Genomic DNA, 1,042,993 nt, shown 5'->3' with positions numbered 1-1,042,993 from the left:
TGTCTCTGATCTTTGCCGGGTCAGGCGACACGCCGGCGGCGTGAAAGATGAATCCAAAAAATCCAATTCGGTCTTTAAAGAATTCGCACTTTTGACGGTGTAGAGTGAGGCCCAGATTGTGCAGTCTCTTTAGTGTGTCCTCGAGCCTTTTCATATGTTCAGCTTCAGAGTTGGCGAACACCAAAATATCGTCACTCATGTTCAACACACCTTTTAGGCCTGCCAAAGCTCCCCTGATGGTGTTTTGGAACACCTCGGCGGCCGACGAAATGCCAAAACTCAGGCGTTTGAATTGGTAGAGACCCTCATGCGTCGTAAATGTGGTGATGAATCTCGAGTCCGGGTGGAGCTCAAGCTGGTGATAGCCCGCCCGCAGATCCAATTTAGAGAACACTTTTGCTCCCTGTAGCTCCCCTACGATGTCATCCAGGGTTGGCGTCAAGTGTCTTTCCCTTTTGATTGCGGCATTAGGGAGGCGCATATCTACGCAGATTCTCACCGCGCCAGGCTGTTTCGGCTTGGGCGCGACCACTATTGGTGACACCCAGGGCGTAGGCCCTTCCACCCTCTCAATGATGTCCATGTTGACAAGCGACTGCAGCTCCTCCTCCACCTTCTCCCTTAGATGGAATGGGATCCGCCTATGCTTCAGGGCTGTTGGCCTAATTGAATCGTCAATATGCAGACGCGCAGGGGGCGCCTTCAACTTTCCGACCCCTTCGAAAATGCCCCCAAACATGACAAGCAGTGATTCAATGTCCGTCTGATAAACCTCAAATGCGAAATGAACCAGGTTCAGTGCTTCAGATGCTGCACAGCTGAGTAACGAATGGGGACTCACATCCGTGACAAAAAATCTTGCCTTAATCGTTTTTCCTCCCTTGGATACAGGAGTTATGAACACGCCCTTGATTGGCAGCGGAGTTTCCCCGCCGAACGTGAAGATTTTCGCACTGACCTGTCCAGTGTGGGAGGGCCTGGAATTTTCTGATAGTGTTCTTCCGCCAGTACACAGACCGAGGCCCCGGTGTCAATTAGCACTTGTGTCGGCACTCCTTGTATGTCCACTACACACTTGGGCTGTCTCTTTCTCTTGACTCCAGAGGCAATGTTTGAAATGAAGAACACTTCGTCCTCGTCTTCCTCTTCCTCCTCGGCCAACTGCAGTCTTTGCATTTCCTGCTCTAGGGCCGCAATACTCCGTTGTCTTCTCGACCCGCTACCCCGAACTCTAGCCGGGCCTCTCTGTACAAAGACGGGAGCAGGGGCACAACACATCCTCGCATAGTGTCCCGGTCCATTGCACCGGCCACACGACCTTGATTTTGCCGGACACTCCTCCGAATGAGGCAAGTCATATCCACAGTCTTGACAAATCAAATTAGACCCATGTGGTGACTGAGTCCCTTGCCTTCTCTGGCCCCACTTGTCATTCGATCCGGCTCGCTTACTGATGGCAAACGCATCCTCAGATGCACCCGGTCGCACTGCTGTGTCCATCTTGGCACCTCTCGCTTCCGCCAGCTCATACATTCTGCCACTGTCTAGTATTTGTTGTAGAGTCCACCCTGGCTCTCTCAGTATTTGTCTTCGTAGTTTCCCAGATCTACACCCTTGGATAACCTGATTACGTATCATCAACTCCTCATTGTCCCATCGACACGTGGTGGCCATCAGCCGCAGTCTAGCACAAAATTGATCCAGGGATTCCTCTTCCTTCTGTTTTTTCCCGCAGAACAGGAATCTTTCGTAATCAACATTGGAAAGTGGTATGAAGTGATTCTCCAATGCAGCCTTGACAGCATCATAGGTGACTACTTGCAGGTTAAGAGATTCATTTATGCGAATGACGTCCAGACCTGCGGAATATAACAGGGTCGCCCTTTTTGCATCATCGTCAGTTATCCCCGTTGCTGTGAAATACATATCAAGTTTCTTGATCCATAGTAACCACTTTGGACCTAATTTCGACGGGGGACCTGATACATCAAATTCTTGCATTGGTAGCAACGACCCCTGCTGTGCTCTCGTCACTACTGCCGCAGTTCCTCCTTCGCCATCACTTTCTGCCATGTTCACAGGTCGCACAGGCACCTCTTAATGTCTCAGAGGCCGCAAACCTGACTGGGATGGGTTTCACCCGTACCTCAGACTGCTGTTTGCTAATCCACCACCTTGTCGTGTCTTCCAGCACTCCTCCACAGGGTGTCTGTGTTGAAAAAATCGTCCTCAGGGCTCTGGGGCGACCAAAAGTTCCAAAAATTAATTGGTTGCACCTAAACAGCAGCGCACAAGCACCTTTTCAGGCCGCTACTGCTGTGTGCTTGCCTCTCGACATTACCGGAATGTTCACGCCGGGTCCGTGCTTCCGTCCAACGTAGCGTAGCTGATTTTTTTTTCTCTGCCGTGTATATGGGCCGAACGCTACAGCGGTATCCCATCCTCGTCGCCAGTTGTTATGTTGAGGGCGGCCACCCGTGCCTCGGTTGGCCCACACGCACTCACAGCAGGCATGCACACGCATACATCAACGGAGACACGGGACGCGCTGGTGATAGTTACACGTCCCGGCGGCAACTGCCGTGGTACGCAGTTTATTTAACCTGCGCATGCGCGGGCCCAAAACGAGGCTCGCACATTCGCGCACAAACTAACTGGGACGTCACACTGCTGTTGAGGCGCACACCGTCTGTGTGCAACGTGTTTTTGATCCTCATTTCTGCCACATAATTGGCTGGAATAAAGTGAGAGTTGCGGCTTCCCTGATGACACACAGCCACACGTTCTTCCCTGATTGTAATGGCGTGCAGAGCCTCATTTTTGGATTCTCCCATGGGAAGCTTGATATAAAGCCTTTCCAAGGTTGAATTGCTGGATCAGACAATTTTTTATTTCCCCATTCTCTCTGTCCCATCATTGGTGGCAGTGAGAATGTTTTTTCTTTGACGTGTGCTGTGCGAGTAAGCAGGCCTCCCGGTTTTCTCTGGCCTACACCAGGTTGCGTCTCTCCTAGGAGAGTGCTTGCACGCCTTGTAGAAGGGGGACTTATCTTCAGCGATGCCACTGTGATCTTTGGCTGGACATGTGTGCCTGACTGGGGTTGCGGCTCCTGTGTGAGTTCTTGTGCGCCCTGAAGTGTGCTGCATCAGTGGCAGGCCCTTCGTCACAGCTGTGAGGATTTCTCTATCAGGGACATTGGTACTGGGACTCCTATCAAAATACAACTCCAGGGCTGATCTGGTGTGTCATCATGTCAGACGAGTACCCGCCACAGGAAGAATGCTTTGACAACAAGCATACATGCCAACACTCCTGATTTAGGCGGGAGACTCTTAAAAACAGTGCTATTTTTTACTGTCTCCCGCCTAAAATAACAATATCCCCAATGCATTCCTATGGGGAAAATGCATTCTCCCGATTTCGGTGCTGAAATCTCTCTCTCAGGGGCTTCACATTGTTGGCATGTCTGAACAAGTGTCCTTGGCTCCCTTGACTAAGTTTGATGTTCCACTCTCATATATTCGGCTGGCCCGGCAGTTCACAAGATCTTTAAAACACTAAGACCACCTGACAACACTATGCAGCCACTATCACTGCGCTGAATAAGTACTTTGCCTCTACGGTGAACACTGATTATGAGAGATTTGAATGAGGTCAGCCACGCAAAAGGCCAGTGAGAGCCTGGATGCTTTTCACGGGCGCCTGCGCCAACTAGCGTCCATGTATGCATGGGCCAATGAAGATGAAGAGGTGCAGCAACAACTCATTCAGGGTTGCCTGTCGGTCAAGATGATGCAGCAAATTCTACGAGAGCCAACCACACTCTGTGGCACACATTCTGGAGCTTGGTCACTTGCACAAAAAGGCGAATGTGAGAGTGTCCAAAATGGATGCAGCTCTCAAGACGATAAATCTGGAAGAAGTGTGCCTGGTGGGCAGGCATCCTGCTGGAGGGCCAGTAAGAAGATAGGCTGGAAAAAGAAGGAGATTCAGCCCGGTCCCACTCCTGCATGCCCTCAATGTAGCTACGATTTGCCTCATGGAGGCGATTGGGCAGCCAAAAGACACACATGTGGTCGGTGTGGAATCGCAAATCATTTTGCACGTGTATGCAGCGTCTGCCCCGGCCACACATTCAAGAGGAAAGGAACGCCCCAGGTTGCCGTTCCAGAAGCGGACTACCCAGGTGGCTAACATGAAGCTGGCGGTGTGTGAAGTCGACCGTCCACCGTGTGAAGAGGATGAGGAAGATGTGTTTTTCATCTCAACTTTGCTGAACATTGGTGGTAAGACAAAGCGCCAACCAAGCACTCTGGTGCTCATTTACACTGGCACATCTGTAAATGTGATGGATGAGACACACTACAAGGCTTTTCATCAACTTCCACCACTATGTGACACCAGTGTGCGTATATACACATTTGGGCGCAAGTCCCCGCTGCCTCTGGAAGGTGTATTTGTGGTGGCAGTTAAACATGAGGAAGAGATGATTAAAGTGTGTTTTTTTGTGTCAAAAGTCAGTGAACAGACCTTGCAGTATAGGCACTCAAACTCATCCAGTTTGCGTTTGATGTGTATGTGGAAGATGTGCAGTTGTTAGTGGGTAGGTTTAAAGAGGGCTTCACCGAGATAAGATAAATGAGAACTCACACGGCTCCACATCGACGAGACTGTACAACCAGTGGCGCTAAAAACACAGATGGGTGCCTTTTCATCTAGGGGAGAAGGTTGAGCAGGAACTTCAAAAACTCGCCCAATTGCACATTATTGAACCTGTGGCCCACCCATTGGGTCTCTCCGTTTGTGATTGCCCACAATCCTAAGCAGCCCGAGTTAGTCAGGATCTGCGTCTATATGCGCCTCCCTAACATCAGCTGGCTCTGCACCAGGATTCGAGATATATAACAACATTTATGACACATAAAGGACTCTGCAGGTACAAGACACTAAGTTTCGGTATATCTTCGGCCACGGAGGTCCTCCAAAATACCATCCGTCGAGCACTGGCTGACATTGATGGTGTGCTGAACATCACCAATGACTTTCTGGTGTTTACCCGTTTGGAGGCTGAGCACCTAGAGCATCTCAAGAAGGTCCTGGAGAGGATTCAGTCGCTTGGATTGAGACTCCATGAAGAAAAATGTGAATTTCTGAAGAGGTGAATAGAGTTCTTTGGTTTTATTTTTCATGAGGGTGGCATATCGGCAAACCCTGCGAAGGTGAGAGACATACGTGAGGTCAAGGCCGCTGAGACTGTCTGAAATTCAGAGTTTTCTGGGCATGGTCACGTATTGTGGCCGATTTATCAAGGACCTTGCAACCATCTCAGAGCCCCTCAGGAATCTCACGAGAAAAGAGTTTGTGTACCAAAGGACACCTCTGGAGCAGAGGGCTTTTGAGGATATGAAGGCGGCACTGTCAGCCGAGTGTACTTTGGCATTTTTTTCCCCTGTTTGAACACTGAGATAACAAGCCCGTTTGACCTGGGTGGGAACTGTCCTCACAGTCCATCAGAAAGGGCAGGTCTGGCCGGTCATGTACGCCAGCAGAGCGTTGTCCATAACTGAGCAGCGCTATTCTCAGATTGAGCATTAGGCATTGGCTGTGCTATGGGGTTGTCATCACTATCACTTGTATATATTTGGAAAGCCTGTGCGAGTGGTGACTGACCACAAACCTCTTATTCTCATCATGACAAATGGCTTCTTACCCTGCAAGAACACCATGTGTCACAAGTCTCTCCCCTTCTCACCTGTCTTTCTGTGCTTGCGGCCATCTTTGAAGATTTCTTTCGCACGGTCCGGGATTTGTAGAGACTTGTGTGCTGGTCGTCTGGTTCCAGCGTGGGATAGCGGTCCTACTCCAGGAGGCTGTCGGATGTCCAGTATCAGGAACCAGGACGAGATTAAGTCCGAGCTCGGAGGCACGGAACGCCGTGACTCGAGCGCAGGAGAGGATCCCGGAAGAATAGTAAGGTAAGTTTGAGGAAAGGAAAGGGAGGAAGTAGATTCAAGGAATCGGGGAAACAGGACTAGGATAGAAGTTCCAAGCGAAATTCGGCAACACACGTCAGACTGCTCCAAGCGGCAGCGTTGAGCCGCGCAGAGCCGCGGGGGTGTATCTGCTTTGTAGAATGTTGAACGTAGCGCGCAAAGACTGGCAAGCTGCGTTCCACACCAAACGGCCATGTTGGAAGGATCACGGAATTCAGTCCTCTATGGGTCAGGGACCACAAAGTACAGAATTGGCGCAGGCGGTGGTTCATGACAGTATGTGTCAAGAATGGCACTCTGTCAAGAGTGGCACAGGGTACCCAGGTAGGTTTTGGGTGGCTGTGCTGAAGAAAGGTAGCAGATAAGCACACACAGCAGGAAGTTCAACAAGAAAGAAGAGTAGGAAACTGTAGCTGTGAGCCAAAAGAGGCAAAAGATACAAAAGGTACAAACAAACTGGATTCCCTCTTGGGGTGTATGCTGAAATGGGAAAGAGTGTTCCACGAACCTTAGGAAACTCCAGCCTTCTGCACAGATTGCTATCACAGAGGCCCACGCTGTATGCTCATGGCTGGGAACAACAGCAGTGGGTGTCTGTAACACTGAAAACGGGACAAGGGAAGGGGCAGAGGTTGCCTGCCGGAAACCAACAGGCAAGCTCTGTACAAAGGGATTACATAAGACACATGAGAAGACAAGAACAGATATATCCAGCGAAAAGGAAGTCAATGAGCAATCTAGCAGAAGGAAATGAAGGAAAGGCAGTTAGACTGAAGTAGATAACCTAAGGTGGAGTACAGAGGACTCTAGGAAGAGAACAAGGGAGCAGCAGTCAGGAAAACAGAAGGGCTGCAAAGTAGGAAGCAGGTCTGCAGTCAAGAGTGGCACTCGGTGCAGGCAAACTGTAGTGGACTGCGAAGGTCTGTAGTAGGCTGCAAGGCAGGGAGTCCAGAAGAACAGGACAGAGAGAGATAAGTAGTAGGCGACAGACAGAGAGCCCAAAAGAGCAGGGCCGCGAGGTAGGGAGCCCAGAGAGCAGGGCCGTAGGTAGCTAAGTGTAATACAGGCTATAAGGCAGAGGAGTGTAGCAAGCCGCTAGGCAGGGAGCCCACAGGACAAGGGCTGTAGGCAGCGGAGGGAGGCAGGCTGCCAGGAAGGAGCCCAGAGGACACGGGCTGTAGGCAGCGGAGGGAGCTGGCAGCAAGAAAGGAGCCCAGAGGACAAGGGCTGTAGGCAGCGAAGAGGTACAGGCTGCAAGGTAGGGAGCCCAGAGGACAAGGGCTTGGAGACAGCAGAGGGTTGCAAGCTGCAAGGTAGGGAGCCCAGAGGACAAGGGCTGTAGGCAGCCGGAGTAAGGCAGGCTGTAGGCAGGGAGCCCAGAGGACAAGGACTGTAGGCAGCTGGAGTGAGGCAGACTGCAGGGCAGGGAGCCCAGAGGACAAGGACCATAGGCAGCCGGAGTGAGGCAGGCTGCAGGGCAGGGAGCCCAGAGGACAAGGGCTGTAGGTAGAAGGCAGCGGAGCAAGATCGGCTGCAAGGCAGGGAGCCCGGAAAGGGCACTGGATCAAAACAGGATAATGCAGCAACAGGAACAGCATACAAAGTAGCAGGTCAAGGCAAACAGGAGCGGGGAGATCTCAAGATGCAAGACACTGTGCTCCTGCAGGCAGCTGCTTATATACAGCCCTGCCCTGTTCTGAGGCAGGCTAATTGACAGCACCTGTAGCAGCACACCTGAAGACAATCTGCCTCCTCCCTTTCTGGTCCTGAGCAGGTGGAAGCAGCACTGGCCGCTAGGGCTTCTGGGGATTGTGGTCCCAATAACGATGAATGAGAATAGCCAGGAATTGAGGACTGCAGCCAGGTGCATTATGGTAAATGTAGTTAATTGAATAAAATAAGAAAGAACCAAAGTTGAGCAAATGGAAATAAAAGACCAAGGCGTGAAAAGGAGTTGTTCAAGGAGTATTAGGAGGATAAATGAGTACCAAGTAGTCCATGATGGTTGCCAATGCGTGCGCCAGCAGCGCGGGCATGACAGTATGCCTCCTCTGAAACCCAGCTCCTCCGGGTTTGCCTGGATGGATGAGATGGTATCTTCGTATCAGTCGGGGGGGGCATTCATATTTGACACGGGTTCCTAGATGCGCTCACTGGGAGGATACCCTTTCCACTCGACCAAATACTGTAGTTCACCTCGTTGGTACCTCGAGTCACAAATTCTGGAGACTTCATATTCGAGTTGGTCATTGATAATCACTTGGGTGGATCTTGGAGCAGTTTGAGAGGGCTGAACATAAGGTTTTAACAAAGAAGTGTCGAAGACTGGATGAATTCTTTTGCATGACTCTGGTAGTCGGAGTCGAAAAGCCACTGGATTAACAATTTCCTTTATAGAAAAGGGTCAGTAATACGTGGGAGCCAATTTATTTGGTCCTAGGTGCCGAGGAAGGAGTTTGAGGATAACCAGACCTTATCGCCAATTGAATAGGAAGGCCCAGGCCTTCTTTTGGAATCTGCATATTGTTTCACATCTCTTCGGGCCTTTTCTAGGGGTTCCTTTGTTTCTTTGTGCACATTGATTAGTGTTTCAATCCAGGAATCAACCGCCGGAACTGGGGTACGATGTGGGAGAACGGACGGTAGGACTGAAGGATGAAATTCTTGACTACACAAGAAAGGACTGGTCTTGATAGCAGAATGATCCGAATTCTTGTATGCAAACTCAGCCACAGGTATTAAGAGTGACCAATCATCCTGGACTTTGGTGGCGAAACAACGAAGATACTGTTCCAGGGTTTGGTTTACTCGTTCAGTAGCACCATTGGTCTGTGGGTGATAACCCGAGGCCAGTGCACGCTGAATTCCCAATGTACGACATAGCTGTTTCCAGAACTGGGATATGTATTGAGGTCCTCTGTCGGAAATTATTTTGGAAGGTAATCCATGAAGCCGGAATATGTGTTCTAGGAAAATCCCGGCAAGTTCAGATGAGGATGGTAGTTTGTATAGAGGCGTAAAATGAGCCATATGTGTGAACAAATCAATGGTAACCATTATAGTCGTGTAGCCTCTGGAAGAAGGTAGTTCTACAATAAAGTCAGTGGCAATGAATTCCCAGGGTCTTGTTGGTAGTGCTGGTTGGTGTAGAAGACCTGCTGGTCTTTTATTGTCATGTTTGTTCTGATTTCAGACTGCACAAGTCTGGACATGGATCTTGATGTCATCCTTCATCCTTGGCCACCAAAACTGCCTTTGTATAAAATGGAGGGCGTTGGTTATGCCACGGTGTCCTGAATGAAGAGTATCATGGCATAGGCTTGTGATCTTTTGTCTCAGTCCAGGAGTAGGGATGACCAGTCGATTGTCCTTGAAGAGATGTCCATCCTTTGATTTGAGATTCCACCGATTGTTCTTCTTAAACTCCTTCCAGGGGTCAGAAGACTGAGTTTGGGCTCGAATATCCTCCAGGAGAGTGATTGCTTGAGCAACAAATATTGAGTTGGGAAACATTTTAGGCAAGGTCTGGCCCTCAAGCGTTTTGTAATCAGGACGTCTGCATAAGGCATCGGCAATAATGTTATGTGTTCCAGGAAAATGATGGATTTGAAATTGGTATTGGGCAAAAAAGTAGGCCCAACGGGCTTGGCGACTGTTTCGACATTCCAGGGATTGTAGGACTTGAAGATTCCGATGGTCTGTGCGGACTTGTACCGGGTGTTTGGCTCCCAGAAGGAGATGACGCCATTCAGTGAAAGCTTGACGAATGGCTAACAATTCCTTCTCCAAGACGGAATAATGAGTTTCACTGGGAGTCAAGGTGCGGGAGAGATAGGCGATGGGGTGTTTTAATTTGTGGCCAAGTTCCTGTTTCAGGACTGCCCCGATGGCGTAGTTGGAGGCGTCAGTTTCAACAAGAAAAGGTCGGTCAGTGTCGGGTTGAGCTAGGATGGGAGCTTGTGTGAACTCCGACTTTAACCGTTGAAATGCCGAATCTTGGGCTGAGGTCCACTGAAAGGGAGTATCTTTCTTTAATAGTGTGACAATGGGATGCACAATCTCAGAGAACGCGGGTATACATTTCCTGTAGAAGTTAGCAAGCCCCAGGAAGGATTGTATTTGTTTTACAGTGGTCTGAACAGGACAAGATAGAATGGAGAATACAAGGTTGAGGTGTGCCGTGTTTCTAAGGCGCTGGGATTAACAAAAATTCCAAACTAGAACAAAATCCAGTGAATGAGACCTTACAGAATAATTAGACATGGGTTGCAGCACGTATGAGGGACTAGCAGATACCTCAAAACTGCTGGTTAATTGGAAAAGAAAACTCAAAAGGTTTCACCTCAAAGTCGTTGCGAAGCCCTAATGCAGTTGAATGGAGCACATTTAAACTGTGTTGTATAATAAATAAACAAGCACAATGTGACAAGTGGTTAAGTCCAAAAAGTTCATCAGCCAAAGTGCTAATTAGAACAATTTTTATGAAATGAATGCATAGAACAGAACTGCCGATGCGTGTTTCGACCCTAAACAACGGGTCCTTTTCAAGGCAAAACTGTAATCATAACAAACACAAATATGTTGATATTACACAATATCAGAAAATCACGTGGAAGGAAGATAGTATTGAAATATGGATATATGGAGAACAAATTTAATCAAAGACCGGAAGGGATGGGGGCCAGTACCCATCGAGAGAATGGAAAAACAAACAGCAAATAAGCATTGCATGTAAATGCACATGATATCATAAAAAATAGTAAATGTAATCATAATTACATGTAGATAAAATGGATAAATTAGATTTGTTACCATAGGTAGTCGAGCATTCATTGGTCAAAGTCTCAGAAAGGAAATCCATATAATTGTAACCATAAATTGGAGTCAGAAAATATAAAAAACACAATAAGCTAAGTCCCTTGGCAACAGACACATATTGCAATAAGACACTAATTGTGCCAAGTATTGTTGGATGGTGCATGTTAAATATAATGTCTCTCTTTTAAGGAAGGAAAGAGTGGTGAGCCAGTATCCAAACAGTTCATCCCTTATACACCTGAAGTATTTCTATGTAGTGAACAAGGAATTGGTATTTTGTGGCTGCCATCATGCCACCCTGAAGTGGATTAGTTGGTAATTATATGCCAAATATGTTACCGTAAGCAGGTCAATCTAGATATGCACGTGCTGCGCTATTCATGAAAAAAGTGCCCAGCTCAGATGATATGTATGCTACAATTGCTGAAAGAAATATGCAAACACATAGCCATTTGTATATGTGCACAAGGAGTGCATAGATGTGAGTAAACGTTAGCAGATACAAGTGAGTTGACAATAATATAAAAAATACCTCGTCCATCATCGGTACTTTTGTACAGTAATGCTGGAAAATTACCGACCAAGATTCCAATGCTATGAAAAAAATATGTATAAAAGCAAAGTGTCAGACCCTGAGAAAACAGGCTGAAGCGGATATCACATGGATTGTGATATGTGTAAATGTATAGAAAAGATGTGTTTCTCCATACCTGTAAAATATTGGGGATAGATCCCGCGGCGAGCGTGTTGCTGAAAACTCGGAAAAGCTTCAATGCGCGGTTCGTTACTTCCGCGTATATGAGGAAAGGACCTTAAAGCGCATCACGTGACGCGGTCAGGCGGGCGCGATCGGTTCGTTGCATTGTGGTAAGCAGTGGCCATGAGTGCATCGTTGATTTGCACTCAATACTTCTTGGTGCCTCATATGCAATATGATGATGGTAAAAATGAAAGTGTGTATATTACCATGGATATACTTATAAGTGCCTCGTGTGCGGCTGTATGTGATAATAATAAAATATTACCAAATAATGGTGACAGTGAGATGATAAATCACGGTGATAATATTGATTGGTATGTTAACACAAATGTGGCGGAGCAAGTAAAAAATAAGAGAAATCACATTAAGAGTATGCTGATAATGACTGAGGTGCCCCCAAGTTTTAGGAACACCTACAGACTTACTGAGTGTAGTGGCAATAAAACTGGATGAACAATTAGAAACTGGCACACACCCTTAACAGCAATAATGTGCATTAACACTTGTCCGTGTATGATCAAAAACATGGGAACAAAATAACAGGCAATTGAGCCATTGCTGCCCAGACAGTATAAAAGTCCATGTTGCGATGTAGAAAATATTATTGCAATAATTAGGAAAAATGTGCCAACATTGGCAGATTATATTAAAGAAATACATTAAGTTCTGTATCTGTGTTGAGTCCAAGACTGGTGCAACGGAGCTTAGCAATGGTCTGTGCCTCAAGCTGTCGTAGAAGCAGTTGGCGATCCCCACCTCTCGGATGAGAGTGTGCTTGTATTAACCCAATAAACCTGAGATCATTTACTGAGTCCATTTGGTGATGTTGCTGCCAATGCAAAGCAAGTGGCAATTTGGGATCTTGACTCTTCAGGTGCACAAAATGTTCACAAATGCGTACTCTCAACTCTCTGATTGTAGAGCCTACATAAGCCTTTTGCCATGTGTATAATATGTCATACACCACATATTTGGATTTGCAATTAATGAAGTTGGTAATATGCATTGTCAAACCTTGGTGACAGCTGAAAACATTTTGATTCAAAGTGAATTTGCAAAAACTGCACGAACCACACTTAAAAAAACCCATGGGTTTAGGTGGAAGCCATGTCAAAGACTATTCATGAACAGGTTTTGGTTGTAAAAACGAGGGACATAGTTGATTGCGTAAAGTTTTATTCCGAGTGAAAATGATTTTAGGTGTTGTAGAGACGTAAGGCTGCAAATCGGGATCAAGTCTCAGGAGGTGCCAATGCTTAGGAAGCAGTCGATAAATCTTGTTGTGATCTAGTGAAAATTTAGTGATGAAGTGGATATTTTCAGATCGATGACTGGTAGTTTCCTGATTAGTAACCAAACTCGAATCTAAAGTGATTTGATTGATACGATTATAACCTTGATTGATACATTGATGGGTGTAACCTCGTTCATAAAACCTCCGCCTGATCATATCACATTCTTGTTCGAAAACCATGTCAGAACTACAATTACGTCGAGCACGATAGAATTCCCCAAACGGGATGTTCGAAATAACAGATTTTTTGTGGCAGCTAGAGGCATGGAGCATGGCATTAACTGCAGTGGGTTTGCGAAAAGTTTGTGTCGGCAACTTGTCATCTACAAGGTTAATTTGCAAATCAAGAAATTCTAATGATTGAGAGCTCACATGTCCGGAGAAATCAATACCAAAATCATTGCAATTGAGATAATTGGAGAATTGAGCAAAAGTCGATGTCGTTCCGTCCCAAATGACAAGGACGTCATCTATATAATGCATCCATACAATAAGATTCTGTTTGAATTGGTGATCAGTGAAATTGTATTTGTCCTCAAAAGAAACCCATGAACAAATTAGCCAGAGAAGGGGCATATTTTGCGCCCATCGCAACTCCTTTTGTTTGTAAGTAGGATTGATGGTTGAAAAGAAACTGGTTGCGAGCTAGAGTAAACTGAAGAAAGTCTTTAATCATATGAACATGTTGACTGTGTGATGCTGAATATTTGCGGTATGTGAAATCAATGGTTTGTAAAGCTATATGATGTTGTATTGAGGTGTATAATGCTTTAACATCAAAAGTGGCCAAGAGAAAGTTGGGGCACCACTCTAAATCATGTTTAGATCTGTAATGTTTGGGTAGAGTCACGTAAGTAAGCTGGTAGTGTTGGTACAATATCCTTGATTGCAGAATCAATGTTTTGGGAAAGTCCCTCAGTGGCCCATCCTAAGCCACTCATGATAGGTCATACCTGGGGTGACGTTGTGAATTCCTTATGAATTTTGGGAAGGAAATACATGGTGGGAATGACAGGATTGGGTCTGAATAAAAAAGATTTTAATATAATCGCCAGTATTGAAAATCACAATATTACCGCCTTTATCGGCCTCCTTGATAACAATGCTCGCATCCTGGGCAAGGTTACTAAGAGCAGTTTTTTCGGAATGCGTAAGATTGGACTTGGAAGACAGATGCTGGGAATTATCTATTTGTAGATGAATGTCTTGCATGACTGCCTGATAGAAAGTGTCAATAACACTTGCTTCCGTACTAAGTGGTCCAAATTTGGATCTAGGTTTGTGCTCTGCCATTGGCAAATTATGTTGATGAATACCCAATTCCTGTTGTAAAGTGAGGGACGTAGATGGAATGTCCGCGTTAATTGACATGAGAAGTTGTGTGTCTTCTATATCAGATATGGTCAATCTGCTAAGTGATGGTGAAGCCACTTGTGGCGTATAGGTTGCCACTTGTTGGTGAAAATACTTTTTGAGTCTGAGCTTGTGAGTGAATTTAAATAAATCAATTTGGAAATCAATGAGATCAGAGTGACAACTTGGTACAAATGAAAGACCTTTATTGAGGAAGGACAGTTCAGCAGATGACAAAACCTTACTAGATAGATTGCAAACTAAGTTCGGAAAATCGATTTGGTAGCCACATTTTTGAGACTGGAGCAGGTTTGTCGCTTGTTTGCGTTTCTCCCTTTGTCTGGCCCTTGCTCCTCTTGCTTGTTCTCCTCGGAAGATGTGGTGGGAGTTGTGGTAGGTCGCCCTAAAGGGACATTAAAGCGTACTATTTTAGTTAATTGTCCAGTTTTATTAGGGATATTACCCTTTTTGCAGCGTTTGATTTCCTCAATAAAGCCTCTCTGTTGGTGAGTAAGTACAGGAGTAAAACTACCCTCCCCTTTGTCGGTAGTACTAGGTTGATCTTCCTCAGAGTCTATTTCAGATGACACCGGAGTGGTGGTGGGAGTAGAAATTACAGGTTTAATGTTATCCTGATCGTATTTAGTCTGAAAAGTGTACACTTGATCATTGTTGTAGTCCCTTTCATCGCGATAGAATTTGTGAAATTTGCGTATTTTTACTTCGTCCTGGTATTTCTTGAGTAGGGAATGCATTTTATCATAGTTCTTATCTTTAACGGTACTGAGATTAGCCATTTCCTCTATTTCCTTTTGTAGTGTATCAATTTGTGTGGTAACACGTGCATGCTCACGTTCAGCATGTATTACCAAAAGTTTGAGCATTTTCTCGGAGCTAATAGTGAGGTTCTCTTCCCATTCTTGGGCCAGATCCTGATCATCATTATGTGTAAAATCCAGGAAAATAAGTATACACAAACCTCTGGGAATCATGTTGTGTTCAATGTAATTGTCAAGTGATACCTTTTCCCAATATTTGTTTATTTCACGTTTGGAAAGTCTTTCTAATCGTACAAATTTATTGGAAAGTGTTTCAGTGGCTTTTCCAAGGCTGGGAAAGGCATTGCTCATACTGCCTCTGGGGGCAAATAGTGCTACTCGGTCCTTTTCGCGATTAGCAATATATTCAGCCATTGTGATCCCAAAGATTGGGTTTAGAAAAGTGAAACAATATATATAGATGTAATTACTGGGGAGACCCTGCAAGCCTCATTGCACAAAAACTGGAATAAGAGGTTGAGGTGTGCCGTGTTTCTAAGGCGTGGGATTAACATGCATTCATTTAATAAAAATTGTTCTAATTAGCACTTTGGCTGATGAACCTTTTGGACTTAACCACTTGTCACATTGTGCTTGTTTATTTGTTATACAACACAGTTTAAATGTGCTCCATTCAACTGCATTAGGGCTGCGCAACAACTCTGAGGTGACACCTTTTGAGTTTTCTTTTCCAAGATAGAATGGAGTCAACCTTGGAAGAATCCATCCCTATCCCCTTTGGGCTAAGAACGAATCAGAGATAGTGAACTGTTGATACATGGAAAAAAACATTTCTCGGGTTTAGCCAGGAGCTTGTGTTCTCATAAACGTTGTAAGACTGCCCTTACATGCTCTTCGTGTTTCAGATGGTCCTTGGAGTAGATCAGTATGTCCTCTAAGTAAACAATGACGAAGACAAACAACATATCAGAAAAGACCCGATCCATGAAACGTTGGAAAATTGCAGGGGCATTAGGAAGTCCAAAGGGCATGACCAAGTATTCAAAATGGCTGAAGGGTGTTCTAAAGGCTGTTTTCCATTTGTCACCTTCTTTTATACGAATAAGATGGTAGGCACCCCTGAGATCAAGTTTTGTGTGAAGATGACTGCACCTCTCACTGCTTCCAGGATATCCGAGATGAGAGGCAATGGGTAACGATCCTTGAGAGTGCATTGGTTAAGGCCACGGTAATCCAAACACGGCCTGAGCTCCTTGGAATCCTTCTTAGGAACGAAGAAAAGGGAAGCGCCCGTTGGGGACTTGGATGGTCGAATAGTTCCATTTTCCAAGTTGGTGTCCAGGTATTCCTGGAGGGCCCTTTCTTCTGGTTTTGACAAAATAAACATTCTTCCAAAAGGGATCATGGCTGAAGGTCCAGTGTCAATGGCACAATCCTCTGGTCTGTGGGGTGGCAGAGCTTGAACAATTGCTGTTGAGAATACATCTGCGTATGCCTGGTAGGCCCTGGGAATCCGGATAATGTTAGAGACGGTGACTGGAATTTGCTGAGTTTCTTGAGAGTCTTCAGAGGAACTTGGTAAAGTGATTGGGGACAAACAGTGGGACATACAATGTTCTGAACCAAGAAATAAGGAGCCTGCTGCCCAGTTGATATAGGGGTTATGCTCCTGCAACCAGGGTATGCCTGGAACCATAGGAGAGTGAGCAGATTTTATGATATCAAATTTAATCCTTTCTTGATGGTGATTTATAGAAAGAAGAATCTCTTTGGTTTGAAGGGTTATGGGTCCTGAAGATAAGGGTCTCCCATGAATAGCTTCAACAGGTTGCATAGTCTCTCGTGTTTCATGGGGGATGTTGTGACTAGTGACCCAATCATGATCTCTGAATATGCCCATGTCTCCGCAATCCACTAGTACCAAGATGGGGTAGGATTCTTTCTTGGAAGGCGATAGGAATGACTGTAGAATCACAAGATTGTTTTGTCCAGGAGAGTTCAAGGAAGGAATTGATGAGGAGGAGACACCTTTCTCCCGAAACTGTGCCCCATCTAGGATCGGGAGCTGGCGTTTCCCGAAAGCTGCAGTGGAACGATAGGGCACTCTCTCACAAGGTGTTTATCGGAGGCGCAGTACATGCACAGTCTAGTGTGAATCCGGCGCATCCTTTCTTGTGGAGTAATGGGTCCACGGAAGGCCCCCAGTTGCATGGGTTCAGGATCCGGGGTTGGAGAAGCTGTGGGCTCTGGTCTGTGTGTATGGTCTGTGGCAGCCTTTTGAGATGTTGACTTAGACCTCCTTTTCTCTGCCTTTCTTTCCTGGATTCGAAAGTCAATTTGTAGGGATAGGTCCATGAGGGCCTGGAAGGACATTGGGCGAGCTACCCTGGCTAGCTCGTCCTTTATTTCTTCATTTAGGCCTCTTCGAAAGAGGGTGAAGCTGGCTTCTTGGGACCAATCAGCCTCTTTTATAAGTTGTTTAAAGTGGGTCACATAGGTAAGCATATCCTGGGATCCTTGTTGAAATTCAAGTAGTCGTTCCTGAGCGCTGTAAACAAGCTCTGGGTGATCAAACATGGCTTTTAGGGCTTCCACAAATCCATCATAATCATCTAGGAGGGCGTCGCCAGAATTGACTAGGGGGGTTGCCCAGGTTAAGGCGTTACCAGTGAGGTATGAGATCATAAACCCCACTTTGGCTCTTGGGGTGGAAAAGTAGTAGGGCTTGAAGGTGAAATGCACCAAAAGTGATTCAAGGAAGGCACAAAGGTTCGTTGAAGAGCCATCATATTTGTCCAACACTCCTCCCAATAAGACACTTTCCTTAGTAGCAGAGTCACGAGACAAGACTAGCTGCTTTAAAGCAGCATTCTCTGCCTTAAGGTTCTGGACTTCAGTGGTTAATTCATGCATACCTCGCATGAGGTCTTGAACCGTGGCTTCCATCTCTGTATTCGTATCGCTTTTTAGGCGTCTCAATCTGTCACAAGTCTCTCCCCTTCTCACCTGTCTTTCTTTGCTTGCGACCTTCTTTCAAGATTCCTTTTGCACGGTCCGGGATTTGTAGAGACTCGTGTGCTGGTCGTCTGGTTCCAGCGTGGGATAGCGGTCCTACTCCAGGAACTGGTCGGATGTCCAGTACCAGGAACCAGGAAGGAGATTAAGTCAGAGCTCAGAGGCACGAAACGCCATGACTCGAGCGCAGGCGAGGATATCCGGAAGAATAGTAAGGTAAATTCGAGGAAAGGAAAGGAAGGATGTAGATTCAAGGAATCTGGGAAACAGGACTAGGATAGAAATTCCAAGCGAACTTCGGCAACACACGTCAGACGGCTCCGAGCGATAGCGTTCAGATGCGCATAGCCACGGGGGTGTGTCTGCTTTGTAGAATGTTGAACGTAGCGTGTAAAGACTGGCAAGCTGCATTCAGCACGAAACGGCCATGTTGGAAGGATCACGGAATTCAGTCCTCTATGGGTCAGGGACCACGAAGTCCAGAATGGGCGCAGGTGGTGGTTCATGACACTATGTGACTCTGGTGTATCGGCCCAGTAACGATAACACTGCCAATTATCTGTCCAGGCACCCGGTAGGAAGCTCAAAGGACATGGTCAGTGAGGAGCAAGAGACAGAGGATTTAATCAGGCTAGTCACTGAAGGAGTTGTTGATGGCTGTGGAGGAGTTGGGGGTCGAGTCAGAGAAGGACGAATGTGTCAATATCCTGTGGGATGCTGTGAATCAGGGATGAGTGAAGAAATGTCCTGGTCAACCTCGAGAGACACACACACAAGGCAAGGACGACGCTAGAACAGTTTTGACATGTAAACGGCAAGCTCACATTCACTGACGAGGGCCTCCTGCTTCAACGGTCACGAATGGTGCTTCACAGTTCCCTGGTACAGAAGGTCATCGAACTGGCACACCAAGGACATCAGGGTGTTGCAAAGACCAAGGCTTGTTGTACCTGAAAGTTTGGTTTCCAGCTTTGGAGGAGAAAGTGGAGAGTTTTGTAAAGGCATGTGTATAGTGTCAGGCGACCCCCCCCAAAGCGCAAAGAATCTCGATTTGAATGCATGGCTTGGAGTGAAACGGTGTGGGAGTGTGTGCACATGCTTTGGGCCTAACAACCGGGACTCTCACTTCATGGTAATGGTGGACCAGTGGTCTCGATATCCAAAAGTAGAGCTCATCACACCGACTGCACTCCAGGATGTAATACCAGTGCTGGAGAAGATGTTCACTACTAATGGCCTCCCGATAGTCATGTGCTCAGACATTGGGCCTCCTTTTCAAAGTGCAGGGTTCTCAAAGTTCCTGCAGGACATAGGGGTGTGCCACCGGGAGATCACCCCTGTTCGGCATCGAGCAAATGGTGAGGCGGAACGTTTAATGCGCACATTAAACAAAGTCTTCCAGATAGCGCATTCATATGGCCAAGGCATGTGCAAGAGAAGGGTGCTTTATCAGTTTTTCTTGGAGTATCACACAATGCCCTATTTCTCCACAGGCATGGCTCTGGCGGAAGCCCTGTTTCAGAGATGCCCCCAGAGTTTCATCCCAGATTATGAGGAGAGAACGCCAGGGATGTTTGATAATGAGGACATGCAAGAGAAACCTGAGAGGGCCATTGCACGTGAGAAATGCAGAAGTGGCCTCGAGCACTACCCGCTGGTGCTAGGAGATGTAGTGTTGGTATGATCAAGGCATTTGCACAAATGTCTTTTACATATGAGCCAAGGCAACTCCAGGTGGTTGACGTCAAGGGGTCCATGGTGATGGCACCAGATGGACAAGGAACAACTACCCGGAATTCCTGTTTCTTTTAGAGACTCACAGGTTCTCTTGTTCCTGGAGGAGGAAGTGTCCATGGAAGGGAGGTTGGACGAATGCAGAGGTTGGAGATGCGAGAAACTGAAGACGAACATGATGAACAGCGAGTGAGACTCAGAGTGAGAACACTGGCTGTGAGAGACAGGAACGAGCACCCCAAGAGCAAGAGAGCCAGAGGAGGTACTCTGCTAATGAGTCCATGTGTCAGCCGGAATACCTGCAAGACTATGTAGTAAATGGCTGGCGGTAGGGGGGTTGTGTCTGAATGAGTAAATGTCTCTGGGTGTTGTTTTAACAAAAATACATTCATGTTCATGTCATGGTTATGCTTCTTCTTGCATATGTTTGTTATGGAAAAGTAGGAGTGTAGAGTGGTTCCTTTAAGGTGCGATGACTGGATACGTCATCACGCTGGGTTAATAAAGATGGCCCTGTCTCGGCATGTAAGGTAGTGCACGAGCAGGGACCAACGAGAGCAGAACTGATGTCTGTGTCTCTGTTCAGGTCCAGGTATGCATCCGTGCACCCCAGGCCCACTCATCCCCACGGGGCACCACAGGTATCAGGGAGATTTTTGCTCAGGCAACAAGAGAACGGGGTAATATAATGTAACAAAAGATTTGGAGGGGTTCTTGTTGTGGAAGCTGGGACCTTATAGAGTAAGTATTGCGATGAGGAAGAGTAGGAGTAGTCAAAGTAGTAGGAGCAATGATGATTACAGGTGCGATCCCTGCATTATCAGTTCAGGACGACAAATCTGAGAATAATGCATTGAAAAAAAAAGTTCTCATCCAACATCTCATGAATGGAATGGAGCACCACCGCATGTATTGTCCAAACCGTAACAACTGTTTGAGGAAAATGGTGCAAACCCTTTGTTAACAACATTTTAAAATGGCATTAAGGTTACATCCTTCTTAAACAGCAAAATGCCACACATCACAGTTAATTCCACTTTCCACTGGATAAAACTAATTTGGCAAAATCAGACCTTGTTTCCTATAAAATAAATGTAGCAGATTGATATATTGTTCAGTTATTATTTCCCCACTCATTGGAAACCATTTTATTCACATTGGAAATGGGAGTCAAATATGCTCTGCGGAATTTGAACCTCTGATATGCTGGTCCTGGACAGACTGTTACATCGCACCAATGGAGTTTCTGGAGACGTTGGTAGCTGCCTTCATGTTTGGTCCCATCACGTTCACGCTGAAGAGTACCAGCAGTCTAGTGTTTCCCAAGATTGCCGCCACACTATTTCAACACAGCACCAATGCTGCTTGGGGTGTTAGTTTTGCCGGGTCAGATGCTGTTTGGTGCTTCCTTCATACTTTTGCCCCCACTCCCCCTGATTTCTCCACCCTTTGCTTGCCCTCCTTTTCTCCTGTCCGAGAGTCTCGCCGCTCGATTTTGCCTGCTACTGCTTACCTGCCTTCTTCCGGATCCTTCCTCCCCTTCCTACGGTGCTGGGAGTGTTGTTACTGGAGTCTACATCCTATGGCCGGAACACAGATCAGCAAGTAAGAACTCACAGGGATTTTTGTGCTGTAAAGGCTTTTTCCCATACGGGCTATCTCCCTGCGATCCACACCGCCGAGGTTGTTCCCCAACTGGGTGCCGTGGCCTCCAAAGGAGATAGACCTTATCTCTTCACCAAGATGAAGGTGATTAAGGAGACGAAGAAGAAGGAGGGAAGAGAGTGATTTCGAAAGACTCAGCAGAATCATCAAATGAGGAAGTAGCTCTCCAACTCAATGGTGCAGAGAGTGATTGTGATTCTTCCCAGACTGAGAAACGTGAACCTTCCTGTCCTGAGATAGACTCTCAGTCCTGACTCACTGGCTCCGACTGCCATGCTTTGCCTAAAAATATTAATCTCTCCATCATCTCCCTGATGCATTATTTTATACTTTCTCTCCAACAGACCCTCAGGAACTCCTATTCACATCCCTCTTAGGCATTCACGCTCTTTCCCTAGTCTACTGCTTGTAAAGGCATCATGAAGCAAGACACAGACAAAAGATTAAAAATTCAAATAGAAGGGTTTCATTAACTCAAATGTCAGGATGGTTGAAGGCCTAACTTGCCCTATACTAAGGTGGGATTTCTCTACCTAAAGAAAATAAGATAAGTCTGAGTGAGACAGTTCAACTTAAAAGTCTGTCTCTGCCAAAACCTATACTTGCCCTCACAACTAAAGCTAAACAATGTGTACGGATGTCAGCAATAAAAGAAATAGCGGGCCTCATCACGAGTTGGGTGGTATCCTGGCAGTAAATGCACCGGGATACCACCCAACGCTATTAGCGTTACTGCAACTTGGGCCGGCGCAATTTGCCCCTAGGCGACATAAGGTATAACCCTTTTTCTAGTAATAATCAATCTAAACCTCCCCCAATCTTTTTAGGCTGTTACAAGTCAACTGCCCTCATGATTCCACACACAACACCTGACAGTACTGAGATGAAGAAGAGGCACCTGAGAGCACTGAAGATTACTCCTCTTCACCACTTAGGTACTGAGATGAATAAGCTGCATCCCAATCACTGGAAAGGTAAGGCATGTCTGCCTAACTATGGTCAGGCGGGTCTAATTAGTCTGACCCACTTGCAGCCTGTTAGAGGGCTGCAGGTGTATAAAATGAGAGAGCCCACAAGGAGAAACAGATCAGAGAGCTGTGAATGAGAACAGAGAGCCATGAAGGTGAAGCAGAGAGACCAGCAAACAATCTGCTCTTCGATGGACCGCCATGGAGGGACGGGACGCCAAAACAGGATGCCGGCAGCCCCAGGCCTCACAGAATGCTGTCCGCATTCATTAGAAACAGCGAGGCGAGCAGTGCTCGCATCAACGGTGTTCCCCATCCAAAAGCGGAACGGGAACCACCACAGAAGCTGCCGGCAACAGGAGCAGGCTGCTGGTGAGTGTCAGTGGGACACGCGAACACCAGTGAGCTGCAGGACGACCCACAAGCAGCAGAAGCAAGCCACCGATGAGTGTCAGATACAGACGCAAGCACCGGGGAGTTGTCATGAACTGAGGTCCCTGATGAACTTATATCTTCTTTCCTAAGTACCAGCCAGGCAAGGACAAAGAAAATCCCTGGCCAGAAATTGGGACAAAAGTTGAGACAGGATACAGCACCACCAAGCACTCAGCAGCTAGAATAAGACAGGGAATTAGTTACACAGACAGTTAGTTATAGAATCATGTAATCCCCCCATACATAACATACCTAATTCAGGAATAGGCAAGCTTTGAAGAGATGAGATTCTGCTGGATGTTGTCAAAAAATCCAATTAAGGCAGACCTAACCCGAACGGCACGATGGCGCAAGCTATGAGGATGACAATATCCAATGTTTCAGTCTCTCCAGAGTCCGAGGTAGAACGAAGTTCCACAAGGTCCACCTTCCAAAGTACCAAATCCAAGGAAAATCCACAAGAGTTCCAAAGGCAAAATTCCAGGGTCACAATCCAAATAATCCAAGGTCTAGAAAATATCCAGTTCGCCAAAACCAAGCGGGAAAGGCAGCCGCAGTCCAGAAAATGCCAAAGCCAAAAATCCAAAAGCCAGAGAGTCAAAAAATACATGCAAAAAGAAAGCACCACCCGCAAAACAGCTGAGAAGCAATGTAATCCAAAAGCTGAGCATTTAAATAGGGCCAGAATTGCTTCCTGTTTGTTTATGTGGCACAGTGCTGTCATGTGACTCTTTCCGTGCCGTCGACAATTCGCGCATTGCCCCGTGTCATTGAGGTGCCATGCCAACCTCCATGAGTGCCGCCATAATAAAAACAGAGAAGGAAGGTGGATATGGGCGCGTTTAGTGTGGGTCCCTCGGCAGACTAAAGGAGGTCCGTTGCAACCAACGCCAAACTCCCAGTGTCCCAGAGGAGGATCACTGTGACCAAGCGGGACCCCCGGCAGTCTAGAGGAGGACCGCCGCAAGCGGCACACAGTGGGTGAGTGCATGACAGAGCCCCTCCCTAAACCCTGTGGACTCCGTGAGTGCTAAGGGTGGGTATGATGGAATTAAGCCACCAACTGGGGGTGTGAATGTTGTCAAATGGTTCCCAGGTTCTTTCTTTTACCAAATAATGTAAACAACCCCAGGAAGTGCGAGAGTCAAGGGTGGCATTGACCGCATATACATCAGCAGAACTCAAGGCAAGTAGAGGTGGCGGCTTGGAAAGGTTAGTGAACGCAGTACAAGACCTAAGTAGAGAAGCGTTAAAAACTGGGTGGATACGCCAGGAAGAAGGCAGTGAGAGACGGAAGGAGACAGGATTGATGACTTTCGTGATTTCATAAGGACTGATAAAATGAGGAAGCATATAACGACAGACGAGTGTCCGGAGATACCGTGTTGACAGCCAGACCCTATCCCCGATCCATAAATCGGGGCAGGACGATGATGACGATTTGCCGTATGGTGCATAGGTAACTGAGCATCATGTAGGTGTGTGCGGACTTGTTCATGAACGGCCTTGAGGTTACTGTAGCAATCATTGACAGCAGGGATACATGTTGCTGGGGCGTCAAGAAGAGGCAAAGTATGTGGATGTTGACCATGAAAGGAATAGAAAGGAGAAGTTCCGGTAGCAGAATGAGAGGCATTGTTATATGCAAATTCTGCCAAACATATAACATTAAACCATGTGTGTTGGTGTCGTACACACAGTAGAGGTATTGTTGGAGCATCTGGTTCAGACGTTCCATCTGACTGTCGGTTTCTTGGTGGTAGGCAGAGGAAAACGGGCATCGATTCCAAGAAGTGAGGTAGGAGTAGTCCAGAAACGTGACGTAAACTGTGATCCTGATCAGAGACAATGATGGACGGTAAACCGAACAAATAAAACACATAACGGAAATATAGATCTGCCAGGACAGGAGCAGTGGGTATACCCCTACAAGGATTAAAACAGGCAATTTTTGTAAAATAATTGCTAATCACCCTAACGGTATCATGGTTCTTTACCTTGGGATGGTCAGTAATAAAGTCCATTGATACCATATATCATAGTTTTTTGGGGAATCGGCATGGGTTGCAGAAGACCAAACGGCTTTCCTCTAATGTTCTTTCGTTGTGCGCATATAGAACAAGAGGAGACATAGTCAATCGTGCCTCGTCTCATTCCAGGCCACCAACACCATCGTTGTAAAAGCATCAAGGTCTTATGTTGCCCAGGGTTTCCATTAATGGGAGCGTCGTGTGACCACTGTAGAGCTTGTTGTCTAGTCTGTTGTGTTTGAAGAAACAGACACCGTTAAACAAAAGGTAACCCCTCATCTAAGTCCACATTCCACTCCTGTAAGTCAGTAGACTGGAGTGTGACCCACTCTTGGATGGTAGAGATTAGTGTAGGAGGAGGTGTACAGAGACAAAGTGTGTATGTTATAAAAGAGTATCTGGAAACACAGGTAAAGTCACACCACCTGAAAGGCGTGACAAGGCGTTGCCTTTCCTATGCTTTGAACGGGGATGATGTTTAATTGTGAATTCGAAAGCTGAAAAGAAGATGTGCCAACACATTTGACAACTGTTCATACATTTCATCAAAGCAAAGTCTTGAATGTTATAACAAACCAGTGGTAGAACAGACTTGAGACAAAATAGCCCCCAGGTCTAAAGAAGATGCATCGGTGTATTGCTTGCCAAGTGCATGGACTATTATTTATCACCAGTACATTTGCAGAGCACAGAAAATATTTTGAACGCAGGTAGACGGAGCAATAACTCACAACCAGATACGCAGTTAGAAATAATGAGCACTTATACAGCTATTTATTCATAGCTAAGAAGCAACAAGTGATAAAACAGAAATAAATCACAGAGAAGATAGAGAATTCAAAAGAAGATACATAACCGTGGGCGTAACAGAATCCCTCATCTCGCCAGAAGTGGCTGGAAGACCCCGGTAACAGCCAGGCAGAGAGCACAACAGCCCACATGAAGGTTGGAACAAGGCGTCCCCCCCTCTGACTGAGCTCTTTGTGTTTTTTCCCCCACCCGACCTCTCCATAGCCTTCCAATATATGCCCTTCTAAAAAGGGGTGGCAATTTCTCGAACCTTCTGGCATAAGCACTTGCGCATTATTGAGTGACCGTTGGTTGCTGGCAGGGTCAACCGACGGTAACCCCCAAGGAGCAAAGATTCCCTCTTCTAAACACCACGGAAAAACAATTCTATAACTCATAGCAAGACATAACAAAACCAGCTTCCCAGCCCAAATGTCCTTGACTAAAGTCTGCATACCAGGCTCAGCAACGGATAACATTGAAAGCAGGTCTTTTAGCAAAGCAAGTGCAGTTTTCACTGCGGCATGGAATAAATATCCATTATAGCTCTGATTGCCCCCAGAATGCACTGCGCATCAGCGCCATGTTTTAGCTCAAGCATAACAATCGGCTTCTACCACGAATGGGGAGTCTGGATCAAGGTGTTGTAGGACAGATGCTGTGGTAAAAGCGGTTTTCAGAGTGTCAAAGGCATCCTGTTGGATAGATGTCCAATGAAAGAGAACTACTGGACTTGTCATTTTGGTCAAAGGGGCAGCAGTGGCAGAGAACCCCTGAATAAAGTGACAGTTAAAAATAGCAAAACCAAGAAAAGACTGCAAGACCTTAACTGAAGTTGGTATTGGCCAGTCAGAGATGGCTTTCACCTTAGTTATGCTACACTGAAAAGACGAAATGAGGATGAATCTTATTTTTCACATAACAATTATTTATTTAATTAATCATTATATCTTGGAAAGCCGCCATAGCTGGCTAATTAGAGTGTTGGAGATACATATAACAAAAAACACAAAATTCAAACAATTTCATCAGTTAAAATTCATCATAATATTCATACATATAAAATATAAAGTGCAATGTCAAAGGTGCAAAATTCTACTCATGTATCACACCACAATCCGACCCTGCTTATGTGTGATGCAATACATTCAGTGCATAAAGATCCCCCATGTTTGAAAATCTTGAGAACAAAATCTTAAGTCTAAAAAAATCCTCATTGATGTGCAACAACCATCATCAATAATGGAAAACAACCATTATCTACTAGGCGAGACAGATACAACACTGCCTTCCAAAAGTGTCCTTTTGCAAAGGATCTAGTAATTTTCCTTCGTCCTAGTTGCGACAACTGTTTATCAGGACAGCTTTTATCCATTTCTAAACAGAGAAAAGATATACAATTTGAGAAAAAACTGTTGTACTTTCTTTACAAACTCATTTCTTATTGAACATGTAAACCAAAATAATACATACATTCCTGCAGTTACACTTGGCCGAAGTTCAAGGCAAGTGTATGCGTCGGTTCTTGTACCATGATCCACTGACACCTAAGAAAACAAACAGACAGGACACACCCATTAGGGTGTTGTTTAACACTGCCCGGTATAAATATCAACTGCAGTATTCTTTAAAAGTGGAAGAATGTGGAGATACTTACAGTATCACCAAACCATCAAACAGGGTGTGCCTGGATGCTTAAAATGATGGGCAATCAATCCTCCCACCACTGCCAACACAGCCAGTGAGGTCTCCGGGTGCTGCACCCAAATTGGACATACAGAGCTGGAGGAACAAAGAAACCATACGGTCACCAAAACCTGTTCACACCCAGTTCATAAAGCAACATTTTTGCGTATGGCATTCAAATTTGACTGGTTATGTCTTTAAGCGACCACACATTTACTCTTATGTTTGGCCTATTTCAAAAAAGATACAATTAGATCCACGGGGAAACATCAAAGAAAATTGCAGGAAACCCACCTAGTCACACGCCATTAACCCCTGTATATTCCAAATGCTGCTGGACGTGTGTGTACACAGCATGTCTGTTCTAATACTAGGCCCACTCACAACATCGCAGAGAAGTTGTAAACGTAACAAAGGTTGGTGTACCTGCAATTCCTCAAATGTGCACATGGGCAGCTGACTTCTCTGAGCCTCACACCATAATGCAAAAATAGCTGGTGGGTAAAGTACAGCCGAGTGTGCTGCTCGAAATATGTATCATAAACTGGTATGGTTTGTCAGGTAAACCCGGTATTGGGGCTGCCCTTTCTTTTGTTGTCATGGGCAACCACAGATCACATGATGGGCAGCACCCAACTGACCCACCACGTCCTGAAAATTCAGGATAGTGATGGTGGTGGCGTGTGATACTACTGGTACATGGTGCACCACATGGTGAACTAACCAAAACAACAACAGGAACCAACCCACTCAGAGAGTGCAAAGCCACAGCCAAAGCGATAATGAACTCTGCCTAAATAAAGTAGTACTGACTGCAGTAATTGTATAAAAGTATTTAAAAAATGGCCAGAAAGATGACAATGGTATTGTGACACGATTTTGGAAAGATCTGGCCATATATCAGTGGCCACAATTGTGTGTAAACACAGCAAGTAAGTTGCCACAATCGTGTGTGAATGCAGCATATCAGCTGTGCAAACAAAATGCTAGCCATCCTCATGTGGAAATAATCACACTGAGGCCTTGGACAATGGTATTGTGATCCGATTTCGGTAATATCTGGCCATATATCAGTGGCCACAATTATCTGTAAACACAGCAAATCAGTTGCGTTCATAGAAACACCATCCGCGGTCATCTGAAATCCTAAGAAGTCAATCTCATGGACGTGGAATATGCATTTTTCAGCTTTAGCGAAAAGAGAATTCTGATGTAGTCGGAGTAGCACCTCAGATACACGGTTTATGTGTGTCTTATATGATGGGGAAAATATCAATATATTGTCAAGATACATAATAACATAAGAATCCAGGATGTCATGAAATATATTGTTCATGAATTGCTGAAATGCTGTGGGTGCATTACATAGGCTGAAAGGCATAACGGTGTATTCAAGAAGACCAAAACATGTGCAGAAAGCCGTTTTTCACTCGTCACCCACTCGGATCCGGATCAGATTACATGCACCTCTCAAGTCCAGCTTTGTAAAAATAACTGATTGCTTTAGTTGATCCAATAGGATAGAGATCAGAGGTATTGGGAACTATTCTTGATTGTGATCGGGTTCTCCAGCTTGTAATCTATACAAGGTCGAAGGTCACCTTCCTTCTTAGGAACAAATAATATAGGACTCGCAGCCAGGGGCTGGGAGGGTTTTATATGCCAGTTGCGTAAGGCCTTGTCAATGTATTCTTTCAATGCTTGGTCTTCTGTAGGGGTTAGAGAATGAATAGGACCACTGTGTATTTCAGCACCTGGAATAAAGCCGATGGGGCAATCATATGGGAGATGCAGTGGTAATGTCTCAGCCTGGCATTTGTAAAAGACATCTAAGAAAGAAGCATATTCTTCTGGTATGCCTGAGGTAATGGCGCCCACCAGATGTCCAATGGTTACCAGAGCTTGACAAGGGGATTGGTATACAGATTCCATGGTCTGACATTGTGTTACTGATATCACACCTTTACACCTTGGGAGGAACCAAAGTGAGACAGCTTTAATATGTTATCTGCATACAACGCTCTGAAACACTTGTGTATGAGCGCGATATAAATAAAATATAATTTCAAGTAGTAGCTGCATGAGCAGAGCGGCACTGGTCTACAAGCCACCAAGAGAGATAGTCCTGGAATAGAATGAGACACTAAACCTATGGAAATCATATAGAACCAAGAAAAAAGAAATAGAGAACCAAATAATGAGAACCACGGTATAGATCTGAGGGCGCTTCCAACAAGAATTGATACTGCTCCCAGTTAATTACATGACAGGTGAAGCAACATTTGCACACACAACCTATCTGATTATGTTCAAATGCCACTTATTCCTAGTATCATGTGGTATATTACCCGAGACTGCCTAAGCGGCATTCCATATCAATAGCTTCACAGAATGTTTCGAAAAGAAGTAGTCATTGAGGCATATAGAATACTATGAACTACATACCCCGGCATACATTGCGGGGATATTGTCCTCAGAACAACGGGAGAGTATGCAAGTATGGGGGAGGTAGTACTACAGAGGTCTAGACAGAGACAACCTCAATCGCCAGTCGCTCCGTGCGGGTATATTACACACCTGCCTGGGATTGGTGGATAATGAAAAGCACATGAACAAAAAAAGAGGACTAGTAAAAGACGCTGTGAGGACACGTGACTCTAAATATTTCCGCCCCAGCCAGAACCTGCGAATTCCATGATCCAATTGTTTGGAGAAGCGCGGGTAGGACGTGCGCGATAACAATGCTGCATCACAACAGGATAGGAAGGTGAGCAGAACACAGTCCCTTAACCTGCATCTTAGCTGGAACTCCTGCATTGTAGGATGTGAATACAAGCAATTATGCATTATAACGGGATACGAAAATGAACTTCACATAGCAATTTGACTTGCACTTTAACTTTGATTTGGATAGGGGTACTAGAGTTGTCATGAACATGGGAGACTGGAACCTCCCAATAATTAGTTATAATTGGCCACCAGCATAGAATTACCAAAGACTAGGCAAGAAGGGGACTGTAACGTTTTGAGTTATGTATGCACCTACAGGTTGGGTGCCTAAGAGTGAATTGCCCCAGCATGTGTATGAGCATATAAGAAATACAGGAAACGGCAATGATGAAACGCCAGAAACAGTAGAGGCATGCTATTTGTTATACAATCAGGAATTAACATAGACATATTCTGTCTTACATGTAGGTACCACTACAAAATACCAGAGCTACTTTCTAAACTAGTGATCCCACACCCAGATGAAGTATAGAAGTCCACATAAGGAGGCGAAGGTTAACAACTGGTAAGCACCCATAAACCACGAGCAGATTAAATATAACATCATACATGTACAGTAGACTTTGGATTGTTCTGTGTGTGTGTTCATAGATCTAAAGGAAGAAAGAAACCCTGCAAGAAGAATAACACTAAGAAAGAAGAAAATTCAAGTACAAGAAACAAATACCATCTAGTGGAGGTAAGTCCACCCCTAATCAAGTATAAGTGATATTCTCGAGAGATAGACAAAGGACTATATATGGTTCCTATACATGCTGTTTCCCTTTTAGGGTTCCCAAGGCTAAGATGGGTGTATAAAGAATGAAGAGACGCTTTTCCCAGTTAAGAAGATGGAAATTAAGACAAACAATACACTTTGTCTGTTTTAGATGAATGTTGAACCTTGACTAAAGAAGTCAGGGATAGTCCTGAAGAAAGCGGTTTACTACATGAATCCCGCTGAAACCGGTTGACAAATATGATTCAGGGTGATGACCTGACTGCCGAGACAGGCACATTTGTGGCCAGCTCGGATTAATAACATTGTTTTAGGTAACTGAAGTAATCTGTTAAAAACAAGGTGACAAGAACAGATGCACTCTCAGGAAGACAAACATTTCCATTCTTTAAGGAAAATTATTGGCTTCTTTTAAAAATACAGTCTGTTTTATTGATAAGACACCCTATGAGGAAGTAATTCAAAAATGAGATTTCTACTTCCACAAGTGTGCACCTCTACAGCTTTTAGAAGTTAGCAAAAGTAGTCAGAGAGGGTAGGGTGAGTCTCTCTATCTATCCCCTAACCTAGATAGGCGGCGCACTAGCGTATACTAGGCAGAGCATGTCCAATTGAGGGATAGTCTCTTTACAGGAAGATTTAGGAAGAAGTAGGGTCCTTTAGATGTAGACGTTATAAATAAATAACTTGGAAATTATCTGTCTGTTTTGTGTTAAAAGAATCCATGGCATCAGGCAGATTTTACTTGCCCATAGACTTCTGTGGTATCAACATTCCTGACATTGTGTATGACAATAGGTAGAATGAAAATCTAGGGCACTGTGAACCCAATCAATGACAGGATTATGCTTTTTCAGCCAGGGAATCCCTGAGATTATGCCAAATTGGGGAGCTACAATGAGATGGAATGTAATTTGTTTCAAGTGTTTCTCTTGTATGGTAAGAAGTAGGGGCAGAGTTTGTTGCCGAATCAGACCAGAGATAAGATTAGTGCTGTTCACTGGCCGTACAGTTTGGGGTGTTACTTTGTCTTGTAGTGGCAGTTTCAAGTAGGCAGCCAGAGATATATCAACGTAGTTGCCTGTAGCACCTGAATCTATCAAGACCCAGATGGGTTGTTCTGTTCGCCCTGGTACAGTAAGAAAGGCCTCAATGATTGTATGAGTGGCCTGACTGGATACAGACATGTCGAGGGGTGTTGTGTTCTAAAGGTCCATCGGTACCCCTTGATATAAGGATGAGCCTGCCGAAAAACTGATGTGCGTTTTCATCTTTTCAGACATTCCTTGACGAAATGTCTAGCTTGACCACAATAGAAGCAGGCATTAGACGCACACCGTTGCTCTCTCTCGGCAGGTGTCAAGTGTTAGGGAGAATTCTCATTTCTGTGCTAATTCCCTTGAACCTTAGAAACCCCCAGCTCTTTTGCTGGACTTTAGGACTTTTTAATTTTAGCCCTGAAGCGAGTGAGACCTTTTTCTCACTCTCTCATGTGTTTTAACCTGATTTGGATTATGTGTTTCCTCTGTTTTTGGAGTCTGACAAACTCCCTAGGCATCTACTTCTTGACACACAGAACCTTCAGTGCAGTGTCACAGAGAAATCCTTTAGATTTCCCATAAGGTTTAAACATCTTTTCTTGTGTGAACTACTGTTCCCAAGAATAGTAAAGTGAAATTGACTTTACTTACCTTTCCTCTTTGTAGGTCCAGCACACACCATCTTATGTGGAGTGCTGAGGGGTTACCTAGTAGCCCCTTATCCTACATTCTCATGTAACTTTTTTATGTTACCCTCACTACTTTAAATGGGTGGTGGCAGTGGTTTAATGTTCCTACCATTGTGCTTTTCTACCGCAGGCTGAATCCCCAGCTGCAGTACAGCACCCATGGGTGACCATTTCTGTCAAAATGGCCCGGTCTTCTTTTTTCGCCATTTACTGTGTATGAGGTCTTTCTTGGGTTTTACTCTGTGCGTTGACCCAGGCTTGAGCCCTTTGTTCATTTTGTCTTTGGCGGCCTTCAGCCCTGTGGCCCGTCTCTGGCTCCAGTGTGTATGGAAAGGCAAGATGTGAGGGAGGTTCCCGAAACTCCCCTGTCCTTTGTCTCTAGGAGTGCATGAATGCAACCAGTCCTGATTGGCTGGCTGCCTGTGTGATTGACAGTCTAGGCTGTGCATGAATGGGAGAAACCTGCTTAAAAGGAGAGGGCTTTGGGATTAGAGGCAGAGTCGACCACTGGGAGAAACACCCGACGAAGAAACCGTCAACGAAGCATACTGCATCCTCCTAGACCTTTGAATTGCCCGGTTAAGCCCTGCTGCTGTGCTGAAACTCCTTTTTCAATTCGACAGAGAAGCTTTGGAAGGGACGACTTCTTCCCTTGGGTTAGTGGGACCAACTAACTCCGAGACGAACTCCACTGGACCATCTCCCCTGATTGGCTGTACTTCTTCGCTGCTGCAAGAACCGAGTGTCAGCAGTCGAGAAATCCGTAGTCGAGTGCAACGACTGAAATCCAGCCAGATGCTCAAGGAGTCTCCTAAGGACCCTCCAGAAGCAGGACAACCCGAGCTCGAGTCCCCTCACCAGAGTGCAGGACCCAATGAGCAAAGGAAGTCCAACCGGTATCCGAGACCCATGACAGTGCTGTTTACCGAGCGCTGAAACCACAAAGTGCCGCTGAACCAAATAGTGCCCGTAGCTGCCGATGACCTCAATTTGCCGCTGCAGGAGCTCTCCAGAGGTCCTCCATCTTGTCCCACGACTGAGGCTCAGGAACCCAGGGTCTGCACGGCTGCAAACAGAGAGAATCCAGCTGGACCACTCTTCTTCTAACCAGAGGTACTGTTTAGACTTTGGGTATTTGTCTCAGTGTCTTTTTAGCTGTGTTCTTCTCAGTTGGGAATTGCATTAGCTCACCTTAGAGTTGATTTCAACTCTGCTTTCACAGGCTTCACAGCTTGTGACCCTACAAGAGATTTCTATAAACTCTCTAACTTTGTGCAAGACTTTCTATCTAAGAAGTGCCTCAGCTCCATAGACTGTGCTCCAATTGACTTTGGCTGTCTCCCTGTAGACTCTTCTAGTCCATTAACTTTGATATTTCTGTCCCTCATAGGTGGTAACTTGTTTTAGATTGTTATTGCTGGGAAAGGCTTGTCTAGATCTCATTGGAAAATTTAAGTGTCCTCACCTATACTGAGAACCTGTTTGACCTTTTCCCTTCCTTAAACCTTTCCTTTCTGCAACCTCAGAATCTGCAAAGTGTGTTCAGTGTGATATATAAATGCCATTACTGTCCTTGTGAATGAAGTCACCTCAGGGCGTAGGAAGTGTGTAAAAAGCATATGTAAAGAGTATCCACTAAACTTGTGTTGATCCTGAAAAGTATTTTTACCTTGTTACATAAATAGCTTTTATAACAAATGCTTACTTAACAATGTATGTTAACTAAATAAATAATTATTTATAACAAAACCCTTGAGTGTGTTACTTGGTTACCTGTATTTACGAATGTCATTGCTACAGCTCTACAGCTCACATTTACCCCTCTTGAGATAGGCCTGGCTGCTCAGTCACACTAACTTGTGTAGTACAGACCTATACCAAAAGGTTGGTTACCTAATTCCAAGCAGATAAGTGTTGTGTAGTCTCACACAGTGTTACTACCCCAATTATTACCTAACATCAAGGGACCCGAATACTACAGATCTTCATAGGTTCAGGAGTACTGTCCATAGAACCAGAAGGGCCTGAAGAGTGACTGGGTGTGAAGCTGGCTGTTTTAAATAGTCTGCCTTTACATTCTGCTCTTCTTGCTATTACTGGGGGAGTTAAGTCAACAAGCTCTCCGTAGGCAACGAAGAAACCTCAGCTAGGGCATCTTTCATGGTATCACTAAGACCCCTGTAGAAAACAACAGATTTCTTATCGCCCGCCCAAGAAGTCTCGGCAGCTAACTGATTGAATTGAGTGATGTAATCCAAAAGTCCTGCCTTTCCTTGCATTAATTCTAAAAGTTCTAGGTCTTGCGTCTGAGCCTTGAATCGGGTGTCGAAGAATTTAGTCATTTCTGAAACTAGAAAATCAAAATTACACAAAATGTGACTATTGCCTTCTGATAGCGGGTTAGCCCATGTGGCTGCTATCCCACCCAGGTGTGACAACGTGAAAACAGCCTTAGTTGTGAAATCAGGAAAGGCCTGGGGTCTACACAGAAAATGGTGCTAGCATTGATTGATGAATGTGCAAATGTTGCGGGGCTCTCCGGAAAGGCGAAAGGAGTAGGCACGTAGATCAGGGCCTGAGGAGCTGGCACTGGAACAACGCCAGGTTGTGGGGTGCTCCATTCCAAAATTCATCATCTGGAGGTAAAGAGTGTCAGCCAATCTGAATTGCATCTAATATTTGATGCAATTCTGTACTGGCAGCAGTCATATCTGCCCCCAGTGCCACAATGGCCTGAATCAAGGCTGCTACCGGGTCCTTGGTGGCATCCATAAATTCAAATGGGTCAAAAAGGCTTCTCAGTCTGTCATCAACTTAGGTCCCAGATGAACTTATACCTACTTCCCCAAGTACCAGCCAGAAATTGGGACAAAAGGTGAGACAGGATACAGCACCTCCAGGAACTCGGCAGCTAGAATAAAACAGGGAATTAGTTACACAGACAGCTAGTTATAGAATCATGTTACTCCCCTACCCCCGTATACATCACATACCTGATCCAGGAATAGGCAAGCTTTGAAAAGATGAGACTCTGCTGGACGTTGTCAAAAAATCCAATTAAGGTAGACCTAACCCGAACGACACAAGGGCGCAAGCTAGGAGGATGACAATATCTAATGTTCCCAGGTAGAAAGAAGTTCCACAAGGTCCACTGACCAAATCCAAGGAAAATCCACAAGCATTCCAAAGGCAAAATTCCAGGTTCACAATCCAAATAATCCAAGGAAAGATAGCAGCAGTCAAGAAAATCCCAAAGCCAGAGAGTCAAAAATACATGCAAAACAGCTGAGAAGCAATGTAATCCAAAAGCCGAGCCTTTAAATATGGCCAGAATGACTTCCTGTTCGAACATGTGGCACAGTGTTGTCATGTGACTTTTTCTGTGCTGTCAATGATTTGCACGTTGCCCTTTGTCTTTGAGGTGCCATGGCAAACTCCCTGAGTGCTGCCGTAAAAAAAAAAAAACAGAGATGGAAGGTGGGCATGGGCGTTTGGCACGGGACCCTCGGCAGACCAAAGGAGGATCGCTGCAACCAGGGTCAAACCCCCAGCGACCCAGAGGAGGATCGCTGTGACTGACACAGGGCCCCCGATAGTCTAGAGGAAGACTGCCACAAGCAGCACGCAGTGGGTGAGTGCATGACAGGGGTTCCAAAAAGGTCTGCAGGCAAATGCGCATCCACATTTAAAATGTTGAACCTTTTGAAAACCTACTCTTACAAGAAACCAAGGTATGCTGAATATGCTGAATGCTAAACTACATGAAACCGTAACATTGTAAGAAACCAATGTATGCTGAATGTGAGAAACCAGAAGGTGTCTCACCCACTAGTCCCCGGGGATCTGTCATCCAGGTGGTCATCACTTTTGGATCCTGTTCCTGGTGGTGGACCAGTGCGGTAGGATAACCTGGGCGAGGGGTCTTCGGGCAGTGGGAGTGGGACAATGGTGAGATGCAGTATCTCCTTCCCTGTAACACCTTTACCCCATCCTACCAGGAAGGGTTTTTAGGAACTCTACCCCCCTTTTTACAACACATTCGAATGGACAGCCCGCTATCAGAGAAAACAGGCTAACACCCGAGCAGTATACCTGATGTGTCCCAATAAAATGGTCAGGCAAGGCCAGGCAATTACTGACCATCACACACACCTAATTTCCATTAAACTTCCCCACGCAGACATAAGGTGGAGCACACTCTGAGTGAGGAAAAGCACATGAGAAAACCGCAATTTCGAGACGGCAGCTGAATCAGAGAGGAAAGACGGCAAAACAGAAGGGGATCGCAAGGAGGGAAGTTCCCTTTACTTTTTTCGAAAAGGAACCGTTACTTTCCAGAAACCTCGAGAATAGAAAGCGTAAGACCAGGAAACCAGGCTGAAGAATCGTGTATTGTGTGTCGCACATACCCGGGGCCCTCCCGCGTCAATAATCAAGGCAGGGGGAAACACCAACCACCGTGATATCGTCCTTGGCTCCAAGAACAAAGCAGCATCAGTGAAAATAACACAGCTGGTGAGTTGGGGAGACTGATAGAATACTGGTCTGTGTTGAAGCCAAGTTTGCAAGCAGCAAAATTGTATGGTGGGCGCTGGAACAAACATTGTTAAAATACGCGTGATAAGAGACGCAAGTAATGTTTAACTGCTGATGAGTGGCTGAACTTTAAAAACGAGATACAATACCTTTGACAGAGTGGTCCGTCATCGCGTTGGTGCTCAATCGAAGGTCTCTGTAAGGTAGCCAGTTGAGAAGTGGCAAAAGTGAAAGTGAGAAAAAGGTCAAGAAGAGAACGAGTACTTGTGAAACGAAGTGGTCCTGCGACAGGTCAAGCAAAACCCAGCGCACAGTCAAAAGTCTTCGATTTTGATGAAATAGAGAAATTTGGTCCAAGCCGGTGGAGGGAGACCAATTGAAGGTTTTATATTAAAGTGTAGCTGAAACCTGGCAGAGGGGGACCCGGGGTTAACAGTAAAGCATCCGAGAAGTTGTATATGTGAAATCCTAAGAAGAAAATAACTTTAATGTTTGTCGTGTTGCATCAGGCCCTCTGAATTAAGAGACTTTGAATGGCAAAGAGACATTGGCACAGAAGGCCCTGATGTTGAAGTTTTGAATGGCATACTTGTGCATAGAAGCCAGACAGTGTGCTACGCTCGAGTGTCCTGCCTTGTCCCATGCTGAAAACGTAGGGAAGGGGAGTTAATGGCTTGACTACCCTGACATATCATTTCTTGAACACTTTTCTTTTGCATAACATTGTTACCCACACTATTTGTATTTAGAAGTAAGGATTGGCAATAGGTTTATTAATATTGACGGACACGACTAGGACTAGTACTGCGTTTTTATTATTTGATGGTCGTAGAGTGCTCCCATCTTTAGATTTGGGATTAGATAGGCATTTTTCAAACCCAGTTGAAGTTCAATAAACACCCTTGAACTGCGATGACATGTGTCTGTTTTACTGTTTGATACCATGCCTTCCTTACATGAATTCCAAACTATATGAAAACTTAACATTACAAGGAAATACAAATATACTGAATACCAACCTATATGAGACTTTGATTTTTGAACATTGCATTATAAAGACACTTCTCATTGAGATAAACAAATACAATGAATTATGAACTTTAAAACATCTAAACCTTGAAACAATACAAGTGTGCCTTCTAACTTGAATTTGATTACGAAACCTAAGAATGCTTTTTCCAACTCTGGATTGAAACTCAAATCATCATCATCAGCAGCAGCAGCATCATCAAATTGTCGTTAGCAAACAGTTCAATACAAAAAACACATCATAGTTACTAAAATGACAAGCTGTCTAAAATGTATAGCCATTACCTTCACTTTGGTAAAACAGTTTATTTATCATGATAGTAAAACAATAAATGCAGTAGATAGAACTTCCAATATAAAACAAGATGCAAGACAATAGATTAAAAGTATTTAAAAATGTAGAAACATAAAATCTCACACAATTCATGGTGATACTGGTTTAGGTGAGCTCATCTCTCTTTCACTACAAATGCTTGATCAAATACTTCTGACGGGACCAGGCCCGGTGTACAAATCATGCCACAAAGTATAGGTCATTAACATTTTTGGTGGACTGAAATAATAATACAGCTTCCAAGGGACAAGTTACGCATGCTTTTCTAAACACGGGTATTAAATACTGTCTTCTCAGGTCACTATATTTCTCGCAGAATAGCAGAAAGTGCGTAATGGACTCCGTGCTCAAATTACAAAGCGGACAACTTTGCGAGGTTTGACCTTTCCAACCACTTGCAAATTTGGCGATCATAAAAGTGCCAATTCTAAGTTCCGAAAACAGGGTGCGTGCATAGGAAGGTGTTATGAGGTCCACATAGCTTTCAATACCCTGTTCAGTTTTAGTAGACAGATCATTCAGGCCTAGCTTTAGTTTGAAGCAGCCGTTGAAAAGATTTTCGTAATTTGCCTGCCTTGTGGCGAGCCTCACTTCGTCTCTCGTGCCATTTGATATATTTTCAGGAGTATCCGAGATGGCGCTAAACCCAATTGTTTACTAATATGCTTTGCCCGTGTTAGTGATCTCCCACCTGATGCACATAACAGAGCTAGAGTTGCCTCTCGAGATCGGTACCTTAATAGGTCTGGGGATACCCAGAGTCTAATCCAATAAAAGACTGGTTTCCAGGCTAACTGGGCATTGATTGGTTCTAGGCCACACTCCATCTCCACAGGTGCATTCGAGAAGCTATTCGGGAGGCGCAAAAGCATTTTAAAGAATTTGTTCTTTGTGGTCTCAAGTTGGTGGCTGAAGCGGCTGGCACAGATTAAATTTTATAAATGCCTATGGCCGGGGAGTCCGCCCTCTCACCATGGTCTGCTATCAGACAACCTTTGCTCAAATTTGACTTTTGTGTGGGCTTGTTAAAATATCTGAATCAGCTAACCCTCCATTCCCCTACAAATTACCTCCTCAGATGGTTCTGCCTATTTATTTACAGGCGCCTTTGGAACCCTGGTGGTAGAGCTTAGGCTCTTGTAAGCCTCTATTGCCAGAGAAAGAATGACTCAATGGAGAGCCACAGCTGCTGTTTTAGACTGGCTGGGAAATGGTATAAAAATACTATCAAGTTTTTATATTGTACTTTATGTCGGATTCCTCTCGCGTCTACGCACTGTAATAATAGCTCTTTATGTTAACAAACTTAATGGTGCACAGAATGATGAAGGGCTGAATCAGCCAGGCAGTGATTTGAACCTGCGACGTGTAGGCATGAACCATGTGAGTGACCAATGTGTGAGCTCAGTGTTATCAACCAAGCTAATGTTGTGAAGGGAAGAGGGCACTGGGCCCTTTATGTCATATATCGCCCATGGAAAGTGTGGGTGATGTGGAAGAAGGACTAAAACTCAAAGTCACTGCAAGATGCGGTCTAGTCTTTCTGTTGCACCTACAAGTACCGGGGAAATGAGAACACCTGCGCGTTGCAACTTTCTTGCTGCCTACGTGAGTTACACAATGCTCGTTCTCTGCCTTCTGTTGTTCCTCTGTGATCCCTTGCCTTCCTTCCTTGTTTGTCAGCCCGTCTCTTCCTTTCACTACTTTCCGCGGTCGCCCTCTCCCGTTCCAATTGTTTCCTGTGTGTTCTGCTCCCCGCTGTTGTGCCGCTGGGCGTTACCTTCCTGCACACGTTCCTTCCTCGGCGTCCCACCTGTCTTCAGAAGCTATTTTGTTTCAATGCATCGGAGTTCTGTTCTGCTTGTGCTGTTCCTCACTGGATTTCTATTCCTCAATACACTACGAATACTTACCAGTGCATGCTGGTTATTGTGGTCCTGTACTCTCTGACATCGAACACGCCGGAACTGTACATTTCTACTTACCTACTTGTGTATGCTGGGTATTAGAGTCCAGATACCAGTGCACACCTACAACTATCTCTCTGGATAAATACAACTCACCACTGCTTACTTCAACTACAAGATCTTCCAGAGCCGCCGAAGTCACGGAGGGACTCGGCGTCACCAGCCAGAAGCGAGACAGCAGTGCCAGTGAAGAGATCCGACACAGTGAAGGTCGCCGCCCGCCAGGAGACACGCTGCCTGCGTCCGGGGAGGAGGCCCAGCAGTGCAGGAGGGAACGAGGAGGAGCCGAGGAGTGCTCCGCCTGCCAGGAGGGCAAGACACGCCACCTGCGCCCAGGGAGGAGGCCCAGACACGCAGGAGGGAATGAGGAGGAGCCAAAGAGTGCGCCGCCAGCCGCGCAGGAGAGAACGCGACACACCTCCCGCAGAGGAGGCGGAAGTTACAGGAGGCTCGCGAAGGCCAGAAAGAGCCACAGCCAGATGGAAAGAGGCGCTGCACAGGTACGGAGACACGAGGAGGACCGGGCACGTGCAAGGAGAGCACGAGATAGGACCAGCCCATAACCGCAGTGTCACAAAATAGACAAAGCAGCCATATCAATAAGCCACTTGAAAGCAAGGAACCAAAGGCACGCATCAGTCATAGCGATAAGCCACTTGGAAGCGAGGAAACGAAGGCACGCATCAGTCATAGCAATAAGCCACTTGAAAGCGAGGATTCAGAGGCACAGCGTAACACGGATAAGCCACAGCAATAAGCCACTTGAAAGCGAGGACTCAGTGACGAAGCACAACACGGATATCACGCCACTTGAACACGAGGAAACAGGGGCATACCTCAGTCATAGCAAGAAGCTACTTGAAAGTGAGGAATCGAAGCCACAGAACGACACCGATACACAGTCACCACAACACGAGGACACTGGCAGTCGCGCCACAACCACTCTAAGACACCATCAAGCATGTCACAATCAGGAAGCGCAGCGGTAGATACTACTGCACCCGCCTGACTGGGGGTAACTTCCACCAACCCTGTATCATTCCTACGCCGCCCAAACCCGTTTCCACTAGAACCCCAAAAGAATCAGGGCCAGAGATGGCAGGAGTGGATGGATGAGTTCGAAGAATTCATGAGGGCTGTAGGAAACCAGGACGCACCAAACAAACTAGACATTTTCACCAACCTGGTCGGGAAAGACATAAAGAGTGTAATCAAAACCATCCCGCTAGAAGAGAGGACGACATATCAAAAGCTCATCGAAGCCATCAACAGCTGCCTAGTAGTCCTCCCAAATAGAGACTATGGGCCTCATTACGAGGTATGCCGGTAAGGCAAAAACAATGCAGGTGTGGTAATACCGGCATCGTTTACCGTCCCGTTGCATTCCGACCCGCAAACCCGGTATTAGCGGCACACTAAACAATGGTGTCGCTAATAGCGGCATAGGCAAGTACACGCGCCCCTTCAGGGAGCAAATGCCGGTAATAGCGGGTAATTCCAACCCACGCATACATGCAAATACTGGCATCACGAAGCCGGTAATCACAGCCTGCACGATGCCGGCCATACAGGCATCGTGGACCACCCGCAAACAGCAAGCAGGTACAAGGCAGCTGCCACAGGTGCACACAATCCCCACAGGTGGAGTCAATGGAGGCTGTACCAGTATAAACTGAGCACACCCACACACCACAACCCCCCCACAGGTGTAGGCAATGTAGAGTGGCCCAGTACAAAAGAAGCACACCTACACACCACACCCCTTCCTACACCAAAATGCTACCACTAGCAGTTGCAATCATGGCGCTGGAGGACATGTCTATACTGCTACAACTACAGCAACAACAGCAACAACTACAGCATCAAGAACAGGCAGCACAGAAGAGACGCAGGAGGAGAAGGAGGGTGAGACATGCCCAGCAATTACCACCAGCGCAGCCACCAGGTCCTCGTAGGCAGCCACCAATCCCTCGCACCAGACCCAGCCCATTCAACCTAACCCCTGAGCAGATCCACACCCTGTACCGGTTGGACCGTGACACCATCACCACCATAGTGGACATGATACAGAACGACATTGCCAGCCACATAGAAATACGCACTGTCATTCCCCCACTACTAAAGGTGGTGTCTGTGCTACACTTCCTGGCCACAGGCACCTACCAACACACAGTGGGCCAGCTGCATGGCATTTAACAACCACTATTCTCACACATGCTGGCTGAACCAAGTGCTGTATGCCCTCCTGAAGCACACAAGCACCCATATATCCCTACCACGGACTGCCCAGGAGATAGCCGAAACCAAAGTAGGCTTCCATGCACTGGCAGGCATGCCCAATTGTGTTGGTGCCATCGACTGCACCCATGTGGAATTGGTAGTCCCCCATGCCATCAATGTGCAAATGGTATGTGACTCCAGCAAGATCATCACACATTGCTGCGCCCGATTTCCTGGATCCACACATGATGCCATGGTACTACGCAACTCCACGCTACCCAGTCACATGGAGCAACATGCTGGACCACGTGCCAGGCTGCTCGTTGAGTTGCACAACAAGGCCATGGCCATGCTATGGGGTACTGATGTGTGCGGATGCAGAATGGGGGGGCTACTGCACCTGGGTGGGAAAGGGGGGGGGAATAGTGCACCTGGGTGGGAAAGGGGGGGGGACTAGTGCACCTGGGTGGCACTAGCCAGTGAGTGGAGAATACATGCAGAGCTAAACACTCCTCACCTGAACCAGCCAAACGGAGCATAACACATCACTGGGCCACATATCACAAATATTGCATATGGATGACAACAAGTAAGAAGCACAACCAGGGCACCATGGTGATGGCAAGCAATGCATGACTGAATACGATGGCAACAGTGGCAATGCGGCTAGTGTGACCATGCATAGTAAAGAATATACAGCATGATTTGGAGGCCAAACATTTTTGCACTACCACAGCACATCTGCCAGAGCTTGCATGATTACACCCTGCATCATCTATTGAAGCACATCCAGTGTACCACACCTCATTACAGTATACATTGCATCCAGGTGACTATTTTGTACACGTACAGGTACTTGTGCATGCCCACACCAAATAGCTGCTGCCATGACTGTGCTCCCTGAATGTGGCAGTTCAGAGTGACACACACCTATTTGTATCTGCTTGCAGGTGATGGAGGATATCCCTTGAGGCTGTGTCTACTTACCCCTGTGCGGAACCCGCAGAACAGCCATGAAGAGGAGTACAATCGTGTGCACACTCGTACCTGTGTTGTGATTGAGCAGACCTTTGTCCTGTTGAGGGTGCGGTTCTGCTGCCTAAGCAGGTCTGGTGGGGCACTCCTATATAGGCCTGAGAAGGTGGCGAAGATCACCATGGCCTGAGTCATGCTGCACAACATGTGCGTCCGAAGGAATGTACCACTGCCACCTGACATTGACATGCATGGGCCGGGTGAGGATGAAGGAGATGTAGACGGAGGCGAAGGAGCCCCCCTGCCAGTACGTGATGCACGGGATGGCCATGCTGTACGCCAAGCACTAATTGACGAATACTTTTGAAACGCAGGGACCATAAATGTAATGTGCCTGTGACACACTGTCTGCATGTGGACATGCACACTTGTTTGGTTAGAATTGCCCCACTGTACACCATCACAGATTAAATGCACATACACAAAAATAAGTATGTCCAGCCAATGATTTTCTTGCACACAACGGGTGTATTTTCAAGACACGTGATAATGTGAACAAAATCCCCTCTCAACCTCCAGTGAACACCTCACCCACCCTACAAACCCCAAAAATACCCAAGTAAACTCCCTCACGCACCCTACAAACCCCAAAAATACCCAAGTAAACTCCCTCAACCACACTACAAACCCCAAATGTCCCCATATGTCCAACAAACACTGGTCCCTTCACCAACGAACATTTTCAAAATGTCATTGTCTGCCCACTCTATTTCTTAGCAATTTTGGGATCCGGGGATGCCATGGTCAAGCGCCGTGCACTCCTCCGCATCAACCGCACGGGGCTTGATTGGTCTGAGGTAGAAGGGGTTGTGGCAGTGGAGGTGCCGATGATCAGTCCCATGCCTGCCCAGGGTGTGGGCACTGCGTTTGAGGTAGATTCGCAAGCAGGGCCTGTGTAAGTGCCCCCATACACTCCCTCATGGCATGTGTCGATGCCTCAACAGCAGCAGTGTTGGCTGCAATGGCTGTGGCAATGGCCATCATGGAGTCATTCCCGTTGGATATTTGTTGCCGCATGAGTTCGAGCATCGACTCCTGTTGGGCCTCAACCCTTGACAGGCGAGCCTCGAAGGAGTCGTTGGCTGCAGGAGTACTGGTGGGCGGGGTGGTGGTGGGCGGGGTGGTGGTAGGCAGGGTGGTGGATAGCAGGGTGGTGGTAGGCAGGGTGGTGGTAGGCAGGGTGGTGGTAGGCAGGGTGGAGGATGGCACCTGTGCGGGGCCCACGTCCAGGGCACAGTCCTCCTCAAAGAGGGCCATTTCTGAGTCTGCAAGGTCTGAGTCGTGGAGGCAGGGATCGTCCATGCTCTCGGCCTCTGTAGGGTAGGGTAGGCTGGTAATGGGGCTTAGGGTGGGTGTGCCGGACATGATGTCACCCTCATTCTCCACTTCTGTATCCACAACGTCCTCGGTGGCTGTCGGAGCGGGAATGGAAACGCCTCCCACTGTTGTGGGTGGCTGCTGCTGTACTGTGGCTGCAGGTGTCTCCTGCAGGGTTACTGACCTGTGTGGCACATTGCCTGTTGCTCTGGGCAGTTTCTTGGGCTGGGGGGTGGCGGTGGCCCTGGTCCCTTACCGTGCAGTGGATGAACTTGCACCCCTGTCCTGCATTCCATCTTCCTCATCGGTGCCTGGGGGATAGAAGAGATGCAGGTCATCAGTGATGGTGTCACATAGCAGCTATGATGTATTGCGCTGCAATATGTTCATACATTCATGCATCAAATTATTTCTGGGGTGTGGCATTTGGTGTTCTGAGGGGGCATGTGGGCAATTAATGCATGGCTGGTGGCATGGCATTGGTATGGTCTCTGTGTGGTGAGTTCCATGGGCACGGTTGGGTCATGTTGCACTTGTGTTGGCATTGGGATTGGCACTCAGCATGCGTGTGTTGCAGGGTGTGCCACACATTCTTGATTGGATATGTTGATATGGGCCTGGGACATGCATTGCCTTGCCTAGTCTCACTTCCACATCACTTGTGCCACATCATGGTTTAGCCTACATGGATGTGATGGGTCACTCACCTTCTTCTGTGGATGATGTGGCGCCCACCTCCTGGTCTCCAAATCCCTCGATGGATTCAGGGTCACTGAAGGTACTGGCGGTCTCCTCCCATGCCGTCAACTTCACTGGGCAGTGTGGGCCCCCGCCTGTCGCCATTGCGGCCCTCCTATTATCCGCTAGGATCTTCCTCACCCTGAGGCGGAGGTCATCCCACCGCTTCTAACAGTCACGCACACTCTTTGGGGTGGTTCCCACTGCTGACACCCTCTGTGCGACCTCCTGACAGACTTCTTTTTTTTGGTTTGGGCTGCATGCTTCATGTCAGTGCTCCTGATCGTGTCCACATGCTGGGCCAGGGTGTCAGCAAGCATGCTTAGTTCAGCGTCTGAAAAACGCTGTTTTCTCTTCCTTTGGGTCGCCTTCTTGGTAGCCTTGGACATCCTGCTTCTATCCTGCCACAGAACAACGCGAAACAACTGGTGGTTGTGGAGGATGGCAATGAATTGTGTTTTTAAAGTTGGCCGCCTACCCATTTCCTGTTCCTGCGCGATGACGTAATTTCCGGGTCCGTTTTTGGCAAACACGGTAAGACCGTGCCGGCATTACCGTGCCGGTATTTAGGGGTTGTTATGAGGCGGTAACGCTATGGGCGGGCCCCGCAATGCTGGTATAGGGGGGTTGGTGGCCCTTTACCGGCATGGCGGTATTCCCCACTACCGGCATGGGGGAACGCGCGTGCTCTCGCACTCGTAATCACCCGCTGTTAGCGGGTTTATACGAGCACGGACCCGCTCATTCCCGCATGCCGGTAATGAACCTGCTTTTACCGGGCAACTCGTAATGATGCCCTATGAATGCTATATTTTCAACCAGTGCACACAGATGCCTCAGGAAACGATTGGACAGTTCATACTACGTCTTCAGAGGAAAATTACATATTGCGATTTCGCCAACTTCAATGACGATGAAGCTATCTGCCGGAGAGTCATTGAAGGATGTCTGTCATCAATATTTCGTAAGCACCTGCTAAAGAAGCTGTTACCCCTGAAAGAGATAGCTGAGCTAGCCAGAGTATATGAGACGGTAGACATCCAGGCTGCCCACATAGAGAACCCGAAGAAGACAGACACCATAGCAGCCATCATCAGCAGCCAGCAAGGCCGCCAAACTGGCAACACAAACAGCCAAGACCCCTGGACCTCCACGAGATGAGCAACACCAGAAAGACAATGCTACTGCTGCGGATTTGAATTTCCACACAAAGGTCAGTGCCCCGCAATAGGCCAAATGTGCATGAGTTGTGGCCAAGAAAATCACTTCCAGAGCATGTGCCGAGAGAAAACACCCCTACTACCAGCATATCGGCCACCGAATCAACAAACGCAAATGAGACGATTTGAACAACTGAGACCCTTCAATCCACGATTATACCCTGAGCGGGAGAGCACCAGGAACAGCAACCCCAGAGTCATGGCCAACTCCGGGTTCATCAGAGCAGCAGAGAACCTACAAGTAGAACCGGCAAACGCAATCTACACCAGCCAAGAACAAATATACCAAATGCAATCTAATCCTGATGAAGAACCCAGAAGAGAGAACACCACCAGGGACCCCTATGAGAATCCACCCCCCCCCCCCAGGAACAACCACCAGACCCGGAACAATACGCGGAGTATGATCGATATAGCAGAGAGTATGTCCGACTCATCTCTGATTCTTCGGACGACAGCACGGCACCTCGGGTGACAGTCCGCCTAGGGGAATCGACACCCTGTTCCTGGTAGACACAGATGCCACCGTCAATGTCATGAACCACCAAACATATGAAAACTTGGCAGACAAGTTCCCGTTACGCCCATCACAAGCCCATATCTTTCCAATGGGGTGCAACACAACCATTGACCTCTAAAGGACAATTCATATGTGACCTGATACACAGAGAGAAAAGGGTCCAGATGGCGAAAAATGTCATCCACAGCCCGGCAACATGAAGGTGCCTCCTCAGCCACAAAACAGCCATTGATCTACACCTCATTGACATCCACTATGATCAATTGGAAGCGATACAAGGGCTCCCACCCAACTCCCACCCAACTCCCATTATATACGAGCCATCGGTCAGAAACCGATAGACATCGAGACACTGAAAACCACTTACTCCAGCCTGTTCGAAGGTGTCGGCATGCTGAAGGACAATGTAATCAAACTGTACATTGACCCGTCGGTACGACCCGTGCAACAACACAGCAGAAGGATAGGGTTTCTCGTACAAGCCAAAGTTACCCAAGAACTACGAATGCTACTAAAGAATGACATCATAGAGAGGACAGTGGGACCCACACCATGGGTGTCCCCACTAGTAGTCGTCCCCAAAGCGGATGGACGCCTTCGTCTCTGTGTTGATATGAGGATTCCCAACACAGCCATTCAACGGGAAAGACACCCAGGACCGAACATAGAAGACATGCTGATAAGGCTCAACCAAGCCACTAAGTTCTCAAGACAAACACAACGAGGTCCTACACCAAGTCTGTCACATCCTCCAGGACGCTGGACTCACGCTCAACACACCCTATGTTTCTTCGGCCACATCTTCTTGGAACAAGGCATCAAGGCCGACCCGGACAAAATCAGTGCCATAACAAACCTGTCTAGCCCGAAGGATGTATCTGACCTTCGCTCGTTCCTAGGCATGGCAGGGTACTGCACCCGATACCTTCCTCAATATGTGACACTCACATGCCCACTACGACATCTTTTGAAGAAGGATCAACCCTTCACATGGACAGACCAGTGCCAACAAGCATTCTCCTCCATAAAACGAGAACTGGCAACCAACCGAGAACTGGCTTACTTTAACCCACAATGGCACACTGAAATCACTGTGGACGCCAGTCCTGTAGGGCTGGGGTGATACTGGCCCAAACCAACCCTCAACAAGACACCACAACCCACATAGTAGCATACGCCAGTTGCGCACTGAACACCACTGAGAAAGCTTACTCACAGGCAGAGCGCGAGAGCCTAGCTGCCGTTTGGGCATGCAAAAAATGTCACCATTTCATCATTGGCCACACCTTCACACTAGTCACGGACCACCAGGCATTGCTGGCTCTCTTCGGCAACCCCAAAATCAAGATGCCGCCATGCTTCGAGCGATGGAGTATTCGCCTCCAGGAATACGACTATAACATCATTCACAAACCTGGGGGTGACGCCAACCCCGCTGATTACTTGTCGCGACACCCGGATTGAGCATCCACCACCACGATGCAAGGAGAAGCTGAAGAGTATGTAGCATACCTGTCACTGAACGCCCTTCCCCCAGCGATCACAGCACAATTGTTCGCGGAAAAGAGCAGAGCAGACCCCACCATCAGAGCAGCAGTCCACCTCACAAACACGAATAAGTGGCGACAGGTGGCCAACGAACACTTTGAGCCGGGGAAGAGGGAATAGACAAAAAGACCTGGCGAGAATGGAGAAAATACACAACGAACTAGCCTCAACAAACCAAGGCACATTACTCAGGGGGAACCGCCTCATAGCTCCAAAGAGTCTAAGGAAACCCCTTGTCATGATTGCACACGAAAGCCATCGAGGCGTGGCCAACATGAAAAAAATACTACGAAACCAGATGTGGCTTCCCCACATGGACACCATTGTAGATGACATATTGAGGCATTGCAGCCCATGCCAAATAAATGCCACCAGCCCACCACCATGCCCATTACAGATAGTTCCCCTCCCGGAGGGACCATGGCAGCGCATGGCACTTGACTTCTATGGCCCACTGGAAGAAGGAGGCCACCTCTTGGTGGCTATCGATGAGTACTCCCGATTCCCACTGGTGAAACATGTGAAATCCCCAGCCTTCCATCATGTAGTGGGCACAGTAGACAAACTATTTAGCGAATGGGGCATTCCAAACACAGTGAAAACTGACAACGGATCCCCGTACCTGGGGCAGGAATTCAAGAAATTCGCAGCACACCTAGGGTTCCACCACCAAAGAATCACCCCACTATGGCCACAAGCCAACAAAATGGTGGAACGCTTCATGGCGAACATCAAGCGCACACACCAGAAAGCAGCAACAGACCAGGCCTCGATGCCACAAGCCATCTTGCAGATGCTACAAAGCTATTGACACACCCCACATGAGGCGACGGGCCGAACCTCGGCTGAACTCATGATCAAGTACAAACCAGGATCCAGGCTTCCCCAACTGAAAGACTACACGCCCGCAGAAGACGACGAAATAAGACAACGGGAGGCAGAGAAAAGACAAAAGGCCAAGGAATGGGCTGACAAGAAACGGAAAGCTAGAGAACCGCTAATTGCTGTTGGGGAGACAGTGCTGGTCCGACAGGCCCAGCGCCGGAAGACTGACTCGACACACCGGCCCGAGCCGATGATAGTGACTGAAGTAAAAGGGCCCATGATCACCGCGATAGGGGACCAAGGCGATATAACCAGAAACCCGTCCTTCTTCCGCAGAATGCTCCTGGAAGATCCAACCGAGGACATGCCCCTGGAAGAGGATGAGCCAGAGGACCCGAAGACCCCCCAAGACCCACCGGAGGCGCCCATGTCAACAGACCCGGACGATAAAAGAAAAGACCAGGCCGGACAGCCTCACAGAATGGCCAGAAGGCCTACCCGTCTCATTGAAGAAATGTAGACCGGGGACTTACTCGATAAGTATGGGGGGTGTTGTGAAGGGAAGAGGGCACTGGGCCCTTTAAGAGAAAACAAAAGCAGAAGAACCAAGGGGGTAGGGGAAGGAAGAGGGGAGGGGGGAAGGAGGAAAACGTTAGTTACTGTAGGAATAAAGATGAGTGAAGACGCATCCTTATTCATTATTGAGGCCTAAGTATGCCCACAACAACTAAGAGGCAAGGCCTACAAAGGGCCCACATGATTGTACTGTGAACCGAAGGGGGCTGGAGTTAACCCTGCATGTATTTGCCAGATTGAAAAGAAAACTCATCTTCAAAGCTCTCTATTTATAACTGTGTCAGGAGTGGCACTCTATTAAGAGTGGCACAGGACACCCAGAAAGGGTTTGGGTGGTTGTGCCAAATAAAGTGGACAGATAAGAACACACACAGCGGAAAGGAAAGAGAACGAAGAGTAAGCAAGAGTAGCAAGGGAAAAGATACAGAATGAATACCCTCTTGGGGTGTATGCAGATATAGGAAAAGAGTATTCCACGAACCTTGGAAATACTCTAGCCTTCTGCACAGTTTGCTATAACAGAGGCCCACGCTGATTGCTCAGGACTTGTAACAGCAGCTCTGGGTGTCTGTAATGTAGAAACAGGACAAGGGAAGGGGCAGAGGTTGACTGATGGGAACCAACAGACAAGCTCTGTACAAAAGGGTCTACAAACAGTACAAGAGAAGATACTACAGACAAATCCAGTTCATTGAGGTGATAGAAAACTAGCAGAAGGAAATGAACGGAAAGTCGTGTAACAGGATAGGATAGCAGAGGACTGTAAGGAACAAGGTTGAGAGCTCAGAGGAGCAGGAAAGCAATGAGTAAGCCCACAGGGGTAGGACTGTAAGGGAGAACACCCAGAGGAAAAGGGCTTAGGGCAGCAGAGTAAAGCAGACTGCACGGCAAGGATCCCGTAAGGGCCGGGCAGTAAGGAGTGAAACCTGAGGGACAAGGCCGATGAACGTAGAAGGTAGCAGATGACTGTAGAGAGCTGCTAGGCCGAGAACCCAGCGGAAAAGGTAGGTAGTAGGCAGCGAAGCGGGATAAGCTGCAAAGTAGGAAGGCCCAGAGGACAAGGGCTGTAGGTTGCCAGAGAGAGGTAGGCTGCAGAGCAGGGAGCCCCAGAGGACAAGGGCTGAAGGCAGCCGGAGTGAGGCAGGCTGCAGGGCAGGGAGCCCAGAGGACAAGGGCTGAGGCAGGAAAGCAGCAGAGCGTGATCAGCTGCAATGTAGAGGGTACGCAGGGCAAGGGCGGAGGCTGAAAGGCAGCAGAGCGTGATCGGCTGCAATGTGGAGAGCAAGCAACAAGGCAGGGTCCAAGCAGGAGTGAAGGTAAGCAGCATACAAGATCCGTAGAAAGAAGCAAAAGGTGGAGGAAGAACTCTCAGATGCAAGAGGCTGAGCCACTGCAGGCAGCAGCCTTTATACTGCCTAGCCAGCACAGAGGCAGGCTAATTGGTTGCACCTGGCTAAGCACACCTGCAGGCAATCGGCCACCTCCCTTTCTGTTCCTGGGCTGGTGGAAGCAGGGCAAGTCTCTAGGGCTTCTGGGGGGTGTAGTTCCATTGATAACCAATAGGAACAGCCAGGAATCGATGTTTGTAGCCATGTGCATTATGGTATGCGTAGTTTGTTGGAAATAATAATTAAGCAGCAAAGTCTCGCAAATGGGAAATAAAGTTTCCAAAGTAAATATAGATAGATCCAAGAGTCTGTTGTAAATAAATGATAAACATATAGTCCAAATTGAGCGTAAATGGATGCGCCCATGGCGCAGGCATGACAAACTGCTACATTGGGATATGGCAAATCTGGGGGACTGGCAGCTGTGGAGGCATGAGGGTCACAAGCTGTTTGAGAATTCTAGAGTTAATAAGGAATTGCCACCTCAAGGTGCAGGCATATTCATTGCAGCATTCTTAAACAAGTTCTCTGAGGCTGAGAAGGACAGATAACGTGTGCTTCTTACGCTAGATACAGGCTGCAGAGGGGTTCACTGTGTTGAGGCCTGCATCGGATCCCTGGGCAGGCCCCTACGTGTGTTGGGAGCACCCGACACAGACCTTCAGTGCAGCGCACATGCCGCGAACAAAGGGGCGGGGGTCACTCCACCCGCTCCGGATCACCGGAGCAACCTATGTGGCTGGGGGAACCAAGCACTGCGGCCCCAGCTCGGGGGCAGGCATCCAGGCCGGGGTCGCACCGGCAGCCATGGTCACATGGCAGCAGTATCCCTAAGGGGCGGCGTTGCCCAGCAGAGAAGCATAGCTGGCATAGCATTCTGGACATTAGCATGAATACGTGAAAAGTTGAATTCTAATTCATTAGTGCATAGCCTGGGCAACGTGGTACTTTGCTTTGCATTGTTAAACAGGGCAGGAGGGCTGCCAGCGTGCCTACGGACTGCACAGCAGAGTGTTGTTGTTGTTTTTGCCTTACCCATCTCCCCGGGGGCACAGACAACTTCCCTCTCACTGCCGTGCTTTTATTTGGCGCTCACTTACTGCTTCAATTGGGCGCACTGTCAGTGATTCCTCCGCACCATCTGTATAGGGCGAGTAATAGAAGGAGATCCGCCGGTGCTTCTCACTCATGTTGGACGTGACGTTACGTGCCCTGACATCCTGATGTTATTTCACACAGCAATGCCATGATTTTCCTCATACAATCTCGTGATAAGACCATGAAAGGAAAACAAATAATGGACGCACATGTGCTGCCTCAAGTTTGAAATACTGTATACACTTAAAAAAATGTGCCACTCTATTGTAATTTGCCGCTCTAGACCTCGGCCTTGTCGCCCTTATTGTAAATACATCCGTGCCATCTGGGTATGTGGGGGCTTAATAGTCGATGGGAAGTGTCTCCCTTCGGGGCAGCTGTGTGGTGCAGGCGGCGGATGCCTCCTCCGCACCCACGCTCGGACTGGCCTATAGGGCAATAGGCACCTGATCAAACCAAAAAAATGCAAAATACTGGTGTGGGGCCATTTTTTGGGTCAAAGTGGGCCACTTCTTTCGCCAGTGTGGGCCAGTTGGAGGAGTTACTTCACTATGCGGCTAGTAGTTTTGACCAGTGTTGCTGAATAAATAGTCTTTAAATTGCACAATTTGCATCACAGTTTATCAAAAAAACTGCTCCTTGGGCACGATTTAAACAGTTTCAGAAAAGGAATGACTAGCCATTTGCAAAGGTGGGCTACTTTTTCATTGGTGCCCGAGACAATTTTTTGGCCCACTATGACCCTGTCTGCACCCAAACTGGTTCCCCAAAAAGGCAGCTAGCCAACTACTTTAGGTGGCCATGGGGCCCCAGTGCAGGTGGTGCCTAAGGGGTGTGGCGAGTCAGAAGAAGGACATTTTACCAAGTGTTTTATTAAAGAATAGAATAAGGCCTATATTTGCGTATCATTATGGGATGTTCCCTGACGACTTTACTAAGGTGCTCATCAGCCATAAAAGTCCAAATAAATCAGTCCGCTGTCCAAATCTAACCTAGCGGACCCTACCACTATATGACCCTACCACTATAAAAACCAACTAAGGTCAGGAGAATGACTCCCTTCTCACGAATGCTGTGTCTTGGCCCAGATGCTTTCTGGATTTTAATGTTCACTTTAGTAGATCATATGTAACTTGTGTGAGAAACCTGAGGGTGCCCTTACTCCTAACCACCCTGGATCTTCTTCTCAGGTGGCCAGGGAAAGGCCCTCACTTTTGGATCCTGACCCTGAGGGTGGAAAAGCGAGGGAGGATCACCTGGGTGGAGGTTCCTCATAGAGTGGGAGTGGGGTAACCACAAGTGAAACATAGTATCCCCCTTTATCCAACTGATGACCAACCTAACCCTTTCCCGACCTTATGGGCTATTGCAAGACCTCTCCCTTAATTTCCCCACATTCAAACTTTGAGAGTACTGGCATGAGGAAGAGCAGACTGAGAGAAATGAACACTAAACCTTCATTTTTTGTCGCTCTGGTACTGGGAAGAGAAAGATGCCTGCAGAGTATGATGAGAGTCAGGCATGTCCCTTTTATTATGGTCAGGCAAACCTAATTAACGATCCACACCTGCAACCTGTTAAGTGGTTGCAGGTGCATAAAGAGAGAGCCAGAGAACACTAGAGAAAGAGGGAGGCCTGTGGGGAGAAGACCAGCAGGGGCCCAATTTTTGCAGGAGGCAGCCATGGTGGTGCCTGTGGAGGAGCCAAGACGCCGGCCAGCAGCCCAGAGAAATAGCCTCCATGGCGAGGAATCAGCAACTGGAGCTCCGAAAGTGTAGAAGAAAGCAGGTCACCGTCCGCATCCTTCCAGAGGCAGCGGAGCAACCAGCGTGTGCAAGGTAGGGCAAGGTGTGCGAGCTGGGCTTGCAGAAGCTTGCCGCCGACCTACAAAGAAGAAAGAAGCAGCTGGAGCTGCCGAGGGACAATGCCGAGGACCAGTGAGTGTCAGGGAGAGGCACTCGATAGTCGGGCCATTCCTAGCGGCCTGCGAATAGGTAATAAAGAAACAAACTGAACGGAAACTTGAAATTGAGCATAATGAATACATATTGAATACCAAACTGCATAGAAACTTGAAATGAAACATATCAAATGCATATTGAATCCCAAACTGAAAGACAACATCAAATCAAGCATAATGAATGCAAATTGAATACCAAACGGAATTGAAACTTGAAATTAAGCATATTGAATACCTGTTGAATGCCGAACTGAATGACATCTTGAAATTAAGCTTATTGAATATGGAAAGGAGTAAAAATGTTATGGGAAAAGCAAAGAACAGCCAAAGAGAAAGTTCCCATATGAAAACAAAATATAGGAAAGTGTGCTAGCGTGAAAGAGTGCCATAGAAAAGTGGGACATGTGCTAAACCACCACAAAGTGAACTTTATGAGTAAATGCAGTGCAGCAAGGCCAAAGACCAGCAAGAGGTGTGCGATACGTTATGGAAGAGCGAGGAGGATAACCAGGAGAAGACAGAAAAGTGTAAACCTGCATATAAATCCAAGAGGCCAACAAAGACTAGTTAAGTAAATGTGACTCTGAACACAGGGGCAGGTATAGAAGAACCTGTGTTGGCTGAAGAGCCTAGGGATCCTGCTTGCGCAACCTGCGATGGGTGGACCGTGTGGTCTGATAACTGCGCCTAGACCAGTGAGCCCTTAACTGTGAGAACCAAAGACATTGTGAAATAAACCACAGAGAGGCACGGCAAGTGAACTGGTGAAGCAATCCAGAAAGAGAGTTTGGCTGACCTTGAGTTGTGTTAATCCCTTTGAAAGACTGAAACAAATACACGTGATGGAGCTAAAGTCTTGTGGAAGGGAACCCTGAGACTTGATGAACTGCAAGTATTGTCTTGAGGACGTAGCCTCAAGACCACTTTCCCTTTGAATTGTGTTGCTCAAAACCTGGGGAAGGGAACCCAGAAGATTGTGTGGAGCTATTATACTGTGGACGTGAACTTTGTGTTGATCACTATTTCTTTCATTATTGACATCCCTACACATTGTTTAGCTCTAGTGGTGAGGGCACGCATAGGTTTTGGACATAGACAGACTTTTAAGTTGAATTCTTTGACTCAGACTTTTCTTAGTTTCGTTCAGGTAAGACAAACCCACCTTAGCAAAGGGTAAGTTAGGCCTTCTGCCATCCTGATATTTAAGTTAATAAATATCCTTTGTTTGAACTTTAAGTCTGTTGTCTGTGTCTTGCTTCATGATGCCTTCACACTTGTTGAATTAATTACTGTAACTCCCTCAGGGGATTGTCAGTTTCTCCTTCCTCTCTCTTAGGTGGTTTCTTGGTTCTGGTAAGATTCCTTCCCTCAGTCTTAGAGGACTCAAAGTTCTCTGGTATATTATCCTTCTCTCTTGATTGGGGGTTAATTCTCAAATACTTATTCATCTCTTCCCAAAGTGTTCTTTTACATGTACATTTATCCTTGTGACCCCACTGGGTCTTTTCTCCCAAATGTCTCCCTCTGGGTATTGGGTAGTCTGTTTTCCCTTTTCCCACTGTAATAGAGTTCCAGTTCTATTTCTCTCCCTCTCCATGATTCTTAAATTTCTCTGTATCCTGTTGACACAGTTTTGACTCATCAACTTGTTTCCCCACTCTTCTCTCATGGGTACTGGGACAAGTTCTCTTTGCTTATAATAACTCCCTATCGGTGTTCAGGGAGACCCGTTCCCCTTATTACTTTCTGCACTGTGGGGTAACGTCTCTGGTACCTGTAGTGCCTTTCTTTCTTCCTTCACTTCCTGGCTGCTATGCGGCTCACTCTCTGCGGTGTCTGCTTCATAAGCAGTCAGCTCTGGTGCTGTGTCAGATCTATTTGGGAGTTGCTTTCTCTCAATGTGGTGACAGAATCGTAGCACGGGCCAGTTGGCCGCCTCAGTTGTCACGTGGTAATGCCACCACCAGGCTCTCTTCTCAAGGGTCTTTGGATTTCTCCTCTTCTCACACACCAGCCTCCCAGCATTTCTCTCAGCGTCCCTCGCCCCGTAGTCTCAGAGCTGTTTCGAAGTATGCAGACCCCCGCACTCCACGCCAGCTTCACCTCCTTCACCCATATTATGCACAGGGGGCTCCCCCTGTCTCTCTCGGCTCTCTGCTCCCCTTCTCAGTGGTGAACTGATCCTTTTCAACCTCCTCGGCACAGTCCCTTGCGAGTTCTCATTATATGGGATAGCTTCAATTTCATCTTGCAATTATATTGGTTCTCTTTATCCATATTTAATTCATGGAACTTACAATGTCCTGGTAGTTCAGACAAGTCCAGATAAGCCATCACATGGATGGCATTAGGGAGTTCCTCACAGGAACAGGAGTACTTGTCCCCAAATGGAGAGTCTCTCCACGTGAAGTCCCACTTGCCTCAACCCATAGGAAGAGTATTGCAGAACAGACTCACCTGTTTGGCCTCATGGGGGGGCTCCCCCTTAGGAAAAAGGGACAAATTCCCTTGATTGGTCGATTGGTCACATAGGTCTGAGCAAAGAGCAGGGCTTAAGCGAGCCTGGCAGCTGAGGCCCAGGCGGGACCTGGGGTCTGGTGGGAGTCCCAGGGGAGAGCTACCAGGGCTCTGCAAGGCAGTCTGAGGCCCCCTAGATTAGCAACCCAGAACAGAGGACCTACCCGACCTGCTCAGTGTCAGTCAATTCATGACCTGTGAGGGGACCGCGACCCTCCCCTGAGTGCAAAGCTCTAGTGTGCCCTGGCCAGAGCATGCCGGGCAACTGAACCAACACCCCCACCCCTCGGCGGTGGAGTTACCGATGCAACCCGGCTGTTGCCCCGGCCCCCTCCAGAGGGAAAAGCTCTAATGCACCCAGGCTGGCTGGGGGTGCTGTCCATGCCCTTAAGGGCCCCAGACTTCTACCAAGGGCTAAGCTCTAACGCCTGAGGCCAGAGCCCAGGGTGGCCACATCTGCTGCAACCCCCTTATCCCTGCGATAGGTGGCTAGCAGCTGACACGGATGGGAGGGCCACCTGGGCCATCCCGGACAAGTTTCCCTAATTTCCATATTGACACCTTGAGCCAGTCTTGGTTTTTTGCTTACTTGCTGGAACTTGTAGTTTCGATTTTCCCATTGCAAGGGTAGGCCTGCAAGTTCCAGCATGCAGTGCAGAAAAGAAATCAGGACTGGTTTAAAGAGTTTGCATGGAACTGGGGAACTTGGCAGCTATGCCATAGATCAGGAGACCCGTTCCCCTTTCAGCATGTGGAAAGAAAAAAATAAGATGTACGGTGGTCCTAACTAGTATGGCACGATGATGCAGTCTAGTAGCAGAGGACTGTAGATAGAAGAAGAAATCCACGTTTCTTCTCCCCTCCTGGGGTGCAGTCTATTCCAGAGGTTCTTGATGTAAAAGATACGAAAAGGTATCTCAAAACCAAAGGTAACCAATCCAGGGGGATGCCTTGGACAGCACCACCAGTTGCCAGGGCATAGAAAACACCAATCCACAGGACAAATCCAAAGCAAAGTTGAGGAGAAAACAAGCATGGGCAATGCCAACAGTTTGGGCTTTCTCATATGTCATTCCTCTCTGTCCCTCCTCATATGTCATTCCTCCCTCTGTGGGATGTTTTCCCCCACTAGTCCAGGCCCTGCAACATTACTGTGCATTGCTTGCATCAGAAACATCAGAAATGGCCGCCGGAAAGCATTCTGCTCGCTAAAAATCACCCTGAAGTGTGCAGGAAAAATCTGAAAAATAGGCCGCCATCCACTTTTGCCCATGTCAGTGGTAACACAGAAGACCACTGCCAAAACCCATCATTTGGCTACCCACAGAGCAAAATTACTGCAAAAGAAACACAGAGCTGTGTGGAAATCCGTTTTTCTTGGTTGTCAAATTTGCAAAAATCATGGCTCACAAACCACCCAAAAGATCCAACCTCCTTGTTGGGTGCTGAACATCATTCTACTTCAAGAATCCACATAAATATAATGTCAGCAGAAGTATATGTTATCAGAACAAAGAAATATGTCAAAAATGGGTGCAATACCATTACTCGCTTCCGTCAGATGCTGGCGATCTCTAAATCTGACAGGTGAAACTTGTGTCTCAAAAGCTAAATATGCCAAAGAAGGGACTTCCATCAAATGCAATATGGGGTGCCACACATTGATTTTCATGTTGAAAAAGGCTGGAATTGAAGATATGTTTGCTTATTTTAAAATTTGTAACTTTAATTAAAAAAAAAAAACAATGTCACAATTGACCATAAGGCATGGGTGCACAACATACGGCCCGCGGGCCAGTTGCGGCCCGCCATGCTGTTTTTTCGGGCCCGCGAGGCACAAAGACTTTCCTAATGGAGGGCGGCCCGCAAGCAGCATCGGCCGCCCTCCATTAGGAAAGTCTTTGTTGTCTTCCGGGCCAGACAAAACACTGGCCGTCATTGGCTTAGCACACACGCACCACGTCACTCCTACGAGCCACGTAGTGCGTGTGTGTTGCACCAATGGAATGCCAGCACTACGGCTGGCGTGGCCAGTAAGGCCTGATGCTGGAAGCATTTTAGCCTTGCTTGCCACGCCGGCCGTAGTACGATTCCACTTACCTCACCAGCGTTCCAGCTTACCTGCCTTCCAGCACGTCTCCGGTAAGTGGTCTGTGTGTTTGTGTTTGTGTGTCGGATCTGTTCTGCTGTATGTTTGTGTTGTGTATGTTGATATGGGGGGTGGGGGGTTGTTGGATGTGTATGAATGTTTGTTTTTGAGTCTTTGTGATGTGTATGTTGAGATGGGGGTGGGGGGTGTGTCGGATGTGTATGAATGTTTGTTTTTGAGTGTTTGTGCTGTGTATGTTGAGATGGGGGGTGAGGGGGGTGTCAGATGTGTATGAACGTTTGTTTTTGAGTGTTTGTGTTGTGTATGTTGAGATGGGGTGGAGGGGGTGTGTCGGATGTGTATGAATGTTTGTTTTTGAGTGTTTGTGTTGTGTATGTTGAGATGGGGGTGGGGGGGCGTGTCGGATGTGTATGAATGTTTGTTTTTGGGTGTTTGTGTTGTGTATGTTGAGATGGGGGGTGGGGGGTTTCGGATGTGTATGAATGTTTGTTTTTGAGTGTTTGTGTTGTGTATGTTGAGATGGGGGGTGGGGGGGGCGTGTCGGATGTGTATGAATGTTTGTTTTTGAGTGTTTGTGTTGTGTATGTTGAGATGGGGGTGGGGGGCGTGTCGGATGTGTATGAATGTTTGTTTTTGAGTGTTTGTGTTGTGCATGTTGAGATGGAGGGTGGGGGGCATGTCGGATGTGTATGAATGTTTGTTTTTGAGTGTTTGTATTGTGTATGTTGAGTTGTGGGGGTGGGGGGCGTGTCGGATGTGTATGAATGTTTGTTTTTGAGTGTTTGTGTTGTGTATGTTGAGATGGGAGGGTGGGGGGTGTCGGATGTGCATGAATGTTTGTTTTTGAATGTTCGTGTTGTGTATGTTGAGATGCATGTATCGGTGCATACTTCAGAGTTTGTGTGCTGAGTTGGGGGGTTTGGGTCTGTATGGGTGCATGCTTGAGAGTGTGTGTGCTGAGTTGGGGGGTGGGGGTTTCGGGTCTGTATGGGTTCATGGTGTATGCTTGAGAGTGTGTGTGCTGAGTTGGTTGGTGGGGGTTCGGGTGTGCATGAATGTTTGTTTTTGTATGTTTGTGTTGTGTATGTTGATATGCATGTATGGGTGCATGCTTCAGAGTTTGTGTGCTGAGTTGGGGGTTTGGGTCTGTATGGGTGCATGTTTGAGAGTGTGTGTGCTGAGTTGGGGGTTGGGGGGTTCAGGTCTGTATGGGTGCATGTTTGAGAGTGTGCTGATTTGGGAGGTGGGGGTTCGGTCTGTATGGGTGCATGTTTGAGAGTGTGTGTGCTGAGTTGGGGTGGGGGGTTTGGGTCTGTATGGGTGCATGGTGTATGCTTGAGAGTGTGTGTGCTGAGTTGGGGGGGATGGGGGTTTGGGTGTGCATGAATGTTTGTTTTTGTATGTTTGTGTTGTGTATGTTGAGATGCATGTATGGGTGCATGCTTCAGAGTTTGTGTGCTGAGTTGGGTGGTTTGGGTCTGTATGGGTGCATGTTTGAGAGTGTGTGTGCTGAGTTGGGGGTGGGGGTTCGGGTCTGTATGGGTGCATGTTTGAGAGTGTGCTGATTTGGGGGGTTCGGGTCTGTATGGGTGCATGCTTGAGTGTGTTTGGGGCATAGTGTTTGGTTGGGGGTGAGGGGGCCATGGGGCATAGTGTTTGGTTGGGGGTGAGGGACAGGGGGCATAGTGTTTGCTTGGGGGGTGAGGGACAGGGGGCATAGTGTTTGCTTGGGGGGTGAGGGACAAGGGGCATAGTGTTTGCTTGGGGGTGGGAGCCATGGGGCATAGTGTTTGGTTGGGGGTGAGGGACAGGGGGCATAGTGTTTGCTTGCGGCGTGGGGGCCATGGGGCATAGTGTTTGGTTGGGGGTGAGAGCCATGGGCCATAGTGTTTGGTTTGGGGTGAGGGGGCCGTGGGGCATAGTGTTTGGTTGGGGGTGAGGGACAGGGGGCATAGTGTTTGCTTGGGGGGTGAGGGACAGGGGGCATAGTGATTGGTTGGGGGTGGGAGCCATGGGGCATAGTGTTTGGTTGGGGTGAGGGGGCCATGGGGCATAATGTTTGGTTGGGGGTGGGAGCCATGGGGCATAGTATTTGGTTGGGGGCCAGGGGGCCATGGGGCATAGTGTTTGGTTGGGGTGAGGGACAGGGGGCATAGTGTTTGCTTGGGGGTGAGGGACAGTGGGCATAGTGTTTGGTTGGGGTGGGAGCCATGGGGCATAGTGTTTGGTTGGGGGTGAGGGGGCCATGGGGCATAGTGTTTGGTTGGGGGTGGGAGCCATGGGGCTTAGTGTTTAGTTGGGTGTGAGGGGGCCATGGGGCATAGTGTTTGGTTGGGGGTGAGGGACAGGGGGCATAGTGTTTGCTTGGGGGGTGAGGGACAGGGGGCATAGTGTTTGCTTGAGGCGTGGGGGCCACGGGGCATAGTGTTTGGTTGGGGGTAGGAGCCATGGGGTATAGTGTTTGGTTGGGGTTGAGGGGGCCATGGGGCATAGTGTTTGGTTGGGGGTGAGGGACAGGGGGCATAGTGTTTGGTTGGGGGTGGGAGCCATGGGGCATAGTGTTGGGTTGGGGGTGAGGGGGCCATGGGACATAGTGTTTGGTTGGGGGTGAGAGGGCCATGGGGCATAGTGTTTGGTTGGGGGTGGGAGCCATGGGGCATAGTGTTGCACTCCAAGAGTGAACTCAATAATAAAGCTAAAACAGGCACAGTTAGGATATGTACATCCTTTGCTTTTTTGAGGAAACCTGACTCAACGAAGGCCATACTCCTCTTGGGCAACCCAAACAGCAAACTATAGCAGTCCAAAATAACGGAATGTCCAATCAAGGGACAATAAAATATACATAATTTAATTATACAGACGATATACAATAACTAAATCGAAATAAATGATAACAATGGAAAATGTGTAGTACAAAATGTAAGTTTGAAATGCAATAAAAATCGTTACCCCTCAAAAAACATATTCTTTTTCCATGTGTTTAATACAAATTGGGGGTTGAAGAAGCCTCCTGACATGTCCCCCCTACCGCCCCGCCCACTTTTACTTTTCGGCCCAATATAGCCCTCATGTAAAGTACTTTTCGGCCCTCTTTCAAAATCAGTTGTGCACCCCTGCCATAAGGTAACCTGATTCAGCTAAACTCCAAGTGGTTTCCCACACTGAGCTTCAAACACATTCCACACCTTCTCCCTAAACAAAGGAATCTTTTCCCCTGTTCTCTGCTGTGACAGGCAAGTGTGAAAGAAAATGGGAGGAGCACTCTGGCATGTTGCTCTGAGTGAAGACAAAGGACTCCCTTGAGCTGAATGAAAATGCTAATTCGGGTGTGACTGACACTAACTGCACAGGAAGACAAGCCTGTGTGACTCTCTGACTCAGCCAAGCCTTGGAGGCGGGCCAGACTGAAAATGTGGATTTGAAATTAAAGAAACTGTATGTTTAAGAAAAAGACTTATAACAAATTGTACTGAACTAATAAAAATATGGGATTTATAGGTTATTAAAATGAAAAATGTGCCCACAGTTTAAAACTTATCTGGAATCTGTGCTACATTCAGAGACTGAACCACGAAAAAGTTCATATTCTAACTATTGTGATTATGTTGGGAACATGAAAAATTACAGGAATATGCCCAGATGGTATGTGCATGTATGTGTAAAAATGTTTACAGATCCGAAAATGTGTAACCAACCAAAAGCATGAAAAACTGTCATTTGTGAACCAAAACTCGTACGAATTTGTGACATTGACAGAAGCGTACCTTAAGTAATCTGTAATGTAAATATGAATTATCAATAAGTTTGTGATATTGGAAATATGTTTTTTTATGAAAAATTGATTTTCTGGTTAGACACAAAGGGGAGTTTTTTTTCTTTGGACCATAAACACAGTGTCACTCTGACACATCATGACACATCTTGACACACTGTTCCCTTCTCAAATCAGAAGAGGTGGAATTCTCTGACATATAAGATCCTTAGAGGGTTGGCCATTGTGTAATCAGCCTCCCCACCCCTTTGAAAGATAGATAAATAGGGACTGTTGAGGACCCAGAAGGAGACAGACATTCACTCATCAACTGATCCACTGCCGAAGCACCCTGCAGGAAGATCCAGACTCCAGAACCTAGATCCAGACTCCAGAACCAGACTCCAGAACCCTGAAGCAGAGGCCTAACCCAAAAAGCTGAACCCTTTTCAGCAGGCCTTTAAAATCTAGCAACCTGATTTTAACCCCTAAACTTCCACGGGGCCTAAACCATTCAGCATCCTGGCTGAGCTGTTTTGCTGCTTCTGGCCAAGAACCCATGCTAGAATCCAGAGATCCAAACCGGTAGAGCAGTGCTGTAATCCAGAACCCGTCAGATCCAGTCCAAGAGGCCGTGCAGACCAGAGTGCCTTGCTGAGAGCAGAACCAAGTGCCTGAGACCTATCCGGTGGTGAGCGAATCCCAGCCAAACCTTTGACCAGACCTTTGATGGGCCCATTCCATTCCAAAGCCATAGTGGTGAGTATTTAGTATAGAACTGTCAATAGTCATCTCTTAGTTTAATGTAATCCTATTCAATATATTTTAACCTATCCAGAACTGCATTACATAATCTTGTGTCCATCCTGAATCCTCCTCATTATAAAGTCTTGTGATAACTGTAGCGATAATTCATCCTTGCGCTAAATATATTTTCTGAAGAAAGTCAGTTGTCCTGGCGGACAGAAGTCAGAGCGGAGGCGCCGCTGCTCTGGTGGCTGGTTGTTGGATATCTTGCATCTTCATAGCCCCTTAGTATAAGCCTGTCCTTGTTGGTAAATCTTCAAAAGCGCAATCCCATTTGTAAAATCTTGACCCTTTTTGAGAAAAATCGACCTTCACTAAAACCTCTGTAACTTTTGAACCGTACGTCCTAGAAACAAAATGTAAATGTCATTGTGAAGCTAACATCCTCAGCTTTCAAACAAACCCAAAATAATTCCTTATAGTTTTCCCATAATTGCATTTCTCGCGCGCTGAAAAGTTTGCTGTGAATTTGCATTTGGCTCAATTTCACTACATGTAAAATAGTTATTTCTTGCTTCCAACCTCTGAATTTCGTTTTCCATCTGCTAATCATCCTACAACCATTGCTAGTGTCTACCTGAACCAATCCAAAGCAACTATTACTATTTCTAAATCCTAGTTAGCAAATTAAACTAATTTTTAGCATTTTCCCATTCATTTCAAACCACAATTAAAAGCAATTGACCTGTTTAAAATCATTACTGTTCTCTCTAAGCTTGCTGGGGGGAATCGGGATTGAAACTGCAATTGTTGATTGTTATTCCTGAAACTTGTGTGCCCTCATTCCATCTCTTCATATTGCATATTGGGGGGAGTGAGTAATAACAGGGGGAAAGAGTGATCATATTGTCTTTTTGATTGAAGTCATATCAAGTTTATTTCTGTGTTGCATTCTTTCCTATCATTGCATTTCCTTGAAACCATACAAAGTTATTCTCTGCTTCATTAAACTACTCCTAATTGATTAAAGAGATTGTTGATATTATAATATTACCCATTGCTGATCATTGCATAAATATTCATAAGTGTGATATTCAGATATTATTCATATATATAAAAGTGTGATATATTGATATATATATATATATATATATTGTTCAACTCATCAAATAAATCTTTTAATTTGCAACAAAACAAACCTACTTCTTGGCTCAGTGAGGCCGGGGGGATTCAAAGAGAGGAGCGTTATATAAGGGTACATCATCCAGAATTAAAAGAACCTTTGACATAAAAATATGTAAATAAGGGTTTCCATTGGGCATCCCATACTAGGCATTGACTTAGTTGGAGTGCTGGGTTGAAACCGCTTGCAGATTGGGGTCTCGTAGCGGGATTTCTGGATTAGATCTACCACTTGTGCAGCTTAATACAGTGTGCTAACTGACAGGATACATAAATCCTGTTGGGCTACCACGCTGTATTACACTGTAAAAGCACCCCTCAAAAGGGAACGCTCTAAGGAAACGGTCTGTTTTGCAAAAAGAAAATAATAAACTTCTGTAAGTCGGGAAAGAAATTCATATTTCCGAAATGGCGACATTGGTAGACATCAAGATGGCTAGAGAACACCTTTTACATAAGTTATTTGTGAGAGGTGAATGGACTGAGCAGGACCAAATGTGTAGTTGCAGGCAATCACACAACAGATCACTGCAACAGAGTTATATATCTGGAGAGATCAGGGTCCCTTACATGTGGCCCTGAGTGAACTATATATGGCCCCTAAGGCCAAGGATGAGCAAAATAAGATTGCCAAGATAGCGGCATATCTATATGTATCTATGGGAGCCATACAGGACAAATATGCTGAAGGCCAAGATCGGGCAAGTAGGCAATTTATGGCATTAGAAAAGGCCCAATCTGATCTGGACTCTTCTGAGCAGAGGCTGCAGAGGAGCCAGGAGTCAGAAAATGAAAGCAGGCAGTATATAGTTAAGATAAAAGAGGACATGCATATCCTGCAACAGGAAAAGGCAGAACAGGAAACCAGAATTCTGACCTTGCAGAAGGAGTACCAAGAAAGTTTGGACGCTCTACTAGAGCCAGAAGAAGCTGGATCAACAACTGGATTTCAACATGGCATGCACAGAGCAGATAGTCACCCTGCAAAGCCACCTAGATAGAGAGAAGGCAGAGAGCAACAAATTAATTCTGAAAGACCTGGATACCCAGGCTGAATTTGATGAAGAGCACCAGAAAGCTGGTGCCCTTCAAAGACAGAGAGACGACCTGGCGGCACAGAGGCAGGCTCTTGCTCAGGAAAGGGACACCTTAGGCCAGGAAGTCTGTCACTTAAAAGGGAAACTGTAAGAAAATCACCTGGCCTTCCAGGGACTGGGTGACCTCAAAAAAGAGCATGATAGATTGTTAGAGCACACCAGGAGGGTGGAAGATGCTCTGGCAAGGAAGGAGCAGGCCAGTATGGACAGGACTCAGGAGGTAACCCTCCTGCAGCAAAGACTGCCCCAGTACTCAAAGACAAACCAGGAAGCACAGAGAGAAAATGAGGCTCTCTGTCAGAACATTGATAGGCTCCACAGGCAGGTAGCCATGCAAGAGAGACTGATAGAGACTAGTAAGGCCCTGATTGAGGAACAGAAAGCTCAGGTTTGTGCATGGCAACAGGGAGCAGGGGCTGATAGAGATGAGGTTTGCTGGGAAAGGGAAACACCTGAGCATAACCTCAGGAACCCTAGTACCAGAGGCCTTCATCTCTCCCAGTCCCTGGACTCTGCCACCCCCATGTCCACTAGCGCACATGAGCCCAGGTCCACGGGGATGGCAGCTTACTATCCAGTCAGAAGTATGGGGCTCATAGACCAGCACCTCCCAGGAATGGATGGGCGGGCATCTGGGTATGGGTTCCCAAGTACTGTAAGATTTAGTGGGGAACTCCAGGAGAGTAGGCCCACTAAGGGCATCCTAAAAACCTCTGGCCAGCTAGGACAGTGGGGGGATACCCATCAAATCCTGGGAGCAAGGAGGAATCAGAAGACTCCTCTGAGCACCCCCTGACACAGGAGACTAGGTCCCCACATTCTGCCAGCCATTCTCAGGCTCACAGAATCCAGGAGAACCTAGAAGACCAGACGGGCACCTCTAGGAGCAGTGCCTCTGAGTCAGAGGAGGATTGGACCAGGGTTACCCGAACCAAGAAGGCCAATAAGTCAAAAAGGGCCTTGCTTAAGGACCCCTTAAAACAGATTAAGGCAATAAGGAGCGTCATCACGCCTTATCATAAGAACGCTAAGTATTCTGTTTGGGAGCACTTAGCAGATGATGGAAAGTTTCCATTTGAAAGACAGCAGTAGCTGCATTCAGTAAGTGAAATGGACCTTTTCACCAGAATACTCCAGCTTCTTTGCGGGGCTGGAGGACCAAAATCATTCTAGGTGGTCCACCTATAGGGCGGCCATCTTGAAGAATTTTTCTGGTCACAGAAATCCCCAAGAGGCTCGCAAAGCAGCCTACAATTTACAATTTGGGGAGGATCAGGCCCCACAAGAATTTGTGCAGGAATTGAAGCGTGCCTTTGCGCAGACTACCAGAAGGGTGCGCACGGACAGCAAAGAATTTGTCAACACTTTTTTCCATGCCCTACCAAAGTACATCATGGCCCAGCTAATGAGAGATTTTCATGAGAAAAGATCACTAGACTGGGTCATTGAACAGGCCACCCGAATATATGAGGTGCAAAAGCCCATAGAAAACAAGAATACTCAAAAAAGCCCCAAAACAACCAACACCCCTGCTGCTAAGGTGGCAGAGGTAAAGGTTGCCCCCATTTTGGACTTGGAGATGGGGGGGGGCCTAAAAACCCCGCCTGCACAGCAGAATAATTCCAAGCCCAGAAGGCCCTTGGGCCAGTCACAAACAGGGAGCCAAGGAGGTAGCCCCACAAATGGGATCCCTCACTCCCCTGACTATGTAAGTCCCCGCTACAAGGGGAACAGACCCATCCTGGGTTATGTGTGGAATCCTCCAGCCCAAGGGGGGAGGGTCCAACCAAACAGCACCTAACCCAGGGAACTTCCCACCTCACTTCCCCCAGGAGGGCAGAAATTCCCCAAATCTGGGCAGAACTTTTTCCCCAGGTATCCACAAAATGTCCAACCCCAGAATCATCCATCCTTCTTTCCCCACTTTCCTGAGCCCAGACAACCTAATCCAGGAGAGGGGAGGCCAAGGGTGGAGGGGTACCTAAATCTTCCAAACCCGGGGTATTTTCAGAGAAGGGGTAGTTACCCTTCCCGGGATCAGCCCAGGTGAGAAGTGCGAACCCTGTATGAACCAGAGCGGGTTTCACAGCTAGAGCGCCGGGTCCAAAACATGGCACAGGATCTGGGTCACATGCTGAGGGCTCAACAGAACCCTCAGATGGGCATGCCAGCCAGGAATGCCTCAAACTGTGGACCTGGTGCTCCAGAACAATGACGGGGGCAGCACCCTGACAACCCACCGGTTCCCAGGGAGGAGGAACAAGGGGAAGTGCGGGGTGTAAAGCCTTGGAGGAAGCTTCCTTTCCCACTGGTAAAAAGCCCCTGGAAACCCAGGAACCAGAAACAAAATCTACTGCCCCTGAAAGTCTGCCACCCAAGGAGCAGAGGGGGGGTATGAGAAACAAAGGACCCAAACAGACCCATTGTGTGGAGGAGGTACAGATCTTCCCATTTGAAGGAGAGGGATCCACAGAGGATTCTGGGAAAAGGATCTTCTCCTTCAGAGATGGGGGAGCTCCTCCCAAAGAAAAATGGGTCCAAAGGATTCAAATCCAGACTGGGTAGATGTGGGGACTGAGCTAGCGCCACCCATCATCCATTCCCAGAACCAACAACATGAATATCCCCTGGTTCAAACCCATCCTGGTGACTGCCTCCAAAAAGTGGGGGGGGGGGCGACCCAGAACCGGAACCAGGGGAACTCAAAACTTCTCCTATCTCTAGTTGCCAACTTTTCTTTTCAGATTCCCTGGACTCCCCAAAGAATTCTGCCCAAATTTCTTCTCTGTCAATGTCCAAAACTAGAAAATTAAGCCACCAGTTGTCCAAAAATGTGCATTATCTGTGCCCCCTTGCGGAGAAGGAGGGAATATACTATGCCCCGGTACAAATTAAGGGTCAGGGTACAATTCTGGCACTGGTGGACACTGGATCCCAAGCTACCCTTCTGTCCAAAAAGGCCTTCGATTAACTGAATTTAGGAAGGGGGAGAATTACCAAATTCCTCTCACCCTTCTTCCTGGACAACTTCAGAACTTTGATGGGAAGGAAATTCCCGTCGAGGGGACTGCGGATTTGGACATTAAAATTGGGCGACACAAGGTGAAGCACCCGGTCATAGTTGTGACTCCAGAGGACACCCCTTGTTTACTAGGGAATGACCTCCTGCGAAGGTTGTCACCCCTAATAGATTGCGTAAACAAGGTCCTCTGGATCCAGACTAGCCGGCCAATAAAGTTAAAACAGAGTGTCAACCATGTTAGTTTAAACAGCACATGCCACATGGTTGTACACAAATCTGACCAAGTAGAATTTCACTTCCAGAACAACCAAATTCCAGACGTGACAGTAATAGCAGTAGGACAACACACTGGTGATGGGGAGTCCTCTCTATTTCTGAAAATCAACCTTCCTTCCAGTTTAAGGTGGCATTCCACACTGGAAGGAAACATTTTGTAATTCTTTACCAATCCACAATCAGACATTCCCACTCCTATAGTCCAGAAAGATGAGAAATCAGCTCAGAGCCTGGCTGATGTTCAGCAAATTGGAGAGCAGTTGTTCATCCCTGTTCAGTTAAATGAAGGGAGGGACTCTGTTCTCGCCCGAGTGTGTGTGAACAACGGTAAGAGCTTCATCAGCGAAGCCATGTTCCGCCAACTCCCAAAAGATCCAGCCATTCCCACATTCAAACTGATAGACGAATGGGAAATGGATCTGGAAGCACCCAATTCCAAACATCTCCTCCCAAGCATGTGTATGCTCAAAATCTCCATAGGCAACAAGAGCATAGTCCATAATTGTTGGTTCGTGCGAGACGCCACTGCCGCCTTTTACTTAGGCAGTGATATTCTCAATCGCTTTGCCATTAGTTTGGACATAATAAACTTCAAAGCTTGGTCCCGATTTGCGGATAATCCCATGTGCTTTGATGACCCAGAGAAAGCATTTAGGTCAGCTCAACTGCTGCCTTATGCAGTTGAAATTCAGATTGGAGAGGAAGTCACCATCCCAGAAAGGACCCAACAATTCTCCCTGGAAGTGAAAGTTAAAAGAGGACAGAAATTGAAAAACCCTGATACCTATATTCATCTAAATGCTTCTCTCCAACAGCAAGGGTTGGGGGTAAACCCAAACACCACTAGTCAATATAGAACATGACACCATTCCAATAGAGGTGGATAACAGCGACTTAAAGAGTATCACTCTACCCGCAGGCACCATTATTGGAATGGCAGTTGATGACCGACATTTTTCCATAGATTTAGGCAATGAACTGTTAGGACCAATCCCCAAGGACTGTTTTGACAGTGACAGTGATGACAACACAACACCAGACAGGATCTTTACCCGGCAGGGGGGGAACTTCCTGATGTACACTTCCTGCCCTTATGGCAAGGAGGATGTGACCTGTGACTTCAGGAGTGATGAGGTAATTTTCCAGGTCCGTGAGGACTGCCTTCTCCACCTTAAGACACCAGTCCAAATCAGCACTCTGACCAGGGACTTCTCCGCCCAGCTGGAGGAAGCCGCTGAGATAGCAAAACCGGAAGTCTTTCCAGGCTTCAGGCAGATGGTTGAAGAGAGAGTCAACTTAGCTGAAGGCTGTGAGACTCTGGAGCAGAAGCAAAAGTTGAAACAGGTTTTCTTGGATTTTCAAGATCTCTTTGCGGTGTACTCATATGACTGTGATCGCACCGACATTCACACAACAATTCCCATGGACCCTGGCATGACTCCAGTGTTTGTGAAGCAATATTGCTTGCCTCTCGTATCAATGGAGTCCCTTACTGAAATAAGAACCTTAAGTCCCGTGGGATAATCCGTCCAGTCCACAGCACCTTCAATAATCCGGTGCTGGGGATATTGAAGCCAAACGGCCAGTGGAGACTCTGTGCCGACCTCAGGGAGCTCAACAAACGGGTCCATACTTCCCGATGGCCTCTTCCCTACATTGACCAAGGGCTGGCACAGATCTAGGGGTCACAGGTATTCACTGCAATAGACCTGACCAATGGATACTGGACTGTACCTGTCAGTAGGGAGGACCAATCCAAGCTGGCCTTCACCTTTGGGGGACAGCAGTACACATGGACCCGGACTCCCTTCGGATACATCAACTCCGGCAATGAGTTCAACATTTTCCTACATAAGGCCATGCCTGACCTGGGTGAGAGGGGTAACCTGGCTTATGTAGATGATGTCCTCATCAAAAGCTCAACTGTAGAGGAACACATAGCGGAGATCCGTTACGTTCTGACACAGTTGAGGGCCGCCGGAGCAAACCTTTCCTTTCAAAAGGCACAGTGGTGTGGAACCCGTGTAAATTTCTTGGGGCATGAGATTACTCCTCAGGGCCTCTGTCCCCAGGAAGAGAAAGTGGAAGCACTCCAGAAATTAAAATACCCAACAACTCTGCGGGAACTAAGGAGCCTCCTTGGACTGACTAATTACAGCAGAAAGTTCATTGAGGGCTACGCAGAGATCACAAGACCCCTGATTCATCTTTTGAAGGGGGGGGCAAGTGGGAATGGGGTCCAGAACAAGCCCAGGCAGTAAGACAACTCAAAAGAAGCCTCACACATGCACCTTGCCTAGCTTACCCTGTCAGAAACAAGGAGTTCTTCTTGAAGACAGGGTTCTCTAATACATGCTTGACTGCAGTATTATACCAAAAGCATGACAAGGTCAATAAAGTAATCTCCTATGTGAGTAAAACTTTATCCTCTGTGGAGGAAAAATTCAACGATTGTGAGAAGGCACTCCTGGCAACTGTATGGGCATTGAAGAATTACCGCCTGTTTATCCAGGGGGAACACATCATATTGGAGACTCCACACCAGCCTCTGCAATATCTCCAAAGTGACAGAATCCGGTCCGGAAATGTGAGTAATTCCCGAATGACTTCCTGGATTCTGTCAATGCAAGGCTTTCCTGTGGAGGTCAGATATGGCCAAAACAAGAAGAGTCCCCTCGCGCAAGGTCCGGCTGACTTGTATGATTGTGCCAGAGAAAACTGTTTCGAGGACGAGAGTCTAAAAATTAAGGACAACATGGAGGCATACCTCAATTCCCCACACAAAGTGTTTGAAGAAGACAAGTGTGAGGGAATGCCCACTGTCAATGTGGATGGATGCTCTTACCATGTTGACAACAACGGGGAAAAAGAAATTGTGGCTGGCGTAGGGAATGCATGGGTGAATGAGACCCCAGAATCCTCCACTGGGTACAAGATTGGTCCCCGAAGTAGTCAAGTGGCAGAGTTGATGGCTGTGTATCAAGCCATCCTCACTGCTGTCCAACATCAACTCCACGAACTGGTCATAATCACAGATTCAGATTATGTACGGAACAGGTTTGTGGAGCACCTGGTTAATTGGAAAACCAGAGGCATGCTATGTGCTAATAACAAACCCTTGAAACATGGGAAGTTAATCCAAAATATTGATGATCTGGTCACCTCGAATGGAATGACCATCTACTGGAAAAAGTTCAAGGGTCATTCCAAAGTGGAGGGACCAGACAAAACTGGAAATTACTTAGCTGATCAGCTGGCCAAAACCGGAGCCATCCAAGGGGACCTAATTGAGATTGGGTCCCTGTTGGGGGAGATTCAGGTCACTGCTATCACTAGGTCCCAGACAAATGCTCACAATGTTCTCTCAACTGCACAATGGAGTAAGGAGACCCTAGATGCTGATTTGCTTACGGCTCAAAAAGGGGATCCAATAATTGGTAAGTTTTATCAATACATTGAGGACCCTGAGAACTTTCCCCTGACGGATACCGATTACATAGGGAAAGAGGACCTCAGAGTGTTAATGAAATGTCCAAAAATGTTCCGAATCCAAGACGGTTTGTTGGTAAGGAGATCCCTAGCTGGCTATGATCAGTGGGTGGTCCCTACCTCATTCCGAAGCCTGTTGTTAAGTCACGCCCATGATGCGGCCTCAGCTGTTACACCCCGCCGTGCACATCACTCCAGAAGACGGGCTTGTTCTTTAAAAGGTACGCACAAACATGTTTTCCTTTCTTATGGTATGCGGCGCTTCATTCCCCCGTTCCTTTCACAATGGAGATTGCGGCAGGGATTGAACAAACTACGAGTACCATGATGCTCCACTGCACTATCATGTGCTCTGCGCCTCCAATCATCATGCTCTGACGTTTTTGCTTTCTCTTTCGGATAAATGCAGTCTTTTCATTCAGCTTGCTGCTTCTGATTGAAGTTGCTGACGCCTTTGAAGTTTCGTCTTCGTCCTTTCTTGAAAATCTGGAATTCTTGACCTTTGCCTGCCTAACGGACCGTCTTTTCTGCTGCTTTGTACTTTACTGCCAGGTTAGTGTACCAGGACCTATTTCTTGTTTTCACGGACTGCCTTGCCAAATCGATTTTGTACTTCTGCTGCCCGCACGTTAACAGGACCCTTTCAAGTCTTGCTCCTAGCCCCAAACAGCACATCTAACAGGATTACTGTCTGGGATTCATTGACATTTCTATCAAGTCTGATCTATTGGACATTGGGAATTGTGTTTACCTTTCTTCAACAAGTGCACAGGGGGACGTTGCGCAGAGTGTGCACCAACCCGGAACTAGTGCGCTCCTCGTGCCGTTCGGGTTAGAACCCTCACTAACATTCCCATTTATTATTTTATACTGCCGTTTGTTTCACCTTGGATTGATCCCAACACTACTAGTGGTAAGGAGTGTTTCTTTCCTATTCCAACCCATTGTCACAGTTCCTTGAATAGTCTTGACAGGGATATTGTCTTGAGGTAGAAATAATCCATTCCCGGTCTGCAATTATATAACTCATCTCTTCTTCTTTATTTTTACAGCTCGTAAACCGTGGCGGTGTGTTCTCCCCGCTCTTTTGGGTGATTGGGCTCTTGTACTGTTTTAATCAGTAGGGGGTCATATCATTTTAAAGATCTATTCCCTCACAGAGAGGAGGCTCGGTTGGAGGCCCCATACGAGCTCTTCAATCAAACCCTGCGAATACCGGTCCTGGTCACCTCCTTATCCTCATCCTGGTTGGTGAGTAACATCAGCCGGTCAAAGGGGGTTTCTGTCACAAATATCGGATTTGTCTGTTATTTCCAAGTAGCTCCCCACTTCTGTCACCTCCCCTTCCTCCTCACCTGAGGAAATGTCTTTGGAGAGCTTCCTTCTTCTTTTTCTGGTGGCGTATTTCTTTTTTAGGAGATATGGTCTACCACAGAACGACGCCACAATGGTTGCCAGAGTTTCCGGGAACCAGTGGCCCCGGATCCGTGATATCCAGAGGAGAAAAAGCCGGAAAGGCAAAAAAACCCAGGAGGACTCCCCAAGAGAAGAATCCAGCAGACTGAGATGTCCGGTGAGTAATAAATCCCCGGAGGTAGGCGAGGGTAAAAGATCAGAAGGGCGAAGAGTACTGGCAGAAGACAACAGAGGAGCAGCAGGCAAAACGGGACACCAAAGGAGTGACACTGCACTAAGGGAGAAACCACAGGGGAGAGGACAATCTCCTCTAGCAGGTAAGGAGAAAGCAGGGGAAACCAGACTGGGAGGAGGCGCCGAGGGGGAAAGCCCCACGGGCCGGGTAGGCGGAAAAAGAAAGAAACAAAGAAAGGAGGGCGAGGAGCCCTAAGCACAGGAGGGTGCTCAGCAGAGCCAAGAAGAGCACTGAGCGCAACAACCACAGGTAGCGAAGAGAGAAAGTTGCAATGCGGCGAGCCGGCAGCAACTGGACGCCAATATGCTGGAGGCGGCCATATTAGTAAAAGACTAGACCGCTCTCGGAATACGTCTCAAACGTGGCGGGACACTCCATGGCGACCGAGCCTCCATCGGTGCCAATGACCGACAAAAAAGGGTCGCATGACAGTATGCCCCCCTCCAGAGCGGAAGAAACCTGGTTTACCGGGATGCATCCGATAGAACCTTCTCACCAGACGGGGGGCACAAACATTGGAGCTGGGCTCCCAAGAGTCAAGAGTCTTCGGATGATGGGTAACCTTTCCAGGAGAGCAAGAATTCCAATCTTCCCCGATGATAGCGGGAATCCTTAATGTTCGCCACTTCGTACTCCCCCTCCTCTAATCTTTGTTCATTAGCCAAGCGAACCAAGGGTGCAGCAGGAATGTCGGCAGGGGCCGGCCGTAACTGGGATGCATGGAACACAGGATGGATTCTCTTCATGCAGCGAGGCAGCCGAAGGCGAAGGGCCACGGGATTGATCTTAGAAGTCACGGTATAAGGTCCTATAAACCTGGGTGACAGCTTAGACGGGTGAATCCACTTGGGAAGAAACCGGGTGGACAGCCAGACCCTTGAGCCTTCTTCTATGAGAGGAGTATTAACCTGTTTCCCATCTGCCAAGCGCTTGTATCGGTCACGGGCTTGAGCCAGGGCAATCTTGGCGGCTCGGTGTGCCTCCACAATCTTATGCAGCCAGTCATCAACTGTGGGACATACTGAGGTGGTACCGGTAGGTTGCTACTGTGGCCCCCATTACCTCCCTTTTGAAAAAGGAAAACCAACCCTTTGTTTGGTCCTCTGCGGCAGAAGAAGCTTTCCTTGCCCTGAAACAAAGATTTTGCTCTGCCCCTATTCTTATCCAGCCTAACCAAGCCAAAAGATTTATCGTGGAAGCTGACGCCTCGGCCTATGCGGTTGGGGCGGTTCTCCTGCAAGAAGAGGCTGGCGCAGAACATTCCATCACTTATCTCTCGAAAACCCTTACGGCCAGCCAAAGGAATTATTCTGTGATCGAACGAGAACTATTAGCTATTAAGCTGGCCTGTGAGGAGTGGAGGCATCTCTTACAAGGAGGGAGACACCCCTTTCTTATTAGAACGGATCACAAGAACCTCAGAACTCTGCAGAACATGGAGTGTGCCAATTCGCGTCAAGCCAGATGGGCACATTTTTTTGCCCAGTTCGACTTTGAGATCACTTATGTACCAGGAAGTCAGAACTTGATAGCAGATGCACTCTCTCGCCGATACACTACAGAAGATCCTTCTCAGAGCCTTAAGGAGAAATTATTTCCTAACCGAGTGTTTATTGCCTCGGTCACATCCTTTCTCTCTCAAGTAAGATCAGCTACCACTAAAGTGCCGTCTCCGGCTCCTCCTTCCCCCCAAACTCAGATTAACATGAAGGAAGGTTTGTGTTTTGTGGATAAGAGATTGTTTGTGCCCACGGCCGATCTACAACAAAAGGTCATTTCCTGGTGTCATGACCATCCCACAGCTGGACATAGGGGCATACTAAACACCGTAGATCTGGTCCAAAGATCTTTTTTTTGGCATGGAATGACTTCGGACATTAGGAAGTATGTTCAAGCATGTGCTCACTGTGCTCGTAGCAAGAATTGTTACAAAAAACCCATAGGTCTGCTAGAACAGATTCCCCTGCCTTGTAACCCCTGGGAGCAGATATCTACGGACTTTGTGGTGGACCTTCCAGATTCTCGAGGCCACACGTATATTATGGTTACCATTGATTCACTTACCAAGTTGGCGCATTTTTCCCCATTCCCAAGTTTACCCTCGGCCTCTCAGATGGCCAAGGTGTTCGTGAGGGACATTTTTCGTTTGCATGGATTGCCCAACAAGATCATCTCGGACCGGGGGAAGTCAATTCACCTCCAAGTTTTGGACTGCTTTGTGTCGGAAACTTGGTATCGAGCGGGCATTGTCCTCTGGCTTCCATCCACAAACCAATGGACAGACTGAGAGACTGAATGGGACATTGGAGCAATACCTTAGATGTTATACTAACCATGCACAAGACAACTGGTATGACCTGTTACCCACCGCTGAGTTTGCCTATAATAATTGTACTCATTCTGCCACGGGTCTCAGCCCTTTTTTCGTTACCTTTGGTAGACATCCGAGGGTAGACAAATATTCTTTGAGTACTTCCTTCTCTTTTACGAAGAGGGAGAACATTCTGCTGAAGGGAACCAAGGCATTGGGTGCTAAGTCTATGGCACAGTCCTCCGGGTGATATGGGGGTAGATCATGTTCGGCCGTTTCCACGAAGACCTGATGATAGACCTGAAACTGCGGAGGGATCAGATGAATACTTCTGGGTTGAGTCTCCATGGCCTGTATAACTGCTGGCTGATAGCCCGAGGATTGCAAACAGAATTGATGGCAATGAGATGAGTGGAAACTGAGGGTATTCTTAGCCCAGTCAATCGTAGGGTTGTGTTGGCGGAGCCAGGCTATACCCAGTATAATATGAAAATGGGCAGCCCGGATAATTTTGAATGAAATGTCCTATCGGTGTTGTTGAATGGTAAGGCTGAGGAGTTCAGTGGAATGGGTAATGGGACCGGAACAAAGAGGGGTTCCGTCAACTCCCTCTACTTTAAGATCTTCCTGGTTTTGAACTCGACGGATCCCCATCTTCTCGGCCCATATGGTGTCTACAAAATTGCCAGCGGCACCACAATCTATTAGGGCTAATGTTTCCACTGCTTGCTCTCTCCATGTCAACCGTATGGTAACCACCATCAAGCGGGTGTCTTCTGGTTGTGAAGATGGAGTGATGGATAACGATACATAGGGACCTTCCATAATACCTCGAACCATAGTCCCCCCTAGGTTCGAGGCGCCCCGTTTCCCGACCATCTTGGAGGGACTTCTGGACAATTCCGTAATAGATGTGAGGGAGAACCGCAATACATACAGAGACCTGCGTCTCGGCGTCTCTTCCGTTCTTCTGGAGTAAGTGGAGACCTCATAGACCCAATCTGCATAGGTTCTTCTTTGCTGAGTGAGTTTGAGGACGGTGAGGGAGACAGAATAGGCCCCGGGAGACCGGTTGTACCTTTAACCTTCTTTCTTTCTTGTCTGCGCTCATTGATCCTATGTTCGATCTGTAGAACCACTGACGAAAGTTCTGAGAAAGAAGCCGGACGGGGAACTCGGGCCAACTCATCTTTCAGTTCCTCCTTGAGACCACGCCGAAATATTGTAAACTGCGCTTGTTCTGACCAGGTTGATTCCGAGGCGAGTCTTTTGAACTTCGTGATGTAAGTCAAAAGGTCAATCTGACCTTGGTGGACCTCCAACAATTCCTCGCATGCCATATATGTAATTTCTGGCCTTTCAAAGGTCTGTTTTAACTTGGTAAGAAATGCTTCCCAATCTTGTAGAACCGGATCATTTCCAGTAACTAGTGGATTGGCCCAGGCCAAGGCATTTCCGGATATGTTAGACACCGCAAAGCCTACTTTGCTCAGCTCTGATGAGTAGGCGACAGGCCGGAAAGCAAAATATACGTTGCAGGCTTCAATGAATTCTTTAAGTGACTTGGGAGTGCCGTCAAATTTACCCACTGACAGAGGCATAGAAGGGAGATCGGAGCGGGATTCCCGATCGCTCACCAATTGACGGAGTACATTGTTCTCCACCTTAAGATTCTGTACTTCTTGGCTGAGATTTCGGACTTCCAGGTTAAGTGATTGGACAGCGGAAACTAATTCCTGAATCTGTTCAGGGGTAGCCATTTCAGTGTGGGTTGGGTGTTGCAAACTGTCACAAATATCAGATTTGTCTGTTATATCCAAGTCGCTCCCCACTTCTGCCACCTCCCCTTCCTCCTCACCTGAGGAAATGTCTTTGGAGAGCTTCCTTCTTCTTTCTCTGGCGGCGGATTTCTTTTTTAGGAGATATGGTCTACCACGGAACGACGCCACAATGGTTGCCGGAGTTTCCGGGAACCAGTGGCCCCGGATCCGTGATATCCAGAGGGGAAAAAGCCGGAAAGGCAAAAAAAACCAGGAGGACTCACCAAGAGAAGAATCCAGCAGACTGAGATGTCCGGTGAGTAATAAATCCCCGGAAGTAGGCGAGGGTAAAATATCAGAAGGGTGAAGAGTACTGGCAGAAGACAACAGAGGAGCAGCAGGCAAAACGGGACGCCAAAGGAGTGACACTGCACTAAGGGAGAAACCACAGGGGAGAGGACAATCTCCTCTAGCAGGTAAGGAGAAAGCAGGGGAAACCAGACTGGGAGGAGGCGCCGAGGGGGAAAGCCCCGCGGGCCGGGTAGGCGGAAAAAGAAAGAAACAAAGAGAGGAGGAGGAGCCCTAAGGACAGGAGGGGGCTCAGCAGAGCCAAGAGGAGCACTGAGCGCAACAACCACAGGTAGCGAAGAGAGAAAGTTGCAACGCGGCGAGCTGGCAGCAACTGGACGCCAATATGCTGGAGGTGGCCATATTAGAAAAAGCTAGACCGCTCTCGGAATACGTCTCAAACGTGGCGGGACACTCCATGGCGACCGAGCCTCCATCGGTGCCAATGACCGACAAAAAAGGGTAGCATGACAGTTTCATACAACACTTGAAATCTTAAGAGAGGTTGCATACTGGCCACACATGGGGCAGGACCTCGACCAATACTTGAAGGGGTGTCTTGTGAGTGCACAATTTCAGCCAACATCTCTCACACCGTGCGCCTCTCCAAAAGAGGGGGATGACACTGCCATGGTCAGATTTACAAGTCGATTTCATTGGGCCTGTGATTCGCTCCTCTAGGGGAAACAAGTACATGTTGACCGTGACATGCTTGTTTACTAAATGGGTGGAATGTCTCCCGGCCCCAAACTGCAAGGCAGAAACAGCAGCTGCCCTGATGATCAACCACATCTTAACGCGTTTTGGACTACCCCAAAGGATCGAGTCAGACAGAGGTAGCCATTTCACCAGCGAAGTAATGACAAAGATGTGGGAGATACTTGGGGTCAAAAGGAAGCTACATATTGCTTACCAGCCAGCCTCTAGTGGTGCAGTAGAGAGATATAATAGAACAATTGTGAGCATATTAAAAAAGTTTGTGGCAGATTCTGGGCCAAGTTAGAATATTCGATTACCTGTTGTCCTAATGGCCATCAGCTCTACCCCTTCATCTGCAACTAAAATGTCACCATTTGAGCTGATGGCTGGACGCAAGATGGTGCTTCCTCAGCATCTGCTCTACAGAACCCAAGAGCAGACATTGATCAATGCCTCCACAACTCATAAGTATGTTGAAAATATAAGAAAACACCTAAAACATGCTTTCGCTTATGCTCAGCCAAATCTAGAGAGATCTGCAGACAGCATGAAGACCCATTATGACTTAAAAACTACCAGAAAAGAATACAATGTAGGAGACCGGGTCTACTTATACAATTTCCAAAGGAACCAGGCCAAACAGCGTACATGTTTGCCTACATGGAGGGGTCCTTTTGAAATTGTAGACGAAATCTCACCAGTCGCCTACAAAATCCACATCCCCAAAGGCAATTTGTCAGAGGGGGAAGATAAGTGGCTCCATATTAATCAACTAAAGTGTTGCCATCCCAGGCACACTTTGCAGCAACTGGAGGAGTCTTCTGGAACCCCAGAGGGGGCCACTCCAGCTCCATAAAATTCCAACTCTAAAATATTCCATATATAGCCTATAAAATACAATAATACAAATGTGTCCTGATGTATCAAAATGTATGTGTCTGCCCCACAACATTAATAGTGGTGGGGAAATGTCTACAAATATGTTTTGCTTTATCATCCTAGGATAACCTATGGTTGATTGGAAACCATGGAGACTGACCAAGGAGGCCTATCCAGGGACCGGGAGGAAATATCCAAGGGGCCCAGATTATCGCTCAATACTCACACCAGGACTGGTGAGGAGAACCGATTGATCCACCCCTGATGGAGGAAAAGATGATGAACTTTGCTATTTTTGGAATCAGAAGAGATGAAATTGACATCCCAGTCTTGTGAATTCCCATTGATGAACGTTCAATGCCAAATCGCAAGAGGAGGGGGCTTGTGGGATATTTTCCCCCACTAGTCCAGGCCCTGCAACATTACTGTGCATTGCTTGTATCAGAAACATCAGAAATGGCCGCCGGAAAGCATTCTGCTTTCTAAAAATCACCCTGAAGTGCACAGGAAAAATCTGAAAAATAGGCCGCCATCCACTTTTGCCCATGTCAGTGGTAACACAGAAGACCAAAACCCATCATTTGGCTACCCAGAGAGCAAAATGACTGCAAAAGAAACACAGAGCTGTGTGGAAATCCGTTTTTCTTGGTTGTCAAATTTGCAAAAATCATGGCTCACAAACCACCCAAAAGATCCAACCTCCTTTTTGGATGCTGAACATCATTCTACTTCAAGAATCCACATAAATATAATGTCAGCAGAAGTATATGTTATCAGAACAAAATCCACTTTTGAAGATGGTTGCTGGAAAGAAATATGTCAAAAATGGGTGCAATACCGTTACTCGCCTCCGTCAGACGCTGGCGATCTCTAAATCTGACAGGTGAAACTTGTGCCTCAAAAGCTAAATATGCCAAAGAAGGGACTTCCATCAAATGCAATATGGGGTGCCACACATTGATTTTCATGTTGAAAAAAGCTTGAATTGAAGAGATGTTTGCTTATTTTAAAATTTGTAACTTTAATTTCCAAAAAAAAACAATGTCACAATTGACCATAAGGTAACCTGATTCAGCTAAACTCCAAGAGGTTTCCCACACTAAGCTTCAAACACACTCCACACCTTCTCCCTAAACAAAGGAATCTTTTCCACTGTGTGCTCTGCTGAGTATCTGACAGGCAAGTGTGAAAGGAAATGGGAGGAGCACTATGGCATGTTGCTCGGAGTGAAGACAAAGGACTCCCTTGAGCTGAATGAAAATGCTAATTTGGGTGTGACTGAAACCAACTGCACAGGAAGACAAGCCCATGTGACTCTCTGACTCAGCAAAGCCTTGGGGGTGGGCCAGACTGAAAATGTGGATTTGAAATTGAAGAAACTGTATGTTTAAGAAAAAGACTTATAACAAATTGTACTGAACTGATAGAAATATGGGATTTATAGTTTATTAAAATGAAAAATTTGCCCACAGTTTAAAACTAATCTGGAATATGTGTGACATTCAGAGACTGAACCACGAAAAAGTTCATATTCTAACTATTGTTATTATGTTAGGAACATGAAAAATTACAGGAATATGCCCAGATGGTATGTGCATGTATGTGTAAAAAATTGTACAGATCCGAAAATGTGTAACCAACCAAAAGCACAAAAAACTGTCATTTGTGAACCCAAACTCGTTGGAATATGGGACTTTGACAGAAGCGTACCTTATGTAATCTGTAATGTAAATATGCATTATCAATACGTTTGTGATATTGGAAATATGTTTTTTAATGACAAATTGATTTTCTGGTTAGACACAAAGGGGAGTTTTTTTTCTTTGGACCATAAATACAGTGTCACTCGGACACATCATGACACATCATGACATACTGTTCCCTTCTCAAATCAGGAGAGGGGAAATTCTCTGACCTATCAGATCCTTAGAGGGTTGGGCATTGCGTAATCAGCCTCCCAACCCCTTTGGAAGATGGATAAATAGGGACTGTTGAGAACCCAGAAGGAGACAGACATTCACTCATCAACTGATCCACTGACGAAGCACTCTGCAGGAAGATCCAGACTCCAGAACAGAGATCCAGACTCCAGAACCAGACTCCAGAACCCTGAAGCAGAGGCCTAACCCAAAAAGCTGAACCCTTTTCAGCAGGCCTTTAAAATCTAGCAATCGGATTTTAACCCCTAAACTTCCACGGGGCCTAAACCATTCAACAGCCTGGCTGAGCTGTTTTGCTGCTTCTGGCCAAGAACCCGTGCTAGAACCCAGAGCAGTGCTGTAACCCAGAACCCGTCAGATCCAGTCCAAGAGGTCGTGCAGACCAGAGTGCCTTGCTGAGAGCAGAACCAAGTGCCTGAGACCTGTCCGGTGGTGAGCAAATCCCAGCCAAACCTTTGACCAGATCTTTGACGGGCCCATTCCATTCCAAAGCCATACTAGTGAGTATTTAGTATAGAACTGTCCATAGTCATCCCTTAGTTTAAAGTAATCCTTTTCAATCCATTTCAACCTATCCAGAACTGCATTATAGAATCTTGTGTCCATCCTGAATCCTCCTCATTATATAGTCTTGTGATAACTGTAGCGATAATTCATCCTTGCACTAAATATATTTTCTGAAGAAAGTCAGAAGTCAGAGCGGAGGCGCCGCTGCTCTGGTGGCTGGCTGTTGGGTATCTTGCATCTTCATAGCCCCTTAGTATAAGCCTATCCTTGCTGGTAAATCTTCAAAAGCGCAATCCCATTTGTAAAATCTTGACCCTTTTTGAGAAAAATCGACCTTCACTGAAACCTCTGTAACTTTTGAACTGTATGTCCTACAAATTAAATTTAAATGTAATTTTGAAGCTAACATCCTCGGCTTTCAAACAAATCCAAACACTACATGTAAAATAGCTATTTCTTGCTTCCAACCTCTGAATTTCTTTTTCCATCTGTGTTACACCTTTCCGTCATCGCTGCTTTTTACATTTGCATAAGTGGAGACTGTGCAGTTCCGCGCTTTGTTGTACGGCAGCGCTGTCTATTCCTGCCAATGCTATCAGTTTTAGTGGTACTGTTGTTCCACGTTGCCAGCGCACGTCAAGAATAGGTCACATGATTTATCCACGCAACCAGCTGACTCTTACGACAAGTCATGTGGCACTATTTCAGAACCGAAGGCTTTCGCCCTCTCGCGTCGCTACTGACTTGCATGACGCTCCGTAAGTTCGAATTCTAGGTGCTCCTTACTCTCGTGTATCCAAGCTATCCTGCCTGTGACTACTTATTCCTTTTTCTCTCCTACCGTCTAGCGTTCCCTTCCAGCGCTCCCTTCCAGCTATTACTACTTTTCAGCCTGCATTTCCGGGAACCCGTTCGCTATCCTATCCCAAGCCTTTATTACAAAGTGAAAACAGCGGAATCCCAAGTCTTCCTGACTCGGTGAGTTCCTTCCCCGGTCCTCCGTTTCTTCTCCGTTCCTGGTTAGTTTTTTATCCGTTCTTTTCCGCTCCTGTTTAGTATTCTTTCCTCTCATTACTACAGAAGTTCCTGAAGGAACTAGAACTCCAGTCCTTACCTACCTTTCACTCCGAGAAATCTCCACCTCTCATCAGCAGCTAGAATCTACCAACACCATCCGTAAGAACATATTCACCTGTATTAATTCTGTTCTTCTATTCCGGTTTCCTCCTATATTTACCTGTTATTTTCTCCCGATAGAACCTGTGATACTGCCATCGAGCCAGGAGTTCTGTGCCTTGGATAGCCATCTTTCTGCAAGGATCTCCGACAACGCGTCCAGGGTTTTTTCCCCTTTGAGGGTTTCCCTGGGGGTCCTGCCTCTCCCTGTTGAGGTTTTCTTTCCTTCCGAAGGGGTAGGGGGTTCAGGACTCTCAGGGAGGCTCTTCATTTCTGCCGTTGCTGTCCCGGTTCCGGCGTTCTGACCAGGTTGGTGGAAACTTGTATGTACATTCACCCGCTTGTGGGTTTCATTTTGATTTGCCGGATTAGAGTGTCACAGTTAGCGACGCACAGCTCATTAACCTGGTCGGAGCGGTAGGGCTGGGATGGAACAACAAATGCAGCAATTGATGGCTGCTATGCAGTCCATGTCTCTTGAAATGCAGAGTCTTAAACAGGACAATGCACAGTTGAAGCAACAGTTTGCCCGGGCCTTTTCTGAAACCCCTCCCGTTACCCTCTCCACGGGCAAATATGATGGTGACCCTCATAGGTTAAAAGAATTTCTTGATAGTTGCACCATCCAGTTTACGTTTAAATCTCGATTCTTCCCCACCGATAAGGACAAAGTGGGCTTTCTTATTTCACACCTAACGGGCCCCGCCCTTGCTTGGGCTACTCCGTTAGTCACTTCCGGAAACGCTATATTGGATTCCTACCCAGCGTTCTCCAACAGTCTCAGGTCCATGTTTGGTTGGCAAGAGATTTCGGTAGCCACGCAGGAAAGGCTTTTAGATCTAAGGCAAGGTCATAAGGACCTTATGTCCTACATTACCCAATTCAAACAGTTATCTTCCGAAACCGGTTGGCCTGATGACGGACTACTCACCCTCTTTCGATGAGGACTTGCTGAGGATTTGAAGGATGAGGTGTCCAAGATTCCACGGCCTGCAAACCTGGCTGAGATGATATCCTTGACTATGCAAATAGACTACCGTCTCCAAGAGCGTTCAATAGAAAGGAAGAAGGGGAAAGGCCCTCGTCTTAACCCAGATCTCTTGACTCTTCCACATAAGACCATTCCTTCTGAGGAACCCATGTAGATAGGATCAGTTAGGGGTCCTATTTCAGCAATAGAGAGAGAACGAAGGAAAGCCTTAAATTTGTGTATGTATTGTGGGTCTTCTTCCCATTTGTTGCGAGATTGTCCAGTTGTTCCTCCTCGCAGATCCAGACCTTTGCCGTCGGGAAACGCCAAGCCCCTACCGTAAGGGGAACCACGGTAGGAGTCCAGCTTCAGGGTTCCCCGACCGAAGATGAGTCCACTCCTGAACCGTTGGCTCATAACCCATCCATGATTGTACTTTCATTAACCATCTTGTTGCCTGACCGGAACTTGATGGGTATACCGGCTCTGCTCGACTGCGGAGCCGCTGGAAACTTCATTGACGATAAATGGGCAGCCAAGAATGGGATAGACAGAACTCCTAAGTCCGTTACTACACCCATCCTAGGGGTAGATGGAAGTCCATTAAGCTCGGGACCTATACGAGAAAAAACCAAGCAGCTAACTTGTTTGATCGCCTCTCATAAAGAGACATTGGTGTTTGATTTAATCAGAGCGGCACACTTCCCCATAATTCTTGGTCTGCCTTGGCTGCGATTACACAACCCCTACATAAACTGGAAGGCAGGAACACTTTTTCTGGGTTCGGAGTACTGTGTCGCTCATTGTCTTTCACACAATTCTGTAGGCATCTATATTCCATCAGAGCCTCCTCCTACCACCGAGTTGCCTTCCATCGGTCACTTGGGTCTGATTCCCGAATGTCACCAGCACTTTCTCAGGGTTTTCTCTACTCCCCAGTTTCCAACACTTCCTCCTCATCGAAGAGATGATTGTCATATAGACCTGCTTCCAGATCAACCGGTTCCGTTTGGACGCATGTATGTGTTGTCCCAACGTGAGAAGAGTGCCCTTCGAGAATACCTCCATGCTAATCTCCAGAACGGTCTCATTACCGAATCTAAGTCTCCTGCTGGAGCTTCCTTATTTTTTATTCCAAAGAAAGATACAGAAGAATTGAGACCGTGCATCGATTACAGAGGACTTAACAAGATCACTATTCCTGACAAGTATCCAATGCCATTGATTAAAGACATTCTCGAAGCCGTCCGTGGAGCGGCACTTTACACTAAATTGGACCTTAGGGGGGCCTATCACCTCATCCGAATCGCTCCTAATGACGAATGGAAGACGGCCTTTCGAACACCTTTCGGACACTTCCAATACCAAGTCATGCCCTTTGGTCTAGTTAATGCGCCTGCTGTGTTTCAGCGGTTTATGGATCACCTCTTCGCCGATTTGCTTCTTCACTGTGTCGTCATTTACCTCAATGACATTTTGATATTCTCAGCTACTCTTGAAGACCACATCCAGCACGTCAACCTAGTCCTGAGTCGCTTACAGACGAATCATTTGTATTGTAAGGCGGAGAAGTGTGAGTTCCATCAAACACAGATAACCTACCTAGGATTTGTCCTTTCAGCAAACGGGATCTCCATGGATCCAAGAAAAGTTTCTGCCGTGCTGGATTGGCCAGCACCTTCCACCGTAAAGGAGGTTCAGCGATTCCTCGGATTCGCAAATTTCTATCGGAAATTCATTCCCTGTTACTCTGAGACTATCCTACCTATTACTCGACTACTCAAGAAGGGGATCGCCTTCTCTTGGGACCCTTCAGCCCAACAAGCCTTTGAGACTTTAAAGGGTTTATTCATCTCTGCCAGGGTTTTACTCAATCCGGATCAATCTCGTCAGTTCATCATTGTGACGGATGCTTCTCACCATGCTCTAGGAGCCGTCCTTCTACAAACAACAGATTCAGGGGAGGAGGGACCGGTGGCCTATCTGTCAAAAACGTTTAACTCCTCGGAACTACACTACTCGGTACTTGAAAAAGAGTTATTGGCCATTAAGAAGGCCTTCGAAGAATGGAGACATCTTCTACTAGGCTCTCCCCATGCCATAGTGGTCCGAACAGATCATCAGAACTTGAAAGTACTACAACAGGCTCAAACCACCAATAGTAGACAAGCATGGTGGGCGTATTTTTTTTTGCCTTATCGGATCAAATTCACCTTTCTCCCAGGAAGCCAGAACCTGAGAGCCGATGCCTTATCTCGAAAGAAACCACATGTTTCTCAATTCTGTTCAGAGAAGATGTTTCCTCAAGCGAGATTTGTGGCAGTCATTTCCGACTTTCTACATTTACTAAAGCAGGATACCATTAAGAATCAATCCAGATGTGAAAATCTTCTTTCTACTCACCATCTTACAAGGGATCGAGGATTATATTTCCACGCAGAACAAGTACTAATTCCTTCCAGCGTTCTTCAATCTGAGGTCCTTCGGATGTGCCATGACTCTAGAGCGGCAGGGCACCGGGGAATACAGACTACTCTGGATTTGATAGAACGATATTTCTGGTGGCCAACTCTTCAGGTCGATGTTCATGATTATGTAAACTCTTGCGCAACATGTATCCAGTCTAAATCTGCACGAGCTCCTCCTTTTGGTTTACTTACCCGCATGCCTATACCAGAGAAACCTTGGCAAATCATCTCCACCGACTTTATAGTGGATCTTCCCCCTTCCTCAGGTTATACGACTATAATGGTCACCATAGACTACTTGACCAAGATGGCACACTTCATTCCCTTGGTCAAATTGCCAGGGGCAGCCCAAATGGCTAGGATCTTCATTTCTGAAGTGTTTTCCAGACACGGACTACCTGAAGTCATAGTCTCTGACAGAGGGCCCCAATACACTTCACAATATTGGAAGGGAGTCTGTCACTTTTTGGGCATCAAGAGGGCACTCAGTTCGGGATATCATCCCCAGACCAACGGGCAGACGGAACGTCTTAACCAAACACTGGAGGGATACCTACGTTGTTACGTCTCAGCAGCTCAAGATAATTGATATGATATGATATGATATGGTATTTGTAACGCGCCTATACACAAGGGTTTCAAGGCGCGACGAGGCAGGGAGGGGGGGAAACAAGGGGAAGACAGACAAACGATCCTACTAGGCCAGGTGTCATTCAGATCGCGCAAGTGCAGAGGTAAGGGGAAAAGGAGAAAGTGCAGGGGGAGGAGGTGGGGGGGAAAGTGCAGTACAAGGTAAGAAGCGTAATAAAATAATAAATAATAATAAAAGGGCCAGCTGGTGGCAAGTGCGAGGTAAGTGCAGAGCAAGTGCTGGGAAGGGGGCTGTAGGGATGCAGTGACAGTCCCACAGTGCAGGGGGAGCCAGGGAGGCAGTGCAAGTGGAGAGTGGCTGGGCCCTGGACCGAGGTCACAGAGTGGCCCAGATGCAGGTTTAGTGCAAACTTCAGTGGGGAGTTTAGCAGGTTTAGCATGGGAGAGGGAGAGAGAAGGCAGAAGCGAAGAGGAAGGTTTTGAGGTGCTTCCGGAACCGGAGATGGTTCTCCTCAAGTTTCAGGGAGGCAGGAAGGCTGTTCCAGAGGGAGGCCCCTGCTGCGGAGAGAGATCTACCCCCAGCTCGTTGCTTCGAGAAGCGGCTGACCATGAGGGAGTTGGAGACGGATGAGCGAAGGGCTCGTGAAGGCAGATATTTAGGAAGAGAGAGTTGAAGGTATTGTGGCCCCAGGCCCCAGAAGGCCTTGTGGACAATGCAGAGGGTTTTGAACTTAATCCTCGCAGCCACTGGGAGCCAGTGAAGAGATTTCAGTCCTGGAGAGATACGGTCCCTGGGCTTGAGGCCAAGGACAAGTCTCGCAGTTCTGTTCTGGATAAGTTGCAGAGGGCGGAGAGTGGAGGCAGGCAGATTGAGATAGAGGCTGTTACAGTAGTCCAGCCTTGAGAGAACCAGGGCTCGGGAGACAGTGAGCTTCTGGGGGAAGGAGAGGAAGGGAAGAATACCTCTGAGGAGGTGCAGCTGGTAGTGTGACTTCTTAGAGACGTCAGAAATATGAGGAGAGAAGGAGAGTGTGGAGTCGAAGATGACCCCGAGGTTTTTAGCTTTGCAGGTAGGGGCAGGAAGAGGGCCAAGGGAGGCCGGCCAGAGAGCTGCAGGAAAGGAGGGAGTGGGTGTGCCGATGAGTAGAATCTCAGTCTCACTGGCGTTAAGGCAGAGGTCGTTGGCGGCACACCATTCCTGAATAGCAGACAGACAGTCGGAGATGAGGGAAGGAGAGGAGGAGGCCGAGGGTAGCCTGAAAATGAGCTGGGTATCGTCCGCATAGCACTGAAAGTGGGGGCAGAGAGCGGCGATGCGGTGGGCAAGGAGTGCCAGATACTGATTGAAAAGCCAGGGAGAGAGGTTGGATCCCTGGGGGACACCACAGGTGGAGAAAAAGATGTCAGAGAGGAAGGAGCCCATTTGGACCTGGGAGGGTCGACCGGAAAGGAAAGAGGTCAGCCATGCCAGAGCCTGACCAGTGATACCCAGGTTATCACGGAGACGGTTGAGCAGGATGGCATGGTTGACAGTGTCAAAGGCAGAGGAGAGATCGAGCAGAATGAGAACACAGGGAGTGTTGGAATCGAGGTTCAGGAGCAGGTCCTCACGGATGTTCAGGAGAGCAGTTTCCGTGCTTCTGGCCGCTCTGAAGCCGGATTGATGGTCATGAAGATTACCAACATATTCAGCATGGAGGTTAAGCTGGGAGATGGCCAGTTTCTCCAGGAGCTTGCCCAGGAAGGGAGTAATGGAGATTGGGCGATAGTTGGCCGGGCAGGAGGGGTCGGAAGAGGGTTTCTTGAGGAGGGGGCGCACAAGGGAGTGCTTGAGGGGGGATGGGAAGACTCCAGAGGCGAATGAGTGGTTGCAAAAGTCAGCTAGGGCAGGAGCCAGGGAGTCGATGTGGTCCTTGATGGTTTTGGAGGAACAGGGGTGAACCTGTTTAGACGAGGTTTTCATAGATCGGACTTGTCTGGAAACCTCATCAGCAGAAAAAGGTGGAAAAGCAGAGAAGGAGGGCGGAGGGGCGGCTGCAAGAGAGCAAGAGGAAGAGCAGGGAAGAGAGGGAGGGAGGTGAGAGGAGGAGAGCGAGGACAGGATGTCCTGAGTTTTTGAGATGAAGTGCGAGGCCAGTGCAGTGCAGAGGGCCTGGGAGGGGACAGGAGAGGTAGAGACTGCAGCAGGGTTGGCCAGCTCCTTGCAGATTTTAAAGAGTTCGGCCGAGTTGTTAGATGCCTCAGAGATGCGGGCTTGGATAAGGGCTCTCTTCTTGGTGAGAACGGAGAGCCGGTATTGCCTTTGGAGCAGGCGGCAGGCCAGTTTGTCAGAGGATGAACATGAAGCACGCCATTTCCTCTCTGCCACCCTGCACTTGCGTTTTAGGGTGACGAGATCCGAGTCATACCAGGAGTTAACTTTTGGCTTTGGGCTTCAGGCGAATTCTCATGACGGGGGCAAGGATATCGAGAGTATCAGATATAGAGGAATAGAGCATGGAGAGGGCTGCGTCAGGGTGGGAGTCAGCCGAGGGGGGAGAAGGGGCTGAGAAGGTAGCAGCGAAAGCCTCAGCTGACACGCGCTTCATGGGTCGGATGACCGAGAAGGTGGGTGGCAGTGAAGAGGGTGGCTTTGCCTGTGGGGTAGGGAGGGAGAGGTGGGAGGATAGGAGAAAGTGATCGCTCCAAGAGAGAGGAGTGGAGAGAGGGAGGGAGAGGGGAAGGTCAGAAGAGATCAGAGCATCAAGAGTGTGCCCTGCAGAGTGAGTAGGCCCAGACGGGAGAATAGAGAGTGAGAGAGAGTTGCAGAGTTCGCGGAAGAGACCGGTGGGGGGACAGGAGGCATCGAGGTGGATGTTGAAGTCACCGAGAAAGAGGAGTTGGGTGGTTGAGGACAGGAGTGAGGAGGAGAGGTCAGCCCACTCAGAGAGGAAGGAGGAAATTTGACCAGGTGGCCGATAGATAGTAGCCACGGTAAGGGAATGGCTAGGAGAGAGAGAAAGTCGACAGACAAGACATTCAAAAGAGGAGTAGGTCTGCGTAGGAGTGACAGTGGCAGGAATCCACTCAGGGAAGATAAGGGCAACACCACCCCCTGAACGGTTGGGCCTGGGCACGGAGAGGATCTTGTAGCCGTCAGGTAGGAGTGTGTCAAAGCTGGTGGCAGAGCTGGCAGTGAACCAAGTCTCAGTGAGACCGAGGACGTCGAGGTCCAGTTCCTCAAGAAGGCGACAGATATCAGAGGAGTGCTTGATGGCAGAGCGAGAGTTTAGAGTGGCAATGTGGAGAAGGTTGCCATCCTTGAAAAACTTCCGGGGAGGGGTACAGATCAGAGGTACGCCCTGCGGAGGTGTTAGAGAAGGAGTTGAAGAGGGAGCAAGAGAAGGGGCAGGGAGGGAGGGGAGAGGCAAGGTAGCCGAGGACAGAGGAGGGGGGACAGCGGGAGCGGAGAGGAAGTTGATGAGGCATGGGAAGCGTCTATCAAAGAGGTGAAGGTTGGCCTGAGGGCCTTGGACCAAGACGGTCCCGTTAGCATAGACATTAATGATGGCTTTAGAGGAGTGGAAAGGGGCCAAGAGGACATCCCAACGGGTGCCACCATTTATGGGAGAGGTGGAGAAAGGAGAGAGCACAGCGACCATGTGAAGGGTCCATAGGTCAGGTGAAGGCACGAAAAAGAGAATGTCAGTGAGAGTTTCCTTGGAGCAGGCGCTCGTGTAGGTGTCAGCGATAGGGAGGCCTGGGTTGGAGACCAGGATGTCCTTTTTAAACTTTTTCCTACCGGATTTAGTGAGGAGAGCAGGATAGTCAATGGAGAAGCAGTTCGAGTAGATAGGCGAGATAGAGAGCACCATGGAGTAGGATGGGAGGCGGACGACACGGGTATGCAGACAGGAAGTGAGTGGAGGGCACTAGTTTACCACAATGCAGAGCAAACAGTAATGCGTAGTAGGTCAGGGCCACCTAAGTTTGAGAATCCTGCGAGGGGAGAAAAACACCCTAGTTTACCACAATGCAGAGCAAACAGTAATGCGTTATAGGTCAGGGCCACCTAAGTTTGAGAATCCTGCGAGGGGAGAAAAACACCCTAGTTTACCAAACAATTGGAATAGGGGGGGGCGAGGCATCATGTGGATGAGGTGAGCAAGGTGAGGAGGGGGGGGCCAGAGAGCGGAGAGCAGGTGGAACTGGCGCCTGGCGTCCCCTGCGGACACCTGCAGACACACAAGGGACCCGCAGTCGTAGGAGCCGCCCTTTGCCTAAGGGGCCCTTGGCCTAGGGGGCTGCCGGGCAGGGGGGCTGCCCAGAGGGAGTGGGATAAAAAGCAGAGGGAGAGGAAGGGGAGGGGGGTGTGGGCGGGAAGGGAGGCGGGAATGGAGAGGGGAGAAGGAGGACCAGGAAGTGAGGGGGAGGGAGGGGGCAGGGGGCAGCACACAGACGCGCACGGAGCGCTGGCAGCAAGAAAACAAAAACGATTCAAAAAAAATAATATAACTGGAGGCTTAACTGGAGCCCAACGGGGCTCGGGAGGCAGCCTCAGCAGCAAGCCACACGGGGCTACGGCGACCGCTCCAACCCGCTCAGGCTCAACAAGGAAGCGAGCGTGGTGAGCGGTCGAGCCGTAGTCCCGGAGCGGCTGCAAGGACAGCCAATCAGAGGGGGGGTGTGGGCGGGAAGGGAGGCGGGAATGGAGAGGGGAGAAGGAGGACCAGGAAGTGAGGGGGAGGGAGGGGGCAGGGGGCAGCACACAGACGCGCACGGAGCGCTGGCAGCAAGAAAACAAAAACGATTAAAAAAAAAATAATATAACTGGAGGCTTAACTGGAGCCCAATGGGGCTCGGGAGGCAGCCTCAGCAGCAAGCCACACGGGGCTACGGCGACCGCTCCAACCCGCTCAGGCTCAACAAGGAAGCGAGCGTGGTGAGCGGTCGAGCCGTAGTCCCGGAGCGGCTGCAAGGACAGCCAATCAGAGGGGGGGGGTGGGCGGGAAGGGAGGCGGGAATGGAGAGGGGAGAAGGAGGACCAGGAAGTGAGGGGGAGGGAGGGGGCAGGGGGCAGCACACAGACGCGCACGGAGCGCTGGCAGCAAGAAAACAAAAACGATTCAAAAAAATAATATAACTGGAGGCTTAACTGGAGCCCAACGGGGCTCGGGAGGCAGCCTCAGCAGCAAGCCACACGGGGCTACGGCGACCGCTCCAACCCGCTCAGGCTCAACAAGGAAGCGAGCGTTGGGCTGAACTGTTATCAATAGCAGAGTTTGCTTACAATAATGCCAAGCACACAGCTCTTAAGACTAGCCCCTTCTTCTGTTCATACGGATTTCACCCCTCTTTTGTCCCTACTGCTACTCCTTCCTCCTCTAAACTACCAGGGGTAGACTGTCTGATAGACAACATCCAGTCTGGCCAAAAGAAGGCTCGTTTGGCTCTTCAAGAAGCCCAGGATCGAGCCAAGCGATATGCAGACCGACATCGACGCAAATTTCCAGAACTACAAGTAGGAGACAAGGTTTGGTTGGCCTCTCGGTTTCTCCCAAGACACTTAGTCCCGTCTAAGTTATCTCCTAAGTTTTATGGTCCTTTCAAGTTGTTATCCAAGTGGGCTCGGCAGCTGTTCGACTGGCTCTCCCAGCTGCCTGGTCCCGCATTCATCCTGTTTTTCATCTATCTCAAGTGAAACCAACTGTAGCCGATCGTTTCCGACGCTCTACTAAGACCATTCCACCTCCGGTAATCACTGATACCGGGACAGAATATGAGGTGGCCGGTATCTGTGATTCCCGCTACCACAGGGGTCAGCTGCAATTTCTCATTGATTGGAAGGGGTATTCTCCGGCTGAAAGAACGTGGGAACCTGCTTCTGGTGTTCACTCTCCCCTTTTGGTTCAACGTTTTTTTCGTCTACACCCCGGGAAGCCCGGATCACCCCCCAGGAGGAGAGGGCATACTGTTACACCTTTCCGTCATCGCTGCTTTTTACATTTGCATAAGTGGAGACTGTGCAGTTCCGCGCTTTGTTGTACGGCAGCGCTGGCTATTCCTGTCAATGCTATCAGTTTTAGTGGTACTGTTGTTCCGCGTTGCCAGCGCACGTCAAGAATAGGTCACATGATTTATCCACGCAACCAGCTGACTCTTACGACAAGTCATGTGGCACTATTTCAGAACCGAAGGCTTTCGCCCTCTCGCGTCGCTACTGACTTGCATGACGCTCCGTAAGTTCGAATTCTAGGTGCTCCTTACTCTCGTGTATCCAAGCTATCCTGCCTGTGACTACTTATTCCTTTTTCTCTCCTACCGTCTAGCGTTCCCTTCCAGTGCTCCCTTCCAGCTATTACTACTTTTCAGCCTGCATTTCCGGGAACCCGTTCGCTATCCTATCCCAAGCCTTTATTACAAAGTGAAAACAGCGGAATCCCAAGTCTTCCTGACTCGGTGAGTTCCTTCCCCGGTCCTCCGTTTCTTCTCCGTTCCTGGTTAGTTTTTTATCCGTTCTTTTCCGCTCCTGTTTAGTATTCTTTCCTCTCATTACTACAGAAGTTCCTGAAGGAACTAGAACTCCAGTCCTTACCTACCTTTCACTCCGAGAAATCTCCACCTCTCATCAACAGCTAGAATCTACCAACACCATCCGTAAGAACATACTCACCTGTATTAATTCTGTTCTTCTATTCCGGTTTCCTCCTATATTTACCTGTTATTTTCTCCCGATAGAACCTGTGATACTGCCATCGAGCCAGGAGTTCTGTGCCTTGGATAGCCATCTTTCTGCAAGGATCTCCGACAACGCGTCCAGGGTTTTTTCCCATTTGAGGGTTTCCCTGGGGGTCCTGCCTCTCCCTGTTGAGGTTTTCTTTCCTTCCGAAGGGGTAGGGGGTTCAGGACTCTCAGGGAGGCTCTTCATTTCCGCCGTTGCTGTCCCGGTTCCGGCGTTCTGACCAGGTTGGTGGAAACTTGTATGTACATTCACCCGCTTGTGGGTTTCATTTTGATTTGCCGGATTAGAGTGTCACAATCTGCTAATCATCCTACAACCATTGCTAGTGTCTACCTCAACCAATCCAAAGCAACTATCGCTAGTTCTAAATCCTAGTTAGCGAATTAAACTCATTTTTAGCATTTTCCCATTCATTTCAAACCACAAGTAAAGGCAATTGACCTGTTGAAAATCATTACTGTTCTCTCTAAGCTTGCTGGGGGGAATCGGGATTGAAACTGCAATTGTTGATTGTTATTCCTGAAACCTGTGTGCCCACATTCCATCTCTTCATATTGCATATTTGGGGGAGTGAGTAATAACAGGGGGAAAGAGTGATCATATTGTCTTTTTGATTGAAGTCATATCAAGTTTATTTCTGTGTTGCATTCTTTCCTATCATTGCATTTCCTTGAACCCATACAACGTTATTCTCTGCTACATTAATCTTCCTATTCCTACTCCTAATTGATTAAAGAGATTGTTGATATTGTAATATTACCCATTGCTGATCATTGCATAAATATCCATAAGTGTGATATTCAGATATTATTCATATATATAAAAGTGTGATATAGATATACAACTCATCAAATAAATCTTTTAATTTGCAAAACAAACCTACTTCTTGGCTCAGTGAGGCCGGGGGGATTTAAAGAGAGGGGCGTTATATAAGGGTACATCATCCAGAATTAAAAGAACTTTTGACATAAAAATATATAAATAAGGGTTTCCATTGGGCATCCCATACTAGGCATTGACTTAGTTGGAGTGCTGGGTTGAAACTGCTTACATCTCTCTGTACTCCAATGCAATATTTTGGGTTTATAGGTGTCGCAAGTGACACCCATTAGCCCAAACCAAAAAGTCATATGATTTACAGTAAGGTATAAACATAACAGATCCATTATTTGCACCGGAGTTGCTCCTAGTTGTCGCACCACACAACTGCACAGTGACATGCTGTACGTGTGTTATTAAACCTGCTGCGTGCAATGTCTCTTATGTTGATTGGCAGTGTCAATAAAAAAACACACTTTGCACCTGTTCATACAAATAATCGTATGCATTCTTAAAGTTCTTTTCAGAACCTGCAACTTTATGGATGCACATTTCAAGATATGCAGACTTGTGTTTCGGTCAAATAAGCAGAGCACGGCCTTGTCCAGCCAATATGGTAAGGTTAATAAAGCCTCTGTGTCATGCCACCGATCTGACATGGCTTCGGCTGTAGTTTATCATATCAGATTACACCCAAACAACGTTTAGTACAAAGTCATAGCAGTCAGCTCACCCTCATTTAGAAGGTGACACCCTCCTGGCACTAGTGTCACTGCAGTATTATGATTGGTGCATCCCATAGACTTCAATGGGATTACTGACCCATCAAAAAAGCACCAACCTTCCAAACGGTTCGCCTCACTGACTTCAATGGGATCATGCTCCAAAACATTTGACGTGGGACTCTTAAGAGCTTGAAAGGTGTGCAAAGTTGCTCACAAACAGTTGCCATTTTGGGCGAACAAGCTGTTTACTTAAACGCTAATATCCCCAATACAAAACATGCCTAAAGAGAATCTGGAAATAAACATTTAAATTAAAACATAAACAATTAGCCTGGGTTGGGAGGAATATGTGCAGGGTTATACCATTAGATGGAGAGAATAAAGAGGGAGGCACTGAGAAAGGGAGAAAAAATAAAGAAGGGGAATAAATGGCAAGGACGAATGAGCAAAAGAGCGAAGTCTATGTTCACCCTTTTAAAAGGGAGAACAATTGACAAACAAAAGAATAAGGAACACAAAGGGCAACAATTGATTAAAAAAAAAGTAGGCAAAGCTTCTGCTAAAAATCAAAAAATGCATTTTAGCAGTATGGTATTAGCTGAATTGTGCCACGGAAATCAGGCACACAAAATGATCCAAAATAACCTCCACGCCATTATGCAGCGTTCACAGACCGGGAGTGTTACTGTGCCATTTTTGCCCAGGTTTGAGCTCTGCTATTTCTGCTCTGCTACCCACTTCAAGTCGACCATACATACCAACACCCCCATTCCATCTGGGGGATATTAGTTCTCTGCTCTCTTTTCTTCGCATTGGGGACTTGTAGTCATAGATTTAGAATGGTGAAAATACAGAAGTACAAGTCCAAGAACGCTAAGAAAGTAGTGACAGGGATGGGCAGGATTCGGCCACCTGTGTGCGGGACAGGGTGCAAACACAATCACTCAATACGTCCTGTGTTTACCTTTTCTTTCTGGCACTTGTACACCTGCATTAACAGTTGGAAAACAGCGGTGAGCGCAGTGGGATGGAAGTAAAATATAGTGCTGGATGAGTAATGCAAGTCTCACACTGACCGAACATCAGACAACTTGAGCCATCTGAAGAGGAAGGAGTGGCCTTGGCCAATGACAAGACCCTAAGAAACAGCACCCTTCAACAGGCATCAATTAGTCAGGGCACTCACCCAGCACTCTTCAAAATATGCTGCCCCATTGTTAGGTGCATGAAGAGGCAGGCATTCCATAAAAGGCTTTGTTGATCCAAGTCAGGAGCTTGTACCCCACATGTATTCCACTGCTGCCAGTATCACCCCTAAGCGCATTCAGGCCTGGCAGCTAATTGCCATGCACAAAACTACCAATCCCAGAAAGCAGTGAGTTGCATCACTGACCGCCCTACAGTGCATCTACGATATATTCTTTATATAACACTTCGACCATGCATATATCGGTGGGCAGTCATAATGTCGACAGTCAAAATGTCAACAGTCAAAATTTCGAAAAATAAATGTCGAAAAAAATAATGTCGACAAACAAAAATGTCGACATTTTTTCGATATTTTTTCGAAATTTTGTATTTATTGTATGAATAAATAAATAAATATATATAACTAAGATGTGTTGGGTATGAGGGGTGAGAGGGTGGTTGGGGGGGGTGGCAGGGGTTGTTGGGTGAGGGGGGTTTGGGGGGGACCCCCCCCGGGGGGGACCCCCCCAATAGTAAATGGTACTCTTTTTGGTTATTTATTTATTGAAAAAATAAATAAATAAATAAATATATAATTAGAATGTGTTGAGTATGAGGGGTGAGAGGGTGGTGGGGTGTGTGGGGGGGGGGGTGGCAGGGGGGTGTTGGGTGAGGGGGGTTGGGGGGGACCCCCCCATAGTAAATTATACTCTTTTTGATTATTTATTTATTGAAAAAATAAATAAATAAATAAATAAACATATAATTATAATGTGTTGAGTATGAGGGGTGAGAGGGTGGTGGGGGTGGCAGGGGGGTGTTGGGTGAGGTGTTGATAGTGCTAATTGACATTTTTTTGTCGTCATTTTTTTTCGAAAAAATGACTTTTTACATTATATGTATAGGATGTCGACATTATTGTTTTCGCCATTTTTTTTCGACATTTTTGTTTGTCGACATTTTTTTTTCGACATTATGACTATAAACCCATATATCCACTCAGAAACATATGTAAACACTCCCAAAAACACAAACATATCAAACCACTCATCCATTCCCTTTTCACTACTACTTTACAATAAGACAATCTTGAAATGTTCGCTTCAGAGTGTTTTTTTTTTTTTGCAAACGCTTGCCTTGTGTAGTGTGGCACTTTTTGACCATTGAAAATACCACAAGATTTCGGCTCCAGAGAAGAGACCATGTTTTCTTTACTATACCGCTTTCAATGCATTCTGTCAGCATGCTGCTAGAATGTACATATAAAGTACGTTGCGTGGCTCACTGCTCCCTTCCCGCCCCAATTCCAAATTTCATAGTGGAAAGTTACATCGTATGCCGAGGGACCCTCACGTCAAGAACGGCAAACAGCTGGAAATTGCCAATCTTTACAAATTGCAATGAAAGTGGTGTTTCAATATCTGGACATGTGCAGCCACGATGGCCTCCGCCGGGGTATGGTGAGCAAAGGCAGTCTCAGTAATTAGTGCAGGGATCCACGTTGGGTTGGTGAAAGTGGAGACAGTTTTTGGTGTACGCGACTGTTATAATCTACCATGTTGTGTTGGCACAGCAGAGAGAGCACGATGCCTTCATATACACTTACCAGCCCATCGATCTGCACTTGCTTCGCAGAGGGGTCGAGTGATCCTGGCAACGTGGTAACAGAGGAGGTGGACAGTGACTGTCTCTGCAATAGTAACGGGGACTACATAAGCCGGTGCTGGGGCTGTAGGAGTCGCCACGTTCAGGATTTGAAACGAGAAGTAATGCTATGAGCTGCTATAACACTGGGCTTCAGAAAGATTCTTTAAAGTTCACATGTGGCTTTTGGAAAATGACTGTTCCCTTTGGTGCAAAGATGTGTATGAATAGGGAAATACATCAAGCACATAGTAAGGTAATACAAATGATACAATTTTTTGATGCAGTTCTGGACACATTTTTTACACAGCAGAATTCTTCTTTTGTGAGTTAATCTTCGTTATTATATCCAATACTGGAAATAAATAACTATGTAGCCAGCTGCACGGGAGTTACCATGCCGTATGCATGTGCAACGTTATCCAGGCACCAGCATGGAAGACCGCAGAGCTCAAAGAGTTCTGAGATGGGCAGAAATGGGTGGGATTACCCCTAGGGGTTCGCATGGCTAGGGACAGGGAATGGGAGGGATCAATAACCAAACAACAGCTACAAAAAACTGTGTGCCCCTGCTCAAATGTGATTCTTGCGTACCCCTTGCCAGGAGCCCTCTTCCCTGTGCACACATGATTCAGTATTTGAATGCAAAAGTTTGGGCTATAATGGGTGTTGCAAGCGACACCCAATAGCCCAAATCAGAAACGAGTCCCAACACCAATATCGATCCAGCAGAGGTTCCCCCAGTTACAGGAACAGACAGTCCATAAGGAAGTCCAAAATAGCAGGCACGTGGTCCGTGAACGAAGAGAGCAACAACAGAATGGGAACTCTGATGCATAATAAAATGCTGTTTTGAGGAGCATTTACGAGGTTCACGAAACCTTCTTAATGGCATCACTGGATCTAGCATCTGCAACGCCTATCACGTGAGGCGGACGTGACACGCCAAGCCCCATGGCACCCGGGAATTAGGCCCCCCTTTATACCGGGACTGCCTCGATAAGACACTCTTTAGCACAAAACTCGGATTTGGCGGTGAGGTAAAAAAATGGGGTAAATCTGTTACCAACAAAACAGGTGACGGCAATGGATTTACCACAGTACTAAATTCGTAATGAGGCCCACTGTGCCATATCAGGCCTGGGATCGATGTCAAAATATATTGTTAATTTAAAGACAACTGGAAAAACTATAATAAAAATGTTGCTAATAAGAAATACCGTCTTTAATATTATGAACTCCTGAACGGAAATTTAAAAGCAACATATACACATTAAAGATGTATTTCAAGTATGAAATTAGATCTTTATGAATAGATTTAAAAATGATACATTCTGGAAAAAGGGACTTTCAGAAAATAAACACCTCCTGAAGCAATAAGCATGGATTTCAAAATAGGCCACTAGATGGAACTTGATACATACAACTAGGATTTCTCTCTCAAACGAGGTAACATCGAGCCTCGCACCATACCTGTCCTACATGCCACATGAACAGGATTGTATCCAATGAAACCCTGACATATTGTTGTAATTATCAAAATGATGTACCTAACAATAATAAAAGGTGCTTACATTATGCGTTGATAAATTGTTAATTGAAATGTCGACGTATTATTGTGTATGTATGCTCTCTGAGTACTCAGTACCTAGATTTGTAAATCAATGGAGACCCGGCGATGGACAAGGGTGTGGAAAAGGCCCAGTGTACCAATGGGAAATAAATCACCCCCAGCTTCCGGCATCGCGGAAATGAAGGCCCCAGCCACCGCAAACTCCAAAAACAGAAATGCAAAGCTTCTCACCACATTCGATCCAAAAGAGGTTCGTCGCCATGCAAGCAAAGAAGAACACTGGCCGGCCTAAAGATGACATGCGCATTGCGAGCATACAGGGGCGAGGTACGCCATGGCCAAACCAAGGCGAGTGTTACTGCAGTCAGGCCGCACCTCCAGGCCTACAATTAGTAGAGTCGAGCTGCCTTACGGATTCGTGGCATCACCCATCCTTTAGAGAGGGGACCTCAGAGGTGGCAGAAACGGCAACCTTTGTGTGCCAACTGGTTCCAAGAAGACCCAAAGCAGCAAATAGGAGGACCTGTGTGGGGACATCACATGATCGCGGGAGCGTGTTCTCGCGAGATCTCACGAGACGGGATCTCGTGAGCCCACGCTCCGCGGGAAAACATTCCCGCTTCAGAGTTGGCGCTCGGCCAGCTGAAGCGGTCACAGAGGAGCGCTGCTCCTGATTACACGAGAAGAAGCAGTGAGCCACAGGACTCACACCACAGCTTCTAGGGCGTAACACCACAGCCACAGGAGGCTACATGGGGGCCCTAGAAGTTTACAGCGTGCCACCAGTGAGCACAACCTTTCCACAGTGAATCAACTGGGAAAGCACAGGACTTGATTGTAATGAACTGTAAGTAAGCGCCCAGCGCCATCAGGCCACGTTAGAGCCTTTCTCCCTTTTGTCAGTCAATAAAGACTGTTAGAAACCCTACAGCGTCCTGTCATCTATTTAGGCCACAACATAACTGGCGACGAGGATACCAGAAGTCCCACGGACCCACCATGCAAGGCGCCACACCACCCCCTGCGTTTCTCCCCTTGCCAGGAACACCGGCAATTCCTTGGATGCAATGGGAACCCCTTTTCTCCACCTGCTTGGAAGCAGTGGGCGGCACGCGATATGCCCCCATCAGGAAGAGGGCGATGCTGTTAAATGCGTTAGGGGTTGAAGGTCAGCGCATCTTTGCCGGCCTTAAAGAAATACCTGCGGCCGACAATGACGTCGAAGACGACGATGTTTACAAAGAAGCGACTCGTCGCGTCATGAAGAGATTCACCAATAAGGAGAACATTGTACTACACAGGCTGAGATTCTACACTCGCAAACAGGAAGGGAGCGAACCCGTGGATGACTACATCACCAGGATGAGGGAACTCGCTTCTCTTTGCGCCTTTGGAGAAAATGCAGAACAGGTCATCTGCGACATGCTCGTTGTCCACACCAACTCTAGGAAAGTACAGGACAAACTCATCCAAGAAAAGGAGGTCACCCTCGATAAAGCCATCCAGATTGCCAGGGCGGAGGAAGAAACCTCCAGCAGACGCAAGGAGGCGGGAAGTCACCTGCCTGTGCCCGAAATGGCGGCACTACAATGGAGAGGTCGCAGAGACAAGCATTCCCGCGACGGCCCCAAAGACAAAAGTCCCAGGAAAAAGGAGGCACCGAAATGTTACAGATGCGCCAGCTCCAAGCACATGGCGAACGACCGCGACTGCCCCGCCAGGAATAAGGAGTGCTCCAAGTGCGGACGCATTGGCCACGTGGCTCCGGCATGCATGTGGCGGGAGAAAACTGTTTCCCGTGTTGACGGTGACTGCACCTCAACTGATGATGATGAACTACAGGACAGACCCATGGTTGTCATGGTCAATGCCCCCCATGCCAGAAGAGAAAAGCCCCACTGCACCATTAAAGTGGACGGAATGGAAACGCGCGTCATGGCTGATTCGGGATCCGACCTCACCATTCTGCCCATCAACACGTACAAGGAGATGATGGGACAAGAAAAAGTGGAGATTAGATCAACCAGGCAAAAACCGACCGTGTTTGGAGGGGTAACAGTCGACCTTTTGGGCTACATCAAAGCCCGGATCGATTTTAAAGGGAGGTCTACCACCACCAAAGTGTATTTTTCACCCAAAGGTCCAGCCGTGCTGGGGTGGGATGACCAACACAAACCCAGCATGAAACTAGATCCCAGCACTCCGGAACCTGTGCCAGCTCCAAGCACATGGCGAACGACCGCGACTGCCCCGCCAGGAATAAGGAGTGCTCCAAGTGCGGACGCATTGGCCACGTGGCTCCGGCATGCATGTGGCGGGAGAAAACTGTTTCCCATGTTGACGGTGACTGCACCTCAACTGATGATGATAAACTACAGGACAGACCCATGGTTGTCATGGTCAATGCCCCCCATGCCAGAAGAGAAAAGCCCCACTGCACCATTAAAGTGGACGGAATGGAAACGCGCGTCATGGCTGATTCGGGATCCGACCTCACCATTCTGCCCATCAACACGTACAAGGAGATGATGGGACAAGAAAAAGTGGAGATTAGATCAACCAGGCAAAAACCGACCGTGTTTGGAGGGGCAACGGTCGACTTTTTGGGCTACATCAAAGCCCGGATCGATTTTAAAGGGAGGTCTACCACCACCAAAGTGTATTTTTCACCCAAAGGTCCAGCCGTGCTGGGGTGGGATGACCAACACAAACTCAGCATGAAACTAGATCCTAGCACTCCGGAACAGGTGCTCATGATCTCATCAGGAGCAGCGCAAAACTACAAGGAGATCTTTCCAAACCTGTTTTCCAAGAAACCGGGAAAAGTGAAAAACTTTGTCCACAAGATTCGGCTGAAACCCAACGTCACCCCGGTCAAGCACAAAGTAAGGGCAGTACTTGCCACCGCAAGACCAGCTTTGGACGCCCACCTGCGGAAGATGGTTGAAGAAGGAACCATTGAAACCGTGGAATCCTCAGAGTGGCTGAGTCCGGTAGTATTAGTAAAGAAAAAGTCCAGCAACGACCTCAGGATCTGCATTGACCTGAGAAGCCTGAACTTAGAGGTGATCACGGATAGCTTCCCACTCCCCAGCATCAATGAGATTGTCCTCATGATGAAGGAGGCAGCCATTTTCTCGAAGCTGGACATGCGTGATGCCTATCACCAGATTCCTCTACACAAGTCCTCCCGCCCCCTGACGGCGTTCATCACTCCTTTTGGCACCTTCCAACACACCCGCATGCCTTTCGGGTTATCGTCCGCAGCATCCGCATTCCAGAGGATGATGAACTCCCTGCTTAAAGGACTCACCAATGTCTCATTCTTCCAAGATGACATCCTGATGTACGCCAAAGACAACGAGACCCATGACAAGGCACTCAAGTCAGTCCTGAGCAGACTTCAGGAGGAAGGCATTCACCTACGCCATGAAAAGTGTGTCTTCGGGGTGAACAAGGTAGAATATCTTGGGTATTGCATCTCGAGTGATGGGGTAAGCTCCAACAAGAACCTCATGGAGGCCATTACAGAAGCACCGGCGCCGATGTCCAAAAAGGAACTACGCTCATTCTTGGGCCTAGCCGAGTACTATGCCAAATTCGTCCCCAGGTTCTCCGAGACCACGTCTCCCATAAGGGAGCTCCTGAAGAAGGGGGCAGCTTACTCTTGGGGCCCAGAACAGGATGAGGCTTTTGGCGAAATCAAGAAAAGGATTCTACACGCGCCGTGTCTTAAACCATACAACCCTGAATGGGACACCTGCATCACCACTGACGCCAGCGCTTACGGCCTGGGGGCCACCTTGACCCAGAAGAAGGGCGACACTGAGAACATTGTGGCGTTTGCATCCAAGGCATTATCCTCATCCGAGAAGAATTACTCTACGGTAAAGAAAGAGATGTTGGCATGCGCCTGGGCCGTCGACTATTTTAGATCATACGTATGGGGGACAAGATTCAAGTTGATCACCGATCACAAACCCCTAATTCACATGTTGAGCCCGGGCGGCACCAAGACGGCCACCCCTAGACTGGCCAGGATCGCCGCAAAGCTCCAAGAGTATACCTATGAGATACAACACATTGCGGGCTGGAAAAACGCACAAGCGGACTGCATGTCCAGGCTCCTGAACCAAAGCGCCCCCGGCACCACATTCCTGGAAGACGAATGTGTTGTTGCTTCCATCGGCGACTTGAGGAATGTCGAGTACATGGAAATGGGCGAGCGCCAGTGGCAGGAAGAGTTCGAGCAGGACCACGCCCTAAGGCACGTAAGCACCTGGGTTCGAAATGGATGGCCCAACGAGAGAGCGATCCCCGAAGGCCTTCGTCCCTACTGGAAGGTGAACGAGGAAATCACCACCATGAACGGTCTCATTCTCAGAGGTGATCAAATCATCCCACCCAGCGGAATCCGCAAAGTCATACTGTGCAGAGCACACTCGGGCCATCTAGGGTGCAACATGACCAGACGAAGGATACGCGACGCATACTGGTGGCCAGGCATGGACCAGGACGTACAGCAGATGGTCGATAGGTGCCATGAATGCTCAAACAGCGACAAGCACCTAGCCGTGAGTCAAGCCCCTATGCTGCCCACCGAAGTCCCCAAAGGGGTGTGGCGGAAACTGGGTCTGGATTTCATAGGGCCGCTGGACAACATGCCCCCAGAGCACAGATACGGGATAGTGATGGTCGACTATTTTTCCAAATGGGTGGAAGCTGACTTCACCTCAGACATCACCACAGGAACAGTCATTGAAACACTCACCGCCATATTCCAGCGGGAGGGCCTGCCCGAAGAACTCATCACCGATAACGGTGTCCAGCTAGTCTCCAGAGAAATGGAAACATTTCTCAAGCTCAACAACATCCAACAGCGGAATGCAAGTCTATACCACCCACAGGCAAATGGCCTAGTCGAGCGGGCAAACCGCTTCATCAAGGGGGCACTACACCTGGCTCACGCCTCAGGCCTAGACCCATACAAGACAGTCAAAGAAGCCGTAGCGGCCCACCGTCTCACCCCCAACGCCGTCACAGGTGTTTCACCTTTCCATCTGCTGAGGGGGAGAAGGGCAGCATCCTCACTGGTACCACCATGGCTCCAGCAAGTGAGGGCCGACGAAGACGTTGACATGGATGACATAACGTGCCACAAGCAGCGCAACAAAGAAGCAATGAAAGCACAGGGGGATTTGCGCCGAGCCGCTCGACACACACAAGTCAACAAAGGGGATCTGGTGAAGATACGACTTCCCCACAAGGACACCTCCACTGGTTCCAGATACAGCAGTCCCATAGAAGTCATGGAGAGAGGGACAAACCACATCTGCACCAGCGATGGCAGGAGATGGAATCTAGAAAGGGTAGCCATGTACCGCAGGAAAGAAGACACTGTACACTCACAAGGAGACACTGGAGAAGAACAAGTCTGCCAAGGGTCATACGAGAACCATCACCTCCCAAGTAGAGATACCATAGAGCCGCACCATCACAACGATTTTGCAAGCCCCATCCTCCCAACAAACCCAGGGAATCACAGCAAAGAGCTGGGCAAAGAGAACCTGAATCACCAGCACCTTCCCAAAGACACTTCATCGATCCCGCTCCATACCCCGATCCTGGCAGGCCCCAGAGAGAGAGAAGGAAACCCAGGAAATATGCAGACTTCATCATGGAGTGACCACCCATCCTTTTTCCCAGCAAAGGAGGTGTGTGGGGACATCACATGATCGCGGGAGCGTGTTCTCGCGAGATCTCGCGAGACGGGATCTCGCGAGCCCACGCTCCGCGGGAAAACGTTCCCGCTTCAGAGTTGGCGCTCGGCCAGCTGAAGCGGTCACAGAGGCGCGCTGCTCCTGATTACACGAGAAGAAGCAGTGAGCCACAGGACTCACACCACAGCTTCTAGGGCGTAACACCACAGCCACAGGAGGCTACATGGCGGCCCTAGAAGTTTACAGCGTGCCACCAGTGAGCACAACCTTTCCACAGTGAATCAACTGGGAAAGCACAGGACTTGATTGCAATGAACTGTAAGTAAGCGCCCAGCGCCATCAGGCCACGTTAGAGCCTTTCTCCCTTTTGTCAGTCAATAAAGACTGTTAGAAACCCTACAGCGTCCTGTCATCTATTTAGGCCACAAAAACCTGCCTCCTGTGAAAGTGCCACTGGGGTCCAAGAGCAAGGTAAGTCCGAAGCATTGGTCAGTGCACGCATTGGTATTGTGTCTGCCCATCGGTAGCATGCAGCATTCGTGCCTCTCCTGGTCGAACAAACACTGGACTGCTGATCAGACTGAGGCGCAGGTCATCAAAGATGAGCGTAAATGAAAAGCGTGCAGAGAATGCGATATTTCCACTTGCGCTCATTGCTAAAATGCGCAGGTCGCTTTATTCTCAACGGCGTCCTCTGTGTTTCAGGAGGGGTTGGACAGTAGCCCAAAGATGTAGTGTCCAGCCCCCTTGCATGCATTCATGTCGGGTGCGTGGTCCCGACACTAATGTATGATAGGCTCCCTGTTTGGGGGACTGAAATGAAAGTGTGTGTGACAGCCGCGGTTTAAACCGTGTGGCTCTCACACATAGAGAAAAAAATCATGACAGGATCAGAAGTCACCCCGTCAGGATTTCCCGCCGTGCCTGTTCCCAACATAACCCCGTTTTAAAAACACATCCCATCTTTGAATTCAGGATGCGCTTTTAAATGTGCAGAAAACCCCCTTATTTCTGCAAATGCGCAAAGTGGGAAGAAAGAACATCTGAATGATGCCCTTTGTAAAATGGGCAGCTCAATTTTTGGCGCAAGTGAGGAGATGCACTAGCTGATCTTTAGTGGTAGTCTGAATGGGAAATACTTGTAGTCTGTCTTCCCTTTTTTGTGATGCCATGGAAAGTGAAGACAACATCAATCCTCTCACATTGCAGAGCTGTGTTGTGGAGAGTTTTGTTCCACTGCCCACATGCACAAAGAACATGGGTGCTAGAAGAAGGAAGAGTTACCGTTGCTTCTCATGTCTTTATCCTGCTCCACCGTGCCACACCTACATCCTGCTGTGAATGGCAGCTGGTAGGCGGGTGAACCAGCACCAGAACGCATGTTTGTTTACAGACTGCTCCCCTTCAATGCAAGAGAACTGGAGAACGTTAAAGGTTTCACTGCATGCATTCCCCCACTGCACAAAGGCTTCGAGGAGGTGGAAGTGGGTTTGGTGGGATCCCATAAAGGTAGCAAGTGCCTGGGCACTTGAGGGCAATTCTTAACAAACGGGCATGTGCTTGGGCTGTTGATGGCAAACCGTGGCAATGAGGGAAGAAGTAGGGCTTTTGGAGGTTGTCCCTTGCAATGGCATATCTTTGGCAGTGAGGCACGTTCCCTGGCATATGATGACAATCTGTGGCAATGGGAATCATTCCTAGGCAAATGCTGGCCACCTGGGGCAATGGGGCATATTTCTGGGTGTTTGATGGCATCTTTTGGAAACGAGCAAGGGATTGGGGTCATCTTACTGCAGCTATTGTTTACTCTTCACGTGGCTAACATGTGGCCTGCTCCTGTGAGAAAGTAACTGGACATTTAATTCGGTTTTGTACGATCGGACCGAAAAAAAAGGTCCAACCGTACAAAATGACCGAAAAATGCTACCACCAAAGGTTCGAACACCAAAAGTTTGAACCTTTGGTGGTAGCATTGCAGTAAGTAAAACAAAAAACAAAAAAGACTGCAGGGATGTCCGCCGCAACACCCCGCTCACTATACTGTGTGGCATAGTGAGCGGGGTGTTGCGGGGGACTCCCCCATAGCATACCCGCAAAAATAAAAATGAAAAAAAACCAGGTGCTGCAGGGGTTTCCCCCACAAAACCCTGCTCAGTATACTTTACAGTATAGTGAGCATGGTTTTGTGGGGGAAACCCCTGCAGCCCCCGTAGTATGTAAATGTGTTCGCATGAGAAAGGTGCAAACTTTTGGTAGTTCGCACCTTTCATATGCAAACATTCCGGGAGCGGCAAAATCTTTAATTCAAATGGGCAGTTGTTGACAATCCTTGGCAACGGTTAAATATCTTGGCAACTGTTAGATAGAATTCTCATAAATGTGCTAATTCCCTTCACCTTAGAGACCCCCGGCAACTTTGCTGGATTTTGAGTTTTTTTTTGTTTTTACTTGGAGAGAGTGTGAGCCTTTTTCCCATTCTCTCATGTATGTTGATGTGTGTTTTACTCTTGTGTTCTTTGATTATGGAGTTTTAGATAACTCCATAGGCATCATCTTTTCATGTGTTACACAGCACCTTCAGTGCACTGGCACAGGGGTGTACTTTGGACTCCCCAAGGTTTAAATACCTTCTCTGGGATGAACTACTGTTTCCCAGAGAACGTAAAGTGAAATTGACTTTACTAGTATTTTCAAATTCTTAGACCCAGCACACCGTATCTTACTATAGACTGCTGGAGGGATTACATAGTATCCCCAGTGTCTAAATACGCACGTAGCAGTCAAATGATACCCTTTCCTATTGAAATGGCTGGTGGCAGTGGTTTTATAATGAACTACCATGATTTTCCGGACCGCGAACACCGGTAGCTAAAAATCGCGGGAGCCATGTTTTTCAATATGGGGCCTGAGACCTCTCTGTAGAAACAGATTGCGGTCTTCTTTTTTCGCTGTTTCTTTTAGGAAAGATCCTTCTAGAGTTTGTCTCTGCGTGCCAAACTAAGTTTGGTCCTTTTGTTCGTATGCCTTTGGCGGGCTTCGGGACTGAAGACCGCCTCTGGCGCCTGAGTGTCTGGGGTTGGCAGGAAGTGAGGGAGGTGCCCGGAACTCCCTGTGCTTAGTCTCCTAGGAGACCCAAATGCACTTTGGCGTGATTGGCTGACTGACTGTCCAGCAAGGACAGCCACCTTGCTGGGTGAGTGGCAGCTAAGCTGGAATGAATGGGAGAGAACTGATTAAAAGGCGAGTCTCTTGGCTTGGAAGGCAGAGTCGACCACTGGAATGAAAGAACCGAAGACAAGCTGGAAGAAGATGACTGCTGCAACTCCTGGATCGTTGGTTTGCCCGGTGAAGCCCTGCTGCAGGTCCGAATCGCCACAGCTCCCCTCGACAGAGAAGCCCCTTCAAGGACGACTTCTTCCTTTGAATTGGTGGGACCAATCAACTCGTAAGCCACCTGGATACCATTCTCAAGGCTGGTTAGGAATAACCAGGGAGAGGGACACCAGCTTGTGTGCTTGAATTACAGCTACCGGAACTGAAGGAACTCCATTTTGTAAGCATTTTCTGACGATCCAGTGCAGTGCAGGAGCCCCCCGACATCCTCCCTCTTGTCACCACGACTGCGGCTAAGGAACAGTGAGATCTGCAGGAACTGCCAGGAACAAACAACTTCACCTGCATCTTTTCTTCATATTAAGGTACTGTGCAAATCCAATTCAGAGAATTTACCTCTCGCAGTGAAAGTTTGTGGAACCTTCCCAACTTGCAGGCCTAATCAGCTTGTGACCCCACAAATTATTCTTTCTTTCGCAAACTACTTCTGGGAACTTTGGCAAAGACTTTACTGTTTGATACCAGAACTGCTTTTTCCAATCCAGAACACTAGCCCATTGACTTTGGCCTAGGCTTATTGACTTGAATTGACTCTTCTGGTGAACTGAAACTATTTGCACTGCCTAAAAAGTATTTGTGATCTATTTCTATTTAACATGTGCCTTTTGCTCACTTCTAAGTAAGTGAAATGCCACTTGGCTCCTATTTCACGTCAGGAGAACTGCACAACTCTTGCCTCCTTATTTCTCCCCCAATGTCTTTTGACCTATGGCAATGCTGGTTCCCGGTTTCCCCCAACTGACATCTGATGTGAGGAGAATCTTACCATGTTTGCCTTCTCTTTAGAATTCTATTCGGTCGATATTAAAAAGTATTCTTCAAATACTCTTTCACGTCCCTGCATTTCCCGGGGTCCCCTTCACTCTCAGGCTGACTCACCGGTATACTGTGCTGTTGCTGCAAGTGTCTTTTGCGGGGCTGGCTTCCCCGTCTCCACTAGGTGTTTCGGTTCCTGCGTCAGTGTTTGCTTCCTTCGCTGCCAGAACCTGCGCAGCTCTGCCGGGCCTCTCTTCTGACACTGCTGTGCTTCGTTCACCTTCTCAGTACGAGAGTTTCTCCTCTCCGGTCTAGAACCCTGCCGCGCTACTGCAGGCAGCCATTCACTCCTCTCCCATGGCTCATCTCCTGCGAACTGCCTATGTCACCGGTCTCACTTCCTGCTCCACGTACTCTGCAGCCTCTCTCCTCTTTCCTTTGTCGATCCTCGAGCTGCAGGTAACATTTGGGTTTAATGTCCTGTGCAGCGGATTCCATTTTGGACAACTAGAATGCACTTCTGCCTTAATATCACATTTCCTCTCCATTGACTCCTTGTTCTTCTTCGTCTCAGTACCCCAATCATTATCAGAATCAGAATCCACATAAGTTTTAGACTTTTCAAGGTGATATTTTGGACTAGAGATTGTCAGAACCTGGAGAGGTTATGTGAATGTTATGTGCAGTACTGTTTTGCTCAGAACGCCTATGCAGATCATTATCATTCTAATCATAATCTTGAAGGTTAACCATGCATACCTGAGATATAAATGTTATTCCATTGGGGGGCTTTTCATACATGGTGGTTTGGGTTTTAACATGGAAAGGATTTGAAAAATAAAAACATGCCATCTGGTATTTAGGGATTATGGAGTTTCCTCTTTATATAGAGAAGAATACTGAGTCTCTCCTAAGGAAGGCATTACCTTTCCCTGACAGCCATCTCCTCCCATGTGATCCTCCCTTATATTACCATCCCCATGGTCAGGATCAGGTAGTGACTGCCTTCCCTTGACCACATGGAAGGAGACTTTAGGCTGGGGATCAGTGATGATGCTGCAGGATTCATCACACTAGCCTGTCTCTAGATTTGCTTCTATCCTTCCAATCCCACCCATGGCTCCTGGCTAGCCTGTCTCTGGAATTGGTTCTGTCTCCTTGCATCTATGGGTCTCAGGTTTTTTCTCTTCCATACAATGGGTCCAGACCAACAACGCTCTCGGCTTCACTTTCCCTGATCCCTTGACTGCACCCCTGCTCTAGCCTCACTGGTTTCATGTCAACCTCTTAGCAGTACTTCAAGATTTTGACCCTCTTGTAATGGCCAATGCAGATTTCTTAATCTGGACTTTTCTATCCCCACCACCTTCCTTCCTCCTGACCTTTCCTCTGTTTCTGATGTCCTCCTCTTTCTCTATTTCTTGTTCTCCCACTTGCTACCTGAACCCCCCCTCCAATACCGTCTTGTCCAGTTTATTTCCCCCTTCCTTCTTTCTACTGATTTTCTCCATACACCTCCATGCTATTAACTGGTCTCCAAACTCCCACTCGCTGGTCATGTCTCTACCATCTTTTATACTCCAGCTCTGCTGGCAACTGGGACTGTGGATGTTTCACCAGGGAGACCTCACTATAGCAACTGGTATCCTGACCTTGACATGATGGGATTGGAACCCACTCAGCCCAAGGTGGGAGGCCTACCAGGGAGAAATCCAGATCAAGGAGGATAGTGGTAGTGGAGAGTGTCCATATTCCTGCCCCCTGTGCCACCTTGTTTATGTGTATTCCACCATTATCCCTCACCATGCCTCCTAATAAAGATGCTCGCCAAAATCTTTATGTTTTTTCTAGAAACAACCCACCAGAACTGTGCAGCAGACAGGATCAGCAGAGAGAACAGCAGTCCAGCACCGCACATGTCAGCATTAAAAAGTCAAAGACCTGGACCAGGTCAAGTGATAGCAACACTCTGGTGGCTCCTCCAGACTGTAGTTCTACTACCGAAGCAGAGCAAGCAGAAGGAGAAAGAGGTGGCAGGTAAGGAACTACATCTATTTGGCAGCAGAACATACCGTTCTGCACTCCTGAGAAGCAGCCACAAACACATTTTGACTGTGCCAAAAACCCTAGACCACAAGGGACTAAACAAAGGGGTGCAGACCACTACACAGACTGTTCTTACTTTACGATACCTGGACCAATGTCCCCTAACATGAACTTTTCCACTGTTCCATCTGGGCCACCATCACTATTCCAAAGCGGGCCTGTACAAATAAAATGAACAGTTCTTACCTCTCTATTTACCTTCCTTGATATGATATGATACGACATTTATAACGCACCTATACATAAGTGCTTCAAGGCGTGACGAGGCAAGGGAGGGGGAACAGAGGGAAGACAAAGACAGCGATCATACTAGGCCCAGTGACATTGAGATTGTGCAAGTGCAGGGGAGCGGTGAAAGGGAAAGTGTGGGGGGGGAACGAGGAAGGGGCAGTGCAATACATAGGATCAACAGTAAAAAAAAATAGAATAAATAAGACAATAGGTAAAAGTGCGGCCAGCTTGTGGCAAGTGCAGGGGTAAGTGCAGACCTCAAGTGTCAAGAGCTGGTGGGGACTGCCGGGGTAGAGAAACAGCCGCCACATGCAGGGGTTGACTGGGAGGAAGTACAGGTGTGCAGCTGGTGGGGTGAGGGAACCTGGGCCCGAGATCAGAGGGTAGCCAAGTGACCAGTGCACTTTCATTCAGGAGTTCAGCAGGGGAGAGAAGGAGGTAAAGCAGAGGCAAAGGGGAAGGTCTTTAGGTGTTTCTGGAACCGGAGATGGTTCTCTTCAAGTTTCAGGGAGGCAGATAGGCTGTTCCAGAGGGAGGCCACAGCTGAAAAAAGAGATATACCACCAACTCGTTGCATGGAGAAGTGACTGACCCTGAGGGAGTTGGAGGGGGATGAGCGAAGAGATTGAGAGGGAAGATATTTAGGAAGAGAGAGTTGAAGGTATTGAGGTCCCAGGCCCCAGAAGGCCTTGAGGACAATGCAGAGGGTATTGAACTTAATCCTCACAGCCACTGGGAGCCAGTGCAGATGTCAGGTGTTTCTCCCTTTTTTTTCTGTAGAATGAGTGAAACGCAACCTGTAGGAGATCTGAGCATAGGAGTACAACACCTTACTGCACACATGTGCAAATAATGAAGACCCAGAGGGATGATGGATAGACCCTCATGAGGGCCTAGATTCGGTCAACCCAGATGGCTGACACTTATACCTGTGCCCTGGTTAAATAAACAGACAGAGCCTTGCTTCTTATAACAATAGTGAACCGCTTTCTTTTATGTAATTTCAATCTGTTAACCCAATCCTTGGTACACATGAACCGTGTAACATATAGTGCTCCTAACAGAGGCGCCCTCTGCTAGTACATAACAGACCCAACACTTACCAATTCTCATTCCATCACTTTCCATAGCATTAATTACACTTTAGTTGAAGTAATATTGAAGTAGGTCCTGTGGGGTCCCCGAGGACAAGTTCATTTTTATTTTTGTAAATAACTGATTAAATGAATCAGTAGGATCACCTGAGGACGTGCGCATTCACAAGTGGTAAATAAATAATCATATATAGCAGTGGAGTCACCTTAGAACATGTGCATTCACATGTGGTAAATAAACAGTCATATCCCTCAGTGGGGTCGACTGAGAAAGTGTGCATTCATATTTGGCAAATAAATATTCATATACATCAGTGGAATCTCCTGAGAACGTGTGCATTCACATTTGGCAAACAAATAATCATATCTCTCAGTGGGGTCACCTGAGAAAGTGCGTATTCATATTTGGCAAATAACTATTCATATACATCCGTGGAATCACCTGAGAACGTGCACATTCCCATTTGGCAAATAACTATTCATATACATCAGTGGAATCCCCTGAGAAAGTGCCCATTCACTTTTGGCAAATAAATAATCATATCTCTCAGTGGAGTCACCTGAGAAAGTGCACACTCATATTTGGCAAACAAATAATCCTCTTGATCTGACTCACCACAGGTAGCTGCAGACTACCACTAGGACTTACAACACTTATCACAATATTACAGCACTCACCCAGTAAGACAACCAGGCCGAATTACGCCTCAGCAATATGCTAGGTGAATGCTCTAGGAATGGATCCCAGCGGGAATTCTCAACTTTCCCACCCAGCTGGTGAAGTGCCGAGCTCCGGGCTGGTTAAATCACGGGCCCCACCCCCGTGCGGATATCTCCGGGGGAATGGAGCTATTACTAAACTTAACAGCCTGGGCCAAAACTGCCCATCGACTGACAGGAGGGACCCTTCCACTGCAGGGGTGACCCAACTCCCTGCGAGTGCCACTGAGCCTTATACACAGTGTCTCAAGATTTGACCAACCCTGCCTCCACAGAGGTACTGTAAGTGTAAGCCTTTCAGCGTCCCCGGGACAGGTTAGGAGAATACTGCCTTTCGTCCGGTCTTTACCTGCCCACGTATTAGCCGGAAATGCTGGCTCATCCAGGGCCCAGTGTCCCTTTTTACTCACTTTCCCTTTCCTCCCTGAACGCTAATACTTAGCGCGAAAAAAATGACACAGCTCTCTCTCTATCTCTCAGGAGCGGTGGCGAGCAGGGTGGTGCACCCGCCAAGTGCTTCTGCAGCTCAACCTCTGGCACCACTCTCTCGACCCGGGTGGCGGAGAGAGGACTGCAGGCCTAGACCGGCGGATGGCCTATGAAGTATGGGCCATCCCTGGCACACCAGAGGGCCTGGATGCCCTCCGTGACAGAACAGGCTCCCTTCTCCTGCTCGTCTTTCCCAGTTCTCTCATCAGCCGATCCCCTCAGGATCTTATCTCCCCCAGGAACTCTACACTTGTGTCCGCCAGCAGGGGTGCTCGTGCCCGCCCTGAGGTCAAATCACCCCACAGACAGCCCAGCTCCCCCTGCTGGTGGAGTCTACCAAGATTGTTCTAACAAACTCTGGGTGCCAAAATCCGCGCAGATGAAATGGACAACGTGAAGAGAATGTAAACAAACATGCCAACAGCGTGACACATAGTCCAGGCACACACAAACCCACAGGAAATGCGGTTTTACACAGAGATTTCAGTTCTGAGGAGATATGATACCTAGGCTTGAGACAAAGGACAAGTCTCGCAGTCCTGTTCTGGATGAGTTGCAGAGGGCGGAGTGTAGAAGCAGGCAGATTTAGAAAGAGGCTGTTTCAGTAGTCCGCCTAGAGAGAACCAGAGCTCTGGAGACAGTGAGCTTCTGGGGGAAGGAGAAGAAAGGAAGAATACCGCTGAGGAGGTGCAGCTGGTAGTGTGACTTCTTAGAGACATCAGAGATGTGAGGAGAAAAGGAGAGTGTGAAGTCGAAGATAACCCTAAGGTTTTTAGCCTCACAGGTTGGAGAAGGAAGAGGGCCAAGAGAGGCCGGCCAGAGAGTGACAGGAAAGGAGGGAGAAGGTGTGCCGATGAGGAGAATCTCAGTCTTACTGGCAATAAGACATAGATCATTGGTGGCATACCACTCCTGGATAGCAGACAGACATGAGAGAAGGAGAAGAGGTGGCAGAAGGGAGCCTGAAAATGAGCTGAGTGTCGTCCGCATAGCACTGAAAGTTTGGGCAGAGAGCAGCAATTTGGTGGGCAAGAAGTGCCAGGTATTGATATAATAGCCAGCGAGAGAGGTTAGACCCCTGTGGAACACCACAGGTAGAGATATAGCTAGAGGAGAGGAAGGACCCAAGTTGGACCTGGGAGGGTTGATCGGAGAGGAAAGAGGTCAGCCAAGCCAAGCCAGAGCCTGATCGGTGATACCAGGTTTATCACAGAGACAGGTGGCAAGAGAGATCAAGTAAGATGAGAACACTAGGGGTATTGGAGTCATGGTTGGAGAGCAGATGTTGAGAAGAGCAGTTTCATGCTTCTGGCAGAGAAAGGAGAAAAGAAGGAAAAAATGAGAGAGAAATGATTGTGTTGGTCCAATTTGCATAAGTACAACCAAAAAGTCCAATTACCAGGTCCAGTGAAAGTGCCATAGTTGCGCTTACCCAAATTTCGATTAGCCGATCCAAAAGACAAAATGTCAGTATACCTTTAACAGGGTCAAATCCCCAGAACTAAATCTGCAAATAGATAAACTCAAATTCAGGTATCGCCATAGCAATAGAAAGCGCCCATAAGTTTGAAAAACAAGTTGAATCCATTATCTTTAGATATGTATAAATAATGTTCAGATTAGACAGACTGAGTCTCTGTTATATCTCAAAGTTCGCTGTAATAGCAATCTATCCGAGAAGCGCGTGTTGTACTTTTTGCGTGTGAATATATAGTTAGCTAAACAATACGTGAAACCACGATCCTTTTACCAGATTAAAGAAATAACGCAACAAAAATAAATGCCATCAATCCTTAGCGTATCAAATAATTACCGAAGAACCGATGCATGACTGCAAAAAGCTTACCTTAACAACAAGCAAAGAAAATCACACTTGTTGGCAAGGGAACACAAACTGTTCCATGCCGCCATTTTAAGAAAGAACGCTAAGGCGCTGTCCATGGCAACGTATCCCGCGTTGCTACGGGATACTAGGTGACGTCAGACGTGCAAATGCGTCCGCCGTAAAAAGATGTCTTCTATAGTCGGAGTGTCGGATGCCATTTTGAAGGTTAAAGCCCCAATGCAAAACCATGGCAACGGGTCTAGAGTTATCATGGAAAAGAGCGTGTCAGTAAACGTACAAATACGTCCGCCGTGTAGGAGTTTATCACAGCGGAGCAAAGAAACTGCCATGAGTACAAGTATTCCAAGTAAAATCAAGACTGAATTATCCTTGTTGTATAGTAAATTAGTATCGTATGTGTGCTTGTTCGTGTTTGTTTAGTACCGTTGGAAACTGAACTGTCAACAGGTGTCTGGCAGTGGTATGCGTAATCGCTAACCAAGTGTGCCAAAAAATATCAATATTCACAGAAACGTTCAAAGTGGAGCCGCCACACTGAGTTAACTTGAATCTGGAGATGGCGGCTACCATAAATGGGATCAATATGAGCGCACGAAGATGGGAGTAAAATCTATGTCTATTTAGGAGAATAATCATGATTGTGTTTTGTATCAAACTCAAATTTACAGAGTGGTTCGAGCAGAAAAAAATAGAACTTAGCGAGTGACATCATTCAAATATGCCAACATGTTGACAGAACAGGCATAATGGTTGGATGTGAACATACAAATATGTGTTGAGATATGATGACAAGTGTCGAAATACTGACCAAAAAAGAAGCTTCAGGAAAAAGTGGAAATTACTCTCTGAAATAGATTGGGTCCTAATAAGGATTGAAACACAGACAGAAAATGGGGCAACAATTAACCAATGTTACAAAAAAGAAATCATTTCATTATCGCTGTTAAGGCCTGTGATAGTCGTGTTAAAGAAGCATAAAATTCTGGCCTCAGCTCTTCTCAACGTTTTCAACCTATCCCCACCCCTTTTATTCAGAAAAACCTGCTGCAATCCAATGAAACGGATATCTGATTTGTTGTGTAATTACTCACAGATGCAAATGTATTGATATCAGCTTCTCTATTGTCTCAAATTGGGATTGTAAGGTGTCGCCTCACAGAGCAGCTTTCTTCAAAGCCAGATTACCCTCTTCGTTTCTCAAGCTGCCATTGGGCTGACCCGCTAACGGAATACATCAACATAACCCGGACAAGATGGTGACTTATTTGCAAAACCGAGAAGAAGAAACAAAAAACTTGTTCACTCCTCGAGGAGATATGACACATGCTTTTTCAAATCTTGGTAATAAACGAGAAGATCAAGAAAGAAATAGATAAGTATTGGGAGAAAGTCTCTCTTGAAAACTATGTAGCGAATGATAGAGTGCCGAGAGGCCTCAGGACCCTCATTTTTCCTAATTTCAATAATGAATTGGACAAAGACCTAGCTGAAGGCTGGGAGGCAAATCTGAGCAATGGCTCAATGAAAATGATGGACCAATTGATTGAGCATGCGACCAGAGAACATAAACGAGCATTGGATGGGATTGAAGCCACCAAAAAGGAAATTGCGGATATGAAATCCAATGAAGCTTCGAAAACCAAGAATTATGAAAAGATGTATGAAATCCTACAATTTTATCAGGATGAAGTGAAAATTAGGAAACTGAGGAAATCTTATAGAGATGAACGAGACTACAGAGAAGATCGTGTGTATACATTTCAAACCAAATATGACTCGAGTTTTAGATCATCTTCCAGAAACTCAACTCCCAATACCTCGTCAGCTAGCTCAGATGCTGACTCTGAAACTGACAATCAAGAAAGTTCAGGCTCAAGATCACATGAACCAGGTGGTTACATGAACCAGATCAAAAGATATAAGAAAGGCAATCGTAATTTCACTCAGAAAACAGTCCTTTTTCAACTGCCCACAGACAACAATGCCCCGCCTACAGTCCTAGGAGGCGAGGAAGGCGGGGGGCAGGAAGCAAGGACAACGCAGAGGCATCACAGAAAAACAAGCGACACACAAGAGCCAGTTCCAAGGAACTGAGCAACATCAAGTGAAAGAAGACCTAGTCCTCATTTTGTCTCACAGGGATATATCTCCCAATGAAAGATCTCTTTTGAACAAAGGATTGTCTTTTGCTCCATCAAGTAGCTTCAGTCAAGTGGATATTCATATATATTTATTATAATGTATCAGAAAACTGAAACAAAAAAAAATGTTTGCAACCAAAGCCCCAGGGGATTTTCAACCAAAGGAACCAGACATACCAATCAGTGACATGTCAATCCAAGATATTGAAGATACTTTCTTAATACGGTCACTCATTGAGGATGATCAATATCAAATGCTTCACTTGTTGGATGACCTCAAAATTCACTCCGATACAATGGTTACGCAAGAACCTAAAGTGAAATCCAAATTCGTCCCTCAACTGGCACCTGACAACTTTATTGACACTTTCTACCAAGCAGTCTCACGCGACTTTTACAAATTGAATCAATGCAGAACCAAATACAAGGGAACGATTAATAATCTGACAGCAGGAGAAAAAATAGCTCTCCAATCTTTGAAAACAGATACTCAAATAGGAGGCAGATAAGGGGGGGAACGTTGTTATAATGAATCGGGAGGACTACTTAACAATGAGTCTCTACACCTGAACACCCCTGATTGCTATATCCAAAGGTCTGGTGATTCTAAATCTACAGCAGTACAACAAGTAGAAACCCATATTTTGATGTGGCATAGAAAAGGTTTAATCACTGATGAAGAACGTGCCTTTCTTTCCATCAAGCAACCTGTAACTCCAACGATGTATTTCTTGCCTAAGATCCATAAGAACTATGACATGATACCAGAGGGTCGCCCAATCATGAGTGGCATTGGTTGGGTGACTGAAAACATTGCAGAGTATCTTGACCATATCCTCAAACCGAGGGCTAGTCTTTTGTTTTCATACCTATGTGACTCAACAAGCCTTATCCAGAAATTACAAAAATTTACTTGGCATAAAACCTTTTTTAAGGCATCCCTTGATGTGAAGGCACTATATACCTCAATTCAACATAATGGGGCTATGGCAATAGTTGATTACACTTTCAGGCATGAATCGGCTTCTTTTTATAACCATTTACTAATGATCAAGGAAATGTTACAGCTCACTCTGGATCTCAACATCTTTACCTTTGATAATCAGCTTTATCAACAAACCAAAGGGGTGGCAATGGGCGTGAAATTTGCCCCAGCACTAGCAAACCTTTTCATGGGCATGTTAGAAGATAAAGCAGTATACTCGGAACCCTTTTATAAGACCCAGATTAAGATGTGGACACGCTATATAGACGACGTTTTTTGTATCATTGATGGAAGCACAGATGATTTTCAGAATTTTGTGACAGATCTCAACCGAAATGGTTTTGACATACAATTTACAGGGTCTTGTGATCGCAAGACAATTAACTTTTTAGACTTAACTATACAGTCTCTTGGAGATCAACCACAGACTTGGACTTTCAGAAAACCAACTGAAGTCAATTCAACATTGCATGCCAGTAGCTGTCATTCAAATTCAACCATTTTCAACATACCATCGGGAGAATATACCAGAGCACGCCGTAATTGTCAATGTGAAGATAAATTTGAAGATGAGTGTGTACTTTTACAACAACGTTTTCGAAACAGGGGTTACTCGAACCAATCTATAACAAGAGCATACAAGAAATCTAAAAGAATGAAACAACAAGATACCCTTGAGCAACAACCTAAAAGGACCTCAGAAGTGGACATGGCAATTAGCTTTATCACTCGGTACTGTTCTGATCACCGTAGAATTCAAAAGTCCTTATGAAACATTGGCATCTTTTGAGAATGGACGATCACATTAGTAAGTTTGTTGCTGAAAATCCACGGATGATCTATACAAGGGCAAGTACACTTAAATCCATCCTGAGTCCCTCCTTGTTACCGGACATTAAGCAAGCCAACCAAGGAAGATGGCTTGATACTCAAGATCAGGGTTTTAGAAAATGCGGTATATGTCCCCAAATGCTCATGCCCCCACAACAGAATTTCAAGATACCAATGGGAAACAATGGACCATTAAACACACCATTAATTGTAAAACTCAATTTGTTGTGTACTGCATCATATGTGTCTGCAACAAAATATACATTGGCAGCACTAAGAGACCCTTAAGAATCCGAATACGTGAACATTTGTCAAAAATTGGAAGTCAGGACCCATCCTTACCATTAGCGGCACACTGGCAAACCGTGCACCAATTACAAAACAAATCAGATATCCGTTTCATTGGATTGCAGCAGGTTTTTCTGAATAAAAGGGGTGGGTATAGGTTGAAAACTTTGAGAAGAGCTGAGGCCAGAATGATATGCTTCTTTAACACGACTATCACAGGCCTTAACAGCGATAATGAAATGATTTCTTTTTTGTAACATTGGTTAATTGTTGCCCCATTTTCTGTCTGTGTTTCAATCCTTATTAGGACCCAATCTATTTCAGAGAGTAATTTCCACTTTTTCCTGAAGCTTCTTTTTTGGTCAGTATTTCGACACTTGTCATCATATCTCAACACATATTTGTATGTTCACATCCAACCATTATGCCTGTTCTGTCAACATGTTGGCATATTTGAATGATGTCACTCGCTAAGTTCTATTTTTTTCTGCTCGAACCACTCTGTAAATTTGAGTTTAATACAAAACACAATCATGATTATTCTCCTAAATAGACATAGATTTTACTCCCATCTTCGTGCGCTCATATTGATCCCATTTATGGTAGCCGCCATCTCCAGATTCAAGTTAACTCAGTGTGGCGGCTCCACTTTGAACGTTTCTGTAAATATTGATATTTTTTGGCACACTTGGTTAGCGATTACGCATACCACTTCCAGACACCTGTTGACAGTTCAGTTTCCAACGGTACTAAACAAACACGAACGAGCACACATATGATACTAATTTACTATACACCAAGGATAATTCAGTCTTGATTTTACTTGGAATACTTGTACTCATGGCAGTTTCTTTGCTCCGCTGTGATAAACTCCTACACGGCGGACGTATTTGTATGTTTACTAACACGCTCTTTTCCATGACAACTCTAGACGCGTTGCCATGGTTTTGCATTGGGGCTTTAACCTTCAAAATGGCATCCGACACTCCGACTATAGAGGACATCTTTTTACGGCGGACGCATTCGCACGTCTGACGTCACCTAGTATCCCGTAGCAACGCGGGACACGTTGCCATGGACAGCGCCTTAGCGTTCATTCTTAAAATGGCGTGCATGGAACAGTTTGTGTTCCCTTGCCAACGCCTGTGATTTTCTTTGCTTGTTGTTAAGGTAAGCTTTTTGCAGTCGTGCATCGGTTCTTCAGTAATTATTTGATACGCTAAGGATTGATGGCATTTATTTTTGTTGCGTTATTTTTTTAATCTGGTAAAAGGATCGTGGTTTCACGTATTGTTTAGCTAACTATATATTCACACGCAGAAAGTACAACACGCGTTTCTCGGATAGATTGCTATTACAGTGTGCATACACTTGAAGCGAACTTTGAGATATAACAGAGACTCAGTCTATCTAATCTAAACATTATTTATACATATCTAAAGATAACGGATTCAATGTGTTTTTCAAACTTATGGGCGCTTTCTATTGCTATGGCGATACCTGAATTTGAGTTTATCTATTTGCAGATTTAGTTCTGGGGATTTGACCCCGTTACAGGCATACTGACATTTTGTCTTTTGGATCGGCTAATCGAAATTTGGGTAAGCGCAACTATGGCACTTTCACTGGACCTGGTAATTGGACTTTTTGTTTGTACTTATGCAAATTGGACCAACACAATAATTACTAAAAATGTCTCTCTCATTTTTTCCTTCTTTTCTCCTTTCTCTCTCTCTCTTTTTTTTTTGCATTTTCCTCATATTGTATGGTGCTTTGTTTCTGTTTGTTTGTTTATTGACACAATGTATTAATGATTAATATATCTTGGAAAACATTTTGTCTCTATACCTTTGCATCCGCCCCCTCACCAACCCCTGCCTCTCTGTCTATTTATTATTTTGTTTTTTATCTGTTAATACCAACCATTACACAACGTTTGTTTTTGATATTTGCATTTTCTTTGTTAATCCAATCAATGAATTTTGTAACATAATCTCTGATATGTTGTATTTTTTATTATGTTTGGTGCTTTATTAGCCCAGATTTGAGAAAGGCTCTGAGGGAGCCGAAACATGTTATAACTAATGGGCTTTATCTCAACATTTAATGTGTGACAATACAACACAATTAAATGCCGTTCAAATTGGTGGCGCTGAGTACTGGATTTCTTCCTCCTTCTACATTATATGTGGTGACGGTTAGGCTTTACCACCGTCTGAATCCAGAAACCTGTGACACCCACTTACTCACAGATGCAAATGTATTGATATCAGCTTCTCTATTGTCTCAAATTTGGATTGTAAGGTGTCGCCTCACAGAGCAGCTTTCTTCAAAGCCAGATTACCCTCAAACATTAATGATGACCTCAGTGGAGTGGAAGGAGAACATGAGGGCTTCCCACCAGGTATCACCATTAATTAGAGTAGAAGAGAAAGGAGAAAGCACAGAGACCATATGAAGAGTCCATAGGTCTGGCAAGGGAACGACAAAGAGGATGTCGGTTAGGGTATGCCTGGAGGAAGCACTGGTATAGTTGTTAGCGATAGGGAGGCCTGGGTTGGAGACCAGGATGTCCTTTTTAAACTTCTTCCTACCAGATTTAGGGAGGAGAGCAGGATAGTCAATAGAGAAGCAGTTAGAAAAGATAGGAGAGAAAGAGAGCACCATGGAGTGGGTAGGGAGAGGAGAGAAGAGGAAAGTGGAGGGAGGGGTGGGGAGAACACTAGGGAAGGACACAGGGAGGGGCGCAAGCAGACGAGACAAGGAGAGACAAGCCAATAGTAGACAATTGCACAAAACGACAAGAGCTCAGACAATAGTAGAAAAGTTTGCTAGGTGAACGCTTTGCTAAGAAGGCAAAATCAAAGACAGCACTACTCTCACAATGTAGTTTAAACACCAGAGACAGCACACCTAGGTCTGAGAGTCCTGTATAGTGGGAGAAAGGCCTATGTTTCCCAATGCAGTTTAAATACTGGAGAAAAACACATCTAGGTCTGAGAGACCTGTACAGTGGCAGAAAGGCCTAGGTTTCACAATGCAGTTTACATACTTTCACAATGCAATTTAAGTACTGGAGAAAAACACATCTAGGTCTGAGAGTCCTGTATAGTGGGAGAAAGGCCTAGGTTTCACAATGCAGTTTAAATACGGCCAATAACATAGTGTTATCTCAGAGTGGCACATGCTAATAATCACAGTATTATTCTAGTGTAGGTAAGGTTGCTATGTGGCAGGGTTTTCAGGATAGAGCGATGGTTCTATTCCTTACCCGGGCCACTCCTACCTTATTAGTCGCTGCTGATTGACGGCTGGCCACTGGACTCCCCTGCTGACACCTGCAGATACTAGCTTGAGCCGCCTCTGTAGGAGCCGCCTTTTGCCTAGGGGCCCTTAGCTGCAGGGGCTGCACTGGCAGAGGCCTACCCTGGGAGGTTCTGTTAAGTGAAGCAATGTGGTCAATGGGTTTGGGGGGGAGGAAGTGGGGTTGGGAGGCGGGTGGAGCGAGGGGAAGGAGAATGAAGCGCAAGAGGGTCGGGAAGACCTCCTGGGTGGAGAAGACAGGGTCAGGGCAAGGAATTCAATGGCTGGAGGAGTGGGGAGCATGAACAGGGTGACAGGAAGCAGGAAGTTGTGGATTGTTCAGGTGATCAGAGAAGGTGGTGGTAGATCAAGAGACCAGCAGGAGAAAGGAAGGAAAACCAGAGTGAGGAGGCAATTTCTGGAGTAGGAGAGGTATTGGTTAGTGAGTGCAAGGTTACTGTATTGTGATGGTGCATGAGAGGTAATGAGTGTGGCAAGGAGAGAAAGTGTAGAGAGTGTATATTAAGTGTTTGTGTGAGTGAATGGAAGGAGTCTAGGAGCTGGGGGTGGAGTGGTAGTCGTGTGGAGGAGGGAGTAGTAGTGTGGACTGAGAAGTAGTAGTGTAGACGAAGGGGTAGCAGTGTAGAAGAGGTAGTAGTATTGTGGAGGGAGGATAAGTAGTGTGGAGGAGGGAGTAGTAATGTGGAAAATCGAGTGGTAGTGTGTGGAGAGTTGGAATAGCACAAAGGAGGGAGAATTAGTGTTGAGGAGGATCCCTGACCAACACCATTTCAGTTCTGGGCTTTGAGCACAGAATCCAAAACCCCATGCATTGGAAAGGCCACACTCTAGACTGGCTTGCAGATATCAACAGCACTGCCTCCATTTTATCGAACTTGCCTTGCCCCTGGACGAATCACCACCTAATCACTTTCAATATAAATACCATTATCAGTCCCCTTCTCATTCCCAATATAGCCCCAGAGGCTCCCTCGAGAAACAAAAAGAACATCACAGCCAACACCTTGCTCCCACTATGGCAGCCTGTCCTGGCGTCTTCCACGAACAACACAGACGACCCCACCTTAATGACCAGCCTCTACAACGACACAATCCTGTCTTCTATTAACAAAATAGCACCGCTCATGCTACGCAAAGCGAAACCACCTGCCCACCTGAATGCATGGTTCACCCCCGAGTTAAAAGTTCTTTGAAAAACTAAAAGAAAAGAAGCATCACTCTGGAAAAAAAACTCACCTACCAACAAAATTCTTTTTGACACTACCTCCAGGGATTACAAACAAAAAGTCCTTCTCACCAAAGGGAAACTTTACAATGACAGACTAGCCAAAGCCAGCTCTAACACCAAGGAACTTTTTCTAATCCTCAGAGAACTGGGAACTCCTATCCCACCACCAGAGAGCTGTAACAAAGACGCGGACTGGTGCAAGAACATTCAAAATGCCCTCCAAAGCAAAATCAGCTGTCTCCAATCCACCATCAAAGCCAAAAAACAGCCTAGACAAACTACACAAACCCCCTGCCCCCTCTGCCACCACCACCACCCCTAAGGAGCTTCCACAATTTGAATTCACTGAGGTCTCCATTCCAGAAGTTCTAAAGATGATCCGCAGTTTAAAACCCTCCAGATGCCAAGGTGACCCACCCACAGTCATCAAAGACTGCACACCCCAACTCGCTCCTTTCATCACCAATCTCATCAGTGCCGCATTCAAAAGTAACTGTGTCCCATCTTACCTAAAAAAGCGTGGGTACTACCCCTAGTAAAAAAAACACTCTTGACCCCAACACTCCCACGAACTACCGCCCTGTAACAACAGTACTGTTTCTACTGAAAATTCTGGATCGTGTAGCTTATCTGCAAATTCAGACTTATCTGGAAACCAATAACATCCTGGGGTTACATCAGTCTGGTTTCCGTCCAAGACACAGGACGGAAACAGCATTACTGGATTTAAAAATCCAAATGGACAATCTGAGGGATAATGGGAAACTAGCTTTGCTTCTTCTCTTAGACCTCTCAGCTGCGTTTGATCTGGTGGAACACAACATTTGATGTGAGCACCTAACATCAGCAGCTAACTTCTCCCATAGCACCACACTCTGGATTAATTCCTTCCTCAGTGACAGAACGATGAAAGTCTTCTCCCCCAAAGCCAAAGCACTCCGCACCACAGTCGCCTATGGAGTACAACAAGGTTCCTGTGTGGCCCCCACCTTGTATAACATATTCATAAAGCCACTCTTTGACCGCCTCAACGACCTGGGTGTCATCTACACCAACTACGCAGATGATACCCAGGTCCTCATACCCATCTCAGGAGACCATGACAACGATATGGCCACTATCAGCGCCACATACCGATCTATCCAAGACTGGATTGTACAACACGGGCTTTGCTTAAATGACGATGAGACCAAGCTGCTTATCATCGGCTCTATACTTAAAATCGTCAAACTTAATTACCTCTTCAAGTCCTTCATCATCGAAGGACACGCCATTAAAGTCACCAATGAGTTAAAAACGTTGGGCTTCCACCTAGATTCCGCACCCAATCTCAACAAACAAGTAAATGCCACCACCTCAGCCAACGCTTACACTTGCAGACTTATTCGCGCCTGCAGAAAATTCCTCACACCAGATACCTGTCTTACCCTAGCCAGAGCCCTAGTCCTTATGCGCCTCGACTACTGCAACGCACTTTAAGCCGGGACGAAGTTACAGAATATCTGAAAGCACCTGAAAGGTCCTACAAAATAATGCTCTCAGGGCTGCACTCAACATCCCCAGATCTGCACGCATCTCAGCCACGAGACAACAACATCACTGGCTCCCAATACAGGCACGCATAATGTTCAAATCACTCCCCCTCATGCACAAATGTCTCCACCAGATGGTCCCAGCCCACCTGTCCGACAGCATCACGCTGACAAAACGCTCCAGACTCACCCGATCAACAGCACCCCCAAGCCACTCCCAGATTCAAGCTCCAAAAGACAGGCAGAAGCAGCTTCCCCACATTCGCCAGTAAACTCTGGAACTCACTAGCTCTCCCACTCAGAGCTCAAGACTCCTTCTGGACCTTCAGGAAACAACTCAAAACACACCTCTTCACTAAAAGCTTAAGGAACCAGCCCCCCATCTCACCGAGCTCGCCACCACCCTCACCCCCTCCCTCTCCTACTTGTACCTGAAAACTTTGTATGGTATTATGTTCTCACCTTCTGTCTGTGGTGCCATTCACTTTGTCTGTATTGTACATGCTTTGCAACCACTGTAACCTCTGCACTCTGTGAGAAAGCGCCCAGATGCCTTTGGGCTTAGCGCGCTATATAAGCTTATAAATAAATAAATAAATAAATTGCAGTGTGGAGGGAAGAGAAGTAGTATGGAGGAGGAATGAGCAGTGTAGTAACAGAAGTTGTAACATCTAAGGGTGGATCCAATGCCTTGGAGAAGGGTGAGACATCAGAGGAGTGGAAGAGGAGAAGGAATAGAGTAGGAAGTGTAGAGGTGTGTCAGGAGGAGATTAGTGTCACAGATGGCACAAGAATTATTCCAAGTCTCAGAGGTGGTACAAGAACTTTAGGCCCATCCCCCTCTCTCTCGCATCTCCAAGTACCTCCTCCCTGTGAGTAAAAAGAGACCAAGTAGGACGAGTGTCTGGAAGGCACAATCCCATACCCTTTAGAACAGTAACTACTGAATAGAGCAGGGACAGTTTAGGAAGTTACTGAGGGAGTTTATGTAGAGAAGGAATACTGCTTAAAGGCAGTCCCTACTTCTAGTGGAAGTAAGATCTTAGACAGTAGAGGTAAACAAGCAATATTTACTAATTCTGGACTAGTGACAGATGGGCTAGGACAAAGGGGCTTTTTGGGTCAAGAGGGTGGGGTGGCTGTAGGGCCCAATGAAATCTTAAAAAGAACCCTTGAACAGTCACAGACTGTTTGAGCATTCTTTGAGCCATCTCTGCAAAGAGGCCTCTGAAAATGCAGCATGTGTAGACACATGACCAGGGACATGAGCATCATCTCTGCAAAGAGGGCCATGAAGATGCTGCATGTGTGGACACCTGACCAGGGACATGAGCATCATCTCTGCAAAGAGGGCCCTGAAAATGCAGCATGTGTGGACACCTGACCAGGGACATGAGCATCATCTCTGCAAAGAGGGCCCTGATGATGCAGCATGTGTGGACACCTGACCAGGGACATGAATATCATCTTTGCAAAGAGGGCCCTGAATATGCAGCATGTGTGGACATCTGACCAGGGACATGAGCATCATCTCTGCAAAGAGGGTCCTGATGATGCTGCATGTGTGGACACCTGACCAGGGACATGAGCATCATCTCTGCAAAGAGGGTCCTGATGATGCTGCATGTGTGGACTCTTGACCAGGGACATGAGCATCATCTCTGCAAAGAGGGTCCTGATGATGCAGCATGTGTGGACACCTGACCAGGGACATGAGCATCATCTCTGCAAAGAGGGCCCTGATGATGCAGCATGTGTGGACACCTGACCAGGGACATGAATATCATCTTTGCAAAGAGGGCCCTGAATATGCAGCATGTGTGGACATCTGACCAGGGACATGAGCATCATCTCTGCAAAGAGGGTCCTGATGATGCTGCATGTGTGGACACCTGACCAGGGACATGAGCATCATCTCTGCAAAGAGGGTCCTGATGATGCTGCATGTGTGGACTCTTGACCAGGGACATGAGCATCATCTCTGCAAAGAGGGTCCTGATGATGCTGCATGTGTGGACACCTGACCAGGGACATGAGCATCATCTCTGCAAAGAGGGTCCTGATGATGCTGCATGTGTGGACTCTTGACCAGGGACATGAGCATCATCTCTGCAAAGAGGGTCCTGATGATGCTGCATGTGTGGACACCTGACCAGGGACATGAGCATCATCTCTGCAAAGAGGGTCCTGATGATGCTGCATGTGTGGACACCTGACCAGGGACATGAGCATCATCTCTGCAAAGAGGGTCCTGATGATGCTGCATGTGTGGACTCTTGACCAGGGACATGAGCATCATCTCTGCAAAGAGGGTCCTGATGATGCTGCATGTGTGGACTCTTGACCAGGGACTCTTGACCAGGGACATGAGCATGATGTTTCTTATCATTTTGTTGGCTAGACTCTCGTGGTTGGAAGCAGACCTTATGAAAACAGGCTATTTGTATACATGGGTACTTGGAAAAGTCAATTGCGATGAATTCCTTTTGAGGAAGCATTTTCAAAGCTGTCTATTTGTACAAACTGGGCTATGTGTTAACTACATATGCCTTTTTTCATGCAGCACTTCATGCAGATTTTTCCTGCTTCCAAGCACTTTAATAATATGTATTTGTATTACCAAATGTATGCTACTCACTGTATCGACCCCGAAAGGTATAAATGGCAGAATCTACACTGCCTGGAACTTGCAAAGTTCAAGCTGCCGCAAGCTCTCACAGGCATTTCATTCTGGAAAATTGCTTTGTGTATATAATGGGATAATGTAGGCACTGGTTATTAATAACAGGCATAAACAAAATGTGTATATCGAGGCAGTGTAGAAAAAATCAGTGGGCCAGAATCTCAAACCTTTTTTTGGTACAAGTGGGGGGATGCACTAGTTCTCATGCACCCAAAAAAGTGCAGCTCAGTTCTTGAAGGACGTCTGAAAGATCGTTTCTTAGATGTGCTCATTTAGACGCCCTCTATGCGTAAATAAGGGGGCATTTCTGTGCATTTAAAAGCGCATCTTGAATGCACAAATGAAGAGCGCTTTCAAATGGGTAGAAGTGAGGGTACTTCCCCTGCGCCTGTTCTGTACAGGTGCCGGGGGAGGTGCAAATCATGGCTGCGCCATTTCTGACCCTGTCATGGTTTATTTTTTAAGTGTAACAGCTGCGTGTAAACCGTGGCTGTCACACGAGCAGTTCCATCCTCCAAATGGGGATGGAAATGCTTTTTTCCTCTGTCATTTCACCCAGACGGGCCCTTAAACGGCCCATCTCGGTGAAATGTGCTGAGCCTGTCATACATTAGTGTCAGGAGCGCCCTCCCGGCAGCAAAGTATGCAAGGGGGCTGTGCATCCCCTCCTGTAATGCTCACGTCACCTTTGAGAATGAGGTGACCTGAGCATTTTTGCAATGAGCACAAATGAAAGGAGCGCATTCTCTGTGCTCCTTTCATTTGCTCTCTGTAGAGATATCGCGAGAGTCACCAACTCTCGCGAGATCTCGCTTTGGTGGAGAGGACCGCCCCCGCGCGCTTTGCGCGCATTACGGGAGCACCAGAGGACGCGGCAAGACGCGTCCTGCCGGCTCCTCCGAGATTAGGGCCTAGGGGCTCGCACCACGAGACATTTTAGTCCCACAGCCCTGCAACAGTTATTAGGCACGTTTGCCTAGCCTTCAGGTTCTGTATTACTTACATGTTCCTGGCAGATGTCCACTGTGCAATAAAAGACATCCAGCCAGTCATCACGCCTCCTGTCATCTGTGCAAGCGTTTACTACATAAATTGGCGACGAGGATCACCACTGCAACCCAAGTGGGAACATGCAAGGAGCGACGCCGCCACCCCCCTTCCTGCAAACTCCAGGTAAACCCGCCATCCCGTGGCCGCAATGGCAACCCCTTTTCACGACGTATGTAGAGGTGCTAGGAGGGGCAGGATTTTCAGCGGCACGGCGTAGGGCTATGTTACTTAATGCCCTAGGAGTGGAAGGACAGCGGGTGTTTGAGAGTCTCACCCCGATCCTGGTGGCAGGGGACAACGATGACGTCTTTAAGAAGGCAGGTAGGAGAATAGTGAAGAGATTTGCCAGTAAAGAGAACACGGTGTTGCACAGAATACGCTTTTACACCCGCAGACAAGAAATATCTGAACCTGTCGACGATTACGTCACCAAGCTGCGAGAACTGGCGGCGCTGTGCAGTTTCGGCAACAATGCTGAGAGCCTCATCTGCGACATGTTGACAGTCCACACTAACAGCAGAAAAGTTCAAGATAAATTCATTATGGAGAAAGAATTACAACTGGAGAAGGCGATCGAAATTGCCAGAGCGGTTGAAGAAACGGCGGGAAGACGAAAAGAACTCACGGGAACCCACAGTTCTGCTGAAATCCAAGCAGTCACATTTCACTCAAAGAAAGAAAGACAGACACCCGACACAAGAGAGGGGAGAGGAGGTAAGAAAGAACCTCTGAAATGCCACAGGTGCACCAGCACGAAACACCTGGCGTTCGATAGGGAGTGCCCAGCTAGAGACAAGGAGTGCTCCATCTGCAAACGCATTGGCCATTTCTCGTTGGTATGTCGGTGGAGGAACAAGAAAATTACCAGCGTAAACACGGATCACAACAGGGAGCGAGAATCGTCCTCAGAAGATGAGGGGAGACCCACAGTCATTATGGTAAACAGCACAAGGGCAAGAAGAGAAAAGCCCCATTGCACAATCAAAATTGACGGTCGCGAAACAAGAGTTATGGCGGACTCTGGTTCGGACCTCACCATAATACCCCTACGGACATATAAGGAAATGGTGGGAAAAGAAAAGGTCCAAGTTCTCACCACACGACACAAACCCACAGTATTTGGAGGGGCGTCAGTTGAACTACTGGGATATATCAAAGGGAAGGTGGAGTTTAAAGGAAGAGAAACCACCACCAGAGTGTATTTCAGCCACGAAGGCCCAGCGGTACTGGGATGGGACGACCAAGACAAGCTCAAAATCAAACTGGACCCCAGCACAGAAGACCAGGTACTGTCTGTCTGCGCGAGGAATGGGCCCATTGTCAAGAGTGACTACCCAAAACTTTTCTCGGAGGAGCCGGGTCACATCAAGGGATTTGTCCATAAAATAATGCTCAAAAAGAATGCCGTCCCAGTCAAACATCGAGTGAGGCCTGTGCCAGCAACCGCAAGAGACACTCTCAGGGATCAATTGGACAAAATGAGAGCGGAGGGTGTCATTGAAGAAGTTGAAGCGTCAGAATGGCTTAGCCCAGTAGTGCTGATAAAGAAACCGAACTCGCAAGAGCTAAGGGTGTGTATAGACCTTCGCAGTTCAAACTTAGAGGTCATCACCGACAACTACCCACTACCGAGCATAAATGAACTCATTTTGTTGATGAAGGAAGCCAAAATTTTCTCAAAACTGGATATGAGAAACGCATACCACCAAATACAATTGCATGAAGAGTCAAAACCCCTCACAGCATTCATCACACCATTTGGCACCTATCAGTTCACCAAGATGCCATTCGGGTTATCGTCGGCAGCGTCAGCGTTTCAACGCATGATGGATGTCTTGTTACGAAAGGTCAAAAACGTCGCATATTTCCAGGACGACATCCTTGTGTATGCAGGGGATGAACAAACGCATGACGCCACGTTGAAAACTGTCCTGACCAAGTTGCAAGAAGCAGGGGTGAGGCTACGCCATGAAAAATGCGCATTCAAAGTGAAAGAGGTCGAATACTTGGGGTACAAAATCTCAGAAAAAAGGATCAGTCCCGTACAAAATCTGATGCATGCAATCATAAAAGCACCGGAACCTACCAGCAAAGACGAAGTAAGATCATTTCTTGGACTAGCAGAGTATTACGCAAAATTTATCCCCATGTTCTCTGAAACCTCAGCACCACTCTGTGACCTACTGAAAAAAGGTTCGGTATTCTCGTGGCAAGAACCCCAGAAGAAGGCGGTTGAAAGTATAAAACGGCACATCATGGAAGCGCCGTGTTTACAGCCATTTAACCCAGAGTGGGATACAGTCATCACCACGGATGCCAGTGCATATGGACTAGGAGCAGTTCTTACGCAGAAGAAGGGGGACACGGAGCATGTGGTAGCCTTTGCCTCGAAGGCCTTGTCCTTGGCGGAACAGAACTACTCTACCAAAGAAAAGGAAATGTTGGCGTGCGCATGGGCGGTAGAACATTTTAGAACATATGTGTGGGGCACGAAATTCAAATTGGTGACAGACCACAAACCCCTCATCCACATGCTCAGCCCGGGAGGTACCAAAGTGTCCACACCCAGATTGGCACGCATTGCAGCAAAACTGCAAGAATACACGTTTGAAGTGCAGCACATATCAGGGTGGAAGAATTCGCAGGCTGACTGCATGTCTAGATTGCCAGAAGGTAAAGACAAGGCCACCACGTTTCTACAAGGAGAATGCATAGTGGCATCTATCACCGATATAAAAGCACCTGATTATATGGAACTCAGCGAGAAACATTGGCTGGAAGAGGACAGAAAAGACCCGGCCATGGCGAAAATCCGTGAGTGGATCAAGGAAGGGTGGCCAGGTGAAAAAATGGTGCCAGAAGGTATAGGACCCTATTGGAAGGTGGCCGAAGCGATATCTGAAACGGACGGAATAATAATGAAGACGGACCAGATAATCCCACCTGTAGGCATGAGGAGCACCATTCTATGCAGAGCCCACGCTGGTCACCTGGGAAACACGATGACCCGGCGCAGAGTCCGGGAGGCCTACTGGTGGCCGTCCATGGACCAAGAGATTCGCACCATGATAGAGCGCTGTCATGAGTGCCTCAATAGCGACAAAAGACTGAAACGCAGACAGGCACCCCTAATTCCCACAGAAGTACCAGAAGCGGTGTGGTCAAAAGTGGGCATAGACTTTATAGGACCTCTGGAAGCGATGGCACCAGAACATCGGTACGACATAGTGCTGGTTGATTACCTATCCAAGTGGGTCGAGGCTGAGTTCGTCCCAAACATTACCACAGCGATGGTAATTGAAGTCCTCACGGAAATTTTCCAAAGAGAAGGCCTCCCCAAGGAAGTAGTAACAGACAATGGGGTACAACTGATCTCACGGGACATGGAACAATTCCTAAGAAAGCACAATATAGGCCAAAAGAAGGCGGCCTTGTATCATCCCCAAGCCAATGGGCTTGTTGAAAGGGCCAACAGGTTCATTAAGGGAGCAATCCAACTAGCCACGGCTTCTGGGATGGACCCCCTAAAAACTACCAAGGAGGCCATAGCGGCCCACAGACTCACTCCAAACGGAATAACGCAAATATCCCTGTTTCGAATGTTGAGAGGGAGGAGTGCAGCCTCCACGCTCATACCACCATGGTTATCCAAAGTGAGAGAAGATGAAGCAGTGGACATGTCAGAAGTGGTGTGGAGAATTGAAAACAGCAAGGCACGCATGAAAACATGGAGTGACCAAAGAAGAAGAACCAAGCAAGCGTCAGACATTGGAGGGGGAGATTGGGTCAAAATAAGACTACCAAAAAAGGACCAAATCACGGGCTCTCGGTTCGGCAGACCCACCAAAGTGGTCCACAGGGGAACGAACCATGTCCGCACCGAGGACGGGCGCACATGGAATCTGGAAAGAGTAGCCCTATATCAGAAGAGACAAGAAAGAGCAAGAACCCCGGAGAGACCACATGCCGAAGAAGGAATAGACAACGAGCGAAGGGAACAACGGGAACCCGAGAGAAACGACAAAGAAAGGGAAGAAACAGAGATGGAACCGGGATCGCCCATGCCAGAATCCGAACAGGAGCAACAGGAAGATCGCACAGGAAAGGGTGACCGGCCGAGAAGAGAGCACAGAAGACCGGTGAGATACAGTGACTATGTTATGCAATGAACTTCCTCTTTCAGTACCAAAGGGAGGTGTGTAGAGATATCGCGAGAGTCACCAACTCTCGCGAGATCTCGCTTTGGTGGCGAGGACTGCCCCCGCGCGCTTCGCGCGCATTACGGGAGCACCAGAGGACGCGGCAAGACGCGTCCTGCCGGCTCCTCCGAGATTAGGGCCTGGGGGCTCGCACCACGAGACATTTTAGTCCCACAGCCCTGCAACAGTTATTAGGCACGTTTGCCTAGCCTTCAGGTTCTGTATTACTTACATGTTCCTGGCAGATGTCCACTGTGCAATAAAAGACATCCAGCCAGTCATCACGCCTCCTGTCATCTGTGCAAGCGTTTACTACACTCTCATTTCTGAGAATCCATCACATGATTACGACATTGGAGGTAGCCATGTCGCTATTTGCTGCATGGCTACCTCCATTCCGGGTACGGGTCTGGGTTCCCTGAATGGGGAAATACCAGGCCATTCCGAACTTGGAGGGCCCGGTATTTCCCCATTCAGGGAACCTGGACCCGGTACATCCCCATTCCCATTGAGCCCCCATAGGGCTCAATGGGAATGGGGAGGATGCAAACACAACGGGCCCATTGTTTGCATCCTGGTCTGCTCGCAGGACCCGCTAAGGATGCCTGGTTTTACCAGGCGTCCTTAGCGGGTCCCGCGAGGAGACCTCGTAATGAGGCGGTAGGGGGTTAACAGGGCCGGCAGCTCTACCGGCCCGTTAACCCCCTACCGCCTTCCTTGTAATGAGGCCCAAGGTGTCTGCTGGGACACAGAAAACAATCTAGCAATATGTACCTAACGGGCAGTATTGAAAAGTGCAATGAGTACATCCCAACTATAAGATGCAGACAGGGGACTATGTAATAAAGGAGTCGGACACTGTACGTCTGAACGCTCTCCTTTATTCTTGATAACTAATTATTTCCCTTCAGAATCTCATCACTTGCTTTTCCCCACCCCACTCCCCAACTGGCCCCTCCCACATAATGAGGCTAACAGGCCTCTGATACAAACATGATATCTCCCCATTCTTGAACACGAAGTGGGGTCACTCCATTTCATCTATTAGTCTCAACGGTTTCATCTTGACCCGCACAGGGCGCCCCACTTGCGGGCCCTCTGGGCTTGCCCTCTTTGGGGGATGCCATGAGTCCTCTCTTGTGTCCTATTCGTCTTCCGATGCCTCACTGCCTCCCAGACAAAATTGTCCGTCGTCAAAGCTTTATAAAAGATGGCTTGAAATGCGTACTTTCAAAGCCATCTTTTATAAACCTCGAAATATGTCGAGGAATCCCCAGGTTCGCCGAGGGTTAAGACGCCTCGGCGACCTGGGGAAACAAAGGGACAGTAACTGCCTCTGGTGAACTCTCGCGCGAAGTGTCACCAGACGCAGTTACTATGACTGACGAAGTGGCAGCCATTCACAGCGTCGCTGAGGCTGGCTGCCACTTCTGTCAGCTTGCGTGACTTCATTGCAGGCTCATCTCCTGTCGTGGCTGCGGCCGCGACGGGATAATGCATGCCGCCAATGTTGCGGTAGGACAGGGGCCCAGGCAGGGCCCCGGCTCAGTCCCACTTTTTGGAGACTGCCAGGGCCCAGCCCCGGCAGGCCCCGGCCCACTTTAAGCACTGCTCTCGCCTTTAAGTCCGAAAACACCCTCTTCTTGCAGATTCTAATGGTCTTAGAAAGTGTGAAAATGGCAGATGGTGTGCAATGAAAGATTCAATTCCATAGCATAACCGGACATAGCAAAGTGGGGGGCAGTACTCTGGATGGCCCAGGCAACTTCAGTGACTAGGAGCAACAGGGGAGAAAATGTAATGTTGGTTCGACCACAGGTAGTTCGCTATACTAGAATCTCTGGTGCACTGACTGGCTGTTGAGACTATGGGCCTCATTACACAGTAGGCGGTAAGGGATTACCGGTACCCGCAAATCCTTACGGCCTTACTACGAGGTCCCTTTGCGGGTTGGGGAATTTAACGGCTGCTTTTTGCAGGCGTTAAAAACCAAACGCAAAGGGACCCAGGGAGCTAATTATGGTACTGCAATTTGCGGTGCCGTAATTAGCGCCTTCCCCATTCCCATTATGCCCTATGGGGCAAAAATGGGAATGGGGAAGGGCAATGGTGGAAGGGGGAATTACCGCCCCGCCAACCTTGGAATGGGGGTAATTCCCCTTTCCACCAAGGCGGTGCCGGTATTTTACCGGCTTGAACCCTGGCGCTAATAGCGCCATGGTTCACCGCCTACCGTGTAATGAGGCCCTATGTCTGCCTGTCAAATCAAGTGATGAGATATGAGCCTGGGGGAAGGCCAGTGCAGCAATAATGCAATTCTAGGTGACAGTATTGGAGCTACTAGCAGAGGAGCACCATGGTACACCAATTTGTCTGTACATTTATTAAAACTATCCTATTGTTAGGGTGTAAACGTAATCTTTGCAGTTGAAGTCAGGGTGAGATTACATTATTTGCCCGGGATCACACACTTAAGCTAAACAGTGAAGCAGGAATTTTAACCAACTCTGAAATTTGGGCACGGCCACCTTCTTCCATGCTTTACTTGGAACAAATATTTAAGTTTTGAGTGTCAAGGCCTACAATAATACTGCCCTATAGAGTCTACTAAGAAAAATACACAAATTGCTTAGTAAAGTATCATGACAACATGTAAATTCTTATAGAAGCATGTTGAGCCAAAATAATATCAGTGTACCTTTTATTTTCCACATCCTGAATGCAAAACTTTAAGATGCAAAGAAAAATATCTATTTGCCCACTTTATTTCCAGCGCTTTAAGACACACACAATAAAAGAAGTTGGTTAATAAACTCACTTAGGTTTGGCGATTCGTCACAAACCTCCAGCGTGTTGTTATGTATGGTTTTAAGAACATTCAACTAAGGACATCAAAGCAAACTTTACTTTTTAGCATATCAGCCTGGTCAGCTCAATGACGTTGCGCGCCTGAGTAGATCCCGGTCCATCAAGCCTTTAGCCTTCGTCTGATGAGCTGGCAGTAATAAAGGGAACCTGCAGGAAGGAAGCTGCATCACAACACTTCCCGTTCTGCGCCTTTATGGCTGTTGTCCTGTTAAATGTTAAAAGTTAAAGGTATTTGTACCGTGCACCGTCACCAACAGAGTTGGTCCCCAGGCGCTCTGGCAGATCTGCAAACGAGAAGGCGGGATGGATTAGTAAGGTGTAGAGGGAGTAGGATAGTGAGAGGGGTGGTGTTCTGTTGGCAGCATCATCTCGGTATACACCGTGCGCTGAGCTTTGGTGCAAATTTCAGGTCGATGTCAGTCCTCGTGTGCTGTTGGTGCGGCCTATGTGTTGTTGCAATGTGGTGAAGTGCGTGCGGCTTGTTGTGCGAGAGATGGTTGTGTGAGTTTTTGAGTGAGTTAAGTATGCAGAAAGTTTGAGGTTTTTGGTTAGTGGGTTATGTACTTTTAACATGCTAACATTCACAGTTCTGATTGTGGTACATGCTAACATTCATAATTCCATCTAAGTGTGGCGCATGCTAACATTCACAGTCCTATCTAGATGCGACACAGGCTAGTGTTCACAATTCCATCTAAGTGTGGTCCATGCTATCATTCACGATTCAATCTAAGTGTGGTACTTGCTATCATGTACAATCCGATCTAGATGTGATGCAGGCAAGTGTTCACGATTCTATATAAGTGTGGCATATGCTATCATTCATGATTGACTCTAAGTGTGGCACATGCTAGCATTTGCGTTTCAATCTGAGTTTGGGTCATGCTAATCATTCATATTTCTATCTCGGCAAAAGGTTATTTTCCAGTCTGTAACTGCTTGGCGCTGTTCCCAATTTTTCTGTGTTTTCAATATGTGGTCAGCTGCCTCCTGGGCTGTATCCTGTCACTGGTCAGGATGATGAGAATTGGTTACTGATAGGGTTTTAGCCCTGGTTGGTGCTTTTAACACTAAGAGAATAAAAAAAACCCTATTCCCACGTAATGGTTTAGTTCAGCATGTTTTTTATTGTATTTGTATCTTCAAAAATTGTAGGTCAATACCATTTCATTTGCTATGTATTTGTGTCAAACATAATTCTGTCTGATAGTTCCACCTGAATGTTACTGGAGTCCTGGTTTGTTCAGAAGTGACTTGTAGGTGAGTTTTTTCTTTCTTTTCTTATGAGCTTTTTGCTGGCTAGTCGCAGTTAGGTCACTGAGACTTGCTATTCCAATTGTTGCTTTACTAGGGCTTTCTTCCAAACTGGGTTGGTTAAATAGATAGTAGCAGTTACGTCACTGGGACTGTTGTTCCGATTTAAGCTTGTAGTGTGATATAGAGCTAGATGCTCTTGAATTGCAGTTTTGTTGGCCCCAGTTGCCTCACTGGAGCTTTATTGTTGATTAAGTTTATGGTAAACCTAGTTTGGTTATACAAATTTCCTTTTGTGGGTCCCAGTTGCCTCACTGGCACTATTCTGTTTTTCTTGTGTTGGTCCCAGTTGTCTCACTCAGACATCTTGTGTCCCCTTCTGTCCCGACACGTGTTTCCCCATCCCTTTGGGGGCGGTTCCTCAGGGGAGGGTATTTAGTTTCCCTGTTTGTATTGCTCTTATTTCTTGTTATTGTAATATCTTTAAGAAAAAGATCTTTTGCATGCGGTACCTAATGGAAAAGATGTATGTATGATACATTAGGATAAGCATTAGGTTTATTGAAATATAGACGTGTATTTGGCACATTACTGTTTGTAGTTTGTATGGTTACATGGGTACTTACTCGTAGTCTGAGATAAACTTAAAGACGTATTCTGATGGTCACTGCTCGTCTAGCAAAATTCAACAAATGGTTGTAGCCCTATAGGGAAAAGTTAACTGCCATCAGTTATTGGCTTAGTATGATGTGCTTAAGTTTCTTCTAGCACAACACATCTCAAGAGAGCTCGATTCTCATGCTTGCAATAGACATTTGTTTGTGGGTGGTAACCATTCTCAATATAGCATTCTGCTGAGTATTTAAATTATAAAGAGTAGGAGGGACGGTATCTGATCTAAATGGCTCAGTCTCCTATTGACTTACTTGCTAGTCTTGTTCCATTTTCGCTTGTGCACTGTCTGTGGTGGGACTCGCGTTGTGATACGAACGCTGGATTTTTGCATTTACTTCCTTTACCGCGATCGCGTCTTGTTGTGACGTCATCACGTAGATCATGTGATGCCTCGTTGGAGTGCCTAAATTGCGGCCGCCATTTTAGTTTGGGTTAAATCGAAATTCAATGCTATTTGTATACGTATTGGGCGGCCACCATTTTTGTATGGGCTAAATTGTGCTGCGATCCTAACTGTTCTTTAAGCTTGCCCGAAGTTTATTTTGGTTTCCCTTTTTAAGAGATTTCTTTTGGGTATTGCAGTTGTAGTAATATAGTGATGTTTGGGATTATTACTGTTATTGTTTGGCAATTATGAAAAACGAGCTCAATCGAGTTAGTATTCTACTATGTTTAGTGTTATCTCCCTAAATGATCTCTTTAAGTTGTCAGAATTGCGTATGTATAAGCTGGGACAAAAAAAACTGCCATTAATGTAATGTTTTGGTCTGCGAGATGAGAGGCAGATGATTATCTGTGTAGTCCATTGTGGGGCAGCTAATCTTTACAAATCATGATGAAATAAGAAAATTGTTGGTTATTAAAAGTGATGTCGTTCCTGGTCTGAGTTTAGACCTGTGTGGCATGTGTCCATATTACATATCCATTTGGCTTCTCGTTGGCACAGCAGGCGTTCAAGATTTCCTCCTCTCGGTGTTTTTTTCACTTTCTCAAGGCAAAAGAATTTTAGATCGTTAAGATCTGCTTCCTCATGGTGATTAATGAAATGAATTGCTATAGGGGATCAGATATCTTTGTTTTTTATTGCTCTGAGATGTTCTCCAATTCGGATTTTAAGTTTCCTGATTGTGCTTCCAATATACATTTTGGTACATTGGCATTTGATGGCATAAATTACAAATGTACTGTTACAGTTTATGAGTTGCTCAATTTCTCTGGTTTTTCCTGTAGGTAATTGGACCAATTGCTTTCCATTCTCCGAATAGTTACATATCTGGCAGTTTCCACATCTATAGTTGCCTGTAGCCAAGTTGACGTTGTTATGGTTGATGTATTAGGTGGTGCTTGATAGTGAGACAGACTTAGTTTGTCTTTTAAGCTTGGGGCTTTCCTGAAAGTTATTATTGGATGCTCATCCATTGTGTCATGTAGGTCTTGATCTGTTTGTAGAATACTCCAGTTCTTTGACAATATTTTGTTGATTGTATGGTTATCCGAACTGTATGTAGTGATGAACCTGGTCTTGTGAAAGTGAAGATGTGCATGGGAAGCTGGTTTGTCCTGTAGCAATTTCGTTCTTGCTCTTGTTGATGTTTTGATATAACTTATGTTTACTAGTTTCTTACTATACCCTCTGTTGACAAAATGACTTTTGGTGTTTTGTACATGATTTTCGAATTCTTCGTGGGTGGAACAGTTCCTTTTGATATATAACATTTCTCCAAATGGAATATTGTTGATGACATGAGATGGATGATTGCTGGTGGCACGTAAGGTACCGTTAACTGCTGTGGGTTTAACGAAGAGAGTGGTCAAAATCCTGTTGTTGTGGATGTAAAGATCAATGTCCAAAAAGTTTATTCTTGTTTTACTGCTTTGCATTGTCAAGGTGAGGTTGTAGGTATTAGTATTGAGATGATGAAAGTATTGGTCCAGTATTTCTTTATTGCCATTCCATATGAGTATGATGTCATCTATGTACCTTGCCCAGAAGGTGATGTTATTGTCTTCCGTGAATAATGGGTGACGCCATGCGTGCTCAAGTTCGAAATGCCCCATGTATAAGTTGGCATACGAGTGGCATACGATGGGGCGAACTTGGCACCCATGGCAGTTCCTTGAGTTTGGCTGTAAAGTTGTTTGTTGAAAGTAAAGATGTTGTTTTCCAGAGTGAACTGTAACATTTCTAAGATCATGTTGTTTTGGTCGTGGTAGGATATGGATCTTGTCTTGAGGAAATAGTTGGTGGTATGGAGTCCTTTGTCATGCAGAATGCTGGTGTGTAGTGAGGAGACGCCCATGGTGACTAACATAAATTCTGGTTCCCAATGTAAGTATTCAAGTTGTTGAATGATATGTTTGGTGTCCGGGACGTAGGAGGCTAGAGATATTGTTAAAGGTTGGAGTTGGTGGTCTATGTATTCTGATATGTGTTCTGTAAAAGATCCTATACTGTTGATTATGGGTCTGCTATTGGGCAGATGGAGATATGTTTTGTGAATTTTTGGTACAAAATAAGTGGTTGAGATGATTGGAAACTGGGGGTTGAGATAGTCATATTCTTCATCTGTGAGAAGGCCTTGATTTTTCCAGTATTGGCTCATTAGCATCCCATCTGCCTTTATCTTGGGAAATGGATCTGTGTGTAGCTTTTCGTAACACGTTTGGTCATTGAGATGTTGCATAGCCATTTTTTCATAGTCTGTAGTTTTTAACAGAACTATGTTGCCTCCTTTGTCCGCAATCTTCGTGGTTATTGCTTTATTTTGTTGGAGTTCCTCTAGTGCTTGGCGTTCCAGATATGTTAAGTTTGGTCTTGATTTGGTTTTGTGTCCCGTTAAATAGAGTTGTCTTAAATCTTGCTGAGTGGTTTTGAAAAAGATGTCGATGACATTGTCTGGATCCAATATAGGTTGAAATATAGGTTTTGTTTTGAATGTTGTTTCTGATGCCAGTCCTAGAATTATGTTTTGTTCTATGGTGAAGGACTTCATTGTGTATTGTTCATTGGGATCTGGTATATTCAATAGCTCTATTGTTTGTTCCACGTGTTCTACTGAGAGGTTTGATGGTATAGCTGCCCTTTGTTTTTTTTTCTTTGTTCAGTTTGTGCGAAGAATTTTCTAAGTTTGAGTTTCCTACAAAATTGATAGAGGTCTACTGTTGTTTGAAAGTAATTATAGTAGTTTGTTGGACAAAATGTTAGTCCCTTGTTTAAAGCATTTTGTAAGTTGATTGATATTTCATTATATGTGAGGTTAATAATCACGTTTTGAGTTGTTTCTGCGGTTATTGGGATCTTGTTTTTACTCCTGTTTCGGTGGGATCTGTGTTTCGATCCTTTGCCCCTGGTGCCTCTTGGCCGATAGTTTGTGTTGTTAATATATTTGCTCTTAGGGCGTCGCTTCTTGCATAGCTTCTCAGGTGTTTCTGTTGAAGAAATTCCTCTAAAAAAGAGGACGGGACGCCCCTTTGCTTTGAAGGTAGTGATGTTGATGGTTCTTGTAGTTCCAAGTTGCTTGTTGCTTGTGTTGGTCTTTCTTCTAGTTCTGAGTCACTTACTGTGTCAGTATCTGAACCTTGTGGTTGAGTTGGATTCGGTCCCGTGCTTTTGGGTGGACTCGGTGTTGGTCTTGCTGGTGTGTTGTATTGTTTATTGAAGGTGTAGACCCTTTTAAATTTGTAGTCCAGCTCGTCTCTTAGGAACTGTCGTTTTTTGACTTTGATTTGTTTTTCGTATTTATTTATTATGTCATCTAATATTTCGTAATTTTTGAAGGTTTTTTCAGGAATGTTGAGCTGTTCAATCTTCTCTTTGATTGTTGTAATTTCTTTTATTAGTTTGTCATGTTGTTTTTTTAGCATTCTGTATTAGTCTGAAAACATTTCCTTAGATGTGGTTGTGAGCATTTCTTCCCGTTCTTGTAGTCCTTGTAGGTCATCTTCCTCAAATGGTGGGAAGATGCATATCCTGAGCCACGAGGAATACGTTCTACTTGTAAGTATTTTTCCAAAGTTTTAATCTCCCACCATCTGGATAGCTCTTGTTTTAATGGTTGTTCCAGCTGTATGAACAGTTGTGTCACAAGTCTCTCCCCTTCTCACCTGTTTTTCTTGTTTGCTTGTGACCTTCTTTGGTGACTTCTTTCACACCGTCCGGGATTTATATAAGCTATAAAAGATGTCTCAACTGCAGTATACGTTCAGAAGTCCAGGACGGAACCAGGAAGGAATAGTGTCCGGGCTCGGAGGCACGGAACGCCGTGACTTGAGCGTGGGCGAAAATCCAGGAAGTTCGGAGGTAAGTTGGAGGGAAGAAAGGAAGAAGGAGGATTCAAGGAACTGGGAGACCGGAGTGAGGAAAAAGCCCTGAGCGAACTCCGGCAACACACGTCCAACTACAGCGAGCGGTAGCGTTGAGACGCGGAGCGCCGCAGGGGCGTGTCTGTTTAGTAGTGTGCAAAGCGTGGAGCGCAAAGACTGGCAGGCTGCGTTCTGTATCAGACGGCCATGTTTGGAAGATTACTGCATTCAGTCCTCTATGGGTCAGGGACCACGAAGTCCAGAATGGATGCAGGCGACGGTTCATGACAGTATGCCTCCTCTGAAGCCCAGCTCCTCTGGGTTTGCCTGGATCAATAAGATGGTATCTTCAAATCAGCCTGGGGGCATTCATGTTTGACATGGGTTCCCAGGTGCGTTCACTAGGAGGATACCCTTTCCATTCGACCAAATATTGTAGTTGACCGCGTCGGTACCTAGGGTCACAAATTCTGGAGACCTTGTATTTGAGTTGGTCATTGACAATCACTGGGGTAGATCTTGGAGCAGTTCGAGAGGGCTGAACATATGGTTTCAACAGAGAAGTGTGGAAGACTGATTAGATCCTCTTCCATGCTTCTGGTAGTCGGAGTCAAAAGGCCACTGGATTGACGATTTCTTTTATAGAAAAGGGTCCGTAAAACCTGGGAGCCAACTTGGGAAGTTAGAGGGAAGAAAGGAAGAAGGAGGATTCAAGGAACTGGGAAACAGGAGTGAGGAAAAAGCCCTGAGCCAACTTCGGCAACAGACGTCCAACTACAGCGAGCGGTTGCGTTGAGACACGGCGCCGCTGGGGCTTGTCTGTTTAGTAGTATGCAAAGCGTGGAGCGCAAAGACTGGCAGGCTGCATTCTGTATCAGGTGGCCATGTTGGGAGGATTACTGCATTCAGTCCTCTATGGGTCAGGGATCACGAAGTCCAGAATGGACGCAGGCAACGGTTCATGACAAGTTGTCTTAATGAGAGTACGTTATCTCCTTCTATCTCGATGTGACGCAGGTTAGTGTTCACGATTCCATCTAAGCGTACCATATGCTATCATTTACGATTCCATCTAAGTGTGGCATATGCTTATCATTCACGATTCAATCTAAGTGTGGCACTTGCAATTATTCACAACTCAATCTAAGTGTGGTACATGCTAGTCATTCATATTTCTATCTAGATGTGACACAGGCTAATGTTCACGATTCAATCTAGGTGTGGCACATGCTATCATTCACAATTCAATCTAAGTGTGGCACATGCTAACATTCACAGTCCTATCTAGATGCGGCACAGACTGGTGTTCACAATTCGTTCTAAGGTGGCACTAGCTAACATTCACAATCCTATCTAGATGCGATGCAGGCAAATGTTCACAATTCCATCTAAGTGTGGCACATGCTATCATTCACGATTCTATCTAAGTGTGGCACATGCTAACATTCACAGTTCTATCTAAGTGTGTCACTTGCTGGCCTTCATAGTTCCATCTAAGTGTGGGACATGCTGACATTCACAATTCTATGTGTGGCACTTGCTAACATTCACAGTCCTATCTAGATGCATCAAAGACTGGTGTTCACAATTTCATCTAAGCCTGGCACATGGTATCATTCACAAATCAATCTAAGTGTGGCACATGCTATCATTCACGATTCCATCTAGGAGTGTTACTTGCTAACCTTTATAGTTCCATCTAAGTGTGGCACATGCTAACATTCAAAATCCTATTTAGATGTGGCCCAGGCTAGTGTTCACAATTCAATCTAAGTGTGGGACATGCTAGTCATTCATATTTCTATCTAGATGTGACGTTTCATAGTCAAAACATCAAAAAACAAAAGGTCAAAAGTCAAAATATCGAAAAAAAAGGTTAAAAAAAGTCGCATTTTTTTTAATAAAGTTTTTTATTCGAAATGGGGGGCTCGCCCCCACCCCCCCTTTTTTTGGTTACCTTTTTTTTTACATACGAGAGCCAAAAAATAAATATAAATAAAAAAATAAATTATTCGACTTTTTTTTCGATGTTTTTTTTCCGATTTTTTTGTCTTTCAACATTCTTTTTTCGATATTTTGACTGCACACCAGGTGTGGCACATGCTTTCATTCACAATTCAATCTAAGTGTGGCACATGCTAACATTCACAGTCCTATCTAGATGAGGCACAGACTGGTGTTCACAATTCGATCTAAGTGTGGCACTTTCTAGCATTCACAATCCTATCTAGATGCGATGCAGGTAAATGTTCACAATTCCATCCAAGTGTGGCACATGATAATAGTCACAACTCAATCTAAGTGTGGGGCATGCAAACATATTTTTAAGTTACATCCTGTCTCAGATAGACGTAGGCTGATGGTCACAACTCTAGCTAGGTATGAGTGTAGTAAGTGATGTTTGCCTGGCAGTCTATATTTTGGTAGGGTAACGTAGAGTGGCAGGGTTTTCTGGAGTATAGTGATTGCTTTACTCACCACCCATGCCACACTTACTTTTTGGTTGATGTAGGTTGGCGGCTGGCCACTGGCTTTCCCTGTTGACACCTGCAGACACTGTCTGGAGCCACCTTTGTTGGAGCCGCCCTTTGCCTTCGGCCCTTAGCCGCTGGGGCTGCCCTGGAGTGTCCTTGATGTGGGAGGGGTGGACCAATCAGGACTGGTTGGGCCGGTTGGGAGGCGGGCAGAAAGGGAAGCCAGGAAGCGGGCGAGCACGGGGAGAGGAACCACACGCCGAGTGCGCTCTGGTGCTTTTAAGCACCATATACTCATTTTTTAAATCAAAATTATGGAGTTGAGGGTCAGGACACTCTTACCTTACACAGCGGGCCACTGGAAATGCGGGACTTCAGCTGCTGCTACGGCCTGTGTTTGCTGTTTTCTTTTTTTTCCCAATTCCTGACCAATCAGGACGGGGGAGGCAGGCAGAAAGGGAAGCCGGGAAGTAGTATTTTAATCTTTGCTGGAACTGTTGCACACATTTGGCTTGACAGAGGTTTTCTGTGAGTGACGTTTTTGCTCACTTGTCAGGGGTCTCGATTCCAGCTCACCCCGTAATGCTCTGTGTTCACTCCAGAGACGAGACACAGTCATACCTGTCAACTCAGTGAACTCACACATCCGAGATTGGGTCGGTTCTCCCACCCGCCATTCCCCCTGCCCGTCAATAGGTGTCAATGGAGAGCCCACCTTTTTCCCGCCTTTTCATTTGAAGATGTAGCCGCCAAGGAGTTATAGAGGGACTGCTCCTCGACCTTAGCAATAGCAAAAGTCTTAAATTCAAAATCAGTTAATTCCTACATTTAATTAAGATGTAACAACCTTCGTCTGATAAATATACGTACATATTACACAGCTTCTAAATTCCCAGTCCATCTGACATTGATAATTGGAGACCAATGTGTAATCTGCTTGAACATGTTTAAGTAAAGGCGTACCATTGGCTCTTGTATGGACAATGTTATTTATGAAATGAGTTTAACTTTGCACTTTTTAATAATATTTTATTAGCACCGGGGAGGGGGCGCAGCCAATCAGGTGTCGTAGATCGCGGTATGAAACCTGTAATCTCAGCCAGCGTTTCACAGAACCTGCAGACTGCCTCCCCCACTGCGGGCCTCCATCTTTTAGCAGCCCGGGTTACCTCTTTGGTATCCCGGGGTGCTAATAGAGTTAACCCCCATTCCAAGGGTTGGAACAGGGGGTCGGGGAGGGGGGGAATGACTGGCAGACCAAGTTATCAGCCCGAGAGAAACGAGGGCCTATAACTTTGGGACCAGCCCTTGGAACAAGGGTTGGTTAACGCAATATTGTACTGCTGTATTTCTATCTTGTGTCGAATAACTAAAGGCGAAATGTTCCACCTTTTGTTGGAATGTAGATCACCTTAATATGCATTAAGAAAACCCGTGCCTGAGATTTAAATGAGGTAATGAATATCCTTTTAATGTTTTTAATTAGTTCACTTTTCAGTAAGGTTCCAGATTTAATCTCCCTCGGGCCATCTGCTCACTTCTCAAAATGACGCCTTAAAAAATGAAGGCCTATTTTATTTTACATCGTGTACTACATAAACATAAGCTCTTTGCAGATATGATATGTAGTGGAAGACTGTGGGAGACAAAGGCCAAAATGACGAAATGTTATTGTGTGTGGATGAAATACAATCTGTCAGGGCCCTGATCACTGCCCCATAAGTCACCATAGATGTTTTCATGGCCTTATACTTTGCCAGCAATGGCTGCACTGGGCATGCACCAAGTGTATTGGCACAACGTATTATTGCCCGGGTTAACTAACACTTTTCTGTATTTGAATAGTCCAGTGTTTTGTCCACTTGCCTTTATTCGAGATGTTGACTCCTGAATAGGGAAAGAAGCCCCCCCCATTCCAGTTTCCCTCCACGTGTCTCAATTGAGAAGGTCTTGAAAACTGGTGCATAGTGCAACAGTTAATGGGGTTAACCTTTCAATCGTGTGCCTTCATATGTACTATATGATCCACCAGTCCCGGCAGTGAGATTAGTGTGCAAGGCACTAGGACTGCCTCACCTGCAAAGAAAAGAACAGGTATCATTTAAGTTCCGAAATGTTTGACATCCTCAGTCGCCTATTCCAGCTCTTTTTTTTAAGCCATTTATATATATATTAAATTGGAAGGATACCAGCCGACATGCCAACCTTACTCTGCTGGTTGAGGAAAATGTTCCTTTTAATTCTCGCTTATGGCTAAAACGCACTGTAATTGATAAAGCCCTATGTACTTAATCACATAAATAAATACTTCCCAGACTATCTGAATAAAGAGTAACGGAATGCCATGTCTAACAGTCATCTCCATGGAGTTGCTCTCTTGATATAATTAAAGGCTGTGCTTGGGTCCATACTTCTAAATACAGAGATCTTTTTTGGCTCCTCATACATGTTCATTATTAGGTTAAGATTGAACATCCCTTCTCTGGGCTCATTTTAGGCGTCCTAATGTTACCCAGACAATCATACACCTATAGAGTATTTTCTCAAAACGTTTTGCTATGGAGTCATGAACGGAAATGGGACGATAGCATGTAGGCTTCCACCGACCACCCTTATTGAAGATGGGAACCAATAGAGCAAATTGCCAGTTTGTAGGGGTCAACCCTGAGGCCAATATGGTATTTACTCAATTTGTAAACATAGGTGCCCAGATAAAAACTTCGAGTGTAAATAGGTCTATGGGAAAAGCAAAAGCGCCCATAGGTTTCTTGGAGGGTAGCTCTTTCATGATTGCAGTAATTTCCTTAACAGTGGTTGTTTACCTATTGTGACGCATCTGGACAATGTGTCCCATTCCCCAGAGGAGAGCCACCCCCTTTGAAGCTATAGAGGTGATCCAGGCACACAAGACCCTTCCTAAGGGTCTGTCTAAGTGGGACCTCACTTTGAGTCTTGGGGACAAGGGCTCCCATTCCAGCAGGACACTCCCACTCCAAGCCACCCATTCTAATGGATTGTGTCCTAATATCCCAGCTTTGCTGCTTCAGGAAAAAAAATTCAGCAGGGGGCTCTGTGCATCGACGCCTGTTGAGTCAATGTCCCTCGGAGGCCGCTGTCTCGACCTCAACGTCACCGCAGGTATATGTAGCACACGGAGCGCCCATTGGCATCAGTTCCATTTCTCCACGCTTACAGCTTTGGTTGCGGTAAACCTCATTCATCACAGGAATATCTTCAAAAACGTCTTTGAAATCTCTTCATATTTTGAGTTCTGACGGGAAATGGCTTCATTTTCGGCATCGTCTACTCCTCGATCCGGCTTCAAAAAATGCCAAGGCTGGGGAGCAAAGTTGTCAGTGACAGAACCTCACAGGATCTGCCTGTGGTGCCTGGGGTCGCCAGTGCGAGGACTGCCTGTCGATCACAGCCAAAGCCAAAGCCCTGAGAAAGCGTAGGGGGAAGCTCACGGCAGGTAATGGCTAAAAATCCCCTTCTACCCCACCAAAATAAAAACCCTCAAACGAGTCGAGGACAGTGTCTCCTCATCGAAAAAAGTCCAAACGTTCCCTGTCCACGAAGTGGTTCACACCATTCGCTGACTTCGAGAAACGGAAAGAAATGGCGCCACAGATCACAATTTTCCACGTCTTCTAGTTCACCGGAATGGGCCGGTTGCCCCACTAAATCCAGTTCACCGGCTCAGCGGGAGGAGTTTAGAAGGTTTTTGAAAATGCGGCCTTGCCCCCCTTGAATACACCTAAAGATGATGCTCTGGTCGAAAGACCTCAGAAGCACAAAAGCTGTGTGTCCTCGGACCCGGCGGCCAAGTCTCCTCGAGAGCGAGCCCAACCCTTGAATCGAGAAAAAGTCACCTTGAAGACTAAACCATCGACGTCATCGACACTGAGGGACATGATTGAGACAGGACCGAACAGTGCGCCATAGACGCCATTGGCACCGATAACTGTGGAGAAAACATCGACACCTCGAGTGTCGACCTCCTAAATGCCACATGTGTCAAAGCCATCGGCCATCGACACAACCGTCAAAGTCATTGACACAATTGTCGAAGCCATCGGCATCCACGTTGACAATTTCTGCACCTGTAACAACAAATATAATGTCAACTGTGGTTGGGAAGACTTATAACCCTTTACCACGTTCACATTTCTTCAAATCCCTGTCTTCCATTTATGAAGATGCAGAGGAATCCTCTGATGAAAGGTCTTTTGGGTTACAATATGGAACACCATCAGTGCCTGAGCAACTGGTATCCGAGGACTCACGTATAAAGAACTTACAAGAATGCCTTCATGAGGCTAGTTGAATTGGCAACTCTCTTGAGGTTGAATTTGGAAAAGCAGACCCTGGTGACCATGCTGAGGTAAGGTACAGGCAGCAAATTTCAAGGGTGATGGAATACATGGGGTGGTCAAGACCTTCACATGTTTTTGAGCAGGACGATCCTACAGACATATTGGACAGAGGGCCACAGGAGGACCCAATTGTCCCTTTTCATCAAGCATTAAAAAGATGAGTGGTTTCTAACTGGGAGGCTCCAGAGGTTATTCCAGCTGTAAATAAAAAGCTGACAGCTATGTACAGAGTTTCTAGCTCTCCAAGCACCCAACTTGTAGAAAGCCTGGTATTTCAGGCAGCCACCTCCAGAAGTAGACAACATGGCTATCCTACAATACCTCAGGATAGAGATGACACACGTTATGACGCCATGGCCAAAAAGGGGTTTTCGGCTGGCAGTATGGCCTTGAAGTCGGCCAATGCAACATGCACGCTAGCAAGGTTCACATACACCCTTTGGGAGTGCATTTCTATGGCGGCTGCTCATATCCTCAAAGGGGAGGAGCGAGACAGTTTCCTTAACATTGTCAAGGATGGGAAAAACGCAATGTGCGTATCCCTCCAGACTGGTCTCGACTCTGTTGACAGTATCAGAAGAACTATGGTGGCTAGTAGAGTGATGCGCTGATTTGCCTGGTTGCGAAAGTCAGGATTTGCCCTAGATTTACAATCCAGGCTTCTCATCATGCCCTTTGATGGTACGCATTTATATGGGAACAAAGCTGATGAGACTTTGGAGAAGCTGCAAACTTCCAAGGTGGCGGCCAAATCCCTTGGAGCTGCAATAAGACAAACTCCATACTGCCCTACAGGTACACCCTGGAGGCGTCGGTCCTTTCATCATTACTCCACATTTGGACGAGGCAGAGGACAGCCGGCTCAAAGAGGACAAAGACGATTCCCCCGCTGTGGAAGGAGAAGAAGTACTAAGACTGCAACAGCAGTGGTTACCTTACCTTCAGGCACTGCATCAGCTGCTCCAAAACCTCTCTGAGGTCTTTGTTCACAAGACTGCAGTAGGAGGCAGGTTGTCACAGCATCTGACAGAATGGCAGGCTATTACTTCAGATGCTTGGGCATTGGAAACGGTTGCCCAAGGTTACTGCCTACGTTTCCTGCAAAATCCTCAGAGTCATCCACTGGGAACAGCTCTTTGAAGGTTCCAGATCCGCTCCTTATGCAGGAGATTTTAACCATGCTACAGAAAGGTGCTGTAGAATCAGTACTCAACTTTCTTCAGGTCCCATTACCCACACCACAGAAGATCTACAGGTCACGATTTCTCAACACACGGAGCACATTAGGTTTGATATCATACGTGCTGCCCACTTTCCGATAATCCTGGGGATCACCTGGCTCAGGAAACACAATCCTCACATCGACTGGACCAAGAATCAGCTATGTTTTGATTCTGTCTACTGTAAACAGCATTGCCTTCCTCTAACGGCTTACAGCAAGGTTCACGCCTTGTCGACCAGGTATTTACCAAAAGGATTCCAGTTGAACTACCTCCACACAGACCCGAGGACTGCACCATTGATCTGACACCTAATGCTCTGGTCCCATTCGGCAGCATGTTTTCTCTTTCTCATGCTGCGAAACAGGCTCTGAGGGAATACTTCGACGCCAATCTTCATAACGGTCTCGTTCATCCTTCCAAATCTCCTGCAGGAGCTTCCCTCTTTTTTATACCTAAGCAGGACTCAGCTGAACTCTGACCCTGCATCGACTATAGGGGTCTGAATAAAGTCACCATAAGAGACCGCTATCCTATGCCCTTGATCACAGACATTATCGAGGCGGTGCAAGGCGCTAAGATTTTCACCAAGTTGGACCTTCTGAGCACTTACCATTTGCTCAGGATATGATCAGGGCACAAATGGAAAACGGCCTTTCGCATGCCGTTTGGATTATACGAATACAAGGTCATGCCATTCGGCCTGGTCAACGCCCCAGCTGTATTCCAGCGATTTATGGATAGAATGTTTTCAGATGTCATGCTCATTTCCGTAATCGTATATCTGGATGATATCCTGATCTTTTCAACTAATCCCCAGGAACACCACAAACATGTCCAAGAAGTCCTTGAGCGTCTGCAACAAAACCACCTTCTGGCCAAAGCAGAGAAGTGCATATTCGAGGTTTCGTCAATACCCTATCTGGGTTTCATCCTGTCGGAACAAGGCATTACCATGGACAAGAGGAAGGTGTCAGCCATACTGGAATGGCCAGCCCCAACTTCGGTTAAAGGAATGGTTCGGTCAGAAATATTATTGTCCGTATGGTCGGCCATGTGTTTTTAACCATAAGTTGATCGTTCGTACAAACATTTCCTATGCACCTTACCAGAGTTTTCGTCTTTTGAACACATGTGAAATCAGGCAGCAGGGCGCGGCCATCTTGTGATAATCTTATCAGTTGACACATCGCCCTGGGTGAACTGCCTTTGCGGCACTAAATCATATCCCCCGCCCCTGAGCTAGCCATCACTAGACGTGTACCGCCCATTTCACAATGCCAAATTACGTCCCGTGTCAACATTCTCTGCGCTTCAGCTAATGGAAATGGCAGGATGCCTCTTTCCTCAATAAATATTGTTGAGACTTGATCGTTGTGAAGATAGGAGATACCTCCGTCCCCAAGTGCCGCACAGAAAGAACCCAAGAGCCACTCTCTTCGCAGCCTTTAAGGCCACAGGTGGGAGATGTTGAAGCCCGGAACCACAGAACACTGGAGACCCCGAAGCGGCTGCAAAGGAAACAGCAATAAGTACCAGGCAATAACAGTGACTGTAAGTATGGAAAATTGGGAGAGGCTTACCTATTGGTGGTAGCGGGAGCACTGTTAACCTAGTGAAGCTGGGGTAGGGTGTTCCGGGACTCACATGAGCAGATGATGAGAGTAAGGAGAAACTCAGTGAGCTGTGCAGACAAATAGGTCCACCTGTGAAGAAGTCCAAGACCACGTAAAGCAGTTTCAAGAGTGGGCTGAGGGGACAAACAAGTCCAGGGTAACAAGGTGTTGAATGAGTTACAAATCCAAAGAAGTCCAAGAGGCAATCCGAGTTCATCAAAAAGCGAGCATCAATCCGACAAGGGCAATCCAGAGCAGTCCAATAAGCAAGATCAGAGGTTGAGGTTTTCAAGGTAAACAATAGGTAAGAAATGCCAAACAGAGTCCAGAAATAGCTTTGAAGCGAGGAACGCAAAGCAAATCACTCCTTTTGTACTTGCCGCTTCCTGGTCACGGGACGTGCAACCACATCACGTGAACGAGGCACGTCTGGTTAATCTGTTTCCCAAGCGCCAGGGCAGCTGCCAATGCAAAAACAGGTGCAACAGAGGCAGCTTAGAGTATGTGGCATGCCGAGTCTGGCCATGACGGGCAACCAACTGCACACGTGAGTCCCGACCTGTGTGAGCGATGTGTGACACTGATGTAGGATATGGGCGCGCTGTGGGAACCCTAATGGTGTTAGTGGTGTGAGAGGTGGCAGGATGCGTGACAAGTATAAACAGACCGTTTCACAACACACAACAGCAGATTTTCTATTCCATTCCTCTCAGTGTATTTCTTTGAGTATTCTGTGACTCGTTTCTGTGCTCTGGTCAGCTACCTCCATTGCTTGTAGCCCGGGCTAACAGATACCAGTACTATTGCTATAAATTATTTTCATTTGTTTACCCCACAACGGCAACAATAAAGCCCTACCAGTACGAGCCGGAGTATTCCGAGGTGGAATTACTCGAAAGAGAAAGATGCGGAAACAATGGGGCTTCGGATGACAGTTGGGAGGACGATTCAACAGATCAAGAGCTTGAGCCTAGTCACATGGACGGCATCTCCACCTGGTGTACCTGCAATCGGTGCGTGCTAATGCCAACAGATTTGGAGAACTGCTGCTGCAGAGAAAACTCAGGATGCTTGTCCTACATATCACAAGGTGAGTCTCGGCCGCAATGTGTTACCGAGCTGCCAGACTTCAGGGCAGCCTGCCTCACACGGTCCGTGTTGAGGATTTTGATGGTGCTTATGCATGAACTTCGCGCAACAGTTCGCCCTCGTAATCCAAGTAACAAGTAAGTATACGCTGGTTGTGATGTCAGTTAGGCCACTACTATTTCACGGTTGTCTCCTATATTCTCGTAACTTCATTATCTAATTGTCATATCAATTTAGTCCTGCAATTCTCTAGTAATAGTCGTATAAAAGTCGTTCAATATTGTGCAGTGTCTAGGTAGCATTCGTCCTGGCAAAAATGCCATTGGATACAAGAATTATCATTGACAACTAAGGTTTAATACACTTATCTTGGTCATTTAAAAACAGTTTGTATATGCCTCTTTCCCAGGTGGTACCGGCTGGTGGCCTATCGTTATTTTACATGGTGGCTTCATGGGAGGCTTGGACACTGCGTTCGACGAGGAATACCCGCCTGTGCCATTAGAGAAACTTTCCCCAGTGACAGCAGTCAGTACAGGGGATTTTCCCTCACTGTGCTGCAACCGGACCTTTACAATGTGTAGTAGTTTTGTGCCATCAAAATAAGAAACAAAATAAACCACAACATTTTTTTTTATCAATGGTTGTTTCATTTTTTCAGTGAATCAAGTGTGTCTCCATTCAGCAGTGTTCCGGTGCCTTGTCTGCACGCCCCAGGCCCATCCATCCCCCCTCCATTATCAAAGGCAGTTGGCACCAGTGGATGTGCGTTGCCATGGGGTGCTGTCAGGGGCGTGAACGGCCAAGGTGCCAAACACCATGTACAATTCAAAGGTATCTTAGTTGCAGGGGTCATTGTTCACATGCCCTCCTCAGACCCCGTGGCTCCAGGCAGGATCCCCTTGAAGCAGCCGCGTCCCTGCAATCCACATAAGTGTGTCTCCATTCAGCAGTGTTCCGGTGCCTTGTCTTCACGCCCCAGGCCCATCCATCCCCTCTCCATTATCAAAGGCAGTTGACACCAGTGGATGTGCGCTGCCAAGGGGTGCTGAACGGCCAAGGTGCCTAACACCATGTACATTTCAAAGGTATCTTAGGCGCAGGGGTCATTGTTCACATGCCCTCCTCAGACCCCGTGTCTCCAGGAAGGCTCCCCTTGAAGCAGGCCATGCCCCTGCAATCCACATAAGTGTGTCTCCATTCAGCAGTGTTCTGGTGCCTTGTCTGCACACCCCAGGCCCTTCCATCCCCCCTCCATTATCAAAGGCAGTTGGCACCAGTGGAATGTGTGCTGCCAAGGGGTGCTGTCAGGGGCGCGAACGGCCAATATGCCAAACACCATGTACACTTCAAAGGTATCTTAGGCGCAGGGGTCATTGTTCACATGCCCTCCTCAGACCCTGTGTCTCCAGGCAGGATCCCCTTGAAGCAGGCCGTGCCTCTGTGTCACATTCCGGGTTGGATGGCGGTGGCTGCCGCGACTGCTGTTACACCACCATTAATGGTTCCATGACGCTCTCCCCGTATGGCTGCAGCATTCTAGCCTTTTTTTCATTCTGACCGCCGCGGGGAGTACTTCCTTCCAGCATTCCCCGCGGTCAGCACGTTGCAACCGTTCTAGCCTGCCTTCCAGCTTTGCAGTGAATACGCTTGTAATTTCCACGTTTCCTTACTTCATACCGAAGCTCTCTCTCTCGCTCCCTCCAGGCTGCCTGTTCTACCGGCACTTTCCGTTCTCTTTCTCTTTTTCCCTATCCCTCCTCCTTTTGTTACGTTTCCATTTCTCTTCGTGTCTTCCGGAGTTCAGGTTACACAGCACTTTCCCTTTCTCTTTCCCTTCCTGTTGTTTTCTTTCCTTGCAACCTTACCCTCTCGCTTGCAAGGGCTTCCTACTTTCTACTAGTTTTTGTTTTGCTGCATATTTTTTACACTACTTACCGCCGTGTTTGGTACAACTTACTTTCTCTTCCCGTCCTGCGTCAGCTGACTCTTCCAGCCCACCCAGGAGGTTTTTTCTGCTCCAAGGCTTTTTCCTCCTGTATTGCCTGGCCCGGGCTGGAGCCGTGGAGTGGTCTCAAAGAAGATCCACCACAGCTTCTATCCGTGTCAGATCACCGGCACTTAAGAAGGAGAAGGACCACCGAGCTCATCAACAAGGCATCGCAGAGACAAAGCCCGAAACCCCAGGTGAGGCGAGTGGTGCTGCGGGTGGGGAGGTTGGACTCCTAGAGGTAACCTCACCAGGTCATTTAGAGGGGAAATTGGACAGTTTGCAACACCACAAATTCAAGATGGCCACGCCAGAACAGCTGCAAGAGCAAGTCCAAGAACTTTGGAAAGCCGTTCACAGCCTCTCCCAGGAATTGCAGACAGTGAAGGCTGAAACAGCTGGTTTCGAGTTGTGATACACCACCTCCTGAACTGCCCCCAATGACTTTATCTTCTGGAAGATTTGATGGTTCCCCTAAGAAAGTGAAAGAATTCTTAGAAGCAGCCACTGTGTATTTCACCTTCCGACCACGGATGTTTGCTATTGATCAATCCAAGGTCGGATTTTTGATCTCCAATATGACAGGCAATGCATTGGCCTGGGTGACTCCATTAGTTACGGGAGAGAATCCCGTTCTGCAAGATTATGCAGGTTTTCAGTCCTTACTAAAACAGACCTTCGAAAGACCAGAACTGATTTACACAGCCTGTGAAGACTTATTAGATATGTGTCAAGGCACCTCTGATCTCCTCTCTTATATAACGACCTTCAAGACATTGGCTGCTACTGCGGGCTGGCCGGAGCAAGCACAGAATGCCATATTTTGTAGGGGTCTAAAGGAGGACCTAAAGGATAAGTTGGCTCGCTCTCCACGACCCACCTCTTTTTCTGATCTTTTGTCCACAGTATAGACTCCAGGAAAGACGTAACGAAAGAAGACGCTATCAGGGAAACCTTCCCAGTGGTGAACTACCAACTACTTCTACTTCGCTACTGTCTTTTCCCCGAGAAGAGCCAATGCAGATTGGAACCACCCGGGCACCACTCTCCGCGGAAGAAAGAAGACGTCGAAGAGAAAGAGGTCTGTGTGACTACTGTGGCTCCGATAAACATCAGCTAAAAGACTGCTCTGAATTACCTCAGCGACACTCGGGAAACAAGCAACCCCGGACCTAAAAGGGACAAGAGTCCGGGGTTAGCTGTGTCTGCCAGTCCCTATGTACCCCAACGTATATCTAAAAGAAAGATTAGTGGGCACCACTCGAATAATAGAATCAGTCTTAGAGTTAAGTCATGTTCCTTTTATATAAATGCATATGGTTCAAAAAAAGTTGTATCTATATCCAACCTATCTATATCTACCAAGGAAGTGCAAGAAGATTCTCGACTAATGGTAGTGAACATCAGTGTGAAAATTGACAATCAACAGGTGGAGACCCTAGCGCTTCTCGATTGTTGGGCCGCCGGTAACTTTGTAGACACCTTGTGGGCCGCTAAAGTCGGTCTTAAAAGACTAACTCGTAAGGAAAGTCAGCCAGTGGAGGGCGTGGATGGAACACCGCTCTCATCGGGACCCATCACGCAGACCACCGAAGATCTTCAAGTTCGGATCTTTCAGCATGTTGAAACACTCAGGTTCGACATAATAAGGGCTGCTCACTTTCCAGTCATACTGGGAATCACCTGGCTCTGAAGACACAACCCTCATGTTGATTGGGCATTAAATCGGCTGAGTTTTGAATCAAAGTATTGTAAACAGCACTGTCTCCCTCAACCGGTTTACGCAAGATTACAGCTTGTACATCATCTCAACCAAGAACCTCTAAGCATTCATGCCTTACCGCGTTTCTGTGTGCAATATCAAAGTGTCTTTGCAGAAGTGAAACCTGCTGTACTGCCGCCTCATCGGCCAGAAGACTGCTCCATAGACCTGGAGCCCAACGCCTTAGTTCCGTTTGGTCGGATGTTTTCTCTATCCCAAATGGAGAAGGCAGTTTTGCGCACCTATCTAGATACCAATCTCCACAACGGGCTCATACACCCTTCCAAATCCCCAGCAGGGGCCCCTTTGTTTTTAATCTCAAAAGAGGGATTTGAAAGAATTAACGCCCTGTATAGATTACAGGGGACTCAATAAGGTCACAATTAGAGATCATTATCCGATGCCTCTCATTACAGACATCTTAGAATCTGTGCAAGACGCTAAGATATTCACCAAGTTGGATCTTCGTAATGCTTATCATCTGCTACGTATTGCCAATGGGGATGAATGGAAGACCGCATTCCGTACACCTTTTGGGTTGTATGAATATAGGGTAATGCCTTTCGGTCTAGTTAACGCCCCAGCAATTTTTCAGCGGTTCATGGACTGTATGTTTTCTGATCTGTTGTTTCTGTCAGTCATTATCTACCTGGACGATATCTTGATATTTTCCAAAGATAAGAAGGACCATAAGCATCATGTTCTTGCGGTACTGGACCGACTCCAAAAGAATAGTCTACTGGCTAAACCAGAGAAACGTCAATTTGGTGTTACTTCCATACCTTACCTTGGGTTTATTCTTTCCGAGCACGGTATTTCTATGGACCCACGTAAGGTTTCCGCTATTCTCGAATGGCCCTCTCCTTCTTCCATCAAGGAGGTTCAACGGTTTCTAGGTCTGGCAAACTTCTATAGAAGATTTATCCCTAAGTTTTCTGAGACCGTGTTACCTATAACTTCTCTGCTGAAAAAGAATGCAGGTTCCTTTGTATGGTCCACTCCAGCTGAAGAGAGCTTCAAACAGCTTAAATCCTTATTCTGCTCTGCTCCAATCCTACAGCAACCCGATCAGGACAGGCAGTTTATTGTAGAGACCGATGCTTCATCGGCCGCTATTGGAGCAGCTCTACTCCAAATGAAGGAGGGTGTTGAACACCCAGTGGCATATCTTTCCTGCACACTCACCACTAGCCAATTGAACTATTCAGTTTTGGAGAAGGAGTTGCTGACTATGAAATTGGCTTGTGAGGAATGGCGTCATCTTCTCTTGGGCGCTAAGTATCAGTTTCTGATTCGCACGGATCACAAGAACCTCAAGGTCCTGCAAGCTATGGAATGTTCCAACTCCCGTCAAGCCCGGTGGGCATACTTTTTTGCTCAATACAACTTTTTGATAACGTACCTTCCTGGGTCCAGGAATGTTTTGGCCGACGCCCTGTCACGTAAAGAGACTGATCTGGCCTCTGAAACTAACAGACCGGAACTCATGAATCCCGGGTTCTACGTTATTTCGCTGCGGTATTTTTCATAGCAGGTTTTTTCATCGCTGTTTTTTTTTTCGAAAAACTCTTTTTTTTTTGGGGGGGTTACCCCCCAAATCCTTTTTTTTTTTTAATTCCCTTACACCCACAACCATATATTTAATTTTTTATCCCCCCCCAAAAAAAAACTAAAAAACGATGAGTTTTTTTCAAAATAAAAACGTCGATGGAAAAACACGCGATGAAAAATACTGCGGTGAAATGCATGTATACTGTTTCCCGATGGCCGTATTGTGGCACAAATCAACACCTTTCTTCAAGAGGTCAAGGAAGCTATGATCGCTGATCCCTTGGTTGATAAACATGAACAGTCCTCATCCTGCCAAGTAAGAGATGGTCTTGGGTTCTTTCAAAATCGTTTGTACATACCTCCTGGTCATCTCCGCAAGAAGATCATATGCTGGTGCCATGATTCCAAGACTGCAGGCCATAGAGGTCAGTCCAACACAGCAGAACTCATAAAATGAATCTTCTATTGGCCAGACATAAAAGAGGATGTCTGGTCTTACATCGTGCCTTGCCCTGTTTGCGCCATGACTAAGAACCCCACAGACAGACCCTTCGGTCTTCTCATACAGTCAGACATACCTCAACGCCCCTGGGGTCACATTTCAACTGATTTTATTATCAAGCTTCCTCCCTCAGATTCCTGCACCTGCATCATGGTAACAGTCGACTCCCTTACCAAGATGGCTTACTTTTCCCCTCTCCCAGGTCTGCCAAGCGCGGCTAAGATGGCTGAAGTATTTGCCAGAGACATCTTTCGCTACATGGCCTCCCGAACAAGATTACTTCTGACAGAGGCCGCCAATAGATCTCAAAGTTTTGGAGAGTGCTCTGTAGTCGTTTGGGTATCGATCAAGCTCTCTCCTCAGATTTCCATCCCTAGACTAATGGTCAGACAGAGAGACTTAACGCCACCCTTGAGCAATACCTTAGATGCTATAGCAACCAACTGCAGGATAACTGGGTACTGCTTTTCCCCACGGCGGAGTTCGCCTACAACAACTCCAGACACACGGCCACTGGGCTTACTCCTTTCTATTGCACTTATGGGGTTCATCCTAGAGTACTACTACCCGTATCTTCTCACCTCAGTAATTCCCCAGCGGTAGAATCTATTTTGTCCGATATTTCCCAGGCTCATCAGTCAGCCAGGATCAGCCTGGAGAAGAGTCTCAGGTATTACAAAAAATAGGCAGATCGCCATCAGCGAAAAGCTCCGGCATGGGTGAAGGGAACCAAGGTATGGCTGTCTACCAGATTTTTGCCTAGATGGGTTCGCCCCTCTAAGCTGTCCCGCCGTTATCTGGGTCCATTTCCCATTCTGGAGAGGATTAATCCTGTGGCATATAAAATTAAGCTACCTTCCAATCTCAGTCGCATTCACCCTGTCTTCCACTCCTCTCTTCTTAAGGAATTCATACCCGATCCAGACCGCAAACCAGCTTCCACCTAGGTTCCCTTCCGAGACACCTCGCAAGAAGAATACGAAGTCTCTAGGATCCGAGACTCCTGGTACTACAAGGGACGTCTCCAATACCTCCTCTCCTGGAAGAGTTACCCCAGGTCTGAGGATTTTTGGGAGCCTGCACATTTTGTGAGGGCCCCCAGGCTTCTGAGTCATTTTCACCGCACCCATCCGGGGAAGCCAGATGGAGCAGGTATTAAGGGGGGGCATACTGTCACATTCCGGATTGGATGGCGGTGGCTGCCGCGACTGCGGTTACGCCACCATTAATGGTTCCATCACGCTCTCCCCGTACGGTTGCAGCGTTCTAGCCTTTTTTTCATTCTGACCGCCGTGGGGAGTACTTCCTTCCAGTATTCTCTGCGGTCGGCGCGTTGCAACCGTTCTAGCCTGCCTTCCTGCTTTGCGGTGAATACGCTTGTAATTTCCACGTTTCCTTGCTTCATACCGAAGCTCTCTCTCTCTCGCTCCCTCCTTGCTGCCTGTTCTATCGGCACATTCCGTTCTCTTTCTCTTTTTCCCTATCCCTCCTCCTTTTGTTACGTTTCCATTTCTCTTCGTGTCTTCCGGAGTTCTGGATACACGGCACTTTCCCTTTCTCTTTCCCTTCCTGTAGTTTTCTTTCCTTGCAACCTTAACCTCTCGCTTGCAAGGGCTTTCTACTTTCTACTAGTTTTTGTTTTGCTGCATATTTTTTACACTACTTACCTCCGTGTTTGGTACATCTTACTTTCTCTTCCTGTCCTGCATCAGCTGTCTCTTCCAGACCACCCAGGAGGTTTTTTCTGCTCCAAGGCTTTTTCCTCCTGTATTACCTGGCCTAGGCTGGAGCCGTGGAGTGGTCTCATAGAAGATCCACCACAGCTTCTATCCGTGTCAGGTCACCGGCACTTAAGAAGGAGAAGGACTACCAAGCTCATCGACAAGCCATCGAAGAGACAAAGCCCGAAACCCCAGGTGAGGCGAGTGGGGCTGCGGGTGGGGAGGTTGGACCCCTAGAGGTAACCTCACCAGTTCATTCAGAGGGGATATTGGACACCCTGCAGTCCACATAACTGTGTCTCCATTCAGCAGTGTTCCGGGGCCTTGTCTGCACACCCCAGGCCCATCCACACCCCCCCTCCATTATCAAAGGCAGTTGGCACCAGTGGATGTGCGCTGCCAAGGGGTGTTGTCAGGGGCACGAACGGCCAAGGTGCCAAACACCATGTACACTTCAAAGGTATCTTAGGCGCAGGGGTCATTGTTCACATGCCCTCCTCAGACCCCGTGTCTCGAGGCAGGATCCCCTTGAAGCAGGCCGCGGCCCCGCAATCCATGTAATACCACGACATATACACGTCATTCATTCACATACACACCTCTTTTTGTAATTCTTTATAAACCACTGGATATTTATCATGAGAACATCTTTGAGCACTGCAAGTCAACTCATGAACGTGCTACCTGAGAACCGCAGTGACCGATGCTAATCTGCTCATCGTCGTGCTATCTGTGAACTTCTGTGACCGCTGCGAGTCAACTTGTCAGTGTGCTACCTGTGAACATCTCCCTGTTCTCCTTCCACTAACTACTCTGCTTGCTGAATCTAACTGTTTGTTGGTCAAGGTAAGGGCGTGTATCCTAATCATATCTCCTTCATCTGTAAATTTCTATCTATTTCAAATTAAAGTACTCAGTAGTGCTATGTTCATTCTTCTCATTGCTATTGACCTGGGTTTCATTTGTTATGTTATCGATATATCAATTTTCATCAGTGTCAATTGGCATTGAATTGCATCCTTCGCGGACCGTGTCTATAATATAAGCATGTTTCCTTTTCATGCACGATAGTAGATTCAAGGGACGAGTAACATGTTCTGATTTTCGTCACATCAATGAATTGCTTAGGAAAGATATCCTATAATACAGCGTCCCACGCTGCACTGGTTTTGCTGTGGTGACCAAAACAAAGCTTGCATCGAAGAATGTATTGTCCAATTACTTCTTTCTCACATTTTTATGCAAAAGTAAAATTCAAATAATGTTCACTTTTTTTTGCAGAATTTACAACAATGCTTGCATGTTCAATTTTCGGTTGCCCTTCGAAGACCCATGACAAATCTGAAGGCACTACAATGCATGTATTCCCTAAGACTGTAGATCGAATTAGAGAATGGGTCAGATATTGTGGATATGCACCAGCAGAGCTTGAAAGTCGAGTAAAAAAAGTCTTGGAGGACAAGAGGGGTGATCGATACCGCATCTGCAGCCTGCACTTTACCCCAAATATCTACGACACATCCTTGTACACAAAGAAGAATCAACTGAGAACAACTCGTAAATTGCTCTCAAACGCTATTCCTACATTATTCGTTCACATGCCGCCACAGGTGAGTCACGCTTCCGGATTTAGCTTTAGGCCTTGCGGTAGTGTGCAAGTAACCAAATGGATTGATTGGTATTTTAGGTGTAAATGTCACTAATAACTATGCTATAGTGTCCCTTGAAATACGCATAATGTTTTCGCAATCTGTCAACTTTAATTGACAATTTTTAAGATTAGCATTTCTAAATCAAATAATATTTTCCCTTTACAACTCCATGACTATTCACTGAATATGAAGGAGCAAGATTCAGCATCCATGTCTTGCCTGGGTTCAACAACCACTTTGAGCGCGTATTAGGTAGCCTTACTTAGCTATTCAGTTCTGGAATTGTTTTATGCATGGAATTTGAGATAATCTGATCATATTTACATACTGTGTCATTCATTTACACACTGTTTAATTTGTGGTTTGCTATTGATATGTACCTTAATCGTTGTCCCAATGTGTGTGTTCAATTTACACTATTTTCATCCATACTAATGCAATTACTGTGTTTCAGGGAGATGCTGGAGCGTCCTCTACAATTACAACATCCCTTGTAGTTGATCTAGAGGTATGCGTACTGACAGTTCCATCGAATGAGATAATCTGATCATATTTACATACCGTGTCATTCATTTACACAACGTTTCATTACTGGTTTAATATTTATATGTACCTTTGTCATCGTCCCAATGTGTGTGTTTGATTTACAATATTTTCATCCTTACTAATGCAAGTACTGTGTGTCAGGGAGATGCTGAAGCGTCCAATACAATTACATTATCCCTTGTAGTTGTTCCAGAGCCAGAGGTATGCGTACTGACAGTTCTATCAAATGAGATAATCCGATCATATTTACGTATCGTGTAATTCTTTTACACAACTTTTCATTAGTGGTTTAATATTTATATGTACCTTTGTCGTCGTCCCAAAGTGTGTGTTCAGTTTCCAATATTTTCATCCATACTACTGCAAATACTGTGTTTCAGGTTGCTGGAGCTTCCTCTACAATTACGTCATCCTTTGTAGTCGATCCAGAACCAGAGGTATGCGTACTGACAGTACCCTCCAATGAAAGAAAGTTGGTCTAATTTTATTTGTAATACAAATTATTTATTTTAAATGGATACTCTTTTCTAGGGATGTATAAAAGATACGTATATATTGAACGGGAGGCACGTGGATCCGAGTCGGTGTACCAGCTTGCTGTTGGTGATGTTAGAGTAAAGAAGGTTTCAACAAAAAGAAAGGAAAATAAGGTTATATATAAACAGTTTCTATTTTTAGCAATTGTTTTGTGCTGAGGCCTTGTTTATATGCTTTTTTTCAATGTAAATTGTACGATACTGTATGTTGGATTTACATTGAACATCCTTTTTCCTATATGTCCTGTAGTTGCCCGATGGAGTACGGGCTATGCAGACACAGACAGCAACAACACAAATGAGAGATGCTGCTTGCCCAGCTGTTTTCACAATGGAGGAAATATTAATTGAGGCGCAGCATGTTTGGACTCGAGATGCCTTTGTCCAATGGCCAGAAAATGAATTTAATGTGACCGGCGAATCCAGCAAAGTGTTTTTGGACCATTGCAACAATGCGACTGCACCACCAGAAGAAGATGAAACTGAATGTATTGAAGATACTTTTGAATTAGCCGCAGAGCACTTGACACAATCGACACTCGCCAAAAAAATGCCACCCAAAAAGCAGTCGACATTGATGTTTTCTCCTATTCACGGTCAAGTAACATATGTTGAAATGACAGAGACTGAAGCATCTACACAATTGACCGATGAACTAGACAAAGGTATCAACTATAGTATGTCCAGTTTGGGTGATATATCCACAACGGTTCAGTCCGAAACAACATTAATGCAGGATGACAGTCTAATAAAGGAGGCCAAATACATAGTATTCAACAGAAGCTTGATAGAGATTATAAAGATGCTGAAATGTGTGCATTCAGTGAGAGGGGAAGTATGTGGGAAGCCATTGGTGAATGTGACTCGTCTAACACAAGGCAGTAACCTCAAAATACATGCCACCTGTGAAATGTTACATAAAACATTTTCATGGTCTGCTCAACCAATGCTGGGGAAACTGCCAGCTGGCAATCTACTGTGTGCAGCAGCTTTACTTTTCAGTGGCTCTAGTTTCAGGAAGTTATCCAGTTTCTGTTAGTTTGTGGGACTCCATTTCATTTCTAAAACGCAGTACTACCAATATCAATGTGATTATCTATTCCCTGCCATTAGTAAAGCTTGGAAAATTGAACAATTGTCTATTCAAAGTACATTCTCTGACAACCGGTTCGGCTAGCCGGCGATGGACAGTGTGACAGCCCCAGATTTTCTGCTAAGTACTGCACATACCACTTTCAGGACATGGAAAGTAAAACAAATTGTGAGTTTGGTGGTCGTGCAGGTGTCCGAATGTAAATCCTCAGTGGCCATGGAGAAACTTGGTTTTATAAAATCACTGGAAGATCTACAATCGAGGGGAATGCAAATCGACCTCATAGCCACAGACAGACACGTTTCAATAGCCAAGACAATGAGAGAGCAGTTTCCAAATATCAAACAACAATTTGATGTATGGTATGTTGCCAAATCAATCAATAAAAAAATCTCGGCTGCAGGGGAAAAAAAAGTTTTCACAGTGGTCCCAGTCTTTCAGAAACCATCTTTGGTGGAGCTCCAAAACATGTGATGGGTCTGTGGAAATACTACTGCAAAAATGGCGGTAGCTAATGCACCACTGTTCCAACGTTCACCACTGGACAGAAAACCAACATTTCCACCAATGTGAACATGGCCCTTTGTCCCCGGAGAGGCACGGAAGAAGAAGTGGTTGATTCTATCTTCACCTCCACACAAAGCCCTTGAGAAGATTGTGTTTGATAACACTCTATCAACAGATCTGAAGGGACTCACAGAATTCTGTCACACAGGAGATTTGGAGGTGTTCCACAATATGTGCCTATTCGATTTTGTTAAATATCTTATTATTAATGTCGTAGAGATGCATACTTGTAGAATTGCGTGCAAATCTGTTCAGAGCACACATACATTGCCACAAAACATTGCCAACGTGCCATGTCCACCCAAAGTAGAGCTTGTTGAACAGTTCAAATCCCGGTACAAATGATTACCATCTGTTTTTTATTTTTGCCAAAAATGTTTTTAAACAGTGTTCCAATAAAGCATCCAATTTCTCTTTTGAAATCTATCCTCTTTGTCCTTTTCTTTTGAAAATAGTACAATTTTTACAATTGCCATACAATGTAACACTGTGCTTTCACATTTCACAGTTTCGTCGAGCTACTGTGGGACCTTCATTTATCGTGCTAGGGCCCGATGGATAACAGTGTGTAAGAATCTTTGGGTTTCGGCAGTTGCCTTACCATCCTGTTCCCCAAACAGCTGAATAACTGCTCATCACACAAAAGGGATGAGACCTAGGCTACATAGGATACTAGCTACGCAAGAAGTACTGACTGTGAAAACATGCCATGGGGTAGGAGGCCGTGAGATAAGCAGAGGTGGGGCTATTACTAGACACACTTTGACTTCGTTTTTGTGTTTCCTTGACTACAATTTTGGAGTAGGGCGCATTCTGTCATTGGCAAGTTTCCCCTACCCCTCAGCAGCGCCACGAACAGCAAGAAGTGACAGCCCCCACATTTTTCCTCCAGGGCCTGTGCTTTACAATTCCAGTTCTCATGAATGCATTGACACGAGATGTTGCAAACTAAGAATGTATGTTCATTGTGAGTGAAGGTCACCAGCTTTGAATTTTTGCTTGGGAGCTGAGGAGGCCCACTTGTCGCACACACAGCATAAGGTTCTATTGTTTTTTTACCTTCAGAGACAGGGACCATTCCGAAAGGGATTGAATTGAAGGAGGGGTGTAATAACGTAAGATATGATAAGGTTGTCCATTGCAAAACTCGACTTAGTTACATTTAAGTTCAGTTTATGAAAAATCATTGACACGAACGGAGTCTGCGTTACGGTGTGCATTACACCAAGAGAATGGAAATGCCGAATATAATGTAAGTTTCACTCTAGACGATTTTATACCACAACTAGTCCAAATATCAATAGCTGACCCTTATTGCTGGGTTACATTGTACTCGTTCTTTCTGTGTGGCATATTGCAATGAAGTGCAAGTACAACCTTTGTGTGCTGGTCTTTCTACCGGGCAAGTGGGCAGTCCAGTATTGACACGCATGTAGACCACCACTCGTTGTGCACCTTGAATTGTTGCCTCAGTTTGCGCATTACGTTTAGAGCTGAACATACTCCATTGCACTATCCTCGGAAGCAAATAGCGGAGTACTTTCCACGTTGTGTTCTCTCAGTTCACATTGTGTCACATCTGTGCTAATAAGTAAAATGATTAATTGTAATAAAGATAGGCTACTGAGAAACATTTCTATTTTTATGTTTTGCAAACAGGTACATCCTTCCATTCTGCGATTGTCATCTATTCCAGACCCCAACTGATGGTTTCTTCAACCGCCAGCTGCAGCTACATGTCAATCACTGGATTTATTTGACTCTTTTTTGGGACGATCGCCAAGGGCCGATATGCCCTTACTGTACCAGTGATTAGGAGCAACATAACAACCTTTATGGTGGTCTAGTGCCAAGTTGATGCACCAGCCTTGCAATTCACCCTGAGACCAAAGTGCTTCTTTTACCCAAAACGAACACCCTGTTTAAAATTTGCGGATCGAGAGCAAAGAAAAAAAGTTCCGTTTTGATTGAATATTCTCAAAAAACATTATGTGCAATAAATGTACTTTACCAATTGTACAGTCTTGCTGTTTCCTTTTAAAGTACAGTTTCATATTCCGAATTTTGATGCACTGTGTTGTGAGACCATGGCCCTCATTAGGATTTTGGAGATAACCATGGCGCTATTAGCGCCATGGTTGCCTCCAAATCCTTACTGATTCCGCCCTGGTGAATGGCGCTATTACCGCCCCATTCCAAGGTTGGCGGGGGCGGTAATTCCCCATTCACCAGGGCCCTTCCTCATTCCCATTTGAGCCCCCATAGGCTCAATGGTAATGAGGAAGGTGCTAATAATGGTACCGCAAATTGCGGTACCGTTATTAGTACCAAAGTCCCTTTGCGGGTCCCGTTCTTAACGCCTGGTAAAACCAGGCGTTAAGGGAGGACCCGCAAAGGGAACTCGTAATAGGGCGGTAAGGGATTACCAGTACCGGTGCCCTTACTGGTACCGGTAATCCCTTACCGCCCACCTCGTAATGAGGCCCCATGTGTGTTGTTTTCTGGGTTCTGCGTCAAGTCGCGTAGGTGACGACTGGGTGCGTTTGGCTATGCTGCCCAGTAACGTCACGGAAAGAGGCGGAGAATATCAATGATTTGGTGATGTCAGGCTCAGGGGCGTGGGATATGATTTAGTGCCGCAAAGGCAGTTCACCCAGGGCGATGCATCAACTGGTAAGATTATCACAAGATGGCCGCGCCCTGCTGCCTAATTTCGCTTGTGTTCAAAAGATGAAAACTCTGGTAAGGTGCATAGGAAATGTTTGTACGAACGATCAACTTATGGTTAAAAACACATGGCCGAACCATAGGGACAATAAAATTTCTGACTGAACCATTCCTTTAAGGAGGCACAGAGGTTTTTAGGTTTGGCAAACTTCTACCGCTGATTTGTTTGCGGGTTTTCAGAAGTAGTACTGCCAATCGCTGCTCTCCTAAAGAATATCTCCGGGTCTTTTCAGTGGACAGACTACACTGACATGAGTTCTCAGCACCTCAAAGAACTCTTCTGCTCAGCTCCAATCCTAAGACAACCCAACCAGAACCAACCAGCCATTCATTGTGGAATCAGACACCTCTGCAACTGCCATCAGGCAGTTATGCTACAGGAAAACAACGGGGTGGAGTACCCCATTGCTTACCTTTCACAGACTCTCACTGCCAGCCAACGTAACTATTCAGTGCTGGAAAAGGAGCTCTTGGCCGTGAAACAAACCTGCGAAGAGTGGCGACACCTCCTTCAAGGAAGTGTCCACCCTTTTCTCATTCAGACCGATCACAAAAACCTTAGGGTCCTGAAGTCCATGGAGTGTATAAACTCCTGCCAAGCCAGGAGGGCGCACTCCTTCCGCACTTCTTCGCACAGTATGATTTTGAGATCACGTACCCGCCAGGCAGCCAAAATACGCTGGCAGATGCCCTCTCCAGAAGGGGTTCCTCAGAGACTACTCTTAACCATCCGGCTGAGCGACTGTTTCCCAGGTACAGATTTGTGGCACACGTGAATACCTTCCTGCAACAGGTCAATGAAGCCACCATCCTGGAGCATTGATCCGGTCCCAGCAAGCCCTCTGAACATGTCGAGGAAAGGGAGGGTTTACGGTTCTTGAAGAACTGGTTGTACATACCCACTGGAACCTTCCGCCTGAGAATTCTGGGGTGGTGTCATGACATCAAGACATCTGGTCACAGGGCCAGCTATGCACATTAGATCTCATCTGCCAATCATGCTATTGGCCCAACCTCAGGCATGAGGTGAAAAAATATGTGAAGGCCTGTCCAGTATGTGCCAAGAGCAAGTATTCCCCCAGAAAACCCATTGGTCTATTGGAACAAGATCCACTTCCCACTCTCCCTTGGGGTAATGTGTCGACTGACTTTATTGTGGATCTCCCGGAGTCTCAATCCTGTACTTGCATAATGGTCACCATTGATGCTTTCACCAAGATGGCCCACTTCTCCCACCTCCCGGGAGTTCCCACGGCGGCTGAGATGGCAGAGGTTTTTATGTGGGACATACTTCGTCTTCATGGCTTACCAAACAAGATCCAATACACTTAAAGGGGGAAACCCAATAGAACCACTAAAGTGGTAGCTCTACCTTTTATCGGGAAAGAGATACTCATAAACAGAAGACGTAGTTAGCTATTATCAACAGCTCACAGTAAACACACATTAAATCAATACTGTAATATTATACATAGTAAATAGTTTCTTCAAAAGATTCATTTTTATAAAAAAGCGAAAAACATATAAAGTCGCTTAGAGTATTCAAGACTAAAACACTAGCTAAAAACAGACACTATAGTCGTGACACATATACCTAAATAGGGTCAGGTAATGTATGTCCTACTGACATCAAATCAGTTTATTGACTATTGTAGGGGCATTAGCCGTCTTACTATAGTCAAAACCCTTTTATTGGGCTAAATTCTTCACTCTAGTAATTTCATTCCTAGATGGAAAATACTCGACATGTTTCAGTTCTCATACAATATTTTTCGAAACTTTCTTCAGGAGGTATGTCACTGTTTATTCTAGTGTTACAATAAAAAACAAGACATGCTACGGAAGCATATGTTGATATCAATAACCACTCTTGTTGGCAGTGCAAAACAATCTTTGTTTGAATCTTTGTGTTCAAACCGTAGCTGGTCCAGTATGTGGAGAAAGACTTATTGAGGTAGGTTCCTGAATATAGCAGGGGTTATTCTTCTTGGTCGACAGTTGAATATCAATTAAGTGTAGTACGACCTCTTTTGAAGTGGCTATTTGATAGTCAATAGCAAGTCTTTAAGGTGCTCCTCGTATTTGTTCTAATTGTGGAATCCACTCATAAGAAATGGTCAAATGTCACTGTGGACAGAAGGCTGCAGTGTAATTTAGTTGTTGTCAAGGAGTTCCCCCCCTTCTCACCTGAGTCCGATCTTTGCTGGATTTCTTGGTCGATGCCTTCTTACGGACGGATCGGGTCTTGAATAAGGATGCACAAGTCTCTTCCGATTCCAGCGTGCGTTCAAAGTTCCGGGATGCAATGATCCAGGAATCCAGGAGATTAAGAGAGTGCTCTACTCAGCACACGAGTCCAGGAAGCAAGAAAGAAGGGAAGGATAACAATACCGCAAGCTACGGAGCACACGTCTGGTTGCTTCTTCGCAATAGCATTGAGACGCGCAGAGCCGTGGGGGGTGTGGTCTATTAATAGAACATGCTACGTCCAACGTGTAGAGCGAGGAAGGTGTTTCACGCTGGACGGCCATGTTGGGAGTACCAGGGAGTGCAAGCCCCATTGAGACAAGGACCAGGAAGTCCAAAACGGGCACGTTCTGCAGGTCATGACAGCATGCCTCCTCCGAAGACCCAGGTTTGGCTGGGTGTATGAGGTGAAATCTTCTGAGCAGTCGAGGGGTCTTGAGATTAGAAAGTGGTTCCCAGGTTCTTTCACTAGGAGGATATCCCTTCCATTCACCCAGGTATTGAAGCTGACCCCGTTTATACCTGGAGTCGCAAATTTGGGACACTTCATATTCCAGTTGGTTGTCAACCAGCAGAGGAGGGGGTCTACAGGATTTCCGGGAGGATTGGATGTAGGGTTTTAATAAGGATGTGTGAAAAACTGGGTGAATTTTCTTCCAGGAGTCCAGTAGTTTGATCCGGTATGAGACTGGATTTATAATTTCCTTGATGGGAAATGGACCATAGTACCGAGGAGCCAATTTGTTTGGCCGTAGATGTCGGGGTAATAATTTCGAGGACAACCAGACTTGATCACCAATTGCAAAAGAAGGCCCTGGTCTTCTTTTGGAATCCGCATACCTCTTAGTTTGTGTTCTAGCCTTCTCTAAGTTTTCTTTGGCCTCCTGGTGTGCGTTGATGAGGGTTTCAATCCAGGAGTCGACAGTAGGTACCGATGTAGGATGAGGGAGAACAGAGGGTAAAACCGATGGATGGAAACCTTGGCTACAATAAAAGGGACTGGTCTTAAGTGCTGAATGATCGGAATTGTTGTAGGCGAATTCAGCCACGGGTATCAGGAGCGACCAGTCATCGTGAACCTTGGTGGCGAAACATCGAAGATACTGTTCCAGGGTCTGATTAGCACGTTCTGCGGCCCCGTTGGTTTGGGGATGATAACCTGATGAGAGGGCGCGTTGGACCCCCAAAATGCGACAGAGATGTTTCCAGAATTGTGAGACATATTAAGGTCCTCGATCAGATATGATCTTGGAAGGAAGTCCATGCAGACTGTATATGTGTTCCAGGAAGATTCCAGCAAGTTCAGACGAGGATGGTAGCTTACACAGGGGTGTAAAATGTATGAGAGAACAAGTCAATGGTAACCATGATGGTCGTGTATCCTCGGGAAGGTGGTAATTCCACAATGAAGTCCGTAGCAATGAATTCCCATGGCCTTGTTGGCAGTGTAGGTTGCAGTAGAAGACCCGCCGGTCTCTTGTTATCATGTTTATTTTGACTACAGATAGTACAAGCTTTGATGTACTGCTGTACGTTGGTCTTCATTCCAGGCCACCAAAACTGTCTTTGTATGAGGCGGAGGGTGTTGGTTATGCCATGATGTTCGGAGTGAAGGGTATCATGACAGAGGTTTATTATTCTTTGTTGTAATTTCTGTGTAGGAATGACCAGTGCATTGTCCTTGAATAAATATCCTTCCTTGACTCTTAGGTTTCATTGATTCTCCCTTGAAATATCCTTCCAGAAATCAGAGGATTGAGTTTGCACTCGAATTTCTTCCAGGAGATTGACTGCTTGAGCTACAAAGATCGTGTGGGGAAACATCTTAGGATAGGCCCTATCTTCAGTGGCTACATAGTCAGGACGTCGAGATAAGGCGTCAGCAATCAGGTTTTGTGATCCGGGAACATGAGTGATGTAGAACTGGTACTGGGCAAAGAAGTAGGCCCAACGCGCCTGATGATTGTTCCTACACTCCAATGACTGTAGAATTTGAAGATTCCGATGGTCTGTGCGGACCTGAACTGGATATCTAGCACCCAGAAGTAGATGTTGCCATTCAGTGAAGGCTTGGCGGATGGCTAACAGTTCCAGGACGGAGTAGTGTGTCTCACTAGGAGTCAGGGTTCGTGAAAGGTAAGCAATGGGGTGTTCCAGTTTATCCTCAAATTCTTGCTTCAAGACCGCTCCTATGGCGTAGTTAGAGGCATCCGTTTCCACTAGGAATGGTCGATTTATGTCGGGTTGGGCCATGATGGGGGCTTGCGTGAACTCTGCCTTTAAACGTTGGAATGCCTTATCTTGCGGTGTAAACCAGATAAAGGGGGTGTCTTTCTTCAAGAGAGCAACGATCGGCTGAACGATCTCGGAAAAGGTGGATATGTACTTCAGGTAGAAGTTGGCAAGCCCCAGGAAGGATTGAACTTGTTTCACGGACGTGGGAGCGGGCCATGGCAGTATGGCCTTTACCTTTGAAGGGTCCATACCAATTCCTTCTGGGCTAAGGATGAATCCTAGGTAGTGAACAGAAGTAACGTGAAACAAGCATTTTTCAGGTTTGGCTAAAGGTTTGTGTTCACGAAGTCGTTGTAATACTGCCTTTACATGTTCTTCATGCTTTAGAAGATCCTTGGAAAAGATCAATATGTCATCCAGATAGACAATGAACACCCTATCCATGAAACGTTGAAAAACTGCGGGGGCATTAGCTAGTCCAAAGTGCATGACTAGATATTCATAATGACCAAAGGGTGTTCTAAAGGCTGTTTTCCATTCGTCTCCTTCCCGGACACGGATCAAATGATAGGCACCCGGGAGATCCAACTTCGTGAATATTACGGAGCCTCTCACAGCTTCCAGGATATCCGAGATCAAGGGCAGTGTGTACCGATCTTTGAGGGTGCATTGATTTAAGCCACGATAGTCGAGGCAAGGTCTGAGTTCCTTGGTGTCCTTCTTGGGAACAAAGAACAACGAAGCACCCGATGGAGTTTTTGAAGTTCTTATGGTGCCATTTTCAAGGTTGGTATCCAGGTATTCTCCGAGGGCCTTTTTCTCAGGTTCGGAAAGGATGAACATTCTGCCGAAGGGAATCACTGCTGAGGGATCTGCATCTATGGCGCAGTCTTCAGGTCTGTGAGGGGGTAAGGCCTGGACTATGGCAGTTGAAAATACATCAGCATATCCCTGATAGGCCTCAGGGACTTGTATGATATTGGAAACCATGAGTGGTGTTTGCTGGTCTCTTGGTGGTTCTTTAGGGGGTGTCAAGGAGGGATCCAGGAATAGACAGTGATACATACAAAACTCTGAGCCCAGGAATAGTGATCCTGCTGTCCAATTGATATACGGATTGTGCTTCTGTAATTAGGGCATACCCAATACCATGGGGTAATGACTTAAGAATGTCAAATCTAATCCGCTCTTGGTGATGGTTTATAGAAAGCTGGATCTCTTTTGTCTGCAGGCTTATGGGTCCTGAAGTGAGGGGTCTTCCGTCGATTGCTTCCACCGGCTGCATGGTGCTTTGTGTTTCGTATGGAATATGATGACTAACAACCCAGTCTTGATCAATGAAGATTCCCATAGCGCCGCAGTCTACCAAGGCCAGAATGGAATAGGTCTTATTCTTGGAGGGCGATAGGAAGGCCTGTAGTATCACCAAATTGTTTTGTCCAGGAGAGTTCAAGGATGGAATTGATGTGGAGCAACCATCTCTCTCTCGAAGCTCTGCTCCATCTAGGATCGGGAGCTGGCGTTTCCCGAATGCCGAGGAGGGGCTAGAGGCACTCCCTAACCAAGTGTTTGTCTGAGGCACAGTACATGCACAACCCAGTATGACTCCTTCTCATCCTTTCTTGCGGGGATATAGGTCCACGGAAGGCTCCTATCTGCATGGGTTCTGGTTCAGTGACTGAGCCTGGGTTTGTGTCCGTCTTGGTGGTGCTCTCAAAGGACACGTTCGGAGGATTTCCTCTGGATTTCTTCTCTGCCTTCCTTTCCTGGATCCGAAAGTCTATTTGCATAGCAAGGTCCATTAGTGCCTGGAATGAGTTTGGGTGAGCCACTCTGGCCAACTCATCCTTAATATCCTCATTCAGTCCTATCCTGAAAAGGGTAAAACTCGCCTCAGGGGACCAATCAGCTTCCTTGACTAATTGCTTGAATCGGGTTACATAGGTGAGCATATCCTGGGATCCCTGCTGAAAGTCTAACAGGCGTTCCTGGGCACTATAGACCTGCTCTGGGTGGTCAAACATGGTTTTAAGGAATGTATGAACCCATCATAGTCATCTAGGAGAGCATCGCCGGAATTAATGAGGGGCGTAGCCCAGGTTAAGGCATTTCCTGAAAGGTGGGAAATTATGAAACCCACCTTAGCCCTGGGAGTCGAAAAGTAGTAGGGCTTAAAAGTAAAGTGGACCAAACATGAATCCAGGAATCCACAAAGGGCTTTTGCCGACCCATCGTATTTGTCCATACGCCGCCCAGCAAGTCACTTTCTTTTGTGTCAGAATCACGGGATAGCACTAATTGTTTGAGAGCGGCGTTTTCCGCCTTTAGATTCTGTACCTCGGTTGATAGCTCTTGCATGCCACGCATCAGGTCCTGGACGGCCGCTTTCATGTCCATATCGAGTTCGGTCGGGTGGCGTCTCAAACTGTCAAGGAGTTCCCCCCTTCTCACCTGAGTTCGATCTTTGCTGGATTTCTTGGTCGATGCCTTCTTACAGACAGATAGGGTCTTGAATAAGGCTGTACGAGTCTCTTCCGACTCCAGCGTGCGTTCAAAGTTCTGGGATGCAATGATCCAGGAATCTGGGAGATTAAGAGAGTGCGCTACTCAGCACACGAGTCCAGGAAGCAAGAAAGAAGGGAAAGGGTCTAGGAATGGGGTTGGTTGGGATAGAACTAAGGATAACAATACCGCGAGCTACGGAGCACATGTCTGGTCGCTACTTCGCAATAGCATTGAGACGCGCAGAGCCGCGGGGGGTGTGGTCTATTAATAGAACATGCTACGTCCAACGTGTAGAGCGAGGAGGGTGTTTCACGCTGGACGGCCATGTTGGGAGTACCAGGGAGTGCAAGCCCCGTTGAGACAAGGACCAGGAAGTCCAAAAGGGGCGCGTTCTGTAGGTCATGACAGTTGTTGAATTCTATGCGCGGTACATCTCTTTTTGCAGTATGTTCTGAGATTCGATTTTGCTGTGCTGAAAGTACCCACGGGAAATAGAGAAGTAGTGGGTTCGTATTTCAAGAAGCCTGTATTAGTTTAGGTCTAGTTTTCAGCGAGTTAAATCAAGACTATCAGCATATCGTTGTTAATCCTTGAAATCGAGGCATATGTCATTCACAATCGAGGACCGCAGCCTTCCTATGTGTAGAAAACAGCCTTACAATAGTAAATAAACTGAATTGATGTCAATAGGACATACACTACCTGACCCTATTTAGGTATATGGGTCACGACTATAGTGTCTGTTTTTAGACATTGTTTTAGTCTTGAATACTATAAGCGACTTTATGTTTTTTATAAAAATGAATCTTTTGAATAAACTATTTACTATGTATAATATTACAGTATTGATTTAATGTGTGTTTACTGTGAGCTGTTAATAATAGCTAACTACCTCTTCTGTTTACCAAACAAGATAACATCCGACAGAGGCAGCCAATACACATCCAAATTCTGCAAAGTCCTGTGTCGCCAATTAGGAATGACTAGAGCCCTGTCCTCTGGGTTCCATCCCCAAACCAACTGGAAGACTGAACGACTTAACTTAACCCTAGAACAGTATCTTCGCTGCTCCAGTAACCAACAACAAGACGATTGGGTGGCCTTATTACCCACTGCTGAATTCACGTACAAAAGCTTTAGATATGCCGCCATCGGTGAGTCTCCATTGTACTGTAAATATGGATTTCATCCCCGTAGCACTTAACCTACCTTTAAGGGTCAGACCAACCTGCCCACCATTGATGCCACTCTGGCTAAAATCACGGAAGCTCAGGAATTGGCAAGGCGAAGCCTCGAAGCCAGTCTGAAGACCTACAAGCGGCAGGAAGATCGACATCGCAAGGACTGCCCAGATTGGGATGTAGGTTCTAAGGTGTGGCTCTGTACCAAGTTTCTACCTCATTGGGCACATCCTTCTAAGCTATCCACTAACTTTCTGGGTCCTTTTCCCATCCTTGAAAAGATCAACCCAGTAGCCTTTAGGCTCAAACTACCGCCTAACCTCAAACTCATTCACCCTGTCTTTCATTCTTCTCTCCTTAAGGACCTTTGTTCCTGATACCTCCGACCGGCCTGTTTCTGACTATAAATACCTTCATGGCAGTCCCGATGTGGAATATTAGGTACCATTGGGGTCGCCTGGAGTATCTGATCAGTTGGAAGGGGTATCCGAGGTCAGAGGATTCTTGGAAACCCGCTTCCTTTGTTCACGCCCCCGCTCTACGTGCCAAATTCCACCACGCCCACCCGGGTAAACCGGGTTTCCCCGGGTATAGGAGGGGGCATACTGTCATGCGCCCAGGTGCCTGGCGCGTATGGCGACAGAGGAGACTGAGCGGTCATTAGTTGTCCCACCACTTTTCCCTCACACGGTTCTGGCAGCATTCTAGTCTTTTCCCATCATGGCGGCTGCTGGGAGGTTCTTATCCCCCAAACTCCCAGCAGCTGGTGTGTTGCAACCGCTACGTCTGATTTTCTCCTGCTCGGCTAAAGCGCTAGTTTTTCCTCTATCTTGTTACTGTGTTGCTGGAACGCTTTCCTCTCTCTCTCTCGGCCGGTCTTGCCCCGGCCCACTGTCTTCACAGGTCTCTCTTTCCTGCACCGTCAATCTCTCGCTCTCTCTCACTCTCTCTCTTTTTCTCTCTCTTCCTCTCTCCCTTCCACGGTTTGCTCCCGGAAGCCCGGAAGCCTCTCCCGCGGTCGGTCGTGCCCCCCTTGTGCTTTTACTCTCGCCGCTTCTCAGCGGTCCGTTTCTCACTCTGCCTGTCATTCCCCTCTTTCTCATCCTCCACTTTGCTCCTTCCTCTTCTCCTGCGGCTCCTCCCCCTTTTGCTGTTCACCCCTGGGTTTCTCCGCTGACAGCTACGGACATACCTTTCCATACCTGCCTTCAGCCTCTCCAAGGCTGCTCCGGGTTCTCCCTTGCGGATCAATTCTGGAAGTACTCTTGTCTTGGACTAGGACTGCTTCCTGCCTAACAAGACTCCTCCATCAACGGCATCAAGGCGGTCTTCACAGCCATTCTGATTGGACCTTTTTAGGGTTTTCCCCTGTTTCCAGTCTGCTTCGGAAGAGGGGCCACAGGACTGCAGACCACAGGTGGCCACTGTGGCTGCCTTCCGAGGTAGGCCAGTGCCACCAAAAAAACAGGAGGACTACAGATATCGACATTGCCTGGACCTGAGCGCCTCTGAGACCAGTGATTCAGGTGAGGAGGAGAAGGAAGGTAGCGGGCTCGGGGAAGGTGCTCTGAATTTTGACAAAAGCTTTATCTACCTTAGGTTTCAAGCAGGCCGTCACGGAGCCCACCCACATCAAAGGACGCACCCTTGACTGGGTTTCTCACCACAATTGCCCTCTCACGATCACAGCCATCTTGCCCATTACCTGGACGACCACCACTCCACCGCTTCGATCTCAACCTAGCCAAGGGCCTTCCCTTACAAGAGGCTCCACCCCCCCTGCCCTCACCAGTAGCTCTCGTCAGCTTACTAAGGGCAGGCTTCTACCCTACCCCCTGGTACCTGCCCTTAAACCCCCTTTCTCCAGTGACCCGGATACACTTGCTTCTACCCACAATACCATCATCACCCAAGCGATGATTCCATTGCCCTGCTAACACTTAAGAAAGTTAAGCACACTAAACACAAAAATGCTTGGTTCTCCTCTGAGCTTCTAGAGCTACGCTCAAGAAAAAGAGCAGCGCACTCCACCTGTGTAGCCAAGCCCAGTGACGCCTCTAAATCAGCATTCAAGGCTATCTCCAGAGAATATAAAACTGCCATAATTAAGGCCAAAGCCACCTTCTTCAACACTCGGATAGCAAAAGCAAAATCAGACTCCAAAGAGATCTTTGCCATCTTCAGGGAGCTGAAAACACCCATCCACACCCCACAAACCCTCACTAAAGACGAAGACTGGTGTAAAAGTATCCAGGCTGCCTTGCTGGACAAACTTAACAATCTTCAAAACAAAATCATCAACCATCAACAGGCCTTAAGCCAACAGATTTCTAAACTCCACATCAGCACCTCCTCTGACTCCCACCCCTTTTCCTTTAAGGAAATGAATGAACAAGAAGTCATCACCCTCCTCAAATCAATCAAAGCCTCCAATTGCAAAGGGGATGCCTGTCTCACCAAACTTATCAAAGATTGTGCCTCCAGCCTCACCCCGTTCCTTAAAGCCTTTATCAATGCCTCCTTCAGGTCAGGCCATATCCGTGCTTGCCTCAAAGAAGCCTGGGTATGCCCACTTCAAAAAAAAACACGCTCGATACAACCATCGCAGGGAACAACAGACCTATTACCACAGTCCCTTTACTCTTAAAAATCCAAAAATTCTTTTTTTCCAATAACCTTCTTGGGTCTCCACCTGTCAGGTTTCCGTCCTGGTCATGGGACTGAAACCGCACTATTAGACCTAAAAAATCTAATTGATGATTCCAGAGATGCAGCCAAACCAGCCCTCCTTCTGCTCCTCAACCTTTTGGCAGCTTTTGATTTGGTGGTTCGTTACACCCTCTACCACTATCTCTCCTCTGCTGCCAATTTCTCCCCTAATGCCACAGCTTTGACCACATCCTTTCTCCAAGAAAGAGTTATGAGGGTTTTCTCTGACCAAGCATTCACCAACCATAATCTTATCAAATGCAGAGTCCCATAGGGCTCTTGCATTTCACCCACCTTTTACAACCTGTTCATGATGCCACTATTCAACTTCCCGGATGCATTAGGCATCACATATACGAACTATGCTGAAGACACGCAGGTCCTCATCCCCCTCACTGGGGACTATGAGGCTGACTTGGAAACCGTAAACTCCATTTACTCCACAATTCAAACCTGGATGGCAGAAAACTGGTTGTGCCTCAACGCTGAAAAAAACGTCTTCTTAATCAATTACCTGATACCCTAAAAAACTTGGTGAACAATACTGCTCTTTCACAATCGATAACACGCTAATCCCTGTCTCCCAGGCGGTCAAAACCCTTGGGGTCTACCTAGACTCCAACCTCTCGATGATCAGACAGGTAAACGCCATAGTGTCCGCTTCGGCATACCACTCTAAATTGCTTAATGCAGCTAGACCTTTTTTGGCAGAGAAGAACTGCCTCACCATAGCAAGAGCAATAATCGGGTCTTGGCTTGATTACTGCAACGCCCTCTTAGTAGGTACCTCCGCTAAAAACATCAGAAAACTCCAGATTATTCAAAACAACAATCTCAGAGCCGCCACTGGCATATCCAGAAGGGACCACATTTCAGCTACTAGGCAACTAGTTCACTGGCTCCCCATCAAGGAAGGGATCATTGCCAAAACTCTGGCCCACTGTCCCACTGTACCGCTCACAGAGTATTGCCAAGCCTACCACAGACAGGCCTACCAGAAGCGCATACACCAACCGAATCACCATTCCTAAGATTCTTAGGGCCCACGCAGGAGGCTCTAGCTTCCCTGTCATGGCTGCAACTCACTGGAACTCACTTCCACTGCACCTCAGAAGCATTGACTCACTCATTGCCATCCGGAAAGCTATCAAAGCTCTGCTGTTTGTGTAAACTGGGCCCGACTGTTGTTTCTGTACTGTGTGCTACTACAACCTTCACTGGTAATGTATGAAATATGTAACACACAACTGCCTACGCTCCAGCTTGTCTTCGCTCTGTTAGGCTTTAGGCTCTCTGTAAGCCTGAAAGCCTTTTGTCCTTGTAACTAATACACTTTCTTGCAACAGTGCCTCGATGCCCCTGGGCTGTTAGTGCGCTTTACAAATTTAAAAAAGAAATAAAAATAAAATAAATTGAACAGGCATTTCTGAATTCCGCACAGAGAAAAAACAAATAATGAGAATGTTTTGAGTGGAATAAAAGAAACGTTGTACACGTGGTGAACACCACATAGTGAATTGATTGCAGTACAAGTGTTGGCAAAGCAAGTAAAATCCCAAGAAGGGTGTGAGAAGAGTAACAAGTATTGCCACAAACCAAGTGGTGAAGGTACTGCAGGTAAAGAGGAAACCTGTATTGGCAAGATCCAGAGAAGTAAATAAAGTGTAACCAAGTGAATGGGGGCTAGGCTACCCACAATAAAGTGTCGGAAGAAAATAATTCTGATAGAAAGAAATACTCTTCACTGTTAAGGGAAAGCAGTGGACAATTTTTGATAAAACAAATGGAAAAGGGTATTGGTTGTGTGACCTGTAATGGGTGGACTGTGTGGTCCAACGACTGTGCCTAAACCGAGTGGTTCTTTTGGAAACAGTCAAGAAAAACAACTATCAAGGGAGCTTGTGTTTTACCACAGACGTATAAGTGGTTTTGAAGTCAAGAGACTGAGCGAATTTGGTAAACCAGTGAAAAGTTCTGATGACAAGACTGTTGGGAGGTGTCCCAAGGAATTGTGTTGTTTTGCAAAGCTGGAAATGTAAACCTTTTGTGTTCAACTTTGAACCATCTGTTTGAACTTGGGGAAGGAACCCTGAGACTTTGTGGAACTGCTTAGAACTTGGGGAAGGGGAGCTGAAAAGTAATCCAGGTGCTTGAAGAAGCTCAGAACTTTATTTGGAACGCTATTTCGTGTATTGCTGACATCCCTACACATTGTTTAGCTTTCTTTAGCTGTGAGGGCAACTATAGGTTTTGGACACAGACAGACTTTTAAGTTGAACTTTCTGACTCAGACTTTTCTTAGTTTTGTAAGTTAGGGAAATCCCATCTTGGCTTAGGACAAGTTAGGCCTCCAACCATTCTGACATTTAAGTTAATAAAACCTTTCTGTTTGAACCTTGAATCTGTTGTCTGTGTCTTGATTCATGATGCCTTCACAGCTCTTTAATACTCTTCTGCAAATAATGCTCCTCTACTTCTGATTCTCCTTTTCCAGAAGGGCAGCCTATTTGCCACTCTTGTTTCCCCACTACACAAGTAACCAAAGACTGACAGGGATAGGGTCTTTTCCTGCTCCTCCCTTGGCTTAGGTAAAGTGAATGTATACCAACTTTCACCACGTATTGTAAAACGTATGGGCAACACATTTCATAGCTTATGTACCTAGCAGTATCCCCCTTCTGTTAGTAATATTTACTAATTTTTAATTGCCTTGGGTTTAGTCTTTCTTGGCTTGGTGAATGCTTGTAGAGGTTAACTCTTAACAATTTATTTATGCATTTATAAGGCACCAAAGCATGCAGGCATCAGGGTGCACCAACATAGACACAAGCGAGACAGACGCAAAGCAGATGAGACACCAAGAGCTCCAGCAGGATTAAGAGCAGGAAGGAATTCATTCAAAGAGGAAAGTGTTCAGTTTATGACTAAAGCTGAGATGGTTTTCCTCAAGTCTCATATTAGAATTAAAGGAGTTCCATATTTTAGCTGCCACAACTGGAAAGGATTTACCTAGGCTATTGGTCCGATTGAAACATAAAGATCTTACTAACCACATGTCACCCCCTTGGATTTCTGGGTTTTCCATAGACTCACACCTTTAAGGTTACAGTAATTTGGCTTTTTTTACAATAGGTTTTCACTGCTATTCACTAGTTCGGTATTCAAGATAACCTTGGGAATCGCTTTCACTCTCTGTCATGCATGCTGGACGTGGTCCTGCCTCCTACGCTCGTAGAACAGCTAGACCGTTCTATTCCAAATGGCGGTTGTTCGACACGTTGCCGGGAAAACGACATTTGCACTTTTCACGTCGCTAACTCACGTGTATTCTGCTTTGTCACGTGAACTACGGCATTACGTATTTAAGCAGCGTGGAAACTTCACTCGCTGCTTCTGATCGAATCATTTGGCGTTGTGTAGCTGATCCTCCGGTCTGCATCCTTGCAGGTTACTACAGCTAACTTTTGGCCTTCTATAGCGTGTTTTCCGCCACACGCTGATTCCTGGAGCTGTTGGTTGCTCCCACGCTATCTTCAAACGCGGCTGGCCTGGGCTGCGTGAATCCTGTTCGCGTGTGAATCCACACGCGCACGCTATCTTCAAACGCGGCTGGCCTGGGCTGCGTGAATCCTGTTCGCGTGTAAATCCACACGCGCACGCTATCTTCAAACGCGGCTGGCCTGGACTGCGTAAATTACCATCTGTATCCTTTTAAGTACCGTATCCTTTTCAGTTAATACTTTGGTGCTTTCTGACAGAATCAGAAGCCATGGAGGGTACGGATCCTTTAGCTGTTTTGACTCAGTTGATCAGCGATTTGAGAAATGAAATGGTTACGGCACAGGACATGTTACGGCACCGTATGGACGTTATGCAAGACGCCATGCACGGTAGTCCTCAGGGAGCACGAGTTCCGATGGCCACTGCATCTGGATCTGGGACTATGACACCCCCACAGGAAACTATTAATGTGGTTATGCCCACTCAGTTTCCCTTGGCCCCTCCGGAACGGTTCACTGGTGATCCCAAAACCTATAGAACCTTCGTTAATCAGTGCCGACTCCATTTTCTTTGCCGTCCTACATCTTTTCCTGACCTAACCACAAAAGCAGCATTCGTGCTTTCCCATTTAGGGGCACAGCTGCTGCTTGGGCTAACCCTTTGTTGGAAACAAATAGCCCTTTGTTGTACGACTGTGACGATCTCTTGGCTGCTATGAGTAAAGTCTTTGACATGCGTTATGCTACTCAAGCCATGGATCTGGAGTTACTTAATCTACAACAAGGCAATCAACCTCTTTTGCCTTACATTGCCCGGTTCAATCAACTAACAGCCGAGACTCAATGGCCTGACGGCAAGAAAACGGCTGTTTTCTACAAGGGTCTTTCAGAAGAACTGAAAGATGCCTTATCTACTGTTCCGGTGGTTCCTACGGGATTCACAGAGCTGCTCGATTTGGTTTTGCAAATCGATGCCCGAAGGAATGCTCGGAAAGGAGAGAAAAAACCTTTCATGCAAGCCTCGGGGCGTTCAGAAACACTGGCAGTCCTCTCGAACGACCCCGAACCCATGCAGATTGGTGTCGTGAGAGGCCGATTGTCCAATGCAGAACGAGAGAACCGAAGAAAGAACCATTTATGTATGTATTGCGGTTCATCCGAGCATTTATTGGCGACATGTCCCAAAAAACCCATCAAGCGTTCGGGAAACGCCAAAACTCGACAATAGCAGGAGTCCCTATGTCGAGTATTTCATCGGACTCCAGTACCATTCCTAAACACGCACCCGTAATTGTTGAGGTGACGTTACGTTGTGGTGAACGAGAACTGGTTTCCAAGGCCATGGTTGATTCCGGAGCCACCAACAATTACATAGACATCACATATGCCAAGAATTGTTCCATACCCCTTGTAAACAAGAATAAACCTGAAACGGTTAATACCGTGGACGGATCTGTTTTGACTTCTGGTATGGTAACCCAGGAGACGGTATCCGTTCAGATGACATTATCGAATAACCATTCGGAAGAAATCGTCTTCGATGTCATAGCTGCTCCGCAGTACGAGATCATACTTGGTCTTGCATGGTTAACCCTTCATAATCCCGCCGTTGACTGGGTTTCGGGATTGCTCCAGTATCCTTCGATTCATTGCAATGAACATTGCTTTACCAGTCAGGAGGTGTCAAACAAGCAACACATATTAGCCTCTATGGTGGGAGCTGCAACTATCAGCGTGGTTCATCAAAGCGACACTACCATACCATGCGAATACTCTGAGTATGCTGATGTCTTTGACAAAGGCCAGGCAGAACGATTGCCTCCCCATCGACAGTACGACTGTCCTATTGAATTGATTCCTGGTGCCAAAATCCCTACAGGTCGTTTATATTCACTGACCCCAAAGGAAGACGTTGTGTTGAAAGAATACATCGACAAAGCATTAGCGATGGGTTTCATACGGCCATCACAATCACCTGCTGCGTCTCCTCTATTCTTTGTACCGAAGAAAGAGGGAGACCTAAGGCCTTGTATTGATTACAGGGCACTTAACGACATCACCATAAAAAACCAATATCCTTTACCACTGATAAACGTTCTATTGGATCAATTAGGTACGTCCAGTTACTTCACCAAATTGGACTTGCGAGGAGCATACAATTTGGTTCGCATTCGTGCAGGCGACGAATGGAAGACCGCTTTCAAGACACGGTATGGTCTTTACGAGTATTTGGTGATGCCTTTTGGTCTGTGCAACGCTCCCGCCACTTTTCAATTCTTCATGAATGATATATTCAGGGACATAATGGACCAGTTTGTGGTGATTTATCTGGATGACATTCTGATCTATTCATCATCTTTTTCAGAACACGTCAAACACGTTTCTACAGTCCTACAAAGACTCAGGGAGAACCTTCTTTATGTGAAAGCCGAGAAATGCGTCTTTCATTCACAGGAAGTGGAATTCCTGGGCTATGACATTACCAATCTAGGTGCTCGAATGAGCCGTTCCAAGGTGAAGGCCATACTGAATTGGCCGATTCCGCACAATGTCAAGTCATTACAGTCTTTCTTAGGCTTTGCGAATTTTTATCGCAGATTTATTCATTCCTTCTCCAAAACAGTAGCTCCTTTGACAGCCTTAACTAGCTCTAAAGTTCCTTTCTGTTGGAACCCAAATGCCCAAGCATCATTCGAAAAGTTGAAAGAAGCATTCACCACTGCACCCGTGCTTCAACATCCAGATCCAGATCGCCAGTTTATCGTTGAAGCGGATGCATCCAGTGTCGCTACTGGAGCGGTACTCTCACAAGTTTGCACAGAAACCAAGGAGGAGCACCCAGTGGCTTTCTTCTCTCGCAAACTTACCCCATATGAACGGAACTACACCGTCACTGAGCGGGAACTGCTGGCTATCAAGGATGCCTTCCGAGAATGGCGTCACCATCTTCTTGGGGCCAAACATCAGGTGTTAGTGTACTCTGACCATAGAAATCTTCAAGCATTCAAATCCATGAAATGCCTTACGGCCCGACAGGCCAGATGGCATGTCTTTTTTGCCCCATACGATTTCCAGGTCACATATCGTCCTGCCCGAGAACACGTTAAGTCGGACGCATTGTCCCGTATGAGTGAAGAGGCGAAGGAAGAAGCACAAGTACAGAATCAGTTGTTGTTGGCAGATCATGTAATATGTAGTTGTTCTGTTCAACCATCCTTAAAAACCGAAGTACAAGAGTGGGTGAAAAATCATCCACAAGTTATCCAGGATATGAATCTGGACGTACATAACGGTTTACCATTCACACAAGGAGTGCTCTACCTACCGACGTCTTCAACACGGAATAAAGCCCTCAAGTGGAATCATGATTCCTTGATCGCAGCTCATCCTGGACGGAAGAAGACACTAGAACTACTCAAAAGATGGTGCTGGTGGCCGTCCATGTCAAAAGATGTCATAGATCATGTATCTACTTGTTCTGTATGCATCCAATGTAAAAACACCCCTGGTAGACCAGTGGGTCTACTCCAGTCCCTACCTGTCCCTAACAAACCATGGGACATGATATCTATGGACTTTGTGGTAGAACTCCCACCAAACCATGAGTTCGATACCATATGGGTTGTAGTGGATTATTTCACTAAATTGGCTCTTTTTGTTCCCTGTATTGGTTTACCAACCGCTACTGTTCTGGCTGACCTGTTCATTCAACATATATTTCGTTTCTTTGGTCTACCGTCAGTAATCATTACAGACAGGGGCTCACAGTTTGCGTCACGCTTTTGGAGAGCACTAACCTCTGCATTACTGATTGATGATAGGATGTCCAGTGCTTATCACCCTCAAACTGATGGACAGACCGAAAGAGTCAACTGCACTATGGAACAATATCTGCGGTGTCTGTGTCTGCAGTACCAATCGGATTGGCTCACGGTCCTGCCGGCAGCTGAATTCGCCTATAACAACTCCTGTCATAGTGCCATAGGCACTTCACCGTTCTATGCGCTTTATGGACAGCACCCTCGATCACTACCTTTGGATTCCAGCTTGTCTTTGGATACTCCTGCCGCAGGCCGTACCTTTCGTGATCTAAAGAAATTACAAAGGAAAGTGAAGCAGCAATTGGAGCAAGCTAAAAGACGCGACAAGTTCTATGCCGATGCTCATAGAACACCCGCACCCGTCTACAAGGCTGGTATGAAAGTTTGGCTGTCCTCTAAGCACTTGAGAACTCCTGGCAAAAAGAAATTATTGCCTAAATACATTGGTCCGTATATAGTGCTCCAAGTAATTAATCCGGCTGCTGTCCGTCTGGCTTTGCCACAACGATGGCGAGTGCATCCCGTATTCCACGTGTCACTCGTTAAGCCATGTTCTGAAGCTACTAGATTGCCTGTACGGCCTGTTGCTATTTCTGTGCGGGGTTCGGATGAATACGAGGTACAGGACATACTGGATATGAGACTACGTTCTGGTAGGCCGTTTTATCTGGTGGACTGGAAGGGCTATGGTCCCGAAGATAGATCCTGGGAACCTCTTTCTAATATTCATGCTCCTGCTTTATTGAAGCGTTTTCACACGAGAAGGGGAGAGGTTGCCCCTTTGGGGGATGGCACTGTCATGCATGCTGGACGTGGTCCTGCCTCCTACGCTCGTAGAACAGCTAGACCGTTCTATTCCAAATGGCGGTTGTTCGACACGTTGCCGGGAAAACGACATTTGCACTTTTCACGTCGCTAACTCACGTGTATTCTGCTTTGTCACGTGAACTACGGCATTACGTATTTAAGCAGCGTGGAAACTTCACTCGCTGCTTCTGATCGAATCATTTGGCGTTGTGTAGCTGATCCTCCGGTCTGCATCCTTGCAGGTTACTACAGCTAACTTTTGGCCTTCTATAGCGTGTTTTCCGCCACACGCTGATTCCTGGAGCTGTTGGTTGCTCCCACGCTATCTTCAAACGCGGCTGGCCTGGGCTGCGTGAATCCTGTTCGCGTGTAAATCCACACGCGCACGCTATCTTCAAACGCGGCTGGCCTGGGCTGCGTGAATCCTGTTCGCGTGTAAATCCACACGCGCACGCTATCTTCAAACGCGGCTGGCCTGGGCTGCGTGAATCCTGTTCACGTGTAAATCCACACGCGCACGCTATCTTCAAGCGCTGCTGGTCTGGACTGCGTGAATCCTGCTCGCGTGTAAACCCACACGCGCATGCTATCTTCAAGCGCTGCTGGCCTGGACTGCGTGAATCCTGCTCGCGTGTAAATCCACACGCGTACACTATCTTCAAGCGCTGCTGGCCTGGACTGCGTGAATCCTGCTCGCGTGTAAACCCACACGCGCACGCTATCTTCAAGCGCTGCTGGTCTGGACTGCGTGAATCCTGCTCGCGTGTAAATCCACACGCGCACGCTATCTTCAAGCGCTGCTGGTCTGGACTGCGGGAATCCTGCTCGCGTGTAAAATCCACACGCATATGTTGTCTTCAAGCGCTGCTGGCCTGGACTGCGTGAATCCTAATCGCGTGTAAATCCACACGCACACGCTCTTTTCTTCGCGGCTGTCCAGAACCGCGTGTACTTTGTTTATACCTTAAAAGGAGCTCTATTTCCAATTCCTGCACCTGTGTTGTTAACAGGGGGATTGATTCATTTCTATACTGTACACTACGTGGGAAGGAAACTTATCAAGGATAATTGGAAGGTGACAGTGAACAGTACTTTGGACGCTATCCTGTGGTGCATTCAACCCGGTATCTAGCGTGAGCCTCGTTCCGTTCGGGATACGTCTCCCTTACTAATCTTCCCTTCCTTGTCGTTTGTTCTACCTTGGATTCCTCAAGAAACTCTGCTGGATTCATCTGCCCTAGACTCAAGGCTGACTTCTTATACCTTACCCACGCCCTTTCCAGTGATCCATCGCTCTGCCTGTTTTACCAGTCAGAGAGTTGTATCATTTGGAAGGTCTTAACTTGACTTCACAACTATCAAAACGCGTGAACAGGGATCCGGAAGACCCTACCATCTGTATCCTTTTAAGTACCGTATCCTTTTCAGTTAATACTTTGGTGCTTTCTGACACTCTCGCGCGAGTGCTGCTTCTACTAGTTTTCAATAGTTTGAGATTCAAAAGTGTTTTTTTGAACTACTTTCATTCATACGTACGCGAGTGTTCCTCACTCGCCGTACGCCTGCCCTGCACATGCGAGCGAGGATTGAGCGCTACAGGGTCACTATCAAGCTGTGAACTCACCGTGTAAGACATGCACATCCATTCCTCTCACTGCTTGTAGGACTTCTGCTCTTGTGGCTTCTCATGACCGGGCAAACTTCTTCTTTTAGTCGTCCGCCACCCAGAACCCCAACTGCAACTGGAGCGTGCTCCTGAGGCCCTCTGATGCACGCCAGCCACCAGAGAAAAACTTAAGGCCCTTGCATGCATGCCAGCCACATGAGACAGCCTCTGGGAATGGAACGCTTCCATAGCCTTTGCTTCCAACTGCTCACTCTTCCCAGAAGGGAAGCTTCCCTCTTGAACGATTCCCGCCACACGACCTCTGCACTTCAGGACTCGAGAGGCACATACCATCTCAGGACCGGCAGCTGATATCTGCCACGTAATGGTCCAGGTGTCGTCTTCTCTCTCCTCCAGCTTCTGCCTAGGCTGCATTAATGAGCCATGCTGCTTCTGCTTCTTGCTTCCTCTGTTTTACTCTCCCATGGCCTAAACCTAAGGGGACTTTTTGAGTTCTCTGTCTCCCTCAGGTGAGGGTCATTTGCATTAATGATCTGACCACTCAGGCAACATTGCAGCTTTAGGTTTGATCATTTCTTCTGTTTTACAATAAGCCGTTAGAAGAGTAGGGTTTCGGGGAAAGTTGAATAAGGGGCTTTTCCATTCTGCCATACCTATTTCCCCCCTCGTGTGATCCTCCCACAGAACACCACCCCAGGATATGGATCAGAAACCATCTGCCTTCCCCTGGCATCATGAGAAGGGTCCCATGCCAGGTTTTCTGGGAGAATCATTGCTGATTCATCACACAGTCTTCTGCAGCTTTGGCAATGCGGGTTTCAATTGTCCCCTAATTGTAATCGCATTGTAGGAGAGTTGCGCTCAGTCTGCCTTATTATCTTTCTTCTGCTGCTTTGGAAATGCGGGTTATAATTGCCCCTTAATTGGTATCCTGTGTTAGGAGGGTTGTGCCCAGTCTGCCTTATTTCATGTGTTCGGTATTCAAAATCATTATATTCACCTAGCGGTCTCTTTTGGAGTGCCCCAGGGTCCCCTGCTTCAGGCCAGCTAACTGGAATGCCTTGGTGTCTCTGTGTGATTAGCGGTGTACTGGAGCCTTTCACAGTGTGTTGGAAGCTCATCTCCCACACACCATAGCTTCCTTCAGAGTTGCTTCCCGCTGTGCATTGTCTGCACGGCCACGCTTCCTCTGCTCCCACAGCATCTCCAACACGAAGACCTGCTGCGTCCACTACTGATCAGCCAGCTTCTCCTTCACCCTCTACCTGCACCTGAAACTCCTTTATACATTTAAAGTTCCCGCTCAAGTGCTCTCTGTCACAACAACTAGACCGCTCATTCTGCTTCATCGCCTCTGAAGCCCTCTTCCTTGTCCCAGTACCCACAAGCATTATTGTAACTGTAATGGGTTATTTATAACGTGCTTAATACCCAGCAAACATCGTCTTGCTTCCAAGATGAGCGTGTTGCCCCTGAGCTATCCTCCTAAGACTTTAAGTTCATAATGCTTTTGTTCTTTTTATGATTAGTTAACTGAGAGTTGTCAAGTTTAGTGGAGTACATTAAAAGAGTTGGCGTTTTACCCTTGTGGTTTGGACCTCTATATAATGTGGAATCATAACAATTAGAAGCTGTGATCTTAACTTCTTGAACCCCCAATGAACCACTTTTATGCTGGTTAACAGGATTTTCATATTTTGTACTTTGGGTACTTCTACAAGAGGGAAACTTACACTGACAGTATTCCATTAGATATTTAGGTATTAAGGGAATCTCATCCTCAGAAGAGGATGAATACTGCGTCTCTCCTAGTGGAGTCGCCACTTCCCCCTGACAGCCGTCTCCTCTCATGTGATCCTTCCTCATGTTACCACCCCCATGGTTGGGCTCAGGTAGTGGCTGTCTTCCCCTGGCCACATCGGAGGAGACTTTAGGCTGGGGTTTAGTGATGACTCTGCAGGATTCATCACAGCAGACTCCGGCTTCCCCTTGCTTTTATAACTTTCTCTCTGTAGCATTTTTGGATAATGGTTTCGGTATGCTGGCAACCCAGCAACACTTTTAATTTCCCTGGGTTTACCGGTTGCCTTTGGCGTTGCTTCATCGCCGTTGGCTTCTCTGACTTCACTCGGTGTGCCTCCCAATAGGTGCAGTCCTGCCACTGTGCCTCCTTCGGTAGGCGGTTCCCACTTTTCTCTCCTTTATTCGGGGTGAACCGCTGGCATCTATTTCTCATCTTCATGACATCGGGTTCACCTACCTGTCATCTGCTCGCGTCTTCAGCTCTCTCCTCTCCTTCTCACTATCAGCTGTGGCTGACTTGCTTTTAAAGTTCCTGGTCCAACAACTAGACCATTGCGTTGGATGCCCAGTCCTAGTAATCACCATTACTCTGTTATTCTTTCTCATCAGTGGCTGTGGTTCCTCCTCTTAAATGGTATTGGGGACTGGATACCAAGCTCCATTAGGAGTGATCCTAACGGCTCCTGACATCTTCCTCATTTCAGTAGTCAGTATATGGTCCCAATGGGATATTGGGAGGAAATTGAAGTAGATCTACAAGGGAGTTGGGGAGGAGTATGACAATATGCCATTAAAGTCTGGGGAATAGAGGAAACATCCCTAAAGGGAAGGGGGCATGTGGTTTCCTCCAACAATGTCATCCTATCTCCCCCAGAGTCACCTCAGCCCAGTTGATCCTTCCTCATATAAGTGCTCCCAGTGTCAGGAGCAGGTAGTGGCTGCCGCTGCCTGGCCATATGGGAGAGGTTAACTCAGGGAATTGAGTGATTACATCATCAGATTCATCACAGTAACTAATGTGAATAATAACCTGTTTTTTATTTATTATTTTGTCTTTTTGACATTTCAATACACATTCAGAAATTGTTCATGTCATAGATTCTCTCTCGCTTCCCTGGAAAGCGACAGACTTTCCTCTTGACCCTACCACAATCACTACTAAAGGCACGTACAGTGGAGGAGTCAAGCAGAAAGGTGGAGGAGCACCTCAAGGATGTCATCCAAAATTATAAGGGAAAAAAAACAAAAAATGGTTATACTTCCTTTAGAACAATCCTTAAACTTCCTTCACCCTTCCAGTTCCAGACCTACCTTAAACAAGCAGACGTACAAGAAGCGACCTTCTGAAGTGGGTGATATCTAGTTTCAATAGTCCATAGATCAGGAGACATATTCCCCACCAATACAGGGAAAAGAATAGAATACAGTCTTGATGGCTTGACCCGCACAGTCTTCTGAGAGGGTAATCCAAGAAGAGGGCAGAAACATCTAAAAGAAAAAACAAATCCAAAGGAAAAATCACAAAACCAGTCCAGAGTTCAGTCCTACGTCAGAATGGAGGGAGATCCAAAGCCAGAATTAGAAGAAGGAGATCCATCAACAATCCAGTTAGGAAGCCGGGCTCGAGTACCTGAAAAAGCAGATGAATACACTAGGTGCCAAAGTCGACTGGGAAGATCCAGAAAGAAGTCCAAAAAAGACAGGCAATCCTCAAAGTTTGACAGAAGAGCTACTCACTTGGCAGGAACGGACGCATTTTAGAAGTGCTGCCATGCTCCATAACGAGGATGTGATGTCATATGCACGGCTCATAAAATGCAAGGGAATTTTAGTTTCAGAGCCATCCTCGTTCCCCGAGGATAGGTCAGGGAAGCTGGAAACGTCTGCTTCAGTCATGCAGAGAACCGGGAAGCATCCCCTGGGGGCCTTTGGGATGGAGTTGATGAAACTATTCAACTAATTGTGTGGTGTGGACCTGCTCTGTGAGTTTCCATAAAATGTCTTTGGGCCCATACCCGTTCCAATCTAACAAGTATTATATTTTGCCTTTGACTATTCGTGCGTCCAACACCTTGTTGACCTCGTACTCTTCTGACCCTTCTACCATGAGCAACAGCATTTTCTGCAGTAAGTGCATCGTCTTGTTGCGGTGAATCACTAGTGATTTGTAGAACACAGGGGGGATATGTCATGACTGTGGGAGAAACAGTTTTATGGTTACTGGGTTAATAACCCGAAGAATGATATACAGGTCCATGTATCATTCAAGGAGTTGTCTTTTCCCTCAGAGATGTATGGTTCGTATACACCTAGCCACGGTCAACAGTACGGTGTGTCGAGGAAGGGGGGTGTTTTTGTTGGCCTTTTCTTTTGTGCCTCATGGAGGTGGTTTAGTACGGAGGAGTGGGCTTCCATCACATGAGCAAACTAAAACTAAGTTGCTTGTCAGAATAACCAATAAATAGTCCTGCGTCCTAACCTGTACGGCTATCTGGCCCTACCACTAGATGAACACAGACAAAACAAACAGTCTTTCACCCTGGGGTTTTGTCAACACCTCCTAGCTGACCCCCACTGTTTCAGACATGTTCCTCGCAGGACACGGTTCCTGGTCTGGGTCACTGCAACAGTTCTCACAAACAAAATCCGATCCTCTCAGTTCCTCATAATAAAAGGTATAAAGTTACTCATTCCTTGATCATTCCGTTCGTTAAAGCTCTCATTGCTTTTATCCAGTGGGGGTATTTCACTCAGGGTGTCTCCTGCTGCAGTTGAGGACTTCAGTGTTCTACTACGAGAGGTAACATGTTTCTGAGTGTAAGATTTCGGGTCTGACGATGGTTCAGCAGTGGTGTCGGTCAAATAAAAAGGCGTTATCATCTTTACAACTTCTGTGGAACCCATATAGGCTGAGAGTACAGATTTCCTAGAGTTACTTATCCTATGACGGGAGTCCTCGTCCCCAAAGGTGGAGTCACTTCCAGTGAGGTCCCGCTTGCCCAAGCCCCATGGCAGGGCCTTACGGAGCGGGCTCACCTCCCTAGCCTCAATGGGGTGGCTCCCCCCTGGGGAGAAGCGCCGGCATACCATGGATTTGTTACAACTGATAGTTTAGCGACTTAAGCAAATACTTTGAGTGCTGTATCAATGCAGGGCAGATTTAGCATTTCATCATTCCTAGATCAATACAATAAATAGTGTTACATTGAGTAAAAATTGCCCCATTTGTTTACACACTTGAAAACGGCAGGAATCTGACACAAATCACTATATGACACAATTATAATATCATTATTAATGTTTTGATTGTCTCGGCTAATTATATAAAATGTGAAACAGCGCAACGCAGCTGCTCATTTTTTTTTTTTTTATTATAGTTTGATTTAATTTCAAGCAAACATATCATATAATCAGATAACTACTGTGTCATGTTTACATCAACCCTCCCCTTATTTTCCCAACTCTGGTAGGAATTGTTATATTATGCTAAAAAAAATAGAGAGTTAATCAGGGGAGTGCAAAAGTCCCTGGCAATGGACAACACTCGCATGAGCATTGGGTACAAGCAGTGCAGTCTGCCATATGGAGCCGTGCCTTGGAGTACACAGTCTTTATCCTAGAAGTTGCTGATCAAATCCTGGGGACATGTCTGCATCTTTATGCGTTTGCATTTACTGCTTTTGCATCTAACTCATTTGCAGTGGGTCTGCTCATTTTCTGGCAACAGGACAAAAAAGATGTAAAGTTGGTAAGGCGAATGGAAGAATACAAAGGTGGGGGCACTGGGGGTTTCCTAAAAAAAAAAGGTAATGCTCAACTGAAAATTGTATAGATGCAAATGCATACAAATATAATTGGAGGAGATGTAAATACATAGAATCCACATCTTAATCTTGCGGTGCATGCCAATCGTGTAAAAGAGCAAACACATCAAGAAAGTGACAACTAAGGACACACTATTCAGCATCCGCATCGCACATATCACCCAGTGTATAGGTTTTCGGGTACACAAAGCCTCAGCCTGAGGGTCGCTGTGGTGAAACATCTGCTCAGTATCTCCTGGCCAGCTGCATATATATATATATATATATATATATATATATATAGTTCATCCCTCAGCCCAAGGAGCGAATCATACATTGCAGCACATGTATCATTGCCTCCCCCAGGATTCGTATTCAGGGCCAATAAACACTACAATCCCTTCTCGAGGCAATCTAATTCCGGAGGGAACGCAGGTATTGCTCTACGTTGCTAGTGTCCCGAATGACTGTGTCCGCTCTGCAGGTTTTGCCCCTAACCAGGGTCAGCCTGGGCCATACAATTCTCTCGGGCACCAATCAAAAGCTGGCCCACACCAGCATTTTGCGTTTATGGTTCGGCCATGGGCCTAGTGCCCTATAGGCCAGTCCGAGCCTCCCCTTAACCAGTGCTGGGTGCATTATTCACTGACTCTAGGTGTAAGAAACGCGTCCATGTTGCTATGAAGTCTGATTCTCTATCTTGTGCTCCTTATATAATCCGCTGTTACGATGCTCTTATATCGTCATCTTTTCTGCCCAAGTTTCTCTAACGGAAGGGTTTTTAATTCCCTAAAACCTTACAGCTCCCTACTTTTCAACTAGTATTGCAGCTGTCAGCCATCTTTCCTCCTGATTTCCAATGCCCGCTACACCTGCTGTGTCATAGAGGATGCGCGTGAGTCGTCCATTCAGAATAATATCTTCTATTGGACCCAGTCCACTCCCTTATAGCGGACCGGTATCGTTTCACCAAAGGGCATTCCCATAAACTGTGGAAGCTGATGTCAGAATCTCATACTGGGCACGTCCAGCAAAATCAGCCCCGCACATGCCACTGTTTTGGCGACCAGGGAAGAAGTCAAAAGGATGCCTAAATGTGTCCATCCTGCCATCTCCCGGGGATTCATTGAGCAGCTCCGGTTTAGCAGACTAAGGCCTGGTTTGCCGTGGTGGGGCACAATGCGCTACTAGAGACAGGCCTAGGTGCTCTGATGAGGCACAGTTCAAATGGAGAGTAACATAACATGAGCAGGAAGGGCAATGGGTGGGATCTCGAAATTTAAAGTATCCCTATGAACTGGAATGCAAGGCTTGAGTAGAATTGGGCATTTCAGCTTACATGCCGAACATGTCACAGAGCCCCCCAGTAGCCACCCCTAGAAGTTCACCCCCAGTTCAGAGCCACCGAGCAATGAACTGTGGCCATAAACATTAGCTCAAAAGAATGCATATAACTCCAGAAAATTGTCTTTGTCTTAATAGGGCAGTGCCATTGTATACATTGTCGACCTCAGTGGACCACGCTCAGTACCTTCCAGGACTTGAAGCACACAGCACACACAGAGTCAAATGACTGACACAGGCACAGCAGATAAGGGTAAACTTTCTTTATTAACACACAAGGCATAACTGAAACTGAACTCTCTTCCCCTCCCTCATCCCGCCCCCTCCCTAGCCCAACGTCACTTCCCTCAACCTTAAGGCCTGAAGAGTGGCCACCCACATAACGATGCGGGAGGGCACAGGGCTTGCCACGTTACGACGTGACATCTCCCCCCTTTTTAATGTGCTGTGTCACTTGCGCTTTCAACCCATCTCTTCAATTGGTTTTGAGGTTTCATGTGGCATCGTTCACGCCTTGAGGGGAGACTGAGTTCCGGTGCACGTGGCAGCTCGCCTCTAATACTCTCTTCTCCTTCCGACTGCTCCCCATCTCCTTGATAGGGATCATCTGATAGAGGGTCATTTGTACTGTCATACGATTGTTCCCACCTCTGGGGCATGACACCCTCAAGTCTCTTGAACTGGGAGGAGTTCCTTGTTATGGAGTGTTGGCATTCTCTGCTGGCGGCTATCATGGTGCCCTTTTTGCTGGTGACTACCAGTCTTTTAGGCACGAATGCCGGATTCTCCTTTCTCGCTGTCGGCTGGCATATCCACCACGTGCTCTCCTGGTTCTATTTCACACTCTTTCGCCCCTCATTGTCAGTCAGCTCTCTCCTTCATTCTTTCCTTCTGTTCCTGGTCTCAAACCCTGACCTGTTGTTCTAGAGGCCCGGCCTGAGGAGGAACGGGAGCTTCAGGCAGTCTCGTTCTCATGGCTTGTCGAAACATGAGGTCAGATGGGCTGACTTTGCCACAAGTCTCTCCCCTTTGCACCTGTTTCTGTTGTGTACTTGCGACCTTCTGGAATTTATTCTTCCTTACGGTCCGGGATTTGTACAGTCCCGAATGCCGGTCTTCGGCGTCCAGCGTGAGAGTAGCGGTTCAGTTTCCAGGAGCGTTTTCCAAGTCCAGGGTAATTCCAGGAAGTAATTAAGGTACGCTCGGAGGCACGGAAGACCATGAATCGAGCACGGAAGGTTTTCCAGGAGATTGGGGAGGAAAGGGAATAGGAGGGAATTCAAGGGACTGGGAACAAGGAATCAAGCGAGAGCCCCGATCGAACTCCGGCTAAGCACGTCCGACTACAGGTAGCGGTAGCGTTGAGATGTGCAGAGCCGCGGGGGCGTGTCCCTTTTGTAGGATGAGCAGCGTGGAACGCATAGACCGATCCGGAGTATTCTGTTCCGGGCGGCCATGTTGGAAGGATAACTGCATGCAATCCCCTGCGAGTCAGGGACCAGGAGGTCCAGAAAGGACGTAGACGACGGTTCATGACAGTATTTCTCCTCTGGAAACCAGCTCCTCTGGGTTTGCCCGGATGGATCAGATGAAATCGTCGAACCAATCTGGGAGCATTCATGTTTGACACGGGTTCCCAGTTACGCTCACTGGAGGGGTACCCTTTCCACTCAACCAGATATTGTAGTTGACCCCGTCGATATCTTAATGTCATAGATCACCAAAGTATCAACTGAAAAGGATACAGTAACCAAAAAAGGATACAATTTGGTAGGGCTTTTCCGGATCCTATCTTCACACGACTTGATTGTAGGCAGGTCAAATTAGACCTTCCAAATGATACAACTCTCTGACTGAATAAAACAGGCAGAGAGATGGATCACTGGAAAGGGCGTGGGAATTGTATAGGAAGTATGCCTAGAATAGATAAGTATCATAAGACACTGTCCCAAGTCAAATACTAAGAAACACAGAATTGGAATTAATTCAGACACTGACCTTAAGGCTAAACTGAAGAATTCCAGGACAGTTTCTTGAAGAGTCTCAAGAGTTGAACAAACGACAAAGGAAGGGAAGATTAGTAAGGGAGACTTATCCCGAACGGCACGAGGCTCTCGCTAGATACCGGGTTGGTGCACCACAGGATAGCGTCCAATGTACTGTGCACAATCACCTTCCAATAGTTAATGAAATACTTCCTTTCCCACGAAGAACAAAATAAGAATCTCACCTGTTGACTGTCACAGGTACCAAAAATTCGAAGTAGTTCAGAAAAACACGTGCAGGATTGCACGCGACAGCATACACGCAGCCAAGCCAGCCGCGCTTGTAGACAGCGTTTCCGCGTGGAAATTTAGACACGCGAACAGGATTCACGCAGGTCTGGACAGCCGCGCTTGAAGACATCGTCCGCGTGGAGATTTGGCACGCGAACAGGATTCACGCAGCTCTGGACAGCCGCGCTTGAAGACAGCGTCCGCGTGGAGATTTGGCACGCGAACAGGATTCACGCAGCTCAGGACAGCCGCGCTTGCAGACAGCGTCCGCGTGGAGATTTGGCACGCGAACAGGATTCACGCAGCTCAGGACACCCGCGCTTGCAGACAGCATCCGCGTGGAGATTTGGCACGCAAACTGGATTCACGTAGCACAGGACAGCCGCGCTTGCAGACAGCGTCCGCGTGGAGATTTGGCATGCAAACAGGATTCACGCAGCTCAGGACAGCCGCGCTTGCAGACAGCATCCGCGTGGAGATTTGGCACGCGACCTGGATTCACGCAGCACAGGACAGCCGTGCTTGCAGACAGCGTCCGTGTGGAGATTTGGCACGCGAACAGGATTCACGCAGCTCAGGACAGCCGCGCTTGTAGACAGCGTCCGCATGGAATTTTGGCACGCGAACTGGATACACGCAACCCAGGAATTAGCGTGTGGAGGAAGCAGGCTCAAATTAGGCCAAAGAAGTTTGCTGAAAAGAATGCGAGAACGCAGGTCCGGAGTTCAGCTACAAACGCCAAAATTGCTTTAATCAGAAGCAGCGAATGGAGTTTCCACGCTGCTTATGTACGCACTGCCGTGATACACGTGACGGACCTAAGTCACGTGAAAATTAACGACGTGAAAAATGCAGACATCGTTTTCCGGGCAATGTATCGAACAACCTCCATTTTGAGTAAAAAGGTCTACTGGTTCTATGGGCGTAACTCATCTTGTATGGAGAAGTTGTTCCTGGACCAGAGGTATGTCCGGCAGGCATGACAGTGCCACCCCCCAAAGGAGCAGCTTCTCCCCTTTTCGAGTGGAATCGCCTTAATAAAGCAGGAGCATGAATGTTAGACAGAGGTTCCCCGGATCTATCCTCGGGACCATAACCTTTCCAATCTACCAGATAAAATGGTTTTCCAGACCGCAACCTCATGTCCAGAATGTCATACACTTCATATTCGTCTGACCCTTTCACTGAAATAGCAACAGGCCGTATAGGTAATCTAGTAGCATCCGAACACGGTTTGATGAGTGATACGTGAAAAACAGGATGCACTCGCCACCGTTGTGGCAAAGCCAGATGGACAGCAGCCGGATTTATAACTTGGAGCACTTCATATGGCCCAATGTATTTAGGCAATAATTTCCTTTTGCCGGGTATTATGAAGTTCTTTGTGGACAGCCATACCTTCATTCCTGCTTTGTAGACAGGTGCAGGGATTCTATGAGCGTCGGCATAGTACTTGTCTCGTTTTTTAGCTTGCTCCAATTGCTGCTCAACTTTCTTCTGTAGACTTTTAAGATCCCTAAAAGTATGTCCTGCTGCAGGGGTATCCAAAGACAAACTGGAGTCAAAAGGAATGGAACGTGGGTGTTGCCCATACAAAGCATAGAAAGGTGAAGTACCTATAGCACTATGATAGGAATTGTTATAGGCGAACTCAGCTGCCGGCAGAACATTGAGCCAATCTGACTGAAACTGCAAGCACAAACATCGCAGATATTGTTCCATAGTGCTATTGACTCTCTCAGTCTGTCCATCGGTTTGAGGGTGATAAGCACTAGACAACCTGTCATCAATTAATAATGCCGAATTTAGTGCCTTCCAAAAACGTGACGCAAATTGTGAGCCCCTGTCAGTGATGATCACTGAAGGTAGACCAAAAAACCGGAATATATGCCGGATGAATAGATCAGCCAGACCAGCAGCTGTTGGTACACCAACACAGGGAATGAAAAGCGCCAACTTATTAAAGTAGTCCACCACCACCCATATGGTATCGTAGCCTTTATTTCTTGGAAGTTCAACCACAAAATGCATTGATATCATGTCCCATGTTTTTTTGGGAACTGGTAGAGACTGGAGTAAACCCACTGGTTTGCCAGGAGTATTCTTGCATTGACTGCATACCGAACATGTTGAAACATATTTTATAACATCTTGTGTTATAGACGGCCACCAACACCATCTTTTCAATAGCTCTAGAGTCTTCTTCTGTCCAGGATGGGCGGCAATCAAAGAATCATGACCCCAACTGAGGGCTTTTTTCTGAATGGTATCAGTTGGTAGATAGAGTACTCGTTGTTTAAAAGGCAAACCATTGTATAAATCAATGTTCAATTCCTGAATCAATTGTGGATTTAGTTTCACCCACTCCTGTAAGTCGTTTTTTAGAGAAGGTTGTGCAGAACAACTACATATCACGTGATCTGCCAATAACTTATTGTGTACCGATGATTCTTCTTTCACCTCTTCACCGATGCGAGACAAAGCATCAGATTTGACATGTTGTCTGGCAGGGCGGTAAGTAATTTGAAAATCGTATTGAGCAAAAAAAACATGCCATCTGGCCTGTCTAGCTGTGAGACATTTCATAGTTTTAAATGACTGAAGATTTCTATGATCGGAATACACCACCATCTGATGTTTGGCCCCAAGAAGATGATGTCTCCACTCTCGGAAAGCATCTTTGATTGCAAGTAACTCACGTTCAGTGACAGTATAGTTCTGTTCATAAGGGGTAAGTTTGTGTGAGAAAAAAGAAACTGGATGCTCCTCCTTAGTTTCTGCACAAACCTGCGAGAGTACAGCTCCTGTAGCGACACTGGATGCGTCTGCTTCAACGATAAACTGACTATCCGGATCAGGATGCTGAAGTACAGGTGCAGTTGTAAATGCTTTTTTTAACTTCTCAAAGGAAGCTTGAGCATTCTGGTTCCAACAGAATGGAATGTTAGAGCTAGTTAAAGCTGTCAATGGGGCCACTGTTTTGGAGAAAGAACGAATAAATCTGCGATAAAAATTTGCAAATCCTAGAAATGACTGTAATGACTTGACATTGTGTGGGATAGGCCAATTCAATATGGCTTTCACTTTAGAATGACTCATTCGAACAACATGATTGGTAATGTCATAACCCAGAAATTCCACTTCTTGTGTATGAAAAACACATTTCTCGACTTTAACAAAAAGTTTATTCTCTCTCAGTCTTTGTAAGACAGCTGAGATGTGTTTAACATGTTCTGGAAAGGATGATGAATATATCAAAATGTCATCCAAGTAAATCACCACGAATTGATCCATCATATCTTTGAAGATATCGTTCATGAAGAACTGAAATGTGGCGGGAGCGTTACAAAGACCAAAAGGCATCACTAAATATTTGTAAAGGCCGTAGCGCGTCTTAAAAGCGGTCTTCCATTCGTCTTCTTTGCGAATGCGAACCAAATTGTAAGCGCCGCGCAAATCCAATTTAGAGAAATACTTGGAAGTTCCTAATTGGTCTAACAGGACATTAATCAATGGTAAAGGATACTGATTCTTTATGGTGATGTCGTTAATAGCCCTGTAATCAATGCAAGGCCTTAGGTCTCCTTCCTTCTTTGGAACAAAGAATAAAGGAGAGGCAGCCGGCGATTGAGATGGCCGTATAAATCCCATATCCAGAGCTTTATCGATATATTCTATCAAGACAGCATCTTCTTTGAGAGTCAAAGAATAAACTCTACCAGTAGGAATTTTAGCTCCAGGAATCAATTCAATTGGACAATCATATTGCCTATGTGGAGGAAGCTGTTCTGCCTGACCTTTGTCAAACACATCGGCAAAATCTGCATATTCACTTGGTATATGCGTACCGTTCTGATGTACCACATTGATAGCAGAGGTTCCCTCAATAGAGGCCAACATATGTGATTTATTTGACACCACCTGGCTGGTAAAGCAATGTTCGTTACAAAAAACGGAAGGATATTGGATCAATCCCGTAACCCAGTCTATGGCGGGATTATGAAGAGTCAACCAACTAAGTCCAAGTATTATTTGGTATTGAGGAGCCGCAATGACATCAAAGACTATTTCCTCCGAATGACCATTTGATAAAGTCATCTGAATAGGTACAGTCTCCTGAGTTACCATACCGGAAATCAAGATTGATCCATCCACTGTATTAACAGTTTCAGGTTTGTTCTTGTCTATAAGGGGTATAGAACATTTCTTGGCATATGTGATATCAATGTAATTATTAGTGGCTCCCGAGTCAACCATAGCCTTGGAAGCCAAGTCTTGATCATTGAAAAGTAACATCATCTCAACAGCTATCGGTGCATGAGCTGGAAATGTAATGGAGTCCGATGTAACACTCGACACAGGGACTCCTGCTACTGTCGAGTTTTGGCGTTTCCCGAAGGCTTATTTGGTCTTTTAGGACATGCCGCCAATAAATGCTCGGAGGAACCGCAATACATACATAAGTTATTTCTCTTTCGGTTCTCTTTTTCGGCTTTAGACAACCGGCCTCTCACCGCGCCAATTTGCATTGGTTCAGGATCATTCGAAGAATGTGCCGGTGTATCAGAACGAACTGGTGCCGGAAGAAAAGGTTTTTTCTCTCCTTTGTGGGCATTTCTCCGGGCATCAATTTGTAAAATTAAATCAAGAAATTCTGAAAAACCTGTAGGAACCACTGGAACCGTGGACAAAGCGTCCTTGAGTTCTTCTGAAAGACCCTTGTAGAAAACAGCTGTCTTCTTGTCTTCCGGCCATCGGGTTTCGGCCATTAATTGGTTAAATCGTGCAATGTAAGCCAACAGAGGTTGAGTACCTTGTTGTAAATTCAACAACTCCAGATCTGTGGCTTGAGTAGCATAGCGCATATCAAAGACTTTGTTCATAGCCGCCAAAAGATCATCGCAATCGTACAACAAGGGGCTATTTGATTCCAATAAAGGATTAGCCCAAGCAGCAGCTGTACCCCCCAAATGAGAAAGCACGAATGCTGCTTTAGTAGTAAGATCAGGAAATGAATTAGGCCGGCAAAGGAAATGAAGTCGGCACTGATTAACAAAGGTTCTATAGTTTTTAGGATCACCTGTGAACCTTTCCGGAGGAGCCAAGGAAAACTGCGTGGGCATAACCACTTTAAGAGTTTCCTGTGATAATGATGGTGTCGTAGTCCCAGATCCAGATGCAATGGCTACTGGAATTTGTACTCCCTGAGGAGTGACATGCATGGCATCTTGCATAACATCCATACGATGCCGTAGCATATCCTGTGCCGTAATCATTTCATTTCTCAAGTCAGAAATTAACTGAGTCAAAACAGTTACAGGATCCGTACCCTCCATGGCTTCTGATTCTGTCATAGATCACCAAAGTATCAACTGAAAAGGATACGGTAACCAAAAAAGGATACAATTTGGTAGGGCTTTTCCGGATCCTATCTTCACATGACTTGATTGTAGGCAGGTCAAATTAGACCTTCCAAATGATACAACTCTCTGACTGAATAAAACAGGCAGAGAGATGGATCACTGGAAAGGGCATGGGAATTGTATAGGAAGTATGCCTAGAATAGATAAGTATCATAAGACACTGTCCCAAGTCAAATACTAAGAAACACAGAATTGGAATTAATTCAGACACTGACCTTAAGGCTAAACTGAAGAATTCCAGGACAGTTTCTTGAAGAGTCCCAAGAGTTGAACAAACGACAAAGGAAGGGAAGAATAGTAAGGGAGACTTATCCCGAACGGCACGAGGCTCTCGCTAGATACCGGGTTGGTGCACCACAGGATAGCGTCCAATGTACTGTGCACAATCACCTTCCAATAGTTAATGAAATACTTCCTTTCCCACGAAGAACAAAATAAGAATCTCACCTGTTGACTGTCACAGGTACCAAAAGTTCGAAGTAGTTCAGAAAAACACGTGCAGGATTGCACGCGACAGCATACATGCAGCCAAGCCAGCCGCTCTTGTAGACAGCGTTTCCGCGTGGAGATTTGGCACGCGAACAGGATTCACGCAGCTCTGGACAGCCGCGCTTGAAGACAGCGTCCGCGTGGAGATTTGGCACACAAACAGGATTCACGCAGCTCAGGACAGCCGCGCTTGCAGACAGCGTCCGCGTGGAGATTTGGCACGCGAACAGGATTCACGCAGCTCAGGACACCCACGCTTGCAGACAGCATCCGCGTGGAGATTTGGCACGCGAACTGGCTTCACATAGCACAGGACAGCCGCGCTTGCAGACAGCGTCCGAGTGGAGATTTGGCACGCGAACAGGATTCACGCAGCTCAGGACAGCCGCGCTTGCAGACAGCATCCGCGTGGAGATTTGGCACGCGACCTGGATTCACGCAGCACAGGACAGCCGTGCTTGCAGACAGCGTCCGCGTGGAGATTTGGCACGCGAACAGGATTCACGCAGCTCAGGACAGCCGCGCTTGTAGACAGCGTCCACGTGGAATTTTGGCACGCGAACTGGATACACGCAACCCAGGAATTAGCGTGTGGAGGAAGCAGGCTCAAATTAGGCCAAAGAAGTTTGCTGAAAAGAATGCGAGAACGCAGGTCCGGAGTTCAGCTACAAACGCCAAAATTGCTTTAATCAGAAGCAGCGAATGGAGTTTCCACGCTGCTTATGTACGCACTGCCGTGATACACGTGACGGACCTAAGTCACGTGAAAATTAATGACGTGAAAAATGCAGACGTCGTTTTCCGGGCAATGTATCGAACAACCTCCATTTTGAGTAAAAAGGTCTACTGGTTCTATGGGCGTAACTTATCTTGTATGGAGAAGTTGTTCCTGGACCAGAGGTATGTCCGGCAGGCATGACACTTAAGTCACAAATCCTGGAAACCTCGTGTTCCAGTTAATCATTTACAATAACAGGGGTAGATCTAGGAGTTGTTCGGGATGACTGAATGTATGGTTTTAACAGAGAAGTGTGAAAGACTGGATGGATTCTTTTCCAAGAATCAGGTAACCGAAGTCGAAAGGCCACTGGGTTGATGATTTCTTGTATGGTAAAGGGACCATAGTATCTGGGAGCCAGTTTATTGGGGCGCAGGTGTCGAGGAAGGAGCTTCGAGGATAACCAAACCGTATCCCCTTCTGAATAGGAAGGTCCAGGTCTTCTTTTAGAGTCAGCATAACGTTTGACATCTTCTCGGGCCCGTTCTAGGTATTCCTTAACCTCCTTATGTACTGTGATGAGGTTTTCGATCCAGGAGTCTACTGCAGGTACTGGAGTAGGATGTGGGAGTACGGAGGGTAGGACTGATGGATGGAATCCTTGGCTACAGAAGAAGGGACTGGTCTTGAATGCTGAATGATCTGAATTGTTATAGGCGAATTTAGCCATAGGTATTAGGAGTGACCAATCGTCCTGAACTTTGGTGGCAAAACATCGTAGATATTGTTAGAGAGTCTGGTTCACACGCTCCGTGGCTCCATTGGTTTGTGGATGGTGGCCAGAGGATAGGGCACGTTGGATTCCCAGAATACGACATACTTGCTTCCAAAACTGAGATATGTACTGAGGTCCTCGGTCTGAAATGATCTTGGAAGGCAACCCATGAAGTCGGAATATGTGTTCCAGGAAAATTCCGGCAAGGTTTGATGAGGAAGGTAGTTTGGATAAGGGTGTAAAATGAGCCATATGAGTAAACAAATCAATAGTGACCATGATTGTTGTGTAGCCTCTAGAGGGTGGTAATTCCACGATAAAATCAGTGGCAATGATTTCCCAGGGTCTTGTTGGTATTGCTGGTTGGAGTAGGAGTCCGGCTGGCTTCTTATTATCGTGTTTGTTCTGATTGCAAACTGCGCATGTTTGGACATGGATCCTAATATCATCCTTCATCTTGGGCCACCAAAACTGTCTTTGTACTAGATGGAGAGTGTTGGTTATCCCACAATGTCCCGAATGTAAGGTATCATGACATAGACTTGTGATCCTTTGTCTTAGTCCAGGAGTGGGAATGACTAGGTATTATCTTTGAATAGATACCCGTCCTTAGCTGTGAGATTCCATCTGTTATTTCTCTTGTGCTCCTTCCAGAGGTCTGAAAGACGAGTTTGGCCTTGGATATTCTCCAGGAGGGTGAGTGCTTGGGCAACAAAGATTGTGCGAGGAAACATCTTTGGAAAGGTCCGATCCTCAGAGTTTTCATAGTCAGGACGTCTGGAAAGGGCATCAGCAATTATGTTTTGTGATCCAGGAATGTGATGGATGTGGAACTGGTACTGGGCAAAGAAGAAGGCCCAACGGGCCTGACGACTGTTCCTACACTCCAAAGATTGTAGAACTTGAAGATTTCGATGGTTCGTACGGACCTGGACTGGATGCCTAGCTCCCAGGAGTAGGTGTCGCCATTCGCTGAAGGCTTGGCAGATGGCTAGCAGTTCCTTTTCCAAGACGGAATAATGAGTCTCACTGGGCGTCAGGGTTCGCGAAAGGTAAGCAATGGGGTGCTCCAATTTGTCCTCAAATTCCTGTTTTAGTACTGCTCCTATGTCGTAATTGGATGCATCCGTCTCCACTAGGAATGGTCGGTTAATATCGGGTTGACCCAGGATGGGGGCTTGAGTAAACTCTGTCTTTAATCATTGGAATGGCTTGCCTTGATCTGTGGACCAGAGAAATGGAGCATCTTTCTTCAAGAGAGCAATGATCAGTTGAACAATTTCAGAGAAGGACGATATGAACTTTTGGTAAAAATTGGCAAGTCCCAGGAAAGATTGAATCTGTTTCACGGATGTGGGAGCCGGGCAAGATAGTATGGCTTTTACCTTTGAAGGATCCATTCCAATTCCTTCTGGACTAAGGACAAATCCTAGGTAATGAACAGACGTGACGTGAAACAGGCATTTCTCGGGTTTAGCTAGGAGTTTGTGTTCACGTAACCATTGTAAGACTGCTTTAACATGCTCTGCATGCCTTAGAAGGTCCTTGGAGTAGATCAAGATGTCATCCAGGTAGACGATAACGAAGAGGAACAGCATGTCCGAGAACACCCTATCCATGAAACGTTGAAAAACTGCTGGGGCATTAGCAAGTCCAAAGGGCATGACCAGATATTCAAAATGGCCGAAGGGAGTTCTAAAGGCTGTTTTCCATTTGTCACCTTCCTTTATACGAATGAGATGGTAAGCACCCCTTAGATCTAATTTTGTGAAGATTACTGCACCTCTGACTGCTTCCAGGATATCTGAGATGAGGAGTAGAGGATAACGGTCCTTGAGAGTGCACTGATTTAGACCACGGTAGTCCAGACATGGTCTGAGTTCTTTGGTATCTTTCTTTGGAATGAAGAACAATGAAGCACCCGCTGGAGATTTGGACGGGCGTATGGTGCCATTTTCCAGGTTAGTATCCAGCTATTCTCGGAGAGCCTTCTTTTCAGGTTCAGATAATATAAACATTCTGCCGAAAGGAATCACAGCTGTGGGTTCGGTATCGATGGCACAATCCTCTGGCCTGTGAGGAGGGAGAGCTTGGACTATCGCGGTCGAAAAAACATCAGAAAAGGCTTGGTAGGCCCTGGGAATCTGGATGATGTTAGAAACAGTGACTGGACTTTGTTGGTTCTCTTGAAAGTCTCTAGAAGGCTTTGGTAAGGTATCCAGGGATAGGCAGTGAGCCATACAAAATTCAGATCCAAGAAACAGTGAGCCGGCTGCCCAGTTGATGTAAGGATTGTGCCTCTGCAGCCAGGGCATCCCAAGAACCATCGGATAATGGGCTGATTTAATGAGGTCAAATTTGATTCTCTCTTGATGGTGATTAATAGAAAGTAGAATCTCTTTAGTCTGAAGGGTAATGGGTCCTGAGGAAAGAGGCCTTCCATCAATTGCCTCTACTGGTTGCATTGTAACTCGGCTTTCATGTGGAATGTTATGAGCAGTGACCCAATCTTGATCTAGAAATACGGCCATAGCTCCGCAGTCAACTAATGCCTGGATGGGGTAGGATGCTGTCTTGGAAGGCGATAGTAAGGCCTGCAGAACCACAAGGTTATTTTGTCCAGGAGAGTTCAAGGATGGAATTGATGTGGAGCAAATATCTCTCTCCCGACACTGTGCTCCATCTGGATCGGGAGCTGGCATTTCCCGAACGCCGTGGAGGAGCAATGGGACATTCTCTCACAAGATGTTTATCGGAGGTGCAATACATGCATAGACCAGTATGGATTTGTTGCATCCTTTCCTGAGGGGTAATGGGTCCACGAAAGGCTCCTAGTTGCATAGGTTCTGGGTCCGGGGTAGAAGGAAAAGTTGACTCTGCTCTAGGGGCATGTTCCGTGATGGTCTTTTGGAGACTTGCCTTAGACTTCCTCTTCTATGCTCTTCTTTCTTGGATTCGGAAATCTATCTGTAAGGATAGATCCATAAGAGCCTGGAAGGAGCTTGGGCGGGCCACCCTAGCGAGCTCATCTTTTATTTCTTTGTTCAGCACCCTTCGGAAGAGTGTAAAACTAGCTTCTGGAGACTTGTCTGCTTCTTTCACAAGTTGTTTGAAATGAGTAACATAGGTGAGCATATCCTGGGACCCTTGTTCAAAATCGAGTAGTCTCTCTTGAGCACTATACAACTGCTCTGGGCGATCAAACATTTCCTTAAGGGCTCTCACAAAGCCATCATAGTCATCCAGGAGAGCGTCGCTTGTATTGACTAGGGGGGTTGCCCAAGTCAATGCATTTCCAGTGAGGTGTGAAATCACCAAACCCACCTTTGCTCTAGGAGTGGAGAAGTAGTAGGGCTTGAACGTGAAGTGAACTAAACACGAATCAAGGAAGGCGCAGAGAGTCTTGGAAGAACCGTCATACTTGTCCACTATTCCACCCAATATTACATTTTCTTTGGTTGCGGAATCACGTGATAGAACTAGCTGCTTTAATGCTGCATTCTCCGCCTTGAGGTTCTGTACCCCTGTTGTTCATTCCTGCATGCCTCGCATGAGGTCTTGAACGGCGGCTTCCATCTCTGAATCTGTATCGTTTTTATGGCGTCTCAATCTGTCACAAGTCTCTCCCCTTCTCACCTGTTTCTGTTGTGTACTTGCGACCTTCTGGGATTTCTTCTTCTTTACGGTCCGGGATTTTTACAGTCCCGAACGCCAGTCTTCGGCGTCCAGCGTGAGAGTAGCGGTTCAGTTTCCAGGAGCGTTCTACAAGTCCAGGGTAATTCCAGGAAGTAATTAAGGTACGCTCAGAGGCACGGAAGACCGTGAATCGAGCGCGGAAGTTTTTCTAGGAGATTCGGGAGGAAAGGGAATAGGAGGGAATTCAAGGGACTGGGAACAAGGAATCAAGCGAGAGCCCTGATCGAACTCCGGCTAAGCACATCCGACTACAGGTAGCGGTAGCGTTGAGACGTGCAGAGCCGTGGGGACGTGTCCCTTTTGTAGGATGAGCAGCGTGGGACGCATAGACCGATCCGGAGTATTCTGTTCCGGGCGGCCATGTTGGAAGGATAACTGCATGCAATCCCCTGCGAGTCAGGGACCAGGAGGTCCAGAAAGGACGTAGACGACGGTTCATGACAGTGGTGCTGTGTGGCGTGTGGCAGTACTCACATAGGAGTTTGTACAGAGCCTGCTCGAAAGGCTTGTTAACTAGGTTAGCTGTCTCATGGGTTCTCTTAACGTTAGCCATGAACGGTTCCACAATGCCATTGGCCTGGGGCCAGGGCAGGGTTATCTTTCGGTGTCAGCACCCCATGTAGTGTGCAAAGTTCTCAAAGTCGTAGCTCATGAACAGTGGGCCATTGTCTGACTTCATTACCTTCGGTATTCCGTAGGTCGAGAGCATGCGGTCTACTGCTGGGATGACACATGTCACCGCTGTGGATTCGATCAGTTGTACGTCCACGAAACCCGACTGTTCGTCGATTAGCACCAACACATATGTGCCATTGTGTAGCGGTCCATCCCAGTTCTTCCCAGACGCCTTCTAAGAGCAGGGATATTTGCAGTGGGTTGGGGTGCAGTGGTTGAGCCACCAGAGCACAGATGTTGCACTTGCCGAAAACCTCTTCTATTAGGGCATCCAGTTTGGGGGACCACACCTTTTGACGTATGCAGCGTTTTGTGGACACCACCCCATGGTGGCCTTTGTGCACCAGCGTGACTGTCCGTTCTCTTGCAGCGATGCTGGAAGGATGCCCTTGCAGCCCTTCATGATGATGTGATCGTCCTCCACCGTCAGTTCGTCTTTGACCAGCTCCAGGGATCTTATGTCGTCTGTCACGGATTCTCGCTCTTGTCTAGCCTGGTGCTTGATGTGTGCCATTTTACACGCTTTGATCCAGTGAGTCACTATCGCGAGGGCCTGGTCATTTTCTGATTCTTTTCGGAGTGTGGCCCAATCCACAGGTAGAGGTTGTTGGTGGTGGATGACATAGTTAATGTAAGCATCAGCAATGGAAAGGCCCGCTTGTGGGAGACCCATAGGCAGTGCTTAATTTGTGGGGGTGGTTGCCGGTGCCCAACACCGGCACTCTTTTTTGGGCACCGGAACTCATGCGGGGCCAGCGCACGTGCAATTGCTTTGTTTGTTCTTCCACTTCGCTTTGCTTCGATTATAAATCATTGGGATTTGTCATTCTGATCTCGATCTCTCTCGTGCTTGCAGGTTGCAGGCCATGGCTGGCTGGGCCTCGGAGGGGCCAGCAATAGCAATGAACAACAAACTGGTACAAACAACAGCCAATAAAGACTACCATTCTGTTGTTACTTTGCAGTATTTGATACATTCTGTATAGTAACACAGAATGTGCAGTTTTCATTGGCTGTTCTTCTGAGCCAGTGAAATTACATGGTGACATGTTGTTATTTCGACAGGAGGCAGCGCGGCGCCACCTTCATTTCACGAGTTACTGTGAAGTGAAGGTGTCGAGGCGTGATGTCATCGGTCCTGATTTGTGAGAGAGAAAGCCTGCCCTGCTGCACTGCGTGGTGTGGCCTAGTTGCTTCCTGGGGCCCCCTCTGCCTGCTTTTTCATTTGTGCGGGTGCCAGTGTGCGCACCCAGCCCCCCCCACCCTGAGGCCCGACAGGAGACCAGGAGGCCAAGTACCAGCCGGCAAAGCAGGTAAGTCACTTGTTGCGTGCAGTGCAGCCTGAGCCTGTCACAGTCAAGTGATCAGGCAAGGAAGGCCCAGGTCAGGGCCTGGGCGGCAGCACAGTCCCCTGGTGGTGCCCTAACTGCCCAGGAGTCAGGACCCCACCAGGGGCCCGTCCGCGCCTGGGCTTCTGTCTGTGTGACCTGTGTGCAGTGTGCTGCTGACTGCAGTCAGTGCCAGGGGTTCCATGTAATAATGTCGCCACAAAAATCTCGCCATGCAAAAATATCCCAGAAAAATGGACGTTTTTTGTGGCGATATTATTGCATGGAACATGCGGGGGATTTATTTATTTATTTATTTTTTTAAAAAAAATTGCCTCTGTCCCCATATATATGGTCACCTAAATAATATTGCCACAACATTTTCCCGGCGATATTATTTACGGCGACCATATATATGGCGATATTATTACCTGATACCGTGCCAGGCCCAGGCCAATTTCTGTGACATGGAGTTGCCGGCTGCCGCGGGCGGCCAGGCCCATAGATTGTGCCCAAAGGTATGTTTTTTACTTTTTTCTTTGAAAATCTGACCTTCCGTGTGGCCGGTGGTTGGGGCCCCGCCCCACGGAAGGTAGGCTTTAAAAGAAATAACTTATTTTGAGTGGCGGCTGTGGCCCATCACTTCGAAAGTGAAGGGCCCCAGCCGCCCAAATATACATTTTTTCTTTTAAAATCTTACCTTCCGTGGGGCCGCTGCGCCGCACACCTATTTTTGTCATCAGGCTCAGCATGGCTGTGGTGGCCCCACGGAAGGTAGCCTAAGTGATTGAGGCAAGGCAGGGCAAAGCCCAGGACCGGGCGGGGCACAGTCGGCAACGTGGTCCCACTAGTGTCTGTCACAAAAGGAATGAATTGTCGTTTGCAACTTTGGCCACTTTTTCATAGGTGCTGAGCCCGACTCGAGAAAATTGTATGTCCCAGTCCGACCCTGGATAGCATTCATCTAAGCGAAACATGAACTGTGAATTTGTGCCTGGGTGTTTCCGTTCTTCCTTTTAATGTTATCAGCCTCATTAGTTCACAAACGAGATTCGGCGAGGGGACCCGGAACGGTACACCTATAGGGCCGAAACCGAATCGGCTGCACTTCGCGAGAAAAGCCCATGCAAAGACAAACTTCTGAAATGCCATTTCAGGCTTAAAGATACACACATGGAAACTAGATGGGGATAAACATGGTGCACGTGCCCACTAATCTGTCATCATAAATAAAAGCACTAGTTGAGTATTCGTGTATAATTCTCAACCGTCTTTCGTCTTTTGCTATCTTTTTTTTACATAATTCCAGCGCATGTTTTCTATCCTGATGTGTGGTTTATATACCAGATGTGGCCCCTTAACCAGGGTACAATACGCTCTGAGCATGTGCTCCGAATGAGAGCACATGCAATTCTCAGATAGGAATCCTCAGATAGGGAGGTGGGTGTCTGCAGTTTAGTGAAGTATGTCAAGAACATGTCAGTGGGAAGGAGATATCCAAATATGCATTCTCCTCTGGCTCCTGAATATTGGGTGACAAAACATATTTAGTTTTTTAATATGTGTTAAGGTGGAAAGAGGCCCTAAAGCAGAAGTAGCACAGGCTGTCGATTTCACAACAATGTCTTACAGAAATGACTTTTTCCAAGTTATACAACACCATGCTCATGCTTGAAGGAAGGGTGAAGGGGGATGCATTTATGAGATGTGATGACTGATAAGGGCTTGAGAGTAAATTGATTACACAAAGCACCTGGATGAGTTAACTGAAGAACGGGCTAAGGGGAGGGTGCTCTTCCTGGAGGTAACTGATTAACAATACTTGGTGTACTTTAACAGACTGTCAGATGGGCAGAAGGGGTACAGACAAATACAGTGCAACAGTGACTGAAACAGAAAGCTTTTTTATTTATTTGCATTTTTAAAGCGCTCACACAGCCAAGGGGCATCGAGGCGCAGTTACAGGGGGAGCATGTCTTAGTTGCCCGTGCTGAGGGTGGCGCGCGCCCACACTGAGGGAGGTGCCGCGCCAGGCATTATGGGGCCAATATATTTTGGGCACTGGCACTTATTCTTTTACAAATTAAGCACTGCCCATAGGGTGCCTGGATGGGTAATCTGCGGTGTTCCTTTCTTTGCTCGGGTGATGCACAATGTCAAACATATAGTCCTGTAGCCGCAGTCCCCACCTGGCTATCCTGGGGTCATTCTCACCTTGGGGTCGCCAAATATCGCTAGGAGGTGTGTCAGGTGAGGACAAAGGCAGTGAATATGGCAAGGGAAATGCACAAAATCACACAGTGAATAACTTTGAATCAAACAACGTGCACACAGGAACCAAGAATCATGTATACTAAAACCCAGGCGTACAAATATAGTGTGGCAACAATACACATATATGAAAAGGGATGTGGGGTAAGCACTTAGAAACTCCTTATGACTGCAAGGAAAGTCGGCAAGCTCCTTACCCACAATTGCTGCTACAGGTACTGACAGTGCTAATCCCACATAGAGGGCAAGCAACGACAGGATCTGTGAGCTAACACTCTTGATGGTATTGAATAAGAGAACTTAAAAACAGTACTCACGAGGATGAAGAATACCACTTGAATGTCAGCAAGCCCACAAACCCTGTTGATCAAACAGGGACCCAGAAAGGCTATAACAGCAATGAGAGGATAACTAAATACATAAGACTCAAGACAAGGGGTGAGTAGGAATAGTGATTACTGAATAGTTAGGAAAACATAGGCATTCACACTGGAGCTAGCTACAACAGCACACCACACCTAATAATAAATAGGAAATAAATGCAGAAGTACAAGGGAAAACATGGAATGGATTCCAAGAGAAAGTAAAGGAGCGGGTGCAGGGAAAACGAAATTACAAAGGCAAACTTCCCCTACCCATCCAAGGAAAAAGGCAGGAAGCTAAATCTATAAAGAGGGAAGACTAAAGCATCAAGGTTTACAGCAGCAAAGGACAAGTCAAAGAAAAATAGAACACAGGCAAACTGGGCTGCACCAAAAGGGAAAGCATTTGTCATCCCCCGCCGTAGCTGGAGGCTACTTCCGCGTTGGAGCCTGCAGTGCCATGCGTGGCCCCCAGTGCTCCATTACGCATCCTGTGGATCCCAGGGGTAGCGCTCTAGTTGTTGCCGTGCGACGTCCATTGGAAGGTATTTACTTCCCCTCCTTCCGGCGGTTCCGCGCGTTGTAACCCTTTGAATTTTTGTATCCGCTCCTTGGGTCCAACGCTAGTTTTCCTCTCTTACTTGCGTTCCTTATTTTCTGCTTGACTTTCCTTTTCTTGTGCTTTCTCGGCCCCGCTCCCTCCTCGCCAGTGGAGCCGGTGGCTATCCCTTTGGTTTCACTTTCTTCCTCACAGAAGCAGTGCCCATCTGCCATTGCTCTCTCGCCCTCTACTCTCTACTTACCTGCTTGTTGCCTGGCGTTTCTCTTCCCTGGCTCTCCCTTCTTGCCTGTCGGGCTATGCGATCTTTCTGACTGCCTTCGCTCGCAGGACTGCAGCCACACCGTCTACCCGGAAAATACAGAAGCTGTCGCTTAACCTCTGCCTTGGAAAGTTTCCACGCTGGTGCTGCTGATATCTTGGAATAGGGTTTTTTATGCCTTTCGGCTTTTTCCCTATTGAAGCCTGGCCCCGGAAACAGAGCCACAGGTCTGCTGTCTAACAAGCATTCACTGTGGCTTCCTTCCGTGGCAGGCAGAATCCACCACGAAAGGAGAGAGACTACCTGGCTCGGTGGCATCTTTACTCTAAGGACTTGGAATCCGACGGATCGGGTGAGGAGAATCTGGAAGAAAGGGAAGGTGAGGTGGCCACCGGATCTGAGGTAAGACAGTTTGCAACGCCAAAAGAGAACAGAATGCAGCTGAGGAGCAGGTGCAAGAGCTCTGGAAGGCTATACTATTTCTCAAGAACTGCAAATGGTAAAGGCAGAAAATACCGTTCTGAAGCAGATGATTTCCACTTGTGAGCCTGCTCCAGCAGAATTACCTCCCATGGTGCTTTCTTCCGGAAAATTCAATGGCTCCCCTAAAAAGGTAAAGGAGTTTTGGAGGCCTGTTTGGTGTACTTTACCTTTAGGCCACGTACCTTTGCCACAGACCAAGCTATAGAGTGGGATTTCTAATCTCCAACATGACCGGAAACGCGCTGGCATGGGCGACTCCATTGGTGACTGGTACCAATCCCATACTTCAGGATTTTGCAGGCTTACCGGCCCTGCTCAAACAAACTTTTGAGAGACCTGAGTTGACCTTGCAGCCTGTGAGGACTTGTTGGATGTTAAGCAAGGATCTCTAGACGTTCTCTCCTATATATCCACTCGGGTTGTTGACACAAACGGAATTACCTTCTCGTCCCTGGGGGTTGATTTCCACTGATTTCGTGGTGGATCTTCCGGAGTCAGATTCTTGCACATGTATCATGGTCACCGTCGATACCTTCACCAAGATGGCGCATTTCTCCCCTTTACCAGGTCTTCCCACGGTGGCAGGTATGGCAGAAGTATTCACCCGAGACATCTTCAGATTACATGGTCTCCCCGATAAGATCATCTCCGATCGGGGGAGTCAGTATGTGTCCAAATTTTGGCAAGCCCTTTGCAAACGCATTGGGATAGAAAGGGTACTCTCTTCTAGGTTTCACCCCCAATCAAATGGCCAGACTGAATCCCTTAATGCCACTTTGGAGCAATATCTTCGTTGTTACATCAACCAATACCAGGATAATTGGGTTTCCTTGCTCCCCACAGCGGAGTTTACGTATAACAACACAAGACACTCTGCCACTGGCCTCACTCCATTCTATTGTTCCTATGGGGTGCATCCAAGATCGTTCTTACCCATTATTCCCAGTTCTACCAATTCACCAGCTGCAGAGGAGGTTCTGCAGAACATCACAGAAGCCCATGCTGCGGCTTTGAACAGTCTGGAGGCCAGCAGGAGACAAAACAAGCTGTACGCAGACCGAAGACGCAACAAGTGTCCTGATTGGAAGAAGGGTGACAAGGTTTGGTTGTCTACGAAGTTCTTACCCCGATGCGTGCGACCTTCTAAACTCTCGCCTCGTTTCTTGGGTCCTTTTCCCATTGTTTCTATAATCAATCCTGTCTCTTTTAAACCAAAACTCCCTCCGTCACTCAGTCGCATACACCCAGTCTTCCATTCCTCTCTTTTTAAACCTTACTATGCTGACCCCCATAAGAGACCCATTCCATGACTGGCCACACCACACACTTTAGATCAGGAGGAGTTTGAAGTCTCTGCCATACGAGACTCTAGGTATTACCGGGGGAGACTAGAATACTTAATCTCCTGGAAGGGTTATCCTGAGTCGGAGGACTCTTGGGAACCTGCTTCTCAGGTTCATGCCCCGAGGCTCCTGGCTCGCTTCCATTTCTTACATCCCAGTAAGCCCGGGGTTGATCGCACTGAACGGGGGCATATTGTCATCCCCCGCCGTAGCTGGCGGCTACTTCCGCGTTGGAGCCTGCAGTGCCACGCGTGGCCCCGAGTGCTCCATTACGCATCCTGCGGATCCCAGGGGTGGCGGTCTAGTTGTTGCTGTGCGACATCCATCGGAAGTTATTTACTTCCCCTCCTTCCAGCGGTTCCTCGTGTTGCAACCCTTTGAATTTTTGTATCCGCTCCTTGGGTCTGACGCTAGTTTTCCTCTCTTACTTGCGTTCCTTATTTTCTGCTTGACTTTCCTTTTCTTGTGCTTTCTCGGCCGCGCTCCCTCCTCGCCAGTGGAGCTGGTGGCTATCCCTTTGGTTTCACTTTCTTCCTCACGGAAGCAGTGCCCCTCTGCCATTGCTCTCTCGCCCTCTACTATTTACTTACCTGCTTGTTGCCCGGCGTTTCTCTTCCTTGGCTCTCCCTTCTTGCCTTTCGGGCTATGCGATCTTTCTGACTGCCTTCGGTCGCAGGACTGCAGCCACACTGTCCACCCGGAAAATATAGAAGCTCTCGCTTAACCTCTGCCTTGGGAAGTTTCCACGCTGGTGCCGCTGAAATCTTGGAATAGGGTTTTTTATGCCTTTCGGCTTTTTCCCTATTGAAGCCTGGTCCTGGAAACGGAGCCACAGGTCTGCTGTCTAACAGGCATTCACTGTGGCTTCCTTCCGTGGCAGGCAGAATCCACCACGAAAGGAGAGAGACTACCTGGCTTGGCAGCATCTTCACTCTAAGGACTTGGAATCCGACGGATCGGGTGAGGAGAATCTGGAAGAAAGGGAAGGTGCGGTGGCCACCGGATCTGAGGTAAAACAGCATTTAGAGAAGCTGCCTGTAAACAGAGGAATACAGAAAGCGAATCTAGGAAACAGAAATCAATTAGGCACATAAATTCGAAATCCAGGGTTAAGGAACAAGGAATAGAAACTTGGAACTAGGCACAAAGCTAAGAACCAGCAACAAGGGACCAGTCATAAACAGGAAAACTGCATCAATGTCCAGCGCTGGACTGAAGCAAACTGAGGCTTTTAAAGCTGCTTAACGAGCACACACCTCAGGTGTGCTGCTTGCTGCACCTGCAGCCACAGGTGTTGCCTATCCTCCACCCAACCTTGTCCTGCAAGGGTGGGGATGAAGCAGTGGGCCAGGCATTCTGGGAAGCATAGTCATTTGATTAAAGAAGCATGCTGGCTGCCAAAAACCTGGAATGGATCCGCAAGGGAAGTAGCTTGGAAAATAAGGATTTAGCGCTCCCAATTCATCACAGCACTGTAGCATAAGGTTTGGAGGAAAAGTCCAGTAGGAGACTAAACCCCAAATCATGCCCCCAAGTGGTGGGAATGGGAGCGAAGGGAGCGAGTCATGACAGTGTCACAAGTTTCTCCCCTTCTCACCTGTTTCTCTTTACTTGTGACCTTCTTGGAAGTGGCTTCCTTCTTTCCCACTGTCCGAGACTTGTATAGGCTTGGGCGCGGGTCTTTGGATTCCAGCGTGAGTTCTCCGGCTATCCTTCGCCGGGTAATGTTCAGTATCCAGGACGTGGAGCCAGGAGGAAGGTAGAGTTCCAGGCATGGAACCTGTCTGAAGCGCCGTAGGGCTGAGCAAAAGGACTAATCCAGGAATGGGGCACGGATAAGAGGTAAGGAGGGAAATGAACGGGGCTCCAGGAATAAGAAGAAAGGAAAAAGGGAATTGGAAAGAGTACGGAAGCGGACTCTGACAACACACGTCTAACTACTCCAAGCAGTAGTGTTGAGACGCGCAGAGACGCGGGGGCGTGGCTGTTTTCTAGGAAGTCGAATATAACGCACAAGGGCTAGAGTGCAGCGTTTCAGAATCGTCGGCCATGATGGAAGGATCACGGAGTTCATACCGCGGTGCATCATGGACCATGAAGTCCAGAATGGACGAATTCGGTGGTTCATGACAGTATGCCTCCTCCAAAACCCTGCACCTCTGGGTTTGCCTGGGTGGATTCGATGATATATTTGTTTTAAACGGGGAGCATTCATGTTTAAGACAGGTTCCCAGGTGCGTTCGCTGGGAGGATATCCTTCCCATTCAACCAGATACTGGAGTTGACCTCGTCTGTATCTGGAATCACATATCCTGGAGACCTCGAATTGAAGTTGATTATTGATGATTACAGGAGTAGGTCTTGGAGCAGTTGTACAAATGGTTTTAACAAGGAAGTGTGGAAGACCGGGTGAATCCTTTTCCACGATTCTGGAAGTTGGAGTCGGTAGGCCACTGGATTAATGATTTCCTTTATGGAGAAGGGCCTATAATACTTGGGGGCCAGTTTATTAGGTTGCAGATGTCGAGGAAGAAGTTTCAAAGACAGCCAAACCTTATCTCCCACTGTGTAAGAAGGGCTTGGTCTCCTTTTGGTGTCTGCATATCGTTTGACATCTTTTCTGGCCTTTTCCAGCCTTTCCTTGGTGTCTTTGTGTATGTTGACCAGTGTTTCAATCCAGGAATCAACTACAGGAACTGGGGTACGATGTGGAAGAACAGATGGTACAACTGAAGGATGAAATCCCTGACTACAAAAGAAGGGACTGGTCTTGATAGCTGAATGATCCGAATTGTTGTAACTAAATTCAGCTACAGGAATCGAAAATGACCAATCATCCTGGACTTTGGTGGCGAAACAGCAAAGGTACTGCTCTAGGGTCTGGTTGACTCGTTCAGTTGCTCCATTGGTTTGTGGATGATATCCTGAGGACAACGCACGCTGGATTCCCAAAATTTGACATAGTTGTTTCCAAAACTGGGATATGTATTGGGGTCCTCTGTCGGAGTTGATTTTGGAAGGTAGTCCATGAAGCCTGAATATATGTTCCAGGAAAATCACAGCCAATTCAGATGAGGATGGTTGCTTGAACAAGGGTGTAAAGTGAGCCACATGTGTAAACAAATCGATGGTAACCATTATGGTCGTGTATCCTCTGAATGGGGGTAATTCCACGATAAAATCTGTGGCGATGATTTCCCAAGGTCGTGTTGGTATTGCTGGTTGGTCTAAGAGGCCTGCTGGTCTTCTGTTGTGTTTATTCTGGTTGCAAACCGCACAGGTTTGGACATAGGTTCCTATGCCGTCTTTCATCCTTGGCCACCAGAATTGCCTCTGTATAAGATTGAGGGTGGTGGTGATGCCTCGATGTCCTGAATGGAGGGTATCATGTCATAGATTTGTAATCTTATGTCTAAGTTCTTGTGTGGGTATTTCCAGCCGTGTTTCCTTGAAGAGTTATCCGTCCTTCATCAGGAGGTTCCTTAGATTGTTCCCCTTTTATTCCTTCCAGAGTTCGGAAGAAGGTGTCTTTGCACGAATGTCCTCCAGGATAGAAATGGCTTGAACTACAAACATGGTGTTAGGAAACATCTTGCAAAACGTCCGTGCTTCGAGGGGCTCATAATCAGGACGTCTGGACAAGGCATCAGCTATGATGTTATGTGTTCCAGGAAAGTGGTGAAGTTGAAATTGATATTGGGCAAAAAAGAAGGCCCAATTGGCCTGACGGCTGTTTCTGCACTCTAGGGATTGTAGCACTTGTACATTTTGATGGTCCGTACAAACTTGTACTGGGTGTTTGGCACCCAAAAGAAGATGACGCCAGGCGGTGAAGTCTTGTCGGATGGCTACCAGCTCCTTCTCCAGGACGGAATAATGAGCCTCACTGGGAGTCAAGGTGCGGGATAAATATGCAATAGGATGCTCCATCTTGTCCTCAAGTTCTTGTTTTAAGACTGCTCCAAAGGAATAGTCGGATGCGTTTGTCTCTACCAAGAAGGGTCGATTTATATCAGGTTGAGCTAGGATTGGAGCTCGAGTGAATTCCTGTTTCAGTTGTTGAAAGGCCGTCTCTTGAGCCGAGGACCATTGAAATGGAGTGTCCTTCTTCAAGAGTGTTACAATGGGATGTACTATGTCAGGAAACGCAGGTATGAATTTTCTGTAGAAATTAGCAAGTCTCAGGAAGGATTGGATCTGTTTCACAGTAGTGGGAGCGGGCCAAGACAGGATGGAATCAACCTCGGAAGGACCTTTGGAGCTAAGTACAAATACAAGATAACGAATGTTTGATATATGGAAATGCGTTTTTCAGGTTTGGCCAGGAGCTTGTGTTCACTTAGGCATTGTAAAACTGCGTTTCCATGTTCTTGATGGGCCTGAGGTTCCTTGGAGTAAATTAGTATATCGTCCAGATATACAATTACAAAGAGGAACAGCATGTCAGAAAAAACCCGATCCATGAAGCGTTGAAATACTGCGGGGGCATTGGCGAGACCAAAGGGCATTACCAGATACTCAAAGTGGCCAAAGGGAGTTCTGAAGGCTGTTTTCCACTCCTCGCCTTCCCTTATGCGAATGAGATGGTAAGCACCCCTGAGATCAAGTTTAGTGAAAATGACAGCACCCCTCACTGCCTCTAGAATGTTCGAAATAAGTGGTAATGGATAGCGGTCCTTGAGTGTGCATTGGTTGAGGTCACGGTAATCCAGACAAGGTTGAAGTTCCTTGGTGTCTTTTTTAGGAACGAAGAAGAGGGAAGCACCGGCTGGGGATTTGGAAGGTCGAATAGTACTGTTTGTCAAATTGGTGTCCAGAAATTCTCGGAGAGCTTTCTTTTCGTGTTCAGACAAAATGAACATTCTTCCAAAGGGAATCACCGCAAATGGGTCTGTATCAATGGCACAATCCTCAGGTCTATGAGGTGGAAGAGCTTGAACAACGGCTGTTGAAAACACATAGTATGTGTGGTATGCCTGAGGAATTTGGATAATGTTGGAGACAGTTACAGATGGTTGTTTGAGCTCCTGGAAGTCCGCTGAAGGACTTGGCAATGTGGCAAGAGATAAACAATGGGACATGCAATGGTCTGAACCGAGAAACAAGGAGCCAGCTTCCCAATTGATGTAGAGATTGTGTTTCTGTAGCCAAGGCATGCCTAAAACCATGGGGTAGTGAGCAGATTTAATGATGTCAAATCTAAGTATTTCCTGATGGTTGTTTATTGACAGTAGTAAGTCCTTGGTTTGGTGGGTTATGGGTCCAGAAGACAAGGGTCTGCCATCAATGGCTTCAACAGGTTGTACTATCTCTTTGGTTTCTCGAGGAATGTGATGGTTGACAGCCCAATCATGGTCTATGAAAATGCCCATGGCACCGCAGTCCACTAAGGCCAGGATTGGGTAGGATTCTTCTTTGGAAGGGCACATGAATGTCTGTAGAATCACAAGAGTGTTCCGTCCTGGAGATTTCAAGGAAGGAATAGATGAGGAGCAGACATCTTTCTCCCAAAGCTGTGCTCCGCTTAGGATCGGGAGCTGGCGTTTCCCGAACGCTGAGGTGGCGCTATAGGACAATCTCTTACAAGGTGTTTATCAGAGGCACAATACATGCACAGTCCTGTATTAATCCAACGGGTCCTTTCTTGGGGAGAAATTGGTCCTCGGAAGGCGCCTAGTTGCATGGGTTCTGGATCTGAGGCTTGCGAAGCAGTTGTTTCTTTTGGACGGGGATAACCTATGGCTGTCTTTGGGGGTGTTGACTTAAACTTCCTTTTCTCTGCCTTTCTTTCCTGGATCCGGAAATCAATCTGTAGGGAGTGGTCCATGAGAGCTTGGAAGGAACTTGGGTGAGCTACTCTACCTAATTCATCCTTTATCTCATTATTTAAACCTCTATGAAAGAGGGTGAAGCTGGCTTCTTGGGACCAATCAGCTTCTTTTACTAGCTGTTTAAAGCGAGTCACATAAGTGAGCATATCCTGAGTTCCTTGTTGGAATTCAAGCAGTCTTTCTTGTTTACTATAAACGAGTTCTGGGCGATCAAACATGGCCTTAAGGGCTTCCACAAAGCCATTGTAAGCATCCTGGAGAGCATCGCCCGCATTGACTAAGGAAGTTGCCCAGGTTAAGGCATTGCCCGTGAGATGAGATGTCATGAATCCAACCGTTGCTCGTGGGGTGGAAAAATAGTACGGTTTAAGAATCAAGGAAGGCACGTAGGGTTTTTGATGATCCATCGTATTTGTCCACTACTCCCTCTAACAGGACACTTTCCTTGGCTGCAGAGTCACGAGATAAGACTAACTGCTTTAATGCTGCATTCTCAGCCTTAAGGTTTTGGACTTCAGTGGTTAATTCTTGCATACCTCTCATGAGGTCCTGAACTGCGGCTTCCCTATCTGCCCTTGTATCAGGTTTGAGGCGTCTCAATCTAGCACAAGTTTCTCCCCTTCTCACCTGTTTCTCCTTACTTGCGACCTTCTTGGAAGTGGCTTCCTTCTTTCGTACTGTCCGAGACTTGTATAGGGCTGGGCGCGGGTCTTCGGATTCCAGCGTGACTTCTCGGTTGCCCTTTGCTAGGAAGCGTTCAGTATCCAGGACGTGGAACCATGAAGGAGATAGAGTCTAGACTCGGAAGGAACCGAAGAGCCGTAGGACTGAGCACAAGATTCATCTGGGAATGAACCACGGATGGAGGAAAGGAAGGGAAAGAACGGGTGCCAGGAATAGGAAGGAGGAAAACAAAGGAGTCAAAAAGAGCAAGGAGCGGACTCCGACAACACATGTCTAACTACTCCAAGCAGTAGCGTGAGACACGCGGTGCCGCGGGGGCGTGGCTGTTTTCTAGGAAGTCGAATGTAACGCACAAGGGCTGGTGTGCAGTGTTTCGAAACTGTCGGCCATGTTGGAAGGATCACAGAGTTCATACCGTGGTGCATCATGGACCATGAAGTCCAGAATGGACAAATTCGGCGGTTCATGACAATAAGATGTAAGGAGGGAAACGAACAGGGCTCCAGGAATAAGAAGAAAGGAAAAAGGGAATTGGAAAGAGTACGGAAGCAGACTCTGACAACACATGTCTAACTACTCCAAGCAGTAGCGTTGAGACGTGTAGAGCCACGGGGGCGTGGCTCTTTTCTAGGAAGTCAAACGTAACGCGCAAGAGCTGGAGTGCAGCGTTTCAGAATCGTTGGCCATGATGGAAGGATCACGGAGTTCATAACGCGCTGCATCATGGACCATGAAGTCCAGAATGGACGAATTCAATGGTTCATGACAGACAGAAGGCCTGATGGTCGGTGATGACTGTGAACGCTTTCTCATACAGGAGGAGGTGAAAGTACTCGCAGGCCCACACCACTGCTAGGCTCCCTTTCTCTGCCTGGGAGTATGCCTGTTCAGTGGTCGTAAGGCTCCTGTGCGCGTAGGCCACTATGATCTTGCTGTTCGGGTCCGAAGGTTCCCGCTACGTCATGATGGCGCCGTGGCCGACAGGGCTGGCGTCGACAATGACGTTGGTCTTCCTGCCCGCATTGAAGTAGGCCATGTTCTCTGCCTTGGGAATTTTGTTGCAAATGGTTTCGAAGGCGGGTTGGCAGTCCGTCGACCACTCAAAGAGCTGGTCCTTCTGTATGAGTAGGTGGAGGGGGTAGCTGACGGTGGCATAATCTTACAAGTATCTTGTGCAGTAGCTCGCAAGTCCCAGAAAGGAATCCAACACGGACACATTTTGGGGTGGTTGGGTGGTGTTCAATGCTGCTACCTTTTCGGGGTCCGGTCTCATGCCTTTCTCTGAGAATATGTGGCTGAAAAATCTGAGCGTGCCTTTTCTGAATTCACATTTCGCTTGTTTGAGTGTCTGTCCCGCCGCCTCAAGTGCTAAGCAGACTTTATGTAGGGCCGCATCATGTTCCTCTTTTGATTTTCTGAAGACAAGCATATCGTCTGAGTAGTTCAGACAATTTGGGATGTGGCGGATGACCTCCGGAAAGATCTCTGCTGCAGAAGAGACGCCGAAGCTGATCCGTTTGTATTGGAATGAGCCCATGTGAGTGACGAAGGTGGCAATATATTGTGACTCTGGTGCAATCTCAATCTGGTGGTAGCCTTTTGTGAGGTCCAACTCTGAGAAGAACTTGGCACCATGCAATAGGTGTATCATGTCTGTTATCCAGGGTGCCTGGTGCCGTTCTCTCTCTCTCTCTCTATCACTTTGTTCGCCTTCCTCATGCCCACACATAGTCTGATGGAGCCGTACAGGGATTTGTTCAGGACGGGCTCTATGGGTGAAACCCATGGGGTGGGCCCTGTCGCAGGCATTATGACGTGTTGCTTTAAGAGTTTGTTAATCTCCTCCTCCACCGGCCTTTGGATATTAATGGGTATGCCCCTGTCGTGCTGGGCGACGGGTTTGACCTCTGGGTTGATGTTGAGCTGGACTTTTTTTTAGCTTTCCGAGCCCTTTAAATAGATTCGGAAAAGCTGCTTCAATGTCTTCAGGTCTTGCAAAATACATATGAGCCATCAGTTGGCATAGAATGATTACTAAGGACATTTCCCTACAGTGGTTTTAAACTAAGTATACAGCCGCTGTCCACTTCTGTCTTGAGAACATGCAGTTGGATCTTTACTGCGTGGGCCTTATGCGTGCACATGGCGGAGATTACCCCCTTGCAAGGCAGTGGCGTGGTGTATTAGTATGGGTAGATATGGACAGTGGACTTCTTGAGATTCAGTGCTTTCGTGAGGGTGTTGAATGCCTCTTCACTGATGATGTTAACTGTAGCGTCGGTGTATATTAGGAATTCCAAAGTAGTGTCAGGACCAGACTGTGCTGGGTTGCCGTGCTGTTATATAAAGCCCACACATATCCCCTTTTTCGCTTGAGGAGGGTGAATCACTGCTGGACGGCGACCTCATCTCAATGTTGCGGATGTAATGTATGTGGTCACTGTGCCTGGGGCCTTCAGACGGCCTATATTCCTCTTGTGTGTATGATTTTCTGTGGTCACGCTCGTCACGTCGCTGCCATCTTGGGTCGGTTTCCGGTCCACCCTCGTGGCTGTTCTCCTTCGTTCCCTGAGACTTCTCTGGCTGACTGGGTGAGTGGGCACATATTTGCACACAGCCCTGAAGTGGCCGTCACCACCAGATGCGGCACACTTCTGCTCGAGGGCAGGGCAGTCACCTGTGTGAGGATATTCATACCCACTTCTGTAGCATGTGGCTTCCGTGCGTCTGGACAGTTGATTCGGTGTGGTGAAGAGTTTGTTGGTGGTGTCTGGTTCGGGGGCCTTTGGCTGTAGCGAGACTTTGTCTAGGCTGTCCAATTGGGATTCGACCACTGCCTCTGTGCATGCTAGGGCTAGAATTTCTTCCAGTGACCACTGATTCTGCAGGAGTTTCTTTCATAACGACCGGGAGTCACACCCAGCTATGACCTGGGACCGTAGGGCTTCCTCGTTTGAATATGATGGAATTCACAGTGTTTTAGTTTGATTCTCAGTCACATCACAAAATTGTCTAGGGATTCTCCCTTGTCGTGGCGTGTGGTATGAAAAACGTGTCTTTCACAGTCGACATTGGTATGGGGCGTGCAATATTCAGATAATATGGTGTGTAGGTCGTGATAGGATGCAGTGTCGAGGTTGATTAGTTCACCTGCAATGTCTCTGACCGCCAGTTCCACTGCCATCAACAGTGAATTTTTGAGCCGTGTGTCATCATTGAGCCCTATGACCCCCCCCCCCCCCCTGTAGAATTTGAAATCTCGTAGCCAGGTCGTCCATCTGGGGCCCAGGTTGCTGGTGTCGCGTATGTCGAAAGCGTGCGGCAGGTGCAGTACTGACGGCCCTCCACTGTACGTGGATGTAACTTCTTTGTCCGATACGGCTTGCGGCCTGGGGAACACTGGTGGCCTGGTGGACGTTAGTTAGGGGCCTTCCGGTGTTCGTAGTCTGATGTGTTGGTTGGTGTGGGTGGGGTAGATCTGCCCTTGCGGCCTTTCCCCAGGCCATTGGGCTATCGCCTTGTGTGCACCCCCTCACCTCTGGGACTCAATTGGGCTGTTTTACGCCCTTAGCATGCCTTGTTCCTTCATAGGCCTTGACCTTCCTCTTGTAGAGAGGGGGGTGCCTGGAAGCAATCTTGCAGAATGCTAATGGTGCCGGACCTCCGGTGCTGTCCCTCTTCTCTCCCTGTGCCTGGGAGTGCTGGAGAGGTGTGGGGCGCACTGCGAGCGCGTGGGGCATGTCTAAACGGTGCCAGGCTTCTGGCGAGATCCAACTCTCCTTCCCGTCGTACCTGGGGAGCCCAACCCAGGGTGAAGTGCACTGCCCGGATGGAAGGAGCACCAAAGCGCATGCTGCGTGCACGGCAGCACTCTCCGTGGTGGCATCTTGGCAGAAGCATGGCCTGTCCCCCGGGACTACGTGCGCGACGCCTCTTGGCCTGTGCACCTTCTAGATAGCATGGTGTGTCCTGGGGGTGCGTTCGTGCTGGAGCCTCATCACCAATGTTGACCTGAGCGGACCGCGCTCAGTACCATGCAGGACTCGAAACACACGGCACACGCAGACTCAAATGACTGCGACACGGGCACCGCGGATAAGGGTGAACCTTCTTTATTCACACGCAATGTGTAACTGAAACTGAACTCTCTTCCCTTGCCTCATCCCGCCCCCTCCCTAGCCCAACATCTCTTCTCTCTCAACCTTTACCCCCCAAACATGGACCATCCACACAACAATGCCCCAGGCCCAGTACCGTACAAAGTACGGCACGATGGAGGGCTTGGGGGGTTAGGCGCAGGGTGGGGGACGAAACGGCGCGAAAAGCAAGGGGAGGGGCAGCCAGGCGGCGGCCCCACCCATGGTGCTGCCAGGAAACAAGAAACACAACAGGGAAAGGTGCGAAAGAAAAGCAACGGGGGGCCAGGGGAAGCCCGACCCCCAAAGGGACAACAAAGGAGCAGGGGAGTATAAGTAACCCCACAGAAACCAAGAGAAGGACAAACCAGGAAGGAGCTCACCTCATTCGGGTAAGCTCCTAGGGCCTGGAAAAGGGGGAGAAGGAAACATTTTGCCACCCAACCCACCCTGCAAAAAGGAAGGAAAGGAGGAAGAAGGAGGAACCGGAACGGCGAGTACTTTCTTCGGTACACGGTAGAAGATAGTCGTAGGCAGCGGCACGTGTCCGGGGTCGGATGCCCAAGGGTAACAAAGACTTGCTGAGAAGAAGGCTGGGCATTTCCTCCAACCCTGGACACGATGTGCCCAAAAGCATCTGGTGTGATGTATTCTGTTATGTTATGTTTTGGTGTTATTTTCGGTAGAAAATAAATAAGCCTACGGCCTATACGTTTTCCACACCCAAGTCTGCTTGTTATATTATTCCAGAGTCGGGGTACAAGGAACAAGAGCGAAGGGGGGGCCCACACTACTCAGCCTATGCAGGTGGGCACAGGACTTGCTACGTTACGACGTGACATGCGTATCGTTAGCAACCCAAGACAGACGTTGCTCATGAATGCAGACAAGCTTTGAGGAACATGTTTGGCCATATAAACAGGTCAGGGAATTACAAATCTGGACCTACTTATGTTCCCATAATGCTTGTTTATTTTATGCAAATCGCCAGGATTGGGTTCTATGAAGAGATGGTGAACTGGCCTTGGACCACGCCCCCCGGACCCGGTCATTCCCCCACCCGGCCCCACCCCTCCAAGGATGAGAGGGTCCCCCCCAATAAATGTTTCCCATTTCCAGCACTGAATGTAAATTAAGTAAAAACCATGGCTGTGGATTGACTAGCTATCCATTAGGATGTTGATTGTAATTAAGTTATTGCTGGTAAAATGCTAAGTTCAGAAGGGCGTATTAAACTGCCTTAAGGAGCACTTGGGTTCCTCTAGTCTTATGTGTTTCTTTACACACAGGTGCATTTGGTTCAAATTAAAACTAGAACTACCCGAAAGCTAGGAAAGAACACACTGCTATAAACTACACCTGCCCGTCGGGGAATATTGTGATATTGTAGATTCCTGAGCAGCGCCCTGAACGCTTAGGTCTCGGGGATGTTGTGTTTCATGAAGAATAGCGGTGGGGGTGCAGTGTCGCGTTCACACTGGCGGGAGCAATAATGCAATGGTGTGCCCCCTTGCGGAGTATACATGGAAGTGCAGGGGTGGGCGGGAGTCCTGGCTGCTGGCTGGACGAGAGGAAGGTTCAGAGGGAGGGAGGCAGCCAGTCACCAGAGGCTGCAGGCGCCGCTTCACCCGCCTCACAGCCCCCCTAAGCGTACCGGATCCAAGGCCGGGCTTCTCCCCGGACACCCCCGCCCAGTCCCTGGGATAAACCCCGCCGTGGAGGCAGCAGCCCAATGCGCGCCCGGAGCTTTCTTCCCCACGGCCAGCCCGCCTACCTGCTCTAAATGCCGACACTACAGGGCACTCCGGCCGCCTCCAATGTGATGCGTGTGCGCCGCCGCCGAGGGAGAGCTGCCAGTCTACGATGGGGAATAAGCAAACGATATTTACTGATGAACAGCTAGACGCCTACCAGGTAAGGGCATCGCGGGGTGCTTGAAGAGCAAGGCAAACCTTCTCGAGTCGTTTGTTGCCTTAAAAAAATAGAATGGGACTTTACTCATTTTATTCACCCAGTCCCAGGAGCTAGTTATATAGAAGTCGGTGATCTGGGCTGATACAGTAACGTGGGTTAAAAAGTCACAGCTTCCATGCTTAGGGATAACCCATTCGGGTAACGTGCCCGCTGCTGAGAACGACTTGAGGTCCCGGGTTCAAATCACATTAAGATAGCTCAGTGGGTTGCCGTGACTGCTGCCGAGAGCTGTGTGCACCCTTTACGTCCCAGTACATAGATCTTCTGCTGGGAACTGTATATAGGAGAGTTTAGTGAGTCAATGATAGTGCTGAAAGGATCCGCGTGCCACCGGCAGTTCATAAGTCGGTAACGCTGTGCATTGTTCATACTCTTTAAATTTGCGTGTTTTAAAAAAAATAAGGAAGAAGTACATTTAAAAATCATTGCACACACAGTAAGAGAGTACATTTGATGTCGGATCCGTGTGTTTGGCCGTTTACATTTGTGAACATGTCATGCGGTTCTCCCTCGGGGACCTCCGTTTCCTAGTTGTAGGGTTCTGGGGTTTTTAGGGCCATTATTGAAACCAATTTAAATTATATTTCAGACATAAGCCGTGATCTAAACTCATTTTGCTTGTATCTTTTGCCCCACACACATCGCCAGTACAAGGACCAATTGAGCCTTTGTAGTGACGCGCACCTTCAGCTGCATCAATAAGGCGGTTACATAATCTGCTGGAGGCCAGGCCTCATTACCGCTATGCATTAGCAGCCTGCCGGGTCCGCGCGGTAGCCACGGCCACGATACGAGCTGTGCAGTGCAGTAGCGGCCATTACCGTGTCTGTTCCTGGACTGCCGCTTCTAAGGGCCTGCCACTGTCATTTCCCTTTACCCGTGCTTGGCTTTACACATTTCTTTACCGACCTTAGCAGTTTTATTGTGTATGTATATGTATATATATATATATATATATATATTTAGTTTGGCTTTTTCTAAAGTGCTTTACATAGATACATTTTAAAAACCACGTTCTCGCTCAAACAACACTTGGCACTCTGAAGGATGACAGTCTGCGTCTGCTTGTTTTCCACAGATCTCCGCAGCAGGCGCTTAACTAGCCGAGGTGTCTTACCCTGCAGGGGTAGAGGGGAGTATTGGGGGCCACCATTTGTCCCATGTCTGGTGTGAATAGCTCATCCAGATATGTTGTAATTTTCCTTTGCCTTTATAAATTCACAACTACAAATACCAGAATCCACAGGGAAAAATGTGTTGGTTGAAATTCTAACAACTGACTGGGGTCGTCTTAATTTCTCTGCTAGAACATTCTTTCTAAATTAATTATGTGAGTGTGTTCTCCAGCGTGTCTGCCTATCTAAGCATATTTTTTGTTGACTGCAGATTGATTGGCAATTCAGGGTGTCTATGCAGTGTCTGAATGTGAGGGCAACCATTTAGCTCCTGCTTGTGGCCTAGAAGAGTCTGGTTAGCGTGAAACCAACAGCTAGCTACACAGGGGTACGTTTTGCTCCCTAGGCCAACTGAAGCCGAACAAACATACCCTTGTCACTAACTGTGCATTGGGACAATCTGAGGCGCTGGCTTCCCCTACCTTGCCTCCCTACACTGGAACACCCTTCCTATGACGCATCGTGCCGAAGCCTCACTCCTTGCCTTCTGCAAAGCCATGAAAACCACTCTGTTCGCCTGATCTACACCACAGTCCCTATTGGACCTCGCGCCACCTCCCTATAAACCTGCAAATGTATCTGCAACTAGCTGACTGCATTAAGGTGTTACCAATGTAAAATATGTATATTGTACCTCCCTGTAACTAAGCTCCCTGCAAGTAACAGCGCCGCGATGCCCATGGGCTGTTTTGTGCGCTATACAAAGGTAAAAATAAAATAAATAAGGGCCGTAAATAATGGATAATGTTAAGTTTGCACATTATGTGGAAGTTGGATTTGTGGAACGCTCTGTACCAGCTCCTCGTTCCTGTTCACTGGTAAATGCAGAATACATAGGAGCTGTTTTTAACTCCTGCTTATCCAATCTTAGTTTCTGTTGCTGCTATATGCCATGTTATGGGCGTCCCAGAGTTTTCAGCTGGTCCCATGTCATCAGATACGCCACTTTCAACTCTTACCTTTGTTGCCAAATTCATTTGGCATGATTGGAGTGGACGTTTTTGCCTTTTCCCATTACAAATATTAGCCTACAAGTCCCAGCATGCACAAATAAAACCATGTTAAAAAACGTGGACTCAATAAATGGCATGGCATGTTGGCACCTGAGAGATCAGTTTGGCGATTACTGCTCTCCAGGACGTGCGTTTTCTGGAGTTCGCCAAAGGCGTTGCATTTTCAGTATTAAAATGCATGTTGCAGTGTTGTGCTTTTGCTGCCTCCCACTTTAGTGCCACTGTTTGATGGGTGCATTTTTAATTTTTTTGTGTGTAACTCCATTTGGGGGATTTCATCCCATGATCTGTTATGTTTCTTTAGGTTATTGTTTCCGCTACAATGAGTTCTGATGCTCTGTTCTGAGAAACTGGCAATTGTATACATTTTTGTCAGAAATGTTATGTTTGCAGGGAATGTTTTGAAACTCAAGTATTCATCTAGAAACATAGACATAATGTTTGGTTTTGCAGGCCAGTCTATTACTTCATAGTCTCTAGTAGTTCTCACCCTGGTGCGCCTTTCTCTTGCTCCCAGGGCCTGCTGCTGTCTGTGCATTGTGCAGTCAGCCCATAATCGCCACTCCAACGTTAACTGTGCTGATAACATCCTCGCACACGATAGCTTTCTCAGGCCGCACATTGTTAAGTCATATCGTGCAGTGACCAGACTACTCCATTCCTCAGTAAGCACACTTTGCCAGGTTTCGGCAACGCCTGAAAATGCCCCCCCCCCCCCGCTTGGCCAGCGGCCAAAATGCTTCACTTAAGCCCACCACTGGCATAGTATAACTAAGTGAAGACCGAACATAGCAGGAGAAGGGTTATTTCGTTAATGCAAAAATGACTTGCACAAGCTTCCTTGTGTTTGTATTTTGGGTCTCAGAAAAAGCCACTTGAGGTTCTTAATTTAGGAAATGTGAAATTGCATAGCATCGTGGTGTGGTGGGGGTGTTGCTTTAAGATTTTCGAAAAACCTTTAGTTGGTGAGTTCTCATGAGCAAGAGGAGGCTTTCTTCCAGCAGTTCCCTTGTTTTCTTTGTGGGCATGGGCACCTTCCAGTCATACGTGGACCCAGGCATCCACTCCATACCCCCCTCCCCCCATACCATGCTTAAAGTACTCCTTTACTAGGTAAGGACCTGGTAATAACAAAACCTGGAGAATTTAAATAACTGGCAAAATTCCTTGGAATGACCATCTGAACGTGCTTCTAGATGGCACCGAGCAACCAACAGTCTGGCACAGGCAGGAAGTTGAAGACACGCATGCCGTCGAATGCCAACATTGTTTCCAGTATTCAGGCACAATGCCAATTAATAGATTCAATAAATGTCTCCACATTAACTGACATTTTTACAAATGGGACTGATACTCTAGCCCCGCTTACCCTTTGGAAGTTGAGAGGTCGTCCATCTCAGCCTTGGTTTTCGAATGATCTTAAGGCCTTATGGGCAAAAAACTGCAGGCTGAGCAAAAGTGGAGGAGAACGTATTATGCTGGTGCTAAGTTAGCTTTTTCTTTAATAAGTAGTATATTCTTTTAATAAGTAGTATTTATCATTGGGCCATTCAGACGGCTAAAAGCACCTACTATGTGTGTAAAATTGAAAGTGCCCTCAACCAACCCCGTGAACTATTCTCGGTTGTAGGGACACCCTCTTCTCCTCTGGATACTGCCCTGCAGGCTGAGCACTCTCAGGCCTTCTGTGATGATCTGGCTGCTTTTTTTTATTGTAGCAATAAGTCCCGAGACGGTGGACCAATACCGCCCCAGGTAATCCCCCCCCCCCCCCCAGCGGCATTAGCGCGGGCGTAATTGGCCAACCGAAGAGGGGCTTATTGCCATTCGTACCGCAGCCCGTTAGACCAGGGTACTAATTGCATTTTTTTCTGTTCCGAAACATGGCAGCATTTCGGAACAGAAAAAAAGTCAAATAAAATGGCCACCGGGAAAGGGAAAACGTAGTCCGTTTTCCCTTTCCATGCGTCCATTGGGAGTGGACGTGCTGGGAACAGAAGTGTTCCAGCGCGTTCGCTGCCAAAAAAAGAAGGTGAGTGAGGTTGGGAGGGCGGAGAGGGGATAGTTTGCAGGTGGGGGGGTGATGGAGAAAAAAAAAATACCTGAGTCCCCGGCTGGGGACGAAGGCAGCCTCCAGCCATGGGGAGGCTCGGAGCTGAGATTGCCCTGTTTCAAGCATCCCCATTGACTAAGGGGCCACCACGCCCCCCGCCGGGAACAAACTAAGGCACATACATGCGTGAAAGGGATTCCCGGCCTGGTAATTCCCCGGCAAGGGCCAATCAGAATGCTTGTTACATTCCGGTTGACCCTCACCCGGTACTAATGATAGTTAATATCTGCTTTCGCAGCTCCTGAGCAGCAGCCTTTGCCTGGTGCCATGGATCATCATTTGTTGGCATTTCCCTCCTTTTCAGTCCTGGAAGTGGAGCTTGTGAAAAGCAAATTAAAAACTGCCTCTCCTTCGGATGCCATCCCTCTGAGATTCTTGAAAGACATCTCTCAACATATTTCCATATAGCTGACAGAAGCGGTTAACAATTCTTGACGATCTGGATCCATCTCACCAGAGCTTAAAGCCTTCGTTAGACCCTACTACATCCCTGGCAAACTTATTTCTTTACTTCTGTTCTGTATCAAATTCATGGAATCTCTTGTTTCCCCTCTGCTTACCTGCTTTTCTTGAGTCCTCTTGTTTTCTTAACCCATTTCAGTCTGGTTTTCACCTGGGTTGCGGGACAGAGCATCCTGGTTTCTGTGTATGATGACCTCTGTCGGCTAGCCGATGAGGGTGGAACGGGAGCCCTCATTTTTTACGACATATCGGCACGTTTGATACAGTGGACCATCAAGTGCTATTGGATCGTTTGGCAGTGGCCGGGCTTTCTGGTCAAGTTTTGGCTTGGTTTGCCTCTTTTTAGCCGACCATAGTCAAATATTGACACTCGCCCCCTTTTTGTCAGCCGCTGCGATGTTGCTATGTGGGGTCCCCCAGGGATCGGCCTTGTCCCCGGTCCTTTTTAAGATCTACATTCAGCCTCTTGTTTTGCTCATTCACTCCTTCGGCTACAGGTGTAACTCCTATACTGATGATACACAGATCATCGTCCGGCTGGATTCTACCCAGCCGGGCCTCGCATCCCAACTTAGGAGTTGCCTGGTGGCTGTGTGTGGGTGAATGGGAAGCAATTGGCTGAAACAAGACCGAGGACTTGGTGGTACACCCCCCACCCTGCGGTCCCCAGCGGGCTGCCTCTGGGCCTGTTTTGACTTGATCTCTGGCCTTTTTGCCCATCAAACTGGGGACGTGCCCCTCTCCGGTTTTGAAGGTAAAAAATCTGGAAGTCATTTTCTCTGCCTCACTGTCGATGAATGGCCAGGTTGGGCCATCTGTAAAGCAGGTTTCTTTGAGCTCTCTGTCCTTCGTAGGGTGTTGCTTCTCCCTGTCCGTCTAAGGCCTCTAGTCACGCCTCATTGGTATTGAGTCGACTAGATTACTGTAACTCCCGGCTATTGGCACAACCCTTGTACCTTCTTGACCTGTTACAACTCCTTCAAAAGTATGCTGCACGTATTTGCAATGGCACTCTTTATGGGGCTCACATCTCCCCCGTTCTTCGATCATTGCACTGGCTTCCAGTTCTTCAGCATATGCAATTTAAATCACTGGTGATAGTACATCAGGCCTTCTATGGGTCAGGTGCTGAGTATCTCCAGGAAAGGTTCTGTCCCTATGTACCCTCCCGCAAACTATGTTCCAAGGGCCACTCATTCTCAGTAGACACTGCTAAATTGTGTAACTCTTTGTTAGCTCCATTACGATCCACAGATGATCATCTTGCTTTTCGCCGGCTGTTAAAAATCTATCTGTTTTAACTTGCTTTTCTTTTCTCCAGTTGATCTTTCTCTCCTCCGGTCTATGTTTGCGCCAAGATGCTTCGGTGTGTGTGTGCTTTATAAAATAAATTAACATAACATAAAATGCCTTGTCTGGTGATTCCCCATTGCTTTATGGGGCGTAGTGGCTGCAACTTCAAGAAAAGCTGACTCTGGATGACGCTTCTCGGGGCATACGTGGGCCTTCTCGACCCACTTCCTCTGAAGATTTGATTTGGGGATCTTAACATGTTTTGCAGTGACAACAATATGGCAGGGGCACCACTGGGGCAATGCTTTTATTTCTCGCTTCCTGCTCTTTTGTCGGGGGCTCCCGACAATCTTAATATTTGACTTCATATGTTTTAAGTTCGGAGCAAAGGGATTTATTTATTTTGGGGGCGGGGGAGCAAAATAGTAATTCCCGATGGAGGTATATTCTTGGTGATTTAAACCCTGAAACTGTTTTTGTAATTCTTGCTTCTTTCCACCTAGTAATTCATGCACATGAAAAGATCAATGCTTACCTCATTAAAACGTTTCTGTTCAGGCAGTAATGATTGAACTCCTTCAATGCCCACTACTTTGCTGGTACCTCTCACCCGAACATATTAGTGGAGCTGTTGGTACTCCTTTTTTTTTTTTTTTCCTCCAAAGTTTTTACATCAGTTTAGGGAGCAGGCCCGGCTCCAGCAGGGGAGCAGGCCCCCCAAGGCCAGCGCCTGGACCCCCTAGAAAGCATGTCCAGACTGGCAACCAAAAGGGGCCTAGAAAATTTGATGAAAGAGGCGCCATATTTCGCAGCCGTGCCATAGCTTTGATACCAGAACACACGCAGAACGGTTCCTTATGGGGGTGTCAATGAGATCCTGAGCAGGAAAGAGTAAAAGTGGATGGGGGATCCCCCGAGTTCACCACACAGCATGAGCAAAGTCAATCCCTGTGCCTAGAGCAGGCGTCTGGGGGTTGTGGCTCCACAATGAAGAAATGGACACAGTCATGCAGTGAGGTCAGGAGGTGAGGGCTTGAGGAGGACCCCTGCACAGTTAGAATTTGCAATGTCGACACTAATGTCATGTTACAATCTGTCTATTTCTGGCCCACAGAACTCATTGGAAAGCTCTGCTCAAAATAAAGTAACAAAAATGAGCCGTTTCTCCTGGGTCGAGAATGAAAAGGCTTTCTGGTCAAGAGGAGAAACTCAAGAGTGTGAAGATTGCCACTGGCTTGAGTCGACAGTACAGGCGCTCGCATGCAAAAGACCTTTCTTTAGATGCAGTACCAGAAGAGGACCTTCAAGAGGAGGCAGATGAAAAGAGGAGCATGAAAAAAGCTCTGCTTCTCCAGATTTGCGTCTTGCACAGAGTTTTCATATTATTACCGAACCTCACATTGCTATGGATACAGCAGAGGATTGTGGGTGCTTCCAACTATAAAGTCGCTCAAATATTAGATACTACTTGCCTCAGTGATACTCGCATGCCATTTCACCTATTCCGCCCTTTGGGGTAAAGGAAGCAAGCTAAGATGCCATGGCATGCTTGGATCCTTCACATACAAGCAGCCCAGTATTAGCCTGAGCAGGCACTGGTGGTAAAATATAGCGCTATGCACTTAAAGGGAAGTAAACATGATGTATTTAGAATAATCATTATAGTGCTTTGAATAGCAGGGATACGCTGGAAGCGCTAGCTGTATGAAGTTAACCTGTATTTGCTTTTATTTGGAAAACAACCTCTAAAGTGAGGTGTGTGCTTTTAGGATACATTTCATTCATGAATGTATGCTTTTATGACGTGTAAAGTGAACCAGCAAAGAGAAAAAGGATTTTTGTTTTTATTCCTCTTAAAAGGGATTTCAACAGCAGCCCTCAAACGGGATGCTTTGTACATACACGATTTTAGCTGCACTTTGATAGCAAAGTGACGGCACTAATCACCAGAAGCACAGAGCTGGTGACTGACATTGCATTGGGATAGTGCTTTGGAGCTCTGCGCCCCGGAAGTGAAATGTTGGACATCGATAATGTGGCCTTAGACATCTGGCTATCTTTTAGCTACAGACTGATAACTAGACAGATAAGTCGCTGAGCAATCATGGACATTCGTTTACTTCAGCGTTAAGCTGCTGGCCAGCACTGAGGAGACTGTTGATACACATAACAACTAAGGGCAGGACCTTTAATGGTCTTTAGCTTCACCGGATCAAAAGTGACTGCACATCAAATGACATGTGAGTATATACATTAGAGAATTTCCATATAGAGGGTATATATATATATATCTATCTATCATACCAGCTTGAATGAAAGAGGGCTTGCTGATCAGGTGGAACAAAGCTGAGGATGCTGTCAGAAGATCCTGTCTCAGATTGGCAAGCCTAAGCCACAGGGAATGTCATGCTTGGTTTAGAAAGCAGGCATTGAATGAGTTCTATTGCTGGGGAGTAGCTAGACTTAAATGTGTGCTCTTGCTGTTTATTACATTTCTGAAATTGATTGCTCCATTTAACCTTGTTTTTTTCGCAATTTTGAGACGTATGATAATAATTGTAGTAATGTTTTTTTTTTATATAGTGCTCTATTTATTCCAAAGTAATTTACGCAGGACATATTTACATACATTCCCCAATCACAATTGGTACTCATTTATCGACCTCAGAAGGATGAAGGGCTGAGTTGGCCCCAGGCCCGGCTCCAGCAGGGGAAGTATGGGGGGGCAGGCTCCCCCCCCCCCCAGAGCCAGCCGCTGCCCCCCCTAGAAAGGAGGCCATGTCAGTGGTGTTATACACCACTGGTAACCCAGAGAGTTGGGCGGGGGGTGGTGTATGCCAATTTAAGCATTCAGCAGCAACCACAGAGACATCATTCGGACAGGCTGCACTGCAGGGGGCCTGGGCAGGAATTGTTTTCTTGCCCTAGACAATGATTTATGCCTCACAGCCATAAAAGCAGAAATGACCAGGGAGATGGAGGGCCATTCACACCTCCTAAGTGCCACACTTATTCAAGCAGGCTGCAACTATTTTCTCAAACCTAAAATCACAATTTTGATTTCTTTAATTCTAAGTATGTTTTATTTTTTGTGGGAATATAGTGGTTTTTCACATCATGCTTAATAAAATGGTTAACTATATCAAACAATAAATGACAGGTAAAGTTGCTTGAACACAGATTTCTGCAGAAGGTGCGTCAACTGACGGGGGGCCCTTACAAATTACATTCAAAGTATATATTCTGCTGCATTAACTACTTGAGTAGAAGTGAAATGATAAGGTTGGTCACAGCATAAATTTAATTCTGGAGGGGAGGGTGTAGTAAAATCAAAAAGTAATAGATACAAGGCTTTGAATTAAACATTACCACTACCGTTGCTCTGCGCAACATTCCATGCCATAATTAGTAAATTAATGTTGGTGCTGCCACCAAAAGGTGCAGTTCAGGCTCAATTGCTGGGCTGTGTTCCATCTGCACTGGAACACAATCAAACACATGCATTGTTGGGCCGTGCGTTCTAATAGAGACAGCTTTGAATACCTCTAGCAAAATTTTCAAGATACTTAAAGGGATTGAAAAACCTAAGACGCTCTCACCCCTCCATATACCCACCAGAGAAGACTGTGATAAGGTTCAAGAAGCTTTCGCGGCTAAGATTCAGAAAGCCAGAAACAATATTATCATGGCTAAAACAGGTGGAGACACTCCAGTTCTCCCAGTAGAATCCCCTGAATTGGAAGAAAGAGAGAGTTTCAGTTTCACACTTATCTCAGAGGAATACCTATGTCGGGTAATGACCAAAATGAAACCAACCTCATGTGCAGAAAATATTCTGCCCACAAAATTTATGGAGCACAAAGAACTTTTCTCTCCAGTCAGGACTCGGATGGTAAATGCATCCTGTGCCCAAGGAGATTAAGAAAGTAATGATTATACCGTTAGTTAAAAAAGCGGGACTGGATCCTAAAGATCCCAGCAACCTTCGTCCCATTACCAATTCAAATTTTATTCTGAAAATTCTTGATAAAATTGCGACAAACCAATTGCAAAAACATGTAGAAACTCTGAAGTTACTGCATGAACAAAAATCTGGTTTAGGGCCTCCCATAGCACCGAATCGGCCATGCTGGATCTCCAGACCCACATGCAAGATCTGGTAGACGAGGACAAAACTGGGATTCTCATGCTGCTGGACCTCAGCGCTGCATTTGATCTGGTGAACCACCAGCTTCTTCAAACCGCACTGGATAAAATAGAAGTATGCTTCCCCAAAAGCACTGGCCTGGCTGTCATCATTTTTGAAGTACCGGAGTGTCAGAGTACACTGCGGTGACACATTTTCTGAGGCCGCCCCTATTCTCTTCGGAGTCCCTCAGGGAGCAAGCGTGTCCCCCTTGTATTGTTCAATATTTACATGAGAAGCCTCTGTGAGCTCCTTCACGAATTACGCCGATGAACTCAAGGGCGACCATACCATTTGACAGCGCAAAAATAGCAGAGGTTTACCATATTATAGACATCTGGATGCAGCACCACTGGATGTGTTTTAATAATACAAAGACCGAATTGATAATTTTCGGAACACGACAGGCCAGATACAAGTTGGCAGTAGAATATAAGGCCTTCACTATCAAAGAGGCTATCATCCCGCTAATGCCTTATGTTGAAACACTCGGGATGATGGTCGAGGCATCAGTGGGCTCCGAAGCACAGGTTAATTACATGGATAAGAATAACCCCTATTATTTGCGCCTGCTGAGAGCTATAAGACCTTACATTAATGAAGCAAATGCATCAACCATTGCGAGAGCAACCATACTGTCATGCCTAGATTACGGCAATGCCCTGTTACTTGGAGCTACCAAGAGGGAGGTGAAAGTGTCAAGTAATTGTAAAGAACACGTATCAACAGGGAGAAGAGCGTTACACTGGCTCAGAGTGGAAGACAGAATTAACTTCAAGGCTATGACGATAATTCATACGTGGCTATATGGAGAGGCCCCAAGCTACTTCAAAAGACAATTCTCATTTTACACACCTCCGAGATATCTAAGATCAGCAGACAGGGGTCTGAACGTACCCAGTGCAAACCGAGCACAAGGTCGAGGGAGATCTTTTCCAATAAAGGCAGCACAATATTGGAACAAATTGCCAATGGCCCTACGACAAGAGGAGAACTATCGGAGTTTCAGGAAATCGCTGAAAACTTTTTTGTTTCAATAATACAGGGCATCCCTGCTATTATCTAGCTGAGTCCTACTGTTAACTGAGATACATTTGTGAATTTATTTATTTCTGCTTCCCCGTGCCCTGATGCCCGCAGGCTTTCAGCGCGTTAGAAGTATGTACATAACATAAAATAACAAGGCTGATATGCAAACAGTGGCATGGAAGTCTGGCCAGAGCAATTGTGGTGGTTACAATTGATTCAGAGACTTTTGCCTATTAGGTGCAACCAGAACGCATGCTGTGGAGCACAGATAGGATGGCAATAAAATGTGAGGAGAAACACACATTTTATGGGTGTGTCTGGTCATTTACCCACCTAATAACTAGCCATGGCTATGTCTATGCCTCACCACCAAAACCTAACCTTTCTAGAACTATTTGCGCTAGCTCTATCACAAAGTAACACCAAATGTGTTGCTGCATAGGGCCTGCCAGTGTTAGATCTAAGCATTCTTTTGAGTGTTTAATTACTTTATTGCCTCTGTAAATGATCTCGTGGTGTATTCAAATTCTCTTAATGTGTGTCTTCAGCCAGGTGATATTATAAGCAACATATTTGTCAATGACTCTGTAACTTGCACTAAAGTCCGGTCTAAAACAAGCAATGACAAAGCCAGCAGTTTTGGCCTGCGTATAGGTATTAGCAGACATTTGCCCGACAATGCCATTGTATGCCCAGTTACTGGGACCATTTTCCAGCTGTTCCCATTTTATGGCCAGCTGGTACCCTTATGGCAGTGCCTGGCAAATGTTTACCCATGCCTAATCAAAAGCCCAAGCTGTTGGCTTTGCCAATGCACGTTGGCTTTTGTTTGTCTCCCTTAGTGAATGTGTATATGCCCAGATGCGGCAGTATTGCTTGCTATGCCCAGGGAATCGAGCTGCACCTCACTGAGCTGGTCCAAAACGGCCCTACCTGAAAATAATAAGGCTAGGTTGGCAAGTATTGACCAGTTTCAGATCTTCTCATGCATACTTACCAGAGGGGCTCCAACCTAAATAGAATGCATCTTTGTTTGGAAGCCTTGTCTACTCTGCCAGAACATTTCATGATTCAAACTGAAGTACTGACTTGATAACCTTGTTCTGTTTGAGTAACTTTACAGAGTTTGCATGCAAACAGAATATGTCATGTGTTGTGGGATTTGTTTGGAAAGTATGATGTAAATCCTGGGTCCTGGGTGTTAAAACAGTGCCGGAAATTAAACCTGAACACCCGCAAAATAACAAAAAAGAAGAGTTTTGTATAATGTTGCAGGCAAAGTATAAAAGGTGTACATCTCTTATAACTAAAATGCAGTATTTACATATTTTCTAAAGAGTGCAATTAGAGGTGGATTTAACCTTTGGACAATGGACAAATGCCAATACCCCAACCCCTGCTCTACCCCCTCCCCTCAATACAAACAGCAGGGCTGAACAAACCATACCAGTGAGATCTTCTCTTTTTAACGTGTCTCAGAGGTAGATTATATACAACAGGAAGTGATTAGAGATGAGAAAAGGTAAAAAGGCAATGACCATTGCTGTGTCACTTTAAAAAAATAAGTAGTGTCTTAAACCCCTATGTAATTTAAGTGTGATTGTTGGGTGATTGGTAAGCAAGGGGATACAGAACAAGCTGTGTAAAACAATAACCTTGTCATGCATTTCATTTCACTTTGTGTCTGTAGGAGATATTTTGTAAGTTCTCACTAATTGCTATGCTGGAGCTTGTAGGCTTCCATTCAGGAAGGTCAAAAGAAAGCTACATTCATAGGGGATAATTTTACAGGTCAAGCGGAGTGGAAGAAGTGGCGTTAAATTCATTTAACTCCACGTTTTATGAGCTGCAGGATTTTGTATGATTTGACAGGCAAAGTTGGAGAGCAGATCATACTTAACAAGGTCCCCCTGCCAAATCCAATTGGTATTCCACCAGCATGTATTTTTACGTTGGGGGGGAAACCAATTGATTCCTTTGGGATCTGCCTGACTTTTACACCCGGTAAAAGCGGGCAGAGGCCAAAGGAATCCATTGTGGATGGCTCCAACCATCGTTAATTGTGGAAGTGATTTATACTTTCCAGACTAAATTTCAGGCTAGGCTCAAATTATGGCTTTATCCCTTGACTAAAGTGTGTGATCCTGGACATATTTTTTTAATTTCACTATGCCTTACCTGTTAAAATTAGGTGCCCCTAGAAGTGATTCAGTTCGCATTATAAGCTATTCCAAAAAGCCTCACTCGTGGTTTAATATATGGGCAGCACAGACATTAGGACGCACACGCACATATATATATAAATACACACACATCTTATTAGAAAATATCCGGTCCGCATTTATTGAACACAATCGTGTCGTCCAATAGCAAAGTAAACACAAACAAAGTCATATCACAGACAATTGCATATTATAACAAGTATGTACCAGACAAAGATGTCTAGGGACACACCCCACCAGGAGCTATACCAGGAGGGTGCAAACCCCTCATCCAGCACCGCCTGCCTCCTGATTTTTTTTATTTATTTATTGGATTTGTTGTACGCCCAAACCCAAGGGTATCACAGCATAATTACAAGGAGAGCTTGTCTTACAGATTGCATATACAGAAATTGCAATACTTAATCTTGGTTACATATACAGTGGTTATATTATATACAGTGTTTACAGTTAGTATACACAATTTACATCTGTCCTGCAGGGTGATGATCCCAAAAAGATCATGGTGTTCAGTATTTATTAAATAGCCACGTTTTGAGGAGTTTCTTAAACTTATTCATTGAAGGTTTGTTGCTGATATTAGCAGGGAGTGAGTTCAAAATTCTAGGGGCTGCTACGGCAAAACTGGATCTGCCCGTTGTGTTATTGAAGCGTGGGACATGTAACTGTAAATTAGCATTGGATCTGAGGCATCTGAGTGTGGCTTTGCGGTTGAGACAGTTGTTGAGGAAAGTTGGGGCATTCCCTGAGACACATTTGTGAGTGTTTTGTGAAGTATACTAGCTTGGATGGGTAGCCAATGAGCGTCTCTCCTGTGGTGCGAAATGTGATCCCTTTTGCTTATGCCTAGGGCTGATCTTATTACTTTGTTCTGGAGTAGCTGCATTTTGTTGATGTTTTTTTAGGTGCCTAGGAGGAGTATGTTACAGTAGTCTATTTTGGTTAAGATGAGGGCTCTTGCTAGTGTTCCAGTTTTGTTGCGTGAGGAATGGGCGGCTTAGTGAAATAAGTTTGGTGGTATATGCTGTGGATGAAGCAAGTGCGCTGATGTGTTTGCACATGGTAAGGCTTGAGTCCAAATAGACACCTAGGGTTTTTACTTGGGTGGAGATGGGGATAGGTGTATTATCTATGACTACAGAGGTGTAGAGTAGGTGAACTTTAGCTAGGTGGGCTGGAGAACTTACTACGAGGATCTCAGTTTCTTCTCCATTGAGGCATAAACTGTTTGCGGCCATCCAGTTTTGGATGATGGCATACATTTTATTGACACAAATGGTGTCCTGTTCTAGATTGCCTCAGATAGGAATAAGTATTTGTGTGTCATCTGCAAGATTTGTGTAAATTACTCCTATATCGTCTAGAGCAGCAAAGAGTAGTTTGGTATAGGCTTTGTAAAGCGTAGGAGAGGGGCATTAACCTTGGGGGACACCCAGTGGGACTGAGATGGGGTCAGCTACTATATTTTCTATGGCTACTCTTGAGGTGCGATCTGAGAGAAAAGATTTAATCCTGCTTCCTTAGAGAAGTGAAAGTTATTTGTTAGGGTTTGGCATAACTTGCTATGGTCAACTAGGTCAAATGCTGCGGATAGGTTGAGTAGGAGCAGAATGCATAGGTTTCCTGATTCCCTGACCGCGTCCATTTGGTTTTTTAGGTCCAGTAACGCTGTTTCAGTACTATGACCAGGGCGAAAACCTGATTGTCAATAACCTAGTAGTTTGTTGTCCTCGAGGTGTTCTTGGACTTGGGTATAAGTGATTTTATCTATGATTTTCAGAAGGAAGGGTACAGTGGTGATGGGTCTATAGTTGGTGGGGATGGTAGCGTCTAATGAAGGTTTTTTCAGGAGGGGGTTGACCCGTGCTTCTTTGATGCTGGATGGGATGGAGTTAGTAGCGAATGAGGCATTTATGAAGTGAGTAATAATGGGTGCTAAGGCTGGTGCACAGTCCTTAATTAGTTTGGCCGGGAAGTTATCCCCTTTGCAGTTGGAAGGCTTTAGTGTAGTAATCGTTTTTTGTACTTGAGCTGTAGTCACTGGTGTAAAGTGGAAGTCTGGTGTATTGGCTATGGGTGATGGTGACGTAAGCTCAGCGAGGGGGCCTAGCATTTTTTTTGGGTCTTCGATTTTATTTTGCAATGTGCTAATTTTGGAAGCTAGGGCGTCTTGAATAGTTGAGCACCAAGCTTTGTTTACTATGACTGCGCTAGGTGGATGAATGGGTGTTTCCAGTTCCTTAATAATGGCCAATAATTATTTGCTATTAGATGCTGCATTTATAATACGTGTGTTGAATGAGTTAGCTTTCTGTGTGTATACTTTAGTTTTGTAGGTTTGAGCTACTATTTGGAGTTCTGTTTTGAGTTCAGTGGTGGGCTTTTTTTCTAGTCAAGTGTTCCAGTGCTTTTTTTTTTTTTTTTTTTTTTTCTCCTAAGTTTGATAAGTTCATCATTGAACCAGATGTTACTGGGCTTGGGTTTAGGTTGTTTGGCTCTGAGAGGGGCTATTTGCTAGTTGTAGACAGTTGTGGTAATGTTGAGCGATAACTTCTGGGATGTCCATAGGTGGAGGTTGGGTGTTTAATAGTCTGTCTAGCATTGGTGTTAGGTTTTCTGAGGTTAGTTTCTTAGAGTTTCTCATTAAAGTAGGTGGCAAGGGTGGGGTGGGAGGGTAAGGGGGCCATTCGTAGTGGTGATGTCAAATGTGATAAGGGAGTGATCAGTCCCGGATAATTCCAATATGTCTTTTAGGAGGATCTTGATATTTAACGTTAAGATCCAGTGGAGGATTCGTCCTTTTAATATGGGTTGGGGCATTAACAATTTGTTCAAATTGCATTTCTAGAAATGCACCATCAAAAGCTGTAGCTTTGGGGTCCGTTTGGTCATTGTATCCCAGGTTGAAGTCACGTAATAGGACAAATTTAGTGTTGGGTTTGATCAACGGGGAAATGAGCAGGGGCAATTCAATGTCTGGGTTATTCACTGAACTTGGTGTTCTGTATACTATGACAAAAGTTAATAGTGGTTTTTGGGTCAGTGGCTAGTTTTAACATTAAGAGTTCATAACCTAGTAGAGTTTCCGATTTACATTCTCTAAATTTAAGTGAGGATTTGAAGATAATAGCCACTCCACCTCCTGTGGATTCTAGTCGGTCTGATCTGAAAATGGTGTAACCAGGGGGTATAGCTAGTGATAAGAGTGGGCCTGAGGTTGTATGAAGCCAGGTTTCAGTTATGGCGATGAAATCTAGATTGTGTTCGAGGATGAGGGCATGAATGTCAATGGCGTGTGCACCTATTGATCTGGCATTCAGTAGGGCCCCTGTTAGTGGTTTGGTGCTAGGTGATGAGTTGTTGGCGGGTGTTTGGGGTGATGGGGTAGGGGGTTTATGCATGGGACGTGGGATTGATGGGTTTGAAGTTTGGAATTAAGTTTAGACTGTTTCTGGGCACTTTTAGTACTAGTGTTTTGTGTCTCGAATTTGTGGGCTAGGAGTGGTTCTGGGTGAGTGGTGATAGGTGTGTGGTTTGGTGGAGCGAGAGGAAAGTCTGTAATTTCTTAGGGCACTTGGCATGGGTTTGATGCGTGGGTGTGGTATGTGCGTTCTGCTGGATAGCCGAGTGAGGCGAGCAGTGCCTAGCAAAGGCATGGATGAGACAGTGGTTTGGGTCGCAGGTATTGTTGTGTGAATGCTGGTGTCTTGGGCACGGTAGAGCGTGGTGTCTAGGGCATAGTAAGCGTGCAAGGCCTGTGCCTAATTGAAGGTATGAGCCATTCTGGTGGTATGTTGCTATTGTCATGTTTATGGTCTGTTTGTACTGCAAGTTGTGTTCTTGGTGATTGTGTGGCTATTGGCATAGCACATACTAGTGTAATTGTAGGTATAACTATTCTAAAGTGTAATATGTTGCGGTTTGCTGCCCCTGGGTGTGGTGTGCTGTGGTGTGGCTTAGTGTAGAGTATTGGAGGCTAATCATGATGGCGGTTTTCAGTATTATTTTCTAAGGATGTGACCATGTTTTGCAAGTATTTATAGATGCTTACAGATTCAGTTGTGCACGACAATACTGACAATTAGCATGATGGCGAAGACATAGCCGTGGATTGATAGTTACTTCAATTATTCTTTAGGTAAAACCTTGGCTAGCGGGCAGCTATACAGCATCAATAGTGCGGGTTGTCACATTAGAGGTACGATGATGCATGGAGCACTTAGAGAGCACTATCAAGTGGCATATATGCATGTGTGGTGATGAGGAGGGACCTGTTAGTTAACTACGCACAGTGATCTAGCAATATTGTAAAACCTAGCTGCTTAGAGTAACGTTGAAATGGGGAACAACAAACATCGTACTGGTAAATGGTTTTTAAAGTCATTAGAAGCTAATACAATGTAAAGTCAAAAGATAAGTAACGCCGATCCAGCTGGGATGTGCCGGAGGAATAAATGTCGCAATACGTGTTCATGGGGTGATTGTGAACTGTGGAGGCTTGATGAGTGAAAGACCTGGATCAGATAATAGCGTAGAGGAGTAAGTGGCACATTAGGGTAATACTAACGGTGCAGTATGGTGGTGTGCACTTAGGAATTGTACCGCACGGGTTCTGGTGAGGGCGTCACGGGCCAGGCACAGGACAGGTGCCTTGTTGGAGTGCCTTAGTGGGGGCCGGCTCTCGCCTACCGATGATGCAGCCCTAGCACTCCCTTGCGCTCTCAACTCAATTAAAATGTGCTGCAAAAATTCATTTGTGTTTAAAATGTCATTTTGGGTGTGAACCATTGAAGGAAGACATTCAGAATGGGACTACTGTAGGGGTTCAGATGGAATATAGGATTGGAGAGGTTGTGGAATGGGTGGGTGAAGGGAGGATTGTATAAATGTGTATGTTATTGGAGGATATGTTGTTGAGAGGAGCTAGAGAGGAGCTAGCCTGGGAACACTCGGAAGGAGGGGCACTGGCGGGGAGCAGTGTGTTGGAGAGAGGAGCTAGCCTGGGAACAGTCAGAAGGAGAGGCACTGTGGCGGGGAGCAGTGTGTTGGAGAGAGGAGCTAGCCTGGGAACACTCTGAAGGCGAGGCACTGGCGGGGAGCAGTGTGTTGGAGAGAGGAGCTAGCCTGGGAACAGTCAGAAGGAGAGGCACTGTGGCGGGGAGCAGTGTGTTGGAGAGGGGAGCTAGCCTGGGAACACTCGAAAGGAGCGGCACTGTGGTGCGGAGCAGTGTGTTGGAGAGAGGAGCTAGCCTGGGAACAGTCAGGAGGCGCACTGTGGTGGGGCGCAGTGTGATGGAGAGAGGAGCTAGCCTGGGAACAGTCAGAAGGAGGGGCACTGGCGGGGAGCAGTGTGTAGGAGAGAGGAGCTAGCCTGGGAACACACGAAAGGAGAGGCACTGTGGTGCGGAGCAGTGTGTTGGAGAGAGGAGCTAGCCTGGGAACAGTCAGGAGAGGCACTGTGGTGGGGAGCAGTGAGTTGGAGAGAGGAGCTAGCCTGGGAACAGTCAGAAGGAGAGGCACTGTGGCGGGGAGCAGTGTGTTGGAGAGTGGAGCTAGCCTGGGAACAGTCAGGAGAGGCACTGTGGCGGGGAGCAGTGTGTTGGAGAGGGGAGCTAGCCTGGGAACACTCGGAAGGAGACGCACTGGCAGGGAGCAGTGTGATGGAGAGAGGAGCTAGCCTGGGAACAGTCAGAAGGAGAGGCACTGTGGCGGGGAGCAGTGTGTTGGAGAGAGGAGCTAGCCTGGGAACACTCTGAAGGCGAGGCACTGGCGGCGGGCAGAGTGTTGGAGAGGGGAGCTAGCCTGGGAACACTCGAAAGGAGCGGCACTGTGGTGCGGAGCAGTGTGTTGGAGAGAGGAGCTAGCCTGGGAACAGTCAGAAGGAGAGGCACTGTGGCGGGGAGCAGTGTGTTGGAGAGAGGAGCTAGCCTGGGAACAGTCAGGAGAGGCACTGTGGCGGGGAGCAGTGTGTTGGAGAGAGGAGCTAGCCTGGGAACACTCGGAAGGAAACTAAGTACACCAGATCTCTTTATCTGCCCCATTCACACTCTCACCAAATCCAACCTCACTTGAACACACAAAACCATACACAGCAGCATCACCAAAACATTGTTATGCCTCTGAATGAGGTGAATTACCACTGAACACTCCAGCGCACAGCAACACACATCATGCAGTGTTGAAATCCTACAACACGCAAACACATTAGGCAGATATATGTGCCGCTAAAACCAATATCTAAAAATGCTCTCGGAGTCAGACAACCAGACACAAATGATAAACTTTCACAGCTCCACACATCCACACGTCCATACATGACTTCTTGGGAGGTTCTGGCAAACGCAACCTAGAACACCCATAGATGACCTTTTTTGAGACCTTCAGAAACCTAGAAATGTATATGCACATACCCATAGACCATGCATATTCGTACTCCGCTCTGACAAGTAAGCTGCCATGTCCCCTTGTCAGGGGCGGCTCGTCCTTGTTGGGTGAGGGGGGCTTCGACCTGCCAAAATCCTCGCCCATTGTGGAAGAGCCGCTGGGGAAACTGACAAAAGGAAATATGGTTTCCCTTTGACCACTTGTTCTCCAGCCTGCATGCCCAATGAGCCATGCAAGGCTGGGGACGTCTTTGCTTCTCCGGCCTTGCATGGCCCAATGGATATGCAGTCTGGGGAACGGCATGCCGGAATGTGGGATGGGCGCTCCTGCGCAACCAGACTCGATATGTCTCTGGCAAAGTGGCTGTTCGGCTACTGCGAGCATGTGCAGGAACCAGAAAGCGCTCTGCTGCTTGCTGTGCTGTGCATGGGAGCCGGAGGTCCCTGGCCAGTGGAGGCGGCATTGAGGGCTGTGGCGGAAAGTAGGTTTACGATGAATAGGTTGTATATTTTGCTATCCATGAATGCTTTTGTGAAGGAGCAAGTGTATGCTGTTGGAATGAGGGAGTGAATGCTGCATGAATGCATATTTCAATGAGCGAGTGTATGGGTGCGTGTGCGAATGAGGGAGTGAATGCTGTTTGAATGAGCGAGGGAATGTTGCGTGAATTTGTGAATGCTGTGTGAGTGTGTGTTTGAATGTGCTTGTGTTGGCTGCCGGCCAGGATGTTGATTTGGAGAGCGCAAGGGAGATGTATTTTATACTGAGTATCAGTGATAAAGCAAGCATGATTAGTGTTATTTTGTGGCTAGACTGGTGCAGCCGGTAAAGTTGTATCTTACTGTGGCATGAAATGTGTTACTGGGCATCTATGTTAAAGCAAACATAAGTGTTATTACGTGTTCAACTTGTTTTTTTTTTTATTGTAGTATGGCATTTACTATGGGAAAGCCAACAGAAGTATGTTCTTCATTGCGGGATCTGGCATTATGTGCACAGCATACAAGTGCATGTTCTAATATCCCAGTATGTGCTGTGAAACAAATTGCTGTGCTTGTGCGCCCTACAAAACATTTTTTTATTTTTAAAAGGTGAGGCCTTCTCTGGATAATGCATGTACTCGGCTGTGCTCATTAATGGGGATATTTAGCTGACCCTTTTCAGATTTGGAAATATCTCCTTGTCTCCTGGTTCCATCTCTCTCTAACCATTGAGGGATGGATGGATCCCTGTCTTGAAAGGTATGGGCCACCCCTCCGCGCTTGCCCTAGGAAGTGAGTGAAGAGAAGGTCTGCTGTGCAATCAACTTCATTTTTTTTTTTTTTTTTTTTTTACACTGTAGTTTCTCTTTGTTGTATTTAGGAACCAAGGTTTGACCCTTCTTATTTTCCCTTTCTGAAATGATCTCCATGCTTGCAACTTTCAGAGTATTTAGCAACATCCCGCCCCAACTTGCACAGTAATTCTAATATGACCTATCCTGGCCCAGCCCTGTTTGTGTTTAAAGGAAGCTTTGCAAATCTACCCAATATCTTGGTATCCTTTTTGGAATTGCTTGTTGGAGCTTCCAAGCTTTTGCATAGGGGACTCTTTTTTTTGTTTTTTGTTTTTTTTTTTGAGGGGCGCGGGGGGTTCTGCATCCTAACCTACCTTGGCAATCACTTGTTAGGCAAGATTGTATGCAGTACCCTTTGGGTGCACTAGATTAACCCTGACCATAGAGAACCAACCTTTGGTATAAGTCTGAACAACACAGGTTGGTAGCGTGGCTGAGCAGTCAGGCTCATCTCAAGCGGGGTCAATGTGAGCAGTGATGTTGTGACACAGAATTTCACAATACAGTTATCCAAATAAACACTTTTACTCAAGGTTTCTTGATAAAACAATTATTAATTTATTTCACAGTTAATTATATAAGCCTTCTTCAGAAAGGGAGCAAAACATTTAACACTCAAATATACTTCAAAACACACTTAGTTTCTCTAAATTAGATTATACCCATTGGGGATGGCACACAGACACTTCCTACACCCTCAGGTGACTTAAATAGCTAGGAGACTGCAGACATTGATTTATCACTAGTACATTTAGAGTAATAATGAGTTTGGTGTAAAAGATAGAATAGAGGAATAAAACAAAGGTTAACAAATTCTTAAATTGGTAAGTACTTTTAAAAAACTTCGAAAGCAGAGTAGATTAACCCTTTCCTGGGGAAAGGCCAACGCACAAGGTCATAGGTAAAGAGGAGTCTCAGGGAGCCAGGACAGTCAATGTTAATTGCACAATGTGAAGGGGAGCTGAAAATCTTCTTTTGCAGGTAGGTACAAAGTCTTGCACATGTTTTTAGAAATGTTTGTAGAAAATAGAACATTTGAAGGGCCACAAGATGGAAGGCTTGTGAGGGGGCAAAGCTTTAGCAACTCTGCCAGGTAGCCAAGACAGGTCTCAACTGAGAGCAAGTAAGTCTACGCAACAAGCGGTAATTTCTCTTAGACTTTGGGGTACCTGTGGTTGGAAGAAATGGTTCCAGCTGGCTTCTGTTCCTGAATAGCTCTGCAGATCCTGTTGTTCCTGAGCCTCAATCGTGGGGACAAGAGGGAGGACGTCTAGGGAGTCCTGATCTGCAATGGGACGTCAGTGGCAGCAATAGGCAAACTCCAATGTTTCAGCTCCTCGCGTCTGACGGCAAATAGCAATACCCTGGTTCTCGGATACCATTTCAGGCTTTCCTTGCTTCTGGGTTCCAGCACTCTGATGAGGTGGCTCAGGCTTGGTCAGTCCTGCATCAGGGAAGTTTCGGAGGATTTTCCTAGCGCTCGGATCTGACTTGAAAGCAACGCACACAATTTGGTGTTCTTCTCCCTGGCTTTTCGTTTCCAGCAGCAACTGCAGTGGAAATACAACCAGCTTCAAGAGGATGTCCAGACAGGCTTACTTGGGAGTTGATTGGTCCCACCAACTCAAAGGGAGAAGTCGTCCTTGCAGTAAATTTCAAGAAGGACCTCCCCGACAAAAAAATGGTGAAAAAAGACGACCGGGGCCATTTTGACGATGGGTGCCTTACCATGGCTGCGAACGCCGCCCGTGGTAAAAAAAACACAATGACAGTAAAAAGTAAACCACTGCCACTAATTGTAGGAAGGATAACATAAACATGTTACATGATAAACTAGACAAAGGGGATGTTAAGTAACCCCTCCAGCACCCTATGGTAAAAATAGCGTGTGCTGGGTCTAGAAAGTTACAAAATGTAAGTAAAGTCAATTTCACTTTACTGCTCTTGGAAACAGTAATTTCACCAAGAGAAGGTATTTCAACCTGTGGGAAATCTAAGAGACTTCCCAGTGCCACTGCACTGAAGGTGCTGTGTGACACCATGTAAAGATGATGCTTTTGGAGTTTGTCAGACTCCAAAGTCAAAAGAAACACAGAGAATAAATCGCATTAAAATTACATGAGGGATAAAAAGTCCAGCAAAAAGAGCTGGAGGTCTCTAAGGTAGAAGGGAATTAACACATTTCTGAGAATTCTCCCTAACATCACTAGTGTCTCACTCGGTGCTGGGAATAATTCAACCACACGCATGTCTCTATAAACCCTTCCACATCACCTTACACAGAGTAAGTGGGCTGCTCCTCCTTTCAGTCTGTGATTTAACTGCCCTTGGTATGTTTTACAGAAGCCATTATCCTGTCTGATTTGTATTTCTCCACCCCCACCCATTGTCATCTTGCCTTAACAGCCATTCCTGAAGCCTTGATTGCTGGAGCTGTGCAGAAATAATACAAAAGCCCCTGCATTCCACACACAGCCCCTGCCGTACCACTCCACCCCTTTTAGATCCTTGGTCGTCCCAACCTAGTTCTAATGACTCCCATTTTCCTCCCCTATCCTTTCCTGACACCAGACTGACTTTAGAGGACACTACTAGGCACAGAGAGAAATGTGTCTGAGCACAATAGCAATGTTGAGCACATCTAAGGGTGACAAAATCGTTAAAGCTCTGCAAGTGGAGGATATAGGAAGGAAAGAGAAGTCCACAGAACACCAAGATGGGTGTACCCCTCCCCCAGTCCCTTTTGCTCTGACTGTTCTAACTCTGTCCCCTCCCCAAGCTGGCAGCTTCAAAGTCCCTTTGGTATGTAATACCCTGATGTGAGGCTGGCCCTTCTCTTATGCGTGTGCCTCTTTGAAGAATGGTTCCTCTGAGTCCTCATGAGAAGAGTTTCCTAGTTTGGTGAGATGTTACCCCAACTCCCAAGAGAACAAAGAAAGACCGCTTTTCTGCCTCCTGTCCTGATGGCCGAGGCAGAGACAGGCAATCTGAGTACAAATCCACACAGCCTTTCAATAGCTGGCCTGAGCTCACAGGACTGGCATGATGATGTTACAAATCCATTTTGGCGTTAATAATAGTGCTATCAGTCGCCATACCAAAAGCCAATTATGGCTAATTCTTAGGGGTTAACCTGCCACCAGAGGGATAGCCTTCACATTTCAGTATGGTTTTAGATCATAGGTCTTGGGAGGATAGCTCAGCGGCAACGTGCGCGCCTTGGAAACAAGATGACACGGAGCAACACAGGTTCCATCCCCGGGTCCGCGCTTAGAAACCTCTGGGTGTTTAAGCGCGTTATAAATAAGCAACTAAGAGAAAAAAAAAAAAATTCCAAACTAAAAAACAAAAAACAAACAATTCTGTAACTGCGCCTCGATGCCCGCGGGCTGTGTGAGCACTATAAAAATGCAAAATAAATTTAAACGCAACCTCTGTTTTTAGAGAATTTGGTATCACAGCCGCTGTCGTACTGGTCACGTGGCTGCAGATCAAGAGGCTGATGCAGTAGGGCACATGTGTTCACTATGCTTTTGGCATGGACCTTGCTGAAAGGGTGGTTCTGATAGCAGATCACCCTTTCTGAGACCAATTACCTGCATCATTTTATGTAGTCAAAAAATAAAGCTGGGGCTTTCACACCACCAAATGGCAATGTCCTTGCGATAGAAAGGGTTATATTTCCAATAGACCTCAGTAGTGAAATCCATCCAATTGAATAATACCCACTTTTAGGCTGACTTGCTGGTATGGAATCCGGAATTAATGTGTGTTAAAAGAAATCCTCTTGTTTCAAAGCATGAAAGTGTAGTGCTGGTGCTTTTTCGATCCAGAGCCTGCACTGCTTATGGAGCAAAATCATGGAATTATTTTAGAAGCTGATCCGTTCTTTTGAGAATTGGAGAAGAGGAGACGTAGTCCCATACCATTAAATCTAGTAGCGGTCGGGCACTTTTGGGACATTCTATCTGCCCTCAGTGGTGGAGTGAAGTTTAATGTAATGGTTTATGAAAGAAAGGTATATTATTTTGAATCCATAAAAGGAATGTATACCACGAGCAGTTGTAAACATTCAGTTGCAAGATACTAGCCAAACATATGCATCTACTTGCCACCTCAATTCTCCATACAGCGCACCATTTCTTACTCTCCAAGAGTCAATTCTTAATAGATAATGGCTAGTGGCAAGTGCAAATATTGAGGCCTGCCCTGCAGCATTCTCATTGAGGTGAATCCTGACATATGATCAACTTTTTGCATGACCAGTCTGTGCCATGCAGGGCAGGGCAGAGTATATGGGCAACATGGGTTTCAGCAACACCTGTCTGAGCAGTTCCATCAGGTATTTGGGTTGTGACATTTGTTGGGACATATTTTGGTGGCAGTCAACGAGTGGCCATGAGAGTGGCATTCACTTTATTTATTGAACATTTGTTAGCCCCCTATACAGCAAAAAAGTGTTTCCAGACCCCACAAGACAAAATGGTAGAGGGACTGAGGAAGAGGGAGAGATGGACAGCCTCCCGGCTGGGGGCCCAGAGAGCAGTGCTGAGGGGGCAGGGTGCTGGTGTCGACTGGGTGGATGGCCTGGTAACCAGGCCGCCAGTCCCAACGGTAGTGGGGAATTTAGCACGGAAGGGCGAGTGGGAAGGAGGTAGAGAAGAGACGGGTTTTGACAAGTTTCCGGAATTTGAGGAGGTCCAGCCCAAGTCTGAGAGGGATATGGAGACTGTTCCAAAGGGAGGCACCAGCCTAAGAGAGAGACCTGCCCCCCCCCCCCGCACCCCACTCTCTACTTGATGAAGCGTTTGGCCAGCTGAGAGTTGGAGCTAGAGAAGCAGAGGGTACTAGCTGGGAGGTATTTGGGAGACCGAGTTGGAGATCGCGGTGTCCCAGGCCCCAGAAAGCCTTGTGGATGATGCAGAGGGTCTTGAATTTGATCCTCGCGACCACTGGGAGCCAGTGAAGAGATTTTAGGGCTGGAAAGATACGGTCCCTGGGCTTGAGGCCAAGAATAAGTCTCGAGGGGGATGAAAGTTAAGCAAAGCAATAAGCAAAGGCAGCCGCATCCAGGTAAGGTAGAATGGACTGAGCAAGGTTCAGCAGCATTTCCCCAAAACAAGAAATAGTTGCAACACACCAGGGTCCTCGTTCAATTTTGTTTTTATACTGTGCAGCATCAAATGGAGTTCTGCACACTTCCCCATGGCAATGGACCAGGCTGTCCTAACAGCACATGTGGTGGTGGCAGCCAGTGGTCGCCTGACTAGGCGTGTAGGAAGCAACATAGCAGCTCCCAGGAGAGAGGGGGGGGACACAATCTGCGTACGCCAATGAAGGCGATCGTGAAACAACCATTGGCCCGCCCCCCAAAGGAAGGGAAATGTGGCGGGCTGGTCGGGTGAGTGATGTGACTCATTTGACCATTCACACTGCTGGGTGGGGCTTGTTGCGGTTCCGATGGAGTCTTTTCTGGTATTGGGGAGAGAGAAAACATGAGGCAGGCCATCATTGCAGGTGATGCAGGTTTATGTATCGCATTGAAGTACAGGAATTTCAATAAGTAGTAAATACAGAAGGCATGGCTCCTCTGCCCTGTAGCCTTGAAGAGGGGTTGGATACATGTATATCCCATAGAGATGTACATGCACTGTAGTAGGCAGGCTTTTTTCAGATGAGATCTAGTTCTTCAGTAAAGGATCCCCAGGCAAGACTTGTTGAGGGTGGAAGAAAGGTCAGGAATATTGGAAGGAAATGCTGTGATGAATCCAGGGAATTTGTCCCCCCTCCCCAAGGACGAGCCACTCCCTTTTGGGACTGGGTAGGGGAACCTGCTATGCTTAAAACCCCCTACGAACAGGGCAAGCAGGATACCACTGAGGGTCCCTTTTTAGACATGACCTGCAATCCCTAAATAGGGATTTGTTACCCTCCATCGTCTCAGGAATCTAATTAGTGTTGTAGTTTATTTGGACTTCCTACTGTTATGTCTTGTATGGTTTCTGACCTTTTCAGGCTCCGCCCTCGACTTGGAATTGATAATGGCAGAGAAGCCCTCCACCTCGTTGCCTGCAGGAAAAAGACCCAATCAGCATTGGACCTGGAAGGGGAGATGAACCTGTGAAGCTGCACAGGAACAGAGATCCCCATTCTGGGAGGTGTGGCAGAGACAAATGAAATCCCGCCCGGCCTGGCGGATTAACCCTCGGCCAAGCCAGTGGAATGCTTGGCAATCCTGCTGGGGCGAGGACCAGGGAAGCCCGGCCCATGAGAGTTCCCTCCCTCCCCCCACAGTGGAGAACACCAAAGCAGCAAATGAGTTGCCCAGCTCGGAAATTATGCCAAAAAACAGGAAGACCTTGGGAAGGGAGCAGAGCTCCATCAGACACTGAAGAACTGGAGGAAGGAAGAAACAATGTTGACCTATGTGAAAGGTGGCTCCATGTAATAATGTCCCAGCAAAAATGTCCCCTCACAAAAAAGTCAAATTTTTTTGCGGAGTCATTATTACATAGAATATGCGTGGGACACCCCCGCAAACCCAAAAAAAATGGGAGCAGGAGACGTCCCCGCAACCTGTCCCCATACATAATGTCACCATATATAATGTCGCCAATGGCTTTCCCCGGCGACATTATGTATGGGGACATTACTGTTCCATGTGTTAATATCCCAGCAAAAATATCCCCATACAAAAATATCGCCATATTTATGCAGCGATATTCAGCCATGGAACCTGCGGGGGATACCCCTGCAACCCCTCGTCCCATTTACCCCATAAATTATCCCCACCAATGATATCGCAAATGGCCTTACCCCAAGACCATATATACATGGCGATATTATTGGTGGGAATAATATTATCAGATGCCAACATTACCTGAAAGCCTGCCGGAGGCGCACCACCCTGAGACAGAAGGTACTCTGTATCTCCAGGGATACGGGAGGAGGGTGGAAAGGCCAAACCAGACCCCGAGGCTGAGTGAGAGTAACCAGACCCGAAGGCGGGTTGAAAGTAAACCGACCCCAAGGTGGGGTGACAGCAAGCAGACTCCAAGGCAGGGAGAGGGAAATCTGAGTCCAAGGTAAAGTGAAAGAATCCAGGCCTCCAGCGGGAAATCGGGAGGTAGTTGAATGGAAGAAACACTGTAAGGTTCCCTGGAGGGGAGCCCAAGGAGAGTACCTGGTGTGGTTCCCAAAGGTGGAAGACGACTCGATCTTGAGATAAAGTGCCGGCAATCGGGAAGAGAGAGACTAACCAAAGACTGATGAGCAATCTGAGGAGGGGCAGGTGGTAAACATTCAATGACTTTACATGAACTGGGCAATGAGGCAAGAACCCACCTTTCTGATAAAGAGACAACATGGTGAGTTCTGAAATTAGCCCCTATTCTTTTGTTTGGGCAGAGGCCATTACTGTACCTTTTGTTAAAGTTAGGATCTTTAGTTTATAGTGCAAGGGAGAGGAATAGTACAGGTTAGTACAGGTTTCTGGATGGCAAACTTTGGTTTGTTTGTAGGACTTCCTGACAAGCACTTTTTTCGACTCTGTTCTTTTCTTAAAGAGTAGGGCTGAGAAACATAAGAACAGCTGAGGTTTTTTTTGGTGTTCAAATTAAATGGCTCCTTTACCCAAAATGCCACCTTGTCCGTCTCCTGATTCTGACTTACCACTGGTGGTAAACTAATGGGATTGCCAGCAGGCCCGAGTACAAAGCCAATCCTGAAATGGAAAGCTGTCTGGGAAAGTTGCAGGATGGTAACCATGTTCGAGCAAATGCAGTGCTGGGGTACGTTCATCTTGCAGTGCACCAGAAAATAGAAAGATGGGCATACCAGTATGTGCCCCCGCAATAATTTATAGCCCCCAAGGAATGTGACCCAAATTAAGAGTGTAGGTCTTCGTAGAGCACACTGGCTCCATGCAGAGCATGCTGTTGTTGTGTTTTTATATAGCATAACTGCAGTCTTTTTCATGGTTGCATGGTACTTTTGGGACTCTAAGGAGAAAGGGATGGGCTAGTTAGTAGGAGTAGAGGAAGCAGCGCAAGATTGTACAGATTGGAAGAACACAGGCTCTGTGTGCAGGCTAAGCGTTTAAATGCTTGCAGGTGTAGTCCACTGGGACATAGCTCGCTTTGTATCCGAGTTGGACATGCAAGTGTTTGGTCAATGTCTGGTATCGCATGTTTGAGAGTTATGGTCATTTGAGGTGTTTGGCGGGCAGTGTGCGGTTGTCTGATGACCTGCCTACGTTCATGCATGTCGGTCTGTGCTTTGTGGTTTCTCCGTTCGTTGCATTTGAGTTAGATTGTAGTTGTTGAAATGGGATGCCGGTCGTGGTGATAAACTGAAAAGGTTTGTGTGGTGTAGTTTAGATCGCAAACATTAATAGGGAAAATAGCACTGGGTGAATTAAGGATGTAACGTATGAATGAAGAGCTGTGTAGCAATGGGTGAAGTCCAGGAGCAATACATAAGTCACCAACAAGACATCGGGGGCCTAAATTAAAGGAGTCTAACACCATGCATGGCACAGTCCAGGAGAAAACCACTGGGGCGGGAGTGTAATGTCACGGGCTGCTATAAAATGAGAAACTGTGAAATGAGGAGCAACATAACACCTGGTCCAGTCAAGGAGCCAAACCTCAGTCCGGGTCAAGACCTCACCGGGTGCAATATCTGAAGCAAAATATTAGGGATCCTCTTGTGCTCCTGCTCTTAGGCGTATTGGGTCCAGAGCTGTGGGCTAAGCTGAGCAAGCCTGCACGTGGGGGCCCTACAGTTTGGTAAATAGCCAGGTCTCCAGTGATTTCCAGAAGGTGAGGTGGTCCTGAAGTGAACGAGTTTCAGATTTTGATGGGCATGTTTGTCAAAGTGGAGTCGCTGTGCTCCTTCCTGAAGTAGCGTGGAACTGTGAGGGGTGTTTTCACTGCTGGATCTTGGCAGTCCCTCCAGGTGGTAGGAGTGTGTGGGTGTTTTTCCTTTGAATTCATTCAGCTGCACAGCCCTGAAGGTCTCGGTGGACGATGTAAAGGGTGTCAAAAGGCATTCCTTTTCTAACCGTCCTTTTTTTTTTTTTTTGGTCTGGTCAAAGTTGCTTTCTTGCTGCTGTTTTAAAATCTCTGCAGTTTAACGGGTGGGCTGCCAACATGTATGGTGTCCATCTGGTGAAGCCTTGATATGATGATGGATATGACTGCAAAAGCCCTGCGTGGGAAGGTCAGAAAAGACCTATGTCTGAGCGCAGGTAAAAACATGTCTTAGCCAGGCTATTGATTTGAGGTTCCAACTATTAATTTGCTGCCGATCCGAATTCCGAGGTTCTTGACAACTTTGGATGTTTCCGGGTACACGTCCCTCTCGCCAGGCCCTGGGGTTGTTTTGACGATTATTTCGGAGGGATCATGATTTCTTCTTTGTTTGGGATGAGTTTAGGGTTGTACTTGGTATTCCCCCTGGTTGGCCTGAATGAGACATCTTGAGGGTTCAGTCTGCATTGTTGATTTGGAGTTGTAAGATGTTTTTTGTCTCGTCAGCTTAGTTGTAGCATGTACCATGCCTCTTGCTAGGTCTAACTGCCATTTGGAGATGTTAAAGGGTGTGGTAAGTGTTTATCTTTGCGGTAGTCTGCAGGTGATGTTCTATGGATTCGTACGGAAAGTGGGGATACCAGGTCGTTTCTATTCCACTGGTGAGGATCAATGTCATCCGCGCTAGTGCTGTTACCCAGCCGAACTTCGTTTAGTCTCATGATCGGGGAGGAGTGGCTACCATTCTGAAAAGCTGCAGAGATGTCTAGAAGAAAAACGACAGGGGGGGGGTCATTACAAGTACAGCGGTGTAGTATAAACCGGCGGTAATGTGGCAGTAATTCCGTTACCGCTGCATTACTGCACTGCCGTACTACAGGTTTGGTGGTGAGATGGAGCATTTTCCTCCAGCAAAAGGAGGAAAATTTGCTGCATTACCAGCAAAAGAATCAGCAAAATGCTGGAATCACCAATAGCGGAATTACCGCCGGTGATAAGTCTGCTGAAATACCTATGGACCCCAAGAAATGGGGAATTGCACTGCCTACCACCAGTTGTAGTCTGGCGAGAAGTCAGCTGGACCCAGTGGCACTGTGGAATTACCGCCAAAAATGTAATGACTCCCAGGGTGTGAGTTGGCATCTGCAGTGGTCGTCCTACACAGATGGGAGTGATGTTTCGGTTTCAACTCGGGTCAAAACCTACTTGTTAGTGGTGGAGAATTTGTTTGTTTTGATGGCGTGCAGGATTTTGCTGTATCGTACATCTCCAACAGTTTCACATGATAGGATATGTTGGAGACTGGGCCATAGTTTGTGGGGCCTTCGTTATTTCCTGTTGTGTTTTTGAGCCATGGTTCGAGGTAGGCAGTCTGGAAATCTGAAGTTACATCTCCTTGGGTTAAACTGCACAAACCATGCCAAGGTCAATCTCGAGTGGAAAAGGTTGCTTTAATGCAGGGGTTCACAACTGATTTTGGCAGAGAGCTGAATGTACCTTACATGCTGTTCTAGTTCTCCACTACCGCCTCCCTTTTTCTGTATCCGTGGGCGAGCCTGTCTGTCAGAAAGGCACTAACCACCCTCCTTATGACACACCAACCAATAAGCTTCACCCATCATTCCTGTAACTGGCTGTGCCCCCGGCACCCATCTATACACTCCCCAGAGGAGTTATTTCTGTCCCATCTCACCCTACATTTTCAAGACCTCTACCGCCTTTTCAACTTCCATTCTCCAGTCCGAAATATAATACTCATTCCTCAACATAGATAAGTGAACTCCATCCTCCCTGAACAAATCTACTGCTTCGTACTTTATATCTCGATGGCGCACCACCTGCACCCCCCAAACCTTACACTACTTCACCATCTGCTTGTGCTTCTTCCTCCTAAGCCTTTCCACTGCTCATCCTTCAAAGCCACACTGCTTACTCTTCTCTGTAAGAGCTCTGTACACATCCCGTTAAAAATACCCTGGCCAATCCTGACATTTCCTAATGTTCCTCTTGATCCTTTTGACCAGCACCCTCCGGCTCGTTGGCTAAATCGTTCTCACTGTGTATTATTATTGCTGCTGGCACACCATGCCCCTGCCTCATCCCGCTAAACATCAGAAGGAGCTGGTCCAACTTCTATCCCTCCAAATCGGACCACCTCACTAGCACAACGTTGTAGCTGCACCCCTGTCTAAAATCCGAACAATATCCTCATCACTTGCTTGCCAGCCCGTTTCATGATCGAATGACTACAGATCCACACCTCAGGAACTCCACCTACATTATTCACTGTATCTGAAAAGATAAAAAACAAATACCTCCTGGTATCCTGTCTTCGCGTTACCACCCTCCTCATTGAACACCTACCCCACCCAGATAACTAATATATGTCATTTATAACTCGCTTGTACACAAGTGTTTCTAGGCGCTACCCCTTTCAACGCCCACATTTCTTGATTTCCTGTTCCCCATCCCCCATCTCTTTCCTTCTGATGCCGCCGCTATCCTGGAGGAGTGAGTCCCAAAACGAGCCCCATCCACTCCTTCTGGCTCTGATGACTTGCTCAACACCCCCAAAACCTGCCCCAATGTCACCCTTCCTGATGCTTAATAAGTTGTCCGTCAAAACACCCTGCAAACATTCCTCTGTTTCTGGCCAGGCATAACAGTGCTACCCCTAGACGTTCCCACTCCCCTTTTGCTCATTGATCCCCCTTGGACCTCCTCACCAAAATGTCCAATCCCTTGTTGAATAACCTTGCAGCCCCTCCTTACCTTTTTGACAATATTGGCTCTGATATTCTGAAAGCCCTGAAGAACATACATATAAAACAGGATCTAAACATCACCTCCCCCCATGAAGACCAACAAACGCTCCCTAGCACCTCAAAGATCCTGCCTAGTAATTCCGCCATCACCTCACTGTCCTCTCTCTCTCTCTCTCTCTCTCTCTCTCTCCCAGCCTTCCAACATATTTCTACCCATTTCCCCTCTGTGTGCTCAAAACCCCCAAACCACTTCCTGTAAAATGCAATCCCGGCTAATTTACGCACTATTGTCACCCTAGACAAATCCTTGTCCATCAGCCTTGGCATGTATGTGAGGCCACTGTCCTTTACCCCTTTACCTGCCTCTTGATAGCCGAACTTTTTGCTCCTCCATCCACAAATTCCAACCCTGCCCTCTAGTAATTTGGTCCACGAACTTGTAGCCGGAGAATGATCCTCTAACTCATGTGCCCAGACACCACAGGTCCTCCAGGATCCAACAACCTTCCGCATCTGTCTGATGCCAACTCTCATAACTTCAGCCTCTGAAAACGAGACCAGGCATCGGCAATGCCATTCTCCTTCCCCAGCATGTTTTGCTCTGAACACAATATTGTTAATCAGACACTAGGGAACAAAAACCCTCAAAATACTTGTAACCTCCTGTCTGCCAACTCTGGCCCACATAAGGTCTAGACTAGCATCAGCGGGAAAAACTCCAGGAACGCAATGTTACACCCCTTATTGCTCCAATGACCTGGCCACCTCTCTGCACACCCTCGTCCCTTCCTTTAGAAACTGAAACCACCTGCTTCACACGTGTGCGACAATATTTGTACCTTTAACTCTGCGTGTCCCCTTGCAGCCCCATCCGCACCCGGTTGAACCGCTGCAAAAATGTCAACTACACCTTGAAGTCCTCCCATACCAGTCCTGATAAAAGCACCCTATGATGATGCAACCTGGCCCCTGAGAATGACATCTCAATATTCCTACAAATGATGCACTCCAGGGCAACCACTTTGCATGCAAAATTCAAATGCCCAACAATTTCTGTAGCTCCCCCTGCTCCAGCTTCCACACCGTTGCTACCACTTCCACACTGCCGTACTGTGGACCCACACAGCGCTCCATCTGGCATGGCCCCCTTCTCCTCAGCAGCCAATGCACCTCCAGCCTGGTCCGTGGCCTGGCCCAAACTGAGCCTCCTCCCCCTCCAGTCCCCCCTGACCGCTGACTCAATGCGTTTCATGAACCCCAGAATCCCTCTTGTTTCTGTGATTGAGTTAGTGTATGCTAAGGAGTGGACAGGATTTCTTTGGATCAGATGCCTGAAGCACAAGGTTCACAGAGAAAGTCTACTTAGTTACTCTTTTACTACTACAGGCCTAAAAATGTGCACTTGTCACTAGCCGTTATCAAGCGATAATTGACTCCTTGGCTGAGTAGGAAATGGCGTGCTGTCTGCATATACAGAGGGGGAGAGTGCACTACTAATGTGATGGGTTGAAGTTAAGAGAAGGTGGGACTGCTGTAGGCCTGTTGTCCTTGGATATTGGTTCCCAGCTCTAGTCTGCTCGCCTCTCATGGTGGGCGGTTCAATCACCGCTTAGTAGTGCAACGAGGGGTATTGCAGGCATTTGGGCATTTCATTTCTTTGATTTTGAACTTCTTTCTGTGGATGTGCTGTGAGTTTGACGTGTCTTGTGTAGTGCAGTTGTTTTGCTTTAAGGACATCTGCTTTAAAGTGTCGTATCTGGTGCTTTGCGTTCTTTGTTGACAGCCTGACTCCAGGTCAGTTCAGTTTGCCTTTTGATTTTCTTGAATGTTCACAGTTCCTGCGTGCACCGTCTGGAAGGTTGACCAAGCACCGTACACAGTGTGGGCTTCTGTTGCACTAGAAGGACGAGTTGCTGTTTTTCTTTCCGTTTATTTTTGCGTGCTTTAGAGTTTGTTGTGTATGAGTATAGACTATTTAAGGTGCTTTCTTTTTCTTTCTGTTGTGCCTCAGTTCTGTTGTCGGCTCTCCTGGGTCCTGGAAACGCTGGGTCATCACGTAGGCCGGTATTGAGCCAAGTGGCGAGGTATATCGTGTTTTTGGACTTGCTGGAGTGCGTGTTGTGTTTTTCCTCGTCATTTCCTTGGGTGGGCTGTTGTTCGGATGTTGTAAATCATTTCATCGCGTTTTGTGCGTTTTTTCAATGTTTGTGTCATATCGGGGTTCAGCTCTTTGGCAGGTTGGGCCAATCCTTGTTCTGTGTTTGTACCAGGGAGTTTGCGTTACAAAGTTAAGTGAATCAATCGGCTGTTCCTGGCTGAAATGTAAGTCAACTGCTCTCTGTTGGTTCTGGGATGGTGCGATATCCGGATATTAATCTGAGCAGGATATCACTAGGCGTAGTCCACATTTAAGCAGTATAAACCGAATCGGCGATTACAATACACAGTCAAGGTGCCAAAATAAATATCTCAAGTCTGAGTCAAGGTGCGCAACACAGGGCAGTGACTAATGTCTCCAGGCGTAAAGTAAAGAGCAGCGGCAAACATCACGCAGAGTCACACTCTAGTCATGAGTCAAGTCCGGGTGCAGAAGTACCAAGGGAACAGGGGCAGGGTATCTGACACAAGGTGTAGTTCTGCTGTGAAATGTAAAGCAGCAGCTGAGCCATGCGTAAATATGACGCAGCAGCAAAGTATCACGAGTTGCAGCCCTGGGCTACAAAATGAAACCATTGGATATCGCAAGGTGTAGTTTGTTAAAAAATATTATAAACAGCTGAAGAGATCAAGAGGGGTAAGCAAGGGCGCATCCATTAATATAAACCAAGTACAATTTGTAAAATAACCCAAGGGAAGAAAACATCCCAGTACATATCACCAGGTGTAGTGCAGGTGCTGGATGGACAAGAGCGGTAGAGAGTTAGTGGGGGCTGAGAAGGCAAAATATAACCTGCAGTTTAGGGGTGTGTTCTGTACTGTAGGGGCAGTGAATGCGATGAGGGAGCAGATGAGGAGAAGGATATTGTAGTGTGAAATCCTGGTGAACAGGATCACTGGTCATTGTCAAGATGCAGTTATTACTGTTTCTTTATTTGCGTTGCCCGATTGGCGAGTAGCACAGTATTTCAGGGACAGACAGGGTGACTGAGCAGCAGCGTGCCGATGAAAAGGCAAACGGCCATCAGCCTATGTGCCTGCCCTGGAAAGGCTAGTTCTGGTGGTTGTAAGTAAGGCCGAGGTCACATGACCCACCCTCAATCAGGCTTGGGTGGGTGGGTGTGTCATTGTAGAGTGTAGGCAGCCAAGGAGGTTTGGGTCAAGCAAGGGCTAAGAAGATGGCCCACATGTCAAAACTAGGCTAATATGGTTTTTAAAATGCCGAAGATTAGCCAGTCCACTTACCTCGGGAATGGGGTACTCTGGGCATAAACCAGCTAGGGTGGTATTCTGCTATATTTCTTGCACAACACAAAGCACAGACTCGTATGCTGGATACACATGTATTGTATTGTACTTGTCATTTATATAGTGCCTTTTTACCATTATTATAGTCTCGCCAGGTGCTGAGAGGTTGGGGTCACTGCTCGGAAGCAGCAAGCATCGCCTGGTGCAGAGTGTTTCTAAAGTTCAGATCTGGAATTGGATGTTTTTGGAGGAGGGGTTTCAGGATAATGTGGCAAATAGCTAGGTTTTGAGGACTTTGTTGAAGGAAAGGTAGTTTCAGTGCAGGTGATGTGCAAACGAAGAGTGTTCAAGATGGTGGGAGCTAGGATATAGAAAGTCGAGCTGCCATCTCTGTTGGAGTGGTGGGGGGGAATAGTGAGGGGGAGAGCTGAGTCCGATTGGAGGTTTCTGGGGGGTTGGTAGTGGATGATTTTGTTCTGAAGGAACTTGGTCCATGTATTATAGAGGGCTTAGTTTGTGATGCACATGGCTTTGAATGTTGCTCTAAGGCAGGAGTCCCCAGCCTTTTGTGCAAAATGTGCATGTCAAATGAAATTGTGAGCAACATCCATTTTTCGACTGAACATATCAGTGCTCAGTTGGTGGACAAATTATTGCAACACAAATTAGAAATGTAATAAACTTATGAATGCTTATAGAACACTTTAAATTGCAGTGCTTAATATTTACTAGACCATGTGCAATTCTAGTAAAGAACATTTACATACAAAGCCTTTAACTTCCTTTCGTTAAGTGGCTGTTTACAGGAAATGTTGAGGAAATTGAGTGGTCAGTAGTGCATTCCTTGATGCATATGACCAGTCAAGTTAGTATAGTAGGACTACATCAACATTATCAGGGGTTTCAGGTTCTCAAGCAAAATATTTTAAAGAAATTTAGTGCAAATATTCGGACAGAAAATTGGTCACAAATGGAACACTGATTTTCAGGTGTACTTTGGGGTTCTGCCCAGGGATTTTCTGGGATTTTTAGTGGCACATGGTGCATTCCTAAGCGTACAAGAGCTGCAATACTGTTCCACAGTCATTGAATACTGTATTGTGCATTTCATTTTACTTTAGGAATGTAATGACAATTTTTATTTCTGTTTGAACAAAGAGTGAACACTATCCTCTTGAGCTAATTTTCCAATGGCCAGGGTAGGCACTACGAAGATGATGTCCGACAGCCAGAGGGGCTGGATGGTGATGCCTAAGCTCAACAAGGAGGCATTGGGAAAGAATGACTAAATCACAAGAAATTAAGCTATTCTCTTAACTGTTAAACATTTCAGAGACCACAAAGGAAAATATCAGTTTCAGTCTTTGGTTGAAACTATCCGGGACAGAGACATTAGCAAACAGCATCGTCAAGTTCAGGAGGCCCAGGTTATAGAAGGGGGATGCTCCACGGTTCGATGCAGAATGTAAACTCTTGAAAAGAAAATTCAACCATGATTTAATGAGTGGTGTGTACATGACTGGTCCGATTTTATGGTTTCAAAATGGCATACAAAAATTGTCAAAACACAAAAAAAAATGTATTGGATAAAAGGGGAGAGCTTTTTAATGCACTTGAGACAGGCATTATGTCATCTCCCTGGAGTAGTCCTTGGGCCACCAGCACCCCACGGTTATAGGCCAATTTCCTCACTGGATGTTGCTAGTAAGATATTCTCCAAATGTTTATTGCTCAGGCTGGAAGAGTTGACTCAAAGTAATATTATCTTGATGGCCTCTGAAACGAGTTTCAGAGGAAGGCTTAGTATAGTGGATCACTGCTTCAATCTGAGCACCATCATGGCGAAATACGGTAAGGTTATCGGAGGGAGATTATTTTTGGCTTTTTCAGATTTGGAGAACACATTTGATTTGATTGATAGAAACATAGTGTGGCATAATTTACATTTTATTGGGGTCACTAATGTTTTAATAAATCTTATCCAACTGTGATATGCAGACCAGCGTCTGTCCGATACACAAGATTGGGGAATTATACATTGTTTTCCCCACAAATAAAGGTGAAAAGCTCTGATGTCAGTTGGCCCCAATGTATTCCTATCAGATGTTGATTCTAGTACTTCTTTTAAGAAAGTTAATTCACCCTCTCTGAAGGGTACATTTTATAGCATGCCTCTTTATACGGAAGACAAAGCTAATTTGGTCTTGGGCCTGTTAAACATTAACTACTATTTTGGGAACTATAGTTTTAAATCAAATATGATAAAAACAAAAATGACAGTGTTCGGGGAAAATGGTGAAACCTTGTAGCTAGTTTTTAAATGAATGTAGAGATGAGGGGGCAGTATCATTTTTATTTGAGCCTACTCTTCTCAAAGAGCGATGCTTTGGTGAATCATTTTCAGAAGACAGCTGAACGGGCATCATTAAGAATTAAAGGGCTCCGTGTTGTATCTGTAATGTTGTACATCTCTGTAAAGCACTCCGTTATGTATCTGTATTGGTGTATACCTCTGTAAAGCGCTCTGATGCTTCTCAAAGCTTGGTCCGCGCTCAATAAGTACCATAATAATAATGAAAAAAGGGCCTTTTACATTTTAATTTAAAGTTTTGGGCATTCTGATTGGACAGGTGCCTGGAGGTATATGCAGCAAAGCCCTGTTCCATGATTGTTATGGCAGTGAAATCTTGGGTGGTTGAAACTCGCATGTGCAGGAGGGGTTGCAAAATAAATGTCTGTGCCAAATAGCAGATCTCCCTGCAGATACATCTGGTAGAGATTTATGCGTCGAAATTGGGGGTATTCAGTTTGAAGGTGTCGGGCCAGTTAAGATTTATTACTTATTTTTTAAAAGCACATTAGGATTTTCTGCTAACCATACAATGAATTTCAGTGCAGATGTGATTGCAGCCTCCCCTGGTAAAGAAAAATACTTGTGGTACAAGGGGGTTGTAAGGCACTGCCCATTTGTAGGGGGGTGGGGATATAGCTACATTTGGCACATTAAGTCAACTCAAAATAGCTCTTAAAGCAAGAGCTTGTCAGAAGGGAGAGAGGCAGATATCCCATATATACATAGGCGGAACTCTTTAGCTTTATATACAGACTTGCGTATACATATAAGATGGCAATGAGAAATCTGTGAAATAAGAACCCCAGAATGCAGGAGGCTGATTCTAACGGTACATTTAAATCTACCCACCCCTCAATAAATTAAGATCTGCAGGAGGAAACACAAAGTGCACCTGTAAAGTAGGAGTCCATGAAGGTTTGGTTCATTTTCTGTTAATCTGTCGTCCTTTCTCTGTTTTGCGTGAGCGTGGACATACATGGGAGCTATGTTTTATATAATTCTAATGATTCAGGTTATATATACCTTGTTTGAATATGTTAAAGCTGCGTTTTTATTTTGTGCTTGTTCTATGGGAATTTTATGAAATATGATGCATGTTTTTAAATGTGCTAACTTAATGGAGAAATGCATATTGATTGAGTAATACTGGTCATTACATTGTAGGCTATAAAGCCCACTTCACTGGGGCTTTGGAGGTTACCTCCTCAGAATTATTTTGACATGCAATGGCAGATAGTGCATTTTAAAGCTCCTGGGTCCTGTAACATTGGTGAAAAGGTTGTTAGGAATACAAATAATACTTTTCTGGAGGATTTTCTCTGCCCAAAAGAGATTTTACACAAGACATGGTGGCAAACATCGGTCAAAACATTGAGCATTTGATGACCACTTCATAGAGAGTTGTAGTGGTGATAACTAAGTATTTGGATTAATGAATTGGCTTGTTAAGTTCCATTTATTAACAGTAACCTAATTGGATTTGAATTCAGGGCAAATAAATTATAAAAAATGTGGCATTTACCTTATCTGCCCATTATCCACATGCCAGATGGGCAGAGTGTGAAACGATTATGATTTTTCCACTACAATACTATGTAATAATAAATATAGGTAACACTAAAATCAATATTTACCGATGAATATAATACATGGTGGCATCAAACACAAACCTCACTTGTACAAAAAGCAGTGAATGCACATTATTTAATAAAGGGAAGTTGGGTATGCTTGCCACGAGTTTGTCCATTATGCTCCTACAAGCAGTACAAAGGAACAGAATATGACAATTTTCTGCAGGGCACAAACATGATTCAATTATTTTACTCATTCATTTGTAAGCTGGGCAAAGTATCTGAAGAGGACAGGGTTTTAACAATGACACTACTATAATAAATAAGGACATTTACCAAACAATAATTTTCATGGTGGCAACAAACACAAATCTTGCATGTATAAAAAATATGCCAACTGCAAACAGAGCAGGCTTGCAAGCCAACATTCTTGCACAGTCCAGAACTCTGTCCCGACTATATTGCTACTGAGGTCAAATCCCTTCACCCCCATCGCCCAGAGCAACAGGCGAGCAACTATTTAGGGTGCCACGAGCAAAACGTTGCTCCTGAGTTACAGAATGGGAATCACTGCAATATTCTGAGAGCTGGGGTGATGTGTTCTTTGAGCGAGCGGGTAAGGAGCAGTCTAGCGGCTGCGTTTTGAATTTGTTGAAGTTTCCTGAGCTGGCATGCTGGGACACAGAGAGAAAGGGAGTTGGCATACTCTAGGCTGGAGATGATGGCCACTGTTGCTGAGACACTTTGGGGATAGGAGCGGAAGGGAAAGATTTGTTATAGGATGTGTGTGTGTGTGTCTTTGTGTGTGTGTCTTTGTGTGTGTGTCTTTGTGTCTTTTAAAAGCAGTGGAGACAGGGGCTCCCAGGGCAATTGGCCACAGTAAAGGTTGGGGCATCAGAGCAGTTTTGCCGCATATGATTTCTGATTTTCCCAGGTTGAGGATTAGGTGGTTGGTCATCATCCATAGGTCAATATCCGAGAGGAAGGAGGCGAGGTCTGGAAGTGGAGAGGCTGGTGTCTTGGGGATTTTGAAAATTATCTGTGTCATCTGCGTAGTTGGTTATAGCAGGTAAGGTTGTGTGAGCGAATGAGAGCTGGCAGTGGGCCAGATAGCGGTTGAAGAGGAGGGGTGAAAGGGAGGCTCCTTGTGGCACCCCTTTTGCGAGGGGCAGAGGAGAAAGGAGGGAGAAGAATGATTTGCTAGCGTTTGGAAATATGAGATGATCCAATTGGATCTGTGTGGCCCATAATTTCGCAAACGGAAATTCTGAATGTCATAATAGAGCCGCTCAGTGCTCACACAGATAGTACATCGATGTGCAAGTCCCCTGTTTCCTGCGTTTTCACTGTGGGGGACGCCTCTGCAACCACCGCTCCGATAATACTGAACAAGTGGAGCAGGGGACACCTCTGCAAACCCTGCTCCCCTTCTTTAATGTATTCGGATTCAGCATTTTATTTTCATTATTTTGAGGCCTTACCATCCAATTGAGGGGCGTGGGGGAAGTCTTTGATGCCTGGGGTGGGGAGCCTGTTCCTGAGTATTGTGTGATCGATGGTATCAAAGGCTATGGACAGATCCAGGAGGATGAGTGCAGCACACCCTTCTGAATCAGAAGTTATATTAAGTTAATCCCAGATGGAGACCAGCAAGGATTCTGTTCAACGATTAGCCTGGGCTGAGGAGTCTGTTGGATTCTGTGAAGAGGCCAAGTTACTTTTATGCCATGTGGTTAATTAGAAGCAGGTGTTGGAGATTGGGAGAGTGGGTCGAGGATGGTTTCTTTTAGTAGTGGTTTGACGTGAGGTTTATAAAGCCCCTGGGAAGGTGCCAGATGAGAGGGATGTATTTATGACTAGCTGATATACCCAGCGCTGCCTGGGTTTTCATTCCCTCATAGGTACCAGGTAACTCTGCAAAATCTGGTGCAAATTTGTGAAACAGTGTGGAATTTTATAAGGAGCAAAGCTTCGCTAAGCCGCAAACCTACACACGCATTTTCGCTTTCGTTGAAATCCGGGGAAAGGGGTGGGGTGTCCAAATGTAATGTAGCCAGTAATGTCCTGAGGGTCCTAACAGGTGACTGCAACATTTGGTGCAGATTGGTTATATATATATATATATATATATATATATATATATATATATATATATATATATATCGGGCTACGCTGCCAGTACAGGTGGAGGTTAGGATCTTTTTTTAGGTGGGGAGGTGGGTGAGGATCGGCTAAGTGCTAGCAGGTTGCAGAAATCAGCCTGGAAAATAGGTGTAAATAGAAAGTGGGTCGGTGGGTGATGAAACATTCAGGTTTGAGAGGGGGCTGGAAGTGGATGGCGGGATCTGAGCTAGTTTTATGTGGATGGCACAATGTATTTCAAGTGCAAAGCTATGAAAGTGGTTGGAAAGTTAATCGCTGAGAGCTTGTGAGTTAGGTTAGAGGGGTTATTCAACTACGGAAATGTAATTCCCCTATGCTTTTGTGGAGTTCTCTGCATGGATTTTTGGAGTTGGAGATTCTGTTTCCATAGTGTTTATTTCTTTCTTTTGCTTTCTTGATTTTCTTGATTTTCTTGATTTCATACAACTATGCCCTGTTCAGTCTTGCTTGGGTAGGTTTTGTTTTGTGGGGTAGCGTTGGTCCTCCAGGTTCGCTCTACGCAATGCTCCGGGTTTTGAAAGTTTTAAGGGAGTGGACGTTCCACTTATGGTGTAGGGTTAATCGTTGGGAGGGGGCGACAGGTTGTGTGAGGGGAGTCGTAGCTCCAGAGAGCCATTGGTCGAAGATGTCGATGGAGGGGTGTCCTTCCTTGCAAGAGCGATCCAGTAGTGTATGAAGTAGGGAAATGGCCGGGGCTGGGTTGATTATTCCAGAGAGGGAAGGTTATCCGGGGTGGTTGGCAGGGGGAAGGGTTGTGTGTTGGAAGTGGTGGAAGGGGGAGAGGTTTTGGAATTGAGGAAGGCAAAGTGTGGTGATCAGTCCAGATGAGGGGGTGAGGCGGGAGTGGGGAGACTTGACCTGATGTGCAGAATGGTGCGTCTAGGGTTTGTCCTTCAATGTGGTGGGAAATCAGTTCTTAGGCTGAGAGCTTCCAGATTGTCAGTGAGGGAGCGGGTCATGGGGTTGACGGAACCTCAAGCCAGAAGTTAAAGTTGCCTAACAGTGAGTGCGAGTGCTGGATCAGTGTGTTTGAGAGGGAGTTGCAGAGAAATGTGGTGATATATAATATGGCTGATAAACGCTCTGAGGCAAACTGCATGAAGAATGTGCTTTTTTGAGAGCCTCAACAAAAGCCAATGCTCAGCGATGCGTCAGCTGCTAACCGAGAAAGAGATGGAGGCTCTGCCTTTTTTGCGCTATGGTGGCTAAACACTGGAACGCGCTAGCAAGGGAAATCCTTACCCTAAAGGACGACCTGAAATTCAGGAAAAAGTCTACAAACCTGACTTCAGTGCTTAACATAATGAAAGTTTCACCTACACTCATCAAGCAGCAAAAGCAGCGCTTCTCAATAGCTCGACTTTCATGCGCAGATACAAACTAAGGAAGCACCATATTAGCCCCCAACCACCTTCGTAGCGCACATTGCACAACACTGTGGAAACTAAAACAACTGTGAGACAGAACATCAAGGCACTGCAAAAACTTTGAGAGCCCGCCTTCCCCGTCTCCCAAAATATCTAAACCTAGCAGACCGCTTTAGATAAACGCCCCTTTTTGTCATGCAACTGACTGCAAGATCAATAAGTTGAAAGCCCTATGTAAGTAGTGGAACATTCTCCACTTTTCTTTTTTACCTAACCCTCAATTTCTCTGACCACCTTATTAGCACACATGGAAACAAGCCGCTTATGCATATCCTTGAAGAAAAAAAGATCCCCTCCACACACTTCAAACATCACAAACGCACACCTCTTACTACAATGGACATACTTAGACCCAGGCCAACACATGGCCAAACATTGGACATGAAGCCGACCCTCTGGGCACAAAGCCTTCGATCCCCAGTGACAAAATTGCCACTCTACAAGTTAAAATTGATAAGAAAAAGCAAAACATACCTCCCAATACTACCCAAACCGACAAATCGCACACGATTGACAAACCAGAACAACGATTCAATTTCAACAAAGTTTCCATACTGGAGGTTGAAAAAATACTATCGCTCAAACCATCAAATTGTAGAGGCGATAATTGCCCTGCACAAATAAAAAGAGGCTTCAAGAGATTTATCTCCATTTATCTCTAAACTTATTCATTCACCTCTGGTACCATACTGAGCAATCTTAAGGAACCTTGGGTCCTCCCCCCCTCCTTTAAAAAGCAATCATTGGCCCGGCTATACCTACAAATTACAGGCCTATCACCACGGTGCCATTCCTACTAAAGATATTAGATTGGTCTATTTACAGATTCTACACCAACTTCTAGGCACCTGGCAATCAGGTTTCCGACCACAGCATGGCACTGATACTGCACTCGTTGATCTTAAGGCCCTGGTCGACGAGCTTAGAGAACAAGGAAAAAATGCCCTACTGCTCCTTCTGGATCTCTCGGCAGGGTTTGACCTGGTGGACCACACAGTACTCTGTAACCACTTAGAATCAGCAGCACACTTCTCATCCCAAGCCATAGCCTGGATCAAATCATTTTTAATTGAGAGAACCATGAGGGTCTTCTCCACTTCAGCGGCTGCAGACCCTGCTCCCATCACGTCTAGTAAACCCCAGGGATCCTGCATCTCCCCTACCATGTATAACATCTTTACTAAGCCCCTGTTTGATGATTTAGACATTCTAGGTGTCACCTACACTATGCAGATGACACCCGGATTCTCATCCCACTTTCTGGGGATTACAAACAGGATTTGGCCTTGGTGAATAGGATATACCTCATCATCCAGGCATGGATGGCACTTCACGATCTATGCCTAAATGATGACAATACGGAACTCATTCTGGGAACGACACCTAACATCAAGAAACTCAGCCAAGACTACACATCCTTTGTTATAGATGGCCATACAATCAAAGTTTCTAAGGAGGTAAAAACATTAGGTTTTTACCTCGACTCCATCCTCACTCTGGCCAAACAGGTGAACGCTATGGCATGTTCCACAGCCTACACTTGTAAGCTGATCAGATCGGCGAAACCCTACCTGTCCACAATCAGATGCACCACCTTGGTAAGAGCACTTGTGCTGTCCAAACTGGATTACTGCAACGCTCTCTACTTGGGATCCAATAAATACATTACTAAGAAAATTCAAATATTGCAAAATAACGCCCTGAGAGCAGCCCTAAGAACCTCCAAAAGAAAACATGTATCGATGTTCAGAAGTCAATCTAACTGGCTCTCTACTGTTGACAAAATTAAACTGAAAACTGCACCCATAACATTCAAATGCCTCAACAATTTAGCACCTAGCTACCCGACAGAGAGGTTCATAAAGAGTCTCATCCAGACCCACCAGAGTTGCCTATACAAACTGCCCATCAGTTCCCCCCTTCAAAATGACTATAACTGGAGGGAATAGCTTTTCTGTCAAAGCGGCCCAACTGTGGAATTCCCACCCGCCTACCTTAAGGACTGACCAATCCTACTCACACTTTAGATTAAACTTGATCAAATGGCTGAAAGAAAACAGTCTGTAGCTCCAGCACTACCTGCTCCCCCCAGTACTGACCTTGCTAACCCAACTGGACCCTACTTGTCAGCCGTGGATCCACACATGTAAATGCATATGTTTTACATGCTGCACTGTTGTATTGACCTGTATCTTTGTGCCTATATAACCTTGTAAGCTTAAAGTATTCTTGTTCATGCGCTCCGATACCTTCGGGTCTGCCGCCTGCTATAAATAAAATTAACAAACCTAGAAAGCTTATTAGCACACAGAGCTCGGGGGACTTCAGATTTGCATCCTCAACACACAGAACTGCAATCTTGCCTTTCCCTATCCTACCAACTAACCAAACCCACCCACTCTTTCATATGCGCCTGAGTGCCTGAAGGCCATGGAAACTGCAGGGTTGTGCGGGACCAATCGTATGAACTTAACACTCATTATCATTGCATGACTGTGCCCAGTATTCACAGCATATTGTGAAGATGCATTTGATTTTCGGTTTGCGTGAAGAGTATGCAATGATTTCATCTTTAGCCAGTGCAAGAGACTGAACAATGTTCATGACATTCGTGTATAATGTTCTCTAAGATCTCCACCACATGGGCATGTCTAAGGTACCCACAGCTGGCTGATGGATGTATTCCTTCACTGACTTACAGTCCAACGGGGCTCAGAATTTGTAGAAGAACCTGTGTAGTCTTTGCTTCATTTTCATTTCCTCTGCCATATTTTGTGATGTTTGGGTTCTCTTAAGTGCAATGCTCCTACTACTGAGGCACCTGGCCAATGAATGATGGCAGGTAACAATTAGAGAAAATGTGAGGGTTCTGACATTTTCCACATTATACTTAGCTGTTCCGGAGCGGACCTGCCTGTATTCCCTCAAAAAAGCGAATGACAAAATAAGGAGTCCGAGAACACACTTCTTTTCACAAAAAATAGAACGGCGTGGGGGAGGGGTGGGAGGAGTCTGGGAGGAGTAAGGGAATACATTAAGGTGGGGGAATGTTGGCAGGGGCAATGAGGGGACTCCACCCACATTTCAAATAAAAAAAAAATGTGCAAAAATCCGATGTCATTTTAGAAATTCAATGAAAAAAATGAGGTGTTTTCAGCCTCGTTATTTTGTATTCCGATTTCAGCGTAGAACCCACCTGCCTGAACAGAGCAGTGGCCGCCAGTTCATCTGGTCTTAATGCGAGATGGGTGTATCTGCCAGCTATATCCACCGACGAGGACCACCTGGATTATAAGGCTGCACCCCACCGTTCAAAGCTGTTGCATTCATCTGATAGAATGATATTTGTACAAAGCATGTGAAATTCTCTAGGTATTTTGGAAGAGCGAAACATAACTTTCAGTTGGCACTTGTTGAATGCAATTTGAGCATGTGTGCACTTGCCTCTGTGGCCCCTGCCCCAATAAGTGACTCCGATTTGTTTTAGACGGGGCGAGAACCCTCAAATCTATTTTCTCAACCTCGTATTCGCGTCTGCTGCCCCTGAATTATCCACTCATTCCCCCATTTCATGACCTTGATCACTGTGCCAAATGTATATTTTTATTTCCACTTTCTCCTAATGCTGTTGGATTCGTATATATTTATTGAACATAGAAAGTGCTTCGCAAGATGCACAGTACTAAGGGTGTATTCATGTGTGGAGCTGTCACATTGCTCTGTGCTTCATATAGGCATGCTATGGAGTGGTAGAAGTGGAGAAAAAGAACTAGTGGTACGCTTGCTGCATCCCAAAAGGTTATAGTGGGGTAGCGGGAGAGGAGGGGCGAGAAGAGGTGGCGGAGGGTCAAGGCGGGGCTTTACCTTTTGGATCTTGTTGCATTGTGGCTAAATTAGACATTGACTGAAATAATAACAACAAAATGGCCATAGATCATCCCCCAATTGAAATATCTAAGCAATGCATTGAAATCTTTGAGCCAACTGTATACAAATTAAACTAGACATTATTTGACAACCTTATCTTTAGAACCTGCTCATTGGTGTTATCCACGAGCCATAATTTACAGAGTTATAAACGTAGCTGAAACATCTTGGGAGTGGCATTAAATTCGAACTGCATAGGGCTCCTAAGAGAGTCAATCGGTACACATCCCACTTTCCTACATCCATAGTACCAGAAGTCAAGCCAGACATGATTGGTGATGCATTCATGTTATTTACAATTATGGCTGTATCCTTTTCTGTTAATACCATGAATTCTTCTGGGAAGATCCTGAGATGGTCTGGGGCCGACAAACCTGCACTTCAGCTCCAAATTGTGAATTCCAAACTCCCCCTTATCAATTCATCACTAGAACAGGCTGAGGACCCAGTTGAGGTGGTGGCCAAATGTACCTCCCTTCGGAGATACAGATCTCAGAAATTCACTATCATGCAAAATAAGCCCAAGGACAAGAGTTAAACCGGATGCTTTAACACCGATTTTATGCGAGCAAAAAGATTTGCTCCAATTGCAAAAGGTAACGAATATACCCAAATGCTAGATTAGAGCTGCCGGATCACTTTAAAACTGTGATCAAGGCTCCCAAAATCAGAAACCATTGCCTGAAACTAACTGGTAGAGGCAGCAGAAGGTAACACTCCAAGACATTCTGGGAGATGGTTACGCTCGGGCCCAATTACAGTAGAAGGCAAAACGGCCTGGAAACCATTGTTCCGGTCATTATGTGGGTTGAACCTTTTTTTCCCCTCCATTTAATGAGGAAATTACCCAATTGTCCCAGGAGATACCTTCTCTAATTTACAATACTAACCTGAATGCCTCTGTAGTGTCCCCATCAATGTACCTCTGCATAAATTCACAACTGGAGAGATGCGAACTGCAATCCAACTGCAAAAAACAATATCGCTGAACAGAACCTGTGTGCGCCCAGACTGACATTTGGCTTTAATGCTATAAGTAGGACTGGCATGGTGCCTAATTCTTGGACGATGGCTATTAGGGAGTGGGAAAGCCTGGATTCGTAGAGACTCAACTCTTTTCTAGATTCATCTTTTAAAATCTTTGGTCTAGCCTTGTTGGCAAGACTGTAACTTAGGACGAAAACCCATTGTATCTTATCACCAGTACAGCTGGGTTTCCGTCCAGGGGCTGGCACAGGTGAGCAGGCTTTAAACCTCTACCTAATACTTGCCAACTCAGTATACGTGAGACCAGGACCAATATAGTAGCTTTCATGGACCGGAGTACGGCCTTTGACGAGGTTAATCGCCTGTGGAAAGTGCTCAGGTCCATGACTGCCCTCACAAGCTTATAAACCTACTTCTAGCTCTATATCAAGACACGTATGCATGCGCGAGGAGCTGGGGAAATTGTCATTGCACCGAGAAGTTTGCGGTAAACAAAGGGGTTTGCCAAGGTTGTTCCTGCCCCCCGCCCTTCTGTTTTCTTTATATATCAACAGGCTTTAATCTGCCTTGACCCAGACTCAAAATTTGGAAACACTGCCTTTCTAGTCTGTGCTTTTTGCCTGTACCCCACTCGCTATGCAACCACTAAACACTGCCTATTGCAACTTCATGAATGACTTAGATATGCAAATAAATGTTGGTAAATTGGCAGCGTTCTGTCAGGATAGAAGGAGTCGGTGGAAGATGCGATCATTGCATTGATCATCCCGCTAGTCAAGGAATTCGACTATTCGGGTACAAGATTCACCTCCAACTGTCAGGGACATCTAGATTCATACAAACCTTGGAGGGGTTGGGGTGAGGTTAATCGATTTAATTATAATATCTAAATCCCAACAACCCGATTTGACCATGAAGGTGTATTCAAACAAAGCAGTGTCAGTAGCGAAATATGGGGTGACATTGTGGGGATTCACCAACCCAAAAGACCACCAGGTGGTAGAAAACAGCTCGTACCTTTTTTTTAATTTGTTGAGGTTACCACGTTCAGTTCGTAACTTTGGAGCTCATATGAAATTAGGTACCACGTTCCTAGAAGCTGACATAATGGACCAACCACTCTTGCGCAGGCTAAACATTTGGAGTAACCCAAAGGCAAAATGAACACAACTAATATCAGAAACTCTTTCGAAAAAAAACTAGAGCAGGGAATATTCGCTGCATACATTATGTAAAATCCTCCTTTGAAAAAACGTAATGCCCCCCTATATTTTATGAGCCCCTCTTTGCTAACGCCCTTTGTGTTAGGTCAGTTGAAATGTCTGCTCATTTTGCATTCAACCGAGTGGAGAGAAGTAACTGAATTAACAAAGCCAAGCAACCGAAGTGCAACCATTATTTCTGAACCATCGATGCAAAAGTGTACGGTGTGGGCTAACTTCCCCCAATGAGAGGATCATTATTTTTAGAGCCAGATTTGACTGTCACCCTCTCGAAGCAATTGCCGCTCTATGGAAGGGAGACCGCAATATGAACCAATGTTTGATATGTCAAGCTCCAATGGAAGACATTCTAAATGTTATCCTTTTTTTGCCCAGCTTATTCAGCTAAAGCCCTAATTCCAATTGTACACAAGCAGTGCTTCACACAGTCGCCTGGCTTTGATGCATTTGCTTTAGGCTAATACTTTGAGAACAAGCTGGGCCCTGCTGTTATTCTTAAAACGTGCACTGAATTGAATTTAAGACTTAAATTAAATTAATGGCTAAATTAAATTAATGGTGTCCCTACAATTAGCTGACTGAATCTACTTAACAATTCTATGGTAACAATCTAACCTTATGCAATAGATACACTAAGGCATTCTAATACTTGTATATTTTCTACAAGATTTTAAGCGCGTGTAATTTAAAGCTAATCAAGTGACAGACCCTTTGTCAATGGGCATTCTGTCCCCTTTGGGAATACACAGCTCCCTTTTGAGACCCACTGAGTTTTATTTGTATTTTGTAATGTTTTTTTATTTGTCATATTGTGGGATGTTTTTACCCATGCATCCAAGCCCTACCACAAAACTGTGCATACTGGCATCATGATGGCCAGAACTCCCCAGAAAGTGCACAGGGAAAACCTGAAGAATAGGCTGCCACCCATTTTTGCCTATGTGAGCACAGGAGGGCACTGCCTAAAACCACCATTGAGCTACACACACAGTAGCCTGAAACCATTGGGAATGGCAATTCTGATTGCCAAAAGCAACCCAGAACTGTTGGGAATTCATTTTCTTGATGTCAAAAATTTGCTAAAATCATGGGCACGAAACCACCAAACAAAAATTCAACCCTGGTTGAGTGTTCTACTTTATTCTACTGTAAGGATTCCCATCAAAACAATGTTAAGCAAGGATCATATACTTACAAGCAAAATCCCCTTTTTGAAATGCATTAATTCAAGACAGATCCCAAAAATGGGTGCAGTACCGGCATTTTCCACAAACCGGCGCTAGCGGTCTAAACTCTGACAGTAGAACTGTACTTCATGAGTTGCCAAAGGATCCTGAGCCAGCTGGAAACTTCAAAGCCTTTTGGTTAATTAAAATTCATAAACACCTGTTCACAGAAGACAGGCTGATTCAATTAACGGTCCAAGAGGCTGGGAAACCTTCTCACCTCAGAACTCCACACAAGAAGCCAGGATATCACGTGGCCCTGTTGATTGAGAGGGAGGAGTTCCTCCTCCAGCCTGCAGGACACCACACAATAGACCCTTTCCATTGAATAGGATATGCTGATTTGGGTGTTTACTGTCAACACACTGCTTTGGGAAAGAAGAGACATGTGATCCCTGACTCTCCCAGTTCCTAGGGGCAGGCCAGACTGGAGTGTGAATTCATATTGCAGCAAATGTATGTTTGATTAAATTGCTTATAAAATCGTGTATTAAGCTCACAGAAATGTGCAATTTAGGGGTTCACAAAATGGAAAAGGCCCTCACGATTTGAGACCAAACTCCAATTTGTGCGGTGTCCTAGGACCAAACCCCGCTAATTATTAATACTGCAGACACTGTGTTTATGCTAGAGACCTAGTAAATTACTGGAATATGTGTAGAAGGGGTTTGTACATTTGTGTAATTTTTGGTAAAGATTTAACATTGCTGAACCAACTAAAAACGAAAATAAGTTGCCATTTTTGAATGCAAGCCCCCAGGAAGATCAGAGTTGGGCCAGAATGTACCTCAAGTGATCTGCAATCTGTACATGTAATGTCAACCACTTGTGCGTTTGGGAAATATGTTTAGTTATGATAATGATTTCTAAAGCAAAAGCAAAGGGGCGTTTCTTCAATAGATTGTAAATGGCAGCATCACTCTGACTCACAACTCAGTTCCCCCAATCAAGGGAGAGAGGAGGAACTGGCCAATGATAAGTTGAGAGGGTTGGGCATGCAGAATAAGCTGACCCACCCACTTTCTAAACACATAAAAGGAGACTGTGCAGGACAGGTAGGGACATTCAATTTCCATTTCCTTGCGGAGCACGCTGACGGACGACTTCACATCCAGAGATCCGGACTGACTCCAGCAAGACAGAGACCAGAATTTAGAACTCTGACCCCAGAACGTAAAGCAAAGGACTAACCCACAAGCTGAGTTCTCTTCAGCAGGCCTCAAAACCTAACCAAACTATTCACAGAGCTGTTTGAAATCTTTGCCAAGAACTTTTGCCAGAACCGGTAGCAGACCCAGAAAGCAGTGCGGTATCCAGAGGTCCAGAGGTCCAGAGATCCGTGCAGTGCCGAATGCCAAGCCAGACCAGCAGAGCAGAGCTGACCCAGATCGCTGTGCGCAGAACCAGTACCAAGTGGCAAGAGAACCGCAGCCAATCCTGACCCGATCCGTGACGAAGTCGCATTCCTGTCCAAAATATAGTGCGAGTACTCAGCCAGAACTATGCAAAACCCAATCTCTTAGTTTAATATAATCTAATTCAAACTATTTTAACCTATTGAGAACTGCATCCTAGAAATCGTGTCATTCTGTCATTCTAAAGCTGCAAAACTGTCATTTGTCGTTCTGAGCTTTATTTTAATTTTGAGAATCTACCTTCACAAAATCGTCCGTATCTCCGGAACCGTTTGTCCTAGGAACGAAATTTAACTTGCATCTTAAAGCTAAGATGCTAAGCTTTCCAACGAGCCTAAACCTTTCTACTCCTTATACTTCCTCCGTAATTGCGCTTGACGCACGGGACTAAATTGCCGCAATTTGACATTTTGCTTCATTCCAGCCACGTGTAAAAACCTTTGTCTTTTGCTTCCATCACGGAATTCTGTTTTCAACTTGATAACCATCCCTGGATCATTGATAGGGCTAGCCTGAACTGATTTAAACTATCTCTCACTCACCCTGAACCTCCTATAGGGAATTAAAAGCAATTTGAGTATATTTTTCACTTCATTGCCACCACATTTAAAAGGATTTTGCCTGTGTTTAAAATCCTACCTGTTTTCCTCTAAGCTCGCTTGGGGGAACTGGAACTTTGTATTGCATTTGTGTGTATTCCTGAGAATTGTGTGTGTTACTTCCATCTCCTTACATTGCATAGGGGGGGGAGTGAATTGTCAAAGAAAAAGTGATCACATTATCTTTTGCTGAAATCATATCAAGTTTATTTCTGTACTGCCTTTAATTCATCTTTGCATCTCCTTGAAACCATAAAGCATTCTCTGATACCTTATTCCCCTGTACCTAGTCATAAGTCACCAGAACTGTGCTATTGTAGGATTACCTATTGCTGATTACTGCTCATATTCACAAGTGTGATATCAATTATTAATTTATTATAAAAGTGCGATATATATATTGTTTAATTCTCAAACCTTTTAAATTTGCAAAACAAACTTACTTCTTGGCTCAGTGGGGGTCAGGGGGATTCTAAGAGAGGGGTGTTATATAAGGGTTGTCATCCAGAGTACACGAACCGGACATAAAAATATATAAATAAGAGCTTCCCTTGGGCATCCCAGACCAGGCACTGACTTAGTGGCATTGCTTGATTGGAGTCATTTAACAATATCAAGAGGCTGAAATAATGTGTTTATAATGATGCCTTTTGATGTTTTGTTGCGTACATTTGTTTTATGGAACTCTTTTGTTCCGAAATTAAATATGAATAAATCATTGTAAATAACAGTAATTGAGGACCACATGAATTCAATACTTTGGGCAAGCCCATAAGCATTCCTTAAACTCCATGCACTTTGTAGTTGCCAGTGATCATCTGGCAGCACTCACTTTAATTGATTATAAGCACTGGCAAAGGCAACAGTTTTGAGTGTGCATGGAATAGGCAGTTGCCAGGCATTGCCATGTCGATACTACATGGCCATAAAATGGCAAAAGGTGCAGTCAAAATGGGGATCAGACAGGGCTGCGTCCTGGCCCCTCCATTTATTTATTTATTTCTAATGTACATTAATAGCTTTGCTGCGGATATGTTAGTGTTATCGTTGGACGCCCCAATATTGGGTTCTCATAAGTGGAGCCTTCTGCTATTTCAGATGATGCTGTGATCTTGGCCAAAAGCCCTAAGGGTCTACAAGAGCAATTGACGTCCTTTTGGGTTACTTTGTTCGGCCAAACATGTGTCCATAAATTCATCCAAAACGAAGACTTTGGTGTGTTGCCCCCTGACTGGTCTGTTCCAGACAAAACATAAACCTCCACTAATCTCTCTGGAGAGTTTTGAGTATATGGGGATAACGTTTGCAAATGATCTGAAATAGGCCAAACAGTTGGAAAAATGTAATTTAATAGCGGCTAGGCTAACTGGTGCGGTGACCACCTTCTCAGCTCACCTTGGAGGTAGGTCCGTGTCCTCCACAATGCCCTATATAGGACACGGGCAGTCCCAGACATAGTCTATGGTGCAGAAGTATTGGGCCATACGTCAACTGTTTCCTTAAACGGAAAACACCTTTTTAAAACATCTGATGGGCCTCCCGGTTAGTGCGCCAGCGGCCCTAGAATTAGGGCATGTAGAAATTAAGTATGAGCTGATGCTGAAAACTCTGATCCATGGCGGAACTTGATTCATATAGACAGGGTCTTGCGAAAGTCCTAGCAATGGAAGATGGAACGCTAAGCATCTCCTTTTGGTTTGGTGCTAGAGCTTAATTCTGTGTTTTGACCCCATGAGTATTAATCGCCAGTCGAAAAATTTGCTAAAGACGAGATTCTACGATTGGGATCACAGGGCCAAGAGTGGATATTTGCTATGCAAGTTACATGGTGCTTACATTTTATATGGCTATGGAGCCAATACCTTGAATACCCAGTGGGAAGAAATGCTTGTCTACTAAATTTCACTTGGGCATTCTCCCACATGCAAAATGTATGTGACCCTGGGGAAAGGGGTTGCCTGCATACTGCCCAGTATGTTCCACCGCAGTTGAAGATGATTTGCACGTTATGCTGTTCGGCCCGCTGTATAAAAGCTTGAGATCCAAGTGGCTGAAGCCGCTACTAACTCTGCAGGCCATTAGCATTAGGGGAGAGGCCCTCATTGTTATGAAATGCTGCTCGTCTCCCATTGCTTTTATTTTTTTATTTACTGCCCACATAAACAGCAGGAGTTTTTGTTTTTACTTTCGTTTTCCGTGCACAGGGTTACAAGTACAACAGTTTCTTCTGTATGCTGTAAACATTAAAAATGCCCTTCCGTGATCTATCCATAATTATGAATTGCGACGAGGGAAATTGTTAATGAAATTCTGTGCATTAACTGATACCTACCTCAACAGTTTTATTGACTTTTGTAAAATACAATGAGATCTGATTTTATTGCCTTTTTTAATGTTTGGTTGCTCTGCTTTTATGGTGTACAGCCAAAATAAAGCTGAATTGAAATTAAATTTGAATACATCATTTGAAATAACAGTAAATGAGCTCCACGTAAATTCAGTACTCTGGGCCAGCCCATAAGCATCCCTTAAACTCCATGCACTTTGCAGTTGCCAGTAATCATCTGGCGGCAGACAAGCACTGGCAAAGGCAACAGTTTTGAGTGTGCATGGGATAGGCATTTGCCATGCACTGCCATAGCGATATTACATGGCCATAAAATGGCAACAGCCGGAAAATGGTGCCATTAGCTAAGCATATGATAAGAGTGCATAACATATGGCTAAATCCTATTTCCAAGCCAAAATTGCTGTGTGCTTGTTTAACAGGACCACGGCCAGTTTTCGAAGTGTACGAAAAGAAGTCGTGAAACTATGTTCCCTGCTGGCTTGCCCTAGCTCCCCACAAACCCCATTGCCACACCCCTTCCCATGCACAATCCAACCCCCAAACAAACACACCTGTTGTTTAAGGGAATGTTCAGTGCAGTGCACTGAAGCGCACGTTTAAACTTCTTGCTACACTTTTAAAAGGAAACCATTCCAACACGGGTCACTTTTTAAAATAAAAGTATAGGAGCAGTAAAACCTTTTTTGCTTTTGTTTTTTAAGGAGAGCAGTACTCCTTCCAACCGCTCCCACCCACTTTGACCACTGACTGCAGCGCAAAGACCAGATATAAATCAAGCAGCTGAAAACATACTAAGTCAAGGCATGTTTATTGAATTGAATTGATAGTTTATTTATATCGTGCCCATATACAAGTGTTTCAGAGCACGACAAGGCAAGGGAGGGGGAACAGGGGAGAACAAAACAACGATCTTGCACCAGTAGTGAATTTACAGCTGCAATTAAGCCATTTGCTATTAGCAGACTACTTGGAAATAACACTGGCATGCCAAAGTTTGATGTTACTGCTTGATCGAGCTAGCTCAGAGATTCCAGTTAGTGGGCGGGAAGGGCTGTAGGGATTAACATGCCATGGGGCTGTCAATAGGTGGCTTAATAATCAAACACCTTCAAGCTGTTTGTTCCTCATCGCATGTCCTTTTCCTCCTTGCTGTACTCTAGTGCAGTAGTTTCGGCTTATAGTTTGTGCTTATACTCCTTTTTAGTGGCCAGAAATGTACTTAATTTGAACTTCTGATAAAAGCATAGCTCTCTGGTTAGTTGCCCCTCTGGTCCTTTGCTGCTCTGGTCCATTGCTACTCTGCTCCTTGGCTGCTCCGGTGAGTTTCTCTCCTCTGGTTCTTAGCTCCCTGGTGAGTTGCGGGGGGGAAAAACGGATGCAAGCAAATCGCTTCCTTTTTCTGTGGGCTATTGCAGCCTAAAGTGCACTTTGAAAGCCCTAATTTACCGTGCATGGTGTGTCCATGCAATCAAATTGGGCACTAACTGGAGAAATATATGGTTACAATAACGGCAATCGAAATTAAGATTGGATAAGCAGGAGCTAAAAGCAGCTCCTGGGTAGCCGGCATTAACCCGGGACCAGGAGCTACCACTGGGGAACCAGGAGCAAGTGCATAGCATTCCGCAAATCTAACTTCAACATAAAATGCAAACTTAACATTTAGCTCATTTATTATGATCCATAATGCTTTAAATGTCATATAGATGTGTTGCAAGGCATATTTATAGATTATCCCAAATGCACAGAGTTCTATTCACATGTGTGCTTGTTTGGCATCAGTTGGCCTAGGGAGATAAAGGGATCTCCTGGTAACTGTTGGTGCCAAGCTAACCAGGCTCTTTCAAGCTACAAGCTGGAGCTTAATGGCTCCCAGCTCCTCACTTTTGAACCCTGCAATAACTACTTCAAAATAATTTGACCTCCTGTCCTTACGAGCAATAAATCTCAACACAAAAGCCGTCCACTGAAACACAGGATACACAATGAAAACGCACACCACCCAAAAGCATGTGTGCACTACATTTCCCTAAACCCCAAACTAACCCAACACAGATACACCAACGAAACGCCCCACATCCCTCAAACAATGCTCCGACAGACCCAAAGGCAACCACACAAATAATACCTGGGCAACCTGGAGCATACATTAACCAACCAATGCACCACATATATAGCCCAGTCCTTTCAGACCTGCTGACTGCAACATTGTAACAAAGCAACCTTGCCTTTCTCCCCCTGCTACTGCACTAGTCCCTCCCGCTACCCCGTGCAGATCCTAAAGCTCCTGGAAACTGTGAACATGGCAGGCTTGTTATTCAAGACACAATAACTAGGCATAGCAAAGTGCCTCGTTCTCCTGTGGGGCAGTGCTCTGGAAGGCGCTAGCAATTTACGTGACTAGCAGCAACAGGAGAGGAATTGACAATTGATTTGGGGACGGGCAAACCACTATCCCAGAATCTCTGGTGCCCTGACTGGCTGGTGAGACTAATTATCTGCCTGTCAAATCAAGTGGTATGGGACGATGGGAGGGCCAGTGCACAGTATGTACGTTTAGGCAATGGCCTGGGAAGGCGGTACTAACTGAGGAGCACACAGGTACACTATTTGGCACCTAAAACATTTTATCTGCACTTTAAGGCGTCTCTTCTTCATTGAGTGTTACGAACTCCAGTTTCTGCAATTAAAATCAGTGATGTTAAATTATTTGCCCAGGGTCACACACTTTAGCTGAATATTGAAGTATGGATTTGAACCCACTCTGCAATTTAGGCACTTCATCACATACCGTCCAAGATTGACTTGGTACAAATATATTTAAGTTTTGTTTTTATAAGGCCCACGATAATACGTGGAGTTTACATGCAAATTACACAAATTGCCCAGTAAAGCAACATGACGACATGTACAGCCAAAAGCATATCATTTTAGCTCAATTTTCTATATCCTATCGGAGGATAGCACAAGGGGCAACGCTCTAATTCCCTATCTGCACTTAGAAACCAAACTCGGGTACGTGTTCTAAAAAAAACAATGACATTAAATACATAACTCCCCAATGGAAAACCACTCGTTTCAAAATGCAAAATACTGCAAACCTGAAAAATCTATTTGACAGCGTTGTACTTTTAACACTTTGAGAGAGACACTAAAAGACGTGTAATAAATTTTGGTATGGTGATCATTTGTCATAAACGTCCAGCTTGTCCGTATTCATGAAATTAAACATTTTGACCATCGAAATGAAAGAAAACGTGTTACTGTTTGCATGTCAGGCTGGTGGATAGAACCACATATTTCAAATGGAGCTTTACTTTGTTCCTCTCTTCAAGTCACAGATTTGCAAGGCAATTGGTGCTATGTGAGGTGTTTCAGAAAACAAATTAACTAGTGGTACTGGATTTATATTACACAAACTCTTCTGGTGATAGGTTAGTTAATGCCTTACCCTGGCTGTTGGTGGAGAAGGAGCACGACAAAGCCGTGTTTGGTGGTGGTCCGGCTGTTGGCTCATTGTGCACATTTCTATTGGTACTTCACAGCAGGGTAATGCTGTGGTTGTGATGTGGTGCGTGGTTGGCACTGGCGGGTGTTGGCTCATTGTGCACATTTCTGTTGGTACTTCACAGCAGGGTAATGCTGTGGTGTGTGGTTGGCAGCTGTTAGCTCATTGTGCACATTTCTATTGGTACTTCACAGCAGGGTAATGCTGTGGTTGTGAAGTGGTGCGTGGTTGGCATTGGCGGGTGTTGGCTCATTGTGCACATTTCTATTGGTACTTCACAGCAGGGTAATGCTGTGGTTGTGATGTGGTGCGTGGTTGGCACTGGCGGGTGTTGGCTCATTGTGCACATTTCTGTTGGTACTTCACAGCAGGGTAATGCTGTGGTTGTGGTGTGTGGCTGGCATTGTCGGCTGTTGGCTCATTGTGCACATTTCTATTGGTACTTCACAGCAGGGTAATGCTGTGGTTGTGATGTGGTGCGTGGTTGGCACTGGCAGGTGTTGGCTCATTGCACATTTCTATTGGTACTTCACAGCAGGGTAATGCTGTGGTTGTTTGTGATGTGGTGCGTGGTTGGCATTGGTGGGTGTTGGCTCATTGCACATTTCTATTGGTAGTTGACAGCAGGGTAATGTTGTGGTGTGTGGTTGGCAGCTGTTAGCTCATTGTGCACATTTCTATTGGTACTTCACAGCAGGGTAATGCTGTGGTTGTGGTGTGTGGCTGGCATTGTCGGCTGTTGGCTCATTGTGCACATTTCTGTTGGTACTTCACAGCAGGGTAATGCTGTGGTGTGTGGTTGGCAGCTGTTAGCTTATTGTGCACATTTCTATTGGTACTTCACAGAAGGGTAATGCTGTGGTTGTGATGTGGTGCGTGGTTGGCATTGGCGGGTGTTGGCTCATTGTGCACATTTCTATTGGTACTTCACAGCAGGGTAATGCTGTGGTTGTGATGTGGTGCGTGGTTGGCACTGGCGGGTGTTGGCTCATTGCACATTTCTATTGGTAGTTGACAGCAGGGTAATGCTGTGGTTGTGGTGTGTGGCTGGCATTGTCGGCTGTTGGCTCATTGTGCACATTTCTATTGGTACTTCACAGCTGGGTAATGCTGTGGTTGTGATGTGGTGTGTGGTTGGCATTGGCGGGTGTTGGCTCATTGCGCACATTTCTGTTGGTACTTCACAGCAGGGTAATGCTGTGGTGTGTGGTTGGCAGCTGTTAGCTTATTGTGCACATTTCTATTGGTACTTCACAGCAGGGTAATGTTGTGGTGTGTGGCTGGCATTGTCGGCTGTTGGCTCATTGTGCACATTTCTGTTGGCACTTGACAGCTGGGTTATGCTGTGGTTGTGATGTGGTGTGTGGTTGGCTTTGTCAGCTGCTAATTAATTGTACATGTGCAGCTACATTGTATTTTTCCCAGTGAAGCCGGAGTCTCACTCCAGTCAAGTTTTCTTTTCATTTTAAACTAGTAAACCTCGCAGATCTAAACTCTGCTTTAAAAGGTAGCTTTATTTTGTGATCCCTTTCTGTGGCGTGCGTGACCGAATGGGGTGTTTGTGGCTATATAACTTCTTTCCATATTCTAATGACTCTTCTGACGAAGCTTCAATATTAAAAGCAGCCACAACTCTCCCCTTCTTGTCTGAAACCAGACACTTGAGGACTGCTGTGAAGATGAGTTGTCCCTCCCCCCCCCCCCCCCCAACACTCCCAAGCACTAAGACTTGCAAGTGCTAACGTCCCATTCTGATTTCCGTTGCCTAAAAATCTATGCATACGGAAAGAATGTTTTACTTATGCAATGTTAACCGCACTGCCCTGGGCACTGTTTATCAACTGTATGCTCTCCTGCAGGCCGACGGCTCTATAGGTGATTAAGGTCAAGTCCACATAACCCATAATTTCGAGTGGGCGGGGGGGGGGATTCGGTGGGGGAGGGGGAGTGGTGCTACATCCTATTTGGCCAATGATCACTGCGCAACTGCCCCCATGTGCCACAAATGTCACTACTGGTACCACTCTTGATCACCCATTGCCTCCCAGTATATATTCCGGTCAGTGTTCGCTTCTCGCATTTCCAAACTCCAACAGTCCAACTGGGAATAACTGCGGAAAACCCGAACACAATCAAGGACAGAAAATGGACTTGGAATTTCCCAGCCAAATAGGAATGAGACAAACCAACAGCCGATATGACGACCCCAAATGGACTAGGGCAGCAGAAAATGAAGTGGGAGTGAGGAGAGAATGCCAGGGGACAGGGGAGGCACACAAACCCTCCCCAAACCGAATTGGCAACAAAAATCACCAAAAACTGAGAAATGCCACCTGAAGAATGAGCATCCTGAGCCCCTGGCTGCTACCACACTAGAGACTGTTTTCAAAAGCGTGCTAGAAAATGGAGAGGCGCTTGCAGGGGTTTTAAAGCCTCTCCCCTATGTAACACAGTCCCTGGGGAAAAGACAGACCTAGATTGTTTCCTAGAGTCTGGTGAGCTCTGCAGCCAATAGAACTGGGAGACAGAACCAGCAGGCGGTTATGTGTCATTTCATCGCCCCTCCTTTTCACAGCATTTTTCAATGCAAACAAACATTTGTTTTTGGCTGGGTTACCCCCTTCGCAGCTACTTATAACCTAATCCCGACACACCTTACCCCTTCCATATATCCCTTTACCCTCGCCCCCCCCATAGTTTTCGATGATTTTTTGCAGCAAAAAAAGTTCTTTGAAAAATAAACGGGCGATGAAAAGTCATACCCCAGCAGGGACTACAATGAGAAAGACGGGAGAGGCAGTGTGAGGGTTACAGTGGCGAGGTCAGGAGGCGATGTCAGTAAGGACGGAAAGACCAGGCGGAGGAGCTGCGTATTGGAGAGTTGGTGGTAGAATTTTAGCAGAGTGAAGTTTAGGTATTTGTGGAACAGTCATACCAGTTGTGGATGTGTAGTATAGTGGGCGGGGGGAGGAAGGGCTGTGTAAAAAGCGAGAGACAGAGAAATATATGAGAGAGGTGGTGAAGTAAGAGGGTGAGTGTATGATGCAGTGGTGGAGGCAGTGCAAGACTGGTGGAGGTAGAGGTGAGGCGGAGTGATCAGGAGGACGGGTGAAGGTAGTGGTAAGAGATGAGCAGAGCGAGTGTGGTACCGCATGGATAGAGAAAAGGGGTGTATTGAGTGGCCATGGCAGAGTAACCATAGTGGTGTGGAGAGGAGAGGGCAATAGTAGTGTGGGGGAGAGAGAGAGAGAGAGGGAGCGTAACAAGGAGTGAAATGGGAGGCTGGAGATAGACAGTAAAGCGAGAGGAACATATGGAGAAGGAAGTGTTGGGAAAAGTGAGGAGAGACAGTAGGTGGAGTGTGAGGGAGAAGAGTAGGAGGAGATTAAGGCAGAGCAACAAAGGTGGGAAGAGTAACATTGCCGCGTGGAAGCAGAGTGCAATAGAGACGGACACAGCGTTTACCTTTAGTCAACCGCGACAAGCCAGAAAGGACCTTAGATCTTAGTGGTTACCGATCTCGAGAGACCATTTTGCAGTTGAGGGCAACCTGGCTTGGGCAGTACGGGGGTGGGGGGCGGGTGGAATGGGTTATACTTGACTAGATGGAGAGAGGGGAGACAGCCCTTCGCGAGTAAACACCCTCTTTTCCAGCCCGGTATATTCCAATGAAAAGATCACTTATCAGAAAATGGATCCATCTATCTGTTCTAATACCAGTTTGCTCATGTTGGAATAATCTGCACGTTTTAAGTTGCTTAGATGAATACAAACCCTTGATTCTTCCTGGAGACCCCAGTTATTAATGCCATCTGTGACATTAATTCCAGCATTTCCATGGATCTGCAGATGTGCAATCCAGTAGCGGGAACACTGACTGGAATGGGGCCATTGATGTTTTATTCCACGATGAACTATCTCTTTGATCCTTGGACTTGTTGAGCAAGCGCTTGCTCAAGCAGCTTTGCTGGGAGGCGGATCTGTGAATTGGGAAGCTACTTAGCTGGATCCGTTGGTTCCTGTGAAAGCTCTTTTGAGCCCTGGTCAAGGCTTGCAAGTGCTGTGTAATAATGGCATTTTGTACATTGTACAGCACTCCTTTTTAGTTTGCGGCAGTTCCTCTTGGCTCATGTTGCCATTCATTTGCTGGTTTTGTCCTTCGTCTGTCCGAACTAATAAACAGAGTAAGGGAAGTGAATCACAGGGAGTGCATGATGATTTTTGTGGTTACAAAGGACATCAGTTTACTTATAGTTAGCGCCTCGCTAGTTCAAGACTCTGCACAATGTCTTGATCACCCCTTCCCTCCAGTGCCCATGCTCCACGTTCATCTTCATCTGTTGGCATATGGTTGTGATCAGGAAGGTTTCCCTTCCTTTTGGTGTCCGTCATGTAGCATGGCGCAACAATAAGGCACACATTTTCTTAACTGGACAGCCCCACATTCTTCATTGTGGCAGAAGAGTCTAACTTTAAAACCAACTTCTGGCCCTCATCCCAGTGTTTATCTTCTCCGTGGGACTAGGGTGCTACATAGAGAGAGATCTCCGGGTTCTCTTCCTTGGGTGGATGGGCCTTCCTTTGAAGGACATTAGTCGTCTCGCTCTGTTCCGTCCCTCCTAGTTTTTCTGGTGTGGGGTGAATGCCTTTCCCCTGAGTGGATGCGAGTGAGGGATTCTTTCCTGGTCTGCAATGAAAGCCTTGTTTGAGTGAGTGGAGGAACTTGGTGAATGTGTGCGTCTCTTCATTCCTTTCCCCTGTGGGTACTGTTCCATGAATTGCTTTATCTTTTGGTTGTCAAAAGCATAAAGGAGGGAGATTGTTTCACAGTATCTCCCGATGTGGTATGTAAGAATGTCCGAGTTACGCTGCATGCGCGAGTTCCGAAGCGATGTCATGCGCAATGCTACATGTGGAACCTGGATGAACGTTCCACCAGTGTCCATAATATTGATGCTGCTGAGTAGGGAAGGTGCTGGTGGATGGCTCCCCCATATAACCAAACTGCCTTACTTATAACTCAAGACAAGTATGAAACCTACCAGAAGGCTCAGATAAACCTGCCTCCTGCAGACATACTCCTACGACTTTGTGTGTGTGTGTACACACTATTAATATAATTGAGATAGAGCTGGTGTGGCAGGTTATACTTCCTAAGGTAGCACAATGCAGCAATCCTTCACTGAAAAAACAATGTTATTAGGTTCAAACATTAAAATATTAAATCAATGTACACTTAATTGCACATAAGTGCTAATATCAAAGTAAAAGAGAAACTATAGGAATACAAGACCAATAAATGGATAATGTTTGAGAACAAAGTGAGTAATGCAGAATACAATATCAATGGATACAATGGTCACTTGATTGGCGTATACTATTAGTTTGAGCCTCTTTTGTAATTGAGGTTTGTGTACACACCATAGTTTAGATCACATGACAATTTACATGGAAAAATGTCCAAATAACATTTTACATGTCCATAATTGTTAACCAGATTTAGAAAACAAATGTTGGGACACATTTTCGTGTCTTTCGCTTGTGTTTTTCATTGCCAAGGGTACTACTATAACAACCAAAGTGTCTAAACATTGGAAATAAAATTGTAAAGGTTACTACATGCAGCCCAAAGTCCCTCGCACTACAAATTAGTCAGTCTTTGTACACCATTAGATCACAGAACTCCATTGTTATATTGGGTAGCTCACATGTATGCTATATTATAGCTTTTTATGTTTGTTTAACATTTATATAGCGCACCAGGTACCCGAGGGCTTAAGGGCGCTTCAAAACGAAACACTCACAAAACAAAAGAACGGACAGGAGAGACAATCCCAGTTGGACGCAAAAAGGTTCATAAGCGGGGAGAGTAATCAGGAGGCGAATCCGACCTATGAGAAAAGCGCAGTTTTAAGCCCTTTTTCAAAGATTTCTACCGTGGGATGGCCAACATGTTTGTTTCATCAGAACGAAGGGTACGGATGTTGTTTTTTACTGAAACTAGTTCTTTTAGATATAGTGGCATAACTCCATGTATGCATTTGTGGGTGATATGAAGCAATCTAAACATAATTCTGGCCTTAACCGGCAACCAGTGGAGGCTGTGCCGGGCCTCCGACACATGGTCTCTTCTTGCTAAGCCTTTCACTACCCTAACTGCTCCATTCTGAATGACTTGCAACCGGTGGATGTCAGATACCGGCAGCCCTATGAGAAGGCTGCAGCAATAGTCGATCTTAGAGCTGATTATGGCCCTTGCCAATGTTTCTGCGTTGGCTTCCGATATGAAAGGTCTCAAACATCGAAACAATTTGAGAAAATAGGAAGCGGAAGAGACCAAGTTATTCACTTGGGCGTTCATGCTAAGGTTTTTGTCCAAGTAAATGCCTAAGGTTTCCACCTTGCTTATGACCTCAATGCGGCAGTCATCAATAATGAGCGATTTATAGCTAGGCCCTAGTTTGTCTAATTTGGCCTCTGAGCCGATGATTAGAAGCTCGGCCTTTGCGCTATTCAAGGCTAGGCCATTGAGTACCATCCAGTCCTGAATTTTCTTATAAATATTGTTAATTCTTGCCTCATCTTCAACAAGGGAACCAGATATGGGGATGACACATTGGGTGTCATCCGCATAGTTTGCAAATACAATCCCCTCGTTCTGGAGCATCTGGAAAAAGGGAATCATAAATGTATTATAGAAGCAAGGCGACACGCAAGCACCTTGAGGGACTCCATACATAAGTATGGTCGGTTCTGCTTCTGCATTGTCTCTGGCCACTCTATTTAGCCTATTCTTCAAAAAAGATATGACCCAATTAACTGCTTCATCAGAGAAATTGGCATTCTGTCTTAGCCTGGTGGACAGAATGTTATGGTCCACCAGGTCAAAGACACCCGACAAATCTAATATCATGAGAAGGGAAATATGACCACCATCCATTCTCTGTGAGAGATGAGACTTGAGTGCCAATAGAGCTGTTTCAGTTCCGTAATTCAAACGGAACCCTGATTGAAATGTATGATAAATTTCATTTTGTTCCAGATAGCTAGCGATCTGGTTATAGGCCACAGTATCCAAGATTTTTAGCAGGAACGGTTAGTAATAGGCCTGTAGTTGGAGGCGGTGAGAGGACGAAGGTTGGATTATTTTTAGCAATGGAGTAATCCATGCTTTTTTTATGTTATCCGGGACTTTATTAGCTGCGAGGGATGCATTGACTAACTTGGTTAAGGCTGGAATGTGGACCGGAGAACACTCTTTGATTATGATCGAAGAGCAGGGATCCCCTTTACAACTTGTGGATTTTAAATTGGAAAGTATCTTGGACAAGTCTTGCTCTGAAATAGGTTGGAAACAAAACTCAGCTTGTTCCACTGGTTTACTAATAGGGGTCTGGAGGCTATTCTCTGGTAACTGAGTCGAAAGGCTAAGTTTCTTAAACTCAATACCTTCTCTAATTTTGATGAGTTTATTGGATAGGGTACATTGTATCTGTGTACACCATGCCTCATCTTTACTGAAGGTGGCTTGAGTGGGACTAGGTGCATGAGCCTGTCTTTTAGGATTTTAAACAATTCACGGCTATTGGACTTATCCTCTGCAATCCTGGTGTCAAAGGATTCCTTCTTGGCAGAGTAGATTGCTGTTTTGTATGCCTTGGCAGCTTTTTTATAAGCGACCAGGTCTATGCAGTTTTTATTTTTTCGCCAGATATGTAACGATTTAATTTTCTTTGATTTAAGTAACTGAAGCTCCTTGCTAAACCATGAATTACGTACCGGGTACTAATTTGGTTTTCCATGGTGCTAAGGTCTCTGTTATAGAATCCAGCGCTTCAGAGAAGGTGAGGGACATTTTGTCTAGATTATCCATACTGCTAATCTGCTTGTTGAGAGACAGCCCATTCTGCCATGTGTGTGAGGTTTAGCTTCCTACGGTTGCGTGACAAGATGGGAATTTTAAGAGGAGGAGCTCTCTTTTCGTAATAGTCCATCTGAATTGAAAAATAAATGCAAGAATGATCCGACCAGGGGCATGCAAGCACCTCTTGATCAATAAGGCTCAGATTCAGAGTCGAGACCCAATCCAGGGTGTGTCCCTTGATATGAGTTGGAACTCGAATATGTTGAGACATTTCAAGAGAATCGAGGATAGTTAACATATTCTTGGCTGACACATCCGTAGCGCATCCCAACTACAAATTAAAATCACCCACTAGAAGTAATTTAGTTTTTGGTTTAAGAAAAGCCAGTAGAGAACTATTAAGAGATGCTGCAAAATTGGAATCGGTTGAGGGAGGTCTGTATAATAACACAACATTCATGGTTGTTTCGGCATTAATGGACACTTTAACCCTCAAAAGTTCTGCACCCTGTACAGGGTCAATCTTGCATTCCCATGTTTTAAAGTGCGATTTAATAATAAGTGCAACCCCTCCTCCCCTGCTCCAAGTCCTGTCCAATCTAACGATATGGTACCCTGCAGGGGTAGCCAATTCCAATATGGGATCTGCTGTGGCGTGCCCCCAGGTCTCAGTGAGGGCGCAGATGTCCAAATCTGAGTCTTGGATCAAGGCCGATACCTGAGTCGCATGTTTTACGAGGGATCTCGTATTAAGCAGCATGCATTTAAGAGAGCAAGTGCGTGTATTGGGGAGGTTCACACATGGTTGGTCCTTTTTATTAATGGTAGGATTAGCCAAGTTGGACGAGGTTGTATGAGTGGCTGGCTCCTGTACTGAAGAATCTTGTGGGGGTTATGGTGTGCAAAGGGACAGGGGGGTTATGGATGTGGGGAATATGGTCTGAACTAAAACTGTTCAATCCCATCTTTGAGGGTATAGGTGACTGACATAAACGTGGGATGTATACCCCGTTATTAGATGTCTGGCACATGGGACTGGTTTTAGTCCTAGACGCCCACTTAGCGCTCAGAGCGTCCATACGATCTCTGGCTTGTTGTATGGCCTCCAGAGCTTCTTTAACCCCCATGTCGCAAAAAATAAGATGATGTGACAAATGTAGAACACTTACTTTAAGAAATCGGTGATAGGCTAGTTCCTAGTTTCCGTGGTGAACCGGGGTAAACCGGCTTAGATGCGCCGGCGCTGACGCCCCTGACGTGTCTATAAGAGCGTGCAACTGGACTACAAGGATGATGGGAGTTGTAGTCCAGAGCAACGCTACACGCCTAAAATGAAAACAAAGCCCTTAAAATACCCTCGTTCAGGCTGGGTATACTGCTTTCAACAACGGTCGTGTGAACAACAGATTTGGAACAGATTTAGAACTCGATTTACAAAGTTAGCAGCAATTTAAGCACAAAATGAAACGATAGAAGAAAACCCTATTAAAATGAGCGTGGCTAATTAAAATACAAATTATGCACGAGCGACCTAAAATCTACTACTCTTCCTAAAAGTAGTATCACTACACATTTAAGACACTAAATGTAGGCTACACTAGCCATTATGGGCCCTGAAGACCTGTAATGAGGCGTGAGGGGCCATAACGCCAGGTTCAGCCCTTGCTGTGGGTCCATAAAGCTTTTTACAACTCACTTTTCTTTTTAAACTGAACATGGGTATTCATGGGCTCATGCATAGTTTATGGATCCGCATATCCGCTTGAGTGGTTTGTGGGTAATTCGCTGCAGGTACGCTCCACTTTGTATCGAGGACAATACACAGGCTGCAACAGCTTATATAGTCCACAAGTGGGCACGCACAGTGGCCCTTCCATAAGTTCTCAACTAAGTTAGTTGTGTATAGTGGGAGTTAAGGTTTAATCAACAGTGAAGTGGGCTTTGTTTGCTCAGTATAGTAGCCTCAAAGTTGGCACTTGCCAACACTTCTGGACTTTACTTTTTATGAGCTAGTCCCTTACATCCCTTCAAGGAATGGCGATGTGACTTGGGCGCCCTGGCCTCTTTCGAGAGACTCCAATAGAGGTGAGAGGGGGCAGAGCAGGCCTTCAAAGGAATCTGGCACAGTTTGTTTCACCAAAAATCAAGGGCGGTCCTGGGAGTTCCTCTGCCGGACATTGGTCCCGGTTACGAGAGACTTACCCAGAGTCTTTAGCGCAATATCTTTCACAGAGGAGAAATGTCTAAAACAGCTCAGTCTTTGTCCTGCCCTAGGGCAGTGCAGCACCGAAATGCTAAGCAATTCTCCTCTGAGCAAGAGTACCAACACCAACCCCAGACACGTGTTTCGGCCTTGTGGGCCTCCTCTGTGAGGTGATGTTCTGCCTCTCTAAGAATAGTGAGCAAGGTTCCATGTCTGGATTCCCCTAGCAACTTAGGGTGAGACTCAGTTACTTAGATATGCAAAAAACAAGGAGGGTCCTGGGAGTCCCTCTGCCGGACATTAGTCCTGGTTAGGAGAGACTTACCCATAGTCTTTAGCTCACTATCTTTCACAGAGGAGAAATATCTAGACCTCACTAACAAATCCCAATCGCAAACTGTGCGTTGGAGGAATTTGAAATGAGCGTTTTTTTTTAGCCCAGTCCTGCATAATGCAGATGACGAAGTGTCTCTGCATTGCCCCTTGAAGGCGTTGGTCGTCATTTGCATGGTTTGCGGATGATAAGTCGGCACTTTCCACTCCCTGCTATGTTATCCTCTCTAGTTTCCTGCGCCGTTCACTGCATATCAGAAGCCTGTTCTTCTGTTCCACCCATCATAGAAAGATCAGGGTTTCTATCAGGGTTTCGTTGAACATTTCGGCATTTGGCCCTTCAAATTTCCAATCATGCGAACCCACGCTTGTGAGATACAGGCACTAAAGAAATCCTGTTACTGGTGAGGTCAGGGAAGTTATGTGCCAGAAAGGGTTTGGCGCTGTTGGTCCCGTTTTCAAATCGAGCAAAATCCATGCTTTGATATCTTTTATTTGACTAGCAAAATATAATGGCCTACGTTTTTCCTGCAGCCAATTGAGTTTAAAGAAGAGAAGCCCTTCCCTCCCACCCCCATGTAACAGTAATGTGCAGCCGTCTGTGCGATTTGCTTTTGCTGTCCAATTTTCTTGTGACCACCATATGATTAAGAGGTCTCAGGGATTCGAAAGCTTGTTGAACTATCATCTTAGCAAAATACTTTTATTCCAAGAAAAGTCATCAAAACTTGGCTTTTGCTTGATTCCACACTGTGTTAAGTTAGTTTGAAATGTTGCTTGTCCAAAGTCAGCATAACATGTTGAAAGAAGGACTGGACTTAAAGTCAACTTTTGCCTGCATGTAAATTGAGCACAGATGTTTGTTCAGGCATATTTAGTTCAGTGTGCGAACAGATCATGTTCCTTATCTGTTTGCTAATGGTTACAAAGTGGAAAGCTCATGTCATGCCAAGATTCAAACTCCAACTCTCATACTTTAGCCCGAACACTGAATGTCTGAGCTAAAATACCGGGTCCCGAATAGCTTTCTTGGTACAGAGAGAAAGGGTTAATTTAATGCTAGCTTTTATCTGGCACAAATTCAGCACGCCTGGGACATCTTTACACAGGTGTGCTAGTCTTCTACTTAGGCCCAGACTGGCCTGTAGGGCAATGTCCGAACCAAACAATGTAAAATTCTGGTGTGGGCCAGTTTTTTTTTTTTGCCAATGTAGGCTAGTTTGATGAGTTACTTCACTATTTGGCTAGTAGTTGTGACCATTGTTGCTGAATACATATTCTTTAAATTGCTAAATTTGCAATTCCCAATGCATACTATTTAAATAGTCTGCCACAAAAGGAATACTTTGCTTTTTGCAACTGTGGGCCACTTTTTTAATTGGTGCCCGAGACCATTTTATGCCCCAGTCCGACCCTGCTTCCACTCTGCCCAATTCCAAAATAAAAAACCACCACACGCCGACTGGCACTCCTGAGCGATCCACACTCTACGCACTCCGCCACGTCCTCGACATTAGCAAATTAAAAAACCCTGGCACACCTGTGCTACTGTGCTCTCTGGTATGGATCCCCTGGTCCTCGCCCAAAGGCTCCTAGGAAAAGTGGAGGCGGGCACCCAAGTGTAATCCGATTCAGCTACTTCAGAAAGATAGAAGTTGGTTGCCAGGCCAGAGGGGTAGTGTTTAAAGATGAGTAACCCAGAGATGGCTGCCAAGTTTAGCGTTCTTTCCAATCCCGCCTTGGATGTGAGAAGCCGATACCAGAGCTGAACATGGCAGCCATATTCGGAGTGCTTGTGCCCAAAGGCGAAACCAATTAAACCCAAGTGTTAAGAGCCTTGTTGGTGCAAAAATGTACAAGAGTGTTTTGTAAGAGGGGTAATGATGACAAGCTGCTACTGTGGACAAAAAATAAGAGAAGCTTTTAGCGCTGGTTCCTAATGCTGGTTTAATCCCAAATTACAAGCTTCAGGTTTGGCTACAGACCAATAGGCCTACTTTTGTTGGGGGGAATCCAGATGGCACCTTGCCCTATATCTGACACCACCAGACAAGCATTACACAAACGCATCACCTCAGCAAGCCCCCCACCCTCTCCGTTCCCTCTACCACGACCACCATCTGGATCGAATATACACCAGGACTTGCCAGTACATCTCCGAAAAATCCACAATCGCATGAGAAGTTGGTAAACAATCCAACATTGTACAAATGGCAGCGGTGCACTTGCCAAATCCCACGTAACCCAAAAAAAAAGGGAAGAAATACTAACTCTTTCAAAATAAGGTACGTAGCCAATGGATTCGCAATTGTGAGACGGCTACAGCAGGCATAGGAATGTTTTTACATATTGTAATTCCAATTGTGTATTTTATTTTTTTTTTTATAACGCGCTTATGAGCACGGACCCAGGATTCGAACCTGTGTTGCTCTGCGGCGTCTAACTTCCAAGACAAGCGCGTTGCCACTGACCTTTACTAGCCGTGCTGATTACCTTTTGCATAGTAACCGCATGGCTTGTTTTTTTCTTGTAACATTAAGGAAAACACAATGAAGTTTGTTTAAAGGAGTAGTTTAAAACCAATATTTAGGCCCAATTGGTGCAATGCAAAAAATGCATATATCCCAACGCTGCCATGATTTTGCACCGTGCTATGTAGCACTTTCATTTAACCGTGTTTGGACCAGGCAACCCTATTATATAGTTTGCAACCATCTATTGTATCAATCTGGGCAAGGAAGGTGGTATGCCATTATGCAAACTCTAAATCAACAGTTCCGATACCAAAACTGCCCCCTAGATCCTTAATTTGGAGCAGGTGGAAGAATAACATGGAGTACATGAACATCACACCGATTTAATTGCAGCAGAAGACTGTGTTGTGGTAGCGAGACCATTTTGCCACATGGGCATCCAGCGAAAGGCTTGCAGTAGATGCCCCCCTTTGCCCTCTGCTGAATAATGAGTCCACACTAGGCGTTTCCCAGTCTTGGAATGTTGCCAATGCGCATAAGGTGGCATTTAGCCTCCCTTCTCCAGCACAGGACACAATACATGCCTGACCCTAATCTGGCTGGAACATAACGTACCTTTGACATGTATTCGAGTAAGCCTACTCGCCCAGGTGTCTCCATCGAACATACCAAAGTATACTTACTATATGGCTCATCTTTCAGTCTACCAGCATGCCAATCGAAAGGTCAAATGGAGGTCAAGATGTGCATGTAACGTGTGTTTGGCAGCATCTCTTTATTAGGGTTCTCAGCAGCCAAATCAATTCCCTTGGAGTCGAGAATGTGCACAGAAATAACAACAAATTGTGGTCAGGAAGGTTGTGCATTAAAGTATGCATAAGGCCCGCTGGTGGAGGTTCCAAAGGCCCATAAGCAATAGTTCTTTTAGATCTCGTAAAGCTCTGTGGCGGGCCCTGCCCGTGCAAAACAAGTGAGGGATGTGCAGAGGGTCCCCAATAAACCCCAAAGAACTTCATGAAAGTCTCTTTGAATTCTTCTGGCACTCTCAGACCACAAATAAAGCCTGCAGTGTTTGTACCATGCTTGGCGATGTTCTTATACCACTTGTGTACAGTGTGGTGTACTTTCAGACCCCTTCCCCAGTTCTCAAGTACTCCCTCGAGTTTAAAGGTTTCTTTTGTAGTCCGCAACATGTGGGAGTCGATTTTAAATTAAAGGCCTGAGCTATATGTTCACATGAGGCCATATTGGAGTGTTTACAGGGGCCTCTCTTTGACTCTCGCTGCTTGAATCATTCAGGTTCGTGGTTCTACAGCCTGCCAACCCAAACACTCTCCTCCTCGTCAAGCCCCAAGCATGTACCTGGGGGACCTCTCATATGATATGGCATTTGTAACGCACCTATTCACCGGTGTTTCAAGGCGCGACAAGGCAAGGAATGGGGAACAGAGGGAGGACAGAGACAACGCTCTTACTAGGCCAAGTGACACTGAGATCACGCAAGTGCTGGGGAGGGGGCAGGGTAAAGGGGAGGGGGATCAAAACAATAACAAGCAGTGCAGACAGCAGGCATCAAAAAGTGCAGGTACGGGGACTGTAGGGTTACAGATACAGACCCAAGTGCAAGGGTTGCCGGGAGGCAGTGTGGGGTGCAACTGGGCAGGTAGGTACCTGGACCCGAAATCGGAGGGTAGACAGGTGACCAGTGCAGTATCAGACAGGAAATCAGCCCCAGAGAGGAAGAGAGAAGGCAGAAGCAAAAAGGAAGATCTTGAGGTGCTTCCGGAACCCGATATGGTTCTCCTCAAGTTTCAGGGAGGCCGGGAGGCTGTTCTAGAGGGAGGCCCCAGCGGAAGAAAGAGATCTACCACCAACTCGTTGCTTGGAGAAGCGACTGACGCTGAGGGAGTTGGAGGTGGAGGAGCGAAGAGCTCAAGTAGGAAGGTATTTACAAAGAGAGAGTTGGAGGTATTGAGGCCCCAGGCCCCAGAAGGCCTTGTGGATAATGCAGAGGGTCTTGAATGTAATCCTTGCATCCACTGGGAGCCAATGCAGAGATTTCAGTGATGGAGAGGTACGATCCCTGGCCTTGAGGCCAAGGACAAGTATCGCAGTCCTGTTGTGGATGCGTTACAGAGGGTGGAGAGTAGAAGCAGGCAGATATTAGAAAGAGGCTGACCACCCCCCCAGCCCCGTCACAAGCCTCCCACTGCTTTTCATCCTCCTGCCGCTTTTCGTACCAGCCTCCTGCCGCTTTTCGTACCCCCCTCCAGCCTCCTGCTGCTTTTCATTCCCCCCAGCCTCCTGCTGCTTTTCATTCCCCCCCAGCCTCCTGCTGCTTTTCATTCCCCCCCAGCCTCCTGCTGCTTTTCATTCCCCCCCAGCCTCCTTCTGCTTTTCATTCCCCCCCAGCCTCGTGCTGCTTTCATTCCCCCCAGCCTCCTGCTGCTTTTCATTCCCCCCCAGCCTCCCGCTGCTTTTCCCTTCCCCAGCCTCCCGCTGCTTTTCCCTTCCCCAGCCTCCCGCTGCTTTTCTACTTTCCCCCAGCCTCCAGGTGCTTTTTCCCTGTTCCCCCTACGTCCTGCTTATTTTCCTCTTTGCCCCAGGGCTGTCCAGGATGTCTGACTCAAGGGTCCCTGGGACTTTCCTCTGGCGTCCTGTCTCCTTCCCAGTCTCTACCTGCTCTCTGCAAATGTGCCCCCGCCAAAGCCCCTTCCTTTTTATAGGGCGGTGACGCAGCCTACCCGCTTTGCTCTGGCCAGAGGAAATTCTGATGTCCCCACCTATGCAGCTTGTATTGGATTGGCAGATGGGCCTGTGCTTTTTGGGGTGGCTTACACTTTAAATGGGTGACGTGTGGTGTTTAATCTGTCCCCTATAGACGGACCTCTCTCTGCTTGTCACACACTGGCCCGTCCTAGGAGAGCCACTTCCTAAGCCTAACAGCGCTTAAGTGTATGTTTGTGGAGACCTTGTAAGGTGATTGGTAACAGAAACAGCATTAGTATGTGTTTTTTTTTCTTCATTTGTTCATAGAGCTGATTTTATAAATGATGGAGTGTGCTGGCGCTTTTAAATGAGTGATAGGAATGTGGGATACATACTTGGTGCACCATCAACGATGTTTTTGGGGCGTGGGGGGCATGTAGAGGTGCAATCCAGTACAGGTTGAGACTGGGCTTTGACAATTTGTACTACATTTAGTGTAGGTTTATAAAGGCCTTGACCAATACCTATTGCCCATAATTAAATGTAGACCAACGCAGCTGCATTTGCTTTTTAAATTGGGGCAGTTACCGTAGTGTGAAAGCCAAATGGGACAGGAAAACGCACGCGCCCATTTTCCTTATGCCGAGTGGGTGATAACCTCACTGCAGGAGGGCCTCAAGCTGCTGCGTGGAGTGCTGGAAAAGGCAGTTGCCGGATGCATCCGGTTTGCTTTCCAGAGCTTGGCCACAGAGAGCATGGATGCGGTCTGGCTACAGTGCATTCCGTAGGCCCTCGATGAATAACGTGCACCTCGCACTCGCCATGATCTCCCTGCTAGCTTCGTGTTTCCTTCAGTATTAACTCCAATGGTTGCGCACCATTCACGAAGACCCTTGTGGCACTGGCCCTGTATGCCTTAAGGAGAAGCCCAATAAGTGCCTGCACAAGAGCATAGCTCATCCCGCTTTCCCGCCCCCAGACTCTGCATTTAACATATGCACCTGTTTCCTCCTTCTGCAGCTCTTGCACTTGCATCGTCTGCCTTCCTGGAAATACATTCCTTTGCATTCAGCTTGAAGGGGAGCCAATATGCTGACCTTTTCCCATTGAACTCATTGTGTTTATAAAAGGGCGAATGTATCAATCATGACTAGAGTTAAGTATGAACATCCACGCCAGCAGAGACGAATTGTGCAAGATCCTTCCAAGTGGCTTGGACCTGATGTATAATGACGCCCCTTAATGCCAATGCCTGTTTCCTTCTCGTGTGGCATGCCGGCTCTAACAGCCAGGGGAAGCCATATGGGCTCCCACTCTACCCAGTCGGCAAGCTTGGGCTGCAGTGTTGGGCTTTTCACTCATCGATGCTGCAAAGGGATTGTGAGCTGGCACAGACCCGCTCCCCCTTCCCAAAGCTTCCACCGGAGATGAGGTGCACCGCAAAGGTAGGTAAGCCGTGACCATCTGGGCAGGACAGGAGCCAGCGTTTTCCCTCTGGCATGTGGCGTGGAGGCAGGAAGGGCTGGGGCAGAAGCCGCACAGTGGAACAGCAGTAGGGCTGGGGAGGTATAAGGAACTATGAGTACTTGGCCTTGCCCAGAGTCCTCCTATTACCCATAAGCATAGAGTCAACAGGGGTGGATGGCCCAGTAGGCAAACTCACTAGGGAGGACCGGCAAGTGCTGGCATGCGGCGGGATGAACTTCCAAGACCGGAGCCAGGATGGGTCTTTGGGTGAAGTACAGGCAGGTAACGTCCCTCTTTTTTTGAAATCTCAGCATGCCAATGAGGCACCGACGATGAATGACTTTGTGAAGGGGATGGGCAAAGAGCCAGCTTCTGTAGTCGACTGCATACACACGGGAGGTGTTCCTCCTGTTGATAGCTGTGCCCGTACAGAGATATGTAGGCCAAGTTAACACTGCAGTACTTCCAGAGGGCATTGCTACCGGCAGAGCCAGTGATCTGAAAGAAACCCTTGGCGGCCTGGAGGTCAGGCTTTAACATCCTGTAAAAGCCTGCCTGCCAACCCTCCCTTTGTGATGTGAATGGGGGTAGCCCATGCAGTGCTGGTTATAGTTCTCTAAAACAGCTGAATTGGAATCAAAGCAATCCTGCATGCATTGTTGGTATCATAAATCAATCTGTGTATTAAAATAAAAGATCAGAGAAAATACCAAAGCTCTATATGCGCATTGGAAAGGATATCTAACCCCGGTTAATGCCCGACTGAACATTCTGATAATCTGGGAATGTGTAGGAATGCATATGGTACATTAGTAGCATGAGGGTGCATTTGAATACTTGGATAGTCACAACCTATAGCAGAAGCATTTCTACTAATAACCTGTTTTGTGTAGGGCATGTGGATTTGCCAGAAATAAACCTCAAAAAAATCTTTCATCAATAGCGGTTCCATACCCCAGACCCTGTGTTCCGAGACTAGAATTCATATATTCCGTGATAGGCTATATATCTTAAGTGATAGGGTGAGAAACATATAATAGACAGAACGTTATGCACGAATTTAAATATCCAGAGTTATGGAGCATTTTGGCTGAACTAAGTCCTGTCCAATTTATGAGCGCTTTGAAACATTTGCCTGTGTATAGGCGTTATTTAAATAAACATTACCATACCAGCATTACCAATTACATAAAGGGCAAATACCATATGCAAATCAGGCGTCCCCCCACATCCCCCAAAGGGGCAGTCTTGCCCAGCTGCTAGGCCACATCCCTTCTACACGAGCCCACAAGCATCCCCGGGCATGCTTCCGCCTCATTGGGCATCAGTGAGGTGTTGCTTGGGTTTGGACCTACGGCTGGGCATGCCCGCCCCACACATAAAAACAAAACAAGAGATAATGGCTGGAATGTTTAGAATTCATCCTAACATCTGACATTGCTCTGGGCAGCCCTCCAGACCCGTGTTCTTCAACCTGCCAAGCCATTACAGAAGGGGAAGACCATATGCAAATAAGGCTTGGTCCGACTCCCAAACGGGGGGGGGGAAGGGACTACAGCCCAAACTGCTAGGGCCACAGTTCATTGAATGAGCGATGTAGGAACGGCTGAACCTTTGCTCCCGATGACATCACAGAACATGGCATCACAGATGTGAAACTTAAAGAAGGTAATGATTATTTGCTGATCCAACCAAATTACTATTTTTAGTAACCGTCACATTTTAACTTGGGTTTTACCTTGTTCAGCTGTGAGTGAGTTAATCATTTTTATTTCATTGTATTGTGCATTTGTAATGCGCTTATCAATAGAGGAATTGTGTTTCAAAGCGCCCAAGGCAGGGGAGGGAGCAAAGGGTATATACAATAAAGTACAATAATCATTCTTATAAGGCCTTGAGTCATTCAGAATCAGCACGTGCTATATGCCTTGACGCGGAACAGTAAGAGACTATGGAACTTGGCCTGAAGGCGTTTCAGAGAGTGCAAGTGCAAGCAGGGGATGAAATAGGGAGTTGAGGGGGGGGGAGGAGGGGAGGGGAGGGTGAAGTGTGTAAATCGACTTCAAAACATAAAACTATTGTGTTAGGCCTGATGGCATTTCCGAGAGTGCAAGTGCTGTGACATATGAGGGCGGCATAGACGTTTTTATGCTAGGACAAAAGGGGCACTTGCCCAGGGCCACCCACCTTGGAGGGGCCCCCCACAAGGCTGCCTGATCTAAAGTAAGATTCCATTGTTCACCAAACTTAAATAGCACACGTCAGGAGATTTTATGGCATGCTGCTGTTTTGATAAGCACATTCTGCCTTGATCAATTAATCATGTAATGCTTTATGTGGAATACGTAGTTTGTGTGCTCCTTATGGCACAACTTCTGTAGCATTCTTTGCTTCCTGTGGGAATTCTGTTGATCATGTGCAATAGCCAAAGTTGAAATCCATATTAATAAATTGAGTGCCACAATGGTTCATAACTTAGTTCAGTGTGTTGAGCACTAATTGCAGAGGTGTGTTTTCATATGAAAGATTAGAAGAGCACATTCCAGCAAGGCTGGCTGAACCTTTCACGTGTCTGAAGTTTATAAACCACCTGCATATGTACTTGGTTTTGCAGCATAGGAGGTGCTGTTATCAGCAATGTTCCGGCACCAGATATGGGTTGCTATAAAAACTAACATGTCATCAGATGATGAAGGTCTAGAAAGTGGGTTTGTTCAGATGGGGCGTTTTAAAATCTAGGCAATCCCCTCCAAAGATGAGCATAAACTATTAGCCCAAGAGGTGAAGAAGTATCCAAATTCACGACTGTGGAACCAAAGTGTTCATGCTTGTATCCTGGCTTTGTCAGCAGACGTCATTGATCTTGGACAAATCATATAATATCTCTTGAATGACTGTGCTGTCTTCTGTGAGTTTAGCCTTCTTGCATGCTGGTGGCATCGTTTAGCTCATTACTTGACCTATCTCCTTATGTATTGACTGATAATGATATTTTATTTCTATCGCGCTCGTACACAAGTGTTAAAGAGCGTGGCAAGGGAGGGGAACAGGGGAGAACAATACAGCGATCGTACTAGGTCCAGTGACATTGAAAACACGCAAGTGCTTGGGAGAGGAGGAGGGGAAAAGTGCATGGAAGGGGGGAGAAGTGGAAAGTGTGAAGCAGAGGAGAGACAGATAAATAACAATAAATAAATGATCAAAACAACAAACAGTGGTAGTGCAGCCAGCAATTTGCAAGTGCTAGGTTTAAGGCCATTTGAGTGGAAGGGGTGGTAGACGGGAGAGAGCAGACCAGATGTTGTAAGCCTTGGGCAAGCATATTTTAAGGTCTTCTGGTTTGACCCTAAAAAACGTTTTGCTTTTTGTATAAAAGTTTAAGGTTTTTCTGCATGTTTATGAATGACAATTCAAACCATTGTTTTGGAAGTATTTAAACCTTAAAAGTACAAAAGACATACCTAGACTAAATCTGTTAAATCAACATCGATTGGTATGCTGGCACTTGTATACTTCCCTTGATGATGGAGAGAATGAAGCTAGAATCATTCCCATTTTGCTTAACCTCTTTCTGTAATATTTTGGTTTTAAAAATGGTCAGGTTTGGAAATGTGAATTGTGTACTTTTGCAAGTCAGTTTTATAAAATGAGATTGTTCTGGAAAAGAAAGTGTTCAAATGCAGAAATTGCAGAGTTGGCACAAATCCCAGCTTCAACCCTTAAGCAATGTGTGGGCATCTCATTTAATCTTGTATTGCCTAACCTCTCAGAATTGCCAGTCCCTAAACCTCTCAAAATTGCCAGCCCTTCAGAGTAATTTCCTTCTCAGGGTATGATCTTCATAAAATCCTCCCTCATGGTTTCACTAGCTATAGGGTTGCTTCCACTATAATAGTGAGCATTGATATATTGCACACCACAGGCACTTGTTCCCTTGATCTCTAATGACAACACTATTTCACTATTTGAAAACCATGTCCCAATTCTAATCTGTCTGTCTGGATAGAGACACCTTCCTGGTAGCTTCTAATCTGCATTCACTATCCATGCTATGCTATGCGTAGCTTTCTCCTTCCACAATTGGTCTACTCTATCCATGCTTGAGCACTTTTGCATTATCTGAGGCAGCTAATGTGAGTCCTCTGCCTATTCTGGGTACATGTAGGACTGTATAAAAAAGGTACATTAATACTACCCGGATGCTATTGATAAAAAATATCCTGTTTCAATACTAGAAGAGAAGTAACCTCTTCATAGATTGCTAATGTTGGCCTTTAAATGCTATTTGTTTATCATTCCGATTAGAGCAAGAAAGAGTAAGGGAACTTAAAGCGAGTAAACATGCTTATTTTGAATGCTGCGAGGCAGCATATCAACCTCTAGGTTATGATCACGTACAACGGTGGGGGGGGGAAGAGTGCCACCAGATATTCTTGATCACATAATTCTTTTGGTTTGGTGGAGGAAGGGCCCCAAAGATGTCCATGCCCAGGGACCCAAAGATGCTTAAGATGGCCCTGGAGGGAGGGATCGATTGTGGGTGAATGAACAGACCAGAGATGCGATAGAAAGGGCAGCAAAAAGATGAGCCTGTGAGAGATTGACAGATCTGCATGTCAGAAGTGCACTCTTCACATGCCAGTACAGTACCACATTTCTCGTTACTGCCACTGTATGCCAGTTACAGCCTCACATACCAGTTATTGTCCTCGTCTGCAAAATACACCCCCACATTTCCAGGTGCTGTAATGATATGACAAGTGTAGCCTGTTGTATGCAGTGCCTGCCTATTTATCTTGTTACAGTCGCATAGGCCATGCATTTTCCTAATCTGTAAGATGCTGCCTGATAAATCCAGGTATTGCCATTGTTTGCCAGGTGCAGCCAAACAATCCCTGAGAAATGACATAGTGACAGCTCATGCACAACATATCTACTAAAGTTACAATACGCAAGGTGCAGCCTTGCATATCCAGTGGCTGCCATCCTATGCCAAGCAGAGCCTTAAATGCCCTGCAAATGCCTTCAAACACTAGTCATTGCTTGGTAGAAGCATAGTATGTACTGTGACAAAGTCCCCTGCCTACATGTGTGGACATCTAGTTTGCTGGCTAAACATGTGTATCGTTGCTTTTTCCATGCAGAGGTGACCTGTCCTAGCACGGTCGGGCTGGGCCGCTCCCATTGGTAGCATTACCTGACTGATTTGCATATGGCTTAGATCCCTTTTGCAATTGCCCAGGTGGGCTAAACACAGTGGTGTGGAGGGTTCCCCAGAGCAGTGGCAGGTGTTCAGATGAATTTAAAACCTTCCACCAATGACTTTTTTGGTTAATGTTTGTGAATTGCTTCAACTAACCAGGACCCATCCTGTTATAAATTAGCCATGCCACCTGAAAGATGAAAACCTTAAGGTTTTTTTTCTTGAATCTGTTGATAAAGATTGGCTCTTAGCGTTTGACAGAAAAAAACAATATGGACATGACCTTTCAGCCTATGCATATCAAAACCCATTGACCTAAAGGCATCAATTTTATCCTACACTGCACGTGCAACGAGTAAAAGTGACCCACCAATCTATCCCCGCAGTAGTCTGCTATTTTAGTTATGTCTCCAGAATGAAGAAGGCGGAGGGCTGGAATTTCTGTGAATATATGAAGCAATTTAGATCGATTGAAATAAACAGTTCCATTTATCTCAAAAATTCTCAAAACCAATTAAGACTTTTGTCGTTATTTAGTTCTTGTACTTAACACAGTGATGCTGATGAAGAGTCTGAAGGTATAACCCTCTGCTCTACCGCAGACTTAGCCAATTTCTCCTGAGCTAACAGACTGGGTAGCTGTAATTACTTCACAATGTTCGTCAGGTGGAGATCTAATGATATTGTCCCGTGGTTCTACTTTGTGAGTAACAAAAAATGTGGTTAGTTTACATTTGGCTTATTTTCTTAGTTGTTTGTGTTTATCTTTTTCCATCTTCTCGGACAAGCTGATATTATATTGGGGTCGCAGGAAACCAAGATCTCTTAATTGACAACATCGCAAGGAAAGTACTCTGAGCCTCTACAGAAATGAAACAAATTTGGCAAAGCACTTAATCTTGGATTGGATGAAGAAATAGGTAGTGATGCATTCGGTGAGTCATCAAAAGAAACAACCAGAATGGTTGTATCGAAAGTCAAGCCCTCCAACACAGGACCTTTTGGCCGACCTTCTTTAGTTGCTCCCCTTCAGGAGACGTAATGTATCCATGAGTTAGATGAACTGTGTCTTTGAAATTATTATATAGTCTCATGATCGACTCAAGGACCAAATGCAAAGCCAAAATGGAAGTAGGCCCCAAGTCTCAATATATGTTAATGTTAAAGGATATTTGTACCGTGCACCATCACCACCAGAGTGGTCCCCTGGTGCTCTGGCGGCTCTGAAAAAAAGGAGGGGTGGGGGCAGTTAGGGGGAGATCAGCTGGAGAGGTGCAAGAGAGCAGTGATGTGCTGTTGGCGGCCTCAGCCCGGAATTCCGTTGGCTGGGCTTGAGGTGTTATAATATCGGGAGACATTCTGTGCTGTTGTGCGGGTCTGTGTGCTTGGTTTTGTTGTTGCAGTGTAATGAAGTTTGTGCAGATTGTTTTGTTGTAGGTTTGAGGTTGTTCGGTTAGAATTTGAGAGGTGTATTTAGAGGGTGAGGTTGTTAGTGGGTTGGTTAATTGGCATCGCTCTCTTGAAGTGAGGTGCTAAATATCTGTGTTTCTGATCCGGTGGGGTCTGTGGGCCTCTCCGTGTCTACGTCCAGAACAGGGCTGTATGATACTCACAGCCCGTTTCCCATATGGCATTTGTTCACATGCATAACTTGCCCAAGTTGGGAACCAGCCGTCTACGTGATCCCTCTTTGTAAGCGGGGTGGACAGGCGTTTGTGCGTCCCTTGCAGTCAAGCCCAGAAGCATTCTCAATCTAGTAGGAGGGCGGCATCGGTAAGCCTGGGTTTACTCCCCCTGTGTTTTGGGGCTGCTCGCCATTAATCATTTTATTTGGTTGCTCATTCATGTTACCGCTCCCACCCCCTTTGGAACGTGGCAATGCTAACGCTTGCAATTTGTCCAGGGTCGGTGGCTGCCTTCATTCACAGCTCTCTTCGCTGCCTCTCGCAATATCTACAGCTTAGTTAGTGTGGCAAGTGCTAACGTTCTCCCAAACATTATACAGGTATGATCTATAGTAGCATTTATCGAATGGGTGAAGGTTGTTGGCTGGGAGTTGGCTAGGGATGCTGGATTCTGCCCTCATTGGTGTCGCTTGTGTCCTATTAGACTTGGTGTCGTCTCTCTTGTTGTCGTAGGAGTTTCTTTATTTGGTTCTAGATGTTGTCACTGTCGTGCTAGATTTGTCATCCTTTTCATTGCGTTTCCCATTTGGTGATTTGGTTTTTTTCAGTTTGAATCTGTGATGTTGAAGAACCAAGTTTTTAGTAGTTTTGAGTTGTAGGTGGTCTTTGGCGTTTCTTATTTCTTTCGGGATGTTGTTCAGGTTTTGGCGGCTAAGTGGGAGAAGTAGGAGCTCCCAAGTTCTTTAAGATATGCTTTTTCTTCCAGATGGATTTCGTTGCTTGATCTGAGGAGTCTCGTTGGCTTGTAGATTAATTTCTTTTGCAGGAATTCAGCTCCTTGTCTGCTGATTTCCCTGTGTGTTATGCACATTGTTTTGAAGATGATGCGATGTTTGACTGGGAGCCAGTGCAGTGTTTTTAGGGCTGGAGTGATGTGATCTCTTCTGGATAGTTTGAGGAGGTGTTTGGCTGCTGCATTTTGGATCTGTTGTAGTTTATTCAGGATGCATTCTGGTATCCCGAGTTAGAGGCTTTTTGCATAGTCGATTCTTGACATGATGAGGGCGATTATTGTGAGTGTTTTGTGGGTGAAGGAGAGGAAAGTTAAGATTCTTCTTGCCATGTGAAGGAGGAAGAAGCATTTCTTGATTATTGCTTTGATTTGTGGTTCTAAGGTTAGGGTGTTGTCCATCAGGACTCCCAGATTTTTTACTACCTTAGATGGAATTGGTGCGGTTCCCATATCCGTTGGCCACAGAATATAGGTGCTCTCTTGATTTTTGGATATAATCATGATTTCTGTCTTTCCTGGGTTGATTTTCAAGCTGTTGGCATTCACCCAATTAAAGACTTCTTTTAGGCACTCAATTAGGGTTGAGTGATTGGTTTGAGTGTTTCCGATTTTGTAGATGATTTGAGTGTCATCTGCATAGTTGTAGCATGACATTTTGTATTTTTGAAGATCTGATTAGCGCAGTTTCGGTAGATGTTGAAGTACAGTGGTGATAGTGAGGACCCTTGTGGTACTCCACAGTCGACTCGTGGTGTGGATTTGAAGGGCTTTAACCAAACGTTTTCTGTTCTGTCTGCTAGGAAAGATTTAGTCCAGAGTAGTGCCGTGTCTGTTATGTTTGTTTTATAGTCTTTTGGTTAGGGTGTCATGGCTGACTTTGTCAAAGGCTGAGGAGAGTTCGAGAACAATCAGGGCTGAGGTTGTGTTGAAGTCCGCATTTGTTTGTAGGTCATCCCAGATGTATAGTAGTGCTGTTTCTGTTCCTCTTGCGGGTCTGAAGCCTACTTGTGCTTGGTCCAACAGGTGGTGTTTTTCTACGTGTTCTTGGGTTAATATGTATATGTAGGTTTCCAGGAGTTTTGCTGGGTAGGGAATGTTTGAGATCGCCCTGTAGTTGGAGATGTCTTCTATGTCGCCACTTGTGTTTTTTAATAGTGGTTTTATATATGCTGATTTGAATGTTTTTGGTATGGTTCCTGTTGCTAGTGAGAGGTTTAGGAGGTTTCTGTAATATTCTGATGGTGTTACTTGTGCGAGGATTGATTTGTAGATGTCAGACGGGCACGGATCCATGGGTGAACCAGATTTCTTGCTGTGTTTCACCAGTAAGACAAAGCCTCTGCTGATATTTCGGGAACGTTTTGGAGTTTGTGGTGTGGTTCTGTTAGGTTTGGTTGGTTGGTCTGTTTTGTATGATTTGTTGGATGTCGTTGATTTTGTTCTTGAAGTGGTCTGCCAGGTTGTTGCAAAGTTTCTCAGAGTGGGTTGGAGTGTTGTCGATGCCTGGTGGGTTTCTCATTACTTTAATGATGTTGACCATTTATTTTTGTGAATTTGTTGCGTTGGTGATTCTGTCGTCATAGTGCCTTCTCTTTGCCCTTCCTTCTTGTATGCTCTGATTTGTTTCTGGAACAGTTTTTTGTTTTTCACTCTGGGTTGTATTCCTTCCTCCATTCCAGCTCAATTTTCTTGTTGTCCTTTTTCATGGTGGTTAGTAGTGGGGTGAACCATTTTGCCATTTCTCTTTTTTTTGATGGGGTGAATGGTTTTTCCGGGGCAATCTTTTTGATTGTATCAGCGATTCACCTTTGTAGTAGCTTCGCTTTCCCGTCTAGGTCAGCCAGCTCTAGTTCTGTAATTGAGGGTTTGGTTGTCTCCAGTTGTTCAAACAGGTTGCTTGTTTTGACGGTTTTCCAGTTTTTTTTGTGGTGTTAGTGAGTTTGGGGGCCCAGATGCAGAGTGGAGTTGGTAGTCTGATGATGAAAGGGATCATGTGATGGTCGCTCCAGAGTATTTGTATCGGTGGTGCTGTGGTGATTGTTTTTTTCCTGGGCGAAGATTGCATTGAGGTTGTGTCCTGCCGAGTGTGTTGCTCCTTTGACCAGCTGTCATAACTTCATGGTTGTAAGTTGTCCGGTGAGTGAGTTTTGGGAGTTGGCATGACTTTTCAAACCAGATGTTGAAGTCCCCCAGGATAATTATATGTTTGTGCTTGATGGCTATGTTGGTGATGGCTTCTATGAAGTTATTGACGAAGGTTGCATCATATGACGGTGGTCTATACACCAGGATGAATGTGACGTTGTTTTTTGCGTTCGCTGATAAGTGTATGACAATGGTTTTGCAGTTGATGTTGAGAGGGTTGTCTGTTTTTTATTTTTAGGTCTTCTTTGAATGCTACCACAAGACCTCCTCCTTTTTTTGTTTCCTGTTTATTTGAAGGCATTTGAAGTTGGCCGGGAGGTAGCTTTGGAGTGCGATTTTGTAGTTGTCGTCCAGCCATGTTTCTGTGATGAGTAGGATGTCAATGCCATTGTCGTCGTGAAGGTGAAAGATCTCTGTTGAATGTTTTGACATGGATTTTGTGTTTAATAAATTGCAGTGGAGTTTAGAGATGTGGTTTGCTCTTTGTTGATGGGGTCATCTTCTGATCGGTTTTGGGGTTTCCTTTAGGGTCGATCTCTAGTTGAGGTGTCGGTACCTGTGCGTCTGTGTCGTCGAGGAGTTCTTCTAGGTTCAGTCTTAGGTACTTGTTTTCGTCAGGTTTTTCTTCCCCAAATTGTGGGTGTCGAGTGGAATTTACTCTTGATTTGGTGATGTAGTGCTTTAGTGCGTTGGTTATGTTTTGTTGTTTCTAGTGCAGTCAGATCATCTTCTGCGTGGTTGTGTTTAGTTTTCTGCTGTTGCTGATTCTCGCGTTGGGTTGGTTTGTTCTGGTGATTGGTTGTTTGCGAGGTATGGAGTTAAGTAAAGAGATTTTTCTCTTCTCTCAGTGTTGTTTTGAGTGTTTTTCCTGTCAGTCGGAGTGTTTTCTGCGTTTGCGTGCCTTTGCTGTTCCGGTGTATTTATTCTTTCTTCTCTTTTTCTTCCACTTGATACCTGTCGTTTGCATGGCATTTTGGTTTGAGAGCTGTTTTGGTCTTTGTTTGTTTTGCTTTGTTCTGGCTGTCTTGTGGTGTAGTATTGGCTGAGGGGAAATGTCCACTATATGTTTGGTACTGTTGGCGGTCAGCAGCTGGTATTGGTGACTTGTTTAGTCAGTGTTTTGAGTAAGGTAGGGGAAGTTAGTTAGTATTGCATCTTTGGGTTAACGTTGGCTGCACTTAATAGGAGTCTCCCTGGGCGAGGTTCACTGCGGTAAGCCGACTATGTGGGGTTGGGAGGATAGCTATTTACTACACAAGGGAACTAATGTTTCAATGCTAACAGCTAGATTTGAGAGACCCGCACAGTGGGAGAGAGGCCCACCCCCAACAGGTGGAAGGAGTACAATCCTAAGCACAGGTGGAAGGAGTACAATTCTGAACACAGGTGAGAGTACAGTTCTGTACAGAGGTGAGGGAGTACAATTCTGAATTGAGAGAGTCCGATGCCTGACCATTGAAATTGGTGCTATACTAGACCTCGCTATTCTTAACAGTGTGAAGTTAAGGAAGGCTGAAGAGGTGTTGTTTATTACTAAGGTGTTTTAGAATAGATTTGATAAGTGGGCTAGGCTTCCAGGGTAGAGCTATTACTCTATTCCCCACCCAGGCCACTCTTACTTTACTGGTCCTTGATTGTTGCTGGTCGATGGCTGGCCACTGGCGTCTCCTGCGACATCTGCAGACAACGATCTGGAGCCGCCCTTTGCCTTGGGGCCCTTAGCCAAAGGGCTGCACGGGCAAAGGGCTGCCCTTTAAGGGTCACTTATGACAGTGAGATGGTCCAATCAGGGAAGGTGGCCGGGTTAGGGAGAAGGGAGAAGGGAAGCAATAACACGGAAGGGAAGGGGAAGGCAAGGGGGTGCATGTGGGCCTGGGGGCTTCTTTTTAGGGAAAAGGGTAGAAACTATGTCAGAGCACAGCTCCTGCTGAAACTCACTATGCTTCCTCCTCGATGGTAAGAGGGGAAACGGTGCAACGCAGGTCGCTAGTCCCTGGGGGACACAGCCCACGGGCCAATCAGAACACGGGAGGCGGGAGGATGCTACGAATTAGGAAGATGTTGGGGGGGGGGCAAGGGGTTCTGCACGGGACCGGGGGCTTCTTTTTGGTAAAATAAAAGGGCAGAACCTACGTCGGAGCAAACCTCCTGCTGAAACTCACCGTGATTCCTCCTCGATGGTAAGACTAGACTAGATGGTAAGATTAGGTGACATTTGAGGAACATTTCCTTGCTTAGAGCTTAGTAGGGAGTAATAAAACCAACTTGGTTGAGTTTGGTGATCAATATTAGGGTGGGTTTGTTGAGGAAAGAAGGCTGGTCGGGTCCTCTATCGGAGTGTGGCCTCTTATTCTCAGCACATTGACTGGATTCATTACTTATTTCTTGGCACATTTCTTAAAAATGATTCATCCAGCACAATAGAATCTGCGTGGTTCGTATTTGCATCCAAATGAACAATAGTGGAGTGGAAGAAGTGTATACACCTAGGGTATTGACAAAAAAATAACTCTGTAATCTTCAATATCGGGAAGAACGGGAGCAAACTCTGCAGCCAGATAATTAGACGAATGTAATACACTGTGAACTGATTATGTGACGGCAGAAGGCGAAACAATAGAATCCATGTCAGCCGTAATTGGAGCGATGGAGGTGCTTCACAAATTATATTTTGTGTCTTGAGGAGGAGGCATAAAACAATCCGAGGCCTTTAAGGATTCATAGGCCTTTAAGCACGCTCCGTGTACTTGTGCAGTGATGCGCAATATAACAGTGATTATAGCAGCTTTATCAAAAGAAAGTTATCGAGGCAATCTGCTCACATATCCCGCAAGCCACTAATTCCCTCGCGAACCTGTGCAGGCTATCCACTTAGCACCCAGTATACTGTGTATATACTATATATATATTTTCTTTGACATAGGACCAGGTGACGTACCTGGTCAAAGCGTCCTATAGCAGAGGTGGAAAAGGAAAGGACACAAACATCTCTGCGAGGAGAGACTCGTGCAATGAGGATCTTAATTGTCTTGTTCCATAAACCAGTATGAAAGATGAAAGCTGGTGATGTGCCTGGTGGGAGGGAGTGGTGGTTTCCAAAGCAGCATAGAGAAAAGAAAAGTGAAATGCATATGGTTCATTGCGAATCTGACCAAAGGCTGTGGAACCAAGGCGTGATCCAAAGGGGACCGGAGAAGTTCCTGATTGTGGTTCGGTCACTGCCGAACCAATGTTGGGTTACTTGGAGAAGGAGTACAGTGTAGCGTAGAGTATGCGGACATCCTGAGTGTAAGGTGTGTTAATCTTGATTTTAAACGAGGTACACTATGGTAAGTACCACGTAGATGTGAATAATGGCAACCTGCATATCATTACCCCATTAACGCACACCTTGCCACACCCATGTGCATGTCATGGAGATCTGGGGGCTGCAATAAACCTAACACAACCACTGACAACAAAAAAATGTGTGCCTCCTCTAACAGTGTGTTGGGTAGGCCATGTGTAAATGGTTGGAGTAGGAGGTTGGTAAGGAAATAAAACATTTGTTAAGCAGCGTCTTGTTGGTTTATACACTATGGCCTGCACACATACTGTGCACATGCACACATGTAAAGTCTGGAGTGATCCGTGCATCCCGGAACAGGTGCTACAACAGACTCGCCTCTCTAAAAATAAAAAAAACAAATCACACTGTACTTCCAACGGGTCAGTTAGCCCCTGAGGTACGGTGTAGTTTATATTAACTCTTTGAATAAATGTCTGTTAACCAATTCATTAGCCTACATAAAAACCGACTGAAGGCACACCAGTGTAAATACGAAGGTATAAATATATAAAAAAATTATCTATACTTTGGACAACACCTGTTGATCCTGAATCAATGCAAGCCTGTCCCTTTTGTTAAAATGTAAAACAGATACTTTTACACAAAAAACCTATAAGAACTCTCCTTAACACCCTGTTGACCCCCTATTAGAGGTAATGGCCATGTTCACCTTCTTTGATACTCCTCATGGCCCCTGGGCTAGGAGCGCTAACCTGGTTACAAAGAACATTCAACAAATACATTTTAAGTATCTTAAAACACTGGTATGACAGTACATTAGAAACCTGTATTGGCCCGTGCACCCTCCTTTAATTCTACATCCAGACTTTGATATGACAATCATTTAAAACATTTGTAGAGGAGCAGGTGGACTTATTATCCCTAACTTCTGCCCCCTTACCGCCATCATGCTGGAACAGCGGGAGAAGGGCCCTATATGGGACTCCATGTGTTATGTCTGCACCACATCGAGTGTACGAGACGCGATATACATTCAGGCAACAATATCAAATGTAGCCTTGCACTGAAGGAGTCGAAGAGTGTCGTGTGGACGGATGTCGGCATGCACCACTGGATATCATGTAGTGCTTAGTGAAATCTGACGTAGGCAGAGTGATGTCGTAAAGAAGCTATACGAGGACATACTGAAACAATGTAACTGAAGTGATGAGAGAAACATGTATGAAACGTAAAGTAATCATGTATACAAAGAAGAATGAAGTAACTTGTTGATCAAAAAGTGTAAATACGCAGCAACGCAAGGTAGATGAGACACATAGAAGCTTGCTATAGAGGAAAATATAACGTGGCCAGGACGGCCATGATAGGAAAATGGACGCCGGCTTGTGCAAAGATTCAATTCAGCTACCTCAAACAGACCAGGGCTGCAGAGTCGGGAGATGTTGGAGAATTAGCTTTGTGTGCAAAACGAAGCGGAGTCTGTTGGCCTGGAATCAAGAATGCTATTTCAAGAAATAGCTGCAAAGCACAAAGGGAGGCAAACGTCATAGACCTGAGACACATTTCTCTTAGATCAAAGAAGAAAACATTTGTAAAAGCCAAAGCATTGGACAATTAACAATGAATAAGGCTACTACAAGATGAAGTGAGCAAATCTATAGAGGCCAAGAGGAGCAATGACACCCAACATGTTTAAATCAAATATCAGTAAATGAGAGGTTGAAATGGATACATTTGCGGTCTCACAGATGGTCTAAAAGTCGAAAACAAGGGCTATTCATTAAGATCTGGATGAAGATAGTGATGTGCTTACACTCCCTTGAATGTCCCAGAACAGAGAGCAGGTCAACTACAAACTGGAAACTCTGGCACATGGCTGGACTGGAGAGATGGACTAATTGGGAAAGTGGGGAGTAATCTGATGTGACTCAAGCACCTGGGTTTATTTTTGCTTACGTGCTGCTAGCCGAGCCGAAAGTTCAAAGTTGGGTGGGAATGCCAACTAGTGAGTCTATAGGGCAACCTGCTATACAATGTTGCATATACCAATCTGCTGCCATTTTGACCGCTATAATCAGTATATTGCGTATTTAGAGGTAGTTTGAGGCTTGTCTTATAGATGAGCCAGCCAATGAAGTACTGACCCATATGTATTCTGTAAGTAGATAAGTTCCCCTAACAATCCCTCCCATCAATAGGTTTTAGTTTGCTACGCAGGATGACATCATAGATGATGCATATTGTGGTATAAAACCTCTTTGTAATCAAGTTTGTGTGCGAGTGTGCATGCATCAGTCCGATATCTTCGTCTGCCAAATGCAGAAATCAAAGAATGGGCTGCTCAAAACAGAGTTCACCGAAAGTATGATATGTGCTTAGCATGTCATGTGCTGTGGGCTTCTAACCTTATATCAAGACATTACTGTAACGCGCTTTGCTTCCCACGGATGAACACGGATCCCCAACAACCATGCAGAGCATTTGCTTTGACGCTACCCACTTCCCAGGGGGAAACCAGTGTCACCCTCTGCAACACCACACAACCAAAATCCACTAATATAATATGAAACAACCCAGAACGGATTGCCTCTTAGTTGCTCGAGACAGAATCTTACCATAGAAAATAATAAAATCAAACAAGGACAAATACTGAGAGAACGGGATAGACCAAAATAAAACAGACACCCTCTGCCGCTAGAATAGCCACTTTAAGAGAAGCTCACTTACACCATTCACAATTTATGCTGATCCATGTTCCCGGAGCCCAGCAGAACAAAATAAAACAGATTGAGACCGAGTGGAGAGAACAGTCTCATCCCACAAACCAGCTTTACCCCCTCCTACCTTGCTTTAGCCTCCTGTGAAAGGAAACGAGGTATACCAAAACTGCTGGCTCGAGAAATTAAATCCAACAGAGGCAGGCTCACGCTCGCCGTCCAACATGCTCAACGCCCAGCACGCAATACCCGGGAGCGACAACTCCCAACCAGAGTTGGTGTGGAATACACAACCCTAGCAGGCCTGCTCAAAGACGCTTGCGGGAACACCACACAGCGTTTCACACCCTGTTTTTCTTTTGTCACCTTCCCTCTTCCTTATTTAAGTCCCCCCCCTCTCCCCTCCAAGCACTTACCAACACCCGCCCCAGGGGGGACAGCTGTAGAGTCAGAACTTTATCCCCATGCAATGGCAGATTCCCCCTAGTGGCCGAAGAGACCACTGCCCTCCATTTTACGGCAACAGTGCCGACAGACCCAGGAAATCCAAAATGGATGAAGGTCTCTGTAATATAAATACAACTTCAACGTTCTACTTTCTTTATTTAAAACAGAATGGAAATTCACAAAAAACATTGCAGTCTGCCTGCTCGTACATAACACCCACATCTTTACTTTATGATCCAATATAAAAACATGGATACTGGTACAGCATAACTATAGTGCTTTGGACTAAACAGCTTTATTCACCTAATACCAGAGTCGGGGGTAATGATATTTATGATACATTTTATTTATAGCGCACCTATACACAAGTGTTTCAATGCATGACGAGGCAAGGGATGACAAGGCAACAATCTTACTAGGCCAAGTGACAATGAGATTACGCAAGTGGGGGCCGAGAGGAAAGGGTCAAGTGCCATGGAAAGAGGACATAGGATCAATACATAGAAAAAAAGAGTGCGGCCAACAGGTGGCAGTGCAGGGGTTAAGTGCAGACAACAGACAAGTGCAAGTAGCGGGACTGTAGGGATGCAGATACAGCCCCAAGTGCTGGGTTGCCAGGAGGCAGTGCAAGTGCGCAACTAGGATGACCGGGACCTGGGCCCGTGGTCCAGAGGGTAGCCAGGTAACCAGAGCAGGCATGTGTTCCACACACATTGTTGGTGATGGTCTTTTGCTTCTTTGGGCCTACCTCATTCACAGCTTACTTGTTGTTCTTTTAGACCTACAGGGCTTATAATAATATGTCAAGCAGTGTTTTTCATGAACGGTGACCATCTTGAATGACTGTGTAGTGCACCAGTATGCCTTCCATCAAATTGTATGTAGGATTTTGAAAGTGAGATATGTTGGTGATTGAGTCTGTGCGGCCATGCTTAATCTGCAGTGGGTGTATTGGCGAATCCATCCCCACTGCTCATGTTGTATACAAACGAACCCCTTTCGAATCCAAATTAAAGCTGGACTCCCTGCGCTACTTAATACTTGCTTTATGCTTTAGTTGAAGTGGTGGTGTTGTGTAATGGAGCATTGCCAATCTTTTTCTGCATCTCTTGTTCCATCCTTGTATCCATTTATTTGCCTAACTCTGCTCATCTATATATAGGTATGTAGCTCTGCATCTAGCCCTCCTCTACCTAGTGCCGGCCCTCCACTATGGGTGAGGGGGCAGCGCCCCCTCGGCTGAGTTGCAGGCCACCATGTTTCCTGAGTGACCGGCAGCACAGTCCCCCTTGTGCTTTATTTGCACACGGGACTAAGCAGACTGCCTGTCGGCAGGGGTGCACCCCCCGCCCCCTTGCTACTTATTTGTTGTTGCAGAGCCCTCTTGGAAGACTGGCCCTGCCACTTCCCATTATTGTGCTAGCAGCATAGGCACGCCACCTGACGGGTGAGCCTGACTCCTTCCTGTGGCGGCGTAGGCACATGTGGAGGGTGAATGCAAGTAAGTTGTGTTTTATTTTTTAATTTATTTATTTCATTTTTTTAAGTTGATGTGTACGCATTGTATCTATGTATTTATTTTTATTTATTTTGTCATTTGTATAGCGCACCCAGCCTGGAGATATCAAGGCTGTGGTGTACGTTGTGTTTGTTTTTATGAATGCGCGAATGTGCGCAGGAAAATGGTGTGTGAGTGATGTGTGAATGCGTGGCTGAAAGTGGTTGCTTGTGTGTTTGCCAGTCCCACCCGCTCAGCTGTGATAACTTATCTTTGCTTTACCCTTGATGCACAATTCAATTTAGGCCAGTCTAGCCATGTAATAACGTGTATGTTTGCCAGTTACTGTGCATCAAGGGTAAAGCAAACCGGACAAGTGTTATTACGTGGCTAGACTGTCCTAAATGAGTGGTGCCAGTCGGCATATACTTTCTTATTGTGGCATGGCAGTGTTTTTACTTGGCATCAAGGGTAATGCACACAAGTGTTAGTCCTTGCTGGATTGGCCTACATTGAATGTAGGTGAGTCTAGCCAGCCGAGGCGTTGCTAGGGAGGGGAGGGGGGGTGGGGTGGGCTGAGGGGGCTATTAGTTGTAGCCCTGGATAGAAGCTCGGGTATTACAACCAAAAGGCTATAGCTAGCCCCAAATCCTGCCAGTGCCGGCATTAGCTTAGCCCCTGATCTTTTCCAGACCTAGCAACACCCCTACTAGCCAGGTAATAACACTTATGTTTTTATCAGCTTTGATGCCAAGTCAAAAATGTCATGCCACATTAGGAAAGTACATGTAGACTGCCACTACTAGTGTCAGTGTGCATATACTTAATGTAGCATGCATTTTTTTCCTTATCAAGAGAAAAGCAACCATATGTGTTATTACATGGCTACACTGACCTACATTAGTAGTGTCAGTCTGCATTTTCTTAATGTGGCTTGGTCTTTTTTTACTTGGCATCGAAGGAAAAGCTACGAGTGTAATTACATGGTATACCAACCTATCTTGGTATAGCCAGTCTGCATATACTTTACTTTCCTTCGATGGAATGGCACTTTTACTGGCTGGCAGGCCTTATTTATTATTGTTGTTATCATTATAATTTTTTTAATATCTTATTTTATACAACAACTTATAAGACTGCATCGGGAATCTGCAGGACAATGATAAAACTTCAACAAAATATTGCTTTCTCTCACTAACTCTCATGCGGCATCAACATCCGGCTCAGTGTCTGATTGCACAGATGAAGGTCTTTGCATTGCCAACAGATATTGCTTATATGGACCCCAAATATCAGTGGGCCTCGCACTTGCATGAGAAATAAGCCTATATTCAGTCTCCATATCAAAACAATAATCCATAACTTTCAACCACAAGTCCTTTGTAGGCGCCACCCTCCTTCCCCATACCAAAGACACCTGCTTTTTTTTGCCAAGGCCAACATTAATCCAGTGAGGTGCCTTGCATGCCCAGGGACTTATCGTGTGTACCCTAGTAATGCCAACAAAGGACAAGATTCCATGTGTTTTCCAGTCACTTTTGTGAAGAATCCTGCTGATTCCTCACTAAAACTCTTCCTAAAGTCTCCTGCCAGGTGGCCAGGGGAAGGCAGACTCTTCCTGATCCCAACCTTGGGGGTTTTGTACTGCGGAAGGATTACCTGGGTGGAGACAAGGCCCAGGGTAGTGAGGAGGTTCCTTGGGATGAGATACAGTATTTTACCTCAGAAGGGGATAGTTGTACCACTATGCCAGAAGAGGTTATGGCTTACTGTCATTATAATATCTCTCAACTTCCAGTTAAAAGTAAGGTGGTAAAGCCGAAGGTTGTAACATCCAAACCTCCTACTCCAAAAGAACAAATCCTTTTTTCTATTCCTAAAATCAAATGTCCTCCTCAATACCAAAGGTATACTACAAGGAATGATGGAGATGTTGCCTTCTCTACACCTTGTTCTTCTAATAAGGTTGAAACTTAGAATCCCTCTTTTAAAAATACGAAGGGAATTAAATCTACACTTAACACTATAAGTGGAAATACCTAGTTTCACTAAAGTGAACTACATGTCCCAGAATCCCTTAGGGACTGTGACGAAGAAGAGGGCTGAAGAAGCATGTAGAAGCAGAGGACAGGCAATTGGGCCCATTAGGGTCAATTAGCAGAAAGGGCCTGTACCTGAACTCGGATGCCCCACCTACGAGGCATAAAAGGCTGTAGCAGAAGGGGGAGGATGGATGGAGCTGGAAGGCTGGCAGTAGTAGCAGACGGAGAAGCGCACACGGCTGGCAGTTCTTGAGGAAGTGTGAACACTTAAGGAATGCCGAGGCACGAGAGCAGATTTCACCTGCAAGTTCTGGAATGTCCTGTGTTCACAAGCCATGCCTTGCTATGGCTGCACTAAGAGACACGTGCTGAAGTTCATTGTCTTCTATGGTGCGCATAATGCCTGTGATTGCAGAGCCGTGATTGTGCAACAACCTGAGGCCTGTGTAAAGCAGTAAGCCGAGGGACAGAAGAGTGAAGTAGACTCCTTGTGTATAAGGCCGGACCGGAGACACCCGTGCTACAGAGGGGTGTGGGTCACATGTGCCTAAAGTAGTAGGAGAAGGTCGAGGTGGAAGCTGCCCACAACCGCAGTGTTCCTGGAGTCAGTGATGATCAGGTTCACTCTGAAAACCTTGCCGATGAGTATTACCAGCTCTAATTTAACTTGCGTAAGATGGGACAGAGTAGAAGTTGATTATCATTGTGAAGAAGTCCTGCCGCCAATGGGAATGGATCATGCGCACTTCTAGTACAAGACGGATTGCTTGCATATAAAGAAAAGCTTTTACTTTGCCATGTTGAACTGTTTAACGTCAATTGTGTGGTCACATGTCTCCAGTTGGGATGGGGAACGCTTTTCAAACCACTTGGAAACCCTAACCGACTTTCACACACTGTTACTAGACTTATTAAATGAAAGAGCGGTCTTGAGACTGCAATATAATCACAGTTAGACATGCATGAATCCTGCTCTGTGTCGTTTATACACCCATTTCAGGAGGAGTTAACACTACAGTTCATTTTCATTTTTATGTTTGACTACACTGAAGTGTTCAATCAATACCTATGTGTTTTAGGATTTTACATCTGTATGTTTGTTTCACATCCAATTCACCATTTAAGTTTGTGATTTCTTGTATGTTTACTTGCATAATTAATGTTTGCAATACTTGAAGAAGAAGAATTCTAAAAAAATGTCAACAAAATAAACAGCGGCTACAAATTGAAACGCAGGCAGAAAAAACGCATGTAGAATGTAGTATGTGTGTTATTTTGCAGGGAATACCAACACCTTTGGATTCCCTTTGTGTTGAGCTGGTTTCTACAGGACTTTTAAAATATTTTTTTTGTCGGCTGATTTACTCTGGCCACGACTTAATGAACTCAATACATACTGGACTAAAAGTATGTCAAAAATGGATTAGTGGAAAGACCACACTGCATTGTTTCCTAGCTCCATTTAGCCCTTGTTCGTCTTTCCACTTAAGGGGCCCCCCTTGGGTTGTCTACCTCCTGGGCTCTGATGCTTACTCCTGTTTAATCTGGCTGCAATCCTCCAGTTTGTGGGCACCACCTCTGTCAGGTCGCTCCCGTTAGTGAGTGCTGCAGAGCAGCCGAGTCGCAGCCTCCTCTCCGTGCCACAACTTCCTGTAATTTGGAGAGCCGGCCCACGCTCTAACCATTGCTGGCTGTCTCTACTGCTGTGTATCTGGGGCTCCAGGGCCCAGCGCGGCAAAACAGGCCTCCCACCCTCGGGTCGTGGCTGCTCGCAAGGCTCTTCCCTCCTCCCACCATCCGCACTTCTGTTGCCACCTTCAACAGTCAGCGCAGATTCTCTGGAAGGCCAATCTCCCCCTCACGGCGACCTCCCGATTCCGTGCCGAGGCCACCATCCACAGGCCTGTCAGGGGATGTGTTTTCTGCTTCTCAACTTCTGTTTTCAGTCGGACAACTTTCCCATCTGACCGGTTTTCATACGCCAGTCTGTAGTCCCTTTCATTTCCAATCCCGTGCCAGTGAAAACTGATATTTGCACCAGATGTATGCGAGTATCGGCGGAGCTCAACTGAGAGCGGCCATCTTGGTTGGGGTCTCGAGTGCCCCATCTGCCCGGGAACCCATGCATAGCTCTCAACCATTTGAGTCGAAAAAGCGGGTGAAAACACCTGATTTTGTTTTTGGCGGGTGAGAGGCCCATTGAAATGAATGGGCCTGCAGGAGGCTTGGCGGGTGAGTCCACTCTTTACAAGGCGGGTGACACCCGCCAAAAGCGTGTGAGTTGAGAGCTATGCCCATGTATGGTAAAACTGGCATCTATTGGTGCTCAATGAAACGATCTGTATAGGCACAGCTGCGAGGAAAATGTTTTTTATATACTCTCGTGTTGTGCGCAGAGGCATAAAGAGAATGTGTTGGGAAATGGTTCTATGCATTGTTGGCAACTTGCATTCATTTATTTTTTTTTGTATGTGCTACCATACAAAATGGATTGCAAACTGTGGCTTTTTACCCAATTAGTCACAGATAGTGTTGCAAAATGCACTGTTTTAACCCATTATTTTTTTAAAAAATCTCTGGAAATAATGGAGAACCCCGCACACACCCATATCCTCCCTTCTTTGGTTCGGGCTCTCACTGCTCTGTCTTTATCGCATATTAGAGACACATATTTATGCTCTGCCAATTCAAAAATTCACCAGCCGCCAGTGCCTTTGCCACTCTGCCTCCGCACCCCTGTCTATTTTGCTCTTTTTCTGCTTCTCTTGGAATGTTACCAGCCCAACAGCAAAGGAAAACCTATTGAATTTAGCCGGCGTACATCATAGAATGGCATTGTCACTTGCTTCTTCAGTGGCAGAATTCCAGGACTGTACACTACAACAATACATGCTGGCTTCATTGTGTGAACAGTAGCTCTCAGCCAAACATTGTACACCAGTATGTTCCCTGTGCATGGATCCTCAGGGTGTCCCTGGTAATGTTAACACATTATAGCAATTGGCTAGTTTGGCCTAAGGCGGCTAGAAATCATTTGACTGAGATCATCCGCGTGAGCAAAGGGTCTTCGGGGAGCGATAACCATACTTGCCAACCCTACCAATTTAGGCGGTAGGATACCGCTTTTTAAGCAGTCCTACCGCCTACCGATTTAGTGGCAACAAATTACGATTTTTGTAAAAAATAAAAAAAAAATATTTTTTTTTTTACAAAAATCAGAACTTGTTGCCACTAAATCGGTAGGGTGGCAAGTATGTCAGAGTGATAACGTGGGCATGCAGGCTGGGGGTGCTAGAGTTCCTTTCTCTGGATCTCAAGTAGCCGGTGTTCTATCCTATTCATGGTGGTGCTGACATGATGAGCAGCAGAGTGAAGAAAAGGACCTTGGAATGCGTGTGGCGTGCTAGATGGTGTGCATTCAGCACGCTTTATTTCTTTTCCTTTTGATGTGCGTTCAACCTTCGGCACTTATGTGCAATACATGTTATGCACATTTCAAGCGGAGCCATGTGCTGATCGCGGTTACGTTTGTAGTTCCTATTAAGCCGGCGTATGAAGTACTCCAAATAACTTTGTGAAGTTGGGATAGGCTGCATGCATATTTTGAACAAGAAACTATCTATGTGAATTCAGGTGGATCTCGGGGGAATTACTGTGTTTAGGGTTGACTTTATTTATGAATGGAACTAAATTGCTATCTATTTGTTTGCTTGTTAGGCGCTCATATCAAGCAGATTGAGATCAAAAATGCAGATGCTGATGCGCCGTTAGCCAAGTATGAGGTCGTTGATGGCTCAGTTGCTGTCCACAATATAAGACTTTCGTACATGTGCGGCATTTAAAGATCATAGTCCAGCCAACAACTGCAATGAATGTTTAGGAATCTATTTGGTGACATGTCAGGCCTTTGGCGATTGGAGTTGATAACAAGAGTTAAGGTAGAGGTCATTTTTGCAGTTGTCACTACAGGATACATTGTAAGCCACAATTGTAAACTACAATAAAAAAAATAAGGGTGCAAAATTGTAAATACATTGTTATGTTAATGATGTTTGTGACTGCATGTGCAAATACTCTAAATGAGGTCTCTTGAGTGTAATACTTATTTATGAATTAAGTCATAGAATGCAATAAGCTATAGGTGTACATGTGTGCAGGATAATATCTTGGAAACTTTCTTGATGGCGGAGTCTGATCACCACTGTTTCTGGGAAAATGTTAAACACTACGGTGGTGACTGATCATCGCCACGTTTAGTGCTTAATTGTATGTCTGGATTCTCATGAGGAACATGCTTCTACAATGTGGGAATGGATTGCGTGAACATTCTAGGTCTGCAAGGTGTTAAACTTTTTATCACATGCTTCATGGCTGGTAATGATTAAATGAAGAATTATAAAATACGTTACACGTTGGTTAGGTAAAACCATTAACATAACAAGGGTTACGTGTGTGTTCAAGACAAAACGATTGCTTACTAAACAAGTTACACGTTGGTTAGGGGCGACCATTAAAGTAACAAGGGTACGCGTGTGTGCAAGATAACATGATTGCTTATAAGATAAGTTACACGTTGGTTAGGTTAAACTATTGAAGTGGCACAGGTTACGCCAGTGTGATTGGCAAAGGCCAAATATGTTTAATTAAGGTTGGGAACTGAGCATTAAAGCATTGGGTAAGTCTGTGAGGAGCATTGCTATTCATTGTATGCATGTTTTAGAGCAGTAAGGCTTAGGGTAATTTGGTAAGCATGTCGTTGAACAACAAGGTGCGCAGTGTACATTATTTATGGCATACTATTTTGACAAGATTGGGTATTGAAGTTTTAGAGTTGTTTTCTGGCACCATTAGTGCAGATTATTCTGCTCAGGAGTGAAGGTTAAGGGTATAATTTGCACCAGTCTTAAATGGAGCAGTGAGTTAGTCCATTCCCGGCACTGCAGGCGTGGTTTGGAGCGTTAGTTGTAAGCACAAACATGGGAAGAAGGCAGTTTCCTTTTCTACAAATTTGCACCCTGAGTGTTCCTGCTCCATGTGTCTCACCTAACTGAAGTCCCAGGATGCTGCAGTCTACTTCCAGAGTATTTTGTTAGATTGGTGAATTTGTCTCGAGAGAAAAGCATCTGATGGTGACATTGCACATGCTGGGTGATAGTTTTCCCCATGCTGGACAAGATGGTCGCCTTTCTCCTGGTGCTGCTAGATCTCTAGGAAATGTTTTATTCTAAATCGATTAGGGATGGGAAGACATATTCCCTTTTGGCTTCCATCCTTTTTGCTGGTTGCTATCGGAAGATTATGGTGGGGAATAGTGAGTCAGTGCCCATTCGCACTGATGTTACCTTATGGTCAATCCTGTTACATATGTTATTCAATCTGTACATAGTCGTTGTATGACGAAGTATGTGGAAGTTGGTTTTCACATTCTAGCATAGGAATTACACCCAGATCTAACCAACGGTGATGCAGAACAATCCAGTGGGCCAACGAAAGATTCAGCGACTTACCAATTTTTTGCTGCTCTGTTAGGGGAGTTTTTCGGATAGAAAATTCGATCCCCCGGTGAAATGCAGTTTGTGGGGCTATTTTGGGCATGGGCGGAGGGCCTCACTTCATGGCCACAGACATTCCGAGGCACGTGGAGAGAGAACACGCCATTGAGTAGGGGAGCCCTCAGTCACTAGAATTTAGGGGATTAGTAATTGGTCCTTCCATGTGTCCTGAGATTTATTTTCCCAGGTGTGCTGAATCTGCCATGCTGTTGTCTCTGGGAGCTGTGGCTTCATGCAGCATGTGAGGGGGGGAGAGGCTAAGGTGGCACATCTGCAGCAATTCCATGCTGCCACATGAAAGGCCCACCCAAAACACCCAGAGTGAGGCAGTGGCATCTGTTCCTGATATGTTTCCCATTCCTGGTTTTAAGTCCAACTTTTATTTTCCCCTTTTTATTTACCTTGAACAATAAACAAAAAATATCCCCTAAGAATGTGTTACTTTTTCCTGATAGGAAAGTGGCTCCTTGAAAAATTGTTAAGGTTCGTAACTTGTAGCGAAGCCACGCCTTGAAAAATTGCTAAGGTTCATCCCTTGTGGCAAAGACCCTAGACGAAAATTTTTTAAGGGTGGCAACAAATACCGATTTTTGTGTAAAAAATATATGTATATATATATTTTTTTTACGGTTTTAAATATTTTATTAGCCAATATGTGGACATTGGGTCCGTGTGAGTACAAGCTCTCCAACATTTTAATTCCCATATTATAAACCATTCACAACGCAATCTAATTTGCTCAATATTCCATCTCTGTACACACCCCGGATGACAGCTGAAAGCACCCAAATTATCATTTTGCCAAACCAATCAAAATGAAAAGCTAGAATTGGCGTGCAAAAGTGGCATCCGTTTGGACACGTATGAACCAGCTGCAACTTGTAAGCCATGTTCCAAAGATACCAAAGCCAGCGGTTCCACCAGCTTGTATAGCACCAACAGTAATGTTTTGGACTGCTATATAATATCTCGAGGTGCCCCTTTTCCTAGCGGAGGTCCAAAAGACGGACAGGAGTAGGAATGACTTGTCAAATAGTTAACATCTGCAGCTGCAGACCAGAGCAACATTTCAGCATGGTTTAACCGCCCAACACGGAGTCACCTTCACACTAACCAGCAGAGCAACAAGACCTTTCAAGTAGCATGTTCAATACACAGGGTAATGCACTAGTGTCTTTACAGTGCCACAGAACCAGAAAATCAATTAAAACAAACAGAAAACAGTACTGGTGGTTCCACAAGAACTGCATCCTTAAAAGAAGTACTTAGTGTATAAAAGTTCACTTGCTTAGGTATTTGATATACAACTTTATTATGGTCTAAACGAAAAAAGGAACGGGAATGACAGTAACAAACAGGGTTCACCACTGAAGTGATGTGGCTGTAGCAGTCTTTAATTTGGATTTGAGACTTGAGGGGTAAAGTAATTGCAGTCCAAAACAGCTAAATACGCAGGCCCAACATATGAAGGAATTCATTTTACTGCCACATTCACTCCGAAGCCCATTCATCTCCTTCAGCATCCCAAAGATTAAGCAGATGTTCTGCTCAGCTAGATAATAAAGTGGCAAACACGCTGCACCATCGAAATCACAGGACAGTTGCCTATAAAACTAGACTTCTGATGCTGGGCTCCAGCCGCACTCCCTCACAGATCGTCGTCTTCATCTGGCAGTGCAGTGGTTTGGGCAATGTGTAAATCTTGTTCATACTGTTCCACCAATGCTGAGTCCATAACAACTTCGGGGGGTGTGAGGGCAGGCATTGCTACAAACTCCAAGTTGGCATCACCAATTAGCTTTCTTGCAAGCCACAGGAAGGGTTTTTCAAAGTTGTAGTTTCTCTTGACAGAAATATCGTAGTAATGTAGATTCTTCTTCCTGTGAAAGACTATGGATTTCGCCTTCACCTTCCTGTCTTTAATATCCACTCTGTTGCCACAGAACACAATGGGGAAGTTTTCACAGAGATCTCGATGCCAGTTGGGGACATTCTTATATGTGACTCTTGATGTGATGTCAAACATGATTGATTATTTATTTTTTGGCCTTGATTGTAGGGTGTGCAAGTACACAGAATCCAAGGAACGTTCTTCAGTGGGAAAGTGTCCAATCTGCTGCTTTTATAATCGTGTGTTCTTACTGGCAGCAGTTAGCAGACCAGTGCGCCAGTGTAACCTCCCCAGACTGTCAGAGGCGCCCGTGAGATCCGCTCCAGCACTTCTGGATATCAACTGCCACATGGTTCACTGTACCTCAGCTCCCCGGTGCCAGTCATCTACATGCTGGGGTGAGCCGCTGAAGCAATGGCGAGCCACTCCTCTTAATGAGTTCTGGCAGGTGTGAGCTTGCGCCAGGAGCCGGGGGAGGGGGGGACTGCATGTTCAGCCCCGCCCTGCGCGAGTCTCGCCACTTCCACCCGCCTGCAAGTGCAATATGCTATTTCTTCAGCATAGCTGCACAACGCAGGGCCCCTCTCTCCGGCACCTGCTACTTACTTGCCAACCCTACCGTTTTATACGGTAGGATACCGCTTTTTAAGCAGTCCTACCGCCTACCGATTTAGTGGCAACAAATACCGTTTTTTTTTTTTTTTTTTTTTTTTTCCCTTCAATATTTTTGAAACTTGAAGATTCCTACAGATTTTTGGTCACAAAATGTTGACATGTATGGATAACCCGAGATCCTACTGCACCCTCCTGTCCTGAATGAAGGGGGCCTTCCGAGTAATATTATAGGGGCCATTCCCGCTGATAGAAATGTCACTCCAGATCATTTGTTTGGAAAACTGCTTGCGTGCGTGTCTCAGAAAACGTGCCTGCGTTGTCAATAATGGATGTTCCTGAAGGTGACGCAGCGGACCTCCTCATTAACTCAGACTGAGCGCGCCCTCCTGATAGCTGTGCTGCCAATCATATCAACCGTGTCTTTCCACTGGCTGCTGCTGGGCCATTTTGGAAGCTTGACTACTGTGTACGTAGTGCACGTTACATCTATCATGGAGCCTCTTTTTTAAATGGTCTTTTTTGGGGGGGATGGGAGGGTTTGGAATCTGTGAACGGCATACTGTTTCTTTGGTATTGTTGAAGCCGGTGATCCTGGCGATGTTATTCTGGGGCACATTGGGGGCTTCTGGTAAAGTCTTAACCATGCAGGCAAGCCTAATTGGGGGCAATGTGGGTTAGTATTAAATCCTGACTCCAGAATGAAAAATGTTGATCAGAAATTGTCACCATACGGGTCAGGCAAAATATTGTTTATTTTGGCGACTAGACTACCCCCTTCTATCCCACCCCCACCCCCCCACCCCTGCACCCATTAAAGTCAAGATCACATTTATTTGGGAAATGTTACCCGGATAACTTAACTCGCACTCATTTGGCGGGTGTCAGCCGTCGGGCAATCGGGTCGCTCACCTGTCAAGTCCCCTGCACGCCCATACACTTCAATGGGCTCTCACATGCCCAAAACAAAATCTGCTGATTTCACACGCCGTGGGCACTAATTGTCTTCTGGTAACAGACACAGATGCCTGTGTACTGATAAGTTTTATCGCATTCATGTCCTAATTTAACACCCATTATGGCCATGCTTTGATCTTCTCTCCGTGCCTCTGCCCTTCTCAAGACCCTATGATGGTGTGTCACAGTGCTCCTCTTATCCCACTCCCTTTGCCATGAGGTGACTAGAGTGCTCTCGTTAATGGCCCCCTGTCGAGCGTTCGCACACCTTGCCAGAGAGAATACGCTGAGGAATTGCCTTATCTTTAAATATGAATAGATAATTGACTGTGCCGTGTACGGTAACACTCTCCATTCTTGCTACTATACAAAACACAGAGCTCTATCATTCCATTGCCACTCCGGCGGCTCCTAACTTTCCGTAAAGGTATCGGCTGGGTGAATTTCCATAGCACGCACAGAAACTCCATGGTCCATCCGGTTTGCAGTGCGGGACAGAAATCATTCCCATTCAAGGACAAAGTTCGACAAAATGCGCGAGCTATGAACAAGTGAAACTCGGGGCGATGTAAATCCAAAATGACGCTCACCAAGAGAGGAACCGCATGGGTGCACAGGAGCGTTAATTGGGGTCTCATGACCTCTGACCTCGCGGGACAGTTCCATTTCCAATGACCCTAAATTGACCTCTAGTTAATTTTTGTTATTGGACACTGGGAGCGCAAGGTCACTGGGCAAGTAGACTTGCAATACCCCGGAGCTGAATGAAAATGAATACTCCTTTTTTTGTCTTTCTTTTCTGATCGCAATGCCTTTTAATTAGCACGTTTCAAGTTAACATTATTATATTAAAAAACAGTCAAATAATTAAATTCTACAAACAATAGTAGTGCATTTAAGCATCAAGATATGGCACAGGTTGTGTAACATTACCAGTATTTCAATAATTAAAATATAGGGGATAACAAGAAAGACCAGGAAACCAAAGGTGTGTATGCAGGATTAGGAGGGTTTCCTGACAGCGAGGGCACAACGGGGTGGGTACCTCAAGACTGGCATCTGTGATGCCATCTGGCAGAAGCCCAACTTACAGTCCCAGTCGGTTTAATAATGGACATCTTGTCTGCACTGGATTTAGTTGAATTACCTTTGAACAAATCATTCTTTGGATGTTCAGCTTCCCGCCCCATGAGAGTAGGTTGGCCCTTAAATGATACCCAATCGGGTATCCAGCATGGGCAACTTTGCCAGCTGACCCATACAGGCTATCATGTCTCCCATGCCATAACCTATTATTAATATGTGAATGGATAAACTCTGGGTTTTAAATTTTGGTCTTGGGAGCAGAATCCAAACCTTGTTTTCAGGGTCTGGGCACAAACTGCATTAAATTCTGTCTGCTTAAATTTGAATTATTTGCATTCAGTAGTTTTACTGAGAACGTGATGCGATTGGGACTCTCGAGAACTGGTCTTGGAGATGCCGGGCTCACAGCGGGGGCTGGCTAATGGCCCTCCACTTGCGCTGAAGGAAATCAAAGTTCTGGGATTTGCCACCAAATCATGCCCCTGGATGGTGGGAGCAAGGGGAGCTACAGTACGAGTCAAACTCTTACATGTTCGACAACTAGCAGGGCAAGTAGTTATTCTGTGCACAATATGTCAAGCAACCTGTAGCCATTCAAGCACTCAACCCACAAACTATAGATAACTCTGAGATGATGCAGGAAGGGGCAGTTAACACAACCTTCAGCCTGCTCCCTGCTTTCACTGTGAGTAATACTTGTGCCTTTTTTCAATTTTGAGCATATTGGATATGTTTGTCAACTTAGTACCAGCTCCATATTACCTTATCTTCCTGTACCACTCCAGAGCCAAATCCCATTCTTTGATTGATTGCATTGCTGCCATCCCCTGGTTGGTGTTGCTTGTCACCATGGCGAATGGCGCAGCAATCGCAGGATGCAAACCTCTGGTGTCCATTGACAAATTCCTGCCTCTCTTCCCATTTTTCAATGACCCTCAAAACAGACTTCTTATGCTGGCAAAAGGGACACGTGGAAAAAAGGATTTGTGTCTCGAAGGAATGACCAGCCAAGCACTCTTATTGGGGACCACCACCCCCCCCGTACCCTCTGGGTAACTTCCTAAAAACTTTTGAGATATTTAAGAGAAAAGTCTAGAAAAGGTTCTACCATTTGTTGTTTAATCAAAATAAATAAGTTTATGTTCTGAATAGTTTTGATAAACATGTGTAGTGGCTATGTATACATGATTAATGAACAAAGGCATGATAATCACAATATATCTTGTATTCTGGCATTTAAATTGATATATTGTTACCGAGCCACCCATGTGTGGAAACGGGGGCTTGGTCATGAATGATCATGTGTAACGGTTTTATAACACCGCACACTCCAGCCAGGGACTTCTTCCACTGACCATGAATGTGGTGCACAATAAAAACGCGCTTTATCTTTATTTGAACCCTGGGTTCTTTCTTGAGAAGGCCCCCAACCGTCTGACACCCACTTTAACAAACACCCCATGTCGCAGTGGACCATGATCCAGGCCGGTGTGTAACAAAGAAATATTTATTAATTTGGGATTCAAGGAAAAATCAGAGCAAAATACCAAATGGGGCAGCAGCACCAGTGTGTGGCAGTACAAATGCAAGAATCCCACAATATAGTTACTTCACACTCCTAACATAATCTACATAAACCTTTAATAGAAAGCAGAATCGTTTTTCGTAAATACCAGATGGCACACAGGTTATGCACTCACCCTACAACACTTCCCCCAAACACCTGCTAACTAAATTCTTTGTGGATGGAAAATAGTGGCAAGGAGTCGGTATGAAGAGGGAAAAATCCATTTTTGAATTCAGCCCACCACCCCAAGATGGGAGGTCAGAAACTAAATTGAAAACCTTTATTTAGGAGCAAAATGGCGTACTCGGATTTTACTTGTACATCAGTGTACAATTGCAGTGGGATAGCTAGGACAGAAATCTGTGTGGCTGCACTTAAGTGATAAGGAAGCTTACAGACTACTGAGCAGGGCACCAAGGCAATGTGAACACAGGTAAGAAAATCGTTTTTGGGAAAAAGACAGAATGCAAAAGAAACACACGCCGCAGAATGGCAATTCTTTTCTGCACAGAACTTGTGATGACAGGCAGCCACATAGAAGGGCTTAACTGTCACAATCAAATAATTTTTTTAGGATAAGAAGCACAGGCGCACAACAGATAGGATTCTGACGGAAAGGGATTACTTTTAATGGGATGATAGTTTGGGTTTTTTCTATGGGGAAAAATGCAAATCAGGATTTATAGAAAAACAAAATACACGGGCAAATTCATTTTTTGTTGCACAATGACTAGTTCTACTGAGGCTATATTTTAATGGCTATATTATTAAATAAAGACACTGCTTGCAAGGGGGGTAATTTCAAATTTTAACCAGCTTGCACAGTGACTCTCCTTATAGGGCAATTTAATTAATTTACTTCAAAATTCTACTAAGGACTTGCACAGATAACTGAGAATTATAAAAGGAATACACTAACAGACATAGACTCACACAGATAATTCTATGGAAAAGGTGAACATACGATACTGGCAATTTGAGATTTGACAGGGGTTTCAATGGGATTTGAATAGGATGCAAGGGTCAAAAGAGCGGGATATGCAGTTTTTTGGGGACTGGGTGATGTGATACTTACAAGGTAAGTTTGAGTTTGGAAATCTGGACAGCCAGCGAGGTCTCTGGACAGCGGGGCCAACGGATCTCGTCAAAGGCACAGCGGGGCCAACAGATCTCAGCACTGGGACAGCTGGATGGGTCTGGTCACTGGGCTCTCCTGGATGGGATCAGCTGGGCAAGGAATGTGGTCACTGGGCTCTCCTAGATGGGATCAGCTGCCTTTTTGTGCTTTCTCCCTGGATTCTTGTGTATGCCTGGATCTGAATGGGTGGTTCTGCCTGGATGGATGGCTGGATCTCTGCTTTCCTGGATCTTGTATGGATTTCAGTGGCCTGTTCATTGTGTTTCTCTGTCACCCGCTTATATAGCCAAAGTGACATCATAGAATTTTACAATCTGAGGGGGACGGGGAGTACTCTGGAGTTACTCCTTTCCTAGGATAGGCCAACCTACTGGTGTTCCCTCTCCCCCCCCCCAGACCGATTGGTTCAGGGGAAATGACATCCTTTCATGTGTGTGCATTTATGACCTTTCTTTTTCCCAAAAGCTGCTTTTTACCAAAAAGAGTTATGGAGCAAAACTCACATCTATACTAGTCACCATCATAAGAAGCCCAAGGAATTGGAGAGTCCGATCACCAACTCTGTGTGATGCTGCATCGCCCTTTGGCACAATTTCATATTTTTTATAAAAAGCATTATATTTAAAATTCTGCAAATGGCTACACTCATGCTCACTATTATTTCGCATCTTTTCACCAAGTTTCATGTCTGTGCCATTCATAATTCACCCCAAAATTCGTTTTTCCTGCCATTCCAGATCTCCAACTGGCAGAAACATGCCCTTGGTCTCTTTCTCTTTGTCTAAAAATTCCATGAAAAACTGTCATACAATAACATTATTGCTTATTCAGGGTGCTGGGAGAAATGTCTTAATGTGCAAAGTTCTTTAAAGTCAATGGGCTGGATTTGTCACGTGTGTGTGGTCCCTCAAACCCCCACAGCAACATTGTCTCCTCCTGGGTCAGTCTGTACAAAGGACTTTTATGACACCCTTTGAAGCTCTTGCAGTTGGTCCTGGGAATGGGTGATGGAGGAAATCGCACCTTTCCGTGAATTACTAGTTCCACTTGGGTCCTTTGTTCCTTTCTGCGGGGTTGCCGGCAAGTCTGGTGAGGCAGTAAGCTTTCACACTCTTGGGCCTTTCATGTGCCTTTGTGGGCTGGTTAACTTGTGGTTGCAACTTTTTCCCATGGGAGGCCGGGCATCCTTGAAGTCAGTGCCTTGGCCAAACCAGTTCTGCTAGTTTCAGAGTTTTTTTTTCAACAGAAACCAAGTCTTTTTGGGAATAAATATAATGTAAAATTTTATAGCAAAACACCCACCCACATATTCAATGACATTTCTGTGTGAGCACAGGGTGTCATTTGACATTTAACTTTCAAACAGAATTTTCCTGATTTGCAACAGAGCAGATTTACATGTGCATTAATTTCCTTTTATCTCAAGTTTAAAAATGCGGTTTCTGCAACCCACAGTTTCTTTTTAATTCATCTTCTGGAGGGCTAGTACATATACGGTCAGTTTCTGGACACAGAGATATACTTCCAAGAATTTCTTCAATCTTGACATGGAAAAACACAATGCCATGTCGTTTCCTTCATTTTATGCAATTCAAGCGCGATGGTTCCCTGCAAAAGAAAACAAAAGCTGTGTTGAATGAAAGCACAGAATTCCTTGCTCTTCCAGTGATTTCTTAGTAGCAATGCGGTTCCTGACATACATTGCTTCACTTCTTGGCAATTTCAAGAAATGAAGCACGCAGGGGTGTTTTTCCAGGAAGGGCACAACTTTGCGGGGTTTAACATGAAGAAATAACAGGTTGCAAAGGCGTCTCGGATGTCATACGCAGCTTTAGTATTTCAAAATGACAGAACAGCAAATGTGATGCCATTCTGAGCGTAGTTCATTTTCTGATGATTTAGTTTGAAAATAAAACCATGCAGAGCCATTCTTTGGGTGGCAGTTTTCAGTGCTCGCTACACATGCGCCTAGGGAAGAACAGCACAGCCGCTTCTGTGGCATAATTCCAATGCGGTTTTTGGTGTGAAGAGAATTTCTGTTCGGACTTGTAAATGTAACCCACACATGTGGCCTATAACTACTTCTCGAAAGCTTTAAAGGCATAATGAAGCCTGTGAAGGCTCACAGTATATGATGCAGTTTTTCCAAATCAGATGTTGCATTTCGAGATACTATCGATATTTGAGGTGATGTGACTTCCAACTCTCTAATATTGAGTTAAAAGTTAAATATGCCCATGATTGACTCTATAACTTGACAATTGATAATTGACAACCAAATAAAGTAATCGCGTTTCAGTAACGCATTCCTCAATGCAGATATAATCTAGTTAAAAGAAAAACATATTTGGTATTTGGCATAACCTAATTACATTGTGTCAACACAATTGTAGAATGATGCACATTAAACATGTGAAGGCTCGCATGATTTCTTTAATTTACGGGGCTGATGTATGGGGGCACGTAGATGTATCTTCTAGGAGAATAACAGAAAATACATTTCTAAAGGCCACCCTGCTGCTACCTCTGAGCACCCCTTTCAGTTCCTCCCGTATGGAGTGCAATCTCCCCCCACCCCCCCCCCCAATTGACGAGGAAATGCACATTAGACCAGTTTTTATTGGGTAAGGATCTGGGGAAGTCAGGATTCAGTGCCATATCGCCTGACACTTGAGTGTGTTCTATCTTTAAGGCGATGGCAGAAGATTCCCTAGCTAGCTTGTGTTAAAACTTGGCTGGCCCAGTTGGGTCTTTTTGTTTATTGGCTAAACCCCTGACAGATGGACAGTAATGTAAAAATCATAGTGAAGAAAGCGTTCAGTAGGTATAAAGAGTTAAGAGCTAGGGTGCTGACACATGCTATGGCCACAGGTCCGGCTTATTTAGCCATCAAAGAGTCTCAGGGTTTTGAAAATTATTTGAACAGTATCAAGGCAGCATTTGCAAGGGCATTTAATTTGAGGCTGCGCCTAGGGCCTCTTCCCTTGAGAGACACTACTAAAAACTGGGCCGGTTCTCTTAACACTGTATGTCCACTGTGTGAATGGGGAGGAAACAGTGGGGCATTTTTAATTGTTCTGTGACAAATTGAAAGACCTTAGAACTAGCTACCTGAAACCCCTCTTCAGACTACAAGCTGTTTCAATGGTCAGCAGAGCTATCCATTTATGCAAAAACTCCATGGATCTATCGGCGGCTCGTTTTGTTGCAAAATATATCCATAGAGCCTGGCTAAGGAGGATCAAGGCCCAAGTGCGATTATTCTGATGCTGGAAACGTTACTCCCTTAGAATATGGGGCTTGTAATTGATGGGTTATAAGAATTTTTATACTATGTGAATTGTTTTTTTAAATGACTTTTTATTTTGATCATTGTGGATTTTAACTTGATAATCGTGATTCTTTTAATGAGGTACTTCTTTTATTCAGTGTATGATGACTGTAAACATTCATTGTGTCTTTACTGATATGGCTCATGCCGAATAAAGATATTAAACAACATGTTGGGAAGACATACCTCCTAAAAATATTTTCATAAACTGGTAACTAAAATAATAGTAAAACATATAGTGAATAAGCATCACACTACAAAGTTTCCTCTTACAATCTTGTACAAGAAATGTGTTGAAGTTCCCGAAATTGAGATTGAACATGTGTTATAGGTAACATGTAAGATCAGTTTGTATTCATACCGTGAGGAATTAATGCCTCTAATCATTCTATCCAGTGAATCTCTTTCTGGTGGAGTAACGCATTCTCATCACCACCCCTCCGAGGTACCTTGACTTGTTCCAATATGATGAACTGCACCTGGGCCACTGTGTGACGTGCTTGTGCAACTGCAGATCTTTCTGATCTTGTTCTTATGTTAGACTTGTGCTCTGTCCAACCTGCTTTTGCATTCCTGTTCGTCATTCCCACAGAAAACCTACAGCATGGACATCTGATGCCATAAATTACATTAGTTGAATCACAGGTTGTAGTGTGCTTTAAGGGAATCTTTTGGCCAGAGTATGGTTCATTAACAGTACTGCCTTTCATAATATTATGACCGTGCTGACAGTTATTACATGGAGCGTGCCCTTAAATGATGGGTTATTTTGCTTCTGGGCACTCGGGTCTGACTTGATCAAGCTGGCCTTTATAGATTTGCTTTTCTGGTAGGCAAAACCTGGCAAGTCACGGAAGTGTGCAACAGTTGTTTTAAGTTGTAACATGTTCCAATTACGTTTGAAGATGGTTTTTAATTTTCTGACTCTGTAATCGGTGAGTAATTATATATACTAAAGTCGGGAAAGGATGCTTATCTGCTGTTTTCAAGGCTCTTTCTCATCATCCCTGCTTGTTCAATGCTTTTATTCAGAATCTCCTGCAAATATCTTCTTTTCACAAATGTATCATGGAGATCTATGGACTTTTCCTGATGGCACTGTGCTTCTGAAATGATTTATACCGCAAGAACTGACTATACTGTATATTTTCTATAGTCCACCTAGGATGGAAGCTGGTGGTATGTGTGAGAAATCTGAAGGTGTCTCACCCGCTAGTCCCCAGGGATCTGCCATCAAGGTGGCCAGGACACTGCCATCGCTATTGGATCTAGTTCCTGGGGTTGGACCGCTGCGGGAGGGTCACCTGGATGAGGGGGTCTTTGGGGAGTGGAAGTGGGAAACCAAAGGGTGAGACATGGTATCCCCTTCCCTGTAATACTTTTTTCCCCATCCTACCAGGTAGAATCCCTAGAAGCTCAACCCCTTGCCCCTTTTCTCAACACAAACCCTTTCCCGGACAGTTCGTGAGCGACAACAGACTAACAGCAGAGCCGTATACCTGACATGTCCTAACACCAGAGTCGGGCAATTACTGATAATTGCACACACCTGACTTCCATCACACTTCCCCCACACTGATAAAAGGCGGAGCACGAAAGCACACTCTTAGCAAGGCAAAACGCACAAGAAAGCAGCAATTCCGAGATGGTAGTTTAAACCGAGGAGAAGGGCAGCGAGACCAGAGGGCTGCAAGGAGGGAACTACCCTTGACCTTTTTCGGGGAAGGACCGTGACTTTAGAGAGGCCTCGAGGCAAATAAACATAAGACCGGGAATTGCAGCTGACGAACGGTGCATTGTCATCCTCCACCTTCTATCTCTACGGAAGTTGGAATTCTGTTTGAAGCGGCCTCTTTCCCGGTTTGTTCTGGCTTCTGAGGTGCAGCTTGACACGTTCATTGCATCGGCTACGCTACGATATGCTGGTTAAGGTCCTTTCCTCAGGGCTAGCGGTTGCGTTGCTAAGCAACAGAGGAGTTCCAGAGGGGGGCTGGAGCGAAACCGCTGTGAAGCCGCTGACCTGTTGTAAGGACGTTGGCAGGACGGGGAAGCGCTTGGGCAGCGATGGCCGTGGCATGGTGTGTTGTTGCGTGACCCTGCGGATACCCGGCCCTGCCACCATAAGCTGCCACCAGCTGCGAGCAGTGGATAATTGACCCACTGTACACACCGGTACAGGTGAGCAACTCCGATTGTCTTTGTCCCGCGCCATAGACGCTGGGCAGGGACTTCTCCTGGCAAACCAGTGTTTTGCCGCTCGGCGGGCACCCTGTGTTTTTTCATAGGGGAGGTGCAATACTACAACACTCGGACAGGCTCTGAATATTTTATAAGCATATATATATATATATATATATATATATATATATATATATATATATATATATATATATATATATATATATATATATATATATATATATATATATATATACACAGGAGACTGCGAGGAGAGTTGCCCTATGATCCTGCCCGCGGAAGCAAGATATTGATCTCCAGGATACGCCGTAGCTCAAGCTCGTAAGCTAGGGTGAGATTTAAGGGGCCAAGGGTAGAGGCCTTGGAACACCCTTTGAGTGACACACTGTGAGCCGAGTGCACTTACTGCAGGTGCCGTGGTAGAGGATGAGAGAAGGACAGCAATGTAGAAGTGCGGCAGGGGCCCTGCTTTGTGGATACAGTGTTGGGAAAAGAAGGGCTTTGTGGCACATCCTCTATTTGAGATCTTGGAGCTGTGAGCTGCTGACTTTTGTTCTTATCTATCCAGACCGTGTCTCCACTTGGCAACTTTGGGTATGTTCATGATCCCAATAGGGTTTGTGGTGGGCCAAGAGTGCTGAGGGAAGCATTGCCGAGGGCTTCCCCTGAGTCAGTCCCAGTGGACCAGGGTACCTTTGAGCCAGTAGGTGTGCCAATAAATACCCCATAAAGGCACTCCAAGTATGGTGGCTAATAGAATTGTGGTGGCGCTCCTGTATAAACCTGCAGCCCGAATTACATCTGGACTGAAATCATTGAAAGATAACCTTTTCTGAAACTTTGAGTCGGGTGATATAAAATGCCACCAACGAAAAGGATCACTCAGCCTAAATATAATTTAAGAAGAAAGTACAACCCAAAGAACTCTCTGAGGATCCTAAAGGAGTGAAAATAAATACCAAAAAGAAAACTAAGAGGAATGTTCCTCCAGACCAAGGTGTGATAAAGAGCTTCTTTCCCCTGAATCCCCAAGTGGAAATTAACTCCACGGTCATGGAGGAAATTAATTCGCCTGAGGATAAAGCTCCTAGCCTGGTGAATTCGATGAATTTTGAAGACATTGACAATAATTCACTATTGGAACTATGCTTGAATATCCAGAGGGGCATGACGCCACAAATTCCAGCGACCTTGGGGATCACGAGTATCCCGCTGACTGAGAGTTAGTTAAAAGATCCATTTGGACCATTTAGTTCTGTGGGGGGTGTGGGCAGATTATCTGCCTCCCCTAATTTAGTCATAGATACGACTCTTGACACTGAAGCAGAGAGATCTGGTGGTGCCTACCCTGGGGCTTTGGAAATTGCAGAGAATCAATAGTCAGTGGCTTCTCTACAATTTGCTCTTAAAATATTGCTTCAAATGTCGGGGCGTATTCTGCAAATACAAATTTATTGGCAACAGAAAAGGCACAAAGAAGTAAAGCTGATGATGATACGGAATGTAACTTGTCGGAAGCTATTTAGAATGTGGATGAGATACAGAATCTGCAGGACTCAGGCCAGGAGCCTGAATATACAGAGAACTCCAAGGTACTATTTTCACGCAACCAGCAAAGAATGGCCAGGAGAGCGGCCATTAGTAAGAGACAGAGTACTCCGGCCTCTCCATTAGCAGAATCTGGGGCAGCTCCCTCTCGCTCTAAAAAAGCCCAAAAAAGTGCAGCCAGAGCCAAGAAAAGGAATGCCTTGGGAGAGGGTCGATTGACTAGTTTGCTGATACCTGAGCAGGAGAACATTTTGGAGCCGGCCGAGGACCCGGAGGCCTCGGTCATTGAGTCTCTGATAGATGAAGATCTCACTCCCCTAAGAGTGCCCAAGGCACGAGAGCTCAAGAGGAGCCGAAAGTCCAAGTAACTACGCCAACATCTCTAGGCGATGACCCAGAAGAAGTCTGGGGAAATCGCATTTGTCTGATTAAAAACTTGTACCAAAGCAGTGATCTCAAATGACTTTCGCAATCAGAATTTCTGACAAGAGTGCATTCAGTCCCTCAATTGCGAGTACTGAAATCTGATGTTTTCTAATTTGTGGAACCATTGAGAGGACCCAACCCGAAGGTTTCAGCACTGAATTGCAAATTCCTGTCTACAGCGCAAATGCTAAGGTCTTATAAAGACGAAATGATGGCAGTGGATGTTGAGATCGACGCTGACTTGAATCAAGAAGACCCTAATTGCTTGGAGGTGGAAACTATATTGCCAGCTACTAATACATCTTATCCTTCTTTACCTACTGATAAGAAGGTGGAGTTAACGGATGTACAACAGGTTTTAAAGTGGTTGGTGGACTCGCTGCCCATGGCGATATCCAAGCAATGAGATCTCTCCATCCTGTCAAAGAACTGCTGATGCTTTGCCCATTTATTATCACCTGAGGGATTTATGGACCAAATAGCCATGTATAGTTGTATGTGTTTACAAGAGACATTGGCTATGGACCATTTGATTATAGATGGGTTGAAGGTGTATCAGGCCTTTGCTAAGAGAGGCGAAAGAGGACCACCATATGGGGGTCTCCTGATGAGGGTAATAAATGCCTTAAATTCCAGGCATATTGATGTGACACAGGAAGATGATATGATTGCAATAGAAATAGAGTATGCATGCAAGGGGAACCTGGAAAGATTGTTGCTAGTGAGCCTCTATAATCCCCCTGGGGCGGTATTGAGAGAACCTATACATGATGCCTTGCATGACCTATTGGCAAACTGGTGGCCATTCCAAGAGAATGTAGCAGTGTGTATTGTTGGCGAGTTTAACTGCCATATGTCAGGTGGGGATGAGAGAACAAATAACCCAAAATTAAAATCTAAATGTGTTATGGCTCACAGAAGAAATGACACTGAGGGATTAGGATGGTCACAATTCTTTGAAAATTGGGAGTTTTTAATGATTAATGGTAGAACGAGCAATGGTTAGTATGCTGGACTACATATTTGTCTGTCTGAAAATGTTGCAGCTAGTTTACAATGTGGTTGTTGCGTTTAATAAATGGGCGACCATGCTACCTTAGCGTGCACATTGGCTGTTTCTGATGGTAACAAGCAACCCGAAGGTATGGGAAACATAAATGTGGATCATGCAGGTATAAGAATTCGCTGGCCGGATTAGAATGTGCAGCTAGCGAAAGAAGCTTTGACTGTGTATAATTACCCTGATTTCTCGGAATTCCATTCGATGTCAATAAACGCTATAGAAAACTGGATTTTCGCATTCGCTGGTAAACATGTGGTCACCCCAGTAAGAGCCATGATCTGTGATCAAGGGAAAAAAACCTCCATGTGATAGATAGATTTGAGATGCAAAGAGAGACGTGAGGGCAGAGCTTCGGCATGCCAAGAAATCCAGCATGCCTTTTGGGTCTTATCTGACGACTATCGGGAGAATTAAGAATAGATATCGAGCAATGATGAAGGCCAAGAGAAGTACTGAGCAAACTAAATCTTGGCAAAAGCTAGTCCAGACCATCTGCTCCAGAAAGTCCCGTAACATCTTATCACTCCTTAGCGAAGCTAGGGGGACTACAATAGGGCAGTTAGTGAACCCTATTGGTAAGACTGAATGGGTAAGGTTCCTCAAGCATCGCAATGCAACTACTTATTTGGAGGAAACGATGACGGTGGGGAATGCTCCATCCAAAACCTCTATTGATATATCATATGCTGTGCTTTTGGCTGAGATTAAATTGTTGAAATCTTCTAGAGCTCCTGGACCCAACGGGCTGGCTAATATAGTCATTAAGTACCAGCCCGAAATTTGGGCTTCATTGCTCCCAATCCTCTTCAAGAAGATCTTAACTGAAGCCAAAGTGCCATATTCTTGGCAAACAGCGATTTTAATCCCAGTGTTTAAAAAGGGAAATCGCCTTGATCCCAATAATTACAGGCTACTTTCTATGTTAGACAAGACAGGAAAGCTATTTGCCTCTTTAATACTCAAAAAAACTTCAGATATGGGTGGATCAGTCAAACATCCTTTGTAAGTTTCAAAGCGGTTTTAGAAGAGGCTATTCTACCGCCCACAATCTCTTGGTTATGGACATAATGCGAACTAGAGCACGGAAGAATGGGCAACCTCCCCTGTACGCATTGTACATTGATTTTAATGCTACATTTGATTCCATTCCACAAGGTAAATTGTGGTTGAAACTAAAGACGATGGGTTGCCCTGATGACCTTCTTTATTATCTTAGATTGTTTCATCACAATACCACTGTGAGATTGAAGTTAGATCAGGAAGGCCATATGACTGAAGAGGTAACGCAGAACAGAGGTGTCAAACAGGGGTGCGTTACTGCCCCCCTTGTGTACAAACTATATGTACATGACATACCTGCTGCAATATCCTTAGATAACAATTGCCCTCTGAGTTTCGGCAAAGCTTCCTGTATGGTCTTAGCCTGCGCAGATGACCTGGTCATATTTGACCATACCATCAGCGGGTTATGTAGATCTGCCCTTTCACTTTGGGAGTACTCTGAAAGAAATGGTCTTACTATTAATTTAGAGAAAACTCAAGTCATAAGAGATGCTAGCAAAAAAAGGCACGCATTAAGCTATTTGTTGGTAATGTTGAAATCCTGTATGTTACGCTTTATAGTTATCTTGGAATCGATTTTGAACCCAGTGGTGACTTTGCCATATGTAAGCGAAGACACGCTATCAATGCAGCACAGATTACTGCATTGTTTAAAAGCTTTACCATAAAGCAGGGAGGCCATACACTGTGGGGAACTAGTAAATTGTATATCCAGTGTTGTCCCCCATGATGACATATGGCCTTGAAGCACTGAGTCAAATTGATCTGAATTGGCTCCAGGTTATCGAGGGGACATTTTGGCGGAGGATGTTAGGTCTCCCGGCTTGCATTCCTATGGCCCTTATAAGGCTTGAGCTAGGACTGATTTCCCTAAAGGCACTAGTTCTGAAAAAGAGGGCTGGGTTATATCTAAAAATGACCTGTGGATCAGAAAACACATTACTTGCTGCAGTCCACCGAGAAATGAGTAAAGAAAGTACCACCTGCCTGTTGAATAGACCTATGGAAACATTTTTGAAGGATATATGTTGGTCACAATGAGCGGGGACCTTCTCAGAGGTAATGCAGAGTGCATCAGGGAGAAGGGTAGACCTATGGGATTGGTAGGAGAACTTCAACCATCTCCGTAGGATAAAGTACTAATTTGTACAGTTCAGGCTCTATACATTTAAGAACCCACAGAAATATCTGAACCTATGTCTTTCCAAGAGACTTGGATGATTTATTCTACCATGGGGGTGATGGGTAAAATCCTGATGGAACAGCGTTTTTGTCGTTTCTGCAATACTCTGGGAAATCCTTGAGACGTCCAAACATGTGCTGACCGAATGCCATGCTATGGCTGACGTAATTAAATATCATGTTGGCAAATTTGTGCACAGTTGGGATACGATTGGGGAGAATTCCTTTTGGATATCTGCTAACTGCCCTCTATAACATCTGGTTGATGTTAGAAGCAAAACTGGGTATATCACTATAAGGGCTTGGGGTATCCCCAATATAAGTTTAGGCTAGTAAGAGGCATTTGAATTAACTCTTGGTTGGTTAGTTCTATCTCTTGCCAAAGTTATGATGATATCTGTTAAAAGGAGAAGGGACGATTTGTATAGCCACAGTTGGCATAAGGATCCCGAGGGGTGGTTGTATTTTAAACATTGAAAAGCAGTTTGTTGGTAAATAAGAAACATGTTATTTAAATTGTGAGATGGAAAACAAAGTGACTAAGTTTTGTTCTGTTTTGGAATGATGGTATGACCGGACTGGGTTACGCTCAAGGCTGCAAGCGGCAACATTGTATGAGGAAAGATAACTTGTATGCGATTTGAACTTTATGAAACCGAAATAGGTACCAGGTACAGAGTGGTCTGATGCCACGTGGGTGCTCAATTGAATGTCTACTTGGTATCCAACGGAGTATGTGAGAATTATTGAACTGTGAAATCAAAGTGGTCCTGCAGCAGGTCAAGTTAAATCCAGTGCACATTTGAAAGTCTTCAATTTCAGTTCATAGGTAATTGGTCTGAGCCCGGCTGAGGGAGGCTAATTGTATGAAAAAGTATCTGAGCCAGGATCGCCTGACTTGAATATTTGGAATGGAAATGTTTTGTTTCTGGTACATCTGGCCCTCTGAATCTCAAGAGGCTTTGAATATAAGAGACTTGGGCACAGAAGGCCCTGATGGTAGTAAAAGGAACTGTGACCTTGTGCCGAAGAAGCCCAAGAGTGTGCTGGTCTCGAGTGACCCGCCTTGTCCTGTGCTAAAAACATTGGGACGGGAGGCCAAATACCTGAACATCCTGATTAATTATCTTGTGAACACTTCTTTCTTTTGTGTGAATATTACCCCACACTATTTCTAGCATAGCGGTAAGGATTGGCAATATTGATATATTTTGTAATATAGACCCTTTTTACCGAAACTCCACTAGGAGTGTATTGTTATTTGATGGTCACAGCTTGCTCCCATCTTAGATTTAGGTTTATATAGGTGTTTTTCACACCCTTGATAAAGTTCAATAAACACCCTTGAACTGTGGTCACTTGTCCGTCTTATTTTGATACCATGCCTTCCTTTCATATGCAAGAAGAAGCTGTTTCTGGCTGTTGGTTTGGTGTAAACTGTGGTTTCTAAAGCACTATCCTTGATATAGATCTCAACATCAAGGAAATCTGCTTGTCTGATTGAACTTGGAGGTAGATTTTAGACTAGGTGCTGAGCTATTCATATACTCAAAGAAAAGAGTATGTTGATCTGAGGAACCTGTCGATACTCCAAAGAAGTCCTCTATATATAGGTAAAGATATTTTAGATGTGGAGACGAACATTCATAATTTAGTATATGTTGTTCTTCGAGGTATGCTATGCAAGTATTAGCATAACTGTGGACCATCATTGCCCCCATAGATGTTCCAGATATTTGAATGAAAAATCTGTCTTCAAACCTGAAAACATTGTTTTAAAAAAAATAATAATTAAATAGACTCAAAAGGACTACTTTGTCTGCTTTACATTGATCTGTTGACAGTTATAGCCATTCCATCGCTTCCAGTCCACCTTGATGAGTGATGTGATGTTTGTGTATAGGCTTTAAACATCTATTGTAAATTGAACATCTTCCTCATTGTGCTTTATCCTAAAAATCTTTAGAAGAAAACCATTGGTATCCTTAATGTATGACTTGGTGGTTTGTATCAATGGTTGAATTAATAATATATTGAGCTAGGTACTCAAGCTGTTATTAGCTGCTATTATTGGACACCCTGGTGGACTATGGGTATTCTTGTGTATCTTTGGTAGTATATATATTTACTGGCATGATTGGATGCGATTTAGTTAGAAATGCTTTTGTATGATGTGAAATATATTCATTCTTTAATTTCTTCCTCATCTAGGAGTGTTTTAATGATTGTCCTTACTTGTTCTCTTGGATCATTGTATACCTCCTGTTAAGTGTTGTCGGATAACTGATTTTCTTGTTCTTAAATGAGATTTTCTTAGTCTTCCAAGACATGTTTCTGGAGAGCTTCTAAGATAGAATTCTGTATCGTGGGCATGAAAGTGCTCTTTGGCTTGATCTCTAATCCAGCTCATCTTGTTTGTGCGTGCCCGAGGCCCCCACCTGACAAGCTGATGCTAAGATGTCAGTACTGATTTGTTACTACAACATAAAATAACATGCCCTTATATTGTATAGTGCAATGCTGAGACTTGTGCCTGCTCCCTAGCTGGTGACCATTCTGATCTTATCAATTTACTATGTAATGCGTTCTGTGCTCACTGTAGTGCATACATTTTGCATTCTCGGCAGCCCAACTTGTGTAGGCTTTTCACCTTTCTTTGAGGAAATATAGTGATCACAAGCAGTGCCCGAGTGTGTAGTGTTTGATATGTTTCGAAGCCACAATGTCTTGGGGGGATAGCTCAGGGTGTTAAACTCTTGTTTAAAACATCTGAGTTCACAAGCTTTATTCCCATGCTAAATCCCGGAAAGACTGATCTGCCTTTTCTCTTTCTGTGAGGCTGATGAACTTGAGTATGTATACTTTGGTGATAGTAACACCTCCTGCGCTAGAAAACAACGCACTAGCACCAGAATGTGCTAGATCTAAAAACCAAGATAGCATTTGTATGGTGCAGTTGAGCTTGGCCCCATCAAGCAGAATTCTGGCCAGCATGCCAATGTGGCTACCACCCTCAATGAAGCACATAAACTGCTAGTTGGAAGAAGCGGGTAGGTTACCAAATTGGTGGCCGAGAAACTAAACCGCTGACTCTAGCATCCCAGATTTTCCACCAGATGATAGTGATTTTGGGAAGATCTTATTTCACTGCATGTGCTGTTCTCCATGTAAAGTGTGCCTTTTACACACTCATGTGGCTTTCATTAGCCATTTTCCCACTCTTGCTTGTCTCCTGTTTGAGTGAAACACATCCTAGACAAGGAGAGCACTCACCAAATTTCACAGGGCTCAGGCAAACTCATTTTAAGGTCTGCTTATCTGATGCACAAAATAGTTAACTCTCTTCTTCAACTTCAAATGTTGTTCATTGCATCTTAAATAACCAACTGTAATTATGTGTCGATGACAACAAGCAGGTACAAATCACTTTTTATCGAGTGTATTTAAATCTTTAAAATACAAGAGGTGAGATTAGTTTGTTTAGCCTGTAATTGCAGCACTGCAGGGTGAAAACAGCAACAGACTGCACACACACTCCCCAAGAAATCCCAACATGGTTCCTCTATCCCTTTACAACTTTTATTGCGTTTCAGTACATTGACTTCTGTAGAATGAATGGAATATTGTATGAGTTCATTAAGTAGGATTTCACTCCTTCCTATTAGCACACTAGATTTATGAGGCGACGGGTGAGCATGATCTCCCAAGGACACTTCTCCCGTTTTCAAGACATACAAACACAAATGTGTCTTAATCTTGTCTGCGTGTGTTTGAAGATGCTTATGTTAGAAATACATAAATCTGTTTCTGGCAATGTTAGCAGGGTGAAGAATAAACGTGCCAAGGGAACAGAAACAATACTTGCTCAATGTGCCAAGATTCTTTTCGCCATCCTGACTGAAAGCATGTCATTCAAACAGGAGTTTACAAGTTACACTGGGCCTTGGTGCTTAATATAAAGGCCTAGCCCTTCTTGTATGGGCACACTCTCTTCATTTTCAGTACACTTGGGCAATCCTTCACATTCTGCTGACTGGCATACCCCCCCCACCCCACCAAACCCCTCCACTCTCCCCCGCACTTCTTGTTACTACACTTGCACGATCCGAATAACACAAGGTCTAGTAGGACCGTTTCTGTTTTTCTTCATCTCGCCACTGCCCCCTCTCGTCACGCCTTGAACCACCATTTTCTGTATAGGTGCATTATAAATACCCAATAAATACATACAATAAAAATAACTGAATTTATTTTCTACAGGAGTAAAATCCAGATGAGATTTATTTTAAATGTTTGCATCATTTATAGTTCTGGTACTTGTAGACTTCCATTATGATGTGGAAAATCGACATAACTCTGCTCCTTCTGCAAAACATGTTTCTGTAAGGACTGAAAACAAATATTAGTATATCATTTGGTTTGTGTACTTTCTTACTCTACAATATCTGAACTTTTTTTTTAGTTCTTGAAAGTGAAACATTCAAAAATAATTGAACCTTGCTGTATGACAAGAACTGGGAAACAATGTCAAGTGTCGAAATTGCAGACTTGTGCTCAAATCCCAGCTCCACCATTAACGTGTGAGTGATCTTGGGAATGTACTCTAATCTCATTGTGCCCAAGCTGTAAACCTTGCCAGCCCTGAAATATTTCAATTTTCATTCCCTAAAATGGATTTAGTTCTGGGGTACACGTCTAAAGAAAGCCTCATTCATGGTTGACCTCACAATATCTGTATCTGTATATATAGAGTGGTCTCTGCCCTATAGTTGAGTTAAAATCAATTTGTAAAATGTCCCGGCTAATAACTTTTGGCTTACTGGTCGGATTTAGCTGAATGTTTAAAAAATAAATGACTTACACGCCCCCCCCCCCTTCCAAACTTGACATTTTGTGGAAATTGTGTTTAACGGTTCAACTGTTATTAAGTAAAGGCATTTTCAGCCTAATTCCCATAGGCCGAAAGGTGCTTCCATTGACGCCTTTAGCGTGAAAATCGTTGGACAATTTGCACCATATAAGAAAGTTGGGCATAGAGCGACAGATTATTTTTTTGGTTTAGTATAAATCTGTCTAGTAATTTAAAAAAAAAATTCAATGGGGAATGGGGTGCCCTGGACCAGAAAATAAATGTATATATCTCCTATGGAGCGCTTTCAGTTCTGAGGCTTTTCAGAAATTAAAAGCTCCCATTCTCGATTCTCACAGTAATCCTTCAGAGAGCCAAAAAAGAATAGGTCTCGAAACGATATTTGGAGGTAGGAAAAGGGTTGGAGGAGAAAAAGCACAACATAAGTAGTTGGAAAATGTGTGCAGGTTGGAGTCAGTTTCGTGTCAGCGTGTTATCGTTTTACTGCAGGAATCCCGTTGAATTACCATGGGGGTGTTGCGAGACATGCTCGGGGAGGCAAAACAGTGTTACGCAACCTATGGGTGAAAGGCGATAATCGAATGTAAGGGAAGAGTTCAATGGTGGGGGAGTGGGGAAGGGGTAGACTTTTGACATTTTCCAGCTTTTTCCCATTTCCTCAGTTATCTGCAAACACTGCTATACCAAGTCTATTACCACCACTCGGTGAATTAAAATGGTTGCCACTTCTCACACCCAACGAATTTCATGGGTTTTGTTGCAATGAGTCAGCTCATCTTAACTCAAGTTTTTTTTTTTTCTTTTTTTGTGTGGGTGTGTTATTCCCACGAGTGAGCCCGGAAACAAATGACTCAGGTGTGCAATATATTTAATGTTGATATAAACCATTCACCGCAGTCTTATTTCATGACTCAGTCGTGCAAGAGCAGTTGAAAACCATGGTCATTTTCTAATTTCTGTGTTTGGCTATGTGCAAATTATTGGTCATTTACAATCGGTATCCTCTATCTATGCTAGCATGTGTGTACCCTGCTCTATCTCCCCTATCCATGCACAAGCATGTGTACATTGTGGGTGACTGTAATTCCGTGTCCACAAACTGCAAGTTAGCTAGAAGACCTATGCCTTTCCCATGGCTCCCAATAGGGTGTCCTGTATCTACACTAGGCCACACGCACCTTCCCATTGCTTCATAATTCAACATCTGTGCTTTGTTATATGTACTTTGCTCGGGAAGTTTCATCTGAATTTGTTATATATGATGGGGTATTTCTAGCTACCGATCTACGTCCTTCATCTACAATACAGCCGACGTCTCTTCCTCGCGGCTGATGTTGTTGTGTCCCGGAGCTATGTCTGAATACAATTACCCCCACTGTGAGCTGCTAACATTGTCCTTGAAATGCCACTGGTTTGTTCCATTTCAGAACAGATGCAAACGTCAAAGGAACTTCAAGGGAGTAGTTTACTAATAATAATCGCTGGCAGGGCAGCATATAAAATCTACGGGTTGATACTGGGGAAAAAAGGCCAAACCGATTCTTATATCCCTTCATTTGTTTCGTTTTGAGGGTAGAGGCCAATTTGTGTGTGCTTAGGTCCCTGACCCTTTTTAAGATGGGTTTTTCCCCAAAAAAAGTCCAATTGTGTCATGAGATGAGCATCTTCACAACAGGATATAATGTGATGGGTTATTTATAATGCGTTTAATCCCCAGAGGTTTCTAAGAATGGACCCGGGATCGAACCTGTGATGCTCCATGTCATCTTGCTTCCAAGGCGAGCATGTTGCCCCTGAGCTATCCTCCAGAAACATCCCTGAAACCTGTACTGACTCCGGAACTCGCTAGCCCATGCAACTGATAAATCTAAACAAAATGATTCCCTCTATTAGTTGATATCATGCATGGTCTATATTCTTTTATACAGGCTGTACCAACAATCGGACCTTGATGTGGTTAATGGATGGTCCCAAAGCCAACTTAAAACCTAGAACTCATACGCCAATACGATAAGATGGAAAATAGCAGAAGACCTAAAGGCAATCTCAGTCGATGTGCAAAGACGACGATGTGACAAGAAGGCATGTGTGTCTCGCAGCCAATCAACGATCCAGCAGAGTTGAACATGGTTATGCGCGTGAGGCAGAACAATTGAATGCTTTGCGACTCCTGATGGTGCCCAAACCAGGGAGACAATTGTTTAGGGGCAACCGACGGAAAAGCAATGCTGCCAGTAGCAGAGAAAGTTTAAGCATCTTGATCAGTGATCCATGGTTCCCAGAGGAACACGTGACTGCCTGGATTTTCGTTATAAATGTTTTTTTTCCTGGCCACATCCTGCTGTGCCAGGGGGCCCTGTGCACCATTTGATGGCCCTGCAGACAAAACAAAGCTCCCTTGGCCTGCAACACGCAGGGCTCTTTCGTGCAACTGTGAAAGCCATCTGGAACACTCTTGACTGGCTCCCAGTGGGGTTTGTGAAACACTGCGTCCTGTGGTAAGTCGTAAAGACACGATTCAGGTTTTTAATTAAATTATAAGTAGAAGGCCTAACTTTCCCATCACTAAAGGGAATACCCTACCTATCTTAAAAAATAAATAAAATAATAACTAAAGGTGTTCAACAGTATAAACTCAAAATAAAATAGGTTCTCCGTTCAAACTACCCTATCAGACCATGCCACTAATGTTACCTAACTTTAATAAACCTAGGGAGTGATTTGTCTTCGCCTGGTCTCCCTTAGAGGCCATTCAATAGTCTTGTATTATGCCACCTCTTGGTGGAACATAGTCTCTGCGATCAACTCTTGTAGCTCCTTCAGAGCGCCTTTGCTTTTCCTGGTTTTTTTGGTCCCCTTTTCCAAATGTCTTTTACACTAAACTTTCTTGCTACTCGGTTATTTGCAACCTCTTTCCACACCATCTCCTTGAGAGCACTTGATGGAAGCGTAGAAAGGGGCACAGGAAAACCTCTATTATCTGTTCTGAGAATTTGAGTTGCTTTCTTTACAGGTTTTCCCCCAGCTGTATTGATGCAGTGCCTTTCTTCTAGGCTTTTCACCTCTGGTTTGGGTATCTCTCCCCTTATTGTTCATAAAATTGCCTGTGCTCAGCCCCTCTTTTGCTTTTCGCTTCTTAAATAAGGTTGTTCTGTATTTGATTAATCGTTTTGAGGACTGGAATGAGCTTCTTCTGATAACGATATCTCACTGGCCTCCTTTGTCTTACGGTCCCCCAGCTGCCTCTTACTTGGTAGCATTTGGTGGTTTCGCCTCTGCTCTCGATTGGGACTGCTCTCTCTGCTGCTTGGCTTCTCGTTCTCTGGTGCTTGTCTGACTGCTGCTTCGTACTATCACTGCTGGTGTGAAGCACCTCTTGCTTCCTGTATGGGCCGTATCAGCATTGTTCACCAGGTTGCTTGCTCGTCCATAGGTAGATGCAAGACTCTTCTCTCTCTTCTGCATGTGCCCGATGTTATCTCCCTCTCACCTCCAGCCAGCGTAATGTTTGGGGGCTTCTCCTCTGGGAGTTCCTTTCCAAGGAATGGAAGTCCCTGTCACCAAAGGGGGTGTCTCCCCTGGTAAGGTCCCACTTGCCTTGACCCCCTAGTGATGGTTTTGCAGAGAGGGCTCACCTCCCTAGCCCCACGTAGATAGGGCTCCCCCTTGGTGAGAAGGGGCCTGTGATTCATCACACTCCATTATTCAGTCTCCCTTGACCATCCTACCCGGGCGTCTGCAGTAAAGGGGAGCTCGCTCCCTCTTTGTGCTTGTTGAAGCCAGGAATTGCTTGCGAAAATGTGTTCGAGACCCATTTGCTCAAATGTTTTTTTCTTTTTAGACATTTCACAGCAAAAGTGTTCTCTAGCCTGTCTCTCTCCACTGGACTCTTCCGTGCTGCCTTCAAATCTTCAACCTACTTACCCCTATGGAATAAACCCTTTGCTGACCCAAACACCCAGTTTCTTTCCTTCCCCATTATTTAAAGGTCCTTGAGCTGGGGGTCTTCAACAGGATCATTAAGTACCTTGAAGATAATGACTTTGGAGATCCACCTCAATCTGGCTTCCATAGTAAACACTCCACCGAGCCTGCACTCATGCATTTCTCCAACTCTCTCTCTCTACTGCTCACCGCTCCAAACTCTCTTCTGTACTCATCCTTACTCATCCTTTTTAACCTTTCCCCCTCACCTCCCCTCTTCCCACCTGACCTTCTTTCTCCCTCACCCAAGTCTCACAATCTTGGGGCCCTCTTGGTTGTCAAACTTCAACAATTCATCACTACCACTGCCTCTGCTGCTCGTATTAACCTCCACAGCATTCAGAAATGTGTCCATTACTTACTAACCACTCTACAAAAACTCTAATCTCCCTCTTGTGCTCAGCAAACTGGACTACTGCTCAAACGTTTTCCTTGGCCTTCCTTTCTACTCCATCCTCCCTCTAGAAAAAGTCCTAAACTTAGCTACCTGCACTCTCTAGAACCTACCTAGATCCTCCCCCACTTCTACTGAACGACAACATGCTGGCTGGCTCTCCATGCACAACCACTCTTTTCAAGTTCTTCTAGTTGGCAAAGCTATCAATGGTTTTGCTCCTCATCTGTCTGATTGTATCTGTTTACTCACCATCTCGTTCCCTCCGATGCTCCTCTGCACTTAACCTCACCATCCCATACACTGTGTGTGCCTCCTTTCACTCTTTTGAATGGATTGTGTCCACCAACGTATTCCTCATCTTTGATATGTACTGTCCAGCTTCGGAAAACATTTTCGGTAGAAGGCGCCCTGCGTCAGTGGCGTCGAGTCGATGTCCCTTGAAGGCCTCATTCGAGGGTGATGTCATTGGATGTTATAAGTAGCATGCACAGCGCCTGTTAGCCTCAGTTCTGTTTTTTCCCCCCTCTCGTGTAGAAGTGCCCATAAACACGGGCAGGGCAGTACTCTGCCTTGTTGGAACGAAAGCTGTAATATCATGGGAAATTCCAAAAGAGGGGTAGGTTGGGAGGGCGATGAGGAATACGTTGGAGGAATATCCAGTCGAAAGAATGTTACCAAGGGTAAGTAACTTGTTCTTTGAATGGATTGTGTCCTCCAATGTATTCCTCATCTTTGACAGTTTTTCCGCAAACGTGTTTGCTTCGTGAAACTCGGCGCACCTCGTACTTCTGAAGTACTGTTTGCTTAATCTACGACGATGTCTTTGTCTTCCACCCTGACGACTCCTTGTTCTGGGTTCAAAAAGTATAAGCAGTGTGGCTCCAAGATGTCGATAAGGGACCATCATCGAGTCTGTCTGTGGTGCATGGATGAGGGCCACGACACGGATACTTGTTCCAAGTGTCAAGCCATGACACGGAAGGCCTTGCGGGAACACAAGGTGAAATGGCAGGTATGCAAGGCTACAACGCTCCATAAATCCCGACCAGCAGAGGCTTCGACCAACGAATCTAGGGGAGAGACTCCTTGTTGGAAGAAGTACAAGCGCTCATGGTCTCGTAGTGGTTCCCACCACTCTTCGTCCTCGTCGAAGTGGTCGAAGCGAAGGCACCGCCAGTCGCCTTCCTAGTCGTCTTCGTCAGGTGGTACCCCGAGAGGGTGACATGCCCCTCCAAGACCTAGACACTGGCGGAGTGGGAAGCTTTCCGGATGGAGATGCTTAAGATTTTTGAGAGACGGGGCAAGGTTCCATCTGCTCCTTCTGTAGAAGCCGGCAAGGTACGGTCTTGACTCGAAACTCGCGCGCCCTCGAGCCGGGGTACTCAGCGTGATTCCCATCAAGAGCCCTTGAGGCCTAGGGACAAGGCGTCGAAGGAACACTCGAAGCGGAGAGAGAGAGGTCACGGTCTCCGACTTCGTCGAGGCCTTGGAAGCCATCAACGCCGTTGTTGGTGCTGGTTGCGTTTTCGATGCCGGTGGAGCCTAGTTTACCGGCTCAGCATGTTGATCCTCCTAGAAAGGCTTTGGCTAAATCTCAGTCGACGCCTTCAACGCATTCTAAGCCTCTAGCCTCCATATCAGAGAAAAGCTTTGTCCCTCTTCCGATGTTTCTTTTTGTTTTTAGAAACCTCACTTGTATTTTTGAGGAGGAGGAACGTTTGGAGAAGGGGGAGATCCCTTTTGGGCTCCAGTATGGCACACCTAACGTGCCGGAGTGCCTCATTTCAGAGGAGAGCAGGATGCATGACTTGTGTTTCACTTTTTTATAATGCAAGTGTAATTGATACCTCTTCTGAGCTGGAGTTCGGCAAGCCAGACTCTGGGGAGCTTGCCGATTCATCATATATGCACCTTATGTCTAAGGTGGTGGAGTACTTGAGCTGGTCCACACCGCCAGCACCTTTTGATAAGGATGATCTTATGGATATTGTGGCCAAGGGTCTGGTTGCGGATCCTGTGCTACCATTCCATGTGGTTCTGCAAAAAAGGGTGGCCAGGAATTGGGAGACGCCAGAAACTAATCTGGCGGTGGAAGTCTCTAACAAGAAAATAACCCCCCTCCAGTAGCGACCCCACAACACCCCACTCCCAAGAGTCTGGTGGTCCAGGCAGCTAGGGCTACCTTGAAGCAGGCCGCGCACCATACCATCCCTCCTGATAGAGATGATAAGCGCTTATTTGGATGGGTGCGGAATGTTGAAATCTGCCAACTCCACCTGTGCGCTTGCAACATTTGCGTACACTCTGTGGGAGTGCATCTCCATGGCAGTGGAGCACATTCCAGGAGGGGACGAGAGGGACGGCTTCATGGCTATTGTTGAGGGTGGCAAGCAGGCCATATGTGGGATTGGATTCTGCAGATCCATGGCCACGAGCACCGTGATACGCAGGTTTGCATGGTTTCGGAAGTCTGGTTTTGCACCTCATGTGCAGGCTCATCTCAACATGCCATTGGACGGGTCTCATCTTTTTGGCAGCAAGGATGATGAGAGCCTTGAGAAGTTGCAGACCTCTAAGGCGGCTGACAAGTCTTTAGATGCCGCTGTTAGGCAACCTCAGCCTTTTTGTGCTAGTGGACAACCTTGGAGGGGTAGATCCTTTTGTTATTACTCCTCATCTGGAAAGGCGAGGGGAATGGCCAGTCAAAGGGGCCAACGTAAGTTCCCTCGTGGTGGACGAGGTAGAGGTGCCAAGTCAGCTCCAGCAGCAGCCTATGCACCATCGGCCTCTGCAACAGCCGCCACAAAACCGCTCTGAAGGCTTCAATCAAAATTCACCAGTGGTGGGGCAAGCTGTCTCAGCATCTCGAAGAATGACGAGGCATTACTTCAGATGCCTGGGCTCTGGAAACAATAACCCATGGCTACTGCCTTCGCTTTATCAAAAAGCCTCAGACCAATCCACCGGGGAAATGCTCTTTGAGTATTCCGGATCCCCTCCTTGTGCAGGAGATTTTAACCCTGCTAGAGAAAGGCGCTGTTGAACCAGTGCCTGTAGCGGAGAGGATCAAGGGTTGGTATTCCACCACATATTTTGATTCCCAAAAAGGGCGGGACACTGAGACCCATCTTTGACTTGAGATACTTGAACAAGTTCCTCAGAAAAGACAAATTCAAGATGGTCACGCTCTCTCAGATCCTTCAGGCCCTCCAGCTTCAGGATTGGTTGGTGTCATTAGACCTTGAGGATGCTTATTTTCATGTGCCAATCGATCTCAAGCACAGGTTCGCCATTGGCGGCTCAGACTATCAGTTTTGAGTCCTGCCATTCGGGTTGACCTCCACCCGAGGGTATTCACCAAGCTGATGGTGGTGGTGGCAGCGCATCTCAGGAGAGGGGCGGGGGGATTCACGTCTATCTCTACCTGGACAATTGGCTGATCAGGCCACGTTCTCCAGAACAAGCCTTGGAACATCTCAACCATTACCTGTCACGCTCTTCACAGCCTGGGCTTCTTACACAATTTCAAGAAGTCCCATATGACACTTTCCCAACAGCTCCAGTACATCGGGGCTGTGTTAGACACTTCATTGGGCAAGTGCTCGCCTCCCAAGGTGAGGGCTCAAGACATTCTACAGATGGTTACGAAATTCCAGCATGCCCAGAATCTTCCGGCCTTTGAGTTATGGAGGTTGCTCTGCCTCATGGCATCCTGCATTTTCTTGGTGCCAGAGCCCCGCATGAGGATGAGATCCCTTCAATGGGCTCTGCGATCGCAATGGTCCCAGTTCTCAGGATTGATGTCGGACCACCTCCAGATTCCAGCCAGCGTCTCAAGGGATCTGCTGTGGTGGGCCTGCAAGGAAATTGTTCTGAAAGGCGAACGCTTTTGGCAAGCATGGCCGGAGATCACAGTAGTGACAGATGCCTCACTCACGGGGTGGGGCGCTCACACCAACGTCTTGAGTGTCAGCAGTCGTTGGTCTCCATCGGAGTCCAAACTACACATCAATCTGTTGGAGCTGAGAGCAATCAAACTTCCAATGAAGGGTTTTCTTCCATCTGTACTGAGAAAGAATGTCCTGATAATGATGGACAATACAGTGGCCATGCACTACCTCAACAATAGGGAGGCGTAGGGTCACTGCCACTGTGCAGAGAGACAATGCAGTTCTGCTATTGGGCTACTCAAGAAGGAATCTCCCTATCGGCGGTTCAACTAGCAGGAGGAGAACACGGTGACAGACGCTCTGAGCAGGCAGAGCACAGTCTCCAATGATTGGGAACTAGCTCAGGAAGTCCTTCAAGAGATCTTTGCCCTTTGGGGAACCTGTCGGGTGGATCTGTCATCGACCAGTGTCAACCGGAAGTGCGAGCTGTACTGCTCAATGGAATTTCCTCCGAGAGGAGCTCTAGGAGACACGTTTGTGATGGACAGGGATTTCCCACTGCTATGTGTTTCCTCCAGTTACTGTCATTCCTCAAGTAATCAGAGGTTTAGGAGGTTCGGAAAACCCATGGTCCTCATTGCCCCGGATTGGGCCAGGAGAAAGTGGTACCCAGACCTTCTAGATATGTCAGTCTGTCCTCCGATACGTCTTCCGCTAAGGGAGAATCTTCTCTCGCAAGAGGAGGGTTGAGTTCTCCATCCAGAGGTCAATACTCCTTCACGCTTGGTTTCTGAAAGGTTGAGGTACAAGGATTGGGACCTTCCAGATGACGTGATGGGAGGTATTGCTTTCGGCTAGGATGCCAGCAACAAAGTTTCTGTACTGCTGCTGTTGGTATGTTTTGTGCTGGTGCAGGGACCGGAATTGTTATCCTTTTCAATGTGAGACACTGGATGTTCTATCCTTTCTGCTTTCCTTGGCACATAAAGGTTTGCAGGTTGGTACCATTAAGGGTTACCTGGCAGCGCTGTCAATTCTTAACCACTCATCAGAGGAATGTTCCTATTTTAATATCCCTTTGGTCACTCAGTTTCTGAAAGGGCTCACAAATGTGTTCCCACCTTCTACATTCCAGGTTCCATTATGAACCTCAACTTGGTTTTGAAAGTACTGATGGGTGCCCCTTTTGAACCATTGCCCTCATGCCCTCATGCCCTTTAAGGTTATTGACCTTTAAGACCATCCTGTTGGTTGCTCGAAGTGTGAGCGAGTTGCAAGCACTTTCTTCCAAGCCACCCTTTACTATATTCCACAAGGACAGGGTTTTATTGAGGATGAAGCCCCTTTGGCTAAGGTTGTTGCAGAGTTTCACCTTGTGCTACCAGCATTCTATCCTCCTCTGCATCCTAGCAAGGAAGAGGAAAGACTCCATTGGTTGGACCCTATGAGGGCGTTAAGCTTTTATAGGTCCAGGACGTCCACATCGAGAGTGGACGACCAACTCTTTGTAGGGTATACAGGACACAGGCTAGGCTAGGATGTTTCCAATCAGGCCTTATCTAGGTGGATCATCCTTATGAATGCTACAGGCTGGCAGGCAAGGACCGTTCTGAGGGTTTACGTGCTCATTCCACCAGAGGCATGGCAACTTCGTCTGCCCTGCAGAGAGGTGTTCCTATTAAGAACATCTGTGATGCTGCAACGTAGTAATCCATACACACTTTTATCAAGCATTACTCTTTGGATCCTTCCCACGCTCTGCATGTTGCTTTTGGTAAGGCAGTCCTTTAATCTGCCCTTTGAAAATTCTGCATGTATAAATTCTCACCCTCCTCCTATCATGGATACTGCTTAGGGAGTCTGTCAAAGATGAGGAATACATTGGAGGACACAATCCATTTGAAGAACAAGTTACTTACCCCTGGTAAAGTTCTTTCGACTGGATGTTCCTCCAACGTATTCCTCATCGCCCTCCCAACCTACCCCTCTCTTGGAATTTCCCATGCTATTACAGCTTTTGTTCCAACAAGGCATAGTACTGTCGTGCCCATGTTTATGGGCACTTCTGCTACACAAGAGGGGGGAAAAACAGAACTGGGGCCAACGGGCGCCATGCGTGCTACTTATAACATCCGATGATGTCCCCCTCGACTGAGGCCTTCGCAGGACATCGACTCAGCGTCATCGACAGAGGGTGCCCTCTGTCGAAAGATTTTTCGGAAGCCGCCGAAGCTGGACATTACATGTCAAAGATGAGGAGCACAGTGGAGGAACATCCAGTTGAAAGAACGTTACCAGGGGTAAGTAACTTGTTCTTCTCTATGCTTAACCCGCTGTCAATACCAATCCAAGCCAGCCCAACTGTGCATCTCTTCAAAGCTCAGCTTAAACTTCATTTACTTGCTAAAGCGAGAGCATGCCATGCCTCTCCACATTCTCTCTGCCTGATCCCACGACTGCCTCCAGTGACGTTTAAAAATGTAATGTTGTATATTTAATTGGTATCCTCTTTAGTTTGAATCACTTGACCCTTGGGTTAATATTCACCTTTGTAAGTTTGTAAGTCAGCTGCTTTCTTAAATACATTTTGCTTAAGTCTGTTTTGTCCCTGATATATGTCCTAACTTGTTTGCACCCTCATAGTGGCTTACTACTTGTTTTTATCTTTATTGCACAGGCACCCTTTCGTGGGAATGCTTCGTCCATCAGTAAATATTTTATTGGAAGTCATTTCTATTCGAAATTGATACCCCTGTACTTGAAATAAATACAAATGGAGCCTGGATATAATGGTTTCTTCAAAACAGAAAGCAGGCCTTCTGCCCTAGCTGTCTGAGATTATGGCTAAAAACCTGGCAAAGCTCTAAGAAGTTTGAAAAAAGAGGTCCAATTCCAGAAAGGATGACGGACTGTCTGCTTCCAGGCGCAATATATTTTAATCTTTTGGCTTCGCTAAGAGAAAATTCGACACAAGTGCTAAGAAGCCACTCCAACTTTTTTTAATAGGTGATCCCCCATATGCGACTACTGACGGTAAATTAACACAATACCAAAAACGGAAAATTGTGAAAATCGAAATAAAATGATTGGTCGTATTTCTCAGCATAATCGATTGCAGAATGCCTGAAAAAGCCCTGCAAGGAACGGAAGCAGCATGCACTTTCTGTATTGAATAGAGCACAATTGTCACTGAACAATGCCATTAGATGACAAATGTTTTGAGTGACGTCACTGCCTTTGCAGTTTTAAAATGTTCTGTTTTCATATGCCAAGAGCAAACGACAACAAAATCGACCAATGCGATATATTAAAAAAATAAATACATGAACAGTAAAATCAGTGCTAGTGGGCAATGGAACAATTAGGTTATAGCAAGCAGGTTATCACACCGAGGCACAGAAGAGGAGAAGAAAGAAAGAGGAAAAACAAAATAAAAGAAAAAAACACGTCGTAAAATCTTGCAATAGTTTAAACCGTGGGTACAGTAAGAGCACAATCCTAGACCAACAGTGCCAGGAAAATGACATGGATGAGAACATATCTGGAAACACATTTCAAAAGTGTATCTGCCATATACATCTAGGAATAGCGTCTCCACAGTGCGAGAAGATGGCCCTCTCATATATGGATACAGCCAATAACTCATTGATGCACAAGGAATTGGATGATTACCATGCCTGCAGAATCATACTCTTTGCAAGCATGCAGCTTTGCAGTAGCCATGTTTTCTTACAGAATGGCAGATCCACTAATGAAGACACATCGCCAAGAATCAAAAGTGAAGCTTTCCTTGGAATAGTGCAGTTCAGCACTAGACCCAACCTCTCACAGACCCCTTCCCAAATGTAGCTGGTCTTACTCAAATGACTCAATTTACCCCTCGCCATCTTGCACTTTCAGCATTGATCACTCTCTAAAAGGTGTCTCCTAAATATTTGTTCCAGAGTCCAATATGACTTAAAGAGAATTTTAGTTTGAGCGGCCCTCAGATCCCAGACCAAGCTGACCAAACGGACATTGTTTCAGCATATCTGCCAGCAGCCAGGGTCAACTGACTCACCCAGTTCACCAGTCCAGACATCTGCGAGTTCAGAATCCCCTTTACGGTTAGACATAACACCGTATTTAGATGCCGCTGGATGGAATGCACGTCTACAAACATCTAACACTGACCAGACCGTAATCTGCATTGTTGATGGCTGAGCAAGAGCAAGCTTTGCTGTAATGACCCCACTTAGCTGTCTGTATTCTGCATAGCTGCAATCTCTCAAATCAAATTCTCTGCACAGACGTGTGAAGGGAATCCATGATCCGTTCTCAAATAGGTCTTTGATATATGGAATAGCACTCAGAAACCAGGATGGCCAGATGAAGACTTTCCCCTGTATAGTCCAAGCTGGGTTCATCCAGATGGATGCATCCTGAAACTGGTACGGATCACTGCACAGTCGTTTTGATATACAGTGCCAACACTCTTGCAAAAAACTGTCATTGGACTGTCGGGAATGTCGGCCCACCTGGGCGCTGTTGTGTCCTTCACTGCCATGTTAATGGGGCCTCTCACGTATCATGCCCTCGTTGTCTCTTTTACCCACAGCCCTTTTGTGTTGGTCCGTCGGCATATTCAGTGCACTGCGCCTCTACACACCTTATTGTTGGCCTCCACGTGTGCTCATTCTCTGTGCAGTAAGGGTTTTGCCTGCAATTACGGGCCGCTTCTGTTGTGATACCTCCGTCATACATCCACACTCTAACTCGTCCTGTTGGCTAGCAGCCCTTCTGGGTGGCTGCCGCACGTCCTTCTTTCCTCCTTTTTATTCCGTTACGGCAGTGCTCACGGCTGGTGTCCAGGCCAATGTTAGGTCCCGGTAATCACCTTGCCCGCAAACCTCAGCACGCCTGTGTCTGTGCTTCAGGTCTGGTAGACACCAAGCATGTTACTCCGCTCTTTGCTCGCTCTTTGCTGAGTCACTGCATCTGCTCATGTTCTTCCTCCATTCGTGTATCACAACACGGCCATCCTCGTGGGCATCCGACCATCCAGCTGCCCACTACCTTCCCTCAGGCGCTGCTGCCTCTGTACTCTAACCCCGCTAGTTCTGGCTCGGGGCTATATGCTGGCGTACACTCTGCCGGATCAGGTTACTGCTTCGTTCGGTCCTTGCTGCCAGCCTTTGTGCTCCTATTCCCGGGCTATGCCGCCTGCGCTAGCCCACTCCACTCACACAGCTCACCGGTATTTGGCTGTCTGTGGAACACCGGTGCCTGGTCATCAGTGGCAAGTCGGTCCTGCTGTTTTACGCTGCACTCCTCACCAGCACATTGGTCTTATTCAGGCTTCATTACGTGCTGAGCCCAACAGTGCCCCGCAACGTTCCGTTTGTCTCTCGCAGCCATCTTGGCACACTCAATGCGGGTCGCAGCTCGGAATTCAAACCGCACCGATATTATAACCAGAACACCTCAAATGCTCACACGCTGCACATCCTTGCACGCTGGGTTCACCCAGATGGTGCTGTAGTTTTAAAGTTCTAGGCTCACGGAAAGCATCCTATTTTGTGTATAAGCCTGTAAGGATCACAGCAGCTTAGTATCTTGTTGGGAACTACACAGGTGCTAATGGTGATTTGCCCCTGGATGGTGTGCTGACCCTTAAGGTAACAGCCTGCCATCCTCGTTAAGGGACCATCGCTGCGCTCGGGCCCTTAACTTGGGCGGCGGGGCGTTGCCCAAAGGGTCGACCAGCCACGTTGGGGCATATCGCTTAATAAGAGGAGGTGAAAAACAGTAAAACACACCACATGATCTTAAGAATAAAAAACACCATAAAGTTATGAATTCTTCATTCATGAATTGCATTAACTTTGGCCGGATCGCCAGTGCTTGTGAGTACTAACTGCCAGTGTGTAGCTCGCTGGCTACCTTTAGAAGAGCTGCCCTCGCCAATTGCCTGATTGTGCCAGAGCAAGTTGAAAAATGTTATGTTAAAAATGCAAGAACCCCACAGGATTCAGGCACTGGTACATCGAGTTTCCTTTGAGGATTTTATTACTAATACATTGAATAAAATGGTCTCCTCTCGATGTTCACCATTGGTTGACGGCGGCACGAGGCAAAGGGGAGCACAAAGCAAAGCAGGTTAGTGAGAGTAACAGAAAGCACATTTGTGGATGACAGCGAATGGGGAAAAAAGGGGAGGACTGTGAACCCGCACAAACTAGTGGCATGCAGATATCTTGACGCTGTAACCATATGTAAGGGTGGAGGAGCGATAAATAAAGGGAAGTATTTGTTTTAGGTGAAAAAAGGTGTTTGGTGCAGCCCTTTGAAAGTACAGGAAAGGCAAGCACTTTATTTAATACTTGATAACTTTGCTGGCTTATAGTGATTATTCAGCAAGTAATAATGAGTTTTTGACGGAGATTAGATCATTTACCACTGAATATCTAATGAGCTTGCAAATGACTCTAGAAGAAGCACTGTCATATTGATATAGTTTTGACAAAAAGTGAAAATTGGTGCTAGAATTTTTAATATTGAAAAGTTATCTAGGACTAATAGAAATGTTGAATATGCTACTCAAGGTTTCGTGCAGATACACCTTTTTCTTACTTAACAGAACTGTGTAGAAAGCCCTGGAGCGCTTCCTTTTAAGGTCACCTCAACCTACTTCAAACAATGGACCATTTTGGGAACTTGGCAAGGTTTACCTTTGTGAAGCTTGCCGATGTAGACTGTGTGGCGAGACCATTGAAACGTGTAGACTTGCTTTAAGGTTGTGTCTGAAAATGGAGAGTTATTACATAAAAGGCTATGCTAATGTTTGCACAGATGTTAGACTGATCAATTCAGATCAATTTTGGGACACCTTGTTTAGAGCAGACTCAGTTGTTGTATCTTCCTCAGCCTTTTATATTTTGAAAGAAATTTTTTAACTAGCGGGATGGACCAGGTCCTTTTGATGTTTTTATTTGATATTTATGGCTTATATATATTTAAGGTTCAGTTGCAGGGACGTAAAGGTGAGAACGTAATGCAAGAAAGCTCACGAAATTCAGCTAAAGCCCCCTTAACTTGCGCAGTCTATGACCACAAAGATGACCTCAAAGATCACATCAGTGATGACCTCACTAATTACGTGTTGTATGAGGGCACTGATGACATTACAAATCACATCACTGATGCCATCACTAGTGACAACACTAATACCATTGAATATACCTGGTTACATCAAAAATGGCATTAGACATAACATCATTTATAAGTTAGCTCATGAAAAGTTTGATTACCTTAAAAATATTTAGGCCATGGACTTGGCCATAACAAAGGCTGCGGTCATTGGCCAGTACCAAAGACCATTGCTAGTGGTTGGTTACTGTTAAAAAATACCAGTGTGTATGGTTGAAAGCCATGCCTAGTAGCCTATCGCTGTTTTCAAGTATACTGTGGGCAACCTTCAAGGCTGTAGTCGATGGCGATGGCTAAAGGCCATAGCTAGTGCCCATTAATGTTACAATATACTGTCTGCATAGCTCAAACCCGTGGCCACTGGCTATTATTGTGTTGAAGGCCATTGCTAGTGGCTGGTTATTATTGTATAATACACAGTGGGTATGGCGAAAGGCCATCGCTTATTGCATTTTATTATTGTGAAATATAAGGTGGACATAGCCAAAAGATGTACGCACTGTTCAAGGTTAAAGGCCATGGCTAGTGGCCCATTTATATGCTCTAATATAGAGTGGGCACAGCCAAAGATAGGGGCCACTAGCCTGTTTTGTGCGAATCTCCATGGTTAGTGCCTGACCAGTGTATATAATATACAATGGACACAGTTGAAAGCTGTACCACTGGTAAAATCCAAAATCTAGGGTTGGTGGACTTAACTTTCACCCATGTGCACTAAATATTTGAAAACTGTCACCACTGTCCATAACTGACGGCCATGACTAGTACCCATTCATGTGTTCAAATATATTTGCCCATTCGTAAGGGCAGTTTTTTTTGTAATGTACTAAGTGCTGTCCCAGGTGATCTGTGATGTCATCATTGACTGCGCAACAAGGGGCGCGAAGCTAAGGTGGCTTTAGCTGAATTTCAGGGGTTTTGTTGCATTACGTTCTCACCTTAGCGTCCCTGCAAATAAAGTTTTCTCCTTGAATTTCATGGGATTGGTTATTCTATACACAAAATTGCATATTTGAAAATATTATTTGTAGGTGCAGCTAAAGCATTAGCCAATGCATTGCAGGATTTTATGTGCAAACCTAACATGAGCAACAACTGGAGAGCTTTTATTCGCAGCTAAAATATTGCCCCTGTTAACAGTGTAACGGCAGTAATAAACAATTGGGAGATTTGAATTACTGAAACTGCATAAAATAAATTACAATAGATATTGTAATATATTTTTTGCAGTCTGTGTTCAATTTTCTCTATTTTTGTAACTTAAAAGGCGACCCTTAAAAATGCCATTTCGGGGGACGGAAAGAGGGCAATGGAATAGGGGATGAAAACACATAAGAATGAAACGACTATATATATAGTGTATTTTTCTGAAATAAGGGGGCAGGAAACTGCCACTTAAAACTAGAAATTAGAATTACAGGTAATCAGATATTCAGCAATTCACCACTTCTACCATTGCATAAATATAGCACCTCCTCTTGACTACACATTCAAGACCGATTTTTTACAACACATACTTATCTGTTTGCAGCAGTGCATGCCGGGGATGGAAATCCTCATTCATTTGCCAATGCCATAAGGCTTCACCATGATCCCAGCTGAACCAAACAACCCCTATTATTCAATGCACCTAAAATCCATGGAGCAATAGGCATCAGCCATGCCGTATTCCCGAATAAGCAAATCGGAGTACACATTTGTGTTTGCCGAGGTTCAGGCCCCCTATCCAGACACCAAATGTATATCAATAGTTTTTCTACTTAAATTCTTAAACTTTGGAAAAATAAAACACATATTTCCAAAAACATGCCTGCAGGTCCGTGCTAATGCTCATCGCACAAGTTTGTTGTGATCTAGTCCACCAGTTCATGCTGTATGCACAAGATAAATATGTTTGCCCATTCAAACCTACCACTTCAGCCATTCCTAATGCCACAATAAGCAAATTACAGCACACGTTTCTCTTCGCGAACACCCACGCCCATTGCCCCGTCACCAGAGTTGTATCACTGTGTTGTGTACTTACTATTTATACTTTTAAAAACAAAACACAGGACATATTTGCAAAACCATGCTTTCCAGTTCTTACTGACCCCCCCCTCATACATATTTGCTGCAATCCCATCCAGCACTTCAACCTGTACCCGCAAGCACATTTTGTTTTTCCCTTTCAAACCTATGCCAATTTAAAAAAACCTTGCCACATAGCCGGGACTTGTGCACATGGCTTCTTTAACCCCATTGGTCGCCCCTCGTGGTCATGTCCATTATCCAGATTGTCCGGGTCATGACCTTATGCCATGACCCAGACAATCTGACCACTGCCCATGGCCACAGGCTATACCTCCATCACCACAGATATCACTCTTTTTTGTACTTACGTTATGCCACATGCTTTCAGGTCCTTTTCAATGCTCATTACACGACTTTGCTGGAAATCTGCCCATGTTTTATTTTGACAAAACTGTCAAAATGTCCATCCATACAATAGTTGTATGATTTAGCCCCCCCCCCCCCCCCCCTCACACTTCACAAAATCCATTGAGACGTTATGCAAACATTCAAGGTTGGGTGTATAATCTTTCTGAAAATATTTGTTGACATTAGTCAAACGGCAAAAAAGTTAAACAATTTTAAAGTTATAAACAATTTTTAAATGTTGAGACCCCCCTAATTTTGCCCGCTTTTCACACAATCCCACCACACTCTGCAAAAACATTTAAATGTAGACCTAAAATCTTTTTGCAACCTTTTCTGCAGATTCGTCAAATGGCACCACATTTATAAGCCTCTAATTGTGTGCCCACTTGACAAAACATCACCACACTGCAAAACCATTCAGAATCGGGTTTAGAATGACATTTCTGAATTTCATGCAGTTTCATTGAGTGGTGCCAAAGTTGTATGCCATCCAAAAACTGCTTTTCAACAACCCTGTAATACACAAGTAAGCATAGATACCTCTGAACATCTAAGATGTTCGTGGACTTGACAGGACTGTCCGGAACTGTGTTCCCCGTAAACTTCCAATGACAGCTGCCAGTATTTCTGTAGCAAATAACAGTACAGCAACAAGAACATTAAAGAAAAAACAGTGTTTCCCATTTAAAACTGTTGCACATGTAAACTTCAAATAAACCATCCCAAGATTTTGCAACCTCTAATTTCTGTACTAAAATAGCATTGCCTAGCACATACTGCGTTGTACATGATAGGAGTATGCATAGCAATACACTCAAAGCCAGGGGGGGCATTCCTGCATCTAATACTGCCCAAAGTCTTTCTTGAAGCCCTCACAGTAGTCAGAACCTTTCACTATGGGCACACTAAATATCACATCACACCAGCAACAAAGAAAATCCTTTTAAAACTAACACATTTTAGATCACCCCAAAAATCACTTTAGCACATACCATTAGTGATTTAAAAAGCATTGTAGATAAAATCACATTTCTACTGCTCTGTGATAAATCTTATATTTGGTAAACAACCAGCATTCTTCACGATTTTATATCATGGACCTCCCTAAAATTCAATTTCTTTCCTAATAAACAATTTAGTTTATCACAGATTACATGAACTGCACAGTGAGTCGTACAGTGAAAATGAGAAAAGTAGACAAAAAGGGGAGTTTCATACTTTCCAAAATCAAAACCATAAAAAGAGGACTATATTATAAGAAAACTAATAAAATGGCTGACATGTTCACTGCTCCTATCACAATGAAGTACACTAACACATTTACCACTACCCAATTAGAAACACTAAAACACATACAAACCCTGCTCAGCATGAAACGTAGCCGCGGAAATGGAATGCAGCTGCAAAACTCACTTGTAGCCGCGGGTACACGTATGTTTCTGCAAGCCCCAAATCAAACTGAATTGGCCTTGAAACCCTCAAATCAAATAAGTGTGGAGGCAAAGATTTGGGAAATGTACGAGGGATGTCCCTTACTTTAATGATGAAACAAGACATGGAAAAACTAATAAACTATTTCCTCACACCATCTTCATCTTTTCCAATCTAACTCTGAGGCATAAATGGAGATGGACCACCAGATTTAATGGTAAAAGTGAGAAATCCCTCGAAAAATGTTAATAAAGCAGTTTCAGCATTCATGAGAGACCACAACCATTTATAGATTTCGAACAACATACATGGCTACATGGCCAATTTCTATATGCATGACGGAGTACACCTAACCGATGAAGGAAATGCAGTGTTCCTTGATAACATCAAAACAGTACTCTTGATGTGCTAAAGTTCAACACACGGTGTTCCCCCAAGCAGTCCTTTTAAGGACTACTTATCATATATAAATACACAAATACAAAAAATAATGTGTAAAATACCTGCGGCTACAGTTCATTGACTTTTATCATAGCTGCAGTTACAAAAAGTTAGTTGAGAGGGGGAATGACTTTCACTTTTATACTACTATACAACTTGAATAAGCAGTACAGAACAATGCTCATGTACTTTTATGAAATAACAAAGAATAAACTAGGTTGGCTAAAATTCCACAGCCACAACTTATATAAAACATAATTGAAAATACACACCCTAAAATAGTATTTTGTACATCTAAAACTACACTACAATTCCTGCTTTTCATATCAATTTTGTTATACTATTTTCTTCTATTTCTCTCAAGTCTCACATGCTCAAAAGTCTGAAAACACACATCCAAAATAAAAAAAGACTCTTTAATACCTACCAAGTCTTTGGCCGCCATGGCCAGGGATTTTTCACCCCCGACGAGACTATACCTAAAGAAAGAACTTTCAAAAAAATATAAAACACTGACACTCCAAACTATAAAGCAGCGCATACCGAACTACTCATACGCGGCTATCTGTAGTGTTTTGCAGCCTCGAATATAGCCATGAATATGGTCAAAATGGCATAAAAATGCTTCCCTGCCCGCCCAGGCCCTCACCAATTGCCCCCTTCATCTGTGCCAGCTCCCCTCAATACCCAGACGGCCTCCTCACCTCCTGTGCCCTCTCCCTTTCAGCCAAGAACACACACTGCTTCTGTGATGCAGTTTGCATCGAGATGTCGGCTATTTGCAGCTATAGCCAAGGCTACGGAAAACTCTATGCTGCAATCTCGGTCCCTACGCCCTCTCCAACTCCCAAATTACACTTGGTTCCCTCTGGCCACTCCCTCACCTCTACTGACGTTGGATGTTTTTTGACCTAGAAATAACTTTTTACTGCATTTCTTTTTCCCATAACCTCAGCTATAGCCGCAAGTATCTCTCGCATTGAGAGAAAAACAAGATGAGTCGTTTCATTTCTGAAAACCATGATCCTGCAATGCACCATGGGAGATATAACTATAATTTTTGTTGGGACGGGGCACCCCCTTCTCTGTCAAATTTTAAAATAACCACTGCACGTAATAACCCCAAGGATCGCGAGTCAACACTTTGTGCCCAAGTTGTTTTGAACCTGGTCCAAATTCCTCCAGCGGTTTAGGCTGTGCGTTTTGGCATACATTGACCTTTTTTGCAAATGGGAAAATGAATGGGAAGTAGGCCACGCTTTTAGAAAAAATGAAACCTTTGACGCTTAATACTTTTCATTTTTTAACAAATATTTATGAAACCTTGTAGTCAAAGTTTCCTGCAGACGTTTAATCACTTTTTGCCAAATCAGTTACTCAAATCAAATGTTATTAACAATATTTGAGGGGTTCCTATGTGTCTCAAACTCACCTTAGTGTATGTATATATATATATATATATATATATATATATATATATATATATATATATATATATATATATATATATATATATATGATAGCTTGGGTTCTTAAATTTAATCATGTGGCGATGTAATGCCATTTTTATTGTGTTTATGGCTTAGTAACCAAATAACACATTAAAGAATAAAACCAAATGCAATACCTGTACCAATATAAACCTCTTTTGTGCACAAAGATTTTGACATTTAAGAAGGAGCAGTTAAAAATCAATTAGGATTACGTGTTTCGTTCACTATTGATCATTCCAGTGAGAGAAACATTATGGGGTGCATATTTTACCGCCATCCAGTACTTTCCCTGAAGTTAGATTAGTAAATTACCCCAGCCCTAAGATATTCAAGCAAAGATTTTTGGGGGGGTCTGAAAATATTGTCCCACTGTATCAATATTACTTCGGGTAGAAATGTTATGTTCATCTTGTACAATCGTTGCCTTTGCTCATATATTGCACAAACAGTATTGAACTGCAACTTCTGCCTTTTGTGCCACTGTTTAATAAGTAAACAGTTCTAACCGTTAAACACATTTGAGATCCTCCTTCATTCACCAATTACTAAAGGATATTCTGTAAGGAAAAAAAAAGGCTCAACCTGTCAAAATCAAATATGTGAGTCTCTTTGATATGACTCAGTGGTTGTGCCATGGGATTATAAAAAGCACTTCATTGTAAGCAAATTAATCAGTGGACGGTTTTTCTTTTGGTCATTTGCTCGTGATAATTTTCATTGGTCAAAATTAGCTCTCAGCTGTGCGATGCCTGTTCTAAATAAACTGCTCTTGAGATTGCACTGGATTCGTGTTTTGTCATCGTTTAATTGTTTTACGGTCGCACTGTGTTGCCTAGCGTCCATGACAGTTTATTGGCAACCATGAGCTGGTGAGTCATTGAATGGTGTCTGATTGTTCTGATCCTTTATGGTAATAGCAATCTTATACTGCATAACCGATCAGTACATTCTCTCTGTGTCCCCTCTCGTGTCCTGAACGGATAAAGGGGCACAATGTGCCTCGCGCAAATACCCTTTGTGCTCCTTTAAATTGCCAGCTAGTGCACAGCAGGAGGTCCTTTAAGAGCTGGGCTTCTGGACTCTGAAATTAATGACATTTAATTTGCTTTTCCAAATGCCTGTGCAGTAGTAGTTTACAGCTGTATTAACTCTCCATGGGTGTTTGACTACAACTGCCATCAACCTTAGCCAACCAAGTCAATGTTGAATGCTCATGGCAGTTGGTCCTAAACATCTTGCGGTTTCCGATAACAGCTTTACAATGTACAAGAGTAGTAAGCATACAGGTACAGTTAGTAGCAGGCATGTACAGGTAGCACCTTTTTATTCTTTTGTAACAGGACACAAGTTACATCGGGGAACACCCAACATGCCAGCCATCACCGTTTCTCTCCAAGGACCAAATAAGACCTATATCACTGTCAACGTTCCACATTACATAGTTGACCCATGCCAAGCAGATGCATCATCACTGCACGCAGTCACTCAGTAAAAGATTGAACATGACCTTTTCTTTTTTTACAAAGCCAAACAAGAATTAGGAATACTAATCAGTGCAACCCAGCAGATACAAAAGTGGCACTAGATGCTACTTGGGACACAACTAACCAACAGCCTCCACAAAAAAGCATTTGTTAAAGAAGTGTATACATGCTCATTGTGGATTACCAGAAAAAGTAACTGGGTTTCAGTACTTTGTGTGTCGACAAGCCCAGATCTGGGCACTTGGCATAGAGCAGTTACGCCAAAACCAGCCCAATGCCACCTGTTTCAAAAACTGTGATGGCGCATTCGTCCCTTTCTAAGTGATCACTTCATTCTACTTCTTCCTCATCGCATAACGAGAGAACTGCAAGGAGGAAGGGTAGAACTCCATATAATGAAGATTACTGGTATGCAATCAGGGCACTCTTATTCCAATGATGATTGGCGTAATTGAACTAGGGCGGGCCGTCCTACCTAGAAATATGGAGAGTTCTAGTGCTCAGCGCTCCTGCATATACAAATAATTTGTGACTGTGCTGCAGGGTATACTATTTTAAATGTGTAAAGACTATATTCCTATTGATCTCCTCCAAGTCCCAGGCTTTAGACTGTTAATTTTGTGCGATCCTGGATTATAGTGTGCAAAGCGTTTACCATAAACAGTAGTATGCGACCATAGACATTGTTTCTACTATACTTTGATTTTAAAAATCCAACCCCTTCTCTGCGAAGAGCTGAAATGAAGCACAGCCAAGGTAGATTTATTACAGTAGTCCAGGTGCCCACATAGGTACTTGCTATCGTGCTATGCTAAACAGCAGGAAAGCAAGTTACTATTTTCTATGAGCATTGCTGGCAAACCAGATTCTGTCCACCAGCCCTACTTGATGTTTCTATTGCCCCTTTCATTGCCCCTTTCATTGCATGGACACAAATTTAATGTGTGATGAGTAGGGACATGCACGTTTTGAAAGTAGTGATTGGCAGGCTCCAAAACATTATCCTGGATTGGGAGTATCTGTCTGGACACTGCAGTGTTCTAGTTGAAGATGCCTTGATGCTCATTATGGTTTTAACTATGGTTTCTGCCGCCATAGGGGAAGGTTTTGAAAGCTGGAGCTATCAAAGGGAGTGCGATGAATGATGAGCAGAGCACAGAGGGAAGTTCAACAATGGTATTGGCAAATCCAACAGGTTTGGTGAGATGAAATCCTATAGGGGTTAAGGGATTCTACCTAAGATCCAAAAGGGTTCAGTTGAACTAATGTCAGGATGGGGTGTACTCCAATGGTGTAAGGGCATAGTAAAAGGCCATGTACTGGTCAGGATTCCAATATCTAAGACAGTCTCAAAAATATATCATCGAACTCACTACTTGGGTCAAAGTTCCGTCTCGTGGATTAAGGGCCCCTCTAGTTGCTTGGCTTGCTGTTTCCTAGGAGATACAGGACGCAGCACACTCCTTGACCAACTCCCACCAGACAATAGTTTCTCCTCCTTGCTTATGGTTTTTGGCAGGTTGTGATATTCTCACCGACATACCACCGGATTCCCTCCTGGATTCGAGCCTTAAGCTGTTAGCATGCTTTTGGCTCCCTGGATCCTGCCAGAGTCTGCGTTTTAGCCCTCCTACGGCTGGCAGCTTTCCTTATTCCTCTTCATCCAGTCTCGGTCAGTGTTTGAGATATAGCTCTCTGTAAGCTGTGGTAAGTCAGACATAGGAAATGTACCAAAGGCATGGCTCAACAATTGACTATATTGAAGAAATTAAAGGAAGCCTCCTTTAAACCTACTTCTTTGAAGGGCTTTGTACCTCCTACTCTAGAAAATGACAAACGGGGGATCATCAGGACATCTCACAAATGAGCGCAGACCTCTGTCCAACTGTATTACAGCCTACTATCTGGCCTATCACCATACGAGACAGATAAGCGGATCTAATCTTCAGCTTAGGACATGGTTACTTCCCTTTTCGATAAATTAGTGTTGGTTGGTTTACTGAACCCCACCAAAGAGTTCTCCTGGTCACTTTCAGGTCTTGGTTCGATATTAAAGTTCCAAAACAGGTCTCCCAGCTGTCGTGCTTGGTGGCAAGAAGGTCCTCGTCAGATAGTCCAAACAGTCTTAACTTTATCCTGCCACCAGGGGGATCTCCTCTGGACCTAGATAGATTGGTATTCACAGTAGCAACAAAGTTCACTCCCTGATATTCTTGAGTGGTTCACGTTCTTAGCATTGTGTAGGCTAACTGCTTGTTCAGCCCTGTCTAGTTTATTCTCCCGCTCACCCCCTCGTGGGGCATCTTGTTTCTCAGCAAAGGGCAAAGGGCTAAGGGCCTGTACAGCCCTACTATTTTAGTCACTTTGCTTGCCTCCTGCTGAGGTACTACTACTCTCAGCCTGATGTAGATGATGGACCGGGTCAGCCCTGTTTGATAGCTGGCTTTTCTCACCCACTGCTGCAGTACTCGAGTATTCAACCCAGCGTGGGCTAATTACTTTCTCAGCCTTTCTTCTGTGTCTGGACCCTTCATAGGATATTTGTCCTCGATGCCCCGCATGGGCCTGTGGCTTTCTCAGCCTTACTTTTCTAATTTTGTTCACTCCATCATGGGATATTTGCTCTTGCAGCCCTGCGTGGGCTTGTGGCTTTCTCAGAACTTTCTTTTATTGGTTTCTTCTCCCCCGTCATAAGATATTTGGTTTCACAGCCCTGTGTCGATTTATGACTTGCTCAGTCTTCCTTTTCTCAATTTCTTCTTTACAGTGTGGGATATTTCATTTTGCATTGTTCTATGGGCGTATGGCTTGTTCAGCCTGTTCATCCCCTTGTAGATTATGCAGCTTCTAAGCCCGGTACAAGCTTTGCTCTGGCCTCCCCACCCTCTGCCCGCATTTGGTATGAGGTTGCGTACATCTCTTAAAGCAGCGGGGGCTGTCTGTTGCTTTGTTGTTTTTGGCCAGTGTGGTTCAGCATCTCAGACTGGGCTTAGGTATGTGCGGTCTTATTTTCTGTTGGCGGCTGCTCCATTTCGGGACCGACGGGCTCTGGACATAGTTTTGGTGTGACATCTTCCAGCTGATCCCTGCTTGGCTTTGCTTCCTTCTTTTTTGGGGTTCCCAGGCTCTATTCCTCGCACATAGTAGCAGCGTTCCGTGGGCATTCCAAACACACCGCGCCCATCATGCAAATGGTGTGGTTTCTCGTTCTGCTTCTTCCTGTGAGGAAGGTACTCCCGTCTCGAGCGTTTGAGCAGGCCAACGATTCTCGCTGTCCAGCTGGTTTTCTTGTGATACAAGTGTATTTGGGGGTCTCCCTGAAAGAAAAGGGAATATGCCATTGGTCTTCATCTTCATAAGAAGGCGGTAATAAATACAGGTCAGAAATTAAGCCATCCACTTTAAAATGGCCGTGTATATTATTATCCTGTATAACCCCCATATAACCAAAAACTGTTGTGGATTTAGAAACCAAAGGAGGTGGAATGGAATCCTTAGTGGGCATTCCTTGTCCCCCCATTGGGATCTCGCTCGCCCCATCCCCTGCATGTGTATTGCATAGTGGGCTAGTCCCATAGGGGGTGGTTCCCCGTTGGTGAGAAGGGACAAATTCCCTGGATTCGTCACAAAACATACAGTCCCAGCTCCTTCTCAGGGACTGATGTATGCTACTGACCGCCTCCTAAGCTTGATTTTGTAATAAGGCTACTAGTTGATATACATGGATTCCCTTTCTTAACCTCCTTCCTTTTTTTCCAGCTAAATCTCCACAGGTGACTGAGCTTTGCTCTGTCATTTCCCCAGGTGCGTGTACTCAATTTACTCCTCTCCTAATTAAGCAGGTTAGACTGTCCTGGGCAGTGGCTGAATGCCTAAAGTTGTGGCCTGCCACCCTGGGATTCGATTAAAGTGCCTAAGCCACTCCACAGTTCTGTGGCATAGCCAGCTCTCCCTGTTCCTCATGAGGTTGTCATTAATATCATATTTGAATATTGTGTGTATGGCTTACATGCCTCTCGCAAACAATCATGTCTTACTTTTGGGTTTGACACTTTACAGATTTTATTTTTCTGATAACCACATACACCAGTCGTATGCAAAGGCTCGGCTGAGCACACACTGCTTTGAAGGAGTTATTTTGCCTTTGCTCCGCATTATTGTTAATATTTGCTTTAAGTGAAATGATCACTGAATTAAAACTAAATGTGTGGAATCAAATTGACATGGCCAGTTAAGGTACAAGATCCAAGTTATAGTCCCTGAATTGCTCTGAGTCGGCCATTGAAGAAAATGTATGGAAAGCTCGCATCTCTTCTTTAGATGCCACACATAGCGAGGGCCATGATAATCTTCAGATATCCCAAGACACCACCAATCAAATCCTGGTGCATGATGGGAACAACCATGCCAAATGAGCTGGCATAATTGCATATACAGAAGTGTCCCCGGCTGCCCCGAAGTAAAATCTGTGTCGCTGCCCCAGGCCCGGTGGTATACCAGTGGACATCTTTAAACTTTTCCCAGCTATCTGAGTTCCAGTGCTGTTGAGATATTTCAATGCAATTGTTACCAAAGCCGAATATCCAGCCTCGTGCAAAAGAGCTATTATTTACCATATCTTTAAGAAAGCTAGGCATTAATCTCCAATTTACCAACCAGTTTCTCTTCTGGATACCCGATTTAAAATGTTTTCGGCAGGCATTATTTTCTGCTTCCCTTTCCATGTCAAATCAAGTCACGGCTGTGTGCCAAGCAGGCCACTACCAACTTAAGGTTCTGAAGAAGGTTCTACCTATGATACTTGAACCTCTGCACCCTCCGGCAGTCGCAGCACTAGTTCTTTCCCGCTTGGATTACTGCAACTCTCTGTATCTGTTGCAGCCTATTGGCCTGACACAGCTGCTACAGTGTATACAGAATCTGGCGGCCAGGCTGGGTACGGGCACCCCGTATGGAGCTCACATCACTCCGGTGCTGCGCTCACCCCATTGGCTGCCGATTAGCCAGTGTGTTCGCTTCAAGGCCTTGTATATAGTCCATCAGGCTATTCACGGTCAAGGGGCCGAGTTTTTTAAGGCCGAATTCTCTTGCTATCTCCCCGAGCGGGACCTACGCTCTTCCACCGCAGATCTTGTTGTTCCAAGATATCACCGTACTAGGGTTGGTGGTAGGACCTTTTCCATAGCTGTGGCCAACCTCTGGAATGGTCTCTCCTCTGAAATGAGGAAAATTCCCAACCACTTTGCTTTTAGAAGAGCGCTTAAGACCACCCTTTTTCTAGCTCTCTACTCTGTGGCTCTTTCCTAACTGGTCAGTTTTCCCTCTTCAGCGCCATGATGCCTTTGGGCGGCCGTGCGCTATATAAATGTAGATAGCATAACGTAATTGTAGCAATGTTGGAATAATGCTCCAGAGAACATGGTATTCGGAGTGACATTCAGTTAGGCTTCTGACAGAGTTTGGGTACTTGTGAACACTCCTCAACCAGTATCTCATCTCCTCAACCAGTATCACCATTCTCTGTATATTAAGCAGGAGCCCATTTACCTGGCATTCATGGATCTGAGCAGAGCTTTTGACAAGATCAACAGAACCAAACTCTGGAAAGCGCTCAGATCCATGATTTGTCCGGAGACTCTGGTGAATGTTACATGGGGCATCCATGATCATAATATGGCATGCATAATGTCTGGTAACAAGGGCAGGTGTACTGTCAACCTTTCACTCAACATAGGTGTCCGTCAGGGATGTGTGATGGCCCACACTTTCATTATATATTAATGACTTTGAAAAATCATTACCTGACATTGACGCAGATATGCCTAGAATTGGTGGCCGACGTTTTCCTGCGTTAATTTATGCTGATGACACCATACTTCTGGCCCGTATAGCGAGAGCTCTGCAATCACTTCTTTCCAATTCAGTGTTTAATCTTCATTAGATTGAAAATTAATGCAACTAAATCAGCCATCGTGGTGTCGGGAAGGGCATTGAGCAAGAAAACTGCCCACAATGATTACCAACAATGATAGCATACCCCAGGTAAAGGAATTGGAAACCCTTTGCATAAGACTTTCTTCCAATTTTAAGGAAAGGCTCACGTTCTAAAACAAAGTGGAAAAATGCAACAGGTGGCATTTACAGTGTTTGGGCTTGTGCAAATGCCAACCAGTACAGATAGCCTCAACGTGTATATAAGGCCAAACCCATGGCGGTTGCCAAATATGGCTTTTCTGTTTGGGGATATGAGAACTTGGCCAGTTTACAGGTCATTGAGAACAGTTTTATTAGATCATTTTGGACCTGCCTCCTGCCTCATTCCTTAGATCTTGTGGATTAAACCCAAAAGTGAATAATATTCCTTGACTACAGTACATTAAACACCTTGGCAAGGCTAAATGCACTAGATCACTTTGATAATCCATGCCCATGAGTAAGCCATGTATTACTGCTTTATAGAAGCAGCTCACTACGGTTAGAGCTCCCCATACTTAAAATCATTGGCTCGCCGTTATACTCCAATCGGAATGCTGCGCTCTTCCAAGCTAACACAGGTGTTTTGTACTAGTTTCAAATGTTCAAGGTAAAGCGGACAACCTGTGGAGCACAATACCTTTAGCAGTTTGGTTGGAGGTAAACATAAAGTCCTTCCGAAAAGCTTTAAAAACCTTCTTATTTAGGTAGTTCTGTTAATTATCGTTAGCCTGTGTTCTGGATCTGACCGTCCTGTGTTTTTGTTCGTATGAGCGTGTAATTTTTTTGCCTCTCGAGGCCTGTGGCCTTCCGGCCCATTATAAATGAATAGAACATGGAGAACAAAAAGAGCTGGAGCTACATTCCAATTGGTGCCATCTATTTCTTTCTAGCCATAACATTAAAACATATCAGTTATGGAGCAATTTTATGAGTGAATGTTGCCTTGTAACAAGAGCTAGGCTAAATAACCTACTGTTTTTAGGGTGGTTACTTTTGTCTGGTCTAAAGGAGATGAGGGCTGCCCCCTATGTGCGGCAGTGATGCAAGACTCACTGCATTTATTTCGTTTGTCCAACTTTATCCGGCCGGCTTTGTGCCATTTATTTATGGCAGAGACACGCTGTAAATGCTGGGCGGTACTGACCTATACAAACCAAGCCAAGCCTTTAAAGCTTAGGACATTAAAACAAAACAAAAAATCCTTAGGCTTTTTGGAGGTTTTACAAATTGCACATGCTTGATTATAACTTGCCCCTTTTTAATTTTATTCTGGAATACTTCAATTTGATTTAAGATGGAAATTGTATTGAGGATTAATCAAGGAGGATATTTTAGGGTCTTCTTTTCTCGATAATTGTGTGATGAATTTTGATGTAATTGATCTTTTTAGTATTAATAGATCTGCATGTTTGTTCTGCTTTTTTAATGCCTGTTGAGGGTGTGTACTGGTTATAGCACTATTATCTACCGAAAAGCCTTCCTCCGCTCAAGGTGTGCATTCTGACTGCCTCTGGGATGGGAGTTAAGCTGGGTATGTTGAAAATCACGACGGTCATGTCCCATACTACTTATTAAATGAGGTGTGGCTTAGATATTTTTGTCTTTGAGAAGGGTCCTACTGTTGACTATGCCTTGAGGGAGAAAAGTAAATTGTTGCACAGGTGCTGGCTGTTTCTGTACATTCTGGGAGACCATGACTCAAACATGGAGATGGCAGCAGCCCGTCAGCTGGTTTGGTAAGGGAGGTTTCCCTTTCTGCCACCGTCAGACTGGTTCCAGGCATCTAACTAGGGCTTTTGGAAAGTGGGGTGTTGAGGGGAGCTGTGGCGAGTCAGAAGAATAACAGACACTTTGTGGACATCGTTCAGATTTTTATTCAAATAATCTGTAAAACCCAACTTGCCCTATCGCTGTGGGCGGTTCCTGCCTATGTTTCTAACTAAGGTGCTCGTCAGTCAGTCGTGAATGTTCAAAATGATGAAGTCTGCTGTCCAAAACTACCCTAACTGACCCTACAACTATGAAAACTGACTTTTATGTGGAGAATGACTCCCATCTCCTGAGGGTACTTCTAGTATAAGTGGTATAGTATTTGTTAACAATATGTAATCATCTAATATTCTTTACTGTTTTCTGGGATCAGTCTTTCTAATTCCTCTGTTGCGGCCCAGTTTTCCCTTCCTCTTAGGGGTCCTAATCTTTTACTCTCTATTGCATCCCACCAGTTTAGGTGTATTTGCTTCAATGGTAACTTTCTCATTATTGGGCCTCTGTTTGGATTAATTTCGTGTGGTTTGGGCCCCCTTACCCCAGCCTGCATCCCTCTTTCCCCACGGCTTCCCGGCTTGGCCTTCCTCCCTCCTCCCAGCCCACCCCAGTCCCTGATAGGTTGGATCACTGCTCATTACTGACAAACCCAGGGCAGCCCGCTGCCCGGCAGCCCCTGTGGCTAAGGGCAGCTACAACAGAGGCGGTTCCAGAGAGTGTCTGCAGGTGTCCGCAGGGGAAGCCAGTGAAGCCAGCAGCTAACAGACACCAAAACAAAACTAAGTGTGGCATGGGTGGGGTGTAGAGCAATTACTCTACTCCAGAAAGCCCCCGCCTCTCTACCTTACCTCTCCATAAAGTAGACTGCCATAGACTTACGCCATGCATACCTAGAGAGATTTGTGACCACCAGCCTAAAACTACTCATGGCTGGACTGTAAATGTTGCCTTGCATCACATACTAACATACTTGCCAATGATAACATGTGCCATACATAGAGAGAACTGTGAACATTGGCCTGGGTCACCCCTAGATAGGATTGTGAATGTTAGCATGTGCCACATATAGATGGAATTGTGAAGGTTAGCATGTGCCACACTTAGAATTGTGAACATTAGCCTGCGCTGCATCTAGACAGGATTGTGAATGTGAATGTTAGCATGTGCCGCATATATATGGAATTGTGAAGGTTTGCAAGTGCCACACTTAGAATTGTGAACATTGGCCTGCGCCGCATCTAGACAAGTTTGTGAATGCTAGCATGTGCCACATATAGATGGAATTGTGAAGGTTAGCAAATGCACACTTAGAATCGTGAACATTAGCCTGCGCCGCATCTAGACAGGATTGTGAATGTGAATGTTAGCATGTGCCACATATAGATGTAATTATGGAATTGTGAAGGTTAGCAAGTGCCACACTTGGATAGAACTGTGAACATCAGGCTGCGTCGCAGCTAGACCGGATCGGGAATGTTAGCACGTGCCACACTTAGACAGAACTGTGAATGTTAGCATGTTAAATATCATGTAACACACTAACCAAAAATGCTCAACATCTCTGCATACTTATCTCATTCAAAAAACACAATCGTCTCTCACACAACAACCCGCACGCACTTCACAACACTGCAACAACACGTAAGCCGCACCAACAGCACACGAGGACTGACATCGATCCGATACTTGCACCAAAGCTCAGCACTCGGTGTATATACCGAGCTGAAGCTGCCAACAGAAAACGACTCCTCTCACTATACTACTCCCTCTTCACCTCACTAACCCATCCCACCTTCTCGTTTGCAGATCCGCCAGAGCGCCTGGGGACCAACTCAGTTGGTGACGGTGCGCGGTACAAATACCTTTAACATTTAACATTATTTCCAATGAGACTAGTGGGTTGCAGGATATAATGGATCCTTTCTCGGCCTCCCATTATTCCTGCTCTCCCAATTTCCTTCTATTGTGAAGGAGAACGCCTTCGGGAGCCTTGTTCCTCGCTGGCCTTCTCTCGACATTGCCTTCCTTTCGCTGGTGTGTTCCTCCTTGTGGTCTCTCCTCTCTGGTTTCCCTGTCTTCTTATGACGGGTGGGACACCCTGCAGCTTTCTATGCATGGTGGTATCAGAGATTTGTAGGGCTACCTTTCCACCACAGGTCTTCGGTGGTCTCGCCACCACCTTCTTCCGGGTTCCTGCCCTGTGTTTTTTTTCGTGCTGGGGTTGCAATATTACTTTGACATGCCAGGCTCTTCCTTCCTGCAGCTGCCCTAGTGGTTATCGTGCTGGGGACACACCGCGGCTCTGCTGTCCCAGTCTACAGTCTCAGGCAGTTTGAAAACTCACGGGTTTCCTGGTTTGTGCTTGCTCTGCTACTTTCAGGTGTTACACAGCACAGGGCCTTCCCAGGTCTGTAAATGTGTCCCTCTCTCGCTTCTCTCACTCTGGTTCTTTAAGTGGACGTTATTTAATGTACTCATCAGAGTATAATGGGTATTTGACTTTAAAGGGACTGTTCATTTTCTGTAAGATAGTGGCATCCGTTAGGCGTTTCTTCGTCCCTGTCGCGATATTTAAAGGTTTCTGGTTTCCCGTCATTTCCTGAGATAAGCCAGGTGACGACACAACAATGGGACACCGATGGGTACATCGCTGTAGGCGACATCTACAATACTGGCTCCTTCATTACATTCCAAGAACTACCTGGCCCCGCACACAGATGGGAACCGCGCTGGCTGCAATATGCTGTACTCGGTCAAGCAGCTAAAATGACTTGTCCCTAATTTATAGCACAGCCAACCGATGAGCCACTGCTAGGCACGATTATGGGAAACGCATCGGCACGGGGCAGGTTGGCCACTCTAAATAACCTGTTGCAAGAAAGCGGCGATAAGCCCCTGGTGAAGCTCAGAGAGGCCTGGGCAAGAGACCTAGACACTAATATGACTTACGACACCTGGGAATCAATGTTCACAAACCCGTACAGTATTCCTCAATGCCAGATTTTGACTAATACAATTCAAAATATTACAGAGATTCCACTACACCCCACCTAGACTGCACCTTTTCACACGTACTCGCTCTCCCCTCTGCCCCAGATGTCTCGCTGATGAGGCGGATTAACTACATATGCTTTGGAAGTGCCAGAAGCTGGGAAGCTACTGGAGTGGGGTTTGTGATGTCATGGCAGAAATGATTGGCTGTAAATTCAATTCCACTCAAATAAGCTGCCTGCTGCATACATTGCACCAATTACAGCGTAGGTTTCATAGGCTGGCTAGCATAGGCATGCTTTTGGCGGTTCAAGGCGTGTTGCTGCTGTGGGTGTGTCCTGCCTCTCCAGCTGTGGCACAATGGCTACAGGCAGTTACGTGGGCATCAGACATGGAAGAATGCTTTTCCTCACTACAGCCCATTAGGTGTAAACCAATTGACATTTGTCCCCCCCTTCCGCAAATACCTGTTGACGACACAAACAAATGAAAGTGACAGCGAAAACTCGACATTACACCGCAAATGCTACACCCCGAAGTATAAGTCACTGCCAACAACTATATCTCAATTGCTGAAGAGCATAAATGTAAAATTGTGGTGTCCTGTACTTCTGTCATAACCACTTTCCTTTATGTAAGTTGTAATATAAATGTTGCTTCCTTTTGCTTATGTTGTCAAGTCAAGCACTCAAAGAAAGTAAAAACAAAACAAAAAAAGTTTCTGCTATTGTGGAGCATGCCATGTAGGCCACAGTATGCAGACCTATGGGGAGTTAATCACAGGCACGGGAGTCCTTGTCCCCTAAGCGGGAGTCTCTCCCGGTGAGGTCCCACTTGCCTCAACCTCTAGGGAGGGTGTCTTCCGGAACAGGCTCACCTCCCTAGCCTCACAGGGTTGGGCTCCCCCTTGGGGAGAAGGGACACATGCCCTTGACTCATCACAGAATGCTAGCAGCATCCATGGAGGGGTCCCTAATACATCACTCCTTTCTAAGTTATGTATTGGTTGGATATCACTCGCCCCTGTTACTTGGACGCTTGTTCTTCACCAAGCTTGTGGTCTTTCCATATGAAGGAGAAGGTTGGGGAACCAAGCTGAAATCATCTGGTTGACGGATTCCTAGGCACGCTGGAGAGAGACTGAAGCTCTTTCAGCGAGAGGTGATGAGCCCATGTTGAAAACTGGGTTCCTGCAAACCAACTGAAAATGACCTTATTGAGGCAACCACTTCAGATTGAGGGTCTAAGCTGTGTCCCCAAAATGAGAAGTCACATTTAAAATAGAACTGGAAACCCCAATATTGCTCCAAATTGTCCGTATTGAGTATTTATGGTTGAAACTGTTAACTAGAGGGCTGGGAGCCATGGGGAAGGCAAATGTGACGAAGATGCAGGTGCAATGTTAAATATGGCACCCTGTGTCTCCCATTTTGATTGAGTAAAAAGTGATTTTAATTTCCTTAAACATAATAATGTTTTGTATTGAGGATAGCATATTGCTACTCATACATAGTTTGTGAAAACAGAAATGAACAGAGTATGCAACCTGTTCATAGAAAATCGTGCACAATGTTAACCCCCCTGATGAAGCGCCTTATCTTGAAATGCACAGACCAATCTAGGTGTAATGTGAAAGGGCAAGGATGTTTTAACATGGTACCTGTGAATGGAGAATACCAAACTTCCAGGCCAAAAACGTGCAGAGCTGAAAGCAAATGGGAGTAGATGGAGAACTACACGCATGGACAGTGAAGGCTGTGCACACATGTATAGATTGAAAGTTACATACACGTTCAGAGAATGCTGCACATACATTTTCTGTGAAGACTACACAAACATGTTAAGAGTATAATGCCCGATCGATGAGAGCATTATTTTCTTAATCCAGACCTGTAGGAGTTAGATGCACTTGGTTCTTGCGTGCATTTGAATGTCCTGCACATAGCCAATACATTCACAACCCCAGACTTCTACAGGGGAGGTTGGTAAAGATATACATGGTTAACAATGCCATTTGTTCAAGTAACCTTTCTACAATACCATACCTGTTTGATATTGGATAAAATCAAGTGTTTTTGAGCAATGTTGAAATGGTTCTATATGTGAAAACACTGGCCGATTTAGTGGCAATGTTATCATTGAAGCAAACCGAGTTCTTCGATAGAATCAATCATGGAGTGTATTTAAAATACATAGTATCTTTTAGAGTGTAATATATACATACACATTTTATTATGGAAATGAATGCTTGGGTGTACATTAGGGAGGGAGAATTTCATTTTATTGATTTGTTGTTTGATCCTAGAACATTGTAGTGATTCCTTTGGAATAAAGTTGGAGACTACCTTTTGTTTGAAGTTCACTCAGTTCTTTAAATACATTTTGAGTTTTAAAATACGCGGCCTGTTCTTCTTACCTGGAATTGTGATGTGGAACTGTACATCCGTAATGTGAGACTATTTGTGCTACCCTAGCGGACTAAATAAATATATATTTCTACAAATGCTCGTCAGGAAAGAAAAGTTGCAAATGCAGGAGATGGCAAGTGCCAAGGCATTGATGTTGTGCTTCAGTGTGTTGGAAAAGAAGTCTAAGAGGACCATCTTCCTGATGCCTTCAAGCCCTTAACATGCAAGCATATATAGGAAAGAGAGGTGGACTTAAAGTCACAATACTGGATATTCTCTGCAGAGGTGCAGTGGGTGAAAAAGAAGTTGGCCTGTTCCCTGGCGATGATGTTTTGAATAGTCTGAATTTTATCACTCAATCCTTTGGCCCACTTGTCGGCAAGATCCTGTGAGGGTGCAAGGTGAGTGGGTGGTGCACTCAGTTCTTTGAAGACTTTAAATACTTGAATGGAGGCTTTAATGGCACTGCTGACTCTGTTCTTGGAGTAATCTTTATCTTTCTGATTGGCCCAATATCCTCTAGCCTAGATTTTACCGGCAATGTTTGTGGAGGATTAGGTCTCGATCTGTGGCCTAGGTTTCATAACATTCTTCTGTGTGATGAGGTTGTTGTCAAACCAATTGTTTGCTCTTTTCTGTGTGAATTTGAGTTTTATATGGATCGCTGGTGCTAGGCTGTCTCGTAATAAGACGATCTCTTGGGATAATCCCTTAGTATTGTTTTAATTGACGTGTTTGATCCTTGCCCAGTCCTGATTTCTTTCTAGATTGGGGTCTTCAAATCACCCGTTGCTGCCTTGTGTTCTATCTGGTCCCTTTGGAACTTAAATGAGTTCCGTACAGCAAGGGTTCTAGTTAATTGAGCAGCAAAGCTGTTCAGAAGCCTATCAGGTTGGGCTATAGTTGCAAACTGTTGTGGGTGAATAGGTTAGTGTTATGGAATGCCCATGTAATTATACCTCTCTGCTGAAGGGAGCTTTGTGGGCTTAGGTTTTCAAACTAAGTTAGGTAGTCTCTGGGATAAATGTTTGACCTTACAAAAATTGGGGCATCATGATCAGGTCTTGACAAAGAGCTGCCGTTGGTATACCAAATAAAGTATATGGCCAGCCATGAGTGAAAGCCCACGTCTTTCTTTCTCCCTCTCTTTCTCTCGTGGCCAGGGCACGGCCAATGCCTTTGGATCCAGACCCTGGGGGTGGACCAGTGTGGGAGGATCACTTGGCTGAGGGGTCTTCGGGAGTGGGGGTGAGACAGCCGATGATGAGGCATGGTATTCCCAACTCCCCCTAAGCCCCTCTTATTACACAAATAATGGGCCGAGGAAGAGGGTGACTGAGAGTAACCAGACTAACTCTCTCACATCGTACTGGACATGTCCCGTTAATCGGGTCAGGCAAAGTAAGGCACTTTACACTAATTGCATGCACCTAATACCAGTTAGCTCTCCTCACACGAATAAAAGGCAACACCGAAAGAGACACTCTGATCAAGGTAGAACACGAGAGCGAGCAGGGCTTCCGGAATGAAGGCAAACTTATTGAAACAGAGCGGACAGCTGCAAAATCAGCAATACTAAGTAACGGAGTGGTCCGGCGAAAGGAAGTAGTCCACTCGAAAGTCTCGGTGAAAGATAAATTATCGAAGCAAGAAAGCAAATATACAGCAAAAGTGATATGGACAGGTTTAACTCCTAGAAAGGGGAAAGTAAAAGTTTAACTATACATTTTGAGTCAGTGGTCCTGCAGTGGTCTGAAACGTAAGCCCCACACATTTGAAAATTCGAAAAGCCTGCGATGTCGGAAAGTGTCCAAACCTGACAGTGAAGTAAGCTTGGGGAAGGGAGCAGCCACCCCCATAAGTTTGTGCTGAACTTTATCATGAGCAGTCTGATTCCGATAGAGAGGGACCCTTTGTGAACTTTATGGTTGAAACATTATTATTATTATTATTATTATATGAAGTCGACAAGAGACTTAAATGTGGAATGCCAGACCAGCCTTTATCCACATACCCAAACTGCTTTTGTGTTGGAAGCCGGGCCAGAGTGTGCCATCCTGCCTACAGAGACAGCCTCTGTGAGGTCTAACGTGGGGATGAGAGCTGGTTCAACCACATGTATTCCTTTGAACACTGATCTTTCTTTTTGTATATATTTCTCCTGTATTCACTTTTTTTGTACATGAGATAGGGCAGGCATTGTTTTGTGTTAGCATAGGCCATTTTGATTTGACAGAATCCACTAGGACTGTGTTGTTTATTATTTGATGGTCGAGACTACTTCCATCTTAGTTATAGGGCAGACTAGGAGTTTCTCCAACCCCAACCATTTCAATAAAGGTTTTACAAATTGTACCGATTGTGTTGGTGTCATACTTGTGATACCATGCCTCCCTTACACTACATATAGCCGAAGCCCCTTGACAGGAAACCAATTCACTCTGAGAAAGGTTTTATTAGTACGGGTTATTCCATAAGGGCCACTGTTGTCACACTCTTCATAAAAGCATTCTGTAGTGAATGGAATATGCCTACGTTGGCAAAAGCCCTATTTGGTTTGCCATCAAATCCATTCTTGAGCAGTAAGGTGCTGCTGCTCCCGTTATTGGGCAACATTCTGTGTGCTTGTGCTTCCCTACATAAATTAAACCATTGATTGACAGGTGCGCATTGACATTTAAAAAGAAAAGAAAATATCTAGTATGCTTATCCTCTTATTTATTTTTTTGTTGATTTATTACAAACCTTTTCGTGTCACCAATTAGCATAATTCATCTGATAGAATTTTAATTACATCTAAACATTTTAAAATCATGAAGTTTAAATTTGACATGTAAACTATTACATTTCTCAAAGATCAAATCAAACAATAGTTATTTAAACTTTCCTTTAAAATAGGATTTCTTTCACAAATATTACAGCAGAATTCATGCACAGGTTCTTTCCAGTTAAGAACAATGGGCCTCATTACGACCTGGGTGCTAAGTATCGGTCATTACCGGCATGGCACAATTACTGTGTCCGTGCTGGCAATAGACCGCTAAAAGCGGCCCATTAAGAGTTCGCGGGCACGAGCTTTGCGCCATGCCCGTAATGAACTCAACGCCATGCCGCAAAAGCCCGAAAAATCCCCCTTTCCGGCATCGTCTGTAGTGGAAATAGCTCCTCCAGCAGCCAAACCATCGGCATTAGCGGTCACCTCTAATAGCGGTCACCTCAAATAGCGGTAACTGTTATTAGCGGTGACCGTAAATACGCGGAACCGGATGTAGCGTCATCACACAGGAATGGGAAAGAGCACTGAGGCCATATTTAAAAACACAATCCATTGCCATCCACCACAACCAGGAGCCATCTGACCCCCAGAACTCCAACACACCTCAACCACTACCTGTTCAATTTAGGATGCCAAAAGCAGTGAAAAAAACAGGAGATCGTCTGCTCCAGGAGCGCTTCTCCAGAGAGGAGCTCACCATGTAGGCAGAGACACTGGAGGAACATGCAGATGTGGTGTTCGCAAACAACATGTCCCGTACAGCACTGCAGTGTAAAAAGCAGATTTGGGCAGAAGTCGCCCAGAGAGTCGGTGCCGTCGGCACCACACCCAAACAATGCCGTAAGCGCTGGGATGACCTACGTCTATGTGTGCTAAGTATACTCTCCGCCAACCGATGGTGGAGGTGCAGAGTCGCCCTTAAAACTCCAACCATGGTAGATATGTGCCACCACAATAGGCACTGAGGCAATAGAGGGAGTCGGGGACATGAAACGAGGAGCACAGTCATCAGCCGATGCAGGTAGGTGTTTCTAATTAAACAATGCCAATACCACCACAATGTCCACCTGAACTGCAATGATGTAGAGCAGGGTCCACCAGACACATAAGCACAAGACTGCCTACAGGCAGTGTAGAGTATCACCTTGTCCACATGCATGATGCACCCCATTTGTGTTGCAACCCAGACTCCTCCATGCATCACCCACCCAAGAGTGAGGCAACCTGTATGTCACTCCCCCCATTGTTAATCATCTACCATTCCATATCAATGCAGCCACCCCAATGCATGCCCGATGCCCATAGACCCATCACTAACCCTCTCCCTCCTTTGGTCCCCCACAGGCACACATTCTGACAGCGGTGATGAGGACACCGGTGCCACACCACAGAAGAAGGCCAGGGCCGAGGAGGGTGAACCCCGTCCCTCAACCTTAAGGGGCAGACGCCAACCTAAACCACCTCGGAAGGACAATTAAAACAGAGGCCACCGCACCAATGTGCACCACGGCCCCCACAACAACACCCACACCAGCCACCATCACCCAGGAGGCATTGGCAGAGGGCGCACCATTGGCTGGCAGCAGCACAGTCGGTGAGACTTGCTGCCACAGCAGCCATATCTGACGACGAGGGCGACGTACAGCTGCATGGCCCAACACCCACCACAGGCCCCCTCCATTCACCACACCGATCCCCATGCAGCGTGGTGGACGGCAGCATGCACGGGCTGTCACCTGCAAATTCATGGCCAGCAAGTTTCAGCCCCACACCAACTGTGCCTGATGACCAAATCATGGTTGAAAGGCCTCACACTTCCGCCCAAAAGGGGATCCTGGCTATACAGAGGCGCCAGGAGGAACTCACAGGGCTGCTGACGCAGCATATTACCGAATGTACCCGTGCACGGGATGACATCAGGGACAGTGCTGCATCGCTACAAACAGCCATCGAGTCCACCTCAAAGGACATTTGTGCGGAACTTGCAGCAGTGCGCCATGTCCTCTCGGAAATGGTGGCAGCAATGCGGGACATGCATCCACCACAGTTGCCCGGACAAGCAGGATCATCATCAACTGCCAGCTCTACTAGGACCAGCCCTGTGCGTCGCTCTGGCAGAACCTGCGCAGATCAGACAGGGGGGCACCTGGTGCTGGAAGAGGGAGAGGGCAGTAGGCACAGGCATGCACACTAGTGCCATGTGGACTACTGGTTCGCACTACTGCACACAATGTGTTGGGAAGTCAAGTGGGGAGGAGGGAGAGGGTGTGTGGGGGAGTTGAGGGGGAGTTGATGGGGGAGAGGATGTGTGGGGGAGTTGAGGGGGGAGAGGGTAGAGGGTGTGTGCGGTGAAGGGCTTGTTCACTTTTTCATAATTCTTTAATACACATTTTGGTGACTAATGATTCACATGTGTGGCCATTGCTTATTGCGTACGTGTGCTTTATTGGTGAACAGTCCACAGTGTCCATGTCCCTGACACACCCAGTGCCCCGAGTGCCACCTCCATGTGTCACTCCCCATCCATGTGTGCTAGAAACATTGGTTGATCAGAGTCTGATGCATGTCACGTCCCTCCTGTGCATCGCTGCCTCCCTGAGGTGCTGCCCCATCTCCACCTTCCTCATCCTCATCGTCAGGGGCACATTCCGTCTGATGCACATATTGTGTAGCATGACGCATGCCATGACGATCTTGGCCACCTTCTCATGACGGTACAGGAGTGCCCCACCAGACCTGCTGAGGCAGCGAAACCGTGCCTTCAAGAGGCCAAATGCCTGCTCACCACACGGGTGCGTGTATGTGCACGATTGTAGTCCTCATAGTGCCTGTTGTGTGGGTTCCGGACTGGGGTAAGGAGCCACCTCTTCAAGGGATAGCCTGCATCACCTGCATGTGGGCAACAATGTATATGTGTAAGTCATCACATCATATGGTACCTTGATCAATGACACCATAGCATGCATTTATTTCCTGATTGCAACCGCATTCCCATGCATGAATGGAGACACACGATGTTCCTGCTATGTGTGTATTCCTCTTATGGACTGGTGTGCGTACCATCAACTAGTGGGCGCAGGGGGGGGGGGTCCAGTTCCTTGTGAGTGCTCATGCACTGTGTTGGTCCACGGCGGTTGTTTCCATGATCTGGCTGATGTCCGGTAATTTGTATGCTTTCATCCTGGCACTGTTGATGTCAGCCTCATGATGATCTCACTATGCACAACAAATGGTGACATGCAATTCTGTTGGACCTCTGTGTCAGTGTAGTGGTGTATTAATGTATTTGACCCTTATGCGACTCCTTTGTACGCAGTAATGGGGGACTGTCTTTTCAGTTGATGGTATTTGGTGCTGTGTATTGGCCATAGTAATTGCTTGTAGCTGCATTGTGTTGAGGGGGGATATGGTCTGATTAGGTACAGTGCATATGTAGATGGCTATGGAATGGCTGTGACACTGCATCATTCACGTGGTAGGGCTGCTTACATCTTGCATTATGTGGTCAGGTGTCATGTCCAGTCTGGGCTACTTTGGGGTATGAGCATGGTCCATTCTCTCCGGCACTCAAAGCCAGGTGAAGTATGCATCTCCCCCCCACCTCCCTCCCAACTCAGCCAGGTGAAGTATGCATCTCTTCCCCCCACCCCCCACCAACTCAGCCAGATGAAGTATGCATCTCTCCCCAAATCACCTACCCACATCGCATTTCCATAAGCCTTACAAGCAACTCACCAAGAAGCCAGGATCTGTGCCCTCCATGGTATTGTGGAGTTCCGCAGGACCATTGAATCATGGGTTGATCCGGAGTATCTGGCACAACAATGTGTGATTATCTTGTTTGAGTCACATACCATTTGCACGTTGATTGAGTGGTATAGCTTACGGTTGCAGTACGCTACCTCCAAGGCATGTGGGACCACCAATTCCACATGGGTGCAGTCGATGGCGCCAATGCAACCAGGGATGCCCGGCCAGTGAATGGAAACCAACTTTGGCGTTTAAAATCTCCTGGGCAGTACGTGGTAAGTAAATGTGGTCGCCTGTGTGCTTCAGGAGGGCATCAAGCACTTGGTTCAGCGTACGTGAGAATAATGGTTGGGATATGCCATGCATGTGCCCCACTGTGTGCTGGTAGGTGCCTGTGGCCAGGAAGTGGAGCACAGACACTACCTTTAGTAGGGGTGGGATGGCGGTGCGTGTTTCAATCAGGCTGACGATGTCTTCATGTATCATGTCGACAATGGTGGTGATGGTATCCCGATCCAGACGGTACAGGTTGTGGATCTGCTCAGGGGTTAGGTTGAATGGACTGGCTCTGATGCGAGGGATTGGGGGCTGCCTGCTTGGTGCCACAGGCTGCACAGGTGGGGCATGCTGGGCCTGCCTCACCCTCCTTCTCCTCCTGCGTCTCCTCTGTTCTGCCTGTTGTTGTTGTTGCAGCAGTTCCAGTGCAATCATGTCCTCCAGCCCCAGCATTCCTAGTAGTATTGGATCAATTTTGGTGTGTGACTGGGTGTGGGAAGGGGTGGGGTGTGCTCCTTTTAAGCTGGCCCAGTCTGTATTGCCTCCACCTGTGCTGATTGTGTGCACCTGTGGCAGTTGGGAACACTGCACATGTTCGTTTACAGTTGGTCCGCGATGCCGGTATTTGCACCATGCCGGTAAGGTACTTTTCAGCCTTCACTAGGGCGTTATTTGCATGTCCGCCTGACTTGTGATGTTCCCCTGTTTGCGCCATGCCGGTATTTCCACCATGATGGGTCGCGTGCCCGCGCTCATGTTGCTATTAGCGGCACCGTTAATTACGGTGCCGCTAATAACGGGTTGGCGTGTCCTAATCGTGCGGAGCAGTAAATATGCCAGGAGAGTATTAATGGATCTCCTTTCTTGGGACAAATTCAGTGACAAACGGTAGGTGCTCCTTTTTATCTTTTGTATTAATCAAGTGTTGCCGCAATATTTTATTTTTGACCGTCTCCGGGTTTGTGGTTAATGTCTCCAATGACAGATCCAAGGTATTTAGCCAGATTTTACACTTTTCTTTCCAGGTGTCCAGGAGCCATTCACTTTTCCGATTCTGTCAATTTTGTAGGATCTTAAGGGTGGGACATTATCCAACATTAGCCACTTGCGATACCATGCCAAAGATTTCCATAAGGCAATTGACTGTAGGGATTGAAGACCTAATTCATAGCTTCTGCCATCATAGGTACACTGGAAGGGAGATGAAATATACTTTTCCAGAAATTCCACTCCATGAGCTCCCAAAAATGCCATGTGAGGTTCGAGGCCACCTCAACTCCATAGGTTAAGGTGGGAATCACCTTCTGTTTGTAGAAGGTCACAATCGTGCACATACTGAACCAGCGCTTGAGATGACAAACATTTCCATTCAAATCTTGACACATTTTTCCAACCTTTCTCGTTCATACTATAATCAATGGGAACCCCCAGATAGATAATGGAATCAGCCTGGTAAAGTTTTTGCTTGCCTATATACCATGAGTATCTAGGTTTTTCGCTATCATATGCTGTAGTTAGCACCATCAGTTTCGTTTTTTTTATGTTGATGCAGAGATCATTCTCTTGCATATATGTCTGAAGAAGGTTTAACCGCTCTAGTCTTATTGCTGTCTGATCGAACATGACAAGGTCATCAGCGTAGAAGACCCACAAAATCAAGGTGTCATGTTCTTGGAGGAAAGGATTTGACAGTTTTCTGGCTTTCTCCCATGTCTGATAAGTAAAGATTAAACAGAGCTGGGACTAGGGGACACCCCTGCTTCAGTCCCTGAGGTTAGTATTTTTTTAGAGAAGAGACAGACTCACCGGTCCAAGGTTGATCTATACAGTGATTGTATTGCCTCCGCCAGGTCCACTGGGCATTTCCAGGAAAAAAGCTTAGCCCACACTCCCTGCTAACACTGTCAAAGGCTTGTTCTAAACCAATAAAGGCCAGATATATGTTCATCTTTGACCTAATGGCTCTTAATTTTAACAGGCTCAACAGGAAGAGGTTGAGGTTTGTTCCTACTCCCCTGACAAACCCCTCTTGGCTGTGGCCCAGGCTTCCAGATTCAGTCGCCCAAGCACCTAGATTTCGCAATGGGACTGTAGCAGATCTAGATGTAGATCTTCCCGAAGATGTTTAGAAGAGCAATTGGGTGATAATTCCTTGGGTCTTCTCTGTCCCCTTTCTTGAATATTGGAATAATCTGTGCAGTCTTCCATGATGAAGGACCTCTCGCGCCATCAAGATTTGTTAAACAGCGATAAACAGAAATCTACCCTGGATTTTTCCCCCCTTGATCTGTCCCTCTCCCCCCCCTTGATCTGTCCCTCTCCCCCCCCTTGATCTGTCCCTCTTCCCCCCCCCTTGATCTGTCCCTCTCCCCCCCTTGTGCTGTCCCTCTTCCCCCCCCCTTGTGCTGTCCCTCTTCCCCCCCCTTGTGCTGTCCCTCTTCCCCCCCCTGTGCTGTCCCTCTTCCCCCCCCTGTGCTGTCCCTCTTCCCCCCCCTGTGCTGTCCCTCTTCCCCCCCCTGTGCTGTCCCTCTTCCCCCCCTGTGCTGTCCCTCTTCCCCCCTTGTGCTGTCCCTCTTCCCCCCTTGTGCTGTCCCTCTTCCCCCCTTGTGCTGTCCCTCTTCCCCCCTTGTGCTGTCCCTCTTCCCCCCCTTGTGCTGTCCCTCTTCCCCCACTTGTGCTGTCCCTCTTCCCCCACTTGTGCTGTCCCTCTTCCCCCCTTGTGCTGTCCCTCTTCCCCCCCTTGTGCTGTCCCTCTTCCCCCACTTGTGCTGTCCCTCTTCCCCCCTTGTGCTGTCCCTCTTCCCCCCTTGTGCTGTCCCTCTTCCCCCCTTGTGCTGTCCCTCTTCCCCCCTTGTGCTGTCCCTCTTCCCCCCCTTGTGCTGTCCCTCTTCCCCCCCTTGTGCTGTCCCTCTTCCCCCCCTTGTGCTGTCCCTCTTCCCCCACTTGTGCTGTCCCTCTTCCCCCACTTGTGCTGTCCCTCTTCCCCCACTTGTGCTGTCCCTCTTCCCCCCCTTGTGCTGTCCCTCTTCCCCCCCTTGTGCTGTCCCTCTTCCCCCCTTGTGCTGTCCCTCTTCCCCCCCTTGTGCTGTCCCTCTTCCCCCCCTTGTGCTGTCCCTCTTCCCCCCCTTGTGCTGTCCCTCTTCCCCCCTTGTGCTGTCCCTCTTCCCCCCCTTGTGCTGTCCCTCTTCCCCCCCTTGTGCTGTCCCTCTTCCCCCCCCCTTGTGCTGTCCCTCTTCCCCCCCTTGTGCTGTCCCTCTTCCCCCCCCTTGTGCTGTCCCTCTCCCCCCCCTTGTGCTGTCCCTCTCCCCCCCTTGTGCTGTCCCTCTCCCCCCCCTTGTGCTGTCCCTCTTCCCCCCCTTGTGCTGTCCCTCTTCCCCCCTTGTGCTGTCCCTCTTCCCCCCTTGTGCTGTCCCTCTTCCCCCCTTGTGCTGTCCCTCTTCCCCCCTTGTGCTGTCCCTCTTCCCCCCTTGTGCTGTCCCTCTTCCCCCCTTGTGCTGTCCCTCTTCCCCCCTTGTGCTGTCCCTCTTCCCCCCTTGTGCTGTCCCTCTTCCCCCCCTTGTGCTGTCCCTCTTCCCCCCCTTGTGCTGTCCCTCTTCCCCCCTTGTGCTGTCCCTCTTCCCCCCCTTGTGCTGTCCCTCTTCCCCCCTTGTGCTGTCCCTCTTCCCCCCTTGTGCTGTCCCTCTTCCCCCCTTGTGCTGTCCCTCTTCCCCCCTTGTGCTGTCCCTCTTCCCCCCTTGTGCTGTCCCTCTTCCCCCCTTGTGCTGTCCCTCTTCCCCCCTTGTGCTGTCCCTCTTCCCCCCTTGTGCTGTCCCTCTTCCCCCCTTGTGCTGTCCCTCTTCCCCCCTTGTGCTGTCCCTCTTCCCCCCTTGTGCTGTCCCTCTTCCCCCCTTGTGCTGTCCCTCTTCCCCCCCTTGTGCTGTCCCTCTTCCCCCCCTTGTGCTGTCCCTCTTCCCCCCCTTGTGCTGTCCCTCTTCCCCCCCTTGTGCTGTCCCTCTTCCCCCCCGTGTGCTGTCCCTCTTCCCCCCCTTGTGCTGTCCCTCTTCCCCCCCTTGTGCTGTCCCTCTTCCCCCCCTTGTGCTGTCCCTCTTCCCCCCCTTGTGCTGTCCCTCTTCCCCCCCTTGTGCTGTCCCTCTTCCCCCCCTTGTGCTGTCCCTCTTCCCCCCTTGTGCTGTCCCTCTTCCCCCCCTTGTGCTGTCCCTCTTCCCCCCCTTGTGCTGTCCCTCTTCCCCCCCTTGTGCTGTCCCTCTTCCCCCCCTTGTGCTGTCCCTCTTCCCCCCCTTGTGCTGTCCCTCTTCCCCCCCTTGTGCTGTCCCTCTTCCCCCCTTGTGCTGTCCCTCTTCCCCCCCTTGTGCTGTCCCTCTTCCCCCCCTTGTGCTGTCCCTCTTCCCCCCCTTGTGCTGTCCCTCTTCCCCCCTTGTGCTGTCCCTCTTCCCCCCCTTGTGCTGTCCCTCTTCCCCCCCTTGTGCTGTCCCTCTTCCCCCCCTTGTGCTGTCCCTCTTCCCCCCCTTGTGCTGTCCCTCTTCCCCCCCCTTGTGCTGTCCCTCTTCCCCCCCCTTGTGCTGTCCCTCTTCCCCCCCCTTGTGCTGTCCCTCTTCCCCCCCTTGTGCTGTCCCTCTTCCCCCCCCTTGTGCTGTCCCTCTTCCCCCCCCTTGTGCTGTCCCTCTTCCCCCCCTTGTGCTGTCCCTCTTCCCCCCCCTTGTGCTGACCCTCTTCCCCCCCTGTGCTGTCCCTCTTCCCCCCCTTGTGCTGTCCCTCTTCCCCCCCCTTGTGCTGTCCCTCTTCCCCCCCCCCTTGTGCTGTCCCTCTTCCCCCCCTTTGTGCTGTCCCTCTTCCCCCTCCCCTGTGCTGTACAATGTGTGTGTGGATTGTTTGCACTTTTGTATACACATTTGTTTCTTCATGTATTATGTATGCATATTATGTATCATAGGATGCATAGTTCTGTGCAAAGGGCCCTTCTTCGTGGTGAAACCCATCCCAACATATCCTTTCTTCAAATGTGCCCAAAAGCTTCTAGTGGATTATAAAACCAATGTCGGGATGGCCAGGGTAGAACAGACATTTATGGTGCATAGAAGACTGAAAAGACTTTTTATGGATGCGTACCTTTTAATGTAAGTGCAAAATGGGGTGACTAACCCAGGATTTAGTGTTACCACCGTATGTAGCTTAATTTCAAATAACCACGTTCCAAGAATATCAAGGATATCTGTTCTGATGCGTGTGGTGGTCTCATGTCCGAAGTAATGAAGGGACAGAATGTAAATATTGTAAATGCCATCAGTAAGCGGAGGGCAGCATGAAGGCAGGTAAACATGTGACCCGAAAGCTGGCAGACGGCCAACCCAAGTCAGTTTGTGTAATGCTGGAAATGCCTTTTGTCGGGGACAGGGCCTCCTAGTCCTTGCCCTACCACTTCTGTGTGTGTTTTTTTTCTATATGTTTTCTGCCACTGAGGTTCAATCTCGGCCTCTGGCAGTACAGCTCTTCATTTTTCCTTTTTGTTAATACCCATGGGATACCCTTATGGCTCTCATGAGTGGGGGAACAAGTACAACCTTGTTGCCCTTATGTGTGTTTTGGGGCACCTTTGTGTTGGCCACCGATCAGGGTATGGGCTGGTGGCAGCTACATGTTGACTTGGCAGTGGCTCTGAGTGTCCTCTCTTTTTGGGACACCCAGACCCTGCTATACAAGTCAATGGATTCCTGGTGAAATGCAATGTGTCCACTGTAGCCTCTTGGTTTCTATTGCCTTTACACCTTGTTTCCCAAAGTCCTGGGAAGCCCTGACTCGGTCCCTTTCTTCCTGACTGGCTGTTGTATGGAAAGACCATAAATGGCTCTGGGGCTGCCTCCTGTCAGACTGACTTGAGCCTTCCCAGGGGCTGTATGTTGTGATATCATGCATCATTTATAACACGCCTTTACACAAATGTTTCTAAGTGTCGTGTGTTCGGGGTACACCCTTGGGGTGGACCTGTATGAATGGAGTCTGGAGTCGACTCACATTCTGTGTTGTGGGTGTCTGGTTTTGTTGTGTGACACACAATGCCTGGGCAAGCCCTGACTGAAGCTGAAGCTGAAGTGAATCCAGTGTAGTGTGCTTGAAAGGCTGGGTACTTACTCCAATCCACATTCTGTGTTATGGGTGTCTGGGTAAGGTGAATGGCCTGAATGCCAATGAGCCTGTTTGGCTGCCTCCGTGAATGCACTCATGAATGATTGGCTGCCAGAGGCTGGCTCAGCCTGAGTGAATGGGGAACACATGTGTAGAACTAGGGACTTCTCACTCACCTATTTGTTCGGAAGCTGAAGCAAGAAGAAGCAGTTCACTGGGGCCCAGATGGAGGAAGAAGTCTGCTGCTGCATTTTCTGCACGTAATCCGAAAGCTGCTGTGTTCTTCCAAGGACTGACCCAAGAGAGGACCTGGTTAGGAGACCTCTTCCCGAGCTACAAGGGACTATCGTGCACCTGCTACTCTTCATCAGAAGATATGATTGGCTATTTATAACGTGCTTAATGCCCAGAGGATTCTAAGCGGGGATCGTAACTGTGTTGCTCTGTGTCGTCTTACTTCCAAGGCGAGCAGGTTGCCCCTGAGCTATGCTCTCGAGCACCCTGGAAGCCAGTCCTGTGTGCCTGTCATTCCGCGAAGGGGTCTTCGTGAGTCTAGAATAGGAGTGCCTGGACATCTTGATCTGAAGAAGTCCAGCTGTGTCACCCAGGGTCTGGAAGAGTGCTTGTGACTGCTGGACGCCAGATTGCTGTCTACCGCCCACACGACGGAGTACCCTGGAATAGTGCTGCTTGACACTGGAGCTGCAAAAGTTCCACCTCAACAAAGAATCTTCCAAGGGACATCCCTGACGGGACATCCAACCACTTTTTGCTGCTAAAGAAGTTCCCGGTTCGTGGTGTGCAGAGGAAGGTCTGCCGTTGAGTTTCCCACAGCCAAAAAACAAAGAAGACTTACCCAGAGTCCAGCCTTGGTGTGGGTCCAGTAGTCAAGTTCAGGGCGCCAGAAGCCTTCAAGGGCTACAGCACCAAAGATCCAAAAGTCGGTAAAACGCAAAATCCTGAAACCCGACACCTACGTCTGCCACTGACCCGGCGCCACCAAAGGGCAGCAATGGTTTCCTGGGGTCTTATCTTCAGCCAGGTCATTTCAGAAACCACAGCAAGTTTCACCTTCGTGGGACATAGTAATGACCCGCCAACGGAGACCACCTCAAAGAACGAAAGTGCTGCCTTTCCGACACTGGTTCCTCTTTTCCTCTTGGCCTCTGCATCCCAGCAACTCCTTCTTGCAAAGGGGGATTGGGCCCATCCTTCAGAGGTCCTGTCAAGTAAAGCCAAGAAACTCCACCACTTTGCTTGCCAAGGCACCAAAGGTACTTTGGCGAAGAAGAACATCTTTCAGCCTAAGGAATCATCTGTGGGTCCCAGGTTTGTTGTGGGTCCTGTTCTCCTGTGGCATCTCGGGTACTTTGGGGCGGTGGAACCTATATTTAACTTATTTGTACTGGGCTGTAATACACAAGATAAAGTACACCTTGACCTTTCCTTTACAGGTTGCCCAGATAGGGGCATCCTCGCACAGTATCACTATTGCAGTCCAAAGAAAGTATACTGCCTATGTTCTGAAACAAACCTGCCTTTCTTCCTTAATCTACGCAGTCATCCCTTGCTTAGTAATTCACATGCTTTTTAAAAGACTTTCAGCAGTTGGTGCATTATTTATGAATCGAAGTATTGCGTGGTACCACATAGGGTTTATATAATATTGCCATTATTTCAATAGAGCTGCCGAAGTACAAGGTGTTATTATTTATATGTATATATTTTAATGAACCTTATTTCATATAAAGAAGCTGTGTTTTCTTTGTCGGGGCTTGGGGATTCACTGTACTGAAGAACCAGCCTTCATCACCTCCCAAGAACTTAAGCCTTGGTTGTTCGTCCATAGCTACCATATAGAGACCCTTGACTGGGGTGCTCTCTGTCCCAACCATATAGAGGACAGAAGTACAGATACCGCCCCCCTCCAGTCTTTACAGGCTGTGACCAGGAATATGGTTCCTGGACTGCATCCATGCAGTTTACTGTTGGGATCCACACATTAATTCTATGGGAAGCATCGACTGCTTTCTTAAAAAATCTATCTGGCGAGCTATCCATCCATGTGCCCACCCTTCTAGTTGTTTGTCTGAATATCCCTCTTCACACAGGCAACCCCCCCTACCCCCCTCCCGAGTAATTCAGCATGGAGTTAATAAAAAAAAAATTCCACATTGGTTTTTTGAGAAATCCTCTGTGACAAATCAAATGGATTTGTGTCACAGCATACAAGTATCTACTGGACGTGTGTAGACTGTTTGCACTTGTGTATACAAGTCTGTTTCTGCCTTAATGTACCCATCGGACGCCTAGTTCCTTGCAAAGTGGCCTTCTCCATGAAGTGCACACGAAAATAAATTACTATTTTGTCGTGTTGGGGGATACAGGTGACCTAAATGTGGCATTTTCAGCTTTAAACACATCTTTACTTGCCCGTTTTAATTAGGAAATGTCTTAACATGAGGTGATTAATGGGGACGTTGTACTTAGTTTCCCCCGAGCATCTGGCAACCATGGAAGAATGAAATGGAAGGCTCTCGGCCTCACAAATAGTCGGCAATCAATAGATCCGACTTAATTTGCCCCACTAGTATGGGGAAAGTGAACTCGCTCGCGTTCACCTTTGACACTGTGAAGCACACCATTGTCAGAAGTAGTAGTGTTGGTATCGAGAACAGGTGCCCACGCGGAGACGCAGAACAGCACAGCCTGTAGTCTCTCGTCAAGTCGGGCGCTCTCTGGAGCTGCCAATAAAGCAGGCAAGCTTATTGGAAAGCTGCCGTAAATCGCTGGCTGGCGACTGTGCTGGGGAGTCCTGGATTCAGCTCATTCATTGAGGCTTAGGGGTGCCTTGAAGCAGTGTCTACCAACAAGCAGAGCTGTGCCTCATGTGACCATGTTTTTGGAAGGAAAGCACTTTGAAAGTAAAGTGTATGTTGTAAACCCCAGCCTCCCACGGCCAGTCACTTTGTCACACGCCAGCATTTTTTTCTACGATACAGTTTTAAACAATTTATTTTCAAAGCTGTGCATCTTGTATCGTTCATGTCCTTCTCTACATTGCACCCCCAAAGTGTATTTTATGCCTTTTCTTTTATAAACACGTATGCAGCCCGCATCGAACGCTCATTTGGAGCCTATGAAAGAATGTTGCATTAATAATGTTCTCGCTGGAGGTTGGGGAGGGGGGGAGTTTTGGTGAAGGAGTTCTCCTCAATAACCTGCTCTGTAGCCCGAACAACGATCAAAAGAACCCCCGCTGTGGACATCACCTAATATCGCGCTGTTGTTCAATTACTTATTCTTTTTTCCACTATACATGTCTTCAAAGCAGAGGGATTTCTCCATGTCAAAGCTGCAACTTTTTACTCCTGTTGACCGATGCCACAGGACTGAATGCATGCATGTTCCTTGTGCTGTGCACAGGAAGGTAGTCGCACAGATTGCCAACCCGAATTTAATTGCCTCGTAACACACTTAAAACTGAGCAGCACATCTCCGCACAGTGCAATTGTAGAGTAACGACAACAGGCAGCAACTATCTGGCAATAGTGAAGCAGTCACTCACCGGCAACACCAAAACATCTTCAAACAATCGGGCAGACAAGAAGAAGAAGAAGAAGAAGAAGAAGAATTTTCTGTGGGATGGAAAATTGCAGACACAATTAGACTATTGAGCCTGTGCATCAGGGGTGGTGTTGCTAGGTTTGGAAAAGATCATGGGCTAAGCTAATGTCGGGACTGGCGGGAGTCAGGGCTAACTAGCATTTTAGTTGTAGCACCTGAGCTTCTATCCGGGGCTACAACCTAAAGACCTGGGGCTATAGCCCCCTGAGCACCCCCCCCTAGCAACGCCTCTGCTGTGCATGTTGTGGGAATACTGGGGACAACCTTGCTGTCTCACCTATCCCTCTTTACAGTTCTCTTCAACCACCAACTCGTAGAGATCGGGCAGCCAATAGGAGCAAGAGAGGCATCCAGGAAGCAGGGTGTTTTCATATGATTGACAGAAGGCTGTTGACTGCTTCTCTTTCTCCTGAAACTCGGAAATGCAAAAATGTAAAACCTTAGCACAAGCTGGGGTTTAAGGGGCTGTCAAGGCTGCCATGTCCATGATAATGCCCACGTTTTGTGTGCGCTGTTAATCAACTGTACCATGCTCCTACTCTCCACAAAACATGAATTCTCACACCAGCCTTAACTTTGATGTATATTTACTGTTGATATGTTTATTTTGCTGTAATGCTGTGTCTGTGCTGCCAGGGCTGCAGACAGAAATAAAGTAAAAGAAACACTGGCAGGTATGGTTTGGGTAGGGATGGGTGAAAATTCCCATAGGTCTAGCATGGCAATGTGTGTTTTAAAGGGTGGCTTCATAGCCGAAGGACACCTTCAGGCTGTGTCCCTCATATGTCATTATCTCTCTTTTACTTATATGCCAATAGAATAGGGCCACGTGAAAAGGGCCGACCTGTCATTATTAAAAGAAAAGCAGCATTTGAATTCACACAGGCAGAAGAAATGCAAGGCCCCTTTCACATGGAAAGCAGGATTATCGAACACTGACACAAAAATGACTTTGCAGGGGCGTTTGCAATTTAAAGCAAGACTTGAGAAAAATGTACCCTGCTAACATAAAGATGTTGGGGAAAAGACTGTGTGTTGACAAGATGTAACGTGTATTATGATTCACATGCAAAATACTGGCAACATTTGAAAAGAAAAAGCCACTTTGTTTCCATGGGTCACATGAACATTTCCTGTAGGCCCGAGGCAGACCCTTTTGCTTGTTGTTGGGCACATTTCACAAAGCATAAACCCATTGAAAGCCTGGCTTTCATCCCAGCTGTTGACAACTGCAATAAAATGTGGCTGCTAAGGGTGTTGAAAGAAACCTTCTCCAGACCTAGTGTCTCTGAAAGCTCATTCCTCTTTAGGGCAGATGACCTAGCCAGTGCATGACCAGAATGTAGTGGGGACGTGTGAAAACAGGGGCTGCAACCAAGGCTCAACTCTGAAAGAAATACAGGAAAATATAAGGTTTCCAGATCGAAATGGTGGTCCCTTTCAAGTTAGAGGACATGATGCCAGATGTCTGCGGAGCCTTATGACATCACAGAGCCGGCCTAGGTCATTATGTGCAGTGGTGGGGTGGTCCTCTTCTGTTGGCCGGTGCATCCCAAGTGTGCATGACCTACAGCCTGCCAACTTTAAACAAAGAGGCTAATAAAAAGAAACTGGCCACAGGCCGGCCAAGAGTAGCTAATGGCCTGGAGACCAGAGAGCCTATCACAATTGTTGCATTTTTTGCAGCAACCACAAGTCACACTGCGTACATGTATGTTTAATTCTTTTTTTTTTTAGATAATTTCAAGGCGATTTGTTGAAATAAAATGTGTCCACTTGCAACTTGGGGAAATAAAATGGCAAGCTAACATGCGTTTCTGGCTGCTCTAAACATGGAACTCGTGGAGGGTAAAATTATGCATTCGGAGAGTGAATTGCTTGTTCTTAAGTATTATGCTTTTTGTAGAAACAGTGGAAAATTGCCACACAGCCGTGCAACATGAATCATTTTATTGAATTCCCCATGATTAGCTGAAGCAGAATATATATATATATATATATATACATATACACAAAAGGGGTGGCAGGGGCGCTACTCTGGGTACCAGCTGCAATAAACTCAAACAGTCCAAAGATGTTCTTCTCCTAGCATGCTTTCATGCCTCAGCAATCTTCAGGGAGGCTGATTGGATGCCGGTGTGCAGGGTTAAATTTTTCTGGTATGTACCTGGCAGTGGCAGCAGGGAATTCTGATAACTGTAGTGTAGAGCCAGCCAGGATCCAGCTCCCCCCATTTTCGATGTTAACCCTCAGTGGGGAGGGGGAGGGAGTATAGAAGAAAAAGTAAGGTGACTATACCTTACTTAAGACTGGTGCACACAGTTGACCCTTGTCTGGGTTGCACAGGTAAATCAAATTATTTTTCAAAGTGCTTATACTTTTTCAAAGATGCACAAAGTTGGTGAAAAATGTCACAAAGGAAATGTTTAATTCACATTTCTAGTTTCCATATCTCATATTTATCTCATATGTAGTAAGGCAACCCGAAGATTAGTAGGTCGATTTGTTAGTAAGCACATATGCCAATGCATTTCGGTCTGTGACCATCTTCAGGGCCGTACTTAAATCATAAATCAACTGAACAGTTGTAAACAGTAAGACAATCCATCATATTACAATGAAAAATGTGAAACACATACCCGTCATGATTACTGCCCCTCATGTCCCCAGCCCTCCAAGATGTCGGGCTGGAGCCAGGCCACGATCACCTACATGGCCCTCAAGGGCCTCTCCATCCCTCCAAAGACCCACTTGGAGTCAGACTTGGCGCTTGTGGCACCAGACTCACTCACTCCCATAGAATAACATTGGGGACTGGACTTGTAGTGCATTGATGGGGACAAGATGGATGCCCCCACATATTTCGGTTCCCAGAACTGCATGTGCGGTATGGTCTTTTGGGTGTGGTTCAGCCCAGAGCCACCTGGGATACCCATAGACTATTTAAGCCACGCCCAGGCTGAGAAACATGCTTTGTGTTTTCTGCACATGCAGCGTGACACTCACCGTGTTCGGATCGGTCTCCAGTAGGCCTGCATCTTTCTTCTGTGCTCAGCTCCTGCAAGAACAAGAACACTGTTAGGAACAGCCTTACCGTGCGGCGCTTCTGCCCATCATTCATCGCTCCTTCTGTTCTGCGGGCTTCTTCGGCGGTGTCATTTCCATCCCGGCACACTGCTTCCTAAGGAAAAGGGAAAAGAACAGAAAAAAGGCATTAGTAAGCATTCTGCAAATCTTCGCTTATTTTTAAATACTGTACGAGCTTCAAACGCTTACCTGAATCCCAGCCGCTCTGGGGGAACTCTGTCTCCGGAACTTCTCATCCATCTGCAAGAGGGAAAAGACACTCCAGGTTAACGTGGAAACATCTAGAGGCGCCGCATACCGCGCTTACTCACCACATGTGTTCTTCATAACCAGCATCCACGCTGAAAACGTTGCGGCACCTAAAAGACACAGGAAAAGAACGCAGTTCAATACAAATATGAAAGGGGTGCATCGCACATCGCACTCTCACTCACCTTCAGCGCTACTCATCTCAGCAGCACGCCGCCATCCCCGGACGCCGTCCATCATTTAAGGAAGGAAAGGAACGAAGTTAGAGAACTGTTCAAAAGACTCATTATACTTACCCGTCGGACTTTTGCCAATGAAATAACTAGGCAGCAACGAGCCTGCATCAATCAACGTGCCCCTGCGCTGAAAGCAGGACGGAGAGCACCCTATCCAAGAAACCAAGGTGAGCTGTGGATCAAAGGGAAGGGTTGGACCCTGGGGAAGAAGGGGTTCAAGCACACAGAGACAATAGGGAGTTAAACTCTACCAATCCTGTGTTTTAGGCCCAGTCTCCAGTCGAATAGCCTCCAGGGAAGGGTTCGAGGTCGTAAGAGGTCAGAATAGGCAGAGTGACGTCCCCGTGGATACCAGGTGAGCGTTACAATACCCCAAGTTGATCTGAGTGATTGTGGTAAACAAGAGAGGAAATAAGTGAAAATAATATCAGAAACGCTATACAACTGTAAAAGTCCAATATATATTACCCCTTGTTACTAAGCAGTCTGTACCTGCTGTATTGTAGTTGTCCTCTCATCTACGTGCTCGTTAGCGTTGTCTCCAACGATCCTGTTTAACAATAGTTGAAGAATGTGTAAGTCCTTCTATCTATGGATCGAGTGACTCATATATGCGTGCGTGTAAAGGAGTCTCTTACCTGCTTCTGCGATGCTCGTGTGCAGGACCGAACGCCTTCGGTGTGAAGGTGAAATGCGCGCGAGTGCAGACGAACGTGGGCAGGGCGATGGGCAGCAGCGCGAACGCCTCGGGACCCACCTCTCCGCGGTGACAGAGGGGCGGGACTGTTGCCATGGGGACCCGTGTTGTAGAGCAAGCTACGTGCCTGTTAATGCTTGTTTTGAGCCATGAAAATGGACGTTATGGGGTGTGCGGATGTGTCTGATGGTGAGTGCCTCTAATACTGCATGGTAGCGTCCCCATTTTTTTCACAATTATTGTCATATAGTCGACCAGGATCTAATAATATAAACAGAATCCTAATAGTATAAACTCAATTGGGAAATCCAATCCAGAGGAAGGATTTGTCGCAAATCTCAGAAACATAAATGAACATAATCAAAAATTCATCGCATTTGTATATCATGATGACCAAATTATGTATGTAAAAATTTTCATTTCTAAAAACAATGCTGATCTATACATCCAGTATGGTGTAAAAGTCCCTCCCTGTACAATTGGTCTTGAAAAAATAGACTTAGTACCTAATAATTTTCCACAGTATCAAAACAGTTTATTTTAATAAAGTTTATCACAACAAAGTATTGTTAAACTTTATTAAAATAAACTGTTTTGATACTGTGGAAAATTATTAGTTACTAAGTCTATTTTTTCAAGACCAAGTGTACAGGGAGGGACTTTTACACCATACTGGATGTATAGATTAGCATTGTTTTTAGAAATGTAATTTCTGTCTCCTTTTTATATGATAAAAATTTGTGGTCGCCCCCTGACCGTGAGAGAGAGAATATTCCATAAGGGGTACGATGTGCCTTTAATAAGGTAGATGTAAAAATGTTCAGCACATTTATACATCATGACAACAACAGTATCCAGGTAAAGTTCACAACACTCCGGTAAAGAAAATACATGCGCTTCTTTCTGTTTTAGAGGAAGCACATGTAGTTGATCTCCTCATTAATTCCCTTTGGTTTCCGAGAACTCTTATCGATCCAGAACGTCTCACGTTGATTAAATCTTTTTTGTAGATATTCGTGTTTCTCTCTTCTTTGGACTCTTTCTAAAATCACAATTTTTTTTTTTGGGACAAGTTATGATGTTTATTTTGCAAATGTCTTGCCACCGCTGAGCTGACGGTTTTATTCCTGATACAGGATCTGTGTTCGTTCCACCTTGTTTTTGCTGTGCGTTGTTTGGCCAACATAATACAATCCACATGGGCATTTAATCCCATAGACGATCCCTGGTGTATCACATGTGGCATAGCATCCAAGTCTGATTTTTCTCTCCTGTGTAAGGATGATTTATTGTTTCTCCTTTCACAATGTAGCTACAATTGCTGCAGCTCAGGAGGGAGTAACCATCAGTATGGCACTCCAAGGTTAGGCTAGAGTAGCCCAGGTGCAGCCCCTCTGGAGTAGCTACTAGTAAATTATGACGTTTTCTACACATAACTAGATTTTTGCCAAAAGTGGATTTCAAATGGGAGTTGCCATATTTCTGCTCTAGACTCCTAAACCAATCCTGGGAGAGAGGCTGGACTGGGGGGGGGTGGGGAGGAGAGAGAGGGAAGGATAACACTGCAGTCCTGGTTGCAGGCATTCTTGCAGAGCACTGCCCTAAATTGAAATATTGATGGTGGCATCACTGGTATATAAAATGAATGCACTATGTGAGAAAAGGGAGAGCTGCTAAAAATTACCACCAGACAGCCGCAAGGAAACACCAAAGGAGATTGTTGCATCTGGGTAGAGCTGTCTATTGCTGGTGAGGCCTAAAAAAGCTGACAGGGCCCTATGGTGAAGAGCTCAGGACCATCCTTGAGAGTGGAGTGACCAGACCCCCCCCCCATGTCCTCCGAGAGGGTCCTGAATTGCAGCTGGCTTTCCTGAATTTGAAACCGGTTTTAAATGGAAGTAGAATTGAGCCATTTCAAACCAAACGGGGGCGGTTGGTCTGCTTTCCTTAAATCAGTTTCCTTCATAGTGGGCGAGGGCAAAACTCTGTAGATCCGTAGTCTTTTTAACTAAAATATTAATTGAATTAATTCCCCTTGGCAGAACACCTCAGTGTGATTTTTGTTAAAATTAACAAATCTCTTTCCCATTGTGCGCTGAAAACTATAGACTGTAATTTAATTGGGTAATCTTATGTGTTCAGCTTCCACAACACAGCCCTTTAAGTGGAGGGTAGTCTGAAATCCCAAATTACTAAAAAATCACTCCACGGTTTGTGTTCGACTTCCCAAACAGAGACCAAAGTAGGGGGGTGTCAGAAACAAACTGCTAAATCACCCTGTGTTTATTTTAAAGCAAAAGTGTGGGTGAAATAATTGCCATATGCATTTGCACAAATCTGTAAACCCAACTGCTAGCCTTTTAAGCACGCCGGAAAATGGAAATTGTACAGCATTGCATGTGCAAATTGATCTGGTTCACTGACCAGTGCTGATTATTCCTCGACTGAAACTGGGATAAAGAAAATAATTGATTTCTGTTTTTCCCAAACAACTTGTGTGACTTATTTGTGTTATAAGTTTAATTGTGAGCCACAAAGAAGGTGGCATGTCATTTTACAGTAATCTACATTTTTGATTATTCATATAAATACAAATAAAATTCCTGTACACCGGCCGCTTTCTTGGCTCATTGGTAGCTCAGGGGGAGGGATCCAAGGGGTATGAGATGAAATGGAAATACGGCTAAATAAAGAAATTACATTAAACAGTTTATTGTGCGACACCTGGCTTGGGGAGGGGAGGAACTCCTCATGTTAAGGGTGGCCGTTCAATAAACCGTTTGTAGGCATGGGAAAGGCACTTGCCAGGCACTGCCGGTATTAACTGGCCATTGCTGCTCGCAGGTGCAAAATGTTGGTAGTAGCTAGCCATCTAATAACAGTAATACTAATACACAAGCCAAATGGTTGGCTTTGCCAATGCCTATTTTTAACAGGAGTTCAGTGGACACGCATAGTGCTCATAAATCGAGTGTCTTAGGCAGACCTGGTTAAAACATTTGTATTGCACCCGTAGCAGTTTCACATCTCCAATTAAGTCATTGACTCTTAGAAGGGTGCTTTGAAAAAAGAAGGCAGGCACTTCTAGTGCAAGGTTTGATGGTAAAACGTGATTAAAGCTAGCTGTTTTGTGCAGGGAGGGGAAGGAATGGGTGGGAATGGCCATGGCAATGGGCATTCAATGGATGGGCAAATAAACACCTACAAACTGTGTCCCCCCTCCTCGTATGCCATTTCTATCTACACTCTAATGTAATCGTTTCGGCTTATAGGTGGTTCAAGTGCCACCTAATAGCTCAAACTTAGAATGTAAAATCGTTTTATCAAGTCGGCTCATTATTGAAGTGTGCGTTCATTTCATGAATGATATATATTAACGTGCCGAATTTACAATTTGTTTGTGAAGGTTCAGAACTTTATAGACTAGTGCCCGGGCCTAGTGGTGTTAAGAAAAAGGGGATGATCGGATGATGGATAAGAAACCATGCAAACTGAGTTCTTCTGACAAAAGGTGCTCTCGGTTCCAATCCGGTTGCTGGCCTGCGCGAGATCTATCCTTGGTAAACAGAGTACTCCGAGGTGTTGGCTTCCCAGGAGCTCCTGTGGATCTCAAATGGACGGAACTAGAACTGGCTGGCTCTTGTTTCAGTCGGTTCATTTTTAGACAACACGGCGTCCCCGTCCACCGCTCTCAAGGAAACCCGCCTGTTGTGCGGCTGTAATCCAATAACGCTACCCAATATGCAAAGGAGGAACGGCATCTCCTAGCACCGAAGAAGATGGGCAAGAGCTTAATAATTGATGTAACACAGGTGTGATAGCCTACTTTGAAACTTTAAACTGTTTGTATTGTACTGTTAGAGCATATTTGACTGGCTTCTATGTCTCCATGGCCGTGGCTGTCGGGAGAGGGCAGAGCAGAAATGAACTCTCGTTTAGGAGTATAGCACTTGTTTCAATACCAATGGGCCGGTCCTTCCTTACCTGCCCTTCTTATTTATTCTTTTAGCTTTTGAGCACCTGAACTTCTCAACGCCTGAAAGAGAGTACGGTACTCGACTATTTTGCGAGTGAAAATGAAAACTTTTCATTTCACTGTATCGCCATTTAAAGGACTACGCTTCTACAGCCTTTGCTGGGGAAAGCAGCGCCCCCCGCCCCGCCTCTGTCCACAACCGACAGTGACCATAATGTCTCCTTCAGGACCCACACCCCCACAACAAGGAGAGACAACAATGCATCTACCATTGGCTTCCTTTGATGGAGCAGGCATTGATTTGGAAAGCCTGTAAATTACTTTTTAAGAGGTTTCGTTATTAGCGGTGCCTTTTCGAATATGGGAATGTTTAGGTAAAAGGAGTTATGATGCAACGTTTTCGACTGAAAACTCGCACACAGCTCCAGTTAGCTCCTGAATTCCTTATTATGCAATGAAAGCCAGCAATAATACAACTCCCATTCTGAACTCTAGCTCACAGCTACAATATCTGCTGGTTTGACATGCAAAGAAGAAAGTAATTATTGATATTCAAACTTTCTTAACACAATGCATAACGGGTAGTTTGCGTGCAAGAATCTCGGGTACACTGCTTTACCAAGGTGTGTGCTCCTTAGCACAGTATTTAAGCTCACTAGGCATTGCCTGCAAACAGGCTGTGGCTAAAAGGGACCTCTGTGCAGAAGGTGCTGCGCCGAAACGGCTGGCGCCTGAAGCACTGCGCCGGAATGTCCGGCTTCGTAGCTTGGCGAGTACCTGCACTTAAGCGCTGTTCACTACCTATATTTATCTGAGACATTCGACCACAAGGGTTAGGAGAGACTGTATTATATCCAAACAACGTGTTGGCTATTATTCTAGTGAATTATGACAACAGCAAACCAATTATTCTTTTAAAATATAAAAGCAGCGTTCTGGAACACTTCTTGCTTGCAACTGTCAATGATGCAGCTTTAAGTAAAGAAAACCGAAATGCCTATTTTTTAGCTAGGAGGCCCATAGAAGTGTGTATTTGTCGCTTTGTTTTTCCTCCCTTTTTGGTTGAAATGCACACATGCTGTCTGTCAGTCCCTCGCACCAGGCGTCCATTCATCGAATAAGACCGGACAGTTGGAACGAATACGCCCAGACCCATTGCAGGCACTTGCAATGCGCTCTGAACTTGCAAACACGGCATGCACAGAATGTGTCCGCACGGATGATGCACTTTGAATTTCAAGACGCTGCAACATTTCCCAATACGCACCTACAATACGCGCAATGTATGGAAGCACTGACATTACGCTCAGAAAATACGTAGACACAAACAATATGCTCTGCATTAATGTGCATATGCCCCCAAATCTCACACAAGAATGTCTTTATGCGTATTCAGGATGCTTTGAATAGAGGCAAAGAAAATGAGCACTTCACACGTGGTCTGGACTTGATTACAGACCATATGCTCAGAATAAGCATAAGCACAAACGTGTTGGGAATAGCTATGCATCGTTTTGTCTTTATTGGGAAAAGTGGGTTTCATTTCAGACAACAATGACTTGCAAAGTAGGCAGTAGTAGAGTAAGGTGCGTTTACATAAGAGCATTGCTTGATTGGCGTATATCTGGTGGGGAAGGTGTAAGGGAGGGGAACATGCACGAGGCACAGAGACTGACTGGAGGACAAAGCAATCTTTTTTTTTTTTTTTAACATTGACGGCCAGAGGCCAGTACTCACGCATTTTACAAATTAGATGGTGTGGTACTGATGTCAGAATGCAGCAGAGGTGGGTTGAATACTGATGGCTGATTGCAGCAGAGGTGGGTTGAATACTGATGGAAGAATGCTGCATAGGCGGGTTGATTACATATTGTGGTACTGATGACCGAATGCAGCAAAGGTGGGTTGATTACATAGTGCAGTACTGATGGCAGAATGCAAGAGAGGTGGGTTGGGTGGCTAGGCTGGAAGTGTTTGGGAAGCACCTTCAGTCGTTAACAGCTGGAGTTTGAGCCGCTTTCTAAGGTGTTCCAAGAAGAGACGGTTTTGATGGACTGCAGGAGAGCATTCCAGTCAAGTGGGGCAAGCGGGGAAAAGGAGTGAAAGTGGGAGGTGACACAGAGAACTAATAAATTGTGAAGAGAGGAGGTGCAGCTCATTAAAGAGGGAGAATACAGTGAGATGCAGTCAACATGATTGTGGGGACCAGGCTATTGATGGGTTTATAGACTAGTAGCAATAATTTACAGAGTGATTTTTGCATGGAAATCTATCCAGAGTGGTGATGCAGAGATAGGTAGTCGAGGATCTTGGAGGGTTGAAAAGGGTATATTTTGCAAACTCAATGTTTTTGAGAGGAGGAGCAATATTTTTTTACTGTGCAATTTGTTTAACAATACAGACATTCACACAACATATGATACAAAATACACTGCAAAACACTACACAATTTGATACCATAAAAATACGTAAAATTCATGAAAAGAGAAAAACATGATATATATAGGTTACCATACATCCTACCTTTAAAAAAAAAAAGACAACATAGAAACATAGCACATAATCCCCCAAAAGGTCTAATAACCCTTACTCTACACATTTTAAAAATTCTTTACATATAAAATATGCTACTGATGCCATCTCCACCAAGGGGCAACCCAAAAATATCTGTCCTCAAAATCGATCCTCCCGCATGTTAATATATCGTCTACAAACTTGCCACAGCCCCTAATATATTTGTGTTTAAGGACCGTGCAGTCAGTGAGAACACGACTAGATGTTTCTACACTCGTATGTGACATAATCTAAACTTCCTTAAATCATACGCAATATTATTTGAATCCCGACATTTTCCATAGTATACAGCAGATTAAAACGAAGTCACATTATAAAATTACATAGCTACCTATCATTTGTTTGGGGAATGACTAATCTACATTTGAAATTTACATAGCTTTCCTAATTTTGTCAACAAAGCACCCAATGCCAAACTCCCACTTTATATTTAAGTAACTTCAATTGGTGCTCCAAACTATCCTCTGAGTCCATAACAAAGTTAATATCTGCATGAAATCTCTCAATTTCTTTAATGTATATGGTCCAAGCTTCAGGGCTGTCCTTTCCCATTTTTTTCAAACAATGATGGCAGTGAGGAGGAATTATCATTGTCCAGCAATATTTTCAAATAAAATGAACTGTGCAAATTAATTTCTGGTTAGAATAGTCACAAGGCCAAATTCACATGGCCTCAATTGATCCAGAATTTGGTAACCCCAAACACGGGCACCGTATTTACCCTTCCAATTGTCTAACCCAGTCTACTTCTTTCTCAAGTAATACTTCTACTCCATACAGTATTGCAGGCATGAAGCTAATTTTATAGATTTGCACTGATCCTTCCATGCAATAGCCCCCCACCCCCGGAACTGATCTGATGAAAACCTAAATAATTCTAAATTTACTAAGTATTTTAGTTACCACCGATTTCATCAAAGTATATCCTCCTAATGTATTATCAATTAATATCCCTAAATATCCATATTTTTCCACCACTTCTATCGTTTTGTCTTCCAGCTTCCAAACAAAGCGATATTTACATCTACAGGGGTCCACAATCATATGTGTTTTCTTTACGTTCATTTTAAAGTCCTTTGAATTAGAAAATGCCATTAATTCATTAATGCTTTGTTGTAACGCTATTGATGTTCTATCAATTAGCATGTGTCTTTAGCATATGTTACCCAAGATAAAGGATAAGTGCCTAGATATGGGGAAAATTAACATCTTTTAAACTATCTGCAAAGTCATACACAAACAAGTTCTAAAGCAATGGTGATAATCCTGTAGTCCCACATTTGTTCTGATTTGTGATAATAAACCTCCTTGTTGTATTCTAATACAAACCAATGTTTCATGGTATAATTGTTTTTTCAAATCAAGGACATTCCGATTAAGGCCCCATTTATGCAATTTTCCCCATAATTTACTACGACATACGGAATCGAAGGAATGTGAGTAATCAATTAAACCTATAGTTTCAGCTCTTCAGACATTTAAGGTTGAACTCGTAAGAAAAATTAGGATCCAATTGTTGTACACAGTGCTAAGCCCTTTTCTAAAACCCATCTGTTGCGGGCCAAGTAGTTATTTTCAGTGTAATTATTGTGAATTATTTAAGATACAAGAAGCAAACATCTTAGAAATAGTGTCCGGCAAAGTCAACAGGCAGTAGTAATGAGGGTCATCAATTGGTCCCTTCTTATGTATTGGAATAAACATAGTTTTTCAAACCACATGGTATGTTGCCATTTGTTAAAATGTCTTTAAACAGTACCCAGAGAAGATTTGCACATATAGTAGGACCACATTTGCTTTAGTGTCCAGCCCTGCCGCTCTGGAGGGTATCAGTTTATTCATTATAATGTAAATGGCCCAAGTTATTAAACCACTCGTACACTGGGTTATTCAATTGAAATAAGTTCATTTGTCCATGATGCATCTCACCTGGGTTAATTGAGTCTTCCTCAACATAGAAAAGGGAGGATATGTAGACTTTCACAAACTCATTTTCTGAGCGCAGGAAAATGTGTTGTGAATGGAGCATCAGTTGTAGACAGATTTTCTTAATGTTTAGGAGGATGCATCTGCCTCTGATGGCAGTGGCCTTGATGAACTGGAAACATTTCAGGTTGTGACCAAAGAGAACCCTACATTTGAGAGTCATGGGTGAGGAGGAGGTGAAATAGTCAGAGGGGAAAGAGAGCATAGCGTGGGGTTCGTATTTTCGTTGGGGAGAAAGATGATGACTTCTGTCTTTGAGGAACCTGCCTCATGCTGGAGTACAGCCGTTGAATGGTCGTTGTCTGATAGGCAGTGATTGTGCGTCCAGAGATTGGAGAGGTGAATTGGGGGATGGGGAAGATCTCTGTCGTCAGCAGGGCGATAATAGTGGAGGCCAAAGGAGGACGTTATTTGGCCGAATAAGGTGGTGTATAAGGTGACATGAAGTGGGCCTAGGACTGATTCTTGAGGAATGCCCACTGAGAGTTGGTGCTGTAGTCCCATGAGATGGAGGAGTGGTCAGAGTTAGGACATAGTCAACTTTAGTGTCCTTGACGCCAAGGAGGGAAAGAGTTTGATAGAGGGAAGGAGGATCCCCAGTGTCCAATGCAGCTGAAGTCTAGAAGGAGCAGAGGGGAGAGTGGTGGGCAGTGTTAAGAACTTTGACATAAGTGAGAAGAGTCTCAATTGAATGTGTGGACATTAAGCTAGATTGGGGAGGTTAGGAAGTGAGTGTACTTGGAGATAGTTGGTCATACATTTGAAGACAACCGACTTAAGGATTTCGAAGTGGTAGTGAAGGAGAGAATGCAGTACTCTGTAGAATGAGGGGTTGTTGGGGTCAGCACTTGGTTTGCTTAGGAGAAGTAGAACAGCTTTTTTATCAGGCTGGTAAGATACCAGTAGCAAGAGTTTGAATAAGGTGAGGGGTAGGGCGAGGTGATGGGTGAAATGCCTTACTTTGTGGTGCAAAGCGGTTCATTGGAGCACAGGATCGGTAGAATTTCAGTGGTGGAGAAGCAGGATAGATAGGGGCGTGTTGTCAAGATGGGCAGGGAGGGATATTAATGAGGGGTAGGAGAGAATAGAAGGCTGTAAAATGATGCTGGCGCCAGTGTAGGAGCCCTTACAGTAACTGTAAATCATCTTTTAATAGCTTTAGTTGTGTAGGGCATTTACTGAATAACTTGTTTATCAATAACCTAGTCATGACCATTGAAAAAAAGCGTAATCTGTTGCTTCACAAAAGTCTGTTCATTTGCAGTGTGCATATACTCGGCTGTGGTTACAAGGCTATGGATTGCCCCTGGATGACTAACAATTGTACTAATGTGTCTATTACAAATGGTTGTTTAATACAGTAATGTGTTCATTCCAAAATGCTGTTGCATCCATTTAAAAAAGGGAAAAAGGAAAATCTGTGTCCATTTGAAAAGATTAATACAGTGATCTATCGATTTCAAAAAGGCTAATACAGTAACGTGTCGGTTACAGAAAGCTGACTGCATGGCCATGAGTTTCACCCAACCAGCCTTTGTCAAGGCAGACCTATAATAAGGTGATGCCTCCATAAGCATTACAGGGGCGTCATTTCACCAAAATGCCTGGGGTGACCTCACCCCGAAGTGATATCACGGGAGGCGATGGAACACGACCTTTCACCCCTTGACAACACTAGAAGTTGCCTCACATAGCATTATTCTTAAGTACACTACAAAAAATATGGTTACAATATCACTATAACGTGATATACATTTCATACAAGAATTGATCACCATATGTATCGTTAAGCTCAGTGTGTATAGGCCCATATTAATAAATTACTGTGAATGCAAGCAGACGTCTATGGCCAAATGATAATGTGTTATTATATAGCGCTTTATATAGAACAAATGTACATACGATACCATCCATCCTGTGTTGGTACTCATTTATCGACCTCCGAAGAATGAAAGGCTGAGTTGAGGCGTTTAAGAACAGACTAAATCAGTGGCTCACCCCCTGAAGTGTGCCTAAAATAAACCTTTAACGGGTTTAGCAATTGTTTACCATTCCAGAAAGACACATTACTTGTTAGTCCTATTCTTTCTTATCACTGCTGAAAGTGTTAGATTTGTGGAGCCCCTGTTGTGTGTTTACTTTTGGGTTTATTTTTTACATTTTTTTTTTATTTTCATAAAAGGCCTCTGGCCGCAACCCAGGAGCTTGCGTTTACATTTTTTATTTCTTTTAGGGGTAGCAAGGGAGACCACATGGTCGCAGTTGTGACCCCTGGCAACCCCTAAATGATGCCCCTGATGCATTACTGATCATTACGTGGTAGAGTAAAATGTAAAAAGTAGCTGCTTGTGTTCCTTCTTACTTTGTCCTTCTTGTGATTCTTCGATCGTTCCTTTAATGTCCATATCCATGCTTGCACATTCTGGATAATAGTAGCAGCTGCTCTCCTACACGCATATTCCTTCTTGCTTCTCATCGAGATGGTTCTCGTACTCCTTACTTACTCCTTTGAGTTGCATTCTTTGATCTCGCCATGTACAGCAAGTTTTGGTGCCCTTCGTGCATCACTAGTAGAAGGCTGTCCTGTATTTTGGGGGGTTTAGTGGAAGAGAGCGAAACTTGGAGACTCTTGGGAGTGGGGTGGGGTAACATGGCCTGGAAGGTCCTTGACAGATTGCAGGGGTGTAATTGGGGACGGGAAACAAGAGGAGGGTTTGGCTCTGTGAGAGCTTCTAGTCTGAGTCAGTAGAGTCCTTGTAGGCAGCAAGGAGAGGGGGAGATCCGTCTTTGTGATAGTGGCGCAAGTGTTCTCAGCAGATGGATCACAGGGGAGATTCAAGGTTTCATTTACTTTAGGGGTGGGGGCACAAGATTAGACTCCTAAGAGCTGTGATGACCCCCAGGGTCTTCCTCGAGACTGAACCCTTCTATGGCTTCACAGGTCTTATATCCTAACACATTTTCAATTGATGCTTCTTGGACAGCTAAGGCCTCTAATATTAGAGCATCACGGTGCGTGTATTGCCAGAGCTATCATGGGCAGTAGATAAGACTATTGTAATGTTCTTTTCGCATTTTCCACTAAATCATCCGTCCCTTTTTTGCAAACACAGCAGCTCGCATAGTTCGGAATCTCTCTAGATATGCTAATTTTCCTGTGGTTCTTAAAACATTCCATTGGATTCCCACAAAATGTAGAAATTCTTTTAAGTTGCTTACCATTGCCCACAAAGCTTTATTTTGTAATGCTCCCATTTACCTTTACAATATTTTAAAATTGTATCAACCTACAAGTATTCAATATTCGTTCCCCTTGTATGCAATTCCAGAGGATATCGGACATCGAGAATAGTTCCAGCTGTCAAACTTTGGAACAGGTAACCAACCATCTGATCTACAAAATATTGGAGACGTTATTTTTTGAAAACATAAAAAAACTCTTCTATTTTATATTTTTCCTTGGGCGGCCTCCCCTTCTTCTTGCGTACAGCATAAGTCTGCACTCTTAGATTCTGCAAAGTTTTAGCACCTCAGCTTTCCTCCTTGCCGCTAAAGGATTACAGTACAATACAATGGTTTAGGATGTGAGCAAGAGGGTGTGAAGGAGCAGGCAGCGTAGTGATAATTGAAGTGCAGAATTGATTTCAGTAAAAGCACGCTCAATGGCGTGAGCAAGTGGAGGTGAGTGAGCTTGAAGTGAAATGTACTCTTGGTCGAGGATCGGAATCACAGAGTTAGGGTTGAATTTAAATTTGGTGATCTGTGACGATTTGCTATGTATCGCCACTTCTCCCCTGAGTGGGAGACCTTTTTCTGTAGTGCCAGGAATGCAACTAAGATAGAAAGCACTAGGACAAACAAGAACATAAGATTACTGACTTTCCTGGTATTGAGACGAAGTGTCTCACAGAAGGCATGGGGAATACCAATGAGCCATTGATAACAGATGTTTGTTACGCTGGGGCATAGCAAGCCCCATAAGAAAGAAAATGAAGGACTCGAGGCCTTCGCCTTCCTCCGTGGTCGGAGAACCGAGGGAGTTTCAAAGGTACATGGTGGACCTGAGGGAAGGGTTCTGCAGAGGTCGTTGATGGGAAGTTTAGAGTCAGTGACGGCTCTGCATCGGCAGGACAGAGGTCAGCAGCAAATAGGTGAGGCAGTGGACTGCGAGTCCCCGAACGGTGCCTAGACAGCAAGAAGCCTCAACAAGCAGAGATGCTGTAGAAGCTGGCGGCTGCAGGAAGGAGACCGACCCTAGTCCTTGGAGAGACTGAAGCCGTGCAAGGAAGTCCCAGAAGGTAAATGGAAGCATGGGTGGACTGGTAGGGGTGTGTGGGGAGTTTAGAGGTCTCGGCTTCAGGCCAGCATAAGTGCTTCAAGGGTCTGGGACCTGAAAAAAAGTGAAGTGTATCAGAGGAAATCTTCCTCGTACCAGTGGTAGGGATACGTTCACTAACCAGCAAAGAAGGGTCTGAGACCCCAACGAAAGAGAAGACTGCATCCAAGGACATCGTGCTTATATCAGTGGCAGAGGTAAGCCCACTGACCACTAGAGAAGCGGTTTGGGATTCCGAGATGAGTAAGACTTGGAACGTTGTTGATACTGTGAAAAAGTTCCAAGGCAGTGCTGATCGATACCCGGATAAGGGAGCCATTCTTCTGGTATAAAAGGTTAACTGTGCAAAGTGCTGGAGTTACCAGCAAGGGGAAGGGAGTCCTCCCCCCTGGCATTTGTGTGCAAGAGGACATTTTCTGGAGCAACCATACATATACCAGGAGAAAACAGTCATTCTCCTGGGGAGAACCTTCTGTGAGATTGATGCAGGACAGGGGAGTCGTTCCCCCCCAGTATTGTCTTTGCAAGAGAACATTGAGGGAGCGCTAACCATACACCAGGAGAAGGGAGTAATTTGCCTGGAGAAAGAACTTTTTTGGACAATATTAGTTTTAGTTGTAGTGCAAGGGCTAGAGGTAGGTTCTGAGACAGGACGGTAGATTCTTATTTGGAAGGGCATTCTAACAGTTCCTTGAGATTTAGTTTGAGGCAGGGAAACCTCTCTTGGAGATAGGGCTAGTGAGGATTTCTTTTACGTTAATAAACGTTTTCAACCACAAATATGCCACCTGTGTGTCGGTTTCCTTCTTCGATACCCTTACAGATAGCTGGGGGTGGGGGTTGGAGAAAAGATGATTAATAGAGCTAGTGAAGTGTATGAGTGGTCAGAGGGGAAGTGGTTAATGGTGGGAGCAGAGGAGACCAAGGTGGGAGATGGGAATATTCGATTGAGACAGTTGCATTGGGTGGGAATTGGAAGTTTCTATTGGTTGACCTAGAGAGTTGTCAGACAATGGAGTAAAGTTGGAGCTGATGGGCCCTAGACACATTGGAGAGAATGAGGTTGTACATTGTGAAAACAGGGACCTTTTCGGGTTAGGTTTTGAGTTGGAGGTAAAAATTAGAGAAGAGGTTCAGTGTGGCAGGTGTGTGGTAGATGAGGTTAATAGTAACATGGGTGGGAGCAAGGAGTTTAACCAAGATCACTTTTAAGGAGGAGGGAGTAAAATCGTATATTAAACCTGGTTCTGAAGGCGAGACCTTTCCATTCATAAGACCAACATTGACGCCTTCGTTCTCTCCCTTCATCTCGCCAGAAAGGTGATTTTATTTGTGAAGGACTGCCAGGGTGATGCTGTTTTAGGGGAAATGCAGGTGTGGTTCTATGCTAGCCAGCACCAGGAGTATGGAGACCCATTATGAGATCAGTAGTGTTGGGAAGAGGTAGAGGAGGTAGTTGATGCAGTGGATGTAGGGCGGTGGCTAGGGTAGATGCGGATGGAGTGGGTCGGGTGTTGTAGAGAGGAATGGCAAGAGTGGTGTTTGGGAGGAGAGCACATGATGGGGAGAGTCGAATGGGACGAGAGGGGGATGGGCTGAGGCCAAGGGGGAGTGGAAGGGAAACGATAGGAAGGAGAAGAAGCAGGATTGGCAGAAGCATGGTAGGCAGGGGGTGATTGGGGAAGTTGCAAGCAGGGCTACAGGATTGTAGGTGACCAAAAGTGCAATTTTAAAGGTGCACGTTGTCTGTTGTCACCGACGGCCAAGGAGTACCCCGAGTCTCGGAGGTGGTTCTAAGGGTTAGAATGTCTTTGTTTCTCAGAGCTCTAGGGCTGTCCCTCTCGTCTAAAAAGTGCCTATCCTCCTCAGTGCAAGTGTCCCTACTCCCAAGGTTGGTATATATTTAAAAATGCCTTTGTTGCACAATCCCCCTCCCCGTCGACCAAAATCAGCTCTACTTCTGAGGAACTGTGGGACCCAGGGAACAGGGATGGTATTTTTGTACTGGACATCTATGATGGATGTCCAGTAAAAAATACCATGCCTGCCCCCTCAACACCTCACATACACGCATAATCATGTTGAGTGAGTGTGTGTGTGTGTGTGTTAGTTAGCACTGTGGAGGAGCCCAGGGGACAGGCATGGTATTTTTTACTGGATATCTGATGGATGTGCAGTCAAAAATGCCATGCCTGCCCCCTCGACACCTTGCATACATGCATAATCATGTTTGTGCGCGCGTGTGTGTGTGTGTTGGGCACTGTGGAGGAGCTCAGGGGACAGGCATAGTATTTTCTTACTGGACATCTATGATGGATGTGCAGTAAAAAATGCCATGCCTACCCCCTGGACACGCAGTGCCTGGCATACACCCATAACCACATTGATTTATTGTGTGCATGTGAGGAGCTGGGCACCGAGGGGATGGGCAGGCCATTTTGTTTTTACAGGGCATCCATGATGTCATGTAAAAAATACCATGCTTGACTCCTGTGCCCCACAGCGTTTCACATAGACCCAATCACATTTGTGTGCGTGTGAGGCACTGAGGCCGTCCAGGTGGTAGGCATGGCATTTTTTACTGGGTTTGTCCAGTAGAGAATGCCAGCCCAGTCTGTTGGGATTCCTAGTGCCTCACATACAATGTCATGCCTGACCCCTAAACCCTCAGTGCCTTGCATGTACACATAATTATCTGTGCATGTGAGGCGCTAGGCGGGCAATGGTGGGGAAGGAAACCCATTCATTAATGGGCATCTATTAGGTAAATAAATACCCTGACTGGGCTCCCCAGCACCTCGCACATGCACAATAATGTGCCTGTGAGGCACTCAGGGTTTTTCGGGCAGGCATGGCAGTTTTTACTGGACAACTATGCACAGTAAAAAATACCATTGCTGTACCCTGGGACCCCAGCTCCTGACACACATCTGCCCCCTGGTACTCTAAGGGCCACGCAAATGATCACATTCATCATTAATGTGATCGTGTCCGAGTGCATGGTGCTGGCGCAGGCATGGCATTTTTTACTATGCATGGTTGATAAAGCAAGCATGATAAGTGTTTATTATGTATCTTGACTGGTATTTAAATGCAGCCAGTTTAGCCATTTCTTATTGTGGTATGACATTTTATATTGGCAGCTTTGATTTCCGACCTGTGGCCTCCTCGTGTTGGTAAGACTTGCTATTAGCTCCTGCTCATTTGTACTGTAGTGGTTTGATTTTGGCATAATTTAATATATCTGGCCATGCGCAACGTGTCTCCTGCACCCGGCTCAGTCCTTTCTGCTTTCCCGCCTCCCCACCCGAACCCCTGATTGGCCTTGTGTGCATCTACTGAAACCTCTGGTGCAAGCTTGGTCACAGAATTGAGGATGAGCTCGCATTTCCGTCTTGCAGCCTCGTTGTGTTGGTAAGACTTGCTATTAGCTCTGAGCTCCTGCTATTTTGCACCATAGTGGTTTGATTTTGGCATAATTTAATATATTTGGTGGTGCACTGCATGTCTCCTGCACACGGCTCAAAGCTTGTCCCTTCGGTATTCCCGCCACCCGCCTCCCGTCCCTAACCGCTGATTGTCCCTGGTGTACGCCTTAAGTCGTTACTGTAGGGCAGTCCCACTGCCCGTGCAGCCACTTCAGCTAAGGGCAGCTTATACAGAAGCAGCTCCAGATTGTGTTGGCCCTTGTTAGCCTGTTATGCCTCCAGCCGTCAACCAGCAGTGACTGTCAAGGTAAGTGCGGCATGGGCAGGGGGCACATCCATAACTGTAGCCCGTTCAACTGCACACCAAACTTATTACCTATGAACTTGCAGTCTGAGGCAGATAGCCAGCAGTTGTATGGTAAGCATATCTCACATTTAAGTATTTTGTGTTAGTCAGCCCTATCTTGCATCCAGGCAAATTGCTTTAGGTAACCATAATCTGTGTGGGACAATTGTCTACAGCCTACTGTTGTCCCCCGTGTTAAGCGCTTTCTCCATCTATACAGGTGTTCCAAGTCTAGGTGTTATTGCATTTACTGTTGTACCCCATTTTAGGTGCTTTCTCCCTCTCTCCAGGTGTCCCAAGTCTGGGTGTTATTGGGTTTACTATTGTGCCCCCGTTGTGGGTGCTGTTCAGGCATTCCACATCTAGCTACTTGTCCTCTGCAGACACGGTCTCAAATTTGGGCCTTATCTCCCACTGTTCAGGTGTCTCGCATCTAGCTACCTGTTACTTGTTGCTCTTGTCTGAAATTTAGGTGGCTCCCCCATATTGAGGTATCTCACTTTGAGCCACCTAGCATCTGCTGCCTTTTTTCAAAATGTGGGTACACTCTCTCGCTGTATAGATATCTAGCGGCTCGTTCGCTGGTGTCGCTGCCTCTAAGCTAGGTGTTTCATCCAAATGCTAAGATATCTGACATCTAGCCAGTTTGCTGCCAGTTGCCATTGCCTCAAATCTGGACGTTTGTTTTCGCTACTCAGGTGTCGCACATCTAGCTGCCTGGTCTCTTCTGCAACTGCCTCAGATTTGGGCCTCTTCCCCCAATACTGAAGTACCTCACACCTAGTTGTCAGTTTCGTGTTGCTGTTGTCTCAAATGTAGTACTTCCTTCCACTGTTAAGGTATCTCACATCTAGCCATCCACTACTGCCTGCAACAGTCTCAAATGTGGGCATTCTCTTCCACTATTTAGGTATCTCACATCTAGCTAGTGGCTCTCTGCCGCTGCTTTCTCAAATCTGGGCATTTTTCCCTGCTATCCAGGTGTCTCACATCTGGCTGTGATATCAGGTCTGGGCACTGCTCCCACTAGTCAAGTGTCCCATATCTAGCTTTTGATAGTGCGCGGTACAAATATCCTTTAACATTAATGACTGCAGTGTCTTCGACTCGGTTGCCTCTCTCAGCCCAGGTTCCTCAGACCTAAGCGCTCTCTACCTGCAACTATTGAATCAGACCTGAACATTTCACACTTGCTGCGGTGCTCCCTCACACAACCATGTCTGGCAATTCCAAACTGACAGGGACAGCACAACAACCAAGACCACATCTCCGCCCCCACAACTCAGATTCATCTGCATCACACTCACCCAGAGCATCACTCTCACTCACAGCCACTCACCACTCGAATTCCAACCCACAAACAAAACAAACCTTCTGGCAAGTCAAAAAGCACCCCACCTGCCCCAACACCTTCATACTAGCACCTTCATTCACAAACTCCCATGCACGCCACAACACCTCCATCTCCAACCCCTGCACTTGAATTTTCTACACTCTGACCCTTCACACCCTTCCCCCTCCCACCACACCCCTTTCAAGTCTCTGACCAGAATAGCTGTCTGGGACACCAAGAATCGCCCCTCCCCTACCTGCTCCCAGACACTACCGCACAACCTCTCCTCACGCCCACTCTCTCCCTCCGGACAACCAATGAGAATGACCCTCATCCCCCACTTCTACACACTGCGCAACATCCAACTCTCAAGCCAGAGGAGCCTTCTAGCGCTCCAAACACAACCTCCCTGCCACTACCGCAACAACTGCGCCACCTTGCAGGATTTCCACTTCCAGATAATTTCCCCTCCCTCCTCCCTCTCTGCCTTAGCCAGAACCCCAAGGACCCCCACACATGACACCATATCAAACACACATATACCTGGGGAGTCCTGCATCACACCAGTAACCCAACCCACCCTGGATACGAATACCCTCCCTCCCTCTCTCCTCTGAGCCTCCCCCATGAAAAACCTTGTCTCCTTGACAGCCTCAAGCCACTCGTACTACCCCCTGCACCAAATTCCACCCAGTCTGAACCACCAGCCTAGTCAACTGCTAAGCCCCTCTCCCCACATACACATGCCCCTCCAACTCCTCATTGGCAACTCATCCCCCTCCATCTCCAGACCACCCCCTTCAATCACCTTCCCTTGTCTCAGCATGGAACGACTTGCTCTTTCCAGTACTATGTTATCAGAATTTACATCGCGCACAGTCACCAGAGGGCATGATGGCACAGGGGACGCAGTCGGCAGAAGTCTAGCAAGAACCTACAAAAGTCAGGTTTTAAGATGCCAAAAAAGGAGGTGGTTCTCAACCTGCCTAAGAGCAATGGGTAGGCTATTCCCTAGTTTAGCCACTGAGACTGAGAAGGCACGACCCTCCGTTCTTGAGCGGCGGAATTTGGAGATAGCCACTATGTGTGCAGCTGCGGAACGAAGGGTTCAGCCAGGCACATTGAGCTGAAACTTAGCCTGAAGATATTCCGCACCCTGAGGGTAGAATTGTTTGTGCATCAAACACCGACTTAAATTCGATCCATTTTGGCACTGGAAGCCAGTGAAGGGAGCGGAGGACAGGACTGATGTATGACCAGTACGGGTTAGAGGTGGCTACACTCGCTGCCAGGTTCTGAAGGCGGAATAGCCGATGAATTAGGCCGAGTGGCTGAGACAGAAACAAGGCATTTTCAATAGTCAATTCGACCAAAAAAAATGGAGGCCACAAACCAAAGATGAAGATGGCAGAGTAAACTGATATCCCTACCTAAAGAAAACTAAGGATAGTCTGTGTCAGGATGTCTAAATCGAATATCTGTGTCCAAAACCTATACTTGCCCTCACAACAAACTGTATACAGTGTGTAGGGATGTCGGCATCAAAAGGATAGTGTTCCAAAAGAAAGTTCAGAGCTCCTTCCAGCTCTTGGATTAGGATCAGCTTCCCCTACCCAAAGTTCAAAATAGTTCTCAAAATATTGGGATTCCCTTCCTCAAGAGTTTAATTCTTCCAGCTTTCAAAATACATTTCCCTAGTATACTTCCCAACTCCTTTAAGATCAATACCTTGTACCAGTTCACTTACACAGTTCTGTTTCTTAACTTCAATTTTCCTTATGTGTTGCAACACATAAGTTTCGTTAGACATACTTTCCTTGGCTTCTTTCATGTAGGGCACTTGGTCTAGGCGCAGTTGTTGGACTACACGGTCCACCCATTACAGGTCACGCAACAGATACCTTTTTCTTACAGTTTCAATCAACCAATAGCCACTGCTTCCATCTGACAGAGAGGCATAGTTGATTCCTCCAGGATCGTACTCGCTCAGCCACCTTGTACTTTGTTATGCCTTTCTGTATTCCTCTGGCTCTTGCCAACATGGTTATCCTTTTGGCTTGCAATTCCTGGACCCCTCTTGGCTTTGGGCCAGTACTTGAATTCTCACTTTCATACACTCCTTGGTATCCTCTTAACTTGGTCATTACTTGTTTCTTGCAACACATTCCGCAATGTCCGTCTCATGCAATACTTTGCCTTCACTCCATTTATGAGTATTCAATTGGCTCTTTACTCTGTGCGGCATTTAAAACTGCTTTCACTTAGTTTCAGTTCATTCAATATCCTAAACGCACTTGCTTTGGCATTCAAAAGTACTTTAAGTTACTTTTAGTTAGTTCAGCATTTTCAAAAGACTTTGATATTTGCTAACGGAGCATCCCTGTCATGAGTGTGCAGTTGCTTTACACACACAGGTCATATAGAGCATTGCTCCTCTTCTTGGCGTACTCCGTGACCGGTTTCTCCAGGCTTCTTCGGCTAGTGGCTTCCCCAGACTCCGCCTCTCCCATGCGGTCTCTGCTTAGCATACCTCTCGCTCTCCTGTCTCCCTGTGGTAGCAGCTGGGGACAATGGGAGTTCCACAGCTTCTGTAAAGCAGACCTACTGCGACGGGTAACAGGACCTCCGCACTCTCGCAAAACCGTCCACTGGCATCCCTGTCTCCTGCACAATACCTCTCCAGCCACCTGGGTCTCCAGCTTCCTTTCCTCCAGCCTGTTTGCCTCCTTTCAAAACGGCAGGCCTTTTTATATTCACCAGGTGTGTTAAGTGATCCCAGATCTGGGTCATTGAGTTCTCTTGCATGACTATGGAGAGCTGCATTAGGCAGACATGACTGGTTGTAAAACTGGTACATTGCCATAGCTCTCTTTCTCATCTCAGTACTGGAGTGGGTTTTGAAACTATCTGATGTAAGAAAAGGAGCATATTTACATCTGTTTTGTCTGCGATATGTATGTATCAGTAAAATGAGTATGTGTCTTCCTAGTGGGTCGCTTCCTCGTCCCAGTACTAAAGTGTTGTTTCTGGGGAGCAGTTTGGGAAAGGGAAAGGGTTGATAATACCCCACAAAGGCTTTAGTGAAAGAGGACTCATTGTGAAAAGGGTAAAGAGGACTCTGCCCAAGTTCCTTCCACCCAGGTGATCCTCTCTTGCTTATCCATCTTCAGGATAGTGATCCAAAAGCGATAGCCTTTTCCCTGGCCACCTGAGAGGGGGATCCCCGGGGGGGAAAAAGGAGTGGGGACACCCTCAGGTTCCACATACCACATAAACACTGAAAAATCTGTACACCACCTCCTTTGTGCTCTCTTGCACTTCCTTCCTCACTCTTATTCTTTCCTCAGGCTAGGCAGACACTCTGTATTTGTTCTGACCAACTGCTAACCACGTGCTCAGAAACTTCCATGCATACAACAAACTCGAAATTAAACTGACCGCAATGCCTAAGGAAGAGGAGGACTGCAATAGGCACCTAAGGGAAGTGACCAGACAGGCTCTCAATAAGCCGAAAACTATGTTCACAAACCCAATACGCACTGAAAATATATGAACCCAATACACAGAATGAGTGTATCACGTATCTGATATCTTTTACCTTTGTTACTAGCCCATTGGAATTAAAATGCACCATTTGCCACACATTTCTTGGAGAATGTTTTTGCCCCGGTCTGTATTTGCTTTTCAGCACTTGCTACCCATATTAGGTGACGTTCAGTGCTGGTCATAGGGCCGGATTTTCCCAGATCTGACAAAATATTTCTACCAGATCTCCGATCCGGGAAAACCATTCATGTTAGAAGGGTTTTAAAGTTCCTAACTTGCTTTTGTTGTTTCCGAAGCTGGGATAGATCTGGATGAAAGCCGAGAGACTTCCCCACTAGACCACTTGAATGCCTTGTCCGGATACATGTGACTATTTCTGTTAGAAGTGCACGCTGCAAAAAATATCTAAGCAATCTTTGTAGGTTTAAAAGGTTTCCACCTTTTTATACTTGCTTGCAGCATCATAGGAAACACTCCTCTCTTGGGATATTTTCCAGGTGTTCGTAAATACTTGATCGCCTGAAGTGGGTCTGTTTATTCCGTGTCCACCAACGACCCGAGTGCCCATCCCCCAACTCCCAAGATCCCACAGTAAATTCCATTCTAGCACTGGATATTGCTGATGAAAGCTACCGATAGAAACGCCTTTCCTTTCACGGAGGGGAGGTTGGAGGGGTTAATGGGTGCAAGGGTTTGGGCGAGAGGTTGGAAAGTTGTTAAAGTTCTAACTTTTTCTGCATGCTAGCTAGCTACCCTGTCCTCCTGGCGGTATCATGGATCCCATCTTTCTTTCCTTGATGGGGTGGCCCTGTATCCCTTGTCGCTGGTAACATTCAGTCTGTTCCTGGCACCTGCTTATGGAATATCGCTGCAGGACATTGGTTCAGTGCGACTAAACCTGGCTTTGTAATGCTCATGTAACCTCGGCAGCTATTGTCTGGATTCTCAGCTTTTGTGGAGGTTGTAACACTTCTGCAGTGTGCATTTCAATTAGTACGTTTTCAGTGTGAACACAGCTAATTGGCATTATTTTCTTTTTGCAGGATTGTACCTTCTTCACTCGAAAAGAAATCCTTCGGTAAGTCCTTTTTTAATACAATTGTCTCCCCTTCTCTGCATGGAGAATTGGATTGCCCTATCTACAAAGAAACCTAGAAAAATGTTGCCAAGCTCTTATTCTCTTGCTGTGTGTAGTTACTCATATCTACTTTAAACACATCACAACTTTGTTGGTGTTCGCTACAAGTGCTCGTACCCTAAGGCTGTCTGACTATACTGCACTAATGATAAGGGTGAAACCACTATGAAGTTGTCTGTAGCCTGCCTGTCTTAGGTTGATAAAGCTGTGGTTAAAAAAACCAAAAAACACTGCCCTGCAAGACAAACTTTTTCTGGAGCTAACTTTCTATTTGGATAATTTGCATACCCACAATCAATGTTCCCTCTAATAATGTTTCCTCAAGTGCAAAAATGGTTAGAGTTTGTGCGCACATCATTTTCCATGTGCGCAACTCGTAGGCGTAGCCAGGATTGTCTAACAAGTGGTGCCTGAAGCTAATGTACCTGGGCCCACCTTAGTAACCTCAACATCTGTAAATGACCATGCAGCGTTGCCGAGTGGGCATTTACAGATTTTGGGTGGTCATGGCCTGCTCAGGCCCTACCTTGTCTATACCTCTAGTGCAATTGAATAACAAGGTAGGCCACTTTGTAAGCATTCATACTTTGTGAGCTTCCCAAGAGTTGGAAAGGAGCTTCCCAATCAATGCAATTCAAATCTTTAACATGTGATTATAAAGAGAGCTCATCAACCAGTCCACACTTCAAGATAAGCCATAGTACCTACCAAAAGTACTGTGCAGAGAAAAAAACATGCGTGCACAAAAAAAGGTTTGTATGCGCAGGATAAACAATAGGTTTAGTTGTGACTTATAATTTGTCAACACTTCTCACAGACCATGCAGAAAGTGTTAAATGCAATTGGGGGGAAAAAAGCACTCCTGTTTATTACAAAAAACAAATATCGCGTATCACTGATGCAGCTGTCAAAAAATTCAGATAGGATACAATTTTAGCAAATGGAATAATGGCAAGTAAAAGGAATGTGTCAAAATACATACCAATAGGACTTAATGGTCCACTTTAATCAAGAAATTCAAGGCCCAGGAGAACGTGTCTCATAATTTGTGTAAGGGCGATGATTGCATCAGAATAACTGCACTAGAGAATATGATCCGAATTCCTGGGCCTCTGCTTAGTATCCACATTACGTTGTCCTGTGAGTCATGACAACATTTACTCAAAATAAGCCTTAGCTAAGAGGCATATAGACCATACATTTTTACTCTTTAAAAACCGGAAAAAGTGCCAAACAAAAACCAGAATGCATGAACATATAGGAGCTTACTCCCTGCTTCTACCCATAAGGTTCCACTGATATGTTTTGAATCTGTGACCAGTAGAGCAGTGGCATAGGTAGGAATTCGGAAATTCCTGCCCGATCTTAAGAGAAATTTTAAGGGAAGAACATATTTTAATAAGCATGACATATCCCTATTGGTAAAGCCAATTACTTTCTACTCCATGAAAAGTTACTTGATTATAAGTAAGTGTATTTGAGCCTTGCTTGTAACCCTGACAAGGGTGAACTGACGGGGTAAATAATACAGCATATAGTTTTGCCCATCCTTGCTCGCCACAGCTTGGATAAAATTCAACAAGAGCCTTTCTGAGGTTTCTTCCGGAGCCCTGTTGAAGAAAAAATTCACATATATTTACTGTTTAAGTCAATAGCAACAATGCTCACAGGAACAACAGATAGAGTGCCTTCATCTAGGCACCCCTCTTCTTAAATTCACTTACCAGTTGAACAAGATGCATGGGGATGCTAGAGGCAATACATACAAATACATGAATATATTGAAAAGCCCTCAGCAGCTGAGCATAGAAAGAAACCGAAGGTGCAGTTTCCTGAATTGTTACTAGAATTTCATATCCTTTAGGAACCAAACACATTTTCTTCTCTGTACTGTAAAAACACTGGATTTGGTTTTTGCCAGTTGCTGATTTGTTTCTCACCCCAAAGGTGTGTTCTCCTGTGGTCTTTGTGACGATTCACGGGATCTTGTCACTTCTCCTCAGACTTTCCCTGGGAGGCTAGGCCACTACCCAGTAGTCCCCCCACTAAGGGGTGGCAGAAAACGGGACCTCAGAGTGAGGGACTCCCCTCCGGGAGATGGGGACTCCTGTTCCCGTGACGGAACTCCCTAACCCCTTTTCCCTTGGGCCCGAAGTCCCTGCAAGAAATCCCTGATAACACTGTCTGTTATGGTAACGTCTCTTCAGTCTTTGATCTGCAAAGTTGAATAAGCCAGACAAAGAAGAGCCAAAGAAAGCTGCTGTGTAATACTAGGCTTCCTTACCATGGTACTGAGAAGAGTTGGCCCCAAGGAGGCATACAGATTGGTTCAACAACAGTAAAAAAAAAGGACTTTGACTTTGTGCCATGGAGGACTCGGCTACAGGAAATAAAAAGCAAGAAAGGGCTGCGTGACGGAGAGAGCAGCTGGCGTGAAGATAGTCCAGCCCGGGAAGATCAAATCTGGGAACGCGAAACTGCATGAACGCTGATCCCCTGTGGCAGGGACAGTTAAGGACTTTCGACGAAGCTCTGCAGTGAAAGTCAAGCCCCTGACCATTGGAAGGAGAGCAAAGCCAGCTGCGGTGTCACCTCGCGAAGGTGATCTGTGTGGTCCTGCAATTGCGCCGGAGCTGTGTGGCCCAAGTCCATGCGGAGCTGCAAGGATGAAGCGGGGAGAGTGAAGGAAGCAGGAAGTGCAGAAGCAATGCAAGTAAGCCCATTGCCCCAGGGAAGAAATAAAGACTTTTGAGGACTGTTGTCAAAGAATATCCCAAGACAGCCCTCAAGGGTGGTCAAAGTGGGTCAGGAGAAGGAAGTCCTTCTCCTGACCAGACTTTCGCTGTTGAATCAGAAGATAGAGCAAAGGATTGTAGAAAAAGGGATAAAGATTGAGCCAGTTCACCAGGCAAAGGGAGTCATTCTCCCGGTATTAGTTTCACTTGGATGCTGAATCCTTTTGTAGATTAGTGGTAGGGTTAGAGTAGTTGTTTGGACAGAGGACAGACACTTTGTAAAAAATATACTGCCGACCAGCACCCGAGTTGATTTTTATTTAGGTAGGGATAACCCTTTAGAAATGGGGTGAAGAAGTTATTTTCTTTATTTCTAAAGTAAAGTGTTATAAAACATGCCACCCCTTTGTCGGACTCCTTACTCCACCACGCCACCCCTTCCATCCCTTCCACCCGTACCCCTGCCCGACTCCTGTGCTAGCCTCCTATACTAGTTGACAGGGCTCTGTAAAAAGCGAGGGAATGTAGCAGTAAAACACTAACTGGGTTATTTGCATGTCAACAATACTTTGCAAGCAACACATATTTAAAGCCTCACCATAATATTATGGGCAGTGTAAGGAAATGTTATGAATCTGCATATGCACAATTATTATGAAGTGCCTACAAGATTCTTTGCAATTGTTGGGTAGGATTATACAAGTTCTCAGTGGAACCATTTTTGTATAGCAGCAAGTTAACATATAATCTGCGAAGGTCTATGCCCCATGGAACTATGATAACTTGGAAAGGATGCAGAGTGTGTAAAAAGCATTCCAGCTATCTGAATATTGGTTACCCTAATTCTGTATATGATCAATACCATGCATGGTCCATACCTGTTAACTCTTGCAGGCCAAGTAAATGATATTGCTATGTTGCTCTCCACTTATAGGGTAATGTTTGCAATGCTAAAGTAGGAGGTGCTGAAAATTACATTTGCCTACTCAAAATACTTGGGGCCTGATTCACAGAGCGCTTTCCTACGGGATTGCGCCATTATAAAAAGATTCTGTAAATCTAGCCCTTAGTGGGAAAATGAATATGCAAGTTTCATAATGTGTTAACTTGCAAGGGTGCCACACCCAAGTGCTTGTGTGACCTATGTACAAAGAATAGGAAGCATGGGATGAGATTAGACATGCAAGAGCCTACAGAGACAGTATCTGATATTTGAGCTGACAGTTGGGTTGCATAGTCTGGGTGACGCTTTAAGGCACAATGAGTAACAGTCTTGTGCTTGAATGCCATTCATATTCTAACACTAACACAAGTGAATATAGGTACACGTCTGGTAGCCTTTTGCAGAGCCAAAGTGGGCAGAGTCAAGTTTGTTTGGTAATATCTGATTGTGGCCTGGGACGGATGTTCGAGTCATAAAATATAAGTGTGGTAGAGTATAAAGTATAGGTGTTCTGGGTGGGGAAGAGATAATTTGGTTAATGCGTGCAGGCATATCTTGTATCTGGTGTTCATGGAGCCGCTTTTTAATATTGGTTTTAACTGCTTCTGGGTGTATTCTATTTTTGGGGGCTTTCATTTTTTTAAGGTCAAGCTTGCATAGTAGGTCAATGTATATAGGCTAGACCAGAATACCAAGACTCGTTAGTATAATTTAGCTTCATTTTGGGAAAAAGTTAATATTGGATGTGGATTGTTCCTTAATACATGTTTTTGAATAGGTGGGAATTGTCTGTGTGCGCTGCTGAAATTGTTCTGAGCGGCCGTCGGGGGGAAGCTGGGCAAGCGCACATGCACATTTTCTTGTATAGCCCATCACTTGAGATGCAGTTCCAGTGATGGCTGCTGGGTTTTGCTGTGGCATGATTGACTTGGCCAAAATGGCTTTTTCCTCTCAACTATAGAAAAAAATCCAACTTGTAGAGATGGAAAGTGTCATCCTCGTACTATGTTTTTATGTTCTGTGATGTTTGCATAGCACCTATCATGTCCTTGAAGGCTGTCCTGGAATTCTGCAGACTGTAGTTTGAACATACAAGCTACAGTCCTTTTATGCTGTATGCCCGGTTTCATTTTTCCCACTTCGAATTGCTGTTCTTTTTTTTTTTTTATAAGTATAATTGGATTTCTTGGCCAATTAATTTATCGAACGGCTGAGTGTTCAACTCAACGAGCAACTTTTTGGCGGTACACTTGTTTTCATCCTTTGCATTTAGATTTGTAAATCTCATTTTAGTTCTCATTTCTTGCTGGAAACATATTGACCACTGGAAGAGGATGAAGGTGATATTACGAAAAAATATGCATTTTTCATGCATACAGTATTATTTTCAGATAGCCTCATAAACGGTATGAAAGCTTGAAACAGTTGAACCGTAAGATGGCAGATGGCGTTGTTAAATCTTTTTTCAGCTGTCATAACAGACCATATCCAAGAAATCAATAACTGTTAACAAAAGCACTGGACATGTTTGTGTATGCTCTAGAACTCTTGAAGTCTGAGATTGATTGTATTCTATTCATTATCACCCTATCTCGGTTCGATGCCCGCTCAGGTTTGGTTGTATTCATTGGTTCATCCTCTGCCTCCTAAGCAAGCATATTGCCGTTCTCTGTTGCTCCAGTGCTTCCTGCCTCCCTCTGAGCAGAGGGACGTCATTTCACCAAAATGCCTGAGGTAGCGAAAGTGACATCACATCACCTCCCCCAGTGACATCACAGGAATTGATGTCTTTTGACCCAGCCCCACGTGACTTCACAGGAAGTGGTGGCACACAACCTTTCAGCACTTGACATCACAGGAAGTTACATCATCTGCTTTCACACACACCTCGAATGACACTTTGGTGTGATACTGTTTATTTGTATATTTGTATAGCGCCTATACACAAGGCAAGTGTTTCAAAGCGCTCAAGGAGGGAGAGAACAAGGGTAAGAAAAAGTAATTCAGAGCCCTGAACAATACAAGTCTAAACAGGCAGAGTAAGTTCATATAGTCCAATTCCGTGTAGATAACAGCAAATGTGTCTGACGACGATGCTGCAATTTTTCTAAGTGCATTGAGGCACCACCATGCAAGGGGGGGAAGACAGGGAAGATACACGATCTTCAAGGCGTGGTACAATCATATAGCGCAAGAAGGTACAGAAGAGGGGTGGGGCCTCAGGGGGTCCAAGTGCGCCCAGTCAGTCAAACTGGGTTAAGTGCTGAGTGATGTCACTCTCATGGGTCAGTTACCAGGTGCAGTAATGATGAGGAAAAGTGGAGGCCATGAGGCAAGTGCAAGAGGACTGGCAAGGGTGTCGGGGACCTGTGAGACTCTCGGGTACACCCAGCAAACTGTGGAAAAAGGAGGGAGAGAGGGATAGAGCAGAGAGGGAGGTTAACAGGGTAGAGGGAGAGAGAAGGAAGAGAAGAGGAAGGTCTTGAGTAGTTTCTGGAATTTAAGGAGATCCGGCTGAAGACGGAGGGTGGCAGGGAGGCTCTTCCAGAGGGAGGCCCCTACTGAGGATAAGGATCTCCCTCCAGATCTCTGCTTGGAGAACCGGCTCACTCGCAGAAGGTTGGAGGTAGATGAGCGGAGGGCTCGGGAAGGACAATATTTAGGCAGGCATCATTGCAAATAGGTCGGTCCCTAGCCCCAGAAACCCTTGTGGACAATGCAGAGGGTCTTGAACTTGATCACAACCACGGAGAGTCAGTGGAGGGATTTCAGCACCGGAGATATGAGGTCCCTGGGCTTGAGGCCAAGGAGAAGTCTCATGGTTCTGTTCTGGATGAGTTGCAGGGATGTTGAGAAAGAGGCTGTTGGAACAGTCCAGCCTTGAGAGAACCAGGGCTGTGGAGACAGTGAGCAGCTGGAGGAAGGTGAGAAAAGGAAGAGTACCTCTGAGGAGGTGCAGTTGATAGTTGGACTTTTTAGAAATGTCCGAAATGTGAGTGGTGAAGGAGTGGAGTCGAAGATGACCCCAGGGTTTTGCCCAACACTTCTGTCACAAGAATGCAGCTACCTCTCAACAAAAATATGAATTGTACCTAAACACACATAATGACTTTCTTCGTCTCGCATACCTCCTCTAGGCTACCTCTCTAGACTATCTCCACCTACCCACATGCCAACTAGAAATGGGTGGCTAGCAAGGACTTGGTCACCCTTTCATATCCTTGTGTTGGCTATAATGCACACAGGCATACTAGCACCTCGTTGAATTTCCCATATCTTGGATTTCGGTTACAATGGTGAAAGGCGCTGTACAAATGACGCTTTACATTACATAGCATCGTCCCTCCGTACACTAAGAAAAATATGGTTATCACTGTAATGTGACATACATTTCATACTAGAATCTAGCATCATATGCACCGTTATCAGCGTGTCAAGGCCAATGTTACCACGTGAAGTGTATGAACCCAAATCACCTCTTTGTGTGGACCAGCCCTGTTATTGCAACTTGTCTACAGAGCGAAATCACATTCTTGTGGCACGGGGGTGGATAGGCTGGTGTAGGGCTAGGGGAAAGCCAGGATAGAAGGGGAGAGGGTCAGAGGGAGAATATTTCTTATTTCACCACAGAACAGTGTTCTTCTGGTCGATGGCAGACCGTCCTCAATGATTTTGGATTTTACCTTCATAATTCTTTTCTGATTTGACATGTTACCTTTAGATTTACTTCTCAGTAGGATGTGTTGTGTTGTACTCTTTGTGGTTGTTTTATGGACTTCATTATTCCTGGGAAAACAGCCAGAAATCTCTGATATTCATCTCCATCAGAACCGGGAACTGAGTTTTTATAATGGGTTTGATTTGTGTCTTGGCAAATACAGCTACCTTATCTTCCTGTATCTCTTTGAAGTGCTTGCATAACTCAAGAGTAACAAAACATTTCAAGTTCTTATTGCTATAAATTACTAGTATCGCACTCTCACAGTTTCAAACAAGTATAATGTTTAGTTTCATGTACATACCCTACCATACAAGGTCTGTAGAAGTTTAGTGTGTTACAAAACCCTATTACCAACATTGAAAACCTGTTATTCAACATATAGAGGGCTCCTGCATTGCCATTTTAGTGTTTCATCTTTGCCCAAACTCCAAAGGGGAGACTACTTGCAGTACTCTGCCTGCAAACCTAAATGTCAGGACTGATTGCTTATTTCACACCCAAAGCGAAACCACGTACGATTTTGCCCTGTGTGTTGTACACCTTTCAAGACTTAAACCCACCCAGAAGAGGCTGCTTGATCGATGGTGCAATGGATGGTTAGGAATTCTCTTTAACAGGCCCTTATTACTTCAAAAGTGACTGAATGCAATTGAATTACATAGCTAGATGGAAGGCATAGGGAAGGTGAACACTTAACAGCCACACAGAGTGTGCGAAAGAGGCGAACATGGGACAAAAGGGAAGTCATTGAAGGTAAAAGTTGGAAAGTTGGAACAAGAACATCGAGAGAGAGCAACAGATGTGGAGAGAAAAAAGACAGAGGGGCAGGGAGCACACAGGAGAGATGCACATAGTTTAAAAGGACGTGCCTAGCCCGAGTCAGTCATGGAATGGTGTTCACTGGGGGGGCGGTGAGTTCCAGACAGTAGCTGCACCTCCACCACAAAGCTGAAAAATCAGAGAGTCCACATAAGGACTGGAGAAGCAGGCTCATTGCCAATTATGTTGCGATCTGGGCAGGTAAGTCCCAACGAAGGATGGCCGAGACTGCACATTTTAGGTAAGTCTATTCATATAGGTAATTCTACAGCTACAAGGGGCAACCACAAAGGGAAGCCCACTTCTGCCTGCCAACCAGGCTATCTCCAACTGACACCGTGGGAAAACTGGGTGCCCAAGATTTCAGCAAAACAAGCGGTGATGGCTGGAAGGTTTAGAATTAATCTTAACCTCTGGCATTGCTCTGGGCAACCCTTCAGACCATCGTTCTTCGCTGCAACGCCATTACAGAAGGGGAAAGACCTCAAGATTTCCATCATTCCACAGTTTGTCAAACACTCATGACATCACAGACCTAGTACAGGTACAACAGGACCAGGTTCCCACACTGGATTCAAGCTTGCAGGTGGGATAATGCTTCTTAGGGCCCTTTTGCAGTTGGATGGCAGCTATTTCTACATACATGTGTAGCATCGATCTGCCTGTCCCTGTGCCACTAGACGTTGGCGCATGGACTGTGACCCACTGCGGAACAAGCACTTTCAGAGAAAAGAAAGACGGGCACTAGCTGCAGTGATCTACACCCCGCAGGATGCCAATGCTGTTCTGAGCTTCCTGCTGCCGTCAAATAAAGCGTTTCCCCATGTTGCTATCCACCTGCAATTGCAAGAAAAGGAATGGTGTCTCCACTCAGAAAAAGGCCCAAAGTGCATGACAAGAAGACCTTCACTTACAATACAGAGGAATACGAAGCCATGCTTTATGTCAGGGAAGGCTGCACGCTCCAGTATTACAATACCCTTTTTACATTCCGATTTCTGTACTGCTGGGTTTTTACGTATTTTAAATGTATTTCTGCTCACTTGCATTACCACAGTTTAACAATTCACCGACCCACTAACATTTCCCAAATAACTCGGTAAATTGGGCTGCTAATTTGTCTGGTTTTGCAAGTATTGTAGACATAATCAGATGTATTTTTTTCTTTGCATTAACAAAGCAGTTCACTGACCCAGTACAACAATTCTCAAAAAATTAATTTATAATGCCAATGTGTCTCTAGACACATAATTGGCTTTATTTTTGTAATGCCTTAAAACATATCTATCATAAATTGTTACTTCCTGTAATAACTCCTTTACAAGCGCTTCGATTTCTAACCGGGTCCGTTTTGCACCATACAAAACGCCATAATAATTAAAACCTTTAGGCATTAGGGGAGTACAAAAAGGAAACGCGTTTACTTGCCATTGCTTTTGCTAATTGCACATTACACACTTCTGCATCAAAATAAACTCTGCCCAAACAACATTATGAAGAGGTTAATATTCATTAGACCTATGATACGTTAAGTCACTTGCCTTGTACCATTACATCCATTATTGGATGCGGACAATGTTCTTTGAAAGTCCCACCGAGTTCTAGCAGTTCGCTGGTGTGGTCTGTTGCATTGTTCGGGATACCTTCACGGGCAGCCTGAAGCACCAGGAAGAGTAAGTGTGTGCATTGCATGTTCACGTCTTTCAGAAGGTCGAATCTCTTCAGTCAAATTAAAAGCCACCTGCCTTCAAACTATCCAGGGAAAATGAAGGTGCCTTGTAGCTGGATCTATCCATACTTCCAGGGCAAAATGGCAATTTCCAGGACTTGGCCAGGGTAAGGACAAAGGGTAAATATCATACATGCTGCATACATGATTAAATATCACACATTCTTCATAGATCACATGCACGAAAAGGGTCCATGTAAATTGTGCCGAAGGTTTCTTTATCCATGACACGCTCAACGCATGTGATGAGGAGGCAACAAAAGAAATAGAGTGGGGCAGAGAGGTAAAGTAAGAGTGGCAAATGGGCAGTTAAAGGGTTATGTGTGACTCACGCAGGAAATAAGTGGCAATAAAACAGGAGAGAGCGAGTCTACAGCAAAACGCACAGATCCGAGGATACCTGTGTATGGTCACAGCGTCACTGACTTTTGCCTTCGCTTCGGCGGCTGACCAGTGCGCAGCGCCACCAGGCTTCTTCACACGTGGGCCGTGGCGCGGCTTCTACTACAAAATGGAGCCGTCTGCTGTGTGCCGTGCATGTCTCTTTTTTATATACAGACACACGCAATTAACAGTGTTTTCAATGGTGGATGGGACAGGATGGCCAGGAGTCTCAACGGATTGGCCAGGGGGTCGCAAGCTGATGGTCAGGGGTCGCAGCTGGGACCCCCCCTAAATGATATCCATGTTCTGAGCCTTAAGCCCATCCCTTTAATCTTAAATTAAGTAAACTCACCTGCTTCATTAGTTTCACTGTACCTTGCTGTTGGCCGTTCCTCCACTTCCATTTTAGAAACGGCCATGGAAAGTGAAAAGTTTTCTTTTGTAGAGCTCTCCACATGTTGTCACGGTGGCCATCTTGAATTGGTTTTGTTTCACTTTGCTGAAAAGACGCACACATGTGAGTTTTTTTTCTTTCATTAAAGAACCCCCTTCTAAAAATGCCATTGGCACTCTGGCTGTTTTGCATGGGTCTTAATGGCGATGATAATCTGGGGGTTAGCTGTACCGACTTGCAATGATGCTACTTTGCTTTGGCTGGTGGGATGGTAACAGAAGGTATGGCCCAGTCCTGTATCATTTCCACCAAATTAATCCCGGTTGATTAATAGTAGTTACATTCTAAATCCATTGATTTTAAAAATCCAGGAAGGTTTTCAGAATAACAAACAATCATGCAAATAATCTCTAATGAAATCTTGTGTACATTTTTCTCATACGTAATGGGTATGGATATCCAGACACCTGTCTACAATTTGATATTCGTTCAGGTATGTTGTAAGCTCATAACATCCGGGAACACATTTGTCATGTTTAGACATGAACATACTTAGAGAAAAAGTTATTTATTTTAAACAGGCGTGTGGGAAAATGCAAATGGTATATTTACTGGCATTTGCAAAGTCAAGATATACTATTTTAACTTCGACTTGTTATCTATTGTAACTGAAGTGCTTTGTATTTTTATAAATGCAGTGGGGTTCCATTATGTGTTTCATATGTGCTGTACTAATGGGTCTTTCACCAAATGGCTGTGAATGCTGTGTCCCATCCAGGCGTCAACTGGACACTGGGTGGCATAGATGGCACCCACCCTTGGTGGCCCGGGGACTTTGAAAGACCCCCAGCTACAATAAAATGAGGAACATGCATTGGCAAAGCCAATGGTTTTGGTTTATGTAGAAGTTGCAAGGGCGATAAATTCTGCAGAGTCGTCGCGAAGTCCCTGCCTAAAGTCTCCTCCCAGGTGGCCAGGGAAAGGCAGCCACTAACTGATCCTAAAATGTGATATTTGTCTTCTGTCAAAAGGGAGAATAATTGAATGCCAGAATGTTTAATAGCTTGCTGTCAGATTAAGGCTTCTCTTCTTAGGTCTACCTTCTTTGTCGTTAGTAAAACTTATTATGATCAACATGAGAAGAAAATATTTGAAAAGCAAAACATTAAGGCTTTAAATAAAAACACTTCTTCAAATCTGGAGCATTCATTAATCTTTTCCAAATCCCTTGCTAAAGATAAATTTACTAAAAGGAATGAACTAGTAAACAAGGAAGATTGTACTTGTGGAATAAAAAGAAAGCGGAACATTGGGGACTTCAAGTCCCATAATTCCCAAAGTCCTGGGACGAGGAAGAGTGCATCAGAGACAAACTGCTGTGTGCAGTTAATTGATTCTATTGACCCACACCTGAGAGGGACTGTCAGCTATTTAAGACGGTTAGAGCACGGGCAATTCTCAGTCGCACTGCGCCCAAGAGTGCAATATAGGCATGTGTTGCAAGTAATTGAAGAGAGATGTGGTTATAAGTCTGATGGATTTATTTGCAAAGTAGCCTGACACATGTTTCAAGTCTAAACCGACTCTTCAACCGAGGCTGTAAATGGGAGATGGGACCTCAGATAAATTGAATGAAGGACAGTGCCAGAAAACACTCTCACGGCTTCGCAATTGCAGTAATTTCAGCACAGCAGGAAAAGCCAAAGTGATGTGAAAGGAATCCCCCTCGGGTGCAGGCCAAGAGAAGCAGTGGAGCAGTAGTGGTAGCTGCGATCAGCAGTTGTCGAAAGCAGAAGATGCCGGGACCACTGCTGTTGTGCAGGTGGATTTTGGTCCATAGAGGGTCTTCAGAGTGGAAGCTATGAACTGCAGAGGTGACCGCAGCAGGAAATGGTAGATTGGCTGACCATCCAATGAGAGAGAGAAAGAGAAAGAGACAGACGGACAGACTCTCGCTCTCTTCATTGTTTGCCTACTCGTAGTGGCTGCTTAGCACCAGAGTTTCAAAGGAGCCTGCCTGGCTCCTTTTCTAAGTGGCGTGGGCTTCGAGAAGGCAACCAAGGCAGCCAGGAGTACAGAAATCAAGAGAAGAAGCAGAGGCAGCATTGTGCACGGATGCATGTTGAGAAACCAGTGAATTTGCTTCTGCTAGGAAACCCCAGAACGCTCCGGAACCGAACTTTGGCCTCTAATGATACTTTTGAATGCTGAACGAACGATTGAAAAAAGGTTGTCCGTCCAATATTATCACTTTGAAGGAAAGACAGGTTACAAACATTATTGCCAGAGTGAAAAGGGAATAATTTTGTATCCAGAACTGCAATATTTAAGAAAGCCCAAAACAACCATCACCACAGTAAAGCTGGGGCAATACTTTGGCAACATATAACCAGTCTTGGCAATTTATTCAGAGAACGTTGTTGCAGGGGAATGGTAACACATTTTCCCAAAGTGAGTAAGCGGCAATAGGTACGCCACCCACCAAGCATTGCCTAAGCCAAAGGCAGGCAAGAGGGATAAAGGAACATTCTAATCAGTTGTTTGATGTGGAAGTAGGAGATAGAGTGGCAGGAGAGAAATCTTCCCTGTAAAAAGGAAGAGAAATTCATAACATGCATTGCCTGCAGCAAACACCTCGATGGAATGAGCAGCACCAATGCATATTGTGAATTTACAGTAGGAAATGTGCGTTTTTAGCGTTGTTGAAAGTCAGACTTTACTAAAAGTTGTGAAGCCAACCAAACCTGTAGTGTAGTAGTGTTAGGTTTTTTTGTCCTGGCAGTGGAGCATACCAGGATAGGGAATACTAGTGCTAGTCCTGGCAGGTTAGTAAACCAGGAAGAAAAGTATTGCATTGTGGTTGAAGGTTGTAAGGTGGCAATGCCACTATTGTGTTTTGATTCATGGAAAAGCCACCCTGACAGAGACATCATTGTAAAACAAGAAGTGTTGAACTGTTTGTTCTAAGGAGGAGTTATCTTTACAAGTGTTGATTAATTGTTTGAAGACAGACGAAGACTTTACTTTTCATTTTGTGGAAACTTCAAGTATAGAGTAAAATACTTTTTGGTTTAAGAAGAACATTGTTAACACAACTTGACAATAGACAAAAAAGAGGAACTTTCCTTGTGGAGAACATGGATTTGCACCTTCTCATATTTTCTCTGTATGTATAAGTGTGAGGCCAAATTTCCTTTGTTAGTGTTTTCCTTTGATAGGCAGCAAAATCCTCTTTAGGTTAGCCATAGTGAGGCATTTATCACACCATTTTGAGTTAATAAAATGGCTACTTGTGAAAAACCTTTATCAAGTTGTCTGTCGCATTTCTGACTACTCACACCAGGCACTGCTGTTAGATGCCCAGGTAATCGCACCATTGTGCGCTTGCCACCATCAATGGCCAGTTAATACCACTTTCCCATGCCTACACAAAAGCCCAAACTATTGGCTTTGGGAGTGCTTGTTTGTAGTGTATTCTAGTTAAAGTACATGATGTGTTTGATTGAAGTACATATATTTTATAGAACCTTGATTAGACATTCCTTTTTTTGGACTGTTCTACTTTGCCCTTTGGGTTGCTACTGGACCACATTCACACCCCTCTTGGGAGTTTAGCCTTCCCTCTGCCCACGTTACCACAAAAGGCAAAGCAGGTATATTAACTGTGCCTGTTTTACCTTTGGTGGCTCTTGGTTTGTAGAGGTGTGAGGGCTGAGTGGGTGCTTTAGACCCTACTCACCCTTGTACTTCTGCAGGGCAGAAGTCAGTTAATCACAGGAACATCGTATTGGCACCTACACACAGTGGTCCTACACTACCGCTCAGTTGAAATTTGCATTTGTCTGACTTTTCGTAATCAAGGCATCAGGATGGTGCAATTTCTTCCAAAGTATAGCTGGTCTCTGATATTGAACATATCGTCCAAGTTAATTGGGCAGGAAAACAATAAATCTGGAAGCCATTTGCAAAGGTCAAGACTATATTAAAGCAGCATTGGGAAACTGCAGTGCAGAGTGCACCATAGAGCATGTGTATTTATTTAGGTCTTCACATTTCTAAAGCCTGATGGTACTGTACATTTATGCGAGAAATCACCACTACTTGCCTAAAATGTTACAGACAAATGTTGCTTCCCCTTATTTGAAAAGAAACCATTTTGTACGAGAAGGGAGCAAGGTAGTCGGAATGGGAATTCTTGACGTTTTCACAATGCTTTTAGGCCACTGTATGTACTTTCTTATCTGCAGCTATCCCGACTTTGTGTATCATCCCGTGGGCCTACCTATCACAATCAAAAGGTGAAACGCCAGAGTTCTTACCCCTCATTGTGAACACACAAATTAATTTCTTTCCTCCCCTTCTCTGGTCGTTGTGGATTGAGGCAGCTTTTTTTTCTGAGAGTGACTACACTCATCAAAGTGGTTGGCTTCTACGCTTCACTGCATCCCTGCGTCCCTGCATGGACTCAGACCCCCAGAGAAAAATTGTGCATGTTTACTAGTCCTAAAATGCATGTCGACAGTTCAGAGCAGCTGATAATATTTTAAAAAGCACGTGCAGCACACTCGGCACCTGGCTCTCCCCTCCTCCCTCCCCAACCCCCACTCCCACAGCTTCCTGGTTTCCCTTTCCCCACCTCCTGCTCCACCCCCGACCTGATTGGTGCTCTGCAGAGACACCTCAGGGCAGCCCTCTGCCTGGCAGCCCTGTGGATAAGGGCCCCAAGGCAAAGGGCGGCTCCAACAGAGGCAGCTCCAGAACGTGCCTGCGGGTGTCAGCTGAGGAAGCCAGTGAAGCCAACCGCGCACTACCATACCAAAAACAGACTGCCAGGCAAGCACCACTTGCAACACTCCTGCTTAGATAGAATTGTGACCTTCAACATAAGTCTATTCGAGACAGGATTGTGGTTTCTGCCTTGCATCACATCTAGGCATATTTGTGCATTTTGGCTAGTTCCACACTTACATAGAATTTCGAGTGTTAGTAAGTATTACATTGAATAGAGTTGTGAATATAGGCCTGCATCGCATCTAGAGAGAAATGTGAATGTTGGTATGTCCCCAACATTGAGATGAAATTGTGACTGATGGCTTGTGCCACTCTTAGATAGAATTGTGAACATTGGCCTGCGTCGCATCTAAATACGATCGTGAATATCAGCATTCAGGACTGAATTGTGAATGTTAGCATGTGCCTCACTTAGATGGAATCGTTAACATTTCCTTGAGTCGCACCTGGACAGACCTGTGAATGTTAGCAAGTGCCACACTTGGTTAGAATTGGGAAGGCTAGCAGGTGCCACATTTAGATAGAATTGTGAATATTAGCCTCTGCCAGACCCGGATAAAACTGTGAATGATAGCAAGCACCACACTTAGACAGAATTGCAAAGGTTGGGTGTGCACACTTCTGAGTGTGCCACACTTACATGTGATAGCAAACATTAGCCTACACCGCATCTAGATGGGTCTGTGAAGGTCAGCTTCGAGACATGTAACCCAGTAACTAAAAAAAGCTCAAACTCTGCATACCTGAATCCTACGCAACCACCTATCGCACAACAAGATGCACGCACTTCAACATACCGCAACAAAAGACATAAGCCACACCAACAGCACACGAGGCCTGACTTCAATCCGATATTCACACCAAAGCTCAGCGCACGGGGCATACCGAACTGAAGCCACCAACAGGACACCACTTCTCCCACTATCCTACTCCCTCTTTACCTTACTAACCCAACCGCCTTCTCATGTACAGATCTTCCTGTGGACCAATTCTGTTGCCGACGGTGCTCTATACAAATACCTTTAACATTAACATGTGCTCGTTCTCATTTCCCACCAGCGGCTGTGCCAACGGAGGGCTGCCCCTCAGTTATAGTGGCCCCTCAGTTATAGTGACAGGCAATGCATACTGGCAATGTGCCCATTAGCATGATGTTATTTATATAGTGCTGCTTTCACCACTGCAACCTGTCTCTTTTCTGAATCGTAATTGTCCTGCTCTTCAGACCCACCCCTCAACACCTTCCCTTTAGCACTCCATCCAGCTCCCTACCGTGCCTTCCTTTTCCCTCTTCTGTTCAGGCTGCCATCGCCTTCATCTTTCTCTCCCATGCCCTCTTCCCGACAGCAACTACTCTGGACTTTATTTTCCAACACCCTGCTCGTGTTCGCTTGGTGCTAGATGTCCCCTCTCTCACGTGATCCCTGTGAGTTGCTCTTTGACCCGTTTCACTCCTGATGTCATCGTTCTCTTTTATATCTATCTTGTTGTGCTGTCACGTCTTAAACAAGTTCACACTTGCCAACTTTCTGTGACAAAAAAGATGTAGGATTTTTCAAGTTTCAAAAATAATACTTAGTTTAACAATGACATTGCAGGAAAATACAAAACTTACATTGTTGGCACCACTGGAGCATTCTAAATTACCAAACCCATCAAACAGCACAACATGGAAAGATGTTCAAATGTTTAAAATGTATAATTCTGAATGGTACGTAAACACTGAATTCAATTACCTAACTCTACAAAAGGGAATCGGCTGGTAGGCAACGCTTGCCTTTGCTCTGTAGCGGCAAACCGGGCAGTACATATTTATACCTGCAGTGAAAGTTGAACACTGAACGACATGTAGACTGCTACCCTCCTCAGTGTGATAGGTAGATGCTGTGTGATGGTGGTATGCTCCGACACTTGACTTTACTGGTGGTTCACCCAAGGCCTGTCCCAGCAAGAGTGCAGGGCAGAGTCCCGAGCTGTCAGGTCAGTGGATTGGCCTGAGCCCATCACTCAAAGTAATCATTTACCCGCCCACCGTACATACAGACTAATGCGTTGCACGCTTTGTCCTGTGCCTGGTCTCAAGCAGCCTGCCTTGGAGTCACATAAATTACCTTCCACTTTAAAAATCAGTAGGATCTGTCGCCCAAATCTGTAGGCAGTAGGACTGCTTAAAAAGCAGTAGCCTACTGCATAAATTGGTAGGGTTGGAAAGTATGTAAGTTGCATGGATCACCCACAGCTTGTAAAAAGCCAAACCTATTTTATTAATGGTGTTGTCTTTTTATAGGATTATTTTTTCAGTCGGTTTACATTTATAATGGTCTGTGCCGTCTTTATTGTGGGCCTGTATGTATCCTCGTTTTGGGCCTCTAAGCTCACTCAGTTTACAAACACGTTCATCAGATATTCCCTTCATTGCTGGTCTTTAACAGAATCGAGACTCCATGCGCAGTAAGCAGGGGTAATCTTCAATCTATGTCGAGACTGGAGGCGAGCATTGTGCTTGTTCAAAGCTTCCCATTACATTTATTGCCAATCCTTCAATCAGCTTCAAATAAAATGTCTTAAAAGTAGTATCACTGGCCCAATCTGCTGCTTGTATAATATCTTGCAGAGTTATCCCTGCTGAAAATGCTTTTGATGGCATATCTCCTCTCACAGAGAGTGCCCAATATTTCTTCTAGTCGATGCCTTCTAGCTGCATCACTTCTCACACCCACCTGGCTATTGTAGCTGTGCCTACTGCTTGGAAAGGTTTCCTGCACGCTTTGAGCAACTGGGTGGTACCGGCTGGTCTAAACTCTGACGTCCTACTCTCGTGTTCTTTAATACACGCTGCTACACACCATTTTGGGGTATTTGGTAGATGGGGGTAATGAATAGTCGTGGAATTCGACTTTGTTCTCTTGACTATCGTAAATGTAACTCCTTCTGGTCCAAGCACTTTCCTGTGTACTTCCAACGCTCTGACGTCTGCCAATTGCTTGCAAGACACTAGACACAAAAGCATGGCTAATTTACCTGATAATTGCTTCGACAGATAGTTATTCGCTGGCCAACTCGCCAGCAGCTGTAGTACTACTGTTACATCCCACAACTGCAGGTATCTCGGCTCCGGGGGCACTTTAAATCGTGCTGCTTTAATGAGCTGAATCACTGCTGTATGTACTTCTGCTGGGGCTCCTTCAATGTGAAGGTGACCTGTGGACTCCTATGGTCCTGAAAGCTTTACCATCCTGTAAAAGGTGTGCCAGAAAATTTTAAATCTCTACCACAGGTGCTGAAATGGAATTAATATTTCTCCCTCTGCACCAGGTTGACCACTTGTACCAAGCTGTGTCTTAGCTCCTCCTTGTGGATGGAGCCCATGATTCAGCAATTAGTTTGGCAGATTGAGCCAAAATGCTTCGCAGTTCCCAACGTCTCCCGATATCCTGCACGCTAGTAGCGGGAGAGTCTCTTTCACTCTGAGGATGAAATGACCCAGCTGCATCCGTGAGCAACTGTTCCCCGTCTGGAGGTATTTGCGGGAAATGTGTGGCAAGCTCCATCAGGGTCGGGAAACACACTTATGATTTCCACATAGGAGCTACTAGCACCAGCTCTGCTTTCTCTCTCTGCCACTTCGCTAGCACTCTGCTCAGCATCATGAAGGGGGAAAGGCATAATGTACTTTCCCTGACCAATCTTTCAGGAAAACGTCTGCCCCTAGCGCGGTTGGGTCTAACCTCCAGCTGAAATAGTTTCTCATCTGGGCGTTGAGCCACGATGGAAACGTCGGTGTGAACTGGCCCCCAGAGGTGATCCAGTCGGAATATTTCCGTGCTCCGCTGCCAACCGCTGGAGTCCGACAGATATCGGGAGTTCCAGTCTGCTATCACGTGGAGTGTCCCTGGCAGATATTCTGCTGTAACAGACGTCCCTGACTGCAGGCAAAAGTGCCAGAAGTCTTTTGCCAGCTCCGCTAGCAGTTCGGATTTGATACCTCCCAGATGATTGATGTAGCTGACTGCCGATATATTGTCCATTTTGAGAAGGACACAGGAGCTGACTTTCCCTTTCGTGAAAGCTCTGATCGCGAAGGAGCCCGCTAGCAGCTCCAAGCAGTTTATGTGGAGACGCAGCTCCTCTGCGCTCCATTTCCCTCCTGTCTCCAGGGATCCATATCTTGCGCCCCGGCCTACGTGGCTGGAGTCGAATTCTATTATCAAATCAGGCCAATCTCCGAATATGGCACGTTTGTTACAGGCGTCCATATTCAACCACCATTCTAGCTCTGTGATGGACTCTTGGTCTAGGGGAACTAGTTGGTGAGAGCTCAGACCCTGTTGAAAATGTTTGATCTTCAGCCTTTGGAGGGCTCGGTAATATAGGGGGCCTGGAAATATAGCTTGGATGGATGATACTAATAGTCCTAAGATTCTCACTAGGACTCTGAGCATCACTGTCGGCTTGCTCAGACAGTCCCTGATCTCTTTTTTGATGTCGCTGATCTTTCGGATTAGTAATTATAGTGTTGCCTTCTAGGTATCTAGACCTAACCTAAGACGTCTAGCCTCTGTGCTGGTGTTGTCTGACTTCTCTGTTCACTAGGAACCCCAGCTATAAGAGGAGTTCTTTTATCCATACAGTCGGATATATCGGCATCTCCCGCTCTTCGGCTAGTAGCAGCGGGTTGTCTAGGTATATTCTCATCCATACCCCTTTCTCTCTGATCGCTGCTGCAACTGGTTTCATAAGCTTGGTGAAAGCGCAAGGCGCTGACGCTAGCCTGAAGGGCATTGTCTTGAATTGCCAGGACTTGCCGTCCCAGCGGAAGGCTAGAAATGTCCCGAATTCTGTCTGCACTGGCACCGTGAGATTGAGATCTTTCAGATCTATCCTTGTTAACCAGTCTCCTCCTCTTAGGGTGCACCTCAGTTGATGTATTTCCTCCATCTTGAAGTGGCGGTATGCAATCCAACTGTTCAGATTTCTTAGGCGTACTTTCTCTTTTATGTGCATAGAAACATATTTCTTACAAATCTCTGGGTTGCCTTGCATCTCTCTATTGCTCCCTTCTGTTCATGCCGTCTCCGTTCGCAGTGCAAACTCTCTTGCTCTGCTTGAGACAAATGTATTGCATGTGGCCAGCTCTCTTGAGCCGGCTCCTGCACGAATTCTAACTGCAGCCCTCTGTTTTTAATACTCATGCATCGCTGGAAAGCGCACGCCAGCTCTGCGCTGTCTCCCGCTCCTCCCACCGGTGGGTACAAGGGAATTCTCACCTGTGGTGAAGCTTTGGCGTCTGCTTCCGAAACGCCCTCTGCTGGGGAAAAAGGAATCGTGCTGCTTGTTCTCCCAGTATTGGGCTCGGCTGTTTTTGTGAGGTCTCCTATTTCAGTGGAATCGACCACTGCTCGACCTTGATAGCGGCCACTCCCGGCAAAAACCCTGCCAGGGAAGATCGTTCGGAGTGCTGCTTGTGCTTTTTCTAGTGATGTGTAGGTGCCAACAAATCTTCCCATTTCCTTGCCAAAGTTTTCTCCGAAGAGGAGGCCTTGTGCTGCTTTCCCCGCTTCGTATGAGGCCAGATCTCCCAGCTTCCTATCAATTTTAAGCAGGAGCCCTCTCCTCCTCACCGAGGAGATGGTGCAATTTACATTCCCCAGAGGGCAAACTGCTCTCTCAGGCCAATTTTCTAGGGCCTCTGGGTCTACTTCCTCTCCAGTGTGACTAGCTCTCTTGGTCAGGTACATTATTTTGGCCAGCGCCCCTGTGAGGTCGAGCAGCTTCTCTTGGCATCTCCTCCATGACCGGTCTATGTCATGCATGGGTCTTTGTTAGTCTTCTTCTTTTGGGTCTAGCTCTGGTGTTTCTACTACTTTGCTCGGTAGGTTTGGATGCGGACACTCTGCTCTCATGCGCTGCCGTACTTCTTTGTCCAGCGCTTTCCGTAGTCTTACTGTCCTATATTTAGTGACCCTAGGGGAGAGCTGCCAATCTGAGGATATGGGTTGCCTACTGTCCTCCGGCTCAAACATGTCCATTCTCTCCCCTTGGTCATCCTCTAGAGGTTTCGCCTTGCGTGCTCTTTTACCTCCTCTGGGAACTTCCCAGTCTTCAGTTTTCTCTTTTTCCACCTGGGAAGATAGATTAGCTTCCATCGGTTCCTCTTCCGAGTCTGAGTCATCATTTCCCATATTGTCTTCCCCTGGGCAGGGGATCATGAGGCTTGGCACTGCCGACTTCTACATGAAAGCTTCTTTCCGCTTTGTAAATGCATCGACTGCCTTCTTATCCGCCCCATAAATACGACCTGGGAGTCGGCCTAGGGTTTCTCCCTTTAAGTCCTCTCTGTGAGGTCTCTGTTGGTGTGCTGCCAGTAATTATGGTGCTTTCATGGGGCTGAAGGAGGATGGATTCCAGTGTTGCCAGCCTGTCCTGTCAACGAGCTTCCTAGTACCTCTTTAAAGCTGGAGGCCAGGTCTAGTGATTGATCCTCCTGATTCCATTCAAACTCGTACATATCTGCTGGGTGCTTTGTGCCTCTTACCTGTACTTGCAGGTGTCTTGCGCATGCCCACTGCTTCGTTGAGTCTGATGTTTTAAACGGTATGGCATTTTTTTTTATTTTTATGTGGCTAGCACCTTCTTCAGTTTTATTGGCTCTCTGAGTTCTCCCATTATACTTCTGTGGGCTTCAAGCTTTTTGAAATGACACTTCCCTGTGTCTGCTGCTTCGAGCAGACAGCCTATTCTGGGCTGACAATGCGGCCTTCCGACATGTTCTGCTCGTGTACAGTACTTTCAGCTGCTTATTTGTAATAATTGGAAATCACTGCCAGCCCAGCTTCAGTGCTTCTCTCCGTGGGCAATTTGTCTCTGAAAAAGTGGATATTCCGGTTCTCGGACGTCTTGTGAGAACTGCAATGGCTCCTCCTACTCAAAGGGGGGGCATCATGCTCCTCTCGCGATTGGCTCTGCCTCTCCAAAGGTGGGGGGAACGGAGCGCCTATTTTGGCGGTGAGGGAGAGCGAGCCCCCAGGAGTGGCGGGTATGCGACACGGGGCTCACTTCCCTCACACCGCTCATTTCGATTGATGTAATGTCTGTGAAAATACTAAATACGAGGGATCATATAAGTCGCCGCGCCCTGCCTCATGCAATGCGTTGCGCACCTGTTCTACAATACACTGTAATCCGTATAACAGTCAAATCTGTTATTTAGTATATCTCGCCTAAGTCACTCGTACACATTCTCAGAGTGAATCCCAGCTTCCTGAAACGTGCCCGCTCACATTTAAATCAAATATAACACAATTCTCAAGCACTGAGGAAAAAGGGTACTTATCAGATTCAGAGCAGGAAAAGAAGAGGAGGCCCCAGGAAGACAGTGGTACATGGACTGGGTGGATACTAACAAGGACTACAGAGACAGTGGGAGTTGTAGTTTGAGGAACGAAAAAGAGAAAAGGGAATCGTAGGACCTTTTTTCCGTTTTTCTTTTTTTTTCTTTTTCTTTTCTTTTTTCCCTTCGTTTTGTTGAAACTGCTGTGGAGTAGGTGTTAATAAAGAAGTTGAAGCATAATGGTCGCCTCCAGTCTTGACATAGAATAGAACTATACCTTAAGCTCTGTTTTTTTTACAAATGGGGAAGGTGTGCGTTTACCTGCAATGTGCTTTGAAAACGTTCCCCTCATTTAATTCAGGCCTGTGGATTTAGCGCTCTGTGGCTGGATTAGCAAAGCCCTCGAAGTTGATGGGAGGTGAAGGTTTTGTTGTGCGATAGAAACGGAGCTGAATTTATTGCTGCACCTGCCAACATCACTAGTGCCTTTCTCGGGGAAAGCTGTTTTGACTTTGGGATTCGTGGAATCGCCACATTTCGTCAATTTCAAGCCATTGTCAGTGCCCATGCGTGTAGGGACCTTCCTGCATCGTTGGTTTACCCAAGGCTCTGGATACACAGTGCACATGTAATTCTGTTGTAAGCCTTTGGGTAATAATTACTACTTAATTACCTTTTTTAAGCATTTGTATACTTTCACTTTGTCTAAAGGAAATGCCTCAACCATTTTAAGATTGCATGTCCTGGTGTCTTTGTAGGAACCTTACTGTTGCGGATGTAATGCCAGTTGGGCAGATGCATAACAACATACGTGCGATGCGTCAGCCTCCTGTTGCAATGCTCGGTGGTTTTGGCTGTCTGCCTTCGGTGATTTTTTAAGAACCCTCGGTTTTTTGGATGTATTATTTGACACGGTGTTTGACATTTCTATGGAATGATTGAAAGTATTTATAACATCTTTTCTTTATTTTTTGTGGCCCTCATTTTGGAACTCTGACTTAGCTTCTATTCAGTAAACCCAATGTGAGCTACTGGACAGAACAAGTAACCGATGTACTTTCTCAGTTCTTTGTTCTAACATGCCGAGAATAGCCGTAAGAACAAGGTGCTCCCAACAGGGAATGTTCATTGAAGGAAGATTAAACAGTAAAGATTTTAAAAGATGACAAATTAACGAAATGCATTATTTTTCTTTTTAGAACAGGAAATGTAGTTTTGCTAGGCTCTTGTACTATTAACCAGATATCTCCTCGCCCCCAGCTAAACTCTTAACCCTTTCTTTCGCCCATATCCATTTCCACCCAAAGCGTACTCCCAAGCACCCTTCCAGCCCTCTTTGGTCCCCAACACCTGCTCCAAATTATGGTGCTCCTGGACTTAAGGCGTTTTCCTTTTGTTAAAGATTAGGTTCTTTTTGCTTTATTCATGTTACGTTCCTTTTGAGTAAGAGCTAGTTTTTACCACTACACTTTTACTGCCTTCATTTTTCTGTATTGTTAATTTTTCCATAGTTCTTTTGACTGTGTACAGTCCTTCCATGTCCCATCCAGAGCAAGGCATAAGCTTTTACATACTGAGTCTGTTCTCAGGCGGATGCCCTTTCGAATATGCGATTTCTCTTCGCACCACAGTACATTTCTGGCACCATGGATTTAATTGCCTAAGAATTGCAATGTGATGTGGTTGGGTTGCGAAAGAAAGTTTACAAAACGTATTGCGCAAATGTCCAAGAAGAACCGTAAGAAGCATTTAGAACCTTTGCAGATAAGGATACTGAGGCAGCAAGCAGAGGCTATGCTGGGGGGGGTTAAGGGGACTATAGCCCCTGGCCTTTTGGTTATTGCCCCAGATAGAATCTTAGGAGCTACAACCAAAAAGCTAGCTAGCCCCCAGTCCCAAAGGTTCCGACATCAGCATAGCCCCGGGTCTTTTCCAGACCTCGCGACACCCCTGGCAGCAATAACTGCGATCAGACAGAATTGTGCTTTACGTGGGTCTAGTTGGTGGTGTGTACATGTGTTTCATTGTGCATGTTTCGATAGATTTGTGGGCATTCTGACTGCAGGTTCCGTGCATGGTGGAACTGTGAGATGTCCATGATGAATATACTTCATCTGCGTTCCACATTCCCAATATTCATTCTGTATGCTACAATGTCTACACCCTGTGCCAGGGTAGTCCGGCAGTTACTGAGAAATGAGGACCACTCGTTCTCGCTCCTTTTCAAAAAGCGATGGACCATGTGTGCTTTTTCAAAACCTTTTACGTTTTGCAATGATTGATCGTTGTCCACTCTTTTTGATTTGGCAACACCCCAGCAACATGCCATATTTTGTTGATGAAAAGAAATTGCTAATTTTCAGGTTCAGCATACCCCGAAAACGCTGAATCTAATGAGATTTGGAAATGCTTCCCAAACCAGAGTTAAATTGATCTTTCAAATCAAACTAATAGCGCCCTGGCAGTTTACCCTATGCAGGACATCATCAGTTTCTACTACTGAATACCCAGTTCACGAATTGGATTAAAAGTAGACACCAATGTTGCTCATCATAATATGTACTTGGTAATCTTCAAAACTTTCATGAACATAACTTTGTCGCAACCAGTTCCATATGTGTGTGCTTTATCATCAGGGCTGGACTAACCCACCGGGACCTTTCTCTGGTAGGCCTCGGGGCATAGGGCATCTTTGGGTCATCTAGCGCGGAACTGCGGAAGGATACATATGAGAACGAACACATCCAGCCAGCCTGATTGTCATCAATGATAGTCATCAAATTGGCTGGCTGCGCATTTCTCTTCTTCCTAGGGCTGACGTCGGGCTGGAAGTGGCGCATATGCATTTTGAGGCTGGGGCACCGCCAGGGAACCGCACATGCCAGGATGCAGGCAGCACTGGTGTGTGTTGGTTCGCTCACATCACGTGATGCACTGCACACACTGCGCAGGTGAAGGGCTGTGGGCAGCGAGGCGGGCAACCTCAGTCTCGGTGCTCTTCTCTGACTGTTGAATCGGACGACTGGCGGGTGGCGAGACTGGCGAGGTAAGTGGAGCATTGGCAGCATTTTCACTCTGGTGCGGAGCGCGATTGAATAGTGGCTTGGTGCTGGTGGGCAGGGGTGCATGGTGTTGGACTCCACTCGGGACACGGACGGTGGGGAAGAGGGGTGGGTGGGTTTACTTACCTCTGTGCCGGTGGGCACCGCAAGTTGGTGGTTGTAAATTACTTTGAGTCCAATTGTCTTGGGCCTTTCTTTTCATATTTCCAAAGGGACGAAGCCTACGCACAAAGCCAGTCACATCTGCGGCTGGCCGCTCTATTGTGTTGGGATCGGCAGAGCGAGCTTTCTCGGTGCAGGTGGTGGTACAATGGCAAGTGTACTGGGAACGTGTACACGTCTCCCTCGCCTGGGGCAGGTTGTCCCCTTTGTGCCAGCTTTCTCGCCTCCTTACAGGCCTCGGCACAGAACGTGAACTCTGCCTGCCCGTCTGCCAGGGGCCCTGTGTTTAAATGGGAATACCGGTGGCACCTGGTGCTTCCCAACAGCCTTACTCCGTGTTGGCAGGACCCTGTTTCAATGGAGGCGACACAAAGGCCGTGAATTCCCCAACACAGTTCGGTGGTCTGCTACAGGCTCAAAGCTTAGCTGACTTGTAGACTGACCATGGTAGTTTGGTGGTGTGTTGGACTAGGACAAGGAAGTGTCTCGATCACCAAAACAAATCTAACTGTATTGAAATGTTGCAACAAACCGCAGTCGGGTCACATTTTTTAAACCAGTGGCAAATGGTGCATTTTAAAGCATCCTCGGCTAGTGCCAGGAAGTGGTTGAATCCACCACCAGCCATACAGTGTGGTAACCCACCCAGCTGGCCAGCACTGGTATTTCTAGAACTGTTCTAAAGGCTTCTTGGAGCCAGGTCACCATCTAGGGTGCACCAAGGATCTGTAACCACGCCCTTACAGGCAGGTGGTGCACTGGGAAGGGTCCAGTAAGATCACATGTTGCAGTGATATAGCTCGTCACGCCGGATTCTGCCACTTAAGCACTGTAAAACTAGGCGCTCCACTATTAACTAATTTAAGGGTGTTCAGTTTAGTGAGTGGAGATCTTACCCACGTTGGGAAGAAGATTAGCTCAGGCCAGGGGGGTGAATATCTACTGCAGTATTCTGCAAGTACTCTGCTGGTGACTGGTTCCTCCCTGCCCAGCCTTTCACCCTTCTGAGCGCAAAAAATGCGTGCCACTCACTCGGAGCATAGTAAGACCTGCTATGAAATCGCCAAGCATTTCAATAGGTTGTGTGTCTATATAATTTGTCAGTGTTATTGGTATTTAGCTCGATCACTAAATATTGCCCCCGACTGCATCCGAAATGACCACATGTTATTGTTTTGTGCTTTGGTTGTGGAGCGATGTCACGTTTTCTGCCTACAACCAAAAAATGATATGAATGTTTGAGAATTTATAATAACCACTGGCCGTGTCTGGGGAAACCGCCCATCTGTTGTCTATGTGCAACTTGAAACTGAAAGCGCTACTATTGGAGATGGGTCTTTACATATTTCTTTGTTTGCATTTTTTTGGTCATGCATACGTTCTGTAAGGGCGGGGCTAGTTCCTGAAATGCAGCTTTGTGTGTTGCAGTGCTGTGAATGGTTGGGATACTAGCGTTTACAAGCAGCAGTGAACTGCAAGGCACCTTTCGGCCCTGAGGCGAATGTACACATTGGATTTCCGGAGGGGCTTGTGAAGGGAGAGACGAGATTGCCCCCTGATCTGCTTGTACTTGCCTGGCTTAGCGGGTGATCAGTCAGTTCCAGCAGACTGGCCACACAGTCGCCTGGATCATGGTCTGCTGGCCCCTTGTGTGCAGTGCTGTGTCCTCGATCCATTCGGCGTCTTGGAATGGCTCTGAACTGAATAGCCAATCTAGCATTCTCAGGGTCAACTTGACGTGATCGGTGGGACATGGTTCCAAGGTGACAGGGAGATTGTGACGGTGGACCCTTTGGCGTTTGCCAATTTGGGATTAGGACATAGTTTCCCTGGGAATGTGATTTGAACCCCGACCAAACCTGTATATCCCCACACATGCGGTCTTCAGCAAAGAGCCAGCTTGAGTGCTCAATAAATACCATACTAATGACCCCTGTTTCTTCCTATATAGCATCACTAAATGCAGGGTGACTTTCCGAAGTATGCCCCAACTGCCCGGGGCGGCGCAATAATTGTGTTGGACTGTCTTTGCCACGAGCCGGCGGTACCACTGTATATAGGAAGGCAGTTCATGTGTTTGGATAGTTTGTGTTTCTGCATGCATTTATGCAGGTCCCTTTGGGATCCTCTGAGACTGTGCAGGTTTTTCCTTCTATTCAACCGCAATGACCGCTGACCGCACACACACTGTTCCTGTTAGTGTTTTTGCTTTTGGACATTTCTATATATTGCCATAGAATTAGGAATAGTTCTATGGAGCACTGCCCAAGCAGGCTTTACGTTTCTGAACAACAAAACAGCCCTTTCGCCCACCCTTGCCCCTTACGCCCACCCTTGCCCCTCTCGTCGTCTCTCTCGCCCCCCCTGTGCCCCTTGTGCCTCTCGCCCCCTTGTGCCTCTCGCCCCCTTGTGCCTCTCGCCCCCCCTTGTGCCTCTCGCCCCTCTCGCCCCCCCTTGTGCCTCTCGCCCCTCTCGCCCCCCCTTGTGCCTCTCGCCCCCCCTTGTGCCTCTCGCCCCTCTCGCCCCCCCCTTGTGCCTCTCGCCCCTCTCGCCCCCCCTTGTGCCTCTCGCCCCTCTCGCCCCCCCTTGTGCCTCTCACCCCTCTCGCCCCCCCCCTTGTGCCTCTCACCCCTCTCGCCCCCCCCCTTGTGCCTCTCGCCCCTCTCGGCCCCCCCTTGTGCCTCTCGCCCCTCTCGGCCCCCCCTTGTGCCTCTCGCCCCTCTCGGCCCCCCCTTGTGCCTCATGCCCCTCTCGGCCCCCCCTTGTGCCTCATGCCCCTCTCGGCCCCCCCTTGTGCCTCATGCCCCTCTCGGCCCCCCCTTGTGCCTCATGCCCCTCTCGGGCCCCCCTTTGTGCCTCATGCCCCTCTCGGGCCCCCCTTTGTGCCTCATGCCCCTCTCGGGCCCCCCTTTGTGCCTCATGCCCCTCTCGGGCCCCCCCTTGTGCCTCATGCCCCTCTTGGCCGCCCCCCCTTGTGCCTCATGCCCCTCTTGGCCGCCCCCCCTGTGCCTCATGCCCCTCTCGGGCCCCCCCTTGTGCCTCATGCCCCTCTCGGGCCCCCCCTTGTGCCTCATGCCCCTCTCGGGGCCCCCCCTTGTGCCTCATGCCCCTCTCGGGCCCCCCCTTGTGCCTCATGCCCCTCTCGACCCCCCCTTGTGCCTCATGCCCCTCTCGACCCCCCCTTGTGCCTCATGCCCCTCTCGACCCCCCCTTGTGCCTCATGCCCCTCTCGGCCCCCCCTGTGCCTCATGCCCCTCTCGGCCCCCCCTGTGCCTCATGCCCCTCTCGGCCCCCCCCTGTGCCTCATGCCCCTCTCGGCCCCCCCTTGTGCCTCATGCCCCTCTCGGCCCCCCCTTGTGCCTCATGCCCCTCTCGGCCCCCCCTTGTGCCTCATGCCCCTCTCGGCCCCCCCTTGTGCCTCATGCCCCTCTCGGCCCCCCCCTTGTGCCTCATGCCCCTCTCGGCCCCCCCTTGTGCCTCATGCCCCTCTCAGCCCCCCCCTGTGCCTCATGCCCCTCTCGGCCCCCCTTGTGCCTCATGCCCCTCTCGGCCCCCCCTTGTGCCTCATGCCCCTCTCGGCCCCCCCTTGTGCCTCATGCCCCTCTCGGCCCCCCCTTGTGCCTCATGCCCCTCTCGGCCCCCCCCTTGTGCCTCATGCCCCTCTCGGCCCCCCCTTGTGCCTCATGCCCCTCTCGGCCCCCCCTTGTGCCTCATGCCCCTCTCGGCCCCCCCTTGTGCCTCATGCCCCTCTCGGCCCCCCCCCTTGTGCCTCATGCCCCTCTCGGCCCCCCCCTTGTGCCTCATGCCCCTCTCGGCCCCCCCCCCTTGTGCCTCATGCCCCTCTCGGCCCCCCCCCTTGTGCCTCATGCCCCTCTCGGCCCCTCCCCCTTGTGCCTCATGCCCCTCTCGGCCCCTCCCCCTTGTGCCTCATGCCCCTCTCGACCCCCCCCCCTTGTGCCTCATGCCCCTCTCGACCCCCCCCCCTTGTGCCTCATGCCCCTCTCGGCCCTTCCTTTTGCCTCATGCCTCTCTCGACCCCCCCTTGTGCCTCTCGACCCCCCCCTTGTGCCTCTCGACCCCCCCTTGTGCCTCTCGACCCCCCCTTGTGCCTCTCGACCCCCCCTTGTGCCTCTCGACCCCCCCCTTGTGCCTCTCGACCCCCCCCTTGTGCCTCTCGGCCCCCCCCTTGTGCCTCATGCCCCTCTCGGCCCCCCCTTGTGCCTCATGCCCCTCTCGGCCCCCCCTTGTGCCTCATGCCCCTCTCGGCCCCCCCTTGTGCCTCATGCCCCTCTCGGCCCCCCCTTGTGCCTCATGCCCCTCTCGGCCCCCCCTTGTGCCTCATGCCCCTCTCGGCCCCCCCCCCTTGTGCCTCATGCCCCTCTCGGCCCCCCCCCTTGTGCCTCATGCCCCTCTCGGCCCCCCCCCTTGTGCCTCATGCCCCTCTCGGCCCCCCCCTTGTGCCTCATGCCCCTCTCGGCCCCCCCCTTGTGCCTCATGCCCCTCTCGGCCCCCCCCTTGTGCCTCATGCCCCTCTCGACCCCCCCCCTTGTGCCTCATGCCCCTCTCGGCCCTTCCTTTTGCCTCTCGACCCCCCCCTTGTGCCTCTCGACCCCCCCCCTTGTGCCTCTCGACCCCCCCTTGTGCCTCTCGACCCCCCCTTGTGCCTCTCGACCCCCCCCTTGTGCCTCTCGACCCCCCCCTTGTGCCTCTCGACCCCCCCTTGTGCCTCTCGACCCCCCCTTGTGCCTCTCGACCCCCCTTGTGCCTCTCGACCCCCCCTTGTGCCTCTCGACCCCCCCTTGTGCCTCTCGACCCCCCCTTGTGCCTCTCGACCCCCCTTGTGCCTCTCGACCCCCCCGTGTGCCTCTCGACCCCCCCTTGTGCCTCTCGACCCCCCTTGTGCCTCTCGACCCCCCTTGTGCCTCTCGCCCCCCCTTGTGCCTCTCGCCCCCCCTTGTGCCTCTTGCCCCCCCCTTGTGCCTCTTGCCCCCCCCTTGTGCCTCTTGCCCCCCCCTTGTGCCTCTTGCCCCCCCCTTGTGCCTCTTGCCCCCCCCTTGTGCCTCTTGCCCCCCCCTTGTGCCTCTTGCCCCCCCTTGTGCCTCTTGCCCCCCCCTTGTGCCTCTTGCCCCCCCCTTGTGCCTCATGCCACCCACTCCAAGTTAATGAGGTCTGTGAGGTTTGCGAATATGATCCGTGAAGCAGCGAAGAAAAACAGATATGAAAAACTGGGTGAAGCGAATTACGAACAAAATTGCGTCCAGTATAAAGTGGAGAGTTGCAAGCTGCCGGACTTCAAAGTGGTAGGCCCTTTTTTATGATTTAGCCGTGTGTAGCTTCGGATGGCCTAATTTGCGGACGGTCTTTTAGGCTTGCAAAAATGTGTAATTGCACCTGGATTGGGGCCAGAAGATCCGGCAAGCATCAATACAGATAAATGAATTCTAAAATCAATCCCGTGGCACCAATGTGCTACACCCGATTACCAAGTTAGTGTGTATGTAAAAAGCTGTTTGTCTGGGTCAGCTGTGTGAGATTCGGAGACGGACTGCGGGGAATTATGAGAGCAGGAAGAAGCGAGAATATGGAAGAGAATATGCTGAGAAGCATCGAGGTGAGTGCCCAGGGGCAGCATTGAAACTTGGAGATCTGAGGCGTGGGGTAGCGAGTGGGGGCAAAGGCAAGGGTCAGCGACGAGAGAGGCACTGCTAGCGGTAGCATGATAAGGGGTACTGCCAGGGCTGGACTGTCACCAGGACATCCCCCCGTAGGCCTCCGTCTGCAGGGCCCCTTTGGCGCGGAAGCCCTATGGTAATTAAAATTGTAGTTAACAGTTCAGAATGTTGGAGCTGGAGGATTGGCACGAACCCCCAAACTTTCAGGTACAAGTCACAGCACTTATTGACTGTGTCACAAAGACTGCCTTGGAAATGGCTGTACAGAAAGCCATATAATATCAATGAGAGCAAACGCTTGTTTTGAATTAACATGCCAAGATTCACAGACAAAACGGCATAAATGAGATCATATACAGTTTATGAAAACGAGAAGTGCTGGAAATATGATTGGGTGGTGGTTGTGGGCGCGTGTTGGGGACACTGGCGTAACAGGGGCCCCCGCATCCCCCGCAGGGTTCGGGGGGCCCCGCGGCCACATGTTCTGGAAGGGGGCCCCACTTATGTTTTAAAAAAAAAAGTCTACTTTTTTTTTATTTTTTTTTTTTAGATTTTCTTTTTAATTCACTCTGCATGAAGGGCAGAGTGAATACAAAAAGTCTGGTGGCTACCCCCACCCCATGACATGAAGACCCTAGGCTGGAGGCCTCCATGTCATGGAGCGGGGGAAGCCTATGACTTCAAAAATAAACTTTTGAAGTCACTCTGCCTTCATAAAGAAATTATTTCCATTATGGTTTAGTCCTTAACAGAAATAATTTCTTTATGAAGTCAGAGTGACTTCAAAAAGAAACAATCGGCCTCATTACGAGCATGGCACCGCCTCCTGCGAATAGGCAATAACCGGCCCATTACAAGCTGAATGGGCCAGTAATTTCCCATTCGTGGGTGGCGGTATTGCCGGGCTCATGATCCCCCTATAGGGCAGAATGGGGGTAGGGAGCATGGTTGTGCCGGCACCGTTAACGGTGACGGCGCAATTACGAGTTATGCTCGCTGGTGCCACACAGCCCGCCAGGGCTGTCGGGAACCTGCGAGCAGAACTCATAATGCGACGGGAAAGTATGAACGTTGCCGGTGCCCTACCGCCACAGTTCATACCATCACCGCCAGGGTCCTAATGAGGCCAAATGCATTTTTGAAGCATTATGGCTCCCCTCAACCTATGACGTGTGCATGTGTGAGTGTATGGTGAAAGAGTGCACACAAATGTATGGGTGGCTGGTTATGCGTGTGTGTGTGTGTACAGTGAAAGTATGTACACTTAAATGTATGGGTGGCTGCCTGGGTGTGCCTTTATGGTGAAATCAAGTGTCCACACTTAAATGTATAGTTGACTGTGATAGGATATGCTGAAAGGGTGCACACTTAAATGTATAGGTAGCTGCCTGTGTGAGTGTATGGTGAAAGGGTGCACACAAATGTATGGGTGGCTGGGTGTGCATGTATGGTGAAAGGATGCACACTTACACTTAAATGTATGGGTGGCTGCCTGGGTGTGCCTGTATGGTGAAAGGGTGCACACTTAAATGTATGGGCAGGTGGCTGGGTGTGTGTGGCTGTGTGGTGAAAGGGAGAACACTTAAATGTACGGGTGGCTGCCTGGGTGTGCTTGTATGGTGAAAAAGTGCACTCTTAAATATATGGATGGCTGGGTGTGTGTGTGTGTGTATGGTGAATGGTGTGTGTGCTTGTGTTCAGGGGCACAACAAAACCTACATTTCAGGGACGCTAACCCTTCAAATGTTGGGAGAGGCGCTAACTTCACGTGTGGTGGGGAGGAGAAAACGTATTTATGTGGCGGCATCTAACTTCTTTACGCATTTTAACGAGACTATTTTAGTGCAGCTTCAATGTTACAAGCAGTTAAATCTCTCCTTTAGGTCTGAAAGCACCCACTTATGGGCTGCTGTGAGAATGACTGGTCCCCTGTTTCCTCTCTACCCTTCCAATCACTCCCCTGGCAAGCAAGTACTAAACCTACATCGCAATTTCAATTGCTTAAAAAAATTTGGTATTTGAATGCAGGTACTAACAGTGAAATGCTGTGCATTAGTAATTGCTGGGCCGGGCCCTTGTTAACGGCAAAACCCAGGTGCCGTTTAACATCTGTGTCCTTTTCTGTCCGGCAACTGCTCTTTAGGTCAGCCAGGTCAAGTCAACATAGCCCACAATTTCAGTGGGGGGAGGGAGTGCTAAAACCCAGTTAGCTCAATGGTGTTGCACCATTACTTGTGTTTAATGCCTTAATTAATTATTGTTAATCATCTTTCACCTATGCCTATTCTTCCTCATTCCAGTACTTGTGTATGAGGCACTATGCCTCATGCACAAGTACTGGGATAAGGTAGAGTTACATGAAGGTAATGCCTGACTTAGCTACCTGTAATCTTCATTACTCCTAGTCCCACTCTGCCCCATCCCAGTACTTACCAGTGAGGCAAGGAGCCTCATACATAAGCACTGGGACAAGGAAGAGGGACATGCAGGTAATTCTGGGCCAATGAGCTGATTTTGGAGGTTGGGGGTAGGGGATGGGAGGGAGAAGGGATGTGTGGGGCGTGGGGTTGTGCAATAAATCATAATGGTCGCCCATGTCCATGCTATGCAGGCATGATATGTGGCATTAGTGGCTAGAGAGGCATTTTGGTGCAGCCAGTCTAGTCATTCCTCAGTTTGGTATGACTTTTTTGTAACTGGGCATTTCTGATAGAGCAGTCCTGCTAAGTGTAATTCCTGGCTAGACTGACATTTGGGTTCTGCCAGTCTAGCCGTTTCTTACTGCGGCACTGTATTTTTCTGGGCATCTGTGATAAAATGATATGTTATGATATGATAAGTCATATATAACACACCTGTACACAAGTGTTTTTAGGCACGACAAGACAAGGAAAACTGAGGGAGGACAAGACAAATGATCTTACTAAGCCTTGTGTCATTCAGATCGTGCAAGTGTGAGAAAGAGAAGTGCAAGGGGAAAGGGAGGGGGGGAGTGCAAGGGAGAGGGGAGGGGAAAACACGGCAGCAATGCTCTGAGTAAGTGCTGCCAGGGCAACGTGGCTCTGGGTAGTGCAAGGAGAACAAGGGACTGTAGGGTTACAGTTACAGCCCCTAAATGCGTGGTAGGCCTGGAGGCAGTGCAAGGGTGACTGATCAAGAAAGAGCGACTCAGTGAGACGGAGGGTAGCCAAGCAACCAGTTGGTACAGCGGACAGGTAGGTCAGCAGGGGAGGCAGAGAGAGAAAGCAGAGGAGAAGAGGAACGTTTTGAGCTTCTTCCAGAGCGTCAGGTGGTCCGGCTCAAGTTTGGGAGCGTCAGGGAGGCCATTTCAGAGGGAGGCACCTGAAGGGGAGAAGGATCTACCTCCCCCCCCCCACTTTCTGCCTGGAGAAGCATCTAACCCTTAGGGCTTGAGAAGGAAGGTATTTTGGCAGATAGCGTTGGATGTAGTGCGTATCCTAGCCCCAGAAAGCCTTGTGGACAATGAAAAGGGTCTTGAACTTGATCCTTGCAGCCACCGAGAGCCAGTGGAGAGATTTCATGGCTGGAGAGATACAGTCCCTGGGCTTGAGGCCAAGGATAAGTCTTGCAGTCCTGTGCTGGATTAGTTGCAGAGGGCGGAGAGTAGAGGAAGGCAGATTGAGAAAGTGGCTGTTGCAGTAGTCCACCCTAGAGAGAACCAGAGCTCTGGAGACAGTGAGCTTCTGGGGGAAAGTGAAAAATGTAAGAGTCCCGTTGAGGAGGTGCAGCTGGTAGTGGGATTTCATGGCTACGTCTGAGATGTGAGGAGAGAGAGAGAGAGGAGTTGAAGATGACACCAGGAATGAGCGAGAGAGGAGAGGCTGAGGGGAGCCGGAAGGAAAGCTGAGTGTCATCCGCATAACACTGTAAATTAGAGGACAAGGTAGTGATTAGGTGGGTCAAAGGGGCCAAGTAGAGGTTGAAAAACAAGGGTGACAGGATAAAGCCCTGGAGAACGCTACATGTAGAGAGAGGTGACGGAGTGAAAGGGACCAAGTTGGACCTGGGAGGGACGGTCCAAGAGGAAGGAGGTCAGCCACTCCAGGGCCTGATCCATGATGCCCAGGTTCTCACAGAGTCAATTGATCAGGATGGCATGGTTGACCGTGTCGAAAGCAGAGGAAAGTTCCAGGATAATGAGGACAGAAGGAATGCTGGAATCAAGGTTAGAGATCAGATCTTCACAGGTGATCAGGAGAGCAGTTTCAGTGCCTCTGGCAGCTCTTAAACCAGACTGATGGTCATTGAGACAACCAACAGATTCAGTTTGGAGTGTAAGCTGGCAGTTGGCCAGCTTTTCCAAGAGTTTGGGAGAGGGGAAAGTTCCGGTGGCAAAAGTATGATTACAGAAATGGATCAAGGGTGTCAATGTGGTCCTTAATGGTTCTGGAGGAGCAGGCGAGCACCTGTTTTGCCGACACTTCCACAGGTGGGACTTGTCTAGAAACCTAGTCAGGTGTTAGAGAGAAAGAGGAGAAAGGAGGAGGAGAGGGAGAGATGGCCAAAGGGGGCCGAGGGAGAGGGAGAGGGAGAGGAAGAGGAAGAGGAGATAGTGGACAGGATGTCCTGAGTTTTAGCAGAGAAGCGAGAGGCCAAAGCTGTACAGAGGACCTGTTGAGGGAACAGGAGAGGTAGAAACCGCAACAGGATTGGCCAGTTCCTTGCAGATTTTAAAGAGTTTGGCTGTGTTGTTAGAGGCCGCAGAGACGCAGGCTTGAATGTGTGCTCTCTTCTTTGAGTCTTATTGCTTCGACTGGCATTTTGGTGCACCAGTCTAGGCATGTCTTAATGTGGCCTGGCATGCTTTACTGTAATGTTATTATGTGTCTACACTGGTCTACATTGTGCAGCCAGTTGGACATGTTTTCATTGTGGCATGGCATTTTTAATAGCAAAGCATTAATGTTCATGTACACTGTTGGTGACTTGCATGTATTGTATTGCTGTTACCCTACACAACAATACCAAACACTCTGGCTTTTTAGCCAATTTTTCTCAGAAGGTGTGCTGTATATAGCATTAAAACACATATTTATATCTTTCTCCTAGTGCAGTGTGTGGTATACCCCTTCATCAACACGTTTGTGCGTATTGCGCAAGCGTGGTAATCTAGGCGGCCCAGCGTGTGGCGCGACCCGTGATTTTTTGCCGAGTTAGGGGGGGACCTCAGCATGGCTTGCAGGGGGGCCCCCAGACCATGTGTTACGCCACTAATTGGGGAGGGGCGGTAATTGGTGGGCTGCAACGTGTTACTCCCTCTTTTATGTTGTTGGTCGTCCCAGTTTTTCGTTTTTGGAAATCTGGTCACCCTAATCCATCAGCAGACAGCAGAAGCAGGAGGCGACTAGAGGGAGGCTGTGGCTGAGGCTGAGGGCAGCAGCCAGACTGCCGACTGAAAGGTAAGAATTATTTTTGTGTGCTGAGTGCCCCACTCTCCCATTGTATCTTCTGCTGAGTGTAGTTGTGCACGAGGGGCAATGTAATGCCACTGCCCGCAGGCTTAACGCGGGGTCTATCCTCGTATTAAGATATGGATGTAGTGTAACTTACTGAATGGCACGTTTCACTGAAGCACTGGCTAAAAAAGGGAAGAAAAAAAAACCTGAAATCTAAAAAACACTAATCCGAGTCAATACTTCACATAAGTGACTGGACGTTACATTTTCGAACTCTGGACAAGTGTAATTAAGGTTGAGAGTTCAATGAAGCCCCCCGACGATGCCACTGATTGATACAAGGCTGGTGTCACATTAAGAACACTTTAAACAAGACCTACTTTCCACATGGAGAAAAGTAATCAACCACACCCTTCACAAAAGAACCTACAACACAAGTACATGGAATACCCATACCATTTACACTTAACACAAACCTAAGCACATGGGAAACATAAGTGTACAGCTGCTGTTATTCGTGGAGATATGTTAACGAACTTGAAATATGCATAATATCTGCTTATCTTGCTTCAGCATCATTGTGGCTACACCACCTGTATCCACAATGGCCAATTCACTGACGCCGATTCGAATCAGGCCACCATTTGATTGACTGGGGTATCACATCAGGTTAGATTGATCCTCGTAAACATTCTTTGTTAAATTAATGAGTGCATTGCCATGTTATCCAATGTAAAATAATAGTTAAAACGTACTTGTAGGTTCATTTTTACTTGTTTGTGGTTTTCACTGATGTGCACATTTTGGCTGTGTTTTCCTGACTTTCGTTTTTTGACATAATTTTATATTGTTAGTCGGGGTTTGGTAGACAATATTCGTGGCTCTAACTTGCAATCCACACAGCCACGTGTTGTAGTGGTGTCCTTGAGTTGTTAGTTATTGAAAGAGGTTCCGCAGAGCACATTTTGAAATGGGGCAGAGGAGAGCCACAGCTGTCAGAAGGGATTGTCAGTCAGCTCCTTGAAGGAGCACACGCCTGCTCATGCCAAGGTCGCAGTGGGGACGACAGATAGACTCGGATGAGTATTTTGGGTAACACTGCTGAGTGACCATCACTTGCTAGTTCTTCTCTGGTACTTTTACCTCCTTCTTTCCTCTCCTCTCCAGGCTTAACTGCCCTCCTCTCTTCTGGATCCTTCCCATGCCCCCACAGTCTATTTTCTAGAGCCAACAGTAAAATGTACCAACTTGGTCCAGTGAAACTAGGGCACGTGGGTGCAACTGGCCATGAGGGTGTGGTGTCCGTGTATTCCTGAAGTCCGTGTATATCACCAGTCATATCATATGCACTTACTAAGTGTGTTTCCGAAATGCACATTTTGCAAATTATATGGGAGGAGTGTATTTCCACTGTGTGCATGGTGCAAATCACGGGAGGCGCGCCACCTCCGTGTATATTTTGCAATTCATGCGTTGGCATCACATAACTAAGTAATGGGTGGGCATTAGCATTACACAGTGTCCCGAAGTCTGTTTATTACGCAATGGGAATGATTCATCACAAAACGTTTTTTAATGGGTACAGGCCAAAATTCTTCTTGGCCCTTGAACATAGTATGTATGCAGTGGATGCACTTTACACGTTTGGTTACGTTTCCTGTACCAATGACCTACTCAGTGTCCCTACATCTTTCTTTCCACAGTGTGATCTCTTTGACCAATCCTTGCACAGTGAGGATTGCATAATTGCACTTTAGTTTCCCTCCCATGCACTTTGCATTGCGTGCCCTGAGGCAGGCCTTTGTGCACATTGTCTGCCTGTTCTTTGCACACTGCCCTGTCACACAAACTTTGCCTGCTGTGTTTCAAATCCAGGGACCTGTCTAATGCACGTGCCCAGTGCCCTGCCTCTGCAGCACATCCACAAAGCCTGGTGGGAATTAATAGCACAGAAGCTCCCCCCAAACACCCTCAGGAGCTGGCTGGGGCACCAAGCCTAAATCACGTCATGTGTGTTTCATACCAGTTTCCTGCACGTTGTGCACTGTGGATTGTGGGCAAACAGGCGTGGCACTGGCCCTTGGCCTGCCTGCCTCTAGAGTACAATGTGTTCACACAGCTGTCCTGCTGTGTACATAGCACCTACTGCCATGCATACCCCACAACACAGAGTTATTAGTGGCCTGTGCACATGACTCCTACAAGCGTGCACACACAGGGTCACTAGGAACACCCCAGGACTCTGTTTACATCCCTTCATACCCAGACCCCATGCAAGCAGTCCCACACCTCTATGCATGTCTACTACCTCCCTTCACCCACAAGAGCACTTACATGTGTGCATAGCTCTTACATTCATACAGATCACTTGAGAGCTCTCTCTCATGCCTGTGAACATAGCACCTACCTCTATAAAGACACACGGCCATTGAGAGTGTTCTCATGGGAGCACACATATTGCTTACTTCCCTACTAACCCAGGGCTATTGAGAGTGCTCTCAGACGCCTACACACAGCCCCCATCACCCTGTACACATGGTACTGTTGTATGAGTGCTCTCAGGGGCCTGTACACACAGCCTCTACCTCTGTGCACACCCTGTGCTATTGATAGCACTCTCAGAAACCTGTACACATAGCTCCTATCCCCTGCACACGTTAACCCATTGAGATGACCCTCAGAATCATGTTCACATAGTTCCTATCTGTTTGCACACATTGGGGCACAGAAAGCATGTGCAGGGATAAGTGTACAGAGTTCATCTTCCCTCACAAAGCCAGTTAGAGTGAGAGCAAATAGCAGAGCCAATGAAAAACTTCACAGAATGTGACTAGTGACTACCACACACCCTGGGGGCCTACATCTGCCAGAGCCCAGGGCTAGGCTTGGAGAGGGCATGGGGGACAACCGTGCCATGGTCAGGGGCCCCAGAAGCACTAAGCAGTTGGCATTGATTTCACGGTGCCCATTTTCCCTAACAGCCTCAGCTTGTATTTGCCTACCTGTGCTTTGGCCCAACAAAGGACCCAAGCTACGAGTCAGTTAACACAGAACCAGAGGAAGGTCCGGGGGAAGACAACACCGGACTCATTCATGGCCTGGGGATTGACCCTATCCCTTTTAAAGTGCCTAGAAATACCCTTCAGTTGGCACCATCTTGGAAGCAGGGGAGGGCAGGTGTTCCTTCTTCCTGTTAATTTCAATCTCCTACTCTTAATAATAGCAGGTTAACACCCTTTTGGTGCGGGACCGGGTGTCTCGTGGTCTGTCTAATGCACAGTGTGTTGGGCTCACGTGCTATGCTCGCTCGTTCAGCAAAATATTGGGCCACTTTGACAACATTTTCCAGGGCCTCTTTTGGTTCCCAGTCCGGCCCTGGGTACTGCGAGGGGCAGCGACGAGGGGGAGAGGGGCAGCAAGGAGAGAGCGTGACGTGAAGAAAGACTGCGCAGAGCGGAGTCAAGAAGGCAGCAAGAAGAGAAAGAAGGGTCAAAAAAGAGGTAGAAACCCCAGCCAGGAGGTAGGAATGTGAAAGGAGGAGAAATGGAGAAAAGTAAATACTTAGAGAAGGGAAGGAAATCGGGAGAGGACAGAGTAGCAGGAAAAAACAGGGAGGGAAGGGTGGGGAGATGACTGGAGTAGCAATGGCCACCTGGAAAAACGAGAAACCGGGACTGCGAAGGGAACGCGAGTAGTGCAAGATCAGGAAAGAGAAACTTGGAGGAGGTGAAGGGGTAAAGAAGCAGGAATTCTCAGAGGCCAAAAGTAAAGGGCTATAGGGTTTGCTTGATGCATAGATTAGTCCAGAATTTGTGGAACCAATTAGTCTTGGTGGTAGAAGAGAAGCAAAAGAAGCCAGTGTCCCAAGAAGAAATTCCACACCAGCACTGATCCCCGACCACCCTATAGGTGCACCGAGATGGTGGTGCCTGGTAGATGTACGTCCCTTGATCCACACGCTGCCTTCCAGAGAAGATCCCAACCACAATGGAAGTACTATTTTATAATGTTGCTGTCTCATAGCCTTAGACAGCGTGAGGGTTAGTACAAGGTGACTCGGAGTGCAGTTCTCGATGGGTCACTGCCACTAACCCTTGCGCTGTCTAAGGCTATGAGACAGCAACATTATATGATTGTACAATATAATGCAAAGCATGGGCTCTTAGGTTTTTTCCTTTGTATGTAAATAATCCATAAAAGGATGGTTTTTACCCCAATTATTTGCTTATCTTGAAATAAAGCATGTTTTGTACCACAAAAAGGTTGTGATCTACTAAATGAAAATACAGATTTAAAGTACTATTATTTGTTACATGTATTGTGTACTACACCTGTAAGTGTTTAGAGGAAGAGGTAGCCTGATTCCGCCCCCCCCCCACTCCCAGCTCTTTACTGTGCAGTAGTGACGCCATGCCTTCACTCTTGTGACATGCACACGGCGCTACACACACATTCACTCCTTACCTCTCACGGTGTCCACTAACCCCCACCTGCTCTTACAGAAGCAAGCACCAAGAGACGGCCAGAAGGTCCGAAGTCGCCCTGCACGGGCCCTGATTGCATTGCATCCCTGAAGGGTACTGCGAAAACTGGCTGTACTTAAGATGTCCAGCTTCGTCGTCTCCTTCGGATTCCTCACACAGGGTTAACTTGCTTCTGCTGAACACGCAGAGGCAGCCGGCCAATAATTCCCAGGATGCCTCGGTATTTCTCCTGAGCTGTTGCGGCTTTTGTAAATCTAATTTTCCAGCAGACAAGTTTTTATTCCGGTAATGACATTTATCCGCTAGCCCGGCCGTCTGTTCCTCGTTCTCCCTTAAGAGCAGTATAATCATGTCACGTGGGCCCCGTTGTGATGGTGGAGGTGTTGAACCGGGCTTGGCTTTGGCAGTCGAGGGGCAGGTATTTGAGAGAGAGAGAAAGAAAATGTTTAACATTGATCTGCAATGGCGATGAGGGTAATGGCCGGCGGCACACGTCACGCTGGTTGCTCCAGTGGAAGCTGGGCTCGGTGCCTGATGTTCTGCGCTCGTGGTCTGGAAGAGCCGTGCCTGTTGTGCAGGACGTCACCCAGTGTGCCTGTTGTCATGGTGACTGAGGAGACGGGTTACGGCTTCTGCCACAGGGCCATGGCAGTGCTTGCAGTGGGAAATGGTAGCCCGTATTTCAGAGGGCCCGCTTCTTCCCGAGATGCGATGGCACGGGCAGTGTGGGGGCATTGCTCACCCATTGTTACAGTAACACATTTATCAGAAGGATACCCCAGGCGAAGACGCAATACACCAAACTCCAGGCAAGTCAGGTGCCCAGAGACCACTAGAATGGCGATTTTGCACAGTAGAAAAGCTTTATAGCAGAACCTAATGAAGGGCAAAGTCAACTTTGCTGTGTTTCGAGCCTGTGTCGCTTAACTTGCTAAGTGGTGTTCCTGGCTTGCCAGCAGTACTTGATTAGCTCAACATGCTAGGGTAGGGGTAGCTGACTCGCAGCTCTCCATATATGTTGGCCCACGACTAGCATGATCGCTCACCATTGCCTGCTCTGTCTGGGCTAAGTTGTAGGCCAAAACATCTGGCGATCAGCAGGTGGCCATCCCCTGGCTAAGGGTACATGCACACTCACCACGTGGCAGCCTAACTCTAAGCGGAGCCTCTGCTTTTACAGATGTGTTTGCAGATTTTCCAGCTGTTGAGCCGCCTTCTCTAGCAGAGATGTTTTGGCTGTAGTGCCTCTGACGCGTCCAAAAGTTCCCCTTAGAGAGGGAATCTAGGGAATCAATTGTTTCCATTGAGAGGGTGAATGTGAGGTTTCCGGATGTGTGGCTTCATTGTCTGTGGTTAGTTGGATGCATTTATGCTACACTTTGATGTGCCATAGCCTTCTGCTGACCTGCAGAAAATAGTTTTAGTATGGGTATAGTCTGCGGTTTGTCTTGAGTTGCAAGAACGTTCCCCATCTTGAGATGCCTCTATGGGCTGGTTTGGTCCGGCGGTTACCTGATGTGCGCCCCAGTGGGTATAGGGAGTAGAATACTGCAGGCTGCAACTTTGACCAAGGGGTGCTAGTAATCCTACCCAGCGGCTGGAGTGACCTCCGTTTAAAAACCTGTAGCAATAAAATATCAGTCATTTCTGGAAATGACTCAGTCACTCTCGCGCTACGTTGTCCGACTATATTTCTATGTAAAAACAAGCTGGAGCCTAATGCAGTAGCCCGTTCCCCTGCCAGACCCACGGTATGTAACATAAGACTGTTCCTCATGGTAACCAGCAAGCCAATGAGGAAGGGGTAAGAGTTCAGCGACATCAGTCCTCCCGATCAGGGGAAGCAGGAGCTGACGCCACAGAGTACACTCTGCTACTCTTGGATTGCCACATACATCCATATCGGAGGCAGAGCGATTCCAAGATGGCTGCGGTGCTTCCAGTGACTTTTGTAGATGCGCAAAAGAACAGGTGAGGGAAAGCTCGCGCTTAGGACAGGCTGCATGCAATCATTCAAATATTCATTGCAGGCTCCCCCTGTGAGGCTAGGGAGGTGAGCCTGCTCCGCAAGGCACTCCCGAGGGGTCAAGGGAAGTGGGACTTCTCCGCGAGAGACTCCCCCTTTGGGGACAAGGAATCCTGTTCCTGTGAGGAACTACTTATGTTAACTACCATAGCCGCATTTATGGGACTGTCTTCTAGTAGTGTGGCAACTTTATATTTGGCTGAAGACAAAGTTAAACGAAACCTATGTGGAATAAGAGAGAAATCTCGCTTTAACCAGAGACGTATATTTAACCGGGGCGGGTCCGAATAGAAAGAGAGAAGGACAGTACCATGTTCAGGGGAAGTCCCCTGACATCACGCTGTGTGAAGGCGGAGTCAAGGCAGGTTGTGGAGTCTGCGACTTTCGAAGTGACCGAGAAACACAGTGGGAGATGCGAGTGCACTGGTGTATGCAAATGCAGCAGTACGAGGAGGAGCAGGGAAGAAATACCCCGTAGTGGCGTGACACATACATCCATATCGGAAGGGAAGCAGAGAGATTCCAAGATGGCTGCGATGCTTCCAGTGACTTTTGTAGATGCGCAAAAGAACAGGTGAGGGAAAGCTCGCGCTTAGGACAGGCTGCATGCAATCATTCAAATATTCATTGCAGGCTCTCCCTGTGAGGCTAGGGTGGTGAGCCTGCTCCGCAAGGCACTCCCGAGGGGGTCAAGGGAAGTGGGACTTCTCCGCGAGAGACTCCCCCTTTGGGGACAAGGAATCCTGTTCCTGTGAGGAACTACCTATGTTAACTACCATAGACGCATTTATGGGACTGTCTTCTAGTAGTGTGGCAACTTTATATTTGGCTGTAGACAATGTTAAACGAAACCTATGTGGAATAAGAGAGAAATCTCGCTTTAACCAGAGACGTATATTTAACCGGGGCGGGTCCGAATAGAAAGAGAGAAGGACAGTACCATGTTCAGGGGAAGTCCCCTGACATCACGCTGTGTGAAGGCGGCGTCAAGGCAGGTTGTGGAGTCTGCGACTTTCGAAGTGACCGAGAAACACAGTGGGAGATGCGAGTGCACTGGTGTATGCAAATGCAGCAGTACGAGGAGGAGCAGGGAAGAAATACCCCGTAGTGGCGTGACGTCAGTTGCAGAGTGGTGGGCAGGATGGCCGAGGAACCGCTCTGAGACTACCGAGACACTAAGACTGAAAAATTCTTTTCTTTTTTTAAATGTGCAACCTATTTTTTTAGATACATTTTTTCATCAACTTACAAGCATCTTGCCAGATCTTTGTTATTTTTATGTTCAAGGAACATACCCCCCTCCCCCCACCCTCCACAAATTGTTATTGTCATTTCCAGTCTCTCCAGAAATACAAAAGGTTCAGTAAAATGCGCCTAGATCAGTGAATGTTACTTACAGAGTTCATGGATTTACCCTTTCTGTTAATTCATGGTTCCTTTCGCCTCCCTTTTCTTCACTGTGTTTTCTTCTAACTGGTATCAATGTACACTCTGGGCTTTTCCAGTAGATGGGATTATTCTATGGCAATAAACAGCCCCTTTGATTTCGGGTCTACCCCTGCACTTTTACACCCTTGTTTAGGTTCTAGAGGAACCCTAATTAGTAATGAATGGTCCCCACTCTTCCTGAAACTTTCCCATGTAGTCATTCACCATGTCCATTAATTTTCCCATTATAAAAATATCCCAAAGCTTATGAAGCCAGTCTGTCCTTTCCAGTGTTGTCCAGTTTTTCCATTTTTGGGCTACAGCCAGTCTTCCTGCATGGAATGTCACTTCCCACAGTCTCTGGAAGCTGCATTCTTCTCTATAGGGGGGATACCTAGTAACATTTTAAGGGATGCAACATGAGCTGTTATTGGTAGATTAGGACAGGACCACAACATGCAGGAGATTGACCGTATTTGCCCGCATGCTCCGTGACGGAGCAGAGGAGCTCCGTAATCCATTTTAGAACGTTTTAAGGCGCCCGGTGCCACCAGTGCAACAGTTAAAAATTATGATCCATTGCTGCCGTGAAGAGATTACCATGGAACGTAACTTTATAAACTTCGTCCCAGATCTCCCCTGGGATTCCTTCCCCCGCCAACGCTGTCAGGCATATTTTGAAATGTTGCCTTCCCACTGTATCAGTAATTACAATAGCCTTCTACAATTTAGAGAGGATCCTTTTTCTGCTGAATCTAAAATGTTTTCAAATGGTTTGAGGTCTCGTGCCAGACTGTCGCTCCATTTTGGGTCAGTAATTTTTCCTTTTAGTCTCGTATTCAAAGATATCAATAGCATCCCGGCCTAACATATCACTGATGACTTCATACCCCTTAAATTCACCCTCTGTAAATAGTAGACCTGCTCTTTCAAATCCTGTCAGACCATTTTTGTGTATGACTGAAGCCATGTCAGTGACATCAATGGGGGATCCCCATAGGGAGCTCATTGGTGAAGGCCAGGAGGATAGTTAGTCACTCGGGTCCGCTCTTTTACACAGTGACCACAGGACTTCTAAGGTTGGGTGCTTTCTTATTCTAGTGATGATGGATTTCCGTGGTGCCCCTAGCAAGTCCCTTACTTTTTTAGGGTGTGGTACCATATCTTCCAGATATGTCCAGTATGTTCCAGGTTGTCTCTCATATGTTCCAAAAATACCCTTAGTTGGGCTGCTTTACGATCTAGCTGGAAGTCTGGGAAGCTAAATCCTCCACATTTCTTTGGAAGGGTGAGGCTTGCTTTTATAATCATTGTTTATTTTATCCTGCCATGCGAATTTAGTACTCAAGTAATTTAGCTTCTTGAAGTAACTTTCTGGGGGCGTTGACAGGTTTGCTGAGAACTAATACAAAAGGCGGGGAAGGACGTTCATTTTCACTGATGTCATCCTCCCATACCATGACAGTATAAGTGAGTCCCCTCTCTTTAGTCCCGTCCTCAGTGATTCTAGGATGGGGTCATACTAAATCCCTAGGTATCTGAATTCCTAGGCAAGTTATCGTGTTTTATCACCCTCATGCCTAGTATCCCATATTTAGTTTCTAGACTGGATCTGAGGCACTGGATCGGCATGACACTAGATTTTGCTACATTGATCTTCAGCCCTGAGAAGTGACCAAATAAGTCCATCTGTGCCAGAAGCTCCAGGAGGGAGTGTTGTTTCTCCCACGTATCCCAGTCTATCACCTGCATAGAGGGATAATTTAAAGTCCACCTCCCGACATTGTTCACCTATAATTCCAAGGTTTCCGCTTATAGCTATCACTAGGGGCCCCATCGTCCGTGCATATAACAGTGGCAAAAGGGGGCATCCCTGTCTTGTACCTCTATATAGTTGGAAAGGAGCGGACACATTCCCATTTACCTGAACCCTTGGTGTTGGACATCCATATAAAGCTGCAATCCATTTACGGAAGTTTTGTCCAAGTCCAATTTTCTCCTTGTCTCTACCCATGTATTGCCACCTTCTCTGAGTCTAATTATATCATGCATGCATCTAGCTATTTCTCTTGGGCATGATGTACAAGATCAATTGTTTTTCTAATGTTATCTGAGCCTTGTCAACCTTTGATAAATCCCACTTGGTCGCCATGGATTAACTACGGAAGGATCCCAGTAGTTAAGCTAAGATTTTAACTTTGTTCAGGAGGAATATGGGTCTTTAGGAAGCACGGGATTTAGTGTCTTAACCTTCCTTGTGGATTATCACAATTATGGCCCCTAGTGTTGAATCAGGTAGATCAGCCCTGTCAAGCACAGCATTAAACCCTCTAGCCAGATGAGGTGTCATGGTGGAGTAGAACATTTAATAGAAGTGGACCAAGAACCCATCATCCCCTGGGGTAGTGCCCACTTTCATTCTCTTTATGATTTGGATCACCTCGTCAATTATAGGGGAGTCCAAGGTGGCAGATGTCTCTGAGAGATGCCTTTGATCTTTAACTGATCTAGGAATTGTGTTCTGTGAGAACCATCCCCTCTGAATTCAGCTTTGTATAACCGTTCGTAGTATAGTTTAAATTCCTTTCCTATGTTGTCGGTGTCATACACCCTCCGGCCTTGTGCTGGATGGATCACTGCTACCATTTTAGTTGTATGTTTTTCTCTTAGCTTCCAGGCTAGTATCTTATCTGCCTTGCTCCCTTTTACATGATATTTTTGTTTTAGGAAAAGTAATTTCCTCTCTGAGTCCTCTATCAGCAGGGCCTTAAATTAACATTTCTATAGTTTAACTTTTTTCACAGACGTAGGCGTGATTTAATTATTGGATGGTGCCTCTGGTTGTATGGCCTCCTTTTTCCCCCGCAGGTCCGCTTCTTTCCTTTGTCAATCTCTTCTTTTTTAAGTGCCTATCTTAATAGGTTCCCCTTTATCGTGGCTTCAAATTCCTGCATTGTGTGGGCATCCCTACCTCCCCATTGTCATTAAAGTCAAATATTCCTTAGTGCTAGTTAATAGCCCCAAGGTGATCTTTGTCTTAGGTAGGAAGTCATTGCACATCCATATTCCTTTCTGTGAATCTCCTGCCCAATTCCCAATCCTAACAAGCACCAGGTCGTGGTCTGACCCTGGTATTGGTGCTGTCACTGTTTCCCTAACATCCCTTCAAGCTGGTGTCCACCAAAATGTCTATTCTTGAATGCAAATCATGCACCTGTGAATAGTAAGTGAATGGCGGGTGCCTCGCTAATCTATCAGAACCTCTGGGATTCCCTGTCCCTTTCCTTGAGGGTACTCTGTTCTTTAACTCTTTTCCTATCTCATAAGGGATAGAGTACCATGTTGAAATCACCCCCCTATGATTAAGGGCCCTTTCACAAAAATGTTTAGTTTTTCCGTTACTGATTCCCAAAAAGTTATTTGGGCCACGTTAGGGCAGTACACTGATCCCACAGTTATTTTGTTCCCTTGGAGACTCCCTCTCAAGAAGATATAAATCGTCCCTCCAGGTCTTGAAGTTCCTTCTCAATCACCATTCCAAGTCGGTTAGGCATTATTCTCTCTACCCCTCCCTTCTTTTCAGGTGCAGACATGTGTAATTTTAGATCTATGCACCTTCCTTTGAGGAATTGTTCCTTGCCCTTTAGCCAATGAGTCTCTTGTAGGAATAACACGTCTAATCTTGAGCGATTTGTCAATTGTCGGATTGTCAGATCGATTGTCAGATCTTTTTTCTGGGGATTGAGTCCTCTCACTTTGAGGAAACATAAAGTGAGAGCCTTATTGGAATTAGCCAGGAGGTTTTAAAATGTATTGCTGCATCTCCCCTTCCCATATCCATTTTCCCTGCTATGAACCTCTTAATCTTGCACTGCCTACACACGCATCTCTTTGCCTTTTGAACTTCTAAACTACCCCAGTCCCTGTCAGCAAACCTAAATTTAGCCTTATCCCCTTCCCTCCCTCAGCAGCCAGTCATGTGGCTCCAAAGATTATTAGACCACCAGTATTTCTCTGTACAGTATCCCCTTACCATGGGCCCCCAATGCCTCCCTCCATATTGCATTCACTGCTTCATCCCCCTCTGTGCCTTACAGCCCCTTGTTTAAAAGCTCCTCCCCATCCTGGACCCTTTCAAGCCTCTTTTTCCCCCCACGGCCCAAGTTCCTGAGTATCACCAATGTCAGTTGGCCTTGCTGTACCTCAGCATCACCAGCTAGGGCCACTCGCACCAGGACCACAATGTATGCCCAACTTTCTCAATGTTGAAATGAAGGCACTGTGTTCATCTCTTTACCATCATCAAACCTGGTTTATTGAGCTATAAAAACCATCAAAGCACTTAAAAAAAAAAATATGCATCAATCATCATCCTATAAATATAGACCATAAAACAATTCGAACATTAAACATTCTTTCAAAATGTTTAAAAAGGAGATAAGAACAGATAGATTAAGAGCTAGATTGTTTTGTCAGATTCATTAAGGACTCTTAGTCTCTTTAGCCAGGCCCTGTACTAATACTTAGCAGCATTCTAAATCTCTAGGATTTTCTCTTTAAGTGCAAAAATAAAGTCCATCCACAACCCTGCGGGTATCATGCAATCTGAACCTAGAAAAAAGGTACTGTAATCTTAATACAGCGTATGCAGGACATAGTGGGACGCGAGAAATCAACTCCACTATCGCTCTGTACATTAAGCAAGCAGGGGAGGTTTGTGGGGACCTGTTCGCCATATGTGAAGCTGTTTTCACGATACCAGCTCTTAGATTCAAGAGCAGAGGACATGCATATAGTGTTTGTACTGTGTCCATATATATTTCGAAACCAAAACCCTGTTTGCAGCCTAAATATTGCTGGCCGCGTGAGCGTCTTAGACCAGATGTTACCATTGACTTCCTGCTCTCATTCACACTTGCTTCCTTAATCAGGCCCGATAATGCCCTAGTCATAGCAAATGGTATTCCCAAAGGCCAGGCTAGCCTAACCAGTCTAGTCAGAACTTGATGTGTCTGAGCAACAGAGTTGTGCCACTGCCTTCTAATGATTTAAACTGTCTGACCTAAAGTCTGCTAAAGCAGAAGACTTACAGAGACGGACCCAGAAAGCAACGGCTTTGTGATAATAGCTTTTTAATGCGACAGATATTGCATTCCAGATGTAAAATATCAGGGGTTCCTTTGGGCTGTATGAGCAAAGATTTTAGAAAGTTATTCTCCAAGACGCTCAAAGCAGCTGTGTTTGCGTGTCACCAGATGTCCGCCTCTTTACAGGCGATGGGGTGTTCATTGTCTTAAACTTCTAGAAAGCTTGGATCCGACATCTGTCTTTGGGCTTCCCATTTCCCACTGTCCATCTGCAATTCGGCTTGAGCTATTGATTTTGGGGTTCTTTCTCCCATTAACTTCTCAAAGAGACTCTGAATGTCATTCTCTGTTATCAATTTGTATTTGTCCCTCAAATTCAAATGAGATTAAGGAAGGGGATACTAAGCCTTTGAGTAAGGGGCACAAATAGGCGGCGTCTAGCTAATGGAAGCTAGAGAGGTCCTGGTATACAGCAATCCTGTTGGTTCCATAGACTATGGGTCCCTCCTTTCAGGCCTTTTCCAAGTTCTTAGTTTTCTTTGTATAATAATGAAATCTTGTCAACACTGAGCTTTGTCCTTGAGCTCCTCCCCCTGCTCTATGGGCTCTATTGACCGTAGGTTCGTGGGTACATTAATTTCCAAATAATTTTCTGATAACCTTGTGTGTGGATTTTACTATGCTTCTCTCGGTTTCCCCTTCTTTTGGCTCTCAAAAATCATCCATTTTGAGGGTCATGTCCTCTTCCTGTCTAATTCCGAAATCCTCATATCCAGCTGTGTTTCTATTATATCGATAGAGGATTGATTAGCTTCCAGACCTTGCAGTCTATTGTCTATGGCTTCTACTTTTCTATCCAGACCATCTAGCCCATGTCCAATGTTTGTCCTTATGCCTCTTATAGTGCTGCTATGTCTTTTTTTGCTGACATCATATCCCCCGCCATCTCCGACGTATGATGCCCAACTAAGCCTTGCTCCCTGGATGCCGCCATGGGGTTCTTACATTTTTGGAGGGATTGCTTCCAGCTCATCGTGGGTGTTCGCCTACATCCACTCCTATTTCTACTAAGGACCTCAAGGGCTTTTTCTCTTCTTTCTTAAGGGCCTGGGCCATTGCTATGTCACTTTAATCCATGGTGCTTCATAAAGTGCACGGGGTGGAGCATCCTTAAGAGTCTGGGTGCTTGCCTGTTGTTCAAACCCCATTAATGGCTGTCTACACCCCACTTAACAATGGAGGTTTATTCTTGGAAGAGTCTTGGTGTGCTCTGATCTGCCTGGTGCAGATAGAACGTCTCTGTGATTGGTCAGTTAGTGCCTGTGTTTTCTGACTTGTGGATTTCATCTCCCTCCACACCAAGTTTGGAGGGGTCCTGATCGGGGCAGTAGGACAGTCAGAGATCACTCGTGTGGTGTTTCTCGGGCTCTGTAAACTCAGCTAAATGACCCAGTTTAACCTATAGTGGGCATCTCCCAGCCACCTAACATCCGCCGGTGTCAAACAATTCTCTGTTCAGGCCGACATTGGAGAGTACGAAAGCCAGAGGTTTTTACGGTGGGATACATTACTGCACTTGTCCATTTATGTCCCTGCTTCTCTACTCCCTGATTTCATACTATGCCCGTCTCCCCTCAGACTTGCTTCATGGTATGAAGGCTTGTGTATTTGCTCTAGTCCATGTCTGGGAGCAAGGTCTGGGCCATTTTCATTCTGTGGGTTGGTTGTGCGTGAATTCAAGAAACACTGAATTCACTGTGGCACAGTGGGGCTCATTTACTCTCCAGGTAAGTGATGGGGTTGAGAAAGTTGAATCCTCATGCAAGCCCCACCCGGGGTCACGAGTGGCGAGCTCTCAATAAGTCAGTGTGGAGGGAGGGCCACTCGGGCCTTCTTGCCTTCGTTCCATGCCCTGAACTCTGTGTTTGAGTGGATGTTGTCTTAGGTGCCAGTGCCTCGAGATTGTGTTAGTCCACCATCCCGGGGTCCTGGCTCACCTTGTTCCGGGAGTCGAGCAGGTCTCCGCTATCAGGTTTCCTAGTTGCCGCTTACTGGTGCCGGAGTATCTTGTCGGCCGTGTGGTGATGAGCCTCGGCAAGAATCCTTCTGCTGATGGTTATGTGGTGGTCCGTGTAGCAACCCAAGTGATTATGCTGCCTCTAAGGCCTCTGCTTGGTGCGACACCCGGACCTCCGTGTCGAGTGGCAGCTCCCTGGTTTTTTCCTTCCATGCACCCTTTCTTTCACCTACTCTCCTCAATGTTCCTCTCTCTACTACCTACCATCACGCTGCAATCTTAAACTCTACTATTCTCTCTTTTCCCCACTGCAACCGCTCTACCTTCTGCACACAATTACTGTTCCCCTTGCCACACCACAACTCCTCTTCCCACCACTACTCTACTCCCTCTTCACTCAACTACTTCTCTCCCTTTCCCACTGTACAACTAGACTCTCCTCTCTACTTTATTACTACTCTTCACACCACTACTACTCTCCCATCTTCACACCAATATCACTCTCCCTTCTCCTCAGCACCACTACTACTCTTCCTCCACACCTTCTCCCACCGTCCTTTCACTCTTCCACTCAACTTCTTATGCGCTCCCTACTCTCCTTATAATTTTTTCATTCACATGCCTTGCTTTCACACACAAATCAAAGCATCACTTTCTCTCCCCAACCAATACCTCACCTTGCAGAATGCTTCAGCAATCGTCCTCTACGCTGTTCTGTACCATCTTTCTCTTTCCTCCACTTGGTCTAATGTTCCTCATTCTCCTATCTTGAATTCACCTGAATAACCCTCACCTTCATGTCTCATGTGCCCTCTTTGGCCTACCATTCCCTCTCCATTGGCTCTCCCCCTCTCCTGGTTCCCTGGTCCAACCGCCGGCTTGCCTTTCTTCAAGTGAGAAAAAGCACAAAAGGGGTCTTAAGCTTCTCCTCTTTCTTGTGAACGGGTCCGCCAGCTCTAATCAGTAGTAGCCTGCTGCACCAGAAATTGATTTAAATGTCCAAGTTCATGTGAGGGCTTCCAGGCTTATGCAAGATGCTAATTTGACAGGGGGACTGCTCTTCGGCCAATTTGCAGGCAAGCGTATTGCCCATGTGGGTTTGGCTGAGATTGCTGTTCCATGGAGAACGTTCCGGGTCCTCGCTGCTGCTGGCGTGGTTTTCTTTGTGCTGACCCTTGTTGTGTAGTGTGTTGCCTTTTCCAGTCTGCGGCACAGATTGCTCTGAGCCCGAGTTGCTTTCCACGGCCTGTCTTCCAGGCAGGCTGCTCACTCGTACTTCAGTGCATAATGGTTCTTGAAGTCCTGCGGGACGAGGAAGAAACTGGCCTTAAGAAAATTCCGTAGATTTCACCCCCCAACTTTTTAGCTGTTTGATAGATTTTGTGATAATCTAGTGTTAAAGGGAGGAACATATAGTAAAGTATATAACGGCAGTGAGGCAGCGCAAAGTGAAGGTGTTACTTTTTAATTGGTCCATTGTACATAATTCTACCTTAGACATTCAGTCGTAGTCTGTTAGTAGACGGATAAGTGCACAGCTAAGGTGGGGGTGTATTGGGGTAATGTAACATATCAGTCAATCACTTTATTTCGGCCATAAAAGTACATCTTAACGCATACAAATAACAATAAAATGACCATGACAATGCATCTTTCCATAGTGTAATGTAACGGTTGCTATAGCCCCAAAGGCCCGCTGTTCGCCATCAAGCCCATTGCCCAGTTATTTTTTTTACAGATCAGCTAGAGGTCCACATACCCCAGTCCAACTGGAATTAGCCACGCTCCTTTCTCCCAGGGGCACTACATTGGTGCCGGATAGCACGGGCTACTGGGGCTTGAGTTCCAGGAGGTAGTCATTATTGTGGCTGTAGGCACTGATGCCAATCATGCTATTGGGGGTTGAACATCATCTCATGGTAATACCCCAAATACCCTTGGCCACTCTCTGGCTCCTGAATTCTTCCCGAAGGAAATCCCAGGCAGAGCTCTCCCCCTGGTAGTGCAATCTAGTGCCGTTTAGGCTATCCTCCTGGATTACGGATAGGTCGCCACGTACAACACGAAACCAGGGCGTTCATTTTTTCTTGCAAGCGCTTTGATCGGTTCTAGCTCATTGGGAGCCAATTTAGGGACCTTCTGCAGAAATATTGTACCCCTCTTGTGCCCCCCCTCACCATGCTAGTTGTCATGCCCTCCCTGGGCTGTGAACTATGAACCCTAGGGCAAATGTCACAGGGGACGTGGTTTTATGTTGCATAGCCAGCCCTACCAGCTTGTTTGTCAATAGTTGGATTGTTAATTACATGGTCTGCCCACCTGAGTGTGGACTGCTGGAGCAGTTGTGCTGCTTGGTTCTGTAATCTAGGATTGAGCCCGGGGGGGGGGGGGGGTTTGCGGGGTTCCAGAGTGGATTGGGGCCTGTGGCGCCTTATTGGCCGTATCACTGTTCGATCTGGTGCTCTCTTTTTGCACGAGTGGGCCCCATACCAATCATTCTGCTGCTCATTATATTTATGGGGACATCAGGTTTATAGAGGGCTGCCTCCTGAAGTGGTTGGTAAACTCCCATAGCATCCACCAATCCAGTTGGTGGCTCCCCCTCTCCCCTGGACATCTATAAGGACCAAAAGGAGCAGCTTTAGATCGGCCATGTAACATCACTACGCATGTGAAGCAGGGAATTCCAGCTAGAAAAGGAGTACTATAAAGGCACTTCCTAAGGATTTCATGCGAGAGCTTTCTACCTTACCATTTATTGGTAACGCAGCATTTTAAAAGTGCATTAAGTAATGGTTTCAATTAAATTTCCCGAAAAGCCTATGTTTTATGACCAGCCTGTCATGCCATCAGGATGGCATGACCCATGATGTATGTGATAGCCCTTTTTGGGCTAGCTACCCTAGGCCTTAATTAAATATGACCGCTTGTTGGGAACTGTGCCAAAGTTGGCATCGTAGACTCTATCTGCAGTGTGAAAGTTGTGTGTGTATACCTCTTTAAAGCAACTGTTTTAGCACCAAAGCCTTGATGGGAAGTAGAACTGGGACAGTACATACCTGCCGCAATCCTGCAAAGATGGTGTCAGTGAATTATCATCATTAACTTCAGCAATGCAGGTATGCATTCCAGATCTGCTACACACCAAATCAAATTCCAAACGTTGGTCTCCAAAAGGCAGAATTTTGTTTGTTGTTTCAATGCTTTAAGATTATTCCTCTGCTGCACCCTATAAGAACGATGTGTGGAAAACACTGGTCTTGAAAGTATAGAAAGAGTCGGAGGAGTGGGTGGGCGTGCAAAGCTACACACAAGATGCAGTATCCCAATGGAAGGGACTGTCCATCATTCAGAAGCCAATTGGCCCCCTTATCCTTCTGAGATATACCTCCAAGAGCTATGGGGTAGACCTCCAACTCTCTAAACCCAAACTTTAAAAAATACTGTTGCAGTGGGTTGTTGACCCGGTTTCTTAACAGAAAAAAGGTTGACCCCTGATGTCCTGCCGATCCTTTCTCAAGCCGGTTTTCGGTCATATTTCAACTGCTTCACACAGGCCACTGGTTTGTACCTAGATGGCCAAAACACAAGCTCTTTTAGTCCTGCTGATTAATATTTTGAAGCCCTACTGCTCCGGCGTCCTTTTGGGAATTGGCTGCAAACCACCAAGTGCTGAAAACCAAAGATGAAAAAAGCAGGTAATGGCTCCTTGTTGAGAAATTATTTGGGCTTTTATTGGCCTTCAGACCGATACATTTACCAACCCATTAACTCCGCAAATTCCTCCACAAAAACATAGATGAATGAAGGCGCAGTAAAAAAAAGATTGCAACTATTTTATTTTTTGCAAAGCGTTGACTTACTGTAAGTTTTAAATACAGAAATTAGCCTAGCAGTCACAATATGATGGCACTGAGCACATTAAAGCAGCTTTGGAGATATGAGCCAGCCTGCTGGGAATGAAATCCTGCCATGACGAGGAAATAACCTTGCTGGGCTGCATTCTCTTTGTGGGACTGGTTGGAAATCCCCCAAGCTGCTCTGGAGTACTAATCGTGACCACCTCAGGGTGGAGGGAGAACACCCAGTATCTTGATTCGACTGCTAAAAGCCACACTCAAAGTGAAGCCTCTGCATGCTGTTCACTGACTGGCTGTTCTAGATAAATTGGACAGACACGGGAAAGGTCTTCTTGAAACAGGAGCCCACATTACTTGTGCCCATTTGCTGCTTTTTAAAAATTGCCTTGCATCTTGCTGCTGTGTTGGACATAAAACCCTCCTGACCCTGAAACCTTGTGAGTTTCCAACCCACATCTTTGTGCCACTGGGACGCGGTACCCGATCATGGGAGGAGAGCAAAACCAGATGTATTTCAATGTCCAATTAAGCAGAGTCTCTGTGTGCACAGTGGATTGCTGCTGAAACACTAATGGGAGTGTAGTGCATGACTTTAAACATACAGTAACAATTTACAGATGTTTGCTTGCATGTAACTGAGCATTGGAGCCTTCGAATACTGTTATTCTTTAACTACAGCCTGACACTGGCAGTTACACACATTTATCCAGACTTTTCTTTTGATCTTTGACCGGTCGTGGTTGGTCACTAGTCCGGGGGAGCCTGTTTAGGCTGAAAGGACTCTGTATGGGCCGGCCTGCTCTCCCTGTACTCCTGCACAGGACTCGCTCTAATTTACAGGGCTAATGATTTCTGCCAGCAAAGCCTATATACAATGGCCGTTCGGGGCCGTTTGGGCAGGCAGGTGGTTGGTTGGGCAGAGGGCGAGGAGGAAGAACTGTGTTCACTCCTCTGCCTGACTTTTTACCTCTCGCTTCCCCCCACTCACTCCTCCATCTGCCTCCCACTATGTCACACTAACTTTCCTCCTGACCTCCATTTCAAATAGGTCACTTCATTCCAGCTAGGCCCAGTCAAAAGGACAAGACGTTGGGTTCTTTATGCATTTTTTCCAAAGACAAAATGCCGCGCTGCGCCTATTATTTGCAAGTCCACAAAGCTAGCACAGTCCTAAGACGGTTTTTCATTTAAGCACTGTAGTACACCTGCCAAAAGGGCAGTGAAGCATTCCAGGACGCACTGCAGACCTAGCTGAAAAACGGGAGTGTGGAGCAAGCTCCAACTCCATCTCCCTGTTCCAGAAATCCGTGGCCGGCAGTTATAGGAAGCGTGGAATGCCATGATATGAAAAGTAAAAACCCATTACAGGCATGTCAGAAGTGGGATTCAAACCCACGCCTCGAGAGGAGACTGCGACCTGAACACAATCCCGACTCTGCCTTTGGCGCTCCCCTGAATCGGCTTAGAGGCTAGGTTGGAAAGTCTTTGACCACACTTAAATCCTCTTGGATTTCCTAAAATGTCTTCAGTCTTCCAGGAATATACTCTCGCCCATCCCACTCACCCCCCCCCTAACCCACCACCCTCCCCATCCATTTTAAACATGTCACTTCATTCCCACTAGGCCCAGTTAAAAGGACAACGCATTGGGATCTTTATGCATTTTTTCCAAAGTCAAAATGTCGTGGTCGCCCATTTGCATGCCCACAAGGCCCAGTCCAAAGATGGTTTTTCACTGGAGTTCACTTTCCCAAAATAGAAGCGAGGAAATACAGGAAGCACTGGAAATCAACCATGAGGCCTGCAGTGCGTGCTCCAACTCCAACTCTGTCTCCCTGTTCCAGAAAGCCCCGGCCAGCAGTTATAGGACGCGTGGAATGTTACAATCAAATGAAAAGAAACATTCTGTTACAGACTTGTCAGAAGTGGGATACGAACCCACGCCTTAGACCACTCGGCCATCCTGACTCTGCCATTTGCACCCCACTGAAGCGGCGTAGAGGCAATGTTGGAAAGTCTCAAAGACCACCCGCCTAAAATCCTCTCCTATTGCATTAAAGTCTCCAAATTCCTCCCAAAAGAATAATCGCAGGCAGGGCATCACTCATACAACGACCACTGGCACAGACGTGCAGGGTTCAATCTCTATGTACAGCAGCTAATTGTCACAAGCACACATGAGTCTTTCATGTTTCTGCAGAACAGAGCTGCCTGCCACCTGTTAACAGACACAAGTAACTACATCCCAGGAAATAGGAAGGCAGGTGGCGGGCTGGTTTAAGCAAATAAAACCATGCACGGTGTCCAACCCGTCAGGAGGTTCAGGCAGTGTGCTAGAGCCTTCTTGGTCACAAGAGGAAGGAGCGCGTAGATGGATTGCCATATCAGGACTTAACATTAAACCCTGATGAAGACCTGTTGTAGGTCAAAACAAGTGTTGGCAGTGTTTTGTTTTGAAGACTATAAAGCAACTTTTTGATTGTTTGATTGCACTACCTTTGTTTACTTTTATTACAACTAGGTAATTGGAATACTATTGGTTTATTAACCAATTTACTCATTATAGGTGTTTTTGATTGTATTTGGGAGTTAAAGCGTGCATAGGGTTGAGTCTCACTGATCCACATCCAGAGCTCCATCCTGCAAGTTGTAAGACGCCACAATGTTTCACCCAATCACTAGTAGGTTCCAGTGTTACCCAATTTCTTCCCTTTTATATATCACAATATCCTGTCTCCTTTTATTCTGCAACATGGGTCCTCTATTTCATTCACTTTCCATACCTTATCCTCCCTCCTCCCCTTTAATGTCTTTATTCCAAATCCCAACTCCTTGTGTTTGATCTTCTTCTCCTAATGTCTACATTCTCTTCCTCGTGTTTAGTTTAATTTCTGTGTCTTTCATATCCACATTTCCTCGCCACCTCTAACACTGTTGGTCCTGGACATGTTTTTTTTGACCACTGACATTGTATAGAACATTTTTTTTCAGTCTTCCTAAAATGACACCTAAATATATACAGCACACTGCATATGGCTAGGCCCACACACCTTGATTGCCTATGGCATCTTCACCAATTGTTCACCCGTAACCGCCACTTTTTACCTGCCCTTGCTTTCATGTAGAAGAGGAGACTGGGTCCAAAGGGGGCCGGGGAGAACAAGACTAACACTTTCTTAACCGCCTCTATTAATGATCCCACATTTCCAGGAAATTAGGTCCAATGTTAATGATGGTCTCTTAACCAGCACTAGTTCAAAACTAGGGATAAGACCTTGGCAATAGTCCAGACATTCCCCCCCGCCGTAAAGCAAAACAACATGAATCCTTGCACATGTAACTCCCATTGGGACTTCTACATTTCTCCACAGGAAGGGCATCGCTTTTTAACCCCTGTGAAGTTTAACGTTTATCACCAGGGATCTGTCACGTTTGGCTTGCCAGAAGTTTTGGACTGCAACTCCCATCAGCCCTAGTCAGCATAGCCAGTGGTGAGAGATCATGGGAGTAATAGTCCAAAACACCTGCAGAGCCAGTAAAACGTTGCTGCACTTGTACAGTAGCATTTCTTTGCGTCAGTACATTGCTTTAAATTCACTCACTATGTAAGCATGGGTACGTGTGTGAAATACCTTTTCTATATGTCTATGCTCAAATACTACCTGCTTCGATGACTGATACTTCCTCCAAATTCACTGTTTCACTGTTGCTATTCATTTTAAGGCACAATGAGGTAAGTGGCCCCATTATCCAATTCGATCAGAACAGCACTCATTGGAGGCCCGTCCTCGATGCCATGGCTGTCTGGGAAAGCTCTAGTCTGTGCCTTTTTGTAGGATGTTTTAATTAGGCGACTTCTAATTCACTAACTTTCCACCACCCCAAACCATTCCTTCTTATGAATCTGGGACCCACAATTTAACATCATTGATTCTTTAGAGCCCCCCTCCTCCTTCTGGGCAATAAACAAACAGGCTTGTACAGAAGGTCTATGTATTAATGAAATAGAAATAATTGAATCCGTTTTGAAGAAACAGAAGTTATGCATTTATGAAATTCTAATGCCAATGCTGAAAAATAATCGACACACTATTCACCTCCATTCTTAATGCTAGAGTTATAAACATGGAGACTTTTGTCTCACACACATCACCATAGGTATCTATACCCTTCACCCTGAGCATGAGTGCATCATGGATTGAAACGGAACGAGAGTCTAGGATGAATCTTTGAATTGTTAAAAAGCAAAGTAGAACATCCGACCTACCCAATTATCTCTACTTCCCCTTTATTCAAAATAGATCACCCACTTACTCAAGACATGTTGGATTTCAGCAGCCTTCTAAAAACTCAATTGCGCAAAATTACTAAACCTTTCTGTATGTAAATGTCTTGTAGAAAGGAAAATGTATGTTCAACCTGTATGTAGGCTAGATTCCCTTGAGTAATCTTTCCCTTTTAATTACTGTGTAAAAGCATACCTTTCTCACTGTCAACAGCCAACCTAAAAAGTGGGAAATCGGGTCGCGAATAATCACCCTCTCCCTTTTTGTCTTCAGCAACTCAGCATTAATAACAGAAGCTTGATGGCGTCACCAGGAAGTAACTTCAGTTACTTTGTTTCCCTGGGTATACTCACAGTGAGATGGCCTTTGCTGTGCTGTGCTTGCGCAATGCACAGCAGAGGAGTCGGGAGATCTCACCATATTCAGACCATAGATATTACTTGATAAAATCTATAATTCTAGAAGCGCATACGTTTCTGAAATATTTACTTATTTTATAGGATGTACAGTCATCCTGTGTATGAGCGCGATCTAAATAATATCATTATATACAGCCACCCTTCAGTACTTAAAATAATAGGGGCCAGTGTTTAATCCAATTTCCTTTATAGTATCACTCCCCTCAGGGTTACTTCCCCTTTAGATCATACTTGAATATGAATTTCTTTGGCTGTCTCGCTGACATGTGGGCACCCTCTTAAGGACTGGTTCAGTTCTCCCCCTCTATGAACAGGTGGGCATCAGTCGGCAAGATGGGATACGCTTTCCTTCACAGCCTGTCTGCTGTTTCTTCCACCGAAGAACGCATGGGACATTAACTTCTGGTCGGCTTCACTTACAGTGATCTGCTAATAATCCATCAATGGGTTTAAAAGCAGAGCAAACTATTCCACCACCTTCCTGTTATCAATTCTCCTTTCTCTTGCTTTCTCTACATTAGTCAGTGAGTAAGCGAGTAGGTCCCAGTGAATGTTTGACCTTTTCTAGAACAGAAACCACTCCCTGTTGTGGTATGTATAATTTCTCCAATCTAATTGGTCAACGTATGTGCTTGGACAGTGTTCCAATGGCTATGAAGAGGCTATCCATCATACAACCTGTTTTTCCCACCGGAAATAGTTTAAACAATAGTTTCCTAGCAATTAATATTCACATGAATGTGTTGGGGCAATCAATAATATTGCTATATCACAAAACAAGTAACGGAAGCACCTCTCTAGAAAGAACATGGCATGATAACCTGTTCAGTGGTTTGTACCCACTTTGGCTTTTTGCTCAACCAATATTGAATATTAAGTTTATATTTCAAAGTGCAAAAAAGTTCTTTTAGCTAGTCTCTCATTGATTTATGTTCCCCTGGACTTTTTATGTGACATTTTGCTACTTTCCCTGCTTTCATTCGCTATGTTATGTTTGTGATAAATGTATAATTTAGCTACTGTGTATTTTTGCACTTCTATTTGTTTGCAATTTTTGAATTCATAACTGTGACCTTACCAAAAATAACTGCACTCTGAATTAAAAACTTGATATTCAATATCAGTTGAATGTTATAACATTATTTTTGATTGCCCTAACTAGCATGTTCATGTGAATATGAATAGCAAGGAAACTATTGTTGGAACTATTCCCAATGGGAACAATTTTTATTATGATGGATAACCTATTCCCAAGTTCTCATGTGAGTAGGGGCCCTTCCCTTTTGAAATATATATTCATGAAAAGGGCACTTTGATCAGAATAGCTTCTAAACCCAGTTTCCCTCCTTTGTGATGTGATATCATCTTAGAAATTTCTTACATTCAACATTGTAACATTCTGAAATATAGTACATTCCACACATGTACTCCTTTTACTAATAGATGCACCAGATTCACCAGATTTAACACTCTGGTGTGAAATAATTGATTCAATGTTTTCCTTGGTAGGACAAATGGTAAATGACTTGCATATGTTGGCATATAAGTTAGACATTTTTTGCGCAACTTATTCCAGCTCAACGCAATGGGCACATCAATCCAGATGATACCACATATGAATCACTGGCGTGCGCACTTTCTGTGCAACAAAAATGTAAATTAATTTGCATAATTAAAATCCGAGTAGAACAATCGTTTTTGCTTCCATCTCATAGTTATCTTCAAGCTGAAACCTTTAAAAATAGATCTTGCAACATTTTATTTATTTTGAAATTAACACCACAAAGGCTGCAGGCCAAAACAGGTCTAGGAGTGGGAGCGTGCCACCCAAGAAAAGGACTCGCAGTGCCGTCAATTGCCATGTCCACTGGTGCAAAGGAAACAACCACAAGGCCTACTCAACTATATTGAACCAGCAGCTCCACCTGCAACAGGAGCACCCACCAACACTGCTGGCGACACAGCAGACGAGCACACCAGCCAGAGTGGGAACGACAGCCTGCCATATGAGCAGCCCACAGCACCCACTGCAGACATGCTGTCAGTCATCCACACCCACCTCCAGGCAACCTCACTCACCCATGAGTCAATTGTTGCCAGAATCCTCCACCCTGCAGAGCCTCTCGCCTTTGCATTCCTCACTCTCGTCATCCCCCGTGCACTGCAATTTCAGCACGACTTATCCTCTGATGACCAATCGGAACGACCTTGCTGTGCATCGCAAGAAGACAACCCGCCCAAGCCAGTGCTGGGCCCTACGTTGCATACTGTCTGGGATCGGCTTGATGGGATGGAACAATGACAGGCTGAAATGGGTGCAATAGCGCAGGAGCAATTGGGCCAGTCCCAGGACATGTGTGACATAATCAAGGGCTATAGTAAGGCAGGTGTCCCGATCAATCAGCCGTCTGAGCACTGTTCATAGTAATGCCAGCAACAGCCTTTTCAGCCAGAGGGTGATGGAGCTGGTAGAACAGATAATCGGCCTCACAGGAGACCATGGATGGAACACCTCTGGGGCATTGCGCAAGGAAGTTTGTTGTCTGCTACCCCTACTGATGGGTCGTTGGCCAGGACTCCGCCCAGGCACTCGCAGCACTGCACGTTCCATACTCCCCTGCCTGCGGACAAAGGGGACAAAAGGAAGCGCTAGTGCAATGCTCATTGGACAGTCTCATGGTGTGGGGTGGGGGATGGTGTTGGGGCTGAGGGTGTGTGGTTGGTGATGGTGTTGGGGCAGAAGGTTTGGGGTGGAGGATGGTGCTGGGGTTGAGGGTTCGTTGATCTGATAATTAAACAGTTAAATAATGAATAGTTGTACTGTTTATTCCATGGTGTCGATACATGTGCATACAGTGCATGTATGGTGACGTGTATGGGGTGCATATGTGCCAAGTCAGAAGAAATTGTCCATGAGGTCCTGGCGGACCATTCGTCCTTCCCTCACATCCCCACATATGTCCTGTTGTGCCCTGTATTCACCTGCAACTTCCTTATCTGAGCCGGGGGAGTGGAGGGGGAATGGTCCTCATTTGGAGGCATTTATATGTTCCTTCATGTTCACAGGTTGTGCAACATTGCACAAATCGACTATTTTGCCAACTGTCTCAGGGCTGTAAATGAGGGCACCACCTGTGTGGTGGAGGCACCTGAATCTGGCTTTCAGCAATCCGAATGTGCACTCAATGCATGACCTGGGCCTCATTACAGGAACCCTGGGCCCCCTATGGTGTACCAGGGTTCCTAACAGGTCATCAGCCATGGTAACTGCAGATGCACCTGCAAAACAAGAATAGACTATGTGAGACATGGCGGTGTGTGGGTCAGGGAACATGTGTCTGGGCCTGATGTGATGTTGGCCAATGTGCGCACCTCAGTTCATGTGGATGGTGCACCTTGATTACATTGGGTTGGATGGGTATTGGCCTAAATCGTACACTAGCAGTCATTCAGTGTGTATGAGATGTCTATTATCGTGTATTTGTCTATACAGTGTCATCACCAATGCAATTGCCGCTATTGATGTGGCTGTAGACCATGTAAGGCCCTTGACCATGTTTTCAGGGAATGGGTTTGACAGGTGCCCTTATTGCGTTCTGCTGCCTTGCATGCCAAGATGTCCTGTGTAGTCACATGAGTTCAGTCTGTGTACTGGGCTGAGTCAGTTCTGGTTTGTCGCCTGTTCTGTGCTTTGTTGTTGATGCATCATGGGACTTCTAGTTGTCACATTACTCCTCATTCCATTCCCCATGTGAGTCAGTGCTATGTCTGATTAGGATTCCCTACTACTTAAGCATAAGCAAGGTAGACTGTCCATGTATGCTCGTAGGGTGCTGTTCCTTAGTATTAAGGCATCATGTGTGGCCCCAGGATATCGGGCTCAGCAGTGGCTGATTGTGAGGTCTGCGTTGCATGTCATTTGGACATTGATGGAATGGTACTATTTCCTGTTCCGGTTTGCCTGCTCCATTGCCTGGAGGAGCACCAATGCCACATGTTTGCAATCCAATGCAGCTTTGATTATGGGAAAATGGCCAATGGTGTAGAAACGTGCTTTTACTTCATGCACCTGCGCCTGGGGGTTTGGTATGGAGATGTGCTGATGGACGCATCCAGGACTTGGTTCTGCAGCTTTGAGAAAGTGGTCTGGGACATACCATGTAGTGTCCCATCAGTGTGCTGAAATCCGCATCTGGCACAGAAGTGTAGGCAGATACAAGCTTTAGTGGGAGGATGGCAGTTCTTATTGCAGTGGCACTCTGGAGATCGGCCTGGATTAGGGTGAGCAGGTCTGTTGTGATGGTTGGACGGTCCAGACGATAGAGGGTCACTAATTGGCTGTCCATGGGGATGGGGCGAACATGTGGTATGGGTGCCCTCTGGAGCACACGTCTCCTGCACCTTTGTGGTGCCTGTCTCCTTCCTTGCTTGGGTATTGTATTCTGCTCTAGCTGGATGTATAGTAGGAGGTTGTGGATCCCGAAATCGACTTGCGTCTATGGCTGCATGTTGCTTGGATGCGTGTTGGGTGAAGGAGTGGATCTGGTGCACCTGTGCCTTGATTTCTATCACCTATATGCATTTACCTCCACTTTTTTGTTGGAGGTAACTGAGCTGTTTATTATTATTTTTTTTTGCTCAATTACCGCCGATTATTTGAGGTAATTCCGCTAACTTTCATCCTGTAATATAGAGGAAATAGAGTTTTTGTTTTTGGTGGTAATTCCACCAACAGAATTAGCCCCGGTGCTAATTGTGACAGTTCTTTTGAGGAATTACCGCTGGAGGTAATTCCGCTGGAGTTAACTCAGCTGGTGGAATTAACGACAATTTTCTGTAAGTCAGAGGTCATAGTGGTAAAGTTGGCGGTAATGGATATACCGCCAATTTGACCACTTGACGCCACACTTGTAATGAGGCCCATTGTCTGTGCCCTAAAAAGTGCAAAAAAGGTTAAAATGCAACAAAAACGTATAAATGCAACAAAAGCCTGAAAAGTTTAATATTCACAGTGAACAACTCCCTTCCCCCAGCTTTCTCTCCACCAAAGCAAAAGTTCAAAAAGAATAATCAACTTCTTTGTAGACCAAGAGGATAGCTCCCTACTGTTGATGTCGCAATCCACTCCCAGGGAAATGACTCCCTTCCCTAGGTTTCTTTCAATCTTAAGTGTAATTCACAATCCTAGGGTTATTTCTTCCTTGGGATTTTCTTATGCAGTTCATTCCCCACGCTTGACTTTGCCTGGTATACTCTCCTGCCAGGCCTTCTCACATGCAGTTTCTTTACACAGCGTGTGCCCAGTTCTCTTATATTGTCTATTCACTTTGATAAACAAAATACCTGTATACTCTCCTGCCAAGTTTTAATACACAATGTCCCTCTGGTTTTCCCTTTGTGGTCTTCCCCCAAGTTTACACGGTACGTCCCAGAACACAGTGCCAATGTCTAAGTCTTTTGATACTGTGCCCAACAGTGCTTCAGTGTCCCAACCCTTTCCCTGGGCTCACTGGTTCTTTTCCTGCAATCTCTTTGTTCCTGACTGTGCATTGGGTGCGTCTCTGGCTCTCCCTGCTCTTTCTGACCCTGCAGTCACCTCTGGCAGGCGTTTGGCTCTCGGTCTGCGTCAGAGCGCTCTCGGGAAGCACAGCCTAGTTCCTCTTACTTTGCCACAGCCTCAGTGGAGCTTCCCCGAGCATGTTGCTCACTGGGCTGCATTCTAGCTCAGTCTTGCCAACCCATCTTCTGCCCTGCCACTGGTCACTGCACTCCCAGTTCCTCTGCTTGCCTGTTAACATCAGAGTTTGGATTCCCTGCCACTTCCTAGCCAGTCGGGTCTCCCGTTCACACAGCGACCTGGTCTGCACCAGGCTGAAGATAACAGCTAAACTCCATGCTTCTCTTCCTGGCATGGCTTACTACTCTGTTGAGCCAATCAGATTGTTCCAGCTACTAGACTACTTCTGTTGGTTCTCATTGGGAGTAAATATATTTACTTCTTGTCTCTTCCTCGTCTCAGTTTTTGTCACCTTGTTCATTATCTGATATTGAATAGAACTGTCAGTAGACTTGGCAAGTTGTCACAGGGGAGTATTGTACTATGCCATCAAGGCATGAGGAATGGAGGGCATAGAAGAGGGCCTATATCCAAGCCTGCATCTCTGGGGCCACCAACAACACGGCTGAACTGTTCAGAATCTACAAGGAACTCGCCAATCCTACTACAGTGTCTGCTTCTCCTCTGCCATCTTAGACCCTCTGCACTGGCCTCCCACTTCACAATCAAAATTCAGGACATCCTATCATCACTCTCCTCTACTTCCCTCCCTCCTCCCTCACCCGGTCTCAGGCATCACTCCCCCCTCTCCCCTCCCTCCTACTCTCCTCCTTCTCACCCATATCACTGGATGAGGTTTATAAACAAGTTCTCTCTATGAAATTCTCCTCCAAACAGGCGCTCCCCTGCTCCTCCAGAACTATCCGAAACCATTGTTTCTGCAATCACTCCTTTTCCACTGGCTCCTTCAGACTACCTCTCAAGCATTGCCTTGTGTGCACTCTCCTTAAAAAGCTTTCCAACGACCCTTCCTGCCGAGCTAACTACTGCCCTATCTCCATTACCCCCTTCCTTGGCAAATTCTTGGAGAAGTTGGCCATCTCCTAATCGATCCACCACACTGAATCTGTTGGTCGTCACCATGACCACCAGTCTGGCTTCAGAGAAGCCATAGGCATAAACTGCTCTCCTGAATACCAGTCAAGACTTGATCTCAAATCTCGATTCCAACGCTCCTTCCATTCTCATCCTTTTCGATCTTTTATCTGCCTTTGATACGGTCAATCATGCCACCCTTATAAATTGGCTCTGTGATACCCTTAGCATCCCAGACCTGGCACTGTAATGGCTGACCTTCCTATCTGTTTGACCTTCCTAGGTTCAACTGGGCCCTTTCCTCTCCTCCACCAAACTCTCCATCTGCAGTGTCCCTCAGGGCTCTGTCCTCTCGCCGCAACTCTTCAAAATCTACCTTACCCCTCTGGTCCTCCTGATCTCTGCCTTCTCGCCTCATTTCCAGTATTATGCGGACGACAAGCAGCTCTGCTTAAAGCTTCCCTCACCCCCTTGACTTCTTCTTCCTCTCTCATTCCTGACTCTGACTGCTATTCAGGCAGGGTGTGCTACTAACAACCTCTGCCTTAATGCCAGTAAGACAGAGATGCTTCCCATTGGGACCCCTTCTCCCTTTTTCTCTCCAGCCACCCTCCATGGGTCCTCTTCCCCTCACCCTCTTGTGAGGCTAAAAACCTTGGCGTAATCTTCAACTCTCCCCTCTCCTTCACTCCTCACATTGCGGACCTTACCAAGAATGCCCACTTTCAGCGCACCTGCTCAGAGGCATTCTCCCTTTCCTCCCCTTCCCCCAGAAACTCAATGTCTCCAGAGCTCTGGTCCTCTGTAAACTGGATTACTGCAACAACCTCTTCCTCAATCTGCTTGTATTCTCCCTTTGCCCCCTTCAACTAATCCAGAATATGACTGCAAGATTTATCCTTGGCCTTAAGCCCAGGGACTGTATCTCTCCAGCCCTAAAATCTCTGTGGCAGCGAGGATCAAGTTCAAGACCCTTTGCATCATCCATAAGGCGTTCTGGGGCATGGGACCCCGCTATATCCAACACACTCTCTCTCTCTCCCCAAATACCTCCATGCTAGCTCCAACTCTCTGCAGATCAGATGCTTTTCCAAGCATAGATGGGGTGTAGATCTCTCTCTTTGACAGGAACCTCCCTCTGGAATGGCCTCCCTTCCCCTCTCAGGCTTGAGCCAGATCTCCTTAAATTCTGGAAGCTCCTCAAGACCCTCCTTTTTATCTTCTTCCTTCCCTCTTCCCCTGCCCTACTAATGCCCCCCCTCTTCCACATTGACTGGCTGCCTGGTCCCTTCTGAGTCCTACAGGGCACCAGGCCCTCCTCGGCCTTTCTACCCCACCATCCCTTTCTCCCTGCCCCCTAAACTGCACTTGCTCTTCCTGGCCCGCTTTCCACGACTAGATCAGTGGGGTGTGCATATCTACCGAGCCTGGTGGTCCACCTCCGTCCTCTCACTCAGCATGTGGGCCTCACTCCCTGCACTTCCTGCATCCCCTGGCACTTGCCCACCTGTCTCCCCTTGGCACTTGCCTAGCCCCAGGGGCTTTATTCCCCTCACCTGCCCCCTGCACCTGTATGCCTCTACTCTGCCCATCACTTCCCTTTCACCCTAGCCTTTTCCCTTCCAACCTGCCCGTCATCCCCCATCCTCTTTCCCACTCCCCTTTGCACTTCCACGATCCGAATGACACAAGGCCTAGTAGGACCGTTATTGTTTTCTATCCTGTCCCCCCGCCCCGATTTCTGTCTTGTGGCGCCTTTTAAAACACAATTTGCTGTATAGGCGCTTTATAACTAACCAGTAAATAAATATCCCTAAAAGAGAAGGGTGGTACCGTGTCTCACCTGATGTAATTTCCTTGAGGGTCACCTCGCTCATGTGGTCCTCCCTCAAATAGTCACCCCAGGGTCAGGAACAGGTAGCGGCTGCCATCCCCTTGCACAAGAGGAGAGGTTAGCTCAGAGAAAGGAGTGATGATATCATTAGATTCATCAGATACCCTTCCCCTAATACAGCAGTTTTTTTCAACATCTATTTTGAAATGGGAAAGGGAGTCTACATTCCCCTGATCTTTCTTTTCAGTGTTCTACCATGAAACATTAGGACTGTATATCTAGGAGCCAGCGCATGACACGTGCATTGGTGCCTTTACGCAGGATAACCCATGTTAATGGAGCCTGATCGGTGACCAGCCTAAACTTTCTGCCAGTCAGATAATAGTTTAAGTATGAAACTGCCCACTTTATGGCTAGGGTCTCAATATCAATTATGGCATAGTTCTTTTCCCTAGGATATAATTTCCGACTCATATAAAGAATCAGATGTTCGATACCATAGTGATCTTGGGAAAGAACAGTCCCTATCCCAATATGTGAGGTGTCTGTAACATAAATTCTTTGTTAAAATCAGCCACTTTGTGGGATGTTGCCCCGGAATCAGAGATCCACACTATCTCATGGTCGCATCCTGAACTGATTACACTGGGCTTGGGTTGGTCGAGAATGTACTCCAGGGGTTCTAAATGCAGATGCAACAAATCCCTAATAAAGGACCCAGTGTTTCGTGAGGAGTTGCGTAACGAAATGAGGGAATTTTTCAACACGAGCCACACAGGTCAAATAGCAAAGAGAATAATTTGGGAAGCGGGGAAGGTGACTTGGAGGGGAATACTGATCAGGGAGGGAACGCGGAAAAAAAGGGAGTGGACTCTCATTGAATGTGGGCTGAGGGAGGAGGTTAGAAGACTCCATAAGCGGCGCAATAGTCCGCGGAGGGGAAGGAAGAATACCTTGCAGAGGCTAGGAGAAAGAGGGAAGAGTTGAAACTTGTTGAAGGGAAAATAATTTGTAACCTGCAATTTAATGAGAAAGGGGTTAAGGCCGAATCACCTCTGGCAGCCATGTTGCAGGGACAGCGGGCGGAAAGGTGGGTTTTGGAAGTCATAGGGAATGATAACATGCAAATTACGTCCTCTAGCAGATACAAGACGCCTTTGCTTCCTTTTATGAGGAGTGGTATGCCACAAATGACTTCTGCCTTAATGCCAGTAAGACTGAGATTTTACTCATTGGCACACCCACTCCCTCCTTCCCTGCAGCTCTCTGGCCGGCCTCTCTTGGCCCTCTTCCTGCACCCACCTGCAAGGCTAAAAACCTTGGGGTAATCTTCGACTCCACACTCTCCTTCTCTCCTCACATCTCTGATGTCTCTAAGAAGTCACACTACCATCTGCACCTCCTCAGAGGTATTCTTCCTTTCCTTTCCTTCCCTCAAGAAGCTCACAGTCTCCAGAGCCCTGGTTCTCTGTAGGCTGGACTATTGCAACAGCCTCTGTCTAAATCTGCCTGCCTCTACTCTCCGTCCTCTGCAACTTATCCAGAACAGGACTGCGGGACTTGTCCTTGGCCTCAAGCCCAGGGATTGTATCTCTCCAGGACTGAAAGCTCTGCACTGGCTCCCAGTGGCTGCAAGGATTAAGTTCAAAACCCTCTGCATTGTCCACAAGGCCCTCTGGGGACTGAGGCCACATTACCTTCACCCCTCTCTCCCCAAATATCTTCCTTCTCAAGCTCTTTGCTCATCCGCCTCCAACTCCCGCAAGGTCAGTCTCTTCTCCAAGCAACGAGTTGGTGGTATATCTCTCGCCTCGGCTGGGGCCTCCCTCTGGAACAGCCTTCCTACCTCCCTGAAACTTGAGCAGAACCATCTCTGATTCCGGAAGCACCTGAAAATCTTCCTCTTCGCTTCTGATTTCTCTCTCCTGCTGAATTCCGGGCTAAAACTGCACTGGCTACATGGCCACCCTTTGTGACCTTGGGCCCAGGCCCCACCATTTGCACACATGTACTGCACTTTCCCCTCGCACTTTCCGTTTCCCCTTCCCATGCACTTGCGCAATCTAAATGACACTTGGCCTAGTAAGATCGGTTTCTGTCTTCCCTCTGTTCCCCCTCCCTTGTCTTGTCGCACCTCAAAACACTTGTGTATAGGCGGTTATAAATGCCATATATCCTATATCATTGTAAACAGCAGGTGGGTGGTATTGACACTTATTTGGCCGACATCCCCCTTCCCAAATTGTCAGGAGCTGAGACGTGGGTTCTGGAGGCCCCCGTAACAGAGGAGGAAATCAAGAGGCAGTAGCACGGATGGCGCTGGGCAATGCAACAGGTGAAGATGGATTCTAGGCGGGGTTCTACAAATCATTTCATAATGTCTTATTGCCCTTCATGACTGAACTCTGTAATGCCATACTTGAGACAGATGTAGCCCCCAATTCCTTTACCCGGCACTCATTGCTGTAATACCCAAGGAGGGGAGGGACCCCAGGACATGTGGGGCGTACTGGCCCGTTTCCCATCTCAACATTGATGCCAAAATTAACACCAGAGTTCTTATGGCCAGACTTGAGGAGTTCATGCCCCGATTGAGACACTCTGATCAGGTGGTCTTCATCAAATGTCAGCAGGGGGCGGCCATGATGAGGAAATCATTGCATCTATTGCATGAAGCAAAAGGGGTAGTAGGTGACCCCACCTTCCTCTCAGTAGATGTAGAAAAAGCATTTGACAGTGTAGAGTGGGACTTCCTGAAAGCAGTGATGATCAAGTATGGGATAGGGGGAAGACTCATGAGGGGGATAAGGCAGTGTACTCCTCTCCCATGGCGTGTCACTGTAAATGGTGGTTATTCACGTTGGTTTGGTCTGAGCAGGGGATGAGGCAGGGTTGCCCCCTAATGCCGTCTCTTTTCGCACTTTTATTGGAACCACTCGCGCAGAAGATTAGGGAGGAATATAGAATTGAAGGGTTCTCTATAGGGGGGGCTGTAATACAAAGTGGCATTATATGCGGACTACATGTTGTTAACCCCCTGAGCTCATTGCCTGTGGTGGTTCAGCTGAATGAACAATACAGCAGCATGTCAGGGTTTAACGTTAATGGGGCTAAACGGTCTTCTTCCTCTTGGACAAGAAAGAGGGTGGAAACCTTGCTAGATTAGCACCTCTGAGTGCAGGTCAGCCTTGGATATCTTGGATGCTCGGGGATCAATGCCACTAGGGATATTGGAGATTTATATGAGGCTAATTTTACACTGCTGAATGCCAGCCTAAAGGGGACCTCGAAAAGTGGAGTAAACTCAGTCTCCTGGTTTTCTTCCTGCGAATCCTCTATCTGTTCCAGATGCTACACATCCAGATCCCGGACTCCTATTTCAGAGAAACCAAGGGCATCGTACTGAAATTCCTCTGGCAGGGGAAGAAAGCTAGGATTCCCGTTTCTAAAGGAAAAAGGAGGTGTGGGTTTACCGGACATGAAACTCTATTACAAGGCCGCCCAACTTAGTCTTGATACCCCATCTAAGAGCTTAGCGAGACCTGCAATGTGTCACCCTAGACAATGTAAATAAGTGCCCGGCCACGGTTGGGGAACGGTGGTGGGTCCCTAGAAATAGGCTACCATGTAGAATCAGGAAACACCCGATTGTGGGAACCGTCTGGTATATTTGGAAACAGTGCACTCTAATGGAGGGACTAACGACCTGACCCTCATCGCTGGGACACATCTGGGTGCCGGGAGTCAGGGATGCCATACAAAACCTAGAAAGAATCCATTCTTGGTATGAGGCGGGGATGGAAAGAGTAGGACAACTCTGGAGGGAAGGTAGATTTATCAACATGATGGAACTTGAGAAGGCCCTGGGCATAGGCAAACCGTCTTTCTATATCTACAATTTAATGGAGCTTGGATGGGGGAGGGCTGGAAGGAACAGATCCAGAGGCGCCTCGCCACCTTTGAAAAGATCCTAGATACCTGAACTGAGTGGAGGGGGCTGATCCCTGCCATGTACAGGGCTCTGGCCGACTCAAGAAATTGATCCACAGACACGCTGAGAGGAAGATGGGAGAGAGATATGGAGGGGGGGTCTGGACCCACATTTGTGGGACATATTTTGCAGGGGAGTCTCCCGGACATTGATCTCCAGTCAATATAAGCTTCACACCATCAAGCTTTTGCGGTTATACTCTCAAAGATGTATCTAAATGTCAGCCCCTTATGTTTGGGCGAATGTGGCTCAATGGCAGATTACTCGCACATGTGGTGGGGGTGCCCAAAGGTACAATTCTTTTGGGACAAAATCCTGGGCTGGATTAAAGAGCTTGATGGGATCACCAGAGTTAAAGCCCCACTGCTTGTCCTGTTTGGTCTAGAGGAAATGGAGGAAGAATGTTCTAGACTCCCCCCCAATGGCAGCAAGCTTGCGGCTAGGGCATGTATAACGATCTGGTGGAAAAATGTACACCGGCCAGGTTATAAGGCATTGGACTAATGTGGCTAAAAATATGGATGTTGTGGAACGGATAACCGCTGGGCTCCATAGGGTTGGGAGGTCGTTGGAGCAGGAATAGGGGTGGGGAATTTGTCAATAAATGAGACCTGAAGCCACCTGAACACATGTAATAATAGAGAACCACATTGGGAGAACATTATTGCTCAGGGAGGATGTAGCTCAGATAGACTGGATGTTTGGTCATAACAAAGGGGGCCGCCTGAGAGGGTTCTTGAAGAAGCTAATGACCCATAATTGTAAAGGTCTAGCTTGCTATGGGATCATAGAGGGAAAGAGTTGACTAAGTAGGGTGGGAAGTGGGTGAAGGGAGTGGGGGGGTGTGGTTAACTGTGTTTTGAGTGTTTAAGGTGATAGAAGACCGCACAGAACTCTGGGTTCAATAACGGGTGTTATGCCTTCATGGTAATGTCAATGTGTTCTTTCCGTGTGTTGCAATGTTTCGAAAAAACATGAATAAAGTATAATTTGAAGAAAATAAATCTGCCACTTTGTACCTGCTCACTGCACAACATTATTTTAAGTTTGTCAAAACAGGTTTGATCTTCTGGACTCCATTTTATCTTTTGTTGCTCTGCATTCATAAGCTTGTAAGTGAGAAAAGAGGTAATGGAGGAATAACTAGGAATTAATCGTCTGTAATACCCAACCAACTTAGGTCTTTCTTTGACTTGGCTACTGGGGATTCTTGCACAGTTTTCACCTTTTCACTTTGGGGCTGAACAAGTCAATTCCCCACAAAGAAACAGAGGTACTTTACTGCTGACTGTGTCAAGTGACTGTTTTTCGGGTTTGCGGTAAGGTTGGCTTTCCATAATGCTCTGGTGACTAAATAGAGATGGTGCATATGCTCATTTCACGTCCTATTATGAATGGTTATATCATCGATATAAGCACCACAAAAAGAGAGTATGTCTGAAAGACTTGGTCCATGAACCTTTGAAATGTAGGTAGTGTACCGTGAAGTTCAAAGTGTAATACCTTGAATTGGAATAGTCCAATTGGGGTTCAGACGGCTGTTTTCTCCTTGTCCTCTTGATTGCCATGTATTAGTCAGTAACCTTTAGATGGATCAGTCGTGGAGAGGAAAACGGTGGTTCTCACCTGATCTATCAGTTTGTCTATCCTTGGCATAGGATAACTGTCAAATTGGGACATCCCTTGACCTTCCTGAAATCAATAAAGAACCTCCATTATTGATCTGGCTTGGCAATGAGTACAATCGAAGAGGACCCAATGACTCTGGAATGGCTCAATAATATCAGAGTTCAGCATCTTCTCCACTTCCTGGATAACTATTCCTTTTCTTACTTCAGGAAGCTGGTATGGTTTTAAATGGGCTACCTTCCGTGTGGTGTGTGGATGTAGTGAAAAAACCTTTACTCTTGCTGGTTCATTTTTAAAGACATCTGGAAACTGTTTCAATAAGTCTTGTAGTTCTATACTCTGGGTCTGTGGTAAGTGGGAAGGAATCGAAGAACAAATTACTTGCCCCTGGTAACGTTCTTTCAAATGGATGTTCCTCCAACGTATTACTCATCTTTGACATGTAATGTCCAGCTTCAGCTGCTTTGGAAGTTTTTCAGCAAAGGGCACCCTGCGTCGATGGCGTCGAGACAATGTCCCTCAGTGGCCTCCGTTGGCCTCAGTTCTGTTTTTCCCCTCCTCGTCCAGCAGATATACTCATAACACTGGCTGGACAGTACTCAGCCTTGTTGGAACGAAAACTGTAATAGCATGGGGAATTCTACAGTGGGGAAGGATGGGAGTGCGATGAGGAATATGTTGGAGGAACATCCAGTCGCAACAACGTTACCAGGGGTAAGTAACTTGTTCTTGGAATGGATTGTGTCCTCCAATGTATATATATATATATATATATATATATATATATATATATATATATATATATATATATATATATATATATATATATATATATATATATATATATATATATATATATATATATATATATATATATATATATATATATATATAGAGGTGATTTTAATATTAAAATGGTAATGGGTGGGGCCAAGGACCACCTCGATCCTTTGGAGGATTTGTCTATGAATATCCCATCTCCATATATGAGTGATGAAAGGGTTTGCCCAAATGGATTACACATGTGTTCATGATTGACAGAGTGGGGACTACGAATGGTTAACGGTCGCTTGGCCCCAGATATTCCGGGCCAGGTGACTTTAACAACCATTTGGGCTCCTCAACAATTTACTATTTTTGCATCTCTGTGAGTATCTGGTAAGGTTCCTTGAGTTTTGGGGTGATACCTGATGTGAATAGTGACCATCACCCTATTTGTTTGGCCCTAACAGGATTGCTTGGGGTAGGGACACATTCGGCTGTTGCTCTTAGAGTATGGCAACAAATCTGCACAATTACATTCAATGATTAGCAGGCCACGTGGGATCAATGCGTACTTAATATGGGGTTCTCATAGGAAGGATAGATGGCTAATTACTAGGGCGAGGTTTGACTGCCTTGTTTTGAGAGGAAATATTGTAAGTTGGAAGGGGTTCCCGGACTCTGCTGAGTGCCCTGTGTGTGGCCATTACAAAGAAGATTTGGCCCATGTGGTGTTGTTTTGTACAGGGTACACTGGGATTCGGAGAGCAACTCTGATTCCTGCTCTTAAGAAGGCAGAGATCCGCCATTATAAAGCGCCCCTCCTTTTTCTTTTGAGTGCTGATTCTGTTCTCACTGCTTGGGCATTGCTCTCTTTTTTTGAAGAGAGCGATGCACTTTAGGAAGGGGCTGATGCTGCTCCAGGGAGACTGAGGTTTTGTAATTTGCTGGTGGACCATAGCTGGAAAAGGTTGTTATTGTACGGGATTTTATACTGGGTAGTGGGAATACTAATTTATGGAGTACCATGAATGATACGTTATGGCAGCTATTTCTGTATGATAAGGTATTTGTATGTGATCATAGGGTGGACATTTTATGAACTTTGATGTTTTATGGATGTATGTAATGCTGTACTTGTGTTTTATGGATTTTATTATCCGAAATAAACTTTTTTGACTGACTGTATTCCTCATCTTTGACAGGAGGAGGGTGAAGAAGTTAGACAAGCAGAATTATTATTATTATTTTTTAAAAGGCAGAGTAAAGGACTGCCTTACCAAAAGCAACATCCTGAGCATGGGAGGTATCCAGAGAATAATGCTTAGTAAACGTGTGTATTGATGACCACGTTGCAGCATCATAGATGTCTTTAATAGGAACACCCCTTGGCAGGGCAGTCAATGTGGTCATGCCTCTGGTGGAATGAGCAGCCAAGCCCTCAAGAGGGTCCTTGCCAGCCAGTCTATAGCATTCTGAAATAGTGAGGATGATCCACCTAGACAAGGTCTGTTTAGAAACAGCCTGGCCCAGTTTTTATCCTGTATACCCCACAAAGAGCTGGTCGTCCACTCGCACTTTGGACATTCTGGAAATATAAAAGCTTAATGCTCTCCTAGGGTCCAACCTATGGAGCCCTTTCCTCTTCCTTACTAGGATGCAGAGGAGGAAAGCAGGCTGGGAGCACCATTTTCTGACTTAAGTGAAAGTCCAAACCTACCTTAGGTAGAAAGGAGGGATTCACCCCCAACACAACCCTGTCCTTATGGAATATAGTAAAGCGTGGCTTGGAAGAAAGTGACTGCAACTCGCTCACTCTACATGCAGATGTAATAGCAACCAATAGAATTGTCTTAAAGGTTAACAACCTCAACGCACATGTGTGCAAGGGTTCAAATGGGGCACACATCAGAAATTTCAAAACCAGGTTGAGGTCCCAAACCGGAACCTGAAAAGTAGAAGGCTGTAACACATTTGTGAGCCCTTTAAGAAACTGAGTGACCAGTGGGATCTTGAAATAGGAGCATTCCTCAGATGAGCGCTTTAAGATTGAAAGCGCTGCCAGGCAAACCCTAAATGGTTCCAACCTGAAGACCTTTGTGTGCTAATGAAAGCAAAAAGGATAAAACATCCTGGGTTGTACACTGAAAAGGATTCATTTTCTTTTACCTGCACCAGTCACAAATCTTATTCCAGCGGCAACGGTACAGAGACTTTGTTGCTGGCCTTCTGGCCGAAAGCAACACCTCCATTACGTCATCCAGGAGGTCCCAATCCTTGTACGTCAACCTTTCTGAAACCAAGCATGAAGGTTGATAGTCTTGACCTCGGGATGGAGAACCCAACCCTCCTCTCGCGAGAGAAGATCCTCTTTGCTGAAGACTTATCTTAGGACAGATGGACATGTCCAGAAGGTCCAGGTACCATGTTCTCCTGGCCCAATCCGGGGCAACGAGGATCATTCGGGTCCCAAATCACCTCAACCTCCTGAGTATCTGAGGAATGACTGGGACAGGAGGAAACGTGTAAAGTAGTGGTAATTCACAATCCACCACAAACGCATCTCCTAGAGCTCCTCTTGGAGGAAATTCCCTTGAGCAGTACATCTCACACTTCCGGTTGACACCGGTCGCGAACAGATCCACTGGAGGGGTTCCTCAAAGGGAGAAGATCACCTGCAGGACTTCCTGAGCTAGTTCCTACTCTTGGGAGACTGCCCTGCTTGTTCAGAGCGTCCACCTGTGTGTTCTCCTCCCCGGCCAGGTAAAATGCTGATAAAGAGATTCCTTCTCGTATTGCCCAGTACCAGAGCTGCATTGCCTCTCTGCACAGTGGTAGTGATCCTATGCCTCCTCTCTTGTTGAGGTAGTGCATGGCCATTGTAGTCCGTCATTATCAGGACATTCTTACCCGACAGCAGAAAAGCCTCCAGCGCTAGTCTGATTGCTCCTAAAGATTGATGTGTAGCCTGGACTCTGATGGAGATCGCCAACCGCTGATTGTCAGATCGTTGGTGTGAGCTCCCCACCCTGTGACTGATTGGAATCTGAAGCCGGCCTGACATCTTGCCTGAGAACTGGCACCATTTTGTCCTGAGAGCCCACCGAAGGGATCTCCTTCTCAGGCGGGCCTCTGGAACCAGAAAAATGTAGGATGCCATGAGGCCGAGCAACCTCAAGAATTCGAAGGCTGGAAGACTCTGGGCACTCTGGAATTTTGTTACCATCTGGAGAATGTTTTGAGCCCTCACCTTGGGTGGCGAGCACTTTCCAAAGGATGTTTCTAAGACAGCCCCGATGTACTGGAGCTGCTGGGAAGGTGTCATGTGGGACTTCTTGAAATTGAGGGAGATGCCCAGTTTGTGAAGGGAGTGGCAGGTAACATTGAGATAAGCAAGGCTTGTTGGGTAGAGTGCGCCCTGCTCAGCCAATCATACAGGTAAGGGTAGACGTGAATCCCCCTTCTCCCGAGAAGCGCTGCCATCACCATCACCATCAGTTTGGTGGAGACCCTCGGGCGGAGGTCAACCCAAATGGCAGGACCCGAAACTGATAGTACGAGCCGCCAACGGCGAACCTCCGCTATTACCTGTGCTGAAGATGGATTGGCACATGAAAATAGGCATCCTGTAGGTCCAATGACACCAACCAATCCTGAAGTTGGAGGGCCTGAAGGATCTGAGAAGGAGTTAGCATCTTGATTTTTCCCTGCCTGAGGAACTTGTTCAAGTATCTAAAGTCCAAGATGGATCTCATGCCTCCATCCTTCTTGGGAATCAAAAAATATGGGGAATACCAACCCTTGTTCCTTTCCGCTACAGCCACTAGTTCTATAGCGTCTTTCCCTAGCAGGGTCAAGATTGCCTGCACAAGGAGCGGATCCGGAATTTCAAAGAGTGTCTCCCCGGTGTATTGGTCTGAGGCTTTTTTTATAAAAGGAAGGCAGTAACCGTAGGCTATTGTTTCCAGAGCCCAAGCATTTGAAGTAATGTCTCTCCTTTCTTCCAAATGGTGAGACAATCTGCCCTCCCCAACCCCCGGTGAGCTGTTACTCAAGCCCTCAGAGTGGTTTTGAAGCGGCTGTAGCAGAGGCCGATGGTAAAGAGGCTGCTGCTTCAGCTGGCTTGGCACCTCTACCTCGTCCACCACAAGGACATTGTCGTTGGCCTCTTTCACTGGCCATTCCTCTCGCCCTTCCAAATGAGTAGTAGCGAAAAGATCTACCCCTCCAAGCCTGTCCGCTAGGATGAAAAGGATGAGGTTGCCGAACAGCGGCGCCTAAAGACTTGGCCGCTGGTTTAGAGGTCTGCAACTTCTCAAGGCTCTAGTCCGCCTTGCTGCCAAAAAGATGAGACCCGTCAAAGGGCATGTTGAGATGTTGAGCCTGCACATCAGGTGCAAAACCCGACTTTCGCAACCATGCAAACCTGCATATCACGGTGCACGTAGCCATGAACCTGCTGATGCTACCTCCAACCCAAACTAAAGGAACTCTCACATGGCTTCCTTGCCGTCCTTAACAATAGCCAGGAACTGGTCCCTTTCTTCCCCCTCAGGAATATGCTCCGCCACCATAGAGATGGACTCCCACAGAGTGTTTGAAAATTTAGCCAGGGCACAGATTTAAACACCATACTCTCAGCCAAAAATACCTTTCACGGCCACCCAGCTACGCGCTTATCGTCCCTATCAGGAGGGATGGTGGGGTACGCTGCCTGTTTCGAGGTAGCTGTAGCTGCCTGGACCACCAGACTCTCGGGAGTGGGGTGTGTTGGCAGGTAGCCAGGGTCACTACTGGAAGGGCTGTATTTTCTTGTTAGAGATTTGATTACTGCCAGATTAGTCTACAGGGTTTCCCAATTCCTGGCCACCGTTTTTTTGCAGAGCTACATGGAAAGGTAACACGGGATCTGTAGGTGGGCCCTTGTCCAAAATGTTCGGAAGATCATCCTGATGATGATGCACAGGATGTCTAGACCAGCCCAAATATTCAACAACTCTATACATAAGTTGTCTGTACGAGGAGTCGGCATGCTCCCCTGGGTCCGGCTTGCCGAACTCCAGTTCAGGAGAGGTGTCTATACCACTCACATTATGCAAAGTATCACAGAGATCCTGCATCCTACTCTCCTCTGAAATGAGGAATTCAGGCACATTAGGGGTCCCAAACTGGAGACCAAAAGGGGCATCCTCCTCATCCGAACTTTCCTCTTCCTCAAAAATGGAAGTGTCGGACTTAAAAAAAAAAATCCAGTAGAGGGGCATAGCTTTTCTCTGTGGTACCCAGAAGCTTCAAAATTGTCGAAGGTGCTGACTTTGACTTGGTGACCGCCTTCTTGGCGGGTCAACAGTCACGGGGGGCTGCACCAGTAAAATTGGCACAGCCGGTGTCAATGGCATTGACGTCGACAGTGGCGTCAACTGCATCGAAGGCCTGACCGGGGTCGATGACCCAATGGGCGTTAATGACAGCCGTGGCATCGACTGCTTCGAGGGTGTCTGAACTTGACCTCTCTCCACGTCTCGAATGTCTTCGATACCTTGTCCGAACGAGGACTCGAGGGCTCTCGATGTGGATCACGTTGTTTACTCAAGGGCGTGCAAATATGTGGCTGAGACCGCTCCTTGCCGGCTTCCACAGAAGGCGCGGTCGGGGCCTGGCCCTGTTTATCAAAGATTTTAAGCATTTTCACACGGAAAGCCTCCCATTCTGCCGGGGTCTACTTTTTGGACAGGCTTTTCACCCGCTTGGGGGCGTCTGATGAAGACGACGAGGAAGGCGACTGGCAGTGCCTTCTCCTCAATCTCTTCGACAAAGACGAAGAGTGGTGGGACCCACTCCTAGACCTGGAGCGCTTGGCCTTGTTCCTTGTTGACTCATCGGTCGAAGGCCCAGCAGGCCAGGACTTATGGGGGTTGGAAACCTTGCCTACCTTGAGCTTCCCCTTTCGTTCCCTCAAGGCCGTTCCTGTCTTGGATTGACACTTGGAGCACGTATTGTATTGTGGCCCTGACCGAGTCACCACAGGCAGACTCGATGCTGGTCCGTGATGGACATCTTGGAGCCGCAGTCCCTGCATTTCTTGAATCCGGACCGAGGTGTCGGCAGAGTAGAAGACGAAGACATATTCCAAAAATCAACTGCAAATACTTCACAACTACGAGGCGCGCCTTGTTTCTCACAACGCCAGTGCGTTTCCGGAAAAACGGAACTGAGGCCAACGGGCGCTGTGTGTGCTACTTATAAAATCCGATGAAGTCACCCTCGATGGAGGCCAACGAGGGACATCGACAGGACGCAGGGCGCCCTCTGCCGAAAACTTTTCCGAAGCTGGACATTACATGTCAAAGATGAGTAATACGTTAGAGGACACAATCCATTCGAAGTATCTTTATCTGACTCCTCTGTTAAGAGACTAGTCGGCACCACAGTTGGGTTTTCTACAGGATCCTCTCTCCATTCCTTACGGAGGTTTATATGATAGATATGCATCTTGTTTCGCCTATCTGGTTGGGAGACTCGATAGTTGTATGATCCAGTTTTTTCGATCACCTCATATGGTCCATGCCATTTAGACAAAATCGTATTCTCAGATGTTGGCTGGAGACCTTTTGTCCGATTGAAAATGACTTAAGTAGGGCCTTTTTTTATCATCAGAGGTCTTTTTGTTTTCTAGCGCTTTAGTCAGGTGATCTTGCTCTATCGCTCTCGTAGCAGCCATGCATTTTTTTAACCTTTGGGCAGTTTGTGAGTGGTAAAAGGGCTTCCCACTCCCCTCCTTAACATGTCAAGGACATCCCATGGCTCACTACCATACAGTAACTCAAATGGTGATAACCCCTTTGAGGATTGTGTTTTTTTTCAGATGGCATAACGGGCTCAGGGTATCATAATATCCCAATTTTTTCATCATCTGGCACCAATTTCCTAATTACATTTTTGAGGGTTTTGTAGAAACGTTATATTATCCGTCGGTTGGCGGTTGGTAGACAGAGGTCCTAAGAGTTTTAATGTGTAGGAACTCCTTCACCTCTGCCATTAATTGACTCATGAAGGTAGTTCTGTAATCTGTTAGGATATCTTTTGTGAAAACAACTTGTGAAAAAAAAGTGGTTACTTTTTTAAAATATCTGTTGGGGCGTATTCTTGTGTAACAGAAAATGCTCCGGTAGTGAGTTGCATAACCTACAATTGCCAAGATGTAACAATTGCCCAACCTAGATGGCTCAAGAGGCCCAACTTTGTCAATCCCTATGCGAGAAAATGGCACATCAATGATAGGCAAAGGTTGTAGCAGAGCTGGGAGAGGTATTCGGGAGCTAGTCTTTTGACACTGCTAAGTACAAAGATTTTGACATCTGCGTAGATTCCAGGCCAATAAAATTGGCTTATTAACTTGCGCCTGTGTCTTCGCTGTTCCCAGGTGACCACCTCTTAAGTGGGAGTGGGCCATTTCCAGCACCAGCCTCTTGTGACATTTAGGTACCATAATCTGAGGTCTAGTAGTACCATTGGGGACTGAGATCTGCTCTATATAGTAGCCCATGCCTTAGAAAGAAGACTGGTTCCCCTTTCAGTCTTCCCTCTTCTTCAGATACCACATGTAGAAAAGCCTCTGCTAGCAAGGGTTCATTCTGCTGAGCAAATGCTAAATCAGGAATGATCTCGACTTCCTCACCAAGGGTTTTTCGGTTGTATCTCCTCAGATGTTATTGGGTGATCTTAATCTGCATCACCAAAGCCTTTACCCCCTCGCCCAGTTGTCAACTTTTCTGATTTCCTCATTTTGGGAAACACAGCTCTCTCCGAGATCCACTGAGCTATTTTCTCTCCCCTTGCCGTGATTTGGTATTCCTCTTTCCCTCTGTTTTGAATTTAGATCTTTACATCACCTCTATAGTCGGAATCTATGGTGCCTGCCAAGATGTCTAGGCCATGTCACCAAGGTAGGCCACACTTGGAAGCTAACCTCATAAAGTACATGGGGGAAGGAAGGGAGTACTAGGATCAAGTCAGTGGGTATTAACATTTTGTCTCCGGGTTGCACCAATTCTCTCCTGCTACTACATAGGTTGAATGAATCCAATAGAATTGTCTGTATATACTGATGGATCAGAAGCTCAGTGACGACACTTAAAAAATTTGAGGGGTCCCCAGTTTGTGTAAACTGAACCTGATCCCACCCCCTGACACTAAATGTGAGGAGCCGGGAATGAGACGCGAACACAGAGGACTCATGTTTCTGGTTATAGACTTTTATTAAATAATGAAGGGTTTGGAAAATGCCTCACTATACCTAATCTAGGAGGCATTTCCCTCCTAGATCATCACACCTAGAAACACTTGTGTACAGGCGCGTTATAAATGCCATATATCATACCTCAACCAAAGTAAAGGGTCTGTCCTGTGTCAACATGTCCAAAGCAAACATGTCCTGTGTCCAAAATCCTATCATAGCCCTCACATTCTTTAAGTAACTCTAAGGTGTAAGGATTATTGTCTTTGGACTTGAAAGTGCACAAGATGTTCACAATCCAACAGAAATGTATAAATCCAACAAAAGTCTCAAATAATTAATATTCACAGTTCTAAGGAAGAACTCCATTCCCCAGCTTTCTCTCAACCAAAACAAAAGTTCAAAAATAGTAATCAGAGGATAGCTCACTCCTCTTGGTGTTTCAATCCACTCCAGGGGGAAATACTGCCTTCCCCAGCTTTCTTTCCTTCTTTGATGTAATTCACAATCCATATGTCTTACTTGGGATTTTCTTCTGCAGTTCATTACCCACACTTAGGTTTGCCTGGTATACTCTCCTGCCAGGACTGTCTTATTAGTTTAGTTTCTTTATTTATACAGCGTGCCAAACCCTGAGGTAACTGGGCGCCAGCGACTCAACGCAAGTCCAACAAGTTACATGCATTTTCATAGTAAACGGGGACAATGACACCAAAGAAAAAAAAAAAAGAAACCGATAAGTGCCTAGGACCAGGGTTATATGATGGTCACAGGGTTGATACACAATGAGGTACAGTACAACATGAGATACAGTAGAGACAAATTAAGCAGATGTTATGCACTTCTTGTTAGCGAGCCAGGTCTTAATATTAGCTCTAAAGGTCCAGAACGATGATTCCATTCTGAGATTAAGGGGTAAAGCGTTCCATTGTTTGGCAGTTAGGACCGAGAAGCTAGAACCATCCGCTTTTTTAAAGTTGAATTTGGGAATAGAGAGGCAATGCGAGTACAAGGGTCTGATTGGTCCAGCTGATTGGCGTTTGGTAAATTTAACTGCCAAGTACTTGGGAGCAGTGTTCGATAGGCACTTATGGATGAGGACAAGAGATCTGAGGGTTATTCTGTCTCGTACTGGGAGCCAGTGGGCATCCTGTCTGAAGTTGGAGATGTGGGAGGATCGAGGAATGCTCAATGCAACTCTTAAGGCATTGTTCTGAAGAACCTGGAGTTTGTTCAGGTTGTGCTCAGAGGTGCCTAGGAAGAGGGTATTGCAGTAGTCCATTTTGGAGAGCACTAGTGCTCTAGCTAAGGTAATGCAGCTATTAGGCGAGGAGAATGACTTGCATGCATTGATCAGCTTGTTTGTGTAAGCCGTAGAGGATGTGGTGGTGTTCACTTGCTTTTTTAGCGAGAGGGTAGAGTCCAAGTATACCCCTAAGGTTTTGATTTCTTTGGCCACTTTGATCAGGTTTCCATCAATGTTGATAGATGCATATCGCAGGTTTAATTTGTTTAGTCGTGGTTGGGAGCCGATGAGCAACAGCTCGGTTTTCTCGTCATTAAGACATAAGCTGTGGTCTGCCATCCACGCCTGGATCTCCAGGTATAAGCCATTAATCAGTTTAGAGTCCTCTTCATAGCATCCTGATGGCGTGATGAGAACCTGAGTGTCATCAGCATAATTAGTGTATGCGACCCCCATGTTGTCGAGACGGTCAAACAGGAGCTTCGTAAAAATATTATAGAGGGTTGGCGATACGCATGATCCTTGCAGGATGCCGCAATAGATGGGGATAGTGTCAGCTGATGCCAAAGGTGAGAAGACCCTAGTGTGTGATTGGAAAGGAAAGATTGTACCCAAGCGGAGGCCTCGCTAGAGAAGGCGGCAGCTGACGGCAAATATTCGGTGAGGAACCGGGGGTCAACAAGGTCGAACGCTGCTGAAGGTCAAGCAGCATTGAGTATAGCTAACTTGCCGTTATCCTTCGCCTCGCCCATTTGGATTTTAAGGTCCAGAAGGGCTGTTTCTTTGAGTGCCTTGGCCTAAAGCCTGATTGTCTGAGGCCCAATAACTTGTAATCCTCCAGATGTTTCTGGATTTGTAGATAGGCCACTCTATCTAAGATCTTTAGGATGTAGGGAACAGTGGTGATAGGCCTGTAGTAAGTAGGATTGTTGGGTCTAGATTTTTTTTTTTATTTTTAAAAAATTGTTTCTGCACCCCGAGGCTCGCGAGCTACCGGCGCAATATAAATATTAAATAAATAAAGAGGGGCATGACCCAGGCCTCTTTAAGGCTATTTGGTACTGCGCTAGTTTCTAAGGAAGAGTTGATTATGGCTGTTATGAAAGGGGCCAAGTCGTTGGCACCTTCCTGAATGATTGTGACTGGGCATAAATTCCCTTGGCACCTGGACGGCTTGAGGCCTTTGATGATGATTTCTACTTCTGTGGCTGAAACCGGAGAGAAGGAGAAGGGTGAGCATGTAGGGGTTTTGTGGGACGGGAGTCAGGAGGAGGTATTGGTGAATATATTAGCGGTCTTATGCAGTTTACTTCACACATTTGACTTTGCCTGATACTCTCTCCTGCCAGGACTTTTTACACACAGTCACCATACACAGCATGTGCTGTGAGGGGTCAACACTGAGCGACAGACACAAGGTTGTTGTATTTTTAAGTAAAGACATTTTTATTGAATAAAAATGGATTAGAAAAATGCCTCTCTAGCGCTATTCTAAAGCAGAATGTACCTACCTAGAAACTAAAACTAAGGATTTGTCTGTCAGGATATCCGTAACTACTGAAAAGCTGTTGTCGTGTCCAAAACAACCTATTCTGACCCTCACACCTATAAACAAACAACAAAAGGTGCAAGGAAATGCCTTTAACTTGATATTAGGCAAAGTATTCAAAAACAAAAGTATCAGAATGACTTCAACAAAAATGTTCTCCAAGATAAACAGCCTTGGATCCAGAGGGTGGTCCCCTTCCCCTGGATTCTTAAACAGGATAAGCAAAATGTCTCTTTAGAGCACAGTTCATTGGTGTCTTCACTGGACTCACAAAGTTTTTGTTCAAACAAAATGTTCTGTTCAAGCAGCAAGTTCTGAGATAGTCTTCCTGTAAAGGTTGTTGTATCTTTGCAGATTACCTGGTATACTCCCCTGCCAGGAATCTTTATACAATGTTCAGCTGCCTAGTGTACTCGCTGGCCAGGACTTCTTATCTGTTTCACAATTCCTCCATACCACCTTAGCTCCCTGGGCTTAGCAGGATTTCCTACATCTTTCACAGTTCTCAGGTGTACCACAATTGCATATACCATGTGCAGTTTGGTATATTTACTTGTAGTAATATTTGCCCAAACATATTTGCTTGAACCTTTTCCCCAGATTGGCATTTTGTGCTTGATTGGGGCTTGCCCTTATACTTTGCCTTGTCTGCATTCAAACATTCTTTTGATTGAATCTTGGCTATGTATTTGCCTTGATTGCATTTGAACAAACTTTGCCTTTGTATATTTTCTGCATTAGCAATCTGGTATCATTCAATCCCTTGATGGCGTGGTGGTCAGAACGCCCTGGGATGCCCAGCTGCTTAGTGCAGCCTCACTGGTTTTGTCCAGCGTCTCCGTCATTGCTCGTCTGTGTGTTATGGCTTTGTTTTCTGCCTTCCAGGTTGGAGTGTACGGATGCTCACCCGGTGCACCTGTGGCCCCAGCCAGCTCTCCATCTCAGCCTGTGATGTAGTCTGCTGCTTTGTCGATTGACCAAACCTCCAGGAGCTCCTGGACCACTTCTGGTGTCTGCACGTTTCTTCTGGCTCACCCGCAGCGTTCCTCTTTCTGTCTCGCTGGCCTTTTCTGATTTGTCGGCTCCGTTGGGGTGCTTCACTTTCAGGGGCCCGGGTGTGGATGGCAACGTCTCCTTCTGCGCTTTCCCTCTCCACTGCTTGGCCGCCATGTTTAAATGCCGTGCCCAATGAAGGTTTGCAAAACGACTGGTCTGCGTATTGTATTTCAAGCTCCTGTTACTTTGCACAAACTCCCTTGTCGTTGTCCTTGTCTCATTACCTGAGTGCTTATGGGAGTTGAAGTCCATATTTAATCTTTTAACTGTGTGATGTTTTTTCTTATGAACTTCACAGAAAGGCATATCAGAAAATAAAGGTCTTACATGTGGGTTGTGGGTAATTGTGTGGAAGGTGGGGGTCTGACTAGAATTAGAATAGGTCATTAAGAACTATGGTATTACGGGGTCTTCCTCATGCGGCGGGGGGGGGCACTGTGACTCTTGCAATGGAAACATGAAATCTCCCCAGTAGTCCCCTCCCATGTGATCCTCCCTCATACAACAGCCCCCAGGGTCAGGACCCGGTTGTGTTCGCCATCCCCTGCCCACATTGAAGGTCATCACCGGGGAATCCGTGTTGACTCCATTGGAATCATCACAATGCCCAGTTATCTTAATTTGTTCATTCACTTTGATACACAAAATACCTGGTATACTCTCCTGCTACGTTTTAATACACAATGTCCTCTGGGTTTCCCTTACTGGTCTTCCCCAAGTTTGCACGGTTGGTACCAGAACCCAGTGCCACGGTCTAGGGCTTTCGATACTTTGTCTGACCGCGCTTAATTGTTCAAACTTGTTCTCTGGGCTCAATGGTTCCTTTCCTGCCATCGCTGCGTTCCTGACTCCACATTGGGTCCTTCTCAGGTTGTTGCGGCTCTCTGACCCTGCAGGCACCTCTGGCAGGCGTTCGAGCCTCGGTCAGCGTCCCAGCTCTCTCGGCTGTCAGGAAGCATGGCTTGTTTCCTTTTGCTTTGCCAGAGCCTCCACAAAGCTTCCTTGAGCGCTTCGCTCACCAAGCTGCCTTCTCGCTCTGTCTTGCCCAGTCTTCTGCACTGCCACTGGTCTCTGCACTCCCGGTTTCGCTGCTTGCCTATCAGCGTGACAGCTTGGGGTTCCCTAGCAAAGCCTAGCTGGTCGGATCTCCCGTTCTCACAGCGTCATTGGTCTGCACTAGAATGAAGAAGATAAACTCTATACTTCTCTTCCCGGCATGCTATTAAACCGTGTCGGGCCAGTCGGATTCTTCCAGCTACTAGACTGCTGATGTTGGTTCTCATTGGGAGCAATCATCATCATTGTTCCTTGCCGCCTCCTTGTCTCAGTTTTTGTCAATTTGTTCATTTTCTAATATTGAAGATTACTTCCAGTAGACTTGGCAAGTTGTCGAAGGGGATTGTGGCAGTATGCCATTACGGCATGGGAAATGGAGGATCCCTAAAAGGGGGGGGCTACCATGTCTCAACCTGATCATGTCATGTCTCTTCCCTCAGAGGGTTTCCTTCCCCCATGCGATCCATGCGATCCTCCCTCAAATAGCGACCTCCAGGGACAGGATCAGATAGAGGCTGCGGTCCCCTCACATGAGAGGCTACCTCACGAAAAGGAATGATGACATCATCAGATTCATCACACTGGGCATTGAGGATTCTGACAGTGCTGTTCTAAACGGGCATACGCGAATATCATAATAGTACTTGGTAATTATTTAGAAACTGTGCACAATGCAAACCAGTCACTCTGCTATCTTGCCTAATTAAAATATATATATACATGTATACACGCACACACATATTTAGGGTGGAAGAGGTATGCAATGGTGCAGTGGTTTTTTTTTGGCAGGGTGGCAGGAGATTGTCTGGTGGGGGGGGGACTCTGCCATAGAAAAGAAAATGGTTGAAAATCTAATGACCAAAAAGTGACTCACGCCTACCACTTGGGTGTGCAGAATATTCACCACACACATTTTACCGGGCAGAATATTCATTGGCAAGAAATTAAACTACAATATACAATTTAAAAAGATAGAGATAGATTGGGAAAGAAGATGATGCTTTTTAGGGTTGACTTGGTGGTTAAGGGGCTGCAGGGTATCCCCCCCCCCCACACCCCCAGCAATTTGCTGCTGCTAATCAGTGTTGGAAACCCATGTAATCACTGCGTTCAATAATATTGTAGGTGACGCCACGTAGAACCCTAATGACGCCTGCATATAATGGATTTAGTATTTCATAGTATTTTATCATCAGCCTGTAAGGCATCAGGGTGCTATTGATTGATGGTTTGTTTTAGGCAAAGTAAGAACACATATTGAGTCGGTTTACGTGCTAAAGGGGCAGGCCTTCAGACCTTCCCAAAAGGTTGGATATTCCAGTTATCTGATGCCTGATATTACCCAACTATACTGACCTTACAAATCTTGAAAGGACGCCATGATTCCGTTCTTGGGGCTCTGCTTGCTTGATAAACCCGCAATGAAGTGCTGAATTGGAATTTTTGTTCCTCGAAATGGTCTAGTAAAAAAATAAAATGGCTTTTAAAAAGTACTTTGTTTACTGGCAACCAATGAAGTAAAGCGAGTGCTAAGAAGCTTTAATAGCATTTTTGAATTTTAAGACCGTCTAGCCAGGACATTTTGTACTCTTCGTACGCGTCTGATAATGTAACCTGGCCACCCATTGGTAACTGTGCATTATGGATTCCGGCTGCGTAATATGGTTATCATGTGGCAACTAGACATTACCACATCATGCAGCTATACACTGGTAGCTAACTGTTCATTAAGCAAACTGCCCATGTGGGTAGTACTGGGCATAATGAAAACTGGAAGTGATTATTGTACGGCCATGTGGCCGTTGTATGCCAAGTGACTATATTGAAAGCTGAGCATGATGTGCTAGCTGGACTGTTGAAATCGACAATGCCCACTTTGAAAACACTTTGCATTAAGTGTTTTAAAGTATTGAACAGGCCAGAGCAGACCCGTCTCTCAGTAGCCACCTGTTCGGCCCCACCTTCTGCTCTTCTATCCTCCTTCTTCCGCCGCTTCTCGCCCCACTGCCTGTCTCCTCCCATGATCTCGTCCTGTCCTCCTTTTCCCCTTTCCTCAGCATTCTATATTTGAAAACTCACACTGGAGAGATTTTGAGCTTCCTTTCATTGACACGAGTTGGAGTTTGGGAGGGAGAAAGCAAACTTAGATGAAATAGCTATATTTCTTGACTCCATATATTCCTCCATCTTGGATGGCCATTGTGCTTATTTTTTGTGCTGCTGTGCCGCCACCCCCCCACTTGATGCTTCCCCCTCAATACAACGCATTTGACTTTGGGATGCTTGTTCTAGGTCAAGGATGTTAAAGGCCCTTCCAAGTTGCATCAGATTTAGTTGAGTGGTATTATAAGATTGCCTGCTATTTTCTTTGAGAAACATAAATCCACATCGATCTGTATAACACATGTAGACAATCAGACAAAATATCAAATGTGGCCATGCACCGAACATATAACAAATATGTTTTATGGAAACCAGTGAACAAGGGAGCCTGCATGCACAGTCTGCAATCTGACCATATGGACAAAACACACACTTCACAGAAGACACATTAACACGCACAAATATGTGGCTGCAGAAAGGTCAAGCAATGACACGAAGGAGAACAGCTGTTTATGATTTAAATTTTGTTTTATTAATTATCAGGAGGTCAAGCTGCAGATTGGTAAAAGTTCTCCAGGAACTAGTGGAATCACAAATAATATGGATAACACTGTAGCACAGTGTGAAGGGTGTGGCATCACAAAGTGGGTTTCTTCCCGTTTCCCCAATACTTTGGGGTGAAGCTTTCAGTAAACATAAGTCTCAATCTAAACTTAAGAAGTCCCTGTCCCATCAGGGACGGTCTATTGCAGTGGTCTGCAACTTTTTCTTTACAGATATTCTGAACTACAATTCCCATGTAACCTGACTATTAAATATGCTGGCTCAGAATGATGGGAGTTGTAGTCCAAAACATCTGGGGAACCAAAGGTTGCATATCCCTGCCCTAGTCTATATACCAAGTCCAAAAGGTGATGGCCAACAGAAAAGCCCAACCGTCTCTTAACAAATCCTTTTCGCTTCCTGGCTAACCCTAAACTTATATCAGAAACGTTGTAAATCCTAGCCAAGACAAGAATCTGCAAACCTAATCGATCAATGTCCCGCCCTTGTCTGAAAAATATCCTCAAAGGGCTTGCAGTTCTGGCCTCGCCATAGCCTTTTCTTTTCCCCAGGCGGCGTCAGTATTTTGTCTTCATTAAACCACTCAAGTCTTTTGTTCTCTAGACATCGCCCTTGTCATTTGGTTGTGCCTCCGCATTCTTTTTTGTCATAGGTTGCCTGCCGGCACCTGTGGATTTGGGATGGCGTCCGCCTTTCCCTCGACCACACACACTTCCTCCTTGTAAAGAGTGCTTCCCATTCAGAATCCAGGTACTTGTCAGGGAGGTGATGTGTCCTTGATGCCAGGGAGCTCTTCCCCTCAGGATTTCCTTTCGCTCAGCTTCCTCTCAGATTAACTCTGTGCTTAAGTCTTCCGACTTTGTCTAGAACCTTGCTTTGAGCTGTCCCGTTGGTGTGGTCCATTACTAATGTTTGGCAGAGTTTTTGCTGGATAACTTCAGCAGGTTGGCTACCTCAATCCAGGCAGTGGTCTCCCTCTTTCTTGAAGGAGCAGCGAGTAGCATGTCTGCTTCCTACCAGCTTGTGCCACTACTGGCCTTCCCTGTCTTCTTGTATACCTCTGGGCTGGTGGATGCATTTGTAAGCTGTGCCAGGATTGGTCTGTCTTTCAAGTAACCAGTCTCTGATCTTCGTATTGACCCCTTTTTCATTGGTTCCTTAATTGGTTCGTTAGGCAATTACTGTTAATCTTCTTGCATTGCTTAAGTGATGAAGTGCTTCTATGTCCTCTTCTGCTAGTTCCATGGATTTAAATATCCCCTGTGCCCATGACACCATCTTGCAATTCCTTGTGGATCTGTTTGCGGTTCTACGGTGCTCTACAGCGGCCTGCGTTTGTGGGGCAAAGCGGTGAAGCATTCTCATCGGCCGCCTGAAATCTTCCTTCCCCAGTGATATGAATGTATATTGATTTTGTTAACTGCTCATGGTCCGGATTTAACTCCTCCACCTATCCCGGTCAGGTCCTTGGTCTGCTGCCACTTGTACCCCCATTGTGATGTTTAAAGCTCTGGCGTCCTCATTGGGGAAAACCCCCCATACCATGTCTTAGAGGTTGTGAAGATCCGAGGGAATCTTGCGCCATCCAACCTCTGTGAGGCACATCTGGTAGTGACCAGGCCCCCTTATCTCCTGTGGCTGGGCTGCCCCGTATCAGAGGATGGGAGGGCCTCTAACTCACCACAGTGGTGCAGACATTTTAATCCATAGTCGATGAACCAGTTAACAAATATAAGAAAGAAAATCGTGGCATAAGGAAAATAGTTTAGCACTTGCACTCTTAAAAAAGAATTGCCTTGGCACCATTAGCGGTTGTATACAAATTGTTCGAACTACAATTGTTCGAATTACAATTGACCTTTGCACAATTGACCGAATTGTGACGGTTAATTGTTACATATATGCGGGGGGAAACCCCCCCCCCCGCAACCCCTCATTATTGATTTATTTATATATATATATATATATATATATTAGTCAATTGTGCAAAGGTCAATTCGGACCCTCGACTTTCGGTCAATTAGGTAATTCGAACAATTGTGTTCGAACAATTTGGGTAATACCCCATTAGCAGCATACATCTGTCAGGAGGAACGAAATGCAGCTATAAATATTGGAATGAAAGAATATAAAGTACTGTCCTTTGCAGATGACATGGTGATTCTTTTGTCAAAGCCCAGTGAATGTTGTAATAAGCCTAAAGATAAGTTTGAGGATTTGAGGAAGTAGTTGAATTTTATGGTCACATGATTGACTGATCACATCTGAAATCTTACTGCTTTCATTGGCGTGTTGCTAGGAGGATTTTGATTCATGGAAATGGAGGTGGTCTGAAAATATGGTAAAATATTTGTTTTTTTTAGTCCAACATAATCAGAATTGTGGAAACAAATGTACTTAAAGTTGAGAGTATGAAGACAGAGTAGACTTCAATCGGGAATTTGGGCAAAGATAAATACGATTAAAATGGTCCTTTTACCCAAAGCATTATGTATCATTCAGTCACTGTTTGCAGTTTAACAAATGCATGTTCAATAAGATTGATAAGGGTTTTTCTCGATTTTCTTAGGAGTGAAGGTAAGGCAGCGAACATTCCCTATTCTTGGTTAGAAGTGCAAAGGGTGGGTTTGGATAGCAATATGCCATTGCAATATTACAAGAGATTACTACTTTTTTCTAAAAAATAAAAAAAACAGCTTGCAGTGCCGTGCAGACCCCGCATTTCTTATTGGGCTACACCCCAATCCTGCAATCCTTTTCAATAAGAAATGAAGCTGGGTGTCTGACCTCCAAAAAGGCACCAACACTTCTACGACCAACAAGTAGTTGAAAAAAGACGTGAGTTGAGGAGGGCCATTCGACACGTTAAACTTGGCCTAACAACAAATAAGGATGAAGCTATTAAGAGGCTGAGAAGCCATCACAAAAACTGGCTTATACGGTACAAGTACTCGATTCAACAGGGTGCAGAAACAATGTTGAGTGCCATTAGCAAAAAGAAATCGAGTGAGGCTTGGGACCTTATTAAATTTATTGGAAACCCTCACAATGCACTGCAAATAAACTTTGTTGGAGGATGAATGGAAAAAACATTTTAAAACCTTATGTTCTGATCCCCATCCGAGTGAAGTTATGGTACTCCACACACCTTCGGTGTGGACCATTTCTTACGACCACATAGTAATTGTGGGTTGCCAGACATTTCGTCGAAAAAAATTGGTCGACCAGACAAATGGTCGAACCAATTTGGTCGAAAACCAAATGGTCGAATTTTTTTTTTTTTTTATTTTAACCCTTTTTTTTTTTTTTTTTGGGGGGGGTCCCCCCCCCAACCCCCTTTTTTTCTCTAAAAACCCCTTTTTTAACTAAACGAAAACCCGAAAAATAAATATATAAATAAAAAAAAAAATTCGACCATTTGGTTTTCGACCAAATTGCGTCGACCAAATTGCAGTCGACCAGTTTTTTTTCGACGAGTTGTCTGGACACCGTAATTGTGAGCTTAATAAAACTGGCAAGTACTTTGTGTGCACCAGGGCCCAGTGGTTTATCCAACATGACCTTAAAACTACATCCCAAGATATGGGCCTCATCGATTTGCTTAATCCTGGAACATATACTGAGCTCGCTGGTCATACCAGCAACATGGAGATGAGCTACTGTGGTGCCCACATTCAAGAGTGGCAATAGAGACGATCCAAAAAACTATTGCCCTATTGCCCTCCTAGATGTTATGGGCAAAATATACGCTTCACTCCTCCTAAAGAGACTGAATAATTGGTCCCAAAGAGAGGGCTGCCAGGATCCGCTCAAAGGATTTGTCAGGGGATTGGGATTTTTCAGGGGATTGGGGACAACCCCAACTATTTTCCTGCGTTCTGTGCTGAAAGATAAAGCTTCGATAAAGAACTGTAAAATTAATTTAGTTTTTGTTGACCTAGCCAAGGCGTTTGGCGGTATCTACAGACTGAGTATATGGCTCTAACTGGAGATTTCCTGACTATTTGCTCGACCAGTTGATGGCCCTCGACATGGATTGATTGATATTTTATTTCTATCGCGCTCGTACACAAGTGTTTCAGAGCGCGACAAGGAAAGGGAGGGGAACAGGGGAGATCAAAACAGCGATATTACTAGGCCCAGTGACATTGAGAACGCGCAAGTGCATGGAAGGGGGGAGAGGTGGAAAGTGTGAAGCAGAGGAGAAATGGATAAATAACAATAAATAAATAATAAAGGCAACAAACAGTGGTAATGCAGCCAGCAATTTGCAAGTACTAGGTTTAAGGCAGCAGACCGGGTAGGTCCGATAAGTGCAGGAAGAAAAAGGGGGGGCTGTATGGGTACAGATACAGACCCCAGTGCAAGGGGTGGCCCGGAGGCAGTGCGGGAGGGTGACAGGATGAGCAGGTACCTGGGCCCAAAAGACAGAGGGTGGCCAGGTGCACGGTGCCAAGAGAGAACAGATCAGCAGGGGAGAGGGGGAGCGAAGGCAGAAGAAAAGAGGAAGGTCTTGAGGTGCTTCCGGAACCGGAGATGGATCTCCTCAAGTTTGAGTGGCAGGGAGGCTGTTCCAGAGGGAGGCCCCAGCCGAAGACAGAGATCTACCCCCAGCTCGTTTCTTAAAAAAACAACTGACCCTGAGTGAGTTGGATGTAGAGGAGCGAAGAGCTCGAAAGGGGAGGTATTTGCGTAGGGATAGCTGAAGGTATTTTGGACCCAGGCCCCAGAAAGCCTTGTGGACAATGCAGAGGGTTTTGAATTTAATCCTTGCATCCACTGGGAGCCAGTGGAGAGATTTCAGAGCTGGAGAGATACGATCCCAGGGCTTGAGGCCAAGGACAAGTCTCGCAGTCCTGTTCTGGATTAGTTGCAGAGGGCGGAGAGTAGAGGCAGGTAGATTTAGAAAGAGGCTGTTACAATAGTTCAAGCTAGAGAGAACCAGAGCTTGAGATACCATGAGCTTCTGGGGGAAGGAGAGGAAAGGCAGAGTACCTCTGAGGAGGTGCAATCAGAAATTTGACTTTTTAGAGACCTCAGAGATGTGGGCGGAGAAGGAAAGGGTGGAGTCAAAGATGACCCCGAGGTTCTTAGCCTCGCAGGTGGGGGTAGGAGGAGGGCCAAGGGAGGCCGGCCAGAGAGTGAGGGGAAAGGATGGTGAAGGTGTGCCGATGAGGAGGATCTCCGTCTTGCTGGCATTCAGACAAAGATCATTGGCGGCACATCAATCTTGAATGGCAGTTCGGTAATCAGAGATGAGAGGGAGAGGAGGTGGCATAGGGCAGCCTGAAAATGAGTTGTGTCGTCAGCGTAGCACTGGAAATTTGAGCAGAAAATGGCAATGCAGTGGGCGAGAGTTGCCAGGTATTGGTTGAAAAGCCAGGGCGAGAGGTTAGACCCCTGGGGAACACCACAGGTAGAGAGGAAGATAGATGAAAGGAAGGACCCAAGTTGGACCTGGGAGGGTCGTTGTGAGAGGAAAGAGGTCAGCCAGGCCAGAGCCTGATCAGTGATACCCAGGTTTTCAAGGAGACGGTTGAGCAGGATGGTATGGTTGACCGTGTCAAAGGCAGAAGAGAGATCGAGGAGGATGAGGACAGAGGGAATGTTAGTCGAGGTTGGCGAGCAGATCTTCACGGGTGTTTAGGAGAGCAGTTTCCGTGCTTCTGGCAGCTCTGAAGCCAGACTGGATACCTTTTTCAGAGTGCGACTGATCGTCGGGGTCTATTGACAGAGGAAATATGGACACTTGGGGTTTCAAGCAAGGATGTCCTCTGGCCCCCATGCTTTTCAACCTCCATCTATCTGACCTGGGCTCCTAAGTGGAGAAAACCAGATGCTTCCCATCTAAAATAGGAAGGGGGTTCATGTGGGCCATCTATTATATGCTGACAACCTAGTACTGTTAGACCATAATGCAATAGGGCTTCAGAGGCAGTTGAAAAGACTGGAACAATACTCCTCAGAAAGTGACTTGGTAATTAACACGGGGAAAAACTAAGATCTTAACTCTCAAACTCCAATGTAATGTGAGACCGGCATGGTATCAAGAGAGATACAGACACAGGTGATGCATGCTATGCATTTGGCTCAGCCAATCCATCTGCTCCCGGTGCTGCAAAACTCTACAGCTTGCTTGACAGTAGGGACACCCAGATTCTGCTCAACCACTCTGATTGTGGTTAAACTACACTGGCTTCCAGTGGCCAAGTGTGTAAAGTTCAAAGCCCTCTGCATGGTTCATCAGGCTTTTTACTTTAAAGGGCTTGAATGTCTGCAGGCTTAAATGTGTCTATGTTCCTGCACGCTGTCTTTGCTCCGTCTCCTCTTCGGGTCAGTGCCTCGGTTTAAGTTGGCTCGGGTGGGGGAATGCTCTTTCTCTATTGCAGCAGCTTTACTGTGGAATGCATTCCCTCTGTTTCTGCAGCCCACTTAAGATCATCTCGCTTTTCGCATCTGGATCTCTAGGATTTTCTTTGTTCAATGTAAAAGTTAGGGCTACTCCACCTACCCCTCTGACAGCCCTGGCCTGGTGTGTCCAGCCAGGGTAACAAGCAGGTCTGGGTGTTCACCACAAGGACCCCCTGCAGACGAATCTCCCTGCACGTCTTCGTCAGGCTTCCTAGCCACTCTGCCGACTTTCCTGTGCAGACCTCTGAAGATTCGCCACTCTGTTCTCTCAGGGATACGACACCCCTTCCTGCTGCTCCTCGCGCTCTGCGTTACCCGTTCTGACTGTTTACATTTATACTCCCAGCAAAGGTTGATAGGCTGCAAGTGATGGTAGTTAGTTTTAAGTGCCTGACTTTGCCTGACCTAGTTAGTGGGACATATGTATCGAAATTAATGGTTTGTCTCTGCTCGCATCTTCTCAGTGCTAGGATTTCTTTCGTAGCTAATCTTGCTCGCTTGTAGATGCCTCTTCCTCTTCTCAGTACTTTGTATGTTGTCAACGAGAAAGGTACTGTCATAGTAGCCTACAAAGGTGGGTGGGGGGGTTGGATGAATTGTCGTCACGACAGGGGGAATGCCAGGTCTCTCCCCAGTCCCCAAAGACCCTCTACCCAGGTGATCCTCCCTCGCTTGTCCGGCCCCAGGGTCTGGATCCAAAAGCAATGGCCCTTCCCTGCCCACCTAAACGGAGGATCCCCGAGGAATAGGTGTGAGAATGCCCTAGGGTTTCTCAGTCAGAAGAAACAGTATTTGGGAACAACAGTAATAGAGCAGGTAGAATTGTTCAAGCTCCCCTCGGCAGCTTTTCACTCTGCGGTTTCGGGAGATTCAGCCCTGTTACAATGTATAAGGAGATGTACGACGCACTAAAACTCATTCAACAAAAGATAATGGGACCTTTGTATTGGACTCCTGCAAGGATGAAATCATTAGGTGTACTAGAAAATCATTATTTCTGTGGTTGTGGGTGCAGGTCCATACCCTATACCGCATGCTTTGGAGATGCCCGCGGGTTGGTGGGTTTTGGTTGGAAGTATTAGAATAAATATGACAATAAGGGACTGTAACATTCGACCAGCAGCTCAGGTCATTCTTTATCTAGATGAGAACAGATCTGATCTGAGTGAAGGTCACAGCAGTTGCAGCAATAAAGCTCTGACTGAGGCAAAGAAACCAATACTGAACGTCTGGAAAACGAGAGAGACCCCCCAAGTGGAAGACTGGATTGCAAATCTTCAAATACTGTCGTTTTTTGAACAAGTGATGCATAAGAGGATGGATAAGGAGGATTACTATTTGGACATGTGGGGACCGTTTAATGAATAAAATGGATGAGGTTTACATGAAAATGTGGCAGGAATGCTTATATGGACTCATTGCGGATGGGATCCGGTCATTTTTTCGAATGCATTTTTTCTAAATGCAATTATCTCAAACATTTTGTCAATGTTTTTTTTTATTTATTTTTTAATTTAATTTTTTGGGGGTTTTGTAAGTAAAAAAGTGTTAAAAAACGGGTTTGGGGGGGAAACCCCCATTAAAAAAAATTACATTATTTTTTTTCGACTAAATGTTTTCGTGATAATGCCATTCGAAAAAATCACTATGAACTATTGCGGATATGAGACAGATATTGTATATTTGTTAATGTGTTGTCTGTTTTCTTTTATATTTAAAGTTCAGAATTGCAGCTGCTTTAAATGAAAGTGGTATTTTGAGAGGGACAGGATGAGACTTTCAAACTTACAATGTTTGCGGATTGTTTCTCCCTTTCTGCATACACCTCTCAAACTCCAAACCAAACACAACCAAAATCTACAGCACAACAAACCGCACAAACCTCACTACATTGCAACAACAAAACAAAAACACGCATAGTCTTTCACAACATTACATGACTACCGGCCGCAAACACCCCAGGCCCAGCCAACGGACCCATCGGGCTGGGGCCGCCAACAGCACATCACTGCTCTCTTGCACTTTTCCTGCCTCCTCCCACTAACTCAACCTCCCCTCCTCTTTCAGAGCCGCCAGAGCGCCAGGGGACCACTCTGGTGGTGATAGCGCGGTACAAATGTCCTTTAACATTAACATTAACATTAACATTGTTCCTTACAGGATACTGTGTTTGTCTTCACAGAACTGTAACAAATTACTTTATCTTCATGTCTCGATCATACTCCTTGATGAGGATATCATAAATGTTTATACTTTATGCATTGTAAAATGCTAAACTTTTTTTTTTTAAACAAGAATTGACAAAGCTAACAGTTTGGGCTTTTGTGTAGGCATTTGCCAGCTGTTGCTATAGTGGTACTACCTAGCAATAAGATGTTAACAGCTGGAAAATGGTGTGGTTATCTGGGTATACAATGGCTGTTCCTGGCAAAAGCCAAACTAATATCTATACACAAGCCAAAACTGTTGGCTTTATCAATGATTGTTTTTAAAATAACTTCAGTCCAAGGAGTCTCTATAATCAAGTGGCTGAAATCACACTTGGCTGAGATGTTTTTGTTAAACCAGTGGCCTATTTACAGCTGCAATTAAGCCATTTACTTTTGTATACTGATTAGAAATAACAATGGTACGCCAAAGTTTAATGTTGGTGCTTGATGGAGCTAGTTCAAAGAAATGCCTGGAGGATGTGTTTTGGGAAAGGTAGTTGGTGAGAATGGCCAGAGGGTCATGGGCAAATTGCCAAACATCCATAGGCCACGTGCCTCCTCGCATGTCATTGCTGGGTGTGAGGGGGAAGGAGATGTGTTATGTCTTGTCTTGAGTGTGCAAGGCATTGAATGATGACAAGGACTGAATGAGTTGGAAGGCTGTTCTGTGTGCGAGTGTTCCACCCATGGCAGTTGAAACCATGTAGCCTGGGTGGTGGGAGCCAGTGGGCTCCCTCCCTGCTCCTGTCCTAGGTCCTTGCGTATGAACTGTAACCTGCAGTAACTGAATAAAAGGAACCTGTCTTCTCTAACCTGTGCGGCCTCAGGAAGTCTCAATCTTAACAACTGCCCCCCTCCCCCACCCAGGTATTTTCAAATGCATTACTCTAGGCATAGGCAGCTCTTAAGCACCACCTAACTCAAAAAATTAAACATCGTTATAGAGGGAGTTTGCTGAAGAAATACTTTTTGTTTTTCTAGTTGATTATGTACAAGTAATAATAAAAAAAAAAAAAAAAGAAATACTTTTTTTTGGCGTCAAGGCAACTTCCAATAAAACGAAGCCTAGAAGTAATGCAGTGCAAAAGATAGTATTACTTAACGCAGCCCTGCTACATTTAAATGGTAAATCGCTCTAGGAATCAAAGCTCAGCTAAACATTGAACGCGATTGCGCGCTTATGTGCGTAATGTATAAGACGTGGGCAGCTGCGCATTGCTTTCACGGGGAGGGGCCCGAGGTGCCTGTCCCATGAGGCGCACATGCCTGTTCTCCGTTTGTTTGGATGATCGCGAGGCTGCACTTTGACCTTTTCGCCCGCCTCTGAATTCTAGAGTCGTTTTGTTTTGATTATGCTGTTCGTATAATGTGTGGAGTTTCAGGGAGGTGGGGGTAGTTGGCTGTGTTTGTGCTGGTAATGACATTTTGATGGTAACAGGCTTTTTCTTTTGGGGTGGTGGGGTGGGTCTTGTAATGCGTGGCTATGGATTCGAGCCTTTTACGAGGCTACTTGAATATGCCGGCCGCACCCTGACAAATAAGCTGAATTATACCCTCGCCTATATCTTATGCTTGAGGGCATCGAAGGGCATATTTTATGAGTTGTGGGTTTCTCGCCCATTGCCAGGAGATCACCTAGATATCCGCTTTGAAAAATAGCCTGTCTCCAGAACAAATGGCCTAGCCAAGTTTTCAATTAAGACTGTATCGCCACGTAGCCTTCTGCAGGTGGCTGTCAGGCCGACAAATCTCCCCAGACGCCCCCAGGATTAGTTCTGTCCCAGAGATGGAATGGGTGTGATGCGAGCGCTGGTTTGTCAATTGGCGTGTATTCCCGACTCTCGCATGTACCGAGCGCCAGCTGTGCGGAAGATCACAGGGACGTTGCTAGATTGCAACTCGGCAATCGGGTGGATTAGCGGCAAAGAAACCCTCCATTTATGTAGACCTCCTGAGTTGTGATAATGCGATTTCCTTTGTATATAGCGCTTCACGCCGAAACCAAGTGCCTCTAAGCACTGTAATATTGGGTTTGAGTAGACCATGTAATGGTTACCATCCATTCTGGTGCGAGTCCTTTTTGTAGTGGCTTACCTGCATTGTTGGCACTAATGTACATCAGGGCAGGGATGTGCGGTGGTGTCCGCCTTCGCTGCTGTTTTCTGCCTCTGAGTATGGGAGGCCACACAGCTAGGCTCTGCCTCAACCCGCTGTGGGTCTCCACACCCATTATTCTATTCACACGTAGACGTCTTGACATGCAAATAGATTCGTAGGAAATGAAAGATGCCTCCGCTTAAACCGCAACGAGACCATTTTTATTAATGTTACAGGGCCAGATGAATAGTAGGAACCTCCCCCCACCTTAGAATGCACCTTCTTTTACCACCAAAAGGGGCGCCTGGGGGCTTATCACAACCCTGCAGGCCTAACTTGGGTGACATTTTCGTTGCTTATAAACTGGCCGGTACCTCAGTGGGTCAATTTGTGAGGCAATAAGCTCACCGTCCTATGCCTTTTCTGTTCCGTTCAACCAGAGGCGTTGCTAGGGGGCGCTAAGGGGGCTATAGCCCCTGGTCTTTTCGTTTTAGCCCCGGATAGAATCTCAGGAGCTGCAACCAAAAGGCTAGCTAGCCCCCAGTCCTGACAGTTCCGACATCAGCGTAGCCCCGAGTCTTTTCCAGACCTAGCAACACCCCTGCGTTCAACTGGCAGACCATGGGCGGTGGCAAAATGCTGCCAGGCACCAGAAAATAGTGCAGGGTGACCTCTCGGTTCTGGTGGCTCACCTGATCATGGGAGGTGGCCAAATACAGAGCTGCCAGGCTGGGTGACCCCTCGGCTCATCATGCCAGGTGGCTAATTTGGAGCCTACTGACTCGGGAGAAGTTGCTGTCACTAGATGGCTCAAGTGGTAGTGCCAAAGCCGCCAAGCCACTACCCCCCACACCCCAGGCTAGGTGCCAACCCACCATCTACGCAAGCAATTCTCCCGCTACTCCCCCGAATACTTAGACACCTAAAACCTATATATATCCATTTACACATTCCTCGGACATGCAGCTCAACACATTTCCCCCACTGCCCGTCTATTGGTGCCCTTTCCCCCAAAATTCTCCATGAAGGGGAACATCTTTTGCTTTTAAGAACATTTTTTGTCCCTTAATGGCTCCCCATTCATCATAGATGCCATCAGCATCCCTTCAAATTGTTCCCAACCTCTGCAGTGTGTGTGTGTGTGGGGGGGGGGGGGAGCAAGTGTGGGTGAATTCCCTGGGGATCCCTTGACAGTGAACAGTTTCTCCAAGGAAATGATTGAGCTTCTTGTGCACAGGGGAATTCCCTGCAGCGGTTTGTCCAGGGGCCAATGCAGCACTTCTAGCAGTCCGAACACCAGGGCCCCTCACTCTTTATTGCTTCACCCCCAGTACTCCTGCTACATCCTCAAATGCTGCGCTGCCTCGCGAACTGGTCTGGTCCAGTCTGTTGCAACCCGGCCCACTTTATCAGTACCCTGCTGAACTGATGGCCAGCGGTATCCCATCCTTGTGTGCCAGGAGGCCTCCCAGTGTAAATACCTCTTCCTGCTGCCACTAAAAAAGTGCCAACTTCTGTGTTGGCTTTTAGGGGCACCCAGGCTTTCTGTCCAGTCTGGTCTGTTTTTCACATTGGGATTCTAAACGCACTCTGGATTCTGCCAACCAATCCTCCAGTTATGCCACCCTTCCACTATCGGTTGCAATCTTGGACACTGCCAGTTCATGGTCTAACTGTATGAAGAACAACTAAAAAAAAGTTAATATTAGTAGCCAGCTGCCAGGCCGCCCATGGGCACATCTGTGATTCCCCGTAATGGCGCCTAAGCCAGTGCTCTGACACGTCAGTAGAAGGTTTGGGGGGGGGGGTGCTTTGCATCTATCATGCACTAATGGGTCTCCAAGTCTCCTGATCATGGCTCTTATGATAGGTTATTTATAACACGCTTAATACCCAGAGGTTTCTTAGCATGGACCCGGGGATCGAACCTGTGGTGCTCCGTGTCGTCTTGCTTGCAAGGGGAGCACTTTGCCACTGAGCTATCCCCCCGAGACTATATACAGTTGCCTGGAGCATGCGTCATCGTCCTCACATTCCACAAACTGGAAGCTGTCTAGATATCAAGTTGATGCAAGACCCCTGTAAGTCCACTCGTGTTCGTAGTTGCATCACAAAAAGGTATAAATATGCTGGAACACTGCACAATACATCACGCCACCCATTGGCAAACCGAGGTCCTAGTGGATCTCGTCGCTCCTTCACATGCGAGGGCCCCGCAGCGGGAAACTGTCTGGATGAACTGGTAGCAGCCTTCACTCCCGATACGGTAAGACCCTCACTTCTTTCCCTCTCCGTACCCCCACTGCCGATGAAAGATACTGCACATTCATCCCCTGCTAAGCCGGGATTCCCAAAGTTCCCTTTTGGGAATAACAAGCGATGTATCATTCCGTATTCTCCAACTTCCTTATTTTAGACCAAAAATGCTCCCACCCGCCTGCCCAATTTCCACTCTGTGAAGAACTTTCCTTTCAAACCCTTTGGCATCTCCCTTGCAGATTTTTCAGTTCTTAGTGTGAGAAACTCCTCTGGGCCATTCATAAGCAATTGCAAAGCTGTGTTCGTACCCATGCAGCAAGCATCTGCCACCCTTGCTTGCTCTGGTAATGCGCCAATGCACAAGATGGCTTTCTGAGTTTTATGGCTGTTAGTAGAGGCTTCCATCATTTTTCCACTTGTTTGCCTCCCAGATCATTCATGACCCGCTGGTATTCCATTTCCTGTCTTGGGGGGCGGGGGTGGGGGGTTGCTTGACCACCCACAGATGTTTAAAGTTAACATTTCCATGCCAAGGTGCCATCTTCCCAACCATTTTCTGCATTTGTTTTGGTATAATTCCCTCGACAGTGCCTGCATCGGTGGGCATATTTACTCCCAACTCCTATCTCCAGTGGAGCTGCTTCTTCCTGTCCTTTCTGAGCCCCTTTCCTTTCTTGCCTCTATGCCTGAGGAATTGTCTGTAAAGAGCTGGTAGACTGGCCTGTCCCTTGCTTAAAGCCATTGTATATCGTTGCCCAGCTACCACTAGGGTCCTTTTCTTTACCACTAAGAAACTGCTAGTCATAGACACACCATCATCGCCTTGATGACCAATCGGGTCTTGCTACTCGTTGATGACCTGCGTTAAAAAGGTGGTGCGCCCAGTATTGTTTTCCTGATCCCCAATCGCATGCACTCGCATGTTCTGATCCGTGTGGTGTACAACTCCTCGGGTGTTTATTCTTAGGATCAACCCCGGTATCGATCAACTGCAAGTAACTCTTTTCCTCACCCGCCTGATAACACTGAAAAGCGATACCTGTTGTAGACCTGCCACCTTGTCCCTTAACTGCCTCAACATGTGTGCTGCAGGATTGACCGTCTCTCACCGTATTGAAGTGTGAAGCGCTGCACCATCCCATGTTGCACTGAGCCCAGACTCTGTGGCACTGGTGGCATTTCCCTGTTCTCACTTCTAGTCGCTTTCCTTTATCCCTTTCTGCTTTGCACCTTCCTGCACTTCCTGTGCCAACAAGCCTTTCAGCTACTTTTCCTTCTTTTCATGAGTGACATCTCATTCTACTCCTCATCTTCGCTGTCCTGCACCCCCTCTTCACTGCTGCTGTCTGCAGTCCCCTCGCTGTTTCTATCTTGGTCCTTACTGCTGCCTATTTCCTGCCCTTCCCTTTCCCCCCACTGCCCAATGTCCTCTTAGCTCCCCATTGCTTTTACACTAGGTGCAGAATCCTTTTAATGCCAATCTTTGGCTTTTGCCTTTAAGCTTTTACTGTTTCATGGCAGTACTGGGCTCGGCTTCTACCTTGCGTTGTCGCTCCACTATCCCCATTTTGATACCGGCCCTAGGGGATGTACCTCCCTGACAGACTTGTATGGGCACACTAACTCCAGCAAGCACCCCTCCCTTTCCTCGTGATTTAATAATTAACTTGCCATTCACTTGTATTCTGTTATTTTTTTTGGATCATGTTCCCTCTCTAGTCTGTTACCCTAGCTATCCTCCTTCCCGTCTCACACTATTCTGCTTGCCTCTTTCCTTTCCTCTTTTTCCTTGACCCATGTCTCACTTTTCTCCTTTCCAGCCTCTTCCTCCCTTCGTCATTCCTTCCCCTCCTTTTCCTCTTTCTATAGCAAATCCTCTCCTCCTCTATCCTCCGTATCTCCTCCTTATCCCATCTTCCTTTGTCACCTTCCGCTTGCCCTTGTCACACCGACTCGTTCACCCTCTGCTTACCACTTGCTTCTCTCTTCCCTGCTTGTTCAGTCTACGTCCTGATCTCACTGAGGTGCTGCATCCTAGCAGTCCTCCGCTTCTTCATTTTGGCCATCACGTCCTTGCCTTCCCTCTCGTTGCCTTTCCCTCGTATGCCTCTGACCAGTCCGAGTCCTGGTAAACAAACCTCCTTGCTTCCACTAACAATGGGCATTGTCTGCCTCCTCACTTGGCCAGCCCCAATGGGCAGTGTCTGCCTCCTCACTTGGCCAGCCCCAATGGGCAGTGTCTGCCTCCTCACTTGGCCAGCCCCAATGGGCAGTGTCTGCCTCCTCACTTGGCCAGCCCCAATGGGCCGTGTCTGCCTCCTCACTTGGCCACCCCCAATGGGCAGTGTCTGCCTCCTCACTTGTCCACCCCCAATCAGCAGTGTCTGCCTCCTCACCTACCCCAATTAGAGATGCCTGTCTCCTCACTTGGCAACCCCAGCAATATCTTTGGTTGGAAGATTTAAAAACCTGTTATTTGAGCCCACGACTAAGGGGAGAATTGCAGAACTCATCATCTTTTAAACCCCCTATGAACAGCAACATTTAATGAGATCAAACAGGGGCTGTTGCAAGGGGTCGTTCAAACAGACCATTTCTGCAGATACTCATTAAGGGAGCTTAGATAAAATCCTGGGGAAACACCTATAGAATTGGGGGCCTGAGTGCAGAACACTTTGTCGCTATGGCTGGGAAAGAAAGCACTGCCCTAAGTGACCAAAACATTGACCCTGGAACAATACATTCATTCCCAACTACCCTTCCTGCAGAAGGCTGCCTTTCAATTAAATTAACCCACCATGGTAATGGCTGTTGAAACGGCCCACAAAACTATGCAGAGTCTAACCAGTTCCACAGAGCCGCCACCAATGCCGAACACTGTGTAAAACAACACAGAATGAATGGTCTTCCTTAAATTTATAGCACCAAGCAACTGGCTTGCACACCAAATAGCGGCGTCTAACTATCAATGAAATAAACACGTCCTCGCTATGAGGCAATTGGACCACACGTCATGTAACACAAGGTTACTGAATGAATTGAACAAAGACAAAAAGACAATAGAATAGATCATTTGTAGATCTGTCCTGTTTCTATATACTTCATGTCAGATTACTCTGGCTTCCAAGTGCTTTAATAACAATTGTCCTCATTACCTAAGAGGTTATACATTTATCGAGCCCCGGAGGATGAAGGGTTAAGTTGTCTCTGCCGGAGTTCAAACTTGTGAAGCGCAGACCGGACCCTTGTTGGAAGAGAGCCCTTAGTAGGTCCGCTATCCTCCCATGCTATTTGGCTACTACATGAAAGTACTTCAAGGGTATTCTTAAAACACTCCATTGATACATTCCTGTTCCAATTCATCTAATTTTCATTAGACTTGGATGAGGACTACTTTCGTAAAGCGTTCCAGCTCCATGGCGACCAGCAATCCAGTGTTGGAAGTGGTTATCTTCTCCCAAAATTGAATTGATGTCTCTACTGATGAGCTCTTTCTGGAATAGGAGGCTGGAACCCATATCCACGCACATATCCACTGGCGTGTCGTAGAAGGCATGCGTGCGTTTCTCAGGCTCCCTTAGTGATTGCCTTAGGTTAACGGCTGGTCATCCTTCTGAGCGCTTTATCTCACAGAACATGTGAACATGATGCACATTCCATCTTAATTGAAAGACTGGAGCAAAAGCTGCTATAAATGCTCATGATAAATCACACGCAAGCTACGCGCGGGTCATCCGTACCGGGGTAGCAGTGGAAGCATCTTTCTCATGGAGATAAGCTGCATGTCTTAATTGCATGACTGTTAATCAGTGTCTGTTAGCAGGAGAGATGCTTGCTTCATGGCATCCCCCAGCGGGTTCTTCTCGGTGAGTAATTGCTACTTCTTTGCACTCAAAATATGTCTCTAGACTTTGTTTTTAAAGAGGCCTGATCCGCTTATTTTAGTTATAGAGCGCCAGCAAACCCATGGATGTCAAAAATGATTTAAACACACAGACCGACCCGTTCATAGTCGCCATTATTTTGTGTGTCCGGGAACACCCGGAGACATCAGCATTTGTTCGAACAAGATGGTTTCCTAGACTACATTGACTGTTTTAGCATCGTGATGTTACAGGAAACTTGGCTCCTTGAACCTTTTGCATTGTATGGATGGATTTTCTTAAACTAAAGTCAAAGGAACCAGGAGCAAGCAGAAAGGGGTCTTGGTCCTATGGGTGAAAAAAAACATGGTGTATAGATGAAATATCACGTTCTTACCCAAACATCTTAATTGGTTTCATCAAAAACCTTCATGACTCGATGGGAGTGAGTGGGACTGATGGGGAGGGTCATACACATTTATAAATATCCCATCAGACTTTACATGTGGTGGTATATAAAGAGATGTAGGCTGTCATTACAGATTTTTCCAAGTAAGCTCCCGATGTGCTTGTGTGGTGACTTCAATTCGAAAATCCCAAGAGATAACATTTTTTTTATTTGCATTTGGTTTATACAAAACCTTTACAAACATTTTTTTACTTTAACCAGTTCTAATTAGGAGCAAGCGGAAAAGTCCTCTCCAGTTGAGCAGGAATCCCTGTTAGACTAATTGTGCGCATGTGGCATGGGTTGGGCTAGTCTGCTATATTCAGTGAGGGTTTACCATGGTTAATGGGACCAGGGCAGGTGACAGCCCTCCACAGTTTACTCCACCTCACTGAAGAGTGCTAGCAATATTGATTATGTGTTCTCTGTAAATGCTGACGCCTTGACCAGACTTTTGTGTTTCATAGTCCAGAGAGTGATCATTTCCCCGTTATTGTCAACCTTGCTATTAGTGTAAATGCCCCTGCATTATCCAGTAAAGGGACTGCCCAAGTTAATCCAATTCTAAACCGCATCAGGTGGAACCCGATAAAAATTCAGGCAGCATCAATCATGGCACGAGCGGCCCTTGGAGATTTCATCACGTAAACCCACATGGTGGAAGATCTAAACAATGTTAAGGCTTCGGGCAACATCATGAACCAGTACGAGAAAAGCTTGGAGCTGATTGGTCACAGCATTTTACCTAGGGCTAAATGCCCCAGAAGGGTTGTAGCTGGACCCAGAAGGATGCAATGCCATTTTTATGATAAACTAATACTGACAAAAAAAGAGAAACCCACAAAGAATTACGTGCTTTGGTCAATCATTCAGTCGACCCACTGGTTTATGCCCAGGGAGTCAAACTTATTAAGGTCTGTTATGCCAGATTTATTAAACAGCACACTCACAGGGTTGAATGTGGCACTTGGCCAGCACTAGTACATTCACACAAGTTTTGGAGCCTCGTCAATGGGTTCCAAACAAAGTTGTGAATAATATCTAGTGTTCCAGAGTACGAATGGGTAACTTACATCACAGAATCATTGGTAGGTAGTCGGGACAAAATATCTTTTGCTAATAGAATTGCAGAAGATTGGAGTTATTCTAACGATAAAGGGGAGATTCTCAAAATTATAAGTAAAAGTAAATCCTCTTGTGCCCCTGGCCCGGACAGCATGTGCAATCTGCTAATTAAATCTGACCCCTCACTCTAGGCAGAGGCACTGAAGCAGTTGTTTTGTTGTATCAGTAAGACGCAGACTTTTGCTACCACCTGGTGCAACAGCATACTCGTTTCAGTCCCGAAGAAGGGTTCCCGGGTAGACCCATGAAACTATCGCCTACTGGTGATGTTGGATGCTCCTGCAAAGATCTTCCCCCTGATTTTTGCTTTAGGAGCTGTCCGCCTGGGCAGAGGAGAGAAACATCACCCCTCCTGCCCCCAATCAGACGGCATGTAGAAAAGAGTGCAGCACAGTGATTAATGGCCTTGCCTTAGTAACTACAATCCAACAGGCATAGCTCATTCGTAAAAAAGACCTGTCTATGCTGCTTTTATAGACTATAGACAGAGGGAGACTGTGGATGAAACTATCAAATTGGGGAAATTCCTCCTGGTTTGCTCAAAATGTTGGTGATGCTACATGAGCAAACACACGTGAGAGTGCGGTTAGAGGGTAATGGTGCTACATCAGGCTGGATTCCCACTAATGATGGTATTAAACAGAGCTGCATGTTAGCACCCATGTTGTACAATCTGTACCTCTGACATGGGAACAGCCCTAGAGGGCCCAAATTGCATCCCCCCGAAACTTGGATACGTGCCCCTACAGTGGATGGGGTACGTGGATGATATCGTTCTGCTGGATTTGATGCCAGGTGGACTGCAAACAGCAATGGGTTATCTACGATCATACTCAACTGCCAGTTTCCTGAAAGTGAACACTTCCAAGACCAAAGATCATGGTGTTCAGTAAGCCATCTAGAACAGCCTCCAGACGGAATTGGCAGATGGGTGGAGAGCTATTGGAAGAAGTCTCTTGCTGTACGTACCTGGGCATCGGCCTCGATAGTAAGCTTAGAGGTGTGAGGCATTTGGACCAAACAAGGGTAAATACTGTGCAGCACTTGGGTGCCATTAGATCTTCCTAACGGAAGGGAGAGGGTTATTCGGTTGGTATTTTGATGCAGTTCTATTTTATAAAAATCCTGCCTATCATGTATGACTCTGAAATTTGGGCAACTGAAGGCAACTAACTAAACTAGGATCATTAATGCTCAAGAGACTTCTGAAACTGTCCTCCTACTCTTCAATTGAAACGCTTTATTTAGAATTCGACATTCTGCTTATATATACGAAAGATTGGCATTACGTTTGTTTAACCTTTTATTGGAAACGAGTCCATGCTAAGTAGTATTCCCTATTGAGCTGGTTGTCCGCTGCCATTACCCGCAAAATACAATTCATGCAGACAAGTGTACTCGCCCAGATGAAGCGTGTAGCGGACAAACAGTACACATACATACTTGGGGATGTTCTATTGCAATCTCGATCATCTTACAAGAAAATCATGACGACCCCATTCATGGCAAGGAGTTTCGTACAGCTTACTGTCAATTTATCAACCAAAGTGAACGCTGGAAGGTACATTGCTTATTTCATGACGCAGGGGTATCGCCCTCATACATACATCATTTTTTGGGGAATAACTTGGTATGGAATTACCTGAAATTGAAATTCAATTGTGCAAAAAAATTTGGAAATTGTTGGATCATGGTCGTCCATACCGAGGTTAGAATGTTTTTGCCGTTTGTGTGGAGAACTGCAATTGGAATGCCTGTAAGTTAACATCAAGACAACACAGAACCAACAAGACAAACTAACAGGACATACATAGATCAGCAAAAATATTCAATAAATCAGGTCAAGGACCAACGAGCCAGGAAACAAAAGGCAAACAGTTGATAGCTTAAAATAATGGGTTTTCATAGCACATTTAAAGGGCAAGATAGCTTTAATTCGTTTCAGCTGGAAGTGAATTCCACAACAATGGTGCCACATGATCGTAAACCGGTTTAACAGCTTGCTCCTAGCGATATCTGGGTTGGGTCAGTTGGCAAGTATTATTTGAGTGCAAAGCTCTACAAAGAGGCAGCCAATCAATTCTCTCATTGAGATAAGCTGGGCTAATCCATTCATATATTTGTGGGTGATAGCAACTGGAACATAAACCTTGATTCAACTGGGAGCCAGTGAAGTTCACGGCACGCTTAAAACATATTCTGTGCGTGGAAGAATATAGATGACACACAGCCCCATTCTGGGCTGTCTGTAGCTTTGCGAGATTATCTAGGTTTGTGCCCACTAAAAGGCTGCTACAGTAATCGATCTTGGAGCCGATGACGGGTCTGCCAATGATGGAACTGGCTTTTGATAGGAAGGGCTGAATTTGGTGAAGTAGCTTAGCACAACTGGACACTATGCTATTAACATGTGACCCCATCGAGAGATTGGATTCTGAGTAGACTCCAAGAGTTTTAACCTTGATGCAACCTTGGCGTTAATACCTGCAATAGAAAAGTTCTGGTGCTCGTCTCCAGTTTCTTTAAAAATGTGATGTTCGAATAATCAGTAGCTCGGTTTTATCATCATCAAGTGCAAGATCATTGTGAGCCATCCAGCTTTGGATATCAGCATAAAAGTTATTAATAAACACAGTGTACTTTGCATGATCACCTGATAATTTGAAACAGAATTTGGGTGTCATCAGCATAGTTGATATAGAAAATGCCTTTCTCATCGAGCATGTCAAACAGAAGTTTAGTGAAAACATGTTATAACATCCCCTGAGACATCCCCACTCTGCTATTGGCAAAACTGTTATCAGAAAAAGCCCTGGCAATATGACCAGTCAGAAAAGAGTTGACCTTGTCAGCTTCATCTTCTTAGGACATTGACACCAAATATATAATTCAAGGCTTGCCTGTCAATTTCAAAACATTGTAAGATTCAAATATGCATTGTTGCCCTTGTACTGATTGGAGTAGAAATTGCCAGGAAACCGTGTGTAGACTGAGCATGACTAACAGCCCTTCCCTGGTGCCTGCACATGCGCAGTCCTCTGATCACAGCCGTTAAGATAGCTCAGTGGTTTGAGCGCTCACTGCTACGATCTGAGTGTGATCTGCAGGTCGCAGGTTTGAATCCCGGCAAGGCCAACTCAGCCTTTCATCCTTCCGAGGTCAATAAATGAGTACCAATTTCGGTTGGGTGATATTGTGTGTAAATATGTGCTCTGTAAAGCGCTTAGGATAAAGGTGTTATATAAATAACACATCATTATCAATTCATTATCATATTTGTGATCTTATAGTTTCTTGTAGAATTTGTTGACTGAGTGATGGGTCTGACTTGAAACTATGGTAAAGGTTGAAATAATTTGGCCACACCTCATAACAAGGATGAAGACAATGGGCCTCATTACAAGTGTGCCTGTCCGGAAACAATGGTGCTGGTAAGCTTACCCACACTGTTTACGGAACGGCACACTACGGGTTTGCCTGCCAGAGCATTTGTGCTCGACAGAGCTGACCCTGCTGGGAACAGCGCCCACGATAGGCAAGCGGTCACGGAAGCACTGGCACTGTTAACAGTGCTGCTGCTTCCATGGTGCACATTCCCATAGAGTCCCATTCAACTCTATGTGAATGGGGACTTAAAAATAGCAGGCACCTGACTTCCCGGATCGCCTGGGTTGTAACCCCACGGTAGCACCGGCAGGGTTACAGCCGGACTCGGAATGAGGCCCTATGAAATGGCTATTTTCATAATTACCTTGGAGGTTTGCAAACCCTTAATGAAAGGAACATATTTTATAGAGACTTAGAAAAAAGTCTGATATTTGCTTGTTTATGACTACAATAGTTGCAACAGCATTTGGTAGAAAGTTCATATGAACTAGCATTGCATTGTAGAAACATCACATGAGACTAAAGATGTTCGCATCAACATAATGAATCTGGCCTCTTAAGTGCTGACTACCTGTCTGTCTATTGGCTGCTCCTCTAGTCTTGCTGATGTGCACCTCCTCTCTGATCCCTCTCTCGATCTGATCTGCATGACTCCTGGGTCTGGTGCATGCCACAGCCACACATACGTTGGAAGTCATTGGGAATTGGCACTGATCTAGTTGCCGTTGCGTGTAAATCACAGCAGTAAAGAATGTAACCCATTTTCTATTCTCACATGTAAGTTTAGTACATTTATTAAATATGTATTGACTTTCTTGTTAGTTACTTTTTTTTTGTTTAAAAGTAAAGATCATTATCAAATCTTTTTTGGAAACCATGTGAGTGGAGGCACACAGGTACCAAGTTAACATCACACATTAGCACCCTGGGAGGTGATGTGAACCAATGAGACTGCTTGGAATGTGGGGTGTATTCAGCAAGGCAAGCCCTAGTTCTGAGTATGTTCATTGATGTCGGGCGGTTCCCTTCCCAACTCCCCTTCACCTTAGCACCCGTGTAGCTCGTGTGGCTTTTGTTTTTTCAAACAAAAATAAATAAACGTACCTTTTGTTGTGCGGCCGCTGAGCTATCTGCAACAAGGAACAAGTTAGAAGAAAACCATGACAAGATGACAATATAAAGATAATCCAATAACATTGTACAATGTGAAAAATATTTGCAAGATGAATAAACAACGAAAAATAGTAATACATTAAAAGTGGGTGGAGAAGCTATTGATGGACTAACGAGGAGGAGACCAAAGGACTGCAGGACCATGCAGAAGGGAGTATACATTGACCTAGATAGGCCGTAAAGTGCTTGAAAAATAACCGATACCATCAGCAAAGCGTCCCAACTTCTACCATATGACATATATAGGAATGGCAGAAACCGTGCCCACGACCGCTATAGCTTGGGTAGAAAAAAGGCAGTGAAGATAAGCCCAGTGTCCATAGCTCACTCGCACAGCGGGGGGGGGGGGGGCACTGCCACCATATGTCCTGGGAGGGGGCCCCTTGGACAAAAAAACAAATGTTTTAAGAAAAAAACAAGTAGTTTGTTTTTTCGGTCACTCTGCCTTCATAAATAAATTATTTCCATTACGTTTCAGTCCTTTAACGGAAATAATTTCTTTATGAAGTCAGTGACTTCAAAAAGAAACCATTTCTTTTTGAAGTAATAGGCTCCCCTCCACCCCATGACATGTAGTCGGCAGATGACTGGAACAGGGAGCTGAAGGCCTTGTTCCCCGGAACAACGGATTAAAGGTAAGAAAATGTATTTTCTTTAATTGTTTGTGCGAGCATGTAAGTGTGTGTATATATTTGTACATAATGTAATCTGCATGAATGAGTGAGTGCATGATGTATGGGTGGTTGGGTGTGCGTATGTGCCGGTATGGTGAAAGGGTACACACTTAAATGTATGGGTGGCTGGCAGTGCATGGTGAATGGTGTGTGGGTGTGCGCGCTTGTGTCCATGGGTGCAACAAGACCTAAATTTCAGAGGGTGGGGTGTTAACCCTTCAAATGTTGGGAGAAGCGATAACTTCACGGGTGGTGGGAGAGGGGCTAACTTCTTTACACATTCTATTGACACTATTCTAGTGCAGCTTCAATGTTACAAGCAGTTAATTCTCTCCTTTAAGTCTGAAAGCACCCACTTGTGTACTACCGTGAGAATGAGCAGTCTCCTGTCCCATCTCTACTCTTCCAATCACTCCCCTGACATGCAACTACTAACCCCATAAGGCGTTTTCAATTATCTAAAAAATTATGCATTTGAATGCAAGTACTAACAGTGAAATCTTGGTTAGTTATTGCTGGGCCTTTAACTGCGAAACTCAGGCACTGTTTAACATCTGTGTCCTGTCCGTCAATGGCTCTGTAGTTCAGCGAGTTCGAGTCAACATAGCACAAAATGTCAGGGGGGTAGTGGGGTTGAAGCACAAGTCAGTTCAATGGTGTTGCACCACTGCTTGTGTTTAATGCCTTTATTACTTATTGGTCATTTTCATTACTCCTAGCCCGATTCTTCCTCATCCCAGTACCTGTAAGAAGCACTTTGCGTCATGCACAAGTACTGGGATGAGGTAACAGGACATGGAGGTAATGCCTGACTTAGTTACCTGAAACCTTCATTCCTCCTAGTCCCACTCTTCCTTGTCCCAGTACTTAACCTATGAGGCAAGGTGCCTCATATGTAAGCACTGGGACAATGAAGAGGGGCGTGGAGGTAATTGTAGGCTAAGAAGCTGGTTTTAGGGGTTGAGAGGGAGATGGGATGTGTGGGGGCTTGGGGGGCGTCATTGTGTGATAAATCATAACGGGGATCCATGTCCCGGTTAAGCAAGCATGATATATGGCATTAGTGGCTAAAGAGGCGTTTTAGTGCAGCCAGTCTAGCCATTTCTTAGTTTGGCCTGACTTTTTTTTTTTGAACTGTGTATCTCTGATAAAGCAGTCCTGATACGTGAAATTACCTTCCTAGACTGTCATTTGGGTGCTGCCAGTCTAGCCGTTTCTTACTGTGGCATTGTATATTTTTCTGGGCATCTGTGATAAAACAAACATGATGAGTGTTATTTCGACTGGCATTTTGGTGAAACCAGTCTAGGTATGTCTAGATGTGGTCTTGCATGCTTTACTGTAATAGGTTATTACGTGTCTAGACTGGTCCACATTGTGCACCCAGTTGGAAATGTTTTCATTGTGGTATGGCGTTTTCATTAGCAAAGCATTAAATTAATCAAAGCTTTAAAATTCCTGTGCACTGTTGGGACTTGCATGCATTGGATTTTTGGACTAGTGTTACTCTACAAAACCATTGCAAAGCTCCACAGTGTGGCACAACCTGTGATTTGTTGCCGAGCTTGGGTGTCGGGGGTGCCCTCAGCATGACTCGCATGGTTTATATAAAGGATGATGAAGAACACACTTAACGGACACCTAGAGCATATTGGATAACATGAAATGGACAAAACGAGTTTCCATCTTGATCAAAGTTAGCTTGGCTGCCCAGTCTGTATTAGCGCCTGGCAGGGTCGGACTGGAACAAGAAATAGGCCCGGACACCCAAAAAAAAGTTGCCCTCCCTCGCCTCAAAAAAGTGGCCCAGCCTTCAAGGTCACCTCAAAAAGTGGCCCACCCCTTGCATCAAGAAAAGTGGCCCTCAAACCATCATCAATGCAAGCAGACGTCCAAGGCCAAATGATAATATGTTATTGTATAGCATCTACTCTTAAGCTCTTTTTTATAGAACAAATATGCATACAATATCCCCCAACCTGTGTTGGTACTCATTTATCAACATTAGAAGGATGAAAGTCTGAGATGGCCTTGCTGGGATTCGAACCTGCAACCTGCAGATCACACACGCACATCGCAGAAGCAAGCGCTCAACCCACTGAGCTATCAAATCAGCAATAGTAAACTGAGCAATTGTTATGTAGTGGATACCATTAAACTGGTAACTGAGATTTAACAGCATACCAGTTAAGTTCATCTGCAAGTCTGTGCAAATTTGGCCGCATTTCAAGACTGCGTGCATCTACTTTTCGGGCTTCAGATCAGAGGTTGGCAAAATAGGGAAAGCAGCACCCTCACAGGACATTCCATACTCTGAGCACTCGTTACCTTATACATGCAAACAAACATCCTGAACAGCATGCTATGCAGATAGGAAAGATAGACACATTACAACACAGCATTCATTGTGGCACAATGAAGACTAGTCAATGGCCACTTGATGTGCATGGTCAAATATTTCTACACTGAGCACAAGCTTTTAGGCGCAAGGATTTCCACATTTCCAAGAGGCAGGCAGCATTTAAAGAAGGTGCATCCGTTGCACCTTTTTTTTTTATTCTTTCAGTAATGGGGCAATGGAAGCAAAGTGTTTTGCATAGGTTCAATCACACTGACATGTAAGCTGGAGTATGAACTCAGGCATCCTGGCTTCACGGGACTACAGCTAAAGAGGCAGTGCTTTCTTGTTACTGACTGCTTGATTACCAAGCATCAGGTATTCCCCTCATAGGCTATTGCGGGGAATATGGTTTGCGGTGATACTGCATTACAAATCTGACTGTGCATTATTCTAAATAGTACGATGTGCTACTTCCATTCCCATCCCCCACACTGACTGGGATGGAACTTTTTATTGGTTAGTTAATAGCTACCATGGCATGATTTCTGAAAAATCGGCACATTTTAGCAGTGGCAGTTGGGCAGCAATCCGTAACACTGCAGCAGGCCCTCATGTAGTCCGTATGATGTATACTGTATGCCGTCAGTTATCATTACATTCACTAATTTAAAATATTATGTAAAATGCCTGTTTTTTGCAAAAATGTGAGCTTTTTCAAAAGGTATGTTTCTTGCTTGGGCCCAATTATACTGGAGTGTGTTTACTATTCATAGTTCACAAACCACATACATGAAGAGCTCATCTGTTGGACACATGTGTGCCCTCAATGATGCATTCAGCAACTCCTCTCTGCGTCTCGTGTTAGTGTTAAGTGGATGTAAAAATCAGGAAACTGGAGCTTGTCTGTGGAAGCAACAGGGAGGAGAAAGGGAGAGGACTCAGGAGCCTTTGTAATAAATCACACTTTTTATAGATGACACACACAGAAACCCACTGACCGTCCACCCTGGCGAGCGAACGAACACCAAAGAAGGCAGAGCTGCCAGGGTGTTGCAAAAAATAACAATGAAGGGCACCTTAGGCTTCGAACACAACAACCCCCAGTAAGGAAAATCCAGGAGTGTCTCCTAATGTTACACTCAGACTAGAGCGTAGGTAGCCCCCTCCCTCCACCCAACAGCAACACACTGGCCCCCTTTGTGCCTGCGTGGTGCAAATCCACCCCGTCAAACAACAAACATGAATGTATGTGACCGCAGTGGTCCTGTCATCTTTGCCCTTTTATGGGACAGCCTGACAGCCAATGACCCAAAACATTTTCTGGAAATGAGTTCACACACAGGTGCTTTCCAAGTATGGTGAAATTTGTGATAAGAGTATTTTTTTAATAAACTACTAAACAGTCAGCTTGAGCAAGAAAAGGTGTGCCAAAGCAACATGGAACATTTGCTTTGAGATGTAAATGGCCCCACCCCCAGTCCACTGCTAATTATCCCAAGCATTCCCTCGTGTGAATGATGTAGACCACGCTAGATGTTTTTCCATTGCAGGCCATCATCAATTGGAGGGGTCTGCGAAGTTTATGAGCCACCTCGTAGACCGGCAGCTACTGCCATCCAGCACTGCAGATACATGGGGCTCGAGTCTGAGCATAAAAAAAAGGAAGTGCCCGTCTCCACAATCATGCAGAGTGCAGTGTGGAAAACATGCCACAGTCTGTCGCTCTACTTATCACGCAGAGTTGCGATGCCCTGTGGTGCATACCTCCATTACCTCTCTTTGGGTGGGTGTCACCAGCCCTGGACAATGAACACCCTCACGTCAAACCCAAGACCCCTCCATAGACTTCAATGTGCCTAAATCATCAAAAACAAAAACATCCGATTTCATCTGCATTGTCCATTAACCAGATTTAGAGGCCAACCATAGTAGTCTTTCCTTGCTCCTAGCTGCCAGTCACAACTCTCCACAGCAACGCCCAATCATGGCAAGCAGTGAGTAGGAGCATGCCCTGCGGGTCGCTATCTCATGTTTTTGCCCCACATGCATGACAGGAATGTTCCTCTTTCACCCCAACAGCATAGCTTGCTGCTCCTGGGATCTAATGATGCTGTGGTGGGCACTGGTGGAGAGAGAGTTGTAAGAGTAGTGATCAAAAAGGGTGAAGGGGAGGCAGTGGGAGAAAATGGAAGGGCAACAAAGAATGGAGCTTTGGTTATCAGGGTGTGGAGCTAAGAGATACAAAATGAGACAGGTGGGGGGGCATTAATGATAATGATGTGTTATTTATATAGCGCCTTAATCCAAAGCGCTTTACAGGGTAGATCTCTCTCCGCAGCAGGGGCCTCCCTCTGGAACAGCCTTCCTGCCTCCCTGAAACTTGAGGAGAACCATCTCCGGTTCCGGAAGCACCTCAAAACCTTCCTCTTCGCTTCTGCCTTCTCTCTCCCTCTCCCCTGCTAATCCTGCTTAACTCCCCACTGAATTCAGCACTAAACCTGCATCTGGACCACTCTCAGCAACCTCGGTCCAGGGCCCAGCCACTCTCCACTTGCACTGCCTCCCTGGCTCCCCCTGCACTGTGGGACTGTCACTGTATCCCTACAGCCCCCTTCCCAGCACTTGCTCTGCACTTACCTCGCACTTGCCACCAGCCGGCCCTTTTTATTTATTATTTATTATTTATTATTATTTTTTTTACGCTACTTACCTTGTACTGCACTTCCCCCCCACCTCCTCCCCCTGCACTTCCTCCTTTTCCCCTTACCTCTGGACTTGCGCGATCTGAATGACACCTGTCCTAGTAGGATCGTTTGTCTGTCTTCCCCTTGTTTCCCTCCCTCCCTGCCTCGTCGCGCCTTGAAACACTTGTGTATAGGCGCGTTACAAATACCATATCATATATCATATCATATCATATCATACTTACATACAATATCAACCAACCAAAACTGGTACTCATTTATCGACCTCGGAAGGATGAAAGGCTGAGTTGGCCTTGCCGGGATTCAAACCTGCGACCTGCAGATCACGCTCAGATTGCAGCAGTGAGCGCTCAACCCGCTGAGCTATTTTACCGCCCATAACCAAATTTACGGCCGGTGACTCTTACCTCCTCAACTCAGCCAGGGGTGTCTCTCCATCTCCGCTGACGCTGTGGGGTGGTGACTGTGTGGGCAGGGAGGATCGGGGGGGTCGCCCGTGCCCGAGTGCCTGTGTGCCCTCCTGGGCTGGCCTCTGCTGCACTGCTGGAGACGAGTCGAGGGACTCTTGCTGTGGTGTGGAGACAGGGGCCTCGACCTCGCCCATGGCACTGGTAAGGTCCTCATTTGTGCGCAGCTTCCTACAGGCTACAGCTCCAATCCTGACCTGGGCTGGGAGTGAGGGGTGGTGGCGGCACGGAGTCTCGCCGCATTTTCATTGGCCATGGCCAATATTAGTTACTTTCAACTTTGCAAAGTGGCGTGCAACAAATGTGTTACTTGCTTCCTGCAAAGTTGAAAGCAACTTATCCTGCCTCTAGCCAAGCCCAGCCCTGCAGGCGGCCTCCAGGCTCCTCCATCAGACTGCCTGCTGCTGCCCCAGGTCCTTCAAGGACGAGCAGTTGCAGGAATCTGTTACTTTTTTACAAAACACTGGTAGCAGGCCAGGCTGAGGCCAGCCCGACCCACTACCAGTGTTTTGTAAAAAAGTAACACTTCCTTCACAATCACCTAGCAGCAGCGCCATGGTGTCAGTCTCGCGCCGACTTGCTGCCCGCAGGCCCTGATCATGCAGAGCAGATCAGCACTGCAGGCAGCCCTGAGCCAGCGCGAGACCGGCCCAGGCATGGGCTTGAAACCCGGCCCCTTGCCAGCCTCTAAGGATTTCGTATCGGCCACGGGCCGATCGGCCGACGGGCCAATCCGACACTGGCGCCTGGTTCCCCAGAGGTAGCTCATGCCCAACTGGTTATGCCAGATACCCAGGAGTTGCTTTTTTTATTTTTGCTCCTGGTCAACAAATCCCAATTTCGATCCCTGCATTCGAATATCAACCTGCGTACTTCTGAGGCACTAAAGGCGATCGACCTGTTCTTGACGAATTGTAATACAATTGCCTTATGTTGGGTACGTCTTAGTAGTGACTAATTCCCTTCATTCTGTTTAATGGAAGTATTTCTCAAACTGTTTTAGTTCTTACAGCCATTTCCTTGCACCACTAACATAGTAAACTTGCTCTTTGGCCATGAAAGTGATGTTGAAACTTAATTGTGCACTTTGGTAATGGTGCAGTTTGTTCCCAATTCCGGACAATCCTGCCCACTTGTACGTCTTGTTGGGCGTGCAGCTGCAACCTTTGCAGGTGCACATTGCACTGCTTGGCAGTGTTTTTCGTTATTAATTTTTGTAATTAATCTGTTCAAATGGTTCCTTTTCAGTATACTTTATAACAGTTTGGTGAAATAAGCATACATTTTACAAATGGTTCTGTAGGGTAACGCATGAAAAAATCCAATAGATGCCAGGTCACCAAAAGTACACATGAACATTTTCCATCACGTTGTCAGACAACTAGGGCCAACACTATATGCCAGCATTTTCCCTAAAAGGCCAGGATTGGCCACTGTAAGAACAGTTCTGCACATTTAAGAATACACCCTTGTTGGCTGTGTCACATAATGCCAGTTCTTCCTCTGTTAGAAAACATTCACAATGGCTTTGCCCATTAAGGCTAGTGTACTGCCTCTTTATGAATACCGTCATCTTGCCTTTGTAAAATATTGCCAGTATTGGTATCCCCCAAGGACAGACACTGACGGCTTTGCCCAAAATATTGCCAGCACTGCCACTGAAAGAACACACCCATGTTTGATTTATCCAATAAGGCACCTACTGCCTCTGAAAATGCACTCCACTGCCGCTGACAAATAATGTCAATCATGTCCCTTTAAGAAGACACCTGATATGGCTTTGCCCCCACGTGCTAGTAGTTGCCCCTGTAATAACTCGCTTGTTATGAGCCTGCCCAAAAATGTAAGGTTGCCCCTGAAATGCCAGCATTCGCCCTCTAAGAACACACATGCAATAATTTAGCTAAAAAATTGCAGTGTCTGCTCCTGTAATAACTTTTATAAGCTTTGCTCCAACATGTCTATTTTCCCTTGTGAACACACACTTATGATTGCTTTGTCCCAGCACACTAGTATTTGCCTCTGTAGTAACACATTTGTAATAGCTTTGCCAAAAATGCTAGCATTTGCCCATGTAAAAATACCCTTGTGGTAGCATTGCCCACTACTGCAGTATTTACATTCTGTGCAATTACACTACTGCCCCCAACACACACATCACACCCCCATCCCACATTACACTCTTTCGCAACCTCTGCGACTCTCTATATTCTTCCTTCTGGCTGGACTCCATCTGCAGGGCACACCATTTATGTTCTGATCTCCTCAGACCTCCACCTCTCTAACCCTCTTTCCTGGAGTGACCACTTCCTCCTCTCCTCCCCTCTCTCTCTATCTACCCCTCAGGTCAAGCCATCCCCAGCACTGCCACCTACCTTCTCGATCATCCAACCCATGAAACGTGTCAGTGGAGGCTTTTGCCCCTACTTTCTCTCCTCCTCCTACACCTTTGGCTGACTCACTCTTACACAGCCCTCTCTAACCTTCATCTCTCTATCTCAAACACTCTTGATGTCCTTGCCCCTGTCATGAGGATCCGCTTGAAGCCCACTTCCAAGTGCAACTCTTGGTACGATTCCGATCTCAATACCCTTAAACTCAAGTGTAGGGTGGCTGAGAGGAAGTGGAGGGCATCCGGTGCATCCTCTGACAAACTGGCCTGCCGACTGCTCCAAAGGCAGTACAGACTCTGGCCTCTTTAAGAAGAGATCCTACATCCAAGCCCGCATCTCTGCAGCATCTAACAAATCAGCTGAACTATACAAAATCTACAAGGAGCTTGCCAATCCCGCTGCAGTCTCTATCCTGGTCCCTCCCAGGCCCTGGCTTCTCATTTCACCACTAAAACTCAGAACAACCTGTCCACTCTCTTACTCTATTTCCTCCTCCTCTTCATCCTCCTCTGCCACGCCACACCTGGCCTGTCTTTGGCCGCTTCCCCACCTCCTTTCTCCTCCTTTCCCCTGTTCACCCATGATGATGTTTCTAGTCTGATCTATGAAAGTCTCGTCAAAGCCGGTTCTCCCCTGCTCATCCAGAACCATCAAGGACCACAATGACACCCTGGCTCCAGACTTGGCCAATTTCTGCAATCACTCCTTTGCTATTGGAACCTTCCCCTCCCCCTTAAGCACTCCCTTGTGCACCCCATTCTTAAGCCCTCTACTGATCCTTCCTCTCCGGCCAACTATCGCCAGACCTCCAACCTCCTGGAAAAGCTGGCCATCTGACCGCTTAATCTGCATACTGAATCTGTTGGTTGTCTCCATGACCACCAGTCTGGCTTCAGAGCTTCCAGAAGCACGGTAACTGCTGTCCTGAACACCTGTGAAGACTTGCTCTCTAATCTTGACTCTAATCTTCCTTCTGTCCTCATTCACCTCAATCTATCCTCTGCTTTTGACACGGTCAACCATGCCATCCTGCTCAATCGCCTCTATGACAACCTGGGTATCACTGGTCAGGCCCTGTCCTGGTTGACCTCCTTTCTCACTGACCGACCCTCCCAGGTCTCCAACTGTGGTCTTTCCTCTCTTCTATCTCTCTACTTGTGGTGTTCCCCAGGGGTCTAACTTTTCTCCCTGGCTATTCAATCACTACTTGGCACCTCTGGCCCACCACCTCGCTGCATTCTGTTCTTTCAGTGTTATGCGGATGACACCCAGCTCTCCTTCAGGCTCCCCTCAGCCACCTCTGCTCCCTCTCTCATACCAGACTGTATGGCTGCAATTCAGGAATGATGTGCTGCCAGTGATCTCTGCCTTAATGCCAGTAAGACCGACATCCTCCTCATGGGGACACTTGACAATTACCCTAGATAGGAAGTAGCTTCTGATCTTAACTTCAACTTTTACACAACTTATTGTAGTCGCTCTTCGACACCCTTTTTTAAATTAAGCACACACACAGAGTAGTCGAATCTTTAACATATAAACCATGGCACTCCTCATCATCTTGCCCCTGATAATACTCTGACTAGAGTGTAGATTACCACCTAACATGAACCTGTTCATGCGCTGCTTAGTTTACTCCGATTGGAGTGTGAGATAATCTCTTCTTGAACTCCCTTGAGTTGGGAATCCCTGGCCTTCCATCTTCTCTTATTTACACATTTTAAAAAATGCTCTTTGTTACTTTTCTAAACAACCCCAGTACTTTTGTAATTGTCCCTGTTCCTTTTTCTAAACTACCAAAACCCCATCCCCTCAGTTTGACCCCCCCCCCAGGTCTACTCACCATTCGCTCGTTCAGCTCGAGGCATTCGGTATCCACTGTCTCCTTCAATCGACCACTTTAGCCTTCCGCCAGCAAAGCGCCTGTGGAAACCAGGAGGGATTTCATCAAAGAGGGACCCGTCCCACCGTCTCGATTTTTCTTGCAAGAATTCTGTCGGCCGTTCTCCACAGGAAACCTTGCAATCTTATGGCTATATGGCAGAGGGTGTCCTCTCGTCCGAAACACTGGAGTCCTACTGGTTGATGGATCTTGCTATCAAACCATCTGACATTCTACTACCTGAACCCTTATGGCCCTTTTAAATGAGGTAGCGCATTGTCAGATGGATGGGGATGCAGAATAACTCTTACACCAAATAACAAGATTGACTCAGGAAGTTGGCAACGTGTTTTGTTTTATTCTCAATTGTCTAAAACGGGGCGTACAACGAACGTCGCACAGCATAATCTCGAAGCATCATATAAAATAAACCTCCTTACATACCAACAATTTGTCATACGTCATGTCATATTACGTGGCAAACTAAGAAAACCTACTTGGAATTGTGGTTGGCTGAAGAGGAACATCGAGATATACTTTCTATAAGAGATTGGATTGTAATTGGATCTTTATAGTCAGGTGGACAACGTATGTCCACCCCTAGTGCAAGTCATATTCAACATTTGTTAGATACACGGTACATCATTGGCTCTCACACTATATGGCTCTTCAATACATGGCCCTATATAATTGGTTGGCACACTTGTACCCTTCTGGAATATTCATCTCGCTAGCAGCACGCAAGCTGGTACCCCAGGTGTCAGTGGGAGGGCTTGACAATGCCTTCCCACCCAATTAGCCCTTCATCCATCATCACTCATGCATTCTGCCATTTGAATTGTCTTTGAAATCGGCCAGGTAAAGTATCACTGCTCCTGAGAATAGAAGCGAGTGCGAGCACGTTCTTATCTTCAAGTCTTGGTGCTGCTTGCCCAGTTTCTATTTCCATCTAGCCCATGTGACAGGAGACTGTGTTTTAGCTCCTTTTTCGTATTTAATAATAATAAATGAATAAACCTTGGCACCCATGGTGTCTTTCCTTCACACCTTAACAGGGGCTTGTCTCGCTTCTCACATCCTCTGTATCTTCAAAGGTAGATAACCAGTTCTTGGCTGCCCTAAACCTTGACACTGGGCCAGACAGCCTTCTCTATCCTTCCTTAATCTTCAGCTGTTTTCTCTGCTGCGCCACACTACTAGCCCTTCTCTTCATGGGTCCTGGCTTACTAAAGTGTCAACATCGAATATAAAGGTTCTAAATAATGCAGCACTGCCTGCAGTCTATTCACTATGTGTAGCCAGCCTTTACGATTACTTACTTTACTTGCGATACAGAGTCTGTACATTTCTAAAACGGCTTGCATTTTCTGCAGTGCTCTTCACACATGCAATCTTCATTCTGCACATAAAAGGTTACTCAATTCCTTATTTCCTCATCAGATTCTATACATTCTCTTCTTTGGGCATTCTTCTTGGTGCGTCATCTTCACTTTGTGTGACGTCACCAATCTTCTCTTTCATTTATCTACATACGTCTTCAGGGATCTCCCCCAGGAGACTGTCCGTTCTTCGAGGATACATCGATAATGTTTTTTCAATGGATACCTTGTCCCTTAGTCTTTTCGTGATATAGGCATCATTACTGGTGTTGTTCATGTTGCAATTTCCAGTTCCCAACATATAGGCAAAATGGGAGCGGGACTTCTGGTAGAGGCACTCGGCTCCTCCTCTGCAGTATCTTTCTTCAAGATCCCACTAGTGATAAAATTCTTTAAAGGACGGATAACTACATTTTCTCTGGTCCCATTTCAAGTCCCAATTTGGGACCTTAACTTGATGTTGACATTTCTAATGTGTGCTCCTTTTGATCCTATCCATTCCTGTCCTTTAAGGTTATTAATTTTAAAGACCATCCTTTTAGTGACCATCACATCAGCCCGAAGAGTGAGTGAACTTCAGGCCTTGTCCTGCAAGCCTCCTTATACAATCTTCTAAGGTTAAACCTACCTTCCTACCTACTATTGTGTCTGAGTTCCATTTAACTCAGAAAATAATTTTACCTTCATTTTATTCCCCTCATCCTTGAGAGGAAGAGCGGTTACACAGGCTTGATGCAAGGCATGCACTTAGTTTCTACATCCTCAGGATGTCTAAACTAAGACAGGGTGACCAACTTTTTGTAGGCTACACGTGCCACAAGTTGGGTATGGTAATTTCGAAACAAACTTTAACAAGATTGATCATTTAAGGAATATCTGAATGCTACAGATTAGTGGGATATGATCCACTAGAGGGTCTTAGAGCTCATTTGACTAGGGGCATGGCTAGCTCCTCTGCCTTACATAGGTGTGCCCCAATTAAAGATATTTGTGCGGCATCCACATGGTCATGCGTACATACTTTTACCAAACGCTATAATCTGGACTCTTTCTCAAGCCGTGAAGGTTTATTTGGAAAGGCAGTGCTACATTCTGTGCACACAGACTTATAAAGGAACTCCTAAATTATCTGAAAATTCGAACTCTCTCCTCCAGGAATACATACACTGCTTTTGGAGTTTATCGTAAGGTGAGGAATATGTGGGAGGACACAATCCATTCGAAGAACAAGTTATTTACCCATGGTAACGTTCTTTTGACTGGATGTTCCTCCCTCATATTCCTTATCGCTCCTTCCAACCTGCCCCGCAGTACAATTTTACATGTGATTAGTCTTCCCTCTTTCAGGAGGAGTAACAGTCAGGTGTAGGATATCCTATACACGTTCAAAACAGAACTGAAACCAATGGTCTCTGCGCGCCCTTTATACCATTGATGACGTCGACATCGAGACAGAGGCCTCCGAGGGACATGGAGTCAATGGGCATCGACGCGCAGTGCCCTCTGCTGGTAAAAAATTCAGAAGCGTCTGGATTTGGAAATATCATAAAATGAAGAATATGTGGGAGGAACATCCAGTCGAAAGAACATTATCATGGGTAAGTAACTTGTTCATCTGTTTTATAATTGTCTTGCTGCTAAATTTCTTCAAAGCAAATTCTACTAGCATGCTACTGTATTAATTTAACCTGCACCCAGCAAAAAGGAAAACAATTTGGACTAGATTTTGAAATTCACCTGTGAATCTAGCGCAAATAGCATTCTTTTCCTTTTTTGGATTTAGTCCTCTCGCACAAAGAAGGAACTTTAGAATTGGACCTTTTTTGAAAGTTGACTGACAGGAACACCACGCCCCATTTCGTTACTCACCATCCTAAGGCTCCTTTATGCAATTTCCCTTAGGGGATGTTCCTCTGTGTTCGAAGGAACTGCACACAAACCAAGAGTTGAAAGTCAAGCTGATATCCTACACTACAGACTCTTAAATTGATCAAACTGAGCTGTAAATGGGCCAATTTACTTAACAGGATAACCATAAGCAAAAGTGATCAACAACACACCACAATTTGTTTGAGTCGCTACCTTCTGTAAAGTTAGTAATGCAATTAAGGCAGCTATTCTCAAAAACTGCATCTAATCCAAACAATAAATCTTTTTCTAAACCATTGCTTTAAAAAAAAAGGCAAGAACCTTAGTCAGGAGTCAGTAAAGACAGCATGCATTGCAAATAAACCAGCATTCACTATTACATCTATGTGGAATATACCACTGAGAGGCCATGATCCAGGTGGAGAATGTAGATCATGTGCATTTTCGCCAAAAAATTACTAATTTCAATCATGAAGGAAAAACCTGGGAACTAAAGACCTACACAACATGTAAGACTTAAAATGTCCATGCAACATGAATTATGTAGGAAAAACTATCCGGACAGTGAATATTCGTACCACTAGGAATCACTGTATAATTGGAGCCAAAATGCCTAATGCGCCATTAGTTGTGCGTTATTTGGAATATGGCCACACTCTAAATGAAAAGGTGCTTTCGTAACAGCAAAAGGAACGGAGATAAAACTTTGACACATAGAATCGGTATGGATATAGAACGAAGGCTGTACCAATTAGAATGATGACAGACTTCTCATCTGTGTCATCTGTGGAATGGACTCATGTATGCTAGTGTTTTATGCATTTTGGGGCTGCTAAAAAAAGTTTGATTACATGCTAAAAGATGGCTCCCGCTAAAACGAATTGCATGGTTATGATGCTTCAAAGGCTAGTCTGTTCTTGAGGCCGAGCTCGACATACACGTGGTTTGCGTAATCTGGAAAGGGCATTCCTGTACATAACCGTGACATTAAGGTCGTACAGTGCACAGATCGAGTTGTGAGCCAGTGATTGTGCTAATGTGGAACGCTGAATTTAAATATATTCTAAACGCTGTCTCACAAAGTTAGAGCAATTTTTACGTTCAAGCACATCAACGCAGCATCAATGTTGGATGTGCGTGAGGAACCTTTGCCAGCCTTCGTTCAACAAAGCTGCTACTCATTCAAGTTAAACACGGATTGAATGACCGATCTGTAGCTTAGATGATAAGTGTGACCTTAAATTATTTATCCATTCTTAAAACATTTCAGTTTACTGAATGCAGAAAGAATATCCTGCCTTGGATATGTGAGTACCCCTTGGGGGGGGAGGGGGGGTGTCACCTCTGGTGATGGTCACGTGTTAGGGGGAGGTTGACTAAAGTATTATTGTCATGTTTTGCGTGATGCAGGGTTCATTACTACAGCAGCCTCCCAGAGTGCATACATTTCATGTCAGTAGGATTCCTTTGTAATAGATTTAGCAGCAAGATCATTGCAAAAAAGTTCAATATGTTGTGTAGATCTTGCTCCCTGATGAAGACGCGGCAGCAATCCGCCGTTTGACCTCGAAACCAGTTGGAGGAGAAAATTAAAGAAGTTTGAGACTTGCGAAAATAATGAAAATGTAGGAAAAAATCTATATGTTGAAGGTGGTTGAAACTTGGCAAATTACTGCACAGTTGGTTGCCCATTAACTTTTCAGGATTAATTGTGCACTTTTTTTGTTCACGATGTCTGCACAGGTTTGTACATAAATTAAATGTATGGCATTTGTTGAATCTATAGGTTTTGTTTCTTCCAGAACGTATATGCAAGTTATAGGATATGTGTTTTTCCTGATGAAATCTGAGTAATTGAAGACATGAAATAATGGCTTGTTAAAGTCACGTTGCTGTTGTGTATAACACAATGTAGTTCTCCAACATATAAATAGCAAAATAATATAATTTGGAAATTCATCCCGTGTGCGTCATGTTCTGCATATACAATATATTCCCGGTTGCGTATGGGTGAAGGGAAATCTGCTCATGCCTCCTTTCTGTATCTTCCAGCTTCCGGAACTGATGCATTTGAGGCTTGCGACTGCAACCCAAACGCTGGTCATTTGCATGCTTGCATGCTTCCTTATTTCCAAAAGGAAATCCTGCATAAAGTAACACTGTATACAGTTCATAAATGCTCATCTTGTTTGATAACCTGTAACAAATGCAATCAGATATTTGTAATGCATTAAAGTTAACATGCCTACGTTCTGGTTTGCAGGTTGCACGCCAGATATTATGAACTGGCACCCAACATTGTTCCGATGGACTACACAGATGACCCAGATGTCAAGCTACCAATACAGCTAATAATAAACATGCCAGAATTAGTGGTAAGTTCTGCCATACTTTGCTGCTTCAATTACCATTGAAGCCCAGATCCTGTCTGGGGCAGACCTCCTTACTGTGCACATAAGTTAGGGTAGCTAACGAGACACCATTTTGGGTGAACGTGAATCCGTACATGTTATACTGGCGTTTGGCTGCTCACCCAAGGACTTTAGCCTTAATATTATGTCATGTACTATGAAAGCCACAACGGACCAACACTGATGATCTGTGGTGATGAGCACAGCAATAGATTTTCCTTAACTGGTTATCCCTATAGATATTCAGATGTCATTATCATATAGAATTTTGTTTACATGCAACATCTGGTACATACCAAACTCCACCCTGATACAATAATAAAATAGTTTTACGTATGTTATGATCTTGGGATTTCACTCATTGAATAGTATGTATGTGATTGCTGAATGATAATTGTCACATGTTGCTATGATTTGATTACTTTGTATAATTGGCATGTAAATATTGGATCATGGGGCAGCCTTGAAAAAGACAACTTTGTCGAAACACACGGTGGCTGCAACAGCAGAACATGGGCACCAGACTATTGTGAAGAACTGAATAAACATGAGTGCATTGGATCAGTAGAGTTAACTTTGACCTGATATCTGTTGTAGTAGATGGGTAGTACTACTTTACTAGTCCGTGCGGCTGGCAACTGGGGCGATTTCGGTCAGGGTTTAAGTGCACTGAGAATCCAGTTTACCGAGTTTGTTTGCATTTTATTCTTTTAGTAGTGTACTTTACTGTGACGTTACACATCTCTGTGGAGTAAGAATCTGCCTTTTATTGCTTCTCGGCGGCTGTTAATCTGCACGAACAGATTCCAGATTAACAAAAGTGTGTCATTGTTAGTAAATGTTTAACTTCCTTGTTGCCTTCATTTTTTTGCAACCTAATGGGGAGGCCTGATCATGGTTTTAAGGATGTTATTTTGCCTGCTCTTCTAAGCTATGAGCTGGGTGTTTAATGAAAAGGAAAAACATAAATAAGGGGAATATTTGTATCGAAGAAAGGTCATTTGTGATGGTGAATAAAAAAGGGTGCCTTTTTATTTTCTGTGTAGCAAACAGCTTTGTTTGGCCTATTTCAATACCTATGTTAAGCTGTGTATGTACAGTGGAGTACCTTTGCTGAAAATGTTGGGTGGACATGACATCTGAAGAAAAGGTTCCCCAGCCAAATGAATGGGGACAAAATCGTGTACCATGAAAGTTGGGGGGGACAAACACCCCTGTCCCTCCCCTAAAATTACGCCCATGTGTATGTAAGGAGCAACATTTGCTGTTTCCTTGGCTTCTTCACGGGTCCGAGTGGTTGTTTCACCCGTGGTGGGTTGCCCTCTGGGGAGATGGCCCCACTTTAACAGAATGCGAACTATTTTTGTGTACCTTGCCAAGTTTAGACAAAATAGTAAGTGTCCTGACTCATTTAACTCATCATGCCAATGTGGTTTAAAATGTAAGCATTTCCCCAAAATGTCCCAAGTACTACTCTACGTTTAATGTGAAATGTCAGGTTTCCATTTCCGAATGTGGCCCATTTAAAATATATATATGGACGGCACCATCTATTTCACGTCCTGGCCCGAGAAGCCATCTAATTTATATTGTTTAAATTGGGCTGTGAACAATTTAACTGTTCGATTGAAAAACAAAGCTTCAGATGGTGGAAACCCCTAACCACAAACAAGTGATGGACTGTTAGTGCAAGGATATGGGTCACGCACCAGTATTCCTAATGTTCATTTACTGGGGGCCAACAGTTCTGCATTTGCTAGTATCATTTCAGTGTCCATGATGCATTCAGAGATTTTTAAGCAACTTTTGTAATCGGCGTTAAATGCAAAAACTACGAAAAGAAATTCTGTTCTTAATCTGCGATGTGTACATTTGGTAAAATAAGAATAGACCGCATGTTTTTTTGTTGTAGGTAAGACACCAATGCTATATTGCAGATATTCATTCTAGCAAGGCGATGAAAATGTACATTTATTTGTTTATTTATAGTAGATGTAGCAGTCGCTACTGTGAAAGGCAGTTACTTTGTGGCATCACAATTGGGATGGGGGAAACCAATTTACAGTCTTGTCCCGTTCACATCCGGTCATTGCAAGTGTGAGAGAGAGGCAAAGTGCAAAATGCATGTAGGGACCCAAGTTAGACAAGAGCACATGCAGGTAGACCTAGGTACCACATTCAGCTGAAATGGAAGAGTCTGGAAGGGAAGAGCACATGATCCAAAGCCTGCAGGTCTCCAAGAGAGCAGTAGCAATGAGGCAAGTGTGTCCGGGCTGAACCGGCCCCAAAGTGTGACAAGAAGCTGCTACCAGCCCCAGGGGCAGGAGAGAGCAGCTAGCAGGGCTCTGGAAGAACCGTTCAGGAGCCTGTGAGCCAGACTCACCAGGCGACAAGAAAATAGCCTTTAGTTGAATCCAGAGGCTTGGTTAGATTTGCGATTCCCTCAGACCAGGGTGTATAGCGTTCGAGAAGTCGGCAGTCACAGTTCCTGACCCCACATTATTTCTTCTTGGCCTGAAAGACAGCAAGGGTTCTGGAGAAGGTGTGTCTTCAGTTCCTAGAACAGAAGAGAGGGTGAGTGGGCACTGTTTCTTTAATACGTATTAGTTGATGTTTTTGCAAGATATATATATCAATATCACATTTTTGTATGGGGTGCAGCCCACCGTAGAGTGCCACTGTGCCGAGCCCAAACAATTACAAAAGGGAAAAAGACCTAGGCTATTAGCCTTCGGTGTGGGCTGCACACCCGTATCACCCACTTAGGGGTCATTCACTTGATTGAGGCTGATTCAATTGCTGCTTATCGTTAAATAATCACTTGAGGCGTTTCTTAGTAATATAATAAATTTTGTTTATTTCACTTCAATGTGAGTTATTTTAAACTTCTTTCAAGGCAAACATGTTACAAGGCTAACAAATTATGTGGCCATTGCATTTCGGATCATAGATCCTTCATCAGGGCCTTAGTTCATCATCTTTTTACTGCAGAACATTAGCAGACAATACACGTAAATATTCATAAAGGGTACCCACAACATGATACAAACAAACACATGAGAGATATTGGTCAAGAGAGATGAGAGAAATACATTATAGTGATAAAACAGGTAAGTGAGATGGGCGTAAATTTAATTCAAGAACACTATAAGGTATTGATGTTCATTTCATGCAATTATATAGAATAATCACACTTAGTCTTGCATACTCTCTTGCATGTCATCCCTTTTAACCGTTGTCCAAATGGTTGTTAGTGCCTTGCTATAAACCTAATACCATTACTTATTTGAAGTATTTGTGTTGCTGTGTTACCAAAATTGCTGTGTTAATATGGCGGCATTTTCATAGTAAATATTAGTAGAGACAGTGCTTCGATACACCGTGACTTGTGTAACTGATTCTCACTGTGATGCGATGTATTACAGTGATAAAGTGCTCATGAGCTGGGAATGCCACGGACCTGTGGCCGCGTTACAAACCGCGTCAAATAGAGCGTGTGTAATTGTAATCTGAAAGCAATACACGTAATGATAAACCAGTAGGTAACGTTTTATATAAAGGCCATGGTGCATGGATTCTTACCTGCTAGACTGTGATGCGAGCTGTACGCTCCCTCCCTGTCCAGCCGAACACGATTGTTCGTCTGTGGTGTTCGAGAAAGTGATGCGTTGTCTTAGCAACGTACATAAACACGGATCAGCAAGATGGCCACTATCCGTGATTGCGGTTGGCCATCTTTGTGTGGGCAATGTCTTAGACAAGCACTGTATACTGGTGTGAGGATCTAGTGTACCACGTATAAACATTACAATGGAGTTTGCATGTAAGACCCACGCTGCTGGGGCATATTATATGAAAATGTGAATTGTATCGATGTCGATTTTGAATAATAGTGATTAGCCAAATGTACCACATATAAAGGTGAAAAACTGGTGTTGACATGTCAAACCCGTGCTATTGGGTTATGTATGGCTCACTTGCATGCGTGTGGAAATTCGAAAATCGTTTACAAATGAGATGCAAAACTATGTGTTTGTTTCATGTGTTGTGAACTAAGACTCCAAAAAATCTCAGCATTGTGTGTTCGTGAAGTAAAGAAGTGGCTAATCATTTCACTGCAAAGAAGTAAAATCAATAAAGAATATTCAAGCTCATGCTTTCTAGACTAATTCGCTCTCATATCATTCATCATACAAGTGATCTCATTTGGAGACATTGCTAGAAGTAAAGACATTAGTGTCCTGTATCATATTGACAATCATCTCTGCTTATTCATAAGAAGCAGTTCAAATCAAGTTCTTCGTTCATCCCTCTGGGTGAGTGTGTCCAGTTGATCGATCCAGTAGGCTTCTCTTTGCTGTCTCCTCTTCTTGGTGTCTATACCTACTTGTGAGTGCTCAGTTGTTTCCAGTGTTAATCTAAATTGTGCCACAATATGTTTCTTGTCCATGAAGTGTCTTGCCACTGCAGAGTTAACATTTTGGTTTCTTATGCAGTATTTGTGTTAATTCATTCTGGTCTTCAGTTTGCATCCAGTCTCTCCTACGTAATATAAGCCACACGGGCAACGTATGCAATATATAGTGTTTTCTGTGTTGCAGGTGGCAAAACATCTGAGTTTGATCTTTTCACCTCTGTGTGGATGTTGTACCACATCTCCCTTGATGACGTTATTACAGTTACTGCAATTGAGACATGGGAATGTCTGTTTGTTTGTGTTTCTTAATGCTCTGCCTTTCATATCTGGTGTTCACTAGCAGGTCTCTGAAGTTGCCTGTCCTTTGATATGCGAAAGGGGGTTTGTTTTGAAAAAGTTGTTTGGTTCTGTCATCATTTGTAAGTATTGTCCGATGTTAATGCATCTTTTGATCTGTGCACTTTGTGTCGAGAACTTGGATACATGTACAATCATGGGTGAATCCTTTCTAGGGGTTGAAGTTAGTGTATCAGTTCTGGATTTTGTGGCCACCTTTGCTGAAGCTTTGTCCAAGTCTTCATCTGGATATGCACGGTCTTGCAAATTCTTACATAATTTAGTTTTGTTGTCGAGCACCTCTTGGTCACTGATAATTCTCTTTAGGCGTAACAACTGACCATATGGCCAATTTCTCAATGTATTTTGAGGGTGGAAGCTCATACTATGCAATAGGTTATTTCTGTTTGTTGGTTTGGTGTAAAGTGAGGTTGTGATTTGTTGGTTGGGTATATTTACTTTTACATCAAAGTAGTGGATGCCAGGGTTGCCAATCTCTGCTGTAAATTCAATGCTTTGGTCAATGTTGTTAATGTACAGGAGGAATTGGTGTAATGATTCTCTTGTTCCTTTCCATATTCCAAACACATCATTGATGTATTGTCGCCATATTTTTTGTTGGTTTTCCCATTGTGTTTTCTAAAATATGGATAGTCTCAAACCGAAACATGAATGCGTTGGCGTGAGACGGAACCATGGTAGCCCCCATAGCCGAGCCTGACACTTGAAGAAAATGTTCTTTATCGTACATAAAGTAGGAGTTGGTTGAGATGAAAGTGAGTAGAGACGGTATGAATTCTTTGATTGCTCCAATTTCTCCTTCTTGTAGTAGAATCCACTCCACTGCTTCTTGCCCCAGATCATGTGGGATGCTGGTGTATAGGCTATTAACATTGATGGTGAAAAGAATGTCTTCTGCGTCTAATTCAATGTCTTCCAAGATGTTGAGAAAATGTGTGCTTTCCTTGATGTATGTAGATGTTTTCTGGATTATGGGTTATAGAAAGTAGTCAATATAGGTACCCAATGGTTGTAATATTCTGCCTGTTGCTGCCACAAAAGGTCTGCCTGGAGGGTTAATCAAGCTTTTGTGTATTATTGGAGAAGATAGAAGTGAGGTGTTGAAGGTTGTGGTTTTTGTAGGAATGTCTTGGCTTTTTTTGTGATCATTCCTAGTTCTTCTGCCCTTGTAAGTTATGAGTCCAGATTGTCATGTATAGTATTCAGGGGGTCATGGTCTATTTTGACATAAACCGAATGGTCATTGAGCTGTCTTCTGCATTCCGTTTTGTAATCCTGTGTGTTTTGGATAACCAGGGCTCCCTCTTTGTCCGTTGGTCTGATAGTGATAGTTTCGTCCGTGTATAGACCTTGAATGATGGACATCTCGTCTCTGCTGAGATTTCGATTTCTGGGGGTAACAAAGTGTATTTTCTTGAGGTCTGCTAGGACCATTTTCTCAAAGATGTCTATGGATGGTACTTGGATAGGTGCTACAAAAGTACTTTTGGGTTTGAATTCTAGAAGGTCTTGTTGACTTTCTCTACTGTTGTCTTTCTCCATCTCTGCAAAAAATACTTTCAGTTTAGGTTTCCGTGTGAGCTTGTGGAGTTCCACTTTGTGTTGAATATGTTCGTCCCAAATGTAGGCACACATTTTAGAGCTTTTTGTAACACTGTGTTCTCTTGATTGGTTAACAATCTGTCGGAGATGTTAACAACTAAGTTACCCGAGCTTGGTATCTAGTGGTCACCCCTGGACCTCTTCCCCCTCCGTGTTCTCGTCCTCCTCAGCTGTTGTCTATAAAAAGGTTGGTAGGGCCTCTTTTGGTTCCAGATGGTGTGTTGGTTGCTTCCTGTGCTCGTACCTTCTGTTCCTTGGGATTGTTCCTGGGGATTATTTGTATCTCTGGTGGAGTCTGTGCCCGAGCTGCTGCTGTCTGAGGTAGGATTCTTAGGTTTGGGTTGTTGGTACTGAAATGTATCTGCCCATGTGTATACCTCATCTCTGAGATACACAAATGTCGATACATTTGATTATCTTCCTAGCTTCCAGGTCTGATTTGTATTCCTCAAGTCGTTTATTGATGTCGATCAAGATGTCAGCAACGGTTTCTTCACTGGTAAGCGTAGATATCTCCATTGTTAATTCTTGGATTTCCTGCTCTAGGGTCACGAAGTTGGCTGATAATTCTTCGATGGTTAACAGAATTAAATCTATGGAACATTTATTCAGTATTTGTTCCTATTTAAGTATCTTCATTTCCTATCTGTGCCATACTTGGGCACCGCAGTCTGGAGATATTTATTATTATTATTTGTCTCTCTATATATAAAGTGTGTGTGGTGTGTGTGTGGTGTGTGTGTGGTGTGTGTGTGTGTGTGTGTGTGTCTGTTCAAAATGTTAAGTATACTTCCCAACATGCTACCAACCTGAAATTTTGCATGTGGGTAGGTACCATGGTGTAGACAATGTAAAAAGATTTGTTGTTGCCCAACTAGAATTTATTTTTCGTTGGTTGTTCCTATTTACTAATGGCAGAGGTGCTGTGATACGTCAGGGGTTTGTGTGCATGGCTAGGTGTGCTGCTAGACCAGAGTGGCACTCTAGGGTACATGTATGGGTGTCCATGCCTGTGGCCTATGTCCACAGATGTGGTGTAAGGTATATGTACTGTATGCTTGGATGAAATTCAACTGCAGTGTTCTTTTTCTTGGTCCAATGGATTGGCAGGTCTTCCTATTCGTGGTTTCCCTAGAACGAAAGTCTGAACAGTGGGAGAGGGTCCGTAGGGAGGAGGTGGAGGGGGATGAGGCAAGGACGATAGAGGGAGGATGACAGTTTTACAGTGTGCCTCTGTGAACGCTGCTGGCACCCGTGGGGTATTGATGGGTAGGAGTGTTGTGTAAGGGGGGGTGATCATTTTTCATGGTGTGCCACTGCGAACACTGCAGGCATCCCTGGGATATTGGTAGATGGGTGTTTGGGCCAGAGTTTTTCTGTGCCTCTATCTAGAGTTTAGTTCGGGGGAGTGTTTCAAGAAGATGGAGGGAAAAGCCTGGTTTTGAGGGCCTTTCTGAATGTCAGGTGGTTGTCAATATTATGAATGTGTAGGGTTCGGGTGTTCCAGATGATCGGCGCTTGGACAGATAAGGAGGATCCATCCAGTCTGAGTTGTGATGTGGGACCACTAGGAGAGATGCTGTGCGAGACCTGAGAGTCCTTGAGGTGTGGTAGCAAGAGATTCAGTCCTGAAGGAATTCTGGGCTATGGCCCAGTGGGTGATGCACATGGCTTTAAAGGTAGTGCATCGACCAATAGGGAGCCAATGGAGGACTCTTGGTGTAGGCTGATGTGTTCTCTGGAAGGTATGTTAATGAGCAGGCGGGCTGCAGCGTTTTGGATTCTTTTGCAGTTTACTTAGCTCAAACTATGGTGCGCCTAGGTAAAGGCACTTCGCGTGGTCTAAGGGGGAAAGGATGTTAGAAATGATGGCGGAGAAACGGTGGGGATAGGTGAGGTAAGGGAAGATATGCCTGAGGATGCGTAGATAACAGAAACAGGTTCTGGATACGGAGTTGATGTATTGGGAGAGGGATAAATCTGTATTCAGTGTGCATCCAAGGTTTTTCACTGAGGTGGAGGTTGCTGGTGGGGGGGCCAAGAGATTGCGGCAAGGGAATAGGTTGGGGGAGGACCGATGTTTTTCCACAGATAAGGATTTCAGTTTTCTCAGGATTGTGGATAAAGTGGTTCATCATCATCCAGTAGTACATATTCGAGAGGCATGATGGCAGATCTGGATGGTTGGAGGCTGGTGATAGGGAGATTTTAAGAATTATCTAAGTATCGTCTGTGTAGTTGTGGCGGGCAAGATTGTGGGAGCAGATGAGTATGGGCAGAGGGTTTAGATAGATGTTGAAGAGCAGGGGAGATGGTGATGCTCCTTGTGGGACTCCTTTTGTTACCAGTCGTGAGGTGGAGGTGACCGGGTAGAGGCACATGATTTGTGAGCGATTACAGATGAAAGAGAGATCCAAGAGAGGGCTGTGTCTTTGATTCCTTATGATTGTAGCCTGTCTAGTAGGAAGGTGTGAGCGATGGTATCGAAGGCGGCAGAGGGGTCCAGAAGGATGAGTACAGCGAGCATAGCCTTATGCATCAGCTGTTCTCTTTAGGTCGGCCAGACGGACACTATGGAGGATTCTGTTCCTCTGAGCAGTCTGAAGCCAGATTGCACAGGGTCCAGGAGGTTGTTGGCTTCAGTGAAAAGGCCAAGCTTTCTTGTATGCTGTATGGTCCAGGAGTTTGGCCATGAAGCAGCTGTTGGAGATTGGCCGGTAGTTCTGCAGGAGGAGTGGATCGAGTGTAGGTCTTTTGAGGAGGGGTTTGGTTTAGCAAGTCTTTAGGGCTTCTGGATGTTTGGGAGTGGTTGAGGATTGAGCGTGCGATACTGCCTGCCCAGGTTGAGGCTTGGATGTTTTTGAGGAGGGTGGGCGGGCAGGGATTTGTTCTAGGAGTGATAGGAAGTCCTCTTGTGAGATGAAGGAGATGAAGGTTTGTATCAAAGGGGGGGGTTTCGAAGCGAGTCGGTCTGTGGGTTGGTACGGGGCAGGGCATGTGTTCCAGTTCAGAGTTGGAGTGTCCATCGATAGTGACATTGTGGAAGTGTTCTGGTAAGGTGTTGAATAGGGATATGAGAGATGGGTGTGGGGGGTGGACGGTTAGAGAAGGCCAGAGAGTTTAATTCGAAAATGATTCTATGTAGTTCCTTACACGAGTTGCAAGTGTTCCTGTTCCCGTAGAATGCTTTCTTGGTTTTTCTGATTCCCAGTCTGTAAGTTCTGGTTAGTCTTGCTAGGGCGGTTTTGTTCTGGCCATAGGGATGGTTCTCCAGGTCCGTTCGGGATGCTGCTTGAGGGTTTTTTGTGATTTGAGGTTGACGGTGAACCACGTGGTCTGTTTTGTTGGTGTGAGTCGTGTACGGGCGTTCGAGAGGAGAGGTCGAAGATTTTGATGGGTGGGGGTCCTTCCTGTAGGGAAAAGTGCAGGGAGGGAGTTGGCTCGATCTGTGGTGATAACGACTTTATTCCATATCGGAGTGAGAGGTGTGGGTGGTTGGAGGTGGGCATGCTTGGCTTTGGACATGGGCCGTTGTGGTCAGTGGTACAGAGCAGAACATTGCTGAGTGATCAGTCCATGATAGAGGGCGTGGGGGCAGTGTGGATATGTTTGCGGTGCTGAAGATTGCATCGAGAGTGTGACCTTCAGTGTGGGTGGGTGTGGAGATGTGTTGTCAGGTTGAATGCTTCTATGTTGTTTGTGAGAGATCGAGCCATGGGGTTTGAGGGTGAGTCAAACCAGATGTTGACATCCCCTAGGATGGTAAGTGTTGGATGGAGGATGAGGTTGGTTGTCAGAGCTTCACAGAGCATGTCTCTGATGATTTTGTTGTAGCCAGGGGATCTGTAGATGAGTAGGAAGCTGTGCGAGGTGGATGGTGAGAGCTGGAGTTGTACCAGAAGGGATTTGTAGTCTGTATAAGGACGTGAAGTTCGAAGTGAGACTTTTTAGAGAGCTACTAAAGATGACCTCCAGGTTCCCTGCAGAAGGAGCACGGGTAGGAGTGGCGCCTACTGAAGCAGACAAAGGGAAAAAGAGTGAGGGCAGCAGTGCTAAAGTAAATGATTTCAGTTACAGATGTTGTCAAGCACGCAGGCCTGGATCAGGAAGAGGCAAGACATGATCAGGCCGGGCGTAGAACAGGAGTTGCCACCAACCTGAAAGTAATTTGATTGCCATCAGCATATGATTGAAAGGAACAGGAGGAATGAGAAATAAGGTCAGCCAGAGATGAGAGAAGTATTGGGAACCAAGAGTCCTTCAGCATCCAGGCAGGTGGAGGTAGAAAGTTGTGAAGGGGCCCAAACTCTAGAAGCAAAGAAGGAATAGAGCCACCCGATGGCCAACTGTTTGCTAGACACGTAAGGAGTGTACCATGATTGATAGTATCAGAGGCAGGGGATAGGTCAAGGAGAAGGATGGCAGGGAAGTTATTATCTAGAGATAGTTAATATCTCATAAAGAGGAGTGCAGACTTGGTTCCTTTCAAAGGCCTGAGCCCCAATTGGTGGTTGTGCAACGGTCCATTTCCCTTGGTAAAAGCCTGGAGAAAGGAGATGGCCATTTCCTCTAGGATATTGTCCATGATTGCAAAGATGACAATGGGGAGGTTGTTTGCCTGGATGGCTGGGCCATCAGAAGGTCTATTGAGAAGGACAAGTCTTTAGTTAATGGGGCAAGACCCACAGCACTAATTTGGCAATGAAAACTGCAGGATATGTTGCGTTCAGATTTTCCAATGATACCACGCTTACATTTTCCTCACTCATAAGTGGCTTGTTTTGCGTGTTGTTCTTGAATGCTATGTTGGTTGTTTTGCATTGCCTGGTAAAATGTCCCTTCATTCCACATCGCTTACACTCTATTCCTAATGCAGGACGCTCCCTTACCCCCGCACTATGAATATACCATCCACACTGATTGCATGATGGCCTCCCTCCTCTATTATATTTACCAGCATATCTCGCTCCCTTATTTTTTAATGATGGTGTTGTGTACAATCTCCCCCTTCTACTCTCATGGAAGGATAACGCGTGTATTCTTCCTCTCCAATCTTGCATGTGTCTTTATTAGTTCCTTCTTGCCATTCTTCAATGGCCCGAGCCATCTCTGATGCTTTATCCAATGTGAGGTCACAATCTACCAAAGCTCTTATACTTGCATTGCAAGATTTCATCATCATTTGGCCTCTGATATATTTGTTTGTAATTCCATTGAAATTATAAATTGCTATCGGAGTGCTCAAAGCTGGAACATAAGCATCAATCGATCTGTCCATCCTTTGGGCCCTTGAAAAGAATGGTTCCTCTCAATACCACATTTGCCATTTAGCCAAAACGTTTGCTTAATTGTTGCCGTTTCGTAAGCGCTAACCACCGTTTCAAATTCACCACCTGTATTCGGTACCATGGCATCTTCACCTGGTATATGTCTAACATTCTGTAGTCCTCGAGTGCCCGAACAGTTTAACAATGCTGCAACATAATATCTCTGCATACTAGTTGCCTTGGTGATGTGATGGAACCCTACCGACATTCCATGACTGAGTCACCTTCTGGAATGGAAGGCCAAGAGGGGACGATTGGTGAGATGGCGATTGGGCCTTGGGGTGGGGTATGGAGGAATCTACTCCCCTAAATCCTATCCAGTGTCCGTGTATTTTTGGTTGTAGAACACCACTACACATTCCCTATGGCAGAGAGGCCTTTCAGCCCCTTATATGACGACAAACAACTGGTCCCTGCAACCCAGATGGCACACTGTTCTATTTGCGCGGGAAGAGTGCATTTTCATGAATTCCTGCTGGTGCACAGTGGAGAAGCCATGCCACTGGGCTCTGGACAGGTTTGTGTCTCTTTCACTGCACACACCTGAGGAAACCGGGGAGGGGAGGGGAGGGGGGGCGGGAGGATCTTCCACTATGTGCACATCCACCCACCCATCTCAAGCCAACTATGGCAGGTAACATTGGTCATACAGACCCTGATGCACGTTCTGAATACTCACAAGGCATAGTAGGTTCGTCTTTTATCCTCCAGTGTATAGAACGTTTCAATCCCATGTTCCCTCACTGTTGCCATGTGGGCACTTTGAAACACAATTTGCTTGTTGTATAAGAGCCCAATAAATGAATAATAAATGTTGCCCCATTGGCTGGCAGTTTGCGCTTCTTTCTTGACGTAGGAACACACAGGGATCAGAAAGAAGATTAAATGCACTTTGTGTTTTCATCACAGTGTGGATTCACCATCTTTCTTCCCAGTGCTAGGATGCAAAGGGAGTGTTCTGAAATACTTGCTGGAAAGAGCCCTCCCCTCTTGCCGTCTTATGTATGAACATACCAGGGCTGCAAAGAAACTGCATGCCTTGGCCTATTTACACCCTCATATCTAAACCAATACTTGCAACGGAGCGAAATTGGAAGTAATGGATACACACATGCCTGACAAATTATCCTACGTGCACTGCTCATGTGGTGTCCAGACCAGTAGCATGAACTGCACCACCCACTATGAGGATGTGTTGCGCTGCTGCCTGGTGTGAAGATGCCCTATATTTTTAAAATGCTTCATTTTTATTTCTGGGATTTGCGGTTTACAAATAAATGTTTGGATTACAAGAAAAATGTCTATTTAAAAATTAAAAAAAAAAATCTTTCACGTGTCTAAAAATACAGAAGGGGAAATCCGAACTGTTTTTATTCCGAGGAGGAAAATGTACTTTTCTCCCAACTTCCCAAAATAGGGAGTAAAGTACTCTGACCTCTTAACTGGTGCCCTGGGACCGATGCACAGTACTATCACACATGGCTTTTCAGCTTCAGTTGTCCAGGCTTTGCAAGTTATCAGTGTGTGGCCCATAGTGGTAAGCGGGAGATCGTTGCAGGTGATGCATATCCCAGTTGCGCAGGAGAAGTGTGAATGCTGTCTGCTCATGGTACGACTTTCCTTGTGCACGAAAAGGTGCTTGATGATGATGCACACAGTTGGGAAAACATTCATACTTAGCGATTACTCGCACTGAGAATATGACTGGCACAGTCCCGACGTGTGTGTGCTGTATTGTTTCACTTTTCCAGGCGTTCTTTGGGAATCTGGCACACCATGTCCAAGGGACAAGCACCTGACCCAGAATCAATGTTTCATGGCACAGCACCATATGAATTGTGCATGCTTATGTGTTGTGTGAGCAGCCAGGAATGAGACACGGACATAGGGAGGTCATAGTTTTGGCTATAGAATTTTATTCCAAACAAAAGAGAAGGACACTCTCAATGTCAAGATGTCCAAATAAAAGTAAGTCCTGTGTCCATAATCCTGTTCTGGCGCTAACACTCTAAAATAACTCTATGGTGAAAAGGGTAATGTTTCAGGTCTTGTTAAAGTGTTCAAAGCTCAACACAAGAGTTCAAAATCCAACAAAAATGGTTCACAGTTCTTGGAAGAACTTACTTCTCTAGCTTCTTTGCCTAAAACCACCAGTTCCAAAAAGAATCACCAAGTTTCCCAAATGATTTCTCTCTCCCCTAAGAGCTTTTGTTTTTGGAGGAAGTGACTCCCTTCCCCAAGTTTTTTCTTCCAGTCCCAAAGGTACCTTTCTTCCCAAGGACCTTTCCTTTCTTTTAAGCACTTCGTTCACATTTCTTCATTTTATTATCTTTATTTAACTTCCTCTTCTACTTTGCGGTTCGTATACATTGCTTTCTTTGCAATGGTTCACAAAATATTTCACACACACTTGTCTTCACTTGGTATACTCTCCTACCAGGACTTTTTTTTTTACAAATACCTGTTTTTCCATGCAGGACTTTATTGATCCGCTTACTATTTGTTTAACACTTTAATAAAATAAATGGCTTCCCATGTGCTTTCTCTTTGCATTTTCGTGAGGTTTTTCAATTTATTATACCATCCAACTTCCCACTTATGTATATTGCGTTCCTCATTAGTCACAAGCTTCCCCTCGCTTTCATTACTTTCCTTTCAGTTGTCTTTCTAGGTAACGGCATCTGTGCACCGGCAACCTGGTAACCCTTTTACCTTCCTGAGACTTACTAGTTGCCTTTGGCACTGCTTCACCTGCTTTGCTGTATTGGCTTGGTTTACACCAGGTTAAGTGCAGACTTGCTACTTTTGCTGTTTCCTCAGTGTGCGGTTCCTGCAGCATTTCCCTTTCTCACAGTGAACTGTTGGTACCTCTTTCTCTTCTCTCCGAAGTCAGACCGGCGCCTCTGCTTTCTGTGGCCACGGATCCTCCTCCTGCATGGTTTTCAGCAGTGTTCTCGACCGGCAGGCAGACTAGAGTCTGCAGCTTTCTCGTTCCTTCTCCTTCTCTTGACCCTCCATCCCTTCTCCTCTCTCATGTTTGGCTTGTATTTAAACTTCTCGGCCCAATTACCTTTTTCCCAACAACTAGACCATTGCGTTTGATACTTAGTCTTAGAAATCATCATTACTCCTCTGTTCTTCCTAGTGTCAGTGGGCATGGTCCCGCCTTTTGGGATTGACTGCTGAACTTCATTAGGAGTAATCTTTATTACTTCTAGTGTCTGCCTTGTGTCAGTGGCTGCAGATTTTCCTCTTGCATGATATTGAGGAAGTGAACACTGAGTTACACTGGGAGTAATCGTTACTGCTCCTGATCTCTTCCTTATCTCAATAGTTTGTATGTGGTCCCAATTGAGATCTTGCGGGGAGGGGGGGGGCACGGGGGGAAACTAAAATGGATCTACTGAAATGTTGGGGAGGGATACGACGATATGCCATTAAAGTCTGGGGAATCAAGGGGACATCCCTGAAAGGGACAGGGGCGCAGAGTTATGCGGTTTCCTCGAACCATGTACCATCATTTCCCTGAGGTGTACCCCCTTACCCGGCTGTCCTCCCTCATATAGACGCCCCCATGGTCAGGATCAGGTAGCAGCTGCTGTCCCCTGGCCACCTAGGAGGAAGCGGCCTCAGGGAAAGTAGTGAAGACATTGCTAGATTCATCTGTTGATTAAGGAATTTTATAGATAAACGGGGGTATGGCTATAGCAGACGCACACATGCCCTTGGTGGCTGCACGCTGTTGTGCTAATGTCTGTCCTAGAGTTAGACTTAGTTGCTGCACAGAGGCCTAAGGCATGGACAATACAGGCTACCTCTGGGTTATGTCACCAATGCACACCGTTCTCCCACTCACTGCTTCCAATGTGCACCCTCTTCCAGCCAAAATCCCAAATAATGGACGTATCCTCCTCCTTCAGGAGTCTGCACGGCCAGACGCATTCTTTTTGCACTCACTCAATGGCAGCACGTGTGTACCCTTCAGCAGCATGTCTTGATCACCCAATAGCCTATCCTACTCATATGGCATCTTGCCAGCGTCTTTTATTTTTATTTTCGATGATTGGGAAACCACTCAACTTTCTTCCCAAAGTCCTTTCACCACAACCTCTTGTGACTCTTAACTCTTATTCTCTTTATGTCCAAGATGAGGATTTCTTTACAGCCTTTGCGTCCGGCATCTAATGCAGACAACCCTCAACATACGTGACTTCTTCAGCATATCTGACAGATGCGACAGCTGAGGTTGAATAAGCCAATCCGCATCCTATTGGCTATGTGGAGTATAGTGGTGTCACGAAACAGCCTTCCTTCCATGGCCCCATGCACAGTCCTTCTGTACCTGGGACTCGTTTGGACCTATTGCCATTTTTCCTTCCACAAATGATCCATTAAATCGACACACAGCGGCACTCTACTGGCCTGCAGGTATCCCATAGATGTGGCTGACAGTCATGGGAGCTGTGTATTGTTTAACCACTGTATGTTCCCTTGCCATTCAACAGTGGAGGCCAAGGGGGTCACTTCTGTACGTGCATGCTTGGTTCATAAAGCGCTCCTGTATAGTGGTCCCAAGGTATGTTCATGTGCACCCAAGCATGCAGAGCGGTGATGGGCCAGAGGTTGGGACAATTGACTGGAAATGAGCAAGTAACCACCTATTGGTCATGTTCCCTATCCCCTTATTAATAATAATCTACGTGCACTGAAACAGCCCCTCCCTCTTTCAGTACAGCCTGCTTTTTTATTTGGAGGGCGATTGGCCAGATAAAATCTGAAAACACTCATAGCTTAACAGCCAGGCACATGTGTGCATGAAAGAACTTTTACCAGATCAAATCATGCTTTATTAAAGTGAAGTGCTATATGTCAAATGCTATTTGTTAGAGTATAAACGCTTTACAATAGCTACTTAAAACCTAATGTGCAGGTTCAAACCAAGCATCGGTAGCGTAGGGTAAGTGGCTCGGCCTCAGATCTCCCCAGAATGGAATGGGGCATATTGGCATGGATGTGTCGCTGCGTTATAAGGTCATCACGGGAGGTAAAAAAAAAAAAAGCAAAAATGGAAGCACTGCTGCAATCCTCCTTGGCCATGACTGGGACGGATGCTGAAGTAATCAATGTTGAAAGATGGCCACTTATTAAAGAGCTAATCATCCGTCACCTCAATTTATGTACAATTGCTGCAGAATTCTGCTCCTGGGCTGACTCATTGGACACGGGAGTACCACGTTCACATGGTGAAGTCCGCAGGGACCCAGGGTGCGTGTGTTGCATCCTGTTTCTGCCGCCATTTTGTCCCAAGAGGGCCTCTGTATGCTCTGTAGGCTAGGCTATGCCCCCACCTCCAATAAGGACCACTGTTCACCCCGCCAGGGCCGAAGACTGTGGGGACCAATGGTGTGGGTGTTGCGCCCCTGCAGGGTGTTCAGCGCCTGCCGGGGCAGGGCTGCTGGCATGAACTGTATCCAAATATCCATCTGGGGGGGGTGGCTTACCTGACCTCTGTGGCTGTGGTGAGCAAACTGTACCCTGTGTCTAGTAACTTGTGACTCGCTCGCTTTGCTAATCTCGCACACCTACTCACTCAATCTTGCCCAGTAATTTGTGGGATAACTGCAGCCAACCCCTGCATAAAACAAAGCCCTCTGGCGTCTACCTATTTCAAGCGAAAGATACTGACTGTCAAATGCAAATGCCTGCACCTGATCCAAATCTTAGTAACCTTAAAGTGAAGCTGTGTACGATTACTGGCGAGGGATACATGTTAATTAAGGAAATCAACCAAGTTCTGGGGGGGGGGGGCAACCAGTGCACCATGGATAGTTACGGGGCTGAAGGCATTGACACTACAGAAAATGCTGAGGTCGCCCCATCCATTAGCAGCAACTGCAAAGGACCCGCACATGTTCCATCGAGAGGAACAGCTGATAATTTGTCATTCCTGCTGACTATGATTTAACCAGTAGATCCCGCAGAATGCTGTCGAGGTTCAATTTGGTTCCATTGTGGTGTAATCCGAGGAAACATGATGCAAAGACCCCAAGCCTATTGTTTCCACTTTTAGAACTATATCTCTCACTAACTCTACTGCAAACAAGATACAGGGGACCAGTACAGACGACATTGGTATTGATAATGCTCCTCGCCTTGTCCCAAATAAATCTGACGTGACTGAAATCAATGCAGCTCAGACCCTTGCATCAGGTATTATGTTAAAAGAACTGCAGGGGGAGGGATGTTGTTGCCTAGTCCCAGCCCTATAACTGTTGTAAGAGAGTTAATCGACAAGAAGGGGACTATGCAGACTCATTATGGCCCCCGGTTGCGGGCTAATTGTCCCTGTTCCCCAGCCTCCAATGGAATGACTTTAACCTCTCCCATCCATCAAGACGAGGAGGAACCCTCAAGGGTAACAGGTTGTAAGTGCAATCTTGTGCTAGCTGAACTAGCGGCTATGAACAATCTGCTTCTGTCTCTTTTCACAAACCAAAATAAAGGAGTTGCAGCGGGTGGTGCACCAATATACAACAGAAGCTGGCATAGGGGCCTCCCAGTCATCGCAGGAGGATGCTTACTGTAATTTGGTGACCAATCTTAAATCGTCAAATTTGCCGGGAGGGAATCCATGTTTGCCCGAGCAAGGGCCCCGTGCCACAACCCTAAGCACTCAAAACATTGCTTCCCGGCCAGCATTGATGGCCGTTTGCGGGCAGGTTAACCAAGGATCTATATCTATGCAGACTGGTGGCAGTTTAGGCCTTGGATTAGCCAATGGAGAACCCAGTTCAGCTACTAATGGCACTCGTTTTAGGGCCTGCAAACTGCAGCCTGGGCACAGTGTTCGAAAGTCAAATATGAGAGAAAGTCAGAAGGGGGGTTTGATATTTCTTCAGAGTACCTAAAATCTCTTCCAACTATCCGGAATCCAGGAATCACTCACCAATATGTGTACTCACTGGTTTCGAGAGGTGTGTGGGTGCCTGCCCATAATTCGAGAGGACATAATAAATTGTACTAGACTCAACTACAATGTGGGATGTAATTACGACTATATATGCATAGAATTAAGGGAGCAAAACGAAACGTTGTTTGTTTATTTATTGTTAGCTTGTTAGGCACTTATACAATAAGAAAATACTGTTTCAAAGCACCCACAGGGCAGGGAGGCATTTATGAGCAGAGGGGGGGAAGAGGGAGAGGGACGACCCTACTATGCCTTGTAAGCACTCCGAACATGAAAGTGCAGAAAGGAAGAGGGGGGGTAAGTGCTGGGAAGTCTGAGCTTGTGGGTGAGCCATAGACTAAGTTCTAGGAATGTTGAGTGCTACACAGCCTGGGCTGTGGGAGGTGTAAGTGTAAGCCTGCAGAGCGTAGAGTGTGCAGATGCAAGTGCTGTGGATGGACAGAAGCTGGGAAGAATTGGTGTGGGATGTCAAGGCCCTGAGGATGCAGAAAGGCCAAGGACAACGATTCATCAACTGTGGGATTAGCAACTGTGGGATTAGCAGAGGAGAGAAGGCGGGAAGTAGGAGGAAAAGAGGCGGGTCTTGCGGAGCTTCCGGAATTTCAGAAGATCCTGCTCAAGGTGCAGCGAGAGAGGGGAGACTGTTCCAAGGGAGGGAGCCCACAGAGGAAAGTGAGCGAGTGTTGATGGAATACCTGGTATTCCAAGGAGACGCTGCCCGTCATCACACAGAACTATTGAAATCAGTGCCTATCCCCTCTTTAACAGCTCTTACCCCCTGGAAATTAGGTCACAACGCCCATTGTTATTGGGAGTCAATGCATTCCCACCAGGAAAAAGGTTCTGGGGATTTACCAAGGGAAGTGAAGAGCTCGCGCAATCGGTCAACAAATTTGATCCTAATTGTTATAAGGAGTGGACACATTAACAAAGTATCAGGGGCTTAGTTACTGTCTTCCCCCTCGGGTAGGAAGATATGTAATTTGAATTGCTGTAATTATTGATGAGCTATGTGTTATGTTATGATGTACTTTGATGGCCTTACGGCCGAATAAAGTCAGTAGGATGATATGTTGAAAGAGCGGATAACTGTTGGCAAACAGATCAAAATCCCCTTAAGGCTAATTAATATAGCCAGACCAGTCCAACCGAAACCCTCTCCTCAGGAACCTTGAATAGTGGAATTCTGGAAACTGGTGAATCCCAGATAGAATTAACCTGCCTAGTCAGAGCTCTGTGATGGAAGCTCCTCACCGTACTATCCCATCCAACCTGAAACCAGTTGGATCGGTGGTTATCTCTAAATCCATCCAGGATGTTTCAGTGCCAACGGACATCATATTAGGAAATCCCTAATATCTAAGGGTATTGAAAAGAACATGAAGGGACTTCTTAAGGATATAAAAAATATTATTACCACCAATGTAGAGTCCTGAGTGAGGCACATAGGAACTAAGTCCTGGCATCCTTGTGCCAAAGAATGGGGCAAAAGTATATTAGAACCCAGGACTTGAGGTTTCTGTGTAGGGTACATGTTAACTCCTGGTGCACTAAGAGTCGTACTGACTGTATTATAGGATGTGTCCAAAATAATCTTTCATTGTTATAATTGTTCCTTTGTTCAATCAAGAACCTGGACAATATGTTGTCATCTACCAGTATGATAATTATCCTGAATTGATACCCCAGTATACCTATGGGATTTGTGGAATTCACTGTTATTTTACTCCTGCCTTTTTTTGCTGCTTATGATTCTTGTTGGTGTTCTTGTAGGTTTTATGTAGCGCACTGAGGCCTATGGGTGTGGTGCACTTTATAAGAAATAAATCAAATCATTTCCGTTGACTCCAGAGCACTTCTCCACCAATCGCATGACTTTTTCTTTATTCCAATGCTGTTTTCCATTACTGCCTGACCGTAGCGTGACCAGATGCTGCTTGCAGCAGTGAGACAAAGTGACAAACGGAACACGCAAGACCTGCTAAACACTTTGATTAACTAAGCAAAGCACAGCAGGATGGCTTGGGTGTTAGGATGCAGGGCAACCTGTATCTAGGGCCCAAGCAGCAGTGCCATTTATTTCTAAGTGAAAGCTACTAACAACTACAAAAGATCACTCCCCTCCCAGTTCTCCACATGCTCGCAGCTACTTATCAAGAGTAAATGACCCCTCTCCAGTCACCAGAAGCAAGTGTAAATTGAGGCCTGGCCTAAGGATTTGCAACTATAACTGAAGAGGGACGTCTGATCATGAAGAGCATGAATGGATATGATTTAAGAGTCTATCAGAAGAACTCCCTATCTTTGCTAATATTCCCTCATATAATATGCACAGTATCTGCGTTCTAGCGACTAGCACTTCTCTGGACTTCAAAATCAAATAAGCAAATCCATTACATAGTCAACTCTTGGCAACTGGTCACATTTCTAGGCTTTGACATGAGGTTAAACCCACTCCTACCTAGTCCTCCATCCATCCTTTCCTTAGGGTCTTTGACAGACTGCACAGTTTATGCCTTCCAGCCGAGAGACCCTCTCCTGGGCAGTCTTTAAACCTCAGCAGGTTCATAGTTGACCCCCATTTTTCTGTGGCTCCATGATGGAGCCTTGGAATATGTCCCCCCAGAAAGCTAGCAGCAGCTTGGAGGTGCCGCCATGGCTCTGCAAAAGCGGCACCATTGGACGCTGCCTCGTGGGCCTCGGTGTTCATTGGGGGCTTCTGGGAGGGCAAAGGGGGCGGTTGGGTGGGGTCAGGGTACTTAAGTGTTCTCCTTTGGTGCTGGCCTTAGGCCGTGTCTGAGATCCAGCTCTCAGCAGGCAAGCAGCAAGATGTTCAGAACCCTTGTACACAGACTGCTTTCACTCCAGCTTCGCGTTTGCTCCTCGTCTCTCCAGGATCTCTTCCCATTCCCTCTCTTTGGTTGTTTTTCTGGGCCACTTGATTGTCTAATCTCCCTCCCGATTGCTTCTCTGCTGTCCAGCGCTGGAAATTGACAGCCTTTTCCTGGGGGATTCTCCCCACCCTTCAAAAATCCCTCCTCCCCTGACCGGTGGGGTGGGGCAGTGGGGAGTAAGGGGGGGGCGAGTGGTGTCAGCAGGACTGGGGGGAGGGTAGAGCTAAAGTTCGAATGATCTGCGTTCCTTCTGTCTACGTAGAATGGTGCTCCGCTGAAACAGTTTTTGCCAAAGCGCAGATCCATCTTGTTAAGGCCCAATTCCCCCCTGCTGCTATCCCTGTTCTCCGCTTGTCCCAGACTTCGTCCTGCTCCAGTTCCCATTGGTTGGTAAATGTTTTTGCCATTTTTAAATTGATCTGTTATGGTGTCAGTGTTCGGTGTCCCATGTACCTTGATTGTTTGAGCAATTTCGCCTAATGGCTTGATCAAATTTTAAAGTCTTAGTAGGACATTTTTGGGTCAGACGTAAATACTGGACAGCACCACGTTCACAGTAGTAGGAGTGCGTAGGCGACAGCGCTGCTCTTGTTGCCAAGTGGTTATGCCCTAAGGATATAACAGTGCTGTCCCCAATCACAATGCAGACAGAGTTGCTTTGCAGTTTGACTGTTTGACTGTATCTTTGTCCTTTTAGTCGGCAACAGTGCGACTTCACTTGTTCCCGCCCTTCCAGTTCCTCCACTCTCTTCTAATGGATGTACGTGATCCGATCGCGGCTGGTTTTACCGCAGCCGAAAAGTTTGCATGTGAAATGTACCAACCACAAAAGGTTCGTACATTTCCCATGCAAACACACGTATAAACCCCCCACCCACACCACACCCTCAACATAAACAAACCCTACTTACCTTGTCTTGACGCTGTCTCCCCGCAGCGCCAGTTCCCTTTCACTTCTGTGATCCGGAACTAGTGCCGCAGGGTCCTTTTTTTTTTTTTTTTTTTTTTTTTTTAATTTTTTTTAAATTTTTAACGGGGGCTGCAGGGGTTTGCCCCGCTCATTTTTTTATATATATATATATATATATATATATATATATATATATATACACACACACACTTACCTACAATGCTACCACCAAAAGTTCGAACTTTTGTTGTTTGAACCTTTGGTGGTAGCATTTTTCAGGCTTTTTGTACGGTCGGACCTTTTTGTTTCTGGTCCGATCGTACAATTCCCTTCTAATCGCTCCCTCCTAATCACTCCCTCCCAAGCCCCCTTAACTACATACACAGTCCCACTTGGCAGCAGTGCAGAAGCCGAGCAGGGACAGAACATGCTGCCCAACAATAAGCACTGGCCTTTTCCATGTGCACACAGACCTTGTGCGACAAACATGATACAGCTCTGTTGACCAGGGTAGGCGGAGTGTGTGTTGGAGAAGCTACTGTGTGCCATACAGTTGCGGGGGCAAGCAGCCGAATGGCATGGGCGACCAATATAAAATACTGAAAATGGCCAAATATGCCGCTGTGCATATAAAGGACTGGCATTTTCAGATGGGGCACATGTACACATGCCAGTGCAGTATTAACCATGCAGTCGTGGCCCTGAAGATTGCTGAAGACCAGGTCATGCTGCCTGCCACGGGGATGCAAGTGCACATACAAAACAGGCATTCCTGTCCAGTGCCGTCCCCTCCAGCCGCCAACACTCATGTTTAATACGTGGCCTCTCGCGATGCAGCCTTTTCTATAAATCTTCTTTGTAAAGTGCTTCGAGGCAATACCAGGTAAATCAACAGCTTAAATAAGGGATTCTGATGGAGGAAGGGAGCGTTAAGTTGGCAATTCTGAAAATGAACCTCATTCCTTAAGCATGCAGATGTCCAGAAGAATTACCCTAAATTCAACTGCAATACTGGGAGCCACAACTATTTCTGGTCTATTGTCTAGATTACATGGGGAAATAATTCTGCAAATTGTGACTAAACTTGGATTTAAATGCCACATGAATATTACAACTGCATTTGGTCCTTTTTACGACACAGTGCAATGTTCTTGAGTATCTTAGGAAAGTCTCTTGTCAAAGCTGCTGTCGGACACCCGGCTGTCGCGTGGCACCTTTGCCTTCAGGGCTGCACTTTAGTAGCAAAGAAATCCCCTTCTGTGCTGCCAAAGTCATGGCAGCTTTTGCTGTGAATGTGATGCAAATGGGAGCATCTTGTTTGTCTCAAAACGGCATTTGCATGCAGTAAAAGGCCCCAGGGTTATGCAGTGAAAGTGCACAAAACCGGATGTGGCAGGTGTTCATTTCACATCACCAGGATGCCCGGCGGGCACACCACCTTCACATTATTTGGTAACCGGGAGGAGGGCAGGCTGGACACTCAGGAGGGATGTGAAGTGGTAACTGTAGCAACCGAAGCAGCAATAGTGTGAGGACTCCAATGAGTGGCCAATCAAGGTTCTATAACATATAAATACTTTAAACAATCAAAAATGCAAACCACTACCCGAAAACACAAAGAAAACCCCACTCCCGTGAAGAGAAAACACAAAATGCAGAAATTATAGAGAACAGCACTCTGGGTGCTTGAGCTGGGGTGATGAGACGAGCAGTTGCAGCGGTTCCATGTGTAAATATCCCCGCAAAAATATGGCCATGCAAAAATATGGCCATATTTTTGCGGCAATATTAAGACATGCAACCCCCGGTCCCAATAACCCCATAAATAATCCACACTAATATCGCCTATGGCCTTACCCCACGACCATATATATATATATATATATATATATATGGTGCTATTATTGGCGGGGATAATATTACCTGATACCGTTGGAGCATGGTCACTGTCCAATGGATGTGTCTTTTCAAGGAAAGATGCAAACACGGGCATGAAGTCACTATGGTCCCTGAATGTGGACCGCAGGACAGAGACTGTTAACAGTATCTTCTTGTTTTGGGGGGCGGGGCACCAGTGGTGTTGAGCCAGGCTTCTACTAGCTCCCAGAGGCAGTGATGGGATGTTGGTGAGCTGGTCGACTGGATTCAGCACACAGTGCAACAGATGGAACACAGCACGTGACAGAAGAGGTCCAGGTCTGGGTAGTTTACAAGTAGTTCAGTGTGGACATCTGTGTCCAGATCTGACTTCTGGGTTTGCAGGAGGCCCAATCCAGGGTCGACAGAACAGGGGAGGTTACTTTGTTCTGCAGTCCCACTCCAGGGAGCTGGACTGGCACCTACAAGAGCTGTCGCAGTGAGGCACCTGGTCCCAGCATAGCAGGCAGAGGGGCAGTCCATGGTCCAATCAGCAGTCATCTCCATTAGGCCCTGGGGGAGGTTTAGGGAACAGAGCTCTTCCCTTTCTTGAACTTTGTAATGGACTGAAGTCCCAACAGAAGTCCAATAATCCTTCTTGTCTTCTTGAGAGTTCAAAATTAATCAAGGAGACCCCTTCCTTATGAAGGTAAAAGGTGAACGTAGATTGTACAGAAGCCAGCCTGCTGTAACAAGTGACCCTTGCCTTTTTGTTTCAAACCCAGAGTGCCTTGTTGTACAGGAAATTGAGGGGACGTGAAGGAAACAAAGCCCCAGAGAAAAGCACCATGTGGGCCCTTTAATCAGGTCAGCTTCTTTGCTACCCTAACTCAACCCCTCCACGAGCCTGCACTTCAATGGCTCTTTGGAGTGAAACTCTGTTGCGTGAGGCTGGCCTGTATGTGTGAATGCCTCTTTGAAATCAGGGTCCCCATGAGAGACATTAAACGTGGTTTAATGTCTTACTGGGTGCAGTGCATACTGCCTGGCTGACAAGAATACACATTGCCCTCACATAGTTGGTCTGGACTTACAGGGCTGACACTTTTAGAATATCAGATTGGTGTGGCTATGATAACTGTATACTCTTATCATAACCATATAGGGTTTATTCTTACAGAGTATCCTAGCATCAGAAAGATGAGACAACAATGAATACATTTTGGATTGGAATTGCAAAAATTAAAATGTCACCTGGCTGCCATGACTTTGGGTCCCAACAGCTGTCAGAAATGTGCCTGTGACCTTTGACCCTGCCCTGTGCCAGTACTGACTTTGGTTTCCCGATGCACATCTTTTAGGGCTACATGGAAATTTCATATCAACATGTTAAAATAGACTATAATGTGGCAGGGCAAGTTTAAACCCAAGAAAGATATATTCTGTGGAATGGTGTTAATCTTGGCCAGGTCCAACATTATAGCTATCCGGGAATGTGTATTAAGAGTAATGTGAGCTGGAAGCAAAACACAGATAAACTCGCTAAAAGGATGTTGCAGAGTAGTGAGGTCATTTTAACACTAAATATAAGAAGAAAAAGCCATGAGCTGAGGGGTGTCTTACAGGTCGTTAAAGCTAAATCTGCACCAAAGACAGGATCTGATCCATGAGCCAGGTGAGAAATGACACCTCTTTGTATCTGTATCTTTAAAGAATGATATCAAAGTCGATGGCAAATGAACTAATCCATCTCAAAATTGGCATTCTGGAGATCTGTGTGGATGTGGCAGTGGCACCCTGGGTTCCCCACCCACCAGAAGTGTTACCCAAGTCAAGGCATTATCAGACATATTAGTGACCATGTTACCGACTGAACAATCAGAAGGGAACTGGTGAGGCCGAAAGGCAAACTGGAGGGTGCAATGATCTATGTATTCAGTGTAGGGATTTGGGGAACCCATTATACGGATGTCCTCCAGCAGCACCCCCTGGTCTTGAGGCAGAGTATCTGTATTGGTCACAGCCTACCTTAAGGTGGAATTTTCCAAACTGAGTTCTTGCACTTACTCGGTAGGTTTCTGTACCGTATTCATCAGGGCCTGAACAGGTTCCATCTTGGGTATCGCAAACGGTCATGGGTGAAGTCTGATGTTTTCCCTGAAGATGTTTTTCTTACCCGGCTCTTTGGACCGTGTCTTGGTGGGAAGAGAGATGACCTGTACGTGTAGGAGGCCAGCCTGGCCCTACTGAATTCATCCCAGTGACCAGGAGCACCTGTCCCAGGTGATAGCCTAAACTTCAAGGGCAACCCTCCTTGGGAAGCACACCCCCAGCAGTGGAATGGAAGCAGGCAGCTTAGGACAGACCGCCATGGTAAATCAGTATGGAGATAGGAGCACCTTGCAGGCCGCCATTGGCAGCTGCAGACAAGAATTTGAGAGCAATCGGGAAGGAAGCAGGACAGGGGGAATTTGAGGACTAGAAGGCGGAACGTGGGATATAAAGGGAGAAAGAGGTCCAAGGCCGAAAGAACAGGTGTGGAGAAACAAACATCATACATGCAACATGACGTTGTGACTCGCCAAACTTCAGCATCCTCTGGCTTAAGGAGCCATCTTGGAACATAGTAGGAAGCAAGCATAACATCTAGACAGCTAAACAGAAGTGTGGCAGAAGGCAAACTGGGCCCTTGTCTGGTCCTCGGTAGCGGGGATCTATGCCACTCACTCTTGAGGAAATGGAATCCATCTGAGGTGTGCTGCCCTAAAGCGTCTTCTGCCTACTATTTACGGAGAAGCTTTTGTGAATCTGGAGGTGGAAGGAATCCCCAATAGAAGTCTTATGCTTTGATTGGATCAATCAGGATTCACATTTTGATGTTGTGGCAGGTTATAGTGTGGTGTGATGAATCAGATGGGTCATCACTATTTTCCCAGCGGTGAGCCCCCTCTACTCCCTCACATATGTCCAGGGGACAGCAGCTGCTACCTGATGGTCAGCTATATGAGGGAGGATCCCATGGGGAGGGAGACAACCTCCGGGAGGGAGTGGTGGTTTCCACGGATGAGACATGGTATCCCCCTTTCCCCTTACAGGATGAATCTTCTGTATCCAACATCCCAATGGCCTATTGTGGTTCCTTCCCTGCTTCCCCAAGGGAGAGTGCTGAATTTCTCTCAAGGGGAAGCTCCGAGCAGAGGCAACACTCTAGTTGTTGTGAGCATACACCTATGTCCGGGAAGATTAAAAGACGTATGTAGAGGACTACGCAAAGGGATTGCTCGCTGGTATACCAGAAGCCTTTTGCTGGTGGAAGACTGCAAGAAGAAGCTTACTGGGGAGCTCAGAGGAGAAGCCCAGCCAGAGCCACAGGGGACATTGAAACCGAAAGCCAAGCAGCACGAAGGAGAGAGAGTCCTGCAGCTGTCATCGGCAAGCTGCAAACGGACCAGAAGGCGCCACGAAGAGCTGGTGAGTCCACACTGGGACGAAGGGAGTACCGGGGCGTATTGGTGAACAATCCAAGTCAGATAAAGAGAGAGAATGTTTCTTAATGATGGAAAATAAGAAGTTAAAAACACACTATCCTCCAAACTGAATCTTTAGCAAACAATCTAAATTAACCCACAATACTAAGGTGATGAATGATTGGAAGTCTGAGCAAAACAGCAATGAGGCAATGTACTATGGACTAAAGGAATTAGCCAAAAGGGCTAAAGTGGTCAACGGTGGAGTTGCAGAGACTGACCACTACAAGAAGTCCTGGCAGGCGAGTACACCAGGCAATTGCAAGTGTGAAAACAAGAATCCCTGGCAGGAGAGTACCAGGTATCCTGACAGCCTAGGACAAAAGATAATTATATATGTGACTTTGATATTGAACAAGAGAAAAGACCAGAACTATTGTCAAGCAATTGTGAAGAACAATCCAGGGGAAGGGAGACACCCTCTGGATTAAAGACCAATACCCTTGAGAGACTTTGTTGGATTTATGTATTCCTTCTGAACACCTTTGAAACACTAAAGGCCTCTGAATGCTCAAAAGGCCTAGTAGGACCACCTCTCTATCATTGCTATATTTGCCTTTCTCTCCCATGTCCCCTCCCTGTTGTCCTGTGAGCGCATTGAAACATAATTTACTTGATGTGTAAGTGCCTTACAAAATGCGAGCGCACCTGTAATCCCAGTGTGAAACAGGGAGGCTAAGGTTGTGGATGGGGGTTCGAGGCTGCTGTTCGTTGTCCACTGGTGATCTGAGCTAGAGCTATCCTGAGTATATTATATCCTGAGTATATTCTGTGTAAACCCAAATGAAAGGGCCTGTGTTCTGTTACTGGTGAACCCTGAGAGAAGGGGACTTGCTTCTGTGTGAAGTGTGATCTACGAAGTACTCCCAGACACAACCTCCCCAAAAAATGAAAAACAAAATGCACAATAAATAAAGAAGCACATAAATAGGCATTATCCTTTTCACCTTTAGATCTGTTCCATTAGAATGTGATGGTCAGAATAGTACTTTGGACACAGTATGGTTTTGTTTTCGACATGCTGACACTGACAGATCCTTAGTTTTGATTTTAGGTAGGGAGAAACCTAGTACAGGGACAGCAAGGCATTTTCCTAACCCCTTTTATTTGATCAGTAAAAGTCTGAAGCTAAAACCATGTCTAAATTGTGTCTGGCTGTTATTCCTGACCCTTCACAGCGGACTGGCGCTTTTGCTAGAAGAGAGGCTAGCAGCAGGATGAGGAGGGCGGTGTCACAGTTTACCATCAAAGGGTTGTCCGATTTCTCTCTGTTAGGGCAACTGCTCCATGTGTTGGTGTGTTTCTGACTGAGCGGTTTAACTAAACCTAGCATCTTAGACCAGCCCTGCGATTCATTTGCCAAAACTGGCTTTAGATTCAGAATTGGATCAGACAACTCGGGACTCTTACTTGCACATGAAATAAGAGGTGCCAGGGGTAAAAATCTGAAACAACTTTGACCTTTCATAGATAATTGTTAATCTCATACCCAACTGTCTATTGAGAAAACAACCTAACTAAGGTATATTGCATGCTTTCCATCCCATCCTGATGTGGCGTTGTTTTTAGAATGGTTTTATTCTTGAGCTCATGTCGGTGTGTGCCGACCAACTGGAGGAGTGCTGGAGAGTACATGTATTCAGGCAGACTGCTAATGTGCTTAAGTATGAAATACAGTGAGGAACATTTTAATGCCATTTGCAGTTCATTACATAGCCATAAAGCGTCAAGCTGAGCTATTCTTCTATAACTTCATACATAATGACACGTTTTAAACCCCCTTAGCTAGTTAATTTCACCTTTGTCAAAGCAAAGTGCAATTTAATGTCCTGCTTTGAATTGATTGCCTGGTAGTTATACGTGTTTTTAATGTGATTTTTGATCACTTATGCTACTTACACTGTTGTAAACGCCCTAATTCCCTACTGGAGCCATGTGTGTAAATATGGGAAAAATAAAAAAATAATAATAATGCTAACATTGTTCCGCAATATGTTACTTGGCCATTAAACAGTGGATTGGTGGGCGGTATTGCCTGATAATAGTCCCCCAGCCAGCATTAATGGGCAGGAGTCAAGAGACCGTATTGACCAAGGGCTGCAGTGCTGTTACCAGCCAGTATGGTCTTCCGAAGCAATGTTTAATGCCGTTAGCAGCTCTGCCAAATCGTGGGAATTCCTAGATTCTCCCCAAGGGGGATTCCTCCCCCTACCCCTCTGAGGCCAGGGATGTGAGCCCACACCAAAATACCATCCCTAGGGGGTAGAGGCAAGTGGGACCTCATTGGGCGAGACTCCCCCTTTGCGGATAAAGACTCTCGTTCTTGTGAGGAACCCCCTAGAGAACGTTCGCACTGCACCTCTTCAAAGCCATCCAGTACAGAGTTGTATGAGAAAAAAGCCAATATGTGATGTTGTCAGCAGGAAACAATGATTGTTGCAGCAAAGGAAAAATCACCCATTACTTGGCTTGGATGAGGATTATGACCTGCGAAGGAGAAGAGAATCTGCTAAAGACAGAGAGGAAGGAAGAAATCCCACGGCTAAGTAATTTGAGAGGGGAGGCAATGGGGAGAGGAAACAAGTGAGTTACGAATCAGATCACTGGCTAATAATGAGGAGAGGCTGGAAGTACCGCGTCCTGTCATGGCGAGAAGGGAAGAAGATGAAGTGAACATGCAGCATCTAGGAGCAACAAGGAGAGGGAAACTAAGCGAGGAGAGGGCCTGCCACTCTCTCGGAGAGAGGCGGAGAGAGGCAGAGAGCACCCGGAAAACCTGTGGTGGACCCAGAGTCCTGACAGTGGCACCGATACAACTCTGCAATGGCAGACGGGAAACCAAACGGTACCTGCAATACCATACCAATGAACTTGCTTGTGCGATGAGACGAAGAACACGCAATTGGAAGCACCTGAGAGGTCAACCTGATGAAGAAAAGAGAAGAGTCCAAGCGAATAACAAACCTGTTGACGTTATCCTTAACAACTGCAGGTGACAAGAAAAATGGGAGACCCAGGAGTGGGACGGAGAATCATTATTGGAATGCTCTTACTCGTCCCAGTCAAGATATAGTATGGCCATATAGAAAACAATGAGAATCATTACTGTAGTGTTCACATATGTCCCAGTCAAGGGGAAGAGATTAGTATATTCCAAGTTAGAAGAGTGAATGATCATCACTGCTGGAATACAAATACTGGTATCAGTCAAGATAGAGAAAATCTAATTGAAGTGGAAAACCAAAATAGAAAAGATAATCCTGAAGCTAAGGTTGAAAATGAGAATATGTTTAAAGAGAAGTCTCGGTGAGGGACCAAAGGTTATGAACAGTAGAATCCTGAAAAGGGAGCCAAACGGGAGAATTGCAAATGTTGGATAACGTTAGCTTTGGAGGAGAGAAGAACTATTTATAAAACAGTTAAAAAAGAATGGAAATTAATTGTCAAAAAGAGAAGAAATGAAGGTCTAATACCACCTTGAATGAGCTGCACAAGTTGATAAAAAATCACCACACACTACTTGAAAATAGTTTGACTGAACTTTGAGGGAAGGAAATTCTTAGGAGAAGGGAGACCTGCTTCTATTCTTATTTTGTTAGTATAGTGGTAGGGTCAGAAGAGGCTACTACGGACGGTGGACAGATTCCGTTAAGAGGTTCACTGATGACTGACAAGACCCTTACCTAGTTTTGTTAGTTAGGGAAGCCTTCTAGCATAGGCAGAGGTGGACATTTAACCTTTAATTTAATACAGATTTCAGTAAAAATGGATCTTCCGAGTCTGCATCCTTTTATTGACATACCACACACCCTAGACCCAATGTCCAGTTTGTAATGGTGATGGGGTAATTCATTTTACAGACCCTTTTGTTCTAAGGGAATCGAGAATGTTAACTTATTCTTTTTCAGTAAACAAAATAAAAAAATAAAACGCCAACCCCATGGCATTGTAACTTGGATTAAAGAACTGTTAATTGAACAAGCCCACGTGTTGCCGCTTTGTGCGAGAACATATCGGAATGTCTTCACACATTTCTCTATTGCATTACCATGTGTCCACTATTTGGAACAGATCTTACAGGAAGCCTTTTAATATGTGAAATCAAGGCAACGAGCTTGGCAACCAATTGGGGAAAGGGAATCTAGCTCCTTCCTATGAAAATTAATCAGTAGACACTCCCTAGCCGAAATGCAAACCTCTTACCTCATGTGTTCCAAAAAGCACTTTCCCATTCAGCAGCATGCAAAAAGTGCAGCAATCCGAAATAAGAAATGCTACCAGGTCCTCGGGAAGGAGATTTAAAAACCAAAAGGTTCTCGTCTGGAAATAAGTAACTAGGTTAGTCTGAAATCTGGTTTAAAAGTATAGTCTAAGTAATGCTACCATTACCCAATGTTCCTGCCGGAGGCCCACCATAGTCCATAGAAAATATCTTCTCAATATCCTTTTGTGAAGAAAAACAGGTAAGCAAGATAAAAACCAATACAAAAGAGCACTTTTAAAAATAGACGTAAAATAATACATTATATGTTACAGGGAAATAAAATGCCACAATATGTCAACACTGAAACCACACTCCAGTCTGCCCCCAGAACGTTATGTCCACTTACGGAACCCAAAATAAAACCGCAATTTCGTTGCACAAACTTAATACTACTTTGCACATAGAAGACAAAATTGCCATCTGACAAAGCCAACCTACACTTTGTCCACCATAAATCAAGGGCCCCACTCCCAAATCTCCCTCCCTTACTCTACATCCATATACCAATACAGAATGGGGCAAACACCCACCCACTTCTAACAACACCTCTTCAAATAAGGGTGGACACCCACCTGTGTCTGACATTCCCTGAGTCCAAAGCACAGACGGCTAAGGTTCCACTACCCAGCGACCCCTCCCGCTTTTTGAGGCACCCCATAGGAACACTAGCGCTTATAAAGAATTGGTGCACCGAACAGAGAAGCAGAAACGTAAACTACACGGGGCGAGTAATCCCTGTCCTGCATCTGCGTCCACTCGGACATCAAGGCCCTTTGCGGATTCTTGCACACCTCGCTAGCAGGCTCGTTCAGGCACCCAAGAGTTCAGACGTCTCCAGCAAGAAAAGTATGAAAGATTAAAGCACTTGCACCATGCTTAACAACACTGCTGAATTCCGGCCTCAGTAAAACAACGCACCAAAGGTACCAAAGTGCTTTGCAGATCATGGCCATAAAATACATTGAATTCAAGTGTTGGAATTGGGAGCCAGTTGTTAAAGGCAGTTGTTGAGAATAGGTGCAGCTTGAAGGATAGCAGAAGGAAGTGAAGGAACATCACAAGGAGGTGGCGGGAGAAAATAAGTGAGGGATTGGCCAACGTCAGGAGGAGGGGCTAGTGGAAGCTGAGCAGAAGGTTGGAGAAAAGCCCCAGCAGGTTAAAGATAGCTTAGGAAGGCTTGAAGTCAGTTTTGCTTAAGGAAGAGGTCAGGGGGGAATGTCTTAAGCAGTTGGACCTATGGCGGGAGGAGAATCCAGGATGTGGGGTAGCATCTAGGCGACCAGGAACAGATTAGAACCAGAGTTGCTGAAAAGGGTAAAAGTCGGGGCCCAGGAGTGGGAGAAGAGACCCTACTCGAGCAATTGTCCCCTGTGCCCCATCCTGAGCCTTGCGAAGAAATTGACTTTATGCCAGCAGTTGTCGAAAAAAACTCTGCAACATCTTCAGGAGCCTTCTGAAGGAGAGAACCATGGAGAAGTGTGTGGTAAACCGTAAAACCGACTGCCAAGAGAAGTGATTGGAGTGACTGAGAGAAGAAGGGTGCAGGAACACCTTAAGCCCGGTACTGAGAGACTTGAAGGACGTGGGGAAGCAGGATGCGACACCCTCTGGCACGAGTGTACCATGTTACCCTGCCTTACTCTGTGGCCCGCAAGGAAAGTGGTTCAGGGAACCATGTGCCACCATGATCCCGTGGATGATGGGTCTGGGAATGTAATGTGGGGAAGATTCCCAGGTCCCTCTCCCTTGGCCTGCATCATTTGGCAGAGGATTGACACATTGGGGCTACTCTCAAGCAATGGACCTCAACATCCCACCACCTTACTTAAAATCCTAAAATGAGGTCCCAAGCAGACTCACTGTGATCTGACAGGTCTACAAGGCAGCCTTTCACAAGGTCCTGGTGCTAGGGATGTTTTGAATGTTGTGTTCAGGTTCTCCATAATGTTTGTGGTGGTTTTACGAGATTGAAGACTTCGCGAACGAGCCCAGTGACCTGTATCCAAGGTCCCATTCACCAAGTTCTCAAACTCGTAATAATCCCCCCAAACCTTATGAAAATAACATCCAAAACATCCCTAGCACTCACAAACTGTGCTTAACCACAAAATAAATGCACACAGGACTGTCTCTTCAATAGACCGCATTCTCAGGTCATCCATGCATGCCTTGGAAATCCAAGATGGCCATAAGGAGATACGTTTAGTCTGACTCCCACTTTACCCCATGTGATCCCAGGGAACTGAAGCAATCACAGGACTCTCCTAGCCTAGGGAGGGAGGAGCAGCCCTGCACCCAGAGCTCCACCCAATGGGAGCGCGTGATCTCGCTATATAAGAAAAGCGTCTGAAACTGGCAGTGCGTTTTTTGGCATAGGTTGTGACTTTGTGCTGGAGAGGTTTGTAGTGTAATACAAGGGTTGTGGATGGGCAGGGATTGCTGCAGGGTACAACGAGGTGGATATAGCAGAAGATGGCGGCTTGAGTGTGAGGCAGTGTTAATGTCAAGAGGTGGCGGTGAACTGAAGGAGGTGGTGATATCAGAAAAAGTTAGTCTGGAGGAGGTTGTAAAAGTGGGTGGTGAGAGCTAAGAGGTTCCAAAATATTGTTACAACAGGAGGGGGCAGCCTGTGTCGGCAGAAGACCGTGATAAGATGAGAATGTGGTGACCTGAAGGAGATGGTGTTAACCATTGGAAGCGAGTGTGTTGAAAACAGCAATTGTGGGAAGGAATAAGGAGTCTAGATTAGCCCAAGGCTACTGCTAGAGGTGGGAGGAGGTACAAGACCCAGGGAGGGAGAACAGTGTAGTGAGGAACTTTAAAGAATAGACCACTGCTGGTGCAAGTCATAGATTGGTGAAAGGTGTCTAGGGAATAGAGGGGGATAGCAGACACGCCTTGCTCCAAACCCTCCAAGCTTGAGTTGTACCAACACCTGTTGGAGGCAACTTGAAAGGTATACCCTTGAGAGATTCGAAGGAGACAAGTCTGAGTCAAAGCAGTGGCATAACTCTTATTTATTAGGTAGTTGTGGGTATGCGGCCCAGGAAAGCCTGCATCTAGGTAGTAGGCAAGTGGGGGGTGGAGGGTGGGGACCATCCTGGGGTGAAGATTTGAGAGACTTGGCTTGGATGTTTGAAATACTTTTCTATTCACTAATTGCACTTTCTGTTGAGCTCCTTTGTACTGTAAAAATAAAGACGTGTCCATTCATTGGTGCATCCATAATCGGCCCATGTAACAAAACCAACCAGCTATTGTAAGCCAAGGTGGTCTGCTTGCGGGGCAGTGGCAAAAACATGCTGTAAAACAACATATTCATTCAATAAAGCTTTATTCTGTCTCAAAGCCATAAAAGCGAATACAAAAAAAATAAGTCGTCAATAAAATTACATGTTAAAAACCGTAAACTAGAATCTATAAAATCACAAGTTAATAACAGTATAAAAGAAGAGACACATCTCTTGATTAAACAAGCTGGTTAGCAGGAGGATAGCTCAGTGGCAACATGCTCGCCTTGGAAGCAAGACGACACAGGTTCGATCCCCGGTCCGCACTTGGAAACCTCTGGGTATTAAGTGTGTTATAAATAACCTATCATATCATATATTAACATTTTCAGGACGTCACAACAGTTTATAACAAACCTATTACGCAACAGCAGTTTAATATCAGCACCTACAATATTAATCTTTTCATTCTAACCACGCACGCCCTACGAGTGTATCGGGCAACAGTAAATATATTGCTCAGAAGAATTTCTACAAAATGTCATGGCTTCTTTGGTCAATCGTATACTCGCAACTCTAAACAATGGTCTTAACTATTAACGGGGGAAGACCATCAATTTTGGACAAATAAACAGACAATGAAAAATAGTTTCCATGCTCTTGCCACAGAGGGGGCATATACCTAGTCCTCCTTGTCTCCATGTTTTTGTAAAGGAGGCTAAGCAAAGTATTCTTAACCTAAACCAGATATACAGGGATCTCTCAAATTGGCGGAGAGAGATATAGTCGAAGTAACTTTCCAAACCAAAAGCCAGTTTTCCCCGTAGATACTCCGGACCCAATTTAAGCTGACTTGCTTCCTGAACCATTGGTTCTCTTCTCCTCACTAATGCTGCTAGTTTGATCTTACCTTTTGTTTCAGGGGATTACCATAACCCAGCTTCATTTAACTTAACGAATTTATTTTAAACATGAGCAATCCAAGGGATAGCCTATCCCACCCGCCCCCCCCCCCCAATTCGAGCTCAAAAGGTGCTTTAGTGCCTCTTGATACTTACCAAAGCCATCTGTATTCCACTGTCTAAGCCAATAATAGACTAGTCTTAGTAAAAGTAGTTTGGTCTTAGTAAAAATAGTTCATCTATCGGGCAGAAATCCAGCTCTAGATGTAACAATACTGATGTACTTTTTGTCAATACAAGTAATAAAAAAAAATCTTCTTTTGTTTCTAGAGCTCTTAAAGAGCAGTATCCCCAAATCTCAGTGCCAAAAGAGGATGTGGGAGCAGGTCAAGGGCAGGATAAACTGCCCTGCTCCCGTGACTTTATTTTATTTATTGGATATTTATAAAGTGCCTATACAACAAACAGTGTTTCAAGGCACCACAAGACAAAACAAGGTTGGGGGGACAAGGGAGAAGGATGACAAAAACGGTCCTACTATGCCTTGTCATTCGGATCATGCAAGAGGTTTGAGGAAGAGTGGGGTGCGGAGGGGTGGGGGTTAGTGCCAGTCGGCATGAAATGCGTAGTGCTAGGGTGGTAAGGGAAGTGCAGGGCAAGGAAGAGAGAGTGCAAGTGAAAGGAGGGGGTGGAGGAGTGGGGGGGAGAGGGCCACAGGGGCTAGGTAAGTGCTAAGTGGAGGCCATTTGGGCAAGTGCAAGGGATTGCAGGGGGTGAGGGTCCACATGCTAAGTGCGAGGAAAGGGGTGGACTGGGCGGAGGGGCCTGGTACCCTGTAGAACCAGAGGGAAACAGGCAGCCCGGCAATGCGGCATAAGCAGGGGAGAGGGAAGGAAGAAGCGAAAAGGAGGGTCTTTAGGAGCTTCCAGAATTTAAGGAGATCCAGCTCAAGCCTGAGAAGGGCCGTGGGACTATTCCAGAGGGGAGGCTCCTACGGATGAGAGGGATCTACCCATTCTCTGCTTCGAGAAGCATCTGATCTGCAGAGAGTTGGCGCTACAAGACCGAAGGGCGCTAGCAGGGAGATATTCAGGGAAAGAGTTGAATGTATCGGGGTCCCTGGCCCCAGAAAGGCTTGTGGATGATGCAGAGGGTCTTGAACTTGATCCTAGCAGCAACCGGAAGCCAGTGGAGTGACTTTAGGGCTGGAGAGATGCAGTCCCAGGGTTTGAGGCCATGGATAAATGAAAGGACTTTTTGGCCCATATTGAAAATCACCTGGTGATGCACCGGTCCTCTGTTCCACCCACATGGCCTATTAATACCTTACCAGAGAAGAGCTAAAGTGTTTGCTTATGCTTTTGGACCTTGCAAACGCTGAAGAGAATGATCTTTGTTATCTTTTTGTATGCTGAGAAAGTGTTTCATCATCATGTGCCTTGGCGTGGTCTATGGGATCTTCTTGCATTAGTAGTCTGCAGTTGGATACTTAACTCTTGATTTCAGACCCACTATACCAGATCTTTCGAGGTGGTGTAGGTCAATGGTGTATTGTCCGGCTCTATCGACATGGAGAGCGGGAACAGGGCATGGTTCTTCTTGATCGCGCCCACTGTTTGCTATCTACATGAATACCCAACTTAAATTCAGCTAAATGTGACCGGGTCAGCGTACCAGCCCTGTCAAGGGAGAGAGGTAGTCCCCCCCCCCTCCACGCCCAAACGCTGTGCGATTGTGCATGATGGGGGACCCCCACCCCTGCTTATTTGCTTATTTGTCACAGCAGCACAAGGAGAATCGCTGGACCCCCGCAGAGGAGAGGGCGAGAGAGAGAATGCTGCAGTCGGCCTGCTGCAGGCCCTGCTGTACAGCGCGACGCATGAGCAGCAGGCTGGTAGGGAAAGAAGGAAGGAGGGGATGCTGCGGGGAAGGGGCATGCTCGATGGGGTCGGGCCCACCACCGCTAACCCACCACAGATTTTGTTTTGTTCAAATAAAAATCCCATTGGGCCACCAAGTGTTAATACTAAATGAAGACCTTTGAGAAGGTCTTTTGAAAACGCTAAACTACCAGGGATTATCATTTTAAATAAGAGGCCCAAGAGACCTTGGCTTCATCACAGCCCATACTGTTGGAAGAAAATGGGCGGGGCTTATCAGCCCTCTTTAAGCCCTCCCAGAGCCTGTCCTGTTACACCACCGTAAGTCAGTTAAGTGATTGGACGGTAAGTACCGACTCCTGGGTGGCGGGGGGTATTTAAGAGTGTATGTGTGCAGGTGTTGGTTAGTTGGGTGAGGACAAGAGGCTGTGCAGCGAGTATGATTAGTGGCAGTGTGGCATAGTAGTGGTAGAGGTGTTAGGGTGGGGTAGTTGGGAAGTGAGTAAACAGGTAGTGGAAGTAGAGTGAAAGCAAGGTGCCTCATATGTAAGCACTGGGACAACGAAGAGAGACTCGAGGGGATTCTAGGCTGAGGAGCTGATTCTAGGGGTTAGGGCAGGGTGTGGGAGGGAGTGGAGATGTGTGGTGGGGGCGGGTGGGGATTGTATGATCAAGCAGAATGGTCATCCATGTCCAGGCTAAGCAAGCATGATATGTGGTATTAGTGGCTAAAGAGGCATTTTGGTGCAGACAGACTAGTCATTTCTTAGTTTGGCTTGACTTTTTGTTTTAAGTGGGCATCTCTGATAAAGCAGTCCTGCTAAGTGTAATTACCTGACTAGACTGGTATTTGGGTGCTGCCAGGCTAGCGGTTTCTTAAAGTGGCACTGTATATTCTTTGGGGCATCTGTGATAAAACAACCATGATAAGTGTTATTGCTTCGACTTGCATTTTGGTGCAACCAGTCTAGGTATGTTTAAATTTGGCCTGGCATGCTTTAGTGTTATGTTATTACGTTTCTAGACTGCCCTACATTGTGCAGCCAGTTGGAAATGTTTTCATTGTGGTATGGTATTTTTAATAGCAAAGCATTACATTTATTTAAGCATTAATGTTCCTATTGGTGACTTGCATGTATTGGATTTTTGGACTGATGTTACTCTAAAAAACCATTGCAAACTTTTTTGCCAATTTTTCTGAGTGTGCTGTATAATGCATGAAACACATATACATATATATCTTTCTCCTAGCCGAGTGTGCAGAGTACCCCTATAGCAGCATGTTCATGCATATTATGCAAGCGTGGTAATCCACGCCGGCCCAGAGTGTGGCGCTATCTGTGGTTTGTTGCCGAGCTTTGGGGGAGGGGGGAGGTGAGGCGCGCATGGGGTGGCCCTCAGCATGGCTCACAGGGCTGCCCCCAAATTGTATGCTATGCCACTGATTGGGGGTGCTCATGTTGGACATCAATGGAATTTCCCTTCATGCAACCTGCTTCCTAGCAAGAACCTGTGAGAGAACTGCACCACATTGCCAGTGTAACGTGTTCCCAAGAACACGTTACAAAGCTGGAGAAGTCCTCTTCCTACCACTAGAATAACTAGGCACAACTCCTTCCATTACTATAGTCGACTCATAACATGAGTCGACTATTTTGTCAAGCAAAGGGAGGGAGTAGAGTATAAGGTCCAGAAGGAGGCTTGCATAAAAGTCAAGGCAAGAGAGTACCGGAATGACAGAAGGATTTTGGTGGAGATGTAGGTGCAGATGTTCCTGATATTAACTACGTTATACCTGGCACCACTAGAGGTAGCAGTAATAGTGGTGAAGGCTGAGATTGCTGTCAAAAAGATCCCCACGGTTTGAGAGCCTTGAAGGGGGTGCGGTGGAGCAAGTCATGGTGAATATAAGGTAGGGTAGAGAAGGAGAGTTGGGTCTTTGGGGCCTGAGGTAGATTACTTTGGTTTTAGAGGTGCTAAGAAAAGGGTTCTATGTCATTATTTCGATTTTTGTAGGTCGCCTAACCAAAAGACTGATTTTCTTCAGCTGATTTTAGGCGGCCTATAAAATCTAAATAATTAAATTGTTACCCCCCAACCCCCTCCTCCCGAATTTAGTTCAAATCGTGGGTTTCACCCCCCCCCCCCCCCCCCCGAGCCCTGCCGTCTCCCTCCCCTCCTAACAGCGCCCCCACCAAAACACACCCAACACACCCACGCACGGTCACAGAACGGTCTTTCTAAATTGTTTTTTTCTGACCTTTTAAAAAAAGGTCCCTTGACCTAAGACCAAGCAAAGATGTGAAAGTGCCATTCAGTGGCAGATTACTGAGAGTGAATCAGAAATGTGTTTAGTGAGATTGGGGAAATAGAAGATTTGAGTGTTATGAGCAAAAAGGTGATGGCAAATCCCAAATGATGAGAAAGGGAGGAAAAGGGCCAAAGACACAGCTTTGGGCTACTCCAATAGAGATGTAGTTCAGATCCGAGGTGGCAGTGTTCCACAGGATGGTGAAGGAATGATGCAAAAGTATGAGCAAGCAACTCAAGCAGTATCCTGCATGCTAAGGTTTGAGATGGTCTCACCATAAGCTCACCATATGGCTATAGGTGTGGAATATGCAGGCACGCCCCTATACGCTCACCCCAGAAAAAATACAGCCTGCTAGGGGAAAAAAGCCCAGGACACTGCTTGCAAGGATAACAAGTATTTATTTCTACAAAGTAGAGCTGCTTCAGCAAAGAACTCTGCGCCACTGAATGTGCTGCCCTCCGTCGGCATGTGTGGAACGTTATAAGCACACAAAACGTTGATGATGATGTAATTTCATACAGTACAATTGTACAACACTAATTGGTGGAGCCCTATACATATAGGGGATGGCAGGCCATTGGTGCATCTTTATCAGTCCATGTTCCTCCACGTGGGCGCTGCTGGGCTTGTCATCCGCGGTGAGATTGGCCTAACAATTAATTAGCTACTTGGAAAAACAATGTGGTTTTATCGTTGTAACAGTGCACCTGGCAGGCACATAGATGGGCTCTGGGGAGAGCCACGGTCACGCTAACTCACACTTCTCTCACTCCCTGACAAGTCAGCAACTTCTAGGGCTTCCACCTTCGTTTTAGGCTATAATGTGAAACCACACTGCACAAATCACGTGACCCAATTTTGAAGTCAAGATAGCCTTGCTTTCTGACCTTAGTGATCGATCAGGGATGTAACTGTTTTATGATTGGTGGTCTGGGTTTGGATGGTAGTGCGGTATGTGGGGGTCTTGGGAGAAAAGCAATGCAAAGCTGTATTTCTTATGTGGGGATCGGTGGGGGCAGGAGGGCTGTTTTATCTATTCCGTGGGATGGTAACTGCCAACAGGTGTTCTGCTCCCTTCTCATGACCTTGCAGAGCACATTCTTCCCAGGGCACGAAGGCCTGTAACTTCTAAGACAATGAAGGGTTTATAAATCTCTGAAACCTGCCCACGGTGTGGGTGATGTCAGCGTTCAGGCAGGGGATCTGATGCTAACCCATTTAGTGCTTTTTGCCACGCTTGGAACTACGTTTCAAAATGGCTGCCAGTAACTAAAATGGCTTTCACACTCGCATCTACTATGTAGCCTCTAATGCATGCACTATGTGATTGTGTGCCCCCCTAGTCTCTAGATGTGCTGTCTAGCGTCTGTTTCTTATTTGGTATTGTCTATGGGAATGGGAAGACCCTCTCTCCTTCCCAACAAATGGCAGGATTTTTTTGGTAGCATTTGTAGTTGGAAATGGGCGTTGCTCGTGATGAGCTGGGGCCAGAATTACATCTGTGTCCCAGTTAACCCCCAAGATCTTTGATGTCTGCTGGGGAAATGGGGATATCCATTGATTCTGGCCAAAGGAATAGGAGTGGTCACCGCTGTGGATCAGCAGACCAGTTAAAGACCAAGTAGGAGTTCACTTTTTTTCCTTTTTTTCTTGTACAAATAAAAAGGGGTTAGATCTTAAGTGAGCCTACAGAGTATGTTCTTTTAGGTTTGTGGCCCTCGGTCCTTCCCTCTCTCCCGTAAAGCGGATCCACCTTCCTGGTGGCAAACATTGACTCAATCTCCTTGATTTAGTGTTCCACACTTTTTCTCGGCCTTCGCTGGATGTTTCATGTTTGTTTCAGGGCTTGCTGTGTCCTAATTTTGATCCTGTTAAAGATGATTGCAGTGTTAAGGCAAGTCTAGGATAATGTCTAGACACAGGTGGCGTCTACCTTTAGCAAGTTGAGACTTTTGCATACAAAATTGCAAAGTTACATGGTAAAACATAAGGAATAGTTTCAGGCCATTAAGAATCAGCCTCTTACATACTGTTGTAACACCCCCTTCTAGAGCTGCAGGACGCCCCATCCAGGCCATGGCCTATCTTTTCGTTCTGAATGACCTAGGAAATAATTGGAAGCACGCATATTCCGGCACTTAAGGATATATATTTCTCACTGCATGTAGCCGTTGGGTCACCTCAGTTGCTCACCGGCACAACCTCCATGCTCCATTAAAGAATAGACTGTATCGCATAGTCCACACGACGCGTCTGATTATGCCAACCTGGACGATGAAGGCAGAAGCTTCGCATATAAAGTAAACAGGCAGTGGTTGTGGAGCATGGCAGAAGCTTCTGTGACCTCATATCCAGGGAGCCGGAAAGTAGACCTTCCCAATTGGAGCTCCATTTCTTTGGAGAGGTTTGCTACTGATTTAGAAGAGAGCTCATTGTTGCCGGCTCAGTTGCTGTACTCTTAGTATAACACATTTGTTTAGCACACAAGAGATAAAGGTGCCCCGAAGCGATTGTGTGTCCGGTGTGCACCACACAAGCTTCTCCCTCAACACGCTAATGACTCCACTCAAATGTGAGTCTCGGAGAAGAGCCATCTGAGCTACGGGTGACTGGACGATTCCAGCTTTCCATCCTCTTAGCCTTGTTGGCCCCACCGCGCACACCAACACTGAGGATCACTTGAAAAGTAGTGACATGAGAGCGCGTCAAATATTGAAGAAACAGCCGCCTCAGATGTAGTGCTTTCGAAGAGCAAGCTACGCATGTGTCTAATGTGCTGGTAATTGAATTTATTCGCTAAAGCTATTTGCTTTCACAGAAACATTAGGGTCTAATCATTGGATCACAGGGGCATTAATAACAGGATTACTCTGCACTGACCAGAAAAACTCTGTTTCGATAAATTCCTGTGCACTTTCGTGTAAGACACAGTACGTAGCCGCAGTGATTGAGTTTAACAGGCGTCCTCCTAATGCACCACCGCGGTGGGCAGGCGGTGTGGGCGGAAAACACAGAGAAAGGCCACTGTTCCATAAAATCACGTGGAGGATAACTTAATATTAACTTGGGGGTGGGGAGGTGGATATTAATGGCTTTTAACACTTCAAATTGATTGGTTTAGAGTGGTAAATGTCTTGTGTATGTTGTTAAACCAATCCGTGGGATGGCAGGATGCTGATGTGGGGTGTCACCGCTCGAAATGACTCATCGTAAACCTACTATACCCGGCAGACCACCCGGCAGACTCTGATATCCCGAGTAGGGTGCATTGTCATTGCTGGGTGACAAGTAGGCATGGAGTAGCAGCATGGCAAAGACTACCGTCCATGGAGCCCTGCTGCATTGTTATCCTGCCAAAACAGCCCTGCGACCACAGACGCAGAGATGGGTGTTTCAGTTTAAATGCACCTAACCCTTTGGCACTTTGCAGCACCTCTCACGGAGGAACGCCGACGTATGGTTACTGCTTCACTGGGCTCCAGATAAAATGTTCAAGTTGGAGCATTTTACGCCGTATTTGTTTTAATTGTGTTATTCATTTATTAGTTTTAGCTGGTAAAGTCAATCCTAATGGGAGTTATTTTTAATCAAGGAAAAATATATTTCACACATTTTTGTAAGCTACCTATGATTTGGAAAAAAGGTGTTTTTCAAAGCGCTATAACATTGCTAAAAATCAAAAGTGCCACACCATTATTAATGAAAGGTCATTAGAAGAACGTCTTCAACCCATCGGCAAACCCTCTCACTCGCCCTAAAAATAATTTGCTGGTTGATATAAGGACCGTTATATCAGTTCATTAAAAAGATCATACTATCAATGCAAATTACTCGAACAGGAATTCTGCAAAGCCGACGATTGCACAAAACTGTTATTCTGACTTACCACATCTGATATTGATATGATATTTTATTTATAACATGCTTAATATTCAGAGGTTGCTAAGCACGGACCCGGGAATCGAACAATCGCACATGTGTTGCTGCGTGTCGTCTTGCTTCCAAGGCAAGCACGTTGCCGTGGAGTTATCCTCCCGAGATAAACCGTCCAATTTACATACTCTTTTGACAGCCAAAAGTGAACTGGAACCATTTAATTATTTGCATTGCAAATATTGCAACTACTTTTTCAAAGGTTATGAATTTGCACACTGTGAAGAAGTTCCCTGTCCAACCATGAAGATGGATGGTGGGGTCACCAATGTGCTGGGTGCTGCCACATGATTCTGGGCCCGGGGGTGGCATGGGGAGTATCTTATAACAAGCTCCACCATCCCCTGGTAGACGCTGAGATTCATGACATTGCCTAGAAGTGGGCTACTGTCTCTTTAAGGGTCACAAACGTAAGCCCTATAGAAAATCCATACATTCCATTGCCAGGAATAAGTCAGAAACCATCAATATCTCCTCCTACCAAGCTTGCAAAGCATTGTATAAATAAAATTAGCAGGAACATGGACGCCAAGTGGAGAGCCAAGTCAGCTCTCCTTGCCACCTCACTAGGGTTTTCTGTAGGGTGTCTTGAGAAGACCTTCTGCGCATCAAGCAACTTTAGGTCAGGAAGGTTCTACAGAGCTTCTGTCACAAGGGCTTGCAGGTAGAGATGTGCCCACAAAGCCAAAGGGAGAAACGTAAAAAAGATGCAGGAGTACAAGGAGTCCTGCAGACAAGGGATAGGCAACAGAGGCAGTGAACAGAAAGGGACAGGGAGTACAACCTAAAACAACCAAGTTGGGTTACCTCTTGGGTGTACGCAGAATGGGGGAAGAGTTTCCCACAAAACCAGGGAAACTCCAGCCTTCTGAGTAGGTTACTATTACAGGGCCCCACTTTGAATGCTTGTGGAAAGGAGCAACAGCAGTGGGTGTCTGTGGCTGGACCCTAAGGCATGAACAAGGTAACGGGACCAGCAGGAACTGAACAATGACTGCCTCCTAAAACAGGAACCAGCACACCGTTAACAATGGCACAACTTACAATAATGAAACATGCCAAAGGAAAGGGGCAGAGATTTCCCTCTGAACGAAATTATTACACAAGGCACAAGTGAAGACAACTGTAAAAGAAATATCCAGGGGGAAAATGAAGCCAAAGGGAGCAAGGTTCAATACAGAGAACTGGGGGAAATGAGAAAAGCAAGAAAACTAGAATCTAAGTGCAGGGGTACGGAGACTGGAAACTGAAGACTGGTAACACAGAACAGTAACTCTGGACTGGAGTAACAAGAGTAGGACTGCAGAGAGAAAACAAGGAAACTGTAACTCTGAAATGGGATAGCAAAGGCATGACTGAAGGCTGATGGCAAGGGAACTTTAGTTCTGAAGTGAGGTAACGAGGGCAGGACTGAAGACTCAAGGAAGCTAAAGACAGGTAACACGGGCAATGGGCACAGAACAAGGAACTGCAGGCAGGGAACAAGATAATTGGTGGGCGAGAGCTAGGAGCTGTAGACTGGGAACAGAGGACTGCAATCAGGGGAGCAGGGCTGCAGTATGGGAAGCATAGAGGTCCAGGGCAAAAGGCGGGGCTGTGAAGGCAGGGAGCACAGGGCTCTGGAACAGGAGCAGTTTATGGAAACTGGACAAAGCAGAAATCCAAGGATCAAGGCAACAAAGGGCTGGAAGCGAGCTCAATGCAAGAGACTGGTGCTCCTGCAGGCAGCTGCTTAAATACTATTTATTTATTTATTCGTATTTGTTAAGCACGCAGCAGCCCAAGGGCATCGTGGCGCTAGTTACAGCGAGAGAACAAGAACTTAGTTACACATAGAAACAAATACAAACATGATTAATGTACAGTTGCAATGAACAGTTTGTCAAACAGTAGTGGTAGTTCTAGTTAGAGATAAGTTTTGAGGTTTTCTCAAAGGCTGTGAGAACTTTCTGCTCTTAGGGCAGTGGGAAGCTCGTTCCATAGTTTTGGCACTAGTTATGGGAAACCTATGCCTCCTGCTTTAGCCTCATTAATGCGCGGTACAGTGAGTTGGTTGGTGTAGCAAGTCTGGTGGGTCTGGGCGCGACGGGTCTGTGGAGTGTGTCAGAGAGATAGGGCGGAGCTATGCGGTGGATACATTTGTGTCTTGTAGTAAGAATCTTGAATGTGATGCGTTCTTTGACAGGGAGCCAGTGAACGGACTGTCTTGCTTGTGAAATGTGGTCTCTTTTTGAGATGCTCAAGGCTGCTCTTAGGGAGTTATTTTGGGTGATATTTGTTTTTTACAGAGGTGCCGGCTAGGAGAGCGTTGCAATAATCAAGCTTCACACCTATGGTAGCGCTAGCTATTGAGAGACAGTTTTTCTTGGTTAAGAATGGTTTGATGGCATTGATGAATTTGGTGCTTAAGGCAGAGGCGGAGACAATGTCGGTGACCTGTTTATTCATGGACAGTGTTGCATCAATGTGGACACTTAGAGTTTTGACAGATAAGACTGGGATGGTGCAGTTGTCAATGTTGAAGTTGACGTAGAGACTGTCTAACTTGGCAAGTGCAGACTTTTGGCCAAGAATAAGTATATCAGTCTTGTCCCTGTTAAGGCAGAGGCCATTAGTGGCCATCCATGCTTGAATTGTGGCGTATATTTGTTATAGAGCTAGGGCGCCTTTGTGATATATGACAGTTAAGGGAAGGAGGACTTGGGTATCGTCTGCATAGTTGGTATATGCAATCCCAAGTGCATAGAGTTTATCAAAAATGGACTTTGTGAAAAGATAGTACAGCGTTGGAGCAGTATATGATCCCTGTGGGACACCGCAGTGTATGATGGTGGGTGCTGCATTAGATGTGTTTGAGAAAACATTCATCATGGCTTTACCTTCTAGGAAGAATGTTATCCAAGAAGTAGCTTGGTCTGAGAAATGGGCCGAGTGGGTGAGGTGTGCAGTGAGTTTTACGGTCCACTAGGTCGAACGCTGCTGAGAGGTCTAGGAGGAGGAGGAGGGCGGGTTTACCTGTGTCCAAGGTATTGGTTATTTGTTTTTTTAGATCCAGCAGAGCTGTTTCGGTTCCGTGACCTTTATGGAATCCCGACTGTCCTTTTCTAGGATGGAGTTTGTTTCAAGGTAAAGTTGGATTTGGATGTGGGCTACCTTGTCTAATATTTTGAGAAGGAAGGGGACGGTTATAGGTCTGTAGTTAGGCTGAGCAGGGTCTAAAGTCGGCTTTTTCAGGAGGGGGCGTACCCACGCCTCTTTAAGGCCGTCAGGGACAGAGCACACCTTAAAGGAGGCATTAATGAATGCGGTAATGAGCGGAGCAAGTGGTTCAGTGCAGTCCTTGATGATCTTGGGAGGGCAAACATCGCCTTTGCATAGCAAAGGTTCAAGAGGTCTATGACTTCTGATTCTGAGACGTCATAAAAGGCAAATTTGGGGAGGTTAATAGTTTTGCTAGTGAGTAAAGTTTGTGTAGGCTGATTCAATTTTGGTAGGGTATTGTAGTGGTCAAGGATTTTATTTTGTAGGTCTATTTTTTTTTTTTTTTTAGCATAGCGGCTTGAATGCTGTTGCACCAAGCTTCATCTTTGACAATCTCGTCAGTGGAGATCGGAGGAGATTGTAAAGAGTTCTTTCGAATGAGACTTTGAGTCGTATATTGGACAATTGTAGGCTTGAGATTTGGCATTGAAAATGGCAGCTTTGTATTTTTTAGTGATATCTTTGATTCATTTTTTAGTAGTGTCGCAGGGGTTGGCCTGCCAATTTTTTTGCACCTGGCGTTTGTTATTGCATTGGGTTTGGAGGTCATCTGTGAACCATGAGTTTGAGTGCAAAGACTTTTTTCTTTTTTTTCTTCTGCGGGTGCAATAGTGTTGATTGTGTTAATAAGGTTGTCCTTAAGAATATCTGCTAGGATGTTTGGGTCTTGCGAGAAGGGCGCAGCTAGGCACGGGATGTCAAGAAGGGGCTGTATGTTATCTGCAGTTAATTTTGTAGAGCTTCTAGCTAAAGTGGCAGATTTTTGTATGGTGGTTTTAGTAGTTGGTGCTGTGGGGATGGTGAATTGTATGCAGCTTCGATCTGTCCAAGGGTAGAAGATTTTAGAGGTGATGGAGGAGTTGCAATTATGGTCGACCACCCAATCCAGAATTCTGCCTTTGGAGTGGGTGGAGGGGACATCATTTTCTGTGAGAAGTCTAAGTGAGATCATTTAGGAATGAAATTGCAGCTTTGTCATTGGGATCATTGCATTGAATCATAAGTTGAGATCACTTAAGAGTGTTTTTTTTTTTTTTTTTTTCTTAATGTTTTCGCTGAGTAGGTGGAAATCCGCCGGGAGGCCTGGGGGCTGGTAGATGACATGAATGTTGATTGTGTTTTTGTGGGAGAGAGACAATTTGGCTGATAGTATGTATGCATTACCTTCCCATGGGTGAAGAATAGGCCTGAGATGACGGGTATCTTTGAAGATTAGGGCAACCCCCCACCTAATTTATTAGGTCTATCTTGTCTGAGTATAGAGTAGCCTGCAGGTACGGGTAAGGTTATGGATGGGCCTGAAGCCTCATAGCCAGGTCTCAGTGATGGCTAATATATCTAGGTCCTGACTAGAAATGAGATTGTTGATTTCCAGAGCCTGGGCAGTGAGAGAGCGGGTGCTAAGTAAGGCGCCTTTGAGGTGTGGTGCCACATAGTTTCTGTTTGGAGGTGCTTGTTTAGCTATTTTGGGCCTGGAATTAGGTGGTTTGGATGTGTTAAGAATGGGTATTGTATTAGTACAAGGGTGGAGGGTGTGCAGTCTGTGGTGCAGAGTGTTAGGTATACCAAATTTTCGGGTTCCTAATCTGACGTTTCTGTGTGTAGCCGGGGTGGAGCGGGTGGTGAAGAACATAGGTAGAGTGTGCTTTCTAAGTCTGCAGAGTCTGGAGTTAGGTACATATGTGAGTGCAGGCGTGGTGTGGGGAGTCGGATGGTCGGGCGTAGTGATGTTAGTAATGGTACCAATCATGTTGCTAGAAGCATCTAGGCAGGAGAGCGGTGTCATCCTTCCATATAAAGCTGTAGCGATAAGAGTGAGTATAATGTGTAGAGTGTTCCTCGGATGGTAGGGTGTGGTCAACATACTAAGGCAGCGAGTTGAGGAGTGCTGACAGATAGGCTCATTCAGGGGAGGCTCTAACAATGATATAATACTGTCTGATCTAAACGTTTTCAAAATGCAAATCTAGATGTTGAATATACATTTTGGTAATTACTGATGGGCTTTTACCATACATGATATGACCATGAGAACTAGGCTGTTCTACTGACCTGCCCTGTGCTGAAGCAGGTGAATTAGCAGCACCTGGAGTAGCACACCTGAAGGTAATTGGCCTCCCCCTCTTTGGTCCTAGGAAAGTGAAAGCTGCACTGATCCCTTAGTCTTCTGGGGATTGTAGTTCTAAGACTGTTACATAGGAATAGCCAGGGAATGGGAACATCCACAAGGTGCCCAAGGGGCATTTAGTTTGTGGAATTAAATAAGAAAGTTCCAAAGTCTTGCAAACGGAAAGTAAAGACAAAAGTATGAATAGGTATTGTCCAGGGAGTATAATGGAGATTAATAAGTCCCAAATAGTCCATGATGGGTGCCAATTGGGGCGCCAATGCACAGTTGTGACAGCTGCAGAGGCCAGCATAAGTGAGAAACTCCTGACAGTGAATCAGAGTGCAGATCCAAAATGGCAGCTCCCAGTTTTAATCCCTCAGGCCATGAGTCTGCAAACCAAACACATTGGGGGAAACTTAAATTGACAGTCCCACGCCACCAATCCAAAGGCCAAATCTCATTTCTGCATGTGCGAAACCACTAATAAGGCCCCTATACCCAACAACTATTTATCAAGGGGCATGATAGTCCTTAACCTAGTGACTCTTGGAATGTGGCAATAACTATAACAAATAACCGTATAAGAGTGCTTTGCCCACATTAGATCAGGAGGTAGACATCCCTGCCATCTATGAAGAGTTGTTGCCATTCATTAAAAGACTTCCTGCAAAATTCATCTGTACATTTTGGCCCAATTAGTGTTTGAGAACCTTTCTAGAATAATTGAAGCACCCTATACAAAAAAAGAAAATCATGGTTTGACGAAGTGCAAGTTTGCCAAGGAAGTACTAGTAAGAAAATTAAAACAATCCTAAAACAATCTGCTATCTTACTGGGAGTGTCAATCAGAAGTTTGAGGTGAGAATAAAAAGCCTTTATCAATAGCAAAAAGAAATAACCTGGGTTGGGTTTAAGTGTAGACACTGACACCAAGAACCAGAAATCGTTTTTGCAGTTTGTGGTAAAAAGGGAAAGTGGACTATCTGGTCACCCTGAATATTAATATATTAGATGATGATTGGCATTCACATTTTAATGTTCTATATGGCCTAGAGGAGGGTGTCCCACTCCCACGCTCCAATCCTTTGGACTGAGGATCGTAGAAGCTGCTAGTGGGTCAAATCAGGATAGTTGATCTTCAGACGCAGTATACAGACCCAAAAACCAGGTGAAACACCTGGTCCTGATCTGCCGATTGATCTGTTTAGGTAGTTATTGCAAGGTAGTAATCGGGTCCTTGAGGCGGCAGGTTTATCTTCTAGGTATATATTTAGTTACAGGGTGAATCAGATGACATCAGGTTCAATAAATCAGTTCAAGAGCAAGGTGCTTGGCAGAACCCACCCGCTCCCACCACCCAGGCTACATCTCCAACACCCTCAAACAAGCATAAACATTCTTCTCACTCACACAGCATTCCTCCCTGACATCATCACACACATGCAGACATTCATGCAGAGAAAGAAGCAAGATGCAACGCACCTTCCTTCCTTTGACACAACACCACAGAAACAATCCCAGAACACTATAACACGGGGAAGCAGAACACCAGACACAACACCTCATCATACCTCCAAACACTCCACAACATTCACCCACCCACCCTCAATCACAATCCAAACACCAAAACCAGAGATGGATGTGCCAACCATTCGTAACTAACTTACAACAGAAGACCGCACCATAAACCTACACAAACTCCACCAAAAAAACCTCTGAACTCCTTCCATCCATCTCTGCCACCGATGGACAGTTAGGCTCACACCATAAAGCACAAACCTGCCCCAACCCGAGCACGCAGTCCACTGATATACACCACCGAGAAAACACACTTCTTGTCCACCGCTGCCACTGGTGGACCTCCAGACTGCCACTCCGGAGCACTACCTTGCCTCTCCTTGGGCTGGCCCTTCTGCACCAACCGGGATCTAGTGTAATTTACAACGGCAACAACTATCTCCAACACACTCCACTGCAAAACACCAAGCTACAAGGTTCACTCACACCCATAAAAGAGAAGCACTCATCGACATGGAAGACAAATCACTTGCACAGTCAGGCTCACACACCAATATACACAATGCAAAGAAACCACACACTAATTCAACCAAATGGGAACCAACAAAGTAAAGTCTACCACCATACCATACTCGAGCTACCACCAACCAAACTTAACTTGCTGGCCAGGCAAAATTAAGACCCATCAACAAGACAGCATAGCACCAGCCAAAGGTCGCATTGGCAAGATGGAACTGAGTCACCAACTGATCAACTTAAGAGTGCAGTCTATAGTCCCAGGAACTTCAGCCATGCTGTCAACACGACAGGGTCACGTAACTTTATGCTCCTGGGTAATGGAGTTCCATACTATGTAGAGTTTTCTTGCTGAATGTTAACATCAGTGAGATGGGGAGCATTAGAGGTCATTGGGAACACAACCATCCAGCAGGGAAGCATTGATGGTGAATCCTTAATTTAATGTGTGCATCCCTGACTGGCGCTTGAACCCCCCACACTCCCGCCTTCACTCCGACCAACAAGTCTCTGAAACTACACAGCCGTGGAGCCTCGGCTCAAACGGAGTGTGGTCGAGGCGCTCCTTCCCCTACCACTAACATCCAACAATCAGTGTCCATACTTATACATATAATGTTTGATTGCACATTGTGGTTTTCCATTCCACAAAACCACAGTCAACAGATCAGAGACCCACTCCACTCCGTTTTCATTGGGAAACATTCTCCTCACTGTTTAAAGTAGGATTGTCAAAGGGAACTCACAGGTTCTCCTCCTCCCCAAAAGTATGAGGCTTCTCCAGGTTCCCTCTCTCCTAACTTTCCAGTTGCAGATGCAGTACTTCTCACCTGCGCTTCTCCCAAGAGTTCAACCTATGCAGAGGCAGTCTCCAGGCTCTCTCTTTAACATCCATATCACACTCCATCCTCAACTGTCCTGGGTGCTTGGGTGAACGACTGCACACCAATGTGCAGGACAGAACTCAATTTTTCTTTTTAGCACATGCTGTTCAGACTCTTCTCTTTTTGGGGGTGGGGGGCAGTTGGCTCCCCTCTTCCTCTCCTCAGACTCACTCTCCAATGCTCCATTACCGCACCCCCCGCAGTAGCAATATTTCCATTTCTTCTCCCTTCCCAGTTCATGTACCTGTTCTCTTCCTTGACAGTCCTCCTAAGGGCCCGCTTTGAGACCAGCTCATCGCCAGTACTGTGAAGTAGTAAGGTAGTAATCGGGTCCTTGGGCAGCAGGTTTATCTTCAAGGATGCTATTTAGTACCAGGGTAAATCAGGTGACATCAGGTTCAAGTAATCAGTCAAAGAGCAAAGGTGATCTCGGAAAGCCCCCCGGATCACACCGCCTAGGCTACATTTCCAACTGCCTGGTCAGAACCCTCAAACAAGCATGAACATTCTTCTCACTCACACGGCATTCCTCACTGACATCATCACACTCATGCAGACAGCCATACACGGAAGGAAGCAAGATAAAAAAGTAGTGACCCACCATTTGAACCCCCTTTTCTTTTAAAAACAGTTTTTGTTGAATTAACAAATATGTAATTTAGCCAGCGAGTTGGAGGAGGCATAGCTTATTTCAGCGGTCAGTCAAAAACCCTCCAGTTGCTGGCCAATCTCTTTGATAGACTGCCTTGCTAAGGCCTCAAGAAATGTTATGCTAAATTGTTTTGAGGACTAGAGTGCTAAAGCTGAAATCCTGGCACACTTGGCAAGCAGGGTTTCAAAAAGGGGTTGGAACAATCGACCAGATCTTCTACTTCTGCTTATCCAAAAGTCTGTTGTTCAGCAAACCGGTACGCTATTTTTTTAGAGGACATTAAAACATCTCTTGATGGCTGTCTCCTGGCAAATGCTGTAGGAGTTGTCTGTCACCAATTTCAACATTAGCAAACTGCAGTCCTCCTTTGGCACCGGGGGCAAGACAGCAAGATCTGTTCCTGTCCTTGGGAGGCTGAGATAGGGATACGTTCTCGCACCCCTGCTGTTCTTGCTGTGCTTTGTGAGGCTGCTGACATTATGAACTTGACAGATGGCACCCCAAACCTTAGTGGGGAGAGAGTTGAAACTCTCCTCTATGTGGATGAAGCAGTCCTACTCTCTAAGACCGCCATCGGTCTCCTAAAGACTCTCCTCCCCCTGATCCCTCTCTTTTGCCTTCCATTTCTTCTCGGGACTTTGCTCACTATTTTCTGCTAAAGTTGCTCTTCCGCTCCTCTTTCCTTCTGTGCTCTCACTCAGGCTTTTTCTCTTCTCCCGTTTACCTGAATCGATTACTTCTTAAACCCCTCTGATATCCTTGATTTTCTTTCGTGTGTCCACCGTGCAGTGTCTCCTTCAGTACCCCCTTCCTAACGTCTATCCCCGCTTGGTTCCTATTCTTGCCACTCTTGCTACATCTGTTTTCTGTCAAAAATGCTACCATTCTTTCTATTCTTAAAAAAAACTTCACTTGCTCCTTCCATCCCTGCTAATTTTCATCATATTTTCCCTTTCCTCTCAAGTTCTAAAAAGAGTGGTATATGTCCAAGTTTCCTCGTACATAAACCAGAACTCTATCCTTCATCCACCTGGTTTCCAACCCTTACACTCTACTGAAAGTTCTTCACTTTGTTGCTAATTCTCTCCGTTCTGCGCACCATGAGGAACTGTCTTCCACTCTTGTTCTCTTAGATCCTTTTGCCGCTGATATGGCAGTGGACAAGCCTCTTCTACCTTGCTTACGTGCTTACAAATCTGTTCCAGACACTTTCCAGCTGAATATACAAATGAAGAAAAGATGAAGACTTTTTTTTGTCTCTGAATGCCCCGCATGAGTGCCGGTTTGTAGCATACAGTGTGACTGTTCTGAAAGCACAAGTGAGAAAAAGTGTGTGGGAGAGTGACTGGAGGATGTGTGTGTGTCTCTCTCTCTCTCGCTGGGGGGGCGGGGAACACTGGAGCATTGTTGGCATTTCCTTAAGAGACATGGTATGTTTTTACTGGCGTTTTTGGGCAAGGCCAACTTGATGTATGACTAGACTGACATTTTGGCTCAGCCAGTCTAGCTATGTCTTACTGTGGCGTGACATTTTTTTACTGAGCAACTATGATGAAGCAGGCATGATAAGTGTACTTGTGTTTCTGGACTGGCCTACATTGGACCAAGTTTGGACATATTTTCTTATTGTGGCATGGTATTTTTAATGGCAAAGCCAACAGGAGTATGCTCTTCTATGGGGGATACTGACTTGTATTGGCAGAGCGTGCTTGGACATGTTTTCTTATAGTATCATTACTGGCATTACATGCAAAGCAAACATGGGTATGTTCATGTATGGGAATACAGGCATACATTGGAGCAGCCAGCTTGGAAATGTATGGGCAGAGCGAGCATGAAAAAGTTTTTTCTACTGGCATATACTGTGGGGAAAGGCATGCACATGCGTTGAGAAATGTTCCTGTGCACTGTTGGTGACTTGCACCTATTGTATTTTTACAGGAGTTAACCCAACAGAACATAGTGCACCTTTCCAGCATTTTATGCAATTATTTACAGAAGGTGTGCTGTATAATGCACCATTGTAATCCATTATTCAAAATGTTATCTCGGGTCGACTCTTCTCCCCTGGTCCTCCTCATGTTGGTTGGGGCTCCCTCGCTACACTTGGTCACTCTTGAATACTTGTGGCAAATATGTACGCCCCTCCAATAAAATATTCACCAGCCGCAACAGCTGGTACATTTCGGTGCCAATGGCCAGGCACCACCCCCTCGTTAGCATGCAAGGTGAAAGATTGAAACTTTGATTTAAAAAAAATACGTCTTTCACTGAGCGCAGTACGTGTGTGCCACTGCAGCAGCATGGTCATCATGGACATTGTGCACGCATGGTGGTCCATGTCAGCTCGGAGTGTGGGGCGTCTCTCGCTTTTTTGAAGAGCTTGGACGGAAGTGAGGGAGGTGGGTACCTTTTTAGTATGGCTTGTAGCGGAGGGCAAATATTGTGTTGCGCCACTGCATATAAAAACTATAAAATATCACAATGTCTGTCATAATTAAATTTATAGTCAACTGTAAAATATCACAATTGCAGTAGACTAGATTCCATATATTGATAAAAATCCCTTTGCAAGAGTTTGGAACGCCTTATTTAATTGCATTAATCACTTGGCTATTACTGTAAAGTGGTCAGAGAACTACAATCCCTAGAAACCCTGTAGGCCAGTGCCACTTTCAATTTCCCAGGTCGAGAGAGGGAGGAGGTGGATTACTTTCAGGTGTAGTGCTCCAGGTGGTTATAATGAGCATGCTTAAGCACAGTGTGCCAGTATTTTAAGCAGATGCCTGCTCTTGGCGTTTGATTTGCGCCCTGCCTCTCTTGCTGTGAACCGTGGTTTCCTGCTGTGCCCGATAGCTGCTTGTTTCAGACCCTGATCCAACCGATAGCTCTCCTGCCTGCCAACAGGCGGACCTCTGTGCATTCTGCCTACAGTCCCTTGCTCACTGCCAGCAGTACTCCTGTTCCTTCACTGCTTTGTGCCTGTTATCATTATCTGCTAGTGGTTTCATTGATTCCAGTCCAGAGTTCCCTTCTCAGTCTGCGGTTCTGTTCTTTATATTCCAGTCCAGACTTTTTGTTCCCGGTCTACACTTCAGTCCACCATTCCTTGTTTCCAGTCCAGAGTTGTTAGGATCTGGGGCTCACAGGTGCCCCTGGAGGATGTTAGTCCTTCCTCCTGATCGTACCACAGGAGCCGGTATGAAGGAACAGATGTTTGGAGTGATAGGGTGAGAGGATGGAAGGTCACAGGATAGCCTGAGGACTATCTCCTATGCTGCCAAGAAAAGACTAAACTATGGATATGCATTGTTTCTTTGGAGTCCCACCTTACCAGAGTTCAGCAAAATCAAAACAAAGTGAGTATAGTTTTCAAAACCCGAAGTCTGAAGGACCGGAAAATAGTTCCAAAACAGTTACTCAGAAAGTTCAAAGGTCCAATCTTCTCTCAAGTATATTAGGGATAGTGTCCAGAAAAATGAATCCAGAAACAAGACAAAATTCTCCCATAGAGATCCAGGAATTAGATCAAAATGAATCAACCTCTGTAGTTGTAGTTCAAGGGAACAACCCAAAATGCAGTGCAAGGAACTGGGCCAGATGCAAGAAAATCAAAAAGACTCCAGAGATGACGCTGCTGATTAGGGTGGTCCAAAGCAAGTCCAGGGAAACGCAAAGTTGAGATACAAAAAACAAGACAGTAGATTCAGAGGACAGAATTCTAAGATGCTGCACACTCTCCCGTGGGACACTTGAAAAGTACCAGGGTCATGTACGCCGGAATTTATTTCCACGCTGGGCCAGGACGTGCAGAATTGATGACGTCCTCACCGCACGACCTGCTGGGAACAGTCTTCTGTGATGGGCTTGTTCTCTGAGCCACCAATGCAGGTGCCAGGAATGAAGCGCAGTAATCGCTAATGACCGTGATTTTGGAAGTTTGAACAATAGATTCGAGTCCACAGTACACTTGTGCTGAGATTTCAGTCCTCTTATTATCTTTTTGTTCTCTGTTTTGAACCTTGCTTACTTAGTGTTCCCATTCCTCCCTAGATATTTCTATGAAGGCTGGTTACTTTTCCTGTACTTTTCCTGTCCTTACTTGTGCTTATGCAATTCCTTTGTTCAGAGTTTGGCTGCTGGGTCTTCTGTCCCTCTCCTTTGTCACATCTTGCTTTTGTCCTGCCTGCTGCATCTGAACGGTTGGTGGTTCCTGTTTCAATAGGCAGTCTGTTCCATTCCTGCTACCCATACAGGTGTCCGTCTCGAGTATTGTTGCTTTGTTTGTGCCTTTAGGTTCAGACACAGAAGTCCACTCCAGGTTAGGGTTTCCTTTGAACTTGTGGAAAACCCATACCACATTCGGTGTATTCCCCAAGTGGGAACTCGCATGTTTGTCTTGGATATATTCACTGCCCCTTTTGGTGCACTGCCTTTGCAGCAGCAGAAGGGCAGGGTTACAAGAACAACTAGTATACTTAATAGTACAGAAAACAGCAAGACATGGAGGCATTAATCAAACGGGGCCACATGCACAGGCATACCGGATGCTTGGTTGAGGGCAACTGCACTCTTAGAAGTAAACTCAGAGACTTTCAGCTGATAGTCTGGGAGATGAAGAGCACTGGGGCACCAAATGTGATCCCGAGGTCTGGATGCACCTAACAGAAGATTGCTTCCAGTAAACAGGTTCTATGAACTATGACGGTTGCACAGGTGAGGAAAGGAACAAGTGTGAGGGGGACCCTTGAGGCATGGCAGAGCACCCCGCTCAGCAATACTGAACCAGGAAGGGGCATATGGAGAATACCTTAGGGCCTCTCTCCCATTCCTAGTCTAGTGTCTCGGCCAAGCCACATTCCCCCCTACATTGCACCCCCCCCCTCCAGTACTATCTGAAATGTCGTCAGGTTTAGTACAACAGTCGCTTGTTGTGTTCCTCCCCTCCCTTTCTGCACCGCTCTCCTTCACCTTTTTGTTTTTCTCCAGCTCTACCAGAAAAATGGTCTACCAGTGTGGTGATGTACAATAAACTCTTTAATGATGATACTACAATGTTGGCAGTAATGGCAAAAACAAGTCTTTTTTTTGGTTTGTTCTCATCATGCAATTTTGCTCTTAGTTTAATGCACAAATCTGCCCTCATCAAAAGGTACACCAAGGATTAAATCGTGGCTGGTGTTTCTGGGAATATGATATGACATGACATTTGTAACGCGCCTATACACAAGTGTTTCAAGGCGTGACAAGGAAAGGGAGGGGGAACAGAGGGAAGACAAAGACAACGATCTTACTAGGCTAGGCGACATTGAGAGCGCGCAAGTGCATGGAAGGGAGAGGTGGGAAGGGAAAGCCACTGTTTAATCTATATCTGGTAGACATTGATCATATTTGGAGTCAAATACTTTGTTTCCCTGCGAAGATTGGCCATTTTAAACTAAATTGGTTGGCGTATGCGGGTAACATTTTGTTATTCGACAACACATTTTGGACTCCAAAATAAATTGCAAGCTTTTGCTTCCTTTGCACACAATCGCAATCTGCGCCCCAATGTAGCAAAGTCAAAGATCCTAGAATTCTCGGGTGGGAAAAAACTGCCACGTTACAACTGGACCATTGACAATATTGCACTGGAAAGAATTGCAGCTCTAAAATACTTGGGCTTTGTTACAAATACATTCTCTAAAAAAATACTGGTATGAGTCCTTAGTAGTAAAAATGCATCCTCTGAAGTCTCAATTAAGGATTATATTTCATAAATACTGCAAATATTCATTAAGTCCTGCCATTCAATTTTATTTGTTAAAAATTGAAGCTGTTTGGTTGTATGGGTTGGATTTATGTCTTCATGACATTAATCAGATTCTTAACACTTTGCAAGCACGATTATGGAAGCAAACCTTGGGTCTGGCAAAATCAGTACCTAATGCATGTGTTCGGATAGAACTGGGTTTATCAAGTCTATCTTTGCGTTTTCTGTGGCATCAGATGAACACGTTTGCCAAAATGCTAGATCCCCCTAGGAACCCTGTTTACACTGAATTTGGAAAGATGCTTCAACTAGAGCATCCACCATCTGTCCTACTCTTTAAGAAAATAATGGAATGTGCATTAGTGTGTATTAATATTACTAAAAAAGATATTATTATACGTGCTGGCTATGCCAAAAAAAAACTCTATCAAATGGATTGGGTGGACTCCCAAGAGGAAATTGGTTCTTATGATTTATATCAGGAATTCACACATCATTCACATAAAAGGTTACTGAGACTAATGTACATTCAGTGCTTCCCTGATGCCCTAATACATGATATATATGCGATTTCATATGGACCAGTTGCATACGTTAGAACGAATTAAACATTGGACATCTGCTGTTGGTGAGGGATGTAGTTTCTGTAATGTGAAGTCTCAACCAGAATCCATTAAGCACTTGCTTATCTATTGCAGCTATTTTGACAAAGACAGAATTGTAGGTTTGAGGGAAAGGAATGTTATTAGTACCATTTTTTCGAGGAATTTCTTTGATCAAAATGTATGAATAACCCCTTTAAACCATTTGTGTGCATTGGGATGATATCTGTTTAAAATCGAAGCAGAACTGTTAGAAAAAATGGATTGCGTTGTAACTGAATGACTTTAAACATACAGGTCCTAAAACGCAGGGGGGGGGCTTCAAATGGTAAATTTGAGCTTCTAAATCAATTCTTTTTGTTTTTCTTTTATCGTTGTTGTTTTTTCTTTGATTTGTGCTATGTTGAGTACATCACAGTATTATACATGCTAAAGACAAAAATTAGATTTTAAGTTGTGGGTTTTTCAATATTTGTATCTTACGTTAAGTTGTATTTGTACTTTTATTCTTTTTCCTGCATGTTTTACGGTGTGAAAAGTTTCTTGTAAACTGAAACACACAGTATTAATAAAAAAGGAGGGAGGAGAGGTGGCCACAGAAGGTCTAGAGGAAGAAGGGGGAGTTGAGGGAGGAGGAGGAGGAGAGGAAGAGAGGGAGGACAGGATGTCCTGGGTTTTAGAGATGAAATGAGAAGCCAGGGCCATGCATAGGGCCTTGGAGGGGACAGGAGAGGTAGTGTATGTAATATCAAATCAAATTGAATTATAAGGATATTCTGAATCTTTGGCCTTTTTTTAGAGAATGTTGAAACATGTCAATTCTGAGCTCTCTCATAGGTGAACATTTGGAATAACTTAATTTCTATATTTTCCAGATATTTTCTATCGAGCTTTGATGATGTAACTTAAATTGTACCCACATTTCATAAATTTGTTAGAAAGTTTGAATTCATAAAGCCATTGTATTTTCTTCTGATACTATCCTTTCAATTCTGATCCCCTTCAATCAAATTTTTAGGATGAAAACGGTTTGTAACAGATTATTGCTATCAGTAGGTGTTCTGTAAATATCGGCCGTTAATTTTCCTTCATCCCTTTTCAAACCACATCCAGAAAATGTAAACCATTGTCATAAATCTCAATTGTAAATTGTATATGATACATTGATGACGTATTTGGCATTTGACAAAGGAGTAAAGAGACAACTAATGGACTTTTTCAGATTCATCAATAATATAAATGAAAGGATACAATTAGACGGGGGATATGCCAAGGTGGAAGCAGACCAAGTGGAAAGATGGCGCAGGAGGAATGGATGAACGAATACAAATATGAGTATTGATTGCGAGGGATGATGTAATGAATGAGTTGTACCCATAGTATGACACTTCAACACTACTTTACCGACCAATCACTGTAAATACCTTCCATGTTTTAGCATCCACCAGTGGGCAGACCTTAACATGCACACCCATTTAAGGGTTTAAATGTAATTGAGTAAGCAGAACATATTTAGCTAATATTTCTGTTTTTGCAACTTGTTCTTAGATGGTAACATCTAAAAGATACTGTAAATGTATGGAGTACTTGAATGTAAACATAATTTAAACCTTAAAAACATGTGCAAGTCAGCCTATGCACAATGCTACAATAGAAACAGACAATGTAAAAATAATTGACAGTCTGTTGTTAATGTAATATTGTGGGATCCCTAAAAAGCACACATTTTTAAACTTTCAAAAATAATTACTGGGATATAATGAAGTATAAGGTACATTCTAAAAGCCTCAAGGATCGGCTAAAAAACATTGGGGTCAGGGAGCGGAACTAGGGACCAGAGGTAGTGGTATGAATGAGTGATGTGAGTGTTTATCTAATCAGGGTATATACTCTATGCTGTCAAAGGGTCAGGAAAATACCTTATTGAATGACTGCTCTATTTGAAGGAAGCTGCAACCCGAACTTTGCAGTATCCTTGTACGCAACCGAATGCCCAAACTACATAGGGATATTTTGGCCAACTTCCTCTGTACTACGAAGAAGCAAGGCCAAATAACCTGTTCTGTTGGATGGTGCCTACTCAGAAGAATCAACATTACCATTTTAGCTCTGTGTACTGTGAGACGGGCATGGTATCAAGAGGGAGACAGGCTCATAAGTAGCAGTTTGACAACCTTTATTATCAAACTTCATGTGGTTGGTGTAATGCATACCTGACCCGAACTCTAAGCGGATTGTTCCCTCAACTGATACTTCTAAGGGCCGTTGATGTCCGTGAGTCCAAAACCAAAGTCCGTCTGTGTCCAACCCCAGGGACGTCATTTCACCAAAATGCCAGGGGTGGCGGAAGTGACATCACATGACCCTTGACACATGATGATATCACAGGAATTGATGTCATTTGACCCCACCCCGAAGTGATATTGCGGGAAGCGATGGAACACAACCTTTCACCTGTTGGAAAAAACAGGAAATGGCATCACATAGCATTGTACACTATGAAAAATATGGTTATGATATCACAATAATGTGATGTACATTTCATACAAAAATGGATCGCCATATTTATCATTAAGATCTGTGTGTATTGGCCCATATTACCAAATTACTGTTAATGCAAGCAGACGTCCAAGGCCAAATGATAATGATGTGTTATTATATAGCACTTACTCTTTATATAGAACAAATATGCGTACAATATCACCCAACCTGTGTTGGTACTCATTCATCGACCCCAGAAAGATGAAAGGCTGAGTTGAGGCGTTTAAGTACAGACTAAATCAGTTACTCACCCCCTGAAGTGTGCCTAAAATAAACCATTAATGAGTCTAGCAATTGTATAGAATTCCAAAAAGACACATTATTTGTTATTCCTATTCTTTCTTATTTAGGGTCAGTGCTGAAAGTGTTGGACTTGTGGCACTCCTGCTCTTATTTTTCTTCTTTTTTTTTAAGGGGCCTGAACAACAAAGCCATCCACTCCAGAAGTAAAGAGCCACATGGCGCTGGTCTCAGCTCAGGTGCTTGCATTACCATTACCAAATAAAACATTTTATTTTTTTAAGAGGTAGCACGGGAGACCTCAGAGCCACCCCTAAATGACATCCCTGTCCAAACCTATGCTTGCCCTCACCCTTAAACCAAATGTGATGGGGGATTTTCTTAAAGGAAAAATGGGGACTCAAAAAAGGAAATGTAAACCACAGCTGGTCTCTGGTAGTCTGGGTCGGACTGGGTCAAGAAATGGGCCCGGTCACCCAAAAAAAGTGGCCCACCCCTCACCTCACGACCCTTGACCTCTGATGACATCACCGGAAGTGATGTCATTTGACCCCACCCCAAAGTGACATCCCGGGAAGCGATGAAACACGACTTTTCACCCCTTGGCAAAACTGGAAGTGTCATCCAATAGCATTGTTCCTAAGTACACTGAATTACTGTGAATCCAAGCAGATGTCCAAGGCCAAATGATAATGTTATTGTATAGCACTTACGCTTAAGCTCTTTTTGATGAAACAAATATTCACCCAATATCCCCCAACCTGTGTTGGTACTCATTTATCGACCTAAGAAGGATGAAAGGGTTTTTGAAAAAAAAATTGTACTTTTTTTTTTTTTCAATTTTCTTTTTCAAAACCGGCCCAGTCATGGCCAGAAACCGGCCCAGTCATTGCCAGAAACCGGCCCCCACACCCCAGGGACGATTTTGTAGTCTTACCAATAGGTGTAGTTATGCCAGTTCAAAATAGTTAAACTCAACAGGGTTGCCCTTGGAACCTTCCACGTAGGGCTCTTGCTGTGAGTCAATAGAGTTCCCAATGTCTGTTCTCTTCCCCAAGCTTCAATCCTTCCAGTTCCAAACAAAAACACACAGTTCCTGTTAGGCCTCGCAGGTTTCCCTTCCCCAAGTCTAGGTCTCTCTTCATAAAGTTCAACAATGTCTTTAGTGGGGCTTTTAGGGTTCCCTTCTACATGTCTAGGCCTCTCACTTTACAATTCAACTGTGGATTCACAGTTCCATTCAGGCCTTCCCAAGTGTAGTTCCCTTTTGTCTTCAAACAAATTTCTCTTTGTCAGGATGTAACTTTTTACTGTACAGTTCATTCATGGGGGGGGGAGTATAAGAGACTTTGGGGGAAAAAACAGATCTTTGCTCCTCCCAGGCACTACTCTGACCTCTAACCTCTCGCCTTACTTTTTGTAACTTTCTTCTGGCACTGTCCTCTTGCACCTTGTGCACTCTGTGTTGACCACGGGTCACTTGCACCCTCTTTGCCACTTTTGGGTGGTTTGCACCCTCTTTGGACTGTCCGTTTTCCTTCTCTGTTTGTTTTGTCTTTCTCGGTTTCAAGTTGCTTGCACCCTTTTCCTTGTATTCTTTAAAGTTCACTTTCCTCTTATCTCTGTTTACTTCTGCGCCGCTAGTGCATCTTTCTTTAGTCTTTCTCTCTTGCTTTGCGCTCTTTACTTTCTGCTTTCTTTACCTTTGTGCCGCTTGTAAATTTGGTCTGTTTCCACTCCCGCTCCAGCCACCCGCTCGCTCCAGAGTTTCTCTTTACGTTCACAAAACTATCCGGGTAGCGCGGTGCTGGCAATCGGTCTCTTCGCGATACACTGGGTCAGGGTCAGTGTCTCACCACCTGCCCCTCAGATACCCTTGGCACCGGCACACATCCTAAGGGAACAAGCTTTTATCTGGACTCGGCCAGCAGGTCGCACTCTGCCTCACTCTGTCTGTCTCTCTGGAGACACGGCTCCCTAGCCATCCTGCAGCCCCTCAAACACAGCAGGCCAGCGTCTCGGCATGCAGCTCTGGACTTTCCAGGCTTCTCTTAACTGCAGCTCACTGCTCCTTGCCCCATCAGCAACTACAGTTCGCTCAATCAGGGGCGTTGCTAGGGGGGGGGTAAGGGGGCTATAGCCCCTGATCGTTTGGTTGTAGCCCCGGATGGAATCTCAGGAGCTACAGCCAAAAGACTAGCTAGCCCCCAGTCCCAACAGTTCCGACATCAGCTTAGCCCCGGGTCTTTTCCAGATCTAGCAACTCCCCTGCGCTCAATGCTTCTGACAGAACCACCCTTTTTATACTGCATGTGAGTGTCAATTGGAGTCCGATGTGCACAGTTGGAGTAAAGTGCCTGACTTTGCCGGACTATTAGTGGGACAATTCAAAGGTATTACATGGTGGCCTCACTTGTATTCTTATGTTGTTTCTATGGGTAATCGTCATTGCTCCCAATCACCTCTTCTTCGTCCCAGTACTTATTGGGAATGAGGAGGCAGAGATGGGGTGTGATTGGAAATACAGACTTAGGGAGCCTGAACTTGTCTTGTCCTCTTTTCAGTACCTGGTGTGGGAACCTGTTTGGGTCCATTAAGGTGAGAGAGTGATGCTAAATGCCCATATTTACTGGAGAGGGATATCTGGGAGGAAAAAGGTGGGCTTCCAGTATATTTTCTGTGTTTTGAGGAAGGAGAGACCAGGTTAGTGCTAAGAGTTGAAAAAGGGCTTGGTCTCGCTAGATGTCCGAGATTTTATCTTCCCTTTGGTGAGGGAAAGTTAAGGGGCAGGATGGGACTTAGGTGACAATATCCCATGAACAAAGAGGGTGAACAGGATGGATTAGGGCAGAAAACGGGGGAATAAAATGTCTCGCCTTCTGGCGTGCTATCCTGTAGTCCCCAACAACCCCCTGCCCACGTGATGCTCCCTCACTCGTCCGCCCCCATGGTTGGGATCCAAGAGCGATGGCCCTCCCCTGGCCACCAGAGCAATGGATCCCTGGGGTCTACTTGTGAGAAATGCCCTCCTATTTCTCACAGTACCTTTCGAGAACAGACATGGGCATTTACATATCAATCTGGGCCCACCCACAAGAACAGTCCCCACCAAAACTCCAAGCTAGAATCCTCTGAACAGGAGTGCAACCAGGAACCCCAAACACGTGTTTCTGGCTCATTGGGTGCCCTGCGTGTGAGGCTGCTGTGGAGCTGCTTCTCTAGGTTCAGGGAAGAGGGTCCACGTGTGTATTGGCCTTACGGCCTTTGCGTGAAGCCTCAAACATTCCAACAATTGCCAAAAGTGTGCGATCTAGTGCGAATGAAAAAGGCCAAACGGCGTGCTCTGTAAAACGGTTCTCGAGCCAAATTGGTCATTCATAGAACCCTGGCAGGTATGCACACTAGACACAGATTGGCATTGTTGTATTTGCAAGTCCTTCGTTTTATTGGCACGTTGGGGCTAAAGAGGGATACGTTGGCTGGTCAGTATATCTCTGTAAGGCCTGAGCTTTCAATCCCGAAATCTCTGCAGCAAAGACATGCCTTGTAAATGATTTCACTCGGGCAGCGCACCCGAACATTTGTCAAGAGTAAAAATGATGGAGAATGGGGAAGCGTGCCAAATTGTTAGTTTGTCATGTGGCGCTGCTGATTTAGATTCCCCCGCTTCATAAATTCCCCATATAAGGAGAGCAATCATAGCCGGTCTGATAGCACAGAGAGTAGAGCGCTCGCTTTGACATCTGTGCAGCGCCTGCTGACGCAGGTTCGAATCCTGGCACAGCCAAACTCAGTCTTTCATCCTTCCGAGGTTGATAGATGAGCACCACACACTCTGGGTAATAATAAGCAGCGCTCAGATACCCGAGGGTTCGTAGCGCTATATAAATGTTACATTATCATTATTTGTGAGCTACATTTGAGCAGTTTGGAAAAACAAAATGGTGACAAGCAAAAAGCTTTGTGTTTGTGCCATAATGCTATTCAACGGGTCACATGTTGCCTATATCAGCAATAATTGTGATGAAAGAATATGAGAAGGAAAGAGGGGAGGGGAAAAGGACAGGTTAAAGGTTAATGGTAAGTCATAGATTTCAAAAAGAAAAATCTATAAGCCATCTAAAGAGTTGCTGACCCTAAACCTAAGAGCAACGGGCCGCCATGAGAACTGCTTTTGTAGACTGATGTACCATTTCCTTCTAAATCTATTTTCATTATAGCGAACGCATTTTAATGGACCTACAATTTTCAAAACCTGTATATGCAAATAAATTATGAACTGTGCTCAGTCAATGGTGACTGTAACCTTGACTACCCTGTCACCTCCTAGACCTACGTGTGTCATTTGAAGTCATTGTGCACATTTATGAACTGCCGCCATGCAGATAAACATGCAGCTTTATTGATGATTTTTAGGATGCATATTCTTTAGTCTGTGCTTGTCCAGCCTCCATTTTGTGTCTTTACAAATAAATGTTGGCATAGACAATAAGTTTTGGTTGCCATGTGTCAAGTCAAGTGTAGTTTCAAATTCACAAGTAAACATCATGCCATGATGAAAGTCGTAACAGTTACAGTACTTAACATGAAACGGTCATGCCCTGCAATAAAAAAAAGACAAAGCAAATCATGTTCTTTCAAGCCTTGGACATCTGGTACTCTTGCTATTTAATACATTGGCATCAGAAACCACCAATAGCAACTAAAACACACAGAGAATGTGCATTTCAGTAAATCACAATGTTAGAAATATACAATAAAAGGGAACAATGTCACACCACGAAGGCAGAAGCACATTCATACATGCTTGACATTTTCCACTATCCATACAACGTGTTATGGTCCTCTAGGTGTAGTTTTTGCAAAACCCATTAGCCAAACCTAATCATGCATGTGGTGCTGCTATTACTTATGGCCAGTTAGGACTCTTTGCTGAATTGTTTTTCATGAAGCACCTGTGGAAGACCATCACGTAACGGGGTGATCAGGAAGCCAGCCAATCAGTGACAGGAGCCTGCACTATGCAGAACCACCACATATAAGTGACCAAACCGTCTCGGACCTGTGCCGTCTGGCTCCTTCCTCCATGATACTTGTTCTTTTGTGTTCCTTGCTTTCTCAGTACCCTTTCGTCTTTTTAAACCTCCGGCACCCCTATGTTTTAATCCATGTACTGTTTCTTTCTTTGCCAAGTCTTCTCTATGCATTTACTGTCCTCTCCAGGGCACCTCAACCCCGGTCAGTCCCTCATACCCTCGTCCTAAATTCTGGATTACCCCTGCCATGAGAACTTGTAGTCACTTTTGCATTCACTCCTGGTTCAAAACCTGCCCCCCCCTCCCTCCACATCCTCCTCTTTGCCTCCACCCTCCCAAGTACTGTTAATCTTCCAGCTCCATCCCTTCTCTCTGCTCTTGTCCCTTCAACCCATCCAGGACCCTAAAGCCCAAGCTTGCAACCCCCATCACCTGCCCATCCCCTCTGCCCGGTCTACTGAAGACTTTGCCAGCTACTTTTCTACCCACAATGTATAGCGACTGCAACAATCTCACTGTCCACCCCCCTTCCCCTCTCCTACTCTCACATGTATCCTCTCAGATTTTGCTGCCACCAATCTGGTTGAACTGGGGCCCATCCTCCGCTGTGCCAATCACGTCTGTAGATTACTTTGCACATCCACAGTCGGCAAAGGGCTTACACTCCTTACCTTACACCTCCCTATCCTAAGATCTTCCCAGCGTGTTCTAAAATAGCCACAATCATACCCATCCTAATGAAAATCTGGTGAAATCTAACAAGCCTGCTACATGTCAACCTATTTCCCTTCTCCATCACTAGTATAAAATAACTGCGCGTCTGGCGTTCAATGGCATTACCACCTCCCGCGAAATGCATAGACCCAGTGAACACCCCTCCTCCCTCTGGCTGCATTCTGTATTCTGCAGATGCCACTTCATGGAAATGGCACTCGCCCATGCCTCTGACTTGCACATTATTGCTCATCACTCCCACCTATGCTCATACTCCTTGGTCTTTCTGCTGCTCGGCCATTAAAATCTCCTCCTGACTTTATCCCACCTCTGGTTCCAAGTTACTGCCCTGGCCTTGGTTCCTTATAACTTAGTTGGTCTCTCCCTTTCTAACTATTGAAACAATGGTGCATCCTCTGCCCACCCTCTTGCCCCCAGAGAGTCCCACAATGGCCTATCCTTTGTCTTCTATTTACTCTCAGCACCTCATGGCTCCTACTTCTGGTTCTTGTATGATCTTCGTCAGGGAAACACAACTTTTTCTCCGTCCCCTCCTTCACCCGATTGCCATCTTCCTGCATTACACACTTCCTTGCTAACCTTTACCCCCTATGTTACTCTGAAGCTCGATCTTTGCCTCCGCCACAACTGAGGTGATCTAAACAATCCTTCCCTCTCTTCTACTCTCTGCCTCTTACACCCTCACCCCATCCCACTTGGCTCTCTGACAGCAACCTGAACTACAGGTGGTTCATCACCTCCAGCTGTGTGGCTGCACGGCTTAACCTCCTGAACATCTGAAAATGTTACCCTGACTCACCTTTCCCTCTCCCCTGACAAGTAACCTCAACCCAAGTTGACAGCAGTGTACAGTGATTACACGGACTACATTTTGAAGGTGTAACATCAAATATATATATATATATATTTCTGAGGCTTGTGGAATCTGCTTAGATCACATGCTGTGCATAGGCCGACATCTAGTGGAAGCTGCGGAGTATTAGTTTGTTTTTTCGAAACTCGAAAATGGGCGTCGACACAGGGCGTGCCAGTAATACTATCCCTAGTGTGACGTCCACTGTACCCAAGATCCCTCACGCATCTAGGATCCTCAGATTGTTTTTTTCCGCCATACTGCATCTTGCGGAGTCCCCTGGCCTTAGCCATACTTTTGCTAAAATTTAAAATTATTAATCTATTGACATCCTTCCCCACCCCAACGTCGAACTTCGACACTCGACGCCGGCTGGAGAAGAAATCGACCGTCGGCTGCTGGACGACGGATTTGGGCCTCGGAAGGCCGCTGGCTTCGGCCCGGGCCTGGTAGGCTGCTGGCCTCGGCCCTGCAAGTAGGGAGAGTGGGGGGTGGTACATACTCTACACTCTTGGTATATAGGTACACCCTATACATTTCCTACACTTAACAGCCCGCTGCCTCAAAGTGCGTATGGAGGGTACCCCTTTTCAATTCTGCCCCAAGTGCAACCGCAAATACCCTTGGGTCGACAGGCACGCCACGTGCAATCTCTGCTTGCCGAGGGACCACCCCGAAGCGAACTGCAGAGCGTGTAGTAGGTTTAAACCTAAGACACGTAAGGACCGTTCGATGAAGCGTTGGGCCCACCACGCCAGGCAGGCGGCCATGGCAGCGGAGGGCGCCTTCAGCGATGGCAGCTACGCCGTACTTTCGGACAGCGAGGGCATTACGGCGTCGAGAGACAGCCGAGCGCAGGTCCCCGACCTCGGAAGGTCGTCCGGCAGGGCGGCTATGGGGAAGACCCCCGGCGACGCAAGCGCTTCACATACTACACACACTAAATACAACGTCGAGTTCTCGGAAAGAGGCACAGACAGAACGGTCAGATTCGGTGTCCTCTGGGCGCTCTCGATCAAGATCGCCGCATGACTCCAGGCAATCATCCACTCTTGCCAAGAGTGCCTCGCTCCCTAGGCTAACAGAAGTTCGATCGTCGGAAGATGAAGACGACTTCCACCCCCAGGTGGACGGAGACGGAGCCCGCAACTAAAGCCAGCGAGCCCCCACGCTCGAAGGACAGGGACACCTCTCCCGATCCTCGACGCCAGGCGTCGAAAAACTCCGGAGCCAGTAAGGGACAGGGAAAACATTTTTCTACGCACGGGGAGGGGGGGAAAACAGCAGAAGAAACTACCTGTACATTCTTCCACACCTGGTAAACACTCCACCCCCCCTAAACAGACAGACAAGCCCAGGTCTGCTGATAGGTCCACAACCAGCAAAGCTAATCAAGACAAATCCCATAGACTTGCTGAGAGAGTCATTCCCAGTTCCAAAAAACGGTCCAGTGAAGACATAGATAGGGTCATGTCAAGAATGTCTTCTTTGGCTGATTTTTATGATAAAAATCCAGAACATTTCCTCTTGTATGATCCACAGGGGGCCACACCCTCAGGCTCTACTGATCCTATCCCCCTGAGTAAGAAGGCCCGGTTTGAAACCCCGATGAGGTCTGAACCCTTCGAGGTACAACCTTACGCAACACCATACTCACGGTATCAAGAGGAGGCTTCCTTTTGTGGAGACCAAGAATTTGGTATGATAGAAGAGCAAACCGGGACGGGCTACTATGGGGATGATGAGGAACAGGAAGAAGAGGAGGATAACCCGGAAACATACAGGGTAGATTCCCCGGTAGAGAACGAAGCCCCGGTTACCGACTCCCCGGTCGATAATCAGCCCCTCCTAAATGAGGTTCTCGCTCGCGCAGCAGAACATTTCCACATTGACACCCACGGTGTACAGGAGGAAAGGGACTTCGCAGAAGAGTTAGTGGGAGAAAGGAGGCCGGTTGCCCAGACCATCCCTATCCTTAAATCCATTCAGCAGAGAATAGATCCGTCCCTGGTGAACCCAAACCTCACCAGAGCAGTCAATCCCAGGGTTGAAAAACTTTTCAGGGCAGCTCAGTCTGACCCTCTCTACATAAGAGGGCATCTAAAGCCAGACTCCCTAGTTGTTACCAACACTCTTAAGAGGGCTGGAACACCCTTGTCTTCGTCAGAAGCTCCTCCCGACAAGGAGAGCAAAAAACTATATGGTTTCGGCAGGAATTAGCCTCAACGTCCGCCTATCAAGCAAGGATTGCTAACTCCACCACCCTGTTGGCCAGCTACAACTGCCATCAGTGGGAAGAAGTCGTGGCTCTCATAGCATCTGCTCCTGAACCGTTAAAGGGCCAATTAGCTCGGATTTCCGCAGAGGGTAGAGCCGTGTCTGGTTGCATTTTGAAAGCAACCTTCGACGCCGCGGATAACGCAGGCAGATTGATAGCAGAAGGTACTGTTATCAAGAGACGTGCGTGGTTACGGCAGTCTGGGTTTAAGGCAGAAACTCAGGCATCATTGTTAGACAAACCGGTGGAAGCCGATCTGTTTGGTAAGGCGGTCGAGGACGCACTGAAAAATGCCAAGGACGAATACGAGACTCTCAAATCCCTTGGCCAGTTAACCAATAAACCCCCTAACTAGAGAGGGAATAGTAATTTTCGTCGCCCACGCGGCCAAAATTCACAGAGAGGATCTAACTATTCCCAGGGGCAGGGTACACAGTGGAACAACAACCAACAGTCTACCCAGGGTTACGGCAGAGGTAATAGGAGAGGTCGTGGTAAAGGCAGCGGCAGCCCCAGCAAGGGAGGTGGCACGCCTCCACTAAAGCAGTGACGCTCAGTTCAGGGTCCCTTCTCACGCAACCCCAGTAGGGGGACGCATTTCAAACTTCACCCAGGCTTGGGAAGGGATCACATCAGACAGATGGGTGCTGTCAACAGTATCTACGGGATACTGTATAGAGCTACTGCAGCGTCCCCGGAACCATCCTCCACGACAAAGAGTACACTCCTTAGAACATCAGAAGATTCTCCTCGAGGAGATCGCCATTCTTCTACAAAAGGACGCGATAGAACTCGTCCTGGGACACCAGGTAAACAAGGGTATTTATTCAACTTACTTCCTTGTGCCAAAGAAGGACTTGACAATGCGCCCAGTATTGGACTTACGGCCTGCCAACAAGTATGTCGAGTCCCAAAAATTTCGTATGACCACGCTACAAGAGGTAATCCCCCTCCTAAAAAAGGGGGATTACATGGCAACCCTGGATATGAAAGATGCTTATTTTCATATTTCCATGTTCCCAGCGCACAGAAAGTACTTGCGCTTCAAGGTAGACAGTCGCCACTACCAATTCAAGGTACTGCCTTTCGGGATAGCATCAGCACCAAGGGTATTCACCAAGGTACTGGCGGTGGCAGCTGCACACCTACGCAGGGAGGCAATCCCAGTGTACCCTTATCTGGACGACTGGCTCATAACGGGGGAAACCCCAGTAATTTGCAGGACAAACATTCAAAGGACTATCGACCTCCTCCACGAATTAGGCTTCTCAATCAACGAGAAGAAGTCAAGCCTTGTGCCAAGCACCTCAAAACAATTCCTAGGAGCAATCCTGGATACCCAGGAGGGGTTGACCTTTCCTTCAGAAGAAAGAATTCAGAATATACTACTGCAAATTCCGCATTATCAGTCCGGTCAACAAATAACGGTACGCAAAGCAATGCGTTTACTGGGCATGATGGCGTCATGCATTTACCTGGTCCCCCACGCGCGCCTGTGTCCCATGCAGGAATGGTTGACGAAACAGTGGTCTCAGGCAAGTGGTCAGTGGGACGATCTAGTGGTCGTTTCGCCAACACTGGTACAAAGCATTCACGGGTGGATAAGAGAGAATCTCGCAAAGGGGAAACCCTTTTACGATCCCGAAGTACAGGCAGTAGTCACTACAGATGCATGTTTGACAGGGTGGGGAGCTCACCATTTCCACCACACAGCTCAGGGTCTCTGGTCTCACTCAGTGGCCAAGTACCACATCAACCAGCTAGAGCTTCTGGCAGTATTCAGAGCGCTTCAGGCGTTCGAGCCCCATCTACTAAACCTGTCAGTGCAAATCCGGACAGACAGCACTACAGCCATGTTCTACCTGAACAAGCAAGGAGGGACTCGCTCGCCAAATCTGTCCAAGCTTGCCCAGAAAATCTGGATATGGGCACTCAGACGGAACATCTTCCTGTCATCACAACATGTTCCATGGGAGCTCAATTCCCTAGTGGATGCTCTGAGCAGAGACTCCCTCCCAAAGGAACACGAATGGGTTCTTCACAGAGAGGTCGTAGAAGATCTCTTCTCTCAGTGGGGATTCCCCACTATAGACTTATTCGCCATAAGCGAAAACAAACAATGCCCAGGATTTGCATCCAGGTTCCCCCAACCAGACTTCCAGGGGAACGCCCTGTGGATGAACTGGTCAGGGATGTTTGCGTATGCTTTTCCACCAACTCCTCATCAGGAAAGTGGTGAACAAGATGAACAGGGAATCGATGACGCTCATCCTAGTTGCTCCCATGTGGGCAAGACAACCGTGGTTCCCACACCTACGCAGGATGGCGGTGTGCGAGCACATCAAATTTCCAGCCTGGTACAACCTACTGTCCCAGCACCAAGGTCAAACAGTGCACCAGAAACCCAATTCAATGAACCTGGCAGCATGGCTCCTGAGGTCATAGAGTTTGGACACCTCAAATTGCCACAGAGGTGTATGGACATCCTAAAGGAATCTAGGAAGCCAAATACAAGGCACTGTTACTTTGACAAGAGGAAGAGGTTCGTTATCTGGTGCCAGAGTAGACAAATCAACCCAGTTGATTGCACTCCTTCCACTATTGTTACATACATGCTCCACCTGCTAGATGCAGGATTGGTTTTTAACTCACTGAAAGTACACCTGGCATCTCTCTCGGCTTACACCACTTCCCATAGCAAAGTCTCGTGGTGGAAAGTACCAGTAGTTAAAGCCTTCATGGAAGGAGTAAAGAGACTTCACCCTCCTATTTCAAACCCACCGCCAGGGTGGGACCTTAATGTGGTGCTAGCCAAGATCATGGGCCCCCCTTTCGAACCCATGCATAAAAGCAGTCTCGAACACCTGACTTATAAAACGGCCTTCTTAGTAGCTATTACTTCTATAAGAAGGGTCAGTGAAATACAGGCTCTGTCAGTGCAGGATCCCTTCTTTACTATCCATAAAGACAAACTGGTTTTACGCACACACCCTAGGTTCTCACCTAAATTAATATCAAAATTCCATGTAAACCAGTCCATCGAGCTTCCGGCTTTCTTCCAGAACCCGCAAAGCTCGGCTGAGGTGAAACTACACACCCTAGATGTGCGTAGGGCGTTCCTCTACTATGTAAATAAAACAAGACCACTAAGGAAAACAGATCAACTGTTTGTCTCCGTAGCTACAGGCAGAGAGGGGGATCGCGTCTCTAAAGGAGCCATCTCGAAGTGGATTATTAACTGTATCCAGCTGTGTTACTCACTCTCTGAAAAGACTCTGCCTTTTACGCCAAGGGCCCACTCTACTAGAGGCATTGGGGCCACTCTGGCTTTCATTGCAAATGTTCCCCTCTACACCATTTGCAAAGCAGCTACTTGAAGCTCTATTCACACTTTTACTCAGCATTACTGCATTGACACCCATTCCAAGACAGATACACAAGTGGGACAAGCGGTTCTAAGACATGTATTTGCTCATGACCCTTCTCACATCCCACCTCCTTCTTCTGGTACTGCTCGCTAATCTATGCACAGTATGTGATCTAAGCAGATTCCACAAGCCTCAGAAGGGATACATTACTCACCGTAATCGTATTTCTGATGCTTGTATCTGCTTAGATTCACATGCGACCCACCCTTCCTCCCCTCCGAGAGAAGGCGCATGATTGCTTGTAGTCTTACCTTTCTGTCTATCTGCTTGGATTATCTGTACTCGCGCTACTCCTCATGCTACCTCATGTCAGAAAAAATACAATCTGAGGATCCTAGACGCGTGAGGGATCTTGGGTACAGTGGACGTCACACTAGGGATAGTATTACTGGCACGCCCTGTGTCGACGCCCATTTTCGAGTTTCGAAAAAACAAACTGTAATACTCTGCAGCTTCCACTAGATGTCGGCCTATGCACAGCATGTGAATCTAAGCAGATACAAGCATCAGAAATACGATTACGGTGAGTAATATATCATATATATATATATATATATATATATATATATATATTTAATTAATTACATGGCCACGGTACAAAGGCCATGCTCCCAAAACCAACTTTGTACATAGTGAAATGACAAGGCACAATGGTTCCGATATACTGTGATGTTTCTGGCCAGGATCCAGAGTCTTGACTGCATGCCCAAAGGCCATGCACCCAAGACTGAAGTCATAAGCAGTGGAGTTATAAGTGAATATGGGTGTGGTGTAATGCGCTAGTTGTGTGCACACCCTAGTGTCTTGGCTGCATGGCTGCAGACGATGGTCCCAAAAGTAAATTTATAAGTATCTAATTTACAAGGACCATAGTTTTGATATGCAGCGATGGATGTGGCTAGGAACTATCTATACTCTTTGTACCTTGGTCGTAAGGCGTAGGTGGTTGGTTACACATCAAAGATGCAGCAAGGGCCAGCCTACAGCCACTGCAGCATATTACTACCATAGATTAGACGTGTAGATTCACATGTGTAGAAAATGACTGCCAATATACTTACTCCTTACTTTGTTCAGAATCCACATATATTTTTTAAATGCCTTTCGTACTTGGCGGAAGTATCCCTTTTTGTAATTTCTGTGATAAAAGAAAAAGGTATGTTAATGTTTGCATTTTATGAAAACTTACTACATTTCATAATAGACAGTTTACCTTTTTTTTTACCCTCCTATTTAGTTTACAAACCAGTGTACTGTGCATTGTGCTCAGTTTGTGTTTGCTTTTCAAATCCTTGGGTCTGGGGAAGAAAAATCCTTGTTGGATTAAAAAAACCTTTCATTTACTATGGTACTAACTGCTTCCTTGTTTCCTTTGAGTGTTTCCTTCATCTTTCTGATTAATGTTATGTTTGTTGCCTTCCTGCCGATTTTTAACAGTTGGATACCTGTAGGCGTATTCTAACTGCATTTGTTCCTACAGATCTCTGATATTCATTTATTTGTGTCATTGTTATATCCTCTTAGGCAGTTAGATACCTGTTGGCCTATTCTAACTGTTTGTAGTCTTTCACGTAATGTTTTGGCAATCTTGAAGTACACATTATTTATTAAATTTTGTATTTAAGAAGATTAAATACGCATTTGTAAGATTAGCTGGCAATCTCTGCTTTAGAGTAATGGTGCTATCATTACATTCGAACCATCCACATTTCTTTTTAATGTATGCAGTGTAGTGACCTGCATTGGTTGTAGCTCCTGCATGGTAGATTATACCTGTTGTTGTAAAGGTTTTCTTTCCAAGTGACACTTTACCGTGTGTGAATCCAGTCAGTTTGCAGTTGTTTTTGGTACCATCTGCATCATAACTTAGACGCATTAGTATTATGTAGGCACTATGTGATTGTATCAGTAAGGTGGAGCAATTGTCTGAATTGCAAATAATACATAATCTGGCATGGTTTGCATTCTGTACAAGTTGCTGAAATTGAATGCTTTCACAATTTGGTATGGAAACCTACACAAATCGCTCATTTGGGATTTCTTCCTGTATCACATTGCTACAGAGAGAGCATGTATGTTTCCACATGTACGAAATCTGGAAGATTTCATTTAGAGGTATGCTTTAGTTTTCCAATACTAATAGTAAGTACATTAGAAATTCTTGTGGATCTTCTTGTGAGTTCATAGTGAATCTCACCATTCCAGCACAGTCGTCCAATTCTTGCCTTATTCCATGAACACTGTATGTGTTGTCAGGATTGCTTGTTGCATTTCTATGAAGCACTAACATTTGCAAACACAATTGGTCTGTACTGTGCAAGTAAATATTGTTAACAATTGGTGGCAATTGAAATAGAATATTCATTGCTACATTTGCATAGCAACTTGCCCCACTTTCATTTGCAAATTTGAATGGACCAGCTAGTTCTGTATCTGAGTGCATTTTTCGGAATTTCTGTTCCTTCTTTGACGACATCCCTGGTTTACATTTCCTAATAGGTTCTTCTTTGTTTGTGGTAATTGATGAAACTTTAGCTTCTTTTCTTTGAGGAATTTGCTGTTGGATTCTGTTGCATTTCTGTTTCATTTAGTTTTCTTTCACCACGTTTTACTTTATCTGGAACAGGATATTGCTTCAGATGAGGGTGTACAGTGAACGCAGTCTATTGTATTCTAGAATGCAAGGAATATCAGCTTTGACTTTACTTGCATCAAAGTTCATTAGCAATAGACCGCCAAGTGTACGTAAGCGTGATCATGCTACGTAGCTCATGCCTTCCTTAAAGACTGTGTTTCCTATATCTATCAATGCTTTGTCTAGGGTAAGACCTTGTGATTTATGAATGGTAACTGCATATGCAAGAGTTAGAGAAAATTGCTCTCTACGTACATACATGTCTTTGAAGAGGAGAAATTGAGCGCCCTATACTTTTCACTTCTGAAACTTTAGCAAAGCGAATATTGACAAACTGAATGTTGCTGTCACGTGGGTATGATTGAAAGCCAACAACTGTACCCAGTGCTCCATTAACTAGCCCTTGCTCGACGTCAAGGTTACGTTTATGCATTACTCTACAATTTAAGGATAATTTTAATATTTTTTCCAACCCAGCTGTGTGGGAGATTGAATTTTCTAAACTATTTAGTCTTGGGCTTGCTCACACATGAGTACTGTCATACCATATATGTCTAGTTTTGTCTGTGGCGCTAATTTCCATTATTGCTTGCATTTCTTTATTTAACATTGTTTCATTGAATTTGAAACAGCTTGCAAGAGTTGGCATTAAGGCCATACAGATTTTTGTGCGTTATTTGTTCCATAACATCAGTTGCACATGCATTATCGCCATAAAGTGCATGAATGTGCCGGTTTTTAATACAACTTGTGCTTCTTGCGATAGTACACCAACTCTAATACTTTTTAAGATGTTGGCATAAGTGAGATCTGCAGATTGCCACATGTTCTCAGTTAATTCTCTGCTTTGGAAATGTTGCCAAAGGTTGACATTACCTATGCTACCAACAGTTTTCTGTCAGAGTTTGTGGCCTACGGTTTTAAAAATAGGTTCACCTTTCACTGGTGTCAATTGGAGAAGATCTCTGAAAACGATAATGTGTTTCCCTGCAAAGAGTTCTTCGTTGTTAGTTTTAAGTACTTTTTGCAATCTGAGGTGAATCAAAGCCAACATTAGGTTGGAGAACATGCTCACTTCATCTATTAGTAGCATTTTCATTTGTTTCAGTACTCTGCGTAATTCCATTGCAGCTTCAGCAGAAAGTTTGTAATAGTCTAATTTATTTTGATGCTTTACTGGAAGCAGTAGTAATCGGTGTAAAGTGACACCGCCTATGTTTTAGGCAGCTAAACCTGTGGGGGCTGTTACAACAGCTGACAGTTTGTTCTTTGTCAATTGTTGAAGGAATTGTTGATGATTTTGATTAAGAATGTTTTCCCTGATCCAGCTTCACCACTCACGTACAGCAGTATAGGTTTGTAATTTTGGCAGGTACATTCTTTATTTTCATGTTGTACACCATGTACAATTTGTTTTAAGTCTTCAAAAATGGTGCGCTGATCTTTAAGTGTTGCTTTTTGTACAGTTAAGGCTTCTGTATTTTCTTGATACTGATACATGGTGTTTTCTACTTCTGCCATAGCTACGTCAGCCTCATTTGCCATTAGTGGTTGTCCTAGTGGTTCTTGACTTCCTGTTACAGAAGGTTGACTACTGTCGGAAGAGTCCTTATCTAGTTCGGCCTGAAGTTCTTCTTCCTGTTGCTGCTGATTGTGTAACATTGTTTTGTACTGCGTAAAGTTCACATCGGTGATGGCGCTTTTATTTACTTTGAAAGCATCTTCATAGCAGTCATAGTGTCTAGTATGTCTTCCTCTTTTCTCCATGTTTTGAAAAGTTGTTACAGAGACATGTAATATAGTTCTTTCTGTTGAGGAGTTTTTAATGAAAATTTTACATGATTAATTAAGCTTTGTTTGGTAAGTTTCACTAAGCTCCCTTCACAATCGGTCACTCTATATCTACGTTTTCCTTCATCGGGTTTTACATTATTTTTGTATGCTAAGTTTTGAGCTATGTGGTATAGACACATGCTTTCCAAAGTGCTACTCCTGTTCGTATAGTATGTGTCCAGTAAATTGTTTTTTTAGAATGTCTTGGCTGTTAGAAACAATTGCCAGAAATTATCGCATGTCCTCATGATTTCAGCACTCTTTTTCTAGATTTTGCAGGACCAAGACTTAGCCATACTATGTTGTCTGATTTTCCATACAAAGCAGTACCGCTTAAATGATCTGATTAATGAGAAATTCTCTATACGTAGCTTGTACAATTTCTGTAATAATGTTTTGTCTGATGCTAGGTCATCCCAGAGGTCTTGAAGCTCTGTTTTTTTCTGCTTTTGTTAAGTAGGCTGTAACATATCGTGCGACAGCAGTTGAGTTGTCTGCAATGTACTGCACATTTATGTTTGCATTCCATAAGGGCAATGATTGCATTGTAATCATTGATATATTTTGATTCTTCCCTACTTTTTATGTAATACGTGTTCTTAGGTGATTTACCTTTAACACTATGTCGAACTGAAGACATGAAGTTGTTTACTTCACCTGTTTCTGTAACTGGTCTAGGGAAACCAAAGCGGCATTTGGTGTAGTATTTACCTTTGTTTTTGCATTTGCAGTGACAATATTTGCCACATTTGTGTCTTTGAAATTTTAAAATCTATCCTAGCAGCTCACTATGTGTCTGTTGTGAAGGGATTTCACAAGTGACATATTTTTGGATAAACTGCAAAACAGTGCTATCACTGTCGTGATCAAATTTCAGTGCACCTTTGATCCATAACAGCGTGTGAATATGTGGTGCTCCTCTCGCTTGATATTCTTTTCTCCAAAAGAAGTGTTGCACTTCTCCAAGGGGAGGAACGGTTTTATTGCAAATAAAGTGTAGCATGGCAATGAAACGATGATGGAAATATCTTGACACATTAACTGGATCTAGAGAGCAAAGTTCTCCAGGTGTTAATATATCTATGTTGTTTTTTGTTGCTTTTTGCTATGCGTAGGAACTCGTGTAAATCTTCCCATGCATATTCTGCACAACTTAGCATAACAAACCAAGTGAGTGGTCCAAGGTTTCTGATCATACAACGCATGTCTCCGTGCCGTCGGAACCACTATTCCTTTGTACCATGCAGGTTTGCAAACAAATTTGTTATACTTGATTGTAAAACCTCATCTTTTTCCGGTACTTTTTGTATTAACTGCGTAGCTGATATATTTTGAAAGTGGGTTCCAGATTTCAAAATGGGTGCAACTCCGTAACATAGCGTTGCTAATTCACTTTCATAGAGTAGGTGGAATATGTATTCCACATTTTGTCTAAATCTGGGATCTTGCGAATACATTCGTAAAGAGCGGTATTCTGATGCCGTAATCTCATTGGGACTATCATCGTATCTTCTGCCTTTGCCAGTAGGAAATAGCAGTGGAAAAGCACGTGCTTCTATACTTTTTTCCTATATGGCCATTGGTGACCCCTTGGTTTGTCGCATTTGGTAAGTTTCTAGTGCATCATCTATGCTTTCATTGGAATGCAATGGATGAATTGTGTAATGGTCCAAAAGAGTGGATACTGCAGCAGGATCCAGAGTTCAAATTGACCAGTTTCTGATGACTCTTCAATTATTTGATTTGTTTCTCTTAAGCTTTCTTCAATATTTATTTATTTGTAGTGTTCGTTATTGTCTTTCAGATATTGCAAGGCTTGTCTAACTTTATGTAAGTCCACCAGTTGTTGCCAATTTTTTTTATCTTTTGTTGGTACACCATTTACCAAGACTATTAAAGAATGCTCTATTGATCGTTGCACTCCTAGAGTGTGTACATTTTCCGTTGGATCTAATGGCAAATAAACTACTTTGCCACGAATGCCTTTCACCAATTCAGAGGAATGTAATTTTGCTGTTTTTGGATGAAGGCATATAATTGCTTGAAATGGGTGAACTGTTTCAATTATGCTCTCATACAAATTGAGTTGTTGCTGAATTTTTGGAGGTGGTAACAATTCCAAATTATTTGCAATAGCACGTGAAGGAGTGTGGTTGTTGTCTAATTTTGTAGTACAGTAACTGCAACATATTAGGCGTTCAGTTAGTTAATATTTTTCTGCTTAAAGGTAGAGAGCTAATTCAAACCAATTAGAATCTTCATTGTCTTCTATTTTGTGTGATATGTCTACATTTTTTGTGTTCCTTTTGTAAAACATTCTGCTGCAACACACACACATGGTTTAGTACTTCAGCCGATGACCTTTCAAATTTTACTATTTCTTTTCTGTATGTGTGTAATAGAAGGTTTCTATGTCCAGAATTGTTGCTACTATGTTCTAAAACTATTGCATTTTATACTTTCTCTGAATACGGTCAATTTCTTCTTGTAAGTATTTGGGTGTACCATGCAGAAGAGTGTTATTTAAATTGCCTAATTCTGAAGCTGGACTTTTTGCATAGTATATTTTATACACTAGATGTCTTACATTTGAATGATGTATTGATATCCTTTTGATATCATGGAAGGTGTTTTTGCAAATAGGCACAGAAATGCAGGCTAATGAATGTCCTTGTAGTCCTGTGTATTTGCGCACTGGACAAATATCCATATTTTGCAGCACTTTCATTTTACTTTTGTCTTTACCTTTTACATACTGATTGAGGAACTGACGTAAAGGTTTGAAAGCTTTGTTTGGAATGGCACACATTTATGTGCATGGCCATTTTGTATACTGGACGGTGTGGTTCTGCTGAATCGAGAGGTAATTCTGAGTTTTCAGAAGATACTTTTGTAAGCAGCGTTTCTTGTTCTATGATGGTAGTATTGGTTTTCTCATACCCTCGCCCACTGCTATGGATGGCAATTGTTTGTTTGATTTTGTTTGTATGCTTCCTCATTAAAATATGGTTCTGTGGTTGTTGTGTGACTCCATTCACCACCACAAACATTTAAGAAATTGTTTGTTCAGATTCCGTTCATTGCTGAGTTTCTTTTGTAGTTTAGTACTTAGTTTTGTTAGTGTTTTCATCCTATTTTACACTAATATAAACAACTTCCTTTTGCGAAGGATTGCACTGTCCACGAGAGCTTGTAGGATTAACTTTCTACAGTAGGTTTTAAGGGGTGAGGATGATTTCGGTCCTCTTCTTAGCAGATTCTGAAGGACTCTGTGATGAAACATTTTTGATAAAATACTTTTTTTACTATGGGTTCTTGTTACACTATTGGGATTATGAGGAGCATTGTTATCTGTACTGGTAGCTGATTTTTTTTTGCCAATATTTTTGTGTTTTGTCATCCATTTTGATGGAGGAGGTAAAGTTCTGGTAGTTGAAGCTTCCTTTGTTTTGCTAACCGACTGCATTAGCTGGTTTGTTCCAACATTCTCTACAAACTCTACAAAAGATAGATGCTTAGTGTCAAGGAGTCCCCCCCCCCCTTCTCACCTGAGTCCGATGTTTGCCGGTGACTTCAATCGCTGCCTTCTTGCGAACGCTCCTGGTCTTGAACAGCGCTGCTCGAGATTCGTCTGGTTCCAGGTTGCGTTTAGTTCCGGGATCACGGAGTCCAGGAATCCGGGAGACTGGAAAAGGCTATAAAAGCTCGGAACCAGGAAAGGGGAAAGGAAAAGTAATGGGTAATAGCACAGGGAAACAATACCGCGAGCTACGAACACACGTCTGGGCTACTCTGCAATAGCATTGAGACGCGCGGAGGCGCGTAAGGTGTGGTCTATAAATAGACCACGCCGCGTTCAGCACATGGAGCGAGCAAGGGCTTCAGCTCTGGACAGCCATGTTGGAAGTAGTACGGAATGCAAGCCCCGTTGAGACAAGGACCAGGAGGTCCAAAAGGGGCGTTATCTGACGTTCATGACACTTAGATTGGACACTTTTATTTTTATTTGCTCTACTTCTGCGTTCCTTTCTATGGAGTTGCTTTTTTGTAGGCATTCTTTGGTGTCTGTTGAAAAAAAAGAAGGGATACTTTGGTCTGTTGAACAATGTATGTGTGCTGTGTGCATGAGTCTGGTGGGGAAGCTCTTTGTCATGGTGTGTGAATGTGCATTGGACTCTTGCAATGATTTGGTAAGGCTATTTTACTGTTTGTATACTACTACAATGTGCTTCAGATGAGAGTACAAAGTGGGCTAGTGGTGACGAGAAGCATTATTAATAAACGAAATGCCATAAACTTGCAACAGCAACTTCTTTTCTAAATCGAACCTTCTAAGGCTTACGTATGTTATTTGAGTTCCAAACACCCAGGGATTTGTGAGCCATTCTGCCCGTTATTCTTTGTTCAATAAATGGATATTTGTAGGTCGAATGGTTCAGAAATCAATGTTTGCTTTGGTGCCCAAATTAAACAAATGACTCACGCAGCCTCTTTGAGGAGTAGTTGCAATATAAAGGTAGTACTGTACTTACTTTTATTTGCAAAATGACCAGGTTTCTTCGGATAATTCTGCAGTGTAGATGCTGTTGATTCTCAGGAGAGTAGTCTTCACTGCGATTCAAAAAAACAAAATTACTTACTTTGTGTGTTTACAGCAGTGTTGATACTGCACACATTAATTGTGCATCTTTCGTCAGAGCATTCTCCTTTCATATTTCAACCCAGTGCATGTGTGCATTTCACTTCACTCTGTGCAGCCTTTGCACGGTATTTGCAATATGTTACTTGCAAGACCTTCAAAATTTGTAACAATTTTAAGGTTATGAAAATGCCTTGTTTTTTACAAGGTGTGCTATCTATAGGAGAGAGGTTTGTAAGCGATAGGGCATAGTAGTAGATGGGGGGGGGGGGGACATTTTCTAATTTTCTACTTGCAAATTAAAAGCACAATGCCGAAAAATCGGAAGACCCTCAGAGGGAAATGTCACCACAGCAATCAGGAGCCCTTACTTTTCTTATACGATTACATTGCAAGTAGCATTACTGTAGGCCATACACAGTACACAACTCCGACATTTTCTAATAGAAAATCGAGTTTCGCCCTAAATAGGCATGCTTGCAACGTATGTATAGGTTATGCGGAAGACAGTAAGAAGTCGTGTGATTTGTCAATGATAAATCGGACATCTTGCACTTAAAAGGGGGAGTGTAAGTATCTATTGCCTATGCACATTTAGCAGCATTAAATTGTTTAAATTAAATCATAACGGTTGCACATGTTCTCTGATTAGAATATACATACCTGTACTCTATACTCATGCATGTGCGAATGCATGGCGCTGTACATAGAAATGTGCAACACTTGCACAGTAGCTTGTGAAGTAGGTGCTTTGCAATGATATCCGATTTTCATTCAGAATTATCGACAGTAATTTTGAAATGCGCAATGTTGATGACGGAGTTATATTTAGCGATGTTCAATGTGATTGGTGGATGGTTGTGTGACTGCTTAGTTGTGTCCAATGAGGGACTCGATTTGCTACCGCTGTGGAAAGGGTGGAAGGACTGGGTAAGAGTTACGTGCCGCACGTAGGCAAAGCTTGTCCGCGGGTAGGGCGTGTCACATATGGGTTTCTACAGCAAATCTTGCATGGAAAGGGGACTGTAGGCATCAGCCAATCAGATGTTCACATTACTCTTTTGTGTCGAAAGACGGTGCGTACACTGAAGATGGCAGATGTGGAGAGGGTCAGGGTTTTGGTGCTTGGAGACGTTTTTGTCCATGGCTTACAACACTATGCTGAGAGTAGGCATGTGGCACACCATTTCGATGTGAGAGGAGTGGAGGTGGTGTGGAACGCTGAGACTGATGCCAATGTTGCGGCAATTCTGCAAGTTTGCAGAGACATACGTACAATGACCTCTCCTCATGTGGTCATTTTGCACTACGGTGCTTGCCATTTGGGCTACGTCAGTTCACGTACTTTGTTGGCAGATTTGTAACAGTTGGTTCAAGCACTCGCGAACATCTTTCCAACTGTGAACGTAATTTTTTCTGGTTTACTCCCTAGAGTAAAATGGGACAACAATTCTTTTTTCTGTCCAGATCAAAGTATTGGGATTGTATCATTAATCGCGGCATGCATGCTTTTATGTTACGAGCTGGTATGTGTTTCTACAGCCACGTAAATATTGTTCCAAGTAATTCAGATTATTTTGAAGCAGATGGTGTTGCGCTATCTTCTTTGGGAAATGCGATGTTCTTTTGGAACGTAAGGCTTGCTTTAGAGAAGGTTATGTAATGGTTGTAGGAGTAAAGTATGGACAAAAAATACAAAAAATAACAGATGTCTGTAAAGGTATAAAAAAAGGCTCTTTTCAGAGCCCGCCTTAAAGGGGAATAAGGGGAGTAATACTTTAATGTACCGTCACGCTCTGATCCTATACATGTCTGCGGACATGGCAGTAGTTTGCAGCAGCACATATCACCAACGGGGATTCTGGGGTGGAGACGCATGAGAATGAGCGGAACTAGGGATTGGTCAATAAAGTTCAGTAGGTGTGTTCTGAACTGCAAGATTTAGTAAGACCATCTTCTCCCTGACAAGTGACCACACAGCCATGGCTTTGCGTGCTCGAAAACATATTATCTGGATTTTGGGAGACTCATGGATACATTGGTTGAAGGTGCATGCAGAAAGCTTCAGTTTATCTGCAGATCTCGGATTTCCTCTTGTGGAAGTGCACTGGCATGGCGTGCGTGGCATGAGGTGGCTGGACTTGGTACCTCTCTGTGTTACTTTACTGACAGAGCGTCCTCCAGATATACTTATCATTCATTGCGGAGGAAACAGTTCAGGCCATGTCTCTGGAATTTCTTTGCAATTTGCAATGAAGGAAGTACTTGTGAAGCTCATGGACATGTTTCCAAAATTGTCAAATACTTTGTTCCCGTATTGCACAAAGACAAATATGGTTGCGTTTTTCTGCTTTTGATACACAAATGGAGAAAGCCAGATGCAATGGGAATAAGGCTTTTTGTACCTTTTTTAAGAGAGGTTGGCATATCCTCATTCCACAATGAAAACATTTTGTTTCGCAGCTCTTTCATTTTCCGCAGAGATGGAGTTCATCTCACATATGCTGGCAATCAGATTTTTCTTCGCAATGTACAAAATGCATTGCAACCTCTTTTGGATTCACAATAACCTATGAGACAATCCGTTTTCTCCAATCCACAGTTTTTGACCCACACAACACACCACCGAAAGGCTCTTCATTGTGGTTGCTCCGCTTGCACCCTCCTTTTTTTCCTTACGACTGTCTGTGAACTTTTCCACAACTCCGCGGGGGTCTATAATGGTCACTTCATACTTCTATTGTTAAACTGAGAAAGGCGGCTCTGAAAAGAGCCTTTTCTGTAATTTTTGTTGTTTTCACGTTTATTGCTTCTCAGCACACGACACACTAGGAGAGAATGGGAAAGGAGGGTAAGGAAGGGACACCAGCCACAGGGATAAGAAAGGGCAAGTGGACAGAGAAAGATATAGGGTGAGCTTTACTTGGGTAAGGAGCAGATCTTCTGGTGCTCCGTGACAGTAGCCTCAAAAGCACTGAGAAAACTCTCCCCATTGCCGAGTACTGCGTCACAATACATACACACTATTGTCACCTTTGAAAGGTAAGGGTCAACAGCATTGCGAATGGCTTGTGAGGCAGCTGGAGGGAGGCGCTCCATGAATGACATTTGTGATGTCATCTTGGATGTCCTGGATGTTAGTCTTAGCTATGCAAGTAGATGGTGCGAATTATGGTTGCTTAGCTTACCATAATTGTGGAATGTGCAGTGTTTTTTGGTTTCACTGTGAAGTATAACATCCCTTTAACAAAGTTAAGTTTTTTTACTGAATGCATATATATATGTGTATATATATATATATATAATATGGCAGGGAACGGAAACAAAGGGGTTAAACATGTGATGTCATCAGTGATGTCATCAATGACATTTGTGATGCCATCTTTCATGTTCTGGGTGTTAGTGTTAGCAGTGCACAGTGGTGATGGCAGGTATGGGGGCTTAGTTTACCATAACTGGCGAATTTCAGGGGTTTTCGGTTTTAATTTAATTGAACCATAACGGGGAGGTTGAACTTTTTTTTTTTTTTTTAGTGAAGTGCACAGGTTTTTGATAGGGCAACTTAACCATAACATCCCCTCAACAACGTTTGTTTTGTAGTGAAAATATATATATATATTTTTTTTTTTCTATTCAAAAATAATACATTACTATAAAACCTATTGAACAGCATAATTTTCAGTAACACCCAATCTAAATATATAAATGCATATCACAAAATCTAAAACAAAACATGCAATCTTATTAAAAACGGAATGGTCTACATCATCATTGCACTATAAAAATATTCATTCTAGAGGACCAGGTGAATCCTAAGCAAAAAAAGATTCAAATCCCATTCATAATAAAATCAAGTTGTTCATTTAAAGTAATGTCTTGTAGAGCACGTTCAAGAAAATGAGATGCTTCCAAAACTACCCTACGGCGTGCCCAGTTTGAAAAACACAAATGTTTCTAGAGGCCACTGGATCCCATTTAAGATTATATGATGTACGATGAATTTGCTCTGGCTCTTAAGATACAGTGAGCATTCCAACAGTAACTGCCCCTTCTTTTTTTCAATAGTAGGGCCACTAGTAAGAGGCCAGCGGGAGAACAGTCAGTCTGAATTTGGCAAAGAACATTCTCTTCCTCTGGTAGACCAGTCAATTAAGATAATGTTCACTGCCTCAAAACATTTTGATCTGCACATGGTTTGGTGATCGAGTGCTCCCGACCTTCCCTGAAAGAAAGGGTGCCATGACCCATTCATCAAATATATCTTGGCCTAAATGTTTATGGAATTGAGGCCAACAACACTGGATTCCATAGTTTTTTTTTTTTATCTAAAGCTGTAAGACATGATTTAATATGGACTAATCATTTCCACCTAGTCCAGTCAGTCATTTCACGTAATGCTTTATTATGGAACTTAAAATCTTCCAAAGTGTTAAGGCTGAGCCAAAATAGAGGGGATGCAAATGGACCTCATGCTCCAAGTGACAGATTACTAATTCTAAAGCGAGGGATGGTGGGCGCACTGTTTGGAAGTAACACAATTTTTGCTCCCCTCCTCAACTTTCAAATAGGTGGAGGTAGCATGGTTCCATAAATGTGATCCATAATGGGGCAATGTGGGCGCGCCTGGGCTGCATAGACTTATGTTGTTGGTAAACCTGCCCTACAGCCAACAATATAAGCAAATTCAAAGGTAGCACCTATGTTGCTGAAACAGAATGGTTATGATCTGAATGGCATTTCCAAAATCTGTTAGGTGATCGTCTAATTCTTATTTACAATGAGCAGTCAAGAGTGCAGAACTTCTGTTTTTAATACCTTACAAAGATTTTGAAATCCAGGAACTGTCTGCGTGAAGACGGTGGGATGAGGATGCAGGGGGAGGTGTTGGCGGACACCATACGTTTCCTTCTTAACTCTGCTCTACTAATTTACGCCACTTTACATGGAAGCACATTTTTAATCCACGCCTGCCTATGTTCACTGCCTCAGTGTGGGCAGTCTATGTGCGTAACGGCCCCCTTTTTAAATTCCATCTCATCGACAAATCTACATCTCCATCTCCATCCATGGGACTACCCCTCTCGAACCTCCCCAAACCTGGTTAACTCATGTGATGGATTCTCATTTAGTTAGGGTGGAATAGCCTTAGCTTTTGATTTGTATTAACATAAAATGATATGGGTCATTCTGAAAGGGAGGTCTGCTAATTGGACCCCCATTTTGTAAACGATCCATGACAAAATTAGAGTACACATGTGCCTTTGCTGTAACTAGTCTCCTGACAGCTCCAGCACCAGCTCTTCAGTGGTACAGAGCAGGTTCAATGGCCACACAGGCATTCCTGACTACTGCTGGAACACAATGTTCCTGCATGCAGAGGTGGAGTTTTATTCTTCCACACCTCTGATCTAAATTATAATAATTGTATGACCTAGTTGGTCTGTCGGCATGTGGGTTCTGATTAGTTTGCCTTTTATTATTTAAGTATATATTTCTATAGAACCTTAGTTGGACACTTTTATTTTTAGCCACTGTACTTATGTTGCTGTGGTTACTGCTGCTATCATTTCATGCCGCTCCTGAACAGTATTGCCTGCCCTCGGCTCACTTTAAAACAGAGGGCGAAGGAGATATACCTGTTGGACTGTTTGTTTCCCCTTTTACTGGGGTCACTTATGGCTTGACAGTAGTGTCTGGGTGAGTAGTTGGTTTAGCCACGACTTTCCATGTACTCCTGCAGAGCAGTAGTAATTTCATCACACTAGCCCCCTCACACTGAGGTCTCAAGCCCTCTGTTCTGGGCCCCCGTGTAACCTCTTGCTCCTTCATCCTCCTCTACCCCTCCCTACTGGAAGCCCCTTGATGTCAACTCCACTCGCACTGGAAGGAGCACCAGAGCAGTCAGTCACTACCCCTGCATCACGTGCCCTATCCTGCACTATCACCTGTTAGTAGATGTAAATGGTGCGACTGATGGTCTCGTAGCATATGTCAATGCTCCAAATGTTAATTGTGCAGGGCCTTCATCTATTTGTACTGTCAGTGCCTTTTCTTTGTGCTGCCCCAACACCTTCTTACTATACCTGACTAATATATGTCTGTGTTTCTCATTTTAATCTAAGGCACCCGGATTTGGGATTTCTCAGTCAGCAATATGTTCTTATGTGCAGAGCTTCTACTATCTGTTGAATGAAATAGAAAAATACAAATGATGAAACCTCTCTGCATGATTGTTCTTGTGCCGTGAACCTAACTCCATCAGTTACTTGCTTGACTTGGTCTCTCGTCTTTCTGCGGTCAGTAAATCGACTATCAATACATTTGGCAATAAGAACATCTAATCCATAACCTAGATGTTGGAGGAAAATGGCATGAAAGACTATTTAAAATTAACATTAAAACATTAAAATGGCAGTGGTGCATGGTACAAATCGCAGTACCATAAATGAACTTCAATGCATCCACGCTATTCCCCCTCTGCTTCTTTATCCTGGCTGCCTAAATACTTAAGGTGCTTCAAGGCAATACCAATGATAGTTGAGCAGTGTACATTTTCCGCAAAACAGAGCAGTACTTGTACAGTTTGTGGTTTTCACTATAGCCTGAAATCTCTAGGATGTCCACTCTGGTTCTTTCATTTTTGAGGCTTCCAGAGTGGAGTACGAGTTTGATCACTCAGTAGGGCCTGTACAATAGAATAATAACACCTCCTTTTGCAGTTCCCCACTTTCGATGCGCCATTCCACATTTCTGCAGACGTCTACTGGGCCTTTTCACTTATCACTTTAAAAGCATTCTTTTGGGATACCCCAACCTCCCTTGCCCTGCATGATCATTCTACTCTCAACTTCCATGCTGCGCCTAGTCCACCACGTGCAAACCTTGCACTGAGCTACGCTACACAGGATCTGCTTTATGTGGTGAAATGACCAGCCATGGATGATGCAGGGAGCTTACGGTCTGCGTCATCGGTCAGTAAGTTATGGTGGCTGATGAAAAATCCTACTGCCACTTCTGCCCTCTCAATATCTAACTGCTCTCTCTCTATCAGGATCATATGACCTCTCTAGAAAATCTAGGTCTCCTTCCACATTGGCGTTTGCAAAACGGATATAAAATATTCAGATTTTAATCAAAACAAATAATCTGGATATTGCAGTTAAAGGTAAGTGGATTGGTGCGACTGCAGTTGGGGCCTTCAAAAATTCCATTAAATCAATCAAGACTGTTTTCTAATGTGCCTGTGCGCTCTGTGATCTAATGGGACCACTTAAGCCTGAGAGACCATGTTCCAGTGGTATAATGCATACGCTTCAGCAGCAAGTGGCTGCTTTGGCCTGCTTCGTACTGGAAACCCGAAGCACAACAGACAAAGAGCAAGAGGGTGGAGCTAGTGGTTCAACGATTACCTGTAGAAAACTCGAACAGTTGAGCACAATTGGTCTTCCGCGTAGGGCTTGTCTAGCTGCTTCACGCTCTGCTTCTAACTGCAGCCATTACACTGACAAATCTCGGACATTGGTGAATACCATGTGCCTAAGGAGGCTTGGGAAAATAACTTTTAAAATGTTGGATTTGGAACCTTTTTTGAGCATGTTTTCTTCTTTTGTCAGTTAAACAGTGTGGAATCCAGGCTCTGACCTCTTTAGAAGCCTGCATTCTATGCTTCTCCTTTGTAATATTTCCAGCTCTCTAGCCACACAGCAAGCTTGTAATGGAGCCTCAAACCACCTGATAAGGCTGCATTCTGGCTCCCTTTTGTGGTGTGTACTCTCTTGGCAAGGGGGCCTGGACAAGCATGGTCATGAGAAGCACCAGGGGAGCCCCTACCCCCCCAGCACAAACTAAATCAATGTTAGAGCGTTTAACATCGGGCCAGCAGTGGATAGGCTAATGGCAGCATCTGGAGCTTTCTAAGTGGGCTTCTGCACCATGGACCTCATTTGTGTGGGTCTTGGGACCATCAACAGTCTGGTAGCTCCATCTACTGGTATTTGACGTTCAAGGAGAACATCTACATACTCCTACCCACCTCTACCTGCCTTCTCAGTACACCATGTATGTCCCTGATGACTGTTCCATTTACTCCCCTCCACAACCTGGTCAGAATCTCGCCAAAACTCAACCCATTGTAAGAAGCTCATTGCTTCCTGCCAAATCTAATTTCTTATGTATTGTACATTTTCCTGTGATCAAAGGAGCATTGTTCCTCCCTGTATATAAATACATACTCTGGAACTTTTTTTACGTTGTCGCACATGTACAAAGATCAGAAGAAGTGAAAGACTCTGCATAACCGACAGCGGCTGGCATACGCAGTTTACTTCTTGCTCTCTGCTGGATGGACTTTCTGGCTGTAGCAGACGCAAATGCAGATAAACATACAATGATCCACTGTAGACCAATGAATGACCTTTAGGCCATTCCCTTTGTTATCATGAAGGCGTGTTGCACGCGTGAGCTTAGATACAAATTGAATGCTTCTGCCTGATGCCGTAGGCCTGCCTGATGTGGGGTGACGTATTTCTAGACCCGGGCGACGTTGGTCTGAATTTGACCTGATGAATACCAAGGTTTGGCTCCAACAGATCCCCGGTTATGGGCATCTATGGACATACTAAGAAGCCCTAGTTGGAAACCCTTTGGATACAGGAAGAATATTTGTGCTTTCCCTAAATTATAGGTGGGACCAATGTGCTAGCACCCACATATAGGATAGGAACCCATAGCCTACCAAGACCACAAGGGGGTCCCTGCTTAGCTAACTCATAAATGAAGTACCAATAATCTGTGTCTGCTGTAACTGAAGTTTGCAGCAGCATGATTTCTGACTCTTCCTTTCCCCAAGGAGGCGGGTCTCTTTCATGAGACTTCGCTGCTTCACTTCACAAGTCTACCGGGCAAGACTGTTGCAGCTTGCCCTGAAACACACACTGCTTCATTATCGGTCATCATTCATTTTCCTTCACTCACATTAACAAGCAACGCTGATAAATGTTCTTCCTCCATAACCTAATAATCCTAAAAGCACCCACTCCAACTTCCCTCTGCTCTCTTGTCTGTTAGCGCTTTGAGATGGCGTCTGGGCAATTCTAAGTGCAATATTGGCACAACTAAAATGATGCTGCCTGCTTTGACCCTTTCTTGCAGTTACCTCATCCTCTCCCTTCCCACTTTCTCTATCCACCGCAGCCATTTGGTGTAAAGAATGTATTGCACAGCTTTCACTATGTATTTCCTCACTCTTAACAAATTGATGTTCCATCTTAGTTTTCTGTTAGTGTTTGCTATGTTATACTACTATAAAATCCCTGCATGTGGGCAAATGTGCTTTGCGGTTAGCTATTTTGCATCATTTTCTTCTTGGAGTGTACACCCCCCCCCCAAACTTTAGGGGGTCTGGCTTGCTTGCTACATTGACTCACTTTTGGCTGCTAGTCCACCCCTTCATGGGGTTCTGCTGTGTGCTGAGTATCCTGCACCCTCGTTAGAGGGCATTGCCTTTGGCTCTGGACCAGTAGCTTGGGTGGGGGTCACCTAGGACACAGTGGTGCCCGCTAGTGCGGACTGCAATGCTTCATTGCAACCCCCCCACCCCCCACTGAACCCAGCCACAGATTGAAGGACATAGGCGCTATGCTACGTGACAACATCCTTGTGCATATTCAAAGGATTTTACTTGATTTTGAAAGCCTTCAGGGCTAGAATATTCTATGCAGATTTCAAATGTGACCTCTGTGGGATTTACACACCCTGAGCCAAGCATATAAATCATGACATGAAACAGTTGCTCTTTATTGTTGATTTTCCTTTCATCACCTAACAAACCTTATATTTTGATTCAATCTGTAGTTAACACACTACTTTGCCTGCATTACTTACTTGAAAACTACATGGTGCACCAGTGAGGCGTGGATTTAAGTCCCTGTATTACGGACTGCTCTGTTTGACATGTGAATATGTTGGTTTATATTGGTCTATTGGTTTATTTCTTGAAAAATATTCCTTCATTATACCATATTGTATTTATTCTCTGCCACCAAAAACTACATAGGAATATTTACTTATTGGAGTTCTCAAATTTCCCCGTTCCATACGTATGCCATCCAGTCCATGTTTTGTTCTTTATCATTCTGGAAATTGTAGTTTTGCTTATAGTGATGGACCCCACTGTAGGGGATGCACAGGGCCAGAAACCTCCCCCCAGCCTGAGCAAGGTAGGCCTGTTACCAGCCCTGTACCTTCTTCATGGGCATGTTTCTCACTATTATCAACCTGCGTGGCTCCCTCCAGGGTATCAATAATGTATACTTTTTTTAATTGGGAGTTGGGCTCTGTGCATTTTGCATGCCCAATCGACTATAAATCAAAAAATAAAACAAAGATGGATGCCACCAAGGAAAATTGAAAATGGAGTAAGCCCCTTTTCTGTTTCTATAGTGGGAGGATTGCTGCTGATGTGACACAGGACCAGAGGAGAAATTAAGTGGGGCTGGGTGGGGAAGGCGAGGGGTGAGAAACAGTAGGATGGTGGCCCAAAAAGAAGTCGGACACCAGGGGAGGTGTGTGGGTCACTGAGAATGCGGGCAGTTACTTTGGGATGCCGCCCCCCTGATTGTTCGGTACCTCTCACCCAGGTGTTACTTTCCCATTAAAGTTCAGGACTTCAAGTCCCAAAATTGAAATGGCAAAAACAGGACTGAGTAAACTTACCCACACATGGAATGGAGTAGTTATTTCCAATGTTGTGGGGAAACATGTCGTCATGTGAGAGCAGATTCCAGAAGGATTTTTTTCTTGGGAAGGCATATTTTTACAGTAAGTGCAGTTACTCCTTGCCACTGACTATCTTTTCACCTGTGCTTGCCAGGGTCTTTCAAGTGAACCTAGTTCAAATGCATCTGTAAATGCATGGATCAACCTCTTCCTTCGCACAATAAAGGGAGATCCATCATATTCCAGCTGAGGACCCATTGTAACATCACTTGCCCCAGACGAGTGATGGGACAATAAGCACCAAGATGTTGACCATTTGTTTCCAGTCAGCAGCGTGTTCCTTCCTCTCACGGCTTGCTACATACAGGGTAGAATAACCTCTACCAGGTTACCTCCCTGTTTATCTGCACCCCAGCTTCCAATATATCCCTTCCAATATATCCTTTGTCTCTTTTGTGAGCTCAGACTGTGCCTTTGGGGCTTTTGATCGATGGCACCTGGCAGTCACCCTGCTCATCTCTACAGGAGGGTCCTGTGCAAACGCTTTCTAGCATGGGCGTAATTTTAGGGGGGGCAGGGGTGTTTGTCCCCCCCCCCAACTTTCATGGCACACCATTTTGTCCCCATTCATTTGGCTGGGGCACCTTTTCTTCAGATGTCATGTCCCCCCCAACATTTTCAGCAAAGTTACTCCACTGCTTTCTAGCACCACTTCAAATATATTTCTTTTGTTGTTACGTGATCCATCAGCCATGGCCGTGTGCCACCAACAAGGCAATAAAATCCTTTTCCTAAATAGTCCATTGAAGTTTGCCTAAACCGGTCCAGTCCTGAAGCTGCCAAATGCCTATGTTCTTGGCGATCATTGCATTACAGGCTTTAACCTCCTGTAACAATTTCAATCCCATCAGAGTTGTTACACCTATGCGCATTTTCATCTTTAAAGGTTAAAGGCCAAATTCACAAAGAATCCCGAATTGTGAAAAGGCCTTTTTTTTGTTGTTGCATGATTGTGGGAATTGCACATGGCACCTTGTTCACAGAGGCACACTTCGCACATTTCTGGTATTAGGTGAAAATATTGTTTTAAAAAATACGAAATAAAAAGTCACTTTAGAAAGACCAATCAGGCCGCTCAAAGTCTTTCTAAAGCGACTTATCGCACCCCTGACTGGTCACCATTGCCCGCAGTGGCTGACTGAAGCAGCCGGTCTGGAAGGCTGAAGCGATTGTGGAAGGTAAGTGCAGTGCCTTAAGTGGCACTGGAAAATGAGCGGGGACTCATCAAGGGGGGTGTGGCCTAACTGTGGAGGATCGCCTACCGGCTCGTTAGGCCATGCCCCCTTGACGAGCCCCGGCTCAATGGGCTACAGGCACCCCTGCCAGGCAGCCTTTTGTAGAGATAAGAAATCTCTGCATTTATTTTCTAAAGGCTTGCCTGGCCGGGGACAGTGTCTCAACTTTTCAGCTTTAATGGTTGCGGTACCCTGGAGGCGCAGCATCAGCATGAAGGCTGAAAAGGTGAGGCCTGGAAGCAGAGGCCTTTTTTTCAGAATCCTGAAGTGCCCGCTCATTCGCGGGAGCTTCAGGATTTTGAAAAAAAAGGCCTCTGCTTCAGGCGGCCTCATCTTTCTCGCCATAATGATGGTGCCGGCCCACAGGCATTTCTTGCTTAAAGGGGTGCCTTGCAGGTGCTGCGCCACCATTATGGATGAAAGGCATTTTTTTCTGGAGCGTGAAGCTCTTGCAGATGAGCGAGAGCTTCAGGCTTTAGAAAAAAATCCTTGGCAGTAGCAGCTGCCAGGGGAGACTAGTTAGCCCCGGCAGGGCCCCATCTCAGAATGAGATTTCTGAACCTGCAGGGGCTCTGCCCCGAGTAGCCCCGGCCCACTTAAATCACTGGGTAAGTGTCTGTCTGTATCTGTTGTTGAATGTTTGCATGAAGGGTACAGGGAAAGATGAGTGTCAGTGTGTTTGTGTCCGTGTGGGGATTTAGGGGGCGGGGATGCAAGATAATTTTATGTGTTTTTGTGCGTTATTGGTGCAGTGAAGGGGACTGAATAGTCCAAAAAATGGAGGGGCAGTAGAGGAATGCGAGGTTCGGAAGAGGGGGGGGGGTGGGTGACCCCGTGATTTAATGGAAATCTCCAACATGGGAGAAGGTGGGCAGGCAAAACACCAAATTGGCTGGAAAAAAAATCGGTCTTTTATTGCATGCCGCCTTCAGAAATAACACACAGAAGCACATTTCTTGGGCAGCATGGAGTACAGAACTGTTGGATGCACGCCCAACATTTATCCGTCATGGGCTTGCACATCAGCGCTGGGGCGGGGAGGGGTGCTTTTCACTGTGACCTGTCTCGATGAACTGTTGAAAAATAGAGCTTTTCTTTCCCCATTTATGGTAGATACAAATGGAAGTTGTTAATATGAATGCTATACCGGAAATGCAAAGAATGACCATGTATGACCCTTCGGTGCAGTACACATCCCCATGCACCTGCATCGACTAGCTGAATTCAGTCCTTCATGCATTTAAATGCGCATCCCTTTTGTGAAATGAGCTGCGGTTTTTAAAAGGGTAAATGCTAACATTTCCACCCACTGGTTTGCATCTGTTCTTCAAATTCTGATTTTTGCGAATAGGACATTTTTCCTCATGAATATTAATGAGGGTATATCCTGAAAACCAGGATTCTGGCCCTCGAGGCCTGGAGTTGGACAACCCTGGAATAGCTTGCTCTCTGACAATAGAACGAATATTTCTTGCACTTTGGATTCTCCCACATCCATGTTATTCTTACAATTTACAAAACCCTGTTAAAGTAACCGTTCTGTCTTCAAGCCGTGCCAGGCAGCACACGCAAGGCTGGCTACTTGAGGGCAATACCAGTGCCTTTCTCAGTGCGACTTTGTTTGGTACATGTTATGTCATACGTGTCCTGTTAATTGATTGTCTTGGAGGGTTGAATCCAAGGTACATTTGCTTGGTTCATGGAGCCTTTAACACTTAGGGTTCCATGCGGCCCATTCAGAGTGTAATGCGTTAGACCACGGGACGGGTAAGCTTAATATGATATTACCAACTTTAAAGGGTTTAGGTGTTCAGCGAGGCTACAAAGTAGCAAGAACCTCTTGCAGCCGATAACCCTAAAAGACACCCATGCATTGGGAAACACTGTCCAGGGTACACTAGAGCAACTGATGGAAGTGACCTACTATACAATGCCTCCCTTTTCCCCTAGTTTAGGGGTCTGCAACCTTTGGCTCTCCAGATGTTTCGGACTGCAACTCCCAATAACCCAAGCCATAATCGTGAATGGTGAAGGATCATGGAAGTTGTAATCCGAAACAACTGCAGAGTCAATGGTTGCAGACCCCGGCCCTAGTTCTTAGTTCGCTGAGATAAGTCGAACTGCACTGTTGAGTCCGAGCACATTTTGCTTGGTAAACTTGACTGCTACTATTAAGGACCAGTCTAGTGGTTATGTGAACCAGACTAGTATACTACTGCCCCTGTATTCCCTCCCCTAATTGCATGCACACTAATTGATAAACCTACTAACTATTCATGCAGTGTTGTTTTTTATGACTACACTACATAAAACTTTACAGTCTCTCTGAAATGCACCTACGGAACAAGGAAATCATTTCCTTGGTCGCTTCCCTGCCTTGGCTTTATTTACATAATTGTAATTAACATTGTGTAGTAAATTAAGTCAATGATGGCACTCGTCTTTTGAAGAGGAGGCCGGCGACTCGACCCTTCCGCAGTCCTTCACACTATTGACTATCAGCAGAGGCTATAGGTAGTGGAGTCTTTTGCGAAGATAAATTGCCACCATGAGGGCAGGTGCTATTTTCTTATGCCACCACACCTGCATCCCCTTTTGAGCTTTTATATGGGTGGAACTTGCCGAGACTTGATCTGGATTTGGAAAGAAATCCCCACTCTTCCTGACTGGCACCACAAACTGAAAGCAAGCTGGATGGACACCACCTCCCTCGATGGGTTCTACTTCTGTGAGGCCATGAGGGCATCATCAGACACTTTCATGGCTTCCTATGGGCCGAGACTTGTAAATGCCACGGCAGATTGCTAGATGGCAAGTGTTTTGCAATCACTGGCAGTGGCCCATCTATAATGGGAAGACCGTCCCCACACCACCCCTTGTGAACGGCCACAACGGAGGGCCCTGTCTGGCAAATTGCTGAAGGTGACGGCGGAGAATTGAACCTGACTCTAAGAATTCCTGTCCAAGCCAATGTGCTAAAGTTCACTTGGCCTAAAGAAGGGTGTGGTTAAATAAAATCGCTATTTGATTTTAGAATATATTTCTCAAAATGTCTTGAAACATTCATTACAATTAAAAACTGTTCTAATAGTCACTGTACTAATCGTCAATAGCCACCATGAAATAATGAAAAGGCTTGCTCACGGTTTATGAACGATCGTTTTAAACTTGGCCTGCAGGCACAGCTTAATTCCATGTTTTAGTACTTGGAGAAAAATGTTCTTTACTGTACCTGTGCTGACGGGCCTTTCACTAAATTTTCTAGGTGCTTCATAAGTAACTGGGGTTGTTCTAAACTAGAGATTGTATTTCAGGCTGCAGGAGTTGAGCGCTGAACTGTCTGTTGCGCCAGGCTACAAGAGTACCAATCTTGTAGCCCTTTTCCTTTGCCTGTTGCACAAAGCCAAGGTGGGCTGAAGATGTTTCACGATGTTTGCGGGTGTCCCTGCCTACACCGGGGAAGAACAGCCTGAGGACCCCATGGGTTGATTTGATGTAATGGAGACCCAGGAAAGTGGAAGGGCATTAATGGCGGTAGATGATCCCGGGACAGGCAACCCAAAGGATCTGAAGCACTGAATGTGCACTGGAAAGCCATTTGGCACTTTTCTGGCAAATAGGCCTTATACAGACAAAACAGGAGTACTAAGGCAACAAGGTGATACTGGCTGCATACTGAAAGAGGCAGAGGAAGGTGACAGCCTGATGATGCCAGTAAAGGCTGTGAGCAGTCGACATTAGTAGCCCACGCTGTGAAGGTGCACATACAGTGAAAACTCAGACCGATCTCTTGCGACTGCATAATGTATAGTATGATCAAATGTCATTAAATCCTGCTAAATTGCAGACATTTTGAACTTCATCTGGAAGGTACATTTTTTCTAGATCCCAAAACATCTTTTGTAGGCAGTAGGTTCAATTTCATTCTTAACATAACATTCCTACAAAAACGTGAAGGGTTCTTTCACAAAATAAAGGAATTGTGTTAAAAGATTTAAGGCCTGATTCATGGAACGTTTCCGTAAGGGATTGCACCATTATAAAACACTTACAAGAATCGGGCCCTTAATATCTTATGTAAAATGGTCAAACACCCGATAGTTGGACAACAGCTCACTATTTACAATCCCAATCCCTTTCAAAAAGCTTTTTATGAGTTCTTTGTGGAAAGAAGGACAGTTCCTCTTCTGACGAGTTAATAGCTGTTAAGAGAGAGAGACACAGAGCTCTTCCCAATGGTTTAAGATCTAACAGGAATGTCTTAACTGCTCAACCCTATGATTCACAAACAAGCTACTAACCGTTCTCTAAAGAAAACGTCTATATATAGCTGCTAAAGCCTCCAATCAATACGCAGCAGCAATGAGACCGTCCCAAATCCATGTCTAGTTGCAGACAATGGGACCCCTTGAGATTGGGACTGAACTCTCTCCGTCATTTGGCCTCCAATTTTGGCCATTCCAAATTATCCTCAACTGTCTCCATACCGTAAAGTAATTTTGGCACAATCTTTTGATGATAACACCAGACAGGAATAATAGAGAAACTGCCAAACCTTTTATCCAGCTGGCGCAATTGAACAGCAGCAGCCAAAATCACAGCTTTTGCAAACAGATTAAAGATGTGCTTTACTTTAGTGGCATGAATATGTCAATTCACTAACAATCTCCAATTTCTGACCCTTTATGAACCAATTAACAGAATTCCTCAAACTCATTTTCCTCAAAGGGTTCATAACCAGAACCTTAGATTTGGTAATGTTCCAGTTTAAGCCTAGATCCTTGAAATATTAATTTACAGCAGTTGCTCAATACTGCAAACCTATTGGAGTGTAGTCACATAAAAAAATATCGTCTGCATATAGCAAAAATTGAATATATGCACTACCCCATTTCGGGGGGAATAGCCGCAACATTCTGAAGGGCAACACCAAAATCAAAATATATAAAAGATAAATAAAAATGGGGCCAAACGACAACCTTGCCATAGGCCCCGCTGAGTCATAACCCAAATTGTAAGACTTAAGAGTACCCCCAACCCACAGTGATCATCAGGAAGCGACTCGCACAGAGAATAGGATCTGGGATCCTGACCTAAAGAAAGTAAAAATCCGAGGAAGACCAGGGGAAGGGAGTCATTCCCCCTGGTTGTGAGGAGCAGACAACAACATACCAAGAGAAGGGAGTCATTCCCATGATAGCCCTAACCAGGAGTAAGGACAACAGAGCCTGGGTAAGGGAGCCATTCTCCCAGTCTATGTAAAGCATCCAGCTAAGAGAAGAGAGGTATTTTCTTGGCCAATCCAAAAGTGTTTAATACTGAAAGCAAAGCCAAAAGCCAGTGGAAGGGAGTCATTCTCCCTGGTTGTGGCTAACTCTGAAGTCAAGATATCAGAGAAGGTTGTCATTCTCCTGGTAACCAAGACCAGGGGAAGGGAGTCTTTCTCCTGGTAACCGAAGCTGAAAATACTTTTCTGAGACAAAGTGTAAAAAGGTAAACGGTGTGCCTGACAGAGAGAAGTGCTGGAACTTTGTCTTTTGCGTTAGAGAACGGTTTTGACTTGGGAAAGGGAGTCATTCCCCTATGAAGAAGCCAAGACCTGGAACAGAAATTGTATCCTCAGTCTAGAAGAAGGGAGTCATTATTCTGGACTAAGTAGGTCTAAATGATCTCTAGTTTAATTTTGAGTGTAAGGGACAGAAGCAGGGTTTTTGACACAGGATGGTGGACTATTGATTCATACGAACATTCTGACAGGACCCTTATCGTTTTAGTTGAAGCTGGGAAAAACCCTCATGAAGATGGGGAACGTTAGTAATAGCCATGCCACCTGTGTGTCTGTTGTCTCCTGCTGCACTCTTACACTATGCATAGATTCCCAGGCAGGTTTGAGCACATATCCTTTACCATCTGAGCTATATTCCTGTCTCAATGCAAATCACAGACCCTTAAATTGGATGGGTTGATTTCAAGCAGGTACACCAGTGCTATTATATCTGAGCAATGCACTGTGCTGGCTTACAGTCTTGGTGTCCCCTCAAGTGTCATAGAACGCAAAAGGTATAATGGAAGGATAGAGCTATGTTTGACGATGATTCATTCAAATCCTTCCAGCGATCTGTTTTGCATTAGTCATCCCAAGTGGAATTGGTATGCCCAGATGTGAGTCCTAAACTGCCTGTGCCCAGAGACCCTAGTTGCAGCTAGCTGGTAGCCCCTTAGAGGTCAAAACATGTTTGGGGTTGCTCGAGATCTTATGCACAAGCAATTATAGCTAGCAGTTCAAAGTGGATTGTGCCATTTGGCGTGAGACTGAGCCTAGTTTGTTTTTTATCTTTCTTCGTCTGTAATAGGAATAGCATAGGAGGCTGGTGAACAGCAGTGTGGAGGGTTGTCTAAAAGAATACCATTGGTTAAGATTAATTAAAAAACGCCCAGTTTAATAGTTTGAATCAGACAGGGCATTCTATATGCCAAGATCATGGAAGCTGCTCTTGAAGGGCTAACAAAACAAGAGGCAATAGTTTAGACTGAATCTTAACCTCTGGCCTCGCCCTTAGCAAGCCTCCAGATCTATGTGATGGGCCAGGAGAAGGACGCAGACTCTTGTAGGACATTTTAAGTCTGGTTTATTAAATAATAATCAGGAACGCCTAGCTATCACTATGGCTACGGGGTTTTCGCTACCTAAAGAATAATTAAGGTGCTTGTAATTCGTCTATTTCTCAATATCCCAAAAAGAATCTGTCCACCGTCCAAAACTATTACTATCTGACCCTATCACTTTAACAAAATAAAGGCAGGAGAAATGACACCCTTCTCCTGCGTCATGCTTCTAGCACTGTTTCTCTTGGAATGTCGTCTTTTCTTTGGCAACTCTCTATCAGGTTTAATAGTTATTTTCCTACTTTGGACAAGTCTTTACTTATTTGTTTAGATATATAGAATGTTAGTCTTTATCTTCTGATAGTCTCTTCTTTCTTTCACACATTTACTTCGAGCAGATGCTTTCCTTTCTTTGTGATAGGAAGAAATGCTATTGTTCATTCTCTTCATTGAGGATCACTTTGTCACTTTCTCTTGTATTCACATTTATAAGGTCTCTCTTCCATGCAGCTCCTTCAACGGGAACGTTATTCTCTCATTCCTTATCTTATCAATGTTCAAAACGTTTTGTAATTGTACTTTCATCCCCTCCAAGGAACAGTCTTGTTCTTTTCTATAAATTATCAGAGCTCACATTTAACAATGGTAGTTATCTTGTATCTGATTCTCCTTCACTGAGCATTATGAATCTTCTTTCTGATTTGTACTGGGACGAGTTAATTTGTTCCATGTTATACTCTTTGTTATTCTTCCCATGCCTCTGTGGTCCTGTTACCTTCTCTCTTCTTTAGAAATGGTGTTGCAACTCTTATGGGTCTAGCATCGGTTCCGGTTTTTCGCTGTGCTTGTGAGCCGGCTTTCTCTGCATCCCTTGCCTACTGCCTACAGCCATCGCATTTCTTTGATTCTCTTCAGTTTCTCACCAGGGAGCCTCATTGTCTGCAGCAGCCTCCCTCCCTCCCTCCCTCCAATGGTCTCGGTGCTGTTACATGGGTCCGCTGCCCAGCCTGACTCTGAGTCACACCACCACCGGTTCCTCTTCTCTCCAGCTCTTGGTTATGCTGACAGTTCAGCATTCATGCCCTTGCCTCGCGGCAAGTTTGGTTTTCACGGGTTCTGCGTCCGTGATGGCTCTGCCACTTCCCAGGCTCAAGTGACCAGGTTACTTCTCCTGCATGGAGACGTTCTCCTCTCTCTCTCTGACTCTTCTCATATGATGAATGTTCTCGTTGGCTTCCACTCGTCTCAGTTTATTGGTCAATTTTTGTTAGAGATACTAATTCTTTCTCGTAAAGAATAGTATCCTTCATCCTCTTCTTCAACAGTCATTGTGTTATCAAGATTTGACAGTCCCATAAATGGCATCATGCTTCCAGGTAAAGGGAGTTCCTCACAGGAACGGGAGTCCTTGTCCCCAAAGGGGGAGTCTCTCCTGTGAGGTCCCACTTGTCTCAACCCGAAGGGGCGAATTCCTTCGATTCATCACACCATCTAAGGCTTGGCTGTTTCTCTTGCAAGAATCAGTGATGGCACTGTAATGTTAACTTGGCTTGTCCAAATTCGTGGACACCATGTGTGTGGCCAGTGTGGAAATTGAGTTCAAGTTGTACTGTGGTCATTTGTGGTGCGCCTGCAATTGGTGTAGCACATTCCACGCAGCTAGGCCGAGCTGATGTGTGTGCTGATCTTCTGGGTCACAAAAATGATGTCCTCTCCAGTCCTGCAATTGCTGATGAAATAAGTCAATACAAGGTAAAGGAAATGCACAAAGCAAGAAACATGCATGGATGGTCTAGCCTATTCGTAAACCAGCAAGAATATTGAATCCATTGTCAACAGCATCATCGTCAATCTGTAGGTGTTGCAGGCTCCCCTGTGGCCTTTCTCTTCAGCTTGTTGCATACTCTAGGTTGCCTGATGCCAAACACATTGCACTGCTTCTTTTCCTGGATGACCTAGTGATCGGGACTCCTCACGGCTGGCAGAGTAAAAGATCATAATTGTGTGGCCACAGCCACATAGTCCATGCTTTGCACATAGCCCATATTACTGCCAGGTTAACAATGAGCAAGTTCAGTCTTTCATGTGACCTGTGATGATCTTGTCCTCTCTCAAAAGCCTCATCGCACTGCCCTGCCACTTTGGGGATGGTGTCACTGTGGAAAACAGAGCAGGAGCCTTGTCTGTTAGTGTTAGCACATCAGCAATGCTTTATTGGGTGGCAGTACAAGCTGGGGGTAGTAGGATGTTCGGCTGCTAGGGTGGGGAAGGGCTGGGATTGAGGTCTACTGTGGTCATCCCAGTCATGTGGATGGTGCTGCATAAAATGAGGAACCTAAAGTCCGGCACAAGCTTGTGGAGGTGGCAAGATATTGATTATTTTCTTCCTTGTTGAACAATTGCCACACTTGGATTTTCATGATCGGCTTAGATGTGGCCTACTTTGCTCTTATGACTGCAAAGGTGGTGATGTGGCTATCACACATGTCCAACTCTGCTGAGACTGTCTCTGTACCCTATCTGGTAAACCTGGCAACACTTGCCCCAGAAATCAACAGATACTAGAGGTAGAGATAAAGACTTGATCATGGGTCGCCCCTTTCCCAGGAGCAGGAGGGGGTTCACTGCTCTCCTGCCTTTCTCTTAAGAACATCTATATACAGCAAAAAAAGGCAGTAGGCTGTCCAAATCTAACCTAGCACTCGAAAATTTTCAAAAAAGCAATAGACGGCCTTGTGGTGATGACACAATCAGTCTTGGTGGCCATCTTAAACAAGGACTATTTTTCAGTTTGCTGTCTCACCTACTCAATCCCAGGACTTTCGTCCCACTGTATTCTGTGTACTTCATCAGCAGCTGCCAGGGGATTGCAGAAGCAGCATATTCCACACGTCTGGGTGATATAGGCCTCTGCCGCAGATAAACAGAGATGGCGGGGGTGGGGGGCTGTGCAGAGCCAGACTTCAGAGGTGACTGAAGTGCTAATCCTTGGACCAAGAATGGTATCCCTCCTTTACTTCACCCAGAAAACTTCCTCTACACTTCCTGGCTCTACCTTCACTTCGCCAGGTGCATACTTCACCATGCATTTACTTCGTCTGCATCTTCACAGACCATGCACGTGGTTAAGGCTAGCTAAAAGTTAGGGTTGGGGTCAAGGAGTGGCAGAGAGGTAGAATATGGGGTAAAAAAAGAGAAGTGGCGTCTGAGGGTCTCTCACCACCTCCCCCTCCCCCCCTGTAAAGATTAATCAAATTCTAGGAGAAGCGAAAGACAGGAGAAGTAAATGTGACTTAGTGAATGTATGGCAGAAGTGAATGCAGTGGAAGTAAAGATGTACATCTGTGAAAAATAGACATCCGCAGTCGGTGTTGCCACAGGCATTGGCAAATTCAAATCCTCAACCTAATACCCATCTGTGATCCTGTGTTATCCCTAGCCTGTCTCCATTTGTGTATGCCGATATATTGCTCACTTTCACACTACGTCGTGTATATTTATATAGTCTCACTACATATATACTCTTTCTGATAACACACGGATGTATTGGACTTCCACATCTTCGATTGTGTTTGAACGGCAGGCACTGTACACAGGTGCAGTCAGTCTTGCCTTTCCCTCCCATCTTTGTGACTGAGGCACTTTCAACCCCCTCTATAAGTGGTTTCCAGAATTATGTGGTGCTACTGTTGGACTTGGAAGGGTGTAAAGCAACCCATTGTGTGCTTGCTGGTTACTTGCTTTCCTGATCCTCTTCCAGATTGGTCCTCTGAGTGAGTAACAGCGAACTAGTAGCGTATTGAGACCACATGTACCCAACCAATGGAGGCACACTAGGTCCGGCAGGAGGGAGCTCCCTTCAACATCTATCTGAACCACCCACAATTATCATGGTGCAAGGACAGTGCCCAAGACCCTGATGTGAGTAATGTACTGTAAACTGGGAAAAGAGGCAGGCGAATGGTGTTCCAGCAGAGCAGAGGGGACTCCTCAAAGTATGTATGCAGAGCATCGGGTAACAGATGAGGCTCCAGAGGGACAGAAGTACTTGCCTGGGACATACAAAAATACAATAAAGGGGGAAAGAGTTAAGCGGGAAGTAGGAGAGGACCAGGCAGGCATAGCAACTTGAAAGGATGCAAGTGGAGTGAGGAAAAAGACATCACCATAAACCGAAAGAGATGGGAGACTGTAGAGCGCAGTACTCTGAGTAGAAGCTGGTCCCTAAGTCATCCTCAGTTGGACTATAACCTTGTAGGATGGGTTTGAGGCTCTTTGGTAGCATTTGACTTTGGCCAGGCAACAGGAGAAGGCACAACTGTGCGCACATGGGGAAGTTGGATAATGGTCCCCTGTGCCTGCCTGGATTCAACAATATGGGAGATCTGATGTGTGCAGCCGAGGAAAGGGTGTGTGGCTGTGTCCCCACTTTCAACTGCATGGTAACCCCAGTCGCTGTTGCAGATGCATCTTCCAGGATAAGTGGTAAGCGCAGCAGCAATGAGGACCCTGCCAACTGTGTCCAATTTGACAATCAGTCAGAATTTTTATGTAGCTCACCATTATTATTCTCAAACTCACTGCATGTGGGTAGTGGGAACTCCCTGTATCCTGCTCCTCTAGCCTGTGTGGACTTTCTCCTTGCTGCTCATGCTCCCCTATTCTGCTTTCTGTCCGGGCACATTAGTAGATGGAATTGGAACCTCTTCCCTGTTCTGTCCGTGAGCTATTGGACTGAGATATTAGACTGAACAGCCTGAGCATGTGCTACTGTCACTTGTGTAGCAGTTGCTGTTGAATAAACCATTCATGCCTTCGATTATCCTTGGGCCAGAACTGGACTCCCTGCTGCACAGTTGCTGTAGCTGATGTGAAATGCCCACTAGCTTCACAGCTCCCCTACTTGCCCTCCCCTCAAACAGGCATCTTTAGGAGCTTCAGACAATTGAGCACTCAAGATGGTTGTTTCTTCGCCCCTGACCAGAAATTCCATGTTGGTGTATGTGACACATGGCGGTAACAAAGATTCTCTCTTCCCTAGTACACGAGAGATGGCCACCTGGAAAACAGCCACTGAATAGAATCCATGTGTGCCACCAAAGAATCCGAACTCTTTTTCTACGCAGCAAGTATTGTGTCTCGCCACAAAAAGGCAGCCCACTAAGTTAGTCAATGAAGGTGATGTACTTGTGTTTCCAAACAATTGTCATGTTCTACTCCTCCCGCACCTCCTACAAGAAATGTCACACTGAAACTAATTGCCAGATCGTGTCTAGTGACACACCTGAAGTTACAATGTGATTTGGCAAAATGGCCACTACACAGTAACATTTACATTCCTGAAATAACAGCCTACCAGAATTCAAATTAAATTCTAACAACCATGGCTGAACAGTGGACACCCATGATTAAAACTATATTCAACTGCATGTCGTCACGGCCTGGTGCCAGAAACTATTCCTAATTTGAAATTGTGCCCTATGAGAAGACACGGGTAAAGCTGCCAAACCTCAATCTCCTGTTGTGACTTTGCTGCAGAGAAATGTGTGTAGTTCATCTGGCCTTAGAGGCTCGACAAAAACAGATGGACTGCCCTCGGGTGTTCTCTGCTAGCCGAGGAGGACCTCCCTTCCCTGGGGTGGGGTAGGCCTGGGTGGTTCAACGAGTTCTCTGTATCATGACCAGAGTGATGATTGCTGGAGATCTGTTGATCTGAATCACACAGGGGTGGAGTGTAGGACAAGAACAGTGTAGCTAGGAGGACGGATTACTGGAGAGGGATCCTCCCATCTTGGATATCACCAGACCATCCTTCTTTCATGAGAACCACCCTTCCCCCCCCCCCCCAACTTCGTGCCGGCAAGGCATTCTGGGAGCTGACATCAGAAGGAATCACCCTTGTTACATCAGGCAGGATTGGCTCCTTACATGGGCTTGGAATTGACCAATCCACTATGACAAAGGGACTAGGAGGTTGTGATACCCCCTCATTGCCATTAGTTGAATCTTCTTTAAGAATTATCTGGAAGGGTCATCCTGAACAATCATCTCCGATGAGGATTTAATTGGAAATTTGTTGGGGCAAAGGCTGCCCAAGGCTGTCCTAAGGGAAAAGCCTGACTGCTGCAGCATACTGGTGTCCAGGACACTACTTGCTGAAGCAGCAAGACATGCAAGTATCGTTGGCAACCTTCCTGGATGGAATGGCTAGGATGGACTTACCTTTCCTCAGTGAAGGCACTTGCAATGCCAGTGGACCAGAAGCAGCTGTCTTTGACTCTCCCTGCATTCTTAAAAATGCTTTGACCCCATTTGAGTTGATGCAAGGAATCAGGAGACCTGCCTTTGATACTCTACACTTCCAATCGCTTTGAGCAATGCTGACCCACGCTGGACTGAACATACTGCATGTCCCAAGCTTTTTCAGCCCTCTAGCCGTTGCTGCTTACAGGATATCTTTGTTTTCTCTAACCCAGCCAAGGCTCACAGAAGCTTTGGACAGGCAGGTGATATATGGTGATAAATGATTTGGTGTGGCGCAGCAGTGCTCAAAACGGTTTGAAGTGCAGAGTGCATACATTTGTAGAGCAAATATAAGCTTTGGTGTCCATGTGCTAAGGACAAGTCCAGGGTATCAACTCATTCCATCTGTTGACATAGTTATTTAAATAGAAAAACAGATGAAAATCCATTCAGACGCTGCAATAATGCTTAGAGCCACTTTTCACTGGCAGTGGGCAATTTGATGTCACAACTCGGCTGTCATGATGTTAGGCAAGCTTGTATGTAGTAACCCTGTGGGAGATTACACCAGCCTTGTCCTCTTGGCAATAGGAAACCAACCTTTTGGTATAGGCCTGTACTACACCAGTTGGTAGTGTGACTGAGCAGCCAGGCTCATCTCAAGAGGGGTCAATGTGAGCTTTACAGTGACCAGTATCCAAATAACACTTGCACTCAAGGTTTCTTGATTAAATAATTATTTATTAATTTAGCAGTCAGATTTACAATAAGCCTCCTTTAGAAGGGAGCAATTGGCAACAATAAAAATACACTTCTTCAGTTCAATAAAGTAAGTAGATAGCCTTTTGGGATGTCACACAGGCTTTCCTACACCCTGAGGTGACTTCTATAGTTAGGACAATGTGGACATTAATATATCACTTTTCACACTTGAATGGTAGTACTGAAGTTGTGGCAAAAAGGAAAAGGATAGGGAAGGAAACAATGGTTAATAAGTTTCTCAAACAGGTAAGCACTTGAGAACCCCCAATGCAATGTAGATTAACCCTTTCCCAGCTATGCAAGTAATGTATGTATGACTTTTTGGGGGGGATAGATAAAACACAGTCAGAGATTATAAGAGTCTTCGAGGAGCCAGGACAACCTGTGTCACTTGAGCAAAGTCTAGGGAAGCTGAGGCACTTCTTGAAGGTAGGTAAAAGTCTTGCACAATGTTAGTTTTGTTGTAAAAGAAATCACTGTTTGGGCCACAAGCTGGGAGCCTTGTGAAAGGCAAAGCTGCAAGCAACTCTGCAAAGGGCATCCAATGCAAGTCTCAACTGAGGGCAAGCAAGCTACACAACAAGTGGTAAGTACCCCTTAGTTGGTTGTATACTAATTGACCTTTTCACAATTGACCTTGGGAGAATTGACCTAATTTAGAAGGTCAATTAGGACATATATGTGGGGGGAAACCCCCCGCAGTCCCCCACCCAATCCCCATATATTATTTAGAATCCAAAATCAACCCAATACATATATAAAATAACTAAAATAATATAAAGGTCAATTGGGCAGAAGGTCAATTAGGGCCACTATAATTAGGTCAATTGTGTAAAAGGTCAATTGTAAAAGGTCAATTTGGGTAATACCCCTTAGTTCACAGTATCTTGAGTCTGAAGAAAAAGGGTTCAGCTTGCTTCTGTTCATGTTGTAGTTCCTGCAGATCCTGTTGTTCCGGGGCCTCAGACAGTCATGAGGACAAGAAGGGAGGGCGTCTGGGGAATCCTGCACTACGATTAGGTCGGCTGCAGCATTGGGCACAGTTGAAATCAGCTGCACTTCCCGATTTCAGCTTTTTGCAACTATGACCACCGCTGATCTTGGACACCTTGTGGGCTTTCCTTGCTTCTGGGGTCCAGCATTCTGTTGAGGTGGCTCAGGCTTGGTCAGCCCTGCTTCGAGGCAGACCGAAGGATCTTCCTGGAGCTCAGGTCCGGCTTAAAAATGATGCACTTGATTCTGGTGTTCCTGTCCCCTGGCACTCTGTTCCTGCAGCAGCAATGGAAGTACAGCCAGCAGAGAGAGGGGTTTCAGTCGAGTTCATCTTGGGGTTGATTGGTCCTACCAACCCAATGGGAGAAGTAGTCCTTTCTGGGCTTCTCTAGTCGATGTCGAAATAGGAGCTTCAGCACTGCAGCTGGGCTTCACCGGGCAAACCAATGGTCCAGGAGGTGCAGCAAGTTTCTCTTCCAGTTTCTATCTTCGGATCCTTCGTCCAGTGGTCGACTCAGCCTTCCTTGGAAAATACCTCGCCTTTTTATGCAAGTCGTTCCCATTCATTCCCAGCCTAGCTGTCACTCACACAACAGGGTGGCTATCCTCCAAGCAGTCTAAGCACAGGGAGTTTCGGGCACCTCCCTCACTTCCTAACTTGCTGGACACGCTGGAGCCAGAAGCAGGCTTCACCAGTGAGCCCTGCCAAAGACAAAACAAAGGGACCAGACCTGGTTTGGCCACAGAGTAAATTTCAAGAAGGACCTTGCTGACCAGAAATGGCGAAAAAAGACCGCCAGGGCCATTTTAAGAAAATGGGCACCCATGGGTGCTTTGCTGCAGCTGTGAATGCAGCCCACAGTAAAAACACACAATGGTAGGAAAAAGTAAACCACTGCCACCAGCCATTAATTGTAGAAAGGGTAACATAAAAATGTTAAATGAGAAGTTAGACAAAGGGGATACTAAGTAACTCCTCCAGCACCCTGTTGTAAGTTAGTGTGTGCTGGGTCTATAAAGAGGAACATGTACTTAAAGTCAATTTCACTTTACTACTCTTGGAAACAGTAGGACTTCTCTGTGATACTGCACTGATGGTGCTGTGTGTCACAATGTAAAAAGATGATGCCTATCGAGTTTGTCAGTCTCCAAAACCAAAAGAAACCGTGTTCAAATTAAATGAAAGTGTATGAGAGAGTGGGAAAAAGGTCTCGCTCTCTCCAGGATGAAAATGAAAAGGCCTAAAATCCAGCAAATGTGCTGTGGTCTCTAAGGTAGAAGGAAATTACCACATTTCTGACAATTCTCCCTAACAAATGAATATTAGCACCCTTTATAAAAACATTAAGGATGGCTTAGCCAATCAGGGAACAGAACCACTGGGCACTGTTTACCAGTAGTTACCCAGAATGTCCAGTGAACATGTGTCTGCCCTTGCTAAGTACCCTCTGAGCTTGTTCCTAATGCATACCACTCCTCAAATCTTGATCACCCTTGCGCAGTGGTGGTGGGGGGCTGGGGGGGGGGGGGGGGAGTTTGAGGGGAGTAAGATACCCAGCCATTAGGAGCCTGCGGTTCCAAGCAATTCCGCCCTCGTGGAAAAAAAGATTTAAGTATGCAATTGTATTATTACAGAACTAGAATGCAATACGAAGGAAGCTATTGAGACATATTAAGTGGGTCATTTTGGAGATGACGGCCTGCTTCCCAAATTAATAGGCTTGAGCACAGCCAGTCTGATTCCTTACAATATTGCCTGACACACTCCGCATTCAAGCTTTTAATACCTTAGGCCAAATGTTCAGTGTGCTAAAGGTTGCATTTTTTGGTAGCAAACACAAACCAATTCAATTCATTTCCATGGTGTCGGAGGTGGAGCGGAGGTGGGATGGGGCGGGGACTGAGGCGGTGAGTGGGGAAATTGTGGTTTAGGCTTTATATGTGAAAATGACACAGGGGCGGTGTAGGAAAAGGTGGGCGGGGTGTCTGATGCGGGCCGAAGCAGCGGTCGGGTTGCTCGGAAAGTGGGTTTATACTGAGCGGTCAAATCTAGGTTCTGCGAAATCCTACTCTGGGATCCACGTCCGGCGCTAATATGACAATAAGTTATTTATGCAGGTATTGCAGGCATCCATTCGAACTCAGTCATTTGGTCCTTTGTATAAAGTAGAATAAGCCGCCATTTGCAACTTGTGTTTTGGATTTAGAAATGTTATAGAATTTCCTTTTTAGATTTTTATATTGCTTTCTATTTCCATTTTAAACCCTTGTTTTAGATTGTTTTATATTTAGTAACATTAGAACTTTTATAATATGTGAATGTTAAATGAAAAAAGTTGCGTTTTCTTTTTCTTTCGCAAAAGGATGTAATATGTTGTCTTTTTTTGTAAAAGGTTGTTTCAACCAAATACAAATAATTTTTAAAAAAAGTATTGCAGGCATCCATGCATTATAGCGTGCCTATTGCATGCAGCATCTTGGCCCCCACATTCTGAAATCCTTACCTTTTACCAGAAAAAGGCTCACCTGCACTGAAGACACTGGGCATATATTCAAACCCTGCTCTGGTGTCCTTTGAAAGGATACAGTCTACCGTCTGCAATTACACGATGCTTCTTTAAATCAAGCCAAGGTCTCGACTCCCACCAAAGGGCTCATTGATTTTTGGTGCTGGCATTCGACGGAACATCCTGATTCCTGGGTTTGTGAGCAATGCCGCTCTTGCACTTAATTAAAGAATAATTTCATAAAGTTAAATGTAGAAATCAATTCACTGCTGATTATTTGGCGTAAAAAAACCCTGCAGGCAAGTGCAGGACTGCCAATCCTTCCTGCGTACGTCAGCCATTTAAAATGTAGAACTTCTGTTGCCGAGTCACTGCGCCGTTACCTTGAACCAACTGTTTGTTTGAGTGTCCTCCGAGAAAAATGGCTTTAAGTTTGAACCTTGTCAATGCAGGTTATTGTTCACGAAGTCTTAGGAGCGGAGTCAGAGGTGTTGGGTGTAGCTATCACGTGCTCCTGACTTTAGCCTATAGGTGCTATTCGACGTACAAAGACGTTACTATGAGTAACGCCGATACTCTTAGTAAGTAGGTCAAGGGCAGAGTTACTCATGCTCCCCTTATAGTTAATTGTGTTCAAGAAACAGCAAATCAATTTAGCAGCAAGATGTTTTTTCTCAACAAAACAATCCTTCACTTGGAAAATCATTTTTTCACTAAACCTTCAGTTTGACAAGCAAACGCCTAACTTACTGCACTAAAAGGAAAGCTGAAACATCGATCAGCACTTTCACTGTTGTAAAGAAAGAAAAATGCATTTTTACCTTACACATAATCTAATGCATGCTAAAACTAAAATATATACCTTATAAAAACTAACCTAAATATTTAAATGTCCTAAAATAAAACCACATTTAAATTACTAACACATTTTGTTCTTTACTCGTTATGACCAATTTTCTTATTTCCACTCCACAACTCCAAAACCTTAATTGCTATTACATATCGCCCAGTCTATTGGGCAGGGACATTATCACTTGAGTTAAGGAAGCTTCTCCACTTATGGCGGAGAACCCGACCCTCAGTCCTTAAGCCAATATTGCAATGAATTTAATCAGTTGATGATTCGTTTTTTGCTTAATGTGTAATATTTTGGAATATAGTGGTAGTTCAGCGATTTTCACGCAGCAGGCTTGTGATGCCGAAGGCTGAGAAATCCTTGTACCCCAGATTTCTGCTGTAATGTAATGGCAACATTAATTCTGCTCTGCAGGCGTAGGCCATGAGTCTTCTTCCAAGATAATCATTTGCTATATATGCTTTTCCTTTTTGTATGTGTTTCTGTATTTGTAATGGATAACATCAAGGCACAGGTCATTTTTATCTCTTCATTAACATTTTATCAAATAACTTTCATAACAACATGCAATCAAAATTATACATCCGGCAAGGGAGACAGCCAATGAAATAGTGAGAAAGAGCCCCATTACCAAAGAACAGCCACCCTGCCCCATCCCCGTCCCTATCCAGCTCACAAATGTACAAATCATACAAAAATGAAAAACAGCTGACCTCGTTATGCGTGCGCACACCCAAGAAAGCCGAGGGCTTCCATGTCTGGTTGTGCAGGTATATGTTCTGTTAGCAACTTTAACATATTCAAGAAAAGGAAACAACATTAGGAAGACCTCATGAAGAGCATATGCCATTTTTACGCTTATTTGCCTATTGCACATTTTGGCCTACCATTCATCAGTTGTCAGAATATAAGATAATTTCCAATGCGAGTCTATGGCAGGTCTACCCATTATAAAACCCTTGACTAGAAACAGTTTTGCAAATGGCCTGTTCGAGAAGCATCCCAATAAAGACACATCATGTATGAACCCATTTCAGAAAGCAGTGCCTCTCAAAATCTTCAAGGCTTAAGGCACGTCCACCAGATGTTTATATATTTACACACCCATGCCAACGCAATCCGGATCCATTCGCATAAAGGGCCTGGTATGTTCAGCTGTCGATACCATCTTGAGAAACTTGAATGCATGTACTGTATGCCGAGTGATTACTAGTTTAGCGGTTTTCCCGATACATTCCCATATTCTGTCACTTGGCTCTTTCCCAAGATCCAGATTTCTCTTAGTGTAGGGAAGACAGGCTCACTTTAATTTGCGACAACAGCACCTTGTAAATGATTTGAAGAGGTCTCATAATAAATGACCCTTTCAAAAGGGATAATCTGGCATAGAGACCCTCTGATCGGTTTGCTCAAAATCCAATGCCTAATTCGATAATGTTAGTCTACAGCTTTCATTGTCACTAAAATCCCTTTTGCACTGCTCAAATAATTGTACTCAAATTCTTAACAGAAGAGGGGTCTATTCAATCATTTAGCATCCAAAATTTAGCAGGCCCCCTGCTCTCTACACCTGAACAAGGTAGCGCTCAAAACTCTATGCAAGTTCCCTTTCTACACTAAAACTGCATTTCTTTTTGTAGCGACTTCAAAACTGGTACAGTTGGGGGGCAGATATAGCCCTATTACAAGAAACCCATCTGCTGGATTCAGAGAAGCAGAGAAACTGAAACAGGGTTGGGTGGAGGGAGTATTTTGCTCTGCATATACCTCCACTTCAAGAGGAGTTTGTACTCTGTTAAGGAAAATCTTGGTGATGGATTGCAAAAAGGACAATGAAGGAAGAATAGTTTATCATATTGAAAGTACAACATTTTTTGTATTGTATTTGCATTGTTTATGCTCCAAATGGAGGGGATGGCCAATTTATTTACATTTTTCTAACACAGTTTATACAGAATGTAAGGCAAGATAACGTTGTAGCTGGGGATTTTAATATTACCCTTGATCCATTGTTAGATAAGAGTGTAAACTCTGTGACTATGGGAAGCATGATGAAACAAAGGGCTATGTCAGATTCTATGAAAGAATGCAATTTGTGGGTTGTTAGGAGACTTCAACATCCCTTGGACAGACCATATACCTTCCATTCTGGCCCTCATACAAGGTTCTATAGAATAGGTATGATGCTGACTCCGAGCTTATCCACGCAAAATTACAGAGAAGGAGATTTTAACACAATTTTGATTTCTGATCATGCCCCGGTTTAGCTTGAAATGTCTAACATTCTCGCTACCAAAGACAAGCTCTTGGAAAATGAATATCACACTACTTGATGATAATGAGACAGTGGACAAGATTGTGAAAGAAGCAAGTTTTTTTGTGGGGAAGAATTGGTCGAATTAAGTAGCGGTGGAATGTGTATGGAAGGCTTTCAAATGCTACATGAGAGGCATTTTAAATGTTACAGGAGAGGCATGTTAATTGCACTCTCCAGTAAAAAGAAAAAACGGGGAACAGGAAGAGAAGAAATTGAGAGGAGATTGTAGAAACTGAGAAACACGCTAGGAATCATTTTCTGTAGACTTGTGCTCCGCTCTTGAAATAAAATAAATTGGAGAAGATAATTACAGAAACGACTGTACTATTGTTCAAACCAAGAAGCAATCGTTACGAGGGTGGAGAAAAGTGTGATTGTCTGCATGCACACCATCTCAAGGTAATGGAAAATGAAAAATCTATTAATGCAATTGAAGACTTGTCGGGAGTTATAACATTTGTGCCAAATTAACATGAATTCAGAGAATATTATACCAAACAGTACAGCTAAACCCGAAGAGCATGGAAGCATACATAGAAAGCTGCAACCTAAAAAGAGTGAAGAAAGGTTGAATTTGGAGAAGGATCTGAACATAGATTAACTTAAAGCTGCATGCAACTTAAACTCGGGAAAGTGTCCAGGGCCAGATGGTTTACTTGCAGAATTATACAGAATTATGCCGGATGAAGTATTTGCCCTGATGTTAGCCATGTTGCGGTATGCACAGGAGAAAGGTGTTCTTACCCCAACCACTCGGCACGCCAACCTCTGATTATTTTTGAAACGAGGAAAGCCTTTAGTGAAATTGAGCAGCTAAGGCCGATAAGTCTGATTAATAGAAATAATAAAGAAACCGGATTAGAAAAAATATTGCCAGAGATAATTGGTGAAGAACAAGAAGCTTTGTCAAATGGAGACAAGCTTCGGAAAACATGCGCAGACTGATCTTAACCCTATGTGAAAGTACAACATTAGAAACAGAAGTGGCAGTACTGTCACTGCACGCTGAAAAAGCATTTGATCGCATTGAATGGGAATACCTCAAAGCCACTTTAGTTGGTGTTGGATTGAGAGAAAGTATACTTGGATGGGTCAAACTACTATACTCAAAACTAATGGCAAGTATAAATACAAACAGACTTGCATCCGAAAGTTTTGAACTGGGCAGAGGCACAAGACAGGGTTGCCCACTGTCACCACGGTTGTTTGCCCTAGCAATGGAGCCTTTAGCAGCAAAAATCGGAGGAGATCTAATGATTGAAGGAGTTAAATTTGAAGAGGCCATACAAAAACTCTGGCTGTATGCTGACGATATGCTACTGGTGTTATAAGGAATTGATCACATCGGTCCAGGCAACTATGGATCAGATTAACGTGTTCAATGAGTACTCCAGTTACAAGATGAACTGGACGAAATCGGAAGCAAAGCCGGCTTCAAAGACTTGTACTAACCACTGGCTAAGTCATTATAGCTGCAGTTGGTGTCCAGTGAAAATGGGGGTTTGTCTGACAAAGGAAGTGGATCGTATTATGGATGTTAATTTGCATTTCGCCACCAAAAATCTGAAAACTGACCTGCCTAGATGGAATGGGACGAAGTTGAGTTTATGGGGGAGAGTGAACACAATCAAGATGACTTCAGCACCTCGTATTAATTATATTCTGAGTATGATTCCGTTGGTGGCGAAAAAAAGAAAGTAATGAGGAGAATGGAGAGCGTGATAGTCTTTCTTATGGGAAGGGAAACCACCTCGGCTGAAGTTGTGGAAATTACAAACTTCAACAGATAACGGTGGATTAGCAGTCCCGGATTTTGTGAACTATCACCTAGCCTCTGGGGCAAGACATCTGCTTCCATTCATTGAGAATTCAACAGATATTTGGACACAAGCAGAAACTAGCAGATGTACTCCACTGTCGCCAAAGGCTATACTGACTTCAGAAGATGCACATGGATACAAATCATATGTGCCAATGAAATTCCTAAGGGAATGCTGTTAAGGTCTTAGAAGTTAAGCAAGAAAGGAGACATCTGCTCCAGGTACTCTTCGCTGTGGCTAAACCTGAAATTTAAGTTGGAAGAAAAGACTTTATTTTGGACTAATTGGTTTTTGATTGGAATTCAATGGCTGGGCAACCTTTTCGAAGGGAATAAATGAATCACTTTTGGCAGCCTAACTACCGAAAAGGGTGTAAAAGATTGCACTGTCAGGAAATATCGAAGAACGAAGAGTTGTCACAGAGAGAATCGTGGAGGAAGGCAAAGATTGGATGGATTGGTTCAGAGAATTCAAGATCAATGGTAGTATAGCATCAAAAGTATATAAACAATTGGCAAAATATAAGGTTGTTGATGGGATTTAATGGGACAAATGGTTAGAAATTTTGGACACTGAAATGTGTGTGGGCAGATGGAGCAACATTTGTAAGAATGTGAGTTTGACATCATTAAATCTAGGAGAAACGGCGAGACGAATTAAGATATTGAACACAGTGTATTGGACACCACAAAAATTGTATGAAAGGGGCCTATTGGAATCTGAAGTATGCTGGAGGTGCAAACACAGAATGGGGTCCTTTGAGCATATGATATGGCAGTGTGACATTGTGAACGTCTTCTGGGAATGTCTGGGCAATACAATGAATAAAGTATTAATGGTTGATGTGGAATATGATCTAGCAAGTATTATACTGGTGGAGGAGGAATTGATAAGCGGACTTGTCATATCCACAAAGGTGTTGGTTCTTCAGAACTGCACTTCCAGCAACAACAAAATAATCATACTACAGAACTGGAAGAGCGTTCCACCGCCTTCAGTTTCTGCATGGTTGTTGGATTTACAGCAAATGTCTAGTTACAGAGGGTGATCCTATATAGGAATAAGGAAAGGAATCTATTTGAACAAATTTGGGAAAGATTCTTGGATCTTTAATGCTCAAAAAAATGTATTGAAACAACTTGACGGCTGTTGATTATACCACAATGTGTGGAAGGTGTTAATGTGCATTATAATTTGTTAATGTGATGATTTTTAATTGTAATATCGAATTGTTTAATAAATATGTAAATACAAAAAAAATGAAACTGGCAAAGTTTGAAAAAGTATACATTTAAATGAATGAGGAAAAACAGACCTTTTAAAAATGCCCAGTCTACCAACCATGAACCCATTTAATTCCTCTGAGCATGAGGATCTGCTTTCATTTTTGCGAACAGGGTAACCTAATTGCCCTTGATGTTAGCAGTTAGAAAAGTAACCAAATTATAAACTTTAGAGAAAACCCAGCCCAACTGTCAAAGCGTTAATGGACTGCACCTCAAATGGGGGTAAATGAAGACTGAAATCTTCACTTGTGTCCAGATTAAGTTTAAATCTGGATGAAGGCTTGAACTCTTCCAATAGTGATGGGTTAGGTGGTGAGACTTGGGATTTGGGGAGTGTTAGAATTATGTCACCAGCAAGTATCATTTTGTTCACCTGCCTTCCCCCTATTCTAATCCAGAGTACAAATCATTATCTCTCATTTTAGTCTTCAAGGGCTCAACAGTGCAAATAAAAGTGGAAACCGGTGTCTAGAACGAACATAAGCTTGCTGGAGAAACATTCAGAAATCATTTTGGGCCACTCGACATGGTCAAAAGCCTCCTTTTCATCGAGGGTAGCAAAGCTTTGGGAGTACCTACAATTTCAACTAAATGCATCACTTGTCTGGTGCTGTCGGAGGCCTCTCTACCCAGTATAACGCCTGATGAGTCCAATTGATTAATGTGGGTTTGAGGGGTTCTGTTGGCTAATGATTTAATGGTGCAATCGGCTGGTAAGAGCACATTGAAAGAGCCTTACCAGGCTTTGGTATTATTAAGGCCCCTGCATTCCCCATAGTAATGGACGAGCACCCTCTGTTTCATCTGGTTAAAAGGGGCAGGCATGGGACTCAAAAGCTGTTTATAAAATGTCTTGTAATAGGCCACTCGGGAACCATCAGTTGCTGGAGCCATGTTAGTTTTAGCAGTTTTTAGTGCCTATAAAAACTTCTTCTTTAGATATAGGGGAGCTTAATATACCATTCTTGGCATCAGAAATAGAAAGTAGTGGACAATCTTGCAATAATCAGTTATCTTCTTGCCTCCATCCTCATATCCCCTGCAAGTAATATAACTGCAAAAAGATTTACTTTATTCTGCAAGGTGAGTTTTTCTTTTCTTTTTTTTTTAAAGCAAAGGGTGGTCACCCCTACGAATTCTTGAAAATGGCTGACCCTTAATCTTTGATCTCAATCTACAGGAAGCAAGCCACTAGCTTTATTGACCAGTTTACAGAATATCTGCTTCGTTTTAACTCGGGCTAGTTCTGCTTTGTTTGTTGTGGTGATATTAAGATGTGTCCTGATCACTAGTAATTTTTTAAGGCCTTTCAGGCACCAGTCTCTCAATATCGCTACTTATTATTTTTTTAGTTCAGCAGGTTGTTTCTTCCCTTCCAATCACTTAAGTGCACATAACCTGTTCTTTGTTAGAAAATGCGATCTCCATACAGTGACCTTGAACGTGTCCCATTGTATTCATTTCTTTATAGTTGACATTCTGTTCTATTTTCTGCTTCAATTCTCTTCAGTAAAATATAGGTTCTCTAACTAGGGGCAGATGTCATTTTTGATGCCTGGGTCTCTGTTCAGTAGATGGAATATCAATATGGCAACAAAGGGCTGTGTTCTAAAAAAGGGAGATTTCCACTTTTGGCCATATGAGCTGTTTGAAAGCAATGTTCATCATAGTTATCCATGCTAGAGTGGGGATCTATAGAAATGAGAGAAGAACATTCCTTTTAGATAATGGAATCTCAAGATAACTTGTAACCCTTCCTCAGTAAAAGCAGAGATCACTTTATTTTAAGCTTGATTTTGGGCATGGTGAGAGCCCACTGAGCTGTCTTTATTAGGATCCTTCGTAAGGTTAAGATCTTGCCCCAAAATTATAGGGACTTAGAAAATCCAGATAAATCACACATTAAGTTAAAAAAAAAAACCCTGCCCGTCATTTGAGGTGTTAACATTAGCTTGCAAGATGATCAATTCCTCCTTTTCTCCGTTAATGTAAAGTAATTGACCCTCCTTGTGTGCTCAAAAATAATTTACTGAAAAGCAAATGTTTCTGCCACAAAGAATGCCCACTTTCTATTCTGTTGTGACTCAGTATTTGTTATTGGAATTTCCCACATTGAAGCCTAGAGTGTCATGTTTAAGCAAGTGGGTTTATTAGATGAAGACCATACCAGCATTTTCCCTCCGCAGAAAGTGTAAGCCATTCTCCTTTTTTATAGGGGACTTACGTTTCCTCACCTTTTATAGGCTTAAATGTTGCAGGGTGATTAGATGCCTAACCATATTATATGCTTCTACTTCATGCGGCACATCGATTTCCTTCTTGTTAGAGTATGTTGACCAGGAAAAAAGAGCATTTCCTCTGAGCTAGAACCCTAGAGCATAATCCTCACTTTATTTATTTTATTTTGCATTGCTTAAAGCACTGACCTAGCTCGAGAGTAGCAGAGCACTGTACAGTGTGGGTAGCCAGCATTCGGGCTGTCTTTTAACAGTAGCACGGTTACTGAGAGGTCTGTATCGGTATTTGCATCAGTTGCAGTTGGTCCATGCTCTGGTGGTGTTGAAAGAGCCATGTTTTGAGAAATTTGCGAAAATTGGAGAATTGCAGGGGCATTCTGAACTGGCACCGGGATTGAGTGCCAGAGGGTGGTTTTATGACAAGAGAAGGATTGTTTGTGGGTGCTCTTTGCAGACGAATTGTGTTTCAAGCGGGTTGGTCGATTTGCTGCACGATGAGTGTGACCTCAAATATGTAGAGCTTAGCCATCAGGTACGCTGGTGTGCTACTTGTGACTGATTTGTAGATGATACATGCAGTCTTTTTCTACAGGTTCTACAGTTTCCTGGCTTCGAGTGTAAGCCAATGTAGTTCACATAGGTTGGGGTAATTGGGTCAAATTTCCATGCTCCTGTAATAAAGCGTGCAGCAGTGTGGCGGACTGCTTTTAGGGGAGCCAAATGAGAAGCTGGGAGCTGTGAAATGGGCATGGAGATGACAGACAACAGGTTTAGATTCAATAGTAGTCTTTATTAAATAGCACAATGGTGTAATGCCTAACTTGCCCTATAACAATGGTAGGAATGTCCCGACCTAAAGAAAATTAAAGGAAGTCTGGGTCTGTAAATCCAAATCAAAGTGGGTCTGTGTCAAAACCTATGCTTGGCCTCACACCTAAACATTGTGTGGGGTTTCTCCCAGCCAACAGAAAAATAGTGTTAAAAAACAGTGTCAGCAATTCTTGGTTCAATGTTCTCCTTGGATTCCCCTGTTCAAGTTCAACACAGTTCCAATAGTTACTTGTTCCGCCAGGTTTTGAGCTTCCCTTCCCAGAGTTCGATATAGTATAGTTCACACAAAAAGGAGGTCTTGAGGTTCATTCCCACATTCAACGCAACACAGTTCACATCAAAGAAAAAGGGGTCTTGTGGTTCTCTTCCCCAAGACAGTGTTTCTCAATTCTTCCAACTGTCAGGGTTCCCTTCCCCAAGATTTCACTACAGCGCTTTTGCTAATTTCATTCATTCAGTGTTCAATATCATAAAGCAGTAGGTCCACTTGACCCAGATTCTAGCATGCTTTACCAATGGTTTCAAAGTTCTTCATGCTTCCATTTCAATATCCTTTACTTGCCTTCATTTAGGGCTTTCTGGTCTCGGCACAGTTGTCAGACCACATGTTCCACCCATTACAGGTCACGCAACCAGGAACCCTAGACTTCTCCTTAGCTTGAATTGTGATGTCTGTTATCTTCACAGTGATGAACTCTCTGGTCTAGGCACAGTTGTTGGACCACACGAGCCACCCACTACAGGTCCTGCAAACGCAAGTTACTGTAGCTTTGTTTGGCCCACTTCACAAGCCCTTCTGCATTGGGCATTTGACTTTGCACACTCCTTGGTTAATGTAACACTCTTTTGCATTAGTCTTTGGTTTGCTACAGAGTTGACTCTCTCTCACGTTGGTAGTTAGAATTTTCAAGTGTTTGCTCAATTTTCCATACGCTTTAACTCTGCTCACAGTGCTGATATTTAGAATGGTAGTTTCCCTTTAAATGTTCGTTTTCTATTCAATAAGTTGTAAACTTATTAAAATAATGCTCTTCATTTTGGTGTTCAATATACTCAATTAGCAGTTTCATTCAGTTCGGTATTCAATATTGGTCCCTTTCACTCGGACCCTTACTCAGGTCTTCCCATGTCCTTCGACACTCACAGGCACTCTGTGTCTCCCCAGCAGGGGTTCCTGTGGCTCCGGCTCACCACCTCTGCAGCGGATAAGCAGACAGCTACATTCATCTGGCACATCCTGACTTTACTTCTCGCTCCAGAACAGACGCAGACCGCATCCCCCTGCTCCTGGCTAGTTCTACAGTTCCAGCTGCCTCTGGGTCTTGTCACAGACAGCGTCTCTCCCTCAAGTCGGCAGCCCCAGCTGCCCACCTTCCAGTTTGAAGGCTCCCGGTGCTGCACCCACCAGCTGTAGGTCCTCCGGGATTGATGCCGGCATTCAGACGTCTGTCTCTTTCCAAACACAGTGGTTCTCCTCCCTTTTCATGTTTGGGATTCCTCCTTTTATACACCTGAGCCCTATCAAGGGTCCGCAGGTGTGTGTCATGGGATTCCCTTGCCTGGCCACAACTAATCCCATTAATGGGATATGCCTGACCTTGTATTGGATGGGTCTATACTGCTTTTCTTAGTCCCAGTACTAGAGTGGTGTTTGTAGTAGAAAGTATGCATTACTACCAGTTGTTTCTTCCTCTTCTCGGTACTTGGTGAGTTCTCGCTGGGAAAATTAGCACCTGAATAAAAGCAGCACCTGAAGGTCGAGGAAAGGAGGGTTATGTTGGTGTTAGGGAAGGAGGAATAACCTTTCTCACCCTTGGATGCTTTCTTTTTCTTCTTAGGATTTTGTGGGTATAGATGGAAATCGGTGGAATGGGATCTACAATAGGAAGTATATACCCCTTGCGATGGCTTCCACTTTTCCCACTCCCAGAATGTTTTCTGCGATGGGGAGTAGATCTTGCTCCCCATTGTTCTGTTCTGGCTCTGACATTTTGTAAACCTAAAGAAGGGGAAATGGCAAAGGGTTGACAACCCATAAACTTAGAGGGAAGGTGGAGTAAGTCATCACCCTGACATACGCAATACTGTGTCTCGTCTGAGGCTGTTCTTCCCCAATCCCTAAGGACCCTCCACTCAGGTCATCATCCCTCGCTGGTCCATCACCAGGGTTGGGATCCAAAAGTGATGGCCCTTGCCACCTGAGCAAAGGATCCATGGGGAGTATGGACGAGAACACCCTCATGTTTCTCACAGAGCCCTGTCAGGAGAGCATTTCCCCCATCGCTTTGCAAAACCACAAGGGTCTGCACTATGGTCTGGAAGTCCTGCAGCAGGATGAAGGGTTTACCTTTTTTGGAAGCATAAATATTCTGAGCCAGGTTATTTGGGTCGTCTTGGATATGTTTCTGGAAGGACAAGCTGCTGTCAATGGTGAAGCCTAAGAGTGCTGCAGAGTCTGAAAGTTGTGGAACAAATCCTTCTAGGCGCGTATAATATTGCCATTGTTGGGCACAGAGTTTTAGCAGGTGGACCAATGAGGACAAATTCAGTCTTGGATGGGTTTAGTTTTAGGTAGGCAGTCGGCATCCAGAACTGGATGATGGCTAGGTAATCGCGGAGAAAAATTATGTCCTGCGCGCTGTTTACGCTCATATACAACTAAGTATTGTCTGTGTATTGGTGTATTGGTGGATGGCTATATTGGGATCTTTGAGGAGAGTACTCAAAGGCTCCATGTAAATGTTAAAAAAGATTGGCTAGAGGATTGAGCCTTGGGGTACTCCGCAGGAGACTTGGAGCGGGTTAGAATGCAACAAGTTCATTTGGACAGCCTGGTGTCTGCCTGAGAGGTAGGAGGTAAACCAATTCAGGACAGTGTCAGAGAATTCCATCCTGTAATCAAGGAGTGGAGCGAAGGATGTGGTGGTTGACAATGTTGAATGCAGCCAAGAGGTCAAGAAGGACGAGGAGTTTTGAGCTGCCCTTATCTATGATTTGGAGGGCATCATCCACCACCTGGTGGCTGTCCTAATGCTACACATGGGGCGGAACCCTGACTCAGTCATTTAGGAGGTGGAGCTATTCGATTCTGGCAAGTAAGTGTGTAGCAACTACTTTTTCCAAGATTTTGCCAATAAAACGACTGGTTTGTAATGGGCTGGTAGTTGGCTAAGTCGTCCAGATCTAGGTTTGGCTTTTTAAAGAGGTCGTATGAGACCAGTTTTGAGGGTGTCCGGGAATGATGATGTTGAGGAGCGCATTGAGCACTTTGATCAAATTCCTATGCTGATCCCAAGAAGAATGGGGGGGGCACTATTAAGTGAGAGACCGTGGAGCAGATAATGAAAAAGAAAAACATGGCGCAGATCTCTCCACATTCTGCTGTTGAGGAGTGAACTCCATGCATCCCATATACTGCAACAATTCCAATACATCAAGCCACTATGAGCGGTTTATCCTAAAACGCAAAGTAAAATTACTCATTAAGACATGAAAAAATATGTAACTATGGTATGCAATATCCATAGCCTCTGAGGGGGAAGCCTCATAAACAGCTAAGGAAGTATACACCTCTTCAGGCCATTGAAACCAACAGTAGATGGTAGAGAATAGAAATACAAATATGCAGTAAGCTATACATAAATCTTCAGCATAGATTGGCAGCAAGCCTCTGCAGAGCATTTCAATGAAACCTAAATATAGACGTTATGACTGGCTTGAATATTGTTTTCAGAAACTTTCACAAGAAGTCTTCACCTTATACACAGAAACACACTGCCAATTTACACGCAGGAGTGTTTGTTTGGTTTGTTTATTCACTTATAATGCGCATCAAACCCGCAGGTAGCCGGGCGCAGCAATACAGCAATACAGGATATGCAAGGCTTAAGGTTACATATATACAGAATAGATACACAATAAAGATTACATATTTACAGAATACATACACAATAATATAAGTACGAGCAAACCGTGGTTAGGAGCGGGTTACACACACCGCCAATATACATAGTAACAAAATGCAAGCAGGACCCACTCTGTACTGGCGCAGGCTGGGAGTCGCATTACTAGCGCAAGTGGGGAGATGTGAGGTAGAGCAAGAGGTGTGTGCGTGTGTCTATGTATGTATATATGTATGTGTATATATATATATATATATATATATGTGTATATATATATGTGTGTGTGTGTATATATATATATATCATGAGAAGAGGATAGACTAGTCTACCTATTAGTGTACCGCTAGTTAACGGCCACCTTTAGCAGCTTGATATAATTGGACCTAAATTTTGGAAGAGGCTGTTACTCATGTAGATGGTGGGGTAATGAATTCCAATGTTGGGTCGCTCGGACCTGGAAGCTGCCACCAGCGACCTTTTCCAACCTAAATCTGGGTGTGATCAAGGTGTAGGCATTAGTAGTTCTTGCTGGTCGGGAAGAATATCTTGTGATGAATTTATCTGAGAGATAACTAGGTGCGGCATTGTTCAAGGCTTTGTGAACAAGTGAGGCAACTTTTACGTAGATTTTATTCTGGGTCGATAGCCAGTTGTTTTGATGTCTCGTATTCGATATGTGCTTTCTTTTCGATATGCCGAGAGCTGCTCTCAAGGCATTATTTTGTAAGATTGGATTCTATGGATAATAGTTTTGTTGGCTACGCCGTCTCAGTACCGTGTTGGTGACGGAATCCTGATTGACGTGCTCCTAGTAATTTATGTTCCAAGAATTTCTGAATTTGGTTGTAGGCGATCTTGTCCAAGATTTTAAGCAAGAACGGGACTATTGCTATTGGGTGGTAGTTGGTCGGTATAAGTGGGTCTAAGGTTTGCTTTTTAAGCAGAGGTACCACCTAAGATTGCTTCAAGTTGGAGGGCGCAATGCCCGATGCAAAGGAGGCGTTGATTAGTTTAGGTACAAGTGGGGACAGATCTCTAGCTGCATCTTTTATGAGCTGGGCAGGACAGAGGTCGCCCTAGCAATTAGATGGCTTAAGGGAGAGGATGACTTTCTCTACCTCAATGATCAAGGTTTTTGAGAATGTGAATAGTGCCACTGTGTCCTGTCTCTTGAACAGGGGGTTGGCAGCTAGGTTGTTAGACTGAGCTAGTTGAGTCAATGAGGCTTTTTTCTTGGTTATTTTATTTTGAAGCATAGTTACTTTATTTGATAGGGCCTGTTGAATATCTGAGCACCTTGTTTTGCCTTTGGAGAGACTCTCCGGGATGGGGATGGGTGACTCTAATTCCTCGAGGGCGGTGAATAGTTCTCTCATATTTGCGTTGGCATTAGATATGCCATTATTGTAAGAGTTTTGCTTGGCCCAAAGGATTTCCTTTTTATAGTGGGAGTACATTTCGGTTAGTTTGTCTTTATGGTCTTCTGAGGGGGAATAGCCTCCAGGTAGTTTCGCAGCCCCTCTTGAGTTGTTGTAAGTCCTTCATTTCAGGGGTGAACCATTTGTTAAGGTGGGTTTTGGGTTTGCTTGGTCTGAGTTTGAGGGGGGCAATGTTATCGAGGGTGGTGAACATAATTTTGTTATACTCATGGATGAGTGAATGAGGGTCTAAGTGATCTGCTAGTTGGTTAAGAGTGGGTAGTATGGCAGGGATTACTTTTTCTTTGATACTCTTTTTATCCCTCGTTGGGCATGGTGGGGCCATGGTGGGCACGGGAGCTGTTGGTGTCAGTGTGGAAAGTTCGAATTAAATAAGGAAGTGGTCTGTCCATAGTTGTGGGATGATGGATTTAATGTTGGCGGTACAGTTGTAATCTACTAGCCAGTCAATGATCCTCCCTTTTGTATGAGTAGGCTCAAGTATTTTTTGATTTTAAGCCTAGGTCAGCAAGAATGTTGGCCGTAGTAGTGGCGTATTTGTCTAGTGGGTCACCTAGGACCAAAGGTTGTGAGGAGGTTTCGAGGTTATTAGAGAGTAGGTTGTGGATATCTTCCTCAAATGTCCCTATAGGTCCAGGAGGTCTATAGATGAGGTAGAATGTCAATGACATTGAGTTAGCTAACAGAAGTTTAATAGTAAGCGCCTCACAGGATTCAAAGGCTATGGAAGGAGCAGTTCTCATAGCTAGCCTGGACTTGGCAATGATGGCAATGCCGCCTCCTCTCGTATTAAGTCTGTCCTGTCTTAATATGGTATAACCATCTGGGATTGCTTGTGATAGTAGGGGTCCTGCAGCATCGTGTAGTCAAGACTCTGTGATGGCAAGAAAGTCCAGATTGTCAGCCAACAGCAGGTCACAGATATCAGTGGCATCTGCAGTCAGGGATCTGGCATTTATTAATCCTCCTTTAGGGGGAACCACAGCAGTGGAGTGGGTGGGTTTAGATTTAATGGGCATGGAAGGTGGTCTCACGGTATTGGGGTAGGTGCTAGACACCATCTGGATCTTAGATCTTTTATTGGCTGGAGGCAAAGTTCTAGTCAGGGGTTCGTGGAGTTTAGTAAGTCTAGCTCGAAGTCTCGCGTTTCTGAGTGGTGGCCTACAAGGGGAGCTTTGGGACCCACTTGTGTGTATTGGGACAGGATGTTCATAGTGATGAGGGTGAATAAAGAGCAAACGGTTGAAATCTGTTGGTCTCGCTTGTTCGTTGGAAGGTGGCTTTTACAAGGTATCTGGTGGATAATAAGCCAAAGACATATGTAGATAAGGAAACTATAAATTATAAGGCTCATGATGTGAGGGGGCAAGGGGGAAGCTTACAATAGGTAGGTACCCTTTCTAAAAGGTGGTTAGTAGTTTAATGTACAGGGCATGCTGGGATCACTGTCGCCTAAAAGTAACTGTAGTATACTGGAGTCTGATGGGAGCTAGGCTTGACTCGATTCAAATAGGTACAAAAGTTTCCAGATTAAATCACAATAGCTAGAATCGGCTGGACTCAGGACCTGAGGGATCCAAGACTAAGCACACGGTAAATAGAAGAGTCTGAAATCAATTTGGCACAATATCTACCATGCTGGAGTTACAATAGTCGCATTCGGATACACTGGACTACGCAGGGCTAGAAATGAGGGGACACAGTATACTGAGATGGGCTAAGAAAGGGTAGGTCCTATGGTTACAGTAGGCTAGAATGGGAATAGACATAGTAGGCAGCTGTTTGGCAAATCAAGCATGCACTAATGGGTGCAATTGAAGTAGTATGACTAGGTGGTCAATGGGCTCAGACTGGGTGTGTTTTCAAAGATGTGTTCTTATCAGGACAGCTAAATTCATTAAGCAATAAGGTGACTTAGCACCAGTGGCTAAAATCATTTATGCTTCCTGAGTAATCACTGGTGTATCCAAAAAAAATACATGTGAGAATCGTGTGTTAACACGTATAATACACTTGGCAGAGGAGGGCTAATGTGAAGGTACAGTTTGAGCGGGAGGCTCAGCGTGGATGATCTCAGAGACAAACTTAATTAAAATGCAACAGTAGACATTGGATGTACTTTGTCAGCAGTGGCTCGTTCAGGATAATAACGACGCTGGTGACAGTCTAGCAATGATAAGATAGTAACAGGGTGGCAGAGGCAGTTACTAAAGTGGTGCAGAGGATGCATACAAAAGGGAATAACAAATCAACAGTGCAAATCAGTACAAGTAGCTCATCAGTGATGTCAATTCAACAAGTTTTAAATGATGGGATTAATTCAGCGCATATAATATATATCAGGACAGATATGCATTCCTAGTAATGCACAGTTAGACGCAGTGTAGCATGAGTGAAGGCATGATCGGGTCAAAACATTTCAGCACAGGTGGAGGAAAGATTGGAACCGAGTTAGGACATGTTGCCGGGCTAGTTGACTTTCATTCTAGAAGAGTTGACGGTAGTGCTACTTAGGTCTGCCAAACCTCAATTACTTAGTGCTCATTGTGATAAATGATGGTAATAAAGTGAACACAGGTCGTATATCGTAGATGGTGGGGGGGGGTCGTGAAACCGTTCAAGGAGCAATGGTTCTAGAAAGGGTGCTTAACAGCGGTATGGCGTGGCCAGGCATAGGTAAGCTATGCTGGACATCATGAGGCACGTGGGGTGAAAATGGAACGGGCAGGATTTCTAGCCTCCAGCGTCCGGCATCTATGGACAGGATCAGGACAGGCGCCTAGAGCACGGTGCCTTCTGCAAAGGTGGCGGCTTCCGCCTACCGGTCCTCTGGTAGGCTGGATGTTGCAGACGGCAACCAATCAGCAGGGACTGAAATTCGAACAGCTGCTTGGTTTGTTTACTCTCTGGCCGCCATCTTAGAGAGGCTCAAAATGCTCCAAACAGTGAGCAGGATCAATGGGTTACTGTGCAGTTGCAATGAACAATGATGGGTGTTACGTCGTAGCTGTAATTTGAGATTACCCAACTGTTTTTGCTGCTTACTCCAGATCCATGCATTCATTGCATCTGTTAATCATCCCGTGCAGACAAGAGTCTGAAAGGGTAGGTCCATCTGCAGGTAACACAACAACAACGGTTATACTAGGAAGGTAGATTTTTTAGGTGCATCATAAGTATGCTAACACATTGGTCAAATAGGGTGCTCACATTCAAACTCAGAGAAATAGGGGGGCCACCCAACTCTGCGTACCTGTCCCTAAGGAAGAACACCCTAGCCCTGGCGGGGGTGTCTCTCCCTGGGTAGCGCGTGGTGTATCGCCTACTAAATAGATATAGAGAGAGCTGTCCCTCAACCTTCTATACTGGTGGCTGTGTCCAGTGACAGACACATATTGTCCAAAAAAGGAGAGAAAGCAGAAAAATAATAAAAAATGGTATTCTCCAGACGGTTGAGCAATGTTCAGCAAGATATGGATTAGATCTTGGGGCTGCTTGATCTAGAGGGTAGGTACAACCTGCAGGGCAGGTCAACTGTTTTTTCCTTTCCAAAGTGTATAACTTTACTGGTGCCCGTGGGTCACTATGGTTGGGATGGAAAACAATTCGTCTGGAGAAACCACTGGTGGATGGAGAGGTAAAACCCAGCCAGGGAAAGGCTGGAAGGCTAAAAACTGGCTCTTGTAAAAGTGTTGAGCTCACTCGGTGGTGACGAGCGTGCTGCAACAGGTTATTCAAGAGAAAACTCTCTGTCGGTGTGCAAGAGATCAGAAATGGGTCATGAGAGCCCTCATGACCGAAAAGGGTCGACCGGTTTCAATGGTGATAGGGAATTGTGCCATCTTCGTCAGGACCGTTGATTTTAGATGCAGGCTGGGTTGCCAAGGTTCAGAATGCAGCTGAACATGATCGAGAAAAATTCTGGTGTCTCCTCTGGGCATAAGTCCAATGTAGGAGGGAGGAGGCCGATGGACGTCAAGGGTGGTAGAAACAACACCACACAGTAGAAGCCCAAAACGGCAAACTGGGCTCACAGGTCAAGCGTATCTGTGATCGGGCTGCTGCTCGTCTCCAGAGGCCCATCTGCAATCATTCTTCATGGATCAGAGTGTTTCAGCAAGTGAGAGGCAGGAACGCCTCTTCTTTAAAGTTGTAGTGGCTATGACCTGAAAGATTGACAAAGTTTGCCTTTGGTAAGAAACTGGGCAATGCCCATTATCACATTTCTGGGTCTGGAGTTAGATCCCTTGCGCAAGGGGCCCACCCTACACACAATCTAAAAGAGCTTATTTTTGGGTCAGTTGCGGAAAGGTGGCAAGAAACATCTGTTATCCATCCTTTAAGATCCTTTCCATCTGTTCACGCCATAAGGCCATAAACCTGCGTGTTCCCTTGGCGATGTCCAGGTTCCTCCTAAAAGGACCGTGCTAGATAAGATTCTTCCAAAACGGACTGCATGCTTGTGAAGGTCTGCTGGGGCTTCTGTGTTAGTGTTTAAATTGAGCTTACTCTAGCACCTAGCTGGATACATCCTACTTAATATCCGAAGGCGTTTTGTGTTATCCATTAGTTGATTCTAATATTTCTTGTTTAACCATCTTGGCTAAAGTTTCTTTAGGTGTTGAAATTCATGCCAATAAGACTTCATAATGAGAGTGGCTGGCGCTCTGTCTGTTGCCAAAGGTTTTGCAAGGTTTTGAGTTGAGAAACTAAGTGCCTGCATATCTAGCTTTCTGTTTGCCTGTTGGGGTGATGATCAAAAAGCTTTGATAGAAATTACATCTGAGGAATAGGCATTTGGCATAAGACTAATCCTACTGTGGAGCTGGGCGTTGGCGTCTCCATATGCACGAAGTTGAAAATCCAAACCTTAGTTTGATATTGTTTAGAACGCCCTGGTGTTGTCTCTACAGAGGCACTGAAGAGAGAACTCACAAAGTGTACATTTGGTACTAGGACAAATCCTGGGAATCCGTCCCTTTTCCTGGAAGGGAAGCCACCCACCTTGGGACTAGGCAGGTGAACCCGCTATGCAAAATGTTCCACAGGAGACGGGGCAAAGAGGATCTCATTGGGTTGACCCCTATTAGAGGTTAAGTCAATTCTAAATGGCACTTTAACAGGGAATGGCTCAGCTGCTGACCCCACTCTTTTGACCTCTGTGTGACATTGTACCTGGGAAGGGGGAGCAGTAAACCTGAGCCAGCCCGAACACAGGCAGCGCCTTTGCTATGATGCCATACAGATCACGCCTGGCGGCAGGACCACATCAAATTTGTGGTGGGCGGAGGAATCCCAGACCGTGAGGAACACTGCCGAGCCCAGGTGGGCAGGATGCCTGACGGTCCAGAGTTTCTGAGAGCGGGAGACCGAACCCGCCGCACCTGTGCTCCAGAGCAAAGAAGTGGAAGCGAAGGACCGCCGCTTCAGCGGCAACGGGCATAGGGCCATGGCTCCACAGCCAAGGTAATGACAGCTGCTGATCCTGAAGGACGCCACCAGCAGCCAGGTACATGTTGGCACAGAGGAAAGGGAGGCCAGTGCTTCGACTCTAGAGAGACCCTCAAGGGGTGAGAGACACACCAACTCTCAAACGGCTAAAGAGGCCCACCAGTCCACAAGAGGCTGAACGACCCAGAGACCCTGAACGAGTTTGAGAGACTGAAATTCACACACAGCGAGTGGTGTGAAGACCCCCACGAGAGAGTGGAAGAACCAAGACACCTGAAGGGGGTGTGAACAGTGTGTCAAACATATGGCCAACAATGCCAAGCAGCCCATGAGAGGCTGAGAGAATCATGACCGCTGAGTGAAGGGGGAGAGGGGTAAAAACAGTGCAGCACATACATGGCCAACAAATCTGAGTGGCTCACGGGACGCTGAGGGGACCCTTGGGAGTAGATTTTTCAGCTAGAAAATTAACTTTGTGACCTTACGAGAAACCTGCTGAGGGAGGAAAGGGGGGGTGCAGGTGTTCTAATCTAAAAGAGTGCCAAGGAAAGGACACAAGTTGTTTAAGTTTGAACTATGTCCATGTCTTCCAGAGGGGGTCAGCAGTCATCCTCTTTGGAGCATCTACAAAACAGAGACTTTTATTTCTCACTGTATTTATATAGTGAGAATCGAACCTAACAGCGGTGAAAGAATTGGCACTACCAGAATGTGGGGGAATCGAGCACCTGCCATCTCGAATCACACGGGGAGCCAGAACACTTTCATCTGCTGAGTTGTGTTTGCTTATTAGTGGCAGTGCAGGCAATAGGATAGACTCAATTTGGAACAGAGGACGATTGTTGATTTTAAGACATCCTGACCAGCACCGTCTTTATATATTTTGTAGCATGCAATACCACCACCATAGAAGTAGGGCTAGGATAGGCATGTCCTTTCCTTAACAAAGCTAAACTCGATTTCCGACATGTCTTTGTGTCCATCTTCTATGTCTGACTTGCCACAGAACCCACAAGAAGTTCACTTGACATGCATTCAAGAGGGGAGGACCCTTGGAAGCGAGAGATCCACCAGCGCCTCAGATTCCAACAACCATCTTCCTCCACAAGCGGAGTCCCCTCTACAGTCTTTCTCCTCCATTACCACACACTGGGCTCGTTGGCAGTCACTAGCACTGCATCCCTCCATCTATGCTTAACCCTCGTTGCCTCTCACCTTCTTCACTGGATTCTGTCAGATGTCGGCTCTGTGTGGCAGCGCTCCCATTCTGCTGGATGAGCAGGCAGCGTCCATGTTTTGTAGGCAGTAGCTTCATGGTATTTCCCAACGAATCCCCATCTTGAGATTGGCCCTACAAAACAATTAGTCCCTGTCGTTCAAGTTCAGGAACACTCAAAAAGGGCGCGGCGGCAGCCCTCTGGGCCTCAGATGAGTTCACTCGAGTTTACAAATCATAAAACACGCGCCTTGAAACACTTGTGTATAGGCGCGTTATAAATGTCATATTGTATCAAACCGCTCGAGTTGAGGCTTTTCTTTTTTGTTATGGCGATATATATAAGGCCTGCTCCCTCTTCCAAGCAGCCAGAGCGAAAAGGATTAGGTAGCCATTGCATGTCGCTTATGGCCACGCCGGTTTTATTTTTTTTTATAGCCTAAAACAAAGATGGATGACTATGATGAATTGCTAACAATCATCTCATCTTTACTTCTTAAGCACAGAGTACTAGAGCCTTAATACAGATTGGTGCAGTAACGCCAATGACCATTCACATCGTCACAGATGGCACAGAAAATCACTCTGAACCATATAGACAGTTCAAGGATTCTTTTATTTTTATTTGTGGGGACTACGGCCATCCCCCTCTCATATCTGAATTTGACCTTCCTCACTAACCCAGGCATTCGGGTTAGTGCAAAGTGCAATCACCATCAGATGGTGTTTATTCCACCATTCGTCATTTGCCAAATACACACAATGATCAACGTTTGAATTTAAAAGTAATAATACACATCAAGCAGTTACAGAGCGTGAAGTTAAAATGCGTACACAACAATTCTAAAACAATAATGGAACGGTCTTCACAATATAGCAAGGCAATGATGCTTCATATTGTACACATCTATCCAGGGTGTGCTCCATGTGGGCAAGGCAATTTGCATCAGCGCTACAAGGAACTTGTGCAAAAACTGGCAAATAAAGGGCAGTATAAATCAACCGATTTCATAACTAGCCCATGCCAGACTACATAAAGTGCATTTCACAAGTCTATAAGCAACATTAATCAGAAAAAAGGTGCATTTCAGAGTATGTTAATTCATTGCTGTGCAAAATAACATCTCAAGGGATTAGGCAATTCGACAAGATAATTGTTAAATCCCATGTGAATGTGCAAAAGAGCATTACTCAAGTGCATTTTAGATCTATTGGCAGCATTAATAGGGTAACGTGCATTTCATAAGTACATTAACCACATTGATAAAAATGTATGCCGTATACTGTGTATTCCATTGTTATAACAAGCAATTAAATTCCCAGTTCCCCTGGCTTTCAACATTCTAGCTCCTATACACCATGCCTGATGAATGTAGTTGGCCACAGAGTATACTATATGGTTATATCCTCACAATGCCTAAATAGCAATAACGCTTCACTTATGCGTCGTGTGCATTACAAATTGTCTTCAGGTACTTACTCCTGGCCACACAGTAACCCTGGCAAAAGACATAGATCACTTCTGGTTATATGCCACTTACTTGTGCGATATGCCAGGTTCGGTAGACCTAGCCTAAATTTCAGCTATAGATTGCGTGCGTAAGGGGGGTTTACCACATCTAGATATTTTTCAAAGCCCAAGGATTGTTTACTGGCCAGGTACAAATCTCCCATGCCCAGCCCACTGCAAGCATTGATCATTTCCACTTCGGCTGCCTCGCATGAAACTCTCTTCACCCTTTCTGCAGTGCTTTTAATAATGCCTAAGGGATTAGGTCAATGCTTGCCTAAATTCCATTTCATCAGGCTTTTTTTTTTACATGGGTGAACCAAGGCACGGATCTACCACCTGTATATGACTGCCTCACGATACATTTTAAGGTCAGGGGCTGTCCACACTCTAATAAAGAACCGGCCTAAGGGCAACATCACCATTGATCGGTCTAAAGCTCAGCTCTAAATAAACGGGATTACCTGGGCACGCAGATGGCATACCAAGCAGACGTTTTAGAGGAAGCATCTTTCAGCCATCCCCTGTTTACTGCCAGCTGCATGTTCCCAGGTCTCTGCACCCTACAATGCTGCAGATTTTGCCTAGGCAGCGTACATCGTAAGTGCTGGTGTAACGGCAACCCGACCATGGCCAGGGTAAAACCTCCAAATTGCCTCGCATATTTTTCTAGCGTGGAGCTAGATTTAATCTACAGGGATGTCCAATTTCCTTGATCATTGAGTCTTACCCCCAAATAATCATAGGATCGGGTCGGTTCTAAGGTGGTTTCATTGATGTTCAATTTTATTTTAGTGAACTTTTTACATTTTGACCGAAAGATTAGGGATTTTGTTTTCCCTGCGTTTACCTCAAATTGGAGCTCGGTGCATTTTTCAACCAAGGCTTTGAGTGTAATCTCCAGGCCCTTTGCTGATAGGACAGCATTGTCTGCAAAAAGCAGCATAAGAATTGCTTCTGGCCCAAACTTTGGGTGATTTCAATTTAGCATAGTGTGTAACTTCATCAATATAGGTTAGGAACAGAGGGGCGAGGACGCACTCCTGCCTCACCGCTCTGGTCACCATATAGGAATCTGTCAGTTCATGCCCAGGCCTCATCGCACTGAGGCTTTATTGTGCGAGTAAATTTGCTCAATTATGTGTAGTATGTTAGCAGGTACCCCCCTTCTGGCCAATACAGACCACCGGTTTCCCTGTGACACGCAGTCAAAAGCATTCTTGATATTGGTGTATAAATTAATGTTTCTCAAGACTTTGTTTTGTATGACTAGCTGTAGGTGAAACACTTGGTCCATAGTGCATATTTGTTACTGAAAACCTGCTTGTAAATGATCTAATATTCATCCCTGCAAGTGCTCATATGTAACTCTAGTGAAGACTGTCCCCGCACTATCCAGCAATGATATTGGTCTACTGTTCTCCGGATCCTCTCTCCCTCCTTTTTTTTATAAATTGGAATAATAGTGGCATTTTGCCATGAGGGGGGCACCTTATTGGTCCTAAGGATCACATTGAACAGTTTCCACAATACCGGTGCGCACACAACCAATTATTTAATTAAATCGATGAGGAAGAGGTCTGGTCCAGGGGCTTTGCCTCCTCGTTGCGATTGAATGGCGTTGATAACTCTCAGTAACTCAATTTGTATTGGGCCTATATGTTCCCCACTAGCCTGGTTTCTAAAGTCTTCATTCAATTTTAAGGTGTCCCGTGTATCAGCTGGCGCTGCTATTCCATACAGATTCTAGTAATGTTTCCTACAAGTGCTTGGGCCGATGACAACCAAGTAATTGCCAGCTCCTTCTCTATTCCCACTTAAAATTTCCCAGAACAAACTGGTGTTCTGGACTGCGCTCTAAGGTGCCTCAATTCTACCCTATCGACACTCAAGCCACTTTTCAGGCAATTTAAGATGTAGAGCCTTGCTATCTTGCAATCCTCGTTATACCAATTGCTACTTTTAATAGTGCGTTTCTTGACACTCTTGCTAGATTTGGTGACAAAGGGTTGTATTCCAAAAATTAGATTATCATATGCAGAATAAACTTCTGCACCACAAAGTTCTGTGGACAGAAACCCTCCAGGTCAGGCAAAATCGACTAATACTAGGTCTCTGGGATAACAAATCGATATTCTTGTGCTTGATTGTCCTTGGATCAGGCGTGAGATACTGGGGTTACATTGGTGATCCTTCTCTTGCATATCCATATACATTAACATTAAGGACACTGTTCTCTGGTCACTACCCTGTTTTTCCAAGACCTCAAAATCCTTCGCACAAGTCCACATCCTCATTGATAAGAGGATGTAGTCCATATGTGTGGTACAGTTATTCCCCGGATAAGTGGATTTTGCTGGCTGGTCTTTAATGAATCGTCCACATTGTAAGCCCTCAGGACGATGCCAAAGAGGGAAGCAGAACAGCCAAGGGCTTGTAAGTGCACCCTGTTTGGCGAGATGGCATTTAACAAAGGAATATCCTGTGACTCATCGTAATCATCCCAGACCCCCTCCATATCAAGCAGGGTTTCGACTTGCAAGTTCAAATCGCCAACAAATATGATCGTAGGACCCAGTCCCTCATGTGGTTCCTTATTTTCTACAAGTCTCCTTGCCAGTTCTGTTGCATTAGTTGTTTGTTTATTTGCAACACGATTAGATACATTGAGCAAGAAGACCGATTGACCACCCGGTCAATCAAGCACCAAGTACTGGATACCTGGGGAACCAGTTTCAATATTTGATATTTGCCAGTTGAGACCAATGCTGATCCATATTGCCAAACTACCTGAGCGTCTTCCTTTCTTGCCTTTGACTGCAGGGTCTTGGAACACCTAATACCCTTGAAAGGTGACTGAACATAGTTCACATGTTTCTTGGAAACACACCACACTACATCATATCCCTGAATGAAGCTGCATCAATCAGGATCTACCAGATGTTTTTTTAGGCCAGCTATATTCCAAGAAATTTATCTAATTGCTCTCCGGCTTGGCCGTCGCTCCATTGCAGGGACAGAGAATTGTCAATCTACTTTGCCCAAGCTAAGAACTGCCTGGTCTGTGCCTATTGAGTGAGTGGTGGTATTGATCTTTCTGGGTGAGATTTCAATTCTGGGGGATATCCGTTTCATATTAGGGATACCCAAAGTTTGCATATTGTTTGTTGGCCTAAATGTTGTTCTAGACCCAGGAGGGGGGAGGGTAACACCAGAAACTCAATGGATAACAATCCCTCGATCAGGTAAACATTTATCAAAGAGAACACAACCTTGTCATAAACTGTTGGGCATTCTTTATCTCACACAGTTTGTCGCTCCTAACAATAGATTTGGACCCTCTTGTGTGCTAAAGTAATGTGGGCAGTTGTTCATCAAAGACTCTTAGGTTTCATAATGCTCATTATGGGCTCTTGGTATGTTATGTAATGTTACAGAAGGCTTCTTTTGCGATGTCCAATAGGTGCTGCAATCATTTAACTGATTGCAATTGCACGTATGTGGGTCATTATCTGCCCCTCTCGTACCTCTGTCAGAAGAGAATCAAGTTAGGGGAACTGACCCTGGGCAAACGATTTCTGTTATGTTTGGGCTATGCACATTTCAGTTTCTACGAGGAGGGGGGTGGGAATGTATTTGCTCCATTGCGTTTCCGGTGATCACCAAGTTGGGGGCATAACTTTGCTTCTGGGTCTGTGGGCAAAAGTTTGACTTAGCAAAAGATGCATTTACAGTGGATATAGCATCCTTAAATTTTGCCTTGGTTCTGCAATTACTTTTTGTTCCACTGCTTTGACAAATATAAGCACCCTTATTTACAAGGCCCTTAACCTCTCCTTAATCCCTGATAATTCAGTACCAAAGAGGTGAACATTTTCCCTGATTGCTTTTTCCAACACCCACACGTAGTTGTCAGGGTTTGGAGATCTCTCTGAAGTACCTTCAACGTATCTATGCCTGATCCCGTCTAGGCTTCACTTAGCTCACATACAGTGTCAGTCCGAATGCCTTTACGAATTCACTTGCATTGGGCTTGTCCATGTACTACCTCCTCCTCTCCTCTAGATATCCCTACGGGTGCACTTGTCTCCGTTTGCTGAGTGAACCAACCATCCAATGGTTGCTTGTCCCCCAATATCTGGTACCTGTTAAAAATTGGAACCATGATTTGGGTGCTGCCCTCACATTGTACAACGATAAATGGGGAGCCCCGGCCCCATGATCTCCTTCTGTGGTCTTTGGATATCTTGGGCATTCAGTACTATAGTGGTACTATCTAATACGTCTGGGTCTTTTGAGTGTAATTCAACTATCTGATCCCTTTTGTCTCTGCTGGTTGTAGTGGGCAGGGTGACATTTTGCCTCCCCTTACCCCCTCTGTCCTTCGAATTTCTTTATCTCAGTTATCCATAGGATCCTTTTGCTTCTCATGGTGCCTAATTGTGTTGGGTGGCAATGTTGGTTTTAGCGCCAGTGCTACTCTCTGGGAGAATTTCGATGTCTTCTATTGCAGAAATACAGTTTGACGCAGCTACCACCTTCCGACAGTCTGGAACAGCTTTGTTAATAGCATTTGGGCATTCGATATCATGTAGCAAATCTTTTTGTCGTTCTAAGGGTATTAACATCCCTTATTGGTTCAAACAATTTAAAAACCATCTTACTAGCCCTGAACTGCTTTCCTCTTTGTCATTTTGGCAAACAAAATACCTTACAAAACCACAATGAGGATACAGGGTTCCAATATTATCAACACAGTAAAACCACCAAAGTCTGCAATAAATGTTAATATGATAATATACTTGCTCTGTAACTGAATTCAAGAAAATACCATCCCACATTTGCGGACAACTGGAATATCCAATGCGGCCAATGTTACTCCGGCACCAAAAGGGTATGACCCACTTGGAGTCCTGAGATATCAAGGACACACGCTCTCTGGGAATAGTATGTAGGTAGGGAAGGAACGCCCGACAGCTTAAGGGGCACGCTTAGTCTGAGGTCACGCCCCTCCCCTAATCCCTTCATTCTGCTTTTTGCCTCCTTTGCACTTTATTCTTGTCTTGCAGCTCTTATGGAGTTCATCTGTTATATTTTACAGATATATGGCAGCAAGATACAGCAACCAAGGGGTCGATGTTTGGTGGTGAGCCTCACCAAGATTTACTGTTCTAGGATGTCAATACAGTGATGCAGCAAAGGCAACAACACAGGCGGACTCCCAGTCTCCCGTGTTAGGAGACACAAGCGGCAGTCAACAAACCAAGAGGTCAAGCAAAAAAAGATTCCCTTTGTGGTAGTTTCATTGGGCAGCCACTCCCCCAGCATGCTCAAACACCATGCAGGCTACAACACCCGCGCCCTTGATCCCCCGTGGACTTCAGCCCTTGCATGAGACGCTCTGGTCTTTAAGGTGGAGTGGGCAGGGCAAAAGCTATGACAGCTCCTTGGAATCACTCAGCAAATATCCTGCAGGCTAACCTCCTGCGGACTACAACACCTGCGCCCTTGATCCTCACAGACTTCAGCACTCGTGGGGGAGATGCTCTGATTTTTAAGGTGGCGTTGGGTGGGGCAAACGCTATGGCGGCACCTTGGATTCGCTGAGCAAATCTCCTGCAGACTACAACACCTGTGCCCTTGATTGCACTGTGCTATCAAAGGTTGACCCCTACTGTCTAATAGTCTTCCGCTACAGTTGGTACCGTAAAACGCTGGCTCTCTAATCTCCTTCAGGGACTTCCTTATTGTCCCTACTCTATCCAAGGGTTAGTGTTCTAATGGAATAGGGACAATTCATTGTACATTAATCACCTCTACCTCTCTACTCTTGACTAAAACATGTTCACGCCTCCCCCTTCTGATGTCCTTTTAATGTTTCACTCCTTTGGATTTTGCCCCCACCCTTTGATGTTACTTTGCCTCCCACTACACTCCTCTCCACTACTACTCCCATCTTCCACACTACTGTTCCCCCTCCACACTACTACTCTCTGCCTCCTCTACTACTACATCAAATCACCACACAAACTCCTTCCAGTCAATACCGTTCCCAAATGTTCCCTGCAATACTTTGCCTAATTAATCACCACACAAACATGCACACCCAAACTGTAGAACCATTTCACTCCTAAGCCAATAACTCATCTGTTCAAATAATCGCCTCCTCACTCCAGCACTCCTTCATTTCTCATGCTGGACTCTTGGTCGTCCTACATCTTCACTTCTGACCTCACCCGAAAAACTTTGGGTAACTCGCCCAGGCAATCTGGCATAGTCTTCCCCATCTGGGGCATGTGTGTACAATGAAAAGCCATAAGAAGGTGGGTTAAACCCAACCCCCTTCTACGCGCAGGCTTGCTGTATACCCATGTTGGTGGCTGGGGAAGCTCAATGTTCCAGTGTGTGTTTTGGGACCTGTTTGCCTAGGGTCTCTTAGTATTTCGGTTTGGGAAGGGTGGTTCTCTCTTCCCTATTTATCCCTAGTGGTGTAAGGGACTTTTCATGAGCTTTTCTCCCCTTCTCTGGAGCTCTGCGGTAATGCTGTGTACTGAGGCTGGTGTCCTGAGAAGTCCTATATTCTGAGAGCCTTGTTAAGTCTTATTGGGGAGCTTGGGCCCTTTTCCCTCTTCAGTCCCTAGTGATCTCAGGGGCCATCTGGGTGTTTGGTAAAATTGTTTGCATGATGCAATGGATCTGCTGGGTTGGGCGTTCCCACTGAGTGGAAAAGCAGCCCCTGAGTCTTGGTGGCTTGCGGTGTGTCTGTTGCATAAGAGGGTTGCCTCTATATGCTTCTCTTTCATCGCTCATTCGGCTCTGCGCTCTGATCTTCGCCTTCCTACGTGATGGTCCTAAAAGCTACAAGAGAAGGCGGGCAAGTACTTTGCGAAGGCATGGCATGGCATGAGCAATTGGTGGTCTGCACAGAAACATCTAGGTACCGGCCGGGGACAGGTGTTGGGGCCCTCGTGGATACCACCCTCCAGCTCAGTGATACGACTAGCTCCAAACTTCTCCTAAACTTCTCCATAGACCTCACGCCTTTCGGTGAGGGGGGCTCACCCCCTCTTAATAAGGCCACTTACTGGCCTTGTCAAATTGTGCATTATGCAGTGCAAATGTTTGCTGTACTTCTTTTTCACTGAGTTGCGTTGTGCAGGGTTCAAATAAAGTAATCCATAGTGTGAGGAACTCATGGTAACGAGCAAGACAGACAGAGGTGATCACAGTTCAAAGGTGTTTATTTAACTATGAATGCTGTGGGCAGGTTGGACAAACGCCTAATCTAAACCTAAATCTAAGATGGGAGCAAGCGTTGACCATCAAATAAAAAAAAAGGCAGTCCTAGTGGCGTTGTCAAAATAAAAGTACATATACTAAGAAACCTACTGCCAAATCTCGTAACTAATACAAAACAAGGGTGTGGGAAAGAAAAGAAAGAAGTGTTCTCAAATAATATGTCAGGATGCGGTTGCCTGGGTCTCGCTTCCCTTCATTTTGGACACTGGATAAGATGGGAGCTTGGAGAACAGTATAGTCTCGGGCTTCTCCAGCACGAGACAACAGTTCCAATGGCCGTTCTCTGGACCATTGATGGCCAAGTCTTGTTTCTCCTGAAAGTCTCTTGCCTTTGGGGCCTGACATGTTCAAATAACAACTAAAGTTGCTTTAACCAAATGAAAGTTTGTTCCTTTATTTTGCTTAGGGTGATAATGTTCACCCCTGTGTCCCCCCTCTTCTGGGTGCTGACCCTTCTCAATTCTTGTAACCACAGTACAGATAAGGGTGATGGTTTCCCCCCTGGTTCCCCCTGTTCTGGGCGCTAACCCTTTCCTGATCGTATTTCAAAATATATCACAGTTGCTTTATCAATCAACTTTGGGTGATAACTTCACCCCTAGGTCTCCCTCGGTCGGCTCAGACCCCTCTTACCTTTTGCGGGATTTCTCCTCCCTAAATTTCTCAGTGTCTTTTGTTTGGGTGATGGCTTCACCCCTGGATCTCCCTCGGTCAAACTCAGACTCCTCTTGACTTTAGCGGGATTCAGTTACCTTGGTTCCTCAATGTGTACTCTCACTGTGGGATTCACTTCCCTTTCTCTCACACAGTTTGTACTGGGATTTCGCTTGACCCTCTGTATGACCACTTTGACCCATCTCACCGGCCCTCCTACGGTCTTCTGGTATGTGGGGTACATTTTCAAGCCCTAATAGTAATTCCCTTCATCACAAAACGGCATGTCAACATTTAACCCAAAAACGGCTATGTTGTGTTCTCCTTGGCACATATGTGGTGAGCTTTGAACACTGCCACCCCAGCGAATGGCTGCATTTGTTTTGCTTCAAATCAAGCACATGAAAATGACCTGCATTCAAGATTAAAATGTGTTCCTCCTTTCGTTTTAAACACAACAAAGTTTTGCTCCATAAAACACAGCCCTGCTGTTTAATTCCTCTGATTGCCATGAAGTAAGGCAATAACTTCCAGCACGGTGGTGTTTTCACTGAGAAAGTACATGCAGAGCAAGAATTCTGTTTCCAGTCAACGCGGCTACGATTTCCTTTTGAAATAGACCAGCACATTCAAATTACTGCAAAGGAAAGCAATAACGCGGCTCTCTTGTCTCGTGTCAATTACAAAGAAACTCTTTGCAGCATCTCTTCGTGTCCATGAACCTACATTCTAATGAAAAAAAGCCCTCCAGAAGGTTAATCAAAAAGAAACTGTGTGCGGCAGATACCGCATTTGTAACTTGACATAAAAGAAAAATGAACCCACGTGTAAAACAGTGCTTTTGCAACTCAGGATAATGCTGTTTGAAAGTGAAATGCAATTACAGCCTGTGTGCACACAGAAATGGATTGAATATGTGGGGATGGGGGTGAGGGTTGATATAAAATGTGTATATTTATTCCCAAAAAGACTTAGTTTCTGTTGAAAGAAAGAAAAAAAACCTTTGAAACCAGCAGAACAGGTTTTGGCCAAGGCACTTACTTCAAAGGTGACCTACCTCCCATGGGAAAAGAATTACCTCCACAAGTGAACCAGCCCCCATGGCCATATGAAGGGCCCAAAGTGTGGAAGTTTGCGGCCTCGTCAGACTGGCCGGCACCCCTACAGAAAGGAACAAAGGACCCAAGGGTAACTAGCATTTTACTAAGAGGTAGGATTTCCTTTTAGACCTATTCCAAGCCCCAACTGCATGGTTTCAAAGGGCGTCATGGAAACTTTCTTCAGGCTGACCAAGCGGAAGACAATTTGGTTGTGGGGGTGGCAGGACCGCCCACATAATGGCTAATCCAGCACATGAATTTAAAAGAACTGTTGTACATTAAGACATTTGTTTCAGCATCCTAAATGAGCAATAATTCGATATTATGCCAGTATTTCATGTGATTTTTAAACAAGCAAAATGAGACCCTGTGCATGTTGCTAGCACCTGTGAACTGGAATGGCAGGAAAAATGCATTTCTGGGTGAAGTATAAATGATGGACATAAAGCTTTGTGAAAATATGTGAAATAGTAGTGGGCATATGTGTAGCCATTTGCAGATTTTTAAATATTATGTTTCTCCTAAAAATGGTGCACTTTTGCCAAAAAGCGATGCTACCTTGCACAGAGTTGGTGATCAGACTGTCAGAGTCCCTGTGAAATATGGAATCTGCATATCTGTTTCGTATGATGGTGACTAGTATAGATTTGAAGTTTGGCCCCATAACTTATTTTTGTAAAAAGTAACCTTGGGGAAACAGTCATAAATGCACACACATAAAATGATGTAATTTCCCCTGAACCAATCAGCTTGGGGGGGGGGCTACCAGTAGCCTGGCCTATCCTACGATAGGAGTAATTCCAGAGTACTCCAGCCACCCGCACACCCCTCTCCCCTCACCCCCGCAATTGAAAAATTCTATGATGTCACTCTGACTATATAAGCAGGAGACAGACACACAGGATATTCAAAAACTCAACAACCAGATCTAGAGGCAGCTGATTCCATCCAGGCAGGACCACCCAGATCCAGCCATACCCAAGCATCCAGGGAGACAGGAGGAAAGGCAGCTGATCTCATTTAGAAGAGCCCAGTGACCAGACCTGGCCCAGCTGACCCATTCCGCTGTCGACAGTGACCAGACCTTGCCCGGCTGATCCCATACAGGAGAGCCCAGCTGTCCCAGTGACCAGCACTCTTGGCCCCACTGTCCCAGTGACTAGATTCCTTGGCCCCGCTGTCCAGAGACCTCGCTGGCTGTACAAATGACGAAACTCAAGCTTACATTGTAAGCATCACATCATCTAGTACCCAAAAACTGCTCTTTTTACCCTTGCATCCTATTCAAATCCTACTAAAATCCAATCCAAAATCCCAAATTGCCAGTATCATCTATTCACCTTTCCTTGGAAGAATCTGTGTTTGTCCATATCTGTCAGCGTATTCCTTTTATAATTATTTCAGTTATCTGTATAAGTCCTTAGTACCATTTTTGAAATAAATTAATTCATTCACCTCTAAGGAGGTACGCAGAGCGAGCTGGTTAAAATTCTAAATTAATCCCCTTGCGCGCAGTGTCTTTCTTTAATAGAGTCAGTGAAATGTAGCCTCAGTAGAACCAGTCATTGTGCAACAAAACCGAATTTGCCCTTGTATTGTGCCTTTCTCTAAATTCTGATTTGCCTTGTTCCCATAAAAACATAATCCCATTCCTTTTCCCTCAGAATCCTGTCTGTTATGTGCCTTTGTTTCTCATCCAAAAAGCAATTTAGGATATTGACAGCTAAGCCCCTTTTCTTAGCTACTTGTCATTTTAAAGCCCGTGTAAAATATGAGTTGCAATTCTGCCGCGTGTGTTTTCTTCTGCATTGTTTTCCTCCCAAAAATCGATTTTCTTACCTGTGTCAGATTGCCTTGGTGCCCTGCTCAGTAGTCTGTAAGCTTCCTTGTCTCAAGTGCAGCCACACAAATTTCTGTCATAGCTATCCTTCCGCAATTGTAAACTGAGATACAAGTAACAAGTAAAATCCACGTATGCCATTTTGCTCCTTGTAAAGGTTTTAATTTTCTTTTCTGGCCTCCCATCTTCGGGTGGTGCGCTGAATTTTAAATCTGATTTTTCCCTCTTCTTTCAGATTACTTACCACTGCTTTCCATCCACAAAGAATTTAGTCAGCAGGTGTTTGGGGGCAGTGTTGCAGGGGGAGTGCTTAACCTGTGTGCTATCTGTTATTTTGATAAAAAGTAATTTTGTTTCCGCTTCTATTAAAGGTTTATGTGTCTTATGTTAGGGGTGTGAAGTAACTGTATTGTGGGATTTTTGCATGTATACTGCCACACAGTGGTGGCTGCAGCCCCAACTTTTGATTTTCTGTGAATTCTAAAAATTAATAAATATTTCTTTGTTACACAGCGGCCTGGTTCATGGTCCATTGCGACAAAGGGTATTTGTTAAGGTGGGTGTGAGACGGGTTAGGTGCCTACTCAAACCAAGAACCCAGTGTGCAAATAAAGATAAAAAGGCGTTTTTATTGTGCGCCACATTCCTGGTCAGTGGAAGAAGTCCCTGGATGCAGTGTGTTGTCAGAAGACCGTTACAGGTATCTGTTGTTTCTTTCATATGGGGCTCGAACAGAGTCTCGAGTTAGCACCCATGTGGTGCCGGTGTCCCTCAGCAGTTGGTCGCCCCTTCACACTTCTTACAGTTCATTTAAAATTAATCAGCTTTGGTTCAAAACTTGCCACTTTGTGATTCTCACTCAACACAGCCTGGTTCTTATCGGTCCTCCCCTCGACTCACTGGCTGTGATGAACTGCTTGGCTTTTGGCTTCTCTGGAGGCAAGGCTGGTACAATGGGTGCAATAGCTTCCCTCACTCCTCCTTATCGGCATGGACTTGTCCCGTATACCGTTAACATCTGCTGTAGGAAACTTGTGCTATTGTTTGCAGCCTTAGACTCTCTTCCACGAAGGTTCAGCAGGCCTTGGACGAAGAGGGCAAGGTCACTTCTCGCCTCACCATCTCTTTGTGCTGTCTGCTGTTCTCGCCCTACTCGTACTGTACTCTCTGGCTCCACCTTTTATTTCTGTGGGGATTTACCAGGATTCTTACCAGGAACTGAACAAGGGGAATCGTGTGAACGGTAATGTTTGGTCAACGCGGACCGGGAGTTTGGAAAATAATAATTAGCGAGACGTGAAGAAGAATGATTAGGTATGTTAAGGTAGGAAACCAGAAAGAAGGGATTCTGGGAAATCATTTTTCCTCGTTCCGAGGCGGTTCCTACCAGGTTGGTCCGACACAGAGGGGTTGTTGGATTTGGGCAGGATAGATGTAATGGGAGGAAGCATGGCAGAGGTATTATGGCCTATATAGGCCTCAGAGATTTAGTTTGGCTCTACCTCGGCATAGTTTTGTCTCACCTGAGGCATTGCCCCGAGCATAACCCCGGGTTCCCCTACCCAGGTGATCCTCCCCAACTGGTCCACCATAGCCCCAGATATTTACACGAATATGAACTCAATAAGTCACTCAATTAGGTAAGTGTCCATTTACTATAGCTTTTCAGTGATACGCAGGAAAAATAACCCACTGTGAAAATAACATTCACTTAGAATGAACTCAGTAAAAATCAAGAAGGCTTTTTCCATACATAATGCGAGAATTAAGTGAAATGAACAATTTAGGTTTTTTTAATTTGATATTTGTAAAAGTGAATGGAAAGGGGCCATTCTTCTCTGGCATGCCTGTTCCCACCTATGGTTAGGTCAAGCTTAATGTTTGTAGCAGAGGGTCCTGGATACAGAATGGTTGCCAGGTCAGGCTGGCATCTACTAATCACATTCCTGCTTTCCCATTTGAATTTGGGTGCACAAGCGGTCTATAAACAACAAAAAATGAATCTATCTTTTCTTCAGCAAACATTCCGTGCAGCTGTATCTTGCTTTGGTGGTTAAGGTGGTATGAGTGGGGTAACTAAGCTTCACTTTTAAGAAAAAGATGAACCAAAATGCTTTTTGGAACAGAGTTCCTCCTTCTTTCATTCAATGCAGTCCTCAATTAGCCACTTCAGCAAGGTCTAACTGTCCAGTGTCAAGCTTTCTGGGGAATGCGCGCCGTAGGTGCATATTGTTCTCCAGTGGCATAGTGCCAAGTGCAAGGCACTGCTACACTATGGTGCTGGAGAGGACCTAGAAGTTCATTATTTGAAGTACTGCGGTGGGAAGAGCATAAAAGAGAAACCAGAACATGTGCCCCTTCCCGCTTTTCCTCCTTTTTCCTAGCTGCTCCACACCACTGGAATGCTCTCTCTGGCCATCAAAACTCCTCTGTTAGAGGGAAGGCTTCAAAGTGAGGCTCAGACTCCACTTGTTCGCAATTGATGGAGTCCCCCATCTGACTACTCCTATGTACTTGTAAATTTGTACATTCCAGAGTCTGGCTTTCATTGTTAAATATGTTGTAATGTCCTCCAGTCCCCTGCCCCTGGTTTATGTTCCTACTCTTACACCGTCTCCACACGTTTAACATATTTCAAGAGGTTTGGCTGTTGTAGAGATTCTGCACTAGTGATATTAGTCACATGTTCATACTCTTGTTCCAGAAAAGAAAAGAAAAGCTAAATGATCATGCATATTCATGTGACAGGGCAAAAGAGTTGTAACAAGTCCCAAAACAACACATTCTCTTATGGATATGTTTAATTCGTGTGTCTTAATCACATATCACATTCCATTAATTAGTTCATTAGCATGGTCTGTCATTTGACATATCCTGTGCGCACGTGTCTTGATTCATACGACAATTCTGTCCTGACATGTGTTTCGACCAGATAGTCTTGGTCAAGGCAAATATAATTGAACAAAGAAAACAATCTTTTTTCATTCAATATTTTGTACCAATGTGGTGTAATGCATTGGTTGTTCCAATCAGTTGACCATTATCAACATTTCAATTGTAGCCTCAAACGCATTGCTTCATGTTGTAGCAAGAAGGTCTGATGTTCCAATAGGATCATTTGAACATGGTAGACTTGTTTGTGATCCCTATATGTACTTATTGTTGAGTCGTTCTGGTCCTATTCTTTTTAGTTTCAGAGATAATCAATGAATTGAATCAAAATGAGTTGGATATTTTTTCGGACTATACATAGGCACTGTGTTTAGTGTGCTGCTGAGCTTCTAGCATTGATAATAGTCCCGGAGGCACGGAATGAATAAGATACTGCAAGCTTCACATTTAGATATACATCGAGCCTACAATGCTCATATGTAAAAGGCATCTTACCCTAGGAATGCCTCTGCTCTCTGTTAATGCCTTTTCTTAAATACAAATGATGCGCTTCCCTTTGAGTGTTGAAAATTAGTCTATAACCTTTGGGAATGGCAAGTACAAACACTCATCCAACCTTAAATTGTAATATAGCAAAGCTTCACCACAGTCATTAGTTCAGTATTTATATAAGGTCAGAGCCAGATTAGTGGACTGATGTATGCGGCCATTTTTCCACTTACATCCTTTCAGCGGAATGGTAAGAATTTTTGAAAGTCCCCAAGTCCAAATGAGCTACTTTCTAAGACATTGTTTCTGTAGATAACCTCCCCAAAAGCTGTCTTTTCAAAGTGTATTGCCCAAAAAGCCATAGATTTAACAGACCATGCAGAAAAGGAGTCGATCCAATCTAATTTCAGGGTCTGCTCCAGTACACACAAGCATTTTTCCTCTTCACCTATAAAACGTTTAAGAGCCCAATATAAAATGGTGTGTCCCGAAGAATCAATGGATGCACAGCGGATAGAGGCTATCTGAAACATTGTGTTGCTCCGGAAACCAAGCTCCTTAATAATACTGTGCTAGGAGGTAGAATGGCCACCACTGTTCCCTTGCCAGTGAGAATTCCAACAGAATCTGTGTGCAAGAAATGATAATCTAATGACTTGCTGTCCCTCCTTTCCCAATCATATCCCCCATCCCGCTTGCAGTGCAGTACATGCTTCCTAGACTCCCTTGAGACTATTCGTTCAGACCTTCCATTTCACATTGTTCTCTCCTTAGTAGTTCCTGCTTTGGTTGAGTCCCCCTCCCTCTTTTCACACCGGTGGGCCCTACTTTCCCTGCCAGTCGTTTCTCCTACCCTTTTCCTGCTGCAGATAGCCTCCCTCTTTCTTTGTACCCAACAGTATACTTCTATAACTGCCCATTCTTCCTCTCATTCCTTATTTCCATGCTCCTTATCCACCCATTTTAGCTGTTTTTGCCCCTGCATTTCTCCTCTGCCCCCACCTCAATACTCTTCCATCTACCCCCGGTCTCATCAAATTGTACAGTATGTTTATCCAACTTTCCACATCGGGCCTGAATGCCTCCGTTTCTCCTGATCACTCTCTAAACTGCTACTGTACGATGGGCTGAAGATTTCTTTAAAAAGCCTATCATCTCTGTATTAAATATTTAGCAAATGGGAGCTACTAATGTTACTTGGCTGGAACAGTTCATATTTATTGGATTTTAGCTTAATTAGACAACAGTACAGTAATTAATAGCAAACACATTACCCTATTTATTGATTAAAAAACACTCTCCTTGTGGTGTCCCAGGTAATTCTCATTAGCTCGTTGTGCAACCACCCCCTCATCTGAAGAGCGATAAACCGTAGACAAACGAACCATGTCTTTCAGTAGGGACTTGACACTGCTCTGCATTGTCACACATCTATTTCCGCTAATGTTCCTCTCTTTTACCAATGAAGTTGTATCTACAACTTTTGAGATCCACACAATCCTATCCATAAAGCTATGGTCAGAATGTTCATTCAAAAGCATGATGGATGGGTGTTCTGTGACCTCCCCTGTTGCTTCACCATGGCTTCAGAGGACATCCCTCCAGAATATCCCTCCTCTTCGGCACGCATTGCTTTGCAATATGTTTATTTCATTGGATGCGCAGAATCTCATCTCTGCCTGCCATTGATGTACTGTGGGGGAGAGAAGGTGCTATACAACGCCTTGCCAGCTACTAGAACGTCTAGATCCACTCACCCCGCTTATTTCTAGTGACCGGACCTAACACGCATGTCTCGAATGCAGAAAGGTTCAGGCTACCAGTAGCTTTCTCTATATGTTCTGCCACTCCCACCAGTATTCAATCACCTCATCAGATAAAAATGGCCCCCTCTAACATGACACAAGGCATGATATGGAATTTGTCAAATTTATCTTGTGGGGTGATAGGTTTAACATGGGTTCCATGATATATGGCATTTTTAACGCGCTTATACACAAGTGTTCCATGCAGAATGTTAAATTGTACTAGTTTTAAACTTATATTGCGAGACACCTTGCACACTCCAATACAAATCTTGTCCCAATCCTCTTCATAAAATGCCTGACTAATATCCATTTCCCAATTTCCCCCTTTGGTTAAGCCTCGATGTATGCTTGTCCATACCTAATGCCACCGCAAGTGGACCTACTTCAGTATTCTGCCCTATATCTCATTTGTTGGACTCTTATGGCTCTCTAGGAAATCCAAACCAGCTGTCTAATGCTCCCTTGGACAGGATAACTGCAAAAAGGTTCCATCACTCAGACCAGACAGCCCTCGCATTTGACAAAAGGCAGAACATGCTCTCCCTCCATAAAAAAAACCATAAGTAAATAAACATCCCCCATTTATCCATAGTTTAAGGTCTTCCTCCCTCATGGCTCTAGCAAACTGTGGCAGATCATAAATTGGACAATTATTCACACATGCAATTTAGATACTAATCCCGTTTAAATAATGCTTATCAAAGTGTCCTTCTTTATGCTAGCAGATGCTAGCAATGCCTCCCCCTTAAAGTTTACCATGACGAAATGCTTCCAACACTGTGAAAGCACTTCCACTCCTAGTAACATTTCCGAGTTGTCACCGTGTGAAAACCTGTTGGCAATAAACTGGACTTCCAAAGCAAAATGATAATGCTGAAAGTAAGTCCCGCACCTCCATCTTCGAGTGTATAGCTCAGTTTGCAGGCAGTCCCTGCCGCAAACCGACATTGCATAATATTTATTATTATTGTCATTAATATTAGGGAATTTATTTAGCACAGACCTAGCTTCGGAAAGCAAGAGAGCACTTTACAAGTCATGGTGAGCTAACAGGGGAGGAGGAGGGCGGGCAATTTGGCAACAAGGGATCTACAAGCAACTAACAGATTAAAACTGAGGGAGTGGACTAGTCTCCGGGTAGGTGGGGGAGTGTAGGGTGTGTAACCTAGGTTTTGGGGGGCATTCATTGAAGAGGAAGGTCTAGATATCCTTCCTGAAATTTAGAGTGATGGAGCCAGCCTGCTGTCAACTGTGAGGAGGTTCCAGAGTCTTGGTGCATAGGCCGAGAATGCTGGTCTTCTGTATTTTCCTACCTGCTCCAGCAGAGTTCAAGTCTGCACATGTCCTTACTGCTAATAGCTTGTAGGCCTCTGGAGATGCTGAGTTTCTCAGCAAGGTAGCTTTTGGTGGCCTCCTTGTAGAGGATGCAGTGAGATTTGAAGAAGATACTTGCATCTGCAGTGGAAGCCAGTTTAGTTTGATGATGGTCCGACTGATGGGGTCGAATTTGTGGAGTCCTCAGATTAGAGCTGCAGTATGCAGGACACATCTCAGGGGTGCCAGGGTAATCGTCATAAGATCTATCGGAAGGGCATTGCCGCCATCCAGGTGGGCGAGAACCAAGGTTTGGAGAGCAGATCTGAAGTAGTTTTCTGAGGTTAAGCGCTTCATTTTTCAGTAAGAGGGAAAATTGGTACCAAGCTGTTTGTGTCTTCCCTGTTATGTGCCGCTCGAAGGAGAGGTATCTGTCTGTCGAACCCAAGGAACTTTGGGTGCGGGTGTTAAGTCCTTCAGGCTCATAGTGGAGAACTGGGTCTAGCTTCCGGTTGTTCAGTGTTTTTTGGTCAGCAGTAAGAATTTGGTCTTGGTGAGGCTAAGCGTCGGGTAAGCCCTGGGCCTCTGGATTAGTGTGAGTAAGGCATTGAGCCTGTAGATGCCTCCAGTGGAGGATATCTTGAGGTATGTCTGCATGTCATCTGTGTATTAACTGATTTATTTATTGTACATTTGTAAGGCGCTTGTACATCAAGTAAATTGTGTTTCAAAGAGCCCATAGGGCAACAGGAGGGGACATGGGAAAGAAGAACAAATACAACAATGAAAGATAGAGGCACACCTACTAGGCCTTGTGAGCATTCAGAACGTGCAAGTGCAGATGAAGGATAGAGGCGCATGCAGAAGTTGTGTGGTGACAGGAGGGCTCTGAGCAGTTCCATGGAAAGGTTGAAGATCGCAGGGTAGAGGATGGATCGTTGCAGGACTCCACAGTGATGCTTAAAGTTGTGCTCTGGAGGAATCCATTTGAATGAATTGGTGATATTTAGCAAAGTAGGATTTGAACCAGCGAAGGACAACCTTGCTGATCCTCATACAGTGATTTAGAATGTCTGTGTGTCTGGTGGTCTTCTGAGTGGAAAGCTGCTGAGAGTTGACGGAGAATCAATAGACCAGGATTGCCATCATCAAGGAGGTTAAGGGGATCATCTATAACCTTGATGTTAGCCGTTTATGTGCTTCATCTGGGCCTGAAGCAGGATTCATAAGACTGTAGGTGGTTATTGGCTTTGATGTGGTATATGTTACATGGTTGCTGCTTTCTCAGGGACCTTACTCCGGAAGCGAAGATGGGTGATAGTGTGATAGTGCGGTAGTTGCTGAGGTCATCAGGGTCCAGTGTTAGTTTCTTGAGTAGAGGGAGGATTTGTATGGTCTTGAGGGTCGAGGGGGAAGGTGCCTTGAGTGAGGGAGCTGTTGATTGTCATGTAAGGGAGGAGTGCTTCAGTCGGAAGGGCCTTCAGTACAGAGGAAGGGAGGATTTTTTCCCTTTAGTTGTGCCCTTGAGGGATGCTAGGGTGGCAGTGCGGTCTTCCATGGTGAATGTCTTGAAAGCTGTCCAGGTAGTGGTATTTTTCCGAGATGGGATGTGTAGTCCACTTTAGGTTGTGGGGTTTGTCTGTGCTGGGGATCATGCTGATCTGCACATATCAGTGATGTATCGGTTCTAGGAAGGGGATGCTTAATGAAGAACCTGAAAATAAGTACGAAAACCTAGGCAGCACCCCCATCTTACTGAGGGTGACATGGCTGAACATCGAAGTGGGAGTTTACACCCAGAATGTTATTTCTTGGCTGATTACTTTAGTCACTCTATAATTGTTATGGTAATACTGGTCTTTCAACTTGTGACATACACGTATGCCTAAATATGAATATGTATAAGCAGCCCATAACGACGATAGGGTAGCCAACTTTTTACCCTTTAGCAGTGTACATAGTTGGAACTTCACTACACCACACGTATTCCTGTTAACTCGCCCCACCCTATCTGCAAACTTAGTTACCTCAAGGGTAAACATAGTGTGGTACATGAATAAACCATAATAACCTTAATGTTTTTCTAAGGTGTTCCCCCTGTCCCCTCCCAAGTACAGAAAACCAGTTTAAAAGCATGTGGATTAAAAGCATGTAGTAACACACTGAACTTGGTTAAAGTAATAAAGCATATGCTGCCCCCAAAAAAAGGTACTTTGTTTTCATGTCTTTTGAAATGAAAAGGTTTTCTTCTGAATGTGACACAGCTACGGTAATGCTGAAAGCGATGGCAAGGTTGTATGTTGCATGTCCATTTCCTCTGGCTGCATCGGCAGTCCATCAGAGAAAGCCTTGTGGATGGGTCCCTGCCCTTGCTGCAACCATACACATTGTTTTTCATTATTGTGCCTCTTAACACTGGAGCCCACTCTGACCTCTTCCTTGCATCCTCCATGTCACACTCGCGCCCAGAATGAAATTCCTCCTCCTTACTTTATTTTTCCTTCAACCCTGGTCGCTGTTACTGCACTCGCTGATCTCTGTAACCACTCCTTTGCTACTGGTTCTTTTCTATCCTCCCTGAAGCACTCCCTTGTGTGCCCCCTCCTAAAAAAAAAACATCAGCAGACCCTTCCTGTTCAGCCAACTATCGCCCCATTTCCATCACCCTCTTCCTGGGGGAAACTGCTTGAGAAGTTGGCCCTGCCCCAACTTAACTCTCACATTGAACTTGTTGACGGTCTCCACGACCATTGGATTCCGAGCATCCAGATACATGGAAACTGCTCTTCTGAACACCCATGAAGAACTGCTCGCTCCCATGGCTGTCCTCATCCTTCTTGATCTCTCCTCTGCATTTGACACGGTCAACCACGTCATCCTCATAAAAAGGCTCCATGACACCCTTGTTATCTCGGAGCGGACACTGGACTGTCTGACCTCCTTCCCAACTGACTGCTCGTCCCAAGTCATCCGAGGCATCTTCTGCTCGCATACTTCCTTCTCTACCTGTGGCGTCCATCAGGGACTCTATTCTCTCGCCTTGGCTCTTTCACATCTACCTTACTCTGCTAGCACACCTCATCTCCAACTTCTCCCCCAACTTCCAGTGCTATGCTTACGACCCACAACTCTTCCCTTGCACCTTCCATCATCCCTGACTGCTTCTCTGCCATCCAGGCATGGTGCACTTCCAATGATCTCATCCTCAATGCCAGCAAAACAGAGAACCTTCCTATTAGGACCCCTGCACCCACCTCTTCCGTTCATCTGGCCTTCCATGGGCACTCCCCTGCTCCCTCTTCTGAAGCCAGAAAACCATGGAGTCATCTTCGACTCTCTCTCCTTCCTCCCTCCCACTCAGGACATTGCCAAGTAGTTTCAGCTCTTCCTTCTCAAATGCATTCCATCTTTTCTCACCTTCCCGCAGATGCTCAATGTTACACAAGCACTGGTTATCTCTAGGCTTGACTATTGCAATAACCTCTTCCTGAATCTACCTTCGTCCACTCTGCGACCCCCTCCAGCTAATCCAGAATAGGTCAGCAAGCCTTATCGTTGGCCACAAGCCCAGGGACTGCATCTCTCCTGCCCTACAAAGTCTGCACTGGCTCCTGGTTGCGGCACAGATTAAATTAAAATCCCTCTATCATCCACAAGACTGTCTGGGGCCAGGAAACCACACTATCTGCAACTCTTACTTACTAAATATCCCCCCTCTAGACCTCTGTGCTCTTCTGGCACCAATTTCTTGCGTGCAAAGCAGTTCGCTAAACAGAGGGCAGGTGGTCAATCGCTTTCCTCAGCTGGCTCCCTTTTTTGGAACAGCCTCACCCTCCTTCATCTTGAGCAGAACCTTCTTAAATTCCAAGACCTTCCTCTTTACCTCTTCCTTCCCTTCCTCACTCCCCTGTTAATCACACAGTAGCCTGATTGGTGTGCAGTGTGCCCTTTTGCATCCTCTGGCCCCTGACTACCCATATCATATTATCCCAGCTGCTGTCTATCCTCAGCACTTGCCTCGGCTCTCCATCCGTCCTTGGAGGCTTGCACTGAACTTTCATTGCACTTCACCTGCTGCTCACCCACGAGCACCACATCACCTATCCCATTCCCTCTCTCTTCTGCACTTGCATGTTCTGAACACTCTCAAGGCATAGTAGGTTCATCTTCTCCTCCACATTGTTTGTTTTTTTTCTTATATTTATTGTTTGTTAGCATTGTAATTTTAATTGTCTGTCATCCCCTGTCCCCTCGCTGTTGCCCTGTGAGTGGTTTGAAACCGTATTTGCTTCCTGTATAAGCGCCCATCAAGCGAACAATAAATAAATAAATCCTAATTTGCTACTAGCATTCACTCACTGTAAATTACTTTTCCGCCCATCACCTTTACTCCTAGTTACTTGCGCTGCATCCGCTTGCAGTGTACAAATGCTATTCATATCAGGAGCGGCAACATTGACGGCATTCTCTAAATTTGATTATTGCACTCAAATGTTGCCATTTGTAACTGATTTCCCTAAAATCGAATCTGGCTGTTTTAAATACTGCTGTGCATTCAAATGTTGGCATTTTTAACTGGTTTTTCTAAAATTCGAATCACATCACACATCTAATGTGTGTTGACCCCCAAATGTGGGTATTTTTAAATCTGCATCCCTTGTGTGAACCGTGCCTAAAGCATCTGCTTCATCTGTGCCTGCTTGGCAGCTAGGCCGCCTGATGAGTTATTCATGCACTGTGCAGCACCCCATATCCTTCCCCTTCTCCCCTGGGCATCCCACTGTCCACCTCCCCGCCCCCTAATGGCGCTCTTCATCTCCCCTATCTATTTTAACTGCTACTCTATTACCTATCCTCCCTCTCTCTAGAAGTCTGGAAGGAAAAGTTTTTTTTAAGAAGGGTCTCCTGGTCTCCAACTCAGGCCAGCACATTGGTGACACCTATGTCAATGCTTCCACCAGGCAGACTATCACTGACATCCTCTTTGTTTCTCCTTCTCCTGGCCTATGGACTCTGCCCATTAATGGCGGCACCAGATGGGAAGTACTCTTGGGTTACTTTGCTTCCTCTAGGTGCATCATTAATGTCTATCGAAATGGCACTATCATGGCCCAGGGCTCTCAGACCAACCTCCCCCTCCTCGATATGCATCACCCGTTTCTCATTAACATCCTTCTCCTGCCACCCCTCCCTCTGGCCCCTCTACCCTCTGAGGGGGTTTACCCCGCAGTGCCCCAGGAAGATCTTCAAGGGGGGCAATCGGCTTCACTTAGCTACACTCAACTCATGTTCTGCTGTCAAACACTCCTCCTCTGACATCTGCCACCTCCTCAAAAACCTTGACGTCCTGGCTCTCACTGAGACGTGGGTCAAGGCCAACTCTGTCACTGCTTTTGACACTATTCTTCCTGATGGCTACAAGATCCTCTCCAATCCCAGACCTACCCGGGCTGGGGTCGGTGTGGCCCTGATCTTCCATGAATGGGTCCGTGCTACTATCATTCCCACTCAATCCTACTCTTCCTTTGAGAGGCTCGTCTGTAGGCTGGGTGTCTCTTCCACCCTCTCCCTCATGCTTGCCACTATCGATAGGCTCTCTGGACCTACCCGCCTCTTTTTCTCTGAATGGGCTGACTTCTCCTCCTCGCTCCTGACCTCCTCCCCCAAACTTCTATTTCTTGGGGACTTTAACATTCATCTTGACTCTCCTGATTCAGCCACTGTACTCTTACGTGACATCTGGGACTCTCTCCCTCACAATACTTCTCTCCGGTCCGACCCACTCTGCCGGACACATCTTAGATGTGCTCATCTCCACTGACATCCCTCTTTCCAACCCTCTAACTAACTACTCCTCTCTGCTGGTCTGACCACTCTCTCCTCTGCTCCCATCTTGAACTCCCAGACCTGCGGCAATGCCTCTGCACGCACTGACTGCCACCTTCTCCATCATCCGGCTGATCAAGTGTGTGTGTCAGTCGTTGCATTTTCCACCACCTTTATTCCGCCTCCCACCCCTTACATTGATTTTCATACCAACTCAGCACTTGCTAACCTCCATCTCTCCATTTTTAACACGATGGACATTCTTGCCCCTTTTAGGAGTATCCCCATGAAGCCTGCCTCCAAGTGCAACTCTCGTTTATGACTCCGACTTGGCTGCTCTGAATCACTAGTGGAGAGCTGCTGAACGGAAATGGCAGGCCTCCAGCACAACCCCTGACAAACTGACCTGCCGCCTTCTCCAAAGGCAATATCGACTCTAGCTTTAAGAAGAGAGCTAATGCCCAAGCCTGCATCTCCGGGGCCACCAACAACATGGCTGAAATTTTCAAAATCTGCAATGAACTTTCCAATCCTACTGCAGTCTTCTCTTCCCTCCCATGCCCAATACACTGGCCTTCCACTTCCCCACCAAAACTCAGGACATTCTGTCCTCACACACCTTTACTCCCCCCCACTCTTGACTCCCTTGTCCCCTCTTTCTCCCTCTTCCCCCATACTCGCCTCCTTCTCTCCCATTGCACCGGATGAGGTCTCTAAAGTAGTCTGCTCTCTGAAAGTCTCCTCCAAACAGGTTCTCCCTTTCTCTTCCAGAACTATCAAGGACATCATCTCTCTCACCCCTGCCTTGGCTGATTTCTGTAACCATTCCAGTTCCACTGGCTCTTTCCCTCAACCCCTCCCTTGTACACCCCCTCCTTAAAAAGCCATCTGCAGACCCTTCCTGCCTGGCTAACTATCGCCCATCCCCATTACCTCTTTCCAGGGCAAACCTGCTCCCAGTTACACTTCCACTCTGTCCGACCTCCTTGCCCCACTCCTTGCCCCCCCATCCTTCTTCAACCGCTTGTGAGGCAAAAATCTCAGGGTCATCTTTGACGACTTTCTGTCCTTCTCCCCTCACATCACAGACCTTGCCAAGAAGTCCAACTAATCCAGAACAGGGCTGCAAGATGTATCCTTAGCCTCAAGCCCAGGGACTGCATCTCTCCAGCCCTAACATCTCTCCACTGGCTCCTGGTGGCTGCAAGGATCAAATTCAAGACTCTGTGCATCATCCACAAGGCTTTCCTGGGCCTGGGATGTTGCTACATCCAACTTACTCTCCCTGAATACCTCAATGCTAGAGTCTTTCGGTCTTCTAGCTCCACCTCTCTGCTGATCAGATCTTTCGCCAAGCAGAGAGTGGGGGGGTAGATTTTTCTTCGTCAGGAGCCTCCCTCTGGAACGGCCTCCCTGCCCCTCTCAGACTTGAGCCGGATCTCCTTTAAGTTCTGGAAGCTTCTCAAGACTTTCCTTTTCTCTTCCTCCTTCCCGCTTCCCCCTCCCGTGCTAATGTTCCCCTTGCCGCTGCAACTGGTGTCCGGTCTCCATCCACCAGTCTACCCTAGCACATCAACTCGGCACTTGCCTTCAGGCACCCTGCCCAGACCAGCCTGAGCCGGGCCACTCTTTGCCTGCACTAGCTGTCCCCTACCCTTGGTTTCCCCTGCACTTGCCTTCCTTGAGCTCCCCTCAGCACTTGCCCAATCCCTAGCCCTTCCTGCACTTCTGCCCCCCTGCCCTCCTCCATGATCCCAGCCCTTCCGCCCTGTCCTTCACCCTGCACCCCCCCCCCCCCCCCCCACGCCAGTACTTATAGTTGCTGCACTTGCAAGGTCTGAATGTCACAAGGCCTAGTAGGACTGTGTTTGCTGTTTTTTTCCACTGACCCCCTCTAACCCCCAGCCTCTTTATTTTGTGGCGCCTGGAAACACTAGTGTATAGGTGCAATACAAATGCCCAATAAATAAATAGTCAAGAGATGCATTTTCTTGCAATTGCAAGCTGGGAGGAAGCGGATTGGCTGATTGCATGTTGCCATCTCCTGAGGCCATGGCATCTGGTAGCCAAGTTTTTGTTCTGAACAAGGATGCTGCTTTGGAAATATTTCTGCACTACAGCAGTGAGGTAATCGAGGGCAATGGAAACCGTACTCGCAGAAGCTTGTGCATTGATTAGCTTTAAACGGAAAGTCAATCTACATGAGCCCTTACACTATGTAGACATCATTGTGCTTTACATTGCATAACTAGTCCAGTGTCATGCGCCTCAGTAATTTGACAGTGAAGCACTTAATTTCCAGAATCCATCTACTGGCTGCATTTGAAGCAATCTGTTACACGGAAGTGACGATAGGTAAGAACATTAAGTATTTTTTCGATGCCAACTTTTTTTTGGGGGGCAGCAGTGAGCGTCGTATTTTTGTCAGCTAATGTATCCCTTTCTAGGAGAGCATAGGACCCCTCTAAGGAATTAGGTGGGGGTAATCTCTCAAACTACAGTGGACATAGACGATATACCCTCTACTGTAGTTCATCCCACTTTAAGCAGCATTGGAGGACCAAGTACAGTGAACCTTCTTCGGAAATATAAGCGCTTCTATAACATGTGCATGATCTCCATCTGATCCAGTGGTTGCCTCCTCTCCAAAGGATTAAAGGATTATGAATCTAATCCTTGCAGAGCTGGTTTGAATGGATTTAAGATGTTTGACTAACCTCTGAATAAGAGGAGTGCAAAACCCGAAATGCATTGTTTCTAAAAACATTTGTTTTAACTAGAAAGAAGATTGCACATATTCGTAATCCAATCATTTTGAACTTCCAAAACACGAATCCCCAGAGACTTGAGAGTAATCCCTTTTACCTTTTTCAAATCTTTTTGGGTTTTTTAAATGTTGCCTTTTTTCACACAGCATTTAGCTTTTTTTCTTACTTTTTGATTGCAAGAACTGGGCCATCATTAAAGTTATACAGCGTGTTTACGAATGATCAATTTTCTTGGATGTTGTTCCAGAAGAGTTCTCACTATCCCTCCCATTAGTCATAAGTGGTCAGTAATAATCTAAGCCTTCGTTAGATTAAACCTGTGGTGTGGTAGAGTTTTAAGCGATGATCTTGGGTGAACCAGAGTAATCGTGTGAAATGATGTGTGTAGTGGCTTATGGTCATGTTTGTGGGTTGTAGATTGGTGGTGAGGAATGGCTGAGCTTGTTGGACTGTGCACACTTTATAATGAGGGGCCAAAGGCCTACATGCCACTGTTGTAAAGATTAATTGGTTAATAAATAACTTTCCCAGATCACACCGCAAATTGAATCTAGTCTTGTCACTTAAGTGGGTGTCTTTCTCCCTCAACAGAATATTAGCATTTCTCAGTCCTAAAAAATAAGGCTAAGTGGTGCCTGCAGGGATTTGGACATGTTGCCTTCCAGTTACATGCATATCTCTGCAGCAGGCGCGCAGCCCGCTGAGCCATCATACTTGCTTATTGTCTTTTGTTGTGCTGAGAGTAAAGGGTTCTAGGAGCTACTTGGAAAAGCCTGTGATGAGCAGACGCCGGGTCCATTTAATGAAGACTCTTTAACATTGGCACATTGCATGGGGAGTCACCGGATGCACAGAGAAGCTGCCATGATCCTTTAGTGCCCAGGAGCCAATCTTCATTTCAAATTTAATTTCCAAAAATTGAATCTCCACCAGCCACCTATGTCCCAAAAGTTTTGAAATGTTGGAGATTGCCTGAATTGTTCACCGGGTTTAACTCCAGTAAAGTCGTTATTACGGAATATCCATTTGAGGCCATGTCAGATTTTCAAACGCTGCTTTTGATCCTATTCTGCTGGTGCATGGGACATTTGCTATTGTGGCTCTGACAAATCCACTTCCGTGGCACCAGTGGTGCAGGGATGAATATCGGTTCAAAGCCATCAATCAGCCCCACACCTCTAGTACATCAGAAAGGATCCAAACAGATTGGAGACACCAGTAAATTATAAACCTCCTTGTCCAATTTGGGTAACTTGGACAGAACGGCAGGCTTATCTCTGCAAGGGCGTGGATCGTTGGTTAGTTGCATCACAGCGAAAATAACATTATTACCCAATGATGAAAGGAACTGTCCAGTCAAGGTTGTATACACATCTACTTTATTATTATTACAACAGACAGTTCTACCACAATACAAAATACAACCCACCCTGTAAATGAACACAGAGGACAGACAGTTTCACAAAGGAAAGGTATGCACTCTGGATACTGCCAGGAGGGTAGTTGGTAAAGGAATCAGTCTTAACTGTTCAAGGTTATTTGGTATCAGCACCAAAGGGAGAAAGGGGTCATAACTGTCACTAGGGTCCTTCAGAGAAGGACCAGGGGGACAGAACCACAATGTACCTGATGCTTGAGATGATCTTGATGCTCGACACTGTCGAGTCTGTACCAGAACGCTTTGCAGCTCTTGCGACAGAGTTCAAGACGGGAGACAGCTGCGGGTATTGGGCGGCAGGCAGTTCGGCAAGTAAGGCTGGACGAACGGCGGCAGGCTGGCCTTCACGGCAGCTCGGGGTCAAGAATCCTTGTCTCTGTGCTAGTTGGCGGATCTGGAACGCTGGTCAAGATGTCTCGGACGGCTTTAGTGACTGCAGCGTGTCAACAGTCAGTGGTGCAGCCGGTCGCGGTTTGAGGGATCGACTGCATCGAAAAAGTCCTTAAAAGATGGACACTGGTTGATGCTTGTTGTGGCACTCCTAGCTTCTTCGCAGGGCGTGTCATATCCTTTAAGACGGATGGCCTAAAGCTGAGGAGAGTGTTTACAGGCAGCATCCGTGTCCTTTGTTCAGAGATTCTCTGGAACGCCCCACCTAGGAAGTTTGCAGGCAGAGCTTAACAGGGCACGCTGTGAGCTGGCTGGGTACCGGTCCAGCAGTTGCTGGACAGGTCCTCTGAGATCGGTATCTCCCTCTGTTCCCTGGGAGATGTTTAGGGGAGGGATCCTGCTTCCCTCTCGGAAATCCTGGCCTTCCTTCACTGACAGAAGCTGTAAGGCAGACGGATCCTTCAGCCAGGGTCCAAATGAGTCTTCCTCCTTACGCCTTTCGTAGTCCTTGGATCTGCTAAGTGAGGGGGCTCAGCCCTCTTCTAAAGCCAAATGGGCCCCAATGATTGGTGCAGGCTAAGCCTATCTTAATGAACCAATCCTGGGTCCCCATCAACAATCTTCTGTTATGTGTGAGGTCATAACCAGAGTGCTTTGCAACAGGAAAGGTAGGGGGTGACAACATGTACTACTAAGTTCCACCCATCTGCCTGTTGGTTGTGGATCAAAGTGTGTCTCTGGTTAATTGAACTCTGTGACTCCTGATCAAAGCACAGGTCTCCCTTGAGGTTTGTGGTGAGACTAGACTTTCTGTCTCCATCAAATAACATACTACTCCCCTCTGAAAGGGGGTTCCATGCAGGGGTTGCCTACTGGAACCAGTTGTCCCAGACATGACATACACTGCCCTTCATGCAGAGGGGTGGGAGCTAGCTTCAAGCTGACACATTGCATATCAAAGAGGTGTTGGTGTTTCCTGTCCCGTGTGTTAGTTATGTGACCAAGCCACTTCGCATGCCTGCTTTCATTTAACTCTCATCAGTATGCGCTGCCACCACACAGAACTTTGACAATAGAACATGGCGGATCCATGGAGCCTTTGAGATTTAAATAAGGCTGGCCATGGCCGGAGGAAGGTGATGCCTTGGAAGGCTGTCACATTCCAGCTAAATGTGATGGGGAAGACTGCGCCTGTAGGCTGTGTCCCCCCAAGAGTACAGATGACTGTGTTTGTTGTGCGGTGAGCATAGGAAAATGTATGCGAATTGGCACCACACATTTTCTGAGGTTGATCGCTCATCATTCATTTTAATTACAAAACTTCAAAAAAGTGCGGATGGTTGTATTCCTCAGTGTCAACTATACAACTGGTATTAAACCTATTGGCACCAATTGCAGTATCATTTAGTGTACTAACACAGTGAGGTGATGGCACACTGTTTACACAAGTAGACTGACCGGTGTTGTAACTAATAAACGTAAGGTTCTGATTCAAATGTAAAAAGGTAAAATAGGTGGTGTTAATTGTTTTCATGGCCTCTGCTGCATTATGACCATTCTAGGCCGTTGCCTACTGGACACAGGTGATGGCATTTTGTCACTAGAAAAGGTAATCTAGAAGTAAGGCGGATGCCAAAATGAATCTTTGCACGTGGTGACATAAATCTCGCCATCGGCCCCAATTGACTTTGCCATTGATTTTCCTAATCCATGTTGCCGTTGCATGAGTTGGCTATTAAAGTATTACTTGGGTGCATTGTAAAGTCTATCCTCCAACATGCTCTTGGTAGGATGCATGTCTCGTGTAAGGGCCTTGTCACAATCTTGGAAGTCGGCCTTAAATCGAGTCTAAACCACCACCCTTTTGCACTGGTGCTTCGTGTGTGCTTGGAGGTAATGCTTTGGCCCCCTAGACTGTGTACCTCCATATAATTGAAAAGAGAAACCTGAATTGTTACGGAGCATTGTGCTGGAAGGCCTGATGGTATACAAGTCATTTTTACTACTTTTCTTGTGCTATTCTGAACTATGAATGTACTGGTGATTGTATTGGCTTTATGGCAAGTTTTATAGGTTTGAATAACGGGAGGTCATTATTCACAGTCGCACACATTGCCGGGGCAGTGACCAATGAATAAACTACCTGTAGATAACAAGCAAGGTCTTCATTCATCTAGTCGGGGTCAGATGAGCTGGGAATGCATCCAACATATGATATTGTTCTTGAAATGCAAGGGAATGCATTATATGGCTGGTTCTTGGGGTCGCTTTCCACCTGCTTCTGTTACTAGTAATTATTTGATTTTGGTTTTCTTGTAAATCTCTGTTCATCTGTTAATAAAGCTCACATAGATGGCATGGCCCAAGGAGTCGGTGGGATGCCTCAGACTTCTATTCAGGCTCAATTAATTTAATATGTCATGCAACGTGTGGCTTTTTTGCATCACTAGCCAGATATTTTATCTGCATACATACATACATACATACAGGAAACGAGCTCTTTTGGTCAGAAAGGAGCATATTAAAGGTAATATAGCAGATAAACGTGAGCCGGTGAGCTGAGTATAATCTGAGTGCTTGCCTAGGTGTAGACGCAGACAGCGTGCATCGAGTGGTGGTAGTTTGAGTGTAATCTCGGGATAGCTCAGGTGTCGTGCTCGCCTTCGAAGCGAGACCTCATGGAGCAACACAGGTTCGATCCCCGGTCCACGCTTAGAAACCTCTGGGTATTAAGCGCGTTATAAATAACCTATCATATCTCAAATGTAAAAGACCCTGGTTTAAATATTTGCTGAATTATAGAAAGTCTTACTTGACTCTAGGTTGTGTCCTGCGTATTTGCTTTGTGATAGTAGTATTTTGGCCTTCTAACCAAACCATACCTTCAAGGTGCATGTTTTATAAGGCAGAGTGAGCTAGTTGATACAGCAACAGAGGACTGACTTTGTATGACCAAGTGCCCACCTCAGAAGCCAGTGCAGGGTCATGGACTTTATCATCAGCATGTGATGTGATATATGCAACGGCCTGTGACTGCATGCTTGTGGATCATACAGGCGCTGCAGAGAGATGAACAAGTGTGGTGGACGTGTCGCGCCGCATCGCATTCAACGGTAACCTAGGACTTGTACAGGATCATTTCCTTAAGGGCCGGATGTTATGTTACATGGGATTGTGTGTCACAGTTATTGTCAATTACACAACCGAGTGTGTTGGCGTATAGTTGCCTCATTCTGTCTACAGCTGTTTTTTCAGGGCTGTTGTCAACATCTTACAGGAGGGTATTGCCCTATTATATCGAAGACCATTATTGCGAAGCAGAACACCTTGCATTAATAACAACAAATCGACTGGGGTGTGGGGGATTAGGTAAGGGTATTAAAGTGGGTGGATGTGGAGGGGGATGTGGGGGTTTCCACCCACATTTAATTAGGATAAAGTGTGTTTAAAATTCAAGGTTTTTTACCTCACATTAAACGTTTTGTTGTTTAAACGTAGATCCACAAGGAGTCTATTGGTTCAATAATGTTTGTTTGCCATTGTGCACATTCAGTGTTAGAAGCACCGGTTGTAGGTTAAAGGGTCGACTGCAATTGATTTGAATACAATAATTTTGAGTCAAAACGACCTGGAAAAAAAGGTCTTTTTTTTAAATTTTATTTTATTTTTCCCCCCGTTTTTGGTGTAAAAAACACTTTTTTTTCCTATACGGAAGCCAAAATATAAAAATACATTTAAAAAAACGCATTCAACCTTTTTTTTTTTCGGTCTTTTTGTTTCGAAACTTATTGTCATTCGAAACAATGCATTTGATCCTTTGACTGGACACCGAAGTACCTGTATCTTTTCTGTTTGATGTGATCATAGTATTCTTAAAAGGCCATTTTGCAGAAAAACCAACAATGTGCTGGAAGTTGGGAAATCAAATATTTTATATTTTTTGAAGCCCTTAAGTAAAAAGAGCAGATGCATATCGTACAGATTAAACAAGCAGTGAAACTAAAAACCATGTGGAAATGTGTAACTGCTTACACAAGCGAGGTCAGGATTACATCACTTCAGCCTGAGAAAGGCAAGTCTGCTCAAGGAAGTACGATTTATGATCTCTGAAGACAGCCACATTTCCAAAGGTAATTGTCACAAAACTCCATTCTAGACTTTGGTCCCTTTGGTCCACATGGAAGCTGCCGTATCTCATTGTGTGTGTACTCCACTCCAAGATGGCGCTGGCATTCGACTTTACTTTGAGGTGTGATTTGCTTCCAACATGATGACTTGCTATCGGCATCAGGCACTGCGCTGACAGTTCTCCTGGCTTCGCATCAGAAGATAGTGTCAGGTGCCTGTGAGAAGCTGTCGGCACATCTGAATGCTAAGGTTTTCTTGACCAAGCTCAGCGTTCACTTACCTTGTTTTTTCCTGGATCTTTTCTTCTGTGGTTCTTCTTGCCCTGGCTTCCTTGACTGCCATTTCGTTTCGACATCCCTTACCTTTCTTCTGCTTTGCCTGCCAATTCCTTTCTGTCTCCACTTTGCTTGTCCTCGGACTACTACTCTACTGCCTACATCTGACCTTTGTATTGAAGTTCTGCCTCGATCAGCGCCTCACCCTGCCAAGGGTTTTTCCTGGAGATTCACTCAGGGTGTCACTATGCACGGGAAGTCACTATCAGGCAGGGTGGCATCTAGAGACAATCGCCCCCACCTGCACGACGCCCAATTCCGAAAGGAGGATAATCGCCACCAATCATCCATTTCTTCACCTGCTACCAAGTCGAAGGTGACATCTGGACACCATGGTCAATCACCAGAATTGCCAGCTCTCCCACAGACGATAGTGAACATCAATCCTGACAGTACTTAGTGAGTATCCTACGTAAAAGGCTGAATGTAAACCCTGGAAGGGTAGAATCATTGCCATATCTACAAAGTGTTGCTTTTAATTTAAAATATTTACAGAATGTATGTTAATGTTCGTTGTGCCTCAAGTTCTTGGCCCCAAAAACGGTCATTTTAATGTGCACGTTGGAGCTTTTTTTAATGCATGGACACGTGTTTCAACTTTCGATTTTATATTGTCAAAGTACAACACGGCAATAAATTAATTCCGTGTTAAATCAGTAGCTTTTAATGTGTGTACTGAGTTTTTCAGCGAGGGTTTCACTGGTTACCCATCTTTGCAGGGATATTCTAATATTTTCAGTCACCAGCCCCCTGGTGCACTCAGCCGTCACAATGGTTCCTTTGGAATGGTTAAGGATCAGTGGGGGCTGTCTTAAGGATAATGCTGACTCAGGAGTACAGTTCTTGACTTGGGACTTGTGGGTTCTTCATGCGTTCCAGGTTGGTATGGTTTGGTGGAGGGTCCTTTGCATGTGTCACTTGTCTGTATATTGTCCAGTCTCCCTTGTGCTTCGTGTTCCATTCCATGGGCTTGTTGGCCACTTACTAGCTCTGAAACATAATGGTGGAGGTGACAGCTTGACCTGTGAGGAGGTTGACTAGTGCACCCCAGCAAAGGCGTGCGAATGTTCCAGCTTGAATTTAAGTCCCTGAACTTTTCTGTCTGTGATTGGTGTATTTTATGTTAATGTAACTTCTCAGTATGTCTGGCTTGTGGCCAGTATGTTGTGATGCAAGTGTACTAGATTATAGGTAGGCTGATCTGTAATGGGAGGTTTTGCTTCGGTAGGGTTGTCTGTCTGTTTTGAGGATGGGGATGTTTTGGATTGCAATTAACTTTTTAAGTTTAAGAAACTTAGCTTGTGCATTTGATGTTTCAGATTTCTTTTCAGTTGAAATGAAGACTTCATGAGCTCCAAAAAGTACCATATTGGAGTCAGTACTAACTTTTTCCCACAGGCAAAGACCTATTTCTTGTATGCAGATGGGAGGCAGGCGATCCACTGTTCCTGTAGCCAGACCTTCCCTGGCGTGCCTTTCTCACAGCGCCTAGATGCCCTTAGTTTGCTAGACACATACGGGTGTTGAGTGAGACAGTGAAGCACCATACTCGTGCTGCAATGCAGAAGGACTGCCTGTGACTTTGAGGGTTCTTTGTGGAGAATGAACATCTTAGAAATCATTGATTTGGATTTTAGGTTTGGTTTTGTCTTCCACTGCCAAGAACAATCTGAAAGCATATGCCCCGATGAGTCGGTACTCCTAAACAGTTTCTTCTAGTGTGCCCTCCCGATGATCATTTGTTCATCTTTGGTGTCATCCAGCCCTTGTACTTCCGATGGGCTGGTCGGTCTCGAGTGTTAGGACATTCAGGATTTTCATTTCCTGGCTGGGAGGCCAGTTTAAAACAGTTTTGCCACTGGAACATATGTTACCCAAATTGTACCCAGGGTGAGAGTAAATTGCTGTAGACATCAAGTACCAGTGGTCCCTGACAAATAAGAATTGATGTCCATACCTGTGAAGATATGGAAGTGTCTGATTTACCAGAGCTGCTTGATGGCCTCCCTCTCAATCTGGTAGTATTCTTTAGTGGGGTGAGCACCTGGCAGGCATTGACGATTGTGAGCCTTTCCATGTTTTTTAGATTGCCGGGACAGCAGCCAGGCTGCACAGGCCGGTGTCGAATACAATTCTAGTGTCGGACAGCCTTTAGAATGCCAATACTATAGACGATGGTTCAACGGTTTTTATTTTGCACAATTCAATTGATGTTGTTCTGAAAGTGCAAAAGAACACTGTGGGCTTCCCACCTCCCTAGCCCAAGATTCCCAATTCCCTTGATTGGCAACTAATTGGGGTACCCGGCATTGCCCGTGTCCTGACGGAGTTGTCTCATGTGCCCTGGAGGATGTTGCTCTTGTCCTCTGGTCGGCAAGTCGTACTGCTGTTTGTTGTTGTTTCAGAATCTCTTGATATTGATTTTCGCTTTGCATCAGCTGGAGCTTTTCCAAGTGATGTTCGTGTTTTGTGCGCTCAATGGCTTCAGCACATTTGAGAAAGTGTCCAGGAAAGATTGATTGTGTAACTGTAACCATGCCATTTCCCATATTTGTATTGGCGTGATAAAAAAAAGTTTTAATTCCCTTTAAAATGCTTTAGTAAACACTTTCAAACTGTTTACAGTAGTAATCCTTTTCAGAGAAATAACCAACACATTGAACATTTTGCTTGAGACACTTTCAAATTTTGCTTCCTTCTAGTACCTACTGTAGTGAATCGGGATGAGCATCAGTAAATGAGGGTGTCTACAGAGTGAATATTTTGCATCCAAATATAGACTACGATCTTGCCCCAGACAAAAGAGGAAACCATGGAAAATTTGGTAGATGTGGGTTCAACTGTGTGGATTTGTACAGCCGGACAAACATACACAAATACATACATTCCACTTTATATATAAAGATGATACATCGGTAACCGCTACTGTTTTAGTGGTCTCAGCCTTCCTTCTCCCCCTCTTCCTCTACCCCCCCCATCTCCCTCTGGTTTGGTCTTAAGTGAAACCTAGCCTAATCTAACAGTAATATATTGGTCTCGCTGTGGGATGTGGTGCCTTCCTTCACCACTCTGTTCCCCTCGGTCTCCCTCTTTCACACCTTCATGTTCCCATTCATAATGTTCTCTGTCTCTTTTCCTCCTTCCCTTACTTAACCCTCTCCCTGTTCATACTTTCCCTCACTTCTTCTGTCCATCGGATGTTCACATGACTCCCTCCTACTTTCTGTCTCTCTCCCTCCAGTTATATCTTAAGACTACTCTCCACTCCCCTATAATTTGCACTCTCTACTCTTCTCTCCACTCTTCTTTATTCTCCCCTACTCTATACATCCAGCCCTCATTCACTCTCTCATCCACACTTGTCACCCTCATTCAATTATCCTTCTACTCTTTGATTAAGCTTCACTCGCCTTACATGCACTCTCACAAACCATTACCTCGCCTTTAACACGCTCTGTCTCCTCCAAGCTCCTCTCCATCACCATCTTTCCTCCACCTGACCTCTTGTTCTGCCTTCTCTCACCTTGACATCACCTGGACAACCGACACATCCCTGTTCCGCTTGATCCCTTTTATACTTTCTTTTGTGTGGTTTTGCCTCCTGCTTCTATTGGCTATCCTGCTCATCTGGTACACGAGGCCAATCTCTACCTGGCTTTCCCCCACGACGCTGGGTTCTCCGGTTGATGATTAAAAAAAATGCCCTCCAAACCACACCCACTCAGCACAGATTTTCCGGCATTCTGTGATATCTGCTTGGTGTAATGATTGTGGATTTCATTGTTTGTTTCCTTCAGTGCTGAAGTGTCCTTGCTGTCAGTAAGCAGCGCAGAATGTTTTTTGGCCTGATGTTTATTGTTGCATCTCTCTTCTCTCTTGTGGAAAGGGTGTTTCCCTTCAGCTGCAAGGGTTTCTGGTCTTTGTGGTTCTAAAAAGACGGAGACCATTGGACAGCATGATGTAAGGCAGGCATTAATTGCCTGATAGTGGTGCTCCCCTACTGTAACCAGAAACCTAAATGAGAGGACAGACTAGGGCGCTCCCAGCTCCCTCACCCCACTTCGGAAGCTGGACTGGCTCTGGCGAATACCCTGGTAGGCCTCCTCCCCGAGATTAAGAGGGGTCCCTATCCACTCCTCCTTGACGGGGTGAGGTCCTTTACCCTTTCACATCGGCTTGCACAAGTCTGGGTTTTTTGGAAAGCTTCTTGGTGATGTGCTGGCCCATTCTCACCTGGTGTCATAACTGATTACTTTTTCATCAGGGTGGGATCTTCAAAAGGATTCCGCCACGATAGTTGCCCGTAGCAAGGAAACTAAGTCCTTCAGGGACCGGTAATAGAGGGGGAGTGTTCTTGACGTCCCTGACCTTGGGAGCATCTGTAATGTTACCCTCTATCTAAATAGCCAGTATCTCAGGAATGGAGGAACAGACACTGACACCAGCATTCTGATTTTATTTCCCCACATACTTTATTAGTGGAAAAAAGTTGTTGTTGCACATACAGGAAATCACTATAGAAGATGCCATCTGGTCAACAAGGTTAAATGACCGAGGCTATACATTGTGCATGTTGAGGACCATACAATAATTTAGTGTTTAGCTATATGCCGTTTTCTCTCCAGTTGCATGCAAACTACTGGGGGCATATTCTACTAAGGTGTTCTTCCTCCTTACTGCCCCGGGGACTCCTGTACTGGCTATTTGCCTCTCTCTGATCATACGAAGGATGCACATTTCTTTGAGGGGTTGTTGCAGGCCAGCTTCAGGCCTGATTGGTGAATGACCTTTTCTGTCAGCAAAGGAAGGACTTGTTGAGCTCTGGGAGATCACTCATTTACCCCCTCCAGGGATTGCATTAATAGAGTAGGTGGCACCCTCTGGCCCCAAGAGTTGCACATGCTCCTCAGTGGCTCAGCCCAAGTGACTACGAGGATGCCACCACTCATGCAGATGTCCCCCATAAAGCGGTCTAGGGCACTGTGGGATTGCATCGTATCACAGTTGGTCCTAAAATTCTGCCTGCTGTATCTTCAGAGGCCTGTGTTTAAATCATTAAGATTGCTGCAAATGTGACTTTACAGATGGCTTTGTTGAACAGGTGTATATATACACAGATGTACTTGTTCTGGCTGCTTGACTTTCTTAATGGTGTCTATAAGCTAGATCCATGGTGTAGGAGTCCTATTAATTCTTCATCTTTGGCCAACATGTGGAACGGTACCCTCTTATGCCTGTTGACCACTTAACCATTCATGTTCCTGTAGCTGATGATTGGTCCAGGATTTCATTGGCAGCTGTGTGACAACTGAAAGTAGAACCCATGAGATCCAGTGTGTCAGCTTTGCAACTGATCAGTATGTCCATTCCAATGAGGACCATGTACACACATTTTCTCATCCGGTTGACTACGTCTTCAAGCATCCTTGACTTTCATCAAGAATATCACAGAAGTGCACCCATATGCAAATATTCTCGCACTGGTGTCCTGCTGTGTTTGATGTGAAGTTAGCACAACCACCGTCAACTATGAGAGAGTGAATCAGCGCATACAGTTCAAGAGAAGGTACATGCAGCCGGCCCCATGACAGAGGCAAATTTCAGGCAGGTGAAGTCAATATAGAGAACATGCAGACACAATCTTCTAACAGCCCTCGTAAACACTTGCAGGTGTCTACAGTTAAGATTAGGAGTTAGGCTGGGAGGGTGAGGGGGTGGCTAAGGCCTCATAAAGGGAGCAGATATTCTGACACGGGTGAGGGCGTAAGGCCCTGGAGGCTGGCTTATAGAGATTTCTGGAGACTGAGACAAGTAGGCAGAAGGAGGTAGAGGAAGGTGTGGAAGAAGAGGAGGTTGGGATGAATATCGCAGAATAAGTGGAAGGTGGCAGAAATAGTTATGGGGAGGAGTTTAGGCAAAGGTGATAGTAGAAGGAAGTAGAAGGAAATGGATATACTGAAGGCGTGACCAGGCGTGACCAGGACAGGAGACATTGGGAGGAACCTCTTGGATAGACACAGAAGAACAGAGGAAGCAGTAAGGGAAGGAAAAGATGGAAAGAAAGACCAAAATAATGGAGATTAAGACAGAAGTGGATCACATCAGAGAGAAGGTATTGACAGTCAAAGAGAGGAGAACCTTAAGCTGGACAAGGGTGACCCTGGAAATAGTAGATATTATGAGCATGTGGTGTATACTAGAGGTGGTGCAGAAAGAGGTAGGAGAAAGTGATCAGAATAAAGGAGAGACTAGAGAGGTCCACTTTGGTCAAGATTGTGGCAACCCCAACTTTGCCCCAGTCTCCACGCTTGTTTGGCCATAATTGGAAGGCACACAAGTGCTCAGACCTCCAGGAGGGAGCTCCTCAGAATCAAGTAGGAGAATAGGATGACCACAACCAACCAACCATGGGAACCAGAAAGAGGTGCAGGTTACTCTTTGAACCCCCAGGAGAGTGAGACACTGAACTGATGATTGAACCCCGAGAAGGAATCAGGGTTGTAGTTTGCCAACTAAGTTTTTAACCATTGAACCCTGAAAAGCAATCCTGCAGGTAAGATGTATGTTAACTTTTATTTAGTTGTTCCCAACCCTGTAACTATCCCTAACCAATATTAATGTAAAACATGCACCCTCGTATCTTCCCGATGTTCATCATAGTCTTTTGTGACTACCATTATGAATGACAGCCTGGCACCCATACTCTGTTGATTTGAGCTGGACATTACAGCGAGGAGTTTCAGGGTTTAAGAGAGATTATTTCTATACCATGCATAGAGAATAATTCATCATCACTGGGGTCAATGTATGCGTTGCAGTCACTGACTCTGACTCCTTTGCCCCCTTAGTCACTTGCACTGTGTCTGAACTATGGGTCTGACTTTCCATACTCAGATGCTTGCATTGGGGACGTCGCCCAGAGGTCTCCTCCTACCGGTGGGTTCTTTCTCACAGTATCTTTACTGTGAAGCATCATGTTCTCAATATTGTGTATGCTCTTTAGTAGCGTGTTGATGGATGGCATGAGCAATCTCGTTTTACATCTGCTCCAGTTGGTGTTCCACCTCGAATATTCTAGTCAGCGCATTTGTGATTTTGCAATTAATAACGTTTGAAATATGAATATTTAGTGTCCTCATGATGTATTTCTGCAGGCTGATGGATCTGGACACTTGAGTACCTTGGGCATAAAAGTTGTCTTCTGCAACTTGTAACCCGTAGGAACTTGCCCATCCACCTGCCTAGTTTCTGGTGCCTGGGTTTAATTTAATACAGGTGACACAGCTACAACTCTGGGTTAACATGAAGCTGCACGTTTTCATTATGTGTCAGCCACCACAGTGCTGGTCATCCTTACATCTGACAAATGGGCAGAGACCCCAATCCGTTGTGCACTTTTTTGCCAAATAGATGGAGCACATGAACCTCTTTACTCCTGGTTTAGATTCCCTAATAACATACAAATTATTTTCAGGCTTGCCTAATTTGTTGTTGTATTTTTCTTTATTTGGTGCAAAGCCATGAAAGATTCATCATGAGTATATATACAATGTTAAAATACAAAGCATGTAATTAAAAACAATTACAATTTCATAGACCATGAATGCAATAATAAAAAAAACTGCTTCAAAAATGTGCATCTACTTAATCAATAGAGCATAATACAAAGGATAAGACATGTCATGAGACAGGGAGAGAGTACTCGCAGCCCCTCAATTACATTCCTATAATTGCCTCATAAGTCAGGGAGAAGTTACCCGCAGCCCTGCATGTCATGGTTTAATAGGACACACTTGCAGCAACCAGGAGCAAGGTGGACACATAGACCATCATTACTTCCCTGGCCTTTTAAGCCAGACTCGATGGATGCATTTGGCTATCAGAATAACTGTGGACGGATCCCGAGTACAAGTTAGGCATATTATTGCTTCCGCACCAGCCGCTATAAAAATTGGTGTCAAATAAAGGCGTTTGAAAGCTGTGAGGCTAGCGCAGAAGAACCGGAAGTGGTGTATAGTCTCCATGCTAGATCTACATAAATGACATAAATCGGGCCCACCGTTGGTCCAAGATTTTGCAAGTGATGCCAATCTGAAATACCCATGCTAAAACCGAAAACTAAATCGCGCGCATATAAGGGTTCAACATAATCCAGAAAACCTTCAAAGCCTGGTTCAAGCTTTTTTTCCAGATATTTCGGTCCCAAATGTCAGCAAATTCAATATCATGTTTGACCTATTGTAAACGGCTACGGCTTTTTTACTCTAACTGCATTTTTATTTATGTTCGTTGGGTACAAGCGAAGATCATGTTCGTTGAATGCGATCAAGGTTTTTCTCATGTGTATAACCCACGGAAGACTCTTTCCCTCCGTCTAGATTGACCAGATGTCTAAGGCTGTCATGATATGACTCCAGCCCACGCTCACGCCACCGTTTGACCCACCATAAAACGGGCCTCATGGTCAGCTTGTGACCAATAGGACATACATTAACTTCCATAATGTATAACGCCATTTGGTGACCCATGAGATGGCATAAATAACTTCTTCCAACATTTTATTTTCTATTTTAGCCAGCTCCGGAACACCAACATAACCCCAAATTTCCACCTCATACGAGGCAGAAGTCCATGCCTGTTTCCTGTACAGTTCTAGTGCGGGGGAAGTAGCTCTCCTGCCAGGTCTATTGTAGAAGCTCAACAACCCGCCAGTACACTTTTTCAAACTGGTACATGCTTTATCAATTTATGAGGACCAGTACCCTTTCTGGTCAAACCTGATCCCCAAATAATCCTAGTACTGGACCTGCTCTTGGATGCAGCCTTCAACTTTAACAATTAACCACTGTTGTCTATAAAAAACTCGGGTTGAACACCATTGCCTTTGTTTTCTCTGTTCCATGTGATAATGTCCCTGCAGCAAAAATGTTGCTATACAAGAATGGTGCCGGTTTTATATTTTATTTTTTAATGGGAGCGGTGACACCACCGCTCCCATTTACCCCATATATTGTCCCCATATATGATGTCACATATGCAGTTTCCCGGTGACTATATATATGCCGACATTATACATGGGGACAGTATTACCTGAATCCATTTCATTTCCTCTACTTCCTCACGAAGGACTCCAGACTCGCCTCTAGCCCCTAATGAGAGATGGATAATATGGCGTCTTCCGCAAAGAAGGGCACCAGATATCTTCCTGTGCCCAATTTTGGGGGATTCAAACATTTCTCAAGTAATTTCCTGATCACTTCCTCAATATATACACAGAATAAAAGGGGAGCAAGGACGCACCCCTGCCTTACCTCTCCTCACCTAAAACTGGGATGTTTCCTCCCCTGCCAGGCCATAACAAACCATAGCTTTATTTTTATAAAGGGATGATGCAATCGACAATAAGTTACTCAGGGCCCGATTCTCATCAAGGTGTTAAGTACCGAAAAGGACTTTAAAAGGGTTAACAACCTTTTCGGTACTTGAGACCTATTCTGAAGGTGGCGCATTCTTCCGAAGTCGGAAGGAATGTGCCACTTTCGGAATACATGTGGCGGTTGCTAGGATGGGTTGGAAACCAACCTAGCAACCGCCACATTTTTAAACTGGCTTTTTGGAAGCCTATTCTTGTGGCACTCCTCCAGTTTAATATGTGCGCTAAACTAGTGCACATATACGGTACACTTTTGGTGCCGTTAAACTGGAGGAGCGCCACAAGAAGCCTTGTTTGGTGTAAATGGAAGTGTCCATATACACCCGTGTTGTATATGGACACTTTCATGCAGGATGCAACGTTGAAGCTTCTTGCTTTAAATGAGTGTTCATATACACCGCACGGGTGTATAGGAACACTTTTTTATTTAAACCAATGCGAGCAGCTTCAACGTTGAAGCTGCTCGCTTTAAATGAGTGTTCATATACACCACAATGGTGTATATGAACACTTTCCTATACACCAAAGTAAGCAGCTTCAACATCCTGCAATGTTGAAGCTGCTCACTTTGGTGTATCGGCAGCATGTTCGTTAAATAACGATACCCTCGTTATTTAACGAAAATGCTTCCGATATCCGCCTGTTTCCATTAGAAACAGGCGGATTACAGCAAAAGCACTGTCGTGCTTTGCGATGACGCCTAGGCCCACATGGGAATAGCAGTGGTGCCTGGGCGTCAAGAAATGCCACAGTGAATCCTTCTATTTAGCACGTTCACTGCGCCATGATGAGAATAGGGCCCCCAGCATATCTCACTCCATTCAAAGTCTGCCACAGTAGGTCGTATGGATGGGACTCGTCAAAAGCAGTTTTGAGATCAACAAAAACAGCATATAAATTCCTTTTCCTTTGTGCAGTTGAGACACTTTGATCCACAGCGCCCTTTCCTTTCTGAAATCCTTCTTGAATCGGATGGATAATATTGCGAGTATCAACCCATGCTTAGACATACCTTAATATTACCTTGGCAAAAATGTTGTACTATCAAGCAGAGATATTAGCTGGTAGTTAGACGGATATTCTCTCCCTCCTTTTTTGCAAATTGGAACAATTATGGCATGTTGCCAGGAAACTGGGACGGTATTCCATCTTGTACATGCCATAAAAAGCTTCCACAGAATGGGGGCCTAGACCTGAGGCTCGTCCTTGAATATATCGGCAGGGAAACTCAGGCACTGCAGCCTTCACCCATTTTTTAATGGCTTTGAGAATTTCATCTGAGCTAAATTGTAAAATTCCCACTTCTACGGCCTCCCTTGGCTACTCTCCACTTCTGGAGTTTCCTTTGTATCAATAGACCGTTCCCATGCGCAGAGGGCTGAAAAATAGACACACCATTTGTCTCGAGTGATATTACATTGAAGGAAACCAGCCCTGTTAACCTCATTTCCAGTAACCAATTTCAAGAAGTTGTGCAGTCCCCTTTTCCATAAACTGGAGTTAGACGTTTCCATTCTGCATTCAAGAATTCAGCTTTTCTAACTTCAGTTCGTTTTTTTATAACTTGATCTGCAAGAACGCAGATGCTCCTTGTCTACTGGTGCACTCCCGAGACAATCATACCATGTGGCCTTACAGACTGTTTTTTAACCGCTGGCCTAGCACATGTTACGATAGGGTGGATTGAACCCCCAGATCTTTGAAACTCCCCAAGGATATCTGAGTCCGACACCCCCTCTTGGCACATGTTCACTAAGTTTGATATGTTGGTCTCATAAAGTGCAGGCTTCTAATCCTCTTCCAGTTTGGCGCATTTAACTTTTTTACGCGTATGGTCCATCACAGAAATATCCTGGGTGCACTGATGCTCCCTTCCATCCCTGAAACTGTTACAGGGCCATGTCAATGTGATTGTTCGTGGCCTGTGATGACTTTCATGCCTTTCGATCCCTTTTAAAGTGTGTGACCCAAACCCAGACTTTTCTTGAGATAAAAATGTAGTCTATAGTAGAGGAGCCTTTGGGACCTGAAAACGTCCTTCTAGCGGGTTACTGCTATGGAATCGCCCATTGCATGCTCTAAGATCCAGTGAGTAAAAAGAGCATGAGTAATCAACCGCAAATCTATGGGCTTTTTTTTGGCCTTGTTGCAGCCTGGTGGGAGGGAGGTCGGGGGATTCCAAGCTGCTTCCTGATCTTACCAGAGCCCTTCAAACTTCGGGAGGGGCTCTATCTGCGGGTAGAGATCGCAAACAAAACATTTCTCTGAGGGCCTATTCTTTGCATTCTAACTTCATATTGACCAATTTATTCACGGTGGCCATAGAATCTATTGTATATATTGGACAACAATTAATCTTGTCCCTGTAAATGAAGAGAACCTGTTTACCAAAGATTCAATTTCCAGTTCAAAGTTGAATTGACCCACACAATCATGGCGCCACTCGGTCTGCCCCTGGCACCCTTCTGTGCCCGGATGTGAAACGACTGGAATCCCTGGAGGGCTACCTGATCAATAGCCAGGGTCTCCTGAAGAAAAATTACCTGGAAATGTCTTATAAATTCACACCAGTTTGGTTTCTGGAGATATTTGGTAACCCCGGCAATATTCCAAGATAGGCGTTCACAGGAGGATACCAAAGTAGAACTGTTGGCACTCAAAGTGAGTCGATCTACCCCCTCAAGTCCCTGTTCATTGCTAGCAGGGGAGCATTCGCTGCTAGCAGGGGAGCATTCGCTGCTAGCAGGGGAGCATTCGCTGCTAGCAGGGGAGCATTCGCTGCTAGCAGGGGAGCATTCGCTGCTAGCAGGGGAGCATTCGCTGCTAGCAGGGGAGCATTCACTGCTACTACCTCTAGCTGTCTGAGCAGGTGCTGTTCCCATATCGATGTTGACCAGTCCCCTGCTCATGCCACGGTGATAGCAACATTTAACTGCTTAGGTGGGGATGCTCTCAGTTATTGGCAAACCTATTGGCGGATAGGTCTGAAAATCTATGGGCAGTAGCCCCTCCACCAAAAGACTGTTGAGAAGGCAAATTTGAATGATATCGAAATTACTGTGAGGCATCTTTACCTGTTCACATCGTACAATATCTCCCCTAATACTCGAGGTGCCCCTCTTCACTTCCCTTATCCAATGTATACATTTGTTTGTTAGGTGGAAGCCTGGGAACATTGTGCTTTGTAACTCAGGGTGCATTAACCCGAAGGGCTGGAATCCTACGGGGCGAAGCTCGAGCCACAGTTCTCCCCCGTCTGGTGCACCAATCTGTGTTCTCCCGAAGGATCCATGGGGGTTATTCACCACATGTCGATTGATTATATCAATAATTGGGCCGGACGTTGATGGGGGTTGTGATCCCTGCTCTGGATTACAGGGGTGATCAACCTGACAGTTCTGGGTCACCAGTTCGAGTAACACCCTGAGCTTTTTGATTTGCATTAACCAACTCTCTGCATCCACCATTACTATTCACCTCCCCCACCCCTTGAGTTGGCTTGCTTCCCTGCCAACATTTTTGGGGAGAACATCTCTGTCCCAATAACTGCACATGATCCTTCAATGCTCATACTTCTTTTGTGAGATCATGCAGAGCATTGGTAGGCATGGGCGCTTTTAGATGTTTGATCTCATTCATCAGTTCAAATAAGATACCTTCACAACAGCAAGCTTTAGGGCAAGGTTTGCATGATTTTCCCCGTTTGGGGACATCAGTCAGTCTGTCGGTAATGTTTAGACCTTGCTTTATTTTGCTGCCTCTCTTATGTAGCTTGTTGGCTAGCCCCCTCACATTTGTCATCAACATGTCTTAGAGTTTCCTGTTGGCTTAGGAGATTGAACCTATTAGACAAGGGTACAGTGGAGCAGATCAGTCCCAAAGGCTCAATTGCTATCTGCAAGTGTAGAGTTGTGGAGGTGCACTCAATATTCACAGAATAGACATAATGAAGCTCAATTCATTAAATAAAATGTTCAGGTGCTCCTTGTTGGATCTGTGCTGCCAGATCTGGAAGTAGAAAGGAATGAAAGGTCCCTTGAGATACAACGGGGGACAATTGCCCACTGCCACACAATTCGAGCCTGCTCCCAAGCGGATGGTTTCAACATCTCCCTTTCTCCCTTTTTTCTGTCTCCTCTCCTTACTTTCTTCTATGCACTTACTCTATCAGAATTGTCCTTGGACCTAGTATGATAACAACCTCGCCTGTCTCCTCCCACTGCCCCCATCCCGTCACTAGTTTTTTCCTCCCCACTGCCCCTCCAGCACTATCTGAAATGTCGTTGGGCCTAGTATGATAGTCGCTTGTTTTGTTCCTCCACTACCTTTCTGCACCCCTCTCCCTCACCTCTTGTTTTTCACCGGCTCTACCAGAAATGCTGTCAGGCCTAGTATGGTAGTTGCCTGTCTGTTTACAATTCCTTCCCACTCTCCACCTCCCTTCCTTATCTATGTCTTAGCTCTTGCACTATCTGAAATGTTGTCAGGCTGAGTATGATAGTTAATTTCACATCCTTACTGTTCATGGCCAGTAAGAATGTAATAGTATTTTCCCTTGTTCCCTCCTTGCTTTGAAGCGCTTTGAAACACATTGTGTATAGGCACTATATAAGTAAACTATAATATCATAACATTATTCATACTAATATTCCCTCCCAGTGCCTGCTCCTAGCTTTTCCCAACCAGATCCACCACCACGTCCAGGCAGCCAATGCCCTTTATCAGATTTTGAATTTCTGAGATCAAGACATTGACTTCCTTTATGGGATCAAACATTTTAAATAGCTTTTTTTGCCAGTTATTTGAAGAAATTGAAGTTATGGCTTTGCATTTAGACATAGTAATATACTTGATTGAAGCAAAGTGTTAAGCTTATAAAACAGCTACAATACTATTTAGCAATTTAAAATGTTAGCGGATTGACAACGACAATACAACAGTGGCAACTAAAGTACACCTTTGTGCAAATAACAAAAAAAAGTCTGCTCCTTACAATACAATTTGCACGGTTGTTCAAACAGTTCATGGCAAGTCTGACCAATTCATAGCCCCTTAGCAGGCAACACCCGACAGGTCAAGGGGCCAACCCCCTCCCCCAGCCTGCTCCCAGAGACTACAGTAGTCAAGTCCTGGGGGTAGGAAACGTTGCTTTATATAGTCAGCTGGGCTAATCTCGACCCAGCTTGCTCACAAAGGCCAAGAAAGCCTTGCAGGATACAGCATAAGGTGAATAATGTTTGCTCAGTTGCAGCTGTGTCAGGATATAGACTTGGTGGTTGGGAGTGGTCGATCGAAAGATGAGCGAGAAAACAGGAGAAAACTCGACTGACCACTGTACCAAGTAGTCACTGCCAGGATTACCCGACTCCTCCCCACTCTCCAGGAGTTTCAGTCCTAGTTCTTATTCACATTCCAATACCACCTCTTTTCCTTACATAAGCTTCCACAAATCCCAATCTCCTGAACCCTTCACGGCTCATCCCAAACAGCCACAGCACACCGCCTTCCTTCTACCCAGGGCTCAAGTCGAGGGTACACGCGGGGGGACTGAGTCCCCCCACTTTATTCAGAGGGTGTACTCAGTCCCCTCCACCTAAAATTAGAAACCTTGAATGACCTCTTTGAATTTATGAATTAAAGATGACCACAGGCGTTAGGTTTGTAGGCTGGAGACTTCACCACTGCACTATATAACCTGATGATAAATAACAAACAACTAAAGGTAAAATGTCGCATTTCAGTACTGCAAGTCCCAAGGAAAATATTCGCATTGGTTCTTGGAGTTTAAAACATGCACACCTTTTAACGTTTTCAAAAACACTATTAGAGGAAAATATCCTCTCTTGGTTTTGTGTGTGTTGATTTTATGAAAGGCAAATTCCATTCGCAATTTTCCACCAGTAATTCACTAAAACTACATTGCCCAGATCCCTAGCGGCCCTTTAGCTCTGTCGGCGGCGTGTCAACTAGGCCAGTTTTCACCTGTTCTCGTCCAGGCTTGTTGGGCTTCGGGTCTCTAATCTTCACAGTAAGATTTATTTCCTGTGTATTTGTGATTTTCCCTCCGCTCACCAATAAGATTATACAGTGACTCTGAGATCACCCATTCTACTATATTTTCTTAAAGAAACTTTGATTCTTAATAAATATATCAAACTTTCATTGATCCCATGTGTGGGTCCTAATTCAGACCTTAAACTTCATATTGCCTCTGTCTCACAATCATTCGGGATGCCTCATGCTCTGTGACCACCCCCCCTTAATTTTGCTGAAAACATAAGGCTTGCTGCAGTGACTGGCGATATATACTAGCTCCTTGTATCTACGAGCTTCCCCGTAACTAGCCACAGTTCGTTATTTGTATCAAAGCATGGTGAGCGAAGCTGAGCCCGCCCTGCAAAAGGATGTTCGCCATCCCCTCTCTCCCACTTCTAACAGTACTATTCTGACGGGGTCTTCCCAGTGTTATAAAAATAATAATGACCATCTACTTTGCATTTCTAAGTCTCTTTTAATATCTTCAACCTTTGTTGGCGCCGCTCCCACCTGGTAGGATCATGCTGAGAACCCCACCTACCCAGAAGCCCTGAAAGGCTGTACTGTAATAGGGGATGAAGACTCGGATCCTATTAATATTAATGTCAGCACTGGTCTGAAGCTTCCTACCCCTAACAAAATGGTCTGAGTTAAAGAGTTAAAGCAAGACATCCTTAACTCCCATGATGCTACTCCTGTGACTAGGGCTGATATCCTATACGGAGCTATGCAGTGTAAAACTCTAAAATGCATGCTATTGCACCCCGGGTCACTGATCAAGCCTTCGGCTAAAGTAGCCAACTTCATAACGGAGCACAATATTGACATCTGTGCTATCACATGGTCGTGGCTGCACGCTGCAGCTCGGCCTGCCATGACACTTTAAAATCCTACGAGTAGACCGTCCACGGGCAAGTGTGGGGTTGTGACCCTTATCTTTCATGTGCCCCTGAACATCTGATTAATCAACACTATTTGCATCTCTGACTGTGAAACTCTGCATGCCAAACTGACGATCATAACATTACTCTAAATATCTTTTTGACATACCGCCCACCCAACAACATGCCTGAATTGCTAACTCAAATCTGCAACCTTCTCGTCTTCGCTTAAACCTCAATCCAAAGTGCTTATCCTGGGGGATTTGAATTTGGGATTAAATGACATTTTGGATTCTCTTGCGAGCACTGTTCAAGCTACCTTAAAGGGCCTTAACTTTTCACAGCATATTAAGCAAACTTCACACATTGGAGGCAGATTCTTAGATTGGGTGGCCTCTTATGGGTTAGTGCTAGACAATGTTGAAGTAAATCCTTGCCCTTGGTCGGATCATTTCCTCATACAATTTCATCTACCATGGATCATGCCGCTAAAGAAAGAGAGAGCCCAGTGTTCTAAGATATGCTGTCGCAATCTGCGCACACTTACCCGTCATCCATGCTACCATTCTTTGCCCCTGTTCTGGATAATCATTTGTGCTAGGACTCGGACACGAAATTAGCCTCAACCTATGGCAATATAATGTCCTTAGCTGTCAACAGCCTTTCCCCACTGAAAGAGAGAAGGGTTAACGCTCAACCTTTCAAAACATGTTATTCCTCATAAATTAAAATGTCAGAAAGACAGGGTGCTTAGAGATGAAGTTCTTATCTACAGATGATAAAACCAGTTACACATGTGTAGTTAAGGCACACAAAATTGCTATCTGTGCTGCAAAGAAAATCTTGTATGATAAAAGAATCAAGGGGGCTGCGTCAAATTACAGGGAATTGTTTAAGATCCGGAGAGAGTTGAAGGACCTTTGTCCTCCCATCTTCATGAATTCCAAAGACACCAATTGGTGTACTCGCATCCAGAACTCAATGAAGCACAACATTGAAAAAATCAAGGGTGACATTGCAAGCAATCAGAGTACCCTTGTAGACAGCACCCATAAGTGGAAAAACAGAAGCCCAGTTGCTCATCTGCCCAAGTTTAATTTTTCAGAGGTGGCTGAAGCTGACATTCTGGACACCCTTGAGAGAACTAAGCCGACAAACTGTAAGGGTGATATTAGCATCCATTATTAAATCTTGTGCAGTTCTCCTTGCCCCTCTCATCAGATAGTAAACCAGCATGGATTTTGCCCCTTGGATCCTAACCTGGCTGGCAACTATGCCCCATTACAAACCTTCCTTTTTTCACTGCCAAATTCAAGACTTCCTCAGTTGCCACACCATTTTAGGAGCAAAGCCATCAGGCTTCAGAAGCACGCAGAGTACTGAATCCAACCTTTCAGACCTAAAAAACTAACATCATGGAGTACTTTGACAAAGGCCAAACTTCTCTCCTGATTCTTCCGGATATGACTGCTGCATTGAATCTAGTGGACCATACCATTATGGTTGCTAGATTGCAGGAATACGCTGCTTTCTCTTATGAAGTACCTAGTTGGGTTCACTCCTTGTCAAACGAAATGGCCAGCGTGTATCATGAAGATGTTACTGATGAGGTTTATGTGCAACCTTGTGGATTACCGTAGGGGTCCTGTGTGTCCCCTACTCTGTTCAATATTTTCACTCTTCCTCTCTTTGAGTTGTTAGACACAAAGGGCATAATGTATGTAAACTATGCCGACAACACAGTACCTCATGCCCCTCGCCAGTAATCATACTGTGACCATCAACGCCGTCTATAATCACATCCACACGTGGATGCTGAAAATGGTTTGGCACTTAATGCCAAAACCAGGATCGTGATTGTTGGCACTGCACCCAAACTTCGTATATTGGAACTGGTCTATTGTTCTTCCCAAGTCACTCTTCCTAAAGTCGAGACCCTTGGAGTTGTCATTGATCAAAAGTGGAGTATAAAAGCACACAGCAGCCTTGTTTCATGCTCTTCCTATTATCGCAAGCTCCTTGCGCAACTCCAACCTTTCCATGACTGTCAGTTGTGCCACCCATGACCATGCTCTCATCGGAGCCTGCCTTCATTACGGCTCTAGTTTGCTGCAAGGCTTGGGCAGAGGTGAACTCAACCGGTTGTGCAAAATAACATGACTCGGTTGGTCATGGGTCTTCGCAAGACTGATCATGTATCCATGGCAAGGCGATCTCTGCACTGGCTCCAAATTGAAAGAGGAATTGCATTTTGGACCATGTGTATCGCTGATGTCTGCATTTATGGCAAAAGCCCCTCTTACCTCTCAAATCTGCTGTCCTGGCTACCCTCGAGACGTACACTGGGGACAAACAACTCTGGCCTTCTACTAACACCAAAGGCTAAACTATCCATTGTGTTGTAGGGGTTGTTTGCCTGTGGCAGCCCCCCGATTTGAGATCTTGCACCTCTCGTTACCTTTAAGCACAGAATGAAGACTATTCTCTTTGAATGAATGGTCCCTATCCTCCTCTGCCGATCTTCTGTTCAGTTACTCAATCTTTGTTTGTTTCATGTGTGTTTAGTCCTTGTTTCTGTGCTTCTATGCCAGACGGCCTTGTTACAGTGCTTTAGAAATAAATTAAATAAAAATACCCAACTGATGCATGTGGAGAAATTGGCCAAAGACAGAACACCTTACCTTGAAACCTGCTGATCATGGGGGAGCCATAGTTGTTATGGACTCCTCCTTTTATCATGAAAGTTGTTTGACATTGTGTACATGACATTGAAAATCTCACACATGATTATATCCTTTTTTCATTAGGCGTAAATAGTTTATATACGTCCGTCCCTCACAATGAGCGCTTTGAAGCTATTGAATGGATACTTTTACAATCTGAGTCAGTCAGAGCAAGTAAATAATTCATAATATAACTTATAAACATTGTTCTGTTCAATAGTTATTTCAGATACAATGGGAATTTCTATGCCCAGGCATCTGGGACCTCAATGTGTTATAAATCCCACACAGAGAAGATATTGTTGTGGAAAAGATATATAGACAATATCTTTGGAATCTGGATTGGAAATGAACAAGAGTTAGTTGTTTTATTTGAATATCTTAACTTGACTCGTTCACATATACAATTCACTCTAGAAGTGGGGGATCCAAATTTACACTTCCTGGATGTTCAATTGGGGATAGTGGAAGGTAAAGTAGTTACATCACTGTACCATACACCCACTGATGTTAATAATGTATTACATTACGTCAGCTTCCATCCTAAAGCAATGACAGTCAACCTCTCAGATTAAAAAGAATTATCACAGATCCAGAGGTGTTTAATGTGGAATGTATTGACATTCAATATAGGTTTGCTAGCCGGGGATATCTGGATGACGTAGTATGTGAGACTGTGCGTAGAGCAGACCTAGTCCAAAAGGAAGATCTATTATGACCCAGATCTAAAGAAACTAAAGTGTCACATCTCCTGTTGCACGTCTTTCTGTGAAAAAAAGTTTCACATATACAGTTCATGATACTCGATGTGATTAAACCTTTAAACAGAGGAGGTGATTTCAATGAACGCTTTTTACAGCGGGAAATGTATTGGATACACTTGCTGGACATGGTGTATCCTAAAGGAATGAATGAAGAGTTTAGTTTGAATTGCTTCATCTAAATTGTCTTAAATATGGGCAACATTAGTCCCAATGGAGCACGGTTGAGATGTGCCTAAATTACATCTATATGAAGAGTGCTCCATCTTGTTGTACATGATATACAATCTAGTTGAATAGATGTAGGGAGTACATGGACACATTATAGTTTAAGGTGTTCTGACAACTACATATTGTATACAGGACATGTTATTCATGTTAGGGATATATTGTCTATCTAATATCAGTATTTTTTGTTTGGGTTCATAAATTAGCTGCATATGGTTTACTGTGAAGAGAGAACAATACATAGTGACTATATATGATGGTCATTGAATATTAACGTTTGGTTGTTACATTTGGAGATATGTATTTTAACACCAGTTTTGTACTAATAAAGGAAGTGGTGTCAAGATATGTATGGCTTGCACTCTGTAATCCCTACTACGTGGTCCTTGGTCCCAATCCACATAGTTAGGTTCATTTTGAGCAGTACTGACATCATTAAGGGAAGGTTCTCCTTTCTAACTCGCACTCCTTACACAGGTGTATAGGTGAGGTAAATACGCCAGCATTTACAGAAATAATATCCTCTGTTCTATTATAATACAAATGATTTACTTTGTATTTGACAAGCCTGTCTCGTGCCGACTTAGTGGGAGCATGTCCCCTGAGTAAAATCTATAGCTGCAACGTTTTTCCATCATAATGCATTATTCCGTATACGACTGCTTTGTTGTAGAGTAGTAAGGTTTTGTTGGAGAAAGCACATTGTTGTAAGATGGCCGCCAGCGTTGAGCCATAGGAGTACTGATGATGTTAAGACACCCAATGATCATGCTACTATGCACGCAGGTGCGCTTGTTTATACATAACCAGCAGGGGATACCGGCACTTGGACTGAGTGTTCGAAGGAGAGAGAAAGGCGTTCATCTAGATGCGCAAGAAGGTTCATAGGTGAGTGAGGAATTCACTCCATGCGGTGCCCGCATATATTTTTATGATCCTTTTTTCATAACATGTGGTTTTCATGAAGGTTATTTCTGTTGTTTACAGACGCCGTCCCCAGGCTTGATACAAGAAACATTGACGTACAGTGATTTTAGCCTAGATGTGTTTTTCCATTGTCTGAGCAACCATCTATAGTATAGACTATTTGGAAATATTTACAAAGGTGTGTGAATTGTGTTACATATAAGATCTTGTACATCGCATTTGCTATCATTCAGCATTGAATAGGGTAATCCCAATGATCTTGTTTTTTTTTCTTTGTTTTACCCTTCCTTTCAGCACTAATTGAACTTGGCTGAATATGTAATGAAAACAGAATGTATGCCCCATGGAACTGTTCACAGCTTCCAAGTATAAGTGGGTCTGGTATGTGACTCTACTTTTCAAGTTGTACTTGGGTCCTATGCACTTTACTTCATTGCCTAAATGGCTTTTGGACCTTTTGGTGACACAAGTTATGTTTCTAAACAGCCTGATGCAGTTATCCTAATGGTGGTGAATTGTTCTGATTGGAGCCTAGCATCACAATGGATAGGCGGTGGTGGTGGTGGTTCATTGGCACCTTGAGATGCATCTAGTATTGGGATCACGATGTAGTGGAAGTAGCGCTAACCTATCATGGGGCATTGTCTAGGGAGCATTGCATGTGGAATTACATAATGTTTTTGAAATACAACAACTATGTAATAATAAGATGTGAGATATCCTGTTTCTTTATGTCTATACTCGGTGCTCCAGATAAGATTTTGAGGTGGGAGTATTTTACTCCCAATTGTTAAAGTTTGAGATTAAATGTGATTTCAGGGGAGTAAGAAATACTTTTTTCCTCTGCAAGAGAGTAAAATGTGTGTGACATCCATCCGACGTGTCTAAAAACTGTATGGAAATCATTACCATGCCAACCTTTCTGCACTGTTACAGAATACACCTTTCATTATTTCTGAGGTCTGGCCATTTGAGATCTTCTGTATATATTTAAATGTTGAATAAACAAAAACCTAGTCCAATGCATAGTAAAGCAAACATTAATTGTATTGTGTGTTTTGAGGTTCGATAGCAGAATCGTCTTTTGCTGTTTAATGAAAGTCCTCATTTTCTAGAGCTATTACTATCCAGTGCAGAGAGGCAAGGACTTCATGCTAAATTCTATACCTAATATCATGGTCAAATGGTTATTTGTATAGCGCTTTTGGCAAAGCACTGTACATAGAGCATATTGATCACAATTATCACCAGACCAAAGTTGGTACTCCTTTGACCTTGAAAGGATTAAAGGCGAGTTAGCCTTGCCAGGATTCTAACCTGAAACTTACAGATCATGCACAGATCAAAGCAATGAGCACTCAACCGGCTGAGCTATTTTATAGATCTATCTCCGGTCTGTAGACTGAGGTTTGATAATCACAGTGCCTAGATGTTGGACGAACATGTATGAAATGCTACTTAAAGTTAAATACCTATCTGGATTATTGCAGGGCCAGGTTTTGCTGAGTTTCTATTTCAATTACAAATGTAACTTTCATTTGTTTATTTTTGAAAAGCGCTTGCACTTCCTGAAGAGTCAGGTTTTAGTTCTTCTTATTTTAGTCTTGAAGATTTTAGAGGCTAATAACACCTGTGATTGGTATAATGACAATCACTTACCCATGCCTTGAGTGAATACTTTGCTGCCACTGACCATTTATAGAAATGTACCCCATTGACTGCAAGGTTGAAGGGATGTAAAGTAGACCATGCATACTCATCATTTTACACATTGTTTTGCTAATTAGAGTGTAAACTAAATTATACGTACAAAAATTATCTGCCTCCGCATGATTATGCACACAGCCAGGAACACTCAAAAATGCAATTGTGCAATACTGGTTTGTTTTCACTGGGGGGAAAAACCTAATTTGTTACAAAAGATTAATTCTCAATTGCAACTTAGTTTTCCATCTTATTATATGATCCTAAACTGCTGGGAAAATAAATATGCACAGTGCTTCTGTTTGCTCCATGACACAAGAAAGGGAGGCATGGTATCAATAGAAAGACAGACAAGGGTGTTTATTGAACTTCAACAAGGGTGTGATAAACGCCTATCTAATCCTAAATCTACAGATGGGAGCAAGGTCGACCATCATATAATAATACACTCCTAGTGGAGTCTCGTCAAAATAAAAGGGCCTGTAATTAAAAAAAGAACTATTGCCAATCCTTACCTCTGAATACAAATAGTGTGTGGTAAATTTCATGAAAAGGAAAAGTGTTCACAAAATTATATGTCTGGATGTTCAGGCCGTTGGCCTCCCTGCCCCACGTTTTTAGCACGTGACAAGGTAGTTCACTCGAGCAAAGCACACTCTGGCTTCTTTGGCACGAGGATACAGTTCCATTACCAACACCGGGGCCTTCTGTGCCCAAGTCTCTTTACTTATCAAAGTCTCTTGATTCAGGGGGCCTGATGTATGAAAAACAAAACACAACATTCTTTTCCTCTTATAAGTACTCGGTTCAGATGATTCACCCTGGATCCCCCTCAGCCAGGCTCAGATCCCTATTTTATACAACAATCGTTACTTTGGATCCCCCTCTTTGTGGCTCAGACACCCTTCTCCAATGTTCATAGAATATTTCCTTTTCAGGTGACTCACTTACACAATTAGTCTTCCTCAGCTGGGCTCGGACCAATTGCAGTTCGTATTCGCTATCGAAGACTTTCAAATGTTCAGTGTTTAGCTTGACCCGTTGCAGGACCACTTCGATTTTAAAATTTACAATATTCATTTGCCACCTCTCAGTTGGATTCCTAACAGAGACCTTCGAATGAGCACCCACGTGGTGTCGGACCACTCTTTGTTATTTATCTTGGCTTCAAATGTTCAGTCACTCCTTGGCTGTTCAATTATATTTGCGTCGCTCATCACATATGCTTCACACTGTTTTCTTCAGATTTCTTCATACAGTCTTGCTGCCTGCAACCTTGGTTCTAACACAGACCGGTCTGCTATCAATCTGCCAGAATAACTAGCTGTGCTGACTTTACTGGCCCTGCTTTGTTGTAGGAGCCAAGGACAGTACCTTGGTGGCAGACGCTACTCTCCGCCTTGGTTATCGATGCGTGAGAGCCCCGGGCACCTCTGACACCCAATGCACATTTCTTCAGCTTTCATTCCAGGTCCTATGTTTCTTATTCTCAAAGGCTCGTGAAAGTAGCATTTTTTTTTCTCCGAAAAGGTCAAGGGCACTTCGCTCCTTACAACCCTCTCATGTCTTGCCATCTTTCTCCTCGTATTAAACTTCATCTTGGAACTGTTACTTCCTCCTGTGTTTATCTTGCTCTGAAAGTGCTTTCGTGCTCTGCCTTTTATCCATGTGGGGACGTGTGATGGAAGCCAGGTGTGTGTAATTATCAGTAATTTCCTGACTCTGCCGGACCCTTGTGTTGGGACAGATCAGGTATACGCCTTGGGTTTTAGTACGTTTTCTCTCACAGTGAGCTGTCCGCGAGAAAGTGCTTGTGTCAGGAAATGGAGGGAGGGGTTTTGAGTACCTAAATATCCTACCTGGTATGATGGGGAAAATGTGTTACAGGGAAGGGAATACCGCGGCTCACCATCTGGTGTCCCACTCTCTGAAGGCCCATCATCCAGGTGAACCTCCTGCACTGGTCCACCCCCAGGAACTGGATCCAAAAGCGATGGCCATGTCCTGGCCAGCTGGATGACCAGTCCCAGGGATTAGTGGGTGAGACACCTTCTGGTTTCTCACAGACAGCAAAAGCTGAATGGAAAGAATTCATTCCTTTTATCACATTGTGCCGTTTCTTTTTTTTTGAAAGGCTTCAGAGAAATAAATTCTGTTTCAGAGGCTTTTCTGCATGGCGTACAATTACATCCATGTAGATAAAAATCAAAAGAAGCATTCTGGTTTCTGTCAAGTAACCTGACCTTGCACTGCCCTCTGCTCTAAACATGTGCGTAAATGTACACAGGAAAATAGTAAAGTGTTCATATTTACAAGATTTTCATGCGTAAAAAGGGCTGGTACAAACCTTATCTGGAGGCCTGTTTATAGTTGTAGTTCAGCTGCTGAAGAAGGGGAAAGGGTCCCCGAAACGCATAAAGCTACTGGTTGATCTCTGAAAAACAAAAGTTTTGAATTTAGATCTTCGTGAACGTGATTGTTTGCCAAAGGAAGAATATTAACATTCAGAGAAACTAAATAGAATATTTGTGAGCTGTTTATTCAGCCTTATGGTGTGCAGGGGACGGGAGTGTCCATAAATTGGCCACCATTGTTGTGTATTAGTTATCAACTTTGTGTTAGGGTTGTGATACCTCCCCTGCATCCAAACTGTTACTTTGTGTTGAGAATTTTTTTATATGTGAATTTAGGTGTACATTGTTAGATATATTATTTTCTATTCATATCAAATGACCGGCAAGAAAGGGCCATTATAACATAAGGATTTTACCAGTTTCCTTGTAAGCAATGGGCCAGAAAAGCACCTCGACCAGTTTTAAAATGTCTGAAAGTTCCCCAGAAAATTGCTGTATTTGTGACTTGAAAGTGATCCAGGTGTGTACTTTGAAAAATGTATTGTTTAGTTTCCTAATAACTAACGTAGTTTGTTTCATTTGGAGTGGGTTTTTTCTGATCATTGTTCATATTATGTAGCTCACTTAGCAGAGGGCAAGTTTCCCACTTCAACATTATATAAAGGTCAGCAGTGAAGCCTCCTACCTGTCAATTTCCCAAATTCAATAGATTAGTCCCTGAAAGTTGACTTGCTGTCAACTAACGTAGCCATTGGTACCTTAACTACTAAGTGTGTGTATGTTAGTCCCGAGTTCCAGTAAGGAATCATTGTAGTCCCACTGGAAAGACAATTGGATGCCTTACCAGGATCAATATTTTTGCAGAGCATAATTGTTTGTAGAATGAAAAAAATGCATTCATGTTTGTTTATTCCTGTATTAGCTTTTACTTCATGAATACAGAGTTGAGATGTTTGGTCCTTCACTTTACATTTTTTTCACTTATCTGAATTGAGAGTTTGCCATTATTTCCATTGGTACTGGTTGATTTTGTGCCCACCTGTAATTAGTTTTCTTCCCGATCTTTTGAGGATTTGTTCTTTCTCAACTTTCTTGAATTTCTCTTCAAATACCTTTCAGTCATTTTTCCTCATTTTTGTTTTTTTTATTCTTTATCCTTTTTCCAAAGGAAAATAAATAATTCAGCACAGCCATAGCAATTAGCCAATCCAGATTTTCACCATATAACATAACTGGCAACAACAAACCTTTTCACTGTATTAATCAGCCACCTTTCCTTGACCAAGTCTAGGCTGTCAAAACGTATTGCTGTCACCATTCTGGAGAGAGACATCTGCCATATCGATATCTGATGACCCTCTGCACCATGTTGACATAACCTCCCCCCCAATCACAACTCTCCAGGGATGCAGCCACCACAGGACACTCCTACAACAGAGGCCCAAAAGGACCTGGAACAGTATGGACATCACCCAGACTTGGGATCAAACTTATGAAGTGTTTGTGGCATCAGAGAATTTCAAATTCAATGTTAATCGAAATATCCTTTGTCAACATTTAATCCATTCCTCATCATTAAAGGGAGGATGGATGTCACTTTCCCGACCATGCTCTGAAGAGTTGTCCCTATCAGGCCCTGCAGTTTTCTATACTGCGATGTTAATGTTTTAATCCTGATAGACCTCATAGCGCCAGAGAAATATGTAGTCCACCTAGACCTCCTGAACAAAAGAATGAACTGCCCGAATGTGCTCTTCTGAGTAAAATCACAATCTAGCGATTTATCCAGTGAGGCAAATTCATCCTAGTTAAAGATCTGCTATTTTTATACATGCCATCTATATAAAACAAAAGAGCACTCTGGAAAGCCCAAATGCAGCGTATCCAACCATATAAAACAGTAGAACTGCTAAACAAATCTGCCAGCCCTGTCGTCAAGTATACTCATTGCCAATTTTTCATTGTATTTCTGGCAAGAAGACTTCTATCCTGGGTGTATCAAGTCGGACCACTTTCTCCAATCCGTTGGCCAAGACTTGGGCCACGATCTGCGCAATGCAATTATAAAGAGAAAGTGTCCTAAACGCTGTTATTTCCTGGGCTTCTTGTCAGCGTTGGGCAACATTCAGGCCTAAAACAGGTAAACATCCCTTCTGCTTAGGCTCCTGGAGTACAGTTCCCTATGAGGAGCTGACAAAAGTCTGAAAATTCGATGTCTGTTGTCCAAATCCAGTGACTTAACACTTAGCTTCTCCTTACTAGCATCAATGTTTTGCCTGGTTCTTATCTGTGTCTAATGCATGTCAGAGGAGATCACATCTGGCCAGAACAGCATGCATTAGGACAGGATCCTTGCCAACGTTGGCACTATAAAGCTGTGCATAATCTTCTTTGAATAGCCCATTGATCTTTCAAATTTTACTCGCCCATTCCCAAGATTCAGAAAACAACTGAACAGTATCTGGCAACTCTCCACTTTCTTCTTTTTGTGTTTACATTTATTACAATTTTTAACAATTACACTGGTATACTGTATACTACACAATGCAAAAAGATATTAAAAAAAATTATTTACACAATTCATTAATTCTATCATGTGGCACAGACAGACTCCTCTAATAATTTGTAGATGTTTATTAAGCATCGAATTTTTGCAATCATCAAGGGTGTCTGTCTGCCCTCGTTCAGGTGCTGCCAAAATGTCAGTTTTTTAAAACCCAAATTGTGTTTGAATTTCCCAAATGTATTGGCTCTCAACAATGAAGTTGCTTCACACTCAATTAGGGGATTTTTAAGAGATTGCGGTTGGAAGCAATGTTACATAATCAACAACCTCTGTTTTTTTGTTTAAACCCCTGTATTGTCCCAATCTAAGCACCCAAAAAGGTTATATCGAAAAAGCTATATAAATATAACCTTTTTTATCTGGGAATTCTAAAAGATATTGAGGGAGTGAATTATAAGGCCTGAACATTTTTGTATATTCCAAATGGAGCTTATTTCTGGATTTGCGATTTCTCGATGGCACCAACCTAGATTTTAAATTTGAGGGCCTCAACGAGTTGGGTCTTCGCCCTTAAATGCAGCGGTAACTCTATTACTGCCGAATTTAAGGGTCCACCCAATCTCGAGTTGGGTGGACAGTTTGGGGTTTTACCTCCAACTTTTTGCTGGAGGTAAAAATTCAGCTCTGTCAGTTTTCGGTGCTATTACCGCCGGCATTAATAGGCCCCCCCCAAACCTATTGGACCCAATGGGGAATGGGAACTTACTGCTGCACCACTGCTCATGATCCGGCTCTATTAGCGATGGACTGAGTAGCGATAACGCTATTTGAATTGGCAGTATCCCTGCAGTTTTACCGCCGGGATACCGCTAAGGTTCTGATGGAGCCCCAAGTCTTGTTACACAAAATCACACTATGATAAAACTAATCAAAAGCTTAGATGTATAATCTAACACTATTTGATTTCGGTGGATAAATTAAGTGGTTTCTTTGTGGATTCAGAATTTTATTAAATATTTTTAATTTATTCCAAAGAATAATGGCTCGCCAGCCTGTGTCCCTATAGGCAACAAAGTTTGTAAACTTAGAATCTTTTTTCCAAACGGCCCCTTCTATGCATTCTACTATGTTCCAACCCAGTGAAAATGTTATTTCTAAGCCACAAGTTATGTTGGGATTACTTTTCCACCTTCTAGAATTTAATTAAATGGGTGAATGTAAAGTTATTATTTAATTTTGAATGTATGTATTTGTGCCTGAAGGGGAGCTACTTTAATTTGTATTCTTTATTTTAAACTGATCATACATAAAGAAAACTAGGTACATTAAATGAAAAGTAGTATTTAAAAATGTGTCATCAATAAACAATTTAAACTTCAGGTGTTGTGATTTTGTCGACCAAGATTGCAGATTTCATAGTTTTGATTTTTTTAATTATTTACCTTAACATTTAAATTGAGACCTGTTAATGTGCGCTGAAGACAGATTAGGTGTATATTAATATATCAGCATATAAGAGTGTAGAAATATGGAGGTGTCTGATTTTGGGTGGGAAGGTATGCAATTTGTCTAGCTCTTCCCCAATTTTTCTTGGCCTGCAAGGCTAACTTCTGCTTAGACGCCTCCCTTCCTAGGTGCATGGTTTGCCTTTTCCATCATATCGTACAAGCCTATTAGCCACGCTAGCATGCTTCTTACTCATCTCATAGGCAGCTATCCCAAGAACATAATTTTGTGCTTCAACCTCACTAATGTTGTTAGGATCTTTGTAATTCCCATCTCTGTAAAGATACAAATGCGCTTCCCATATAGGCACAGAACTTGCTATGGATCCCATGTTAGTCTCGCAACTGCACAGGTTGTCAACTACACTTGCCATTTGATGTCTCCAGCATAGCAGCCTGAAGCTGCCAAATACTGCACATTCTTGATAATCAACGCTGGTTATGTCGTATGTCCAAAACAGGGGTGAATGGTCAGACATAGTGCTCCCACCAAACACATAATGAATCCACATTATAGTGCTACCGTTTGAGTACCATCTGCCATTCAGGTCACATTCCTGGCTTCATAAGGGGTAGTATAGTGAGTGAGTCCAGTCCGGACAGGCAAGAATCAGCAGCCAGTAATGTGGAAAATATTGAATGTTTGGCAGTGAACCTCACTGCACCAGAAATGCCCAACAGGTTAGGCTCCATGACTAATATATAGATCTGCTGTGTCAGCACAGCTACTCTGCTAGATGGTCGCAATTCCACTCCAATCTGAGACCCTGGTAAGCAGTAGTCTGCATTACACCGCACCATCCCCTCTGCGTCCATTGCTTTTCACCCCCAAATTCCCTAAATGTGTGTCCTACGACTGTCTACTGGATGGGCTCTTAGCAGAGCGGGATAGTCATACCAGGCTTGCAAAAGAGTCTGCAGGGGGATTAGTGAATTTGTCATGGTCCCCCCAGTACAGAGATGGTGCATCCCTGATTTTGGCATAGTTGCAGGAGGCCATCTTGATTTATGGAAAAGCTTCCTGCCAGGCAGAGATGTCACCATTTGTTACAGATCTCCTCCAAGCACAATATGCAGGCTGCTTTGGTGCTCAGCTCCCATGGTATTGGAGGCCTCAGCACAGTTCTATGTGAAAACGCCATCTGTGGGAAAAGTCGCCAAAAGTCCCCAATCATTCACAATGGCAGTCCATTGTGAATGATTGACTAATTGAATTTCGGATAAGCTTTTTCAAAAGGTTTTGATAGCAAGTAAGTTATGATTGGCAAGTAGAATTGTAAGAGGGTATGTCATCACATTTGCAAATTAGACCAAGGTTGGAAGGTTGGTCAGTAGTTTTGCTAAAATGGTTTTCCTTGCTCTTCATAGGAAATGGAGTGGATAAATGACAGTAGGCCGTAAGTGGTTTTTTTTTTCCAATCGAAAATGGGGGGGATACCATGACTCATCTGAGGAAGCCACGACATCTGCCTGGAGGCTGTCTCCTCCTATGTGATCCTCCCTCATACAGCTGCGCCCAGGTCTGGATCAGGTATCGGCTGCTGGCCACATGGGAGGAGATGACCGCCGGGGAATCATTGATGGCTCCACCGGATTAATCACAATACCCTCAGCACCATATTTGACCTAGATAATGGCACTTAGATGAGGTCTCAGGTTGCTGACCACCTGCAGCCTCTACCCCTCTTCTTCCACGAAAGTCGAGTTGGAGCACCTAAATGGAATCACTAGTCAATCACAATTTGGCTTTGTGATGCACCAGAGACACTCACTGGGTCTGTTCAAAAGTGACTGTGATAACTGCAGAGCTGACACTCCTTATTTCGACTTGTTATTGATGTCAGCCACAACCCTCAAGTCTTTTCCAACTTTTTGACTAAATCTTTGGGTGTCCAGATTGAGCACCATAATGAAGGATGTATGTATTGACCATTCAGGATTTCAGATTAAGAGGTGTTGATTCTGTAACACCAGACAAACCATGCATTTTATTTCAAACCACAAAAATCAAATTCCACATTCACCTTTATGGTAGGCCGTCAGTGTACTGGGAATGTAATTTTGTCAAGCTAATAAATCCCCAAAATGTCCAACAGGGAATTGCCATCCTAATCTGTAATTGTGTGTTTTATGTGCCACATGTCGGCCCCATGGTCATTTGTCTGTTCCCACAAAACCTGTCTTCCTCCTTAATGGATCATGTTAGTCCCATTCCTAGTGGGACCTCTTGATAACCTTACCTCCACCTCTCCTCTCCATGTTTCCCCTAGTCTACTTCTATTGCTATATACTGATAAACATGTAGCGGTCCTTCATACCTTCTCATGCCTCCTTTAGTGTCACTATTCGTGATTCCCAGCTATCTTCTCCCGTTGTATCCCTTTCCATCTCCCTCCTGATAGTCTCCTTAACCACCTCCTTGGGAATCTATTCTACTTCTTCCCAACTTCTACCAACTGTCTCTTCAAATAGCTTGACAACCTCCAATCTAGTGTTTCTTCCACAACCCTCCTCAATTTCTTGTCCCTGCCTCTCTGGCATGGCTTCTACCATCAAACTCACAACTCCTTGACCCCTCTTCTCTGGTATTCACAACTCTCTTTACAACTCGCTTCCATTATCCTTCTTATTGTTCCCTCCAGACTTCCATCTGCTATTCTCTGACTTTCCCTGCCTGCCTCCACCTAGCCTTCTTCCACCACAGTCCTTCCAGCTCCATCATGTGCTCATCCACAGCTCCCCCCCCCTGCAATGTCTGTTGCCCTCTTGCCAGCCACTAACATCCACACAGTTTTGAGGACTGCGAATGGCTTAACGCCACGAGGGCTAGAAACCTGAGAGGTTTTCAGAATATCACGCAATGTTCATGAGAAAAAAAATGCCTACATTTAATTGCAAATGTAGCTCATGAAGATTATTGAGCGTTCTCCTGAAAATCTGACATGTTTTCTGGCCTGCCAGGCCTTGAGTTGGACAACCCTGGCCTTAACGGGTAGAGTTATCTCAGTTCACCTGCTGTCAATGTCACTGCATAGTGCCGCTGCCCCGCAGAGCACTGACCAGGATCTGCTATCTTGAATTGAACGTGTGCTGCCAGGCGGTTTGCTCATCCCCAGTTCTCAAGGGTCTCTCGCATCACCTGCTTTGATGGCATGCAGGCAAACAATTGTTAAAAAAAAGCAAGTTTACATCTGCTTCTATGTCCTGGGGACTGTTGTGCAGCAAATTTTGGTGAAACACACTGAATCCAGTTTTGGGCATTCCGTCATGGGACTGGCACAGCATGGGCACATACCTTGTGACAGTCCTCTGTCACAGAGCTGGGTTTTGGTGGGGTGGGCCAGAGGATCTCTTATACATTGCCAATAAGCCCATCATAATGCTGCAGGTGGTGGCACCCGGCACCTGTGACCACCCAATCCAGTACCCACAATGAAAGGCAGGAATGGACAAGCCTTTTTCTGTTACCTGAATGCAGATGACATGTTACTTTTGATAACCGAACAAGAATCCTCCACTCCAGTGCTCGTAAAACTAGAGGAATTCTGAGGTTTCTCAAGCTATGCAGCTAAAAGGCCTAAATAGTCTTGTATATCTATATCAAGGGGTGCATTCAAGATGTTTCCCAATGTAGGTTTTAAATGAGAGGGGGACTATTCGCCAATTCACGGTATAACCATAGAAGACCAGCTAAATCGTGATTTTTAACATTGAGCATGTAATCACAAACTTCATTTCAGAACAAGACCGATGGACACTATGTAATCTTTGATTATGGTGCAGCATCATTGTAATTGATATGGAGACATTACCTTGTTTTTTTGTACAGATTTAACAAGGTAATTGTCTAAGTTTTTTGTAATTAGACACATAATATGGTAAAGGGTGGAAATAAATAAGCTACTAAGCAATTTGCAAGCATCCTAGATTATTTTTATTATGGTATTTATTGAGCGCAGACCTAGCTTCGAGAAACAACTGAGCGCTTTATAGAGGTAAACGCTGATACAGATACATCACTGATCGCTTTACAGAGGTATAAAACATTACAGATGCATAACCGAGTGCTTTTCAGAGGTAACAGAACTGATAAATGGCAGGGGATAGGATACAGAGGGGCACAGAGGAGGGGTACGGCTGTCCCGGGGAGGAGAGGGGCAGGGCAGTGTCTAGCGTGTCAGGTGGTGTGAGGGGCGATGTGATGGCATAGGTGTTCAGGAGAGACTCCTTGAAGAGGTGTGTCAAGTTCTTTTCTGAATTGTAGGAATGTGGGGCGGGTCTGATGCCAACGCGAGGATGTCCCATAGTCTTGGGGCGCAGGCAGAGAAGGCTTGCTTTCTGGTTTGCAGTGGCGGATTTAAAGTCTGCACATGTACTGGCTTCAGGTGGTGCACTATCTGCCAGAGATATTCAGTTTCTTTGTGAGGTAGCTGGGGACTTGAGGGCAACTACGTTAGAGATGATGCAGAAGACTTGAAGATGATACGTGTGTGTAGTGGGACCCAGTGAAGGTCGATGAGGGCCGGGGTGATGTGGTTGTATCTGTGTAGAATCTTGATTAGGTGTGCAGCCGCATGTAGGACACTCCTCAGGGTCACAAGGGAGGACAGGAGGCCGTCAAGCAGTGCATTGCCCCCATCCAGGAGGGCTAGGACCAGTGCTTGAACAGTGGATCTAAAGCTGTCCGGAGGGAGGAAGGGCTTGACTTTACACAGGACGGAGAGCTGATAACAAGCTGTCTCGGTTTTCTTAGCTATGTATGTCTTGAAGCAGAGGTGTTTGTCGATGAGGAATCCAAGGTTCTTGGCGCAGGAGCTGAGCTCTGGTGTGAAACCCTCAGAGTTCATGGTTGATATCCAGGTCTTTGTGTCTGGGTGTTCATTGTTGTTGGTGAGCAGTAGGAATTTGGTCTTGATGGGGTTGTGGGAGGTAGGGTTGACCTTCAAGTCTGCACTGGACAGCCAAGACTGGATCAGCGAGAGGCAGGTTTTGAGCCTATGGAGGTCCTTTATCGAATCGATCCTGAGGTATAGCTTTGTGGCGTTGGTGTGTTGGTCGATGTGGATTTTGTGTGTGGCTAGGAGGGCTCCCAGCGTCTCCATGTATAGATTGAAGATCACTGGGAAGAGGATTGAACCTACAGGTGACTGGCAGCATTGGTGATCTAGAGGAGTCCATCTGAACAAACTGCTTGCGGTTGGCGAGGTAGGACTTAAATCAGCATAGGACAAAGTTGCTGATCCCCATGCACCGGTGTAGGCTGTCCATAAGCGCCTAGTGATCTACGGTGTCAAGCAGCCGAGAGGTTGAGTAGAACCAGGAGGAAGGGGTGGTCATAGTCAGGGATGTTTAGGGCATCTTCGACCACCTGTATGGTTGCTGTCTCTGTACTGCATCTTGGTCTGAATCTCCATTGGTAGGTTTGGAGGAGATTATTGGTGTCGATGTGATGCTGCAGTCGTGTGGCTACCGCTTTCTTGATGATCTTGCACAGGAAGGGACGATGGGTGATCGGGAAATAGTTACCTAGGTTACCAGGATCCAGAGTGGGTTTCTTTAGTAGAGGGAGGTTTGTTGTGTTTTTAGGGTCGATGGGAAGGTGCCTTGAGGTAGGGAGCTATTGATGATCTCCAGGTAGGGAAGGAGAGCTTATGCGCGGCGGATTTTGAGGATGGATGCTGGCAGGATTTCTGTATACGATGTCGCGTTGAGGACAGCCAGTGTTTCTACCAGGTCCTCTGTTGAGTGTCAAATGTTGTCCAGGGTGTGGCGATTTCAAGAGGAGGAACGTCAGGTGGGTCTATGTGCTGGCGAATCTTGCTGATTTTGTTGATGAAGATGTTGATGGTGGTGGATTTTTCAATGGAGTGTGAATGGCAGGGTTGGGTAACGGGTTGACACAGTGCTTGACCGCTTTGAAGAGGGCTCTGCTTTTGTTGTCTGCTTCTGCTATGGTATTCGGATAGTAGGTCGTCTTGGCTGTGTCGCTTGGTTGTCGGTTCGTTGCTTGCAGTTCCTTGAGGAGTGCCCGGTTGGATGTGATCCTGGAGGGGTGCCAGGTTTTCTCTGGTTTTCTGATGACTCTATTGCTGAGGTTGAGTTCTTAGTGTACCAGGGTGCTGTCGGTTTTGGTTTGCAGATGCATTTCAGAGGTGCGTGTCGGTCAAAGGAGGCTGAGAGGGTGGTGTGGAGTGCTTCCAAAAGAGAGTCGCAGTCCGGCTGGGGGTGTTCAGTCCATGTAAGGTGTAGGTTGGCGAGGTCTTCTGTGAGGGCTTCCAATGAAATGTTCTTGAAGGGCCTGAAGGTTTGCCTGCTGGGCCTGGGGGGGTGTGCAGGATGTTGAAAGGCACAGCGAGGTGGTCAGACCAGTTAACTAGGAGAGATCACCTGTAGTGGATGGAAGACAATGCAGTTATGATTAGTTTGAGGATGTTAACTTTCTCCTGTGTTGGGTCTTTCGTGTGATGGTGTTGAGCAGGCTGAGGAGAGCCCCCTTCAGTTTGGTGGCCTTGTTACCTGGAAGTTTGTAGTCGCCTAGGAAGAGGTTGTTTGTCTGAGGTACATGGTGGTGACCAGGTCAGTGAAGTGCCTGATTAAGGCAGTGTTTGGTTTGGATGGTCTGTATATGAAATGGAAGGGCACTGTGTCCATCGGAGAGAGTGGAAAGTGGCAGGAGAGGACTTGGAGGGAGCCAATGTTGTCAACGTCAAGTCTGGGGCAGGGCCACGAGGTCTTGTGTAAGACTGTTTTGTTCAGCACGTCTCTGTGTTGGATGCTCTAGCCATTGGGGACAAGGGCTCCTGGGATGTGGGTGGAGGTGGGTGTCAGCCAGGTCTCTGTAATGAAGATGGCGTCAAGGTCATGTGTAGTTAAGATGTCGACGATATCTGCTGCAGGAGTGAGAGCTGAGCAGATGTTGGCGAGCATCAACGTCCGTATTGTGGACGGTGAGGGGGTGTTGATGGGCTGGAGACTGATGTGTGTGAGATTGCTGCACTGCAAAGTACATGCCTTAGAGGAGGGGTGATGTTGTTGGCGTTGCCTGGTGATGGTGGGGATGACGTGTGGGGTCTGAGCGAGAAAATGCATGTCGGCGAGTGCTTACTTGTTGTCTGAGCAGGGGTTACGGGCCCAGAGTCGTCCTGGTCTGAAAAGGTCCAAACCTTTCTTCATCTGCCCTTCACTTAGGTGAGAGACACCCTTGTTCTAAGAGTTAAGAGCAGAAAGGAAGAGGCAGGGCTAAGAAGGTGGGTGGGGGCTTAGGCCAGGTGACCTACATCCACTTGCACTGCAAAGGAAAAGAGGCTGGAGTGCTGCTTAAGTCGGGGGGGAAAAAGGGCAGCAAAACACGAAGGCACCAACAGTTTAAGGTGATTGACAGGTGGGAGGGCTTAGGCCAGGTGACCTAGATCCACTTGCACCTGCTCACCAACTGCATGTCATCAATGTGAGAGTGCCACTTTCCTATGCTAAGATCTAATCACAGGTCTTCCATATTACATTGGATGAGTCTGTGGATTTTGGTTGTTGGCCAAAAAGCACAAAGATAAGGTTACAGTAGAGAAAGACTGGGTTGGTATTGTGTAACCTGGGTTTGCGTTGTCCCCCTCAAACCCAGCCAAGGATAGTTTAAATGGCAAATGTTACTGTGACTATTCAAACATTTAAACAACTGGTGAGATATCAAAAAATGAACTCAATATCGGTTGCACTATGCGATATGGTATTTATCGACTCTCCTATGGGTAGGAACTATGAAGACTTGGGTTAATTGGATGAAGTCCACAATACCCTGGAATAAGCTGCTTTGGGTTGATATGATATGATAGTTTATTTTTATAGTGCCTATACACAATGTGTTTCAAAGCGCTTTAAGGCATGGGAGGGAACAAGGGAAAATACAATGACATTCTTACAGGCCATGAACAGTAAGGATATGAAATTAACTATCGTACTCAGCCTGACGACATTTCATATAGTGCAAGAGCTAAGACATAGATAAGGAAGGGAGGGGGAGAGTGGGAAGGAAATGGAAACAGGCAACTACCGTACTAGGCCTGACAACATTTCTGGTATAGCTGGAAAAAAACAAGAGGTGAGGCAGAGGGGTGCAGAAAGGTTGGGGAGGAACAAAATAAGCGACTATTATACTAGGTCTGACGACATTTCAGATAGTGCTTGAGGGATGTGGGAAGGAAAACACAGTAAGGGGAGGGGGGAGGAGACAGACGAGGTTGCGATCATAATAGGTCCAGGGACAATTCTGATAGAGCAAGTGCATAGAAGAAAGTAAGGGGAGGGAAAAGGGAAAAGAGGAGAGAACAAAGTTAGCAGTCAAGAGTGGAGAAGCAAGAGGGGAGAGTGAATACAATTGCAGAAGTCAGTAGTAACACATAATGTTGCAAGCCAGGATACATGATGAAGATGGGAACAGCATTATTCAGGGACACCATGAGTACAAGATGCAAAGGAAGTCCCGCATGAGAGTTGTGAAAGGGTGATGCACCGTGAATGAATGAAGTCCATAACGAATTGCAACGAAGGGCCTCGTGAGTTTGGTGGTATTATTTTTGGCAATATTCCTGCATGTCATGTTAATACATTGATTAAATAAAACATCTCGGAATATAGACTCCTGGATATAGAATCGGCTTGATCCGGCAGAACTAGAAAGGATCTCATAAAAGCCGAATGATGAGAAAGACCTATTTAAGGAGACAAGCGGTAGCTTTTTAAGATGTATTATTAACTTTTATTCATTAACATAATTTGTTCGTAACTGAACAGATGTTTGCTAGTTCTTGGACTTATGATGGCAGTCATTATCTGATCTCTCTAAAATATAGATCTGTCTGCTTATGTAGAATTGATAGTTGTATGAATAGTATAGCATCTGCAATAGAATTGTCAATGGCTGCAGCTGGTCCAGATACCAGGCTTCCGGGCAATAAGCACTGGTGTTTTGCCAAGCCTGGCATTCTGTCTGGGCTCCCTCAGCTGTAGTTTCTCTGTTGTGCTCCATTACTTGTACTCTCTCACCTGTCTTGTGCTTTGACCTTGGTTTGTTTTGGCTTTCCTCTGATGCAAATTGTCCACCTTGCTCAAACAAGTGAAAAAATACCTTCTTGTAGTCCTTGCCTTTCGGCTGCTCATTTGCTTCACGCTCTGCCATCTTGGAAAGGGTGTATTAATATTTTTTGTTTTTTCCAGCATGGTGTGCCAATCTCAACTTTCATTTTGTGTACCTGGAAGAAATGCCTTCATTGTGCGTGCTTGGCCTCACTGTGGACTCATAATTCTGGTTCAGACCGATAATGCCTGTGCCCTCTCACTCTGTGCTAACAACTCCACATTGTCCTCTAAGTACTTGCTAATGAATGTAGGGCTTGTTCCTTTTGCACACTTGCTCTTGTATTGGAATTCATGATGCAAATTGGGTTTCTTCTGTGTTGTGCAGGAAAATCCCTTCAAGGAAAGGATCGTCCAGGCCTTTTCTGAAGATGGCGAAGGCAACCTCAGCTTCAATGACTTTGTGGACATGTTCTCCGTGCTCAGCGAAATGGCTCCCAGAGAGCTTAAAGCTATCTATGCCTTTAAGATTTATGGTAAGTTTTCGGCATATTCCTGAAAGATGTGCTTTTGGTTCGTTTGTTGTAAAGTGTGTGTGCTTAAAATGCAACAATGTTTAACTTGAGGCTGAATGAGTTACCTGTACTGAAAACGGGAGTAAACATGTCAAGTTGCAAGCTGCTAGCCAGCATAGTCACTTGCACCGCCATTTCTCCACATGCACAAAGCACACCCCTTCCTACTCACCATGAGTCCATCATCCCTTGCCAGGGACAAGTACACGTTTTGAGGCCTGCTGAGAAGATACCCAAGTAAGCTAAAACAGGACTGACCCGTCCAAAAGCGGAACAGGTGAACATAACTGAATGGTATGCGCAGATCTTGGTCTATTTTAATCGATGAGAATCTCAAGCAAATCTTTTTGAGAAATCCACAAATATGATGTATGAGAAATGTTTGTAATCTGTCTATTTGCAATTTGTAGATCTTCTTGGCACTGAGACTGTGCACATGCTTTGTTATTGTGCATCTGTACAGCTTTCTAACCTTCCCAAATGTCCGGTTTTGATTCTGTGTTGTGTAGGGCTTAGCCCATGTGGAAGTTGGATGTGTTTTGAACCCAAGGATTGTGATAATTTGAGTCACTTGGGTCAGCAACTCGGTTTCTCCTGCTTAAGTTCGATGACTACGGTAATTTGTGATGTGATGGCCTCTCTTTTCCAGGAGGGCTAGATTTGTAAAGATGTCATGGCGTTATGAGAAAGGAGGTTTGGTGGTGTGCTGAATGAGTCCACGAAGTGGTGTGACGCAGTGCTATTGCCTGAGACTATAATGGTTGGATAATTGTGTATTGGCCTTCGTTTTTTACCAGTTGGTTCTGCCTTGTTACTGTATCTTTTATTTTCATTTCAGGATTCTGTGAAGGAAGTGTTGATGTGGTGCATGTGCGTTTATGGTTCGGGGTGCGAGTGGGTGTGCATTTCTGGAATGTCCCGGCCACTGGGGTGCTCAGTCATTTACAAGTGACTTTCCCAGAGTTTGTAAATGGTTTACTTGAAGGGTTTGGTGTATGTAGATAATCAGGGTGCTATAGTGATTTGTGGTCAGGGTAATTGGTTTGCCTCATAGAGGATGGATGGGATCCATATACATTTTATGGATCATGAAGTTAATGCAAATGATTGAGATCTTTTATGATACATGGGGGTAATTGACTGATGTATTCTCTCGGGCAGATTGGGTTTCACAACACCCAACTGGGATTAGTCATGTGGCCCTGAGTGTCAGTGGTAGGCTACATTGGGTCAGTGGACTTTCATAGATTAGTTCTCTGATGTGGCTGGGACTGGCAGGTTTGCCCATCTGCATTTATGGACTACGTCCCATGCACTGTTGGTGGGATTTCTTGCATGGCTAGCCCCTCTATTAGCTGTCATTCACTCTATTTGGTTTGTGTGCAGTGTTCAATGTGTGAGATGGGGTGTGAGGATGCTGTGGTTGTTTGGTATGAGGTATTTGTCAAAGGGAATGTGGGTGGAGGCTGAAAGGACTGACACGAGCAAAGGGTGCAGGTGGTGTTTGTGCTGGAAGGCTTGGTTGGAGTTGGAAATAGGTGGTAAAAAATCAAAGGTCACGGCAATGCAGGCATGAGTTGGTGTAATGAGTGTTCACTGATGTGGGGGGGGAGTGATAGGTTGGGAAGATGTAGGATGAGCAAACTTGTGTGTTGGAGTGGCATGTAGGGTATTGGTAGAGCGTAAGCTCAGAGGTCATGGGTTATGGTGGATGAGTGTTGATAGGTGGGTGAGCTCTGAGAGGTGGATTAGGTATGAGGTGGGAGAGATGTGGTAAAGGGAATATGTCAGTTTGTAAAGGTGTAGTGTGGTTTGAATGAAGGGTGGAGTAGGTTGGGCAGTGTGAGATGCAGGAGGATGGATTGAGGTTCCTAAAATGTGGGTTGATATGTTGTGCCATGAGAGATGGGAGATGGGAGATGAAAAGGTGGTGGCTTTGTATTGAGGTCAAGTTGTGAAAGATGGGTTAAGTGAGGTGTAACCTTTGATAGAGGAAAGCCTGGGATTGGGAAACAGAGTGGTGTTAGTAGTGCAGCCAGGGTGTGGCAACAGCAGTGCCCTCACTTTATTGCATGTGCAGATGCCTGCAGCTTGTGTTTACTTTGTATTATCTCACTGCAGTATGAGTGCTATAAATACGCAAGTTGATTTTTCAGTGATTTGTTTTGAATGAGTTTATCTACACTTTTACTTTGCAAGTGTTGATGGTATATTCCAAAATAAATTAGATTAATGATCAGAGGGGTTTTCCCTCATGGGTGAGATGTAGAACTCTTGACCTATGTGGATGGGTGGTCGGTCAAAAAACCGAAAACAAAATATCGAATCACCAAAATCCCGAATCCAAAATCTCGGAAAAAAAAAAATCTTGAATTAATTATTTATTTATTTATATGTATTTGTGGTTTCAGGTAAGTATAAAAAAAGGGTAAAATAAAAATAAAATAAAAAAGGGGGGTTGGGGGGGAACCCCCCCCATTTCGAAATAAAAACGTATTAAAAAAAAATTCGAGATTTTTGTTTTCGATATTTTGGATTCGACTTTTTTGTTTTCGATATTTTGTAATTCGGTTTTTTCACTATAAACCATGTGGATGATGCTGTTCTGTGTGATTAGGTGCCCATTGGCCTTCAGTGTCAACTTAAACAAATATTGAAACACAGTATGTTTCACAAGACAATTGTAAAGCTACAATATTTGTATTTAAGAGCGCTGAACAGAGAACACACTTTACACTACAATAAAATGCAGGGTTAAGTTACAAAAAGGTAATCGTAGTTCTAAATGAAGAACATTGGTCTTTAGTATGAAATAGAGAGTAAGAGGTCATAGAAATGAAACAATAGAGGAAGAACATTCCAATGAAATGGAGCTAGCAAAGTAAAAGATCAAAACCGTGACTGGGCCCAGGAGGGGAGGGGGGCGAGGAACTGATTATAGACATTGAGATTGAGAGCAAAGAACACGTTAAGGTGAATAGAAAGAGACAAGAGTAGAGGTAAGAGGGTGAAAGGCCATCGAAAGATTTGAAAATAAGACGGAGAAAGTTAACTTTGAGGCAAGAGTGAAAAGAAAGCCAGCCAAGAGGGGACAACGGCAGAAAAATGTAATCAGAGGGAAAAGAAGCTATAAGAGACAAATGGAAGCATTGAAAACAGATTGTAGAGCAGCCAAAGAGGCAAGAAGTCTAAAGAGTGTAGGAGAGCAGTAGAATAAACGTGAAAAGATAGGTGAGGAGATCAAAAGCTTAGTGGCATCAAGCTTAAGAAAATGTCGAGATTTGCGTATGTTGAACAGATGATAGCGAAAACCATGTGAGGAAATGGATTTTGATGAGAGAAGCAGAAGTCTGTATCGAGATAAAGAGCAAGATTACGAGCAGAAGATGAAATAGGTAGTTGTGAAGGGGAGAAATGAAACAAAGGAAGGTGGCGAGGGAGTAGTATTAGTGGGGCAAAAAGAAAACTTTAGTTAGCATTTAAGACAAGAAAATGATCCGACATACAGGATTTAATAGCTAGAAGACAGGCTGTAAGGTTATTATGAATAGCAGATTATACTGCAATGATGTCTTAAGGCTGCAAAGGATGAAGGGAAATGGTTCCAAGGAGAAAATCATTGGCTAAGTTTAACCTCCAGATTTTCGTTAGCATATTTTGATGGGACAAGGTCCTGGCCTTTTCCACTTTAACCGCCTTTGCGGAATTTTGCGTTTTCCGATTGAGAACTACACACACACTTTACCATTTCACTGCTGGGATGTGGATGCTTTTATATGGAAATTAACGAGTATATTTGCATCCTAAAGGGTTAGGATGATCTATTTTGCTAGCCTCAGGGCCCCTATGTTGAAGTGTGTGCCAGTCTCTGAAATGGGTTATGAGCGACAAGGGAAAATGGAAGGGTGTCTATATGCATTATGTATGTCACCATTATTGGATTAAACTCTGAACATGATTAAGTGAATGTCTGGTTGTGGCTGGCTTTCATGGATAGGTGTATGGCACATGTACACCCTTTGAGTGAGTTTGACATAGATGTGTCTAATGGACAGAATTTAGTTATCTTTCGCTGTTCGTAGGTGTCTTGGGGGTCTTGATATTAATGGTGTGTTGCAAATGACCACACTAAAATAAATTCGAGTTATACCTTTTTCTTGCTGTTGTCTGCAGATAAAGCATTATACTCTGCCTATTTTACACAAGATGCTCTTGAGACCCAAGATACTCTGCCTTATGAGGTTGAAACTTGCCTGGGGATGCTTGTGGTCTCGTGCAGAAGGGATGTGACCTAGCAGTTCGGGCTGAAGTGCCCCTTTTGGGGTTGGACCAAGCCTGATTTGAATATGGTCTTTTGCCATTCTGTAATGGCGGGGCAGGAAAAGGACGATGGTCTAAAGGGTTGCCCAGGATGATGCCAGAGGTTAAGATTAATTCTAAACCTTCCGACCATCACCTCTTTTATTTTGCTATTTTATTGTAATTCACCTCAAGCAGGAGAAGTGATGAAAATGCAAGCCACAATGGAAGGGCCAATTACAGATATCAGATCATTTCATACATGTAAACATAGAGCATTTTTTTTTATTGACCCAACATGAATTCTCAAGATACCAACAAAAAGCATTATAGAGCCATTGATAAAAAATGCAGGTAACTCATTTTAAACCACCTTGCAAGAATTGCTCTCATCCATCCTCTGAGTGTTGCTGAATCCACCATCCAAAGACAAACAAGGGGCAGCACAGGCAGGTCTTAATGGCCGGTTCCACAACTCTGTGTCACAATAAACTCAGTGTCAACAGCACAAGGATAGGTGAAAAGCTATTGTAAGTGGTCAGCAATAGGACGCTGACACAGTGGAATGTTAAGGTTTGGTTATACACTTGTACTGTCAAAATAATGAGCGGTTGGGAAAATCCTATTAATCCCTAACTCTATGAAGGGTTTCCCTACCTCAACAAAACTAAGGAAAGTTTGTGTCAGGATGTTAAATAACAGTGCTGTGTCCACAATTGTAAACTGACCTTACACTCTAAAGTAAATACAAGGTGAAATGAGAGCTTCTTTATGCTATACAAGTATAGCTGGTTCTTGTAGTCTAAAATACAAAGTTCTAAGGTACACAAAAAAGAAGCGAAAAGCAACGTTCCATTAGGAAAAGGGGGCTTCCTTTCCCTAGATTTCTTCCAGCATACTTACAATTGTTTCTCACGATTTCTCTAATACTTTTGGGGCATAAGCTTTTCCCTTCTATCACACTTTCACAATTAAGGGGGTTCTCACACCTGAGCTTTGAGTCCTTCTTGCCTTCCTTGTATACTCTCCTGCCAGGGTACAATTCCTTGTTGCTTAAAAGGGGATATGGGTCCTCCTGCTTGTTTGTTCATTCCTATTTCTTGTTTACTCGTCTGCCAGAATATCTTCTTGAGTGCGAGTGTCAGACCCACTGGTTGCCTGGTTCACTAACCTGCCAGAGATTCTCTGCTAACAGTTCTTCAATATTGGGTCCACGACCCATACTCACTTGTATTACTTAGTTTCGCTTTCCTTCAATTTATGACAATTCTCCAATATTGGATCAATACTCCTTTCTCTTTCAGTGTTAAAATTGTCCGTATTTGTAAGGAGTGTTTTGCCTTTGTCTCGGCTTGTTCCATCAACAATCTTACTCTCATAAATGTTCTCTCTGCCTCCACTTGGGCTTCTTCCATTCACGTTTGTTTATTTCAGTAATAATATCTTTGTCTGTATTTAGACTTGTTGTGTTTGCATTGTTTGCTTCAATACTAATGCCCTCTGCCTTTACTTAGGCTTATTCTCTTTACACTGTTCATTTCAGTAACATTGTTTATGCCTTTACTTAGGCTCATCCTGTTTGCATTGGTCTCGATAGATATACTGTCTCTGCTGTTACTTTTGCTTCTTTCATTCGCAATATATGTTCCAGTCACAATATTAGTTCCATTAATACTTTCTAGCATAGTACGCGGCACACAGCATTTGTTCCTGGTAACCCAGTCATTCTTCCTGGGCTTACAGGTTGTGGACGGCGTCTGCAACGTTCCTATGTCTCTTAGGCATCTCCACTCCTGTGCCTTTGAATGAAAATGTGTTTGGTGAGTGGTTCTCTTGCCGCTTCATTGTCTTCTGCCTTTGGCAGCTCCGGCTGCTTGCAGTTGTAAAGCTGTGAACTTCTCCTGTCCTGACTGTTTGGTGCACTGTGTCTGTTGGCCTCTGCAATTCGCTCTGCAGCTTCTGTTGCTTCGGTCTCCTTCACGTTCTCAGCATCATTCAGCCTCCTGACCAGACTCTAGCTCTCTCTCCCCAATTTGCTTCAACTGTGTGGGTTTTAAAAGTCCTGGTCTTTCTCAATGGTCTCTGATGACTAGTGCATGGCGTATGTTTATCATGCCTAGTCATCCTCATTAACATCACTCTTCCTTGTCCCAGTATTAAAAAGGTGGGGGGGATAACTGAGGTGTTGTGCTCTGAATATTTAGGAAACCAGTATCCACCTTACAGTAGGCCATGTCGGAATGTTGCAAGGGTACATGATTGTCATCAAAAGGTATAACTGAGGGGCTGTCTAGGTTCAGACTTTTTCTGTCTCCCTGGAGTGTGTCCTCTCATGTGGTCCTCCCGTAGATATCTACCCCCAAGGTCACTTTCATGTGGGTTCTGCCTTTCCCTGGCCATTTAAGTGAGGGTTCCTTCAAGGGAATCAATGACTGAGTTGTCAGATTCGTCACACTACCTAAGAAAATACACCATGGTGTTTCCTAATGGTGTAACCAAGGAGAGGTTAATATGTTGCAAAAATGAGTAAAGTGCCCCATTTCCACCCCCGAAATATTGAAAGTGTCAACAAATTTTGAAACATTTCTGAAGTGTCTTCTCCTCAAAGAAGTCAACATTTGTTGTTTTGTTCTGCCGCCATACTATTGAAACCAGCATAAAAATTATAATTAGAAACAATGTTAGAGTGCCTCTTTTAGGCCCTTAGACAGATTTGCTGTGTCATGGCTTAAAATTGAATTAGCTACTTGCTTTCTCTTGCCAGGGCAATCCAGCTTTGTGAATCTGCTAAGCCTACAGCTCTGCACCATCTGGAGTATCGGGTGTGTAGCCTCTGGTTGCCTCTGTTTTTCAGTGCCCTGTGTGCCTTCTGTGTAGTCGAACCCATTTTTATAAGATATTGGCCAACTCCTCTATCCCATGTCAACCACCCTTATTTCCTTGCCACCCATTGTTGACTTTATGGATGGTTTTGCTTTATCCTTGCCAGCCTATACAGACTTGTGGGAGCATGTAGCTTTAATCTTTGATTTGCATCAACTACCCTTAATGGAACCTTGCATTTCCTTTAGGATAACATGAGTTTTTGCCAAAAATGTTTACATACATAACGTCAACAAACTTGTGAAAGCTATAAGGAGTAGTGCTTTCCCACTACAGGCCATCTCAAAAAGCTGCTGTCAGCGAGTAGCTCTCGTTCTCGTAGGATAACATTGGTTTTGCGTAAATATTTTCATACAGCTGAGATGAGGGCTAGAAACGCCCTTGTCATCTGGTATTGGTGGATGTGGAGATTGTGTGGCGTGAGGAGGGTTCCATTTAATTCCATGTAAAGACTGAACATCATAGGGAGAGGATGGATCTGTAGCTTTTGGATGTAATGCCCAGTCTCTGATTTCTGCCTTTAGTATATAGGGATATATGGGTCCTGGAGGCCCTGGTGATGTTGAGGTAAGGTACATTCCTAAGCTCATATAATGTTTTTGTGGTGTGTGCTGGTCTGGTTCCCCGGTATTGGCGTTTTCTCTGGATTTTCTGCCTCTGATGACTAGTAGTGGGGATGAACTGCTGCTTACACTTAAATATAGAAATTGGCATGCTACTCCATTAGTTATACTAACACATAAACAGCGATATGCTCCTTCATAATTGCCTATTGGACATTAGGTCATGCTTCAAACTAAATGAATCGCAGCAATACAGGTCATTTACTGCCTTGGTTATAAAGTAAGTCATACCATCTTTTTTTCAATGTATTGTGATGTGTGAGCTACCAGGCAACTACGTTAACTTGGGGTGTACATATGGAAAGACATAAATGAGGGATTATGTCTTTAATATAGTTCTGGCTGTTTTGTGTTGTATATATGTTACTACCTGATCATTTATAATCATAATACAAATATATTTTAAAAAATCAATCCCGGTCATGGACGGGGCACTCCAAATCACATAGGCAACTTTTTTCCTAGTAGTACTTAGTGACTTTCCTGCAGCCTTTGATGTGGTTCACCACCAAATACTACTGGATACTGTGACGAATTGAAGCAACTCATCACTTCTCCCCAAGGTGGTGCCCCTCCCTGTGAGGCTAGGGATATGAGCTTGCTCCGCAACACCCTCCCTAGGGGTTGAGGCACATGGGACCTCACTGTGAGAGCCTCCCCCTTGGAGGACATGGACTCCCGTTCCTGGGAGGAACACCCAAAGACAAGCCATATATTGGCATATATGGAACTTTCTCCCATATACAATACTTCCAATTATCAAGACTTGAAGAAGGAACAATAGAAAAGAGCTATTTAACTGAAAAGTCTACATCCACTGGGACGAGTGGATTTAAAGAGGAGTGTTTGTCAACTCCAGAGAGGAAAGAGAGAGTGACCAAGGAGGGAATGCATGGTGAAACAGGGGAGGTTCCCTGGTAATGTTATGTAGTCTGGAAGCGTGGCTGTTTAGTGTGGAGCCCATAAAGTCCAAAGTTACTGAATTCTGGCAACAGAGAAGCGAGCTGCCTGGTGACTGAAGATGCTGAGACTCTGACATACGTGGAGCCAGAGTGTAGTGATGGTTGCAGGACCATGACATTACAGTGGCGAGCAGGCTGCCCAGACAATGATTCTGAGACTGCCAAGAGGAGACCACTACAGCTGACATGGTTCCCCATTGAGGAATATCAAAGTTGGGAGAGAGGACAAGCCGCGTTGGGCAAAGATGCCAGCAAGGAGACAACGAAGAAGAGAGATGGCCCGGAGAGACCTAAACCGTACTCCACCTCACGAGGTTCCCCACCTGAACGAGAAGGGAACTGGGGAGGAACGGGAACCGAGACAGGATCATAAGAATGCTGAAGCTTGTCCCCGTAGAAACGAGAAAAGTGAGAGTAAATTTAACTAACTTGAATTGCCTGGGTGAAGGAAAGAAAAGCATGACCCACCATAAAAGGGAAACCAAAAGAGCTGAAAAAGAAAAGGAGTTGTTGCAAAACGTGAACTGCCTAAATGACCGGGAGAGAATAATAACTAATCCTAAAAGTGAGAGAAAGGGAGCTGTAAGAGAGTTTAAACACACTTCAAAGAAAGTGAGAATGACTGCGGGCCTTTATGATGAACAACTTACAAGAAAGTAGAGTATTATCCTATAAAGAAGGGACCATAACCCTGTCTGTGAAGTGAATGAATGGTTTATAGAAACAGAAGGAAAGGAGCAAAAGTCCCAAGAAGCCGTCACAAATAACTTGCAAGAGATTACAGAGGAGAAAAAGGGGAAATATGGCAACAAGAGAAATAAGAATCCCATAGAGTTTGCCGTTCAAGTTTATTCTGAAGAACCGACCAGACTCGTAGAAAGTCTTTGCATCAAAGAAAGGGAGCAGCGAGAGCCCATCGAGAGAGTTGCATGAGCTAATGCAGGGAGTCAGGAATGGCTATTATAAAATTACGTTTTAAACTGTAGTTTAAAAGATTAAAGCGAATAGCATGAGAAGCACCTGTTCTCGAAAAGGGAGACAATCTCCTGACCTTATTCTTTTTGGTTCAACTTAGTGAAAAGGTCAGATAGCATGACTGATGAGCACCTTAGTTGGTAAAGTAGGTGGGGAATACCACATAGCGATAGGCATAGTCTGGTTTTCACCATATCATTTAATAAAGTCATACTAAAGATGCCTTTGGAGAGTCTGCGTCCTCCTTCTGATCTGCCAGAATAGTCTCAACTCGCAAGGAATTCATTCAGACTATCCTGCAACAGTTTTCATCGTACCTGACAATCCAGATCTATTCATCCAGATGGGCCACTCATGGGATCATATAACCGCAGGTTCAGTCCCTCAAGGCTCCGTGCTCGCCCAGTGATATTCAATCTATTTATGGTGTTCATTGTAGAGGTACTCACCAACATTAGAATTAAAATAACTCTGTATGCTGCCAGTTCCTGAAAGTATGAACAGACCAAGAATTTAAACAACTGAGAGCCAGCCATATCATTAAATCATGGATGTTAAGCACATACATACTTAAAAACCAATGCTGCTGGACAAAGTTTGTCCTCGTCCTCAACAATTCTAAACTGGCCCTGGCTAGACCTACATCTACAGAAAGTTTTCTTGGCAAGGGAGCAAATGTCTTATCCTAATAAATTGGGGTGAGATGTGAGTAATAAACTAGGTCAATGAGCCACTGTTTAATAACACATCTGCAATGGAAGATCTGGGAAATAGGAGTGACTTCCCCCAGCCTAATACAAAGTTATTGTAAATTAGTTCATAGCCAGAGCATGCATGTGCCGGGTCTGTACAGTTATTTCTTTGTTTATGTTATAGTTGCAGTTCTACAAATACTGATATTGACAATTATGTGCCCTTATATTTAGAACCGAAGGCTCACAAAATCATGGCTGCAACTTATATATGTGATCAAACAGTTGTCAGAATACAACTAAAACTGCCACCCTTTGGCTAACTATAGAATGTTCTTCATGGCTGTCCTAGCCATGTTTGAGCAACATGCAGATAGACATACCCCCATATCGTCAGCAATGCCAAATCATTGACCGCAAACTATCGTTAAAGTACCAAATCTCCAAGATTGACTTGCATGGTCCACCCATACAAAGTCTGCCAATAAAAGGAGGAAAACATATTAATCCATGTGGGCAAAGAGAATCTACCCATCAGTGGAAAAAAATGCAAGAGAAAACAACCTTTAGAGTTGATGGACTCATTCAGGCCATCTTGTTGGTTATATCGCCGGTATGACGAGGAGAATGTTTTTATTTCTTTTAAACCTGATTTGTCGCAACAGATCCCTGATTGTAAAGGAAGTTTTCCGTTTAAGGTGGCTAGTGATTCACCTGTATCCAGGTTGTGGTAATCCCCTATGATGACGAGGGCTACGACGAGGACAGACATGGAGGTAATGCATCTGACATACCCTTCTTGTTCTTCACTGAGAATATGCCTTGGATCCGAGAAACCAAGGAGCCTAACTGAAACACAAGCCTAAAGTGCAAAATAACATTTAATGGGCAGCCTAGGTCACTGGTCAGGAACATCAACGGGCCTGGATATAGTGGTGGACGTCTTGATAACTATTGCCATGCTGCAAAAAATAGAATCCTTTTTCCAGGCCAGTTAGTACATCAGTCCTTTTCATCCCTTTACTCACTACAGTGACGGGGACAAGACTTCTTTTGCTCTGTTTTATAAGGGCTAGCCACTGGTTGCATCCCGTCTCAGTTCTTGGTTCAGCCTGAATGCTAGAGTAAACAGTAAAACAACCAGAGACGTTGGCATACAATCTCAAGGTTCAATCATTAGTACCAACCCTAACAAAATGGCATTAATTGGCCCTCGACAGCAAGAATCCCAAATCTTGGAAGCTGGCCACCATACAACTCAAGGCAAGAGTCATAAACCCCTACGATCACTATCCTGCCAACAAACATTAAAAAGCAGAGGTGAATTTCAGTTCATAATAGGACTGTAAGACCTAACCTTGGCCTCAAGCCCAGGGACTGCATCTCTCTAGCCCTAGAATCTCTCCACTGGCTCCCGGTGGTTGCAAGGATCAAATTCAAGGTTTTCTGGGGCATGGGACCTAGCTGCACCCAACTTTCTCCTCCTAAATACGTCCATGCTGGAGTCCTTCGATCCTCTAGCTCCAAATCTCTCCAGGTCTGACGTTTCTCCAAGCAGAGAGTTGGGGGTAGATCTTCCTCGGCAGGAGCCACTCTCTGGAACTGCCTCCCTGCCCCTCTCCGACTTGAGCCAGAGCTGCTTAAGTTCTGGAGAATTCTCAAGAACGTCCTCTTCTCCTCCTTACCTCTTCCCCTCCCTTGCTAGTCTCTACCTGATTCTGCGACGGGTTGCCTGTGTCCCTTATGAGCCTTTACCGGGCCCAGGTCCTCCCTCGACAAAGTCTTCCCATGCACCTTTTTATACCAGCACTTGCCTATGGGCACCATTCCCTGACTAGCCTACTGAGTCTGGTCCACTCCCGTCCCCGCACTTGCCCTCCTTGGCTCCCCTTAGCACTTGCCCAGCCCCTGGGGCCCTCTCCCTCCTGCACTTCTATCTATCCCATCCCTTCACCCCGCTCAGCCCCCTCCCCCTGCACTTCTAGTTACTGCACTTGCACGATCCGAATGTCATATTCCCTAGTACGACTGTTATTTTCTCCTCTGTGCGCCCCTCCCTCTCTTTTGTGGCGCCTGGAAACAATTTTTGCTGTATAGGCACCATACAAATGTTAAATAAATAAAATAAATAACCCTTGAACTGCAATGTCCAGAGATGGTCCTTGTTGAATTTGCCCCTTCTTCCCTTGGGGGGGCCACTCCCTTCGGGACTAGGGAGGTGAGCCCGCTATGCAACAAACTGAGTCCCTAAGGGACAGGGCGAGCAGGAATCTCTCAGGGGTGATCCCCTGCTCCCTTAGGAGCCAAGAACATACTATTTCACCACAGATTTGCATAGAGGCTAGGAAGTCGCCTTTGGCTAGATTTTGAAGAGAGGAGATCCCAACTCCAGCTCACTCGCAATTTGCAAGAATACCTAATCACTCGCCTCCCATTTCCAAGGGAAAATAAGTACTTTGCCCTCCTGGTGACACCAGCAGTAGGCCTACTCTGGCAGCCTGAAACCCCTTGCAGAGGTGGGATAAGGCGGTGGCCGCCCTGAAGTGTCAAAAATGGTTTTGCATTTAGGCTGATGTGCATTCAATTGTGCTTCATCCCGATGAACTGGATACTGTGATAAGCCTATGGAGCCGGGCTGAAAAGGTAGGCAGAAGATGGAGGAGGGATGTTAAGGCGAAGAGGACTGCAGAGCCCACACAGTGGGGCGGTGGTGCGGGTGGAACTTCCTTGCCCCCCAACACTCCAATAAAAAAACAAGGAGGGGTTCGACATAGAGCAACCTTGCAGGGGTCGGCCTTTACTTGGTAGCATAAGCGTCCCTAGAGGAGGGAATAGGGGAAATGTCCCACCCCCATTGACTGCTTTGTCCTCCCTAATTGGTGGCCTGCCCCCCTCCTCTGGCAATGAACTTTTTCCAGGAGCCTTAACGGTGCTCCTTCGCCAGCCACCATTTTCACATTTGCAGACTCTATTTGACTATCCTGTGTCCCTTCTTCTGGCCTGCACAGGAATCAATGAGCCATGACTATCACTGGGGTGTGGGCCATCACTGTTAAAAACAGGCTACCTACATGCTGGGCACACTATAGATTTCTAAATGTGCAGCTTACACTTGTCTAGAAAAAAACAAAAAAAAATGTCCAAACTGAAACATGTTTCTTAAACTTACATTCACTAGCCAGCCCAGTGTAAAGGGTGAGCACTACATCGGCTGCTTTTTGCAGCTGAGGGAATGCTCCTCGTCTGGCTTGAACTGTTTCCTAGCCTTACATATCCAATGAGTCATGCAAATTCTTTGGGGTTTTGCTCCCCAACATTGCATGGCCCATTGGGGATGCTAGCTGAGGCACTGCATTTTGTAAGTGTGATGGGATGCGCTAGTGTGCCTCCTCAAAAACCGAGCGGGCCATTTCGTCATCACCGCTCTGGCTTTTGTGCACATGTGCACGAACCAGGAAGCACTCTTTGAATCCTGTTCATGCTATTTGGAAGCTGGAGTGCTGGGAGGGAAAATCAATACTGGGGCAGAAGATGTTAATTTAAATTAAGTGTGTATGCTTGTGGTGTGTGTAATAAGTGAGTGTATGATGATGGATGTGCATGTGAATTGATCGACTGCATGCTGCGTGTGAAGGTTGTGTGAATATGTGTGCGGGTATGTTTTTACTGGGACGTGGAGCTTATTTTGACTATGGGGGTGGGGGAGGAGGGAGTTGTGCATCAGCCAAAATCAGCTCCTCCCTATGCAAGGCACTGGGGAGGCCCAGGGGGGCAGGCATAATATTTATTTTTACTGGCCATCTATGATGGATGCCTTGAAAAAAAAAAATACCATGCCTACTCCTTGGGCCCCCCAGCACCTCGCTCACACACATAATTATGTGTGTGTGAGGTGCTGGGAGACACAGAGGGCAGGCATGGCATTTTTTACTGGGCATATATGATAAAGAAAGCATGATAAGTATTAAGTAGCTAGACTAGCATTTTAATGCAGTCAGTCTAGCCATTTATGACTTTGACATGCCTTTTTGTATTGGGCATCTTAAAACAAGCATGACGAGTGCTATTATATAGCTAGAATACCATTTTAATGCAGCTAGTTTGGACATGTTCATACTGTGGCAGGGCATTTTTAATGGTAAAGCCAACTGGAGTATGTTTCTTACGTGGGGATACTGCCATATTTTGGCAGAACAATCGTGAACATGATTTCTTATTATATCATTAATGGCATTATGCGTAAAGCAAACCTTATTATGTGCTTAAATGGGAATGCTGGCATATATTGGGGGAGCCAGCATGGAAATGAATGGGCGCAACCAGCGTGAAAATGTTTTTATACTGGCATATATTGTGGGCAAAAGCAACCTGAAAATGTGTTTTGGCGAAATGCTGCTTTGCACTGTTGGTGACTTGCATCTGTTGGATGTTTTCATGTGTTACCGTACAAAATCAATGGGAAACAGTTTAGCATTTTATCCAATTTTAGCACCATTTTAAGACATTATTTAAAAAAAAATTCTCTGGTTGGGAAGCCCCCCAACACCTCTTAATTGGTTCAGGCTCCCTCGCTACACTGCGTCACACTGGCATATTTGGGGGAAATATTTACACCCCTCCATTAAAAAAATTCCCCAGTTGCCACTGAGGTGTGTACAGCCAGAAACTGGAAACTGTTATGTTACTTGGCATTTATATAGCGCCTTATGTATCATTGGTATGATTTCGAAGCGCTGGTAGGTTGAACGCCCTAGGGAACCGCAGTTTGAGTCAGTGGAGAGAGAGAGAGAGAGAGAGGCGTATAGTGCGTGGGCGCACCAGATGTGTGGAGCCGGTGTGGTAGTTGCATGATAGCTGCTTCTTAGCAGTAGGTGTGGTGGTGAAGAAGTCAGTTGCATGTGTTTAGTCTGGAGGGTGGCCACCCAGACTGAGTTCTGGCTGCGTTAGGCCTGGGGAGACTCATAAGCTAGCAGTATGTGCTCAGCTAGCTGTGTTTAATTAGGGTGATGGGTAGTTTGTGGGGTCATGTTAGTATGAGAACAGCTATACCGAATGTGTCATAGTATAGCTGTGTTCTAATTCAGTGATGGTGTAAAGGAGAGAGTAAGCATAGTAGTGTGATATGGTGGTTATCAGTAACACGCCGGGGACCAGGCACTGCATCCGTACCGTTTACTCTATCGTTTTATTTACTCTATTTGTTCCATCCACTTTGTTCGTTCCATCCACTTTATTCGTTTCATCTACTACAGCCGTTTCATCCACTTCATCTGTTCCTTCCATGGTTCATCCACTCTCAGTTCCATCCACTCTATCGGTTCCATCCACCTCATGCTTTCCTCTACTTCATCCGTTCGTCCACTATCATCTCTTCCAATTACTTAATTCGTTTCATCTACTTAATCCATTCCATCTACTTAGTTTGTTCCATATACTCAATCCGTTCCGTCTACTCATTCCATTTACTCCATCCATTTAATCTGTTCCTTCTGTTCCATCGGTTCCATCCACTCCCTCGGTTCCATCCACTCCATCCACTCGATCCGTTCCTTCCACTTCATCCATTCCTTCCACTTCATCCGTTCCATCTACTCATTCCATTCTGTCTACTCCATTCGTTCCATCGGTTCCGTCCACTCTGTCGGTTCCGTCCACTTTATCTCTCTTTTACTCCATCCGTTCCATCCACTCCATCCGTTCCACCCACATCATTGGTTCGTCCACACCTTTGGTTCCATCCACTCCATCGGTTCCATCACTTTGTTCGTTCAGTACAGTTCGCCCGCTTCATCTCTTCTATTTACTTCATCCATTCAATCTACTCAATCCGTTCCATCCGGTTCCATCTACTCAATCCGTTCCATCCGGTTCCATCTACTCAATCCGTTCCATAAACTGTGAACAATTCTACGGGGACAAAGTGATATTCCTGCAACCATTGTGAAAGAACCAAGGGAGCAGTCGTCTTCTTTCACCTGAACTCAGAGCCTGTAGGTTATATTTCATCTATTAAACAGACTGTCCTTGTCAATCATTTGAAAGTGAGGTATGAGGGATATCTCTTCTGTTAAACGGACTCTTTTTGACTAGCAATTATTTAAAGCCGAGCTCGAAGTGAAGTTTCTTCTGCTAAACACCTCGAACTACACATTATTTGAAGCTGTGCTGGGGTTGATGTCTGATTGAAGTAAAAGAATGCACACTCTGGCTGACTGCAGGGGCATTTTTAACTGTTAAACATGAGTTAACTTTTTAGGATGTATATTAACTTGATGCAAAACCTTCACTGAACATGCTTATTGACACGTTTTTGTAACCAGATTGGTAAAATATAGGTGTCTATAAACCAGTTTGGCCTTTTGGACCTTATTTGTTGTACCACCACCCAGTTCCACCGTGTTGTATTTTTGCCCCCCACACCCAAATGCTGATTTCTAGTGACGCTGCTGAAACGTCACTCTTTTGTAAGCGGCATAGAGACCTAAATGGGAAAGTATAAATCAAAGCTTTGTTTTAGTTTAGTGTACTGGTCTTAAAGTAGGAGTAGACTGACGATGCTGACAACCCAATTGTGAACAGCGCAAATAAACACCTCACTTCTGAAACATCTGTAACATCCTAATAAATAGTGCATTTGCACAGACTGCTCCAGGACAAACTCACCCAGCAACAAGTGGCAACCTTGTCCCTCTCGAATCTACAGAAGGTCGGGGAACGGAGGAAGTTCATTCACCCCTACCGATTGTACGCAGACCTCACATGTGAACACCTTTTCCCCCTTGTGCTAAGGACAAAAGCAGCGGACCAATGAATGTGTTGCAGTTTAAATCCCGCCATAGCCACAGTTAAATGCCAGGCTCTCATGCTTGAAACCCATTCTTTACATTCAAACATCTACGAGCTACTATGGTCTGTAAACAAACCTGCAGGTAACATAAAATAGCAGCGGCACCCAGCCTGCAAGGTAATAGTGACAGGTGGTGGGAAAACGCGATGCATGGCTGATTAAATGCTGCTTGCTAGGACTAGGCACCTGTTGGGTCATGAACAAACCAGCATTGGCAATGCCAACAGGTTAGGCTTTTGTGTAGGCATGGGAAAGGCACTTGCCAGGCACAGCCGTAGTTGTATTAACTGGCCATTGGTGGTAGCAGGTGCAAAACGTTGAGAGTACCAGGGCATCTAATAGCAGTGCCTGATAAATGCCTACTACTTATGCACAATCCAAAACTGTTGGCTTTGCCAATGCTTGTTTTTAACATGCCTTCAGTGAAGGACACTCGGAGTGCTTATAAATCGAGTGGCTGAAGACAGACCTGGTTAAGGCATTTGTATTAAATCAGTAGGTGTTTTACAACTCCAATTAAGCCATTCACTCTCAGAAGACTGCTTTGGAAAAACACTGGCAGGCACTTTGAGTGCAAAGTTTGATGGTAAAGCTTGAATAAAGTGAGCTCAAAGATGTTATGGGTGGGGAGGGGCATGTACTGGGTGAGAATGGCCATGGGCAGTCAATGGGTGAGCAAATAACCAAGCAACACAGACAGGCTTTGTGTCCCTCCTCAAATGATATTGCTTAACCCAGCTAGGACCCTGGATCAGAGGCGTGGCTAGGGGGTGCTAACAGGGTTATAGCTGCAGGTCTTTTGGTTGTAGCCCCAGATAGCTCAGGTGCTACTATCAAAATGCAAGCTAGCCCCAAGTCCTCACAGTCTAGACATCAGCGGATCCCCAGATCTTTTCCAGTCCTAGCAATACCCCTGCCCTGGGTGGTATCAATCTAGAGATGCACTCAACACATGCATGATTGTGGGCACAGTCCTGTATAATGCCTCCTAGGAAGTCATGGTGCTTAGTTTGTGCTTTTTTCTTCAGTGTATGCAGGATACACTTTGTGAATTGTGTTCAGGACAGTAAGGACTGTCAGGCAAGTGGATGAGGAGGTAATGGCCTGCACTCAACTACTTGCAACCACACTCTGGCTAGCAGCTGTACATGTGTACTGGGCACCCTAATAATACTGTAGGGACTGCCACTGTTGGAAGCTGAATATCTGCAGTATAAATGTTGGACTGTGTTCCCACAAGCTTTGAAACCGTTCCCGCAGAAGACGCTTGTAGGATGAAATATCGCCAAGGACGTTAATCCTCCTTCGTAAGTCATTAAGCATTGCACCTGAGATAGCAGTCTTAAGTGATAATGAGCTTGAACACTCCACGTCTGACAAAAATGAGATGAATTAGTTACTGAGCTCTTTAGCCAAGAGGATAATTCTCTGTAATTGGAAATCAAAACCCAGCCAGGGAGGAGAAGAATGTATACCGGAGACAAGTACTCTAGCCTCGTGTATCGTAATGCTTGGCTGCATCAATCTAGTCTCAGGATCTCTATTGATATTGGCACCCGCTATAAACAAGTGATGACCTTTCAGCCATTATTTATTTTGAGCTCTACACGCTGTATCCAATAAATCCAGGTTTGCAAATATTTCTCCTTATTTATTTTATTTATTACATTTGTGTCGCACCCAGACCGGTAGGTATCACTGCGCTTGTACATGGTACAAAAGGTGCATAACAGGTATAGAAAAGCACTAGTTGAAGGTAAGTGTCTTAATCATATACAAATAGCCAGATATTTACAGGTCAAGTTTTCTGAATGTATTGTGGGTGGGTTCGTTTCTGATTCTGCTCTAGAGAAAGTTCTATAGGGTGGGTGCGGAGGAGCAGAAACTGGAACCCCTGGCTCTTTAGCGATTGTACCTGTGAGTTAAAGGGAGATGCTGGCTGAAGAGCAAAGGCTCACAAAGGGGTTTTTGGTTAAGGCACGCTGGGTGAGATAAGCAGTAGTATTTTGTAGATGCAGCAGTGTGCGATCACTAGGGTTTTTAGGAAGCGTGAGGGGTCAGAAATGCAAGACGGACACAAAGATAAAGTTTTCTCGAGTTGTCATTTCATTAAATAAAAGAGGGGTGATCTAAATGCCTATCTTTCCCTAACCTAACAAGGATGTCACTGTCTAGCAAACTAAAACTAAAGAAAAATGACGTAGTGTCCAAAAAGTCTCTGATCCTCACACTAATACATACAACAAAATGGTACAAGGAATGTTTGGCTGTTTCCAGTTCAACAGAATAACATTCCAATTCAAACTCAAAGGTTTGAATTGGTGTTGGGTGGACCTTGTTGGGTGGACTTTGTGGTTTGACAACTGCACCTAGACGAGGGAACCCTCAATTGTGAAAGCCAAAGACCTTGTGAAACAAACCAAAAAGAAGCACTGTAAATGCAACCCTGAAGGGAGGGTCAAGTTGACCTGGAGTTGTGTTGACCATAGAAAGACTGAAACCAAGCATACAATTCTGCGTAAAAGTCTTGGGGAAGGGAACCCTGGGCTTGATGAACTGAAAATACTGTCTTGAGGATGGAGACCTCCAGACTCTTTCCTTTGCAACTGTGTTGCCTTGAACTTGGGGAAGGGAACCCCAAATATTTGTGAAACTGTTTGAACTTGAGAAGGGTAATCTCAAGACTTTTGTGGAACTTGCTTGCACTTGGGGAAGGGCAGCTGAAAAGGGAGCTGGAGAAGCTCAGAACTTTGTGTTGATCACCATTTCTTTTCTCAATGGCATCCCTACACATTGTTTAGCTTTAGTTGTGAGGGCAAGGATAGGTTTTGAACACTGACACTTTTAAGTTGAACTTTCTGACTCAGACTTTTCTTAGTTTCGTTCAAGCAGGGAAATCCCACCTTCGCATAGGGCAAGTTAAGCTTTCAACCATCCTGACATTTGAGATAATAAATAATTTTATTTTGAACTTTGAATCTGTTGTCTGTCTTGCTTCATGATGCCTTCATAGTGGACAATGTGATTTGTTGGGGGAAATTCATATCATTGAGTGCACTGAGGAGTGCAGTGGCTTTGTGATCATTGTAGCCTAGATTGATATTGCCTAGGAGTATTAATCTGCTTTAACGAGCAGTGAAATGAGTAATGGGATATCAAGTTTGGGGGTACTCTGGGGGTTAGGTTTTAAGTAAGAAATGGATATTTGTCTTGGGGATCAGGGAGATCTTTGCAAGAAGAGTTTGGAAGCCAGGTTGTGGGGGCATGTGGGATTCTCTGGTGGTTAGTGCTGATTTGGCAATGATTGCAGCTCCACCTCCTGGTTTATTTATGGTGGTCAGCTCGGAGTATAGTTTAGCCTGGGGGATGGCTAGTGTTGGGGAGGAGATGGTCCTTTCCCACCCCCCTACCCTTTCCCCGTGGTAAGTAGATTCCGTGTAGGCCAAGGGGGGAGAGACGCCCACCCCCATAGCATGTCCCCTTATGATAAAACATAAAGACTTATAGGAATAGCGCTGCTCACAGGCCCGAGAACAGACGCCATTGTGCATTGACACAGACGCAATCTTTTTACTAGGCCCAAAAATCATCCCTCTGTAAACTCGGCTCTCCCTTCCCTAGAACTTCGCACGGAGAGCCCAAGACATCGCCACCCCCCCCCCCCCCCCTCCCCATCCCCCCCCCCCTCCCCAGCTCCGCGCGAGATTTGTTCTCACGGACGTCCAGTCATTTTTTGTTGCAATTGTTTACTATCACTTCCACAAAATGTGCTCTCTGCAGAGCATAAGATCAAAGCAGGCCCCAGCACAAGTGCCCATCCATCTTCACTAAACTGCCCATGCCCTCTCAACCCCCACCCACCAGGCCCTGACCCTCCACTCTTTCATGTTGATACACATCTGACCCCCTCGCACTGACCATTCCAGAATTCCCACCATAGGCTTAATCCTGTGCAGCAGTATATTCTCTTCAAATCAACACGTCTATTTGTATTATGAGGCATCAGGGAACATAACCAGTAGATCAAACCCCCAGGGGGAGATACCTGGGAGCAAGAACCGGTATCAATGAAGCCCTGAATGTAGAGGTCGGAATGCCAATTTCTGAGGCTTGTGAAATCTGCTTAGATCACATGCTGTGCATAGGCCGACATCTAGTGGAAGCTGCAGAGTATTAGTTGTTCGAGGGGATTGGGTCCTCCGACGTATTCCATATCTATGACATGTAATCACCACAGATGTGCTGCTTCGGAAACTTTTTTCGGCGTCCTGCGTCGATGACGTCGATGCGCCGTCGTCGAGGACCTCCTCCGACGTCATCCGATGTGATAAGTAGGACGCACGACGCCCGTAGCTTCAGTTCCGTTTTTTCCGCGAACGTGTTGCTTCGTAAATCTCGGTTAACGCCTCGACTCTTTGGAGTTCTGTTCTTCTCGGTTCTTCGAACCTGTTCGTTTTTGTGAAAATCCTTTGTGTGAAGATGTCTTCTACTTCGTCTTCGACCCCGCGTCCGGGCTTCAAGAAGTGCGGGGAGTGTGGGTCCAAGATGTCGGTGACGGACTCGCACGACGCCTGCCTCTGGTGCCTCGGGGAGGCCCACGACACGGATGACTGTATCGACTGCCAGTCGCTCACGTCCAAAGCCTTACGCGAACGTAAGAAGTTGTTGTCGGTAGGTCGGGTGTCCAAGCCCCGGAAGTCGAAGTCTGCGGGGCTTTCGACAGATGATTCGAGGGGTGACTCTCCGCGTCATCGTCGGAAGTCTCGTGGGTCTCCTTCTAGGAGTCGGTCTCGCCACTCCTCAGCCTCTTCGAGGCATTCTCGGAAGCGCCGACACCGGTCGTCTTCCAGGTCCTCTTCGGAGGATTCTGCCCGGCACGCCGCTTACCCCACCAGCCGTGCGACGCCGGAGGAATGGGCTTCCTTCGGGAAGAAAATGCTGGCGATTCTTGAGTCGCAGGGTACTATGCCGTCCGCGCCCCCGAGTGGGGTCGGTCGTGAGAGGTCGAGAGACACCGCTCGCAAGAGTGGTCGGCACGAGTCACGGGAGGGGTCCCGTTCGGACAAGGAGACTCGTTCTCGACGTACCCGTTCCAGGTCCCGGTCCTCGACGCGTTCGAGACAGTGTGCACCTGTGAGGTCTTCGAGGAAGACATCGACGTCTGAGGCGTCGAGGGCGTCGACAGGCTTTCTCGAGGCTCCGGCTCTGAGGAAGCCCTCGACGCTCAGGTCGTCGAAGGACACACTCGGGGCTCCGGCTTCGAGGGCTGTGTCGACGCCGCCGATGCTGGCGGCGCTGCATCTGACGTCAACGCCGATGCCTGTTCTCTCGGCGCCGATGCCTGTTCTCTCGACGCTGGCGCCGATTCGCTCGACGCCTTTCGTGTCGGAGGTACCCCGTGGCACGGAAGAACCCCCTAGGAAGGCTCTGGTTAAGAGCAAGCACTCTCGGGTGCCTTCTTTTCGCCACCTGGAATATATTTCAGAGGCGGATGAGGATTCTGATGGCCTGGTTCCTAGTCAGGTTCCAGATGAAATTGTCTCGGGCCATAGTCAGTTTGACGATTTGAGGCAGTCACTGCATAATGCCAGTGGACTGGACACCTCTCCGGAGGTGGAGTTTTGTAGGCCTGAGCCTGGCTCTCAGGCCGATTCCTCGTACCGGCGCCTTATGGCTAGGGTTTCTGAGTACTTGGGATGGTCTGCTCCCCCAGGGGAGTTTGTGCAGGATGATCTAACGGACATCCTTGATGTTGGTCCCCCAACTGACCCGGTACTGCCGTTCCATATGGCTTTACAGAGAAGGGTGGCGGCGGCTTGGACTGCTCCGGAGAGTCTCCTGGCGGTGGGCAGATCCTTGTCGCGAAAATACCGTCCAGCCAGTAGCGACCCCTGCTACTTGACCAGGCACCCCACTCCGGAGAGTTTGGTGGTGCAGGCGGCCACGGCCCCGGCGAAGCAGGCGTCGTACCCTACCATCCCTCCTGATAGGGACGACAAACGTTTTGATGGCTGGGCGAAGAAAGTGTTTTCTTCTGGTGGTATGGCGCTTCAGGCGGCCAACTCCATTTGTGCCTTGTCTCGTTTCACACACACTCTGTGGAACTGTGTTGCGTTAGCGGCTGAACATATTCCCGAAGGGGACGAACGGGATGGTTTCCTTGCTATGATCCAGGATGGTAAGGATGCCATGTGTGAGTCCGTTCAGTTGGGTTTGGACTTAGCTGAATGCGTCAGTAGGTCCATGGCGGCGAGCACCGTGATACGCAGGTTTGCGTGGTTGCGGAAGTCGGGGTTTGCTCCTGATGTGCAGTCCCGGCTCCTCAACATGCCCTTTGATGGTGAACACCTATGTGGCAGCAAGGCTGACGAGAGCTTTGAGAGGATGCAGACCCCAAAAGCTGCAGCAAAGTCGTTGGGCGCTGCAGTTCGCCAACCTCTGCCTTTTCGTCCTAGGGGACAGCAGTGGAGGGTTGGTTCCTTTCGCTATTACTCGTCCTTCGGTAAAGCGAGAGGAGCTGGCAGTCAAAGAGGCCAACGTAGGGTACCAGAGGTGGACGACAGGGTACCCGTGGTGCCAAGGCCGCTCGGGCAGTTACCTCTTTGCCCTCAGGTAACGCCGCAGCCGCTCCCACTCAGTCATGAGGCCATGTCCCATGGTTCGCCGGTTGGGGGAAGGCTGGCGCAGCATCTTGTAGAGTGGCAAGCCATTACTTCAGATGTGTGGGTTCTGGAGATCATAACCCACGGCTACTCTCTTCCCTTTCGGCACAGGCCTCGCGACAATCCACTGGGGAACATCTCTTTGCAGAGTCCGGATCCGCTCCTTGCGCAGGAAATTCAAGCCCTGCTGGAGAAAGGCGCCATAGAACTGCTGCCTGTAGCGGAGAGGAACAAGGGATGGTATTCCCCTTATTTTTTGATTTCGAAGAAAGATGGGGGATTGAGACCCATCATGGACTTGCGCAGTTTGAACAAACTCCTCAGGAAGGACAAGTTCAAGATGGTTACTCTCTCTCTCAAGTCCTCCAGGCCCTTCAGCTTCAGGACTGGTTGGTGTCACTCGACCTCAAGGATGCTTACTTCCATGTGCCGATCCATCCCAAGCACAAGAAGTACCTGAGGTTCGCGGTTGGCGACTCGCACTTTCAGTTTCGGGTCCTGCCGTTCGGATTGACCTCCGCCCGAGGGTTTTCACCAAGCTCATGGTGGTGGTGGTGGCAGCGCATCTCAGGCAAGGGGGGGATTCGCGTCTACCCCTACCTGGATGATTGGTTGATCCGGGGGAGCTCTCCCGAGCAAGTCCTGGATCATCTGTCCGTCACCTGCCACTCCCTTCACAGGCTGGGCTTCTCCCTCAATTTAAAGAAGTCCCATTTGACGCCAACACAGCGGCTCCAGTACATCGGAGCAGTGCTCGACACTTCCCTGGGGCAGTGTTTTCCTCTCCAGGTGAGGGCTCTTCACATTCAGCAGATGGTGCACAAGTTTCAGCATGCCCAGACGCTCCCAGCGTTTGAGTTCTTGAGGTTGCTCGGCCTCATGGCATCCTGCATTCTTCTGGTGCCAGAGGCTCGCCTGCGGATGAGATCTTTGCAGTGGGCACTCAAGACGCAATGGTCGCAGTCCTCCGGCAGGATGTCGGACCCGGTTCAGGTGCCGCCCTCGGTCGCCCGGGACCTTCTGTGGTGGGCCGTCAAAGGCAGCTTGATGAAGGGGGCTCCATTTTGGCTTCCCTGGCCGGAGGTGACTATCGTGACGGATGCATCCCTCACGGGATGGGGAGCTCATGCCAACGGGCTGACAGTCAGCGGTCGTTGGTCTCCGTCGGAGTCCAGACTCCATATCAATCTGTTGGAGCTGAGGGCCGTCAGGCTAGCCCTGAAGGCTTTTCTGCCGACTGTGCGAGGAAAGAGTGTCCTGATCCTGACGGACAACACAGTGGCCATGCACTACCTCAACAAAAAGGGGGGGGCAGGGTCACTTCCTCTGTGCAGGGAGGCGATGCAGCTCGAGTTCTGGGCCATCCAGCAGGAAGTTTCGATCTCGGCAGTTCATCTGCCCGGAGACGAAAACGTGACGGCGGACGCTCTGAGCAGGCAGAGTGCGATCTCGCACGAGTGGGAGTTGGCTCAGGAGATTCTCCTGGAGATCTTCGCCCTTTGGGGGACCCCTCAAGTGGATCTCTTCGCCTCCAGTGTCAACCGGAAGTGCGAAAGGTTTTGCTCGCGGGAATTTCCTCCAAAAGGAGCCTTAGGAGACGCGTTCGTGGTGGAGTGGTCATTCCCGCTGCTGTACGCGTTTCCTCTAGTCCCCGTCATCCTGCAAGTGCTGCGGAAGTTCAGTTCCCGGATGGTCCTCATTGCTCCGGCGTGGGCTCGGAGGACGTGGTACCCGGACCTTCTAGACTTGTCCATCTGCCCTCCACGTCGTCTTCCCTACCGAGACGATCTGCTCTCACGGGAGGGGGGGGTCAGGTTCTCCATCCAGAGGTACGATCCTTCAACCTTCACGCTTGGCTTCTGAAAGGTTGAGGTATAAGGATTGGGACCTCCCTGAAGACGTGATGGAGGTGTTGCTTTCGGCCCGAAGGCCAGCAACAAAGTCTCTGTACCGTTGCCGTAAGTTCTGCGACTGGTGCAGAGTTCAGAATGTGGATCCTTTTGCATGTGACATCCCCATGGTTCTGTCCTTTTTACTTTCTTTGGCCCACAGGGGCTTGCAAGTGGGTACCATTAAAGGTTACCTGGCGGCGCTGTCCATCTTTAAGCGCTCGTCTGAAGAGTGTTCTTACTTTAAAATCCCTTTTAATTTCACAGTTTCTGAAAGGGCTCACTAATGTGTTCCCTCCGTCGCCTTTCCTGGTGCCTGGTTGGGATTTATAGCTTGTTCTTAAGTTTCTTATGGGTGCTCCGTTTGAGCCTTTATATTCTTGCCCTTTGAGGCTGTTAACTCTGAAAACTGTGTTTTTAGTTGCGGTTACTTCCGCTCGCAGAGTGAGTGAGTTACAGGCACTTTCAGTTAAGCCACCCTTCACTGTATTTCACAAGGACAGGGTTGTCCTTAGAGTTCGTCCTTCTTTTCTTCCGAAGGTAGTGACGGAATTTCATTTGGCCCAGAAGGTTGTTCTTCCGGCATTCTATCCTCCTCCGCATCCTGGTAAGGAAGAGGAGAGGCTCCATAGGCTTGATCCTAGGAGAGCTTTAAGCTTTTATGTTTCACGCATGTCCCGGGTCAGAGTGGACGATCAACTCTTTATTGGTTACGCTGGAAAGCGTTTGGGGCAAGCTGTGACGAAACAGACTTTGTCTCGCTGGATTATTTTGGCCATCTCAGAGTGTTACTGCTTGGCGGGTAAGGACCCACCGGCTGGCTTGCGGGCCCATTCTACCAGGGGTATGGCTGCATCTACTGCCCTGCAGAGGGGTGTTCCTATTCGCAACATCTGTGATGCAGCCACCTGGGCTTCAGTACATACATTTGTACGTCACTATTCCCTCGATTCCATCCAAGCACAGGATCTTGCCTTTGGCAAGGCGGTCCTTTGCTCTGCTATTTGATTGGCTATTCTAAATTTTGATTCTAAATTCTTTCCCTCCTCCTTGCTCCGGTACTGCTTTGGAGTCTGTCATAGATATGGAATACGTCGGAGGACCCAGTCCCCTCGAAGAACAAGTTACTTTCTTACCTGGTAACGTTCTTTCGATGGGATGGTCCGACGACGTATTCCATATCGCTCCCGCCCTGCCTTCCCCGCTGCAGAATTTCTTTTGCGATTGCAGCTTACGTTCCGCAAGGCTTTGTGTCTGACTGGCAGTTGACTAATGTCACACGTTCTGGGGGAAAAAACTACAACTGAGGCTACGGGCGTCGTGCGTCCTACTTATCACATCGGATGATGTCGGACGTCGGAGGAGGTCCTCGACAACGGCGCATCGACGCAGGACGCAGACCCCGAAAAAAGTTTCCGAAGCAGCACAGCTGTGGTGATTACATGTCATAGATATGGAATACGTCGTCGGACCATCCCATCGAAAGAACGTTACCAGGTAAGAAAGTAACTTGTTCTTTTTTAAATTCTAAAAGGGACGCAGACTGGTAATACTATCCCTAGTGTGACGTCCACTGTAACCATGGTCCTTCACGTGCCGAAGTCCCTCCAATTGCTTTATTCCGCCATCATAGATGGACGCTAAATCGCGGAGTTCTGATTTTTGCATAACGCCATTGATTAATCAAATTGAAGTTAGTTTACTCTTCCTATCTTTTATATCTTTCGCTCACCGCCCATCGATAACATATCCGACAGCGGTGAAGAAAACAACCGTCGAATAAGACTCCCAGCTACGGATCCTTTCGTCCTTGAAGGGGTGCTTCGGCCCACACAGTAGGGAGAGATGGGGGGAGGACATTTCAAGAATGTATTTACCCCTTTTCATACATTATCTTCGCCTAGCTGCCATTTAATTTAATTATGGATAGAATCCCTTTCAAGATCTGTCCAAGTTGCAACGAAAAATTCCCCTGGGTGTACAAGCACCGGGTGTCCAATCTTTGCCTCCCACAAGATCACGTCGAGGAGAACTGTCGAGCCTGTAGGCTCTTTAAACCTAAGACGTTAAAAGACCGTAAACATAATCACTGGGCCCACCACGCCATGCAGGCCGCGGGCGCCATGGATGTGGAGGAAACCTACAGTGATGGCTGCAACGCTGCATTTTCGGACGGCGACGGGGAAACGTTGGTTTCCCAAGTACAAGCCCCCGACCAACAGACAGGCCAGCTGCTCTGTTACGGGGATGACCCACGGTGGCGTCAGCGCTAACACTGCCCTAACCACTAAACACACAGCCAAGGGCCATGACTCGATGCGTTCGTCGACCAAGAGCCCACACACGTCTAGGGAGAGGTCCACAGAAACCCTGTCCTCTAGGCACTCAAGGTCCTGATCTCCACATGACAGCCACCGACTGTCGAAAAACAGCACAGATGTCATGCCTAAATCCATTACGGAGCGTCGCATCACTCCACAGACGAAATTCGACATGCCTCGTCGAAGATGGCAAAAAGCTCGAAACATTCGGGAATAGCCCACCTGGTTAAAAAAAGTCCCTAAGAGCCTACTGAAGGGGAAGGAGTCCAAAAAGCACTCTTCGAAGACCCCTCATAAGGAAAGGTCCCCTACAACACCCAGGGAGAGGGCTTCCCATCCACACAAAGAAAGGGATTCACATCCACAGGAAGAGGAATCCTTGTCAGAAGCACTAATAAACAAGGGACAGCCCTTGCCTTAGGTCCCAGTCACACCTCAAGGTCCGGCTTTTCCACTAGGCCCTATGTCCATTCCAGTACGGCCCAATGGACATGTGAGAACATTGATAGTTGTGAGACGGATGACCTTTATGGCAAATGTTTTCGAAAACATCCCAGATTCTTTCCAAAGCTTTCAAACCAGCCCTCCCACTACAGCTACCTCCTAGTTCTCAAACGCCTGCAGATGCCCTACTTCTCAGCCCCCTCCTAAAAGGTCTCGTCCTGATACCCTGGGTATCCCATCCCAGCAGGACCACCCTTCATTGATCTGTATGACCCAGATACCGACACTGAAGACATCTATGCAGCTCAGGAGGGCAGAGAACAGGACTATGATGATGACGAGGAGGAAGATATGTATAACCTAGCCTCTCCCGTCACCCTAGACCCCCCAGTGGCAGATTCGCCGATACACTACCAGCCACTACAAAATGACATGCTCATCAAGGCAGCTGAGCACTTTCAGATAATAACACAGGCAACTCAACAAGAGTCCTCTCTATCAGGGGACAGCCCAAACCAGACTCTCTTGTAGTAACAATAAAGAGAGCAGGAACACCCTTATCCTCTTCGGAGGCACCACCGGGCAAGGGAAGTAAGAAACTATACACTATGGGGTGGAAAGTAACCTCTTTGGCTGCCTAACAATACCACACTTCTGGTAAGTTATAACTGCCATAAGTGGGATGAGGTGTTCGCATTATTGTCATCAGCTCCTGAACCCCTTAAAACACAATTGGCCCTGGTCGCAGCAGAAAGATGAGCAGTTTCTAGCTGCATTCTAAAAAGTAATCTAGACGCCGCCGACAATACTGGCAGAATTATTGCAGAAGGAACAATTAAGCACCATGCGTGGCTACGCCAGTCCGGCTTCAAGCTAGAGACTCAAGCTATGCTCTTAATATGCCTATTGAGCCCAATGTCCTCTTCGGAAAGGCCGTTGAAGACGCCATAAAATCCGCTAAGGATGGATATGACACCTTAAAGTCTTTGGGTCACTTACAAATAACCCCACAGGCTAAAGATGTAATAATAATTTTTGTCGCTTTTGCTGACAAAATTCATAGAGGGATTCAGGCTACAGTCAGAATCAGGGATCGTCCTGAGGTAACAATCAAGGCCAGGCCTCACAAGGTTACCAAAGGGGACAGCGCTGATCTCGCGGCCAGGTATGTTCTCCTCTTCTAGAGGTGGAGCCACACCTCCAAAACAGTGACTACCCGCTTCAGGTGCCCTCCATGCCTCTCTAGTAGGAGGGCGTATTTCAAACTTCACCCAAGCATGGGAGGGAATCAACTCAGACAAATGTGTGCTATCCACCGTGGCGGGCTGTTATTGTGTGGACCTAATCCAGTGACCCTGGAACCATACCCCGCATCAGAAGATACACTCGAAGGAAGAACAAAGCATCCTTCTCGAGGAAATCGCAACGCTTCTCCAAAAGGATGCCATAGAAGTCGTTCCGGTGAACCAAGTCACCAAGGGTATTCATTCAACCTACTTCCTTGTGCCAAAAAAAGAAAAAGATCGAACAATGCCCCCAGTATTAGACCTACACCCTATGTTAAAGAGCAAAAGTTCTGCATATCTACGCTACAAGAAGTAATCCCTCTGCTAAAGCCGGGGAACTACATGTCAACATTGGATATGAAAGATGCTTATTTTCATATTTTAATGTTCCCAGCGCACAGAAGATTCTTGCGGTTCAAGATAGCAAACCAGCACTACCAATTCAAGGTGCTACCCTTCGGAATAGCATCCACACCAATGGTATTCACAAAGGTACTGGAGGTGGTGGCAGCGCTCCTGCGCAGGGAGACAATCCCAGTGTACCCTTACCTGGACGACTGGCTGATTACAGGTGAGACTACAAAGAACTATCAACTTCCTCTTTCAATTTGGCTTCTCAATAAACGAGAACAAATCGGGCCTAGTGCCAAGCACAACCAAACCATTCCTAGGAGCTGTTATAGACTCAAAGGAGGAATCAATTAGTCTTCCCATCAGAGGAAAGAGTCCAAAATGTGTTACTGCAAATACTGTATTATCAGGCCGGCCGCCAGATAAGCGTACGCAAATTTATGCTTTTGCTAGGCATGATGTAATCTAGCATTTTCCTGGTACCGCATGTACGCCTGCGCATGTGCCCCATGCAGGAATGTTTGGCGAAACAGTGGTCTCAGGCAAGCGGTCAGTGGGAAGATCTAGTGGTCGTTTTGCCAACACTGGTACAAAACCTTCGCTGGTGAACAAGGAAAAATCTGTTGAGGGGCAAACTCTTCCACATTCCAGAAGTACAGGCGATAGTTACGACAGACGCGTCACTCGCCGGGTGCGGGGGCTCATCACCTTCATCACATAGCACAAGGTCTGTGGATTCATGCCACCGCGCAGAACCACATCAACCTGCTGGAACTACTGGCGATATTCAAGGCCCTTCAAACATTAGAGATACACCTAGCGATCCAGTCGGTGCAAGTCTTCACCGACAGCACTACAGCAATGTTTTACATCAACACACAGGGGGGCACACATTCTCCAAATCTGTCCAAACTAGCACAACAAATTTGGAAATGCGCACTCAAACGGAAAATATTCCTATCCTCACAACACGTTCCAGGGAAACTCAACTCTCTAGCCGACTCACTGGGCAGAGATCCCCTACAGAGGAACATGAGTGGCAACTAGACACAGGGGTCGTAGACTACCTCTTCTCTCAGTGGGGTTTCCCCCACGCTAGACTTGTTCGCTACAAGCTAAAACAAACAATGCCCAAACTTTGTGTCCAGGTTCCCCCAACCAGGTTCGAAGGGGAACGCCCTATGGATGAACTGGTTAGGGAGATTTGCTTATGCTCCCCCCTCCTCTCCCCCAACTCCCCTTATGAACAAGATGGTGAAAAAGATTCACAAGGAACAAGTGACGCTCATCCTAGTTGCTCCTCTGTGGGCAAGACAGCCATGCACATGTTCGCAAACTGACAATGTGCGATCCCATCAAACTCCTGTGCCAGACCAACTTACTCACTCAACACAGGGGATTAACAGTGCACCCTCAACCTCACTCGATGAATTTGGCAGCGTGCCTCCTGAAGTCATAGAGTTCGGACATCTTAACCTACCACAGAGGTGTATGGCTATCCTGAAAGAGACATGAAAGCCCAACACTAGACACTGGTATTTCGGCAAGTGGAGAAGATTTGTAATTTGGTGCCAGTCTCGAGCCATAAACCCCTTAGAATTTACCCCATCCCACATTCTAAATGATATGCTCCACTTGCTAGATTCAGAATTATTGGCTTACACTACCTCTCACTATAAAGTATTGTGGTGGAAGGTGCCGGTCATCAAAGCTTTCATGGAGGGAGTAAAGAGACTCTACCCTCCAATTTCAAACCCACTTCAAGGATGGGATCTCAATGTAGTACTCGCAAAGCTCATGCCCCCCCCCCCCACCCACTGTTCGAGCCGATGCACAAGTCAAGTTTTAAACACCTTACTTACAAGACTGCCTTCTTAGTGGCTATTACTTCCATAAGAAGAGTTGGTGAATTGCAAGCATTATCAGTGCAGGATCCTTTCTTTGTCATACACAAAGACAAACTGGTTTTACATACACATCCTAGGTTCTCTCCTAAGTACATCTCTAAATTTCATGTGAACCAGTCCATTGAGCTACCGGCTTTCTTCCAGAACCCAAAGAGCTCATCTGAGGTAAAACTCCACACACTAGATGTAAGGAGGGCGGTCCTTTACTATGGAAACAAGACCAGACCGTTAAGAAAAACAGACCAACTGTTTGTCTCTGTCGCCCCAGGCAGAGAAGGAGACTGCATTTCCAAAAATGCCATCTCCAGATTGATAGTCAGATGCATACAACTGTGCTATTCTCTGTCAAACAAAACTCTGCCTTTCACGCCAAGAGCTCCCTCCACAAGGAGAACAGGAGCTACTCTGGCTTTTATTGCAATTGTCCCCTTACACATCATTTGCAAAGCAGCTACATTGATCTCAATACACACTTTCATTCAGCACTACTTAATTGTCACACATTCCATAGCAGATACACAGGTGGGACATGCGGTTCTAAAACATCTGTTTGCCAATGAACCTTATCACAACCCACCACCTTCTCCTAGCACTGCTTGCTAATTTATGCACAGCATGTGATCTAAGCAGATTTCACAAGCCTCAGAAGGGATACATTACTCACTGTAATCGTATTTCTGAAGCTTGTATCAGCTTAGATTCACATGCGCCCACCCTTCTTCCCCTTGGAGAGAAGGTGCATGGACTCTTTAGGAGCTTGTCTGATACATATCTGCTTGGATACACCTGTACTCCCACTACATGCTACCTCATGTCAGAAATAAAACAATCTGAGGGACCTCGACCCATAACGGACTATGGGTACAGTGGACATCACACTAGGGCTAGTATTACTGGCATGCCCTGTCAACGTCCCTTTTGGAATTTCGAAAACTTTAACTGTAATACTCTGCAGCTTCTGCTAGATGTCAGCCTATGCACAGCATGTGCATCTAAGCAGATACAAACATCAGAAATACGATTACGGTGAGTAATGTATCCCATATTGACCCATTTTCCCTAAGTACCCCTATTCATGCAAGGCTGTTATGCTCACCATTATTCTCATATTATCAATTCCTGTTGTTTAGTTTAGACACTTATATATGTGTCACGTTTGTCCTGACCTTCACCACAGAGATATGGCCAGCTGACCCACGTGCCACCAGATCGACTGGGAAGCAGCGGCCAATTGCAGCCTGGCGTCCCCTATAGAGCAGGCTGTGCCTATGGCCCATCTAATCTGCACTGTGATTTCATACCATACATAATGATTTCCTTGATGACGAAATTGTTTCTTATAATGTGCTGCCTGTGTTTTTTTTGGCAGAGCGCTCTTGGGCAGCAGAGTTCTTTGCTTGCATACTTTATTTTAAATAAAGTTTGTTATTCCTGCAACTTATCTCTTGGTGTCATTTCCTGACAGGGAGTGTTATTTTTACTTTTGCAGTGAGGACACGTGTTTGGGTGCCCACCTTCACTAGTGTGAGAGCTGGGCCTGCTATATTATGGAGCAAGGATTCTGTGATGGCAAGGATGTCTAGTTGATGTTCTCAGATGAGGTTGTGTATGAGTGTGGCATGGACTCGGAGGGACCGAGCAATGAGGAGGCTGTATTTTAACTGCACTATCTTCTTAGGATTGTGGTTTGTGTGGTGGCTGGTGAAGGACTGTCAAGAGATCATGTGTGAGTGAATAGGTGTTGTGGGGGGGAGAGTGCAATTTGAAAGTATGAGACTTCAGAGGGGGCTTGTGATGGGTGAGGAGAAGTGGGATTTGTCCAGAGATGTAGTTCGGGTCTTTGGGTGGGTCAGTCTCTGCATGGTGGAGCGATAGTGAGATAGTGTGCGTTGTGGAGAATGGGCAGTGGTGGTGCTGAAGTTATTGAAGTCATGGAGTTTAGGTAGGAAGGTGGTTGGGTTGGGGTAGTGGTGCAGTGTAAATGGGGCATGAGAGATGTGTAATATAGGAGAGTGGTGGGAGGATGGGGGTGGTATTGGGGAGGAAGGGTGGGTTGGTATACTGTTGAATGGGGTGGTACCAGTGATGATGTGACAGTGTACGCTGCTAATGTGTGGTGGTTTGTGGAGAGAGAGGGTTGGGGTTCCGGGGCGGTCAGATAATCCTGGCAACGATGGGATATGGTCTGGGTCTTTTGCATGGTTTTGAAACATGTGGTGCTGGGTAGTAAGATATAGATGCAGAAGAGGTCTTAGCTTGGGCTGGGTGGTGGCTTTCCGATGCATAAGGGAAGCTGCGGCTTGCTCATGAACAATGAGTAACCGACTTGGCCTCTGAGCTGGTGGGTCATTGGGTGAGGACAGTAGAGCTGGTAGCCAGAGGATGGGCACTGGAGTTGGTGAGAGATGCGCAAGAAGATGTCTGCACCTGGATGCCGGGTACGCCCCTACAGGGAACACCGGCCTTTAGAGAGGGCTGGCTCTGCCTGTCCACTCCAGTCACAGCCTTGTTAATCCGGTGTGTGGGCCAACACGGAGGGCTTGAAATCAGTGTAGGTGGTGCAGTGTTTGTAATGCTTGGTGTGGTTGACGGCTGGGTACGAGGGTCCCGGTGGCCGACATGATTGAAGGGAAAGAGTGCTCCACCCAGCTGGGCTGCCCATGAAAGCGTGGACGCTGCAGGCAGCTGGCTGGTGAATTCTGGTGCTCTTCTGAGGGCTGCTTCTCTCCTCTTGCGTGGCTGTGATGTGTACCCAAACAGGGAGCACCAGCCTTAAGAGATGGCCTTTTGGAAGTGCTGCTCCATTTACTGGGATTGTTAATCTGGTGTGTGGGCCAATCAGGAGGGCTTGAAGTCGGGGTCGGCGGTGCAGGATTTGTGCTACATTGTGGTCTGCGGCTGGGGAACGAGGGTCGCAGCCATGATGTGTACTTATTCCCTTACAAAAGCCCAACTGGACCAGAGATACGAGATTATCATTTATAACACATTTCTAGTTGGCACGTGTTCACCCCCTAGAAGGTGTCATAGCCGATACCCTCTTAGCATTAAGGTTAGTGCTGGTAAAGATTGAATCAGTTGAATTGATGCATCTCATCTGATTTTCGGAGCTCCATGATTTAATGGGATTCCTTTGTCTGGATTAGGAGCTACTTTGTGCTTCTTAGAGTTTAATGTGAAGAACCAGGAATGAGATGCAAACACAGAGGTGGTTGGTATTTATTTTTATTAACTGATAACAGCTGGAAAATGCCTCACTGTCCCTAATCTAGGAGCCACTCCCTACCTCAACCAAAAACTAAGGGTCTATCTTGTGTCAAGATGTCCAAAGCAAACATTTCCTATGTCTGAAAACCTACACTACCCTAGCCCTCACATTCTAAACTAATTATAAGGGGTTAAGGGCATTGCCCTTGGCTTGAAAAGTGCACAAATGTTCAGATTCCACAAAAAGGTATAAATCAAACACAAGTTTCAAATGGATAATATTCACAGTTCCAGTGAATGACTCCCTTCCCCAGGTTTCTCTTCACCAAAACAAAAAGGTGAAAATAATAACCAAGTTCTTTGTAGCTCATGAGGATAACCCCTTGCTCTTGGTGTTGCAATTCGGTTTAGGGGAAATGGCACCTAACCCTAGTTCCTTTCCACATTTAATAAAATTCTAAATCCTAAGGGTATGAATCTTCAAATTGGGTGCAGGTCCCAGACTCGCAAAGCACCTGGTATACTCTCCTATGAGTTTCTCTTGCGCAGTTCCTTATGGGAGAGAATTCCAGATATGCAATTCAGGACTTTGTTGAAATCTTTCACATTCAGTAAAAAGGGGGCATGAGTCTTCCCCAAGTTACTTCTTATCATTGGTGTGTTTGTATCTTCCCAAATACTAGGACTATGAAAATCAGTCCGTAATGTATGCTGTAGGACATTTGCCTCCCATTTCAATTAGGGAATGCCTTCTCCAGCTCTCCCGTGGCCCGAACTTCCACTGTGGGTTCACATTTCCCTTGACCTCTCTGCCCCCGTTTGGGGCTCTCTCTCTTTCTCTCTTTCTCTCTTTCTCTCTTTCTCTCTTTCTCTCTTTCTCTCTTTCTCTCTTTCTCTCTTTCTCTCTTACCCCCCTCCAGGCAGCATGTATCTGCGGCTGGTGGCAGACTGCACGTCGCTGTGGCTTCCCCTGCCGTCACAAAGCTCCTTCTTTGGCATCTCTCTTGCCTGTGGGAAAGCATCTTCAGACCAGATGCCACCTCCTTCTCTTTGTGCCCCTACTCTGCCTTGCTTGCCACTTTCTGGATTCCCATCCCAAGTTGGGAAGTCTTCTCCATGGTTCTCCTGCGTCTCCATTCTCACCTGTCTACATGAAATCTTGGCTTCCCTGGCAGCGGTTAGCCAGTCAGGTCTCTCCGCTTCTATCAACTCTTCCATCTTTGCACTCCCGCTTCAAGGAAGGGAGTTTCTCAGAGCCACTCGGCTTCCTCCAAGCACTAGACTGCTCCTTCTGGTTCAGCCTAGTAATCTTCATTTGGGTAGTCCTCATTCTCGTCTCGGTCTTTGCAATTCAGGTTCCCATAGAATATTGAAGGATACTGTCAGCAGGCTTTACAGGTTGTTGAACGGGATTATCACAATATGCCATCAAGGCACGAGGAATAGAGGGGATATCCCTAAAAGGGACAGAGGGATACCATGTCTCATTTGGTGATTCCTGTCACTCCCCCTAAGGGTCGCCTCCCCTCGTGTGATCCTCCCTCGCATAGCCACACCCAGGATCAGGTAGTCGCTGCTGTACGTTGGCCATACGGGGAAAAGCTACCTCAGGCAAGAGACCTGTTTGTTCTTAATTTGTAGGTGACTTGGAGGTTTTGTACAACATTTTTTCACGACAGAGTGATTGTTCAAATTTAACACTGATCCGCTGGAGTCCTCCAGCCTGTGCCATTTCTGCTGGTAGTTAATATTGAAAACAGCTTGGTACCACATGTAGAAGCATAGAGATTACCTCCTGAGAGCTTCAAATACCTTGTTGAATCCTCTCCTGTGGTTGACCACCTCTGCCGAAAAATAGTTTGAGAACCTGATTGTGGCTCTAGTCCATTTAACTTCTGCACATGCTCTGTAGGCCCTCAGGATAGCAATTTTGTGCTGAAAGCTGAGGAGTTTCATGAAACTTGTTCTGGGTGCTGTGTTTTCCCAAGGCCTAATTCCTTCCATTATTCTGAAATTCACTTCAATATTTTGTGTTCTCTCATCAAAACAATATCTACTCGAATACTAATACATTCTTACTATGAAGTAGCCATCTTAATTTTTGAACTAAAAGTATACTTTTTAGTCAAATGTTCTCTGTATTTTTTGAATCGTTTGAATTTCCAGAACTACATGCACAACATTATTATTTGCTTCATTGTTCCAGTTAGACTGATGGACCCCAGTAGAAATTGGGGATACAGCATTCTGTATCCGATACTCTTCAAAGATACTCTTGAGAGATTGCAACACTCTCTCCTAGCCGGATGCAACTCCTTCTCCATGCTTCAAGAAATGTTTCCACTTTCTTCAAGCCGGCTGTGATCCCATCTCTTCCAAAAAAGCCATCCTAGTATCCCCCGATTCCAAAAACCTACTGCCCAATCATTAACCCCTTCCTTGCCAAGCACCTGGAATCGGCTGTGTCCGTAAATCCTACTTTAATGACCTCTAGACAAAACTGAATCCGTCTTGATCATAGATGACCTGTGCAAGGTTTCAAGAGAGGGTGGAGTCAGTGCCCTCATGTTCCTGATCTGGTCTCCAGCATCCACCACTGTCGACCACCACGTGTCAAGAATCCGCTCAGGTTCCTAAGCAGAATACTCATTTGGGGTACCACAAGAGGAAACCTCTAAAGTTTCTCTGCACATGTACCCTTCACCTAGCATTGTCATTGGTGTCTGGTCAGCTGCCATGATCCCAACGAAAGACCTTGTCAGCTGCTGCTAGTCTTAATGACACGTGCATGTTCTCTACGATCAAGTCTTCACATTTTTGCCACGTCCTGCCTGCTCGTATCTAGAATCCCTCTGCCAGTGTTGTCCACCCGCCGAACTGCCCACCTTGGTGAGATTAGGAATCGGCGGGAAAGCCTGAGCACCTGGGTAGTGGGGCATGCTCTGGATATTGATTACTGTTCTCTCTCTTTCAGCCTCACTAGCTTTTCTCTGCACAGCTATTCGTTCCAGGCTGTACTTCCTTTACGCCACAAGCCTGAGGGAAGACGCCTGCTCCTCTCCTGCCCAGATGGACCTGACCCACTTGCCTTCCCAATGCATCTAGCTATTTTCATAGTGGGTATTCAGTTGGTAAGAGGGTCTGAACGAGCTAACACGATTTCTTGTTTGATAGTTGCGAACCCAAAATCCGACCTTTTCTGGATTGCTTGATTCATTTCTTACAGATGTCATGTCACCACTTACAGCTCTCTTTCTACTGAAAGGCACCTCTTTTAACTTGTGAAATCTGTTACAGCCTTCTTATTTTCTTCACTGATAGCCTCACTCATTTCCTCATTCATACTTTTCTATTCCAATCTGCAGGCGCTCACAATTCCTACTATAATGTAATAAGAACTGTACTCCGCTTTTATCAGTTTCTACCGTTGCATGTCCACATTCTTAACTAGTTGTGTCGCAATTGCTTTAAATTCAGCAGTAATAAAACATATTCTAGTCGCAACCTACGATCCCGAATATAGGTTTTTATCCATCTTTTCTTTATTGTTTGGACTTCTCCTGTTGCCATCACCATCAATCAAAAGCTTTTGCATCTGACTCAATATTAACCAATTACAACCCCCACCCCAGACCTTCCAGGCAGTCTGCTCCCTCAAGAAAATACTCCTCTACTTGATGTTCCTGCACAAACACTTTCATCTCAAGGCTGTGCTAAATAAATGGAGCTTGCCTAATTAATGAATTGTTCTTTTATAACGTTCTTAATACCGACTGGTTTCTAAGCGCAAGCCCGGGCTTCGAACCTGTGTTGCTATGCCTTGTCTTGCTTCTAAGACAAGCACGTTGCCCCCGAGCTATCCTCCCGGCCTACACTTTCCATCTTTACTTGTCAGGGCACTTAAAGTCCATAACGTAGTAGGTTGTCTGATTATTACAACACATCACAGCGCCCCCATCCCCTCCATCCTCCACTTGCTACCAATTGCCAAACCCATTACATTTAAATACGTCTGCATAATGTGCAGTCTTCCTAATCTTGTGCCACTTATCACCTACAAACTCCAGCATTACCACTGCGATCCTGTCGCTTATGTGAGAAACCCAAAGGTTTTTCACTTACTAGGCCCCTGGAATCTGTCATCCAGGCGCCCAGGACACGGCCATCGCTATTGGATCCAGTTCCTCGGGGTGGACCAGTGGGGGCGGATCACCTGGATGGGGGGGTTCTTCGGGCAGTGGAGGTGGGACACCGACGGGTGAGATGCGGTACCCCAATCCCTGTAACACCTTTTCCCCATCGAACCCTGTAGGATATTTAAAAACTCTACCCCTAACCCCCTTTTCCGACATGAAATCACTTTCTTACACAGAGAAAGACAACGGACTAACACCAGAGCAGTTTACCTGACATGTCCCAATACAAGGGTCAGGCAGAGTTAGGCAATTGACAGAAAACACGCCCAGCTGACGGCCCTTACCTTCCCCACAGGGATAAAAGGCTGAGCACGTGAGCACACTACGAGCAAGGCCAAACGCACAAGTGGACAGCTATTCCAGACCAGCAGTTCAAGAGGAGGAGAAAAGCGGCGAGACCTGAAAGGACGTCGAACAGGGAGTTGCCCTTGCCCTTTTTCACTCAGAACTGCGAAGCCTCAGATAAAGGACTTACAGGACCGGGGAATACAGTTGGCGTTTGGTATGACAGATGTCAATGGTGCACGGGGGCCTCCCGCATGGATAAAACAGGTACGGAAGTACGCTGGCTACTGTGGTACTCCAGAGGCAAAACAGACCAGTGGGTTCAACACAGCCGGTGAGTCGGAGAAAGCTGATAGCAAACCGAACTGTGTTGAGCCTAAGGTTGAAAGTGGCAACATTATATGTTAACAAAGAACTTGTGTTTTGAATGCTTGAGAAAACCAATGAAAAGTGTTAGCTGCAGAGTGCCAGGTGCCACAGGAGTGCTCATTCGAAGGACTCTGGCTGGCCCCTTTGTTTTGTGGTGAAACTACAAGTTCCAGAAGGCCCTAGGAGAGGGCAGTGTTAAGGTCAGAGTGGTCCTACAGAGGTCACACAAAATCCTCTGTACAATCATAAGTCTGACCCATTTCCAAGAGAAAGCTAGGAGATGGGAACCCAGCTTTCGGATGAGCAAGCAAATTAAGGACTGCATTAGAAATACATGAACTGTGTTAAAGATGGCTATGTGAACCCGACGGAGGGATGCCAAGGGAAAAGCTTAGCGAGTAAATCCTGCAAGTGATAAAGCAAAGAGAACGGTGAAATTGGCAAACATGAACCCGGTTAGGGATGCCTGCGAATCTGGGTGAAGCATCATGCACCCAAGAACATTGTGTTGATATTCAAAGTAAAAGGCTGTAGTGAACCCAGCAGAGGGAGCCCCACGCTGCAAGAAGCATCCGATCCCGGCAGAGGGAGATCCTAGAGGCGAAGAACAATTGCCCAAGGTGCAAGCCACCGAAGAAACTGTTTGTTTGCTTGTTGTTTGATCCAGCAGGCCTTCTAAGGCAAGAGACTTTGTAGAAAAGAGACTTGGCCCCTGAAGGCTCTGCTATCGTTGAATGGAAATGTGAGCCTCGTGCTGAAGAGGCCCAGGAGTGTGCTGTGCTCAGAGGTCCTGCCTTGTCGAGTGCCTAAAACGTAGGGAAGGGAGACCCAGCTATACCATCCTGACTTATCATTTTTGAGAACACTTCTTTCTTTTCTGGTGAACATTATCCCACACTCATTTTGTAACTTAGTGGTAAGGTTTGCCAATATTGTTTTTTAGTATAGGCCCTTTTTATTTGACAAGACACTAGTAGGACTGCCTTATTATTTGATGGTTGTAGATTGCTCCCATTTTAGATTTAGTTTAGGGTAGGTGTTTTTCCACCCTGCACTTGCAGATTAATAAACACCCTTGAGCTGTGATCACTTGTGGCTGTCTTTACTGTTTCCACCATGAGTTGCTTACACTTACCCTTGGACACACATCACACCTTCTGTCACTTCAGTAGGTCACGCTCTACAGGGCACACCTTCAGAGCTCCCACATCCTAACTCTGGACTGCATCACTTCTTGGATTCAGACCCTTCCAGACCATGCTGCCTTCAGCAGGGCAATGAACAAGTGGCTCTTTCAACAGTAACTGTCCCCTGGCACTGATTTACCTCACCTTATGCACGAAGCTAAGAGACCACCCTAGTGGCATATAATAGCAATTCTGCTATTACTGACAATATTTAATATGTAGGTTAGTGCTTTCACACCAGAAAAAAAAATACTAGTTCGATTTTCAGTAATTGCATATGAGGAATGTTCTCTAATGGCTCACAGTTCTAGTTTGTATTTGGATATGTATGGGCATGGCGGCCATAAAACTGACTGGGCTCTTTGCAGATTTAGGGCTGTATGTGATCAGTTCCCCCTCGTTTTCCCATTAAGCTCAGGACTGCCACCGCAGAGACAAAACACTGCAATTATGCTTTATTAGCATAACTGCAATGCTTACTTTCTACAGAACCCTCACTCCTCCAGTCATGCTTGTAAAGAAATGGCTTGTCACCAGCCAGCCACACGTACACGCCTCATGTTCTCCTGCAGAGCAGATGGCTCATTGTAAAGTGCTTGCTTCTGACATTTGTGTTCACACTGCAGGTCACCAATTCAAGACTCCGATGGAGTACGTCAATTTTTCATTATTTTGGGGTCTATCCATGGTGTACCCTTAACTTGGAAGATGGTAAGTAGCCCCAGTATCCTGAAGCAGCAAACACTGTGGTAGCAAGCATTCTACTAAAACATAACCTATTAGTAGTTGTGCCAAACATCGGCTTCTCGTGGGTAATAGAGGTCAGGCTGCGGGGGAAATGCTATTCTGTGTCAATTATTTTCTAGTCTGCCCATCTTGCAATCCGAATACAACCCATCAGAAAGGCAATGATTGTGGATGAACTAGATTCCCTTCCCCAAGCTTTCAGGCACTTCAAAATGACAAATAGGGGGTGCGTCCCAGACACTTTTGTCCAATGAACGGTTCTTTACTTTTCTCAAGACAGTTCTCAAAAGTTCCCACAATACTTTAAACTGACAATCAGGGGGAGCGTCCCAGCCCCTCTTGTCTAGCAAAGTTCTCAAAAAGGTTCTCGCAACACTTCCAACTGACAGGCAGAGGGTACAAAGCACCTCTTGTCTGGCAAAGCTCTTAAAACGTTCATAAAGCAAAGGGTCCTTCACTTGGAAACTGGTGTTCTCCTACCAGATTTCCCAACAGTTCATCAATGTCAAACACAACAAAACAGTTCTTCTGGCTAGAGGAAAACCTGGCAATACTTGCTCTCTCTTGGCCCTTGGCAATGCTTGCACTGGGTTTTAACAGTTCAAAATTCATAAGATTTGTCTGCACTTCGTTCACTCTCATGCAAGTGAAAGGATCTGCGCTGCGCACGCGGACATCGTAGTGCCTGGTTGTCACTCACTTGCCTCAAACTCACTGGGTAAGTTGTTTCCCTGTGTTCTGCTGGGTGTGTAGAACCCAGCTATGTGCAGCTCCTCCCGACCAGGCACCCAACCTTGCTTGAGTCACTGTTGCTTTTGCCACGCTGGATGGGAGCCATCTGACATCCCTGTTGCTATCTGGCACACAGGGACAACTCGGCTGCATTCACTGCACAAGTTCTGTAAGGGTAACAAAGAGAGGTATAGACCCTCTCAGGACCTGCGATGGTTCCGGCGTACCCTTGCCTCTCCAGCCCTGCTTCGAACTGCTTCTCCTGCTCATTCCCCTTCTCCTTAATCTACACCTGAGAAGGATTGTTATACCGCCCATTCTTTCTCGGGTGATGCCGATCTCCACTCATTTGCTGATTATCACGATCCTGGCACTTGGTATCCCTCTTCTTTGTCTCTGTGCCAAAGTGGTGTTTTGTCTTCTTCCCAGTACCAAAGTGGTGTGTGTACGCCTATGGTTGTCAATGAGAAAACAGAGAAGGGACTTAAAATAGCCCATGAAGGCTTGTGGAACGGAAGGGACATCATGGAAGGGAAAGGGGGAATACCGTGTCTCATTTTCAGGCACCCCATCTCCTCTCCCCAGATCACCTCCCCTCAGGTAGTCCTCCCTCGCAAATCCACCCCCAGGGTCAGGATCTGGCAGCTTCGGCCTTTCCTTGGCCACCTAGGTGGAGGCTGCTTTAGGAAAAGGAGTGAGGATGCCATCAGATTCCTAACAACTGTGGCAACTAAAGTAAACAGACATTTGCTGACACCTCTCTTGCTAGAATATCGGACTAAAGTCTTTGCCTTTGTGTGTTGAGAAGGATGGAGAGGACTCTGTTACTGTGGAGCAGAAATATGGGGGAAACTGGAAGATTTGACAACCAACTGGTTGACCGAGGCCGATAAGCCTGATGTAAAACCATTAGCATGTCAGCCAGAGCATCAGGTGACCGACCTTTCTCAATATCCCCCTCTGAGAAAAACTTAATATTGGGAAATCTCACTCCAATTTCCCTGTCGGAAAGCTATTGTTATGGTGTTTACTGACTAGCTTCGCGAAGCAATAGAGAGCTTTACAAGTCATAGTGAAGGTCAATATGTCAGGGAGGAGTAATGGATTTGAGAATTCTGTCTCTGTGGGACATAGTAAGAGATCCTGAATCTGTGGCGCAGTTCAAGAGGGGCTTTCCGAGACCGCTAGGGCTGTTGAAAATTCAGCTACATTTTGGGCAGAGCGATCCGTGACTAATATTGCCCCGTTTGACCTTTTGGCAAGGTCACCAATTTCTATACAGGCCAGTCAACCTGCCTGAGGGAAAACAGCAGCAGGTGAGAGGATCTCTACTGATGTGCTGGGGTGGGAAGAAAGTGGAGAGATGTAAAGGAAGAGCTGGCGGGCCAGGCATACTCTTGTGTGGTGAAGAGTAGGAGTGGCCAGTGCTGGTGAACTGGAAATTAGGCAAAATGATACTACGAAAATGGGAGTGCCTTTTAGAATCCCATGGGGCTGAGGCTGTCACTCACATTTCAGATGGAGGTCTGCATTTTTTGATATGGTGGGGAAAGCATAGATGTGCTGGAATACAGAAGAATAGAAAGACTTGGAATAGTTGGTCATTTATCAGGCTTTGTGATTCACAAAGGAGGATAGGATAGGTGTAGCTCAGGGGCAACGTGCTGGCCTTAGAAGCAAGACCACATGTCGCAACACAGGTTAGATCCCCCGGGTCCGCGCTTAGAAACCTCTGGGTATTAAGCGCGTTATAAATAACCTATCATAACACTGGGACGTTATTGGCCCGTGAGGGACCTGTGTTTAGAAATATTTCTTTTCATCTATATGCCAGCGTGCTTTAAGGGGTAAGGAGTGAGAGTAGAGAGTGACGTAGAGCCCGACATCTTTTGCCAGATGTGCATGTTGGCCTGCGTGCAGCACTGCAATTGAGCCGTCCCTTGCCAATGAGCAGGAAGGCACGTTCTACACAAGCCAAAAGGCCTATACTCCATAAGGAGCTCCTTCGCTATAATATGGGTTATTTTTGCGCGCGTTCCTCGTTATAGACCGGAGCAAATAGATATTGAAGCTTGAAAGAGACAGCAGACCCCCATTACTGCACTTGAATATGCACTCCTGCTTGCTTCGCGACTGACGGTCGGTCACACGAATGCATAACTAAGTGCTTCGTTGTGAGCAGGACGTTTGTGGCGCACTGCACGATGACCGCACTGCTCCATGCGCAGTCCAAGTGGTCCTCAACGCAAGGCTTCCAGGATGCGAAGGGGGACTATTTGCCATCGGCAGGCAGCAACCAGTAAGTTGTAAACCCATTCGCTCAGTACATTTTTCTTGCGAGTCTCAAGGAAGAAGGGAATGGCCTCTTTCCGCTTCCGCTCCAGTAGGACTTGCAAGAGCTTTCATTGCCACCACAGAAATTCGCACTGGGAATTTCCAAAGTCCCTTTCATGCTTTGGTTCATCCGGCCTCTTCTTTTATTTTCATTTTTTAAGATGTGTGGCTTTTAAGTTTTCAAAAACAGGCTTTAACGGTGAAAATTAAGGGAAATGAATGAAACCTGGAAACACATTTAAGAGTGCTTCAATTCATTTCATAGTCCTTTTCAGCCCTATTCTAAATATGCCTTTTGGTACAGTCCTAATGATCAGTTTAGTGCATGGGTGATGCCAAAATGAAACCCAACAGACCTTGCACATTCTTGATGGTGTTTGAAAGATAAAAAGGTGCTGCAGGACTATTGGGCTTTCAGAGATCCATGCCTGCCATGAACTCGCCATATTGTAATATTAGTAGTCACAATGGTACTCCCAAAAGTCACCCCAAAGATATGCAAGCGTGCATCATGCACATTACTTTAGCGCAACCATGGACCCATGGGCGTTAGGGCGCAGACAGAACACAAAACACAATAACATGGGAAGTCTGAGAAACAGTCATAGTCAAAGAGCATAAGTCAAAGCTGTGTCTGAGATTTAAGACAACGACCATGTTTTCAATTTTTTTCTTAAAAAGGTCAAGGTGACCTGGCCACGCAACTCAGGGGGGAGCAGATTCCAATCCTTAGGGGCTGCAGAAAAGAAGGCTCCATTTCCTACCTTCTTGGATCTACATCTGGGAGGAATCGGATAATTCTGATTACTAGACCTAAGGTTCTGCTGTTAATCTTATTAGTGATAACGTCCTGAAAATACGAAGGCATAAGGCCCAGTCTACATTTGAAGGTGATAGCCAGGAGTTTGAACCGGGCTCACGCCTCCACAGGAAGCCAATGCAGATAACATCTGGCTGCCGAGACATAGTCATGGGGTAATAGTACAATGACCACTCTAACCGCACCATTTTAAACAACTTGGAGTCAATTGGTATCCGCTTTACAAAGTCCAACCGAAATACTACAATAATCTATCTTTGCACCGATAATTGCTCTTGCAGTAGTTTCAGCATTGTCCTGGGATATAAAAGGTCTGCGATGCACCAGCAACTTAGCGTAGTAGACTGCTGACGAAACAAGACTACCCCCATGAGCCTTCATGGTCAGCAGCTGGTCAAAAACCACTCCTAGAATTTTAACTTTCGCCTGCAGGGTTACTTTTACTTCCCCCAATAGAAAGCTACTGTAGGAGGGGGTCCAGCTTCACCGACATCGATGGAGTACCCACGATCATCAGCTCTGTTTTTCTCTATTTATGACAAGGTTGTTAGCTAACGTCCAGTTCTCTACCAATGTATAAACTCTATTAAGTTCCTCTTCATCCTGTGAGTGAATACCAATCATAGGGACGACACACAGAGTGTCTGCATAGTTGGAAACCATAGCCCGCTCCTGCTCCAAAAGGGCAAAAAAGGAGCCATAAAGATATTATAAAGGCAGGGAGAAGTTCACCCTCCCAGCGGCACATCAGAATTAACTAAGACCGGTAAGGCCTCTTCCTCCTCAAAGAACCCTGACTTTCTCTGTTGTCCAAGAAAGAACTAATCCATTGACTGCAGATGTGGAGAAATTGGCCACCTCTGCCATTCTGGCAACCAGAATGGCATGGTTGACAAAATTGAATACGGCTGACAGATCTAGTGATATTAAAAATATTGATGGACCCCTATCAATTTGCTCCAAAAGCCTCAATTTCACCTCCAATAGAATGGTCTTGGTTCCAAATCCTTGTCTGAATCCTGATTGATAACTATTAAGGATGGTCAACTTGTTCAGATGTTGCGAGATCTGACTGTAAGCAATACCATCAAGAATTTTTTAACAAAAAAGGCTTGTTTTGTTATGGGCCTATAGTTAAGCGGATCCTCCAAATCCAGGGCAGGTTTTTTCAAAGTGGAAGTAGCCCAAGCTTGTTTTTCTATATCTGCTGGAACAGAACCCTCCTGCAGAGAGGAGTTCACAAATGTACATACAGCATCCAGCAGTACGGGAGGACAAGATTTGATTATCATACAGGAATAGGGATCTCCCTTACTTCTAGTTGTCTTCAACTGCTCCACCACCACTGCCAGATCGTCAACCGTAATAGGGGGAAAAACTAAATTGAGCAATCGAAAAACATCTAACAAAAGACTCCGTCCCACTACTACGGGATGTTCAGCGTTGGAGATCTTGGGCTATGTCAGACCTACCCTTTAGCTTATTTTGCATTGCATTTTGAATTTCCTGGCACCAGGTTGCATCCTTTATAGGGGGCCAATGGCTGGGAGATGTTCTCTTGTTCTTTTACTATTTTCAAAAGTTCTCTGACATTGGATTTGGCATTCTGAATTCTTGAATTGTGTAAGTTTCTCTTTGCTTCCACAATCGCCAATTTATAAGATTTGGCAGCTGCTTTATACTCTGCCAAAGATCGAAAGCACGGGTTTGCTTTGCAAGAATGGAACTTAAGGGTTCACTCTACCTCATCTTTACACGCCTTTCTGCAATGCTTGCCTGAAGCCACAGGCCCTTTCCTAACGAGGATTCTGTGTTTATACCATCATCAAAAATGTTGTGGAAATGTTCATTCAAATATAAAATGTGCTAAAAGATTGCCATGCATGTCTCAAAAAAAAGGCAGATGAAGTGTTTCTGTTGCATCTTGATGACAAGCGGTCTGGAAACCAATGGCAGGCTTTATATAAATACTAGTGGGTTACCCTAGTGGTGCGCCAGATACTTTGTTAATGTCTGTCATTCTCTTGTTCAAAAATAAAATATAACAGAAAATAGGACAAGTGGCAATTGCATTTTATTTTCTCAAATGCCCATATGTTGACATGTGGTTCGACCTTGCGTAGGTCTTTTTCAAAACTGGACTAATGGTATTAACCACAAGAGTTATAAAACCAATGTTGTTCGTTTGCCATATTAAAGTGTACAAACAATAGTGTCAAACAGTTAAACTATACAAAATAATAAATAAAGAATGTCAGTCCATGGATGATCATCAAAATATGTAGAATAAACAAAGATCAAAAGAGAAACATAAAGAAAATGAGGAATTGTATACGTATATTTAAGAGACACATGGATACCATAGGGCTGGCAAAGGGAGGACTGTTAAGGAGAGAGAGTTATGAAAAATATCAGTCAATGAATGTTGATATAGAGATTATATAGCACACATGTGCTTCTCATTAGCTCATAAGGTGGTCAGTGTCTATGGTGTAAAATTCTCATGCACTTTTTTGTGCTTATGTTGTGCAATATAGTGAAGGACTGTGCCTATAAACTTGCGGTAATTTGTGCTTTAAAATGATCTATTGTGTAATGGGTTTTAAGTTGAGCCCCATGCATGTGCGCCTTATTTCTTTTAAACATTTCTTCGCTGATATTTTGGTAGGTTCTCACAAACGGATATGTGGGATGAATCCCCTGCTCCCAAAAAGATGCGTACTTTTTTCTAAGGAAGGATACCTAAACATACATTCCTATTCTACCAATCATTGTAGTGCATTGCAATAATCTTGCTCCAAATATATTGTGTAGTTTTAATTACATGTATTCATGCAAAAACTGTTGGTGTTCTAATGGGTATTGTCCTTGAGAAGTGAGTACAGACAAATGGCTAGCACGTGCAGTAATATGTGTCCACTACTCACAATAATGCTTACACTGGTTGCCCACGTTGCCCTCTACATTATATGGCCTTAGTTGGAAAGGTTTGGCTAAATGACTGTAAGCCTATATTTCAGAACGTAGCTTACCCTACTGTGCTTATCCCCTTATTAGGGAAGGGTAATCCTTGCTTGTGCGGTGCCCCACCTGCGACTTTTGTCCTGCAGGCTCCATTTTTAATATATATGAACAATGGTGACGTCACACGCTCCAGCGTCCGTCTTGGCAGAGGATCTTGCTCCTTGTATGGACAGCGATACCTTGTACTAGTCTTAATTATGAATGTGATCAGTTGGCAGTGATTTCGGCCTATATTAATAACAAATATTGTATTTGTTGTTTAATTTACATATACTAAACTTGCTCTTAAACCGTGTTGCCCCACTTTTATTTTATGATGGATGTGGTTGTCTGGTTTGAAATTTCGTTGTATAATTTATCAGTCTGAATTCTAAGAGTAGGATAGCCCATTTCAGCTAAGAAGCAAGATATGCCACAGTGCTAGTCAGTAGCCACCCCTGCAAGTTCAACTCCAGTTGGCAGCCACAGAACAATGCATTGTGGGTATGGAAATCAGCTCAAAAGCATGCTTTTAGTTCCAGAAATTCCTCGTCTTCTAGGGCAGCACTATTTATTTACATAGATTTCAGAGGTACACTTGTCAAATTGAAGCTGCTATTCAGTCATTAATAATAGTCACTCGCACTCACAATTTCTCACATTACAACAGTAATTAATTCTTACCCAGGCTCAATTAATACTCGCCAATGGCTAGTGGCGAGTTGACATTTTAAGGCCTGGCTTTATCGACCGAAGCCAGATACCGCTCAAGATGCAGGCAGCCCACATATGTGTTTCGCTCTCCGTATGGATCACCAGTGTGGTATAGTATAGCAACTTTATGATTGGAGCATTTGGACAGGTTTAGGAAAAAACATTGATGTTATGATGGCATAAACAAACATGTAAAAACCCTTCTACCCAAAATCTGGGAGTAGAATTGGCCATGCTAGCTAAAAAGTCATACATGCCGTGGAGCCACCGTAAGCGATCCCTGGAAGTTCCCCTACAGTTCAAGCCACTGAGCAATGGATTGTGTGGATGCTAATTAGCTTAATATCATGCTATGAATTTTAAGGAACAGGAAAGTGTTGTAAACAGTCTTCTCTTTGTGTCACAAAGTAAAGGGATATTTTTCCAAAGTGAGCGATGATTTTCTGTAAATGTCCAATAATAAAGAGTGCAATGTTGTCTTGGGAAATCTGTCAGACCACACTGCAATTTGTTGCTAATATAAATTCCAGTAATGTAGCATAATCTTGCACAGTGTACATAGAAATTAATTGAGGATGTTTGAATATTCCATTAAGCACCACTATGATAGTTTCAACGTAACCTTTCTGAAACGGAGCCTTTGACAATCGATCAAAACACATGCTTTTGTAAACATTATTGGTGAACGGAATCCAAAGCGGGATTACAGAATTATAGATGCTCGGACTACTTTATAAGCATTTAGTGGTCATGGGATATGGCAGAGGTTTCCCTATGTGAGGCAGAATACACAACCTTGTCGCTGGTGAATTTTCATTTTTGTTCAAAACATTGCCATTGACAATCCACCAACTGAGTAGCTAGCTTGACCCAAAGTAAATGAGCAGGACTAATTATTACTTTCACGTTTATAAACACTGATGTTTGAGAAGGTACACAATGTAAGATCCTCTCCCTCCCTATATGTTTGTAGATTTTAATACGGACAACTACATTTGCAAGTCGGATTTGGAGAAGACCCTTAACAAGGTGACACGGGAGGAGCTGACCGAAGAGGAAGTGACCTTGGTTTGTGAAAAAGTCATCGAAGAAGCAGATATGGATGGGGATGGAAAACTAGCCTTTGCTGATTTTGAAAACATGATTTCCAAAGCACCAGATTTCCTCAGGTACCAATCCTCTTGATTTGATATTTTGATTTATCCATTTATGGAGTGCATGGTCATCCCAAAGATGTATCGTGGCGCTAAACAGGAGTGGCGCGAACCAACTGTCATTAGTACAGCGCGGACCAAATTACGTTATACTGTAAAGCAAGATTTTTAATGCCTTTCGGAACCATACAGGATTGGTAACTGTCATAGTACCAATTGCGTTGGCTCCATTCTAGCGCAGCCAGTGTGCACAACACTTAACTCCCTGCTTGGGTACGGTGAAACTTGGGAAGCGTGATCCGGGCAGTAGCTGCCATGCATAAACTCGGACTTGCAAAATAATGCTGACATGTCTTGATTATGAAAAAAGGTATAAAAGCCTGTTGTAGGCTATATAGACAATAGCAAGGACTTGGAAACAAATCCACTCTGCTTCCAGGACCAACAGAGATGACAGAGAGCTGGATTGATGTGTTTTCTTTCCAAGTCTGAAGATCATCCTGGCATCATGGTCCCCAGATACTGTGCTTGAGACACTGGGACTAGACACTGCCTTAGATCGTCAAGCATGACCCGATTGTAGCCACAGGATGGCATCTTGGATCTTATGTTGTTGAACTTCAGTCTGTTCCTATCCATCCACGCCCTACCGTCTCTATGCATCGACTGTACAGGGATCCCTTGAAATCCTAGTCCCCCTGCCCAACTGGAGAGGGGGTGAGGGGAAACATAAACAAAGATGAAAACATTGATTTTGTGCTCACGGAGGAGACGTGCATAGGTTCAGATATGAAGGATGACACTAAGGGGAGAAAGGTGAAAGGCCTGCGACACTCGCAACAAATCTAGGTAGGTGCTACCTAATGGGGGGAGTAAGGATGGCGATATGTTTACATCCAGATAAAAAGGATGCAAATCACTTCCAGGCTATGTATTGGTTATCAGTTTCCCATAGGCAACAAATAGATCTGGCATGTTCACAGTTTCTGATGCATCCAATAGATGGTGTACCGCCATACTATTGTGCCACTTCCATCCTCCTGATGTCATCTAGAACTGATACCATTACATTTTCAGTTCCCCAACCAGGGGAAAAGGATGCTTGCTAGTCATCCAGCAGGTCTTGATTTTCTACCTTACGGTTCTGTGAAATAACATGATGATCAGAAGGGGCTGTGGTGATGAGTGATTGTTTCTTCGTTAAAGTGGCATTAATGGTGGTTTTTAGGAACTATGCCTGATGTATGGGAGAAAGTAACAATGGTTGTTTGATCTCAAGATAGCATTGGTTGTAGATGGAATGTGGCAAGGGCGTCTTGGGGAATTCGTCGGGCAAGCCTTTTTTTACACTGCAGATCAAGTGGGGAGACAATCATTTTCACAAATGTTTTAATATTTTATTTTTTAACAATACTTTTTATTCACTTTTGTCTCAAACATATTTTTGCATAGACTTAAATTATGACAACCACATTCATATTTCAAATCTTCCATTAGGACACTTAGGGGAAATATATGCAAAGGCATAAAAACGAGCACGAGAAATTGTCACAATTTATTATATGGTTACACGCAAATCCGGGAGCCCTTTACCCACAATGAATGTAGCGCACAATAAAAATGCTATGGATTTTATTAATGAAGAGTTCACTATGGTAAGGCCTCCAACCCGTCTCGCACACAACCTCAACAAATACCTGGTGCCACAATGGACTAGGAACCAGGTGGGGTGTATTAAAAAGTGTTTATTAATTTATTTATTTAGTCAAAAATCACAATGACATTACATCAGCCACCAGTGTTGTGGCAACACAAAACAAAATAGCTTCTGTAAAGGCACTGACATAGAGATGTTATCACTATCAATTTATTTTAAATCGCCCACCAAGACAGAAGAAAAGAACCGTTCAACACAGTGATGATAGATTTTTTAAGCGTTCTCCCAGCAACCATAACCCTCCAAACATCAATTTGGCTTGATTTCTTTGAATGGAAAGCAGTGGCAGGGAGTGGGAACACAATGGGGAAAATCGGATTCTAGAATATTTGGTCACAGAACCAAGAGGGGAGAAAGAAAGGTAATGGTAAATTCATTTCGCAGAGCCCAATGGGAGGGAAATTCTGTTTTGAATTATCTATCACAGTTGCAATGGGAAGGAATAGAAAGAAATAGGAAATTCGTTTTTCTACACCTAAAAGTAACACACAGGGCTTTAGGATTATGGTCAGAACAGAATGGGAAAATTGTTTTTTGGGTCGGAATCACAGACGCAATGTAAGACAGAAATGCAAAGGTGGAATTCGTTTTTTCAGAGCACACTGGGAACATGGACAATTTTGTTTTTACACCCTACACACCCTACACACACACACAGAGAACAGGGCTGTGGAGTTAATTCTTTTTGCAAATCTTTCACTATTCCGGCCTACAACACACTGGGAAAAGATTGTTTTTAATGCCAACAATACAGAACCTGTGAATGCAACAGGGGAATTAATTGATTTACTTTGATAAATATGCTAAGGATGTACACAGGCAAACAGGATTTTTCAATGGGAGAATAACTGAAACAATGCTGAAAGAATACAGGGCCTCTACAATCTATGGCTTTTTGGGGGTAGTTCTACTTTCAGGAGAGGTCTGGACTGGGCATTGGGGAGCTTCAGGGCACACTGCTGGGACAGCCAAGGGGGTCAATCAAGGGTCTCCTCTCGTTCCCCAAAGGGTCCCCAATCAGCTTCTTTGTCTCCTGGCTCCTTTCTCCACTGCCAAATTAGGCCTCTCTCTGCTGGGATGTCCTTGCCAGATTTCAGCAGCAGGTCACCTCATGGAATTTGTGGGAGAAGTCCAGCTCTGATGCAAGCTGGCTTAGTTATAGGGCAAATGACATCACTAACTTGTCATAATTCCAACAAAAGGGATTGGCTAGCCTCCACTACCCCACGTGTGTTGGTAGGATAAGGGGGTGGGGGAGTGCTTTGGGACAGCTAGGGCGCTTCATCATCGCACTTTGACAGGTGGGCTCGGCATGCTCTAGACATAAATATCTCACTACATGGAAAGTACCCTTAATCCCCAAAACTTTACATGTATGAGTACATTTTTGACAACTATATTTTAACGCGAATCAGAGATGACTAGTCGGGAGTCTGTATGTCATTCCTGTGCAGAGATTGTTTTTCTTCATTTACTCAGGAACCATATCAGTGAAAAACATGGCACTTCACAGGTGCCATATTAATATTGATAGGCAATTTTTTATCAATTTTTCGCATATCTGGAAATCACGAGGAGGCCCAAATCACATTTTACTTAATAACTTCAGTGTTGTGTTTATCCCACCAAAATCGTGTTTGCATGATTAGAAGGGGTTAATGGTCATCCTTAATAAAATCCTAGAATTACTGTTGTGCGATGTACATTGTCAAGTTTACACGATAAAATGCATTTGTCCCATTTTTAACGCAATGGACAGTTTCCTAATCATTTGCTAGACCCCCACATTTTCTTAAGTTTCAATTATCCTCCTGGTAAGCACATGACTTAAGCAGAGGGATCTGTGTTTATATTAGCCTACCCCTTCAAGGGCTAATGGCCAAGATAATGCATTGTTTATGGGATTTGTGCTGCAGAGAAGACCTGCCTTATCTGTTCATCACTGCATTTCTGATCTCAAAAGTATTTAAGATTGTATTTTTAAGGAAAGGCACTGACAATGAAGGCAGCCAGGCCTGAATCTCCATGACAACAGATAGGCCCGGGAGTTTGGTTCCACACATGAAGAAATCACCGGCAGCTTGTGGCCTTTCAGCAAACAGCCTGTAAACTCGTACATAAATGCATTTTAAATGACATTAAGGCACACAATTTACAATGTATGCATATGATTTCCGACTGGTACAGGTACATGAGAACACCATTCCCAAACTTGAAAGTCTGAACATTTTTCTGATCATATTATTAGTTTAGACAGAAAAACGAAATTACGTTATTTTGTTTAATGTATATTTAAAAATGCTCTGTTTCACTGCAGCTGCGTGGGAACTCAATTCTGGCATTTCCTTTAAGATATTTTGCACTACAGTTTCTTGAATATCAGTGCAGCTCTCTATGGATTTGTCAACATGATTGCCATGTGCCTTTCTTTCCCTTCAGCTGCAATGCTTTGCAATCATTTTATCATCTTCAGATTTTTAGGATCACTTTCTTTCCTTTTTACTTGTGTTCCATAGGCCTAATGTTGGACATAATTTCTGCGCAGGAATTGTTTTTTGTTGAGTCCTCATAACAGACTCTGGCCTCTTTATTCTCGTAACCAGGGGCTATATTTCGCCCCACAAAATAGACTTGAGTGCAAACTAAGTTTATGGAACTGTGCCCAGGTTCCTCCTCTTAAGTTTTCAGTATTTATACTTCCAGGAGAGATTAAATCTAAAAGGCCCTGTTCATAGGTTTATCTGAGTTATTTAGGGAAACCAAAAAGGTTACGGCCATGTTGAACCAGTATGCTGCATGCCTCCGATTATCAGTTTTTGTGATAAATTAAAAGGCTCTTTGCAACATTCAGTAGTGGCTTTGCTGTTTCAACACACCTTACCTTTTATTAACTTAAGTTGCTTTCACAGTTGTCCTACTAGTTTGTGGACTGCATTACTGACGAGAAGAAACACATTGACAGTGGTTTGGGTAGTTTTGTCTGGGATGCTAGCCAGACTCTCCTCGTGCAGGCTCGACTCCACATTCTGAGAAAAGGAATAATGACTGATCTTGTATAACGTGCCAGTGTAATGGTAAATAATGTACACTACCTTGTAGAAAATCCAAAACAATTAATAAAGTAAATACACAAATCATAAAGCATAAGATCTACAAAAAGTATATTTGATAGTGAGTCCAAACAAGCTTTATATCTAAACATTTAGTGTATATTCTGACATTAATTTGCTACATTCATACCAATAGAAATCGTTCCGCATGCCATGATCCTCTGTCCCTCCAGTAGTTTCACACTCCCACTCTGTCATGCTTGCACTCTCCCTCACGGCTTTCTTTCGATGTTCGTTTTCTCACTCGTTCATGCTCTCTTGCTTTCACTCTAGAATGTTCTTTCTCTCTTGCTCACTATCTGATTCGAGACTTCAATATGTCATTATTTTAGCCAGTTTCTGTTGTCCCCCTTTGAGATGGCTAAGTAGACCACGTTTTTCCTTTTTGAACGTTTTGGCAAGGCCCCACTCTCTCCGTCCTGCCACTACCACATTGTGTCCCACAGGGATGGTTGTGGCGTCTTCAAGCAGCTGAATAACCACAATGCCATTTGCTAGGCATTTTCAGGGTAGATCTGAATTTGGGGACTTTCGTGATTGGCGATCCACAAGACCGCATAAGTGTAAAACTGTATTGGCAATAAATGTAACTCTAAAACACCTTTAAAGTACGTCCTTCTAAGCTCTAGAACAGAATATCAACTCAGCAGTGCAGGCAGTATTGGAGCCAAAGGAGACTCCAACCACACCCCACCACCCCCACCCCCACCTCCTCATTATGCCCTTGTGGAGTCCCCCTATCACACCACATGACCACGGTCACAGAGCCAATGATGAGAGACACCAAAGCCTGAAGCACAACTGCAGCTAAAACTGCGACAACCTCCAAGGGGAGGAAGAATTGCCCTTTTAAAGCAAGCCAACACGCACACAATATCAGTCTGTGGTATAGCTACCAGTAGAAAGACTGAACGTCTGAATAGACCCCGAAGTTGGAAAGCTATTGTGTTGTGTTCGGACAAAGGTGTCCTCCGCTCATGCCACACATAGAAGCTCAAATATTCTTGTGATCTAAAAAAGGGCTGACGAGATTAAAATAAATATCCTTTCATTGATGGTAATTGGTGAACACAAAAAACATGTATACAACAAAATGACCAGTCTTTAAAAATATAACATGTTACTACTTGCCTGAAAATAGAAATGCCTGCAGTGAGAACTACACACTGTACCCCCTTAAAAATCCTTTTACTCCCAACTTTGAAAAGTAGGGATTAAAAATACCCTATCTCAAAGTCCAATTGTGTTTTTCGCTTATCTAGGAGGTCACAAGTTTCTTGGTAAAGCTACTGATGTTTATTAATTGTACAACAGAATTATACTTTCTACTGTGAGAAATCTGAGGGCATTCTCGCATGTATCCCTCTTAGGACCTCCTCTCTGGTAACCGAGAGAGAGAGATGAGGCTACCAGATTTTGACCCAAGGGTGGGTCTATGAGGGAGGAACACCCGAGTGGAGGGTCTTTGCGGATTGGGGGCGGGGGGAGAATGCTCATGGGTGAGACACAGTATTCCCTACGTCATGATGACGACAAAGCCCACGCGCCCTCCAAGTTTATGGGTATTGCCAACCATGTGACATCTTTGCTCCTTCAACCTTACAAAGCACAGGGGTCCGAAACAGGCAGAGTTGAGCAATATCTACTCCCTCTCGCAGAAACCATTCTGGGAGTGGGGAAAAAAGGAGAACAATCATGGGGGGGACATACTTCCTACTGTAAATCCCAATTCATCAGTTTCCCCTCTACTCCCACCAAATTCTAAGCAGAAGAGAAGAGCGCCTAAGGGCGAGACATGGTATCCCCCATTTCCTTACACTGACTTACCCTCCCTTCCCTCAACCTTCATTGGCTATTTCCGCTCATGTCCTCTTCTGCACCATGAGTCCCCACAAAGTACTGAGAAGCGGAAGAAACCTCGAAGAGGAATGCACACTTCCCATACAAAATTAGTACTGATTTGAAGAGGGATTCGGAGGCATGCAGAAATGAAGGACAGGCATGTCCCATTCATTGTATTAACTATGGCCAGGCAAAAGGGGCCAATAACTGACAGGTTTAAGGGGTACAAAAGGTGGAGCATACAGCAGAAGGGAGTTCATAAGGGGAGAGCAGCAGGAAGTCCAACCCAGCTTGTGACGTGCTTGTGGAGTTTGGTGCACCGAGATGCTGAGAAGTTGCAGAGTAGAGCAGTTTTTGGAAGCATGGTGAGGGAGACGTGTCTCCAGGGAGCATACGAGGTCGGAAGAAGGGAACCGTGTGGCGTGCCAATCCCTTCATTCTGGCAGTGCAGTGCTCGTTCTCCTGGGCAAGGAAGCCAACCCAGGAGTATTTGAGGGGCAGGATGTGAGACCCTGACCACTGGTGTAAGAAGCCGTGTGAGCAGATGAGCCATGATATTCAGCATCATGACCGATGAGTTTCAAGTAAATGCAAGAAGCCCGGTACACCAGTGAATGGAAGTTGCTGATGAAAGCTGTTGGAATACATTGTATCGGAGTGATAGAGTGTAGCCAGCTCATTGTCGAAAGTCTCTAATCTAGAGACAATAAGCGAATGTGATGCCAGCAATGGACCATCTGGAAACTAGGTAAGAGTAGTCGCGTATAAGGAAATCATACGCATATGAAGGTCTCTGAACAATTGAATGTGAATTGAAAGTATTACAAGCAAGAGAACAGCAGAAGAGGAGGGGAGCAATTAAGTGCGAGCAAAAGCTCGATCTGCAAAATCCTTTAAAAAGGAGGAAGAGGCTGCTAGCGGGAGCCGACAAACTCGGATGTGGAAAGGGGTGACAAAGAAAGCAAATCACCTACCAGTAAATATTTGGACAAAAAGCTTGGGCAAACAAAAAAAGCAAGTAAGAACCCAGTGAAGGAACCACTTGAGCAACTTCAATGGCAACTGGTTTGCACGACTGTGCAGTCTATCAACTGCGCCAAGACCAGGGAGCCCCAACCAACCTGTAACAATTGTTAAAGGCAGTTATGAACGCCACGCTTTAAGAAATAAGGGCTTTTGAGCTTGGGGCAGGGAATGCAGGGGTCCTGTTGAGTATTGTGAACCAAATGACTATTGTGAGTAAGTGCATTAAGCTTGGGGAAGGGAACCCTGAGCTCTCATGGAACTTTGTGAAATTAATACAACATTGTATGTCAAGAACAAGTGTATTTTGGACTTGAGAGAAGGGAATCCCAAGCCTAGGCGAATTAGCTGAAATAAGCATGTAGTGGAACTGTATCCTGAACTTGGGGAGCTACATATTTATTTGTAGACACTGTTTAGTTATCTAAGAACATCCCTACGCTGTGTTTAGTATTCAACGTGAGGGCACGCATAGGTTTTGACACACAGCCTTTTGGTTTGGACTTTATTTAGGTAGGGAAAAATCCATTTTGTTATAGGGAAAGATAGGCATTACACCAACCCAAAACTTTCAATAATGGTTTTAATGAACTGTTACTTTTGTTGTCTCTATCATCTCTTGATACCATGCCTATATCACACTATTGCACCGAAGATTACCCAGGAGCAAGTATTCAATAGGACAGCGAACTATGACTGGAACCAAATGATTGCAAATGTTTAATTCTATTTTCAAATTTACAGTGTTAATAAAGAAAAATATTAGTATGCATCTACATATGTTTGGCAAACTTAATAGTAACCCAGTAAGCATTTACTAATACTGATGATGGCTGTAGCCCATATTCTACTATTCATAGATGTTAGAGAGCATGAGATGTGTTCCTTTGACAAAATACTCTAGGTTTAAGTTAAGAAAGCTCAAGATGTAAAGTAAAAGTAAAGTTTTGGGTGAAGGGTCTAGACTGATGTTCTTATTGTCCATTATTAATGGGTTAGAGTAGCAAAGACAACAATTGATATGATGAAAATATTTGTATCGCGCTCATGCACACGTGTTTCAGAGCTCGACGAGGCAAGTAAGGGGAACAAGTGAGAACAAAACAATGGTCTTACTAGGCACAGTGACATTGAGAATGCGTAAGTGCAGGAGAGAAGGAATGGGGAAAGTGCAAGGGAGAGGGGAGAGGTGGAAAGTGCTGAGCAAGGGATAAAAACAGCTGGCAGTGCAGCCACCAGGGTGGCAAGTGCGAAGTTTAAAGTGCAGACAATGGGTGTCTGATAAGTGCACGTAGGGGGACTGTGGGGTTACAGATACAGACCCAAGTGCAAGGGTTGCCAGGAGGCAGTGCGGGGGTGTGGCTGGGTGGACAGGGACCTGGGCCTGAAATCAGAGGGTAGCCAGGTGCACGAAGCCGAAGCAGACAGATCAGCAGGGGAGAGGAAGAGTAAAGTCAGAATTAAAGAGGAAGGTCTTGAGGTGCTTCCGGAACCGGAGATGGTTCTCCTCAAATTTCAGAGTGGCAGGGATGCCCCAGCCAAGGAAAGAGATCTACCCCCCAACTCGTTGCTTAGATAAGCGACTGACCCTGAGGGAGTTGGGGGTGGAGGAGCGAAGAGCTCAAGTGGGAAGGTATTTACAGAGGGAGCGTTGAAGGTATTTTGGACCCAGGCCCCAGAAAGCCTTGTGGACAATACAGAGGGTCTTTAATTTAACCCTTGCAGCCACTCCGAGCCAATGAAGAGATTTCAGGGCTGGAGAGATACGATCCCAGGGCTTGAGGCAAAGGACCAGTTTTGCAGTCCTGTTCTGGATGAGTTGTAAGGGCAGAATGTAGAAGCAGGCAGATTTGGAAAGAGGCGGTTACGGTATTCTAGCCTAGAGCGAACCAGAACTCTAGAGACAGTAAGCTTCTGGGGGGAAGGAGAGGTAAGGAAGAATACCTCTGAGGAGGTGCAGTTGATAGTTTGACTTCTTAGAGACATCCGAGCTACTGGTTAAAAGGCTATCCAGAGGAATTCCCTTATTACGCAGAATTACCACTAGTGTTTCAGTCGTATTACTATTGGGCGTACTCAGTAAATGCAGGTGGTTGGGCCCCTTCTGTAATTGTACACACACTCCAAAACAATGTAATTGGGGTTCTACTCCGAGGAATTCCCAGATTTTAATGAACTTTGTTTCAAGGATTCCTTTCCATCAGTTTTTGGCTTTCTCAGAATGTGTAATTAAGGCTTCTGGAAATTGCTTTGCTGGCCTGTTTGTGAAAATCAATTGTTTGTGTATTCTAGATACTTCAGACGTATGATACTGATATCAAAATAGCTGTTAATTCTACCTTCTCTCTGACTTTAGTTGAGAAAACTTGGTAGACTCCTGCAGACATGCTGTTTGGTATATAGCCCATGCTGTAATGTTCATTTCAGAAGGTTAGATATCTAAAACTAATCCAGAACTACATATCACTGAAATTCCACACTGATCTCTCTAAACATGTTTACCTCTTCTGGACATGACTTACCCAATATTCATTCACCTTCCAGCCCTCTACTCCTCCCACACCATACGTCTCTTGATAAAAATACTATGCTTTGCCAATGGAAAGGATTCTGAAAGCAGTAATATGCAGCATCATCTCTACATGAACCTTGGAATCTCATCAGTATGTTTGCGAAAGATCTTCACTGCCTGGCTAGTACCTAAATCTAAATTAACAAAGTGTTCATTTTAAAATGCGAAAGACCTCTGCTTCATTAAGCATAATGAAACTCCTTCACATGTTCCTACAAAGGGTGTGCAAAATTGGGCAAGCTTTGCTTTCATCAATTTTCTGCAATTTTTCCAGTTTCTTGAAATTGGCTAAATCTTAAACAATTGGACAACAAGTATAATAAGTACATTTACAGTGAATACAGTCTGGAAAATGGCTTTGAGATTTTATAACCTGTAAAAGTAAAGAGAATTTTGCTTGAGATTTTCTCAGTAAACTCAGTGAACACAGAGTGCCCAAGGGCCTGGTGCGCTCTATAAATAAAATAAATACAAATACAAGCATGTTTCATTTCATTCTCTTGGAAAATCTCATGCACAAATTATTCTTCCTTTTTTAAAGTGTTTTTTTTTTTTGTTTAAAATCCATCAAATTAGAATGGGAAAACACTGCCCTTATCCCACACCTACAAGCAACCTTATCATGGTGTGAACATATTTTTCATTGTATTTATTTAATGTGATTCAGTTCAAAAAGGACTTTTCACATCACACAAAACAAATATAATTCAACACAGTAACATTCTAAAATACATTAAATAAAACAAAAACCATAAAATCATAAGTTTTAAGTACATTAAAACACTAAAACACAAACCCTATATTTATATAACCAAACCATAATAGTATCCCTATGTACTCATGGCTGTCGCTACACCATAAGGTGCTCTACACTGGCGATTTCCCTTCCAAAGGCCTGCCATACCTTTGCAATTGACAATGATGTACTCCAGCCAAAAACACAATTCAACCAAAACAGTTAATTTTGCATTTCATACAGCCCATCAGCGTGTTTCATGTAGGACTTTACATAGTACTTACTCATATATTTACAGGAAGTAATTCTTTGCTTATCTCTCGTCACTTTACCAAACCTCATGAATTTTGATTTTACCATGTTCACCAACATTCCATTTGCCTCGGCATACTCCATAATTGCTAGGGCACTTATACAGATTCCGATATAAGTGGAGTCAAAAATAACGATCTGCGTAAGCAAGATGGGAAATTGAAGAACGGCCTAGACTGGGCGGGAAGTTACCCTTCTTGTTAAGGGAATCCCGAACCTCCGACATAAACAAATTCACAAGAAAAGGGGTGAACATGCACCTCTGTTTCACGCCCCTTTCGATCAAAACTGGGGCCGATCGTTCACCCTGACCATTAAGTCTAACCCTTGCCACGTTGTTTGTCCTCCTGCAGCAATGGACATGCACGTAGATGATGTCCTGGCATTTGCAACATTTCCAATTTAGCCCATAGTTTGGTACGATCAATTATATCAAATGCTGAGGCAAAATCTATAAAAAGAACATACAGTGGGGACGCAGATCTGACTCTCGCTTGCTGACTCAAACAATTAACCAGACCTATATTGTGAGTCGCAGGCATCTCCCTACGAAAAAGCTGTCTGAATAAAGTTCAAAATTTGATTTTCAGTAATCCACTTATTTATATTTTGTAAAATAAGAGTGGCAAAAACTTTAATGGCCACATCAAGTAGTGAGTAGTCATAGCTTTCTGGATCCCCTCTGCTCCCCTTCTTATAAACTGGAATAATATGGGACAATTTCCAAGAACTAGGGATACTATTCATTTTAAGCACCCGACGAAACAGCAGGAGTAAAATGTTATCCCACAAGTCAGGGTGTTACCATGTTGGAAACCCCGTCAGGACCGGGGGCCTGGGATGTTTTAAGCCCCATAATGATCTCAACTAGCCGTTCTTTACTAAGATCCAAGTTCAATGCACACACGATCATTGGCTTTAGAGCAACAGGCGTCTAATTACCTAAAAAGGCAGCACATGCCTCACTGTTAATAGAACAGGCCAACACCTTCTCAGAGGAATTGCACTTTTTTATTAAAAATATTCCATAACCTTTGCTGTCCCCTTTTTAAATTGTACTATATAGCTTTTGCCATGCTTTGTTTCTTGCCGACCAATGATAACACGTTATCCAGTTGCTAGAGCGATTTGTCAAGCGCTTTATCTCCCTTTGCTTAACACAAAGGTCCACCATTGAGCAATTAACCTTCCTTATAGATTGGTGCAGACGTTTATTTTTTCTTTCAGAAATTACTTCAAAATAAAACTATCTAGGTAATCGAGCTTATCCAGCTCACTAGGTCATCTACAGTCTTTAAACTGTCATAATTAATCACATTAACCATGTAAATGGTTATGGCCCTTAAATATCTTTCAGTCCACCACACACGATTGAGGCCATTATTTACCGGCACATCGCCAGCCTTTTCTTCACTCTCAAACCATAGTTCCTTACCTGTAAACACACAGTTAAAATAGCATGGTCAATGAATTCAGAATATCCGACACCGTCCTCTCCGCTCCAGCATACAATAATGCACTCCCCCAAAAAACAATCAATGATAGAAAATGTATCCCCATTACTCCATGTCCTAGACGGAGCAACAATACCAGCTGTCTTCCTTCATTATACTCAACCACAAGTCATGAAAAAATTCAGACCCCACAACAGCTTACTCAATAGGTTTAACTCTGCTATTTACCCTGGTGTTTGCTAAATATGCACCACCCTTCGGTAAGCTGCAATGAATACAACTTGCATTCCGGTCGTCCCCTATTAAGAAATCAATAGAAGGACTCTTAGCAATTATAGGAATGAGTGACTCAAAGATTACAGTTTATGCAAACTCAGTGTTCGAACCTCTTGGGGGATCCTACACATTCGCGATAAGTAACTCATGTCCTTCAGTAATTTCAATAATAACAATTAAAACATTGTCACTAACACTATCCCCTATAATTTCTCTCACCAGAAATGCATTAGAACCAGGGGGTCACTAGGTTACCATAAGGGAGACCCTTTCCCAATCTGAAAACCCATCAAATATCCCCTTGTTTGTTAGCCACGTGTCGTGGACAGGCTCGAACTGGTGTATAGGGCAATGCCCGAACCAAAAACACAAAATGCTAGCGTAGGCCAGTTTTTTGGGTCAAAGTGGGCCATTCGCAAACCATCTGAGGATTGTAGAGGGCAACAGGGATAGATGCTCTCTTACTTTTGAGGCGGTCTTGATCGCCATATCCATACATCTATCCTTTCCCATTGCGGCTGTCTCGTGAAACTCTACTAAATCTGACTCCCACTTTATTGAAAAATCTTCTACCATTAAGTGGGCAGAGACCAACTTAGAGGCTGGTACTTTTGCAGCCATCACACTATTATCTGCCATGTTTTATCTGCTCCGTTTAGCAACTGAGATATCAGGTTGCTGCTATTATTATTCGCACGCTTAAGTCTGCAAGCTGCCTTTTTGGCGTGCTTTTTATGGTCCAGCCACTACTTGCTTATGTTTATCTTGCACCGGCTCCGCTGGTATCTCTAGGTCACACTTCCATTTTACTATTTTCTTTTTACTTTGGCATTTTCCATTGTGTTTTCCTTGATACTACAGAATCAAATGTGAGCATCTTCAGCTCACACACATTGTCGAGGTCCTGAGGTAGTTTAACTGAAGTAGATTCCATCGGATTATCTCTGCCTTGCTCCAGTTTCTCCTCAGTTATACCCTCCCTGCCTCCATCCACTCCACCCAATGAGTTACTTATCGGTTGGAATTGAGACACTGGCAGAGACGATTTCAAACTTAGTTCTGAGCACAGCAACTACAGTACCTCCTAGTGCCTTTGGGATTCACACCAAATCAAATTACATAATTTTAAAAGTATATTTAATGCAATGTTTGACGCCTCGTTGTGAATATTTGTAACCCCACTTCTTTCTGAGGTAATTTTTCCACCCATTTCCCCACATTCACCTCTAGATCCAGATATTGTGGCGGGAGGGTCGTCCAGCAATACGATCACCCTTGGCAACCCAGAGAGTCTGGGTGAAGGACTGAGGGCTATTCTTTCGCCACTTAAGTCATGCATTTCAGCAGGCACAACAATATTCTCTCCGAGCTTGCCTTAGAGGGATGTTGGACCTCTGCTTTCAACACATAACCTAAATTAAGTAGAGAGTTATTGTTGTCAATGATCACTGAAATACCAGCTTTGTCCGCCTGAATCCTCAATGCCGTGCCAGCCTTATCCCCCTCTTTCATATTGCCATTTTGCGGCGCAGTGAAATAGTTGGTGATTTTCCTCCCATTGTTGGCGCCATCACTTTTGTCGGCCCCATAGCTGATTCATGTTCCGACCGATGGATATCACTACCCGCTCCATCACCAAGAAATTGATTGGTTTACTCGTTTATTTGCCCGTAGGTCATAGTGCTTTTAATTCCCAAAGTTAGCCATTGAGTCAGTCTTCAAAATCACAAATCAACAAGCCGGTTCATTAAAGGAAGAGAGTAAAATGCCACCACCAACCACTCACTGTTAACTGTGTAGCACTTGCCAGAGCACATCTCGGAGCGGGTGCTCAGGAGTGCGACATTTAAATGCTTTCACCAACTGTCTAGAGGGCAGAGCAGCACAGCGACCAGTCCACCAATACAAGCCACAGGACAATACGGCTTCTCTTTTCCAATGAACGTCTGCTGCTAACTGTGTAGCACTTACCAGAGCACTTCTCAGATTTAAAAAAAACTCATAGATTTAAATTGTACTACTTATAAATCAACATGTTTTAAAGGAAGGAGGGGCAGAAGAATGTTAAAGGCTACAGTCCCAACGTTGCCTACAAGGAGACCCCAAGGGAAGTCTGCAAGGGGCAGATAGGTGGTGCAGAGAAAGAGGGTGTTTGGGGAAATGAAACAAGTTTAGGATAGGAACGACTCTAATGTAATACCCAGACAGTTCACATGACACAATCATGGAATCACATGACCTATCTGAATGCATCTCGGTTTACTCACCCTTTCATTCCCTCTGATCCTTCTCTGCACTCAACCTCACCATCCCATACCCACCATGGGCCTCCTCTCGCTTCCGCACCTTCTCCCTACTCGCCCCCCCCCCTCCCCCTCCTCCACTGGAACCTCCTGCCAAACAATGAAAGCCAGCCCAACTGTGCATCTCTTCAAAGCTCGGTGTAAACTTCACTAACTTGCTAAAGAGGGAGCACTCCCTGCCCTCTTAAGCAAAGTGATTAGAAACTAAGTGAATAGTGCTTAAAACGTTCTTCAAAAAGGCATTTTCACATGGGACCAAGACTCTACTGAAGTTTCCATTTTTTATTTTCATCAAACAATTTATTTTCTGCAGTTTTCCATTTAAATGGCTGATAAAAACATGATTTATTTTCTTGCCACAGGATTGTAATTATGAAATGTAGCCGGTGGCATAATTGAGGGGGCACATTTAAAATATGGTGACATCGGAAATGATGAATTTTTCCCAATTACGCAGGCAGATTTTAAATATTGCACAACTATAGTTTATGCTCCAGTTTGACGATGCTAATCTCGATGGCCCCCACCTGCTCTCCTGTAAATACTTCAACAACGTTCTGTGAGATGGAAAAATATGGCCGATTGGTCCCTCGGGAATATTCCTCTGGGCAAATCCTACTGTTCCTGGAACAGTAGCTCTTAGTACTTTTTCAAAGAACTTGCCGTTTGACACCTAATTTGGCTACACAATACACCTTTTACACTAGAGCTTGCAGTTGATTTAAATATAAATGTCTGCTATTGTTGAATTAGAGACCTCAACGACTTCGTGCCGTATACGGTTCCATGTGAAAATGTCTTTTTGTTGGACTTCTTTGGCAATAACCTATGCTAAATGTTTATTTTATTTTTGTTTGGTTCCCCTTTGTGCTGTAACAGGGTTTCATCTTTCTACCCCACTTGATATGATATAAGTCATTTATAACGCACCTGTACAAAAGTGTTTCTAGGCGTGACAAGACCAGGAGGGGGAAACAGGAGTACAGAACAACGGTCTTACTAGCCGTGTGTGATTCAGATTGCGCAAGTGCGGGGAAGAGGGAGGAGAGAAGTGCCGGGGGGAGAAGTGCCGGGGGAGAGGGGGAGAAGTGCGTGTAACTCAATAAGCGCTGCTGAAGGGTGGCTCATAAGTGCAGAGAGAAGGCAATGTAGGGTTGCAGGTACAGACCCTTAAGTGCAGGGGTAGCCCGAAGGCAGTTAGAGGTCAACTGGACATGCCAGAGCCTGGGCCCGAGTTCAATGGGTGGCCAGGTGACCAGTGTGCAGAGCAGTCGGGGACATCAGCAAGGGAGAGGAAGAGAGAAAGCAGAAGCAAAAAGGAAAGTCTTGAGTTGCTTCCAGAACCGCAGGTGGTTCTGCTCAAGTTTGTGAGACGCAGGAAGGCTGTTCCAAAGGGAGGCCCAAGCCGAGGAGAGAGATCTGCCCCCCATTCTCTTGGTGGAGAAGTGGCTCACCCTCAGAGAGTTGAAGGTGGATGAGTGGAGAGCTCCAGAAGGAAGATGTTTAGGAAGAGAAAGTTGGATGTAGTGCGGTCCCAGGCCCCAGAAAGCCTTGTGGATGATGCAAAGGGTCTTGAACTTGATCCTTGCAGCCACAGGGAGCAAGTATAGAGATTTCAGAGCTGTAGAGATACGATCCCTGGGCTTGAGGCCAAGGACAAGTCGTGCAGTCCTGTTCTGGATAAGTTGTAAGGGTCAACGAGTAGAGACAGGCAGTTTTAGAAAGAGGCTGTTGCAATCGTCCAGCCTGGAGTGGATCCCAGGGCTCTGGAGACAGATGTAGGTGATTTCTTCAAAAATATTTAACCTAATGGAGATTTCACCAAATCCATTTCACTGCAAAAATCTACTTTTACTTCAACTTTTTTTTAAATCCAGGGGGAGACCACCCACAGGCCCCCCACTACCCCCCTACCATAATTTATAGCCTTACCCCAGACCCCACCTTTTATGCATTACACATATACAATTTCCACTGAAATGGATTCGGTGAAGTCTCATTAGGTGAAATGGTATTGGAGGAAATCTACGGTAACGTCTGAAGACAGCAAGCTTCTGGGGGAAAGTGAGAAAAGGCAGAATTCCTCTGAGGAGGTGCAGCTGATAGTGACTTATTAGAGTTGTCGGAGATGTGAGGAGAGGCTGGAGTCGGAGATGACACCAAGGTTCTTAGCCTCACAGGTAGGAGCAGGAAGAGGGCCCAGGATGGTCGGCCACTTCGGACGACTTTGAGGTAAACATTATTAAGAAAGCTATTTTGACATGTTCGGCTATAAACTGGAATGGTGATTTTAATAGTTCTTATGATAGTACAGCTCAGTCAAATATAAATCTACTGGCAAGAGATTATGGGGCTCATTATGAGTTTGGTGGTAATACCACCAAGATACCACCAAACTGTATTACTGTTGCCGCCTCTTAGTCCGGCGGTATCACCACGGCCAGTATTACCTCCAGGGGTAATACCGCTGGATTAAAAGTGGCGGTTTGGCGATCTCAATCCCCATTTTTTTGTAGTCCTATGGGGATTTGGGGGAGGATTGCCACTGGGTGTATTAATGTTTGTAGTAGTGCTGTGCATCACAGCAATCGTTATGCAATTGTGTTGCTATTGAAGGTGAATATAAAGGAAGATGAGTCTTCTTGTGGTGATTGAAAACATGGCTCCGTTTTAATTGAAGACAATGAGTCAAAAAATCATTAAGTCTTTCCGAGCAGAGTGGGAGCCATTGCAGTGGACAGCACATGCAACTAGTAAATTACAACATCCCGCAAACACAGGGATGTTTCTACCCCCTGCAACATTTCTTCATTCCCATTTTGGGGAATTTGACAAAGCCATGCTGGGGATTGGGGATGGGGCTTGGGTGACCTTGGGTTCCAGGGACCAGATGGAGTTCTATGGTGAATATCCCCAGATCCCCACCACGCGCCTAGAGCTGTGAGCAGAATCAGTCATGCTAACTGTAAAACGACTCTGCTGCATGGGAATCCTCAGCATAATGTTGAAGAGACAGTGGAAAGGTTAACAGAGCCGCTCCCAAGCCCACCAGTATAGTTATCTAAGAGCTGCCTCGCGCAGACGGAGACACGTGTGTAGAGACCCAAAGATATGCATACACTGCTCAGGGGAAGGACTGTGGGCCCCGCTCGATCCTACATGAGTCAGTTTGGGGGTAACATTGATGACTCAAGGAGATGTAGGTTAGAAGAAGCGACTGACTACACAGAAAGATGTGAAAGCACGAGCCACTCGCCAAATGGTTCCAAGATGACAGACAAATGTTTTGTAACATCGCGTAGTGCAGTCGCCGATCAGCTGAGAAACCTGTAGTTCATGTAGGCTCTACCCAATTACAGTTCACGTGCACACCACTTTAACAGCTAAGCACAGTCCAACAATTTCATGCGGAGAGAGACGAGAGAGGAGGGGGAAGGATTGAGAGCAGAGAGGTGGCCGAAAGGAGAAAGATGCCAAGGAGGGAGAGAGCGAAGACTGAAAAATGGAAGAGGTAAAAAGGAGAAGAAAAAAAGGGGGTAGTGTCATGCCTCAAAGGAAAGGGTATTAGAATCTGACAAGGCCTCAAATTCTGTAAATACACAGCCCAGAGGCATGTGTTTTTTTCCATGGCAAAGCTGCAAGAGAGGAGAGTCCAATGCCTTGAATTAACACGGTCACTTGAGATGGAGCATCAGCCTATACTTTAATATTGGAGGTATGTAGGCATTGGAATGCTACTTGTGGATTGACGTCATGATCTGAGAAAGGGGGGTGAATGGTTGCATTTTAGGGAGGCCCTATGATATAACGAATGACTATTCTTCTTCGTTTCACTTATATGCACTTTATTACAGAGAGGCCAGTCTACATTAGCAATGTTAGTGTTATTTCATCTTTTTATTGTTAGAAAATATTTTGCCTTGTATTGTGCAAGTGGTTTCATGGTCTGACCCAAGAAGAAACTAATTGACTAATTATGGCCTTATGATTAAGGCGTAGAGGAGTGGGGGCATGGGAGTGCAAAGCAGAGGAGGAGAAGGGGAAAGGGTGTGAATGTGGCCAAGAAGCAACGGAGCAGAGGAGTGAGAAAGAGAATTCACGGTGATGGTTGAGAGCAGGTAAGGATGAAGGGAGGATGAAGAAAAGGAAGGAGCAAAAGATAATACCTAGGAAATTGATTCAAAGGAGGGTTGTCAAGTGGTCGAGGGGCCTTAGGTTATCACCAAAGATCTTTGAAGACTTCAAATTTGCTCTTTATCATATGGTTGCGTGAAGTCTAAAAAACCATGGGGTCCTGCAGTCACTGCAACTGCTCGATGTCTCAACTCTTTGGAAGAGCTAAGGATACCAGGTGAGTGTAATTAATCTTTTATTACACGCTTAATTACAGAGACCAGTCTCAAAGCACAGGACCCAGGTGGACCAAAGCCTGACCGTGATGATGTCTGCGAGAACCAAGACAGAGCAGGTACCAAGAAGGAAGTGTGGGACACAATACATCCCAGAGACAGAGTGACCATGTTCTATAAAGGGAGATGGAACTGGGTTGAGGTTCAGTGACCTAATGGAATGGAAACCAGTCTGAGTTGTGAAAGCCTAACACCCATTCTGCAGGACCCTGTCATGCCCTGATCCCCGTTAGTTTGCTTAAAAGCCGAATAAAGATGAAAGGGAACATTCTAGCTGGGTTTGAGGTAGCTGCTGATTCCTCTGCTGTAATAGAAAGTATGTTTCCTAGGTGCTCTAGAACCTTGCATAGCCTGGCGCATCCGAAGTGCATTCCAAAGTGGACTGTTGGGCTGGAGAGGCTGAAGAAATTGCCTGCTGCATTCTTCCTGCGTCCGCGACCGTAGTAGGCAAGAGGAAGCCTGTCACCTTGCCGCAACACGTTGGACTCTATGCCATTGGACTCTAAATCTGCCAAGTAATCAATTTGAAGTTGGGCATTGAGCTCCTGCTGTCTTTACTTTGGCGCTGCAGCTTGTTGTGTTGTTACCCCACTGTTTCATAATTCTTACCCTTGTTCTCTGTTTCCTTTGTAGTCCTTTCTGGTACCGCCTTCTGCCCGTCTCTCTTGCTCCCGCCTTCCCCCTCCACTTCCTACATTTGCACTGGTGCGCGCATCACGCGCGCATCCGAAGTGCATTCCAAAATGGACTGTTGGGCTGTTAGGCTGTGAGGCTGCTGGGGTACTGGTAAGCGGTATATTTTGTGCAGATTTGTTATTCTGTCTCAATTCATATGTTGGTACGTACGACCGGACCTAAGGTTGGTCGTTTATATATTGTTGTGATTCTATATTACTATTATAGGTAGTGAGTGAAGTCGATAATCCCCCTGACAATGGCCGATGGTCTGTGCAGCGGGAAAAAAATCAAACATGCACAAACTAAAAAACGCTGAGGTTGAACAGGTCGGGGCTAATTCAACATTAGATATACCTAACATACCTCCCATTCTTGAAGAGGAAATTGAAGAAAACATAATGACTGTTCATCCTCATGCAAACCTATCTCCCCCTGAAAAGGTGAATGGACATGCGGTAATAGAAACTGAGGAGGTTCTGCCGGTAGTTAATGATCTAGAAAACAAAGGAATAAATGCACCGGTTATCTCTGAGATCAGAGCAGAGAATGGCATGTATACGCCGCACTCAAACAAAGAAATGCTCTCCTCAAAGCTTCCTGATGTGGTTGCCGAAAGTGAAGAATACAACTTCACCGCCCCTAAACAAGAGGCACACGTGGAAATAGAAATGGAGCCTTTCAAGAATAGTCTATCACAGAAAAAAGCAAAGCCGAATACCCCTTGGGAATGTGCAACCACCAATTTGGGTAAAAAAAAACCACCGCCTTTACAAAAGCGTGGGGATATTTTTCTATCAAAGAAGCTAATAAAATCTCCCCGAGAGGATGGTGTAATGAACACATGAACTCTGATACTAGCCTAGATAGAGATGAGATCAGAAAAAAATTGGGATAGAGAGGTTTGGCAACCACCCTGCTGACTTCTCTGTTGGCCCCTGCTATTGTGTCTGGATTGGGAAAGCGTATCAGACTATCAGACGAACCGTCTACTCCAGTAAACAAAAGTAAATACGGGATCAAAAATGTTTTCCTATTTAACAATCCCCCAACCTATTCATATTCTGTGCCCCCTCACTTTAGTGTACAGAAAGAGGCACGAGCGATAGGGAGCATTTTTTCACCTTGAATCTCTACCGCGGCTGCTTCCAACATTCAGATCGATAGTTCTCGAATTTCAGAAAAATCAATGACTCAAGGTACCCAACCCTTACATAGTTTTACTGTTCCACACTATGAATACAATGAGTCCCCGAACCATGTAAATGGGTCACGGTCGAATCATGGACCTGAGGAGCAGCAAAAAAGCTTTGATGAGCAACAACAATGCCTTGAATTCTTTCCTGTACTGACTCAGATTCTAAACTTATTAGACAAGGGTCATGAGCAAACACATTAAGAAATAAAAACCTTACAGATTCCAATGTGCGAACTCTTAGCAAGCTAAGCAAAATGGAGGGAATACTGCTTATATGTAATGTAATGACCCATAAGATGGATGAGATGCCAAACACTCGCAATACTGCTACACAAACTAAGTCTTTTGCTGAAGCAGTGTCTGAGGGCCATAAACCCAAACCTGCCTCGGCGAAGGACATGATCCTTTCCCCAGCAAACACAGAGGATGTGAATGCTTCAGATATTGCAGCATTGACTGTTCTAGTAAAAGCGATGGCAACTACTCTCTCCAACTTAACTACCCCAACTTTAACAGAGGCTAAAACTCCCCTGAATGGAAAGGACGATGTTCCTTTGGATAGTCCCTCTGCGCTTACCAACCTCATTGACTTAAGTGGAGAGGGTTTTGAATTGAAAGAAACAAAGAAAAGGACAATAGTCGAACATGAAGTTGCTGAGTCCTCTTCGATTCCGCAAACAAAAAACAAAGAAGAGCTATAGCTCGAGCAGAAAATCGAAAAATCTTTGATAAAATAATAAAAGGAAAAGCAGAAACAAAAATTAAAAATCAAGTAAGTGATAAAACAGAGAAGCACAGCACATACATGAGACATTTGCAATCTATCTGGGGGTGATACCATAATAGACCTAAATCAACTGAATGAAGAATCGAAAGCGATGCTTAATCTTCCTGAATCGAACCAGATGGTCCAACCAACCAAAAAAAACACACATGAAAAGAAAATAGCTTTGGAAAACAAAGCGATGGGGAATTCAAATCAGGACAAATGCACAACGTTGCAAAAAACCTAATACAAAAGTCAAGAAAGGGGCTGTCTGTTTGGATGAAGGAATTGTGAACGAAAACTCGGAATTACATTCTGAGAACCAATCACCTAACCAAAGACAATCTGTACTTTCCAATTTTTACCCCATGTTGGGCACAAAAAAGACTGAAAAAGTGATTATTGGTTTAGACAATAAGCAAAGTACTTTAAAACAAGCCAATTGTGCAATTAAGAAAGGAAATGTCCTTAAATCACACATTGCTGACTCAAAAGCGACAGTTACACATGATGAATTGGACGACATCTCTGTCCATTAAGACACGCATGACTCGGAGCATATGACGCCAATACCTATGAACTGTAATGCTTCGAACTTGGGGCTGCATGGCATCTCAGCAAGTGTTAATTCAATTGATCTAAAAAATGCTTCAGTAATGGGGTGGGAAAGTGAGCCAAAACGTTATGGGAAGGCCCGTCTGAATCGTGCCTTTCTGCTGACTGCCTTACAGGAGATCCCAGCACTTCGTATCATACGTTGGAACGATATTGATTGGGTGGAATTGGCATCTGTAAATAACAGAATGATTTGCAAATGGTATATCTCCTTTTATTCTGAAGTTGTTATGGGAACATAGAGAGGACTTAGCCTCTGTTGGCTTACTAACTAGCTTATTCTCCTCGCTTGACGAAGCAATTAGCTTTTTGGAAACTATGCCCCCTTCTGACGAGATTACGCCTTCCAGTTTCACCCAAGGTGATCCAACAAACTTTGATGCTAACAATATGAAACAATTCATGGCCTTTGTATCAGCACTAAAAGAGATGTCATGGAAGGATCCTAAATCCGATCAATCGCAAAATCAACCGAATGTGATGAGAGATTCTTAGCCTGGCCAAAGTTCACATCATCTCGTGGAACCCATGCGGTTTAAACAACTTTAAAAAATGGTATCATTTAAATTATCATCAAAGACCCAACATCATCTTCCTGCAAGAATCGATGAACCTAACCAATTTTACTATAGAGGGCTACTATGCTTACATTCAAGTAGCAAGTCGGGGACCTTGGGGAAGACCATCGGGTGGCCTCGCAATCTTAATCAATACTGCATGTAAGTGCTCCACAGAAATGATCAGTACTTCTGAATCTTTATTGGCTATTGTATTAATAGATGACATGGATCCTTCCATTATTCTCCTACTGATATGTATCTATTGGAATAAACTCATTACTCCAATCGAGGCCATTTTAGATGAACTGAATGATGTGATAGAAAAGGTACTGATCTAATACCCATCACTTAGAATAATTGCTGGAGGTGACTTGAATTGTTATTGTTATGAAAAAAGCTCCCACTCAAGTACTATGTGGAACAATCATTCGACATCCTCAAAGAAAAATGGGCAAATGTGGAATAAATTCTTTCTTGATTGGGATATGCAAACCCCTATTTTTCCACTAGAACCATATGGTTATACTTGGGCGAGAGTAGATTGTAAATCTCTAATCGATTATTTTTTCGTCTCTTCAAGCCTCTATTTGTATGTTGATTCTCTGATGATAATTGATCCGACATTAGGGGACCACATGATAGTTACATTGACTCTGAATATTCCTATTGCCTGTTTTTCTGATGAGATACTTCTTTCCTTGGTAGAACCTGACCGTCACTCCCTATCCGTGAGATGGAATCTTAGAGCATGTACCACATTTATAAACCATCTGGAATGGGACACTGACATCACCAATATTGTCTCAGGAGGTACATCCCTACAACAAATAGAAAACAAGAACACTCTCAGAATAAAATTTCATTTGCAGAAATTAACAGATTAACGTATAAAGAAAGATCAATTTCTATCTAATCATGCTCATAAATTCAATCTCCAAGTAGCGAGCCTGAAAGCTCCAAAAAACTGAGATCAGAAGATTAAATAAAGCAACTGTACCCATAGAAAACCGTAAAGAACTAATAAAAATGATCAGACAAAGTTATAGAAATAAGTTAAAATGGATGAAAGGTAAATTGCACTATGAAGACAACCAAAAAATTATGTATCATCTGCTAAAACACGATTCAAGGCAAATTTGGAGCACCTTGCACACTATTAAAAACACCAATTACCGTATTCGCTTAAACAAGGAAGGTGCACTCACTAACCCAATTCCCACCGAAATGGGGGTAAAACATGGCTGCAATACGACAGCGGTGTTATTTAATTTATACCTTCTGGGTTTGGACGATCATTGGCAGATTGGAGAGAGTTTTCTTCCTAAGCTTGGTTCCTTTAAGTTAGATTGGATGGGCTTCATGGACGATCTGCTATTCTTTGATAGAGCCCCTTTCGGTCTGCAAAGAAAACTAGATCAATTTGCAAATTTCGCATACGAACATAACCTCTCTCCAAACCCTGCCAAAACATACATATTGATTTTGTTTCTGATGGTAAACTCAAGCCATACTGCTTTTTCTGGACTCTGAATGGAATCAAAGTGGAATATGCAGCCACGATTTGCTATCTAGGCTATCCTCTTACTGATTCATATTCGTTAAAAATGTGGAAAAATGTTCTAAACCAAAAGGTAAAAATGTTATCTTCACAAATGAAAATTATATTCCACAAACATTTCATGTTGTCTCTACTGCCCCTGATTCAATTTTACCTTTTAAAAGTAGAACCTATCATTCTCTACTCTCTAGACATCTGCAGTTATGAGCTCAATGACTTTCTTAACATACTACAGGGAAAACTCTGGAAAAATGCATTGGGTATGGCATCTTCCATTCCAAACGTAATGATATGTCACAAGCTAAATCTGTTACCTCTCTCGGCAAAACATAACTGGAGATGCATTACAAATTATATCAAAATGCTGAATCCGCCCAAAAAAAACCTCTATATACAGAACTGAACAAAATCTTGGGCGACTCGAGCATCAGATCGCTTAACCACATAACCCTAAAAATTATGAAAATTCTATCCTCCATCAATGAAACTCCGGAATCTATGAGTATGTGGCTGCCGAGTCAAAAAAAAAAATCCAAGATTTCATTGGTGTAGGATGTTGGATGCAATGGGGAATTATCCATCATATTAAGAATACAACCGTGTCCGGGGCAAATGGGGGAGCAGACAAAAATATCTCTTTCAGTTTCCCTCGACAAAAGCAAGGAAAAATGTATATGAGCTTCAGATTAAAACAATTTTTAATGCTTCTCCAAATAAATAACTGGTATGGTAGTCAAAGAAGCACAGGATCAGCAATTTGTCGTTTTTTTGTGAGGATATTGAAGTAACTGAAACACCTTGTGGTTTTTTGCCCCTCTTTTGAGGAATTGCGAATTCAAATGTTTGAGCATTATGTTTCAAACTCATACACTGCTAGGGAATCCCTATGGAAACGCTGTATGGAAGGGTTCAGTCAAAAACCCATATTTAAATTAATCAGTTATCTTGTAATTATAGAGGCAAAACTGGGTGAAGAACGGCTAAGTGTCTAATTGTGAAACCCTGAAGTAGTTTGTAAATCAAAGAATGATTCGAAAGTAAACATACCAAAGGCAACCCCTTTACCATCTCTGTGGTTTGGAAGACATTTCCTTTTTAAGAGTTACCTATAAGCGTTCTTTATCGCAATTTGTTAACGATGCCTCACTTTAAGTAGCGAGAATCCAACCGCATTAATTATGTAAAATTTGTTTGGATTGTATTCAAGGATGTTTTAATATGTAATCATCAATTTCTATGAAGTTCAATAAGTCTATATATGAATGTAAATGGTCTGTTTTAAATATTTTTATTAATGTACATTGAATGAAAATCAATTGTAAAGGTTTTTAATTTAATAAAACAAATACAAAAAAATAGCCTGGCTTTACTATGTTCATCCTCAATATTGTATCACACTGTTTGTTTATAAGCATGTTTCTAGAAGATTTGTACTACTCAGTGTAATGGTACTTAGTTTATCCACTTTGGAAGGATTGGGGGCTGAGATGGCTTCACTCACTCAGCTATCTTGCTGGCCAGTATTCAGAATACTTCCAAATCATTTTAATTATTTGTGGTGCTGTGTATTGGATCATGTACCGCCAAACGGTTGTGCACTAGATTAATAATGGAGGAACAAATGGAACACAATATACTTGAGTACATTTGCATTAAGGGGCTTTTGAATTTTGTTGTTATGCTTTTAGAGCCTATTTCCAGTGAGGTTGGTTACACCAGTAAACATCTTCTCACATATATCTCGAGAAGGTGCGGCCATTGATAATTTTCTTCTTCTGTGCCTTCACCCGCCTGTGAAGCATTGATGGTAACCATGAATGGCAGACAGCCAGAAGCCTTGCCAGTGTCTACGCGCAACCAGACCATGGCTGAGCCTAATGAGCGTGCTGTACTTTAATGTTCTACTGTCTGTGACCGCACTGCTGGGCCTTTCATCACTCGCCGCTGACTCTAACATAACCTACGAGACTGCAACTCTGCATATTTAAGGGTTGACTGTAATTTTTGCAATTGCTGTCTGTATATGTGCGCTGTTCGCATTTTATTATTTTATTTTGATTAGCTAAGCAGTCTATAATCCTTTCCTTCCGAATCAGCCCAACGGCCCCTCTTGCCTCGTACTTCACACTGAGTGTGGAAGTGTATGAGTATAATCTAGAACATGGTACGACTTGCACTGGTCAGGTTTTCTGAACAAAGAATTCTGTGTTTTCCCCAGTCGGTAAAATAAATAAAAACTTTGTAGGATCTGTTTGGTGAGTAAAAGTTAGTATTCCAATGCTTTTGTCTACAGCAATGTTAAGTCCGCATTCAGGTTACTGGTTTCCTCAGTTCTAGATGTCCTAGTGCATCTTGGCAGATCAAGTCGTGCCCCAAAATCATTGGCAGCTTCTTGGGAAATAAAGATGCAAATGATTGGCTCAGAGAAGTTCTCATACCCAGTCGCTGGAGTTCTAGCTGATGTGCGCATTCACCTTAGGAGTCTGTTTGCAAAACTCTAGACATAGGCAGGGACTTCTTTATGTGACGGGCACGCCAGACATGACTGCTGAGACGTCCCAATTCATGCGAGACTCTGAAATCTCACACGAGCCTCAAAATCTCTCCGGATTTTGTTTTTTTTTTTGCTGGGCGATGTTCACAAATTGCGCTAATGCTTGAGTTCTCTCTGCATCTCGTAGATGCTGAGTATTGAATGTATTTGAGAAAACGATTGGCAAGGACCTGTTCCTTTGTGTTTCTCATCTTCCTCTGTGGATTTCAGTCCAGAGAGGGGACGGACAGCAGCATCTGTACTGTAGTCGCTCCTCGCTCAGGTACAGAAAGGAATCATAAATCTGCAAAGAGATTGAGGTGAGCTAGGCCAAGGAATCCGAGAGGCAGTCATCCAGCCTCACACATCACATCTCAGAATTGGAAGCCACCATTGGGGCAGAGGCCTACTGGCCAGCTCCAATACCGGCATCCTAAAGAGGAAGATGGTCCAGCAGACACTGGAGACCCATCCATGCCCAGAGAACAACCATGTTCAAATTCACTATACCAGGCTTGCACCCTAGTTCCCTTACCCTAAAGAGAGGTTGTAGCTGGGGGAAAAGCCTTATAAAAATTCAAGGACTTAGTCAGTAGGTGTGGGAGTTTGCAAGAAGGTAGGTTTTTGGAGCTGATGACTGCAGCAGAGTGGAGAACAAGCAATGGTGCGTTTGGAGCAGGAGCAAGTAGTGGATGAGCTTTAAGGCCAGAGGGCCGGGAGAGAGCACTAGAGAGGTTTGAGTTTAATAAGCTGGTTGGCATTCCGAGGCAGGATCAGAGCAATCTCGGGCCACTGTCAGGGGAGGTTAAGGATGTGATTAGTGTGTGTGAGGAGACGGTTGGGGAGTTTGAGGAGCTAGGAGCTGAAAGTATCTTCTAACGAGCTTAGCAGAGCCCAAGAGCACATCAGGAGGTTGTTGATGGCTCTGAGCAAGTTGATGGAGGAGGATGGAACATTTAAGGATTTCAAGACTACAGCAGCAAGAGATGACCATCTGAAGGAATTGTTTGGTGAGGGAAGGGAGGATCGGATGGAGACAGTTGGTGAATTTGCATTGATGATTAGTGAGCAACTTATGGTTAAGATTCAGGAGGAGGTTTTTGAGATTGAAAAGATGATTGATAACCATCAGAGGAAGAGGACTATTGAGCTTAAGGAGGGGGATGATAAATATCTGAAGGAGGCACTTGGTGAGAGTAAAGAGGAGGGAGTAAAACAGGAAGTTGATGAGATTGAGGAGGTTGATAAACATCTGATGGAAGAGATTGAGGAATATTTGATGGAGGAGAGGCAGTTTGGAGAACAACAGAAGGATGATGTAGGAAAGACCAAGAATGAGTTTGGGGAACACCATTAGGGGGGGGGGGGTGGTAATAGGAGGAAGTGAAAAGAAGTTTGAAGCCTCTCAGACAAGGACATTGAAAAGATTGAACAGACATTCGAAGAACATCGGAATAAGGTTGCTGGGGAGATTGAGAAGCAGTTTAGAAAACATCAAATGTAGCTTCTGAGAGATTGAGAAAATCAAAAGGAGGTAGTAGAAGAGAGCAAGAAGATGTTTGCAGAATACCAGAGAACGAGCAGAGATGCAGCATAAGCCCAATGCAGTTGTTGGGAGAAACAAGATGATGGCATGACAGAGCGGAGAAGAGTACAACAGGTGTAGAGAGGTGATGTGAGAGAGTTTCAGATCTTGCAAGAGGGAGGTAATGGGACCTTCACATTGGGAGTGGGTCAACCAGAGGCTCACCCTCTCCCTCTACGCCAGAAGAGACTGATCAGATATATTTGCCAAGACCTTAAATAGCCCATCGAAGGGGAGCTGTTCTGAAGGAAGGTTCTGGAGCACCATGAGCGCCCCAATGCCAAACACAAGGATAGAGACCAACACCTGCAGAAGTGGGCTCATATCAGAGGACTGAATCACTTTGTTGTTTTGATTCCACTCTTGGAATTTTACTTTAGGACAGTCCTATACTGAGAGACTTCATTACTCCAACCCCTTGAACATTGGTTTGGCCCCTTCCGTTCACGATATGCCTAACAAAAGTGGATACATCTTAACTTGGGTTTGCCTGGATTGTTCCCAGTTCCATAAGTGGTCTTTTTGATTATACTACAGTGTATTCATTGGTCCGGTTTTGGCATCCCACCAGCCTCAGTTATGACTGGAGGACGCAACTTTTCTTATTAGCAATATTCTTATCATGGAGCTCATTTTGTAGGAGTCATGACGCAAATTCGTGGCATAAAAGCCTTGCTTTACATTAACGTCACAGCTCATTTTCATTCACTTGTACAGCATTGAGGAGGGGCGGAACGCAACTTGTGTTTCCGCCACTTCCTTCCTCTCTGCCATATAAATGCTCCAGAATTTGTGCCATCGTGCATTTTCATGAACTTCTGGGATTCCCTATGGAGTCTGCCAGTTTTATGCGCCAGCAAAAAGGAGGCAGACTCCATAGTGATCCATTGTGAAGGCTACCTGCCATGCGTACATGGCAGACAATTATTACTCAGTTTGCACAGCAGAGTGCAAAAGGCAGCATACACGCTTGTACGCCACCTTTTGCCTTCACCTTTTGCACTCTGCTATGCAAATTATGAAGATTCCGTGGCAGGGGCCCACTTACATGCAAGTCTACACATAATGGGTCCCAGCCGCCGAATTAAGGGCTCATATAAAATTAGCACCCATGTGTTTAGTCGGCATGTAGTTCACTTGTGTCGACATTTTGGACATCAGTGGGTTTGTGCCTTGAAACCTCACATCCTATTGAAGAAGCTAGAATAGATCTAAGCCAGAGCAAGAAAAAACAGTTTACTCTAAGCAAGCCTTGCTTTCGCGCCATAGACCAACAAGGTCACACACTGTCGCAGTAGGTTAACTCCCTACTGCTGCACAAAACACCACCTGGAAACAGGACGCCTTCGTGCACATGAGAAAAACATTCCTCGCCAAACATTTTAGCCTACAAAAAAGGTCCCCTTCCTTGTGGTTGTCTACATATTGCTTGTTGGATTTCGAATGAGAAAATTGAATGGTATCGGGGCAACTTTGTGGGTGTAGGCTCTCTTCTATGACAATGGGCAAAATACATTTCCCATTGGTACTGAAATGAGAATTGGATTGCTCTGAATTCCGATTAGCATACTAGAATGTCGTATTCTGGTATGTCAATCAAGACCGAGATCTAACCAGGCATCGATTGTCGGTGTGACGACTTTCATGTTGCCCAACAGAAATCAATGTCTACTCCAGGGCCTATCTGCCCTTGCCCTACCTCACCACACATGTCTCTGCCAGCTACACCGTGCCCCACTGCTGTCTCTCTTCAGACATCACCCACATCGGGTCTGTTCTCGTCCCAGTGCATCCCTGCTACAGTACTGAAACAAAAAATGGACTTCCGCCCACTGGCCAACAAGCATCTGTTGCTTGGTGGCCATTTTGGAATGGTGTCCTTTCCCTTTTTTAATTGTTACCACATGACAGGCTTCACGTAGCACCCAAACTGGTGCCAGGGGTGCTAATCAATACCGTTATTTCCCAGGGCTGCTTGGCAATACAGGATTTGATGTGCCCTTAGTCCTCCTTTTGTGACCTTAAGACCCATAATTGAGGCATCTGGGCACATAACATCCTGTATTGCCCACAGTTCTAGATATTATTGCTTAATTTGTGCGTGTGTGCTGTCTGCGATTAAATATGTTATCAAAATACTCGAAAGGAAATGGCGGATTCACTGTGTGGATCAAAACGAGCACTTTTAAAATTACCAATGGTTATTGCTTCAGTTATTATGGGCGGCACAAGCGTGAGCTGTATCTGGGCGCGTGTGTGAGGAGCATGCGTGTTTACATTTTCATTGCACATTTTCCTTTAGGCGTTTACTAAATCCTCTTCATAAGTTTTAAAGTCAGACATCTTAGAGGCCTTATCCAATGAACTTTTTTTTTTTTAATTATTTGTTTGTAGATTTTTCCGTAGCTTCTAATTGGAGCTCTAGATAAAAGGCGAGCCTGCCTACTCTGTGCAACTAAGATGTTAAAGGGTTTGCTTGTGTCTTGGCTATTTACGCCACCTGCAATGCTAAGGTTCAGATCCTTCTCTGGAACCCGGCAATAACTAGTCAATGTGACAGGGCAACTCATTTCTGTGTAATTTGTAGCATTTTCTAATCCCGAGAAATTTAGCTTTTAAATGTGTAATGTTTTTCAGTATTACTTATTTGTATTTAGTTTTGGCTTCTCAAACACCACCTACCGTGTAGAGAAACTAATGCTACGGGGTGTGCACAGAGGTGAAGATGTAATTTGCCGATGAATACACATCAAGGTGCTTTGGCCCGGTTTACCCTTCCCCTGCCCATAAATGCCTACCCCCCCAAGCCCAAATTTAGGCGTGAGACTCCCAATTTTTCTATCAAAAATGTTGCTATTTTCTCCTTTCTCCCTCCTAGAAGTTATTTAGTCAATTCATCTAAACCCATTCCATCTAATACCGTTCCATTGAAATTTTTCCATCTAAAATATTTCCCATCTAATTGATGTTTTTGGGGGATAAAGGGTTCATTTTTGTTCTGGTGAATTTCAAAGGGTAAAAAACAAGGGTTTGGGGGGGGACCACCCCCAAAAAAAAGTTTTTTAAAAAAAGTTACAAAATTATTCATTAGATCGACATCTTTTAGATGGAAACATTTAGATGGAATGGCATTAGATGCAATGGTTTTAGATGAAATGACCATAAACCCACTCATGCCATCTGCTTGCGGGTTCAGCAGTCCGTATTGCTGAAGCCCTTGAGACATGAGGCCCTTTCCTCTAATGAGAATTAATTGGTGAAAAGGACCCCAGAAGCGTGGCTTGACCAACTACCTCACAAAGCTGGGGAAAAGAAAGCCACTACTGCGCTCCCATGCAGTTTAATAATGGCAAACCCTGTTTTTTGTTCGAAGCAAATCCTGGGTTGGCCGGCAACTTAGCGCACACACAGCTGTTATCTGCTGCAGCCTCACACGCTGCGCACATCATTGGCAAGTATTTTTGCTATTTGCATTATGTTGGGTAAATATTCACCCTCTCGCCACTTCCACATATTTTCATAGGGTGCGTCAGTCACAAAAGGAATCCGGAATCCACATGAGTTCACAGTAGCATTAAGGTACGTACGGTAAGTAAAACATGGTTTCTGTGTTAAATACTAAACTTCTAATGGAACATTCTGGAAACCACTCCCAAAGGGGTTTGGCCAAATACCCTATTTGGTTGTGATGCATATTGGCACTTTTTTTTGTCTGGCATTGACAATCTGGATACATTGCTGCTGTACTGCACCATTGAAGTGTGACTCCGCTCGGCAAAGGTCTGTGAGTACTGCCCGATGTTCATACGTCCATACCTGTACGGAAGCAGCCGCCTCTGTGAGAGGAGTGACTCTAGCAGAAATGCTGCCTGGATGCAAGCACGTTGTTTAATAGCTGGTTTCCAGAACAATGGTCTTGCAACAAAACAGTCTTCCATCACTGAAATAGCCCAACTTTGTTCATTGGAATACCACACAGCCACCACCATCCAAATGGTACCTCCACTATACCATATCGAGTGCCATGCGATCATCAGGGCCATAGGGTTACTCACTCTGCATTATCTCATCAATTTCTAGAACATAAGCTGATTGTCCATCATATGTCGAGTTATTAAGATCTATTGGATGAGGCAGGAGGTCTGTGATCAAGTAGAGTATGGGAAGGCCCAGTTTTTCTTACAAGTGTTTCATTATTTGTGTCAACTTGCCATCCTGGCGGGAGAAGGATGTTGCATTTGATAGTGTCCCTTGGTTATTTCTGTAACCTGTCCTGGTCAAAGTAGGCTTTGGCCAGACTCTGCTGATTCTGCCTTTGCCTGCTATCAATCCCCTATCAGGGGGGAACATCTTAATGGGCATATCTTCATTCTTCTTCGAGCTGGGAGATGCTTCTGGTGTATCTTAGATAATGTACTATGTCAGTAGAACCTTTTGCTTAGGCAAAAAGGGAGAATAACCTTATCTCACAATGGCAAGGACAGGTGTTGCAATAATTAGGTCACACTTTTCACTGACTAAATTATAATGGCCATCGCTGGCTCAAAGATTCTTTCCCTGCTTTGATTCTGGACCAGTCCCCCTTCGAGACTGCTGAGAACTTTAAATACAAGTTTGGGAAGTTAAAGCTAATTAACTGGCCCGAATGGATGAAGTTTGTCCAATTTCATTGGAGTTTAGGACAGTATAATGTACTGTGCCAAGGACCATTTGTCTCAAGTAGTGTAGTTAATCTTATTCTTATTTTCTCACACTTAATAAGGTAGGGTTAAGTGCCTAGCGGGGATAAGGGTTCATCTACAGTACGACAAGAATACCTGGGTGACCACTACATGAACTGTGTCAGGGCAAGTCAAACAAACTGTTGTGGTAATCTCTATATTGGGGTTGTTGGTTTCTTCCCCGGTTCTCTACGACCAGACCTCAGGTTCAGCTTTCTGATTCGAACAGTCCCTTTTCAATACTGTCTCATGAGAAAGGCATTTGGTACCTTCATGACTCCATTATACAAGTGGTTGTGGTGAAGCATCCATGTCTTGTGGTTCTTTGCCAAACCAAGAATCCCGCTTTGAGCCTGACCTACATAAACAGAGCCAGGAGGAGAAATACTGATCAGGGTAGCCTCTTATGCAGGGTTACTGGCTGGCAGAGACGTTTTTAGTATGGGAGGACAAAAGGGGCACTTGCCCAGGGCCCCCACCTTGGAGGAGGCCCCACAAGGCTGCCTGATCTAAAGACGAAAGACTGCTTTGTTCACCAGACTTAAATAGCACACATCATGATATTTTATGGCATGTACTGAGGCTCTAATCCTATTGACTGTCTGTCTTGGCAAATATATTCTACCGTGATCAATTGATCATGTATTGCTTTCTGTGTTCACTGTGGTATGTATAGTTTGTGTGTTCCTTGTGGCACAACTCCTGTGGCATTCTTGCTTTCCTGTGGAAATTATGTTGATCATGTGCAATAGCCAAATTTGAAATGCATATTGGTAAATTGAGTGCCACAATGGTTCAGAAGTGTGCTTAACGCACTGAGCTAACATTGCAGAGATATGTGTTGCTATGCAAAATTAAACTATCACATTCCTGTAAGGCTGGCTGAGCCTTTCCTATGTCTAAAGTTTATAAACCTGCCTGTATATGTACTTGGTCTTGCACCATAACAGGTTCTATTATCAGCAATGTACCTGTACCAGATAGGGGTTGCAATAAAAACGAACATGTCATCCTTATGGTGAAGGTCTTGAAATTGGTTTGTTCAGATGGGGTGTTATAAAAACCTAGGCAATCACCTCCAATGTTGAGCATAAACGGTTAGTCCAAGAGATGAAGTATCCACATTTAGAACCAAATCATTCATGCTTGTATCCTGGCTTTGCCAGCAGACAATAAAGTGATACTGGTTAAATCATCTAATATCTCGTACATTACTGTACTGTCTTCTGTGAGGTTTGCCTCCTTGCTTGCATGCTGGTGGCATCATTTAGCCCATTACTTGATCTTTCTTCTTATGTAGGCCATTTGACTGGAAGGGGTGGTGGACAGAAGGGAGCGGACCAGATGGTGCAAGACTCGGGCAAGCATATTGTAAAGCCTGCTTGTTTGACACAAAAAAACACTTCTCATTTTTGTAAAATTCAAAGGTTTTTCTGCACGTTTATAAATGACAATTTTACAACCCAGTGTTTTAGAAGCATGTAAAGCTTTAAAATACAAAAGACAAACCCACATTAAATCGGTTAAATCACACTGATTGGAATGCTGGTACTTGTATACGTCTCTTGATGGAGAGAATGAAGCTAGAATCGTTCTGTGTTACACCCTTCTATACTATTTTGTTTTAAAAAATGGTCATGTTTGGTAATGTGATTGGTGTACTTTCCAAGTCAGTTTTATAAAATTAGATTATTTCAGTTCATGGTAAGAACTGTTAATGAAAGTGTTCAAATGCAGAAATTCCAGAGTTGGCCCAAATCCTAGAGTCACCCCTTAACCAGTATGTGTAATGCTGAGTATCTAATTTAATCTTGTATTGCCTAGCCTCTTGATATTGCCAGTCCCTAAACCTTTCAAAATTGTCAGCCCTTTAGAGAGATTTCCTTCTCAAGGTATGATCTTCAAAACAGCGTCACTCAAGGTGTCACTGGCTTAGTATTCCTTCCACTAAAATAGTGAGCATTGATATATTGCACAGCACAGACACTTATTATTTTGATCTCGAATTGCAACACTATTTGAAAACCATGTCCCACTTATAATCTCATTCTATCTGGATAGAGACACCTTCCTGGTAGCTTCTAATCTGCCTCCACTATCCATGCTATCATATGTGTAGCTTTCTCCTTCCTACCAATTGGTCTCTATCCATCCTTGAGCACGTTTGCTTTCTGTGAGGCAGCAAATATGAGTTCTCTGTCTATTCTGGGTTACATGTACCTTTTACATACAGCCTTCATTAATACTACAGGCTGCATACCTTCCTGGATGCTATTTCTTTTTTAATTGGTATAGTTTAATTTTTAAACTTTTCGTTTGTCTCCAGGTTTCCAATGTTTGTTTTTAACTTATTACAGGTTTGCCAAGACTTAGAATTTCTTGTAAAAATTGGCATATTGTCAAGATCAATTTTTGCGATTTGCTGTTGAGCATCTCCATCCATCTTTCTTCTGTCTCCATTAATTGCTCTCTGATCTTATAATAGCTGCCGAATCTAGATCTTTGTTCTGAGAGATCGTTGCATTCCATTAGTAGGTGGAACAGTGTATCAGATTTTTGAGTGTCTGAACAGAAGCGGCAAAAATGTTCTGCTGGAGCGATGGTTTGGCTAGATAGAAGCGTGTTGGTATGGTGTTCGTTCGGACTTTCAGATATATTGCATGGATTTTGGCATTAGGAAAGATGGTCAGGTAGGCTGGTAATTCGTTAATGGATCGAATGTCTGTGTCACATTGTAGGTTGAGGGAGTATTTTGTTTTTTCCTCAAGGGTCTTTATCCAGTCATTTTCCATTATTTTTATTTTTGAGGTCACATCGTAAGCATTTCATGTGAGATTTCTTCTGTTTGCATGAATTGGTCCAGATTGCTTTTCCACTTAGCGAGGATTGTGTTGTTCATTGCTCCGTCGTGGAACTTCAAGATTTGAATTTCTGGTGTTTTCTCATCAGTGAGGAGCTTGCGGTATAGGTCGAGTTGTTTCCATAAGACAATTGAACTGATGGACTGTAGTGCTATTTCGTGTCTGATTCTAGGCATTGGAAAAGAAGGTGGCAACTGTAAGATCTTACGCCGAAAGAGGGCTTCTAGCTTTGTTCAGCTAAAGTCTGTTGCATGTATCATGGCTTCTGTTCCATAGACTATTGTCGGAATCACCTTTTGCTTGTAATATGTGGTTATTGGTTTGAAAGAGTATTTGCCGAATTTGCGCTGGATCATACAACCTTGTCTTGCTAGAGATTGAGTCCGTTGTTCCAGTTTCAGAGTCCACTCTTTTTTGGATTTGGATTGGTTTATGTGGATGCCCAAGTATTTGAATGTTGTTACTTCTTCGAGCCGATTGTCATTTAAATGGATTTTTAGTTGTTTCCGGTTGTTATTCGTCGGTCTGGTCAGTTGCATGATTTTTGTCTTTTTTGCATTGATGGTGAGTTCGTTAAGATTCATATTAAGGCTTAGTTGGCTGAGGCTGTTTTGTAGACCTGAGGGTGTCTTGTCCAGGAGAATATCATCCGCATATGTCATGATTGTTACTGGAGTTGAGTTGATCTTTGGGGGGGTTGAGGGCATCGGACTGTAGATGGGTCTCGATGTCTGCAGTAAAGAGAATGTGGCTGCACGAGGGCATCCTTGTTTTAGACCATTTTCGGCTTTTATTTCTGGTGTTGTATGGTCTTCTCTTGTAAGTCTTATTGCTATGGTGGTGTTTGAGTAAAGTTGTTTGATTGGGCCTAGTATGTCATTGGGGCATCCCCATTTTTCAAGTTTATTCCAGCGTTTTTGCTGGGATATCCCGTCAAAGGCTTGTGGAGGTCTATGAAAGCCGCATAGATTTTTGTTTTGCTGTGGATTGCTTCGTGTTTTATCAGATTTAGCAATAGTAAATTGATGTTTGTCCCAACATTTGGGGTGAAGCCAGTTTGTCTTATTGCGAAGCGTTTTGCGTCAGTTGCCCACGGATTAAGTTTTTTCAGGAGAATCAATGCGAACAGCTTTCCTAACGGATCCAATAACGCAATTGGGCAGAAATTTGTCAGATCGTCCCTCGGACCTTGTTTATAAATAGGAACGATGGTCGCAGTTTTCCATGATGTTATCTGATTAAGCTTGTTAATGAGCATGATGATATTCCTCATGAGATTGGCCCATGAGTGCAGATCTTTCTTTATCATTGCGTTCGATGTTCCGTCAGGGCCTGGAGCACGAGATATAGAGTTTTTGGATCATCTCGAAAATGTCTTGATAGGTGAAATTTACTGTCCACTTTATGTTCTGTTTTAGTGGGTTTTTTCCAGTTTCTAATGGTCGGGCTTTATATATTTTTGTGTAATGTTCAATCCATCGATGTTCAGTCACATTTCCTGTCAGTTTTTGCTGGTGCACTGCGTTGTTGTTCAGAAGATTCCATAGGTCTCGAAGGTTGTGTGTTTTGTAAGTTTCTAGGATTGCTTCTGCGTCTGCTTGTAATAGCATCATGTTGTGCGTTTTGATCCAGTTTCTGTAGATTTGTTTGGCCGCTTTTATTTTGGCGAAAGATTCCTTGTCTTTTTTTTTCGTCAATTGCTGCACTGTTTCTCAGTGCCCTTTTCCTTTCAACTGGTTGCTATTGATAAAAAAGTCTCCTGCTAGAACAGAAGTAACCTCTTCGTAGACTGATAATGTTGGCCTTCAAATGGTACTTGTTTATCATTCTGATTAGAGCAAGAATGAAGAGGGTACGGGGACTTAAAGGGAGTAATCCTATGGTTTGTGATCGCGGCAGGAGGGGGCAGGTATTCTTGATCACTTAATTCCTTTGGTTTGGTGGAGGGGGGCCCCCAAGATGTCCGTGCCCAGGGCCCCAAAAGTGCTTAAGATGGCCCTGGTTACTGGCCTGACCCGGGTTCTTCTACCTGCTACTGAGTATCAGGGATGTAGCACACGGATGCTTCTTTGTTCATTTCAGTCCCTGGGGTATATTATCCAGCTGCTTCTTGGCTCAGCGCACAGTCGAAGGGATATATTGCCCAACCACTGCTTTCAACAGGTCCTCCTGCAAGGGGTATAGTACCAGACTCACTATTTGAAATCCACACCAGAAGGATATTGTCTGGCACAGTTCTTCCTGACACAAGCTGCCTAAGTTCATTGTGAGGGGTATGGAGCACATGTCACTAAATGGTTCTATCAATTTGCTGTGTTCCCTCTTTTTCTTTCTTGCTATAGAAGTCATATAGAGACCATCCCACTACCGGGGTTGTCACCCCATTCTAACACTATTAATTGCAGTGCCCTTCTCACGTAGGGAGATGTGCCGACCTTTGCACCCAGAATGTTATTCCTCTTTCTCCACCCCACCCACCTTCGCATTCCAACACCCTCTTTCCCCCTCCCCCTCTTTTCCCATCTCTCCCCTGTTCCCACCCCTAGTCCATCCTACTCCTCTCTCTATCCCACTGTCTCTCTCTATCCCACTCTCTCTCTCCATCCCACTCTCTCTCTCTCCATCCCACTCTCTCTCCATCCCACTCTCTCTCTCTCCATCCCACTCTCTCTCTCTCCATCCCACTCTCTCTCTCTCCATCCCATTCTCTCTCTCCATCCCACTCTCTCTCTCTCCATCCCACTCTCTCTCTCTCCATCCCACTCTCTCTCTCTCCATCCCACTCTCTCTCTCTCCATCCCACTCTCTCTCTCTCCATCCCACTCTCTCTCTCTCCATCCCACTCTCTCTCCATCCCACTCTCTCTCTCCATCCCACTCTCTCTCATATCCCACTCTCTCTCATCCCACTCTCTCTCATCCCACTCTCTCTCTCCATCCCACTCTCTCTCTCTCCATCCCACTCTCTCTCTCTCCATCCCACTCTCTCTCTCTCTCCATCCCTCTCTCTCTCCATCCCACTCTCTCTCTCTCTCCATCCCACTCTCTCTCTCTCCATCCCACTCTCTCTCTCTCCATCCCACTCTCTCTCTCTCCATCCCACTCTCTCTCTCCATCCCACTCTCTCTCTCTCCATCCCACTCTCTCTCTCTCCATCCCACTCTCTCTCTCTCCATCCCACTCTCTCTTTCTCCATCCCACTCTCTCTTTCTCCATCCCACTCTCTTTCTCCATCCCACTCTTTCTCCATCCCACTCTCTTTCTCCATCCCACTCTCTTTCTCCATCCCACTCTCTCTCTCCATCCCACTCTCTCTCTCCATCCCACTCTCTCTCTCCATCCCACTCTCTCTCTCCATCCCACTCTCTCTCTCCATCCCACTCTCTCTCCATCCCACTCTCTCTCTCCATCCCACTCTCTCTCTCCATCCCACTCTCTCTCTCCATCCCACTCTCTCTCTCCATCCCACTCTCTCTCTCCATCCCACTCTCTCTCTCCATCCCTCTCTCTCTCCATCCCACTCTCTCTCCATCCCACTCTCTCTCTCTCCATCCCACTCTCTCTCTCCATCCCACTCTCTCTCTCTCCATCCCACTCTCTCTCTATCCCACTCTCTCTCTCTCCATCCCTCTCTCCCTCTCCATCCCTCTCTCCCTCTCCATCCCTCTCTCCCTCTCTCATCCCTCTCTCCCTCTCTCCCAACCCTCTCTCTCTCCATCCCTCTCTCTCCATCCCTCTCTCCCTCTCTCTCATCCCTCTCTCCCTCTGTCCCAGCCCTCTCTCCATCCCTCTCCCCGTCTCTCTCCACCCCTCTCTCTCTCTCCATCCCTCTCTCCCCATCCCTCTCTCCCTCTCTCTCTCTCCATCCCTCTCTCTCTATCTCTCTCTCTCTCCATCCCTCTCTCTCCACCCCTCTCTCCACCCCTCTCTCCCTCTCTCTCATCCCTCTCTCCCTCTCTCTCCAGCCCTCTCTCTCCATCCCACTCTCTCTCTCTCCATCCCACTCTCTCTCTCTCCATCCCACTCTCTCTCCATCCCTCTCTCTCTCTCTCTCCATCCCTCTCCCTCTCTCTATCCATCCCTCTCTATCCATCCCTCTCTCTATCCATCCCTCTCTCTCCATCCCACTCTGTGTCTCTCTCCATCCCACTCTGTCGCTCTCCATCCCACTCTGTCGCTCTCCATCCCACTCTGTCGCTCTCCATCCCACTCTGTCGCTCTCCATCCCACTCTGTCGCTCTCCATCCCACTCTGTCGCTCTCCATCCCACTCTGTCGCTCTCCATCCCACTCTGTCGCTCTCCATCCCACTCTGTCGCTCTCCATCCCACTCTGTCGCTCTCCATCCCACTCTGTCGCTCTCCATCCCACTCTGTCGCTCTCCATCCCACTCTGTCGCTCTCCATCCCACTCTGTCGCTCTCCATCCCACTCTGTCGCTCTCCATCCCACTCTCTGTCGCTCTCCATCCCACTCTGTCGCTCTCCATCCCTCTCTCTTCCTTTTCACTTGTCCCTCTATCCCTCCATCTCTCAACGACTAGGAAGATCATTGTGTCTTTTACACTGCAGGGAGGCCCAGTGCTTTGTTCTGGAGGTTATATCTCATGGAGGTTCACAGCTGTGAGGCTAGCTTTTCCAGGGACCTCCAAATTCTCCAGTTACCTCTCCGAAGCCTAAACCCTCTTCAACTCCCATGCAAGGCGCAACTCCTCTTGATGTAATTCAGGTTTCTTCCATTGTCTGCCTCAGGCTCTTAGCTTTTACACTCTGGCTCGCTCCTGGCTCGCCTGCTTCTCTCACTGCCGCCTCCTTCTAACTATTGCCTTTCCTTTAATTGGCTTCATCCTGTTTCCCAATTTCTCTTCAATTCCTTAATTGGTTAAAATGGTTAATGTGTTCTAAGCAGTCCCCACATTGGTTAAGCTAGAGGATGGGTCCTTCCCCATCTGGCCCACAATGCCCCCGCCATGACTCCCTCTGAGTCCCCACTAACTCTGCTCTCTTATCTCCGGTGCCACACAGAATGTAATGCGTCTCCACTCTGCTGCTTTTTCCACAAGTAAGTTTTAATTATAATTGTTCTTTTATAACACGCTTAATACCGAAGACCATTTTCTAAGTGCTAAACCGGGATTCACACCTGTGTTGCTATACGTGTTCTTGCTTCCAAGACAAACGTTTTGCCCCTGACCTATCCTCCCGGCCCAGTAAGCTCTCTGCATATCTGCATATTTTGTTCCGTTTGTTGGTAGCACCCTAAACTACACATAATTTGCCTCCAGGCTGTTGTATGATTTGGCTGCCACACAGTGTGGGCGTGTTAGATGTCTGTTGACTTTTCAGGAGGGGTCTTTGTGCTTACTTTGTGGTCACAGCTTTCCTCCACACATTTTCCACTCATATAGGGTGTTTTCTTTTCTGTGTGACTCTTCCTTCTTGTCTGAAAAACTTTATAGGTTTCCGTAGTGGCAGCATGACAAAGGCAAAGTGTCTGTTCCCTGTTTCAAAGCAAATAGGTCTAGCTTTTGGCTGCACATTTTCTCCACCTGGCATATAGGTATTAATGGAACGTCTGGATAATAGGGAAATGAGAAGAGGTTGGGGATGGGGTTGACATCGCTGGAATCCCTTTTTGGAGTGGGTTCTCTGTTGCATCTCCGGGAATCTCGAGACTCTGCCGTGGAAGCCCTGGTAGGGCTGCTACCCTGGGCCACAAAGAACTCTTTGGAAGAGGTTATGAAGGTGGAGATCCAACTTCCTCGCAGTGCTTTGGATCCCTATTACTAATTGATTGGATGCCTTTTATAGCACCAACTATTCCACATTGTGTGATGTTGTCAGAATAGATTTAAACACATGGGTAAATGGGTGCCTTTCCTGTTTCAAAGTCCCCTCTGTACAAGATAATCATCCTGCCACAGCCCCTATTTATAGGTTAAACCAATCTTAATTATTTGGGAGAATTCAATGGGCCTGGCGCAGGATCTGTTCTTTCATTTAGGAAATTGTAATGGAGAGGATTGTGGCAACCTTTTGATGAAAACCAACCAGGAAAGTAGGTTAGGTAATCCTAAATTCATTAAGCCTTTCCAAGCCCGTAAACTTCACATTTTGACAGAGTGGATGGGAAAGACATTGAAGAAAATTGGGTGGGACATTGTGCCTGCCACTGGAAAAAATGCAATTATTGTAGCCACCATTTCAGACTAATAAAAGAAGACTAGTATCCACCAATTTCTGTTTTGCCCTGTGATTTTCAGGTGCACGTGATGATACTTTGAGGGATAGAGATATAAATGCCTGGGACCACACACCTTCGGTCATACGGTTAGATCTGGGGTATGCAAACTGAAGCTCTACAGATATTTTGGGAGAGTGATTCTCAGGATTAACCAGACACACCTGAAAAGGAAAACAACCTCCCTGATGATTGATAGTCAAGGAAACTTTGGAGGAGACAATTAACTGTTGCTTTAGCAGGTAAATCTGACTGGGAACCAGAATGCGCGCCTCATCTCCATTTGTTAACGTGATTCTCATGATCTCTTCCCATTAACTTTGCTGGCATTGGATGATGGTAGTTGTAGTTCAAAACATTGGCAGAGCCAAAGCTTGCAGACCTCTGTGCTGCATCCTACTAATCATGCAAAATGAGAGGTCCTTGAGAAATATAGGTATAGAATTGGGAGTCATGGCATTGGGCGCTTCCTCCTGAAAACAAACATGGCACTGCCAGACATTGAGTTTCTTTGGATAGTTTGTTGTGCATTGTATAGGAACCAGGAGTGCTGTTCTGTGCCTTGCATTCTGTCACTACTGCAACTGCCCAAGTAGCAAATGGAGTGCAAGTTAAAACATCATACAAGAAATACAGATTTGTTGGGTATGTAGGGTCCCTACTAAAATTAACTTGTTCAATCTGACGAAAATAGGCAGTGCTGTAGATGTTTAAATGGAATGGATGCAATCCTTTATATTTGGTAGGCTTGCCAGACGCTGCTTAGATACAAGTAGCAGATGTTGTTTTATCAATGTCATATGTCAAATATCCCTTCCCAGGAAGCCTGACTCTGCTTTTCCATTAATAGGATTCTCTGTGTGCAGTCTTCAAGATGGCCTCTCCAATGTTTATGGGTATAGTCTCATAATAGAAGAACAATCAGCTACCCTCTTTATTCCATTGGCTGGCAACATTATTGGGGATCTATTGAAAGTTTGGTCTACTCTGAGGGTTTTTTTAAAGTTTGCATACAATACCTACTTTCTGCATTAATGTGGACTTGTGTTCTCCTTTGTTGAGTGGAATTATTCAGTTAGCAGTAGTATGTGGAGAAGCTTGATGTGGTCTTGATTTTTGCATGTTCATCCAGATTTTTGTTGGCATCTTCGCGTGCATGCTTAAAGTTCCCGTCTAACAAGGGTTAGTTATCAAGTGACACCTTGAGCGCTTTTGTTTTTTAGAGGGTTTTCTTTAAACGTTTTTCTTATTCTAGTTTACATTGCACAAACAAATCCTATCTTGATACCATCAGTTACAGGTTCCAATAAACACTTAACAGAAAAATACATCCATCACAACTGTTCAAAGACCCCTCATAACAGACACTAAACATCCCGCCCCCCAACCAATATGATCCACTTATTTCCATATAATTCTTGTCTCAGTTCAGAGAGTTTTCAAGTCTTTGGAAGAATTGAGCTTGTTTAACATTTAAGCCTGTTGCCATTAATTAGGCGGTCACACTCAACTTAGGGAGTTCCTCCCCTGACCCCCCCCCCCCACCCAAAGCGCTTCTACAGATTCAACTTTAGTGAGGCCTCCAACCTGTCCTGCACTACCCCAACAAACACCCTCTATAGCCCAAATGAGCTAGGACCCGGGCCGGTCGGTGTACATCAAGAATATGTATTAATTTATTTAAGGTTTGACAAAACCAACATCAACCACCAATGCTGTGGCAACACAGAGTTTCACAACTTCAAATTACTTTCCATTATTAAAACAAGGCAGGTAAAGTTTTGAAACATGCAGTCACAACTTACATCAGATTTAATTGCAAATTAACCAATAGAAAACATTCACAATACAATGGAAAAATCGTTTTGCAACACACATTCTGAGGACAGGCAGTGCTTTGGGATTCTGGTTTGGGAGGCAAGGGAATCAATGGGAAATATATTTTTTTTTTGTTAGGCTTTTATTTAAAAGGCACAGTTGGGAAAAAGAATTCAAATGGGGAAAGTATTTTTCAACACACATTCAAATGAGAAGCAATTCTTGGTAATTCTGGTTGGGATACACAGGAATGAAAGTGGAATTTCGTTTCGCACCATCACTTACACTTGAATAGCAGCGTTGTATGGTTACTTATTTTGGGATTATGGACACCCCCCTTTGGGACAGGAGTCGGGTGTTTCAGAAGTACAGTCACCCAAGTCTTTATGGTCTGTACAAGCTCAAACACACTGGGCATGAACTTTGTTAGTTTTTCAATGTGTTAAGATTCTACACAGCTTCACCCTCCCCACAAATTAATGAAAAGGATTAAGGCGGGCTGTTCCCAACACAATGCAGTTGAAATGGATAGGGTGATTTTCTATAGTGGAATTAATTAGAATTGGATTTAGTACAATCTGCCAATGGCCTTCCCATTACCATCCCCCTACCCGCTATGCAAGATGGAGATCAAGGCTGGCAGTTTCCTACCTCACTCTTGATGGCATTTAGGATATCTCTACTTACATGGGAAGCTTTGGTCAGGAAAAAGCAGCAGGGCTTCTCTGAGGACAGAAAAGATCTGGTCAAGGATTTTCAGTCTAGGATTTTCTCCTGCAACCAGACTCCCTCTGGCTCTTCTGATTGGGTCCCAGCTAGCTTCTAGATTTCCCTGTCACTGTCTCCAATGCAAGGATTGAGACCTCTCTGCTAGTTGTACCTCGCAAGAGTCCGGCAGCAGGCTACCTCTCGGAATCAAGTGGACGATCCCTGTTCTGATGCAAAATGTACCTCTTATAGGGCTGATGACACTCCTTCATTATCAGAATTCCCACAGTAAAGATTGGCTAGCACTCTTCCTTCACCTCCCACCAAGATGCCCACTGACTGCTGATAGGATCAGGAGTTGGGGGTCTGTGTATGATGTAGGCTAAGGGAGGAGAAAGAGTAATCATCCCAAAATGGCACGTGAGATTTTCCTTCTTTAGGTTCTGAAAATCTAACAACATGGCAGCTATACTAATTTTTCTGATAACTAGATACATGTATATATTTTTGGACTCTACATTTTTTCCAATTCCTCAGATTCATGAAAATGGCAGAAACATAATTTTGATCATAACTTAAGTTATGCACAGCACAAAAATTTTGTTTTTACATGGTCTCAACTGGCATTTTATCCCCTTTAAAATGAACTCGGGTTGGGCTTGATAGGACACCCTATGCACTTTTTATTCAAAGAAATGTATTCAATGTTTAATCAATGGCACTGCATCATAGGTGCTCCCAGTTTCACTCTTACAATGACCCCCACCAATTCTTAGGTTTCCATTTCTCCTTAAGCATATGACCAGCTATCTGCTCGGGCCAATGCTTATTCTACCCTACTCTCCTGAGCTTCAAAGGGCTCTGCTCAGGGCTAATGTACAATTAATGGGGAACCTGACTTTAGAGGTCCTTTCTGTTGGTTGTATTATCTGTAAATCCCATTATTTCAATCTACTTCTTTGTATATTTTAGCATTTACATTGACAACCAGACAATCTTTTCGCCTAGGGGTCCTCAGTCAAAGGTCTTGAGTTGACATTTTCAAAGGCACAGACCTTTACGTTCAGTGGGGAAAAACACCATCTGTGCACATCCTTCAGAAAATACAGCTTTAAATGTACAAGATGTGCTTACATGTAACCTTTTAGCATTATATCTATGCCTGTTCATAAACACAATCTTTCTTTTCTACTACATTAGAATAGAGGTAGTTTCACCATTACTCTAGTGCACACAGCTAGATAGACCACACTTGCATAAATGAACACTGGTTCTAATGTAAAAATGAAATGGGCTTTTCCCTATAAATGTCCTTTTGTGTGCTGAAATTAAGTCTCTCTATTCCTCATGAAGGCAATTTGTCTGGGGCTGTCTTTTTACCCCACAATCCCAATAAAATTCCACTCCTCCTTCCAAATCCGGGTGCCAAGTTTTTTGTAAGATCTCCAGCTCCACTAGAGCCCACCTGCAAACATTTTGCATCGATTGTTTCAAAAATGGAACCTGAGGTTTCTTCCAGCAAATTGCTACCCGTCTTTTCTCCAATATTAACATAAATTGTACCAGTCATCAACTAGTTTTATGTCTCTTATTTCCCAGAATAATACCGCACAAACATACTTTCGGAACACATTCATGGCTGGAGTGTAATAATCCATTAATACGAGAAATCACTGCATGTCACTCATTTGCAATAATTGGACAATCCCAAAACATGTACCGGATCCCAGCAGGCCCATCCCCACGAAGGGGGAAGTTCTGACTTAATGCATCATTCATAGCTTGTAGTCTTACTGGGGCTCACTTATACCCAGTGTACAATATTAAATTGAATACCTTGAAACCTTGCGTTTCTGGATACCTTTTTGACCTGTTCCCACACTTTGACCCATTTCTCTTCCAAAATCTGAGAACCTATAACCCTTTCCCATTTTTCCTCAATTACTAAGGCTTCTGAGGGTATTCTCCCAGTATTGCCTTATATATCCTTGAGATCCTGCCCCTACCTTCTTCCTGTGACGTCTTCATCACTGGGCTAGTGTTCGGCTCCTCCGGATTACTCCCCCACATGACGGCTATTCTTTTTTCCACTTTCGCATGAATCAGGAAGTGCCCTTTTGCAAACACAATACTTATTACTCCACTGTTCAAAGGGCATCAATTTTCCATCCTCAAATAGGTTATCAATGCCATGCAATATTTTTCATTGTGTGGCCTCCACTCTTATTGCTGATTGAATTTCTGAGTCCACACCTCATGGTAAATTTTTACAATATAGCCCCTTCACATGTAATTTAGCTAACAACCTCTTCCAAACCACCCTCACTACCTGAAACAAAATTGGATACACATGTTGTGCTTAAGTCAATTCTCTTGCCGTAGCCAGGCCAATAAACACTGTGCCTTGTCTTCCTTCCCATGGATCCTTACATCATATCGGTTCTTACCAAATTTTGACAAGGACTCCTGATCCGCTGGCTGGGAAATGAAGGTCTGTACCAAAGTGTCTTCCCTCTGCATTTCTTCCGCCATATCCCTTTCCAACCGCAACACTCCTCTTTCAGCAAGGAATCATTCAAAGCTTTTCATACCACAGAACCTTTGAACTGCACACCCCTCTCATAGTAATCTTGAAGCCTTCCCACAAAGCCCCCACATCTTCAACCAACCCCTCATTTAACTAAAAAAAGTAACAACCCTCTCTCGCAATATCTCACTAAAAGCCATGTAGTCTTAACGTCGCCCCCTGTAGGTTCCACATTGGCGATCGCCTAAATCCCTGCAATTGCGTCACCGAAGGTAAATGATCTGAGAGGATCTTCCCCAAATATAATGTATTTTCAAACCAATGAAAATGTAGTCCAGTGGTGGGTGCGAACAGTGTGCTCCCGAGAAATAGGATTAACCCGTCTCCTGCCCATGTGACTCTCTCCATAGCTCCACTAAGTCCAATTCCCTGATGACCCTCTGTAATGATGCCTGTGCCTGTTTTAGAGAGCCCGATTCCCCTGTGCTATCCAAATCTGGCTTTAGGAGACAATTCAAATCACAATAATTCCCTATAATCACCCACTAAGTGCAAGATGGAAGGAAAATAATCTTTGTTATCAATATTAGGAGCATAGAAGTTGACAATAAATATGTTCCTCCTTTCCAGTTTCCCAATGGTCCTCCCAACCTCATCAGTTACAACTTTTTTCCACCTGTATAGGAACTCCAGGGGCTACCCAAATTAAAACACCTCTAGTTTATCACGAGTATGATGTTCCCACCATCTGTCCTCCGCACTTATTCCTCAAGTAGTCTAAATCCTTTTTCAGCATGTGTGTTTCCTGGCGCATGGCCAGTTGAATTTCATTTCTTCTCTAAAAAAAACACTTGCATGCACTTCGTTTTTTTTGCCCAAACCTCAGACATTCCATGTCCCGATTTTTAGATAGTATCTTCCAAATCATTACCCCGACCTCTGCTTCAACTTGAGAACCGCACTGATATGCATATCAAACATGACCTTAACCACGACTTGAACAACTGATTTTTGGCCTAGTTTTCTTCCTAGCTCCATAATCTGATGATGAACATTTGAACTGGCTAACAACCCCCCTATTTCACCCTTCCTACCCTCTATCTCCCCACCACCTCCCTCACCCAAATGTCCCCCTCTAATAACTGCAAAAATCCCCAACCAACAACACTCCCACCCTCCTGTAACAATTCCCACCACCACATCCCCTCACCCTCCTCCCCTCATCCATGGTATAGGACCACAAGTCCGGGAGCCACCCTTTCTGAACCACTTCCTGCTCTAATGATGGCATTTCACTCCTGTGGCCCATCATAACCAATGGTTCACCAAGTCCCTGGTTTAGGTTGCCCTCTAGATCAACAACCCCACAATGTCCCAGTCCAAGATCAATCTCCACACTATGGAGTACCCTCCACCACCTCCCCCATTGACCAGGACGTTGTGCTGTTGATTTGAACTAGTTTCATACTTCTTGTGGTGACATAAAAAAAATGGATTTTCCGTCTGCAATAATCTTCAACTGGGAAAAACATGATATATTTGATATTCTTTTCTCTAAGGTGCCATTTTACTGCATCAAACGCTCTGCTCTGCCTCTGTACTTCCAGCGTAAAATCTGAAAAAATGCGCAATGTCAAATTGCCCACCTCTCATAATGGGCAACTTTTCGTGATTCCTGCAGGATAGCGTACCTATCACTAAAGTTTTTAATATTTTGGCCACTATCACTCTTGGCGGACATGACAGTGGCACAGCTCTCCCCGGTACCCTGTGCACCCTTTCCACAGTGAACCTTTTTGCTAGATCTTTCTGTCTCAGCATTTCCAGAATCAGGTTTTCCACAAACAGTTCTTCACTAGGCCCCTCCGCTCTCTTTGTGACACCCACCAGAGTATATTGCATTGCCTAGAGCAGCCTTCTGCATCCTCCCCTTTCATTTTCAATGCTCTGGTCGTCCCTACAAGGCCTGCCAACCGATTGAGATGCAGTAGTTCATCCTCCAACGTGCTCACTCTTTGCTCCACTTCTGTCAGCCTCTTGCACACCTGGCAGGGACGTGCACCACCAAGGACACATACACTCCCACCTCTTTGATGCTCCCACCCAAAGATGATCTGGACGCTTGAATGGCCTCCATCACAGTTTCCAAAGTAACTCCTTCCAGTCACTCACAGCAGCACCTTCCGCCTCACTTTCTGCCACACTGTTTGCTCTGTCTATATTTAGAGACCACATACTTCTCAATTTATTTTGTTGGCCTTTAACCATGTTTGCGCAGTACTGCGCTCCCAGTCCACACGCCTGTTTGCCTATTTAAATCAAACAGTTTATCCAGGCTTCAATGAGGGGCAAGCCTGCACAGTGTGCCCCACACAAACCTCCAACAAAGTATAAAGTCACCACACCTTCCTCAGCAGCACCATCACATACTGCTCCGTCTCTCTTCTTAACCACCTGCTTTCCGCCAGGGCAGTCCTGCCCTAGCTTCTGCCCCTCGTTCCACTGCGAATGCCCCAGGTGTCGGTTCTCAAACGGTGCGCAAGCACCTACTACAATGGGCCAAACGCTTGACTTGCATTCGCCCCGGTGTCCTCCCCGGCCTCCTATGCTCTCACATCAACCACCGCTCCAAGCTTCTTCATTGTTGCAGTGATCCTTTTGTTGGCCCCAACTCTGGGCTACATTCCTCCATCCACCGTAAACCAACCAAACTTCTCCGGCCTCTCCTCTGAATCTCAGCGGCCTGCACTCCTCGGCCTCACCAATCCACAGCCAAGATGGTACCCCGCCATGGATCGGGTGAAAATCACTGCCTCCTCACTCATCGACGGGCTGATTCTCGGTCAGTTTTTGCCTCCGCACTACCAGGACCAAATCACAGTATGTTTACCTTCTAACAGGTTGAATCTGCAGGATTAATACAGGTCCAGGAGCCCATAAGCCACAAATCTACATAGATCAGCTGCCGGCCATGCCCCCCTTGAGTGCTTTTGTTGGCGTGGTTTGATAGCATACTAGGTGGTACCCTTTTTAAAAAATTGGGAGTATGTGCCTTTTTCTAGGGAGTAGGAGTTGCTGGTATGCATCTTATCTCTAGGGCTGATTGTCACATAGCACTCAAGTAATCTTGACATGCTGTTTTTTTTCTCCCATGAACTCATCCCTGTCCCAGGTAGTGACCAATTTATTAGCTTGCGATATTTTGAGGCCTATTTGCCGTTTGTGGAAAATAGTTACTATTGGCATTCCAACGTTTCCTTTTCTTTATTGCTGGTGTTTGCAACTGGCAGTAGCACCATAATTCATAGCAGGAACTCGCACACCATATCTGTACAGTGCACATCAGTCAGAAATCTGGAACTGAGGATCACTGGTGATCTTTGTGCAATAAGTAGTAGTAGGAAACATTTTTGCTGAGAGGGTGCTCTTTCTTCATCATAAACCTCAAAAAACATCCCGAGAAATACAATAAGCACCAATAAACAGGCTGTTTTCCCATAGGTTCTCTCTCCTTTTTCTTACTAAAAAGTTGCCAACAAGAACTGGTTCAACTAGGAACTGACTGCCCTGAAACATAAAGGCATCAACCTAGAGCGGACGTGGGTGGAAGTTTAACTCCAAGGAGTACACGATCGAATGCAGTATACACATAAGGTGCTTCCATTGGGCTACCAATTGAGCCAAAAAAATGTTTTAAGTAGGATCAGGGGGCTAACAACTTATCAGAACTCAACCAGAAATCCTGAAGAACCTTACCAGAGACTGGAAATACTTCTGTAATTCACCTAGAACAGGGGTCTGCAACCTTTGCTCTCCAGATGTTTCGGACTACAATTCCCATGATCCCTAGCCATTCACCCTGCCGGCTTGGGCTGATGGAAGTTGTAGTCCAAAACATCTGGAGATCCAAAGGTTGCAGACCCTATGACCAAGACTTTTTCATAATCAAAATCAGAAATGCAATTGTTAACCCAAACTGCTTCACATCCTTTACTCCATTGGATCTAGTAAGCGTGATGAGAATGGCAACTCGGATCAATGCCTCCAGCTTGCATGTTGAACTATGCACAGCAACTAGATTAGAATAAATGTATGCCAACATTACTCCCAAACCTATTCGAGCTCTTGAATGAAGATCCTTCATCAAGGTGTGCTGAGTTCCTGGGTCTCGGTCCGAAACATGCAATCATAACCCCCTGCTAAAGAAACAAATGGATGACCCAGAATAGCCATTCAGTTATAGGCCAGTGTTCCTTGGTCAAGAAAAATGCTTGCGAGTGAGGTCATCCAACAACTCAACAACTCCTGCGGTTTGTTGAAATAAGCAATCTACTTCAGAAGAGCCAAATTCAATCCCTCAGATATCTGTGAGGGATACCCTTTTATGAGAACCAGGCAACAGTCTGAATCCTCTTTGACCAATTAGCTTATTTCAGCACAGTGAACCACCTGGTTCTTCCCACCCACCTACAAAACTAGTTGAGCATCTTTAGCATGGATCTGAAACTTCAAGAGGTGCAAATTGCTTTGTCTATGTCCTGGTATCAAGAAGTTGTCCGGCAGAGTTCCTCCGGCTCAACCCTCCAATTGCTTCTGCACACATGTGCACCCCTATGCAGTGTATCAAATAATCTCACGTTTTCTTTCAAACCTATACAGAGAGCAGAAACATTAATATCCAAATGGTGGGGAAAGATGTCAATGAGCTAGCAGAGCAGGTTTTACCTTGTGTCCATGGAATAAGTGTGAATCGCCAAGAAAACCCACTCCCAATGATCTATGTTCTCCCTTGTTGTGAGTACAAAGCAAGAACATGGACCTGGGGGGAAAAGGGTTTACATGGGAAAGGTCTTAGATTAGTTCCGTTCCGCTTTACAGATGGTGTTCTGAAATGTGGCAATGCAGATACTGAATATTAAAGAAGTGGCCTTGTGCATGGTTTTACTTTTAAACATTGTTGTATTCTATGGCATGTTGTTGAATTGCAATAGATTCCGTGTGAATTAGCTCCCAAAAAACCCTCAACAGGACTAGTGTGTAGTCATTGTAGAACAAATCCTGTCTACACCTCAGCAACTGTTAAACCTTGATTACTGGAAGCCTGATATTGTTCATCTGAGGCTACATCCTGTGAATGCAGGCATACACACCTCTAGAGAGATGCACCTAGATGGACTTTGAATTTTCTATTCTTTTGTCTACTACATAGTGCAGTGATCCAATGTGTTTACCTTCAGACAGGCTGTAGCTACAGCAGAACAATATGAGGTGGCTAACCACAGGTAATTGAACACAATGGTGCTAATCAAGCTTAGCTCTGTGATGATCCCGACACACCTGCATACAACCACACTCTGAGGTGGCCCATTGGTGCCATGTTTTGCATGTAAAATGTACAGAAGAAGTGGAGCAACAAGACTGCTTTGTAGGATTGCTAGAAAACGACTGGTAATCGCTGCAAGGCTATACCACTGACTGGACCTTCACCCATGGCGGAGGAAGATTTTCTCCAATAGGTATCTGATAATTGGTGCTCAGAGATAGGGTCATTTTTGTGTTAGTGCAGAAACAGAAGACCTGCCCCCTCCAATCCATAATTGTGGACACCACTACGAAGTGAAGAGCGGTGCAACAGAGAAATGTCCCGCTGGCTGCCCATCATTCATTTGGGGTGGTGACTGTCGGGGAAACCTGGGTGAGCACTGATCCCATCAGAATTAAAAGGCCTCAAGAAGTGCTACTGGGGAGGAGAGCACTACCATTGTGACTCCTGCACAGTACTGCTCAAATGACCTAGAAGGACTCAGAAAGGCAATTTATACATGACGTAGAGTGTAGGAGGCTGCTGACCTAAGGGGGGGATCCTGCCAACACTGATAATGCCCACCGATCTACTGCACCCGAGTACCAGAACTCTGGAGCACACCCAACCCAAGAATGGGGCTGGCACCCAGATATCCATAAGGTATGTCTGTGGGTTTGTGACAATGGGGAGACCTGGAAAACGGGTGCACAGCAGCACACCGAGTCTTATTAGACACCTGGAAATTGTTCAATACTAGCTTGCAATGAGGTGGTGGCTGGCCTTGGATGCCTCTGTGATTGCTGGATAGAGGAGAGTGTAGCTCTGTGCCATGTGACTTAAGTCTTACAGCTGATTCCCTTTACTGGCAATATGGGGTTGGATGGTGGAAAGGTCCAGTGGAAGACACTGTGGGTAAAGTGCACTGAGATCAAGAAGCACCCCTCTGCACATTGCGGTCACTTCATTAAGAGCCCATTCACTTCTCAACACATGCAGGGCAGTGGCCCCGAAATGTTCTCACACAGAAAGAAATGAGCAAAACCCAGGGGTCGTCTTCCCGGTTCCATATTATTGGGTGGCGGGGATTCTCGCATGCTTATTGTGAAAAACGTGGTGTGGGCAGCAGTGTGTAGAATCAAGTGTGTGTTCTACAGAGTCCAACAAACCAACATGCTTTGGAGACCTAATTTTCGTTGCTGGTTTCTGGGAGAACTACCACCGTACTGTGATGATCATCACATAGAGGGCCAGTTGGTCCCTCTACCAGGGTAAATGACACCCAAGAAAATCAAAAGCAAGAAGGACTTTGGCACTTAAATTGATCCCATATCCAAAGTGAACTCCAAGACTCCTGGCCGTAGTCAAGGATCTGGGGAGAAACTAATACACAACAGTAGGCAGAACTACAATCCTGTCAACTAGGATCACAAAACAAGATCTGGATTCCAGTCTAACTTTACATAAAGTTGCAAGGTGATGTAGAGAGGCAGATGTACACGTCCTCTCTAGTGCCAGCCCCCTCACTCCTGTCATATTGGAAGAACAGCAAGAAAGCACTGTGCATGACACTAGGTGTTATCCCTATACCCTCAGACAACTGTATCGAATGCACCCTCACACTGACGTGGTGGAAGGATGTCTGCATACACCATTGGATTTAGAAGAGCTGTATAAGAAATCATACCAGAGTAAAGTGACATCATAAGAGAAGACGCGAGGACACACTTAAACAATATGAAAATACTTAAAGAAAAAGATGTAACTGAAGTAACAAAGTAAACATTTATGCAAATACGAAGAAATCATACACTAAGAAGATAAGTGATAGAGAATTAGTAGATGTTTATATGCAGAAACACAAGGTAGATGAAAAATTTAGAAGCATGCTGCAGTAGAAAATATAACAGGTAAAGCTGCCATGATAAAAAGATGGACGTCAGTTTCGTATAATAGTAAGCTAAGAAGCCTGAAGGAGAGAGATTGAGGCGGCAGGAGCTGACGGGCACTGGGAAACAGCTTTGTGCGAAGATCAAGGATGCCATAGCAAGAGGCAACTGCAAGGCTCCAGGGGAGTCGGGGATAAGCTACATACTCGCGACATATTTCGCTTAGATTAAGTAATGGAGAGAATATTTGCAAGTGGACTAGTATCGAACAATCAAAGATGCAAAAGCATATGCAGGATTGAGCAACCAAACCTCCAGAGGCCAAGAGGAGTAAAGCACCCAGTATAATTGAATCAAATGGCACTAAATTAAAGGTCAAAATGGTTAAAATCGTGGTCTCACCACACGTGATTCAGGACTGGAAAACTAGGCCTATTCATTAGGCTCCAACTGAAGATGGCAATGTACCTACACTCCCTTAGATGTCCCAAGGAAGAGCACAGTCAGCAAGGTCAACTACAGAGAAGAAGCCTTGGTTTAGGGCCTAACTGATGAGAGATGGTAGGCTAAATGGGCAATGGTCTGATGTTGTTCCGCGCACCTGGGTTTCATTTTGCCTACATGCTGCTAACGAGCCGAATGTGTAATGTTGGGAGAGAATGCCAACCGATCATGAGGACCTATGTAGAGATGAACCATACATTGTTGCAGGGGCCAAGCCGCTGCTTTTTTTCTGCTATTAATCAGTATTATACGTAGTTAGAGGTAGTTCAAGGCGTGCTTACCAGATAAGGGTCAGCCAATTATGTTAATAACACCTAAACAAAGTATAGTTATATATGTTCCCTTAATCCCTCCTTTTGATCGGTTTTTACTGTTTGCCAGTAAGGGTGACATCATAGCTGACGTATATTGAGGTATAAATCCTTTGTGTAATTGAAATGTAGATGAGTGAGTGAGCTGCAATCTGTTTGTTCATCAAGTTTTGCTATTTTATTTGAGCTGACAATAAAGTAGTATTTTGCCATATTCTTTGAGTCTGTCTGATTATTTGGGAATGAGAGAGTTAATTGGTAATTACATCTGACACTTGGAACGTTCCAGGTACTACTGCACAGTGACGAGAATTGCGAAATCACAAGGACATTGAAATCTTGCTTGGTGCAAGAACCTGAATTCTCTGTGATACCTCTGGGTCTTGGCCGCTAACAACAAATAACAAATAAAATAAACATACCCGTGAGGGGTCTTACTTGGGGAGCAGAAGGGAAAGGCATCCTTCAGTAATTCAGAGATGTGGCAGAGATGCAACAAAATCCAGCTGGAGAGAGTTCACCGGGTGGAGCCAAGATTGAGTAAGATGCTGGTCTGAGCGATCGCTTCATAAACTGTCATGGCTTTTTCCATAAGAAAGAGATTTAATGGCTTGCTAGGGTGCTGCAATCTAGCTCCTTCCTGGAACGCTTCCTAGTTCTTCCTGGACCTCTCCTCTGTCATGCTCCAACAACATCATACTAGGAGATAAATAACTGACTTTTTGTCAAAAGATGTTAGTTATCAGTGGCTCTTTCTTTGGTATGGCGATTACATGGAGAAGAGTTCAACAGAGTTTGACAACACTGAAACCACTTAAATTCAGGGTCTCAAACACTGCATGGGCTTGGCAGACTGTGAGAGTACTTCTGGACAAGGAAGACGGATCATGCCAAGAAAGGGACAAGACTGCAAACGCTATGGTGGATTAAGGGGATTCAGAGTCCTTTTGAGTTAATGAAATGTGTTGTTGAGGCATATGGTTTTAATGTCTAGATACACTATAAGGTATCAAGCCTTGCATCTTGTGTACTTTTATCCTACATAATATTTTATGGATTTTATATCTGAATTGAAGTAATACAAAAATCTTGTCTCACTTCCTAGTTGTTTGGAGTCATAGACCCTTGAGTAGCAGCTGCCCATATGCCAGGTTTTTAGAAAAGTGTCCGAGGCCACTAGTCCTAGTTTCAAGGTTCAAAAGATCTCTGCTTTTCTAGGCCAATTGCTTTCTCACCCTGTAGGCTGGATGCAAAACTGGCTTTAGTGAAACCCTTGGACCACTTGACACATTTGGAGAGATGTTCATTTTAGTTTCACAATTGTTGACAAAGGTGGGATCGGACAACACTCCAATTAGGTGTTTTCTTGCTATCTTCAAGCGCTCAGCATTGCATGAATGTTTGCGTAGTTTAAGGCCTATTGTTGTGAAGGATTAGACTTTGCAGGCTGAATATCAAGTGTCTGAATTCAGGTGGAGATCTGCCTTCGGGAACCCCATATCCTGAGGCGGATTATTCTAGGCTAGGAAGCAAATTCTTTCCACTGCAGTTTGTCTCACACACTGCCAAGGGGTCAGGAGTGGTGGTCCCTAACAGGAACAGGCTTTGGTTCAAGCGGACTGATGTAGAAGCAGGTGTGTTTAGATTAAAAGATTTATAGATGGGGTGAAAGTGACGGCCATCTCGGTTAAGGCACTCAATACTACTACCGAATTATTGACAATACTTGCTGCAGAATTTGCAGGGGGTGTGGGGGACTATTGATTGCAAGGGATTTGTAACATGGTTGATTTGATTCAATATTGATCGGTTCAGATTAACAGGGTGGGTACCATAACTGATTACCTTAAAACATGGATGGAAGAGCAGAGTATACTGGATACCTGGCTATTGCTCCATCAAGAGGAAGGAATTACACAGAATTGCCACGTGCACAAATGATATTCCGCAATGCCATGGTGGTAGATCCAAAAGCAGAGTTCCCCAGAAGGACGGATTGCCATCTGTGAGGGTGTAAAAGCCTTGGTTTAAAAAAAATGTATCAAGTAAAATAATGCTTGTAATTCTGTTTCTGAAAGAGAGGCCTGCTAAGTAGAACCTCCTTTCATAAATTCTCTGTATCAAAATGATAGTGCAGACATGTGCCTTTGCAGAAATAGTTTACTCACGCACTAGGCACAGGGTAGATTCTGATGTCACATGTGCATTCATTGCAGCTGCTGAAACACAGAAGACAAACAATAGTGTCCACAACTTGCGGAACACTCGCGTCCCCTTCACACCTTTTGGACTCTGACAGTCAAACCTTGAGAATGTATCAACTAAATTAATAATGGTCCTTTAGAGACGGCGGGTATTAATCAGGAACAAATACTTAGTTCAATCAAGGACATTTTTAATCAAGAACCTTATAAAAAGAAATGTCACAATATTACATTTTTCCTAAAACTCATATTTTAAAAATAAAAACACAATGTTTGTAAAGTGAAAGTATCAGCTTTACGCGTTTCAGGTTAAATTCCCTTCTGCAAGAACAATCAGTCTAATGTTTTCGGCGGCGCATCCACACCGTAATCTACAAACCAAACCGAGTGGTCTACTTTAGAAGGGTATGTTTATGAATAATTACGAGTTAAGAGGTCTGTCATGATACATCCAAAAAAGTCATTCAGCTGGTGTAGGTCAGGTCCAGACAGTCCAAGCTGAACGCGTGTATTTCATAGTATGAGATAGTTACACATTCAGAGGCGGGAATATGAATCCTACTTAGTAAAATGATGGTTTGCATTAACTAGTCTTTCAAATCATCCTGTAATCCAAACGCAAGATATAGAGATATGTCTGTGCACAAGTTTAAACGTCTTACCTTCAAAGAAGGTGGTAATCGCTGTTCTGAGATTTATATAGGAGATATAGGGTAGCATGTGACGGAATCCCCGTCTCAGGGATATTCAGATGTTGTAAATCCCTACCGGAAGGCAAATAAATGCTGTAAATCTGTGGGAAAGGTAGAGGTATAGGGGTATCAGCCAGTTCTCGCTAATGCGAACCATCATTTTACTTACTAGGATTCATATCCCTGCCTGTGAATGAGCAACTATCTTATACTATGAAATACACGTGATCAGCTTGGACTGTGACTCTGACCTATTTTTGCCCCCTTATCTATGTTTGCCGCCTTATCTATTTTTAGGCCCTACAACCTAATTCGAAATTTTGACATTGTTCATTAATGATACAGATTCAATTAAATGGCATATTCACGTGTATGCACATCAAAGGCAACATCACCTACTCTGAGTTATTTACTACTTTTGTGTACTGAGGGAGCAGTCACAAACCGCATGAGCGGGGACCATCTCAGTGATCTCAAAATCAAGGTGGGGCACAGAAGACCCACAATTTACAGACCAAGAGCATTATTGACGATAGCAGTTCTAATTGCCACTGGAATATTGGTTGCTCGGCTGCATGATTTACACCTTTCATGCGTAGATCCTGATCAGGTTGGCTGGCAGACAGGCCATTGATCACATTGGAGGGCTTCTACAGCAGATGGAGGCAGCTTGGGTAAAGAATCAATCAACAGTCCCTCTCTCTCGATTCGGAGAAGTGGTTTGATCGTGTTGGAGATCCCTTTGGCTGCTTCTAGATGAGATTGGATTGTGCATAATTATATTGCATGAGAAATGGCCAAATATAGAACCCAAACAGCTGCATTAAAGGAATGGTTCACCCAAAAAAATTTATTTAAAAAATAGATAGGCAATATTAAAAAAAACTATTGGCATTTTTTTTTTCAAGCCCCTATGTAAACTTTTGAGCAATTCAAGCTCAAAATTTGCAAAAGCAAGCACATGGGCGCATCCATTTTGTGAAATGGATGCCCGCCTGTGCTGCTTTTGCGGCACTAATGAAGGAAAAGCCAGCCAGCTGTAGTAAACAAAAGCTACCACTGGGTGGCTTTTCCTTCATTGGTGCCGGGACTCGGAGGACGCGGACCGGAGACCACAGGCAGAAAAGCTGCAGCTGCATCTCGGTAAGGTGCTATTTATTTATTTTTTTAAATAAGCTCTAGCTGCGTAGGTTTTCCGGGCTGGAGGAGCCCGGAAAACTTAGAAATTAAACCGCAGCTTTAAAAACGCATTTGTTTGCGGTCGCTTTTGAAGCGACCGCAAACATAAATACAAACGTTATTGTGTTTGAAAAGGCTGCGGTTTTTCTTTCTAAGTTTCTCAGGCTCCTCCGAGCCTGAGAAACTTAGAAAGAAAAACCGCAGCGTTTTCAAACACAACCGCGTTGTGTTTCTGCCTAAATCTGCTCTCCCATTTGGGGCACTAGGACTCCCCGTGGGGAGCCCTAGAGCCCCAAATGGGAAAGCGGATTTAGGCAGAAACACTGCAGCATTTAGCATTTCCCATTTGGTGCTCTCGGGGCCCCCCCATGGGAAGCCCGAGAGCCCCAAATGGGAAATCAGCTGTAGGCAGAAACACTGCGGCATGTAAACACAACCGCGTGTGTTTCTGCCTGCCTTGGCTTTCACTTTGGGTCTCCGGTGCTCTCCTGGGGGAGATACTGGAGGCAGATGGCAATCGGCTTTTTGGTATCTCAGTACTGATATGTACTGGTGGCACTCCTCGGCGATCTCTTAGATGGGTGGGATGGTGAAAAAGGCCATTCCTCCCTGAATTGCACTTCATGCTGCTGACCATCCCAACTTCAGAGTTTGTGAAGCTACAAAGTGACTTGGAATGGTATTAGGGGGTTGGAGAGAAAGCGAGGATCCCCAGGAAGCTGCTTTCCCCGATGCTAAGCAGATGTTAGTAAATGTTACCATGCATGTTGATTGATGGAATCCATACTGTATGTGTGCCCAAAACCTACTTCCACAAAATGGGGGTGGCATTTGGAAACCTAGATCGCTGTAATTCCTTTAACCTTTGTCCTGGGGCTCACTCAACATCACTTACTCTCATTATACTTTCATCACTTTACAAAATCTGTCTTTGAAGTCTGAGATAATAGATGGGCTGCTCACTACTCTCCTGGTCTTTGTTAAATCCTTTTGAAGCCTGCCTTCTTACTGGCGAATTACAATACAGATTTTCTCCAATGGAATTGCGGCTGGTATGAAAGGGTGTCCCGGCTTTTCTCTAATTGAGCCATCAAATCCTTTGGAGAATCTAAGAAACGGCATCATTGGGAAATGAAAGCTTTGGCAATGTGCAGTTGCTGCCATGAATTCAGACACCGAGCAATTTCTCTAAGCAATGCACACTATTTGAAGGTTGGCTTTTCTCTGGAGACCACATAGAGACTGGTAAATTATATTCATAGACACTCCTGTGATCCTGCCAGAGTGGGTTTACATGCTAGTTTGGCAGATTGAATTTGGGAAGACCCTGACTGAAAAGTAAGAGATTTAATCTGGGTAGCAATGACCACACATAGCAGAACTGTTCAACTAAAACCTAAATGATACATTTCTGTTCAGGTGGTAATTTACACTCCTATGCCTAATCAAGATGAACTCCAGATTACCTTCTCATTGCTGCAGGAGTTGTGGTCAACAGAGAGCCATTGTATCCTTTAGTGCATAACTACCAGAAAAGCTCTCTTCCTGCGGAAAACCTATCGCAAACCATCAAGGAGGCTATTGCTGTGCAAAGTCTGGCTTCTCTGGATATTGTACTGCTTGGCCACCCGGGCTGTGGTATACATCTACATTTCAGTGCCAGTCGGCTTTAACACATTTACGGTTGTCTGGTAAACAAGTTCAAATGCCCTTCTGGAGGAGGCCTGAAGCACCCAGTGGTTTGATCCTTTGGCAAAATGTAAGGACCACTTTCTTGCGTGAAAGATTGACCTTTTGATTAAATGAACGGATTAAAGTATTCATGGACATTTGATCCCATTTTCTACTGCAATGGTTTGGGGAATAACTTCGATTCCATTTCAACAAGTCATCGGGGCTGTTCATAACTTTAAAAAAAATAGTCTTATGTACTTATCGACTGGACTTTTCAAGTGAAAAGATGCCCACGGGTCTGGAGTTGGTATGCAAAAAGGCAGTAAAATAGAACTTTCCCGAGTATTGGATACACTGACCATGTATTTCTTGTGTTTGTAGTTGGTGGATGCTATCTGTAAAAAAAATATTTAAAAAAAAGTTTTACAAAAGTTAAGCCAAAAGCGAATAGTACATTAAATTAAACATTTCATGTACTCTCCTCACCACCCACACGAACCCTATGTTTCTCTTACAAGCTTGTAGGCTGTGTTAAATATAATTTTCCTTTGCTCTTTGTAGATCTTGACTAATAATAGTGCTTTTTCAGTATAAAAGTAGCAGCATAATTAGTTGACCGTGCGGAAATAGGACATTTCGACGATGTTCTCCGTCAGCAGAATTTTGTTTTGCAACTACTTTCCTTTTTTAACCTTTTAGTGATGAATAAACTTGAGTTTGTTTCCGCATACGTTGTTAATTAAATAGTCTCCATGGCAGCCAAATGGAAGTAGTCATCTTTAATTGAGTCGAAACCTGATTGGGCCTCAAGGCCCAGTGCCCGGATCTCCGGCGTAGGCGTTAATGTTTGCTGCTATTAGTTTCAGTATACTGTAACTTGAGCAATTCGCCCAAAGCAGTGATTGTACATTCTAGCAGTGGCCTGTTTTCCTTTTTTTCAATCTCCTGTAGATTCTTGGACATATTTAGTTTCATTTAGTCGCCAGCGCCTCGTTCTCGCGTATCGCTATAGGTTTCACATTATGCGACTCAATTGTCCGCCCAGTCGCTGGGATGCTCTGCCCCTTGGTTTACCTGGCGCCATCTCACAGCGTCTGTCATGCTGTATCTTGATCCTTCGCTGCTTCGGGCCCTGCTTTCCAAGCATGAATAAGTAATGCTGTGATGTCAAGGTAGGCCTCTTCTTTGGTCCCTGTCCTTTCTGCGTATCCCGGGGCACTGCTGGAACGCAGAATCTAGTTTCATTGATCGCTCTTTGCCATTAGTCCGTAATGATATGGACCAGCGATGGCATTACCTGACCACCTGCAAGGGGCCTTTGGGCCAATGCATCTTGTGTCAGCCTAAAGGGGGTAAGGGTTACAACTAGGTTTCGATAGAGAAGCCCAGACTGTTCACATAGCTGTCATCCAGCCCCACGCCATCAGTCACCTTTATCCAGACTTGGCTTCTTAGTGAACTGAGCTTCCATGCTAGGATTTCTAGGCCAATATGTGTAATGCAAAAAGCGAAACCACAAGTTCCGCCATACAAAATGATGTTTGCTCAAATGTCAGGGCGGGAGCCAAGACCAAAGACTGGCATTGAGGGTGCGCTGGAAGGCTTCAGGCCCTGTAAACTTGGCAAAATTTTACACAATGCAAGTGCTTAAAATGTGAGGCCCGTACAATAAGCATCGGATCACGCGGCCACGTTTAAGCAACAATGCACTGCCTTACTGGAGCTTCAAAGTGGACGAGGAATGAAAGCCGCCTTTGAAGAAATGGAGTCTCCAATTGTTACAGGTTTGGTCTTCCTTCCCTCTTGTGGTCTTTATTGCATCTTGGAGCCCTTGAAGGCAATCCTCCGTTTTTGCCATTTGGGGTAATGTCTAACGAACTCCAAAGCGTGTTATCCCCAATGGAAAAGGCAAGTCACTCCGGATGGTTATGATTTCTACTAAAGGCTTATGGGACCAGAGGTTTTCGGATCAGTGTGACTTTCTGAACAGCATCTCTAGGCAAAGCCTCTCCGGGAAGAGGACCATGTGTGCCGCAGTGTATCCCTATTTAAACATGGAAAGAGTGTCCAGTGACCAAGGTAAGTTGAATGATCAAATCAATTACCTCTTCCCGTTTGCCCAAGATTAACTCTTTTATTGAGTTTCTATCACTGGAGACAAAATCAAACTTTAAGGTTGAAATGATATTGGTATTCATGGATACATTTCAGGGTGCCTTTTTAATTGCGGTTTTATGGGTTACAACATGTTGACATTGGACATGCCCGAGCATGGACTCTCTTTACCAGGGAGCAGGTTGTTGGATTGGTCCGTTCCTTTTTTACCACGAGCGGTATTGCGAGAGGATACTGAAACATACTCCTCAGTTCACGTGAAAGAGGAGCTTGTAGAGTATGGTATTTTGATTCCATGTATTGAGTCTATACATGTTTCACCGAGTGCCTATCCGGCTTCTCAAGAGTGTACAGTAAAACAAATTATACAAAGGAGGTTTGCTGTTGTGAACGATACAATATTCTGTATGTCCAATTGATAAAGTGATTCCGCACACCTTGGCGATGAAAGTAACTGATGAGGATTTGTCTACACAGCGAGGTGAGACTATGTAGAGAGAGAGCTGCTTATGCAAAAGGTCAGTGTGGCAGATAGACCCGTCACCTGGGAGTCCAATTCATACGGTGATACAGCATTACTTGCTATTGCCATTGCCAATAGTCAATTAATAGATGGGTCTGCACAGTAACATAAGACCATAGCATCTCCAAGTAATATTAGGAAACTGAATAGGGCAGGCTGGGAGATCAATCGGGTAGGATGTAAAATGACCTCTTGTCCAGTCCTAGTGTGTGTGTGGGACCGGGGGTAGCGGCGCGACTGTCTGCAAGGTTCATAGTGACTAAGTGTACATTGGAATGTGGCCAAGGTTTATAGTAGTGTTTTGGAGGAGGTTGTATGATTATTGCACAACCGTGAGATTTCAGATTGAGGATAGTATCAACCAGTCATCCATGACTGAAGCACAGCCATGGAACGCGCTGCGGCGCGCATCAAACCCTCATGGCCTGGTGTTGAAGCTGCAGAGATGGTCACACACTATGAGTAAATCCTTTTATAATTTGAATGTGGGGTTTTACATAGTGTAAACCAAGCTAGGACTCGCTCCAAGGTTGCACTGTGCATGCCATTGAGGGTAACATGAGGGTCATGGGATTATGTGGCCTGGGAATTTCCGGCCATGGAGTGGGATGTGATGCTATAAATTAAGCGGCTGTCCTGGTACGGGCCCCATTGGGGACGTTGCAGGCAGAGGTCATGCTTGCACAGATGGGGGAAAGAGCACTGCAGCCTGAGCCCGTCCAGGCCCGCCCCTCCCCCCCCCCACCTGTGAACGCAGACGGTGTACATACAATAATTAACGGGCAGCAGCAAGCGACAAGCTTACAGTGGCACAGGACGGAAGCCTGCTTTGCTCGTCTCGGTCTACCCCCTTGGTGCAGACACACGCTTAACTGCTCAGCATTCAGGTGGCTCACGTCTCCAGCGATTAGCATCTTTTTGCGAAACCAAATAGCCCAAAAAATAGGGCGAAAGGTGGGTGCAAAGGACCAATGGGGATGCATGATGGATAATAAAGTGGGGATAAAAAAATGAATATATTCAGCCTAATGGTCTCACAGGAAGGTTGGGTTTTCACACGTCTGTGGCCTATGTGTGTGTTGGGGTGCAGCTTGCAAGTCCCAGGTTTGAAACCTGACAAACAGCCGAATGGGTAATGCAGCGATCTGTGTGTAACTCGCTGGCCAGACATTCACTTCCTGGTCAGACGCCGATGCAGGTGTGCTTGCTATGCTGGGAGCGGCAATCGCCTCTCACCCCCTCGAGAAGACGCCCCGTTTGATTTCCAGCCCCGGTAACTTAACGCTGACCCCTCTGCTTCACTTTCTACACGCTTTTTCAGGTGTGCTCGGAGCAGAGAAGACGGCTTATGTGGGAGGGTTACCGAGAGCAGGGTGCACAAAGCAAGGGCACATTTGATGGTGGGCATTAGGTGATCGCACATGGCCTTCACCCTGGACCCGCCAAAATGTTGAGGCTGGAGACACCCCTGACAAGGGGCCTAGAAGTGAATGTCGTAAAGTAGCGCCTTTTTCTCTGCACATCACCTGTGCTGAAGATTGGGACCCCAAGTGACCTTCCTAATCCCAAAACGTCCACTCCTGTATCAAAGGGAGAACACAGGGCAACGTACTGGTCTTGGCAGCAAGACCACGCAGAGTAACAGAGTAACAGGGATTTGCATCCCGGATCAGCGCTTGGAAACCCGAACTTTGGTATTAACCGCGTTATAAAAAAAACATTTACATTAAATTTAAAAAAAGGAGCGTTCAATGAGGTTCAGAGGATACCTCTTCATCGGCTTAACTTAGATTTGGAAAACCATGTCGCACTCAAGACTACTGCGGTCTTGGTGGATAGCGCAAGGGTTCGGCGCTCACCTCTGATGTGGACCTCATTTCCACTTCGCAAGTTTGAATCGTGCGGAAGGGCCGACTCAGTCCTTAATCCTTCTGAGGATGATAAACGGAGCAACATTAAATTGGCTAAGCACCTGTTATTACTGCGCTTTGAAGCAGGAAGCACCCTGCATGAAGCACTATGTAGTAAGACATTATTGATTTGTGAGGTGTTTACATATGCAAAAGCTGACTTGCATTGTTCAACTTTTCTTTAGGATAGAAATATGTTAAGTGAAACAATTGCTAAAATCATGTGTGCTACAATGATAACAAAAAATTCAAAACACGAAGTATTATAAAATAAACGTCGGAGAGGCGTTGCTAGGAGGTGGGGGAGGGGGCGCTGAGGGTGCTATAGCCCCTGGCCTTTTGGTTGTAGGCCCGGATAGAAGCTCAGGTGCTACAACCAAAAGGCTGGCTAGCTTCGAGTCCCGCCACTCCTGACATTAGCTTTGCCACTGATCATTTCCAGACCTAGTAACACCCTGATGGTTAAAGGGGTACCCGCTGCATAATCGGAGCCAAGTTAACCCATTTTAAGATCTGAAATAAATTAAATATTTATATTTGCTTTTCCCCACTAAATTAATGTTAGTTTATACATTGTTACAAATTCCAATAAGATTAGCCATTTTGCAATGTAAACTAACATGACTTTCACAATTTAAAATAGTTATAAATTCCGCTAATAATCCTACAAATGTTATTTTGTCAACCAACGATTGTTAAACCGGTTCAAGACTGTGTGCAAAGTGCAAAAGAAACATGAACCAATGCAGGGGCTTTTCAGCTGTCTGGCCACTTTTTTTGGTTTCTGCAACAAGAAAGAAAAAGCAAAGAGGTAAATGGGAGGGCACGTGGGATGTGGATCAAAAGAAGGAAGGGGTGCCAAAGCAAACCAGTTAAGGAGGGTGAGTAGTGGGGGAGGGTGTCTATCACTCCAGAACTCAATGTGTGTGGTGGATGGTACAGGCCCCCGGGGTGCAGAGTGTGCCGCACCCACCGCTGAAATAACTCCAATCCACTCGTAATATGCGGGGGAACCTTCTCCTTTAATTTACCCAGGGACGGTCTCCTCGGTCACGTGTCCTGAAGGTTGATGTGCTTTCTTGGGGGCAGGGTTGGTTCCAGGGAAAGGGGGGATCCCTCTGTCACTTCAAGTCGGTTTCAATCACAGTGGGGAGTCTGCTTTCTCTTTCTCCGCTGGCACCATCTTGGGGGCTTGGGCAGTGGTCTTCTTCATATGATGCGCCCAACGATTTGAAGTGCGATGCGCTTCTTGTGATCGTTGAGAATCCTCTGCAAGCGGTCATTGTGTGGCCTTCCCAAGTAGTGATGGTGAATGTTTGAGATGCAAGAGGCATGTGGAATATCCCATGGGTTCTTTGGTTCTTCAGGAGCACTGGTCTGTATCATGTGTTTACTCACTCAGCACGGATACATTCCAATCTGGGAATGGGAATAGAGTGTTGTCTGATATTCTCACATGTATCGGAATATTGCGCCTTCTGAATAATCATTGTGGTCTACATCTATCCTTACCACCTTACTGAGGGTGCGCATGAAGCGTTCTGCATCCCTGTTTGCCTGAAGCCAAAACGGGTAGATTCGCTGGTGATGGATGTTGGGTGCTTCTAGGAACAGGGGACTAGTGCCCGTATTTAGTGAGATAGGTAGACCATGGGTTGCAAACATCTTTTCCAGTTTAGGTATTACTGCACTTGCAACGGTTGCAAAATGTCTACCTCTGAGTAGTGGGAAAATTCATCAATGACTGAGAGTACTCCCCAGTCAGCAATGGCGAGAGGTCAGCACTAACATGCTCCCAGGCAAGCTGCCCCTCGTCATTTACTGACTTGGTGCAGGTTTGGGCGGAAGGGTGGTGGCATGGCACAGCATGCAGATGGGTAGCGTCTCCTCGATAGCTTGCTCGAGTTGTGGGAACCAGATCTTGTCTCTGAGGTGGGCCTTCGTCTTGAACTTTTCTGGCATCCCACAATAGGATAGATGGGTCACCCTGGAGACGAGGGATACAGGAATCCCTCCCACTACTCGGGGAGGGGACGGCTTGGGGGAATCTAAAGAGGAGCGCCCGTCTCTGAAGACAGATATTCATCCCTCCTAATGAACTTACTCTTCAAACGCTGGCATGAGGTTTCTGTGTGATATGGTTGGCTGGTGAAAAGCCTTTCCACTTGCCTGTTGCAAATGTTTGTTTCACCACGCTCAGGCATTAATCAGTGGCTGTCTGTCTCTTTTTCAACAAAAGGACATTGGCGCTTTTTCTGTGACCGCCATGTTCATGTGCTGTTCCAGCCTGACATCCACCTTCTCTTCTTTGGCCATGGTGCCCTGTAGTTTACACAAAAAGAAGTCTGCTGGCTTGCTGGAGCGGTACAGCGTGCTGAATTCAATCGCCTCAATTGGAGCATCCACTTCTCAGTCCAGGGAGGATGGGTGGCGGAAGAGCCATTACTTATCGGAATGAGCGACTTGTGGCCCGTAGTTGCTTTGAAAGGCCTGCGTACAGATACAAGTAAATGTGACAGCACCCCCAAACCACTGCAATGTCCTTCTTCTCTATATGGGAATATCTGGTTCCTGGAGATGTCAAAGCTGTAGGTGAGCATTGCCGTAAGGACAATGCAGACTGAAACCCAGGACCAGTTCAGTCTGTCATCTAGTGTTGAATTATGCTGATAAAACCTCATTGATGCGGAGGACAACCTGCGGAGGCTTCCCAAAAGATCTCAACTCCCAGGGGTTCACCGGCCTTGGTGGAGGGAGGGAGGCAAGGTTAGCGAGGACCATCCTTCAGTATTTAACCATGCCAAGGACCTTCTAGTTTCCGACTGGTTCTCGGAAGCAGATGCTGACTTGATGTCACTGAACATTTGAGGGTGTGCCAAGACACCATCCTTTTGGAATTAAAATCAAAAGAATTCCATTTTCTTTGTTAAATTCAAATGTTTTCGTCGATTGAGGGTGAATCATTGGTCTGTTAGCCGCTGAAGTACTACTCACAGCAGATGATGGTGTTCAGCTGCTGTTTTGACAAAAATAAGGATGTCTTTGCTGGCGTTGATTGTAGCAACAGTTTCAGTCACTCCCCTAGGGTTATGAACGATATGCTGAAGCTCGGGCATTTTTACTGGTGCAGGCCCACGTGTGATGGAAATGCTAAACAGGAGTCCATGCGTAACAGGATCTGCTGGTGTGCTGCACTGAGATCCGGTTCCGCAAAATGTCATATCCTGTATGTCGGCTAGCAGGTCATGGAGGGTCGGCATGGGATGTCGTAAGCGCATGTCCATGCATGTGCGCACCTAGTCTGGCTGCTTAGGTTTTTGTGCCATCCCTGCAGGTGCAATGGAACATGCCATTGTTTAGGGCCACTAGTGTCGCACCACGTGACATTTCAGGCACCCAATTCCATGAATGAGCAGCTCATGTTATCGGATATCTTCAAGTTCTTCGTCAGAAAGAGCAAACTGTGCTAACTGCCAATCTGCAGTTGTGGGGCAACTGAGGAGTGCAGCTGTGTCTGTCATGCCACATATACTTTACTTGCTATGTTGATGTTTCTGTGGATGTTCTCCGTTTTAGCCGCCCTCCCCCTTCAAGGAATCTGGGTCTCCTCCATTCAGAACATCTTTTCCTTGATAGGCGTGAGTCGAGGCTTGGGTTTCAGCAGTGCCAGTTGCGAGCTGCTTGCGATGTTCAGGTGGTTCCTGTGTCTGAGTGCATGCATGGTGGTCTTCACGCTTCAGTGTGCTAGAACCGTCTTTTGTAGTAATAATAAAGTAGATATTTGTATACAACCTTGGCTGGACAGTCCCTATTATCATTGGGTAATAATTTTATTTTTGCTGTGTTGCTTCTAACCAATGATACACAATTTTGCGGAGATAAGCCTGCCGTTCCGTCCATGTTACCAAAATTGGACAAGGGGGGTCTTATAATTCACTTGTACTCCAATCTGTTCGGATCCCTTCTGGTGTACTAGAGGTGTGGGGCTGATTGATGGTTTAGAAACCGATATTCATCCCTGGATAACTGGTGCCCCGGAAGTTGATTCGTCAAAGGAGGGGCAATGCACATTTAACGTACATCCATTTTAAACAGGGTGACTTTACGTGTCAACTTGTTTGCCAAACAATGTAAACACAAGCACGTTGACTGAGCAAGCCTTTAGCGGCGTCCTGGTCTAATGTGGACTTTATGTAGGTCGAACTCCGACCTGGAGCCTGTAATGGGCCAGATGGAGGTCCGCCTCAGCACACAGCCTGGCTAGCATTCCGAACCCACCGAAAGCCTACACGCAGTGCTTAAGAAATAACCATTAAATGGCCTGTAAATCACAACAATTGGCTGCTTGAGCCTCCACTGAACTCCAATCTCCAGAATGTTTCCCAGCTCTGGCTTCCAGTCCAGAGCCGTCATCGGTAGCTGCGCAATTGTGATCATTCTACTTAAGTGGGGTCAGCTACATGAAAGGTCTCCAGCCTGCTGCTCGCCAGATGTTTTGGACCCCTCACCATTGGCTAGATTGGCTCGGGCAGTTGCGTGTTACAGTCCGAAACATGGGCGGAGCAGTATGTGCATTCCAACTTTGCCATTAATAGGACTTGGTAAAAAACCCCACTGTTACTCAGAGCACACGCAGGCAGGGTTGCCAATGATCTGGAGTCTTTTGTAAATTGTTGGACATTAATTAATTATTTTCATATAGCGCCGCTTGCTGGATTCCTTCTGTTTCTAAGCACCTTAATGCTAGCTGCCGTTATTACCTAAGTTACTGGTGCTGATGTTATCGACTCCGATGGGTGAAGGGCTGAGTCAACGAAGAGGCGTCCAGGCTGGTCCCAAGTCCAAGGAGAACATTTATCCTGTGAGGTATCGATATTATGTATCGAAATAAATAACTTTCATAAACATTACAGAACTATGCGAGAGAAAGCGTATTTTCCTTTTCTCTCATGAAAAACATTTGAAATCCTAAAAGGATAGTAATTTGTTCTTTCGAGTACGTGTGTTGGCAGGAGCTTCGTTTTTTTCCAACACTGTGGCGTTATTTCCCCATTAAATGGTTCTCACTGTATCGACCTGAGAAGGATGAATGGGTGTGTAGATGCTCGGACTGAAACCTGCCACCTGAAGACAGAGCACTGAGCACAGCTGAAAGTGCTTACCTCGCAAAATCTGCGTGCACAGGTTTAAACCCGGCACAAAGGTGCCACGTGACCCTTCATCCTTCAGATCCCACAGACGAGGCGACATGACCTGACTCGCCCTTTATGTTGCTGCTTTCTACCAGATTGAGGTCAAGCTGCATTCATTGTTGGGTGGGGGCGGAGGTTGAGGCGGGCTGAACGAACGAGGATGACATGACTAATGCTGGCAGTCCGGCGGATGTGCTGAAGCATGGTTTAGCGGCAAGTCCAGCACTCCCTTTCTGAAACAATTTGTAACCCTTTGCAGGGACGTCATTTCACCAAAATGCCAGGGGTAGCCGAAGTGACATCACATGAACCTTGACCTCTATCACAGGAAGATGTTATTTGACCCCACAGCAGAGACATCACCGGAAGCGATTGGACGCAACCTTTCACCACTTCACAAAACAGGAAGTGGCATCACATAGGGTTGTGCAATTCATACAAGAATGGATCACCATATGTATGGTTAATATCAATGTGTATAGGCCCATAATAACAACTGTAAATGCAAGCAGATGTCCAGGGCCAAATGTTGTTATATAGCGCTTATGCTTAAGCGCTTTATATAGAACACATTTACATACAATATCACCCAACCTGTGTTGTCGTTTATCAACCTCAGAAGGATGAAAGGCTGAGTTGGCCTTGCCGGGATTCGAACATGCAACGTGCAGATCACACACACACATCGCAGCAGCGAGCGCTCAACCCCCTGAGTTATTTTACCGGCTATCGCTATGTTACTGGCTATAGTAAAATGAGCAATTACATGTCTAAATGTTCAGTCAGAAAGCAAATTACACCTTGTAGTGGATACCATTAAACTGGCAAATGATATTTAACAGCAGGCCAATACATCTGCATGTCTGGTGCAAAGTTGGCCACATGCCAAGCCTGCGTGGATCTACTTTTCAGGCTTCAGAGGTTGGCAAAATACATATGATTGAGAGGGTTCATAACTGTGTATTAAAGAATTTAGAGTAGCGCAGGGAAAGCAGCGCATTCGCATGGCATCCCGTACTGTGGGCACTCGTTACCTCATACATGCAAACAAGCATCCTGAACAGCATGCCATGGAGATAGGAAAGATAAACACATTACAACAAAGCATTAATTGTAGCACAATGCAATCAAGGGCCCCTTTATGTGCTATGGTCTCATTTCTACACTGTACACAAGCTTTTAGGCACTATGATTTTGTCAAGTGACTAAGGACACCGAGTTGGAATGTCTTGTGATGATCGTAAAAGAGACAAACGCAGAAAAAAACATGCTAGAACTGTGACTTGTGAAAAGAAAACTAAAGTCTGAAATGAATGCTTGTTCTACTCTAAATGCTTTTTGGAAGCTTTAGTCTGCATTGTGAATTTGAGGTGTTTAAACACACTAAATGTGACTCACCCCCTGAAGTGTGCCTGAAATAAACCTTTAACGAGTCTAGCAATTATTGTATAGAACTCCAGAAAGACAAAGGATTTGTTATTCCTATTCTTTATTTAGGGTCACTGCTTTTTAGGCCTAAACAAGAAAGCCTGCCAATCCAGGAAAAAAAGACCCACATGGCGCTGGCCACAGCCCAGGAGCTTCCATTAAAACAAAAAATGGGCAAGGGCAGGATCCTAGGGGGAAGGTGCCTAGTGTGCCAATTGGATAATACAAGCCTGCAGCCGTTTTAGCAAAGGTTGCTCACTCTCATCCTGTGCTGGACTCCATGTCCCCTTCTCTTGGTCAGAATCTTTCTTGCAAGGTGCATCACTAATCGGGCATTGTTGGCATATAGGAGTGGGGTCAGCAGACTCAAGGAAACGATAAAGACCCAAGGTGATAAGGGGGAGGGAGAGCATTTGCTACGGCCCAAGGTAGCGTGAGCAGGTCTGAGAGGAACTGGTTGACCTTGGGCAGAGAGGTCCTTAGGGAATGGCGCTAGTCCTCTTGACACGCAGATTGTGGTGGAGGCAGTGTGCTAGTCCACTGAATCATCGTAGAACTAACACCTTCTACTGGCACTAGAGGGTAATCGGGCAGTCGCTCTCTTATGCCCTTCGGGGTAGACTCTGCCATTGTTGTGGATCAGAAACCAGTCAATTGTCACTATGCGGTAGTTCTCTCAACTGAATTTCTGCACTTGCGCAACAGATACGTTCTATGATTTTTGGCGACAAATCAATTGGGGCATTAGCGGTCGGTCTGTAGATACCCATGTCAGTATTTTTTTTTTTTTTTTTTTTTTTAAGTATGTGGAGGTCGAGTTTGTTTGGGTTATGGGCATCCTACCTCTAGAGACAAATGTAATGTTTTGCTTAATTCCTGGGCCAGTGTGTTGATATGTTCCATGATGGTTCTGAACAGACATGCTGAGCAAAATTCCAGCCACTTGAATTTCAGGGAGTGGGACAAAGTCAAACTTCTTTTACTTGACTAGAGCTTGCAGCAAGTTAAACCTTGTACCTGTGCAAAGCACGTGCTGCTGAGGTTTCTGACCGGCCATTAAGGATGTAGAGAAGGAGGCGGCCGTTAAGCTTCAGGTTAGCAGAGGGAAGAGGATTAGAATAGAATAGAATATTTAGAATAGTTTTGCATTGGATTCAGAGAAAATTAAGAGTAGAATAAAAATCAGCGTCAGAGGCTCATTCAAACTAGATTGCTGGTAAACTGCTTGAACATGCATACTAATAAACACGGGTGACGATAACGTGTTTGCTAGTTTCATCTAGCTAATTATGGCTTGTAAGGGAAAATGACATAAATCCCCAATCAATGTATTTGTTAGGCAAGCATAACTATATTTTAACTCTAAAATAGATGTCGTTTTCTAATCCAGTTCAATAAGCGAATTAAAATGATGGCTTTTACCGTAAAGTTACCTTAAAGTTCCCCTTCACACCATAACAGCTGGACCCATATGCACGCAACTTACCTTATTGCTTTTGTGACGGTGGATGTGAGAGCTGCCAAAACCCTTTCCCTCCCCAGAGAAAGGTTACACCACGCGTTTGTCAGCAATAAAAGTCTGTAGGATTTTGTTAAAGATATGGTTATGGAAACAATAACAATAATCACATATACTAATAATATCATACTTTTGGGTACCGGGTCCTGAGGTTACCCCCTCTGGCCCGTGCCACCTTCTTGTCCCACGACTTGTTGTGGTCACCGTACAGTGCCCTGTTTTCCTCTTCCTTGTTCTTCTCTTCTTTTCTAGCGTGGGAGGGTTTTGTGGATAAGAAGAAAAAGAGTGGACGACGCTGAGTGATTAGCAAACCTCCTGACTGTTTGGGTCCACGTTCAGGGTCCACAAACAGTTTGTATTTTCTGTGAGCTGTGCAGCTCTTTTTACAAGACCCAGGGGTCTTGAAGTGTGGCTGTGGGGGCTGAGACACATCCCCCAGGCCGGCTGTAGCCGATTGTCTGGACCCCTGGGGGGGCAGGTCATTGTGCTCTCCCTGCCTGACTGCTGGTTTCCTCTGGGTGCTTAGCACCCTGTTGCTTTGTGGAAGGGTGAGGTGATTGTTCACACCTCACCCTTCCCTTGCTTTGTAGTGGGAGAGACTGCGTGTGTCTGTAAGTGGTGGAGAGGGGCTGCCCCTCTCCTTGGCCTGCCGAATTGTACCAGAGGTTACCCTGCCTCACTTTGGGAGGCCCTGCAGCATTGCCCAGAACTATTGTGTTGGTCTGATGCTACCACTCATCCGAACATATGCGTGGATGTGTGGTTGTAAGTAGTGAAGACATACAGTTGTCCCTTGAAAACCTTCAAGGAAATAACCGTGCATTTAAAGGCCCCATACAGAAGTCCCTTGCACATGAATGGCAGGATTTTAAACACTGAAACAAAAACTGTCCGGTCTTTGTTTTTCAATTAAAATTAAGCAGCCATGCAGAAAGGGGCCTACCCGTCATTACCAATGGACAAGCAGCATTTTAATTTACAAAAGGAGGAATAGAAGATCCCTGTCACATGGAAAACAGAATTTTTAAACATTGAAAACAAAAATGTCCTGCACATGTGTGTGCAAATAAAAACGATTTGAAAAAGTGAACAAAATTTCACTGCTCACAGAAAAATTTCAGGAAAACAAAATATGCTGTGTGGGTTGACAAAGAGAAATGTATAATATGTTTCACCCACAAAACTCCAGTGACATTTGAAGAGCCACTTTGTCTTCATGAAAAAAATGTCAGCCCAAGGCAGACCCTTTTGCTGGCTGTGGGCACAACTTCACAAGGAAAACTCCCACTCCAGCGTGGTTGTCAAACCATCTAATGACCAACCGCAATAAAAATGTCCTGCTAAAGGTGTTGAAATTAAGTGTTCTCCAGACCTGCTGTCCCTGAAAGCATGGACTTAAAAAAAAAAAAGCCACCCTTGGCTGGAGCACCACTAATATGTATGAACAAGGGGGCACCCACTTCAAAGAGCAAGCTTCCAACACAAAGGAGAATGATAAAGGCACAGGCTGACCCAGTGACAATAAATGGCCGGAAGCAGGAGCAAAACAATTTGTCCCACATGAAGATTCACAACTTATTTTAAAAGACTTTGATCATTTAGGCGTTTTTCTCAGCCATCATAAGGCGGATGGATTTCATCTATGTACCATTTTTTTTAATGTAATTTCTAGGCAATGTTGGGGATATACAATTCATCTTGCTGTGACTCTGGAAACTGTAATGGCTGATCTGAACATGTTGCAAATTTGAGAGTTGGTGAGCGGGTGGAAAATAAAATTAGGGATATGCTTAATATACAAATTCATAACTGTTGTGCTTTTTATGGAAACTGCAGAAAGATGCCACATGGCTGTGCTACATGTTGCAGATTTGGTGGTCACCTTATCTAATTCCCCATGATCAGTTGAAACAGAAAATGTGTTTAGTCTGGCAGTTGCTAGTAAAATTATGAAGTTCTGATACATAACTATGTTTTGCAAAAAAGTTGAAAGGAGAACAAAGGGCGATGACAAATGGGAATTGCCATATCTTGCACCAGACCCCTGAACCAGTCCTGACTTGGAGAATGGGTTTCAGAGGAGAGAGAAGGGTAACTGTCCAAACCTAGTGGCAGGGATTGTTGCAGGCTACTTCCCCAAGATTGTACAATTAGTGGTGTCATAGCTGCTATATAAGGGGGACTGCACTAGGACAGAGGGACAGAAAAAAAGGAGAAAGACATGAGGACAGAGAGAAGAGACGGGCCATCAGGAAGGCTGCTGAAACTTACCATCTGACAGCTGTTAGGAGAGATACCAGAGGAGATTGCTGAGAGTGCATCTGGGTGGAGCTGTCTATTTCTACGAAGGCCTCAAAGCTGACTGGGTCCTTTGGTAGAGAGCGGGAGGCCATCTTTGAGAGTGGAGTGACCAGACCCCTGGCCTATCTTTCCAAAGTGCCCTAAGATGCAGCTGGCTTTCCTGAACCTTAAACAGAGGCTTGCTATGTAAGTAGAACTGAGCCCTGGGAAACCAAAAGGTGAGGGAGTCTGCTTGCCTTGAATCCCTTCCCTTTATAGTGGGCAGGGGGGAAATAGTGTGTAGATCATTAGCCTATTTAAACCAAAATATACATTTAATGTATTCCCCATTTGGCAGAACACTGCAGGGTGAATTTTGTTAAATCAAAATTAATAAAGCTCACTTCCAAGTGTGTGCTGAAAACTATAGCCTGTACATTCATTGGGTAATCCTTGTTGTCCAGCTGACCCAGACTTCTTTAAGGAAGAGGGGTGTCTTTGTTCTTAAATCAGTCCAACCTTTTTATCCAGCTTCCCCAACATAGGCCTTTTAGTAGGTGGTTGGGGGTGGGGTCTCAAATCAAGAATTCCCCAAAGCATTCCATTTTTTCTGTCTGACTTCCCAACATAGACAAAAGCAAGGGGGCTGTCTGAAAAACAAAGTGATACATCACCCTGTGTTTATTTTAAACCAAAGGTGTGGCTGAAATTATAATTGCCATATGTATTTTTACCAATCTTGAAATCCTACTGCCACCCTTTAATCCTGCAGGAAAATGAATATCGCACAACATTACGTAAGTGCCTTTGATCAGTCTCATTATTTCATGAAGTGAAATTTGAAGAAAGTAAGAATTGTCTGTTCTTTTTTTACTCACTTTTGTGATTTATTTATGGTGAGAGAAGTTGATTGTGTTGTACCGTTGATAAAGTGGTGTTTTTTATATTTTGTGCTAATTTCTATTACTGTTTAAATAAATACCAATATATTTATTGTAAACCGGCCTGGTTCTTGGCTCATTGTTAGCTCGGGAGAGAGATCCAAGGGGCATGATATGTGTTTTAGATGGGGCTAAAAATCAGAATCTGTTAAATAGTTTGTTACATAACCACTTGAGTGGGGGAGGGAAGGAACTCCCCAAGTTGAGGGTGGCTTCTCAATAAACCGTTACACAATTCAATAGTTAAATAATTATTTAAGGCATAAAGATGCATTCACAAGAATTCAATCAATATAACACAGAATTGTTTTTTAAAAAGTGTGTTTATGAATCACATATAAATTCTGGACAATAAAGTCAATCAAATATGTATGTCCACAGAAATTCAATAACTGTGACAACATGTAATTGGTTAGTCATATATAGAACTGCAGTGTATGTACTGCACTTGTTTCAAAAGAAATTCCCGCATACATAAATGGTCAATCTCACTCAGATTAAATTATTGGTGACGAAATACATAAAGTAATTTGCACATAAGATAGTGGATATCGGTTAACGCTTGTTAACGGAATGAGTTCATGCAATGATAATCACAGTATTCATTTGAAAAGTGTGATGGAATGTTCCCAATTTGGGATTTCCTGCTCTCACTACGCGTTTCGAGAATAGTTCTCTTCGTCAGGTGACAGAAACTGAAACCCTCCCTGTAATTTACAAATGTCTAATTACAACTCCAAAGATTAACTAATTATGACAAGTATAAAGCTTGTAAAGTTACTCTAACGTTATTTGAATGGAGGGAGCACTGACCTGATCGCTCGGTGAAACGTAACTGACACCACTGTAGCATGTGTAGAATATTCCTACCTAGCAGGGGGATCTATCTTCACTCTGATTTAGTTCAAAGATCCCTAAGGAATAACAACTCGAGGTCAAAAATAATCCTGAATTAATGTAGTTGAATTAAGTGTAAATCAAGCAATATGAAAGAAAAGGGTTATACACTCGCTGGTTGCAGTAAATCCAAACACTCTGTTAGTGTATTGTTGGTTGCATCTCTCAGAACCCTTGCAATATTACGGGTTGAAATGGTCAACAACTATGGGTAAATCAAGATTTCAAATAATCCCCTCAGTTTTCTTTTTCTCTGTCTCTCTTACCTTTTTACTTGGTGTAAAAGCAAAGCTCGGGCAGAAAGGCAGCAGTTATGCAGCCTTCCATCCCGCATTCGCTTGCAATAAACAATGTCTGTGACGTATTGGGCATGCTGCGTGCATGATGCCCAGATCAAGTGATGGTTCTCAACATTTTTAGAAAGTAACTTGCAATCAATGCTACCATCTTTGGAATAGTTTATGGGAGATGAGTAAGGATGTAAATTGGACTCTTTCACTCCGACATTAAAATCAAAGAAACCGTATTGTACTGGCCAATCGCGAATGATAATAAATGAAAAATAGACTGTTTTACACTAGCAGAGATAATTGTCTAAATGTATGTCTGAAAGAAGTTGAAACGCCAAACTAAATGTTGACTGCCAGAGTCCCATAGTCTTGTCCGGTATCATATATCCAAAAACCTGGAGCTAAATATCAAAGAAAAAAAAAAAGGGTTACTCAAGTGCTAAGAGTGTTATCCTTTGTCAATTAACAAACCTGCATAGTATCTCATGCAGTATTCGCGGTTGGTGAACATTTAATGGCCATACTAAGAAATCAATAGAATATTATGTTCATCTAGACATGTAAACACAGGTGGATGTGTGTCTCAACATTATTAGTTTGTCTGTGTAGGAATGATTGATAGTTTTGCCTTTGAGGATGTAATTGCAGTGTTGACAATGAGTGCAAGTCAAGGTGCCTTTAAAGGACTTCGTACATTTTCTAGGTGCGCTTATATCTGCTTGACCTTTTTTTTATAAGCGAAAATGTGTGCTTTTGGAAATAATGTAACCGGTGTAGGATCCAAATATAGTATATTCCAGTTTGCCTTCAAAATTCCCTTGATATGAGCACTTTGGTATGAGTATGTTGTCACGTACACCACATCTGATGAGGAATCCTTCACTTTGGGTGCTAGGCTTGTGGCCCATGTAATTTAATTGACTTTTTGGGAGGTTTGTTGGTTATTGCTCATTGAATTACCTCTTTTCAAAAAGATGTTTGACAGTTCACATTTTTGTATGTATTGGTGATTGTCTGAGATGATACATTTATATCTCAGAAATTGGCTGAAGGGAATGCTCTAAATAGTAGATTTCAGATGAAAATTGGTGGCAAGTAAAATGCTGCAGTCAGTTTAGTGTAGACTGTGGTATTCAAGCAACACAAAATTCAAATTTGGTCAGGCTATATTTCATGGTAAATTTAATTCTGGGAATTATTTGATTCATAAATGCAAAGAATTCACCCAATTGTTGTACTGAACCTATCCAAATGCCAAAAATATTGTCTATGTAACACAAGTTACATTTAAGATGTTTTGTCCAACAAGCATTGTTAAGGATATGTTCTTCTAGATATGCCATATATGTGTTGGCATAACTCGGAGCCATTGTGGCTCCCATTGATGTACCTCCTATTTGAATGAAGTAACAATCTTCAAATCTGAAAAAATTATTGCTTAACACAATCGTAAGCAAACTTAGAACAAAGATTTTAGCAGCAGGACATTCTGGACCTGCGAGCAATAATCATTCTAGCCTTGATCCCATCTTGATGAGTTATGTTGGTATAGAGACTTGTAACATCAAATGTAAATAGAATATATCTTCCACTTTCAAAGACAATTGTCGGAATTTTAGTCAAGAAGGCATTGGTATCTCTAAGATAGGTCTTCATTTTTTGTACTAGGTATTGTACGATGTAATCAATGTATTTGGCTAGTGTTTCCAATAAGTTGTTAGTTGCCGCAATTATTGGATGTCCAGGTGGATTGGTGAAGTTCTTATGGATTTTTGGAAGAATATTCATGACAGGCATTATTGGATGTTCATTCGTGAGAAAGACCGTGGTATGATTAATGAATTCATTAAGTTCAGCTTCATCTAGTACTGCCTTGATAATCTATTTTACCTGTTCAGTTGGATCACAATCTACCTCCATGTAAGTGTCAGTATCTGACAGTTTATGTTCGACGACTTGCTTGTATTTCACAAGATCCACAATGACTAAGGCTTCTCATTTGTTTGCTGGCTTCTATATGATCTCCTGGTTGGTCCATAAATTAGTTAAGGCTTGTTGCTCATGGTGTGAGAAATTAACTCTGTCGTTTTGTGAAATAATTTTCTTAAAGTCATTAAGTATGTATTTTTGAAATGCATCTGAGGTGGAGTTCTGTACCGGTGGAACAAATCTGCTCTTTGGACGCAATTCCAAAAGTAGTGGGTAGGGCTTATCTTGCTGGGAGGTTTCTTACTCCTTATTTTATTGTTGGGAGTATTTGTCTGTTTTTAGGGGAGACTAAGCATATGGTACTTCGCTAATCTGAAGGGCTTGGGTCAGTGCTCAGGAGAGGTTTAACAACTTTGTACACAAAACATGTCCAAAGATTGGGAATGGTGAAGGCTCATGCTAAAGATGCCACTGCCTCCACTTATTTTCAACATAGCACTCAAACCTCTAGCCATCAGAATCCTATACAGACCACACATTAAAAGCTTACAATATGGCACCAAAGAATATACACATTCCATGTACATGTACACCCATGATGTATATCACAGACTCACCTGCTCCATACCATCACTAATGAATGGCATTGAAATATTTGGTGCATTTCTGGATGCAAAGTAAATAGATTTTTAAAAGGTGGCCTTTCGATATCTAGGGGTCCAGTTAAACCTCTTATCATGGGATTTGAGGTGGGGTAAGCAGATTAGTCATTTTAATCCCAAGAAAAGGTACAAACATAAAACAAAACTCTTGATTATGTGAGAGGTCAGAAATGCAAGACAGACAAGTAGATTTTTATCACAAGTAGACATTTATTAAATAAGGGTGTGATAAATGCCTCACTTTCCCTAACCAAATCAGGAGTTCCCTGCCTGTAAAAGTAAGACTAAATGATTCTATCCCTCACACTTATACATACAATATAAATCATATAGTTAGCAAATGGCTATTTCAATTTATTAAAACAATAATTGCATTCAAATGTAAACTTAGCAAACATATCCTTCTAACCAGGGTCGGATCCTCTTGCCCAGGAATAAGTCAGGATTTTCAACACAAAAGTTTGTATCAAGAAAGTTATTTCCAAGATAAGTTCTGTTTTCAATACAACACACAAGATCTTCTTACTCTACAAGTCTTCTACGTGGCACTTGAATCTGTTATTTTTCACAGTGATTGTCAAAGTTCCACAAGCTTGTGTTTAATAACCAAAAACAACTTTACTTTCCTACTTTCAGTCAGTATTCAAAGTAATTTCTCTTTGTTGAAGAATAAATACTTTCACACTTCTTAATAATCATAAAAAGTTAGTCCGAAATTATTTTCTACAGTTCATTATAACAAAGCATCAACTTTAATACTTTTCTTCCAACACAATTGTATACCACACTGCAGTACTTTATATGTCTTCTTGCTGGTCCACTAACCTGCCAGGACTGACCTCTAATAGCCCCTTTCCTGGTAACCTCTCCTGCCAGGATAAAACTCCTACTACTACTACAAGTACTTTGTGGTGAGGTTCACTTCAAACCTTTTCTCTGTTGGCAAGCTCCACTGCTCCGCCACACCGGCTCGTGCCTCCAGCATTCGCTCGCCTCTGCAGAAGCTGCAACGTCTAATCCTGAACTATTTCTCATAGTTTGGTTGCCATTTTTAAATGTCCCCCACACACAGTTGTTTTCACCAAACAACTAGCATGCTCATTGAGCTTGAGGCTCATGTTGCTTTCCACCAATTCCTTCATCCTCCTCATATCAGTACTTAAATGGTTGTGGGAGTTGGAGTCCATTGATGTCACTTGATGCAAAACCTTTGGAGAACTTCTCGCAACAATTGCACATGAAAGATCAGTTCCACCTCAAGGGAATCCAAAAGTTTAAAAGGTTTTGTTGGAGCTTTTATTCTTCGGGTCATAGCTGGGAGTTTAACCTAAGGAATATTGGGGAAACTTTTCTTTGTTTTCCTTAAATGTGGAACAAACACATGGTAATAGGCCATTAGGGTACAGGCTATCAGGGGGGTCATCCTCATGGGTAAAGGGCAAATACTGTGCCTCATCCAATGAAGCCATGACCTCTCCGTGGTAGTTCTCTTACCATGTGATCCTCCCTCATATAGCCACCGCCACAGTCAGGATCAGGTAGCGGCTGCCGTCCCCTGTCCACATGGGAGGTGGTCACTGCAGTGGAATCGGTGTTGACTCCATTGTATTAATCACAATACGCTATGCATAAGTGTTTTCAGCACATGTTGAATTTGCCCAGGTGGTGGTAGTATGCATTGTAAGAGTGTGTGTGTGTGTGTCGTTGAACCATGTGTCATAATTATAGTTATCATAGTGCATGTTGTAGGAGTGTGTGCCATAAGTGTGCATGGCTGGAGCGTGTGTCATAGGAGCATGTGTCATATGTCCACATGTTTTGGTAGGCCGGTCTGTAATATGTACAAGTATTGGAGGAACATGTATCGTAGGTGTGGAGTGTTTCATAGGAGCACATGTAGCAGGAGTGTGTTAGTGTGTGTCATGACCTCTCGAAGTGTGGTGTTCTGCTCGTACATTATATACAGGTATATGTATGAAAGCTCACATTAAAGTTAACTTTAACATGCATTTTTAGTACGCATGAGAGGTGTAAATAACTTTTCCACTTGGTACTTGAATGCAATTTACAGCTCCTGAAAACCTACATCAAATTAAGCCCTGACTTTTCTGTCGTTTTTCAAAATATGTAAATTGGGTAATATACAAACTGCAAAAATCATACACCCCTTGGTACAGTTTGTGTGAAAAACGCATATTTATTACATCCGCTGGAAAGTAACCTCAAAATCAGCCCTGAGTGATGTTGGTTTTCTGATGTTTCTGCATAATGTACAAACTTTGTTGTAATAAAACTGTGTCTCGTAGGACTGTGTGTAGAGGCGTATGTCGTAGGAGCGCATGTTGTAGCTGCACGTGTCCTAGGACTGTGTGTCGTAAGGGTGTGTGGCATGTGTCATAGGGGCATGTGAGTACTTGTGCATCCACATATTATGTGTAGTAAGCACATGTGTATTAAGTGCATGTGTCATTAGTGTGTGTCATTAGAGTGTGCAGTGTGAGGACACATGTTTGCCATGATTCTGGTTAAAGACCTTTATTGAAAATCAAAGGGGTTGGGAAAATTCCTCTCTGACCCTGCTCTAAGAGGAATTTCCCTATGTAAACCAAACCTAAGGATCTGTCGGTGTCCGAGTGCCCAAACAAAAAGTGTCCCTACTCTAAAGTTATATTCTGACCCCCACACTATAAACTTAACTCTAAGGTGAATATGGAAGCGTCTTTAACCTTAGTTGGTTAGGAAAGTGTTAGAACTGGGTCTCCCCAGCCCTTTAAGATGAGTAGCAATAACCTGGAGATGGATGGGGATCCAGATTTTGTTCATACATCAATAATCAAGACGACTCCGGTAGGTTGGCAAAAGGGAGTCCGTTTTAATATCAAAGGTCTAAAACAGGGAGTACAACGAACATCAGCATTCGCTGGATTGTCTTACTCGACTCATTTTAGTAGAAACTGAGGTTATATAATATAAAATTGTCATAAGTGACGTGTTGACCTGCGTCACTACCTACGTGGCAAACTACAAAACCTATTGAGAAAAGTGATAGGCTCTAAGTGAATATCTAAGTATAAGTTCCGTATCAGTATAGAACCGTGAACGAGAGTGATAGGGTACTTAACATCAGGTGGGGCAACTAAGCCCTCCCCTCAAAATGGCCACTATAAACGACACTAAATACACAATGTTCCATTGGCTACACAAACTATAGGACCCTTAATTACGCGGTCCTCTACAGTGGGTTGGCTTATAACCCCCACTAGTACTTTTCCACCTACGTCTAGCAGCATGCAGACTAACCATCCAGGTGCTAGTGGGCTCATCTTAACACTAGCTTCCCACCAATTAATGTATCAATCCATCATCACCTCAATGGTCCAGTGTCAATTAGTGCTTTGAAGTTTGGCCTTGAGTTTGTACTGTGCTCAGAGAATTTCAGAGAGTGTAGGCACAGCCTGCCCTCGTGCGTAGGTGTGACTACCTCGATCGTCCAACTTCCTTCTTCCACTTGACTGGACACCATGAAATCGAGCCTTTACGTGTATTTAATATTATTTTCTAATAGTCCTCTGACGTCTTTTGTTTTGCTAAAGCCTTCTGAACAGGAGTCTCTGTTCTTTCATACAATTTGTATCCAATGTCAGCCAATTCCTGTTTGATAAGACCTTGGCTTCTTGGCTCATTCAACTCCTTCTGCTGAGATTTCATTTAATTAGCTTTTAACTGCGACTGAAGTGAGGACTTCTTGTTAATGTTCAGCACTACTTTATAATGCGTAGTGGAAACGTCCATCTTTTACTTGTCCATATGTCTCTATATATATATTGGCGCTTGCCGCAATCTATTTACTATAAAGTTTGAGGCTAGCTTTCATGATTACTTTTGCTGCTTGCATTTCTGTCGCATCTGTACATGTTTAAACTAGCTAAATATCTTCAACTGTTTATGTGGCATAGGTTTCTTCACCTTGATCCCAAGATGTCACTTATCCTTGGTGCCTTCTTTATGCCTTATAGAATATCTGCATCCTCTGGTCTCTGCATCTCTTGTGTGTGTGTCACCTCAGCTCAGTTGTGACGTCACCATTCATCTTTGCCCTTCATCTGCTCTTCTTCTTCAGGAATCTCATTCAAATGGCCATCATATTGTCTTGCATGCAGGTATGGTTTTCTCAATGGTTACCTTGCCTCCAAGATTCTCTTAGGTACGGGTATTCTTATGGGTACTGCACAGAGTCGACACTGTGCTCTTTGTTGGTTCAACTGTTCTGCATACGTCACATACTTTGGCTCCCACTCTATAGGTAATAAGGGAGGGGCAGTTGGAGGGGTTACTTGGCTCCTCATCTACTCTCCCCCCTCTAGGCAATTCATCAACCACTTTCTCATCCTCCTTCACATTCAGACATCCTTGTCTGAAGAAATGTTTCTTGGGGATCCATATCTTTGACTCCTTTCAGACAATCTGCTGATTTCACATGCTCATCCATGTTCCATGTCATGAGCATGCACTGTCCACTTGGACTGCAATAGATCCATCTTCCCACATATTTTCTATGATTATTTGGGTACAGGAACTTCGTTCGTTCCGGTGCATGGATACTGGCCTTCACAAAGTCTCTCCTTTTCATCTGTCAGATCTTCCATCCTGGTTCAACTTCGATCATAATTTTCATCCCTATAGCTTTCTTTGCTGTCTTTTTGCACTGCGAGATTATTATCTTAATCGCACAAAATCCAAGCAATACCAACACGATCAGGGCTCCAAGAAACTTGGACGTGTCTGCCATCCATTGTGGAACCCAAGAAAAGAGCGATCCAAACCAGCTGTCATCAGCAATTTCTTCTACTTCGTCTATCATCTGGCAATGGAGTTTCGTCAGCATGTCTATGGCCTCTGTCAAGGTTCCATTCTTGTCATCTTGAGAAGGCATGAATGTGCAACATGATTATCCAATATTTGCACAAACACCTCCATCCATAGCTGTGATCATGTCCAAGACGTATCTGTTCTGGAGATTAATCAGTCTTATGGCTCTCTTCTCTGATTGCATTGTATCCCTTTATAGTAGTGTCGATTTGTCTGCAGCAATTCTCATCTGGTTATCTGAAGCTACTTGGTATTTGCTCCAACTTGGATTCTTGGGATTAAGATCAACGTGAACACTGAAGAAGTTTGGCTGAACAGTTTCTGCTCATATGGGATGGAGTCAAAAGGTTCTATTAGTTTGGCTGAAAGGTAGTTCTCGCTCTTCATCCTTTTTTTTTATCCGCTCCACAGATCTCTTCTTCCTCAGGTGAGCATCTGCTTTTGGAAAACTGTTGAGATTCAGATCACTCTTTGAAATCACTAATACTGGAACATGGATATTCACCAATGTTCATATTCCTCCCTAGTCTTTAGGTAGCTTTATGTATGCCTTGGATCCACAAGCCCAATGATGTATGATTACTGCTGTTCCATGCATCATTCCTAATGTATGAAAGATACAATCACACTTTAGATTTTCTCCTACCTTTCTTGTACCATTCCCTCTGAAACACAGCTTTGAGCTCTCCAAAGGCACTATTTGCAGAGGTCCTCCTCTGTCTTCGACCCAAGTCAGTAGCTTAGCAAGTCATTGCCACAATGGCTTGAACACCTCTTGTGCATTCACAATAGTTGATTCAGGACGATTAGTTACCATCCAGGCTCTGCAGATCACCATCTGCATCTGACCTCTGTTCTTCCAAATTCGATTATCGTCTGCCGATTTTCCTGCGGTCTCCAGTTTTTTATTCACTTCCCTTCTGATTTCAGCTCCTTTCGCTCCAGGTTTTTCATATCTAATCACAAGACTCCTTGTTTTTTTTATTGTTTCTTGTCTTTATATCTTGTATATAATCATCTTCATCTGGATCTGTCCGTTCAGTTGCCCATTTGAGAGAAGCAAAAATTACCCATGAACTGGCCTCTGGTCTTGCAAAGTGCTACGTGTGAAAGACCGTTTGCTGTTTGGACATCTATTTCAACAGCTATGAAGATTCTTCGACTTCCCCATGCTGTATGGCAGGAGTGCAAATACGGAGCATTCCTCCTTTTTGAAGTTCTTCTCCCAACTTCCTTCATGTGTTGGTACCATATGTTATTTCCCAAGTGTGCTGTGCTGTCCAAGTAATCATTGAATTCATCATTATCTTCCTGTGTGCTTCTTTTAGGTCTCATTCTTTTCATGTGAGCTTCCATAATCATATCATGAAGTGTACCAACATAGCTTCTTCTGACTTAATAAATCACAGGAACGTCTGTCCAGCAAGTCGTATTCTCTCAATAAGTCCTTTAGGTATGAACATGTCTTGCATGATCTCCATTTGGGACCTTCTTTTAGACTCTGCTTTTGGGTCAATTGTCACTGGACCAGGTGTATTTGCATGTATTACTTGTGTAGGCTCACCTTTAATCAACCCTTTGCCTTGCCTGTTTCACTGAGCCTGTCTCTGGCATCCAGAAACAGTCTCTAGGACACTTTTTGCATGTGTATTATTGCTAATGACATCCATCTCAAGCTCAAGCAATTTGCCATCGTTCTTTGGAACAGGAATGACTACATAGGGTCTAAGCTGCCTAGTAGTTGCCACACGTATATTGTCCCTCTGCTCAGCTCCATTTGCAACAATATAGAACGCAGCTCGTACAGTCAAAGGAGTGCAATTATGAACACAATGCAAGTGTAGATGATACAGTGATATGTCTGCCTACAACATTTACTACTTGGACGGACAACGTGAGCGTCTCTCTTCATGAGGTAATATGATGATGCTGCTGAGATTCCCCATCTTGATTACCTAAGGAAGAAAAAAATTTTTTTTAACAAATCAGCATTGTCTACTGCTTCAGGAAACTGCTGTCTTGACTCTGCAACTTGCCCTCAATCAGTTGTCTGCTTACTGGACGATGAAAACAACTTTCTCTGTATTTCTAGAATCAGTCTTTCATCAGTTGAAGTGTGGAGGCCTCTTTAGTATGAAGAAAAAAGACCTCAGTAAGTCTACACAAGCTCTATGACATAGATTATCTCCCAATCTATGCCTCGAATCTGCCTCAGCCCAGACGACATGTCGAATTTCTTTCAGCAGGAATCAAAAGTCTCCCTGTCGGCAACCTTTCGATCTGTCCCTCGAAGGAAAGTTTCTACACCGGTCTGTGATTTCGCTCAGATTAGATGCTCACTTGAATGATAATGCCTTCCAAGATCACATTCATATTTGCAGTGTTTCTCAGATACCTTAGAAAGGTGAGCACATCAGTGTGCCTCCCAACAAGGTACGGATATACTCTTCAATCAGACGAAAGAACACCACACTGGCTAGTCAATGAGCTGCTTTGTTTGATAGGGGCATTTATACTCTCCTCACTGTACTCGGGTAGCTGCAAGAATTGTTCAGTGATGACTATAAGCAATCTTCGTATAACTTCTTTATTGTTAGAATTTTGTAAGAAAGCTGGAAATGCGAGTGGTTCTCCCCACCCACGAAGGGTAAGCGTGCAACACCAACTCAAAATAAGGAAGAATGTGCCTAGAAAGGTCATCACTGGGTAACACCATAATTAAATCAGACAGGAACTCAGTATCGAATGAATATGGGTACTGCACCCTTTTCCAATTGCTGTATCCACGATCAGAGTCTGGCATACTCCTCTTCTTCTTATCAAGGCTTAAACATACCTCATTCAAAAGTTTATAACCTCTTATAACTTTCTTCTTATCAAGGCTTTAAGCATGCCTCAGTCCACAGTCAATAAGCTACTGAAGCTTTTTGAGCAAAAGATCTTCTTTACCCATGAAATGACAGCACAGTGTTCAAACTCGTTTTCCTTGACCCTTTTATAAATGGCTTAAAAGGAGTGTCCCGAAACCAAGCCACAGTCCAATGAACTCTCTTTCTACTTGTCAGCTTCTGCGTCCTTCTTCCTTGTCATAGATCTCGTCCACGTGCTGTGGTTCTTCCCCGATGCTTGTACTTTCCTCGTTGTGTGGGGGTGCAGGCAGAGGAGTTTCTCCAGCAAAGATTTTAACACCCCTCAAGAAGATCGAGGCATGCCTGCCATGCACTTTGACAACAGACACCGTGATGTCTTCCACAATGAACGGACTGCAAAATAGGGTTCATCCCACTTTTTCCTTACGTGGTTGCGGATCAAGACCGCATCCCCAGGGAATAGTTGGGGAACACAAAATTCTTGAGATTGGTTTGTTGAAGCATCTCCTTCTATGTTCTGTACTGCTCTACACCCTCGTCTCTGCAGCTGTCCTGAAATGACAGAAATACTGGAAGTCCGACAGTTCAGATAATTACGTAATTCCAGTCCTAATAGTTCTGCAGTTGGCTGAGCATCACTTCTCACTCTGGATGGAGGCATTAGGGGGGGTTCTCATTTGTCTCCCTGTCACTATTTCGTGTGGTGTAAGATTGTGGTCAGAACCTGGTTGGTTCCTTAAAGCATATAAGGCCAGTGGTAGGCAATGCACCCACCCTTGGTAAGCTTCAATTTGGCTATTCTTTCTTTAAGCCAGCTGTTGAGCCTCTCACGAATCCCATTTCCTTGCGGACGATAAGCTGAAGAAAACTTATGCTTTATACCAAGCAACAAGCTGATCTGTTCAAATATCTGAATTACAAAATGCGGCCCATTATCACACCGCATAACTTCACATACTCCCCATCTAGGAAATGCTTCCCGCACTAATAATTTTGCTGCACAGGTGGAATCTGGGTGTGTACATGGACCTGCTTCAATCCACCTTGAGAAAGGACACACCACAACGATCGGGTGTCTATATCCATTACATACTTGTATCATGTCGACATAGTCGATATGCAAATGCTGAAAAGGGCCATTAGGTCTCGGAATGACTCCCCTAACTGTGCACAATGTATGCCCAGCCATGAATTGTTGACACACAATACAGTTCACCATATAAAATGCAACATGCTCCATTCAATTTAGCACAAACCATTCCTCAGCAATAGTTGCAGTGAGATATTCCCTAGTTGTATACGCGGGGTAGTGTAGCTGTTCCAGTGCCACCCTTAATAAGGCTACCAGTGCTGCCCTGTCGCCACAATGCTTCAGAGGGGTTTAAAGAACATCCTCTTTGCGTCCACAAATTATTTTCCTCTTGAGGTGCTTCCCCCTGGACCTCCACTAACTTCGTTTCTGACAAGTGCTTATACCCTTCAGATACAATCATCATAATAATAATTTTTTCATTCACATCACAAGTCTCAACATTCATCATTCCTTTGTCTGTAATTGCTATGCGCTTGGACTCAGTGTCTGCTGCTTGATTTTCACGTGAGATCAAATCTGCCCCTTTAGTATGCACTGCGCATTTAACGACTGCAATGCCTACTGGGAGTTGTAGTGCCTTAATGAGCCTATCCAATAAGGCAGTGTGCTGCACTGGCATGCTGTCCACTCAGAGGTAGCCCCTCCTTTTCCAACATGCTAGCCCTGCATGCACCCTTGACGTCACATGGGCAGAGTCGCTGTGCACTGTTACTTCCTGGTCTGCGTGATGCTTGATCGCGAGTATCAAAGCCAATAATTCTGCAGCCTGTGCTGAATAATGAGATGGCAATCAAGTACTAATAAGCACCTGAAATTCCCCATTAGCCATGTGCTTTACCACAGAAGCACCTGTATATCTCTGTCCGTCATTTTGATCGATCCCTGAAAAACCGTCAATAAAAACAATCTCTCCTCCTGCTAATGCTTTCTCCTTTATTCTTGGGAGCTCATCGCAGAACTCTTCATAGTTCGTGCAATCATGTACAGGTTCTCCCTCTGCATTGGCTCTGCTATAAACCTGGCAGGATTCACTTTTTTACATCTAATTATTTTGATTGCTGGTTTTGATACGACTACCTCATAGGCAGAAGCCCTTTGAGAAGTCAACGTGCCTTTTGGTTTTTCTAGATTGGCAAATAATGCATGCTCAACAAATAACGTCATGGAGCATCCCATTGCTATGCTTGCAGCCTTCTCTGTGGCGTACGCAGTGGCTGCTAAACTTTGTTCGCACAGAAAATGACCTCTCATCACTGGGTCTAAGATTCCACTATAATATGCAAGGGGCTTGTACCCCAACATGGTTCTCTGTGTAAAGACTGCTGTCATAACAGTGCCATCTGCATGTGAAAACAAGAAGAATTCCTCAGCATAATTGGGAATCCCTAAAACTCGAGCCGTGCAACTTGCTTTTTTCAATTCATCAAACCCTTCTCCCATTTCCTCAGTCCACACGATTTTTTCCTGCATTCCCTGTGCCTTGTTTAGGGCCTGCAATAGGGGCCTTCTATAATGAGCGGTAGTCAAATACCCATGCTCTGACATAATTACATAATCCCAAAAACCTCTGCATGGGTTTTATCGTGTGTGGCTGTGCCGTTTTTAAAATAGCCTCAGTTCTTTCAGGGGTAACCTTTTTTCCCTCATATGAAATCCATTGGCCTATGTACAACACTTCTTGTTGACAATATTGTAACTTTTCTTTGTCAGTTTTATATCCTTTGTCAGTGAGTATAATCATCAGCTGGACAGAATCGCGTCTGCACCCTTCCTCTGAGGTGCTGCAAACTAAAATGTCATCTACGTATTGCAACACAACGCTTTCTAAAGCGATATTGCTTAAGTCCATCTAAAGGACTCTATTGAAAATCGATGGAGACTCACAGTACCCCTGGGGTAAACAAGTGCTGTTCAGGCGAGTCTGTCTAAAAGTAAATGACGTCAGATCCTCCGAGACTTTATGCAATGGGATTTAGAAAAACACATTTTTCAAATCAATCACAGTGAAATATTGTGCTTCAAGAGGTATATTGCATAGGATCGTAGACTAGTTAGGAACTAGAGGGAACTCGGCCTCTACAATTTGGTTTATTGGGCGTAGGTCTTGCACTAAATGCCACGACACCCCTTACTTTTATTTTCACGGGGTACACTGACGTATTACACGGTGAGTCTGACGTCACTAAAATGCCCTGATCAATCATGGCAGAAATTGTCTTAAAATACCTTCATCTGCCTCTTGAGACATAGGATATTGTCGTGCTCGAGGTAAAATTGCTTGTGGTTTCAATTTAATCTTCACTTCTCCCACCCCCTTTAGTAGGATTACGTCATAGGGGCCGGTGGTGCATAATGAAACTGGCACTTTCGCCATGTCCTCATCAAAATATTCAGGACGTTGTTGTGCTAACATCATTTTCTGAGGAACTTCTCTTTTAATTACTCTTACCCAATAACTAATGCACATCTTGAATGTTACTTTGTCATCAGATGGATGATCTTCAAACTGATCTTCAGTGACGTCAGTCAATCTGTAACCCTCCCCGATGGCAATTACTGCGCGCCATTGTTTTCCTTCATCGTGTTCATCAGGCAGAGCCATTTCCCCTCGTACTATGGCTGCTTGTATCTCTAAGGGAAAAACTTGTCACTTTTCCTCAAATAGCTATTCTTGATCTGAACAAAAATTAATATGGTGTACTCATTGGTCTGCCTACTAGGCCTGGTAACCATGACAACAGAATGCATACTCCATAATACTGAAAAACCTCTGGTTCCAATGGAATTGCTCTGAGCTAGTGTCCTGCATATGCCATAATCATTTAGTACATATTTACATAATGCATTCCTGGTGTTGAACACACTATACCATCATCAGTGAACGAGATAGTCATTTTAAACTTGGGCATTAAATCTCGGCCCAATATATTGACAAGTGTTTCCCTTGAATATAGCAGTGGCACCTTCATGTCACATTCTCCTATATAAACTGGTAATTCTTTAGTGAAAGGAATTCTGACTCTAGCTCCTGTGAACCCCTGAGTATTCATGGCATTGCCACACATTGAAAACTTTCCCTCTCGTATACATGAGTGTGTTGCACCTGTGTCTACTAAAAACATTTGCCCCCTATACTGACGTCCAGCATTGGTTCCTCGTGAGGGTTTGGCATCACGGATAGTTTTGAACACATCAGGTCTTCCAGTGAGCTGTCCTATTGTGGGTACAGCCTCATCCTATTACTTGTGAAAGGATTCCCTCCATTGGCAGTGACATCCCCTATTCCAGGAGTCATTAACTGACCTATGTTTGTGGTTTGCTGAAGCTGCATAAGCGATTGCTGCGACAGTCCTTGTGGCAGAATAACTGCTACCTGCTGTGGTTGCAAGCCTTGCTACACTCTCTGCGCTTGCTGCTGCACTGTTTTATTCTGCACAAATCCATCTCCATTCTGATATGAATATGCAGGTGGATTTGACATCCCCCACCTCTTGAAAACTGGCCATTTTGCACCATACCTTGATGTTTACATGTGTTAAAGTGCCCGGTCATTCCCCACGTCCAACATATAGGCGGTGGTCTCCCATCCTGCCCATTTTGCATACTCTGATTACCATTCTGCATATATTGAAACCCGCCTTGGTTATTCTGAAAGCTTCCATGATTATTCTGCCAATTCCCTTGATAACCTTGCCAACCTCGCCCTCGAAATCCCTTCCTCATGGAGATTATCCACTATTATTTTGATCGAACTGCCTTTGATTATTCACCTGTGGCATGTTCACTGTCTGCTGTCAATTCGATCCATCTACACTGGTCAACATTGCCCCTTCAATGGCATATTTGGACAGTTTTTTTTTTCTGCTCTAACTTTGTCTCCTCGCCTTTGCGAGCTTTGTCGTTTTTGCAATTCTTTTCTTGCGAGTCTGCAGTAATGTGCAATGGTCAGCTGAATTTCAGACCCCGGTTTAGCTTCTATCCCCACTAACTTCTTGAGCTGCTTCTGTACTGGCTCTCGCAGACCTTGGCATAATATGATAGAATACTGGTATAGATTTCCAAAACCCAAAATCCCTCAAAATTTTGAATGTAAACCAACGGATCATCGCTTTCCTTCATCGTTTTCGTCATTATAGCTCCCATATCGGACGTGTCTGGACACAGTACTCGAAATTCTTTCTAGACTGCCGCTCTTCAGTTATTAAATGGTGCTCCATCTTGAGTAGTGTTGACTGTAGTCACTCCAGGGTACCCTGCCCTTGTTCACACGTCATCAGCTTTCTCACCAAGTATGGCGATTAAAAGACCTTTAATGTCCCCTATAGCCAACACGTTTCCTCCCGTAATTTTCTCTCATTCATGTATCCATTTCCCAGTGCCAGAAGTTAAAATTGGGGGTTTACACCTTAAATTATCCTTGTCCATCTGGGGCCACGGTATATACAAAGTAAACTGATGCTCCAAACTCATTCTCATCGCTCATCATTTGTCTGTCCACTGCAGGGACAATATTGCTCCATCGCTGTCTACCTGGCAATGATCTTAACCTGCTTACATAAGGCGGCGACTCCCCCCTCTGACCATGGAGTTGCCCCCTAGGTCGGTCTGACTGTGTCAATGGCTCTGATGCCTTAGATACTGGCATGTTTAAATCCAACCATCTTACTTCCTTATCCATAGAAAAGCATCCCTCAGAACCACATGCGCTATCTCTCTCTTCCCCATGGAAGGCTTCCCTTTCTTCGTCTGTCATTTCTTGTGCCCAACTTGTGCAACTTCTCTCCGTCATCTCTATTTAGAGTCAGTCGGTCTTAAGACAGCTCCTTATGTCTCGCACTACATGAGGCTTCTTCCGTGTCATACAAGTGAGTGCTCTCGAGACAGCAATTTTTTTCCCTTCCCCTTTTACTTCTTTCTGAGCTCTCATTTCATGATGTACTTTATCAATCGCTTCCCCAATGCTCCTCGAGTTAAATTTCGCCTTCTAGATTTGCTGTAGATGGGGCTGGTAATGACTCGTATTCTGGAAAGAATTCCTCTGTCCTCCCATGCTACCTTTGGATCAGGATTTCTTACTTATTTTTCCAAATAATCAAGATCGCGTGCTCTCTGCCTTCATTTACGTTCCATATCAATGTCAAATTGTGTTTGCTTTCTGGCTTCTTCTCTCACTCTGACTTCCTCTTTCTTTTTCATAACCCTTCTTTCATTTGCCCTTCGTATCTCCTCATCCCTTCATCTTTGCATTCTTTTATTCTTTAACTTTTGTTCCTCTTCTATTATTGTTCTTTGTAGCCTCTTTTTCATCTACTGTTCTGTTTATTGTTGTGTTTTCTTTGCTCTTCTGCTCTCATTTTTTTAGCTTGCTCATCTTGATGAAACTGCTCTCGTCTATCTTTCCTTTTCGCTCCTTAGTATTTCAATTGTTCTTCCCTTTCTTTGTCGTTTATCTTGCTCGTCTTGGTCTGCCCTTTGTCTTACGTCCTCAATGCCTTTACCATCGAGTTTAAGCAAAATCTGACCTCCCATCCATTTGTTCTGTAAGAGCGCTATCTCATCAGTTTTATCTCTTTCTCCCTTCCATCTCTTTATTTCTCTTCCTATATCGAGAGATGTTCTTGGTCGATCGCTTCTTTCCTTATCGCGTCTCTCCTTGTCTCTCGGGACTTTAGAGATTACATCTTTCTCTGTACCCTCATTACTACTTCGCGTAGGTGACTCATAAAATAGTCACCAGTGATGTGTTGCTATACCCCGTCATGGCTTTAAGTTCCCTTAATAACCCATTATCTTTCTTACTCTTGTCTTCTATTTCAGGCAGGGTGGGTGGAGCAGAGGGCTCTTCACCCCCCTCTTTGCATACATTAGGTATCCAATCTAAAGGAGGCTCCTCATCTTTCTCTTGTTGGTACATTTTCCAAAGTTCTAAGCTCGCTAGTAGCATTTCTAGCTTCTTCCCAGTATATGCTGCATGCAAATATGTCATATGCTGCAAGACTGCCTTCGATAGTGACCCACCTTGTGGCCACAGCATAAACATTTTATCTGTGGTTCCTTTAACCCATTCTGCGCTGTACTGTCTAGGTTTAGGTGCATGTTTTGGCAATTGCTTGCTGAGATGCACTAATGGAGTAACATCCTCCATTCTTCATTAGTCTGCTCTTCACTTTAACACTCGTTTACTTTGATCACAGGTTTATAAACGGGTTTCAAGAGAACACCATCATATCAGCGAGCACCATTCGTCGCAAGCTCCAATCCCTTTAATCACAGTGCTAAAAAACAACCATCAAATACAATTAAAAATAACCAATTTATTTTCTCAACTTTGCGCTTCTTTATTGATCATAAATGTTTTCTTTAACTATGACTTCATCATTCTTTCAAAACCAAATAAAACAAATGGACAAACTTGACCGGCCACATAAATGTCCTACGATCTTTTCTTCAAGACTTGTCTTGCCCTCTAAAAAATACTTGATACGAAGTGTAAATTAACCCCTTCAAATCCACCTTTAATCAGATCCGTTTTCTACATTGTTCCACTATGGGACTTTGGGTTCAAATTTCTTCTAACATTCTTTAAAACTTGGGTATAGGGCGTATCCTTTTTATCATGGCCTCTCACACGATATTACTTATTATATTGCTCGGCCAAACTCAAGTCAATATCTCATTCCCCATCCAATATATATATATATCTCACTCTTGCGTTATGTTTATCCTGCCTCCCTCCGTTACTCTCCTTTATTTTACTAAGCATGCATCAATTTGCCACACTCCTTAGTTTCTACTCACCATTTGCATATTTTCTTCTTCGGACCCTCTGGATCGTACGCCTCCATTTACCACCTCTTCAAACTGTTTTCCGTTCCGCTCTTCGTAGATGTGGGAGGGGATTTTTATGGAAGCTAAGGGGACCCGTCACACCCTCCTTGCAAGGATATCTTTCAATTATACTAACCACCATCTACGGGGAGCTTCACGTCCTGTCAGCTGAATGGCGAAGGTTGTGCGATATTGCCGAGACCATCGACCGTGGACATAATTAAACTTTAAAGAACCATCCTCTCTCTACTACCAAGTGAACTGGGTCACCCCAGCCCTTTAAGATGAGTAGCAGTCCCTAGAGATGGATGGTGATGCAGATTGTATTCATACATCAATAATCAAGGCGACTCAGGTAGTTTGGTAAAACGGAGTCCGTTATAATATCAAAGGTGTAAACAGGGAGTAAAACGAACATCTGCATTCGCTCAATCCTCTTACTCGACCCATTTTATTAGAAACTGAGGCTATATAACATAAAATCATCACCAGTGACATGTTGACCTGTGTCACTACCTATGTGGCAAACTACAAAACCTACCGAGGAAAGTGATAGGCTTTAAGTGAATATTTAAGTATAAGTTCCATATCCGTATAGAACCATGAAGGAGAGTGATAGGGTACTTAACATCAGGTGGGGCAACTAAGCCCTCCCCTCAAAATGGCCACTATAAACGTCACTAAATACACAACATTCCATTGGCTACATAAATTATAGGACACTTAATTGCGCGGTCCTCTACAATTGGTTGGCTTCTAACCCCCGTCAGTACATGTATCAATCCACCATCACCTCGATGGTCCAGTGTCAATTAGTGTTTTGAAGTTTGGCCTTGCGCTTGTACTGTGCTCTGAGAATTTTAAGGAGTGTAGGTACAGCCTGCCTTCGTGTGTAGGTGTGACCACCTAGATCGTCCAACTTCCTTCTTCCACGTGACTGGACACCATGAAATCGAGCCTTTTTCGTGCATTTAATATTATTTTCTAATAGTCCTCTGACATCTTTTGTTTTGCTCAAGACTTCTGAACAGGAGTATCTGTTCTTTCAGACAATTTGTATCCATTGTCAGCCAATTCCTGTTTGATAAAACCATGGCTTCTTGGCTCACTCAACTCCTTCTGCTGAAATTTCATTTGATTTTAACTGCGACACACTGTAGTGAGGCCGTCTTGTTAATGTTCAGCACTGCTTTATAATGCGTAGTGGAAACATCCATTTTTTACTTGTCCATATGCATCTATATATATATTGGCGCTTGCCGCAATCTATTTACTATAAAGCTTGAGGCTAGCTTTCAAGATTACTTTGCTGCTTGCTTTTCTGTTGCATCTGTACACGTTTAAACTAGCTAAATATCTTCAACTGTTTCTGTGGCATACATTTCTTCACCTTGATCCCAAGATGTCACTTATCCTTGGTACCTTCTTGATGCCTGATAGAATATCTGCATTCTCTGGTCTCTGAATCATCTTCTGTGTGCGTCACTTCAGCTCAGTTGGGACGTCGCCATACATCTTTGCCCCTTCATCTGCTCTGCTTCTTCAGGAATCCCATTCAAATGGCCATCATATTGTCTTGCATGCAGGTACGGTTTCCTCAATGGGTACCTTGCCTCCCAGATTCTGATAGGTACGGGTATTCTTATGGGTACTCCAGAATCCACGCTCTGCTCTTTGTTGGTTGAACTGTTTCCGCATACGTCACATCCTTTGGTTCCCACTCTATAGGTAATAAGAATAAGGGCGGGGCAGTTGGAGGGGGCTACTTGGCTCCTCCTCTACATGTTCATAAAGAAAGAATAAATGGCTCCAAAACAAAATGTTCAAGTATAAAGAACCTTGCTCCAGAGGGTGATTCTGTTCCCCTTGATTCTTCTTTCCTCAGAGGTTTTCCAACAACAGTTCTTTGGGCCTTTCTTGGCCTACAACAATACTTGTACACTGCTGAGTTAGGCAACCATCTATAGAATTCAACTGGCAGACCATCTGGCCTTGGAGTCTTACCAACAAGTGTCTGGCTTTGAAATGTCTTTCCTTTCAGTACACATAGTATACTTTTCTGCCAGATGGTGTTGCTCTTTTTCTTAGTTAAAATTCCTTTTCTCAATACTGAGGTTTCTTCTCAGGACATCTTTGTAGCTAATCAATACAATCCTTATCCTATTCCTGATTTATCTTCTCAGGACTTCCTTTGATCTAAGCAACACAATCCTTTTTCTAGTCTTGATTACAATCCTTTTCCTAATCCTGAGATTCCTTCTCAGGACTTCTTTGGATCTATTCTACACAATCCTTTAATTGCCTGGTATACTCTTGTGCCAGGGCTTCTTATTCTCGCACACTTGTAATTGCCTGGTATACTCTCCTGCCAGGGCTTCTGTTCATTCAGGGTCTTTGCCTGCTCCCAGAGTTGCATATATATTTGGTTGTATAATATCTCCTCCTGATGCATTATCCTATCCTGGTTTCCCATGCACAGTATGAATTCACATAATTGTAAAGGGTTTGTAGTTTAATTCCCCCTTTAACAAGGCGTGCATTTGTTTTCTCTCTCTCTCAATTATGTTGTTCATAATTATTTGCCTTTAGCGTCATCGCCGATACACCCCGGGAGTCCCCTCTGCCTCGGGTGGACACACCAGCTCTTGTTGGAATCTATGGATTTCTCTCACTGTCAACCGGTGAAGGGTTTCTGTCTGCTTCCCTCTCGCAGCTGCCTCCACTTTATTCTACCGTCTCTCGCGGCTTCCACTTATCACGTCTGCTTCCTTTTTGGCTCTGGTAAGTGAAGTGCTGCCTGCTATCACCTGCAAATGCCTAGGAGTGTCACTGACTCCTGGCTTTCCCACAGCATGTCCTGGTGCAGCAGCTTCTTCCTTCTTCGTCGGCAAGCCACTTGGATCCACCATGCCAGTCACAGCCTCTTTCTCTCTCATTCCTCACAGAGAGGTACAGCTCTCTCCTGCCTTTAGCCGCAGCAACAGACCTTGACTCTCTGATTTTCCAGGTTAAATTTCCTGGGCACAGGTGAATGCGAGCATCAACTACAGTGCTCGCTGGGCTTGTGGCCATCTGCTCTCTGCATCACTCGATCCCTCTTCCTTGTCCCAGTAGTTTGAGAATTCTGGGAAAGTAAGTCCATTGTTGACAATTGACTCAAACATCTTGGATAAATATTTTCAATGGTCTTACAATGGCATGTCAATATTGTATACTGGACAGGTGGAATTGGAAATGGTGGTTTTATACGTTTTACAAGGCAGACCAAAGTTGGAAGGTTGTTCTATAGGATTGGTGAAAATGTTTTCCCTATACTTCATAGGAGAAGGAGTAGATGCATAGCAATAGGCCATGATGGTTTTGGATAGGGAAAGGTTGTTTTCAAGGGAAAATGGGGGATAGCATGTCTCACACGATGGAGCCATGACATCTCCACGGAGGCTGTCTCCCCCCCCATGTGATCATCCCTCATATAGATGCCCCCAGGGTCAAGATCAGGTAGTGGCTGGGTTCTACGTTCATTCTTCGCCAGTTTTATTTTCGCAACACTTTATGGTGAAAAAAATAATTGCATTCTTTTTTTTTTATTTGACCCCCCCCAACTCCCTCTCCCCTATCATTTATAACGAAAAGTTCCACAAAAAAATAACAGGCAATGACCCAACGTCGTAACAGTGGCTGCCATCCTCTGGCCACATGGGAGGATGTCACCACTGAGAAATCAGTGATGACGCCATCAAATTCATCACAGCGTTAAGTGTGTGTCATAATAACATGTGTCAGAGGTGCATGTGTCATTGCTGCATGTACGAGCATGTGTTGTATGTCGACTTATGTGTAGTAGGTGCATGTGTAAAATCAGCCTGGACTTTCATGTGTTTTCATATGTAAACTGAAAAATGTACAAACTGTGAAACTCTTACTCCTCTTGCTACAGTTCGTATGAAAAGTGCACATTTTTCAAAAGAAAAGTGTACATTTATTCCATCATTTTAAAACTGACATTGAAGTTAGCTATGACTTGCCTTTGTGACTTTTTAGGAGATGTTAATTGTGTAATGTACGAACTTTAAAACATGTAGGCTCTGTGTATATTGCATATGAACAGTGTACATTTATTCCACCACCTTAAAATTGGCATCAAAATCCACTGAAACTTGCCTTTGTGATTCTGTAGATGTTGTGTAATGGGCATACTGTTGTGTAATGTATGAACTGTAAAACACATAGGACCTGTGTACAGTTCGTATGAAATATACACATTCATTATGAGCATGTCATAGATTCATTTCAAATGTTTATCTCAAAATTGGCCAAGTTGTTTTCCCATATTAGTTTTCAGTGCACTAATTCCAGATGAAATCTAGGTGCATGCAAAACAATGTAAAATATTTGGCCCAAAAAAATATATTATTTTTCCTATTGGAAAACAACATTTTAAAAGCTGTTCAAATCAGAATAAACATAAGCATTTTTTATTTAGGAAGCCATTAATGTACCATTTTGAAAGTTTGCCTGTACGGGCGGCTGCCTCAAAATATTACATTTTCAGAATTTGTCATGCAAGCATTGAAAAGTTATTGAGAATGCCATAAAGACTTCATCTTAAACTTAACTGTGCCTTGCAGTAGCACAAAGGCAACATATATTCATTCTCTTAGGTTGCCTGTAGATTGCAAACAAAGCATCCTTCACCTGAGAGCAAGCTAAAATGCTGTGCAGGGTGTGGAGCCATCCAATTCCTGTTGCTGTCTGAATAGCATATATGCTTCAACGTTACAAACGTTTTAATGTTAGGGGTGAGTGTTGTGGAAAAACAAATTGGCACCCATCCCAGAGTGCATTATGTACTCAATGATTCAAGCATGCAATCCTTTTATCGCAGACATATTGTTCACATAAAGATATGCGGTCATTCTTATGTTCCCAAAATGTTCTTTGATTTTAATCATAACAGAATGGGAACGCTCATTGGTGTTATTTTTCCGCCTCCAACATTCTCAAAGAGGTACTTCTAGAAAGTAAAATAAAACTGCCTCACTGTCCACGTTGGAGCTATAACCTGGCTTTATGCCAGAAGTGCAAATTGACCATTTTATTTAGTTCCTTGAAACATTTGCTAAATATTCAACCTTCCTTTTATCAGGACTTTTTTTATGGGGTGTTTCATTAGAATGTTAGCACTATTCAAATCTCCTTTTTTGTAATGGCTGCTTCTGCAAAAAAAACTCAGCTCCTCCATCCCATGATATTTTTTTTCCTCTGGTCATGCAACTGTCAGCAGAGGTTGGAGTGGCTCTAGCAAACATGTACCGGTCTATGGGACTCTCAGCCGCATAAAAGTGACAGACCTAGATTGAGACAGAGTGAGAGGGAGAGAGATAAAGGACAAAGAGAGAGTGCAGAGTGACAGATGGAGAGGGGCAGCGAAACTGCTAAATTGGCGTATTTCTGAAAGGGGAGATAAATAATCTCAGAACCTATATACCCATCTCCTTACTGGCTGTTCCAAGTATAATCTTTGGGAAAGCTCTTCTTGAACACACAGAATTGTGTATCTCGCAGAATATCATTATAGGCTATTATCAGACCGGGTTCCCCAAAAAGTCTGTCCCATAGACCAGACCTTTAGACTGAACTTATTGTGATGAATCGGCAATGATTCCCCTAGAAAACGTGGCCTGGGACCCTTCTCATGTGCCCAGGGAAAGGCAGGCGCTTGTGAACCCGACCCTGGGGGTGGTGTTCTGTGGGAGAATCACATGAGGGGGATGCAGGTCAGGAGGAATGGGAGACCCCCTTGTTCAACTTTCCCCAAAGCCCCACTGTCCTAATGACGTATTGTAGAACAAAAATAAGAAAACCTGATTTTTCTATTAGGGACTTCCAAGTCCCAGAATTCCCCAAGTACTGGGACGAGGAAGAAGGCTGAAGAGGCACAATGTTGCAGGTGTGGTCAGTTCATTAGTGCAGATGAACCATACCTGAGGGAGACTGAGAGGCTTAAAAGGCCCCCTGAGGTGCAGGCCATGGAGAATGAGTTGACTTTGTTGGTGAAGAGCAGAGGAAGTCAGAAGCAAAAGGCATTTAGTTCGAGTTGGCAGCCCAGACAGAAGCTGGAGGAAAGAGAGGATGTCGGAACCAGTGCATGGCAAATATCGGCTGCGGGTCCTGAGAGGGTCCGTATCCCCAGAAACCTGAAGTGCAGAGGTCGCGCAGAAGGAAGCGTTTCTGGTGGCTCACATGCGCCTGTGAGCCTCGAGGCAGTCTGGTGGCTAGCGTGCACCAGAGGACCTCTTTAGTAAGAGAAGCTCCAATCGGAAGTGGCGTGAATGAAGGCAGAGTAACCGAAGAGGTTTGCAGAGTCCTGAAGAGCCAAAGCAGCAGACGTTCTGAGAGACGTGAGGGGCACAGAGGCACACATCTGGACCGGTGAGTTCAGATTGTCAGTGGCCCCCGAGCACTCTGCCTCCACTCACAGGTTGGGAGCAGGCATGCGAGTAAGAGACGCGTGCGTAGAAGCAGATGGAGTGCAAAGATGCACTCGCATGTGATATGATATGATAGTCGATTTATAAAGCGCCTATACACAATGTGTTTCAAAGTGCCTCAAGGCAAGGGAGTGAACAAGGGACAATACAATGACATTCTTACAGGCCATGAATGGTAAGGATGTGAAATTAACTATTGTACTTGGCCTGACGACATTTCAGATACTTAAGACATAGATAAGGAAGGGAGGGGGAGAGTGGCAAGGAAATGGAAACAGACAGGCGACTACTGTACTAGGCCTGACAACATTTCTGGTCGAGCCGGAGAAAAACAAAAGGTAAGGGAGAGGGGTGCAGAAAGGGAGGGGAGGAACAAAACAAGCGACTATCGTACAGACCTGACATTTCAGATAGTGCTGGGGGGAGGGGAGGAACACATCAAGGAAGGGGAAGAGGGGAGGGGGGAGGAGACAGACGAGGTGGGCATCATACTAGGTCCAGGCACTTTTCTGATAGAGTAAGTGCATAGAAGAAAGTAAGGGGAGGAGATAGGGATAGGGAAAGGGAGAGGAGGAAAGAACAGAGAATAAGCAGTCAAAAAGAGTGGAAAAGCAAGAGGGGAGAGCGAATAGAATTGCAGAAGTCAGAAGTAACACATAATGTTGCAAGCCAGGATAAAAGGTGAAGATGGGAACAGCATGATTCAGAGCCACCATGAGTAGAAGATGCAAAGGAAGTCCAGCATGAGAGTTGAGAAAGGTTGAAGAACTGTGAATCAATGAAGTCCATAAAAGTCAAATCAAGCATTGGCCGCAAGACGGTGATGGTGAAACCAGAATGTAACAGGACAGATTCCTGGAGAAGTAGGCTGGAGGGGGGGGGGAGTGGGGTAGAAGAATCAAGCAAAAGAGGCAACACCTGTGTGCGGGAAGGGGGAAAGTAATTCACACCTTTGTTTTGAATACTGAACCATTGTAAAGCAGCAGAAGCAGCACTTTGGTAAGAGAGGAAGTGATTCCCAGGTTATTTCTGAATATCTAACTAGGGATAAGCAGCGAAGACCTGATATACCAAAGCCAAATGACTGTAATCTTGAAAGTGGGTGTTTGTGGAAACCCCCACCAACTTTGGGGGCGACATTATTAAGATTTGATGTCAGTAAGCATTGCCCAAGCCAAGAGAAGCTGAAAATAAGGCAAACGCAATCTAGCCAATATTGCAAACAGCAGAAAGGGGATAATGCAAGGTATACATCCAAGGTATATAAACCCTGGAACTAAGTGCCCATCTGGTACAAGTTGGGACGCTCACTCCTTGTAAAAACCAGGGGAGAAGTAGGAAGACACCCTATTCCTGTCAGTCTGTGTTTGCTTGGGAAGTGGGGAAATGAGTGGCAAAAAGGCTGCCCTTCTGTAAAAGATATCCAGAAGGAGAGTAACTTCAGTTGCAGAAAAGTATTAAAGAGCATCATTGTGAATCTTGTATTCCCTGAAAAGTTGTTGAAAGTCTTGAAGCTGTCATTTGTTGAATGCTGTGAAGCTGTTGTAACCACTTGTCGGTTTACATTGGCCACAAAAAGCCCTTTGTTGTGAAACGCTGCTTGGAAAGGGGAGTAGACTCGTATGGCAAACCTTTTGGAGATTGTAGACCTGGAAAGGAAGCAGACCAGGTGGAAGTTGGGGGAAGTGCTATAAGGTGGTCCTGATGTAGACATTGCATGTTGTTGGCAGTACTGGAGGAAGAGTCAAACCAGGCTGTTGTAGATAAGTTATATTTCCTGGAGTTCTTAAAGTGGCAAATCATTCTGATTTATATAAACATTGGGCCTCATTATGACATCGGCTGTAGCCGTGCCTGTAATACAGGCATGGCAGCCGCTGCTGTCAATTTATTTTTCCGCCGCCTGCGTATGGGCAATTACTGGGTCATTACGGCCCCGCCGCACCCGGTTATTGCCCATTTGCGGACACCGGAAAAAAGATGCTCCCCATTCCCATTTGGCCCCATGGGGCTGAATGGGGAGTTCGGATGCACCAGCACCGTTTATAACTGTGCCGGTGCATCCGACATGCTGTGTTCGCGGGTGTGTTTCTGCCTGGCAGGTGCAACCTGGCGGGCAGAAATGCACCCGCGAGCACAACTCGTAGTTTGCCAGTCCAAGAACTATGGTACCTGCATGCTTACCCATACCATAGTTCCCGGACCGGCAAACTTATAATGAGGCCCATTGTTCCTAATAAGAAACTAAGAACCTGTTCAAAGAAAAAGAAACCTCTTGTAATGTATGTGTTGGAACTTTCGGTTGACAAGTTGAAGTTTAATCAGAATATATTGGAACTTTTTTGTGAACCAGGATTTCCTTGTTTTCTTTTCTTAAACTGTGGAGCAGAATCACGTTTGAAACCTGGGGGAAGGGTAGTTCACCCAAGTTCTAAAGAGACTTTGGTTACTTTATGAATGCAATCATTATTGTTTTGAACTGCCATGTATTTCCTTGTTTATTTGTTATGTTTGAAGTGTGAGAGACAGATATCCTTTGTTAGTGTTTCCTTTAGTTTATTTTAGGCAGGGAAATCCTTATCAGGGTAGGGATAGTGAGGCGCTCATCCAACCTTGTAAAACAATAAAATGGCATTTGTGGAGAAAATTCATAATGTTGTCTGCCTAACATTTCTGACTCCTCACATTATCCATCCAGAAATGTGTTTTATTAAAGAGACAGTGACTTCGTCTAGTCTTCATAGATTTGATAATGGCCTTCAATGGGGTGCCTCAGGGAACGCATTTTGGAAATGGCTGTGATTTTAATATGTCAACCTATTTACTACGAGGCATAATGGTTATTGAACACAACCCTTCAATGTTGAGAAAAGTATGAGAGAGCTACGTGTTGGCCCCTCCCTCTTTTCTATAAGCACTGATGGCATAGAAGAGGAAATGAATTCCATAGCGGCGGATGCCACCCTAATATATGGCGAAGAAGTGGCATACTATTTTTTGTAGATGGCGCAGTTATATCAAAAACTACAAGCGAGCACCAGCATTTATGGGATAGGAAATAGTGGAAAGGAGGCACATTTGGAGGCAGCTGTGCCAAGCTAAAGCTCCCCATCCCCAAAAGATGACCTCATATTGATGAAGGTATAGGTGGCTGTTAAACCGGAGAAAGTATTGGTTCCACTACTTCAATGGGTGCCAATCATCATTTATCAGAGGAAAAAGGTAAAGAGACCTGTCTGCACAAATACAGAGACAAAATCACAAGAATCTACCTTGGGGTGAAATTTGGCCATAAATCGGCAAAGTAAGAAAGTAATGACTGCTGTGAGATGAAAACCGATTTTTTTTTTATATCGGGGGTCAAAGAATGTAAGTTCGGCTGACACAGGAACAGAGTCATCATCAAAAGTCCCTACTGATTCGGGGCAGTACATGGCTGGGGCAATAGGTCCAGCAGAATCCTTAAACAAAGTTTGCAAGGATAATGTTGTTCTTACTATAAGTAGTGGGGATTCATCTGCAGAGTCTCATACTTCATAATGGTACATCTAAAACAAGTGCTGCAGATGAGTCTTCCTACTTTACCAACCATCCGTTTGCCCTCCTGAGGGTTTAGGTCTGTCAGGTTAAAACAGACATAGGCTTTAAAATCATGAACCGAAGTGCAATATTTACAGTTGTTCAGGAAATACCACAACTGTTTATTTTTTCCACTCAAGATGCTGACCAGATATAATTTCCATTTGATAATTGTGCAAATGGAGTGGAAATAACTTTAAAGACATGTATGGGTGTGAATGCTTTGTTGGCTGTAGACTCTGAATTTATAAAAAATTAGATGAGGTATCGGTGCCCATTTCTGAAAAAAAGCCACCTTGATCCCCAAATAATTATAAAGAAAATAAGGAACGTAATAATTTCAATCGTGTTGAAGAAAGTAAAAAATGGAACTCAATTATTGAAAAGGGGCAGACAGGAGAGGCGGTTGATTTTACTTCTTTGAGAGACAACAAGACGAAGATATGGTCCTTATTACCAAACATTTTGTCACAGGTTTTTCAGAAGCTGGGTGTCTCTGAGGGACTGATTTAGCGAAGGAGAGGTTACATTTAATAAGCTGGAACATCCGGGTCCAGGACCTTTAACAACAAAACTATGAGTGAGCTTGGGTTCAAGGAGTAGGACTTAATAATATTTCAAGCAACTTGGTTGACAAGTAGTTACAAGATGGAGGCTTTTCAATAGTTTAGCAGTTAGCCTCCCGCTTGAACGGCGGGCGTCCATCTGGAGGCCTTTTAATTGCTGCCCGGAATTCGCTCATAGTCAATTTGGAAAGGATCCGAATAGAGGTCAACGGACTCTTGGCTGCGAGAGCCTCTCTTAACACAGATGAAAAATGTAATTCTGTTACAGTAAATCTTTACTGGAATGCTGTGTCTTCGAACATATCTTCATTCTTGAAGTCTCCATCTGTATTGTTGGTGAATATAACATCTGGATATCGTCCAGTTAGTCTGATATTGGTAGGGGATGTGAAAGGTCCAGAGAAATGAAGATAAAGGTAGTGTTGCTGTAATAAATGATGAAAGATGGTTGTCTTTCTTTGCTGAATGGAATTTAATAATGGGAAATGTAACCTCTATGGAGACATAATGAGGAATAATGTTCTGTCAAGTTCTATCATAAAGTATTTGATTTTATCAGAAGATCGTTTTGCCAGATGTGAAAGTTTAATTTTAAGACTTATAGGGAGTAGTGATCACAATCCACTTACGGCTAGTATTTGGCTAAGAGTAGTAGAGGCTGAAAAGAGTGACCATTGTGACTTGACAGTTAACACGCAGGGTAATAGAATAGTTAGATTTGGTGGAGATAGGGAATGTAATAACCTAAAGGAGAACAAGGAAATTACATTTAGAGAAGACAGTGTAGTGCTAAATAGAAATGTGAATAATGCTGTGAACCGCTTGTCAGACAATGAGCTGAAATTGTCCTGTGGCCTGATAAATATTGTGGATTTCCTATGGGATTTAGATAAAAGCGTATGTTGCTGCTGAAATCCCAAAGATTGTGGCAAATTCTGTATTGCTTTGCAGGTGTGTAGTGTATTTGTATTATGGGACTAATTTGCAAGCATAACTCAGACCCATTTTCTTTAAAAATCGGTCCAATTAATTTATCCCTTGGAGGATCCTATTTATATGTCTGTTTAATTGGGTTGCTCTTTTATTCCAGATGTATCGTTTTGGTAGTGTTGGCTAAGTGCATTGAATAGCTCCAAGTGACTCACATTATCATTTCCTATTAGGAGTGCTCTCCAATTCACACGATGCTCGCTCATAGAAAACGGTTGAAATATCTCATCTGCCCTTGCAGATGGAGGTTAGGAATATATGATCTTTCATCCAGTCTGCTTCACCAAGAAACAACATATGCCCTCATTTCAATTTCAGGCAAAACCTGTCTGGGTGAGGGGACAAAGGTATACATAGGGTGGGGGTGGTCAAGTAAGCACAGGCGGATACGAGAATAACTTTCCACATAACGGAAAGGAGAAGGGGGGGATTGAAGAACAGGGGGAGAAGTTACTGTTCTCTCTCAACTGTGAAGTTTGGGGTGCAGTAAGAGTCTCATGCTGGAAATAGTCATACCCTCTTCTAAAGCAAATGCATACACAGTAGGCCACTCTCTGGACAAGCGCAGTCCCTCTGTTACAACTTTGGTGGTTATTTGACACAGTATAAAAGAATACTAACATAGAAAAGTGATGTCTATCTTTTGGGAACAACTAGACACTCTGGTTGCAACCAGCAAAGAAGTCCATTTTGGACACCTCCTTAAAATATATGCAAACATACAATTAAAAGGAATATGAAACCATTGATTGCATTAACACACTTTGAATGATGGCACTTAATGTTTGTGTGGAGTATTTTGTGACGAATCACAGAATTCTGTCACTTCTCCCCAGGGTGGAGACTTTCCCTGTGAGGCTAGAGAGGTGAGCCCGCTATGCAATACCCTCCCTATGGCTAGAGGCAAGTGGGACCTCACTGGGAGAGACTCCCCCTCTGGAGACAAGGACTCACATTCTTATAAGGAACTCGCTAAGCAACGTATCACTAACCCTCCTTCACAAACAATCTGTGAAGAAAGAGATGAACAAACTAGAATCTGTTATTGTGCTTCAAATACACTGATACCTGTGAAGGAAAACATATGGTGCAGGGACAAAGAAAACCACAAACAATACAGACTATGAGTCGGAGTCCCACGGCAGCTTCATAAAACTTGGTGTTGGAGATCTTGAGAATGAAAGACAGAGTTTCACATCACCTTGCCCGGGGTATGCTGAGAGAGACCTGGACGCATGGTGCAGCTCCCAACGCATGGCATGGGGAAAGAGAACCAATGCCAAGAGGCTGAGGAGCCTGAACAGGAAACATGTTGTGAGGTGACCGTCGGCAGGGAGCAGTGGACCTGGAGGTCATTAACGACGACGATACCACCCCCTTTTGGAACAAGTCGAACAAAGGAGTGGTGGCAGTTCTCAGCGCTTATGAAGAACCAAGAGGCCAACCCGACAAGTGAAGTTTCCAGCCTGATACGAGCCCCAGTGAAGTTATCCCTGAACAAACCAGGTAACTGGGAAAGTGGGAGACCCGGTAGGGGGGGCCAAAGATTATACTCGTCCCAGTCAGGTGAAAGTGTGAAGAATACATGAAGAGAGCGAGACTCATCACTGGAACGCTCATAGTTGTCCCAGTCAAGATAAAGTGTCAAGAATACAGAAAGAGTGAGAACCAATACTGAAACCTGCATATTTGTACCAGTCAAGATCAAGAGTGGACATGAAATAAGAGAAGGATCTTAAAGTTGAATATGGAGAAAGGAACACACTTGTCCCATGTAAGGAGAAGGGGCCGAGCTAACTAGAACAGAACAAGAAAAGAATAAGGAAAGAAGGAGTAATCAACTAAGAGTCGGCGCCGGAACTCTATTGGAACTGTATTATTTGATAAAAGTAGTTATGAAGAACTACTTACGGATACTTTATTGAAATGAACTTGGTGGAAATCACCTCACGGGAGAAGGGAGTCATTCTCCTTTACTTTAGATTGTTTTATTAGTGGTAGGCTTAGTATAGGGTAGTTTAGACAGTGGACTGATCTTGATTTGGAATCTCACTGATGACTGCCGAGCACCTTAATTAGCTTGGATACCCTTAGTAAAGGGAAAGATAGAAGTTCTCACCTTTAAGTTAATAAACAGCAGTGAGATGAAAAGTCAGAACGGCTTTGTGCCATTGTGCACATATGTAGATTTTGGGCCTCCATTTTACCAGCGACCATTCGTACCTGGTGGTGGCTATTGCTTTCATCTACTCTGTGCTGGTTTCAGTATCAGTGTTTTAGGTAAACAGTGAGTCCATGTCCAGTCCTGAGCAAGGCTGTTCATTTCCACCCTGTTGGGCATTGGGTGAATTCTGACACCGGAGGGGCGTGGGTGCACATTCAAGGTAACGCTAGATGTCTTTTTACTCTCCATGGGTTGAAGACACAAGTATATTTTGCTGGTGATGGATGGTATCATCAACGGGATTGAAAGTGATTGTGCAATAAATGCATGATTAAGTGTCTGCAAATCCTAGAGAAAAATGTTTAATTGAGAGCTACCATTGATGGCTTCAATAACTCCCAGACTCTGAAAGATGGTGCAAGGGTTTTTATTTTGAAAATGGTAAAAATGGCTCTGAGGGCTTCCCTATCTCGACCTCCCTTAGGCTCCCACAACCCTAACCCATGTTTGACAACTGGCGATCGGTAGCCCCTGCTATCTAATAGCGATCTACAGATGAGGGTCTAAAGGTCAAAGCCTTATCCATCTGGCTGCCTCCAGGGTTCTGCTAAGGGATTCCTAACCTAACACTCCTCAGGTTTACCAAAGAGAAATTCTGATTTTCTTGTGCAGGAAACAGCTATCTTGGACCTTTCTCTCATGCACATGCTTCCTCTCCCTCCTTTCCCTAATCTACCTACTCTTTTGATTCACCCTCTACTCTCACTTGCTCCTCTCCCTTCTCTATCTTTTCTCACACCCTCCGGTCTTCTTCCTTTCCTCCCTCCTGTCCCTCTGATGTCTGCACTCTTCCTCACCACACCTCATCCCACTTCTCATCTCTCTACACACCTTTTTCTTCACCTAACAATCCCCATCTGCACCTTTGTCCCCAAGTCTTACAACACACTCTCTGCATATCTCTTCCAACTACCTCTGCCCCTTCCTGCTTCCCTCCACCATCACTGCTACTCCCACCTTGCACTCTATCCACACCCTCCTTTCCTACACTCTTTATCAACATCACTGGTATTCCCCTACACATTTTTCCCTTTCTTTCTCACTCAACCTTTACACACCCCACCACACTACACTCAATTGGTACCACTCTCTCTCTCACAACCAGTACCTCACCTGCGCACACCACCGACTCTTCAGCACTCCACTCCTCCGTCCCTCCTCTGTCTCTGCACCTGCTGATGACCTCACCCCTATGACCCACACTTTCATTCACTCTCCATTGTTACTGTTCTTTTCATGGTTCTATCACCCCCTGCCATTGGTTCTAGCACAGACATCTCTCGGTTGGACAATATATGGCTATTCTTTTGCCAGGGGTTGGGTTATACAGGTGCACAACTTTCTTTTTTTTAAACACTTGCTCTTTTCCTTGTGGCTTTCTTCATGTGCTGTTATAATTCTGTTTGGGAAGGATTTCTCCAGCTCCCTTGCAGTCTCTTCTTACGCTCTTACAGTTTGTTTTCTATTGCCCCACCATTCCCTTAGGGTTCGTATGGGGTTGGTAGGTTGGGTGTGTCATCTCTGTTGGGCACGAAAAATAGCAGTCCATTCCATTTCTGTTCTCTCAACAATTCCCCTTATTGCGGTCCAGGTTTTCTTGATTGCGCCCATGTGGATTCTGGGAGTTGCTTTCCTGAAAAAGGCAAAAGAGCACTCTGGTTAGAACGTGTTCTGGGAGGCATTGTGTGACAGGGGGTGGTAGCCACATTAAAATTCAGGGTGCTTCAAGGACTGAGCTCCCACCTTCTCCACACAGCCTCTGGGGCAGGTCTGGCTGGGCCCCTGCTCTGGATCTGGAGGGTGTCCCTGTTCCCCCTGATCGCTCCCAGCCCCAGAGCCTGCCAGAGTGCACCCATGGAACACTTAACAAATGATTGGGTGTACATTGAAACGAGAACATTTATGTGAATGTACATCGTTGAATTGCTCTGTGCAATTTAAACCCTAATGACCTAGTAGAAGATAAATATTAAGAGCGTGTCTGGGTGGGCATAACATAGAAAAGAAGTATAAACAATAATATGATGGAAAAAGTAGCTGGACACTTCTTGCAGGTGACTCAAAGCAGGTGTGTAACTCGCAGCGTGTTGCCGATAGCATGTGGGTTTTCCCTCATTCAAAGCAGGTAAACGTTTAGTGAGGGCTGCCTTCAGTTGGGAGATCGCACTATGGGTATGTTCTGAAGGTAAATTGTCTACTAGAGAAAATTCAGGGCGACGTGTTCTGATTCGACGGATCTCATTGCCGAGGATGCCATGGAGGGATGCTGTGGCCCATGGGTAGCTTGATCACTATGTGGAGATAGTAACCATTGCTTGCAATCAACGCGTAGTTGAGTTGGGATGTCCTATGTGTCAAGCGTAGAAGTAGTGGAATCTGGGCACTCAACTGTGTTGTAGAGATCTCTGTGCAAATCACAGCATCTACGTTATCTGCATAAGCGGGTTGTGTCCCAGAGGGGAGACGAGAGGCTTGCAAGACGACAATGATTTGGCGTTTGTGGGGGAGAGGGGTGCAAAAGTGGTGGAATTAGAATGGCTTCGGAGTGTGTTGAGGAATGCATTTGCCCTGGCATTTCATTTCTTATGGATACGTAGGATGTGCCACTATGTGGGTGACACTATTAAACCTCTTTAAAGAATGTAGCTCTTCCTTCTGTTTGGACAGAAATGATGCAAGAAGTCATATAGGAAATCTGGTTGGTTGAGGATTGGAGAGCAATGCTCTTCACCAGTGCTGCACCCTCACTGTTTTGAATTAGTGTGTCATTTGTATACATTGTAACTATACCCTGCCTCGCTCCTGCTCTTACATGCGTCGCCCTTTGAGGAAATGCCTGGGCAGAGGCAGCGTCCATCCTTGGCACGAGGCCTAGGAAGCTGAATGAGTTGTAAATAACGATGACAGCTGGAGGATCAGCCGGTGTGATCCCACTTGGGTTATTTCACCCTGAAATGTTATCATTAACAGGCTGCCTGTGGCTTAATGGAGCCATTAGCACTCTGGGCTGGCACTGGCTAAGTGTTCTGTTCTACAAGACTGCGTGCATCTCTTTGCACAGGAAATGCTATTATAAATCAGCATGAAAGCCGACACTGACTTCAGTGCCTGTGAGTAATGCATTGCATTTTTAGACGGAATTCTAAAAAGCATGCTCTAGGATGCAACATTTGCCAGGAAAATATTACGAAGATATACAGAAAAGCAAACGGGTTATGTAAGTGTACTCCTATGTGAATTAGCCTTTAATCTAAGAAGTGACAAATTGAAAAAAGAAGAAAGCCATAGGAGGGGGCTGGCGAATATTGAAATCAATTAGTCCTGGCGCTGATTGTAGGCAGTGATTGGCAGAGCTGTAGTGTAGTCTTGTTAATGAAGCTGGTGCCGGGTCACCTTACTGCAGCATTCCTTTTGCAGAGTCCTTACCAACTGGCAAGAAAAAATGGGAGTGCAGGGGTTTGCCCCGTGAAGAGAGGACCCCCAAAAATGAGGCATATTAGCAAGGGTGCAGGAGGAAGCCCATGGAACAGCAGACTGGTGTGGGTAAGACACAAGGACCCGGAGCTAATAAGCTGTTTTATTGAGCTAAGCTTATCACATGCATGCATTGCTCTGCCGGGTTTCAGTACAGAGAAAATGGTGCAGTTCACTTTGCAGTCTGTAGAGCAGGGGTCTGTGTACATTTACAAGTAATGTCCTTTTTACTGCATGGTAAACCCTGGCATCTTCAATGCCACTCACTGAATGCTAGCATGTTAGATGCAGCGCTGGAAAAGGGCCCTGAAGCGGAAGTGGTCGCTGGGCCAGTCCATGCATGGCAAAAACTAACAGGCAAGTCAAGGATGTCATATTGTCAAGTGGGGTCCACAGAGACACCAAACAGAATATTGGGTCAACACAGCTTTTGTTTAACACAAAATGCCCCATCTCCTGAATCAAACATACAGTGTTGCGACAGTCTCTTCTGAACAGTTCCAACAGTTTGAGAGTTGCTGTATATGTTTCTCAAAAGTACAACCCTATTACTGTCTTGAGGCACTGTCTTTGTGTTTCCCTCCACTTCTCTTTGGAGTGCTTGTAGAGGCTGCTTCGTCTCTGCCAGGCGTTGAACATCTAATTGGAGGGTTTTCTCTGTTTTAAGACAAAGCCTCCTGGATTGTCCTTCCCCAGTTTCAATGGGCAATGTTAAGAGGACCTTATCGCCCTTTCTTAGGTTTCTGGTTTCAATCCTGTTGAAAGCGCTCACAGAAAAGATGGCAAGTCATATGCTGAAGTCTTGGCCTATTTTATTTATTGTTCATTTGTAATGCGCCTACACACGTGTTTTGAGGTGCAGCAAGACGGGGGGCGGGGGTTCAACAAGAAGGGGGAAAGTAGCAATCCTAATAGGCCTAGCGACATCGTGTAAGTGCGGTAATGAGAAGTGCATGGGGGGAAGGGAGGTGAAGAAGTGCCAAAACTGGGTGCAAGGACCCACCACGTGTAGCAGAGTGACAGTGAGGCCAGGTGGGCAGGGCCAGTGGGAGGAAGAGAGTAAGGGAGGGTCCACAACTAAGTGCAATTAAGGGCCTGGGAGGTGGGCTTCAGGCCAACCAGCTAAGTGTAGGGGTGGGGCTAGTGAGGCAGTGCCAGGTGAGCGGGAGGGATGGGAAAATAAGTGCAGATGTCATTTTGCAACCTTGTACAGTGTTTGTAGTACTGCATTTACAGTGTGAACTAACTATAAGGGCGAGAATGCAGAGTGAAGTGAGCCTTAAATCCAGGACTGGCTAAGTGTTTCACACCTGATATGGGACAACTTGTGATTGCTAGAAGTTGCTGAATTGGCTTTTATTTATAAGGTGTAAAGACAGAGCCTGAAAGAGTTTATGCATTAGACATCTGCGTTTAATCATTGTGAGATACATGCTGGCAGCTTGGTGCTGTACATAATGCGAAAGAAATGTACAGTGTCACAATAAGGGGAGGTGGGGCACGTTTTCCTGCTTTTTACAAGCAAATAGCATGGCGTACCCTGCAATATTGCAGTTTGGCTTTGGGCCAGCAGGTAGGGTTCTGGGCTCTCCCTGTGTTTTAGACAGACCGTCTGGAGCCACGCCTTTAGCCTGCATTGACCTGAGCCTTGCCTAGCTCGCCCGCCACTAGTCCTATGTAGTGTTATCAGCACTTTGAAACAGCCTGACTGTCGTGTGTAAAGCCATACAAGCAACCAACATTACAAAACATATATTTGTAATAAAGCTTCAGGACCACGGGCACATGGGAGACTGGGGACCAGTGACGCCACCAAGATTAGTGAAAAGCCAGACATAGGTGGTAAATGGTGCATTCCAATGATTCCTTCACGCTCCCCAAACCTCCTTGGATCCATGACCCCCTCCAAATGAGACAACAAATAGCGAGATCAGCCAATCACATTGGACCATGAAAAGGAACACTGCAGTCGAACTCCATCCAAGCGTACGGTACGTATACCTTACACCACGTCTGTGCACACAGGCCACAGGCACAGCCACCCATCCATGCACCCTAGAATGCAGCCATGGGTATGCTATTCCGGTCTAGCAGCATACATAGCCGTCCTCACAGAAACCCCTGACGTACCGCAACACCTCTGCCGTTAGTATAAAGCAACAACCGAGGAAAATAATTTGGTCTAGCAGGGCACACATCGAATCTTCAGCACTAGCACTCTATCCTAAACCAATAACAGCACCCACCTACGTGCCTGACCTCTGAGCTACTTACTGCAGCCTAACCAGCCCACCTAAATCGTAACCCGGCAAAAATGCACACGTGCATCTTTTAATTTTAAATCATAGAACCTCCTACACATGGACTGCGGTCACCAAAGAAGTTCCAATCACAAGGCGCATGGAGACCATACAAATCGAAAAAGAGTGCTATATAAATGACAAATACAATAGTTTCTGGAGGAAGCTGAACCCTGTGTTTCTCCAAGCCTGGCTCACAGAGGGTGTACAATTCACAGATCTCTTTGTATGGCCATTAAGGGGCTGATACTGTCTGTGTATGGGAATGCCCAGTGCCCAATTAAGGTTGCCAAGTGAGGATGACATTGGAATCCTATGAGCCGCTATCTACTCTCAGGGGTCTCTGACAGCAATGTGTGTTAGCTCCTTGTGAAAAATCTCTGCTTGTCTGATCTGAATCAATTTCTGGAACCAGCGGCCTTCGCACATCATAAGATTGGAAATTTGGTCATGAGTTGGTTCATATGCAGGTGACATTATTCTGCTGGACAGAGCACCAAAAGGTCTCCAATGTTTAATTGACGCAATAGTCGTCTATGCGAAAGAAAATGACTTAATCATAAACTCCCAGATGACTAACATCATTCGTTTGACCAAAGGCCATACAAAAATCATATGCTTATACATGAATTATAGAAGGTACAGTGATTGACCAATTGACTAGTGTTAAATACTTCGGTATAATTCTAGATTCTCATTTTGATAGACAAGAGCTGTTGCAATGAATTAAAGAGTAAAGCAATTCAAAGCGCAGCACAACTGAAGTGTAATAGTAAGCGCTACTAGTCAACCTATAATTGAATACTACAGATTTAAGATTGTCCCTTCAATATTGTGCAGGCTAGAGGTAAACAATCTCTCTAGGGAACTGGACTGGGATAGCATTGACTCTTTGATTTGGAAGAGAGCCCTGGGGATGCCTGTGTTTCACGATAGTGCCATTGCTGTTTGAACTAGCTCTGGTTTCACTACGAAGGTGGTTTTGTTGGAAAATGTTAACCCTTTCAAAAAATGTACTTGACCCTCCCCCACACCCTCGAGGATCACCTTTAAATGACTTGCATGCTAACTGTGTAACATGGGACAATGCCACTCGAGTTGGTCACTGTTGTCGGTTGCGGAATCCATATTGGAAGAGTGTAGCGTATGTGTAGAATTTCTGATCTCCAATCCGTAATAGTTAAACTGCTCTTTGCACTTGATTGGAAGGATAGATTTCTAAAAATGTGAATGTAAGGGTTATATAGTATTTTAATGGACAAACGGTTGGTTTGTTTACCAAAGTATCTGTACTGATTTCCTAATGTGTACTGGAGGATGTAGTTCTTCTGTTTCAGGCTTAATCTGATTCTGACTTGAGAGATGGAGTGCCTTCATTCGAATAAGGATCGGAGATTAAAGTCCTTCTCATTATGTAAGAAGACTAATATGCTACAGACTAGAGAACATATTGTATTGGCTTGTCCTGCACTTTGAGATATAAGAATTGCTCTTTTCAGTAAATTTGTATATGACGAATTGTGGTCATCTATAAACGACTTCTGGCACAGGGTCGTGAGCAACCAAAAAATTATTCTTACAATTAAGCTGTTCAAGTTTTTAGGAGCTGCAGGAATAATTTCGATGAAAGAGAAATACATTTTAGCTTTGCTCATGAATTATTTGATGGACATGCTGTTAAGGTTAAAAATGTGATGGCTTAATGTATCAGTTTTATTTTGGCTTTTGTTCTTTTATCGAATTCTAATTTTAATGGCTTTGTACCTTAATATTGTAATGTCTTTGTGTTCCAATGTTTTTATTTTGCTATGAACTTTTATGTAAGGCTAACTCTGTTTTAGCTAATTCATAAATTAAAATAAATTGAATATTTCCCCTACCCAGTGCGTGTCCATCATCTGAAAGCTTGGAGAGGTCCGTAGCCCCCTTATTTGCCCCACTATATATCCCAAAAGTAAGGCAGGAGACTTTGTCATCAGTGACGGGGAGCAAGCGAGGCAGGGGTTTGGGGGAATGCAAACAGTTAAGGGTAAATAGAGAGTCAGTAAGGAGGAGGTGTGGAGGGATTGGGCCAAAGGGAAGGGAGCAGATGGGTATGCTCATCAAAAGTCAAGAGCATGAGCAAGCAGGTTAGAGTGAGGCCAAGGGGCATCAGATGGAGTTGAGTGATGACAAATGAGAAAAAGGAGGGCACTCTGCAGGTACATGGAGACACTGAAGTCACTAATATAAGGAAGGAAGGGATGGGCTTCGAGATGGCATTCAATCTGCCAGCATTTGGTAGAATTTGCCAGTGAAGCGTGAACTGGTCTGGCAATTGCTTCCAGCAAAACACACCAGCAGTAATCACAGCTACTTTAAACAGAGAGGCATTTATAGTTCGATCCTCTGGTTCTTGTGCAAACTTGCTTTTTCCAGTATCGTGGAGGGGTCCCGGCTAGTTAACAGGAGAATGGTTGCTTTATCCCATAGTACGTTTCCCACTTGAGTTGTTGAGGACTTTGCCAGAGGAGTGGGGTAAAATAGTAATCCATGCAGTGGAGACTCGGGAGAACCCCTTAATGCTAACTGCGTACAATGCAGCCATACATTGGTGAAATACCATTGGTAACCATGGCAATACATTCTGTCAATTATTACGCACAAATGGAAGTTCTTGTAACCAATTTTAATGCAGTAAATGCAAATTGAACATATCCAACCATAAAAAACGGTACCATTACCCCTCCTGCACTCGCCTCAACAAACGCCTGTGAAACTCTGACCCTTAGTTCGATGTAAAACATAGGAAGTGGGGTTGCTGGCTTTTGCTGTATGCTGTCAACCTTGCATGTATATTGGCTATCAATTTGGTTTGAGTAGTGAATAGCTATGCACTAGTTTGTATGTATTAGAGCGTTTTCCTTTGAGACAGTTTTAAAACCTTTTTACATTGAATAGTTATATATTTTTCTACTGTGTAATTGATTCCAATAAATGATTTATTCAGTATATGATGTATGAAGATTTATAAATTAGATTTTCAAATAGATAGAGCTAGATATTAGCGTGAGTAAGCAATAGCTTACACAATATTCAAATACCTCATACGTTTTTTTATGAAGCCTGTTGGGAATATATTTTGTGTATATGCATCAACATCAAGCATGTGAAAAATAAGACCTAGGAAAGAAGGGAAACAATTGAAATAAATGTGAAAGCTCAACATTGTTTAAACCAGTGATAAGTGCTGATATTTGGATTGCATATGCATTGTCAGATTGGTAGATTGTTTATGCATTGTTAGATTGGTAGATTGTTTATGCATTGTTAGATTGGTAACGGGACATGGTGGCTATGGGGAGGCGAGTGAAGAGTTGTTTGTGGATTTCTTCTGAAATTTGTGTCTCTGTGTTGGATGGAGGACGGTAGACTATATAGAATTACCCTTTCTCTTAGTCTGAGCTATATTAATTCCAATCTTCCTTATCCTGCAGCAATGCTCTTGCGGAAGTAGAAGTGCCATTGGCAGCTGTCTCAAAGTTAGATCTCGCAGGATCATTTTGGAATGATTGGCTTTTGCAGATGACACTTTTCTTGGATATAAAGTAATTTGCTGTAGAAAAATATATTGTTGTAAAAACTAGTCATTGTCTGACGTGTTACTTATTGAAGGTTTTCCTCTACAGAAAGTTTTACATGACTTAACTCGCTCTAGCTGTGTTTGCTAACATTTGACTCCCTGATTCATGGAATTATTTACGCGTAAAACGCACATTTGCGTGCCATTCTGCCTGAAAATCCCTGTTTGAGGTATGGGGATATTCAGGAAGAATGGCACGCAAATGTGCGTTTTATGCGCAGATAATTCCATGAATCAGGGTAGTTATCCGAATTCTTATGCCTGTCTGTGTGTGGGAAGAGGAGTATCGGGTAATGTCGGCATGAAAAAAGTTCACAAAAACAAACATCGGGTATTGCTACATAAGTTGTCAGGTTGGCTACTTAAAAAAAAAATGCATTAATAATGCACCCTTTAGGCTATCGAACACTTTTCCCAAATATTGTAGGACTGGAGGTAATAATATATAATTATACCCCTCCTAGAATTTTGGTCGCCAGGAAGAAATCACCAGAACCTGACTACTTTTTCACAGCAACATTATTACATGGATCCGGAAGAGGGGCCTTGTGTTGTGGCTCTTAATACTTCAAGGCATTTATATTTAAACGATAAGCGCCGAGCCGGGGGCGGGGGGCATTACCATGACAGGTAGTGCCCCAAGGCCCATAGTTACAGGACCGAGCAAAGGTTAGTGGCCTTTTGCTATTAGTACCCCGGCCCATTAGACCGGGGTACTAATAGTTACTTTTTTAAAGTGGTATTATGCCTTCAGAATTGCGCAAGTGAAACAAAGAAAAAGAAATGGCTTCAACGGAACGGAGAGAAGGGACTAGAAGTCGTCCCTTCTCCCTGTTCATTGCGTCCATTGAAAAAAGAAAACAAGAAAGATGACTGCCAGGGAACAGAGAGCAGGAACTACACATAGTCCCTTCTCCCTTTCCATGGTTGGCAGGACACGGCTGAATTGGTATGAATGCAAAGCAGGTCAATACAAGAAGAACAACTAATTTAAAAGAAGAAGGTAAAAAAGGAGATGCAAATAAGTGTGATTTAATGTTGAGAATATCTCCATTATTTTGAGACGCTTGATGTTCTTTGGATGGTTCAGAAATGAAAGAATCAAGACTCTTTGCCTGAAAACACAAAGATAAGCCATTCAACAAGACTGTGATGAAGTCCCCTGTCGGATTCCAGGGACCAAAAGGGTTTGGCATCTCTTCAAGCTAGTGGTTTATAGTCCTGGTTAAGGTATGGGGAGCATCCATGGGACACCCTCCATTTGTCCCAATCCTCTACCCCTAGACAGTTCTAGGGGAAATTTGTGCGGACCCCCCCCTCCTCATGTTGAAGATCCTGAAGTTTCTCTTAGCCAGACCCAAAGTTTCCAAGGAGAAAAAGAAACGCATTCATCAACATTCCAATTTTTACATAAGATACTGTTGCCAAAAATCCTGCAGCATGGAATAGATAATTTCAGAGCCCCAGAGAAATTCTCTCGAGCCCTGATATGAAGACAATGTTGCAAATTTGTACAGGCGAATGATACAATCTTAACAATTGTCTACAAGCAGAGATTTCCTTCATGGGTGATACAAAGTTGTACTTTTTCCGACAAGACTAGCGTTCCATTCACATAGATTAACGAGACTTTCAAAGGGTTTAATTTTACTAGTATCTACTTCACATGCTGGTAGGCAGGATAGCTGTGTCCTGGCCAGGTAATAATCTGCACTAAAAAGAAAGGGAAAGATATTCCCAAGATGGTGTACAGATGAGATAAATGCTTGCTTCAGCCCCTAAAAACTCAGAGTAAGCTCAGGAGAACATAGGCGGCATAGCAAATCCTAGGCTCTTATTTCCAAGACAGAAGTCCAGACACCCACAAAAAGCCCAGCCCATAGGGAGGAAACGCATGGATGTAAATGCCCACAAGCACAATCTGGTAGTGTGGGTGCTTGGGCTGGAGGAGGTTGAAGCAGCTAGTTGTATTGAGTTGCAGTGTGCTACAAAGGTAGCGAAGGAGAGTTTGGAGGTGTTGGTTATAGGCCAGAGTGGGATGTCGGAGGAAGTAAGAAGGAAGAAAAACGTCAGGATGAGGTTGGCGCTAGTACAGAGGAAGTGGTGGAGCATAAAGAGGAGAGTGATATATCAAAAGAAGGTGGAGCACATAGACTTGATATATCAGCAAGTCATAAGAAGTACTGGTTGGCCAAGGACAGGTGCTAGAGTTGGGAGGAGAGGAACAAGCTTTTGCCATTTTGGCCAATAAGGGGGAGGTGTAGAGCGCTCTGGTGAGGGGGAGACCTCAAGATCCCAAATGGGGAAAATTACCACACTTTGACTGCAGACCTTGAGGGACCAGGGCAAGGGCCTTGGCTCCTGCTATTATGCCCTGAGGAGAAACTATTTTTGTGCCACAGGCTCTTTGAGGAAACTATGTGGAATACCCAAGAGATTCAGCACAGGAGTGAAAAGGCAGAGGTTTTGCCCCCCTATAAACCTGCAATGAACAATTGAGACTAAGGGGGTGGGACATCCCTAAACCCGGAACCAAGATTCCAATTTTTTAAAAAGTGTTTAGAGCCCCCTGTAAACCTTCAACAAAGCCTTGAGGCAAAACTCCATCAGAGTGGATTTTCTGTTGTATTGTCTTTGTTTTCCCCATTTGATTTCTTGTGGTATAGAAATACAATTATTGTGACACTACTTCCGGCACCCAGCCTGGTTGTGCTCCTCACTCAAGGAATTATGAAAATACTTAGAAGCTTCCCCCATTAAAGAAACTGGGATTTCTCCTTTTGGTTTAATGCTCCACGATCTTTCATGACAAAATCTTTTCCCGATCTACATGTTTATAAAAACACGTTTACAAAACCCAGGACAGGAACTTTCAATAAGGTCACATTTTAAGTGGAGTGCTTTTCAATCAAACTGCTAGGCCATATTTTGCCTACTCGTGTGTGTGTATATATTGTGAGAAACCAGAAGGTGTCTCGCCCACTAGTCCCTGGGGATCTGTCATCCAGGTGGCCAGGACACGGCCATCGTTTTAGGATCCAGTTCCTGGGGGTGGACCAGTGCGTGAGGATCGCCTGGGTGAGCGGTTTAAGGGGAGTGGTAGTGGGACACTGGATGGTGAGACGTGGTATCCCTTTCTCTGTAACACCTTTTCCCCATCCTACCAAGTATGATACCTAGGAACTTTACCCCCCTGCTCTTTTACAACAAGAACACTTTCTCATGGACAGTCCGCTATGAGGGAAAACAGACGAACACCCGAGCCGTATACCTGACGTGTCCGAATACAATGGTCAGGCAAGGTCAGACAATTACCGATCATCACACACACCTGATTTCCATTACACTTCCCCACATGGATAAAAGACGGTGCACGAGAACACATTCTGAGCGAGGCAGAACACACGAGGAAACAGCAGTTCCAATATGACAGTTTAACACGAGAGGAAAGATGGCAAGACTGAACGGGATCGCAAGGAGGGAAACTCCTGTGACCTTTTCGACAAGGAACCGTAACTTTCGAGAGGCCTCGAAGATATAAAGTGTAAGACCAGGAAACCAGGCTGAAGAACCTGCATTGTGTGTCGGAGATACCTGGGGCCTTCCCGCCTCATTAATCAAGGCAGGGAGAATTATAAGCTCCTGTGGTACCGTCCATGGCACAAAGTTCAAAGCAGCAAATCAACACAGATGGTGAGTTAGGGAGACCGATACAAGACCGGTCTGTTTTGAAGACAAGGTTGCAAGCAGCAACTTTGATGGCGATCGCTGGAACGAACATTGTTAAAAATGTGTGTGATAAGAAATGCAAGTTAAGTTAAAATGTTGATGAGGGATTGAACTTTGAAACCAAGATACAATACATTTGACTGAGTGGTCCAGCACTGTGTGTGCTCAGTCGAAAGTCTCTGTAAAGTATCCAGTTGAGAATTGGCTAAGTGAAAGTATGAGAGAGAGCACATCAAGAAAAGAGCAAGTAATTGTGAATCAAAGTGGTCCTGCGGCGGGTTGAGCAAAATCCAGCGCACAATCAAAAGTATTCTATTTCTGAAGTAAAGAAAGTTTGGCAAAAGCAGATCAAGTTAGCCTGAGCCCGGCGCAGGGAGATCAAATTGAAAGCTTTGTGTTAAAGTGGGTCTGGACCTGACAGAGGGGGACCCATGGTGAATCGAAAATCCCCCAAGTAGATGTACATGAGAATCATGAGGAGAAAGGAACTTTTGAATGTTTGTCACATCAGGCCCTCTGAAGTAAAAGACTTTGAATGACAAGAGACTTTGGCACAGAAGGCCTTGATACTGAGATTTCAACTGCACCCTCTTACTATAGAAGCCAGAGACTGTGCTAATCTTGAGTGTGCCGCCTTGTCCTGTGCTTAAATCGTGGGTAAGGGAAGAAAACGGCTTGAATTTCCTGACATATCATTTCTTGAACACTTTCTTTTGCATAACATTGATTCCCACGCTATTTGTATTTAGAAGTAAGGATTGGCAATAGGTTTATTAGTATAGGCCCTTTAATTTTGACAGGACACCACTGTTGTGATGTTCCGATCACATCCGGAACATCCCTCTGAGCCCCCAGCTGCATATACACACACGTGTATACATTTCAAGCACCACATTTACTCTGCGGCGTCCGGAAACACCCCTTTTATTTATAGCACACACGGCAAAGTTGCATCACACCGCCACATGTGTACGCCCTTAAAGGGGCAGCCACCACACTCCTCCTTTTTCATAACAAAAACAGCAAAGAGATAAAGTACACACATGGCACAACAATACACGGCACACACAATAAATACCCCCTTTAATCACAGCCACCCCCCAGACCCATCAGTCACTTTCCAGTCCATGGGCTGGGCACACCAGTTCAGGGGTCCAAAACATAGTCATTCAGATGGGCAGGCTTCCCCCTCCCAAAGCTTTGGGGATACGACCTGCCAGCCTCCCGGATCAGGCTCTCTTCACCTGTGTTCCCCCAACCTGGGGAACGTGGCAGATGGGCCAGGCCACCGCACTCGTCCGATACATCACCAAAGTCCCTTCTTTGCAACACCTACGGCCTGGTTTCTCCAACCTTCTTAAAGAAGCTGGCATTGCGGGTGACGGAGGCAGTCCCGTCTGAAGCAGTCACCATTGAGCCGTGCACCGCCACCACATCCATTGGACCAGGCTCATATGTTAACGACCCCAAGTTTTCCTTGAGGGTGCTGGTTCCTTACCAGCACCTCATCTCCCGGGGCTGGGGCCAGAGTCCTCTCCTAATGTTCTCCTGTTCAATCCTGAGGCTCATCTCCACCTGTGCATTGTCAATGATGGCCGGCGCGCGCTCTCTCGCTCTCTCTCTCTCTCTCTCTCTCTCTCTCTCTCTCTCTCTCTCTCGCTCCCCCCTCACTCTCTCGCACTCTCTCTCTCTTGCTCCCCTCTCGCTCTCTCTCGCTTCCCCCTCTCTCGCTCCCTCTCTCTCTCTCCTCGCTCCCCCCTCTCTCTCCTCGCTCCCCCCTCTCTCTCCTCGCTCCCCCCTCTCTCTCTCGCTCCCTCTCTCTCTCGCTCCCTCTCTCTCTCGCTCCCTCTCTCCCCCCTCTCTCTCGCTCCCCCCTCTCTCTCGCTCCCCTCTCTCTCTTCCTCTCTCTCTCTTCCTCTCTCTCTCTTCCTCTCTCTCTCTCGCCTCTCGCCTCTCTCCTCTCGCCTCTCTCCTCTCTCCTCTCTCCTCTCTCTCTTTCGGGACCAGGCCCCTGGGACATCACCAGAACATGTCTTCTGCCAGGGCTACTCCTACGGACGCATAGGGGGATGGCCCTGTACTCCCTTAGGAACTGATATAATGCCCTCTGCAGGCCATGTCCTTGGCTGTGGATGATGCAGAAGACATTATTTAGAGTCCTCATAAATAGTTCCGCTTCGCTGTTCCCCTGACGCCAGACAGGAGTGATCTTACAGTGCTGGATACCATACTCCACCATCAGTTGGGCGAAACTGTCCCCCTGGAATGGTGGTCCATTGTGAGAACACAGTCTGAGGCAGGCCGTGGGTAGCAAAGATCTCCTCCAACGCCACAGCCATCTTGTCGAATGACATGGACTCCATGAACTCCACTTCCGGATACCAGGACCATTCGTCCTCAACCACCAGGAAGTGCGTGTTCGAACCTGTGGACCCGAAATTGGCATGGACAATCTCCCAGGGCTTTGTCCCCCTTGGCATGTTTTCAATCAGAGGTTCCTTCTGTATGCGAGGCAGTGAGATTTCAGGCTCTCGCAGCACCTGCCTGCGCAGCTTGCCGGATGAACCCTGTATTAGCTGGTTCCTTATCGTGTCAGCATTATCCCAAGCACACGGCAGGGACATGTGGCGCAGCCGGCTGCAAATGTTGTCCAGGTACTCTTCATCCTTTTGGCGGGCACTACACATTACAAACCGCTCGTCTGCATTGGCAAGTGGGATGAAGTACTCCCGCAGCACCTCTTTTGCTGCAGTATTGGTCACATTTGCAGGTTGCATGAACTGGAACACCTCATGTCCCGCTGGTCCTGCCGAGTTCAGGAGCGTAGCCACCTTGCTGTCTTAAACCTTCTCCCCAGTGGCCCTGAAGTACATATCAAGCCTGTCCATCCACATCCTCCATCTCGGTCCCAGGCTCAATGGTGCCTCCGAGATGTCAAACGCGGGCATTGGTTTAAGTGCCCCTTGCTGTCTCGGCACATGAGGTGCTTGGGGAGCAGCGGCCGCTACAGCAGCCTGGGCAGCGGGATCCATGGCAGGGAGCACACAGGCACCCCACAAAAACTGGGGACACAACTCGGTGATCTGCTTCTTCAGGCACAGCTGAACACAGATGTTGTGTGATAATGTTGGTCAGACACCCCTTCGAAACTACTTTGATGTCCTTCCACCACCACAAAGCTAGCCAAATGCCCTTCTAAGCACCTTCTTCAACTGTTAAAAATTCAGGTGTAGGAGCGCTTGGCACTCTACCACTTTAGGCTCCACGGCAGGCAGAAGTCAGAGAACAAAGGAAAAAAAAAAATGCTCTGCTCCTTCCTTCCTTACTGCCTATGCCCGGGTTTTGTGTCCCGCCTCGTCACCACTGTTGTGATGTTCCAATTGCATCTGGAACCCCCCCTCCCCCCGTGAGTTCCCTGCTGCGCGCGCGCGCGCACACACACACACACGGACACACACGGACACACACACGGACACACGCATACAGTTCGGACTCCACGGTCACTCTGCCACGGCCGGGAACACCCCTTTTATTTATAGCGCACGCGGCGGAGAGGCATCACTCTGTTGCGTGTGCACGCCCTTCATGGGGCAGCCACCACAACCACTAGGACTGTTACTATTTTTTGATGGTCGTAGCTTGCTCCTATCTTTAGATTCAGGGTTAGATAGGTGTTTTTCAACACCCTTGAACTGTGATTGTTTGTGTCTGTCTTACTGTTTGATACAATGCCGTCCTTACAATATTCTGGCAAAGGCTTTTAATTTTGGACTAGTAAAGTACAATCCACAGGAGTCAGAAAGCACAAGTGCCATTGCATGCAAATTATTTCAATTTAGTAGAATGACAACCACTGCAATAATTAAAGGCAGCAGGTGGCATTTATTTTGCTCTCCTTCAACTCATCAGAGGATTAAAGCTACTTCCAACAGGAAGGGGGCACCCAGTAAAACTATAAACAATAGTGACGTATATGTTATGCAAATCATTTAGCGAACTCTGGGTAAGTTTCTAGTTTAGGTAGCACATATTCAGAATGAAAAGTATCAATCACACCAACATCTTATTTTGCCCGACATGTCTGTGTTCTGGCAAAGTCCTCAATCTTTAGATTTGTGAACTAGAAAGTGGCCTAGGCAATAACTACTCAACGCAAAGTATTGCAACAATTGGTTTATATAAATGATCAGTCATTGTGCAGATAGGTAAACCAAATTTCTGACGCAAATGTCCCTCATTAGATCTCATAATGGAAGTTTGCTACAAATATGAGCAGGGCACTCAGTAGATGTGAAACAAAAACACTTGGAAACCAAGGGTGAGGCATAGATTTTGTAAAAAAGGAAAGGAATGCTGGGTAAGCTCCTAATTTAGGTGGAACACAACAGTCGCAACAGCAATACTAGATATTGCCTGCTCGCATTCTGACAGTATCCAGTCTTTCAGTTAATCAATTGCCATCCATATCGAGCCAGGAATTTAAATTCATAGTTTAGCATAATTGTACCATCCTCAGTTTCTGAGCATGCTAAAACAATATATTTTTGTTTTTATTTGTTGTCCAATGGCAAAATTATTTCTTGAACCATGGCTAAACACTTTGAGCTATTTCTAAAAACAGTAACAACAGTGATGCTTGAAGTAAGCAGTACATATGTAATCGAAAATTGATTCAAATCATATTTTTACTGAGATTTTCTTTTTAAAGCATAAACTTGAATGATTAATTTAAAGTCTTGGATAAAAGGTTGTCAGACGTTTTGTGCAGAAAAATGTGGTAAATGTACCCGTAACACAAAACAAATGAGTGGTGTTGTAGAAGTCACCTCTTGTTGATACAGTTTCTCGATGACCGTGCGGAACAAGGGTTTTTATGTCCTCCTGAATCGCCACTCTTAAAGAATTGCACTGCAATTATGGCACGGTAACATCCATTGGCAGGAAAGTTCCAGAACGAATCTCCTAGCTTTGGGGGACGTGTCCACACATCTTAAGCAGAGCACAAGAGTGAAATAGCATACTGCTTAATCTTTTTGCCTGTCAATCAATGCGGGCCTCCTCAAACACTGAGCGGGGCACATTAACCAGGAAGAGAGGAACTAGGGGATTGTAACAAAGGGCCCAGATGGCAGCAACCTTGAAATGATAGTCATGATTTACAGAGGGTAGAAATTGTGTTTTAATACATTTGTTCTTTAAATTTAAAACGATGTTTCATCAGAAATGCATACATGATGTGGCATATAAAGAAAGCTCCGACACACAGTCAACATGGATCTACTGAAAACCTTTTTCTTTTTTGATTATTTCTACAAAAACATACAATCATTTGAAATGCTGAAATACTGATAAATAGCCATGGGGAGGCAGGCGGGGGAGAATGGAGGTGGGGTTTATGTGTCAGTAATTTTATCGCCAACATTTTCTTTGTGATATCATAGCTAATTTGGTATTGGTTATGTAGTATCACAAAATTACTGGTGAACACATCTTAATTATTGCAAACTGAGAAAATGAACCAACACTTTACCTCATATGTAGAGGGTTTCAAGAAGCAGGAAAGTTTGGTGCCCTAATGTTTTCTTTTCGTCAATTTCCCAAATCTAAAGTGTCCTCACAATGCCTTGAAATGTGAAGAGATGGGATAGACGTTTGAGCAGCAGTCCCAGTGAAGGTACAGCTGTAAGTGTCTTGTAAGGACAGTGCATATTGCAGAATCAATCCCACCAGCAACATCTCTTAATTTTCAAGAGCAAATGATGGATTGACAAAATTACAAAATCTGCCAGATGGAGATTACAAATTTGCTTTGTCACAACCTAAACTGTCTTCTGATGCACTGAAAGAGTTAAAGCCAACAAATACATCAATCAATCAGTAACGGTTATTTCTGATTATAAAAGGGATCCATAAAACACGTTTAGAATAAAACATCACAATAAATACAAAAACATTTGCAAACCTAGACATTCATAGCATACAATGAATTCAATTACAGGCAGCCATTTCTGAGTGTCGGAGCTATCCTGAATCAAAGCAAGCAAGTGTTTTGGACAGTGATAGATGATACTTGGCATGTCTGTATTGTGCAAAATTCAGTTTTCAGTTAAAATATATGGTCAGAAGATAAACATACAGTTTAGATCCTCTATTTAAAAACATAGTATTGCATATGATTTCTCTTGAAATAAACAGACTAGATTCTGGTTGTGCTCTTCACTCCATATTGGTATCCTTCAGTTTTTGTAGCTGAGCTGCAAAATGTCACTCTACGTGTTTCTGCTGAAAAATAAACTTCCTCAGGTGCATGCATCTATTAGAAACGTAAGAAGTTTGTGTAACATAAATGCCAGTTAAAAGTTATGTTTGTAAATGGAGAGTAAAGCAACTTAACTGAAGTCCAAATGATTTCCCATAAGGGATCTGTGTCTAAGCACCGAGAGAGAAATAGCATTTTGGACGTTTCTGGAGTGAAATTCTTTGTGTTGGAGAGGGTTATGTATTTGTCGGATACAAATGTAACATATAATGGGCATTCAACACCTTGCTTGTTCAAAATGAATAACAAATCTGTAATGTATTAACAATAACTTGGGAGGAAATTCATATCTCCAAGTATTAAACTGCACTAGAACTAAATCGACCTTTTTTTCCACATGGGGATCACATCATTACAATCCTCGACAATATCCATTAATGTTTCTAAACCAGTGTTAAGAGATATGGTGATAGTTGGGGCCCAATTACCCGTCATTAGCATCTCAGCTGATGTGAACCAATTGCTGCAATCTGCTAGGATCCTTTGTGTTAATGGCCCTGGCCCACGGACTTGGAACAAAACTACTAACTCCTTTCACAAAAGGTCCTAAATATATAGTCTTGTATTGGATATTGAAACCTACCAGTTTGACTCAGGGTGGACTTGAACTGGTCTTCTGGAGGAGACCTGATTGTAACCTGGAGCACAGCTGTTGGGCAATACCATATGCAGCAACATTCAAGCTCCGACAGTAGGGCTGTTTGTAATGCACATCTGTCAGTAGTAGAGCTTTGTTTCAATTCCACAGCCCCACTGAATGTTCACTATCTTTTTTTTTTCTTTTACAGCACATTTCATATAAGAATATGAAGATTTCGGTCCTCCTCAGCAGAACCTACCATTGTCCGAAGCAAAACTGTGTTAGTCTCGGAATCTCAGGCACTTTTGGGGCGTATTCCCTCCCCACTCTACACTGACTTTGTAGAAAACTGCAAAAAAAGGACTGACTTTTCTCCAGCTTACAGGGCAAGAAGCATCAAATATTTTCTGGGTTTCGGGGAGTGCACAGCAATCCAAATACTCTGTCCAAGGAAGGGAACAGTTGTGTTATAAAGGTATTTTATTTCTAGAGCTCAGAGTACTGGAAGTGCATTTCCCTGCAGATTTTATATTTGTGAATTTCAATATCGTCCTTCATGCAAAAAATGAAGATGAACAGTGAGGCAAATCAGCTTTACAATGCATCGAAGGTAATGAAATGGAAGAAAGCACAGGCCTTAAATATGGTATGACTAACGTGGTGCGATACGGCTCATCTTTCTGCATGGGGGTATCATGTTAGGCTTAACATTTTTGTCAGTCATGTTGCGCTACAACATCGACTATACGTTTTGATTCTCATCACGCCCAGTTGCTCTGTTCGGTATTTCTCCTTTAACCAATTTTTCATGGATTGTATCTTCAACAAAAAACTTAAAATGCATATCTTTTATATATTTGCATATATGAACCCCATCCATTTACAGATTCACCCTTTCCAATCTCCTGTCTATCTCAAGTCTTTTCGCAAAACTAACTTGAGTTTAAGGAAGTAAAGTTGGCACCTCCAAGAGAAGACAGGCATAACAAGCAAACTCAAACCCGAGAAGCACAGCACCAGTACCAAGGGCAAAAAGACAGTTTTTTTTTTCCTGACCAGCTATGCAATCTTTCTTGTAAATTGCATGAACGCCGCTCGGATTTTGACTCCGCTCCAGGGGAAGCTGCTTCGTCATTATTCTTCCAGCGTTGGTTGGGTACTGGTGCATGACGACAATCAAAGAACTGTTCTAACAGTCGATAGAAGGGCTCTGTCATTCACATAATCTCCTGAAACGAAGACTTTTCCCTGATTTTATTACTTCGCCCTCCCCTGAGAGTTTTGGGCTACTGTAAAATATGAATTCTTGCATTAAGAAAAGTGGAGGTTTGCATATTCTTGTAACCGCAGTAGACTAATCGGGGAAATATGGGGCCGTCTTTTAGGGTATGACATTTTGTTGCTTGTTGGCCTAATGAACTCTTTTGAAATAAATGTTTCCACTGATGTCTGTTTCCTTGTGACGTTCTTGCATCTCCAAAATGACCCGCACGCACACAATCCACAATGTAGCTTTATGTACCTTCAATTTGGAGAAGCCGGTTATTTATCAACTGAAGCGTTTTCCATGCTGAATACTTTTTTCTTAACAGACCAAATGCCTGGATGACGTAGCAGTACTCTTCCCTGAGTTGGAGTCTTACTCCTCTGGCCGGTTTAACCATTCACTGCATCCTAGTTTGCAGTCGCTTCGATACTACAGACGAAGGCTCTAGGCAACTTCCTCTTTGAATCAATAATAAGACCTGAAGGACTACATCATAATAAGTCCGCCTAGTCCTTCTCTTATGTTGTTTGGTGGGTTGCAGAAGATACCTTGTCAGGAGTGGACGCTATTTCATAAGTACTGTCACGAAGATGCACGAGGAAGTCATTCAAATGGGTTTAAAAAATCATGTTTTTGCCGATGCTGACAAATAAATTGCACACTTTTTGAACTCCGATTCTACAGTTCACTCCAGTTCTTTGGCACTGCTGCCCTTCTTGATTTTGCTTGATCTCTGATAAATGTAAGGTTAGGCACAGGTGGGAATGCACGGTAATATCGTACAGCGTAAACATAGCCATGTTGACGAGCAGAATGGTGGTCGTACATTACAGCTCAGTTATCCCCATACGCTGCGGTACAGTGATGAGTCTACGGTGCAGGATAATAATATCCTATTTTAATATGTTGCTTTATGCTGGAGTCACCTATTCAAGCGCTGTTCTAATACCTAGTTTTTCTACCCACTTTAATGGTACTACATTTTTAAACTCGGAAGAGTGAAAGAGCGAGTTGGTCCTTCCAGGATTAACCCTTTGTCTTGTGGGCCAAAGATGGATTTCAGGAGAGAACACTTTACTCTGTGTGCTATCGTGCGTAAAAGGGCATGTTCTCTGGACCAATGATGGCATATTCTGTGAAGCAGTTACGGAAACATGCTACCACACTTCAGTGGGAATAGTCTGTAGTAAAAGGGCAAGCACACTCTGCAGCCGGAGGATAGATGCTTTCTGCAGCTGTGGGGTAGGTGTATTCTGTAGGCGCATTACACAGCCGCACGATAGATGCGTTCTGCAGCCATGGGGTAGGTCTGCAGCGGCAGGATCAATGCGTTCTGCAGCTGCGGGCGAGGTGCATTCTGCAGCCACAGGGTAGGCGCATTCTGTAGCCGCAAGATGGATGCGTTCAGCAGCCGCAGGATAGATGGGTTCTTCTGCTGCAGGGTAGGTGCATTCTGTAGGTGCATTCTGCAGACATAGGATAGATGTGTTCTAAAGCTGTGAGGTAGGTGCATTCTGGAGGCGCATTCTGCAGCCGCAGGATAGATGCGTTCTGCAGCTGCTGGCGAGGTGCATTCTGCAGCCACAGGGTAGGCGCATTCTGCAGCCGCAGGATAGATGGGTTCTTCTGCTGCAGGGTAGATGCATTCTGTAGGTGCATTCTGCAGCCATAGGATAGATGTGTTCTGAAGCTGTGAGGTAGGTGCATTCTGGAGGCGCATTCTGCAGCCGCAGGATAGATGCGTTCTGCAGCTGCTGGCGAGGTGCATTCTGCAGCCACAGGGTAGGCGCATTCTGCAGCCCCAGGATAGATGCGTTCTGCAGCTGCGGGCGAGGTGCATTCTGCAGCCACAGGGTAGGCGCATTCTGCAGCCGCAAGATGGATGCGTTCTGCAGCTGCAGAGTAGGCACATTCAGCAGCCGCAGGGTAAGCGCATTCTGCAGCTAGGGGGAAGGTGCATTCTGCAGCAGTGGAGAAGGTGCATTCTGTAGCCGCATGGTGGATGTGTCCTGCAGCTCTGGGTTAGGCACATTGTGCAGCCGCAGGGTAGGCACGTATTCTGCAGCTGCAGGAGAGGCCCATATTTTGCAGCAAAAGGAATATTGTGTAAATGTTCAATGTTTTCTGAAGCCGAATGTCAGGCATATTCTGCAGCCTAATGGAGGGTGTGCCAGAGCCCAATAGGCATGTTCTGTAGTACACTGATGGGAAAATACTACAGAACAGGCATAGGCATATTCTGCATTACAACGATGGGCATAATATGCTCCACATGCATGGCTATGTTCTGGAGTACGATGATAGGGTGCACCACTAGAGTGGGTATATTCTACTCCCTAAAGATGGCCATGTTCTCTTGCACGTGGATGGCCACAATTGGTGGAATAAAAGGTATATTGTGCAGAACATTGGACATGTTCCACGGAACAGCGGTGAGCATGATATACATCACAATAGCCGGCATGGTGATCATGCAAATGGTAGCCGTGCCCCTTATACATCCCAGCAACATCACATATTGAAAAATAAATACGATTGGGAACACTGAGCATATGTTTTGTATCTTTGATGGGCATAGTGTGTGTAACAATGATGGTTATAGTCTATGCATAATAATGATGGCCATATTCTGCACATCAGTGAGAAGCATAGGTGTGTGCGTTTCTAAATGGTGGGACTATTCTGCAGCACATGATGGACACAATCATTGAGATTATATATTACTGAATCAGCGATAGCGACCCTGTACTTATGGTTGTGTTGGCCTTCCCATAAGAAGAGCACATTTTGGGTGGCTTTGGCGCCATTTTCCCCCAAAATACAGATCCAACTCTTAATGAGTCTGTAAAATTTGGTGAGGTTTTGTGCGGGGAAAGCTGCAGGGGTGGGTACCAGAATGATCTAAATCCAAATGGACTAGAATGGGGGGAAGAAATCAGTTGCATCTACAGCCCAAACCGCTTGCCAGCTTTACACCAAGCTTGCGCAAGGAGTGCTGGCCCTATCCTGAAAGTCATTTTACAAATTTGGTGATAATCAGCCCAGTGTTGGTTCAAAAATTCCAAAATGTTGTTACAAACAAAACAGTGAGATGCTTGGCGGGGCCAGCAGCAAGGCTGAAGCCCATGCCACATGGATTGCAGCACTGGCAAAGAACGCAAGCCATGGACAGTGGCACAGGGCCCCTTATGGGGTTATAGTGGCTACTGAGCCAGGCCACAGGCCATGCCCAATATCTTTGAGAGATCATTGGTGTGGCAATCAGCATGGCTAAATACCATGCCCAGGGAGTCTGGCCACTGGTCATGGACTGTGCCCCACGGTCCCACAATGGGGGTATACTGGCCACAGAGGCAGGCCGCATGCCAGACCAAATATATAGAGTGGGTTGCTTTGCAGAGCCACCAATATGGCTGACGCCTATGATACACTGCTTGCGGCCATGGTCCATGGACAGTGGCCCATGATCCCTATTAGGGTATAGCTTGATGGACTTGCAATATTGCTGAAGCACATGTCCCAGGGATTGTGCTTCAAGCGTGGAGGGTGGCCCCAGCTCCTTTTATAATGGTACTGTGAACTTTGGCCCAGGCCACAGGCGATTGTGGGTGACTTGTTGAAGGCTGGGACGGGGCCAAACCTCGTGCCCCAGGCAATTGAGCCATAACTTGCATCGCCAGTATGCACTGCCCAAAGTGAGAGACCTCAATGTGCTACAAAACGTTTGTTAAAGGAAAATCATTCTTTTGTATATATTAATGAGGAATTTTCAATAACTTGCATACAGTACAGGCACATCTTGTAATATCTTCAGTTTTAAAAACCTTACAAATACAGTGAAAACACTCAGTTAAAGGGATGCTATGGTTAAGTTGCCCTCATAAAAACCTGCGATATTCAATGAAGCACTTTGTTTAAGGGACATTATGGTTGCAGCGCAATATCAAAAAGCAAAGAAATTAGCCAGTTCTTGTAACCTAAGCAACCATAACTTACACCTCTGCCATGCACTGCGCATACCGACACACATGGTGGCACTGATGCCTTTGAATAATGGCATCACAAATTTGTATAAATCATGACATAAAGTGCTTACTTGGGTTGTGTTTAAGGTATTGCAACCAACACATGAAGGATGTCAAGTAGGCGGGTATCAGGTAATATTATCCCCATATATATGGTCGCCGTAAATAATATCGCCGGGAAAAGGTCGTGGCGATATTATATGGGTGACCATATATATGGGGGACAGGGGCAAAAAAAAAAATGGGGGTTGCGGGGGTGTCCCCCGCATGTTCCATGCAATAATGTCGCCACAAAAAACAGCCATTTTTCCGCGATATTTTTGCATGGCGAGATTTTTGTGGCGACATTATTACATGGAACCAAGTAGGTGTCTCCTGATTTAGTCAGTGTATCATAAAATGTACTTATTATGATATGATAGGTTATTTATAACACGCTTAATACCCAAAGGTTTCTAAGCGCGGACCCGTGTATCGAACCTGTGTTGCTCTGTGTCATATTGCTTCCAAGGCTAGCACCTTGCTCCTGAGCTATCCTCCCGAGACAAACAAATTCAAACTGAAATGTTCTACTGAAGTTCTGTTGAGGAAATAGCAGCCTTAAAATATGTTTATAAACCTGGCAACCTCTATAGCATGGACCACAGAAGCAGAGCAGTCTTAATACGGTATACTTGGGCAGTACAATTCTAAATCCAAACCCTTCAGAACCTTGAGTAATGTTGAACTTGGAGGCAAGAGCTAATTCTACAAGACATACTGAACACCTGTGTGAATAAAGAGTATACTTGGAGCATTGATGCATACAAATAGGCCGCACAAAGATGTAACATCTGTTAAGGGGCAATCACATACTATGGCAGTATCTGTCTGGAACCTGGTTATTGTGCCTTGTATGTGCATCACGAGTGCAGGCCAACCCATAGGAAACTAACTTCAGCGAATTCCGCAACATTAGGGTCTCCTATATTGCACTTTCTGATGTTTTCAGTGCAGTTACCTCCAGGTAACTCACTGAACAGAAAACACTCCTCAGCATATGTGATGTCCTCTGTGTCAATACGGGCTGTGCATGGCAAAAGCACAATTTATAATTGCGTAGCTTGCCATAACTAGCACATTTAGTTTTACTAGCATAACTTAACCATAAAACCCCTTTAGCAAAGTTTTTTTCAATTCCATTTTATTTGTATGTATATAACACCAGCAAAGTTATGCGGTAGGTTTAAAAAGGCTTGAAAAATAACTTTTCACCTCCAATGTGAAAGTAGAAAAATCGATTTGAGCCAAGTCGCACAAGCCACAGCGTCACCTAGTAACCATCACTAGAGGTTCACCTCCAGTTCAGAGTTACATCAGCAAGGCATTGAGTATGCAAATCAAACCAAATGGAAGCTTATTGCTCCAGGAAATCGTCTTTATCTTACAGGCCAGTGCTACTTTATTATACAGCTTTATCACGGAAACGGCCAAAAAGACTGTATCCATTTGTACAAATGGTACAAAAGACCGAAAAAGGAATGTACCATTCATACGAATGGAAAAATACAGAACATAAGTTTCAGGGGTGTCCCCCCCGATCCCCATGTTGGGCATTTGCAAATCCGGGGGTTTCAGGGGTCACAGCCTATGTAAAAAAAAAAGTTAAATAAAAGGACTCTGCAGCGCTGGTTCCCGGTCACACAAGTGAAAGGGAACAGGTGTCGCAGGGACACAGCAAATCAGCGGCACACAGCGAAGTGTGCCGCCGCAAGGTAAGTAAGTGGGCGGGGGGTCATGTATTTATTTTGGGTTGTTTTACCTTGTTGGGGAAAAATTATTTCCGGTCAAAACCAATACGGTCTTTTCGGTCACGAGATTTTCTGTCACGATAAAACAACCCAAATCCCTTTATCACCCAAAGAAAGACATGTCTCAAGGCTGAAAACGCAACTACATACCTAGTTTACCCTTTTTAGGTATCATCTGGGCAATATAGCCTTGACAGCCTTGTGGTTGGATCATTGGGCATGTTTAACAGACACCAGCAAAGTTATTGTGATTTTAGAAAAGACTTGAAAAAACCCTTTAACCTGAAATGGGAAAGACGGTCATAGTACTCCCACCACCTGCACGTCTCTGTGCCAAACAAAGAAAACTACTTCCTTCAAATGGATTGTGTCATTCCAGGCATTCCTCATCTTTGATATTCAAGTCTGCTTGCAGCTTGCTTAGAAACATTTTTCATAGGGTTGAGTGTCATGCAGTGCCGAGTCTTGGTCCTTCGATGGCCTCCGTAGCATCCCTCGTGATGTTGACGCTGGTATATGAATCACGTGCACGGACGGTTACCTCAGTTCCATTTTTTTCTGCATTGCTCCGTGCCTCGGAGCTACGGCCTCAGCGAATTTCAATTATGTTTGTTTCATATTCTTCTATGTCCTCGACACCGAAGACAGACTGCATGCGATGTTGAGACTTTGGAGTCAAGATCGCTATTACAGACCCTTACTGCGTCTGTCTGTGGTGCTTTGGGTTCGGGTCACAAAGTCGACAACTGTGGCTCATGTCAATACATGCCTGTCAAGGACTTGCGGGAAGGGGAAACTTGATGCAGGTAAGCCTTTCCGCAAATCACTGGCCGTTCCCCGATCTAAAAGAAAAAAATCATCTTCCGAATCAAGAGCTTTTTCTCCCGTTAGAAAGTGTCCTAAACACCAAAGACATTAGAGGTCCAGTTCACGACACTCGTCCACTTCTTGTAAGAAGAATTAAAAAAACATCACAGATCCTTGTCATCTTCTTCCTCTCCCGAAAAAGTTTTTTCCAACAAAGAACTCCACGCCGAGTGAATTAGAAAACTTCAGTGTGAAAATCTTGTAGTTTTCCATAAGCAAGCTCCTCTGAGTGCCCCTCTGAAGGAGTCTTAGAAAAGAAGCCACCCCTCTGCGTCTGACAAGACCATTAGGGAGTCTTGTGTGTCTCCTTCACATGCACCTCAAAGCCCGGGAAGAGAGACTCCTCGACACAAATCGAAAAGAGTCTTCCCCAACACACAAGAAAGCGCCTTTTTCTGTCCCCTTGAAACTTTCTTCTTCGGTATCATAGCTGTTCTGTTCATCACCTGAACCTTTGAGCCATGTAATCCATCGAAGCATATTAAATTGTCGGCTCATTCACTGACTGCTTTGATGAAGTCTTCGAAGCCTTTGATGCCTTAAACTTAGTCACAGCTTTCAGTGCGCCGAAGACTGTAAAACCTATGGCTGAAATGTTTAGGGTTTTTAAACCCATTCCTCGACCTGATTTCTTCAGGCAAATAGGAGCAATCTTTGAGGAAGATGAAGAGGAAGATCAGCCCCCTTTTGGGTACGAATATGGGACACCAAATGTTCCAGAAGAGTTGATCTCTGAAGAATCCAGGATGCAAAATCTTGTTGAAACTTTAAAGGAGACCAGTAGCTGGGAAACATCACCAGAGACAGATTTTGGTAACCCAAAAATGGCTGGTCATACTGATCCCTCATACAGAGCTGGAATTTGTAAAGTGGCTGAATATCTGGGGTGGTCCAAACTCACAGCTGCTATGGAGACCGATGACCTCACTGATATTTTAGGCAGTGGTCCAGTTAGGGAGGCTATGTTACCATTTCATGCAGCCTTGAGAGTAAGGGTTATGGAAAACTGGTTAAAACCAGATTCTGTTCCATCGGTTAACAAACTGTTAACAAATAAATACAGAACTGCTTCTGTGGACCCTCCTTTTTTTAACAGGCACCCCACACCAGTGAGCCTGGTTGTTCAGGCAGTAATAGTTTCTTCAAAAGCTGTAGTTTATCCTTCTGCTCCGGCAGATAAGGAGGATAGAAGAGTTGACTCTTTGGGACAAAGAGTATTTAGTGCTGGTAGCTTGGCATTAAAACCAGCGAATGCTACCATTGCCTTAGAAAAGTGGACTCGCACCCTTTGGGGTGTAGCTGCTCTTGCAGCAGAACACATTCCGGAGGGAGATGAAAGAGATGGTTCCTTAAGCCTAATACGAGATGCAAAAGATGCATGAGGCAGTCTTTACAGCAGTGCCGACTGCTTACATTGGGCGGGGGGCGCCGCCTCCCTACCACAGAGAGAAGAAGAGAAGAGCGTTTCTTTCTCTTAAGAGTTATTTATACATACATTTATTAAACCTGAGAGCGGTAGATTATTTATTTATTAATCTGCCGCTCTAGTCTGCAGCCTGGGCTGCTCGCCTGGACCAGGCCTGCTACTGTAGCGGGGTGCGTCCCGATTTAGTAGAATTTCTGCAATGTAGAGTGCGTGGAGCTCGTAGCTCCACGCACTTTACGTAACCATTTGCCCATTCAAGAGGCTGGCGGGGCGCTGGATGGGTGGCCCTGCACTCTTGGTATTCTGCGAAAACAGCATCCCCGAGTGTCTGGCTCCTCTCCTCCTGTGGGCCATGAGCATAGCAACAACATTGTGGATGGATTGTCATTGGCTGTTTGCCAGCCAATGACAATCCGTGTGGTGGGTGGAGTCGGGTCGGGTCATGGGCACACGGTGCCTCGCCTTCTAGTCTTTTCTTTCCAGGCCGTGTTGCTTGCGTGGTGTCGACATGGACTTCTTCCAGGGACCACCAGGCCCATCCACAGACCGGACGTGCTGCCTCGGCTCGCCTGCAGCAGTGCTGCCTGTTCCAGAGCGACGCTGACAGAGCCTGTCCAGCCCAGATTAACAAAGGTAAGTTAAGTTAAAAGCAACTTGCAATTAATTTAAATTAATTTACTCTTGTGTGCGGGCTGCAGCGCGTATTCAGGTGGGCAGGATTGAATCAGGAATCAGATTCAAGCAGCAACCAAGACTCGTGGTTGCTGCTTGAATCCTGATTCAATCCTGCCCACCTCAATACGCGCTCCGGCCCGCACAATGGTCGTGTACTTGTGTGGGTGCTGTTGGGCGGCCCGGGGCACATGTTCATGGACTTGTCTTGTGTGAACCGCGGCGCGTGTTCAGGGCTGCAGTGTATGCTTCTTGCTTGTAAGTTTAAGTTTGTAAGCTTGTAAATTCAGGCCTACAAGCACACTGCCTTCTTGCACAAGGGAGAAGCATACACTGCAACTGGGGTACAGTGTATTCTCTCGCCCTCTCTCTATAGCCTCTCTAGTCTCTCTGGCTCTCTCATTTTGCTTTCCCCTGAACTCCCACCTCCCCGCCAGGTAAGCCTGAGGCCTCGCTGCCTGCCCCACTCCCCCCCACCACACTGCGCCGGCGGTCCCTGTAATGCTGCAGTCCTCTTCTCGTGGCACCTGGAACTGGTGCTGCTTTACAAAGGTGAGTGCTTGTTTACTGTGTTATTCCCAAAATCTGCATAACCCCTACCGGACAAGGTCCCCAGCTGATGGCTTTGGGGGGAGGGGGCCGGGTGCAGACACCAGTGCCCCACGGGTGTGCTTATTTATGTTTGGGATTATGGCAGTGGGCTGTGCAGTGCTCCTCTCCATTGAGGTCTTGTGTGCAGTGGACATCGGGGATCGGAGGCAGTGCGGCGGTGTCTGGCCTGTAGTGCTGCATGTGGCTCCGGCTTGATAATGGCACTGCTTGGTTCTGCTGGTGACGGTAGGTGTGTGTGTTGCTAGGGTTCTATTGTAGTGCTGTGTTCTGTTTGGGCTCGATTTTGTGGTCTGATCTACTGATGGGCACGAGTAGTGTTGGGTGCTGCGGGGGTTGGGGTTTGATGGTAGTGCTGTGTGTTGTGGTGGCTCGATGGTTGTCCTTTGTGCTGTCGGCTCTGGGGCTCACTGGCAGTACTGTGATTAATTGGGTCCTCCTCAGGCTGGACTGTAGTGCTGTCTACTGCTGGTTTCAGGGCTCAGTGGTAGTGCTGTATGCAGATGTCGCTTTTGCTCAGTGGGAGTGCTGTGTGTTGATGAGTTCAGTGGCAATGCAGGTATTTGCATGTAATGATGAGTTTGCAGTGGTGTGTTATGCTAGCCAAGGCTTCATGGTATGTCTGTACACTGCTTGTGTCGAACATAGCTCTGTGTGGTGCTGGCAGTCCAAGGTAGCGCTGTGTGGTGCTGGCAGTCCATGGTAGTGCTGTGTGGTGCTGCTGGAGCTCAATGGCAATGATGGTCACACTTGGCTTGAGGATAGTGATGTTTAATGCTGCTCGATTGCTGTGCTGTATATTTTCGGGGCTGATGGCAGTGTTCAGTGGCAGTCCTGGATGCTGCCCCATGCCAGTCCTCGGCACTAAGACTTAGTGCGTTGTGCTGCTGGAGCCCAGTGGCAGTGCTGTACACTACAGCTTAGTAGCTAGTAGTAGCGCACTGTGCTGTGGGTACCCTTGGCTTTATGACAATGCTGGTTGGTGCTTGGTTGCAGTACTGTGCATCTCTAGGGGTTGCTATTTGCTGCTGCATCTTGATGGTAGTGCTGGACGCGGTTTTCAGTTTTAGTGTTGTGCTCTTCATAGCTGCTGAATAATATTGCCCTTTTTTTCAGTGCACTGCATTACAAGCAGGCACTGCGCACCTAGTGTTAGAGCAGCCCCCATTACCACGAGGCACCTTACACGAACGGGATTGTTTTGACAAGGTTATTCGGCACGCTGCACCTATGCCAGAATAATTGCATACCTATACATGCGTGACACTCCTTCCCTTCTCCACCGGAGGCCTTCCTGGCTCGGCACGGCTGGAAGAGCTTCTAACTTTCCTTATTGTGCCCCCCAGGGGTCATTCTGTATAGCACCAGCACTTGGCCAGTGTACCTCTCTCGGAAGGCTTGGCCTTGCCAGCCCCCCTTCATGGCTTTCATCAGGAGGGAGCTCATTACAGCTGCTCTGAAGCCCCCACAACTCGCAGGCAACCTCGAGCGCATGTCAGGGCCATGAGTCCATGATACACCTGACCCAACCCTTGCTTATGATATGGTAGGATATGGCAGTTATAACGCGCCTATACACAAGTGTTTCAAGGCGCGACGAGGCAAGGGAGGGCTGGGGAACAGAGGGACTATATAATTAATTTCTTTATGCATACACCATAGTACCAGCTATTCTCAATACAAGCTGCTGTAAAATACACTGTCACACTTGCACACGTAACAATAATGTACCACCATACCATTAGTATGTAAAACCTAATGCTTTCTGTCATATTTCGTTTTTTTTTTGGGACAGTAAATTGCACATTTTGGAGGCCATTTTTCAAAAATATTCACGGGGGGGAGAACCCCCTGCTGCCCCCTTAGGTGGTGCACCGCACGCTTGCTCAAAAACTGTCCCAGGGAAATTTACGCCCCCCCCAGGTTTCATACTCACCAGCCGCCACTGCTTTACAGTCCAGCCTGGATACAGTGGATTCAGTCATCAGGTCCATGGCTGCCAGTACAGTGCTTAGGCGCATGTCTTGGCTGAATAAATCAGGATTTTGTGCAGATGTCCAGGCACATTTACTTGACATGCCATTTACTGGACTTCCCTGTTTGGTGAGAAGACTGATAACCTGGAAAAACAGCAAGCATCTCGAACTGCAGCAAAATCATTAGAGGCAGCAATCGGAAAACCTCAATCTTCAAGTCAGGAATGAAGAGGACGTCTGACAGTACCCCCCGATAAAGCCCTGCCCCAGGGCCTGGTTTCTCTGGTCTTCGTATATGAAATTTCTTAACCAACATTGGTGAATGAACATCCTGCTTAGCCACCCAGGATCTTTCTTCTGGGCCATACCCCTTCCAATCTATCAAATACTGCAGCCTACCTCTAACCACTCTAGAATCCAGAAGGTCCTGAACCTCATATTCCTCACTCGAACCTTCCACAGAAACTGGTCCCGGTGCCTGAGTTAACCTAGTACCTTTTAATACAAGGTTTCAATAAGTTAACATGGAAAGTAGGATGAATCTTAAGACTAGACGGTAACTTTACTTTGATAGTGACTGGAGAAAGAACTTGATCAATTTCAAATGGCCCCAAGAAACGTGGACTAAACTTGTCTTTTCCCTTCAGAGCTATCTTCTTACTGGAAAGCCAAACCATATCACCTGGTTGATAATTTGGAGCTACTCTACGCTTAGTCAGCAAATCTCTTGTAATCTGATTTACTCTTCTGTAAAGCCTCAACAGCCTTTTTAACATTCTTAACCATGGCTCTTAATCTCCCTTCAACATCTGGAACTTCCACTTCCTCAAAATTAACATCTCTAAGAAACCTAGGATGAAATCCCTGATTTAAATAAAATGGTGACATATTCGTAGAGTCTTTTAGCAGTATTATAGTAACAAAACTCTGCGAACCAAATTAACACCACCCAACACTTATCAGTCTTAAGATAACAACGTAAGTATTTTTCCAACTCTTGATTTATCCTCTCGGTCTAACCATTTGCCTCTGGATGAAAGCTAGTAGTTAAACATATCTCTATATTCAATTCTTTGCAAAATGCCTGCAAGAATTTCGACACAAATTGAGAACCCCTGTCTGAAATCACTTGTGAAGGAAGTCCATGTAATCTTACCACATTTTGTAAAAATGCTTGTGCCAGATTAGTAGCTGTAGCTGGACCCTTTATCAGAATGAAGTGGCTAGCCTTAGAGAGTACATCTACAACTACTAGAATTGTGGTATAACCTTGATCGAAAGGTAACTCTACTATGTAGTCTAGAGATAGAGTATGTCATGGTCTAGGCGGAATCGGTAAAGGAGTTAACAAACCCACTGGTTTCTGATTCACAGACTTAACTCTTGCACACGTCTCACATGTTCTTACATAATTTAAAGTATCTTTACGCATTCCTTCCCACCAAAATCCTCTACGTAATAACTCCAAGGCTTTTCTGTAACCAGGATGTCCAACAAGCACCGAATCATGACACTGACGCAAAGCCTCCTCCTGAATATTTTCAACTGGTAAATACAACCTAGAATCCACAAATGGTAAACCATCCTTAATCACTCGTGCAGGATCCTTCATTGCCCATTCAATCATTTGCACTTCAGTCATTTCCTTAGCCACTTGTTCAACCAAGCTCACAACTTTTTGTATCTCAGCAATCACAAAATGTTTATCTTGAAGCAAAGGTACTGGAGAAAAAGCTACTTCTTTAGAACTTCCAGGATAATATCTAGATAACGCATCGCTTTCCCATTTTGTCGTCCAGGCTTAAAGGTAATCACAAAGTCAAAATCTGCAAAGAAAAGAGACCATCTTAACTGACATGGCGTTAAAGTCTTAGCTGACCTCAAGAAGGTTAAATTCTGATGATCTGTAAGTACAGTAACTTTATGTCTATCTCCAAGCAGATAATGTCTCCACTCTCCAAAGGCTGCTTTAATTGCCGAAAGTTCTCTGTCAGAAATAGTGTAATTTCTCTTAGCACTGGAAAACTTTCTTGAATAGAAAGATACAGGATGTAATTGTCCTGTACTCTGATGTCTCTGTGAAAGCACTGCTCCTAAGGCCAAATCAGAAGCATCTGCTTCAACAAAAAATGGCTGTTCTACATCAGGATGCAATAATATTGGCCCCAAGGTAAACTTACTCTTTAAAAAACGGAATGCTTCCGTAGCTTCCTTTTCCCAAAGAAATTTTACACCTTTCTTCAACAAATGAGTCAAAGGAGAAACGACTGACGAAAAACCTTGAATGAACCGCCGATTGTTACTCTCACCTGACTCCCACGGAGGCGCTGACCTGGTTCGGGCTGCTGACCTCTTCTAAGGTGATGCAAAGGGTTCGGAAGACGGACTGGACCGGGCCCCCAAATCTGGCTTGTCTGGCTCGCAGAAGTATCCTTCTGTAGGTGAAAATAGGGGATTAACTGTCTGCGGGGTAATGCAATTGGCCTCCCACTTTCCCCTCTCACCCTCCTCGAAACCCTTCCGTTATTCCTCGTAGCGTCTCACCTTAGGGTCGGGAAGGACGAGCTCTCCATCCTGCTTCTGATGCAGGGGCGCGTTGGTATCCAGTTACTTCAATGGATTTTCGGATTGGTGAGAACCAAACTTGCTTGGCTTCCAGGTAAGTTTTTTGATAAGAGGTTCCCCTTGTGTCCATGCATTAATGTACTAATGCTAGTGTCTTTTTCCCCATAGGGGCCGGGGTACGGAATGCCGGGGAACAGGCACTGACCCGAGATGAGAGGTGAAATCCTTGTAGAAATCAGGTAAGTCTTTAATGAGCGTTTTTTTGGTAATGTCTTTTCATTCGCTCATTAACGCTGATGTCTCTTTTTCCCCTTAGGGGCCGGGGTCCGGAAATGCCAGGATGCGGCGCGGACCTGAAATGAAGAGGGAATGAATCGGCAGGTAAGTCTTAACATGGAGATTTAGCTTTCCTTATTCCCTTCTCTCTCACCTTTTGTTCTGGTCTTTTTCTCCCTAGGCGCTGGGGCGTGACTGAGAATCCGGATGATCGCTGCTGAACGTGGAGGCGCCCTGTAAAGGTGAGTGGAATGCGGCGCTGCAGCAATCGACGCGATGAGCTTTTAAATAAAAGTTTTCCTTTTCAGGATTGTCGGCGAGATGTCTCCGGGATGCGGATTTAGCAGGTAAGGACTTTTCCTTCTTCTGTTCACTTCTTCTCTTCCTTTGCAGGTGATCCAGGATGCTGGCAGGCGTGGCAGAAGTCAGGATGCAGGAGCAGACACGGTGAGCGTCCAGCTGCTAGATGCAGAATAACGCGAAGCACGTGTGGCTGTTCGGGTGGGGTTTAAATAGCCTTGGAAGAAGTTCCAGGTATGTATCCTTCCTCCAATCAGGTATGTATCCTTCCCCGACCACACCCGGATGGTAAATTAGTCCCACAGGTAAAGTTGTTCCTTTCAGGCCTCAAGGAGGCCGGGATCCTGCAGCATGGTCTGCATCAGGTAAGTGCACCCAAGCACTCCCATAATGAGCCTGGCGCCATAGGCGCCAGGACACTGTCCAAAGGGCCCCTATATGGGGATGCTGGGTCCTTCCTTGGGGACTGGATGTCCGCTTTCGGGGACGCAGGGCTTGAACCGGCTCCCCGGGACCGGGCATCATGACACCGATAGAAGTTAGCAAATCCAATGAAACTCTGTACATCCTTTACACAAGTAGGTGTTGGCCAATCTAAAACTGCCTTAATCTTACTAGAATCCATCTCCAATCCAGCCGGTGAAACTACAAAGCCCAAATATTCCACTCTGGTTGTGTGAAATTGAATCTTTTCTAACTTGGCGAAAAGATGATTCTCCCGCAGTTTCAACAATACTTTTCGTACATGTTCTTGATGTTCCTCTTTTCGAGAAAAAATAAGAATATCGTCAATGTAAACAACTACAAAGACATCAAGATACTCCCAAAAGACTTCATTGATAAAATATTGAAATGCTGCTGGAGCATTACAGAGTCCAAAAGGCATCACTTGATACTCAAACCAAATCGATTACGAAAGGCCGTCTTCCACTCATCACCTTCTCTGATTCTTACTAAGTGATAAGCGCCACGAAGATCTAACTTGGTGAATACCTTTGCCCCTTGAATGGCATCTAACATCACTGAAATCAATGGAAGCAGATAACGATTCTTAATTGTAATCTTATTGAGTGCCCTATAATCTATACAAGTTCTCAAACTCTTATCCTTCTTGGGCACAAAAAATAATGGGGATGCCGCAGGTGATTGGGAATGACAAATCCTTTCTCCAGATTTTCTTGTAAATAAGTCTTCAAATGTTCATTTTCTTTCTCAGTTAGTGCGTAAATTCTGCCACATGGAATTGGGGCCCCATCTTCTAAATTGATTTTACAATCGTAAGGATGATGCGGTGGTAACTCATTAGCCTCTCGCTCACTAAACACATCCTCAAACTCACAATAGCATTCAGGCAGAATTCCAACCACAGCCCCAATAAACTGTTCTTCAGTTACTCCATTAGCCAGAAACTCTCTCAGACTCTCCTGACCTTCAACTTCAACCTCTTCCAGACCTACAACACAATGTTCTGAACAAAACTCTGATCTAAATTCCACTGTTCTTTTAGCCCAATCTATAAAAGGATTATGCAACGTTAACCAAGGCATGCCAAGAATAATTTGCAATTGAGGAGCATCAATCAACTCAAATAATTATTTCCCAATGTTCATCAGCAATTTTTAACCCAATGACTTCTGTAGTTTGTGTTATAGGTCCCGAACTGAGTTGAGTTCCATCTACTGCTCTAACCTGCACTGGAACTTCTTTTGACACTACTGGTACTCCTGAGCGAATGGCTAAATTCTTATCCACAAAGTTTCCTGTTGCCCCTGAATCTAAAACACAAGGACCCGCACATTTCAAACCTCCCTTCCAAAATAAGGATACATTTATTGTGATGTGTGGGACGGATGCCTTAATTGTGTTTGCCACCATCTGACCTCTTCCAATCGATGAGAAATTTCTTCGAGGGGCTCTGGGACAATTTCCAACAAAGTGACCACTATCTCCACAATAGAGACAAAGATTTTCCTTCTGCCTCTTCTCCTTCTCTTCTTTAGTTAATGGAGGTCTAAACTGTCTCTCTTCCAGACACCTCAACTTTTCTTTGAACCACATCTATTTTTGATCTCTCACTGCATACCCAAGGTCTACCCTCAGAAACTGATCTCCTCCGCTCTTGACGTCTTTCACTTAATCTAGCATCAAGTTTTAACACAAGAGTAATTAACTCTTCACAAGAAGTTGGTCTTTCAACAATAGTCATTAGGGCATCTTTTAATTCTTCATGTAACCCTCTATAAAAGAGAGAAGATCTTTTCTCTTCAGGCCAAGCACATTCTAAAACTAATGCTCGAAACTGTGTAATATAAACTGATAAGTGCTTATTTCCTTGTTTCAATTCAAGTAACTCACTATCTATACACTGAGTTAAGGTACGTCTATCAAACATCTTTTTAAACTCAGCTTTAAATAACTCCCAATTCTCAGGTTCCCTGACTCCTCTCCCAATCAACGGAACTGACCAGGCAGCCGCCTCACCAGTCAAGTATGATATTAAAAAAAGCCACCTTCGCTCTTTCATTAGGAAATGACTCAGGTCTACACATAAAATGCAATTCACATTGCATCAAAAAAGGATTTAAACTTCTGTTGATCCCCGAAAAACGCTCCGGTGGAGCCAATGGAGTTGTCACCACAGTAATAACTGGAACTCCCCCTTCACGCTTTTCCACCCCTTTGACCTTCCCTACTGTAACTCTCTCTACTTCTGGCTATAACATGGGAGGTTCCCTTTCCGGATCCCAACCAGATACACTAGGTCTGTTGGTCTCTACTCCTTCCTTATACACCAAAACACTTAACTCCTTAAGTCTATCACTCAACTCGGTGGTTTCTCTCCTTGCCTTAGACATTTCTTCCTTCATTTCTGAAAGCATTCTAGCTAATGAGCCTAAAGACACCCCTACTTCAGGCTCCATCTCTGCTCGGGCAGGTCTTTTCAATGTGGGCCTTTCATTCTATCAGGTCCCAGCGCCGGATCTCCTGCAGGAGCAGACGATTAGCCCACCTAGACCCTCAAACCAGTACATCCAACAATCAGTTGAACAATTATTGAATTGACCAGAATGGGGGAAAAGGGGAACTGGAGAACAAAACAAACTATTAGGAAACACTGGAGTCCTCTACTGCTCAGAACCTTGGAACCCTGGTTACCTGCAAAGTATACAGCATACAACAAATTATTAAATCCTCAATTTATAACTCACTATCAATTCTATTATGCACTTTCCCAGGATCCCTTGTTACCTGATAGTCTCAGTAGTTTTACTTGGAGACTCTTAGAGGAGTTTTATCTTTATTATTTAACTTGCTTTTCTCAGTTGAATGCTTAAGACTTCAAACTCCTCAGAAAGTTAAATATTAGAATAACTCTGTGTTGAAGATTCTTCAGTAAATTAACTTTTCACTTGCAAAGAATGTCTTTGTATGCTTTTGGAGCTCAATCAACAGACATTTTCAGTTAGATTCTATTATGTATTAACTTGCAGAGTTCACTTGTATTTTTATGGACTTGACATATAGTTCATCTGTAGAAATATAGTACTCTTCAACAAACAAGCATCAACTTTAAAATCACAGCTGAAGGAATGTGGAACAGACACGCGCGCGTGTACGCTACCTGAAGAAACAAGCCAGCACTGACTATGTAAAACAGATGAGTGTCTCCTTCTCAGGAAGAGATCGCGATTGCGCACTGCCACAGGATCGCGCAACGCACAACAAAAATAAAAGCTGTATTCCACGCCACCTTCTATGGGGAGACCGCACACTGCCACTGGTTCGCGCTCGTTAGCAATTCGGAACCGCATGCAGCTTTGGATCAAAACCACACACCAAAATGATGACCGCGACTTCAAACAAATCTCCTCAGAATCGACGTAACTAAAACTTATTACGCCTATTAAAGGAACTTCCTGGGCATGCCGCTTCACGCTACAAGGTCCTTTCCTTTAATTCATTCAAAACGCGACGCTCCACGAACGGCTCTGATTACACAGCTGACTTTCTAAAGACGCACGCAAGCTGATGCTTTTATATTTCAAAATGAACGTTCAATTCAGCATTGCGGTTACTTTTCTTTCCATAAATTATTTACATTAGTAGCACAACATAAATTTTTGGCTTTTCTTCAATAAATAACTTGAAATCATTTGATTTTCTTAAACTGCACTTGAGTAATATTACTTTAAAAAATAAACTGTTTTCTTTCATCTTGGTATTAACTATACATAGTCACTTATCTGAGTTTTCTCTTCTCTGCTTTTTCTGAAGAAATAAATCCTGATGTTCTGAAGTTTTCTTTAGTTTCTCTCTTTAAAATTACTGGAGCTCTGATGCGCTGTGACCATCCATGAACGGATCCAGAATGAAAGGCAGTTTAGAACCTTTCCTTAGATTCAAAATAGATTCACAGTAGCCAATGGCCAATCATTGCTGAACAGGAAGCACTCCACCATCTGGAGCTGGGACAATAGTTGCTGGCTGATATAAATGTTACATTAAGGAAATGTCTTTTCAATGCATCTGACCTTTCCTAATTAGTAATGCCTAACCTAAAGTCTTCTATTTCTCAGGGACCTGACATGGACAGCTCCTTGCAGATTTTAAAGAGGTCAGCCGAGTTGTTAGATGCCATGGAGACGCAGGCTTGGATGTGGGCTCTCTTCTTGGTGCAGACAGAAAGCCAGTATTGCCTTTGGTGCAGGCGGCAGGCCAGTTTATACCAGAAGTATTTCCTCTCAGCCACCCTGCACTTAGGTTTAAGGGTGACAAGGTCTGAGTAGTACCAAGAGTTGCACTTGGCTTTGGGCTTCAAGCGTATCCTCATGACCGGGGCAAGAACATCAAGAGTATCATATATAGCAGAGTGGAGCAGGAAAAGGGCTAGGTCAGGGTCTGGGTCAGCCAGGGGGGATGTGAGGGGTGAGAAAGTGACTGCAAAAGCATCAACTGACATACGCTTAATGGGTCGGATAACCGAGGAGGTAGGTGGCAGTGCTGGGGTTGGCTTGGCCTGGTGGGTAGAGATGGTGAGATATGGGAGGAAAGGAGAAAGTGGTAACGCCAGGAGAGAGGAGAGATGAAGAGGTCTGAAGAGATGAGAACATCCATAGTGTGCCCTGCAGATTGAGTCGGGCCAGAGGGGAGAATAGAGAGTGAGAGAGAGTCACAAAGGTCATGAAAGAGTCCAGTGGAAGGACAGGAAGCATCCTGGTGGATATTTAAGTCTCCCAGAAGGAGGATTTGAGTGGTTGAGACCAGGAGGGAGGAGGAGAGGTCCGCCCACTAAGAGAAAAAGGAGGAGATCTGACCAGGTGGCCTATAGATGGTAGCCACAGTAAGGGAATGGCCAGAGAGAGAGAGACCCTGCAGATGAGGCATTTGAAAGAGGAGTAGGCCTGCGTAGGAATGATAGAGGCAGGAGCCGACTTGGGGAAGATCAGGGCTACAAATCCCCCCCCCCCGGAACCGTTGGAACCGGGCGCGGAGAGGATCTTGCAGCCATCAGGGAGGAGAGTGTCAAAGCTTCTGTCAGAGCTGGCCGTGAACCATGTCTCAGTGAGACCGAGGACATTGAGGACAAGTTCCTCCAGGAAACGGCAGATGTCAGGTGTGTTTGACAGCTGAGAGAGTTTAGAGTGGCAATATAGAGAAGGTTACCATCCTTGAAAGACTTCCGGGGAGGGGTAAAAATCAGAGGTATGCCCTGCAGAGCTGTAGAAGCAGCCCGAGGGGGGGCAGAAGTGGAAGGAGAGGGCAAGGTAGCCAAGGAGGAGACAGCAGGGGCCGGCAAGGAAGCTGTGGATGGGAAGAGCAGGAGAAGAAAGGAAATTGATGAGGCGCGGGTAGCATCTATCAAAGAGAAGGTTGGCTTGAGAGCCTTGGACCAAGACAGTACCATTAAAGTAAACATTAATGATGACCTTAGAGGAGTGGAAGGAGGACAGGAGGGCCTCCCACCAGGTGCCACCATTAATGGGAGAGGAAGAAAAGGGAGAGAGCACAGAGACCATATGTAGAGTGCATAGGTCTGGTGAGGGAACGACAAAGAGGATGTCATTGAAAGTTTTCCTGTAGGAGGCACTGGTATAGCTGTCAACGATAGGGAGGCGTGGTTTGGAGACCAGGATGTCCTTTTTAAACTTCTTCCTACCAGATTTAGTGAGGAGAGCAGGATAGTCGATAGAGAAGCAGTTAGAAAAGATTGGAGAGACAGAGAGCACCATAGAGTGGGTGGGGAGAGAAGAGGAAAGGAGTGGGAAGGGGTAGGAGAGAACACTAGGGAAGGACACAGGGTAGGGTGCAAGCAGATGAGACAGAGATGAGACAAGTTGAAAATTGTACAAGATGACAGGTGCTTGGATAGTGGTAGAAGGTTCGCTAGAAGAGTGCTTTTGCTAGGAGGCAAAGCCACAGAACGGCACTACTTTCACAATGCAATTTTAAATACTTTCACAATGCAATTTTGAGTACACAAGAAAACACACCTAGGTTTGTGAGTCTGCTAAATGGTTAGGTTTGCAGGGTAGAGTGGGGTTCTAACCTAACCCGGGCCACTCCTACCTTCCTTAGTCACTGCTGGTTGATGGCTGGTGACTGGCTGCCCCTATTGACATCTGCAGACACAGGATGGAGCCGCCTCTGATTGAGCCGCCCTTTGCCTTGGGGCCCTTAGCTGTGGGGGCTGCCGTGCAGAGGGCTGCCCTGGGAGGGACAGTAATGACCAGCAAGGCCGCCAATCGGGGGAGGTGGGCGGATAGGCAGGTGGGAGCGAAGGCAACAGGGAAGTGGAAGCAGGGGAGGGAGGGAGGGAAGAGGGATAACAACGCTTGTACCGCAAAAATCAAAACAAAAGCAGATTAGCAAAATTGAGGCCCAGCATGGGCTATGGCAACGCTGACCTCACCTGCAGGCAGCACCAGCACAAAATGCGAGTCTGGGACTCGGAGGACAAAGTGCCTGGCACACTGTAACAAGGCCGCCAATCAGTGGAGGCGGGCGGGAAGGGAGGCGGGAGGTAAAGCAATGGCGAAGTGGAAGCAGGAGAGGGAGGGAGCAAGGGAAAAGAGATAACAACAGCGCTTGTAGCGTGAAAATCAAAAGAAAAGCAGATTTGCAAAATTGAGGCCCAGGATGGGCTAAGGCAATGCTGACCTCACCTGCAGGCAGCACCAGCACAAAATCAACCCTTTTGCTTAGATTCTTGTCTACTTGCTTATCGTCTTTCATTCTGTTCTCTGTCTTGAACCTAGCTCACTTTGACTTCCTGTCCTTTCCCTGTATGTTTCTGTTATGGTTTTTGTCCTCACTTGTACTTGTGTAATTCCTTTGTACAGAGTTTGGCTCCTGGGATTCCCAGCAGGCAATCTCTGCCCCTTTCCTTTGTCGCGTTGTACCTTGTGCCATTTTGTAAAGTGTGATGGTTCCTGTTTCAGGAGGCAGTCACTATTGTGTTCCTGCTGGACCCGTACAGGCTCCAGTCTATTATTTTGTGCTTGTGTTTGTGCACCTTGGGGTCCAGGCACAGACACCCAACTCCTGCTGCTCCTTTCCATGAGCATTCAGAGTGGGGCCCTATAATAGTAACCTGCTCATAAGGCCACTGTTTCCCCTTAACCTGTGGGAAACTCCCCTCCTCCCCCTTCTGCTTACACCTCAAGTGGAAACCTAACGTGTTTGTCTCACTTGTACTCACTGCCCCTTCCTGTTCACTGCCTTTGTCGCCTGTCTGTAGTTATTGCCTATCCTTTCTTGTCTGCAGGGCTCCTGTCTCTTGTGCACTTTTCTCCCCTCAGTGTTGTGGGCTCGTCTCTGCCCTCAAGTCCCTGACAAACTCCCAGATGAGGTTCAAGGATTTTGGTTCTGGGGGGAAATCGCATATAATACCATCTCATTGAATGAGTTGGACAATGCTCATGGCAACTTCTCTCTAAGAACGTTTAACAGAATCAGGGAACTAGGTATTATGAAACCTATGATAAAAAACTCAAGCAGTGGTTGATGTAGGCACTGTGAGCTTCAAGGTAGCACTTATTAACGCAAGGTCAGCTGGTGCACATGCTATAGAAATAGCAGAGCTCATTCGAGAGCATGATTTAGACTTATTTTTAATCACTGAGACTTGGTTCACAGAGGCTTCCCAGAGCGCCTTCCATGAGCTAGTCCCAGAAGACTATCTGATAAAATCGAATAATATGGTAGGCAAAATAGGAGGGGGCATAGCAGTTATTCATAAAACTGCTCTGAATATTCTCACATCTAAATGCCCTTGACTGGGGAGACGGTGCCCAAGTAGGGCAGTTAACATTTAATCTGTCTACCAGAGCCTCTATCAATTTAATTTTGGGTTATAGACCACCTGGCCCATGTAGACAATTTCTGGAGAACCTTGACTCCTTTCTAACTATAGGAGGGAATAAATAAAAGGAACTAATACTAACGGGGACTGGAATATCTGGTTAGATGATCCTTTAAAATCCTTTAAAATCAGACTCAAAAGAGTTATGGGAACGCTTAGACAGTCATGACTTACACCCTTTAGGGACCCAACCTTCCCATGTAAAAGGGCACTGCCTAGATGTACTTTTTGCCGGGGGCACCTATACCTCCCTGAAAAAGACTGTGCCAATTCATTGGTCTGACCATTTTGTACAGTTTCTCTCTTTGACAGCCTAAGGGGGACAAGGACAAAGCTAAGAGTAGACCGGTCGTTTTTTCTCAGTAAATGAAGGATTTGGACAGAATTGCTGGCACGGAAATTAAAGAGGCACTTGCCTCCATTGACCCTCTGCTTTTGAGCAAAGAATTTTTGCAGGTGGAGCTCTGACCTTGGATGCCATTTGCTCCAAGGCGGCCCCTCTAAAATCTAAGAACACGAGGACCTCTAAACCTTGGTTCACGCAGAGTTTAATCCCTCTGTGCAAGGTGGTGAACTGGACAGGCCGAAAGTGGCAGGAGAAATAAACATCATAGACAATAAACTGGGCCAAGAGTGCTTTAATTTGCTATAAGCAGGCCATTTTTCAAGCTAAGAAACATTTTCTCTGCAAAAAGTTTTTTTAAAATAATTTTTATTGATTTTATTTCAACAACCAACACAAACCAAACTTACAGTGCATATAATATTTGAATATACATCGCTTTATTCGTGTCCACTGTTTCACCCATTCCCACCCACCCTCCCGAGCCTACTCTCCCTCATGTTCCGGTTCTCCGTCTTGCAGTAGGGATTCCTTTTCAATGTTTTATGTTGGATCCTGGTGACTTGCTTCATCATGCGTGGACCCAAATAATTCAGCTATTAGTTGTTTCCAAGCTATCAAGGTTCCAGCCTCTTCATCCCCCCCAAACATTGCTTGCTTCCTGCCATACTGCAGTATGTGCCTCTGCCCATTTCTGTAGCTCTTTCCAGCACACTTCTATTCTTGGTCTATGACTTGCCTTCCACCCCATAGCGATTCCTCTCTTTGCTAGTACGTACGCCAAGTCTTTCAGTTTACTCACATGCTTGAGTTTACGTGGTCTAGGAAACCCTCCTATCAGGCAAGCCCACACTGTATCCACCACCATGTTGATCCCTTTTTCTTCCATGTTATGTGCTATTTCTCCCCAGAATCTCTCTATTATTGGCCATGACCAGAACATGTGTACCATTCCAGCGTTTTCTTAGTCACATTTGGGGCATGACTGTCATCCTGCATTTTTGAATTTGGCTATCCTTTGGGGTGTCATATATGCCCTGTAAGTTATATATAATTGTACCTGTTGTAATCTAGCATTTCTTGACACTTTTGTGATATCCTTGAGCACGCTCCCACATCCCATCACTAATTGAGGCACCCACTTCCTCTTCCCAGTCCTGCCTAAGCTGTACCACTTCCTTCCCCACTCTGGTCATCATCAGCTCATATATTCTAGATATTTCATGTCCCCCCCTCTACTACGTCATATATTGTGTCTATAGTGACATCCGGTTCATCTGCTAGTACCACTTCGGACCATATCTCTTTAATTCGCTGCACCACCCTATGGTATGTGATATACTGCCCCGCATGTAATCCTGTTTCCTCCACCAGCCCCTCAAAGTCCTTTATACTCCCCTCTTGCCACATGTCGCCCATTGTTGCTATCCCCACTGGTTCCCAGTGCTTCCTAATCATTAGTCTTAGTTGCTTTTCTTTTCCCGCCAGAAGGACTAGTGGAACCTGCGCGGAGCACGGGGATGGATTCTCCGTTATCTGACAGGTTCTCTGCCATATCTCCCACCCAAGTGTCATCATCTGTGGGCGTCCTTCTATATCCGATCTGGGCAACCACATGATTTCTTTTAGGAAGAATGGGGCGCAGTCCAAGCGGAACATCCTGGATTCCGAGGTCGGCTCCTCAGAGAGCCATTTAGCTACATATTGTAGTTGACTTGCTATATAATAAATCTCATAGTTTGGTAATTTTATACCCCCTTTCTCGTGTGGGTTTTGTAGCTTCCAAAGGGCCACTCTGTTCCTTGTCCCATGCCAGAGGAATTCCCTGAATATGCTGTTTATTCTGACAAAGAATTGCCTAGGTATCAAATATGGGATGTTCCCAAAATAGTGCAAAAGTCTTGGCAGGACCACCATTTTAAGCATTGCCCCTCGTCCCATCATCGTCAAGGGGAGCTTCACCCAGAACTTCATACTATTTTCAATATCCTTAATAGCTTTCTCAGTGTTGTGTTGATGCTCTGCTTCCACCGTATGATATACGTCTATCCCAAGATATCGGAATGTGCTGACCTCCCATGGTATCTGAAGGATCTGTAACTGTTCTAACGGGATCCCTTTATACCTGCCCAGTGGAAATACACAAGATTTTTTGGGGTTCACCGCTATACCTGAAAGCCTTGCAAATCGCTCCATCACTTCCAGGACATACTGAAGGTTTTCCTCAAGGTAGCGTAAATACAGCAACATGTCATCAGCATACAAGGAAATTAAATGCGTGATGCCTATTATGTCATATTGCTGCCTCTGGTATTTCGCCAGGGGCTCCAAAGCCAAAATGTACAGCATAGAGGACCACGGGCATCCCTGCCTAGTGCCTCTGCCAAATTGCCACCTCTCTGATATTACCAATCCTGTCTTAACCCTGGTTAGCGGCTCGCTATATAATAGTTTGCCCCATCTGAGATACCCCGGTCCTATTCCATAATTGGTCAGGTCCGCAATCGGCCATGGCCATTTGACCGAGTCAAAGGCCTTTATTGCGTCCAACAAAACTATTGCCATCTCACCCGCATCCCCGTTTGCATGTTCTATGACTCGGTGGAGTCGTCTAAGATTGTTGGATGTGTTCCTGTTGGGGACATAGCCTGTCTGGTCGGGGTGTATTAATTTATTAATGACTCTCCTCATTCTGTTTGCCAGGACCGCTGTCAATATTTTACTGTCCTGGTTCAACATCGACAGGGGTCTATAGGAGCCGTGCTCACAGCCAGGCTTATTGGGTTTGGGGAATGGTATGATAATCGCCTCTCTTAGGGACTCTGGTAGTCTTCCGACTTCATATGCCTCATTTAGCATCTCTAAGAGCGGGGGGGTACCTCATTTTTGTACATCTTATAAAATTTGCTGGGGAGTCCATCAGATCCCAATGTCTTGCTAGTGGGTAATTGCCTCACAACTTCTTCCAGTTCCTCTAGAGTGATCGGTGCATCTAGCTCCTCTCGCTCTTCTACGCCAATCTGCAGCAATCCAATATCCTCCAGTGTTTCCCTTATTACCTTGCTGTCACTATCCCCCGCATCTCCACACAGGACACAGTAAAAATCTCCGAATTCCTGATTAACTCCCTCTTGAGTGTCTACTATATATCCATCATCTTTCACTATCGTTCTGATTGTAGGTCTGGGAGTCTCACTTTTGTATAGCCATGCCAGGACTCTCCCTGGTTTGTCCCCCCCTGCATGCTGCCTCTCTATGTATTTTTTATAGTTGAGGTTGCACAACCTTTCCCGGTATCCCGCGCCTTTCTGCTGCAGCCTAAGTATTGCTTCATTATCTTCCTTCACGTTACCTCCCTTTTTTCAGCACTGTTTCTAGCTCCGTTTCAGCTTCTTGTAGTTCAACCAAAATCCCTCCTTGTAGCCCCTTGTACTTGGCTATGGCTATCACTCTCACTACTAGTTTAAAGACTTCCCAGAGCATACCCGCTTTCTCCACGCTGCCAGTATTGATCTCGAAATACTTATTATTTCCTCTCATGTCCTCCCTAAAGATATTATCTTTCAATGTTTCTGTTTGGAGGCGCCATGTCGGTATCTTCGCTCTCTGGGGTCGATATTGCCATACTAGCATCAATGGCGAATGGTCTGAGAGGACCCTCGCTTTGTATTCTTCCTGCGCTATTTCTGTCATTAGTTCATGTATGACAAACACACAGTCCAGTCTAGTATGTAGGTTCTGGGGGTCTGAATAGTGCAAATATTGTCCATCCTGTGGATGGTGTGACCTCCATGCATCCTCTAACTCGAAATCCGCTAACAGGGACTGCAACGTATTGTCAGCTGGGGTGGGTCAATCTATTTTGGTGTCAGATCTATCTATTTTCGGGTTTAGTACACAATTAAAGTCCCCTCCGCAAATCACCGCCCCCCCAGGGCTCACGCTGAGTTTGCTATATAGAGTTCTAAAGTATGCCGCCGTATCCTGATTCGGGGCATATTTATTTATGATACATATTTCCTTGCTTTCCGCCAACCCCTTAATTATTACCATCCTCCCGTCCGGCTCGACCGTAGAGTGCAGAAATTGAAACGGGACATGCGGTGCAACCCAGGTAATTACCTCTCTAGCATAGGCTGAATATGCTGCGCCCATGACAGTCCCCCTCCACTTCTTTCAGACGACCTCCAACTTTTCTTGCGTTAGGTGAGTCTCTTGCAGCAAGGCTATATCTATTTTTTGCCTGCGCAGGTACATCATAACATTATTTCTTTTTAAATAGCTATTGAGCCCCCTAACATTCCAGGTAACTACTTTAAGGTCTCCCATGACATATTAAGTTCCCGCTCTTCCCTCCGCATGTACAGTCTAAGTCTCTTCCTTCTGTGTAGGCTCATTCCCCAACATAAACTTCCCCAAACCATAAACACCTCAAATTCCCCACCCGTCCTCCCTCCCACCTCCCCTCCCAGCCCCATCTCCCTTCCCCCCATTTCCCCCACCCCAACTCCCTCCCCAACTTCTGCCCAGCTCCATCCCTGGATCTCAGGCACCCCCGCATCTAGCCCTTTTTCTGGTACTAGCCCGTACACACGGCTCAGCAGGGAGATATCACCCTAATGGCCATCATACTACTCTAACTCTGGGGGTAGGTTGTCTCCATCTTTTGCTCCTATTTTGTGCTTCAAACTGAACGTGCTTAATGCTCCCCAATTTACTTTGCATTTTATATTCTAGTCCAACCAGTTCAAGTGTCCCACGTTACAATTTTCATTATTATCTTTTCTAGCCACATCCCTGCTATCTGTGGTCCAGTCTTTTCCGCGGGGCTCCCCCTCCCCGTCTCTTCACCATACTTGTTGTATCTCCTTCACTTATCGTGTTCTTTGTGGTCTTGCTCCTCGTTCTGCTCTGGGCAGCCCTGTGTATCCATCCATGTCGCCGCGTCCTCTGGGGCGTCGAAAAAATACACCTTGCCTTTGTGTAAGACTTTAAGCTTTGCAGGGTACAAAAGCATGTATTTGATCCCAGCTGTGCGCAGTCTCCTTTTGATCACCACATAGCTATGACGCTGTCTCTGCACCAGCATTGTGTAGTCAGGGTATGCAGTGATGGTTGCAGACGCCCTTTTTATCGTCCCACCTTTGTGAAAGAGCTCCAAGATCTTCTCTCTTTCCTTGTAATTAAGGGTCTTTGCTATGATTGCCCGAGTGGGTGGGGCTCCAGGTTGTGGTTTCCTCATAAGGGCCCTATGCGCCCGTTCTACTGCAAAACCTTGTGAGAGCTTGCTGGCTCCTATTTCCTGTAGAATCATATTCTCTACATAGAATATTGGCCTTCCTCCCCCTCTGGCAGGCCGACCACATGTATTATGTTACGTCTCACTCCCCCCTCGCCCTCCTCCGCGCAGTTCTCCAAATTGGCCACCTGTTGCTTCAGTATGTGGACTAGCTTGGCATTGTTTGTGCTGGTATTTGTGTTGGTTTTCACCGCACTCTCTAGGCCGCTCGTTCTTTCCGCCAGCGCTCACATCTTGTCGCAGCAGGTTGACCTCTATCCCTACTGCATGTATTCTGGTTTCTAGAGTGGTTCTTAGTTCAGCCATCGCTGTTCCCCACAAGGTTTTCAACTCTGTGATAGCTGTTAGTATCAGGTGATCCTCTCTTGGCGAAGTTGCCTCTGCAGGTGCGGCTGTCGCACCCTGCGCTGGCGTGGTGGGGGTCTGTTACGACTTGGCAAAGATGTCCATAGTGGGCTGCTTGCCCTTGGTCTTTCCTCCTCTTAACGAAATTGTGCCGCCTCGCCTTTATATCAGGGTCCAGTTCTTCTGTGACATGAGAGCCCTCCCTCCCTGCTGCTCCTTCTGTGTAGGTGCGGCCTGCTACAGCTCTGTCTGGCCTGTGCTTCACTTGCCCACTGTCCCAATCCTCTTTTTAGGGGGCCATAACTACTGAATTCTGAGGGTCTTGCTTATGGGGTCAATGTGCGCTCCGGCGCAGGCCTGTTACCATGGCGCAATTCTTCCAACACTCCCTTGGCTGTTCCTATACGTGCCGCATCTAGCATGTGTCACCCCATATGATGTGCTTTGATCTGGCTTTCGGTTTACTTCCCCAGGAAGTGTGGTCTCATACCGCAACAACTTGATTAGGGCTGTGCACCTTTGGGTTATTCCATTCTGGCCAGATCACCACTGTCCTTTTATGCTCAGCGCCGGTCGTGGGCCGATCTTTCCCACCTCTCCCTTGCAGCATGTGTTAATTGGGTACACTGCAGACTGCATCTGCAGGTCCCTGCTTGCCTCTTGAGGAGGCCCCACTCTTGCTGCCAGGCCCCTCTTGCGTTATATCCTGGGGGGTGCTGCTTGCTTTACTCACACCACTTGATTGTCTTCACCCACCATTATGCATGGTTTGTACAGGAATGGGAGGATTGTCTTACGGTGGGCAATGTAATCCATACATGTAGGTCTTCACTCTCCCTGAATGACTTCAAGGCTCTTCTGTACACTCCTTCCGTGGGAGCGTTTATTATGTGGGGGGGGGCACTACGGCTGCACCGCGTGTCTGTTGAGGGGCCCTGTAGTCCAAAGCCCCTGCCTTGTATGAGCTTATGTTCGCCTTTATTATCCCCACAGTCTTTTGTACTCCTGCAGCGGTGTGCCTCCGCCGCCCACCGTCGCACAGGGGACCGCACTCCAAACTCGCGCTCCCAGCTCCTGGGGCCAGAGGCGCCCCACTCTCCCTCGCGGGCCAGCAGGCTACTTCGGACCTGCTTCACCTCCGTCTCCTCCGAGGGATTCCTCTGGTGCCCACAGGGACCTTCCGAACTTTCTTCTTTGTTCTCCAGCTTCAGGGGCACCCAGGCCGCCTGTGTGTAGCAGGCACACGGACAAACGACACCACCTAGTGCGCTGCGTCTCCTCGCAGCTGCCGCATTTCACTCCTCCTTTTTATCTTCGTCGGCCCGTCTTTCAGTGCGCTGGACTCCGTCTCTTTGTTATTCGCCTGCAGCCGCCATTTTGTCTCGAGCCGCGACCTCCGCCGGTGGCAACAATGTTGCACAAATCCTTCAGCCTGCAGTCCTTTTCCAAAACGGTTCGCGCATCAGAGGCTCCTCACGTTCATACCGCTCTGGTGTTTTTGATGTCAATTTCTTACTTTTATTCAGCGCGCTGCAGCAAACGCCTTGCCAGATCCACAGAGCTTCTTGTGAGAGCAGCCTACACCATGGCTGTTAGGCCACGCCCCTGCAAAAAGTTAAAGGCCACAAGTAACCTACTTAGGGAGCTTTATCTCCATTGTTTCTAAATTCTCTAATCCTAGTTGTAAAGTTACATTGATTGAATCTTCTTCTGCACAGGCTAATCTTTTTAACTCTTTTTTTTTTGTATTGAAAAAATTGAACTTGAAAGGCTGATATTGCATTTAACACTCAGACCCCAGCTGTAGCTTCACCTGGATTGATAACCATTCAATCTTAAGTGAAATTAATTGATTCACGGATGCAGAGTCCATTGCCCACTTTTGACTTTCATCAACTATCAGAAAATGAGGTACACCATCTGATGGAGGCTCTTAAGCCTACCAACAATTCCCTATTTCCTCTTCCTGCCTATGTAACGTTTATCATTGGATTGAACTCCTTTTGTGACAAGGTTCATTAATAAATCTCTGATGCAGGGGATAGTACCTCATAATTTAAAACGCTCTATAATTACACCTCTCCTACAAAACCCGACTTTGGACTCCGAGATCCTCCAGAACAATCAACCTATTTCAGGTGTGCCATGGCCCACAAGAATTCTTGAAAAGGTGGTCACTGGCCAGTTGCAGGAATTTGTGGAGTGAGAATCGCTATTAGACATGCTCCAATCGGGTTTCAGACCGAGTTATGGAACCGAGACTGCCCTCTTATCCGTACAGGATGATTGATTGAGGGCCGCGGATCAAGGTGAGCTCTCCCTTCTGGCGATGCTGGACCTGTCTGCAGGCTTTGACACAGTGAACCATCATATTCTCCTGGACAGACTGCCAGTGGTAGGGAGGGTTTCTGACCATGCAACTGGTTGGTTTAAATCCTTCTTGACAGATCGTTATCAGCAGGTGAGATTGGGTGAGTTTCTCTCGGACTCCATCATGTTGAACTGTGGAGTCCGGCAGGGATCAGCACTCTCCACTTAACTGTTCAGTTCGTACAAATGCGCCCGCTGATGGAGATTATGAGACAACATGGGATTTGTTTCCATTCCTATGCAGATGACACTCCAATCTTCATCAGGATTGTCAATTTAGATGAAGCATTTAGTAGACTGGGGCGGTGTCTAGATGAAACTGGTCATTGGATGGATGTCTAGTAATCAACTTCAACTAAATGCAGCCAAAACTGAATTTATCCTGTTTGGCCTAAAGCACCTACTTACTTCTGCCAAGAAACTGCCTATCCTGACCCTGCTAGGAACCAATTTTAAATGTGTTTCTAAAGTTAAGAACTTGGGTTGTGTCTGGCAAGATGATCTGGGCAGCAAAGGTCAGGTTGGGTCAAAGGTCCAGGCAGTGCACTATGCTTTGAGACTTTTATGGCAGGTACTCCACTTCATCCCTTAAGAGGATCATGCCTCGGTGGTGGTTGCCCTGACAAATGCACATCTGGACTACTGTAATAGTTGATTTGTATTCCGTCTAAACAACTCTAGAGACTCCAAAAAGCCCAGAATGCAGCAATTAGAATGATCTTCAAGCAGGGCAAAACTGCCCATGTCTCACCTTCTCGCTGTGTTCTACACTGGCTAGCAGTAGAAGATTGCATTAGAGTTAAGGTAGCTTGCATTATCTTTTAAATGCCTTAATGAGCTCACTCCAGCATACTTGAGGGAATTGATCCCAACCATATTAACCTTCAAGACATCTGCGATTCAGAGATAGTCGTCTTTTGTCTATCCCTCATTCAGCTAATACAACAAGGGGAGACAGAAGATTTGCAGTTTTTTGGCCCAAAACTGTGGCACTCACTTCCAATAGAAATCAAGACCCTTGAATCATTGTTATCAGTTTCATAGGGCCCTGAAAACATTTTTGTTCAGATAGTTATCTCATGCCTGTGTGTTTGTTTGCACCCCTTTTTGGGCTTGGTTCTGCTTTACATGATGTGTTATTCCAACTGCGCCACTATACAGTTTGGTTCGTCAAGTGCTCGATGCAAATGTAAAATACAAACCTTACCTGAAGAAGTAAATCAATTAAACTTTTATTTCGGCATCGCCATAAAAAGTGTAAAATAAGAGTCAGAATAAATACTTCAATACATGCTGAATAACCCACATTGACAAGGCATTCCATAAAATCAACCTCCTGTTTGGGTCAATGTTCCATAACAGAAATGGTCGAGTTTGGGAGAGACTGGTTTCAGTGCAACAAAGTCACAGATAGTCCAATCCTTCGTGAGTCCATGCTTATTCCGTCTCAATAGTTTTAAGAAGCTGGTTACTCAGTAATCAGGTACGGTGTGTATATGTAAGAAGCAAATGCAAAGCTCACCAGATTATCAACTGTACACCTGTTGGTTGTTGTCCCTTATATCTTCACTGCAGTGCCTCCATTAGTTCTCCCATTCTGCTTCCCAGGGCTAATAATTCCCTGTCTTCCCCGCCCAGGAGGTGTTGCCTCAAAACACATTTAAGGGGGATCTGAGTCGGAGCCCCACCCTTATCTCTCGTTCGTGTCCGAGGAATCTCATCGTCAGCCTGCTACAGTAAAAGTTCCAGTTTGTGTGATGGTTTAAGTCCTTGCTATTGCAGTCTTTGTTAAGGAGCCACTCTGCGATTCTATTATAGGTAAGCGGTTGTTCTGTCTGAAGCGTATTGCATTGTGTCAAAGCTTGGCTCAACAGCGCTGTTCCAGGAAAGAGCGGTTGATGGAGTGGATGGCAGCATTATGCACATGCGCTGACACTTGGTTTGGTCGGTACTTCAGTGTTGTGCAACTGTTTCCTGGTGGTGTGCTGTCAGCTGGGTAGTGCTGGTACTTGGTACCAGTCTGGAGGATCTTGTGTGCTATTTTCTCATTGGTCCATTGCTGGGGTTGCTGGAACTTGTGGCTCTCTAGCCCAGAGCAAAACTGACCAGCATTTTGTAACAATGGTATTGGGTGACTAAGAGGGGTACTATTGTCAATCACCTATGCACATAAGGAAGGCAAAGGGACTGGGGCCTCCCAACTGCCATCTTTCCCCTTTGGGATAGGACTGGCTTTGGCTTCCACCCTGGGAGGCATCGCATCCCAGGCATGGGGAGGGGGTGTGGTCCCCATGCTCTCTTGACAAGGTCAGGCTATGGACCATGTCACAACAGCCAATGTCAATTTGGGTGATGTGCCATATTCGGCCCTAATTTAATTTATAGGCAAACACTTTGTAAGGGGACAAGAACACACGCCAGATTAAATGTTCCCACACATTCATGTTTTTTTTACATAGCCTGCGGACCAACTCTATACCATTAAGCAGTACTGGGATGACCACCAGAATCTTTTCCTTTCAGTATTCGAGGTAGAAATTGATACTTTTTGATGTATAAAAGTCTACATAAGATAATGCATGTATTAATAATGTTAAACCCCATATAGGTGGCTTCCTTTACGAACCAATACAGGAAAGCCTTCAATATACCGTTTAAAAGTCTTGGAAGTAGATGAATGCCTCCAAATTGCTTTATAAATGATTTGGGAGAATTGATCAATAGGCCGTTTGCTAATTAATAGTTCCAGACCGCAACCCTACTTCTCTGCAAACCTATTTGGGTATGGCTCGTTATAATTTAATGGTCCACAGTGGAGATCCAAGAAGATCTATAAGGGCCTGTATTCACTGGAAAGTTGCTACTATGCTCTTAGTGAGATCAAAATCCGCCATACATAGAAAATACCAAAAAACAGCCCTGTTTCATGGATCGTGCCCTCATGTTTAGGACACTGCATGCAAGCCGTATGACTTCCCTCGCCATGGGGACAGAGTCCTGAAAGCCACTTAACAAAAATTATAGTATTTTTATGTTACAAATACATGATATCATGTATCCGTTTCCTTATTTACAACAGAAAATGAGTTGTAGCAACCTTGGGTGACATAGCCCAACATACATACTGCATGATTTTGCTAGCCTTCATTAACAATTTTGCATGTCCTAAATGTGAAACATAATCACCTACCCTGTCCTATGCTTGTATGCCGATAAGCGGGCATTTTGTTTCATGCATCTAGATATATCAACCATCATAACTATGTGCACAGGGCAGCATACTATTAAAGTTCATGCGCTGTCATGAAGACAAGGGAAACGACAATCACCTAAACCAGAGAAGGCGTTTAATAACTCGTGTTTATTCAAGATTTTAAAACAAATATGCCAGTCGCTGACAGGGTAGGGTCTTATTGTCTGGAGGTAATAACAGGGGTGGTCAACTCAAAAACAAAGCATATGCCTCCTGGTCTCTCTCTGGACAGCAGTGTTGTGCGGCCTCTCCCTGTGCTTGGTGTCACTATACCGGGGCCAGGGTGAGCTTTCCTCTCCAAAGTCTCAGTGCTCTTGTCTGGTCATTCCCAGGGAATTTCTCCTTGGATAATAGGGGAAAGGGTCAACTTTTCAGTTTACATGGGTTGACGCGACCAGCTTTAGGATATTGATTCTCTGAAGTCTTATCAGTCTCTTCTTGTGCTCCCCAAAGAAGAGATGGAGTGAAAAAAATAAACGCCTCCAAAACAGTCTCTGGTTCAGGTTTTCCCAGTGCCAGTGCGAACTTCAGTCTTCAAACTAAAAGTTCTGATCCAAGTAGTCTCCAGGTCTTTCACTGGTGTCAATCTCTTGGCCCAACTGGTCTCCGGCAGATGGTTTCCTGTGTTATGACAGGCTGTTTCTCTGTGGCCTGAGCACGGGTACTCCTGCAGCACGGCCAAGGTCTAGTACACAAATGTCCACAGCATCTCCCGAAGGCACGGTATGCCAGGAGGGTCTCTGCGCTGGCGTTGGTGCTACGATGATGCAATGACCCCGGAACCTGATCTTGTCACCCAGTCCCAGCTTCCTTTCCTTGTCACACCTATGCTCACCAGTTCCGGGGGAGGCTGTTGACCATCAGGCTATATGTTGGCTGACCTCACCATTCTGCCACAAGTTAATTCCTCCTCCCACTCCCTCCAGATGAAAATGTGATGGCTTCTTTGGGCTGTCTGTGGCTGGACCTACCATCCCCAGTCTTTTTCTTCCTTTCAACTTCTCATTCCCTCTTCCAGCAACTACCCCCTTCTGTAATAGGGTCCTCCTGTGGCTCAATGTATCCTCTCCTCTACTCCTCAACCCCCCTCCTCACCTCCTTCTCCAGTCACTGTTTCCTCCTATCCTGTGGGACACTCTTCCCTCAACTAGTGTCCTCTTGCCTACTGCTTGATGTTCTCTAGGATCTGGTACAACTCACTGCAGAATCATTTCACCACTTTATATGTTAAGCATTTTTTATGGCACCTCCCCTCCCCATACCACCTTCTGCAGCCCCAATCACCCCGGCACCCTCGAATTCCATTTAAAATTTAAAAATCCCCTTTCCAGGGAACCCCCGAAAAATTGAAATGGTTGAGTTGGGCGGGTACCATTCTCTGACCTTTGTCCTCACCCTGCTTTCAACCTCTGCCCTCGCTTCTACTGCTTGATGCTCTCTTCCTTCAGCCTCTGCTTCTACCAATCCTACTTTCTTGCACACCTCCTGCACCTTCAACACTCTGATCCAAGGTGGTAGTTCTATCCTTCCGTTCACATAGGTCTACCCCTCCCTTACATACCTAATGATTGAATGGCCCAGCAGTTCCTATTTTGTTATCTCGCTGTCTGAATAACTGTGGGCTGCAGTGATGCCTAGCCTTCACAGGGACTGATTATGGGGGTTGCAGTGGTAGTAGATCTTATGTGGGGGGTCCCCTTTTCCAAACTCATGGTTTCTGGATGGGACCACAGGATGCTCTGATACCACCCTATTGGACCATATCATAGAGTGCGTGGTGAGGTCTAGCCCTCTGCGTGATCCCCACAGACACACACTCACTCATAGGGCCGAACAGTGGACATCAAAGCGTTATATACTTGGTTTTTTTCTTCCTTTGAAGTACTAAAGGATATTTTTCATATTAAGTGTTTTATGGACATCCTTTTGTTAGGTAGAACACACACCAGATACAGAACTTACTTTTGCTTTTAAATAGTGAACGGATGTCCATGCTTTCTTGAAGAAAAAGGAAAAAAATATATATTAGTGTCCCATACCAAGTTACTTTTTATTAGTGATTATTGTACAGGAGTTGGCCAAAATAATGAAGTACATGAAAGTACCAAAATAACAGGTGGTCTGAATGAGTGCTTCTCCTCACCCTGTGTGGATGCAATTGCAGCGTGGGGTCCCCGCAATATTACATTAGTCTTGCTCTCAAGCCTCCAAGCTAGTAATGGCCTCCCTTGTATGTTCAGTCTGAAAGGGCGAGTCCCTCGCTGCCTCTGAAATTTTCTAGGCATTGCTGGCTTTAGAGTTACCAATCCGTTCACTAAAATTGTGTGTTTTGCTGTGGGGTTTCCGGTGACCCAATCTCTAAATTTACTTAGTAATAGGTGTAGGCTAGGGAGCAGACTGATCACCAGGGGGTACCACTACAAAGCAGCAGAGAGAGAGAGAGAGAGATAGACAGACAGTGAGAGGTCCTTTCCAGTATTTCGCTTTCTCTACCCCTTTTTATTCTTTCCCCTGCTGTATCTCTACTCCTGTAATAATCTCCCCGACACATTTTTATATATTCTGAACACCACTTTGACTGGCCTAAGGCCTGTCCTGGCAATCCGGAGCATACCTATGCTAGCTACCTAACCTGTTCTCCTTGCAGCACCTCTCTTCCTGCCATTTAGCCGCTTCCTCCTGCCAAGTCTTGTTTTCTTCATTCAAGCCCTCATCTGATTCTCCCACCTGTTCCCAAATGTGCCTTTATGTAATTTGGGCTACGTTCAACTTGTCTGCCTCGCCTTAGGGCCTTATGACCCTTGCAATGTACATCCTCTTGTTGCCATCTCCTCTTTGTGACTCTGCTGATGGACTCCAGGTCCCCTATGGAGTCCCCCAAGGCTACAACCTCTCACCAATCCGTTTTAACCTTTACATGGAGCCTCTGCCGCTCTCCTCAAAAATCCCACTACATCCATCCACCAACACACAGATAATACTCTTTTGTACGAGAGTAAATGGCGCAGAGGTCCTCACTTTTCTCTGTGATTACCTTGCCATCATCCATTCCTGGATGTCGACTGCCTACCTAAAACTAAACCCATCTGAGACTGAATTTGTCCTCTTCGGTCCGCCCGCCCGCTAGACAACTTATTTGCCCAACAATGGCTCAATGATAAGCACAGTGAAAAATCCCAAGTGGCTGTCACTATTTTAGGCAACTTCGAAACGAGGAAGAGGATGCCAGGAATGATGATCACCAACACGAGTGACAGAACGCGTTTTAGCTTTTCCCGGGGCCTGATTGGCTCACCCTCATTCAATGGCAGAGAGGCAGCAGGAGAATGTTGTCTTGGTTTTGGCGCAGACCACTAAAGGCTATATAGGTATGCGAAGGCAGGCCAGAGAGAGGAGAAGAGCGTGTCCCATGGAGAATCACACTTAAAGGAGAATCACCAACTGAGAAGCAGACTGAAGCAGAAGCAAGCCACCTGCTGTGCAGCAGAGCCATGAAAGTGCAGGGAGAGGGATACCGAGCATCAGAGGAAGCACAGGGAGGTCAGTGAGGACTCCGGAAAGCCCAGGCAGCCACTGTAAGCCCAGTAAACCAGTGAGCAATGACAGCGGGACTTGCCCGACCCTACAGGTAACAGTGTGGCTGATCCCATGGTTGGGGAGACCCAGAGGGAGCAAGAGGCAAGAGACATGAGAGTGGGAGAATAACCACATTAATTTGTAATTGGGTATTTATAACATGCTTAATACCCAGAGGTTTCTAAGCGCGGACCTGGGGATCCGGGTTGCTCCACGTCGTCTTTCTTCCAAGGCGAGTGCGTTGCCCCTGAGGTATCAACCGGCCCCTGTGAGGGGGCCTAATACCCATTTTGGAAAAGTAAACTCCAAATTATAGAAAATACGAATATTGCCTATATAAGCACCAACATCCACAGACCTTGGCGGGAGAGTAAACCAAGGCTCTGGGTTACAGAGAAAGTGAACTGTGAAACCATACAACTGAGGGGGTCTGAAACCCATACTGGGGAAACAAGTCCCTTGGCATTGCAAAAGGGAACAGAAGCTTTGTGGATGCATGAAAGTATCACTGACCTTGACAGAAGGGAGAACCAAGGTTGTGTTTGGGAGAAGAAGCGGACTGGAAACTTAATCAAGTGTAGGGGGGGTCTGGGACCCACAAGGTGGATAAGTACCCCAAAGCATAAATACAAACCTTTCAAGAGACACTCGAAGACCCTGGCATAAGAGTAAACCAATGTTGTGGGTGAAAGAGAAGAGCGAGTACCCTCCTTGGCAGGAGTAAACCAAGGAAGGGCTGCTAAGGAAGGGACAGGAGTCGCCCCCACCACAAACAAGGTAGATTGCTAGATGCACAGATACAGTGGAAAGACGCTGAAGAAAGGGACACAAACCCATAGAACTTTGTGGAACCTTTACTTGTTTTCATATGCTGGAAAGACTCTGAGGAAAGGGAGACAACCATTGAGTCTTGTGAAACTTTTTCTTGATTTTCTCCACCTTTTGGAACTTATGTGTTTGGTTGACCAGATCGGGCTTCAGTCCAGCAGTCAAGAGACATTTATCCCTTGCACATTATACTTAGTTTAGCTTGTGAGGGACAGGGTAGGTTTTGGGCACAGGACGGCAAACTTTACTTTGGACATTCTGACTCAGACCGTTTCATTAGCTAGTTTTGTTGAGGCTGGGAAACCCCTCTTAGTGATAGGGCTAGTTAGGTTTTCCTCCAAGTCCCCCATTTTACTTTATAATAAAAGTATTTTCCAATCAATATGCCACCATTGTGTCCGTCTTTTACTCCTAGACCCTCACAGCTCCTAGAAGGATTTGATCCACAACTCTCAGACTCCTCAAAATCCTGAGACTTCGCCATTGACAGCAGCCTGTCCTTCCAGAAACACATAGCCAAGAAGGCCTAAACAGCTTGGCTCAGAATCTCCACCCTTCGCTAAATCAAACCCTTCATCCAGTCGCAGGACTTCCAGAACGTTGGGCAGCCGTTGTTGTCTTGCACATCGATGTTGGGAAATGCCCTCCTGGCGGGGCTCCCAGCTGCTCACTTGGCTTTCTTAGAAGTAGTACAGCACGTCTTCTTACATTTACATGGAAAATTGATTGAATTACTTCCTAAACAAACTGCATTGTCTTCCTCACCAGACCAGCATAACTGTTAAAGAAGACTGCAAGTATCATCTAGAAAGCAGTCATGAGTAGCACACCAGCGTACCTGGCAGCTCCAAACATCTGATGGCACATGCTCTTTGCAGAGCAAATCGACCAATCCGCTTGAATCACAACTCATCTGCAAAGAGAGGACCCAAAACAATCTTTCTTTTGTCACGCACCCACCCTCTAGAATACGATCCCTGTGTCGGCTCGGAATGCCCCCACAATTCTCCAATTTTGCAAATCTCTCAAAACATGGCTTTTTCAACAACACTGACAAACAACTAATTCCAATGGACCTCAACTCACAGTACTGCGCTACTGTTTAAAGATGTCAGCCCGAATGCTGGCTACCCACTTCTCTCAAGCTAGGTCCACGCTTTAAAAAAATAAAACATACAATAATATGGTTGTCAACTTCACTTAATGTAAACACCTCCTTCCTGCTAATCTTCTGCCTCTTAACAATGTTTTGATTAACTCTCTTCTCTCAATTGCTCTTCTATTCTACACCTTCATCTCCCTCACCAATCTCTTACCAACTCCTATCTTTCTCCTTCTCAGTGCAATCTCATGCCTAATACCTCCCTGGTGGCTTTTCTAGTCTCCTTCCTCAATAGCCATTTTGGGGCTACTGTGATCATTTTTTTGGGTCACTCTCCAGCTCCCTTCCTGTGACTCTGCCTTCTCATTACTATCTAATGTTGTTGTCCCCTCTGCCTCAATTAAATCTGCCTTTCAATTACTATACCCTCCTGACCTCCTACCCCCTTCACCTCCTTGCTATTACTACCACTTCTTTATGTAATAATCTTCACTCCGTGACTACTAACGCTACCCACTCCTGGTAGATCCTGAGCTCCATCTGAGATTCCTACCTCAAAAGTTCCCTGGTCCTACAACACCAAAGGCTCTGCCTACATCCTCTGAGGAAAAGTGGAAGCCATCTTGATCACTCTAATCTGCTCCCAGAGGGTCATGTAACGTGCTGGCGCCATTGTTTTTTTTAACCCTCCCATGGGCGTCTGCCGATACGGGGCAAAGGCAGCAAAGGAATACTCCCTGTTTGGGCCTGTTATGGCCAGTAAGGGTCTAGGGCCAGAACCCCCCTGCTCATGCCATGACTTCACTGGGCTCGCCATTCACCAGACTCCTGTTTCCACATTTAGGGATCCTTTAACCAGGTGAGACTCCATTCACTGTGGAGCTGTCGTTACCTCAAAGAACCAGGAGGGATCCCAGTTGTGGGCCTGCCAACTAGTCTTGGTCCCGCTGGGACTGAAGTCCAGAAGTCAAGAGACCATTTCTCCTTGCACATTTTCTTAGTTTAGCTTGTGAGGGACAGGGTAGGTTTTTGCAAACCACATAGGAGTGGTATCTGTTGTAAATGCTCCACCGACCTGATCTCACAGACTTAAGGATTTAGATAAAATTGTAGGCCTAGAGGTAAAAAAAATGCCGAAGCTGTGGATGTCGCACAAGATTGTGAACAGTTCTTTGAATCGTGGACAGCGATTCTGGGGAATATTTGTTCTAAAATAGGCCTGCTGACTCGGGGAAAGACCAAAAGAAATTTTAAACCCTGGTTTTCGCAAGGCCTTTCTCAGTTGTGTAAGTCTCTGAGAGGCATCGAAAATAAGTGGAGGAAACACAGATCCACCTTTAAGGCAGATAGAGGAAAGTAGGTGTGCAAAAAGTACAGAAATGCACTTTAAGCGAAGTCTAACATTTTTGAGAAAATAAATCAAGGGTTCAATAAACCAACCTAGAGAAATGTTTTCCATCATTGATAATTTTGTGCAACCTAAATTCATATTTTCCTCCATGGTAGCTTCTGTGAAACAGGCCAATGTGTTTAACTCCTATGAAAAGATTGAGCTGATTTTTGTTTGCTTGTTAGGCGCTGGCGCTTATACAGAAAGTAAATATTGTTTCAAAGCGCCCACAGGGCAACTGGGAGGGGACAAGGGTTTTGTAAAAACGATTGAAATAAATACAAATATGAATACAGTGGGATGGGGAGGGGAAGACAAACCTACTATGCCTTGTGAGTGTTCAGACCGTGCAAGTGCAAAAGGGAGGGGGAATGGCAGGTTTTGTGGGTGCTTATGGTTGAGCAACAAATGAAGTGCAATGTAAGCTAAGTGCAAGCCTCCAGGGTGGAGGGTAAGCCGAGGTGAGTGCTGAAGACAGGCAGAAGCTGGGGGGGGGGGGGGGGGTGATTCAGTGTGGGAGGTCAGGGCCCTGTGGAACAATAAGGGCCCTGAACACCAAACAAGCAAGTGTGAGATTAGCAGAGGAGAGTGGGGGGAAGGCAGAGGTGAAGAGGAAAGTCTTGAGGAACTTCCGGAATTTAAGAAAGTCCTGCTCAAGATGTAGAGGGAGGGCGGGGAGGCTGTTCCAAAGAAGGGAGCCCGCAGAGGAAATTGATAGAACTCCTTCCCCCTATTTAGCTAAACGCTTTACTTATAAGGAGTTGGTGTCAGAGGAACGCAGGGGTCTAGAGGAGGAATATTTAGAGAGAGTTGCTGGTAGTGCGGTCCCTGGCCCCAGAAAGCTTTGTGGATGATGGAGGGATTGGAATTTAATCTGTAAGGAACCAGAAGCCAGTGAAGACATTTTAGGGCAGGAGATGCAGTCCCTGGGCTTCAGGCCAAGAATAAGTCTTGCTGCCCTATTCTGGATTAGTTGGAGAGGACGTAGAGTGGAAGGAGGAAGATTGAGGAGGCTATTGCAATGGTCAAGCCTAGAGAAAACCAGGGCTCAGGTAACCTTGAGCTTCTGGGGGAAAGTGAGAAAAGGTAGAATTCCTTTGAGAAGGAAAAGCTCAAAGTGAGACTTCTTGGCAATGTCCTGAGTGTGATGGAGGAAGGAGAGAGAGGAATCGAAGATAACTCCAAGTTTTCTGGCTTCAGAGGAAGCCCAGAGTGTGAAGGGAAGAAGTCGGGAGCAGGGATCCCAATGGGAAGGATCTCTGTTTTGCTGGCACTGAGGCAGAGATGATTGGAAGTGCACCAGGCATGAATGGCAGAAAGGCAGTCAGGCATGATGGAAGGCGCAAGAGGGTCAGCAGGAAGTTTGAAGAAGAGTTCTGTGTCATCTGCATAACACTAGAAGTTGGGAGAGAATGAGGAGTGGCAGATGTGAAAGGTGATGTTAAAGAGGCAAGGCGAGATGCTAGAGACCTGGGGGACACCCCAAGAGGAGAAGGAAGTAGAAGAGGAAAAGGTGCCAAGGATGACTTGAGCGGTCAGTAAGGAAGGACCTGCTATGAGATACCAAGGGCGTCGTGGAACCTTTGTATGAGGATGGAGTGGTTGACCGTGTCAAATGCAGAGGAGACCTCAAGAAGGATGAGGACAGCTTTGGGAGTTGAAATCCAGGGATGCGAGTAGTCCTTCACAGGTGTTCGAAAGAGCAGTTTCTGTGCCTCTGGATGCTCAAAATCCAGATTGATGTTCGTGGAAACTACCAGCAAGTTCAGTGTGAGAGTTGAGTTGGGACAGGGCCAACTTCTCTAGCAGATTCCCCAGGAATGGGGTGATGGAGATAGGACAGTAGGTGGCTGGACAGGTAGGGTCGGCTGATGGTTTTTTAAGGAAGGGTGTGAGGGAGGAGGGTAAAGAACCAGTAGCAAATGAGCGGTTACAGAGATCAGCAAGTGCAGGGGCAAGAGATCCAATTTTGTCCTTGATGGTTCTCGAAGAGCAAGGGGAAACATTTTTGGAAGAGACTTTCACGGAGCGGACAACCCTGGTGACTTCATCAGGTGAGACAATGGCGAAGAAGGAGGTGGCAGCAGAGGGAGAGGGCAAGGGGGTGAGGCATGGGATGGGAGAGTGTGTAACAAGGCTTTTTGCAGGATGTCCTGGGTTTTGGTGGTGAAGTGAGTGGCGAGTGCATTGCAAAAGGTCTGAGAGGGAGTAGGGGAGGAGGATACTGCGGAAGGGCTGGCTAGTTCCCTGCAGATTTTGAATTGTTCAGCTGTGTAGTTGGATGTGCCAGATACCCATGCCTGAATTTTCACCCTTTTCTTGGCATGAATAGAGAGTCTGTATTGGAGTTGGAGCAGGCAGCAGGCCAGTTTGTCAGAGGGTGCACCTGAGGTTTGCCACTTCCGTTCCACAGCTCTGCACCTTCGTTTCAGGGCTGCAAGTTCATTATCGTACCAGGCGTTGCGCTTGGAGGTGGGTTTCAAGTGGATCCTCATGATGGGGGATAGAATGTCAAGAGCGTTGGTGATGTACAGATGGAAGTTGCTGAGAGCAGCGTCAGTGTTAGAAACTGAGTTGGGGGAAGGGAGAATAAAGGTGGAAGTGAAGGCAGCAGCTGACACTTGTTTCATTGGGTGGATGTTCATGAACAAGGTTGGCAGGGCTTTTGGAGATGAGAGCACAGGGCAATAGGGACCCGGGTAGGGGGAGAGAAGGGAGTGGTCTGACCAATAGAGAGGGGTGACCATGGGAGATGAGAGAGGGGGGTCAGAGTGGATGAGGTTGTCCAGTGTGTGTCCAGCAGAGTGTTGGACCAGAAGGGAGAATTGAGAGGGATAAGGAGGTGAAGAAGTCAATGAAAAGAGAGGATGCGGTGCCAGGAGAGTCTAATTGGATGTTAAAGTCCCCCAGGAGGAGCAGGTTGGAGGAGGTAGAAAGTAAGGAGTAACAGGGAGGTAGCACCTGGAGGCCGGTAAATGGTAGCAATGGTCAGGGTGGAGGAGGGCGACATGACCAGCTTGCATACCAGGCTCTCAAAGGAAGAGTAGGGCTGAGTGGTTAAAATGGGAGATGGTACCCACTCAGGGAAGATTAAGACAACCCCACCACCAGTAAGGTGAGGCTGTGGCTTGGAAATGATCTTAAAGCCATCAGGTAAGAGGGAGTCCAAAGCTGTGACTTTGCTGGTATTAACCATGTCTCAGTAAGAGCGAGAATGTCAAGATCAATGTCTTCAAGAAGGAGACAGATGTCAGCAGAGTGTTTGTTGGCTGAGTGGGCATGCAGAGCCGCCAGGTGAAGGTGGTCACTACCTTTTTAAGGTTTTCTGAGGTGGAGTACAGAGGCATGGTACTTCAGTCAGAGGGGGAGGGACAGAAAAGGAAGAAGGGGGAGAGGCAGGAGAGGAAGAAAGTTAATGAGGAATGGTAGGATCCGCTCAAAGAGAAGGTTGGCCTGAGGAACCAGAATAGTGCCAGTGTGATAGACATGAATGATGCAGGGTGAGGAGAAGAAGCCCACCAAGAGGATGTCTCACTTTGTGCCACCGTTAATGGGAGAGGATGAGAAAGGGGAGAGAGTGAGATGAGGAGTCCATAGGTCTGGAGAGGGACCGAGAAGAGGATATTGGTCCTGATCTATCGGGAAGATGCACGGGCATAGGTGTCTGCAATGGGAAGGCCAAGATGTCTTTTTTGTGCTTTTTCCATCCAGATTTCGTGAGAGTGGGAGGATATGTGATAGTGAAGCAATTACAAAAGATTGGAGAGATGGTGAGTGCCATCTCAGTGGCAGAGGATAGATTTGAGGAGGCCAGAGAGGGGGGCTGCACTGCACAGTCCTGGTGGTAAGGAGGGCACAATTGAAATGCAAAGCAAAAGCTGAGGTGCAAAAGGAATACAATGTAGTACACAACAAGAATGCAAGATGTCAGGCCAAAGTACAGTGGGGTGCACAGAAAATGGATGCGAGATGAAAAGCACAGCCACATAGATTTGATTTTAAAACGGATTACAAGCACTGCATAAAAAGGAATGCGAGATGAAAAGCACACCCACCTAGATTCATTTTAAAATGGACTACAAGCAGTGCACAAAGATGGATGCAAGATGTGTAAAGCACAATCAAAATGCGGTGCACACAGGGATGCAAGAGGAAAAGGAGAAACACAACTTGAGTGAATTTACCAATTTTAGAACACAGAGTGCAATGATGAAATAGGTGGTCAAAGGAGAATGGCAGAATAGGATTGTCACAGTTCAAGGTTCAATGAGATAGCTGGAGTAGGCAATAGTACAGTTCAATCATCACTCATGTTTGCGCAGGAAGTGGGGCCTGGGGTTCTGTGGTCCAAGTTCATTCAGCAGCAAGACGTGCACAGGAGGCTGCAGCATTGTTTGTGGAGGGGCAATAAGGTAGGGGCCCATCCGAGCCAGACAGGCACAGACAGGGCCTTGGATGTGGGCCTTTGGCTTCTGCCTGCCCGTGCCCCTGATTAGCCCAAATGCTAAGAGGCAGCCAATGGTTGAGGGGTTAGTCCTGAAAGCAGTGGATGGCTCCTCTGCCCTAGGCACGGGCACCCATATTGGAAGGTGCACACCACGCACCCACAAACATGTATAAAGGTTTTTTTTGACCCAGGGCACTTTTAAAAGAAAAACGGATGCCCAAAGAAGAAAATGCTGCATTGCACAGACAATTGTGCTTCTTATGGGCAATTTAGAGCATGTCTGTAAAAAGCAGTGATTTTTTTATTTATTTTTCTTTTAATAGCAGATCTTGCTGCATTAATGACCTATTATTCCCCATCCACAGAAGGGTAGCAAAAAGATTAGCATGGATGTCGCCCCTTTAGAGACAAAATGTGTCAAGTCCTTATTAACTGGGATAGTACCCCCAGTATTAAAATAGACTATAGTCTTGCCTCTTTTTAAAAACAAGTCTAATCTGGATCCAGGGAATTGAAAAACTATCGCCCAGTGGCAGGTTTCTCTTGGCCGGCTAAAATCTTGGAGATAATTGGGACCTCTTAACCTCAAAAATATATTGAGGATGAATCCATGCTGGATCCCTTGCAATCTGGTTTCTGCCCAGGCTTTGAGACAGAGACTGCACTGATGGTGGTGTGGAACGATCTCCTTGAGGTGGCAGATCAGGGGGATCTGTCCCTCATCATCCTGTTATATCTCTCTGCAGCCTTCTATACGGTGGATCAATGTAGTCTACTCTGAAGACTCGGAGAGATTGGAAATGTTTCGGCGCAAGCCAGCAAGTGGTTTGCCTCTTTCCTTTCGGAGAGACCGCAAGCGGTCAAGATGGGTACTTTCATCTCTACCCCCCCTTCCACAGGGATGCAGGGTCCCTCAGGGTTCATCACCCTCTCCCCTTTTATTCAATTTATATTTTCACCCCTTAATGGACCTGCTCAGAACGCATAAGGTCAACTTCCATATGCTGACTACACCCAAGTGTTTGTAAAACTAGGGAATGTGGCCGAGACCTTTCAGAGGGTCGAAAAATGCCTGGTGAAGGGGAGAGCATGGATGTCCTCCAACTGGCTTCTGTTGAATGTGGGTAAAACGACCGTTGACCTGTTCAGTCCAAAACACCTTCTGAAACACAATAGGCCCCCGGATCCACCATGCTTCCTGAATACAGATTTATTGTTTGCGCCTAAAATTAAAAATGTTGGTTGCATCTGGCAAGAATATCTAGGATGAACAGCCCAGGTGAGTGCAAAGGTACAATCTGTTTTTTTTTTTGGTACCTTGCGCCTTTTATGACAGGTCCCTCCTTTATTTATTTTATTTTTATTTATATAGCGCGCAAGCAGCCCAAGGGCTTTGAGACGCTGTTACTTGCAAGAACTTAGTTACACAGGTACAGGCATGGTAGCGGTTGTTGATACATTATGAATACTACAGAACATCATACTGTTACGGTCATTGTGTTACAACTTATGCATTGGGTCATGTGGTGAGTATTCATGCTAATGTACATGGCCTTATGTGAAGAGGATGGTTTTCATAGCTTTGCGGAAGGTGGTGAGGGAGGCCTCCCCTCGGATCGTGGGAGGTAGGACATTCCAGTAAATGGGTGCGAGGTAGGGGAAACTGGATCCGCCCGCTCTGGCTTTTTTTACTGGTGGCACAGAGAGCATGTTGGTAAACAGTGATCTAGTTGGCCTGGTAGTGGAGGCGGGGTGGATTCTTTTTGAGAGGTAGGCAGGAGCAGTGAGATGAATGCACTTGTCGGTCAGTGTCAGAGCTTTAAAGACAATCCTTTCCTTTATTGGGAGCCAGTGGGATAGTTTCCTAGCCTCAGAAATGTGGTCTCTTTTGGCAATGCCTTGGGCTGCCTGGAGAGCATTGTTTTGTATGACTTGTAGTCTCTCTAGGTTTTTATTGGAGGTTCCTAGAAAGAGTACATTGCAGTAGCCTAGCTTAGAGCCGGTGATGGCTCTGGCTATGTTGGTGCAGTTCTCGTTGGAGAGAAAGGGTCTGACTGCATTGATAAGTTAAGCATGATGTGCAGCTGCGGAGGCTATTGCATTGACTTGTCTGTCCATGGATAGGCTGGAATCCAGGTAGACTCCTAGAGTTTTGACAGAATCTGAGACAGGAATTTTAATGGTGTCGATGGTGAAGTGGCTGAATTGTGAGTCTAGGTTTTTTAGCATATCGGGGGAACATACCAGGAGGAGTTCAGTTTTGTCGGAGTTGAGGCATAGTCCATTGTCTACCATCCAGGCTTGGATGGTATTGTAGAGGTTGTTGAGGGTCAGGGAGTCAGTGTCATAGTTACCAGTGAGGGTGAGGAGGATCTGTTTATCGTCGGCGTAGTTGGTGTAGGAGATGCCCATAGCGTCGAGTATGAGGAAGAGGGGTCGTGTGAAAATGTTGTAGAGGGTGGGGGAGAGGCAAGAGCCTTGGGGCACACCGAGTATGATGGTTGGTGAGGCAGAGGCTAGGTCAGAGAATTCTTGCATGGTTCGGTCTTTTAAGAAGGAAGTGATCCATGCTGTGGCCACTGGGGAAAATTTGGAAGTGAAGGAAAGGTGGTGGCATAGGACGTCATGATCTACGAGGTCGAAGGCCGCGGATAAGTCAAGGAGTAGGAGAAGTGCTGGTTTACCCATGTCGCTAGCATCGTCCATCTGGTTTTTCATCCCGGTGGGGGACCACCCAGTGATGGCTGGGGCTATGGTGATTTCTCACTAAGACTACTGCAATGGACTGTTGGCAGGCATCGCACTCGCACAAATGCAACGCATGCAAAAAGCTCAAAACGCCAAAGTAAGGATGATTTTTTAAAGTGAGCAAGTCTTCCCCAATTTCGAAGGTCTGCCGATACTTGCCACTGGCTCACAGTGAAGGACCAGATAGATTTAAAAATTCTGTGCCTTGTGTTTAAGTGAGTAAACAACTTAGCACTGTTATATCTAAGAAAATTTGGCAGTACCATCTGACCCAGGAGCTGCGCTCTACTGACAAGCTACTACTGGAAATTCCTGGGTTGAATCGTGTGTTTAAGGGTGACCGGAGATTTAGTGTGTATGACCCTAAACTATGGACTAGCCTCCCACTGAAGATTCAGGCCCCCATATCATTATAGCAATTCCGCAGGGTACTGAAAACTCACCTATTTAAATAGCAGACAAAGGTGGGCCACATTTTATAACAGATTTATGTTTTCAGCTTGGTCAAGTCCTTTTGGGTAGCCTGTTGTGACGGTGGCCCGTTTAAGTTCAATCTGAGATAACTGAGCAGTGGGATAAACGCCTACATTTGATAGACGGCAGCGAATAGACAACACCTAAACATTGGACACAGCAATATGTGTCATGTGCCAACTCCAAATTTCTCAGGAGTCAGACACTAGAAGGGCATCCTACCTATCTAAAAGAACTAAGGGTGCTGGTCATTCAGAAAGTGCTCAAATAAAATGTTCTTGCTCCAAACCTAATTCTACCTGACCCTCACACTTAGACAAATAACTTAGACTTATCCAAGAGAAGATCCTTATTCTCTTCGGTTGCTGATTTCTTCAATAGTCTCTGGATAAAATGTCTCTGTTTGACCCGTTTCCTCTTTATAATCTTCAATAAAGCCTGCATGTCTCCTCCACGAGCTCTTTAAGTTCTTGGGCAACACTCCTAGGTTGTGTGCTTTCTTTAAGTATATGTTGTGGCAATGTGTCTTTACATACTTTTGCACACTCTTGTCTCTTGTTTTATAGTCTTTCAATTCACCCTTGATTAGATTATTTGGGACTTGATCCCCTTGTATAATGGGATCTTTCTTTAGTGCTTTCTCTTTTATTCTTGTGGCTTATGAGACCATATCCCTTCCTTCCAGGGTATTTGTCTCCAGTCCCTCACTACTGCGCTTTTGGGTTTATTTGGTATTTGGTCTACGTGCTCCCTACATTGCCATTTTAAAAAACTTTAGTCCTTGTGTCTCTTCTTCTGGAACTAGTACGAGTTACTCTTCATGCACGTTATTCCCCAAACAGGGTTGCTGGTTGGTGACTCTATTTAACTATGGGAGATCCCAGGGTGTTTGGTAAAGCAGCAGGAAGGTTATCCCTGGTGAAATAAGCTCCTACAATATAGAAACCAACCCGGACTGCTAGTATAAGTAGTTAAACAAAGGTCTTTCTTTTTCTGTGGCTGCGGCTCCGTTATGGAACTCCACCCCACTACCCCTTCATGAAATTGTTGACCATCTGTCCTACCGGGGCGTCCTGAACCGTTTGCTGCTCACAGCTTGAGCTTTGCTTGCTGCCTCTTTGCCTGTTCCCTTTACAGTTTTCTACGCCATTAGCCCCATGATGCCCTAGCTGGTGATGGTTTCGCTTAAGAAATTCAGTTAACATAGCTTCTGACACTTGCTAAATTGCAAGGGCGATGTTGTGTTAAACTGTTTCAACTCAACTCTCTTAACTACATTTTTTTTACTGAATTGAAAGGGTTTGGTTATTATAAATGTATCTACTGCACTTCTTTGAATTTATTGGTTTTTCATCCAGAAGAAATAGAAAACAAACAAGTGCAAAGGAAAGTAACACTGCATTATCAGTTATCACAGGTCAACTTAAACATCGTGGTGCATTCAAGAAATCAAGGTCACTTATTACCAACATGAATCTATGCAGAGCATCATGGTGTGTACAAGAAAAAACGTAAACATCAATCCAGTCAATTTAGGCCAACAAACGCGTGACAGTTGAACGCACAGACATTGCAAACCTTTTCCATGGTTTGGTTGTAACCAATAGTAAAGGTCAATCACTCAACAGATCCGGTTATTCTGGTAGCTCATGTGAAGTCCAGCTAAGCAACAAGCTAGTGCAAGATGTGTACACATGCACATACCCAGAGCAATTCTGTGCCCACCAACCATTACATGTATTAACCAAGCAGTTCCCAGAGTTTTACAGTGGTAGGTGGGAAACAACTATTCCAGCAAGTGTCTTTCCACTGTACATAAGCCTGCTAGCACATTTTCCTAGAGGAAACGTACCTTTGGATGTCAATCTCCTCGTGGATGTCCTAGGCCTAAAAAGCAGCCAATGCTTACTTAGTGCATTGTCAGGAATAAGCATCCTATTCTACATCTGATCCTGGAATGGGATTTGTTCAACAACATATATTTCTCTTGGCATGTCAAAGGCCTCTAGAGTATTATGCTGTTCAAGTGATTACAAATTATACCATTTGTGCGTGTATAATGACACCAAGGGCTAGAGTGCCTAGCAGAATTAGACTGCACCCAGCAAACGCATCCCTTTGCTCAAAATAGTGCAGTTTGTTCATCACATCAGTATGAGGGAAGGCAAAGTGGCACAGTAGGTCTGTAAAAGAAAGTCACAGCAATTATCAATACAACACTGGCAGGCTGTAGGGCCTAATGGCATTCAATAGCTCATTGGGAATGCTGATGTCCACCAGAGTAGCCCATACCATAGATCTTGGGACTGTGTCCAACACTATCCTTAAATAAATAAAGATGGGATAGATGGGCATTTTGCTCAAGGCTATGTATTGTCACGGAGCAGTACTAATTCCCCTCTGGAAGCCCGCCTGGAGGCGGCTCACGACTACGGTCTCACCCATGCCTCAAGATGTCCGAGGAGAACCTTGGCAAAAGTCTTAGCCCCAGCAGCAAGAAGGGAGATGGGCATGTAGTTAGCTGGCTCACCTTGATCTCCCTTTTTGAAGATGGGGACTATAACTGCCTGGGCCCAGGACCCAGGGACCCTATTCATGCTCAATTCTACATTGAACATTCTTGTAAGATAGGGAACCCAAACCAGTGGTCCACCACTGAAAAAGCCCACTGGGATCATATCCAGGCCTGGGGCCTTGCCAAATTTCTGGGACTCCAGGGCAGTCCTGACTTCTCCTTCTGTTAGAGTTAGGGTAGACTCAGCAAACCCAATGGGAATACTACCACTGTGGCCGGTATCAGAAGCTTGTCTCTCCTCATAAACTCGTAAGTAGTTTACCCACATGGTTTGCGGTATAGCCCCCAGGAGCTGGTTATGATCAATAGGTCGTGCACTGCCCATTAGTTCCCAGAACCTCTTCATGCCCACTTTTAATTGCCCGTAAAAGCGAGTCCCACAGGTCATTCTGGCTTTCATGTTTTTTACCTTTAATAGTTATAATATAGATTTTTCTTGCGGGACGCAATGGTACTATCCATTCAGCACTCACCATTTTAGCCTGTCTAATCAGAGCACCTTTGGCCCATCAGCACCTGCCATCATACCAGGTACAGTGCATAGGGATGGTATCTGGTCTTTCCATCTAAAACGTATTCATCGAGTACCTTTCCATCAAAAATGATTAATTGAATTGCCTTCCCATCGAAAAGCATTTTCATTGAATAAAATTTGATGGTTAATTTGTATGGATAATTGGGGTTAGGGGTAGGGTTAGATTTAGGGTTTGGTTTAGGGGTTGGGGCTAGGGTTAGATAAAGGGGTTAGGTTGGGCTTGGGGTTAGGGATTAAGGTTGGGGCTGGGGTTAGATTCAGGGTTAGAGTTGGGTTAGAGTTGGGGGGTGCGTAGGGGTTGGGGGGGGCTAGGTGGTTAGGGGAGAAACCCACAATATACAATAAACTTTAAAATGTTACAAGGAGCTTGCCAGTTCCGAAATTTCAGCACTGGACAGCACCATGTAACGTTTTAACATTACAAAAAAAATGCATCAAAATGCTATTTTTTACATTTTAAAGTGCATTTCCATCTAAACTTGTCCATTTATATATTCGATGGACTGGTTTCAATGGAAATGCAATTTTACATGTAAAAGATAGTATTTTGATGCAATGGCATTCGATGCATTTCCATCAATGGAAAGACAATAAACCCATAGGGATTGATTCTTGATAGTTTTCATCAGCTTAGAGAAGAAACCTCCCAAGGTTCTTGAGAGATCTTCATGTGCCCGTGGATTTTGCATCTGGATGCATGGAGAAATAGCTCTCGATGGTTGGGAGGATGTAGGTATACATTTCAGGCAGTGCTAGGTTGTGATCAATGTTTGCCCACTTCAAAACCAGTCTAGAATGCCCAGTGATTAGAATTGGGACCACAGGACTATCAACCCGCTCCTCCATCCCTCCATAAAGTTTCGAGAGAAAAGTTATGATTAATGGATAATGGTCGCACTTTGAAATCGGTGATTAACGCCCATACTTGTATGTTCAATAGCACATAATCTATCGGGCTTGAGCAGTTAGCACAATGAAATGTCTTACCGGCTGGCGAATCACCCGGTAACCTGCCATTGCATGCTCTCAGGCTAGTATACATCAATCAGCTAGCCACTACCTAAGAGTTCTTGCGCTTCCTTTTTTCGGGGCTGCAGCCAACAGATTCCCTATAGCCCATACTCTGTCCTCTTCCTCTGTAATAGCCATAAACTCAACCGGTTCGTATTGCAGGTTTAGGCCACCCAAAACTAAGATCCTCCAAGTGTCCATGTGATCTTGCAAGTGGGTAAAAAGGGATATTACTCCATGTGCTGCCTCCCAGTTGTACATATTAATTAATAACAAACTTGTGCTATTTAAATGGAGTTCCAAGAAATCCTATTGGCCATTTTCAACCACATGGATGGATCTAAACATTGATGGATCAATCCACTTGGCCTACCCCCTTTGCCCTTGGCTGCTGGTATAGGCTAAGTTGCGTATCCCTTTATACTAGGTGCTATCATGGCCCATGTTTCCTCGGATCATCAATAAAAGCGAGACATTGTGCATTACACACCAGTGCCAAAGCCACGGTAAAAGGCAATGCTGCCATCGCGGGTGGTTTTTTTTGTTTGTTTAAAGTACTCCAGCGCGGATCATGAAGCTGGCGACGGAAAAGTAAAACAAAGTTGAGGCGGCGGCCCGGTAACCCGTGCAGGGTCCTCTTCTGCCTCCCCTGATCCCTGGGTAAGGGGGAGGGCACAGGCAAAAAACAGCACCAAAAATTACTAAAACCCGCAAAGGGCGTACAATGGAAAGGGGCCTGGTAACCCCTTTACAATGAGCAGGCATCCTACGACAGGTATCATCCACCCCCTGCAGTAGGACGCCCGCCGCTGAGAGAAGATTTTCGTTTTCTTTCGTTTTCGTTGTTGTACTCACAAAGTGCTGTCAGAGAAAAGGAAGAGCCTGCTGAGGACGTGGGGCTTACTGAAGTGTCGCCGGCAGCTGAAGCAGTCGAGGGAGGGCTGGAGCCCAGGATCTCCGCGGTGCAGGCGTCGGCATCTGGCACTAAAGGCCGCGTCGAGGGACCAGGAAGCAGCACAGGCGTGCGGCGGGACGTGTCGGCGAGAGGAGGCTTCGTCGGAACCAGGAGCAGACTCGGAAGGAGCGAAGCGGCGGAAGGGAGAGGAGTCGTCATTTCAAAGGTGACCCGGAAGGAGCGGAAGCATCGCCGGGGAGCAAGCAGTCTGCTGAGCGAACGGAAGAAGGTAAGGAGCTGCAGGGGACACAATGAGGCTGCGTCTCTTACCAAAACGAACACCCGGGCCAGCAGAGGGTGAAAAAGGCAGTGGGTCTGAGTTGCAGGAACCGGGCTGCCCGGTTGAAAGAGAGCTGGGTCCAGCATTCGGCTCAAGCGGGCTTGCCTGAGGAAACCGCGCATTGAAACATAAACTTGATTGCGATCAGCTGATCGGAATCCCAGCACGGAGCAGGCGGCAGCAGGCTCTGCCCGTCCCCCCCACCCCAGTCCGGTGCATATGTTCAGCCCTCGGGCTGCCTGAAAAGAGCAAGGCGGTATTTTAGTTAGCAGCAAGCACCTTGGGGTGGCAGCAAAAGCCATTCTCTGTGGAACACAGTGTGATATTTTGAAAAACTTGCAAATTTGGACAGCTGACTGTGGTGTGATAAGAAAGTACATTGTTCGGAAAGGATTGCACATGGCACAGCAGAGGGATGGAGCTGGAAGCATTCATGGCAATGGCAAAACTGGCTGCTACAACGCATGGCCCCGAGTGGATGAGCTCAATGGTGCGACAACCAGGTCAGGAAACGCCAGGTCCCAGTCAAGGAAGTGGCTCCCTGCTAATGTTTCAGGACAGCTCTGGCGATGTGGCACTGGCAGAGGTGGAACTACCAGGGAAAGTAGAAGAGGAAGCAGTAGCTGACTGCGAGGAAGAAGAGGTGCAGACGACCAAGAGAAAAAGGACCATGGCTGCAAAGGCCAGGGCAAGCAAGGAACAAGCTACTATCAACAAAAGACAGAGAGAAAAAGGGAGGGCGCATGAGGATGCAGTCTTACCGGCACCTACACCTGCTGAGGCTCCAGGGAACCATGGTGGCACACCCAGCACGCCTGTAACCAGACCGGTGGAAGTAGCTGCGGAGGGACCCACATCCCTAGAGATGGTCAAAGGTATGTTCATGCAGGCATGGGGAAAAAGCGGGCACGGTCAGGCTTTGTGTGTTAATGATGATGTGAATAGAAGTGTGGTAAATAACAATGGAATGCCAATTCAACAGGTCATGAACCAAGGATCAGGGGAGCTTGGGAGGGGAATTCATCATGCCTTTTCCCCCATAGGGATGATGGGGCAGGTATGGGATAATTCTGCCTGGGGGTTTTCAGTCGATTGGTTTGCCCAACACTGGCCCGTTGGGGAGGGGGTTAGCCAGTTGTCTCAAATGACCACTCCAGCTGGAACACAACAAGGACAGGCATGGTGGGGGCAAGGGCCCGGGGTCCACAATTGCAATGGGGAGAACCAGGCGCAGCCAATTTCACGGTCCCACTCAACCCAGGGGCTGTAGGAGTTTGGAGACCGGTAACCCAGTATGGAAGAGCAATGCCAGGGTTCGCCCCCATGTGAGCGGCAGTTAACTCACTGCTATGGCACATCCCATAGGTCACTAAGGAGAAACTGTGGGAAAAAGGAGTTTGTTGACATATTTGACTTGTTGGGGATTGTACTGGTGGGGGAGGGCTTGAAAGACCTGTCTGAAAAAGAGAAAAGGGAGAGGGCTAAGGTTGAACCCACTATTCACAATTATCTGACAGTGCTAAGAATATACATGTCTGTGATGCTAGAAAAATTTCTGCATGATGCATTAGCAATGGTGGCTTCTGAGCAATATATCCATGATCTTTACCTGAAGTATGGGGGGGGGGGTGGCTGGATTATGACCGAGGTTTTAGGCTCAAAATGCAAGTATGGCCCGCTATGTCTTGGGACGAGGTGGATGTCGGGGGATACATCGATAAAATGGTGACTGCCAGAGAGCCCGGGGACAAGCAACAAGGGGAGAAGACCCAGGTTTGGAGAGGTAGAGGGGGTTATTCCCAGCAAGGTAGGGGGTCCTTTCGCGCGCACTCCTCGTGGGGCAATCGGTCCAGCTACCAGGGGGAGCGAACCGATTGCTGGAGGTTTGCAGAAGGGGACTGCCCCTTTGGTAAAATATGTCGCTTCAAGCACCCGAAGGTTGCAAGCTCCGGGGCTCGCAGCTCCTCCTCAGGTGAAGCAAAGCACAAAAGCAGCGCAAGCCAAAAGAGAAGTCAAAGTGAGATTAAGGAAGTGCCATGTGTAAGTCCGTTTGACAAACCAGTGAGAGTCAAGAATACGATTAAAACAAGTTTACCCACGCCACTTAACCACCTTGCCATGACTCCTTTTCTTAATATATATCATGACTGGGTTGATGTAAAATTGTTGTGGCAAGGGTTCAGAGGGGCTTTCAAGATCCCTTGTAAAGGGAACATGGATGTCAAGGAAACAAACAGCCTACGGTCGGCGCTTGAAAGGCCAGAGGTTGTGTCACAAAAAGTGGAGAAAGAAATCAAGCTGGGTAGAGTGGTTGGCCCCTTCTCCCCTCCCCCTTGGACAATTTTGTGGTGTCCCCATTAGGGCTAGTAGTGCCTAAAAAGGAGGAGGGCCAGTATAGCTTGATCCATCACCTCTCCTTCCCAGAAGGGCAATCAGTGAATGATGGCATACCAGATGAATTGTGTAGGGTCCAGTATGCCTCCTTCGATGATGCGATACAGATGGTAAGAGCTGCAGGGAGGGGGACTCTAATGGGAAAGTCAGACATAGAATCAGCTTTCAGGCTGCTGCCGATTCACAAGGAGAGCCAACACTTGCTGGGGTTCAAGGTGGATAACAAGTAATTCTATGACAAATGTCTACCAACGGGCTGTGCCATTTCATGTTTGTACTTTGAGGCATTCAGCACCTTTTTCATGTTTACATTGAAGGAAAAAGTGAGGAAGGGTGGGGTCTTGCATTATCTTGACATTTTTTTGTTCATTGGAAAAGAGGGGACCGAGGAGTACAGGGCACTCTTGGCTGCATTTCAGGGCTTGATGGGCATCATGGGGGGTCCTATTAGCAGAGGGGAAGACGGTAGGCCCAGCCACAACATTAACATTTCTGGGGATTGAAATCGACTCAGTCAAAGGCAAATGAAGGCTCCCGCTAGACAAGGTGCAGAGATTGAAGAACAACATCAGGGTGTTGAAGGGTAAGAACAAGGCAACATTGAGGGAGTTGCAGTCACTGGCAGGTAACCTCAATTTCGCTGGGAGAGTAAAACGCGCGGGGAGAGTGTTTGCCAGAGGTATAGAGCTCAAAACAGTGGGACTGCAGCATGTCTAGTTGGGATCCGAAGTAAAAGAGGATCTCCGGATGTGGGAGAAATGTTTGGAGGAATCCAATGGTGTGCTACTTTGGAGGGTGGAATGGGCCAGCAGCGAAAGGCTCAAGCTGTTCACCGATTCTTTGGGGTCCCACGGTTTCGGGGCAATCTTGGGGGACAGGTGGTGCGGTAAGGCATGGCCTACAGAGTGGCATCTGAAAGGAATCCCAAAGGACATTACGCTGCTGGAGCTATTTCCAATTGTGGTGGCATTTAAATTGTGGGGGGCTCAGCTGGAGAACAAAAAGGTGTCTTTGTGGTCAGACAATCTAGCAGTGGTTCATATTATCAATCTGGGGTCATCCAGCAATGTAAGGGTGTTGAAATTGCTCAGGGAACTCACCAGGAGCCTACTGGCGTTAAACATAGAGGTCAGGGCACGGCACATCCTTGGCATAAAAAACACAGCCGCTGATTCTCTATCTCGTTTACAGTGGGAGAAGTTTTGAGGCAACTGTCCAGAAGCAAGGAAGGTGATGTCCCCGTTCAAGGAGCAATGGTGGGGGATGATTGGGATGATTGGGGTGACCTGAGTTCCCTGATAGACACAGCCCTGGCACCAGGCACAGCAAAAAGGTACAGGGCATGCTGGGAACAGTTCATAGTGTTTCAAAGAGACGTTCTGCCAGAAGGGCAGAGAGAGTCACCGGTTCGGGTCTTTGTGGGCTGGAGCTGGCGGATGGGAAAGACCAGGACGACATATCACTTGACAGCGATAGCCCATTATGCTAAACTACGGGGTGAAAGGGACCCCACCAAAGAACATTACATCGCATTGGCCATGAGAGGTTGGGCAAAACAGACGGTGCTGAAGCCTGATGATAGGCGGCCCATCGATGTGGTGAAACTACATGGTTTAATTAAATGTCTGAAAGCAGTATGCAGTAGTGATTCAGCGAGGTTGTTATTCACAGAAGCCTTCAGAGTAGCATTCTTTGGGGCCTTCAGGGTGAGTGAGCTAGACCCCAAGAACAAGGGGGGGCAATGGGTCTGGTTTCGTGCAACTAAGGGACATCCAGGCAACTAGCACACAGGTGATCATTTTCTTACGTAGGTCAAAGACCGATCAGAAGGGGAAAGGGGTGACAGTGACACTTCAGGCCATCCAGGCGAGTTTAGTATGCCCAGTGGCGGCCTTGGAGAACTTCCTTCAGCAAAGGCGGCCATGGACCTGGGGGCTCCACTACTGTTGCATAGGGACAGGTCCACCTTGAGTCGCTTTCAGTTCAGAAAAGTGATGGATCTGGTACTAGCAAAGATGGGGTTGACGGAGGGGCGGTTTGGGACTCACTTGTTCAGGATCAGGGCAGCCACCTTCACAGCGGCTGGCGGATTAGGGAACAAGGAGATCAAGTAAATAGGGAGGTGGTCTTTGGGGTGTTTTAAAAGATAGATCAGGCCGGAAAAAATGTAAAGTAACATGCCACCTTTCATCATCTCCTCATTACCAGCTTCGCAGAGGAGGAAGGGGTGCTCCGTTTGGGTGGAGGGGCACTCGTTTATTTCAAGGGCCGGGGAATGCTGGACACCGTAGCAGGAGGAGCGGACAGCCGGTGAGTACCGGTTATGGTGGCACGGGATGCCAGGGATGAAATGGGCGCAGCTGCAGGGGCTTATATGGAAGTTGCTGGGTAAGCAGCAGAGGCTGGAGGTGCTGGTCATCCACTTGGGGGAGAACGACCTGACTAACATGGGAGTGGGGGGGTCTTGTTGAGGGACATGATGCTCTCGTTACAGGAGATATCTCCTGATGTGTTTCTGTTGGGAGTGCTTGACTGGGGATGTGTACAGGATGTTGAAAGGCACAGCTAGGTGGTCAGACCAGTCAATCAGGAGAGAAGAGCTGTAGTGGAGGGTAGACATTGCAGTGATGATTAGGTCAAGAGCGTTATCTTTCTCATGTGTTGGGTCTTTCATGTGTTTTTTGAGGCTGAGGGTGCTGAGAAGAGCGAGGAGAGCTTCCTTCATTCGTTTGGTGGCCTTGTGCCTGGGAGGTTGAAGTCACCTAGGAAGATGTTGGCGTGCGTGAGGGACATGGTGGTGACACGATTAGTGAAGTCTCTGATTAAGGCAGTGTTGGGTTTGTGTGGGTTTGTGTGTCTGTTGGGGAGAGTGGCAAGTGACAGCAAAGGACTTCAAGGGAGCCAATGTTGTCGACGTCATGCCTGGTGCATGGCCACAAGGTCTTGTGGACTATTGTGAGGCCTCCAACTCTCTTGTTCTCCGGTCTCTGTGTTGGATGCTGTAGCGGATGGGGCAAGGACGTCTAGGATGAGGGTGGAGGTGGGTGTTAACCAGGTCTCTGTGATTATGTATCGCTATTCATGCATTGTAGGGGACTTGAGGCATAAAGGTAACATCCTCGTCGAGACTAGTATAAATTGGAGTGCTTTTTCTGGTGTGTTCTGTAAGGGGTCACAAATGAGAGGCAGACTAAAAATTGTAATGTTTTCAACATCAGACATCTTTATTAAACAGAAAAGGGTTGGATAAAGGCCTTTCTGTCTCTATCCTAAAGTGTTCGTAGCTAGAAAACTAAATCTAAAGATCAGTCTGTGTCTCGTCATCAAACATAGAAACTGTCCTTGTGTCCAAAAACATACTTCTCTGACCCTCACACTAAAAATGAATGCTAAACGTGTAAGGAAATGTATCTGGCTCATGTTTGACAAAAAGAGTTCACAACAAAGGCAAGCAGACAAATCCAGTAATCCAGTACAAACAGTCTTTTCCTCTTTTCCAAGGAGGAGTACTTGGATCCGAGGGGGGGGGGGGGGATTTCCCTTCCCCTGGAATATTTAAGTAAGATAGGAAGTCTTGTTCAAACAAAAACTTTTAAAGGATGGTAAAGTGTCTCTTTCAAACAATAGTTCCTTTAAGATGGCAAAAGTATCTCAGGTGTAGTTCTTTACCATATACTTTGTCATACAAATACGTTTATTTACACAAGATTAATGGACCTACTGATATAATGCCCTGCCAGGACTTTCCGAACCTCTTGGTATACTCACCTGCCAGGAATCCCTCACTGGGTCTTACAGATCACCTCGTATACTCTCCTGCCAGGTATGCTGCCTTCCAATGATTATTGTCTGGTGTACACCTTTCACCAGGACTTCTTCTTGAGTTTTCTATCCTTAACTTCATCACAGGTGTACTACTTCACTGTGTTTCTACTTCATTGACATGAGGTCCTACTTGTTCCAACTTCCCCCACACTGAAATCTTGTGCATGGGGATTTGTTTCAAGTTCTCTATTTTTATATCTTCATTACTTTTCATTTGCTTAGGTTAATGCTTGCTCCAACTTTCCCCACTTTGATATTTCATGTATGGGGCATTGTTAAAATTCTGTCTTTTTACTTTGCCTGGTCGGTATTCAAAATAGTTTGCTAATTGTTCCCATGCCAGTCAGTACACCCAGAGGCTCTGGGTAGACTCTTCGGTGTACTGAAGCGTTCCTGAGCCATGAAGGGCCAGTTTGGTGAAGCTCCTGCTCTGATACGGTCTCCCCTGAACAGCAGGCCTCCTTTCAGTTCTCCGGGCAGCTCCGCGCTCCCTCACCTGCACAGCTGCTGTCCCGCTTCACAGCCATGTTCCCGTTAGCTCGTATGTTGCTGCCGGTCTTCCGAAGGTTCTTTCTTGGTGCTTGCAGCGACCCTGCCAGCCTCGCGCCACAGCAGTATGTAAAGCCTGCAAACAGTGGTGTAGAAGTGCCCGCTTCCTCCGGTGCAGTCCTTCTTCACACTGCATCTTGCTTCAGCTCTGCTTCTCTCGCCTCCGGGCTGCATCCTTCTTCCCAAGCTCTCTTGTTGTGAAAGCGGCTACCATTTTTAAATGTCCCGCTCACCCGGACCTCCTCAAAACAACTAGTCTTCATGTTTGCGTTTCTCTTGATCCTCATTAACTCCTTCTTCCTCGTTCCAGTACTTGAGACATTCCGGGAGTTGGAGTTTGTAAAATGTCTGGGACTTTCAATGTGACTTGTCTGAAATGGCAATTACCATCCAAATTGCAGGTGTGAAAGGATTTTCTTCTTGGGGGACTGGGGGGGAGAAAATACCTCCTCTCTCCTAATGGATTCACCACCTCCTCCCAGCAGTCGTCTACCCCGCATGATCTTCCCTCATAGTACCACCCCCAAGGTCAGGATCAGGTATTGGCTGCCGTTCCCTGGCCATATGGGAAGAGATCATCACCAGGGAATCAGTGATGACTCTGCAGGATTCATCACAGTTCATAGAAGTTGGCTTCCTCATTCACTGATGTCTACATGGCTGACTTAGGTACGTGATGACCAAGGCAATCAGGGAGCCCAGGCTGCACTCGTACTGCTGCGCCATTTTGTTGCATTGGTAAGCAAGCATGGCGGGATAAACGTGTGTATTGCTCCTGCATTGGGGGTATGGGGTAAACTTGTATATCACTCATGCAATGTGGGGTGCTTGTACTTGAGTTGTGTTGTTTGCTAATGCTGCCACATACCCCCACTTTTATTAGGAACTGGTGTAGGGTAGATGGGTCAACTTGTTTATCGCTCAGGCATTGGGGTGGCGGGGTCAACTTGTGTATCACTCATGCATTGGGCGTATGGGGTCAACTTGTATATCGGTCATGCAATGTTGGGGGCTTGTACTTCAGTTGTGTTGTTTCTTCATGCTTCCACATGCCCTCCTTACTCCCAATTTCTTGGGTAGTAAGGAGGGCATTACCCTACCTGTGTAGGGTTAATACGCTGTGTATTTGACTTTTTCACAGAACAAATAAAATAACATTGCCATACCCCATATGTCTGCCACACTTGCTTGGGCTGATATGATCAACATGGACGGTGTTGGGCTGCTGCCTTCCCGTGTGTCAACAGTCACTGGCAATGGCGACCTGTGACCTTCGCCATATCTTTCTCCTCTGCTCTATTGACTGTCGGCTGACAGCAGGGCACTCATCTGCTTGATTTGTCGCTCCTCATTCCTCATGGCCTGGTAGCCTTGAGGTGGGGGTTTTTGATGTGTTCATGGGCAATAGACAACACATTTTGAAGCAGCATCTCGCCCCACCTCAGTAGCAACCCACAGAACCGGCATGATTGAATAAAGCCACCAAGGAATAGCTTGCAGCCCTGTGTTGGAAGTACTGCGATCCCATGACCCAACAGAGCAGGATCACCAGGAACCTGACAAGTGTGTTTTTGTAGTGTGCTTGCCGTCATTAGCAGAGGTTGTATGCTCCTTGCTGAGGCACTTTGAGAAGTGCTGTTCCTCGTTGCTGCTTTGCCATTCATTGTGATGGAGGTCGTCGTTCTTGCAGTGGTGATGGGTGCACTGCCTGTGGTCATTGGCATCTGTGGTGCTGGTAGGTCCTTGGAACCTCTGCCAATCTTGAGGAATTGTTTCAGGTGTAAGGACATGGCTGATGTGCCAAGAGAACATTTACGCCAAACTACTTCCCTTTGAAGTTCTTGGATGCAGCCGAGACAGATGACAGTTTCAGCAGCCTCGATCATGTCGACGGTGGAAGGACTAAATGGTTCCAGGTTCATGTCGTGCCTCGAGTGGTGGTGGTGCCAAAGACTCATATTCTGGCGAATGTTAGTCTGGCAGTGCTGGTTGGGGCCGCTGGTCTTGCAGTGGTGGTGGGAGCTGATGGTCTGGTGGCTACTGATCCAGTGCTGCAGTCAGCGGCTGCTGGTCCTGTGGGGTGTGGTCAGTGCTGACAGCTGTTGGTCCTGTGGTGCAGTCCGTGGCTGTTGGTCCTGTGGTGTTGGGGGAGAGTGCTGGTTTGGCAAATCTTGGTGATGTGGTGCTGGTGCCAGCTTCTGGACTAATGGTGGTAGTTGCTGTCTTTCTCCACTTCTGTGCTAGTGGTGGCACTTGCTCCTCCTCTTCCTCCTAGCAGCCGGTGTTGGACCTGTGAAAGATGTCACCTCATCCTACAGGACAATAATGGTTGCTTCCTCATAGACTGATTCTGTGGGGGTGTCATCTGCTGGAACGTTGGTAGCGGCCACTGGTCCAGTGGTGGTGGTATCATCTGCTGGTGCAGTGGCAGTGATGGGTTATGGTGAGGTGGTGGCTTTCCTCTTCTACTTCTGTACTGGCTGCTGTGAGCCCTCCTCAGGCCTTTTACTGGTAATGGAAGTTTGAGAGCTGTGAAGTAGGAGTTTGAAGGAGTGGCGCCCCGGTATGCCCCCGCCTCTGCTTCATCTTGTCTGATGATGATAGCCTCATTTGAGTCTAATTCCGTGGTGGTGGCGGGGTCGAATGCAGGCAGCACTGGTGCTGGGTTTCCAAACATCTCTGAAGCCCACATCAGACAGTAGGAGGCCAAGGCTTTCAACTGCTGCGGACATCTCTGCTTTGAGGAAACTGGTCCTGCTCTCCCTGTGGTAGTGTGCTGCTGCCGGATGCCTACTATTGGGAATCTCCTCCTAGTCACATCATGAGGGGGTGCCTGTTGACAGTGTTCCTCGTGCTTGCTGGTGGTCCTGGCTGGCTGCTGGCTGCTGGTACTGCTGCAACAAGGTGATGCTGCTACTCCTCTCCCAAACAGAAGAGCTGTGGTGGAGACTTGAAGGTAGGGCTGTATTTATATAAGCAGCACCACAAACAAGAAAGGTAGCCAATTCTATGAGCTTAGCATGGAACTTATGTTTCTCAGCCCTGCTGCAAAACTTTGCAAAGTGCATGTGAGAAATTATTCGGCGCCACGGGTCACGTCAAACATAACATATTATGCGTGCGCACAGTACAGAAACCAGGATGGATAACGTATTGCATATGCGCGTGGTACAGATTTTTGGAGTGCGGGTCAGTTGGGTCGACGAATGATGAAAAGTGCATGCACGCAATCACAAATTGTGTGTTGCACAGTGGCCAAAACTGAAATGGACCGATGCGCACGAAAGAGAATTGTGTGCATCACGCAGAATACACGAGGGACACAATCAAGAAACAACTGTCAAAAAAAGAGAAATGAGATGCGCGTGTGGATGAAAGCACCAAAGCGCTTTGGTGGGGTTCACTGTCAGGCCATGGGGGAAGCTGGCACGGACGAATCGGATTGAATATTTGACCAAGTTTATTTTTGCGGCTGGCGAGGTGGAACCTAACAATTTTCCCCAGCAATACCATCCGGTCCTACATGGCGCAGCGCATGTGGAGTGTGCATGCAGGTAAGGAATTTTTTAAAATGTATTGTGTATGTGTGCATCTATGTATGTATGTATGTTGGTGCGTTTGTTTTTATAAATGTGTGCATGCAAGGAGTTGTTTGAATGATGTGTAAATGCATGTGTGCAAGTGCTGTATTTGTGTGTTAGCCCCCACCCCTAAATTTAGCAGCCTGGCTTAGTGGGCCCCTTAACTTTAGGGGTGGTGTCTACTGAGGGTGTGGCATTCTTTTTTTGTGTTACCCTTGATGCACAGTACCATGCATTCAGGGTAAAACAAACTTGAGTGTTATTTGACTTGTTAGTATGTGATTAGACTGGCCTACACTGAACATAGGCCAGGCTAGCCACACCATAACACTTATGTTTGCTTTACGCACAGTAAGTATGCATCAAGAGAAAAGCAATATAAGAGAAGTGTTATTATGTGGCTAGACTGGCCAACACAGAACATAGGCCAGTCAGCCATGTAATAGCACGTATCATAGTTGCTTTACCCTTGATGCACAGGAACTGCACATCAAGAGCTAAAGCAAACATAATTGTGGTTAGGTAGTACATTGGCCTATGTTGGTATAGCTAATCTGCCTGCCTGGATATGCTTTCTTCCTGTGGCATGGCATTCATTACTGGCTCATATTCCTTATAGGGTTATTCTGGTATATATTGATGCCGGCTGCATGGACCTGCATGAGCACAGCCAGCATGAAAATGTTTTATATAATAGCATATGTTACTGGCAAAGGTATTGCGAAAATGTGTTGCAAAATGGTCCCATGCACTGTTGGTGACTTGCACGTATCCATGTTTTTTTTCAAGTGCTGCCATACAAAACCAATTGCAAATTTTGTGGCGTTTTACCCAATTTTTCACAGAAACTGCTTTAAAATAGACCATTTAACCCAATATTTTTAAAAATAACTTTAGGGGAGAACCCACCTGAGCCCCCCTTGCTATGCTCGGTCTTTCCTGCATAATGGGTGAAAACCTTTATGCCCTCGAGTACAAAAAATCAGCAGCTGCTACTGTTTCTGTATTCTCCAAAGCAATGAGATCTGCAAGGTGGAGGAACACTGAGGGGGGTCATAAGTTGAATTTCGGCATTGATCAAGCTGCCCATGAAGGTCATGAGCGAAGATATTGGGCAATAAGAGAGACCATTATGAGAAAACCTAAAGAAGCTGTACATCAAAGTAGTAAAACTTAAGAGGCAGTATGGGAGAGCATCTAATAGCAGTCTGGGTCAAGTGTTTTGCCCTGTGGATGTATATAAATCGGACCTTGTGTTCTGGGTACCAATATTGACATCCCTATTTAATGCTATTGGTGACTCCATTGTTATCCGAACCTCTTGACAACGAGCAATACTGGTCCCAATGTTTAAAAAGGGAGATAGGATGGATCCAGCTTGCTTCCAACCTATATCTCTGAAATATGTGATTGCAAAGGTATTTTGGAGGCTACTATATACCAGGATTTGTGATTTGATTAAGAAGTATTGTCCAGTATTAGAAACATAATGTGGTGTCAGGAAAAGAAATGGGATGAGTGAGCACATTTTAACCATACTCCTTTTCACTATTAGTCCCCGGCGAGGGACAATCCGATTCTTATAATGAATCTGATTAGCTCTCGCCGGGTCATTACCCAGCTGGGTAAGAATGACCTCTGCGAGGGACCCGTGCCCCGACCCTCACTGTTCCCGATCCATTGCAGCCATTTTGTTTATTTACTTTATTTTCCTATTCTTTTTTAATGGCCGCCATGGAAAGGCCGAAGGGACTACATGTAGTCCCTTCTCCCCGAACCTTGGCGGCCATTTTCTCTTCATTTCTTTCTCTAGTTGAGAAACGGTCGCAACGCTATGTCTCAACTCGATACAAATTGCTATTAGTACCCTGGTACAACGTGCCGGGGTACTAATAGTAATAGAACCCTTAGAGGGGGCATTACCGGTCTGCAGTAGCACATGTAAGGACCATCAAATTACTATATAATTGCCATTCATGGGCCTATCATGTGCTTTTGTTTGCGTAGATAGGGAAGAACTGTGGCTGATACTGCAGATTAAAGGGATACCTGCACCATTTTTAAACATCTTGATGAATATGATGTCTGAGTTGAGCATCATGGTAAAATACAGGGACGTAATTTCACCAAAATGCAAGGGGTAGCGTAAGTGACATCACACGACCCTTGACCTCTGATGACACCAAAGGAAGTGATGTCATTTGACACCACCCCAAGTGACATCATGGGAAGTGATGGCATGCAACCTTTCACCGCTTGACAAAACAGGAGAGCGCAGCACATAGCATTGTTCCACAGTACACTAAGAAGCATATGGTTAGGACAATACTGTACTGTGATATACATTTCATAATTTCAAACAAGAATGCATTACCATGTGTGGTGTTAATATCAATGTGTATAGGTTCATATTATTAAATTACTGTCAATGTAAGCAGACGTCCGACACAACAACCTGGACTATTGTACATCCCTCAGGCTAAACTGTAAACAGAGCATCTCGAAGAGGCATAAACCCCAAAGCGCTGACATCCAGTGCCTACCAAGTGTCTGGCCACAGACTGGAAATGGGAACTGACCAACACAAGTCCAATCAGAGGCAGTACCACTTCATGTTTTATGAGCACTGCATCTGGCTACTCTTTCTAGTCTCTGCTTATCAGGATCCTTGGTGAGCCGAGCTTTACTGAGTTGGGAAACTATAAAGCACACATGTGAAAATGTTTCGCTTCACCAAACATCACAGAGAAGTTAAACATAATAACAAAGGAAGAACTGAGAATGATGGGGGCAGCTAATTGGGCCCAGCATATTGAAAGTACCCAGCAGTCAGTATGATGTGAAGAGATTGCAAACGTGGTGACTGGACCAGAATATGAGACGATCGGTGCTCAGTCCAATGGCGCTCTGCCTTAAACATGAGACAAAACACTGCGAAAGACTGTCATTAAAGCGTGCCATGCATTTCGATACTTCTCAAAATGTAGTCATATTGAGTTAAGCATAAGAAACAAACGTGTTTCGATAAATATAAGAGTTTCACTAGAATTTCTTTGGAAGGTGTTCAGAAGAGCAGTGTGAACCAGAACTAAGGGTCTTCGAGGGTCTGGAAGGCCACATCCAAAGTGTGTTAGTGCTGACCGTGGGCTTTAGTGAATATTTATTCTCCAGGTATGTAGAGTGTAAAACATTTCTTGAAATGTGTGGAGCAGGGACACTAGCTGAGTTGAGAGAATGGCTGCTAAAGGTAAGGTACGTTTACCTTCAGATGCGGGAGAATTTGTTTTGTTGTAGGGGCAGAAAACAATGTATTTGTTTCCTGCTCACCTGGGATACGGGGTTCAAATGAGAGGGGAGGCAGGGGGCAATGCACAGTTGTCCAAGAGCCCACATGATACCAGGCTGGTGAGCATAACGTGGATGAGAATGCAATGCGCTGGATCAGAGGCATGGAGAAAGAAGCTGCAATGGCAACCAAGCAACGCTTCAGCGGAATGGGTTTTCCCTGTAGGCTTACTTAGTTTCAAGCATGTGATGGGTTGTTAGGAGCAGAAGTCATATAATAATTACATGTATGCCTTTTTAATTTAATTACATTCTCTGCCAGCACAGCTGTGAAAGGGCATGTTTGATTCACATTACAGAGGTATCAGTCGGTAGGTAATGTGTTCTTATGTTGAACATATGTAGAATGGTGTAAACAGTGTTCGAAGTTGGGAGTATGTCATAAACCACCCATAGTTGCCAAGTGTCCTCCTCTTATGTGTGGCAATGGCAAGTGCAGCCAGTACTGGTTTTTCATCCGACAGCTTTTTCCATTCTGGCACTCCAGTTTGCAAAGCCATTCTGGCTCTAAGAAATAAAACAAGGCTTGAAATGGTCAACTTGAGACTGGTGAGCTGGAAGCCGTTCTGCCTATTTAGGGTCACATGGGGGACATGTGACCCACCACATGTGACTAGGCATTAGCTCTGTGGCACGGGCTCTTAGTTACAACACCCGAACACACGCTAGTCGTGCTGGCCGATCCTGACTGGGCTTGTGCCGCCCTGAACCCCACTTAGGGCTCTGGCCTGATCTCCCTCTCAGAGCAGGGGCTGGCCATGAGCCCCACCAGGTGCTTGCCCATTTCTTTCATTTAAAAAATAAAAGCGCTAGTGTCTGCCTGTATTCCGGCCAGCTGACCCGAACATACCCACCCCGGGAGAGCACGAACTTCTCCAATGCTTCCCGAAACCAACAGCACGCGTAAGTTCACTCCTTCTGCTGCGGCATCCCTCAGCACAGCTATTTTACCATGGCTGCACTGTGCTGCTGTGATGCTGCCATTGTGTCATTTTTTCTTAGGTTATTCGTTATGTTGAAAACATATAATTAGCGACGTAAAACAACTTTATTGTTTTGCATATGAAGATAGTAGACATCATGGATATTATTGGGATGAAGACGAGCCAATCCCACCCCCTTCCCCCAGGCCTTCCAGTTAGGCAAGCGCGATACAAACCATAAGGGGGGGGAAACAACCCCAACCCCCAGGGTACACATAAAGGCCCAATGGCGCATAGAAGTAGGTGAATAGCACTAACCATGCCTCTACCCAGTGACTCTATTTTGTATTAGGCCCAGGAAAAACACACTGAGGGCTGCAGCACTTGCATCCGAGTTCACACAGAGGTGCCAAGCCACCAGCACACCAGGCCAGCTCTGCACGAGCCTTGTTCCCACGGAAGTCCATTTCCCTTCTGTCCCTCCAGAGTTGCGAATATTTAGTATCACATTCAGGAAGGCGCCCTGCACAGAGCGTGAGACAGTACCAGGCTCCCAGTACCAGGCTTTGTCAGAAAGTGGAATGCTCCAAGGTTCCACGGCCCATATGCAGTAGTGTATTGCACACCCACCGACATAAAAGTGAAAGGTCTGAGGTACTGGATACATCTCTCAGATGTACGTAAAGCACCAAACCACACACCACAAGGCACACTCACTAGTGAGACAGCCACTACCTCGACATGAGTTGCTCCTTGCCACTTTAATGCATGTGGAAACGTAAGAAAAGAAAAAACATGCATTGCTGCTCGAGCAGGAACTACAAACATTGAATCTCTCTCTCTCTCTCTCTCTCTCTCTCTCTCTCTCTCTCTCTCTCTCTCTCTCTCTCTCTCTCTCTCTCTCTCTCTCTCTCGCTCTCTCTCTTGTCCCCTTTCCATCTGTGTTTCTATTCATGCCCACCCCGTTCTATTCCTCTCCACAGGTGCAACAATGATGGAACTGACTCAGCTCAACGGAAATGTGAATGTAGATGGCTCTAGGAATAGAATTAGTTTTCCTAGAACATATAGCTATCACTGTGGTGTACAGTTTACCACAATAGTCTTAATGCTTAGTTTAGAGATTTATTGGAGATTCCATATAAAAGAAGGGGGTTAGGGGGGAAATGGATGTGGGATGGGTTTCAATGGAAATGGAGTGGCAACACACCCTTGAACCTAACAAGATTACATAAAAATGCAAAAAGAAAAGCCCCAGATGTTCTTATATTCAATGACAATGTGACTGAAAGCGTATCACATGTACCCAATGTTACTCTTGTGTCCCCCAGAATGTTTACATGTCAACAGCCTACCTCAGTATTTAATATGTTGTCCACTCCAAGCCCTAACATGGTCATAGGTTCCTCCCACTTTTTGACTGTAAATGAAAGCATGAATGGAAGTTGGGATGTATTAATAACATAGAGGTCACCGCAGATCGGTAATGGCAGCCCACTGTAATCATAGTTCTGGTTCGTGATAGTGTCCAAAGTAAACCTGTGACAGTTCCTATTAGTAAGCCGCACCATGGCCCCGTTATTAGGGAGGACTGGTAGCGAAGAAAGTACGTTTCACAAGCTGAATCCACTGCAATCATGCAGGTGAGCGTTGCTGCCGTGGGGAGTGGGTGGCAGTATTCTGCACCCACGCTGGTCCCTGCTTGTATGTTGCACTGCAATTCTTTGGAATTCCACCGCCAGTCGAAGTGTGCTGACAAGGAGAATCGTAGGAGCATCTCTGGTGGGCTGTCTCTCTGGTTCACTGCTGAGGCTGCTGGTTCTGGTATTTCTTGGAAAACACAGGGAAAGACTGGCCATCATTTGAAGACACATGTATGGAGTGATCAAGAGTGGTACTACTATCAATTACAAGGGCACAAATGGAGCTGCCACTGCCCCCTTCTCTGATGTTTGGTATACAAATCTGACTATGATTGATGCAGATTCCAAGAATAAAAGCTGTTACTTTGAAATTTCCAATATGCAAAAGTAAGGTAAAGTTGGAGAACTAATAAAACCAAGGCTCTGGCAGCATTTCCTCCTGAAATTAACTTCTGATTGTGTGCCCTATTTAACATGGGCGACACAATGATATTGGCATTCTCTGATAACAACATGTATATTTAATGTTACTTTTAAAGATCAAAACATCCCAATGGAACAAAGAAAAAAGTAACATATGTGGGTGTAAATGTGACCCAACAAGAGTAGGTGTGGTGCATTTCATGTTGTTTTGCCCACTATATAATGCAGTTCAGCGTAGAACTACTATCCAGATTTTAAGAAATATGAGTTTGATTTATTACTGACCCACCTTGCTTTTCCTAATGTGTAGGGAGCCTTCAGGATGCTTTGCAATAGAATAGTAGTTAGTTATTGTTGTTAGAATGAGTGGTCATTTTTAAGATTCATGATCAATATCGTAATTTTGATTAATCATCATATATTTTATCTCATCATTGTTTATGTTCTATGCATTTCGGTGATTGCGGTACGGAAATATGTGGGAGTTTGCAAATAAAGCACTGATGGATTGACTGAGTTAGAGCTGTTTTATGCACGTAAAGAAGTCAACAAAATCTTTGTTTATGAAAGTGTGTATGAAAGTGTGTATACATAGCCTGAGAGTAAAGATTTTAGAAAGATACTCAGTGGGTTTGGTCTGCACCAACCTAACACAGATAACTCTCTAGTAGACTATAGACCTAGACATAGTCACATAAATAGATACCGCAAACGAGGACATGGGAATTTAGATAGATGTGCGGGCAGTTGGTTGATAGCTCTCCTTTCATGTACCATCTTCAGCGATAATCTATATGTACTCCTTTTGTCTTGTGTATTGATCCAATCTTGTCTCAATATTTTATTCTTGACCTTATCAGAATTTGTCATTAGTACTTCAAACAAATCGAAGCTATTTAACCAAGTTTTGCACTTCGATGTCCAGGTGTCAAGGAGCCATTAACTTCTCTGATTAACCCTGTTTCTTAGGATCTCAAAAGGAGGGAGTTCATCTAGCATAACGCACTTATGAAACAAGGCCAAATATTTCCATAAAATGATAGAATGGAGTGATTGCAAGCCTTGTTTGTACCTAACTAGTGTCATAGGTGAACTATTAGGAATACGGAGTAACCTTTTCTAAAAGTCACCCCCAAGAAGCTCCCAGAATTGCCACGTGAGGTTCAGAGCCACTTCAACTCGATAGGTTAAAATGGGTATCACGTTCTGTTTATAAAAGGTTACAATCGGGCACACTGGGGATCATAGTAAGGACATGAGGTTGGTGAACAAAGTATATCTTATCATTCAAGCATGGATGGCCACTCATGGCCTATGTTTGAACGATGATAAGACTGAGTTGATAATTCTGGGCTCACAGGCTAAATCAAAAAACTAGGCCAGGAATTTTCTTCATTCAATATTGACAGGAATTCCATTAAAGTCTCCAAGGAGGTAAAAACCCTTGGCTTCCACATTGGGCCTCATTCCGAGTTTGGAGGTAACCACGCCGCTATTTGCGGCATGGCTGCCTCCAAACTCATTCCAATTCCGCCCTGGTGAATGGAGTAATTACCGGTCCATTCCAAGGTTGGAGGGACCGGTAATTCCCCCATTCACCAGGGACCTTCCCCATTCCCATTTGAGCCCCCATAGGGCTTAATGGGAATGGGGAAGACGCTAATAACGGTACCGTAAATTACGGTACCGTTATTAGCACTAAAGTCCCTTTGCGGGTCCCGTCCTGAACGCCTGCTAAAAGCAGGCGTTAAGGAAGGACCCGCAAAGGGAACTCATAGTAGGGCGGTAAGGGTTTAGCGGCACCGGTCTCGTTACCGGTGACCATAAACCCTTACCGCCCTACTCGGAATGAGGCCCCTTCTCTTTTGATAAACAGATAAAATCCCTGACCTCTTCCACGGCCTACATGTGCAAGCTACTCGGAGCTCGCAAGCCTTTCCTCTCTGATGACAGTTGCTTGATCTGGCTAGAGCCTTAATACTCTCCAGAATTGATTACTGTAATGCTCTATACAGTAGTGCTAATAAAACGACTATCCTAAATCTCCAAACATTACAAAATAATTCTTTAAGAGCAGCCTTAGGCATTAACAAAAGAACCCACATTTCCCACTCAGACGCCATCACAAATGGCTATCCACGGCCAATAAAATACAGTTAAAGACATTATCATTGACTCATAAAGCTCTTAATAACGCTACCCCTTGCTACCTTACAAACTTCAGAGAAGGATTTTTCATAGACTAACCAGAGCTGGTAATGCTAATTGCCTGACCATACCCAAATACAAGCTTACCACTATCAGTGGTAATAGCTTCCCTGTAAAGGCTGCTAAATGTTGGAACTCTCTGCCACAAGACCTGAGAGCTGACCGACCTTGCCTTCATTTCAGAAAAAAATGTTATAAAATACATTATCGCCACAGACCCCTAGCCTCCTACCTGTTAGGATATGTCCATTAATCTAGCTCACTTATGAGCCTTAGCGATATACGGAGGGTATTACTCCGCAATTTGTATTTCTGCACACTGTTCATCGCTTATTTTTGTAACTATATAGGCCATCTTATTTCTCTATATATTTGCACATTTTGTATATTCTGTATTTATGTAAGTTCTGTACCTGTTGTATATTCTGTAACTATGTAAGCTTTGCATCTTCATACTGCTGCACCCTTTTACTTACGGGTCTGGTGCGCATAACAAACGAACAAACAAACATTGTAAACTTACCATATTTGTTGTGCAGCACCAAGACTTGGGTTGCCAAGTTTTTACATTTTGATCTCAATGACAGCATCCATCCTTTCCCATTCACCCTGCAATTAATAGGAACAGCCAAGTAAAAGAGCGAATCAACCCAGTCCACTTTTTCTTTGCCCACATTCCATTTGAATCTTGCTTTTTCTTTACTGTGTGCAGTAGCTAATACCATTATTTCGGTCTTTTTTACGTTGATTCGAAGATTGTTCATTCCCAATGTATGTTTCAAGATGGTTTAATCTCCACTGTAATCCTATTGATGTCTGCTCAATCATGACCAGATCATGAGCATTTAGAATCCACAGAAAAGCGCATTCATATTTTTTTGGAGGTAAAGCTTTTACCCCCTTCTGGCTCTCACCCATGTCCAACAAATATAAGTTGAACAATGCGGGTATCAGGGGGCAACCCTGTGTCAATCTCCAAAAGGTGCACATTTTATTTAATAGAAAAGAACGCTGTCCCTTGTCAATCTCGCATGAATCGAAGCCAATGTGTATAATGACTTTATTGCCTCAACTAAATCTGTAGAACACTTTTAAGATTGTAGTTTCTCCCACAGCCTCTCCCTACTGACGCTGTCGAAAGTTTGTTCCAGATCGATGAACACCAAGTAGTTGCACTTATTCAATAGTAAAACTTTGTTTACTTCAGTTATTACTTGTTCCAATTTCCCCCATACTGACAACCCATATGTGAGGGTTTCTTCAAGCTCTATTAACCTTTCTCTTAATATTTCTTGGCAATGCATGTTGCAGGTTTCCCCAAATGGACATCTCATATTGGAAGAATTATACAGCTTTTGCCTTTTTGTTTCTTCTGTAATGTCCTTTGGCTTATGGCAATACTGGTTCCAAGTTTGCCCCAACTGACATCTCATTTCAGGTGAATTGTACCACTTTTTCCCTTGCTTTTCAATTCTATTTGGTCAGTATTAAAAAATGCTTCCCAAATTTTCACTTATGTATTGGCACATCCGGGCCCCGTACTCTCTTACGTTGACTCACCCTTTTAACGTGCAGCTGCTGCAAGGAGTTTTCGTTGGGCAAGCTTCCCCTTCTCAGCAGAGTCTCTTTTGGTTCCTGTGTCAGCTTTTTAGTCCTTCGCCATTGGAACCATTGCCACTCTGCACGAGCGCGTCTCCCCCTGGTTGTGCTGCGCACAGTTCACCTTCAGCAGTCCCTTCAGGACAGCCGCTGCGACTTCATTAGAGATCCTCTTCTCTGGTCATGAACACCTCCAGTCTGTTACCGGCAGATGTTTCCTGCTCTCCGCATCGGTCTTCTCCTTGAGTCTGCCTCTACACTCACTTTCCGCTCTGTACACTCTGCTGCCTTTGTCCTCTCTTCTTTTCTAGTCTGACACCTATAGGTGATTTCCAAATTGAAATATCCTATGCAGCTGACTTGGATCTTGACAACTAGACTGCATGATGTACTTGGTGTCACATTGCCTCCACAGCGACTCCTTGCTCCTCTTTCTCATCTCAGTACTTGAGGCTTTCTGGGACTTGAAGTCCAACTACGTTTAACATTATTTTAAGTTACATTGTTGGACAATCACCATAAATATTAGATGCTGGACATGTTCTAGGCTTATCATGCACACATGAAGAATGAATAGAGTTTTGTTTGAACAAAGTTAGTTTTTAGATTTGGATATTGAATTCTGAATAATGACAACATGCCAAAAATCTCTGGAATTAAGGGATCTTCCTTGCAAAAAAAGGAAGACAATTGTTTCTCTCCTGTTGCACCACTCTCCCTTGACAGCCATCTACTCCCATGTGATTCACCCTCAGAATACTACTCTGCGGTTGAGGATCAGGATCAGGTAGCGGCTGCCTTCACCTGGCTACACGGGAGGAGATTTTAGGCTGGGGATCAGTGATGACTCTGCAGGATTCATCACACCTGCCTACTGTTGCTGATTCTACATGCTGAAGCTAGCTCTTGCCTGGCAAGGCAATAGCCTAAAACACGATAACCTGTGCCAAACAGGAACTGCGTCTGAAGTGGTTAATCTAAGAATTGAGCTGCATATCACAGCATACCTGGAATATATCTCAATCAAGACATGCGCACAACAGCATGGGTCAAAGCAGTTGGATGCAGTTTGGCTCATTTGAACATGGCAGCTAACGGTGCCTGTGCATTCATAAGGCGAGGAGCTGAGGAGTACATAAACGGCTGGTACGATCTTACTTTTACCACCACAACTCCCTAATGTGAGACCTTCACTCCAGTCTCTTTTATTCACAGCTTCTGGGGAGCAAACAGTACAGAATGGCATACGGTGACAGTGCACTTCTTCTGTGGCATTCAAATACATTAGTTACTCTGGAACACTGTTGGCATTTAGTGTGGACACAGGTGCATGTCCATTTACATAGCAACATGAACCAATACAGGATCAATTAGAGCACAAGTATTAGTGTAATTTGGATGTATGAAGTGCCTAAGTAGCCTAAGGACTGGGTAACCCAGGACCAAACAGACCATTTAGGATCAGACGTCTCGTGGAGGACAGTTATAGTCTGGTGAATGTGGGCAACAATATCAGTATTATTACTCTCAGAATTTGGTATGTGCAACTTTCACTTTTTATGAGGGAGCACATGTCTCTTTTGGATACTAAGAGGGTGTCTAATGCCATGATATTTTGCAATAACATGGAGCAGATATCCTCCTGCTCGTGAGACAAAAGTGACAAGGATGCTGCAGTGGTATTTGCTATATCATACGAATCTGACAGTCAGGACCATCGATCCTAGTGAACTTTGCAGCAAACCCGGTGATGAGATACCCCATGCCACTGACAAAGTTTTCCCAACCTGAGGCTCTCCTCCGGCGAGAGTAGGATAGGAATGTATTACAGTATTTGATGGCTGGCATGAAATAGCACATGTAAAGGCTCCTATAAGCTGCATTCCCACAGATAGTCAGTCTCTCGAAGTGTGGCGAACCCAGATTTGGAAAATGAGAACTCTGTTGTAGAGGCAAATGTGCATTGGTATTGGTTAAAAGGGGATAGTGACATGTACTGTTTCCCATGAATAATATACCCTGGGTAATATAGCATTTACGTTCAGTAGCCTGAGAGGAAAGGTGAAGTGCAGCTGGTTTCCTTGATACCTTTTCTGGGTAGGCAAACTTAGAGGACAAGTAAACCCCATCTGGGAATGGTTACCACCACATGGTCTTAACAACTGAAGATTCAGGCAGACATCTCATCAGTTAAGGGAACAGGCGCTACGGGGAACAGAAAGGTTAAATCATTTGGAAGATGAGCACATATCCAACAAACTGAGACATTGAATATACACAAAGACTACTGCGTGAGGTGCAGAAAAGTACTCACTGTGAGTCCAGGGATGAGTGGCCGGGCCGGTTGCATGTGGTTCTAAAAGCAGCAATCACAGTGAACGGAACTACAGTGAGGGGTACAAATGCATGGACGGGCACAGGGCACAGATTACGCCACCTCTACAGTGATTGGTCATATGGCTGGAATGCCAGTACGAAAGCACCATGAAAAATGGTTGAGAGTTCAGTTCACAGGGTTAAACAGTGTTTGTAGAAAAGAGCCCTGACAACGAAGAACCCGCCAACATTCAGATCAAAAAAAGCAAAAGCACAAATCCGTGAGAACCCCTCTGGCCAAAGCCACAATATCAGGAATTCAGGAACCTGGAGGCAGGGCGGCCCAGGACTAGTCATTTCATCTGGTAGCAGCAAGATCAGAGATAACCATAGTACCAGAGCAAAGAAACCGAGATCATCACCACAAAGAGAATGACCATACATGATATGTATAGGCGCGTTATAAATGCCATATCATATATCATATGAAAAGGACACAAATCCTTCAGGAAAGGGCATGTCGGCAAGCACTGTGTACACACTTTGTCAGTGTATTACCACATCTGGGAGGTGTATTTCCTGCCCCATTGGCTGGTCCAGTGGCAGTATACACGAACTTCGTGCTGGGAATTACTCACCCTGAGGACATCGCCAGAGTCGCGTTGAGTATCTACCTGGTGTCGGGTTGTGAGTTCCAGCAGTGGTTAGGCAAGGAGAGGCACCTGAATCAAGATGGTCCCCTCCGGAAGCCTCGGTCACCTGATGGAGGATCTTGAACAGCAACTCATACAGAAACCCTACCATGTCGAACAGGCTAAGTAGCTGCGTGTCTCAGTTCAGGGCCAGGCCATACAGGTAGAGAAGGAGTTGTGGAATCGGCTTCCGTCCTTGCGCAAGGATGGTCTGAAGGATCGAGCTTGGCTAACAGCAGCAGGGCGGCAGTGGTTGTACCTCTGGATGAAGAGTCATCCGAAGAAGTTGCACAGGTTCAAGGTAGCTGGAGGATTGGAGACTCAGTACAGGGGCTGGCTGCTGGGGCTCGTACCTTCCGGCACTGGACAGCATGCGTCCAGGTGGCAGCACCGGCACACATGACTGCTGTTGGTGTTGTGAGCTAGGCTTGCCTCTGCCAATTGGGGTGGAAGCATAAACGTATTCACAACAAGGCCGACAAGGCCCAGGCCTACGGCGGCAGATTGCCAGAGGAGCTGCATTTCTTGCAGTTTATTTTCAATTTACAATTTTGTTTGTCCGAGTCTGGCTGATCCACAACACTGCAAGTCATTTTGAGCTGTAACCAGTTATTTCACTCTGACAGCTAAATTCTTTGATGACCAAACATGTATATTTAAGAAAGCTTTATTGTTAGGATGACATTCATTTATTAAAAACAAACAAATTAAGGAAACACGTACCAAACCCAGCGTGCTTTAGGTATTTTGTGATTCAGTCGTACAACGGTCATTGACATAGATGACAGATATAAAGCTCTTTGGCCATTCTCATCTTCTCAAAATGCTCTTTAATATGCAAAACAGCCAAAACCTCATTGGTTTTATTGATGCCACTTCACATTACCCTTGGAGTTCTTTCTAATCAATGCACTCATACACTGTTTTAAGCAATAATTTTGATATTCAAATACACAACAACCGTTGCAAAAATTAGGGTTTTCACTTCAAAAAAGTAAAGTTTAAAAATGATTACAATATTAAACACATTCCTATACTTAAGTCAAACACAGTTTTCCCACAGGTGGCACTAAAATGATGTTCAGAAGCAAGCACTAATTTCCCTCCCCCGCCCAACATTTCAGAGGTCTGTGGCTGCCGATGAGTTGCAAGCATGAAATAGATCATAGAGAAGTTAAAATGGCAAAGCGTAATTCTGAATGCATAAGTGCATCAAGAAACCTGTGAAAGGATACCCAAAGCCATAGAAGGGTCAGAACAAACACTTGTGCCAAAGGTACACACTGTTTCACAGCTGTAAAGGTGTCCCGTAAAGATATCCATTCAGCCATCTTTACAGAAGATGCTCATTGCTAAGCAGGCAGATGGCATCCCTGATGGGTTTTTCATGTGTCGTTAATGACATTTTGCTGCATGCTGAGTACTACCAGGAGAACCAACTGCAAAGTATGTCACTCGATGCATTACTGTGATGTTTATATGGTATCCTTACATTAATGATATTTTAAATACAAAGTAAGAGCTTTACCATGAAACAGTACTTCAACTGATAGCAGGACATCGATATGTATAGTAGTGGTGAACCGAACAGTAGATTTAAGTATTTGGCCGAAAACTGAACAGTTGGACAAGTATTTGTCCGAAGCTGAATAATTGCCTTTTTAATAAGTAAAGGTATGTAGACTAGAAAACAACTTTGTAAATTAAAAACACACTTTACAATATGCACATCAATTTTTGATTGCATTTCTCTTTGTTGTCTGCAGAAGATGTGTGTGTAAACTAACTATGAAAGGAATACATTATCAGAAAATAAACAGTTCAAGAACAGCATAGTTTGTATTTCTTTGCATCCATGGGTGTCGCTTGTTGAGCAGGAGCAGAGTAACTAAGACTAGCCCAAATGTATAGTATGCATGTATGCAATCACTGTGAGGGGAGACTGGGATGTGTCTACTTGTACTTTCCAATGTTCCTCTCGGGCCTGCCCATCTTTAGCCTTCTGGCTCCAGCAAGGCACTAAAACACAAAAGGGGTGATTACATCAACTAGCACCCTTCTGACGTCTGAAGTGCTACTGAATACACACCTTTGGGATGCTAAAACCATGCTTACTACCTGTGGTACTGAGAGGAGATGAGACATTTGAAAAATGTATTTTTATTTATAGATAGTATTTTTCTTTGTTTTTCGGGTGGGATGTATGTGTGGTGTTTTGGGGCAGGGAAAAAGATGCCAGGCAAAAATAAATAGGGAATACAGAGTCCTCCATGGTTCTCGGCTGATTTTCAGATCTTTAATTGGCATGTTTGTTTTGTTTATTTGTTTCACTTGTATATCCATTTAGTCCAATGTTTCTAAATTGTAAACTTGTATCTCCTCATCATTATTAAACAAATATCTCTCCTTTTTAACTCTAATGGTGAGAGGAATATTTCTGCTGCCACAGACTGGTGCCTTTTGGTTACACAAATGTATTTGTAAAACTCCCAATCCTTTGGATAGCCACATACTTTAGTGACATCTGTCACTCTTACCCAATTTAAAGGGGCTAATTTTGGCAACATAAGACAGTTGGAGGGCAGGAATTGTAATCTATGTTTCGATATTACAAGCCCATCTATGTTGCAGGCACACTTTGCACTAAATCATATTACTTCATAACCTTAGCTGAATACAGTTCTGTGCTGTAGGCACACTTTCCCCTGAGCTATTCTACTCCGTGTTTAGAATTTCCTAGGTTCTCTGCAGCAGTTACATTAATCCACTTGATTATATTACTTGGATGGGAATTTGTGAGATTGGAACCTGTAACTTTCACATTTCTCACACAGGTCATCAGCATATCAATGAGCCTCTAATGAAAATACCATTTTCCAATAGCGACTTTGTAAACTATTGTTCCAGCTCAATGGTTTCCAGCTGCAAAATACAGGGAGAACAAAGACATCCCTATTACACATTAAAAATATTGAATGTTTTGCTTCAGCCCAATCCTCCCCGCAGACCACAAGATTAAAGTCTGTCCAGCACATCAAGGCCCGGGACATTGTTTGCACTTTCACACCCCTCCTGTGTCGGCAGTCAATCAAAAAAGTGACAGCAGCATTTTTTTAAATCATCCTTTTAAATTATTAACATGACATGGATGAATGTTTCCAAGCACAGTCAAAGCAGTATTTAATGTATTTTACAGGGGAAACGATTCGGCTTTGAGAGAAAATTAAGTATTCGGCCAAAGCTGAATATCTAATTTTCAGATGAAATTCGGCCAAATACTTACTCTAAACTGAATTTTACTACACCCCTAATGTATACCCACACATTTCAAAATATTCCTATGTATTGTACAGTCCAGCCAACTCTACGGAGTTAACAAACATTTTAAATCAAGCTGGAAAGACCCATAACCTAAACCACACCCACACATGTAATGTTGTGCTGAAACAACCGATTATTTTGCTCTTGGAGTGTTGGGTATTTTGAGCAATTGAACAAACAGCAATAATGTAAACAGTATGTACCACTTAATTTGTTATCAAAGGGGCCTCCGTAGTACTTCCCTGCGGAATGCTGTTGCTTCCCACCACACATAAATGTTCACCTTATCCATTACTCCACCGTGACAATGCACGGCCAAAGATTCCAAGAACCTTCTCCAACCTTCTCCAACTGTCTTTACTCTACTGAGGTGTTTATGCCCAGGCAGTGTTTACTTGTACTTCACTTGTGATGTTGCCATATTTTAATGACATTCCAGCCCAAGCGATAAGAGGTAAATCAGCTGAAGCTGGTAACTTCTTGCCTTCTTTTCATTTTGCCCCTACTAACACCAGAGCTGTAACAATGAGAAGGGGGTTAAGTTATTTTTATTCAAGAATACCACTTGCATATATTTTATATGTAAGCTTTACCATTTGACAAGACCGGTTGCATAAATTTAGTTATGTTGCATCAATGTTACAGACCAGTCGCGGTGCTTCTCAGAGAGTGACAGCAGGCAATTTGTGTGAAAACATTTTTTTTTGCATTGAAACCAAAATTCCACTTTCCAACCTTCTCCCACTTTTGTCGAGTTAGCAGACAGCTTATGTTATTATTGCTTCCTCTAGAAGATTGTTTTTCAACCAAACCAAAAGTAGACTATTAGCCGTAACAAGTAATTCTAGTGCATTCAACTGTAGAACATACTTCCTTTTCCAAATCTTGGGCAGCAGAGATCTGAAAGCACTCTTTCAACTAAAATAACGTAGAAGATAACAGTCTTGCATTAATAGAGAGAAAGCAATCCCAGCAACCTTAAAAATGTCCTTATAATGTTATAAAGCTAAAATGGGGGTAAAATGGTGGTGAAGGGGCATAGATTGGACAGCGTAGCCAGAGTTTGTTGAAGGGGTGAAATCTGGTGAAGGTGCAGAGCCTGGCAGAGGTGGATTTAAGTTGGTGGGGGGGGGGGGATATGCACTTATTTGAGCCTAGGACAACAGAACCCTAAACACGCTGCTGGGTGGAATGCTTGCTTCCTCTGATGCACACAAGTATACAGACCATCACCTGGCTGCAGTGAGTGGCTTGAGCCGGTTGTGGGCTCTGGCACAGCAGCGTGTATCAGAGAGTGAAGAGAACAAACATGCTTGACTATTGCATGACAATAATTCAGTACAGTTTTGTCTTACAGATGCAAAATCAACTGTTGTGGGGCCACTGGCGAGGCGGCACTCATACACATTGGAAGCCCGGCAAGGACCTCACGTGGGGAAAACCCATGCTTGCGGTGTGGGGGATTTTGAACGTAGAGCAGTACAAAGAACAATGTCTGGGCCATTTCAGTATGGTTTCTTGACACACTTTAGAGTCTATGCTTCAAGTCATCATTTTGGTGGTCCACTGTACTGCTAGTTTGGTGTGGTAGACACTCTGAAATTGTTGGGAAATTCGAAGCGCAGCACACACCTCCCTGATAATCTGCCCCATAAAGTGTGTGCCTCTGTCACTGTCTGGGGAGAGGGAGCCCAAATCTAGGAATCAACTTAGCCAACAGTTTCTTTGCAACACTGATTGTATCTGTTTTTTGGCACATGTAGGATTCAACCAATTCTGAGAAAATATCAACCATACCCACCAGACAAAATAAGTCAATCTACATGTTCAGGAATGGACATTCCATTTCCCTATGTGCAGATTGTCTTGTTCTCATCGCACTAAACTTAAGCTACTGCAGCATAGGAGGGGGCGGGGGGAGTACCAGTCACGGTACAATAAGTCAATCAGGACTCCTTTACCTGTATGCGCAATGCAGTGTGCCAATCCAAAAATGTATGGTTGGAGTGCTTTGGGCATGACCAGGCAGTTGTTAGACCTCAACTTAGTGATGTCCCAACCATAACTCCTTTTCAGGCTCAGGTGCTTGATCTTGGAGTACGGCCAGACTGGAAAGAGAGGTAAATGCTGACTATTGGACTGAAACACAAATGAGGACATTGAGCCTCATCACGAGTTGCGCGGTAACGCTGGTGCTATTAGCGCCGGCGTTAATAGGCATACTGCCAAACCCCCCGGCGTTATTAGTGCCGGATCACGTGTTTGGTGGAACGGGTATTGCCCAGTACCCATTGGACCCATTCGGGAATTCCTCATTCCCCATTGGGCCCAATGGGGAAATGTTGCGCTATTACCGCCGGCGGATTTCCTGCCGGCGGTAAACGTGCCAAAAATCGGCAAATTGCTGCAGATTTCCCCCCAGCTCAGAGTTGGGGGGAAATCCATCAAAGCCATGATCTGGCCGACCCTTAAATGCGACAGTAATAGCGCTACCGCCGCATTTAAGCGTTACTGCCAGACTCGTGATGAGGCCCATTATTAGGAGCCAGGACCCCATTCAGGGCCACAGATTGGGTTGCATTATCAGCTAGGGAGTTGTGTGCAGCAATAAAGGTTTGAGAAGGGTCGTGCGCATGGCACTTAAATATGGCAAGGGCAGAGGAATGCAGATTGGCATATAGCAAAGCAGACACATATTTGCCATTCAGAATTGAGGTACCTGATGAGGTTAAATAACAGTCTGCTGCCACAGGGCAACAAAGTCATGAACTAACCCACGAGCATACCACAAGTCAGTATAAATAGTAGCCTGCTCATCTTTAGCCATGATACATGCTCCAGTGAGGGCTGTGAGCTCAGCGACCTGAGCGGACTTGGCATTTGGCTGTCAATAGGCCTCTAGTCCTGCATGAGTAGGCACACTGAATAACCAGACACCAGCCCACCCCCCCGGACTATGTAGACATGACCCACCCACAAAGAGAATGAACTCAGGATTAAGCAATGGAACATCTTTCAAATTGGCACGTGGAGACAGATGGGTTTCAACAACCAATAGGCAATAATGCACAAAGAAGCAGGGTTCAAAACAGAGCATTGGTAAGAGTAAGCTTTTCCTATTTTGTCAATCAGGAGTTATACATGTGCTGAGACTTCCATTTTAGCAGGAGAGAAAGCATGTTGTGGGGCAGAGCACCAGTGACTGGATGCTCCTGGATTAACCTATCAGCTTGCTCCACTTACGGATCCAGGGCTGTGATACTGTGCAAGTAGGCAAGGCAAGCAAGCCAGGCCATGTTGTAGCAGGATATGGGCTGGTGCTTTTGCCAGTGCAATTGTGTCAATACTCCTTGGACAAACCCCTTTGCATTCATCACAAAACAGCACAAAGCGTGTCTGGTAACCCTTGTGCTTTTGAGAGCTCCTGCTTGATGGTGACAAAGGCTTCCTCATGCCATTGCAGGGGGTTGCTTGTCAAATCCTACGTGAGGATTGAAGGGGCTTAACTATGGTTTCATATCCTGATATCCACTACCTACAGTAACTGACCATCCCAAGGAATCCTCTCATTTGCTTTTAGTCCAGGGCTTAGGGACCTGCTGGATCACCTCAATGCGATCCCTGGGGATAAATGCCTTTGGCCTGCAGAAAAATCATGGCCCAAGTATCGCACACAGGGCAAAGACAACTGCAATTTATCCTTGGAAGCCTTGTGCCAGCAAGGGCGTCCTGTTTGCATGATTCCAGAAAGGGTGATGCCAGCAAGAGGTTGCCTCCTACTGCACCAGAACTGACCCACATTTGAACTCAAATGAGTCAAGATTTGAGATGACAGGGTGGGAGCTCTCTACATAGTGAAGATGTACGGCAAGGTTTTATAAGTAAAGGCAAATGGGTACTGGCTGTTGGGGTGTGTGGGTATCGAGAAAAAAGCAGAGCACATGTCAACAACAGTGAAATAAGTGGCAGAGGCCGGGGTGCATGATATGTTATGTTATGTTATTTAATTTGTAAAACGCACCAGGTGTACCCTAGGGCTTAAGGGCGCTGGAACATAAAAAACAACCAACTTGCAACAAAAAACAACAAGAGAGCATATAGTACAAAACAAAATGGTACTAGAGGTGGCCAGATCGATACAGGCAGAACAGTGTTTAGGAAAACAGAGCCGTTTTTAGCACTTTCTTGAAAACTTCAGTCGATGTTATAACTCTTTGCAAGGGAGTAAGAGAATTCCAGGACTGAGGCGTTGCAGATACAAACGCAGCATCTCAAGATTTATTGGTCTTAAGGTGTGGAGCCATAAGAGTGTATGACTCATCGGATCTAAGAGTTCTGATATTTTTCTTAGGAATAATTCGTTCTTTCAGATAGGCTCGCATTGTTCCATGCACACATTTGTGTGTGATGAGAAACAGTCTAAATGATACCCTCGCCTGAACAGGGAGCCAGTGCAGGCTTCTGCGCGCTTCTGATACCTGGTCTCTTTTTGCTAGGTGTTTGACCACTCGTACAGCTCCATTTTGTACAACCTGGAGGCAATGGAAATCTGATAGGGGTAAGCCAGCCAAGAGGCTACAACAATAATCGATCTTAGCTCCAATGATGGCCCTTGCCAGGGTTTCTGAATTATTTTCAGATACAAAGGGTCTGAGACAGAGGAACAGTTTAATATATTAAGATGCCAAAGACACTAGGCTATTGACCTGAGTCTTCAAATTGAGATTTTTATCCAGATAGATCCCTAGAGTTTTTTACTTTGCTCATGACTTCTATTGTATATTTATCAATGATAAAGTTCTTAAAGCAGGGGCCCAACTTCTCTAGTTTGGTTTCTGATCCCACTAGTAGAAGCTCATGTTTTAGAGCTGCTGATGGTCAGGCCATTCGCCACCATCCAATCCTGGATCTTTTGATATATGATATTGATCAGAGTTTAATCCTCCAAATGGGAGCCTGCGTAATTTGTGAAAATGATCCCTTCCACTTCCGGCATCTGGAAGAAAGGGATCATAAAGATGTTATAGAAGCAGGGCAACACACAAGTCCCCTGTGGGACACTGTACATGAGGGTAAAGGGTTTTGCTTTGGCACTATTGCTGGCCACTCTAACTTGCCTCACCTTCAGAAAGGAGGTAATACAATCCACTGCTGCTTGAGAGAATTTAGCATTATTCTTGGATGAAACGGTCGAACTCTTTACCTGGTTTCTTCATCAGAAGAATTGTTACATGGACTGCGAGTGGGCAAAATAATACCTTGTTCAGTTAAGCATTCAATACCACGGTGAAAGCCTTTGTCTACCTGCTTGGAAATGGGATAATGAGGTCAAAAGGCAGGGGCTTAGATGGATTCAGGGTGATTTTTACTGGTTCGGCATTCAGTATGCATCCAACATCATTCACATGTGTGCACTAGAAGTTGGAAGGGACGTCAGCCAACAATCACTGTTTCAACGAAGAAGAGGAGGTCCAAATTCCATGAGTCAAATTAACTTCCTCCTGCAACATAGCCAAGACCTCTAGCTTCCAGTGGACAGGGATGGTAAGGAAAATACCATCGGGGAACAGTAGATGGAACAACTCATTTTGCATAACAGATCCACACCCAACGAGTTATCTGCTGTGCAAGGGCTGAGTAAAAAAGCATGTTCTTCAGAGATGGGTCCTGTGGCATGCTGGAGGAGGAACGAGTCGTACAAAGGGGTGACATGATATGAACACTTCTTTATTTACAAGAAGAAAAAAGACCTAACCCTCCCTATTCTAAAGGGTATTCCCTAACTAAGGAACACTCTGGTGCTCGTCGTCAGGGCGGTTGTCCAAATGAAAAAGTCTTGTCCTACGTCCAAAACCACATAACTGTAGCCCTACCACTATACACACAAAACAACATAATGAACACCAGGAGAATGAATCCCTTTGCCTGGTTAACTGATATACACTTATGCAGGTGTGCTTTAAAAGTCTTAACTAAGAGTTCATGCTCCACAAAAATATAGAATACCCGGAGAATGACTCCCTTCTCCTGGTCCACTAGTAAGGCTTCTTTGCGATATGTTCGGCAACCGTTGCCCTAGTTTCTGAATCAACAAAGCTCTAGTGGGAAGCCAGGAGAAAGACTTGCTTCTCCTGGTTCACTTGCTTTTGGTTCAATGTTTCTCAACAGTTTGTATTAAGCTTTGTACTTCTCTAGACACTTTTTCCAGAGTTTAATATCACCAAATCTTCTACTTTCCGTGGTTCAATCGCTTTTGGATCAATTTTGTGAGAATGTATA

General features: G+C 45.4%; 1 protein-coding gene across 2 annotated transcripts; it reads left to right on the top strand.

The window, feature by feature from the left end:
- Window positions 1–230,612: 230,612 nt before the first annotated feature.
- CIB2 (calcium and integrin binding family member 2) lies at window positions 230,613–955,675 on the top strand. 2 transcript variants are annotated; one of them, XM_069624410.1, is made up of 6 exons: window positions 230,613–230,975; window positions 434,750–434,784; window positions 565,235–565,346; window positions 772,063–772,210; window positions 822,958–823,153; window positions 954,438–955,675. In XM_069624410.1, exons 1-6 carry the CDS (start codon window positions 230,925–230,927, stop codon window positions 954,457–954,459), a joined length of 564 nt encoding a protein of 187 aa, XP_069480511.1. In that variant the 5' UTR covers window positions 230,613–230,924; the 3' UTR covers window positions 954,460–955,675. The 2 variants fall into 2 exon arrangements, with proteins under 2 accessions (XP_069480511.1, XP_069480512.1); XM_069624411.1 differs by lacking the exon at window positions 230,613–230,975 and adding an exon at window positions 415,902–415,993.
- Window positions 955,676–1,042,993: the final 87,318 nt, after the last annotated feature.

This window comes from Ambystoma mexicanum, chromosome 11 (assembly GCF_040938575.1).
Source record: "Ambystoma mexicanum isolate Mex_15411 chromosome 11, UKY_AmexF1_1, whole genome shotgun sequence".
Taxonomy (NCBI): domain Eukaryota; kingdom Metazoa; phylum Chordata; class Amphibia; order Caudata; family Ambystomatidae; genus Ambystoma; species Ambystoma mexicanum.
Note: the sequence above shows the minus strand (reverse complement) of the source record. Positions and strands in the feature narration are given on the sequence as shown.

Coding starts and splice junctions, on each gene's coding strand:
- CIB2 (XM_069624410.1), top strand. CDS start 230,925: ATGGGGAATAAGCAAACGATATTTACTGATGAACAGCTAGACGCCTAC. Junction 230,976..434,749: donor AACAGCTAGACGCCTACCAG/GTAAGGGCATCG, acceptor TTCTTTTTGCAG/GATTGTACCTTCTTCACTCG. Junction 772,211..822,957: donor CTATGCCTTTAAGATTTATG/GTAAGTTTTCGG, acceptor ATATGTTTGTAG/ATTTTAATACGGACAACTAC.